The sequence below is a fragment of the Monodelphis domestica genome, chromosome 2 (assembly GCF_027887165.1).
Source record: "Monodelphis domestica isolate mMonDom1 chromosome 2, mMonDom1.pri, whole genome shotgun sequence".
Taxonomy (NCBI): domain Eukaryota; kingdom Metazoa; phylum Chordata; class Mammalia; order Didelphimorphia; family Didelphidae; genus Monodelphis; species Monodelphis domestica.
In genome coordinates, this window is record NC_077228.1 from 216,242,870 (window position 1) to 217,369,829 (window position 1,126,960).

Consider the following 1,126,960-nt stretch of genomic DNA (forward strand, 5'->3'; position numbering starts at 1 on the left):
GAAGGAAGGAAGGAAGGAAGGAAGGAAGGAGGAAGGAAGGAAGGAAGGAAGGAAGGATGAAAGGAAGAAGAAAAAAATTCCTGTAACAAACAGGCAGTTGTATAAAACAAATTCCTCTCATTGGTCATGTCAGAAAATGCAGTCTCAATCTGCATCCTGAGTCTATCACATTTCAGGAGGAAGATAGCTTGCCACGTGTAAGATTGGCTCCTTTGATCTTCCCAGCAATGCTGTGAGATGGTGCTGTTATTAGCCCCCTATTACAAAGGAGGAAACAGAGGCCTGAGAGGCTGAGAGTTGCCCAGGGTGCTTGTGATTCAGGCATGTCTATCTCTTTTTGGCAAAGATACAAGAGTAGTTTGCCTTTCCTTCCTCGGATGGATTAAGGCAAGTTGAGGTTCTTCATGCTTCTTCAGTCCTCTAGAGTCATCAATCTCCTCCGTTCACATCAGGAAAATGAGATCCAAAGAGATGATATGACTTGCTCAAATTCATTGAAAATGCAAGCAATAGATAAAATGCAATAGATAAATATATAAATAAAATAAACAAAATGCAATAGAAAATATATAAATAAAATGCAATAGATAAAAAATCAGGCAATAGATTAAAAAGGAAAAAAATGGAGGCAGTCAGGTTAGCAAACTCTGGACTTAGTCCTTGGAAGGTTTTTTCCCCTCCCCACAGGAATTCTAGTGTTTTAGATAAAGCTTGAAAGGTTTTTAGAAATTATCTAAATTTATCTATTATTATAAAAATGAGGAATTATCTAAATTATCTATCCCCTCATTTTTATAAAGGAGGAACATCAGGCCCTTTGAAAGTGACTTGTCCTAGGTCATTCAGTCAGTTGGAGCCAGATCTAGAGCCCACCTCTCCAGACTCCCACATTAGACAGGTAGAAAATGGCAAAACAAAGATTCTCATGTACTTTCCTCCTATGCCATACCATCCTGCTCGTTCTTGAAAAGGAGAAGGGACTTCAGTTAGCAGAGAGGAGGGAAAAGGTAACTCTGGGCGTGGGAAATGGCATGTAAACTATGGGGGAGGCTGGGAGTGTTCAATGAGGAGCAGATCCTGTTTCCTTTATGGGCACAGGGAAAAGACTTTCTTCTTTGGGAGAGGCTGATAAGAAAAAACAACCAGCTTGCATATTTCAAAGTGCTTTTTTTTTCAAAATCCTTTTGATGTATATATTATATCTTTTGATCTTTACAACCCTCAGAGATAAACACAGCAAGAATTATTTTCCTTTGAAAAATTTTTGAGAATTAAGTGACTTTCTAAGGTGATGCAGCAAGTTAAGATTAGAGCCTAAGCTCCCAGATTCCTAGTTGTGTTCTTTTCCTGCATGCCTTTCTGTCTGTGAAGGCTCTTTTAGGAGGCAGTTAGGCTTTAAAAGGATGGCAAAAGGTTATTTTCACATTTGATGCTGGAGAAAGTAGAAGGTATAGAGGCAAGAGAAGATATAACATTAAGAGTGGGAGGAAGAGACAGCTAGGTGGTTCAGGGAACTGAGAGGCAGGTCTGAAGATGGGAAGTCCTGGGTCCAAATTTGACCTCAGATACTTCTTAGCTTTGGTGACCCTTAGCAAGTAAATTAACCCAAATTGCCTAGCTCTTGCTACTCTTCTGTCTCTAGAACAACAAAAAAAAATATTTTGATTTTAAGACAGAAGGTAAGGGTTAAAAGAAAAGAAAAAAGAGTTGGAAAATGAGATGCAAGGCAGTAGATAAGGGGCAGTGTGGTGGTAGTGATTTTTCAGCAAGTAAATGTGTTTATAAAGTACCTACTATGTGCCAGACAGTGCTAGGTACAAAGAGATACAAAAACAAAACAAAACAAAATCTCTGCTCTCAAAGAGCTTGCATTCTCTTATAAGGAGAACAATATGTACAAGAAAAATTAAATGGCAAATATAAGCAAAATATTCAACAATAATATTAAGGAGGGTGCTTTAGCAAGTAGCAAGGCGCTTGTGGTGAGCTTTGATTCGTCTGAGCTATATGTGAGAAAGGAGAAAGGAGGAATGTAAGGCTCAAAAATGTAAATATAAAACCACAAATTCCTGGACAAGAACTAAGTCTTCTTGTTCCCAGTGGATTTTTCTTCCTCCTTAGCTTAGCTCCTCCTTAGACCGGATGCAGAGAGCTAAATCTCAGCTGTCCCATTTACATGCCACATACTGACTCTTCACCAGGTACCAAAAACATATAGTTTATATACCTGTAAACAGTCCCAGATCACCAAATCAAGAAGACACTTGCACAAAACCCTCATGGTACTTTGATGTCACCCAGAGCTGAGTAGCAACTAAGTAAAATCTTTCAGCATGTGGCCCCTTCTGGATCACTATGCTCTTTGGCACTTAAATCCCTAAAACCACGGGGGATGGGGGGATGAAAAAATAGGATTGACATTCAAGAAAACTGAATGAATTGTTCCTACCTTTTGACTCAGCAATCTCATTTTTCTCATGGAACCTAAAGAGACCTGGGTGATTTTTTACATAGATATGAAAGTTGAACCCGTGGGGGTTTGATGAGATTACAAAGCCAGAGAGGAAGAGACAGACTGTCAAGAAAACTTGGAAGAAGAAGAAGAAGAAGAAGAAGAAGAAGAAGAAGAAGAAGAAGAAGAAGAAGAAGAAGAAGAAGAAGAAGAAGAAGAAGAAGAAGAAGAAGAAGAAGAAGAAGAAGAAGAAGAAGAAGAAGAAGAAGAAGAAGAAGAAGAAGAAGAAGAAGAAGAAGAAGATGAAGAAGAAGAAGAAGAAGAAGAAGAAGAAGAAGAAGAAGAAGAAGAAGAAGAAGAAGAAGAAGAAGAAGAAGAAGAAGAAGAAGAAGAAGAAGGACACTAGTGGCAATGATGATGACAGTGGTTGGCAGTGGGGTCCAAGATAATATATACCTTATGCTTTTCTTTTGACTAGGAGGTAGAATTGGATCGACATCCAGCAAAGAAAATTGAAGAGTATTCAAACCAGTAGTAGAAACAGGAGAGGATGAAGTCCTTCAAGAAGAGTCTAAGAAAAGATTGTTTGAGCAGAGAAGTCAAGAGTGTGAAAACTGAGAAAAGGCCATCACATGTGGCAGTCAGGAGCATTGATGAGACAGACCATCAGTCAATATGGTTAAATGGAAGGTCACACAAAGGAATCCCCCTTTTCTCACATATACCCCTAGCAAAGAATTATGGACATCTAAGTGGTACAGGGCATGGAGCTCTAGGTCTGAACAAAGGAGAAGAGGAATTATGGAAATTGGTGGGTGGGGGAAGATAAATATAATAGTAATGATTCAAAAAGTAGAATAAAGAAAAACATCAATAAAACATTAAAAACAAGAGAACAGAGGGAAATGTGGAAAGGGTCATGGACAAGCAGGGTGATATTGGCATTTATTGTGTTAAATTTAACATATACTTAAAGAAAATCTAAGCTACATCAAGTCAACAAATCAACAAGCTCCTACCAATTGCCTGGCACTGTGCTCTGACCTCAGGGGATCTCATTCTTCTAAGAATTCTAAGAACTCTGCAGTACAGTACAAACAAATTGATATATAGTTGTCCCTTACATATCTCGACTTTGCCTGTCGAGGTTTTGATATATCTCGGATTGGCATAAGAAGTTAAAGGAAATTTTGGAGGAGTTTTGCAAAAGCTGAAGATGACACTTGAAAGCCAGCAGATGATACAGAAGAAGTTTACAAATTCAAAATGCATACTTAAGCCAAATTTACAACAAGGTATTTTTAACACCCCATAAAAGAAAAAGAAAAAAAATTCAGACCTTTCTGTTACAAAGGGAGGTCCAAAATTTTTACTTAGATTTTCTAGATCTTGGGGGCTAATGCAGTCAGGTGTGTCATGTGATAGATATTCACAGTTTAATACACAATCCTCTTTTTCTATTCATTCATATATGGAAATGTCCATGGTTGTTAATATTTATAACATTCATTTTTAAAATTCAAATTTATTTATGTCACATATTTTTAAAATACCCAAGAAACCCCCCACTAAAGAAGGCATAATTTGTCAAGAAGAAATATGTATATATGACTTGCTTATTTCTATTTATCACTTTTTTATCTGAAGGTAGACATACACATGTCATTCTTCAAGAGATATTTCTGTTGCTGAATATGTTCTATTGGTTCTGCTTGTTTACCTCTTCACAATTTCATGTAGGGTCTTTCCATTTTTTAAAATCAACCTGTTTTGTCATTTCTTACAGCACAGTAGTATTCCATCACAATCATATGTCACAACTTGTTTAGTCTTTCCCCAAATGATGGGCATCTCTTCAATTTCCAGTTCTTTGTCACCACAAAGAGAGATGCTATAAATATTTTCAAACACATAGATTCTTTTCCTTTTTCCAAGATCACTTTAGAAAATAAACCTAATAATGGTTATTGCTGGTCAATTTCCGTTTTTACAAGAAAGAAAATTTCTGGAAAACTTTTTTAAAAAGAGAACACTAATAATCTTGAAAGGAGCATTTTCAGGAAGTCAGATTAGATTGCAAGAAGGTTGAGATGAGAAAAGGGAGGCAATAAGAGTAAACATTTTTCCCCCTAGAAATATCAGTGTTAACACAGGGAGAAAAGATATAGCATTATAGCATGAAAAGATGATAAGATCAAGAGAAGGTTTTGTTTTCTTTTGTTTTGTTTTAATTGGGGAAGATCTGGGCATGTTCTAAGAAGCAGCAGGGGGAATATAAGGGAATTGATAAGGGAAGATTGAAAATGAGGGAGAAATAGGGGATGATGGAAAGGGCAAACAAGCTCATGTAGGAGACAGTAGGAGATGGGTTCAAAGTTCTAAGTGGAGAAGCAGGCATTTGCAAGCAAAAGGGCTCCTCTCCACCCCCAGACTAGAGAAAGAGAGGGGAAGCATTGATTAAGCTATGATTGAAGTGTAGAGATGGGCAGAAAAAGGAACTAGGTAACACATTGCTTCAATTTTTTTCAGTGAAGCACACTATGAGACAATATGCTCTGGAAGTGAAGGAGGGAGATGGGAATAAATGGCCCAAGACAGAAAAGATTTGAATATAGAATGCAGAGTGAGACAATTATATCAGGGAAGATTTAAAGGACCAGCATGCAGTAGAGAGGGCTGTAGGGTTTACCTTACAAATTTGTAGCTATTTCATCGGCAATCATTCAGCATGTTAGCTGTAGAGGCCTTGGAGATGAAGGGTGGGTGCTCACTGGGTTAGAATTCACCCTATCATTCACCCAAACTAAAATTCCAAAAGAAGTCTAGAAACCTAAGGTCCCTATCATCTATTTCCCTCCCTGCTCCCAACAATTTGAATCTTTTTGTCTCAATACCCTTGGCAGACAAGGAGTTAATCTGAAGGGAGGGGGAATTTGGAGAAAGTGGGACTGAACTCTTTCTGACTAGAATATACAAGTCACCCACCAGTCCACTCGTGCTTTTTCCAATCCCAGGAACAGAAGATCAAATGAGAATAAAACCCAATTACCCATCCCGGATTAAGTTTCTTCCTCACCTCTCACCCCCACCCCTCTTTGGTTTCCAGTAACTGTCTGGGATGGAGTCCATGAACTTGAAATGAGCTCTTCCCTTCCCCCTTCAATCCTTCTCTCTTTAATGGGGCTGGGAGGTGATTAGCTATTCCAAGAGCTGACAGGCTCCTCTGCCCCTCAGTCTCATAATGCTGGTCCCTGAAGCTTTAAGATCATGAGTCAGGAAAACTCCAGTCCTGGGGGAAACATTTCCTGTCATTACTTTGAGAGGGCAGGAAGGGAAAAGGGGGTTTTGGGGAGATCTCATAGAAAGGGAGAGATGTTAGCTCTTTGCCAGGTACCAAGGTGGACCTTTGTTGGAGGAAAGGACCCCCACTCTTCCTTAAAGAACTCTCAGATCTATTAAGTTGAAAAACCGAGGGAAATTCAGCAAAAGACAAAGCGGGGGTAGCACGGGGTTGGCCAATAGGATCTTTGGACCAATTGGGGTTGTCTCTTCTCTCTCCTGCACGCAGGCTAAGGCTCCTTTCTCGAGGTCTGGAGCTCAAGCCCTGGCTGGCTTCTCCACTCGAATCAGTGGCCAGACACACATGGAACTCAAAAAACTCAAGGCTTTTGGATTTTGAATGGAGGAGGCCTAAGCGTCTGGGCTGATGTTTCCAAACGCCATTGGTTGCGGCAGGGCGATTACATCACCCCGGAGAGCTTTGGGAGGGAGAAAAGCTGGGAGGGAGGAAATACTAAGAGAGGGAGAGAGAGAGGAGTGTCAGAGCCGTGCCTAGAGAGACACTGAGATCGAGAGAAAGAGAAAGAAGACTGGAACGAGCGTTAGGAATTGTCATGGGCTCCCCAAATGGGAGGCGAACCGAGTCCGTGGAAGGAAGAGCAACGGTGAAACTGGGGGAAACTCGACAAGCCAAACAGAACGGACTCTGGTGACCGAGGTACGGGAAAGTGGGGCGCTCACCACTGCGGTGACCTGTCTCTGCTGGGTACTGACAAGTCGTCTGCATTCGACCAACCCGGTGGAGGTTATTGGGGCGGGGGATGCCCATAGCAAGGGAACTTGGGGTACACTGGCGCAGCGAGGAGTGGAGCACACACTCCCACCCACCCCCCAGGGCCAGAGATGTGGATATCCTAGCAAAATCTCTGGATTGGTGGGAGCGAGCTCTACCCCTCCCCCATTCCCACCTATGCCAACCAAGCCCCTTTCTCTCTCGTGCCCACCAAAGATGCCAGGTTGGGGGCCGGCCAGCTTGCTGGCCAGATCTCAGCCCTAGGGGGTTGCTTCTTTTCCCCTGTCCCCTGCGTGCGGGGAGGGGCAGTAGGAACTCCAATCGCCTTAGATGGGGTACTGGCAAAGCTGCAGAACGCTAAGCTTTGTTTTTATTCGTCTCTCAAAAGAGGAGGGAGAGTAAGAAGGAAATGAGTTGGTTACTCCTGCCCATCCTGGATTGAGGATTCTCGAATTTTCGCTCCCCTGACCAAGCTGACCTATTGCCCCAAACTCTCTCAAGAGGTCGACCCTTGCTCTGAGATAGGGGTATCTGAATATAGGGTGGGGAGGGAGGAGGCGTGAGTAAAAGATCTGGACCAGCCTTCGGCGCACAGCCGAAGATTTTGCCCAGAGAGAGGGGCGTATAGGTGTTTGATATAGTTCTCCATGAATAAAACGCGGAAATATTTCCCCGTAGTAATCCAGGAGCGTTCACACACACACACACACACACACATATTCACACTGCAGCGCCACATGTCACCAGGCTGATTTTTTTTTTAAGGAGACGGGAAGGAAGCAGCCTGGAAGGGGGCCCTAAAACGGGCGGATTATTCGCTGTCCATCTCCCCCACCCCCATCCGCTCCCTCTGGGGACCTCCCGTTGGGAAGGACAGTCCTCCAGCGCCTTTCCTTTGTCCAAGGCTTTGTGTGTGTTCATGTGTTTTTTTCGGGGGTAGGGTAAGAGTTGGGGGCCCCCATCAGCGCAACACACTGATTATAACCTTCCTTAAAATCCGGGGAGGCGGGGGTGGCCGCACCCGGCTGGGTGGAGAAGAAGGGGACCGGGACGTTGCTACGGCGGGTTAATGATTTAATCGTCCTCGGCTGAGCCTACTCTGAGATTGCCCGGCCCCCCAACTCCGGCCTCTGGCACCGCCCCCGGCCTTGGAGCGCCCCCAACTGGGACGTCAACTTGCCCCTTCTTAGCTTCTCTTTTTACATTGCCTTCTTCAGGATTCGGGTCTCCCGGGGTGAGTCGAGAGGGGATCTGGGCTGGGCTGGTTTTGGAGTGGGAGGACTGAAAGGAGACGTGCGTGTGTGTGAGTCACTAAGCTTACGTGTGTGTGTGTGTGTGTGTGTGTGTGTGTGTGTGTGTGTGTGTGTGTGTGTGTGAATTCCAGTCATTGATCTAGGTGTTTGAATTCAGGCTCTGAGTGAGTGTGTGATGAGAATTTCCGTCACTGTGCCCTGATTCTGTGTATTTCGGTGTTTGAACTGGCCTTGGTGCCGTGTGTATACATTTCAGTTACTCAGCCGCTGCCTTAGTGGGACTGTGTTTCAGTCACTGGGCTTGCTTTCGTGTGTGTGTTTGGGTAACTGAGCCAGCTTGAGTGTGTGTATCTCCTGGGTGGGTGGATGCTCACTGATTCAAACCACGTTTATGGCATTTCGCTGAATGGGGCACGTTGCCTCTGGGTCTTAAAAGTTTTCTTTTTTCCCAAGGGAGGAGGGAGGAAAGTGAAATACTTTTTTCTCCTCTCACTCTTCCTCTCTCCATTCTGCTCCCCACCGTCCCACTCCCATACTCTCTGCCTTGTTATCCAGATAGCGGTGGACATTTGGGTTGGGGAGAAAGGGGTAGTTTTACATCCAGCCTCCTCTGAGTCCCTCTGGAGAAGAGAATGCTGATGTTGGGGTGCTGGGGAGAAATGCCGTGCTTCCCATCTGTCTACAGCTAATGGGGTCTGGAAGAGGTTTTTCCAATTAGGAGTCTGGGAAGGGAACAATGAGGGGCCCAGTTATGGGAGTTAGGGTTATAGAGTCAGGGTTTCTAATAACTTTCCTTCTAATCTTCCCTTCCCCCACCTCCATCACCAATTCGCTGAAACTGCATCTGGGTGGAATGGAGGAAGGTACTCTCCCAGTTTTCTGACTGGGGACACCAGGAGAATGAACTGAAACTGGAGAGAACAAAGGGGATACAAAGAAAGGACTGAATAATACTCTCCAAGAAATCCCTGGTTTTCTGGTTTCCTTGTCTATAGATTGGCAGGCTATGGCTGGTTTTCCAAGCTTCCCTTCTGACCTGCCTTGCTTGTCTGAACTGTTCCATGTGACCCAAGCATTACTAGATTATGTTTTTGTGCTTTGGTGGTGTTGTTGGTTTTTTTAATCTTATCCTCTGAACTTGGACCTTGTCTTTCCACTCTTACCGGAAAGCTAGTTGTTCCTTCCCGCAGGAGATTAGGGTGCTCCATAGTTGAGCTTAGAGAGATACCCAGCTAGCCCTCCTGGGCTCTATCTTCCCCAGGTGATGAGAGTCAAAAACCTTCCCTGGAGCTTTCAGGGACAGGGAACTTAACTTTCAGGGTTAAGAGACTAACAACTACTAAGCAACAACATTTTGTTGTATGTAACAAAATGTACATGTAAACATAACAACAAAAGGCTCCACTGTAATATTTTGTTATAAATCACAAATACATTTATTAAGTATTCCCCCATCATCTGATCTGATTTGGAGGTTCCCTCTAAATGTTGATTTGATTATCCAGGTTTCTTGTTCTTAACTAGGATCTCTACTTTAGGGAATCACTTATCTTTTGTTCCTTTTTTTGTTGTTCCCTAATCTTCCCTAATAAAAATTCCCAAGAATTTTTTTGTTTATTCCTCAGGAATAAGAGCCTTTTATTATACCCACACTGCACATTGCCCTGTTATGGGTGATAGTGTTTGGACCAGTTTGACTAGTTCACACTCAGGCCAATTCTTTATCTTTTCAAATCCCTGATGATATTTTCTTCAATTCAACATCCTAATCTGTAAAATGAGACTAACCTCTTTGGAAAAGACATTTTACTCAGTAATAGTAATAGAAATTAAAACACCTCTGAGATGTCCCACCTTATACCCAGCAGACTGGCACAGAGTACAGAAAGGGAAAATGGCAATTGTTGGAGGGATTATAGGAGGGACAGGCACACTTACACAATGTTGATGGAGTCACAACTGTTTGGAGCATTCTGGAAAGCAATTTGAAACTACACTCTGGAAGTCTCTAAACTGTGTAAACCCTTTGACCCATCAATACCACTATTAGGTTTATATCCCAAAGAGATGAAAGAAAGGGAAAGGACTGCTATGTGCAAATATATGTATAGTCATTGTAAAGGAAAAGTACTACAAAAGACTGTAGAACTATGATTAATGCAATGACAACCCCAGAAGCCTGTAATAAATCTTGCTTTCTACCTCTTAAGAAAGAGGCAATGGAACTTCAGAGCAAAATGAAAAAAATTTTCCCCCAGACATGGACAAATATATTTGGAGTTTTGACAAGAAAGACAAGAATGTTAATAAATTATGAAAAAAATAAACAAATGAGCAGCAGGAGGTTCAGAAGGGGATCCCAAAAAACAAGACACTGTTGGAACTACCATATTAAATTGGAGATACACAAAAAAAGCCAAACATAATTGAAGAAGACATCTTGTACATATAAACTTTTTATTTACAGTCCCTTCTCCCTGCCCCCACCCCTCCTTAACCCTTTGCTCTGTATACCAGTGGCTGCTGGTTTGATTATCAATCACAGAGCTACTCAATCTCTCAGTGTGTTTTCTTCCTTCCTTCCTTCTTTCCCTTCTTCTCTTACCTTTGGTCTTAATATCAATTCTAAGATAGAAGAGTAGCTAGGACTAGGCAATCAGGGTTAAGAAACTTACCTAGGGTCATCCAGCTAGACTAGATTTAAACCCACATCCTCCCAACTCCAACCCATTTCAGAGTATTTTCAAGCTCTTGCTATGGGTGGGACACTTGGGAGCTTATAAGTGGCTCCAAGATCCCTCGTGAGCATGCATTCTTTTCGGGGATAGATACTGCAGGTACATGGGTCACTACATACAAAAGATAAAAATACAAGAATTTTATTTTGGGGGGAAGTTCCTGTCAGCTTGGAATCAGGAAAGGACCTGGTGATATCAACCTGAGCTTTGTAGGAAATGGGGGATTCTGAGGCAGAAAAGTGATGAAGAGAGTGAGGGGACAGGCATGAGAGGACAGTCTGTTCAAAGGCAGAGAAAGGATGGACTGCTGTGTGAGAAACAGCAAGAAGGCAATTTTGGCTGGATAATGAGTATAAAGCACAATAACAAATGAAGACTAAAACTGGAAAGGTAGATCGGATCCTACTGAAGGGCCTTCAGTGTCAAACAGGAGTTTGTATTTGTCCCCAGGTCTGTGCTTTTAGGAAGATCTCTTTGGCACCTGTGTGGAGTATGGAGTGGAAAATGGAAAAACTGGAAGAAGGAAGACACTTCTGCGATCTCTTGAAACAGTCCAGGCTAGAGGTGATAAGAGCTAGAAATAGGGCGGTAACCATGTGAGTGGAGAGAAAGGGATGGACAGGATACTGTGGAGGTAGAATTGACAAGGCTTGGCAACAAGTGGGGTATATTGGGGGAAGGAGGGAGAGATGGGGATCAAGAATGAAATTAGAAGTTTCTAACTGGGGAAGCCAGAAAGTTATGAGACAGAAACAGAGGAGGTGTTTTGTACATGTTTTGTTTGAGATGCCTATGGGTCACCCAGTCTGGATTGTCCGATAGACAGATGATCGAGGTCTGAAGTTCAAGAAGGAAACCAGCACTGATATTTTGACCCATAGGAGTTGATAAGGCCTCCTAAAGAGGAAAGAGAAGAGGAAAGGTCCAGGACAAAGTCCTGGACTAAACCTTATATAAGAAGTCCAGGCTTTAAAACTTGAACTTAAAACTATGCCTGTATGCCCTGAGTTGGCTATGAACTTACATTATTTCTGGGGGAACTTTGGACTACCTTCCCAATAACATTCACTGGCTTAGGAGTTATAGATAATTCCTAGGCAGGATGTGGAAAGGAAAGATCAAGAACTATTCAAGTAAGTCAATAAGGATTTATTAAATACCTACTATGTGCCAGGAACTGTGCTAAGCAATGAGAATACAAAAAAAAAAGGCAAAAGATAATCCTTGCTATCAAGAAACTCACAATCTGTCTCTTAACCCTGATTGCCCAGCCTGTGTTGTTCTGTCTTATAATTGGTTCCAAGACAGAAAGGGCGGATTTAGGACAGAAGGAAGAAAGAAAAGGAAAAGGGGAAGAAAGAAAAAAGGAAAGGAGGAAGAAGGGGGGAAACTCACAATTTAATAGGGTTTAAAGGAGAAATATCATGAGAACATGTATGTAAAATAAATATAGAGAGGATAAATTGGAAATAATCAAAGGAAGACACTAGCATTAAGGTAGAAGGAGGAAAGGCTTCTTGTAGAAGATAGGATTATAGCTGGGACTTGAAGGAAACTAGAAGACAGAGATGACACAGGAGAGCATTCTGGAAATGGGGGACAGCCAATGAAAATAACAGGAATCCAGAGACAGAGTGTCTTATTCAAAGAAGAGAAAGGAGGCCAGTATCATTGGGTTGCAGAGTACATGGGAGTAATTCAGGTTAAGAAGACTAGAAATATGTGAGCCCCGCCCCCCTCGTTCCCTCTCTCTCCCACCCCCACCCCCGTTATGAAGGGTTTTGAATACTTGAGAATTTCATGTTCCATCCTAAAGGTAATATGGAACCACTGGAGTTTATTGGTTTGGAAGAACTAACCTAGAGAGAAGAGAGGAGAGAAAAGTCCAAGAGAGAGCTTTGGGGCATACTGATAAATGGAGGTTTACAGCTACAGATACTTTCCTACTGAAAGATGACAAATCCACAAGCCCAGCAAATCTTTATTAAATATATGCTTTGCTCATGGCCCCTACCTGGATTTGCTTTAGGATTGCTTTGCTTTGCATATGCAGAATGTGGAGCAGAAACCCATTTATAGCTAGTCTCTCTCCTAGTTACAGAGCTAGTCTGTGGGAGAACCATCATTCAAACCCAGATCCTTTGACTTCAAAACCAGCAGTCTTTTTTTTAAAACCCTTACCTTCCATCTTAGAATTAATAGTGTATTGGTTCCAAGGCAGAAGAGCGTAAGGGCTAGGCAAAGGGGGTCAAGTGACTTGCCCAGGGTCACACCTTAGGGAAGCATCTAAGACCAGATTTGCTAACAGTCTTTCTGCTTCCAGTTCTGGAAAAGGAAAAGGTGATTTGGGGTTGGAGGGGGGGGGGGGGTGAGCTAGGAGAACTGTGGAGACAGATGGTGGCCTTTTGAGAAAGGCCATTGAGAAATGGCCTCATTTCTCCCCCCCTCCACTTCTGGCAGGACTTGGTGAAACTTTTATCAGGGGTGGGTGGGGAAACCTCTGACACCCAAGGAATGAAGCCTAGAGAGATGCCAGAGATAAAGCTTGGGGGTGGGGAAAGAGCCAGAAGTTGAGCAACTTGGCCCTGGAGGCTCAGAGAGATGACCTCGTACAGCTTGGATTCAGTGACCTGTGAGCTGGAGGCTTTTCCTCAGGTCCCAAGAAAAGCCAGGAGCGAGTCAGGGTCCTGGATCTGGGAACTCCCAACTCGCTCTGCTGGACTGGAATGCTGAGAAGGGCCTGGATGGATGGTTTGGAGAGAGGTGCCATTTTTTCTGCAATCCCTTTGTAAGCAAGACTTAGTTTTCATTTTCCTTATAGAAGTCTAGGCTTTAAAGCTTAACTGTGTCCGTATACCCTGGGTGAGCTATGAACTTGAATTCTTTCTGGGGGGGATTTTGAACTACTTTCCAAAAAGCATTCATTGGATTCTGGGAGTATAGTACAAAGAGGATTAATGACCTTGTATTTACCCGGTATGTATCTGGTATATACATAAAAGTTGGGGGTCACGTATTGTCCCCCCATTAAAATGTAAGCTCCTTGAAGGAAAGACTGTTTCTGCCTTTCTTTTCATCACAGCGACCGAGACACATAGTAGGTCCTTAAGAAATATTTGTTGACTGATGTATTAGACTTGGAGTCTGGAAGATCCACGTTCAATTCAGCCTCTGACATTTCCTAGTTATGTGGCCCTGGGCAAGTGTGACTTCGCTCAGACTCAGTTTCCTCATTTGTTAAATGAGAATAATTGCACCTGCCTCACAGTTTTGTGAGTATTAAATGAAATAACCTATGTAAGGCACTTTGCAAACCTTACAGAGCTAGCTATTTTCACTGTCATTGTTATCATCATCATCAAATAATAATAATAATATTATTATTCTCTGGTGCTATCATCCTAGTCTGTTGTGTTAGCATCTGCAATCTTTCTTTTGAGGAACAGGAGCACTTATAATCTTGACCTTTCCTCCTGTTTTTTTGGTTTGGTTTGGTTTGGTTTGTTGGTCTTGTTTTATTTTGTTTTGTTTTTTCCTTCTAAGATGGGGAGAGATTTCACTTTTTTCAGTACAAGTCTGACCAGCCTCCCTAGTCTTTAGATATGAAGAGGAGAGACCTTTCACATAACCTTTCTAGATCAGATCATTGATTCAGAGTTGAAATTTAGAGATCATCAGGTCCAAGTCCTTGGTTTTACAGATGGAGAAACTGAGGCTTTTTAACAGGTAATGAAATTTGTCCTAAGGTCAGACCAGGAATTCAGGATCCAAGCCAAAGTCCATGTTATAATTATCTATGAATTTGCTATTTTCTCACCAAACTATAAGCTCTCCATTGTGCAGCTCTCATTGTTTTGTTGTTCAGTTGTGTCTGACTCTTGGTGACACCATTTGTGGTTTTCTTGGCAAAGATCTTAGACTGGTTTGCCATTCTCTTCTGTAGCTCATTTTATAGATGAAGAAACTGAGGCAAACAGGATAAAGTGACTTGCCCAGGGTCCTACAGCTAGTAAACATCTGGGGCCAGATTTGAACTCAGGAAGAGGAGTCTTCCTGACTCCAGGTCTGGTACCCTATTCACTGTGTCACCTAGCTGCCTCAGTTGTTAGAAAGCTTTTTTCCCCTACATCAAACTTAAATTTGACTCTTTGCAGTCAGAACATATTATTCCTAGTTGTTTTCTCTGGGATCAAGCAGAACAAGTCTCATATTTGTTCCACATGATAGCCCTTTATTTGAAGGTTGTTATCATAAATTCCCCGAGCCTTCACTTACCCAGGCTAACTAGGCCCTATTGACTAATTGACTCACCCTGAGCATATCTCTTAAGTTTTCTCATCTGTAAAATGGTGATAAGAAAAACCAGGTCATTTCCCTCCCAGGGTTTTTTTGAGGACCAAATGAGATTATATTTGAGAAGTGATTTGCCAATTTCACAGTGATATATAAATGATAGTTGTCTTTGTCATGTTTTAAAAATGCATAACATAAATTACATAGGATTACATAGGGGAGAAATGTCTCCAAACAGAGCATAATATTTCCCAGGTCTTTCTAAAGAATGGTACAAAACAATTATCTGAGCCCCCCCCCTTTTAACCTCTTTATATTAATTCAATTAATGAGAGTATTTGATTTTTTAAAATGCCATACTTGAGGCAGCTGGGTGGCTCAGTGGATAGAGAGCCAGGCCTAGACATGAGATGTCCCAAGTTCAGATTTGACCTCTGAGAATTCTTACATGTGACCCTCACAACTCATTTAACCCCAATTGCCTAGCCCTTACCATTTTTCTACCTTGCAACCAATACTTAGACTTAATTCTAAGACAGGAGGGGAACATTTAAAAAATAAAAATGTCATACCATGGACTCATATTGAATTTATAGTCCCCAAAACCCTCTAGGTTTATTTTAACCTGAACTTTTCCAACCTTCTCCAATCCTTAAGCATGTTTTTAACCCAAGTAAAGGACGTGAAATTTAATAGAAATAAACGTAATTGTATTTGAGTTAGCATATCATCCTAGTGTCTTTCTTCCTTTCTTTCTCTCTGTTTCTCTTTCTCTCTTCTATGATCTAATCTGTTCACTGTGCCAAGCATTGTGTCATTCCTAAATATGACTGGCTTGCCTTCAAGTCATTCATAAAAATATTGACTACAACATAGCTAAGGATGGAGCTTCCCTGTAAATCAGGAGATTCTTAATCTTTTTTTTTTTTGGTGGATTATGGATCTTTTTGGCAATTCAGTGAAACCTATGGTCCTGTTCTCAGAAGAGTGTGTTTGAAGCACAAAATAGGAAGCCAATTACTTTGAAACACAGTTGTTGGAATATTTAAAAAGAAGTTTAGGGCCCACAGATTAAGAACCCCTGCTGTACAAGGGCATCGTTCCATCATTCACTTCTCTTGGTCATGCTGTTCTAGGAAGACTAATTCATTTAATCCAGCCTGCAGGAATGAACTTGTTCTTCTGTCATTCCAGTGGCATTTTTAAAAGCAAATAATTAAGAGCTCAGGAGATATACTTGGAAACATCTTCAGCTCCAGGACTTAACCTCCCCCCACCCTGGCCATGAACAGGGAGATTTAGGCCTGTGTTGGGTATTTATACTATAGGAGTGCTCTGGCCATCTCCTTTGAGCCTCCTGACCAACATAAATCTGTACTTGTCCTGTTCTAGAAGAGGGTCAGCAGCTGTGTTACTTCTAAGGATTTCAGCCATGTGACTGTGGTGGACACAAACAGAATTTAGTGATTTATTCATCTGGGCTCTTTATAAGTCCCTGACTTAGAGGTCAGGTCGTGTCCTTTCTCTTTCATTCTCAAGGTAGAGTTTTCCTTTAATTCTTCTTCTTTTTTTTTATCCTTACCTTCCATCTTGGAATCAATACTGTGTATTGACTCCAAGGCAGAAGAGTGGTAAGGGCTAGGCAATGAGGGTCAAGTGACTTGCCCAGGGTCACACAGCTGAGAAGTGTCTGAGGTCAGATTTGAACCTAGGACCTCCCATCTCTAGGCCTGGCTCTCAATCCACTGAGCTACCCAGCTGCCCCCTTTTCCTTTAATTCTTGACTTTTTCCCCCCACCACCGCAGGGACTCAGCTTCTTTAGCAGGGTGGTTGCTATTCCAGACTACATGGCTAGTTGCTCTACTGCTACTATTTGGCTTTTCCACCAGGATTGGGCTCCATCTCCCAAGGTGTCTCTGTGACTTAAAGCCAAAGCTTTATTTTAGGTAGGGTAGGAAGAACAGGTATTCCTTCCACATCCTAGGGGTTAGGGCATCATAACCCTTGATCTGGAAACATTTTTAACTCTCCCTTTGTTCCAGAGAAGAAGTCTGAAATTTTTCTTTTCTTCTATGAGGTGTTTACAGTACCTTATTGTAAAATTTGGATTAAGGATTTGGTCATGGGCTATATATGTAGGTTAACGTTGAGTAAAAATAAGCTTCTAAACTTTTTCTGTGTTGTCTGCTGGCCTTAACATGTCATCTTGGGCTTCTGAAAAATTTCCATTTAATTTCTTTTACTGACTCTTAATATATTAAAATCAAGATGGAGAGAGTCATGATGTGGAAGGGGATACCTGTATTTCTTCTTCTCTTCCTTCTAAACACCTTGTCTTCCCATTGTTTTTCCAGTCTATTGCATTGTCGAATTGGAAGCCTGAAGATTTGGGAGTCCCCCTAGGACTGAGGCCATTACTTCCCCTTTTGCATTCACTGAATCTTAGAGCCAGAAATGTTTTCAGACAGCACATGATTCAACTTTTTTTCCCCAAGAGGAATTTCCCTTAGAACATCTTTAACTAGTAATCAGCTGGCATCTTATTGAATACCTCCAACGATAGGGCTTTCCTACCTCCAGAGGCAGCCCATTCTTTTGTTGATGTGAAAGGAAGTCTTTCTCTCCTCCTACCCTTAGCTTCTCCTGACCTGCTTTACAGGGAGGTGCTAAGTGGTCCAGGAAATAAACTAGAATGAAGATTCCAGCTATTTGGTGCCATTGTGATCTGGAAATTTAAAAAGGTGGTCTCTAGAGGAGTCTCCTTTATCTGAGTGTCTGTCCATGTTAGTGGTATCATCCTTTCCATATTGAATACAATACAAACCCTCCACATGGGAATTTAAAGTCCTTCACAATATGGCACTAGCCTAACTTCATAGGCTTATCTCATACTATTTTTTAAAGGAAGTGTAAAAGAGAGCACAGTAGTGATTGTGGGTCTTAGTTGATCTCCTGAGGTTGGGGAAGTGCATCTAACATCTTCCCATAAGAAGACCCTAGAAATGATCTCTCAGTCCAAGCTCTCTCCCTTTCTCTTCCCCAGATCTCCTTAAATGAGATGTACAGTGAGTACTTAGGACCAGATGGAGGACCTTGGGAGAGCCATGGAATGCTTTGACCATTTGAGGGGCAGACCCGGGGCATGTTGTCATCATGCTTCTTGTGGAGCTGGGCAGCACCTCAGGCCTCCCCAGCTAGATCTGGAGTGGACTGTTCTGGTGTCTGCAGGGGGAACTTCAATATCTTTAGTGACCCAGCCAGCCAGCCATGAACCCTGGTCTTAAGGGAAATGGCGTGCTTGGCCCAAAATAAATCGAATGGATCTGATTTCAGTTGTGTTTTCCCTGAGTTTCTGGGGCCCAGTGGGGGAAGAAGAAGAGTGATGACTGGAGCAAGAAGACAGTTCCCAGATCATCCTCAAGTTGGGGTGAGGCAGCCCCAGGATGGCAACCTTCCCTTGCCTCCCTCCCTTTCCCTCTCTCTATGTAAGTGAAAGCCTGACCTGGGGTGTTGTCTGGGAGATGGAAGTGGGTGGAGAGAACTTCAGGAAGAGACATGTAAACAAACGAGGCTGCCAGCTGTCCTTGAGTCACTGGTGTTCATCACCCTCATTCCTAAACAGTTTCCTGTCACCCCACACCGGGGGTCTGTACTTCCCCTTCTTTCCCCTTCCCCTGGAGCACCGAATGCCCCTCAGAGCCAGGAACCCTCGGAAGCTCCAACTAACTCTCCCAGCCTGTTGATCTAGTCCAACTTCTGGGTTTTATCTTACTTTATTTTCACTTCAACCTCTCTCCTTCCCAAATTGAAGTTTCAAGGGCTAAACAGTCTCTAACCATGGAAGAAGATTGGTGTAGTGCTGTCCACAGAAGGAGATGGGCAGGGAGGCTGTCATTCACTTTGAGAGGAGAAGCAGATTCTTTCAAGTGGGTGGCTCTTTCTGAGAGTGACAGGCATGTACCCAGCGGACAACCCCGCAGGACAACCTGAACTTTCCCTCCAAATGAAGAGAAAGAAAGAAAGAAAGAAAGAAAGAAAGAAAGAAAGAAAGAAAGAAAGAAAGAAAGAAAGAAAGAAAGAAAGAAAGAAAGAAAGAAAGAAAGAAAGAAAGAAAGAAAGAGAAATGAAGAGGCAGCAATAGTGGCCTGAGCCCGTGGATAGTCTGGGAAACCTAGGTGCTCTTGGGAAGGATTGATTCCCAGGGTGACTTTAAATAGAGAAGCAGTTAAAAGCCCACCCTCATAGTGGCAAGGGGAGGGAAACCCCAAAACTTGGGAGTCATAGGGCGTTTTCCCTAACTCCACTGACTTTTCTTTATAAATAACCAGAGAAGAAGAAGAAAAAAAAGGAGAAGTGGTAGAGAAATTGTAGCATTGTCTCTCCCTCCCCTCCAGCTCTCTCCCATTGTTCTGCTCAAGAGCTGAACCCTAACCGTTGCTTTCCCCAGGAGGGGTGTCTCTGGAATGGGTGAGGGGCTACTTACTGCTATTAAAAGTATGTGGTGAAGCTCAGGACCTTTGCTCCCTTTTTTTTTTCTGCCTGGAAGGAGACATCCACAGTACTTCCAGTTGAAGGCTTAGAGGCATCGGATGTTTCTATGGGAACCTGGCTCTTCTGGCTGCAGCTGAGGGAGCCCAAGGCTCTGGCCAGGCCAGCTGGGGAGAGCTGCTACTTTGGGAAGACTGATCTAGCACTTTCCCGTGAGAAGATCCTAGAACTGGTGTATGCCTTTGGAACTATCTAATCTAGTCAGGTTCTTTCCTTTCCTTGCCCCCCTTAGATCTCCTTAATCAGAATTGATGGCAGCTTGACCCTCAACTTGCTCAGTCAGAGCAAAAAGGGATTCCTGAAAGGGATGGGATGAAGAAAAGGAAGGGAGAGAAGAGAAGAAAGAAGATATGCATTTATTAAGTTCCTACTGTGTCTGAGCACTTTACAGATATTTCATTTGATCTTCAAAACAACCTAGTATATAGCTGTTATGATGATCCTCATTTTACAGTTGAGGAAACTGAGGCAGGCAAGTTCAGTGACTCACTTGGATGACAGCTAGTAAGGGGAGGTTGAATGAGCTGGTCTGGGAAGCTTTGCTACAAGGCAAGGAGGGGAAGGACAGTGACAAGTGGGGGACCTCCGAAAGACCTAGAGGCAGGTAGGTCTATGGAATGACAGGCAGTGTGGTATCCCTACTGGGATGGCCTTAAACAGCTTCTCTGGTTAAAATTATCCTGGGACCAACCCCTCCTAAGAGCAGGCTAGAAAAATCCCCAGACTTCCCAGGGGCTCAGATCACAGTTGTTCTCATTTCATCTCCCTGGGCTGGAAGTATAAGGGACCTGGGTTTGAATCCCAGCCCAGGCACTTATTTTATAGCCACAGACAAGTCAGTTAACTGCTGTCATTCAGTTATTTCAGGCAGGTCCAACTCTTGATGACCCCGTTTGGGATTTTCTTGGCAAAGATACCGGAGTGGTTTGCCATTTCCTTTTCCAACTCATTTTACAGAGGAGAAGACTTGTCCAGAGTCACACAGCTAGTATCTGAGGCCAGATTTGAACTTGGGAAGTTGAGTCTTACTGACCTCAGGCCCAGCTCTCTCTCCATCTAGCTACTCACAGCCATTAACTACTTTGCTTCAGTTTTCTTATCTCTAAACTGGTCAGTAGTAACATTTGTAAGCATCTATCCCACAGAGTTCTTTATGGGGAAAGTCCTTTGTAAACCTTAAAGGAAGAGCATTTGGGTATCACAGTGGCTAGAGTGCCAGGCCTGGAGTTAGGAGGTCCTGTATTCAAATGTGGCCTCATATACTTGCTAACTGTGTGTCTGTGGACAAGTCACTTATCCCCCATTGCTTTGCCCTTACTGCTTTTCTGTTTTGGAACCAATACACAATATTAATTCTAAGATGGAAGGTAAGGGTTGTTTGTTTGTTTTTTAAATAAATTAGAAAAAAAAAACCAACATTCTTCTGAGAAGAGGCCAAAGGATTTCACCAGATTTTGAAAGAGGTTTATGATGCAACAAAAGATTGAGAATTCTAGCCTTTAAGCATTAAAGAAATGTGGTTCTCTTGTCCAACCCCCCTCAGTTGACAGGTGAGACAAACTGAAGCCCAGAGAGGAAGTGATTTTTCCAAGATCACAGAAGTAAAGGGCAGAGACAAGATCCAAGCAGGTGTTGCTTCTCTAGCTCTGTTTTAGGGAAACAACTGCCTTCTCCCACTTAGGAACTCTTAAGAGAGCAGCAGGGTGTCCTTAGCTGGTCCTTCTCCTATCAGAGAGGCTAAGCAATTCAGCTATAGCTTATATATAGGCTGTCTCCCCTGCGCTATCACTGCCTTTTAAACTCTCTTCTAGATAACTAGGATTAACAAACTGGACCCTCTCCTGGATTTTAGAGGAGAGAAAGATACTGGATGATGAACACGATGGAGATAGGATTCCTGCCAGAGGTGGGAGGCTGGACTTTCTACTTTCTAAGGTCCCTTCCAACCTCCAAATTCTTTTTAAGGCACAGGAAACAAGCAGATCTCCTTTGGGGTGGTGGAGTACTTAGTTTCTCTTGTTCAATCTGGTAGGTGGCACCAGGATGCAGCTGTTGGTCCTGGCTTTTTTTTTTTGTGGGAGATGCCTAAGCTCCCTTCTTTTCTGGACAGGAAAGTTATAGATCATAAACTCTTAGAGCTAGGTCCCACAGAGTTAGCCCAACTGCCTTCATCTTATTTTTTATTTATTAATTTAATTTATTAAAATTCATTTCATTTTTTAAATGTCATATGGAGCATTGTTACAACCATCCAGGTTTATTTAGTGACCCTTTACAATAAATTGATTTCAGTGAATAACATGTCATAACTTTTTTTCCAGGTCTACTATTACCCATAACCCACCTTTCCATGATCCTACTCTATCTGTAGATGTGCTCCCTTATGATAAATATACACAGGCAAAACAAAAAAATAAACCCCAACAACACCCGAGTCACAATGTCTGAAAATGCATGTCTCATCTTGTGCATCTCTCCTCTCTCTGCCAGGGGCTGTGCATTTATTTCATCCTCAGGCTTTTGATGTTATGATGGGTCCCTTCAGGGGTCAGAGTTCTGAGGTCTTTCAGAATTGTTTTCCTTGGAATTAATGGTGTCATTTCAGAAACTTCTCTGGGCCCAACTTTTCTCAAACTCTTCATTTTACAGATGAGGACACTGAGGTCCAGAAAGGTTCTGAGAGGCTTGTTCCCAGTTATGCTACTTCTTAGTAGCAGAGCCAGGTCTAGAACCCTTGGTTCAATATTCTTTCCACAATGATATAAGTTGCCATCATCCTGGCTATAATTTTAGAGGGATGAGAAGACAAATGTCCTGACTGTCTTCCCATCCCTATGCCCTAGAGTAGAATTTAGGTGTATGTGTTTTTTTTTTAATTATTATTAAACTCTGTTTCTTAGTATCAATTTTTTTTTAATAATCCTTATCTTCCATCTTAGAACTGATACTATCAGTTCCAAAGAAGAAGAGTGGTAAGAGTTGGGCACTGGAGGTTAAGAGACTTGCCCAGGGTCACACAGCTAGAAAGTATCTAAGGGCAGATTTGAACCCATAACTAGGCCTGGCTCTCTACCACTGAATCACATAGCTGCCCCTTTAGTATCAGATCTACGACAGAAGAGCAGTAAGGGCTAGGCATTCATAATTTAGTGACTTGCCTGGGGTCACACAGATGTGTCCCAGGTCAGATTTGAACTCAGGACCTCTTGACTCCAGTCCTGGTACACTATGTACAGCTACCTAGCTGCCTCAGTATTTTATTTTGTTTTATTTTTTTTAACCCTTACCTTCTATCTTAGAATCAATACCATGTATTGGTTCCAAGGCAGAAGAGTGATAAGGGCTAGGCAATGGGGGTTAAGTGACTTGCCCAGGGTCACACAGCTAGGAAGTGTCTGAGGCCATATTTGAACCTAGGACCTCCCATCTCTAGGCCTGACTCTCAATCCACTGAGCCATCCAGCTGCCCTCACCAGCATTTTATTTCCAAGAACAATTTCCTCTAGGAGATGAGAATTTCTCTGTATTGTAGAAAGAGCTTGGATTTGTACTGAGAGACTTGGTTTGAAGCTCTGAGATATTTATTACTTCTGTAACCTTGGATAAATCACTGACCTCTTCTGGGTCTGTTTTCTTATCTGAAAAATGTGGGCGGTTAGTCTAGATGACCTCTAAGATCTTTTCCTGCTCCTAATGTTATGAATGAAATGAGGGCGAATTAGCCTGTCACAGGATGTTTTCTTAGGGTTGGATGAAAAGAGAGAAGGGATAAGAAGGGATTCCCAGATGTTCTGGGCATAAGAGAGGAGCTGACAAGTAATTGTGTGCCAGCACTGCTAGGGTTTCTAAGTTTCTGGGGCTCTGGTGAATTGCTTCTCAAATGAAAAGCCTTTTCCTAATACCCTTCATTCCATGCAAAGAACAACCATTCCAACCCTTGGGGATTGTTGGTGAGTATTCTAGAAAACTCCCATTTGCTAGAATCACTCTATTTGTGTGTTCTTTCTAGCACCAGGATTGCCTGTAGTGGGGCCACAGCCTGGTGACCCTGAAGAAGGCACCCCAGCAGCCTTCCCTTGCCCCCACCATCATACTCCACGATGGAAGCTTTTGTCCTCCAGGGTAGACTTCAATATCTCAGTATCTCTGTTTGACTTGAGAGGTTCTTTCATTTGATCTGGAAGCCACTGAGCTTTTGTTCTCTTCTTCTCCCCTATTCAAGAGAGACTGGAGTAGTGAGGGATTGAGTTCCTTCTTCTCCAGGAGACCAGCAGGGATAGGTGGTAATGATGACCTTGTTTCTGCATAAAGATCTCGGAAGTTCAATCGGATGTAGAAGGTCCTACCTACAGCTCTACTCAGCTATGTGACCCATGAAGGTTGTTTGCCTTCTCTGGGTTTCAGGAGATTGGATAAGATAATATTACTAACCATTCCAAAAAATCCAAGTTGGAAAGGACCTCAGAGGCCATCTTACTTGACCCACACCTAACAAGTCATCATCCAACCTTTGTGTGAAGACTCCCACTAAATGGGAAGCTCACAATCCACCCTGCCCACCCCACACCCCAAGACACCCCCAAGCAACTTTTAGACAGCTCTGAGTGTTAAAAAAAAATTCCCTAATGTCAAGCCAGGATTCCAGCAAACAAGCCCATATATGAAGGGGTTATGGTGAGTACGGACTTTTGTCAAAGGCTGAGTCCCACCAGGAGCACTTGGTGTCTTTATCTTGAGGGATATTAGATGGGAGTTGATTTAGCACTCAGGAAAATACAGATCTTCTGAGATGTCTACTATCCTTTGTTAAAAGGAAACGACCTTGAAGGAAAGATTCTGTTCCCCAGGCAGTGGGTGTCCAGGGTGAGGCCAGTGGGGAGTGACCATCCTCAAGTCTATTTTAGCTTCTTCCCCTTAGCTGAGTCACAGCAAAGATGCCTCAGAAGGCCACTGCTCCCTTCTTGTAGGCTCATTTTCAGGGCTGACCACTCTGAATTCTGCCCTGCCTCCGGAATCTGGCAGCCCGAAGCCTGAGGGAGGGAATGACCAGAAGCAATGTCCCATAGGAAGCTTGTAATAGGGACTTCATTTCCATCAGGACCCTTCTTCAACCCTGCCCCAACCCACTGACTTTGAAAGAAGGAAAAGCTACAGTGATGGCCACAGAGGTGGCTTCCCCAGATGTGGAACAGCTTAGACTATTGTGGTAGGTGAATCTGTTTCCCCCTTCCTGTGGCAGCCCCTGTTCCTGAAGCAGGGCTCACTCTGTCCCACCCTTTGTCCCTTTTAGAACCTTCATCTAGCTGCTGGAACCAAACTGCCCCAGGAGAGCTCAGACTTCTTTTTACTTCTCTCTCTCTCTCTCTCTCTCTCTCTCTCTCTCTCTCTCTCTCTCTCTCTCTCTCTCTCTCTCTCTCTCTCTCTCTCTTCTCTCTCTCTCTCTCCCTCTTCTCTCTCTCTCTCTCTCTCTCTCCCTCTCTCTCCCTCTTCTCTCTCTCTCTCTCTCTCTCTCTCTCTCTCTCTCTCTCTCTCTCTCTCTCTCTCTCTCTCTCTCTCTCCTTCTCCCTCCTCTCCTCTCCCTCCTCTCCTCTCCTCTCCCTCCTTCCCTCCCTCCCTTCCATCTTAGAATCTATAAATTGTGTATTATTAGTAACCAAGTCTCACTATTTAATTTAAGAGGTTCTTTTACTTAATCTAGAAGCCATCAAGCTTTTGTTCTTTTCTTCCCCCATCATTGGAGATAGATTGGAGTAGGGAATGGGTTTAAGTAAAGCATTCCCTTTTCTCCAGAAGACCACAGCCCTAGGTTCTCTGGCAGAGACACACGTGGCCTGCCTCCTTGCCTTCTCTGGGTTTCTCTTACGCTCTGCCCCCTTCCCCTATCCCATGAAGTTCTTGAGAAAGTACTCTGTGGGAAGTAGAAAGTCTTGGCAGTTTGATGCTTGTATGACCCTACTGTAAAAGGAGATGGGGGAAATAAAGGTCGTGCCCTCTGAGAACTGTTTAAAAACAAAAACAAAAAAACTAAGGTTGTTTAGCCTGGAGAAGAAAAGGTTTGGCATCAGGAACATGCTAACTGTCTTCAAATATTTGTAAGAGGAGCTGGAGATCTGTTACATGTGGTCCCAAAAGGCAGGCTTAGAAGAAATGGGCAGAAGTGGTAGAAAGGCTGAGTTAGGATCACTATAAGAAAAGGTTTCCCACTTAGAACTAGTCCCCAAATGCAGTGGGTTGCCTTGGGAAGTGATGGGGTTTTCCTTCACTAGGGGCATTTTGGTGATCTGGAAAGCCACTATGAGTCATCCCTAGTGAGGGTATGGTGGAAGAGTGAGCATGGAAATAGGGAAGAAGGGACCATTACGAATCTCAGAGTAGCAATAGACATGATGACCAGGGCAGGAAGTCCCTCCTTGGTGTATGTTACCAGGGCAACTACTTCTGCAAAGTTTTTAGCATCTGTGGGGCTGGTTGGCTTCTCTTTTCCTGGTGTATGGCACATAGTAGGTGCTTAATACTATATGCTGCCAGGGGCAGTTCAGCATGATGATTCGGTGGATAGAGAGCAAGCCTGAAGATGGGAGGTCCTGGGTTCAAATTTGGTCTCAGATACTTCCTAGCTGTGTGATCTTGGGCAAGTCACTTAACCCCAATCACCCAGTCCTTACTTCTCTTCTGCCAATAAATAGTATTAATTCTAAGACAGAGGGTAAGTATTTATAAGCTACTATAATACTGTATATGCTACATATTTAGTCCTTAGTGCTATCTATTTAAATTTAAAAGGACTCAGGGGCAGCTGTGTGGCTCAGTGGATTGAGAGTCAGCCTCAGAGACAGGAGGTCTTGGGTTCAAATATGACTTCAGACACTTCCTAGCTGAGTGACCCTGAACAAGTCACTTAACCCTCATTGCCTAGCCCTGACCACTCTTCTGCCTTGGAACCAATACATGGTGTTGATTCTAAGAAGGAAAGTAAGGGTTTAAAAAAAATAAAAATTTTAAGAACTCAATAAGGAGAAAGCCTTGGCATATGGCATCATTCTATGAGGCTAGAAATTCCAAAAATTGTACTCAGGCAACTATGAAAATTAGGCTGACTCCATTAAGACTATCTGGCTAAAGGGATAGTTGGGTGGCTCAGTGGATAGAGAGCCAAACCTGGAAACAGGAGCTCCTGGGTTCAAATGTAACCTTAAACACTTTCTATCTGTGTGATCCTGGGCAAGTCACTTAACCCTCATTGCCTGGCTCTGACTGCTCTTCTGTCTAGGAACTGATTGATTCAAAGACAGAAGGAAAGAGTTATTTAAAAAAATATATATTGCCTAGTTTCAACCTCTCCTTTTTTGTATTCAGTTGGACTTTACATACTTCTCAGGCTACCCTTTGAGGGCTTAGATTGCTCTTCTCTCTCTAGATCCCCTCAAAATACCTAATAATGTAGATTTGCACACGGATGATGGTCAAACATTGTGTGAATAACAACTGAGGTCCATAGAATGTAAGTACTAGAATGTTATGGTTGTAAAAAGCTAAGATCTCCAGGCTAGGAATTAGTACATTTTTTCTGTATAATGGTGAAACTTGAGTCCCTTCTCAGAATAATATTTATTGCCTCCATTCATAATTGAAGGATATGCTCAATTTTAGGTAGAAGTTGGTGAAAATAAATACGTGATTCATTTATGTATTCTGATCCAAGTTTACTGATCCCTGAAAGCCTTGGGTGGTCAGTGGACCCCAAGTTAAGAGTCCCAACTGGCCTAGAGTCCTTTATTTTATAGATGGAAAAATTGAGGCCCGGTTTGGGGAAGTGCCTCAAATGAATGAACATGGGTAAAGCTCTTTGCAAACCTCAAAAGTACCATGGAAATGTTAGCTATATTGTTGTGACTTTTATTATTACCCCAGGCTATACAAATATTGGAGCATCTAGATGGTGAAGCGGATAGAGGGCTGGTCCAGAAGCAGGAAAACATCTTCCTGCATTCAAACCTGACCTCAGACACTGACTAGCTGTGTGACCTTGGACAAATCACTTCGCCTCTTTGCCTCTGTTTTCTCATCTATAAAATGAACTGGAGAAGAAAATGGCAAACCACTGCAATGCCAAGAAAACTTGTGGGGTCACGAAGAGTGAAGGCATGACTAAAACTCAACAACACACAAGTATTAAATAAGAGCCAACTAGGACCCCAACCAAGTCTTCTGATCCCAAATAAAATGCTTGTTTCACTATATTAAGATAGTAATTAGCTGTTGCTATCTTCCTGGAGGAGAGAATAACACGGTGCTAGGGGAAAGGAGATGGGATGATGGAACACTGAACTGGGAGTCAGCAGGATCTGGGTTCTACTTTGAGCTCTAACACTGGCTTTTGGCAGGTAACTTCTATTGCCTGAGCCTAATTTCCCATCTGTTAATATGAAAAACCGGGGGAGGGAGAGCAACAAGGTAGCATAATAAATAGATGACAGACCTGGAGTTAAGAGGCTCTTGGTCCAAATCTGTCCTCAGACACTTCTTAGCTGTGGGACCCTAACCAAGTCACTTAACCATGGTTGCCTAGTCCTTGATGCTCTTCTCTTTAAACTTGATAACAAGGGGGCAGCTGGGTGGCTCCATGGATGGAGAGCCAGGTCTAGAGATAGGAGGTCCTGGGTTCAGATCTGACCTCAGACCCTTCCTATCTGTGTGACCCTGGGCAAGTCACTTAACTCCCATTGCCTAGCCCTTACCACTCTTCTATCTTAAAATCAAATCAACAATGATTCTGAGATGGAAGGAAAAGGTTTACAAATAAATAAATAAATAAATAAATAAATAAATAAATAAATAAATGTGTTATTAATAGGACTTTAGATTTAGAAATGGAAAAGGGGGCAGCTGGGTAGCTCAGTGGATGGAGAGCCAGGTCTAGAGATGGGAGATCCTGTGTTCATACCTGGCCTAAGACACTTCCTAGCTGTATGACCCTGGGCAAGTCACTTAACCCCACATTGCCTAGCCCTTACCACTCTTCTGCCTTGGAACCAATACACAGAACTGATTCTAAGATGGAAGAGAAGAGTTTTTAAAATAAATAAATAAAATAAACTTGATTCCAAGATAGAAGGCAAGAGTTTAAAAAAAAATGAAAGGGTGGGGATGGGGGGGTTAAACTAGATTCTGTGACTAGGAGCCAGGAATCCTGATTAGTCCACAGGCTTATTTAACAAGTAGCTCCTTCTATACTTGTCCCCAGCCCTCTAATGATAACTGCTGGGAAGAGGAGGATCCGAGGAGTCATAAGAGCCCTAGGTGGGATTTTTCACTTTGACTATCTGGCTGTCATTTGGTTTCTTTTAGGTCAGGTTTAACTTCCTTCCTCCTCCCTACAGAAGCTCCTTTATCTGCCTTTCTGCCAGCTGGGCTGGGAGCCACAAATATCCCAAAAGGGCGGTCCAGGAGCAGCTATTGTGAACCTCTCTTGGTACTGAAACAGAGGGTGCAACCATGGCCATTGGAGATGTGTGGAGAAGGGAACAAGCCCTACAGATGGAAATTTTTAATTCATCCAGCCATTAATTCTGATCCTTGAGTAACTCAACAAGTTTCAGGTTCCCTATGGTGGGGAGGTGGAAGTTAAATGCCAGAAAGTAACATACTTTGGATTGGTTGGGGTGAGGGAAGGTTGACTTTTCTGGAAAACATAGAATCCCAGATTTAGAGCTGAAAGGTTTTCTAGCCCAATTTCTTCATTTTTCTTAAACCCTTACCTTCCATCTTAGAATCAATACTGTGTATTGGCTCCAAGGCAGAAGAGTGGTAAGGGCTAGGCAATGGGGGTCAAGTGACTTGCCCAGGGTCACACAGCTGAGAAGAGTCTGAGGTCAGATTTGACCAATTTCTTCATTTTACAAAGACAGAAGTCAAGGCTCAGAGAGTGACTTGCTGTGGGGTTGCTATTGTCATTCACTCATTTGTCACGTCTGATTCTTCCTGACCCTATTTGGGGTTTTCTCGGCTGTGGTTTGCCATTTCTTCTTTCAGCTCATTTTTCAGATGAGGAAACTGAGGCAAACAGGGTTTAGTGACTTACCCAGGGTCACATAGATAGTATCTGAGTTCAAATTTGAGTTCAGGCCTTCCTGATTCCAGGCTCAACATTTTATCCACTGGCTACCCAGCTACTCATGTACCCTTGGTCACATAGCTCTTAAATATCAGAGGAAGGACTTGAACCCATTTTCCCTAACTCCCAAGTCTAGCTCTTGTTAACCATTAATACCATGAATAGAGGGATCCTTTCCAGGAGAAAGATTCCTGGAATAATTAGGCAGTCTTGTTCTCCTATTTGGTCACTCCCTTTCCTTTTCAATGCCTCTTTTTATAATCTTAAGAGTGAACAGAATTCTCAAGATCATCTGGTTTTTTTGTTTTTGTTTTTTCATTAACTTTTATTTTCTCTCTTAGTAACAACTCTAAGACAGAGGGACAAGGGCTAGACAAACAGGGTCACACAGATAGGAAGTGTCTGAGGCCAGATTTGAACCCAGATCCTCCCAATTCTAGGCCTGACCCTCTATCCACTGTGCTACTCAGCTGTCCTGATCATATAAGTATGCTTTGGGAAGTGGGCTCAGATTCTCTATCCCAGTCCTAGATGGATGGCAAAAGAAGCACCAGAGTATCACATGGAATAAGGTGTGGATACCTTGTCCTGCCTGGATCATCCAGGTAGGAGCTGGAATTGTGGGTCTAACAGACCCATCGGAGGCATTGCCAGTCTCTGCCCTACCTTTCCCTTCTTCTCTTTGCTCCAATCAGCCCTGCTTCCCACCAAGCTTCAGATCTGAGCCTTTGATCTTTAAGGGAAGGAGATGGAGGACACTGCCAGACAGATTATGGGCCGGAGTTTCAAACTGGGATGAGAGAGATCATTTAGAGAAGGACTAAAAAAAAAAATTAGTGTTTTTTAAATAAGTTTTTATTGATTTATTTTTACATTACCATAGTTTTTACCAGTATCTCTTCCCTTCCCCTCATAGAGAACTATTGCATTTAATAAATAATATATATCTTTTTTAAACATTTATTTTCTGTCTTAGAATCAATACTGTGTATTGGTTCCAAAGCAAAAGAGCAGTAAAGGCTAGGAAATGAAGGATTAAGTGACTTGCCCAGGGTCACACAGCTAGGAAGTATTGAAGACTAGATTTGGACCCAAGACCTCTCATCCCTTGGCCTGATTCTATCCACTGAACTACCTCATTGCTCTAATAAATAATATTATATAATTATATATAATTGTCTAGTTATTTTATTTTTTTACTATTTTTAATTTTACTAACAAATTTCCACCTAGGTTTTCCAAAGTTATATGATCCAAATTGTATCCCCCTGCCCCCCCACCCATCCCGGAGCTGACAAGCAATTCAATCTGGGTTATACATGTATTATCACACAAAACATAATTAAATAATACTTTTAAAGACAAAAAAGAGGAGAAAAATCAGCATAAACAATCATCACATCAAAAAAATCTGAAAACACACTCAACATACAGTATCTCCTGCCTCCTCAAAGGGGTGGGGTGGCAGTGAGGGTTCACATTTTCCTCCTTTAGAGCAATGTTTTTCCTAATTATTTTGTTACATTGACTTTTGGTTTTTGTGTGTGTGTGTGTGTGTGTGTGTGTGTGTGTGTGTGTGTGTGTGTGTGTGTGGTGATTCTTTCTATTTGCATTGTTGTAACCACATTGCCTAATGGTTACCACTCTTAGAATTGATACTTAGTATTAATATTAATAACTTAATATTTAATATCAATACTTAGTATTGATTCTAAAATGGAAGGTAAGGATTTTGTTGTTGTTGTTTTTAAGAATTAAGGGGGGGGACAGCTGGGTAGCTCAGTGGCTTGAGAGGCCTTGAGATAAGAGATCCTAGGTTTGGATCTGGCCTCAGACACTTCCTAGCTATGTGACCCTGGGCAAGTCACCTTACCCCCATTGCCTAGCCCTTACTGCTCTTCTGCCTTGGAACCAATACCTAGTATTGATTGGAAGATGAAAGGCAAGGTTTGTTTTTTTGTTTTTTTTTTTAAGAAGAAGAAAAAAAGAATCCCTGGTTTACAGACTATTAGAGCAGAGTTATGGGAGGCAGCTGGGTAGATCAGTGGATTGAGAGCCAGGCCAGAGACGGGAGGTCCTAGGTTCAAATTTGACCTCAGACCCTTCTCAGCTGTGTGACCCTGGGCAAGTCACTTGACCCCCATTGCCTAGCCCTTACCACTCTTCTGCCTTGGAGCCAATACACAATATTGACTCCAAGATGGAAGGTAAGCGTTTAAAACAAACAAAAGAGCAGAGTTATGGGTAGCTTTTGTAAACAGGAATTGAGAAATTAGAGAGTCTAAGATAGGGAAGTATGATGGTCAGGGCCAGACCAGGTAGTTGGTATGGTGACCAGAATGCTGAGCTGGGCTCTGAGTTCCAGCACAGCTTGTGTTACCTTTGACAAGTTAACCTAGACTTTCTCATTTGTTCAATGGGGATAATACCTTGTATTATGTACTCTTTTGTATCTATCCCTGCTTTTTCTCAGGGTTGTTGCAAAAATTAAAATTAAATTATATAAAAGGAAATTAAAATATATTCTATTTTTCTATGATACATATTATGTGTGTTACATAATATATGTTGTCATATATGATGTATATTCAATATAATTCCATAAACTAGCTGCTTTTCCAAAAGCCTTCTGCTACTCTCTGCATTCAAACTCTGTAAAGACAGAGCTGCTGAGAACTGCAGATTGGAAAGTTGTTGACTCGATGGAGCATAGGACCTGGCTTTGATTTCATTGCAGCCAGAACAACTTCTAGCCCATTCGGGTGCTAAGCTAACACTTTAATGCCCTTTGTTCACCCTGATTTACCGAATGTCCTGCTATGTGTTTTGGACAAACCCACCAGAGGGAGGAGGAGGACTAGCATGATTAGGCTGTTGTTCTGTCCCCGTGGGGTTACTGTGGGTAATACCAGGGTTTGGGGGGGGGGCTACTGGTAGAAGAGGACAAGAGAAGGACCTTAAAGAGAGTGGCTTTACCTCCTGATGCCCTCTTCAATATGCAAGATGCAAATGGGGTGGGGTGAGTGGCAAGTTTAGTTCCACTCGAGATCATCCTGTCATAGCCCATCAGTTTTGGAAGAGGCAGAGAGAGAGAAGATAGTCTCCAGTGGTGCTTGGAAGATTCTGTCAGTGGTTCTCCTTTTCATAGAAGATCTAACTCTTCTTTTCTGGCTTTGTCCCCCAGAAGCCTTCAAAAATAAATTCAAAGACTAATTACCAAACTGTTGAGTTTTGGGGAGTGTTTGCTTGAATTTACAGCTTCCATATCAAGACTCAGAACCCAAGTATTATAACTATCCTCAACATCAGAATTTTGTAGTCCTCATAAAAAAAATTAGCCAGGGAATACATGAAATCTGTAATTTTATGGCATAAACATCAAAATAAATATAACCCTTGAAAATATCCCAGCATTGGAGCAGCTAGGTAGCAAAGTGAATAGAGCACCAGGCCTGGAGTCTAGAAGTCCTGGGTTCAAATGTGACCTCAGATACCTCCTAGCTATGTGATTCTGGGCAGGTCACTTAACCCTAATTGCCTAGCTTTTGCTGCTCTTCTGTCTTAGAATTGATACTAAAACAGAAGGGGAAGGAAGGAAGGAAGGAAGGAAGGAAGGAAGGAAGGAAGGAAGGAAGGAAGGAAGGAAGGAAGGAAGGAAGGAAGGAAGGAAGGAAGGAAGGAAGGAAGGAAGGAAGGAAGGAAGGGAGGGAGGGAGGGAGGGAGGGAGGGAGGTATATACCCCAGCATCTCAGATAATCATTCCACAATACCATTCCAAGCAAATACATATTAACAAATACAAAGCAAAACAAAATACAATATTGACACATCATTAGACAGGATGCTTCTAAGTTACATGCAAGACGTAACATACACATATCCATACTACGTAAACAAATCTCAAGTAGCAAAACAAGCTATAACATTACAAAGATTATACACAATTATAACTATTAGTGTATAGTAATAATAACTAACATTTACCTCGCCCTTTAAGGTTTGCAAAGTGCTTTATAGATATTATTTCTTTTGTTTCCCACATTTCACATCCCTCTATATAATGCTGGCCTCCTTCCACTGGTCAGTTTCTCCTGTGGCCTCCATTTTGTTTTGTTTTTGAATATTGTATCTTTTTTTAAAGTTTAATTGATTTAGAATATTTTTCCATGGTTACATGATTCAGGTTCTTTCCTACCCCTCCTCCTTTCCCCCTCCTCCCATAGCCAATGAGCAATTCCACTGGGTTTTACATGTGTCATTGATCAATACCCATTTCCATATTATTGATATTTGCACTAGGGTGATCATTTAGAGTTTACATCCCCAGTCATATCCCCATGTGGCCTCCATTTTGTGAAGGATCCAGGCAAGCCAACCTTCATCCTCCTCTGGCCTTGATTCTTTGACACCAGGTCCCTTCTAGTGGCACCTTGGCTTCCACCTCCCTCAGCTCTTTTGTGTGTTGTGTTCCCCCATTAGATTATAAGCTGCCTGAGGATGGTTTTCTCTCTCTCTCTCTCTCTCTTTTTTTTTTGCTTGTACTTGTATCCTCAGATCTTGGTTTGCTAGGTGGCACATAGCAAATGATTAATGATTAATAAATATCTGTTACGTTTATATACACAAATAAACAAATGAGCAAAAAAAAAAGCATAGCCAGGGTATCTAAGTGGTTCAGTGGATAGAGAGCCAGGCTTGGAGTCATGAGGACCAATGTGGGTTCAAATCTGACTGCAGACACTTTCCTAGCCAGTGGGCAAGTTATTTAATCCCTATAGCCTAGCCCTTACTGCTTATGGATGATAAGGGTTCAAAAAAATTCATAGCTGAGCATTAATAAACACAGAAGCAAATTTACATAACAATGAAAGACACAAACTGAACACATGAGTATCAGGAAACATATGCAGAGTGCCTTTACATAGGCAACCTCCAGTGTTGTTACCTGGGTTGTTCTATGACTGCATCTTCTGGCTCACTTGTAACATCATAATTAAAGGCCAGGAGTCACATGAGTCTAACTCTTTTGTGACTTCTCTGTTCCTCCTTTCCGGGCTGGTTGAGGGTATGGGCCAGTCGTCATCATCCTAAAGTATAAGCCCATCTGAAACTGTTAACGAATCAGGTTGGCTATCTGATTCTGAAAGTCATCTCACCTGAGGAATCTTCATAGCTATAGTTCTAGGTAAGGAACAAGGAACAACCTTCTGGATTCACTATTCTCTTCTGGCTGATCTGGGGGCCCCTTCAATTGGAGGGAAAGGAGTTGGAGATTGGAATCAAACATTTCCTTCACTCTGGGAGCTAGTGTCTGGTTCAGGTCATCTTTATGAAAGGTAGATGGTCCTTTCTGCTCAGAGGAGACTACTGAACCTCATGTCTATCACCTCTACCTAATCAGAAAGTCCACCAAAGACTTCTCTCCTCCTATGGGCAATAAGTCATTGTGATGAACTGACCGCATCGATTTGTAAACTGACAAGTTGCCTGGTCTCCTAGTGGTTTTGTAGAAGTGAGCCTTCCATTGTTCTGACATCCCTGGAACACTATGAAATTCAACAGAATTTCTCATTGTCTCTGGGTTCCCCAGATTCCAGAGAGAAATTGCTTAAAAGAAAGTTTAGTTTGGGGGGAAGGGGTCAGCTAGGTAGCTCTGTGGATTGAGAATTAGGCCTAGAAGTCCTGGAGTCAAATTTGACCTTAGATACTTCCTAGCTGTGTGACTCTGAGCAAGTCATTTAACCCCCTTTGCCTAGCCCTTACTGCTTTTCTTCTTTGGAACCAATAAACAGTATTGATTCTAGGACAGAAAAAGTTAAAAAAAAAAAAGGAATTTAGATTTGGCTTACATCTAGTAGTCTCCCCTAAAGAGAAAGGTGTTTGGTGTGCAATTTAGATCAGGTATTGGACGTCTTTTTTATTTCCCGTTGTAAGAGAGAAAGTAAGGGTTTGTTGTTTTTTTTTTTTAAGTACAAAAAGATTCATGAGTGTCCAATTTCAGAGGCTTAAAATAAGAAACAGTAACCCATCATTCCTATTATTCTCTTCTGGGAAGTTAACACTTAAAGCATATCAAAAATGTGAAAAATTTTGTAGAAATGCTGAACCAGATACCAATTATTTAACTTGATGCTATACTTTTTAAGCACCCCCTTCAAAGTCCATCCATGTCTTATGGTGTGCCAAGGCATAACTTGGGCTCATTGTCCTGATGGTGGTGATCTTGTCTGAGAAGCAGTGTAGTAAGCTTGTGGGGAAACTTATTCCTCTTATTCTATCCATTCTGACCCATAATTGAACTATTCAGTGACTTTTGCAGGAATTAGGTAGGTAGTATAAGGAACTTTCCAGAAGGGCTGGATACCATCAAGGACAATTCAGGAGTCACTCTCCTTCTTGGACCTTGGACCCATGATCTGTTCCTCTGGTCTCCCATCACAAAACTCAACTTTGTTGGGAGGTGGAGGGAGGACATGATACTAAGCCAGTGCAGGTCTTCATTTTTGTTTGTAGTGCAGTAGATAGCCACGAGGGATATTAAAAGGTCCATTTGGGATTTGGGAGTCAGAAAGGCATGGGTTGGCGTTTTAGTTCTGCCTGGCTGTGTTGTTACCTTGGTAAGTGATCCCAACTTTCTTGGGTCTCAATTTGCTTATCTTAAAAAAAAATAACAAGGGAGTGGAAGGGAATGGGTGATTTCCAAGATCCTTCCCACTCTAATATTCTATCATTATGTTAAAGTAGAAAAGATATAGTTTGACTTCTCAGAGAAGTTGGCCAACCTGATTCCCCAAGTTCCTAGGAGTGTTCTATTCTCTAAAGCAGAATTGCTAATAGCCATTCGTCTGGGGTGATCATTGGGAAGAAATGGTAGAATAGATTGAGAAGTCCATCTTCTGGGCTCTTTTTATCTGTTCTGCTCTTTGCAACAAGGATGAGGAAAGGGAATTGAGGCTTAAAGAAAAAGAAAAATCATAAACCATAACTCAGTAGCAGATTTATTTGTATCTTTTATGTTGCTTTTCCAACCTGAATTAACCTTTTGTGTCTTGTTCTCCAGACCCTGCTGTTATATTTTCTTCTTCATCCCATCCTCATCGTGATCCAGATACAGAAATCTTCATCCTGCATTTGACTTTGGGAGGGCCTGCCTTCCTAACCCAAGAAGATGCCAATTCTCAAGCAGCTAGTGTCCAGCTCAGCCCACTCAAAGCGCCGTTCCCGAGTGGACCTCACAGCAGAGATGATCAGCGCTCCCCTGGGTGACTTCCGCCACACCATGCATGTGGGACGGGCTGGGGATGCCTTTGGGGATACCTCCTTCCTCAACAGTAAAGCCGGGGAGGCAGACCCTGAGTCCCTTGAAGAGCAGGCAAGTGCCACTTCCTCATCTAAACCCAGCCTCCTATCTCGAAAGTTTCGGGGAAGCAAGAGGTCTCAATCAGTGACACGGGGAGACCGACGGGACATGCTTGGCTCTCTGAGGGACTCTGCTCTTTTTGTGAAGAATGCAGTGTCCCTGCCACAACTCAACGAGAAGGAGGCAGCAGAAAAGGGGTCTGGCAAGCTGCCTAAGAGCCTTTCGTCCAGTCCTGTGAAGAAGGCAGCCACTGGAGGAGCAGAGGAGGAAGAGGTAGAGGAGGAGGGAGGATCTGGGGAGAAGACACATCGTCTGAATGGATCTGGGGGTGCCCACTCACCTGACTCTATACTTGATGAGCGGGCCTTTGGGGACATCACAGACCTGCCTCACGTACCCAAGGCTGGTTATGGATTGAAGCATGCAGAATCAATTATGTCCTTCCATATTGACCTGGGGCCCTCCATGCTGGGGGATGTCCTTAGCATCATGGACAAGGACGAATGGGACCCAGAGGAAGAGGACAGTTGCCATGGTGATGAGGGCCCAAGCCACAGCATCCAGCCCCCACTTTCTGCTGCTGTTCCTCTGCCACGGCAGGAAGAGAAGCCTGGTCCAGACTCACCACTGCTGCCTCCCTGCACTATGGATGATGAGGGCTGGGCAGCAGCAGCTCCCAGCCCAGCATCCGCCCGAAGTGTGAGCAGTCATACCACAAGAGACAGCAGTTCCATCTCCAGCTGTACCTCTGGAATCCTAGAGGAACGAAGCCCTGCGCTCCACGGGCTAGAGAGGGCTCGGGTCCCTCTTGCCCGACAGCCCAACAAAGAGTTCTCATTTATGGACGAGGAAGAGGATGAGATCCGTGTGTGAATGGGGTTGGGGGGATTGTTGAGTGGCTCTGCACAACTGACTTATTTTTGTCCCCACTCCCTGTGACTTTCCACCTTACTATGGGACTCCCAGAGTCCAGGTAGAATAGCCCTCTGAAGGGACCTTGGCAGGAAGTCTTAGTTGCAGGAGACCCCTCTAATTCATCTATGCCTGAGAAAAGAATATTTGTGTGACTCCTTTCTCCTAGATGTGGGGATTGGTGGATCCTGGGAATGAAGCAACTCTGGGTTGGAGGGGGTGGGGATGGATTATTTGCCTGACATCTATGGACAGCTTGCTCTCCTCTAAGACATACAGGGGTCAGGAGTGTTTTCTTGGCCAACGAACACTTCAGTATGAAGCAGGAATCAATTTTCCTCCTTTCTCTCTATTTCCCTCCCCTCTTCCCTCTCCACAAATGAATGCCAGATGTCCAACCTGATTGCCTCTCCACATTAAGCAATACCGAGGCAGCAGAGCCAGACCTCCACTTGATTTCCCTTTCTCTAGCTCTTTTTTCCCTCCCTGGGAATTCCATGTGTGTCTCCCTCTCCCACTCTTCTCCCTACTTTGGAGCTTTCTAAATTTCTTCCATGTAGTCCCTCTCTTTTCTCTCCATGTTTCTCTTTCCCCATAGATTTTTATCTTGACTTTGTTCTCTGGCTACTAGCCATTGCTGGAAAGAGGTTTGATGGGAGAAGGGGTTAGAATTACACATGGTGCTGGTGGGAGGATGCTCTGAGAAGCCCCCCCCCCATCTACCTATTCCTCACTCATGTTTGTGTTTTACTAAGAGATTGGAATAGGGGAGACTGTTGGGAGAAAAGCTATAAAGCTGTTGCAGTCTGATTGGGAAATCTTCCCTCCATTCCTCCTCCTTTGGGAGCTCTCTTGCCACCCCCTTTTAAGAGCAGAAGCTGGGAAGAGCCTGGGGCTCCCCTGAATGAGACTGTCTTGGAGGGTAAGAAGCTTGGCTATAGGAGCAAAGGAGGCAGAGGCTTTGGAATCAGTCCCTCCTTCTGGAACTCCCCTCCCCCTCAGCAATGCTCCACAACTGCCTCCCAGAACTTGGGCAGGAAGTCTGGGGCCCCTTGGAGTTAAGCAGCACCAGGTGGCTGGGTTAGGGTAATATATGTGGAAAATCTCCCCTTTCCCACAGCAGCTTCTAGAGAGAAAGAAGGAGATGATGACGGGAAGGCCCTGAGCAGGGATCCTAGAGTGTGAAACTGAAATTTAGTCTACCCAAAAGGGAACGGTCATAATAAAGCCTGAATATGGGGTTCTCTCTCATCCCCAAACACTGGGACCAGCTATTGGCTTGGCCTATATATTTTTTCTTCTTTCAAATAATGTGGGTATTGCTTTTCTTTTTAATTTTAATCTAGTTCCTATGAAAAAAAGGCTTTTTTGGTGAGTAGGGACCCTCCCAGACTTGACTATTCTCTTTGATGACCTGCACTATTCCCCTTCCTTTCTTAGGAGTTTCATTTAAGTCCCAGCCCCCAGTGAGGACTACCCTTCTCTCGGGGTTCCACAAGTGGGAAGATTAGGTCCCCACCAGAGAGCTGTGTAACAAGTTCTAAACTGGATTAGAATGTCAGCCTTACTCTGGAATTAGGGTTCCGACACAGACTAATCTTAGAGTTGGAACTGACCTCAGAGGTCATTTTGGCCCAATTATCCCTTAACAGGAATCACCTCTTCAATATACCATCCCAGAGAAATGATCCTCCAGTTCTGATTTAAAGACCTCTAGTAAATGAGAACCCATTACCTCTCAAGGCACCCCATTTTGTGTTGGCTTAAGTCTGTGAGGACATTTTCCCTTAAATTGAACTTAACTTGGCCTTCACACCACTTATACCCAGTGCTCCCAATAATGCCTTTAAGGCCCCAACAGCAAATCTCCAGTTCCTCCAGCAAATACTTTAAGGCAGCTAATAATAGTTCCCCCATCTGAAATCTCATCTCGGGGATAAACCCCACTTTCTTCAACCAGTCCCCAAAAGGCTTGGCCTCCAGCCTCCTGTTCACCCTTTTTTTCTGTGAAAGCTACCCTCCTTACCCCCCTCATCTCTCTTCTTGACATGGTGGCTTTGGGCAGGATGGGAAGCCCAAAGGATAAAAAAAAAAACAAAGAAGAAAACTCTAGCCTAGGTCTAGAACTGGGTGGGTAGGGGGGAGAAGGTGAAAGGGAAGGGTTAGAACAAGACTAAAACAACTAGTGATGCAGGTGATGGAGACTTTATGAAACACTAACTTAGTTCTTTAAAAGCACAGACTTGGGTGATGTCCATGGCCAGTGACAGTTTAAAAGCGCAAAGGGATAGCTTGTTGGGGTAGGGAGAAGGGAATGGAGATAGCCCCACCCCTGCCTGTATGGACAGCACATGAAATGTTTACTGGTGATGATGTAGCACACACTAAAAATGCATATTCTCTTTTTTTAATGAGGCCTATGGAAGACAGAGGAAACATTAAAAATCCTTAGTGATGTCTGATGTTTTAAACTGTGTGTTTATGTGTGTTTTGGGGAGGGAGGGAGTGTTGATGATGGGTTAGTGGTCCTGCTTATGAATCTTTTTTTTTAAGAATTTAAGTTTAATTTAGAATATTTTTCCGTGGTTACATGATTCATGTTCTATCCCTCCCCTCCCTTCACCCCCTCCTTTAGCATAATTCCTCTGGGTTTTACATGTGTCATGGATCAAGACCTATTTTTGCATATTATTGATAATTGCACCAGGGCGATCACTTACAGTCTACATCCCAATCGTATCCCCATCAACCCAAGTGATCATGGCTTATGAATCTTTGCCAACTCTCAGTTCATTACCTGTGAGGGACTCCATCCGTCAGGCAGGTTCCTTGGGTCCATCTTTTCACCTCCCCCAGATGAGGTTTTTCCTGTCCCTTGGAGAAGCCCTATCAATTTGTTCCAGTCTTGGGCAAGTGTCTCCCCTCTCTGGTCCTTCCTCCCTATCTGTAATATGGAGGGGTTGGTTTAGACTAGCAGTCTAGGGTTGGAGGTAGTGGGGTGGTATGTGATAAACAACTCAATGCTACACAAAATAGCCAATCACAGGGCATTTTCTCAACACAACCACACTTTAATTTCCCCCAAAACTCCCTTATACTGCCACCTCCTTTAACTGGATCCTTCTGAGCCCAGGTTCTCAGACCCTCAGGATAATTATAATGTAACTGCTACAATTACAATGAGGGCAGTGAGGTGGTACCATGGATTGGCATCAGAAAGACCATTTATCCTGAGTTCAAATCTGACCTCAGACACTTATTAGCTGTGTGACTGTGGCCAAGTCACTTGACTCTGTTTGCTTCCATTTCCTCATCTATAAAATGAACTAGAGAAGGAAATGACAAACCCCAAATGGGGTCACAAAGTCAGACACAACTGAACAACAAATCTGAGACCAGGCTCTCAGTCCCCCTGGGGACTGCTACCAGGCCACCATATTGAAACCATTATGAAGATTTGAGTAAAAGTCTCTCTCTGGCCATGGGGCTGGAGAAGAGGACAAGTTTTAATTAGACACAGAGGCACTGTGCTAAGCACTTTGCAAATGCCTCATATGATCCTAGCAACAACCCTAGAGAGTAAGTGCTCCTATAAAACTTATTTTACAAATGATTAAACTGAAGTAAACAAAGATGAAGTAATTTGCCCAGGGTCACAATGTTAAAAGGCTGGATTTGAACTCAGATTATCCTGACTTCATTAAGGAAGGATCCCTCTCCACCTTTTAATTTGATTGAAATGGCACAGGATGAGCAGGCATGGATGGGTTGTGATCTGCATTGAAAATGCTATTCCTCTTCCCAACACCACCTCTCTTCCAGATTCCCCTATGGGCACCAACATCCTTTCGGCCACCGGTTCACATCCTGGGACCTAATCTCCCTCACTCTGCTGTGCAGTCAGCTTCCTGATTTTGCCATCTATTTCATGATCTTATTATGAAGTCCCCATTCTCTTCACATGACTGCCACCCTTGTTCATATCCTTATCACCTTTTCATCTTATCACCACTCCTATTACCTAGACTATTTGGTCTTTTTTTTTTTTGACCCCTTACCTTCTGTCTTGGAATCAATACTGTGTATTGGTTCCAGGGCAGAAGAGAGGTAAGGACTAGGCAATGGGGGTCAAGTGACTTGCCCAGGGTCACACAGCTAGGAAGTGTCTGAGGCTAGATTTGAACCCAAGACCTCCCATCTCTAGACCTGGCTCTCAATCCACAGAGCTACCCAGCTGCAATTGGGTCTTTTGCATCAAATTTTCCCTCTTCTCAATAACTACCAAAGTAAGTCTTCAAAATCACAGGTCTGAGCATGTCACACTTCAATAAAACTCTAGTGGCTCCCTATTGATTTTGGATCAAATATTATTTCATCTTTAATTCAACCTTTTAAGAGTCCAGTTTCATTTTTATAAAAGTGACTAATTATTACTATTGTGTGCAACTAAGTGGTGCAGTAAACAGAGAGCCAGACCAGGAGTCAGGCAGACAAATTCTTAAGTTCAAAAGTGACCTCAGACACTTATTAGCTGTATGACTCTGGGCAAGTCACTTAATTCTACCTCAATTTTCTTGTGGGTAAAATGAGCTGGGGAAGGAAATGACAAAGTACTCCAGTATCTTTGCCAAGAAACCCCCCCCCAAAAGAGTCATGAAAAGTCAGATGAAAACATACACACACAATAATAACATTTTTTTGTTTTGTTTCTGCAAGTTTTGCAAAGGGTTTTTTAGAAATGTTATCCACAACAACCATGGGAGTTAAGTGTTGTTATCATCATCATCATCATTATTATTAAAGAGATACAAGTTAGGTGGCTTGCCCAGGAATTAAGTTCTTCCTCCAGGCCCAGGGCTGACTCTATGCATGAGGCTACCTGGCTCCATCTGTGTGTGTTAAGATGGAGTGGAGGGGGAGTATTGGGTGCTCAAAAATATTTTTCTAATGAGATACCTGATCAAAAAAGGTCAGAGCCTGCTAGTCTAGGTGGCTCCCAAGATCCCTTCTAGCTAACATTTAAATTCAGCCATTCAGGGCCTGGGAATATAGGTCCTGGAAAGGGCAATAGCCAATGGTGGTGCAGTGGACAGAGTGCCAGGCATGGAGTCAGGAAGACATATCCCTGAGTTTAAATCCAGCCTCAGACACTAGCTGTGCAACCTTGGGCAAGTCAGTTAACCCTGATTGCCTCAATTTCCTCATCCTTATGAGCTAGAAAGGGAAATAGCAAACCACTCCAGTATCTACCAAGGAAACCCCAAATGGGGTCACAAAGAGCTGGACAGGAATGAATATAACAATGCAGTCTATGGTTGAATTGACCTCTCTCTATTCCTTCCCTCTTCCCAACTTTCCCCCAACTAGACACATTAACCTTTTCCAGGATCTTTCCACAGACTTTAATTTAGGTGTCAAGTAATTAGTCTGCTGAAGGAATAAGTGGGAAGTCCTGATGTGTGTTGATGGATTAGATTGTATCCCCATAGAGGGTAGAAATCCATGCATTTGGAGAGCAAAGATCTCCATTCAAATTGGCATTTGGGCATCAAAGTTTGCTCACCTGTAAAACCAGAGGGTAGGACTAGATGATCAAAGAAGTCACTTCCCAGCTCTGATCTTTGGAATCTATGAGCCCAGGTCTCTTGGGTCCCCTCTACCTCTGAGGCTTAGGGAGCCTGGCAAACAGTAAAGGGGTTTGAAAGGAACAGAAAATAATGCAGGGGGCAGAGGCCAAGTTTTCTTCTTCCTTGGAGTCTCCATTCCCTGCCCTACTGGATGACCCTAGAGGAGGTATGGCGTTGAGAAATGAAGCCAAGGAGGTGGCTCTGCCCTAGTTTCTTGGGTGGGGCCAGGTGACCTGCTCTCCTTCTACTGCAGCCTCCTCCCTTGTCTCCTTTCTCTTTCCTGGGCTTCCTTCTGGCCTCCTCCAGGATGGGACTCTTGCCCGAGCAGGGACCTTCTGTCCTGAGGATAAACAAAACAGGAGGCCAGATTCTTCTCCCTTCTCCCACCATTCCCTTTCCTCTGCTGCGTGCCAGATAGATGGGGTTGGCGTTAACCTCTCCAGAGGACTAGCTCTCCAGCCTTATGTGTGAGAAATAATTAAAATGGATAATGAAATGAAATTGAATAATACTCATTAAGCCTAATGAGAAAGGAGAAGGAGGTGGCTGAGACTAGAAGTTACCCAACAGGGACATTATGTGGCAATCTACTGGGTGGTTAGGATGTGGAACTGAGCTTGCAAAACTATAAGCTGAGGATCATCTGGAGGGGAAGAGAAATCAAAGCAGAACTAATAAGGAAGAAGTATAATCCAGCAAGGAAGGAAACAAGCATTTACTCAGCAACTATTACATATTAGGAACTTTACAATATCCAATTTGATCCTCAGGTCTCTAAGAGGTGGGTGCTATTATTGTTCCCATTTTACATTTGGGGAGACTGAGGCAGGTAGCGATTAAGTGACTTGCTCAGAGTCACACAGCTTGTAAGTGTCAAGACATTTGAAGCTAGATTTGAACTCAGGTCTTCCTGACTGTTCTATGTACTATGACCTCTAGCTTCCAGGAAGGAGCTGATTAGGGTTAGGGACTCTTAGAGACTACAAAAACCAGGGGAGATGGAATTAAAGGATAGAATTTTAGGATCATAGATTTCAGGTTCAAAGGACCTAAGAAGCTATGTGGGTCCCAAGCCTCATTTTACAGATGAGGAATTGAAGCCCAGAGATATTAACTTGACCATGGTCATACAGATTGTTAGCTGAAGAAATGAGTTTTCTAGGGGCAGCTGGGTGACTCAGTGGATTGAGAGCCAGGGAGGTCCTGGGTTCAAATCTAGTCTCAGATACTTTCTAGGTGTGTGACCCTGGGCAAGTCACTTTACCCCCATTGCCCAGCCCTTATCACTCTCCCACCTTGGATATACAGTATTGATTCCAAGATGGAAGGTAAGGGTTTAAGAAAAAAAGAAAGGAATAAGAAATGAGCTTCCTTGGAGTCAAATCCAGGTTCTCCAAGTACAAATTTAGCATTGCTTTTTCATAAATCCCTAGCACATAGAACAAGGTCAAGGCACTTAATGAATAGAATCTTTACCCTGCTTAGCCACCAACCAAATGAGAACTGTACAAAATACAAGAATTGAAACAAAGACTATATCAAGATGCCCCACAACCCACCGTATAACTTTCTTGCAAAGGAAGATGCCTAAGAATCTAGTTTCCAAATTCAATTAGGTTCCTATGGCTTGTAAGAGTTGGAATGAGCAATAGGCCTATTCCCAAAATGCTTGTGTTTGGGGTAGAGGGGCAGGAGCAAATGGGATATTTGGCAAGATGACACTTGGTTAATCATTGGTAGTTTCAAGTTAACATTCTAGTAGCAATTGCCACTCAATGCAAATTCTCAAATCAATTCCATAACTATCATGTTACTGAAGGGACAGAAAGTGCCAACAAGAGCTATAGCTAGCACTGGACAAAGAGGACTTTGCCCCCAGGGTGCAGAAATGGGGGTGGAGGAGTCTTAGCATATCACCTCCTGGTAGAAACTAAGCCCAATTTTTGCCTTGCACATATGTGGTGACCCTCTCTCGGGTCCCTCCTTCCTTCCTACCTTCATCATTGTAAGGATGTTCCAGTTCCTAGCATGACCAGATTCTTGGTCAGGGCAGACAGTCAGACAGACAAAGAGGACCCCAATACCTCTCTCACCGCCAGCTGTTTTTACCCTAGACTAGATGGGAAAAAAAGTCCTCGTTACAATTCTTGTATTTTGTATAATTCTCATTTGGTTGGTGGCTAAGCAGGGTAGAGATTCTATTCGATTCAGCAAGCATTAAGTGCCTTGACCTTGTTCTATGTACTGGGATTTATGAAAAAGCAAAAACTGGGTTGACATGGGCCCAGCTTTGGTATTAACTGTCAAGTTGCATTGGGTGGTCTAGTGCATGGGAAAGTTGTTCCAGGGGATATTGAGTCCTTTAGCCCACTCTGTTGATGATTCCCATTGTCTGATGGTTGGTGCTCTTTTATTTTTTAAACCTTTTTCTTGTCTTAGAATCAAAACTAAGCATCATTTCCAAGTGTGAATTTTAAAACTATTCCCAACTCAGACCATACTTTAGAAGATCTGATTTAGCTATCTCCTGATTAGTAACAATGGAGATACTTGGTTTAACAGAATCAAGTCTTGGGAACTCTACATTGCTCCACCCCACTTAGTTTAACAAGGTCAGGAATGTCTGCACCATACTCAAGGGTTAAGTATTTGAGAAAATGGCCTTCAACAGACAAGTGCAGAAACAGCAGACAGACCCCTGGACTGTCCTAAGTCAAGCTAAACTATCATTGGTACAGATGAGACACAGGAAAGTGACGTAAAACCATCTATATAGGGCAAGTCCCTTGCTCTCTTCGTGCTCTTTTTTCCCAGAAAGGCGTCTCTGGCTGGCAGTGTGCTAAGTGTTCTAACATCTTGGCATGGTGGCAACTATTTGTTTGGGTTTTGGCGCTGAGTTTGCCCTTGAGCTAATTCAGGTTCAGGCATCTTGGCTGAGCCCTCTTGGAGTTCAGGCTGATTCCTTCCTCTTTTTTTCTCTCCAAAACCTTACCTTCTAGAGCCTCTAATCTTCCCGCCTGGCACAAGCCAGGCAGAAGAAATCCTACACCCTTTTCCTTCTCCCTTCTTAAATTTCTTACCACTATATTCATTAAATCACCATAAATTTCCAGACTGACTTGGGTAAATTTTTTTTTTGTTATTTGGGATATCCATGGTGGCCAATAATTAATATAGTTTAGGTCACAATGCTAAAATTATCCTTTACACAAGGCAGAAGAGTGGTTACAGCTAGGCAATTGGGGTTAAGTGATTTGCCCAGGGTCACACAGCTACATGTCTAAGGCCAGATTTAACTCCAAGACTTCCCATCTCCAGGCTTGGCCTTCTGTCCACAGAGCTACCTAACTGCCCCAGATGGGTGCTTGTAAGGATGGCTCAGTCCAACAGGCTGGCAGCCCCCAAAACCAGAGCCCTGAGGGTCAATATGGCATTGTACTTCCCCAAAATGGGGAGCTTAGAAGGTTGTATCAGAAGAGAGCTCCTAAATGAATTCAGTTACCAACCGATTTCAGCCATGAATTTGTTGGCACAGAACAGAGTTCCAGCTATCTACTCATTTGATCATGCACCCTACTCCCACCCCAAGCTCATCTGTGTGATACAGATGTTACAGTTATCCTCTTCCTTCTCGTTGCTAGTCACTTGAAGTACCAAGGACAGGATTTTCCTGTGATCAGACAATGGAAATAGAAGGGCTCATTAAGATCATCTGGTTCAGACTTGGAGCCAGGAGAAAGCAGTTTCTATCCTGAGGAGCCTTCCCTCCTGATCCCTGACCTAACCTCAGAGGCAGGGGCTGAGCCACGGAAGACTGGGGTGTCCTGGGTGTTGATCCCCAGCTTCCACATTCCCCAATCCCCTTCCACATGCCTGCTATTCTTTTCAGAGAAGCAGAATAATAGAATGAGAAAGAAGAAATAAACACTAGATGGGAAAGATTTTAATAAACAGACACTAACTTGCAAAAAAAAAAAGATCATCTGGTTCAAGAGGAAATTAAGGCATAGAGAGATTAAGTAGTTTAACCAGCAGAACAGATATTTAATGGCAGAACTATTCTTCAGGTTGCAAAATAGAGTGATGTCCTGGGAACCTAACTAGGCTGCTCTGGGTATCTTTCTAGAGGCAAGTGACAGCTAAGGTGGGAGGGCAAAAGGAAGCAGTCTTCAAAGGAGGAGAGTAATGGGTAGGAGGAATGCTGGAACTCAGAATTAGATTGAGGGTCTTGAGTTCTCCCAGAACCTTTATTTAAAAAAACAAAGGAAGTCACAGAAGCCAAGAGATAAGAGATTTGGGTATATTCTAGAGATACCAAAATCCCTATCCACAGAGCCCCCTTGACTAACAAGCACCCCTGAACCCGTCTCTTCATGTCTTTAGCTAGTGCTCCTGCTTGGCAGAATTCCCAGAAGTAAAACTTTGCACAACAACAAAAAAAAAGAGGGAAAATTCCTCCTCTCCATTCCTCTAGCCTGTTGAGAGTCCTTCTGGCTTTCCGCCAGCTGATGTATCACAACTGAGAGACTGCAGAAAATGTTTTTCTTAAAAGTTGAAATAATTTTGGGGGGGTTAGATTCTATAATTTGCCACCCCAGCTGCAGGAAATACTGGTTTCTCTCTAGAATCATGAGAGGTGAATCAAGTCAAATTAACAAGTATTTATTGAGTTCCTCCTATGTGCCAAGTACTGTGCTAAGAAGATACCCAAAGAAAACCAAACATTTCCTATGCTCAAGGAGTTCATAGTCTAATAGGGGAGGTAGCATATATACTACTATGTACAAACAAGACATCGACTGAAGGCACCCACATTAAGGGAGATGAGCAAAGCCTTCTTTCAGAAGGCAATTCAGCTGAGGAAGCCATGAAGGGCCAGCTAGGTGGCTTAGGGGATGGACAATTGGAGAGACAGGAGGTCCTGAGTTCAAATCTAGCCTCAGATACTTCCTAGCTATGTGACCCTGGGCAAGTCACTTAATCCCAACAACCTAGCTCTTACCTTGGAATCAATTGATTCTATGACAGAATGTAACAATGTTTTTTGTTTTTAAATAAAAGAAGTCACAGAAGCCAAGAGAAGAGATTAATGAGGTGGTAAATGGTATCATTTGGCCTGTTTGTTGTCCAAACCCAAATGCTATTGGGGGAAGAAATCATGCATTCACAGCTGGAAAGATCTTCTGAGGTCATTTCATCTGACCATCAAAGCGGAAATCCCTTCTACCATAGCCCTGACCAGTGGTCATCCATCCATTAAGATGTATTTATGCATCTGTTGTTTTAAGATCTATGTGACCCGGCTGTCTTCCCCCCAAATAACTCCTAGGTCTTTGTGGTGTCAGATTAGGTTATCCCAACCCAGAAAAACTAGGGCTTGGCCTCTGCTTGGAGGCACCCAATCTTAGCTCTGACCGTCCTTAACTGTCAATAGGACATGAGCTTTAGGTGTTTTTCCATTCACACTCTTATGACCAGAGTCCGCCTGAGGGTACAGTCTATGGTAATGGAATCGAGTTTTGTCTCCAAAGCCAATTAAACCATCCAAGGACTGAATCTATGGCCTTGACCCTGTGACCCAAGTGAGTTAACTAGGCCTTTGCTAGGGAAATCAGTGGGCTCCTGGGAGGCATCACCTTTTCCCTGGGTTTGCTCTGCATCCCCTCCTCTTGTCTCCACTTTCCAACTTCTTCCTTCAGGAATAAACTGAGAAACAATATTTTATCTCTAAGGTTTCTCAGTATGAATGGGCTCAGGGCTGGCTGTGCTTAGGGCCTGACCTTGAGCCTAAAAGCTCTCATTTGAGTCGGATGTCTTCATTCATCCACAAATGTTTATGGAGGTTTTTTTTTCTGTAGGTAAGGCCTTATGCTAGGCCTCAGGTACCTCTTCAATAAAACTAGAGTCAGACTTAGATGAATTCTTAGGTCTATAAGAATGAGATTAAAAAACAACAACAAAAAAACCCCTTTACTTTCTGTTTTAGAATCAATACAGCATATTGGTTCCAAGGCAGAAGAGTGATAAGGACCAGGTCATAGGCGTTAAGTGACTTGCCCAAGATCATACTAGGTAGTAAGTGTCTGAGACCAGATTTGAACCCAGGATCTCCCACCTCCAAGCCTGGTTCTCTATCCTCTGAGCCACCAAATTGACCTAATGAATGTGACTCTAACCAGTTCTGATGGAGACTAGAAATGAAGACATGACTCCTCCTCAAAATGGCGGGCGAATATATAACTGCCACCCAAACAGCAACAAGGAAACCCTCCATCATTCCCTTGAAAGTATATTTAAGTACTCTCAGGAATTAGCAATGGGAACTCCATGCCAAGGTATGGGGACTCTCAGGAATGCAGAGATGCCTCTTTATCAGGAATGCCCAGGGACTGGACTTGATGAGAATGAGCCAGCCAACAAAAGGGTTCTAATTTTCCTTCTAGGAGACCTTTTCTTTGGGGATGTCAAGAGCCTGGCAAAGGCCATAACTAGGATGGAATGCCTAGACCTTTGTCCCAGGGTACCAAAATGTGGGAGGGCAGAAGAGAAACTGAGCTTAGAGCCCAGTTAGCAGGGTTAATTGGACTAGATAGACTAGGAAATGGTCAGATCCTCTTTCTGCCTCCTCACATGGGAAGAGGAGAGGCTATGGAAGTGAGCATTTATTAAGCACTCACTAGATACCAAGAACCTGAAAAATAACAATAACAATTGCTGATATTTACATAGCATATATGCCAGATCCTGTGCTAAGAATTTTTAAATTATCTTATTTGATGCTCACAACATTATGAGATAGGTGCTATTAGTATCCCCCTCTTTATTGATGAGTAAACTGAGGCTGACAGAGGTTAAGTGACTTGCCTAGGGTCCTACAGCTAGTCAGTGTCTGAGGTTATATTTGAACTCCTTGACCTCAGGATAATTTATTTATCTACTATCTACTTCATTATCTAGCTGCCATGACTGTTGATACCTCCAAGTGTGCCCCAATTGAGTCTTCCATCTTTCCAACGCCACACACCTCTTTCTTCGGATGCCACTCAGAGCCTTGGTTCTGATAAATAGGGGCAGGACCCTGTGGTCACCAGAAACTTTCCCTCTTGAACTCCCAGGTCATCCTGGACCTTCTGTTCTGTTCATGGGAGAAAGAAGTGCTCCGGGGAAGATGTTTAATGGAAAGGCTGGAGAATGTGGGCAGATGCCCAGGTGGGTAGGGGCAGAGGGCATGTGGAGAGGAAGTAGGCCAGTTGGTTTATCTGCCCATTTGACTCTGGTTTCCTCCTGCCATCTGTGAACAGCCAAAGGAAAAGACACGTCCTCCTGCCCCCGTTCCACCCCCACCCTGGTCCCTGGGCATGTAACCTGAGTGGGGAAGCTGGCGCAGAGCCGGCCTCTCATGCCACTTCTGCTGACTCATTCCTGTTGAAGTCATTAAGCTCCAGTGATTCTCTCCCGTTCTCTGCTCCAGGGGGAGGCCCTGACCTCCTGTGAACATGCAAGGCTGCTAAGGGGATGGCCCACAGAACAGGGCATCCTGTGCACATTTTCTGTGTTTCTCTGTGTGAAAGGGGAGCCTAGTCCTAACAGCCTAGAGATTCTAGGGCACAAGGCCAGAGAGAAGAGTTTGGTTAGGGGGAGGAGAGGAAGATTATATTGAGGGAAATAAGGCTGGGACTCAGGAGGCAGGCTTAGGAACGGGGAAGCAGCTAGGATGACTCCCACACTCTCCAACCCAGGAACACCTGCATCCTAGAGTCTCAGAGAAGAAATAACCATTTGTGAGCCAGCTAGGTGGCCCAGTACATAGAGGGCCAGGCCTAAGGCCAGGAAGACTCATCTTCCTCAGTTCAAATCTGGCTTCAGACACTTACTAGCAGTGTGACCCTGGGAAAGTCACTTAACCCTGTTTGCTTCAGTCTTTTCATCTGGAAAATGTGCTGGAGAAGGAAATGGCAAACCACTCCAGTATCTTGGCCAAGAAAACCCCAAGCGGGGTCACAAAAAAATCTAACACAATTCGAAACGACTGAAAAGCAACTGACTTCCAGTCACAATGAAAAGCTTAGCAAAACTCACAAACTGGTCAGAATCTCACATCCCCAAGTCCCAAATTCATTTCTTTTTTTTTTTTTAATCCTAAAGCACTTTATACATGCCAATTATTTATTTTTTTTGTTTTTTTTAAATATATTTTATTTGATCATTTCCAAGCATTATTCATTAAAGACATAGATCATTTTCTTTTCTTCCCCCTCACCCCCAAATTCATTTCTAAAGTTCAAAAGAGCTATTATTTTCATTAGTCAGTGATGCCCTGGCAAACACTCCTTTCCCTATTTCTAGGTTAAATTAGAATCATGGAATTAGAAGGTACCTTCAGCATTAGCTAATCTCGTTCCCTGTTTGAAGCAGGAATCCAAAGTCAACTTCTGTTTCAATACTTCCAGTGATGGGGAACTCACTCCCCACCTAGTGAGGTAGTCCTTTCTATTAGTGGTAGATTTAAAAAAAACCTTTTTTTAAAAAAAATTTTTCCCATGGTTACATTATTCTTTTTGGTTCCCTCCCTTCTCCTCTTCCCCCTCCCGGTGTTGATGAGCAATTTCCCTGGGTTATACATATGTTATTAGTGATAGATTTTGTAAACTTAAAAATTAATATACAATAACCTCAAGTATTATATTTAATAAAATTTATTAATACAAACTAGAGCAAAGAGATAATTAACTCAGTCATGGAGGCAAGAGAAGAGAGAGCAGGCAGAGTAATAGAAACTTATATACAAAATGTGACCACACAGGGTGGTGGAGAGAGGAAGGAATTCTGGGAAATACTAAGGGAATTCTGGGGAATGTAGTTCAAAGGTACAAAATCTCCACTTATACATTTTTAATTGCTGAAAAATTCTTCCTTATCAAGCTAAATCGGTTCCTCTATAAATTCTGTCTATGGGCCCTAGTTTGGCCCTCTGGGGCAAAGCAGAATAAATCTAATTCTGCTACATGACTGCCATTCAAATCCAGCTGTATTGACTACAGCTCTATTGTATTCCCCTTATATCCCTCCTTCTCCAGGATAAATATATTCTGTTATTTCAACTAATCCCTGTTTTGGGTCCATGTGTCCTCACCATCCTGGTCATCTTGTTCTGGACAAATTCCTTTTTGTAGTATCCATAATTCAATTTGTTATTTGGTCACTTTTCAGTTGTGTCCAATTCTCTATGACCCTGTTGTGGTATTTTTGGCAAAGATATTGGAGTCGTTTGTCATTTCCTTTTCCAGATCATTTTACAGATAAGGAAACTGAGGCAAAGAGCATTAAGTTACTCAGTCGGAGTCACACGGCTAATAAGTGTAAGGCTGGATTTGAACTTAAAGCTTTCTAATGCCAGGCCCTGTGCTCTATCCACTGTACTGCCTAGCTGCCCCATTAGTCTAGCAGTTCTTTTGGGTCCCAGAACCCCGATACAGTATTAAAAATTATCAAGGATCCCCCCAAAAGACTTTTGTTTATGTAGGTTATACATACCAATATTTACCATGTTAGTATTTTTATGACAATAGTTTTGGCCTCATAGATCCCTGGACCCCAGACCACATTCTGAGAATGACTGACATCCAACAGGAGGACCTGGTTCAAAACTAGCCTCAGACACTTCCAGCTGCATGACCCTAGACAAGTCACTTAATCCCAATTACCTGCCCCTTGCTGCTCTTCTCTCTTAGAACTGATACTTAGAATTGACAGAAGGTAAGGATTTAGGGAGGAAAAAACAGCTAGTTAAATTTGATACAGAGAGGAAGTGACTTCCCTGAGGTCAGGCAAGTAATACATATCTTAACCGGGATTTGAACCTGAGACTTCTGACTACAAATCCTATATTCTTTTCACTGTACCAGGGTGCCCATGTACAATAAACCCCAAGAGGCTCAAGTTAACATACAATTTTTGATTCAATTTTTATTAGACTTATTATTTATTATTTGTTGTTGTTTTATAACTTAAATTCTCTCCTGCATCCTTCCCCCTTTCTAATAGTCATCTCATATAACAAAGTTTGTTTTTTTTTTAAAGGGGGAAGGGACCCAGAAAACCAATTAATATAGGTATATATTTTATTAATTAATTAATATATTTAATGGATATAATAGAAATATACTTAATATAACATATATAAAATATATCATATATAAAATATATTACCACCCTACCTCTGCAAAGTAATAGGAAATTAATTTATTTATAAAATGGTTTAGGTCCATTCCTGGAGGTGGGACTCGTCTAATGGGCCAGTTTCCTGGGGATGCCTAGCTGGCACCTTCCTGCCACATTATTACTGCTGAGTACATACAGAGCTAACCCTTCCAGGGCACAGCAGGGACAACGGACATCTTGGCCGTACTTCAAAGTGTTTCTTGTGAGGCGAGCTTCTCCTCTGAACCACATATGAGATGTGGGCCACAGAGGATTGTGTGGAGGGCTGGGCACATTGGTTTGTTGTTCCCTGGGCAAAACAGTAAACAGCAGCTGTGAAAGAAAAGAACTTCTCTTCCCTCAGGTTAGCCAGCTGTCATGCCCTAGAAGGAACCACACCCCATGGCATTGTTGTAGCCTTGATCCAAGCTCCTTAAAACAAACAAACATGGAACTGGGCACAGACTGGCCTCTTTAGAAATTCCTTTAGGAGAAAGGAAAGGGAGGGGATAGGAGTTTAAGAGGGGCATTTAGGTGGCACAGAGGATAGGGCACTGGGCTTGGAATCAGGAAGACTCATCTTCCTGAGTTCAAATCTGACCTCAGACTGCTATGTATCTGGATGAGTCATACAATCCTGTTTGTCTCAGTTTCCTCTTCTGTAAAAATGAGCTGGAGAGGGAAATGGCAAATCACAAGCTGGATGCCCCTGGGCAAGTCACTTCACCCTGTTTGCCTCTGTTTCTCCAACTGTAAAATAAGCTGGAGAGAGAAATGACAAATCACAAGCTGGATGCCCCTGGGCAAGTCACTTCATCCTGTTTGCCTCTGTTTCTCCAACTGTAAAATAAGCTGGAGAGAGAAATGACAAATCACAAGCTGGATGCCCCTGGGCAAGTCACTTCACCCTGTTTGCCTCTGTTTCTCCAACTGTAAAATAAGCTGGAGAGAGAAATGACAAATCACAAGCTGGATGCCCCTGGGCAAGTCACTTCACCCTGTTTGCCTCTGTTTCTCCAACTGTAAAATAAGCTGGAGAGAGAAATGACAAATCACAAGCTGGATGCCCCTGGGCAAGTCACTTCACCCTGTTTGCCTCTGTTTCTCCAACTGTAAAATAAGCTGGAGAGAGAAATGACAAATCATAAGCTGGATGCCCCTGGGCAAGTCACTTCACCCTGTTTGCCTCTGTTTCTCCAACTGTAAAATAAGCTGGAGAGAGAAATGGCAAATCACAAGCTGGGTGCCCCTGGGCAAGTCACTTGACCCTGTTTGCCTCAATTTCTCCAACTGTAAAATAAGCTGGAGAGGGAAGTGTCAAACCATTCTAGTCTCTTTGCCAAGTAAATCCCAACTGGGGTCATGATGAGATCAACACAACACAGCTGAGCGATAAAAGGAGAGTAAGAAAATAGTGGCACCTCAGACCTTGAAGCTTAGACTCCTGTATTGATTGAAATTCACCTCTGATTCAAAGTGGGTAAACTAAGTCTTTTTTATTATTTTGTTAAAGTCCAGGTCAAAAAGAGATGATGTTGCCCCTTTCTTTCTTTTTATTTTTTTCTTTCCCAATTATAAGCAATAGCAATTTTCAATATATAACATCCAGAACTTTTCAGATCCAAATCGTCTCCCACCTTCCTTTCTCTCCCCACTCCCTGAGACAGCAAACAACTTAATCTTGGTTATACATGTATGACCCTACAAAACTTATTTCCACTTTAGTCACTATTTTTTAAACCTTTACTTTCTGTCTTATCAATTCTAAGGCAAAAGAATGATTAGGACTAGGCAATGGGGGTTAAGTGACTTGCCCAGGGTCCCACAGCTAGGAAGTATCTGAGGCCAGATTTAACAGCAAAATACAGCTTCTCTGTGCCTCAGTTTCTATGCCATATTCCAAAGATTATCCAGGGCTTTCTCAGATCCCAATAAAGAAGATAAATGAGATAAAAAGAATGTAGGAATCTCTTCCACTGGAGATCTTGAAGCATAAGTTGGATGCTGAACTGTGTGGTCTGGAGATGGATGGAGGGAGAGTTGAAATAATTCTGTTGGGGCCCTGAAAACCTCAGAATTCTGCCTTGCAATCTCTCCCAGCACTTAGGACCAAGGTGTCAGTGGATTGAAAATACAGAAAATCTCTAACAGAAGGTAAGTGAGGGCACAGTAATAATGAGGCAATGATTAAAAATTCATATTAATGTTAACAGTGCTTTTCACATCCACTTTGCAGACATGAATTAATTAATCAAAATGCTACTATTTGTGGATAAAAATCACCCATGATGCTTCCCAGGAGGATAAGCTGCAGGCTCAGTAGAAATTGCTGAAACTGGCAGCTAGGTGGCACAGTGGATAGAATTGCAGGCCTGGAATCAGGAAGATTCATCTTCCTGAGTTCAAATCTAGCCTCAGACACTTATTAGCTGGGTGACCCTGGACAAGTCACTTTGACCCTGTTGGCCTCGGTTTCCTCATCTCTAAAATGAGAAGGAAATGGCAAACCACTCCAATATCTTTGCCAAGAAAACCCCAAATTGGGTCACAAAGGGTTGGACCAGACTGAACAAGAACAGCAGAAATGTAGATTAAGTGGAGAAATGAAACTAACTGACTTTGCTTCCTTAGCTTCCATTTTGTCATGGCAATTTATTTGCATATAAGCCAGAGAAACTTGGGGATGTGTAAGAATGGCAAACCCGAAATTAGGTGATTTTCTTCTTTGACCTTTGGTCCAGATATAGACATGATAAAGGAAGAGAAGAAGCAAGAATTTTTTATGTGCTTACTTGTACCAGACACTGAGGTACACACCTAAAAATATCATCTCATCTGCTTCTCACAATAAATCTAGGAGATACATGTTATTATTATCATCCCTGTTTTATAGTTGAGGAAACTAAGGCAGATAGAAGTTGAGTGACTTGCACAGGATCACACAGCAAGTAAGTGTCTAAGACAAGATTTTTTTTAAACCCTTACCTATTGTGTATTGGATCCAAGACAGAAGAGCAGCAAGGGCTAGGCAATTGGGGTTAAGGGACTTGCCCAGGGTCACATAGCTAGGAAGCATCTGAAGTCATATTTGAACCCAGGATGAGGCAAAATTTGAGCTCAGGTCTTCCTGACTCCAGATCCAGTACCTATCTTAGCATGAGTAAGCTAGATATAGCTAATTATATGACTATAATTAAAAAGCTTTCAGCCTACCAGTATCAAGCCAAGTTCTAGCTATTATACTATAGCATGTAGAAAACTAAACAAGGCAGAGACCAAAGTCAGTCCAATGAGTCTATCAAAGCCATGGAAGCCAGGAGAACCATGCCCACCTAATGAGAATGTTGTGATTATCCTGAAGGATTGGGATGAATGGATTGCTCTTCTGTATTCCCCTTTATTGCCCTCAGACATAATCCAGAAGTATTCTCACTTTACCCATTGATGATGTGTATATTTGTGGAAAAGTATGCCCTATATTTATGAGAGGTATATTCAAATACAAATTACCCTATTATAGGAAAAAAGACATGTACAAAATATTCATAGCTGTGCTCTTTGTGGTGGCAAAATTGGGGAATGGCTGAACAAATTGTGGTATATGTTGGTGATGGAATATTATTGTGCTCAAAGGAATAATAAACCGAAGGAATTTCATGTGAACTGGAACAACCTCCAGGAAGTGATGCAGAAGGAGAGGAGCAGAACCAGGAAAACATTGTACACAGAGACTGATACACTGTGGCACAATCAAATGTAATGGACTTCTCTACTAGTAGCAATGCAGTGATCCAGGACAATTCTGAGGGATTTATGAGAAAGAACACTATCCACATCCAGAGAAAGAACTGTAGGAGCAGAAAAATGGAAGAAAAACAACTGCTTGATCACATGTGTCAATGGGGATATGATTGGGGTTATAAAACCCTAAATGATCACCCTGGTGCAAATATTAATAATATGGAAATAGTTCTTGCCCAAAGACACATGTAAAACCCAGTGGAATTGCACATTGGCTGTGGGAGGGGAGTAGGAAGAGGGAAGAGAAAGAACATATATCACATAACCATGGAAAAATTTTCTTAATTAATCAATTAAATTAAAATTTAAAAATAAAGTAAACAAATTACCTTGTTATACTATTTTATTAAATGCCTTTGATTTTAACTAATTATGTTTTCTTGTTGACTAAAAAAGCAGAACCATTAGTAGGGGCTCGTGAGATAAAGTTTTAAGTAAATGAAGAACTATAGACATTCAATTTGGACAAATATACTAGATAATTAGAGATGGGTGCCATAGGTGCTTCAGAATCATAGAATAGAGAGAACTGTTTAACCTAATCCTTTTAAGCAACTGGGGTCCAGAGAAGTGACTTCCCACATCACACTGAGGATAAGTAGCAAAGTCAGGATTCAAACTCAGGTCTAAGTCCTAGTCCAGTGCTCTTTACCCTCCACCTCACTGTTTCTTTTCTGCCTTAAACTTGCTCTAGGAATCACTGCTTAAAGTGAAACTGGCTTCCTCAGGAGAGTGAAGGACCTAAGCTAATTCATTTACCCTGCATGAAAGTTGTAGTTGTAATCTGTGTTACATTATAGGAAAGTGAGTTGTAAGCATTGTATGGCTATAACAAAGGGAGGATAATAAAAGCTCACATTTGTATAACACTAAAGCACTCCTACCTTTGGATCCTTACATAACCTTGTGAGCTAGGGAGAGCAGGTGTTACCATCACCAATTTTTTTCCCCAGACATGATTTCATCAATTTGGAGAAGTCCCAAGTGACTTTAAAATGCAGATCAGCAACTCTCTTGCAACTTTAAGACCTAGAGAGTTACCAGCAGGCACTGAGATATTAGGGACTTGCCCAAAGTTACAGTCACTGTTTGTCAGAGTCAGAATTTGAACCCATGTCATACTGATTCTAAAGCAAGCCTACCATCCTTTATGCCATGCTATCTTTTTATCTTCAATTTATTTTCAAATTACTTTTTATTTTGTTAATAAACATGAATATATTTTCTCTCCCTTCTCTTCTTTCCCTCCCCTTCTCTCCCACATTGAGGGGAAAAAGAAGAAAACCCTTGTAACAATTATGTATACTCAAGCAAAATATATTCCCACTTTGACTATGTTCAAAATATATGTCTCATTCTGCACCCTGAGCCCATCGCCTTTCTATCAGGAGGTGAGAAATATGCTTCATCACTGAGCCTCTGGAATTATGGGTTGATCAGAAACATTGATCAGTGTTTCTACAGTGTTCGAAATTGTTTGTATTTATATTATATAGATTATTCTTCTGGTTCTCACTTCATTGCATCAGTTCATGTAAATCTTCCCGTTTCTTTGAAGCCATCACTGTTATCATTTATTATAACATAATAGAAAAATATTCATATATCATCATTTTTCTGCAGTTCCCCATTTGAAGGGCACTCCCATTAGCTGCCAATTCTTCACTGCTACAAAAAGAGCTCTTATAAATATTTTTGTATATTTAGCTCTTTTTTGCTTTGGGTCAAAGGGATGCAGAGTTAAATAAAATTTTGGCTACCATTATAAATTGCTTTCCAAAATGGTCATCCTCATTGAAAGCTCCACCAGTGTTATTTCAGAAGGATGATTTCAAAACTAACCATTTGTCTCTGGTGCCTCAACTAAATGAAGCAATTAAAAAAAACTGAAACTAGCAACCCAAATGGAAGTGTTAACAGGATTTCTACACCCCCTTGAATCAATCAAAATCATTGTAAGAGACACTGAATCACCACCAAGTATTTTGTATAAAAGAAAGAAACTAGCTCAGAATCAGGAAGGGAAGAGTCTGAGCATCTAGAGGTTGCAGCAAACAGAGTAAAGGGTGGTTGAAGCTGTGGCACTGAAAGGAAGACATCAAGAAGAGTCCTTCGCTTTCTTAGCAGCTGAGAAAAGAGGGTTCAGGCTGAAGGAAGTCCCAAGAGGTCAGCTCTTTTCCCAGTTTCTCCTCTTGATATCCATCTATCCATTGACTAAATAAATTGCTGTTTCGTTATCCAATGAACTGAATTTTGTATCAACCATTAGAGGTCAGGGTTTAGCTAATTATTGTCGTTCAGTTGTATCTGACTCTTCCTGACCCCATTTGGGGTTTTCTTGGCAAAGATACTGGAGTGGCTTGCCAACTCCTCCTCCAGCTCATTTGACAGATAAAGAAACCAAGGCAAACAAGGTTAAATGACCTGCCTGGAGTCACACAGCTAATAAATGTCTGAGGCCATATTTGAACTCAGGAAGATGAGTCTTCTGACTCCAGACCAGGTCCTCAATCCATTGTGCCACCTAGCTGCCTAAGGGGCTGGCTGAAGAAAGATATATATATATAAATATAAATATAAATATAAATATAAATATGGTTAAGCAGAGGTCTCACTTTTGCTTTGGTGTTGGGATGTTTTTTGCTAGGGGCTTAGAGCAAATGTGACTAAACTCACATTTTCCTCTAAAACATACTCCCTAAAACCAAAGAGAAGAAAACCAAGTATACCATAGAGACCATTATATTTCTTGCTATGACCTAATACTTTTGATGAAGTATCAACTATTAATGTGCCTATTTTCCCTTGTAGCCCCTCCAAAATTTGTCATTTTTTTTGTCAATTTTTTCAGCGTGACGGGTGTGAAATGAAATCTTGGAATTATTTTAATTTGTGTTTCTCTAATCACTAAAGATTTGGAGCATTTTTCATGTGACTTTTGGTAGCTTGAATTTTTTCATTAGATAACTGCTTGTTCTTATCCATTTGGGGGGAATGGCTCTTAATTGAATAGATTTAAACCAGTCTTCCTTCAATTTACAGGGGCTTGGAGAGATTAAATGATTTGACCAATGCCACACAGCTTTTAGATGGAAGAGTCAGAAGTTGCATTCTGGTCTGCTTTCCAACTAACTCCCAGAATTCTCAGTAGACAGAACATCAGAAGACTATATGGTAAACAATCCTGTGGGCAAAGATTCCTGTCTAACCATCTCTGCTTTCCCCACAGACCCTGGTTTTGCCTCTCCTACTCACTTATGGGCAGCCAGGTGGCACAGTAGATAGCAGGCCAGGCTTCTAGTTAGAAAGACTCATCTTCCTGAGTTCAAATCTGGCCCGAGACACTTACTAGCTGTGGGACCCTGGGCAAGTCACTTCACCCTGTTTGCCTCAGTTTCTTCACCTATAAAATGAGCTGGAGAAAGAAATGGCAAACCACTCTAGTATCTTTGCCAAGAAAACCCCAAATGGAATCAGGAAAAACCAGATACAACTGAAAAATGACTGAACAACTCTCTTCTTTTTCTTCTTCTTTTCTTGTTAAACCTTGCCTTCTGCCTTAGAATTGATACTAAGTATTGGTTCCAAGGCATAAGAGTGGGAAGAGCTAAAAAATAAGGGTTAAGTGCCTCAGTTAGGATAACATAACTAGAAAGTGTCTGAGGCCACATTTGAACCCAGGACCTCCTCTGTCCAGGTCTGGCTCTCTTAACTACATCTAGCTGCCCCAACAATCTTCTTCTTAATGCCCCCTTTTGCACAGGTTGGTCACGTAAGCACCCAACTGTTGGATGGATTTTCCCTGCTTGTCCAGGTAGTGCATTTTGATGAAATCACATAAATGGGGGTCAGATTCAGGCTTCTGAAAAATATAGGATTTGGTCCCCTTTGCTCAACTCAATGTTAAAGTCAGCTTCAACCACAACTTAAAAAAAACATTGATTAAAGGGCTCCAGTTTATTGGGCCCTGACGGGCTCCTGGGAGTGGAGGGGGCTGATGATTCAGAGATTAGATAGAGCTTGGGCCCAACCCTCCTGGAGTCCGCAGTCTAGTTAGGGGATGACAAGCAAACATATAAAACATCTCTTGAATCTATTTTTTCACCTGGAGTTCAAAAGAGCAAGAAATCCTGGAGCGGAGGCTCAGGAAAGCAAACATGCTTAGGCCTATAGCCCAGGTAACAAGGAAGCAGGAGCTGGCGTGGTTGCTAGGCCTGAGGAAGCCTTCTAGAATCTGGGATCTGAAGGCCTGGAGCCCTGACTCTGGGTTTTTTTTTTTTTAAACTTCCCTTCTTAGAACTGTTACTAAGAATTGATTCCAAGGCAGAAGAGCCATGAGGCCTAACCAGTGGGAGTTAAGTGACTTGGTCAGAGGCATGAAACTAGAGAAACACTGACTTTTGAAAAATGTTCAAAAAGATAATGATCATTGTTTCCAATGAATAATGTTTGTAAATATCCAAATAAAAATAATGTTTAAAAAGTAAAAAAAAGAAAAGAAAAAGAAAAATGTTCAATCCTAATTTCTTTTTTTTAATGCTTAGCAGTCAAACACATTTTTCCAGGAACTCAAAAATATTTTGTAGTTATAATGTAAGCAACTGAGTTGCACATAATACAATCATATCTTTAAAAAAACTATTTAAAAGCCAAAAAACCCTTCAGGAAATCCTTTTTTTTTTAACCCTTATCTTCTGTTTTAGAATCAATACTGTATATTGGTTCCAAGGCAGAAGAGTGGTCAGGGCTAAGCAATGGGGGTTAAGTGACTTGCCCAGGGTCACCCAGCTGGGAAATGTCTGAGGACAGATCGGAACCCAGGACCTTCTGTCTTTATGCCTGGCTCTCAATCCCTGAGCCACCCAACTGTCCCCCACCTTTTTTTTAATGCTGAGGAAATCTTGATGATAATAATAATAACAACACAGATGTTAGAAAGAATCCCTGTTATTTCATCTATTAGAAAACTTATCCTACAAATATACATTGGCCATACTAAAGCTTCTAGTCTTAGAGAGATGTCTAGGGCTGAGGTGTCAAATGGACCCCTCAAATGGAGCCCAAACCAGGTTAAAATGTGATTGGGAAAGGTTTAGTAAGTATATAATATTTATTATATTTTTATTTTATATATTTATTATCATTATATAGAACAATAATATAAATATTATTAATATTAGTTAATTATTGATATTGTTAATTATATTATATTGTGTGATATATTAAAATATTATATAATTAATTAATAATTGATTGAATTTTGATTGATTAATTGATATTAATAATAAATAATATAAATAATAAAAACATTGAAAAACTTAGATAATATTACATTTTAAAAATTAAGTCTGTATTGTGTAATTAGAATCTGTTACCCTAAAAACTACGATTCCCAGCACCCCACTCTCCTCACATTACCTGCTGAGGTAGGGAGGTTAGAAATTTTGTGTAGCCCTCTCCTCTGGCCTCTCTTGGTCTGATCTGTTTGAGGAAAGTCGTTTAGGTATTATCCTCATTTTACAGATGCAAAAACTGAGACCCAGAGAGAGTATTTGATGCCAGGAAGGGGGCTACGTGACAGCACCAGGACTCCAAAGCAGGCCCTGGGAGATGAGTCCCACACTCTCCACCTATAAGAGGCTCCTCTCCAAAGGCTGTGCTGAGGGTTTGGCCAATATGGCAGATGACTAGAAGAAGGTCAATGTAGGGCTCAGGATTGGGGATGGCTTTAAGGGCTCCTAAGTATTATCCACCTCAAGATATTCAATTGCATTGTATTTCAAAAGTCCTCCAGCCCAGGTGGAGGGGGCTAAAGTGCCAGATGGAATTGCCTGGACATAGGCAAGTCCCTTACTCTAGGCTAGAGACCTGAATTCTCCCTCTGGTTGTAGAGTTCAAACTTCTAGTCAAGTCTGGGCAAGCGCCCAAGAAGGAAGCTAGGGGTCAAAGTGGTTAGTGTTAGAATAGGAGGTAGAAAGAACTGAATTTGAATCCTGCTTCAGACAAGCCAAGTGACCTGGGGCATGTGACCTGGGGCATGTGACCTGGGGCATGTGACCTAAGCTCTTTCTTCCTTGGGTCCTCCATCTATGAATGAAGACCACTATTAGTGGTCAAACCTCACAGGGTTGTTGTGATGAGATTATATACAGAAAGAGCTTTGCAAACCTTAAAATGTCATATCAATGTGAGCTATTAGCTCGTTGTGCAGTGGAAAAGAAATGGAAACTGAGGGATGTCCATCAATGGAGGAATGACTGACCAAGTTATGGTACACAACTGTGACTGAAGACTATTGTGCTATAAGAAACGATGAAGGGGATGGTTTCAGAAAAACCTGGGAAGACTTGTATGGAGTAATAATAAGTGAAGGAAGCAAAACCAGAACAATTGATACAAAAATGAAGACAATGAAGTTGAAAGACTTTTCTTTTCTTTTTTTTTTAAAGCCTGACCTTCTGTTTTAGTACCAATTCTAAAAGAGTAGGGCAGCAAGAGTGAGGTAAATGAGTTAAGTGATTTGCCCAGGGTCATATAATTAGGAAATATCTTAGGTCAAATTTGATCCCAAGACTTCCTGACTCCAGTCCTGGGCAATCTACCCACTGTGTAACCTAGCTGCCCCTAAACATATCTATCTATCTAGCTATCTATCTAGCTATCTATCTATCTATCTATCTATCTATCTATCTATCTATCTATCTTTCTTTCTTTCTTTCTTTCTTTCTTTCTTTCTTTCTTTCTTTCTTTCTTTCTTTCTTTCTTTCCTTTTCTCTCTTTTTTCTTTTTTCCTTCTATCTTTTCCCTCTCTTTCTCTCTCTTTTCTTTCTCTTTCAATTTCTCTTTTTCTTTCTTTCTGTTTCTCCTTCCTCTTTCTTTCTTCCTTTCTTCCTTTTTTCTCTCTTTTCTTTTGTTTTCTTTTTTCTTCTTTCCTTCCTCCTTCCTTCCTTTTTTCTTTCTCTCTTTCTCTTTCTTATGTAATGTTAGTGAAGTTTTTATTATTGTGAGCTACAACAGTGTGAATAACATAGAAGCAAGAATTTAATAATAATTGCAACGACTCATTCTGTGAATAAGAGAATACTTTGGTAAAATGAAAGTCGTTGGTGCATCAAAAAATAAACAGATTAAAATTTTAGATTTGATAATACAATATACAAAACTACTAAATTTTGTGTCAGTAAATATTTATTAGATGCCTACTGGGTGCTAGGAACTGTGCTAAGTGATGAGGATTTAAAAAAAAAAAAAGGACCATACCTGCCCTCAAGGAGGAAAGGATAAGTAAACAAATAAACAGAAACAAAGCACTTTGAGGATAAAAAGGAAAGAATTAATAGAGGGAAATCACTAGGCTTAAGAGAGTGTGGGAAAAGCCTCCTTTAGGGGATGGAATGATAAAATGGTGATAAAGATAATGTCTATTGTGTAAAACATATCTTCCTGCTCAACACAATGATCAATCACAGTCCCAAAAAAGACTAATGATGAAACATGCTACCCACCTCCAGATAGAGAACTGATGGACTCAAATGAACAAACTGAAGCATATTCTTTTATTTTTTTTTCTTTCTTCCATTCTTTTTTGTTGTTGTTGTTTGTGACAAGCAAGGCCAATGTGGATTTTTTTTTTCACGATTACACATATTTGTGATTTTTGTTTTTCTCGACTTCTCAATGGCTAGGGAAGGAGGAAAAGAGAGGGAAAGAATTTGGAACTGGAAATAAAATTAAGTTGAACTGAATTTTTTTAAATGCCAACTAATTTTTTTAAACATTTACTTTATGTCTTAGAATGTTATAATACCGAGTTCCATAACAGAAGAGCGCTAAGAGCTAGAGAACAGGGTTTAAGTGACTTGTCCAGGGTCACATAGCTAAGAAGTATCTGAGGCCAAATTTGAACCCAGGGCTCTCAAATCTCTAGGCTGCCTAGCTCTCAATCCACTGAGCTACCTAGCTGCCCCCCAAAAATGTTAACTTTTAATAATGGAATGAAAGAAACGAATTGACATTTATTTCATTATTTCCCATTCTATAAAAATTATTTTAAAACTAGTAAATTTTGTTGATGCCTTTTGCTTTTATATCACTGTCATTTCTAGATTTACATCCAGCTCCCCCTCCATGTTCCCATTGCCTTCTCACCTAGAAAAGAAATGAAATGTTTCCTGGTAACAATGGACAGTTAACTATAAAATCTTATCCTATGCACTGGTCTGAATGCAAGATTCTGCCTTGAGGGTCTCTTACTTCTTTCTGATGGGGGAAAGTATGTTTTATTGTCTATTTTTTGAGACCATCATTTTTTTCAATTACTGAGAATCCCTGTAGCTTTTAGTGACTTTCTATTTATGATGCAAGCTTTGTGTTCTTTTGATTTGATTTATTTCACTCTGCATAAGTTTGAATAAATTTTTTACCTTCTTGAGTTTTTCTTACTCCAGAATAATATACTATTACATTCATTGCCATAATTTGTTCAATCATCTTCTGACTGATGGGTGCTCACTTTGTTCTAAGTTCTTTGCTACTATAAAAAATTGCTATGAATATTTTGGTATATGTTGGAATTTTGTTTCTCTCTGACCTTGACGTTCTTGCCTGGTAGTGGGATTGCTGGGTCAAAGAGCAAGGGGAAGGTGGGGCAGCTAGGTAGCATAGTAGATAAAGTGACAGGCCTGGAGCCTGAGGGAACTGGATTCAAATGTGGCCTCAGATACTTCCCAGCAGTGTAACCCTGGGCAAGTCACTTAACCCCCATTGGCTAGTTCTTACTTATGCTAAGACAGAAGGTAAAGGTTTTTAAAAAAGAGAGTAAGGGAGTCACCTTTCTTGCATATCATCCCTGTTTAGTTTATTTCTTTCTCTAATAGTTTTAGAATAGGGGCTCTAAATTTTGGGGCCCCAGACAGATACTAGGGTGTCCATGAATTTGGATGCAAAAAAAATTACATTTTTCTTTTTGCTAACCTAGAACTGAAATTTAGCATTTCGTTCCATTGTGAATGTAGGCAACATACATTACTCTGAGAAGGGGCCCCAAGGCTTTCCAGACTACCAAAAGGGTACTGACACAAAGGAGGTTAAGATTCCCTGTTTTACATTGTACACGGCAACAGCAATATCAGAATGATAATCAACTGTGAAAGACTTCGCTGCACTTGTCAGTACAATGATCCACTGTTCCAAAGGACTCAAGATGAAAAATGCTATCTACCTCCAAAGAGAAATGATGTGCAGATTTTTTAAATTTTATTTTTTATTGTCATGAGAAACACACTTTCATAATGGTCATTGTGGGAAGAGCAAACTCATACAAAACCCTAACCCCAAAATAAAACCTTAAACACACTGATGTGAACGATGACTCCAACTGTTCTTCCTCTGGAGGTGGAGAGCATTCCCCATCATAAGTCTTTCAGGATTGTCCCAGATCATTACATTGTTGAGAGAAGCCAAGTTTTCACAGATAATCCTTGGCCAATATTGCTGTTACTGTGTACAATGTTCTCCCAGGTCTGCTTATTTCACTCTGCATCTGTTTCTGCAGATCTTTCCAGCTTTTTCTGAAATCATCATGCTTATCATTTCTTACATACAATAAAATCCCATCACCAACATGTACCACAATTTGTTCCCCAATTGAAGGGCATTCCCTCAATTTCCAATTCTTTGCTACCTCAAAAAGGGCAGCTATAAATGTTTGCACAAGTAGGTCATTTCCCCTTTTTTATTATCCAAGTGCAGATTAAAGAATATTTTTCACTTTTTTTCTTGAGTCATGGTTAACGTGGAAGTATTGTATTTCTTGTCTTCTCGATGGGTGGGGAAAGGAGAGAATTTAGAAATGAAAATAAAAATAATTCAACAACCAAAAAAAAAACAAAATTTTTGTGTTTTAGGAAATATTGAAGGGCTACAGTGGTGAAGAGAGCATCAGTGACCCAGAAAGCTATTATAGAATTAAAGAAAAAAACTCCTTAGCTTTGGTAGCATTAGAGAACTAGTCTCATTTGTTCATGCCACTTTCTGACTTTGGTGACCAGGTATACAACCTATGTGTGTTTGGCACCCTAAGACTGGATGTATAGTCAGATCCTAGCTCTCTAGCTGCCTAGGGAACATCTAAGGATTCAAAAAAGAAAGAAAAAAATAAGAAACTAGGAAGGGAAATTAGTCCTTATTCCCCTTTAGCTGACCCTGTGATGAGCTTTATATAGGATTCACCTGTAGAGTTTCTAGGTTAAGGCTAAGCTATCCCCAGGGAGAAGGCTCAAGATGCAGGAACTCATTGCTGGGTTGGAGAAAATGACCTTTAATCTTGAGGAGGATGTGGAGAACCAGAGGGGTGTTGGGTACCTGCCCTTCCCAGGAATGGACAGTAAGTTGGGGATGGGAGGAATATGACAATTGGCCAACTCTTCTTTGTGGGGGCCCTTCCCTTCTTTCAATATTCTTTTTAACCTATAACAAAGGTTCTTACGCTTTGGTCCATGAACTTTAAAGCAAAAGTGTAGTTATATTTAAATATACAGATATAGTAATCATAGTTAGCATTTTTTAAAAATTCAATTGTATGGAGGCAGCTAGGTAGCTCAGTGGATTGAGAGCCCTCAAACATATAAACATACTTAACATGAACAAACTTAGCCATATGACCCTGGGAAGGTCATTTAACCCCCATTTTCTAGCCCTTATCATTTTTCTGCCTTGCAACCAATACACAGTATTGATTCTAAGACATAAAGACAAAAAAATGTTTTTTTTAAAAAAAAACAAAAAATTCCATTTTATTTTACTTTTGTTTCCAAATTCTCTCTCTCCCTTATCCCTCTTCCACACACCCCTTGAGAAGGCAAGAAAAAACAAAGCCCATCATGAATCTGTCTAACTCCCTCATTGGCCTTTGTCGTTCTTTATTATCCTAGGTGTTTTATTTTATATATTTAAAAACATTATTCCATGAAGGAGATTCATAGCTTCACCAGACTGCCAAAGGGGTCTAAGATACTTTAAAAGGCTAAGAACTTCTGGACCAGATTAGCCTTTCTCTTTCATCCTTTCTTCTTATGTCCCTCCCTGCTCAGAAAGTGGAAAGGTTGCATCTAAAGGCCATCTGGTCCAATCTAGGGTTTTAAGAATAGCCTTTATACTCAGGCTCTCTGACCTGAACTCTTATCTTCCCCAAGGCTCTGGAAAGATGGGGCCAGAAACTACGCAGCCATTTTCCATATGGGATATTCTGAGAATCATAAGAGAAAAGGTCAGGTCTCTTGATTCCCCACACAGGCTGTTAGGTGAGGAAGAGAAGAGAAAAAAGAGAAATCTAGGAAACTGGGGAGAGGTGTTTGTAGTATTTTGGTGATTTGATGCCTGCCACAAAGGAGCTCCATTTGTGGGATTCTCTGGGTCCTTATGCTCTGGGAGAGTCAGATTTTTCTTTTTTCTTTTTTAAGCATGAGAGGTAAGGACAGGAGCAAACTCCACAACTTGTTATTTTCTTCTCTTCTAGAATCGGGGGTGGCTGTGTGCACCTTCTTTCTTAAAGGCTTCTGTGAGAAAGGTGAGTTCAAAAGAAATAGATCTGGTCTCAAATTGGCTTCCTATAGCTGCGTGACCCTGGACAAGTCACTTAACCCCCATTGCCTAGCCCTTACTGCTCTTCTGTCTTGAAACCAATACACAGTATTGATTCTAAGATGGAAGATAAGGGTTTTTTAAAAAGTCTTCCTTTCAAGGGGCATATACTGCAGCCAGGTTGTGACTTAAATGGTGCATGGAATTTTCTCATGGTACCCAGTGCTGTAGGTGACCAAGGTATCACTTAGGTTATAACTACTCTGAGGGGCCAAAGCCTAACTCTAAAGAAAGAATACCAGTCAGTAGCTTACATGGAGAGGGAGACAGATAAAGGGAGAGAATGTTGGAGTGAGATAAGTTGGTTGTACTGGAAACAATTGGTTTTGGTAGGGAGGATGATACAATGGTTAGAGCAATGGACCTGTAGTCAGGAAGGCTTGGGGTTCTAATTATACATTAGACACCTAACCTGTGTGCCTCAGTTTCCCCATTTATTAAGTGGAGATATTAATAGTATCTTTCTCTCAATGAGGATATTTGTAAAGCTCTTTGCAAACCTTAAAGCATTATGCAGCTAAAAGCTATTGTTATATCTCTCCCCAGTCCCCAGATCTTCTGAGATCAGGTTACAGCAACTCCCTAGAGAGCCTTAATTCTCACTTTGGATACCGCTGCCCTACAAGATGACTTGGCCATAGTATCTGAAATTTAGCCGTTAGCCCCACAGGGTAGGTGTAACAACAAGCTGGTAATATTTTATTTAACAGGAAGGAGGGACTTATCTCCAAAGAACATTTGTGGATAAATGAAAGAAAGGCAGAGGAGAAAATACAAGAAATATTCAAGAGAAACTAAGTCACAGTTCCTCCCAAGGCTATCCCTAGATGGTGAATTGAGAAGATAATAAAGGAAAGCATAAGGAACATTTAACTAATAGTAGAGATAGGAACAGAGCTCTGCATAAAAAGTAAACTCCTTTAGCATGAGAATTGGTCTTCCTTCCTTCCTTTCCCTCTCCTTTTTTCTCTCCCTCTTTCTCCCTCTTTTTCTCTTTCCTTCTCCTCCTTCCTTTTTTTCTTCCTTCCTTCCTTCCTTCCTTCCTTCCTTCCTCCTTCCTTCCTTCCTTCCTTCCTTCCTTCCTTCCTTCCTTCCTTCCTTCCTTCCTTCCTTCCTTCCTTTCTTCCTTCCTTCCTTCCTTCCTTCCTTCCTTCCTTCCTTCCTTCCTTCCTTCCTTCCTTCCTTCCTTCCTTCCTTCCTTCTTTCCTTCCTTCCTTCCTTCCTTCCTTCCTTCTTTCCTTCCTTCTTTCCTTCCTTCCTTCCTTCCTTCCTTCCTTCCTTCCTTCCTTCCTTCCTTCCTTCCTTCCTTCCTTCCTTCCTTCCTTCCTTCCTTCCTTCCTTTTTCCTTCTCCAGTCCTTAGTATATTGTCTGGCATTTATTAGGCATTAGATAAATGCATATTGATGGAATAAGCAGTTAAAAGGAGAAGACTGACCTAAACATGACAACACTTAAATGAAATTGTTTCTTTTGTATCCATCCAATTGAGTCTGTTCTGTACAGAGCTTGGTGAATGAGATGTCATTCCAGTACTAAAGAAATTTGCCATCTACTATGGGAGATAATGGAACATTACTATATAAAAAAGACCCTAAATACTTGGAAAAAATATGATGCTACGAGAATTAGAGGAAGAAGGGACCACATCCAGCTAACTGGACAATAAAAGGTTCATAGAGCAAGCAACATTTTAGGTGGCCTTAAAGGATAGGTAAACTGTCAACAGGCTGATACTGGGATTGGGGGGGGGGTGGAGAGAGGAGAAGAGAGGGAGCAGAACATGAGCAAATTCACAGAGCTAGGAGAGCCCAAAATGGATTAGGAGAATAATGAGACAAGGTTGGAAAGAGATGCTCCAGATAGATTATGAGGATCCTTGAGTATAATGATGACAGTGATGATGATGGTAACTAGCATTTATAGAACACTTTAAGGTTTGCAAAGTGCTTTACATGTTACCTCATTTGATTCTTACAATAACCCCAAAGAAGTAGGTTCTATTATTATTTGATCTCTTTAGGATACAGATCTAGTAGTAGTATTACTGGTTCTAAGGACATGCACACTTTTATGGTCCTTTGGACATGGTTTCAAATTGTTCTCCAGAATGGTTGTATTAGTGTCCCAGTTTTCCCACAGCCCTTCCAACATTTATCATTTTCCTTTTTCATTATATTAATACTTGAGTCATTTTAATTTACATATCTCTAATTGTGATTTGGAACATTTTTCATGTGACTATTGATAGTTTTAATTTCTTCATTTGAAAACTGCTTGTTCATATCTTTTGACATTTATCAATTGGGGAATGACATTTTCTTATAAACTTGACTCAGCTCTCTATATATTTGAGAAATAAGGCCTTTGTCAGAGTCACATGCTATGAAAATTTTTTCCCAGTTTGTTTTTCCTTTCTAATATTGGTTGCATGTGTCTTATTTACGCAAAAACTATTTTAATTTAATGTAATCAAAATTACCCATTTTCATCTCATAATGTTCTCTTGGTCTTATGAGGTCATTAATTCTTCCCTTATCCATAAGTCTGACTGGTAGATTATTCTGTACTCCTCTAATTTGTTCCTGGTGTCACCATTTATTTCTAAATCATGTATCCATTTTGACTTTATGTTGGTAGATGAGAACTTTTTATTATGGCAATTAATCTGGCAACAGCTTATTGAATATACTAGAGTTGGAAATAGCAATTAGGCTATTGCAATAGTTCAGACAAGGGGTCGTGAGGACCAGAACAAAGCTAGTAGCAGCAAGGATAAAAAAGGAGCAGGTACAAAGGACTGGAGTAGACCTGAGCCTGAGTGACTCAGAATGATGGTGGGGTTCACTGAGAAGCCAGCAAACAGAAGCAGGTTCTGCAAAAAGTTAATGAGTTCGGTTTTCATAATGATGTCCCACTGGTACCTCAGACTCAGCCAGATAGAAATGTCTTGAAGCAACTGGAAATCTGAGTCAGGAACCATAGAAGAGAAAGCAGAGAGGACTTCTGGGTAGGTGAGATTGCCTAATCTATTTCTACCTCCCCTTCCAGGGCCCTTTTATCTCACCCCACATCCCTTTCTTGTTCTTAGTACAGCCATTTCCAAAACGTTTTTACAATAGTCTAGGGGACTATGGAGGGCTATAAGCACACTGGCATTTAGCAATATTGCCCCATTTGGGGAACATCTGGGCTGCAGCTGGAAGTCACCTTGCTATTCCCACACCATTTACATTTTAATGTGTTCCATAACTTCTTGGGGGGGGGCCTCATTAATAGAAAATTCTTGTGTTTTTAGGTACTGGTATTACCACTCTCAGGGTTATTTGTATTTTAATAACTACTACAGATAGAAGACCCACATGAATGAAATTGTAATGGTGCAAAAAGGCTGGTGGAAAAGAAATATTTGGTTAGGGAACCTTCCCAGCACCCCTCAAATGACATCAATTAGGTGGGTCCCCTTACTCCTGAGAATACGTCTACTTGAAAACTTAAGAATTTCAGCATTCCTCTTGTTGTAAACAATAGAAAAATGAGTTTCAATTTAAATGATAGGCCATGAGATGTAATATTACCAGGGAAGATCTAATCTCAAGTTTTATAGACAACATTAGGCTTAAATATGCAGTGGACAAGATTACCTCCCCTTTCCTTCCTACCCCCCAGCTTCTCATGTTCTCTTTTCCTTTTTTTAGGCATCTTCTTCCCTCTAATCCTCTCCCCCATGAAATCTAAACCTCCCAATGAAAGGAAATCCTGGTATAGTTGTAGGAAAGGGAGACTGGTAAGAAGGGGCAATTGATGTTAGAACATCCCTACTCTTCTCCTCACAAATTGTGATGTCATTTGGGGAGCAGGGGAAAGTGAGCTTACTCTAGAGATAAGCATGCTTTTGGGGGGTTCATCTGAATTTTCTAGGCCAGCTCTGTCCCTTTCGGCATGATGACGGGGAGAAGACAGTAGTGTGCAAACACTGGCTTCGAGGGCTTTGTAAGAAGAGTGACCATTGCAAATTTCTGCACCAATATGACATCACCAAGATGCCCGAGTGCTACTTCTACTCCAAATTTGGTAATTTACTTTTTGGGGCTCCAAGATTTACCTGGCTAGTGCCTATTCTTTAGTACTCTACTAAGAAGGGACTGAATAATAAGCTTAAGAGTCTCAGTGAAATTTGATCCAGAGAAAAGGGAGGAAAAGAAGGAGAGTTGGGGGAAGGGTTAAGACACACGTTTCAAGAAGGATGCCCAGACCTGCTAAGTAAAATTTCCTAAGGACTCAGGTCATTGCTACTTCCTCTTCCCATCTCCCACAGAAAGGTAAACTACAGTTTATCCCACAGAACATGCAGGGCATGTCTTGTCTCCGCAGGGAAAGTTGGAGGGGTGTATGTGTGTGCACATACATGTGCTGAAAACCAAAATATGGCTTAGAAATCTTCCCTGTAGTTCTTTACAATGCTATCTGGTCATATTAGCATAGTGAAGTAGAAAGTTGAAGAATCTAGTCAGAAGCACTGGATTCAAATCTCAGCTCTGCCATTTGCTATTTTAGTGACCTTAGGAAACCACTTATCCTCTTAGGGTCTCAGTTTCCTCATCTGTAAAAAAGGTGACTAAAGTCTGCTGTATTTTTTAATTTTAAATTTACTTTTAACATTTTTTTCATGGTTCCATGATTCATGTTCTCTCCCTCCCCTTTTTCTCTCTCCCCCCTCCCAGAGTTGACAAACAATTCCACTGAGTTATACATGTATTATCACTCCAAACTATTTCCTTATTATCCATTTTTATAATAATCTTTTAAAACCCAAATCCCAAATCATATACCCATATATACAAGTGATATATATGTTTTCCTTCTGCATCTCTACTCCAACAGTTCTTTCTCTAGATATGAAGAGCATTCTTTTTATAAGACCCTCAGAATTGTCCTGGATCACTGCATTGCTATTAGTTCTGCTGTAATTTTTATTTAAGGCATGATTTCTGTCCACTTTGCTAACAATTTAAATATTTTTTAAAAGTAATTATGACAGATACTAAGAATTGATTCTATGACAGAAGGGTTTAAAATGGGAGGAGGGCAGCTAGGTAGTTCAATGTCATCACTGATCCATGAAGTACTTTCTGGGTTCATCTGATTTGGGTTTTTCCCTATATGCCTTAGGCATGCCAACCCCCTCCAAAACCTTACAGGCTCAGGAATACCAATCCTCATCTAGGAAAAAGTGGGGCAGGGTTTCCTCAAATGCAAATTAGGGATAATAATAGTACTTACCTTGCAGGATTTCTGTGAAGATCAAATGAGATAACATTTATAAAGCTCTTAGCACAGTGCCTGGCACACTGTAGGCATTTAATAAATGCATGTTTCCTTCCTTCCATCCTGGGTGTGGACCTGACTTATAAAAGGAGAATTGGACTTTTCCCAAACTATATGACTCATTAACCCTGGGAGAAAATCTCTCTTTTCAAAACCCTTCTCTTCTCTCTTAGAATAAATAAAGTATATTGGTTCCATGGCAGAAGAGCAGTAAGGGCTAGGCAATGGAGGTTAAGTGACTTGTCCAGGGTCACCCAGCAGAAGAGCAGTAAGGGCTAGGCAATGGAGGTTAAGTGACTTATCCAGGGTCACCCAGCTAGGAAGTGTCCGAGGACAGATTAAGAAAATCTCTTAAAGCCTAAGGATGGCTCATGACTAGCTTCTCCCCAAAAAGGGACTAATGGGGCCCCTTCTGGAAAAGCTGCTTGATATACAAAGCCACCATTAAGTATAGGGTAGCTGGGTTTTTTCCACCAAAAAAAGAAATGCTTCAAATACCAAAGATTCATAAGTACATGGTAATAAATACTTAAAACATGGCATAAGAGCCCATCACTAATTATATTCTCCTGGGAGATAAAGACCATTTTGTGGGTCTTCTGTCTTAGAATGGATACAGTATGTTAGTTCCAAGGCAGAAGACTGGTAAAGGCTAGACAAGTGAGTTGCCCAAGGTCTATAGCTGGGAAGTATCTGTGGCCAGATTTGAACCCATCTGTAGGTCTGGCTTTCTGGACACTGACCATCTAGCTGCCCTCTCAGGGGGGTGTTTTAACTGTGAAGATAGTCTCCAAGGCTGGAACTGTCCATCTTCTAGGATCGCTGGTTGCTGGTCAAATGCACACAAAAGGCAAAGAGGCTGACAGAGTGTTGAGGTCCTTTCTCAGGCTTGCCTAGGTAAGCCCATCTGGATCACCCTTTTCATATATTGGAGTTGTGAGCTTCTGTGGCCACTGGAGGAATGGAGGGGAGTGCCTAAGTTCTCAGCTGGAAACCTGAGAGAATGCACTGGATCCATCCAAAGCATCAAATGGTCAGAAGAGACCAGAAGCATTTCTCTTGGTTCTTCTATAGCCTACTGAGCAGGGAGAGATCTCTTCACAAGTCTTTCTCCCCTAACTCCAATGGCTAATTCTCTCAGACAACCCCTCGTCAAGGGATCAATCTAGAGTTGCTATATCATCTCAGCAAAGCAAAGAGTCTATCATTCAGCAAGAAGCCAACAGGCATGTTTATCCTAACAGAGCCAGAGTGAATGCCCAGCTCCATGGGCATTTCCCCAGTCCAGCAGATCCTTGTTACAGTAAGGATTGTCATGAGAAATCAGACCTAAGGATCGTCCAACCCAGTATCCTCTTGCCAAAGGCATTTCTGGAAGCATAGATTTAAAGCAGAAAAGAGATCTAAGAAACCATCTAATCCAAACTTCTCATTTTATAGATGAGGAAACTGAGGTCTACCTATGAAAAGTCAGTGACTTGCCCAAGGTCACATAGTAAGCATCAGAAATAGGAACCCAGTCCTAAAGGATGTCAAGTAGCAAGGCTTTGTGCCCAACTAAGGCATCAACCTTAAAAACTATTCATATCTTTTACTTTCTTTGAAGCCTTTTGGAGCTTTATCATTCATAAAGGTCTGTTCTTTTGTTTCTATAACTTATTAATATATGATCCTTGGTGTCTTATCCAAAGCATCCTACTTCTCCTATTCATTAAGATGACCCAAGAGGCAGCTTTATATAATGAGTGCAGAGCTTTCCTTGAAACTGGAAGATCTGAGTTCAACAGCCTCTTTTGATACCAAATTGGCTGTTAGGCAAGTGAATTTCTCAGTGCTCTAAGCAACTTCCTAACACTGCATCCCATACCAGACATAGAGAAGGAATTTGCCTGGGACATACACCAAAGAAATCACAGATCCAGTTCCATTTATATGAAGTTTTCTTAGCCTTCTATTTTGGGGGAGGAAGAGGAGTCCATGAGAATAGGTGGCATGAGGTAGAGAGAGTAGGGGCTGTCTCTGACCTTTTTGAATTGGTCTCCTGTAATAGAGGGTGTATTTGGTAGTAAGGAACCAGAGAGGGAGAATGGAGTGCTCTCCCCCTCAAGGCAAGGCAAAGGAGGGGTATCTGTTGTTAAGGCTGACCCAGAAGGAGAAGGGTGAGTCTGCTTGTTTTCCCCTTCAGCCTTCCCTAATTATGGCCCCTCACCTAGCCTTCCAGGTTACTCCCCTCTATCACTTTGTTGCTGTTCAGCAAGCTCCTCTTCCTAAGGGGGGAGAGGTCCCTTAACTCCCCCCTCAGTTTAAGCTGCCCCTTAATCAGTCTTCAGCCAGTTATAAAAGATCACAAATTTATTCTAACGTGGTAATAAAACAGGATAGAGTGGGGAAAGGTTGGTAAGTTGAGGCAGGAGGGAAGAGGAAGAAGGAGTCCCTAACTGTCTAAACCCTTCCCCCCCCAAAAAAAGTTGTGGGGAACTTGGGCTCAATAGCCTCAAGTCCCAGAAAGGGTTCAGAGTTGAATCCTGGCTTCAGCCCTGCCCAGCAGGAGCTTCAATTCAGGTGGGGAGACTGTGGAGATTCTTCTTATGGACTTTCTTCTTTCTGTCTTTATCCACTTGTGGGGGTTTTGAGAGGGTGGAAATCAGGATTTCAGGAAAAGAAGGTTTTTTTGGGATCAGCCCAGCCAAGACTGGACTTCACCTCAGCTGTCTCAGAGCCAGAGAGAGAGTCAGAGTCCCAACTGCCTGCTCTCTGGATTCCTTTTTCCTTAAGATTCCAAATCTCTCCAGCCCATCCCCCGCTGCTGCTGGAGCCTTTGCTCTTTTCCTTTCCACAAAGTCTCTGAGATCTCTTGTAAAGCAACTCTTCCACACTCCCCACAAAAGAGGTTTGTTGTTAGTGGTCACTTTTTCACCAGGACGTAGTGTCTGGGGAAAGTGGTATGTTGGCACCACCTTCTGACGTTGATGAGAACTGCATAACCAAGCATCCTCACAGGGAGAGGAGGGAAAAAAATGGAGTAATCCTTCATACCCAGACTCTGTTCTCCAAAATACTGAGCCAGTCCTTAGAGGATAGCTTTTCGCCTTCACTAATTGATTGTTTCCCCAGAGTAGCACCACACAGCACAGGAAGCTGTTCAACAGATGCCTCACTGGAGTTGTGTCTTAGGTTCTAGTTCTGGCTCTGCCACTAATTGTCTCACCTTCGAAGTTCCTTAATTTCAGGAGGTCTCTTTTTTCCCTCGGGAAAATGAGGGGATTGAACTCAGCAGTTCTATCAGAGATGTCAGTGCCAATGACTGGTAAGATTTTAATTTGAAGGGTAAGAGCTAGCAGAACATGTTTTTCCCCCAAATAAATCCAGTTCCTGAGAGGTGAGACCTGAACTTTTAAATTACTGGACATGGAGCACCTGGGTCTATAATTTTCCTATGGGGGGGAGGGGAGCTAGGTAGTACAGGGGGCAGAGTGTTGGGCTTAAGTCAAGAAGACCTGAGTTCAAATATGGCCTCAGACATTTCTTCCATGTGTGACTTTAACCTCCTTCAGTCTCAGTTTCCTCATCAAAGGAGATAATAACAGCACCTACCTCACAGGGTTGCTATGAGCATCAAATTACATGATGCCTAAAGTGTTTTGCAAACCTTAAATTAATTAATTAATTAGACTGTAAACTTCTCTATGTGATATTCACTTATTATACCATATCATCAGAGAGACTTCATGATTCTTTATGTAGACCAACTGGACAAGGAGCCAAGGAAACTAGTCATAAGAGCTTGGGTCTAATATCACAGCAGGCCAGCAGGGCAGATTAGTGGGGTTCTTCATTTTTCTGGGAAGGGGATGGGGCTAGGCATACTTCTATAACAGATATGTGGAAGTACCTTGGTATTGCTTAACAGGCAAAAGGAAAAAAGTCATGGTGGGCTTTCATATGTAAGGACCCAGGTTAATCCATGAGATGAGGGGAAGATAGGTAAGAGCTGGGCATAATGTATCAATGACTGGTACTATTTCAGGAGAATGCAGCAATAAAGAATGCCTTTTTCTTCATGCTGACCCAGCCTTCAAGATCCGAGACTGTCCCTGGTACGACCAAGGTTTCTGTAAGTACGGTAAGGCTTTGGCTGACAGAGGAGCTCAGCTTTTCTTCTCTATTAGGAAAATGCAGGTGGGGAGGGAGACAAGTGTGATTTATTGCTGAAATTCCTCTTGTCCTTGACATAGACTCTCAGATTAGAACAGAAATATTTCCAGCCTTTTTTCCCCCTACCAATAGAAAGGAATATACATAATTTTCAGTTGTGCATAACACTTTTATGAAAACTGACCATGTATGAAGGCATATAAGCCTCACAAGCAAATACAAAAATATCAAATACATTCTTTCATGACTCAATTCAGTGAAAAACTAAATTTAACAAAAGGCTATTAAACAAAAGATTAAAAATAAATCAAAAGCTAACTATATTAGGGGCTGCTGGGTGGTTCAGTGGATTGAGAGAGATGGGAAGTCCTAGGTTCAAATTTGGCCTCAAACTGTCTCTTCCTAGCTGTGTGACCCTGAGCAAGTCACTTAACCCCCATTGCCTAGCCCTTACCACTCCTCTGCCTTGAAACCAATACATAGTATTGATTCTAAGATAGAAGGTAAGGGTTTAAAAGATAGATAGATAGATAGATAGATAGATAGATAGATAGATAGATAGATAGATTAATAAATGAATGAATGAATGAATAAACAAACAAATAAATGAATAGGCTAACTATATTAATCCTAAAGAACTAGTAAGTCAAAGGACAAAACAATAAGTAATGTTATTAAAGACAATGTCATGAGTGACAACACACTAAAATGTAGGGCATGCAGCCAAAGTACTCCTAAGGTAGAAAATTTATATTTCTTATATCCCTATCCCAAATTCTCTTAAGTCTCTAACTTTTATAATGGCAAATATCACTATTTTATAAAAAACCTTTCTTCCAACCATGGATGATTTTGTTTTTGTTTTTTATAACCTTTACCTTCTTAGTATTTGTTCTAAGTCAGAAGAGCCATAAGGGCTAGACAGTCAGGGTTAAGTGACTTGCTCAAGGTCAGACAGCCAGGAAAGTATCTGAGGTCAGATTTGAACCCAATCCCTCCTGACTCAGAGCCTGATGTTCTATGCACTGAGCTACTTAACTCCTCCTCTTTGTTTAATCTTAAGCGTTAGATAATTTCTCTTGGGCATCATTCACTTCTAAGCACAGCTTATCCACTTCTGCTAGCTGCAGGAAATCTCTCCTTTCTCAGTTAGAATTGCCAGCTGTGTAGTGGGTGTTGGGAACTCCCAGGCTTTTAGACTAATAGAGGGGGATGTCATGAGGTGGGTGGGATGATGCTCCAAGTTCCCATGGCCCCGAAGGCAATAAGCTAAATATTTCTCACCATCAAAGTTCAAGTTCCTTCTAGTGTGACTATCATCAGATGACAGATTCATCGAACAGTCCCTACTGCCATAATGTGAGTAACATGAATGAAGATGCCAGCACGAAAGCAATCACTATCCAGTGGGCAGGAAATTTACTTGGGCTCAGTGGTCATCCTCCCATTGCAGCTTCCCTGTTTGTCTATCCCATCAGTTTTCTATCCTGTCTGTTCTTGGCCTGGCAGGTCTTCTGTGTAAATTCCGCCATACCAGAAGAGTGTTGTGTACCAACTACTTAGTTGGCTTCTGTCCAGAAGGACCTGATTGCAAATTCACACAGTAAGTATTTCCCTTAAATCACCAGCTCACATCAGAAGGCTGGTTTAGACCCATCACTGCTTCCTGCTTCCTGATAAGGTCAGAGGCGTTCTATACCTTCAATAGCTCATATTATACTCAATTGTGACCACTAGCTAAGCCCCCCAAAATTTCTCACTCTTCCAAAGTAGCCCTTTCTACTGATAGACTATAGTGGGGATTTTCTTGTTACTCCTGATCTCTTGATTAAACAAAATTCTTGAAAAACAAAATTATGGATCTGAAAACAACAGCAAAGAAACCTAGTTTCCAACCCCCCAGCTATGCTGACAGCCTAAGTTCTTTTTTCCTTGTCCTGGGTGGGAATCCTTTCCCTTCAGAGTCTGGAAATGTGAAGTTTATGGTAGCCTTTGGTGTTGAGTGTATTATTAAACTGGAGTTGGGTGTGACATATGGTACTTTAATTGCTTTTTCATATCTTCTTCTCAGCCCCAAGATGACTCTGTTATTGCATAACACAAGTCACTCAAAGGTAAGAACTAGAAAGGGGTATGTGTTAGCCATGTTCTCCTCATTCCAATTTTCTGCCATCACTATGTTCTCCAGCTGTTCCTAAAAGAAAAATGGCACCCATTTCCCTATGAAAAAGGTAACATTTCTAAAGACAGCTGTACTTGTTTTAGCATGTGTTATGTCCAACTTGCTAGCCATTTTAATATTTTTAATGTCACTATTTGGAACAGCTAGGTGGCTCTGTGGATTGAGAGCTAGGCCTGGAGATGGGACTTCTTGGGTTCAAATCTATCCTTAGATGCTTCCTAGCTGTGTGACCCTGGGCAAGTCACTTAATCCCCATTGCCAGCTCTTACTGCTCTTCTGCCTTAGAACCAATACACTGTGCTGATTCTAAGATGGAAAGTAAGAGGTTTTTTTAATGTCTTTATTTGATCCTATATATCATTTAAGATTTTTGTTTAAAAAAAAAAAGGAATGCTTTATTTATCCTTATCCCAGCCCTTATGGATTCAAGGGTGACAGTCCTTTTGGAGGTAGAACGGGGCCAGGAATTTCAGTCTAGCATACCAAAGCCCAAAGAGAATGTGGATCTGGCTCTGTTTGAAAAGAAAGAGAAGGGACTTTTTCTGGTGGTGGACAGGAAAAAGGAGGGCAGGTAAAGGGAAGAACAAAAGCAAAGGTCTAAAAATGTGATGTGGTAGAAGAAATAAAATGGTGCATTTAGAATCAGGGGATCTGAGTCCAAATCCCAACTCTGATATTTATCAGTTGTGAGATCATAGACAATCACTTAACCTTTTCTGGATCTGTTTCCTTGTTTGGTTAGTTGTTGTCCTTTGTACTCTAAAAGAACCAAAATGGCATCACCTGGTGATTTCTTTGGCTTATGTATAATTTGGATTTAAGCGAGGTAGAGTTGCCCAAAGTTATCAGTCTTACTCTCTCTTCCAGAGTCATCAAAGTCCAGTGGCCATATAAAAGTAAAGGCATCTGCTTCCTTAGTTGCAAAAACAAATAGGCTGGACTAGATGACCACCCAGGCCCCATATTTCCAGCTCTAAATCTGCAAAACACTATGTACATATAGTATTCAAGTCCATATAGATTATTTCTATGGTAGATTTCCAAGAAGAGGGAGAGAGACAGATTTGTTAGCCAGGCAGCAAATGTAATTCCTATATAGGAGGAACCCTGGCATAGCAAAAGGGGAGACATCCCTGGCACCTTCAGCCTTAAAAGGGGAAACCCTATATAGCTGGTAGCAATACCTATGACTGGAGATTGCTGACGTAAGGGGGAAAGCTCTCTTTCAAGTCCAAGAAACTTGCCAGGCCACTCAACTTCTGAAGAAATTAAATAAATGTAATCACTTTCTACCCCACCCACTTTTCCTCTAGATAAATCAGCAAATAACTAGTCTTCATAAGCTTGCCTTTAAATCTAAAACTTCATCATTATCTGAACAAAGATTTTGATACATTTCAATTCTTGTCTTTCCTTTTCTGCTTTCAGAATGTAAGTCAACTACAAAGGCCAACACAACTTGCTTCCATTGTGGAAATGTGTTCTGAGCACAGACAGCAAGAGAGCCACTAGCTAAAAGTTCCAAGCAAAGCCAGTGAACCCTCTACAGCAGTTCATTTGCTTTAGGATGGGTATTGAAGCCAAGAAGATTTTTCTACTTTTCATGTTGAAAACCAGAAGTATGTTTTGATCAGTGATCTGGATAAGAATTCCCTGTGTGTAACAAAGGAGGAAAAAACTGTACTTGAGCTTAAGGAAATAAGGTATGGCTTGGGGAGAAGGTAGATACGGGCAAATCAAATCCTCAAGATGCCTGAAAGTTGTCATCAGCAATGTCATCTTGTCTTCATATCTCCTGCCAAATGGTATTACTTGCTTTAAAAAAAAAAAGGCATTCTCAAGTTAGCGCGAGTTATGATTCTCTTCCAATTATTATTACGCTGAACTGCATCTATATAGGGCCTTTGGGAACTTGGGGTGATTGAGCACCTTGACCTTCCTTCTTGGTGCTAACATCTATCTTGAGAAGAGAAAAATGTTAAAACAAGGAATCTAATAAATTCTTATGAGATAGCAAATTGTACAGGGTTTTCTGAGCTTACAGGATGGAGGGAAAGAGGAATCCATTGTTTTCTTTACCTTCCATTTTATTTACTTTTTAAGTCCCAGATAGTAACTTTTATGCTTCTCTTTTCTACGTGGCATCACTGCCAACCCTGTGGTCCTTAAAAATCCTTGTTGAGTGAAGATGAATGTGAGCTTTTGGGATGCTGACAGCATGTACTCTCAAAGTTTATTGTTGTTGTTTTGTTTTTTCCTAGCTAATTGCAGCATCACATTTTGGCAGGAAATACAAATTGTAAAAGAATCCAAATGTGCTCTCATGGGTTCTGTTGGGATTTCACTATGCAGTGGTGGGGGCTCTTGTAGCATGTTTGAAGAGTAAATTAAGCCCATCAAATCTTTCCTGTCAGCATGGAGGAAGGGGCCATTTTGCTAGCAAACACAATAAGAATTAACCAACAATATTCTTCAGAAAATAACAGAATATCTGGATGACTAGAAGACCTTTGTGAGCAAATATCCCTAGTAATCTTAGCATATATAATATTCAATGTAACTTATTTACTGTTTAAATGAATGTAATTTAATGAGGTAAAATCACTAAAGCCTGAATAGCATGAAAGGTAAATGCATTCTTGTCCAATAAATAAGTGAACCTCAAGCTGGATTTAGCACATATGATATTCAGTATGAGGAAATTTATTGATTTAATGTTTAAATTAATGTACTTTACCTCAGACACTTCCCAGCTGTGTGACCCTGGGCAAGTCACTTGACCCCCATTGCCTAGCCCTTACCACTCTTCTGCCTTGGAGCCAATACACAGTATTGACTCCAAGACGGAAGGTAAGGGTTTAAAAAAAATTAATGTACTTTAATAAGTTAAGCTCACTGAGGCCTGCATAGCATAAGAGGTAACTGCTTATCTTTTTCTCTTCTCCAGTAAGTGAATGAACCTCAAACCAAAACAGAACAGAATGAAGGCAGAATGTCTGAATCTGATTGTTGTTGACATATACTGAATACATATTCATTCATATATATTAATATGTGTATAATATATATTCAATATGTTGAAAGGAAGAAATCATTAAAAAATGTAAGAAAATCCAAATGACTTCATATTCTATGTGTTTTTTTTGTAAGCCAAATCTGTCACATGGGTCTAGAAATGCTTCTAAGAGCTGGCAAAGTCTCATAATCTACTCTAGCTAACAAAAATTGCCTTCAGCATGACAGAGGCACTTAGCATTCATTCTAAGTAGAATGGTGCATATTTCAAGCTCCCACTATGTTTCATCTTAAAGATGATGTGCACATGGGAGATTAATTTGTATCACTCATGACTTTACATTAGGGATGGGGCTGCGAGATCTGTGATTGCAATGGCACAGGGAACTTCTGGATGAGGATACTCCCTTCCACCAATGTAGGTTGGCATTTTCTCTGAAACCTATTGCCCGAGAGTAAAGGTTCCTAGCTAGAGATTCATCTGGTCTATGAATTTGCAGCTTTTAATATTTTGATAACTGTATTTCAACAGAATTGGTCTCTTTTGTAATCCAATGTACTTAAATTTTTTGCATTTTAAAACATTCTGAGAAGCGATCCACTTAATTAGATTTCCAGAGGATCCATGACACAAAAATGATTACGAATTTTTGTCTTAGAAAGTTGCCTAGTGTGGGTGTGGTGAGAAATGCTTGTAATCCCTAATACCAGGAGGGAGGGAGGAAGAGAGGAAGGAAGGGAAGGAAGAGGGAAGGAATGAAGGAGAGAAGGAAAGAAGGTTGGTAGGTAGGTAGGTAGGTAGATAGGTAGATAGGTGGGAAGATATTATGTGATTTTCCCAGGCTAGCGCAATATTGTCGGAGATATGATTTGAACCTAGGTCTGGCTCAGATGCCAGCTCTCTGTCTACATACCATGATATCTAACTCAAATAGAAATGGAGCCTTATAGGATGTGTATTGACTTATAACTGCAAATAAATATTATATATTTTTAAATTTATTTTTTAAACATTTTCTAATTACACTTTAATATGGTCAGGGCCATTACAATTAGAGGTTCTGCCCTAGACCATTATGCCTTTTTACTTTTATGATATGAGTTATAGGGAGTCAAAATGTTGTAAGAAGTAGTATATGCTGCCTTCTGTAGGAAAGGCTTTATGGAAGAGGTAGGACTTGAGTAAATCCCTGAAGGACAATGGAATTTGGGTCAACAAAATAGTGGAAAGGGGTACAGTATATTTGAGGGACAATGAGGATTCTGACTGGTTAAGAAGAAAAATCATGAGGGCCGGCTAGATGGCACAGTGGTCAGGCCCAGAGTTGGGAGGACTTGAAATCAAATCTGACCTCAGATACTTCTGAGCTTTGTGACTGGCAAATCACTTAACTACATTGCAAGCCCTTGCCATTCTTCTGACATAGAATTGATACTACGATATTTTTAGTTTTTAGTTGAAACTAATGGGTTTGTTGGTGGTTGTTGTTTTAATCACACTGGGAAGTAGCAAGAGATAGTAGTGCTTCTCTGTTATCTAGAAGTGGCCCTGACTAGCAGAGTGAAATAATTTAGACATCACTCTGTTGGGATATATAAGATTTATGAGGAGTGAAGTGATATGATGAAGGTAGGATTTTTTGAAGACTGTGTACAGGATGGATTTGAAAGGAAAGAGAATCGCAACAGTGAGACCAATTAGGCTGTAGTAATTATCCAGACATAATAAGATAAAGAACGGAACTTGCACAGTGCATAGTGAGGATGGAAAGGATTTTTCCTTTAAAATAACTCAGATTATCCTTTGAACTTGAAATATCAGAGTAGGTGTATAACTTAATATAATGGAGAATTAAAGATAATAGCTTTGGAATCTTGGTGATGGTATCAATGGAAAGGAATTGATATGGACATGTGGAAAGGTAAAGAAAATGTTATTTTGTACATGTTGAGTATGAGAGGATGACTCCAGGTAGCAACTAGCATTTGGGAGTGTGAGAGAACATAAGTTCTCTATAGTGGTGATTAGTCAAGATGTGAATGAATTATAAGGGAATGGGCAAAAGAGTACAGTTTAGTTTAGACTCAAAGCAACTTCATTTTTATCAACTAAATGTATCACATCTGTCCTGATGAAAATCTGGCTACTTACTGACAAAGTTTCAATGCCATCATTAGATATGAGTTTCTTTTCTGTAAAAACAAAATACTAACAAACCCACAGGGATATTCCTTCCTTTAAAATGTTAGCTTTGTTAAACAGAGGCAGCTGCCTGGCAAAAATTGTTATGAACATACTCTCTAATAAATCCTATACTAGAGTACACTAAAACAGCTACAATTTTTTTAGCATTGAAGTAGACTGCTAATGTCACATTCATGGCTAAGCACTTAAGTTTAGCAGTCAGTCTATCTTATAGGCTTAAAAATAACATTTTAGGGGGCAGCTGGGTGGCTCAGCAGATTAAGAGCCAGGCCTAGAGATAGGAGAGTCTGGGTTCAATTTTGGCCTCAGACACTTCCTAGCTGTGTGACCCTGGGCAAGTCACTTGACCCCTCATTGCCCAGCCCTTGCCACCCTTCTGCCTTGGAATCGATACACAGTATTGATTACAAGATGGAAGGTAAGGGTTAAAAAAAAAGAATAAAATAACATTTTATATCTTAGTCCTTGGCTAATGCATTAAAGTTCCCTAAGACAGTTAAGCTGTATGTTGTGGTTTTGGTTTTTTGAGGGTTTTTTGAGAGGCACCTGGCTAAAATAAAAAATTTTTTAACCTGACTATACCAGAAATTCCCAACATTGATCACTCCTTTAGGCCAAGAGATTGTCTTGAGAAGACCCTTATTTAAAATACAAATGTTAGAGCTAGGACAAGGTAAGACTTTAGCATTATTGTTGACTTATAAAAGGCAATAGAAGGGTGCTGGAGGAAGGTGGGTAAAGGACTGGAGCAAATAAAATATGTAGGTGGGAAACTGAGAGCTCCAAAGTGTTTCCCTTAGGATTATTTCAGAAATTCCTGGTCTAGAGAAGATGGGCATCAAGTTTTCCTGATATGGAAACCTCATATGGAATTATGGATGAGGCTGGTACCAGTAGGCTAGATCTGAACTAAATTCTAGGAGAAAACATCCATTTTCTTGGCCATGCCGTAGTAAGTATTAGAATTACTGCAATTTATCTCTTCTTCCTTTTAAAACTAGGACTCCAACACACAGGTTAACTGTAATACAGTACTAAAATAATATAAGGAATGTTTATTGCTTTTCTACTCCACACCCTCCATTCAGGTTAGCCAAGGAAGTCAGTCTATGTGCTCAGGCACAACTTTAGTTTGACTATTTTCTTTTCAGAAATTTCTAATTAACAAAATTCTGACAATGAGAATAATGTCTCAGCACTAATTTTTTTAATTATATTTTAAAAATATGGTTCAGGAACTTTGCTATTCCCTCTCTCCTCTTCTGAAGTAAAATATTTGCTTTAACATGAATTACAGTGGTTCTCACTGTGTTTCTCCCAATCTATCAGAAGAACTCTTGACACGATGCATGGGTTCCTGATCAGTACTGTTTGCGCCAATGCTGCAGCTCTTTGAGAAGGGAAAAACAAGGAAGGTTTAAGAGGCAACAATTATTGACCAAGAAAGGAAGTAAAGTCCTTTGGTACAAGTTGAGATTCAAAATCCCAGATTTAGCTTTTCTTTCAGCCTAGATCCCAAACAGCTCGGGAAATCAAAAGCTCAAAGGATATTTTGTCCCTCATACCCTGTTTCCCTATGTAAACTACCTCTGACAGGGAGGGGAAAAGAGTGGGGAATGTACTGGCAAAGTTAGGAAGCTTGTTTAGCAGGAAATGCCAGGCGTGCAAAGAGTGTTGAGTTAAATGTCAGGCTGATTTAACAAGGTCTTCAAATGGTCACTATTTGTCTTCTGACTTGAAGATCTAGAGCCATACTCAGGCATGGTCACTTAGAGGGTTTTACTTTTAGCCTCTAATCTGGACTCAGTCTAGATCTAGAAAGGGTTCGTTTAGCTATGTCCAAATGTGAAGCCTGAAGTGACTACTTCTTTGCTTTAGGGTAAATCACTGTTGCCTAAAGAACTCAAGGTTTATGTATCAAAGGACCTAAAAAAAATGAATGGGCAAGTACAGTTGTGATCAAAACATTTAGCAGGTGGGAGAAGATAATATGAGTATTATCAGAGTACTGAAGACTCTAGAAAGCTACTGAGGGGCAAAGGCATCTTGTATGTGTAAACTTTGTAGGAAAAGAAAGGTCAAAAGCACAGGGCATTCCTTGGTAAGCAGATAAATCGTTCCCTAATATTTAACTTTGTCTGTAATTCAAGGGTTTATAAATTCAAGCCCAAAAGCCAGGAAATCTTACTCAGGTGTTTGAAACTCCAGCTGTAGCAAAGGACACAGTATCCAGCAAAGAGCATGGTGATGCCACCGACGCTACCCTTCTTCAAGTTGTTATATTTTTGGTATTTAATCCAGGCTGTTTAAAAAGAAGCATGAGTCTACTTGTTAGTGAACTCTAATTCTGGAACTTTATTTTTCAAAGTCTTTTCTCTTAGGCCTTTGGCCTGGGAAATGAAGGCATAACTCCATAAAGTACTCCCAGAATGTTAGACTAAGTGAAGGACCTTAAATAACAATTAATCTAGTCCCTTCAAATACTGAGAAAGGCTCCAAAGCAGTTTTATTCTTCCTTAGAAGCTAAGGTCAAGACTTTCATGGGGAAACATCATTATATAATATGAGGCTTGGGATGGTCTATATGTTTCAGGCAATCAATATAGGTATCTACAGGTTACATGTTTTCATGCTAAATCACATCCAAGGATTGAGATAGGGTTAGGTTATTGCACACGAAATGACAAATACAGTGGCATAAATACCACAGATATAGAGACTTGTAAAGAAAGTTTATAAAATCATCTAAACCCAGTAACTGAATCATCATCAATCCAGTCTCACCTTTTTGAACTGTTCCCAGCAGCCCCATTAAAGAGAAGTTGGACATTGTAAGCCAGGATGGAAGGTTTCCAATCTTTATATCCATCAGACTTTTTTCCAAAAGTGGAACTACGGATGCAAACAGAATCTTCGGTAAAATGTCATCCAATTTCGACTTCTTTGCCCTAGAAATCTAATTTCATTCTTTCCTCCCACCAGATTTTCATAGAAGAGGGACAATTTGATAACTAAGGTGTTGAAAGTTCTCCAAGATGGGCTAGAGCATAGTCATGTTCTAGGCAATAAAAAATGGCTTAGGCAACACACTGGACATCTGTCATGTAAACCCTGGCACAAAATCCTTTCCAAAGATTTGAGAAAAAATTTTCAACAGGCTGGAGTTTCCAAGAATTGTGACAATAGACTTTGTTCTATTAAGGAAGCTCATAATTTTTATGTATGCAGTACTTTTGCAGTTATGTCAGTGTAACTTTGTTTTGCCCACATCACAATTACCTCAGTTGAACTTTCCAATTTGTCCGCACCCCGTAGTCTCCCTGGTATGCTCTCAACACCTTCTTCAAAGCTATATTCTTCATCTGTCTCATCCCAATGCCACTCAAGTCCTTGCCCTCATACTATACCAAGTTCTTCCCCTACAGCCTCAACTAATTGAGCACCAGGCAACCTCTCAACTTCTTAGTAGATCAAATATTTAGAGTTGGAAAGGACCCAAACAATCATCTCAGATTAATCTTCATATTTTAAAGATGAAGGAGTGAGACCCAGAGGTAAAGTGATTTAACCAAATGGTCACCCAGGTAGTAAATGATAGAGCTAGGATTCCATTCCAGGTTCTCTGACCTGTGGAGTCCTATAGTTGCCTGAGCCACAGAAAGATGTAGTGATTTGCCAGGGTCACAGAGCACATGAGTATCAGAGGCAAAAGCCAACATCAACATCAACACTTTACCTAAAACAATATTACTTTCATGTACTACAGCATTAAGAAATACTATTGGTCATTATATTTTCCACACAGCTGAACTACTTCACTTTCACTTTACTAGTAACCATTATTTTCTCTATCTTATTTCCATCTGGAAACCAAACCAGCAATATTTCCTATCCATATTTCATACATGAATAAATGTAAGTGCATCAACTTTGCAAAGGGGAAGTTTATGTTTTTCATCTTTGTCCCACATCCTCTCTAACCACATGAAATAAGAAGAAAGCATTTTCCTTTGATAACCTATGATTCAGGCTTGTCTATGGCAAATTACTATCAGCAGTGGCATAGCTGGAAATTGTGTAAATTAATTCAATAGGGCATAGTGTGATATTTCTGAAGAAAACTTTATAGGGCAGATAAAAACTACTAGGCAAGAACAAGTTATCATCAAGTCACAATGAAGAGAAGTTATGATTAACTCCAAGAAATATGACCTAGAAGCATGACAGTGGTAGAAATGAAACTAGCCAGATGAGAAGAGGATCAATGGGAAAAGGAAGAATATATCTTGGAGAGAGAGAGTGTGTGTGTCTGTGTAACAACTTCATTACAAAGGTCATGAATATCCCAACTCCCAGATCTCTTCCAATCATGTGTGCCTTCTTGAATCCAACTGTGGGACCCATTTCCATTTTCATAACCACTACTGCTAACTTAAACTTTGCAATCTGTTGACTCCCTTGGGACAAAACAGAACTGTCACATTTTCTAATCAGCAATGCATTTTATTTTGCCTGTCCTATCTTATGGTCACTCAAGTCTTGGCATTTGAGCCTTTTCTCAAGATTCCAATAAAAGCAACATACACATTAAGTATACAAACCAACCTAAATATACCACTCTGCTAGGTGACCTGGGACCTGGCCTGATCTCTCCTGAGTGATTTTTTTTTTATCAGACTCTAGGAGCAGTCTTAGCAATGACACATTGTAACTGGAATTTATTCCCTCTATCAAGCTTTGAAAAGCCTGATAACCTTTTTCTGTGCATGCTACTTAAAGCCTAGTCTTAACCCTAACTCTTGCATTATCTGGGTCCCAAGAAGTTGCCTATATATCCTAGGTTCTAGAAGCCTGGACCCCTCGATTCTAAAATATACCCACAGAGTCCCTTTGGATTCAGGATCCCTGAATGTCACCAAATCCCCAAAATAATGTCTTTGATCTTAAGAACCTGTTCTTGTTGAAAAAAATCTCAGAAACATACACATTCCCTATGAATCTTCCCTTTTTCTTGAGCCTGAGACACTTGTTTTTTCTAAGCCCTGCCTTTATATCATTCTAAGCCTATAAAAACTAGAGTTTGTTTGTTTTTTCTGAACTTTTGGGAGTGGTCCTTGGGCCTTGTCTCTTCTCCTGATTTATGATCCACGACCAACTAAGTCTGTCTCTCTACATCCAAGCCTATGCAAACTTAACACCTATTTTTCTGGAACCAGAAGCTTCTTTGATTCACTAAAAATGACCTTCTGTTCCTGTTCACCAAAATTACAGGAACAGATTTTGGTACTTCCCTAATCCCAGCAAGACACTAACTTGGCAGAATCATGAAATCTAGCTTCAAAGTCCTTCATCACCCACCAGGCCTGAATGGTCTTAGAAAGAATTAACTAGTCTCCAAGGTTTTTGTTCCATCCTGAACTCACTCTTACAATTCCAAGGCCACTGCTCCACCAAAACTGTTCTCTCCTTACTCTTTACAGTCTTCTTTGCTAGTTTATCATTCATCTTCTGTTTCCTAAGCATGAATATCACTCAAAATTCTCTTCTTCTTCTAAATAATCTTTCCTTGATATCTACCGATTTCTAAACAGTAGTACTACCCAAAGAATCAGTATTAGCCTTTTGAAATGACAATGTCTCCAGAGGTGCCAGCCCTATTACCCACTAAGAGATGTTTCTAACCCTTGCATATGTTCCAAACAAAGCAACTTGGTTTATAGAGGAACCACTGATCATTGTCAATAAGTCCGATGGGTCAGCACTGACCTCTAAATCAACTAATTATAAATCAAACTGAAGTCCCAGAATTTTTGAAGGTTATTAGTTATTTAGGAATAGCCTCAGGCCTGCTACCTTAGTTCCTGAATCCAAGATGGAAAAGATCCCATCTTTCTCAATGCTGATCCAAAAACATGAGAACCTGCTATGATGGCACCAAAGCTAACCATGATCAACCTGGAGCAGGTATCAGAAACCATCAAAATGATCTAAGAATGAAGCCTAAAAGGAAATTATTCTGTCTCAGTGGAGAAACTTCGTCTTCTGTAGAAATCAAGCTTTATCACTACACTGAAAGTGGATAGGGGTTTGATTAAAGTTTTAATTAAAGCATCAGCTGAGAGTTCCTTCAAAAATACATATGTCATTAAATGTGGTTTTCAGCTCAAATATTTGGATATTAAAAGGCCTCTAATTAGCAAAGATAAAGAATATGGTTTTAATCCCCTCCCTTGGAATTCATTTTTTTGTTTGTTTTGTTTTAAATCATCTTATTCCATCTTACAATCAATACTGTAGATTGGTTCCAAGGTAGAAAAGTGGCAAGGGCTGTGGGGGCTAGGCAATGAGGGTTAAGTGACTTGCCCAAGGTCACACTGCTAGGAAATGTCTAAGGCCAGATTTAAAGCCAGAACCTCCCATTTCTAGGCCTGGTTCTCAATCAACTGAACCACCTAGATAAACTCTACCATGTAAGGTTGTTTTGATTTTTTTTAATGACTCTAAGCCCAGCTTTATTTCCACTATACCATGTAGTTTTTAATAAAGATCCAAGTTGGCTTAGAGAAATAATTTGTCTATTCATAACCTGTTTAATCTTATAATTTTGACCCCTTGACCTGCTCTAGTAAAAATGAAGGTGATTAGGGAAAGACATACAGCTCTAGTCATTGTATTCATAAGCCTGATGAATTATCTTCCTACTTCAATGTTTAAAGAGATTATCTCTATTCTAATCCAGTTACCAAGACTGGACAGAAAGACCTTTACCTACAAAAGGAAACTGGACAATAATAATAATAGCTATATAATAATAACAATAACAATAATAATAATAATAGCACTTACTATTTTCCAGGCACTGATAAGTACTTGACAATTATCATCTCATTTTATCCTCACAACAATCCTGACTGGTAACTACCATTAACTCTGTAAAGGGTGTTAGAACTCACAAAAAGGAGTCCCTTTCCCTGTTATGGGAAAATTATCACATATATTTACTATATAGTGTGAAAAAGTGGAAAGGAATTGGTAGTAAAGAGACCCGGGTTCTACAGGAACTCCAGCATCATGAGCTATTATATGACTTAGAATAAATAATTTCACTTTTCTGTACTTGTTTACTTATCTATAAAACAGGAGGAACACAACTGGTCCTGCTTGCCTCATGGGGATTTCATGATCAAACTGAAATAATTTATGTGGAAAAACTGCAAAGATCTAATCAAATGTAAGACAGCAGTATTATCAATAACATAGTGTTTTTAAAAGAGTTTAGGATCAAAGCTTCAAAAGATGGCTTATGTCAAAATCCTTGTTATCTGTAGATCCTGAGGGAAGACCTCCTAAGGAAAGTGAAAAAAAATTATATTGGCTATTAGTCTTCCTTTAATAATAAAACACCAAAATGTAGACATCTGTCTTGTGGACTAAAATGTGGTAAATATTTAAAAAAAATTCTTTTTTGGTGCTTTGGAGGAGAGTACAATTAAGTAAATAGCTCTGGAGGGGAAAAAAAATCTTTGGTATTTCTAGAAAGCAAGAAATAGCTCAGATCTATATAGTATTTAAGGAGTGCAAAGTGCTTTCTTTCCTTACAACAACTTTAGAAGGACAGCATTATAAATATTATCCCTATTTATTAAGAAACTGAAGTTCTAAGAAGTTATTACCCAAGGTCACATGTGAAATAAGTATTGGAACTAGGATTCAAACCCAGTTTTCTGGTCTCTAAGTATAATCCTTCTCCCCCCTTTTGAACCAAGTTCAAACCTAATTATGGATCCCCTAAAATTTTCTGCCAAAATGAAACAGTGAGGCATCTAAGAAAACCAAGAATCTTAGACCATAGACAGTACTTTGAAGCTTCTGATCAGGACCTGATAGAATCTTAGTTCTTTTAAGGAAAACCAGGAAACTCTTTTGATTACAACTGTATAGTTTGGTCCAATTTCAAAAGGCACAGCCAGATGAAAAGTTAAGGACCAAGTTTAACAAGTGAGTTGTTATCAGTTGACTAGTTCATGAGTCCCATATCTAGCTCTTCTAGTTGGCTGTGCCTATTTGTGAACTGACCCTGGAAAAGGAGCAAATAAGAAGTCTCTGCCTCAGAAAAGCCTCAAAGTCAGGCTTGATAGAAGTCCTGTATGTTTTTTTACCCAGGTGCTCTCTAGTTAGGGGCCCAAATCCCTACTCCAAATAAGGATGCCATATTCTACATTCATACTGTATACCCAGTACTTACTTTTCCTTCTCCTCCTTATCCCTTTTTGATATTACTCAAATCTTGGCCCTGGAAAATGGGCATAAAACAACTATCGTTTAAGGGGCAATGATAATTCTGTCAGGCACTTAAACTATCAGTGTGGAAAGGAGTGAAATCAGTAAAAATATAAATAAGAATTCAAAATTTTATTTGCTATCTACATCAATATAGAATCTTCAGGAAGGTTAAATATTTTAAATAATCTACTCATTTACCATTTAAGAATCCTTCCATTTCTGGGAAGTTGTGGTGAGGTTTCTGGATATCAGTATTCCTTCGCTTAGGTTTCCTTGGCAATACTCTCAAATGTTGATACCCAGGATAAAGTTCTGGAAACCACTCTAGGCCCATGGACCTAGGTAGGCTCTTGTTGTCAGAGGCTTTGACATGACCATTGATTAAGTTTTTAGGAGCACCATGCCAGTCTGGGTTTACAGATTGTCGATGACATCCAGTATGGGACACCCAACTTTTGGAATCAGAGTCAGACTCTGAAGAAATTGGTTTTTTACTTTCCAGTGGATTGTTTTGAATGAACTGAGCCTGGTACCCATCTTCCTCTTCTTGTAGATATCTTAAAACCAAAGCAGAGAGACTTTGGTTACCAAATTCTGCCAAAGAAAGAAACTTTTCATGAGTTGAACCCCTTGAAGACAACAAAGCTATATCATCATCATCATCATCATGGTAAGGTATCTTCTCCATAGCTAAATCACTGTTATTCATATGTTTCTTAGGGCCAGCTCTCACATAATCCAATTTCAGTACTTCTGCCTCAGGTGATGTGTTAATGCCTTCAAATCCTCTATTCAAACTTCCCTTTCTAGTTGCATCTAGCCCACAGTGAAACTCTTTTTTCTTTGCTCCATGTTTGATGTGATAGTTCTCCATTCCCCCAATTTGGAGTGCCTTATACAAGTTACCTGTGAAGAGTGGTTCTATGTTTCTTCTCTGGGTCTCAGAATTATTGACACTGGATGAGGTTTCTGAGATGGGGTCATTAGTTTTAGGGCCTCTCTCATTGCTTTGTAAAGTTGCAGAAGGATTTTGACTTCTCTCAAGACTAGGAAAACTCTGATCACTGAAAGGTAAATCTAATGTTTCTGCCAGTATTTTCTGTCCTGGTTGCTCAATTTTCATATAATTGAGGAAGCTTGAAGGATATCTTTTGTCTTCTTTGATAGAAGAGCATTCAGAAGAGTTGCTTCCCCAAATTTCTGAAAGACTTTTGCTCTTGTCTTCCTTTGGTTTAGGTAAATATCTTGTAAATTTTTTTGCTGCAGAAAGCTGAAGCCTATTCTCATCCAGAAAAAAAACCCTCCTTGGTCTAGGAGGAGTCTGTGTCATTTGGGGACTCTGTTTAATTTGCTTCTTCAGGTCTTTATTTGTCTGCACATTGGTTCCCATTTCAAAGGCAGCAATATGTAGTTTATCTTTTATAAGGTTTGTGTTTCTTCTCTTCCTTTGACTTTCTTTACATGACTCTTCACCATCAGCATTAGCTTTTGCTGATTTTTTCCATAGCTCCTTTATTTTGGGGGCTTGGAGGATTACTGCCTTGGAAGTAATATTTGAATCAGAAAGAATAGGTCTTATCTTCTTACAGTAAGGCAAATGAGACTTTAATCGTTTAAATTGTTTCCTACAGTAGGGACATAGCTCCATTTTGGTTAAGATGTCAGCCATCTTCCTGATAAGAAATATAAATGTGATTTTTATTATTATACAGAAAACAAACTTCCTTTTCATCTATTCAATTAAGTGCCCATTCATTCTCATCTTAAACATTAAGGAAATTAATTGGGATTTAATGACTCTTCATTTTGCATTTTCATGGAGGTAGAAAATAAGTCAGTGGTTTAGTTTTTGTTTTAAAAAGAAATTCAACCCTCTGCCTCTAACCTCAATGAAGAATTTTATATTTTCTCCTAAGGTCTTGTAGGGATCAACATCTACAGAAATTGATTAAGAGAATTTCCTTTTCAACCAGAGTCTACCTTCAGTAACATACTTAAGTGCTTTAGAGAGAAAAGAGAAGCTAAAAATCTTAAACTGATGAGTAGAGATACATGAGAAAGGAAGAGAAAAATATATTTAAAACCCAAACTAAACATGGGACTCATCATTAAGCACTGAAGCACACCAGCAGATACCAAGTAAACATTAAGACTTTAAAAATTATTAAAATTTCTTATTTAAAACATTAAATGCTAATATAACCAATTAAAAACTTTCTTAGTAATTACTACTCATTGTTACATTAATACACATGAAGACTTTTAATAAAGACCATCATTTCTTCATTCAAGATGGAAAAGAGGAGTGTGGGCCCTAAGACAGTGATGGCAAAACTTTTAGTGATGAAGTGTTGGGCTGCTCCCCACCCAGACCTTGTGCTATGCCCCTCCCCACCACTGAATGCCATGTGTGCCCTTCCCCCCAATTACCCCACACAGGGGAGGGTGGAGGCACTCCCATTGGGCTGCTGGGTGGAGGGGGCAGGTGATTGAAAAAATGTTATCAGGCATGGTGGAGGGGGGAAAGGGAGCAGTTCCTCCTGAGTCCCTCTGCCTTTTTAGTAATGAATGGGGGGTGGGGGGTGGAGAGATTTGTCCACAGAGAGCACTCTGAATGCCATCTTTGGCACCCATGCCATAGGTTCACCAGTTCACTGCCTTAGGATAATAAGGCAGCATGGTATTAAATATTAGAATAGCAGTTATTCCTCTCTCATAAGGAGCTAGTTCTGTGACACTTGTGATATCAAAATCACTTTAAAAGACTGATATATATTAATTTAAGGTCGCCAAGGAATTCAGCTATGTAATTCCTAAATGAAAACTCAAGTCAGCAGTCAACCTTTTGGAGTTTTTAATTACAAACAGGAGGAAGAAAAGTATTAGAGAGAGAGAGAGAGAGAGAGAGAGAGAGAGAGAGAGAGAGAAAGGGGAGAGAAGGGAATAGGACTTAAATACCCCCTCTCCTTAGGCTGGGCCAAAGGCCCAAGCCCTTAGATAGCTGAGGCAAAGAAAAGAGATCAGTCCCTATCACTCACGTGACCAAAATGGAGAAACAGTCTCAGGGGCCTCCACCTCCAGATTCCTTCAGAGCAAAACCTTTCAGAGCAAAAAACTCTCCTCCTCTCTCCTCAGACCCCGCTATCCTTAAGGAAACCATCTAAGTTCCCTCCCCTCAGTTCTCACATCTACCAATCACTGTCGATGTCTCCCCTGTGCCAATGGTGGCTCTAGTTTAACCCAGGACCGCCCAGAGGTCTGTGGCTTTGCACATGTCTGTTGAAGGTCATATTCTCAAATAATTAAATCTTGATCTTTGCTGCAGCCCTTCCTAAATCCTGTTACTCTAAGTAGGGTGGAGATTGTATTTTCCAAGACCCGGTTCTGTCATTCCAAGTATCTCTATTGTATCAATTCTAAAATCAATCATGACTCAAAGAACTTCCTGTTCTATGCTTAAGCATAGGTCAAAACCCTTTCCATTGTTTAGCAAAAGGTTTCTGTCCTAAAGTAGTCTTAAGCAGGGAGGAGAAGGATCCTCCCATGCCAAGGGGTTTCACATTCCAATAGAGTTCTTACTATCAGTAGGAAATGTTTTCCAGTATGAGATTTCCCAATGGGGAAATTTCCAACATTCATAAGTCTAAGAAATTTTAAGGTTTACAATCACCCCTGATGATCATTGGGAGACTAGTCTCCCCATTGATCATTTAACATAATCATTTTGTAGTTCTAAATGCACTTCTAACTATAGATACACACAATATTCAATTTTCTAAGAGAAATTATAATAGTGAGAGAGGAAATAGAAAAGAAAAGAAAGCAAAACCAATGTTTGCTAGGCGCATTGACAGAAAGCCAAATTAGGGGCAGTCCCTTTTGGCATAAATGTGTACAATTACAATAAATGTTCAATCAAAAGTTCAGTCCAATCAATCATATCCAAAGTTCATTCTTGATTTTCTTGATGAAGTATAGGTTTTTGGCATCTTTCTGCAACAGTTCATTCTCTGGATATAAAAGTTTCAAGCTTCTTTCTTGAAGATCTTTTCTCGAACAGAATCAAAATCTTTGATTTTTTATAACAGTAAAATCTTAAATAAAATTCAAAATTCTTGGATTTTTATAAAAATACAATCTCAAACAAAAAAAATTCAAAAATAAAAAAAAATCTTAGATTTTAAATTAAAATACAATCCCCCCTGAAGTAAGTATTAAAAAAATATCAAGTTTAGCTCAGAATGCAATGTTCAGTTATGGGGGTGTATGTGTCAATTATCAAAAGAATAGAAAAATAATCAAAAACATAAGAAAAATTCAAAATAGGCCTTGTATAGGTCCAGTTTAAAGTAATTTCTATCCCACAAGTATGTAGGACAGAATGCAGTAATATTTCACTTAGCCATTTGTAGCCAAGACTACAGGAAGTTGCCATAATATAAGAAGAAAAGAATTAGAATTCTATTTTGAAGGGGAAATGTCATTCCCTCATATGATTTTTTTTTCCATTCAGGGATATAGGGAGCCAGCATGATAGTCAAGCTTTGTACTTGTTTGAGTACTTCGTAAAGAGTGTAGATGCAAGGAAGTCCTATGACTTAAACATAAGTTAAGCGTCGCAACCTCGAGTCTCACTTTGATATTTCTTGTGTGCTCTATTGGCACTATTCAGGTTTAGTCTGTGCTCCTTGTTTTTATCCCTTTTCCTGGAATCAGACACAAACATTAATCACAGTCCTATAATATTTTATCAATAAATGGCAGGTTCCCATAGTTTAAAGCTTTTAGGCATATATTGATATTATAGCAAGAGTATATATATTAACTTGTATTACTGCAGGAAAAAAATAATATTAATATTAATTATGTGTACCTTCAGTACAAAAAATGAGAAAAAAATTCAATATTCTGATCAAAAAATAAAAGAAAAGAAATAAGAAAAATGAGAAAAAAATCAGTAATTCAATGTGTTCTTGAAAAAACAGCATCCATTTGTCTATGGATTATTATCTCCAATTCATATGATAAGATAGAGTCACAATTCATATGATAGGATACAGTCAATCAGTCTCAGCAAAAGATGCTTTCTTCCCATGTGAGCAGTGAATCCAAGAGTCTCTTTCTCCAATCTTTATAGATGTTGGAGTAGTTAATAATATTTGGAATGGTCCTTCCCATGAAGGTTGAGTTGCTCCAGTTCGCTTGAAATTCTTGATATAAACTTTATCTCCTGGGTTCAGGTCATGCAGAGAAAAGTCTAATGGTCCAGCTTGTACTGTAGCTCCAGATTCATGAAGTTCACGTAGTTTGTATTGTAACTCCTGTATATAGGAAGCAATAGTAATATCTCCCCCTAATAGCGATGTATAAGCCGGGGAGAAAGGCTTAGCCTGTATAGGCGGATGTCTAAAAAGCATCTCAAATGGTGAAATATGTAAATCTCCTCTAGGCCTGCTTCTAAGATAAAATAGGGCCAGAGGGAGAATTTCAGGCCATTTTAAATGGGTCTCAGTGCATAATTTGCCAATCATAGTCTTAAGTTCTTTATTCATCCTCTCCACTTGGCCTGAGCTCTGGGGGTGATATGGAACATGGAATTTTGGAGTTATCCCCAAGCAAGAATATATTTGGTTTAAGACAGAATCGGTAAAATGACTCCTTCTATCGGTGTCAATACATGCTGGCAGGCCAAAAGGAGGAATAATTTCCTTTAAAAGTATCTTTGCAACAAAATCTGCTGTGGCTCAGGTCGTAGGAAATGCTTCCAGCCATCTGGTTAGTTGATCTACAATTACTAGACAAAATTTATAACGTCCAGCCTTTGGCATTGTTATGAAATCTATCTGTAGATGTTCAAAAGGTGTGTACGCCAGAGGACGACCCCCAAAGGCTTTTCCACGATATGCATGTTGGTTATATGCCTGGCAGATAGGGCAGGCTGAACATACTTTAGAGGCTATAGTAGTTATACCAGGGGCTATCCATACTCTCTTGACAGAGTCCATGATGCCCTGGGTGCCAAAATGACCATTTTTATGAATAGATTGGCAAATTTGGCTATAGAAACTTCTAGGGAGCAGGGGTTTTCCTTCAGATGACACCCATACTCCATTAATCTGTATTGCTTTAAATTTTTGTTTCCATTTTTCCACTTCCTTTTCATTATAGGAAAGTGATAAATTTAAATTATCAGTGGTTGTTAATGTTAAAATTAATCCAGGTCCTTCTATGGCTGCTAGCTTTGCAGCGGCATCTGCTCGGTCATTTCCTCTAGAGACAGGGTCAGAGCCACCTGTATGGGCAGAGCAATGAACTACAGCTAGGGGCTTTAGGCAGTTTGAGAGCAGAAAGAACGTCATTAATAATTTCTGCATTAGCTATGGATTTTCCAGCTGAGGTTAAAAATCCTCTCTGGAGCCATAGCATCCCGACTGAGTGACAAATGCCAAAAGCATATCTAGAATCCGTATAAATTGTTGCCTTTTTATCCTTGGCAATTATACAAGCTTGTTTTAGAGCTATGAATTCTGCTCCTTGAGCGCTAATGTTAGAAGGTAGTGAAGCTGACCATTCAGTGGCAAATTCTGAGACTACGGCAGCTCCAGTGTAACGTATGCCATCCCTCATAAAAGAGGAACCATCGGTAAATAAAATCTGATCTGCATTGTCTAAGGGAGGGTCCAAGAGATTATCTCGAGGCTTTTCTGCCATGGACACTAATGTTTCACAGTTATGTAATGGTTCTCCTGAAGTAGGTAAATCTGGAAGCAAGGTGGCAGGGTTAAGAGTTGAACAGTGTTTCAAGGTAATATTTTCACTATTTAATAAGGTTATTTCATACCTTGTAATTCTCTGATCTGAGAATGCCTGTGTTCTATGTTTTATCACACTGGACAAGTTGCTTAACTACTATGGGGCTTAACTTTCTCATCTATAAAATGAAAAGATTGAACTAGATAATCCCTAAGGTCTTTAAGACTAATTTTAGTGTTTTGACTTAAAATCTAAGTAAGTGATTGCCATGGAAAATTCCCCAAAATGAAAAAATACCCAAGTCAGCTGGGGATTTATGGAGATTTTAATTAATAAAGAGTGAAGGAATTAAGAGAGGGGAGGGAGAGAGAGGGAGAGAGAGGGAGAGAGAGAGAGAGAGAGAGAGAGAGAGAGAGAGAGAGAGAGAGAGAGAGAGAGAGAGAGAGAGAGAGAGAGAGAGAGAATTAATTTAAACTGCTCTGGCTCAGGCTGAACCAAGCAGTAGTTAAAGGCCTAGGCCAAAGTGGCCTCCCTGAGCCTAAGGGAGAGGGAGTCAGTCTTATCACTCACCTCAAGACCGTCTCCAAGCAAGCTCCAGTCCTCCACTGAATCTCCTGAACTGAGTTCCGAATCTAACTCAATTCCGAACTGAATTCCAAACTCCATTCCTCTGAACTGACTTTTTACCCTTCCTTTTAAAGAAAATTTTCTCTTATGTAAACTCCCCTAAATTTTCACATCTACCAATCACAGTAGATGCTTTTTTCCAGGACTACCCATTCTTAGTTCTCACCTTCTTTGATTCTCACCTTCTCTAGTTAGATAATATCTTCTGAGTTCTTCATACCTCTTTGTTAAGCTTGCCTTTTGTAAGTTACTTGACCTTTTTGTGATTAATTTAACCTTTACAGGTACTTAACACATTTTTGTATTAGATCTAAAAATAGACCTAGCTTAAGGTTCTAGTTTCACTATAAGGTATGAGTTATGTACCTTCATTGTTCAATCAGGAGTTTACAACTTTTATCTTCCCCTAAGGTATGTCTAATTAGGGTGGAGTAATTTTAAAAGTTCCCAATACATTCCTGATTCTAGTTAGACCAAGTATCTCCATTGTTACAATAAGGGAATAGCTAAACTAAATCTTCTAAGGTACAGTCTGAGTAGTTTTTAAGATTCACAGGTCTCTATTAACTTTAATATTGACGCAGGGATCCCAGGATTTACAGATACTTATGTTTTCACATCAGTGACATTTTTCCCTCACCTCCCTCACCCAGTTATACATAATATTTTCCAAATTTCAGGTGCAAATTTCTTTTGCCAATTATCCCTATCATACTTTTTTCTTTAAGCAAAAACATATCTAATCTATGTAATATATCATAGCTATAATTATTTGTGACTCAAAGGCAAAGATGAATGTTCCACAGCCAGAAAATAGATAGTGGAGCAAGCAACTTAAATGACAAATATAATGAAACCAGACAGACCAATCCATTTATCAAAGTAATCCTATAACCCCTTCCTGGGTGAAGTCAGGTAAAACAAACAAACAAAAAAAACTCTGCTGCCAAGAAAAATGAAGTAGGAAAGGGACTTGGGAATGGTTTTTGGTTAATAACCTCTTCCTTTCTAAGGAAAAAAAAATAAGCTTGTTTTCCCAAGTGAAGATTTTCTCACAGATACAAAATAGGTCTTTATTTAAATGCCCTATCATAAATAATGCTTCAAAATTACAAGTTGTATAAAATTTAAAATCTGTAAAATGCTTTGAAAATGTTACCTTTTTAATTTTATTCCTACAACAATCCTGAGTAGAGGCTGTTGTATCTCCATTTTATAGATGAAGAAAAATGAGGTTGAATTTAAGTAATTTACCCACAGTCATACCACTAACAAGCCATCTGAGGCAGAATTTGAATTCAGGTCCTATCACTCCAAGTTCTACACACTACCCACCATTTCCTTACTCTCCTTCCTAAAATATTGCCATCTGAGGCTACATCTTTCACAACCTTCTCACCAAATGCCTCAGCATCCACACCAAATGCCCCTGAAACAGCTTCCTGTTCTTTCTGATTGGTGACTGGTTCGTTAGTTAGGTATTGTAAGAAAAGCCCAGACACGTTTCAGTTCACTATCCTCTCCAAATTCAAATATCATAAACCATGTTCCTGGATAGGCTAGATTAATCTCTTTCTCCAGTGGGTCCATTTGCCATTCCTGTAACTTATCAGAGCAAAGTGTTCTTGGGTCATCACTGCTCTATATATACAGCCATCTGCCTTTAAAATGTAAGCATCTTGCCAGCAGGGACTGTTTGGGCTTTTGTATCTTTATCCCTAGAGTTTAGCACAGTTTGTCTCATACTATGGACTTAAGATGCTAATTTTTCATTCATGCACCAAGTTAGTTTTATTAAACTTTTACCTTCTATCCTAGTAATAATTCTAAAACAGAATGGCAAGAACTAGGCAAATGAGTTAAGTAACTTGCCTACAGTTACACAGCTAGGAAATGTCTGAGGCCAGATTTGAACCCAGGTCTTCCCCACTCCAGATCTGTCATGATCTATGCTACCTAGCTGCTTCTTGAGCAAGTTTTAACAGCAAGGTTTCTTTCTCCTTCCCCAGCATTCTTCCTATTCACCTTTTCCTAAATTATATTGGTCCATTCTTGGGAAATTGAAACTAATTTCATCTGATGGTCAAGGAAATCATAATTAGGAGGATGAATCTACAATACAAAGAGTAAGTGTACTTATGCCAGCTAAGTAGAAATGATTTTATATGGTCAGCTCTTGCTTTTTCACTATCACCAACTACCAAACACTTATTAAGCACTTAAGTAGTGATTGCTAACCTTTGGGAGACCAAGTGCTCAAAATGCAAATCTCAATTGTCCTGTGAACCACCTCACCCCTTAACTCTAGATAGGGGAGGAATTAATCCCATTGGGCTGCTGGGAAGAGGGGTGGATGATATGAGGGGTAAGGAAGCAGCTCCACTGGTTCACCAACAGGTGCCTACATCTTAGGCACAGTGCTAGGCACTGGGGGTTCTAAGACCAAAAAAATCCAACAGTACATACTCTCAAGGATCTCATTTTATTGAAGACTACCTTCATTATGGATAGCATGGTGACATCATCTTCATCAAGGGAAAATACTTATATTTTCCTGTTTTTCTTCCCTTCCCTACATAAATTCCCTCACCCTATTTCCTTTCTCCACTCATCAAGTAATTCTTGAACTTCTTGTTACTTCTTGGAATCTAGCATCTCCCCCCTCCCTTCTCTTCCCTCTCCAATTCATTTTCTATGGATTCTAAGGATGGGGGGAGGGGAGTACAAGCAACCGCTGTGATAGAAAGAACGTAGGCTTTGAAGTCTGTAAACCTGGGTTCGAGTACTGGTTTTGCTGTTACCTTATGCAAGTCACATCTCTCTGGGCCTCGATTTTCCCATATACAATCAATTACTCCCCAAATTCTTTGCAGTTCTAAAGCCTAGAACCCTAAGGAGCCTTGTCGGGTCTGGGCTCCCTTCCTGTTTTGTAGGTTCATGGCTTCTACGTATCCACTGCCAGGAAAAGGCTGCTCTCAGCTGGAGGGAGTGGGACGAGGGTGGTTCTCAGAACCTGGACCACCCTCGGCTTTAAACCCTCAGGAAAGCGAGGGCTAAGATTCCAGGGGAGCTTGGAGATCAGCCCCCAGGACTCCTAAGAACTCAGGCTTTCACTCTGAAAGCTCCCATTTTCTCTTTTAGGGAATTTAGGAATCCCTGAAAGCGTCCTCCCTTCAGGGAAACTCCATCTGCTACCTCCAGCTGCTCCTAAGCGGAGTACAAAAAGGGCACATCCCTCGTCGGCTGTCTTTTCAACTGCCTGAGGGTTGTGAAAGTTTTCCTTTTCCAATCCCGCCCCATCCCAAATTTAACTCCATTATTTATGCCAACCTTATGGAATTCTTGCGTATTTGTAACTTGGGAATGGGACCTGTGCACACAATTGTCAGGAGAAGAACAGGCGAAAGTCGCGGGCACCTACATACAAAGACCTATCTCTGCTCTTCCCCCACCTTTCCGGAAAGGTGAAGCTCGAATTTCTCAGCTCGCCACACCCCCTCTTCCGGTGGGTGGGATTGCGGAGCCTCTTGGGTCCGTCCAATTGCGCAAGTGCGAGTGGGCGGTCCCACAGAGGCATTGGTATGGGGGGGTGGGGGCGCCGGGGAGACGCCGGAAGTCGTGGTGGTACGGGTCCGGTGGAGGGGTGCTCCACTCCGAAGGCGTCGAGGAGGGCGGTAGTGAGGGGGTAAGACCGGAGGGGGAGGGCGTGGGGGCGGCGGTCGCCGCTACCGCTGCCTGAACCGAAGTCCTCCCCACCGATCTCCCCGCCTGGCGACGTGCCGTCGCCCCCCCCATCAGCTGCCATGAGCGAACGCCTCCGCCCCAGGTGAGAAAAGGGATCCCCCCACCCCCTTTCCCCGAAGAGGCCGAAGCCGCGGTGGGGGAGGGGGGGGAGGCGTCGGGAGGAGTGGAGCGGGGAGGGGATTTGACCCTGTGGGGCTCACTCAGTCAGTCAGTCTGTCCTGGCGCTTGGCACTGAGGCCGGGGGAAGCTCGGGGAGGCGGAAAGATTTGATCCGGCCAGAGCCCCGTAGTTCGCCCGAAGGGGGACGAATTGGAGCCATTCGGTCCCCTATTCTCTCCCTCTTCCCCATGGTAGCATTTCAGGTGAGCTGCGACAGGTTAGGCCCCTGGCTTCTTTAGTTAGAACTAAACCCGACCCTGTGGTCGGATTTTGGTGAACATAGTTCTTTTGCTTAGGGAAGAAGAGTGTTGTTTCCTTGATGTCAGAACAAGAAGTTATGCTTTATATTGCAATGGGAAACTTAAGTGAGACTCAAGGAAGGTCATTGATAATGAGGTAAAGAGTTAAAGAGGGGAGGTAGTGAAGTATTTTCCTGGGACAGCATTAAGAGGAGAGGATCAGCTGTCCTGAGGTAAGTAGTATTTTGAATACACTCCTGGATTTAGCCCCAGGTGCTGGGCTTCTGGTTTCTCTTCTTCAGTTTGATTAAGGTAGACAGGCTCAAGAAGCAGGCTAGATTTTTTTCTTTGCCCTTTTTCTGTTATTTTTTATCCACATTTTCTGTTATCCTTGAACTCTCTCTATACCAAGAGAGTTGTTAGAGAATCAAAGAATTTACAGTGGCCACTACAATGCAGTAACAGTCTCGTGTTATTTGTAAGTGAGGGGTGATAGGAAGGTACCACAGAATGAACTAGGAAAAAAAGATTCAGGTGCTTTTTAAAACTGGAAGACACTTTAGAGATAATTTACTCATACAGATGAGAAAACTAGGCCCAGAAAGATGAGGTGCCCTAAAAATCATAATAGTAGAACCAAGGATAGAAATACATGGTAAACTAAGGTCAAAATTGCATTGAGTAGCAAGTGTTAGATATTTTTTCTTTTTATTAACTACAAAATTAATTAACAGTTCTCATATACTCACACTAATGCTATTTCCTGCCTTACTCTCAAACCTTAAAATCAGTTCCTAGAATTATAGTAATTCTATTTGGTCCAGCCTCCAGATGAGTAAAAACCTTTAGTCCAGGTGATTGACACATGGATGATTGATCAGAAAGAGGCTAAGAGGCCAAGGATTGAATTGGGGGCATATAGAGATTTGTATAGAAAGAAAAGGTCATTTTAGGTCAGGAATGTCATACTGTGATGCTATCATAAATAGAATCAAGCCACATTCTGTAGTAAGTGGTGCAAGTCTTTTTACTACACTACTGTTCCCAAAGGGTAGTTTTATGTGTTGGTTTGTGGTTGGGTCACTTTCCTTATTCTTGAATATTCAGACATTTTCAACAGAAAAGTTCTCTCTACTTCAACCTACTTCTGCTGCCATGTGGGAAATACACCTTGTTGGATTCATACCTGAAACTAATATTTACCATGAAATAAATGATTTTGGCTTACCCTAAATTTGCCTGGATTTCCCCTCACACCAGTGTCAAGAATAGCACTTCTTAGGGCCTGACTGACAACTGACCTCTTCCCCCATTCACTTGATGAAATAATACTCAAAACTCTCATGTGGCTTCCACCTCCAAGTTCAAAATATTACAAGTGTGGTACTTCTCACACCACTCCGGAGAGGAAGGAAGGAAAGCGGGGACTATTATTCCATTTTACAGCTAAATAATTGAGTCTCAGAAAGAAGACGACCCACAGAAAATTGATAACAGCTGAAAAAATTCATTTCCACCGGACCAGGTAGAAATTGAGATCATTATCTGTATTAACAGGTTTTTGCATTTAAAAGGGAAAACATAATTAAAGGATTAGAGAGATTCAGGACTCAGAGCCTCTTATGCCAAAGTTTTTGTACACATTTCTAAGATCAGGCACTTATAGTGGCAGGCCACCAAATTTGGAGGTTACACAGCAAGTGTACAAGACACTATATGCCTAAGATTAAGGAGGCTTTTTTGTTTCTTTGTTTTCATCCTTACTTTCTGTCTTAGTATCAATTCTAAGACAGAAAAGTGGCAGTTGAAGTTAAATGACTTGCCCAAAGTCACATAGCTAAGAACGGTCTGAGGCCCAGTTTAAACCCTAGTCCTTCCAACTCTTTGCCTGGGCAATCTACCCCACTTTGCTACCTACCTGCCCCTGATTAGAGTCTTTGAAAAGACTTCATTTCCCCACCCCAGTTTTTAGCTTCCTAGCAATAGAAGTTGAACATTAGATAATTCTTCATTACTGTAAAAACAGGCTGGATCTAGAGCAAAGTTAGCTTAAAACTATATGGCAGGTTTTCCCTACTATAATTTGTTTCTCAGCAACTATTTAGAATTCCAGTAGAGATACTTTTTCTAACAGTTGTGGCCCATATGGAGTACATACATGTTTTTGTCTCTTGTTTATTTAAATTTCTTCCAGAACTCTTGATTTTAAGAAGAGTCTGACCTGTACTTAAAAGTATTATCAATGAGCTTTGAAAAACATAATCTCCCCCCCCCCTCAAAATAATCCAGTGAAGTAACAACTATGTCATAATACTAGCTAGTACAAGCAAACTTGAATAATTGGGTTCATAAGAGAAGAGTCTACCTTTTTTAGTTTTTGTCATAGTGCCACTGTAAAGTGTTTTAAGGGTAAATAGTGATTGGCAGCCACACCTGGCTTAACTGCCATCACATGGAAGGAAGGGAGTAAAATTAGTTAACATGGGATTGTAATTTCAGGAATTTTAAAAAAGATGAACCTAATTAGGTAGATATTGATAATTAGTTATTAGTTATTAGCAGCTTGCTCTTACATATATTTGTGGTAGTTATTTAAATTTTTTTTTCAAAATTATCTTTAAAACTGAATCTAATTAACTTAAAACTTAGTTTTGTTCAGTGTTGCTACTATACTGCTACTATACTGCTACTGTTATCAATATAGTATATACTATACTGATAACTGTTTTTTATTAGCTATGGCTAGTAATGTATTTTTTAAATCATCCTAATGTCAATTGGATTATTCACGTTTTGGAGGACATTTTTAGGGAGGAAAGTAAAATATTTGTGTTCTTATTTACACTTGGGAAGTGACAGGATCAATAATTGGCTATTATTTTCTCCCTTTATGATTTAATTTCAGGAAAAGGAGAAGGAATGGCAATGAAGAAGACAGTCACCTCCCTCAGACCAAACGGAGTAGCAGAAACCCTGTCTTTCAGGATTCCTGGGATACAGAGGTAATGACTGGATTAAGTTTTAGAAATTGAACTAAATCCACATTAAAAGTGCAACCAAAAGAAATACAACAATTATTCAGAGAAATAAACATGAAAATAGTTTCACTTGAAAATATTTGAAGTACTTCTCAGTATTTTAAGTATCTTAAAATCTAGTTTGCTTTCTGCCTTTCTTTGTTTGCATGTAGTAGGCACTTAAAATAATAATAGTTTGCTAATGACATGTAAGTATCTAATTATTTTTTGGCTAGTATAGGACTAGACCTGGTGTTTCTGGTGAATTTTTCTAATAAAAAATGTTTTTTAACTTGGACATTCATTTTGAGAATAGCTTTAAGAGTAATAAAGAAAATCCTTCAAAATATGAGAATTCAGGACATTTTAGAAAAGCTTTGAAACAGTAATCTGCTGGACACTTATCTTTCAACAGAATATAGCATAAAGTTGGATATTGTTTAGCTCATTGTAAATGAATTTGATTTGTAATCAAAGACTTCCTTGATATAATTATTATGAGTTGATTGTACTAAGTCAGAGAGTAAGCAATAAAAGCTCAAAGGCTACTTAGTCCAGAAGTTTAACAGGTAAATGCAGGTTAGAAACATATTTAAGGGCTGAATCCCTGTAGTCTTCTAAGTTCTTATCCTTTTTGTCCACCACCTTTCTCCCTATACCCATCCCCCTCCTTTTGGCCCCCAGGACTTCACATACCACTTTAGATAATGCTAATGCTCTTAGGCCTTAGTTTCTATTTTCACTTCCTGTGTATGTGTCATATTCCCCTATTAATATGTTCCTTGAGAGCTTATCTAAACTTGCCATCTCCTCTGGTGTTTAGAACACTGCTGTGCACAATGAATTTGATGCTTAGTACACATAAAATGAATTTATTCAACAGAAAATGACTGAGTGAATTGGTTGAATTAGAGCAATGTGATTTTTCATGAAAAGGGGACTAGTTAGTAGGGGAATTAAACCAGACTAGTCTAGTTTGGTTGCAAGAGCACTTGTGTTAAAAACTGAAATAATAATAATTCAAATTCCACTCTGAAGTTCCTTTTCAATTAGGCAAGTAAAATTTTTGTTAGAAATGAGGGGGACTTTCCTGTTTTTCAGTATCAATTTTTTTGCTTCTTCCACATGTGATGTATTTACATTGAATCAAAGATATAATTTGTAGGTCTGATTGGGGGACCTATTTTTTAAATTGTATTTATTATTTGTTACCTATTATCTTTTCTTTGTGTTATATTTTGAAACTGGAATTCCTGATCTATAGCTTCAGGAGAAGTAGAAGTAAAACCTGAGAAGTCACCTCTTTAATTTTGTTTTTGTAGAATTAAAATCAAAGAAGCAAAGGAGAAATATGCCATCTATTTTTTGGCTCACACATTTAATACCCAGATACTTTTGAATCTCTTGTAGTTGTTCTTGTCACCATCTGTCTTGAGACTGAGCCAGGGTTTTTTCACTTAAGGCCAATACAAAAATGTTCTTAATAAGTCATTAAAATGAGACAAGGAGATAATGGATTAAATTAATAAGTAATCCAAAATTTAGACTGTATCTATTAGATTCCCCATCCTTCCCCTGACTTTTACCAGAGGTCCTAAACTGGGTCAAATTACCCAACTGCTCTCACAGAAAAGTATTTGCCACCAGAAAGGAGAGAGAGTAGAAACCAGAGAAGGGCGATCCTCCCATTATCATGGGAGAATTAAGAATCAACTACATGAGTTGCTTCTATTGCGGTTTATCATTGTGTTGATTGCATAAGAAAAACTGGCCAAGTTAACACTTTTGGGGGAGAAGGGTGACATTTCAAGGGAGAAAATATTATGCCTTTTTCCTATTTAGGTTGCTTTCACCTCATTTTTCACTTTAAGACAGTTGTTTCTACCTTTTGGCTTGAAGATTTGTTTATTTTTGAATGATGTATTTATATAATAGAAGGTTTGAGGATTATATCACATTTGTCTTAAACATGTCTTAATAATAATTGAGTTAATAGATCTGGATTTCTAAAAATATTATTGATTTAACTTCTGTTTTGTCTGGGATAGTTAGTTTCTCCATTTGCTAAATGGTTGTAAAATGTGCTCCTTAGGCTGAGAAGTCTGTAAGTTGCTTCCCTGGATTGTTTTATCAGGAGAAACTTTAGCACCAGCAATCCCTATGTGTATTTTCTCTTGCCCCTTCTCTCTCCCATCTCCTTATTCTCACTTTTCAGCAATATGCAATATTGCCCTATTAGTCCTAGAAAGTATTCAAAGGTAATCTGAAATCTTTGTGAGAAGAGTCAAATTGGTTTCCACAGAGCCAATCTATTTGCCAAATTTAAAAAGTACTTTTTGTAGGGGATAAATTGAGTCTTTCCCACTTGTAGCAATTGAATCTCTTGATTATGCTTCTTTGGGCAGAGAGCAATTTACCCACATAATTGCCCTCTCTTTTTTAAAGTATCTTTGAATATTATGGTATATACCAGTTATGGTGAGCCTATGATAGCACAGGTGCCAAAGATGGCATGCAGAGTACTCTGTGGGTACTCAACTCCCCCATCCCTTCTCCATCATGCCTATGACATTTTTTCCACATCATCCACCCCTCTGCCCGGCAGACCAATGTGAGCACATTTGGGGTAAGGTGGGCAACTCAACAGACAGCAGAGCACTTGGGCCACTCCACTCCCCCTCTCTATACTCAGTGAAGGACATTCCTCATTTCACCTACCCTTCCATCCAGTAGCCCAATGGGGGAGGGCTTTCTCCTTCCCCTATATGGGGTGGGGAGGGACCTGGCACTCCATATTAGTTGTTCCTAAACCCATTTGGCCATGCAAAGCTGTAGTGCTTGAACTATACTGATAGCCAGTTGCTTTTGCTTAAGTCTCTTTTAAGCAAGCATTTGATTCTTGAGAGCTAATTACACTGATATATGTCCAGAAATAGCTGGCATAAGAATAAAAGAAAATAAAATTGTTTTTAAAAGAAATGAAATAATTGACAAAATTCACAAATGTTGATGTGGGGGTAAAAAAATCTGGATCTTAGGAAATCGAGGGTAGAAAGAGGGGGAAAATTTAAAGTATTTTCATAACAAAAAATTTTATAGAATAATTATTTTTAATACATAATTTAGAAGGAAAATTAAAAGTATCAGAATTGTAACTGAGCCCCTGCTTATGTTGTAAAGAACATCACTTAGAAAATGGTGCTGTTCTAGTTTGTGTGCATTCATTCCTGAGATTTTACTTCATATACCTTATTTGTGTTTTTAATATAAATATTGTGAAATCTTGACTAGATTAAATTTATGCTAAGTATAACTTGCTTAGGTGAACTAAATTAAGCATAAAATTAATTTTTAGCTTTCCTTTACCTTGACAAGGGTAGGATCAGTGATATATGTTATGTTGGAAAAAAACAAAAATTTCCTTCTAGAATTGCATATGATTGATTTAGGGAAAGAAAGTATTTGTTTTCCCTAGTAGGTGACCATAGTGTTTATTAAAACCTATTATTAGGTCTGGAAAACATAGTAAATTCTATGTCAATGTTAAATAAATCCAGGTACAACCTGGATATTCTTCCCCTTTCCCCCATAATCCTTTCTCTTAAAATCAAAAATGATATGTATCTAGTTCTTTAAATCCTCACAACCCTGTGAGATATGATGGCTATTAGGGTCATAGAGTAATGGAAAAGCTAGAGAGGATCTCAGAGGCCATCTAGTCCAGTTCCTATACTATGAAGAAACTAAGACTTGGAGAAGTTAAAGTGAATTGTTCACAATCTTTTAGCTCATAAGTCCTGAAGGTGATCAATTTGAACCCAGACCTTTTTTACTTCAATTCCACCACTCAGTGCACCTCACACACAAGGGTAGAAATCCACTATATATGGTGGTTCTCATTTTTTAGAGCACTATAATGAGGAATTCTGATACCCAGGGAAGATGTAGCTGGTCTGAGATGTGGGTTGGTGGAGAAGCAAGACCAGTATCTAAGGGATAACATTCTTTTGTGGTTGAGGAATATTGGAGATAAAAAGGCCCTGTGAATTGAGGAACTGGGAGACTGGATCTTCAGGTGGGGCCAGGTTTAAAGTGGTGAAATCAGATAGGTAGTTTATTGAAGAGAGGAGGAAGGTTCAAAAAATAACAGCAGCAAGGATCTAGAGACATCTTAAAGTAAACTTTGAAGGAGAGATTGTCGCTCATCAGCAGTAGCAAATAAGAGTTTTAAAGGTGACAGTGGAGAGCAAGGAGTATACCCAACCCTTCTTTGGTGTGTGTGTGCCCTACATTGGCTTCAGAAGAGAGCTGGCTTTCAGCAAACTCCAGAAAGTGGAATGAGTGAGAGGAAGGGATCATAGGATCATAAATTTCCTGGAAAGGATCTTGAAGGTCATTTAGTCTAATCTTTTCATTTTTTATTTAGGAAATTGACTAAGAAAGGTGAAGTGATGGAGTGGCAAAGTCCGGGAAGGCTCAGATATTCTGATGTTAAATCCAGCAGTTTCAGGGGCACTGCAACAGGAAATTTTCTGAGGGCACAAGAGAAAGGCAAAGGAAGGGGAAAGGACAATGATTAGGAGAAAACTAGGGCTAAATTTACTAAAGGGTGGGGGGAAGCCATAGGGGGTTTTGGTGGTGAATTGTCTTCAGTGATGCTCTTAGATGGTTCTGCATTCATCTTGGTTAAAAGGCCGCAGGCCAGGCAGCCCCTGTTTGGGATGAGAGTGGTACAATATGCTTTTGTGAGAAAGCACTCCCAAAGGAAGCCTTAAATGGTCATAAGCCTTGGAAAGACAGTAGTCTAGAACTGAGCAACAGAAGAAATGGAGACCTGGAAGCCAGTCACTTGACTGGAACTAAGATTGAGGTGGGGGGAAAGGAGGTATTGTGCCCCCTGTGTTGTTGGCCTCTTGAGGTGTTCCTCACTCACCTCAGTAGTTCTGACTTTCTTCACCAATACTCTAGGTGCTAACACCAAAGCTTATTGATTTATTTGATTTCTATCTTTCTTTTAAACCAGAAATATTCTTTACTCTGCCTTTAATCAATCTGTGAAATATCTGGATTTTCTTATGTAGTCTTTCTCTCTGATACATAGTGATACTTCAAGATTTCTGCTTTAAAAAGGTATGAGCTATGCTTGTTGTCACACTATAACCGGGATGTCTATTTCTTCATCATCCCTAACTGACTTGCTGAGATCTTTTATTTTGATGTAAAAGATCACAGTTTGCAAACCATCTGGGAGTGAACAATGAGAGGCAAAGAAGAACTGAAGGGACTTACCTCAAGCTTCTGCCTTGTCCCCCTTCCTTTCCCAGTAGGGAAAAACAACTATTGATGTCACAATCTCAGCATTCTAAGGACATTCTTTCTGTGAAAAATAAAGGACTAGTAAACCAAAAGTTAGGAATGGCATGATTCCAAAATTTTGTGAATTTTTCAATAGTATGAACTACTCCTATATGTTGGGTTTGGTTTTTCAAACAACTATAGTTTTAGCTAATGACTATAACACTGATAAGAATATGAAAAATCAGTTCTTTTATGACTTCTTATGGCCCTAGGCATCTCTCATGACTAGCAATGAATTTGAAAACAAGAACAAAGAAAATTGGTAAAACCAGCAGGAGTTTCGGTTTGTCTTTCTGGTGGTGAGGTTTCTAAGGTTTCTACAAACAGGAATCAGTCTAAGAAAAGATTAATTTTTAAAAATTGAAACCATGTATTTTAACAGGTGGTTTAATTTCATTAACTCCTTATTGTCAAACTTTGATTATAATTCAAGTCCTTGGAGTGTTCGTAATATATATTACACCCACTCAGAATACATTAAACCATAAAATGTATTAGGGTCTTTAGTTATCATCTGATGCCTTTGTTTTTCCCTTATATTCATTTCTTTGGAATATATTCACCCCACTCCATCAGATTTCCCCTTGTAACAGATCAAGAAAGAAAAACAATTTAGGGAAACCAACTCAAAACATCAACTACATTTGACAGTATGTGTCCATGTTGGCGAACTTGTAGCACACATACCAGAGCCTACCTGAGGGAATTGCTCCCTTCCCCCTCTCCACCTCTGCAGTGAAGGGAAAGAAGTTTCATTTTCTCAACTTTTCTCTGGGCCAAACTTGGTCCTTAATTAAATGGGGTTTTGTTTCATTTTATTGTTTTGTTTTCACATATTTTCCTGGTTTGGAAATATTCTTATATTTCTCTGAATTCTTCACATTTGTTATTTCCTTTGGTGCACTAATTCCGTAAGACCTACTTTGTTTCCAGTTTTTTTACTACAACAAAAAGTGCTGCAGTGAATAGTTTGCATTCAAGACTTTCAATGTTGCAACTGATTGTCACATGCTTGCTTGTTGTTAAAGGGTGAAGATGTTGCCAACATTTTTGTGCAGTTGAGAATGCCAGTTCTGAAATTGCTTCCTCACTGTTCAGCCAGCTAGGGAGATGAGGTGGTGGTCATAGAGATAATACAATTTTAGAGTTGAAAAGGAGCATAAATATCAAATACTAAATACCATGTGTTTTAATAGATAAGGGAATTAAGACCTAGATATTTTAAATTATTTTCCCTGAGAGCACAAGTATCCCCATAAATCATTGGTTTACAGCTTTGAATTTTATGCTATAGCTTAAATTTCTTTCTTCCTTGTGTAAGATTTAAATTAATATCTAACAACTCTTAAGTATTATATTTTAAAAGTTTATTAATAATCACTTGAAATAGAAAGAAAAACTGAAATAGTTCCAACTTAATTATCTAACAAAAAGTAAACACATGTGTGTAGATTCTCCTGCCTGACATAAAATCCGCTTTCCCAGCCGAGATCAGGGGGGAAAAAAAGGGAATGGAGCAGCACAAAGCTTATATCTTCCCTATGTTAGTACATAAATGGGATGCTGGAAGAGTGAGTCCCTGGGGAGCAAATCTTAATTACACACTTCCCTTGCTATTCTTACTATTTTAAAATTGTGGTCATCATGTATGCTGTTTACTAATTTAGATTAATATACTTTGCATCAATAAAATCAGTTAATAATATATTAAATAGACCCACTGCTATATTTGTCTTTGGAGACCCAGAGAAACCTGAAGAGACTATTTACATTGCATTAGTGAAAACAGTCTGTACATACATAGTTAAATGCAAACTACAAGGTAATTTGAAGGTATCAAATGCCCTAGCAGCTTCTTTGTATCAGGAAAGGTGGCACTTGAGTTGGGGAATCTATGAGGCAAATTTAAGGAAGAAGTTCATTTGCGATAAGGAGACCACTAGGGCAAAAGCCAGAGATGGGAAATGAAGTACATAAGAGAAACTGTAAGAAAAGTCAGTTTGGCTGGGACTCTAGTGTACTTGGAGGAAAGTAATGTATAAATAAAATAAGCCTGGAAAGGTAAGTTGAGGCCAGGTTATGAAGGACTTTCCCTATCAAACAAAGGAGTATCTATTTGACCCCAAAAGTAATAAGGAGACACTGAAGGGTGTATAGGAGATAGGACATTATCAGACCTGCACTTCAGGAAAACCACTTTGGCAACTTTGTAGAAAGTAGGTCAAAGTGGAGAGAGACTGGATATGCAAAGATAAACTAGGAAACTACTACACTAACACAGTAGTTTAGGTAACTGATGATGAAGTCTTGAATTAAGGTAATGGCTATGAATAAGATAAGTGAGGGATGCTGAGGAACTAGAAACAAAACCTGGCAGGATTGTATAAAATAAAGGAGTAATAAAGGAGTGTGGGATTCAAGATGATACCAAAGGTTATGTACCTCTGAGTAACTGGAAGGATGGTGTTGACAGAAATAGGGAATATGGAAGGAAATACAATAAATTTTTTGGACATGTTGAGTTTGAAATGCCTGTGAGAATATCCATTTTGGAATATCCAGTGTGCAGTTGGTGATTCAGGTAGGATCAGAGCTTGAGGCAAACATTGGCTTAAATGTATAAATCTGGATTTTTTTTTTCAGTGATAATAATTAAAACCATCAAAGTTGATGAAGTCTCCAAATGAAAGTATATTAAGGGGCAGCTAGGTGGCTCAGTGGATTGAGAACCAGGCCTAGTGGCAGGAGGTCCAGGGTTCAAATGTGGACTCAGATAGTCTTAGCTGTATGGCTCTGGGTAAGTCACTTAATCCCTTTTGCCTAGCCCTTTACTGCTATTCTGCCTTAGAACCAATACACAGTATTGATTCTAAGATGGAAGGTAAAGAAAGGGAAGAGGGGGCATATGACCAAATCTTAAATATGCCCATAGAGGATTTTGAATGAAGAGTTATTAATGGAAATTGAGAAACGGGCAGTCTGTAAGCAGGAAAGTGCCTACTATGTGCTGGGCACTGTGTTACTTGAGGATACAAAGAAAAGCAAAAGACAGTTTCTACCCTTGAGGAACTCACAGTCTAAAAGAAGAAACAATATATAAAAACAAGACGGATAGCAAGAGAAGCAAGAAAATACTATGTCAAGGAATCCCAGAGAGGAGAGTATTTAGGAGGAGTAAGTGGCTATCAGTGTAAAATATTGAAGAGAAGGGAAGAAAAATGAGGATTGAGAAACTGTCAGATTTGGTGATTAAGATACTGTCAGCAAAAAAGGGAAATGACAAGTATTGGAGGGGCTGCATGAAAACGGGCATATATACTGTTGGTGGAGTTGTAAATTGGTCCAGCCATTCTGGAAGGTAATTTGGAATTCTACCCAGAAGGTTTCTAAGTTGTATGTGTATGTTTTGACCCAGAAATGCTGCCAGTAGTCCTATATTTCCAAATAGGTCAAAGGAGAGAAAGACCAATATATAGAAAAAAGATGTATGGTGGCAAAGAACTAAAACTAAGGGAAGCATTAATTGAGGAATGGCAGAACAAATTATATGGATATAATAGAATACTAGTGGTAAGAAATGAAATTACTGATTTCAGAGAAACCTGGAAAGATGTGTATGAATTGATGCAGAAGTGAGCATTACCAGAACAATTCATACAATAACGTATGTGTAGCCTTGTTTTAAACCTCCTGTCAAAGTTGGTTGAAATCGTTTGCTTCACTTAATCTAGTTTCTGTCATTATATTAGAACTTAGTTCATATACAGCATGTGCCCTAAGGTTGGGGAACTATTTTCCCTCCAGTTGAAGCCTCCATGAATAAAAAAAAGTTCGGGTTTTTTTGGGGGGGGGAGACATTCCATGTCAGATATTAGTACTGAGACCAAAGGGGGAAAATTTTTTTTTCCACAAATACACAAAATATAGTAAAGACAAAACTTTGAAAGACTTAAAAGAATTTCAAACAGTATGTGACTAATGATGATTCCAGAAAACTGATAAAAATATGCCATTTCAGTCAGGTTGAAGGTGCAAAATGGGACACTTTTTTTTTTTTATGTGGTCTGGGTGGGAAATTGTCTTGTTTGACCATGCATATTTGTTACAAGGGTTTTGTTTTTCCAATGATAATAGCATATGTGAAAGGGAGAGAAAAAATTTTAGAAAAGAGATAATTGCTATCTTTGGAATGGGTAATTTCATTTGGGGGGTGGGGTCATAAGATTGGAGACCAAGAGTGCAAGTATCATGAGAAGGAATGGATATAGGCAGCCTTTCCTTGGAGTTTGGCAATGAAGGAAAGAGAGATACAGAACGATAGATCATAGGGATGGTAGAGTTTGGTCAGTATTTTTTTTTTCATTTCTTTAAAGGATGGAGGAGACTTTGGCAGGTTTGTGGGAGGCAGAAAAAGAAATAAAGAGATAATGATTCAAGAGAAAAGGGATGATTGTGGGGGTAATCTACTAGAAAAGATGCGGTCAAGGCTACATAGAGAGAGGACACATTGAGTCTAGATGAAGTGGAGGATGATTATAAAATGTAGAGAAAAGGGAAAGAAACTCATGGCTTTGATTTTTCTCAGTAAAGTAATTGGTGAGAGTACTGGTACTAGAGACTTGAGGAGAAGACAAGATTTGGAATACTGGCTGTGGAAGGGTCAAACTTTGTCCTGTTGCAATTAGATAATAACTGAGTCACCATGGTTGCTCAGCTTTCTCTAGCTCCATCCAACAGCTCATGAATGAGAGGTAAGAGTAGTCCGTAGTTGGAGCTAGGTATGGCTTGAGCTACAAAATGTCATAAGAACAAATAAATTGACAAGAGATGGAAGGATAAATGGAGTGATGGGAAATTATGATAAGATGAAGAAAAGGAGAACCAAGAGTGAAATGGAATGTTCATGTATAAAGCTTGTGCTTTGCTGAAATAAAGGATTCATTATTTAACAAAAACTGTTAAGAAAGCCAAAAAAGCATCATGGCAGAAATTGGGCGTAGTCCAACATTTCACATCATATACCAAGATAAGCTTCAAATGGATATGACTTCAGACAGGGAGGTGGGGAAGTGGATAGAGCCCTGGGTATGAAGTCAGGAAGACTTTAGTTCAAATCCAGCCTTCGGATACTTTCCAGCTGTGTGTGACCCTGGGCATGTCACTTAACCCTGTTTGCCTCATTCCCTCATATGTAAAATGATCTAGAAAAGGAAATGGCAAACTATTCCAGTATCTTTACCAAGGAAACCCTAAATGGGTACTCAAAGAGTGAGACATGACTGAACAGCAACAGAAACAGGTTAATTAGATTTTTTTTAAAATGTCACAGAAAACACATTAGAGGAAAAAACTTTCCTTTCCAGAGCTGTGTCTAGGTAAAGAAGAGTTGATGACCAAATTTGGGGGTGTTTAAATTCATAATTTTAAAAATTAATTGAAAACTTCAAAAAAAGAATTAAACCATCCTCAGAGTTACAGGCATAATTTGGATTTCCCTTCATTTCAGAAGATATAGTTATTAGAAATAATATGAATCTTTTATTTTTTTCAAGTGTTTTATCTGTCCCTGCCACTGGCTCTATCTACATACTGTGAGCTCCTTGTGAGAAGCAGGGACCATGTGGATTTAATAAAATGCTTGTTGACTTGACTTACCTTCCACCTCCTATCTTCTTATAGAATAATTAACCCCACTTCCCTTCTCAAAAAAGCAAACCACAAGGGGGCAGCTGGGTGGTTCAGTGGATTGAGAGTCAGGCCTCTTAGGTTCAAATCTAGCCTCAGACACTTCCCATCTGTGTGACCTTGAGCAAGTCACTTAACCCCCATTACCTAGCCCTTACCACTCTTCTGCCTTGGAGCCAATACACAGCATTGACTCCAAGATGGAAGATAAGGGTTTAAAACACAGACACACAATATGCACAGATTCAATAAGGCAGTTTCCCATATTGGCCATGTTTAAATATACATGCCTCATTATGGACTTCAGTTTTATCACCACTTTGGTTTTCAGTTCTGTGAACCTGGCAGATTATTGTATTAACTAGAATTCTTTTAAGATTGTTTTAATGTTATTAGTATGTAACTTGTCCTAGTTCTGCTCACTTCAGGTCCTAGAAGTTTTTCCAGTTTTCTTTGATACTCTCCCATTTGCATTTTTTAATGGTACAATAATATTTCCTAATTTGTTCTTTTCCCCAATAGGTGGACTCCCTGTTTAGTTTCCAGTTTAGGGCTTCTATGAAAAGAATTATAAATATTTTTGTGTTGAGTCCTTTTCTTCCTTTGATCTCTTTGGAATATAACATAGGCAGAGTGGTAGTATAGTTGAGTTAAAGGAATGTGTATGTACAATTTAGTTAGTGACTGTTTTTTCCAGATGGCTTTCTAGAAAATCTACATCAATTTACAACACCTCCAACAGTGCATTGGCGTACCATGTTTTACAGTCCTTCCAACATTTGTCATCTTTACCAGTTTGATGGGCGGTATATGTTGTACTTGAGTCATTTTAATTTATGATTCTCTAATTATTATTGATTTGGAGCATTTTTACTACTCTTCATATCCTTTGACTATCCATTGGGAAATGGATAATGGCCTTATGAATTTGAATTAATTGCTTATATATCTTGAATGAGACTTTATCAGAGAAACTCACTGCAAAGATATTTTTTCCAGTAACCTTCCTCTTTTCCCCCCAACTAGATAGTTTTTAATGGATCTCTGACTGATAATACTGTTCATTATATAAACTTTGAGACCCTTTTGAGGGTCTGGTTTATGATATCACATTTCAATATTCTATGTTTTTCTTCATACCTGTTGCTTATATGAATTTATAGAAAATTCTTTTTCACAATTCAGCCTCTCAGATTCTTTCTTGCTCTACCACAGAGGTATCAGGAAAATAATTCATCAGGTATGATAGACATTAAACTTACAGTTTCAGAGAGCTTTGGAGTAGCCTATCATTTCTGCCAAGAAACTCATAAGATGAGTAATAGAATATGCATGTTGATCAGAATATTACTTTAGATATCTCCCTATAATCTCCCTATAATTGCTCTTGAGGTGAGATTTGTTTGCTCTATACCTCATTATTTTTAGCAGAAGTCATGCATAAGAATAAAACTAAGAAAACTGATTGTGTGGCCTGTTAATCCTGTGGTGGTACTTCTGAGATTCTCAACATTCTCAAAATAAGTGCTTTGGGCTTTTAAACAATATAGTACACAGTTACAGAAAAATCACCCTTTTTGGAAGAATGAACAAACTTTGAAAAATAGAATTCAGACTGAAAAACTTTTCTGTGACCTCACAGTTGTTAGGTTGTAGTAGGAACTCATTGCTGGTTAGCTCCTAAAATTCCCTCCCTTCTCCTTAGGCCTTTAGAATTCAGTTTCATACTGGAGGAGATCTCTGAGGCTTCAGCCAAATACTATTGGGTGCTTGGATACAAAGACTTAAAGCAAAAAGAGTGACTTTCCTCAAAGAGCTGAAGGGGTGGGGGGATGTGATTAACATAGAAACAAGTAATTTCAAGGTAATTTGAAGAGAGAAGAGAACAGACTACTTGAGAAACACATCAAGAAGAATGTCATGAAGAACAGAGGCATCCAGGGTAAGTATTCTGAGATGATTTATTTCAGTAATGGTTAGTAAGTCCACTATACAAGTTACTGTTCTTCCCACTCACAACTAATGAAATATGTACTCTTTTGGTAGCTCTTAGTATTGAAGTGGCCTTGGTCATTTTTCTACAACAGATACATTCTTAGAACTAGGAATTAAGTAAAAACTATTTTGGCTTTTACTCTCTCACTGTCCTCCAAACTTCCCAGTATCTTTATTTACTCCCTCTCCTTTCCTCTTGTCACAGAAGTATCCCTAATCTTCATTAGACAGTCATCTCTGCTTTCTAGGACCTTCCTTCAACAGTCATCTTTTCTCTCTTTAGTTCTGTCCCAGTGCTAGCTCTTCACCTTATACCTACAAGAACCATTCAAGTCTTTCCCATCTTAAAAATAAAACCATTTGCCCCATCCACTTATTGTCTCAATTATCTTCCCCTTTCACTGCTAAATTTCTTGGGAAAAGTTCACATCCCAGGGTTTCTCCATATTCACTACCTTTTATCCATTCTAATCTAGCCTTCACTAATCCACTGAAACTGCTCCCTAGTTACAAAACCCTTAGCCTTTTTTCAGTCCTCATTCCTCTTGAAACCTATTGATCATCCTCTCCTACTGAGTATTTGTTTTAATTTCAACCCACAGAGACACTATTCTCTTCTAATTGTCCTACCTCAGTCTCATATATGTGTGTATATATATATATATATATATATATATATATATAGAGAGAGAGAGAGAGAGAGAGAGAGAGAGAGAGAGAGAGAGAGAGAGAGAGAGAGAGAGAGAGAGTCAGTCAAGTACTCTCACTCAAAATCTGAAGTAGAAAGTGGACTAGTCTAAAAATCAGAAGATCATGAGCAAGTCACTCAACCTCTTAAGTCTGTTTCTCAGTCTGTGATCTTAGATATGACAGAACTTATGTTTTCCCTTAAGCTTTTCATTCATCAATTTCACTCAGCAATTCCTTTCTCACACTTGATCATTTTGTTCTGTAACAACATTTTGCCTAGTTCTTCCATGTTTAACCCTTTGGGGGGGTAGGGAGTAGAATAGGTTTTGGGTTTTTTTTTTTTAGTGTTCATCCCCTCATATAATTTATATTTGATCATTTAACATATAGAGCTTTAAGTTTGGCAAAGTACTTGATCTTGTTTGATTTCCACAACATTTTGTAGGGTCTTATCCATCCCTATTTTATAGATAAGGAAACTGAAGGTTAAGTGGCTTGCCCATGAGAAGCTGCAAGATTTGAACTCAGACCTTCCAGCTTTCAGGACTGTATCGCTACACCACCTGTCATGCCATTCACTATATTGTTACAGTTGTACCTGTATAATGTCCTTTCCTCTATTCCTATAGTCATTACTTTTAATTGTATCTAGTGTAACTTCCCTTCCTCTCCTTTAATCCATTCCTTACTAACACTGCCTGAAAATTGTTTTCATGCTTAGGTTGTGTCATTTTATTATTCATTAACTCTGAATTGGCCACAAAGTAAAATCTTGCACCTTTGAGGTGCTTAACCTCTGCCCTCCTGTTCTTTCCACCTCCATATTCTTGTGCATGGTATTCTTTGTCCAGAATGTATGCTTATCTTCTGCTTATTGTTCCTTTTTTAAAAATCCTTATCTTCTGTTTTAGAATTAATTCTAAGTATTGGTTCCAAGGGAAGAGCAGTAAGGGCTAGGCATTTGGGGTTAAGTGATTTGCCCAGGGTCACACAGCTAGAGGGTGTTTGAGGAAAGATTTGAACCCAGGACTTCCCAGTTCTAAACCTGGCTCTTTATCCACTAAGCCACCTTACCTGCCTCCCTATTTATTAAAACCTGTAATTCACCTGGTATTTCTTTTATTCACTAAGCTTTCCCCCCATCTCTTGTCATTCAGATACCACTTCATGTATCACCCATTGTGTATCATATCATATCATTGTCTACAGTTGTAAACTCCATGATAGTGACTGATTTTCTGTAGCTTTGAACATTATGGATCCTTAAATATTTGATGATTTATACCAATTTGGGGTTAAAGGCAATTCTGAATTAGCAAAAATTTAGAACTATATTGCACGTTGCTCTTAAATTCTTAATTGTTTTCAGGAAAACATAACAGATAAAGTAAGTCATACTTAGTTCCACAGGAACAGTGTTACAAATGGATGATTGAATTTGACTATAATGTATTATGTAATTTAATGCTGAAAGTGTTTCTTGGGGGCAATTTTATGTGGGGGGAAGGCATGTTGTAGAGAGTATTTTTAAAGGAATGACAAAAGGTTTCATAAGATTGTAAACACCTTAGAATTAATTCTTTATTATTTTCACATAATTTCTTAGGGTAGTTATCAAATAGAGGAAATTAGGCCTTTCTTTTCATAGATTAAAAAATACTTATTAGATACATATATTTTTGTATACAATAGAAATTGTTGGTTTCAAAGATTAAATGTTTTCCCCAGTCTTAACTATGCTATTGTAATAAATTATAATTTTTTCATAGTTTAAGGACCATGTTATGAATTCAGAAATAGTTTCTCCAAATTAATGAGATCTTCTGTCATGGAGTATTTTGTGATGCTCAGGGGTATGACTTAAAATTAATTCATGTTGAAGTTTAATCAGGAGTATTTTGTTTTTTACTTATTTAGATCTTTCTTCTTTTACAGTTTTGAAATAGGTTGTTGCCTTTTCACCAAGAAGTGCCAAATTTTGTCATTACAATTGTAAACTTTGCTATATTATAGTTTTAAGATGAAAGCTTGATTAGAAACTGATTATAGTTCTCACCTTAATTTTCAGACAGCACCCGTAACGAAAAACAGTAAAGAAAACAGACTAAGAGGAAACAAAGTGTTCTGTGCGGTGGGTTTCTTATCCAGTGTAGCAAACTTACTTTGTGACTACTATTCATTAACCCCAGGGGCCTGTTCAAACAGAGGCTCTAGTAGACATACTCTAGGGTATATATTTTCCTATAGGGAAAATATTGCTTTATTTTGACTTATTAACTTATAAATTATGTGTAAAGGCCAGCCATTTTGAACTTCATTTTTACAGCTAATACTGTCACTTCTTAGGGTGGACACATTCTTCAGCCTGTCTTCAGATGGCCTAATTATTTTCTTGAGCTTAAAAAAGAACTTTTTATCTTCATCTTTCTGAATTGCTTGGCTCTGACTTCTTGTAGAAAAAATGGGTGTGGCACATGTTGACTAGATTCAGCTGACTGGTGGAACAAGTTTTGTTCTGTTATTAGGATGTCATTTTCCTAATATTGTCATCCATGCTATTACAAATGGTTATGCATATATGTTGAACTTTGACATGATTAAAATTATTAGTTTAATTATAATAGATGTCATTTTAAAATTAAATGGTAGGTAGGCCATTGTTTACCAACTTACAAAAGAGCAGCAAAAACAAGGGTTTCTTTAAATATCCTCATTTTTGCTTATGTCTCAAGGAACTCAAAGGAATTTGGATTGAAAGAGGGTCCAGAATTTAAAATTTCATTGTATATAGGATCATTATTAAAATTCTAAATTTTCTTCTCTTGCTGTGTTGCTAGATTGACATGCTTTAAAGTTTTTCTTATTGGTTTGTGTTGTGTTTTGAATCTTAGGAATGGAATAAATATTCCTAACCTAGTTACCTTGAGGTTATTTAAGAAACAATAATGATCAAATTTTGAAGTGAGTTCTTTTGGAACACCTCATTTCAGAGAACTAACATTGAGAATAAAGTCTGATAAGGATGTCTGATATTGTCCCATATGACCGCAGGAGGCACTGAGTCAACTGAATTCATTTAGTAGCAGGAGGGGAGGAGACAGGTGGCAAATTTAACACCACATAGGAATGCCAATTTTTTAGACAGACTCCTTAAATTATATTAAAGACTGAGCAAAATACACTTTTTACATTAGTGTAGTGTACATTGTAGTTCATGAACAGGTAAGAAATTCAAAATTGTAGCAAAAGTTGCTTTTTTCACTTTGACTCGCACTTTTTTTTTGCTTCTTTCTTTCCCTTCCTTTCTTTCTTCCTTCCTTCCTCATTTTTGATGATGGTTAAGATGTTCCTGACACCATATCCTGGCCCCAATGGTTGACAGCTTCCCTGAAGGCCCAGAATTTTCTTTCTACACAGAAGTTGTTGAAATGGGTGGAAAAAATAGTACATCAGAAGTGTTAAGGGGAAATACATGGGTTCTTCTAAATGTTCTGAGAATAAGAGGACATGCAGAAGTAATATTACCGTTAACCTTCTTCTCTCTTTTCTCTTGTTTTCTAGTCTTCAAGCAGTGACAGTGGTGGTAGCAGCAGCAGCAGTAGTACCAGCAGCAGCATCAATAGCCCAGACAGGGGAAGTGTTCAAGAAAGCAGCTTAAACCAGATAATTACCGGATCCAGCCCTAATACCCCTCAGTCCTTACAGGAGCAGTCTGCACTATGCCAAGGCCCTTACTTCCACATCAACCAGATTCTGAAGGAGGCCCACTTTTATAGCCTACAGCACCGAGGACGACCTCCTACATGATGAACTAGCAGTTCCTTGCCTTCTGTGAAGGGACAGCACTGTGCAGATTTGATATTTCAACTTAAAAAGTTTGTTAAAAAATTGCACAAAATATGCCTGTTGGCTTTTCAGTCTACATTTGAAATGACAGGGTAGCAGGCATTTGTTTACTTGTGGTTTTTGCTGCACTATTGCAATGTCAGAGGGGCTTTGAAGCCATTTTTATGGAATTCTTTTCAGGGTGGGTGTCATCCCAGTGAAGGTGACAGTAGGAGGAAACCGCATCTGCATGTTAAGAGTCCATACTGGCTCCATTTCACATTTGGAAACCAATTGGAAACTTCCTGTTTTGTGCAAGGAGTCCTTTTAAAATCTTGGGGGGTGGGGGGTGGGGTCTTCCAATTTTAAAGACTTTTTAAAAATTTGGTAAACTAGTAAAGACTAGTTTGCATGATAAACATTAGTTTTCTTTCCCAAAGTATAAAAGAGCTTGCTTCTGGCTTGGACTGAAGCTAGCTACCATACTACCTCTCAGTATGCAGATGTCCTATTGAAATTAATTTCCCGTTACAGGGGGAGAAAAATTAGAGCAAGCTTATTAGATTAGACTTTGTAAGATGGAAACACCCTCCCTACAATCTGTCTTCTCTTCCCTATGTAAAGTGTTTGCATTCCAGGGAGTCTTTTTGACACCTCCTTGAACCCCAATACCATTATTCCTCCAAAGGCTAGATTTTAAGGCTTTTATTGGCAAACACTGCACAGTTTTGAAAGACAAGAAGTTGTACTGTATTTGTAACCTTTGTCTTGGACACAAATGTACATTAGCATCTTAAATGATCTTTTGATAATTCCACCCTGTTGTGTCTAGTAAGGCACAAATGATTAATGATAAAGACTAAGCAACTTGAGCTGGTGTTTAAGGTAACAGGTACTGTAGAACTATATGTTAGCTTAGGTTCAATTTCATATTTGAAGTACTTTCTCATAGTCACTAGGGGGCCACATTCCCTCATTGAAACCATAAAAATTGGTGGAACTTAGAAACAAATTAGCAGAGGCACTAATAAATACATGGTAATTATTTATTTAGAAAAGGAGGGGTACATCTTGATAAATTGCTTCATTTTATTTAGTCATGTTAGCGAGCCAACTAAGTGTGAAACGAGATGATGGGGTAGATGTGTCTTCCTCTTCTGTGACAGCCTGTCTGAACAAGGAACCAGGACGCATCATGACATCATCTGCTCTGGGGAGTGTTGGAAGTACAACCTGCCGTTAGATTTAAAGGAAAGTGCCTTAGATTCTACCAGGATTCTCTTACCTGCTTACCCACCTCGAGTCTTTTGTTCTGAAAGCCACCCAGCACATAAAACTATTGATGTTGCTAGTGAGGGGACCTTTCCTCTCTATAGTTAAGGTTAAAGAAAGTCTTTGTTTGAAGGAAACCACTTTGCTTGACTGGTATTCGCTTTTACTTGGGTGACAGAACTAGTAAATCAAACTTTTAAGGAAAAGAACAAGTTTAAATTAAATATACTTCCTTTTCCACTGCTTGCTCCTTTAGCATAAATAGGATTTGCCACAGATACTTGAAGAAGAAATTTAATGTTATGGCACCAGACGTAAAACAGCTTTGGAATAGGCATAATTTTGTCTTAAGTTTTTACTAATTTAAGAGCATTAGAAGCCTTTCCCTCAGAAATTCTTTCTTGGGGGGGAAAGTTGTATATTATATTCTCTAGTCACCACCACCCTTTAAAAAGTCTGTCAGATCTAAAAAAATTTAGGATGTTTTCCTTAGGAAGTTTCTAAGTTTTAGGAAGCAGGTCCTAACCAGGTGGGTCTGCAGAGAATGGGGAAAGGGCATATTAACATCTGTTTTTCAGTTATAGATATAGGGCAAACAGCTACATACTAAGGGAAGAGAACTGGTTTGAGTTTTGAAATACCCCAATAAGACTGGTGTAGGCTTTATTGGATAGCAAACAGCTTGAAAAGGGATTAAGTTTCTTGTTTCCTCCTAACTAAAATAAGTTGTAGAGGATGAAACCATGACTAGGACAAAAGAATTTTTTCTGTTTTCCTAATGAATACAACCATTTTAAGGGGCTGGTTATGTAACTCCAACTCCCTCCCTAGTATGCTAAATAAAACTCCATCTTGTCTTTTGCAGAAATTTCTATAGTATTAACAGCCCAAAATACTATCACACCACTATGAGGCTGCTCTGTTTAAACTCAATCGTCTTTTTTAAACATCTCAGCTCAATCTAGTAAGATCTTGTACTTGTATCGCACCAACATTAAATGCAGCATTAGTGCATGTTGTCATTTAGTTCTTTCTTCCCCAAAAGGCTCTATGGAAAATGGGAAGGGAGAGCCACTGGACAGAGGTTCCAAGCTGTGCTCACTAACCTGGTCTTTGGATTCTGTGCTTCGGCTAGAGGACTTAGCCTTTCGTGTGCTAGTCGTGCTAAGTGGAAGAGGCTGCTCTGTTTAAACTCAATCGTCTTTTTTAAACATCTCAGCTCAATCTAGTAAGATCTTGTACTTGTATCGCACCAACATTAAATGCAGCATTAGTGCATGTTGTCATTTAGTTCTTTCTTCCCCAAAAGGCTCTATGGAAAATGGGAAGGGAGAGCCACTGGACAGAGGTTCCAAGCTGTGCTCACTAACCTGGTCTTTGGATTCTGTGCTTCGGCTAGAGGACTTAGCCTTTCGTGTGCTAGTCGTGCTAAGTGGAAGAAGTCCAAACCTGAAAAATGAAATGAAGAGGTTTCAGAATAGTAACTAGGAAACCCCAAGGCCTAGATGAAGAGACTTATGAGCTTACCTGATCTGACTGGATGCCAGTGGTAGTATGTTATGGGGTTCTTGGGAATTGAAAGTACTGCTCCGGGCAGAAAACTGATTATCTGTCCCAGTTAGCAATCCAAACAGAACCTGGGGGGAGGTGGGGTGACACAGGGAAATTAATGAGGTGATCTTTTATTTATTACCTTCTTAAAGTATGGAAGTATTCTTTTAGGTTAAATATTGCCTCTGATAAACTTTTCTTTTGCTTTGAGTTGATTAGAGAATACTAGCTCTACCCTTAAAGAGATTTCTTTTCCTACCACTGATCATAGGAAGCTATTTGTATTTTGTTAAGCTTCCCTTGCTGCCATTTTTTAAAGGTCAATCTTTATTTCCAACCACTTGGGGAGGATTTTGTAATTATCATCTGAGTTAAGATTTAACTTGACCTGCCTCAAGTTTACTACCTGGAGCCCACATATAACTAGAATGACTTGGCTTTTTACTCCACCTTTCTGAGAGGCAGCTGCTAATATACTGCCAAATGCTTTGACTTGTTTATTTTGCAACCTGAACCTCCCCCATACTGGGCTTACAGCTTGTTCCCATCTTGGCTTACTGAGGTTCGTTGCACCAGGCGATTAAGGTTGCTATTTAGGTGTGGTGTAAAGACATCTAGGTCAAATGGATCTATGAGACCTTCTAAGAAGTCTGTTACTTTTTCAATTCTGGAAGAGAAAAAAAATGGAATTAGAATTGCTTTTCTTAAAAAGAAAACTATTATAAAACAACCTCTACGTGTGCTAGGGGAAAAAAAAAACCCAGTACTGGGATTTGTTTTACTTGTTTCTGCTTTTTAAATGGAAGCTTACTTTCTTCCCACAGGTGGCTGCAGAGTAGGCCTGCCTCCACAACTTTATAATTAATCTCAGACTTGGACTAAAGTATTCCTGATCATAGTCTGTGAAGTTAATTTTGGGGGAGAGGGCCAGATTATACCCTATGGTTTATATTATAGACTTGGGATGGATGAGATTCAGATAATCTTATTTTCTCTCTACACCTACCACACTGTTAAGCCTGGATTAGTCAGATTCCACATGACTATTAGCAATAGGGGCACTTGGTTTTAAAAGCAAAAATCATTTAACATCCAACATGATTCCTTTAACTACCTCCACCACAACCACCATCACCCTGCCCCACCCCCAAAAGACTTTTAGGAATGGCTAAAATACCTGGAGTCCTGTTTACTTCGAGCACTTTTTACCTCTTCAGTCTTGACTGTCAGCACAATGTTGAGATAACGCAGATCATAAAGTAGTTGCAGTGCCCTGTTCTGAGTCATTGGGAATGTACCTTCTTTCTGCAAATTGTTTTTCCCCAATATCAAGAAGAATGAGATGTTATATGGACATACTGGACAGTTTTCTGATTATTAACCTAATGGTCTCCAAAATGGGAAGGGTGCTATCACCCTCAAGGGCCCAAGGAGGGAGTATAGTCAGTAAGATGCAATAAGGGAAAACAATGTTGCACGCCTTTCCTAGTCAGCTACAGGGTTGGTATGCTCCCAATATCACTGCTTACCTGTATTTCTCTATTCTACCTCACCCCTTCTCTACTATGTACCCTTCTAAGCCATGTGTGATTACTGAAGAGAAATAAGACTTGGATCCCCACAGCAGCCAGTGACACAGATGCTCCTGGGAAAATGCTATTACCCCATTCACTCTATTATCTAGGGTAGTGAGCTACACAATGGGAAGGAATGGATGAGTTGTGAAAGACCAAAGATTGCCTTTTCTTTCTCTCCAAACCAAGCTCTTTGCCTACTTCCCAGTTATAGTCAGCACCACCTTCTTCCTAGTCAACTAGGTTTACAACCTGACATCCTTGGCTTCCAAGATTTCCCTCACACTATTATAGCCAGTCATTTACATACTTTGATGTTTCCACTACTTCCACATCTTTTCCATCATTCCCTATTACCTGGACCACTGCAGCAGCTTCCTAATTGTCTCAGCCTCAAATCTTTTTCCCTCTCCAGTTCATCAGCCACATAAATGCTAGTGATTTTCTAAATGCCTCAGGTCTGAGCATGGCAATCCCCTTTTGTTTTTTTTTAAATCTTTATCTTTCGTCAGTCAATACTGTACTGGCTTCAAGGCAGAAGAGGGGTAAGGGCTAGGCAATGGGGGTCAAGTGACTTGCCCAGGGTCACACAGCTAGGAAGTGTCTGAGGTCAAATTTGAACCTAGGACCTCCTGTTTCTAGGCCTGACTTAATCCACTGAGCCACCTAGCTGCCCCCTCAATCCCCTTGATCAACTCCAGTAGCTCACTTGCCTTTAGGGTCAAATATTTCATTCATCTCACTCCCTTCTAAAATAACTGTTTTTTGTGTAAATTTCATAGTGTACTTAATTAGTACGATGGCACATGTATATAATTTACAGTTAAGTGAATCTACACATACTAGAATGTGTGCTTAACAATTTTTACTGATAAACATGAACAATTGAAAGTTTGGAGTTCACTGCTAGCTAACCAATCTAGAATAAAGCCTTGGGCAAGTTAAATTTTGCTATTTCAAGAAAAAAACAAATTCCAAATTTCTAGATGAAAGAACCCTACTCACTTTTTAAAAGTTAGTTCAAATTAAAAGTTAGACCTTGGGTATAAGGTTAGATCTTTCAATTTATAGTAGACTGAAGGCTGATAGCCTTCTTTAAAAGATAAGCACATCTAGTAAGTTCAGGTGAAGGGGACAAGTTAAATCTTGATAGTTCAAGAAAAGGCTTCCAGCTAAAATTTCAAATTTCTAGATGAAAGAATTCTAGTACAAGTTAAAGGTTAGATGTTGAACATAAAGTTTAAATCCTCCCATTTATAGTAGACTGAAGGCTTATACCCTTCTGCTATAAAAGACAGACACATCCCAGAAAAGGGGAGCTGGAAGTCCTAGCTACCAATGAGAATTACCTGGTCTAGTAGGAAAGATATAGTCAAGGGCTAAATTTGAACAGCATCAAACTTCGTTGTGTACACAGGCTTAGGAAGGAAGAATACTTGGAGATTAGTTTCACATTCTCTAAAATGCAAGTCAGCTAGAAACTCATGGTTGTAAAAAGGTACAATTTAGGTGAGAAAAATATTTTTGGATATTCTTTAGTAATTGAGGGTATTGTCAAACATGTCAAAACAGTTATTACTTCATCAGATTTACTAAAAACAAAATACCTGTTTTATGCACAGATGAGCCAAGTACATACCTTAGCTGGCTTATCTTCAGAAAGCTTTTCATAGCCCGCTAATACTTGAACCAGGCAGCCCTTTAGCATCTCCTGTAGTGTGGCCTTTGGCAGGGCATGGCCTCCAACCTGATTTATTTCTTGACACAGACTGAAGAGGAAGGATTGTACATACCAGGATGGCTACAAGAGTCAAATGTGGTCATTTAGAAATCAGTGGGATAGTTTTGGCTATATGAGCCAAATTTTTTTTTTAACAGGACTGGGACTTGGCCTCTCCAGTCACCCATCTCTGCCCCACCCAGAGCTCCTAATGACTTCAAGAGGAGAGCCAGAAAAGTAAAGTGGAATTTTTTACCCAAGTCCTTTTTTTTAAAAAATCCATATCTTCTTAGAATTGGTACTAAGGGGGACAACTAGGTGGCTCAGTGAATTGAAAGCCAGACTAGAGATGGGAGGTCCTGGGTTCAAATTTGGTCTTAGACACTAGCTGGGTGACCCTGGGCTGACTTGCTGACTTAACTCCCACTGCCTAGCCCTGACCACTCTTCTGCCTTAGAATCCAATACACAATATTGATTCTAAGACAGAAGGTAAGGGTTTAAAAAAAAATACTAAGTATTGGTTTCAAGGCTGATGAGTCGTAAGAGAGACATCTGGAGTTGAGTGACTTGCCCTCGGTCACACAGCTAGGAAGCATCTGATGATGTGGAACCTCTCATCTTCGGGCCTAGCGTTCTATCCATTGGGCTACCTAGCTACTCCCTCCACCCCCCAAGGTAGAATCTAGATTGTTTATGAAGCCATGCTTTACAGGAGTGTGGGAGGGTTAACATCACAACTGCAAGAACTTTCAAGGGCTTAATTGATATAAGTTCCTAACTAGCATTCCCTCTATGACATGATCATTTTGGCTCCTTGCAAAGGAGAGGCTTCAGGAAACTGGAGGCTCAGTCTCAGTTACCACTAGTTAATAGTGTGCCCTGAATAAGTGATGTAACCCCTTTCCCTACTAGTGCTTCACTAGTAAATTACAACAAACCATAGGCTCTTCATCACAGATGACTTAATGATATGAATAAAGAGCTTTCACGTACTTATTAAATTCTTAAAATTTTTAAAGTTGGTGGTGGGGCAGCAAGGGGATTCCATGGAAAGTGCACCAGGCCTGGAGATGGGAGACTAGGTTCAAGTCTGACCTCACACTTAGCTGTGTGACCCTGAGCAAGTCACTTAACCCCCATTGCCTGGCCCTTCCTGTTCTCTGCCTTGGAACTGCGACTTGGTGTAGATTCTAAGATGGAAGGGTTTTGGTTTCTTTTATAAAGGCATGTAATATAAGAACTATTTTGGAGAACATAGAAAATCAAGTATGACTCAGAAAAGTGGTGATATGCCCAGAGAGAAGTGATCACACCAGGATCTGAACCCAGATCTGTGAAGCTTTTTTTCTGCTCTTGGAAAGCAGTTCTAATGCAGGCTCACATGAAAAAAAGACTACCTTACCTGTACAGGCAGTCGAATCTTGGATGTTACACTGCTCCCAGTTTCTGTCTCCTCCTGGATTTCCAGTTCATCCCAGTTGGTGGCCATGGCTAGGATAGAGCCAGCATTCCCTAGAAGTAATGACTGGGTGAAATCACGAACCAGGACCTGGTAAAGAAAGAGACTTAGTAGAATATGTGACATACATCCAGGGTAGCTAAAAAATATACCCCAGAAAGGGCCTCTTGTTGAACCATAATCATTTGCCCTTATTTCTAAGTTTTCAAAAGCTGCACATGGCTTCTTATAGGATAGCAACATAGCTTTCCAACAAAGTTAGCACTTCAATAGAAACTACTAGTCAAAAACATAATTTTGGAACAGAGCATGTTCTTTCTACAGAGAAGAATGAAAAAACCACTTTTACCCAGAAGGGATCTCATTTTTTGGCTGATGAAGGAGAGATCTCCAGTTCTTAAGGTCATGATGCTAAATAGAAATAATATGTTGGGGGGAAATAGGAATAGGTTCTGGCATTTGAATAGTTTGGTAAGAAGAAAAAACCCTCTAAAGATGGTGCACTTTTTCTAGTTCCCTCAGAGTCCCTATATTCACTTTCCACAAAGAAGACCTTTTACTAAGAACAATGAACCTGTGTTCAACCTGAACTCTCTCAATTTCCCTTCCACACTTTACATCTTCATCTTGTCTCAGAGAATAAAGTAGCTCTCTTTAAGGCTAATCTTTCTAATTGTGCTTTTGATCCATCCCTTCCCATTTCCAGGACCCTACTCTATTAATCAATTACCCTAATGTATTTCAGTTAATCCCCAATATTTTTCTCCACTGGCTTATTCCCCTTCTCCAATCTCTCCTTAAAAACAAAATCCTCCCCTAGCAAACTACTACTGTATCCCTTCCACTTCTAAACTATCAGCAAGAGTAGTCTATATTGGATGCCTCTTCTTCACTATCATTTCATGCTTCAACTAGCAGTTATACCTCTTAACGTTGATAACTGTTCCCTCCGTGATATTCTTCCCCCTTAGCTTCTGCCACACTGTACACTCCTGATTCTCCTAATTCCTCAAATGCTATTTCTGCTGAAACCTCACCCTCCAACTATTTAAACGCAAGCATTTCCCAAGGTTCTATCCTACACTTCCCCTCAGCACTCTCATCCAGTGCTACAATTTAAACTATGACCTTCTAGAGACAATCCCTAAATATGTCACACATTCTGGACTTTCCAATGTCCTACTGGCAATTCATTAGGCAATGGGGAGCCATTAGAGGTTTGCCCCCTCCCCACTCCCTGCAGGGGAAAAGGGAAAGAGAAGAGAGAGAGTATTTTATACTAGGAAGATTAATCTAGCCATGATATATAGCGTAGACTGGAGTAGACTAGAGGCAGTCATCCCAGGGAGATGGTCTGAAGAATGTCTCACTGGCAGCTCAAATTCAACATAGCCCAAACTAAATTCTACTAATCTTTCAATTACTCAAGCATAAAACCTTGAGGTTACCTTTGACCTTGCATCCACTCAGCTACCAGGTCTTTTGAGTCTACCTTGAAATCTCTTAAAAGTTGTCCCCACTCCATCTCTGTTGCTGCTTACTGCGCCTCTCAATCTGTCCGCCCTGGGTTATTATAGTTTGGTCTCTATTTGTAATCTCTCCTCACTACTCCAATTCAAACTAAACACTATTGCCAGATCAATCATCCCAATGTTCACATCTGAACACAGTTGTTCAGTCATGTCTGACCTTGTGACTACATGGACCATAGCAATCCACGGAGTTTTCTTGGCAAGGATACTGGAGTAATTTGCCATTTCCTTCCTCCAGTGGAGTCTTTTGACAGGCAATCAGAAGTTAAAGGACTTATCAATGGTCACACAACTAGGGAGTATTTGAGGGTGGATATGAACCCAGGTCTTCCTGACTCCAGGCCCAGTGCTCTTAATCACTAAGCACTTGCCAAATAACCTGCAGGGACTCCCCGACCCCTAAGGAAATCTAAACTCCTTAGCCTTGAAATCTGAGATACATACCCCTCACCCTGCCAAAAACAAAAACTGGTTCCAGTGGACTAATCCACAGATCCTGATTCTCCAAATTGCACTAATTAACAATCCTTTCCCAGCTGAAGTTTTCTACTTCATCTCTCCTAGTCCTCATGCCTGGAATACTTTTTTCTACCCATCTTCACCTGTTGAAATCCCAAGGCCTAGTTCCAACACCACCTCTGCCATACAGTCTTCCCTGATCATTCTAGCTAGAAGTGAATTGTTCCATTTTGTACTTCTCCTGAACTCAACACTCCTTTGTATTAAATTACTTCTATATTTCTTATTTCTTCTAATATAAGTTATAAGGGCAGATGCTATGTCCCCTCTCCTTTTTTTTCCTCTCCTTTCTCCCTCTCCTTCTTTTTCTTCCCCTCCTCCCCCATCTCTCTCTCTCTTTCTGTCCCTCACTCCCTCTTTCTCTCTCCCCTTTCTTTTCCCCCTCATACATTTGTGATGGCCATGCTCCACAGCCGGTATCCCAGCAGACTCTGCTCCAGAAGCTGCTCTTTGACTTCCTGCCATTTTGCTAGAACAGGATTCACTTCCTGAGCTTTTCCTTTTGCCTGTTTCTTTGTGGCCCGAGGCTCCCTGATGGGTTTCTCTGAACTACCCGATTTGCCCAAAATACATCGCTTCAGATGGGGACACAGTTCTCCAAGGGACTGGCAGAGCCTGGCCATGAACAGGACTGAGGAGAGCTTGGGACGACTGAGCATGTGGGTCGGTCCCTGCAGTGCTGCCTCAGCCCCTTGCAGCTCTGCACGCACGCACGCCACAATCTGCTCAGTGCAAGCCGCACAGTGGTTCCGGAGCATTCCCTCCACAGTGCTGGCATCTGAGTACCTATCAAAGGCAGAGTTCTTGGTCTGTGCACCCGAGGCCTCCTTGGGTGCATCTGAGGGAAGGTACGACAAAAGGTCATCCAGTTTGACTTTCAGTTTGGAGTCCAGAGCAAGGCAAAAACTCTGTACATAGGGGCTGAGGGCCTGGGCTTTCATGGAGAGGCCACTGCTGGCACACTGGCTCCGATTCGCCACGTTGACCCATGCAGCATCTGAAGGCAAGTCAGAAGGACTCTCTGACCAGAGAAAGAGAGACATGTTGTGCTCAAACTGGACCTGCTTGTTGGGGGAGGTACTGGAACTGGCTTCAAGTTCCTGCAAAGCAGAAACCAGAAGCTTTTTGGAGCTGCTAGAGATGGAGTCAAAGCCATCTCTCGTCAGTGTCTAGGAGAGAATGAAAAAGAATTCCAATCAGAAGCATCCTCCATAGCCCATTGGCCCCCAACTCTCCCAGTTAGCATTTTCTTTCACCTCATTTATCTTCTGTTTATTTAACTATGGCAGATTGTATCTCCCAGAAGAATATAATATCTTTGAGGGAAGGGACCATTTTCCATTCTGTCTCTCTAACTGCCAGGGCCCATGACAGTGCTTTGCCTAGAACAGACATTTAATTCAATTCCATGAGCATTTTCTATGTTGTTGCTAGCATTTCCCCCCCCCCCCAAAAAAAATTTTAATCTCTTAGTCAAAGACTGGCTTTTTTAAAGCCTAGTCTCACTCTGGCATCTGGAACTATGCTGATTTTTTAAAAACCCTTTCTTTCTTAATAATAACTAAAACAGAAGGGTAAGGGCTAGGTGAACAAGGTTAAGTGACTGGCCTAGCGTCACAAAATAAGAATTGTTTGAGGCCAGATTTGAACCCAGATCCTCCTGATTCCAGGCCACTGGAACCACCTACGTGCCCCAACCATGCTAATTTGTAAGACATTCATTCACAAAGAAAGGTAAACAACCCTGGTCAGCCATACACAGAAGAGACTTCAAAACTAAAAGGAATTTCTCTTTAATCAAACCTACACCTGCCCTTCCTTTACCTGTAATCGGTCAAGGAACAGCTGTTGCAGCAAGTCTTCCCAGAAGGAGATGGGCTTATCCAGAAGGCGCCGGCACACCACCTCCCAGCTTTGGCTCATTGATTCACTGGTGAGCAGCTCCCATACAGCGTCCCGAATCCCTGCAAGGCCTTTCAGGCTTTTGACGTAAACCAGCAAATTGGTGATCCCAGTTTTGATATCTTCATGACACCTGCAACACAACCATTTTCTTTAAGTCCCCTATCAATGTGTAACCTATTTCCCATATTATCCCTCATAGATGTGATTTTTTCCCCTTTAGGCTGAAAGTGACATATTTTTGAGTGGGTTGTATGCCTGAAGATCACAGAGCAGTGACACAGGAGAGCCAACATCACACACTCTACCTCGTAGAAACATGAAAAGAAGCCACTGCTACCAGCCTACAGAAACCTCTCCCTGGTGGCTTACATATTGATCCATTTTTGTAGAGTGTCTTTCAAGTACTCCTCATTGATGGGGTGTGCAAGAGTTCGAAGTGTTGGCTGGAACTCCATGATGGAGGCTGGGAGGTGTTTGAACCAGCTGCACAACTTCATCTCTTGTAAGACATTGATGATGCCTTTTCCTAAACAAATGAAGCCCAGTGGTCAACACAGTCGTTTAAATCAGATGAAAAGAAGTCCTCTAGTCTTCCCCTTCCTATGGGCAGGTCTGAAAGAATTAACTAAAAGTTAATGAGATCTTTATCTCTGGAGCCAATACTTGGAGTGGGAAGAATAAAGGAACACATACATACATACATCTCTCTCTCTCTCTCTCTCTCTCTCTCTCTCTCTCTCTCTCTGTAGGTCTTTCTCTCTAAAGTAGGGAACAGGAAAAGAAGGGAGAAAAGTAGGAAGAGACTATTGGGAGTGGGAGGTGGGGAATACTTTGGAGTGGTATATGAATTCAAATGTGAACAATCAGAATTACTAATGATTTTTTAAAACATGGAAACTTGGGAAGTTCCCCACCCCTATGCTCTTCAAATACTCTCTGGAGATAGTCAGCAGACAACTCCTTCCCCTGGATTTCAACCTTGCCTAGTGGTAGGGAGATGGACCAAATGACACCTTAAGACCCATCCTGGCTTCTAATGCCCTTGAAAAAGAAGGAAGAGCCATTATACTTAAAGGCATAACAGGAAACAGAAATAAGGAGGCTAGGTCTGAGTTTGAAAGAGAAGTCAGACTTGAATTGGAATGATACAAAGGGAAGCGGAAAAAGGAGTTCACCTGCAAGCTGCTGGCTTGTAACAGAATCCAGGGTGGAAAAGAGTAAGCCACATGGCAGTGCTGGATCAGGCAGCACACCTTCGGGTAAGGTGTAGAAGAGGGCATGGGCTTGGTACAGAGTGGTGGCCAGCAGCTCCACTAATGAACAAATCTGAGCTTTAATACCAGCACCTATAAGAAGAAAACATATTTTACTGAAATAGACAGGAGTATCATTTTAAATATAACTATGAAAGATGATTAAAAACAATCTGAGAGAAGCCAATGTCGCTTAGTTTATGAGGATCAAATCTCAAAGGGAAGCAAGTTCTACTTACCATGGTGTGGCTGATTGAGAAGATGCTGAATGGCTGCTTTTCTAGCTAACAAGAAATCCGTGAGGGCCTGGCGAGGAGAACTATCTTCTAGGAGCATGACTGAGGACAAGGCCTCTGCAACAGCCTGGTCAGACACAGCTTGGCATCTAAGTATCATCTTGGTTTCATGCAGGATGGTTGATCTAGGAAGAAATAAAATGAAAGGGCAAAAGAGATGACAAAGCCAATCAAGCATCTTAAGTAGCAGAACAAAAGAAAAGGAATAACTCACAAACCACAAGGCTCCGGAATCAACCCACATAATGATCTTTTTTTATTATTGATTATTATTATTGTATTAATGTATTATATTATTATATTATAATATATATATATATATTATAATGTATTATAGTATTAATGACTCACCGGAAGTGACTGGCTGCTGCCACCTGACGAACCAGTATCGGGAAACGGGCAAGAACAGGGCTATAACATCCACTGGAGGAGTCCAGCCGGAGCAGGCCATGAAGGTGACAGCAGAGCAGGTAGAGCTGAGTGGCATGTAGGTACTGAGAGGCTTCCATGGAGCTCCAGATTTTCTCAGGAATCTCCAAGAGTAGCTTGATCTGGGCAGCCATGCTATAGAACTTCTCCTGGGAGGGCTGCAGGAAAAATCAAACAAAACACTGGGGAGCCCAAACTTTTGTTATCCATCACCTAGTGGGAAGGTTGGGGACTAGTTTTGGGCAAGAAACCTAAATCATGATGGTTAAGCTCTATAGAGGGACACGGAAGCTTGGCTCTATGGAATTTCAGAGGGTAGATGACCACTGTGTTTAAGCACTGTTAATCAATTCCATGGAGACAGACAGACAGACAGACAGACAGACAGACAGACAGACACACACACACACACACACACACACACACACACACACACGACAATGGAAGAATTGAGCTCTTCTCTCATCTGCATGTCAAACTTCTATCATTTGCCTTGATTTCTCTTCAGCATTTCAATTCAACTCAATAAACAATTATTAAGCACCTGTGTGTGCCAGACACTTTGCTAGGGTCTGGAGATATAAAGGCAAAAACAAGTCAGCCCTTACCCTCATGAAGCTTACAGTCTATTGAGGGAAATCAAAATGTACACTTCTAAATACAAAGCAAAACCAGTAAGTGTAAAATGTAAGGTTAGGCCTTGTTGGGGAGACAGCAGCTAAGCTGTGCTTCAAAGTAATTTCAGGATTCTACCAGTTGGAGATGACGCTCCAGCTCCCACCTTTGCCATCCCTTATTTCTGCATTGTTCTTTTCATCTCCAACTGGTAGAATTCCCATGATACTCCTCTCTCACCCACTCAGCTGAGATTCTCTCCTTTATCCAGAAAAATCAGTCATTCTCAGAAAGCTCAGCCTTCTCATACTGACATCATCCCTCACTATTTCTTTCCTTATAGTTTGATGAAAAGAAGCATCTCACCAAGGACAACCCTCCTACATATACCCTTGATCCTTTTCTTTCCCCTATTTTTCAGCAGTGTATTCCCCTATGATCCCTTATCTCTTACACCCTTAAAAAAGCCTTACAAATTCCACCATCCATGCTAGTTATCATCATATTTTTCCTCCCTTTCTCAGCCAAACGACTTGAAAAGGCTCAAAAGTTTATGCAAAGGCATCTAGGTGGTTCAGTGTATAGAGAGCCAGGTCAGGAGACAGAAAGTCCTGGGTTCAAATTTGTCCTTAGACCCTCCTTAGCTGTATGATCCTGGGCAAGTCACTTAACCTTAACTGTTTAGCCTTTACCATTCTTCTACCTTGGAAATAACACTTAGTAATGATTCTAAAACAGAAGGTAAGGGTTAAAAAAAATGTATGCTCATTACCTTCATTTCCTCTCCTCCCACTTGCTTTTTCTCAGCCCTTTGCTATCTGGCTTCTGACTTTAGTTTTGATATTGTTCTTGGGATCATTCAGATGCTTCCCACTCTTCAAGATCCCATTTAGGTTATTCTTGGCAAAGACACTTGAAGTGGTTTGCCATTTCTTTTCCCAGGTCACTTACAGATGAGGAAACTGAGGCAGAGGGTTAAGAATAAGAATAAGAAAAACAGCAATACAGGTTTATATTTGTAAAAGTGCTTTAAAAATCTTCCAGCACTCTTAATAAATGCTAGCTATTAGTAATCCCTCAGAAGAAGGTAAACCTTAAAACAGGGCAATCCTTCCAAATTTTTTCTCCATTCTTTAAACACAACCAATCATTGCCTTAGACATTTGTCTTTTGGGCCTTAACCTGGAATTTCAATCATGTTGGGAATCCCCTGAAATCCTTCCTATCAGAATTTCTGATCAGCAATTGTCCTTCAATGTGTAAGCTGGTATAAACTTGGACTTTTTTGCTTGATGTGCTTGGGAGCACAGGACTAAGGCTAGCCCTCCCTGCACTGCCCTCGGAATGCCTCTTCCGATGCCTGACACAAAGCAGGTCTTTGTGAAATGGAATGGAATCCATGGATTAAAAGTGACCCCTCTTCAGGAGCCCATCAAGGTGGTCTTCCCGCAGGCTGGGAGGTCACAAGCTTAATTGGGAGGAAGAACTAAGGGGAGGAGGAAGGAATGCCTTGGGTGGGTCAGTTGCAGGGATAGATGGGACGGAGTCTGGGAGGGAGCGGAGCTTCCGGAATGGGGCGGGACCTGAGGGGTGCGCGCAGAGCGCGACGCTGCCATAGTCGTTGCCGAGGCGGTGGCGGTGGACGTGGCGTGGCTCTGCTGGCGGAGACGCGCGCAGCACTGGTCCGTAGCCCTCACGGCGTCCAGCAACCCCTCGGCGCAGCAACGCATCTGTCCGATGGTGTCGGCCGCCTCGATCAGGTCGCGGTAGCGCTCGCCCACCATCTGCCGCAGTTCCTCCTTCTTGTGCTCGATCTCCGCTCGTACCTGCCGTTCCAGCCCGCGGATCTCTTCCGCTCCATGTGCCTCAAATAGCGCTTCGGCGTCCCGCAGCTCTAGACGCTTCAGAGCTTGCGAGCCGGCCATTGCTACCGCCATCCCGGGTCTAGCTTCGCTGTGGGACAGGGAGGGGCAGAGCGGCCAGGTGGGAGGTCACTTCCGATAGACTTCCGGGCCGCCATCGCCATCTTTGTTTGGGGCTGGGCGCTTCCGCTCTCCATGGAAGCCGCGTTTGTTGGGGAGGGTTACGTGGCTAGTGCTGAGGCGCCATGTTTGTTAGGGGCAAGCTTGCCCTCTTCAAAATTTTACCCTGTAGTGGGAACATAAATTGGCAGATAAAATACTGTATTTCCAACTGGTTTATCTCCCCCAAACCTCTGAAACAGATAGGTTCATTGACAAGCCTCCATACGTTCAAACACTGTCAGGCAACAAACATTAAATGGCCTTTAGTTGTTTGACTCAATTTGGACACGTAACCCCATTTGGGTTTGTTTGTTTTTTTTTTTTACAAACATACGGGCATGTTTTACCATTTCCTTATCCAGATCATTTTACATTTGGAGAAACTGAGGCAAACGGAGTTAAATGACTTGTCCAGGGTCACTGGCTGGGAAATGTTGGGTTAGATTTGAACTCTTCCTGACCCTAGGCTTGGGCATTATCCATTGTGCCTCCTATATATGATATTTGTTTTGTTAGCTTGAAAATAACACAGAACTACCAAAGCAGTAAGAAAAACCACTCTTTAATCAGGAATAGGGATAGGTCCATATTCAGCCTCATAGAGCCCAGCTCCAAAATCTACACAGGGCCTGTACCCTGGGAACTCAGGGGACATATCCCTGTGAGCAGACATCATGCTAAAATGCCAGTCCTCCCTTGGGAGAAGACATTATGTTAAATGCCTCTTATGGAGAGACCAGCTATAACCATTACTAAGGTGAAGTAGTCCCAATAAAAGAAGATAATAAAGTTGAAGTGGATAAAGCAGATCAATCAAGCAGCTTATGCAGGCTGCAGACTAGACTTCAATTAGCCTAAGGATGAGAATTAGGAAGGTCAGGAAACAAAAGGAACTTCAGGAATATCAAAGAGGTCAGGATGGAATGCAAGATAACATATAGCTAAATAGGGATAAGTGATTAAGTACATGTGAAAGTAAACAACCCCTGAATAACCTGAGGATTGTCCATTCATCACTGACCTCACATACCTGTTATTTGTGATGAGGTTTGTTTGATTGTCCAATAAGAACCTGTATGTGAAAGGAAATAACTTTGTATCTTGTAACCTATATAAGCTATCCTATGATGTCAGTCTGATGCAGCTTCCAACAGGGAAATCTGTCCCAGCTGGTAGATTCTTTATTAATCAATAAATAATTGTTCCAATAATTGAATTTTGGGGGTGTCTGGATTAACTTTATGAAGTGCCCCATTTCAAAGGTAAGGGTCAAATTAGAAGCTGGACTTCTGAGAGAACTTTTAACATAACAAGAGGAGCCTCTAAAACAAATAAAAGCACTTAACACTTTTACTATGTCCACAAAATCCACCCACAGTAGGGTCCCCAAACAACCTTAAAGTCCATAGTTCAAACCAAAACGGTGTGCCTAGAACTGAGGCTTCTCAAAGGGCAGGGGTAAACTGAGGCATCCAAATTTCATGTCAACAGTGTATATCTAAATATAATATGCAAACAAAAATACGTATGTATATAATTGCATTTATATAGAACTTTTATCCTCATCACTATTCTGGAAGGGAGATGCTATTGTTTTCATTTTACAAATGAGAAACTCTGGAAAACAGGTTATTTGCCAGTGAGAATCTGAAAGTGGATTTCTTGTCTCCACTGTGCCACCTAGCGGCCTTTACCTGTGTATACATACACAAACAGGAAAAATACAGCAAAACTTGTTAAGGCTATTTGCAGCCTAGGACACATCTCTTGCTGCTAGGGGGGGAAAAATTAACCTATACCATCCATTCTAGGATCTGTCAATTCGAAGGCAGAAGAGCTGTAAAGAACCAAGCAAAGTAAGGTTAAGTGACATACCTAGGGTCACACGAACTATCTGAGACCAGAACTGAACTCAGATCCTCCAGACCACATATGGCTCTAGGTAGCTTTGGTACTTAGCTGCCCCTCCTCCTGACAGAAATAAGAGTTTCCTTAATTGCCCTCTCAGGCCTTAAGAATTTCTTCAATCTATTCAGTTGCCAAGTTGGTATGCTTAACCTTCTGTGTTAGAATCAATAGAAATATAGGTTCTAAGGCAGAAGAGTGGCATTTGGGGTTTGACTTGTCCAGAGTAATACAGCTAGGAAGTGTCTGAGGCCACATTAGACCCTAGGACCTCTATCTCCAGGCCTAGCTTTCTATCCACTACTTGCCCCTAAGTTGATCATCTTTAAACACTCTAGCTGAAGAAGCTCTAAGAATAGGATTCTTAACATCTTTTGTGTTGTAAACCCTCTTTGATAGTCTGGCAAAGCCTAAGAACCCCCTTTCTCAGAAAAAAAAATAAATAGGATTACAAAGGAAATTAATTATATTGAACTCTAGTTAGAAAAATATTAAGGAAACAAATTTAAGGTCTCCAGATTAAAACCTCCTCCTTCAATATAAATTGCCCATTAAAGCCCTTTTTGGCTATTTGGCTATTTGATCAAAATTATCCTGACATGGGCACTGTACCCCCCAGAAACTCAGGCAAACTATTATCAGGGAAACTCCCTTGCTCCCTTCCATCCTCGTGACTCTGAGCCTAAAAACACCCAATGACTCCTCTGAGTCTGAGATGACTATCTTTCTTTGATCGTCCTCTAGATTTAAGATGGACAGAAAGATGTACCTCCAGGCTACAACTAGATCCTATCAGACATCTCTTGGTTCCCTAAAACTAGGGAATCTTTATGTCCCCAGGCAGATGATCACCCCACCTCACCAGATGCCTGGATGACTAACACTGTTGTAAAAAGTATAAAATCCCCAGAATTGATGTCCTTCAAGGGAACAGCCTTTCCATTCATGCTGTCCTCCCAGGAACTGCTCTCCATTTTGCTGTCCCACCTTGCTATCCTCCTGGCCATTCTCAACATTACCTCCTAAATTAATAAATTTCTCTTTTTGTTTTTAAACTAAGTTTTGGAGTCTTGCATTCTTGCAAAAGGTATCCTTCCCGAACCCCAGGGGTACATATCTGAACTCCATAACAATCCTACTTGTGAAAACTCTGTATATAGGACATTCTACTCCCTAATCTGCAACCTTGCACATACTATTAAAAGTCCTAGTTTCCTTCAGCCACCGCAAGCTATACAAGTTCTTTTAAATGGTCCCATCCCCAGTTGCTGGTGTCATGCCCCCATTCAACATTACTTTGTCAGTGTGTCCTATAATTAATAATTATAATGTCCTATAAAAAAAAGTGCCAGATGTTCTGGAAATCAGAATGAACCTAACAACACCCAAAAAATGCCCCCCCCCCCATCAAAAGCTACATCGAGTGGAAAAGGAGGATCTGGTAGGGATGGGATTTTGTTAGGAACAGATGGGACAGTGATAACTTATGATACCCTGCAGCCTTTCCCAGAAAAGGGTTTCTACCCTTGGCTCATGTAGATCGTTTAGCCCTAGTGGGAATCTGAGCCCAAAGAAAAGGAATTCAGGTGTTTTTTCCCCCAAATTCTCTTGCTGATGCTCCCCACCAGAGAGTCTCAGTAAAAATATCTTCAATAAAGTTTAGGTATGGTTCCTATCAAAAATTTCCCCAAAAAAGTTTAATAGGGTCCCCGCTGACAAAGTTACTCAATGTATACAGAATAGTCGATAACAGGTACAGGACAGCTATTTTCTCTATCACAAAAGAAATACTTAAAACAGAAAATACTTAACATGCTTAAACATAAACTATAATCTTCCACATTTTTAATACTCTCCTAGAAGAAAAACTCTAGAGAGATTTATGAGACTACTAAACATATTTGACTTTCCTCTCAATCTGCAGTCTGAGCAGTAATTCAAGGTCCTTTTGAATTCATTGCCAATCCACAATGCAAATCTCATTTTCCTGGCTTTGGTCAGTTTGTTGTAATAGATAACCAGAAAGGGGTCATTGTTTACTTTGGGGACTACAGAGTGAGAGAGGTGTGACAGAGCCAAAGGATGGAGAGATAGGAGAGATTGAGCCTCCCCTTTCTTCCCCTAGGGAAGACCACACAAATTGTCTTTTACAGGAACAGAATATGTCCCTTCAGGGTCTGGGATGAGTATAAAGGTTAAGGACTGAAGCTGACTCTCCACTGTTGAGGAGAAAGTATGGCTTTCCTCTCCAAACTTCAGTTCCCTTCTTTGATGATATGAGGCAGACAAACTTGGCCTAAGAGGAATAATTCTTTTATTCTAAAAGGACACACAAGACAAGGAGGGTGGGGTTGTTGAAAGTGGGAAATGGGAAATCCCTATGAGTTAACTGATACCCCCCCCCCCAAATCCTGAGGCTATCTGCCTGACCCTCCTGGGTCTGTTGTGAGATCTGTCCTAACTTCTATCTAGCCTAATTGTAGCATGAAGTTCATAGGACAAACTTCAGGGAATGGAGAGAGTTCTTTAGGTGAATGGCTTCCTAACAAAGTCCCACCCACTCCTTTATCTTCAGCTGGATCCAAGGGGTTTGGGGTTCATAGAGAAGTGATCAATGCTCAGAAAGGTCTTCTGTCTCAGAGGTTTCTCTCAGACCAACCACTACAGGAGCACTCCCAGAGAGAAGTGAGGTGATCTGGTAGTTTTCTCCTCAGCTCTTCTGCGTTCCTTCCTGGAATTCTCTGTCTTCCTTGTCCTTCCCATCCTTTTTCCATGCTGGATCTGATTTCTCTCTTACAGATTCCCCTTTTTGGTTTTTCACAAATTTGTCACCTTAACAATTTGCGTCGGCTTAGAATACATTACTTAACTTTATGTTACTCTTACCACTAAATTTCTATCTATATGCTATCCCCTATATTCTCTTCCCCAAATAAAAAAGCTCTTAACCCTTACCTATGTCCTATTCTTGACCTAATTTAGCTTAACTTGGCTTACCTAAAACTATGCTAAAATAGGGTTTCTGGGAAGAAATTTAGGGTAAGTGTGTCAGTTACAAAGGTTGATACAATGAAATAACTTGGATTTTAGGATTAACAATGAGTATCTTTGAATAATATGCAACAATGTTGATTAACTCTCTAGTAAATATATCTTAAAGAACTCAAGTAATTTTTCCTAACTCCGTTTTGACCTTGTCACAAGAGTTTCCCCTTCGCAATCAATAGACATCCACTTCAGGTGGGAGATAAGCCCCATCAAGTAACTCTTTTGTCTCCAGAAGCCTTTCCCAGGATATCACACTCTCCTTCCAAGGATCTAACTCGGGAGACTGATGTGTTACCTACTTCGCCAAGGCTGAAGTGGATGTCTATTGTCTCGCGAAGTGGGACCTTCCCTCAGAGGGAAACTCTCCTGTGACAAGGCCAAAACCTGGGATTTCTACCTCCCAACTAAACAAACTGGGGACTTTTGGATTCCACGTTAACACTCCGTATGTTATATTATGCTTTCTTAAGTTTTCTAACTATTACAATGCTTTAACCTTATAAGATTTTTACATTTATATGGTAGGCTGGTCTTATTCTTTCCCTATGTCTGGCTCTCTTAAGTTATTTGAACTTCCCTTTTCACTCTGACTACCTCTTTCTCTAATTTAAGAAAGGTTAAGATTGTTGGTTCATTCCTACTCTATGTTAGAATGTTCGTGTTCTAAAAATACCTTATGTACATGTATGCTTACTGTACAATCATTGCATGTGATACATACATACATACATACATATATATATATATATACATGAGTTATGCTTTGGAGTCACCCAGACAAAAAAAGTTATTTTTGTTTTTCTGCTTGTTTAGTCCTGCAAGAACTTTATTTACAAATATATACATTATTCCATTATCATGGACCTTGTTTATCCATGACAAAGATCCCTAAATCTTATGTTTATGTTCTGGATATGTAGTGTGGCATGCATATACTTACTCCTTGCTGTTCACTCCTCTTCACATGTTGACTGTTGATTCTATTTTTCTTCCTATTCAGGGTTTCTGTGTGTGTTGCATGTGTGTCCTTAGTGTGAAGTTAATATGTACAGTGAGTCATCTTACACGACATGGTTTTTAGAAGTTCTTTTCCTCCACAGTTCATGAATTACAGTTCTTTTCTGTGTTTCCTTCATCCATTTAAAGTCTCCTAAGTTCCTGGAGGGATTTCTGGTCCAGATTCTTCCTCTGTTTGGCAAATCCCATCTTGACTGTCATCTCACTTTGCTTATAAAGTCTCCTCTTCTTTTGCAGGAGCATGCATGTGTATAAGAGTAGTTGCCATTGTGTGAGTATAAGTAAGAGTTTTGTGTGAAGTTTTTCTTGTTTGCTTCATGATTTGAATGTATGTCATGTTCTTTTTGTAGTGTGACTAATAATGAGTGAGGGTTGAGATGGAGAATTAGATAGATGTAGAGGGGGATTTTATATATTTTTCTGCTTCTTTGGTAATGATTTATCCTTCTTCAGTCTATTCACATATCAGCATCACTTTCTTCAGGGCTATACATATTTTGTGTGTCCTCAATCCAGTCAATTTCTCTTTGGGTTGGTATTTCTTGTGAGTGATCTGGGGCAATTTCTGTTGTGGGGGGAGAAGAGATGCACCCTGGGGTTTGGGAAGGATACCTTTTGCAAGAATGCAAGACTCCAAAACTTAGCTTAAAAACAAAAAGAGAAATTTATTAATTTAGGAAGTAATGTTGAGAATGGCCAGGAGGATAGCAAGGTGGAACTGCAAGATGGAGAGCAGTTCCTGGGAGGACAGCATGGATGGAAAAGCTGTTCCCCCAGATGACATCAGTTCTGGGGATTTTATACTTTTTACAACAGAGAGTGTTAGTCACTCGGGCATTTGGTGAGGTGGGGTGATCATCTGACTAGGGTCTGCCTGGAGATATAAAGATTCCTTAGTTTTCCAGAACAAGCAGATGTCTGAGATGTAGTCTGATAGGATCGAGGTGTAGCCTGGAGGTGCATCTTTCTGTCCATCTTAAATCTAGAGGACAATCAAAGGAGGACAATCATCTCAGGACCCTAGAGGAGTCATTGGATGTTTTTAGGCTCAGAGTCATGAGGATGGAAGGGAGCAAGGGAATTTCTGTGATAATAGTTTGCCTGGGTTTCTGGGGGTACAATGCCCATGTCATTTCCTCAGGGAAGATTCTACAGTAATAGGGAAGGCAAAGGGTAGGGGGAGGTTTATGGGGAAAGATAATGAGTTTCATTTTGGATATATTGAATTTTAGATGTCTATCAGTCAGCTAGTTTGGGATATTTGAAAGGCAGTTAGAGATGGAATGAAACTGGGGAGAAATAACATATGGAGGGAGAGGGAAGTATCCCTTCTTGATCTGTTTTTCATGTCAGTTGTTTATCCAGTAAGATATTTCATATTTTCTTATATTTTTTTTCATTCTTTTGATTTTGTTTTATTGTTTCTTGGAATCTATAGGGTCATTTTTCATTAGCTTTCCCTTTCCCAATTTTAATTTTTAGAAAAAGTTCTATTTTCCCAGTGTGTGGAGTGAGAAATTAGTGTGTTATTCTCAAATTATTAAGTTATATCTTCAAAAAGTTAGTAAAAACTGGTCCCTTTTCTCTTCAAGCTCCCTTCAAGACAAGATCACTCCACCCTTCTTCCTGTAGGACTGTGCTTTGAACTGAGTATTTTGACTTTGTTTGGGAATTTGCCTGAGTCAGGAGTCCCAGACCTTACTTAGACTTACTTACTTACCCAGACTGTACTTAGACCCTGAAGTACCCCTGATCAAATCTTAAATGCCCTTTTGTCTTAGTCTCTCCTATTGTATCTGAAGCTTCTTCCAGGTCATATTTTTTCAATACTGATTAAAGAGGGTGTACTTTGAAATTTTCAAGGTCCCTTCAATTTCTACTTCACACACCAGTTACACGCAATAACAATTTTTAACATGTTTTCTGAATCAAATTGTCTCTCTTCCCACTCCCTGTAATGATAAGCAAAAAACCCAAAATGAAAATACATATAAACAAAATAAAGTGAAAAATAGTAGGTTTTGATATGCATTCTGAAGCTTCCTCGAACCCCCGCGAGAAGCCTCAAGATAGGAAGATAGAGGAAGGATAGAAGTTCTGGATGCCATGAGGGGGATGGCGGAGCCAAGTTAGAGATATGAGGTGGCAGGAATGAGTCATAAATCCAGGCCTTATTAATTATCAAGGAGCCACAGCAAAAACTCTGATCAGTGGACTACTCAGAAGGCTTATACCCTTCCAATGATCCAATTTTAATACCACACAGGTCGGAGACATGATAGAGAAAAGAAAGTGCCTGGCCAAAGGCCAGGTCTCAGGTGGGAGAGGTAGATAAGGAAAGGAATCAAAGATGGAGCTTGGCCAGAGGCCAAGCTCCAGCAAGGACAGACATCAGTGAGAGCTGAGATCCAAGAGAGAGAGGGGCGGAGCTTGCTGTGGCCCGGTATTTAATCTCTTTGATATGCAAATATACACAATACATAGGGATGATTATCATTGGTCAATGACAAGGTATAGGTGTGGTTTCTCTTAGCCAGGAGAGCACAAAGAAACCTGTTTTCCCGCCTAACCTGGGGGAAGCTGGGGTCAAGGGTCAGAGGCTTTCCCAGACATGTGCAAGACTGAGCATGCTCAAGACTGAGCATGCTCTCTTCTAAGCCACTCTGTACATACTAACTGTTTCCCTTGCCCATAGATAGGGGTGGACTGCTACACATTCAAACCTCAATTCTTTCTCTGGAGGTAGAGGATATTCTTTGTCATAAGTACTACAGAAGTATCATTGTATTACTTAGAAAAGCTATGTCATTCCCAGTTGGTCATCATAAAATATTGCATCAATTCATGAAGGTCTTTTCAGCTTTTTCTGAAATCCTGCTTATCATTTCTTATAGGGCAATAGTATTCCAGCATTATCATATACCACAATTTGTTCGGCCATTCCCCAATTAATGAACATCCAATCAATTTTCAATTCTTTGTCATCACAAAAAGAGCTGCTATAAATATTCTTCCTTTATCCATAGATCTTACTGATAAACTAATCCTTGCTCCCCTAATTTATTTATGGTATCAGCCTTTGTGTCTAAATCACATACCCATTTTGACCATATCTTGATATAGGATGTGAGATATGGATCTATACCTAGTTATTGCCATACGGTTTTCCAGTTTTCCCAGCAGTTTTTGTCAAATAATGAGTTCTTGTCCCATCAATTCCAATTTTTTAAAAATTTACTTTCTTCAATGAAATTTTATACAACTTTTCCCATTTGTCCAATTCTGTTTTTTAAGGTGTTATTTTAAGTATTTTTGGTACCTTTTTTACCAAGCTGTTGATTCTTTTTTCATGATTTTCTTGCATCACTATCATCTCTTTTCCCAATTTTTCTTTACCTTTCTTATTTTTAAAATCCTTTTAGAGCTCTTCTAGTAATTCTTTTTGGGTCTCTTATGAATAAAAATTAATCTCAGAGACTTTATACTAATTTATATGTATTTACTAGGAAAGAGAGAAAGGAAGGAGGGAAGGAAGGAAGGAAGGAAGGAAGGAAGGAAGGAAGGAAGGAAGGAAGGAAGGAAGGAAGGAAGGCAGGCAGGCAGGCAGGCAGGAAGGAAGGAAGGCAGGAAGGAAGGAAGGCAGGAAGGCAGGAAGGCAGGAAGGAAGGAAGGAAGGAAGGAAGGAAGGAAGGAAGGGAAAAAAAGTCCAGCTAGAGATGGCTACATAAATAAGCTAGGGCCTAAATGGCTCAGAGAATGGACAAGACAGAGAGACTATGGAGTGAGATGGAAGCCAAGAGACCAGTGAGCTTTCCAAGCTTACTTTTCAAGGCTCATCCAAGCCATTCCCCTGAATCCTTCTATTGGCTCCCAACTTCCATAACTCTTATCACCTGACTTCCTGGCCTCCCTGGCACCATCACACTAGAAGAAACATGACTCTGTGATTCTTCTGCCCATCCACTGGGGTGAGTCTTCTGGGATTGGACTGTGTCAGAGGTCCCCCAGATATTTAATTCCCACAAGTTTGAGACCAATTTACATTTTTTGGAGGTTTTAGATATAGTGGTTTTGACTTTGACTTCTGAGTTTGTGTTTTGATCTTCCCTATCACCATAGTAACGTTATATGATCAGGTTTTTTATTGGTTCCAAACAATAGGTTGGATGTTTCACTTTATGTTGAAGAAACATATTGTATTATGGGAACTTGCCCTCCAGATAATACCCTAATGGGCCCCTTATCCCAAGAACTAAAAATGGCATATCCTTATTTATGTAGGTTCACAAGGATATGTTATCTCAGGGTTCCCTGACCTGACCAGCCAGACCATATGTTAAAGGGAGCCATAAAGACCCTGACTCCAGGAATTCTTGTCCTTCTCCCTCCTGACATATGCCAGGAACTGATAAGGACCCCAGCCCCAGGAGTTCCTGTTCACTCCCCCCTCCACCCCAGGAATTCCTTTGTACTACCTCTACCCAAAAGTGTATAAAAAGCCTGCAAATCCTAGACTCAGGGCCAGTCCTCTTTTAGGGCTGAGCCCCAAGCTATAGTTTGGTTAATAAAGTACCTTTTGTGTGTTGCATTACCGTGTGTGTGTGTGTGTGTGTGTGTGTGTGTGTGCTCCTTGGAACCAGAACCGGATATTACAATGTAAGTTTATTTATGTTGGGCTCTACCCCAGAGTAGAGGAAGCACTGTCCCAAGCTTCAGAATTTTTTTGTACAGCTGTTTTCAGAGCTAGTTCTGGGGGTCTATGACTTTTTAATTTTTCAATGGTTGTTTGATCTAAGGAGAGATGTGTATGCTACTCTCCTGGACTGTGTGCTAGTCTGTAAATGATCACAAGTACTCTTTTCTGTCCTGGAACTGTGACAAGGGTCCTCACTGCCCTGCATCTGCAAACTGATGTGTTAATGCTCCTCTTTGCCCTGGAAATTTAATCAAGGACTGTAACCCAGATCAATGTGTAGGCAATACAATAGAGTCTTACACTCAGTGCCATCAGAGTGATCACTATAATCTCCTTCTGACCAGTTGTCTGACCCCCTTACCATCTGTAGGCTGAGATTTCCAGAAGCTTCTGCTGCTGATTTAGTTGTCCCTAAGACCTGCCTGTGTTGGAGGAGGGGGCCTCCTTGCAATTTTATTGGGACATTGCCTATATTAGATTGTGCTCTATTCTTACCTTGATGTGACATACCTTTTCTTTCTGAGTTTCTGAGGAATTTAAAATCGTTTCACCTTGTCTTTTTGTGGGTTTGATGGATCTAGAATTTGTTTTGAGGTGTTATTTTAAAGTTGTTTGGAGGAAATCTGGAGAGAACTCAGGCAAGACCCTTCCTTTTCTCCACTATTTTGAATGTGGGAAGTGTATTGCAATTTTTAAAAAATGATCAGTCTAATTTTGCCATTGAAAAGGAAAAGTAATATTCCTTGTTCAGTAAGTGAGAGAGGGAATAAGCTAAAACTCAGGGAATTTTGTATTGAAAACAGTCACAAGGATGTTCAAAGAAGCCATGGGGTCATGCTATTCTTGGTCATAGGCCTATCCTGTAATTTGCCCATTTTGGACAGATAAGAACACAACAGAGGAAAGAGCTTTAATTACCTTCTTCAAAGATAATTTTCAGGAATCATAATATTTTGGTCTTATGTCTTCTTACAACTGAAAGTGCCTTCAAAAAAAAATCTAGTATGACCTGCCTTTAGCCAAGTAAAGTGTGTGTTTTGAATTTCCACAAATAACAAATAACAAAAATGAGACCCAGAGTAGAGAAATGCTTTTTTATATAAAAATTCACATTTACATAGCAGTTAAGTGTTACACAAATCAGCTGCCTAAAAAACATTTTGCCATGAAGAAAACAAGTCTCAGAGAAATTAAGTCACTTGTTCATTCATATATAAGTGGCAGAGGTGGAGTTCAACTCTCATCACACCACTTCCAAGAGCTGTAGCCTAGGATCATAGTGAGACAGGGCTGGGTAAACAGGAAGTCAGTTTTGTGTCTGTGGTTAATTAAAATTTTGGTGAGGCAGAAAAGCAATGGGAGAAAGTAAACATTTTATGTCATACTATACAGTGATTTTTGCCATCAGCTTAATTCTAGACTTTGAACAGTCCTGGTTCAGATTATTGGATTTTAGCATGGTGCTAACCAGAATCACAGGTATAATTCATGTATTGGATCATTAAATAGATTCTTTGCCTCTGCTCCTCAATCCCCTACTCCAATACCTCTTTTTAAAAATTTTGAGATTATATTTTTATTTATTACCAATTACATGTTATATTAAATTTCTATACAAGTCAAGTTATTCCAATACATCTTGAAAGCACATTTATCAAAATACCTACAGAGGAACAAATGTCTCAGAATAAAACCATTTATGTTAAAGGATGAACAATTTGACAATACATTGACAATAATACCTTTTATTCAAAGGGTGGCACATAGTTTGGAATGTCAAATAATTGCCCCAAAAAATCATCTCACGGGTATGTGGAAGAAAGAGAGATATTAAAGGAAATACAAGGACTGGATTTTGCAATGTTATCGCATGCAAAAAGGAGATAGAACTTTGGCTGCCAACAAGGGATGGGAATGGAATCTCCAGCTAAGAAAAGCAGATAATCAGTTGGGGATACAACCCTTTTTTCCTTCTGAACTGAGGACGAAAGGAGAAAATATCACTGAGTTTATCTGGCTACAAATACCTTGCTGAACTGAAGAGATCCAGACTAACTATCTGTCTTTATAGTTGTTGGATAGAGACTTTTTCCCTTTGGGGAAGACAAGAACCTATCCATCAGAAGATTTCCTTCAAAAGCTATATCTCTGTCTCAAGAAAATACATCATCTTGACTACACAAAGGTCCTAAGGTCTATTGGAACTTAGTCCCTAGACCTAAGCTTCAACTCCTGAAGAAACTCTAGGTGGAAAAATAGATTAGGGACTTCCCTGTTCCCTCTTTCCTAACCTATTATATCAACCCTATCCCCTAATAAATTGATCTTTTAACTTACTGAGAAACCAGACATCTTCTTCAGTGTACTAAGGGGATCATAGATAACAATCAGCTAAAGAAGAGAATAGTAACAGAAATTGAAGGGGATTTTCTCTTTCCCTTCAGCTCTGGTCAGAGATTCAACTCCATTTTCTCTGGGACAGCTCTGCCTGGAAGGGAAGTGGTGTTTTTCTTTATCTGTTCCCTCCCTTTCAATTACCTGTCAAACTTTGGTTCCTGGTCCCCCACTAGTACAGGTACAAATATACATATATTCATATATATGCACTCATGCACAATACATGTATATACATATCTATAAGACCCAATTGAAAGCTTTATTTATACTTGGCAAGTCCTCCCTAATATCTGAGATGCTGCAGTAACAACCTAACAGCAACCTGCGTGATACTTTTGGTAAGCTCTCTAAAAGAAAGTACAATATCATTTTACTAGATAATCAGGGAAGCCATCTAATATGTAATTTGCCCCTAAGTACAGCTATATTTGAGTCACTAGCTTAGTGATCTTGTCAAGATCTCTCAGGTAAATGCATAGATTTCCTCTCATGCATGCATATTCCTGTTACTAGACAAATCCCTTTGAACATCCAAGTAAGAAAGAAACTCTTACAGATTGAGCTCTGAAATATAACTGAGGAGTTGATTCTCAATTTTGCTCAAAACTATTAAAATGAGAAATCTTTATGGCTCTCCCCTTTGGACATGAACCTATACACACAATAGCATTATGAAACATATTTTTACTTAGCTCTTGTTTTACAGTTTTACAGTTACAGCAACGGTTTCCATGGTATAGCTTAATTACCCCAGGGATCTGGTCAATTATGTCTAGTTAGCTTGATCCATCCTTGGACCCCTTTCTCACCCCCACCCCCAAAAGTTTTCATGGCATCAGAATTTTTGGAGATTCCAATTTTTTTTGTTCAAAGATATTTTATTTTCCCAATTACATGTAACAATAATTTTCAACATACATTTTCCAAAATTATGTGATCCAAATTGTCTCTTTCCCTCTCTTCCCTCCTACCCTCTCAAAGATGGCAAGCAATTTGATCTGGATTATACATATGTTAACGTGCAAAACATACTTTCATATTGGTTATTGTCGTAAAAGAATACTCATATAAAACCAAAATCCCCAAATAAACCATAAATAAACAAATGTCAAAAATAGTATGCTTTGACCTGAATTCTGACTCCAACAGTTCTTTCTCCAGAAGTGGATAGCATTCTTTGTCATGAGGCCTTCAGAATTTGTCCTAGATCACCATATTGCTGAGTAGCTAAGTCTTTCACAGTTGATCATCATACACTATTGCTATTACTATGTACAATGTTCTCCTGCTTATTTCACTCTGCATCAGTTTGTGTAGATCTTTCTGGCTTTTTCTGAAATAAGTAGATTGTAATTTTTAGAAAAAGTAATGAAATAGAATAATAGGAGATTGTTTAGGGTCCAGCATTGTGTCACAAGGTAAATGATAGCATGAATAGTGAGGGAAACTGAAAAGGTGAACTAGTTTTGGTAGCTGACTTGATTAGAAAATTAAAATATATTTAATTTTAACTAAGAAAAAAGAACAAAAGGAAAAAAAGTTGTTTTTTGTTGGAACTAGTCTCATTACTGTGAAGTTTAGGAAGTGGTGGTTTTTGTCTTTCATGGTTCATAAGTGAAAGGGAATTTGTTATCCCAATGAAATGCCAATGAAATAATAAGAAAAGCACAGTTTAACAGTTACATTTCTCTTTCTTTTAAAATGTTGTAACACAGCTCTATCTATTCTTTTTGGTTCAGAACATTTCCAATCATGTATGTTCTCTTGACAGTAAAATGATTTCTATTAGGTACTGCTGTGGAGGAGACAAAATGGGAAAGAGTCTGCAGCAGAGCTGGAGAAGTTAGGACTGCTGAACTGTCAATCAAGGAGGACATTCTAATTGGAATGGTGACCAGGAAGGACAGTTAAAAAGGAACAGACAAGCTGAGGAACTTGGTCTCTTGCCTTTGGAACAGAAAGGAGGAAGGACAGATTTGGTTTCTCCCTACAATATTCAAGTGACTGAATCTTCAAACCTGTTGGCTAATTTCCCCAAACCTAGACTCTATTCTACCATCCTCCAATTTAGGAATTATTTTAGGATTAGGGAAACCTCAAACCCTCTCTCCCCTCAACTCTCTTCCTTTTCCCCTTCTCCTAAATAAACCCCTTTTGTTTAAAGTTATTAAAGAGAGAATTATCTGTCTGTTATAACGAAATACTCACTTAAAGCAGATTTCCAGTGATACCAACTGTAGAACCAATTTGAGGGGGGAAGGGAGGAGGAGGTAGGAGGAGGAAGAGGGAGGGAGCAGAGGGAGGAGGGGAGGAAGGAAGGAGGTTGGCAGATCCGATCTTTAATTCATCATCTCCCTCTCAGAAACAAAAAAAATCTCCTAGTCTAATCTCCATTTGATATATTTATATTCCACAGGCAAGACACTTTGTGGTCACAGAGTTTATTTAACATAAAAGAACAGGGGAAAGAATTAAACCAAGTGCTCCTAAGTGGCCCACCTGCACAACTATACTCAAATCCTCTTCCTACAAGATGGGAATGGAAAAGGAAAGAGAATGAAAGGATCAATGTTGGACCCAGGACCCCAGAAAGAGATAAAACAAAGAAGAAACTGGAGGAATGCCAGGAGTCAAATGATCTTCCTAACCTTCAGAATCTGCCTTAGCTAACCCCACAGTCCAGATTTACATCTCCACATGCTGGTCCCTGATCTGCCTCAGATTCAAGTCTCAGCTCTCACTCTGGCTCCTGCAGTAAAATGCCACACAGCCCAAAAGCTCACATTGTGATCAGCATACGTGTTGTTCAAAGTTTGTTGCAGGCAGTTACATTCATTCCTTTTGGGGTGGGTTTCAAGGAAGAGATGGACAATGGTGAAGTTTTAGAAACAGAGAGAAGGTCAGGGTCTCAAACACTCATCTTGGAATAACCAACCCTGGGTCAGTGGAGAGAAGGAAAAGGATTCAAACGGAACTGTCCAAGTAAGATAAGGAGGATACATGGGGAAAAGTTATTTCTATCAATTAACGATCAATAAACAATTTTTTTTAAACCCTTACCTTCCATCTTGGAGTCAATACTGTGTATTGGCTCCAAGGCAGAAGAGTGGTAAGGGCTAGGCAATGGGGGTCAAGTGACTTGCCCAGGGTCACACAGCTAGGAAGTAGCTGAGGCCAGATTTGAACCTAGGACCTCCCATCTCTAGGCCTGGCTCTCAATCCACTGAGCTACCCAGCTGCCCCCTCAATAAACATTTTTAAGTGCCTACTATGAATTGGGTACTATGCCTCTCATCTTGAGGAAGTATATCTTTAGAGGTCAACAAAGAGAGTGCAAGTGACTTTGTGTCCATATGTATTTGTGTGTTCTATCTGGTCTTCCTGACTCCATTTGAGGTTTTCTTGGCAAAGATATTGGAGTGGTTTTGCCATTTCCTTCCCCAGCTCATTCCTTATAGATGAAGAAACCAAGGCAAACACATGCCCAGAGTCACACAACCAGTCAGGATTTGAACTCTTGTCTTCCTGACTCCAGGTTCAGTGCTCTATCCACTGAGTCACTTCATTGCTCTGTCTATAGCAGTGATGGTGAACCTTTTAGAGAGAGAGTGCTGGGCCCACCCCCACCCAGAGATCAAGTGCTGGGTGTGCCCTGCCCCACCCCCTTACCCCACACAGGGGAGGGAAAAAAACTCCCATTGGTCTGCTAGGTGAATAGCCAGTGAAGTGAAAAAATGTTGTCAGGCACTGTGGAGAGGTGGGAGGGGAGCAGCTCCACCAGAGTTCCTTTGCCTTTCTAGTAACAAACTCTTGGGGGAGGGGGCCCAAATATCCACAGAAAGTATTTTGTGTGCCACCTTTGGCACCTGTGCCATAGGTTCACCATCACTGATCTATAGGTGTTTTGGAGCAAACCAAATCCTACAGTTTTTAGTATTGGCACAATTCAGAGTTACTTTTTTAGAACAAGTCAAATAATAACAGACAAATCCTCCTCATTTCTTCCTAAAAGGAAACACTTGTGTGCCTTGTAGTATTCAGATTTTGCTACAATGTAGCATAGGTACAATGCATTTCTGATTGATGATTGTACAGCTAAAGGAGGCTTGGGGGGCAAGACTGGAAGGAATCTCTTTCAGGTCATCTCTAGAGTCTAGAGACCACCAAATTTGTGGTCAGCCATAAACTGTTAGATTTAAAATAGTTTTGAGTGTTAAATAGTTGTAGATAAGAGAGTGGGAGCCATAAACTGTGATAATTAAAATGTTTGGGAGCAAGGGAAATATATATATCAATTATGACCGCTAAAATATCTTTTCTACTGTGTCTTGGTTTTATATAAATATAAGATGGTCGCCAGGGAATATATTCCCAATTTATGAATATGCCCAAGCCAACTGGGTTTTATAGAGAAATTTAATTTATAATACACTGATTAATCAATAGAAAAAGAGAGAAAGTAAGAAAGGAATAAGAATGAATAAATCAGTCAGTTGGTTTTATCACTCACCCAAGATCTCTCTAGGTAAGGCTTCTCATGCCAACCTCAGGCTCCACCTTCAAGAGAGCCTCCTTTCAAGAAATGTCTCCAGAAAATTCTCCTCCTTCAGAGCCAGCCTTCTCTCCTGGTCCTCCAACAGAGCAACCTCCTCAGTCCTCCCTCAGAGCCACCTCGCTCAGAGCAAAACCTCCTCAGAGCAAAACCTCTCAGAGCAAAAAACTCTCCTCAGACCCCGCTATCTTTAAGGAAACCATCTAAGTCCCCTCCCCTCAGTTCTTACATCTACCAATCACTGTCCATGTCTTCCCTGTGCCAATGGTGGCTCTAGCTTAACCCAGGACCACCCAGAGGTCTGTTTCCTTTGCACATGTCTGTTGTAGGTCATATTCTCAAATAATTAAATCTTGATCTATGCTACAGCCCTTCCTAAATCCTGTTAGACTGAGTAGGGTGGAGATTGTAAGTTCCAAGACCTGGTTCTGTCATTCCAAGTATCTCTATTATATCAATTCTAAAATCAATCATGACTCAAAGAACTTCCTGTTCTATGCTTAAGCATAGGTCAAAGCCCTTTCCATTGTTTAGCAAAAGGTTTCTGTCCTAAAGTAGTCTTAAGTAGGGAGGAGAAGGATCCTCCCATGCCAAGGGGTTTCACATTCCAATAGAGTTCTTACTATCAGTAGGAAATTTTTTCCAAGTACGAAATTTCCCAATGGTGAAATTTCCAACATTCATAAGTCTAAGAAATTTAAAGGTTTACAATAGTCCTCCCAGGAGTTCTGATTTTTAGGGAACAAAGAGGAGAAAGCTGTCAGAATCTTTCTTTGTTCCCTAGGTGAACTAGAATGAGTGAGAATATAGAAGGAAAAGGAAAATGGATAATTCTAGGAACCTGTGTCCTCATACCTCGGTTCTACTGCTTCCCCAGTGGCTCACCAATTTGTTCTCTATTGTCAGACTTCTAACTGTAAAGGGTGAAATTCTGGTTGAGACTGAAAAAAAATCTAAATTTAAGTGGTCACCAAGGGAAATCCCAAATAATAAAATACCCAAGTCAGCTGCCAAATTTTATGGTGATTTAATTGATATAGTAGAGAATATTTTAAGAAGAAGGAGGAAGGAAGGGGCTAGTTCCGGGCAGAAAGATAGGAGATCTAGAAAGTAAGGTTTTGAGTGTGAAGGAGGAAAGAATCAGCCTGACCTCCAAAGAGGCATAAGATGCCTGAATCTGAAATCAGCTCCAGGGCAAAACTCACCACCCAACACTCCAAGATGTCGGAATGCTTAGCACACTGCCAGCTAGAGTCGTCTCTCCAGGGAAAGAGAAAGAGGCAGAAACTGACATGCCTTATATGGACATTTTTACATCACTTTTCTGTGTCTCATCTATACCGATGAGGACTTAGCTTGACTTAGGACAGCCCAGAGGTCTGTCCTTTTTTTGCACATATCTGTTGAAGGCCATTTCCTCAGATAATTAAATCTTGAGTTTGATGCAGACCTTTCAAAATCTTGTTAAACTGAGTAGGGTGGAGAATGTGGAGTTTCTAAGACCTGATTCTGTTATTCCAAGTATCTCCATTGTTATTGATCAGGAAATAGCTAAATCAGATCTTCTAAAGAATGGTCTGATTAGGGTGGAATAGTTTTAAAATTCACATGGCAAGGAGGAGGTGTGAGGGAAATCTGCAGAATCTGTATTACCTCTCACTCTTTAAATCATGATTTAACTCCATAAGGAAAATAGGAATTAAGGACCAGATCTATGGAGCAACTAGATGGTGCAGTGGAGAGAGTGTTGGGCTTGGAGTCAAGAAGACCTAAATTCAAATCCAGCTTTAGCCACTTAACTAGCTTGTATAACTGTGGACAAGTCACTTAACCCTGTTAGCCTTAAAAAATTTTAAATATTTTTTAAAAAGAGAACTAGACCTGTACCTTGGTACAAGGAACCTCTTGGTGAGGAAATTCCCTCTCTCTCTATCAACAAACACATTCTTGTATCGTTGTATTAAAAATCTTAGAGAACTGCCCAGAATACTAGGAGATTAAGTGATTGACCCAGGGTCATTCAGCCAGGATATGTCAAAGGTAGAATTTGCTTACTTCAAGGCTAGCCCCCTCTATTCTGCCAAGATACTTTTTTATTAATTCAGATAGACAAGAGGCAAGTAACATATTATATGCCAGCTACATGTGTGCAAATACATACATCTATTTTTAGAAACACTAAATGTACATACATAGAAATAAACATAGAAATATATTTATTTATTATACAGATTACATAAAATATAAATGTAAATATAAAATAAGTATATAATATATAGTGGATAGAATGTTGGAGTAGAGGAAAAACCTGGGTTTGAAGATTACCTGAGACACCTATGACCTTGGGCAAGTATGTGACAGTTTTTCTGAGACTCAAGACTTTTGCCTTCTGTTTTGTTTTATTTTGTTTACAACGTGACAATTTTGCTGTCAAGTTAGTGGTCAGGCTTAAATGAGGACATGAACATAAAGAACTTTGCAGACCTTAAAATGCTGTCTAAATGTTTGTTGCTTATAGAGCTTGGAAGAGGGTGTTAGTTACTGAGGCCAAAATAATTCAATTCAGTGAAGAGTTTCTCCACACTTAGCTCAACCAATTCCCTTTAGATCTATACTCAAGTCTTTCCAGCTCAATGTTGTTGGGGGCAGCTTGGTGGCTCAGTGGTAAACGCATTGGGTCTGGAATCAGACCCGAGTTCATATTTGACCTCAGCTAGCTAGACACTTAACTTGCTGAGCTCTCTAAAGAAGATGATGAGTATGAGGCATTCTGTAAAAGAATGATGTTAGACGATAAATTCTGACCTAACCTGACGAACAATCCTGGAAGACCTTACTACTGAGGGTTTTTTTTAAAGTATTTTCAGTATAAATGTAATTTTACTGTGAAATGTTACAGAGCTGCATTATCCCCACCCCCCAGCCCCTGTCTTTTTCTCTTCTTTGTTGTAAATATTGTAAAGTGTATTAAAAGTCACAGTATTCTGTGACCCTGGGCAACTTACCTCTTTTTGCCTCAGTTTCCTCATCTGTAAAATGAGCTGAAGAAAAGAAATGGAGTACTCTCATCAATGCAATGACCTGGGACAATTCTGAAATAGTTATGACAGAGAATGTTATCTGCCTCCAGAGAAAGAACTGTGGGAGTCAGATGGATGCAGATCAAAGCACACCATCTTTCACATCAGTTTATTTTGGGATTTGGATTTTGTATGAGTGTGCTTTTACCACAATGACCAATATTGGTGTGTTTTTCATAACATATGTATGGCCCAGAGCAAATTGCTTGCAACCTCTGAGAAGGGGAAGGAAAAGGAAGGAGGTAAATGGTTCAGATCTTGTAATTTTGAAAAATATAAGTTGAAAATTATTATTATATGTAATTGGGAAAATAAAATATCTTTGAATTAAAAAAAAAAGAAAAGAAGAAAATGGCCAGCATCTGAAAATTTACCCTTTATTGGTAGAATCTTCAAGTAGCAAAGGCTTTAAAACAGGACTTTGGTGGAGTTGCATATCAACTTATATTCTCTTTAAAATAAAAATCCCAAAGGATCTATATGTTACATATAATATATAATAGTAATAAGGTATTTTAATTAAAACAAATATATTTCTGTTGCACATAATGTCAAATAAAAATTAATAAATAGATATTTTCTCTCCTTTCTATTTTTCCTCATTGAAAAAAAAATAAAAATAAAACCTAACAAAAATGTAGTCTGACTAATAGACATTCCTCAGAGATATTGAGGATTCAGTTTTTAATCACTGTAATAAAGTAAGTATTGCAATAAAGTGAGTCACACACATTTTTTGGTATCCCAGTGAATTTTAAAGTGATGTTTTCCATAATCTATTAAGTATAAAATAGTATTAAAGTTTTAAAAAACAATTTATATACTTTAATTAAAATATTCTTTATTGCTAACAAATGCTCAGCATAATCTGAGCCTTCAGCAAGTCATAATGTTTTTTTTGGTTGTTGCTGGCTACTGAATGATCAGAGTGATAATCTCTGAAGGTTGGGGTGGTTGGGACCATTTCTTAATTTTCATAAAATATTTCCTATTTCATAAAAAATTTCATAAAAATATTTCCATTTCATAAAATAATAGAGTTGACTCTTCCTTTCATTTGAACTTAGAGATCATTGTATTATTAAGTAGCCTAATTTCAATATTATTGTGTCTCAGGGAATAGGGAGGCCTGAAGAGAGGGAGAAAGATGGAGCAACATCAGTGGAGCAGTCAGAACATGCATGATGTTTATCGGTTAATTTCACCCTCTTAGTGCACCATCATAGATATTGATAACAAATATAATCAAAATAAAAACTTGAAACATTGTGAGAATTACTTAAAGAGAATGTGAGAACATGTTCTTTGGTTATCTATAGTTATCTATGGTCATCTATAGACTTGGTCAATGCAGTGTTGCCACAATCCTTCAATTTGTAAAAAATGTAATAGCTACAAAGTGCAATAAAATGAAGGATGCCTTGACTTTCTTGTGTTCTGGAAATCAAAAGTGTCAAATCCAGATAACATTCCCTGTCATAAATATTTCAGAATTGTCCCAGATCATTGTATTGTTGAGAGTATTCCTTTTTTTCAGCTCATTTTATAGATGAGGAAACTTGGGCAAAAGGGGGTAAGTTGCCCAGGGTCACAGAATACTGTGGCTTTTAATACATTACACAATATTTAGAACAAAGAAGAGAAAAAGACAGGGGCTATGGGTGGGGATAATGAAGCTCTGTAACATTTCACAGTATAAAAATTACATTTATACTGAAAATACTTGGTTGAGTTTGACCAGAAACAGATCAAAATGAAATTGGGGAGGGTTAGGGGGGAACCAGGTGGCTCAATGGATTGAAAGCCAGGCCTAGAGATCAAAGGTCCTGGGTTCAAGGTTTCAGGGTCCCTGGGTTCAAATCTAGCCTCAGTCACTTCCTAGCTGTGTGACCCTGGACAAGTCACTTAACCTCCATTGCCTAGTCCACTCCACTCTGGCCTTAAAACCAATACACAGTACTGATTCTAAGATGGAAGGTAAAGTTTGTTTGTTTTTTAATGTAATTAGAATAAATAAAATACAATAAAATATAGATAATATTACCATTTTGAAACTGTCAATATTAGGCTCAAAGAAATCCATATGTACAATTTAGCTGCCTCTATTTCTCTTTAAGTTCAACACCACTTCTATAGGTCATCTCCCTCTTTCCCCTGCTGCCTCCCCACAAGCCTTGATTTAGTAAATGGAGCTTCACTAATGCAGGGAATAATTTAGATGGTATTTTTTTCCCTGTTGGGAGAAGTGCTATCTTCCTCCTACTTATTGCCTTTAAAAAAAGCTTCCCTTTTTAAAAAAGTTTCACAGTGTTTCCTATCATTTTATAGATGGGGGAACATAAAACTGAAGAGTAAAGAGACTTGCCCTCCCAGAGTCATAAAGACCATCAGTTATGGTCAGGACAAAAATCTGTATGTAGAGCTGATGATGTTTCCCTCTGCTGTTTTATTTGTAGACCTGGTCGTTCTTTATTGGCCTCTGTTCTCTTCCTGATGGTTTTGGCAGAGCCTGAGTAAAAGGCAGGATAACTCCTGGTTCCTTTTGCTCTTCTTTATGGGAAGCTGAGCCAGTTTCCAAGTTAAACTGGAGATAAACTTTCTGAAACTCTTTAGAGGCCTGATTCTTCTGGCAGGAGCAGCTCCATTTTCCTGCCTACTGGGGTAATTGCGCATTTTGAAAGCAATTCTTCCCCCTGGATCTTTGCTTTCCCAGCAGAGTTCATCAGGCTGCATGAAGATGCCGCTATTGCTCTTTCATTCAGCTAAACCAAAAGGGGAAGAATTCTGGTACTTGAGGAATACAGCCTGAGCCTCTTCTAGGAGAAAATCATCAGGGAAATCTGGGTAGCCCCCTTTCCCCAATTGGTCTCCTTTTCCTCAGCCTCTAGCATCCAGGGATGTCAAGATCTCTTCCCTCTTCCAACCTCACCTTTCCTTTAACAGAACAGTAGGCAAGAATAGTGAATTTGGAGCTTGGAGAATGGGAGAATCCTCATGCAGGTGTTTACTATTTACATAATCCTGATCCTCTTAGAACATCTAGAAAAGTCAAGAAAGGGTCTAGCACTTGGGTGGCACCTCTGTGGCCAATTTATGGAAGAATATAGAGGTGTCCCTCAAAATGGGAAAGCATAGTTGGGCTGCAATTTGCCTCTTCAGAAGGAACTTCCAGGGTCTTCTCAGCGCAGCAGCAGCCCTTCTCTCTCCACAGCAATCATCTACGACCTCTGATGCCCCAGCAAACACGTCCAAGGGACCCGCAGTTGGCATTGATCTTGGCACCACTTACTCCTGTGTAGGAGTCTTCTAACATGGGAAAGTGGAAATCTTTGCTAATGACCAAGGAAACAGGACCAGCCCCAGCTACATCGCCTTCACCGATATAGAACAGTTAATCGGTGATGCTGCAAAGAATCAAGTTGCAATGAACCCCACCAACACAGTCTTTGATGCCAAACATCTGATTGGTCGCAGATTTGATGATGCAGTTGTACAGTCAGACATGAAGCACTGGCCTGTTATGGTGGTGAATGATGCAGGCAGGCCTAAGGTCCAAGTGGAGTACAAAGGGGAGACCAAAAATTTCTATCCAGAGGAAGTATCAGCTATGGTCTTGACCAAGATGAAAGAAATTGCTGAAGCTTACCTAGGGAAGACTGTCACAAATGCTGTTGTCACAGTGCCAGCCTACTTCAATGATTCCCAACAACAGGCCACCAAAGACCATTGCTGATCTCAATGTGTTCCAAATCATCAACGAACCAACTGCTGCTGTCATTGCTTATGGCTTGGACAAAAAAGTTGGTGCTGAGAGAAATATGTTGATCTTTGACCTTGGAGTTGGTACCTTTGATGTCTCCATTCTTACCATTGAAGATGGCATCTTTGAAGTCAAGTCCACAGCTGGGATCACCCACTTAGGTGGTGAGGACTTTGACAACTGCATGGTCAACCGTTTCATTGCTGAGTTCAAGTGAAAGCACAAGAAGGACATCAGTGAGAACAAGAGGGCTGTCCACCCTCTGCGCAACAAGCAAAGAGAACCCTCTCTTCCAGTACACAGACCGGTATTGAGATCGATTCCCTCTATGAAGGTATGGACTTCTATACCTCTATTACCTGGGCCTGTTTTGAAGAGCTGAATGCTGACCTCTTCTGTGGCACACTGGACCCCGTGGAAAAGGCCCTCAGAGGTGCCAAGTTAGACAAATCACAGATTCATGACATCATCTTGGTGGGTGGTTCCACTTGAATCACCAAAATCCAGAAGCTCCTATAGGACTTCTTCAATGGCAAGGAGCTCAACAAGAGTATCAATCCTGATGAGGCTGTTGCCTATGGTGCAGCTGTCCAGGCTGCCATCTTGTCTAGAGATAAATCTGAGAATGTGCAGGACTTGCTGCTGCTAGATGTCCCTCCTCTTTCCCTTGGAATTGAAACTGCCTATGGAGTCATGACAGTTCTGATCAAACACAATACCACCATTCCCACCAAGCTGACTCAGACCTTCACTACCTACTCTGACAATCAACCTGGTGTGCTTATTCAGGTTTATGAAGGTGAGAGAGCAATGACAAAGGATAACAACTTGCTTGGCAAGTTTGAGCTCACAGGAATCCCTCCTGCCCCAAAGGGTGTCCCTCAGATTGAAGTTACATTTGACATTGATGCTAATGGCATCCTCAATGTGTCTGCTGTGGATAAGAGCACAGGCAAGGAGAACAAGATCGCCATCACCAATGACAAAGGTCATCTGAGCAAAGAAGACATGGTCCAGGAGGCTGAAAAGTACAAGGCTGAAGATGAGAAGCAGAGAGACAAGGTGTCTTCCAAGAATTCTCTTGAGTCTTACGCTTTCAACATGAAGGCAACTGTTGAGGATGAGAAACTGCAAGGCAAAATTGGTGATGAAGACGAACAAAAGATCCTTGACAAATGCAATGAAATAATCAACTGCCTGGATAAGAACCAGACTGCTAAAAAGAATTTGAGCATCAGCAGAAAGAATTGGAAAAAGTCTGCAACCCCATCATCACCAAGCTGTATCAGAGTGCAGGAGGCATGCCAAGGGGCATACCTGGTGGGTTCCCAGGAGGTGGAGAGCCCCATCTGGAGGTGCTTCTTCTGGACCTACCATTGAAGAGGTCAACTAAATATGCCAGAAGAAAAAGCATTCCACACAGCTTTCCAAAAATTGAAGGACTCAAATTTGTAGCCAAGGCAGTAGCAGTTTAAAAAATTAACATTTAAGATACTGTGTAAATCTGGGCATTCTGAATACTTGAATGTGTGCAGAGGGAGAAGTGAACAACATTGCACTTCTTCAGTACTGTATACAAATGAGTGGAAATGCAATTCTTGTCCTGGAGAATAAATATTTAAAATTGGCACCATAAAAAAAAAATGAATGCGATCACAAGTTCATTTAAAGATTTGAATGACCTTGAACAGGTTTTTTAACATCTCTGATCCTCAGTCTCATCATCAATTAAATGATGGAACTAGACAGCTTTATCTAATGGAAGAATGTTGGATTAGAAATCAAGAGACCTGCCTGGGTTTGGATCTCACTTTGCTATTTACTATCTCTATGACTTAGACATTTTACTTAACATCTCTTTGGACCTCAGTGTCCTCTCTATAAAATGGAATAAAGATGATCTAGCTGGTTAAGGTCCCTTTCCATAGACAAAACTCTTAAAAGTTAATTAGTAGGGGCAGCTAGGTAGCACAGTGGAAGAGCTCCAGGCCTGGAGTCAGGAGGCCCTGGGTTCAAATCCATTCTGAGTTGTGTGATCCTAGGCAAGCCATTTCACCCCAACTGCCTCCCCCTTACTGTTCTTCTGCCTTAGAATCAATATTTGGTATCATTTCTAAGACAGATGGTAAGGGTTTAAAAACAAGTTAATTTAGTGTATTTGGGAGACCAAATTTCAGAGTGGAAGACTGTATAAATAGGGAAGTGGGAAGAAAGGAGGCAGATGACAGAAGGAAAAGGATGATGTATCCTTAGCCAGTCCATGGAGAAAAGCAAAGAAATAATGACTCCTAGAGATTCAGGAAAATAGGGAATAGGGGTGCTACTGAAGAATGGAAGAGGCAACAGAAGGAAGCAATTAAATGCCAAGTCATAAAGGGGAACCTGGATTTACTCAGTGGGGGACATCCTATTAAAATATACTCTCAGCTGGAGGGAGGTATATGACTGCTCTCGGAGATGAAAGTCTTAAAATGAGTTTAATCTGGGAGGAGTTGACACATTGGGAAATCTCCTTTTAAGGGAGTGTTGTGTTTTCATGGACAACATTCTAACCCAGAAGAAGGGAGATGCATATTCCGGGAGGAAGTTGGCACTCAAAAGGAATGAGGGGTTTGGGGGTGGGCATGAACTCAGAAAATAATATAGCTAGTATTTATATTTATTTATATTTATATAAATGTTTTAAGGTTAGACAAGTATTTTACAAATATCATCTATCCCATTTTATCTCTATTAAAACCTCAGTAGGCAAGGACTAATATTATACCCATTTTACAGATAAGTAAAGAGACAGACATTAGTCAAGTGTCAAAGTCACACTGCTAGTAAGTGTCTGAATTTAGACTTGAACTTGAGATCTTCATGGAACTGAAAGTAGCTGGGTGGTACAGTGGAGAGCATTGGGCCTGGAATGAAGACATTCATCTTCCTGAGTTCAAATATGACCTCAGACACTTCCTAACTGTGTGACTCTGGGCAAGTCACTTGACCCTTTTGGTCTCAGTTTCTTCATCTGTAAAATGAGCTGGAAAAGGAAATGACAAACCACTCCAGTATCTCTGTCAAAAAAGCAAAACAAAACAAAACACTCAATTCCAAATAAGGTCACAAAGTCAGACACTGAAAAACCACTGAACTTAACTCTACCCATTGTATACCTAGTTGAGATAAGCTGGAATGGCTAATAGGAAGGAGAATGTTCATGGAGATAATGGGGTTAGAACTGAACTGTCTAATTTGGGACATGGTAATTTCCATTATAGGGTGCTTTTATCCAACAATACTTCCCCTCACAAATTGATGCTTATATAGAGTAAATCATCACAGGAAAAAAGGGGGATAATAATTAGAAGAAAAAAGTCAAATCCAGCGTTTTGGAAGCTTTAGCTCAATGAGGATCATAGATCAAAGAAAAAATTAAAATGTGAAACATGAATCAGAGGAAAAAAATTCAGATTAGATTGATAGGGAATGGAATTAATATAGGAAATCAAATAAAGTAAAACTTCTTAGAAACAAGCAGAGAAAACAGATCTTACAAATATAAGAAACTGGAAAGAAACAGTTTGAATTTATCACTTAGGGGAGAGAGGGAAAGAAAGAAAAACAAATAGCTTAAGTAAAAGACCCAAACTAGAAAAGAGTTGATAACCTGGAGTTGAGGGTTGGGGAGGGGAGGATATGGTGAAAAAGAAAGAGCCTGTGGGACTAGGGTTAAAGCAAAGTATAATTTTTTTAAGGCAATATGAAATATTTTACTATGATAATAAACATAAATCTCATCTGTGGGGGATGGAGGGTGGATGGTGGCAGTTTCTCTTATGAAATCAACACATAGGCCAGCAAAAAGGGGTCTGTGGGGGGGGGGGGTGGAGGTGGGAAAGAAAGTTAGGAGGAAAGAGACCAGCAATAGGGAACCTGAGCATAAAAAACAGGGAACGTTGAAGTTATGATGACTAGTAATAGTTTATTTCTCTTTTTATAGAAAATATGCCTATGCCCAAAGGGTGACAAAAGAATATCTACCCTTTGACCCAGCCATAGCACTGCTGGGTCTGTACCCCAAAGAGATAATGGACACAAAGACTTGTACAAGAATATTCATAGCTGCGCTCTTTGTGGTGGCCAAAAACTGGAAAACGAGGGGATGCCCATCAATTGGGGAGTGGCTGAGCAAATTGTGGTATCTGTTGGTGATGGAATACTATTGTGGTAAAAGGAATAATAAAGTGGAGGAGTTCCATGGAGACTGGAACAACCTCCAGGAAGTGATGCAGAGCGAGAGGAGCAGAACCAGGAGAACATTGTACACAGAGACTATACACTGTGGTATAATCGAACGTAATGGACTTCTCCATTAGTGGCGGTGTAATGTCCCTGAACAACTTGCAGGGATCCAGGAGAAAAAAACACCATTCATAAGCAAAGGATAAACTATGGGAGTGGAAACACCGAGGAAAAGCAATTGCCTGAATACAGCGGTTGAGGGGACATGACAGAGGAGAGACTCTAAATGAACACTCTAATGCAAATACTATCAACAAAGCAATGGGTTCAAATCAAGAAAACATGTAATGCCCAGTGGATTTATGCGTCGGCTATGGGGGGTGGGGGGAAGGAAAAGAAAATGATCTATGTCTTTAATGAATAATGCTTGGAAATGATCAAATAAAATATAATTTAAAAAAAAGACATCATAAAATAAAAAAAATATATGGAACAGTTTGTTGTAACAATGATTGGATTTTCACTGTGTTGAAAATTTATGCAACAGCATTTTGATTTAACAATCAATTCAACTCATTGGAATTCAGGTAGGTAAAGAGTTTCAATGATTACTGGAGATTTTAAAAAACAGATCCACTAGAAAACCCCAAGATGGCAGTAGGGGAAAAGGGAAAGTCAGATGTCAACAAAGTCACTTTAAATTATCATCTATTGGGGGCAGCTAAATAGCTCAGTGGATTGAGAGCCATGCCCAGAAATTGAAGGTGTCCTGGGTTCAAATCTAGTGTCAGATTTCCTAGCTGTGTGATCCTGGGCAAGTCACTTAACTCTCTTTGCCTATCCTTTAACACTCTTCTGCCTTGGAACCAATACACAGTATTGATTCTAAGGTGGATTGTGAGAGAGAGAGGAAGGAAGGAAGAAAAAGAAAGACATGAATTCATATTTTGCCTGAAACATTAGCTGCATGACCTTGGCTAACTCTCTTAATCACTGAATCTACTGGAGAAGAAAACAGCAAGCTACTCAAGTATCTTTACCAAGAAAACCCCACTAACAGACATATAGTCCATGGAGTCACAAAAAATCAGAAACAACTGAACTGCAACAACAAACTCACTTGACCTCTCTCAGCCTCAGTTTACTCACCTGTAAAATGGGGATAATAATAGCATCTACCTCACAGGGTTGTTTCAAGAATAAAATGAGATAACACATATAATACACTTTGCCCACCTTTAAAGCACTCTATAAATACTAACTATTATTAGTCTGGAATGGATGGTTGATATAGTTTAAGGATATTTTTCAATGTAGTGAATAGGTCAGACCTTAAGAGCTCCTCAGTTGCTTTGGCTTTGTAGAAGCAACAAATTTTGTTTTTTTAAACCCTTATCTTCCATCTTAGAATCTAGGTTGTGTATTGGTTCCAAGGTAGAAAGGGCCAGGCATCTGGGGTTAAGTTTCTTGCCCAGGGTCACACAGCTAGGAACTATCTAAGGCCAGATTTTAAACCCAGGACCTTTGGTCTCCAGGCTTGGCTCTCTACCCACTGAGTCACTGAGCTGCCCCCAAGCACCAACAAATTTAATACAGAGAGAAATATAGAGATAGTTATAGGGAGAGAAAGAGATAAACATGATAAACTTCATCCTTAAACCCCAAAGTAAACTAATTATGAAGCAGGACTAATTATTGGGGGAAAGTAGACGACTTGAAAGAAAGGAGTAATAAAAACATTGAAGGCAGAAGTGTAGGAAATTGCAAATGAATCGCTCATATTTTCAAATATGGACAATCTAAATATCCAAATGGGTGTTATTCAGACTTATTTGTGCTCTTTTTCTGCTTGATCATACACTTCATTTTAAATCTATACTCCAAAGATTTTAACTTAAATCTGGACTCTAAAAGTAAAAAGATGTGACAGATTGAGTTTTATGCCACATGGTCTAGAGAAAATAGGTGTACAAGGACAGGGAGCTGGAAGCAAGGCTGAGTGAAATACATTCAAGGGGTATTTTTTCTAGAACCCTTACCTTTCATCTTGTAATCAATATTGTATTTTGGTTCCAAGGCAGAAGGGTGATATGGATATGGATAAATGACTTGTCCAGGATCATCCAGCTAGGAAATGTCTTTGGCCAGATTTAAACCCAGGACCTTCTGTCTTCCAGACCTGGCATTCTATACATTGAGGCACCGCAGTGCCCCAGGATTTATGTTTATGCCATGAACAGAGATCCAGGAAAAGATACATACAAATTCCTATAAATTCTTTTTGAATATGAGACATTGGACTCTTGCCTGCCCAATTCAAGAAAAAGCTGTGAGGGGAAGAAGTCGTTCCTGCCATTCCAAATACGAAAGTCCCACATCAAAGACATGAGGAATATTTGGTGGAATGACGCCTGGGTGTTCAGTAGAACCATAAGCATAGTCTGGATAGATGATCATTTTTGCTTTTTTGGCCCATATTCAATGAAGCTTTGATATGGCGGTGCAGGCTCCCTCTTTAGACACCCCAAACTGCAGAAGTGATCCAGGTCAAAACAGACATAGGAAATTCCTTTGAGCTCCAAGAGAGGAATATCCCCCTAGGACTTCCCTTAGATCTCCAATTAGCCTAGATATGTATGCACCTCCCAGGTCCACCCTCATAGCATTGGGTGGTACCTAATCTAATTATCTAATCTAAGTGAATTACCTCATTCCTGGCTCACCCCATCCCCCCCCCTTTCTTATCCTGTAACCCCTGTTGTCAAAGGGGTTGCCCACATGGAATCTAGAGGTCCCCAGACTTGTAGCGTGGAAGGATTTAGTGATCCTCAGTTTACTTAGCTTGATGGTGGAAACCCCAGGTTTGACCTTGTCACTTGAGAGTTCCTCCCTGAGGGAAGGTTCTAATTCACAGCCTCTTAGACTAACAATAAGCTTTTAGATTTGGTAGCACATCAGCCTGGCCAGCTGAAGGTCCCAGAGTTCCAGTTCTATCCTCAAAGAAGGGTGTTATATACTGGGAAAAGCTTCTGGAGACAAGGAGAGTCATTTGACATCTTAAAGTCTATTGTTAGTCTAAGAGGCAGTAAAGTAGGACTTTCCCTCAGAGAGGAACTCTCATGTGACAAGGTCAAAACCTGTAATTTCCAGATCCCATTAGGCCATAAGTTTGGGGTTTCTAGATTCCATGTTGACAGAGTCAATACTATGCATTAGTTCCAAGGCAGAAGAGGCTAGGCAATGGGGGTTAAGTGACTTGCCCAGGGTCACACAGCTGGGAGTGTCTGAGGCCAGGACTTCTATATAAGGTGATATTTACTAAGAAGGGATAGAAAAAACAAAAGTATACCAAACATCTCCCTGAACCAGGGAACTCTTTCCCCCTTAAAATCTTGTTCCCCACAGAGATTATGTTCAAACCCAAAGTGGCTGTTACATTCTTCCCACCAATCTCACTCTTAAATGAGTCTTGGCTGATGGATGAACCACTCTGTTGCTTACAGGACATGATACCTGGGAGGCTGGGTGAGTAATTCTCTGGTGAGTAGAGTCACAAAGGTTACCCCCCTTGGACCTGTATTGGCTCCTGCTCCTGTTCCACTGTGGTACCCACAACAATCCCTCCAATATATTCCTGTCATGGCACCTTGGGTGGCTTTCCTAAACTTTCAAAGGTCACAAGGTTGTTTCATCTTTAATATACAACCTAAGAGCAGGAAAAAATAAACACAACAGAGACAGAAGCAGCAGCAAAACTTCAGGCCAAAAGGCTTCTGGTGACAGGCCTGCTACCTTCTTCACCATCCAAACAAAGGCTTTCAGAAGTCCTTGCTGAGTTAGCCATCAAAGAGAGAGGTCAAGTTTCTCCATTGGTCCCTTTTATATGCAACTAGCAACCATTTATTTTTTATTATTTCCTTTTTTTTGGCATCTATTCTTTTATCCAATTCCCATTTTTAGGCATCAATAACATTTAAATATATCACATTGGAGTTGTCTCGGTTGCATATCATAGCTTCTTATTTTCATTTTTTTCTAATCATTTGGCATCACTGATATGCAACAGAAAGCAAAATTTTCTAGAATAAAAAATTAATGTATTTTTAAAAATGTAACCATAAAAACACCTCCCCCAAAGTCCTCTTTTAATTCCTCATCCTGGTATAGAGGTGCTGGTCAGCTCTCCAAAGCTGTACCAACAGAGTGCAATAATCCTACAAGTGCAAGTCCTACCAAGTAGGAAAGGCTCTATGAACAAACCCAGTGGTGGACTGCATGGTATCTGTCATCTGAGAAATGGCTGAGTTAAGTTCAAAGTGTTCAAAAGTGGTGCATTTCTCTGCCATTAATAATGAAAATAGAAAACAGACAGTTACAGAAATGCTAAGTTTCTTGCATTTGATTTTTTTTTTGCTGTCTTCCTACTAGTGTCATCCATGAAAATTCTTCCTTAAAAATTTTTTATTTTCCCAAATACACATAATAACAATTTTCAACATGTGTTTTTCAAAATTAGGACATCCAAATTGTCTTCCTCTCTTCCTTCCTTCCTCTGTCCAGGAGATAGTAAGCAATTTGATCTGGTTTATACATTTGTTATTTCAAAACACACTTCCATATTGGTTGGTCATCATTCATTATAAGAGAATACTCATATAAAATCAAAATCCCAAATAAAAACACAAACAAAAGCGAAAAATACTCTGCTTTGATTTGCATTCTGACTCCAACAGCTCTTCCTCTGGAAGGGGATAGTAGTAAGTCCTGGATCTTTGTATTGATGAGAGTAGCCAAGTCTTTCACAGTTGATCATTGTATAATACTGTTGTTAATGTGTATAATGTTCTGGTTCTACTTATTTCATTCTGAATCAGTTCACATGATTCTTTTCCAGATTTTTCTGAAACCATCCTGATCATCATTTCTTACAGTACAATCATATTCTATCACTATAATATTTTAAAACTTTTCAGCCAGTCTCCAATTGATGGACAACTAGCAACCATTTAAATTACTTTTCTTTACAGTGTAAGTGAAAATGGTGTAAAACTGGAGATTTGAACCCTGGACTTCAATCCCCAGAAGTCCTTGCTCTAGTTCCCAGGATGCCCTCTAATCTCACTGAGATTCCCACCTGGGCTAAGATCAAAATTTCTATTTAACTGGCTGTAAAACCCTACTGAGCTCTCTTCCTACTTCCACTTCCAAGCAGATGCGTCTCTCATGATGTAAGTGAAATTGAATGAGCCTTTCGGCCCTCCTAGGCATGTGCTTTCTTACTTGTATTTTCTTAAATTCTTAATCTTTAATAAACCTCTAAAAATATAATACTTTTAGCAGAGAAACTAATTTTATCTGCTACAATGGGAAACAATCAGAGAATACTTGAGGCTGTTCTGAAGTGCTGGGGGCCTTCAAACCCATGCTGTCTGACATGGTCACACACATGGAAACCAGAGTTGCAAAGAGAACTTCTGGAAAGATGGAGACACCCACTCATCCCCCCTCTATGTGACTTCTCCCACTAACTTCCCTTACTAATGAAATTGCTATGATTATTGTTCTCTCCCTAGCTTCAGGAAAAATAATATAAGAGCAAAATACTCACAGGATTAACACACATATCCCATGCTTAATCCCCCCAGAATACCACCCCAAAGATCCATTCCAAAGATCTTATTCACAGAATTAAAACCTAAAGAATTTTATGTACCCACTACCTCCCCCCCCCCCCTTAGACTTAAGCCTCTAGCAGGATCACATCCAGGTTCATCACTCCCATTACAAACCAGAGATGACAGGCACATCAGTCACCCCTTAGGTACAGCCTGGTATGTCACACTCCACTGACTTGTTTTGTTTATTGAAGCCCAGCAACATTTCTAAGTAACAGAAAAGTGAAACCTGGAAATTAGAAAAATACCTAAAAAAAAAAAGAAAAAGAAAAATACCTAAATCTGGGTTGTATTAAATTTACCCTTTAACTCTGTACCTAGCAGCAAATGTTTTTGTTACTTATCTCCTGAGTAATTCTGATTGATTATGAAAGCTGATTAATAGCAACAACAATTCTCTTAGCTGGTCCCACAGGTCAATGGGAACTGATCCCTTGGTTACCCTGCCTGTGTCATTTATCTCTAACAAGCTTTGTTTTGTTGTAGCAACATGGTATGCAAGATGATCATAGAATGTTAATTAAGCTATTGGTTAGAAGTTAATGTGTGACATATCCAATTACCTGCAAGAAATCATGTATGTTTAAAAATGACTGTGTGCTAGAGAAATATGTAACCACTACGTATAAAAATAAAGACAGAATCTATGCCAAGCAGAGCAGCTTCTTGCCATGCCTGGGCAACAGGTCTGAAACATCCAAGCTATCTCCCATCTCATTATTCCGCCTAAGTCATCACATCTACTCAAGAGTAACCCTGGGCAGTCTGCTGGTTGGCTTGCAAAACTGAAGGAGATGCCAAGGCTCTCTGTCATTCACCATTTCTAGAAACAGACTCTGAAGCCTCCCTAAGGGCAGGCATCGGTCAAAGAACACAGTTTATTCTCTTGGGCCTGGGGCACTACTGGCCATTCTTTCTGTTCAAAAATGAGAGAGACCAAGAGATTTGAGAGACAGAGATAAAGAGAGAAAGAGTGGGGAGAGGAGAGAGACCAGAGACAGAGACTAGGAAAATTAGGGGCAATCTGCTAGAGAAGATGAGAGAGAATGTTAAGTATGCTAAAGACAATGATGAGACAGCATGCAAACATTTCTGTATGCAACTTAAATCAATGCTTATAGGAAATGTTATGTTCCTAAAGACATATATATTAAAAAAAAAAAGGAAAAGGGGGTATAAACACACTAAATGTGAAATTTAAAAATTAGGAAACCAAATAAACCTAATAAACATGGAGGAGGAAATCTTGAAAATCAAGAAAAATAAATTTGATATCTAAAAGGTTATAGAACAGGTAAACAAAAGAAAAAGCTGATTATTAGAAAAAAACCAACAAATAAAACTTTAGCCAACCTGATTAAAAAGAGGAAGAAAAAACAAATTAATCTAATAATAAAAATAAAATGTGATGTTAAAGCAAAGAAATAAAAAATATACAGTTATATGCACAAAAAATAGAATTAGAAAAAAAATAGATTACTTTGGGGCAGCTGGGTGACTCAGTGGATTGAGCGTCAGGTCTAGGTATAAGAGGTCTTAAATTCAGATCTAGTCTCAGCCACTTCCTAGCTGTGTGACCCTGGGCAAATCACTTAATCTGCATTGTCTAGCCCATACCACTCTTCCACCTTGGAACCAATACACAGTATTAATTTTAAGACAGATAGTAAAAGGTGTAAAAAAAAGTAGATTACCTTTCAAAGCATAATACCAAATCTAAGAACACCAAATAGAGATTTTAAAAAATATTTAAAAAATTTATTATTTATTTAGTTGTTACATTAAAATACCCTGGTTACTCTCTCTCTCTCTCTCCTTCCCCTCCCTCAATTACAAAAGGCATCATTTGAAAAAAAAGATATATGTATATATAAAACTTTGTCCTACTTATTTCTATTTATCAGTTCTTTCTCTGGAAGTGGATAAACATAAGTCTTTCTTCAAACAATATCTCTGTTGCCATATATAATGTTTTCTTGTTTCTGCTCATTTCACTTTTCATAATTTCATGTAGATCTTTCCATGTTTTATTAAATTAATCTGCTCATCGTTTCTTATGATGCAATAGTATTCCATCACAATTATATGCCACAATTTGTTTAGCCATTCCCCAATTGAGGGGCATCTCTTCAATTTCTAGTTCTTTGCCACCACAAAGAGCTGCTATAAATATTTTAGAACACATAGGTTATTTTCCTTTTACTCTGATCACCTAAGGAAATAAACCTAATAGTGGTATTGTTAGGCCAAAAGATAAAACTATAGTTTTATAACTCTTTGGACACAATTCCAGATTGTTCTCCAAAATGGTCAGATTTGTTCACAGTTCCACCATCAGTCCATCAAAGCCTGGCCGACTTTGCCCAAGCTGGACAAAAGGAGTTGGAACAGACAGGGAAGAAGGATCACTAAGATAACTATGAACAGTATGAAAGTCAATATGGTTATACTCATTTGAGCTAAAGGAGACAGCCAACTTTGGCCTGATTTAATCCAATTGTACAAGGAATCTGCAATATGTTCAGGACGAAGGTCCTCAGCTAAAGAACTATCCATCTCATCAATAATACGGTTCAATTGTTGGATATCCTCCGAGATATTGCTTTTTAGCCAAAGACCTTGTTAATCGTTTCTAATTTCTTCAAATGCATCAGACGTGTTAGCTTTAATAGGAAGGAGACAAAAGGCTGAATAGTGATAATCACACCTTAATTCACCCTTAATAGCTAAAATTTCTACTTGATTGGTTAATAACAATACACCTTTAGATATTTGTTGTAAAGCATAAAAAACCCTTGTATTAATATCTTGCTGTAAGTGCAAAACCTGGGTTACATTCTGCGCTAGCCCATGTAAGTATTGTAAAATTGAGATTTGAACTCTGGACTTCAATCCCCACAAGCCCTTGCTCCACTTCCCCAAAATGCTTTGTAATCTCACGGGAATTCTGAGGTGGGCCGAGATCGAGAAAGGATTTAACCTGATTACAAAGGTTTTTGTGGCTCTTTTGGACTTCCGTTTTGGAGCAGAGGCGTCTCTTGCATGATGTGAGGTTATCTTGTCTAGGCCTCTGGCCTAGGCATGTGTTTTTTTCTTATTCTGTATTTTCTTTAATCCTTAACCTTTAACAAACCTCTAAAAAATATAATACTCCTTGCAGAGAGAAACTGATTTCTACTTGCCTCAGTCTCCCCTAAATTTTAATCTTTACAGTATTCCGCATCAGGCTCCAGGGTCCATATATTAGCTACACTTTGTGCTAGAGAAACACTACTGACAATTGTAGCAGTGATGGCGGCTATCAGGGCTACAATGCCTAAAACTATACAAGAAATACATCTTCTTTTCCTAGAACTGATTAGTTGAGACAGTTTTTCCATTACTCTGTCTGCCGGTGAGTGATACCATCCCCCTGAGTGTCTAGCTTGAATGTCTAATGTAACACTTCTATTTACTGGTTTTTGGACTTTTCCATTATAAGTAACATTAACATAATGAGACATATTTACTTTATCCAATGCCAGGGCTATCTTTCCATAATCAGTCAAAATCTGTGTGAAATTAGCAGAATGCAACCAATTAGCTCTGGGGGCGTCACCCACAAAGGCGAGCTGTATCCTCCTATAAAGCAATCATGAAATGTATAAGAATCCAGTTTCTTTCCAATACACCTTGTGTCGGTATGCCAAGACACCCAAATCATATTTTTCCAATGAATACATGATGCCCTTTTAGATCCACATGACAGCAAGGGCGGAAACATCCTGACCTGTCAGATTCTTTCTGGATAGGACCTTATCGTGTAGACAATTATACTTCTATACTCCTGTCTTGTAATTAGCATTTGCATCAACATAAACATTAGGTCCTGATACTGGGGATGATCTCTTAGAATACTAGGAAAAACAATAGGATGTTGTGACAAAAAAGAAAATAAACCTTGTGGATTGTAGGTGGTAATAGCAATGGGGTATGCTAGTAGTAAAGACCATTTGTCATGACTGTAAATATGAAGCATACGGCCAACTGCAATGTCTAGGTTGGCTAGGGGAATCTTGTGATAGTATTTGGGGACAAGAAAGACCTATTTGTCCATATGTGATGGGATATGAACAAAGAGACACTGTTAATATGTTTCCGCCCTTGCTGTCATGTGGATCTAAAAGGGCATCATGTATTCATTGGAAAAATATGATTTGGGTGTCTTGGCATAACGACACAAGGTGTATTGGAAAGAAACTGGATTCTTATACATTTCATGATTGTTTTATAGGAGGATACAGCTTGCCTTAATGTAGTATATCTTTAGCAATGGGTACCCGGATCTCATGAGGATACCGTCCTAAACCTGAGACCACATGTTCTATGCCTTTCCATATTAATTGTGCCATGAGACAATTATAACTTGCCTTTCCCGTTTTGCTTTTTAGATGTAACCCTTCAATGACTCTGTTTCTCAGTTAAGGCACCTGTTGGTAACATTGAAGTTGCAAAAATAGTCACTTCCACAGCTAATTGAGGCTGATAGCGGTTAAGTGGAGCCTGATTCAATTTGTCTTCTACTATCTCTAAAGCAAGAGAGGCCTCAGGTGTTAAAGTTCTAGGGGAATTCAAATCAGAACTCCCTTCCAGTATTTTGAATAACGGTTGTGATTCAGTTATAGTAAGAAATGAATATTGCCTAACCCAATTGATATCACCTAACAATTTCTGATAATCATTTAAGGTATTAAAGCAGTCCTTTCTTAATTATATTTTTGAGGCATAACAGATGTTGCATATAACTGAGCCCCTAGATAGGGTACGGGACTTGTTTTTTTTAATCTTTTCTTGAGCAGTGACTAAACGGTATTTTTGCAAGGTAATTTCCAATTGACTATAGCACTTGCTTATTTGGGATTCATCATCAGCCACAATAAGAATATCATCCATATAATGGATGATGTACAGAGCAGGAAAATGTAGTCTTACAGAATGAAGGGCTGAAGCTACATATTGTTGGCTGAATAATCTTATCATTCTGGACATGGAATGTTTGCACTAAAATTCCACAGCTTCAAACAAGCTACTTGGTCAGACAGAGCTGGTAAAGTTTGTTTGTTTGAGCTTCTTAAAACCTCTGAATCTACAGTTAAAATATACTCATCTTAAGTTCTATCACACAGTGGTTGTTAACTCTTTGAGGTTCCTATTTCAGTTCCTAAGTATCAGTGTAGAATAATTATAAGCACTTCCTTCTCCTTCCTGTGTGCAAGGAAGGGGTTAATAGCTTCTGAGCAATTTATCTGAAGACTCCTTGGCTCAATTTAGATTTATTACTTAACAGCCTTGTCCCATCCTTCTTTAACAAGTGAGCTTACTAGAATTTAAAATATTGAATTTATCAAACCTCTTTCATAATAATTTACTCTCAGTGGATTTCAGTTTGAACTCCACAACTCCCAAATAACTTTGATTAAGTCTTTTAGCAATCTTTCAGTGTGTAATCAAACTGAAGAACAAAGCATTTACGTGTACTCCTCTCAAATTTCTGTCTAAAGTAGAATAAAATCTACAGTTTAGTTTTCTTTTAGCTCAAAATATTGCTACATACTTGATTAAATTCCAATTTATAATTTGTTGTATCTATTTAACACTAGAATTCACAGTATCAACTAGTATCTCTATCCGTTACTCTTATTTCTTCTGGCTTCTCCTCTTTACCATTATTGTAAGTAGAGGAAAGGTACTATTACCCTTCTTGATTTCAAGGCTGCACTTTGCATATCATATACCCTTAAATTCCTTCCTATACATTGTACACATTTTAAAAGCAATTCATATAACCTTAGTCAAAGACAACATCATTTAGAAAATTTCTCTTGCAAAATACCAAATTCTTAGTACTAGTATAATTGAATTCCATGAACAGATTCATCACTTTAAAAACTTCTTGTGTGTCATATGATTTCTTGTTACTATTCCTGACAGCATATGCATTAAAATAAATCTGATTTGAAAAAATCCCAAATTTAATTTCTAGAATAAGTTCTTCTCAACAACATAACAACTTTTTCTGAATGACTTTTACATCTATAAAGTAGCCAGTGCAATTTTTGTCCTTATAGAATAAAACATTCCCTCTCTTGTCAATCTGGCTATCAGCCACATTTAGATAATTCTCAAGTTCACTGAAACAATTATGCATAGCAAGATCTAACAAAACAAACTTCTAACCAGGAGTTTTGTTGTGCTCAATAAAATCTGATTAATATTTCACATTTAACTGACAAATAGTTACACGAAATTATACTTAGATCATATCAAAATCATTAACAATCCTTCCCAATTGCATATATCAAACCATTAATCTTAAGTGAAAAATAGCCTCTAATTGTGGAGTAAAAATCTCCCTTTTTCTGCTCTGAATTTTTCTCTTTTTTGCTCCTCCATCCAAAGGAAGAAAGAGGAAAAAATCATTGAACAGGTGTTTGCTTTTGTCCTCTGCTGAGGATTTTTGACAGACAAGTTCAATCTTGCAACTATCCCATTTTATTTTCTTTCTTTTTGTGAGTGTCCAATTTAAGAATACATAGAGACGAGACTTTGACAAAGACAACAAACAGAAACACACAACATTGTGACAAGCATGCTTTGAAAGGAAAAAATCAGTATTTTAGGATCCATTCCAAAGAAGAAATATATTTTCCCTCTCACCCTTAGAGTATCTCGTATACTCACCACCAAGGGGGTTTCAGTAGCCTCGAAACTCTGCATGACCAGCACACAGCATCGGGGGTTCTCCAAAGAGAACCGAAAGGAGGGTTCCAATAAAAGAACCGGGGGGAAGGGGGTCCCTAATAGAGGACAGTTTAGAACTGTCAGGGGACAACTTAGAGCTGTCCAAGAAGTTGCAAGAAAGAAAGACTGGAACATTATCAAAGAGGGATAATGAACGTTTATTGTAAGCAGAACACCAGATTTAAAGCTCTTCTCGAGAGACACAACCTATCCTCCCCACATGTCCTTGTCTCATCTCACCGCTAAATGTCACTGGTGGCTTGCCTTTAGGCACCGCCCCAGTTCTCGGCTTAAGGAAAGGTACAACCGTGCCCCTGGGGCATAGGGTGAACAGGAGGTATTTTGTCTCTGGTGTCCTACTTCCACTTTTAGGACAGCCTGCATTTTCTTATTAGCTTCTGGATCTTCAATACATAGTTTTATGACATTGTAAATGACTGCATAATCAGGAGGTGGTGTCACCCCATTGGAACCAAACTGTGATCCGACATGATCTCCCCTTCAGGAAACCATGGTACTAATTTTCTTATATAAAACACAAATTTCTTTAGCACCTTTTTCTTTACTTTAACTCCATGTGCCATTAAGGCAGCGTATATGAGGTGCTGAGCCTGCCAATCTCTGTCTTTTAAAAGGACAGGAACTGAGTTGCCCATAACTTGCTGAAAGATGAACTAGAAAGCAAAAGAGAGATAGAAAAAGTAGGGGAACAGAGGAAGCCCGCAAAGGCGGCACTCTCTTTCTCTGTTCTATCCCCCTGCTCACCCGAACTGCAGACTCGTAGGGGGGGCGTTACTCCTCATCATTCTATGACCAGCAAAGGAATCAGGGTTATGAAATTTTTCCTTAATGTCCCTTTTCCGAGCTCCACTTGTAGGCCTCCAACACAGGGTCGGCCAGTCCTGTGTGATCCTACTTGGGGTAACGAAAAATGAGGAGTAACAAAAGAAAATGGACACTATATGAAAGGCATAGTGACACATTTATTTGCTTCACACAGAGTTTATATAGGCAAAAACCACTAGGCAAAAACCACAGGAATTTATGACTTTACATTCCAGGAACCCAACCTTGGTCTCGGGATAGGTAGGTGTTCAAAGGTTAATCCACATCTTTGTCTGATGCAAAGACAAACAAGGGGAAGAGGAGACCCACCTCTACTACACTATGTCTTTCTCAGCAGAATAAACATGTTTGTGGAACTCTTCTCCTTAGGAAAAGAAGTTCATTAGATAACAGAAACTGGCCAACTTTATTGTATGAAAATTGAGGGAGAAAAAAGAAAAAGAAACACAATGTAGCTTGTGGGAAAGGATACAGAAATAGGCTAATAATAGTTATCTGGAAATCTCTGGTGAAATTATGATTGTCTGATCAGGAAAGGTTCCTGGGATTGTTCTCAGCCCAGGCTCAGTTGGCACAGTCAGGGTTCAGTTGGTGGTCCCCATTAGGCTCGGGCAAACCCAGCTAGTTATTACAGTCAGTATTTCTTTCACTTTATCAATGTTTTTATCTTTTATCTACCTATTTACTTTTATACAGGTTACCATTCTTGCCCACACTGATTGGGATATAATCTTTGACTTTCTTTGTTTCTTATCTGGGGGGAGCTGAACCCTCCATAAGCATCCTTTGATATTCCACTCCTTAAGGCTCACCATATTGGTGCTAGACTTTGTGAGAATCTGATCTAGGTCCTACTGTGGGTTCAGAACTCAATCTAAGGGATCCACAAACATCAGGAACCAAAAACATATGCTACTTATATACCTAGCTCAAACTTTGAGAGAATAATTCCTACACTGTACATGTTAGTCTCAGAAATTGAGAAAGAACCATCCAATAAAAAAATATATCAATTATTGCACTCTGCATTTTAGGAACAAGTCTGACAGAGAAAATATTTTAATTAAAAAAATTTTTTTATATGGTTATATGATTCTCCCTCTACTTTCCATCCCCTCTTCCTGGAACTGACAAGCAATTTCACTGGGTTATACATATATTATCACTCAAAACCTATTTGCATATTATTCATTTTTGTAATAGAGAAATCTTTTAAAACCAAAACCCTAAATCACATACCCATATAAACAAGTGGTGATTCAAATGTTTTCTTCTAGATTTCTACTCTCACAGATTTTTCTCCAGATTTGGATAGCATTCTTTCTCCTAAGTCCTTCAGAATTGTCCTGAATGTTGTATTGCTGTTAGTAGCAAAGTCTATCACATTTGCTCATTCCACAATATTGCAGTTACTGTGTATAATGTTCTCCTGGTTCTGCTTATTTCACTCTTCATCAGTTCATGAAGGTCTTTCCAGCTCTTAAAGAAATCAAGCAGTTAGTTCATCATTCCTTATACCACAATAGTATTCCATCACCATCATATACCAAAAGCAATGAGGACAAGATAAGATGTATTTTTTGTTCTGAATTTAGTTTCCATCCTTAATACACAGTTCCTTAAGAAAAATCTTTTGTTTGTAACCCAACATTCCTAAAAGAAAGGGGGACTCCAGAAAGGGTGTTTATACCAGAGAAAATGTTATTTAAAAAATATTTTCAGTTTTACTAAAAAGGAGGTTGTTAATGTAATTTCAAATTTCCCATTTTGAGCTTCTTGACCAATTATTTGAGAAATAAGCTATATTTTAAATTGTAGGATCTCAATTTTGTACCTGCTGTGACCTACATGTTATCAGTAGGGTCTGACTGTGACCACTTTTGGAGGGGTTTCCTGGGCTAAGATAACAGTGGTTTGCCACTTCTTTCTTTGGCTCATTTTACAGACGAGGAAACTGAGGCAGAGTTAAGTAACTTGCCCAGGATCTCACAGGTAGTAAGTAAGTGTCTTAGGTTGGATTTGAACTCAAGAAGATGAGTTTTTCTGATTCTAGGCCCAGCACACCACCACTTAGCTGCCCTTTTGTACTTGCTAAGCAGTAGCAAGATATGTTATTCTACTTCAGTAGACAAATTCAAATAGAAAGGGTAATCCATACATAAGGATCCCTGTGCATTACCTATTGGCTTAGTTTTCAAATATATTACTTATTTTATTATAATTTTATTTATTTTGTTAAATATTTTTCACTTCTATTTTAATCTGGTTTGGGCCATATTCAGGTGTGTTTGACAACTTTTCTCTAGTTTATCTGAAATATGGAATTCTCTGTGTTCTGCTTTGATGCAGGGAACATAGCAAAACAAAAAGATGAAAGGTAATATTTTTGAAATTATGACAGCATGTCAAGTGATATGACTGGGTTGGTGCATTGCCTTGAAATGGAATAGAGAAATACAGTGGATAGAGTCAAGCCTTAGTATTCAAATATACGTGAATCAGTCAGTTCTTTAACTTTTGAGTATTAAGCAGATAGATCAAGATCTCTGCCAATGAACAAAGCCATATGGGATCAGAGTCATCCTATTTAAAAGCACATTGAACTTTATTCTGCTGATCCAGCCAGGTATCCTAACTCCTTTAACCATTACCTTTAATCCTTTACATTACAAAAGAGATATTTTAAATCCAAATTATAATTCATCTAATATAGTTATTGTTCTCATCCAGAGAGTGTACTTGCTATTGTTTAATCCCACAAGTTTTATCAAATACCACAACTAGCATAATATAGAGGATATAATGATAGCTTCACCAAATATTTGTTCACACTGTATCTGGATGGTTGAAAAGACTAGAGAGTGTGAGAAGTAATTTGAGCCCTATCCTGTTTTTAGTAAACCCTTGCCTATTTAAAATCAGTAATTTTATCCCTATGATCAGTTCTAATCAGTATTATCTAGTTTAATGTGATTCCATAGAGATAGTGGTGAGTTATCTTATTATTAACAAAGAATAATCAGAGAACTAGTTATAGTTCATAATTGAATCATTTCTAAAAATAGTCTTTCCTCTCATAAAACTCCTTGTTGACAGCATTGCTTGTAGGGGACCTCTGCCCAGATGTCACAAGCTTCCAAGTCCCATGATACATTAAAAAAGGAAAAAAAGCCTTTCCACCCAATATTGCTTCCCATATGACCCAGACCACAGGTTTGAATAATCAGACTGCCTGTTAGTAAAGTCAGTTTGTTGATAAAACAGACCTGATGATGAATGTCTTTGTGGATGAACTAATTGCCATGTATCCTGCTACTGTTTAGCAGCAAAGTGGCCAAGGGGGTGGTATCAAGAATTTGAAGTCCATCAATGAGATCACTTACTCATGCCTGGACTGATCAGGCATGTAAAGATGGGGCTGGGCACTGAAGGGAATAAAAGCTGGACTCTGGAGAAGGAAGAGGTCTTAGACAATGAGGAAGGTCTGGGATCCTATTTGTTGGAAGGACTCAGGTCCCTCTAATAAATAGTTATTGACTCAGAGGTCTACTTGCCCCAAATGTTTTACTGATGATTGGACAAATTTCTGTCATTACAAAAAAGCAATGTCCATCAAGTTCCTATTTCAAACCGTATGTCTGACATGATGCCAGGAACATGTACTATGAAACAACTAGGCACTTGATAGAGTACTTAATCTGACATGTATCCCTTCCAGAGTCTCTGAGTCAGGTTCCAGACTCCCTATAGGCAAGGAAGGTGCATTGCGAGTGGTTACATAACCAACCTGAGAACCTCTAGATATAGCATCATGACTATAGGTCAGAAGAGCTGCTGCTTCTTCTTCTTCTTTTTCTTGAGGCAAAGGAAGTTGGTTTAATGAAATAAGGTTTAAATATACTGCTGGCACACTCTCTTGGAAGTTCCAAATTCTCAGCTGCATTTTTTTTAATCACACAAAACATATTTCCATATTATTCATTTTTTGTTTTTTCCTTATATTTGAATTATTCTTTATTACATTTTTTATTTTAATAACATGTCCACATAAGTTTTCCAAAGTTATATGATCCAGATTGTCTCTCTCCCTTCTTCTCTCCCCTCCAAGAGCTGACAAAGCAATTCATTCTGGGTTATACATGTATTATCACACAAAACAGATTTTCATATTATCATTTTTATAAGCAAAGAGTCTTACAGAACCAGAACCCCAAATCATATACCCAAATAAACACGTGATAAAATATGTTTTCATCTTCATTATACTCCAACAGTTCTTTCTTTGGAGGTGGAGAGCATCCTTTTTTCATAAGTCCCTCAGAATTTTCCTGGATTGTTGTATTGCTGTTAATAGCAACATCTATAATATTTGATCCTTCCACAGTATTGCAATTATTGTGTATAATGATCTCCTGGTTCTGCTTATTTCTCTCTGCATCAGTTCACATAGGTCTTTCCAGCTCTTTCTGAAATCATCCAATTCATTATTCTTTATAGCACCATAGTATTCCATCTCCATCATATACCACAATTTGTTCAACCATTCCCCAATTGAGGGTGTGAAGATTGGATTTAGCTCTCCCCTGATTGTAACAATGAAGATACATAGCTCTTCCTTTATTATGAAGATTAAATTCTAATACCCTGAATGTAACAATGAAGGTACTTAGCTCTTCCTTTACTGGGAAGATTGAATTGTAATCCACAATCTATTTTTAGATTTTAATCCCCAAAAGGTGGTAACTCAGTATTTGAAGTACATCTACCCATTTTAACTACAAAAAGGTGTTAGTTAAGTAACTATAAAAGGTGAACTAACCCAAAAAGGTGTTAAGTAACCCAAAAAGGTATAATCTAACCAAAGAAAGTGTGAACTAAAGAGTGGGCAGTCCTGGAGAGGAGCATCTGCTGTGATTGGTAGACATGAAATTTAGGGGAGGTGACACAAGAGAAAAAGATCAGAGGTCAGAAGAAGGGATATTGGATTTGATATTAGAGTTGGATGGAGGATTCTCTGACTCGGAGTTGGACTAGAGGAACTGGACCTCTGGAGGAACTCGTGCAGGAGACTGCAGACTGTTTTTCCATTTCAGACAGTCACCATTGGTGAGTGAAAGGCTGACTTAGTGACCCAGAGAAAGGCCCATCATCTTGAGACATTTTTCCCCTGGCTGGGGCTTAGAAATTTCTGATATCAGAAGAAGCCAGATCTCGATCTCTCTCTCTCTCTCTCTCTCTCTCTCTCTCCCTCCCTCCCTCCCTCCATTAATATCTTCCCTCTATTGTAAATAAATTACCATAAATTCCATTTACTTTACTAATTCATTTTGGGATTTAGAAATTAAATCCCTGGTGACCACCTAATTAATATATTTCAGTCTCAACCACAATTAATAAGGGACATCCTTTTCGTTTCCAATTCTTTGCCACCACAAAAAGAGGGGCTATAAACATTTTTGTATAAATAGGTCCTTTAGCATTTTTTTTAATCTCTTTGGGATATAGACCCATATATGGTATTACTGTATCAAAAAGTATGCATTCTTTTATAGCCCTTTGGTCATAATTCCAAATCGCCCTCCAAAATGGTTGGATCCAGAATAGTTTCTTGATTCTTTGATATCATATCTGGTACCCAACTGGTCCTTCAAGAATATCAAGAGTATTACTCTGGGGAGAGCTAGGTAGCTCAGTGGAATGAGGGTCAATTTTATTTTATTTTATTTTATTTTTATAAACCCTTACCTTCCGTCTTGGAATCAATACTATGTATTGGTTCCAAGGCAGAAAAGTGGTAAGGGCTAGGAAATGGGGGTCAAATGACTTGCCCAGGGTCACACAGCTAGGCTGAGGTAAGATTTGAACCCAGGACCTCCTGTCTCTAGGTCTGTCTCTCAATCCACTGAACCACCCAGCTGCCCCCCGAGGGTCAATTTTAGAGATGAGAGGTCCAGAGATCAAATCCAGCCTCAGATACTTCCTAGTTTGTGACCTTGGACAAATCACTTTACCCTCACTCCCCCATTGCTTAGCCTTTACTACTCTTCTGCTTTGGAACCAACATAGAGTATTGATTCTAAGATGGAAGGTAAGGATTTTTAAAAAGAGCTTTAAAAAAGAGTATTACTTTGGGACTCGACAAAAAAAGCTATCCATTGTCATAGAAGGAACTGATGGAGTCTGAATGCCTATTGAAGCAAACTATTTTTCATTTTATTTCACTCATGATTTTAAAAATATATAAATGATGTCTTTTTTCACATGATAAACGTAGAAATATGTATTGCATGATAGTACATGTATAACCTATATCATATTGCCTGCTGTCTAGGGAAGATAAGGAAAGGAGGGAGAGAACATAGATGGCAAAATGTCAGAAAATGATTATTAAAAATTGTATCTACATGTAATTGGGGAAAATGTAATTAAAAAAGAGTATTACTTTGTTCTGTTGGAGTGTCTCAACCTGCTTAATAATTTCAGTTACTAATGAAGAGAGGAGATCTCCTGTGGTTGCCTTATAGAGCTCCATAATTATTAGAGCTTTTCTAACCCACCTGGAACCAATTTAATGGGCTCTGTTACAAGGGCAGTGGTTTTTTCTAATTATAGCGAATAGTTGCCTCTTTCTAAGACTGCATGTGTATTCCAGCTTGAAAATGCAATATAGGTCTTATCACAAAAGAATCTAATTAAATTCTCATTTACCTCCTCTGGGCAGTAAGGACACTCAGGTACCACTCATGTCTGTAATTTGTGTCACTTGTAGTCTTGGAATAGTAAGACTATTAGAAAATAGCATCATTAAAGAATGGGTCAGTGGGAAACCAGGTGACTCAGTAGAATGAGAGTCATGCCTAGAAATCAAAAGCCCTGGGTTCAAATATGGCCTTGAATACTTCTTTGGGTTTTAAAATTAATAATCAATAGCTAAATATTATATTTTATCAAGTTTTATTAATGATAACTAAAACTAAAGAACTGCCTGACTTCAGCCCAATTGCAGGTCCAAGAGAGGAAGACAGAGGAGTTTCAGCTACTTAAATACAATCACACAAAATGTGGGGATGCAGGAAAATGAAATTTTGGGAAATACTAAGGGATTTCTGGAGGATGAAGTCCATAGGCTAAAAATCTCCATTTATACATAACTCCCCATGATCCTATTCGGAAACCAGTTTCCCCAAAAGGATCATGGAAACATAACCAACTTAAAAATAGCAATAATGTGTGAATAAAAGGGGAAAAAAGAACAAAACCAATGATTACTAGGTTGACAAAAAGCCAATTTGGGGCAGTCCCCTTTGGCATAAGAGTATACATTCAAAACAAAGGTATTTCAACCCCCCATAGTTCAATTCACATCCCAAAGTTCACTCTGGATCTTCTGGTACATCATGCGGTCTCTGCAGGCATCTATCTTCATGGGGCATTCTGGATTCTGGGAAGTAGCAAGTTTCTTATCCTAAAGTTGCTCAAATTTAAATCAAAGTTCACAACAATAACTTGTTCCCCCTGAGACAAATAATAACAAACACTGGGATCCCTCAGGGATGCATGGCTGAGTTATGAGATATATGAATCAATTTGCAAAAATGACTATGGCAGGCTAGAAACATACACGTGGAGTTTGGAAAGGGATTGGGATGGAAAGATTATTATATGTCACCCTCTGTGGAAAAAAAATGTCTGGAATGCTGGCTCAAGCAGATGGACAGGAGAAACAGCAGGCAGCTGCAGGCAGCAGGACGGGGCAGGAGCATAGGCACACCCCACCACCAGACCCTCATGGTGGGTGGCGACCAGGCAAATTTACTATCTTTACTATAAGGCTGTCTGCTCAAAAATTGTTGAGAATTCATAATCGCTTTGTGGTAAGCCAAAAATGTAAAGATTAAAATTAAGATACAATAACTAAATTTTATATCTTATAAAGTTTTATTAATAATAACTAAATCAAAAGAACTGCCTGAATTCAGCCCAGTCTCAGGTCAAAAAGAGCCTGGGAGGAGCATACATCCACTTAAATACTAATAATATGATCTCGCCAACGTGGAGACACAGGAGAGATTGAAGGGAATTTTGGGAAATACCAAGGACTTCTGGGGAATGGAGTCAAAGGTTCAAAATCTCCATTTATACAGATGAAGTGATGCAAAGTGAAATGAGCAGAAACAGAAACTGTTTTACAAAGTAATGGCAATAAAGTATGATGATCAACTGTGAATGACTTAACTATCATCAGCAATGCAAGCATCTAGGACAGTGATGGCAAACCTTTTAGAGACCAAATACCCAAACTACAAACCGGCATTCTAGTAACAAACTCTGGTTAACTTTGTGGTAGGGCAATAATGGGCATGCCCACAGAAAGGGCTCTGAGTACCTCCTCTGGCATACGTGATATAGGTTTGCCAACATAGATCTAGGATAACTCCAAGGGACTCATAATGAAAAAAAACAAAACAAAACTATGCATTGATATAGAAGGAAATTACAAAAGTCTGAATGCAAATTGAAATGTGCCATTCTTTACTTTATTTCTTCTTCTGTGATTTTTTCTCTAGTGTAAAAGATATGTATCTTCTTTCACAACATGATGCACATGGAAATATATATTGTATAATAACACACATACAATCTATGTTATATTACCTGCCTTCGTGGGGAGTTGTGAGGGGTGGAAGGGGAAGGGGGGGGAAAGAATGAGCCATAGATTTTTGGACATAGCTAATGTGAGAATTTGTTTCTCTTGGATAAGGATATTTATTATAATTTATTATATATTTCTAACAAGTCATATATTTTGTTGCATATTTTATTCTGTTCTCTCTCTCTCTCTCTCTCTCTCTCTCTATATATATATATATATATATATACATATATATATATATATAAAACCATTAAATATACATATTTAGTGGTAAACTAAAAAATAAAACCTAGCCCAGTAATAGATGAGATGAAGACTTGTCTGACAGTCACACTGCAATTAGATATGAACCCTAAAGGGTCAATGCTTTGTACAAATTGAGCAAAATTTTGAGCCTATTTCCTCAGGAAACGATGTTGTCTAGTGAAGAGTATGTTCTGAAAGGTTTTGGGGGAGGAGGGTTGCTTATATATATATATATATATATATATATATATATATATATATATATACATATGTTTGCTCTATCTTTGGAATAAATATCTCTCTATAAAAGCTAATTGATGTTAAATGTTTAAATGGTATTAGGGTGTGTAAACCTCAAAATTCCTTAGACTTATAAATGTTGGAAATTTCACTATTGGGATATTTCATACTTGGAAAATTTCTTACTGATAGTCTATTGGAATGGGAACCCCATTGGCATGGGAGGTTCCTTCTCTTCCCTTCTTAAGATTACTTTAGGACAGAAACCTTTTGCTGAACAATGGAAAGGACTTTGACCTATGCTTAAGCATAGAACAGGAATTTCTTTGAGTCATGATTGATTTTAGAATTGATACAATGGAGATACTTGGAATCAATCTCCACCCTATTCAGTCCTAACAGGATTGAGTAAGGGCTGCAGCCTAGATCAAAATTTAATTATTCCAATCTCTACCCTACTCAGGTTAACAGGATTTAGAAAGGGCTGTAGCAAAGGAGCAAAGATTTAATCATTTGAAAATATGAGCTTCAACAGACATGTGCAAAGCCTCTAGGCGGTCCTGGGTTAAGCTAGAGCCTCCATTGGCACAGGGAAATTGATGGACAGTGATTGGTAGATGTGAGAACTGAGGGGAGGCAACTTGGATGGTTTCCTTAAAGATCAGGGGGGTCTAGAGACTCGGGGTGGTAGAGGAGTTGATCGGAGTGGTGGCAGTGTACTCTGAGAAGCTTGCTCTGAAGGAAGCTGAAGGTGGGGGCCTCTGAGACTGTTTCTCCATTTTGGTCATGTGAGTAATAGGGACTGATCTCCTTTCTTTGCCCCAGCTATCTAAGGGCTTGGGCCTTTTGGCCCAGCCTAAACAGAAGGGGTATTTAAGCCCTATTCCTTTCTCTCCCTTTTTCTCTCTCTCTATCTCTAATTCCTTTCTTCCTCCTATTGTAATTAAACTCCATAAAAGATTGACTGCAAACTTGAGTTTTCATTTAGGAATTACATAGCTGAATTCCTTGGCGACCTTAAATTAATATATATCAGTCTTTTAAAGTGATTCCCTTGTAACAGGTGCTAGTTCCTAGCCTCCTAAAATGCAGGAAATATAATGTGTGTGGGCTCAAGCCAATTGCAATAGAGAAGAGACTACCCACAAACCCTTAAAGGAACCCCAGATCCTTGAGGGAAAATATAGCTAATCTAGGCCAGAGAAAGAGGGCAAGTGTAACTGTGCTACAGTGTACATATATATATATACTATAATAAGAACATATTCATCATTATAGATCAAGTCATTTGAATAAAACCATCTTACATGATAAGATGTAAAAAGCTTTATCTTTATAGCTAGCAATTATATAAGTCTGAGGTTGGCAACATGTTTAATGTTCACAATAGTTTTGTAGATTAGATATTATTTGAAGTAACATTATAATCCACATTTCACAAATAAAGTCAATGAAGAAAGCAGTTAAGAGACTAAAGCAGAGTCACATAGCTAGTTAAGTATCTATAACTAGATTTGAATTCAAGTCTTCCTAACTCCAAGCCCAATATTCTATCCAATGCGCCACTTCATTGGCTTCTTTAAAAAAAAAAACAAAACACCTTATCATTAGTCTTAGTATCAAGACTGTGCATTAATTCCATGGCAGAAGGGTGGTAAGGGCTAGGCAATGGAAGTTAAGTGACTTGCCCAGGGTCACACAGCTAAGAACTATCTGAGGACATCTCTGAACCCAGAACCTCCCATTTTAAGGCCTGGCTTTCAATCTACTGCTACCTAATCAATACCTAACTGCTCCACACCTCACTGTCTCTTGCCTCAGGTGGGTTTCCCAACACCATGTGTCTAGAACAAGAGGCAGGTACAATAATATCGTTGGGTTAATAGAGAAAATTTTCAACCATTTTTTTGATATTGTAGTGACAATACCAATGAACCACCATAAAGACAATTAATTCTCTCCTTTTTTTATTTCATGCCAAGCCCTGAAACAAGGTGAGGATTATTTTAAGCAAAAACAACCCTTGTAGAATAGCAAGATGTTTTTAGACTGACTAATAGAATCTTTAAAAATTAAAATTAAGTCATCATTGTTCTATCTGAAGGTTTAAAAATAATTAAATAAATAAAGGCAGGCTGCCCATCTTGCCTGTGGAGTCCTCCTCAGTTCAGACTTTTTTCTAAATTGCTTAGTTGTCCTCAGGAGTCTTCCATTGTATGTCTGAGAAATCTCTTTATAGGTTTCATGCTGACTATGACTATAAAATAAAGATGCCAGAATTTGTTCATGGCCTGAATTTTCCCAAATTAATTTTTTCAAAAAACCCTCTCCTAAACTAGTTTCCTGCTTCAGGTTTACATTGACAGCTCCCTGAAATAATACTCCCCAATCACCAAAATCCATGTATATATCTACTTCCAATTAAGATGGAAGCTTTTTGAATAGGCTCAAGGAGTTAGATTTCCAAGGAGTAATCACCAAATTTACCATTTAAATTCAACAAAAGTAGTCTATTTCACATTTAGTGAAATTCACATTTCACATTTACTTCTACAATTATGTCTAAAAAATTACTTGCAGAAGTTTATTGCTTTCACATTATGCTTTCTGATAACATTTCCAGAAGTCTGCTATATTGTAACAAATCTAATTAACTTTGAGAAACCAGGAGTATATACATTTTAAGAGTCAGGATAGTTATTAATCAGGGGAAAAGCATTCTGTCTTCTAGGGAAAAAAAAATCCAGACTCTCTGATAAATCTGGTCCATAAATCAATCACAGCATTCAGAAAAAGGGGATTTTACTTCTTGATACAAATGAATCACCAGAGACATTATTCCAAAATCAACAGGACTTCTAGAAAATAATTTCCAAAATTATACTGCCAGAAACTACACCCTAAAACATCAACACAAAAATAAAACTTACTGCCAGTCTAATAACAATCCAATTGAAAACATCTACAAATCAGCTAAACAGAAAAAGCGAAAAAAGACATTCCATTCCTGGATGAAGGTAGGACTTCTATACTAGTTGTATTCTGAACCCATCAAAGAGCAATTATCACTTTTGTTATCACAGTTACAAAAGGGTAGTGTAGCAGTCCACACCTAGCTATGGACAAGGGAAACAGTTAGAATGTACAGAGTGGCTTAGAAGAGAGCATGCTCAGTCTTGGCTAGTAAAGCCTCTAACCCTTGATCCCAGCTTCCCCCAGGTTAGGCGGGAAATCAAGTTTCTTTGTGTTCACCTGGCTAAGATAAACCACACCTATACCTTGTCGTAATTTACAATTACCCAATGGCAATACACTATGTAATTCATCAATATGTATTGGGTACTTTTGCATGTCAAAGACATTAAAAGCAGCCATAGCAGTCATCCCCCTCTCTTGGATCTTACCTCTCACCTATGACTGTCTTTGCTGGAGCTTGGCCAGAGAGGCCAAGCTCCATCTTTAATTCCTTTCCTTCTCTATCTCTTTCACCTGGGACCTGGCCTTCGGCCAGGCGCCTTTCTTTTCCAATGCTAATACCTAGCTCTTTCTAATTCATCCTATTACCTGCAGCCTATTCTCTCAGCCTTTAGGTTCATGTTTGGCAACTGGCTTAAAGAACCTAGGCTAATTCTCTCAGTTAATTTCTCTATCATGTCTCCGACCTGAGTGGTGGTAAAATTGGGACTATTGGATGGTTCGTGCCTTTGAGAGGTCCAGAGTCCGGAGTTCTGCTGTGGCTCCATTGTAATCACTATGGCCTGGTTTCTGTCTCATTTCTGCCATCTCATACCTGGCTCTGTCACGCCACCCCCCCCCACCCCCCAATTCAATCTACTATCTTTTCTTTCTCTCTTTCTCCTTGAGGCATTTGCAGAGACTGCCTCAGGTAGCATGAGCAGTTAATATTCTGAGCACAAAACAATTATATTAAGAAATAATTAATCTTTCAACTAACTTATCAAACCCAATATAAATATACATTTTAAGTAACTATGATAAGAGTAATACAGATGCTTCAACCTAGAGTCCAACTCCCAAATTATAGGCCATTTCTCATTTTGTCTTATAAAACATTTCCAAGTTTTTGGTTTTTTTTTAATTTTATGTGTATCTTTTTTTTCCCATTTTTTTATTGGCATGCAAAACACACTTCCATATTGGTCACTGTTGTAAGAGCACACTCATACATAACTAAAACCTTGAAATAAAGCCATAAATATTCTGAGGTAAAAGATGGCTCCAAAAGCTCTTTCTCTGGAGGTAGAGAGCATTCTCCATCATAAGTCCTTCAGGAGTGTCCCAGATCATTATATTGCTGAGAGAAGCCAAGTTTTCACAGATAATCATCATTCAATATTGCCATTGCTGTGTATAATGTTCTCCCAGGTCTGCTTATTTCACTCTGCATCAGTCTTGTAGATCTTTCCAGCTTTTTCTGAAATCATCTTGATCATTTCTTATAGCACAATAGTCTTCTATCACCATCATTTACCACAATTTGTTCAGTCATTCCCCAACTGATGGACATAACATCAGCTTCCAATTCTTTGCCACCACTAAAAGAGAAGCTATAAATATTATTGTATATGTAGATCCTTTCTCCTTTTTTATTACCTTCTTGGGATACAGACCCAGGAGAGGCATTAAAGTTGATTTGTTTTTTTAAAGAACTTGTAATTGTGCAATTTAGTTCTGCCAAAATCACTCACAGTGAACCTTTTTTTAAGTGACTTGCCCAAGGTCATGCAGCTAGGAAGTGTTTCTGAGGCTAAATTTGAACCCAGGTCCTCTTGACTCCAGGCCTGACTCTCTACCCCAACCCCCAAACCACCTAGCTGCTCCCTGATAAACTATTCTTCAAATGAAAATGTAGCTCTTTTGTCTCCTCTCAAAGTATTTTCCTCATGTTTTTATGAGGAAACTCCCATGTTTAAAGTGATTTAAACATGTTTCTATCCAAGCTGGAGAAAAGAGTTAAGAGAATATTATCTTCAAAGCACTAAGACCAAGTCTAAGATTAGTCTTTTCCGCTCTGCTTTTGGAGTCACTAGTGATAAACTTTTATTGCCTTCAGAGGTCTGAGTGAGTCAGGGAAAGACCCAGCTCTTTACCCCATTGGAGGGGCGAGGGAGCAGTCAGAAGGAAGGGATTTTCTTTTCCCTCCCCAAACTGGCCACAGTATCTAGCTGTAGAACTACTCACCAGAAGACACCCCATAACACAGCGGGGAAAATCAGTTTGAGAGACTCTGAAGCACTGAAGGAGCACAGACAGATGGTGTCCTGATTTAAAGTTCTCCTTAGAGTCAAGGCCAGATCAGTCTTCTTTGAAGAGAAGACAATCCATTCCAGAGTACTCTGAATTCCTTATATTAGGACATTTGATAATTTGTCTTATTTCTGGTAACAAAGCTAGAAATTGGAATGTCTTTATGTTTAATACAGTTTTAGCTTTTGGGGTGGTTTTTGTTTATTTGTTTTTGGTTTTGGAGTGGGGAGTTATTGTGGTAGTAGGATTAGAATTCCAGGAAGCATTTATTTCCTTGTTAAAATTTTCCTTTTGTATCATACCATGCAAGAAATGTTCTTTTTGAGGGCAGCTGGGTAGCTCATTGGTTAGAGAGCCAGAGCTAGAAAGAGGAGGTCTTGGATTCATAACTGGATTCAGACACTTCCTAGCTGTGTGACCCTAGGCAAGTCACTTAATCCCCATTGCCTAGCCCTTAGCACTCTTCTGCCTTGGAACCAATACACAGTATTGATTCCAAGACGGAAGGTAAGGGTTTAAAAAATAAAAATAAAAAATGTTCTTTTTCACTAAATTAGATTTCCAGTGACTGCTTTTTCACCTGCAATTTCTATGAATGATAGTCTTGTACTACTTTGTACACCAGTGCTCTTATGATAATTAACATTTATTTATTTAATGTCTAAATGTCATTTTCATAAATGCATTTACTGTAAGTTAATTTTATCTTCTGGTTGACCGATAATAGGAAAGAAGTGAGAGGGGGCAGGCATGCAGAGAACAAATTGGAACCTAAGAGTAATCTGCATGCCCCTGAACACTGAGCTGGAGAGTCCATACTCCAAAGAGATGGCTACACAAAAAGGAACAATTAAGACCAGGTCCTGGTGTAAAGTTCTCTCTAGAATCAAAGGCAAATCTTCTGTTGGACATGCAGTGATCTCCAGTGATGGCTTCATTTCCTCCTTACTGTATTCTCTAAAGGGCTGGATCACTTAGCAAATACATGCTCTACAGTGCACCTAGAGGCTACATGTTGATGACCCTCTGAAATTTTTTTCCCTCCTTTCCTCTCTATTGCTCTCTACCTCTTCCCTTTGTTTCTTACACATTCTATTCCTTTTTAAATTTTATTTTATTTTCTTATTTGTGTGCGTGTGTGGCATGTCTCCTTCTCATTGGGTTCCCTTAAACTTCCTCTTCACACATGGAGAAGCAATGGCTCAACCCTTTGCCACTCTGGGCTGACTCCTGCTGAATTTACCCTAGAGGAGACATTCTTTGCCATGATAAGGAAGCCAGAAGCAAAAGCTACTGTCCTGACACTGCTTTTAAGGAGACAGGAAGCCTAAGAAAATGCCTTTGTACTTTCTTCTCACTGAGGTAGGGGGAGGGGGTTTCACAATGTAGAGGAAATAGGAGCTATTAGGTTTCAAGATCTAGATGTCAATATTAGGTTAGAATTAGGTCTAGGTTCTAATCCTGATTTGCCACTAACCAGAATGACCTTGGTCAAGTCACTTAACCAAATGCCTTCTATGGCCCTCAGTTTGCATAGTTGGGGGGGGAGCAGCGTAAAGAGATTGGATATCTTTGTTGTTCCTATTGCTGCTGCTGCTATTGATGTTGTCCTCCTGACTCTTTGTGATCCCATTTGGCAAAGATACTGGAATGGCTTGCCATTTCCTTCTCTAGCTCATTGTAAGATAAGAAACTGAGGCAAATAGGGTTATATAATTTGTCCAGGGTCACACAGCTAAGTGTCTGAGGCTGAATTTGACCTCAAAAAGATGAGTCTATCTCTATCCATTGTACCACCCAGTCACCCTGGGAGTCTATAGGTGACCCCTACTTTTATGGGAATGGAGTCATTCTTTCTTACCTCCTCTTTTTAAGGCAGGGCCAAGATGGCGGCTTAGGAGCAGTGAAAGCAAAGACCTCTCTGAGAATACTTCCAAACCAGTCTATAAAAAGTGCCTTAAAACGACAGGATTCAAAAATGTCTTTTTAGCTCAACAACAGGGCATGATTTTCCCTTAATCAAGGACTTACTTCACTTGGGAGCTGGGTTGCCCCTTTTGACTTTGGGAAAGTAAAATTGCCAAAGGCTGAATGCCTCTAAGGGTAGCAACCCTCCCTTGATTACCAAGCTCTCTTCTCCTCTTGAGTCTGCTTACTCATTGCTCAAACTTTTGTCAAAAGAAAACTCTAGATTCAGCTTTAATCTGGTTTGAGAAGCTATGGAATATCTTATATATAAGATTATGTAATATATATTCATATAATATTATATGATATACATTATAAGATAGTCTCTGGACACATAGTGTCAAGATTAAAAATTAGTTTCTCTGCTAAAAGTATTATATTTTTAGAGGTTTATTAAAGATTAAGAAATAAAGAAAATACAAATATAGAAAGCACGTGTCTAGGCCCAGAGAGCCCATTCACAACTACTCACTCTACATCTTGCCTGCCTGGTGTAGAGAGCCACGTGTACTAAGAGGCGGAAGTAGGGAGAGTGAGCTGCGTGTACAGTCAGTTTAAATACCCCTTTTTTTCTTGGCCCAGGTGAGGACTCAGGGAGATTAGAGGGAATTCTAGGAGCTAGCAAAAAGTTCCAAGGACTTCTGGGAATTGAAGTCTGGGGTTCAAATCTCCATTTTTACAATAAGTAGCACAGTGGATAGAGTACCAGGCATGAAGTTTGCAGAACTTCAGTTCAAATCTGGTCTCAGGGGGCAGCTAGGTGGTTCAGTGGATTGAAAGCCAGGCCCAGAGACAGGAGGTCCTGGGTTCAAATCTGGCCTCAGACACTTCCCAGCTGTGTGACCCTGGGCAAGTCACTTAACCCCCATTGCCTAGCCTTTACCACTCTTCTGCCTTGTAACCAAGACATTGATTCCAATAGAGAAGGTAAGGGCTTAAAAAAAAAAACAACTAACTCAAAAAAAACATCAACAACAAATCTGGTCTCAGATCCTTCCTAACTGTGTGACCTTGAGCAAATCACTTAATCCCAATTGCTAAGGCCTTACCACTCTTGTCTTAGAATTGATACTCAGATGGAAGGTAAGGGATTTTAAAAATATATTCTATCTTTGCCCTAGAGTCCCTGTACTTCTCAACAGTCTTTGTTCTTTGCCTCTTTTTCTACACCCTGATATCCTGCCCCCATCCCTCATCATGCCAGGGTCACAGCCCTTCTCTCTGGATCTTTATTAGCAGGAATGAAATACATAAAAATCAAAACTGTTCTGATCCATTAAGCTTTCTGCCAAATTAAATTAAACATAAATGTAAGCAAATATTAGAGGATAGCTTTGGAGGTGGCATGAGCTCTCTCCCAGATGGGGAATTCTAGAGGAACCTTTCAGTCCTTCAGAAGAGAAAGATCAATAAAGTCCAACCAAACATGTCTCCTTGGGGACTCAAGCTGCCCCAGAAGTCACAGCATTCACTTGGAGCTCGGTGGTTGCTCAAGGCAAGCTGTATACCAGCCTCTCTGTCCCTCTGGTCTCCTCCTCCAGTTCCTACCCTCCCAGTCTCTTACTTGCTCACTTGAATAGTCTGCCCAGGGTCATTCACCCTGGAGGAACTCAGTCCAAACCTCCATGCCCTTGCCCACTTGTTACTCTTCATGAGATTTCTGCTCCCGTCCTTTTGGGGAAAGAAGAAAGAGCAGAATTTATTTTCCCAGAACAGACACAGCCATATCACCAGGGACTCACACAGATACATTAAGGGTTTTATTGCAACCAACTGGAACTGGTCTCTACTATCCTGCTGTATGTGTAAAATGAAAAAGTTGAATTAGATGAGCTTCAAGGCTTCTCAGATATGACTTTTTTCTGATTCAATGACTTTCCGAGTCTTTGTCTTGAAGGGACAGTCTCAGAGTCTCAGACGTTTATTGTGGGTACCTTAGCAACTTTAGTCTGTACTGTCTAACCATGAGTTCATCATTCTGAGACCTAACGAGTCCCCTCAGAAAAGCTCGTCCCTTGCCCACCATCTCAGTGCACCCCAGGAATATTCAGTAAGGATCCTTCTCTCTGCTTCCTGACCTTGGGAGTTGAGCAGTCTGAGAAAGGGACTCATTCTACCAGAATTATTTAGGATGTCAAACCCACTACATAGATTAGCATGTATTTAATAGCTACAAATATGGCCAAAAAGGTACAGGTTGATATATGTAGAAGACTTTTGTAGGAAAGTGGAAAGGAACAACATGGACTCTTATTCACTGAGGTCAGTCAGAGACCTGGATTCTTCAAACAAAGTTGTCACTTACCTACCTCTAGAACACTTTCTCTCCCAATGGCTCACATGACTCTTTTGGACTTTTGCATTGTTACAAATGGGTCAGTAGCTAGATATATTGCTGGATGAGTGAGTTCACACATCTGTAACTTCTTAAGTTGATAAAGGACAAAGGCCTATGAAAGCAGAACAAAACAAAACAAAACAAGACAAGAAAACACCCCTGACCCTTAGCCCTGCTTGTGTGCCAAACTCATATTTCTTAAGGACCTTTGGGTTAGCAGAGGGACCAATTATATATTATTGTGGAAATTAACTGGGACAAAATAAAGACTATATACAGAATAAAGAAATTACATTTATTGACATAGGCTAAATCTTATAAATTTTTGCATTTTTATAAAAAATTTTAAAGATGCAATCAGCCTTTCTTTTGCCACAGTCACTCATTTTATGTGATTTGGGACAGTATTCACAAAATTTGGACACATTATTTAATTCTTCATTATGAAGCCACATATCACTTTGGAGACTGAGCACACCTTTAAGGAATAGTCCATTTTCCCAAATTTATCTAGCTTGTGGCCCAGAGGGATTTTTTCCCCTAACCCTTATCTTTTGTCTTAGAATCAACACTAAGTATCAGTTCCTAAGCAAAAGAGAGGTAAAGGCTAGGCAATTGTTAAATGACTTAACTAGGGGTACACAGCTAGGAAGTGTCAGAACCCAGATTTGAGCCCTATCCATAGGTTTTTAAATGGGGTTTAAATGTGACAGGTTCCCAGGCCCTCAAATGTATTTTTATCACCATCACTTCTTGGATACATTCTTTAACCTTTTGCAACATATGAAACATTTTGCAATATGTGGCATGCTATACAGTCATGTTTCAGTATTTCATCACTATTTGGGAATTTCCATAATTGTGGAGCAATTCTGTTTCTTAGTCTATTAATATACTTATCAGAGTTCATCATTCCCTCAGTGGGGACAAGACTTTGGGGCCAACTAGGAATAAAAATCTCCAAAATATATTGTTCACAGTGGATGTTTTTCAGTCTGATTAATATGCCCAAGTCTTGCAGTCTCATTTGATCTTCTGACGAAAAGTTTTGGCATATCCTTGAATGATAAAGTGAATTTCATCAGTAAAAATTACCTTTTTTCTAGTAGTACTACTCAGTCTTTATATTCTTATACACTAATAATTTTTTTTCCCTTCATAATAATAGCTGTTTTAAAAAAAACTGGTCTTTTGACCATTTTTCCATTTTTTTTTTACATGGGGGAAAAAACCTGATAATATATTCAATATTACATGCCTGTTGACTTTTACCTTCCCCCACCTCTGTGAAGGAGTCTGGGGATGTCTTATTGCAGATTTAAGAAGGTTGCTTAAACCATTAAAAATGCTGGATGTGAAGTGAAACCTCCGGGAGTTCATTCCTTTAGATAACCACATGTAGTATTCAATAAAGTGTAGAGGATAGGCTTTGATCATTCCTTGAAAAGCTGCTACTTTTAAACAACTTTCAGGATCTCTATTTCCCAGTCTGTAAAATGAATCAGTTGGCTTAGATGATCTTTGAGAGGGGAGGAAAGTTGAAGAGTTAGGGTTAGAATGCTAAGTCTGAATCCTAACTTCTGGAGATCTTGGTTAGTCTATGGATTTCATTTTCTTTAGCTGTGAACTCAGGGGTTGAATTGCACCATAGAGTCATAGATCTAGACTTGGAAGAGACCTTAGAAGTCAACTGGTCTCCTTCTCTTCCCTTTCCATTTTACAAAGGAGAAAACTGAGGCCCAGAAGGATTAGGAGATCTATTTGCTGAAGGTCACATGGATTGTTAATATCAGGGGTGGGATTTTGAACTCAGGTCCTCTGACTCAGAGGGATTGTTCTTTCCATTGTAGCAGGAGTCAGGCCATCTAATCCAGACTTTACGTGCCTAAAAATCTCTTCCACAATATTCTTGATTAGTAGTCATGTAGGCTTTGCTTGGAAGCTTCTCATAAGATGGGTTATCATTAGGAAGCCCATTCTGCTCTAGGGAAGCTCTAAATTTTTAGGTTTTTTTAAACATAGATTTCTATCTGAATCTCCCACCTATCACATTTTTCCATTTTTAAAAAGCTTATGTCAAGGTGTAAAGGAAATCAGTAGCAATTCTTCCAGTTGCTAGCAAATTCTGAAGATGTTTGCTTATTTTCTGAGGATTAATTGTATTGTTTTCCAGCAAGTCTTTGCTAGTCCAAGGCATTTTCTTTTTGACTGTCAACTTCACTTTCCTTTGTATTTTAACTGGAATTGATCCTGTTTCATTATATTCAAATGATTCATATATTCAAATGATTTTTGAAAATTTTTTCTTCCTCATATCAATAGCTACTGCAGTATCTCTAATAGTCTATTGAAGGATACCCTTTAAAAGTTTCAACCTTTGCACATTTTCTTAGAGGAATAGTCATTCTTTAAACTACATGAATATTAGCTGTGTGAACCTGGACAAGTCACTTAACCCCCATTGCCTAGGCCTTATCCCTCTTCTGCCTGGGATCCAATATATAGTATTGTCTTCTTGTACAAGGTCAAAGAGACCATCAAGCCCTGTGCTATTAATGAGAATTTGCACCAAGCAGAGGACTTGTTTTGAGGTTCAAAGAAGCAGCTGTTTGACAACTTCAGATGCTGGACTCCCCCATGCCAGATTTCCTACAATACCTTAGTGTGGCTGCCATTTTGGCTCCCCCATCCCCGGAAAAATCAGACCAGGGAATCACATTTTCCCTTTTACTTCAAAATCTAGTCCCTTTTCTCTTTTATAGAATGGCAATTTTCTGTAGTCCTGGCTGCTGTTGAGTAAGTGCTATATTACTGCAATTGTCCTGCAGACTCATAGGACATAAATCACTTTAATTGAGCCTTGCTAGTAATTCAAGGACATGTTATGAGTTCATTCTTTTTTACTCATAATTCTATACACATAAGATTTTGATATATATTTTTCCAAAATTGTAATTGTTTTTCTCCTATTTGGTTTTTTTTTAATGTTTTTGGTTTCTTTTGAGAATTGATTTACATACCCCACAACTCAGGCACGTATCCTGGGTTGATCTGGGTGTTAGTCAACTCCTCCTCAGGAGGACTGTATAATTTTCGTAAAATCCAAGATTAAAAAAAAATTTTTTTTGAGAGAAATTTCAGGAAAAGAAGCTCTCTAACTCCTTAAATCAAGAAAGGGAACTCTTTTAAAGAAGGCACCATAAAGAAGCCTGCAGAAACCATACACTGCATCAGAAGATCCAGGATGAACTTTGGGGTATAGTGAATCAAACTGAAGGGGGTTGAACACATTTATTTTGAATGTAATCTCCTTTGGGGGGATTGCCCCCTAATTGGCTTTTTGTCAATGAGCCTATGAATCATTGTTTTTTCCCTCTTCTTTTATTACCCTCTTCTCTCCAATTATTGCAATTTCCCCTTAGAAAGTACAGTATTGTATGCACCTTTAGCTAGAAGATCTTAAGAGATATAAGCTGGATATTGGAATTGATTCATTTGGGAGACTAAACATGTAAGTCTGGGAGATGTTGACATGCTCATCTCAGAATAGAAGGGGGGGGGGATTGTGAAAGAGAATTTTTAATTCCCTTTGTCTACTTTAAGTTAAATCAATCAGGAACTTGAAGTACCTTTACTTAACACTTAGGAAGTCACTAATCAATTCATACTTACTTAGTCATTAACACTTACTTGGTCCTAAAAGACCAGAAGCACTGTCCCTCCCCCCACCATGGGCAGTTCTAGACAAATTAAGAAACTTTGATTGGTTCCTGAGATGTGATAGACTAGCCTACAGTGAAAGGAAGGAGAAACCAGAGAGACAGGAAGTGATATGGAGAAAACTGTTTATAAAAGCCAGCCAAGGGCATTCTGATGCAATTCTGCTGCCTTGGTGGCTCTTGCTGAGGGAGGACTTCTATGTTGATGTCTCTGCATTGGAGGGTCTTCTACATTGGAGGGATTCTTCTGCCTTGGACTTTTGCATTGGATTGATTCTGTGCTCTTTCTGAAGAGACTACAGTGATTCCTGGTTGGAGATCAGGAACTGAGGGATCTTTTGTAAGAGTTGAGCTGGATTTCTTTGGATCGGCAATTATAGGGTATTTAGTTAGGCAATATTTTCTACCTCATTCCTACATTTCCCTCTTTTCTCTCTACCATGTTATAATAAAGCTACTAACATCCTTGTGATTTAAGAGTTAATTTTATATAAACAGTGACCACACCAATTCTTTTTAACCATTATTTTTGTCAAACCAATTTTAAATTATTACATTTGGCGACCACTTTTAATTATTACAAAGGTAAGGATTAAAAGAACAACAACACTACATGATTAAAAACACAATATAAAAGATCAATGAAACACATGGGCATGACCTGAGATCCAGCACTCAGATGACAGAGAACTAATTAGCTATAGGGAAACAAGCACAATTAGATTTAATTTGATCAAGGTCAGATATTATTGGGTCAGCCTACTGTCAGTAAAAGAACATATGAATTAGCACGACTGTCATAAAATGAAACTATACCAAAATTATTGCTCATCCTAAGTAATTTGCACCCTGCTGCAGTTACATTTTATGAGGTAAGCCTCAAAGGCAGAGTCTTGTCTTTGTCTAGATTAACATTAATCACTGGTGATACAAAAGGTATTAGAGTGAAATTAGTTTTGCCATCTGATGAGAACCACCTAAATTGTAGCTTCAACCTAATAGAAAGAGACAGGATATCCAGCTGACCCAACAATTATTCAGGTTGCCAGGCCTCTCAGTGAAATCTCTAGGGAGTGATAACATCCTATATGACATGACTAAGGGTCCAGGTTAAGGACAATAAAGAGACAGAACTCAGCAACAGGCCACTCATTGCTGCTTCCCTTTTCCTTCTGGAAAACTTCAAGGATGTTGGTCTCTAGACAAACAGAACTGGGCAAATCTCAAATCTGTTTCAAACAGCCAAGCTTTTGTTTCCTTGCTTTTCCTTTCTTTTTCCCTTTTCCTTCCTTTTCTCCTCTCTCTCTTCCCTTTCCCTCCTTCCTTTCCTCTTCTTCCTTCCCCCTTGCCAATCAGTATGGATGTTTTAACCTGCTATCTTTCCACATTGGATTGGCTTGTTTCTATTGAGGCAGCCTAAAGTTCTAAAGGGCCTCACCACAATGGGTCTGGATTTATTGTGGACACTCCAATCCATAGGTCCCTGGCACAGTTACAGATCAGAACTCTGGAGCTTAAGCAATCTGCCAGCCTCCACCAGCCTCTGCCTCCCAGCAACTACAGGTGTGCATCATCATACTTGGCAGCACTCTTAGTTTTCAAGAGAGATTTGGCTGAGAAAGAAATTCTTTATTGCACAGTTCCTTCTAGAAGTGATCCAGGTTTAGCCAGGGAACGGTCTATGTTTAAGGGACACGATCTTTCATTTGCCTTTCTGCACCCTGAAAATCTTTGTCTTTGCGATGCTTTCATATTTCTTCATCTGACTATCTTCCTAATTTTTCCACTAGGGGGAGATTAATAAGAAGCAAAGATCTGTTAGCCAGGTTGGAGAATGGCTGATTACTGTTTGACAGCAGCAATATCACTTCCTTCAGCTCATCTTTTCTGTAAGGCAACAGAGATTCAGTCAGACCTATACCCACATTTTACTGATTTCTTTTATTTTGAAATCACTTGTATTTCCCAGTGTATCCCTTCCCTCCCAAAGAGTTATCATTTCTTAAAAAACAAAAACAAAACCCCTTACCTTCCATCTTAGAATTAATACTGTATATTGATTCCAGGGCAGAAGAGTGGTAAGGGCTAGGCAATGGAGGTTAAGTGACTTGCCCAGGGTCATTCAGCTTGGAAGTGTCTGAGGTCAAATTTGAACCCAGGACCTCCCATTTCTTGGTTTGGCTCTCAATCCACTGAACCACCTGTTTGCCACCTATCCTTTCTAATGAAGAAAAAAGTTTAGCAAAAATAACCAGTTCACTGAAAAAGTCTGATATTTTCTGTAATGTTCCACATCTTTTTTCCTCACCTCCTCAGTAAAGCAAAGAGGAAAATATATTCTTTTTTCTCATCTTTGTGGTCAAACTTGGTCATTAAAAAAATTTTTAACCCTTATCTTTGAAATAGAAGTGGTGAATCTGTGGAAACTATTACTACTTGCCACTTGAAATAAAATATGTAAACTGAGGTGAATCTGTTTCTTCTTTTTTTGTTTTTTTTTTTGTTTTAGTTTTTAAAACATTATTTTATTTGGTCATTTTCATACATTGTTCATTGGAAACAGATCATTTTCTTTTCTTCCTCCCCAACCCCCCTCCACCCCTTCCCTAGCTGAGGCGCAATTCCTCTGGGTATCACATGTGTCCTTCCTCTGAACCCATTTCCTTGTTGTTGGTATTTACATTAGGGCGCTCATTTAGCTTCTCTCCTCGATCATGTCCCCTCAACCTCTGTAGTCAAGCAGTTGCTTTTCCTCGGTGTTTTTACTCCCTCAGTTTGTCCTCTGCTTGAGGATAGTTTTTTTTTTCTTTCTTGTAGATCACTGCAGGTTGTTCAGGGACATTGTATTGCCATTACTGGAGAAGTCCATTACGTTCTCTTGTACCACAGTGTATCAGTCTCTGTGTACAATGTTCTCCTGGTTCTGCTCCTCTCCACTCTGCATCACTTCCTGGAGGTTGTCCCAGTTTCCATGGAATTCCTTCACTTTATTATTCCTTTTTGCACAGTAGTATTCCATCACCAACATATACCACAATTTGTTCAGCCATTCCCCAATTGAAGGGCATCCCCTCATTTTCCAATTTTTGGCCACCACAAAGAGCGCAGCTATGAATATTCTCGTACAAGTCTTTTTCCTTATTATCTCTTTGGGGTACAAACCCAGCAGTGCTATGGCTATATCAAAGGGCAGACAGTCTTTTATCGCCCTTTGGGCATAGTTCCAGATTGTCCACCAGAATGGTTGGATCAATTCACAACTCCACCAGCAATGAATTAGTGTCCCTACTTTGCCACATTCCCTCCAGCATTCATTACTTTCCATAGCTGTCATGTTAGCCAATCTGCTAGGTGTGAGGTGATACCTCAGAGTTGTTTTGATTTGCGTCTCTCTGATTATAAGAGATCTAGAACACTTTTTCATGTGCTTATTAATAGTCTTGATTTCTTTAACTGAAAATTGCCTATTCATGTCCCTTGGCCATTTTTCAATTGGAGAATGGCTTGATTTTTTGTACAACTGGTTTAGCTCTTTATAAATTTGAGTAATTAGACCTTTGTCAGAAGTTTTTGTAATGAAGATTGTTTCCCAATTTGTTGTTTTCTTTCTAATTTTAGTTACATTGGTTTTTTTGTACAAAAACTTTTTAATTTGATGTAGTCAAAATTATTTATTTTGCATTTTGTGACATTTTCTAAGTCTTGCTTGGTTTTAAAATCTTTCCCTTCCCAAAGATCTGACATGTATACTATTCTGTATTCACCTAATTTGCTTATAGTTTCCTTCTTTATATTCAAGTCATTCGCCCATTCTAAGTTTATCTTGGTGTAGGGTATGAGATGTTGATCCAAACCTAATCTCTCCCACACTGTCTTCCAATTTTCCCAGCAGTTTTTATCAAATACTGGATTTTTGTCCCAAAAGCTGGGGTCTTTGGGTTTGTCAAAGACTGTCTTGCTGAGATCATTTACTCCAAATCTATTCCACTGATCCTCCTTTCTGTCTCTTAGCCAGTACCAAATTGTTTTGATGACTGCTGCTTTGTAATATAGTTTGAGATCTGGGACTGCAAGGCCACCTTCCTTTGTATTTTTTTTCATTATTTCCCTGGATATCCTTGATCCTTTATTCTTCCAAATGAACTTTGTTATCATTTTCTCTAATTCAGTAAAATAGTTTTTTGGTAGTTCAATGGGTATGGCACTAAGATATATAAGTTTGGGTAGGATGGTCATTTTTATTATGTTAGCTCATCCCACCCATGAGCAATCAATGTTTTTCCAATTGTTTAGATCTAGTTTTAATTGTGTGGAGAGTGTTTTGTAGTTGTGTTCATATAGTTCCTGTGTTTGTCTCGGCAGATAGATTCCTAAGTATTTTATATTGTCTCAGGTGACTTTAAATGGAATTTCTCTTTCTAATTCTTGCTGCTGAACTGGGTTGGAGATACATAGAAATACTGATGACTTATGTGGGTTTATTTTGTATCCAGAACTTTGCTAAAGTTGTTGATTATTTCAATTAGCTTTTTGGTTGATTCCCTAGGATTCTTTAAGTAAATCATCATATCATCAGCAAAGACTGGCAGCTTGGTCTCCTCATTGCCAATTTTAATACCTTCAATTTCTTTTTCTTCTCTAATAGCTACTGCTAGTGTTTCTAGTACAATATTAAATAATAAAGGTGATAATGGGCATCCTTGTTTGACTCCTGATCTTATTGGGAAGGCTTTGAGTTTTTCCCCATTGCAGATGATGTTTGCTGATGGTTTTAAGTATGTACTGTTTATTATTTTAAGGAAAGGCCCTTCTATTCCTATGCTTTCTAGTGTTTTCACTAGGAATGAGTGTTGTATTTTGTCAAAGGCTTTTCTGCATCTATTGAGATAATCATGTGATTTTTGTCGGTTTGCTTGTTTATATGGTTAATTATGTGGATGGTTTTCCTAATATTGAACCATCCTTGCATTCCTGGTATGAATCCTACCTGATCGTAGTGGATAACCCTTGTGATGACTTGCTGGAGTCTTTTTGCTAGTATCCTATTTAAGATTTTTGCATCTATATTCATTAGGGAGATTGGTCTATAGTTTTTTTTTCTCTGTTTTTAACCTGCCTGGCTTTGGGATCAGTACCATGTTTGTGTCATAAAAAGAATTTGGTAGAACCCCTTCTTGGCTTATTCTGTCAAATAGTTTGTATAGTATTGGGGTTAGCTGTTCTTTGAATGTTTGATAGAATTCATTTGTGAATCCATCTGGACCTGGGGATTTTTTCTTAGGGAGTTCGATGACTTGTTCAATTTCTTTTTCTGATATGGGGTTGTTTAGGTAATTTATTTCTTCTTCTTTTAGCCTAGGCAATTTATATTTTTTTAAGTATTCATCAATATCACTTAGATTGCCATATTTTTTGCCATATAATTGGGCATAGTAGTTTTTAATGATTGCCTTGATTTCCTCTTCATTAGAGGTAAGGTCTCCCTTTTCATCTTGGATACTGTCAATTTGGTTTTTTTCTTTCCTTTTTTAAATTAGACTGACTAGTACTTTGTCAATTTTATTTGTTTTTTCAAAGTACCAGCTTCTTGTCTTATTTATTAAATCAATACTTTTTTGACTTTCAATTTTATTAATTTCTCCTTTGCTTTTTAGGATCTCTAATTTAGCCTTCATCTGAGGATTTTTAATTTGTTCACTTTCTAGCTTTTTAATTTGCATGACCAATTCATTGACCTCTGTCCTCTCTAGTTTGTTAATATATCAACTCAAGGATATAAATTTCCCCCTGAGTACTGCTTTGGCTGCATCCCATAAGTTTTGAAAGGATGTCTCATCATTGTCATTTTTTTCAATGAAGTTATTGTTTCTACGATTTGTTCTTTAACTAGCTGATTTGGAGAATCATATTGTTTAATTTCCAATTAATCTTTGATTTATCTATCCATGTACCCTTACTAATTATTATTTTTATTGCATTGTGGTCTGAGAAGGTTGCATTTATTATTTCTGCCCTTTTGCACTTGTTTGCAATGATTTTGTGCCCTAGTACATGGTCAATTTTTGTGAATGTACCATGTACTGCTGAAAAGAAGGTGTATTCCTTTTTGTCCCTATTTATTTTTCTCCATATGTCTACTAACTCTAGTTTTTCTAAGATTTCATTTGCTTCTCTCACCTCTTTCTTATTTATTTTTTTATTTTATTTATCTAGTTCGGATAGGGAAAGGTTCAGATCTCCCACTACTATAGTTTTTCTATCTATTTCATCCTTGAGCTCCTCTAGTTTCTCCTTTAAAAATCTGGATGCTCTGCCATTTGGTGCATACATATTGAGTATAGATATTTCCTCATTGTCTATACTGCCTTTTATGAGGATGTAATTACCTTCCCTATCTCTTTTAACTAGATTTATTTTTACTTTGGCTTTGTCCGATATCATGATTGCTACTCCTGCCTTCTTTTTATCATTTGATGCCCAATAGGTTTGGCTCCATCCTCTTACTTTCACCCTATGTGTATCTACCTTCCTCATGTGTGTTTCTTGCACACAGCATATGGTAGGGTTTTGGATTCTAATCCACTCTGCTATTCGCTTGCATTTTATGGGTGAGTTCATTCCATTCACATTCAGAGTTATGATTACTAGCTGTGTATTTCCCAGCATTTTGATTTCTACTCCTGGTCCTGCCTTTTCTTCTTTCACTATTTCCTTCTATACCAATGTTTGTTTATAGTCAGTCCCCCCATTCCCCCCCTTATTTTACTTCCCTTTCTACCCCCCTCCCTTCTTATTCCCTTCCTTATTTTCCCCTGTAGTCTTTTTAAAATTCCCCCCCCCCCGCCCTCTCCCTCCCTTGTACTGCTTCCCTCCCCACCAGTCTGTTTTTTACCCTTCTACTCCCCTATAGGGCGCAAATCTATTCTCTTCCCCAATGGATTAGATTGTTCTTCCCTCTTTGGGTCAGTCTCAAAGTACGTAAGAGTTGAGTATTTCCTATCTCCAAACTCTTTACCCTTCCAGTGTATCGATGTTCTCCCCCCTCCCGCCATGAGCTTCTTTGTGACATATAAATTTAGCCCCATTTGTTTCTTTTCCCATTTATTTTAGTCATAACCTCTTTTCTTTTTTTAGATTTAGTCATGTATATATATATACATACACATGTATATGTATTTATGCATGCATATATCTATATACCTATTTATGTCTTGTCCTTTCATCCTATACAGTTTGTCACTGTTCCCTCTGGGTGTAATTCTTCTAGCTGCTCAGGTGATAGCAACAGTTTTTTGTTTTTTTTTTAAACCCTTACCTTCCATCTTGGAATCAATACTGTGTATTGGATCCAAGGCAGAAGAGTGGTAAGGGCTAGGCAATGGGGGTCAAATGACTTGCCCAGGGTCACACAGCTAGGAAGTGTCTGAGGTCAGATTTGAACCTAGGACCTCCCATCTCTAGGCCTGGCTCTCAATTCACTGAGCTACCCAGCTGCCCCCGATAGCAACAGTTTTTAAGAGTTGCCAATGACCTCTTTTCTTATAGGGATACATATCATTTTAACTTGTTGAGTCTCTTAAAATTTTTTTGTTGTTGCTGCTGTTTTTTCCCCCTCTTTTTTAATTACCTTTTGATGATTCTCTTGAGTTCTGTGGTTGGACTTCAAATTTTCTGTTCAGGTCTGGTCTTTTATTTATGAATGCTTGGAACTCTTCTGTTAAGTTGAATGACCATACTTTCCCCTGTAAGAATATAGTCAGTTTTGATGGGTATTTTATTCTTAGTTGTAGACCTAGTTCCCTTGCTTTCCAGAATATCATATTCCATGCCTTTTGGTCCTTCAGTGTGGATGCAGCCAGATCCTGTGTTAACCCCACAGTGTTTCCATGGTATCTGAATGGCTTCTTCTTGGCAGCTTGTAATATCTGTTCTTTCATCTGATTGTTTTTGAATTTGGCTATAACATTTCTTGGTGTTGTCAGTTGGGGATTAAATACAGGAGGTGATCTGTGGATTCTTTCAATCTCCACTTTCCCCTCTTGTTCTAGGATCTCGGGACAGTTTTCCTGGATAATTTCCTCTAGTATTATGTCCAGGCTTTTTCTTTTGTCGTGGTCTTCTGGTAGTCCAATTATTCTTAAATTGTCTCTTCTTGAATGATTTTCTAAATCGTCTGTTTTGTGAATGAGATGCTTCACATTTTCCTCAATTTTTTCATTCTTTTTGTTTTGTTTTATAGTGTCCTGCTGCCTTGTGAGGTCACTTGATTCTAGTTGTTTTATTCTGGTTCTTAAAGATTGGATTTCATCTCTGGCTTTTTGGTCGTCTTTTTCCTTCTGGTCTGATTTTCTTTGAAGATCATCTTTCATCCTCTTTACCTCATCTTTCATCTCCTTTGCCTCATCTTTCATCTCCTTTGCCTCATTTTCCAGCTGGATGATTTTGGCTTTCAGGACACTATTTTCTTGTTTTAGTTCAAGTGCCTCTGTTTCCAGATGACTTATCTTAATTTTTAAGTTCTTTTCCCAATTGTCTTCAGCCTCTCTTAGTTGTGTTTTGAGTTCTTCCACAGCCTGTATCCAATTCGCTGGTATTTCTGGTTTATTGTTTGCTGATCTCTCCCCCTCTGTCCCATTTGCTGAGTAGTAGCTGTCTATTGTAGTTTCTTTCTTCTTTTTCTGTTGTTTGTTCAAATTCACCCCTTCTTTACTCCCCGTATTTGTCTGTGCTCTTGTTCCTCTCATTTTTTTGTTTTTGGGGACTTCTATCGGTCTTGGAGTTTTAATAGAAGATCTCTTGGTGTAATCTCTGGGGGAGGGTTGTTGGGGGTTTGAGCTTTCCTGTCCTCTGGAGGCTTTTGATTGGCTTAAAGTCCAGCAGTCAGTGAGGATGGGTGGGGAGCCTGGGCTTCCCTGCATTCTGGAGACTTTTGATGGGATTGAGTTCAGCTTAGTTGGGCTGGGTTTACTCTGAGTTTTAAACTTCCTGGACGGCTGCCAGGTTTATGCTCCTTCTAGGCTGCCATCTTGACTCCGCCTCTAGGTTTCTGTTTTTTCAGAAGACCCTGCTCTCTAAGGGGGGAGGGGTCATGGCTTCCCTGGGCTCTGAGGGCTCCTGATGGGATTAGGTTTGCCTGGTTTGGGCCGAATGAGCCCTGAAGCAAAAAACCTCCTCCTCCACAATCTGTGTTGAATGTCTGGAGACTGGCCCAGGTTGTTTTCAAGGTAAGCTCTTTGGAGCAACCCCTTTGCCAGCCCTGAGTTTTCTGTCCTTTCAGTAGCCCTGAGGTTTTTGTTCTTTCAGAAGCTCTGAGGGCTCCTGATGGGATTAGGTTCAGGTGGTGTGGGCCGAATGATCCCTGAGCCAAAAAAAAAAAAAAAGAAAAGAAAAAAAAACAACGACCTCCTCCTTCACAGTCTGCGTTGAATGCCCGGAGACTGGCCCATGTTACTTTCAAGGTAAGCTTTTTGGAGCAACCCCTTTGCCGGTCCTGAGTTTTCTGTCCTCTCAGTAGCTCTGAGGGCTCCTGATGGGATTGGGTTCAGCTGGTGCCCTAAAGCTGGGACCTCCCTTGAGACTCAGATGGAAGGACCCAGCCAGGGAGTTACAGGCTTCCCCCTTCTCTCTATGTTTCCCTGCCGTCTGTGTTGGGTGCCCCAGAGACTGGCTCAGGTTGCTTTCAAGGTGAGTCCTCAGAGCCCTGAGGTTCCTGCTGCTGCCGTGGGCTCAGCACTCTGGGTTGGGGGGGGGGGTGGGTCCTGGGATCTTCCTTCTGCCTACCCCTTAGATCCAAGTGATCTAGGGTTCTGGCTTTTGGGGTGCCGGTACCTTTTGATCCAGGTCCAGGAGGAGGTTTCCCCAGGTCTATCCTGTTGTTCAGCTTGAATTTCAGTGTCCTAGGAGCACTCAGTTTGCGATCGGTAAGGAAGGGTTTCCGAGGTCTGAACTTTTGCTGCTTCTACGCCGCCATCTTGACCGGAAGTCGAATCTGTTTCTTCTTACAATGACTACTATTCTCTGGCTTATGACTAGAGAGAGCTACTACTGGGGGGATACACCCTGAGGATCTCCTAGTTACAATGGGGATAGATGAGAGACACTGCTAGTACAGGGGAATGCTGCCACACAGGGATACTGGCACACAGAGGACTGCTCTGGGCTTTACTCTGGGGTTTGCCTATTGATCCCTACTGATAGCTGGTGGATCAATCTACTTCCTAATCTCCTTCCTCCATCACTCCCTCCCTTTTCCAACCCTCTGCGCCCTGCCCCCCTTCACCTCCCAATTCTTCTTGAAGCCTTTAGCTCCTTCCCTCCCCCCTAAGTGAACTATAAAGATCTTTTTCTTTTCCTTTTTTAAATAGGGGTTTATTGAGATAACAGGATGGAAAACTGAGGAAAATGGGATGAGGGTTTCCCTAATCTATAAAGGGAATTTGAGGGGGTTATGGAAATAGTCCAGTAACAAAGGTGAGAAGAAGAACAGTTAGATAAATGGAGGACAACAGCTAAGATCTTCTTTCTTCTTTTACAACACCATCAAAATCTCTCAGTTTCTCCTGGCCAGCTTAAACTCTAATAGAGAGATAACCAACTCAAAAGCCAAGTTTCTCCTTCTTCTCCTCTCTCTGTGGCCAGAAAAACCCCAACTCTTGGTCAGTCAAAATCTCAGAGAGAGCAGGGGTCTCCCCTTGATCAGAAAGCCCCCCCCAAAAAAACAAGCCAGCCCAATCAGGGTCTTTAGCCAGCCCCAATTGCCAGCCTCAACTGCTAGAGAGAGAATGACCCTCTCAGGCCCTCCCTCTCATCAGCTCAACTGCCACTCCTCCTGGGAACATTCCATTTTAGAATCTTCTCCTTGATTGACAAAACATGTCCCCAACTTAGTCTCTTGCTTCTTGACTTGTCCTTCAAAACCTTTCTCTCTTCATGCCTCTTCTACACCTTCCATCCTTAGAATCAATACTATGTATTAATTCTGTAAGAATTTAAATTTAGGTTTTTATGCTAATATGAAAGTTCCAAAGTAATATTGTAGTTGCCAATTTAAAAATATTATAATTTAAGTCAAAATGACTTTTAGCAGCTTTATTTACAATGAAGTGGAAAGAATATAAGTGAAAAAATGTAGATAAAGAGATAGATTCTAATAAGCCTACCAGCCCTTCTCCTGAGAAGCCAGGCTCAGTCCCAGTGAGGCTTCCCCAAAACTCTGTCTCCACATGGATTTTGCCAGTAATCCTCAGCCAGAAGTCCCAATGGTGTCTTCAGCCAGGGTTGCACCAACACAGCCTCCAGGAAAGGAAGACCTCTCTGGAACCAGTCTCTCCAGAAGCCAGGAAAGGAAGGTCAACTACTCACCTAGCAAGCCAACACAGGATTCAGGGAAAGAGTCTCCTCCTCCAGTCCAGCTCACCAATGCAGAGATAATCCAAAGATGAAGTTCAAAGGTGAAGAAGTTCAAAGGAAAAGACCCTTGCACAGGAAGTTCAGGACTTTTAATAGTCCTTTTTCCACATCACTTCCTGTCCCTTCCCCACTTTACAGGAACCAACCATAGTCTTTCAATTTAACTACTCTGCCCAGGGGTGGGGCAGTGGCCTCTGGAGTTGTCACCCACTCTAGAAAGTGCATTGTAAAGTACTAAGTAGGGGAACTTAAGTTTCTGACTGATTAACTTAAAAGTTGCTGATTGATAGACAAAGAGAGTTTGATTCACTCTTCACAATTCCAAAGAAGAGTGGTAAGGGCACTAGGTAATGGAGGTTAAGTGACATGCCCAGGGCCACATAGTTAGGAAGTGTCCAAGTTAGATTTCAACCCAGGACCTCCTGTTTCTAGGTCTGACTCTCTATCCACTGAGCCACCTAGCTACCTCTGGTCATTATAATTTTACAGCATTAAGTTTTGATTGTCTTGTTGCTGTTTTTTTCCATTTACACTGTGGTCATCATTATACATTTCATTTTGCTGGTTCTTATTTCAACTGGAATCAGTTCATAGACTTCTCTGTATTAGTCATATTAATAGTTTCTCATAACACAGTAATAGTCCATTATATTTATAAACCACAACTTGTCTAGCCATTCTGAAATTAATGGACAACTGCTTTGTTTCTCATTTTTTGCTACTGCAAAAAGAGCTGCTACAAATATTCTGGTGTCTCTGGAGGACTTTTCTTTTGTTTATCATTGATTTCTGAAAATACATGACTCCCAATGAGACCTCTGGTTCAGAGTAAAGACATTTTAGTCACTTATATTTAGTCAACTAGGTACAAAATCCAACAATACTTTCTCATTTCAAAACTCTTAATCTGTCCCATAAACTCATCTGTTCTTTGTACATTAAAATCATCAATTCCAAATTACTTTCTAAAATGGCTGAATCAATTCAAAGTTCCACCAATAATGCATTAGCATGCCCATCTTTCCACAATTCTTTTAGCATTGACTATTTCCTTTTCTTATTGTCTTTGCCAATTTGCTGGATGTGAGAGGAAATCTCCTAGGATTTTTTTCTTGCTATTAATGATTTGAGCAATGGTTCCCTTAGTTCTTAATAGTTTCTGATTTTTCCCTAGTGAGTCAGCCAGTCATCTAGTATTTGTTAAGTGTCTTTTATATTGCAGACACTGTACTAAGCCCTGGGCAAAGAAAAGCAAAAGACAGTTTCTGCCCTCAAGGAATGGAGTTTATAGTTTGATGAGGAAGACATGTAAACAGCTATATATGAAGTGTATATAGGATAAATTGGAAATAATCGACAGAGGGAAAGCATTAACATTAAGGGGAACCAGGAAAGATTTTTCACAGATGAGACTTTAGCTGAGACTTGCATGGAACCAGGAAAGTGAAGAGATGGAGTTGAGGAAGAAGAAAGCTCTGGGTATGGGAGGGTGGGAAGTCACTGAAAACATTCTTTAGAGAAAATTTATTCCTAATCTTTAGCCACTTAACTATGGGGGAATGGCTTTTGGCCTCATATCTTTCTGCTATCTATATATCTTGGCAACCAGATCCTTATGAAAAAGAGAAACAATGGATATAGTTTGTCAATTTGATATACAGTTTGTCTCATCCTAATTGTATTAATTTTTGTTGGTGTAATAGCATTCTATTTCCTGCAGTCAAAACTATTTTATCTTTTATAATCACCTCTAACTGTGACAAAGTTTTTTGATCTGATTCTCTCTGTTAATTGTCCATTAGGTTATAGATTCCAATTCTTTCTTATTATTTGTCCTTTCCCTTCATCAACATTTCTTTTTTTAAACAGTATCAAATGTTTTTGATGATTACAGATTTAGAATATAGTTTTAAGTCTGGAATTGGCATCCCTCCTTCATTCTGACTTCTTATTGTTTTGCAAAGGATTTTTTGATTGACTTTTAATTTTTGGCATTTTCATTCATAGTATTACCATCAGCAAAGAATTGATACCCTGGAATTGCATTTTTATAGTCTTCCCTTCTGCCATTTTTTCACTTAGCTCATCCATACTTATTAGAATGGCACCACAGAGTCTGAACGAAAGCATATAGGATTCCTTGAAATCAAACTGTGAGCAAGGAATTGAACTGAAATGGAAATCTCAGCAACATTGCTCTCTCTCCCTTAGGTATACTCCCAAAGATAGCCAAGAAATTGTTAAGGATGTGGGAGTATTTCACAGCCTGGAAATGGTTTTATGGGCTGGTAAATTTTAAGGGGGCTTTTCTGCAAGATTTCCAATTCAGTTTCCTACCTAAGTTAGAAGGTACATATGGTCACATTACTCTGGATGCTGTGAGGTTTTCTAAAGGTTCCCTATTTGGGCAGCAGAGTTTAAGGGATTAGAATGTGGACCTGATTTCATTGGTGCAGAGAACTCATGATATGGAAACTGCCTTCCAGAGATGCCAATCAACATGTATTTAAGGACCCAATTTCATTCCATGTCCTATTCTGTTATTCTTAGTCACTCTTAGTCACAAGATGGTTTCTTGACATTTGTTTATAAATGAACACATTTCTATTTTTAAAAATTAAGTGAATAAAGAGAAAATTTTATCTTTTCAGCCTAAAGTTCTATAATTAATAAAAAAGGCAAGTAGAGATGTAGCTTTAACCACACTGATACAAAAAAACCCACATACATCCATAAAATTTTTAATTTAATTTAATTTTAATTTAAAAAGGAAGCATCATAGAAAGTATAAGCCCTATTTTGCATGAACATTATATATGCAAACTTTCAAAACAGGATCATGAAGAATAACAGTACAAAACACAACAATAGTCTATCATTTGAAAATCCTACTCTGTCCCATATACTCATCTCTTATTTGTATATTAAAATGATCTGTTATTTAACATGACTATGTTTGCAAATGGAGCATCCAAAAGTGATTCCAGAGTTCCCTTTAAACACAGGTTATAGAGGAAAGAAAGCCCCGTCAAAGCCTTCAAAGAGACAAATGGAAAGAAGGGACCTGAAAGCACATCTTTATTATCTTTTGTTGTGTGGAAATTATAGCAGCACTCACAGAAAAGGATTGAGGGGAAGTTCAATATCGGTGTAGGTATGGGAGCTGGGTAGTCTGTCTTCTTTGAGAGTGATTGATCTGTGCTTTCTAGAAAGCCCAGGTTGTTTAGAGTGGAGGTGACATTAGGATAAGGAGGGAGGGATAGATTGCAATGAAATACAGACTTTCGAAAAGGTTAACTTTAAGCTAGGCCATGCTAACCAAATATACTCTAGTGTTTGCTTTTTTCTATTCAATCTAAGCTCATCTAACCAGCATATATTAAGTGCTTATTCTATGCCAGGCCGATGTACGTAGTCACTGGAGTTAAAAAGGTTAAATGAAAAGTAGTTCATTTTCGAAGAGTTTATATTCTTCTAGGATTAATAGCAATAATGATAGTTAGCACTTGTATAGAATGATGAGAATGGAGTCAGGAACACTCATTTTCCTGATTTCAAATCTTCCCTCAGACACTTACTAGCTATGTGACCCTGGGCAAGTCATTTAACCCTGTTTGTCTCAGTTTCCTAATCTATAAAATGAGGTGGAGAAGGAAATGGCAAACTGCTTTAGTAACTCTGCCAAGAAAACTTTAGGGGCAGTTAAGAGCTTAGTGGATTGGAAGCTAGGCATGGAGACAGGAAGTCCTAGGTTCAAATTTGGCCTCAGATACTTCTTAGCTGTGTGACCCTGAGCCAGTCACTTAACCCCAATTGTCCAGCCCTTCCTGCTCTTCTTCATATTGTCAAGATTGTATAAACGAAGATTTTGAACCTTAGACTTCATTCCCCAGAAGTCCTTGGTATTTCCCAGAATTCCCTATAATCTCTCCTGTGTCTCCATGTTGGCGAGATCACATTATTGGGATTTAACTGACAGTAGAGCCTACCACCCTCTTTCTTCTTGCATGATGTAGCATCAGCAGTGAAGGTGGTAAGGTGGGGAAGACTGAAATGGCTAATCAGCCATGGACACGTGGTTTTTATTTTGTATCCCCTTTATTCCTTGATTTCTAATGATCCTTAATAATACTTTTCATTATTAGAGATAAATTTAATTTCTACAAGATGGAAAATAAGAGTAAAAAAAAGAAAGAAATCCCCCAATAGAGTTACAAAGAGTCAGACAGGACTGAAACAACTGAACAATAATAACAAAGCATTTATATAGCACCTTAAGACTTGCAAGGCATTTCATATTTGTTATCTCATTTGATCCTTATGTGATAAATGCCATTATCTCCTTTTTTATAGATGAGGACTCTGAGTTGAGAGAGGTTAAGTGATTTTCGTAAGATTACACAGCTAAGTAAATGTCTGAAGCTGAATTTTAACTTGGGACTTCTTTACTCCAAATTCAGAACTCTATCAACTGTACCACTCAGCTGCCAATACAAACAGGTAAAGATATATGTGATAAGTTACCATGAGAGAAAGGTAATCAGGTAAGACTTTGGATAGGAGGAAAGATATGAGTTAAGCCTTGAAGGAAGCTGGGGATTCCCAGAAGCAAGGAGGTTCTTAGAATATTACTCATTAGGAAAGTGACTTTTTTTTTAATGGGCAGTCTCCATGGTAAATATTGATAAATCACTCTGTGCTCTTAACTCTCTTTATTAGAAGGATTTTAGAGATAGTACCCATTGCCTTGGCAACAGAATAGGAGAAACTTGCAGCTCTCTGGAGATTAGTATCCAATTTCAACTGTAACTAGGATGCTGATTTCCAATGCCAATTTCAAATTCATAGGAAACCATTATTTTCGGTGTTTGCAATGCCAAGAACCATTTTCCTGTGCCCATCTTCTCTCTCATTTAAGTAGGAACAACCAATGACATGACCAGGAAGGTGAGGAGGGAGGGGAAGAATTTGGCTAAATGATATATACAGACCAAATGGTCCAAGTTCAGTCTCCCAGCTGGTTCGCCTCTGGGGTAATGATTCCCAATACAATTTTATGAAAGCTCAGGATAATTTCCAATTTTCTGAGTAGGACACTGTGAAATTCTCAAAACAAAAGTACATTTGAATTCACTTTGAAATAAATGCCATAGGCTATTTTAGAAGATAGATTGGAGACATTTTGAAATCTATTAACAAGAATGTTGATTTTTAGAGCTAAGAGAACTTAGTCCAACTTTTTCATTTTGTAGATGAGGAAACTGAGGCTTGGAGAGATTAAGTGATGTGTCCAAAGTTGCATAGCTTGGCAGAAGGAAGGACTGAACCCAGAATTCCCATTTCCTGGTCAGGTGTTTTCTTTACCATATCATATCATTTTCCAAATTAATCTACAAGAATTTCCATGAAGTAGAATTGTTAATATTTGGGGTCTAGCCTAGAAGTCTTAGGTTTGTTGGGATAATAAAAACTGCATTGTTTTGAATAGAGATAAAACCTAAGGACAGTATCTACTTCTTTGAAATATGCTTTTAGTAGTTGTTTTTTTTTTAATCATAATTTTCCATCTTAAAATCAACATTGTGTATTGGTTCCAGGGCAAAAGTAAGAGCTAGACAACAGGGGTTAAGTGATTTATGCAGGGTCACTCAGCTAGGAAGTATCTGAGATCAGATTTGAACCCAGGACCTCCCATATCTGGGCCTGATATCCACTGAGTCACCTAGAGGCCCCTTCTAGTAGCTTTTTCATTCAAAGAGATTTGTAATTTTTGTGCTTGGTACAACACAAAGTAACCTAAGGGTTAATGGTGTAAAAGTTTAAATTTAGGTTTTATGCTAAATATGAGAATTCTAAAGTAATATTGTGGTCACCAATTTAAAAATATAACTTAAGTCAAAATGACTTTTAGCAGCTTTATTTACAAAGAATTCGAAAGAGTAAAAGTGGAAAAATGTAAGAAGAAGGTAGAGAATTGTCTAGCCTATCACCCTAAGTGCTTCTCCCAGGTCTGGCTCAGCTTTGCAGGGCTTCCTTGAGTTCAGTCTCCACATGGATTTCCTGGTCATCCTCAGCCAGAGGTCACAGTGGTGTCTTCAGCCAGAGTTCCACCAATGTAACCCCAGGAAGGGAATAAATCTCTGGAACCAATCTCTCCAGAAGCCAGGAAAGGAATGCATCTAGACCATGCTGCTCTCTTCTTTTTATGCTCCTTTTTTTCACAACACTTCCTGTCACTTCCTGTCATTCTCTCTTCTTCACAGAAACCAATGGCAGTCTTTCAATTTGCCTTCTTGTCCATCAGGTACTAAACTATTTTTCTTCTGCAGAAGGCCTGCCAGTATGTTTTCACTATCCTAGGGCAAAACCTTGGTTGATCTATCACAGATAAGCTTGATATTCAGCTTAGTTCAAACTCCAGCCACCGACTTCGAGTTGAATCACTGATGGTAGAGGCTACTGGGAAAACCCCCTCAATTCTCCCACACTACAAACATCTATAGGCTAGCTTACCTGTCTAGTAGAATCACCTCCCTGAGGGAAGAACACTAGACTTTGTCTTTACATAGTTGGACCAGAAACATGCAGCTTAGCTTAAAGTAGATGCTGGAGTTTCCTTAGCTTTAGAGACAACCTCATCAGCTTGGGCTACTTGCATGGTTGCTATGGACACAGGTACTCTTGCCTTTGATCTGCAGGTCTTGGAAATAAAACCAACAGAGACACGTAGAGGGAGAAAGACAGAGATAGAGAGAAAAGGAGAGAGAAAGATGGGAGACTGAGACAGGGAGATAGAGTCAAACAGAAGCAGAGAGACAGAGACAGAGAGTATAATTGGCTTTAAGTTCCTTCTTTCCCACATGGAGATAAAGAGTAGAGAAATAAGGACCTCATGGAAGAGTTTGGAAAATAAATTAGACAAGTTTAACCTGTAAAGAAACACTTAAAGAAAATCCAAACAATTTAAGATTCTTTCCGTCTTAGTCCTCAAATTCCTTGAAGCTCAAGGTAATCTGAGGTTGTAGCAGCAGGGATGGAGCAAACTTTAATTAAAATCTTCAGAGAGGATCCTGTAGATCAGGTTTTTATTACATCAAAGAAAGAAGAAATTACAATGTTGTCTTCTCCCTTCACCTCTGATTACCTTTTTCACTGCCTCCTTGAGAGTGAGAGAGAGACAGTGACAGAGACAGAGACTGAGAGATAGAGAGGGAAGAGGGGAAGATGGAGGTGAAGGGAGAGAGACAGAGAGACAGACGGACAGAGGGAGGGAGGGAGAGACAGAGAGGGAGATGGGATGGAAATTTGGAGAATCTGGGGAAGGAGGAGAGGGAGAGGGAGAGGGAGAGGGAGGGGGGAAGAGAGAGAGAGAGAGAGAGAGAGAGAGAGAGAGAGAGAGAGAGAGAGAGAGAGAGAGAGAGAGAGAGAGAGAGAGAGAGAGAGAGAGGGAAATTGATTATCTGAATCTGAGTGGGAGAGGAGGAGGTTGTGGGAAACGGTTTCTTTTATAGTCAGTATAATCCAGAGATTCCTGTTTGCACTTTTATGCAAACATGTAAGAAAGAAAACTGTAATTAGCTTTTAGGGTCGATCTAATATTTCATCGCAGCTTCCAAAAGAGAATGCCTCAGTCTTAGACAATGAGAGGAAAGGAGAAAAGAATTTTTACTTAAAATTCCTCCTCTGGTAAGAAGCACCCCTTACTATTATATCCTATGGAATATAGTCCTGATTTCTAGGGAGTTTCCAATGTGAAAACATCCTCTATCAAAACAGATATGCCTAAATGTAAGTCCTAGGAAGTTGTTTTGGGCACTTAAAGTTTGAGACTGTGGCTCCATAACAAAAAAAAGTCAGAGACCAGAGCTGAACCCATGTGTTCCTAATTCTAAGACTAATAGCTCTCTATTCCACTAAATCATGCTGCCTCTTCTATTATGTTAGCAGTTGAGAAATTGGTGCTCTCCTCCAGATGCAAAGATCACCATGCTAATAAGATATGCTTTGAGTTGGTTTTCCAATAGTGGGAATTGTTTGTACTCAGCCATCCATACTCTTTCATCCAATCTGTTTTGATTAAACTCTTGCATTTGCAAGGCAGCTGGCTAGGGCTAGGTGTGTAGCCTGTAAATGTGGTACAATTATATTCTGGGTAATGCTAAGTGACCCCTGTTGGTTCCTAACCTGGGGGGGGGGGCTTGCAGGAAGGGAATGACAATTAGATTCCACCTGTGATCTCTCAATGTTATTATAGCCCTGTCTAACTACGTTAATAGCCCTTGAATGGATTCTTTGGAGAATTTCAGTAGTGTAGCCATAGACTGTGCTGGGGGCAGGGAAGTGAAGGAGAGAAGAGGAGAGGAGAGGAGAAGAGGAGTCACTTAGTTTCATAATGCCAGAAGAGATTAGATAAACCCTTATTATACTGAGGAAGAAAAGGATAAGACCTAAAGAGATAAAGTAAATTGTCCAAAGTCACATAGTTGATTTGTAGTAGAGCTAGGATTAGAACCTAGATGACTAAAAAATTAACCCTTATCTTCCATTTTAGAATCAGTACTGTATATTGGTTCCCAGGCAGAAGACCTATGAAGGAGGGTTAGCCAGGGTCACCCATTTAGAAAATATCTGAAGTCAGCTTTAAATCCAGGATCTCTCTTCTGGAGGTCTGACTTTCACTGCACAAAACCAGCTAGCTGCCCCTGAGATGACTTTATACAGATTTATTCACTTTGTCCTATGCATTCTTTACTTTTTCTATAGAGCTGTGAAACCTTTAGGAAGTGAAAACTTTTTCTTTCTTCCTCTGCAAACTGCTCCATAGTTTGATATCTTGCTTTAGACTCTTAAGATGGTTGCCTGTGTATCCTGGGATGTGAGTTTCAGACTGTGCCACATTTTAGACATATAGAAGAAGTTTTGGGGACTTTAAACATGATTTATGGGGAGAAATTTCAAATCAACTGATCTTGGCTCCTCAATATTCTGTCTCTCACATAAGGAAGAAGCTGGAAGCAACCTTAGAGATCATCTGCCCCTTCATTTTACAGAAAAGGAAACTAGGTGAAGTGACTGGCCCCAAGATTCAAAGGTCTTCTGACATCTGTTTAATTTGAAGAAATCAGCTTTAGGAAGTGATAACAGGGCTCCTTCCTTATATTTCCCCTTCAATGTTCTTCTCCTGGCTTTTTATCAGCATCTTTTCTGAGTAGTGTTAGGATTTGAACATCAGTAACTTACAGATCCCAGTTGGCTACTTTATGGTTGTATTTATACATGGCTCTCTCTTTTTCCTTCCTTCCTTCTCTTATTTCTTTAAACCCTTGCCTTATCTTAGAATAGATACAAGTTTTTTTTTCCCCAAGGCAAAAGAATGGCAAGGGTAGGCAATTTGAGTTAAGTGACTTGCCCAGGGTCACAAATATAAGGGTCTGAGGCCAGATATGAATTCAGATCTTCCCAACCCAAGCCTGGCTCTCTCTCCCCTAAGCTACCTAGCTTATTGTCCTTCCTTAATTCTAACCTCACTACAACTGACCACCACCTTCTGCTTATAAGCTATTCAAGGAGGACTAGCACCTCTAGTGTGAGGGCTTGCCAAACACTTTTCAGGGATGCTCACCCACCTTTGATATCCACCTTTTACTCAACTCGCACTTATCAACACTCCCCAGTAAAGTATCTCAGCAGATGGGCAAAACCAAGTTGAAAATGACCAGTGGATTACAAACCCATTGGTGAGTTAGGGGAGTGTCTACCCCAAGCATGTGAAGATTTCTCCCAGCTGGAATGGGTGGATGAGAACAATTTACACTGTAGAGCACTTGGAGCTTGGCCAGACCTCAAAGATGTCAAGATCATCCTTTGCAGCCTGGACCGTCATCCTGACTTTTGTTTAGCCACTGGACTTGGATGATTCTGGAAGATTGTGAGGCTGATGACTTTGTGCAACTGCCTCACTTAAACCCAATCATGCTGAAGTCAAGATATCACTGAGTGATGTCATTGGTCCTCTTTGAAAGTGAAGGATGAGCAATAGGATAACTGGAACCTTCCTGGTTTGGATTCATGAGATAAGATAGCTTCTTTTCAGGAGGATCTGGTATCTTTCCATTTTGAAAAGAAATGCTATCTACGTCACTCCCACTTTGGTTCTCACACTTAAGCCATGTGATGCCTATAATAACATACAATCAATAAATGACTGTTGAATTAGATTGAGGGAGTGAGAACTCAATTAAGTCAGCTTCCACATAGAATCACTCACTGGTTTCTAAGGGGAGGGGATCCTGGTCTCCTCTTATATCCTAAGCCAAATAAGGAATTTTAAAAATCTATAACTATCATGTTTGAAAAGGCTGAATAATAAAATGAAATTAACTTCTGGGCAATGCCAGACCTCAATTAAAAAAATTTTTTTAATTAAAAAATAATCATTGCCACATCTCTGTCCCCTTTCCCAAATCCACTAGTCACCTAAAGTTCAGCAGATATACTAGCAGCTTTCTTCTAATTTTAATGTTTAAAATTTTAAAATAACCTTTACTGTACCTTTTCCCCAATTTCTCCCAACTCCTCCAGGTTCCTAAAGTTCATCAAATGCAGTTATCAGCTCTCTCCTGTTAGAAACATTCTTCAGTGGAAGAAAGATTGCTGCTGGAGTCCAGTGATCAAGAGATATATTTGATTTTAATGCTATTATCCTCATTTTTAATCCCAGGACTATCAATATTGTTTTTTTTCTCCTATTGTCACTAAGCCTTGGTTAATATTTACCTCTGCTTCTTAAGCATACCCCAGATACATAACATCTGAGATAACCTAGTTTTTTCCTTGGATATCTGCCAGTTTTCAGTCACTGACATGTTTAGAGGGAGTGTAAATGGAGGAGAGTATTGTTTCTTGAAACACTGTTTCAGGCTCCTCACTAGACTGCAGAAAAGGTAATAGAAAACTTTTTTTTTAATCCCTCTACAAGAGAGAGAATATAAATTCCTTGAGGGCAAAGGTCGATTCTCATTTTTTTGTCACTGTCTCCACAAGTACCTGGAACATAGTAGGCTCTTACTAAGTTGTATTGAATATCTATGACCTACTCTTTGGTTGAACTAGTCCCAAAAGGCCTTAAAGTCACAGCTTAGAGGAACTGACCCTTTCATAGCAGCAAAACCTTTTTCTAACCATCTGGTCTAGTTTATCCCCAAAGCTGGCTTATTTGGGGGCTTCTGTTTGTGATTCTTGATAATTTGAGGTTCTGATGAAAAATGTGGCTAAACAAAGTGATGAGTTACATGCCAAGACATAGATATTGAATTTTCCAGGTATTGGCCTCAAAGGGGCATTTTTTTTCTATTATGAGAATTACTTGTATTCTGTTCCAGTTTCATACTGATTTTTTTTTTTCCTTTTGCTATGGCCTGGAAAAATAGCACTAGAGGATATGAAAAAACAAGAAAAAAATTTAAATGATGTCATTATGATGAAAACACACAGAGCAGGAACTCAAACCTCCTGGAGTCTCAAAAATATTTTGCTGAAGCCCAAAGCCTGGTTTAGGCCAAAGTTGTAATTAGATCAACCTTACTTGGGATCCCTTGGACATATTCCAAATTAGCTCTGACTTTCTGTTCCTCCTTCTTAATGGTAATAATTCGTATTATAAATCTTCATAACAATAATATTTCATATTTATATGATACTTAAATAAAGTTGACAAAGCATTATTCTTTTTTAAACCCTTAACTTCTGCCTGTGTATTGGTTCCAAGACAGAAGAATGGTAAGGGCTAGGCAGTGGGGGTTAAGTGTCTTACCCAGGGTCACACAGTTAGGAAGTGTCTGAGGTCATATTTGAACCCAGGACTTCCCGTCTCTGGGCCTGGTTCTCAATCCACTGGGCCACCAAGCTGCCCCCTATACAAAGCATTATTCTTGAAAATAACCCTGTGAGATAGGTAGTATAGGTGGTGCAATGAATTGAATGCTAGTCTTGGAGCCAGGAAGACCTGAGTTCAAATTTGACATCAAATACTTATTGGCTGTCTGACCCTAAGGAAGTTATTTAAGCTCTGTCTGCCTCAGTTTGCTCATGTGTAAAATTAAGACGTTAATAATATTGGGTTGTTGTAAGGCTCAAGTGAGATATTTGTAAAGTGCTTGCAAACTTTAAAGCATCATATAAATGCTAGCTATTATTAACTTCATTTTACAGATCAGGAATCTACAGCTTGAAAGAGGTTAAGTAATTTGTCCAATTTCTATGAAGTGGGCATCGTCTGTATTCATTATCTTCTTTTCCCCCTCATTTTTTGTAGTTATAATAAGGATTCTTTAATTGGGGAAAGGAAATTATAATCTTGAAAAACCACACAAAACAGTAGCTCTGGGATTATAATCTAGGAAGCCACACAGAGCCACAGCTCTGGGATTTCTCCTTATTATCTTTTATGATATCCTTCTATTTTAGGAGCATAAAATACGACTGATGCCACAGGCTCTGAATAATATAGCATCGATATGGTGCTTTAATGTTTACAAAGCACTTTAGAAAGATTATCTCATTTTATCCTCACAACCATCCTGGGATGCTTTTATTATCTCCATTTTACAGATAATAAAACTGAAGTAAACAGAGGTTAAGTGAATTGCTCAGAGTTACACAGTTACTGAGTGTCTGAGACTAGATTTGAACTCAGGTCTTGGTCCTGACTCAGGGACTCACTGAACCACCTTGCTGCCTCTAGGATAGCTGAGATATTCCTGGACAAAGAACACAGAGAAATCATAGCTTCAGAACTACAGTTAGTTAAATGATCTATATATTTCTAGTGGGGAAAGATGCTGGTGGAGCGATACTTTGCCCTCTATACACAGAGACATAAAGAGTAAATCTAGATCTATTAGTTGGTTTATGATGATGTCCTATGGACAACGCTTCTGAGCCTTCAGTGTGCATTAAAAGAATAATTCATTTTGCATATTATGCTTTTAAAACTCCATTGAGGGGGACAGCTAGATTGCTCAGTAGATTGAGATCCAGGCCAAGAGATGAGAGGTCCTGGGTTCAAATTTGACCTCAGGTACTAGCTAACTGTGTGACCCTGGGCAAGTCATTTAATCCCCATTCTTCTACCTTGGAACTAATGTATAGTTTTGATTCTAAGACGGGGGGGGGGGGTGTCAGGTTTAATTTTTTAAAAACTTCCTCGAAAAGACTTTTCAATTCCATTTCAATTACTAGTCATCATTCCCACCCGAACCTCAGGCTGAGTCCCCATAACCACCTGGGATTCTGATAGGTGAGCTTCCCTTTATCTTACCTGGAATGGGTCAGGATCCTCATTCCCCAGCCACAAGCTCCAAACCATGCCACTCTGTTCATAGCCCTTCCCTTACCCACAGCCTTTCCAGCACCCCTACATGTGTTGTTTCCCCCATTAGAATACAAGCTCTTTGAGGACAAGGTTTGTCTTGCTTACTTGTATCTTTAGCTTCTATGCTTAGCACAGTGTTTGGCACATAGTAAGTAGTTAATAAATTATCTATCTATCTATCTATCCATCTATCTATCTACCTATTGATCTCTTTGCCTATCTCTAACATCTATCTATCTATCTATCTATCCATCCAATTTTCTCTTTTGTTCTTTCTTTCCTTCCTTCTTCTTTCTATTTATTGCTCTCTACCTATCTCTCTATCCACCCATCCACCCATCCATCCATCCATCTATCCTTCTATCTAAGTATCTCTCTCTCTCTCTCTCTCTCTCTCTCTCTCTCTCTCTCTCTCTCTCTCTCTCTCTCTCCCTCTCTCCCTCCCTCTCCCTCTCCCTCTCTCTCTCTTTCAATTTAATTACTATCTTTGGTTATTGTGACATTTTTATTGTTTCTAACATGTATTTTTCTTTACTTCATTTTTTATTAATTTCCACTGTAGGGACACATAAAAGAGATCTCCATAAGAATCATGGCCCATTTAAAATTTTTCCTTATAATGTCCACTCCCATCCCACTCTTGTTCCCAACTGGAGATGGAGAAACACAGTTGTCTAGCAAAGACGTGTTTGTCTTAATAAATATACAGTAATCAACAATTACTACTGCTTAAATTCACTAGAATAAATAAATAATCCTTGGAGTATGTCAGACAGAACATGGGAACATATGTTCTGGTTCTTCGAAAGGTTTTTGCTTTTCCATTCCTCAGGCTTAAAAATGATTTGCCTGAATTCAGTAAAGTGTTACATAGCTGTGTACATATTTTCACTTGACATCCATCTATACTACATACATTGTCTATGGGATGCATGTATACACAAACACAAGGAATTTAGGCGATTGTATAGAGAATAGATATAAATATGAATATAAATTTGTAGGATGCAAATACTCATATAATAACACATGGTCACATAACATATTTGAAAGACAAACACACAGATACAAATCTCTATTTTTGACGAGTCTTAGCATTCCTGGAAATCATATCCAAGTAAATCCTTTTTTCTCCAACCATACTTTGAACAGCCTGCCTGCATATTAAATGTTCGCTTTAAGTGAGGAGGTAATCAATTTAGTGTAGGCATTACCATGTACTCAGACAAAGCAGGTTCAAATACTCTTCTCTCATCTTAGACAACTGTCTTCTTTCTCCAGGACAAGGCTGAAGTAGATGGGAGGAAAAGGCTATAGCCAATGGGCAGAACAGAAAGTTTCTTTATGGAAGAGAAGGTTCAGATGCTGGTCTGGAGATCTCCATTGAGGAGAGTTCTCTGGGTCTCCGTGGTCTCATTCAATCGGGACTTGTCTTGCTTGCTGTCACTCCTCTCCCCATCATCTGTGCCAGTCGCCTTGACCAGACAGAGGACATTTTGGAAGCTCTTCTTAAAGTTGTCAGACAAGAAAGCATATAGGATGGGGTTGGCACAGCTATTGGCATAAGTAAGTACCACCACAAGGTCAAATATGCCCTTGAGGGCTGGAGTGGGCATGATGGCAACTGAGACTGAAGAAACATTAAAAATGTAGAAAGGGAGCCAACAGAAGATAAAGACAGCCACGACTATTGATACCATGCGGGTGACCTTCTTCTCTGACTTTTTTCTCTTGGAAGAACCTACTCGGATTCCAGAGGACTTGACCTTGATAATGATAAATAGGTAGCAAAGGCAAATGATTGTAAGGGGCACTAGGAACCCCAAGATGAAGGTGTAGATGATGAACCCTGTGTACCATGCCCCAGATTCTCCTGGCCAGTTGATGGTGCAGCTGCTTCTTCCCCCTTGGTTGTTCCTGAGACCAGCATATATCATGATCGGTAAGATGACCAGCAGGGAGAGTCCCCATACAGCCACATTAATCATTTTGGCTGTCTGGGGTCTCCTCCACTTGGCTGACTTAATGGGGTGGACTACAGCCAGGTAACGATCAATGCTCATGACAGTCAAACAGAAGATGCTGGTGAACTGGTTGATACCATCAACAGTCATAACCACCCGGCAGATGGCCTTGCCAAAGGGCCAATGGACCAAAGCAACTTGCATGGCCAGGAAGGGCAGACCCAGCATGAAGAGTTCATCAGCAATGGCCAGGTTAAGAATGTAGATGTTGGTGATGGTCTTCATCTTGGCATAACGAAGGATGACATAAATGACCAGTGTGTTGCCACACAGCCCAATGATACAGACCATGAAGTACATGAAGGTGAGAATGGCATTGCTAGTCTGGTCATAGTATGGATCAGTTACGTTTGAGTTGTTTGCAGATACCATTGACCCACTGGGATAAAAAAAACTGTCATTGAGTAGCTCAAACTCCAGATTCATGGCTGCTTCGTAACAAAGGACTGCCCCTAATCAGTTCAAAGAACTTGAAGTGAAACAGTTTTCACCTTAGAGGATCCTGGAGACAAAAGACAAATTGTGGCATCTGGAAAGGAAAAAGAAAACTGACTCATCAGCCAATGGCTATTTATTTCTGGTGCATTGGATAGACTACTGGATCTGGAGTAAGGAAGAGATGAGTTTAAATCCAACCATAGACAATTATAGGTGCCTCAGGCAAGTCACCTAACTTGTTTGCCTCAGTTTATTTATCTATAAAGTGGGGATAATAATAGCACCCTACTTCCCAGAAGTGTTGGGAAGATTAAATGAGATAATATTTGTAAAGCACTTAGCACAGTGCCTGGCACATAATAGGTGCTATATAAATGCTAGCTATTATTATTATTGTTGTTAAATCATATCATGTGGTTATACCACCATTCTAAGCACTTATGCAAGAAACTTCCACAGGAAAAAAAGATCATAATATAATATAATATAATATAATACTCTTGAGCTACCAATAGTAGCTACCAATTTTAAGTTGATAATGAGACTGAGAATTTGTTGAGTCAACTGTGCTTTCTCATCCCATTTCATTTGTAAACAATAATATAGCTATAGAAAAATCCTTTGATAATGAAAAAGTGCTTTCACTTCTGTAAAGCTAATGTGCCCATGAGCAGCTAGGAGATGCAATAGACAGAGTGCCAGGCCTGGGTCAGGAAGACTCATCTTCCAGGGTTTAAATCTAACCTCAGACACTCCCTAGTTGTGTGACCCTGGGCAAGTCACTTAACCCTGTTTGCCTCAGTTTCCTCATCTGTAAAATGAACTAGAGAAAGAAATGGCAAACCACTTCAGTATCTTTGCCAAGAAAACTCCAAATGGGATCACAAAGGGTTGGATTGCAATTGAAAAAATCAAATGAATTGAAATGGGCTTATACCATAAAAGTTCCCAAAACTTGGACAAAATGACAACTCCCACTCTCAAGGAGATAGGACATTTGCTTTACAAATAGTATCTCATTTTATTCTCACAGCAACCCTGGGAGGCAAGGTGCTATTATTTTCCCCATTTTATAGATGAAGAAACTGAGACAAACAGAGGAGATGAGCAGCCTGAGGCTTTCAAGGAGATAGGAGTCTTAGCTTTTTTTTCAGTAAGGAAAACTAAACTGGCCTTAATGATTGCTTGGATGACTATTAAATAATAAATATTGAAAAATAACTTGTTGTTTTGTTTTGTTCATTTTTATCTAGACCTGCTTATGTTGTGAATCTGTTTATATAACTCTCATGAATGTTTTAGCTTTCTTCAAATTAAAAAAAAATCAGTGTGTTGGGGTTTTTCTGGTCTCATGTCTTTGTTTCCTTAGTTATAAAATCATAACTTAGCACCAGAAGGGACCTCTGAAGTGATCTCTTTCACAACTCTTTGTTTTATAAATAAGGGAAAATAAACCACTCAAGAGGCTAAATGACTTGCCCAAAGTCTCACAGGCAAAAAGTGGCAGAACTCATAAAGTCAGGACTTACTGATTCCAAATCCAGCATTCTTTCTGCTACAATACTTAACCTCTTCTAGTGTGGTGAACTGGAAATCAACCAGAAATCAGTAAGTAGGAATCCTACCCTCATAAAGACAAGATAGTGTGATCTAGTCTGGAGACCTGAGACATGGGTTCAAATTGTGCCTGTGACCCTGGGCAAATCATAGTCTACAGAGTTTATATACATATATATAATATTATTTTATATAATACATAATATTATAGAATATAATAAAAAACTGAATTCAAATCTCTCTATGAAAAACTGGGTCTTGTGAGAAGTGAGATGGATCAAAGAACAGACCTTAGAGGGCTTACAAATCAGAGACTTGACCACAGACTCTGATTGGGAATAAATTAACTTTCTATGTGGATTGCTTTCATGCCTGGAGGACAATGATAACCGTTCAGACCTGAGGTGATCCATGAAATTTCACCTGGCTGGTCAGTTTTTCTAATATTTCAATTTTAAATAAATGATTTATCTATTCATGCATAATCAGGTAGCCTTAGGTAGGAGAATAAGACTGAAAGGAGACAAACTGGATCTAGAAGAGTAGACTTGTTTTTCTTTCCCTTTTCCTCATCATTTTTCTGTGGGTTATCAGGAATGTTGCTGAACCTATCTGTGCATGCACGTGCCACCCATATAATCTAAAATGAGTGATAGTTTGAGTTTTCAGTGTGCCTTTTTGCAAAGTTCTTTTGAGATTCTTAATTTTTTTCAAAGTTGCATCAAATTCAGAAGAAGAGGTTTTCAGGGGGAAAAAAACTAGAAAGGGCGTTTTGTTTCTCTGATTATTTCCTTAGGTTATTGCCACTTTAGTGTTGGGGTTTTTTTTTTCTCTTTGCAGTTTATGGCTATGATTTTACATTGTTTCTAAATTTGTTTAAACAACCAATATGCTCTCCTGGGCTCCAGCTTATTTTTCAGAATATGTATATAAATTATTCCATTTTAATATCTTAATGAGACAGCTGGGGCAATGGGTAGGGGTGATGGAGAAAGAGCAATAGGAAGGCCTGAAGAGTATGCTCTTCTCTTAAGTTGGGTCAAGCTCATTAAGGAATAAATTGTATGAGATCTTTTGTCATTTCCTTTTGGGATGAACTAAAAAACACTGACTCTACATTGGAGAAAGAAAGAAATTGCAAAAGAGAGGTGAGTCTTTTGCTAATACATAAGGGTAAGAGAGCAGATGAAGAAAAATCCTGAGTCTATCATCAAAGAAATGGGCTTGCATTGGGCTACATTACTCTTTTTCAAGAAGGGTTCGAGATTCCTAAAAATACGTTCAATGCCTAAAGCAGTTCTCTTTTGCCTTCCGGAATGGATATCATGGGCCCAGACACAAGGAAGTTGGCTGAATCAATTCCTTTTTTAAATTGAATTGAGACTAAATACATGGAAGAATTTTTTTTTAAATTATTATTGTGTAAGGTTTATTAGGCACTGGAATGGGTGACTGGTGGCTCCCTCTAGGTTCTGCAGCTAGGATTGTACCCAGAGTAAGGGGACTGACTGCCTTCTGATCATCCCACTTCCACCTCCCACCCCAAGGCAGCATCAAAGTAAATCAGTTCTCTTTCCTAGGAGCAAGAGAGACTGCATGGGAGGTAGGGAAAGGGGAACGGAGCTGAACCGCTAAGGGACCTTCACAGTTGCTTGGCTTTAAAGACACTAGAATGGCTAGGAAATGCAGGACCAATACTTGACTAGAAGGAGTGGCTGGGAAGAATTCAACACAGAAGAACAGATCCCCCTTTCCCCCGCACCCTCTCCACCCCAACACACACACACACACACACACACACACACACACATACACACGAACACAAAAGCCTCTTCCTTTCTTCCTTCTCTTAACCCTTAGGCTGCTTGACAAACGTACAACCCCAGTGACTTTCCTGGTAGGGGTAAGGAGGAGAAAATAAAGAATGAAGGAAGAATTTCCCTTAAGTGCATCCCCAAACTCCCTGGGAGGAGGGGAGAGGGAAAAGGAGAGAGATCAGGCAAACCCCGGCAAAGAAGTAGCTGCAGAGGGGCTATGCGATTATGGCACAAATCTGTGTGGGAATACAGGTTAAAGACAAGAGAGAGAGACATAACCTGGACGAATTCCTCTTTCGATCTCCGAGGAATTGTCCACTTCTCTCTTCCCAACCTCCGTTTCTTCCCAGGTTTCAGCATCGGATGGAAGGGATCAGAGAGTATCAGGAAGGGACCTAGAAAGCCAATTTCGCGTGTACGTGTGTACCTGCGCGCGCGCGCGCGCGCGCGTGTGTGTGTGTGTGTGTGTGTGTGTGTGTATCTAGGAAGCCAATCCTCTATTTCGAGTGTGTGTGTGGTCGTTGCTCACAAGGGTTAGAGCTCAGGTTACCTACCTTCGACCCCGCTGCGCCGGATCTATTAGCCCAGAGGAAGCTTGGAGAGAAGTTTTCACCTGTAGAATATCCCACCAGAATACTTAAGTAGAGGAGGTCACGGGGCTGGCTATGTATGGGGGTATGTAGGGTCTTCTGTGTGGGAAATGCTCCCAACATACCGAGGCAATCGGACTCAAACTTGGGCGTCGCGCACTCAGCCTCAGCACACAAGGACTCAAACGGAGTCTCACATCCCGACCCTCGATCATACACATACACATCCCGCAGCCATTCATTTACATAGTAGTCCTCAATAAAGACAAAAAGGCACACCACACACACTCACTCACTCACACATACTCACCCACAAAGGAATGCAAACCAACCCCCCCCCACACACTCCGATGCAATCAAATAACCACAGATCTAGCACACAGAAATGGACACACATAGATACAAGCGCATGTAAAGCAACACACGCAGACACAACATTCTCACCCAACCGTAGATCCTGCACACACACACACACACACAAACGTATGTGAAACAACGCACCGAGACCCTCCATAGATCCTCGTTGCGTACACGCACACACAGAGATACAAAGCAACACACCCAAACACTTTAAAGCACTCACATAACTAACTACAGATCAGCATACGCACGCACGCAAACACACACAAACACATATACATACACAAATACACACTCTGTGTGTTCACCTTCTCTGGGTCAGCTCCGCTGATGCAGTTAGTCCTCTCTCTCCGTTCTTCTGATCCCCTCTTCCTTCAGGTAGGGGTCCCTGAAGTAGATTGGGTGCGAGAATTCCTTCCCTGTTTCGTCCTCTCCAGGTTCCGGGGGCCGTAGCCTACCTGCTCTACCTCTCACCTTCGACCTGCCGGCCGCTGGGTGCGGGGAGCTCAGACAGCTGCGTTCTGCAGCCCTTCAAACAGATGGTGTAGAGCAGAACCCCGGGAGCTGATGCTCTCTCTGTCTGTGCGCGCGCGTGTGTGTCTGTGCGCCGGTCTCTCCATCGCCTACTCTCTCCAAGCCCTTCACCCCCACCCCCTCCCCACTTTTCTCCTCCTTCTCCCCCAAAAGCTGCGTCACACTAGCCCGCGCTCCTCCCACTTCTCGCTGTCCTTTGGGAGAACCTGCAGGGGAGGGCCGGAGAAGCAGAGAAAACAACCTAAAGCTTCTGGAGAGGCCCTCTGGAGAGGCTTCTGAACAGCCGGACAGTGACCGAAAGGGAGGACCTGTTTGCTGGAAGGAGAAGAGTTAATATTATTTCTGGATTTCCTAAGAGCAGTTGCCAGGGTACCTCTTTAGAGTTCTCCAAGACTTGTAACCTACTTGGTTTGGGAGTTTTCTAATCAACACATTTCTGCCTGCTGTGGGTTAAGAGAAACAGATCCCTGGAGAGCTGTCCTCTTCAGCCCAAAAATGTACTATTTGGCTGCGTGCTGCCCTGGTTTTAGTCCCCTGAATTAAGCTTACATCCATCCTTCTCCATTGCCAAATGTAAGCACTGCGAGCGAGCCCAAATATGCCTTCCACAGATGATACTGTATTTTTCCCGTATTCATCATATCAGAGATACCTCTACCAAATTACTTTCCCCACTCACAGTAGCTTGTGACTATAAAGTAAAAAAGAAAGTTTTTCTCGGACAGCTTGTGAAGAGCTGCTTCCTTATTATTTTTTTAGCAACGAACTTGAGTTCTTGATCTGTGTATTTTCCCCTTCCTTTCTTTGGGAAGAGTCCAGGAAAAAATGCAAAGGTAAGAGTTCTATAGCACCTAATTTTAGTGAACTAAAAAAAAAAAATCTGGCAGTGTCCCCATAGTCTATTAGGTAAATGCAAAACCGAGTACCTCTCCCTTAGAATAACAAATAATCTACATTTACATAGAGCTTTAAAGTTTGCTAGGGCAATTAGCTGGCACCGAAAATAGAGTGCTGGGTGTCTTGAATTCAACTGTGACCTCAGACACTTCCTAGCTGTGTGATCCGAGGCAAGTCACTTAACCCAGTTTGCCTCAGTTTCTTTATCTGTAAAAATGAGCTGGAGAAGAACATAGCAAACCTAGTATCTTTGCCAAGAAACCCCAAAAGGGCTCACAAAGAGTGGGACTGAAATAGCAGACCAAAACTTTTAAAAACGAAGCCCTTACCCTCCATCTAAGAATTAAGACTGTGGATTGGTTCCAAGGCAAGGTATGGTGGGGGCGGGGGTTGTTAAAGGAGTAGGCAATGAGGGTTAAGTGACTTGCCCAAGGTCACACAGCTAGAAAGTGTCTTAGATCATTTTTGCTAAACCATCCAATTTTCCCCTTTAAATATATGTTATCATTTGATCCTACAACAATCATATAGTGTAAGGACCATGGGTATATTTTACTCTGTTTTATAAATAAAGGGAATGAGGATTAGGGAGATTAAGTGACTTACCCCATATTAGACAACTAGCAAGAGTCAGGCTGGATTTGAAAATAGTTTTTTTCTTTTTTTATTTGAAAAATTGTATTTAGTTAATTGATTTAGAATAATTTTCCATGGTTGAAAATAGTCTTTCTGATTCCATTGTTTTCACCATAGACTAGATTATCAATCGGTACCTTCACTGTCTGCTATGCTGCTGTTCAATCTGCCACTTTAACAATTCATTGGAAATAGTTTGTATGAGCCCTAAAGATGGACATTGGGGCCCGGTAATGAAGTATCAACAAGAGGTCACATATATGGGAGAGATGCCTGGAAGGGGAAAGGGCAGACTTGATGTTGTCATTTTGAGGCTTGAATATATATTTCAGAGTTTGGGAAACTGTCAAACACCTAATAGAGCTATGATTAATTCTGTCCTGCTACTCAAGGCAAGTAAACTAGTCAAGCAGGTAATAAGCTTGGAGAGAAGAGCTGGAGAGGGAAGATGTTCCAGTTTTCCAAACAGAATCAGTAATAAATTTCCATTGCAACACCTTTCATAGAGAGCCCTGCACTGAATGTTGGAGACTAAGTAAAGTAAACAATGTGGGTTGTGCTTATAATTACATTATCTTAGAAAGACAGAGCTGGAAAAAGTCTTAGAGATCAATCTCATTTGATCCTTGAAATACCAATGTGAGATAGCGAATATAGAGACCATTTTTAGAAGTTCCATTTTGTCAATGAAGAAACCTAGACTTAGAGGTAAAGTTACTTGCTCAAAGTCATGCAGAGTTGAGGTGTGAACACTAATCTTTTTATTCTATACCTCTTTCCATTCTGTCCTACTACTTTACAAGTGTGAATTCAGCTGAGCTGAGAAGAATGACTCTGCACCTATTTTAGGGAACAGTTGTAACTGGTATAATAGCCCTTGTGTTTGCCTAGTGCAAGTGTGCTTAGCCTCTTTTGTGTCTTGATTCCCCTTGGGCAATCTGGTGAAGTCTATGGATGCCTTCTCAGAATAATGCTTTTAAATGAATAAAATGATGCATGAGTTATTTTTTTCTTCAATTACATGTAGAAACACTTTTTGACAATTGTTTTCTGACATTTTGTGATTCAGATTCTCTCCCTCTGTCCTCCTCTCCTCCCTAAGGCAGTAAATAGTCTGATATAGGTTATATCAGTGCTTTCAGACAATAAATAGTCCATATTCCACATTCTGTGACAGAAGACATATCACATATACAATAAAAAATTCATGAAGGAAATGAAAGATTGCATGCTTTGATCTGCAATCAGATTCCAACAGTTCCTTCTTTGGCTGTGAATAGCATTTTTTATCATTAGTCCCTTGGAGTTATTTTAGGAACTTCTTTTGCTGATAATGGTTTAATCCTTCACAGTTGAAAGTAGAGTAATATTTCTGTTACCATATGTACTATTCTTCTGGTTCTGCTCACTTCACTTTGCATCAATTCTTATATCTTCCCAGGTTTTTCTGAACTCATCCTGTTAATTTTTATGGCTCAACAGGATTCCATTACAATTATGTAACACTATTTGTTCAGCCATTCCCTAATTGACAGACACCCCCTCAGTTTCCAATTCTTTGCTACTACAAAAAGAGCCACAAAAATATTTTTGTACAAGTAAATCTTTTTCTCCTATCTCTGATTTCTTTGGGTTACAGTCCCAGGAGTAGTATTTCTGGATTAAAGGATATATATACATAGATCAGGTTAATTTTTAAACAACATGAATGAAATTATGAAGGGTAAAATGAGCAGAACCAAGAGAACATTTATATATAGCAACAGAAATATTGTTTGAAGAATAACTTGTGTATGTCTGCCTCTAGGAAAAGAAATGATAAATAGAAGCAAGCAAGAATAGTTTTATATATGTATATCTTTTTTTGTCAAATGATGCCTTCTCTAATGCGAGCTAGGTGGGAGTGGGAGAGGGATACCTGGGAACACCAATGTTAATAAACAAGCAAACAAATTTAATTTAAAAAAATTTTAATAAAATAAATATATGGAATTACAAAGGAAACCAACTACATTGAAATACAGTTACAAAAATATTTTTTAAAATTCATGGACATTAAGAACCCCCAGAATGTGAGACTACTATTCTAATAATAATTTAGATTGGTTTCTAGTATGAGTGGGAGCAAATGAGATTCAGAGGTCTTTGACTGTCCTTTTGATTTCCTTTTCCTGTTGGTAGCTTCTGAATTACCTTCAAATAGCTTCAATGATTAATTTTAAACAATGCACCACAGAATCATATACTGTAGGATCTCATTTTACTTGACCAATATTTTCCAAAATCCTTCCCATAAGTTGAAAATTATATGTAATAGAGAACCCCATTATTTAATAAGTATTTCCTGTGTAAACATACCTAGGCACTTTATGACTTTTCTTAGGCTTATCAGACCTACCAGCATCACAACTCTTGTACTCTGGGACCATTATTAATAACTAAATAGCATATTATAAAGTGGCAACCATCAAAACAATCTGGTGCTGGCTAAGAAATAGAGTATCATGGATCAATAGAATAGATTAAGCACTCAATACACAGTAGTAAATGACCATAGTAACCCACTGTTTGACAAACCCAAAGATCCCAAGCTTTTAGAAAAACTCACTATTCAACAAAAACTGCTGACCAAACTGGAAAATGATATGGCAGAAACTAAGCACAGACCAACATCTCATGCCATAACCAAAGTAAAGTCAAAATAGATAAATAATTTAGAAATAAAAGGTGAAATTATAAACAAGGAAGAGAAGCCTAGACTAATGTCTCTTTCAGATCTATGGAGAAGGGAAGAATTTATGTTCAAATAAGACATAGAGAACATTATGGGATGTAAAATAGATAACTTTGACTACACTAAATTAAAAAGGCTTACACAAACAAAACCAGTGCAACCAAGATTAGAAGAGAAACAGTAAAATGGGAAAAAATCTGTATAGCAAGTGTCTCTGACAAAGACCTCATTTCTCAAAAATATAGAGAACTGAGTCAAGTTTATAAGAGTACAAAGCATTCCTTAATCAACAAGTGGCCAAAGGATATGAACAGGCAATTCTCAGATGAAGAAATTAAAACTCTCTTTAGTTATTTGAAAAAATTATCTAAATAATTATTAATTAGAGAAATACATATTAAAATAATTCTGAGGTACTACCTCATATGTATCAGACTACTATAACAAAAAATAGAAAATGATAAATGTTGGAGGGTATATGGAAAAACTGGGACACTAATACACTGTTGGTGAAACTGTGAAATGATACAGCCATTCTGGAGAGCAATTTGGAACTATGCCCAAAGGGCCACAAAACTATGCAGACCCTTTGACCCAGCAAGCAGTATTACTAATAAATCTATATCCTAAAGAGATCAAAAAGTGAGAAAGACCTATTGTACAAAAAATACTTGTAGGAGTTATTTTTATTATGCCAAAGAACTGGAAACTTGAAGGGATGTCCATCAATCGGGAATGGCTGAACAAGTTGTGGTATATGATTATAATAGAATACAATTGCACCATAAGAAAAAACCTGGAAAGTGATGTGAGCAGAACCATGAGAATATTGTACACAGTAACAGAAATAAAGTATGGTGATCAACTGAATGATTTAACTATTATCAGAAGTGTAAGGATCCAGAACAGCTCCATGGGACTCATAATGAAAAAGACTATCCACTGCTAAAGAAGGAACTGATAAAGTCTGAATGCAAATTGAAGCATGCCATTCTTCACTTTATTTCCTCTGTAAATATTACTCTAGAATAAGCAATACATCTTCTTTTGAAACAGGAATTTATATTTTATAACACATGTACAAACTGTATCATATTACCTGCCATCTTGGAGAAGGTTAGGAAGGAGGTACAGAACATGGATTGCAAAATGTCAGAAAATGATTATTGAAAATTGTACTGACATGTAATCTGGAAAAAACAAATAACTAAATAGCATTAATAAATGAAGAGAAGCACTGTTCTGACTCTAACACAACTTGTTATAATCTAGAACTCTAGGCAAAGACTGATTTGGGAGCTAATGTTTGGCACAAAACAAACATTGTAATGACTCACACTAATACTTCTCAGAGTACGAATAAATATGATTGGGTGAACTGCTATGAGACTTTACTCCACTTGGGGAAATGGTAAAGATTTAGTGCATGATTAAAATTTTTTATTTTATACATTTTTTCTGTTTTTATTATTATTTTTTGCCTGCCAATTATATATACCTGAATTCTTATATGTTGATTCACATAAAATGAGGTCCTACTGTACGTAAAACTGGAATGATCCCAGGAAGTCATTGAATCCAAAATAAGGAACTCAAGTTACAAATGAGGAAATTAAGGCCTAGAAGAGGCCAAGTAACTTCACCAAGGTCATATAGGTAATAAGTGACAGAACTGAAATTTGAACATTGGTCCTCTGATCCAAATTCAGTGCTTTGTGAACTATACTACTCTAGTTCATTATAACTGTAAATAACTACTAAGAGTTTACTAATATTCTACCAGCTTATCTACCTCTTCTGGATGTGACCCTGAAAGAATAAATGAATAAAACTGATATTGTTTCCTGGCCTACTGGCAAAAAAAAAAATGTGCTTTTTTTATGGAGGTAAGTGACTTTCTCCAAAAATGAAATATTAAGATGAGAGTGAAGAGGAATTAGACTTGTTTTATAGAGATCCAGAGGGAAAAATTAGCATAGAACTTGTGGTAGAGTGATTTTGGAGCTAAGAACTCCTCTTTGTCTCCTTTCTCTCTGGCAATTTAATCAGGAATACCTAGTTAGAATGATTAGTTTGCTGTTTAGCAAAGGAACAATATAATGGCCCAAAGGTCCATATGGTCCCTTTCTTTATTTAATGGAGTTTATATCAAAAGAAAATTGCAGTAGCTCAGAGTCACCAGTTAGGAAAATTCCTAACATTCAGAATACTTTCTACCCTAATTTAAAATTTTCTTTAATCTCTAGTTAATATGTAGTCTCTTAGTAAGTCCCCCAAAAATGTAAGAATTAGGAAATTTTTAAATAAAAGAAGTAAGCTATGTTATTAATGTAGGTTCCTGAACTATCTCTTTAATATTTTCCCAATTAAATGTAAAAACAATTTTAAATATTTTAAACATTTATTTTTCCTTAATTTTATTCTTTTAAAAATATTTTATTTTTCACAATTACATGTAAAATAAATATTAACATTTCTTTTTTGAAATTTTGAGTTTCAAATTCTCTTCCCCCTCTCTCCCTGTTAGGGCAAGCAATTTGGTTATACATGTACAGTCATTTAAAACATATTTCTATATTAGTCATGTTGTGAAAGAAAACAGACACAAAACAGAAAAATAGTTTTAAAAATTATATTTTGAGGGGTAGCTCGGTTGCTCAGTGATTTGAGAGTTAGACCTAGAAACAAGAAGTCCTGGGTTCAAATCTGACTTCAGATACTTCCTAGCTGTGTTATGTTGGGCAGATTCTGCCATGTGGAGAAAGCTTCAAGTCTGGCTCTGGGAAGACAGTGTGTGTTCTAAGGGCCAGCCTCAGTAGCAAAATCACTGGTAAGCTGTCCACCTAGAGATTGATCCTGATTGTAGCTTCATGATATTTGAATGGTTTCTTTCTGACTGTTTGAAGTATTTTCTCCTTGACTTGGTGGACTTTGAATTTACCTATTACATTTCTGGAAGTTGTCATTTAAGAATTTCTTTCTGGAGGTGATCTGTGAATTCTTTCAATTTCAATTTTGTTTTCTTGTTCCAGGATCTCTAGGCAGTTATCTTTTTGATAATTTCTTATAATATGATATCCAGGGCTTTTTCTTGATCATGACTTTCAGGTAGTCCAATAATTCTCAAATCGTCTCTTCTAGATCTATTTTTTAGGTCAGTTGTTTTTCTTTTCTTTTTTTTTTTTTAAACCCTTACCTTCCATCTTGGAATCAATACTGGTTCCAAGTATTGGTTCCAAGGCAAAAGAGTGGTAAGGGCTAGGCAATGGTGGTTAAGTGACTTGCCCAGGCTCACACAGCTGGGAAGTATCTGTGGCCAGATTTGAACCTAGGATCTCCTGTCTCTAGGCCTGGCTCTCAATCCACTGAACTACCCAGCTGCCCCTGGTCAGTTATTTTTCAATAAGGTATTTAATGTTTTCCTCTATTTTTGTCCTTCCTTTTATTCTGCTTTATTGTTTCTTGATTTCTCATGAAATCATTAGTTTCTAGATGGCAATTCTGATTTTTAAGACCTGATTTTCCTGTGTCAGTTTTTGGTTCTCCTTTTTCAATCAGCCTATTTCTTCTTGCATCACTTTCATTTCTCTTCCCCACTTTTCCTTTGCCTCTCTTAATTGGTTTTTGAAGTCTTTTTTAAACTCTTCTAGACTCTGCCCAATCCATATTTTTCTTTTGGACTTTGCATGTGTTTCCTTTGCTTTTGCTATTCCCTTCTGTGTCTATACCTTGCTCTTTGTCTCCATAAAAACCTCTTTAGAGTTAGGTGCTTTTTTTGATTGCTCATTTTTCCTATCTAATTATAAATAGACTCTGTTTTCTGGGAAGGTAGGTTATCCTCTTAAACTTTGGTCCTTCCTTGATGTTATTCTAAGCTTATTTTCTGGGTTGTTACTAGTTTACCAGATGAGCTGAGGGCTGAGAGCTCAGGGAGGCCCTTCCCCATGCTGATTCAATTAACTCTTTGAGATGCTAATAACTTAAAGAGTTTCCTCAGGCTTTGGTGTAAATTTTGATCTTACTCTGAACTTGATCAAGTCAGGGGCTGATCAAATTTTAGCCCCAGGGTTTAGGCTCAAGTTTTTTGGTCTCACTGTGTTTTTGATCCAATCAGGCACACCCTTGATAGCACTATCCTGGAGCTTTGTCCTTAGTTTTGGGCAAAAAGATGGGGGGAAGGGACTCTTCCTGTGAACTGTGTCCTCACCCCAAACTGTGGATTATGTCTTCATCCCAAATCCAGACTGAGATTCCTGGCTTCACTTTGGGCCCACACAGATTAGCCCCCTTCAGCCCAGATTTCCCTGGGATGGGACTCTAGACTTCTCCACAGGTTTGAAATTTTAAAGGGCATGGGTTGGCTTGGACCACTATTTGCCCAGGCCAGATCTCAGGGTCTGAATGTTATCTTGGTCTCAAGTTTGGAACCTTTAGCAGCAGATGTGGGGGTGGTGTGGGTGGGGTTGTTCTTGGCTTGCTCTTCACTCCTTACTACAGCCTCTTGATGGCTCTGTTCTCCTCTCACCCCAGTGCCTCAGATGTTCTCTTTTTCTTTTCTTGAAAGTTATTTCACTCTGTCTCCTCATTGGTTCTTTCATTCCTGTATTCGTTTTGTGACAATATTTTAATCTTGGTTGGAGAAGCTTCTTGTGGTGACATGGAGCTGCTACTCTAGTTACTCCTCCATCTTGGCTCCACCCCAGGAAACCCCCCACCTAGAAATTGAATGACCTAGAGATTTAAAAATGACTCCCCTAAAAAAAAATAAATAAAAATAAAAATGACTCCCCTTCTACTTCTATTTAGGCAGTAATAGTGGCAGAATGGTGGAAGAGGAGACAACACAATTTTCAGAGCATAAACAAACCTTGTCCAATCATGGTGGAAATGAGATACTTGTCCAAATGATCAACAATTGTACATTTTGTTAGAGGAGCTAAAATATACAAATCTTTAAAAAAATTATTTGATTCACAAGAATTTGTTTTGTCTCCCTCTAGTTTTCCTCACACCTCTCACCAACAAAGAAAAAAAATCCTGGTAACAAATGAGCACAGTCAAGCAAAATAAATTCTTACATTGACTATGTCCAAAAATGTGTATCTCATTCTGCATATTATATTCAGCCATTTTCTGTCAGGAAGTAAGTAGCATTCTTCATAGGTCCTCTGGAATAATGATCAATCATTGCATTAATCAGAGTTCTTAAGTCTTTCAAGAATGTCTTTATATTATTATGTAAATTATTCTCCTGGTTCTGTTCTTTTCATTTGGCATAATTTAATATAAATCTTCTCATATTTTTCTGAAACTATTCCTTTCAGTTTAATTCCTTCAAAATATAATAGCTTTCAATTACATTTTCATCAGGGGACCCCCTTAAATTCTAGTCAACAGTTTGGTAAAGCAGGCGCACACACACACACACACACACAAAATACTAAAGAAAATAACACTAAAAAAACCCAGAATAGGTTAAATGGAAAAAAAAAAGACAGAAATCTAATAAAGTTCTTAGGTATCATTATAGTACATCATCAAATGTATACAGAACATCATAAGTAAAGGGCAAAACTGACCAAATTTAAAAAAGATATATAAAGACTTCATGAAGAAAAGAATTCCTTAAAAGTGAGAATTGGACAAGTAGAAGCTAATGACTCAATGAGACATCAAGAAACAATTAAACAAACTAAAAAAAATGAAAATATAGAAGAAAAAGGAAAAAGAAATCAAAAGGGATTCAATAAGGTTAAGCTGTTTACATTCCTACATGGGAAGATGATACTTATGATGTTCTGTATATATTTGATGATGTACTATAATGATACCTAAGAACTTTATTATTGTTAAGGCAATTAATTAAAAGGAGCATACATAGACAGAGGGTATACATGTGAGTTGACTGTGAAGTACTTAAGAGCTTTTACAGTGAAAGGGAAGATGGAGGGTGCTAGATACCACCTGAACCTTATTTCCACTGGAATTGACTCAAAGAGACAATATCATATACACTCATCTGGCTATATAAATCTACCTTACCTTATAGGAAAATATGCGGGAAAAGAGTTAAAAGAAGAGTGGAAGCTGATAGAAAGCAAGTTAGATTGTGGGAGGCAGTGGTCAGAAGCAAAATACTTTTGATGAGAGACAGGGTGAAAGAAGAAAGAGAATTGGATTAACAGAGAGAAAATTGGATGTAGAGAAATATATAATAATCATAACAGAAAAAGGACCTCATTTCTCAAAAACATGAGTCAAATGTATAAGAAGACAAGTAATTCCCCAATTGATAAATGGTCAAAGGATACAAACAGGCTATTTTCAAAGTAATCAAAGCTATCTATAGTCATGCAAAAAAAATCCTTTACATCACTATTGATTAGAGAAATGCATATTAAAACAACTGTGATATAGCACTCCACACATATCAGATTGCTTAATATGATAGAAAAGGAAAATGACAAATGTTGGAGGGGATGTGGAAAATTTGTAATACTTTTTGTACTATTGGTGAAGCTATAAACTAGTTCAACCATTCTGGTGAACAATTTAAAATTAAGACCAAAGTGCTATAAAACTTTGCCTCAATAATACCACTATTGAGTTTATATCCCAAAGAGATCAAAGATAGGGCAAAAGGATCTATTTGTACAAAAATGTTTATAGAAATTCCTTTTGTAGTGGCAAAGAATTAGACACTGAGGCCATGTCCATCAGTTGAAGAGGGGCTAAGAAAGTTGTGGCATATACCTGTGTTGGAGTGTTATTGTGCTATAAAACATGACTAGGGAACTGGTTTCAGAAAAACGTGACAAGACTTATACAAACTGCAAAGTGAAGTGAGAACCAGAACATCATTATGCACATGAAGAGCAATGGTGTATTAATGACCAATTGTGAAAGACTTAGCTACTCTGCTCAGACAATTAAAAAAAAATTCTATCTACCTCCAGAAAGAGATCTGATGGACTCTGAGCATGGATTAAAGTATAATTTTCTTACTTTATTTCCCTTGCTTTTTTTTTTGCAATATGACTAACATAGAAATATGTTATATTTGATTTCACATGTATAATTGATATGGTATTGCTTGCCTTCTCAGTGAGGTGGAGATGGGTGGGAGGATGAGAAGGGATTTAGAACTCAAAAAAAATTTTTTTTTAATTTTTAAAAATAAAACCCTTACCTTCCATCTTGGAGTCAATACTGTTTATTGGCTCCAAGGCAGAAGATTGGTAAGGGCTAGGCAATGGGGGTCAAGTGATTTGCCCAGGGTCACACAGCTGGGAAGTGTCTGAAGCCAGATTTGAACCTAGGACCTCCCATCTCTAGGCTTGGCTCTCAATCCACTGAGCCACCCAGCTGTCCCCTAGAACTCCAAATTTTAAAAAGATAAGAATGTTAAAAATAAATAATTTTTATTGTAAAAAAGAAAAATTAAAGTGCTTTGCAAACTTAAAAGTACTTTATATGTGTCTGCTATTTTTATTACCTTTTGGGTGGGTTGCTTTGGTAAACAGCCAACCTCATTCATTTTATGTCATCCTGTTAATTTAAATTTAATCTCCCTGGGATACACTTTGTTTAGGACTTGCAGCTCCTTATTCATTGACTCTAGCCCATACTCCTTGTTGAAACAGACTGGGCAGGTCCAGTCTAGAAAGAATGTGTGGGCAGTTCCACGTAACTATACTATATATCACCTGTGGTGATAGAGTTGGAATTAGAAGGGAATAAACATTTATAAGCATCTGCCATGTGCCAGACACTGTGCTAAGTGCTTAGAGATTTTCTCTCATTTGATCTTCAGAAGAACTGTATGAGGGAGATACTATTGTGATCCTCTTTTTTTTTTTTTTTACAGTTGAGGAAACTGAGACAGATAGCTGTTAAGTGAAGTCACACAGCTAGTAAGTATCTGAGTCTGGATTTGAAACTCGAGCCCAAGCCCACGGCTTTATCCTCTGACAGATAAGATGATAGAAAAATTTTAACCTTGACAGCAGACACTTGATTATCTAGAAAAGTATGTTGATCTAGATGGGCAAGACCACAATTAGTCCAGATAATGGAACTGTCTTTAAGTGCCTTAGAAATAGCCATTTGATTTGGCCTGCCACTTTCCCTGACTGGTGGCCCTAATGCACCTGTCACCTGTTTGACCTCCTAATGGCTATTCCTATTACTCCCTTTCTACCTCCTGAACAGTCTGTTCTAGGGAAAGTGGGGCTGCTTCTCTCCTCTGTAAAGCTAGGTCAGTAACCAAGTAACAAAACCCTGAGTCAGAAAAATAAAGGGGTTGGAGAAGAGATAACCCAGGCACTGGCTTGTTTGATATTGTTAAAGCAATTAAATAATACCCTTTCTCCTTTCATCACTTATCAGAGAAACAATAGAACGCAGGAAATTAATAACAGTAGCAGGACAAAGGAGCAAAACAGCTGTTCAGGTTATTTAGGGGAGAAGGTGGGGTTGGGTTCTCTCTGGTGGTGGGAAATTTGCCAACCAGAAAAGCTCTGGATTCACTGAGCTTCCAAATATGGCATCCTGGTTCATTAGCAACTTAATAAATCAAATGGGGATAGTCATTAATCTGGAATCAATTTACTGGAAGTAAGTGTTGTAATTATGCCCAGAGTAGAACTAGAGGATGCTTGGGGAAGAAAGGAACCTCTTGCTTTGAGGACTGGGGCTGAATGGAAGGTGGTGCTGCTGTTTGAGAATGGATGATGGCAGTCTGGGCATTGGCTGTGATTTTCACTGTCTCCAGTGGGATACTAAGGGGATACTGGATGATTTTTTCTCAGTGTGAAAAGATGGCTCACTGTTTTAGAAAACATGGCAGGGATCAGGAAAAAAGGAAAAGAACCTATATGTTCCAAAATATTTATAGTAGCTCATTTTGTGGTGGCAAAGAGCTTACTGCATTGTAGAGTGTCTTAGAAATAGCTATTTGACTTGGCCAGCCACTTTCACAGACTGGTGGCCCTAATACCTCAGTTTCCTCATTTGTAAAATGAGCTGGAGAAGGAAATGGCAAACCATTCCAGTATCTCTGCCAAGAAAAATCTCAAAAAGGGGTCACAATGAGCTGGACACGGCTGAAAAGGACTCATTTATTGGGGAATAGCAGAACAAATTGTGTTATGTGATAGTGATAGAATACTACTGTACCATAAGAAATGATGAGCAGGTTAAATTTTTTTTAAACCCGTACTTTCTGATTCTAAGGCAGAAGAGCAGTAGGAACTAGGCAATTGGGATTAAGTGACTTGCCTAGGGTCACAGAGCTAGGAAGTATCTGAGGCCAGATTTGAATATCCATCACCTCCCATTTCTGGGCCTGACTTTCTACCCACTTAATAAATTTTTTTCCCTCATTTTTTAATGTGTTCATTCCTCCATGTTGTAGGCACAAATTTAAAAAATGAAACAATTCCTACTCTCAATGGGCTATCACTCTATGTGACCAATCTTGCCTCCTTTTCTGGCTATACAATCTCTCTAAGGATATCTTTAAAGCTGTGAGCTCCTTCATGTAATTATACCATGAAAGATGAGTCTTCAAGCATAAAACGAAGAACTCCTCTTGTATGCTCATTTGTATGAATACCAGTCCTGGGTAGCTTAATAATAATATGTGGCTTTTTTCTTCTAAGTACCCTGGATAATAACTTTTTTGTTTGTTAAAAAAAAAATTGTTTGTTTGTAGTCTATCTTTCTTTTGTGGACATCCAGGGACCTCCCCACTTGGCCTCAGTTCATACTAAACAGGAATAATCTTATTTCTTTAAAAGCAAAAGCTGGTCCCTTTCCCAGACTCTCTCTTCTTGCCCCATTAACCACACAAATCAGGATTAGCAGCTGGTAAATTTTAATGTATAGAAAGGGAAGGATACACTTATAAATAATACAAATATTTCCCCAAAGGGAGAAGGAAATGAAAAGAAATTGCCCAACAAGGGCAACTAGGTGGCTCAGTAGATAAAGGCTGAGCCTGATGTCTATAAGATTCATTTCCCAAGTTAAAATCTGATTTCAGATATTTCTTAGCTATGTGACACTGAGCAGATCATTTAACCTTGTTTGCCTCAGTTTCCACATCTGTAAAATAAATTAGGGAAAGAAATGGCAAACCATTCCAATACTTTTGCCAAGAAAACCTAAAATTGGGCCACAAAGAATCTGACAAGACTGAATGATTTGACTGAACAATAACAACAACTTTGTGGGATATAAGTTTGTAGCTAAATTCCCTTTGACAGGTAAATGGGATGCGGGGAGGAGATTCCTTGCAATCCAGGCTTCCTTGGGCATATATGCACTAAATATTATTTGTCTGTTTTGTAGCAATCTGATCTACTACACCCTATCAGATCTCAGCAGGTTAGGAGTGTTACTCCTTAGCTTCCTGTCACTAACATTTGCAGCTATAATTCAAGATCATTTGATATGGGAAAGTAGAAAAGGTGCCCACACATCATCAGCAGGCAAGCCTCACTGACCCTGCCTGCCAGCCCTCATCCCTTCACCTGGGGGTTCAGCAAAATGAATTCTCTCCTAGTCCATCTTCTTTCTATTCCCATTCAATTCTCTCCAGACATCGATCATATTTAACTTATGTAAAATCCTACTCCTCTCCTTGACTTTTTTCTTATTTATTTTTTAATTAGATATTAATCTAGTTCTGAGAGGGGACAATTGAAGTCTCCCACTATTGCTTTGTCATCTATCTCCACCTGTAACTCATTTAGCTTTTTCTTTAAAAATTTGGATGCTATAACATTTGGTGCATTTAGGTTGTTGGGTTGTTTTTTTAGAACCCATATCTTCCATTTTAGAATCAATACATTGGTTCTGAGGCATGAGTAAAGGCTAGGCAAAATAGGAGTTAAATGACTTATCCAGGGTCACACAGATCAAATTTGAACCCAGGACTTCCCATCTCTAGGTCTGATTCTCAATCCACTGACCTACCTAGCTGTCCCCTAAGATTTTTTATTTCAATAACCTTAATTCCGTAAAATGTTCTTCCTTCCTTCCTCCCTCTCTCCCTCTCTCTTCCTTCCTTCCTTCCTTCCTTCCTTCCTTCCTTCCTTCCTTCCTTCCTTCCTTCCTTTCTTTCTTTCTTTCTTTCTTTCTTTCTTTCTTTCTTTCTTTCTTTCTTTCTTCCCATGATTAATTTTCTTTCCCTCCTCTCTTCCTTCCCCTGATCCTGGAGCCAACAAGCAATTCCATTGGGTTATGTAAATAATACCTATTTCTATATTATTCGTTTTTGCAATCAAGCAATCTTTTAAAACCAAAACCCCAAATCATGTACCCATATAAACAAGAGATAAGTCATATGCTTTCCTTCTGCATTTCTACTCCCACAATTCATTCTTTCAATGTGGATAGTCTCAGGATTGTCCTGGATCAATGCATTGCTACTAGTAGCAAAGTTCATTACATTTGATCATTCCACAATGTTTCTCTTTCTGTGTACAATGTTTCTCTTTCTGTGTACAATATTCTTTTGGTTCTGTTCATTTCACTCTGTATCAGTTCATGGAGGTTCTTCCAGTTCATATAGAAATCCTCCAGTTCATCATTCCTTACAGCACAATAGTATTCCATCACCATCATATACCACAATTTGTTCAGCTGTTCCCCAATTGAGGGACACTCCCTCATTTTCCAATTTTTTACCACCACAAAGAGCTGCAGTCTCTTTCCCAACCCAACTAAAGATTGCCTTCCAGATCATTTCCATACTCTCTGAAGCTCTCTTAAGCTGTGCTATCATTATAAATTTATGCCTATTTTACTTTCTATCATTCCCTGAGTCCAGCTGAAGGAAGAGTAATCTTGTCTCCACAAATCTAGGAATTTTCAAGACTTGTTGCCCTTGGATGTCAGATCTCTGTTCCTGGGTTTTGAAACTGTTGGCAGTTATGACAATTCTGATCAAACACATGTTATATCATTCCCAACACAAGCTTGGGGCAGTTCCCTGAAGGAAATCCCATACCAGTGGAATTAGGTCACCATCAACAGTGACCAACATCATCTGAACAAAGGAGACCCTGAGCTCATGGTATACAGGAAGTATAAGAACCAAATAAACAAGGTTTCTACTAAGAACTTGCTTGAGTCTCATTCCTACAACAAGATGAGAAACTCCTATGAAACCAGTGATAAGAACAAACAGAAGACTCTCGACAAATACAATGGAATGATCAACTGGCCAAATAAGAACTCCAAAAAAGAAAGCATTTAATCAGTATCAGCAGAAAGAATTGGAGGAGATATACAACCCCATCTTTACTAAATTAAGCATTCAGGGGACATTCAGGAGAAGAAGAATTCTCAAGTGGTAGAGCTTCCCATTCAAGAGATGAAGTAAATGCAATAGAAGAGAGAGCATTATACAGCGCTTATCACAAAATCCAAAGACCCAAATTTGTAGCCAAGGCTGGGTACATTGGCTGTTTACCTTTGAGTTGCTATATAAATGCTGGGTTTTCTGGACTCTTGAATGTGTGCACAGGGAGAGAAGTTTACAACAATGTACTTTATCAGTACTATGAACAAGTGGAAATGAAACGTTTGTCCTAAAGAATAAAAATCTCTTTAAAATTGGCACTATAACTGATGCAAAGTGAAGTGAGCAGAATCAAGAGAACATTGTATGCAGTTACAGCAATATTGTGTGATAATCAACTGTGAAAGACTTAGCTATTATCACCTGTGCAAGGATCCAAGCCAACTCTAAAGGATTAATAATGTAAAATGCTATCCACCTCCAGAGGAAGAACTGATGGGGTTTGAATGCAGATGGAAGCATACCATTTTTCACATATTTTCTTCATGAATTTTAATGTGTCTTCTTCCACAACATGATGAATGTGGAAATATGTTTTGTATGTCAGCACATGTATAACCTATATGAAATTGCTTACCATCTCAGGGAGAAAGAGAATTTGGAACTGAAAATGTTAGAAAAACTAACGCTAAAATTGTTTTTACATGTAACTGGAAAAAAATAAAATATTACTGAAGAGTTTTTAAAGAGAGGCTTAAAAATTGGCACCATAAAAAAACATAAACATGGAAATCAGAAAGCTTAATGAGAAAATAAGTATATTCTGCCACTTTCTTTTTCCCTTCCAAATTTTTGTGGCTTCACTGAGTGTATTTGCAGGCGATTTCAAGGGTTTTCTGAAAAGGGCTATAGGAAGAGATGAGGGAGTCTTCAAGATTACTTATAGTCCAAGAAGAGCTTTCATAGCTGAATGATTTTGGAAAAGTGCTTCATGAGGTTGTCTTAGGAAACCCAGTTTCTGTTCTGTAGTACCCCTTGTAAAGCCTAAAAGTCTGGTGTTTATTGGATGCTTCAAAAGAAGCAATAAAGGAATGAGGATGAGTTTTTCTATGTGGGCAGAAAGGCTTTATAAAAAGACTTTCAAGATAGCTAGCATACTAGTTTGACTTCCCAGAGTCCAGCAGGGGGCGATCATTTCACCATTTCACCCCGTTACTATCCTGATGATAGAGATTTGGCATTTCCAAGGAGGAGGTTAAAAGGAATTGGTGCTTTTCTTTGGGGGGGGGGGATTTCTAGGGAGGTGAGCTGTTTGCTTGGTTTCATAGGCTGGTTGCCAGGCCCTGTGTCTCACAGCTGTGGGTGAGAAGCCCTAGGCATGAGAACAGATGGGATGATTGAAGAGTGGGTGGAAGGGAGGGAGGGTTCCCTCCCTTCTCCCTATCCTTCATCAATCTCATCCTCTACCCCATCTCTCCTTTCCCCTCCCACCTTGTTCCCCCGCTCCCACTTTTCCTGGAGTCCAGAAGTCTTCCCTGACAAACTGTCCCCTTGACTACAGCCCAAAATATCTGTGGCTTGGGATATGTGATCTCTCCCCACTGACAGCCTTTTTATTCAGTGTTCTGAGCATAGTAACACCTGTGCTTTATTTTTTTTTTTACCTACCAGAACGTTTAAATCTTTTGTATAATTGGATGCTTCTAGTACAGATGTGCCCTACTTTAGAACTCTAGATATACAAAAATCTGAACTTGCAAATGAATTGAGAGTGATTTCTTATCTTGTTATTTGCTTTGACAGATCTATGACCCCTCTTTCCTTGTGCAAATAGTGACCTATTCATTCTTTCTTATCTTGTATGATTCTTGTTTATGACCTGCCATAAGGGTTCTGTCATGCTGCACTAACGTAGCCTTGTATCAAGCTAATGCTCTATTTGGGAAGTGGAACAGGATGGAATTGAAGCAACATATCTCTTTGGCTTCTAAGATCCCCAGAACCACAGGAATATAAATGGCTTTCTTGCTTAATGTTGGAAAATCAAACACATTTTTAGGATCCAAGGTCTTTCTTCAGTTTGTCTTCCTTCATTATAGTAGACAGTTTGAAATTTTAAATTATTCTTTGTCAGTCACCAAGGATTTATTAAATGCGTACTATGTGTGATACATTCTTATTTTTTAAATTTTATTTTGATACACTCATTTTTAAAAACCCTTACTTTTTGTCTTAGAATCAATACTGTGTATTGGTTCCAAGGAAGAAGAGCAGAAAGGTTAGGCAATGGGGGTTAAGTGACTTGCTTAGGGTCACATAGCTAGGAAGTATCTGAGGTCAATTTGAACCCACATCCTCCAGATTCCAGGTCTGGCTTTCAATTTGCTGAGCCACCTAGCTGCCCCCTGTGGGATACATTTTTGAAAAGTTAGTCCCTTTTCTTTAGCAACCCCAAGGAACAAGGGGAAGGAAAAATTAAAGTTTTGGGAAAAGTATTCATCTCAGTGCTCTAGCATTTAGGTCATTTAGTTCTTTAATAGCCTGCTGGTAGATTGCCTGCCTTAAGAATTTCCTTGCTCTAATCCATCCTGCATTCAGCTACTAAAATTGGTTTTTCTAAAGCACAGGCCTGACCACATCAATCCCCTACTCAATAAACTCCAATAGCTCCCTATTGCCCCCAGGAGCAAATACAAAATGCTCTATTTGGCATTCAAAGTTCTTCTTAACCTAGCCCCATCCTACCCCATCCCACCTTCCTAGTCTTCTTGCATTTCCACCTCTGTGGAGCATCATTGAGGTCAGTGTTACTGGATCAAAGTGTATTTGTCAAACCAGTCACTCCATCTTTGGGTTCTGAATTTTCTCTGGTTGACCTCGATGCCTAGACCATTCTCCCTTGCCTGCTTTCACTATTGCTATCTCTGGCTTCCTTTTAGCCTCAACTAAAATCCCATCTTTTTACAGGAAGCCTACCACAGCCCTCTTAATTCTAGTGCCTTTCCTCTGTTAATTATTTCCTATTTGTCTTGTACATAGATTGCTTTGTATATATATTTGTTTGCAAGTTGTCTCCCTAGTAGATTGTAAAACTCCTTGAGGACAAGGACTCTCTTTTGCCTTTTATATTCCTAGCACTTAGCACAGTGCCTGGCACATAATATAGATACTTAATACATGTTTGTTGATTGATTGATTTTTTATGATACACCTCAGAGTTTGTTGTATGTTTGGAAATAGACATGCTCATAGAAATACATCCTCTAGAATATATGAGGCAGCTCTAATTCATTATGTCAGTCCTTCTCTCCTTCCCATTATCACTCAATCTCTACCAGAGGGCCTGATACTGTCTCTTCTATAACATAAATTTGAAGTTTTGGCTCCCAAGATAAAATTCCATGAAGGTCCTGTAAAAGATTCAGCCCTTGACTTTATGTTGAGCTAATTATGGCTACCTTCCTAGGATTTCTAGTACTTTCTTTGGATCAAAGTAGAAAGTTGGGATTTATTCTTTAAAATTTCTAAACTTTGATTGTTTTCTAACTTGGAAGCACTAAGCCCACCTTCACATTCGTGGTTGATGAACCACTTAGATTTCTAAATTAGAGAATTGCCATGCCCAGGAGTGTGCTGGAGTAAACTTGAAACTAGTTTGTAAGAGCCCATTGCTTTGTTTTCAGCATTAAAACAGGAAAATCAAGTGCTACAAATTTGGACTTGATTCATTGTTTTGTTGAGTGTTTGGACTTAATCAAGTGATAGAGAAAATGTTAGCAATGCAGATGAAACTTAAAAGTATAATATATATATTTTTCTGAAACTAGTTGTTAAATATTTACCAGTATATCCTTTCCTATACCCAATCTACCTTTACCTTTCTCCATTCTTTGGGTATTTTATATTGGTGCCTAATTCCAACACCCATATTCATTTTCCTTGGCCACAACTAAGCCATGGAGTTAAGCAAGGATGTTTGTTCACCAAGGAAAAAAGATGATCAATTCAAGTGTAGCACTTGGTAAAATCCCCTATTTTGTACCTCAGACATCCCCATTCCCACATGGGTATCACTTAGAAAGATATTCTGTGAGTCTATATCCACTTAAAAACCATAGTTCATGAACCCCTATCAACATATTTACTTTTACTACAGAATTAGAAATAAATCTTCCCAATAGCATTGTAAGAAAAGTATCAAAAACTATTTTTCTCAACAAAACTGGGGCATACTTTCACATGACAATACACATCATAAGTGAAAATGCCTAAGAAATACCTATGGAAAAATAGACATGAAAGGAATACAAGGTACACATATAAAAAGGCATAAACAGAGGGACTATGTACCCAGTGAAGTCAAGTCAGTAAGCATTTTGAAGAAGCTACTCTATGATAGATACTGTGGTAGTTGCTGGAGGAAAGGGGGAAATGTAGACCCTTCTCTCAAGAATAGAATAGAAAAAGAATCTTTTAGCTCCCAAAGTTTAGCTATCTTTTTCTCCAGATGGAGAGTCTTGCCCATCAAGCCCTTTTCAAATGCAACCTGCCCTCAAGTAGAGCCCACAGCTTTTAACCTTTCTCTCCAACTTATTAGTGGCATTGTCTTTGTTCCAAGCCTCTATCTGATGTAGAGTTAGAAATTCCTTGTAATATCCATTTGACTCTATAAGAACCATGTGACCTCACAACTTTTTTTTGTTTGTTTGATTGATTGTGGAAATGTCAACCAAAGAAACCCTATAGGACCTATTCAACTCAGAGACATATTGGTTTCCCTCAGCCCAAGATTCTCTGGGGCTTCCATGCAAATGAATGGGAGAGGGAAAGACAAGAAAAAAAATAAAGTCAAGTGGAGCTACTACTAAAAATTTTCTTCCACCTCAATTCTTTGTTCTATATTTCTTGCATTGTTATTTGCATATAGCTTTCAAGAACTTTCCAGGACCTAATCCTTTCCACACAAATTAATTCAGACTATTCACTGGCAGGTCAGCTACTGAAGCCAAAGCTTAAATACTTTGGCCAAGTAATGATAAGACAGGATTCATTGGAAAAGACCCTGATGATAGGGAAGATTGAAGGCAAAAGAAAAAGAGAACAGTCAGAGAATGAGATGGATAGATAGTGTCATGGAAGAAATGAACATTAACTTGGTCAGATTTCAGGAGGTCGTGGAATGCTATGGATTGTGGGGTCATCAAGAATTGGACATGACCAAACAACAAAACCGTGACACTCAGAACTGGTAACAGCCCTCTATATGAAGACTGAGTCCAGCTAAGAAAGATTGGAATATCCCCTTTTTGTTTCTAGAAGCTATGGCTTTCTTAATGTAGTCCTCGATCCAATAAATATTTGTGGCTCCCACATCACACTGCTGCCTCATATTGAGCTTACATTCCACCAAAACATTGATTTTTTTTTAACAGCCTGTTATCTTCATATACTTCTCTATACTTATGAAATTGATTATTTGAACTCAAATTCAAGACCTGGTGTCTATCCCTGTTAAATTCCATCTTATGTAATATATGTATAACCAAGTGAAATTGCTTGTCAACTGGATGGGGGGGGGGGGGAAGAATCATGTAACCATAGGAAAAATTTTTTTAAAGAAAAATAAAATTAAATAAAAATAAATAAATTCTATCTTATTGGATTCAAACCAATGTTCTAGCATTTAAATGCCAAGAGGTGTACATTGATTAAAGCTCTGGACCTGTTTTCTTTTTTTTTTTAAACCCTTACCTTCCATCTTAGAATCAATACTATATATATTGGTTCCAAGGCAGAAGAGTGATAAGGGCTATGCAATGGGGGTTAAATTAGCTAGGAAGTATCAGAGGTCACATTTGAACCCAGCACTCATTTTCCCAGGTTGACATTTTTTCAAATCCTATTTCAGAAACTTCTTCTTTCTTCTTTCTTCTCCTTCTCCTCCTTCTCCTTCTCCTTCTCCTTCTCCTTCTCCTTCTCCTTCTCCTTCTCCTTCTCCTTCTCCTTCTCCTTCTCCTTCTCCTTCTCCTTCTCCTTCTCCTTCTTCTTCTTCTTCTTCTTCTTCTTCTTCTTCTTCTTCTTCTTCTTCTTCTTCTTCTTCTTCTTCTTCTTCTTCTTCTTCTTCTTCTTCTGTTCTTCCTCTTCTTTCCCTTACCTAAGTATTGCTTCTTTTTTTTTTAACCCTTAGCTTCTGTCTTAGACTCAATATTGTGTATTGTTTCCAAAACAGAAGAGCAGTAAGCACTAGGCAAGTGACTTGCCCAGGGTCACACAGCTGGGAAGTGTCTGAGGCCATGTTTGAATATAGAATCTCCCATCTCTAGGCCTGGCTCTCAATCCATTGAGCCACCCAGCTGCCCCCTGAGTATTGCTTCTAAGGCAGAAGAGTCATAAGGGTTAGGTAACTGGAGAAAAATGACTTGCCCAGGGCCAGTGTCTGTGGTCAGATTTGTACCCAGGTCCTCCAGGCTCCAGGTCACTTAGTTACCTAGCTGCCCCTCAGATACTTCTTAGCTGCATGATCCTAAACAAATCAGCTAACCTCTATCTACTTCAAGTGGGCCAGTAAAATGCCAAAAAATGGGGGGTGTTAATACCTTCCTCCCAGAGTTGTTCAGAGGATAAAATGGAATGATATATTGCAAGGCACTTTGCAAACCTTCAAGAACTCCCTAAATCCTAGCTATTGGGATAATATCTTGGAGTTTACAAAATGAATGGGGCTGATTCATGGCTATCAGATTAAGACTCACGTCTTCAGTTATAATATTCTCTCAAAGCCTACGCTGGAAATTTTATCCTAAGGAGTCCTGAGGAATCAAAAAATAGTGTCCCAACTACTGAGATTCTGAGAATACTGTAGCAAAAAGAATCATGTGCTAGCCATTAAATTATCGTCCACTTGAAACAAGGCTCAGAGCAGGGCTGAAATGGCGTGGTAGCTTTTACGGTGTCTAAGTGTTAGAGGTGGCTCTAGGAGAGACTGAGACTGAGGAGTTCCCCAAGGGAGGAGGTGAGTAAGTGATGCATGGTGGAGAGGTGTCAAATGGGTGGTTCACATTATACTTCTATCCCCTGCTCAGCTATCTCAGAAAAACCAATTCTTGGTTGGAGTGGGAGTCAGAGCAGTGTACTGAGAAGAGGAAAAATCCATTTCCTATTTATTTATTTGTTTGTTTGTTTATTTATTCACTGAGGTCTTCATAGGGATACAGCAAGCAAGAATCCCAAATCAGCCACACATTGGCTTCCAAGGCTATTAAGAAATCCCTCTGTTGTCCCTAGTAAATGATTCATTCACTTGGTTTTGGACTTGTTTGCCTCCAAACTGTTTCTTGCCAAGTCATCACCTCTAAGACCCATAAGAGCCTGGCTACTGTTGACACATGCTAGGCCTGTGCAGGTGTCTGTCAGGCAAGTGGATGCAGTGCCAATAGAGTACAGCTGCCAAGACCTTCTTTTCTGGAGAATGGTCAAACAGATTCTTGATAGCTCAGGTTTCAGGGATTAGGCTAAATGACAAGATCCCTCTTTCTGCCAGGCCATCATTCCTGCCCCCACCCCCTCCTTTAAAAGAACAGAAAATTCCACTTAATTTTCAGAGTTCAATGGGATTACCAAAGGAATAGAAACCCTTAGCCTCTTGATGAAAATGGATGGAGCTCTCCTTATGTGGTGGATTTTATGAGTCCTCTAGTTTTAACTGTTTCCATTCTATTTTTTTTTAAACTCTTCCCTTCTGTCTTGGAATCAATACTGGGTAAGAGTATTATATATAGTATATATAGTGGCAAGGGCTAGGGAATGGGGGTTAAGTGACTTGCCCAGAGTCACACAGCTAGGAAGTGTCTGAGGCCAGATTTGAACCTAGAATCTCCCATCTCTAGGCCTGATTCTCAATCCACTGAGCCACCCAGCTGCCCCTCACCCCTATAGTACTCTTGACATTGAAAAAATACTATTGGCAGGTAGTGGTGCAGTAGATATAACCCTGAAATCAAGAAGTAATCAAGATGTAAAATAGATAAATTTGACTACTTTAAATTAAAAAGGGGTTGCACAAACAAAATCAATGCCACCAAGATTAAAAGATAAACAAAAATGGGGGGGGGGATTTTTATAGCAAATATCGCTGAAGTCTTCATTTCTCAAATATCTGAGAACTGAGTCAAATTTATAAGAATACAAAGTGTTCCTCAATTGACAAATGGTAAAAGGATATGAATAGGCAATTTTCAGATGAAGAAATCAAAATGCTTCAAATAACTATTAACTAGAGAAATGCACATTAAAACAAATCTGGAGGCACCACCTCATATCTATCAGACTGGATAACATGACAAATAAAAGGAAAATTATGGATATTGGAGGGAATGTAGAAAAATTGGAACATTATGAAATGATACAACCATTCTGGAGAACAATCTGGAACCACGTCCAAAAGGCCATAAAACTGTATATACCCTTTGGTCCAGCAATACCACTACTGGGTCTATATCTCAAAGAGACCCAAGGTAGGGGAAAAGGATCCTCTGTAAAATATTTATAGCAGCTCTTTTCATGGTGGCAAAGAACTAGAAACTGAAGGGACATCCATCAACTGGAGAATGGCTGAATATGAGTTGTGCTATATGATTATAATGCAATACTCTTGTGACATAAGAAATGACCCAAACAAGATGACCACAAAAAAAAACCTGGATTTTTTTTAAGTAATGCAAATTTAAATGAGCAGAAACCAAGAGAACTCTGTACATAGTAGCAACAATAGAGTATGATAATCAACTGTGAATGCCTTAACCATTATCAATAAGTCAAAGATCCAGGGCAACTCCAAAAGATTAATGATGAAAAAGGATATTTGCTGCCACAGAAAGAACAGAGTTCGAATGCAAATTGAAGCATATGCTTTTTTGCCTTATTTCCTCCCTGAATTTTTTCTCTAGTATAAATAATATGTATCTTGTTTCACAACATGATAAACATGTAAATATGTAATCTATGACAGTATGTGTAGGATCTATATCATATTACTTGGCTTCTTGGGGAGGGAGAAGGGATGGAAGGGAAGAAGAGAACATGGATTACAAAATGTCAGAAAACAAATATTAAAAATAAATTGACATGTAATCTGGAAAAAATATAATAATTTAAAAAATATACCCCATTAGCTGTTTTTGTTCTGCCCTTCCCAATTCAGAGACAATTTTTCTTGAATTAGAGTTGGTCCTTTGCCTCTTACTTTTACTTCCTTGGGATATGTGATTAAAAGTAATATTGCTGTCAGAGTATGCATTTAATCAATTTGGATATATAGTTCCAAATTGCTTTGCAGAATATATGAATCAATTCATGTCTCTATCAACAGTGTACTTAATGTGCCTGTCCTGTAATTCTTAAAGCAATTGTGATTTTCTTCGTTCATCATATTTGCCAATCTGATCAGTACAAAATGGAATTCCTGAATTGTTTAAATTTGTGTGTCTCATTATTAGTGATGAGTAGTGAACATCTCTTCATATGATGATGATTATTGTTTTTAAAAACCCTTACCTTCCATCTTAGAATTAATACTGTGTGTTGGTTCCAAGGCAGAAGAGTGGTAAGGGCTAGGCAATGGGGGTCAAGTGACTTGCCCAGGGTCACACAGCTAGGAAATGTCTGAGGACAGATATGAATCCAGAACCTCCTGACTCTAGACCTGACTCTCAATCCACTGAGCCAACCAGCTGCCACTCATATGATTATTAATAGACTGCATTTCTTCATTTAAGAGTTTTCTATTCATAGTCTTTGACCACTTACCTATCAAGGGAATAGCACTTGTTCTTATGTTTTTATCAATTATTTACATATTTTGAATATTATTAGATCTTTATCAGAGAAATTTACTGTAAAGATTTTTCCCAATTAATTATTTCTCATCTGATTCTAAATGAATCTTTTTTCCTTGTGTCAGTGTTTCATTTTTATATCATTGAAGCTGTCCATTTTATTTTTATTATTATCTTTGTTTTGGTAGAAATTCTCCCCTACATAGTTGTAAATTGTCCCTTTAAGGGAAGATAATTGGCACAGTGGATACAACTGCAGGCTTGGAGATAGGAAGTTCTGTGTTAAAAGTCAGGCATCAGACACTTCCTAGCTGTGTGACCCTGGGCAAGTCACTCATCCCAAATGGCCTAGCCCTTACTGCTCTTCTACCTTGGAACCAATACTTAGTATTAATTCTAAGACAGAAAGTACCAATTTTTAAAAATGCATTCCTTTCTTTTCTTCTCTATTTTTTAATGATAAACTTTTTGTGTTTTTAGATTTTATATCCATTTGGAGTTTATCCTAATATGTCATATAAGATATTGGTCTGAAATTCATTTCTGCCAGACTGCTTCTAATTTTCCTGGCAATTGTTGTTAAAGAGTCTTTACTTTATTAGTTGGCATCCTTGGGTTTATTGAATTCTCTGCCACTATGTTTGATTACTTCTGGATCTCATACAGTATCTAATTTGTTCCTTTGAATAATTTTTTAACCAGTGCCAAATAGTTTTAATAATTATTTTTTGAGATTTGATAAAGCTAAGCTAGGGCAAATGGATTATGTATTGGATAGAGTGCCAGACCTGGAGCCAGGAAAATTCATCTCCTAGCTATGTGATCCTGGACAAGTCACTTAACTGTTGTTGGCTTCTGTTTTCTGAATGAGCTGGAGAAGAAAATTGCATACCACTCCAGTATCTTTGTCAAGGAAATCCCAAATGGAGTTACAAAAAGTCATACATGACCAAACAACTTTATTGTATGTATTAGGTTTTAATTCAATTTCTAAAGTTCTGTATAACCCATAAAACTATCCGAAAATAATGGCAATTTTGGTTCTTCTTTATCTACTCCATCAACTTCTTTTTCTTGCATTATTGTTATAGCTAATATTTCTAGAGCAATATTAAATAGTGCTAGTGATGATGTGTGTCTTAGTTTTATCCTTGAGGTCACTGGGACAGACTCAAGTATTTCCCCATTACAGAAAATGCCCTTGGATTTTAATAGCAATGGTTGGTCCATTTATTCTTATTTTGTGTCTTTTTTAAAAATATAAATGAATATTGTATTTGTTAAAGTCTTTTTTGGGCATCCACTGACATGTGATTTTTATTGATTTGTATTTACATGGTCTATTATATTTGTAATTTTCCTAATGTTAAATAAACTCAAAATTTCCAGCATAAATCTGCTTACTTTATTTTGCTTCAGTTCATGTGAATCTTCTCTTTATTCACCATATTGTCATTTTTCACAGCACCGTAATATATCACTACCTTCATGAAGCACAATCTTTTTATCCATTCCTCAATTATTTGACATGTATTTTGTTTCTGCTTCTCCAGAATGGTTATACTGATTTACAGTTCCTTTAATAGTCTGTTCACATTCTAGTAGGGGAGATAATATGCAAATAACTAGGTTTAGAAATAATATACAGCATACAGAGTAGATAAACGGTAATCTCAAAACCTTTAGTACCTGGAAAACAAGGAAAGACCTCTTGTAGAAGTTTGGATTTGAGTTTAGACTTGAAAGAAGCCAGGGAAACTCGTTTCTAATTCTTTGTTACCATAAAATAAGTACTGCTTTAAGTATTTTGGTGTAGTTGGATCCAGCCTTTTTGGCAGTCATTCATTGGAGTGTGCCTATGAGAGGAATCTCTGGGTCAAAGGATATGAACATTTTAATTACTCCAGGAGTTGAGTATTTGGAGGAACTGGGAAGTTAGGAGGAATATTAGCACACTTGTGGAAGGTCTTTAATATCAGAGCAGGAAGTGGGGTCGAGAGGGTGACTCTTGGCTGGGTACTGAATCTGTTGAGAAAGGAGTGAGAATGTCAAAGTGTAGTTAAATAATGCTCATCAGGATTTCAGCTGGATGATATATTTATATGCAGTAAACTTCATATGAGGAAGGAGTTCATCCCAATGGGATTGGGAAAATATGAGAGTGAGAGACTAAACTCAACACTGAGGAATAAATCTAAGCAAATAATCATTTACTTTGAATAGTTCTGTTGATAAAAGCATAATAAGAAAATCCAGTCTCTTCCCTGGGCTCAGGCCCTCAAAACCTTTTCAATTTTTTGCTTTCAAATTGTTTTCAAATGCAGGTGAAAACATCGTTGTTGGCTCCTTGTGTATCTGAAAGCTTAGTGGCAAGTATGAACTCAGACAAAAGATTGGGCTAGAGCTCTATTGGGAGAGATATATAGAGATATATTGAGCTAGAGATATATTGGAAGTCATTGCATGCATGCTATACCATATGTACCCTGGAGTCTTTCCTTCATTTCATCTAAGAATAATTTCTGAAAGGTAGAGATCAAAATTTAAAATGGTCATTCTGATTTATAGCAATAAATGTTGAATGAATTTGTGTTGATTGAATGATTGGAATCCCGATGATTCAATTATGCAATGACCCTTATAAGAAGAGAAAGTTATGATATGATAAACATTTGCTAAGTGCCTACTATGTGCCAGGCACTGTGCCAGCTATGGAGGACATATAAAACAAAGATAGCCCCTATCCTTAAGAAGCTTGCAGTCTAATGGGAGAAGGGAATACACAAAAGGAAACTGAAATGGGAGCTGGGAGAGTGCCATAGGGTGCTCAGCATGGTGACATGATGAATGTAATAGTGGAGTCAAAACCAAGCAGAGCAGCTGGTAGCAACTGAAGAGATGGCTAGCATTTTGAGCCCTCAATAAAGGGAGGCTACAGGAGGGGTTCTTTGCTCAGCCCTCTAGCCTTTTAATCAGAGAAGTAGATGTAACTGAAGATTCTGAGAGGTAAAGGATTCATTTGGTTATTCTTAAAAAAAAAAAATTATATAGGGGGCAGCTGGGTAGCTCAGTGGATTGAGAGCCAGACCTAGAGAAGGGAGATTCTAGGTTCAAATCTGGTCTCAGACACTTCCCAACTGTGTGACCCTGGGCAAGTCACTTGACCCCCATTGCTTAGCCCTTACTGCTCTTCTGCCTTGGAACCAATACACAGTATTGATTCCAAGACAGAAGGTAAGGGTTTAAAAAAATTATATGTTAGTTATCATTATCAATAAGCAAGCAAAACAAAAAACCCAATTGCTCTTTATATATGACACATTGATTAAAAAAAAGAAAAAGTGCTCTTATTTCAAGCCCTTGCTAATAAATTTGTATTTTCAAGGTCTTTTCAAATTGGTGCTCTACTTCCAATTTCATAACCAACTCAGTTTTGCCTATTTCCTGGTTCTAGTGGTATCTATGTGGTGTATAGTAGATAGAATGCAGGATCTGGAGTCAGGAAGACTTGAGTTCAATCTAATCTTCAGACACAGACAAAGCTGTGTGACTTTGGGCAAGTCACTCAAACTCTGCCTCAGTTTCCCCTTCTGTAAAATGAAGATAATAATAGCACCCATCTTTCAAGGTTGTTGTAAGAATCATAATTTGGCTATTCTTATAAAGAGCACATTGATCAGAAGAATCCCTCATCAATCTTCATAAGATTACAGGGTATATAACTTTTTGCCATACAAAGGTGGGCAAAAGTGGACATACTCATTAACCCTTACTGAGAAACACACTCTAGCACCTTTCTGCAATGACAGGGAGAACTACTGATTATCTCTGATGATTAGGGGATTCATCAAAAAGGATTAATAAGTTATTGTCAGTGGAGATAGACTCTTATTAGAGTCTCCCTCCATCTTTTATAGTCTATAGGAATTGGCTTCCATTCTCTTTTGGACTCTGCTAGCTTGGGACTTTTCCTATACTGTCTTTCTCTTGGACTTCAGAAAAAGTAAGAGGATGAAGGGATTTCTCTGCCTTGTCCCTTACTAACATCAAGGCAGATTATAGTAGAAGCAAATGGCAAGGGGAAACAAGTATTTGTCTAAATGAACCTAAGCCTGAATCTTGAGTCCCTCACCATCTTCTTTTGCTTTTCTGTTTCCTTTTGTAAGGAAGTTGGTGTTTCCTAGACCTAAACACAGAAAAGTGGCTGATTAACCAAGAATTCTTCTTTTTTTAATTTTAAAAAATATTTTCCCAATTATATGTAATAATAATTTTCAACATACATTTTCCAAAATTATAAGATCCAAACTGTCTCTCTTCCTCCCTTCCCTCCCCTCTCTCAGAAATGGTAAGCAATTTGATCTGGATTATACATGTATTATCATGTAAAACATACTTTTATATTGGTCAATGTTGTAAGAAAATATTCAAATAAAACCAAAGCCCTAAAATAAAACCATAAACTAATGTGAAAAATAGTATGCTTTTTTCTAATGTAGAAAAAACTAACACTTTTTCTCTGGAGGTGAATAGAATCCTTTGTCGTAAGTCCTTCAGAATTGCATTGACTTACTGTGTTGCTGAGAGTAACTAAGTCTTTCCCAATTTATCATTGTACAATATTGCTGTTACTGTGTACAATGTTCTCCTGATAGTCAAGGATTCTTAGCCTTGAATCCTGTAACCTGCAAAGGATCCATAAGCAGATTTCAAGTGTTTTGCAAACTTGGTTTGGAAAAAAAAAGCCATATTTAATAACCTCTACTAAAATTTCAGTAACTTGTAATTAAAATAATTGAAATAGTTCTTTTAATTACTTAAAAACACTATTTTTAGGAGGGTTCTATAGGCTTTACCAGACTGCAAAAGGTCTGTGACCTGAAAAAAGTAAAGAACCCCTGCTTTAAACTAACCCAAAAAATTTGACCCTGTCAGGTGATCCTTCTATGAAATGTAGATAAGTCTCTTAAATCAGAAAGGAAGCAACATTCCAGGATAAGGAATAATAGGTCACACTCCCAGGTGACTTTTGAAAGTCAGTTTAATGCTTATCCAACATTTTGGAGAATTTGAAACTGTGCCCAAAAGGATATATGCATATATATACCCTTTGGCCCTGCAACACTTCCACTATGTCTGTATACCAAAGAGATCAAGGAAAAAGGAAAAGGGCCTAAGTGCACAAAAATATTTATAGTAGCTCTTTTGTGGTGGCAAAGATTTGGGAATTGAGGGGATGCCCATCAATAGAAGAATGGTTGCAAGTTATAGTATATGATTGTGTTGGATTACTATTGTGTTATAAGAAACGAGGAGCAGGATACTTTCAGAAAAACTTGGGAAAACTTACATTAACTGATGCAAAGTGAAGTAAAGAGAACCAGAAGAACATTGTACACAGTAACAGCAATATTATATGAAGATCAGTTGTGAATGACTTAACTATTCTCAGCAATACAATGATCCAAGACAATTCCAACGGACTTATGATGAAAAAATTTGAAGGTGGATACCTTCAAAAAAGGAACCAACAGAGTCCAAATGCATATCGAAACATACTTTTTTTTAAAATACTTTCTTTTTCTTTTTTGTTTTTGGTCTTTTCCCCCCCTTTGCAACATGGCTTATATGGAAATATGTGTTTTGAATGACTGCACATGTATAATTTAAATTGCTTGACTTCTCAATGAGGAGAGGAGAGGAAAAGAGAGAAAGAGTTTAGAATTCAATATTAAAAAAATAAATATCAAGAATTGTTTTTACATGTAATTGGGAATTTTTTTTTTAAGATAGGTCAATGCATCGAGGAGAAAGGTTCAAAATGGAACCCAGCTCCTCAGATGCATAGAGGACACATACAACAACAAGGGCAAGATGAGATCATGAAAAGCTACATGAAATTGGGAGAATAAAAGCATGAAGATTGGGAAGCGCTACAAGGAAGGGTGCAGAACTTGTGGGAGTAAGGCTGCCTTAGTAGAGTGGGAACAAGGAATATTAGTATAGAAATTATACTGCTGAAACTCCTTTGGACTAAAGACCCTGAGATCATAATTCTGTATTACTTTTCTCCTTTTGGGCTCTCTAGAGCAAGCTTGAAACCTTTCAATTAAGGAAATTTTTTTATCTTTTCCTTTGGGAGCTCCATGGGTTCAGTTATCTATAGTGAATTAAACATTTTATAGATAATTTTTAAATTATACCTTCTTTATATTGCACATTTTAGTCCTTCCTTCGAGATTTTAGTATTTCTTCATCCCTAGAAAAGTTCAAAAAGTATAGATTATCCCCAGGCTCTCAGCCACATACCACTTTGATCCCTGGAGACTATTGGCCTTGATTGATGGCTTCCAAAGGGGACCATTTTGACTGCCTCAGGAATCTGTCTGATCTCTGCTTCTCTTGTTTGTTTCTGACAAAGATTGTGCTAATTTTCCATACTCTGTTAATTCCTCTGGTTTCATAAGACTATTTGAATGGTCCCTCTGCCTCTTGGTCTAGTTATATAATGTTTTCCAATTTGTTCTGAGGGGTATCTAGAGAGCAAGTCTGAGAGCCCATCACTCAGAGGAATTGTAGAACCAAACAACTTTTCACTTCAAGGGGAGTTACCATAGGGATCCACACACTCAGACTATTCTTTCTTGGACCCTCACATCTTATTTTCTTCCTATAGGCCTCAAAATCTATCCTTTAATACTTCAAGGACCTGTGATTTGGTTTGTTTGCAACTCCTCAGAAGTGCTTCATGAGTTATTGTGGTTGAAAAACTCATTAGTGAACAAACAACCTGGTGATATTTTACATTTAGTTTTGGCCATCCTTCATCCTGCTTCTTATGAAAGTCCATATAGTCAAAGCTTGACAATAGAATGCGAACGAACAGAGACTATTTCATTTTGACCTTTACATACCTAGTACTTAGTATAGGGCTTTGCACATTTTTGTGGTTGTTATTAAGTCGTTTCAGTTGTGTCTGACTCTTCATGATCCAATTTCAGGTTTTCTTGGCAAAGATACTGGAGCGGTTTGCCATTTTCTCCTCCAGATAATTTCTTAGATATGAGGAAACTGAGATAAACAGGATTAAGTGACTTGCCCATCTGAGAACTGATTTGAACTCAGAAAGATGCATCTTCCTATTTCCAGGCTCAGCACTCTATCCACTGTGCCACCTTGGTGCCCCATAGGAAGCTATAGATGGGTAGAATTTAATCAGTATTTGTGGTATTTTAATTTGTTGAATTGTGCTCTAGCTTGGAAAGACTCTTCCAGATTTTTGTGCTCAGCTACCATCACTTTAACAGAATCTATGGTCAATTTTAGGCCACTGTGACGCATCAGGAGACAATTTCAATTGAAAAAAAAATCTATTGACAAGAAATTTAAAACATATTCATCTGCCCATGTATTTTCTTATTAATATATTTTCTTCAATAGAAAAAAAATAATTGGTAAGAAAATTTTAAAATAAAGATAAACATCTTTCTAGGTATGTATTTTCTTTTTTTTTAAACTCTTGCCTTCCGTCTTGGAATCAATACTATGTATTGGTTCCAAGACAGAAGAGTGGTCAGGGCTAGGCAATGGGGGGTCAAGTGACTTGTCCAGGGTTACCAAGCTGGGAAGTATCTGAAGCCATATTTGAATCTAGGACCTCCCATCCATAGGCCTGGCTCTCAATCCACTGAGCTACCCAGCTGCCCCCTCTATGTATATATTTTCTTGGTAAGAGAAAAAAGAAATTCATATGCAGAGCTGTAAATTAGCTGAAATCATGCCTAGGGTAAATTTTGATTGAATGTTCCTGTGGTGGTCCTTTGGTAGTTCAGAGGGCATTTGTTCTGGGATAAGGAACTTATTCCTTAAGGGAATTAGAAGTAAAAGTAGTTCTGAGGAAAAGGTGCTATAGTAATAATGTGGGAGATCTAATGCTGGTTCTTGCCCAGAGAATTGCAACTCTTTTTTTTGATCTGAAGGCAGGAAAGCTTTTATTCAAAGATGTTACAGATAGTGTGGCCAAGGGTGTGTAAATGCCCTCAGGTGGTGGAATGGCTATCACAGGGATGGAATTGCAGGGCTTCCCCCCTCTCCCCACCCCACAACTTTTTGTTGCTAGATTTTATTGAGGGTCTGGTCCCTCCTCCTGTCCTTGGGAATTCTCCACCCTTCCTCAGATTTTTCCTCCCCTGGGCATTCCAGGCTGAAGTGGGAGGGAAGGGGCAGGAAAAGAGGAAAGGGGCATGGGCAAGGTTTGGGGGATTTTCCCTAATCAAAAAGATCTTCCTTTAATAGCAAAGATCCCCAATACACAGGTGTGATGTTCCCTCCCATGACCTGTTTATTGGACCTTCAAGGTTGTTTGGGTATCGGGATGTCTCTTCTCTGCCTGGCCAGCTCTTATCAAAGGAGAGAAAGTCATAACATTCTTCAAGTTAGCTGGGGTACTTGCCTCTCCCTTCAGGCTTGGAATGTCAGACAAAGCCTTATCCACTGGAAGGAGGGACACTGAAAAAACAAAGTTTGAGTCTATATTCTAATTCTAATCCCTTACCCACTACATAGTAAAAAAGCATGAGATCTAAAAGTGCCATTTGAAAAAGGATTTCATTTAAATCTATTAATGATTAATTAGCCAATCATTAAAACTATTTAAAAGCTCCATTTGTCACAACCACATTAATAGGACCCTTAGGTGACTGTTGGGGGCATTTGTAACACATGCTCAAGGTCTAGGAAACAAGGTGCAGAAACTCAGGTGCAAAGAGGAGGAACCCTTACACACTCAGGCCTTGGGGGAAAGCCCTGCTAGCTGGTGCTGACTGCAGCAATGTTGAGATCATCTGTGTTGACTAGGGAAATAAGGTAGGCTTCATGCCCTGGTGAATTGAAATGAAAGTAAACCTTGCTTCATCCTGCTTCATTCTAGGCATCCTACCCACAACCTAGAGTTATACTTTTTAATTTTCCTTTTTTTAAAAATAGCAAAACAACATTTTATTTTTTAAATTTAATTTTATGGATTAATTAAGAAAAATTTTCCATGGTTTCATGATTCATGTTCTTTCTCTCCCCCTCCTCCTTTCCCCAACTGAGGCACAATTCCATTGGGTTTTACTAGTGTCATTCATCCAGACCTATTTCCATATTATTCATATTTGCATTAGGGTGATCATTTAGACTCTATATCCCCAATCATATCAGCATCGACCCATGTGATCAAGCAGTTGTTTTTCTGCTCTCTTTCTTTTTTAAAAAACCCTTACCTTCTGACATGGGCACTGTACCCCAGAAACGCAGGTGGACTATTATCAGGGAAATTTCCTTCCTCCCTTCCATCCTCTTGACTGGGAACCTGGAAACACCCAATGACTCTCCCCACCAGGGTCTTAAGATGACTATCTACCCTTGAACATCCTGGAGACTAAAGATGGACAAAGAGATGAATCTTTATGCCTCTAGGCAGACCCCAGTCAGAGGACCACCTCACCCCATCAAATGCCTGAGGGCTTACCACTCTAAGTCACATCCCCACCGGGGCATAGGTTCTGTTGTAAAAAGGTATAAAAACCTCAGAACTGATGTCTTTGGGGGAACAGTCTTTCCTTTTACACTGTCCTCCCAAGGAACTGCTCCCCATCTTGCTGTCCCACCTTGCTATCCTCCTGACCATTCTCAACATTACTTTCTAAATTAATAAATCTCTTTTTTGTTTTTAAGCTAAGTTTTGGAGTCTTGCATGCTTGCAAAAGGTATCCTTCCTGCCCATAACACCTTCTACTTTAGAATAAATACTGTATATTGGTTCCAAGGCAGAAGAGTGGTAAGCTAAGCAATGATGGTTAAGTGACTTGTCCATGGTCACACAGCTAGGAAATGTCTGAGGTCAGGTTTGATCCTAGGACCTCCCATCTCTAGGCTTGGCTCTCCATCCAATGAGCTATCCAGCTGCCCCTACTTTTTATCATTCTTGAGCAGAATGAATATAGAATTTTAGAGCTGGAAAGAACTTTTAGGACCCTCAGGGTCAGATGAGGAAACTGATGTCCAAAGAATGATAAAAAACTTACTTGAAATGATAGAGCTTGGTAGGGATAGAGTTGGAACCAGGACTTAACACACCATTGTTTCAACTCCATCGGAATCTTTTAAATTCCTTCATACTTCCAAAGTCTTCTTTTTAGTCACACAATCATCTGATTGATGACTTTGTGGCAAGGTCACACACTCCCTCTCTTCATAACAAGGGACATTCACACTTGCTATAAGAAAGCAAAAGGAAAGAATTCATCTAATAGAGTTGATTTTCAGCTTCTTAGGGGGCAATTTATTCCAGACTTTGAAGCATCTTCTCTCTAGCTAGAACTTTCCTCTAAATTTAGAGGCTAGACCTTTGTTCTGATGTTAGTGCCACAGACTCCCAAGGTGGCTCCTGGTGTCAGCTCTGCTAGAGTGTGAAGCCTGTGTAATCTTCAAGGAATCGTTTTATCTCCATAATTGTTAGCTTATTTTCAGGTTTAAAAAGGAGGGATGGAACTTGACAATAAATCTATAAGGTCAGTTTCAGCTCTGAATCTATCTGATTTGACCAGGAGGTGGTAGCCAGCAAAAATATCCTTAGAAAGGAACACATTTTTTTTTCTATAAGAGAAACCATGGAACAGAAGAGTTTCTGGATTTGGAAAAGGGACCACTGAGAACCCAGTCTTTGAAACTCACCTAGTTGAACAATCTTGGGCCAGCTTCTATTTCCTCATTTGTAAACTGGGGGTAATGATATCTGTAGGACCTGGCAATAATATAGCATTTATGTATATTGTATAGATAAAATTAATTAGGGGACTCAAGATCAGATAATTAATTATTCCTAATGTATTTGATTAAATTACAGTGAGGATTAAGATGTTACTCCTAGAGCTATTTGAGTGATTGAATTCTTAGCTTGAAAGGTGCAGATAACAGAAATAATGATATATGAGCAGCCTCTTTCAGACTTTGGTCCATTTCACCTTTTAAAGACACTACCTTCAGATCTATGGAGAAGGGGAAAATTTATGTCCAAACAAGAAACAGAGAACATTACAAGATACAAAATGAATAATTTTGATTATATTAAATTTAAAAAATTGTACAAACAAAACCAATGCAACCAAGATTAGATGGGGAACAAACTGGGGAAAAAAATTTTTATGACAAAATTAAAGATGCTACCTTATCACAATTCGGCCCATTTTGATTTGAAAAGATTCTGGAAAATCCTTGGAAGATTGTCATAGACAATGGGCTTGGACAGCAGGATGTTTCCAAAGTCCTGCTGGGACCGCTGTCTCCCTACACAATAGAATTTTTGCATCATTTGAAGAGTTCCTTCCAAATTATGTTCAAAATTGAAACTGAGAGTTTGCCCAAATTCTCATTTTTCCTCTTTGACTCTAGGATAACAAAGACTTCTCTCTCATTCCACTTCCTTATCAGCAGTTTGGCCCAAGGCAGGGTCTAGAAAAGTGGAACTCCAATTACATACCTTGGTCAAGTAAGCAAGAGGATTTTGCTCTCTTCTTGGCTTTGGGCCTCCTTGCTGCTCCAAATAAACCTTGCTGTGTCACTTTATTCTGGTCTCTTGGGTCGAACCTCCATTAGTCGGAATGACAATTATTTTACTGGTAATCTTTTCCAAGACTGTAGTCATCCCAGGGTGGTAACTCTGTGTAATGTTTTTGGTCATAGTCTCCCTCTTCCTGATTAAAGACAGGATTACATAGTTATAACTATATTGATAATTATCTGACTTTTAAAAAACTTGATGCACCCCATTTGAGGTTTTCTTGCTGTTTCTTTCTCCAGCTCATTTTGCAGATGAGGAAACTGAGGTAAACAGGATTAAGTGACTTGCCCAGGATCACACAGCTAAGTAAATCTCTGAGTTCAGATCTGAACTAGGGTCTTCCTGACTCCAGATCTGGCACTCTATTCATTGTGCCACCTTACATGTTCTCTACATCTGTACTTATCTATTTGTGAATTCTATAGAAATGGACACCAAGGAGAAGAGGAGACTTATGGGAAAGAATGCCCTCTTTGGAAAGGGAGATGCTTTGCTATTGTTTTCACAATGTCAGTAAATACTTTTGTTTTAAGTTAACTGTTGTCTGGCTCATGAAAGTAAAGATAAGGGGCAGTTAGGCAGCACAGCTGATAGACCTGGAATTGGGTGGACCTAGGTTCAAATTTGACCTCTGATACATCCTAGCTATATTGTTATGGGTAGGGAAGGATACCCTTTTGGGTTCGGGAAGAATACCTTTTGCAAGTATGCAATGACTCCAAAACTTAGCTTAAAAACAAAAAGAGATTTATTAATTTAGAGAGTAATGTTGAGAGTGGCCAGGAGGATAGCAAGGTAGAACAGCAAGGTGGGGAGCAGTTCCCTGGGAGGACAGCATGAAAGGAAAGGCTGTTCCTCCATGGGGACAGCATGGATGGAGAGGCTGTCCCCCAGAAGACATCAGTTCTGGGGATTATATACTATTTAAATACTATGTCCTGGTGTGGACTGACCAGAATGTTAGTCTCTCAGGCATTTGGTGGAGTGGGGTGGTCATCTGACTGGGGTCTGCCTGGAGGCATAAGGATTCATTTCTTTGTCCACCTTAAATCTAGAGGACAAAAGAGGGTAAACATCTCAGGACCCTGGGTGGGGTCATTGGGTGTTTCTAGGTTAAGAGTCACAAGGATGCAAAGGCAAGGGAGTTTTCCCTGATAATAGTTGGCCTGGGTTTCTGGGTCTACAGTGCCCATGTCAATATGACCATGGGTCAGTTGCTTAACCTTACTTGCCTAGCCCTTACCCTTCTTCTGCTGTAGTAGATACACAGATTATGAGGGGTAGGATTTAAAATTAAGGTGCAATACTTCAAGTATTATATTTTATAAAGTTTATTATCTAACAAAACAGAACCACATGACTAAGTTTTTCTACATGCTCAAAAAGCCTGCTCCACCAAAGCCTCAACAGGAAGGAGAGAGAGAAAGAGTGAGAGAGAGAGAGAGAGAGAGAGAGAGAATCAGGGTCTTTAGAATAGGGAATGACTTGTTTTATTTTATTTTTCATTGTAAGTTATTTATCTAGTCAATTTAGAACATTATTCTTTGGTTATAAGTATCATATTCTTTCCTTCCCTTCCCTCCCCCCACACAATTCCACATGGTATTACATGTGTCCTTGATCAGAACCTATTTCCATGTTGTTGGTGTTTGCATTAGGATGTTCATTTAGTCTACATCCCCAATCATATCCCCCTTGACCCATGTAATCAAGCAGTTGTTTTTCTTCTGTGTTTCTACTCCCACAGTTTTTCCTCTGAATGTGGATAGTTTTTCTCTTAGATCCTTCCAGGTTGTTCAGGATCACTGCAGTGCCACTAACAGAGAAGTCCATTACCTTCGATTATACCACAGTGTATTAGTCTCTGTGTACAATGTTCTCCTGGTTCTGCTCCTCTCGCTCTGCATCACTTCCTGGAGGTCGTTCCAGTCTCCATGGAATTCCTCTACTTTATTATTCCTTTTAGCACAATAGTATTCCATCACCAACATATACCACAGTTTGTTCAGCCATTCCCAATTGAAGGGCATCCCCTCATTTTCTAATTTTTGGCCACCACAAAGAGCGTAGCTATGAATATTCTTGTACATGTCTTTTTCCTTATTATCTCTTTGGGGCACAAATCCAGCAGTGCTATGGCTGGGAATCATAGTTTTTAGGGTAATAGAGTCTAATTACACAAAAGATTACAAATAGATCAGTCATTTTACTTGGTGGCTCAAGTGCCATCAGTTGTCCCCTCCTACCCATACACCCAGTCTTTTGCATTTGTTGTGCAGGTGTCTTTGAGGGGCAGGAAGTTTTATCTTATTGAAATCTTTGTCTACATTTGGAGTTTGGATCAAAGGAAGTAGAGTTCACCAAGTTGGTGGTGACAACTCCTGCCTCCCAAACCTGGAAGTCTCCTTTTGTTAGGCTTTGGAGTAGTTCTTGCTTTTTCTTCTTCTTTTTTAAAACCCTTACCTTCTGTTTTAGAATGAATAATAAGTGTCAGGTCCAAGGCAGAAGCGTGGTAAGGGCTAGACCATTGGGGTTAGGTGACTTGCCCAGAGTCACAGAGGTCTTCCAGACTTGGCACTCTACCCACTGAGTCACCTAGCTGCCCTACTCTGTTGCTTTTGAAAAAGAAGCAGAAGGTAATGTCATTTGGTAGGTCAATTTGGAAATAATCATGTTTATTGTGTGTGTCAACATTGCTTCAACTATCAATTATCTGATCAATGGGTTAAACTAACTCTTATTAGTCTAATGGACAGAGTGGATTGTGGCTTCCTGGGATAGAGTGTTCCTTTCATGTGTTCCTTTAGAACAGCCTAACCTCCCTGGGGAACAGCTGCATTATCTAATTTATGCCTTTGAACCATCTCATTTTTGTTGATTGCTGCTTAAAGGTCATCTCCAAATAAACATGGAATGAAAGGTCAAGTCATTCAGCTTCTGAAGAATCATGAGGCAGCTTTGGTCATTCTTTGATGTAAATGTTCTCTCCTTTGCCTGTATCCCATACCGGTAGATTCTGTTCCTTCTGGGAAGCAACAATGGGGTGACTTCAGTTTCCAGACTCTGTGTGTGTTGATAGGGTAAGGCAGTTTGAAGAGAGGGGAGTGGGAGGTAATAGCTGCAAATCTCATGTGATAAGAGCAGTGACTGAGCTCCAGAGGGACTGAATAGACTTGCCAGTGACATGTGATAAAAGAGTAGGTGGAACTGTCTGTCTTTGGCTTACACTCCCAAATAAGTCAAGATGGTGAGTGTCAAGTGAATGCAACTAACATTTGTCTCTCCATTCACCTTCTACCTCGCTGGGATTCATTAAATTTGTAGGAAATGTGGGGGATGGGACTCTGAGTGGTCAAGTGAATTGTTCTCTGAGGCCTCAAGACTCCTGGCTGCCTCAAGTTATGGGCAATCTCATGGGTCCCATTATGTTCTTAGATCTTGTCTGTAATGAGAGGTGATGGGAACTGGTACTCTGGTTAATTAGGACTCTGTCCTTTCCCTGAGGCCATGATGGTTAAAAATTTTTTTTTTCCATGGGACTTCTCTCACCCTAACTGTTATTCAAGTTCCCGAACTGGTTTTTCCTTCTCCATAATACTTTTTTGCTGTTTTGGCCTCATTCTCCTCTTCTATGTCTTTTTCTTGGATACAGATAATTGGTTTTCCAGATCTTTCACTGTTACATCTCTTAAACTCATTGTTTCTAACCAGGGAGCCAACAGAAATGATTCCTGGGGAGCCATTGAGTGATCACAAAAGTTGTATATCCAATCATCTCTTTCCTTCAACCATTTTAGATGGGCAATTCATCTGTAACTTTTAGTCTTAGATTAATGGACCTTGCAAAGGTAAGGAACTTTCCTAAGATGGATTCCTTAGCATTCTGGAACTGGTAAAAAAAAAAATATCTGCTTCCCTTTTTGTGTATCACTTAGCAGTTATTCTGTTTTTAAGAACTAATTCCTTAGCAAAGATCAGGACTTATAACTCCCTATTTTGCTCTGTCTGCCACTTGGCAGTAGCCTTGGAGCCCAACTGGCTCATGAAATCTACAGTCAGTTCTTTTTTGTCTCCTGTAGACCAAGGCAGAAACAAAGCCCCAAAGAAGTCACTATGATGAGATACAATGGCTCCCACTCCTGAGCTACATTCTGATCTATAGGGACACTTGAAACTTCTAAAATACTCCTGCTAATAATATCTAAGATGTCTTAGATGGTTGTGGATGGTGCCACAAAAAGAACGCTGACTTTTGAATCAGAAGATCTAGATTTGAATTTAGCCTTGCTCTTTGATACCTTTGTAATCTTGGTCAAGATGGCAGATGGATAGGGAGTGAAGGCAACCAGGGGCAGGATGCAAGTCACTGATGCTTCCATTATTGCTCCCTTTCCTCCCAACTGGATGTTTAAAATAGTTTCTGGGCACCTACTGGTCTTAAAAAAGAGAGTTTTTCAGTTCAAAACTTTTACATGAATACTAGGTTCTGGCTTAGCAGGCAATTAAAAGGTTTTTTTTTTATCTCCATGCAGCAATTTGACAGGAAACAACTAGATTAAAACCAAGGAGGAAAGAAAGGGCAATTCCATCAGGTATTTCCAAAAGCAGGCTCTTTAAACTTCCACATGAATATGCAATGGGCAAAGAACACAGTGCAATAATCTCAGAGAACTGAACCCCCATTGGCTAGCCCTTCCAGCTCTAAGGACTCTTGATAGGATGGTGTTGGCTTCTTTAATGCTTGTCTTTTCTTCCTGCCCCTCCTCCTTTCTTAGACTCCTCCTGAAGAAGGTCCTGGAAGGTCAGAAGGTTAGTAGCAAGCTCTCTTGTCTCTTACTTTCTCTTTCTCTCTCTCTTTTTTCTTCTCCTCAGGCCTGCTTCACAACTACAAGAACCACATGGTGAACAGATATCAAGCCTGTTACCTAGTAGGGCATTGGCAGTCTTTTCCCCCTTCCTCTCTTAAGCTTGCCACTGAGCAGGCAGGACCTTGCCAGTACAGGTTTCTGGCCTGTTTCACCTCAAGTCAGTTACAGGCTCCCTCCACCCAGTCCTCCTCCAGGAAATAGAACCTGCTCTGGGAGAATCCTAATAGGAATGCAAGAAGGTGGAGCCTGAAGAAGCCAAAAAAGAGAAAAGAAACGCCTCCTATGGGAGGTACACCCTAAGCATCTTACCCAGAACTCTGAGCACCGAATTGGGTTTCTTTTGGTTGGGCCCCCAACCAGTTCAACCCCATTCCAAATCCCACTGGATTCAGGTAAAATACTAGATTAGAATAGAGGATCAATTGGCATTGATCTTTTTTTTCTTTAGGTCCTGCCTCAGACAATTAGCTGAATGGCCCTGGACAAGTCACTTAATAGGGCCTCAATTTCCCCATCTGTAAATGAGATTAGATTTCATAATCTAATCCATAAAACCCGTTTTAACTCTGCCTCTGTTATTTAATGATCCTACTTGATCTTTTCCCTTGGTTCTTTTCTTAGTTCCTGGAGGGTTTTTATAATTCTTCTGCAGAGTTTGATGGAGCTATCCCATCATTAGGGCAGCTAGGTGGTGCAGTGGATAAGAGTGCTGAGTCAGGAAGACTTACCTTCTTGAATTAAAATCTGGCCTCATTTATTAGCTGTGTGATTTTGGGCAAGTCATTTAATTGTTTACCTTAGTTCCTTGTCTGTAGAATGAGCTGGAGAAGGATATGGTAAACCACTTCAATATCTGAAAACCCAAAAGTGGTCAAGAAGAGTTTGGGCCTGATTGAAATGATTGAATAACAAAATCCTATCATTTAGATGTATCTTCTTCAAACAATAACTTTAGAGCTAGCATATCATTAAAACAAAACAGCTCTTTTTTTAAACTCTTATTTCTGTCTTACAACTCTGAAGATAGCAGAGCAAAGGCTAGACAAACAGGGTTAATTGATTTGCATAGGGTCACACAGTTAGGATGGGTCTGACAACAGGTTTGAACTCAGGTCCTCTCAAATCCAGGCTTCTTGCTCTGTCTTATGTCACCTAGCTGCGCCCCACCCACCCCCAATACCATTTTTTAATGTTTGCACTTTCCCTTCTTTACTTTATTTAAGCTTCCCAACAACCTTGTGAAATATGGGTATCTAGTTCATGTTACATATCAGGAAAATGAACCCCAGAGAGATTTACTGTTTTTTTTTCCTTTTCACGCAATTTGCATATGTCAAGGTGGGATTTGAACTCTGGGCCATCCTGACTTTGGATCTTACACTCTTTCTATTATACTCTGTAAAGGTTGGGAGTCAATGCTATAGTATCATGTATTGCCATTTCCTATGTAGGTCATAGAAACATAAATATAGAGCTGGAAGGAAATTTAGGGCTTCTGAGTTGAACTCCATTTTATTTTAACCTGCTCTTTTTGTTTTAATTTTTTTATTTTAATAACAAATTTCCACATGAGTTTTCCAAAGTTATGTAATCCAAATTGTCTCCCTCCTTTTTTCCTCCCTCCTACTGAAGTTGGCAGGCATTTCAATCTGGGTTATACATGTATCTTCATGCGTAACATGTTTCCATATTATTCATTTTTTAAGTGTATAATCTTATAAAACCAAAACCCTACAACATATACCCAAATAAACAAATGATAAATCATGTGCTTCCATTTTCATTCTTACTCCAACAGTTCTTTCACTGGAGGTGGATAGCATTCTTTATCATAAGTCTTCAGAATTGTCCTGGATCATTGCTGTTACTATCAAAGTCTATCACATTTGACCATTCTACAATATTGCTGTTACTGTGGATAATGTTTTCCTGTTTCTGCTTATTTCACTCTGCATCAGTTCATGTAGATCTTTCTGGCTCTTTCTGAACTGTCCATCATTCCTTATAGCACAATACTATTCCATCACCATCATATACCTTAATTTGGTTAGCCATTCTCCAAACAAGGGACATCCTTTTAGTTTCCATTTCTTTTCCCTACAAAAAGAGCAGCTATAAATATTTTTGTTCAAACAGGCCCTTTCCCATTTTTAAAAAGAATATCTGGGATACAGACCTAGTAGTGGTATTCTTTTATAGCCCTTTGTGCATAGTTCCAAATTGCCCTCCAGAATGGTTGGATCAGTTCACAACTCTAGTAGCTATGTATTAGTGTCCCAATTTTGCCACATCCTCTTCAACATTTATCACTTTACAGTCTTATTGGCCAATCCGATAGGAGTAAGGTGGTATCCCAGAGCTGTTTTAATTTGCATTTCTTTAATCAGGAGGGATTTAGAATATGTTTTCTTATGATTATTGATAGCTTTGATTTCTTTATCTGAAAACTGCCTATTTGTATTCTTTGAATTCCTTCATTTTATACATGAGGGAATTGAGGGTAGAACTATGAAATGATTACCCAGGTTCAGACCCTAATAAAATGTCTTATTTCTCACTGTCTTTAAAGACATGCTCCATCTCTTATCTTTCTGTATTGTACTATACAAAAACTTGGTCCAGTGCTGGGTGTATGTTCTGAGAACTAGTAAATAAATCCCAAGGAGTAGTCTGAAATTCAGAGAGGTTAAGTAATTTACCCTTGATTATATAGCATGCAAGTGTTGGAATCCACCATTCAGTTGTCGAGCATTTATAAAGCATAAAGCATTGGGGATGTAGAGAAAGACAGTACTAGAACAAAACAGTCTTTGCTCTCAAGGAGTTCACAGTCTAATAGAAGAAATGGAATAAGCATTTATTAAGCACCTACTATGTGTCAGGCATTGTGATAAGAGCTTTACAAATATTCTCTCCTTTGATTCTCATGATACTGGAAAATGAGTGCTATTATCTCTATTTTACAGATGAGGAAACTGAGGCAAATAAAGGTTATGTGACTTATTCAAGTCATACAGATAGTAACTGTCTGGGGCTAGATTTCAATTTAGGTCTTGTTCTTATTCTTCTTTTGAAAAAACAAACAAACAAAAAAAACCTTATCTTCCATCTTAGAATCAATAATAAGTATTGGTTCCAAGACTGAAAAGTAGTAAGTACTAGGCAACAGGGTTTTTTTTTTTTTTTTGAAAACCCTTACCTTCCGTCTTGGAGTCAATACTGTGTATTGGCTCCAAGGCAGAAGAGTGGTAAGGGCTAGGCAATGGGGGTCAAGTGACTTGCCCAGGGTCACACAGCTGGGAAGTGTCTGAGGCCAGATTTGAACCTAGGACCTCCCATCTCTAGGTCTGGCTCTCAATCCACTGAGCTACCCAGCTGCCCCCAGGGGTTGTTTTTTAATTTAGATCTTTTTTTTTTTAAACTCTTACCTTCCATCTTAGAATCAATAATAAACATTGGTTCTAAGACACAAGAATGGTAAGGGCTAGGCAATGGGATTTAAGTGATTTATCCAGGGTCACATAGCTAGGAAGATGTTGTTGATTTGATCCCAGGACATCTATCTCTAGGTCTGGTTCTCAATCCACTGAGCTACTTAACTGCCCCCCTAATTCAAATCTTCTTGACTTCTGCAAGTGCTCTATCCATTGCATTTTGCCTAGCTGTCTTGGGGAAGGCAATCTGTAAACAACTGTACAAACAAAAAATATACAGGATAAATTGGAATTCATTTCAGGAGAAAGTCCTAGCATTAAGGGGGAAAGGCTTCTTTCAGATAGTACATTTTAGCTGGTACATGAAGGAAATCTCATAAGGAGGCCAGGAGGAGGAGAGGCAGTGGGAGGAAAAGTCCAGGCATAGATGAAAGCCAATGAAAACTCTGGGAGTTGTGAGATAAACTGTCCCATGTGAGGAATGTCTAAGGGGCCATACTGGATGGAGGGTTGTGTAGAAGGAAGTAAGAAGACTAGAAAGGTAGAAGGAGGCCAGGTTTTCAAGGACTTTGAATGCCTGAAGATTTTGATGTGTTTGTACAGGTAATAGGGAGTCACTGGAGCCTGTTGAATAGGAGGGTGAAAAAGCAAGAATTTGAAAACAGATTTTGCTAACTCTGAATCTAGAACATTCTATCTAGTCCCCAAGTGTTTGGTCAATTAGAGGCAGCATTATTCCATTGGTAAAAATTATTTTTATTATATTCACGTTGTATAGACTCAATTGTACATATATAATAAAAGCAAGACCATAATCTTCACACGACTCTTCATAACTGCTATTCTATTGTTGTGAATGGTTTTTTTTTTTTTTTTTGCAGTCACAGAATATATTGAGAGTGGCTGCAAAAATCTGGACAATTTGCATCAGGGCTGTATGTATCTTTAGGAAAAAGGTGATTGGTAGAGTCTTAATTATTTTATCCTTTATATGGTTTACCACTGATGAACTGATAATAGCTGAACTTCTTATAAAGAAGCAGCAATGTCTTTATGGTGAAGTGGAAATGAAGGACCACTTACATTGTGGAAAGCTTCTGAAAAAGCATCTTCATGTGACTTTTCCATTGCTAGAGTTCAGCTAAGTACTTGGAATAATAATTTAATCAGCATGGCTGTTGAAATATCCCAGCCCTATGGCATTAGTGAGAACACAAATGAAATGAGAATTAACTCTGTGCTGTATTTTGACACTTGTACTTTTGAATTGACTATTTAGTTGATTAATTTCTTATAAGGGGAGAACATTAAGTGCTACCATTATGCACTGATAAAGAAAGAATTCTCTTTGAAGTGAATCTTAGAATTCTTCAGTATGATTTTCCTTAAATGTTCAGTCAAAGTTTCCTTTGTTGTTGTTGGTAAGAACACATCCCTAAAATGACAAGGAAAGTAATTGAGAAAAGTGTGATTCAATAAGACTGACATTTGTTTTAAGTACAGTTTTTAGGAAGATGTGATAGAAGATGGGGTCAACCTGTGTGATGAGTCTTTTGGATTCAGCTGAATCTCAGAGAAATATTTTTTATTTAGCATCATTAAATATTTATTATCTCATTTTTCTTTAAATAATTAAGTTAGGGTGGTATTTCTTATTTTCAGTTTATAGAGGGGGAGGAAGCTAGATTAAGGGATTTGTCTGATATCAGAGAGTATCCAGTCAATGAAAGAATAGAAGGGCCAGAGTGAAGGAAGTATGGATGTGGCTACCGAAAGGGAGAAAGAATAAGGTCGCCTAAAAAGAGAGGAACGATTTGTTGGTAAAGTGAAATTCAGAAAAGAATGAGACTCTTCTCCTTTGGCCTAATAGAAGTAGACTATCCTAGTACTCCTTGACAGAGAAAGGACCTATCCCTAATGCTTAGCCAGAGTAAGCTATTGTGATTCTGTTGGAAAGGGCAAACCCCAGCTACTAGTCATTGCCTCAGTGACCATTGAGATCTATTATTGTGGCAATTTAACAATTAGAGTTCTCTTGAAACCCGTTAAGTTCTTGATCTGGGGCAGGCCTGACTAAGGCCACACCAGTCATTCAGGCTTAGAAGGATGCAAAGAAACCTTCATGGGCCATAAAATATTTAACAAATATTTATTCAACCATAAAAGGGAGCAATAAAGAGATAAGAATGATTTAGGAAAACTGAGGGATCCTTCCACTTCTATTTGGTCATGGTGACAAAGCCCAGTCAGAGAGGTGTATTGAATACTTGGTGGTGGGAATTCCACCAAGCTTGAAGAACCCTCAGTTCTTTATAAGTTGATGCTGTTTACACCTCAGGGTAGGAAGTCATGCCAACCATTCAAGCTCTGAATATGCCCTCCTTGCCCCTTTGAAGAGAAACCAGCTCTTCCTGTGTAAAACAGTCCCAGACTCCTGGCACGGTGCTCTACAACCATGTCTGTTAGTCATAATACAGATCCCCTCCCTTTTCCCAGCAAGGAGGGTGTGAGGTGCTTTAGGAGAGATCAATATAAATATGGCAGTGGAGGTCTGGAGGAGAGAGTCAGCAGTGTGACTGAACTGCTTACGAGACTAAATAAAGTTTTCTAATTTCTTCATTTTCTCCCCTCCTTTTAATACTCTGGATCCTTATCAGTTAGGGAGCATTTATTAAGTGCCTAGTGTTAGGCACTGAGGATGCAAGAACAAAAAATGAAAGAATCTCATTCCCAAGGAGTTTTCAGGGGAGATAAGTGCATATTTAAAAAAATATATACAGCACAAATATACTGTGAATAAATTCAAATATATATACATTAGCTAAATACAAGGTTCTTTGTAAAAGAAGGCAGCAACAGTTGAGGGGATCACGAAAGGCTTCATAAAGAAGAAGGTGCCTGAGCCATACATTAAAGTAAGAGAGTCTCTTTTGAGGGGAAGGCAAGGAGAGAAGGTCAGTTTGACTGAGTCTTAGGTGTAAAATCCAGTGAGACTATAAAGATAGATTGGCTCCTTGAGGCCAATGACTGTAAAAACCAAATAGAGTTGTTTATATTTTATCCTAGAGGCAATAGGAAGCCATTGGGTTGTTTGAGTGGGGAAATCATATGGTCAGAACTGTGTTTAAGGAAAATAACTTTTGCAGCAGTGAGTAAGGATGGAATAGAGTAGAAAACAATTTTAGGCAGGGTACCCAGTTAGGAGGTTATTGCCATTCTGTAGGCAAGAGATGATAAAACCCTGAACTAAAGTGATTGTGATGTGAATCCCTGTAGATAGAAATGTCCAGATTTGCCAACTGGATACATGGGGTGAGAGAGAATGTGGAGTTCAGGATAATGCCAAGAATGCTGAGATGCTGGAGAATGGGAGTATATTTGATATAAAAAAGGAAATTTGGAACAAAAGTAGTTTTTTTTGGGGAAAAATAATGAGTCCAATTTTAGATATGCTGAGTTTAGCTCCCTGGGATGTCTAGTTGGAATTGTCCAATAGGTAACTGGTGACATGGGAACCTAGGGGTGAGACTGGCCCTGAATATATAGATCTAGTTGTCATCTGCATAGACATGACAATTAAATCCATGGATAGAACCTTGAAGAATATGCACAGTTAAGATGAGTGAAAGGAAGTATGAAGAAAATAGAATATTAGTGTATTTTCTGGAAGGATGAGTGGTTTGGGATGGGATAGGGGAGATAAGGAAGGAAAGAGTTGGATAAATGCTGACTATATAAAAGCTTGTGGATTTTCACATCTCTTCTCCCTCCACCTCCCCATTTCCATCTACTTAGACACTTCACTCTGGTTTTACCGGAGAGTATAATTTAGAATTTTGCTGCCTACTAGTTCTACTAGCTAATGGAAGAGAGTAATTATATCAAAGGCTCATAGACTGAGATTTAGTGGGGACTTTAAAGATCACCAAAGTCAACCCACTTCTTGTCTTAATAGTATTTTATTTTTCAATAATATTTTATGTATTTATTGCTACATGTAAAAATAATTTGAACATTAATTTTTCAAAACTTGGAGTTATACATTTTCTTCCTCCCTTCATTTCTTCCCCTTCCTTGAGATAGCAAGCAATTTGCTATACATTATTTATGTGTGATCATACCAAACATTTTTATATTAGTCATGTTGTGGAAGACATATTAAAAAAAAAACCATGAAGAAAATAGAGTGAAAAATAATTTGCTCCTATCTGCATTCAGATTCAATCATTTTTTTCTTTGGAGGTGTATAGCATTTTTCATTATGAATCCTTTGGAGTTGTCTTGGATCATTTAAACCCACTTCTTAATTTTATTTTTTAATCCTTTACTTTCTGTCTTAGTATCCACTCTAAGACAGAAGGATAAGGCTAGATAAATGGTATTAAGTGGCTTGCTCGGGTCACACAACTAGGAAGTATATGAGGCTAGATTTGAACCCATATCCTTTAGTCTCCAGGCCTGGCACTCTGTTTATTGTGCCACTTTGCGATCTTTCCAACCCACTTTTTTAATAGAGAAAGAAACTGAGGCCCAGAAAAGGGAAGTGACTTGCTTAAAGGCCTTTGAATCCAGGTCCTCTGACTCCAAAGCTAGGGTTCCATGATAACATGATGAGTCTCCCAGAAGGAGTCAATATAGGACCAATCTTTGAACACTGGGTTATCGAGTTTCCTTATTTCCCATCTTTCTTTGTCCAGTCTCTTCCATTGTTTTACTTTTCTATTTTTTAACCAATAGTAAATGTTTTTGATGATTGCTACTTCATAATTGTGAATCTTAAAATTGCTCAGACTATACCTTAGAACATTTGGTTAAGGCTATTCCCTTATTGTAACAATGGAGGTACTTGATCAGAAATGTTTTGGGAATTTTAACATTACTCCACCCATACTTAGGCATACCTTAGGGGAAGATAAAGTTGTAAACTCCTTACTGAACAATGAAAAGTCCCCAACTTATACTTATAGTGAAGCAAAAACCCTTAAGCTAGGTCTATTTTTAGATCTAATATAAAAGGGTACTAAGTACCTATAAAGGTTAAATTAATCACTAAAAGGTCACGCAACTTACAACGGGCAAGCTTAGCAAGAGATGTGAAGTTTTAGTCTACTCAGGGAAGGTGAGAACAAAAGAAGATGGGAATTAAGAATGGACAGTCCTGTGGAAAGTATCTACTGTGATTGGTAGATGTGAAAATTTAGGGGAGGTGACATAAGAGAAATTTCTCTTTAAAAGGAGCTGTCTGAATCAGTTCAGAGAGGTTGGGTAGTTGGAGTTTTGGGGTTAGTATGGAGGAGCTGGCTCTCTGAACTTAGTTTGAGTTTTGCTTGGGACAAAATCTTGTGGTGAGTGGATAAAAGACTGACTAGTCTCTCTTAAGGCTTAGGCCTCTACTATTTCTGCTTACTCTGTCTTTCTCCCTTCCCTTAATTCCTTCATTTGTATTAATTAAAATCTCCATAAAACCCAGCTGACTTGGGTATTTCATATTTGGGAATTTTTCCCATGGCGACCACTTATTTTTGATAAAAATCAAGACACTAAAATTATCTTTACAGTTTTGGCAATTCACAGTCTTGAAACTCACATTTTCGCGGTCACATAATAGAGTTTGAGGTTTGGAAGTGCTAGTCCTCCTTCATTCCTATAATTTTTCACCATTTCCTTAATCATTCATTTTTCTTATACTTTTGTGTCTCAATATGCTTTTTTCCCACTGTGATTTTGAATCCTGTTTTAAATTTTGTCTCCTTTTATGTTTTAATTTGTCTTGTTTTGCTTCCAATGAGATTTCACCTGCAGCCTCTGGAAATTTTGTTTTGTACTTTTTCTTCTTTTAGGCAATTATTCCACCTTATTTTGAATGTGTTTTCCATTTTATTTACATTTTTGGAGGCCTGGATTTTATTATACTTTTTCATTACCCACTGTAATTTTTGTAGTTTTTATTCAAGGGAAGTCCTGCTCTTATTTCCAATTTCATTTTTAAATTTTCTTGGGTGTTTTTTTTATCTTGGAAATAATCTTTCCTCAAAATCTATCTGCTGTCAGCATGAAAATACTATTGTGCAAAATGTTTTATTGATGCTGTTAATTGATGCATTATGTTGATGAGGCATTAAGATATTCAGTTATGAGGAGTTTTTACATACTGTATGCTATTTGCTTTGTTTTCTCTATGTTAGTAAAAAATTATTGGTACTGTTGTTATGATCTTGAATTCATTTCTGTAGCACATGTATTCATTTTCATGTTTGCTTGTTGTATTTATTATTGATTTATTATTGATTACTTATGTTGATTGCATATAACTGCTTATTGTGCAGTTATGATACAGGGATGTAAGCTCATTCTTTATAATCAGCATTACTGATTTTGTTGAATATGGAGCAAGCAATCTCTGAAGTCATTTAAATAAATGTTTCAAAGCTAGATGTGGTGGCACACTCCTGTATTCCTATTACAGGAAAAATTCAGGCTGGTGAATCTTTTTAGGCTTCGAAATTCTGAGCTGTGATGGCTAAGTACATGAAGAGTCTCGACTAAGTCTGGCATGAATATGGTGAGCTCCTGGGATTGGAGTGGAGGAATTCTTGAGACCAGGCACCAGCTAGTCTAAGGAAGGAGCAAATAGATCCAGGTTGGAAAAAGAGCAGGTCAAAGCTCCCATGATGATCAAAGTAGGAAAGGTTCTACATGAATGGCTCTCAACCTTAAATTTAGCCTGGGAGATGGGGAGACCCAACTCTAAATAAACATACAAGTGAGTAAATAAATAACAAACAAAAAAATGAATGAATGAACAATAATTGTTGTATTGTAGGTATTGAAAGGCAAAGAGACCTCCTACTATTTGGAATGGGCAGCCAGGTGGCACAGTGCATAGACTGCCAGACCTGGTGTCAGGAAGGCTCATCTTTCTGAGTTCAAATCTGGCCTTAACACTTATTAACTAGGTGGCCTGGAAAAGTCACTTAACCCAGTTTGCCTCAATTTTTTCATATGTAAAATGAGCTTCCTCGAAGGAAATGCAAATCATTCCAGTATCTTTGCCAAGAAAACCCCAAATGGGGTCATGAAGAGTCAGACACAATTAAAATGACTGAACAACAACAATATTAAGAGTAGACAGAGAGAGCAGTTAGATGGCTCATAAGATTGAGAGCCAGGCTCAGAGACAGAATGTCTTAGGCTCAAATCTGACTTCAGACACTTCTTAGCTGTGTGACTCTGGACAAGTCACTTGATCTCCATTGCCGAACCCTTACCATTCTTCTTCCTTGGAATCAATACATAGTAAAGAAAAAAAAGAGTATACAGGAAAACATTAAAGATATTATGAAAATATGGCAAAAGAATGTGGAAAGCTTGGAGGATTAAAGAATCTAGGTGTAGTGACTTGGAAAATACTCTGAGTTATCTGACCTATTTGCTTATTCAAATATTCATGTATTAACAGTAGGTGGTAATACTTGGGAATAAAACTACAGGTCACCTTCTGAGAAGAAGCAACTGTTTAAAAAGTGGGAACCCTCTTGCACCAGGACAGACTTGCCATATTGAGAGCTGCATTTTAAGTCCAAAAATAGCACTTCTCCTGAATGTAAGGTTGAAAGCAGAATCTTCTGTGCCAGAGAGATCCTAGAGGTCCACACAAAAGCTGTTCTCAGGACACGAACCAACCTTCCATATGTCCAGCTGGATTTAGCAACTTGAGCAGAGGCTCTCAAGCATCTCAGGGGCCTTTAGCACTGTCCAATCAGAGACGGATAGAAAAACGATTCAGAGACATGATTAGCTGGAAGTGTTTGTGTACCTATCTTGCTGACTTCAGAAGGACAATGGGAAAATATTCAGAGGAGTTTGATAAAAATACTGATCAACAAACACTTATTAAGTATCTAAATTGGGTCAGAAATTGTGCTAGACACTGGGTTCAGCCTTGGGCTGTCCTGTAACAAGAGTGGTTAGACTAACTTTCCTAACCCTGTTTCATTCATTTTGTCTTGTTGCTTTAGGGAAAAATTAAGAATTCCTTTGCCTCAGATTTATAGACTCTCCAAATAGACCTATTCAGTATACAATATGAATCAGATAGGGGACAGTTATTTCTTACACACAAAAGAAATACTGAAAGACCCATACCACACATTAAGCAATCAGTAACTTTACTAACAATTGTTAGCATGTGCCAGGATGCTGAGCTATAAAGATCTGCGGATCAGGCAGTTTATGGAACTATTGAAGAGACATTTTACATTTCACCTTAGCTTTGCACTGTCCAAATAACTCCCTAGAATATTTTTTTCTACTACCCAGGTCAGGCCTTTCCACTTCCATAATGGTGGACATATTCTTCGGTAAAGGAATTCTCTTTGCCCCTATTCAGAGTTGTTTGATGGACCTAGGACCTTGTAGACTCATGAGGTTATCTCGAAGCCTGGACACGTCCATATTGAGAACGATATTGGTCACCCACTCAGAAAGGCAACCCAGAGGAAAAGGCAGTCAGGGGCCCAGAGGCGAGCTGAGTTGCTTCTGGTTGAGTACTCTATTGTAGATGCCCTTGTAGTTGGGGATGAGGGAAGAGAACTCCTTATGCCCAAACAATGGTAAGTCTATGAGAGCAATACCCACTGGCCTCATGGGAAAGTCAGAATACCAAAGGCAGAGCTACTTTTTTTTTTTTTTAAAGATCCACTGGATCATCAGCTCTTCTTCCTCAGTGGCCAATTCACTTAGAGTGTCAAGGGTGCTAAATCACATATGGCTGTCAGGAAGCTGCCAAGATTAAAAAAACCAAAAAACAAAACCCAAGCATTGAGCTAGTATGTGTGGTGGGAATCATGAAAGTCAGCTTTGCTCATCACTTATTCAAGCCCCAGTTATCAACACAGAATATGAGATGAAGTCCTGAGCTCAAAGGGCAGCTTGGGTGGGAGTTTGGAGGATAGAAGAGATCTGGAACAGCTGCTGTGAGGAGTAGGCTTGAGAATCCAACTAGGACGAGTAAAAAAGGACTGCCTTGTTTAGCAAAAGCACAATTGAAAGCAGGGAGCATTGATTTGTAGGGGGTGGATCTAGTCAGCACAGGTGCCTGATTTCTTTCTGCTTTGGTCAGCAGCAAGTGAGTAGAAATGGAAGAGACTGTTGTTGGTGAGAGCAACCTAGGTTGAGATTTGGCAAGACTTGAGCAGCAATTGGACCAGGACAAGGAATTTGAAAATAGAAGATGTTGTAGAGTTGTATTGGTTTAATACACGTTAAAGACTGGGAATGTAGGAGAATATAGACCAAGCAAAGAGTAATGGACTGGGAAAATTCTGAGGGATGAAAACAAAATTTTTCTTTCCCCCAAAAGGTTAGGGACACAGTGCCATTAAAAAACAACAACAAACCTTAGAATCAATTTTAATGTATCTGTCCAAGGCAGGAGAGCAGTAAGGGTTAGGCAGTTGGGGCTAGGTGATTTGCCCAGGGTCACACAGCTAGGAAGTCTGAGACTAGATTTGAACCCAGGACCTCCCATCTTTAGGCCTGGTTCTATCTACTGAGCTATCTTTGATGCCCCCATGGTGCTGTTAAAAAAAAATTGGCCTTAATATTTCAGAGAGAGAGAGAGACAGACAGACAGACAGACAGAGTGAGTGAGAGAGAGAACAGTCTTTGTCCTGTGATTTCTGACTAAAATTAGTTTTTTAAAAGGTTTAGCTTCTTTTTAATGTTTTTATATTGCTTTCATTTTCAAATACATTCCTTCTCACCCTCCCCAGAGAGTCATCCCTTGTAACAAAGAACAAAGAAGAAAGGGGGGAAAAGCAGTTTTGTGAAACCAACATCAACCAAGGCTAACAGTATATGCATTGTTCCATATCCATAGAACTCTATTTCTGCAGAGAAGAGAGGAGGATACATTATCCCATCTTTGGCCACATTTTGATTATAAAATATTATTTCAATTACCCTCCCCAGTGGAGAGGAAAAACTGGTACAGTTAATTTATGTACTTTCCTTCCTTCTCCTCCTGTCTTGCCTCTAAGGCACGAGAGGGGTAAGGGCTGGGCAACTGGGATTAAATGTCTCGCCCAAGGTCATACAGCTGGGAAGTATCTGAGGTCAAATTTGAACCCAGGTCCTCCTTATTCCAGATCTGGTGCTCTAACCACTGTACTACCTAGCTGACCCAACAGGTATTTTCTTAATTCCCCATGACATGCTCTGCATTGTCTAGGCACTGAGTGGAATACTCAATGATTTCTGCCCTAATGGAGTCTATACTCTAGCTGAGGACATGAAAGAGGAAGAAGTGGTCAAGCTAGATGATTTAAAAATGTTCTTTCTAAATCTAGATTTTTTTTTGATCTAGCAATTATAGCTTCTATAGAATCATGTTAAATACTAGGGATACAAATGCAAAAGAAAAACCATCTCTGTGTGCAAGAAGTTTATGTTCTTTAAAAAAATCAGATTTTTATTGATACCTTTTGGAGTTTTGGGAAACAACATATAGATATACTATTTGATGGCTAGGGAAGGGCATCTTGGTCTGGGAAGTCACAGGGACTGTGAATGGAGGCAGAGGGCAGTAGACTGGCAATCCTGATTTTTTTTTTTTAAACCTTTACCTTCTGTCTTGGAGTCAATACTGTGTATTGGTTCCAAGGCAGAAGAGAGGTAAGGGCTAGGCAATGGGGGTCAAGTGACATGCCCAGGGTCACACAATCCTGATTTCTTAGCAACGGTGTTATTGATTTGATTGCTGTTCCCAAAGCCAGAGGTGGAAAAGGGGGAGTATTGAATGAAGCATGAGCAGGAGTCTAGCTAGATATGGTGGACTGTGTGGGTTGCTCACTTACTGAACAATCACACTAGCCTAACCCTTGGCCCTGTGCTCCAAAGCCCACTGGCATAACTCATATTTGCCTAATGTTTTGAATTATGTTATTTCTACCTCTTCCCATCCTACCTGAAGTAAATAGGGTAAGGTTGAATATGGTAGGAATTAGGGCCCATTTTTTTTTTTTTAATAAAACCCTTACCTTCCATCTTGGAGTCAATACTGTGTATTGGCTCCAAGGCAGAAGAGTGGTAAGGGCTAGGCAATGGGGGTCAAGTGACTTGCCCAGGGTCACACAGCTGGGAAGTGTCTGAGGCCAGATTTGAACCTAGGACCTCCCATCTCTAGGCCTGGCTCTCAATCCACTGAGCCACCCAGCTTCCCCCCCCCCCCAATTTTTTTTTTGTTTTTTTTTTGTTTTTTTGTTTTTTTGTTTTTTCCCCAAACCCTTTCCTTCTGTCTTGGAATTAATACTTTGAAGAATAAAGGTTAGGCAGTGGGGGTTAAGTGATACTCTGATACTTGATACTTTATTCAGGTCAACAGTGGAATGTGTTGACAATATGATGTGTGAGAGGCAGCACAGGGCAGTGAAAAGAAGGTAGAATTTGGAGTTAAGCACCTGGTTACAAATGTGGGCTCAACCACTTATCAATTATATGATCCTGGCCATGATTTCCTTATCTGTTCAAATGAGATGGTTTCTCTCTAAAGGATCTCAAGATCCTAAAAGTTTATATAATGAAGAAATTAAATTAATTCTGTCATTTTATAATTGGTTCTGTTCTGTATTACTAAATTACTATATTGTATTACCCCATTTTTAGAATTGCTTAAGCCATATTTCTTTGTCTCTTTGTCTCCAAGCTAAGTTTAATAGTTCATTTTTCCTACTAATCACTGTTCTATTCTTGTTCTCAAGGAAATCCATTATCCTTGAGGGATACAAGTGGAGACACCAGAGAGTCTGGTTTAATATCTTTGACCACCAAGCTATCTTTCAAGGATGTCTGGTTTGTTGTTTAAAGAAGTCTCGTCAACTATCTCTAACCTTGTAGGTGGGATTAAACAATATATATTTCTAAATCGCAGGAGAGGAGGTGTTGCTGGTCTCTCATTCCCAATTTCCAACCAATTATATCGTCCTGACCTCTTGATACTGCCAACTCTGTAACCAATTGCATTTGTTTTCCTCACATATCTAACTCTGTTCTTCCTTCTCTTATACTTCCCCTAGTAAGCCCTACCTCAGGATCTTTAGTTATTGAGAGGCCATAGACCCAATTTATTGGTTACTGGTAACCCAACTAATAAATTGATTATGCTTAGAACATTATCTCTCAATTTGTCTTCATGTTCAAACCTAACAATATCTAAGTGCAGGTGGGCTGATGTAGAGAGAAGGGGCCAAAGGTGGGCTTGGTGGAGGGCTTGGCAGTCTGAGATGAACATTATCTACAGATAAACTGCAGCAAATAGTTCTCACTTGAGTGATTTATAAATTAACTGTATTATGATGAATATACTTGTCAGGCGGAGTTAATGAGATTCAGGGGGAAACTCTCCTGGGAGGCCTGATACCTGTATTCAGTTTTCTTGTGTCAAACTTGACAAGAACATGAGAAAGATGAACTATTTCCTATTTAGGCAGTAGATCTGCCTAATTGGAAACTGGACCACAAAGTAACTTGCCTTAGTGAAATCATTATTAAAATAGACAGTGCATGTACCAAGTATCAGTTAGTACCATGGATTCAGTGTCTATTTCGGTTGGTCTCTCTTCCTCAAGTTTCTCCCTACTCTGATCCATCTTTTACTCAATTTTCAAATTGATCTTTCCAAAGCATACTTTGTGGTGTGACCATATGATATCTTTCTCCCTCTCTGGGTCCCCCACCCCACCCCAACAATAAATCCACTGGTTCCTGATTACTTCCAGGATCAAATATCAGTTTGGCTTTTAAAGCCCTTCATAACTGTTCCTCTCTTTCCCCATTTTTTTTACACCTTCTTCCCATTTATATACCCTGCCAGCCAATGTAACTGGCCTCCTCACTGTTCTTCAGATACTACATCTCCTTTCTAGGTATTTTCACTGGCTGTCTCCCACGTCTGGAAGTTCTTTCCTTTCTCCCCCTCCATCTCCTAGCTTCCCTGGCTTGCTTCAAGTCTCAACTATAGTCTCACCTATTCTAGTCTTCTCCAGTCCTCTTTAATCTTAGTGCCTTCTCCCTGAAACTGTTCTGTTTATGCTATATTATCTTGTTTGTATGTAATTGTTTGAAAATTGCCTGCGAGTTCCTAGAGAGAACACCGACCCTTAATGCTAGTTGAAACCACAGCAAGCAGCAGTTCTCCATTTTAACTGTTCATCTTTCTTTATCCTTCCCCTTCTCTTCTTTCTCTCTTCTTCCCTCCCTTTCTCTCTTTTCTTCTTTCCTCCCTAATTTCTTTTTCTTTCTTTCCTTCTTTTGTCTCTCTGTCTGTCTCTCTGTCTCTCTCTCACACACACACACATACAACCACAACTTACTTTTAAATGCCAGGGCATATGTCTCAGTGTCCTCTAGGGAAATTCCTCTAACATGGATACTTAAAAAATTTTTTTTAAGTCCTATTGTTGCCTTGTTTTTAAAAAATTTTTTTTAATGTTATTATCATTTCCCCCACCTCATTCCGGCTCCCACCGAAACTTCCTTTATGATAGGAAAAGTTAAGCAAAATTAACAAAAGCATATCCAATATTCTCAACCCTCAGCCCTTCCTCTACTTACACAAAGTATGCGTCAATATCTAAATTCCAGTTAGGTGGTTTACTGGACCGAGAGTCAGGCCTGGAGGTCCTGGGTTAAAATTTCATCTTAGATCCATCCTAGCTGTGTGATTGAGTAAATCCCTGTTGCCTAGCCCTTACTGCTTTTCTGCCTTAGACCTGGTATCTCCACTCTAAGATAGAACGCCAGGATTTAAAAAAAAATCTAAACTCCAGGACCAAGATTGGTTATTGCAATTCATTTTTAGTCCATTTGCCTTTTGTTTTTGTTTTTTAGATAAGAGAATCATAGATTTAGAGGGCTGTCGACCCTCTTCATTTTGCAGATTAGGAGCTGAGGTCCAGAGCGACTTGTTCCTCTTGACACAGAAAGCAAGTAGATGAGGCAGAATTTGAATTTAGGCCCTTTGACTACAGCTATTGTTTGTATAGCTTTGCTTCCCTCCCCCCTCAACAGTTTATATATCTTCCTATCTATGTCTGAATTTTTCCCATTTGTTATTTCTTCCGCTGTAACATTCCATTACAATACTTCCACAGTAACCTACTTTTTTCCCAAAAGCGCCCTCATTATTTGGGTAATCCTGGTACCTTTCTGACCTTGGGGTACAATGCCTAATAGCCTAATAGTAGGACCACTTGTTCAAAAGGCCGGCACAACGTGGTGAGGATTGGCTACAGCGATCCAATCCCATGGGAAGAGACTATGTCGCTCCTGAAAGCCCGCGCGCAGCTACAGCTCACCGAGCTTTCAGTTCTGCCCGCCCCACTCCGCTTCCACAGTCCAAGGATGTGAACCAAAGAATCGATTCCCCAGGCTGGCTGTGCCAGTAGCAGTAGGGCAGGGTGGGGCCAGGAGGGCCGGGGAGACACGTGTACAGGCAGCCTAGGCGGAAGTGACCGCGGGAGCTGTGGACGAGGCTGCTGCTGCTGCTGCTGCTGCTGCAGCTGTGGTGCCTTATGGAAGTGGATTGGGGGCTTAAGAGGGGCACCTTAGTAAGTTGTCTTTTCTCTCGTTCCACCCTCCCCCCCTCCTTTTCCTCATCGGGGCCCGTGGCAAGGCCTGGGGAGAAGAGGAGAATCGCCTGGGATTCCCGAGAGCCTGGCCGGGCTGTCATTGAGGAGAGCGGCAGGGGGAGGGCAGCCTGAAACTGACAGGTGTGTGTTAGAGGAGGGGGAATGGGGCACCACCTGCCTGTCCCAAGCCCCCTCCCCCAGCGTGCCCCGGGGGTGAACTTCTCCAGGACGCTTCCCATTCATTGCCCCAACGCTCCAATGTGTGACCCCTGTGACCCTGGGAGCCGGGGCTGGGGTACTCGTCTGGCTCTCTCTTGTCTTCCTTGTCACCCTTTCCTGGTGTCCTCAGCTTCCCCCTTGGTATTAGGGGGATTTTTCTTCCATTCTTTTTTTTTCAAATCCAAATCATCTTACTCGATTTTCCTTTTTCAAAATAGGGAGTATGTTGTTGCTCCACGGGGCTAAGGAGCAGAAGTCATTTTTATGGGGAGATATAAATAATGATGGTGATGAAATAATAACAGTACTATTAAACAAATAATAACAACAATAATAAATAGCTAACATTTTTGTAGTACATTGAGATTTGCAAAGCACTTTCCATATATTCTCATCTTTGGTCCTCTCCTAGAGAACAAACCCCAAAACACAAGTTTCTCTTCTTTCTCTGCCCTTTCCCCCAGTTCCCCACTCCATGAACACTTGAAATGCAGCAACAGGTGAACCAGTGAGAAATCCTGCATGTAGCAGAGAACAAACACCTCATGTTCCAATATAATACAGTGTGTCTGGTGTTTGCTGGGAGAAGGATGTTGTTTTTGGCTTTTCAAAGAGCTTCTCAGTGGGTGGAGAAAAATCTTCTTTCCAGCTAATTAATAAAGTTTTATGATATTAATAACCAGCTTATGAGTAAGTCTGGGCCTTGTTGCATAAGATGCTTTAGATGTGATATGGCATTACACACCATGTACCTCAGGGTTACTAAAGCCACCCACTCTTTAAAAAAAAATTTTTTTTTAAGGATTTCATTGCATAGTTGTCAATATCTCAGTGAAGGAGGGGCCTGTTTCCAACCTCTCACTTCTGGGGACACTGGTCTTGTGGTCCTCTATTTGAAATAGTACAGGAGAAAAGGCACTAGGAGGAAATAGTAGATGTGAGTGGCAGATGGGAAACAAGGCTTTATTAGCATTGAAAGGGGAAAAGGGCCAAGCCCCAGGAGACATTACTCTTTGGGGGTGTCTTTCTCATTTCCAACCCCAGGCTGTTGAGGTAGACGATGGCTATCCAACTTGTCTGTCCAACAGGATGATGATGATGATGAGTTTCAGAAGAGTGGTGATTGCTGTGGCCCCAGATGACAGGCACACCCTCATATAGCCAGCTTCTTACCGGCCAATCCCCCAAATACATTTAGCCTTTGGCTTGTATGCAGTGTAAATATTTATATTTATATAAGCATAAATAGTACTGAATTATTCTACCAATCTTTGTCTATCCTGAATAATTTGAAGCAGGCATAGTTTATGTACTAAGTGCCTTGGACTTCCTGAAGTCCTGTCCAGGACTGGGGATGAAGGGCAGCTTCTCCTATCAGCTTCTCTTCCAGCCACAGCAGAGGAGCATTGAGAAAAGGTCTAAGGTACCTTTTCCCTGCCCCTTGCTAGGCAATAGCACTTTTTGACTGAATGTTATTACTTGCCTGCCACTCTCTTCTACTCTTCTGGTTGATAATCTATCACCCCTTTCTCTTCCTATGTTACCTAAACAAATAATCCCCAGCCCCCTTTCTCTTCAACCCTATTGCACTCATTTTGTCTACTTCTTCCACTGTACCCCACTGGAATTTTTATCATAGTGAACAGACTTACCTTCGATCTGAACCTCTTTCTCTCCTTCTACTAGACTTCATTGAGACTTTCTGCCTCCCCTCTACCATTTCAGTATTGGCTGGATCTTCATTCATACTCCAGACACAGCCTGGGGGGGGTGGGGCTCTTTACCCTCCATGCCACCTCCAGTTCCCTTTTTAATTTAGTGCTCAGCTACCTCTTTCCTTTGATGTTCACTCACTTTCCCCCATATAAGCAGATCACTGTGGCTGTTGTGTATGGTCTCTAGACCTTTTTCCTCCTTCTGCAAGGGGCTCATTACCTTGCTCACTGTCTTCTCAGCTCCTGCCTTTATACTAGTGGACTACACCATCAATATTGATGCCCCCTTAGACTCTCTTACTTTCCAGTTCCTTAGGCTCTTTAAATCCTATCATCTCCTTCTTCATTCCTTCTCAGCCACACATTAAGATGGTCACAACTTGGATCTTGCTATCACCAAGTCTCCCAACATTTCTCTTTCTGACCATTACCAGAGATCATAGAGGTCATTCCATTTCTGCCTATGTCTCACTCCTCCTAAACCTCTTCTTTGCCCTCATGCCAATCCCTATACCAGACCATTCCTTGTCCTCTAACTTCACTTTTTTTCCTTTTTAAGCTTGACCAGACAGTTAGCTAGTCTGGCTCTGAAACCCCTTGCTCTCTTGTTATGTCTCTGTTCATCCCTCATGGTACCTCAGCTTTAGATGATTTAACCATACTCCTCTTTTCCTACATATGGATTGCTGAACAGAGCTAGAGAAGTCATACAACTGTGTTAACTGATAAATTCATGTTCTCCAACTTCAGCTGGGCTCCATGATGTAAGATAGGTTGATAATAATTATTATATATTAATATATATCTGTTATCTTTTATTATCTAATTATAATATTTTATCTATTATTATTTTCTCTAATTGATGCCATATCTCAGGATTCATTGCTTTTCCAAGCTTTCTTTTCTGTCTTCCCATACCTTCTGCTTCTTTGTCTCTCAGATGAGAACATTGTTATTTAATTTACTGAGAAAATTGAAACCATTCAACATAAGCTCTCTTTTTCTCCTCCCCCTTCTTCTCTTCCTCTGCCTCCTCTGTCTCTCTGTCTCTTTGTCTTTCTCTCTCTCTTTTTAAATTCTTATCTTTTGTCAGAAGGATCAATATTGTATATTGGTTCCAAGGCAGAAGAGTGGTAAGAGTTAGGCAATGGGGATTAAGTGTCTTGCTCAGGGTCACACAGCTAGGAAGTGTCAGGGCAGATTTGAACCCAGGATTTCCCATCTTTAGGCCTGTTTCTCCCCTGGACCACTTAGCAACCCCCTTCTCTTTCTGTTCATCTCAGATTCCTTTGACATCACTGAGACAGAGTTCAGGCCTCACCTTGTGTGTGGAACCTTTCCCAGCTCCCTCTGCCTAACTGTTAGTGCCCCAAAATCTTTTGTATTTTTTTCTATTATTTCTCTTTATAAACATATTATATCTGTACTTATTAGGCTCCTTGTTACAAAGTACACTCTTTGGGAGTAAGGATTATTTCTTTGTATTAGTATCTGTAGTGCCCAGCACAGTGACATGGTACAGGGTAGGCAAGTCAAGTGAACCCGTGTACTGTGTGCTAGGCACTAGGCCACGTGCTGGGGGGTACAAAGAAAGGTCCCCCCCCCCAATCTGGCCCCTGCCCTCAAGGGACTCTTAGTCTTAGAGCTTGTGAGAAATATAATAAATGTCTAGAGGGCATGTACTATCTCTTGTCTGTCTTGGGTTTCTGGCACACAGTAGACACTTAATAAATGTTTATTGATTATTGATTGATTAAGGACTGATTAGACAAAGGCAGAAACAAATGGATCATTGACATAGTGATCCAAAGGGTTAAGAAAGTTCCCCACTTCTTTTATTTATTAAGATCTTTACCTTCTGTCAGTATCTCTTTTAAGCCAGAAGAATAGCAAGGGCTAGGTCAGTGACGGTGAACCTTTTTAGAGATGGAGTACTGAGCCTCGCCCCCACCCCTACCTCTCAGAGCAAAGTCACAGTTTCCCATCTCAAACCCTCCCCCCTCCCCCAGTCAGAGAGGAAGCTCTCCCGCTGGCTGCTGGGCCAGCAGGAGGGAGTGAGGAAGTAAGGAATGTCCTCAGGTGCATGGAGAGGGGGAGGGGAACAACTGCACCCCGAGTCCCTCTGGCTTTCCAGTAATGAACTCTGATGGGCAACTGTAGGCAAGCCCACAGAGGGTGCTGTGTATACCCTTTTTGGCACCTGTGCCATAGGTTCAGCATTACTGGGCTAGGCAATGGGGGTTAAGTGATTTGCACAGGGTCACACTTCTGAGAAGTATCTGAGGCCAGATTTGAACCCCAGACCTCCCAACTCTAGGCCTGGCTCTCTACCCACTGAGACGCCTAGCTGCCCCCTTTCCTCTTTAACATGGCCTGGGTAAAGAATGCATTTGTTTTTTTACTTGACCTGTTTGATCCGATCTTCATTCCCACCTTCTACTTCATTTTGATTCTCCTACTCTGGTTTCTTTCCCAGGTGACTGTCCTCACTGCAGTGTGGGGCAGTCTTGTTGCTCAGACTTGGGCCTCCCTCCCCCTCCCCAGGTGCTTTTCAGTTTCCTTCTGGGGCAGCTAGGTGGTGCTGTAGCACACAGTGCTGGGCCTGAAATCAGGAAGCTCGGAGTTCAAATTCAGCTTCAGATTGGGGCACATCCTTTCACACCTCAGTTGGCTTTGCTTTCCTCTGGGGCAGTGGGGATAATGACAGTACCTCCCTGGGGGGGGGGGTGTTGAGAGGCCTGAAGGAGACGGTGCTTGTGGGTGCCACAGAAATGTCTGCTCCCCTCCATCTGAGTCCAGCAGAGGTGGAACCTGTTGTGGCTACCCAGAGGGAGGAGGAGAGCCTCCTAGGTGCTGGGGCCTGCAGGGCTGTGGGGAGGCCTATGGGTTGGCCTAGGGATGTGGATGGAGCTGGATGTTTGTACATTACTGGACAGGCCTTTTAAATAAACATGGTTCTCCCCTCTGTAATTTTCCAAAGCCGCCCAAGGAGCTTGGCCACTCGGCCTTTCCCAACTAAGAGTTTTAGAGCCAGGAAATGCTGGAGAAGGTCCTCTGAGCAGAGATGAATGGATAATAGTTTCTTTTTTTTTCTTGTACAAGAGTCCTTCTGTCCTTAAGTATCTGGTGGCCCAGGCAAGAGGCAGGAGAACCCTTCCTAGCTCTGTGACTCTGGGCAAGTCACTTAACCTCTATGTGCCTCAGTTTCTTCAACTGTAAAATGGGAGTTACAGGGCTCCTAACTCCTACTTGTTAGAACAAAATGAGGTTGTAAAGTTCTTCGCTTGTAGTAGGCACCTAATCAATGCTGATGCCTTCTTTGTTCATTGTGCCTTCTTTCCTCATTGCCTCACATTTACAGTGTATGGAGCTTGTTTGTATAGGCTTGTTTGCATGTTATCTTACCAATTCAAGGAGGAGCCCTTCCAGGGTAGGGGCTGTCTTTTGCCTTCTTTCTATCTCCTGTAAGTTGTGGAAACTTTAAGTGCTACATGCATGTCAGGGATTTATAGTTAATCGCCTTTTGTGTACTTCTTGGAACTTCCCAGTTTGCTCTCTGTGTTTCTGCTAGTTTTTGGTCATTTCAGGTCTTTTGGGAACAGAGGTGAAGCAGTTGCCTGGGGCTGATGCTAAACAAAGGCTTGTTGACTGTTCCTTGGTTCCTGGGGACTGTGGTTTCCTAGAATGGGCCTGAGACACAATTAGGGGTATGCTGGGCTTGGGGACTTATATACCTTTTATCTTGGTTCCTGGGGGAGACTGAGGCAGCTGGATCTCCAGTTCTGAAGCTCTTACTAAGTGTGGCACAGAGATGGTAAGCTCGGGGCAGGAGAGGGCCATGGGGTAGTTTAAGAAGGGCTGTTAAGACTGAGGAGTTAAAGCTTTTGATGAATATTGAGATTAGGACTGTGAGTATCCAGGTTTAAGGCAAACCAAGACAAAAGTAAAAGCAAAACCAAAACAAGCCAAAATCAAAACCAAATCTTTTCTGCCTCCATGACTAAACTAGCCCAGAGGCAACATTAAATGAGAATGTAAAGATTAGAATTTGGCCTGGTGCCCTGGAAGCTGTGAGAGTTTTCAGTAAATGTTGATGGTTGCACTGTCTGATATTTCCCCCTCCACTACACACAGGGGTTTTCAGTATGATCCAAGGCTACAGTCCTGTGTTCCAAGCTTTGCTGGGGACCATCTTCACCTGGGGTCTGACAGCAGCTGGGGCAGCCCTGGTTTTCATCTTCACGCATGGACAGGTAAGAGTTCATTCAGCTCTGTGATAATACTTCTTAACTAAACTCCAAATTTTCATGACTCTTCCTGATTTTGTTGAGAGCAATGTGGTTTTTACAGATACCTTAAAAGAAAAAATCCATAGGGGCTACAGGTAGCACAGTGAAAAGCTCCAGATCTGAAGTGAGGAAGACCTGGCAGCCCTTGCCACTCTTTTGTTTTAGAATTGATAGATACTAAGAAGGTAAACATTTTAAAAGAAAGAACTAAAGAGAGAAAGAGATAAAGAGAGATGAAAGATAGGAGAGATAAAAGAATGAAAAAAGGGGAGATAAACAGGAAAGAAAGATGAAAGAGGAGAAAGATAAGAGATATAAAAAAGAGGAAAGAAAAAGGAAAAGACAGAGAGAGAGAGAGAGAGAGAGAGAGAGAGAGAGAGAGAGAGAGAGAGAGAGAGAGAGAGAGAGAGAGAGAGAGAGAGAGAGAGAGAGAGAGAGAGAATGAGAATGATGCTGGATGGAGGTTGGACTTTGCATGGGGAAGACCTGAATTTTCTAGGAGAGGCACAAGTGACTTAATTTTTCTCACTTCTCTTTTGTCATTCGTAAAAAGTTAACCTCATAAAGTTGTGGTAAGAAACAAGTGAGATAATGTCTATAAAAGTGCCTCGAAAACTTTAATGTGAAATGTCAGTGCCAGTTATTGTGCCAGTTATTATTACTTTTCCGTAGGCTAAGAGAACACGTGGCAATCAGTCATCCACAGCCTCCAGATGTTGTCTCCCTCTTCCCACTCCACACCAGTGCCCATGGAAACCCAATTCAGAAGATGTGGGGAGAGTGAACTGTGGTTCATAAACCTGCAGCTGCCTGATTTCTACTAGATTCTGCCTAATTTCTTTCAGGCTCCTAGCATGCAGTGGTTTACATGGTCGGAGTAAAGCATCTTTTCTTCTCCTTTTCTGCCCTCTGTGTCTCTAGTTTCTTTGATTCTCCTTTGGGAAGAACTGGCTCATACACACTTGAAAAGCTGATCTCTTCTTCCCCTCCCCTTAATGTTCTTAGTCTGCAAGTTCCTAGAGATTATCATTGTGATGGGTGCCACGCACCTCATTGTTTGGCACAGCAGCCTTAGAAATCACAAGAGAGGAAATTGAATGAGTGATTTAAGTTTTATTTAAACATACCATGAGAGTGATCTGAAAACTAAAATACACCTGGGAAGTTGGCAAATTAGGTACTCTTTGTGTTAGGAGGATTGGAGATTAGTGAAGCAAATATTTATCTCATGGATAAGACTTCTTGGAGCTCAGAACAGAAGAGTCATAGCATATTAACTCACAAGTAAACATGCACAGGAAGAAACAATACAGGTTAAAATAGAATCTAATCTTTATGTGCCTCAGTTTATCTAGCCCTACAGATGGGAATGATGATACCTGTACTACTTATTTTCAAAGGGCTAGAACCCAGCACTCAGATAATTTAAAAAATATTGTTTATGATTTTTTTGTTCCATGAAATTTATTTCCAAATATATCCCTCCCCCTGTCACATAGCCACTCATAAAAAAGATTAAAATTTGTGTTTTGCCTGTTTAATATGAGGATTTTCTTTTCCTTTTTTCCTAATGGGAGAAGAGGTAGTAGGGAAAGAGATTTTTGTTAATTGAAAAAATTAAATTTAAAAGAGGAAAGAATGAAAAAAAAAAGTTCAGCAAAACCAGCCAACATGTCAACAGAGCTAAGAATATATGCAACAATTTATTTCTGCAATGAAGAAAGGAAGATGCATTTTTGACAACTCTATTCTAATTCCTTCTGTTTATTGTAGTCATTGTGTACATTGTTTCCTGGTTCTGCTTGCTTCATTTCTCATAACTTTGTATCTTCTCATGCTTTTTGGAATTCTTCATCTTTGTTATTTCTTACAACCTGGTAATATTCTTTCATATTAACATATTACAGTTGGTTTAGCAATTTTCTACTTCCTTGGCACCTACTTGGCTAACACAAAATGTATTGCTGTGAATCTTTTTCTACATATAGGACTTTTCTCTCTGTCTTTACCCTCCTTCAGGTTTATGCCTAGCTGTGAGATCTCTGGGTCAAAGAGAATAGATAAATTAGAAATTTTAAATGGCATAATTCTGCTTTCCAGTATGATTGGTGGATCAATTCATAGCAATACCAAAAGCATATTAATGTGTTTGCCTTTCTACAGCTTCTCCAATATTGATGATTTCCATTATTTGTCATTTTTGTCAGTTTAATATATGTGATTTTTTAAAAATTTGCCTTTTTCATATTATTAGTGATTTGGAGAATATTTTCCTACAGTCGTTGAATCAGTTTCCTACAGTACAGTCAAAATTCTTTTGACAACTGTACAAATTTATTAAGTACTTATTGGTTAGCAAATGACTATTGTATTTTGTGTTCATTCCTTCTATATCTTGGATTTCAGACCCTTCTTATAGGTGTTTGATGGAAATATTTTTTCTCAATTGACTGTTTTTCTTCTTGTCCTAATTGTATTGATTTTTTTTTTATGTCAAAAACTTTTCAGCTTCATGTAATTAAAGTATTACAATTTTTTTGTGATCTTTGTTTCTTGTTTGGTTAAGAATTTTCTTCTAAACACAATTTTTTTTTTAAACCCTTACCTTCCATCTTGGAATCAATACTGTGTACTGGCTCCAAGGCAGAAGAGTGGTAAGGGCCAGACAATGGGGGTTAAGTAACTTACCCAGGGTCACACAGCTGGGAAGTATCTGAGGTCAGATTTGAACCTAGGACCTCCCGTCTCTAGGCCTGGCTCTCCATCCACCCAGCTACCCAGCTGCCCCCTTTTAGCCATAATTGTAAAAGGTATCCAATGTCATTCTCTTGTAATTTTTTTTATGGTATGACCTTTTATAAGCAGGTTGCATATTCCTTTTGTCCTTATCGTGTTATGTGGTTTAAAATGTTGGTCTAAGCTTATTTTTTGCCAAATCGCTTTACAGTTTCCCAAGCAGTTCCTGCCAAATGGGGTCTTCTTCCCTAAATAGTTGATATTCTTTGATTTAATTGAGTAGCAGATTATTGAGTTTGGTTGTTTCTGTTCTTGCTTATCTAGTCTATTCCATTGATCTATTTTCTTATCTTTTTAAGCAGTACAAGATCTTTTCGCTTTTTTTAAAACTCTAGATGATTACTGCTTTATAATATAATTTCAGGTCTAGATGTATCCTCTCCTCTTTCCCTGTAATTCATACTGAAAAAACTTCCCCCCTTGATATTCTAGTTATTTTATTACTCTGTATGAAATTTCATATATTAAAAAAAAATACTATTTTAATGTACCCCTGTTGGTAGTTTGGTATAGTGCTAATGTAAATTAATTTAGGTGCAATCATCCTTTTTTATTATATTGATGGCCCAATCATGAGTAATCAGCATCTCTAATTATGTGTCATTCTTTAAAGTAATAGTATGTCAGGTTTCCTACTACACAAGTGTTTCTTTCAGATGCCACTGAAACTCTTGCTTTTCTAGCCATGCTATTCTAATGCTGGGCCAGAGATAAAGAAAAAGGAGCCCAACAAGGCTGGAGGCAGCTTGACCATTGGCCTGAAAAGTGGAGCTGTTTCCTTGGTCAGAAACCCTTTGATTCAGCTCATCCTTTTGTAGAGGTGCTATTCCTGTCAAGTTGTGAATGGAGGACAGTGGGATGATTCCACCTACAGACTTGATGGTGTCTGTTATGATCATAGTTGATTTAACCTGTTGGTGAGGGAATACTACTAATGAGGCCACAAATTCTTTCCTTCTGTGGGTCAGTTATTTTTGTACTGAGAGAAATTCTGTTCCATAGTCAAAACTGTGTACTTGACCTAGGCTAACCCCCTTCTAGAGGCTGGTCCCTAGGGAAACCTGGCAAGAGAGTATTCTTGGATCAGTGCAAATCTTATCTCCACATGGGGGGAAAACAGCTTTGAGCTCAAGTCCCAGGGATGAATGAATCTGGGCAGCTTGCAAGAAAGAATGCTATATTTAGTCAGTAAGATCAGAGTTCTGATTCTGCTCCAACTGCTAGTAAGCCCTTTGGTCTTGGGCAAGTGTCTTAGATTTTGTGACCTTTAGCTTTCTCATCTATAGGAAGGGGATGAAAATAACACTTATCTCCCTAGGTTATTGTGAGGATCAAATAAAATCACTTACATAAATTAGTTCACAGACCTTAATGCATATATAAATGTGAGCTGTTGGGATTATTGCATAAGTCCCAAATAGATTTACTGGAAGCTGGCATGGTGCTTTGCAAATAGCATGTATTTAAGAAATATTTGGGGAACAGAATGGAATTAAATGGGGACTTAGTATTGTCATTTTTCAACTCAAAGGATCGAATCCTTTTTTTGTTGTTTCCTCAGTGAATCAAGTCATGCAAGCACTGGGGAGAGAAGCTTTCCTCTTGTTTTTAGAACCCATAAGAAGATTTAACCTGGGCTTTGAGGGGGATTAAAAAAAAGTCACTTGGGCTCTTTTTTTATTTGTGTGATCTTATGACGACTTGTACTTTTTGTTAAACTGTTTGGCACATGTGATATCTTCTTGTTTCCTTAAACTGAAGCATCTTATTTTCATTTACAGAGACAGATCTTAGATGGAAGCCTCGGATTTGCTGCAGGGGTGAGTAGAATCTGTTGGGGGAGATGTGAGTTGGGAATTCTCTGCTCTGGGCATTACTAGTTTCTGTCCCTATGTGACTGAAATGCTTTTTTGAATGGGTGGCTGCTTGAGTAGTGACTCCTCATGTTAGTGCATTTAGAACTTTGCTTCCTGTCCCATAATCATTTCTTAATGGGAATGATTATGGTGGTAACTGTTAAGTGATGTTAGCCTCCTCTCCTCTCCTCTTCTCTTCCTCTTCCTCTTTTAAACCCTTACCTTCCATCTTAGAATCAATACTTTGTATTGGTTCCAAGGCAGAAGAATGGTAAGGGCTCGGCAATGGGGGTTAAGAGACTTGTGCAGGGTCACACAGCTAGCAAGTGTCTGAGACCAGATTTGATCCCAGGACCTCCCATCTCTGGGCCTGGTTCTCAATCCGCTGAACCACCCAGCAGTCCCCTCCACTTAGCTACTGTTTCAAAGGTTCCTGTGGGATGTCTGGCAGCTCTCAGGAGAAGTGGACACAAGGGGTCGTCTAATCCATTTTCATGCTTCTCAGCAGGAATGGTGCCATGTACCCTAGTGTCCTTTCCCCAGTTTTGGTCATATTTTATTGTTTTTGGTTAGAGGTCATTTTCCATGCAAAGCATAGACCTGATATGTTAGTCTTCTCACATGACATCATAGATTAGAATGAGTCTTTGGGCATGAAAGTAGAAGTCATTTCATGAAAGGAGTCACCAAATCAATATCTCACTGGGTCATTTTAACTATAGGGTCTAAAATATTGTTATCTTTGGACTTTCAAGTGGCCATTGCAGAAATAGACTTTTTTTTCTCTTCAGTAATATTTTATTCTTTCCCTTTTACATGTAAAAACAATTTTTGGCATTTGTTTTCTAATATTTTGAGTTTCAAATTCTCTCTCCTTTCCCTCTTCCCTGAGACAATAAGCAACTTGAAATTGGTTATACATGTACTATTGTACAAAATGTATTTCTATATTTTTGTCATGTTGTGGGAAAAGGAACATATTTAATAAAATAATGAAGAAAATCAAGTGAAACATGGTATATACTTTGATCTGAATTCAGATTCCAGCAGTTCTTCCTCTGAATATGGATATTATTCTTCATTGGGAGTTCTTTGGGATTGTCTTGGATCATTGTGTTGCTGAGAACATCTAAGTTAATTCAGAGTTGTTCACCATATTTGCTGTTACTGTGTACAATGTTCTCCTGGTGCTTCTCATTTCATTCTGTATAAGTTCATGGAGGTCTTTCCAGTTTTTTCTGAAATCTTCCTGCTCATTATTTCTTCTAGCACAATAGTATTTCATTATAATCATATACCACAACTTGTTCAGCCATTTCCCCATTGATGAGCATCCCTTCAATGTCCAATTCTTTGCTACCACAATAAGAGCCGCTATAAATATTTTTGTATAAATGGATCCCTTTCCCTAATAAAGAGTTACAGGCATGAGTCTTTGTGAGGCACTAACCATTCCACCACTCAAAGGGGTATTATCTCCAAGGCTTCCAAACTCTCAGATTGCTGAACTAGAGGAATCCAGTAGTAGAATGCCAGTGGGCCCAAATAGATTGTTGCAAAGGTTTGTTTGAGGGAACATGAATGGACCAGAATTTTCTACTGTAATCATTCCTACTTGGAAATATTTGTATCTTCTACGGCAAGCCTAATATTAGTCAAATATTTGACATATTTGTCAGTTTGGTGGATGGTGTCCTACACAGAGTCATACTTGAGAATCTGGCAGTCCTAGGCCTCTCCCAAAGATGAATTGCTGATATGCAGCAGTGGAAGAAGGGTCCATTCTGGGAGTTCCTTGCATAGATAAGAATTAGACCAAAATAAAAGCATGACAAATCCATTGGACAGAGATGGTTTGTTGTAGATCTGTAGATACCTGTTTATCAGATGACCTTTGAATACTTTGAATAGATTTGAAGCAATTTATGACATTTATAAGGTCAGTTTTTATTGTTTTGCTGTTGGATTGCATAATTTTGAGGAATGAATTTCAGGGAATTTTTAATGCCTTGTAGTGCTTTGAGTAGTAGCCATTTAATAAATAGCTACCAAACTAAATTGAATAATCTTTTAAGGCATTTGATTGTGGGCACATTATATTAAGTTTTAACTTTTGTCAGAAATAGCTATTACATTTTGCAGAGTAAAAAAAAAAGTTTAAAAAATGAATTTAAATAAAATTAACAAAAATCAATTTTCTTTGCTTCTTACTGTCCCCCCTTTGAAAAACAAGAAAAACAAACCCTTGTAACAAATCAATCAACAAACATATATTAAGCACCCTATTATGTGTCAGGCCCTGTGCTAAGCACTGGGAACTGCCTTCTTCCTGAGTGAATGAGAAGAGAGGAAATTGAGACAACTATTGTAGATGATTTTTCCCTCCTAAGAATTTGCTAACTGCTCTTTCCAAAGTTCCAATGATCACTTCATTTGAAAGACTTTATTGCTGTTTTCTTAGCAGCTCTTGATATAGACACTACCTCCATTGACACAAATAGGTAACTTAATTTGTTAGAGAGTTGTCTTGGGACACTAATAGGTTAAATGACTTGCACAAGGTCCCACATCCAGTATTGTCAGGGAGGCTCAACTCTTTCTGACATTGAGATCAACCTTCCATCTGCAACATCACCCTTCCTCTTTATTCTATATATTTTGGGCCAAATAAATGGAATTTTGTAATAGCAATATCATTTAAGAAATGTATGATCAGAAAAGGAGTTAGTATGTTATGTAACAGAGAGATAAAGTTATCTCTGCATTGGTATCCCCAAAATTTCAAAAGACTCACTGGAAGAATTATCTGAAGAAACTGGCAAGAATCCCACAAGATGAGAAGGTTTTGACCTACATGTTATTGGTGGGAGTAGCCACATTGATAAGAAAAGAAATACTTTGAAATGTGGTAATTATCCAGTGGCAGATTATTAACTGTTTCCTTTGGAAATCTGATTGTTTGGGACAGATGACTTGGGATTTTTTTCAGTCTTGAAAATTTTTAATCCATTCATAGTATTTAGAACTGTATGGTACCTTAGAGATCTCTTAGAGTCCTAGACCAATCCTGGTTTTATAGAGGAGGAAACTGAAGCTTAGAGAAGGAATGTGACTTGTCTTTGTAGTGACATTAGATTTGTTTGGTTTGACTTCTGAGGATAGCATAAGGAGCAATTTTTTGAATTTTTGAATTTTGGAAGTTGAAAGAGATTGTAGAATAGCACCTGGAAGGATTACTTGATAATCAGAACCTTTCAAACATGTAAGGCATTGACAGGTAGGGAGATCTCCTTTACTAGTTGTCTGTGTGTGTGTGGTGTGTGTGTGTTCATGTTCTAATGCTTTCTTGAAAAAGTTTTTTTTTATTATTATGAACATGAACTTTTCCTTCTATAAAGAACAAAAAAGAGAGGACTATATATAACACTATAAATCTCTATTATGTATAGCTTTAAAAAAAGAATGTATATTAAATATAAGTTGGTAGTTCCAATGTTGCCATGCTTGTCTGTGACTCCTTCAGAACTTTTTTTTCCACTTTCATCCATGTATTTTAAAAATGTTTCACTCTTGAGAGCCAGGCCCAGAAATAGGAGGTCCTGGGTTTAAATCTGGTCGCAGACATTTCCTAGCTGTGTGACCCTGGGCAAGTCACTTGACCCCCATTGCCTAGCCTTTACCACTCTTCTGCCTTAGAAGTATTGATTCTAAGACGGAAGGTAAGGGTTTAAAAAAACTTTTTAAAAAATGTTTCACTGACCCTCTTTTCTTTATCTTCTTTTTTTGGTATTTCTTATCACTGTCACTCCATTTTTCTCCTATAACTACTTTCCCTGACTCTCTTCCCCTTCATCCCTTGAAACAAATCAATGTTCTCAAGCAAAACCAATCCACAACTGGCCATGTTTGAGAATGTTTGTCTCATATACCTGCCTGCCAGGAGGTAGGCATGTGATTAATCATCAGTCTTCTGGAGTGGTGATTGATAACTATATTGACCAAAGCCCTGAAATCTTTCAGGGTTGTTTTCCTTTACATTATCATGGTCTTTGTTCAGGCTATTCTAAGCCAACTGGTCAGCCAATTGGCAGTAAACAGGCATTGATTAAGTACATGCTTCTTTACAACCTTTCTGTTTACCATCTTTACCAGAAGTCCTCTTTATCTTCAAGTGGATACTGGAGGACCACTTGTAGGAGATGTTGTAGATTAGGGGATGCTGGCTTAAGGCATCAGAGGTATCAGATGATTACCAAAGTTTTTCTCTACTCTGGGATTCTATGATTCAGTGATTTCTATGTTCTCTCTGGTGAAGAATTGTCCAAAATTGGTGCAAACCAGTTAAGAAATTGACTCTCTCAGGGTAATGAAGACTTTTCTGGTGGCTTTCATAGATGCAGTGATATAGTGAAATCTTTAATTCTGTCTAGTAATTACAACTGTAGTGTAGTGGATGGAGGACTGGCCTTGAAACCATGAAGATTTGGTTTCCAGTTCTGCTTTTCTTTTTCTTTTTCTTTAAACTTTTATCTTCTGGCAGTAGCAGTTCTAAGACAGAAGAGTGGCAAGAACTAGGCAATCCAAGTTAAGTGACTGGCACTCTACTGTGCCACTTAACCTCCCAGCCACAAAATGAGCTCTCTAAGGCTCTAAGTTACAGATAAGTTGCTAAATTGTCTCAGTTGAGGGAGTTTCCATGCTGGGAATTCCCCATATCAGTGAAATTTCAGTGATATCCAACCTCCTCCACTCCAAACTGGAACCCATTAAGGGAAACTTGTGTTAATTAGGGGGTTTGGGCTTTTAATTATAAGCCAAATGTTTCCCAATTAGAAGGTAGGTTTTTTGGTTTCTAATTCTAGTAGAGACTCCTAAAAAACTACTATTGTGCCTCAGTTAGGGTTCTAACTGTTCCGGCTATACAATATGTGGTCCCAGAACCGAGTTTCATTTTCTCCCAGTATAATAACCCGAATTCTTTCCACTGTTATTTATTCTTCCCTTTTACTTTTTAAAATTATCTTATGTGATTGTTTACTGTGGATTAAACTTCAGGCTGAGTGTGACAAAAGACATGTTTCTAAGACAACTGCCACCCTTCCTCCACTTTACCTATTTAATTCCTTGCCCTTCTTTTTAAAAGAAATTTTTAAGATTTTAAAATTTAAAATTACATTAGCTTTTTTTACTTAAAAATTTCATTTAATTAATTTAGAATATTTTTCCATGGTTACATGATTCATGTTCTTTCACTCCCCTCTTCCTACCCCCTCCCATAGCCAATGAGCAATTCCACTGGATTTTACATGTGTCATTGATCAAGACCCATTTCCATTTTATTAATATTTGCATTAGGGTTATTGTTTAGAGTCTACATACCCAATCCCATCCCCATCTACTCATGTGATGAAGCAGTTGTTTTTCTTTTGTATTTCTACTCCCACAGTTCTTTCTCTGAATGTGGATGGTTTTCTTTCTCATAAGTTCCTCAGAATTGTCCTGGATCATCGAATTGCTGCTAGCAGAGAAGCCCATTACATTTGATTGTGCCACAGTGTATCAGTTTCTATGTACAATGTTCTCCTGGTTCTCCTTTTACTCTGCATCAGTTCCTGGAGGTCATTCAAGTTCACATGTGTACTAGCGGGGGCTCAGGAACCAAAGTTTGAAAAGCCTTAGAGAGAAAGATACCAGATAAAAAGGAACACTACTTCCTCTCTTGGGTAGACTACATAAAGGAAGGTGAAAGATTTGATCAGTGTCCAGAGATGAAAGGTTAGAATGAAATCCCCTTCAGTCTCTGGTTTCTGTTTTCTTCCCTTGATAGATATTATCTTGATTCCCTTAGTACATTAGAAGAATAAGATGTTCAGTTTCTTCTGGATTAATAAGATCTACATATTCTTTTGGTATTTAGGAATAGTAGGTGTCAACATGGAAATCTAGAAATCCCCAGTTTACTTAGTTTAAGGGTATAAACCCCAGGTTTTGACCTTGTCACAAGAGTTTTCCCCCTGAGGGAAGGTCCCACTTCACCAGACAGTAGACATCCACTTCAGGTGGGAGGTAGACCCCATCCGAAGTCAAGTAGCTCTTTTGTCTCCAGAAGCCTTTCCCAGCATATCACACCCTCCTTCCGAGGATCAAACTTGGGACCTTCAGCTTGCGAGACTGATGCGCTACCTACTACGCCAAAGCTGAAGTGGATGTCTACTGTCTGGTGAAGTGGGACCCTCCCTCAGGGGGAAACCTCTCCTGTGACAAGGTCAAAATCTGGGGTTTATATCCTAAAACTAAGTAAACTGGGGATTTCTAGATTTCCATGTTGACACAGGTTTAGAGAAGAGGGAAAATTAGGAAGTCCCTAATTCTATTTTAACCTAAATTCCCTTCAGGGGTTGAGGGCTCAGGTCTGGGGACCTGAGTCCCTGAGGATATTATGGAGTCAGGCTGTTATATTTTCCTGATACAGAAAGATGTACAATTATTGAAGAGATTAATGGAAAATCTTCTTGGGTGGATAGTCTCTTATCTTTCCCAAAGGGAAAAAGTCTCTATCGACCACTACTAAGGAACGATGGTTAATCTGATTTCTACGGAAGATGAGGGATCACAGCAGGTTCAGCTCAGCAAGACGATCCTTTCCCTTTCAGTTCAAAAGAGAGAAGAACCCCTTTCCAACTGTTCATCTGCTTTTCTTGGCTAGAAGTTCTAGTCCCATCCCCCATTGCCAGCAAAATTCTGTTTTCTTCTTGCATGTTTTCCTGTAAACCAAGTCCTTGCATTTCAAACTAACTCTCTCATCCACACATGGAATTCCTCCAGTTCATTATTTCTTTTAGTGCAATAGTATTCCATCACCAACAGATAACAATTTGTTCAGCCAGTCCCCAGTTGATGGATACCCCCTCATTTTCCACTTTTTTTTTTGCCACCACAAAGAGCACAGCTATAAATATTTTTGTACAAGTCTTTTTCCTTATTATCTCTTTGGGGTATAAACCCAGCAGTGCTATGGCTGGATCAAAGGCCTTGCCCTTCTTTTAGAATACAGCTCAAATACCTTCATTTCTTAAAATCTCCTCATCCTAGCTGGGCAGTAATGAGCCTCCTCTTTGCATTAAGAGGCTACAGTGTAGTATCCACCTTCAGGAATGTTCTTATCATGTAACATAACCCATTGGACCCATTGTGTGGGTGTCTTTTCCCCATCTAGACTATTAGTTCTCTGATGGCAGAGACCACATCTTACTTAAACTCGTACCTCAGCCAGCACTCCTGTTCTGTACTCAGGAGATAATTATTTTTTGGTTTATTGATATTTGAATGTCTGAGGCACCTTGAAGGTATGAAGTGAGCAGCTTAGGACAATTCAGAAAAACATAAATGATCCCAATACATTTTTTTAAAGGAAGGAGGTACTCAGGGTGCTGAATGCTAGTCTTCTTGGTTCTGATGTTAAAAGCTATTAATGACAGGTAAAAGTGAAGAAGCTGTCAGTCTCCTAGCCCCTCTGCTGAATTCTGAAGGCTTAAATTCCAGAGGCCTCCTGTTCTGTCTGGTTCTTGGAGGCTGATTGACATAAGGGCACATCTGAGGAAGTTCAAACATGACTAATTATGACTCCTTGCCCAGGGAAAAGGGCTCCTTGGCCATCATACAGTTTGTGTTTTTCACAGGTTGTAAAGAACCTATCTGGGCACTAAAATCTTTCCCAATACAAGTAAATTTTGGGAAACTTAAAAAAAATTTTTTTACTGACAATTAAAAAAACCAACATATAGCTATTACTTGACAGTAATACAGCCCTTCCCCTTTGTAAGTGAGCAGCATTGACTACATCTGATAGTGTGTGCCTTTTTCCACACCTGTAGTCTATTGTCTTACCCTCTCCAAGAAGACAGAGGTTGTTATGTTTTAGTCTTAATCTGCTGGAGTCAAGAATGCAAAATGTATCTGATGTCTTTTTGTGTTGTTTTCTGTTAAATTGTTGTTATTGGGTTCTGTTGTTCAGTTGGTTCACTCTGACCCAGTTCAAACAAGTCTTTCAAATTTCTCTGAATTTTTTATTTCATTTCACTTAAGATAGTCTCATTTCTTATGATGCACCAATTCTGTTTTACCTACATTTCACAGTTTGTTCTGCCATTTCCCAGGAAATTGAGCCCATTTTATTTCTAGTTTTTTTCTTCCATAAAGGTATTGCTGGGAATATTTTGGATATTTGGGGATTTTCTTTCTGTCTTCAGTCTCCTCATGGCATTAGTAGTAGGAGTGGGGAATCAAAGGTTTAGTAACTTTTCTCCAAAAGCTCTAGATTGATTCCCAGAATGGAATCAAATTTGCAACTCCACTACCAGTGTATAAGTATATTCCTTGTGAAACTGATTTTTTAGGATCCTCAAAAGTCGAAATGAATAGGAGGTCTCCAAAAGTTGCTGGGCCCAAGTTTTAGAAATATTTGATGAAGAGCAAATGTGATTACAGATGAAATTGCCCACCTATTGGTTATGGAGTGAAAGGGCCTGGATAAATTGCTAAAAGATGGTTTTCAGGATATGGATTCCAGTTTGTAGTTCAGTGGTTATGACAATAGCCATTTCCTTATTTCTTATTCTTGAGAATGAGGACCAGCCTTGAAGGCAAAGGATTTTGCCCCTTGGGACCAGATTTTACACAGACAGAAGAATATATTTTTACAAGAATGCAGAATAAGTCTGTATGTAATGTAATTGTTTTCCAATCCTATGAGATTCCAAGAGAGCAGCTTTAACTGTCAGTCCGGTTCTCTATCTGTATTCTTAATACCTCCCTTGTGGGCACTGTCAAGCCTTTGCACCCATCTCATGGGTTTCCTAATAGTTTCTACCTAACCATTCTTGCTGAGATGATTGATAGTTGTTTATACTTAAATTGTCTATAGGACAAATCTCTATTTTTGAGGTAACTTGCAAAAAGTAAATGGCTGGACAGCCTGTATTTGTACAGGGGATGCCATTAATAAATGAACTGTAGATTTGGAATTTGTTTTAAAGTTTGAAGGGCTATTGATTTAAATTTACAACAGCTCTAGAAAAGGTAGTATGAATGGCTAGTTGCTTTATAGCAAGGGAAGTCCTTAAGAAGTTAATTAGTTTTTTCCCCTTCCAAAGATTCTTCAAATAATTCACTTGACCCTTTTTCTTTCTGATTAACCAAGTATCTTTGCAGCTAATTAAATAGTGATTCAAACTCTTAAATCAAGTCTACTTGTCTTTGTTATCTTTCTTTTCAGAATTCCTACAGCTAGCTTTGAAATTTGCTTTAAGCATTAACAGGAAAATTAAGTTGGGGATGGGGAATTGGGTGAGCAGGATGGTACAGTGTTTTTCTTTTATTCCCTATAGATTTTTTTAAAAGTATTTTTAAAAAAGCATTAGTGGGGGTGAGGGGGGGGGAACATCTAGGTGTGGCTCAGTGGATTGAGAGCCAGGCCTTGAGATAGGAAGTCCTGGTTTCCAATTTGGCCTCAGACACTTACTAACATTATGACCTGGGGCAAGTCACTTACTCCTCATTGCCTAGCCCTAACTGCTCTTCTGCCTTGGAACCAATACACAGTATTGTTTTAAGATGGAAGGTAAGAGTTTTTTTTTTAAGCATTAATTCTATATTTGTTCTTAATCTGTATTCCCTCCCCTAAATTGAACTCTCTCTTATAAAAAAGAAAAACAGTTAAATAAAAATAGGTGGAAACAATGGCTGCATCTGTCAGTATAGCCAGCATTTAGCACCTATACCCTTTGACCTCTCTAATGAGAGGGGGAAAGTAAATTTCATCCTCTGGTCCCCAGGACCAAGATCGGTTATTGTAATTTATCAGAACTGGTTTAACTTTAAATAATATTTTTGTCAATATTGTGGCCATCACTGTGTAAACTATTCTCCTGTTTCATGGTTTTTCTTTAGTTTCTTTAAGTTTTTTTTTTCCCTCCGTAGTTCTCAGAATTCCTTACCCATATCTTATGGCACAGTAGGATTCCTTTATGTATATATTCCATGAGCTACTCAGCCATCCCCAGTGGAGGGTTACTTGCATTATTTCTAGTATTTGAGTAAAGTGTTTTTTAAAAACATAAATAACCATTATTCCCTACTTAGAATCATAGAATGTACACATGAAGGTAACCAAGGTCCAAAGTAGTTCCCAAGTAACCTTTGCAAACCATTAAACATTATTTAAATGTGAATTATTATTTGTATTTTTAAAAAAATCCTTATCTTCTGACTTAGAATATGTATAGGTTCCAAGGAAGAAAAGTAGTAAGGATAAGGCAATGGGAGTTAAGTGATTTGCCCAGGGTCACACAGCTAGAGGCCAGATTTGAACTCAGAACAGATCTGGCTCCCTATCCATTGAGGTGCCTCAATGCCCCAATTAGTAGTATGAGTATCAAAGGTCACTCAGTTAGGGGCAGTGCAGTGTTTGGCACATTGTAAGCTTGTATTAATATTTATAAGAAGGCATTCATATATTGACTGACTTACGGAGCCTATGTTCTCACCTTGACTTTATTGATTTAGATACAAACAAATGAGCTACATGTGTGTGCCCTTAGGTAAGTAATTCACTCACCTCTCTAGGGCTCTCCTATGTCATTTTCTCACATGCAAAATAAGGGGTTGAAGTAGATGGCTCATTTTGTTTTTTAAACTGCAAATAATTATAATGAGGAGATAGTAATTTTGGCAAAGGTTAAACAATCTCTTTGTGAAGGGGTAGCTATGAAGTGATTCAGTTATTTTTAGGTTCACCCACTTAGGGCTATAATAAATGGTATTAATAAAATAATCATCATAGCTCACATTTATCTGGCCCAGTGGTTTCCAAAGTGGGAGTAGTGTTAGATGGGACAAATAGTATATGTTGGCATGTGGGAGGAACAGACAAGATCGATTTATTTTTTTATTTAAAAATAGAAAGAAATTGATGCAGAGTGAAAGGAGTAGAATCAGAAGAACATTGTATATGGAGACTGATGTTACAAGGGAATCACTTTAAAAGACTGATATATATTAATTTAAGGTCGCCAAGGAATCAGCTATGTAATTCCTAAATGAAAAACTCAAGTCAGCCGTCAGCCTTTTTTGGAGTTTAATTACAATAGGAGTAAGAAAGGAATTAGAGATAGAGAGAGAGAAAAAGGGGAGAGAAGGGAATAGGGCTTAAATACCCCTTCTGTTTAGGCTGGGCCAAAAGGCCCAAGCCCTTAGATAGCTGGGGCAAAGAAAAAAGATCAGTCCCTATTACTCACGTGACCAAAATGGAGAAACAGTCTCAGGGGCCTCCACCTCCAGCTTCCTTCAGAGCAAGCCTTCTCAGAGCCACAGGAACCACACCGACCAACTCTCCCCCCCCTTGAGTCTTCAGACCCCCTATCTTTAAGGAAACCCTCCAAGTTGCCTCCCCTCAGTCCTCACATCTACCAATCACTGTTCATTAATTTCCCTGTCAATGGAGGCTCTAGCTTAACCCAGGACCGCCCAGAGGTTTCTGGCTTTTGCACATGTCTGTTGAAGGTCATATTTTCAAATGATTAAATCTTTACTCCTTTGCTACAGCCCTTTCTAAATCCTGTTAACTTGAGTAGGATAGAGATTGGAATAATTAAATTTTGATCTAGGCTGCAGCCCTTACTCAATCCTATTAGGACTGAATAGGGTGGAGATTTATTCCAAGTATCTCCATTGTATCAATTCTAAAATCAATCAAGACTCAAAGAAATTCCTGTTCTATGCTTAAGCATAGGTCAAAGTCCTTTCCATTGTTCAGCAAAGGGTTTCTGTCCTAAAGTAATCTTAAGAAGGGAAGAGAAAGAACCTCCCATGCCAATGGGGTTCCCATTCCAGTAGACTATCAGTAAGAAATTTTCCAAGTATGAAATATCCCAATGGTGGAATTTCCAACATTTATAAGTCTAAGGAAATTTGAGGTTTACAATGACACACTGTGGCACAATCGAATGTAATAGACTTTTCTACTAGCAGCAATGCAATGACCCAGGACAATTCAGAGGGACTTATGAGAAAGAACTGTGGGAGCAGAATCAAAGAAGAAAAACAACTGCTTGATCACATGGTTTGGTGGGGATAGGATTGGGGATGTAGACTCTAAATGATCACCCTGGTGCAAATGTTAATATATAGAAATAGATTTTGATCAATGACACATGTAAAACCCAGTGGATTCTTATGTCAGCTACAGGAGAGGGGGTAAGGGGAGGGGAGAGAAAGAATATGAATCTTGTAACCATGGAAAAATATTCTAAATTAATAAATAAAATTTTCTCAAAAAAATAGAAAGAAATTAAAGTTTGCTAATATTTAATAGCCAGATACAAGGTATACAGGCACCCTCAGTTTACATACAGATAATCACATGCCACATATAGTACTTGAAGAAGAATGAAAATTTCACAACTCAGAAGGGCTTGACAGTGGTACCCTCACTCACCCTATTTTGATGGATTGTAGTTTCTTTGTGTTTGGTAAAGTGGAATCAAGGAATATGTTATTTAGTTTTAACTAAGCCCACCCATAAAATGACCAAGTGGCTTAAAAAGATTTCTAAGATGCATTATGTAGAAGATAATACTAATTATGCAATCACCAATGAACAAGAAAATATCAGGACAGATCCTTCTTCTACTCCTAGGGTCAGAACTTCAGCAGACCTATTAAAAGATAAAAACAATGATGACATAATTGAAGTTGGCCAAAACATTTAAATTATCAAGAAAATTATTTAAAATATGAATTTACAACCACTAGCCATGAACCTTGCTCTAATATATAGTGTCTTGAGATATTAACTAATAATAGTATAAAGTTGTCACAATTAACAAGACATTTAAAAACTAAGCTTTTTGTTGTAAAACATGATTTAAGTCATCCATATAAACTCTTCTGCATACTTAGTAAATTTGGAAACTGAAAAACCTTCCAAAGAGTTTCAGTGGGTTTTGGACCCATTTGTTAAAAATGTAACACCATTCATTTAGTATGTTAGGACAACTGATTGGTTTCAATGAAGATAGAGATGATTTAGCAAGCCCAGCCAACAATGTACTTTATCCAATTGGATCTCTCTATATTTTTTGAGTTTTTTTTTTCTCAGTTCTGACAAGCACCAAAGCCAAGAATTGAAAACAAACAAAAATACCTTGCCCCCCTTCCCAAATATTGAAACAAAATAAATCTAAAACTAGAGCTTTGAATTACTGTTATCTTTAAACCCAATTAAAAAATAATGAAGCATGATCATTAACATTGTTCTTGCTAAACATATTGGTATTAGTAATTTTAAATATTTAAATATTTTTAATAATTTAAAAATGAAAGCAAAAAGGTTTTGTCATTAATAAATGAATATTATCATGTAGTTTTAATTTCTTCTTTATCTCACTCTTTAAATTTTTTATTTAATTTTATGATTTATGTAACATTATTGCTGTAATATATATTACTGATAGAGTTACATGATTAAAAAAAGTTTGGATACTAATAATCTAACTCTTTAAGGCATTGAGTTCTTAATGTAGCAGTTAAAATTAGTTTCTCTGCTAAAAATATTATGTTTTTATGAGGTTTATTAAAGATTAAAAAATAAAGAAAATACAAAATAAGAAAGCACGTGCCTAGGAGGGCGAAAGGCCCATTCAATTTCACTTACTACATCTTGGGAGACGTGTGTCCCTAGAAGCAGAAGCTGAGAGAGAGCCTGAAGTAGGCGGAGTCATCTTAAATACAATTTGTGACCTCGCACTCAGGTGAGATTCAGGGAGATTAGAGAGCACTCTGGGAACTATCACGGACTTCTGGGGATTGAAGTCTGGGGTTCAAATCTCAAATTTACATTTCCCTGTTTGATCTGTTGGGGAAAAAAGTTTTCCTCAACAGGATCATGAAAATGTAATCAACTTAAAGATTACAATAATTTGAGGATAAGAAGAAAAAAGAACAAAAACAATAATTGCTAGCCGCATTGATAAAAAATCAGTTAGGGGGCAGTCCCCTTTGGCATGAAAGTATACATACAAATAAATGTTCAATCAACCACACCCAAAGTTCATTCTTGATCTTCTCATGCAGCTTGTGGTCTGGAGGCATCTACATGGTGTCTTCTCCAAACAGTTCAGTTTCTGGATTTGGAGAGGTAGCATGTTTCTTGACCTAAAATTCTTCTCAAAAGGAATTTAAACTTTGCAATTTAAAATAATAATATTTTTTACATTTCCCCATGAAGAGGGTGATTGAAAAACACAGGATCACTTAGGGATGCATGACTGAGTTATGAGGTATATGAATCAATTGGCAAGAGATATTAAAAAGACAACAGAAAAATCCAAATTATGTGTAAACATTCCAAGTAAATGAAAAGTAAATCTATAACAGGTCCTTGAATCAGGGCCCAATTAAAATAATCTAAACAATGATGCATTTATCCAGTCAGTAGCCAGGACTACAGAAAGTTTGCCACACTATGAAAGACAGAAAAGGGATTAGATTATAGAAGCCAAGTAGGAGCTAAGTTTGGGATACTTGTCTGTAAGTATTTTCAGAGTGAATGTGGATACAAGGAAGGCCTATGTCTTAACTTGAGTCTTCACACTAATATATCCTGCATGCTCTTTGTGGCACTAATCAGGTTTAGCTTTGTGCTTCATTGGCCCTGTGAAATGGCTCTTTTGTGTATATCTTGTCCTGGAATCAGACAGAATCATTAAGCAAAGTCCCCCCAATTATTTTATTTTATTTTATTTTATTTTTTAATTTTAAACATTATTTTATTTGGTCATTTCCAAACATTATTCACTGGAAACAAAGATCATTTTCTTTTCCTCCCCTCCCCCCCTCACACCACCTTTCCCTCTCCCATACCTGACGCACGATTCCACTGGTTATCACATGTGTTCTTGACTCGAACCCATTTCCCTGTTGTTGGTATTTGCATTGCATTTGCATGCAGAGTGTTCATTTAGAGTCTCTCCTCAGTCATATCCCCTCAACCCCTGTAGTCAAGCAGTTGCTTTTCATTGGTGTTTTTACTCCCACAGTTTATCCTCTGCTTTTGGATAGTATTTTTTACATCCCTGCAGATTGTTCAGGGACATTGCATTGCCGCTAATGGAGAAGTCCATCACTTCGATTGTACCACAATGTATCAGTCTCTGTGTACAATGTTTTTCTGGTTCTGCTCCTTTCGCTCTGCATCACTTCCTGGAGGTTGTTCCAGTCTCCATGGAATTCCTCTACTTTATTATTCCTTTTAGCACAATAGTATTCCATCACCAACATATACCACAATTTGTTCAGCCATTCCCCAATTGATGGGCATCCCCTTGTTTTCCAATTTTTGGCCACCACAAAGAGTGTAGCTATGAATATTCTTGTGCAAATCTTTTTCCTTATTATCTCTTTGGGGTACAAACCCAGCAGTGCTATGGCTGGATCAAAGGGCAGACAGTCTTTTATCGCCCTTTGGGCATAGTTCCAAATTGCCCTCCAGAATGGCTGAATCAATTCACAACTCCACCAGCAATGAATTAGTGTCCCCACTTTGCCACATCCCCTCCAGCATTCATTACTTTCCATAGCTGTCATGTTAGCCAATTTGCTAGGTGTGATGTGATACCTCAGAGTTGTTTTGATTTGCATCTCTCTGATTATAAGAGACTTAGAGCACTTTTTCATGTGCTTGTTAATAGTTTTGATTTCTTTGGCTGAGAACTGCCTGTTCATGTCCCTTGCCCATTTATCAATTGGAGAATGGCTTGATTTTTTTGTACAATTGATTTAGTTCTTTGTAAATTTGAGTAATTAAACCTTTGTCAGAGGTTTTTATGAAGATTGTTTCCCAATTTGTTGCTACCCTTCTGATTTTGGTTACATTGGTTTTGTTTGTACAAAAACTTTTTAATTTGATGTATTCCAGATTATTTATTTTGCATTTTGTAACTCTTTCTAATTCTTGCTTTGTTTTGAAATCTTTCCCTTCCCAAAGGTCTGACATGTATACTATTCTGTGTTCACCTAATTTTCTTACAGTTTCTTTCTTTATGTTTTTGAATTTATCTTGGTGTAGGGTGTGAGGTGTTGATCTCAACCTAATCTTTCCCACACTGTCCTCCAATTTTCCCAGCAGTTTTTATGAAATAGTGGATTTTTGTCCCAAAAGCTGGGATCTTTGTGTTTGTCATATACTGTCTTTCTGAGGTTGTTTGCCCCCAGTCTATTCCACTGATTCTCCTTTCTGTCTCTTAGCCAGTACCAAATTGTTTTGATGACCGCTGCTTTATAATATAGTCTGAAATCTGGGACTGCAAGACCCCCTTCCTTTGTATTTTTTTTTTTCATGATTTCCCTGGATATCCTTGATCTTTTGTTTTTCCAAATGAACTTTGTTATGGTTTTTTCTAAATCAGTAAAAAAAATTTTTGGAAGTTCCATGGGTATGGCACTAAATAGCTAGATAAGTTTGGGTAGGATGGTCATTTTTATTATATTGGCTCATCCTACCCATGAGTAGTTAATGTTCTTCCAATTGTTCGAGTCTAGTTTTACTTGTGTGGAAAGTGTTTTGTAGTTGTGTTCATATAGTTCCTGTGTTTGTCTCGGGAGATAGAGTCCTAAGTATTTTATTTTGTCTAAGGTAATTTTGAATGGGATTTCTCTTTCTAGTTCTTGCTGCTGAGCTATGTTGGAATTATATAGAAATGCTGATGACTTATGTGGGTTTATTTTGTATCCTGCAACTTTGCTAAAGTTGTTGATTATTTCAATTAGCTTTTTGGTTGAATCTCTAGGATTCTTTAAGTAGACCATCATGTCATCTGCAAAGAATGATAATTTGGTCTTCTCCTTGTCTATTTTAATGCCTTCAATTTCTTTTTCTTCTCTAATTGCTACTGCTAGTGTTTCTAATACAATGTCAAATAATAGAGGTGATAATGGGCATCCTTGTTTCACTCCTGATCTTAATGGGAATGGATTTAGTTTATCCCCATTGCAGATAATATTATTTGATGGTTTTAGATATATACTGTTTATTATTTTTAGGAATGACCCTTCTATTCCTATGCTTTCTAGTGTTTTTAGTAGGAATGGGTGTTGTATTTTATCAAAGGCTTTTTCTGCATCTATTGAGATAATCATGTGGTTCTTGCTAGTTTGCTTGTTGATGTGGTCAATTATGTGGATGGTTTTCCTAATGTTGAACCAGCCCTGCATCCCTGGTATGAATCCTACTTGATCATGGTGAATGACTCTTCTGATCACTTGCTGGAGTCTTTTTGCTAGTATCCTATTTAAGATTTTTGCATCTATATTCATTAGGGAGATTGGTCTATAATTTTCTTTCTCTGTTTTTGTCCTGCCTGGCTTTGGAATCAGTACCATGTTTGTGTCATAAAAGGAGTTTGGTAGAACTCCCTCTTTGCTTATTATGTCAAATAGTTTGTATAGTATTAGAGTTAGCTGTTCCTTGAATGTTTGATAGAATTCACTGGTGAATCCGTCAGGCCCTGGGGATTTTTTCTTAGGAAGTTCTTTGATGGCCTGTTGGATTTCTTTTTCTGATATGGGATTATTTAAGAAATCTATTTCTTCTTCTGTTAGTCTAGGCAATTTATATTTTTGTAAATATTCATCCATATCACCTAGGTTGGTATATTTATTGCCATATAGTTGGGCAAAGTAGTTTTTAATGATTGCCTTAATTTCCTCTTCATTGGAGGTGAGATCCCCCTTTTCATCCTTGATGCTGTTAATTTGCCTTTCTTCTTTCCTTTTTTAATTAGATTAACCAGCACTTTGTCTATTTTGTCTGTTTTTTCAAAGTACCAGCTTCTAGTCTTGTTTATTAGCTCAATAGTTCTGTCACTCTCGATTTTATTAATTTCTCCCTTAATTTTTAGGATCTCTAGTTTGGTTTTCTTCTGGGGGTTTTTAATTTGTTCGTTCTCAAGTTTTTTGATTTGCATTTCCAATTCCTTGATCTCTGTCCTCCCTAATTTGTTAATATATGCACTCAGGGATATGAATTTTCCTCTAAGTACTGCCTTTGCTGCATCCCATAAGGTTTGAAAGGATGTCTTGCCGTTGTCATGTTCTTCAACAAAATTATTAATTGTTTCTATAATTTCTTCTCTAACTATCTGATTTTGGAGTATCATATTATTTTATCTCCAATTAATTTTTGATTTGGCTCTCCATGTACCCTTTCTGATCAATATTTTTATTGCCTTGTGATCTGAAAAGGCTGCATTTATTATTTCTGCTTTTCTGCATTTTAGTGCCATGTTTCTGTGACCTAGTGTATGATCTATTTTTGTGAATGTGCCATGTGGTGCTGAAAAGAAGGTGTATTTCTTTTTGTCCCTATTTATTTTTCTCCATATGTCTATTAACTCTACTTTTTCTAAGATTTCATTCACCTCTTTTACCTCTTTCTTGTTTATTTTTTGGTTTGATTTATCTAAATTTGATAGTGGTTGGTTCAAGTCTCCCACTAATATGGTTTTACTGTCTATTTCCTCCTTCAATTCTAGTTTCTCTATTAAAAATTTGGATGCTGGGGGCAGCTGGGTAGCTCAGTGGATTGAGAGCTAGCCCTAGAGACGGGAGGTCCTAGGTTCAAATCTGGCCTCAGACACTTCCCAGCTGTGTGACCCTGGGCAAGTCACTTGACCCCCATTGCCTAGCCCTTACCACTCTTCTGCCTTGGAGCCAATACACAGTATTGACTCCAAGACGGAAGGTAAGGGTTTTTAAAAAAAAAAAAAAATTTGGATGCTATACCATTTGGTGCATACATGTTGATTAGTGATATTTTCTCATTGTCTATACTGCCTTTTAACAGAATATATTTACCTTCCCTATCCCTTTTAATTGGGTCTATTTTTGCTTTGGCTTTGTCTGATATCATGATTGCAACTCCTGCCTTCTTTCTATCAGTTGAGGCCCAAAAGGTCTTACTCCAACCTTTAATTCTAACCTTGTGAGTGTCAACCTGTCTCATATGTGTTTCTTGAAGACAACAAATGGTAGGGTTTTGGGTTCTAATCCAATCTGCTATTTGTCTACGTTTTATGGGTGAGTTCATCCCATTCACGTTCAAAGTTATGATTGTCATTTATGGATTCGCTGGCATTTTGATATCTTCCCCTAGTTCAGACCTTTCTTCTTTAGCTATCTCCTTTTGAACCATTGATTTACTTTAGGTCAGTCCCCCTAGTCCCCTCCCTTGAGATGCTTCCCTTTCTAGCCCCTTCCTTTTTATGCTCCCTTCCCCTCCCCCCTCTCCTTCCCTCCCTTTTTATACTCCCTCCCCCCTCCTCCTCCTTAATTTTCCTTTCTTTCTTGCCCTAATGGATAAGATAGAATTCAGGATCCTGCTGGATCTAGATGTTCTTCCCTCTCAGATTTGATTTTACTGAGAGTAAGGTTTAAGTAATTCCACTTCACGCTCTCTTCATCTCCTTCTCATATGAGAGTTTTCCCCTCCCCTTCCCATGTGTATCTTTATATGGGAAAGATTATTCTATTAAGTCCCCCCCTATTTCTTGAAGTAAATCTTAGTGTTATAGATGGTTCCCCCCTCCCTTTTCCTTTCTTTGCCCCCACTTTCTCCAAATCTTCTTAATGCCCCAATCTTTCCCTATGTATGTTTCTTCTAACTACTCTTATGATGCTACAATTTTTGAGAGTTACACAAAACATTTCCCCCACATATTAATATATATAATTTGATGTAAATGTAGTCCTTATAGAAGAGAGTTTGACTTAAAGTAAAAGATAAGATTTATCTCCTTTTCCCTTTCTTTCATATTTACCTTTTCATGTTTCTCTTGCTTTCTGTGCTTGGATATCAAATTTTCCACTAAGTTCTTGTCTTTTCTTAGCAAATGCTTGGAAATCTTCTATTTTGTTGAATGCCTGTACTTTCCCCTGGAAGTATATAGTCAGTTTTGCTGGGTAGTTGATTCTTGGTTGGAGACCCAGTTCTCTTGCCTTTCTAAATATCATGTTCCATGCTTTGAGGTCTCTTAGTGTGTTAGCCGCTAAGTCGTGTGTGATTCTTATGGGAGCCCCCTTATATCTGAAGCTCCTCTTCTTGGCTTCTTGTAGGATTTTCTCCTTTTCTTGGAAGCTCTTGAATTTGGCAATTACATTCCTAGGGGTTGTCTTTTTGGGGATTTAGTATGGAAGGTGTTCTATGAACCCTTCTATTTCTATTTTGCCCCCTTGCTCCAGAACGTGGGGGCAATTTTCTTTCATAATCTCCTGTAGAATAATATCAAGGTTATTGTTTATCTCTGGTTTTTCTGGGATACCGATAATTCGGAGGTTGTCTCTTCTCCCTCTGTTTTCCAGATCTGTGACCTTCTCAGTGAGATATTTTATGTTTTCTTCTAATTCATTAATTTTTTGGGTTTGCTTTATTGATTCTTGCTGTTTTATGATCTCACTTTCTTCGAGTTGCTTAATTCTGGTCGTTAGGGACTGGTTTTGCTTTTCAGCTTTGTCTGCCCTTCTATTGGATGCTTCGAGCTCTTTTTCTAATTGAGTAGTCTTATCTGTCAGACTGCTGATCTCTTTCTCCCATTTTTCTTTCCAGGTTTCCATCTTTTGGATAAGTTCCAGTTTGAGATCTTCCAGAGCTTGTTAATAGTTTCCATTTTGGGAGGCATGTTCTGATTTTTTTTTTTTTGGATTTCCTCCTCATTCTCTTCTTTTCCTTGGGTACTTCCACCATAAAAGTTTTCAATAGTCACCTTTTTCCCTTTCTTCCTGGAGGCTTGATTTTGGGCCATGTGAGCTATCTCTTTGGTGGTTTTATTCCCCTTTCCTTTTTGGTCTGGGGTCTGGGTGGTATGGGGGGGGGTTTCTGTGAATTTAGGTTGCCTCAGACTAGTTCTTCCCTGCCTCCGAGGTTTCTTAGATTGCTGGGGCCCTGATCACAGCCAAACTGCCCAGGTGTTCAGCACCGCCCAGATAATCAGCGTGTGGTCCACCCCTGGTGTTTAGCTCCGCCCAGATGTTCAGCGCAAAAGCCCCACTTACAGCTCCGCGGACCCCCCGTGCTCAGCGCTGGGTTCTCCCGTGAAACCGCCCTGAGACGTTTTTTCCTGGCAGTCCCCAGATCCCAAGGACCCTGGAGTGCCCCCCCCCCCCAGACAGAGACGTTCCCCACTCACTCACTGTCCCAGTGAGCGCTCAGGTAGCTCACTCTGGTTTGGTTGGGGAGGTGTGGGGGGGAAGGGAGGCTCAGTTCACTTTTCTGTGCAAGTTTTCCTCCTTCTTATTATAGTGTGGAAATGTTCAAACCCCACGTACCTTCGCCTCTGTGGGGTACTGGGGAGTCCTGTTCCACCAAAGGTGATTTTTACGCTCCTTTGATGTAGTCTATTTTGTTTGGTGCCGGGGAGAGGAAGAGTGTGGCATCTATATTGCAGCCATGATTACCTGGAAGTCCCCCCCAATTTTTTTTTTAACAATTAGTGGCATCATTTTTATAGTGTCAAGCTTTTGGGGGCATGCATTTACATTATAGCAAATGTATTTTAAACTTATATTACTACAAAATCAAAAAAGTTAAAGAAAATTTTTAATACTGGTGACATGTGCTTCAAATATAAAAAAGAGAAAAAATAATAAACTGAAATAGTGTTTTGCACATGCAAGAAAAATAAAATAAAAGAGTTTTAAAAATTCAAAAATGTAGCTTATAATCATTGACACTCTGTGTCAGCTAAGAAAATATAGAATACAAGGCTTTCTCACCAAAAATTAGATCCATTTCCTCTTCATATCAGGCCATGATCCACTGTGAGTACAAGCAAATGAATTTCACAAGGTAACAGTTCTTTGTTTTTTTTTATAAAGAACAGTAGTACAAATATGTATATATCAATATCCACAAAATTCTCAATAGTCCAATTAATTATAATAGCAAGCAAACCCACTATCATATTTCACATAAGTTGCTATATGACATTTTTAAAAGCCTATGAACTGATGGATATTTGTCACAATTTTTTACAAACGTAGCAAATCTTTAAACCTTGGTAAACATATTTTTAAACAAAGTAAAACTCATTTTGGGTTTAGAACATCATCAAGAAATCTAGATATCATTACAAAAAATGTGGCAGAGGAGTTTAGGAAAAACCCAGACCTCTGTAAAGTGAGCTGTGTAAAGATTAAAATTTAGGGGGAGACGGTGTGAAATTTAAAATGGTTGAGGTCTTAAACTGTAGTGATTAAAATAGTAGAAGATATAAATTGTGATAGATATAAGAGAGGGTGAGTAAATTTGACCGCAGAAATATGTTTCACTACAGTGTCTTGGGTTTTAAAATCAAATATAAGGTGGTCGCCAGGGAAATATTCCCAATTATTCAAATACCCAAGTCAATTGGGTTTTATAGAGATTTTAATTAACAATACAATGAGTAATCAAAGAAAGAGAGAGAGAGTAAGAAAGGAATAAGTATGAAGGGCCTGAAGCCAATATGGCCTAGACCTGAGTCTTAAAAGAGAAATCAGTCAGTTTTTTAACACTCACCACAAGGTCTGACTAAACAAGGATACTAGTGACACCAGGCCAGCGTCCTTCCTCAAAGAGTCTTCCAGCCAGAGATTGTTTCAAAGGGCCTCTCTCAAGAGCCTCCAGAGCTCCTACCCCAGAGGGACAGAGCCCCTCAGAGGAGCTCCTCAAGGAGCTCTCCTTCAGAATGAGATTTCCTCCAAGAGTTCTTCTCCAAGGAAAGAGCCCTCAAGCATCAGTCCTCAAGGAAATGAGTCTCTCAATATGAGATTCTCCAGAATGAGAATCAGAAATCGACGAGATCCTGAATGAGATCCAAGCTCTTATTTTTAAGGGCAAAAATTTCCTCTGTTACCTCCCCTAAGTTCTTACATCTACCAATCACTGTAGATGTTTCTAAAGGACCGCCCATTTTGAATTCACAGCTGAGTAGTTTTAATCTCTTTAGTAAGTCAGAAAAAAATGCTGCTGTGTCGACAAATTTCATTAAGAAAAAACCTCTGAATAAGTTATCACCCTTTTAGGTTTAAGTAGTTTACAAGTTGCCCCGCCTATATGGGTACCTAGCATCCCATTGTATCAATTTTAAAAACAGGCATGACTCAAAGAACTTCCTGTCCTTTCCATAAGCATGGGTCAAAGCACTTTCATTGTTCAGCAAGGAGTTTTTCTGTCCTAAAGCAGTCTTAAGTAGGGTGGAGTAGGGATATTCCCAAGGCAAGGAGTTTTCACATTCAAGTAGTATTCTCACTATCAGCTAGGGAATTTTTTTAAGTAGAAGATTCCCCAATGGGGAAATTTCAAACATTCATAAGTCTGAGAAATTTTAAGGTTTACAACTGAGGTATCTAAGGTAGGTAGAGATTAGTTTCTCTCTGTAAGGAGTATTATATTTTATGAGGTTTATTAAAGATTAAGGATTAAAGAAAATACAGGATAAGAAACACGTGCCTAGGCCAGAGAAACCAGGGGCCTGGCCAGTCTTGTGGCCGAAAAGGCCGTTCAGGTTGGGCCCAGTCTTGTGTTTGCCCCCCTTCTCCACCGTGTGGCACTGGGCGCACTTCTGCACGAAAATCTTCTTGCCCTTCTCCATGTCTCCCATGGTCAGTCCTCATGCGCTTGCTTGCTCTTTAACTCGGACTGAACTGCCAGACAGACTTGCGAAATGGAATGGACTCACATCATGGAAGAGACGCGTCTTCTCCAAAATGGAAGTCCAGAAGAGACCACAAAAGCCTTTGCAATCAGGTTAAATCCCTTCTCGATCTCGGCCCACCTGAGAATTCAGTGAGATTACAAAGCATTTTGGGGAAGTGGAGCAAGGGCTTCTGGGGATTGAAGTCCTGGATTCGTGTCTATTTTTTACAGCTGAAGAGTATAAATGAGAGATGCTCCCCTTTTTTTTGTTTGGGAGACTTTTTAGGGGTACAAATGCCCTGGGATTTACTGCCCAACTTCCATTCACATTTTTATAAATGTGGGAGTTGGGGGTTATAATTGTATTTCACTTCAGCTACTAAAATGGGCCTTACCTCGTGGTAGGGGCAGGCAAAATGACCAGAGATTGTTAAGAAAAATTCTAAAAATCGTGTCTAAAGAACCCTTAAAATTGATTTGAGATATTTAGCTCATTAAATTTTCCAAAGGTTGTTATAGAAAGTTTCTGATGGAGTCCATCTATCCTCTGTGACAATTTACAAAGTCAAAAATAGAAAAGCTTTTTTTTTTTTATGAGCCTACTCAATAATGTTTGTTTAGTATGGTTATAGGGGGAAAGCAACAGAATTTAACAGTAGTTAAAACCCAGTACATTAAAATGATTCAATGTAACAGAATAGTATTGAATGCAGAACTTAAAATATGAACTTAAATCATAAAGTTAAATCTTAAACAAAGCAATCAGTAAAATGCAATAGAATACAGAGATTTTTATAAAACATGGAGTCTGAAATGCCTTAAAATATAACCTCCAGTCTCTTTAAAGTTCCTTGTGATTTTTTTTTATCCATTTAGATGCCTATTGTCAGAAGGCAGAAGATTGGTAATGCAAATTAGTTTGTCTGCTAAAAGTATTATATTTTTATGAGGGTTATTAAAGATTAAAAAATGAAGAAAATACAAAATAAGAAAGCACATGCCTAGGAGGGCCGAAAGGCCCATTCAATTTCACTTACTACATCTCGGGAGATGCGTGTCCCTAGAAGCAGAAGCCGAGAGAGAGCCTGAAGTAGGCAGAGTCAGCTTAAATACAATTTGTGACCTCACACTCAGGTGAGATTCAGGGAGATTAGAGAGCACTCTGGGAACTATCACGGACTTCTGGGGATTGAAGTCTGGGGTTCAAATCTCCATTTTTACATTAATCTAAGGTTTTTGAATTCGTTTTTTAAAAGAATTTTGATGATCATATTTCAATGTAATTGGTTTCCTTTATAATCTTATATATATAATTTTATTTTATGCATTTCAAAACATTATTCTGAGAAGAGGGCTATAAACTTCACCAGGTTCCTGATGCAAAAAAATATTCTGAACCCCTGACCCAATGTTTATGAAGTAGTTCTCTCTCACAAACCCTGTAAGATAAAAAGTAGTGCGTGCATTGTTACTGTTTAGTCGTTTTCAGTCATGTCTGAGTCTTCATGACCCGATTTGGGGTTTTCTTGGCAAAGATACTGTAGTGGTTTGCTGTTTCCTTTTCCAGCTCATTTTACACACGAGGAAACGGAGGCCAACAGGATTAAGTGACTTGCTCAGGGTCATACAGCTAGGAAGTGTCTAAAGCTAGATTTGATGAGTCTTCCTGACTACTGGCCTCACATTCTATCCTGGGTACTACCCAGCTGATGGAATGCATGCATTACTTTCTTATATCTGGGAACAATCAAAGAAGCTTATCTTGGGAAGATATGGTTCTGATGCTTTTGAGGTTTTGAGATTGGAATTCTTCTGTGTTATAGAATCATGGCATCTCAGAATTAAAATGAACTCTAGATTTGATATAGGCCAGTTCCTTTAGGATACTATAAATTCTTTTTTTATTTATTAAAGAATTACATCCAGGTCATACTGATTATTGTGAATAAGTTATCCCCTGAAGTGGTCATGGGTATTAGAAAATTACACTATTTGAAAATATAATTATATGCAAAATATGTTAAATTGATTGTAGCCCAATGGAACTATGTAGTGTGATGAGTTTGAATAATGAGGTTACTTCAAGGTATTGTTACTTGAAGGAACTGGGACCTAGCTTTCTTAATGCTTATCTTTAGCTGAGACTTGACTTTTTCTCTTTTGGTACCTGGGCAGATGGAGAAATTCAAACATTTCAGGCAAGTGCTACATGTACAGCCTTTAGCCCAGAAAGCTCATCATCTCCTTTTCTAGTTCCCTGACTTCTTCCACAGCATCCTAACTTATTTTGGGACTTGGAAAATTGAGAAAATTCTACTGCAGAGTGTATTAGTGTCATAAAAGAGGTTGGCCTGATCAGTTATTTTGTATTGATTAATCATTTCCACCTGGGAGATTATGATATTGGATGAACTCCAGCTGTGTGGGTGTGTGGGCAAATGAGCAGGAACTTGGTATCCTCTGATTCTGTGGGAGGCAGGTTTGGACTAAATATGACATGAGACCCAGAGAAAGAAAGAAAGCCTACCACACGGGGAAATCCACCTCTAGGCATGAAAGAACAATTCATTAAATGTTATTTAATGCCTTAGAGAGTTAGCTTCCTCAGAGACATCATTTTCATAAAGAGGTTTTGGCTGAGGCCCTTTGTGCACCAAATGGAGAATACTGTTTCTCTTAATAACTTGTTCACTGTTGGAAGTTAATGATGTACTTTAATAATAATGGTGGCCAAGTCTGTATGAAGGATGATGACCAGCTGTTCTCCTATTCTACCACAGAGAGTACAAGAATATATATTAGCAGAGTCATTTTCAGATGTTATATGTATCATTCCAACCTCACAATAATCCTGGGAGGGAAGTGTTATTATTATGCCCATTTTACATATAGGGAAACTGTGGTTGAGAGAGATTAAGTGACATGTCTGGGATCCTACTGCTTGTAAATGTTTTAGGCAGGATTTGAGTTCAGATATTCCTTATCTGAAGACCAGTATTCTGTCCTTTGTGCTCCCTACACAATAGAATCAAGTTCTTGCAGAAGGGAGAACTTGCAGTTATATGTTGAAATAACTTTTGTTGTGTGTATGATTCTTTGTGACTCTATTTTGGGGTTTTCTTGACAAAAATATTAGAGTGGTTTGCCATTTCTTTCAGCACATTTTACAGATGAGGAAACTGAGGCAAACAAGGTCAGTGACTTGCTTGGGTCAACACAGCTGGTTAAGTGTCTGAGGCAGGATTTGAACTCATGAACATGAGTCTTCTGATTCCAAGCCCTTTGAGCTATCCCCTGTGCTACCTAACTGCCCTGAAATACATTACCCAGAAGTCACTGTTAGGGAGATAGACACATCAAAGGTGATGTGGAGCTTGCCATAAACCTTGGCTGGGCCCCTGATGGCTCCATAAACCCCAAATTGGGCAATTCTTAGATATTTTCCCCTTGGCTGCCCTGGCTCACCAGGTCGGAGTATGGAGATGTTTTAAAAGTACACTTGACTGAATCAAATGATGCTTCCAAATGGTCAGGGTTCAGCGTGATAAGTTTTGTTGTGACTTAGCCTAGTAGTGATGGTGCGTAGTTCCTCTACCTCGTGGAGTGCCAAGCATCCAAGCATCCAAGTTGCCCTCAGCCGCCTGTGGAGGAGTGCCGAGGATCAAGTCTGCGATGCCAGTTCAGTGCTTTGTTCTGTGGGGAAGGGAGATGCCCTTGCACCCCCTCACAGCCCCAGTCCTCCGCCTCTGTTTCCCTGGGACCCTGCTTGGTGGAGTGACTCCTGTCCTGTGTCTGTGAGGAAGTGTACAGGAGAACAGATTCTTGGGATTTCTCCACATCCAACCAGCTCAGGCGGGCAGGTACAACAGGTTACCACTTCCTGTGTGTATTTCAGCTTGGCGGAAGAAGGATTTTCAAAGCAATTCTCTGGACAGACCATGCCTCAGCCTAGCTTCATGAGAGTGCCTCAGATGAGAAAGAAAGCTCCTGCTTGTGTCTCTGTTCCACAGCCTAGGAACCAAGGGGAGAGTGGCTTCCTTATGATCTTGTAAGACCTCAAATGCCAGGAGCATTGAACACTGCCTCGCCTGTCCTAGAAGCCCAGAATCTGACAATTGGAAGTTGACTTCAGTCACTGTCCAGGCCCATGGGCGAATAAGGGAAATTCTCAGTGTGCCCTAAGGCATCACAGGTTACACCATCTCTTCCAGAAGGTGTCCCAGGCAGCCCTTCCCCTTTTGGACAGCTCTCAGCACATCATTGGGCCTTTATAGCCTTTATTGGTATGCAGGCTCTGTCCAGGGTGGAGCCTCTCTCTAGTCTATTGGTATCCTTCAGTTACTGTGTCCAGGACTAAACCCCATACTCCAGATAAGGCCTGTGATAGTCAACTCCCTATTAGTGGAAGCTATGTTCTTCTTTACAAACCAACCAACCAACCTTCACCTTCCTTCTTAGTATCAATACCATGGATTAGTTTCAAGACAAAAAAGGGTAAGGGCTAGAAGTTAAGTGACTTGCACAGGATCACACAGCTAGGAAGTATCTGAGTTCAGATTGGAACCCAGGACTTCCTGTTTCTGGGCCTGGCTCTCTAACCTCTGAGCCTTTAAGCTGGGAGTCCCCTATACCCCTCTTAACTGCCACCCTAGTGGGCATTAGTTTTTATGGCTGCTTCATCACACCGATGATTCCAATTGAGCTTGTTGTCTTCTTAGACTCTCAAATTTTTTTTTTTAGGGCAGTTTCTTTCATACTATTCTTCTCTTGTTTTGTCCTTATAAAGTTGATTTTTTTTTTGGTACACCAGTGCAAGGCTTTATATTTATCTCTATTAAATTTCATCTTATTAGATTCAGTTCAGTGATTCAGCCCTTTTGTTAGTTCTCTCTACAATCTTTGTGTCATCTGTAATATACTACTATATTCCAGGCCTGACTCAAAATGGTTGGCAGTTCAGGTTCGATATTAAAATGAAGGGAACTTTTAGAAGATTTAACAGGTAATGAAAGAATTATTTAGCCATCGGATGAAAAAGTACAGAGGATACTCCCCAAGGATCTAGCACTTGGCTTGGGCAGATGTGGCATCACCCTTCTCCCTCACCCTTCTACTTACAGAAATGGGCTTGGTCACCCAGGCAACTGTGGGACATCTGCACTGGACTCCTTGGGGGATGACCTCTTTTAATCCAGGAAGCGGTGTTAAGCAGCTCTAGCCTTTATCCTCTGAACCAGTCATGCCTTGGTGACAGTTTCTTTGCCTTTTAGGGAAAAACAATCTTAGTGGATGTGGCAGGAACCATGGTCAATATTTCTTCTGTTATGTATTCTAGTTATGCCTTTATTCAAATTACTGATAAAAAAATGCTAAATAGCACAAGAGCAAGAACAGATCCTTAGGGTCCTCCACTGTAGGCCTCTTGGCATATTGACATTAGCACCTAGTATTTGAGGCCAACTGTCATCAGTTCTGAATTCATCTGATTGGTTTATCCATGTCTTTTCATCTTAGCTATAAGAATAATATGAAGTATTTTATCAAAAGCTTTGTTAATAAACTATACCCACAGCATTCACCTCACTAGTTAGTAATCCTGTCAGAAAAGGAATTGATGTTAGTTTGGAATGACCTTTTCTTTTCTTTTTTTCAAAACCCTTACCTTCTGTCTTAGAATTAATACTGTGTATTGGTCCCAAGGCAGAAGAGTGGTCAGAGCTGGGTAAATGAGGTTGTGACTTGCCCAGGGTCACACAGATAGGAAGTGTCTGAGGCCACATTTGAACCCAGGACCTCTTGTCTCTAGCTTCCCTTCAAGAGACTCATGAACAATCTTTTTAATGAGCCATTCCAGAGTTTCCCCAGAAGTCAAAGTGAAGCTCACTGGCCTATCATTTGTGTGTAGTAGAGTCAAAATCAGAATTTGTTGAGGGCTTGAATGGTCAGTTTTTTTAAGGGAAATTTAAGCATACTGGCCTTGTGGGTGATGCTGTACAGCAAACCCTGGAAGTCTAGCCTGAGAGAAATACTGACAGACAGACAGATTGACAGACAGACTTGCCCAAGGGCCCCAGGATTCCAGAAGACAGGTCTGCATGATTCTGAAGAAGTCTCTGTACTATTGACCTTGTTTTCCTTAATCTCTCAGTGGTTACTTGTGTTGGGAAAGTCAATTATTTTACCCCCCCCCCCCATGCATCTAAACCTCATGTTCTATATTAAGAAGGAAGAAGAACTTTCCACTGGGGGAGGGGGGGAGACAAAGGAGAGAAGGAATACTTCAATAAGGAGTCAGATTATTATTATTATTATTATTATTATTATTTTGGCTTTTCAATTTCATGCTTCAGATTTCCAATGTCATTATAAACTGTGGGGGAGGAATGATATATATATATATATATATATATATATATATATATATATATATTATCCTCTCTGCAATGATGAAAAATATAGTGTTTGTCTTGGTGGAAGAGCACATGTGCATTCCATTATCCTGCTGAGAGCTGCTGACAGTTTGCTAGTGCATATGTGTGGAGTGAGCACTGCCACCTTTCCCTTACTGGATATCCTCTTCTTTTTTCCTTATCCCCCCTCCTCAAGGTCATGAAAGTCTCTCAGTAAAGCAGCTTGACAGGGCTATCCTCATTTCTGGTCTTACCTTTGTTTCCTTCTGTTATATAAATGCTGGATGCCTGGCTAACTTGTCTACAACCGAACCTTTACAGGTATAGGTGGAGGATATTCTCAGTCAGACTTTGTTTTGCGATGAGTCTGATTCTGGCCAACAGTCCTCTGATGCTTTAAAAAAAATTAAGTTTTAATTAATTTTTTATTTTAATAATAAATTTCCACATAAGTTTTCTAAAGTAATATGATCCATATTATCTCCCTCCCTTCTTCCCTCCCTCCTTCCTCTCCCAGAGCTGACAAACAAGTCAGTCAGGGTTATACATGTTTTATCATGCAAAACATTTCCATAGTATTTATTTTTAAGTGAATAATTTTATAAACTAAAAACCCCAAATAAACAAGTGATAAATTGTATGTTTTCACCTGTGTTTCTAACCCTAAATATGTTTCTAAATACATTTCTAACCCTAACCCTAAATATGTTTCTAACTCCTACTCTGAAGATGGATAGCATTCTTTGTCAAAAGTCCCTCAGAATTGTTGCCCCAGATCATTGTATTGCTGTTAGTAGCTAAGTCTATCACATTTGATTATTCCACAATATTGCAGTTACTGTAGATGATGTTTTCCTGGTTCTGCTTATTTCATTCTGCATCAGTCACATAGGTCTTTCCAGCTCTTTCTGAAATCATCTTGTTCATCACTCCTTACAGCATAATAGTATTCCATTACCATCATATACCACAATTTGTTCAGCCATTCCCCAATTGAGGGACAACCGTTAAGTTTCCAATTCTCCACCACAAAAAAACTTCCTATAAATATTTTTTGTACAAAGAGGTCTTTTCCTATTTTTTTTTTAATAGACCAACTAGTGGTATTGCTAGCATAATTCCAGATTGTCCTCCAGAATGGTTGGATCGAATCACAACTGTACTAACAATGCATTAGTGTTCCAATTTTGCCACATCCCCTCCAACATTTACCACTTTCTCTAATGCCATATGGGCCAAACTGATAGGTGTGAGATGGTACCTCAGAGCTGTTTTAATTTGCATTTCTCTAATCAAGATGGATTTAGAAAATTTTTTCATATGATTATTGATAGCTTTGATTTCTTCATCTGAAAACTGCTTATTCATACCCTTTGATTCATGTCATTTATCAATTGGGGAATGACTTGGATTCTTATACATTTGACTTAGTTCTTTATCTATTTGAGAAATGAAACCTTTATCAGAGAAATTTGTTATAAATTTTTCCCAGTTTGTACTCTGATGCTTTTTGTCTAATATTTGAACAAAACAAGCTACATGGAGATTATTTAAGAGTGAACAAAAGAAAATGTACTTATGCTTAGGTGGGGAACAAGATTCAACCAGGATATGCATCTAGGACACCCTGAGTGGATGCATCTGAGCAAACTTTCCCTATCTCAGAGTTGTTCATTATCGTCTGCCAACCAACCTTCATTCAGAGAGCACTTGGAGTTCCTTGTGACTGTTTTGTATTTAGGGGACTTAGAAGCAATGCCAGTAGGTTGAGCCATCAGATCCAGAGTCAATCAAGTCGAGGACAATTTAATATTTTTTAAGGAAAAACTAACCTAACTTGCATGGGGGTGTGTGAGATTAGTATATTATGCCTGCCCTAGCCTAACTTATCCTTTTTTTGCTTTTAGATGATCTTAAAGCATTTTTTTTTATTCTTATGTAGAGAAGGGTATGTGTGTTGTGGATGGACAATGAAAAATTAGCAGGGCAAAAGTCAAGTTGAAGCAGACATGAATGCTCCATCATACATATTTGTGCGTGTGTGTGTGTGTGTGTGTGTGTGTGTACACACATATATATGTATGTTTGTATCCCTATGTGTATATACTTTCTGTAGTAATCTATAGTTGACTCTTATCTCACCCCCTGGCTACAATTTCCTTGTTTCATGTTGGTGAAGGGCAGAACCCTTGCTGCATGATGAGTCCTTCAGCCCATTCTGGGATTTCAAGGAATAGGGATAGAACCACACATGGCATTAATTGCATTATGGAGTTGATTGATATACTACAAAGCTGAATTTGAGGACAGAGGATATAGACCATTTATGTCCCCTTCCTACTGCATTGCCTCTCAGGGGCTTTGTATTGATTCTGGTTCTTAAGAGAGGACATAGCACATGTGATGCACTTGGGCCACCAGACTTTATCTGGGACTTTGTGATCTGATTATAAGTGGCCCAGGGAAATTAGAGGTCATGAAGTCAATAATGGAAGCTGAAACCTTTTACAAATATACCAATCCAGGGTAAGCAGACTCTGGTGCTTTTGAAAACACCAGGAATGAGGAAGCCAGATAAGGATAAAAACAAGGGTTGATTGGTTTTCTTTGGTATTAGAGGCTGTCCTTAATGGGTCTATTAGTCATTTGGGCTGTTTGTTTTTTTTTCTTATGTGGCCCTTTGGTCTTCATATGACTCTCCAACCAACTGTCTCTGTAACTACTCATCTAAGTTCCTTATATAATAGTATCGTGCTCAGCAGTCTCTAAGCCAGTCCAGAATTCTGTCTCCCTTTGGGAGAGTACCACTCAAAGGGATGTTACATAAAATTATTATTAAATTTACCATGATGATTCCAATACTGCCCTGCTTGTCTTTGTCTCCTTATGAACTTCCATCTGCTCTTTTTTCCTTTTTAAAATTGAATTTTATTTTTATAAATTATATGTAGAAACAATTTTTGACAAATTTCTGATATTTTGTGATTCAGATTCTCCTTCTCCCTCTCACTCTCCCTGAGGTGGTAAATAGTTTGATATAGGTTAGATCAGTGCTTTCATGCAGTATATATTTCCATATTCCCCATGTTGTACAAGACTGAAGGCACATATCACATTTACAATAAAAAAATTCACAAAGGAAATAAAGTGAAGGATGACATGCTTTGATCTGCAATCAGATTCTAACAGTTCCTTCTTTGACTGTGGATAGCTTTTTTTCCCCCATGAGTCTCTAGGGGTTATTTTGGAAACTTTTGCTGATAATAATTTAGTTCTTCATAGATGATTTTGTTCAATATTTCTGTTACTGTATACACTTTCTCCTCGTTCTCACTTTACTTTGCAGCAGTAATTTTTCTGAACTCATTTTGTTTATCCCTTCTTATGGTGAAATAGTTTGTCATTTCAGCCATATACCACAGCCATTCCCCAATTGATAGACATTCCCTCAGTTTCCAATTCTTTGCCACCACAAAAAAGAGCTGCTAAAACTATTTTTGTGCAAGTAGCTACACAAATATCTTACCCTATCTCTGATTTCTTTGGGATACAGATCCAGTAGTGGTATTACTGGGTTGAAAAGTATGCACAATTTTATGACCCTTTGTGTGTGGTTCCATATTACTCTTCAGAATGGTTGTATCAGTTCACAGTTCCACCAACAGCACATTAGTGTCCCAGTTGTCTGCTCATTTTCACATATTTTAAAATAAAAAATGTTTTATTAGTGCCTTCCTTTTTTCCTTTCTTCCATCCTTCCTTTTTCCTTCCTTCCATCCTTGGCATTACTAACTCCTTATATCCAATAACTCTCCTCTGCCATTTACCTATGTATTTGAATTACTTTCCTACCTTCCACTTTCCTTTAATCCTGATCTTGGCATAGAATTTAGATAGATTAGGATATTTAAGATAGATTAGGATTTATTATTTTGGGGGTGGAGGAATATTTAGAATAGGATATTTCACAAGATAGAATAGTCTGTTAATCAACAAAGTAAGTGCTGAACTTTGGTACAGATGTCAGGCTGACTGTACAACAGAAAAAGGGGGATTTGTGGAAGAGAGAAATGCTAAAATGAATGCAATAACTGGATTTTGCAAGATCTCATGAAGAGATGGGATGGAACACTGACTGCCAATGGGGAATGGGAATGGAACCTTTCAGCTAAGAAAAGAGTGGAACAGTTAGAGACTGCTGGGTCTTTTCTCTTTGACTTGAAGAGGGAAGGAGCAAAATCTTCATTGAGTTTACTTAGCTACCATATACAAATCCCTTGTTGAGCAGGAAAAGATCCAGACCATTCATCCATTTCATTTTGTCCTGAAAGATGCTTTCACTGCATATGGATTCCAACAGAGTTACTTACAAGGAAAGGGAACAGCAATCTAAGCCTCCTTATACCTGGAAGGCTTTAGTGTACTTTTTCTGTAGAAATGACCTCTTTGTGCCTTCTTTGGGGATTTATGGTTTTGGGAATATGGGGAGAATTGTCTTAGGATCAGGGGTCCTAGTTTGAATATGATCTTGGGAAATGTACTGGTGGGGGTAGGTAGGTCTTGTTCTCCTGGCAAGAGTTGGTGGTGCCATCATCCTATCATTCAGATTGGGAGAAGGCGACAGCTAGGTGGCTCAGTGGATGAGCCAGTCATAGAGATGGGAGGACCTGGGTTCAAATTTGGCCTCAGACATTTCTTAGCTCTGTGACCCTGTGCAAGTCACTTAGCCCCCATTGCCTAGCCCTTACTGCTGTTCTGCTTTAGAATGGAAGGTAAGGGTTTAAAAAAAAAAGTGGAAGAAAATCTTTTAGGCTCACATCAGTGTCTGCCTCATCCATCCGGTGGGTTGGTATTCTTGTATTAGCAAGTGATTGCCATGGTAACCTCTTGTGGGTTATTGATATGGCACAGGTTTTTTCTGTTGGGATCATTCCTTTCTCTTCAAGAGAGACCATCTGGGCCCATTGTTATTGATTTAGCTTCTTAATGATCTTTTAAAATGCCCAGTGACCTCACCGTTGCTGTTTACACAGAAGTGATTTTGTACAGAGAGACAGTTCTGTCACTTTCTCCCATGGCATGTTTTCTTTGTCTTGATTTTCAACCTTCCTTTGGACATTTGCTTATTTTGGAGGAAATAGTGCCATTTCTAAACTGCTATCCACTTTGGTGACTCAGAAACCCTGGTTAAGCTTTATTTGCCAAGTATTTATAAGCAGAGGGAAAAAATATTTGTACCTGTTCTGCATTTGTGGAGAGGAAAAATTTTGTTCTGAAATCTTTGGGACTTTAGCTGTGTTGTCGTGGCAACGCATGGTTCAAATTTGCTGGGCTACAAGTCTATTGCTAGCAAGCAATAGGGTTTCATTAAACTTTCTCTTCAGATTCTGGTTATGTCTACCATTAGGAGCTTTTCCTACAGTAAGTAAGAAGATAGGAACAGCAGGGCATTTTATCTTCACCTTTAGTCTGCCTGGGATTCTGTTGCTTCAATTATTAGTTGATCTCATGTATGTAAAAAGAACACGGCCCTAGGCAATGAGACATGACACAAGGCTGTTTTTTTCCTTTTCCCCACAGTAACATACTATGTGTACAGTGTCAGAACTAAACAGTGATAATATTCACTAGGGAACTGATTTCCTGTTTCTCCTGAGTGGTGCTGAGAGCAGGACAGTAATTATGTACTGAGTCATTGGTTTCTACTTTTCTCTGGAGTGGGTGTCTTCAGGGCTTTAATAGGTTTGCATAGGAAAGAAAGCCCTGACAGAGTGTTCGGAGCTCAGTGCAGCAAAGTTCTTTCTTTGGAGGAACAAGCCCTCAGTCCCTAGTTCCTGTTATGGAACACAAGTGCTTTTCAGAAGTACCATCGACTTTTAAGAAAGACACTACTTTGTGAGGGAGGGGAGGCACTAGACATCTGATTGTGACCTTTTTGTTGATAAGGATTTACTAAATTTGTTTTGGGGACATAGGCTGTATTGGTCCTTATTCAGCTATCTAAACTGAGTCGTCACTCACAGCTGCCACCTTAATTCAGGCTCTCATTAGTTTTCACCTAGATGATTGCAGCCTAAATGGGCTCCTTGGCTCTAGCTTCTCTCCACTTCGTTCTATACTATACTCTGCTTCCAAAGTAATTTTCTTCAATTTCCAGATCTGACCATGTGACGGCCGTACTTAATCAACTCCAGTGACTTTACATTGCCTCTTGGGTAAAATATAAACTCTTCTTTAGTGTTTAAGCTCTACACAAACATGGCATACAGAAGCAAATGAGCCTAGTAGGCGAGTATTCAATAAATTTAATGACTGGCTACTGGAGTAAAGACTATTTGACAAAAAACTGCTGGGAAACCTGTAAAGCAATCTGGAAGAAATTAGGTTTTGACCAACCTCCTTACACTATTTAACTAAATAAGCCCCAAATGGATATATGACCTGGACACAAAAGGTCACCTTATAAACAAATTAGAGGAGCAAGGAAAAGAAATTCTCTTTCAGATTATGGATAGGGGGACAGTTTATAGCCAAATAAAGGATAGAGAGTCACGCAGATAAAATGGAGAACTTTGGGGTATATGAAATAGTATTTGCACAAATAAAACTAATGTGGCCCAAATTGGAGGGAAACAGTTAACTGGGGGAGAAATTCTTTGTAGCAAGTTTCTTTGATAAAGGTTTTATTTCTCTGTATAAGAAAGTGACTCAAATTCTAAGAACAAAAATTAGTCCCCTCCACCTGATGAAAGAATATGAACAGACCATTCTCAGTGGAAGAAATTAAAGCAAGCTATAGCCATATAAAAAATGCTTCAGATCATTAATAATTAGAGAAATGCAAAATAAACCAACTTTGAGTTTTTCTGTCTCACACTCACATGGGCAAAGTTGACAGAAAGGGAAAATGACAAATGTTGGAGAGGCTACAGAAAAACAACACATTAATGCACTGTTGCTGGAGCTGTGAATTGGTCTAGCCATTCTGGAAAGCAATTTGGAACTATGCCCCAAATGTTGCTAAACAGTGCATATCCTTTAGTTCAGTGATACTACTATTTAGACATGTATCCCAAAGAGATCCAAGAAAGAAGAAAAGATTCAACATATATAAAACTATTTAGACCAGCTTTATTTGTAGTAGTCACAAAATGGAAACTAAAAGGGAGTACCCATCAACTGATGAAATTATATTATTGAATGTTAATGGAGCATTGCTATGCCATAAGAAATGGCAATGGAATTGTTTCAGAGAAATTTGGAAAGACTTAGATGAACTAAGGTAAAATGAAGTAAGTAGAACCAGAAAAACAATTTAAACCATAACAATATTGTAATAATGGACAACTTTGAAAAACTTAAGGTTTCTGATCAATGCAATAATCAACCATGATTCTGGAGAATTGATTTTGAAAAATGCTAATCACCTCCTGACAGAAGATAGGATTCTGGGTATAGAGATAGCCATATATTTTTTGGACATGGCCAAGGTAGGAATTTGTTTTGCCTTGACTCTGCATATTTATTATAAGAATTTTTTTTCTACCCAATAAGAGGATGGCTAAAGGAGGATAAGAAAATAAATACATGCTAATTGAACAGATATGAAGAAAAAGAAATAAAGCTCTATACAGTCTGCATCTAGCATATCTTTCTTACCTCATAGGACATTATTCCTTCTTTCACACTCTTTGATTCAGCCTAATTGGATTCTCTTTGTCACATAGGACTCTCCTTCTATCATGGTACTTTTGTTCTTCATGCCTGGACTCTATCCTTCCTTCCCTCTTTCTTAGAGAATCCCTTGCATCCTTTAAGGACACTGAAGAAGCATCTTCTGTAGGAAGTCTTTACTGATTCCCCAAACTCTAGTGCCCTTCCTCCCCATCTACCTTATATTTAACTATTTTGTTTTGACTTCTAATTATTAATGTTATATTTATGTTGTGTACATTTATATATGTATTTGTTGACTCTCCTATTACAATGTGTAAACTATTTGGGAGAAAGGATTGTTTCATTCTTTATATTTGCATCCAAGTTTCCTAGCACCACACCTAGCACAGAGTAGGTGCTTAATAACCCTTGTTGGGGCAGTTAGATGGCACAATGGATAGAGCACCAGGCCTGGAGTTGAGAGTACCTGGGTTCAAAGCCTCAGACACTTTCTAGCAGTGTGACCTTGGGCAAGTCACTTAACTTCAATCACCTATTCCTTGCCATTCATCTTGTCTGAGAATTAAAACTAAGAAAGTATGGGTTTAAAAATAAAATAAAATAAATACTTGTTGATTGGTTCACCCTTAATTAATAATTGATTGATTACTTCCTGTGAGACCTTGAGCAAATCAATCTCTCTCTGGAACTCAGTTTCATCATTTGTCAAATGAAGGTATTAGATTAGATCAGAATCTTTTATACTTTTCCCTCATCCTCCAGAGAAAGAGATAAAAGGAGACAAAATGTTAAGAATCATAGTTCTTTTATAACTTGCCCCCATGAGCTTGAACATCCAAATGACAAGATCTGAGCTTGATCTTTGCTATCTAGGTGCCCAATTTTTGATCAGGGTTCTGACTTTGGCCTGAGTCCATAAGTCTCATTGGCCTCAGTTTCCCCAGAACTTGGCAAATAGGAAAATGATGACAATGATTTTTCAGAGGTTATGAAGAAATAGCAAGAGTATTAATTCCCTTTTAGATCCTAGGCACTCCTGTTCGTATACCCCTGGACTAGTGGAGAGAAGGAAAAGCCATGTCACATTTTCTTTATTGTGGTATTTCTTCATTACCGTCTTTTTGTTCAGGAAGCTCTACTCTTCCTGTGCAGAAATCAATTATGAAAGCTCTGGACCTAACTAACTGTTAGTTCTCTGGGAGAATTAGGGGGAAGTGGGAAATATATATATGTGTGTGTGTGTGTATACACAGTATATAATGTTTATATACTATATTTCAAGTAGTATATAATGTATATGTAATATACACATACCACATATATGATAAATGCATAAACAAAGAGAAATTAGATTCTTGTGTTCAGGAAGCAAAAAAAAAAGACCTGTGGCAATTGCCTGTACATAGGATTTTTTTTTCTTTAAACCCTTACCTTCCGTCTTGGAATCAATACTGTGTATTGGCTCTAAGGCAGAAGAGTGGTAAGGGCTAGGCAATGAGGGTCAAGTGACTTGCCCAGGGTCACACAGCTAGGAAGTGTCTGAGGCCAGATTTGAACCTAGGACCTCCCGTCTCTAGGCTTGGTTCTCAATCCACTGAGCTACCCAGCTGCCCCCTGTACATAGAATTCTTAAGTCAATAGAGTGTACATATTTTGGGAATACTTTGTTACTTTGTTAAGTGTATATGAAGATGCAAGTGATAGGGGACATTATAAACCAGCAAATGGGAATAATATTCAGGGGCTAATATAACTCAAAACCAATAAAATATCATATTTATAGGATGGGATATGCTCACTAAAGTAGATTTATATCTAATATAGAGCCTAATATTAGGCTCTATATTAGAGGTTATCCAGTCCAATCTGTACCTGAATAAAATTCCTTTCTTCAGTATTTCAGTTGCTTCTTACAACTCTATGTTTTATTTCATTTCTTTTTTCTTTTTTTTTTTAGTCTAGAGCTCTGGTTTCTTCTAGTGTGGAAACTTCCTCTGCTGAAATAGATACGTTTTTTGTTTTCATTTTTGAATTGCTTTTTTTCATTTTTAAACCCTTACCTTGTTCCTTAGTGTCAGTTCTAAGACAGAAAAGTGTCAAGGGCTAGGCAATTGGGGTAAAGTGAGTTGCCCAGGATCACACAGTGAGGAAGTGTCTGAGGCCATATTTGAGCCCAGGTTCTCCTAACTCCAGAACCTGGTGCTTTATCTAATGTGCTTCACCTAGTTGCCCCTAAAAATCAGTTATCCTTCTGTAACTTAATTTTAGAAGATTGCCCAGGGGGATGGAAAACTAAGGTGTATGTTAGAAGCAGGACTTGAACCAAGGTCTGACTCCGTTAGCTGGCCCTTCATCTACTACAACTCACTGTCTTTCTCAGTCCTATAATATGGGCATTATTATCCTCATAGATTAGGAAAATGAGTTCAAAGAAATGAATTTGGGTACAGATAATAAACTTCACAAGTATAATTTAAGGAAGGCATGACTAGAAAACAGTTCATCAAACAATAAATTGAAGGTTTTAATAGATTCCAAGGTCCACATAAGTCCACAGGTAAGAAAACTGGTGTTTTGAGTGTCATAAAAACAAGCATAGTATTCATGAATTGGGAGGTGATAATTCTTTTGTACTTTTTCCTGGCAGGACATATTTTTGGAGTATTGTGTTCAGTTCTATGTACCATATTTTAGGAAAAGGCTAGGTAAAGTGGAGGCCAGAGGAGGCCATCCAGGATGTTTATACCATGTAAGTATTCGTTGAAGAGATTGGGAACATTTAGCCAAGGAGGGAGAAGACTTGGGGCAGGGGTTCTTAACCATTTTTGTGTTATGAATCCCTTGGATTCTGGTGAAATCTTGGAAAGCATACCCAGTCTGTTTCTTGGGAATATATGTGAATTATTGAAGCATAGAGGGTGTTCACTGCTTTTGTATAATCTTTGAGAACTTGGCCCACCTCTATGCTGTGAAATATCAGAGTAGGACTTTGTGGAGGAAAAGGATATGAAAAGAAAAGGAAAATGTAGTTGAAAGGTTAATGGATAGCTCACATCCCCATTGATATTTCTGTAATGTCTGGAAATTTAGAGGACTCCATTGTGTCAGGTAGTTCCCCATATAATAGATTCCTGGGAGGCCATGGACAAGAGTGGGACAAGATGAGAAGGTCTTGGCTGGTCACAGTCTGCTCAGTTGGTGGAAGAATTCATATTGTCCAAAAGTAGCTATTAGAACCCTATGACATCAAATAATATATCCCAAGAGAATAATTGCATTAAGTAACATTGTTAAAGCAATTTGAATATAAAACACTATATAAATGAAAACAGGATACTATTCATTAGCTTTATCCTTAGTGGTTGTGGATTGTAACCAACAGCTCAGAGATGATTTTGGATAATCTGTAGCTTTTATTTATCTTGGTTCTGCTATCTAATCGCTGACCTGGTTCAAGGATTAGGTGTATCAATCTCTTCAAGGGAAGATTGAATGTATCTCCTTGGTGAAATCCAGTGCCAACCAGATAACTGGGAAGTTTTGCCATTTGATAATAATAGCTATTATATAGCATTTTAAAATTTACAAAATACTTGACATGTGTTATCTCATCCTTAAGTATCTCATTTTGCTTTAGTGAGTAACACTTATTTCTGGGAAGAAGGCGGAGAGGAGAATAATAGTTTCTTTAGTCTTTTAAAAACCACTTTGGTTACTTATAAGGCCTGAGAATGTGCTTATTTTGTATGGCTAAAATATTGGCATGAACTCTGAATCTGTACTAAGGAACTCTTATATCAGGGGTTATAAGAAAATCTATCTTTCTGATCTTCTTGATAAAGAAAAGCACTATTTGAGGGTAAACTTGTTATTTCTATGAAACAATTCAGAAATTTCTCAGATTTAATTATACTAAATTTATCAGGATGCATTTATACCAGGAAATGTCTCTAATTTAAGGATTTTTCAGATGTATGAGATGGGGTGAAGAGTCTGTGTGTGGGGTGAGTCAGGCTATAGTCCCTCTAATTCTTTGAAGAGAAATGGGGGAAATCAGATGCAGAAGAAATACATTAAGTGATTGAGATTATCTTGGCCAAGCAAAGAAGGGTATTTTTGTTTGGGCTTACTTGGCACATATGTGAACATGATAAATGCTAGATAAGTAGGAAGGAGAACTCCTAATGTGAGAACTCTTCTCCTTGTTTCAAAGGGTGCTTGGTTAGTAACTTATATAAATCCTGCAGAGTTTCTAAGACTAGAACCAAACAGCTAGTAAGTGTCAGAGACAGGATCATGACCTACTCTTACTTTAGACCCTGAACTTCATCTACTAGTTGTGTTACCTTCTTGACATAACAAACTCATAAAATGGTCATTGGTGAAGTGAATTGGAGTTTGGAGGAGGTAGTCTTTAACATGGTTGGTCAGTGATACTGGTGGGGGATATAGGATGGCAGATTTAACGACTACTTGCATGCCCCTGAACTCATGCAGCCATATATGTCTGTTTGTAGTCACCTACATACTATATATGTTCTCTTGAACACAGATATATGCATTCTCTATTGACTATAAAATGGCGGTAACCAAACTAGTTTTGTTGTTACAATCTTTTTTGACTGTCCTATATGACTTTTTTTCTTTCATTTTAAAACCCTTACCTTCTGTCTTAGTCTCAGTTCCTAGACCGAAGAATAGTAAGAGCATTGAAGTTGAGTGACTTACCCAGGGTCCCTCCTCTAGGAAGTATCTAAAGCCAGATTTGTACCTAGGTCTTCCTGACTCTAAGCCTAGTGCTCTATCCATTATGCTACCTAAATGCCCTTTCCTTTATGACTTATTAACTTGGGGTATTTGGACTTAAAAAATTGATAACTATATTTCAATATTATTTGTTTATTTTGTAATTCCATATATTTTATGCATTTAAAAATGTCTTTCTGAGAAAGGATCTGTAGGCTTCACCACTCTGCCAAAGGGGTCCATGACACACAAACCCTTGCCGTAAAGTCATGCTTACCCTACAACCATTATTTTGACTCTCCAATTGTTTCTTTTGGGTTAGGTGGGGGTGGGAACCCAAGGACTGATACTTTGGGATGGTGTTCCCCTTGATTTAGAGAAATGAATTAATCAGTCATTCAATCAATAAGCATTTGTTAAGCGATTTTGCCAAGTTCTCTAGAGAGCTTCCTAGATGGGACCAGACCGATTATTGGTGCCATGTAATCAACTCCTTGTCAGAAGTTGGCAGGGTCTTTTCCCTGATCTGCCAGCATTAGAAACAGCTTGGAGCTAGCAATGAAGGGTTTTGGGGAGAGCCCTTAGCAGCTGGTACAATTGTCTATTAATTGGATAGCACTTGGAAGATGATGATGGATTGGTGGCCGGGTGCCACGGCAGGTTACCTCAGAATCGAGTTGCCCCTTTGGGGTTTGTGCACTACTTTGTTGTTGGTGATCAGCTGCCAGACAGGTGCAGCCACACTTCCATCCTGATGAAGCTGAGGGTTGTTGGCACAATGAGGGCTTCTGAGGAAGCTCCCTCACTCAAGGAAAGTGACTCAGAAATCGAACCCAGAGGAACAGGGCAGTAGGAAGGCGTGGAGGAGTAGTCTAACTGAGCTGCTGAACATTTGATCAAAATAGCACAGTTTATATTCTGTATCCTCATAATACTGTTCTTATAAGTCAGTTGTATTATGTATGCTTTACAAATCCAGTTATAATAGCTAGCAATTAAAAAGCCCTATAAGGTTTGCAAAGTACTTTACCTGTTCTCTCATTTGATCTCACAGCTCTGCTGTGAGATGTCACCTCCATTTTACAGATAGAGAAACTATGGTTGAGAGAGGTTAAATGACTTGCCCAGGGTCACATAGCTAGGAAGTACCTAAGGATGGATGTGAACTCAGGTCTTTCCAAGTCTGAGTTCAGCATTCTAACCACTATGTTACCTGGGCCAGTCACATAGAAGGTTTTGGGGATAACTGATAGCTTGTATATACCACAGGAAATTTGTACTGTCAGTAGAAATTGAGGAAGGCTTTCCAGCAAACTTATAGGAGTCCATGGCCAAAAGTTGCCCAGGATGGGCAGATATGGGTTAATAAATTTTGCATCATTGGAGCAATATTATGGATGATGCTATAGATACATTAGAGTGATTACATATTTGAGTATTCACATAATGCAACATATGATTACTATTGTATATTATGTATATACAGTCATGCCTTGCAATCTTGTGGTACTCTATTGTGGGCTTTAAAAAAAATCTAATTCTGTATTGTGGAGTTTTTGCTATATTGTGGGATTTGCAGATGAATACCGGACTGTATACAATGGAAATGCAGTATGCCACTATTGCTTGTACAAGTTTGCCAACATGAGATTATTCATGCACACTATTGGCCGATGGAATAAAAGGCAACCAACCACAGCACTATGTTCTGTATCCTGGGTGCTGATTGGCTCATTGACTGTAGCCTCAGTCTGTTTGCTCTCCTGCACTGTGCCCATACATTCAGCGTATCTCCTTGTCCACTTCACTTTGATGTCTGATCACTGTGTGTAGTGTTTCTCTGTGGTATTGTGTTTTTGTGAAGTTTTCATAAAAGTTTGAATTTATTTCAAGCCCTATGCCACCCAAACGTTCTGTGCCTTCTAAGGCTTCTGGCAGTGAACGCAGGTACTTAGCAGATTTTCACCTATGAGGGGCAGTCTCTGAAATGTAACTCCTGCATAGGCAAGGGATCACTGTACACATATACATGTATTTACACCTACATGCATATATTCACAATGTGTGTTTGTATTTATGTACTCACCTGTTCTATATACTAGTATGTCAGGTGTTTGCTTCAGAGGCTTCTGCATAAAGAATTGAGAGTGATATTTGGCCATTATTGGTGTTCTGTGTTCAGTGATTTTTCCCCTTTTAAATTGATTTTACAACGAATGAAAATTTTTAGGTGTCATCTCTATGTACTTTCTTTTTCGCTGACTGTAATAAATCAATGTTTAATTGCACCCATCTGTGGGAATACTCCATCCCCTCTCCCTCAGAGAATTTTCCAAAGATTGGATCATATTTACAGAATGAAAGTCTCCCATAATGAATACTAAAGTAGATACAAAAAAGTTTACTGCTGAGGGCTATAGGTTTGCCTGATTATTTTAAATTACTCCCTTCTGGTACCTCTAACACCAGAAGGAAATTTATTAACACTATTGAATATGAATTCCTTTAGCAATTTGCCTGGGATTTTGAAGAGCAGGATCATGTGATGTGTTTTGTTAGAATTTTGAGGAATGACATCATGGCTTAATAAAGGGAAGATTGCCCTGGGAGACAGGATTGATATAGAGGCAAAACTAGTCCTTGACAGTTATTAGCCCCTGACTGGGAGTTTACCTGAAGACTTTGTTCTGGGTGCTCTTCTTTTTTTATTTTGTGACCTCATAAATTCCCCTATGCTCATTTTTATTTTCTATCTATTTCCATATGAACTCTGTTAAACTAATCTCATGCTACCAACTTCTTGTTGGATAAGAAGCATCTCAAACTCAGTGTATTTAAAACGAACTCTATTTTTCTCACCAAAGCCACTCATTTTCTGAATTTATCTACATTTACTGAGAGTACCAGGCTTCCAATCACTTAGTTTTGCAACTTTGTTTTCATCCTTCTCTTCTCTTTCACATTTATCCCCACATATTTCCAATCAGGTGTGAGGTATTTCTACTTCTACAACATCTCTCAAATGTTTCCTTCTCTCTCCTCCCTTCCCTTTCTTCTCTCTCCCCCTCTCCTTTCCTCCCCTGTCTGTCTCTTTCTCCCCCACCCCTCTCTTTCTCCATCCTCCCTTCCTCCTCTTTCTCACACCTTTATACACCACCCCTATTTCAGACCCACATCATCTTTCACTTGAAGTAGCCTCCTAATTGGTCTCCTTGATATCCTCTACAGTTACCAAACTTATTTCCTTTAAGTTTAGATCTTATCATTTCAAATCCAACCCTCAGTAAACTTCCATGGCTCCCTATTACCTTTAGGACCACATGTTTGGCATTTAAAGCCTTTTACAACCTGGCCCCATCCTTCCACTTCAGTTTTTCTTGACTCTACTGCTCAGCTCAATTGACCTTCTCGCTCTTTATTACACATAATATTCTATTTCTGTGCTTTTCCACTAGCTGCCCACCATGTCTGGCATACACTCCTTTACCTTCACTTCTTGGAATCCATGGTTTCCTTCAAGACAGCTTTAGAGTTGATTTCTGTCTGACACTTCCTCTCTCCCTCCTCCCCTGTAAAGATTAAAATTTAGGGGAGATTGAGGAGACCGAGGCAGGTAGAAATTAGTTTCTCTCTGTAAGGAGTATTATATTTTTTAGAGGTTTATTAAAAGTTAAGGATTAAAGAAAATACAGGATAAGAAAAACGTGCCTAGGCCAGAGAGGCCTAGACAAGATAATCTCACATCATGGAAGAGCCGCGTCTGCCCCAAAATGGAAGTCCAAAGAGCCCCAAAAGCCTTTGCAATCAGCTTAAATCCCTTCTCGATCTTGGTCCACGTGAGAATTCAAAGCATTTTGGGGAAGTGGAGCAAGGGCTTGTGGGGATTGAAGTCCAGAGTTCAAGTCTATTTTTTACCCCCCCTCCCCGTTCTAGAACCTTATATTTGGAGATGAATAAGGAGCTCCTAGAATTTGTTGAGTGGTGTGTAGGTGTGTGTGTTTGTATGTATGTGACATAGTCAGACCTCTGCTTTAGGGACATTGACAGCTTTGATCACGCCTGTACATTAGGAAGGCTGGGTCAGGATTTCTGTGGGTAGAGATAGAGGAGGAGAATTGAGGGTTCCAGGCAGAAGGAACAGTCTGATTAGAGATGTGAGACTGGCAAAGAGAAGGACAGAGTAATTCACTTTGGCACACAATAGCTTTAGTTCCCAGCAGGAAATCTGAAATAGTTCACATATAGTTAGTGAATGTCAGATTGGCTCTGTCATCAGGGACAACCAGCCAGCTGCCGGACCTGGAGAGAGCAGGAGGGACCTTAGATGTGGGAGGCTCTCTGGCATCCCAAGATCCTGCCTCTTCTATGAGTTTTTGATGCATCCACAGGCTGTCTGTTAATGTATGCTCCCCAAAGACCCCTGCTGCTTGATTGGTGGGGTGGGAAGGACCTGGGAACCAGGTACTCTGGCCAGATGACCGAAGGAGATAGTTACTGGGAGCAATTGGTCCCAGACCAGGCAAACTTTTGTCTGAAGACCTTTGTCTGAGCACTTGACTTTGAGGTTATGTGACTTGCTCACATCATTTGAGTCTCGGATTTTCTAATTCTAAGGCTGGTGGTCTTTATCTTTATTGCTGTTCAGTCTTGTCTGACTCTTTGTGACCCCATCTGGGCTATTCTTTTTTTTTTAACATTATTTTATTTGGTCATTTCCAAACATTATTCATTGGAAACAAAGATCATTTTCTTTTCTTCCCTCCCCCCCTCCCCCACCTCTCCCATAGCCGATGCACGATTTTACTGGGTATCACATGTGTTCTTGATTTGAACCCATTTCCATGTTGTTGGGATCTGCATTAGAGTGTTCATTTAGAGTCTTTCCTCAGTCATATCCCCTCAGCCCCTGTAGTCAAGCAGTTGCTTTTCATCAGTGTTTTTACTCCCAAAGTTTATCCTCTGCTTGTGGATAGTGTTTTTTAGATCCCTGCAGATTGTTCAGGGACATTGCATTGACACCAATGGAGAAGTCCATTACCTTCGATTGTACCACAGTGTATCCGTCTCTGTGTACAATGTTCTCCTGGTTCTTCTCCTTTCACTCTGCATCACTTCCTGGAGGTTGTTCCAGTCTCCATGGAATTCCTCCACTTTATTATTCCTTTTAGCACAATAGTATTCCATCACCAACATATACCACAATTTGTTCAGCCATTCCCCAATTGAAGGGCATCCCCTCATTTTCCAATTTTTGGCCAGCACAAAGAGCGCAGCTATGAATATTCTCGTACAAGTCTTTTTCCTTATTATCTCTTTGGGGTACAAACCCAGCAGTGCTATGGCTATATCAAAGGGCAGACAGTCTTTTATCGCCCTTTGGGCATAGTTCCAGATTGCCCACCAGAATGGTTGGATCAATTCACAACTCCACCAGCAATGAATTAGTGTCCCTACTTTGCCACATTCCCTCCAGCATTCATTACTTTCCATAGCTGTCATGTTAGCCAATCTGCTAGGTGTGAGGTGATACCTCAGAGTTGTTTTGATTTGCATCTCTCTGATTATAAGAGATGTAGAGCACTTTTTCATGTGCTTATTAATAGTTTTAATTTCTTTGGCTGAAAACTTCCTGTTCATGTCCCTTGCCCATTTATCAATTGGAGAATGCCTTGATTTTTTGTACAATTGATTTAGCTCTTTGTAAATTTGAGTAATTAAACCTTTGTCAGAGGTTTTTATGAAGATTGTTTCCCAATTTGTTGCTTCCCTTCTGATTTTAGTTACATTGGTTTTGTTTGTATAAAACCTTTTTAATTTGATGTAGTCATCTGGGCTATTCTTGGCACAGACACGGGAGTGGTTTGCCACTTCCTTCTCCCAATCATTTTACAGATGAGGAAACTGAGGCAAACAGGGTGAAGTGATTAACTCATCATTACAGAGCTACTCCATGTCTGGACCAGAATTGAACTTGGAATGCTGAGTTTTCCTGACTTCGTCCACTGTGCCACCTAGAGGCTCCCAGCCATAATCATCTAACCATTTTACCATGCTATTTCTCAAAGCACATATGGAGGGGAAGGAGGAAATTAACTTTAAGAAGTAGCTGGTGGCCAGATTCTGGAGGGTCTAGAACTCCAGACTTAAGGGGACTTGGACAATAGATAGACAAGAGGGAGATATTGATGGTTTTCAAATTGTGCTTTAGGCATCAGAACAGTTTTGGGAAGAATATTTTATTAGGGATGTATATAATGGATTTAAGAGGGGAGAGATTGTAGGAAGGGAGACAGAGAGCTGTCACAAAATCCCAGGTAGGAGGTAATGAGGGCCTGAACTGAGGGTATAGCATATTGGTAGAGGGAGATGGTTGTGAGTGATTTTTTATTGGTAGAATGGATGACATTTGACAGCAAATTGTAAGTGACAGGCAAGTTCATGCTTTCCAGCCTGCAGGGGGCGGAGTTTAAAATTTCTTTTAAAAATTTTGTTTCAACTTTAAAACATGTTTTAAAAATATTTCCCAATTACATGTAATAACAATTTTTCAACATATATTTTCCAAAATTATATGATCCCAATTCTTTCCTATCCTCCCTTCCCTCTCCTCTCCTGGCAATGGTAGGCAATTTGATCTGGGTCATATGTGTATTATCATGCAAAACATACTTCCATATTGGTCATTGTTGTAAGAGAATACTCATATAAAACCAACAGCTGGGGAGGTCTGTTTGGTACTATTTACAGAGATAGTCAAGTTAACAGGAGTATAGGAGGTGGTCGGGATGGGTTTATGGGGAGGAGGATGAGCTTAGTTTTGGACAGGTTGAGTTATCAGAGGGATGACTAGATGGAGATGCCCACTAGATACCTGGAAATGTGTGTGGAGCTCAGGGTAAACTCATATTTGTAAGTTATTAGCATAGAGGAGATACTGAGATGGGGAATTAGTGAATGGATATATGAATAAATGAAAAAGTGCAAGTTGAATGCCAGGCACAGTATTTGAAAGACAAATATATTTGTGAGAGAAGCCTTGCTTTTACAGAGGTTACATTTTAATAGGGAGAAACAACATAACTAGGAAGTAATAGCCAGGGAAGCAAGTTTGGTCTGGGGAATGGGCTATAGTGATGGAGTCAGAAAAGGGGTGGTACTGCTGAGATATGTATTATAGCCAGAATTGATGGATGGATGGGATGCTAAGGGAAGCATGGGCCTATTAGGACTAGTTTTTGAGTGAAAAATCCACTCAACTCACCAATTAAAACAACTCAGACCCAGGGTGAGAGTTCTAAAGCTGACTGTATTGACCCAGCGATCTCATATGGAGGCATTTTGAGTAGAGAGGAGAGATGGATGTTATGGACCTTGTAGTTGGGATACAATAGGGAGGGATAAGAATTTAAAATGACTAAAGCTAGGTCTTTAGCAAGGGGAAGAGTACAGAGCAAATATGGGTAAGGAAGACCTCTTTACTACATTTAGCTATGTGTTTATGGGGAGGAAGGGGTAATATGAAATCGGCTTGGCAGTGTAGAAGATAGAGTGCACTATCTGAAGTCAAGAAGACTCATCTTCCTGAGTTAAGAAAACAAACAAACCTGGTCTCAAACACTTTGTGGCCCCGGGAAAATCATTTAAATGCCTGCCTCAGTTTCCTCATCTGTAAAATGGGCCAGAGGTGAGGCCAAACCACTCCAGAATCTTTGTCAAGAAAATTCCAAATGGGGTCATAAAGAGTTGGACACAATTGAAATAACTAAATAACAACAACAAAAGGAGTTGGATGAAAAGCCATTGAATAGCCACAGTTACTATTAAAGATAGATGGAAAAATAAGAGTGCATGTGAGTGAACGATTCATGTCATGGATAATGAAAATTTTGTTAGTAAAACTGTGGTTTTCCAGTATTTTTGATATTTTATGTTAACATATTAGAAATCTGTGATTTTGTCAGTGCCCTTCACCAGCCTCAGATCTAAAGCTAAGGATGGTTTAGTCTATTGTCCAAGTTTCAGAGTAGAATTTAAATCTAGTTCTTCCGGACCCCAATTCTAGCACTCTATTCACTATGCTCAATACTTCTCATTTTTCATTAATGTAATATCAATAACTGCAGTAATAGGATTTGGTAAAGTCACCTCTCTGAAAGGATAGCTAACTAATGAATCATCCAAGAAAGCCTGGACAAATGGGTAGAGAGGGTAACCTGAGGCTTGAAAGGTGATCAGGCTCTTCTCTGCTAATGAGCCCAAAGCAGAAGGTGCTTCAGATCAGAAACAGGAACTGAGTGGGAGGAACTGCTGGTCTCAGCTCTACAATCTACTGGTCTCATTATGAAGCTTATTGATAGTATTCATACCACCAGGGATATGTAGAAACATACACACATTTAAAGGAGACCTTTACTAAGTTTATGCCCATTGCCTTGGTCTCGGGCTTTGTTGTGGTATTGCAATGAAGCAATGCACGTAATTGTCTCCGAAGACCAGCCCCATGCAGAGCTTCCTTAGTGGTTATGGCTGGTGTCATTTTATACTTAGGACGAGTCTGGGAGTTAGCGCCCTTTACACATGCACCACTCTAGGACAGACAGACCCCATATAATACTATTATTTGACCATAATAGTATAAAGAAAAACAATTCTGAAAGATTTCAGAAATGTAGTCAATACTGAGATCAGTCATGACTTCAGAAGACTGACAGTGAAACACACATGCCCCCTGCCTCTTGGCAGTGAGGTGATGTACTAGAGGCACAGAATGAGACATATATTTTCAGATTTAGCAAATGTACTGATTTTTTTTCACTTGAGTATACATAGTGAATATGGGGAAGGGGGTGTGACTTTTTGAAGGAAAGGGGATTGGTGGTAGTGACAATGATGCAGAAAAAGAATAAAGGAAAGAAAAGAGCATTTTTTCAGCATTTAAGAAAAAACAGAAGAAAGCTTAGAAGGAGAGATAGGCAAGGACAGTTTTGTTGCTGTCATACTAAGTACACTTAAAAACACAAAATGCATGTAGCAAAAGGTTACAGTTTTATATACTGTGCCCTTTTTTCTTTGTATGATGAAATGTTTCTATTTGTTTCTATTTGCTAAATTAATTTGCATTAAATTCAACAAGCATTTATTAAACTCTTACTCTTTGCAAGGAATTTTGTTAGGCAAGGGGACACAAAGACAAAAATAAAACATTTTCTGTGTTTGAGGAGCTTTTCTTTGAAAAGGAATTGATATCCATGGGATGGCTCAGTGTATAGAGCAAAGGGTCTAGAGTCAAGAAGACTCATTTTAGTGAATCTGGCCTCAGACACTTAATAGCTATGTGATCCTGATTACTTGCCTATGTTTGCCTTAATCCACTGGAGAAGGAAATGGCAAAGCACCCCAGTATCTTTGCCAAGAAAATTCCCATGGTTCCATGGGGTCATGAAGAGTTGGACATAACCAAATGATTGAACAATAAGAACATATCAGAGTGTAAGAATAAGTACAGAGTGGTGCAAAGTAATTTCAGGAGGGAGATAGTGCTTATTCCTAGGGGGAGTGGATATCAGGAGAGGCCTCATATGGTTTGGAGGCTGGATTCCACTAGGTGAGAATGAAAAAGGAATACAGCTTATCTGTACAAAGGCATGAAGGCAGGGAATAGAATGTTTTGTATAGGGAACAGTTTGACTAGACTGTAAGTGGCAGAGAGGGTCATATAAAATAAAACCGGAAAGGTAGGTGGGAACCAGATTGTAGAGTCTTAAATTCTAGACTGATGACTTTTTACTTGGTCCTTGAGACAATACAGAAATCATTGATAGTTTTTGACTGAGAAGAGTGTGATACGGTCCTTTGAGTTTTCCAGTTATGTGGAGAATGATTAGAGAGGGGGAAGACTATAAGCAGGTAGACTTAGGAGGCAATTAAATTAGGACAATTAGGAGGCTATTATAATAGTACAGTAGGAGAGGACAAAGGACTAAATTGCCATAGAGTTTGAACAAAGATAATGGGAAAGATTTTAATGGATTCTGTGGAAATAGAATTGAGGAGACTTAGGAAGAATGGAGCATAACTAGGTTGTGAATCTTATTTCGAGGATGGTGATGCTCTACATGGAAATAGGGAAGCTTGGAGGAGGAGGAATAAGTGAGTTCTGTTTTCTGTGTGCTGAGACTTAAAGGTTTCACATGTCCATCAGGTGGTAGATAGTATGTAGAACTAGAAATCAGAAGAGTGATAAGAGAGCTGGACTTGGAAATTGTCTGTTTTGAGATGGAACTATGATACTTGGAGGATGATGAGATCATTGAGAGAGTGTAGGAAGGGATAGAGGAAAAGAGGGGCTCAGGACAGAGATTCAGAGAATGTCTTTATATTTTTTGCTCTTTATATCACACACAAAACTAAAAAGAATTTGTATCATTAGTGCTTATTATGTTGCCTGGCACATAGTAGTTTTAATAAATGATTATTGCTTGATCAAATCAAGTGTGAGAGAAGACAAAAATTTAGTAAAAGGAGACTGACAAGGAATGCTTAGCAGTTAGGAGATGAATCAAGAGAGGTGTCACAAGAGAAAGCCAAGAGGAGGGGGTTGGTTGTCAGTGTCAGAAGTTGCAGAGAGGTCAGGTAGAATGTTAGGACTGAGAAATGTCTGTTGGATTGAACAGTTGGTTATAAGATCATTGGTGACCAAGAAGAGAGTGATATTGGTTGAGTGGTGGGATTAAAAGTCAGATAGTGAGATACTGAGAAGTGAGTGACAGGTCAGGAAATAGAAGCAATTAACATCTCCTAGAACTTTATGAAATATTGAAGAGATAGAGGATGATATATCTTGGTGAGGTACAAGATATAAAGATTTCTTTTTTTTTTTTAAAGGATGGGGGAAATAGATATTTTTGTAGGCAGAAAGGAAGACACTAGTGGATAAGAACAGATGAAAGATTTTTTAAAAAGGTAGAAGTGATAGCCTTATCCAGAAGGGCCACTTCTTTATCAGAGCAAAGGAGGAAACAATAGAATATAAAGAAGGAAGTTTTTATGCTGTGGAGTAGGGAGGAAGAGGGAGCTCACCACAGATGGTCTCTTTTTAAAAAATGAAATAAAGTAAGAAGCAAAGTACTTGACTCAGAAAGTGATATAGGAAGTTTAGGAGAGAAGAGATTTCGAACAGCTGCTATGGAGAGTCTATTGAGTCAATCAGAAGAATAAAAGAATTGCTATGCATCCTTAAGAATTCAGTTGAGATGAATTCGCATAGATTTGTAGGCACTATGGTGTGATTTTGTTCAGAGAGCAGCACCCTAGAAATAATGAGAAAGGGAATAGTGTGGGTGATCCAGAATTGGAGTTTGGTAAGACATGACTAATCAAGATGGTGAAAGGTTGATACTAAAATGACTAAAATGGTTAACCCTATGGCCAAGAATACGAGAGGAGGGAAGTGAGAGCAGAATAGGGGTAATGAATTTGAACAACAGGGAGGGCTGGAAGAGCTGTAGGTCACTATGAACTGGAAGAATAGGTTTAGGAGAAATGTTGAATGAGAGAAGGAAGAATAGAAAAGTATGGCATGAAGGAGAAGAGTTTTATAGTTCTAGATCACAGAAGTAAACAGCCACAGTTGATGGTCAGGTCCAGGTTATGACCATCTTTGTGTGTTGCTTTGATGAAGAAAGAGATCAGAGTAGTGTGGTAGTTTCATGAATTGGGGGGCAACAGTGTTCAAGAGGGCCTCCATTGAAGCCCCCATGTATGAAGACAGGAATGGAAATGGAGAAAAAGATTGAACCAGACATTGAATTTTGTGAAAAAAAGGGAGGAAAAAGCTCTATGCTGCATGGATGACTGTGACAAGGAGTTGGATTCAGTGATAAAAATAGTTGTAGTGAACCTTAGAGGAAGGGAGGTTGTTGGTTCTTGGAAGTGACAACAAGGAGCAATTGATATGCATTTTCCTTTTCCTCTAGGCTTAGCCCAGTACCTGGCATTATACTTAGGTGTTTAATAAATGCTAGTTGATTGACTGCCTAACTCCTGGCACAGTGCTTTGGGAGCCATGAGAGAAGGGACTTTCAGTATTGGGAACAGGGTGGATGGCCAGGGATTCTTTGCCTTTTAGGAGACAGATTTTCATGAGCACAAAAAACTAAAAAGATTGTGAAGCTCCTTATTGTTTCATTCATTATTTTTGCATCCTTAGTGTTTAGTATTTCCAGTATTCAGTGCTTGACATATAGTAAATGCTTAGTAAATACTCACTGATTAATTGAATTAAGAGGTCTAGGAAAAAGGAAAAATTGTTAAAAGTCAAGTGGGAGTTTCAAGGAAGTAGTGGGACAGAAGGGCAGAGGAGAGTATGATTTGGGAAGATGAATAGGGACTATGGGAGATAAGGAGGGCGAGAGGATTTTCACCTCAGCAAACGTGGACTCTGAATCTTGGGAAGGCACACCGATTTGCTCACTGTGGGATTGTGAGTTAGATTCATGTCTGTGGGGCAAGGGACAATAGGAGAAGAGTGCCCATCCTCCACAACCCTGTGGTAACTGAACCTAGAGTCATGGTGCATGCTCACTTTCTCTGATTCTTAGAAGTACAGGATCTCTTATAGTTCCAAGACTCCTGTGGTAAAGAAAAAACAAAGCAGTGATGAGATCCCTGAGCACTAGGCTGAATCCCTTTTCTCCATTTCATTCTAAGATGGTAGGAAATGAGGCACAGACAAAGAGACCCTTGTGTGTGGCATGGGCATCAACTTTCTGAGCTTTCAGTTGTCAGAAGCAAAGGCTACCTTTGGTGTGCCAAGAATAGAGATCTGTGAGGGTTTAGAGGCTCCTTCAGAGCAGGCCAGTTACTGCATTGGGTGCTTTAGAAGCTGGAGCTTGAGATGAATGGAGACTCTTTTGCGGGATGCCATCTATTTGACTTAGAGATTGATTTCATACTGGTATTTTCCCCTACTTATTTTTGTCGACTTGAAGGACTTGGATTCATATCTGTGGGGCAAGGGCAATAGTTTGAGAGATTTTTGTTGGCCACTGATGCAAGAGGGCCGTGGGTATCATAAGCTTTGTTGCAGAGGACTGCTTTGCAAGCATTTGTGTCTTAAGATCATCTCTAGGCAAGCTTCTGAAACTCTTGATGTTTTGCGTCCCTTCATTGATTGACGTGACCCACTTAGCCCTTGAGTGTTCTCTCATTCCTCTCTCTTCCTATGTCTTACTGCCTCAAAGTATTTCGGAGTGATGGGTGGGAGTGAACTTATAGTGACAGAGTGGGCCATATTTAGCTAGAAACAGATTGTATGTGGCAGGTATGGGAGGAAGTAATTTTTATTTATCTTATTACTGATTTGGGACTTCTTCCCACCCCCTCCCCCATAGTTGGTGCTAGCTTGCTTTTCTTTTGAGAATTGTCTATTCCTATCCCTTGACCATTTATCTATTGGAAAATGGTATGAGATGCTGATCTAAACCCAATTGCTGCCAGACTGCTTTCTGGTTTTTATAGTAGTTTCTGTTTAAACAGTGAGTCATTACCCCAGTAGTTGCAGTCTTTGGGTTTATTCAGGGATGCTTGAATAGTGTTACTCTGTTTGCTTCTGTATGTTGTATTTCTAAAATGTTCTGCTGATTAGCCAGCCCTTTTGTCATTTTAATCATTACCTGTGTGACAAGGAAACCACTTTAAAAGACTGATATATATTAATTTAAGGTTGCCAAGGAATTCAGCTATGTAATTCCTAAATGAAAACTCAAGTCAGCAGTCAGCCTTTTATGGAGTTTAATTACAAACAGGAGGAAGAAAGGTATTAGAGATAGAGAGAGAGGGAGAGAGAAAGGGGAGAGAAGGGAATAGGGCTTAAATACCCCTTCTGTTTAGGCTGGGCCAAAAGGCCCAAGCCCTTAGATTGCTGAGGCAAAGAAAAGAGATCAGTCCCTATCACTCACGTGACCAAAATGGAGAAACAGTCTCAGGGGCCTCCACCTCCAGCTTCCTTCAGAGCAAGCTTCTCAGAGCACAACCTCTCCAACCAACCACCCCTAGTCCTCAGACCCCGCTATCTTTAAAGAAACCATCCAAGTTCCCTCCCCTCAGTTCTCACATCTACCAATCACTGTCCATGTCTTCCCTGTGCCAATGGTGGCTCTAGCTTAACCCAGGACCACCCAGAGGTCTGTGGCTTTGCACATGTCTGTTGAAGGTCATATTCTCAAATAATTAAATCTTGATCCTTTGCTGCAGCCCTTCCTAAATCCTGTTACCCTGAGTAGGGTGGAGATTGGAATAATTAAATTTTGATCTATGCTGCAGCCCTTTCCATTGTTCAGCAAAAGGTTTCTGTCCTAAAGTAATCTTAAGAAGGGAGGAGGAGGAACCTCCCTTGCCAATGGGGTTCACATTCCAATGGTGAAATTTCCAACATTTACAAGTCTAAGAAATTTTAAGGTTTACACCTGATAGTTTTGATGATTACTATTTTGTAGTATAGAATACAATATGGTACTGTATTTATTACATTTAAACATTTTATCTCTCTCAGGGTTGTTGATCTTTTGTTCTTCCAGAGAAGTTTGATTATTTTTTTCTAGCTTTATGAAACAGCAATTGGTGATTTGATTGATATGGAAATTTGAAAAGTAAATTAATTTAGTTAATATTGTTAGTTTTTACTATATTCCCATGGCCTATTCATGAGTTACTACTATCTTTCTTCTTATTTAACTGTCTTTTTCTTTAAAGAGTTTTTTATAGTAGTAGTTACATAATTCCTGCATTTGTCTTGGTAGGTATGCTCTCGAGTATTTATTCATTCTTTAGTTATTTTGAATGGAATTTTTCTTGCCAGCTTTTCCTGCTGAATTCTCTTGCATATTATATTTACACATAGATATAGATATCTCACACAACCTTCTACTTTTTTGAAGTTTTCCCAGGTAATTTTTAGTTGAATTTCTAGGGTTCATAGTAACATCTGCAAAATCAAAAATTTAATTTTGTCCACCTGTTCTTATTCACTCAGTTTCTTTTTTAAAACCATATTGCTTTAGCAATCATTTCCTGCATTTCATCAAATAATAATAATGTTGAGAAAGACTTGTAGTATTTTCCCATTAAATTTAAGGTGACATTTTGGTTTTAGATAAATACTATTTATCATGTTAAGGAAATGCTCACTTATTCCCACCCTTCTTAATGTTTTTAATTGAAATAGGTATTCTATTTTGTCAACAAATTTTTCAGTATGTCTTGATAAAAATTTTGATTTTTACTATTTTTATTAGTGATATGGAATATTGTCTTATAGTTTTCCTAATATTGAACTGGCCTTGCATTCCTGGGATAAATCTAACTAGGCCATAGTGTATAATCTCTTAATATTTTATTATATCATCTTTGCTAATGTTTTATTCAGTTTTTTCCATTAATAATCATTAGAGATAGTGGTATATAGTTTTTTTTTCTTTAAAGTCTGGTACAGATTTCATGATCATGTTTATGCCATCAAAGAATTTGATAGGATCCCTTAATTCCTTTTGCAAACAGTTAAAAAAAACAACAACCTCTTAACTTCCATTTTAGAACCAATACTGTGGTTTCAAGGCAGAAGAGTGGTAAGGCCTAAACATTTTGAGGTTAAATGACTTGCCAAGGGTCACACAGCTAGATAGTTCTGAAGCTAAATCTGTACCTAGAACTTCCAATCTTTAGGCCTAACTCTCTAACCATTAACCACCAAATTTTCCCCCTTGCAAACAATTTAATGTAATTCTGGAATTAATTGTTCCACTTACTCTTGTTCTTTATCTCCCCATGCTCCTTTCATCTTTCACATTTTGTGAGTTCATTTATGGCTTGTTCAACTTACTTTTCTAAGCTTGGGTTATTTAAACTATCTGTTTCTTGTTCTGTTAATCTAGATATTTTGTATTCTATACATACTCACTTCTTTAAATTATTAATTTTCATGTTTTGTAATTTGTGTTGTTTTCTTTTACATTATTTTGGAATTATGTTGATGTTCTTTTAATTTTTATTTCTTTTCTGAGTCAATTTATAAGATCTTGCCCAGTTTTTCTGGATTCTTTAAATTGCTTAGCTTCATATGTTCTCTTTTAATTATAGAATTTTTCTCTACTTGAGTTGATTGCTGTATTATTCAAATAATTCCTGGTCATTTGGAATAAGAACATTTCCTATGCAAGAATGATAATGACTTTCCCTGATCTTTCTGTTTTCAGATATCTGGTCTATTATATATAAGAGGAAATTAGGTTTGCTCTTTGTTGTCCTAAGATCAATAAGAAGTTGCAGGAAGGTAAATTTCCTTTCAATATAAATAGCTAACAATTTTTATACTTTAGAAGATTTTGATCTGGAAGTGGTCACAGAGGCCTGCTAGCCATTTTACATATGAGGAAACTGAAACATATAGGCCAAATTATTTTGTCTGGTCTCAGTTTTGAGATTTTGAACTTGGGTGAATGGAAGGAGAATGTAGTTCAAAGATGATGATTTACAAGAAAGGTGGGTTTGGGATATTTTAGATATGTTGAATTTAAGATGGTAATGGAATATACAAGTAGAGATATACAGCAGGATTTTAGTAATGGGGACTGGAATTCAAGAGGTAAACTGTTTAGATATATAGAAGTGAGTTCTATGTCTAAAGATGACAGTTGACCTCATGGGAACTGATGAGATGATTAAAGGGGAGGGTATGTAGAGATGAAGACCCAGGACAGAGCTTTGGACATACCCATGACTAATGCTACAAAGGAAACTGGGAAGCAGTGATCAGAAAAGGAGAAGCACCAAAAAGAAAGAATGTCATAGAAGCAGGGGAGGCAAGGCATTGAGGTGTTCAATAGAAGGACAGCAGAAGGATCAAATATAATGAGAACTGAGACATAGGCACTAGAACACTAATGGTAACCTTGCAGAAACTCGAGAAGCAGAGTGGTAGGACTGGAAGGAAGATGTCAGGGAGTTTGGAAGTGAATGGAAATGAGGGTAAGAAGAATGGATAGCCCTTACTAGGAGATGAGATGTAGGATGGTAACTTGGGGACAGCAGAGTCAAATAATTGCCCTGTGAGCTACTAAGCTTCCTTATCAATGAAAAAGTAGGGATTGAATGACAATAGGTCAGGTCTATCCTACTCTAGACTCTATGGTTCTATGGTCAAGTGTCCTTAGAAGCTTTGCAAAGTGTAGAATATACTTACAGGTTCATTTTTAGCTTTGATTTATGACTTCATAGGATATATTACCAGATTTAGTGCCATTTTGGAAAACAAACTTATGGTGGCCAGTTTCAAGCTCAGGAGATGCAAATTGGCAGTAGGGAGCAAGATGCTCAAGAGTTATGCCCTTGGTTTGGCTCAGGTTGTTCTTTTCTGGATGCTTTCCAGCTTGTCATTGATCTTTCTAAAATATGATGCCCAGAACTGAATGCAAGACTCCCATCTGTCTAGGACAGAAAACAGTGTAACTCTCACTTAGAAAAAAGAGTCATTTAGTACTGTACATAATGTTCTGTGTGTAAGTTAGGTGGTGGGTGGTGGTGGTGATATGAAAGCAATAGAAACCATGATCCCCAGCTTTGAGGACCTTAGAATTTGGTGGGAGAGAGTGGGCATCTGAACACCCAGTGATAAGACCTTTAAATAAGCACAAAATCCTATAGGGCGTACCATCAGTAGTGCTTAGGGGGAACAAGGGAATGCTGTGATTGCAGCTGAACTCAAGCCAAATGGCTGCTGCCTGAATTGCTAACTTTCTACCCAATAGTCACCCATTTTCTAGCTTTACCAAAGGACAGATCTTATTGCTCTACAGTGTTGGCTTTCAGAGGTTCTGAGACTAGACCCATGGTTCTGTGGGCACTTGGTACTTGGAAATAAGTGGTTTGTCAATATGAAGCAACATTATGGGAGTTACGGCATACTTATACTGCTGGCTATCCAGCATGGAAGCTGTCTTGTGATCATTTTGAATGATTGTGGTGGGTTCCTTTCTTCTAGGTCATGCTTGCGGCTTCCTATTGGTCTCTTCTGGCCCCTGCAATTGAGATGGCAGAATCCTCAGGAAATTTTGGTGCCTTTGCTTTCTTCCCTGTGGCTGTTGGCTTTACCCTCGGAGCATCTTTTGTCTACCTGGCTGATATTCTGATGCCTTACTTGGTGAGTAAGCACCGCTCAGCCCCAGGCTGGGCACACAGCCAGGGACACCATGGATGAGAGCTGCAGAGTGCAGGGAAGATGGTTGTTCCTTTGCTTAGTACAGTGCATTTATTCCAGGTGGGAGATATTTAGGCACACATACATAGTTACTGTGTATAATGTTCTCCTGGCTCTGCTTATTTCATTCCAAGTATGCCTAAAACAGAAGCTTTGTCAAATAGGTAATGATTTATAAACAAATTTTGGAATGCTTTGAGAGTGCTTTTATTTAAAGAAATCTTTCTTTAAGAGAAATCTTCTTTAAAGTGAAAACTCTTTTTTGTGATGTGAATAATATACTCTTCCTCCTCCTCATTTCCATTTACCTGCCTGGTTTGTTCAGATTTTTATATGTCAGATTTCATCATAAAAAAGAGGCCTGCCTGAATTAGTGCAGTATGGGTATGTGTATGTTTGAGTACCAACAATAAAGGAGTAGAAGATATGATTTCTCTTTCAGAGAGCTAAGAGAATTGTAACAGGGATGTAACACATATCAGGAAAATGCCTTCAGAACTGACAGAGCAGAACTTCTCATCAAGTTTGAATTAATACCATCCAAACCATGTCTTTGAGTCCTAAAAGAATGCAGAGAAGAGGCCCTCGGGGTCACCAAGGGGAGTCAGGCATCTTGGACATTTCCCTTGTGGGGGACTCTGAGCTGGATTACCAAGAGCTTGTTGGAGTATCAATGCTTTTAAGCAACAAAAAGACCCTAGTTTTTGGACCTTGAAGCAATCTTAGAAGTCATCACATCTCCCCTTTACTAATGAAAGGAGGTTGAAGTGACTTGCCTAGGGAGTAAGGGGCAGGACTGGGATTTGAACTCAAGTTTTCTGACTCCAGAATCAGTATGTATTCTTTCTGCTACATTGTAGAGTATCAGTCTACAGTTTGGTTGTGGCTATTTTATAAAGATACCTAAATATAAATGAAAACAAATGCCTCTGCATCACACCTCTAACCTAGAAGTTACCCTGGGTACTTTTCCTCGGACACAGGTAGATGAGCTTAAGGTAAGAGTTATATAAGCCTACTCAGCTTGTCGCAGTGAGCCGGTGGGAAGAGGCCATGAGGGATGCTCTGTGTGTTGGGAGAGGAAAGAAAACCAAACCCATCCTCCCTGAATGCTTGCTGAAGAAAATCCTGTTGGCTCACTATTGGTTATGGAATGGCATGGTCAGACTTCTTCAAACAGTGATTCATTTAACCTTGCTGAAGCTTCTCTTGCCTCATCTATAAAATGAAGAGATTCATCTAAACCTCACAAGTTCCTTTTAGGCTTAGAAATTGATTAGCCTGAAACACCAGAGTTTGAAAGGACTCATGATGAAAAATACTATCCACCTCCAGAAAAAGAGCTAATGGATGAGTGCAGGTGGAGCATTTTTTCCCTTTTTCTTTTTTTCCCCTCTCCCCTACTCCAGCCATACATGGCTAATATGGAGTTTTATTTTGCCTGTTTTATAGTTGTAATGGGTTTTTTATTTCTGACCTTCTCCATGAATGGGGGAGCTGGTAGGACAGGGAGGAAATTTGGAGCTGAAAATAAAAAGAAGTTGAATGAAAAAAATGAAAGTATCTTTCAGCTCCAAATCTGTGATCTAAGATCTCAAATCTATCATTCTGTGATCCTAAGATCAAACTTAGTAAGGCTGTGAATGCAAATGCTCAAGCCCTACTTATGGGATTATTTTTCTTTTCTTTTTTCTTTTTTTTCTTCTGTCTTAGAGTCAATACTAAGCATTGGTTCCAAAGGCACAAAAGAGCAGTAAGGGCTTGCCAATGGAATTAAGTAATTTGCCCAGGGTCACACAATCTAGGAAGTATCCTATTTTGTGACCAAATTTGAACCCAGGACCTCTTGTCTCCGGGCACTGAGCCATCTCCTGGCCCTTTTGTGAGATTATTTTTCAACCAAAATATAACTGGGGGAAATAGAATTTTTAAAAATAATTCAGAGTATTTTATTTATTTTTAAATTTTCATTTATTTAATTAGTCAATTTAGAACATTTTTCCTTTGTTATAAGAATCATATTCTTTCCCTCCCCTCCCCCAACCCCTTCTCTTACACGTGCAATTCCACTGCATTTTTTACATGTGTCCTTGATCAAAACCTATTTCCATGTTGTTGATATTTGCACTTGGATGTTCATTTAGAGTCTACATACCCAGTCATATTCCCATCGACCCATGTAATCAAGCAGTTGTTTTTCTGCTGTGTTTCTACTCCCAGTTTTTCCTCTGGATGTGGATAGTGTTCTTTCTTGTAAATCCCTCCGAGTTGTTCAGGATCACTGCATTGCCACTAATGGAGAAGTCCATTACATTCAATTGTACCACAGTGTATCAGTCTCTGTGAACAATGTTTTCCTGGTTCTGCTTCTTTCGCTCTGCATCACTTCCTGGAGGTTGTTCCAGTCTCCATGGAATTCCTCCACTTTATTATTCCTTTTTGCACAATAGTATTCCATCACCAACATATACCACAATTTGTTCAGCCATTCCCCAATTGAAGGGCATCCCCTCATTTTCCAATTTTTGGCCATCACAAAGAGTGCAGCTATGAATATTTTTGTACAAGTCTTTTTCCTTATTATCTCTTTGGGGTACAAACCCAGCAGTGGTTGGATTAAAGGGCAGATGGTCTTTTAGCGCCCCTTGGGCATAGTTCCAAGTTGCTCTCCAGAATGGTTGGATCAATTCACAACTGGGGGGGGGGGAAGAGATATAATTAGCAAGTTGCTGCACGTATAAAAAAAAATAGACCAAATAGGGTTCTAGTGATCTGTATGTACAATTTGTGTTTGTCTGCAGTGTCATGACATTTTGATGCCAGTGGCCAATGAGGCAGCCAGAGGTTCAGCTTTTTTCTTGGGGAAACACTCCAAGCCCTTGGAAATCTTGCCTAGTGGGCTCAGAGCCAGGGAGGATCAACGAGTGCTTCTCCTGTTTGGCAGAGACCCACTTATTCTGGCCAGTGGGGAGAAGAGGGCAGCGTGTGGGTGTGCGGAGAACTCTTATAATTTATAGGAATGATTATCTAGGCTAAGTTGCCTTTTTCTAAGATTGTAACCATAGTGACAACATGTTGTCCCATCTAACTGTGATCCCATACTCAGGCTGTCAAGTCCTCTGCGTGGTAAGGAGCCTGGGAAGTTCTGGACATGAGCTTCCGTCCCTCATGCCTGCCGGCGGCACCACTGAGCTTCTGTGGAAGCTCTTCACTGGGTCACGGGCTGTCATCTCGGATGGGAACTGCGCTGAGCCAGGGCCATCTCAGTAGGGGAATTTTCTGGCCACCGAGGGTCAGCTGAGAGTTTCTGTGTAGTCCCCAGCCTATTTGCCGGCTCCACGGGAGACTGTCTCTTGCAGCCTCTCCCTTTGCAAGGACTACAGACTGCCCATCACCGGAGGGGGCCCTTGCTGGGTTGGATCAGCTGCATAGAATGAATTATTTTCCCTGGATTGTGTAAATAGTTACTGCCTCATTTTTGTCCTGGTTCTACCTTTCCTTTTGCTTCCTTCCATTTTATTTTTTTCCTTTTTGTCACTTTCCTTCCTGTTTGTTCATTCCCAGGCCGGTCCGCAGGAGGTGGTCCTGAGGTTGAGGAAGGCAGATGAGCTTGGGAGGCTAGAGCTGCAGCGGCCTGTGCCGCTGTGGGTGTTTGGGCTTAGTCTGCCATTAATGGGGCGAGCCTCCGCTTCCTTGGCCAGAGCGGGAGCAGCCTGGCCCAGGCTGCTAGTGGAGCAGGTCAGAGCTCCCTGGCCAGGGAGAGAAGCACCAGGCCCGGGAAGAGCCCTGGCATTTCTTGCTGGGCCTTCCAGGAACCAAAAAGCTGCCAGTGCCATTCCTTATCCATTTCTGTGTACATGGATATGCGTCTTTTATATACCTAGTTAATAATAATAATATAATAGCTACCATTTCTTAAAAACAAAAAAACAATGGCCACTGCCATTCCTCACTGATTATCTGCCATCTACTCTGTTTTTAATGTACCTAGTTAATAATAGCTGCCATTTCTATCATGATAGTTGGGGCAGCTAGATGGCACAGTGGATAAAGGGCTGGGCCTAAAGTCAGGTAAGCTCATCTTCCTGAGTTCAAATCCTCCAGCCTCAGACACTTACTAGCGGTGCAACCCTGGGCAAGCCACTTTACCCTGTTAGCCTCAGTTTCCTCATCTGTAAAACGAACTGGAGAAGATTTACCTTTAGGTCATCAACTCTAGTCTCCTTGTCAAGAAAACCCCAAATGAGGCTACAAAGAGTCAGACAACTGAAAACGGCTGAATTCACTGCATACAACCACTGTGCTAAGTACTTTACAACTATGATTTCATTTGATCCTTAAAATAAGCCTGGGAGGTAGGTGCTGTTATTTTACAAATAAGGAAACTGAGGCAGAGACTCAGCGACTTGCTCACGGTTGCCATGCTAGTAAGTGATTGAAGTTGGACTTGAACTCAGGTCTTTCTGATTCCAGGCCTAGAATTCCATCCACTGTACCACCAGCTGCATCCTTTGAAGGCAGAGACTTATGATTTTACCTTTCTTTGACTTCCTGGTTCTCAACATCCTTAATATGATGCTTGTTGTCTTGTTGACTTTTTCTTTAATCCCTTACCTTCCATTTTAGAATTGATACTAAATATTAGTTCCAAGCCAGAAGAGTGGTAAGGGCTAGGCAAAGTGATATGCCCAGGGTCACACAGCCAGAAAGCACCTGAGGTCAGATTTGAATTCAGGACCTCCTTCCTGTGTATAGACTCTCAATCCTTCCACAATTTGTCTTTTTTTTTTTTTAAACCCTTACCTTCTGCCTTAAAATCAATAGTATGTATTGATTCCAAGGTAGAATAGTGGTAAGGGCTAGGCTATAGGGGTTAAATGACTTGCTCAGGGTCACACAGCTGGAACTGTCTGAGGCCAGATTTGAGTCCAGGATCTCCTGTCTCTAGTTTTGGCTCTCAATTTATTGAGCTACCCAGTGGCCCCCTCCCGCAGTTAAATCTTAAGAGTTGAATCATTTGAGCACTGACAGTTTAGTGACATGCCCAAGGTCACACAGTACCAGAGATTTGAAAGGACTTTTTGACTTTGTGGTCAGCTCTCTATCCACTGTTCCATCTTGGCTCTCTCTCTCTCTCTCTCTCTCTCTCTCTCTCTCTCTCTCTCTCTCTCCCCTCTCTCTCTCTCTCTCTCTCTCTCTCTCTCTCTCACTCTCACTTTCTCTCTCTCTCTCTCTCTCTCTCTCTCTCTCTCTCTCTCTCCCTCTCTCTCTCTCTCTCTCTCTCTCTTTCTCTCTCTCTTCCTTCCCCACCCAAATAATTATATTCATAATTAGTGCAGTCATTAAATGCAAATATTGTGGAAGTGGGGAAGTGGAACAAAAACAGTTGGATGACTTTCAAATTTATTTTCCTTGCTTATATTTTTCATTTCATCAGTAAAATCGAAAACTCCATGATACCTATCTTAATGAGGTTCTAGTGATTCAACAAAACATTCATAAAGTATCTACTGTGCACAGTCACTAATGCTTAGCAGGAGGGGAAAAATACATAGCCCCAGCCTTCAAAGGAACTTAAAACCAATATCATATTCTTGTTTCCCTATTATTAGTAAATATTTTTGGTTCCTTGGGGCTAAGGGCTGAGGCAGAAGTTTGTTTACACGGGAAGATTTCCTGGTGGGACAATGTGAGATCCCTTTCCCTGGTGCTGTGTAGCTGTGCCCAGGGCCAGAGCACTGGTCAGCAGTGCTACCCTGGTCATGGCACTCAGAATGCCCAGACCACACCTTCTGTAGAGTGAAATTTACATCAGACCCTTCCCCAGTGCCCAATGTTAGCCTCCCGGTGCATCATAGATACTCACTTACCTATTAGCCATAGACTGATGTTGGCCTCTACCTGAGGGTAGAGTCGCAGCATGTTAAGAGGGAACAGTAGAGAGAGAGGCCTTTCTGCTCTACTCAGCTTTTGACTTAGCAACAGGAAAGGAGGCCTGGAGGAGTTGTTAACCTGTTGGCTCCTCACCTAAAGACATTTTGACAAACTATATACAAAGCCAAGATGATCCTTAAAAAAAAAAAGGAGATGGGGAACTGAGGCCCAGAGAGAGGGGACCCCCATGGCCTTTGTTGGGTTTCATTTGGCCTTGTTTGGTCTTGGTTGCCTCTTCTTTAAAATGAGTGGCTTGGATGGCTATACTCTCTCCTTTCCTTCCAGTCTGTGATCTAAGATCAGAAATTTGGGATGCTAGGACCTAAAATCCCTTCCAGCTCTGAAACTTACAGGGTATTAAGGGGAAATTAAGGGGACAGCGAGTTGTCTTGGTGGACCAAAGGCCAGGCCCACAGAAGGGATGTCCTGGCTTCCCACTTTCTGGTTGTGGAACTCGGGACAAGTCACTTTTAACCCCATTGCCTTGCTAGTACCACTCTTCTGCCTTGGGACTGACACACTATTGATTCTACATTAGAAGGTAAGGATTTTTTAAAGAGATGAAATTCAGTAGGGCTATAAATAAATACAAATGCACACATTTAAAAGTCCTATACACTGGATTTTTTTCCACCTCTGAAATCCAGGCTGTAAAAGACCTAACTAGCAAGCTGCTGTTCTGGAGGAAAAGACCACAGAGGGGTTCTTGTGGACTATGAACTCAATGTTGTTGGCACCTGGTTATGGCAATTTAATGAAGGAATGGAGTTTTGGACTGTTAATTGGAAAGGTTTAGAGATTGTTCCAATGTAGTAAGACTTGGGCGACTTCATGTGTACTTTTCAGCTTTACTTCTTAGGAAGGAAACTGACTGATAGAAGGGCATTTGGAGAAAGAGTGACCAGGTTGGTTAGGGCTCTGGAAACATGTAGGATCATGGGTGAAGGAATGGGGAAAAGTTTAGCTTGGACAAAACACATGATGTCTTTCTTCCAGAATGTGAAGAAGCATTTCATGTGGAAAGAGAGATTAGGGTGGGTTTTTTTTCCCCCTGTTCAGACCCAAAGAGTCCCAGATGCTTCAAAGATGGATGTCTGACCATGTCACTTCCCTTCCTAAGACCCCAGTGTGCTGGAAGTTTTTCCTTAATTTCTTTCCACATGCCCTTGCTGCCAGTGAAGCTGCCTGGGTATCTTGCCTGCAACCCTTGCCCTCATATATGCAAGTAGACAGGGATCCCTAAAGTCTTTTTTTAAACCCTACCTTCTGTCTTAGAATCAATTCTGAGTATCAGTTTCAAGATAGAAGAGAGGTAAGGGCTAGGAAATTGGGGGTAAGTGATGGCTAAGTGGCTAGAGAGTCAGGCCTGGAATCAGGAGGTTATGGGTTCAATTTTGACCTCAGGCATTTCCTAGCTGTGTGACTGCATAAGTCACTCCAGTTGTCTAGCCCATACATCTCTTCTGCCTTATAACTGATATTTATTATAAAATTTAGGACCAAAAGTAAAAGTTTAAAAAAAATTAACTAAATAAGTGTAAAGGATATTTAGATGATTAAACTTAAACAATTTCTAAGGTAAGTTTTAGCATTTAGATTTCTGACATTATTAAAGTTTAAAACTGCATTAAGACTTTTTAGATAGCTTTTTATAAAAATAGATTTTATGCCAATAAATATAAGGTAATTTTTTCAGTGGAAGCTTTAGCAACTACAATAATCAGAAAAAGTCTCATATGGAAGATGAAGTTTGAGCTGAGCTTTGAAGGAAAATAGGGAATGAAAGAGGTAGAAATCAGGAGGGAGTGGATTCTGGGAATGGGACTGTGAAAAGGCAAAGGAAAGGTAGAAGAGATAGAATGTCATATCCAAAGACTAAAAATATGACTAGTTTGGCTAGACCATAAAGGAGAATAAAGTGTAATAAGTTTGGAAGTATAGGCTGGAGTCATAAAGGAATTTAGATGCTAACAATGGTGTTTATATTTGAAAATCATGTTTACAGGGAGCCATTGAAATTTATTGGGTAGGGGAGTGATCTGACATGACCTGACCGGTGCTTTAGGAATATTATTTTGACTGCTGTGTAGAGGATGGATTTGAGAGGAAAGAGGCCTAAAGCAGGGAGATAAAAAAGAGGAGGCTATGGAAGTAGCCCAGGCAAAGGTGCCTGAAGTGGCTGTGGGAGCAAACAGAAGAGATGTGGGCAGGGGGGCCAGTTTCAGACCCTTTTGGGAAGAGGTGTTATGGCAACCTCTCTTATCGCCTTCCCTTTACTCATAAGCTACCTACCAATGGGACTGTGCCACATTATGCAGTGGTGACTTGCAATGCTGTAGCTGTCAACAAGAAGGTTTCCAAAAGTATAAGACGGTTGAAATACTGAAATGACATGGAAAAAAAAATGGCCAATAGCTGAATATATTATATCAGCTCCAGCTCCCTTCTTATGAAGCCTTTTAAATTTTAATTTTTCTCTTTAGGCTTCAAAGCAAAATATTTCTCCAGCAACATGTTTCCTCCTTAACTGCCTGTCAGGTCAAAGCCATTGTATTTTTGTTAATTTCAGATACATCTAGTCACTCTATTAACTGGTTATTTATTTTAAAATTTGAAATTTGGGAACCAAATGGGAATGACCCTACTTCAGAGGGATATTACCAAAAAGCATCTAAATGTGGAGAATGAAGACTACTTCCCTCTTTTAGGGAAATGTCTTTTTGCCATGCCAAGTGGCTTTTCTTTATCTCAGAGGTAAGATAATGGGAAAGGGACATATTCTTAGAATTTTGTAGTTTAGACTTGAAAGGAACCTTAGTGCTCAAGTCCAATCCCCTCATTTTTGCCAGTCAGGAAACTGAGGCTTAAGGAGGCAAAGGGACCATGCCCACAAGAGACCTGAGAGATCCTGTACTGGGTCAGATCAATGATTCATCCTATCCAATCTTTGTTCTCTGATAGTGGCACCAAGTGATATCTTACAGATATTTAGCAACTTTTTTTTTTTGATGGATAATGAAGATTGTACCTTTTGTACCTTTGTTGCTATCGGAGCAAATTCTTCCAGTAAAGTTCTACTCCAGTGCTTCATCCTAGAGCAGAGATCTTTTTTCTTTAAAAAAAAAAATTCCCCCCCTCTGTTACATGGAAAAACTACTTTTAGCCTTAATTTTTTAAAAAAAGTTTGAGCCAAATTCCAACCATCCTTCCCTCTCCTCCCCGTTCTCTGAGACAGCAAGCAATATGGTATAGGTTTTATATGTGTTATTACATTGTGTCATTTTGTGAAAGAGAACTCAAACAATAAAAGAAAAATGAAGAAATGAAGTAAAACATAGAATGCCTTGGTCTGCATTCAGGCTCCATCTGCTGCTCTTTCTCTGGAGGTGGTTGCCATTTTCTATCATGAATCCTTGAGGATCATCTTGGATTGCTGTATTGCTAAAAAAAGCAAAGTCATTGGGGAATGTTGATCCTCTGATATGGTTGTTTCTGTGTACAGTGTTCTCTTACTTCAGGTGGAGCCCATTTAGGTGGATGACCCTGAGTGGGCCGGCCTTCCCAAGTCTACAAAGATTCATCCCTGGGTTAACTGAAGTGTGATGACTTCTGTAGCTCTTTGGGCTCATTCCCAGCATGCAGACATACAGAGGCATTCTCTGATAGAAACAAAATGGAGCAGAAATGTGAAGGTCTTGAAGTCACAGGGGTTGGTGCAGTGGATAGAAAGCTGCTTTGGGAGACAGGAAGATCAGAGTTCAAATCCAGTATTATACACTTTCTAATTTTGTGATTCTAGGCAAGTCATTTAATTTCCATCTACATTAATTCCCTCATCTTTTAAAAAATATATAAATAAAAATAAAATTTTAAAATATATTTTTAAATAAACCTTTCTATCTTAGAATCAATACTAAGTATGGTTTCCAAGACAGAAGAGCGGTAAGAGCTAGGCAATGGGGGTTAAGTGACTTGCCCAGGGTCACACAGCTAGGAAGTGGCTGAGGCCACATTTGAACCCAGGGTTTCTTGTCTCTGGACTTGGTTCTCTAGCTACTTAGGTGCTCTGGTTCCCTTATCTATCCTTATGGGATAGTAGTAGTCCCTACTTCCTGAGGTTATGATGAGGAAAAGATGTAATAATCTTTGTAAAGTACTTCAGAAAACTTAAAGGGCTTTATGGATGCTTGCTATTAGCTATTTTTAATTCCAGTTTGGAAAAAGCATTTTACTATAATTAGTAATGAATAAGTTAGTATGAGATCTGGAGTCAGGAAGACTCCTCTTTTGGAGTTCTGATCAGCTGTATGGCTGTCACTTCACCCTGGTGGCTTCAGTTTCCTCATCTGCCAAATGAGCTGGAGAAGGAAATGGCAAATCTGGCCTCAGATAGTTACCAGCTATGTGATCCTGGGTAAGTCATTTAACTCTGTTTGCTTCAGTTTCTTTATATGTATAATGAGCTGGAGAAGGAAATGACAAACAACTCGAGGGTCTTTGCCAAGAAAACTCCAAAAGCGGTCCCGAAGAGTCAGACAGAACTGAAAGACCAGACTGAGGTCTCTACTGGGACAGAAGCTCCCAACACTCCTGTATGGTGTCCTCTTCTACAGGGAGTGGCTGCTGGAGGTATGGTCCTTCACCTCTCGTGGAGTCATAAAATGTTGGCGGGGACCCTTCCTTAAAAAGCTGGTTAGAAAAAAGATTACGAGTTTCCTGATTGGGTCATTTTGCTTCAAATGTCTGCAATTGCACTTCTCTGTTTAATTCAACAATTGTGGTAGTTGGAGAAAGACATCTAACCTGAGAGCTATGTTGACCTTTAAGTGTGGTTGTTTTGGGGGCAGCTGGGGGCTCAGTGGGTGGAGAGCCAGGTCTGGAGATGGAAGGTCCTGGGCTCAAATCTGGCCTCAGACACTTCCCAGCTGGGTGACCCTGGGCAAGTCTCTTCACCTCAACTGCCTAATCCTTACTGTTCTCTTGCCTTGGAACTGATATTTAGTGTTGATTCTAAGAAAGAAGGTAAAAGAGTTAAAAAAAAAAGCCTTAATGGTAGACCTACAGCACAGAGGTTTATATTCTGTTATTTTCATATATTCCATTTACCTTCCCTTTATCATCTATAGAATGATGATGATGATAATATATCTAAAATTTATTTCGCAGAATTCACCTCTAGGGGTTTACTTTGATTCTTGCAATTAATTCTCAGATCTCTATTGTCAGCCTTGATTTGTTCCCTGAGCTCCAGGCTGGCATTGCCAACTGCCTTTTGGACATCTTGACCCGAGTGTTCTCTAGTCATCTCAACCTCAAGGCCTGATTGTCTCTTGTCTTGCCCTAGACATATTGCTGAGTTAGATTTAGTTTCAAATGTTATAATAATATTTAAATGATTTTCAAGCTTTAAAGTGACATATGAATATCAAACTGTTGTTATTGTTGACTTATTATTTTCACTCTTCTCATCATTTTTGATAGTTTAGATAGAAATGTTTGTAGGAAAAACTGCCATCTTCCTATTCTTTTATATTTAATGTTCGGTACTCTCTTGAAGAGGTGGATAAAATAACTGCTCTTTGTAATTGAGTTGTGATGTAAACTCACTGAAAAGCTTCTTTGGGGAACATCTCTAGGAGCAGCCAGGACAAGAGGGCTCATGTGTACCTCATCTTGTACTTCAGCAACGATTTTAATTTGTCAACTCAGTATCTATATTTTAAAAGCTTTTCATTTCACAGAGCTTGAAGTTTATGAGAATTCAGTATGGTGGTGTCCATTAAAAACATTTTTCTTCAACTTTTATGGATCCATGCTCTATCTGACTGAGTACAGGTAGTAGGTCAGCCTGCTTTACAGTCTGTTTCTAGTACAGTTTATTTGTTGAATTTTCAAGCATATCTAAGGTCTGAATTCTAAGTACGGAGACTTATCTTTATTTTTTTTTTAAACCCTTACCTTCTGTCTTAGAATCACTACTGTGTATTGGTTCCAAGGCAGAAGAGTGGTAAGGGCTAGACAATGGGGGTTAAGTCACTTCCCCAGGGTCACACAGTAAAGAAATGTCTAAGGCCACATTTGAACCCAGGACCTCCTGTCTCCAGACCTAGCTCTCAATATATTGAGCCACCCAGCTTCCCCCAGTCCCTCTTTTCAAGGATCTCATTGTCTAGTCGGGGAGACTGTGAAAACAGCTAAATAATTCACCGAAGGAAGGCACTAGCATTTAGAAGAATTAAGAAAGAATTCTTAGAGAAAGTGGGATTTTAACTGAGACTTGAAAGAAAACTGGGGAATCCAGGAGGAAGTAATGAAGAGAGAGAATTCCAGCCAGGAAAATGCCAATGTTGGGAGATTAGCATCGTGTAAGAAAAACAGTAAGGAGGCCAGTGTCACTGGATGACAGAAGCATGGAGGTGAATATGGTATAAGAAAACTAGGTGCTTTATGGGGAGAGAAAGCTAGTCCTAGAGACAGAAGGTTCTGGGTTCAAATTTGACCTCAGATACATACAGATAGTTGTCTGATCTTCTGTCTTGGAACTGATACTTAATATGAATTCTGATACAGAAGGTAAAGGTTTAAGAAAGAAAAAAAGAAAGAAAGAGAGAAAGAAAGAGAGACACAGAGAGAGACAGAGACACAGACACAGACACAAAGAGACCTTAAAGGAAGAAGACTAGATTTTGAAGGGCTTCGAATAACAAACTGAGGATCCAGTAGGTAATAGGGAGTCCACTGGAGTTTTTTGAGTAAGTGTATTTGGGAGGGGTGTGTGTGACATGACCTTTACTTTAGGAAGATTATTATTTTTTTTCTCAGATAAAGTAGGTTTAGTCTTAGAGAGAGTAAGTGGCAAAGAGGTAACCTAGCTCCTGGTTTTTGGATGACTTTTTCTCCATATGTGAGGAAAGGTTGCTTCCATGGCATCATCTTTTCTAGCTCCTTTGTGAGTCATTAATCTGCATCCAGTTGGTCCTTAGTTTCAAACACAGATACTGACATGAACTGAACAAGAGTTACTATCTGTGGATAGATGAGGGGTCCAGATTTCTCCTGATGCTTTCAAACTCGAAAGTGGGAGAGAGGGAGAAACAAGGCTAAGGTTAAAGTTTCTTTTCTTCTTCCCTCTAGGTGGTCCCTTCTTGGGGAGGAGTACCAATTAGAATTCCACACATTCCAATATCTGGAATTTAGGAAGATTATTTTGACAGCTTAGTGAATGACAAAGAGAAAGCTGGGACAGGATGACCAAAGAGTAGGTTATTGTAAGAATCTAGGCATGAGGTAATGAGGGCTTATCCTCGGATGGCATTGTGCTAGTTGTGTCAGTCAAAACAGCATTTATTAATCACTCGCTATGTTCTGGGCACTGTGCTAAGCCCCGGAAAGAAAAAAAGGAAAGACACTATCCTTGCTGCCTTCAAAAAGCTGAATTTCAAAATACTTGGATACTATTTTGCCAGGTGTTTTGTCATTTTAATTTCTTTCATTTTTGCAATAGCTCTACAGGCTGGTTGTAGCAATGATCAGTTTAAGTGAAGACTTCTAATGACCTGAGGTTCTTCAATTTTTCCTTCTTTGGGTTTTAGGAACTCCTTGACTCTTCATCTCATTTTATCTAATCTGGCTTAGAGATGTGGTTGTTTCTTATGAGGATACTGTTGACAAAAGCCAGTCTAGAGCCTTTGCCTAGAGCTGATGAGGTCTATTTACAGTTTTGTTATGCAATAGTACTGTGTGTAATGAAAGGATTTAGGTCTTCAGGCCATTTCAGCCACTCTTGGGGTTGTCTACTTTCACCAATTAGTGCCATCTGTACCTAAACATTTCCAGCAGGTTGGATAATAGTATTTCTGATTCATTCTGATGTTTCTTATCTCCATGTGGTACCTGAACTTGATGGAGAGTCACAATGGTTTTGATGATGGTCAGCCAACAGCCCTCTGCTACCCTTTTTATTTCATTGTCTCTGAGGAACAGTTACATTAGAATTTCTGAGGTGCTAACCAAGTCCATGCTGTCTCTAGAGTCTATTTTGCCAGCATTTCAGGGTTCCTGCCAGGCCTTCACAACCACCATAACAATTTCAGCAATAACTAAGATCCCACTATTCATCACCTTGGCTGGTATTCCCCTACTTTGCTGTCTTTTCCCAAATTTTCTTCTCCTACCTGTAAGAATTTAAATAATATTTCTACCCAGATATATATTTTATAAAGTTTATTAGGAAAGGTAGACAATCATTCCTATAAGTAACCTGACCACTTGTTCCCCAGCCTGCAAGTCTCTTCCTGCCTGCCCTGTTCCTGACTTCTTCCTTCTTCCCTTTATACTCAGTTCTCCCCCCCATCCCATTCTCCCTCTCAAGCCCAAAGCCTTGACTTTTATTGACATACAGAACGTACATGGAAGCAAACCTGGGGCAACTATATTATCACCAGAATGTTTGATGGGCAAGTGAATCTATTCCGGAGGGGGAGGGGGTGAACTTCCTTGACACATACCTTTGGTGTAGATAGGCTAGACTTTGGGCTTTTTTGTTACTATATTCTTGAAAATAGGGGAGCAGAATTAAAGCTACTATAAAGACAAAATGTTAGAGAATAGGAAAAACAGTCTTAAGAGTTTCAGTTGGTTTAACATCCTGATTTAGGGATCATGGAGGAATTTAGTCTGTATTCTCAAGGCATTTACAGTCTAAATTAAATGGTTCTGGTAAAAGCCCTGAAAGGTGACCAGTCATGAAATTAGGTTGGGAGTTCTCTCTTTTGGTTTTTCATTTTCCATTTCCATTTTTCATTCTCTTCCTTCTCACCTTATATCAAGGTTCCTTATTTCTGTATCCTAGAATTTGAGCCACCTTCAAAGCCCTGCACAGGTGCCACTTCTGAAACTTTCAACTTCCCCCTTTTTACTCTTCCCTTCGTCAAATTAATTTCTGTTTACTTAAACATTTGCATTTTGTATCTTCCTGGTAGAATGGAAGCTTCCCGAAGGAAGGGACTGTTTTATTTTTATCTTGCATTCCCAGCACCTTGCATAGTGCCTTGCATTTGGTAAAAGCTGCAAAAATATTTATTATATTGCTTTTGGGGAGGAAATACTTGAAAGTTTCATGTCTGTGATCTCATTTGTCTTCTCATGTCTCCATTTTTAGGATGAAGGAATTAAGACTCAGAAATGGCAAGAAAATCATATAAAGTACTAAGTAAGCACCAGCTGGTGAGACTTTTCTTTCTAAATAGAATCTATGAACACTAGGGCTATATTCTTTATGGCCATTCCAACAGGAATTGGATTTTGATGGTGGAGTGAATGTTCACTCCTGGGAACGCCAACCCCTGAGTTAGCAGCAGATGTGTTTTTTGTGTTTAGGTATATGTATTGTTGAGCAGAGACTGATCTGTTAAGGACATAGCTTGCCTCTCCCTTCTGATGGCTTCTCCAAACAAATTGATGGTTCCTCTTGAAGGAGAGTGAGGTCAAAGGTGCTGCCTTCATGCTGGAGCTTTCCCCCTCAGCTACAGTCCTTTCATTTACCAACTGCCACACTCATTAGAAGATTTTCTTGTTCATGTGCACAGGCTTTCCTTAAGTCTAGGGTCCGTCATATACCCCAGTTCCTCTAGGCTAGATAGCAGTATTATTCTAGCCACACATGACCAGACTCTACCTTACAGAGGGACTGAAAGGAATTCTCTAGTTCTTTTTGTTTGAAAACTGTCAAACCGGGTAATGAGGCATATGCCCCTTGGATGGATGTGGATGGCCAAGCCCTGTGGCTCACAGCTAAGATATAGCATTTCTCTAGGCCAAAAGTTAACCTTTTTTAGTGTCATGGGCTCCTTTGTCAATATGGCAGAACCTATGTGCTTCTTCTCAATATAATATTTCTAAATGCATAAAATAAAATATATAGGAATACAAAGGAAACTAGTTATATTGAAATATAGTTATTAAAAAACCAAGTTCTTGGCTTGTTAAGAACGACTGACCTAAATGGATTTCCTAAAACGCTGTGGTTAAGCACTTGCTCACACTCTTCGCTGTGAGATCAGTTGTTAAGGTACGGAGGAGAGAAGGGGGTGTAGTTTATTACCTTGGACTCTGTCTGATTGAGTTGTAATCTCTAGATACCTTGAGGATTTGTGTCCTTCCCCTTTTCCTCCCATCTCCATTCATCTCCCCTTACCTTTTGTCTATCAAAGAAAGATGGCCAAGTCTGTAAAAGTCATGAGGAAACTACATGTGTTCCTGAAAACCCCAAGGTTTCTCTTTTCTCCTTACCCCAACATCGTCACTGCCAGCTGATGGTTGATGGCTCCTGTAGCTTGGCCGTAGGGAACGCAATCTTCTCTGGGTTTTAATTAGCAGGTACTGAGTGGGGAGCTGTAACCTCCTGATCTCAAATGTTGGCTCAGACATGGGCACAGAGGTTGCATACATTGGAATAATTGGATGGGAATTCTGGTGCTTGAAGAAGGTGGAGGTGATTTATAGCAACCAGTGGGCTGTGTGACTTTGTTAGCCCAAGAAAGAAACTGGTTTTATCCTTGATTGAGGGGGTCTGCTGTGCGGACAAAGCCTCCTCCCTTCCAGTGGACAGGAAAACACTTTTCTCAGGCAGAGCTGGCTGTGCCTGGTGTACAGTAACAATCCCATCTCTGTAACACTTCTCTTCCAAAGTTACTAAGTAGGTCTTATGGAGATTCTTGTGGAAGCGAGACTGGGAGCCCTTGTCCCATGCCAGCGATCACATGAAGCTGTGATGAGACTCTAGCCCTAAGCAGTCCCTGTGCTTTTCTCCTAAGTTAGCAGACATGATGCTGCTCAAGCCAATCTAAGGACAGACATTTTTGCTTGCCGTTTTGCCTTCCGCAGAACATAGGTGTTGCTCTGTGTTCCAGAAGCCATCTGGAACCAAAGGATGAAGGTTTTCAAAGCTCTTCCCAGCAATTTGCTCTCTTCATAGGCACCTCATTCCAGGGGGCACTTAGGGAGAAGTGACGGGTTTGTGGCCAGAAGTAGAAGGCCTCCAGGTTAGAACAAGCAGGAAAAGGATTGATGGTTGCAAGCTAACCAAACTGGGGGCAGTAGATGGAGGGATACTTAAGCATAGAGGAAAATACAGAATTGGCATTTAGAAAGGAAGATACTGCTGAACCTGCTGCATTTGCATGAGGTTGATGCTGTCCACACTCAACCAATAATTAAAAAAAAAAAAACCATTTACCTTCTGTCTTAGAATCCATACTGTGTACTGGTTTCAAGGTAGAAGTATAGTAAGAGCTAGGAAATGGGGGTTAAGTGATTTGCCTAGGATCACATAGCTAAGAAGAATGTGAGGCTAGATTTGAACCCAGGACCTCCTGTCTATGTTTTTCAGTACACTGAGCCACCTAGCTTCCTCTCTCATATTCATTTTTTAAAGCAAGGAGCAGTGTGATACTGGTATTATGGTATATTAAGAGTAGTTGGGTTAATGGGATCAATTTGAAGGAGGGAGAATTCCCTCATTTTACAGATATAAAACAAGAAGTTAAGATGTTCAATGATTCACTCAAGGCTGTACAGCAAGTAAGTGGCAAAACTGAGATTTGAACCCAAGCCCTTTGATTTCAATTCCATTGCTCTTCCAACAATACCAGGGGGAGAGAGCCTAAACAGGGAGGGTCAGTGGTGGACCCAAGCTCATATGTTGGTAGCAAATACTAGAGCCAGGATTGAAACCTTGTTTTCTGACTTCACATTCATTCTTTCCACTGTTCCATTGTGCTTCTCATTTTCCTTGGAAATAAGCTTACAAGCCTTCTAATTCAACTTCATCATTTTATAGAGGACAAAACCAAGGTCCAGAGAAAGACTATCAGATCCAGAGCTGGATAGGATCTTAGAGATCATCTTGCCCATGTCCTTCCTTTCATGGATAAGGAAACAGTCTTAGACTAAGAAATGATTTGCTGAAGGTTGCTGTAGGAAATGACTTTAGTGCTGTGCATTTTAGATCTTAAATCTGACAAGAAACATTCGACTTGATTAAACAGTTTCTGTCCACAGTAACAGTACTTATTCACCCACCCACATTTCTTTCAGTATGTGTGTGTGTGCACGTCCTAAATAGGAACTTGACTGATCCATAACAATATAGAGGTAGTTGTCAAATTTTCTGGGGAATGAGTTAAGATTGAATATTCACATAGGTGCAAGGGAAATGAACTTCCAGTTAAAACGTGAAATGATTGGAGCTCAGTTATCCCACAAATACTCTAATAAAAGGGAAAAAAAATAAATGTACCAGAAGATCAAGAAAAGTGACAAAAGAAAATCAAAGAGAAATGACTGTAAGTTCCCCATCTAATTCAGAGCTTTACAAAATGATGGAAGATTCCAGGCACTTTGAATGAAGACAAGTGAGGGGAGGTAGAAGCTAGGTGTCCAGGAAGCCTGTTCTAGAAACATAGCAAGAGGTAGTACTGATACAGGATCCAGGAACTGTAGTACACAGAATATCTGCACCAGAGTCACTAATGGGAGATAGGGCCAGCGTAACCTCTGGAAAATAAAGTACATGTGGTTTTTCAGGACTGCTACCAGGAAATTGATTACATGTTGTTGGAGCCTGCCAGAGCCATATTAATGGTTGGAGACAACTCCCAACTGGAGAATGTGCAAGAAAAGATAAAGAAGGACCCAAGACCAAAACCTGAGTCAAACCAATAGGAAACTCTGAAGCAAAGTATAAGAGAATATGATGGAAGAGAAAATATATATATCAGTCACAATCCTAAATGTGAATAGGATAAATACTTATAAAAGGGCGAAAGATAGTAAAATGGATTTGAATAAAATCCAAGAATATGTTATTTATAAGAAATACATTTTAAATATAAAAATATATTCTAAGCCAAAATAAGACACTGGACAGGAATTTATTGTGCCTTAAGCAAGTTAAAAAAAACAAAACAACATACACACAACAGGGGTAGTAATCATGACCTCAGATAAAGCAGCAGAATAAATAGACATGGTTAAAGGAGATAAGAAAGATTTATATGATGTTTAAAGATGCCATTGGTAATGAAATAATATACTAAGATCGCTACACTAAATAGCATGATGTCTTAAGTTTTTGAAGGAAAAATTAACCAATAATTAGACAATAAAACTATAGTAAATACATATTTATAAATACAGTATATATATTTAAAAATTCAGTGTACCCCTCTTAAACATAGACAAAAACCTCAAAACATAAACAAGAACATTAAGGACCAAAATGGAATTTTTATGAAAAGTAGATGTGAAAGATCTTTGCTGATTCCTGGATGGTATTTAAAAAGAGTATATATATTTCTTAGCCATGTGTGACGTCTTTACAAAACTTTACCACACATTAGAGCAAAATCTATCATAAAAGGCATAAAAACAAATATTAGATATATCTTTCATTAACTACAGTGCAACAAATATTCTGATCAATAAAAGGCTTTTGAAAAAATGATCCCAACTGGAATAGAAACTAAATAATTTAATTCTAAAAAATTGGTAAGTCAGCAAATTATAGAGTAATAGTTTCATTGCTGAAAATGACAGCAGTAAGACAACATAGCAAAATTTTCTAGATGTTATTAAATAGGAAAAATGTCTAAAAGAAAGAAAAACTTAATGAATTGTGCAAAAAGACCCTAGGAAATTAACAAATGGAAAAAACCCTAAAATAGAAATTCTGAAAATCAAAGATTAGCAATTAAGAAAACAAATAGAAAAATTGAATTATTGAATGAAACTAGAATGTGTCTTTTTTTGAGGGAGAAGGAAGCTAGGAAAACTGCTAGCTAATTCAACTTAAAAAAAAAAAGAGATAAAGGAAAACCAATTATAAAGATCCAAAAACAAAAAAGAGGACAGTCTGCAATAGATGAAGAAATGAAGGAAATTATTAGTAATTATTTTATCTGGTTACATATAAATAGGTAAAGCTTAAACACTTATGTGTCAGGCACTGTACTTAGCAGTAGGAATACAAATAAAAGCAAAGGGACCATTCCTTACTTGTAAGGTGCACACATTCAATAGATAAAAATGCACATGACAAAAGAGCTGAAAAATGGAGATAAAGGGAAGGGACTTATGTGAATCCAAGTATAAAAGTCCAGAGAATCAAGAGCAGAGCCAGGGTAAAACCAAGGATGTTTATTATCATCATCACTATTGTTTGATTTAAACATAGAAATATCGATATGACACCAAAAAGAAAATAGAATTAACAAGGCAAAGAGGAAATAAAATTATTTGGCTTTGCATGCAAAAATTTACTTAAAGAACTCTAGGGATTCAACTAAAAGTAATTGAACCAATAACTTTAGCAAACTAGCAGATCACAAAGTAAACCCTGTATGCTTAAAAATTAATATACAATAACTCCAAGCATCATAATAACATTTATTAATAATAACTAAAATAAAAAGCTAGAGTAAAAAGGGAGCTAACTCAGCCATGGTCATGAGAGGCCACACAACTCTATACAATATGCAAGCACACAAGATGGGAATGAAAGGGAAAGGGAAGCTAGGAGATGAAGTCCAAAGGTTCAAGATTTCTATTTGTACACCCTATATACTACCAAGAAAATCCAGCAGTAGGAAATGGAAAGAGATATCCCATTCAAAATAAGTATATGTATACAACTATAAAACATTCTTTTTAATTCTTCAAGAAATAAAAAAAAGAGCATGGCAAAGATAAGGTAGTTCTTATTCAGGTAAATTTCATGCCCATTTTGAACAGAAGAAGTCATCCTAAGATAGCCTCATGCCTTGTTGCTAGTGGCTGGAGCCACCAGTTCAAGCAGAGTCTTTGTGGTGTTTGCAACATACAAAGTATAGATAATCTCTTTTGGTTTCATCAGTCAAGAGAATAATTTCCATAGGTTCAAACCACCTTTGGTAGGACAGGAATAAAGATGGAGCTCACTTTATGTTGTCAATGAGTTCTTGAAAAGTTGTATTTAAAGCATAATTTTACAAATTGAATTCTAGTTTCCATATACTAACTTACGTTGTGATTAAAGCAACACTACAGTTATTCTTGCTATTCAGTAATAAAATTTTTGATGATGATGATGTATTTTTTGCCTTGAATTACTTAAATTGAAATACACCTTTAATAGCAGTACAATTTGCCTCATCATTTATTCCTTTTTTTTTTAAACCCTTACCTTTTGTCATAGAATCAATACTGTGTATTGGTTCTAAGACAGAAGAGCAGTAAGGGCCAGGTGTTGGAGGTTAAATGACTTGCCCAAGGTCACAAATAGGAAATGTCTAAGACCAGAGTTGAACCCAGGACTTCCTGTCTCTAGGCCTGGCTTTCAAACCAACAAACCACCTAGTTGCTTTCCATCTTCCATTCCTCTTGAGGGTCTTATTTATTTGTTCAAGTAATAATGATGATGATAAGTAGCCTTTATATGGCACTTTAAAGTTTGCAAAGGACTTTATAAATATCTCGTTTTATCCTCACAACAGCCCTAGGAAGTAGGTGCTATTATTATCTCTATTTTATAGATGAAGAGGTGAGGTAAATTTTACAGATGAGGAAATGAGTTAATTGATTTGCCCAAGATCACACAGTTAGGCACTTGGCTTAAAGATGCCAAATACTACTTGGTTTTTAGATAGCACTTTAAACTTTGTAATGTACTTTGTGTGCCTTGAGGTAGGCATTGGAATCTGTGTTTTACCGAGGAATCTGTGGGTCAGAGATGTGAACGACTTCACATCCCTAACATACATCAGTAGCAGGGTCTCAGCCTATGACTTCTTCCTCCAGAGCCCAGGCCTGTGTCCGTTAGACCACATGCTGAAGGTCCAGCTGTGTGATATTCAATAAGAGATCACTTAAAGAACTTACTTACTTTATGGACACCATTTAATGAAAACGCAGAAGTGGGAAATGAGACTGCTTGGCACAGAGGCCTTTTCTTTGTTGCAGACGGAACGCCGAATGCATGGGACTCTCTTTCCTTGTTTCCCTGAGTGGCCTGGGCCTCCTCTCATGGAGTACACTCACCCTGTGGTCAGTGGATGCGATTCTCCTTTCCCCATTCCTCCCTCATCCACTGAAAGACACTTTCCCTTCTCTGTTGTTCTCCCGGGCCCTTCTCTGCCAAGGTGAGCAGTCACTCCTATAGCTGTCGGCACAGCTTCCTGCTTATCTTGTAGAAATGCATCAAAGAAGGACTGAGGGGTTGGGAGGGCCCTGAGAGACCATCTAGTCCAACTTGCTGCTCTTACTGAGAAAACAGAGATCTGGGACAAAGAAGCAATTCACCCAAAATCCCATGGTGAGTCAGTGTCAGATCCGGGCCTTGAACCAAATATCTTGACTCCATTACTTTTTTCCATTGCACCAACTTTGTGTTGGTGAACCTATATCTCCTTCCCTGTCTCTGCACCCTAATTCTTTCTAGCACTTCTTTATCAAGCTTTTTTAATCTATATTTTCTAGCTACAAAGTCTCCTACAGCAATTCAGATTGTTCTGTTATAGACTGATCTAGTTTCTCTAAGACAAATACTATTTTTCTTTTATTCTCTGCCTTGCTGATCCTTCCCTTTCATCTTTTTACAAAACTTCCACACTTCCACACTTTCAATTTACATAAAATACTCATTGCGTTAGTTCTGAAAAAGAAAATATTGAAACCCACAATTGACATTACCACTAATCTCATCCTCTTCAATCAGAGCTACCTTTAAATCCACATTTATTTGGAGGGGAAAGTTTTTTTTTTTTTTGTTACATCTAGCCTGAAGTCCTGTTTGTGCATAGATATATATATTTGTGAGAGAACAGGAATTGTCTCAGGTGCTGTCAGGGACATGGCTGATCTGTCAAAGAGATTTTCACCACCAAACTCCTCAGTGTTTTCTTTGTTTCTGTCTTCAGGAAGTATGGGAACAATGTATAGGGATTTCACCTATAATACAAGAGAATTCAGATATGTCTTCAGGACAAGGGTACACAGAGACAAATGGGAAGTCAACCCAGAAATAGGACCCCTGCAGCTGTTATCCCTCTGTCATGAAGAGGTCGATTTGTCCTTCCCTTCAAGAACTCTTTGTTGCCCAGAACACATTGAAGCTGTGGTGTGTAAAATTGAGATTTGAACTCTGGACTTCAATCCCCACAAGCCCTTGCTCCACTTCCCCAAAATGCTTTGTAATCTCATGGGAATTCTGAGGTGGGCTGAGATCGAGAAAGGATTTAAGCTGGTAGCAAAGGTTTTTGGGTCGCTTTCCCTCTTTTTGGACTTTGTTTTGGAGCAGACGTGGCTCTTTCCATAATGTAGGTGAGGTCTTGTCTAGGCCTCTGACCTAGGCACGTTTTCCTTATCCTGTATTTTCTTTAATCCTTAATCCTTAATAAACCTCTAATAAAATATAATACTCCTTGCAGAGAGAAACTAATTTCTACCTGCCTCAGTCTCCCCTAAATTTTAATTTTTACAGGTGGGAAGCACTTCCAGCCTTTTCTTTACTTGTCTCTGGTTCTCCCAGACTGCCTAGACTCCATGGAACTGAGGGAAGACCTACTTTCAAACTCCCCCTACCCTTTTGCCTTTCCTTCATCACTTCCCCCAGCTAGGGATCACTTGGGCTTCCAGAGGAGCAGCTGGCTGAATCGTTTTATGGCCAGCCATACCTTTGGAGAGGCAGCAACTGTAAGACTACTGGTGAAGTGGAGGACCGTGAGGCACTGCCATCTGCTCTGTGACTCTACTCTCCCCACCCCTGAATATTGCCATTGGACCTGTGGGCCTGACCATTTGCCCCTTCAGCACAGGGACTTGTCATTTGCTTGAAGTGATCTGTGTGTTGTCTTCTCTAGTTAGAGCAGGAGCTTCTTGAGGTCAGGGACAGTCTCTTTCTCTTTGTATATCCTTAGTGCATTGCTCAATGCCTGGCACATAGTTAGGTGCACAATAAATGCCTTTTCCTTTAGTTATGGTAGAACAGGCCAGCCAAAATAACAGAGGCCTAAAAATTAAACTCCTTTTACCTGTAGGCTGTAGGCAGCCTTGTTATAGAAGGAAGGTTGGTATAGGGCTTGGCTGTCCAGGCTAACTACAATTCATCATGGTTGAAGTTTAAACATCATTTGACCTCTAAAGATATTTGGATAGATATGTTTATGCATATTTTAAAATATGTGCTATATTTTTTTGTATGTGCTGCAACACAGGTATCTGTGACTATGTGTAGGCATGTATTTATATCTGTGTGTGTGTATATATATCCATGTGTATGTGAATATGTATAGAATTGTGGGGGAAGCTCAGTGGTGTGGTGGATAGAGTCGTGGGCCTGAAGTCAAGAAGACTCATCTTCCTTGCCACAGGAGAGGTCCAGCCTCACTCACGACTCCAGGGTTTCCTGACAGGTGGCGAATGATCAGTCAAAATAAATAACAAACAGCTTAATTATTATGACCATGGGACTGCTTTGCATCTGATAGCCTTTCCACCATGTCCAGGCTAGGTTTTTATTTTTATACCCATTTTCTTGGCATTCAAATACACATAATCAAGAGAGAGAATTGGAAAAGTGATACATTAACTTTTAACAAATCACTTGATTAACATTCTATATTTTTGTATTGTGATTAAAGACAGAATAAAGTTTGCACACAAGATAAATGATTTTGTCACACATGGCTTAATTTTCTCAATACCCTGTGAAAAGTTTTGACCTTACAAACAATCAAGGAAAATTACTTATTGCTTTTAATAAAATAATCAGCAGTTCTTAAAAGACAATTCAACAATTGTATCATTGAAGTTGAGGGGTACAGGGAACACAATTCAAATTTAGACTGATCATTTCTCAGGGTTTTTATGAGGGAGTTCCAGAGTTACTGATTTGTGTAACTGAGTCACTGAGGCATACTGAAGCTTGATGTACTTGTACTTATTGTATGGACCTCTATGATTGATTTGTGTGTTGGCTTCATGAGAATAGGTTTTTGTGAGTGGGAGAGTTTTGGGCTTGGCTTGTAGCTGAGGTTTTGCTGGGAATTATGTACCTAAATAAAAGTTAACCCATGATAGTCTTTTTGGGATTGGGTTTATGGGTCTGATTTTTTTGGTGATGTTTTGGGGAATTAGGGTACAGGTGTTTTGCTCTTGCATTATTTCTTTTGAGACTAGGGGAATAATAATCATGTCAATTCCATAGGTAAGGGGCATTGATGAAAGAGGTCATGTAATGGGAGACTGGGTGGGCAATTGCATCTTTCCAAGGACCACTCTGTGATCTCAGCTACCACACATGACTCTGTCAAGGCATCATGGCCTGATGGCTCCTAGCACTTCCTGAAGGCACATCTGGTCTTAGACACTTACTAGCTGTGTGATCCGGGGCAAGTCCCCTAACCCTCTTTGCCTCAGTTTCCTCATCTGTAAAATGAGCTGGAGAAGGAAATGACAAACCACTCTGGTATTTTTGCCAAGAAAATCCCAAATGGGGTCATAAAGAATTGAACATGATTGAAATGACTGAACAATAAAACTGGTCAACAAATTTATCACTGAAAAATCTTAGACCTTCTTTTCATAGCCTTCTTTGAATGTAGATGAGCAGCAATTTGACCAGCAAATAATGAGGGTATTCAGATCTGCTCTGGCTTCACAGGACTTTCCACATGGAACACATCTCTGGCATAATGACTTTAGGGAGTCTGGGCTTGCATTCATGGGACAATGAGGCTTTAGAGGAAGATTTGAACATAAAGGAGACCTCAGAAACATCTAGTAATGTTTAGTGTTTCCACCTAGAGTTAGGGCTTCTTTCTTCAGTTTTTGCTCAACTCAGTTTATTGGGCAAGTCACTCATCTTACCTCTTAGGAGGTAACAGATTAGGTTCCTTGTTAGTCCACTGAGGAGACTGGAGTTCATGTTCTCTTAATGGATCCTTCCAACTCTTGATCTGTTATTCATAATCTCTCTAGTTGTTTTTTTTTAATTTTGCCATTGCCATTTGCCATTTAAATTGCCATTGTCATTAAATTTGCCATTGCCATTGTCATTTAAAGTTGCCATTAATTTTCTTCCCTTCCTCCTCCCCAAGACGGTTAATGATATGTTATAGATTATACCAGTGCTTTCATGCAATACATATTTCTAGATTCCTCATGCCATAGTCTGTGGGGTTTGTTAAGGGACTCCCTCTACAATTTTTATTGCCTTCTCCCTCCTCAGAGGATCATACATCCATTTATCTGTTGATCTAGTGTAATCCCTTCCCCACTCCTATAATATAAGCCACCTGTGGACAGGTTCTTTTTTTGTCTTTTCATTTATTCATTCAACAAATATTTATTAAACGTCAGTGCTATGTTCCAGGACTTTGATTCTGTTATTACAAAATTGGAAATATCCCCATTGTCTAGTGCAGTGCATGGTACACATTAGGCACTTAATAAATAATTGTTGGATTAGATTGTGGAGTCTTCTTACTCCACATGTTTCTATGGCTCACAGAAATACAGCCAGAAAGTTCTTCTTTGAGTGTAACATGTATTCTCTTTTAAGCTTATTCCCTTTTCCTTCTGTTGCTAACACTGTTAGTTTAGTTAAGTCTCGCAGCTTAGAGAATGTTTCCCCCAGCTCCTTGAACAAGTCGTTATGGCAGGTAATGAAATTAAGACTCCTGTCACTAAGCTCAGGAATTCTTTTCCATAGCTCCTTGAATGGGTTAGTTTTAGTGACTGAAAGAAAAATCATTAACTACTACATCTGCCAAAAAAATGGTTTGTGATCTGTGTTGGGTTACATTCTTTGTAGGATTTAGCTTTATACTGTAGTCAGTCTTTTTTCTTTATTTTCCTCAATTTTCTGTCTGCATAACTCCCCAGTTTCTCCAATTAATCCATTCCATTTCTTTCCCTATCAACCTATATTTTGAAAAACTTGTTGATACATTTTGATTTTATACCATATTTAGCAACTCTCCCTCAAAAGAAAAAAAAGCATCCCACCATAATGTATACTGCCAATGTGACTTTGAGCAAATCACTTTAACCTTCTTAGGCTTTAGTACTCTCATCTATAAAATGAAAGTCATACTAGATCAGAGTTTCTTATTCTTTGTGTATCTTGGACCCCTTTGGATGTCTGAGAAGCCTGAGTATTCCTTTTTTCCAATATCTTTAAATGTATAAAATAAAACATGGGATTACCATGGAAACCAATTCAAAGTATTGAAAGATACTACTAAAGTATAAACTACTATTAAAACTATAACGCCTTCTCCAAAGCCAAATTCATGGATACCAGATTAAGAACATCTGGACTAAATATTCTTTGAGGTCCCTTTCATCTCTAGATCTCTAATTCCATGACTCACTGAAGTAGAAAAAATTGGGGACCAAATTGACCAGCTTAATATGGAAACTGACCAAGTATTATTCTGATCTTAGAGTCTACTAGCTTTCTACCAAGTCGAAGGTTACCAACTGCCCCCTTCTTTCCTTTCAGTCTCCCAGTTCTCAGTCTTACTTTCTCATATCCAATCTAGAGCATAGCAGAGTTTAGCATTCTAGGTTTAGCTCCTTACCTTTCCCTTAAACTGAGCCCAAGTGAAAGTTTACTTCTTGTTATATTCAGTTGCCTTTAGTCAGCTTACTCTGTGGCCACACAAAAAGTTCCAATATGCTGAGGAAAGAAGAAAGTTCAGATACAGGTAGCTTTTTAGAGGATAATGCTGAGACCAAGGTCTTCTAGGGTTTTAGCCTTTTATGCACCAATTCAACAAACTGGCACTTGCACCCCAGAACTGAACAAGGTAAGGAGAATAAATTGGATTGTCTTTGGGAAATTGTATAAGGTTTCCTCTGGAACAAAGGCTATTCTAATGATGATATATGGATATGTTGTGAAATTCCACCATCTCCAAAGAACTTGCTGAGAATCAAAGTAGAGGTAGGTTCATGGTGGGTGTGAGAATGTGACAATGCATTGCAAACAAGTAATTACACCAGAAAAATACTATAAAGGATGTCATCAGAGAATATTTGACCAAAAACAAGAAAAAGATGGATTACTCACATAATGAGAATAAGGGAAAATCAGTAACCAGCCCCCATGTTTCATTGGTATCCATGAAATAGCAAGAGAAAATAAATGCATATGCATGGACAGATACAAAAATTGCAAAGGCATATAGTCAGGAAAGATTCCTTAAAACTGGTTACTTTTGGTTTGCAGCTACTGGGGAACAATCTTCAACTCTTTCTATCTTTCCTTTGTGAACAGAGCAGGAAGGAGAGTGAAGCTTGTTGAGTATACACAAGCTATTCCTCTATGCGTATTGGAAGAAGCCCAGCATCTCTGTCTACATGAACTATATGGCTTTACAGATTAATTCTACTAATATTTAAAGAATTCCAGTTTTTCATAAATTCTTTTTAATAATAGGGAAAGGTGAGTTCCTTGCCTTCTATAAAGTTGAATATCTCCATTCTTGAAACAAAGGAGAGAAAGCAAAGAAGGAAAACTATAAAACTTCATTGCCAATGCATATCACTGTACAAATGTTGAATAAGATATTTGCAATGAGGCTATAGCAAACATTAAGAAAATTATCCACTATGACTGAGTTGAATTTATACTAAGAATGCCGGATTCATTTAATATTAGGAAAACTAGTGTGTGTGTGTGTGTGTGTGTGTGTGTGTGTGTATATGTATGTATGTATGTATGTATATATGGTTCTTTAAATTAACCATCAGATCATCTACAAATGAATTTTTGAAGAGCCCTGGAGCCACTATGTCTTTAACCATATCCTGTCCTGATTACCAGACATGTTTCCATATGGAGAAAGGGTGGGTAGGATGGGCAAATCCAGAGAATATGAGTACCACTATATACTTACTTTATATTCTTGCTGTTTTAGGATAAAGTAACTTTCCTTAAATTAACTGTTTATTGACCTGTATGTGCCATATTTCATCCCAACATCAAATCTGAACTAAAAAAATACTAGTTTTAGAATCACCTCTAACATAATAATCCATATTAATAATGAAACCAACAAAACATTTTTATGTCAATAGCTGCAGAATTTTTAAAATCCAAAATACAATATTCTTTTATGTTAAAAACAGTGGAAAACAAGAATAATTAGATCATTCTTTAATATATATATATCTATCTAAACTAAAGAGCTAGCATTATCTGTAACATGGAAATATTAGTAGACTTTTAAATAAGATCAAAGTAAAGCAAGGATTTCTGCTGTCACAATGATCATTTATTATAGAAATAGTTGTAGAAAGCTTAGCTATAGTGATAAGGGGAAGAAAAAGAAATTGAGGTAATAAGCAAAGAAAATTGTTGCTTTTTGTAAATGATCTGATGGTTAATTTAGAGAACCCTAGAAAATCAACTAAAAAAATGAATAGAATCAATTGGCAACTTTAGTAATTCAGCAAGATACAAAATAAATCCATTAAAGTCATTGGCATATGTGTATATCCCCAACAAAACCCAGCATGAGGAAAGAAAAAAAAATATTTTCAAAATAATTACAGAATATATTCAATATCTGAGTTCACTACTATGACATGTATAGAAATTATATAAACACAACTATGAAATACTTTACAGATATAAAGGAAGACTGAAATAATTGTAGAGAAATGAATTGTTCATGATTGGGCTGTGCTAGTATAATGTCAAAATATTTAAAGTGATTCATAAGCAGTTCCATACTGTCAACATGGAAATCTAGAAATCCCCAGTTTCTTATTTCCATGTTGACAATACAAATGAAACTGCTAAAATATTCCTTTATAGAACTAGACAAAATAACAGAATTCATCTGGAGGGACAAAAGTTAAAGCATTTCAAGAGAAATAATTAAAAATAATGCGAAGGAAGTAAGTTTAGCAATAATAGATCTCAGCCTAACCTATAAAGTAGTAATCTTAAAAAAAAAAAAATTAGGGGGCAGCTAAGTGGCTCAGTGGATTAAGAGCCAGGCTTAGAGACTGGAGGTCTTGGATTCAAATGTGGTCTCAGACACTTCTCAACTGTGTGACCCTGGGCAAGTCACTTAGCCCCCATTGTCTAGCCCTTTACCACTCTTCTGCCTTGGAACCAATACATTGTACTGATTCCCAGACAGAAGGTAAGGGTTAAAAAAAAAATTAAGGGGCAGCTAAGTAGCTCAGTGACCCAGGCCTAGAGATGGGAGGTCTTGGGATCAAATATGGCCTCAGACACTTCCTAGCCATATGGCCCTGGGCAAGTCATTTAACCTCAGTTGCCTAGGCCTTACCTCTTTTATGCCTTGGAACCAATTCCAATAGTATTGGTTCCAAAACAAAATTTAAAGGTTTAAAAAGAAAAAAAAGAAAGCACTGGAACTATTTAAAGAATAGAAAAATTGATTAGAATAATAGATGCACAAGATCTGTAAACAGTGGAGTATTGTTAGGCAGTGCTTTCTAATGCATTGCCACCCACCTCTTTTATGGGTCAATTATAACTTTTTTTGCCCTTCTTTTCCTCCTTCTACTACGAAAAAGGTAATCAAAGATGAATATTAGTTGTCTGTAACTGGAGTAGTCTGATCCTATTCTTCTACCCCTTTCCCTGTTCACCCAAAGCATAACTAAATTGCTGACTCTTAACCTTTTAATCTTGGCTTTGTAATCTTTCCTTCATGACTCAATATTTGTCACTATTGTCTCCTCATTTCTATTCTACCTCTCACATTATTCTCTTTCTTGTGCCTGCCTATTCTCTAATTAATTTTAATATGTTCTTCTCTACTATGTGTGGTTTCTGTGTTCACACACATTTGTTCTCCTGCTTAAGAGGTTCATGAGATTCACACTCTCTTTACTTCTGCCTCCATGTTTGTTTATTCTTCTCTTGTCTTTCTTTGCTCCTTCATTGGCTGTGAAAAACATAGAATTTGGAAGAGAGTGGCAATTGCATTTCCCCTCTCCTAAGACTTAGCATTTACCTCCTTCAAATTGCTCAGATGGAGTTAGTTATCTTTCTAGGGTTGTCTTCTCTCCTGTATTTGAATTTTCTTACTGGGAATTGCCTGAGCATTCTCTAATCTACTAAAAGTCATTTTGTTCTCCATATAGAATTATACTCAATTTTATAGGATAGATCATTTTTGGTTATAAATAATTTTATTTTTTCCTTTAGTGTATCATATACCAAGATATCCTTTCCCTATGCTTGAGAGCATAGTCAGGATACAGAGATGATTGAGACTTGGATAATAGTAGAACCCACCTCTGATTGGACCATGGTAGACTAGGAGTTAACCTGATTCACACAACTCCTACCCGGAGCCTCCTAATTGCTAGGGTTCTCTAATCAATATGAGTTCAGTTGTTAGTGGGAATGGCTCCTTTGTTCCCATCCTGAGAAAATCAATTCCATAAAAGGCTTATTTCTGTTATATGCAATTTGCTTAAATTATGAGTTAGCAGAATCATTAGGAAAGCGAATGAGATAGATTTGTGATGTTATTGTGCTCCATATAAACAAATGGACCTTTCTCCTCTTAATTTAGCATTCCTTTTTTCCACAGGAAAATAGCTAGTTCTGGGGGATACAATGGAATGGCATAGCCACCAGATGTGATGTGACTTAACCTTTATTAGACCTCTTTGAGACATTTCTAGCCAAAATCCAGACTGCAGAGAAACTTCGTGAATTCAGTCCATCTGGTACTTGGAGGCTACTAGTCACAGTACGGTTATGCATTATGGTGGGTCACTTATGAAAGGGGCCAGTATAATAAGGCTCGTTGATAACAAATGCTAAATATGAGCTCCTTGTTGGATAGATAATTTACCAGTTGTTTACTTAATGCTAAAAGATGGGCTTTTCTCCAGCTTTTGATCTCATTAAGGCTTAAAGCTCTACCAAGACTTTTAGAACACTCTGTATGTAATCAGAAGGATAAAGGCAATCAAGTGAGAATGCTTGTTGGATGTGGGAGACTGGCTTGACTGATGTGTCACGGAGTAATGGAAGATGGATATGACAAAATTAGCTGAGGGCGTTGAATACAAGACTGAGAAATTTGGAGTTGATCTTGTCAGAATAAGGGAGCCATTATAGGTTATTAAGTAGGAAAGTGAAGTGATGAAATCACCAAGGAGGAGCTGTGTCTAGAGCAGAGATAGCTGACTGCACACCGATCTAATGAATCACCGGGAGGCCTCCAAAGCTAAAGCTTGTTTTTTTCTTTTTTTAATTGTCACAATTTATTTTCAGAATTTGCTTTCTTAGAGGCTCTGATCTCTTTCAACTTTGTTGCCTTTTAGAATTTCTGGGAATCAAATTTGAAATGGTGGAAAAAGGATTGGACCTATAGCCAGAAAGATATCATTTTGAATCCTTTCCCAATATTTACTAGCTGAGTAATCTTAAGAGGCCAACACATGTAAGCTCTCAACCTTGGTTTCCTCATCTGCAAAATGAGGTTAGTAATAACAATAGTACCTACTTCACAGGGTTGATGTGAATACCATTTCCTCATTTCTGACATTCTAGAATGATGGAATTTTGAACTGCAAAGGACCTTAGAGACCACTGAGTCCATTCCTCTCATTTTGTAGATGAAGCAATAGAGTTTTAGAGAAAATGATGATTTTTTTTAAATGCCACAGAGGTTGTAGGATTAGGATTTGAACCCAGGTTCCTTGAATTCAAATCAGGTACACTTTCTGTTGTGCCATACCTCAACTTTGCCGGGCTTGTTTTTTCTTCTTCCTGTGTCCTCTCTTCCTTTCCAAGATCAAAACCTTCAAGTGGAAAAAGGAAATGAAGATATCATGCTTCCCAATATGCTTCTTGCCCACCTTAGAACTGCATTGCATTTCCTCCTGGCCACATGATTTATTTCCATATGAACCTATGACAGTGAATAAAAGCCTTCAGAGTTGTTATATTTCTTCAGGCTCAGTCAATCTTGGGTATAGGAATAGAGTATCCATCCCAGTTATGCATGTTAGGGCTACATAGGGCTGTCTCCTTACCCCTCAGCAGGGAGCTATCAATTAATTTTTAGGCATCTCTTTTTTCCTGGAGTCAATAATGGACTCTTGCCTAACCAATATATGGGAATCTTTCTGACTAGTGTAGAGTATATTATCATATTTATATGCTTATTATATAAGGTGATAGGAAATATTTAACAAAATAAATAAAAGTTTATAAATATAGTTACAAAATGCAAAAATACAATAAAAGTATATAAAAACATAGATGATGTCACATTTTAAAACCAAGTTCAACATGGGACTTTCAGAGATCCTTAAGTACAATTTAGTTTCTATTTTTGTTTGGCACCATTGCTATAAATGACTACTACAATCTTACTAACACACTATTTTATGAGATCATTCTCTTGCTCTAAAATTTTAGATGGTTCTCCGTTGTCCTGTGATACAAATTCCTCTGCACTCCATTGAATGACTTCCAAAATCTGATCCCAACCCAGCCCAGAAGTTAGAGTTGAGAAAAGGGAGGTTTCAATTCAAGTTTGATATAAGAAAGAACCTTTTAACAATTGAAGTTGTCCTAAGGCAGAATAGACTGACTGCCTTGGGAAGTAGTGTGTTCTTTCTTCCCATAATTCTTTGGGTGAGGGTTGGATGACTGCTTGGATGTATATGGTATGATGTATGCATTCTGACTGGTTGGTCTTGATCTAATCATTTCATCTCTCAATGCCCCAGAGAACTCTTGGAATATCAGATTTATGGTTTTGAGTTCTTGGTGGATTATGTAGACTAATCCTTACCTGGCTAGTAGTTCTGACCTCAAACAAGACCAATAACACTCTTAAAACACTAACCCTTAACTTTTATAACTCAGAGCATGCTTTAGTGCTACTGAAGGCTTCTATTATTGGACCAGGTCAGTTCAAAATTGGAACTTTATTCAGTAAGGCATTGAAGCATGGGAGCAGGAGTGGGAAAGTAGATATTTATTATCATATAGAGTTGGGATTGGTGGAACATCTTCAGTTTCTACCAACGATCTAAAGGGATGGACACTTAGAGAATCCTAGAAAATCAACTAAAAAACTAGTTGAAAAATAATTAATAACTTTAGGAGAGTTTGAGATAAACAAAATAAAATATATAAATGAATAGAAAATATACATATATATATATATATAGTAAACAATATACAAAATAAATTCACATAAATCTCAGCATTTTAAAATATTTCCAACAAAGTCCAGCAGCAAGAGTTAGAAAGAGAAATTCAATTGAAAATCACACTAGACAATATAAAATGCTTCAGAAACTATTTGCCAAGACAAACATGTGAACTATATGAACACAATTACAAAACACTTTTCACACAAATAAAATTAGATTTAAACAATTGGAAAAACATTAGTTGTTCATGGGTAGGCTGAGCTAATATAATAGAAATTACAATCTCACCTAAATTAATTTACTTATTTAGTGCCATACCAATCAAACTACCAAAAACTATTTTATAGAACTAGAAAAATAATAACAAAATTCATCTGGAAAAACAAAAGGTCAAGAATATCATGGGAACTAATGAAAAAGATTTAACGAATGGTGGCCTAGCTGTACCAGACCTTAAACTATACAATAAAGCAGTAGTCCTCAAAACAATCTGGTACTGGCTAAGAAGGGTAGATCGGTAGAATAGACTAGGGGTAAATTATTTCAGCAATTTAGTGTTCCATAAACCCAGAGATCCCAGCTTTGGGGATAAGAACTCAATATTTGACAAAAACTGCTGGAAAAATTGGAAAACAGTATGGGGAAAAATTAGGTTTAGATCAATATTTCATAACCTATACCAAGATATGGTCAAAATGGGTATATGATTTAAACATAAAGAGTGATATTATAAGTGAATTAGGGGAACACAGAATAGTTTACCTGTCAGATCTATGGAGAAGAGGAGAATTTATGACCCAACAAGAGAGAGAGCATTACAAGATATTCAATGAATAATTTTGATTATGTTAAAGTAAAAAGCATCTGTACAAACAAAACCAATGTAACAAAAATTAGAAGGGAAACAAACTGGGAAAAATTGTTATAATGAATTTCTCTGATAAAGGTATCATTTCTCAAATACATAAAGAACGAAGTCAAATTTATAAGAATCAAGTCATTCCTCAACTGATAAATGGTCAAAGGATATGAAGAAATCAAAGCTATCAATAATCATGAAAAAAATGTTCTAAATCACTTTTTTTTTTAAACTCTTACCTTCCATCTTGGAGTCAATAATACTGTGTATTGGCTCCAAGGCAGAAGAGTGGTAAGGGCTAGGCAATGGGAACACACAGCTGGGAAGTGTCTGAGAATATTTGAACCTAGGACCTCCCTAAAGCACTCTTGATTATAGAAATTAAAATTAAAACAATGCTGAAGTATCAGCTCACACCTATCAGATTGACCAATATAACACTAAAGGAAAGTAATAAATGTTGGAGGGAATGTGGCAAAATTGGAACACTAATGCATTGTTGGTGGAGTTGTGAATTGATTTGACCATTCTGGAGGATAATTTGGACTTATGTCCAAAGGAGTATAAAAGAACGAATACCTTTTGATCTAGTAATACCCCTACTGGATCTATATCCTAAAGAGATTTTAAAAAATGGGAAAATCTGTACAAAAATATTTATAGCTGCTCTTTTTGTGGTGGCAAAGAATTGGGACGTCTAATCCCAACTAACTAAAGGGTTGTCCCTCAATTGGGGAATGGCTTAACAAATTGTAGTATATGATGGTGATGGAACACTATTGTGTTATAAGAAATGATGTATAGGATAATTTCAGAAAGAGCTGGAAAGACCTATGTTAAATAAGCAGAATCAGGAGAACATTCTACCCAGTAACTGCAATTTTGTGGAATAATCAAATGTGATAGACTTTGCTACTAACAGCACTACAATGATCCAGGACAATTCTGAGGACTTAAAACAAAGAATGCTATCTACCTCCAGAGAAAGAACTGTTAGAGTAGGAATGCAGTTGAAATATGATTTTATCACTTGTTTTTTGGTGTATGTGATTTGGGGTTCTGGTTTTATAAGATTATTTGCTTAAAATGAATAATATAGAAATATGTTTTATGTGATAATACACTAATAACATAGATTTCATTGCTTGTCAGCTCTGGGAAGGGATAGGGAAAAGGGAGGAAGACAATATGGATCATATAACTTTGGAAACTTTTGGAAAACTTATGTGGAAATTTGTTATTAAAATTAAAAAATTTCAAAGCCAAACCAAACCAAAATAAAAATAAATAAAATACTGGACAGAATCCCTTCAGCAGTGAAGTGATTGGTCAAGGAATCTCGGGCTGGGGAAGATTATGTTCTTGCTAAAGTGAATGAGTTAATCATAAACTCTTAGAGTTGGAATGAAACCTTAATGACCTCTTCATCCAACTTTCCATTCATCTACAGTACTGCTGACAAGTAGTTAATGTATAGCACAGATCAGGTATAGGACAGCTATTTCCTCTACACAAAATAAATCTTAATACACAGAAGATCCACAAGCATAAATTGATGACCCCCCCCCCAAAAAAAAAATTAAACTCATTTATCTCCTGTTTTAGCATCCCCACTGATGTTGAAAACTTACAACCTTGTAAAGTAGCCCCTTTGGTTTTTTGGAAAGTTCATTTTGCTAAATAGCTTTCCTTATATTGAGGCCAAAATGGAGGGAAGATGTGAGAGGTAGGTCTAGGTTTATGATGCTAGATGCTATTTAATAGGTATAGTAGCTATTGCCTGGCTACAGAACTGTGTGCATGCTGATTGATTTCTTTTAGACACTTTACAACTGAGTTACTGGTTTAGAACAGTTAAGATTACTCTAACTCCCATGGGCTTGGAGTTCTGATCTGTACCTATATGTCTTTATTATCTATTTCACTGAGGAAGTTACCTACTGAGGAAGCTTATACTCCCCAAATAAGAGATCAGGGGAAAGTTTATGCCAAAAAAAGTGATTTTTTTTCTTTCTTTTGAAATCATGTTGACTTTTATTTGAAAGAAAATTAGACAAATGCTTCCTAATGGCTTGCTGCCTTCCTTTGCCTGCTGCTTACTTTAAGATGTGAGATTCAAGGTGGAGCACCAAACAGATACCCTTGGCAAGACAACTATACATTGACTCTTTCTGTTTCATTGGGGTTTCTTATCAAAATTCTTCCCTTGTTTCAGAACTGGAGAACTTGCTCCTTGTTCTCAAGAATCATTTTGGTAACTACAAGGGGCAGAAGATATGTTACAAGCTTGGAAACATGTAAAATCATGAGAATTTCCAATTTAATTTTGAATTTTCACTCAATGGGTATTTTTAGGGACTTTTGGCACTATTCAGCAGTGCAAAAAAAATCATAGAATTCTAGAACTTGAGAGTTGGTAATAATGATCTAGTCCAACTAATACATATAAGAACTTTCTATAAAGAGATGCCTAATAAGTAGACTTCCAACCTTTATTAGAAGTCTTTAAGGAGCAGAAACCTAATTTTGTGACATCTAATCTAAATTTGCCCTTTGCAAGTTCTGCGTGGTTCTGAACCATCCCACTTCCCCAGCCAAACATCTCAAGTCCAATTTTTTTTTTCTATATGAAAGCCTTTCTGACACTGGAAGAAAGCTATCATGCTCTACTTATTCTTCTCTTCTTCTGGCTTAACATGCTTAATTCTTCAAGAGGCCTCATTTGATATTGACTCAAGGCCTTTCAGTATTCTAGTTGTCTTCCTCTGGACAATCAGTTTGTCACTGGCCTTCTTAAATGATGATACTCAGGACTAAACACATGTAATCCAGATGTAATCTGACCAGTGAAGAATACAGAAATACTATCATCCCTTCCTGAAATCTGTGCCTTTTAAAATGCTGCCCAAGATGGCAATAGTTTTTTGAGTTGTATATCACAATGCTAACTCATATTGAGCTTAAATCCACTTAAATGGGGCAGCTTGTTTGGCTCAGTGGATTGACAGCTAGGACAGGGGTTGGGAGGTCCTAGAAAAATCTGACCTCAGACACTTCCTAGTTGGCCAAGTCACTTAACCCCCATTGCCTAGCCCTTACTGCTCTTTTGCCTTGGAACCAAAACTAAGATGGAAAGAGGACTTTTATTGAAAAATAAAATCCACTAAAATTACTTCTTCAAAATGATTGTTCTTTAACTATATCTTTCCAATTATGTTCAGGTAAACTTGACTTTTTTTACCTTAACTGTAAAATTTTACATTTATTTCTATTGAATTTCATTTTTAAAAAATTTTAGGGGGCAGCTGGGTAGCTCAGTGGATTAAGAGCCAGTCCTAGAGACGGGAGGTCCTAGGTTCAAATCTGGCCTCAGCCACTTCCTAGCTGTGTGACCTTGGGCAAGTCACTTGAACCCAATTGCCTAGCCCTTACCACTCTTCTGCCTTGGAGCCAATACACAGTATTGACTCCAAGACGGAAGGTAAGGGTTTAAAAAAAATTTTTTTTTTAGATTTAGCTCCATTCTCTCTCCTGTCAAGATCTTTTTGGATTCTGACTCTCATTCATTTTGTTGGCCATCTCTCTGAGGCTGGTGTTAATTGCAAAGTTGATAAACATGTAATCTGTGCCTTTGGTTAAATAGCATAAGCCAAGCACAGATTCCTGATTTGTTGCATTAGAGACCTCTTGCTTTAGTCCAGCCTCTGAGACAATGGACATAACCAGTTCTGGGAAGAGACTTAGAATGCATCTGTGTCCCAAAACAAAACAAATCAAAATAACAGAAGACTTCTTGAGCTCAATGTCTATAGTTATATAAATGTAGCTAATTGATGTTAAGTAGTAAAATGTAACTGGGGTGCTAGCTTCTGTTGGCCAGCTGTGAGGGGAACACCCCATAGCTGTGGGGTGTTAAGCTGATAATATTAGAGAAGTGCTATAATTAAGCCCTTCAGGATGCTCCTGAAACCCCGAAGTGGAAGATGCAGCTGCCTGACCCTAGGAGAGGTATGTCAGAACATAATGATCACATACATACGTCTAGCTTTGTATGGCACTTCCGATTCTTCCCTAACTACATTATTAGGTTGTTAGCCAGTGGACCCTAGGGAGGAATTATGATGTTTGCTTCAAGACTGATTCCAGTAGGTGACTTTTAATAAGAGAAAAGTTATGTGTATGGTTGAGGGGTTGAGGAGGAGGAGGGCAGGCAAGGGCACACAATAGAGGATTTTCATTCTGAAAGGCATAGAAGAGAAATGAAATGATATAGATAGCTTTCACTCAGCAGCAAAAGGGACAACCTTACAATCAGCTCCTGGAAAGCAAAGATTATTTTCCTTCTTATATTTGTATTCCAAGTGATTAGGAGCTTCGTATGGTGCCTGTCACTTAATAAATGAATGTTGATTGATTGCTTGCTTGCTTGATCGATTTGACCGTCTTTGATTGATGTTGGCCATGTGGGCGATCACATTGGCCGGTAGCTACATAATCTGTGTTTGGCAAGCAGGGAAAAACAAACCTGGAAGTAGTGACCTTTTCTTAGTAAGCTTCTCTGAGGGATTTAATGATGGAAAACAATTATTAAGAAGGTACTGGGTCATTCCACTGAATGGAAATGGGAAAGGGTATTGATCTACAGAATAGCTTTTTAAAGAGCCAGCCATGTTTGTCTTTATGCCTCATAAGCAGGCAGTTTTTTTTTTCTAACTCTATACTAATTGGCTTTTATATGGCAGCATATACAAATATTGCTTTTGCTGGGTAAATATTAGGTCTGAGATCTTGAAATGACTCTGTTGAGGTGACTGTCAAAAGGAAGGAAAATAGAGAAAAAGCAACCATATTTTAATATGTAAGATTGAATATATAAGATATATTTTCTTCTTTTGTAGAGGATCCCCCTCCCCCCTTCTCCCCCTTTGCCCCCCCCAACTTCTCTTTAGCTGTGGACTACAGTAAGTTCACTTGTCATGTTAGCTATCCCTTATGACTTCACACAACATGTATCCTCATCCCTCCTCTCTCTTCTGTCTGAGAGGATGGAAGCAAAAGAATGTGACATTAATCATCTAGAAGTGATGATTTCTAATTTTCCTTGGAAAAAATTTTTCTTTTAGCTACCATATGATAATTTGCCTGTTATTCTAGTGATTCATATCCACTCTATGACACTTTTCTTTCCTTTTCTGTGCTGTCTTTTCTTTTCTCCTATCTGGTCTCTCAGTTCCCATCTGATCTTCCCCTGCACATGATTTATTAAAAACATTTATTTCTGTGGCATTTCTAAGCTACAGGATCCTTGAACAAGAGTTTTAATGGCCAGAATGTCATATTTCTAGCTGAAAGTAGATGTAGCCTTTTTAAACTCTGGGGGGTCCTTATCACAACTCCAAGGGATTGTGGGATTTCTTTTTTTCTAAAGCTGTCAATTCAAGCCTCCATTCTGATGTGTTCTCCCCAGCATCTGTTGGTAGTTATAGTTGGTATCTCTCATGTCAGTGATTGAACCAGTGATTAGCTCCATAAGATCATTTAACTAGTAAACATTATTTAGTTTTTATAAATGGATTAAAAATATTAATGTAATATACATATATAATATTAATGTAATATAAAAAATATATAAAAATATATATAGCATGAGGGCAGTGGCTCAGTGGATTGAGAACCAGGCCTGGATATGGATAGTGCTGGGTTCAAATATGGCCTCAGACACTTGCTAGCTGTGTGACTCTGGGCAAATCATTTAACTGTCATTGCCTAGCCTTTTACCTCTCCTCTGCCTTGGAACATGTACTTAATATTGGTTTTAAGGTAGAAGGTAAGGGCTGTTTAAAAAAAGGAAGGGAGGAAGATAAGAAAGGAAGAAAAGGAAGAAAGGAAGTAAAGAAGGAAAGAAAGAAAGAATGAATGAAAGAATATAACAAGAGGTCAGCTAGGTGACTCAGTGGATAGAGAGCCAGGCCTGGACACAGGTGTTCTATGTTCAGATGTGGCCTCAGACACTTCTTAGCTATGTAATCCTGGGCAAGTCACTTAACCTCCATTGTCTAACTATGGAACTGAATGTATCAATTCTTTTTTTTTTTTTAAATATATTTTATTTGATCATTTCCAAGCATTATTCGTTAAAGACATAGATCATTTTCTTTTCCTCCCCCCCCCACCCCCCATAGCCAACGCGTAAGTCCACTGGGCATTAGATGTTTTCTTGATTTGAACCCATTGCTTTGTTGATAGTATTTGCATTAGAGTGTTCATTTAGAGTCCATCCTCTGTCATGTCCCCTCAACCTCTGTATTCAGGCAGTTGCTTTTTCTCGGCGTTTCCACTCCCATAGTTTATCCTTTGCTTATGAATGGTGTTTTTTTCTCCTGGATCCCTGCAAGTTGTTCAGGGACATTACACCGCCACTAATGGAGAAGTCCATTAAGTTCGATTATACCACAGTGTATTAGTCTCTGTGTACAATGTTCTCCTGGTTCTGCTCCTCTCGCTCTGCATCACTTCCTGGAGGTTGTTCCAGTCTCCATGGAACTTCTCCACTTTATTATTCCTTTTAGCACAATAGTATTCCATCACCAACATATACCACAGTTTGTTCAGCCATTCCCCAATTGATGGGCATCCCCTCGTTTTCCAGTTTTGGGCCACCACAAAGAGCGCAGCTATGAATATTTTTGTACAAGTCTTTGTGTCCATTATCTCTTTGGGGTACAGACCCAGCAGTGCTATGGCTGGGTCAAAGGGTGAATGTATCAATTCTAAGATGGAAGGTATGAAGATTGGATTTAGCTATCTCCTGATTGTAATAATGGGAAGATACTTAGTCTAACAAAATCAGGAATGTCTTCCAAACTTTAAATTATTCCACCCTGCTTAGATCTTTATGGTGAAGATGAAATTATAATCTCCTGATTGAACAATGAAGGTACTTAGTTCTTACTTTATAGTGAAGCTAGAACTTTTAAGTTAAGTCTATTTTTAGATCTTAATACAAAAAGGTATTAAGTAACTATAAAGGTTAAATTAATCATAAAAAAGGTTAAGTAACTCACAAAAGGTGAACTAACAAAGAAGTAACTTTAAAGATATAATCTAATCAAAGAAGATGAGAACTAAAGAATGGGCATTTAGAGGAGGATACACAAGGGTAAAAGATCTATCTATTTGGCTCACTTCCTCTCTCCGGGACCTTTATGGTGGTGGAGATTTGGCTGGTGGCAGCATGCTGGGCCTTTTGGTATCTTAACATGGCTACAATCTATTGTCTGGTTCAGTGGTGAGTTTCTGGATGAGTTTTTTCTCCTTTACTTTCCAAATTTATCCTCTTAGAAGCCTCTAATCTCCTTCAGAGACCTAGTGGTGGAAATCTTGAACTCCCCCTGGCACAGGCCAGGTGGGAGAAAACCCATACTCTCTTCCCTCTTTCTCCTTAAATCCTTCCCTCTATATTAATAAAAATTATCATAAATTTCCAGACTGACTTGGGTATTTTATTTGGGATTTTTTCCTTGGTGACCAATTAATTTAGATTTTAAATTACAACCCTAAAATTATCTTTACAAAGGTAAGGATTAAAAAAAAAAGAAAGAAAGAACAGGAGGACAAACATATCCTACCCCTTGCTGGGGATATACTGTCTCTTCTACACCTAGGTCTCTGCTGAGAATGGGCTCATACTTAACGTGACTGCTACAAAGCATTTCTTCTGTACACCAGCCTTGCACTGCTCCTCCTGTTTTCCATATCATCTGCCTCTGCTTACTTCTACCTACTGTGAGGAAGGTCTCCCAGGGTCTCCTGAGATAAACATTGTCATGGTTGGACTTGAAGGGAGAGCTGCGAATGGTCTGATAACTTGCCTCCCTCAGTGAATCTCCAGTTTTCAGGTCAATGCCTAGCTTATTGATTTGCTGAATCTAGGGCAACTCCATCTTTCTTGGTCTTTGATAAGCACAATAGTCTTTTCCTTGAGGCTTACATTCTTAAGGAATGTTCTTGAGATTTTTAGACTTGAATTTCGCATGAAAGTCTTTGATTCAGGTAGCTTTGTGGCTTATGAAGTTGTTTGTTATGTGCCAGAACAGTCCCAAAGGAAGAACTTCCTCTTAGAGAGAGCATTAGGGATAGATATTAATAACCTGGGGAAGTAAGTGGTGCGTAGAAAGGGTGGGAAGAGAAATGAAGTATGTATCCCAAGTATTCCATATAAAGAGAGTCATTTTAAAAAATTTGTGACTATTACAAATTCTTAGAGACTAAGGTTCTGGGTATGAAAATCATTTTATTGATCAGGCTAGTATTAACTAATAAATTAATTGGACAGTGATCCCTCTCACTGATCAAAGACAAATTTATTCAGCATCTTGAGTCATTTAGTACAATTTTGAAACCTCATTATTTATCCCTCCCCAAGACATCTCTAATTGGTGGCTACCTAATGAGAAGGTGGGCTTAATATTTTACAGTTCCTTCCTGATTCCTCATCATGATGGAAAATCACATGCCTGATCCAAGGATTCCAAGGTCTAGATAAAGAAATCAAGTTAAGCTTGGTAAAGAGTAACCTTCTCCATTTATCTCAATAGGGGACACTACCATGCTGCCCTTAGAAATACTTGGTCCAAACTAGTTCCTTTTTTTACCAGACATGATGGGGCTCACAATCTCTATCTTAATCATCCCAATTTTAGAATCTACTCTGGGGTAGGGAGCATTCCTAGAATTGTCAGAACAGAAGAATGAGGTAAAAAGGCTTGAAAATTACCTAACCTATCAGTCAGATCATTATTTAGAAATGAAAAATGATTCAGCATTTGAAAAACAAAACCCATCAGATGAATGAATCTCAGGATGTAAGTAATGTCTTGCATGGAAGGGGCAGGAGGAGAACCAAATATGTACACTGCACGTTCCACATGAAGGGAATTGTTAAATTTTTTAAAACATATTTGTATTTTTCAAATAGCATCAAAAATAAAATATAAATTACATTGTTATTTCTTGTTGTTCTCTATGTTTATTGATTTAGCACTGAAATAAGGCTATCTAATCCGGCCCCATCATTTTAAAGAGTTGAAGATTAAGGCCAGAGAGAATAAGTAATCTGTCCCAAGGTCACAGAACTAGTTGGTGGTAGAGGCAGAAGACTCCAGATACATCTAGTCCTAGTCTCATTCTTTTCTACTGTATTGCCTATAGCTCATTTTTTCTGATAATTTGATTAGCGAGCTACAATTTGACACAGACAAATTCAGTATATTGTCTGAACTCAAATATCATGTTATTAGTGGAAAATGGATCTGTAATCTATGACTTCAAGCATGGGCTGATCTTTAATTAGTGAGCCAGTATATGAAGGCTGGTCCTTATATGTCCCACTGCTGATTAAAGGTATGTTAATTCCTCATTTCTCTCTCTCAGCCTCATGGAGCACTTAGTATATGTGCTATTTATATCTCTCTCCCTACAGATAGATAGAGATACACATGTGATTATATATAACACATATACATATTGTATATGTATATTTTTGTATACTCACATATACATAATTTGAAAATTAAAACCCAGCAGATGAATTATTCAAGAGAGGATTAGACTCCATAGTTTTCTTAGGTTGCTGACTGCTTTTTAAAAGAATGTTTTAACTATCTGACCTTATTATTGTTCTGCCTCACAGATGAGGATTTTGTCAGTTCAGAAGTTTCACGTTAGTTTTCTGCTCTAAAGTTGAATACAAGTTACACAAGGCATCCTTCCTCACAAGTGACTGGTGATTGTTTCATTCTCCTGACTTTTATCCTTATTTTTTAACCAAATGGGGACATCCCAAAATGAATCTTTCTCAAGAGGAGTTCAAGAATAATGGACAAAGATTTTCATTTAAATTGGGAGCATTATGTCATTTTCCACAACAGTGACTGTAGGGATTAGGTGATTTTAAACAACTGACTCTGGAATATTCTTCTTGTTTCCTACTTCTGCTTCTTTGTTCCTTCTCAGTCCTTTTCTCTATTAGGGTGGAGGAGGTAGAGAAGGGCTAGGAAGGATGAATGAGCTATAAGCAAGGTGGTCTCTGTCTTATTTGTATCAGTGAATGCAAGTGATAATCAACAGCTAAACATTCCCAAAATCACATTTTAACCAGGAAGGCAACCATATCAACTCTTATTACCAGCAAATGCTTGTTGAATTGCTTTCAATTTAATAAGTGTTTATCCACTTAATTTTTTTTTTTTGTTTTACCTCTTTCTCTTGGTGTGGCTAACTTCTGAGGTGCTAATACCAGTGAAACGATGCTAGGATCCTAGGATAAAAAGGTTACTATCTAGTAGTGATCTTAAAGGATGTTGAATCTAACACTTCAATTTTAGAGACTAAAAAAATGAGACCCAAAGAAGGGGACTGCTTTGTGCAGTGCCATAAGGATGGTAAGTAACAGAGTTAGAATCAAATCCCAGATCCTCTGACTCCAAAGCCAATGTTCTATAAACCTCAAAATTTCTTAGACTTATAAATGTTGGAAATTTCACCATTGGGAAATTTCATACTTGAAAAATTTCCTATTGATAGTGGGTCTTGACTATTGGAATGTGAACCCCATTGGCATGGGAGGTTCCTTCTCTTCCCTTCTTAAGATTACTTTAGGACAGAAACCTTTTGCTGAACAATGGAAAGGACTTTGACCTATGCTTAAGCATAGAACAGGAATTTCTTTGAGTCATGATTGATTTTAGAATTGATACAATGGAGATACTTGGAATCAATCTCCACCCTATTCAGTCCTAACAGGATTGAGTAAGGGCTGCAGCCTAGATCAAAATTTAATTATTCCAATCTCTACCCTACTCAGGTTAACAGGATTTAGAAAGGGCTGTAGCAAAGGATCAGAGATTTAATTATTTGAAAATATGACCTTCAACAGACATGTGCAAAAGCCAGAGACCTCTGGGCGGTCTTGGGTTAAGCTAGAACCTCCATTGGCACAGGGAAATTGATGAACAGGTGATTGGTAGATGTGAGGACTGAGGGGAGGGAACTTGGATGGTTTCCTTAAGGATAGGGGAGTCTGGAGACTGGGGGGTGGTTGAGGAGTTTGGTGGAGTGGTTGCGGTGTGCTCTAAGAAGCTTGCTCGGAAGGAAGCTGAAGGTGGGGGCCTCTGAGACTGTTTCTCCATTTTGGTCACGTGAGTAATAGGGACTGATCTCTTTTCTTTGCCCCAGCTATCTAAGGGCTTGGGCCTTTTGGCCCAGCCTAAACAGAGGGGGTATTTAAGCCCTATTCCCTTCTCTCCCTTTTTCTCTCTCTCTATCTCTAATTCCTTTCTTCCTCCTATTGTAATTAAACTCCATAAAAGATTGACAGCTGATTTGAGTTTTCATTTAGGAATTACATAGCTGAATTCCTTGACGACCTTAAATTAATATATATCAGTCTTTTAAAGTGATTCCCTTGTAACAGTTCTTTACATTATTCCTTATTATTATTATTAGTAGTAGTGGTAGTAATCACAGCATCTGTATAATGCTTTAAGATTTTTAAAAGTTTATTTATTTAATTAATTAATTTAGAATGTTTTTACTTGATTACAAGAATCATGTTCTTTCCCTTCCCTCTTCTTTCCCCCCTCCCGTAGCTAACGAGAAATTCCACTAGGTTTTGCATGTGCTATTGATCAAGACCTATTTCCATATTATTAATATTTGTACTAGGGTGATCATTTAGAGTCTACATCCCCAGTCATATCCCCCTCATACCATGTGTTCAAGAAGTTGTTTTTCTTCTGTGTTTCTACTCTCACAGCTCTTTCTCTGGATGTAGATAGCGTTCTTTCTCATAAGTCCCTCAGAATTGTCCTGAATCATAGCATTGCTGCTAGTAGAGAAGTCCATTACATTCGATTGTGCCACAGTGTATATCCATCTCTGTGTATAATGTTCTCCTGGTTCTGTTCCTTTTGCTCGGCATCAGTTCCTGGAGGTTGTTCCAATCCACATGGAATTCCTCCAGTTCATTATTCCTTTGAGCACAATAGTATTCCATCACCAACATATACCACAATTTATTCAGCCATTCCCCAACCGAAGGATATCCCCTTATTTTCCAATTTTTTGCCACCACAAAGACACACACATACACACACACATACACACACTAATATAGAAATGTTTTCGTACAAGTCTTTTTCTTTATTATCTCTTTGGGGTATAGATCCAGCAGTGCTATGGCTGGATCAAAGGGCAGGCAGTCTTTTAACACCCTTTGGGCATAGTTCCAAATTGCCTTCCAAAATGGTTGGATCAATTCACAACTTCTACAGCAGTGCTTTAATTTTTTTTTTTTTGCTACATCCCCTCCAACATTTATTACTTTCCTTTGCTGTCATTTTAACCAATCTGCTAGGTATGAGGTGATACCTCAGAGTTGTTTTGATTTGCATTTCTCTAATTATAAGAGATTTAAAACACTTTTTCATGTGCTTATTGATGGTTTTGATTTCTTTATCTGAAAACTACCTATTCATGTCCCTTGCCCATTTATCAATTGGGAAATGGCTTGATTTTTTTGTGCAATTGATTAAGCTCCTTATACATTTGAGTAATTAGACTTTTGTCAGAGGTTTTTATTATAAAGATTTTCCCCCCAATTTGTGACTATGCTTTAAGATTTATTTGCAAAGTGTTTTACAAATTTTATCTCCTTTGATCCTCTCAATAATCCTATGGAGTAAATACCATTATTATTCCCATTTTACAGATTAGGAAATTGAGGTTGGGAAAGGTTAAATGACTTGGCTGAAGTCACAGGACTAGTTAGCATCTGTGGCAGGATTTGAACTATTGGTCTTCCTGACTCCAAGCCCAGCATCCTATCCACTTTGTCTTCTATAAATCAAGAAGGGGAAATGAGAACCCTTTGAAAAATCCAGAGTCCAAATATATTATTAATCCTTGTGGATTTCAATGTATTTTAGTCAAAAGGAGATGATCCCATTTGAATCTTGGGAAATAAAGAGGGGATAGGTAGAAACTAGAGTACTTAGACCTGTAATGCCTGATATGATGCATGGATGGGAACAGTGCTAGGTCATCTCTTTATTCTACCTCATCTTTTTTATTTGATTTCTGCCAGAATGAATGAATGAAAGGAACTTATTAAGGATTTTGTGTCAACCACTGTACTAAGAGCTATGGATAGTGATATAAAATAAAAATGTTTCCTATCCCCAAAGAAATTGCATCCTCAGGTGGGAGAGAACAAATGTCTGATAATGGTGGTCAGAGAACAGAGTGCTAGCCTGAGAAATCACAAGTGATAGAGCAGTATATTAAAATGCCTTTTCCTGAGGCTATGGTTAAGGTGATCTTATTCTAGTGGTTAAGTGGTTTCTAGGATCTCTGCTCTGTTTTGGTTTTGTTTGGAAGTAGCTGTTCTTCTCACCTCCTGTTATCCAAAGAGTGACTGATGGATCTGGACACTTCCTTTGAGGCTACTTTGGAAGGAACCCCACCTCCCCCTCCCCCTCCCAATCTCTTCCTGTATTTTAGCAACATCTATGATGAAGAAAGAGAGGAAAGAAACAATCATTATTAAGCTCATATTATATGCCAGGCACTGTGCTAAGTATATGACAATTATCTCATTTTGATCCTCACAACAACCCTGGTAAGTAGGTATTAATTTTATCCCCACGTTTGGTAAACTGAAGCAAACAAAAATTAACTAATGTGCTAAGGTTCATACAGTTAGTGAATGTCTAAGACCAGATTTGAACTTGGATCTTCCTGACTCTAGGCTCAGAGGTCTCTCCATTGTACTAGCATCCATCTGGTGATAGGTTCTGAATTTCTCCTAAGTTGGAAAAGACCTTTCCCCTACTAGTTCTTATATTTTGTAATAATAATTATTAAACAAAAAGTGAATTTCTATAGCAATTAGCATAGTGCTTGACTGACTTGACCACAGTGATCCTCGAATTACATAGTTTTTGTTAGGATTTTTAGAATTATATAACAAAGAAATCATTGTTGATATTAGTACATATCCTAGAAGAAGAGGATTTCCTACAAATTAAATTTAGTGACTCTTTTTAAAAATCTGGTCAAAGGTAAACAAAAGGAATATCTCTCTTCATTTGATTAACAAAAAAAAAATTCTCTCATAATTTGGCCCCCAGAAATTCTCTTTAATGACCTAGCTCCCATCTTGCTTTCTTTGGGGAAATTAAGTTCACCATATTCCATTCAAGTGAAATTAGATCTTTAATTCAAATGAAACTGAGAGATCTAGACCTGAGACTTCAGGCCACATCACTGTTATGATATTAGTTCTAATTTACATAACTCAACTGATTCTTTGTGCTGTGTGTTTTCACACTTCCCTAGAGGGTTTGCTTCTATTGTGTGCATGTGTTTTTTAAAAAAATAAATGAGAGTCACTAGGGACAAGTCCTAGTATGTTACAGCCAACTTCATTATCATTAGAGAGTACACTTCTAAAAACAGGTGCAAATTTAATTAATTTAATTTAATTTTATTTTATTTTGGTAGAACAGTTTATTTTCCTATATTTCTTACAAGTATAATTTTAGAAGGGATTGACAATTGACAAATGTAATTATTAGTTCCCAACTCATGTTAAACAGAAATGGTATTAGTCTGGTTCTTTCAGACATGCTAGGTGCAAATTTAATTTAAATCAAAATTAAAAAAAAATTGGGGGGGAATGTTAATGTGATATGGCTGTTTTCCTATTTTACTTTCCTTTAGTCAATTAGTGCTTCCTCCTTGTGCCCTTTAGAGCATTTGACATAAATGTCTTGAATTACATTTGGCTCAGACATAGCAAGAATATCTAATATACAGTTGATAGAGCTTGTTCTAAAATGTCACCACTCCACTTTGGTTTGTTACCTGGAAAAACAATATCACAGAGCCCAAATAGAACTAAATTTGTCATAATACAAAATGTGACCAAGACCAAGAGCAGCAACTGTATTAACTAGGGATTTGGTTTTTCTTATAGATAGGAAATAGTTGATTACTTTTATTTTTTTTTTGAGCAGAAAACACTTTCTGAAGTTAAATTCCTCTTTACCTTCTATTTCCCCCTTTTCCATGATTCAGTCTTATTTTACAAAGTTGGATTTTAATCTTTTTGAAAGGTTTGGAATGATCTTTTCTGGTACTTCTAAGAAATGAATTGCACTGGAAGCCTGTAGAAATGAATTAAAAGTTTGTAAAGTATCTATAGACCAATTCTTGTTTTCTTTTTCTTTGTGAATAATTCAGTTGGACACAAATAACAGCAGTTTTCTAATAGATACATAGAAGATTGTTATGATGTTGAAATCATTGGTGCTAAGTGCTATGTAATAGAAAGTTGAAAGACAATAGCACATAGTCCCTTGCCTTCATGAAGACTGGTTCTTACTTAACTCTAATTCAAGTTAGAAGAGGATAAGTTTATAGGAAAGGGAGATTTTGATTTTGAGATATTGGTTCTGCTGTTTTTCTTTTATTTTATCAACTTAGGGAAAGGTTTATGGAGGAGACAGAGCTTGAGCTGGCTTCAAACTCTTCCTTAAAAGAGGAACAAATTTCATTATGTAGAGAAGGAGAGGGAAGTTCATTTCTAGGCATGGTTGATATGATTTATGAAGCTCAGTGGTTCTAAATAGGGGTCTATGCAAGATAAAACTGTAGTATGTGTGTTAAAAGAAGGGATTGAAAGGGATCAGGGAATATCGTTCTTCTAACCGACAACAGTTATTTAAAACCCCAAAACTTTCTATAATTATTCTAAACTAACTGATTTGCGTATTAATTAAAGTTAGGGAGAGATTGGTAGGGGCAAGGACAAAAGGGTCCAAACAATCTCACAACACAGGAGTCCTCTTTGATTCAAACAGCAGACCCAGAAAATGGCACTAACAACAGCTGAAATCCACTTCTCTGTAGCAGTAGCAGTAGGAACAGGCAGAAATGTCAAGAAAGCCAAAGAAAAGGGATCCACTGGCTTTCTGGGTCCATCCCAGTAATACCAGACAGATACTCTCTCTGGGCTTCCCTGACTGCTGGAGAAAAGCAGCCTCTCTCTCCTCCAGGGTCCATCAGCTATATCCAACAACTGCCTTCTGTGTTCAGTCTCAGTTCCTGGGAGTTCTGAGTGGAATGTTGGTTTACAGCATCTTTTGCATTCAGCTTGCCCTGATTAAATCCTTTACTATAGCACTGGGACCAACCAGTGAGAAGATGGGTTGCTTCTTATCCTCACAAGAATAGCCAAGCAATAGGTGTGTCTCAGATACAACTTTCATTCATTATCACTCACCACTTCTCATTTCTGCTCCTTACCTTGGCTGGCTTGAGTCAATCTATTCCAGCTCTTGCAAGCTTCCATCCTTTTTCCAGTGGTAGGCACCCCTTAGCTAGATCTGTGTTCAATGGAAGTGGCCAGTGAATAAGATCTCACTTCTTCATGTTTTGTTTTTGGAAGGAGTGTTTTTTTCAGGGTTGAAATTCACCAGCTTGGCTAGTTATATTAATCAAATTAATTATCCACAAACATAGTTCTAGCTTTTTATTCAAGTCACATTTTTACATTGCATATTGCATTGTTTTTTTAAGCTGAATATTCAGTTGCATTTTTTAGTTAAAATATTATCTTTCCTGTTTTACTTTTAATAACAACAATAATATTTTGAATGAGAACAAAAAGGTTTTTAAATTTTATTTCATTAACATATATAATAAATGAAAATTATCATATAAATATTGAGTTCATCTTAAAACCCATTTTTAAAATACCCATTTTGTGTGTATTATATAACATACATTATATAAGTTAAGAAGTATATATACATTGAGGGGGCAGCTGGGTTGCTCAGTGGATTGAGAGCCAGGCCTAGAGATGGGAGGTCCTAGGTTAAAATCTGGCCTCAGACACTTCCCAGCTGTGTGACCCTGGGCAAGTCACTTAACCCCCATTGCCTAGCCCTTACCACTCTTCTGCCTTGGAGCCAATACACAGTATTGACTCCAAGATGGAAGGTAAGGATTTAAAAAAAAAAAGAAGTAGTATACATACATTGAAAGTAAATGCTCAAATTTTAAAATTAATTTTAATCAAAAAATGTATGATCAAAATAGTTTGGAAAGCATTAGTGTAAGGTTCTTACATTGAGATAGGAGAAAGTGAAATGAGATCAAGTTGACCAGCAATCCTGAGGAAAATACCTAAAACATCTAGCAAATGAGATATGTATTCTTTAATATTCTGAAAAAAAGAAAAAATCAATATTTTTCCAATCCGGCCTCCTATCCAGGGCTTCTTCTCCAATGCCCAGTTGTACTGGCATGGCAGTTAGCCAGAGGGTAATGAATCTTGGTTCCTGGAAGTCCTTTTCTCCCTTGACAGAGCCCTCCTGAAATTCTCTTTAGCTATAGCTCTGAGGTCCTCTTTTAGAGTCCTGAAGCTGCCTTTCCTTGATGCATCTAGTTTGCTCTCAGTGTCTCTTAGCCATGAGCTTCTGCTCCTCTGTGGACACTGCTCCTGATATCAGTAAAACAGGGGCCCAGAGGGGTGTCTTCATTTGTCAGGCAGTTTTTAAGATTTTCCCTTGGGCATCATCTGCTTTCATTCAATGTCCCCAAACCTCTTAGTTTCTTTTGTCCTTTTCCTTATCTTAAATGAGATAGTTCTAACTTCAGTATTACTCCAAAGCTACCATATGTTAAGTATATCATACTTCTCATTCATAGTGGCAGGCTGTCTAAAAGCTAATGATCCTCCTCTCTACTTCCTTCTTAGGTGTAGCAGAGTAATTTCTATAATTCTGGAGTTGGTTGGTCTGTTTCCCTTCTCATATGGGAATTTTACTAATTCCCAATTCCCAATAACCAGTTTCCATTCTGTGTTGAAACCTAGCTCTCTGTGACCTTATCCACACTAGGCTGTCCTTTATATGCCTGTTGCTTTCTTATTCTCTGGGCTGAGCGTATTTAGAGGAAGTTAGCAGAATGAGGAGGAGGGCATGGGGTAGGTGGAAGAAATTTTCTGGGTGGTGATGGTAAATCAGATGAGTTCTAGAGGTAAGGACAGAATCATTGAATTTGTAAGTGGACTGTGAACTCAGCAGCCATCTAGTCCAACCCATGCCCAGAAGGAAACTTTAGGATGTCATATCTGGCCAGGAGGCATCCAGCCTCTGTTTGAGACCTCCAGTGAGGAGGATCCCACTAATTCTTCAGGTAGTTCATTACACTTTTGAACAGCTCTGTTTGTCAGGAAACTTTTTTTGATAGGAAGCCTAAATTTGCCTCTTTGCAGCTTTTTTTCCATTGCTACTGGTCTTGCCCCTAATTCTTCCAAAAGATAGCCATTCAGATACTTGAAGATAGCTATCAGGCCCCTAAATTAGTCTTATGAATACTAAACATCAATTGATCCTTCTGTAAGATTGACTTCATCATCCTCCAAGTCCTCCTCTGGAATGCTAGTCCACTGGTTCTCAAAGTGTGATCTGAGGTCCCTGCAGGGTCCCCAAGATAGTCCCCAGGAGAAAATCCCCAAAAGAAGTGACTGAGCTTGTATTAGCATAGAGAAAGGTGATTGCATCAGCCATAGAATTCCCATGTCAGATATCCTGGTAAAATAGTATGTGATCTAATATGAGCCTGTTACAAAGGTTTTGATTTTCTTTCCAGAAATGGGGTTAAATGGGAAAGAAAAATAAATGCTTGTTAGTTGAAAATAATAAATTTAATCTAAAAAGTAAAATTTATAATCAATGTTGTAAAAATGCCTTTGTTGGCCTGCACACTGAAAAAAACTATGAAAACTTTTACCTTTTTATGGTAATTTTGGGGCATTCATATTTTTATTATATGAGATTATAAGGTCTTTTGATAGTGGCTCCTAACTTGATCCAAGAATAGTGAATAATAACATGCATGGGGAAAGCCCTAAACCACCTTTAATTTCATTTAAAATTTAGGATTGTTTAGCCAGAGAAAGAGGATTGCTATACATTATTCACACTAAAATTTCTCTTCTGGCTCCCTAGGATATGCAACAGTAAGAGTGGCTAGGGGATCTTGACTTCTACAACTGAGGGCAGTCTCCTCCTGGGCAAAGATTTTGTAGATGCAATTAAGAATCTATGTGAGCATAACCCAAAGGCAAGGGTTTCTTTAGAGCTTCTAAATAGCAGAGACTGAGATTTAAGCCAGTGATCATGAAGCAAGACATAATGAGTATCTGGGAGTCCCTTTGAGCACCACTCTTGGTGGCTCTTCATTTTACACTGGAAAGTGAAATGTTTTGTCCAATGTTGCACAGTAAGTAGCAGAGCCAGCGTCAAAAGGCCGCAGAGAAGTTAAGAAAAATGATGATTGAGAAAAAGGCTTTACATTTAGCAATTAAGAGATTGTCAGTCACATTGGAAAGAAATTTCAGTTGAGTGATGAATTCAGAAACTTGATTGTATAGGGTTTAGAAGAGAATAAAAGAAGTGGAGGCAGTGCATATTGATATATGTATATTAAATAATGGGTATAAACTGTGACAAGGAAATCACTTTAAAAGACTGATATATATTAATTTAAGGTCGCCAAGGAATTCAGCTATGTAATTCCTAAATGAAAACTCAAGTCAGCCGTCAACCTTTTATAGAGTTTAATTACAAACAGGAGGAAGAAAGGAATTAGAGATATAGAGAGAGAGGGAGAGAGAAAGGGGAGAGAAGGGAATAGGGCTTAAATACCCCTTCTGTTTAGGCTGGGCCAAAAGGCCCAAGCCCTTAGATAGCTGAGGCAAAGAAAGGAGATCAGTCCCTATTACTCACGTGACCAAAATGGAGAAACAGTCTCAGTGGCCTCCACCTCCAGCTTCCTTCAGAGCAGCACAACCTCTCAGAGCCAAAAAACTCTCCAACCAACCCCCTCAGTCCTCAGACCCCTCTATCTTTAAGGAAACCATCCAAGTTCCCTCCCCTCAGTTCTCACATCTACCAATCACTGTCCATCATTTTCCCTGTGCCAATGGTGGCTCTAGCTTAACCCAGGACCGCCCAGAGGTCTGTGGCTTTGCACATGTCTGTTGAAGGTCATATTCTCAAATAATTAAATCTTGATCTTTTGCTACAGCCCTTCTTAAATCCTGTTACCCTTGAGTAGGGTGGAGATTGGAATAATTAAATTTTGATCTATGCTGCAGCCCTTCCTAAATCCTGTTAGGACTGAGTAGGGTGGAGATTGCAATTTCCAAGACCTGGTTCTATCATTCCAAGTATCTCTATTGTATCAATTCTAAAATCAATCATGACTCAAAGAAATTCCTGTTTTATTCTTAAGCATAGGTCAAAGCCCTTTCCATTGTTCAGCAAAAGGTTTCTGTCCTAAAGTAATCTTAAGAAGGGAGGAGAATGACCCTCCCATGCCAATGGGGTTCACATTCCAATAGACTATCAATAGGAAAATTTTCAAGTATGAAATTTCCCAATGGTGAAATTTCCAACATTTATAAGTCTAAGAAATTTTAAGGTTTACAAAACTATAACTATAACTGAGTAACAGTTTAATTTAGGTTAAGGGAAGGGAATTGGGATGATCTATCTAAACCCCCCAAACCCTAGTTGTTTACCCACTCTATCTAATATTTTTTCTATCTACAAATCACTTTCCTACAACTATTAAATTAAATCCCCTAAGTTAACATAAAATTGGGAAGGACCTGGGGGTAGCTGGGTGGCTCAGTGGATTGAGAGTCAGGCCTAGGGACAGGAGGTCCTAGGTTCAAATCTGGCCTCAGACACTTCCTAGCTATGTGACCCGGGGCAAGTCACTTAACCCCCATTGTCTAGCCCTTACCACTCTTCTGCCTTGGAGCCAATACACAGTATTGACTCCAAGACAGAAAGTAAGGGTTTAAAAAAAATTGGGAAGGACTCGAAGGTAGCAGGAACAAGGGCCAAAAGAAGTCTCACTGACAGTTGTCTTATTGAAGTCGTGAGTAGCTCTGTTGAAAAAACACTCTCAGCTTCAGTAGGATTCATAGGAATAGACTAGATCATAAGAAAAAGCCACAGGATAGAGAGTATCTAGCTATCTAGAAGGACTAGACTCAGACTCAGCTCCTGGTTGCTTATCTGTTTCTCCCTGAGCAGAAACTGTATGTGTCTTCTTCAGAGTTTAGGAATCTTCCCTCTGCCTGCAAGATTTCTGCTCTGACTTTGTGCAAGGAACTATTCCCTATATCCTTATAACAGTATAGACACCTTTTCAAGGAATTTAGCTGAGAAAGGAAGGAGAAAGAACAATAATTAGTATTGCATAATGCTTTCAGGTTTCCAAAGTACTTTACAAATATTATTTCATTTTATTCTGACAAAGAAAACTGGAAGTATATGGCATTTTTATTCCCATTTATTAGAAGAAGGATCTAAAGCATGTATCTGAGACTAGATTTGAACTCTGGTCTTCCTGACACCTGGTTCAACACTCTTCCTGCTTTGCTGCCTAGCTACCTCAATAGAAGATGCAAGATATGAATTGAAAGACAGTAGCTTAGGGGGATGGTACAATATGAGCATGGATTTTTTTTTAAAGGATGAGGAAAATGTGGGCATATTTGTAGAAATTGGGAATGAACCAGCAAATGGGGACAGGGTGAATATGAGAGAGAGCAAGAGAGAGGGGGGGAGGGAGGAAGGGATGGGGAGAAGGAGAGGGAGAGGGAGAGGGAGAGTGATTGAGGATACTGCCTTTTGGAGAAAATGGAAAGGGATGTAATCTATTATACATGCAGAAGAGTTGTCTTTGCTAAGAAGAGATACTTCTACATCAGAAGTGATGGAATAGGGACCATCTAGGTGGCTCAGTGAATTGAGAGCCAGGCAGACAGAGAGGTCCTGGGTTCAAATATGATCTAAGGCACATCCTACTTGTGTGACCCTGGGCAAGTCACTTATCTCCTGTTGCTTAGCTTTTACCACTATTCTGCCTTGGAACAATACACAGACTTTATTTTAAGATGGAAGGTAAGGGTTTGGGGGAAAAAGTGATGGAGTAATGAAGAAGAGAATGGGGAATGCTTGAAGGTTGTTCTCAGATGTGTAGAAGGGGAGGAGAGAAAGCTCACAGAAAATAGCTTTGATTTTCTCAGAAAAATTCATCAAGCAAAGATGTGTTGGCTCTGTGTGAGGTGTTGGGGGTACATATACAAAAGAAAGAATCAATCCTTACTCTCATAGTACTTATATTCTCTGATTCTTGTATTCATTTTGAGCTTCTTGGTATACATGGCACAAATTGTTCTAAATCTAGTGTCTGCCTGGTTGTTTTCCAGTTTTCCCAGCCGAATGTGTTAAATTAAATTTCTTGCAACAATACCCTAGATCTTTGGGTTTACCAGACACTTCTAGGTTTATTTGCTTCAGTTTGTTGAAACATAATCTCTTCCATTGTTCATCTTTTTGGTTTTATTTTGTTTCTATTACTAGAATCAAACAGTGTTGATGATTACCACTTGGCAGTATAGTTTGAAATCTGGTACTCTTACACCCCATTCTTGTCCACTTTTGGACACAGTTTGCCTTGATATTCTTAGCCTATTGTTCTAGTAGCTTAATGTTCCTCTAATTTTATCTAGTTTTCTAACCCCTTTAGGATTAGAATATTATTGTAACATGTTATTTTTATTATATTTACTTGGATTATCCATGAGTAATGAATATTTCTCAAATTATTTATCTACTTTTATTTCTGTAAAGAGTGTTTTGTTGTTGTGTACATATAATTTTTTTGTGTTTTTTTTAGGTAGGCTCCCAAAATGCTTTATGCATTCTGAGTTTTTTTTTAATAGAAGTTTTCTTTTTCGTTCTACTAAGTGTTCTTGGTAAAATAGTGAAATTCTGATGATTTGTTGTTATTATTATTTAATTTTTATTTGGCTTTCTAGGGTTTTGTTATTTCCTCAGAAAAAGCAATGGTTTTGCTTCTTCCTTGTCTATATTCCTTCAATTTATTTTCTTTTCTTACTGCTATAACTATCATAACTATAATAATATTAAATAATGGTAATAATAACGGAACTTTGTGCTTTATCCTTCATCTTTTTAGAAAGACCTTTATTGTCTTTTCTATTATGGCTCTTGGTTTTCTATCAGTACTATTTACCTTATCAAGGAAAGGTCCATATACTCTCCTAAATGTTAGTGTTCTTTATATTTCTGTTAAAAACATTTTCTTTAATGTGGAAATAGGTCTTGATCAATGACCCATGTAAAACCCAATGGAATTGCTCATTGGTTAAGGGAGTGGGGTGGAAGATGGTGAGGGAAAGAACATGAATCATGTAACTGAGGAAAAATATTCTAAATTAAATAAATAAACTTAATTTAAAAACAAAACATAACATGTTCTTGAGGGCAGCTAGGAGGCTCAGTGGACTGAGAGCTAGACCTAGAGATAGGAAGTCCTAGGTTCAGATGTGACCTCAGGTACTTCCTTGCTGTGTGACCCTGGCAAGTCACTTAACCTCTATTGCCTAGTCCTTACCACTCTTTTGCCTTATAACCAATACACAGTATTAATTCTAAGATAGAAGATTTAGACATTTTTTTCTCTATCTATTGATATTTTATGTATATATCGATATGATTTTTGTTTTTGTTGTTAATCTAGTCTTTTATGCTTATAATTTTTCTAATATTAAACTAACCTTGCAGTTTTGGCATGAATCCCACTTGGTAATAGGATATAATCTTTCTGATTTGTTGCTTTAGACTTGTTGCTAATATTTCATTTAATATTTTTGCATCATTTATTGGGGATATTGGCCTGTAGCTTTCTTTCTCTGATTTATCTCTCCCTGATTTAAGTAGCAGGACTAGATTTCTATCACAGAAGGGATTTGATAGGTTCCCATTTCTGTTTGAAAAAAATTTTTTGATCATTTTGTAATTATTGCTCTTTGAATAGTTGATAGAATTCATTTGTAAGTTCATCTTGTCCTGACGAGGGATTTTTTGAGTTCATATGTGGTTTCTTGAATTCTTTTTTTTAAATATAAGATTATTTAAACTCTCTATTTCTAATTATGTAATCTGGGATTTTTGTATTTTTGCAAAATTTTTATTACCTTTGTTTAAATCATTAGTTTTATTGGCATATAATTTGGCAAAATAATTTTTGGTAATTTCCTTTGTTCATTTGTTGTGAATTCTTTTTCTTTATCTTGATTATGTGGTTTTCCTTTGCCTTTTAAAAAATCAAGTTTGTTCATGTTTTATTTCATTAAAAAAAAAAAAACTGACTCTGCTTTATTTATCAATCCAACGGTTTTTTTCTTTTAATTTTGTTAACTTCTTTGATTTTCAAAATCTCTTCTTGGTTTTTAGTTTTTTTAAAGAAAATTGTTACTTTTCTCCTTTAAAAAATATTGCATACCTAATTCATCATTTATTATTTCTTTTCTTAAACAAAGGACCTGGAGATATAAATTTTCCTCTAATATTTTGCCTTCATTCTAAAATTTTGTGTGTTTTTCAGTGTTTTTCTTTTTAAAATACATAAATCTCATTTATTGAACAAATAGATGAAAATAAATGCTATCAAATATTAAACAAAGTCTATAGAAATAACTTTAAGTCAAACTGACAGATGTTGAAAATGTTAGACTATTTATTACTACAAAGAGCTCCATGATTTTAGTAGACAATGACAAATAGCTTTGAATAATATTTAAGCTTTAACACTAAGGGAAAGTCAATCCCACTCCTTTTCAGAATATTTATGAATAAATGAACAAACTTATTACACTTTTAAAACTAACTATTTCTCTCAAGTGTTAGAGTGTAATCAGATGTAGAAAAATTAGCTAATACTGTGGGATTTACATTAAATTCCAAATTATTATAATTAGGCTTTTAAGAATTATGGAAATGCTATATTTTATATATCAAGTTCAGAACAATCTGAATAATAAGCAAATGGGGGATGGAAATCATTATTATGTTCTGTGGACTATGATTTGGACTTTTCTTCACTTAGGTTTTAAAAAATATTTTAGGTTAATAAAATGTACATATTCTTAGAATTTTTTTTGGTGGGGAAGAAACTGGGGCTATCTTTCCTTGGCTGGAAGTGCAATGGCCATTAATGCTTCTGATCCTGTTAATAATAGTCATGGATCTTTCCTCTCTTAGTTGGTTTACTTTTTGGTAGGCAACTTACTCAAAGTTCCCAGGAGTCCACCCTACTGGTGCTAAATTAGTGTAATGGTCTTTAGCCTTGCTGCAGTTCCCAACTCCTAAGCCCAGAGATTCACCAGCCTCAGTGTCCTTGGTAGCAGGATTAAATACATGTACCACTACGACTGATATATGCCACCATAGAAAGATGCTACTCATGTGCTACTGTGAAATCACTTGCGTATTTTAACCAGTGTCTAAGATAAGATGTCAGTGTTTTCAAAGCCTAGAAAAATAATTGGCACAATATCATGATTCTATTTTGAAAGGAATATCTTTTCAATATCATTTTTATTCACTTGAACAAAATAAAATATTCACTTAAATGAATAGCTTCTTCAGTACTTCATAAATGTTTGTAGCCCATATCAGAAGTCCCAAAGAGGGTAAAGAATATAAAGATGAACTCATTAGAAACTGTGGAAAAAACAATTCCTAAATATAGTTAGTTCTCAGTTATCTGTTTTACCAAAGACAAGGCCAGGAAGAACATGGATTATTTAATTTCATAATACTACTGTATTTTGTTATAGTGTTTTCCAGCAGTATATCATAGTGAATATAGGGTGAGAAGAAGTTAGTTTTAAGTGCCAGCTCTGCAATTTACTGCCCATATCATCTTGGGGAAATTGTTTTAACTATTCTGGACTTCGGTTTCTCATCTTTCAAATGAGATTAGATTAGATGACCTCCAATACCCTGTCTAGGTCTAAATCTGAGATCCTTTGATCCTTTAAAAATGTTTTTACCTATATTTTCTCATCAGATCTTCCGAACATCCCTGTGAGGCAGGATGATCAAACCCAGTTCAAGAAATGAAAACTGAAATTTCTAGAGATGAAGTAATTGTTTTTGAGTCATATGCCCAGAATGTAGTGAAGCTGAGACCATAATCTAGGTCCCTTTTTCTAATCTGTACCTTTAACATCCCTTTTAGCTTACAGTTTCAACATCCTCTTAACATGAAAGCCCTTTTCTAGTACTTTTAGTAAGAAGCCAGATTTATAGGTTTGGGTTTCATCTCTTTGATTTCTCTATTCTTTCATAAGGAAATCAATAGAACAAAAAATGTTGTATCCAGGCAAAAGGAGTAGAAGTAAATGGTCGGGATAGTCCTAAAATTGTGCTGGACACCGAACACACCAGAGAAGCAGGGACTGGGGACTCCAGAAACAAGGCCACATTCTTTACTTTGACCAACACCATTTAGTTTTGGGGAAAGGCAAAAAGCCTTGTTCAAATGAAAATATTTTTAGATCAAAACACTGAAGGCACTGTCTCAGGGATATCATGTAGGGCTCCTCTATACACCAACCTTTGTTCTTTGCCTCTCTGCTGTGCTCTGGCTAACACAGATGTTCACAGTGGATCTCTCTCTCTCTCTCTCCCTCTCTCCCTCTCTCCCTCTCTCCCTCTCTCCCTCTCTCCCTCTCTCCCTCTCTCCCTCTCTCCCTCTCTCCCTCTCTCCCTCTCTCCCTCTCTCCCTCTCTCCCTCTCCCTCTCTCCTTTCTTTCCCCTGCTGTCTCCCATAATATTTGCAGAAAAGGTACTACTTGCTTTGGGTGAGTGAGTGTTTTTGTCTAGGAGATCAATATGTTAATCAAATCACCTGCCTGGTACCTAATTCTATCCAATAGTAAGGCATTTGTTGGTTTTGTTGTTGTAATTATTGATGTTGTTATTTTCTAAATCACTAAGAATCAGTCACTGTCATCCCATTGTCCAATCTTGCCTCTTCTACTAAGTTATGCAGTCGCCATCTTTATTATAGGTCTTCCCTACCAATTCCAATCCATTTCAACATGTCAGTTGAAGTAGGCTTTCTGAATAGCAAGTTTCTGGTGCTGGATATCACTTTTGATGATCATAGACTTGACTTTTCTTGGAGCATAGGTGTTAAGCATGACAAACTGAATAGGAACCAATGAGTCACATCTAAGATTTAGTTTGTATAATAAATTATAGGGGTGATTGAGACAGGAAAGTAACCCCAACAGTCTCCAACTCCACTTGTTAATGCTGCTGCCACCATTGAAGAGAGAAAGAATTGCTCATTGTTTTTCTTTGATGAAATTATCTATCTTTTCCTTGATTTGTTTTTTTGACCTAGCAAATTTTTTGGATTAGATTAGTCTCCATTAAAATTTGAATCCTTTTCCACCGGTCTTTTCTTGTTTAGATTTTTTATTGTCTTCTGGTCAGTGAAGGATGTTTTTAATATTTCTGCTTTTTTGCATTTGTATATGAGCTTTTTATGCCCTGCTACATGGTCAGTTGTTGCAGAAGTGCAAATCACAGCTGAAGAATATGTGTTCTGCTTTCATTTATCATTCAGTAATCTTCAGAGATATCTTATACCCAACTTTTCCAAAATCTTATTCAGTTTCTTATTTTTATTCTTTTTATTTATTTTTGTTAGATTTGCCTGGATTTCAAAGTCAGTACATTGAGGTCTCCAATTATTGTGGCTTTGCTGTCCATTTCCCCCAATAATTAACTTTGTTTTCTTTAAATATTTAGGTGATATTTAATTTCCCTGTTTAACCTGTTTTAACTACTTCTGTTTTTATAATTGCCTTGCCTGAGATAATGATTTATACTTTTTTTCCCCTTTAAAAAAAACAAAAACAAAAACAAAAACCCTTATCTTCTGTCTTAGAATCAATACTTGGTTCCAATGCAGAAGAGTGGTAAGATCTAGGCAATGGGGATTAAGTGACTTCCCAGGGTCACCCAGCTGGGAAGTGTCTGAGGCCAGATTTGAACCTACGACTTCCCATGTTTAGGCCTGGCTCCCAAATGATTTATACTCTTGTTTTTGAGTTCACTTAAAGCCTAATATAATAAATTCTGTTCTAGTCCCTATTTTAACTCTATGAATCTTTCATTTTTATGTGAATTTCTTGTCAACTACATATTGTTCAATTCTGGTTTCTGATACATTCTGTTATTCTTTTCTGTTTTCTGGGTGAATGCACACCATTTAGACTCATGGTTATTAATTGTGTATTTCCCTTCATGATATTCTTTTATACTTTTCCCTCTCTTTGTCCTCCTCTTCTCTTTATAAAGAGGAAATAGATGGCCAAAGGGAGTATGTTTAACACTAGGGATTTTTAATTGAAATGATCTGCTTCACTTCTTTTCTTCCCCTTCCCCAGACCCTGATTACTGTTTCCTAACCTTTGTTTTATCCTCCCTGTAAAGGAATAACCTTCTGAAGATGAAATTTATTTGACTTGTGAATATTCCCTCCCTAGTACTAATATTCCATATCCTAACTCTCTCTCTCCCCTGACCCTACCTGGAAGGGCAAATAACTACCACCATAACAGCAACAATGTGCACCAGTCTCTTTTAATTCAGTTTGTCTTTGCTGAGAAATATTTCCTTGTTAGGGCCCTTTTGTCCTAGCATCTGTTAATTTCTCCTGGTCCTTCTGTGGATGTGCTTCTTGCCCTGAGTGGCTGCAGTCTTCTCTGCGACCCTGGTGTTAGACATGATCTGCAACCCTCAAGTGCTGTGAGTGACTGTTGCTTGGGCAAAGGAAGAGGAAGAAATCAGGGGACAAGGATTTATATATATTTACACACATATACCCACACACACATGTATAATATGTATATAGTGCCTACCAAGGGCTAGGTACTGAGTTAAGTGCTTTGCAAATATTATCTCATTTAATCCTCACAACAACCTTGGGAAGTAGATGCTGCTATTATTCCCACTTTACAGTTGAGGAAACTGAGGCAGACAGAAGTTAAGTGATTTGCCCAGGGTCACATAACTGGAAAGTAGCTGAATTTGAACTCGGGTCTTCTTTACTTCAGATCTAGCACTCTATTCACTGCTGCCTGCCTATCAAGCTGACTCCAAACACTTGGGAACACATAGGGAGACTCCAAAAGGCCATTATATTTAGACCTGTTCTTCACCTTTTCCAGATACTATCTTCTTGGTTTAGAGCCTCTTCTCAGAGCCTAGCTTTTTTAAGTCCCTAAGCTGATCCTGGGGGAAGGATAGGGGACAGCAACTTGTGACTGGGGAGTAGGAGACCTGAAAACCATTTACCAGGGTCCTATCTACACTTTTGTCAGCCCTCCTGCTATCTGTTTGTTCCGTCTGTGTAGTTTTAAATAGTTGTAACCGGGAATGTGCTTGAGCCAACTCAATATTCATTGCCAGTACTGGTTAAATTTTCATTGTGAGATTTTACAAATTAGAAATCAGTAAAACCTATAAAACATAACTTAATTTATAGTTTTGTTAACTGTATGGACTTAAGTGGAGAAAAATGTTAATAATGCACATTAAACCTGAAGTGCTTTTTTTTTTTTTTAAATAAACTGACTGTACACTTTCTAGCATGCCTGTGGTTATAACTAGCACCACACTTATGATCTTCTTCTCCAGGCTTGAGTGTCACTCCCCTTTACTTCCACTCCAACCTTAGGCCGCACTCATTCATGGTTGATGCTCATTCCTTTCAGTTGTGTCTGAGTCTTTGTGACCCCATTTGAGGGTTTGTGTGGCAAAGATACTGGAGTGGTTTGCCATTTCCTTCTTCAGCTCATTTTACAAATGATGAAACAGTGGACAGAAATTAAGTGACTTGTCCAGGGTCACATAACCAGAAAGTATCTGAGGTGGGATTTGAACTTGGGTCTTCCTGCTGTATCACCTAGCTGCCCAGGTCTTGTTCATAGACTTCAATTTGCCCAGGGTGTTTGGGGTCTATATTGGAAGCAAATTCTCAGCCCTTGCTGCCAGGCAAATTAAAATAGTTTATTCTTAAAACTATTCTCAAGATTTAATTGATTCAGATAGCTAAAGGCTCAGGCAGTTGACCTCATTTTCTGTTCTGGAATACAAAATAACCCCAAGGAGTTTGCTTGCTTTCTGACCCAGGGCAGCCCCAGCAGAATCTATGAGAAGAGCTCCACCCCCACCCCCCACCCCCCAACCCCCACCCCCCACCCCTTAACATGCTGCTCCTGTGGAATCTTCTTGCCCTGGTTTGGCAAGTGAATAATCCTTTTGAAAACTCTTTAATGACCAGTGAATCTTTCATTTTATTCCATTGTAAAAGGAGTCAACACTTAAAAAGCACTTTCCACATGTTATAAAGCCAAATGCTAGCTAAATTAGATCTGAACTACTAGGGACTTTTGGCTACATCAACCCAGGTTAGAATGTCTCCCCCCTCCCACCCACTTGCTAAGTATTGTGAAAAGCCCCTGGGGATACAAATAGAAAGACAAAAATGGTCTCTATTTGCAAAGAGTTGACAACCAATACAAGTATAAATAAGAACAATATACAAATAAATGCAAAGCAGTTAATAAGGGATAGTTTGTGAGAGAAGACTCTAGTTGGGGGTAGGGGGCCACCAGGAAAGCCTTCATTTAGAAGACTGTGGTTTGGCTGTTCTGTAAAGTAAGAAAGACATTCTGTGGGGTGGAGGTAAGGAAGTTTATTCCAAGTATAGGAGAGAGCCCACTGCAAAAGCTCTAGGATGGGAAAGGAGGCATCATATGGTCAGATTGTTGCTTAAGGAAAATTGTGATACAGGAGGAACTGGAATGGAGTGACTGGATGCAGGAAGACCAATGAAGAAAGCTATTATAATAATAAATATAATATATTATAAATATATATAATGTTATGTCCGGTTCTGGTTCAGATTCCAAGGAGGAGACACACATGGTAATGCAATACACAAGAGGTACTTTATTCAAGCTATAGCTTGGGCCTCCACAAGAAGCGGAAGACCCCTATAGCTTGGGCCTCCACAAGAAGCGGAAGACCCTGAGCATTGCAGAGGCCTCGTTTATATAGAGGACTAGGGGTGGGGGGGTCATCTTGGGAATCAGGCACCAGAAGTAAAGATAAATCAATCTTAGACCCAGATGCTTCCTTTTAACATATGGTCTGGCCAGTGACCTAGGTCAGGTCAGTGAACATATGGTCTTGAGATAACATATCCTTATGGCAGTACATAAATAAGGATATGTCATTTTTAGTTCTTGGGACAAGGGGCCCATTAGGGTATCATCTGGCCAGCAAGTTCCCATGATAACATTATGTTTCTTCATTCCCCACTTCTTTTAGGACAATGAGGAATCCTACTCATGGGGACAGTGTCCTCATAGGGGCATGGATGTCGTTTAGGGGCAGGTATTGCTGCCTTAGGACCATGAGCTGGACTGTGTTAATGCGCTACTTTACAAAGCTACAAGTCTATTGATAATACAAGGGCCAAAGGTCAGCAAAAAGACGAGGATGAAGAGTGGGCCCAATAAAGTGGAAATGAGGGTTGTCAGCCATGGGGATTTGTGAAAGAGCTGCTCATACCAGGATTTCTGGGCTTCACGTTCTTTCTTCCTGATGGCCAGGCCTTCTCGTAGTTTTATCATGGAATCCCTAACTAGACCTGTGTGGTCTGCATAAAAACAGCATTCTTCTCCTAGAGCAGCACAGAGTCCACCCTGCTGGAGGAATAGAAGATCTAGCTCTCTCCGATAAAGACCCTCATTGTTATAGAGTAAGAACTTAGGAAAAACAGTCACCAGTAAGCAGAGATCTCGGTTGGAGTCTTTAGCTACACAGGGGGTCAAACCTGAGGACGCACACAACCATTGGGTACCTTCGAGTGGGAGAAGGTATTTACTGTCGCTAGGAGTCATAAGGATGTAAGGGAGCAGATGAATTTCCCTGATAATAGTTTGCCCAAGTTTCTGGGGGTGCAATGCCTATGTCATCTCCCCCTTCCTAAATATCTAGGGGAACGGGGCGATGGTCTCAATATTATGTAGCTTCTTCAGAGCTGAGAATGGTTCTAGAGCTGTCCCTGCCTATTGTCAGGAGAGAGAGGTATTGGATGTAGGCAATGTCCAGGGCTTCAGGCTGGAATAGTTGCCGAGGTTACAGTGGCATCTGGGTGATTCCCAAGAGTGCTTCTACCCTAGAAGCAACTAGAGAAGTGACAAGGTTACAATGCAAGGTTCACATATCCTACAGGGGAGTAGCCAAAACTTGAACAGGGAGGGAAAGGCTATTGACACAGGGTCTTTAGGTGTGTCCTCATTGAATGCCTGGGTCCCAGGTAGGTGGGAACCTGCTTGGAGATCTGAAGGATGTCCAGCGACTGCTTCCCCCGATTGGCAGACAGTTCACAAGACGGAGATTCAGCTCCTTAGACAGAAGTGTAGAAACCAGGACTGGGTCAAAAACTAGAACATCAGATAGAAATAGAGAAAATTAGTACAATAGTAATTGATATTACACATTTGCATTTGGGTATCTTAGTCAAAAGACTTCATCAGAAATCATCTTCTGACAGGAATAGATGATCCCTTTAGGAAATCAGATTCCTGAGTTGTTTACAGAGTTGTTATGTGATGTCTCTGTTAAATAATATCCTTTTGCAAAGTACACATTAACTATAAACGTCTGTAAACACTTGAGTAACAATATTTACAGATGTATTCCTTTACCCCAGATTCTGGGGAAAATTCAAGAAAGCTTTGAGCTATATATTCAACTTAAGATCCAAACTTCAACTGTGGTAAATTAAGGCTACAAATACAAGCCATCTATTAACAAACTTCACCTTCTTTTCAAAGTATGTTCCCTAACAATTTAAGAATTTTCAATTATTAACCTAATAGGTTGTTTGGGGAAATGGAAACTTTAATTTTACAATTTGCATTATGTGCTGATTATGGGAATTTGTCAGAAAGGAAAAGGCCGACAAGGAAAATATTTCCTCATGTCCCAAAGGACACACAGTGAGGGCTTCACATACAGGCCAAAGCTATCACTGGATCATATCATCATTGTATCACTCAAGGATTAACAGCCTAGATGGTCAGAAAAGGTCCATTCTCAGGTGAGCCCAGAATATTCCTCTGTAACCATCCCAGGACATTCTCTGTCCTTTGTGTACTTTGTCACCATTAGATCCCAGAAGCCTTCTTTTTCCTCAAAAGACAAGTCTCACCCATTTCAGCTGAAATAAGTTCTGCTTGTCAGCAGTCCAGAATTTCCATATACCCCAAACAAGCTTTTCTGATCATTTACCCTCTCTAAGGATTCCTTAAAGCCGATGAGTCTACATTATAGCCATTATTCTTACATATTTTGGCAATAATTTACATATCACACTTTAGTCACAAAACCTGAAATAAAGAACATGAGTGCTGAATAGAATAGCTCCATAGTAATATAAATCAGAGCCATATCATCTCTTGGACCTAGGCCATCTGAAAGACTAAGACAAGGCCATACAGGAATAACTTCACGGTAACTGTCCAGAGAAATTAAAGAATCATATGTGATTTTCCAACTAATTCTAGAAGTTATCCCTAGGTTAGGGATCTAATTATAAGAGAAAAACATCTATCTGTTCTTTTTCACCTCCCTATGTCTCTCTCTCTCTCTCTCTCTCTCTCTCTCTCTCTCTCTCTCTCTCTCTCTCTCTGTCTGTCTGTCTGTCTGTCTCTCAAAGCCCCCTGTTTAAAAAGCAGAGCAAGACTTCCATTCTTTCTTCACAAATCTGCATACTCAAGCTTTATGGACTTTAGATCAAAGTCCCTTTCTTCTGAATTCGAATCCAACATATCTTTACCTTCCCACCTTCTCTGACTTGCTTAATTCAAAGAAACATTCCTTTGGTATCACTTCAATTGCTAATCAGTAACCCAAAAAAATTCTGATTTAAAGGATTACATCTTTGAACTACTGCATCTTTAGCATAGTGCTCATCAATTATAAATTTCTGATAATTTTAGCAGCAAGTCACATAACAATCATAAAATTCTGAGCAAGCATTTTTCACATATATGCCATTTTTAACATTTTAACATCCTACCCACTCATTGGCTACTCTTTGCAACATGTATCTTTATACAGATCAAAAATGTAATCAAAGTATCAACCAACATATTCCCAAAATTCGTGTGAGGTACCATCAATTATATATCACTCAACTCATTTTATCATTCTGGACATGGAATTTTTATATTAAGATTCCACAGCCTCAAACAGGTTTCTCAGGCTCAAACTGCCCTCAAACAGTGCTGGCAACATTTGCTTGCTTAAGCATCTTAAAACCTCTGAAATATACAATTAAAAATATACTCACCTTTAAGTTCTATCACACAGTGGTTGTTAAAGCCTCCTGGCCAGCGAGAAGCTTTATGGTAGGAAAATAGAAAAGGGATAGAAGTTTGTGAATCCCGCGAAGGGAGTGAAAGAGCTGACCTTTGAGATATGAGTAATGAGTTAGTAATCAATTATTAATATTCGGGAGCCATAGCCATGCTCCGACCACTGGACGTTACTTTTAAGGCTATTCCCATCCAGTGATCCCAATTCAACACTGCCCTGGTCAGAGGATAATACTAGCTCAGTAGAGAGAGAGATTAGAGACTGAAAGAGTTAGACAATGCTATGTATTAGCACTGGAAAAGAGAGAGACAGAGAGAGAGACCTGACCGAAGGGCCAGGCCTCAGGATAGAAAAAAGAGGTGAGAGAAAGGGGAGAAATTGGTCTGTAGGGCAAACCTGTAGATGTCCTCGAAGTGGGAGGAGCTGGCTGCATCCCTTTGTTTTATTCTCTTTGATACGCAAATGAACTCAATACATATTGATAAGTTACATGATGCCTCAATACATATAGATGAGTTACATAGTGTATTGCCATTGGATAATTGCAAATTATGACAAGGTGAAGGTGGGGTTATTATCCTCAGGTGAGTGAGACAAAGGGAAGCAAGGTTTCGCGCCCTAACTTCAGCCATGCTGGGAATAGAGTTCATTGCCATGCGCAGAACGGCCATGTGCTCACTCACAATTCTTGTCTCTCCACAATACCTATGGGCTGGACTGCTACAGTTGTCAACTCTGTGAGGTCCCTATTTCAGTCCCTAAGTATCAGTGTGGAACAATTATAAACACTTCTTTCTCCTTCCTGTGTGCAAGGAAGGGGTTAATAGCTTGTGAGCGATTTTATCCTAAGGCTGCTTGGCTTGATTTAGGTTTTAAACTTGTCCCATCCTTCTTTATTGAGTGAGCTTACTACAATTTAAACTTTTGACTGTATCAAACCCCCTTCATAATAATTTACTCTCAGTGGATTTTAGTTTGAACTCCACAACTACCAAATAACTTTGATTAAGTCCTTTAGCAATCTTTCAGTGTGTAAACAAACTGAAGTACTCCTCTCAAACCTCTGTCTAAAGTGGAATAGAACCTCCAGTTTAGTTTTCTTTTAACTCAAGACATTGCTACCTAACTGATTAAATTCCATCAACATTATTCCAATTTATAATTTGTTGTATCTATTTCACACTAGAATTCATAGCATCAACTAGTATCTCTATCCATTACTCTTATTTTTTCTGGCTTCTCCTCTTTACCATTATTGTAAGTAGAGGAAAGGTACTGTACTGAATTGTATTTAATCCTCATGACAAGCCCTTCTTGATTTCAGGGCTGGTCAAATTTGTCTTGTTAAGGATATACAGTTTGCATATCATATACCCATAACCTATTTAGGTAGAAAATAATTCATATAACCATAGGCAAATACAACACCATTTAGAAATTCCCTCTTTTGCAAAATACCAAATTCTTAGTACTTGTATTATTAAGTCCCATGCACAGATTAACCACTTTAAAAACATATTGTGTGTCATATTTCTTGTTGATAGTTCTGACAACACATACATTAAAATAACATCTGATTTTTAAAATTCCAAGTTTAAATTCTAGAATAAGTTGTTCTCAACAGCTTTTTCTGGATGACTTTTACATCGATAAAGTAGCCAGTACAATTTCTGTCCTTATAGAATAAAACATTCTCTCTCTGTGTCAGGCTGGTTATTAATCACATTTAGATAATTCTCAAATTCACTGAAACCATTATGCATTGCAAGATCTTAACAAAACAAACTTCTAACCATGAGTTTTTGTGCTCAATAAAATCTGACTAATCTTTTACATTTAACTGACAAACAGTTACCATAATTCATGAAATTACATTTGTACCATATCAAAATCATTAGCTATCCTCCCAAGTTTACAAAGACAATGATAAACAGAAACATCCCAAAAGCAGGAGCTTCTCACCAGTTTTTCTTCTGTTCAGGATCATTGCCATATACAATTGGTTCCCCAGATGAAGTTTTATAACCTCTGTTTTTCCATATGTATGATGACCAATGTAAAGTGGAGAAAGCGTAATGCGAATCCAGAAATATATTAGCTCTTTTCCCCCTAGCTAGTTCCAGGGCCATGAGCAGAGCCTTGAGTTCGGCTCCCTGGGCGCTGTCATGACTTGGAAATGATGCATGCCAAAGTGTTATGTCATTGTCAATTACTGCTGCCATTGTGAATTTTCTCCCACCACAAACATAGGAGGACCCATCTGTGTATAACTCTATTTCTGGATAGATAAGAGTTGTAAGGCGTTCATTTGGACTATTCATGAGTTCTACTATCTGATCACAATCATGCAATACTTCTCCACCCATTGGCAAATCAGGGATCTGAGTTGCTGGGTTCAATGGTGCACATCTATGAATTCTGATGTTATCATTGCCTAACAAAATGACTTCATACTGGGATATTCTTGCATCGGTGAATGAATGCATATTCTGTGTCTGTAACAGTTTTTCAATTTGGTGTGCAGAATACACATGCAATTTACATCCCAGTACTATATCATAGGACTTCTTGGCCATTAGAGGTGTATCTACTAAGCTCCTGAGGCAATGTACCATGCCCTGTGCAACCGTATTGAGTATAGAACTGTAAAATGCAATAGCCCTTAGATTCAACCCAAAATATTGTGCTAACATTCCAGAAGCGATGCCTTTTGCTTCATGGATGTACAAGTGGAAATCCTTCTTATAATCAGGTATTCCCAAAGCTAGAGCTTATAGAATAGCTCCTTTCAACTGTGACAAAGCATGCAAATGTTCCTTATTCAATTGCAATGGTTCTTTGATGTCTTTCTTTGCCAAATCAGTCAAGCACCTGGAAATATGAGAATAACCCACTATGTACTGCCTTGAACTAGGCACTAGCTATTAAAGGCTGAACTTAGTTACAGTAGACAAAAGATCAGAATATTGATAGTATTTCATTTTTCTGAAGTGGTTAGCTAAAACTGTAACAGTTAAAATTAGTTTCTCTGCTAAAAGTATTATATTTCTAGAGGTTTATTTAAGGGTTAAGAAATAGACAAACTACAAAATAAGAAAGCACGTGCCTAGGAGGGCCAAAAGGCCCAATCACTTACACTACATCTTGAGAGATGCGTGTCTTTGGAAGCGGAAGTAGGAAGAGAGATTCAATAGGCTTTATAGCCAGTTTAAATAGAAATTTTGATCTCACCTAGGTGAGGATCTCAGTGAGATTAGAGGGCATCTTGGGACCTAGAGAAAGTACTTCTGGGGATTGAAGTCCGGGGTTCAAATCTCCATTTTTACAGAAACCCTCAACCCCCAGAAGAGCTCTAAGTTCTTTTTTTTTAATTTGATCATTTCCAAGCATGTATACTATTCTGTGTTTACCCAATTTACTTATGGTTTCCTTCTTTATGTTTAAGTCACTCACCCATTTTGAATTTATCTTGGTGTAGGGTGTGAGGTGTTGATCTATTCCTAGTCTCTCCCACACTGTCTTCCAATTTTCCCAACAGTTTTTATCGAATAGTGGATTTTTGTCCCAAAAGCTGGGATCTTTGGGTTTATCGTATACTGTCTTGCTGAGGTCGCTTTCTCCCAGTCTATTCCACTGATCTTCCTTTCTGTTTCTTAGCCAGTACCAAATTGTTTTGATGACTGCTGTTTTGTAATATAGTTTGAGGTCAGGGACTGCAAGGCCCCATCATATGTGTTTTTTTTTTCATTATTTCCCTGGATATCCTTGGTCTTTTGTTCTTCCAAATGAACTTTGTTATGTTTTTTTCTAAATCAGTGAAGAAGTATTTTGGTAGTTCAATGGGTATGGCACTAAATAGATATATAAGTTTGGGTAGGATGGTCATTTTTATTATATTGGCTCGTCCTATCCATGAGCAGTTAATGTTTTTCCAATTGCTCAAGTCTAGTTTTAGTTGTGTGGAGAGTGTTTTGTAGTTGTGTTCATATAGTTCCTGTGTTTGTCTCGGGAGGTAGATTCCTAAAGTCTAAGGTGATTTTGAATGGGATTTCTCTTTCTAGTTCTTGCTGCTGAGCTGTGTTGGAGATATATAGAAAAGCTGATGAATTATGTGGGTTTATTTTGTATCCTGCAACTTTGCTAAAGTTGTTGATTATTTCAATTAGCTTTTTGGTTGAATCTCTAGGATTCTTTAAGTAGACCATCATGTCATCTGCAAAGAGTGATAACTTGGTCTCCTCCTTGCCTATTTTGATGCCTTCAATTTCTTTTTCTTCTCTAATTGCTACTGCTAGTGTTTCTAGTAGAATGTCAAATAGTAGAGGTGATAATGGGCATCCTTGTTTCACTCCTGATCTTAATGGGAATGGATTTAGTTTATCCCCATTGCAGATAATATTAGTTGATGGTTTTAGATATTTCTATGCTTTCTAGTGTTTTTAATAGGAATGGGTGTTGTATTTTATCAAATGCTTTTTCTGCGTCCATTGAGATAATCATGTGGTTCTTGCTGGTTTGCTTGTTGATGTGGTCAATTATGTGGATGGTTTTCCTAATATTGAACCAGCCCTGCATCCCTGGTATAAATCCTACTTGATCATGGTGAATGACCCTTCTGATCACTTGCTGGAGTCTTTTTGCTAGTGTCCTATTTAAGATTTTTGCATCTATATTCATTAGGGAGATTGGTCTAAAGTTTTCTTTTTCTGTTTTTTACCTGCCTGGTTTTGGAATCAGTACCATATTTGTGTCGTAAAAGGAGTTTGGTAGAACTCCCTCTTTGCTTATGATGTCAAATAGTTTGTATAGTATTGGGATTAACTGTTCTCTGAATGTTTGATAGAATTCACTGGTGAATCCATCAGGCCCTGGGGATTTTTTCTTAGGAAGTTCTTTGATGACTTGTTGGATTTCATTTTCTGATATGGGATTATTTAAGAATTCTATTTCCTCTTCTGTTAGTCTAGGCAGTTTGTATTTTTGTATATATTCATCCATTTCCCCTAAATTGGTGTATTTTTTGCCATATAATTGGGCAAAGTAATTTCTAATGATTGCCTTAATTTCTTCTTCATCGGAGGTGCTGTCCCCCTTTTCATCTTTAATGCTGTTAATTTGCTTTTCTTCCTTTCTTTTTTTAATTAGAAAATACTTTGTCTATTTTGTTTGGTTTTTCAAAGTACCAGCTTCTTGTCTTATTTATTAAAATCAATAGTTCTATCACTTTCGATTTTATTAATTTCTCCCTTAATTTTTAGGATTTCTAATTTGGTTTTCTGCTGGGGGGTTTTAATTTGATCGCTTTCGAGTTTTTTCATTTGCATTTCCAATTGATTGATTTCTGCTCTCCCTAGTTTGTGAATATAAGTATTCAGGGATATGAATTTACCTCTGATTACTGCTTTGGCTGCATCCCAAAAGGTTTGAAAGAATGTCTCGCCATTGTCATTTTCCTCGATGAAATTATTAATTGTTTCTATGATTTCTTCTTTAACTAAACTATTTTGGAGTATCATATTGTTTAATTTCCAATTGGTTTTAGATTTGGTTTTCCATGTACCATTACTAATCCTTATTTTTATTGCCTTGTGATCTGAGAAGGCTGCATTCATTATTTCTGCTTTTTTGCATTTGTGTGCTATGTTTCTGTGACCTAATGTATGGTCAATTTTTGTGAATGTGCCATGTGGTGCTGAGAAGAAGGTGTATTCCTTTATATCCCTATTTATTTTTCTACATATGTCTATTAATTCTAATTTTTCTAAGATTTCATTCATTTCTTTTACCTCTTATTTATTTTTTGATTTGATTTATCTAAATTTGATAATGGTTGGTTCCACTAATATGGTTTTACTGTCTATTTCTTCCTTCAATTCTCCTAGTTTCTCCATTAGAAATTTGGGTGCTATATTATTTGGTGCATACATGTTGATTAATGATATTTCCTCATTGTCTAAAGTCCCTTTTAACAAAATATAATTACCTTCCCTATCCCTTTTGATCAGGTCTATTTTTGCTTTGGCTTTATCAGATATCATGATTACCACTCCTGCCTTCTTTCTGTCAGTTGAGGCCCAGAAGGTCTTACTCCATCCTTTAATTCTGACCTTGTGGGTGTCAACCCGCCTCATGTGTGTTTCTTGAAGACAACATATGGTAAGGTTTTGGATTCTAATCCATTCTGCCATTCGTCTATGTTTTATGGGTGAGTTCATCCCATTCACGTTCAAAGTTATGATTGTCATTTGTGGACTCCCTGGCATTTTGATATCCTTCCCTAATTCTAACCTTTTCTTCTTCGGCTCTACCTTTTAGTCCAGTGATTTACTTTGAATCAGTCCCCCTTGTCCCCTCCCTTGATGTTTCCCTTTTTAGTCCCTCCCTTTTTGTTCCCTCCCCCTCCCCCCTCTCTTTCCCTCCCTTTTTGTTTTCCGTCTCCCCCTCCCCCCCTTTGTTTTCCCTTTTCCCTACCCTTGTTGGGTAAGATAGAATTCAGGATCCCAATGGATCTGGATGTTTTTCCCTCTCAGAGTTGATTTCTCTGAGATTAAGGTTTAAGTAAAAAACCCTCTCTTCCTCTCCTTCTTATAGGAGTTTTCTTCCCCTCCCCTTCCCATGTGAATCTTTGTGTGAGAAAGATTATTCTATTTGGTCTTTCTTTACCCCCTATTTATACATTACATTTTCCCCACATGTTAGTATACATAGATTGATAGAAATGTAGTCCTTATAGAAGAGAGTTTGAATAAAGGAAGAAGATAACATTTTTCTCCTTTCTTCTTTCCTTAATATTTACCTTTTCAGGTATTCCTTGCTCTTTGTTTTTCGGTATCAAACTTTCCACAGAGCTCTGGTCTTTTCTTTGCAAAAAGTTGGAAGTGTTCTATTTTGTTGAATGCCCATACTTTCCCTTGGAAGTATATAGTCAGTTTTGCTGGGTAGTTGATTCTTGGTTGAAGACCCAGCTCTCTTGCCTTTCTGAAGATCATGTTCCATGCCTTATGATCATTCAGAGTAGAACTTGCAAGGTCTTGTGTGACCCTGATTGGCATTCCTTTATATCTAAATTGTCTTTTTTGGCTTCCTGTAGGATTTTTTCTTTTGTTTGAGAGCTTTGGAATTTGGCAATTACATTCCTGGGCATTGTCTTTTGGGGGTTTAGTGTAGAAGGTGTTCTGTGAGCTCTGTCAGTGGCTGTATTACCCCCTTGTTCTAGAATCTCTGGGCAATTTTCTTTGATTATATCTTGTATCACAGTGTCGAGTTTGGTGTTTATTTCTGGCTTTTCTGGAAGTCCAATTATTCTTAAATTATCTCTTCTCCCTCTATTTTCCAGATCTGTCACCTTGTCGGTGAGATATTTTATGTTCTCTTCTAATTTCTTGGTATTTTGGCTTTGCTTTATTAATTCTTGCTCTTTTACACGATCGTTGTCTTCCAGTTGCCTGATTCTGGCCTTTAAAGCCTGGTTTTCCTTTTCAGTTTGGTCACACTGGTTTTGTAGATGCGTGAATTTCTTTTGCATTATTTCCCACTTTTCTTCCCAGAAGGCTTCCATCTTTTTGGTCATTTCTGATTCAAATTCTTCATGGGTTTGTGGAGAGTTTCCATTTCCTTTGGAAGGTTTCGGAGCATTTTCTTGTGTATCGTCTTCTATCTCCTCTGTATTTTGCATTTTGGCTCCATAGAATGTGTCCAAAGTTGCCCCTTTATTCTTATTTTTCTTGGGATTTTGGGGCTTCTGTGCTTCTGTGGAGTTTGCCATCTCTGAATGGGGAGGATTTGCTTTTCTTATCTCTGTCTGGTGTTCAGAGGCTGAACACCAATTTAGGATTTGTCCTGGAGAGGGGCACCTGGAAAATCTCTAATAAAAGTATAGTAGGCATACAGAAGCTAGGCATCCCTAGAACTAAGAAAGAACTTAGAGGAACTTCCGGTCAAGATGGCAGCTTAGAGAAAGCTAAAGTTCAGAACACCAAATCCTCGGGGCAGATTGTTGGGTCTATGAGCTTTCCCTGGGTTAAACTGAGTATGCCTTAAGGCAATGACTTTCACTGGAACTGGAATGGAAGGGTCAGACCAGGGGGCCACACTCTCCCCCGGCTCTCTCTGTTTCCCTGCTGCTAAGGTGCCCCCTCGACTGGACTGGGTTGGGTTGCTTTCTGGAAGTTGCCTTCAGAATAGCTGGCCGTGAGGCTGTTTTGTCGGCCCTGAGGGTTGCTGTTGTTTCAGAGGACCCTGCTCTCTGCGCGGGAAGGGGCCGAGGCTTCCTGGAGCTCCGAGGGCAGTGACTTTCACTGAAACTTGGATAGCATGATCTAGCTGGTGAGGCTGTCTTGCCCGCCCTGAGGGTTGCTGTTGTTTCAGAGGACCCTGCTCTCTGAGGGGGGCGGGGCTGTGGCTTCCTGGAGCTTTGGACTCTGAGCTCCTACCCCTTAGGTCTGAGTGATCTCGAGTTCTGGCTTTTGAGGGGGGCCGTACCTTTTGATCCAGGTCCAGGTCCAGGAGGAGGATTCCCAGGGTCTATGCTGTTGATCATTTTGAATTTCGGTGCCTTAGGAGCTTATAGTTTGAGATTGGTCGGGAAGGGTTTCCGGAGATCTGAACTTTAGCTTTCTCTAAGCTGCCATCTTGACCGGAAGTTCCTCTAAGTTCTTTCTTAGTTCTAGGGATGCCTAGCTCCTGTATGCCTGCTATACTTTTATTAGAGATTTTCCTGGTGCCCCTCTCCAGGACAAATCCTAAATATTCATCTGTTGGTAGGACCCATTGAATCTTCTTTTTCAAAACTTTATGTCCCCTCTTATAAAGTTCTATTAACAATTTCTTTGAATCTTCTAAACAAGTTTTAGTGTCAGGAGATGCTAGCAACAAATCATCCACTACGTTTGAAAGTTATGGTAGCTAGATCTGTTTGCAACAATTGACAAAATACTGAACCTGACTCACAACATCTTTGCACTAATCTAGTATAGCACAGCTGGGTTTGTCCCCATTGGAAAGCAAAAATATTTTGAGAATCAGAGTGCAATGGTATAGTAAGGTAAGGGTTGCTCAGATCCAACACTGTGTCCCACCTAACTTCTGCAGGTATTTGAGTTATAATATCATTTGGAGATGGTGTTACAGTATGTCTCTTCTTTATTAAATTATTCACAGCCCTCAAATCCATCACAAATCTCCAAACAGGAGTGCCATCTTCATTTAGCTTATTCTTTTTAATAGCTAATACTGGGCTATTGTATTCAGATATTGTAGGTCTCGATATACCTTGCTCAAGCAAGCTATTTATGATGGGCGTTATCCCTTCTCTTGCTACTTTACTCAACTTTTATTGTGGTATCTTAGGTGGTATTCCTTCTCTGACCTCAATTCTAACAGTAGTAATTGATTTAATCCGACCCACATCATTCTGATGTTTTGCAAACACCCCCTGCAGTATATCTCTGGGTATGTCATACATAGAAGTCACAACTTGAATATTTTCAGTTTCTTCTTCAAGTTGTTCTAAGTATAACAACGGATAGAGCTTTAATGAATTCTTGGGTAGATGCAAATACATTTCCCCAGATTTTTCACATTGTAGTGTTGCCTGTATTTTGCACAAAAATTTTTGTCCTAAAAGGTTGTCTGGGCACAATGGAATCAAGAGGACCTAATTTAACCATAGTGCTTTTGAGCTCAGGCACTGTTGTATTTGTCCCTTTGCTCCAACTACAGAAACCATACCCCCTATGTTGGTGTCCCCTGGACATGTCTTTTAGGACAGATTTTGAAGCACCAGTGTCTAAGAGAGTTTTTCTTCCCCACCTTAATCCATTCATACATATGGTTCTGACCTGTGTGTAGCTAAAGAGTTTGCCACCAAATTAGTACTCCTGTCTTTACTACCCTATTCCAATTGCATATGTAACCCAGTTAATTCTTTTTGATTTGATCCATTCCCAATGAAGTCTTCAGTGGAACATGAATCTAAACCACCACTGTTGCTATGGCCAGATACCCCTTTGCCCCATAGATGCTGGCATTAACTGAATCCTTGGTTGTTACTAAGCCTGCATCCCCAGATTGAAATTTAATTGATATGTCACCTCCATTACTTTGAATATGATTATAGTGTTCAAAAGCAATGTCAGCTTCATTATCAGTTAGTTTTTCTTATCCATAACACTCACTGCTGGATGGAAGGTACTAGCTTCTGGATTCAAACTAGATGTATTTATAAAGGGTACCTCTGCCATAAAGCTCTTGGGAGAATTAACTAAGTTAGGTGGGACTTCTGTGAATGTTTTTAGAGCCTTGTCATCTTTATCAACAGTAACCTTAAGGGAATTGAAATTATGAGTCTCTGTCTCTGTCACAAAATTTTGTTTGAATTCTTGTGACTTACTATTTCTTTTTCTTTTGCATAATTCAATCCCATTATCCATTCTACACTGGAAAAAATTCTCTAGGAATGATTTTATTTCCTTTACAGACTTTTCCTATTTAGTTTAGTACAACTCATTTCAAAGTTTCATCTCATTTACTATTTGAGATGTTATTTCCTTAATTTCTGTTTCTGACTTTTATCTGGCTCTGCCTTTCTCTTGCTTTATTGCAATGGCTATCATTCACAGAATCACTTTCTTGCACCAATTTTATACTATTTCCCAAGTTTCTTCTATCATTTTTATCTGCAGCCTTATTATCATTTCCAAGTGTCACACTAACTGTCTTATGGGCCTGGCTTCATAACTCCCTTTTAACCATATCTGAATACTTTGGCTTTGCTCCAGTTTTTATAGCCAGCTGCATTTCGTTCAAATCAGGAGCTTGCTGTGAGGACTTTAACTTGCAGTGTGAATAGCAAGTGGATTTCTTGCACCTAGTTTCTAAATTAAGTTTGTCTCTGTTATTACTCTCCTGTTTCTTCTTTAAAAAACAGTTTCTAATCAAGTGTCCTCTCCGACGACAAAAGAAACACTTCCTAGTCTCTTTTTGCACTGATCATGCCTGGTAAGTAGGTTTCTGGGGACTAGGTTTTATGTATGTCAACTGTGTTCAAATTTTTAATTTCATCAATTTCCTTTTGTTTCAAATCCTTTTCAGTCCTCTCTAACTTATCTTTCAGGTCTTGAACTTCCTTACTCTGATCTGAATTGTTTTCAAATAGGTAACCTGCAGCCTCTCTCAATTCAATTAGGGAAACTGTGTCATATTTAGGGAAATAGTTCTTGAAGAATATTCTCAAATTGGGTGTGCATCCCCTAAGAAATTGTCTACAGACATGGCCAACTGTCTCTTCATTATCTGCTTCTAAACCTAAGATTGCCTCTGCCATCTCTGACAGCCTATGTATGTGGCAGGATGTTCCCCTTTATCCTGCCTGATCTTATCAAACTTGGCCCATGCACTAGGTTTAGAATAGCATTGCTTAATGGCTTGCAGCAAATCCTCCCTGCACCTTCTCAGGTAAGACATGCAGGTGGGATTTGCAAAGTCCATATCCCCTCTTTGATCTACTGTTGGCCAGCTAGTCAAATTGTTCTCAGACCTAGTTTTCTCCAAAAATTGCCTTTTTTCATGGGGGCTGGATAATTCTGATAACAGGAATTTGACATCCTTGAAGTCCGGATCAACGATCCTGAATTTAACTTCCGTAGTATGTGTTATGGGGTATAGAGGTCTACCCCTAGGGTTTGGGAAGGATACCTTTTGCAAGAATGCAAGAAGCCTAAACTTAGCTTAAAAACAAAAAGAGAAATTTATTAATTTAGGGAGTAATGTTGAGAATGGCCAGGAAGATAGCAAGGTGGGACAGCAAGATGGGGAGCAGTTCTTTGGGAGGACAGCATGAATGGAAAGGCTGTTCCCCTGTGAGGACAGCATGGATGGAAAAGCTGTCCTTCAGATGACATCAGTTCTGGGGATTTTATACTCTTTACAACAGATACTATGTCATGGTGTGGACATGACTCTAGAATGGTAAACCTTCAGGCATTTGGTGGGGTGGACTGGTCATCTGACTGGGGTCTGCCTGGAAGCATAAAGATTCCTTAGTTTTAGGAAACAACCAGATATTTGAGATGTAGCCTGATAGAATCGATCAAAGGAGGAAAATCATCACAGGACCCTAGAGGGGTCCTAAAAACATTGGATGTTTTTAGGCTTAGAGTCACGAGGATGTAAGGGAGCAAGGGAGTTTCCCTGATAATAGTTTGCCTGAGTTTCTGGGGGTACAATGCCCATGTCATAAGGACAGGAGGTAGGGAGGTGAGGAAGATGGTAAGCTAGGTGTGAAACTCCTTGGCAGATAAATAATGCATTGTTAAAGGCATCTTCTATGCTAGACACTGTGCCAAGTGCTGAAGATATGGATACAAACAGAAAGTGCAGTTCCCACCCTCAAGGAGCTTACATTTGAATTGTGGGAAGACAGTACATAAAGAGAAGCTGGAAAGGGCATGTGGGAGGATGCCCTCACAAAGGCAGAGTTGTTATTGAGGATGTGAAGAAGCCTAAAAAAGGGAGAGTGAGAAGTATGGCCTGGGCACCTCATGAAGTGGGGAATTGGGCCAGGTACTAAGCAGTGAGAAGTGAGGGCCACAGTATTGAAGCATCTCAAGGGGGGAATGGTTGCTATCAGTAGGGTGAATGGGGCCTGGTTGCCTTAAAAAATGGTGGTCTGGGCCAGCAACCAACTAGAAAAGAGGAGACAAAGAGTGGGGGGCTTTTCCTCTTTGAGAATGACTTGGAGGTCAATATCCTCTAGCCACCATAATTTGGATTCAGTAGAAAATTTTTGAGTGAATATAATTTAAAGGAAGGACAGCTTCCTGGATGAAAGGGAAATTCTGGAAATGACAGTAGGGTGCAAGAGTATTACAACTCTCTCCCATGCCAGGGACAGTGTGTTGAGGGCTGTGAGAGATTGATGGTGCTGGAGGCAAAACCAGTATGGTGGTGGTGGTGGCAGCAATGGTGATGGCAGAGGCAGTGGAGGTGGTAGGGGAATCTAGGGTTCATCGAAGACAAGTAGCTAGAAGGAATGTGAACAGAAAAGATCTTCGATGAAGGGGAATTTGTTCAGTCTAGTATAGAAACCTCAGAGAACACAGAGAAAGGGGTGGGCAGAGTTGGAGCAAGACACCATAGATGGGTTACATCCAAAAGTCAGCCCTTAAAGCTATAGTCTTTGTTAGGGCCATAAGCTTCCTGGAACCAGTACCCCACTACGTCTTGTGATGGGGCAGGGCTTTAAAGGGCTGGTAAATGGATTTTTAGTTACATTTTCTTGTAAGAATTCTTTAACTTATATCAAGTTCTTTGAGTTTTTTCAGTCTTGGCATTGTTGCATTTGCTCCATTTGGGATATATTTTGGTAGTTTATTTGAAGTTACATAGAGGAACTGTACTACCCAGTACACTCTGCCTGACATTTTCCCAGGATCCTCTCCCATTCATTTAAAATAGACAAACATGCAATATTATTGCATGAGGTAATGATCCCCAGTGCCAAACTGTTTCCTTCTCAGGTCATCTCCCTGGAGCAGTACAAAAATAATTTTTTATTATTAGTATATTCTCACGTGATTTCTTTTAAAAAAGGAAATGTTATTCTTTTCTCCCTCTTGAGTTTGGCTCTTGAATTGAAAATAACTCTCACATATTTGAATTATCTGTCTGCGAATATCCATAGAGACTGAGGAAAGGGAAAATCATACATTACTATGGGTCTGAACTTAATAATCCCATTAAAGAATTTGCTAGTGTACCACAGTATGGCCTCCCTGAAGTATACTCCCTGCTTCCAAAATACTTGGCTTAGAATTGAGTTCGAGTAGCATTAACTTCTAATGCAATAAATCCCACAGTTGTTGTCCTACTTTATGTATTCATCAGTGATCCATAGAGCAATATTTAGAAATACTGAGTTAAAACCTAGTAGTTGGTATCTGCAGGTGGCAGGTCTGTTCTTCATTAAAAACAGATTTCTTATGCAGGGATGAGACAGTCAATATAATACAGAAGAAAGTCAACAGAAATTACAGAATACACACCTGACTGCCATTTTGTATGTTGTGCTTAAAAAGTATAGTGTCTGGCATGTTTGGGATTTAGTCAGCTGGACTGAGACTCTGGTGAGGAACTCCAGGAAGGGTCGTGTCCTTATGACTTCCCCCTTCTATTGTGTCCTTTGGATCATTGGGCCTCACCTTCTACACTATCCCTGTATCCTTCATCCACCTGAACATTCCTGTTCATTTTTCCACTGGGCTTTCTGGGCCCCTTGGACCTACTGTTTCAATGCCCTAAAAATCCTTGGGGCTTGCCATCTATTCTGAAGCCACCCCTAAGGACCACCTTGCCTTTTTATCTGCCCTGAAGTTGAACTCTTCTATGTGGGTTACCTCCTCAATTAGAATGTGAGCTCTTTGAGAGCAGGACCTGCCTTCTTATTCTGTTTGTATCTCTATTTCTTTTTTTTTATTTAAACCTTTATCTTCTGTCTTGGAATCAATACTGTGTATTTCCTCTAAGGCAAAAGAGTGGTAAAGGTTAGGCAATGGGGGTTAAGTGACTTGCCCAGGCTCACACAGCTAGGAAGTGTCCTAGGTCAGATTTGAACCTAGGACCTCCCATCTCTAGGCTTGACTCTCAATCCACTGACCCACCCAGCTGTCTGTCCCCTGTATCTCTATTTCTTAACTTAGATTTTTGTTCAATCGTTCAGCCCTGCCCAATTTTTTGTGACCCCATTTGGAGTTTTCTTGGCAAAGATACTGGAATCGTTTGTGATTTCTTTCTCCAACTCATTTGACTGATAAGGAAACTGAGGCAAGCAGGGTTAAGTGACTTGCCTTCACATAGCTAGTATTTGTCTGAAGCTGGATTTGAACTCAGGAAAATGATTCTTCTTGACTCTAGGCCCAGCACTCTATTCACTATGCCACCTATCTGCCCCACCTAACTTAGTGGTGAATGCTTAATAAATGTTCTTTCATTCATAGCTGTTCTGGAGGAAAGGTGAGATGAAACTGTCCAGTATGGGTGTTTTCACATAAACCCCAGACCCCTTTTGTTATGTTTCTTATGCAGGGATGAAACAGTCAATATAGAAGAAAGTCATCAAACCCTGTCTGTAAGGAGTGACTAGAATCATAGGCAAGCTCTTGGTAAATTATGGGGTTCCTGTGATTATTGCTTCTGCAGTCCTTAATAACCACGATCACCAATAACTCATGGGTGCCCCTTTTCAGTGGAATAAAGATGGCCTTAGATGTCCAGCTGGGCCAGTGGAACCCTTGAGGATGACACAGGAATCATTCACAGAAAGATAGGAAATTCCAGAGTTTTGCAAGAGCTAATGCTGCTTGTTATAGAGAAATCTTGTTCCCAACTCTTTTGTGGTCAAACAACTCAAATCCAATCTGTGTGCTCCTTGAGAATCAGAACTGTGTTTTTGCTCTTCTTTCTACCTCCCATCCTCACCTCAGTGAGTGACTGACTGTTATCATAAATGAGAGGAGGTTGGGGAGAAAGGCACCTGTTTTTTTTTTTTTTTAATCACAAATGGCCTGTATTGCTGGATCTCAGTAAGTAATCTCTAGCACTTGGATTAGTGGTACCAAAACATACATGTATCTCCACAGATCAGCCTATATGCCCAAGCACAGTTACTCCTAAACTAGGTTTACCCCTTACTCAGAACCCCTGGCTAGGAGGCTGTTCACAAAAGGATTCTTATCAGTTTTTAGCTCTTGATTTGATTGCCACCAGAACCTTAAATGCTGCATAGATTTGAGTAAAGGCTGAGATGACTTCCTAGGACTGGACTGGCTGTGAAAGAGGAAGGAGAAGGTCTGTATTTATCTAAATTCTTTCATGTCTGAGTAACCCCAGAGACTTTAGAATGGAATAAAGGGAATTAGAAAGGACCCTCAATGATTGTTCAGTCTAGCCTCTTCCCTTGAGGTAGGTACATACAGAAATTAATCCAAATATGATGTAGATGACAGAAGACAGCCACCTTTTTCCCTAGGGTCTTTCCAGGATTCTGCCACCCCAGGAAGAAGTTCTTTCTCATGTTTAAACTTTAATCTCTACTGTTTTAATTTTTATTTCTATCCACCTTTAGATCTTTGACTAATTCTTTTTATCTTTATAAATATAGGCTAGGAATCTTGAAGTCATCTTTGATTTTTTTTCTTCCTCATTTCCTCTATATCCAATCTGTTATCAATATCCAGCTATTTCTTCCTTTGAACTGTCTCTTCCTTTATTCCTTTCACACTCATCCAAGCCATTATCATCATCTTATGCCTAGGAATATAAGTGTTAAAGCTTTCTGTATTTCTACTTCTCCTCTACCTGCTATAAATACCCACCTTAATCACATTATTTTGCAAAAATCCATGATGGCTCTGTATTGATTATCATAGCTGTTTTGAACCATTCTGTCTTGATTTTAGGGTCCTCCTTAATTCTTCTCACCCTCTCTATTCTTATTTTTCATTATTCTTTCTTTCAATCAAGCTAGTCTACAAATCTACAATGTACACCCTAAATTTTCATTTCTGTGCCTTTGTGCCTATCTCCATTTTATGAATCCTTATAATACAGCTCAAGTCCCACCTCATCCTTGAAGTCTTTCCCAGTTATTACAACCCACAATGACTTGACTTTGAATTCTTATTGCACTGAGAGTAGGTCTTGTTTAGTCCTTAACACTACTCTAAAAATATTTTATTTATTTATTTAGAATATTTTTCCATGGTTAAATGATCCCCCCCCCCCCCACCTTCCCTCCCTCTTCCTGGAACTGACAAACAATTCCACTGGGTATCATTGTTCAAAATCCATTTCCATGTTATTCATATTTGAAGTAGAGTGATCTTTTAATGCCAAGACCCTAATCATATCCCTATCAAACTGCAAAATTGATCATATCAATCTTATGTTTTTCTTCTCTATTTCTGCTCCCACAGTTCTTTCTCTTGATGTGGATATGTAAAAATTAAATTATATATCTAATACTAAAATTTTTATATTTTTATGAGGTTTATTAAGGATCATTAGAAAATCAAGGAATAAAGAAGATACAAAATAAAAACCACGTGCCCATGGCTGATTAGCCCATTCAAAATTCCCGGCACTTACTATACTTTCTACATCATTGCAATGGAAGAGAGCGTGGTGGAGGCTTTACTGCCAGTTAAATACCAATTGTGATCTGGCCAACATGCGATTATAGAGAATTCTGGGAAATACCAAGGACTTCTGGGGAATGAAGTCTAGGGTTCAAAATCTCCATTTTTACAGATAGAGTTCTTTCTCATAAGTTTCTCTGGATTGTCCTGGATATTCCATTGCTGCTAGTAGAGAAGCCCATTACATTTGATTGTACTACAACGTATCCATCTCTGTGTACAATGTTCTCCTGGTTCTGCTTCTTTCATTCTGCATAAATTCCTGGAGGACTTTCCAGTTCACATGGAATTCCTTCAGTTCATTATTCCTTTCAGCACAATAGTATTGTATCACCATCAGATACCACAATTTGTTTGCTACCACAAAGAGAGTGGCTATGCATATTCTTGTACAAGGCTTTTTCCTTATTATCTCTTTGGGGTACAAACCCAGCAGTGGTATGGCTGGGTTAAAGGGTAGGCATTCTTTTAAAAGCCCTTTGCTGATAATTCTAAATTGCTCTCCAGAATGGTTGGATTAATTCACAACTCCACCTGTAGTGTATTAGTGCCCCGGTTTTGCCAGATCCCCTCCAACATTTATTACTTTTCTTTGCTGCCATATTGGCCAGTCTGCTAGGTATGAGTTGGTACCTCAGAGTTGTTTTTATTTGCATTTCTTTAATCAGGAGGAATTTAGAACACTTTTTCATGTGATTATTGATAATTTTGATTTCTTCATCTGAGAACGGCCTATTCATATCCCTTGACCATTTGTTGATTGGGGAATGACTTGATTTTTTTGTAAATTTGACTTAGTTCCTTATATATTTGTGAAATTAAACCTTTCTCAGAGTTTTGTTATAAAGATATCCCCTCCTCCCCCCCCCCCCCCCCAGTTTGTTGCTTTCCTTCTAAGTTTGGTTACATTGGTTTTCCTTAACAATAATCGTTTCTCATATTAGTCGTATTTCGTCATCTATATTTTATAATCGCCACTTTTGTCACCTACTCTACTGAGGGCAGAATCATGTTTAATGCTTTATAGAGCTCTTGGCCCAGAGCTAGACACTAAGTAAACATTTGTTAATTGAATTAGTGAGTGAAATTGAGAAAGGGCTCTGGTTGTTAATTTAAAAATATATATTCCCAGGGCATTCTAAAAATGCCCCATATCATCTGAATCCCATCAAATTGCTTAGGATCAAACCATACAAAGACCCAAGGAATACTTAGTACCAACATAGCATGTCAAAGAAGAAAAACAAAATTCTCAGTATACAAGCTATGCAAATAAGCTTTGACTTCTACTTAAGATTCTTGAAAAAAACCAAGTAATTGAAAATAATAATCTTAAAGTAAAGTTAACACAGGACCTGTGGTACTGAGAGTACCTTTTTGGATGCTCAAGTTCACTACCATATGATACATTCTCATTGTACAGAGGCAAAGGAATAAGATTAAATAAGAATATATGAATGGATGTGTGAGTAGAGTTTCAACTCATCATCACTGGGAAAGCCTCATAATCCTAATCTGCCTTGGTATTCACAACTACTTACTCCCCTCTGCTTTTCTTTTCTTTTCTTTTCTTTTCTTTTCTTTTCTTTTTAATTTTATTTAATTAGATGATTTGGAATAATTTTCCATGGTTACAAGACTCATGTTCCTTCCCTCCCCTTCCCCCACTCCCCTCCTGTATCTGACGTGCAATTCCACTGGGTTTAACATGTGCCATCACTCAAGACCCATTTCCTTATTATTAATATTTGCACTAGAGATCTTTTAGAGTCTAGACACTTTCCCATTCATAGCCCCACCAACCCATATGATCAAGCAGTTGTTTTTCTTCTGTGTTTCTGCTCCCACAGTTCTTTCTCATATGTCCCTCCGAATAATTCTGGGTCATTGCATTGTTACCTCTGCTTTTCTGATTGTAGGGAAGAGCCATGAACCCTAAAACCTCTATTCAAGAGGGGGCCCAGGACAAACATCTCTTCCTTCCTTCCTTCCTTCCTTCCTTCCTTCCTTCCTTCCTTCCTTCCTTCCTTCCTTCCTTCCTTCCTTCCTTCCTTCCTTCCTTCCTTCCTTCCTTCCTTCCTTCCTTCCTTCCTTCCTTCCTTCCTTCCTTCCTTCCTTCCTTCCTTCCTTCCTTCCTTCCTTCCTTCCTTCCTTCCTTCCTTCCTTCCTTCCTTCCTTCCTTCCTTCCTTCCTTCCTTCCTTCCCTCCCTCTCTCCCTCCCTTTTGCCCTCCCTCTCCCTTCCTTCCTTCTCCCCCCTTCTCTCTCTCTCTCTCTCTCTCTCTCTCTCTCTCTCTCTCTCTCTCTCTCTCAGCACAGCGCTTGGCACCTAGTAGGTGATTAATAAATGTTTATTGTCTGTTGACTATTAACTGATATCTGGTACAGAACAGGTTGGATTGTACCAATCCAGCAGTAAGGAACAAGTTGTTTGACTTTGATGGTCATCAGAGGGTAGGAGTGTGGCACCTTGAACTGTGGGAACCTGGGAAAAACTGTGGCCAGAGAGAGAAAGAATGAATGATTTGTCTACACTCATTAGCACTATAATGGGAGAGCTGAGATGAGAAACAGCCCTCATTTTTGGAGACTATGAACTCTCTACTTATTTCACCTAATTTTTTTTTTACTCATTTTTGAGGCTAGTCTGACCTTGTGATACAGAACTCTGCAGAATTTTCCAGGTGAAAAGGGCATCTACTGCAGAAGGGTCAGTCATATTCGAGTTAGCAAATGGGGCAGCATTTAATTGTTATTCCATTTTGTGGAATGCTTTTAGGTTGTGTTGCAAGTGTCATTATTATTGCAATTTCTCAGGAATAAAAACAGCATCAATTATTTAACATCACCTCCTGTGTCTGTGTGAAACAGGAAGAGTAGGTGGAGAGAGAGGAAGATTTAAAGCCATCAAAGGGGAGTCTTGTAAAGCCACCTTCCTGCACTCATTCCCACAGCAGTAGATGAACTTTTGTTGGACACAGGGTGGTTTTCAAGGGGGCCCACTCCCTACTCCACTGCTGGGTATCACTCTACCCTTTAAAAATATTAGTTGTGGTGAGCAGTGGACCCCAATTAGTTCATCTGGATTTTCCCTTTGCCCTTCACCAGGGTGTTTGGACGTACTGACAAGTCTTCATTAAAGGGCATGGCCCAGGGAGAAGCTCAAAGCCTTAACAGTTAGAACTGGTGAAATTCAGCAGGGAATGTTAGTAATGTTTTTTTCTTTTTTAAATGAATGAGATAAAAGGCATGAGAGAGAGAGAGAGAGAGAGAGAGACAGGGAGAGAGAGAGAGAGAGAGAGAGAGAGACAGGGAGAGAGAGAGAGAGACAGAGACAGAGACAGAGAGACAGAGAGAGAGAGTGTGTGTGTCAGAGTGTTTGATGAAGGTTAGGTTCCCCAACTTTCAGTCAGGGAAAATCCTGGAGATCTTAAAGAAGATAGGCCATTCTCCTTTGCCCTCTTCTGGCTCAGCAGACTAGAGACATATTGCCTTCGATCTGACAGTGAAGGAAATGATGAGGGATAGAGGGGGAGGCAACGAACACTAACCAGCACAGGGACATTTACTTTTGAGAATTTGGACAAACACAGATGGCTTCAAAATAAATTGTTGGTGCTGCTGTGTAGCTTAATGATACTTAGCCGGTTGTTGCTTAATGCCAGTGAATTTTGTTTTCCATTATAGACTTCATTTGGGGATAGGCCCATCTATTCAGTTCTGCTCTGGGCTTTTAATTTAGTGACATGTTTCTGTGGCTCAGTGTCAAACAGCAATTGTCTCCTGATGCTGGAGACCTTCAATCCTAACAAATTGTGCATGACTTTATTTCTTAAAGGAATGATTTTTAAAAAAGGAAGGAAAACAACAAAAACATATACTTTTTGTCTGTAGCCTATGTCAGCAGATTCTTCTTTCTTTTTTTTCTTTCTATTTTCCTTTCAGAAAATGTTGTTCCACTCTAGCCTTTTTGGGTATCCCTCTGTGGCCTTTCTATAGGGGGAGGAATTTTGTGAGTTTATTCAGAGTCAATGACCTAACTCAAACCTTGACTAGATAATAAAAAAAGCCACAGGAGAACAGCAATCTCATTTTCTGAGGTCTTGGCTATGTGTTTCTCTGTGCCTTCAAGCAGTTTACTCACTGTTCTCTATACATTTGGGATGGATTTTCAGGAGGGAGTAAAGAATGAATAAAGAGGAGATGGAAGAGGGGAAAAAAAGAGAGCTTTTCAATTTTGGATAGAAGCATTTTATATGTTTTTCACCTGGTCGTTTGGGAACTGTAGGTTAATGTAGCAGAATTTCAATGCCATGAGCTCCAGGGAAGAAGGAAAGTACTTTAGGATGATGCTCCATGATTCACCACCCTGTGGGATAGAAACCAGAACATCAATTGGGCTACAGGGGATGCTACAACTTTCAATGGTCAGATGTTTTTACAACAGCCTCCTCATTGTTCTTCCTGCTTTCAGTCTCTCCTTTCTCCAATCCATATTCCATACAGCTGGCAAATAGATATTCCACAAACATGGAGCTGATCTTTTTACTCCCCTGTTAAAAATCTGCAAATGAGTCCAGTTTGCCAGAAGCCCTTAAACCCTTTGTAATCTGGCTCCCTGCTCTCTACATTTCTAGCTTTATTTCCCCATTCATATGGTCTTCATTTTAATCAAACCAGCCTGGTAATGTTCCCCATGGATCACATTCTATGTCACAAACTTGAGCCTTTGGCACAGACTGTTCCTCATGTTCCCTCTTTACTGAACACACCTCATAAATCACTGCCTTCCTTCAAAGTCCAGTTAAGGTGTTACCTCCCTTTCCTTGATCCTTCATTTGGTATATTCTCTACTTCTTGAAATTACTTGGTATACATATCCTGTATATTTTAAAAGTCTATGTACCTGTTTTATTTCCCTCTCCCCCAATAGAATGTAAGCTCTTTGATGGTAGGGATGGCTTGTTTTTGTTTTGTTTTGTTTTTTGTATCCCCAGTGCCTAGCACATAGTAGGGGCTTAATTAAAAAAAAATTTTAATTGAACGGATATTGAAGAATTGGGATGTAAACTCCTACTTGGTGGCCTCACCTTGGGTATCGTGAGGATTGAATGGGATCACAAATGTTAAGAATTCTCTGCAAAATTAAAAGCTCTATAGGAATATTTGTCAGTGTTGATGTCAAGGAGGCAAGTATGGTCATTAAATAAGGACTGAGAGGTTGAGAGGGAATACCTATTTAGGGAGTTTTTAGTCACTAATGTGGAAGCCAGACTTACTTTTTTTCTTCCCTCAGTTGCTAGAGTCTCTTATAAAACAGTGAATTCACCATAAATTTCTTTAGTCCAGGTGTTTTAAGATGAGTCAAAAACCAGCTTGGGTTAGTTTCCTGTAATCGTGCTGTGCAAGGCCAGACTGCCTGTTCCCCCCCCCCCCCCAACCCTATTTAGTGAAGCATTTTCAGTAGGTAGAAAACATTCCAAAAGTTCACAAAGTGGTCCCTGACCTGTTCCTCCCTAATACTGTGTCTACTGTGAAGAGGTCACAAATGTTAGTGATTATGGTTCTGAGAACTTTACTTTGGTATTTTCCTGATAACTAAAAATTCCCATGTTTAGTCTAAAAAACTCATTTGATCCAACCATGCAAAATGGGAATAATCAAATATCTGGTTTTTTACTTTATCGTTCAATAGAAACTACTCTTTCCAAAATGACCATTGACCTCTGCATTACCTTTTCTCAATCCTCAACTTTCCTGACCTCACTGTAACCTTAGACATTGTGGATTATCCTTTCCTTCTCAATATTCTCTCTTAAATTTTCATGACATTGTCTTCTAATTCTCTTCCTATCTGTCTTGTCACTCCTCAGTCCCCTTTATTGAATCTTCATCTCAAATGCAACATAACCAAAACAACTTCTTATCTTTTCCCCCCAAACCTACCCTCTTCTCATGTTTCTTATTGCTGTTGAGTGCACAACCAGCCTCGCAGTTACCTAGACTTGTAACCCTGCTATTAGGCTCGACAACTCACTCACCCTGTACATCTCATCATTGTCAAGTCTTCTAGTTTATATATTCACAGTAGCTCTGTTATTTGTCTATCTATCTATCTATCCATCCATCCATCCATCCATCCATCCATCTATCTATCTATCAACTATCTTTCTGTCTGTCTGACTCAAGAACACCATATCCCCTATTCATTCTCCAGTTAGCTGCCAAAGTAATTTTCCAGAAGTATAGGTTTGCTCATGTCACCCCCATTCTTCAGTAACTCCTGTGACTGCTATGATCTCCAGGATCAGATATAATGTGCTTTGTTTATCTCTTCCAAACTTGGCCCCTTCCTGTTTTTCCAGTCTTTTTACATCCCTCCTCCTCCCTAATTGCTCTGGGTAATCTTTTTCATACAGGGAGAAAAAAAATACCGGGAAAGATTCCTTCCACCTTCTAGCTTGGAAGTGTTTAGAAGTTGCCCATTGCCTATAGAACAAAATACAAATTACTTTTTTTGGTAGTCAGGAAACACAGTCTAGCTTTAAGCTGCTTTTCTAGATGAATGACACTGTCTGCTTCCTGTTTCTTGATGCTCGATCTCTAGATTTCCTGCCTATATCTCTCTTCAACTCTTCCCCTTGACTTCTTCAAGATTTAGCTCTAACCCTTCCTTCTTTAGAGGCCTCTTGAATTTCTACCTGCTGAATTCCTTCTCTCTGAGGTTACTTTCCATTCTTACTATATGTGTATCTCATGATACATAGTTGTTTGCGTGATGTCTCACCCCTTAGGGTGTTATATTTAAAGACATCCAGGGTCCTTTACTTAAAAAAATTTTTTTAAAATGTACTTATTTCAGAATATTTTTCCATGGTTTCATGATTCATATTCTTTTCCTCCCCTCTTCCCTCCCTCCTCCCATAGTCAATGCACAATTCAGCTGAGTTTTATAAGCAAGATCTATTTCCATATTATTAATATTTGCAGTAGAGTGATCATTTAGAGTCTACATCCCCAATCATATCCCCATCAAACCACGTGATCAAAGAAATAAATGTCTTTCTTCTGTTTCTCTACTCCCACAGTTCTTTCTCTGGATGTGGATAGTGTTCTTTCTCATAAATCCCTCAGAATTGTCCTAGATCATTGCTTTGCTGTTAGTAGAGAAGACCATTACATTCGCTTGTGCTGCAGTGTATCTGTCTCTGTGTATAATGTTCTTCTGGGTCTGTTCCTTTCACTCTGTATGAATTCCTGGAGGTTGTTCCAGTTCACATGGAATTCCTCCCATTCCTTCCTTTTAGCACAACAGTATTTGACATTTTCTTGGACCCAGTGAGACAAGGAAGGTGCCCTCTGTATTTCACATAAGCCTTTCTGAAGGTAAAGCATGGAACTAATCATATCCCTCTGTGGCTCTGAGCTAATAGGAAGCTTATAGTGCTACCCATTTTCTATAGAATAAAATAAAACTCCTTTTTCCCCTGGTAGTCAAGGAATACAATTTTTCCCAAAGCTACCTTTCTAGCTGTATTTCCTTCAACTCCCTGATGTCATCCTCTTAAAATCCTTACATATAGGTTATTCATTCTTAACGCCCAGCCCCTAACATTTCTTCATCTTTACCTTTTGAAAGTCTTCTCTTCCTTCAAGGTCTAGTTTGGGGCTTTCCTTCTCCATGAAAACTCAGTTTTTCTGTTACAGAGAATAGGATGGTTATCTTTGTATATCTGGTACTCATTACCCTGTCATTATATTATGTACTTTATCACACAAGCTATAACTATTTGTGATAGCTTCTTTGTCAGCAATTTTAAGTTGAATCGAGTAGGTTGTCATTGGGGGAAAAGGTGGAATTGAGAAAGAGTGGGAATTTTGTTTATTTGGCTCCTTTTAAAATGGCTAGAGGTAGATTTTCATTCTATAAGACTTAGGAGTATGACAGGAGGAAAACTCTGCAATTGCACCAAAGCCTGGTAATAAAAATAAATGTGAAATGATAAAATTGTTAAAGTATGTTAAAGAGCAGCTAGGTGGCATAGTGGATAGAGTGCCAGACTAGGAGCCAGGAGGACTTGAGTTCAAATTTGTATTCAGATACTTCATAGCTCTGTCATCCTGGGCAAGTCAATTGTCAGGTCTTTGCCACTTTTCTGTCTTAGAATTGATACTAAAATAGAAAGTGAGAGTTGTTTTTTTTAAGCATATTGAGCTGGACCTGTGGGTCTAAAGTTTGTTTTTATGTGGGTTGGAAAAAAAACTGTTTATTTCACTCTTTAAGGATTACAAAATATTTACTTAACAGCAGTCTCATGGGACAGGTAATTCAAGTATAAGTTATCCTTATTTTACAAATGAGGAAACTGAGGCCCAGAAGGGTTAATGGATTGACTGAAGGGCACAGAAAATTGGAAAGTGAATTGGTCAATTAAGGAAGACTTCTTTCTTGCAATAGGTTCTAAGAATTGAATCTTTACTGAGGAAGAAGAGCTTTTTTATAACTCCCCAAGACCCTAGTCACACCCAAATAATGCTAAAACCAAACAGGGTTTAATGATAGCTGTACAGAAACAAGGGGATCACTCCCCCAGGCCTCCTTGCCACTGGCTTTTATTCCTTGTCCCAGTAAATTAACAGCTTTAGTGCTTTGTGGATGCAACAGAGTCTCTGTTGGAATGAAGTGTTTCTCTTTTCATCACCTACCCCCAGTTAAGCATCCATCACATTATAAAAAGAAGGAAAACAACAGGAGAGCAATCAGCTGATGTCTTTTCATAATGAAACATGCCTTTATTGCAGCGATGACTGCTTTGTTGTTGTTCATTCATTTTCAGTTATGTTTGACTCTCTGAGAACCCATTTGGGGATTTCTTGGCAGAAATTTTGGATGGGTTTGCATTTCCTTCTCCAGCTCATTTTATAGAGGAAGAAACTGAGGCAAACTAGGTTAAGTGACTTGCCCAGAGTCATATCGATAAGAAGTGTCTGAGGCCAGATTTGAACTTAGGTAGAGGGATCTTCCTTACTCTAGTCCTGGCAGTCTATGCTCTATGCTACCTACCTAAGCTACACAATGACTTCTTAGATATTTATATTAGGAGATGTAGAATTAGAAGGAATTAAAACATGAACAACCCAAGAATTGGGAATATATTGCAGGTAGTAGTGTTTGGCACTGATACCAGATAGTTTGGGGGTAATTGGGCAGTATCTATGAAACTGGGACTTGGTAACTTCTGGGATTCTCTTCCACCTCCAAGCTTTTCTTTCTCTCTGGTTTTAAGGTAGTCCTGAGTCATCCTGACTGGTTCTCTCTTTGTGTGATTGCCTTTGAAGCCGTGGAAGTATTCCTGAAGCCCTCTGGGGGAAGGAGGGGGTGGGGGCTCTCCAGGGGACTTCTAAGCTTCAGGGAGAGCTGCCTTCAAAGCAGCCAGGCTTGGGGAAAAGCTCACTAAGAGACCTTGGGGCTTGGCTTTCAGAGGCAACAGGACAATTGTTTAGCAGAGCCCCTAATTTGGGAGTTAATGGAGGTGCTGCTGCTCTCATTAAACTGCATCAAGGAAAGTAATGAGTAGAATAAAGGAGCAGCCAATGCTGCACAAGTGAAAAGATAATAAGTGATGGATTTAGTCAAGCCTTTACTTGGAAAGAAAGAAATAAAAGAATAAGGCATCTTAATCCTATGGTACAGAGGTTCTTAACTTAAAATCCACAAGTTGACAGATTTCAGGAGGTCTGTGAACTTGGTTTGGGGGGGAGGGATTGTATCCTTATTTCAATATCATTGATCTCCTTTGTAATCCCAAGTATTTTATTTTATGCGCTCACATACATTCTGAGAAGACTTCACAAGAGTGCCCAAGGAGTTCATGACCCAAAAAGGTCAGGAGCTGGTTCTCTAAGGTTTTGTTCTAAGTCATTAGAATTGAGATTTTCAGAGAAGTGACAGACTTTGAACATCACACTGATATTTTTTGTGAAATTCCATCATTAAAGAGAGTATTTATTCAGTGTTTAAGAAAGCAAATTGAATTGGTTAATCGTTTTTTTTCCCAAGAAGGGAATAGATCACAAAACACCCCTAATTCTTGTGTTTTCATTTAAATAAAGGGTCCTAATTATTCACAAATATATTTTGGTCTAAGTTGTAATTGATGAAGTAAAAAAAAAAGTACTTCCATTTTCACATAAAGCTGACGGGTAATGGTAAGAGAATAGGAAATTAGAGAACTGAACTGGAAATCCCAGTTCTGCTGCCTGGGAAACCATGAACAATTAATTTCTGGGACTCCCTTTTTTTCATCTGTAAAGTGAGGAGTTTGGGATAGGATCTCTAATGACCCTTTCTGCTCTGTATACTATGTTCCTATGATACAAAACCATCATCATATAGTGGGGTTACTTGAGACATGAAGATGGGTTACACTGTGCCATCCGTAGTATCTTACTTCCCTCCCTGTATTAATTTTCCAATTGTTTGGAACAGAAGTGTCAAGCATGAGGCTCATGACACTACTTAGTGCAGCCAGACCAGATTAAAATGTTAAATTTAACTAGGAAATAATTAACAACATAAATATACAATCAAACATAGATAATTTTAACACAATATATAACCCAAGGGGCCAGTGAGATGGCTCAGTGGATTGAGAGCCAGGTGCGGAGACAGGAGGTCCTGGGTTCAAATGTGGCCTCAAACACTTCCTAGGTGTGTAATCCTGGGCAAGTCAATAATCCCACTACCTAGCCCTTACTCTTCTACCTTGGACCAATATACAATATTGATGGAAAGTAGGGGTTAAAAAAGAAATATAACCCACAGGGATCATTATGTATGGTTTTCTGGCTCCTGTTTCTACTTAAGTTTGATACTAATGGTTTGGTTTATTGACTTTGGCTCAGATATAGAATAAAATTTCCCCTCCCCTCCAGGTGAATTATAGGGCCCATGATCCTATCATTATTAGTTCTAAATAGTGGAATTAGTCAGTTACCGATGGGACTGAGGAGTAAAATTTCATTCTAGTGCTATAATGGTAAAATCAAAGTTTTCTGAATTATCACCTTTAACTAATGTGAAAATTCTCTCCCACAGTGCTATTGTTTCCCAATTTTTTCAGGAGCCATTATTCAGAGTTTTTCTTCTCTTGTTCTCATGAGAAATGCAAAAGGTCATTGCCATAAGCTTCATTTGTAGTGCTATTTTTAGTGTCTCTGCAGAGGATATCCCTGCCTTTTAGGTGAAACTACCATATAATGAGTTTCTTTTGTTACTTAAGGAATTAAATAGCATGATGAATTTAGATTCACTTAAAGAATCTGTACCTTAGTGAGTAATGTTATATTGAGATTTTGTTGTAAAATTCCCTAAATCTGTTAATATTCTCTCTATTGGGCACTGGAGTCAAATCAAAAAGCATTTATTAAGCCTTATTATGTACCTTATTGTATTCTAAGTAAGCTCTGGGGATGCATAGAGAGGCATAAAATAGTTCCTGCCCTTCAGGAACTCACAAAAATTGGAGGGACACAACATGCAAACAACTATGCACATACAGGTTATATCTGGTGTAAACTGGAAGTGATTTCAGAGGGAAGGTACAAACATTAAAGGAACTGGGAAAAGCTGCTTGGAGAAGGTGGAATTTTACTTCAAAGATGCCAAGGAGGCCATGGGGTAGGTTCCTTGGATTTATTATTTTAGCAGCTGCATGAAGAATAGATGGGAAAGATCTGGAGACTATAAGCAGAAGGACTCTTTAGATAAATATTATGATAGTCCAAGGAAGAGATAATGAGATCTGGAACTAGGATGTTGGTCAAATGAATGGAGTGATAAATGAGATATGAAATATGTTGTGGTAGAACCAGTAGCACTTAGTAATTAATTGATCATTGAGGTTTAGGAAAATGGTAGAAACAGAGATGAATGATTTTGAGTTTGGGAGGAAGAGCACTTCTGAGGTTGAAATATGTGCAAGATTATTATAGGAAGTTGGAGATGTGAGACTTGGAACTCAAGGGAAAGATTGGAATTTGAAAGTGATCTTCAGAGATAATGGGAGAACTGTGGGTCTGCTAAAGAGTACTGTGCCAACCACTAGGGATACAAAAAGACACAAAAGATAATTCCTGCCCTCTAGGAGCTTACAAATATATATACACACACAAATCAGACTATATACAGAATAAATAGGAATTAATTGACAAAAGGAAGGGTTTGGGAAAGTCTTCCAGTAAAAAAAAGATTTTAATTGGGACTTAAAGGAAACTAAGAGAATAGTAAACAGCAGAGTGAGAAGAGAATTTCAGAATTAGGGGAGAGAAAATTCCCAGGGCCAAGAGAGTAATGTCTTATTTTTAGAATGACCACTGGATCACTGGATTGAAGAATAGTTTGGAGAGAAAGGTTTAAGAAGATTGAGAAGCTAGTAGAGGGGCTAGGTTGTGAAGAGCTTTGAATGCCAAACAGATCATTTTGAATTTGATTCTGGAGGCAATAGGGATCAACTGAAGTTTATTGAGTAGAGGAGTGACATGATCAGACCTTCACTTTAGGAAAATCACTTTAATGATTGAATAGAAGATGAATTGGAGTGGGGAAGAGACTTGCGTAAATGGAAAAAAGAACAAAAACTGCAAAATTATCAAAATTGGATGCTGCATGATTGTAATGGCCAATCTTGGCTCCAAAGAAGAGTTTCAGATACTACCTCACCCTCTATTTTTGCAGGTTGGGGCCCACAGGTATTTAACACTTCATAGAGCATCAGACTTTTTTGTTATGTTGGTTAATTTTGCTGAACTCTTTTCCATAGTGTTTTTTTTTCTTTATATAAAGGATGACTCTGAGAAAGGTTACAGAGGAGGGATAAAAAGGGAAATGTAGGTAAACAACAAAAGATATGATTAAATTATCTCATTAGTAACCTTGGAGTGAGCAGTTTCATTGGAATAGCACAGTTCACGTGCTACTCCATTCACAGAGGAGAGACTATTAATGGGAGATGAAGATGTAGAAGCATTGAAAGCAGATAACTCTTTTCAGGATCTTGGCGGTAAAAAAGAGGAGAGTGATTAAAGACTGAGTAAAAGATAGGGTAAAATGAAAATTGTTTTATGACTGGGGAAGAGGAAGACTTCATGTTTTGTAGGTATTAGAGAGAGAAACTGTAGAAAGGGAGAGTGAAGATGAGGAGGGCCTGTAGAGGCCATATAGCAGGGGACTAAAACAAGGGCACAAATGACTTCAAAAAAGAGAAGTAATTCTTCCTCTTCAAAGACTAGTGCAAAGGAGGAAGGGGGAGAAGACAGAAGGATTAGAAAGTCAGTGGTGGAACCAAGCCTGAATTTACTCTCCAGATCTAAAACCTATAATCCATTTAAATTCAGTTTTTATTCAAGTTACTTTTTAAAATACATAATATACATTTTAAAATACATGACTTTGCTCACTGGGGCAGATTTCCTATTTTTGAAAGCATGATTATTATACCTAATATATAATATAAATATAACATATATGATTCCTGAGGAATTTTTCCTGTATTTAAATAATGTAAACCAGCAGAGAAAGAATAAAGGCATGCCCCAAACATATCTCTCCCCAATGCTTGCTTTTTGTGAACCTGTGGACTATAGCAAACCAATGTAGTCCACAGGTTTTCTTGGCAAAGATACTAGAGTGCTTTGCCATTTCCTTTTCCAGTGGATTAAGGGAAACAGAGGTTAAGTGACTTGCCCAGGGTCACACAACTAGTAATTGTCTGAGACTAGATTTGAACCTAGATCTTTCTGATTTCAGCCAACATTAGTATTCTATCAGCTGAGGCACTATCTGCCAAAACTTAAATAGCTAGTTCACATTCCTCCTATAGAAACAAAATTATAGGCAACTCTCAGTTATTTATAAAAACATATACATGAAATTCAGAGATTACCCAGACAGCTCATTTCTACATAGAGAATCAGTGTTCTCTACAAACATATCTAGTATTATCACCAAAAAGCCAATGGTTGAAACAAACTCATTAAAAATTTACCTCCTCGAATTCCATGTGAACTGGAAAGACCTCCAGGAATTGATGCAGAGCAAAAGTAGCAGAACCAGGAGAACACTGTACACAGAGACTGACACAATGTGGCACAATCAAATGTAGCAGACTTTTCTACCAGTATCAATACAATGATCCAGGACAATCCAGAGGAATTTATGAAAAAGAACACTATCCACATCCAGAGAAAGAACTGTGGGAGCAGAAACACAGAAGAAAAACATAGGATCAATCATGTAGTGTGAAAGGGATATGATTTAGGATCACTCTACTGCAAATATGAATTACATGGAAATAGGTTTTGAATAATGATACATGTATAACCCAGTGGAACTGCTTGTCAACTCCAGAAAGGGGGGTGGGGTGGGGAATTGCGAATCATGTAACCATGGAAAAATATTCTAAAAAAAAAAAGAATTCACCCCCTCTTTCTACTATTGCCACTCAAAATGAAGGGAAGGAGAAAAGGAAAAGAAGCAAATGAAGACTTCTTATGGATGGATGGAAACGTCCATTTTTTGTAGATAGAAAGGATGAGACTGGTAAAAATGGAGACACTGAAGATGAGAGTGACCGAAGGAATGATTAAGGAATGATTAATGGGACAAGTTCTTCAAGAAGATAACAAAGGACTAGGTCAAGGACACAAATAGAAGAGGTGACATCAAAAAGGAGAAAGGTTGAGACTGACACAAAGGAAGGGGGATGAGGAGAAGACATAGAGGTGAACAAGAACCTAGACTGGTCACCCTCCAGATTTTTAGACCTAATCCATTTAAAGTCTGCTTTGCTTTACAAGTTCCATTTAACATGTATGACTTCAATTACTGAATCAGTTTCCTACTTTTACAGGCATAATTATTGTCCCCAAGTGAATTTTCCTGTACTGAAATAATGAGAAACAGTAAAAAGAGAATTTTCTAATGAGAGCCTTCTCCTGAGCTCAGAACCATTTCTGTCAACAAATTTGGGGAAGATGTTTGAAAATGAAGATTTATACATTTATGCCTCCTTACAATTCCCATAAATGCATGCCCCAAACATACCTTTTCATCAACCACACATGAATATCTGAAAATTCCTCTTTTATACAGACAGAATCATATGCAACTATAATTGGAAAAAATATTCATGCAATTCAAAGGTTATCCAAATCGCTCATTTCTACAGTCAGTTTCCTCTTCTAACAAATCCATAAGTATTGCCAAAGAGCTATTGGTCTGTCTGGACTGGTTTGTTAGGAATTTACCTTTCCACTGTTGCTACCCAAAAGAAGGAAGAGAGGCTAGTGGAATTCCAGGAAACAATCAATGTCCAACAGCAAATCTAGTGTCAATTACTATTCCTTGAGTATTTCAGACATTGTACAGAGGAAGAGAATAAGTATTTATTAAGCACCACTATGTGCCTAACACTGGGCTGAGCTCTTTACAAATATTATTTCATTTGGTCTTCACAACAACAGTTAGCATTTAGCACCAATATCTTGCACAGGTTGTTGTGTCCTAACTATTGTTCTGAATCTTGGCCAGAAACCAAGAACATTTACCTCTGAGCTTTAAGCTGCTAGTCCTCACCAATACTTCCTTTTCAAGTTCAAGGTAGTTTTCCAAATCTCTTCTTCCCAGCAACATATCTGGCACTGGCTCGTCCAGATCCCTGGAGTTCACTCCCTCCTTCCTTGTGCCTCATAGACTGTCTTTCTTCCTTTAAGACTTAGCTCAAGCATCATTTTTTTTGGAAAGCTTTTTTTTCTGATCTTCCCAATTGTTACTGCCCTCTTTCTTTGTATTAAGCTACACATAATCCATCCATATATAAGTACTTGTTATCTCCTGCATTGTATTTATGGTCAGTCAATAAGCATTTATGCTGTCTGTATGCATGTTGTATGTACATAAATCTGTGCCAGGCAAAATATAAAGGAAGGCAACAGACAATCTTTGCCTTTTGAGGAGATCTTTGAGATCTCCTAGTTTAATGAAGGAGACAATAGGGAATAATCAATAAAAGGAAGGTACTAGAATTAAGAGGGATTGGGGGGAAGACAGGCACCTCTTAGCTGTGTGACTTTCGGTAAGCCATTTAACTCAATTGCCTAGTTCTTAATGCTCTTCTGCCTTAGAACTGATACTCAGTATTGATTCTAAGATGAGAGATAAGCATTTTAAAAGAAGGAGGAGGAGGAGAAGGAAGAGAAAGAGGATTAGGAAAGGGCTTCCTTTAGAAGATAGAGTTTTAGCTATAACTTGCAGGGAAGACAAGAAACCAGGAGGCAAAAATGAGGAGGGAGAGTATTCCGAGCATGGAATATATCCCCAGTGTCTAGTACTGTACCTTTTACATGGTTTAGTGTTCAATAAATACTTGTTACTTTCTTGTTCTTGAGGGAAGGAACTATATTACATTTTTTAAAAAAATCTCTAATGTGTAGCATGGTGAGTGACCTGCATAGCTGACACTTAATAAGTGCTGTTGATTATTATTATTATTATTATTATTATTATTATTATTATTATTATTATTATTTTATACCCTTACCTTCTGTTGTAATGTCAATTCTAAGACAGAGGAGTGGGAAGGGCTAGGCAGTCAGGGTTAAGTGTCTTGCTCAGGGTCACATATCGAGGAGGTGTTTGAGGCTAGATATGAACTGCTATTGATTATTAATTGATTTATATCCCATTGACTTTGGTGCTTCTTGTTTCAGGGTATGGCTGAAGACTCCCAAATGGCCCTAATGCTGAGCTTCGACTCCAAACCAATGAAGGAGAAAGCCAACACTGAATTCCCTCTGCCTTTCCACGAGAATGAGCTTTCTATCCCGATAGGTAGAACTGGACTTCATTCAGGCAAGCCTTTCAACCTGACTTTGTATCTCTCATGAATTGCTCAGTCGGTTTTTTAGACAATAGCTTGGTTATTGTAATAATGATCATTTGAGATAGAGCTAGGTAGAGCATAGTGGATAGAGCATCAGGTCTGGGTTTGAGAATACCTAAGTTCAACTCTAGCCTCAGATACTTCCCTAGCTGTGTGACCCTGGACAAGTCACTTAATCCCATTTGTCTAACTCTTATTAGTTTTTTGTGTTAGAATTGATAATAAGACAGAAGGTGGGGGTTTTAAACAAAGTGTTCATTGAAACTTTACATTTTTTATCTGATTCTTCCAAGTGTGGTAACCAATAATGTCAGGACCACAATGGTGAGGGTGACCTGCATGGATATTGTCAGTCAGTGACCATTTATTAAATGCTTATTATGAACCAGGCACTATCCTAAGTGTTGTCAGTGTTGTTATTAGCAATCACATTATCAAATGACTTTTTTTTTCTTAAACCCGTTACCTCCTGTCTTAGAATCACTACTGTGTATTGGTTCTAAGGCAAAAGAGGGATATGGGGCTATGGAATGGAATTAAGTGACTTGCCCAGGGTCACACAGGAAGTGTCTGAGGCCAGGTTTGAACTCAGGAACTCCTGTCTCTAGGCCTGGCTCTCAAGCCACTGAGCCACCCAGCTGCCACAAATCTGACATTTTAGAATGTCTTTACCAATTACTCTGAGTTACTGGGAAGAAGGAATCCAGTGCTAGAAATTTGTTAGTGGTTGGGGAAAAAGTCGATATGGGTTCCAAGCCTTTGGGGATTGGTGATGACTGAGCATGATGCCAGTGAGGGGAGAAGGGTGTCTGCCTTTGTGACTACTTCTTGTCTGAAAACACTGGAGAGGTGGGAGTCCAGGAAGCAGGTCAAGGCGACAGGGAAATAGCTCTGTGCTTAAGGACCAGTCAGTAAAGATTGAGTTTGTTTCCTTGGTTTGGATGGAACTTATTCTGCTCAGTCCTAGCTCTCTGGAGTCATTCCAGGGTAGTGAGTGAGAGGAAGGGGACACTGAGGCACCCTCCACTATTTTATCAACTCTCGGTCTCAGAGTGAGTCTCCTACAGCGCAGGTCCTCTAAAACCTTTCATGTCCTGATGCTCCAGTTCTTTTATACATCCGAGGCAGTGTGAGAAGTGTGACAGAATTACAGACCCGAACTTGTAACAATATTCAGTGTCATCTCTGTTGCTTCCTCCCAAGATGGTGAAGGCTATGCAGAACTTAAAAATGTCTTTGTGATATTCTTTCTTAGGATCTATTTGGGAAAATGTGATTATTTCTTGTATTAATTAACTTTCCATAGATTAAGAAAAGCTTTAAAGTCCAGAATCTCAGCTTCATCAAATCCATCAATGAATTGAAAAGCATTTATTAGATGTCTACAATGTACTAGAGATTGTAAGTGCAAAGAATGAAACAATCTCAGCTTGCTAGGAGCTTCCATTTCAATGGGGAGATAAAATGTACACAGCAAATATGTACAGTATCAGTATAAAGTGCATAAATACAAAGTAATTAAATGTAGTGTAGTTTGGGGGAGAGAGAGAGAGAGAGAGAGAGAGAGAGAGAGAGAGAGAGAGAGAGAGAGAGAGAGAATTAACTCAGGGATCAGGATCAGGAGGGATGGACTCTTTGATTAAAAGATTCTTAAAGAACTCTTATAGTTATATTCATCAGTAGCTCATTGGAAAGAGATAGAACCTCATTTCTTAAACTGCTTCATCATCCTCTAGTAGTCTATGGCCAAGAAATCCTTTTATTGTTCTGAAGCTCAGCTTTTGTTTTTCATCCCTTGGGTCTTGGGTCCCTTCCCCTTTTTATCATGATAGGGCCTAATGCTTTATTCCCAGTCCTATGAAGGTGTGAGCTTATTGCTGCTTTTAGTTGTTGAAAAGGAATTGAATGTATCCATCTTTTCTTTTTAAAGATCCCTTCATACTCTATTCCCATTTTCCACTTCAAATCACCTCTTACCCACTCTTGCCATGTCTCTTTAGGCTTGCTCCAAGCCTAAACTTTCCTTACACCTTCTTCAAAGCAATCCTTAGCCACATTTCCCACCTATTGGTTTGTATTCCTAATTCTTTAACCAATTATCATGACTTATACCATCCCACCCTTTCTAGGCTTCACATATATTACTAATTGCTCTATGTGCAGTATTCCTTCCCCCACAGCACGACAATCTCTATGCCCTCCATTCCTCCTACACTAGAACTAGAGGGCTGATGAGTGCAGTCCTGAGCCAGGATAACTCCTCATACTGCCTGAAACTCATCATCTTCTTTATTTGTTCAATGGGGAAGTAGGCAATTTTTGATAAAAATAGTCCTGAGGAAAGAGTCATGAACCTCACAAAAATAATATCAATTTTTGTACAATTCAGAGGGAGAAAAAAATTGTAAATCCTAGGGAAACATCACCAACTTTTATAAAATTCAGTCAAATACATTGGCAAATTCTAAAGAAACAAGACCAACTTTGTAAAATCCAAATATATAGAGAGGTTTACAAATTGCAGAGAATCATGATCAAGTCTGTAAAATCTGGAGAATGGAGCTGTACCTCCAAAGCAAGAGTAGCTGAAGTAGGGTGCTTAGGACTTTTTGAGGTAACAACACAGCTCCTTCAGAGGTCAGAAAAAACCTCCATTTGTCACTGGGTGTGAGTATAGGAAAAAAAAATACCATCTGATGTGAGAGGGGGTGGGCAAATATGGGAAAATCTCTATTTAATGTCACAGGAGGAGGGGAAACTGATGATGTAATGGGGGTGATTGGTTACTGGGGCCAGGATTGTGGCAAATTTTCCCACCAATGCATGTTATCCAGGGGATGGATGGATTAAAGAGTTTGAGCGACTGTGTGGGCGATGACCACAAATATTGGCCTTCTGCAAATTTTCTGGCTGACTTTGATCAGCGAAATCTGTGGAAATCAGTGTGGAATTAAATTCATACACCAAAAAAGTGTTGGTTTTTTTTTTCCTAAGCACCAAACTATTATGTCCCACACAGGAGAAACCTCGTATAAATATGATTAGCCTAGCAAAGTCTTCCTTTGGAAAACAGCCCTGAACATTCATCAGAAAGGCCACTTAGGAGAAATACCCTTCATAGATTGGGGAGTGCAGAGAAGAGACAGCCAATGCTTAAATCTTTATAGACATCAGAAAATTTCCTCTCTGTGTCTACTTCATGTGGAAAATGGTGATGATACCAACCTGCCTGCTAGTCACAACTCTGACCAAGAAGATAATGAGGGCATGAGAAAGCAGAATTTTAGAAAAATCTGTCTTACAAGAAGATAGTCTGATAAAGGCATGATAAAGAATAGGAAAGATGCTAAAATAAACAGCTTAAGCGAATGATACAGGTATACCTTCCTGATAAGAACCTAGGCAGGAGAATCAAGAGGCCCAGGGCCTGTTTTGAAACTCAGGAAAATTGTAGCTTCTTATACATTTGAAGAGCTTTATATTTGGCTCTCCTGCTGAGGGCCCTACTGAGTACTTGAGGAGGGATTATTGTGCTCAGAGTATAAAATAGGCATCGATCCAGGGTCAAGTTTTAGCTGTACCACTCATTTTTCAACCCCAGGCAAATCACTTAATCCCTTTGGGCTTAGCACACTGTCTTGCACATAGCGATTAATGAATGCTTCTTGCCTTGCCCTGCCTCAGTTTCCTCATCTATAAAACCAGGAGGTTTGGATTAAGCAATTTTCAAGGCCTCCTCTGGTTCTTATGAATAGCATTTTCAATTTTTCCTCTTTGAAAATTCTCCAAATCAGGTAATAGAAGCAAAGCAGTTTTGCTAGAGGCACATTCCCATTTATTTAGCCTGGTGCTCGACTTTCCAAAAAGTTACCTTTCTATAGCAAGTAAAGCAGTGTACAAAAGTGTTGCTTCTCTGCCCCTGTTTCTGTTTTTTGCCTCTTACTGGCTTTAGTTGTGGGATTGGAAGAACTGGGCTTTAGTCGTGTGATGACAAAGATAACAGTGGGGGAAATAAGCTAAAGATGGCAACTTTAAACCTGTAATTCTGGGTATTGCTGTGTCTATTTTACAGACACATGTTAATTTATTTGTTTCTTTTTTAAAAAACCTTACCTTCTGACTTGGAATCAATATTGTGTAGTGGTTCCAAGGCAGAAGAATGATAAGGGCTAGGCAATGGTATTTAAGTGTCTTGCCCAGGGTTATACAGGCAGGAAATATCTGAGGCCAGATTTGAACCTAGGACCTTCCATCTCTAAGCCTGGTTCTCTATCCATTGAACCACCTAGCTGCGCCCCCCCACCCCCACCCCCAACCCCAGTCACACATTTATTAAGCACTTAGTGCATCCAAGGAATTATACAGAGAGCAGTTGGAGATAGTTAAAATTAAATGGTTTCTGACTTTACATAACTTACAAGTGAAAAAGGATTTGAGAAGTTTTGCTCTTCAGACACCCTAAGTAGCTTCCTGACACTGTTTTGGATGTAGAAGGTTCAGAAATGCAGTGAGAATCCTTGATCATCTTGAGCTGGGGAAAACACCCAACTGACTGGACCCTACTGTTCCTTGCTTCCCTAGTTGATAACAGGTGTGGAATTGGCTTAATTTCCACAAACCAAGGAAAAGAAGGTGTAAGTTTCAGAGAAGAACAATTGAGGCAATAATAAAACCCTTTTGGATTGCTCTGAACATGGAGCAGCTGCTGGAGCTCTCTTTGAAATTTTCAAATAACTGTGAAAGTGCTGAGAATACTGTGTCTTTATGCCACATTTAACATTTGCTTAGTAGTTTCTATTATTCATAAGGGTTTTGAGTTATTCATTCTGTCTTGATAATCTATTCAATGGGGAAACTTGTTTTTAATGTATACTTGGGTGGTGGAACAGCAGACTGGTTTGGACTGTGCTGGTTCCTCCTCAGGAAAATCCTCCAAACTCTTGATGTCGGTTGTAGCTATAGGATGTAGCTGCTGACAGAAGACACCTTTTTTTCTTTTTATATTTTATGAGGTTTTTTAAGTATAGATTTTGTCTTTTTTTGGTATAGGTTGACACTACATAAACTAGATACTCTGGTCATCACAGGTGACCTTTTGGTGGACTTTCAGAGTTTTAAGTGCCTTAAGCATTTTAACAGTTAGGACTTTGGGCCTCATAGTAACCTTTTCTCCATTATTTGGGCTCATTTGGTTTATCTTTATTTTATCAGAGAAGGCACAGAACTTTGTAAATTTGTCCTTACTCTAAAATCCAGTCCATTTCTTCTTTAAAATTAATTAAACTCATTTATATAGGACTAGACCAAGGGATTTCAGTTTTCTAGTCCCTAGTCAGATACAATTTACTATAAATCACTTTATGGGTTTTTGCCATTTTTCATGAAACTGAGGATTTTTTTTTTCACTCATCTGATTATATGCTAATAACAAGACTTTAAATGTATAGAATATGTTTTACTTTCAAAACACTTTTTCTGAGTTAGGGGAAAGAGAACAATTTATTAATTGAAATAACAACATTATGGGGACAAACAATTTTGAAAGATTTTAGAACTCTGATGATCATAATGATAAACTATGAGTCCAAGAGGGTGAAGATAAAAAAGTCCACTCACCTTCTTACAGAGAAGGAGTGAACTGGAAATGCAGAAAGGGACATATATTTTTGGACACTGCTAACCAGAAAATCTGTTTTGCCAGACTATTTAGATATGGATTGAGGAATTTGTTTCCAATTTTTGCTCTCTGCTCCAGAAGAAGATATTTCCCTCTTCTCTAGAATAAAATTATATGAGATTTCTGAGTTCATTTTCATCTGGAATGAGGAAACACATTTTTATGCCTATAAATTAATTCTTGACTTGGTAAGTGTAATTTGAAGAATTAGGGAAACATGCATTATATATGAACTTATGGTCATATATATAGTAGTTATTTTATTGGAGTGTTCAACTCCTCATATCTTTGTCTTAAAAAAGGAGTTAAGGAACATTTATTGTTCAAGGGCTTTGTGATCATTGAATGGAAGATAATTGAAATACAAAAACTCATTTGAGCATGTTGTTTATATTAGGGTGTGATTTGCTTTCTACTCAATGTCACATAAGGAACAACTTTCTAACAAATAGAGCTGATATTGGAACCCTTTTTTATGAAGTAGTGAGTTCCCTGCCCTTAGAAATGTTCATGAAGAGACTAGCTACCTATCCACCAGGGTTGTAACAGAATTTTCCATGGAACAGACACTTGGACTAGATGAATTCTAAGATCCTTTCCAACTTTCAAGATTTTGTGCTCTCATACTCAACATGTCTAACATAAAACCCACCATCTTCTCACCAATTCCTTTTGCCTCAGCTTCCCTATTTCTGCTGATGGTGCCATCATTCTTCTGGTCTCTCAGGATTGAAACTTTCATTCTTTACTCTTCTTAATCCCCCTACTCTCCTATCCAGCCAGTTGCTAAATCTTGTTGATTCTACATCTAAAGTGTCTCTTGCATTATTCTGTCCAGTCACACAGCCACTGTCTCATTTCAGACCTCCATTATCTTCTACCTAAACTTTTTTTTGTGTCACAGACTCTTTTGACAGTGTGGTGAAGAGTGTGAACCCTTCTCAGAAAAATGTTTTTAAAAACACAAAATAAAATACATAGAATTACAAAGGAAACTAAAGGTTAGTGAAAATAAAGATGTAACTTTTTCCTCATTTGAGTTCATGGATTCCTTGAAATTTATTTATTGGATCCTGGTTAAGAATGTCTGAACTAGACTATCATTAAATATCCTCAGTGATCTCCCTGATTCTTGTATCTTCATTCTTCTCTCATACAACTGCCAAAATAATATACTGAATCCTCATGTCTGACCATGTAACTTCCTTGTTTTTTTTGTTGTTGTTGTTCTTAATGATAATTTCCTATTATCAATGGGATAAAATATAAACTCTTTAGCCTGGAAAAATCAGAACATTGTTGACTTAAACCTACTTTCCCCTCTAATATACTTTCCTTTTCATACTCTATTCCATCGAAGCCAGAACATTATCTATTCCCCTATCTCTCCCAGCTTTTTCCTGCCTTCCTTCTTTTGTGCAGGCCACCCCCTCTATGCCTGCAATGAATGTCCTCCTCTTTTCTGGCTATGGATATCCTTCTCTAATGACACTGCATCTTTATTCTTCAAGGCCCAGCTTAAGCACCATGTCTTTAATCAAGGCTTTCGTGATATCCCCTCTCCCCAAAAGTAATCTTATTTCTTACAGCACTTTGTCTGCATCTCACCTTTGTGTTTATCACATTCTAGTTTGTCTCATATTCATTTATATATTTCTCATATCCTCATATTAGATTGCAGGCCTTGGGGACAGGAACGGAGTAATTTTTCTTTTTTATATCCCCAGCACCTAGCATAGTGCCTTGCACATAGCCACTGTTTAATGAATGTTTGTTGAATTGGCTCTACCTGGTGGTGGTTCTCTGGGGAAAGTATAACAAACTCAGCATGAATTTTCTACCTTCTTCCATATCTGCCCAGCAGTTTGAGATAGGAAATGAAGGCAAGGCTCCTCTTGATCTTAAAAACAGGGACAGAAGGAGGGGAAGAGGGAACAGGGTCTTCTAGAACCTTAGAATCTGTAACTAGGAAATGAGGTAAGGACCCAGCAGCCATCATCCTCTCTGGAGCTCCTCCTAGTTCTGACCCCTCTGGTTCTCTGGGCTTATCGAGATGCCCCCTTCTCTTCCCTGTGGCAGCCCTCGGCACCATGTCGGTAGAGGGGTGACTCACAAGCTGGCTAGCAATTTCTCTATGGCCATATGTAACTCTATGGGCTGTATTTTTGAAATGCCAGTGCAGACAAATAGAGCAGCTTGAAGGCGTTGCTATGGTAACTTTTCTCCTCTAACTATAATCCAAAAGTATATCTTGGGTTGATTAAAAACGGATCTCCCTCTCCCTCTATCTTCCTCTGAGGGTTTCTGTTTCTCTATCTCTGTTTTTCAGTGTTGATTGCTACCTCAGTCTGTCTGTTTGTCTCCCTCTGTGGAATGTTATTAGCCTGAATCTCCATCTAGAATGAAATCTCAGCAGTCTCCTGACTTGTAGCCTTTTCCACAGCTGCTCACATGTCCTCTCTGGTCACCTCACTCCCCCTTTCCCCTCCACCATCAAGCCTTGGGTGTCTCCAATGATGACATGTCTTTGGGGGTTTTCTCTTAATGGAGGATCTGTACAAACAAGCAAGAACAGATCTGGCCCCTGAGTCCCTTCCCCCTCTCTGGGAAATTGGATTTGAGAAAAGTTCCCCTCCAGGCTGTACTTGTCTCTTTGGGTTAGCTAGGCATGGTTGTGGCCCATTAGCCTGCAGTACTAATTAAACTCACTCAAGTGATAAGTTGTTAGGGCTTGGGTATAAATTCAGGATTGTGAACAGTTGCAAGATTAAATGGGCTGGTTTGGAAATTTAATGAGATGTTTATTATGGAGAAGACTTTCACTGATGTTACCCTCTCCACTGAGTTCCAGTAGCCTCTGCTTTACATCCGTGATGATACCCAAGTCCTCAGCTTAGGCTTGTAGCAACACTATTAACTACTCAAATATAAATTGTAGCCTGTTGTTCTCCATCTTTGTTAGCCACCAGGATGAAAAATAGAGCTATTAATTTTTGTTTTCTGGCCCTATGTTCCATGGCTACTTAAATTTAAGAGACTAATTAAAATATTTTCCTCCCTTGTCTCTAAACTGATTTTGGCTTAGCCTGAAAGGAAAAGAAGGAGGGAAGGAGGGAGAAAAAACAAACATCAGTTAGGGACATAAGCAGAGGTTCTGCCCTGGTATCTGAATGGTATTCTTTTATTCAGCCAAGATTATAAAGCTATTCCTTGCCAGTGATTGTATTAAACCAGCTTAGAATCTCTTGGCTCAGGCAGGTTTTTAAGATTTTTTTTTCCCCTATTGACAGCAGGGTGTTGAGCAATAGTGCAAAAGATGGCAAAGGCTACAACAAAAAAATGCAATTTAAATACTTCCCCATGAGCTAATGAGCTGCCACTTGCTTCCTTGACAGCCTGTAGTTGGGAAGCAGTTGAGCCTTTAAAGCTCATTTAGCAAGGTATATGCAAACAGAGGATAAAACCAAACCACATTTTGATCCTGCAGTGTAACTAGACTGCAGAGCAGATTTTGAGTTCTGAGTTTAGACTTCTTGATGTCCAGTTAACAGAGTTCTTGGAAAAGACTAAGGAGAAAAATATTTACCTCCATTTTTAACTACACAATATAAAACTTGGAGACACTTGAGCATCACATTTTATTTGCTACAGTTAGGTGGGCAAACCCATATCATCTCCGTGGCAGGGATTCTTCAGCACTTAGTCTTATTTTATTTACTCAGCACTGTCTTTACTTGAATGACTTGGCCATCATTTTCCATAATGTGCAGGGTGCTTAACAGAAATTAAAACCAGATTCCAAGAAGTCTGAGATCACAAGGATATTAACTGGAGAGAAGTACAGGATTGGGAATAATAGGTTAAAAGGGAAAAAAACACCTTACAGATTTTATATCAGTGGGACTTTGTTCTGTGTCTCTTTCCTTTAAAATTTCCAGACATTGCTTCATAATGACAGATAATTAAAGTATTTGACAGAAAGTGAGGGCAAGACCCTTCCGTGTGCTGACAGATGCCTTTTCCAACACTGCCTAAGTTGTACTAGGGTGACTTGCTTGAGGGCCAAAGACAGCAGCAGCCAATGAACCAAAGGAAGTACCTCAGAACATTGGCCTTATACAACCTCTTCCAGGTGCACACTGGCCCCTATAGGGACTTAACTGCCTCTCATTTGAGGCTTCTCTGATCTTAAAAAAGGGGCTTTGGCATTTTAGTCATTTTAGAGAGAAAACTGTGCAGATCAGATGAGGAAGATTGGTTGGTCCTATAGAAAAGATGAGAAAATGTATGTACCTTCCTTGCAGAGATTAGAGTGTATGGAGGAACTATGGGTGTGAAGCATTATAAAAAATGATATCAGATTCAGTTCATGCATTAGGTAGTTTTGTTAAATTCTGTTTTTTTTTTTAAAACTTCTTCTCTGTTACATGGGATGGCTCACACACGGAACCACATCCCCAGTCATTAAACTTTTGACCTAGCAGTACTACTAAGAGTATATAACATAGAGATCAAAGAAAGAGGAAAAGTACCTGTGAAGTAGTTCTTTTTGTGATGGTAAAGAACTGGAAACTAAGGGGGCCACATCATTTGGGGAATGGCTGAACAATTGATGATCTGTGCAAGTATTAGGATACTGTTGTGTTATAAGAAATGATGAAATGGTTTAGAGGAAATTGGGAAGATAACTATTTGAACTGATTCGGAGTGAAGTGAGTAGAACTAAAAGAACAATTTATACAATGACAACATTATAAAAATAACTTTGTTTTATTTATTTACTTTTTTTAGAGACAAATGTTTATTTTTAAATATCTTTCCATGGTTACATGAATCATGCTGTCTCCCTCCCTTTTTCTTCCCCCCTCCCGGAGCTGATAAACAATTCCACTGGGTTATACAATTATTATCACTTAATACCTATTTCCATATTATTCATTTTTGTATTAGAGTAATCTTTTAAAACCAAAACCCATACTATACCCATAGAAAATAAGTGATTAATCATATGTTAGAAAAACAATTTTGAAATAATTGAGAATTCTGATTAATACAATGATAAACCATGATCCCAGAGGACAGAAGATACTGAACACTACCTACCCCCTTCTATAGAGGTGAATGAGACATAAATTATTTGACTTGGCCAATGTGGAAATTTGTTTAGGAGGGCATTTGAATTTAACTATTTTATGTATATATTTGTATTTATTAACTTTATATTTATACTATATATGTTTTTATATGTACTTGTTAATCCAATTAGAATTTAAGCACCTTAGAGTATAGGGATTGTTTTTTTTTTTTTAGGTATTTATATCCAATACCTGGCACTTAGTAAGTGCTTAATAAATACTAGGTGATGAATTCATCTATTGATTGATTGCCAAGAGTTTGACTTTCTTTTTATTGACCATTGCTGTAATCATTGTGCATATTGTTCTTTTGGGTTTACTTGTTTTTCTCCATATCAGTTCATATAGCTCTTCCTATATTTCTCTGAATTTGTTGTTTCTCATTTCTAACTGCACAATAATATCATATTCCATTCATAAAATAATATTTTTTCTTTCAGTTATTCTCCATTTGATTGGTCCATACTTTGTATCTAGTGCTTTGCTTCCATAAAGAAAGTTGCTCTGGATATTTTGATATGCACAAAATCTCATTTACTTTAACTTCCTTGGGAAATCTTGCACAAAGTAGAATTTCAGAAACAAAGAGAATAAAAAGTTTATTCACTTTTCTTGCATAATTCCAAATCAGTATTTAGAATGGTTGTTCCAATTAGTACATCCATTGAATATTAATGTGCTTAATACATAGCCCCTCCAGCACTGAATATTTCTATTTTTTGTCACCTTTGCCAATTTCCAAAGTGTTGGTTAAGTCCTCAGAATTATAACTTCTGTAAATTCTCTATCTTAGATATCTGACTTTTCTTTCCCTGATATTTGATGTAAATATATCCCCTACTTTTCACTTTCTCTTCTTATTCTATCTTTACTTCTTTTGATCATGCAAAGGCATTTTCATGTATCAGAAGTCATCTACTTTGACTTTTATGATCTTCTCTTTCTCTTGTTAAGAATTCCCCCCTTAGCCAGAACTATGGAAGGAAACTGTATTTCATTCTCTCCTACTTGTTTTATGATATGAATTTTCATATTCAGTATCAATTTTGAAGATATAACATATAGTGTGAGATGTTGGCCCAATTTTTCGGACAAATGACTGAAATGTTTTCCTTAGTCATTTATGTTGCTGGGTTTACCAAATACTGGACTAGTGTTGTTTATTTATTTCTTGACTATCTAGTAATAATGATCTACTGATCTACTTTTCTGATTTTGTTTAAACAAAGACCAAACTACCTGGATATTAAATCTGCTTTATAATATAGCTGAGGAGCATATAATACTATACTCCCTTCCTTCATACTATCTCAATGTTTCCTTTTATATTATCAGACCTTTTTATTCTACCAAATGAGTTTATTATTTTGTCTAATTCTATATGCTGTTTTCTCAGTAATTTTATTGGCATAGGACTAAATCTATAAAATAATTTAGGTGGTTTTGTAATTTTTATTGTGTTGACATAGCCCAACTACATTCAATGAATATCTCGATTCTCTATAAATATTTATCTTTTATTTCTGAAAAGAGCATTTTGTAATTGTATTTAAATAAATCTTACGTGTTTCCTAGTAGATTGACTCGCAAATATTTTATACATTTTTTTGGCTACTTTGAGTAGAATTTCTCTTATTCATAATTTCTTTCTAGTTTTTGATTACTACTTCATAGCAAAATTTATTTATTTATTTTGTATCCTGCTATCTTACTGAAACTACTAATCTGCTCCATTTATTTGATTATTTATTGGGTTTCCTAAGTACACTATCATGTCATCTACAAATAGGGATATTTTTTCTCTTCTTTGCTAATGTTTATATCTTTTAATTCCATTTTCTAGGTGTAGGAATAGCTAGGATTTATAGAACTATGCCAAATCATAGTTAGGAGGAGAAGCATCCTTCTTGCTGTCTTTTTGTACTGAGGAAGCATCTAACATTTTCCCATGGCAAACACTGCTAGCTCTTCATTTTAAATTCAGGGTTTTTTGTTTTCATATTTTAAAGGAGTCACTAAAATTCTTCATTTTTGCTTCATGTTTATTTGTTTCTTCAGCTTGAATTTAGAAGTTACATTTAAAGTGTCAACTGGGTTTTGTTGCTCTTTGGGATATCATATTCTAATTTTTCCTTTGATTTATTGTAAACAATGAATAATCCAATGCTATTCTTATAGACTTGTCTTGGAATGTGAAAGGTACTTTCCTTTTTGTCTACAAAGTTCCCTGTTTGATACTGTAATTCTAAAGTTTTACTATGACTTTTTCCATTTAGTATTATGTGAATTTTCTCAATTTTTTCCTTGCTATCTACTTCCAATACTTCTGGCTGCTTGTGAGATTTAGTAATGCCTGGTTTTAAAGCTTTCTTTCTCATGATTTTTTTTGGGGGGAATATTTTTTCCCTTTGGTTACATTTTTGCATATGATCTTTCAGTTAAAATTTTTTTTAAACCCTTACCTTCCATCTTAGAATCAATACTATGCATTGTTTCTAAGGCAGAAGAGCGGTAAGAGCTAAGCAATGGGGTTTAAGTGACTTGCCCAGGGTCACACAGCTAAGAAGTGTCAGGGGCCAGATTTGAACCTAGGACCTCCTGTCTCTAGGCCTGTCCACTAAGCTACCCAGCTGCCCCTTCAGTTCAGTGTTTTAAAAATTTTTTAATATTAAATTTTTTCTCATTTCCAACTTTATTTGTATTTCATTTTGTGTTTTCTTTTTCTGAAAAATTGTTTTGGAGAATGTTTTTGTCTTTTGTCCTAAATTCTATTGTTGATTTCTCCCATAAGTCTAATTACTTCCTTACTTCTTTAATAAAAGGTAATGTGGCCAGCAAAAGTTTAAGAACCTGAAGGAAAGATTAGAAAAAAGTGGAAAGGATGGAAGTCTAGCAGTACCAGACCTCAATCTGTATTATAGAGTAGTAACCCATAAACTTTCTGATCCTGGTTAAAATATAGAAAAGTTGATCAGAAAAACAAATTAGGTATATAAAACTCTGAAGTTGTCAAACTTAGAATAGTGTTTTTTTTATTTTTTTTTATTAGCTCTAAGACAGAAACAGTAGGGACTAAGACAATTGGGATTAAGTGTCAGGTCTAGGGTTGCACAGCCTGGAAGTGTCTGAGACCAGTTTTAAATCCAGATCTTCCTGACTCTAGTATATGGCATTCCATCTACTATACTATCTAGCTGCCCCAGCATAGTGTTTGATAAACCCAAGGAAGTCAGTTACAGAGGCCAAGAACTCACTTATTCAAGAAAGACTTGTAGAAAATTTGGAGAACTCCTTGGAAGAAAATATGTTAACTAGTGGTTAACCTTTTTTTTTGGGGGGGGGGGAGTCATTGATCTCTTTGACTTTCTGGTAAAACCCATGGAGTCCATAATTTCTTTAAAAGTTCATTCTTGAAGGAAATACTAAGTTTTAGTTAGAGGTTAGTGAGATTGTAAGATGAATTACTGAATTTTAACAGATACATCCAGTGCCTTCCTTTATAGTCATTGGTTTCTGTGAAGCAAGCTGTGATTAGTACTCTTGCCTAGGCACAGAGCCGACCCTCCTATAATGTCAGTCTGTTAAAAGGTAGGAAGGATTAGAGGAACCTAGGCTTAGAGCTAGAAGATTCCTTCAGGGAGGACAAAAGAGGTTTAGTGGCATGTTATAAGTCATACAAATAGTAAAGAGCAGAGTTTGGAATTGAACCCAGGTCTTCTGGCTGCAAGTCAACCACTTTTCCCACTCTATTAGAGGAGAGACCCTGATGGCTTTACTGTAAGATTTCCTTCTGTTTCCTAGTCCTACCGCCCTCCACTGCAGGCACTCTCTTCTTTAGGCAGAAAGAATGGATACAAGCTCTGATGCATAATATTAGATTTTCCATTTCAAAGGTGTCTATTGCTTGCTTCCATTAGTGATATGTGCTCTATGGAGGTATTAGTACAGATATTCAGGCCATGTGCCACCAAGTGGTACAAATATTCACACCACAGGTAAGATATTGAAGTGGATCCAAGGCAAACATGTCAGACCTCCACAGCCAATATTTCCCAACCTCTGCTCATCCTCTACCACTCCTTCCCAGTGCTCTCTTATTTTTACATGCAACTGACCACAAGCACCACCTCTTGTCTCATCCTCTCACACTGGGCACCATCACCAGTCTCTGTGTCCACCATCTTATATCCTACACTGACAATATGTCCACTTCCCTATTCTCCTAAACATACCAAAGAAATATTGTCCCTCCCTCCACTCAGTAAGAACAGTGGAAGGAATCTTCTTGTGTATTCCTTGCCTTCCCCTTCTCACAGGATCTTGAAGTGATTGTGTAATATTTCCAAAGATAGCTTCCTAGCTTCCTTTTTTTTAATATAGGAAATGTCCCATCTCTGATGGCTGTCAGGAATGTTCCCTTCTTCAATTCCAGTATGATAATCAGTGGAGAGCAAGTTTATTATCTTTCATCTCTACTTCTAGAACTATACTTTGGGATCTTTATTAGTTGAGGGAGATGAGAATACAAGAAGAATCTATTTCCTCATTTACCTGAAGTTCATTGAAAATGGGGATTTGAGGCTTGGGTTCTTTATCTGTGATCCTGTCCTAAGGGTACTGTGAGGCCATTTAGGCACAAGAGGATACTTATCAATAAAAAATAAGTAATTAATAGATTGACATAATGGAGCACTGTGCTATAAAAATAATGAATTTGATGCATGTAGAGAAGCATGGTAAGACTTCTATGACCTGATGCAAGGCAAAGTATACAGAATCAGGAAAACAATATACACAGTGACAAGAACAGTGTTAATTGCAAAAAGAAGCACAGCAAAAATAAATAAATAAATAAAGCTGAATTCTGTAAAATTACAATGAAGTCTAGCCCCAGAGAAAAGATCTAAGAAGGCACCTTCTCCTATTATTTATAGAGGTGAGAGATGATGGATATAGACTACTGCCTATGATGTCAGACTTTTTTTTCCATTTGTTGGTTTTTCTCTCTTTTATTTTTTTAAAAAGATAACTCTTTGGTTTGGGGAGGAATACATTAGAAAAAAATTTTAAAGTTAGTTATGTAAAACCAGGAAAAATGTAAAACTTTACATGAATATATAGGAGAGTGACCAATTAATATAGGCATGAGTGCTTCTATATAGTTAAGAAGGAGCATGAAGGTTAGATTGTTTCCTTAAGTGAAAATCAAAGCTTCTTTAATGAAAGAGATTATAGCTTTTCTTCTTGGGAGTTTACTTATGAATGTTAACTCAGTTTCTATTGGAAAGGGAATATAAACATCTGATGCACAAATGAATGAATGAAAAGGCATTTAAAATATCTATTGTTCTATGCTTTGGGGATAAAAATGGAAAAGTAGCACAGTTCCTGCTTTCAAGGACTTTATATTCTAATAGGTGAAGATGACATATATAGGATATTTTAGCTTCAAGTCTGATGGAAAGAGCCAGTGGTTCTTTGGGGTATTATGAAATTTGGGCTAGATTCTGTTTTCTTATGCTCTTTATCTTGTTAAATCCTTGCCATGGTGCTTTGGGGACAATTTACTTACAGTTTAAGTTTGCATTTATATCTATGGTTTCTCCAAGAGGCAAGTCAAAAAGTACTCAGTGTATATTATGAATCAGTTATAGAGCAGGTATTTTTTACTATATGCAAAAGAAAAAAAATTCTCTCATAAATAGTCACTCAATAAACATTTATTAAGTGCCTACTTGGCATAGGGGCTAGACTGTGCTAGTGCTAGAAATGTGAAAGAGGCAGAAAATAGTCCCTGCCCTCCAAGAGTTTGTTATCTATTGGTGGAGGCAACATGCAAACAAATATGTATAGAATAAACTGTTATGTTGGATAAAGAAGGAAAGAACTAGAATTAATTGAAGTTAGAGGAGGCTTCCAGTAAAAGAATAGATTTTAATTGGGATTATAGGGGATCTAGAGAGGTCAACAGGAAGTTTAGAAGAGGGGGAGCATTCTAGGAATGGAGGACAGGCAGGGAAAATGACCAGAGCTGAGAAATAGAATTTTTTGTTCATGGAAGAGGCCAGTACCACCCCATCAAAGAGTATCTCTTGGTAAATCAGGTGTAAGGAGATTGGGAAGGTAGAAGGGGCTAGAGGGCTTTAAATGCTAAACAGAACATTTTTATTTGATCTTGGAGGCAATAGGGAGCCAGTGGAGTTTTTCAAGGATGAGAGAGTGTCATAGTTGGACCTACACTTTAGGAAAATCTCTTTACTGGTTGAATGAATTCCAAATAGGGAGAGACTTGAGACAGGTAAACCTACCACAAGTGAGGTCATGAGAGCCTGTGTCAGAGGAGAGAAGGGGGTATGTTCAAGAGATATTGCAAAGGTGAAATGAATAGATCTTGTTAACAAGCTGGATATGGTGGCAAAGTTTGAGAGACAGATAGCAAAGAGTTCAGCATGGTACATAATTTTTGAGTTTGAGGGATTGGGAAGATGATGTTGCCTTCTACAGTATTAGGGAAGGTAGGATGGGAGCAGGGGAGTTTTAGGGGGAAAGAGAAATGAGTTCTGGTTTGGACATGGTGAATTTTATGCATGTTGAGATATCTGAAAGGCAATTAGATATGGGATTAGAGATCAGAGAGTTTGGGACAAGAAAGGGAGATTCTTATCTCTGATGAGATCACCAAGTGAAGTAATAGAGAGGGAGAAGAGAAGAGGACCCAGGTGAGGGATTCCAGTGGTCAGAGGGTATGATCTGGAAGCAATGGAGACAGAGAAGGAGTGGGCAAATAGCCAGGATAACAATCAGGAGAGAGTGTCTACTAAAAATAAAAACCAGGAGAGAAAAGAGAATCAAGAAGAGAGTGATCTCCACTGTCAAAGGCTGCAGAGAAATCAAGGAGAATGAGGATGTCCAAAAGGACCTTGGATTTGACAACTAAGAGATCATTAATCATTTTGGAGAGACAGTTTCAGTGGAATGCTAAAGTCAGAAGCTGGACTTTAAGGAGAGAAGAGGAAGAGAGGAAGTGGAGGCCCCTATTGTGGATGGCCTTTTCAAGGAGTTTCACTACAAAGGGCAAAAGGGATATAGGATGCTAACATCATGGAAGGGCTTTTTTTTTTTAATGAATTTTAAATTACCAGTACCACCCCATGTTTGTAGGCAAAAAGGAATGAAACAGGAGACAGCGTTGAAAAATAAATGATAGAGTGGAGAGGACTAAGGAGGCAATCTGTTAGAGGTGAAAGAATGGAACAAGATCACCTACTACCATGTTAATTGACTAATGTCTCTTGCTTTTTATGAAGTAATGACCCTCCCCCCTAAACCTCTCTATGAAAACAGAGGGCCACATCTCTTTTGGGTGAGAATGTCCCAAGGTAACCCCAGGTACCTATTTAATAGGTGATACTAGACTCAGGCATGTGAGTTTGGGAGTCTAGGCTGTAGGTATGTATTTATGCAGAAAAAAAATGAAGATACCTTAAAAATGGATGTCTCCTAGCAGTGATGATTTTTTTAAAAAATGGATTAAGGGGCATTTCAGTTAAAACAGCTTCAAAGATGTGAGTTTAGGAGTGTGAGCCTTTCCAGCTTGACTGTATTCAAAAACCATCTGTGCCCTCTGTAATGTATTTTGTCATTGGACTCAGCCTGGCTTTTTGTTCAATGCTGTGATTAACAGGGCGCGAACACACATTACAATGTGTGAGAATGTGAAACTGTAGAGAATGACTAGAAATTCTGGCCAGGAAAAAAAAAAGAAAAGAAATTCTGGCCAGTTTGGAGGCCTACTTAGCTTTAGAGTAGCAGATGGCTACTGGGCAGACCTAAGATGTGCTTCCCCAAGCATCCCTAATTTAAAAAAAAAAAGGCAAATCAGGTTGGGCTACTCAAAAGCCTTATGTGTGGGGCTGCTGAGGGAAGGAGATGGCATTATGAACACGAGATATCAGCAACCAGAGTTTTACACAATTTCTTTTTCCAATTTATTTTACTCAGTCTGCTTTAGCTTCTTACTCATAAGATTTAGATTTCTTTGGCAATTGAAAAAAAATTTCCCTAGAGCGTAGAGATTAGAAACATTTGAATTATATAGAATGGAAAACCATTTTGGATATATATTCAGGCTCAGAATTTCTACTCTTCTGTAATGCACCTTTTGTAATTTCTCCCAGCTTGTGACCCTAGATGGGAGTGTTACAGCAGCAGTCTCCCACATCTGGCAAGCTGAGCTGGGGAGTGCTAGAATTCTGAGTACACCTGTGTAATGAGCTTAAAAAGGAAGTACAGCCCTACTCTACTGGATTGTGTCCTTAGTGTTGACACTGCACTGGATGTATTGTGTATAGAGCTACTGTTTTGCAGTTAGGGGGTAAATTCAAGAGCTCAAGATTGGGGATAAGGGGCTAGTAGTGTTGAAGGGGCTGTCATTAACAGGAATTCTTAAATATTAATTTGTGTCATGACATTTTGGTGAAACCTATGAACCCTTCTTAGAATAACATTTTTAAATGCATAAAATAAAACACACAGAGTAACAAAGGAGACCAATTATATTAAAATACATTTATCAAAATATTTTTTAAAAGTTGAGTTCACAGATCTGAGGTTATTCTCTAGGTTATTACCCTCATACTAGAAGAAAAATGGAGAGCTTTCTTCAGTGGGTAGGACTGATTTATCTGGAGCTTCCCCTCTTAGGCTTGAATATAAAGACTTCCTTTATCAGGGTAGCCTCACTCAGGAGAATTATCAGTGCTATATGAAAGTTGCTGTCATTGTTCAGAAATTAAAATGCATATTTCTAAACCTTAGTCATTGCCATTTTTGGAGGATGGAGTGAATGGGAAGCAAAGAAAGGATTGTATATACTAAACTTTTTGAAAATTAAACTTTATTGACATCTTTTATTTTTATATCACCTTTATGTCCAAATATAATCCCTTTTCCTTATATGCTAACATTCTTAAAAACATGTTTTAGCATGAATCCAGGTAGGCAAATGAAATACTATCACGTGCAAGCCTGAAAACTAAGCCTGAGTTTGGTATATATCTTTCAGTTATCAGAGCTTGTTTGGGGCTACTTATTTGCTTTTATGTTTACAGGTATGTTAAACTTTTTAAAGAGTCTTTTTTTTTTTTTAATCCTTACCTTCCATCTGGGAGTCAATACTGTGTATTGGCTCCAAGGCAGAAGAGTGGTAAGGGCTAGGCAATGGGGGTCAAGTGACTTGCCCAGGGTCACACAGCTGGGAAGTGTCTGAGGCCAGATTTGAACCTAGGACCTCCCATCTCGAGGCCTGACTCTCAATCCACTGAGCTACCCAGCTGCCCCCTTAAAGAGTCTTTTTATGTTTGTCAGTCAGACATGTTTTGCATTTCAGTATAAAAGTTGAGATTCTCCAGCCAGAGTACTTTACTCTCTGGTTCCAGGTAATTAAACATTTTTTAAAATATTTTTTCTCCAATTTCATGTAAAAGCAATTTTTAACATTTAAGAAAAAAATTTGAGTTTCAAATCCTCTCCCTCCTTGCTTTATCTCTATCTTTTCCCATTCCTGAGAGGGTAAGAAATCTGTTATATAGATTTTACATGTGCAGTCATGCAATTTTTTTTTCATATTAGTAATTTTGTGGAAGAAATAACAAACAACAAAGAAGAAGAAACTGAAATGTAGTGTGTTTTGGTCTTCATTCAGATGGCATCAGTTTCTTTCTTGGAATCAGATGGCATTTTTCATCATTAGTCTTTGGGATTGTTCTGTGGAAATTGAGGGGATATCCATCAATTGGGGAATGGCTGAATAAGTTATAGTATGTGATTATAATGGAATATTATTTGTTATATGAAATGGTGAGCAGGATGATTAAAAAAAACTAGAAAAACTTACATGAACTGATGCAACACGAAGTAAGCAGAACCAGAAGAATATTGTACACAGAAACAGCAACTTGGTCTCAACTATGCCCCGGGAGTCAGAATTTGCTTTCTAACCTTCTTGAGGAACTTGGGGAATATACTTCCACATAGAAGTCTCAGGGCCCCTTTCAACCTTCACACAATCTCTATGCATCTGTGTACTCTACTCTCCATTGGGTCCAGTCAAAGGGTCTTTGAGATATTTTGCTAAATTAAGTGCAGACTAAAAGGGGAAGAAGCAACAAAGGTTAATTTAGATCATTGGAGAACAATTCTTGCCTGATTATGTCACTCCTCAGCTCAGAAACCTTCAGTGACTCCCTATTACCTGTAAGATAAAATACACATTCCTTAGCTTATCAGTAAAGATCAGTAAAGAAAAATCCACTTTTCCATCTTTTTTTTGTTTTCCTTTCCTTCACACATTCTATTTTCCAAACAAAGATGATTGTTAGCTTTTTTTCCAGTCTAATCCTATGATTGTCCTTCTTCTGTTGGTTTACATAAGCTTATTGAAATTAGTTTCCCTAGTAACAGTAATATTGTATGATGATCAACTATGAGTGACATAGCCATTCTCAGCAATACAGAGATCCAAGGTGATTTCTGAAGGACTTGTGATGCACAACACTATCCATCTCCAGAGAAGGAATTGGAGGAATCTGAATGCAGATTGTAGATACTATTTTTTACTTTATTTTATTTTTTTTAGACTTTTTTCTTTCACAATATGAGTAATATGGAAATAAGTTTTACATGACTTTACATGTATAAATATAAAATTGCATGTTGTATTAGGGTAAGGGGGAGAGGGACATGGAGAGAGGGAGGATGTGGAACTCAAAAAAATTTTTAAAGTTTAAAAATTTCTTTTACATGTAATTGGAAAAATGAATTTTAAAATGAGTTATCCTTGAAGGTTTAGCTCATAATCCCATCTTTCCCATGAAGTTTTCTTTGGACCCCCCCCCCCAATAAAAAGTGAACTGTCCTTTTTGGAATTTTCCTAGGATTCTTTGTCTTGAGCCCTCCTTTGCCTCTGCTAAATTTTACCTTGTTATTATACAGTTATTTACATTGCAATTTCCTTCTGCAAATACTAAAAAATATCCAGTGGATATTATTCATTAATGTAGATGCATCCTCCATTGATGCAGATTTAACTATCTATGTCTGACCATCTTGTGCATATCTTGTCCATGTTCTCCCATAAGTTTAACCAATATGCTAGAAACTATCTTTACTTTCTGTTGACATTGTGAGGATTCCTGAGGACCCCATAGTGATCCATCACTTCTTCCTCACTTTTCCCAGATAACCACCCCTCTTTTTCAGACACCCTCCTCTTCCACTTTATAACATCTTTTAATCTGGTTCTTCATAGTTTCCCAGATTTAATGTATTGCTGCTTACTCTTACCTATCATATTCCTCTTTGTTGCCTTTTGATTGATATTTATTTTTAGCTCTTCAGGTCTCCATATGTTGTATAGACTTGGATATGACTTGTAATCATACTATAACACTGGTAGATTATTGATATTAAAAAGATTTATCTGTTTCAAGACAAAATTGGAGTCATTAAATCAATTTTGCAGTTTACTCATAGACAATCTTTTCTCCTCTTCTCCCATTTTCCAAGTCAGACTTTTTGCTCATTTCTTGTATTTCTCCAAGACATAGGCCCTGATAAAAGGGCTCTATTGATTCTCCATCTAACTTCAAGTTGTTGTCTGAACAATGGGAACTCTTCATCTACTTAGTTTTTCCTGTGTGGATGGTTACTTCATCTACTTAGTTTTTCCTGTGTGGATGGTTAAGTCAAGGGCATATAAAAATTAAAATAGAAGGATAATGAACAGATGAAATATGGAAAAGATATTCTTCTGAAGTTGTGGAGCCATTGCTTAGGTTAAAACATCAAAGACACAAGATGTGCTTACAGATTAAGTAGACATGATACCAATAGAAGAAAGATTGAAAAATCAGCTAGTTGGGACTAAGTGTATATAGAGGAGATCCTTGCGGAAGCAACACATTTTTTGAGAGTATTCAAAGATCATTTTTGCAATTTATTTGAAGGAGAAGAATATAATAGAAGCATGGGAAAACCCCCTAGACTTTATTATTACCAAAATGAGATTATTGAGAGAATATTAACAAATATCTACCCACATACACTCCCATCTCTAGAAATTTTTCATAAGACTATAGTATATCAGAGGCATCTTTGATGAGGGAATTTAGGGAATTAGACTTTCATAAACAATATTATACTGTAGATAAGATCTTTTCCATCACAGAGTTAAATGAAAGATATCGAGGATATATGATTTTATTATACTTGTGATTTACTGGCCATAAAAAAATGATTTGATCTAAGCAAAATTTAAATGAGTTTCCATCAATTTAAAGACCCTTCTCCAGGAAAAGGTCTCCTATGCATATGAACATTATGGAAGATTCTTGCAAGATGTAACAACAGAGATTCTTGTTTGATGACCTTCTTCTTCTGATCATTACAATAGACCAGGGATAAAATAAAGAGACATATACTCAGCAAAGGTATATTCCCACTAGCTTTATTCATTCAATAAACATTTAATGAGTGTGGAGTTAGCCCTTTTCATAATGAATTTAATGACTGCTCACAAAGTATGATTTGAAGGTTGCTTCAAAGCCTTGTTTAAAATTATTTTCCCTACCAAACCTCCTACCTCACTTGAAATTCCCACCATTATATTTATTCATTTGGGCTATGCCAAAGGGGCAGAGGTATTGTCTTTGGAAGACAGTTAAGAAACAAATGATTTCATGTTGCATAGGGCCTCCCTAGGATTCTTGTTTAACCACAGATTAATTTATCATTTAGCTGGTTGAGACTGGGAAGGCAAGAGATTCCAGCCCTGGAATAGTGAGAGACATAGATTTGGTAACTTTTCCTAAGAGAGGGCATAGCAGGGACAAGTCCCAGATTTCAAAAAGTGCCCTGGGATCCATTGCCAGGGAAGATTGGCCTAGGAGAGAGAGAGACATCAAAATGGGAAAAGTACATGAAAAGGGTACCTGGTTGATTATTTTGTTGCCAAAAATAGGCAAACAAAATAAATAAACCACCCTAGACTTTTGTTACTTTTTGTAAGACAGCCTTTTCCAACTAAACAGCTATAGGCAATCCTTACTGAACATCTGCCTTGTGTTCACTTCTTTATTTAAAGGCATTCATTAATTTCTAAGTATTTTTGTTGAGCTGAACTATAGTGTTTGCTTTTCTTCTCAACCCCAGGCAGAAGGGTAAACCTGTAATTTCATATGTGTGGGGAAGCCCTGAGGTAGAAACTCCTTCTACTGATGTCCATTGGCAACTTGTCTATATACCATAGAATGTCAGACCAGTGTGTGACAGAGGTATGTATCTTGAATCCAGCTCTTCCTGTCTTGAAGGGTGCCCTTTGTTTGTACAGTATATTGTTGTGCTAGACTCTAAATTTTGCTATAGATGGGACAGATTAGAGTTGATGTCACTGGATTTTATTTAGTCCTTTAATGAGATTTATTTAAGGAAGTTCTGCCAGTGGGTATTATGCTGAATAACCCATTAAAGCTATATTGAATTAAATAATCTGCTTTTCGTGGGCTGCCCTGTATCATTGTTTAGAGTTGCTAAAGCTCAGACTTTTTCAGGTTAATATTCATTGTGACGTAAGAAGCACACTTGGGAGGTATTTGAGGTACCGTATCAGGAGCTGCCTCATTCTCACCATCTTGTTCTTACTTAGGCAACGGGAGCCTCCTTGCCTCTCCTAAGTAGGAGCTCGGTCTCACTCTTGCTCTGGAACCATCTGGAAACATTTAACAAGTTTTTCTCTCAAAAGGTAGATGGGCTGAGCATCAAGTTCTGTCCTTGTAGCTGGTGCTTCTGCCTGCATCCCAGCCTCTAGTTAGACTTTTTGACTCAGGTTTCTGACTCTGTTGCTTGGATACTCTTCTTAATGCCCAATATCCTCCATCTTCTCTCCTTAGATTTTCCTTTCTGCCTTAGCTTAGGTCCAGTATCCATCCACAGGTCCTGCCAGTTCCTCCCTGTGACAGCTTTCTCAATTTGTCCTCTAGTCTACATAACTTATGGTAGCTGTCAGCCCCACCCCAGAATCACAGAATCCTGGAGACCTCAAAACCCCTCTTGTCTGATCCATGAATCTCCAGGAACCCACCATTTTGGTGCTCCCTCCATCCTGCCTTGTCAACCAAGTTCTGTCATGACATATTGAGGGATAGGTTGGAATAGTAGAAAAAGCAATGGGGATGGTCAAAGAACAATTCCTTGCTATTCTAAGAAGTGGGCCTTTTAGAATAATTTTATTTAATATTATTTTATATCCAAATCATTTCTGTCATATAGAGAGATGTCCAGACTGGCACAGTTTCTTCATGCCTTCCATCATGTCTCTACCCAACATGATTTTGAGGTAACATTTATAGAAATCTTGAAAAAGGTGTAATATATGAAAATATGATTTAGGGTTAATATTTCCAAAGAATAGTCATTCCTCAGTTCTTTAAAGGCCCATTCCTTCTCTTTGTTCTCCTTAGGTGAACCAACAAAGATTTACCTCCTTTGTTTGGTATCCTTTCTTCATTGAGAAGAATGAGACAGTCTTTGATGGACTGCCTTTAGATGGGTCTGTAGCCCAGTCACTTTCTGGCTGTGAGGAAGACAAGACAAGAGATAGTATTGTTTTGGTTATTACCCTTAATTAATTTCCCTAAAAAAGGCCTTTTGTCTTTTTTTTTTACTTGACCTAGCTCCAAAACTTGGAATATGGAAAGGGTATTTAGAACAGAGAAATATTATTTCCTAATATTTCTAAAGGAACCAAAAAGAAAGTCTTTTGAACAAATTTCTATCAGACCTTAGATCAAAGTGATTATATCTACTGATAGTTAAGAAAGCAGATTAAAAAAAAGTTCAGAGAAAGGATAGATATGAATTCATTACCAGAGATTTAAAAACAGAAGGTAGTCCAAGTCCCTTAAAAAAAGATTTAGAAGATACAATCTGGAATACTATTTGTTGGGTGGGTGGGATAATGGGCACAGCAAAGAAAGATTCCAGCGTGGCTACCTTGGGAATCCTGCAGTGATCTCAGATTTTAAAAAAATGTCCATAACATCAGAAAATGAATATTATCTGAGGAATTTTTAAATAGAAGTTGTGATCTATAAGGCTAGTACCCAATAAGGGTGAAACAGAATAAGTTTTGAAAAATGCTAAGATCTTTAAAGACAAACAAACTGACCCCAAACCAAAGTTCTGAGCAGAAAGAAAAAACAATGAAAAAGGGCTAAGCTTCCTGATATGGTCATGGCTCATAGATGTTAGAGAGCAAACTAACTACTCAACTGCTTTTTGACTTTCATAGTCTCCATTTAGGAGAATGATCTTTAGACAGGAAAAGAGAAAACAAAAATGCTTAAGGGGTAATTGAAGTTTGAGATAGAAAGACAACCTAAGAGGTGCTCTAAATTAGTTCACATTTCTTGTTTTGATGATTTATATACCCTAGGGGATAGATATGATTTCCCAATTACTGTTTATGGCCTTCAAGCAGTGTTTGAGAATAAGAGGGATATTTGAAGATTGTGAATGGGCAAAAATAGCCTGCTTTTCAAAAAGAAGGTAGATTCCTTAAGATACAGACTAGTGAGCTAGATGTAAATACCCAGCAAGTTCTAGAACAGATTAATAATAGTCTGTGCACACTTAGAAGATAAAGCAGTGATCATCAAGAACACTAAATTATTTTTTAGTACATTATACCTTTTCCTTTTTTGAGATTTCTATAAATGTTACCTATCATAAGTTTATTAGGAATAAGTAATGCCAGATGAATCTCATTTCTTTTTTCTTTTTGAAAGGATTACTAGTTATTCAGACCAGTGTAAATTTTTAGACATACATACATTTTTGGAGTCAGGAAGACCGGAGTTCAAATTCAGCCTCAGATACTTTATTAGCTGTATGATCCAGTGTGGCAAAAGACACTTAACTTTTCAGTTTCTTTATCTCTAAAATGGGGATAATAATAATTACATTTCAGTATTGTGAGGATCAAACGACATCAGATTTGTAAAGCATCATATAAGTGCTAGTTATTATTATTATTAGATTGAAAAATGTGGATGTGTACAATTAGAGTAGAGACTATCTGGTTGAATAACTATATTCCCAGAATACTGAGTAAGAATGAGTTTCAACCAGGAGAGAAGTCTCAAGTCACATGCTATAGGGTTCCTGTGTTCAATGCTCTTTCATGAATCATTTTTAACGATGAAGGCATCGATGCTGTCTTACCACATGCAAGGTTTAGAAGAATAATTGATATACTAGACAGTAGTAACAATCCCAAAAGATTTCAGTATGCTAGAATAATAAGTGTGAAGACCTATAACTTATATTAAAAAGATCAAATGTGTCAATTCTAATTAGGAACCTAGGGAGAGATTGTTCTTCAGGACTCCATAAAAAAAAAAAGACTGTGGCTTTAGCTGAGTACAAATTCCATTTAACTTAACCTTGTGATATAATTGTTATTCTAAGGGAGCAACCAGGTGGAATGAGAGTTAAGTTTAGAGACAGGAGCTTCTGGGTTCAAGTGTGACCTCAGATACTCCTCACTGTGTGACCCTGGGCAAATTCACTTAACTCCCATTACCTAGCCCTTATTGCTCTTCTCAGGAAAGGGTATAAAGGTAAGGTAAGGGTTTAAAAAGAAAACAAAAAATAGATGGGGCCTAGACTGTTTGCAGTGGGCTAGAGCAGTGAGTCTCAAAATGTGATTTGGGGACCCTTCGGAGTCCCAGGGTCTCAGAGATCCCTGAGGTCAACATTCTTTTCAAAACAGTACTAAAGATATTTTAATTTCCGGTATGGCAAATATTGAGAACTATAACTCATTCTACAAGAACTCTTCCATTAGGCTCATCATAACTTTTAAGTTATAACTATAACTATAAAGGGGTCTTGAGCCCAAAAAGTTTGAAAGTCACTGGTTAAAGATGACTTGGAAGTTCTGCCATATGTTTATCTGTCCATATTATTTCATGTATGAGAATTCAAGAAAATTTTTATTTCTTATAGTATCTTTCCTTTCTTTTCCCCTTGAGAGTTTAAAATGTTTTATTGAGAAGGGGCCAAGTCTTATTGGTGAGAAGAGATAGTAGTTTCTTTCTGAAGGAATAGGAAGAGTCATAAATTAGTTTTTTTTAAAACTTCTTTGGAAATAGTGATCATTTAGGTCCTTTCGAGATTCTGTCTACTCCCCATTATCATTGATTTGAGAGTATAGTAGATGCAACATTTGTTTTTATTTGACCAGGCTTATCGACCTGGATGACTGTTTCTTTTGTTGTTGTTGTTTGTTTGTTTTTTTGCGGGGGAGGGGGGGAAGGAAGGAAGAAAAAGTCATGGAAGAACCTCTGTGGGGAACCAGTTAAGGAATCAATTAGTGAGGAGCAAAAGAAATATTTTGTTATTTTAAGGGCCCATTAGAAGTTAGAACACATAAATTTTTAGTGAATTCATTCAACCCATTTGCTTCCTTATGATTTCCTTCAGCAAAAGTGGTGGAAGGTGGAAATAATCCAGGACTTGCATTTGACAAGGCATAGGTAATGATAGGACTAAGGAACAAAACATTTGAGTAGAATACAGTCTGGACCTGAAATGGTTTATTATAGGGTATAGATTGCAAAAGGAGAACAGTGAAATAATGGCAGGGATAAATGGGCCGAGAAAGAACTGAGGGGCAGAGGGCAAGGAGATCACAGTGCATGTAATGAATAGATTTAGGAGGAATGGGGAGAGGGAGAGATGGGATAGGAGATGAGCAGTCATCAGATAGAAGAATGGTAGAGTTTCTTTTCTAGGGAAGTCCTGACCCTCTCTATGTGTAGTTGAGGTGGAGTGGAGGAGAAGCTTCTGGGGCTTGGGGATATTGAGAAGTATGTTGAAGTTGCCTAGTATGAGGTCAAGAGCTGGGGAGGAGACTGAACAACTTGAGAGGGCAGGGAAAAGCACCTTAGATATCTGCCACCATGGTCTTGTTTGGGTGGTAAATTCTAATGAATAAAACTTTTGTGGAGGAGTTGCTAAATGATGAGGCCAAAAGAGTCTTCCACTGTAGAGAGGGGTAGAAATGGTGGAGTGAATGATAAGGTCTGGTAGTGATCCTGTTCTCATTTTCTAGACTGGAAAGTGAAATTAAAATTTTTTTCCTTTTTCCTTATATATGTAATGATATACATATATGACTATATATATAACTACATATGACTATTAGATATATAACTATGTATGCATATAAATATATTGTTTATAACAGAAATTAAATATATTACATATAACGTATATATATTTCTTTCCTATTTTTTATATTAGATTTTGTATATGATCTATTCTTAAGGAACCCATACTGGCTCTTAATGATCATTTATTCCCTAAGTGCTCACATACACATAAAAAATCCCTCACATTTATTTGCACTTTAAAGATAGACATATAAAATATGCATTTTAAAAATAATTCTATAAAGCAGATAGTCCAATTTCTATTATTCTCATCTTAGAGATGATGAAATGGAATCTTTGAGAAGTTGTATGGTTATATAATCAATATATCTGAGGTAACATTAGAATCCAGGTCTCCTCACTACAAGTCCAGACTGTCTCTTGAACACTCTCTTTAATAACTTTTTTGAAAAAAAAAAAGTAACAAAAAAACCCCAAAGCCAAACTCACCTACTTGTCCTCTGAAGAATCTACATTCTTTACTTTTTAGATAAGTGAGACAACCTTTCTTGGTCTTTTCTCAATCATTCTCAATGATTTTTCTTTATCTTTGGATATCTCACAGAATTTAGTTTGTTTTTCTCCTTTAAAGTTAGCATTTTGCTCATGATAGGATTATGTAATTATATATAATAATGTTACTGACATAATAAATATATATGTATAATTATATATAATAACATGAAGGAAAAAGGCAATTAGTAGAAGAAATGAAAGATGGACAGGAGATTTAAGTGCAAAGGACTCTAAGAGAGTGCCTCTTAGCAGTGTCCCAGGGTAATAATCTTTCTGAGCCTTCAAATTCCAGGACCTGCTTAGGGACCAAAGAAAGGAGGGCTGAACCCTGATGAGTGTGACTGGTAAAGGTGGAGAATAGATTTGCAATGCAATTTACAATATTTACAGTGGCTACTCAGTTTTCCAGCCAGTCACTTCTATCCCTTGAGAGCTAAAAACTTCATCCAATTCTGATAATCTTTGAGAATAGAGACCAGGTATTAAAAGGTGGAAAAGAAATGAAAAAACAACATTGGGCCTTCAAAAAAAAAAAGGATTGGTACAAGCAAGGAAGTTTGCAACAAGGACATCAAATAAAACTCAGAAGAATGAGTGATAAAGACAGAAGCAGAATGAAGAGAAATAAACATTCAAAGAAAAGTCAACTGATAAAGACTTGAGGAAAGGTAGATGAGAGACTTTTCATTTCTCTCCCTGCCTTTGTGGTAATGAGAGAATAAGGATAGAACACTGGGGTGCAAATCATGAAGGACAGAGTGACAGTTGGGTATAGGAAACAGAAAAGTAATTTTTTTGCAAGTAACTCAAAGCCTTGTGCCAACAGAAGAAGTAAGGTAAAATTAAAAGCTTGCAGTAAACTCTGTAAGTTTGTTTGGGATTCTTTGGGATTGACTTCTTCAGACTGGGTCATGGAGGGCAGCTAAGTGGTTAGCAGGTCAGGCCTGGAGTCAGGAGGACTTGGGGGTTCAAATATGGCCTAACATCCTTCCTGAGTGACCTTGGGCAAATCACTTAGCCCTGTTTGCCCAGACCTTGCCATTCTGTCTTAGAGTTGTTATTGAGGAAGAAATTAAAGATTAAAAAAAAAAAAAGATTGGGCCTTAGGTAGGGGAAGTTGGGGAAAAAGTTATTAGGATTCTGGATAACCACAAAGCATAGAAGTTAGAATGAGGGGTCCTAGGTTCAAAGGAAGTATGGTATGACATCAAAAGGGACAAGAAATGAAAAAATGACCGAATGGCGGCCTGTCTCAGGTATATACCTAGGACTTTGGTTATAGAACACTTCTCACTACAGCCCACTGCCTCGAATGACAATTAACATCACTAAAATAGATTTTAGAGAATTCTAGAAATATTGGGACATTAGGAAAGAGGGTGAAGGGGAACCACACTTGCTTGAAAGCAGTACCTCTGATTATTATCACTTAAATAGGAGAAGGATGAGATACAGAGTGGTGAACAATCCCCAATCTCTTCATAGCCAGGGATTCTTTCCCTCCTGTCTACAGAACCCTTCCACGTGTTCCCATCCTTCAGAATCTCTTACTAGACCTCAAATCATCATTCTGTAGCCCTCCCAGATACTCTCTCCTCTGTGGTAGACCACACTCCCTTTTATTGATTGTCTTCCTACTCGTCTGATTGTTCCTCCTCTGCCACCCATATCATACTCTCTGCTGTGCCAATGCCAGGGCTGTGTCCTGGTCCCTCTTTCCATGTGCTTTCACTTTGGTGATTCCATTAGCTTAAATGAATTAAATTTTTATCACTATGTGGATGCTTTCCAGAGCTCTCTCCAACCCTAGTTTTTCTCTCACCCCCATCTCTAGTTAGTTTTCAAATCCTGTCAGTTCTCTACAACATATGTCCTTTATATGTCCTTCACTCCTCTGACCCTGGTGCAGGCCCCCATTCTCATGCCTGGGCTCTTTCAGTGTAGGCTTTTGGTTGGTCTTCCTTCACTCTACCTCAAGTCTCTACCCATTCCACTATGTAGGATTTAAATTAATGTCCAATACTTCAAGTATTTTTTTTAAGTTTATTTTCTGACAAAACAGAACCACGTGGTTAAGGTTTACTACCTGCTTAGAAATTCCTGTCCCACCAAAGCCACGACAGGAAAGAGAGAGTGAGAAATGAAACTCCACCGCATTTATATCCTGTCTATGTCAGCACATAATGATAGGAAGTGAGTGGAGTGCTGGGAATCGCAGTTTTGCTGGGGATTGTAGTTTTGCCTGGGGACTGTAGTTTTTAGGGCAACAGATTCTAATTATACAAATATATCCTCTACTGGGGGAAGGAGAGTGAGGAGAAGCAGAAAGAGAGAGACAGAGAGAGAATGGACAGAATATTTATTAGGAGGAAACTGCATTCACATTACCATAAGCAAAACAAACTGTAGAGACTAAGTGCTGACAAGAAAGGAGGTAATTAGAAGAAAGACATGTAAATTTAACTATTATAAACCTAAAATGGTGCTTTAAATTCTTCAGTAAAAAGGAGGAAAAATAGAGGAATAGATAAGAAAACAAATCCAAATATTTGAAATGAGTTAACATATGTAAAGCATTTTGCAAACTTTAAAGTACTAAATAAATATTTGTTTTTTTCTTCTTAAAACATTTTGCCACTTAGTAAAAATGACAGGATAGCACATAATGTACTATGGTTTGAGTGATGTTAAGAAAGTAGGAGGTGCATTTATGATCTCATGCAAGACATTTGCAACAACAAAAATTGACAAAGTCAATACAGACAAAAAAAACGAAACTGCAGTTTGTTCCAGGACAATGGAAAAATAATAGTATTAAAGATATATGCATTGGATTTTGTGGCTAAGTTCTTAAAAAAAGATCAATTGCAAAAAAAATAAGATTGATAATAACTAATAGCAGATTTTATGTTGCTCAAATGTGGATAAATTCAGCAGAAAGATAAATAAGAAGGAAAAATATAACTGACCACATTATTGGAAAAACTAGACTTTTCTATCCTATGGTGATTTTTATTTTTATTTTCTTAAATTTTATTTAATTGATTAAGAAAAAATTTTCATTGTTATATGATTCATGTTCTTTCCTTCCCCTCCTCTCACCTTGCTCCCATAACCAAAGCTCAATTCTACTGGGTTTTATGTTACACAGCTAGTAATTGTCTGAGGCTTAATTTGAATTCAGATCTTCCTAACTACAGAAGCAGCACTCTATAACCACTGTTCTGATAGCTTCATCAAAAATACTAGACAGTTATATTAAAAATAGTTGTAAATAAAGGAAATAAAAGCAATGATTCATACTTAAATGGACTAAGTAATGACATTCTGAAAAATGAATCAGTCAAAGAACAAATCAAGGAAACAAATAATTATGTTAAAGATAATAATGACAGCAAAACAACATAACAAAATATTTAGATGAAGCTAAAACATTCATCAGTGGAAAATTTCTCTTGAAATTTATGTTAATGCATTAGGAACAAAGAGGATTGATGAAGTAAGCATACAACTGATTTCTTTAAAATTATGGATTTTAAAAATATCATTGTCATTTACCAGGAGATTCCTTCTCTTCCTCCACCAATAGAACCATTCCTATTAACAACACAGCAAAGGAAGAAAAAAAGCATCGCAGCAAAAGAAACCAACACATTAGTCAAGTGCAACCCTATAGGCAGTGTTTCTCCTTTAGAAGTTATCTCTGCAAAAGAAAGGAGGTGGATCCTCCCATCTTTTTGGAGCCAAGCTTTTGACTGTTAAAAATGATAAAAACAGTGAATATTTTGTCATTTATATCATTATAGTTGTTATGTATATATTTTTTGGTTCTACCTAATTTATTTTATATCACTACATATAAGCTTTCTCTTCAGAAATCTTCATATTAATTTCTTAAGGTGCAGGAGTATTCTATAACATTCACATGCCTCAATTTTTTTAATCATTCCACAATTGACAGACATTTAATTTGTTCCTAGTTCTTTGCTGCTATGAAAAGTACTGCTATAAATATTTTGGTGTAGTAGCATATAATTTTTTTTTTAAACCCTTACTTTCCATCTTGGAGTCAGTACTGTGTATTGGCTCCAAGGCAGAAGAGTGGTAAGGGCTAGGCAATGGGGGTCAAGTGACTTGCCCAGGGTCACACAGCTGGGAAGTGTCTGAGGCCAGATTTGAACCTAGGACCTCCCATCTCTAGGCCTGGTTCTCAATCCACTGAGCTACCCAGCTGCCCCAGCATATAATTTAAAAGACCAAAAAAAAAAAAAAAACCCATTAGCAACCCTAAAAAAGTCTACAAAAAGAAAACATGAAAATTAGAGAAGAAATATAAAAACCCTAAAATGAAAAGATTATAGAACTAACAACTAACAATCTGGTTCTGGCTAAGAAATAGAAGGCTAGATCAGTGGAATAGATTAAGGGTAAGTGACCTCAGCAATCTAGTGTTTGACAAGCCCAAAGATGCCAGCTTTTTAAAAAAAGCTGCTGGGAAATTTGGAAAACAGATATTCAAAAATTAGGTTTAGATCAACATCTCACACCCAATACCAAGATAAGATCAAAATGGATGTATGATTTAAACCCAAATAGCGATATTATACATAAATTAGAGGAACATAGAATAGTTTACCTGGCAGATCTATGGAGAAGGGAAGAATTTATGACCAAACAATAGATAGAGGATGTTACTAGATGTAAAATGAATAATTTTGATTATATTAAATTTAAAAGGTTTGGTACAAACAAAACCAATACAACCAAGATTAGAAGGGAAACAATACATTGGGAAAATATTGATAACAAATTTCTCTGATAAATGTCTCATTTCTCAAATATATAAAGAACTAAGTCAGATGTATAAGAATCCAAGTCATTCCCCAATTGATAAATGGCCAGAGAATATAAATAGGCAGTTTTCAGATGAAGAAGTCAAAGCTATCAATAATCATATGAAAAAATGTTCCAAATCCCTCTTGATTAGAGAAATACAAATTAAAAAAACTCTGAGGTACCACCTCCCTACCTATCAGATTGGTCAATGTGACAGTAAAGAAAAATGATAAATGTTGAAGGGAATGTGGCAAAATTGGGGCACTAATGCATTGCTGGTGTAATTGTGAACTGATCCTACCATTTTGGAGGGCAATTTGGAATTGTGCCCAAAGGGTTATAAAAGAACGCATCCAGTAATACTGCTAGGTCTGTATGCAAAAGAGAGAAAAAATGGGAAAGGGCCTGTTTGTTCAAAAATATTTATAGCTACACTTTTTGTGGTGGCAAAGAATTGGAAACTAAAGGGATGTCCTTCAATTGGAGAATGGCTGAACAAAATGTGATATATAATGGTGATGGAATACTGTTGTGCTGTGTAAGGGTTCAATTTGGAGTTTTGACAATGAGAGAGCAGCTTTTAATAATTAAAGTTTTAATGAGAATATAGTAGAGTTGTAAATTAATATTATCCCTTTAAGACAGAGAAAAGAAAACTTTTAGCAGCTTTTAACAATTAACAATTTAGTTTAATTAAAACAGAGATAGTAAAAGAATATAGTAAAGGAGAGAAATATAGGAAAGAGGTAGAGAAAGAAAATTTCCTAATGTCTATACTAGTTATCTTATAATTACCTATAACTGCCTATAATTACTGCTAATACCAACCATCCCACAAAGTTCCAACCCAATCCAGCCCAATCAAAACCAACCCAATCAGTGTTTAATCCAATTCCAATTAGGTCTATCAACAATTGACCAGCCACCTTCCAACCCAGAAAAGATCAAAAAACCCTCTAAAGGCTAAACCCCAAAAGACCTCTCAGTAAGCTCAGGCCCACCTTTATATTCTAACAACTAAATGCCAACCACTAACCCAGTTCACTCCCAGCAGCCAACTTCCTCACAACTGATAGCTGTAAGGAATGATGAACAGGATGATTTCAGAAAGAGCTGGAAAGACCTATGTGAACTGATGCAGTGAAATAAGCAGAACCAGGAGAATATTATACACAGTAAATGCAATATTGAATGATCAAATGACTTAGCTGCCAAAAGACCACAAGAGTCTGTCTAACCAAGCCTTGGTCTCATCTTTATAAACAGTTTTCTCCACCCACTAGCTCTCCCACATCACATCTCAGAAACCAATAATATTCCTTAATTTGCTTGGCACTCCCTAGGGGAACAGTGCTTGTGGGATCAGTTTCCCATTTTCTTGGTTTCAACCTCTTTTACTGAGGGCCTGTCTATCCTTGCACATCTTAATGGTAAAGTATCTCCAAGTCCCTTATTGATTACATCAAAACAAAGGGAGAGGAATTCCCTTCGCACAAAGGTCATTTCAGAGTACATGTAAAAATAGAAAATACCTAATTTTAAGAAATTGGTTTTCAAAATTTGATTGAAAATTAATCAGATGAGTATTTGAGATCTATTCTCCCACCTCCATCATGCATTGACTTTATTAATTTTTTCATTTAACAGTTTATTTTCTTCCATTCCTGACTTGGGGAAAAAACAAAACAAAAATCACAATATCAAGTATGTATAGCATAGAAAAACACATTCTTACAATGGCCTTGTCCAAAATTATGTCTCATTATCTTAGTTTTTCATCTCTCTATCAGGAATTGGGTTACTTGCTTCATCAGTCTTCTTGAATTATATTTGATCCTTGTAATGATCAATGTTTTTAAGTCTTTCAGTGTTGTTTGTCTTTACAATATTACTTGTGTATGTATTATTCTCTTTGTTCTGCTCATTTCATTTTGCAATCAGTTCATGTAAGTCTTCCCATGTTTCTCTGAAATTGTTCCTCTTGTCATTTCTTACAACATAATAGTATTACATAACATTCATATATCATAATTTGTTTGCCCATTCCCCAGTTGATTAACAACATTTAGGTTCCAGTTCTTTGCTAGCACAAAAAGACCTACTATGAATATTTTTTTAGATATAGGACCTTTTCTTCTTTCTTTGATTTCTTTTGGAAATAAGCCTAGAAGAAATGGAGATCTTAACTTATTCTCTGAATAAGAAATCAAGCCATGCATGAATGAATTGCCAAGAAGAAAAGACAAATGCAGGCCAGATGGATTTACACTGAGTCCTATAAAATAATTAAAGATCAATTAATACAATTAATATCTATTCTATAAAAATTATTCTCAAAAATAGACAGAAGACACTCTATCAAAACCCTGTTTTAAAATATAGTTCTGATACCAAAGCTAAGGAGAAACAAAGCAGAAGATAAAGAACTGTAGACTAATCTCAGTAATTAATATTGATAAAAATTTTAAATGAAACCTTTTTAGAGACTATTACAATATATAAAGAAAGTAATTCACCTTAATCAAGGTAAATTCTTTAACAGGAATGCAAGAGTGAAAAAACAATTACCACAAATAATTGTCAATGACAAAAATCACAAGCAATGATAATTACAGTAGAGTAAAAAAAACCTTTTTGATAAAATGTAACACTTAAAGCCATATTATTGAAGGGGTTGATTTAAATATGATGGAGAGCATATATTTAAACCTCAAACCTGACATGTTGCAGTGGAAGAAAATCAGAACTTTTTCTTTTAAATACAGAAGTAAAACTAGGAATTCCCTTTCCACTATTATTTTATAAATAGTTCTATAAATCCTAGTTAGAGCAATAAGAAAGAAGGAAAAACCTAATGGTACAAATATTGGCAGAGAAGGACCCAAGTTAATTCTATTTTTATATGACAGGATGCCAAATTAGTAAATTCAAAGATCGTTTAAAAATAATTGAGATAATTAATAATTTTAGTAAGGTAGCAGAATGCAAAGGAAATACATGCAAAAATCTACATTTTTATGCAGTATTAACAAAAAATTGGGGATATCATCTATCCAAGATAACTACAAAATGCTTAATAAAATGTATTCAATTTAATCTAGGCTCCTATTAGTTAATGTTATATAAATACAATTATAAAATGTTGTAGAAATACAGGGACACAAATAATTATAAAGCTGACATTATGTAGGATTTGAAATAATAATGAGAAAATTCACTTGGAAGAAGAAAAGGTCCAGAATATAAAGGAAATAATAATAAAAGGTATGGATAGAGAGGACATAGCATTACCATCCCTCAAACTATATTTTAAAGCAATAGTTATCAAAATGATATGGTCATATTTAAAAAATCAGAAAAACAGATCAAGCATACTAGATATGCAAGAAGCATAAGCAATCAAAAACATTGCCCATTCTCTGATAAAACTTGAAACATAAATTGCTGAGAGAAAGAACCAAGAAGAACAAGAACTAGGAAAACTGAAAAGCTTCTGTGCAGATATTAAGGCTAGAACATAATGTTGGTCTGGGTTCCATAATGTGTTCTAAAGAATGATGTTTGCATATGAGGGGTAATATGATAACGAGTAGGAGTAAAAGAGATCAGGCATTTTTAATAGCTATGGCTAGAACTCTTAACCAAACAAGGCACAGATCAAATAGCCAGATCATAGATTTAGAATTAGAAAAAAACATGGTATGCTGTCTAGTTAAATCTTCTTATTTTACAGATGAGGAACTGAGACCCAGAAAAATTAGTGACTTGCCTAAGGTTACATAGCTAGTAGCAGCTGTGAATCAGATGCAAATCCTTTGATTTTCTATTTTGAATCCATTGTTCTTTTATAAAAATTTTTGACTACATAAAATTAAAAGACTTTGCATAGATATAATCAGTGAAGATAAAGTAAGACTAACTATAGAGTAGCAAAGGAATATGCAGTGAATATCATCTGTGAAAATCTGATAGCTTAATATATAGGAAATTGACACAAATTAGTAACATTAAGATCCATTCTCTAATAGATAAGTAATCAGGAAATATGAGCAATTTCCAGAAGAATATTTGTATACTATAGATGATCACATGAAAATGTACTCCAAATTCCTAATAGTAAGAGTAATATAAATGAAAAGAACCCTGAGGTTTCATCTCATAGCAAGCAAATTTGAAAAGAAGACAAAAAAAAGTAGAAATAGTGTTGAAGGCTGTAGAAAGAAAATTTAGTTATACAATAAAGTGCATAAACTATTCGTATCTTTGACCTAATGATGTTACTATTGGGCATATATGCCCAAGACATCAAAGAAAAAAGCAAAGCTCCAATACAGATATTAATTATACCACTCTTTGTAGAAACAAAGGACTAGAGGTAAAGTCAATACCCACTGATTGAGGAAAGACTGAATAAACTATAGCATGTGAAAGTAATGGAATATTATTGTGTAGATAGAAATTATGAATATGATAAATTATGAATATGATAAATTAAGATAAATATGGATGATTTATATTTTCAGACCTGTTTTAACATCTGAAAGCTCAGAAAAACAATGACTGCTTAAAACATATTTGTTAAACTCTAGGTAAAAGCAGCCTGCAAAGAAATTACATAAGGTCTTAGAAGAGTCCTGTGCAATCCATGAAATTGAAGAGCCCACAACTGTGTTTAAGCTCAGTCTACATTGGAGCAAAATTAAGGACAGTCTTCATGACACCATCCTGGTCCACAATGATTTGCAGGAACCAATGTAAAAATAAGCCAAATTAGAAAATGATATGCACAACAGCAAGAATACAAATGAAAAGATCTCAAAAGTCATTTCCAGAAAATAGATCATGAAGCCTCCTCAGGGCAGAGAGGTGGAGGATTAGTAAGACGTGATATTGTATACATTATCGAATGTAGTCACTGTATCACATGCTTCTTCTTGTTCGTTTTTCTTTATCACAATGAAAGATTTAATTTGGGTGATGGGGGTCAAAATTACTGTGATATTAAAACAAATAATGTCAGTAAAACATATTTTAAAATATTTGTTAGAATAGAATGGATAAGATTATTCCTTTAAGGACAGAATAAGAGCTAATGGGAACTATACATGTGAAGATCTTTCTGAAGCCATCACTCAGCTTTCTCTTTACCTGATCAGCATTCCAGATTCATTTAGCCTTGTTTTCATACCTTCTGAGTTTCCTGGAAATATTTTAGACACTTTTAAAGTTATAAGCCCCCAAATAAAATCCAGTCGCCTATGTAATGCTAAACAGAAGGAATATATACAAGCTTCCCTAGAGGGCTATTTGTTATATTCCTAGGGGGCAATCTTTACTTTGGGTAGGGGGCAAAGATAGGAGAAATTCAGGCATTTATTAAGCACCTAGTATGCACAAGGGACTATGCTAGAAATGGCTTGAGATTTGTTAAACTCTTCATAGCATGGTATCCTGGGATTAATAATAATCTAATAATCATATACTATTTTTTAATATATATATATTTTTCCTATTTATTTATTTTATATATATTTTTTAGAATTTGCAAAATGCTTTTTTCCTTCCACAATAATCCTACCTGGTGTGGGTAGCACCATTCCTTTTTAGCTCTTCCCTCTGTCCTTCCTTAGGAATGACTTTTTCTTAGGAATGACTTTTTCTCTAGTCACTCCCTCAGCTCTACCCTCTGGGAGGATGGATTTTCCTTTCTAGTGAGCCTGAGGAAAACCATGGAAAGGGAACATGTGCCCCCAGTTTTCCCTGGCCCCCACTTTGCTGCCCACCTCATTTGCCTAGGAATAGGTCTACAATTGCTTTTGAGAGGATATAAAAATATGAATTAATTAAGTTTCTTTTTTGTTCAGCTCTTAGCCCCCATTTAGGGAAAGGGTCTCAATAATTATAAAGAGAATTTCTCTTTGTCGCTGTCTCTCTGTCTGTCTCTGTCTCATCTCCTATTTTTATTTCCTGCCCATAAACAGTATTTACTCTCTCAAATTGAATTTGAATAATAAGATACATTAGTAATATATATATATATATTTTTTTTTTTATCTTAGAGAAACCAGTTTTAATACAGTAGTGAAACAGAAACAGAGACTGAGGGGAAAAGACTACACTTTAGAAGATTTTATTTAGCTGTGCCCTTATTGTAATAATGGAGATACTTGGTCTAACAAGAATCAGGAATGTATTGGGAACTTTTAAAATTACTTCACCCATACTTAGACATACTTTAGGGGAAGATAAAGTTGTAAACTCCTGATTGAACAATGAAGGTACTTAACTCATACCTTATAGTGAAGCTAGAGCCTTAAGTGTCTACTGTGATTGGTAGACATGAAAATTTAGGGGAGGTGACATAAGAGAAAATTTCTTTAAAAGGAAGAGGTAAAAAGTCAGTTGAAGCAATTCAGTTCTGTGTGGTTATTCTGAACTGATTTCAGGAGATTGATTTCAGTGGAGGACTGGAACCCAGCTTGGAGAAGGTCTCATGGTGAGTGATAAGACTGACTCCCTTACCCTTAGGCTCAGGAAGGCCACTTTGGCCAAGGCCTTTTACTATTGCCTGGCTCAGTCTGAGCCAGAGCAGTTTAAATTAACTCTCTCTCTCTCTCTCTCTCTCTCTCTCTCTCTCTCTCTCTCTCTCTCTCTCTCTCTCTCTCTCTCTCTCTCTCTCTCTCTCTCTCTCTCTCTTCTCTCCCTTCCCCCCTCTCTCTTCTCTCTCTCCTTTCCTTAATTTCTTCTCTATATATTAATTAAAATCGCCATAATTTCCAGACTTGGGAATTTTATTTGACGACCTTTTAAATCTAGATTTCAAGTCACAACACTAAAAATTATCTTTACAAGAAAAGTCCAGAGAATATAGCTATATAGAAACATCTATATAAGTGCTGAGGGAAAAACTAGAATGAATGTAGTTAATTGGTTAAAATGGAATCAGTCAAAGTATTCATGAAGGAGAAAGCTAACCTTTTCAAAAAAAATCACTGGATACCGTGAAAGGCATCAGAAAATGCTGATTTTCCCCATACATAGTTGTTTTGTTCTAATTTCATTTTGTGGTTTAAATAGAACTAGGAGAAAAATTTGAAATAAATGTCTGATGAGAAACTGGTCTTTCTAGTGTATTTGCCCTTCTAGTTTGGATTTAGCTAACAGACCATATACCCAAATAGCTGTAATTTGCAAATTGTACCTAATATATTCTGCTTTATGAATTCCCTGTGTGCTTGCAACTTCATTAGGAAGTGAGCAGTGTTTTGCATCCATAATAAGAAATAGAATATGGTTTTAAATACAAATAAACAAGTACCTAAACAAGAAATTTTCTATTCTGTATGGCTATCCTCATCAAAGAGACAAAGAAGGAAGGGAATCATTTGAGGTATGGGATATGTAAGCTGAATCTAATATTGCTAGTTGACATTTTTCTTTATAGCTCCTGAGTAGCCACTTAAGGATTTGTAAACAAAAGAGAAGAGTAAGGCAAATAAAAGAGAATGCTAAATCCTTGGGGTAAATGTTTATGGTATTTATAATTTTTTTTTTGAGATTTTAGGACTGAAAGTCAAGACTTTAGTATATTTCATTTATGCTGACACCAGTCCTATTCTTGAGTCCATGATTTTCTGGTCCAAATTCAGAGTTGGAAGGGAATGGTCCAACCCCTCCATTCCAAACATAGGATTGAACTGTTGGTTGATCCACAGTTGACATTGTTATATTTGGAAAGTGACATCTTGGCTATCAGTGATCACTGATAATTATGAGAGTTTATTGAAAAATTAGATTCTCAACTAAGAATAGAATCTTTGAAATGTTGACCAAATACTTTACTTAACAAATAAGACCTTTTGGATGCTCAATTTAGAAAGATCACCTCTGCAAGTTCCAGAGACAGAATGTTAAAAAAAAAAAGAGGAAGGAATATGGAATTTAGGATCAAGAAATATAAGAAGAAGCCTAGAGATTGATATTAAAATGCAGCTGAGTTCTTGACTAAAATCTTACAAAAAGATTTTTTTTTCTTTAAAAAAAGAAGTTTCATCAGAAATCCTTGAGATAGTCATATAAGAGCTATTGTGTGCTGGTGCTTGTAATCTAGACATGCATGCAAATAAAGACATTCTGGAGAATAGATAGTTGATAATGTCTGTGGTGGTTCAAGGTACCATTCTCTACAATACTTCAAGGAGTTATAATTTTGCCTTTCTGAATATACCTTCCTTGATGCAGATGACACTTTCCCATCTTTGAAGGCAGCTTAATGAGTTGTTATGGCCAGAAAAATTAAATTAATCATTAAGTGGCAATCCCTTTCATAATGAGCCATTATAAGTTTAGCTCTTCTGTACTTTGAATAAGAAGTACTATCACAGAATATGACCATGGCAGTCATCTAATCCAACCCATCCCCTAGAAATATTATGCCAAGATAATAATACTATCTCAAAAATGAGTGTCTAGGGGGGCATCTGGGTGGCTCAGTGTATTGAGAGCCAGGCCTAGAGATGGGAGGTCCTGGGTTCAAATTTGGTCTCAGACACTTCCCAGATGTGTAAACCTGGGCAAGTCACTTAACCCCAATTGCCTAGTCCTTGCTGCTCTTCTGCCTTGGAACCAGTTGGTTCCAAGGCGGAAGGTAAAGGTTTAAAAAAAAAAAAGTGAGTGCCTGGCTTTTAAAGACCATATTCTCTCCCCGTGTTTTATCTTTCCTTTTTATGTAGATAACCCATTTTTGTATATGCATATATATGTACCTATATATACATTCACATACACATGTGCATATGCATGCATACACATTCTAAGTGTAGATATTATAATATGACAATATAATGTAATTTAATATTTGTGTGTCCAACCCTAATCTACCCTGAGCCTCAGTCCAACATCTCTAATTTCCCATTAGACACCTCAAATCAGATGGCCTAGAGATAACTTAAGCTTAAGCTTGTCTTTACCCCAAACTTATTCCCCTTTCAAACTCCCTCTTTCTATCAAGGTTACTAACATACTTCCACTTTCCCAGGTTTGTAACCTTGGAATTATCCTTGATTCCTCACTCTCCCTCATCCTAAATTTCAACTAAGTTTCCAAATCTTGGATTCTTCCATTATACTTTCTCTTATTTGAGTCCACTCTACTTACCACCCCAGTTCTGTCTCTTATCTAGATTACTATAGCCTACTAATTACTCTTCTTGCTTTTTCTCTCCTTATTCTCATCCATTTTATACACTGCTACCAAAGCAATTTTCCTTAAGTGCAGACATAGGGACATGATTCTCTTGCTTAGTCAACACCATTGGCTTCCTTTTGCCTCTGCCATCAAACATGAACTCTTGTTTAGCTTTTAAATGCATTTACAAACTATCTTTCCAGTTCTTTTGGACATTACCCTCCCTCCTGCACTTTCTGACCCGGCCAAACTGGTCTGCTTTCTGTTCCTCTGCATGGCACTGTATCTCTTGACTCCTTGCCTGTCCTATCCACATCCCTGGAATAATCTTCCTTCTTCCCTCTGCCTCACAGAATCCTTTTCATCCTTTAAGATGCAGTTCAAGCACCATATTCTTTACTCATTTAATCTTAACAAGCACAGTTCCTTCAATTGCTCCTCATGAAGTGAATTCCAGCTCCTTCCCTATCTTCATTCCTCTCCCTGGACACTTCCCAGCTTATTCGTGCCCTTCTTAAATTGTGTCACCCTTAACTGACTCCAGCACTCCAGATGAGTTTGATGAGGTACATCGATGGCCAAGCCTGCAATTGAATACTTTCCAGATTGGTAGAACCCACTATATTGGCATAGCCTTAGGGAACACAGAATTACCTCCACATTTTGGTGGAGTATCAGATTAGAATTGTATTCTCTGTTAATTTCAAATCAATCCTACATATGCCTGAAATTTTCATTAGTGACATAGCATTTATCACTGAATCTTTGATTTCTTATTGATATGCTGCCAAACAATATACTGATAGAGAAATGTAAATGATCATTGAAATATTTAGTGGGTCTCTGTATATATCTTATATTTAGAATGAATGAATATAAGTTATGCAAGAAAGTGAAAGAGGTATCCTTTGACTTCATGAAGACTATAAGGAAACACAGTTGTATATGGGCATAGAAAGCAGTATTTTTCAAATATTTTCAGTCTGAAATCATCTTTGATGGAACAAAATGTTTTGTGTACCACCAACACAGATTTGTCACCGAAAATATTTTTAAAATACTGAAAAGAGTGATTCTATGTTTGAAGAGATACTGGTGAATTGCCAAAGAAATAATTATTTAATGCAGCAATAAAACTGTAGATGTCATATTTTAACTGTAATGTGACAATTCAGTTCCATTTTAAAACGTGGTTATCAAACACCTATTGGCTATACTTTTAGAACCCCTTATGGAAAGAAAGGATTCATTGAAAACAGAACATTCATTGAACTAAATATTAAACAGGTACTTTCCTTGTAGTACCCTATACCAGATTGGCAAACAGTATGCTATTATATTGTTCTTATTCTTAATTTGTTTCTATTTTCTTTGCAAGCTAAAATTACTGGAAATGACAGAATGAAAATGACAGAGAGAGGGGTTGATACCCAAGATAAGTAGAGAGATGATAAGAGGGCACTGAGTTGCCCTTGATGGATTCAAGCCACTTGGCTTGGATGAATTACATCTTTGGATCCTGAAAGAACTGGCAGATGGGATTGTTAAGCTATTGTCAGTGACATTTGAAAGAGCATGGATAATAAGAAGATGCCACAGGACTAAAGATGGGCAAATGCTCTGATTTTTTTTTTTTAATAACCCTTACCTTCTGTCTTGGAGTAAATACTGTGTATTGGCTCCAAGGCAGAAGAGTGGTAAGGGCCAGGCAATGGGGGTTAAATGACTTGCCCAGGGTCACACAGCTGGGAAGTATCTGAGGCCAGATTTGAACCTTGGACCTCAGTCTCTAGGCCTGACTCTCAATCCACTGAGCCACCCAGCTGCCCCCTGTGAATTGTATTTTTTTAAAAAATCTCAATAATTATATTTTAGTGAAATTGGTTTCCTTTGTAATCTTATTTATTTTATATGTAAATTCTGCTTTGAATATATTCAGTCTGCTTTCCACAGAGCCTGTTGTGTCCCTGACCCCACCATGCTACATCTACATTTAAAAAGTATTCTGAGAAGAGGGCCATGGGCCAGATTTGAACCGAGGACCTCCTATCTCTAAGTCTGACTCTCAATCCACTGAGCCACCCAGCTGCCCCCTCTGATTTTTTAAAAAGGGAAGAGAACAAAGTTTAAAAAGTATGGGCTAGTAGGTTTGACTTTGATTGAGAGAGAGAGAGAGAGAGAGAGAGAGAGAGAGAGAGAGAGAGAGAGAGAGAGAGAATATCTAGAAAAAACCCATAATTACCAAGAGTCCGCATAGCTTGATCAAGTACAGGTTATACCATACTAATCTTATTTCCTTTTTTTGACAGGGTTACTAAGGTGGTAGATGAGGGTGTACCTAGATTTTAGGAAGATATTTAATTTTTTTTTATTATTTTTAAGATTCTTTTCTTTATAAAATTTGACTTCCAAATTACCCCCTCCCACCCAGTAAGTAGGCAAGCAAAGTATCAGTTATCCATGTGAAATCATACAAAATATTTCCATATTAGCCATATCACAAAAAAAGAAAGAAAAACAAAGCAAGCAAATTATACTTTAACTTGCCCTCAGAAATCATCAGTTCTCTCTCTGGAGGTAAATAGCATTTTTTCATTTTGAGTCCTTTCTAATTGTCTTAGATCACTGTAATAATCAGACAAGTCAAATCTTTCTCATTTGATCATTGTTACAATATTGCTCTTATTGTGCACAATGATCTTACAGTTCTCCCTTCACTTTGAATCAGTTCATATAGATATTGCCATGTTTTTTTTTTAAACCACCCACTTGTCATTTCTTATAGCACAATGGTACTCCATCATAATCTTATACCAAAGGAGCAGCTTGATGCTTCAGTAGATAGAGAGCAAGGCCTAGACATGGTAGGCCCTGTGTTCAAATCTGGCCTCAGATACCTCGCCAAACTGGTCTGCTTTCTGTTTTTCTGAATGACACTTCTGGGCAAGTCACTTAACCCCAGTTGCCTAGCCCATACTGCTCATCTGCCTTGAAAACAGTGCTTAGTATTGATTTTAAGACCCAAGGTGTAAGGGTTTAAAAAAATAATAAGTATATACTATACTACAGCTTGTTAAGCCATTCCCCAATTGATGACATCCCCTTAATTTCCAAATCTTTACCACCAAAAAAAGAACTGCTATGCATGTTTTTGTGCATATAACTCTTTTTCCTTTTTCTTTGATCTCTTCGGGGTAGAGATCGAGTAGTGACATTGCTGCCTTAAAGAATATGAACAGTTTTATAGCTCTTCAAGTATAGTTGGAAATTGTTCTGCAGAAGCTCTTTTTGTGGTGGCAAAGAATTGGAAATTGAGATGACCATCAGTTGAGGAATGGCTAAACAAATTGTTATATGTTGGTGATGGACTACTATTGTGCTGTAAGGAATGGTGAACAGGATGATTTCAGAAAGAGCTGGAAAGACCTACATGAAATGATACAGAGTGAAATAAGCAGAATCAGGAGAACGTTGTACTTAATAACTGAAATATAGTACAATGATCAATTGTGAAAGACTTTACTACTTTCAACAATATAATGATCCAGGACAATTCTGAAGGCATTTTGAAAAAGAATGTTATACACTTCCAGAGAAAGTACTGTTAAATGTAATTGGTAAAATAAAATATCTTTACCAAAAAACATTGTTCTGCAGAATGAATGAACCAGTTCACAATTCTAACAGCAGTTTATTAGTCTACCTATTTCCCCATATCCCCTCCAGAATTTGTCATTTGATAGGTGTGAGATAATTTCCATTTCTTTAAATCAGTAGTGATTTTAGAGCATTTTTCATATGCCTATGGATATCTTTGATTTCTTCTTCTGGAAATTACTTCTTCATATCTTTTGACTATCAATTGGGAAATGGATCTTGTTTTTATCAATTTGACTCAGTTCCCTATATATTTGAGAAATGAAGTTTTTATTAGAGAAAAACTGCTATAAAAGATTTTTGATATTATTTCATTTTCTATGGTACCTTTTAGCAAAATGTAGTTTTCTCTGATTTGTCTCTTTGAATTAGGCCTCTTTGGACTTTTGCTTTATCTAAGCACCATTATTGCTACCCTTGGCTTTTTTTCTTTAACTAAAGCATAATAGATTCTGCTCCAGTCCTTTATTTTAATTCTGTGTGTCTTTCTGTTTCAAGTGTATCTCTGGTAAGAAACCATATTGTTGAATTCTGGTATCTAATCTATTCTGCTATCCTCTTTTGTTTTATGGGTTAGCTCATCTCATTCACATTCAGTTATGATTACTGTGTATTTCTCTCCATCCTATTTTCTTCTTCCTTCTTCCTTCTTCCTTCTTCTTCTTCTTCTTCTTCTTCTTCTTCTTCTTCTTCTTCTTCTTCTTCTTCTTCTTCTTCTTCTTCTTCTTCTTCTTCTTCTTCTTCTTCTTCTTCTTCTTCTTCTTCTTCTTCTTCTTCTTCTTCTTCTTCTTCTTCTTCTTCTTCTTCTTCTTCTTCTTCTTCTTCTTTCTTCTTCTTCTTCTTCTTCTTCTTCTTCTTCTTCTTCTTCTTCTTCTTCTTCTTCTTCTTCTTCTTCTTCTTCTTCTTCTTCTTCTTCTTCTTCTTCTTCTTCTTCTTCTTCTTCTTCTTCTTCTTCTTCTTCTTCCTCTTCTTCCTCTTCTTCCTCTTCTTCCTCTTCTTCCTCCTCCTCCTCCTCCTCCTCCTCCTCCTCCTCCTCCCCCACCTCCTCCAGCCCCTCCCCCCCAAAAAACCCTTTACTTTGCTTCTGAGTACCTCTCTTACTCTGCCCTTAGGGGCTTACTTTGCACTCATTCCCAAATGCATGCCTCCTTCCTCTTCTCCTCAACCAACTGTCCCCTGTAACAAATATTTAAAAAGAAAGAGGAAAAAAGACAATTTAATTGTTCGGAACAATTCATCCCCAGTCCAGTACATGACAATATATGTAACATTTCACACTCATAGCTCTACATTTCTGCAAATAGGGGACTGAGTACATTTTCTTCTACACCTCTTCTCTGTGGTTTAACTGGGTCATAATCATCACACATTGTTCAGTGCCTTTCTTTTGATTCTTTCTGTTCATGTTGTTGCCATTTTATAAATTTGTTTTCCTTTTTCTGCTTACTTTACTTTATTAGTTTATACATTGCTTCCCATGTTTCTTGGGATTCTTCATAGTCATTGTTTCCTATGGTGAAATAATTAATATTTCATTATGTTTACATAGCACGGTTTTTTGTTGTTCCCCAAGCATGAACATCTACTTGAATTCTAGTTCTTTGCTACCATAAAAAGTGCATAGTTCTAAGTATTTCAGATTACATGGGCCTTCCTTTCTGCTTTTGGTATCTATGGAGTACATTCTTAGCAATGGAAGTCTCTAGGCAAGGTCTATATTAATCATTTTCTTAGCACAATTCCAAATTGCTTTCTAAATAATTGGTTCAATTTGTAGCTCCTCTAACAGTGTATTGATGGACCTGGAGTTCCACAATCCTTCCAGATGACTGTACTCACCTGTTGACATCTTTGTTAGTTTTCTGGGTGTGAGATGAAACCTCTGAATTGTTTGAGTTTTCATTTCTCTATTTTTAATATTCAGCAGTCTTTCTATAGTAACTTTAAAATAACTAAAGTATAGTTATGAATACTTTATAATTCTTCCTTTGAGAACTATTTATTCTACTACTGAGCTATAAGAAGTGATGAGCAGTATGCTTTCAGAAAACTTGGGAACACTTATATGAACTGGTGGCAAAGTGAAGTGAGTAGAGCCAGGAGATCATTGTACATAGCAAAAGCAACACCCTATCATGATCAACTGTAAAGGACTTAGCTATTCTCAGCAGTACAGAGATCCAAGACAATTCTGAAGAACTTACGATGAAAAAATGTTCTCTCTCTCTAGAGAAAGAACTGATAGAATCTAAATGCATGTCAAAGAATACTTTTTAAATTTTATTTTTCTTGTTTTGTTTTTTCTTTTGCCATATGGCCAACAAGGAAATAATGTTTTGCATGACTACATGTGTATATTGTTCCTTCTTTTCTGTCTTGTCCTACTCTTCATGACCCCATTTAGGGCTTTCTTGGCTAAGATACTGGAATGGTTATCCATTTCCTTCTCTAATTCATTTTAGAGATGTGGAAACTGACTCAATCAGAGTTAAGTGAATTGCTCAGGGTCACAACATTAGGTACTGAGTGTCAGGCCAGATTTAAACTCAGAAAGATAAGTCTTCCTGACTCCAGGCCTGGCACTCTAGCCACTAAACTCCCTAGCTGCCCATGTATAATCTATAGCAAATTGCTTGCCTTCTCAAGGAGAGAATTTGAAGTGGCAAAGTTTTTTTTTAAAGATTTCTAAATTAATTTTACTTATAATTGAGAAAATAAACTTAAAAAAGAGAACTATTTTACTCATAACTCTTGATCATTTATTCATTAGGGAATGGCTCTTCGTATTATATATTTGTGTTAATTCCATATATACCTATATGTTTGTGTGTTGGATATCAAACATTTATCAGAGATCCTAGGAGCATAGGTCATAGATAGAAGAAACTGAAGTAAAGAGAGGGTAACTAAGTTGTCTAGGATCACATTGCTAATAAACATCTAAGGCTGGAAATGAACCCAGACTTCTTGCTGTTATCTACTAATATGGATATTTGATGGAAAGATTTTTTTCTCGAATTGATAGTTTCCATTCTGATTTTATCTGTAATGATTTTGTTCATGTACAAACTTTTCATGTAATTGAAATTATTGATTTTATCTTGTATGATTATTTCTCTTTCATTTGGTTGGGAATTCTTCCCCTAAGCCACAGTCCTAAAAGGTGTCTATTCTGGTTCTCTTCTAATTTTTTCATGATGTGACTATTTCTATTTAGTCACATTTTTAGCTTATTATGGCATAGACGCTGTGCTTATATTTATTAAATTCTAATTTTTTCCAAACTGTTTTTTATTTTTTCCTACAAATACATAGCTCTTGCCATCTCATGAGTTATTCTTGACTTATTTATGTTCTTTGGTTTAATGAATCCTGGGTTTTTGTGTTTCATTGTTTCTGATTCCTCTGTATCTAGGCTATTACAGCTACTTTTTAAGCAATACTAAATAATTTTAATGATTATTGTTTTATAATACAATTTTATTATTATTGTTATTTTCCTTGTAATTCTTGCCCTCATGTTTCTCAAAAGTAATTTTGATAATTTCACTAGTATAGAACTAAATCTAGAAATTAATTTAGATAATATTTTCATTCAGAGTATGTTAGTGTGGCCCAAACTTGAGCAGTAAATATTACTCCAATTATTTAGGTTTTTTTCTTTAAAAGGTTTTATAATTACATATCTTGAGTATGTCTTGGTAGTTTGTCTCAAATATTAAATGGATTTTGTACTTATTTTGAATAACTGTATAATTTCCCCCTTGATCTTGTTATTATATAGAAATTGATTTATTGTGAATTTATTTTGTGTCCTGCTAGTTTTTTGAGTGTAATTGTCTCAACTTCTTTGCTGATACTTTAGGATTTTCTAAGTGAGCTATGCCATCAATGAATAGAGTTAATTTTATCCTTTTCTTTGGCAGTGTTTATGCCTTTAATTTAATTTCATTTTCTTATTGCTATCATTAATATTTCTTGAATTATGTCAATTAACTTTTAGGAGAAATGTTCAATCTTCAGAAGCACAGAATAGGAAACTGACTTTCAGAAGAAGAAAGGACCTCTGCAACCTTCTATTTGCTAGTATTAAAATTCTCTGGAGACTATATAGTAATTTATAATTATTTATTAAATAGTAAAAGTTGGTTAGAGAGAGAATAAAGTGCTGCTCACTTCACTTCTCTGTTCACTCCTGCTGCTTCCTAGCCAAGACCCTGTGAGATCTGCCCTACCAGGCAAGACTCCAGACCTAGAGACTTGCTGCCTCCTTGATCCTTAACTTATAAGCCTGATGATGTCACCCCTTCTGGGTCTCCCTGGTCTGTTTCAGAGACCAGTCTTTCAGATACCAGGAGTTTTATGGGACAAGAGGCAGGTGTCTTCCAGGATGCCAGGGAGTCACCAGGCTTCAAGCATCCTCCCATAGTATATATTTGTGTCCCCATCAAGGTAATGTTGGAGATCTATGGAAACCCCTACTTGCAGAAGAACATCTAGCTAGATATTAATCATAGTAGTTCTTTTGTTAAATTGTTTGTGGAGAACTAGGCAGGAAGATAAGAGGTGCTAATGATCAGAATTATGGAACACAGAGAGAAACCAAGACAGCAACAGATGATATAAGAGAATGAAAGAAGGAAGGAATGAAGTGTTCATTGAAGGCTTACTATATGCAAAGCATAGTGCTAAGAACTGGAGATATACATAAAAAAGTAAGACAGTTCCTTTTCCAGATGGACTGATATTCTAATGAGAAAAGTTTCAGATGTAATGAGTTGGAAGCGTCCTTTGGTCTTTAGCAGCAGCCAAAAAGATGATGGCACCTTTTTTAAAAATTTCATTTACACTGATAAAATCCTATTAATTTCTGATAATGAAGCATTTGATAGCACCAAGACTTTGGTGACAAGAACTTTCTTTTCTGGCCTTCAGTAGATGCAATGAGAGAAATTACCTGATTACATTCTATAGGGGTTACTTCCTAGATTGATGGACAGGCTATGGATATCTGGCTAGAAGTATTGCTGTTATTGGAAAGGTTCTTTGGTTTAGGGTCCTGGACTGTTTCTGTCAAGAAGGGAGATGGTGGTCCAGGTGTTGATTTGAACTTCCTGGCATGTATTGCCTCCTGTCTCTCCCTCAGGGTACCCTGTTGGTTGGCAGTTGGTAGGAGTAATTGACTTTTTTTCTCCAAATAAACCACCTCTTCAGAAGATGGCAGTGAGGGCTAGTCTAGGAGGAAGACTGGTGGTTTTGGAGATGCCACCACTCTCAAGGCTTTCATGCCCATGCATGGTAGCTGTTGCTGGTGATAAGGAAGATGGGCCCCTCCAACACAATGATTTCTTCCCTCAGTGGTGGTTATGAGGGGCTGGGCAGAAAGCAGATCTGGTGGTTTGGAGGATGTTGCTATTCCCAAGACTCTTGGGTTCAGGGTCCTGAACTGTGGTGGTGGCGTGGTTCACCTGGCCTGGTATATTCTGTCTCCCATTTCCCTCTAAGGGTGCCCTTAGGTAGTGGTAAAATAGGTAACATAGCCAAATTTGTAGTTCTTGAGGCCAACTAGGTATTATGCTAAACTGACGAGTTTTGAAGGAGGTTCCCTGAGCCCCTTTACCTACCTCTTGGATTCTGATAGCAGTTAGGATCCAGTAAGGTTAGGGAGCTGTGCCATATACCCAAGGAGGACATTTCAAGCAGAGGGAACAGCTTGAAAAGGAGAAATGCAAGGGTGGAAGAGCTTTGGGAACCATGAGTAATCCAGTTGGGCTAAACTGTAGAATATCTCCAGAGGAGTGGTACAGAAGAGACCGGAAATATGAGTTGGAGTTATATTTGAGAGATCTTTAAATTCTAGGCTGAGACACTGTAGCTTCTTATTATCTGCAGAATAAAGGATTTGGAGCATGAGAGTAACTTGAGAGGATTGATTCTTTTGAAAGTTACCTCCCCATAGAATGTATTGAAAGGGAAAAAACTGGAGGTAGGAATCCATTTAGGAGGTAACTACAATAGCTGAGGCAAGATATAATGATGGCCAGAAGCACAGTGCTAGTCAGTGGGAATGAAAACAAAAAGAGAGACCCATAGGACACTGGAAGTAGAATTGATAGGTTTTCATGACTGATCAGATGGGGGGAGGAGGGACAAAGGAGAATTAGTAATTAAAGGAGGTTTTAAGATTTGAACCTGAATAATTACTACTAGGAAAAGGGGTGGTTTCATCATGAAAATTAGTAAGTTTGGACACATGGAGTTTGAGGTGCTGTTAGGATATTCAAGTGGTAGTTGAGAATGTAGGACTGGAATGCAGGAAAGAAGCAGGGTCTAAAGGTCTGGAATTCTAAGTTGTCTGCATGAATGTGTGTATATATATATATATATAGTAGTCTCTCAGTGATCGAGAATGACTATTGTCTTTGTGCAGTTTCATCTACGGTGTACCCTCATGTGGCTTTGGAGTCCAAAGGCTGAGGCGCAAATTTTGTGGCACATGGGGCATGGAACGCCAGTTGTTACAGGAGGTGCAGTTGTGGCCTGGTGTCGGCGTTCACGTGCAGCGGCAAGATGTTGACGTCGTTCATCTTCAAAGGTGGTGGCGGCATGGTTAATGTGGATTCGCCAGCTGCTTCTGTCAGAGGCAGCAAGTTCTAGTTGCTTTGGTGTAATGCCAGCCCACTTCAAGTTGGACTTTAGCTGATCCTTGAATCTTTTCTTTGGTCGGCCTTGTTTCCTGAGTCCAGCTGACAGTTCACCATAGAGTACCTGTCTTGGTATTCACTGTGGGTCCATGCGGATGACGTGTCCAGACCATCGTAGCTGGGTTTTGAGGACCAGGACTTCGATGCTGGTGGAGTTGGCTCTGTTGAGGACTTTCTGGTTGGTGATTCGGTCCTGCCATCAGATCCTCATGATTGACCGGAGGGAGCGTTGGTGGAATTGCTCCAGCTGTTTCATGTGCAGTGTCCATGTTTCACAACTGTACAGGAGCGAGCTGAGGACCACTGCGTTGTACGCTTTGAGCTTCGTTGCAGTGCTTACACTGCTGTGTTGGAGGACTTTGGAGCGCAGCCGCCTGAGTGCCTGGCTGGCCTTTTGGATCCTGGCATTAATCTCGTGGTCTAGGGACCCGTCGTTGGCGATGGTGCTGCCCAGGTACTTGAAAGTGTTGACATTAGAAAGCTGTGTTCTGTCGATTGTAATGCACGGCTGGTTCGTTGGCCTCCCTGGTGCAGGTTGAAACAGCACCTCTGTTTTGCTGAGGCTGATAGTCAGGCCAAACAGTTTTGTTGCGGTGGAGAACCTGTCCACAATGGTTTGGAGATGATTTTCTTGGTGGGCCATGAGAGCACAGTCATCTGCAAAGAGAGCTTCCAGGATGAGTCTCTCTGTTGTCTTTGTTTTTGCAGTCAGGCGGCGAAGGTCGAATAATGAGCCATCCAGTTGGTATTTGATGTAGACACCCAGGTCTAGATCCATCACAGCATGTCATAATACTTGGGTAAAGTATAGGTTGAATAGTACCGGAGTGAGGATGCAGCCTTGTTTCGTGCCATTGGAGATGTTGAAGCGATCGGAAGTCTCTCCACCAGATAGGACTTCCCCTGTCATGTCGACATGAAAGAGCTGGATCAGTTTGACGAATTTTGCTGGGCAACCGAGCTTGCTGAGGATTACCCACAATGCGTCCCTGTTCACTGTGTCGAACACCTTTGTCAGGTCTATGAAGACAATGTAGAGACTCAGGTTCTGCTCAAGGCATTTTTCCTGCATTTGCCTCACCGTGAAGACCATGTAGATGGTGCTGCGATCTGGTCGGAAGCCACATTGTGATTCAGACAGGTTCTGCTCTGAAACAGATGACAGGAGTCTGTTGAGTATAACACGGGCGAGGATCTTTCCAGCAGTGGAGAGTAGTGAGATGCCTCTGTAGTTGTCACAGGCTGCTCGTGAGCCTTTGTTCTTGATTAGGGCTACGATGGAGGCATCTCTGAGTTCTGGGGGCATGTCTTCCTCTTCCCATATGCTGGTCAGTACTATGTGGAATGCCTGGAGCGCCTTTCCATTTAAGGCCTTGTACACCTTGGTTGGGATCCCGTCTTTACCGGGTGCCTTGCCTGCACTCATTTGTTTAATGGCTTTTTGGACTTCCTCTATTGAAGGAGAGATATCAAATTGTTCAATGGAGCGGTTTTGGGGGATCTGGTCAAGGGCGCTTTGGTCGACTGAATGCATGAATGTGATGATGATTAAAGCAAGGAAGTGATTGAGATTGTGAAAGGAGTATAATGAGATAGGAGAGGATCATGGATAGAATCTTCTGGGGCAGAGAGGGAGAGGAGACAGTCATTTGGTACTCCCCTCGCCCCCCATTTCATAAACAAGAAAACCACAGTTCAGAAATGTCAAACAATTTGCAGTGAATTTCAGAGCTGGAATTGACCCCAAGTCTTCCTGATTCTGAGTCCAGCACCCTTTCCCCTCTGCCACATTGAAGAGGAGGACAGGGAGAACATTGGAAAGCAGGATGGAATTATGCTGTGAGAGCCAGCATGGGAGAGGTTTTTAAGAAGGAAGGTGTGATATCTACTATGTGAAATGCCAGGGGAGCTGAGGATGAAGGCTGAGAAAAGAAAGAACCTCTCAGATGTTGTGAGTAGGACAGTATTGCTGATCTTCAAGAGAGAAGTTTCAGTCAAATTGTTAAGGCTGAAGCCAGACTATAAGAGATTGAGAAATAAATGGATAGTACCTCTACCATCTTTCAAAAAGTTTGACCCTGAAGGGCAGGAACTGTGCTTTTGATTGCATTGTCAGTCAGCTAATAAACATTTATTAAGTGTCTACTGTGTGCCAAGCTGTGTCTGCATTTCCATATATATATATATATATATATATATACACATATATATATGAAGAAATAATATATAATATATGTAATATATTATACATATGAAGAAATAAGTTAAACATACAGGATATGTGATTTTACTTGAGTAAAATCTTCCTTTTATATATATATATATAATGTACATAATAGATCATATTTACATAATAGATCATATGTACATAATAGATCCTATCTACTAGTCTCCTAACCCTCCCTGCATCACAAAGGATATGGGAGGTGAGATCATTTTCTTTAGAGAAAAGACTGTGAGGGGAGAGTTGGCCATTTAGGAATGGAGACCAATATGTTAATATGAATTGTCTTTCATGTTTTGCCTTTCCATTCATTTTCTGGAGGCCATATTCTCAGTTTATTCTTCTAGCATTAGTTCTGTGGCTGTGTATAATGTTTTCTTGGTTCTAATCATTTCACTATTTATTATCTCACTTAATTCTTTCTAGGTTTTCAAAAAACCAGTTTGCTCATTGTTTCTTATGGTGCAGTAGTATTCCATCACAATCATATACTACAATTTGTTTAGAAATCGAAGCCATATATCGATATATGAGGAAATGCTCCAAATCACTACTGATTAGAGAAATGAAAACAAAACAAAACAATAGTTCTGAAATATCACCTCACAGACTGGCTAAAATGACAAAAGATCAAAGGGACAGATGTTGGAGGGGATGTGGAAAAATACTGACTCTAAAGCATTCTTGGTGAAGCTATGAACTGATCCAACCATTTTGGAGAACAATTTGTGGAGAACATCCACAGAGTTATAAAACTGTGTATATATCCTTAAACCCACCAATACCATTGCAGGGTCTGTTTTCCAAAGAGATTAGGGGAAAAAAGGAAAGAACTGATATATTCCAAAATATTTATAGCAGCTCTCTATGTAATGGCAAAGAATTGGAAACTGAGAAGATGCCCATCAATTGAGGAATGGCTAAACAATTTCTGCATTAAATTTAATGTAAGAATTAGCTGTGAGGCAGCTAGCTAGGTGACTCAGTAGATAGAAAGCCAGGCCTGGGGTAGAGAGTGCCTGGGTTCCAGTCTGGCCTCAGGCACTTCCTAGTTGTGTGACCTGAGCAAGGCACTGAACCCCATTATCTAACCTTTACTTAGTATCAATTATAAGAGAGAAGGTAAGGATTTAAAAAGAAAAAGAAATACAATTCAAAGTAATTTGGGGATGGCTAGAGAACAGCAGAATTGTGTACCAATCAAGGAGAGAATAGTTCATGTGAACTTAATTCATGGAGTAACCCTTCTAGCTAAAAGAAAAGCCACAACCAACTGTTTTCGATTGGTGTCAAACTAAATTTATACTGACTTTTCTTCTCCTTTCTATTTTGATGGTTCCATTCTTACTTTTACAAGTAAGACTGCTGAAACCAAAGAAAGAACTTGACCTTATGTCAGATCATAAAATATTGGAAGGGGTTATGGAATAGACATTAGAATTTGGAGCAACTTTTCCCTCTCCTTCTAGCCTGTCAGTCCTTTGCTTCCATTAAATATTTAGAAACCTTGATGTCTAATTTAGTGTAAATGATAGATGAACCCAAAGGTTGTGACTGAGTAGCCTGTTTTACTTGGTTTAATTTTAAAGATCTCTGATTATCATTGAGACTTTGCGTAATATTTCAGAGGGACATTTTCTAGAATAGCAGCCCACCATAATGTTACAGATAATTCTGAAAATAGGTATTCATTAACTGCAAGGTAATTATGATGTAATCAAGATAATCATATTACATTGTAATAAAAATGTACTGACATTTGTTTCTATACATATATATGTATATCCCCCCAAAGAAGAATGCTCTGTTATGAAAGACAAACTCTTAACTGTGTCTTGTAAAATGGAGATTTGAATCCCAGACTTCAATTCCCAGAAGTCCTTGGTAGTTCCCAGAATTCCCTATAATATCACCCTGAGTCCTCACCTGAGTGAGAGAACACAATTTGTATTTAAACTGACTGTCTGCCTACTTTGCCCCTCTCCCTGCTTCCGCTTCTAAATCCACGCATAATAAGTGAAATTGGATGGGCTTTTCAGCCCTCCTAGACACGTGCTTTCTTATTTTGTATTTTCTTTATTTCTTAATTCTAAATCTTTTAAAAGATTTAAAAGAAAAAAATCTTTTAAAAACCTCATAAAATATAATACTTTTAGTAGAGAAACTAAATTTTAACTGTTACAGTTTTCTATAGCTGGCAAAATGATAATATGCTGAGTAATTGGCAGGCACACTTGATTTTCTATTTAAGATTCCCCCACCCCCAATTATAATCAGGTGAGAAATCTTCTGTGCTAAAAAGCACAACCAACCTTATCTTGCCAAATTCCAAAGTTATTTCTTGCCAAGTATTAGTTCTCCAAGCATAACTCCCAATTACTGAGATTAGAATTAAATTAAGTGACTTGAATTAAACAACAGTAGAGAATGACTTATGTATATAGCTTTAAAGAATTATAAGTATAGAGGAAATTCTTAGAATTGGACCTCAATGTCTAAGAAATATATCTATGAAATGTTAAAGTTAATAGTACCAGTTAACACTGTAAAAAAGTGGTTATGTTCAGAAATTTATTTCCTAATATTGTACTTGGACTTGCTTCATGGTTTTTGTTTTTCTTCATCTTTATATTCCTTGCCATTTCTCTCTATGTATTTTCTTGAAGTATGAATTATTAGGGCAAGGGTTCTGGTCATTCCTTTAAAATGCCTGGAGTTCTTGGGGACTGATTAGCCCTAATGTACTAATGTAGCAACTGTTATAGTATCACTGTTGTTGATGATAAGAATCATCATTACTAAATGAGCTTGGACAGTGCCATAGATTAGACTAGCAAATCCTGGTAAATATACCAGATATTTTGATAATTGATCAAATTTAGAAAGTACTAGTTACTCACTGGTCAGATTATCCTGCTTAGTAGAAACATGACAGAAATCTTTAAGTTCCCTATATTGTTGAAATAGTAGCTAAACTGAGGAATATGAATACAGTCTCAGGTACCTGAGCAGCTTCAGGTGGCTTTATGCTCACAAACCAGTTGGGCATCTTATAGACCCAACTATGATCTGTGAAGTCTAACTCTTAAGGTGGCACTTCTAGACATTTGCAATGTAGAGGTTGATATCATAAGAAAAGATTCAAGGTAGGAGTTCAAATTCTTCCTGCTAGCATAATGTTATAATACTTTAAGATTTGCAAAGACCTTTACAAATATTACGTCATTTTATCCTTTGAGTAATTTGGCAAGGGAGATGTTATCCATTTTGTCAATGAGGAAACTGAGACAGAAAGAAATTTAAGTGATTTGCCCATAGTCACAAGTATCTGAGGCTAGATTTGAACTTGAGTTCTTCCTGATTCCAGGTCCAGTGCTCTATATATGGGGGTGATCTAGCAGTCCTAAAACCTTCTGGCCAAGTAAGGTCACTTTTGCTAAGCAACTGAACTATATGCTTTCTCTAAAGTCAGTTAAGGCTCAGTGCTATTTCATTTGAGACATATTGAAACCCTTTCAAGGTTCATTCTTGGAGCCTGCAGTTGTTTTATCCATGTCTCCTGCAGCAGTTCCATTACCAGGAATAATTCTGCCTTGTATGGAAAAATGTTCTGCAAAAATAGAGTAGACCTTTTGGCATCAGTGCCTTACTAGTCTATGCTGAATACTAAGCAAATGGTGCTAATTCTTTTTCTACTCTTTTAAATTTTTCATCTTCTTTTTTTTTTTAAAGTGCACTTGTCAACTATGTAGGGAGTAAAATTTGTATATGTCAGAATGAGGGTGATAAATGTTAGATACAGGATTCCAAAGATAAAAGAACATGAGACTTGATGGTTTGAAGAACTTTTCCAGGGTCAGCTTCTTCTTAAAGGAGCAGAAAGTTAGGGTAATTTCAACATCACATTCCTATTCAACCTCAATTCAATTGATTCAACCCAACAAGCTTTTGTTTTCTTTTTCAGTTTTTGCTAGGTGCTAGGTACTATGATGCCCTTAAGGGCCCTACATTCTTTCAGGAGAAAAAGGTAGTAAATGGGGAGAAATGGGGAAGGAGAAGAGGTCAAGAAGAGGAATGGAAGAAAAAAAGGGGGGGGCAAGAAAGGGAAAGGAGAAAAGAAGAAAGTTATAGCCAAAAAAAGATAATTTAGAGACTTAGGTTGGGCTCCACAAATAATACTACCCTGTTACCAATGTTGGTCTGTGGGAGAGGCTACCAGGGGCACTGCAGTGCACAGAGCCCTAGGGCTGGACAATCTGCCTTTCCATGAAACTAGGCCATGGGAAAGTCAATACTTCAAGAGAAGAAAAGGCAAATGTCACACAAAGTAATCATGGAAGTCATCAAAGGGCATAATGTCTGGAGCAATCAAGAAAGGCCTTTGTAAGGGGGCAGTTGGGTAGCTCAGTGGATTGAGAACCAGGCCTAGAGACTGAGGTCCTAGGTTCAAATTTGGCCTCAGACACTTCCCAGCTGTGTGACCCTGCGCAAGTCACTTGACCCCCATTGCCTAGCCCTTACCACTCTTCTGCCTTGGAGCCAATACACAGTATTGACTCCAAGACAGAAGGTAAGGATTTATATTTTTTTAAAAAAGGCCTTTGTAGGCAGTGGCACTTGAAATGAACCTCGGAGGGAGCCAAAATGCCAAGCTGGAGGTCACAGAGCCTCCTATGCAAACCTATAGGAGATAAAAGACTAATAATAGGGATAAGACATATACACAGATAGTCATAAGGCAAAGTAAAATGAAATAGTTGCCACAAAAAAGAGACAAACTATTATGAGAGTTTAGGGTATGAAAAGACTACTTTCAGTAAGAGGAATAAGGGAAAGATTCTTGGAGAAGATGTTCAGCTTGCCCTTGAAGGAAGAGTAGAGATAGAGATGAAGGTAGAAGTCATCATAAGCATTTTGAAGGACAGGGGCAAAGTTTCAAAAGCAGAACTTGGTGGTGACAGTCCATTTTGGAGCCTGTGCTCTCAGGAATCATTCTCTACTCTTAAATCTTCCTTGAGGATGTTTTCTTGAGCATCCAGCTCCGGGATTTCTGAGGACCCATCTTCAAGACAAAAGCATTAGGAAAAGCATGTCCATCTCTGGAATTTCAAGGACTTGGAGAAAAACCAAACAACTATGATGAGCCCGAGGCTGAAACAGACTTCTGATAAATGATAATCCTTTATTTTAAAAAACTTTTTATTTTTCTTAGTTCACTGTGTGACGTCTTATGAATGAGAATATGAGCTCACTACATTCTCAATTTGTCTTCCTAGCAAAATTTTTCAAGAGTAGCAGCACTTTTTAATGTGTTAGGAGCATTAAGAATACCAAATTCATTACAACAAAACAAAACAAAACAAAACAAAACAAAACTGGGAAGAATCTCAGTTATCAAGTGTATGCACAGAGGAGGTAGGTAAAAAGGCAGTGACCACAATAGGTCGATTTGGAGGCAAGTCAGGAAAACAAACAACAAGAAACAAGGAATGTGGGAGAGTTTCCCACATCAACTGCATTACTTTCTCAGTTTCTGCAGCTATAAAATGTGTGTGGTCACCACTGATTTTTTAAATGATATCTTAAAGATAAGTAAAAACAACATACTTGAAAAATCTCTGGATTGTTTGGAGAGAAACTCTAGAAAACCAATGACAAGAGTTGGGGGCAGGGCCAGAGATGAGGAGGGGGACTAGGAGACATATAATGAAGCTAGAATTGACAGGCCTAGGCAGCAGATGAGGGATGAGAGAGAGAGAGAGAGAGAGAGAGAGAGAGAGAGAGAGAGAGAGAGAGAGAGGGAGTGAGGAGTCACGGAAAACCTCAAGCTCACAAGGAGACTTACTGGTTTTCCATCCCTTTGCAGAGGAGAGCTTGAATAGATTCTGTGGAATGGGATGGAGTCCCTGTCCTCCTGTGCCTGGATCATCAGATGCTGCTCTACCTTCCTCCTTATGAATTATCTGACTAAGCCCCCTGGAAATAATCATTCAAAGAGAAGACAAGGCAGATCCCAGCATAAATCATACCAAGATGAAATGCAACAGAGCCCTTGTTTTCATTTCACTGGAACTGAGGGAAATTCAACTGTTTCCAGTTTTCCAGCCAATGGCTTGTCAGCAGTATGCACCCCCCCAAAACAAAACAAAACTGTGAGAGTCCTGATCGCTTAACTTTTCTTTTTGATAATTATCTCCCTGAGCCTGATCTTTAGACGTGTTCCTATTGCTGATTCTTCCCTCCCCCCCACCCCCCAATGTCCTTTTGGGACAGTGATGCTGTAGATGCCTCCTATTTAGCACAACATCAACTGGAGGAGTTTTTGTGATGGAAAGAAACCCCCAAGCTCTGTGTCTTCCTTATGGGGCAGGAGTTGACCCTGTTCATCATTCTTTGGGGAAGAAAAACAAATCTTTCTCAATTTACCTTGCTTAGCTTTTTCTCCTCCCTAGGGTGGCACTTGGGTTGGAAAGATTTCCTCTCTTAAATTAGGTTTTGTCTGATTAAGTAATGGCATTTCTAGCTCCCTAAAAGTGGTAAAGATATTTGTAAAGACTGAAAAAGGCATTCAACTTTTGGCTAAAAGACCTGAATCTTAAATGGCCCATAGACATATGTTATGAGAAAAGACTCTTAGCCTTGATATTCTGCTCAAACCTCTCCTAAGGGGGGAGGGTGACTTTCTGATAAGAACTTACTCTCAAGCAGGCTGACACTGAGAAATTTAAAAATATTTTGAGGAAGATCCCAGTTTTTGAGACCAAAACCCACTATTTGATAAAAACTGCTGGGAAAATTGGAAGTCAGTATGGGAGAGATTAGGTCTCGATCAACATCTCACACCCTACACCAAGATAAACTCAGAATGGGTGAATGACTTGAATGTAAAGCAGGAAACACTAAGTAAATTATGTGAACACAGAATAGTATACATGTCAGATCTTTGGGAAAGGAAAGATTTTTAAAACCAAACAAGAGCTAGAAAAAAATCACAAAATATAAAACCAATAATTTTGATGACATCAAATTAAAAAGTTTTTGTACAAACAAAACGAATGCATCCAAAATTAGAAGGGAAGTAGCAAATTGGGAAACAATCTTCATTACAAAAACCTCTGACAAAGGTCTAATTACTCAAATTTATAAAGAGCTAAACCAATTGTACAAAAAAATCAAGCCATTCTCCAATTGATAAATGGGCAAGGGACATGAATAGGCAATTTTCAGTTAAAGAAATCAAAGCTATTAATAAGGACATGAAAAAGTGTTCTAAATCTCTTATAATCAGAGAAATGCAAATCAAAACAACTCTGAGGTATCACCTCACACCTAGCAGATTGGCTAACATGACAGCAAAGGAAAGTAATGAAACCTGGAGGGGATGTGGCAAAGTTGGGACATTAATGCATTGCTGGTGGAGTTGTGAATTGATCCAACCATTCTGGAGGGCAATTTGGAACTAAGCCCAAAGGGCACTAAAAGACTGTCTGCTCTTTGATCCAGCCATAGCACTGTTGGGTTTGTACCCCAAAGAGATAATAAGGAAAAAGATGTGTACAAGAATATTCATAGTTGCGCTCTTTGTGGTAGCAAAAAAATTGGAAAATGAGGGGATGCCCTTCAATTTGGGAATGGCTAAACAAATTATGGTATATGTTGGTGATGGAATACCATTGTGCTCAAAGGAATAATAAAGTAGAGGAATTCCATGGAGACTGGAACAACCTCCAGTAATTGATGCAGAGTGAAAGGAGCAGAACCAGGAGAACATTGTACGCAGAGACTGATAGACTGTGGTACAATCGAATGTAATGGACTTCTCCATTAGTGACAGTGCAGTGATCCTGAACAACTTGTAGGAGTCTACGAGAAAAACCACTATCCACATTCAGAGGAAACACTGTGGGAGTAAAAACACCAAAGGAAAACAACTGCTTGAATACATGGGTTGAAGGGATATGGCTGGGAATGTAGACTCTAAATGAACATCCTAATGCAAACATCAACAACATGGAAATAGGTTCTGATGAAGGACACAAGTAATACCCAGTGAAATTATGCATTGTCTGCAGGAAGGGTGGGTGGATGGGAGGGAGGGAAATAATGTATTTATTGTAACCAAGGAATAATGTTCTAAATTGACTAAATAAACTAATTCAAATGGGAAAAAAGTAAAAAATATATTTTGAGGGTAGCTGGGTGGTGGATTCACATCTCAGATACTTCCTAGCTATGTTACTCTGGGCAAGGCACTTAACCCCCATTGCCTAGCCCTTTACAGTAGTGACTCTAAGATGGAAAGGTAAGGTTTTAAAAGAAATTTTTTCCAGTGGAAAAAAAATTTATCAGAATATTGGATCTCTATATGCACATATGTCTATAGAAACCCACATATATTTATATATGTTTATTACAGAATCTACAGACTGAAGGTTATTAACTCTGACTGTAAAGGGTATTTTTTTTTAACTTTGAGAGATTTTTAAGGCTAATTTTGCCTGTGCTTTATTTTTATCTTTATAACCGTTTTGACTTGAGAACCTACCTTCCCCCAGCCCCCACCACTAAAGATGAAAATTTTATGGTATACAGATAAATAAGTAAAAATGTAATTTAAATCCAGCCTCAGAACTTTACTAGCTCTGTGACTCTCTAGGCATGTAACTGAACCTCTGTTTGCTTTTAATATAATGGAGAAGGACACAGCAAACCACTCCAGTATCCTTGCTAAGAAATTCCCATAGACATTATGGTCCATAGGGCCAGAAGAGTGGGACATGACTAAATGACTGAACAACAACAAGCAACAAGGTATGACAGAGCAAGGGAGAGATCCAGAGCAAATATTCTGGTAAAACTTAAGGATTTAGAGAACATTTTCAACTGGAGAGATCAGGGAAGTCTTAAGGTCAGAGGAGTACCTAAACCAAGTCATGAAAGAAGAATAGTATTTTTTTTATAATGCATGTTTAAAAATTTTTTTCCAGGTTACATGTAAATAGAATTTTAATAATAATTTTCTGCTATTTTGCCATCTATTTTCTTTTCTCCCTCCCTTCTCTCTTTCTCTCCTCTCCAAGAAGGTAGAACAAATGTTCATCAAGTTGTGAAAAAAGACACACATTTCACTTACACTAGGGAAAAATTCATGAAGGAAATAAAGAATGGTCTGAGCTTTAATCTTTGTTTATATTTGTCAATTCCTTCTATGGCGGTGCTTAATCTTTTTCTTCATGAGGCCCTTGGAGTTGTCCCAGATCCCTGCATTGCTCATAATAAGTTGAGTATAGGATTCTAAAAGACAAAAATTAAGAAATAATATATTCTAGGCATGAGGGATATCCTCAGTGAAAAGCAGGGAAGCAAGAGATAGCTTGCAGAATTTGGAGAAAAGGTAGTAAGTAGTCTAGTCTGCCTGGAATATACAGAATAATGTTAAATAAACCCACAAAGATAGATTGGAACCATATGGTAGAGGTCTCTCTGTACCAGGGTGACAAGTTTAGTATCTTATCCCATGGCAAGTCAGAAGAATGATATGGTCAGACCTATGAATTAGGAGTGATCATTTTGGCTCCTATGGGAAGGACTGAAGGCAGAGAGACCATTAAGGTGACAATAGGTAATGAGGGTGGTGGTGGTGAGAGTGGGGAGATGGGAAAGAAATGAAAGATGTGTTGGAGGCAGAATTAATAGACTTTGACAACTGATTGGAAGTGAAAGTTACAGATGACTCTTGGTTTATGACTCAGTTACTAGGAAGATGCTGGTGCCACCACCAAAATAGAAATTAATTGTTCTCTCTCTTCTATTTCTCTCTTATCTCTAACTATTGTAGTTTCTCCTTTGAAGGGGCAATATTGTATGCACCTATAGTTAGAAGATTTTTAGGGGTACAAGATGATTATGTCAAATGATCCTTTGGGGAGACTAATCTCCCAAAGGATCACAGGGCATATTGTGAAGATGGGATTAATTCTCCCCTGTCCACTTTTAGATTTAATCACCAGAGGTATATACAACCCCACATTTCCTTAAGTGAGGAGAGGTCCTCAACCCATGTGCTAAACTGGGTAACAATTCAGAAACGATTGACTGGCCCCTGGGCAGTCCTAAGAAAATTCTAAAACTGTGATTGGTCCATGTAAAGTGGAAGGAAAGCACAGGGAGTGATGCAAAGAAGGGTCTTTAAAAGTAGTTCCAACTTCCTATGACCAGGACTTTTTCCTTTGAACTTAGCTTTGGAGGAGCTCCAGCTTGGGACCTCGGCCAGCTCTTGGATCTTCCTTTAGGATTAACATGTGGGTGTGTGAAAAGGCTGACTCCTTTCCTGGTTCTTGGGGGGGACTAGTGTCCAGAGAGGCCCCCTCCCCCATCTTGGAGGAAGAGGCCATATGGGTGGAGCCCTTGCTTAATTCACCCCTATAGACCCTCTGGCTGGGGCTTCTGGAGCCCTGCTGGAATCAAGCCAGGGCCAGAGCAAATAGTCTAGCTTGTTAAGCTAGATTTATTAATTTTCCCCCTTTCTCATTTCTCTACTTTTACTCTTTCCCTCTATTTTATAAATAAATTGCTATAAAAGCCATTTTGACTTGAGATATATTAATTTTGGCAACTACACTTCATATATTTAGTCCAACCTTAATTTTTAACCCTTACATTTGAAAACTAGCTTAGTTTTGTCAGTAATATTTATTAAATACCTACTATGTGCCAGGTACTGTGTTCCTACAGGTAAAAAAAATTTCCTGCTCTCAAGGTACTCACAATCAAATGGGGGAGAGAGCATTCAAACAACTATGTACAATCAAGATGTATACAGGATAAATGGGAAATAAGTAAGGAAGGCATTAGAATTGAGCGGTATCCAGAAAGGTTTCTTGAAGAAGATGCCATTTATCTGGGGCTTGAAGGAGATTAGAGAATCTAGAGGTAAAGATGAGGATGGATAGAATTCCAGGGAAGAGAGACAGTCTGGGAGAATGCTCATCTGGGAGATGGAATGTCTTGTTTGAGGAATAGCCAGGAGGCCATTGTCACAGGATTCAGATTAAGAGTGGAAGCAGAGGCCATGTTAAGTGAAAGAAGACTGGGAAGATAGGAAGGACCAGTTTATTGAGGGTCTTATAAGCCAAAGAGGAGATTTTATATTTGGTCTTGGAGGTAAAAAAGCAGTGGTGGAGTTTATTGAATAGGGAGGTATGACTTGATATCTTAAAAAAAAAAAAAGTTAGTCAGAGATTTATTTAGCCATAATGAAGTGTTCAACAAAGACAGACAACGAGAAACCCTTGATTTAATGCAGTTGAACAAAATTCTAGTTGTAATCCACCAATCAAACATCTGAGAGGACCCAGGCAAAAAGGCAGTGATATCAAGTCCTCTGCATAAACAATGTTTTAAAGAATGGCTCAATGCCTTTTAAGGAAAAACTAACCTGCTTGTTTGAAGGGTTAGGATATCACTCCTACCACAAGCAGCATATTATTTTTATGGATTATAGAATATTGAACTTTCTCTTGATAAAGCCATACTGTTTAAAAAGAGGTGCTTCATTGAAAGGGTGATTATAAAATGAGAAAAAATGCTATATTACTGATATGTGTGTGGTGTATATGCATATGTAAGTATGTATTTGTGAGCCATTTCCAAAGAAGTCAGTATTTGGTGAATCAGAAAGTAACATTTCCTAAATATACTGAATGCTGTCAGATCCAGGGGCAAATACTGAAGCATCATCAAAGGATTTAGCTTCTATTCACCAGTTCATTTTTCCAGAGAAGATGGCAAAAATATTTTGGGGAAGATCACTCACAAAGTTATTTTTTGTTTCTTTCTCTGAGAACAGTAATTACTGCAATTGTAGGAAGAAGGTGCACATTTCCAACTCTCTTTGGAAGAGATGCAGTTTATTTTCCACTTATAACATCTGATTTTCTATCCTATTAGGGACTTCACAAATTAGCTTTTCTCTTTTTTCCTATGGAGAGAAGATGAGACTCATTTGATTTGAACTATATAATTCTTGGGAATTGAGAGCCTGAGTCTGGATGCTTTTTCATGGTTATCAGGTAGTCAGAAAACATGTGACTCCCTGTATCTACAGAGTGAATATGAGCTGGAGATGTTACTGCAGCAGATTCTATCTTTAAGGAGATTTTACCTATGAGCAGAAACGTAGAGCAAGTCCCCTTTGCTCTTTCTTTTTTCCTCTCTCTCCTCCATCCTATCTTTTCCCCCTTCTCTTCTTCTTAACTATTTTTCTCTTTTCCTTTTCTTTAATATCCTATCCTTTTCCTCACCTTAATTATTTTGAAAAGGTCAAACTTCTATTTATTTAATGAGTAAAGGTCTCTAGGTAATCCCAGGGAATATTTTCCTTTTTTTTATTTTTTCCTTTTATTTTAAAAAATTGAAATGAAAATATTTCTGATCAGCAAGTCTGCTTACTGAAGGGTATCAGAGATAGCTACTATAATGAAAGGAGTTTGCAGATATCTTGGAGATTAAAGCATATAAACATACTTTTAGTTTGTTTTCTTAATGCCCTTTGATCCAGAGGTAGCTTCTTTCACATGATTTAGCAAGATGGAAAGATGAACGACCCTAGACTCCAGAAAAACTGATCAATTGGAATTTCCATTCCAACTAAGCCAAGAGGATTAATTGCTCAGTTTTTGTCAGTATGTTGGTGGTTCTAATCATTGCTTTTCATTACCTTTTGATCCTACTTTCCATCTGGCTCATTCTACTTTTCATGGAACTTTTTTCCTCATTGGATTTTTTTGTCTCTTTTTGCAGTTGGTCAATTTTTACTTTTCATGGAATCCTTTTCTTTATTGGATTTTTTCACCTGTTTTCCTAGTAGGTTAATTCTGTGTGTGTTTTTTTTTAAGAAACTCTTTCTTTCATTGGATATTTGTGCCTCTTTTTCCACCTGACCAATTTTACTTCTTAAGCTGTTATTTTCTTTGTGTATTATTTTCATTAAAATTTTTTTTCTTTTTATTTCTCTTCCAACTGTCTTGATTTTTAAATTTCTTTTTGAGTTCTTCTAGTGCCTGAGACGAATTCCCATTTTCTTTGAAGTTTTTGCATGTGGTTGTTTGTATCTCATCAACCCCTATTGATCCTGTGCCTTGCTCTTTGACTCCATAGAAATTCTCTATGGTTAGATTTTTCTTTGGCTATTTGCACATTTTCCTACCTTTTTTTTTGTCTATAGACAAAAGGGAGTTCTGAAAACTGCTAATTCTGTCTCCTCTACTGATGGCTTAAAGGACTTATAGCACTGGGAGCTATTTTGGCTTGGGGATAGGGACTTCAGAAGGCCAAGTACTACAGACTGTGGGCTGGTGCCAGGGCTTAGAACTTTAAGGGGTGGGTGGGTGTGGGGTGCTCTACTGTTGACTTAGGCAGGGTTCTGGCATCCCAATGTTTGTCTATGCCCAGGTTCAGAATCTGGCACAGTAGGTGGGGTTGGGAGAGGTCAGTCCTCATTCCTCTGTATGCAGTTTTACTTCCAGTTCTCCCTTATCCTGTAAAAATAGATTTTCTCTGCCTATTTTTCAAGTTTTTTTTTTCTGTTGGAGAACCCATTCCCTCTTCTTGTTGGTGTTGAGGCACTATTTTAAGGATGGTTTGAGAGGATTCTCAGAGTGGTTTCAGTTTTTGCCGCCATCTTGGTTTTGATCCTAGAGTTGGAAGGGACCTCAGAGGCAATCTAGTCCAACTCCTTCATTTTACACATGAAGAAACTGAGGCTGGAAATATTTAAGTGACTTGCCCCAATTTATACAAGTGGTAAGTGTCAGAGGCAGAATTTGAACTCTGTTTTGACACCAGAACCAGTGTTCTTTTCACCCAGGGAATGTTGTTACATCTGTTGGATTTCAGACCCTGTCTATATGGAGGTGCCTATGGTGGTTGACTAGAAATGTTTCTGAAACCTTGAGTTAATGATCTATTTTTTGTTTGAATTCTGTATTTGCATATGTTTCCCTTTAGTAATTTTATAGGGATCTTCCCTTGTTATTCGAGGAGGGTGAATAGGGCCTGGAGGGCTGGGTTATAGGAAAAGCAACAAAGCTGTCTCAAGGGGCTGGATCTACACCCCACCACCCTGGCACACACATCCCTTCTCTTTCCTCTCTCTCCCATTGGGCAGTCCCACCCAGCACTCTTTACACTAGACTGTAGCCTCAGCCAGGGTCCATACTCCCGGCTGTCTCTGAAAGGAATGAAGCCCCCATTTTGGCCCCTTGGACTTTTGGGAAATGACTTGGCAGAGAGAGAATGGTGTTAGGTCATTTTTTCCTGAGGCCCCGACTTGTGGCTGTATTTTATATCCTTTTAATTTTGAAACTGTGTTCTTTTAATTCCTAATTAGTGAAGTGATTTTAGATGACTTTTAAAAGGCTCCACAAATTCTCCATTGCATTTTTAAAAATCCCTTACCTTTTGTCTTAGGAGCAATACTAATAAGAGTGGTAAGGGCTAGGCCATGGAGGTTAAGTGACTTGGGCAGGGTCACACAGTCAAGAAGTGTCAGAGGCCAGATATGAACCCAGGACCTCCTTGGCTCTCAATCCACTGAGCCAGGTAGCTGCCCTCTCCATTTCATTTTAACTCTCAGCCTGATCAATGAGCTAGTTCATCTTAGGCTTGGTCTAGAATAACTTGGTGATAGAATTTAATGCCATGTGAAAAATGTAAGTTAATATTTGTAACTTATTTGTTGTCTAAGCATCCTGGGATCCAGATAGCCTTAAGAAAATGGAGTTTAAACTTTTCTACAAGCCATTCTTTCCCAGGCTTGGTTTGAAATGGCTCTCTCTGGGCTGTCATAATCCAAGGTGAAGAGTAGGGAAGAGGTTCAGATCAATAGGGCTATTAAGATTCCATCTGCAGATCAAAGTCCTGTTGGGAAAGCTGCCAAAGGTATTAGGTCTCTCAGTAGACAGCTGGGCTGGAACATTAGCAGAGACCTTTTTAACTCTTGCTGGATTCAGCAAATTTCAGGTCAGCCCAAACACAGTAACCAAATTCCTACAGTGTTGGCAATGACGAGAAGGTAGCCAAGTCCCACACACGTGGAAGGACAGATTCATTTCCTCCTTCTACCAACATGCATGAAATTCCTACTGTGTACACTAGGCTGTGTTAGATTCTGGGAGATAGATAAGGATCAACGGACCACAGCCCTGACCTGGGCACAAGAACACATGGAAGGATCCCAAAATTCCTCCCCTCAGACCCTTCTTTTTTCCTTGTGGAAAAAGAATATATTTCTCTTTTTATATTTATATTTATACTTATATTTATTATATAATATAATATATACTAGTTATACATTATATAACTGAATAATAATGATGTATTTATTATATATAATAGATTTATATATGTTTATAAAAATGCTTACATCTTCTAGATATAAATATTTTTGCAACATTCTCAAATTCATTGGAAGAACCACAACAAGAACTCATTCTTATGTAATTGATACTTGTGTACCCTTTAAAGTGACCAGAACGTTTGCCTCATGGCAACTCTGTGAGTTAGATAATGTATTGTTGTCCCCATTTTACACATGGAGAAACTGAGGCCCAGTGAGGTCATCAGTGAGTGGTCACTCAGGAAATGTTAGAGCTGAGATTGGTATCTGGGCTTCCCTGCTCTAGCACATGTGCCCTATTAACACTAAAGACCCTGAACATGACCAAGAAGGGCTCCCTCAGCCCAGGTGGGATGCCTTTCTCTTTTCTCCAGCATCTCCTGAGGAATTCTATACTGGACTTGGTCCTAGCTATCATCTCAGTGTGAACTGCAAGATAAGAACTGCCTTACTGCCAGGCCAGGCCGTGGGCTCCTCTCTTGGCCTCCTCCCTCCCTTTGAGAATTCTTAATAGAATAATCTGCTTCCCATAAGCAGGTGAGTCATCCCAAAGGCATCATCATCATCACCATCACCACCATAGTCATTATCATTTCAATATCACATGACAGTTTGCAAAACACTTTATAAATATTATCCCATTTGATCCTCATTGAGAGCCCAGGAAGAAAGGTACTATTGTCATCCCCACTTTATAGATGAGGAAACTGAGGCACTGTCCCGTGTGGTCATATAGCCACAAAGTGTCTGAGGTGGGATTCAAGCCCAGATCTTCCCAGCTGCTTGCAGGGAAAGATATGGTTTATCCAAAATGCCCAGTCTTTGGATGCTGGCACTCATGCCTTCCCTGGTGGTTTCTCCACTTCCCAGGGATGTTCAGAGGCTTCTCACTCCGAATGGGGAATAGGGGAATAGTTAGTGGCGAAAACATGTCATCGCCATTATCAGTGGCCGTTTGTCACCTTCTCTACCTGGCAGCTGCTAATGGAGTGTTTCTGACAATTAAAAATCTGACTTCTACACATGGGACTGCTTGGACTGACACACAATTTATTTTGTCAGTACCTTTTGATTTCATTTGGATGTTCTTTTTTCTCTCCATGAGGAAGCATAGACCAAGGTCATAGATTTAGAGCTGGAAGAACTGTGGAGGCTTGTCTAGTCCCACTCTCCCTCATTTTAGAGTTGAGGAAACTAAGATCCAGAATGTCTTATTGACTTTCCCAAAGTCACCCAGGTGGTAATAGAAGCAGAATTTGAACCTGATGCTTCTGATTCCAAAACTGTTCTTGATGTTTAGGGACCTTATGGGGTGATTCTTTTGGCTGTTGCCTCCTGCCTGAATAGCTCACTTGAGCAAGGAGTGAATGGGGGAAACTATGTTCAAGAGAACTTTTTTGAAAATCAATAAAGCAAAAAGATAAAAAAAGATAAAGTCTGTTTAGGATTACCTAAATGACACTTTTATGGAAGAAGTGGCCAGATAAGTAGGAGGAAAGCCAGGAGAGGGTGGTGTCCTGAACACCTAGAGAGGGAGAGATTCCAGACAGGTCAAGGAAAATGAGGACTGAGAAAGGCAATTGGATTTCATAACTAAGAGATCGTTGGTTACCTGGAAGAAAGATGTGTCAGTGGAATGAAAGGGTTAAAAACCAGATTATAAAGGCTAGTTTTTGGACTCTAGGATAAGAACTCCTGCCTTAAGAGGCAGATAGTGAAAAGGATGAGATACATTAAGATTTGGAAATGATTTGTAGTTTCCAGTTATATACTCCCTTTGGAATAATGTTCTGACCAGATTGTTTTAATGTAGATAGCACCTATGTATAGACACCTAACCTAATATTTACCAGATCATGCTGTAGTACAGAGGCTGGCAAACACTGTACTCCCTGATCCCATCCTAAGAATAATATTTTTACATTTTTAAATGTAATAAAACTTTATTTACCAGTATTTTAAAAAAAGAACATTCACAAGAGAGTGGATAAAAACCAATTTGGCCCCTGGCACCACCAAGTTGCCTATCCTTGCATGTAGTCAATGCCACGTTTGTTTAGGGCATCCCTTGCTCTGAGTTTGGCATCCATAAATAGCCATAGAGTTCTGTGAGAGTTTCTTAGCCTCCGGGTTCTTGAGAGCCCAGGGAAAATCTCACTTATCAGCAGGATCACATGAATGGAAATCAGATAAAGCAAGTAGCCAAGCTGAAAAGAAAATACATTTATTAATGCAACAAGACAGACTGCTGGCTGGTGACAACTCTAGCTTCTTAGAATACAGATTTAGGCTCATTTAGAGTAAATAGCCAATCATCAGTATTCCACAGAGAAAAGAAGTTGGGGATGTGCTGTGGTCAGGGTCCAGCCCCACTCTCGACTCCAGGATTCTCGACAGGTGGTGAATAATCAGTCAAAATAAATAAAATAAAATAAATAACAAACGGAAGACAGCTTAATCATTATGGCCATGGGACTGCTTTGCATCTCTGAGTTGCTCCGACATTTCCAGGCCTGAGATTTATTTTTATACCCATTTTCATGGCATGCAGGTATACAAAATCAAAGAGAGATAATTGGAAAAGTGATACATTAACTTTTAACAAATCATTTGATTAACATTCTATATTTTTGTATTGTGATTACAGACAGAATACAAGATAAATGATTTCGTCACGGGTGGCTTACTAGGGGGTTTGAGTTACTGATTTGTGTAATTGAGTCACTGAGGCATATTGAAGCTTAGTGTACCTGTATTGTACCTGTACATATTGTATGGGCCTCTATGATTGATTTGTGTAATGGCTTCATGAGAAAGTTTTGGGCTTGGCCTGTAGCTGCAGGTTTGCTGGGAATTATGTACCTAAGCAAAAGTTAACCCATGATAGTCTTTTGGGAATGGGATTGAGGGTCTGATCTTTTGGTTATGTTTTAGGGAATAAGGATACAGGTGTTTTGCTCTTGAATTATATCTTTTGAGACTATGGGGAAAAATAATCATGTCAATTCATAGGTATGGGGCATTGATGAAAGAGGATAAAGGGGATAGAGTGGGCAGTCACATCTCGCCAAGGACCATTCTGTGGTCTCCGAAGCTACCACACGTGACTCTGTCAAGGCGTCATGGACTGATTGCCCCCAGCAGGGATGGGGAAAAAAGAATACAAGTCTTGAGGGTCACAGGCCAGGTTTATTCCTGTCGAAAAGTTTTTTTTTGGTGGTGTGTTTTATCAGAATTCCTTGTGTTGGGAGGAAATCTCTAAGATGGTGGAGGCTTATTTTTAAAATAATGAACTTTTGTTCATTCTGCTGTTGCCAGTAAAGAGAACCCACAACTCGGTTCCTTAGGCTCAGTAGTTACTTAATTTAAGGAGATATTTTCCCCAAACTCACAACATTAAAATTCCTCCCCTTTCTTCACAATACCACTTAGCCCACCTTGGGGATCTTCTTTGGGAGATATTGGTAGGGATGTGGAAATAGTCATCATCCTGTGGTCTGAATTGCTTGGGAGAGGGAAAAAAAATCCTCTTTCCATAGTTTTCATCCTGTATCTGAAAGTCTCCTGTGAGGAAGAATGGCTCCTTTTCTTGGATGAAGTTAAAGGCTGATCTAATTTGTATGTGCCAAGCTCCTTTCTTTCCTTCCTTCCTTCCTTCCTTCCTTCCTTCCTTCCTTCCTTCCTTCCTTCCTTCCTTCCTTCCTTCCTTCCTTCCTTCCTTCCTTCCTTCCTTCCTTCCTTCCTTCCTTCCTTCCTTCCTTCCTTCCTTCCTTCCTTCCTTCCTTCCTTCCTTCCTTCCTTCCTTCCTTCCTTCCTTCCTTCCTTCCTTCCTTCCTTCCTTCCTTCCTTCCTTCCTTCCTTCCTTCCTTCCTTCCTTCCTTCCTTCCTTCCTTCCTTCCTTCCTTCCTTCCTTCCTGTCAATTACATGCAATAACAAATTTCTACAGTTCCCCCCTCTTTTAAAATGTGACAAACAGCCAAGAATGGATACTGTTTTTACCTAAAGGAGGTGATTCTAACATGCTTTTCCTTTTAGTAATCTGTCATCCCTTTCCTTCATTGATGGGTAATTAATTCTTCTTTGGTGTTTAACCTAAAATTTCATTTGGTAGGCACTTATAATTTTCCTGCTTTTATATAAGGGAATGTGCTGGGCTTGGAAATTTATAGGCAGAACCCAAAACAGGCCCCCACCCTCAGGCAGCTTGCATTTTACTAGGGCACACCATATTTGAGCAGAATAACAAATGCGATATAATTTGAGGTTGAGAGTTCTATCAGTGTGGACAGGGGTGTCTGAAAAGACTTCTGGATAAGAGGTAGCATCTGAGTTGACCTTTGAAGGAAGAGGTAGGAGTAAGAAGGGAATTCATTGTAGACCTATGAGATAACCCATGAGAAAATATGGAGGTGGGGAATGGAATCAGGTTCAGGGAATTGAAAATTCAGCTTTGTTAGAACATGGATTCCATATGGGAGGTTTATGTGAGATAAGTCTAGAAAGTGAGGCTGGAAGTGGGCTGTGAAGAGTTTTGAAGTCCCACCTAAGGAGGTTATTTTATCCTAGGTGTGATAGGAAGTCACTGAAGAGTTGTAAACAGGCCAAGTGATGTGATCAGACCTGGGCTTTACAAAGATGATTTTGCCACTAGTGCTGAGACTGGATTGGAGAGGACAGAGCCTGCAAAATAGAAGAACATGTTATCTTGTTTTAGTGTCAGTTGTTTGACTATCCTGTGTACAACGACCCCTTCTGACAGCTGGAATCTTTCATTACCTCTCTACCTTTCATATTACTCTCTAAAGCAGCAAGCAGAAGAGGTTGAGCCTAATGTTCGGTGTTCTGATACATGGCTGCTGTGTTTGTGTGTGTTAAATACCACACAGAAGAAACAGTCTAACAAGCGTCTTTCCAGAAAACTTCTATGAATGTGTACTTACCCTGGGGAGAGATTTGGGGATTTGACATTTTCTCTACCCATTAATTGCAGAGAATCTCATTGCTTTTTGAAGCTTAATTCTCTCTTTGATTGATTACTCTAAGACAGCTTGATTTATTACCGTTACTTTCACAGAATTTTCCTTTACTTCATATTAGCCTCTTCTAATGAAAGCAAAGCACCAAGAAGCTTTAGTAAAAAATAATTTAGCCCTAATGAAACCCTGTAAATGAGAATAAAGAACACTGAATAGAAACAGGAACCACAATTGCCATCAATCAGAGATTGATGCACTGCACAATCTAAGACAATTAAAAAAAATTTTGAATCACATCACAGGCCCAGAAGGTTCATTAAAATATTGCCAGCTGAGGTAATATGCCATAGGTCAGGATGCCAATACTATGTAGCAACTCTGAGTAAGTTGCTCAGCCTCCACAGAACTCAGTTTCTTCAATCATAAAAGGGAGCATCTAGTTATGATGGTGAAAGCCAATCTGACTTCTGGTAAATAGGGCTTGAAACAATCAGATATCCTGACTTAAAGTCAAAGGGAGCTCACACCAAGAAGCACTGCCCTGTTATATTGAAAAGCAGTGGGGGACAGAGCTAGTTCCCAGTAGGTCACTGCAGAGGAAGACAATGCTAGGCATTGTGAGACTTGAAACCCTCAAAGCCATGGGAAGGAAATAGGGTAATATCAATGATCAGGTAGGCAGTTGTTCTGGGGGGCCTTGGAAGAGCCCTGAAACTCTGTGGCTTCATATGTCTCATTGAGGCTAATCAATGACAAAGTCAGTTCTTTATTTGATGTTGTATAAAGAAAAGGAGGAAGAGAAAAACTAAGACCAGCAGCTGTATTAGGCCACCAAGAGCCTGAGAGGTAAGCCAGTCACTGCAAGGGAGAGAGAGCAGTAGAACCTAATGTCATCCAACCCATCCAGAACTGCAGAGACAATGCCATCCATAAATTTAGAGACAAAAGACTAAACATGGCTTGCTCAACCCATTCAGGAATATAGGAGAGGAGAGAGCCTGGCCCAGACCTGAAGTTCTAAGAGAGTAGTGACTCCACAAAAAGGCAATTATGGAGAGAAAATTTGATTTGGCCACAAAGACTCCAGGATTGGTGGTAAGAAATGAAGCAAGAGAAAAAAAAAGTGACATTAGACTTTCTATTTAAAAAATGGAAAGATAGTAGACTGGAATATAAGTTGGAAAATTTTACCAAATCTTATTCTCAGAAAACCAAAGTGAAGAAAACAAAATACAATGATTCTATGAGGCAAGAAGAAAGATGAGAACAAAGTCAGTTACCCTGATATTCAAATATGATTTTGATTCAGAAGATCCTTCCAGAAAAATAGACTGCAGTTTCATAAATACCAATCTCTGACTGTTGTCTATGTTCTCTTCAAAGTTGACCATGGTGGGTGCAGCCAATATGCTATAGGCCTTCATCACTTTCTCCCAACATCATTGGGAGTTCTGGGTGTCACTTAGGTTGTCTACTTGCCATTCTTCTTTCTTGCTGTTTCTTCTCTTCCAAACCTACATTGATTCACACATTTAAAGTAAGGGGCCAGAGCAAAATTGTCTTTTATGCCTTGGGTGAATTTAAATATGGGAATGGGGTACTACCAGGGTACCTAAAGCAGGGTGAAAGATTGAAAATAGAACAGTTCAAAATTTCTGTGCAGATCAACTATGGGAAATGATTTTACATAAATAAAATCAATGCTGTTTAGAATTATAAGAGAAAAAGTGAATTGGAAAACAATTGTTGGAAATTCTGTGATGAAGGTGTTTTACATATATATATGTGTGTGTATGTATAACTGTGTGACCTTGGAAAGGTCATTTAGCTATTACCCTTAGTTTTCTTAATTGTAAAATGGGAATAATGAAATAAAAGGACTTACGTCTGAGGGTTGCTGTGAGGATCAAATGAAATATCTGTAAAAGTGCTTAGCACAATGCCTGCCACATAGTAGTTATTATATAAACACTATTATTTATTATTAGTATTATTTGTGCACATTAAAGCAATTAATTGTTGGAAATATATGAGGAGAAGAGCTATCGCTGATAGATAAATGGTTAAAGAATGTGAATAGGTAGTTCTCAAAAAGGAGACATCCAAGCTATTAACAACCCTAAAAATGTTTTAAATCACTAATCACAATAAAAATGGAAATTAAAACAACGTGAGGCTCCACCTTGCACCAATCAAGTTGGCAGAGTTACCAGTTAACCAATTAATATTTATTAAGCACCATTCATTAAGAGTATAATGCCTATACTAGTTCAAATCTCTGTTTGCAGGGAAATTTGTATTTGTTACTTGAAGCTCAAATTCCATTTGTATAAGACTCTCCTCATTGGTAGAGGTCGGTGTCAGCCTGACTGAGGGCTGGAGCTGGTGAGTGCTTGGGAAAGAAGAGATCTTGTTCCTCTGGCTGCCAGTTGCAGGAGAAAACCCCCAGATTCCCTTCAGGTAAAGTAATCTGAAAGGAGAGCAAGTCTCTGGGAAGGAGCCAATATGTAGAACTGGGCTTGTCAATACATATTACAAAGTATTTGGATACAGTGTAGTTTGGGAGCATAATGACATTTTTTGTGTCTGTGGAAAGACTCCCACCAAGCCACTGTTGGTGAAGCAATGAATTTACCTAGCAGTTATGGGAAGAAAAAAATAAAAACCTCTAACCCATGCCTACTCTTTGACCCAGATATACCTTTATTGGGCCTTAAAAAACATAATACCTTAAACGAATGACAGAATCACATGTTCAAAAAATATTTTTAGCTGAATGTTTTGTTGTAGCAAAGAACTAAAAATATAAAGTACTTATCACCAGATCCCTAATCAAGATATGATATATGAATATAAAGGAATATTATTGCAAGAGAAGAAAAAGATTCAAAGAAACTTGAGAAAAGTTATATTAACCGAAACAGAATGAAGTGAACAAGAACAGGAGAATAATTTATACAATAACTCCAATATTTTGAGAAGAGAATCTTCAAAAGACTTCAGATCTCGGATCAATGCAATTACCAATAATGATTCCAGAGAACTGATCAGGATGAAGTATACTTGTTCCCCCTTCTCAGGCACAATGAACTGCAAGTTCAAGATGAATATGACCAATGTGTGGATTTGCTTTTGCCTGACAATACTTATGTGTTACTAGAGAGGACGTCTTTTTTTTGTAGGGAAGAGCTGTGGATGAGGAGACTAGAAGTGATACCAAAAAGGAAAGAAAAGTGATTTTCAATCAAATATTCAAAAAATACACAAAGGAAAGCAGAAAGTTCAGAAGGAGACATTGACAGTTAGGACAGTGTTGATGCTCCTGTGTTACATTTAGTACCTATTTTTAAAAAAGGATAATGAGTTGTATGTGATAGTGCTTTTATGTACAAATTAATGAAATAGGAGTAATTATAATCTGTCTCCCTTGACATGAGGATTAAAGATAGAAAATCCTTTTGAAGGCAAATGGTATGCTAGATATAATACAGTTATACTTTTCATGTCATTCTTGGTTTCCTCTTTTTTGGCCTCTCATTTCTTTTCTTCCTCTACTCACCCATTTTGGGGTGTTTTTTTTTTTTTTAGGAGGGAAGGAATTAATTGAATTTTCTTGGGCTAGATATGTGAAATATGTCCAGAGCCGTAGGCAGAAGTTTTGGGACTCAAATGCCTCTTATTTATCCTATACTGTCTAAATTTTCCTACTTCTGATACTCTCTTAGTTTTTCCAATATATACTAAATATTTCTGGATTCTACTGAATCTGTGATTTCATTAATGTGGGTCTTCTGTTCATTAATCCATATAATCATGATCCCTTGCCCATCCTGGGCAACTTTTGTTTATGTCCTCCCATTAATTCAGCTCAAAGAGTCCATCCAAATTCCAGCCTTCCTTGCATTTTCTTCCTACTGCATCATTATGGACCCTAGATGTGAATAATTTGGAAGACTTTAACAATACATTGCCAACCTATTCAATTTTCATGGTTTGATTGGCTCCACTAGAACATTTTCTTTCATTCTAGTCTGATAGAAATGAACATTAATGTAAAGATTATATAATGAAAATTCCTTGAGGGCAAGGTCTGTTTTTTTATCCTTGTATTCTTGGTGCTTAGCAGAGTTTCCTGCACATAATAAGTGATTTATAAATATTTCTTGAATTTAAATCATGTATATGAAAACCTGAGGACCTTAATTCCTTAGGATATTATCCCCTGGTCTGAACTACAGTTTTAAAAAACCTAAATATGATTTTCTCTTGGAATAAGAGACCTTCCTCACACTACTCAACAGTGTTGAAGGAGTTGGTAAAATGGAATTGAAGCTAGAGTGATTTTGCTTTTTTTGATTGCTGTAGGCCAAACTTGACTCAAGATGGTTTAGCGGTTCAGATTTAGAAATGGAATTAAATGAGAAATTGGTTTAAAAAAATTGGTGAAAAAAATCAGTTAATCGGTTAATTAAAAAAATATTTATTTAGCTATAACATGAAAAAGGTATTCAATAAGGATATAACTTTGATTTTTTTGAGTGCTACTTTTCTGCCTTTGCATTGATCTACCACTCAAAAGCATGTATAAAATCTGGGATAAATAATTTCTCCCAATTCTTATGCACTGGCGTTTATACTTAGGCCACAAGAAAGTCATGTCAGTGGCCTGAGCCTGAGTTCTCTGATCCAGTTAAGTTTTGAGGACAGTTTCACTCCTTTTTGGGGAAAAACTAGCCCAGACTCTGGAAGGACCTTAGTAGATATTACTCCTTCCACTCATTCTGTAACTAGTTTATTAAGGCAGCAAGGTGAAACAGTAGATAAAGATTATGAGGCTTGGAATTAGGAAGACCTGAATTCAAGTTCTGCTTCAGACATTTACTAGCTTTGTGATCCTGGGCAAGTTATTTATTTAACCTCCTTCTTCCTCAGTTTCCTCATTTGTAAAAGGATAATAACAATACCTAGTTCCCCAAGATTGTTGGGAAGACAAACTGAAATGATATATGAAGTGACTTGAAAACCTTAAATTATTATAAAAATGACAAATATTATTGTTATTATATTATTATCATCATTTTTAATGGGACTATATTCAACTTAAAATGAGTTAGGTAGAAGTTTAAATTACTTATGAATTCCAGTGAATTGTGAACACACTTGACTCTGTTTATTTCAATTGTACATACTATGCCATCTTTCATAAACAAACCTTTTCACAACCAGAATAGTAAAGCCTTTACCAGGAACTTTTGATTCCTCTCAAACAGATTAATTGCTTTTAAAGTCTTACAGTCATTTGTTTCTGTCTCTGAGGCATAGCATCCTGGGTTTGAGAGCAAAGCTGGAGATTGACTAGTACAAGGGTTCTTAAACTAATGGGTTCAGAGATAGATCTCGGGGGATACGTGTACTTGGATAAGGAAAAAAAAAAGAATCACAGCCTTATTTTTGTGAGTCTAGAACTGAAATTTAATGCTTCCTTCAATTATTAAAAACATAGTTCTTGATGCATAGTGAAATAAGTAGAATAGGAGAACATTGTATACAGTAGCTGCAATATCTCAAGACTTCCTTATCATACTCCAGGACAGAGGTTACTGTAGGATTTCTGGGCCAAATGGTACCTCAGACAAAGAGTTAACCTATGTTTCTTATTACCTAACTTAATAAGAAGGAACATCTTTGTCAAGGGAGAAAATCAGACTAATTAAATATAAAGCCCAGTTTAGCAACTGACCCTTTGCTGTCATGAGAAACCAACCAGAGAGCCTTGGGGGGGGGTGAGGGGGGAAGAATGTGAGTGTGAATGTTTGTGAGTGTGTGTGTGTGTGTGTGTGTGTGTGTGTGTGTGTGTGTGTGTATATGTGTGGCCTTTCCATCCAGATCATCCTCAAAGTATTCTTCTTTTCTGAGCCACAGTGTTTTGGGGCCCCAGAGGCAGTCCAGTGGACTTCCAGTACCAGAAGTGAATTCAGGCAGCTGGCAATTCCTTTTGATCTGGGAAAATTCCCTATAATTTCTTTTTTTCTCTCTCATTTGCTGTTTTTATTCCATCTTGACTATTTCCTTTATAAATAAATTGTTGAGCTGCAATTAAACATCACAAGCCAGTTGTAAAAGAAGGGTTTTGAACTCTTTCTTTCCTCTTCCCTACATCTCTGAGTAGCACAGGCCAGATTCTAAATAATGATGCTGTGGGGAGGGATGGAGAGTGGCATCTAATTGCCCAGTCTACAAAGTAGCCAGGAAAAATAAATAGTCTTTTATAACCTGCAATGATTTTGCCTTGTGAATAACAGTCAAAAGATCTGGTATGATGAGTATTTCTATTTACTAAAATAGAGATATCTTAGGAACCAAGATAAGATGGAAGTAGACATAGAACAAGATAGCAAAAGAGACCATTGCACTGAGATAAAAAAAAGGGGATATTGTTGGGTTATCCATATAATTGGTTCCAAAATTTAATTCTCATTATTAAGTACATGTATTGACCAAAATTAAATGGGTTTCGATAAGCTGTCCACACACAATCTCTCATTCAGAATTAAGCATGTGTATTAGCTAAGTAACCGTATCTAGCTATTACATGGAGTGAAACTAGTCTTTTTGGAAGAAGAAACTTAACATTCTGTGTTTGGTGCATAAATCTACCAGAGAAAGATTTATTGACTGAATTAATTTTAATTCTAAGTATCTCTTTTAGAAAGAAAAGGCAGACAAAAATCCATCCTTCCTTTGAAAATTTCTAATATAGCCATCTTTGATTTTCAATTTGTAGTTTTCAAAATAAAAACAAAATTGAATAATAAGATCTAATATAGTTAATAGAGTTCAGGTGAAAGTTCAGCCAATGGTTCTGATTCATCAGATTGAACAATAATCACTTCAATGTTGTCATTTTCTGGAGAATTATTTATCTTAAACTATTCAGTCCCTTTAAGTTGTAGAGATGGCCAGTGACCTTAATTAGATTAAGATATCCAACTCTAAATATGGTTACTACCCTAATCCATTTTCCAGGAATTAAAGAGTTCCTTCATAAACTTTGATGAGTTTCCTTTTAGAAAATGGTCAGCTCTTTACTGGGAATGAAAAAAAAAAGATTTCGTTGTATTATATTATTTCAGAATTGACAGGTAAAGAAAGTAAAAGATTGTTTCACTCAGGATGATGAACTTTAGAAATATATAGCCTAAAGGTAATGGAGAAGAATTATGAATCACTTTAACCTCTCCCCCCACCCCTTCTTTTATCCAGTATAATTAATCTGAAGCATAATGTTTTACGATTAAATATAGGATTTTTTTTACCTGCTCTTATTTTTTCAGGCTGTGCAAAACTAGTAGTAAAATATATCATTCTAGTTGATCCAAAATATGGAGTTCTTTTTTCTATCCCTTTTCTTTCGAATCCTAAAAATAGCAAAATAGAGCCTACAACAGATTATATTTTTGTTTGTCTTATGTGATTCTCTTTGTGACCCTTGAGAACAGTAGGATTTCGAAAGAATACTTGTCTCTTCAATTTGGAACTATGCCCAAAGGGCAATAAAAGACTTATCTGCCCTTTGATCCAGCCATAGCACTGCTGGGTTTGTACCCCAAAGAGATAATAAGGAAAAAGACTTGTACAAGAATATTTATAGCTGTGCTCTTTGTGGTGGCCAAAAATTGGAAAATGAGGGGATGCCCTTCAATTGGGGAATGGCTGAACAAATTGTGGTATATGTTGGTGATGGAAAACTATTGTGCTAAAAGGAATAATAAAGTGGAAGAATTCCATGGAGACTGGAATGATCTCCAGTAATTGATACAGAGTGAAAGGAGCAGAGCCAGGAGAACATTGTACACATAGACTGATACACTGTGGTACAATCGAAGGTAATGGACTTCTCCATTGGTGTCAATGCAATGTCCCTGAACAATCTGCAGGGATCTAAAAAACACTATCCACAAGCAGAGGATAAACTGTGGGAGTAAAAACACTGATGAAAAGCAACTGCTTGACTGCAGGGGTGGAGGGGATATGGCTGAGGAGAGACTCTAAATGAACACTCTAATGCAGATACCAACAACATGGAAATGGGTTTGAATCAAGAATACATGTGATACGCAGTGAAATCGTGCGTCGTCTATGGGGGGGGGGGGGGAGAAAGGAAGAAAAGAAAATGATCTTTGTTTCCAATGAATAATGTTTGGAAATGACCAAATAAAATAATGTTAAAAAAATGAATAATCTGGGGGGAAAAAAAGAGAGACAGGAAAAAAAATACTTGTCTCTTCTTTCCCTTTTAGAATGCCAGTTCTTTATCAATATTTAGCCCCATCTAATTGTTTAAATTAATATTTACCTTTGTAGATTTTTCTGGACTCCTATATTTGCATTTCTAAGTTTTTACCCAGCTCTAATTTTTTTTTTTAAATCAGGAATGCTTGAAAGTCCTTGATTCTATTAAAGCTCTATTTCCTTCCCTGTAGGATTATGCTCAGTTTTTTCTCTCTCCCATTTTTAAACATTATTTTATTTGGTCATTTTCAAATGTTATTCATTAGAAACAAAGATCACCTTTTTTTCCCTCCCCCCCTGTCCCCACCCCTCCCATTGGCGATGCATGATTCCTCTGGGTGTCACATGCGTCCTCAACTAGAGCTCATTTCCATGCTATTAGTTTCCCTAGTAGGGTGTTCATTCAGAGTCATATCCCCTCCACCCCTGCAGTCAAGCTGTTGTCCTTCCTCAGTGTTTTTACTCCCACTGTTTGTCCTCTGCTTGTGGGTAGTGTTTTTTTTCTCCTTGGTCCCTGCAGGTTGTTCAGGGACATTGCATTGAGACTAATGGAGAAGTCCATTACATTCGATTGTACCACAGTGTATCAGTCTATGTGTACAATGTTCTCCTGGCTCTGCTCCTTTCACTCTGTATCAATTACTGGAGATGATTCCAGTCTCCATGGAATTCTTCCACTTTATTATTCCTTTTAGCACAATAGTATTCCATCACCAACATATACCACAATTTGTTCAGCCATTCTCCAATTGAAGGGCATCCCCTCATTTTCCAATTTTTTGCCACCACAAAGAGTGCAGCTATGAATATTTTTGTACAAGTCTTTTTACTTATTGTCTCTTTGGGGTACAAACCCAGCAGTGCTATGACTGGATCAAAGGGCAGACAGTCTTTTATCGCCCTTTGGGCATAGTTCCAAATTGCCCTCCAGAATGGTTGGATCAATTTACAACTCCACCAACTATGAATTAATGTCCCCACTTTACCACATCCCTTCCAGCATTCATTACTTTCCTTCATTGTCATCTGCTAGGTGTGAGGTCATACCTCAAGAGTTGTTTTGATTTGCATCTCTCTGATTATCAGAGATTTAGAACACTTTTTCATGTGCTTATTAATAGTATTGATTTCTTTGGCTGAAAACTGCCTGTTCATGTCCCTTGCCCATTTATCAATTGGAGAATGGCTTGATTTTTTGTACAATTGCTTTAGCTCTTTATAGATTTGAGTAATTAGACCTTTGTCTGAGGTTTTTGTTATGAAGATTGTTTCCCAATTTGTTACTTCCCTTCTGATTCTGATTACATTGGTTTTGTTTGTACAAAACCTTTTTAATTTGATGTAATCAAAATTATTTATTTTACATTTTGTGACTCTTTCTATGTCTTGCTTGGTTTTAAAGTCTTTCCTTTCCCAAAGGTCTGACATGTATACTATTCTGTGTTCACCTAATTTACTTATAGTTTCCTTCTTTATGTTCAGGCCATTCACCCATTCTGAGTTTATCTTGGTGTAGGGTGTGAGGTGTTGATCCAAGCCTAATCTCTCCCATACTGTCTTCCAATTTTCCCAGCAGTTTTTGTCAAATAGTGGATTTTTGTCCCAAAAGCTGGGATCTTTGGGTTTGTCATAGACTGTCTTGCTGAGGTCACTTACCCCAAGTCTATTCCACTGATCCTCCTTTCTGTCTCTTAGCCAGTACCAAATTGTTTTGATGAGCACTGCTTTATAGTATAGTTTGAGATCTGGAACTGCAAGGCCACCTTCCTTTATATTTTTTTTCATTATTTCCCTGGATATCTTTGATCCTTTGTCCTTCCAAATGAACTTTATGCTCAGTTTTGAAGGGAACATTTTTCATTTTGTTGTAATGGTAGGTTTTGGGGCCAGGGAGGTGGTGGGGTTGGTGGCTATAAAACTTTTTCTTTTGCCTTTTGGATGATCATATTCCAAGACTTCCTTTTTGTTAAACTTGTGAAGTCTTATGTGATCCTGACTATAATTTCTTGGTATTTAAACTCTTTCATTCTATCTGCTTGCAGTATTTTTTTCTTTGACTTAAAAGCTCTGGATTTTGCCTAGGCTTTTCCTGAGTACTTTCATCTTGGAGTGCTTTCTATCTAATAATTCTTGAATTGTCTCTCATCAACTTGTTTTCCAGATCACTTGTTCTTGGTAGAAGATACATTTCATTTTTCTCCTATTTCCCGCCCCCCCCCCTTATTTCTAGGTTTCCTATATTTTTCTTTTTCTATTTTTCTATATTTCCTTTGTCTCATGCAGTTATTGAGTTCTAACTACTTTATTTTTTTCAGGTAGTATGTTACTTGGTTATAATTTTATATCTTCTTTTCCAAAATATTTATTCTCCTTTCATTTTTTCTTTTTTTTAATCTCCTATTTTATTTCTTCTACATACTCTTAGAGTCTTTATGACCATGTCATTTTTTTTTCTCTTAGTCTTTGCATGTTCCTGCATATACTTTCTTCTGGGTTTGCCTCTTGGGTTTCTCATTAACTTAACAATATTTCTTCTTTATGCTGAGAGTTTGCTTCAGTTTATACATATTTCCAGCATCAATATTTGAATTAAGACTTTGTTCTAGGACCAGTTCTGTTCCCTTTGGCCCTCTTGGATGGGTTGGTAGCCTTGTTTTGTTCTTGTCCCCTCTCTGGAATGGATGCTACTTCTTTGACTATTTTGGATGTGGGATTTGGTAGTAGGACCCAGCCACTGTTACACTCTCTCACTTCCTTCATCCTGCTCAGGTTCGGCCCATCTGCTTTTTGCTCAGTCCTTTGCTTAGAGTCAATTCTGACTGTTGGCTTCCAAGAACTTAGTCTTTATCTAATTTAAGTCATTAGTCACAGGTCTCCCACAAAGTATTCTGAGGAGGGCAAAGCTAGGTCCTGTGCCCCTACCCAGCGCCCTGGGGGTCCATGCTCAACCACCACTTATGATTTGATAGGTCAGGGCTAGTTTCTGGTTCTGGCCACTGATCCCTGGAGCTGGGACTGTCTTCTAGCTCCCCCAGCAGTTCCTTATTCACATGAGCCCTTTCTGGTTTCCGTGATAACCCCTGTCCTCGTCCCTCTCAGCTTCTGGCTATCTTTGTCCAGTCCTGGATCAAAGGACCTTCCTTTTGTTTCTCACCAGTTTTCTTTATCATTGCTCTATCTCGATTTCTTTTCAGATATTTATTGGGACGTATGTGGGAAAGCTGGGCTTGTCCATAACCTTTAAAGTCATCAGAAGTCCCAGGGAAATGTTTGCATCATCTTTTTCTATTTTGTGTTAGCCATTGTCTGCCCTAACTTTGATAATAGTCATGGCCTTAGGGACACAGAGCAGCTCCTGTACCTGATAAGGTTAGCCTTTACCTTTATTTGCCATTTGATGTGCCCAGGAGGGGAGTGTGTGTCAGTGGTATTCGAAGCCCAGCTCCACTTAGTTAATCTTTGCAGTGACCCATATGATATTAAATACCACCCTCAAGCACGTTATCCCTTTGTACTTTACTTTCTTTTTTTTTTGTCTTAGTTTCGCTCCTTTGCAAAGATAGAGCAATCTTTAAGAATAAAGGCAGCAAAACCAACTAGAAATATATTTATTGCTTTGTTTGATATGTTTCCTATTAAAAATCCCATGTGCCCAAAGAAGGCCTGAGGTCCCCGGAAGCGGACACCCCCTCTTCTCCATCCTGGGGTTGATTATCTCAATCCTTTGTTAATATTGAAATCTCCTGAGTGCCCCAAAGCTCCTTATCCTGGCCTGGGACTTCTTTGTTTCCTGATATTTTATTTGACTCTTGTTGCCAGGTGATAGGGATGGCGACTCCAAAAACCAGTGCATTCATTAATATTATAATGCTATATTATAATATAATAATATGTATTATAATTATAATAATGATGTTAATTAATATCATTGCCAGTAATTCTCTGTGAACCTTCTGTCTATCTCCTCATTACACATAGCCCATGTTTGCTTTCAATACTATGCATGGGAAAGAGCTTAGTCACCTATCTGGTCAAAAAAGCTCAAAATTCACAGGTTAAAGTTTCATCTCCTTTCCCAATCTTTTATCCTCAGTCTGCTTCAGTTTCCTAATCTTTATTCATTTATTTCTAAGTGGGGATAATAATAGGAAGGCTATTATGAGGATAAAATGAGATATTTATAAAGTGCTTTACAAACATTAAAAATGTCACATAAATGCTACTATTATTGTATCAGAGTCATCAGTTAGACTCCCTTTTGTTGCTGTTTAATCATCCAAGAGGGCCGAAGGAGACAGAACCTGGCCCTAGAACAAAGGACAAATCCAAATATTGATGCTGGGAATATGTATAAACAGAAGAAAACACAACATGAGTAAGAAAATTAAGTCATTTTTAGTCATGTCCAACTCTACTTGACTCCATTTGGGGTTTCCTTGGCAAAGATACTGGGTGGTTTGCTATTTACTCCTCCAGCTCATTTTACAGATAAGGAAACTGAGGCCAACAGGGTTAAGTGACTTGCTCCAGATCACAGCGCTAGGGAGTGTCTGTGGGCAATTTGCCTCCAGTCCCTGCCCCTCTATCCATTATGCCACCTAGCTGCCTATGTCTAGTGAGGTAGTCGCTGTATTGACAAGGGGATTACTTCCCTGGTCCTCTTTAAGACCACCTCTTTCTTTCTTTGCTCTAGAGCATGTGAAACATGCTCCTTTCAGCCTGTATCTAATTAAACCCTGCTGCTTTGCTGGCAAATTCAATAATGATGAATTAAGTAGAATATTTGCAGTGCTAATGTGAACAGGGTTTAAAATAATGTACACAGCTCACTTAATTACATTCCATGTGATTTTCTTCCCCCTTCAAAAAATGTTCTTCCAGCATTCAGTCAAATTGCACCAATTTTTCCTTCCTGAAATAGCCCCTGATTTTCTCCCCCTCTTCTTACTGCAGTAATTGACTATTCGTGTTTCTCTTGTTCCATGCTTGGAATATATTTATCCACCTTTTTTTTAAAATGTTGTTGTTTAGTTTGTCCATCTTCAGCATAGCATTTCTATCACCCTTCCTCTTCTAGCAATCCTCATTGCCCTTTCTGCAAAGTCAGTGGATACTAACCAGAGTTATACACAGCAGGGACCTTCTGTATCCTGAGACTTCTGCACTAGCTCGTTTCTCCTCCTTAAAACTTCCCCATGTAATTTCTCCTCTTCCTCCTTTTTTTTAAACCCTTACCTTTGGTCTTAGTTCTAATTCTAAGACAGCAGAGTGGTAAGGGCTAGCTCTTTGGGGTTAAGTGACTTGCCCAGGGTCACATAGCTAGGAGGTGTCTGAGGTCAGATTTGAACCCAGGGCCTCCTGACTCCAGGCTTGGTGCTCTATCAACTGTGCTATCTACCTGCCCCTCCCTGTTAACTTCTTTGGGTATAAGTTGGATAGTGAGAGGAGATGGACAATTAAAAATCTTGTGACTCTGAGGCAGGGCCATTCTTTTCATGTATAAATCAAAGGAGGAACCTGGTCAAATTAAGTTTAGAAACCTTTCCTAACTGTTTGCTATGTGTTAGGCATTATAATATGTGTCAAGGATACAAATATAAGCAAAAAAGACAGGTGGTCCCTGCCCTCAAGGAATTATAAAATAGGATGATAGGCAGTAGAATTACAAAATGACCCTTTTCTTTCTCAGTAGGTAATTTTTGGGCCAACTTTATAGATTTATTTTTAAACCCTTAATAAGGGTGATACCGTAAACAAATTAGGGGAGCACAAAATAGTTCACCTGTCAGACCTGTGGATAAGGGAAAAACTTAAAGTCAAGATAAGGCATAGAGAACATCATGAAATATAAGTATGAAATGTAAAATAGATAACTACATTAAAATAAAAAGTTTCTGCACAAAGAAAAGCAATGTAACAAAGATTAAAAGGCAAAAAATGAGCTAAGAAAAATTTTTATATCTTCTCTCTGACAAAGGCTTAATTTCTTGAGTATATAAAGAACAAAGTCAAATTTATAAGAATACAAAGCATTTCTCCATTGACAGATAGTCAAAGACTATGAACAAGCAGTTCTCAGATAAAGAAATTAAGTCTATCTTTGAACATGTAAAAAATACTCTGGATTACTATTAATTAGAGAAATTCAAATTAAAACAACTCTGAGGCACTACCTCAGACCTATGAGACTTATGTAATATGACCAAAAAGGAAAATGACAAATCTTAGAAGGAATGTGGAAAAAAAAAACCAGGAAACTAATATACTGCTGGTAGAACTGTGAACTGATATAGTTATTCTGGAGGGGCAATCTGGAACCATACACAAAGGGCCATAAAACTGTGTATATCCCTTGCTCCAGCAACACCACTCACTACTAAGTCTATATCTCAAATAGATTAAAGATGGGGGAAGGAACCTACCTATACAAAAATATTTCTAGAAGCTCTTTTTGTGATGGCAAAGAACTGAAAATTGAAGGAATGTCCATCAGTTGGGGAAAATGACTAAGTGGTGTTATATACTTGGAATACTATTGTGCCATAAGAAATGACAAACAAGATGATCACAAAAAACAACAACAACAACCCTGGAAAGACTTATATGAAGTGATGAAAAGCAAAGTGAGCAAAACAAAGAGAAAGTTGTAATATATGATGATTAACTGTGTATGTGGCAGAGGGGCAGGCTTTTCACAGCCAGGAAAGGGAGGTTGTTTTGGGGAGTTGGGGAGGATAACAAGATTAAATTATTGTGAAAGGTAACATAGACTCATAGGGCAGCTGTGTGGCACAGTGGATAGAGTGCCCACCTTGAAGTCAGGAAGGCTTATTTTCCTGAATTGAAATCTGGCCTTGGACACTTAATAGCTCTGTGACCCTGGGCAAGGCACTTAACCCTGGTTGTCTCAATTCCTCATCTATAAAATGAGCTGGAAAAGGAAATGACAAACTGCTCCAGTACCTTTGCCAAGAAAATCCTAAATGGGGTCATGAAGAGTCAGACAGGACTGAAGCAACTGAATAATGAGAAAACATAGGATAAAAAAACTTTTTAATGGTCCTCTAAATCTATAGAGGTATTATCTCTAAAGCCAGTTAACTTTTAGTCAAAACTCTTCAAGAAATTGAGGGAGAAAGGAAGTGAAGGAAAGAACTTTTTTTTTTTTGCACCATCTAAGAGTGACTTCCTTGATCTCTTTAGCTATGAAATTGAATGAAGGTTGAAGACAGATACATGATCATTTTGAAGTCTATAAAAGTTGCTTTAGTTAGCTGATTATAAAACAATCAAACCCCATTACACCATTTTTCAGCATAAAATCCAGATGTAGCCAAACATGAAATCACTTTCTGCCTGATGCAACCCACATCCCTAGGAAACATTTGCCAATACCTTGTAGGTGGGAAAGCATCCATGGAATGGGAGTCTAGATCCCTTGGTTTCACTAAGCAGTGTGAATCAGTGTTTCTACAGAGATTTAATGATGAGAAGGATAGCAGCCAAAACTTTATTGATGTGTACAAGGTGATGACTCTTGTCCTAAGAATTTTTAATTCTGGTTAGTCTGCATCTTGTAGTTTCTGTTCTGTCTGACATAGGAGGAATAGACTTCCCATTGAGAAGAACTTTGGTTATTTCTGTCTATGCTTTTCAAGAATCGAATGCTATCAGCAGCAAGTAGTTTTTAGTGGGCTATATGCTACAAACTAATTATGTCCTATCACTGTGAAGTCCCAGCCTTTAAGCAAGGCACTATTTTTCTCTGCTCAGAGCCCAGATGCAGACTGCTGGTTTAAGTCAAAGCTTTTTTCTTCCTTAGACCTTTACCCTCAAAGCTAGTTTCCATACTCAGAGTTACTGATCTGGGAAGCAGCAGTAAGCCTAATGACAGTGGACTGGGTCATGTAAGCACCCACAGAGAGCTGTCCCTTGGTCAGATAGCTCAGGGAAAGGAGAGCTACTGCTAGAATTTAAAGGCCTTTCCCTAAAAGATGCACTGAGTAGGGTTATTGCTGGTATCTCTTCTCAGCCCCTGAATGCATCATCTAGTTATCATCCCTGGAGCATCTTTAAAGGCTGAGCATTTGTGGATTTACTGTTGTACTGGGGGAGTCGAAGGGAGGATGGGAAGGAAACCAAGTGAGCCTTAACTTCCTGGCGTTTTATGCAACAACGTTGGCTGGATTTCAATTAAATAAATAGGCCTCTCTCTACTCCCCAGACTATCCCTGGAGTTGTCATAGTAGCTACCATGCTGACAGCATTCTCTTGCTTTGAGACACCAGCACTCCCATTACTTGTCACACATCTGGACATTCTCAGATGTTTGAAGCTTGAAGAATATGAGAAAAATAACGTGGGAAAGTGAGGCATGCCACTTGGTTTAAAATGGAGGCAAGTGATGTGCTCAGGCATATCTTATTGTGATGTTGTGATTTGCAAGGTTGTGGAAGTGAGAAATTGGAAATGGTTTGCAGCAGAACTGGAGTAGCTAGGACTGCTGAGCTGTCATTCAAAAGAAGAGCATTCTGATTGGAATGTGACCAGGAAAGACTGTTGGGGAAAAAAAAGATCTGACCAATTGAAGCCTGAGAGATCTCTTTGGCTTTGAGAGAGGAAGGAGAAGAGGTCTCTTTGCCTTTGAGACAGAAAGGAAGTCTGGGGTCTTTTTGCTTTTGAGACAGAAAGGAAGCAGGTCTCTTTGCTTTTTGAGACAGAAGGAGGAAGGTGTCTTTAGCCTTGAAGACTGAAAGGAGAAGGAGTCTCTTGGCTTGGGGACAGAAAGAAAAAAGGACAAAAGTCCAGCTCTCTCTGATTTCTTTGCTATGTTACAGTAACTGAATTTCCAGACCTATTAACCCATTTTCCCAGTCTGAACTATATTCCACCATCCTCCAACTTAGGAATTATTCTAGTTTAGGGAAACCAGAAACTCCAACCTTCTTTCCTTCCATTTCCCTATCTTTCTCTTTCTCCCCAATAAACCCCTTATTTAATCTTAAAGAAAAGAAAGGAGCGATTTAATTGATACATCACAATGCTTACTCTGAGTTGATTTAGAGAGACCAACAGAAGAAGCAACTGGAAAAGGAAGAGGGAAAGGAAGAGAAGGAACAAGGAGGGAGGTGAAACAGGGAGGGTAAAGGGAGGAAGGGAGGAAAAAAGGAGATTGGCAGATCTGATTTTTAGTTATAATTTATCATTCAAATAATCCCTTATTATATTATGTTAGGCTATTGAAATATTTGCTTCTGAAATATTACATTTTTCACAAATTGAATTATTTAGGGGCATCCTTGGGTTGAGTCAGGCTGTCAACGCCAGCAGCATGTGCTTACATTGTGTTTCTGTGTCATGTTTTGTTATTTCTTGCAACATTTCAAACTTTTTTAAAATTAGTATTATATCTGTTCTGATGTGATCTTTGATGTTACTATTGTAGCTGTTTTGGGATGCCATGAACCCCACCCATGTAAGTTATCAAATTTAATTGATGGGCCAGCCATTCCCCATCTTTTCCTTTCCTACTGCCTCCCTATTCCCTGAGACAACAATTTTGAAATTAGGCCAATTAATAACCTTACAATGGCCTCCAAGTGTTCAAGTGAAAGGAAGAATCAATCAATGCGGCAAACTTCATTATTGTCTTATTTTAAGAAATTACTAAAAAAAAAAATTACTGCAGCTATCCCAATCTATCACAAGTACCACCCTAAACAGTCAGCAGTCATGAACATTGATTAGCATTTTTTGGTAACATATATATGTGTGTTTGTATATATACACATATAAACATATTTTTCTTTAGACATAATGCCAGTGCACACTTGATAGACTTCAGTATAGTGCAAACATAACTTGTATATGCACTGAAAAACCCAAAAATTCATGCAACTCACTTTGTTACAAAATTTACTTTATTGTAGTAGTCTAGAACCAAACCTGCACCATTTCTGAGGTCTGCCTGTATAACCCTGTCCAGTGACAGATAGCTGGATTAGATAATCCCCCCTAGTAAACCATCTTGGCAAACCAACCCCTTCCTTGGAGGCATTTCATAGCATATATATTTTGGATGGTTAAATCATAAATCTAGAGATGGAAGAAACCTCAGGGATCATCTAGACCAGCTTTCTCAAAACATTCAAGGAAACTGAGCTGGGGGTGGGGGGTAAATAACCTGTCAAAAGTCTCAGAGGCTTGATTTGAGCCCAGATCCTCTGACCCCAAAGCCATTATGAAGTGAGACTGCTTCCCTATCTACTTGTAAGGTGATGGCATGTGATATTCATTGGTTTCACCTATAAGTCCTGCTTTCATCCACCAGATCAGAGATTCTTAAACTGGTGTCCTGGGACATGTTTTTAAAAAATAATTTGAGATCTGTATTTTAGAACAATTGGTTTCCTTTGTAATCCCATGCATTTTATTTTATGCATTTCCAAATATTCTCAGTGTTTGTTTCACCAAACTGCCTAAGGGGATACACAAAAAAGGTTAATAGGTCTGTGTATTGTATATGCCCAGAGTAGCCCTATAAAATAATTGGCTTTTAAATATCTGTTGATAACTAACCTACCAGCCCCATGGATTAATTTAGAAGACAGCAATAGTAATCTGAACATAATCCTGGCAAAAGAAACCGGCTTCTTTGGGCCATACTCGTCAGGGGGATGTGTTATGTTATCTTAGCCTAGAAAGGTTTCATGGGGAGCTTTCCACTGAATCCAAGAGACAGAATATCAGAGAGGGCCTCAGAGGTTGTCTAGTTCAATCAGAACCTAAACAAGAATCCCCTTTGAAAACATCTTGATTTCTGAGCCTTTGTAGGATGGCCTTATTTTATTATTTTCCCATGAAGAAAGATCAGGAATATTACCAGAATAAACATGTTCCACTTTATGCCATCACTTGGCAAGGTCCCATCCCAAACACTGGGAAGACCTCTCCTTTATTTACATTTCTCTGATTAATCTATTTAATGTTTCACTCGATTCTCTAATCCCCTTTTATTCCTGCTCTCTCAGAAACCATGTCCTTTCCACATTAGACCCTAATAGCTTTTGGGCTCTCCTGTAGTTCTCCTGCTTCAGAAAGCAGAAGGCTCAGAATTTCAGATCCTCCTCCCTGGAATCCCCACAGTCTCCTCTGAGTGAACTGACAAACTTGGCACAGACTGTCACTGTCACCCTTGGCCTGACTGAAGAAAGTGACCAAGGCTATTTGGGTGTGCTGTCCCTGTCCCTTTAAATCCACTCCTTCCTGAGAATCAGCTGTTCATCAGGTTCAGGGGGAAAAAAAAAAGACTGTTTCCTCACACTACAGGCTGCATTCTGATAGCCTGATTAATCTCTCCCTTTTAGAAACAAATTTTCTTTCTACTAATTTCTCCTCTTTCCTTGGTTTAATTCTGGCCCCAGGAACCTTGAGCATGTGCTTTCCTGTCAGTAGCAGGTGGGCATCCTGGTTGCCTTAGCTTGGGGGCCATCTAACTCAGAAGCCTGGGCTCTTCCTAGAACAGCCAGCTCTTGACTTTTAGCTGTGGATTATCCACTTTGTGGATTAGCTGCCAGAACTGTTCCTACTCAGCTCTATTAATTATTGCCTCCTGGGGGTATCAACTTCTTTTTTTTTTTAACCCTTACCTTCTGTCTTGGAGTCAATACTGTGTATTGGCTCCAAGGCAGAAGAGTGGAAAGGGCTAGGCAATGGGGGTCAAGTGACTTGCCCAGGGTCACATATATCAACTTCTTTTAATCTTAGCTTAACATAGGCCATCTCTAAATCGAAAGGGAAGTGCACAATTAAAGAACAAACTCATCCTGTACTCCAAAGCCAAACTGGAATTAAAAACAGTTACCCATCTTTAGTTGAACTCTGGCACAGGCCACTTAGGTTTGACAGAACCTGAGAATGCAGATCCAGGACAATTCTGAGGATTTATGACAAAAAATGTTATCCACCTCCAAAGAAAGAACTGTTGGAGTAGAAGTACAGATGAAAGCACAGAATTTTTCACTTGTTCGTTTGGGTTTTTGTTTTAGGGTTTGGGTTTTATAAGATTATTCACTTATAAAAATGAACAGTATGGAAATCTTTTGTGTGGTAATACATGTATAACCCAGATTGACGTCTTTGACAGCCCTGGGAGGGGGGAGATAGACTATTTGGATCATATAATTTTGGAAAAATTAAGTGGAAATTTGTTATTACATGTAATTGGTAAAAAAAAAATGAAAATATGAACCTGAAATTTCAGAATCAAACTCCAGCTCATTGTTTTCCATCTACAATTTGTAGCTTCTTTTTCTCCTTCCCCCCAATTCTGCCCTATAGGGTTTAAGGATGAATGGAATAGATAGATGAAAAGTGCTGGGGATTCCACCCCCCCCCCAACACCCCCTTCCCTCTCTGTATTGCAGTGATTTTGTTACTTTCCATTCTGTTAGTAATTCAGTTCAATAGGTTTTTACTAAGTCCCTCCTATATTCAGAATGCTCTTCTAGGTGCTAAGGATATAATGACAAAATTAAAGCTAATCCCTGCCCTTATAGGGGCATATATTCTTTTGGGAGCCATGACAAGCAAAATATAAGAAACAGGGGGAAAAAACCCTTAAAACAGGAGCCAGCATTATCAACCTAGCAGATGTGGAGAGACTTCCTGTAAGAAGTAGCACCTAAGTAGAGTCTCCAAAGGAAATTAAGGATTCTCAGGAACTACAGGGAGGAGGGAGTTTAGTTCAGCCATGATGGACAGCCAATAGAAAGATACAGAAATGGGAGTGGAATAGCAGTTTCAGGGCACAGCAAGCAGGGCATTTTGGCTAGAGATCTGTCCTGATCTCTTATGATCTAGGATAGGAATTTTTCATCTTTTTTGACTTGAACTCTTTTAGTGGTAAACCCTTCTCAGAAGAACTCCCATAAATAAAATATGTAGGATTATAAGGGAAACCAATTAGATTTAAACATTGTTATCAATCTATATGCGTATATATTACATATATGTTAAAATATAGATATGTAATGTTTTAAAGTTTACAGGCCTTTAATTAAGAACCTTTGATCTGGAATATAGTTCTTTTCTTTTTTTTTTTCACTTGGGGGATGGAGAATGGAGGAGAAAGCATGCAAACATGGTGGTCATCAGTAAGTTGATAGGCAGAATATGATGGAGCTGTTGAAGGGCACTGTTGGGTCCTTACCAGGAGGAACCAGCTAGGGTCAGAGGCAGTTTAGGGAAGTTTTATTGTATAAAAGAGAACACTGTTTTGTCTAGTTCTGTATAGTCATTAGCATGCATTCTGGGTCCTAAAAATAAATCAGGCAGCACATCTCAGAGAAGCCAAGCAGCAGTTGCAGACACAAGAAAAGAGAATTCATTTCACCTTCCAAAAAGGGTAGATTCCTAGAGGAGGCAAAAATTTAAACTTGGAAGGGCCTCTTCCCACTGTGCTCCCCCATGGTTAGCCATGGGCAGCTAAAGCAAGCCATCAGTGAGGTCCAGAAGAACTGGTGCAGCTGAAACACACAGGGTTGTTTTCATCAGACCCCATACCACCTTCCATGCCAAAGTTCAGGCTTGACTGTGAGCAGCCTGTTAGTAAAACAATTATTACAAAGTGGAGAGGACTAATATTTAGCACCAACTACTGAGACCAAGCACCAACCTTTTCACATTCTTGAAACCAACTCAACAAAAGGAGAGTACTCCCCTTTCACATTTACCTGTTAATGAAGACTAAGGAACAGCAAGGGTCTTTGGTACAAAGCGGCTTTTAAGGCAGCCTTTGAGGGAGAGCTGATTCATCTTCAGTGGCTCAACGGGTCTGGCCCCATCAGACCCTAGAACATGGCACATGAAACCAAGGACTCAGAGGCAGAGTCTAACCAGTGTTGGTTGTTTGTTTTCCAGTTCTGTCTTACTTAAATCAACATCCTAGGGCTTAGGGAATTTGAGGGGCTGGGGGAGGAACATGCATCAGGCTATAGAAAGCCCACAAATGTGAAACTATTTAATTTTCTCTGAGAACGGGTTTCTTGATAGACTGTACTAATAATGCATGGGGAAATTAATCCCTCTAGGTTTCTCTTTCTAGCCAATCAAATAAATTACAAACCATTTCCTATTTTAAAAAAATCATATTCTAGCCATTTCTTGGTAGACAAAAGCAAAATAATACTCAAAGAGAAAAAAAATCAATTGTTGGCCAGAAAATTCTCAATCTTTAAAAGTTATAATAATAAAGTTATAAGAGAATCTTTGTGGCTCAGTAGATAGAGTGCTGTACTTGGGGTTATGGAACTTGTATTCAAATCACTACTCAGCTACTTAATACTTGTGTCACTTCCAGAAACTTATTTAACCATTCTGGATTTTGGTTCCCTCATGTGTAAAATGAGGAATGATCTTTAAGTTCTCTTTGGTGTGTAGATCTATCTCCTCAAAAAGAGCAGAGTTTACTTTAAGCATCATGGCATATTATGTAATTAATTGATCTTAAAGCCTGGAAATCCTAGGTTCAAGTCTTGCCTGTGACATATAGTGGCCAAATCACTGAACCTCTTGGTACACAAACATTTCTCTAAGACTATAAATTACAGAGAAGGGACCAGCATACATTTGTAAAGAGAGTTTCCTTACTTCGTAGTTCCCAGTATAGGTTCAGTGTTGATTTCCTGTCATGGAGAAAATTACATTTTAATTCTTTTCCATCTCCTGTCTCTGCACAGGTTTTTTCTATTCCTGGAATGATCACCCTTCTCCTTTATAACTTTGTGAATTCCTAGCCTCCATCATCACTCAGATCAAGTACCAACTTCTTCTATGAAAGATCTTTGTTGTTCTCTACTCCCACTCCAGATTGCTAGTGTCCCCCCAAGTGGTTTCTTTATTATTTTATATATATATATATATGTGTGTGTGTGTGTGTGTGTATGTACATGTATCATATATATAATATGTTGTGATGATTAAAAATTCTGAAAGACTGATTTCTAGATAAGGAAATCAATTTATTATCAGGCTAGCAAAAACCAATAAATTAAGTCTCTCAGTGAACAAACATAAAGACATACAGCATCTTGATACAATTTTGGAAGCTTATTATAGATAGCCTAAAAGGTCCACAAATGGTGAAAATCTAATGAAGAGGAGGAATAATTTTTGCTCAGTCCCTCCCTGATTCCTTCCTGGTCATAAGGTTGTAATAGCTCTTAGTGATCCAGATAGGAAGATTGAATTGGGGCCGGTAAAATTTTGACCTCCATAGTTCATTTCAATGGGGGATCCAAGGACACTACTATCCGCTGATATGTATAGGCAGTATAGAACTCACACTGGGTTCTCTGAAAGATCACCACAGCCTTTTATTTGCCCCAATTTAGAAGACGCTCTGGGGTAGGGGATTTCCTTGGATTTGTTAAGAACATAGGAATGAGGAAAGAGATTTGGAGGGCAGACCTGAGCTTCAATTTAAAATTTAGGAATAGAAATAATCTAATATTAGATATGTCTTCTCAATATATAATATATATATATACACACACACACACACATATATATATATATATATATCCATGTACAAGTACAGATATATGCATGTATAGGTGTTTTATGTATAGTATGTATCATGTATATAATATAAACATATGTATATTTACTAATCTGTTTACCTGTTGCTTTCCTGAGTAGAATAGAAGCTTCTTAAGAGCAGAAAGTATTTTATTTTTGCCCCTGAGTCTCACACATCTTACAAAGTGCCTGGAATATAGTAGGTGCTTAACCAGAGCTTAAACTTATCAAATTTAATTCTCACAACAATCTTGTGATGTAGGTACTATTATTCTTCCTGTTTTACATATGAGAACATTAAATAAGGAGAGATAAAGTGATTTGGGCAAGGTCCCAAACCTAGTGTCTAAGGCAAGATTTGAACTCAGTTCTTCCTGACTCAGCCTAGTACTCTTATCTTTTGTGCCACCTAGTGAGTGGCCTAGAGAGGCACATAAAGTAGAAAGCATATTTTCTTTAAAATTATTTAACCCAAATAAAATCATGATTCTCTTGTCTACATTTGGTTTTCAAGTGACAAAATAGAGATAAATCCAAGTTTTCAAGCACATGACTGATCCTTTTGGCATTCCTACCCATTTATTACCTTTTTGATTGATTACCTCATGTGGTTGGAATATTTTCTGTGTCCTTTCTGAAAAGAAGCAACTTCTAGAAACCAAGAAACGGGGTGTTTTTGTCAACGTAACCTTTTAAGTGTCTCCCTATCTCCACCTTTCTAAATTGCTTTTTATTTTCTGAAACTGTTACTGACAAAGGAAAGTGCTTTCTTTCCTTAATAGTTTGAGGAATAGAATGGCATTTATTTCTATTTGAATAATCAGCTCAGCAGGAGTGGTCATAGCACCTTAGTTCTGGCGATGAGCACTTTTCATAAATACTGTCATATGGTTTTGATTCCTTCGTACCCAGCTCTGTAACCTAGGGGAACAACAAAAGAATAATGAAATAGGGGGAAAAGCATTGGTTTTGGAATAACCAGACTGGGGTGTAAATCCTAGACCTGCCATTTATTTATCTGAGTAACTTTGGGCAACTCACCTACACACATTGGGTTTCAGTTTCCCTATCAGTAAAATGAAGGTACTAGACTAGATATCTTCTAGGTTCTTCCAACTTTCTAGTTTAAAATTGATAAAGCTATTAGTCTTTACCCAACATTATCAATTCCTAGCTTGTAAGAATCCAGATGTTTCATCTTCTGGATGGCCATCCTAACATCATAGATTCCCAACTCCATAAGATATCCAACTTTCCTCCATGAAACTATTCCAGCTGTTCTCAATTCTGTTTTCCTTGTTGTTGTTGAATCATGTTCGAACCTTTGTGAATCCATTTGGGCAAAGATCCTAGAATGGTTTGCTGTTTCCTTCTCCAGCTCATTTTACAGATGAAGAAACTGAGGCAAACAGGGGCAAGTGACTTGCCCAGGGTCACACAGTTAAAAAGTATCTGAGGTCAAATTTGAATTCAGGTCTTCCTGACTCCAAGTCCAACACTCCATTCACTGTACCACTTAATTGCCCCTAAAACAATAGGGTTGCCTTCTGGATACACAAAATGATCTTGGGGATAGGAGGGTGGTGGGGGAAATTTTCCGGTGGCACCTGGGCAACTGCTGCAGTTGATGTTTGGTAGCTGTTAGATTATAACTGCTCTGAGGGACAGAGAGGAAGCCTGGGGCTTGTCCAGTAGAGAAAGGATTGGAGTAAGAGTGTTGTAGAATAAAGGTTGGTGTAGCTGTGTTGGAGTCTCCTCATGGTCCATGGTGGGGAAGTGGGGTAGAATGTAATCCATTTTCCCAGCCTCCAATTGGTGGATCACACATCCCTTGGGGGTCAGGACATTGGTTTCCCTGGTACATCCCCATAGCCCCAACTCACCTGGATTAAATTTATTCTTCTTGCCCCCATAGAGCAGAATCAGGTTGAAGTTGTAAAGAAGAAAATTGAGGCTCATTTTCAGGAAAAAAAAAAATTTCTAGGCAATTAAAACTCTTTCAAAGTTGAATGGGCTGGCTACCTTGTGAGCCCCATACTTGAAGTCTTTAAAAAAGATGACTGTGGAGATTATCAATAACGTCTCCAACTTTTATTGAACCTCCACTATGTTCCAGGTGCAGGGTGCTAGTCAGCCTCTCCACCTATCCCTTGGTTTGACAATTTATCACCATTTTAGATAGAATAGGCAGTTATTATTTCCCTGGCAGACATTTGTGGCTGTTTTTAAGCCATATTTTAAGGGCCCTTCCAAAATACCTTTTTTCTCTAAATTATACTGGGTTTCCATGATTCTTCTCCTGATTTTCATTTTTCCTTTTGCTAGATGATCTCAAAGAATTCATGAAAGACTCTCCCTGACCAGGACATTTGTTCTTTCCACAGCTGTGCTGATAAGTCATGGGGGTGGTCCACATAAGAATCTCAGAGAATACTTTGGAGCCTGTAACAGCTTTGTTTCTAGTACCAAAATAATAATACCTCACATTCAACTAACACTTACAGACTTAGTAAGTACTTTAAAGCACTTTTGACAGTCCCTTTTCATTTACCACTTCACATTCATAAAATCACTTCTGCTTTTCAATAGAGCAGCTGACCTAGGAAAGAGGAACTTTGGATATATAGCTTATCAAATGAGAGTATTGCTTTACTTGACTTTTGGAACTAGGAATAGTTTAATGCATGATTTGCTTAATGGATGACTTTGAAACACTGTGGAGTCATCTCTGTTTCTGATGTATATTTAATTTTAAATTATTAGAAAAATCTATTTCTCTGCTGTCTCTAAGTAATTGCTTATTCACAAGTATAAAAAGTAAGCTGCAGAATATTTTCAATGCCTTAAGTACATATGCTAACTGAAAAGATGAAGGAGCCTAATCAACTTCTTTTACACCGGCAACATTAGGCCCTGAAGTAATTTCAGTGGGTATGATTATTAGAGTGATAAGCAAAAGCATCCAGTATGGTTCAAAAGACTGACCTGTAAATGGGGTCATTATTTTGTTCTGTTTGCTGGAGGATGCCTACTGCTCCCAAAGAAGGGACTTCCTCCATCCAAGAGATGGACTATAGTCTTTATTCCATTTTTTTTCCCTTGTGAGGGCCCTGAATTACTCCTTTCTTGGGTGATTTAAATTCCTCTGTAAGGCCTTAGGTTGTCTAGCTGGTGAGCTAGACCTTCATTTTAAAGACAGATCCCTAGATTTCTTTGTAATCATGGGGACCAGCCCATCAAAATGGAAATCAAGCAGACTCCTTACTCAGGGTCCTGGCCTCCAAGTGCAGTAGAGAGGAATGCCTCTCTGCTTTAGAATTCAATCCTCAAATTACATTTGGGTTTTTTTGCCTCAATCTATGATTTGTGGGACTTTGGACCCCATACCACACTTTTTGAGTCTCTGTCCAATGTCTTTAAGATGAAAAAATAAACAAAAAGAAGCTTAGCTAGTCATGAGAGTAGTAATCACAACAAGCTGATTTGAGCCAAAATGAGGCAGGCATTTTGTTTTCCATTTGGCATATACATTCTCTTGAACAACTCATCCTAGGTACCAGAGATTCGGGGCCTCCAAATCCATCATCATTTCCTTTCCCTGTACTCAAGATTTCTTCCATACTCAGGATTTATATCTGAAATGGTCTCTTTCTTAGACCTCTACTGGAATTTAGCTGGACTATCTTTCATCCCCTCCATAGCCAAAAGGGACATCTAGTGACCTTTGTTAAGGTATTTGTATTAATGGCTAGAGGCAGGTAGGTGATGTGTTGACTTGGAATCAGGAAGACCTGAGTTCAAATTCAGTTTCAGACATGTGGTAGCTCTAGTGTGACCCTTGGCAAGTCCCTGAACTTCACTCAGTCTCAATTTCTTAATTTCTTCATCAGTAAAGTGGGGATGATATATGTATGTGTGTGTGTGTGTGTGTGTGTGTGTGTGTGTGTGTGTGTGTGTATATATAATAAAGTGCTTTGCAAATCTTAGTGTTATATGATGCTAATTATTATTGATAGTTATGTGTACATTTTAATTCTGAATTCTTGGAAAAAGTAAACTTTTATCTCTCTATTTTTTCTTTTTTAGTCAGAATGCCCTAATGACTCTAAATTAGGCATTCTTAACCTGGCGTCTGTGAACTTTTTTTTTTTTAAGTATTTTGATAACTGTGTTTTACTATCAATGAGCTTCCTTTTAATCTTGTGTATTTTATTTTATACTTTTAAAAACATTTTTCTGAGATAAGGTTCATAGACAGATTCACTGCTTTCACCAGAAGGGTCTATCACACAAAGAAGGTTAAAAATTTCTCTATAAAGATAGAAATTCCAAGCCAAATAGGCAGGTTTGGCTAGGCTTGCCAGGACAGTACAAGAGGAAATATTTTTGGACAGGTCAGAGATGTCTATGCTTTTTTTTTTTTAAGTCACTCAATGTAAGAGACCACCTACTCCAACTAAATAATACTGTCATATTTGTAGAGTGATTTCATGTCAGTTATCTTAGTTTCAGGGGTTCCTCATTGCCTACCAAAATAAAGAGAACACACACAGACACACACACACAGTTGCATAATTTCTAACCACAGTAATACAAAGGATAAGCAAAGTCTCCAAGCCATAAAATGAAGATAAATTTATTGTAGGAGGGCTGGTCCCACAACAAAGCCAAACTTCTGGTCAAGACCAAGAGACCCCCAGCACTGTGAGAGACCTTCCTATATACCAAGTTAAAAATACCATGTTAAAAATAGATCAGGAAGTACTTCTCATTGGTAGAAGTTACTTGATGATGACTTAGAAGTCACTTGATGGAAAATGGGGGACTGGTAGAGCTTGGACCAGTGATGCAAAGGAGAAGAGTGGGTGGTGTTGGGTGGTACCAGGCTTCAAACCCCAGATCAGATCTAGTTCAAGACCATGATTATTGCTGAGGGTTCATAATATAGTGACCTTGAAGGGTGGGGCTGACACGAAGACCTATGCTAAAGCAGTTATCTACTTAATTTAAAACTTTAATATTTATACTAGAATAATTACCAAAGAAACCCTACTAAAATCATGACTTGCGCTAACTATCTTAGAATTATAAATAAGATTATCTCAAGACTCCTGCTAGCATTAAAATCTGATCCTCATATAAGAGAGTAGGGGATTTTTCACTCACAACACACACACAAATATTCCTTAACCTTTAACTCCTTGAAAATGTCAAGCTTTGCAGTCTGACTCCAGTCAGCCAGATTTGAGTGCCCCCGCCACAAAATTATTTTGTTTGTACTTGTATTGATTGTCCATTGACAAGATTTGTGCCAATTGACAGCTTATAGGATATCACTGAGCTCTAGCTTCTCCTCTCCCAAAATGCCCATCCCTAAAAACTCTGTCTAGGAAGTTTGTTGTCTCTATGGAAATTTTCCCTTCTGGGTGGGTGAAGAGGGCATAATTTACATAAATTCTTGTTGCCCTAAAGTGAATCTCAGGAGCATCTAGGTAGCACAGTGTATAGAATGGCAGGCCTAGAGTTGGAAGTATGTGTGTTCAAATCTGGCCTCAGACACTTCCTAGCTGTGTGACCCTGGGCAAGACATTTAACCTTGATTGACTAACCCTTACTGCTCTTCTGTTTTAGAATTGATACTAAGACAGAAAGTATGGGTTTAAAAAAATTAATTTAAAAAATAAAGCCAATTTTGCTTGCAGAGACCCTTCATCTTTTGGGAATGTTACTGGTGCTTAAGAGACCTTTGTCAGTGCTGGCAGTGCAGTCCCAGAATCATAAGGTCTTTTTTCCAATGCTGGTTTTGTTTCTGGCTTGTTGTGTGACCTTTTGTCAGTGGCTTCTCTTTCCCGAGTCTGTATCTGAGAAGGGAGAAGTAGGCCACTGAGGAAATTGCTAACCAATCTTCAGAAATTATTCTTTTACTGTATATTTGGAATGCCTTGAACTGGGAGAATAACTCCAATTTCATATGTAATAACAATACCCGAGCACGGCTATCAGCTCTCTGAGTCAGATTCATGTAGTTAATTGGATTTCTTTTCTATATATATATTTCTTTTCTAGTATTATTAGTATTATTCCATTACCCTTGGAAATGACAAAGAAGGGAAAAATACAAACAAATGTCTGATCATCTGGGCTTTTTTGTAATTCAGGGAGTTTGTGCACAATGTCTTTTGTCATTTGTATTGATTTTTTTTTTTGTGGTAAGGGAGGCAATATGTAGTGGCTTTTTGTGTGTCCCTTGGTGAGACCTGAGCGCTCAAGGGGAAGTCAAGCCAGGATCAGATACAGGAGACGGACATCATTACAGTCCTAAGCCTGGATGTCCCTTTGGTTTGACTAAGAAGCTTTTGGAGCCAGCCAGCAGACTGTATTAATTGAGCTCCAGTAGTTGGTTAGCTCAGTTGATGCTAGCGCCATATTGATGAGCCCAAAGTTGTGAACTGCATTCCTCTCTGGACCAGATGACTCTGCAGGGAACCTTGGTTCTGCCTTCTGTGCTTTTTGCATGTATCTCTTTCATCTACTCCTTGCTTTGGCCAAACTGCCATCTCTGTGCTACTACTACTACTGAGCACTTTATTTAAATACTACTAAGGAATTTATTACTACTACTACTAAGTACTTTATTATTACTACTATTAAGCACTTTATTACTACTACTGCAAAGCACTTTGTTAACATACTTCTAAGCACTTTATTAGTGCTACTAAATTCTTTATTACTATTACTAAGCACTTTATTATTACTACCACTACTAAGCACATTATTACTACTTCTGTTACTACCAAGCACTTTTCTTCTTCTTCTTCTTCTTCTTCTTCTTCTTCTTCTTCTTCTTCTTCTTCTTCTTCTTCTTCTTCTTCTTCTTCTTCTTCTTCTTCTTCTTCTTCTTCTTCTTCTTCTTCTTCTTCTTCTTCTTCTTCTACTACTACTACTACTACTACATAACATTTATATGGCATGTATGTGCTAAACATTTAAAAAATAATAATAACAACAGTAGCTAACATTTATTAACACTTACTATATGTTAGATATTGTACTAAGTGCTTCATAAATATTATCTTATTTGACCCTCATGATAACCCTGGGAAGTAGGTGCTATTAAACTGAGGCAAGCAGAAATTAAGTGTCTTGGCCAAGGTCACACAGCTAGTGTCTTAGGAGCATGTGAACTCCTTGAGGCTGGGTGTCTGTGTTTCACCAGTGCCTGGGGCATAGTAGGATGCTTAATAAGTGCTTGTTGAATAAATGAATTGGAAATGGTCCCATGGGCACATTAGTAGATCAGCACAGATCCATTCTGCTGATTGGAAAAGTACAAATGAGAGGATGCCCTCCTGATGGCTTGATCAGGATATCAAATGAATATGAATGAGGATCAAATGAAAGAACAATTGTAAAATAATTGTAAAAATTATCAATAAAAATTGCAAAAGACACAGAAGAGAGAACATTTTAGTTGAACTTTAAAGGATGAGTAAGAATTCAACAGAGCAGAATGGTAGGTGGGTGGAGTAGAAAGGACATTCAAGGCATAGGGAATAGTGTGAGCAAAAGCCAAGGAGGTGTGAAAGTGTAGGAAATAGATGCATGAGTAGTACAGTCTGACTGGAACTTAGAGGAAATTAAAGGGAATAGATGAGAAAAATCTGGGAATACAAAGCAGTGTCAGATTGTGGAGAAGGAGCGCTTGAATGTCAGGCCAGAAAGTTTGAAGGCAATTGAGCATCTTTCCAAGAGTTTCTCAGCCAAGTAACTTGCTCTCTCTATAGAAAGATTAGTTTATTCACCACAACCCTGTGAGGCTCTTATTCTCTTCATTTTGCATATAAAGAAATCTTTGCTGAGTAAAGACACTCCTCCATAGAGTACCCCAGAACCATATTAAAATGTAATTGGGAAATATGTAACAGAAGGAATAAAAGTACAATAGAGCATAGATGATGTTAATGTGTGGTTTTATAAGTCAATATGTGGCTCACAAGGATTCTTTTGTTTGGTTATACACTGTTCTAAAAATTTTAGTGCGGTTTTAGGCTTTAATAACTTCAAATATATAAATACTCCAAATTTACAGAAAACATCATTTGGAATTTGATTAAATTAAATTTAAATTATTTATAATTTAATTTAAAAATTAAACTTCTTTTATACTTGCTTTTGTGAATTTTAAATAATATATTCTTCTGTTTTAACAAAGTGGCAGCCCCTTGTCATCATTCTCTTAAATTATTGCAATTTAATTTATAAAATATAATGCATAATTAACCTTTCTTTTTGGCTAAGTGTGTAGTATTTATATTTCTGAAATTATTTAAGTTTTGTTCAGTTGTTTCAGTTGTATCTGACTCTTTATACCCCTTTTTGGGATTTTCTTGGCAAAGATACTCTTTTGACATTTCCTTTTCCAGTTCATTTTGCAAGTTTAGGCATATGGGGTTAAGTGTTTGGCCCAGAGTCACACAGGTAGTTAGTGTCTAGAGCCAGATTTGAACTCAGGAAGATAAATCTTCCAATTAAAGCTTAGAACATTACTAAGATTTTGGGGACACACTGTCTATTAATTAAGTCACAGATTGGTTGGTGGAAGGAAGAACAGTGTGTTGGATGTTCCTCACACTGATATCAGAGATTCTTTGAGTATTCACACAACCTATTCTTAGACTACTTTAGATATCATGTATAATTTGTGGGGTTTGTTATATTGTCATGCTGAGCCAAATAAAGGTTAAAATCCTAAAATGAAACTCTTCAAAAAAAGAATGTGACAGACAAATAAATGTATGTATAATGTGTGTATATGTGTACATATATACATATCTATATATGTGAAAAATATTTATATATAGAATAGACAGTTTCCAAAGAGATAGATACATATATCTCTATATACATATTCCTATATAATCTCCCTAGAAACCATCTGTCCTTTTACTTGTTGCAGAAATTTGCCCAGCTGGTCAGGTGAATTGGTCACAATCACCATGCTTCCTTATTCTAAGATTAGTCTTGTGACCCTCTAACTAACAATAAAAAAACACTAAAGACCTCACCCCACATACATATCTTCTCTTCATGGTAAAAAAAATTATATATACACACATAGATATATACATATATATATATATTCTACTACTTTTAAATTTTCTTTGTTAGAGCCAACCTTTTTCAACAACCCATTTCCTTATTGGACTTTAGGAAGCATGTACCATGTACGAGAGCAAACAAGGAAGTCAGGTGCCCATTCTGAGTGGGTAGGAGTTGAAATCCATATGGGAGAAAGGGAAAATATCCTTGCTATCTTATTTTTAAATAACTCTCTAAAAAACTTGTCAAAACTTAAAGCAGTTTTTAAGGTGCCAAAATTCCCTTTTTCTTTTTGGATATTTCTTATGTTTCCATCACTTTGAATGATGTGCCAAGATCCCTTCCCAAAAGACTAGTTAAAACACTGAAGAGGTCTTCTTAGTGTTCCCATCATGCCAGAGGTCAAGTGGCTTGACCAAGGTTTCCATGTGAGTTAGACTTTAAGGAATGAGTATAAAAAATACTATCCACTGAGTCTAAATGCACATTAAAGCATACTATTTTTCACCTCTTTTTGGGCGGGTGTTTCTTTTATAATGTGGCTGATATGGAAATATGTTTTACATGATTGCACATGTATAACCGATATCAAATTGCTTGTCATCTCAGGGAGGTGGGAGGAAAGGAAAAGAGAGAATGTGGAACTCAAACTTTTAAAAAATAAATGTTAAAAATCATTTTAACATGGAATTGAAAAATAAAATCAATTTTACTTTTAAAAAACAAAGAATGAATGTGTATATATAGCCCCTGAAAAGTAACATCAATTATAGATTGCCTTGGGGTTTTATGCAAGTCACATTCAAAGGATAACTTTGGACTAGACTCAGAACATTGCTATAACGTATATTCATTCAGCGTTTGTCAAGCAGCTGTTCTGTGTCAGGCCTTGGCCTAGGCACTCAGAGTAGAGACAAAAAAGTAGCTGTCCTTAAGGGACTTACATTTGGGATATAAGGTAGGAGGGGAGGAGGGGGAGGAACAATATGAACTCAGACAAATAAATTATATATGTGATATATATGCATACATACATATTATATATAGAATATGTAAATATATGTAGTACACTAATAACACATATTTTCTGGGAATTCAGGGTCTTGGCAAGTGGAAGGATTAGTTTAGGCCTCATGAAGGATGTTGGGTAAGACGAGTACAATTAGGTTTGGGAGGTGGCAAAAAATTGGAAAATGAGGGGATGCCCTTCAATTGGGGAATGACTGAACAAATTGTGGTATATGTTGGTGATGGTGCGGCACTCACCCACGAATGGTAATGCCACAAGAAGAGAGAAAGGATAGTAGTTTAAATTCCACGAGGGGCAAGACGGAGCCGGGAGATGGCAGAATTGAGTCAGAAACCAAGCCGGATTGATTTTAATGGAGCCCACAGCACAAGTCCGACCACTGGAAATCTCAAAGGAAAGAACTATCCAGTAGTCCAAAATTAATACCACTCAGGTCAGAGAAATGATACAGCTTAGCTGAGAAATTAACCTGGGTTCCTTAGGCTAGTTGCCCAAGCACGAACCCTATGGCTGAGAGAATAGGGTGTAGATAATAGGATGATTTGGAAAGAGCTAGGTAATAGCATTGGAAAAGGAAAGTGCCTGGCCAAAGGCCAGGTCCCAGGTGAGAGATCGAGGAGAGAAGAAGAGGGAGAGACAGTGTCAGGCAAGGCGTGAGATCCAAGAGGAAGGAGGTGTCTGTGGGCTGCTCCTTTTAATGTTTTTGATATGCAAAGATGCATAATACATAATCATGAATACAGAGTGTATTGCAATTGGTTCAGGTGTAGATTCGAACAAGGTAAAAGTGGAGTTTATCCCAGCTTGGACAAGACAAAGGGATCTAAGTTTCGCGCCTTAACCTTAGCAATGCTGGGATCAGAGTTCATTGCCATGCGCAAGAATGGCCATATGTCCATACACAATCCTTACATCTTAATTATACATATGGGCTGGACTGCTACAGATGGAATACTATTGTGCTCAATGGAATAATAAAGTGGAGGAATTCCATGGGAACTGGAATGATCTCCAGTAATTGATGCAGAGTGAGAGGAACAGAACCAGGAGAACATTGTACACAGAGACTGATACACTGGGGTACAATTGAATGTAATGGACTTCTCCATTAGTGGCAATGCAGTGACCCTGAACAACTCAGAGGATTACAGGAGAAAAAACACTCTCCACATTCAGGGGAAAAACTGTGGGAGTAAAAACACCAAAGAAAAACAACTGCTTGATTACATGGGTCGAGGGGATATGGTTGGGGATGTAGACTCTAAATGAACATCCTAGTGCAAACATCAACAACATGGAAATAGGTTTTGATCAAGAACACATGTAAAACCCAGTGAAATTGCGTGTTGGCTACAGGAAGGGTGGGAGGGAAAGAATATGCTTCTTGTAACCAAGAAATAATGTTCTAAATTGACTAAATAAAAAAAAGGAAAAGGAAAAAAGAAAAGAAAATGGTTGGTTATGAATACATAAGGACTAAAAAAAGAACAATTAGGTTTGCGAACAGGTTTATACTTAGGGATGGAAAAAGGAGGTGGAAAGTGATATATGGAGAGTAACAATTAAGCCTGTTGGAATGGATTGTAGAGTAAGGGAAGTAAGTACTAGAAACCTAGAAACATCTGAAAACATCTTGAAAGGCTTATTTTTTTTTCCTTTCAAATCCTAAATTTCTGTCTTTGAATCAGTACAAAGTATCGTTTCCAAAGAAGACTGGTAAGGGCTAGGCCGTTGGGGTTAAGTGCTCTGCCCAGGATCACACAGCTAGAAAGTGCCCTAAGATCAAAAGTGAACCCAGGACCTCCCATCTCGAGGCCTGGTTTACTTAGCTGCCTCTTGGAAAGGACTTTAAATGCCAAACGGAGGACTTTATATTAGATCTTAAGGGCACTTGGGAGCTGCAGGAGTTTATAGAGAAGGGGAGTGACAAAAACAGGTCTGTGTCTTAGAAATATCAGTTTGGCCGCTGTGGGATAGACAGATGGAAGAGAGTCTAGAGAAGAAGCAAGGAGACACCGTAGGAGGCTATCGGGAGAGTCCAGGAAAGAGGGGGTGAAGGCCTGAAGGAGTCAAGGCCCTATGACTAGAGAGAAGACCGTGGTGAGGGAGCAATGGAGAAGAGGTGGAATCAGAAGAGGCTGTGAGCGTGGCTAGCAAGAACGGTGGAGCCTTTGCACAAGGAGAGGATGTAGGCAGAGAACCTCCTGGCTCTGTTCTTTGTGCTTAATGTATTTGTGGCAATTCTATCAGTGCCCTTCCTGGGTGCGCTCCAGGGTAAGCTCTCAGAGGGACAGCACCGTGAGTTTCATTTCCCTTTCCCTCCCTCAGACCTCACAGCCCTTCATCTTCTATTCCTTAGGATGGTCTATTTGGCATTGTAGTTTATGTGGACTAGCATGAATTGGGGAGTGTTAGAATCCTTCTTACTCCTTTTAAGTCAACATGGCATAATGAAGAGAATGTAGGTCTTCAAGAGGAATGAGTCTATGCTCAAATCCTGTTTGCAGCTGGGTGGCACAGTGGATGAAGTCCTGGGCTTGAAATCAGAAAAACTCATCTTCACAAGTTCAAATCCAACTCCAGACACTTACTAGCTATGTGACCCTGGGCAGCTCACTTCACCCTGTTGGATTTCGTTTCCTCATCTGTAAAATTAACTGGAGAAGGAAATGGCAAACCTCTCTAGATGCCAAGAAAACCCCAAATGGGATCATGAAGAATCAGACATGACTGAAAATGACTGAACATGAACAAAATGGAGATATTCATGCTTACTACATATTTGACATAGTTCTGGAAAAAAAAAAACACTTTACAAAACTCTAAATCTCCAAATAATAATAATAAAATAATAAAAGCCAACACATAGGAAAACTTATGTGTATATACTATATATATAATATAATAACTAGATAATAACTAGATTATAACTATCATAATATAGTGCTTTGATGTTCCCAAAGTGCTTTAAGTATCTTTTTGGTGCTTTTTATACATTGGTACAACAATTTGGTACAAATTGGTACAAATCTTAACAATTCGATATATAAATGTGAATGGTCTGAAACTTATTAACTGAGTGACCATGGACAAATCACCTAAGTTCTCTAAGCTTCAACTTCTCTACCTGTAAAATGGAGATAGAAATGCCTGTTGCTTCAGTCTCATAGGGTTGTTTTGAGGGTCAGATGAGATGATGCATGTAAGGCTTTGAAGCCTTATAGAAACAACAGCAAGGGTCTTTGTAACTATTGCCCCCCACTTCACAGATGGGTTGGCACATTGCAAGTGTTTAATAATTGATTGTTTAATGGAAGAGTGGGTGAATGGATGGATTGAACAAATGGCTGTGGATCCCTCAATCTGGGGAGGCAGAAACATGAGAATGTAGTTTCATTTACTTCCTTTTATAGATGATGAAACAATTTAATGTCACATTAAATAACTTAGCCAAAGTTAAAGCACTTTTGCCTCTTGCTACATTTTTTCCCATTCATATTTGGAGCCAAGATGCCATCCAATTTATAGCTATTTTTGTTGTTGTTTTTAAACCCTTACTTTCTATTTAAGGAACAACTCTAAGATTGTTAGGGCTAGGACTAGGCTAATGGGGTTAAGTGATTTTTTTTGCCTAGAATCATACAGCTAGGAAATGTCTGAGACTGGATTTTAACCCAGGTCCGCTTTACTCCAGGCCTGATATTCTATGCACTGTGCCAATTATCCCCCATCCAATTTATAGTTACAGATTATATCTCTCCTATTAAAATGAATCCTAGGGGTCCTCTTAGGGCTGGCTTTCCAGCCTATAGATTGAATGAAATATTTTTTTTTTTAATTTTAAACCCTTACCTTCTGTCTTGGAGTCAATACTATGTATTGGCTCCAAGGCAGAAGAGTGGTAAGGGCTACGCAATGGGGGTCAAGTGACTTGCCCAGGGTCACACAGCTGGGAAGTGTCTGAGGCCAGATTTGAACCTAGGACCTCCCGTCTCTAGGGCTAGCTCTCAATCCACTGAGCTACCCAGTTGCCCCCGATTGAATGAAATTTAAGCAGCAAGTTAGTGCAGAAAATAGAGATCTGGCCTTGGATTCAGAAAGGCCTGAGTTCAACTCCAGCCTCAGATATTAGTTATGTGACCTTGGGCTAATGACTTAACATGTCTGCTTCAGTTGTGCCATATGTAAAATGATGATGATAATAATAACACTTACTTTCCAGAGCTGTTGTAAATAAGTTAATAAAATTAGTTAATATTTGTAAAATTCTTTGCAAACCTTAAAAAGCTAGGTTAAGTACTAGCTGCTGTCATCATCAACTTCCTTGCTTCAAGGAATTGTCCAAACAAAAAGAAACAATGCTTTGTGATGGAAGAGTAGTCAATTCCCTTTATATACAATGTTGAATTAAAAAAAAAAAAGAATCTGGATAAACATTCTTGCCTATAGAAATGATTGAATTCATTAACATATGGTTCTTAAGAAGAGAAAGAAAATAAAACATTTTCCTATCTTCCTTCCTTGGGATTCTCCCTAACCTCTTCCTACCAATGTTTGGAAACAGTACAGCCAGGATTGTTTTCAGTCTGACCTCTCTCTTTTGCCTCTTCCCCTTTCCACAGAAAAGAATGAGAATGGAGAAGCATACCCCCGAAAGAAGGTGGCTGCCCTTGGTGCCTCTGATGGCTCTGCTACATCCCAGCCTCCCAGGGAGAGCAGAGTGAAGAAGGGCAGCAATAGCTGGAGACGGATCCTGCTGCTCATTCTGGCCATAACAGTCCATAACATTCCAGGTAAGAGCTGGCTCTTTTATACCACCCCCAAGCCCCAGCCTTTGATGTCACTTGGCTGGAGTAGAAGGTGACCCCATAGTAGAAGGGCCTTTCTTTCATGTGAGGCTGTGGTTTATTGGGAAAAAAGCAATGGGTTTGGACATCTGAAGAAGTAGTTTTTCTAATTCCAGGTTTGCCATTACCCACCTAGTAGTGGGAGCACGTACTTGGTTATGATGGTCTCTAGCTGGTTGGCACTGTTAGTGCACAGAGCCCTCAGCCTGGAATCGGGAAAACCTGAGTTTGAAATCTGGCCTGAAGCCCTTAACCTTTCCCATTCTCAATTTTCTTGAAAAATGGGGATAATAATAGCACTTATCTCTAGGGTTGTTTGAAGATAAAATGAGATATTTGTAAAGCATTTTGCAAATCTTAAAGTACTATATGAATGCTAGTTATTGTTATGATGATGATGATTATGCCCCTTACAATAATATCATAAAGTTAAAACTTAACCTTAATAGTTATAAACATGTTTGATTGTGTATTCTCCAAAAATATAAATAAACTTCCTCCTTTTTATACTCCTTGACCCTGGACAGTCCTGACAAACCTTTTAGAGACTGAGTGCCCAAACTGCAACCCTCAAACTACATGTTTGCTGCTCCCTTACCCCAAACAGGAGAGGCAGGAAGTGCTCCTATTGGCTACTGGGCGGAGGAGCCAGTCATATGAGAAAGGTCCTCAGGTGCACATGGAGAGGGGGAGGGGAGCAGTGCACTCCGGCATGCTCTGGCACATGTGCCATAAGTTCTCCAACATAAGCCTAGGATGTAGAACTAAAATATTGACCCATTGGTTCATAAATCCTGGACAAACATCAATAGCAGACAGAATTGAATAAGAGGAAGAATACAGACTAGATTTCTTTTGAGATATTATACAGTTATTTGAATGGCTGCAACCTTCTCTCTGAAATACAGGTTCATATTTTTAATGGCAACATTTTTCAAGTGACATTATATAAGCACAAGTAATAAATTTTATCAGTCTGAAAAATTGAAGTTGACAGTCACCAAAGGGCAGTGGAGAGGTGTGTCATGAACGTACTGCGATACATTGCAGATGAGTAATTACATAGAAGAAATTGTATAAAGAGTGACATCAAAGAAATGTCTGACGAGGAGACATGATCAGCTGATCACCTAGCATGAGGAATATCTTGGTATTCTCATAGAATCAAGAGATCATGAGTGAGGCCTTAAGTACAATGAGTGGAAACACCTCCTCCCATCTTCCTTATGGAAAATTAAGGGGTAGACAAGTAAGAGTTTTTGAAGGGTGGGCAAGCACAGAATACCCATAATCTAAGAGAGAATAGAGCTACTGGTCAATTCTGTACCATTTTGACAATGCTTCAATTACAGTGGGGCCTATACCCTGTTAAATGCTACTTATGGGGTTGCAACTAGATGGCTCAGTAGAGTAAGAGCCAGGCCTGGAGACAGAAAGTCCTGGGTTCAAAATCTGGCCTCAGACACTTCCTAGCTGTGTAGCCTTCAGCAAGTCACTTAATCCACATTGCCTAAACCTAACCACTTTTCTGCCTTGGAACCAATATATATAGTATTGATTTTAAGACAGAAGGCAAGGAGTGTGTTCTTCTTAATTCTAATTATGGACAAGGAATTGGGATTTAAGGAGAAATAAAGTCTTCTAGGAGATCTAAAGCAGAATAGGACAGACATGCTTACTTGAGCTACTAATTCCCTCTCCCCACTGGAATGAAGAACAAACAAACAAACAACTACAACAGATTGTGGCCCTAGGTTTTGACGTCTCGGTTTGCAATAATTATATATCCCTTAGAGCTTTTGTGATTGAGATTAGCCATAACATGGCTGCCATATGTGTACTGCCTTTCAACATATACATCTGGTATTTATTTCCCAAGTTGGTTTTTGCATAATGTCTGGGGAATGTCAGGATGATTAATGAAGAGTGATTATTTAGTTGTGATGAGAGTTTGGATTAAGAACAAGGCTGAAGATAACTTAATATTAAGGGTAAGTCGAGAATGTTCAAACTTAGAGATTTCTTTAGAGCATCTGTTACCAGGAGTCAAAGAGTGCTCCATCCTTAGCCTTTCAGACCTCATTTTCTCTGAGTGTTCGCATCAATCCTATTTATGAACAAACATATCTTAAGGGTCTGGGTTGGGTGGTGGAAATATATACAGAAATGAATCCTCAAGCAGTTTACGTTTCATCTGGGGCACCATGTCCATCTATAAGATAATGATGGAGAGAGGGGCCTGCCTGCTGGGGGTGGCACCCAGAGGGGTGGTGCTTTACCTTTTGAAAGGAAATAGGCAAGGAGGAAGCACATTCCATACCTGGAAGAAGGTCTGTGCCAGGAGCTGTAGACATTTTTTTTTTTACAATGAAAAATTACAAAGTTTATTTCCTTAAATAAAATACTATATTCATATCTATACAAATGGCAAGAAGGCTAGTGTGGCCAAATCATAAATCATAAAGGGGATTATTAAGATTGGAAAGGTAGTTTGGAGCCAGATTATAAAGGGATTTGAGTACCAAACAAAGACATTAATATTGACCCTCAGAGGTCATAAAAGAAGTCTGAAATGGAAAAGGGACATGATAAGTACTGTGCTTTTGAAATGTCACTTTGGAAGTAGCTAAGCAGCACAAAATGCCAAGCCTGGAGTCAAGAGGATTTGGTTCCTCAGACACTTCTGAGCTGTGTGACCCTCAGCAAGTCACTGAGCCCTAACTAGCCTAGCATTTACTGCTCTTCTGCTTTCAAACAGATGCTTATTATCAATTCTGAGACAGAAGGTAAGGTTAAAAAAAAAGAATTTTCCCTTTGGTAGCTGGGTGATGAATGGCTTGGAGAGAGAAAAGACACAAGGCAGGGATGTGATTTAGGAGACTATTACAAGAGTTGAGATAAGAGGTGATGGGGATTGAACTTGGGTATTGGTTGTGTGAGTAAAAATAAAGGACATTACAGGAGAGATATTGTTTAGCCAAAATCAGTAAGGCTTGGTACTTGATTGAATATCTAGGGTGGGAAATAATAAAAGCCATGAAACTACTGGAATGTTGATGCCCTTGGCAAAAAGAGGTAAATTCAAAAGAGAGGGGGGTTTGGAGGGAAAGATGATGGGTTTAGTTTTGGATATTAAGTTTAAGATGCCTACAGACCATTTGGTACAAAATATTTAAGAGATGATGATTTTGGGGACTGAAATGCAGGAGAGAGAGATCAGAACTGGTTGATTATACATGTTTGGGATTCACTTATATCAGTGGTTCTTAACCTTCTAATGCTGTGACCCCACAATAGAGTTCCTCATGTTGTGGTGACCCCAAACCAAAAAATTATTTTGGTGGCTACTTCAAAACTGTAATTTTGCTACAGTTATGATTCGGAATGTAAATACCTGATATGCATTATGTATTCTCATTGCTACAAATTGAGAGGTTGAGAACCACTGACCTATATAGATGTGATTCTTAAACCCATGGAAGATGAAATGAGACAGATATAGACAGTGGAAGACTGAGAGACAGGGAGAGAGAAAGAGATGGACAGACAGAAGGAGAGACAGAGGGAGGAAAGGACCCAGAAGAGAGCCTTGAGCTTCGTGCCCATGATAGGAGGTATGACATAAATGGTGACCCCTTCAAAACCTGCAGTGCAACCAAACTATTCATCCTGCTATTCCTCACACAACTTTCATTTTTTGTCTTTATGAGCCTTTGCTATGGTTGTCCCTGTTCCTGAAAAAAGCTTTCCTTATCTCTACCTTTTGGAGTTCTTTGTTTCTTTCCTCACTTAGCTCAAAAACACCATTTTTTACCTGAAATCTTTCCTAACCTTCCCAGCTGCTACTTCCCTGCCCTGTTAACTTGTATATATTTTGTATATTGTTGTTTTTTCTTTGTTTTTGAAGAGGACACCATGGGGTGATATCTTGACTTGCTAGTGAATTGAATTTAAGGGAGGCAGAGTTGTGGGTTGTGTTACTTTGTGAATGTGCAGGAAAACCTGTATTCAAGTTTCCCTTTGATACAAACTGACTGTGGGGTCCTGAACAAGTCACTTATTATTTCTCAATGCCTTGGGCAGCTCTCTTAGGCTTTTATTGTAGGAAGGTGCTAACTTATAATCAACAAAGGGATAATGGGTCCTATAATTTTTGTGTAAATGCCATTTCTCTCAATAGACTAAGCTCCTTGAGCCCAAAGGCAGCTTCATTTTTGTCTTTGCATCCTTGGCATCTAGCACTATGCCTGGCACTGAATGAGCAGTTTAAAAATGGCCATTGATTAAATGAGTATTTAATCTTGTAAAGGGGACTGACAAAGGCAGATGGGAGGAGAATCAAGCCAAGAGAAGAGGGTATCCAGGAGGAGGGATGGCCAAGAATGTCCTGGGCTAGGGAGGGATCAGAGGAGAGGAGGTCTGGGAGAAGGCTGTTGTTAGACTTTACAATTAAGAGATCATGGGTAACTTTGGAGATAGTGGTTTCTATTGAATGATAAGGTAAAGAAGGCAGATTGCAAAAAGGCTGGAATTTGCATATCTGTGAAGATCCAGACTGTGATGTTGCTTAGAACATTAGTCAGCTGGCCCAAGGTGACCTGGGGGTGAGGCAGACAGCCCTCCTCTCCCCACCTGTCTCCCAGTTTCTCCATTGGAAGTATAGTAGCCATAGTAAGAGACAAAAATCAGAGGACCGAAAGAAGAAAAGAGATGCTACTCTTTTGTCTTAGAGGTACAAGGGAAAGTTTCTCAGGAGGCTTTGCTATACCTTTCTCCTTTACTGCCAAAAATTCTTCAGCTTCTACCTTGGGCTTAATAAGAAGGGAATTCATTTGGGAAATAGCCATGGGTTTCTTCAAAGACTAACCAGCAGACTCTTGCTGCCCTTTGTTGAAAACAATTTCAAGGCCTATCTTTTCACTAGCATACTTTTCAGGTCACTCTAACATTATCTTTTATTTTTATTTTTTAAACTTTATTAAAAATTTAACTAGGGCTTAGAATTCTCTCTCAAAATTCTATGATTTAAGTTACATTCTTAACAGTACTCAGATAGACAACTGATTTTTGAAGTTTCTTTCCTTTACTGCTTTGACTTCATGTGTCCTGGTGACATTTTGTAACAAAAGCTTGGACAGACAGGTTCAGACTTTGTGACTGCTGTATCTCCCTAGAAGAAATAGGTTTCTGAGGGAGCTAGAGTGAGAGGGACACTTCATACCTGCTATGTTCTAAACATACAAATTCTAGAAGTTGAGAGTTAATCCTTCTGATTAACTTGTTTCCTCTGTGTGTGTGTGTTTATATATATAGAGAGAGAAGAAGGAAGGAATGGAGAGAGAGAGAAAAAAAGAGAGAGAAAGAGAGAGAGAGAAAGAGAGAGAGAGAGAGACAGAGAGAGAGAGAGAGAGAGAGAGAGAGAGAGCGCGAATACATATCTAATAGTATAAATACTCCCTTAGATCAGGGGTTCTTTACCATTTTCATGTCATGAACCTTTTGGCAGTCTGTTAGTAGAATAGTATGTTTTGTGCAATGCTGAACTATAAGGTGTGACTTAGAGTATATGATTAAAAATAGAATTGAAAAGAAGGTATTTGGATGGAACTAGGGAGGTTGAAAATTTTTAAGATCATAGTGTAAGAAGAGTTAGTGTAAATATTGAAACTATGAGGTACATTGGTCGGCAATAGGAAGAAAGACTATAAGCCAGGTGCCATCATCATTGAATTAAATTCATTTGAATGTTTGAAATACTTGATTCAATTTAATTCAGTAAGCATTTATTAGATATTTAAATACTGTGTTTAATATAGAAACGGGAGATGCAAAGAAAAAAAGTAAAATATTCCTGTTTTCCAAGAGCTTATGTTCTATTAAGGCAGACAACACCAAAAATAAATAAAATACTATATATACATGTACACATACACATACAGATATCTATCTATCTATCTATCTATCTATCTATCTATCTATCTATCTATCTATCTATCGGAGAGGAATGACCTCAGACATGTATGTGTGTGTGTGTATAAATATATCTGCAGTATATAATGTCTGTGACAGCAACAAAGGTGGGGAAAAGGATTTTATAAACTGTATTGATTTTCAAGAAAGACCTGTTATTTAGGAAAAGTGTAGACAAATGATCTAGAAACATCCTTTGTTGCCTTTTTGCAAAGACCCTTATAAATTAGATATGCCTCAGAACAAGAATTTATTTAAGACAAAATCTTCATTCTTTTTTTCTTGGACTGAGGACGAGTTTATTTTATCACTGGTCACTGTGACAAAAAGAGATATGGAAGACAGCTTGTATCCTTTAGAAAAAAGACATTTAGTTTTAATTGTTCAAGTTGTCTTAGTTGTCTGTTTCTAGGAGACTGTATGTTATGCCTTTGAAAGAAATTCTTAAGCTCTTAATCAAATGTGATTTTTATTGTTGGGATCAGAAAGCCACGCGTTTTCAGTCCTTCACACTCATGATATTTCCTTTCTACTAAAGGCAATTTGAATTTTAATTAATTAAAGCAGAGCTTACTTAGATACAGGTCAAGGAGGAGAAGTGGAACCGTCTTAGAGATTTCTTGATGCTTCAGTGTTAAGTGCCTCAATGATGAAACACAGCTTAGCATTGCCTTTTGGTGCAATGGATAGAGCACTAACCACAGAATCAGGAAGACTTCTGAGTCCAAATCCTGCCTTAAACATTTTTTATCTGTGTCACTCTGGGCAGGTCACTTGACCACTGTCAGCTTCAGTTTACCACCTACCTCCTAGAATTATTGTAAGGATAAAATTAAGTAATATTTGTAAAGCACTTTACAAACCATATATTCCTATATAAATACTGCCTGCTATTATTATCATTTTCTTTAGTCTTGCCTTAGCATTTCTCTTATACTGTTAGTTTTATTGTCCTAATTCACTTTTCCATAGAAGATTCTCTACCTGTCCAAAAGCCATTGAATTCATTCAATATCTTCCTTCTCTGGACTCTGATCAAATGAGATCCTCAGGATTATGACAAAGAAAGGCATATGTGGTGAACTTTTTTTGCTAGGAGAAAAATGCCATAAAAGTATAGAAAGAGAAATGAGACCTTGAAGTCCCAAGGCCCCTTATGCTTCAGACAACCAACCACCTTTCTTACTGGCAACTGAATCAACCTGGAAGAAAGACATAGAATGCTCATAGTGCATCACATCCATTTAGGAAGGTCAGTAGGACAGTAGTGTGGAGGAATTGGTCCAGGGACAAGGCAGACCAGTTGGGAAGCTATTATCATGGGGAGGCATGAAAGGGTAAGAGCCTGGACTAGGCTGAAAGCAGAAAGAATGGTGAATGGACCAGGAGGTGAGAAATATTCTGAGGTAGAAGTTATAGGACTCTCTAAGGTTATCAGCCTGTGTGACTTGGAGGAGCGAGCAGTTATATCAATAGATATCGGCAGAAGTAGACACATGGGAGAGTGAGCCAACATGTAGCAGTGGATTCTGAAGTTTTCTGTAGTCAAGATCCAAGTTCAAGTGGAAGATTCTATTGTAGTTTATGCCCCTGGGGAAACTGGCATAATAACTCCCCCACCCCCCAACCCCTGGTCAGTGCCACCAACTCCTACCAACCCCTGTTGTCTGCTACTCTGAAGCTCAGCCAGCTTTTCCCAGTGGCCAAATCCATTAAGACATAGACTGACCTTATATAAATGAGCAAGTAGGATCCTAAAGGAGTGATAAGTTCATGACTGGCATCTGCTGGTTGCCGGAGTGAAATCCTTCTGAGTTTAGCTCTGATTTTCCTATATCTCCCTTTTTTGGGTAGAGATGTTTGCATGCTGTCCCTGTTCCCCATTAGATCATGTACTCCTTGAGGGCAGGAGCCATGTTTTTGTCTATCTTGGTATTCCCAGCACAGTGCCTGGCGCATAGTAGGTACTAAAATAAATTTTTGTTGACTTAACTTGACATTCTCTTTTTCTTGCTTCTCCTTGTGGTACCTGGACAGTTACTTCTGGAGAAACCCTTCTTTTCTTCCTCAAAGTCTTCTACATTAAATTTAAAATTTTAGAATGATGTAAGCATGTAAGTATCCCTTCAGGAGCATGGTTTTTGGTGTAGCTAGCAAACTTTAGCTTCAGGAAACCCAGCCCTGTGTCTGATTTCAGGGCCAATGCTCACAATCACTCCAGCCTGGCACAGGACGCTGGCAGCTGGTCACCAGCCCTCTCCATGTTGCATACCTGTCAGAAGAACTACAGTGCATTTCACTTCCTAATATGATGGCTCCACTGCCATAGCTAGCCTTAATGAGTTGATCAGCCCAGGAGAGAAGCATGGATATAAAAGAAATGGATTGGGGGCAGCTGGGTAGCTCAGTGGATTGAGAACCAGGCCTAGAGATGGGAGGTCCTAGGTTCAAATCCGGCCTCAGCCACTTCCTAGCTGTGTGACCCTGGGCAAGTCACTTGACCCCCATTGCCTAGCCCTTACCACTCTTCTGCCTTGGAGCCAATACACAGTATTGACTCCAAGACGGAAGGTAAGGGTTTTTAGAAAAAAAGAAAAAAAAAGAAATGGATTAGTGGGTATGAACAGTTTCTAGAAAGAGCAGGAAAGACTCTGAGATAGGAACATTAAGTCCCTAATTTTCTGTCTTCTTCCTTTTCTTGGGGTACCTACCTATCATCTTAGGAATCTATCAACAGCAGCTTCTTCTGACAAATATTCAGTTGCCTCACCTTAAAGCAGATATTCTTAACCAGAAATCCATGATCTCATTTTATAAATATTTTAATAAGCATTTCAATAGAATTTATTTCTTTTGTAATCCTGTATATTTTATTTCATGCACTTAAAATGTTGTTCGTGGGAGAAATCTGTAGGCTTCACCAGATTGCTAGAGTAGTCTTCAACAGAAAATGGTAAGAAACCTTGCCCATTCTCCCCCTGAGTTGCATGTTTTCAGTACTGAAAAGGAACTCCAAAGTTAGGAAACTATATGCTTCAGTTTCATTAGTCAAAGACCACCTGGCCCTAGTGAGGTAGGTTTAGGACAGACACTCTCATGGAGTCTCAGTAATCTGTTTTGCCTGTCTAACAAATCAAGTTAGAAAATGCTTCTAGCTTATTTAAAAAGGGCTCAGAAACATTGTGATATTCTCCTTTAATTATGAGAGTCTAAAAGGGAAGCCTGGCATTATAATTAGCTCAGAATCCTGTATGGGATGACATTTTGCTCAACATAATGTGTTCTTGAGAGCTCACTCTAACAGAAGCTGGTGGCAGCATTTCCAGATTATACCATGGGATTTGAGAAGTGAAACTGGCAGAAACTCTCAGAAAGTGAAATCATGGTGGGGAGGGAGGAGGGTGTCCCTGATGGACCAATGGAGAGTATACTCGAATCATATCCCTGTTCTTTTTTCCTCCATCCTTTCCTTTTATATTTTGTTATCTTGGTGTCAGATGGTGTATTGAAAGCCACATGCTGTTAGTTGTGCAATCACAACTAAAATCCATGATACCTTTCTCCCAAGCCAGTAGCTTATGCTGTCCTCTCACTTGTTTTTCTGAATTAATGGGAAATCAGGTTTTTTGTTGTGGTTGTCATTTTAAGGCTGATGGCTTGAAAAGTTCTTGAAATTCATCCATCAACCCAAGAGACATATTTATTAAACATTTACTATGTGCCAGGCACATGGTGCTGTGCATTGGGAACACAAATACAAGCAAAAGGAAAAACAGTTCCTGACCCTTACATTCTGATAGGAAATTCAGTACTGTCAGTCAATGAACAAGAATTTGTTAAACATGTACCATGTGCCAGGTAAGATGACAATTGTTTTAAGTACAAACAAAGAAAGAAAGGTCACTACCTTTGAGTAGTTTACATTCTAATGGAGGACACAACATATCAATGACTAGGTATATACAAGATATACACAGAGTGGACGAGAGGTAATTTTTTAGGGGGGTCGAAGAGGAATAGCAGTTGGGGGAGCCAGAAAAGGTTTCTACAAGTAAGATTTGTGTTGTCTTGAAGGAAACCAAGGAAACTAAAAAGTGGAGATGAAGAAATAGAGCATTCCTGGCTGGGGGAATGGCCAGAGATATAAACATGTTTAAATAGTTAAAAAAAATAAAGGAAAATGAAATGTCCCTAAAGGAGAGAGAAACAGCATTACTGAAGGAGAAAGGGATATGAGTTAGAGGAGGTCGGACTTGGCCTTTTCCAGGAGGCTGGACATTTTACTCAGAGAAGAAAAGGAAGGGAACGGGCAACTATACAATTAGATCTAAAAAGCAAAGCATATTTGAGACTTTCTGAAGAGGAGGGGGTAGTAGCTAGAGGCTCCAAGGAGGAAGAAACTTCTTGTCCTCAAAATAATGATATAGCAGAACCATGAAAACTGTCAGATGAGAGATCATTCCATAAAGATCAGAGAAAAAATTGAAGAGTAATAGTTTATGGCTATTTACTGTCTAGGGGGCATATATACCTTATGTATCAGGGAACTTCTCTAAACTTATCAAAATAGATGACTGATAACCATTTCTGATGATTCATGAGAACATAAATAATATTATCAGATAGAATCTAAGAAGTATTGCTGAAAAATTTGAAATTCTGGGAAAGAAACAGAAGACCATAGGGACCCATACATATTGTATTTTCCTTATAGCTTTACTATTTACAAATTAAGACAAGGTTATGAAGAAGAGAAAAATTCATCAGCAAAGTGAACAGATGACTTGATGGTGTCTCAGAATGGGACATGGATAACTTGACCACCACTTAAAATATATAGGAATAATAGATTCCAAAACAGGGCTATGATAACTTAACAAAGGCTGATGAGAAGTATTTATTAGGTGTCTTATAAATATAATCAACAAAGTTTTACATTTAAAAAGAATAGAGGGGAGAAAAGATTGCCTGTGTAACCCTGCCATGCTATATAACATAGAGAATTTATTTTATTATTATATTATGTTATATTATCTTCTATACTGAGGGAAGAAGAATAGAAGTGGAGACACCCAGAAGTTCGTAAGACACAAAAGTCAAGAAAAGGGATAATAGTAATACCCATGGTCTCAAATCCCCATACACAAATATCCACCATTTAGGCTACAAACTAGTTTCACGTGGAAGAAAATTTGGTATCACTGGTGTCAGTGAGACTTGTTGGGATGAAATTCATGACTGGAATATGCCCCTGAATGTGTATACAAAAACAAAAGCATAAACAGCACAAGGGAAAACTTTGTAAATTAAGAAGATCGATTTAAATGAAGAAATCAGGGAACCAGAAGGGAGATACCAAAGTGGAGGGTATTTGTGTGAAGGTCAGTGGAAGGAGAATCAGAAGTGATTTTTTTCATTTGAGCATCCTATAAAGCATTTGACAGAAAGAAGAAATGGATGAGGGAATTGGGAAACAGATCACAACTTTGACCTAGAGGCATGATATAGCAGCGTTAGGGGACTTCACTTAACCAAACATCTACTGGAGTTCTTTCTCTGCCAAAAGTCACTTCTTGATTTTCTGTAGTGATATTTCACCCCTCAAAATATTGAAAAAAACAATGAGGAGATGATATATTTTGATAGTGATTCATATTAGCAATAAGAAACTGGTTTCTGTGATGAAACTGATAGGAACCCCGAGAGGGAAGTGACTAACTCACTTCTGGAGTTTGTGGTGGGAAAGAAGAGGAGATCTGAGCATAGTCTGACATGTATCCTAGATTTGGGGATAATAGATTTTAGAGGGTTGGGGAAGCATAAGTAGGAACTCATGCTCTAAAATTATACAAGGAAAGGCATCTCAAGAGGAGAGGGAGATCCTCCAGAATGAAATTCTAAACACAGAAAGGGAAACAAGAACAATAAAAGAAGTAAAATGGTAAATATATGAAGAAACTTAAGCTACTAAAATTTTAAAAATTAAAATTTAGAAGAGGGAAATAAATCCTGATAACAAAGGATGGATATGAAAAATAGTGTCAGGAGTTCCAAAGCTCAGAATAAACTGAGACTGGTTAGAGGGAAGCGAAGGACGGGGAGTAAAAAGGAGATTCAAAGAAGGCAAAAGACTCCGCTTCGGGTGGATAAGATGACAGTAACTGATCACAGAAAAGTCAGAGTTGCTCAGTGTTTATTTTGTTTCTATTTTCTCTGAAGGGTGACCTTTGCACTGGAAATGACAGAATAAAAATGACTTAGAGATAAGGATCTATGCCAAATTGATAATAACCAAGCATTTACTTGCACTTTGTGAATTTAAATCCCCAGGTCCAGATTAACTTCAGCCTCAGGTATGAAAAGAATTGGCAGATGCAATTGTTTTTAAAAGATAATAGAAAATGGAAGAAGTACCCTAAGATTAGAGATGGGCAAATGCCCAATTTTTCAAAAAGAAAAGAAAAGAAAAAAGAAAAGTAAGAGTCTACAGACTACAAATCAGTAAACCTTTCTTTGATTTCTGAGAAAATCTTATAGTAGAATATTAATAAGATTAATAATAAACATCTAGAAAGGGAAGAAAGAAAGGTTACAAATAGTCAGCATGACTTGATCAAAAACAGGTCATGCCACACTGATCTTATTTCCTTTTTTGAGATTAATCTGATTAAAAGATGAGGGAAATGTTATAATTTATCTAGATTTTAGAAAAATATTTGATTAAATTTTTTGTGGCAAAGATAGTAAGTACAGTTAGAAAGATTCAGAATTTTTGAATGACCAAACTTAAAGAGTAGCTGTTAATGGTTCAGGGTCAATATGGCAGGAAGCCTTCAATGGAGTATCCCAGTGTTTTGTGGTTGACCCTGAGAGATATAAAATTTTTTTTCTGTGATTTATATAAAGACATTGATATATTCTTGTGAAATTTGTACATGACAACAAGCTAAGAGGGATAGCTATCATACTAGATGATGGGCTAGAACATTGGACTGAATCTAATAAGGTCATTTTCAATAGGGACAAATGTCAAGTCTTTTACTTGGTTCAAAATAAATCATCTTTATGAGGACAGTATGTGGGAAGCATGGATAGACAGTAGATGTCTGAAAAAAATCTGAAGGTTTTTGTGGGCTACAAGTTCAATATGAATCAGCAATGAGATATGGAAACCAAAAATCTAATATCATCATGGAGAAATATGACTTCCAGGCATAAAGAGATGATAGTATCTTTACTCTTTCCTGGTCCAACTATCTCTGGGCATTAGGTTCAGTTCAGGGTACTATAATTTAAGGACACTGATAAATTGGGAAATATCCATAAAAGGATAACCAGGATGATGAGGGCCCCTGAGTCCATGTCATATGAAGATCAGTTGGAGGAACTGGAAATGTTTAGTCCAAGGAAGAGAAGACTCAGAGGAAAAATATGATGGCAGCCTTCAAATATCTGAAAGTCTATCACAGGGGGATGAATTAAACTTGTTCTTCCTGATCCCAAAGGGTAGAAACAAGAAACAATAGATTGGAGGTTGTAAATTGGCAGAATTAAGCTTGATTTCATGGAAACATTTCCTAAGAATTAGAGTGATTCAAAGGTGGAATGGACTGTCTTGAGAGGAGGTGGATTCTTCACCTCACTTTTTAAAACCGACTCATGTAGTCTAGATGACAACTTGTAGGGTATGTTATTGCAGGGATTGATTTCACATATGGATTGAACCACATAGGCACTGAGGTTCCAGCCCATGGTTTCAAGATTCTGTAAGTGTGAAATGTCAGGTGGCCCATTGGTATAATTTCATCTTGGGTCCCACTGGCTATCTACTGAGTGCTATATGTCGGTGAAGAAAATCTAGGAACCAGAGGTAACTTTTTTGGTAACTATTCAGTCCTCAGGATCTCATTTTCAGCCTGATTGACTTAAACTTTTGCTGCTTCTTTTTTGTTGGACAGTTCTAACATAGCCAGAGGCAGAAATGGTATAATGAGAAATGAGTATAAACCAATTTCCACTACTTGGAAAAACAACTCTAAGTACCTAACTCACAAAGATCAGGCCTGTCTTCTCAGGTGAAAGTTTGTTTCACCCAGAAGTAATTCCCAAAATCAAATGGGCATTTTCCCCAGCCTCAGACACTGTCTTTATATTGATGAGCCCCTTTCCTAAGAGTCTTTGCTGAACAACTAATTGCTGTGTGCTTTCTGCCAAGTATGCAGAGGGAAAGTGTTATTAATGCTTAGCAACCATATCTTGTCCTTTGGGAGCAGGGAGGGGGAATGAAATGTCTCAGAATTACCTAACATACCCAGAATATTACTGGCCAAAGAGTCAGCTACATTTTTGTAGAATAGCCTTTTTTTCAGATGCTTGTCAATTTGTTTAGAAGCTGAAATTAGCAACAAATTGGATAAGTTGGTAATGTTTAAAATGTCAAAATTCAGAACTGCTGTTTTATATTCATGTATGTGGATTTCAATGGCATATTAATTATATATTTAACAAGTCTCTGCTTATTCAAATTCATCTTCAGCCTCATGGTGATCGTTATGGTGAGGAATTGAAATCAATTAAAATGTTGCTTGCATTGTATAAATTTTTTTGGTATATCTTTTTAAAAATTTTAAACTTATTTTTTGGTTATGCTTCTCTTGGTAAACATCAAGTAAGGACTGTGTGTGTGTGTGTGTATACATATGTATGTATGTATATATAATGAGGATTGCTCATGATCTCCATTATGTATAGCTTGAATTTTTTAGAATATAACTTTAACACATAGTTTCAAAGCTATTTTGCTTATGTGTCTCCTTATGAACCTCCTCTTCTTTTCTGTTCACTTTTTAAAATGTTAAATGACTTTTCTTTCTTTTCTTTATCTTTTTGGCATCACTACTGTTAGTTCTTTTCCCCACCACATCTTCAAATAAAATAACAACAGCATTTCCCTTATAACAAATAAGCATCATCCAGCAAAATAGACCCACACATTGATCCAAAAATGTCCCATTGGTCCTCCCCCTCTATATTAGGTGATGGGTAGCATACTTCATTATGGATCAATATTTTTGTACATATAGGAACACTCCTTATTTCTTTGATTGCTATGGGGGCATATGTCTACCAGTGATGCTTCTCAGTGATTCTATATACATTTTAGTAACTTTTTGGGGTATATATTTCCAATTTTTTTTTTCAGAATGGTTAGGTCGTATCTTGACTACATCAGCAAGCAATACAGTCATGTGCCTGTCTTCCCACATCACTTCTGAAATTGTCATTTTCCTTTTTTTTTAGTGATCATTTCCAATTTGATTTCTGGTTGTAAGATGGGACCCCAAAGTTGTTTTAATCTGTACTTCTCTTATTATTGGTATCTTTGAATATTTTTTCTTATGGCTTATAGTCCATTATTTAATAACTGCCTATTCATATCCTTTAACCATTTGCCTATTGAGAAATGTCTCTTTCCTTTATATCTTTGAACCCATTTCCTATATATCTTAAATATCAGATCTCTGCTACAACCAGCCCATACTTTCTCTGCAGGACACCATCACCAGGAAGTATTAGTTGGATGGACCAGATCCCTTGGACTATGTTAGTATGTACATTAGGAAAAAGCAGTGGAGTTTTTTTTTTTTAAAACAGAGTTAAAGTTTAACAAAGAAACTTACTGCATACGTTCCCCCAGTTAACTTTTTCCCTTCCAGTTTTACCTACATGATTTTACTTGTGCAGAAGCTTTTCAGTTTTGAGTAATTAAAATCGTCCATTTCTTCTTCTGTGAACTTTTTAGACCTTCTAGTTCCAGTGGTTTTCAAATTGACTACATTTCGGGTTGGGAATTTTTAGTTTAGTTCTGTATTTAATGTACACATGCCATGACTTTTAGAGGAACTTCCATGGTTTTTGTCCTATGTCTTGTTGACATGGAGACCAATGCAAAAGTGAAGTTGCTAATAAAGAGTGGGTAGAAAGAAGACAAAACAAACGAGGAGCCTAGATTTAAGTATATTTAAGACCCTGTGTTTTGGTAGTGATGATTGTAAACTTCTTTGAACATTTATAGTGTCAAGATTGTGATATCACTTGAAAAGCAATAGTCCTCTGATCATCTCATTCTGTTGAAAAGTCATCATCATCTGTCCTAAGTGTTTTAGCTGTTCACTTGCCTTCAGGATCTTTCATCTTTCAAGCTCTTTTCCAGCTTTGTTAGGCTTTGGCCAGCTCATTTTGCACTCACAGGGTATTGCTTATGTGAACTTCCTTTTGTTCCTTTTCTTGGACTAACTTGTGTCATAATAATTTCTTGTTCCAAATTCCTGCCTCTGAAAAACTGCCAACCCTTAGCATTATTCTTCTGTATCATGGAGCTGTGCCCTGAGGCATTTGGTCTTGACAGCTCAGGATAACATGACTTAGGAATCCTAGAGTGAGTGTTGGGACTCTGTTTTCAGCTTTGACACTTGCGTAGCTATGAGGGCATCCAAGTGGTATCCAGATAAGAGGTTGTACAACCACCTTGTTAGTATTTCCACCAGAGAGAGGAGAGGAAATTCTAGATGGCCAGTTTTGGTATTGGTTCCTAGTTCCACTCAAAAGTTTTGGGAAGGAATTCACAATTAATGGCTAACATTGGGTTTGAGGATTCTCTAGATATTACTGATTCATGATATTTAATTCTTTGTTACCATAAGCTGCAAACTAGATGTAAGAGCTAGGATACTTGGATTCTATCCCTTTCTGTCAGCAATGACTTTTAAATGAGCACAAGTCAATTACTTTCTCTGGGGCTTAATTTCCCTGTCTGTAAAAAGGGGTTGACAATCCTTATCACACTCTACTTCACTGGAGTGATTTGAGGATAAAGCAAAATAAAGGATGTTCAAGTTCTTTGAAAATAAAGGTGTGGCTCGAGAAATCAAAAGTGGAAACAAAGGCCCAAGGAATACCAAAATATTTGTAATAGTTTTCCTGTGGTGACAAATAATGGAAAATTAAGTGATTCCCATTGTCATATGAATATAATGGAATATTGTGCAATTATGACTAGGAAGAGAAAGTGGGAAGATCTATATGAATGGATGCAGAGTAAAATAAATAGAACCCAAAGAACACTACATCCAATGACTACAAGAATCTAAAGGGGGGGAAATCACAAAAAAGGAGTAATTTCCCTTACTAATTGAAAAATGTGTGATGATCCCAGAGAACAATGAAACCTATTTCCCTCCTCATAATAAAGTGGTGGGGGACAACTGGGGGAAAATGTTCTGAACATTGACAAGGGAAGTCACTCTGCTGGGTTTTAAGTTTTGTTTTGTTTTTGTTTTTTTACTTAATTGTTTTTCTTTGTCATGAGAAAGAGTTCAGCCTGGAGAAGACAGGAACGACTTTTTTCCAGAAATGATTACATTGTAAAGACAAAAAACATCCATGAAATATATTCCTTTTTAATAAGAAAGTTAAAAAAGGTTCTGGCCTTTTTCTTCTCAGAGAAGTGGAGAATTATGGAAGTAGAATACAGTATACACTCTCACCTTATTCCATGGGTTATCTTCTCTTAAGTGTTTTTCCTTGTTTAAAAGGTGAGCTTAAGAGCTTAAGAAGGGTGAAGAGTAAGGAGGTTGGAGATAAAGGGGGTATGATTATATTATAAAAATAAAAAGCAACAAGTTTTTTGTTTATTTTGAAGAAACAAAGATATGGATGAAAAAAAGCTGCTTTTATTGAATTACAGCTTTTGGGAGAAGGGTCAATGTCCCCACCATGAGATTCTAGTTTGGTCCAGTAGCATAAAATTAAAGCTGCTATTTTGGAGTTTTCTTGATTATTTCCTTGTGAGTAAATATTGTTTTATTTTTGTTATTTGTGTCGTCATTGATTGGAAAACTGTTTAACACATTTGGTAAATGCTGGTAAATTGACTGAATTATCATCTTTGCCATTTCCTTCGCTCTGAATCCTGCCTCCCAATACTGAGATGTCTGAGGATGTTACTTTCCACAGAAATGGCTAGATCTTGTTCACAGGTATATAGTTAGTCTTTATCTTAAATGTCAAGATTGTCAGATTGGGATATGGCTTCCTTATATGTCCTTTTGAGCATCTGCGTTTTCACAGGTTCAGGCTTCTGTAAGGGAAAATGTGACATGTAGGACAAGTTCTTCTTAAGTACTTTCTTCCCCCATATTCCCCAACTTCCTTTCCTATTCTGTTCCTTTTCCTTCCCTTCTGCCTCTAGGAACTCTGTACTTGGAGCTGTTCTGACTCCTTCCCTTTGATAACCCTAAGGTATTAGGAAGGTAATATGTTACACTGACTTCTGTTTCCTATAAAAGGACCAAAGAAAGAGGACATTGTTTAAATCAAAGGAATGAATTTGTAACAATGGAATCCCAAGAACTGTGACACTTCAGCTGTATAGAGAAAGATGGGATCTTCTAATTGTTCCTCAGACAGGACACTGACCCCATCAGCAGTGACCACTAAATCCAACACAGGTTTAGGTTTCATCTTTTGGTAATTCTGAGGAGTTCTTGTTACTTATAGACCAAGACAGAGAAGGATGCTTGCAGGAAAGATAAGGTTGCCAAGGAAACCAAGCCACAAATTCTCTTGTTTTTCCTTGAGGGGCTAGATAGGATAGTAAAGGATTTTGTCACTGACAACTGTGTCTTCTTTTCTTCTTTAAAAAGCAAAACAAATGGACGAGGTGATTGTGTGAAACAAAGACTTTATACAAAATGGACAGCTAGAATTTTGGGTTTCACATTATTCTTTTAATTAATTAACCTTTTTTTGGTATGGAAATAAATGTAGATATTCTTTTCCTCTCCACTAGTTAAAAAGGAATCAATTTTGCTGGCTTGGAAACATAAGCATACATGACTCTTTTTAGAATGAGAATGACCTCTTTTTAAATTTTTTGAATTTGAGACAAATGTCCAATAAATCTTTTCTTTTAAGAAATTTTTTTTTGGTTATGCGTAGAAACAATTTTTGACAATTGTCTTTTAAACATTTTAAATTCAGATTTTTCTCCTTTTCTATATGCCCTGAGGTAGTGAATGGTTTGATATAGATTTTATTCATACTTTCATGTAATACATATTTCCATATTGCTCATGCCATGATAGATCACACATATCACATTTACAATAGAAATATCAATTGCTGAAAGATATGTAGTGGGAGATGGTATGTTTTGATCTGCACTCAGATTCCAATCATTCCTTCTTTGGATATGTATGATAGCCTTTTCTTCATCAATTCCTTGTAGTTATCTTGAAGAATTGCTTTGCTGATAATGGTTTAACCCTTCAATTCTGCTCCCTTCAGTTCACATCAGTTCATATAAATCTTTCCAGGTTTTTCTCAACTCATTTGTCATTTCTTATGGTGCAATAGTATTCCATTACAACTATATATCACAACTTGTTCATCTGATCTGCAAGTAATGGGCACCCCCTCAGTTTCCAATTCTTTGCCACTACAAAAAGAGCTGCTAAAAATAATTTGGTACCGGTAAGTCCTTTCCCCTAATCTCTGATCTCTGGTATATAGAACCAATAGTGGTATTGCTCTATCAAAGGGTGTGCATAGTTTTATGGCCCTTTGAGCCTGGTTCCATATTACTCTTCAGAATTGTTTTATCAATTCATAATTCCACCAACACTATATTAATATCCCAACTTCTCCATATCACCTCCAGTGCTCATTTTCCTTTTTGGTCATGTTAGCCAATCTGGTAGGTGTGAGGTGGTATCTCAGAGTTGTTTTAATTTTCATTTCTCTAATCAAAAGTGATTTGGAGCATTTTTTATACAACTATGGATAGTTTTAATCTCTTCCTCTGAGAACTGCTTGTTTATATGCTTTAACCATTTCTCAATTGGGATTATGTTTTATATTTTATAAATTTGATTCAGTTCTTCAACAGATCTTTTCTTAGGGAAATAAGATTTTCTTTTTAGAAAGTCAAAAGTAATTCAAGATACCTCAGTACTATCCAAATCTTTGCATGCATAATCTAATAATCTTTTTTGTCATTCTCAGGGGGATTTGGTGGGAGAACTGGGCAATGGACTTGAGAGACTTGAAAGAGGGGACAAGCCTAGGGGGATGGGTAGTTTGATTGGCAATCCCATTAACCAGGATCTGTCCTGGCTATCTTTTCCATCAATTCCCTCCCTCTCTTCCAAACTTTCCCATTACTATAGAAAGCACCATCATCTCTCACCCAGGTTCATAACCCCAATGTTATATTCCACTTCTCATTTAACTTCACCACACATCTTATTAGCTGCCAAATATTGTTAGTTCCACCTTCACAATATCTTACATATCTGTTGGTTTCTCTCTAATCACATGGCCACCTGACCCTCATCAGTCCTTCATCATATCATACTTGTACTATTGCAATCCCCTTTTAAATTGGCTTCCCTACTCTCCTGGCCTCTCCTCATTCCAATCTATTCTACACAAAGCTGCTATTTTCCTAAAGTGCAGAATTGGCCACATCATTTCCTTATTCAAGTGAGCTCAAATGACTCCCTGTTGTTTTTAGGAACAAAAATAAATTCCTCTTTCTGGCCTTTAGAGCCCTTATCAACATGGCCCCCAACTTCTTTTCCAACCTTCTTTAAATCTGGGGTCTACTCAGTCTGGCTTCCTTGCTGTTCCTTGCCTATCACACTTCCCCTGAATTCTGAGAATACACTCGTTCCTTACCTCTGGCTTATAGAATCTCTTCTGTCCTTCAAACTTCAGCTCAAGGACAGCCTTTCACTTGAAGCCTTCCCTGATACCTCCCTAAGTGACACCCCACTCTCCATTATCTTGTATTTATTTTGCAATTATTTTCTTATATAGGTCTATATAAATAAATTGACTTTCTTAATAGAATATAATCTTCTTGAGGGCAGTAACTTTCATTTTTGTCTTTGTGTCCCTAGCACTTAGCATAGTACCCTGCAAGGAGTAAGTGCTGAATAAATACTTGTTAACTGGTAAGTTTCCTCTTTACCTCTTGCAGTTAAATCCTCCCTCCCTCCCTTCCTCCTTTCGTTCCTCCTTTCCTTCCTTCCTTCCTTCCTTCCTTCCTTCCTTCCTTCCTTCCTTCCTTCCTTCCTTCCTTCCTTCCTTCCTTCCTTCCTTCCTTCCTTCCTTCCTTCCTTCCTTCCTTCCTTCCTTCCTTCCTTCCTTCCTTCCTTCCTTCCTTCCTTCCTTCCTTCCTTCCTTCCTCCCTTCCTCCCTTCCTCCCTTCCTCCCTTCCTCCCTTCCTCCCTTCCTCCCTCCCTCCCTCCCTCCCTCCCTCCCTCCCTCCCTCCCTTCCTTCCTTCCTTCCTCCCTCCCTCCCTTCCTCCCTCCCTCCCTCCCTCCCTTCCTTCCTTCCTTCCTCCCTCCCTCCCTCCCTCCCTCCTTCCTTCTCCCCATTCCTGCTTCCTTCCCTCTCTCCTTCCTTTCTTCCTTTTCCTTTTCTATTTCCTATATACTTTCTTTTCTTTTCTTTTTCCTTTCCTTTTGTTTTGCCACAACACTTTCCATTGCTCAGAGAAACGTTTGAGAAAAATACATTATCCAAAAACAGTTCAGAACTTCCTAAAAGAGTATAAGTAATTAATAGCATATGTCACATTCTATTTTTGTGGTTTATTATTATTGTATAAAGTATACTAGGTTAGCCTATTTTTTTTCAACACAATCATTTCTTATAGAGCAATAATATTGTGTTACACTCAAATGCCATCCTTTTTTTTAGCCATTCCCCAGTAATTAGGCACATGGTTTGTTTCTAGTATTTTGCTCACACAAATAATACTGCTATGAATGCTTTTGAGCATATGGATCATTTCTTAGTACTGTTGATCTCCTTGTAGTATATAACTAGGCCCAATGATATGAACAGTATAGTAATAAAAGGACTAATAATAATAACTGACTTTTATTTAGAACTTTAAAATTTACAAAACATTTTTTAACTATGTGTTTTTTCTCTCTTCCTTTGGCATAATTCTAAGTGAGGTGGAGAGAGACATCAAGATTAGAGACCAGGATGGGGGTGGGGTAGACTCAGAAGGGAAATTTGAAGAGGACATGGCCTGATAATCTAAGGAAGTCTGCCACAGTTACACTGAGCATTTGGGCAGATAAAGAAGAACTGAAAATACATTTTACCTATATAACCCTTTGCTTCAGTGAATAATGGCTAGCATTTATATCATGATTTAAGATTTGCAAAGTTTTCAATGTTATCTCATTGGAAACTTACAACAACCCTGGGAAGTAGGTTATACAGCTTTATATATTATATATTTTCTACCAGGGTTATACAGCTTTTAAGTGTCTGGGGTATGATTTGAACTCCGGTCTTCTTGACTCCAAACTCAGCTACTTCAATAGGTCAACTGTGTGTGTGTGTGTGTGTGTGTGTGTGTGTGTGTGTGTGTGTGTGTGTGACACACACACACACACAAATATGTAAAGGGCATATGCATATGTATGTATGTATTGAATTAATCTTAATAACATCCTTTAAGGTTCCAAATGTCTCTTCAGAGAGAATGAAATTAGGCTTGTCTGGTCTAGTTGAATCTGAAAGAAATCTGGCTTGTGCAGACTAGAGGGGAAAATATTCACTGACTGCTATAAAGAGAACACGTCCATGATCTTTTAGAGAGAAAATGGGCTAGTTTTCATTACTAGTGTCAACACAAGTAAATTGTTAACAATCTAACCTCTTAGATACTGCCAACTGAAGAAAGTAACAGAAGGTATTTATTTTCTCTTTGCAGAGGGCTTTTTTTTTTCTAATGGCAACCAGGTTAGTGCCATCCCTCCCTCCTGCCTGACTGAAGGTCCTTCTCAGCTCAAGAACTGACTGCTGTGCCCAGCGTTCCAGGCCCAGAATCCTCTGGGGCTCTCAATGGGGCTTGGGGCTTTGGATTTTCAGACTGAATGGAGGCAAACAGAATAGGGGAAAGAGGATGACCTTTAAGGTCATCTGGTTCCTATCTGCCCCCAACCCTCCCAACCCCAAACAAGGATGAAACTGAGGCCTAGAGAGGTTAAATGACTTGTCTGGTCATACAGTAGTAGAAGGTAGGGTCAGGATTTAAAAACATTTTTATATTTATTATCATGCAAAACACACTTCCATATTGGTTGTTGTTGTCAGAATACACTCATGCAAAACCAAGACTCCAAAATAAAATCATAAATACATTGATATGAAAGACAGTTTGCCTTGCTCCACATCCATCTGACTCCAACAGTTCTTTCTCTGGAGCTGGATAGCACTCCGGATCATAAGTCTTTCAGGATTGTCCCAAACCATGGCATTGCTGAGAGTAGCCAAGTTTTCACATTTGATCATCCCATGATATTGCAATTACTGTGTCCAGTGTTCTCCTGGCTCTGCTTATTTTACTCTGCATCAGTTCATGTAGGTCTCTCCAGCTTTTTCTGAAATCATTCTGTTCATTATTTCTTATAGCACAATATTATGCCATAACCATCATATACCACAATTTGTTCAGCCATTCCCCAATGGATGGACATCTCTTCATTTCCAATTCTTTGTTACCACAAAATGAGCTGCTATCAATATTTTTGTACAAATGGGGCCTTTGTCTTTTTTTAATCATTTTTTTGGGATACAAATCCAGTATGATATTATTAGATCAAAGGGCGTGCATTCTTTTAAAGCCCTTAGGTCATGATTCCAAATCGGCCTCCAGAATGGTCAGATCCATTTACAACTCCACCATCAATGCATTATTATCCCAATTTTGCCACATTCCCTCCAACATTGATCATATTCCTTACTGTCATATTGACCAATTGGTGAAGCATTGTTTTAATTTGCATTTCTCTAATTAAGAGGGATTGTTTTCATAGGATCATTGATGACTTTCATTTTTTCATCTGAAAACTGCCTATTCACATCCTTTGACCATTTGAGAATTGGGGAATGTAGAGCCAGGATTTAAACTTGGTGGACTAGAAGGCCTAGTTAAAGTTAGGGCTCTGCCAGGCAATTGGTAGGCGCAGCGGATAGGGTATGAAACTTAGAGTTAGGAAGACTTCACACTGAGTTCTACCAGAGACACTTACTAGCTGTGTGACCCTGGGTAATTCACTTAACCCTCTGTCTGCTTTAGTTTCTCCATCAGTAAAGTAGAGAATAACATCTACTCTCGGGGTTATTGTAAGGATGATGTGAACTAATATTTGTAAAGTGATTTGTAAACCTTAAATGTTAGCTATTATTTTTATTGGGAGTAAAATAATACTTTATATTTATTTTATAGGATTTTCATCAGGTTTGAGTGAAATAAGATTTGTGAATGGGCTTTGAAAATTGACATGTAGTATATGGTTTCAGGTTGGTACTGCTGTCATCCCAGATGGCTCTTCTGACTTCCAGGCTTTGAAAATATAAGCAGTTACTGAGACAGGTAGCATAATGGATAGAATGCCAGGTCTGGAGATGGGAGATCCTGGGTTCAAATTGGCCTCAGACACTTCCTAGCTGTGTGACCCTGAGCGAGTCACTCAATCCCAATTGCCCAGATATTGCCACTCTTCTGCCTTGGAATTAATATATGATATTGATTCTAAGATGGAAAGTACAGGTTTAAAGAAAATAAAACCAGCAACTGTACCTTCTCTCTTAGAATCAATAAGTTCTTGCTGCCCCTTAGAGTGTTTAATACTTGTCAATAACTCTGTGTCTAACCCACATATAAGGGATGAGAATGAAAAAGAATGAGATTTCTTCTCACCAGGTGGCAATAAAATCAACAAGTTACTTTTCTTCCTAAACCACACTGTATGATTTTAGAGGACTTGAGTAAGTTTACCCTTTGATGACTGCACCAATTTTTCCCCTTTTGATGAGGCCAGAGTTATGTTATATAAAGTTGTATCTCCAAAACAGAGAAAATGATTATAGATGTGAATTCTTCCCTAAAATTAATGAAGTCCATGATAACATTAACTTGGAATGATGACTTTCCTCTCTGTACAATTGGTGCTGTGAAGAGCCTAGACTTATTTTTAATATGCACAATCTACTGTGCTTTGGCAAAGAGTGTGAAACTAGGTACTGTGGATAATCATCTGGGATTGCAAGGCACCTAGGCAAATATCTATTACTTTCTCTACTGGTCTGGAATGTATCCTTTTCCTAGAGTTGGTTTCTATTTCACACTTTGTGCTTAGGAATTATACTAAAATCTTTCAGGTCAGCTCACCTGTGCTTCCAAAACCCATTACTTCCTTCTTTACATGGAAGGAAGGAAGGAAGGAAGGAAGGAAGGAAGGAAGGAAGGAAGGAAGGAAGGAAGGAAGGAAGGAAGGAAGGAAGGAAGGAAGGAAGGAAGGAAGGGAGAGAGGGAGGGAGAGAGGGAGGGAGAGAGGGAGAGAGGGAGGGAGAGAGGGAGGAAGGAAGGAAAAAAGGAAGGAAGAGAGGGAGGAAGGGATGGAGGAAGAGAGGGAGAAAGAAAGAAAGGAAAGAAGGAAGAAAAAAGAGGGAAGGAGGAAAGATGAAAAGAAAAGGAAGGAAGGAAGAAAAAGAAAGGAAATAATCCAGTCTGCTCCAGCCTGGCCTTTCTTAGGTTAGCAGTGAGGAGGAAGTAAAAGAAAAGGTCAAGGAGGGGCCATGAGTAGAGAAGCCTAATTAATTGGCAGGTCCCTCCTGCAGTGAGATTTGTTGTTCTGGGACGGGTCTGATTAAGTGCAGGTGGTTCAGGTTTAGGACTGGAAAGAAATGAGACACTCATCTCCTAAATAACATGTAACAAAAATGAAGTTTGCTTCACAGAAGCCTGGGAAGGGTGCTCAGCAAGGATGCTGCATTGATTCATTAAAACATACATCCCCTGCCTCCACATTTTGACAGGATGTGACTAGCCTGAGCAGTTCCTTTCTCTTTAAAGGTTCAAGCCTTAGTCCTTTGGACCAGCTGAGTAGTGAAAATAATTTTCTTGCCTTTTTAAAATGGAAAAACTGGCCTAACCTCTGTAAAGACATTCCCTGCTCCCCCCTCCCCCGAGCTATTCTTTCCTATTATAGTGGTCCGAGCTCCCGGATACTTGGAGTCCTTTTGAAGACCTGTTTGCTGGAGTGCAGACATGCTAACAAAAAGCTTGGTCTCGTGGTGGCCATCAGGAATTTTCCAGAGATCACTGGATCCTTAGGTAGATGTTTTGAAGGAAGCCTATTCTACAATAAGGACTAGTCTTTCATTCCCAGATTATGAACATTTTAGTTACTCTTAAAAATCGCAAATCCAAATTGTTTTTCATAATAGTTGAATTAGTTCACAGTTCCAGCAGAGTATTCGTGTTTCTGTATTTTAGCATTAGTATATTTTTTGGAGAAATAATGTTTGTTCAAAGGAAGCACGGAGGAACAGATAGCAGACTGAACTTGGAGTCAGTAATTATTTCTCATATTTAGGAGCTGTGTGATCCTGAATGAGGCAGCTAGGTGGTGCAGTCTGATCCATAAATGACTCACATGGCTGTGAGTGTTCCGGAGAGGTGATGATCTCATTTTCATGCAAATAGCCTGTTAGAAAAACAACTGAAGAGGAAACTTCAGGCCTGAAGTGAGTCTTCCCTCATTTTGGATTAAAATAGTTAGGATTTGCCAAAGGGAAGAGGCCAGTGAGAATAAGAGAAAATTCTAATTTACAAACCATTTCTAGAGAAGTGCAATTTTATTACTATGATGTACAGATGGTCACTGAAATTAGGCTAATAAAGTATTGTCTCTCAGAAGCTTTTATATGGCTTGATGAGGATGATTTTTATTTTGCTTGTCAAAGCATCAGCCCAAGCAGAGCTGGCTTTTGTTTACATTGCAATGATATGTGTATTCTAGAAACATATAGTCTTAGAAGCCACCTTTGTGATCATCTGGTCGATTCCCTTTGACTTTTAAAGCAGAAAACAGAGTCTTATAGACCAAGATTATAGGGTGGTTGGCAAAAAGCTAAGGCTTGAATCCAAGCCTCCTGATTCCCAGTTTAGTGCCACTAATATTAACATTGCCCCTTTATGCCACTTCTAGAATTGCCTTGAAAACAGGTTAACTTTTAAGCTGATTTACATGTAGAACACACTTAGACTAAGACCATGAAAAAAAACAAACATAAAACTGTACATGTTCAGTTGTTTTTTGGTTATATCCAACTCTTCATGATCCCTTTTGGGGTTTTCTTGGCAAAGATCCTAGAGTGGTTCTCCAGCATATTTTACAGATGAGGATGCTGAGTGAAGTGACTTATCCAGGGTTATATAGCTGGTATCTTGGGCCACATTTGAACTCAGGAAAAAGTCTTTCTGACTCTAGGCCTGACACTCTTATCTACTGTGCCACCTGGCTTTCCTTCAGTTCATTTAAGTTTCTGAAATCTTCACATTCTTCACATTCATCCTTTCTCAAGGCACAGTAATATTCACTTACTTTCATGTGCCACAGTTTGGTTATCTCTTCCTTAACTGAGGAGCTTCCACTTTGTTCCATGTTCTTTGCAACTACAGAATGTGCAGCAATGAATATCTTGGTATATTTTTGACCTTTCTCTCTTTGACTGACTTTAGTCATGTGCCTAGCTGTGGAATCTCTTTTAGATTACAAACATCTTAGTCACTTAAAAAAAACCCAAAACCCTTACCTTCCATTTTAGAGTTAATACTGTGTATTGGTTCCAAGGCAGAAGAGTGATAAAGACTAGGTAATAGAGGTTAAGTGACTTGTCCAGGGTCACACAGCTAGGAAGTGTCAGATCAAATTTGGACCCAGGACCTCCTATTTCTCAATCCCTTGAGCCACCCAGTTGCTCCATTAATCACTTTTAAAAAACCCAATTCCAAATTGCTATTCAGAATGGTTGAACCAATTCATAGATCTAGTATATTCTATGGAGAAATAAATTATGTTGTAATTATAAATACAAATTATACATTATAATATTGTCCCTCATCTTTAAAATGAGGTGGAGAAGGAAATGGCAAACCATTCCAGTATCCTTGCGAAGAAAACATCAAATGGGGTCACAAAGAGTTGAACGCTACTGAAACAATTGAACAATAGCAAGAAATATTTGTTTAGGAGCATGGAAGTATGGATAGAGGGGCTGGACTTGGAGTGAATTCTTGTCTCTGATATTTAATTCCTGTGTGATCCTGAACAAGATAGCTAGGAGGTGCAAGGTATAGATTTGAACCCAGGAAACTCCCATCTGTATACTTGGCTCTCTATCCAACAAACTACCTACTTTCTTCCTAAAGGACCTTTCTACCCTTTCATCATTGATTTTTTTTTAACTTTTACCTTCTGTCTTTTGATTCCAAAATAGAAGAGCAGTGAGGGCTAGGCAATGGGGGTTAAGTGACTTGCCCAGGGTCACACAGCTAGGAAGTGTCAGAGATCAGGTTTGAACCCAGGACCTCCCATCTCTAGTCTTGGCTTTCAATACCCTGAGCCACCCAGATACCCCCTCACCAACTACTTATTAAAGACCTACTATGTGTTATAGCAAGATGCTGATGAGAGTTGATAAAAGAACATATAACATGGCCCTTGTCTTCCAGGAAACTCCAGCCTATGGATGATCCTGAAAAATAAGGGCCTAAGTAATTAGTAAATAACTAAATAATTGAGTCCCTGAAGAGAGGGAAAGTCAGGAAAGAGTTAATGCCTTTCATTTCATTTGATAGGAGTCTAAGACCCAGAAAAATTAATTGCTTTTTCTAATACCACAGAACGACTCATTTCTAACACTGGAATTATTAGTCCCCACTGTTGGCATCTGTTGCCTGTCCTCAGGGGCCAGGATGACAAACTCTAGATTGAGTCTGCAGTTTGGTTAGGTAACAGTGATAGCAGAAGCTGGGCTTTATTCTTGATGCAAAGAAATTAAGGAAGCCAGAATCTCGTGAACTCAGGAGAAGCCTTTCATCTGTCACAGGCCCAACTGTGTCTGAGAGCTGAGCATCGAGCACCTGTCTGTGCCTGGCCCCTCTACATGCTGACACCCAAAGGCTGCTCTGGGGGGCATTTCCAAGGCCAGGGGCCCCTGGTTTCACATTGGGGAGCCGAGCCAATGGAGCCTTTTGGCAGGAGGGAGTCAGGCCCACCCGGGGCTGCCAAAAGAGCCCTAGTTTTTACTTTCATCAACCTGAATTTTCCAGCCCCTAGCAGCAGTCTGGTGGCCATAATTTTGGAATGTTTGTGCTAGACAGTTGGCAATATTTATTGAGTTTTTGCTTAACTGGTCTCCATAAAGGGGTACAAAAGAGGCAGAAGCTATGATTGATGCCCCAAGCAATTTACAATCTAACCATGATCACGGACAAGAGAGATGTGGAGGGCACGTGGAAAGAAACCTATAAAAAAGTCCAGCAGCTCTTTGGGGGATGTTTATCGATTGAGTCTGAAATGGGTTGTCTCTAGGCGTGTGCATATGCATCGAGTAGGTGCCTGCTTAACTGTGGATGAGGAAAAAAGAGGACCAGACTCCCTGAGGGGCACTGCCTTACTGTCCTCCTCCCTCCCCTTCTTCGTTCCCTATCCCTCCTTCTCTCCCCTTCTTTCCACTCCATTCTTCTATTTTCTTCCTACTCTTAAGCACCAAACTCCCCCCATTGTTTTCCTCTGGATCCTTGAACCCTCATGCTAAATCACAAAGCATCACCAGACACAGGCTATCGAGTCTCACCTCCATCACTTTACACGTGAGGGTTCTGAGGCTCAGTGGAATGGATTACTTTCTCAACATTATATATGTAATAAATAACAAACCCTGTATTCAAACCCAAGTCTCCTGTCCTCACACCAGTGCTCTTACTATTAGAACAACCCCACTCCCATATTAATTTATGTTATTCCCAGAATGACATCAATACAACTCCTAAATCCATTCATTTGGCTGCCATTTCTCAGGTGGCCCCTTTCTACCCATCTTAAGCACACAAGGGATCTTTAGTCACCTTGTAGTAGTCTGTTAATGAGCTGAATCACAGAGATTCCTCGATCTAAAGGCAGAGAGTGAAGTTATTCAAGAGTTCTCTGTTTGACCTGGGATGTCCCCATGAGTTGAGAAAGAAAATATGGCTATTTGTTGGGCAAAAAAGTCCAGAGAAGGTAAGGGGGAACAAGGCAGAGGATAAACCCTTTAAATTGACAGAAAGGATGGAATGTTACTTCTCACCTTCCTTCTTCCTTTCTCTGACCAATGCCCAACTACACTGGCAAAGGTACTTTTTTGTTTTGTTTTATTTTTAAATATTTTATTTTCCCAATTACATGTAATATACATTTTCTAACATTATAAGCTCCAAATTGTCTCCCTTCCTCTGTTCCCTTTGTTATCCCTGAGATGAGTAAGCAATTTGACCAGGAGTTGTACTGTATTTATTTCTGTAAAGGTCATTGTTAGGAGAAAAATGCTCATATAAAATCAAATCCCAAAATTAAAACACAAATAAAATAAAGTGAAAAATAGTATGCTTTGAATATACATTCATATTCCAACAGTTCTTTTTCTGGAGGTGGATAGCATTCATTTTTACAAATTTTTCCGAATTCTGGATCGATCATTTTATTGTTGAGTAGATAAGTCTTGCACAGTTGATCATTCTGCAGTATTGCTGTTACTATGTACATTGCTTTCCTGGTTCTGCATATTTCACTCTGTGCATCAGTTTATATAGGTCTTTCCAGCTTTTTCTGAAATCATCCTTTTCATCATTCCTTAGAGCACAATAGTATTCCGTCACCAACATATACCATAATTTGTTCAGCCCCATTTCCCCTATTGGTGGGCATCACCTTAAATTGCAATTCTTTGCCACCACAAAAGAACTGCTAAAAATATTTTTGTACAAATAAATCCTTTCCCCTCTTTTGGGGTCTCTTTGGGAGTCAGACCTGATTTTGGTATTACCGGATCAAAGGGTATGCAGAGTTTTATAGCCCTTTGGGCATAGTTGGCAAAGGCACTATTTAGTGGTATCAGCTCTCTATATACTGAGAACCCAGAGTTAGGGGACTGGAGAGGAATGGCCCACTGGATCTTAGGATACTCAATCCAGCAGAGGGAGAAAGAAAAAGAGCGAGTGTTTGTGGTTATGAAGAATTAATTTCTCCTTATGTCCAAAATTTCTCCTCCCAAGGAAGAAAGTGACTCCAAGTGCCCTCTCTTTTATACCTTTCACAAAGGACTTAAACAGCAACACTATTAGAAAGAGTATTCTGGCAGGGGGATGGGAATAGCTAGGTGGCTCTGTAAATTGAGAGACAAGCCTAGAGACTGAAGGTCCTGGGTTCAGGTAGGGCCTCAGACATTTCTTAGCTCTGTGACTCTGGGAAAATCACTTAACCATCATTGCCTAGCCCTTACCAATCTTCTGCCTTGGAAACAATACACAATATTGATTCTGAGACAATAGGTACGGGTTTAGGAAGGGAGGAAGGAAAGAAGGAAGGAAGATATGAAGGAAGGAAAGAAGAAAAGATGGAAGGGAGGGAGGGAGGGAGGAAAGAAGAAAGAAAGAAAAAAGAGAAAGAAGAGGAATAAAAGAAAAAATATTCAGTAATGAATTGTACAATCCAAAGAGAGTCAATAATAATAATAATGAGCATTTTTACATAACACTTCAAGATTTTCAAAGAACTTTACAAATAATATTTTATTTTCAAGGATAAAATCATTTCTATTTTGCAGATGAAGGAACTGAGGCAGACAGAGGTTCAGTCAGATAGTGTCTGAGGTTTAATTCAAACTCAGGTCTTTCTGATTCCAAGTCCAGAATGCCACCCACTCTACCACTTTGCCCTCTGCCTTTCAGAAGTCTTTAGTGTACTAGCTCTTTCACTCCCTCTCTCACTCACTCTATCTCCCCTCCCCCAACAAACACACATAGACACACCTGTGTGTTTGCATTTAAATAGATGCCACTAAAAAGCCACATGACCCTAACAAGTTACTTCCTCACTTTGAGACCCCTTGTTAAATGTGTGGGCTGATGATATGTTATCTAAGCTTCTATCATTTATCTGCTTCATGATTTTATCCTGTACTTTTGGCATATTAGAGTTTTTTTCTCTATATATCCTTCTTTAGAACAGACTATTTCTCAGCATCATTTCTTACCAGTTTCTACATACAGTTATAGAAAAAAGCTTTCTTAAGTTGCAGTGCTATCTTGTCTTTTCATCGATATTGAGAATTGTGCAACTGAAGTCTCCAGATGCTGTCTCTTTTCTTTCACTCTTTTATTCTTTCTTTTCCTTTCTGTTTTTTTCATTTTCTATCTTTCTGTCTCATTCTGTGTGTCTTTTCATGTCTGCCTCTCTCGTTTCTCCCTCCCTACACACACACACACACACACACACACACACACACACACACACACACACACACACACACACACACAGTCTAGCCAATTTGATTTTTAGGGCTCTCCCCAGGGCTGAACTTGAAGTTACTTTGCCTTTATCTTTCTAGCTAGGGTTATGGGATTTTTCATCCTTATTAAACATGACTGAATCTGATTTCCCTTTGTGCATGGGGACCAGCCTGAATCACCCAGCCATTTGCTGTGCCTCAGAGCTATCACAAAGGAAAACCAAATTCAATGACAATGGAATTAGGGCTCCTCAAAGAGTTGTTTTCTGGGAGAGAAATGTGCTGAGAAGTTGAGCCTTTCCAGACCCATCCATTGTGTGACTCTTTACTAACAATAAATTTTGTGGTGAAAAGGTACTTTCTAGTGAAAAGCACAAGGGACTGTTTTGCCTCATTTCTCATTTTAACCACATTTGTGTTAATTAAAGTCCACATGACTTAGATCCTAGTAGAGGGGGGAAAAAAAGCAGTAGATTTGAAATCTGAGAGCCAGGACTTGAATCTGAGCTTTATAACTCCATGCTTCTCTGATGTTGGACAAGTTACTTTACCTCAGCATTTCATTTGTGTCATAGGTACAAGAGAATTGGACTAGATTTTTTTAAGGACCTTTTTAGCTTATGAAAAGATAATATTTGGATTAAAAGATGTAAAATAGGGTGTCTTCCTCATACCCCTCCCTTTTTTCTGTAGAAGGTGGGATTTATTTTTTCACATATTTTTTAGAATATTTTTCTTTGATTACACAATTGTGTTCTCTCCCTCCCTGCTTCCAGAGTTTCAGCAATTCCACTGGTTTACATACCTCATACCCTTTAACCATAGTTCTTCTCTGGGACTTTATCCATGGTCTTTTCCTGCTTTTGAGAGACAACATGGTAAAGTGAATAGAATTTTGGACCTGGGGCCAGGAAGACATGAGTTTGAAGCCCATCTCTGACCCTTACTGTGTGACCCTGGGCAAGTTACTTAACATCTCTGTGCCTTAATTTCCTCATTTGTAGAATGAGAAAGTTGAAGTAGACCAAGGGCCCTTGCTCTACCCTATAGTTCTGTTTGCCTTAGAGATCTTATCTACTTCTGTGAGTCATTTCAGTCATGTCCAACTCTTTCTGACACTATTTGGGGTTTTCATGATGAAAATATTGAAGTGGTTTGTCATTTCTTTCTTCAGCTCATTTTATAGATGAAGAAACTGAGTCAAACCAGATTAAAGGGATCAAGCTGAATCACCCAGCCATTTGTTCTGCCTCAGAGCCATCACAGATTAAAATAGGACTGGTTTAGGGTCACACAGCTAAGTGTCTGAGGCTGGAACGGAACTGTTTTTTCTGCATCTGCTTCACTGCCTACCTTCCCAAAGTGGCATCTATAGGCTTTAATCTCACGTTGTCAGCTGCCTGTTAGACATTTCCACCTTATGGTATCTGAAGCCAAACTCATTATCTCCCAAATGAGCTCATCCACCACATTTCCTCATTTCTGTTTCTGGTAAGAGTGTTCTTCCAGACACCTCTGATTGTAGCCTCAGCATAATCTTTGGTTTCTCCATCTCCTTTGGTCCTCACATCCACATTGTTCACAGATCCTATCAGTCCTTCATTCAATACACATCGTGTAGACCCACTATCATCCCCTTTAAGTAGCCCATGATTGGCTTCTCTGCTCTAATCTGCTTTAATTGTCATTGCCATAATAAAGTAACTCCCTCCCCAAAAGAAAACCCCAAACCTTTTACAGCTCTCTATAATCTCCTATAGGAACTCAATTAATTATCCTTTAAGAGTCTGCATTTTTATCCCAGTCTACCTCATCTTCCTCTTCATCCTCTATCATCAGTTCTCAGAATGCAGTGCCACAATGATGGTGACGATATTAGTGTTGTTGCTGCTGCCCTCTCGTTACTTTGTTTAAACTTTACTTAAACCACCCTGGATGATGGTTTGTCTTTCCTGGTTCTCCACTTCTGCTTCTACCCATCCTATATTTTCTAATGCTCATTTCCTTTGTGGATTGCTCGCTACCATTAAAATAGGCTTCTTCTATTGTCTCTCCTTCCATTCATTTGCTTTGCTTTCTTGGGGCAGTAGGGAGGATGTACTCTGTTCCACATCTTCTTCCTCTCTCTCTCTCTCTCTTTCTCTCTCTCTAGCTTCAGAAAGTGTACCCTGAACTCTGCTCAGGTTTGGGGTTTCTGAGAATGCTCCTGGGTATTCCAGGGATTCCAAGGAGAGTCTCAGCAATACATGCCATTGAGCTTGTATTAGAGCCACCCTTCAGAGGTACGTGCCATTTGGGCAGAACAAGTCTGCTTGGATATCTTTGTCATGACCACTGAGGATGAGGGCAGCATTATTCACTGTACGAAATGAGATCTTGAGTCTCTCCTGCCACATACAATGAAAAGCCAGGCTTTCTACTTCATTGTGCATCTGCAAGATTTGCCTGAAAAGTTTTCTTTGGTGTATTAAGGCTGAATGTAAGATCACATTCCTGATCCTGAATGTAACCAAATTATTGCCTGGAAAAACAAGAGAGGGAGATTAGACTGCTGCTTTGCATGCGATTAGCATATTACTCATTGGATTTCACAGTCCATACAAATCTCCCCAATTTATATTCCCTTTGCCCAGTGAGTCTTTTCCTTGTCTCCCTTTTCTTCTCAGGCCCCGTGTCCAGCTGGGCTAAGAAGTATGTATCACCAGAGAGCACGCAGAGCTCGTAATCTGCCTCTCTTTTTTTCTAGTTTGGTACTCTTCAGCTTTTGGGCCTCCTCCCTTGGTTCAGCCTCAGAAGCTCTCACTCTTCCTCGTTCTCACCTCTTCTTAGTTTGTGATTCTTGTGGCTCCCAGCTCATCCTTAGCCACTCTCCATCCAAAGTGCTGATGACTTCTACCCTTTCAGAGGATGTGTGGTCATCCATTCCCATCAGACTGGTGATGCCTCACTAGAAACAAACATGAAGGGGCAACTTAGTGGCTCCCTGGATAGAGAGCCAGACCTTGGAGCCAGGATATCCTGGGTTCAAATCTGCTCTCAGACACTTCCTTAGCTGTGTGACTCTGGAGAAGTCACTTAACCTCCATTGCCCAGCCCTTGTGATTCCTCTCTCTTAGAATTGATACTAAGACAGAAGGTAAGGATTTTTTAAATTTAATTTTTTATTTTTATAATCTTTACCTTTTGTCTCAGAACCAAGACTAACTTGCCCTCTCTTGCCCAGGGTCACCTACTTAGGAACTGTCTGTGGCCAGTTTTGAACTCAGAAGCTCCCCTCTCCAGGCCTGGCTCTTTCTGCACAGAGTACTGAGCCTACTATCCCAGAAACATTAGTTTCTATCTCTCCCTTTTCTAAGTCAGTAGATAGGCTGGACCCCATTGTGAAAAGCATAAAGTACAATCAGAGTTTCTAATTGGTAACAGCAGAAAGTGTTGGATTCAGAGATGAAGGAGCTGGGTTTAAATTCTAACTGACTCTCAGCCTGTAGTATTATATGGAGCAAGAAGGGACCCTAGAAGTGATGCAATCCAACCCCTTCATTTATTTTATGTGTGAGGAAACAGAGGCCTACAGGGCTTAATTAGCTTGCCCAAGGTCGCATCGGTAGAAATCAGAAGAGTCTGGATTTGAAACCAGCTCCTTTTGTTTCCAACTCAAGCCCCTCCCCACCAATCATATTCTTTCATTACTTATAAGATGAGAAAGTTAGGCTAGATCAGAGGCATCAAACTCACAACCAGACTGAACCATATTATAATGTAATTGGGAAATATTTAACAATATTTTAAAATATAATACAATATAGAAAATGTTAATTTGCAATTTTCTAAGTATGTGGTTGGTAGGAATCTTTCTTATTTGATGGGGTGTGTTTTTTTTTAAGACTCTTTTTCTGTCTTATTGTCAGTTCTAAGACAGAATACGAGCAAGAGCTAGGCAGTTGGAATTAAGTGATTTGCCCAGAGGCCATATAGCTGGGAAGTATCCAAGTTCAGATTTGAACTCAGGTTCTCCTGACTTCAGGCCTTTCCACCTGCCTCTAACCACTGTGCTCCCTAGCTGCCCCTTTAATTTAAATTGACATTTAGATTAGATGACATCCTAGGACCTTGATTTAAATATAAACTTCTTTGCTCTAAGGCAGTAATGGTGAACCTATGGCACAGGTGCCAAAGATGGCACACAGAGCATGCTCTGTGGGCAAACAGCCACCACCCCCACCCCTCATTCTCAAATTTGTTACTAGAAAGGCAGAGGAATTCGAATGGAGCTGCTCCCTTCCCCCTCTCCACCATGCATGATAACATTTTCCCCATCCCCCACCCCTCTACCCAGCAGCCAATGGGAGTGCCTGGAGGTAAGATGGTCAGCTCACAGGCAGCAGAACTGGAGGGGAGCAGAGGGCTTGGGTCACTCCCTTCCCCTTCTCTATACTCACTGAGGACATTCCTTACTTCACCTGCCCTTTGCCCAGTAGCCCAATGGGAGAGTTTTCTCCCTCCCCTATGTGGGGTAAGGGGTGGGGGCATAACACATGGTCTGGGATAGGAAAGGGGGGTGCCATAGCACTTGGTCTGGGGGTGGGGGTAGGGATGGGCTCCAGCACTCCATCTCTAAAAGGTTTTCTATCACTGCTCTAAGTGATAATTTTAGAGAAGAAAGGAGAGTAAAAGACTTGAAGAAGCATAGAAATGTGGGCAGCTGGATGGCTCAGTGGATGGAGAGCCAGGCCTAGAAACAGGAGGTCCTTATTTGAAATCTGTTCTCAGGCACTTCCTAGCAATGTGATCCTTGGTGAGTCACTTCACCCTCTTTGTCCCTCAGTTTTCCCCCTCTGTAAAATGAGCTGGAGAAGGAAACAACAAACCACTCTAGTGCCTTTACTCAGAAAACCTATATGGAGTAATGAAGAGTCAGACATGACTGAAAACACCTGAAAAAAACCCTCTTCCACCCCCCTCAGTCCTCATGGGTCAGCACTGGCGGGGTTTGTGGTAGATGACTTTAGTCTACACAGGTCGGGGTCAGGGAGGGCTTAGGTTTGTTGAACTCTCCTGCCATGGGAGCCCTGGAGCTCATCAGAGAAGTCAATGCCAAATTGGAGGCATGTTCCATGCTGGGGTCAGCCATCTTCCAGAGTTGAAGACTCTGTTTAAGAGCCACGTGGAGAACCCTGCTGGTGTTGCCATTAGTCAACCAGATGTGCCAGTGCATAAACACAAGTGAATGGCTTCTCTTAAAGGTAGTTCAATACTTTTCATCTTTCAGCTCTGGGTAAACAATAAGGTTTCTTTTTCCATGTTATCCTGGCACATCTACTTTCCCCTCCAGCTTGGGCTATATTTTGTGAGATGTCTAGGAGAACAATAAAATTCAAATAAAACTCCTTATACAAAATGTCTCTCACTACCCATGCCTTCTCCGGCAGTCTGTGGCTCCCTTCTCCCATTGGTGAGTTCCTCTAAGACCATCATTTTAAAGGAAGGGCCCAAACCACCCATCTTCCATTCTTTAGGCTTTACTACTATCAGTCCTGTGAGGTATCTTCCTCTCTTCCACCCCACCTTTTAATTTTTCTTATCTGTGTTGCCTTCCCCTGGAAGAATGAAATGAAAATTCCTTGAGAACAGGACTTGTCTTTTGTTTGTATTTATTTCCCCAGGACTTGGCACAGTTCCTGGCACATAGTAAGCACTCGGTAAAAGGTTGTCGATTTCCTAGCAGGGCCAATGATTGGAGGAGACAACCCTGTCATTTATATAGATAATTGGGTCCAAGATGGGTAGGGCAATCAACATAGCCACCCTTCTCCCCATCTCTGGAAAGGCCTCCTGGATGCTTCCTCTTCACAAAGTTATCCAGGGAAGTAGATTTCACAGCCTCCTTCACTGGCAATAAGTTCTTTCTTTTGCATAACTCAAATGGAAGCTTTCCCAAAGGCACTTTGAATGGCTCCTGTGCCCACTGGGCACTTTGTAAATGTTCTTAGAAAATAAGGGAAGAATGAAAACAAAGCATCTAGTTCTTATGGTCTGTGAGAGAGGCCTGATTGCCAGGGTGGCCCTTCCTTTGGAACATTCAAATGATGGCATTCCTTCTCCTCTACTTTCTCTGTCCCAGCAAGCCTCTCTCAGACTTAGCTGTCTGCAGCGGGTGGCTAAATCTTTATTCTTCCTCTTGGTGGCATTCAGCTCCAATTTGCTGTATGTGTTCACAGATGGTTGAAGGATGGCAGGGAGTGGATTAAAACTCAAACCAGTCTTACATTCCTGCAGGGACTAAGAGAAAAGTGGATTGTTAGTGTCCAAGAGTTTCCTATTCAATCAAAGGAATAGAGTAGCATCATTTCAGAGCAGGGGCCAGGAAAAGGGTGAAGCTTTTTCTCTCTTCAGTTGCCCTGAATTTTTACTGAATATTTGAAAAATTTTAAATTTATATTAAATTTATATATTTTACCATATTTATACATTTATTTTAAAGATATTTTATATTTTACATGTTATTTATTAGATTATATTTTATATTATCCATTGCATAGTTATTAAAATATTATATATTAATGTAATATATGTATGTATATATATATGTATATATATACACACACACACACACACACATATACCATATATCTTTTCACTTCTTTTCACTTCCCAGCTGTGGGATTGATGTTTCAATTTCTTTACCTATAAAATGGAGATGATGATAGCATCTACCTCCCAGGGCTATTGTGAGGATCAAAGTGCATACCAAACCTTAAATCACCATGTTAATGCTAGCTATTATTGTTATTTCTCTGCCTCTCCACTCTGAACAGGCTTATGGTATCAAGGAGTCCTTCTCTGTATTCATGAGACCAATTCCAGGGTACTGATGTGCCATGACATTGAACTCTTCATTAAGAGGATGCTGGGGGTGGGGTGGGGTGGGGAGGGGTTGGGGAGGGTGCAGCTAGGTGAGTCAGTAGAGAGAGAGCCAGGCCCAGAGATGGGAGGTGATAGATTCGAATCTAATCTCAGATACCTCCTAGCTGTGTGACCTTGGGCAAGTCACTTGATCCCCATTGCTACTCTTCTGCCTTGGAACCAATATACAGTTGGAATATATGGTATTGCTTTTAAGACAGAAGGTAAGAATTTTTTTTAAAAGAGGGAGAAGCTTGTTAGTGTTAGATTTCTGTGACTTCTCTGTGGATATCAACATCAATATGGTAGAAGTAAACAAAGATCTTCATTTGAAAGGAGGGGAAAAAATCAGATAGCTAGTTCTGGTGTTTATTACTTGTGTGACTTTGGGTAAATCACTAATTTCTTTGGACCATAGTGTCCCTATTTGTAAAATGAAGAGGTTGGATTAAATGACATCCAAGATCCCTTCTGGTTCTAAGTTGATGTCCTTGGGTATTTTACTCTCCTGCTCTAGGCCTCAGTTTCCTCCTCTATAAAATGAGAGAATTGGTCTAGATTTCCAAAGGCCCCTTGAACTCTACCATTCATATTTATTGGCATGATTAACACCCCAGCACAGTTTCTTATCACATGGACCATTGCAAAAGCCTCCTAATGGGTCTCCCATTGTCCAGTCTTACTCCTTTCCAATCTGTCCCCTACTTAGCTAAGAATTGACATCTCTCAGGCATAGGTCCTATCATTACCCCTCTAAAGAATCTAAGGACTCTTTTTAAAAAATCTTAATTAAAAAAGCAAAAACATTTTGTTGATGATCTTTTAAAAGACCTATTCAGCAACCCATCTTTCTCATTCTACCCCAAAGAAGCCCTTCCTTATATAACAGACATGTATACTCAAGCAAATCACTGTAACAGTCATGTTTGAGAATTCCATGTCTCGCCGTGTACCACTGGACCATCGCTTCTCTGCCAAGAGGCAGGATGCATGGCTCATCATAAGTTTTTAGAGTTATGGCTGGCTGCTGCTTTAGTCAGAGTCCTGAAGTCTTTCAGAGATGTTTCCCTTTTCATGGTTACTGTGGTCATTGAGGCATTGTTTCTACTAGTTATACTCATTTCACTTGGCATCATTGTGCGAAAGTCTTTCCATATTTCTCCGAATCTGTCATATTTCACCATTTATTATAGCACTGTAGAATTTCATTATATTCACATAAGAATGAATGAAAGAATGAATAAATGACTGAATGAAAAAGCATTTTTAAATACTATTAGGTACAAGAAAGCAGAAAAACAGGACATTCTTACAGGGCATGGTCCCTTATATTGGCCTAAGAGTTGTCCCAGAAGCTGTGGAGGATGTGCTGGAAGAACAGATGTGAAGAATTCCTTCAGTTGTCTTCATAGACTCCTAGATATTTTATACATTCTCTAGTTGTTTTAAATGAGATTTCTTCTTCTATTTCCTCCTGCTATGTTTTGTTCTAACATACAGTAAACCTAATGATGCTGTGATTTTCTATAAAAGAAAGTCGGGTATTTTATAGAAGTTATTAATTTTTTCAATTAATTTTTAATTGAATTGCTAGGGTTCTCAAAGCAAACAATAACATCTGCAAATAACAATCATTTTATTTCTTCTTTCCCTAGCTTGTTCCTTCAACTCATTTTTCTTGCCTTAATTCTATAGTTAGCTTTTCTGCAAGAATATTAAATTATCAGGATGACAGGCTTCTAGCATTTCACACATTTTTTTGTTCAAACCAGCCTTCTTGCTGTTTGTTCCCCATACATTCCATTACATTTTACAGTTGCACAGACTGGATCTGAGTTCTTCATACACTTTGATAGCTGAGAATCCCAAGCTTCCTTCAGAACTCTTCTCAAGCACCTGATCTCCTTCCCATGTGCTAGTGCCCTCCTCTGCCATATTACTTTGTATAAATTTTGCAGTTAACAAGTAGTACATGTTGTATCCTCTTTAAAAGAATATAAGGCAATTGAAATCAGGCACTGTTTCCCTTTCATTTTTATATCCCCCAGGACCTGGCACTGTACCTGAGACCCTAGTGGGCATGTATTAAGTGCTTGTGAATTGAATTGAATTGTGGAATATTTTTTGTTGCCTTTTCTTTTTTTGAAGCCCTTATCTCCTATCTTAGAATCAATATTGTACATTGATTGGTTCCAAGGCAGAATAGCAATAAGTGTTAGGCAATGGGGGTTGAGTGACTTACCCAGGATCACACAGCTAGGAAGTGACTGAGGTCAGGACCTCCTGCTTCTGAGTCTGACTGTAAATTCATTTAGCCACCCAGCTGCCCCCTCTATGTTGCCTTTCTGCTCTGACAATCTATGTACTCACATCCCTTCCAACTCTAAGTGTTATTGAAAACTTTGAAGAGTTTATAAACTTTGTAAAAAACCTTTATGCTTCTAATGTGGCAAATTGAAGCACAAAAATTCCTTACCGGGTGTTAAGGAAAGGCTTTTGCTAGCTACAAGATTGAGCACCTCTTGATGAGGGCCACAACCAGGACAAGAAGGAGACAGTCCAGTCTCAGTCTAAAAGAACTCCCTTCTAAGTTCTTGGGGTTGGCATCTGTAATTTCTTTGGTAGAGTGAAGTCCCAGATGAAGAAACTCTCTCTACCAATGTAAATGGGTTTTTTAATGAATAAAAGGGGGTCTGGCCAGAACAGACCATTTTATATATAATTTAATATTAAATAAATAAGTAAAATAAGATATTATTATATAGCCTATAATATAATATTATAAAATAAATATATAAAATTATAAACATTAAGAGAGAGAGAGAGAGAGAGAGAGATGAGATGAGATGAGATAGAGGTATCAGTCCAAATAGAACCAATTCTTCATTTGGCTGGCTAAGGCCCTATACCTACCACATGAGCAGCATGGCTGCCATATATCAGTCTCAGAAGAGGAGAGCTTTCCCTTCCCCTGATCCCATCTTTAAATCCCACCAGCTTCTCCCTCTGAAGCCCATGGGGATGCCAGGGGACTCTAGGCCATTAGATATGATGTTACTCTGTAACAGCCACCATTGGGGTGCAGTGCAGGATAGAGGTATTTCCTTCACACAATCCTCCTCTGATTCTTTGGGAGGCTGGCATGTTAAGTCTCCCCACTCTTATTTTTCCAGGATATTAACATATTGGGACTCCTCAATGAATCATTCCACATATGGAGTCTATAAATTTAGGATTTTCTCACTGGGTGTATAAAAAATCGAAATATATTGAATATTTCATGGAGAGAGTTACAACAGTTTTGGGAATAAAAGAGAAAGAGAGAAAGGAAAAGTGATTGATAGGCACATTGACAAAAATCCTATTAGGGGGCACTCCCCTTTGGCATAAAAGTTATCATTAGAATAAATGGTGGATTTCCCCCCACCACCCATTTAGTTTAGTTTAGTATCCAAAAGGTCACTCTGGATCTCCTGATAGTGATATGTGATTTCTGCAAGAATCCTTACATCATCTCCTCCAGGAGATCTACTTTCCTGGTCCAGGGTGTTGACGATGATATTTTCCTAAAATTACTTTAAAAGTTCTTAAACTTTGGATTTTTAGGATAATTACCCCCCCCCCTTCAGGAGGATATATACCAACAATAGAATTGACACAAGATGCATGGCTAAGCTATAAGATATATGAATCAATTCTCCCAAAAACAAGAGGAGTGAGGAAAAATTAAATTAAAAAGTTACTTATATTAAAAACCTATATGTATTAAAATATGAGTATAAATTAAAATCCTGACAAGTCTTTGATTCACCATTAAGGTCCAATTGAGGTAACGTATCCTATAAGCATGCAGGACAGGTGTAGGAATATTGCACTAATCCATCATCAGCCAGGACTATAGAAAATTGCCATACTAAAGAAGAAAAAAGGACAAAAGTGTGAGGTAAAAGGGAAATTTGACTCCCTGGTCTGATTTCTACTTCAGTTACAGGAAGCGAAAATTAAAACCAAACAGAGACACACATTAGTCTATAAAAAGATAGGAAATAGGGAAGTCCAACCTTGCCAATGAGCCGCTTCCCCAGATCCTCAGAGACAGGTCCTCTGCCTTGGCATAGATCCTCACCAACCGCACGGGGATTGTTGGTCTCCTTGACCTTGTGCTCCTTTGCACTGATCAGTGGGTCATTAGCAGTCCCTTCTTCTGAAATCATACACAAATATCAGTTAAAGTCCTATAATACTTAACCAATGGCAAGTTTAAAAAGCTTTTGGGTATGCAGTGTTGTCAGGACTGGAAAATGTAAAAATTTCAACACAGATTCCATATACTCAAGTTAAAAAAAGGGGGGGGGACAAATTCCTATTGGGAAGAAAGAAAGAAAAAATGAAAAATAAAATCATATTGCACATCCCATTAAACAAAGGGCCAGTCAAACATAAACATAACAAAAAGATGTATCTGTCACTCAGAAGTGAAAGATATTGTTTCTAGCTTGACCATGATCCACAGTTTGAGTGAACATAATTTTTTCTCTTGGTAAAAGCTTGGTATAAGCTTTGCTACAAAAGCTAAGACAAATTCTAAAGATCATCACAACTTCCAGATTAAAGAGGCCACATTTGGCTATAGTGGCTAACAAACCAGTTCCCTGTAGCCAGGACAGGTTCCACCATGCACCATCAGATGACACATTTGAAGCTCATGGACATTTATCACAATTTCACCTGATCTATTTACATAGAAACAACAAGATTGATTAATGAAAGCACAGGCACCTCCTGATGCAGCCTATCAAGAACTAGATGGTTTTGTATAATTATCTTTGCTAAGACAATAATCTCATCCTGTAGGAAAGAGATACTCTTAGAAGTTTGGGAGATGGCTTGAACTGTATTTTGAGCCAGTCTTTCAACCTCAGCAGAGGTATTCCTAATAGAATCAATTACTGCCATCATTCCAAAATTGGGCAGAACCACCCAGCAAAACCTCTGTCCTGCTGATGAGGATGCTGCTGAATCAGGGCTTGACCTCTTGGCTCTTGAATGCCAGCTTCCTGGTCATGCATTGATACTGGTGGCGTAACACAGATCAAATCACAAGTATCATATCATCCTTGGGGAAGGGGGAGAGTAAACTGATGACTTACAGATATAGAACTGCCCACGGGTCAGCAAGCACCATGGGAAATCTCCCTTCTGCTGGGATGAGTTAGGAATACTTTCCTAGACCTGATGTGTCAGACTCAATACTAGGGTGCCATATGCGGCTCACAAAACTTCCAAGTGCACGTGGAACCAGATTAAAATGGAATTGGAAAATGTTTAGCAAAATAAAAATACAACATAGATATTAATTTGTGGTTTCCAAAGTCAATATGTGACTTTCTGGGAATCCTTTTCTATTTGAGTTTGACACCATTGGCCCAGAGCATCTGGTTTAAGTGAGTTCCCTGGGGTCACACAGCCAGTGTATATTAGAGGTGGGACTTGAACTTGGATCATTCTGACTCCAAAACCAGCTTTCTATCCACTATGCCACCCTAACTCTCAGTCTGAAAGGGTAGTGATGTCTCACCCTCCCCAGTTTTCCTTCATGTATAATATCTCCTGCTTCACTCCATCCTCATACAAGGATTTAGCTGGCTCTTGAGCATTTTTTGGTTGCCTTCTAGGAATATGTTAGAAGTTTTCTGATCTTAGAAAAATTCTATAATCCATCTAGAAATCTGTCCATCCTTTCAGAAATTGGGCATTTTTTTTGTTATTGATTTTGTCCCTGGGACTGGTTCCCTATCTTGTGTGAAAAAGCATAATGTAGAGTATAAAATAAGATAACTACGTGGGAGGGCGTATAGAGCATTTGCATTTGAAAATGGGTTATTTACAGTGATATGGTGAGATAAATCGAAAAACTCACTTGGCACTGTCTGTAGGTTAATTGGCAGAAAATGCCAAGAAATGAGACATCTATAGACACAGTGCCAACTCAGAATAAACCTGAACACTGTATGTTTTGGAAGCCTAAATTAAAGAGCTCCATATATTCAGTGTCAGGGTAGAATAACACCCCTGGGATATACCAGGCTCATTTCCATAAGGCAAGTCTCTTGGTGGCCATGTGGTCAACTTGAGTGGGGTGGTATCCATCTTGCCTTAATATTTCTGATTTGTAAGGAAATGTACTGATAAACTATTTATCTGTTACTGCAAAGATGAAAAGTCATCAAATGAAAAGACCTCCTAAAACAGTGTGATAGTTTCCCAAATCTTATTTTCTTTATTCATTATCAAAATGGATTTCACTTGGGCTAAAATAGCCCTTCTGGCTTTCCTTTGATCTTTACCCAAGATGCTTTGCCCTCTGTTGTTTGTTGATGAAATGCTCTTTAACCAGTTCTCCAGGTGGCTAGCCCATCTCTGCCAAATATCTGTGTACCTGAAGAAGCTTGAGAGTTTGTGATCTCAAAGATTCTGAAGTCTAATTGGCAAGATGAAATTAGCACATATGAAACAATGATCAAATAATATGATAGCATAGAAAAACTGCTAAACTACTTCTAAGGGGTCAGAAAAGGGAGAAACCTTGAAGAATAGATTACATTTAAATGGGATTATTATTTTTTTTTTGGTGTGTTTATATGTGTTATGGAGTAGGGGAAGAACATTCCAGTCTGGTAAAAGCAGCACAAATTGAAAGCATAAAAATAGGAGGGATCCTAGCAGTATATGGAATGGTAGCTAAATGGCATTGACCTGCCAGATAGGGAAGTGTTCTGTTGGAAGAGATGATGTTAGGGAAATAGGGTCAGTCCCTTGGGATGGGACCAGCACTGGAGTTTAGCCCTGATTTGGTACATAGTCAAGAGCCATTATGGATTCTCCAGCACAGGTATAATTGAATTTGTGTTTGAGAAAGATTAATCTGAAAATGTAGTGGATATTAGATTGCATTTTGGCAGCATCTTGGAGGATTCAGTTCAATTCTACAAGTATTCACTATCTACTTATTGTATGCCAGGTACTGCCATTAGGCATTGGGGATACAAAGAGTAATGAGAAAAAGAGGAAATGACTGAAGAAACAAAGGTTAAAACTTCTGAGAAAATTAATTAATTTAAGCAATGCATGTCAGTTGCCTAACAAATTGGGACCGAGTCCTTTCCTCAGCTTAGAGCTGGACCTCCAATACAGGTAGAGACAGACTTTTATATATTAAAAACAATTGATTAGGGGGCAGCTGGGTAGCTCAGTGGATTGAGAACCAGGTCTAGAGACAGGAGGTCCTAGGTTCAAATGTGGCCTCAGCTACTTCCTAGCTGTGTGACCCTGGGCAAGTCACTTAACCCCCATTGCCTAGCCCTTACCACTCTTCTGCCTTGGAGCCAATATACTGTATTGACTCCAAGACAGAAGGTAAGGGTTAAAAAAACAAAAACAAAAAAAAAACAATTGATTAAAAGAGCAATTCCATGAATGGAGGAAAAGCAGTGTCCTACCCCTTCCCAATTGTCTGAAACAATCAAAGGAACATGGAAATAATCACTGATTCACTAGAATGGGGCCAGTTTTCAGGTGAGGCCTATAAGTTGCTTGAGATGAACAATTAGGAAAAAACTCTTTACATCAATTTTAGGATCTGACTGAGTTTCTGGTCAACACAGCCTAGGTCCTTGGTTAAGGATCTCTAAATAGCCAGGTGGTCTAGTTTCCCAGCTAAAAGTTCAAACAATGCACTAAAGTTTTCTCCCAGTTCCCACAACTGAATTAATTTTTCTCTCAGGACAGAATTTGGACCAGTCTCATAATTACAGAGAAAGGGAACTAAGCTAACTCCAGAATTGAGTCACAAGTTGGAGTCAGTGTAGTTCACTCAGTTCCCACACTTTTCTCCCAAAAGACAAAATAAAGCACTTTATGCCTTTTGGGGAACTTACTGTGATATGGTGAGATATCCTTTGATTATAGCTTAGGGGGAATAAATCCACCCTCTTGCTTCAAGAGGCATTCTCTTTTCTCTAATTTTCACTGCTATTTCCTTTTCCTGGCAGAGTGGTGAGATAGATTTCTGTTCCTAGAAAGAAGAAATTGAGAGAATATGCAGGGTGGTCCTCCTGCCCTGTACCTGTACTCTGTACAGCAAGGAAATCTTGGCTTGGATTGATAAGTTTATGCAAAAACATCAACAACAAGCCTCTTTACTTTAAAAACAACAACAACAAAATGAAGAATGTTGTATATTGTTCAGCTCACTCTGGACCTGAGCAAACAGCAGGTCTTGTCGTTCAGTCAGTCAACAAATAGCAAAATGCTCATTATTTGCTAGGCATTGTCCTAAGCAATGGGAATTTAAGTAAAGGCAAAAAAAAAAAAACCCAAACAACAAAAAACAAACCAGTCCTTGCCATCAAGAGCTCACATTCTAACTGGGGGAAACACCATGCAACAACTATGTGCAAATAAGACAGATAAAGGATAAATTGGATCAGAGAGAAGGTGCTAAGGAGAACCAAGAAAGGTTTCTTTCAGAAAGTTGGACATTACTTAAGACTTAAAGGAAGCCAGGAAGTGAAGAGGAGGAGGGAGAAAATGCCAAAAAGGAAGGGAGCAGCCAGGAAAAAAAAAAGATCCATCAGGAGATGGAATATCCATGTGAGGAATAACAAGGAGGTCATCAGTGTCACTAGTTGCAGAATACATGGAGGGGGGAATAAGGTACAAGATGACCAGAAAGTATAAAAGGGCCAGATTAAAAAGGCTTTCAGAGTGAAACAGTTGATTTTCTAGGATTCTCTCTCATCATATCATCTGCAAAGAGTGATAGTTTAGTTTCCTCATTGCCTATTTTAATTCCTTAAATTTCTTTTTCTTCTCTAACTAACTACAGCTAGTGTTTCTAGTACAATATTAAGCAGTACTGGTGATAATGGGTATCCCTACTTCACCCCTGATCTTATTGGGAAGGCTTCTAACTTATCCCCATTACAGATGATATTTGCTGATGGTTTAAAATAAATGCTACTTATTATTTTCAGGAAAGGCCCTTTTTTCCCCATGCTTTCTAGTGTTTTCTTTCTTTTTAAAAATTTCATTTAATTAGTTGATTTTAGAATGTTTTTCCATGGTTATAAGATTCATATTCTTTTCCTTCTCACGCCCCCCCCCCCCCCCATAGCTGGCATGCATTTCCACTGGATTTTACATGTGTCATTGACCCAGGTCTATTTCCATATTATTGATATTCGCACTATGGTGATTGTTTAGAGTCTATATCCCCAATCATATCCCCATCAACCCATGTGATCAAGCAGTTGTTTTTCTTCTGTGTCTCTATTCCCATGGTTCTTCCTCTGAATGTGGATAACGTTCTTTTCTTTTCTCGTAAGTCCCTCTGAATATTTCTGCTTCATTGCATTGCTATCTAGTATTTTCAGTAGGAATGGATGTTATATTTTGTCAAAGGATTTTTCTGCATCTTTTGAGATAATCATGTGATTTCTGTTGGCTTGATTATTGATATGGTCAATTATGCAGTTGGTTTTCCTAATATTGAACCAGCCTTGCATTCCTGGTATAAATCCCACCTGTTCATAATGAATAATCTTTGTAATAACTTGCTGTAGTCTCTTTGCCAGTATTTTATTTAAGATTTTTTGTGTCTATGTTCATTAGGGAGATTGGTCTGTAGTTTTCTTCCTCTGTTTTTGGTCTTCCTGACTTATGTATCAGGACCATATTTGTGTCATAAGAAGAATTTGGTAAGACTCCTTCTTTGCTCATTTTGTCAAATAGTTTGTATAGTGTTGGAATTAGTAGTTCTTTGAATGTTTGATAGAATTTACTTGTGAATCCATCTGGTCAAAGTGAAACAGAAAAGAAAAAATAAATAAAAATTAAAGTTTGATCCTGGAGGTAATAGGGTCAGCCACTGGACTTTGTGGTGACATGGTCAGACCCACAGTTTAGGAGGAGAAATTAATTTGGCAGCTGAGAAGAGGTGGATTGGAATGGCAAGAGAGTTGAGAGAGATCAACCCATGTGGTTATTGCTGTAGTCCCAAGGTAAGGTGATGAGGTTCTGCACCAGGGATGTGGCAATTATCAGAAGAAAGGGATTTGGAAAGTAAAAAATGATGGGACTTAACAATTGATTGGATATGGAGTGAGAGAGAGAGAGAGAATGACGAGTCAAAGATGGTTCCTTTTGCTTTCTCAGGTGCAGATATGCAAAACAAAATAGGTAATGGAAACTTCAAAGTATTTCCAAGGAGAAAGGGAAGAGTGAGGAGGACAGGGGAAGAGGGGTTGGTAGGGGAAAAAAGTGCTAGTGAATAAAAATTCCTCTGCCAGACTTCTTTTAGATAAAAGGTTTACAGAAACTGCACCATCCCTAATGCAGCTACCTGCTAGCAGGAATCAGTAGTGGGCAGAGGAAGCTACTGGCACCAAGGAGATGTTGAGTAGCAGAAAAATCTCAAAGTGATCTTTGTAATTTGTTTCTGACAAGAACATGCAGCAACTTTGAAAGAATAAAAAGTCCCCAATCCCTACCACTAGATCACACTGTAAGATAGAGATATACCTAGGGTGATTAGGGCTTTGCACCAGGGTGCCAGAATCCTACAGAGTGGGGGATGTGTGTGGAGAAAGTCTCCCTCTGGTGGTTCTCCAGTTTGCCATCTCTCATATGTTAATCTTCCTCAAATCTCTGAATATCATGAATATCTTGTTACAATGCCCAGCCCAAGAACCCCATATCCATGGTCCTTTTGCTATGGCACCATATCCCTGTCCCTGCCTTGCCTTGTGTCACTCACTGATCTCTGCTTATTATACATTTTCCCTTCTCCCATTCTCATCTACTCATTCTTCTGTCCTCCTTGAAGACTAGGAACTTTTAGGCATTTTTCAAAGCCAGACTTTTTGGCAGGACTGGGAACCATTGGGACTATACATTGGGTAGAGTATTTTTCATATCATGCACACACGCATACACACCCTCCCCAAATATACATATAAATATGTCTCAAGGGAAAAAATTCCCAGTTCTGTCTCTGTTGGCAGAACTTGGAAAGATGCAAGTAAGGACAAAACACAGGCTATTGCCCTAAGATGACAGTCTGAGGCTTGAGCTAAATTTTTCTAGTTTCTCTTTTGCACAGGTAATGCCCACTAACCTGAGGAAGGACTTAGTGAACTCATCCTCTCTCCAGACAACCCCAACCCAACTTCCTCTTTTCCCATAACCTAGCTAATATTAGTGACCAACTCACCAAAATTATTAAATTACCCTAAAATTCCATCAAAGGGGATATGAGCTGCTGCTCTCTTCTTTTTGGCTATGGTGGCCAGAGTAGGAGGTGTAGTTTATCTCCTAATAGGTGATAATAGGAGACATTTCTTAGGGAGTTAGACTTTGAACACTTAAATAGGATCGATAAGAAAACAACTGGAATGAATATCAACTAGAATATTATCACTGATCTTATCTGGATCTCCTTTCCTTTGTTGGAACTCTTTCAACTTTGTGTTCTCCATCCTTTCTACCTACTATGCCAATTAGTCCTCCTGGTTCTTCCTTCAGAAATGTCTTGACTTCATCTCTTTTTTCTCCTTCTACTCTCACTATGCTAGTCTGTGCTCTCACCTTCATCATCCTAGTCTAAGTTCTCATCTCCTACCTGGCTGCTTACCTACTACTACTCCTATTCATTCTGCATATCCCTGATGTCAAGCCATCATAATGAATACCACTTTCATCATGCTTCTTCTCTTGCTGAAAAACCCACATTAAATTTCCTGATGCCTATGGTTCAAGTAGGATCATAGACTTAAAGCTATACAAGTCCTTGGTCCAATTCCCTTAGTACAGACAAGGAAACAGACGCAGTAAGGATAAGGGGTTTGTCGTAGGTCATTGAGATATTTTTCAATATTGTCTGACTCTTTGTGACTTCACTTGAAATTTTTTTGCAAAGATCCTGGAGTGGTTTGCCATTTCCTTCTCCAGTTCATTTTACAGATGAGGAAACTGAGGCATATGGCATTAAGTGACTTGCCCAGAGTCATACAGCTAGGAACTATCTGAGGTTGCTTAAGTTTGTACATTTACTAAATCAGAGCTGGGATTCTGACTCAGGTCCTCAAGATTCCAAATCTTCTTGCCTCTGCATCTTGCTGCCTCCTCCTCCTGATGTTCAGAACCCTCCAAAATCTGGTCTGAAGTTAGTTATTCTCTTACTTCCTCTTCAGTGGGAATCCTCTACCCAGCCAGGCAGGTTATGTGATTTGTTCATGTCATGCTCATTGCCTCTGAACCTTGACTCAGGCTATTCTCTCACCTTGAAATGCTTTTCCTTCTCATTACAGCAGTTCAAATCCCATTCATCCTTCAAGGTTATTGTCAAGCCTCACATCCCTGAAGATAATTCCAAATAGCATTTGCTTCCCCCTTTCTCAGCTGCCCATAAAGCACAAGCTCTCCATACTGTGTATTTTGGAATTTGACTTGATTCAGTTGAACACTTTATTCCATCCTACCTTGGACTCTTCTTGAATTGCTTCTCATTCCAAATGTAGGCTTTTCTCCCCAAGTAGACTATCAGCTCCATGAAAGGACAGAGTGTATTATACCCTTCCCTTGTACCTTTCTCAGTATCTAGAATGTTTCTGGTTACAGGATAGACACAATAAATTCTTGCTCAATCTAATTCCACATGACATCTTCCACAGCAGAAGTTAGCTATTAAGTCATAATTGAAGTTTAAGAGTATTCTTATACCTTTTAAGAAAGCTTTTTCTCATGATGTATTTATGGCTAGACTATCTCAGGGACAGTGAGTGATACCAGCTCTCTTGCCATAAAGATAAATTGTAACACCTAAAGGAAGTTCCCTTTTTTGCAGGACCTTCTAAGAGAACTTTACTCACCTGCCAGGTACCTTGCAACTGTCTTGCAACTAAAAAGGTAGTGTTAACTCTGGTCCCTGTGGATGAGGAATATTTTTTCCCCTTTCCCCAACCTTAGCCCTATGTACTGCCCCCATTGAAAGTAAGATATGAATGGTGTTGATGTGAGTCCCAGTATCTCTTCCTTCCAACCTTAGCCAGACTTGTCAGTGAAGCGGATGGGAAGTAGTCTCTTGGGAGCAACATTTACCCCAATGCCGGCCAGTCTAGTTAAAAACATATCAATCCCATCTCAGAGACCTCATTGGTCCAAAGGACTAGGGCTCATAGCAGGGGCATAACTTTCTAGTTGCCCAAGTCCAAAAGCTAATCCATGAGGTGTCAGGCTCAACACTTGCTTCTGATCGATGGCAAATGCAGGAGCAGCAGCAAAACAGAGCCTAGCCAAGCCACTGCTCTGTTCTTGCTAAATATCTTTTCCTTTTGTTGGCTGTCAGATGGTTTCATTCCAATGCTTGCCCCTGCTCCACCAGACCTGCCTGAGTCAGGCCTGGACTAGAACAGACAGCAGGAGCAAAACTTGAAGCTTGCTTTGGAGGAAAGAAGGCATGAAGCCCTCAAGGAGGCTTCACCGAGTATCTTCCTTGTGCCTGTTGGCGAGGGGATTTTCATAGTTCATTGGCTGGAAAGCTGGAAGGGACTTTAGAAGTCATGTAATTAGCCCCTCTCATTTGTAAATCACCAAACCAAAGCCCAGAAAGATGAACAAACTTGTCTAACATCACACAAATAGCCAGTCTACTTGCTAAGAGCCAGGATTCCAATTCATGTCTTCTTAGTCTAAATTCTGGGTTCTTTCTACTGTTCTGCTCTATGACCAGGCTGTCAAAGCCTGGCTTCAAATGCAATTAAAGAGCCAATTCTCCTCCTGACAGAAGATTCACAGGTTGTATAGTAAGTGAAGCTCACCTGCAAAAATAATTTCCTTGTCCCAAGGTAAATGAGTCTTTGCAAGGCTGAATAAACTCTTAGAACAATGGCACCTCAGCTATCCAGAACAACAGGAAGTAGGAAAAGAGGTCTGGGTTATCCAGGCTAGATCTTAGGATACCTTAAAGAGGATTTAGTTCAACCCCTTCATTGTTACAGATGAGGAAACAAAAGCTGAGAGGGAATAAGTGACTTGTTCAGGATCACACAGATAGTTAAGGAGCAGAAGTGGAATTTGGACTCAGATCCAGAGCTCCTTTCTCTGTTACGGCACACTGCCTCATTGCTGCACATTCTATCTGGCATCTGAAGTGTGGTGAGCCCCTTGCCCCAGTGTCCATTATCTCATTTTACTCACAATTCTAATAAGTTTGATCATCTAGTTTCATCTAGACAACAGGGTTAGAAACAGCCAAATGGGAAGGGGCTACTACAAGCAGATATTTTGTTAGAAGCAGATAAGTGGGAACTGTCAGCCCAACAAAAAGGTATAAAAACCATTTACAAGAATTGAAAAGGTATAGCGGTCTGGGGCTATTTATTGTAGGATTAGAGAGAGACTCTATATACCTAATTAAAGGCCTGAATATATTAATTTATTATTATTATAATAGTATCATAACAGATTCTTAATTATAATGATTACCTAGTTTGAAGTAAGAGGGATAAATCATTCATGCTAATATGTAAATAGTTAGATAAGACTTAAATCTGTCATAGGAAAAGGACCATATATATATATACTCTTAGAAATAAAAGAGACTTTAAAGATCAATTCTTACATTTTACATTTCAGAAAATAATTATAATAGCATTTGTACAGCATTTTTGTAAAGTTCTTTACAAATATTATCCCTTTTGTTGTTCTAATAACAACCTTGGGAGATAGGTACTATTATTCTCTTCAGTGGTTAAGTGTCTTGAAGACAGTAATTTGAGGCAGGATTTGAACTCGAGTATTTCTAACTCTCAGTCCAGTGCTCTGTCCTCTGCTCCATCTAACTGCCAGAAAACTGAGGCCCAAAGTTAGTCAACTTATTAAGAATCACATAGATAGTTGGCAGCATAGGCAGGACAAGAAGCAAGCTGCTGATTCCTGGGCCATTGCTCCTCTCTACTTCATCAGCTGAATTTCCTGGAAGAGTCTATTCTTTAAACATCAAGTATTAACACATTTGTCCATCTCTTGACTTTTAAAAGATTAGATCTTGTTAAGGATGCTCTTCCTTCCTTCCTTCCTCCCTCCCTTCCTTCCTTCCTTCCTTCCTTCCTTCCTTCCTTCCTTCCTTCCTTCCTTCCTTCCTTCCTTCCTTCCTTCCTTCCTTCCTTCCTTCCCAGCCAAGAATATGAGTGGTGCCAAGAGCAGACTTTCCTAGTATTGTGGGCTGGACCTGAATCAGGCAGGTCTTTCAGTAGTTTAGATCTGATACCAGGATGAAATGAGAAACTTATTAGTCATCTATCAGTTAACAAAGGAGGTTTCCTTAGCCACCATAGAGAAAAGACTTTCAATAAGCCTGTTCAGTGAAGACCCCTGCATTGATCCAATGGAGCACAGATTCCTGGTCTTCATCACACTGGGAGCCTCAGAGGAGACGCTGGAACTAAATTTTATGGTCTTTTGAAATTAGGAAGTCATTTCAGCAACCTGTACTGGTCTCCTGAACCAGTCAGGCCTGAAGGAGAGTCTCAGGATCTTTTATGAAAAAGAAATAGCCCAATCTATGGAGGCAAGGGGCTTTGGAAAAGCTAGTCCAGCCTATCCTTGTGTAAGGGGGAAAATGGGTTAATTTTTAAAGGGTTGGGCTTGATTATTTAAGAGTTTGGTCACCAGGAATTTAATTCCAAATAGATTTTATTTACAATTTATTTACAAAATGTATAAAGAGTGAAGCAAGAAATCAGAGAGAAGATAAGTTAAGATATCTATCCTGAGCACTAAGTAATTTATCTCCAACCCCTGGCTCAAAAACTAGGAGTTTAGTCCTCAACCAGATAGGCCTCAGCCCTTGTAACCAAGACCTGGGGAAGTCTCTTCAGAAAAATCCGGCAGTTAAAGGTCAGCTTTCACTCACCTTGTGTCAGTCCAGTCAGCAGATTCTTTTGCCCTTCTTCACCAGCCTCAACTCAAAAGCATGAAGAATTGACATCCAGCAGAACTGGAAGTCCAAGTTGAACTCTCATCTCTACTCCCAAAATTGAAGAACTCAGTCTCACAGGAAGTGACAGCCTCTTTTAAATACATTTTCTCTTGCATCATTTCCTATGCCTTCTCCTAATTCCACATCTACCAATCATAGTTGATGCTCTGCTTTAGGACTACCCAGAAGGCAGTTAGTCGATTCTGATTCGTTACCCACTGTTTCACAGGTGGGTCATAGACCTCCCATTAAAAGATTAAGTGGGATGTTTACACCTTTGGTGATTAGATCTAACATGGCATCTTCCCACTCAATTTTAAGTATCGTGTTTATACTTTTTGTGATTGAATCTAAAAAGATCTCCATATTTAACTTTTAAGTAGGGTGTTTACACTTAATGGGGATTAAAATCTAAAAATAGACATGAGTTACAATTTAAATCTTTACAATCAGGGAAGAGCTAAGTACCTTCATTGTTACAATCAGGGGAGAGTCAAATCCAATCTTAACACTGGCCAGGTGAAATATGGCTCTTGCTATACTTACTATACAGATTAGCCTGGGTCACTCTGGAGGGAAGGCTTGCCTCCTTTGACCCTTTGAATGAATTCAATTTGGGAGGTGACAGGTGGTAATGGAGACTGGGTATGCAGAATCCTGCAAGTTCAAGCCAGCTGTCAGGAAACTACGAGTCGGCAACTCCCAGGGTAGTGGCTCCTCTCTGCCATCTGGTGCTTTGCATTTCTCCTCCTGATCCTGCCATTTGTAATAACATCTCCACTGAGCAGGGTGGCATGCCCATCTGCAGGCTCCAGAGAGAGACCCCCATTTCCTAGCCCCTCCTTTGCTATGATCAGATCCAGCAGGAGGTAACATGTGGCTGCTCCTTAGGAGCTGCCTGGTAAAAACAGTCTCATAAATAAATTAGAATTCTAGGAGAAGCCAGAGTAGGAAATTCTGTTAGGCTATCTATTGAGGAGAACAGCTTAGCTGAATGAAGTCAGGTTGAAATAAGACAAAATATTACAAGGAGATGAAACAATCAAGGTTTCCACCAGTAGGGGGGAGAAAACAAAAATTTTTGCCCAAATTTTGCTTCTCAGATTTATGTTGGGGGCCTTTGATTAAGAACAAGAAGATAATCTAACTTTATCATTAAAGGCAGCTGGATGTAGTAGAATATGCATTTACTGAGTGCCAACTAGACATCAGGCACTGCCTGAAGTGCTGAGGATATGAAGAAGGGCAAAATCATGATCCCTGCCCTTCCAGAGCTCATATTCTAAAGGAAAGAACACTTAACTGTGAGTCAGAAATCAAAGTTAAAGACCTAGCCCCAACACCCAGCCAAGTGACTTTAAGCAAGTTATATAGCCACATTGCACTAATTTCCTAAGAAAGAAGAAGGGAAGGAGAGAGAGATGTGTGAGAAGAAGGAAGAAAGGAAGGAATGGAAGAAGAGAAGAAATAGATGAGGGAATGGAAGGAGGGGGAGAAATGGAGGAATGGAAGAAGGGAAGGAAGGAAGGAAGGAAGGAAGGAAGGAAGGAAGGAAGGAAGGAAGGAAGGAAGGAAGGAAGGAAGGAAGGAAGGAAGGGAGGGAGGGAGGGAGGGAGGGAGGGAGGGAGGGAGGGAGGAAGGGATGAGAGGAGAGTAGAATGAAAGGGAGATGAATGGAAGAAAGAAAATAAGCATTTATCAAATACCTATGTGCCAGGCATGGTGATAAGCACTTTAAAAATAGTAGATATACCTGCCATGATTACTTCATAAGATCTTTGTGGTCTACACAAATGTATGATAAGCTAATGCTTACCCCTGCGGATAGGTGAAAGACCTTTGATTATGCTCATTGGTCCCAGCATGAAGCTTTACTCTGTCTACCAAAGCAAATCCCAGCCTTAATAGATAAGTAGATCCAGGCAGTTATCTGAGACTCATAGTCATTAAATGACTTGTCCAGTCTTACAGCTATTGTCCGAGAGAGGATTTCATCTCCAGATCTTCAGGATTCCATATGATCTACTTTGTTGTTCTCTCAACAGGTTAATATTAATAAAATAAATACAAATGTTAAAGCTTCATAATCAATCCATCAACCCCCAAGTACTTAGTAAATGATTTCCATGGTGCAGACCTGGTATGAAATAGTAGCAGTGAGGGTATTAAATCTGATGTTTGAAAAAGCACAGGAAAAAAAGCCAGAAGTCCCTCTGCCACAGAAAATCACTTATGTTATCTAGGAGGCACAAAAGAAAGACCCTATTGCACACATGTAGTTCTCAAATGATTCTCTTATCCATCTTTCCACTGAACCTGAAACTCCACTGAATAGATTCATCGCTGGCTCAAGTTGCATTTCTGAGCCTGCTTTTTAAATGTAGATATTTTGAGTATGGGTATAGCACAGTCTTTCAAAATTTTAAATTAGTTGTAATGAGAGGATCCATGCCACCTCAGAGGTCTTTGAGATGATAGGACAGAACAGGAGGATCTTTTTCCTCTTTTTAAAATATATTTTATTTTCCCAATTACATGTAATAACAATTTTCCACATACATTTTCTAAAGTTATAAGATCCAAATGTTCTATCTTCCCTCCCCTCTCTTGGAAATGGTAAGCAATTTGATCTGGGTTGCACATGTGGTATCATGCAAAACATAGTTCCATATTATTCACATATCATTGGCATATTCATATAAATTCAAAACCCCAAAATCAAAACACAAAAATATAGTATTTTTTAAGTTTATTTAATTAATTTATTTTGAATACTTTTCCATGGCTACATGAAATCATTTTCTTTCCCTCAACCCCCCCACCCCCACCCCCCTGCCCCAGCCAACTAGTAATTCTACTGGGTTTTACATGTGTCTTTGATCAAGACCTATTTCCATATTATTGATATTTGCACTAGGGTTATCCTTTAGAGTCTACATCCCCAATCATATCCTCATCCAATCATGTTATCAAGCAGTTGTTTTTCTTCTGTGTTTCTACTTCCACAGCTCTTTCTCTGGATGTGAATAGCATTCTTTCTCATAAGTCCATCAGAATTGTCCTGGATCATTGCATTGCTGCTAGTAGAGAAGTCCATTATATTTTATTGTGCCACAGTGTATCCATTTCTGTGTATAAATGTTCTCCTGATTCTGCTCCTTTCACCCTGCATCAGTTCCTGGAGGTTGTTCCAGTTCACATGGAATTCCTCCGTTCATTCTTTTTAGCACAATAGTATTCCATCACCAACAGATACCACAATTTGTTCAGCCATTCTCCAATTGAAGTACATCCCCTCATTTAAAAAAAAAATAGTATGTTTTGATCTGCATTCTGACTCCCAACAGCTCTTTCTTTGGAAGTAGATAGCATTCTCTGTCATAAGCCCTTCAGAATTGTCCTGGATCATTGATTGCTGAGAGTAGCTAAACCTTTCACAGCTGATCATTCCACAATATTGCTGTCACTATGTACAATGCTCTTCAGTTTCTGCTTATTTCACTCTGTATTAGTTCATGTAGATCTTTCAAGCTTTTTCTGAAATCATCCATAATAGGATCCAGGGCACAATGAGTGTGATATATAGCCCAATGAGGGTAGACCTGAGGAATCATCAGGAAAGGGGTTTACAAGCAGCTATGGGACTGGAGAGGGGATTAGTGTAAGGATGCTGGACAACCAGTGCAGCTGTGGGAGCTGAGAGTTTGAGGAGGAGCAAAAAAGGGGAATAGAGGCTTAACTGGGTTATATACACCTGCATTGAAATTTTCTTTGGATCCAGCCCTTTTTAAAAGTTTTCTTCCTCCACTCCCTCTTTCTGTAGGAGGGAAACAGATGTTGGAATCCATGCCATTAGCATCCTTTGTCACAGAGCCAGCCAGCCACAGGGGCTCTTTGCCCTGGGCCATAGTACACTGTAAGATTTATTTGGGATGGGACACAAATCAGAAACAGAAGAGAGGATGTCATAGCTAAGGACCTAGTGGGGAGAAAGACTATTCTTGGTGAGGCCCCAATCAGATCTGAGGGTTATGGTATTCAAAGAGGCAGGACATAGATAAACTCAGTACCTCAGTGAGAATATCTGAGGAGCTGCTTTTTGTGGGTGCCTAGGATGGGGAGAAAAATTAAATGGCCCATTGCTAAGCAGCTGATGAGATCACTGAATGACTAGTCAGATTCTGTAAAGACAGCAGGGTCAATGAGTAGTGGTAGATACACTGTTTTTACACATGTAGTAGTATAGCCTACTTTTGTTTAAATTTACTATGCATGACTTAGCCTGCTCAAATCATTCTAGAGAAATGCCATCTCCATACCTTTGAGGGGTTTGAGGTACTTTGTTTTTAAATAGTGTGTTGGACATATTGTACTTGATACACAGTTGCTTGGAAACTGAGATCTCTTACTACACAAAATAATCCTAAACCTCTGCAGGGAGTAGAGGAACTCAGCCACAAACACTTCCAAGTCATCAGTTTCTCAGTGGTCAAATCTAGATCAGTGGTCAGAGGGGAAAAGACTGGGCATTCCTGTTTTCAGTTAATGAGAAGACTTTAGCATTCACACAAATGCTGGACTATTTGGCCTTTGGACTTGACCTCCATCTGTCCAGTGCTTTAGAACTGCTATCCATTTCCATTTCCATGGGACTCAGGCTTAGCATGGAGGACCTTAACTACTCACTTCAGGAACAAGGGTGATTTCTTATCCTGTCATTGTTTACTTTCCTCTTGCAGCTGGGAAAAAAGAAGCCCAATGTAATAAATAGTGAAATAAGTAAGTCTGGCACCAGGATTTGTCATCCTTGCCAAGCTAGGATCACTGCAAGTATTCCTTTGAAAATGCAAATGGTATTATATTGATATAGCTGTTGGAGAAGGAATATATCTATGCACACGTTTATTTCTAGCTATATTTACTAAGTTGAGTTTCTTTTTCTCAAATATTAGAGTCTGCTTTTGTAATTACATGGAACCTAAATAGCAAATGGATCCTTCAGTTGTTCCTATCAGTTGTTGAGCCTAGGATGTCATTCTCATCTTCTCTGCAAACTAAGGATGCTAGAAATAGTAATTGAGAACGAGTCACAACAGGGTAGATGAGTTTTATGAGATGAGGTCTACCCAGGCAGCTAGGTGGCTCAGTGTTGGGTCTGGAGTCAGTAAGATCTGAGTTCAAATTTTTCCTGAGACATTTACTGGCTGTGTAACTTTGGGCAAATCTGTCTGCCTCAGTTTCCTCATCTATAAAAATGAGATAATATGAGATAAAAAATAAGTATGAGATAATAATAGCATCCACCTCCCAGAGTTGTTGTGAAGATAAAATGAGATAATATTTATAAACAACACTATGTGCTATATAAATGTCTATTCTCCCTGCTCCCCTTTCCTCTTCCATGGACCATTGGGGAGAACTGATACAACAGCGACAGCTCCAGTAATGATGGTGCCTGCCAAGTGAGACTCTATGATTCCAGCCAGGCACATAGAACTTTTGTGGAACAAGCTTAATGCATATAAGAATAGAACCAGCTTTTTAACAACTGGCTTAGAGCACATGCTTCAGACAAACAAAAGAGAAATTAGTCAAGGCAAATGAACAGGACTTTAAGGACTTGGGGAATTCTAAGAGGGGGCAAATGGGAAGCTACATGGTGCAGTGGATAAAGTTCTGGGCCTAGAATCAAGAAGACCTGAGTTCAAATGTGACCTCAGACATTAACTGTGTGACCCTAAATAAGTCTCTTAACTCTGTTGGTCTCAGTTTCCTCATCTGTTAAATGAAATGTAGAACGAAATGGCAGATGACTCCAGTATCTATTGCCAGAAATTCCCAAATGGTGTCACAAAGAGTTAGACACAACCTAAATGTCCAAATAGCAACAACAACAAAGAGGGGATAAAAGAAGCTTCTGCGAGTTAAGTATACTTTACTGGAAGTTTGGGGAAGCAAGGAATGGAACCAGAACCACCAGGACCAGGACACCTGCACAATGAAAGTATGATGCAAGCCAGGGTCGGAGCTGGGGACCAAGCCCAGTGATACAGCATGGAGGCAAGTCCTAGAAGTGATGAAGATTATCTTAGCCTCCATGTTGTGTATATTTCAATCATTCATTCATTCATTCATTCCTTTAGCCATTCAATGAACATGGAAATAAAAATATAAAACATAGATATTACATTTTAAAACTAAGTCAACATGCAGCCTGCAGGGACCCTTCTCCAGAGTTGAGTGGCTCCATTTCTACTTGAGTTCGACACTATTGGTGGAAGCAACTCTTTAACCTGCTCTGCAGTTTGTAGTCTTAGAGAGCTGCCTGGGTTGCCCACAGGGTTCAAGTCACTTTCCCAGAATCACACAACCAGTATGTGTTAGAAACAACATGTACCCAAGTCTTCCTGATTCTGAAGCCGGCTCTTGATCCATGACACCACACTGTATTTGTATACAGAATGTAAACTAAATAAATAGCAGACACTGTCAGGGGCCTGGAGGGATCAGAAAAGCCTCACATAGGAGTAGGGGCTGACTCAAACGGTGCCAGGGATTTTCAGAGGTGAAGAAGGGGAGGAGGGCAGGAGGGAGTGCATTCCAGAGCAGCATTCTGGGTTGGGTAAAGGTTGACAGCAAGTGGAATGTCCGGTGCTGGTAACAGCCAGTAGGAACATCGAACATATGAGGGAGAGGAAGGTGAGATTAGTCTAGAAAGATAACTTGGAGCCAGTCTGTGAAGGGCTTTAAATGCCAGAAAGAGGAATTTATGTTTTATCCTAGAAACAATAGGAAACCACTGAAGCTCCTTGAGCAGTAGTAACCTGGTCAGACCTGGGCTTCCGCAATATTAATTTGATAACTGTGTGGATGGTGAGGTGGAACAACTAATTCAGAGGTTATTATAAATAGTTTAGGGGGAAGGTGAGAAGGTCCAGAACTCTGGTGGTTGCTATGTGAGACGAGGGAAGAGGACAGATACAAGAGATACAGCAAGGGTAGAATCAGCACAACTTGGCAACTGATTAGATATGGGATGAGGGTGGTAAGGGAGAGGCATGGATGAGTCTAATGTTACCAACATATGTGAATGGAGAGGTAGTAGTATCCTCAACAGATATGGAGAACTCAGGAAAGATGTAAGTTTAGGGGTAAAGAGTTCTGTTTTGGACATGTTGAGTTTGAGATGCTTATGGGAGATCCATTGGAAATGTGTGGGAGTACCCCCTCACACCTATAAGACTGGCTCTGACCAAAAAGAAAAAGATAAATGTTGGAGGGGATGTGGGAAAATTGGGACACTAATACATTGGTGGTGGAACTATGCACTGATATGCATTCTGAAGAGCAATCTGGAACCACAACTAAAGAACCATAAAACTATGCTGACATACCTTTTGACCCAGCAATACCACTACTGGGTCTGTATCTGAAAGAGATAAGAGATAATGGAAAAGGACTTCATCTGTGTCAAAGTATTTTTAGCAGCCTTTTTTTTTTTGTAGTGGCAAAGAATTAGAAACTGAGGGGTTGTCTATCACTTGGGAAATGAATGAACAAGTTGTGATGTATGGTTGTAATGCAATCCTGTTGTGCCATAAGAAATGACAAACAGGATGAATTCAAAAAGACCTGGAAAAATTTATATGAACTGATACAAAGTAAACTGAGCAGAACCAGGAGAACAAATATATACAGTAATAGAAATATTGTGTGATGATCAGCTGTAAAGGATTAAACCATTATCAGCAAAGCAAATTTCCAAGATAACCACAGGGGACTTATGATGAAAAATGCTATACATAGCCAGAGAAGGACCTGCAGATCAAAGCATGCCATCTTCTACTTTATTTCATGAGATTTTAATTATATGTGTGATATGTGTCTTCTATCACAACACGAGCAATTTGGAAATATATATTGTAGGGAAGCACTGCTATAACTTATATCAAACTATTTCCTGCCTAGACAGGAAGGGAGGATTTTTATTGTATGTTTGATATGTGCCTTCTATCACGACATTAGTTATATGGAAAACATATTGCATGAACACAATGGTATAACCTATATCAACCTTTTTACTGCTTGGGGGTGTGGGGAGGAAGGAAGAAGAGAGGAGAAAATCTGAATCCTAAAATGTCAGAAAGCAATTGTCAAAAATTGTTTCTACATGTAACTGAATAAATAAATAATAATAAACAATTTTTAAAAGAAAAAAGGAAATGAGTTAAGCATTTAATAAACATTTGTTCTTTGATTCTCTAAAAAAAAAAAAGGGTGTAGGAGGCAGATGGTTATATGAGACTCCAGCTCCAGCTCAGAAAAGAAACCAGGACTAAATCCAGGATTCACTTTCATAGAAATGATCATTGAACCCATTGGAACTGATGAGAATACCAAGAGGAAGAGTGGGGAGAAAGAAAAGAGGACCTAGGACAGACCCTTAAGGTTTTAAGGATGATAACATGGATGATAATCTAGGGAAACATCCCAGGAAAACTAGGAGCGAGCTGTGTCACAACAACCTAGGAAGGAAAGACCATTTAGGAGAAAGTGGTGGTTAAAGGCCATTGGTTTAACAATGAAGAAGTCATCCTCAGAGAGAACAGATTCAGATCCTGTTCCATTATTCCCTGAGCTTACATTCAGTCAATTTGCTGTTGTGCTATAGCACCGCTAATCCAGACATGGTGTGTTTGTGGGAGGGAAGGATAAGTAAGAAGGGTAAGAGTGTGATCAGAAGTGAGAGTGACGGGAACAAAGAATTGTCATTTGTGCCTGAATGTCCAGGAACTTGGAGTCTGGTTGAGGGTATGCTTATTAGGAAGGTTCTGTTATTATTTAGCCCCAGGGAGCCACGATGAGAGAGCTGTCTGTATATAGGATTCTGTATCTGAATGGAAAGTGTGTGTGTGTGTGTGGGACTTCCCATATCCTTTGGGTGAGAAGAGAGTGCACAAAGTGGGAGAAGAAATGACCCAGTAGATGTGTGTCAGGAGACTAGGAAGACTACCATGTGAACTAGAGGAGAGATCTCATTTGTAGCCAGGCATAGTGGAGCACCCCTGTAATACTACAATGGAGGGGAGGCTGAAACTGGTGGAGGTCTTGAGCACAAGAGTCTTCAGCTGTAGTATAGCTAAAAAGTGATGAGATGCACTAACGTTAATATGGTGAGCCTCCAGGAGTGGAAGGTTACTGAATAGACTGGTCTAAATAAAGTAGATAGACATGAAATAGAAAGGTATTGAAATAAAATTAAGGCTCTCTAAAGGAGAACTAAAAACCCATTCTGTGCTCCCTTAATCCTTTTCTGTTGTTCAGTCATTTCAGTCATGTCTTAACTCTTCATGGCCCCAGTTGTGGTTTTCTTGGCAAAGATATTGGAGTGGTTTGCCATTTCCATCTCCAGCTCATTTAACTGAGGCAGATGGGGTTAAGTGACTTGCCCAGGATCACATAGTGTCCGAGGCCAGATTTGAACTCAGAAAAAAGAATCTTCCTGATTCCAGGCCCAGTACTCTATTCATGGCACCACCTAGCTGTCTCCCCAACACCGAAAAAAACAAACAAAAAAAGCCTTTTCCAGAAGTTAGGGCTAGGATTTTGCATTAGTGTCCAATACTAGATCTTTCTGTGGATTTTAATGCCATCATTTGAGTAGCGAAGGCAACATATAGATAGAAAGCCAACCTCCCTATCAGGAAGACATAGATTCCAGTTCAGCCTTGACACATGCTGGGTATGTGACCTTGGGCAAGTCATTTAAGCCTCTCAGTACATTAGGTGATGCTCTAAAATCTCTTCAAGAGAGAGAATTCCATATTATATAGATGAAATCAAAGGTCTGAAACAACAATAACAAAATTCCATCCCTCTTGGTTTTTGATGAAACAGTTTGTTGCTTTAAAAAATTAACATAGTAATAGATGCTACCAAAAAACCTCTTCTCAAATCACACATTGATGTTTCTTCTCACTTTTGTATTGTACTCTGTCTCTGCCATAGCTGATAGGCAGGGCGTAGTAAGTAAAGCACGTCCTTTATCAGGATGCCAAAGCTGTATTCTTATGCTGTCTCTTCATCAAACTCCTGAAAAAAGGAGCAGCCACAGAAAAGACAATGCTTAGGATGGTATGTCAGGTCAGGACAGGCCTTGGCAGGAATAGGCAGGCAGTCATACGTGGTGTGAGCTGAATGTCCACCAGTCAATTCCCTCCCTGTGCCCACCACTGTGCCTACCCCTGTGCTTAAAATTCCTACATTACTCACTCTTCAGGGTTTAGGAACTACAGGCCTCCATACAAAGTGTAGGTCTTCCTGGAAGAGATGCCATGATTAGTCGTTAATACCTTTATCAGAATACCCCTACTAATCATCCTAGTGGGGGATAAGTTTGGGACTGAGAGAATTAGGAACTGGACAGACATTTGTCGAAGGGAAATGGGATTAACAAAGAGGTTGCTTGGGAAACTGGGTCCCCAGAAAGTATTCCAGTGAAGGGTCCTGGATGGGTAGGAGGTGGCACAAAGGCACCAGGCACTTCCCAGAAGAAAATGGGAATTTAGAAAGAGACAGAGACAAATTTCACCTGTCTCACCATGGCCTAATATTCCCCCCTCACGTGGGTTAGCCAGGCACAAAGAGATTCAGACAAAAACTCTTAAACCATACATGTCTCTTTCAAATGCAACCTCCATTTTTCTAAAATGTCTCATTTCTACGTTAACACTATTCCATTATAACACACCCTACAGGGCACCCAGGAGACTTGAAGCTCTTTTGATGAATAATCATTTAGAAAGTGGCTTGAAAATTCCATAAATGTAGGGATCTAAAGGCACTCGGGCAATAGCCCTAAGAGGAAGGTGAATAAATTCTGTTCTATTCTTCTTCATTTTCTTCCCAACTTGTTTTGAATTCATGTCTGTATCTAGAGGGTAAAACTGGGTGTTTGCTTTGAGCAATTACTGGTATTCTCTCAGTGGACAGATAAATGGATACTGAGGGGAGAGTGGATATTTGGATGGATAAATGTGGTCAGGGCCTGTTGGCAGTTTAGCAGGCTGGTAAAGATCAGCCCTAAGGTGCTAAGTGCCTATAGAACTCTAAGGTCTCTTCTAGGTGTCAGGGGTCTTTGAGAGGCTTCCTTTTAAAGCTTGGAAGGGCCATTTAGAAAGCTCTTTTTTCTTTGGGGAACATCCTGGGTTGTGGACACTCTGAATTCATCCTTCCTACCTACCCTTTACTAGAGGCTGCCCTGACCTGCTCACTAGATGTTTCTCCTTGGACATGTCCCTTTGATCTCAGTGACTCAGAACCTAGGCTTCCCTCTCTAAATGAATCTGAGCTTCTCAGAACTCCTAATGCCCTGGTTTCCAAATCAAGCTACTGCCTTCCCACCTGGAGCAGCAAATACCCCTTGGGTGGAATGGACCAGCCTTCCCCAAGAGCCTACTTCCCATAGCTTTCTGTTGCCCTCTGCTGCCTGGTGAAAATCAGATGATTCTCTAAACCTAGCCCTAAGTCCTTAGAGGACTGACTTTTCTCCTTTGGTTGAGGAAAAAGCACCATGGACATGGTCTCAGAACCCATTTCTCCTATACCCTTCCTTCTTTGGTGATGTGACTTCCTTCTTTGGTGATGTGACTACCATCTTGCTCCAAGATAGAAGCCACCACCAATCGTGAAGAGGAAGTGATAAGTATTATTTGGTAGATTTTTAAAAACTGAACAGGCCTTTGCTATCCTTTACTGTTCTCCCAAAAAAAACTGCAGGGGGAAAAGAAAGCCAGAACCCATAAAGATAAAAATAAATAACCAATCAACCTTCCTCCTCCCTCCAAAAAAGGGCATGAGCCAATTCTCCTTTTTAGTAATTCTGGAAGGACACTAAATGACCATTTGGGGGGAATGGAATTAAGATGGCCACATGGCAGAGTCTGATAAAAATAACTCAGTATACTAAAGCCCCAATGGTGTGAGGCTTGTGAAGAATACTAAAAGGGTTTTTTTTTAAACACCTAGTGAGAGATAAGAGGAAAATTGCTGGAGAGAAGGGACTATTGTCTGGATTGAATGGAGCAGTGACAATGGACCAGGGAGAGAGGGCACAGGACTTTGGTTTTGCTTCTGTTTTTTTCCACCCTGGACAGTGATCTTCAGAATGAAGAGCATAAAATGAAAATTGTTTCTGGGGAACTGAACTCCATGCAATTGAGAAGAGAGTAAGTGAGCATTTAGATGACCTCAATTTAATGAGAATTTCTTTATTAAGCACCTATCATATATAAAGAAACCAATATGTTTATGTTAACAAGCTTGTACTGGGACTTGGAATCATTCAGAAATTTTCAGTCTAGCCTGAGACATTTACTAATTTGACTAACCTCTGCTTGCCTCAGGGTCCTCACCCACTTTGCTTCTTTTGATGTGTAAGGAAAGGGTATTTCCTACTTTTCAGCCCTTGTTACAGAGTCATCCTGGGGCAGCTCACTAGCTTTGTTAGGCTCTACCTATAATGCTTTTTTTTTTTTTTAACACTTATCTTCCATCTTAGAATCAATACTATGGATTGGTTCCAAGGCAGAAGAGTAGTAAGGGCTAGGCAACAGGGGCTAAGTGTCTTGCCCAGGGTCTCACAGCCAAGAAGTATCCAAGGCAAGATTTGAACCCAGAAAAACTAGATCCTGTATGTGTGTGAAACTGCTGAGCTGATCTTGATTGACTTTGGAGCAGTCTTGAATTGTAACAGAGTGAGAGAAAATCATGAAGTCCCTGTGCATTGCTGCCAGTGACTTATTCTCCAGGGAAGATGGCCTATACACTGCTGTATTTTCCCAAAGTATCTTCCTTATACTTGACACAGTCTTCTCCCTCCAAGAAGTTCTGCTTAGCATCTATCCTCCAACCTTCAATATTCAAATACCCTCGTGCCTTCTCTCTACTCTAGGGCTGGCCCCATTACCCTGTGCTAAGTTCCTCTAGATGTTGCTGGAGATCTGTAATGATCCACTCTCCTAGGACCTGGGTCATTCTCACAGGAGTAGGAACAACAGGGGAACTTCCCCCCTGGCTCTGTGAGCAGCAGTACTTGCAGCCCTTCCTTCTTCCAGCCTCACAGTGGCTTGGTCTTCTGACAGATAACTGTATGTGGTCTCCCTCCCCAGCCTGTGACACCTGCCTAATGGGATTTGGTCTTTATTGCTGATAGTTTTCCCACTCTACCCTTTTTCTTCTGATTTTATGCATGGAAAATGTTTTAATTAAATGTAGGCAAAAATGTCTGTTCGTGTTTTATGATAACCCTCTATTCCTTGTTTGGTTAAAAAAATTCTCCCTACTAGTCACAGAGGTGAAATTCTCTACACTTTTTCTGGAGGGAGCTCTTTTATTCAAATTGGATATCCATGTTGACTTTATTGTGTTATTATTTTTAACTCTTACCTCCTGTTTTAGAATTGGTACTATTTATTGGTTCCAAGGCAAAAGAGCAGTAAGGGCTAAGCCATTGGGGGTTAAGTGACTTGCCAAGGGTCACCCAGCTAGGAAGTATCTGAGGCCAAATTTGAACCCAGGATCTCTAGACCTGACAATCTACTCAACTGCTGAGTCACCAAGCTGCCCCTGACTTTATTGCATTATACAGTGTAAGATGCTCTAAACAATTTTTCCATCAAACAGTTTTCCCAGTTTTTTTTTAATAGTTCCTGTCAAATGGTTGGTTCTTCTCAACCTCTCCGAATTGTGACAAACTAAATTTGATATATTTATCAAATGCCAATTTCTACATTGTCTTAAAAATGTAGGGGGATGGGAGCAGCTTAGTGGCTCAGTGGAATGAGAGTCAGGCTTAGAGACAGGAGGTCCTGGGTTCAGATCTTGCTTTAAATACTTCCTATTGTATCTCAAAGAGAAAAAAAAATGGAAAAGGTTCTGTTTGAACAAAAATATCTATAGCTGCTTGTCATGGGCAAAGTCCACCCTTGCCCGAGACTCCAGGGTATCCCGACTGGTGAGGAATGATCAGTCAACAAAAATAACAAACGGAAGACAGCTTAATCATAACAGCCATGGGATTGCTTTGCATCTGACAGCTGCTCCACTTTCCTGATGTCTGATCTTTATTTTTATACCCATTCTCTTGGCATGCATATACACAAAATCAAAGAGAGATAATTGAAAAAGTGATACATCAACTTTTAACAAATCACTTGATTAACATTCTATATTCTTGTATTGTGATTACAGACAGAATAAAGGTTGCACACAAGATAAATGATTTTTGTCACAGGTGGCTTAATTTTCTCATTACCCTGTGAGAAGTTTTGAGCTTACAAACAATCAAGGAAAATTATATATTGCTTTTAATAAAATGGAATAATTAATCAGCAGTTCTTAGAAGACAATTCAACAATCATATCATGGAGGCTGAGGGGTCTGGGAACACAATTCAAATTTAGACTGGTGGCTTCTAGGGAGTTGCTCTTTGTGTGATTGAGTCACTGAGGCATACTGAAGCTTGATGTACTTGTACTTATAGCTTGGGCCTCTGATTGATTTGTGTGCTAACTTCATGAGAATAGGCTTCTGTATGTGGGAAAGTTTTTGGCTTGGCCTGTAGCTGCGGTTTTGCTGGGAATTATGTACCTAAGTAAAAGTTAACCCATGATAGTCTTCTGGGATTGGGTTTAAGGGTCTGGTCTTTTGGTGATGTTTGGAGAATTAGAATGTGTTTTGCTCTTGCATTATATCTTTTGAGACTAGGGGGAATAATAATCATGTCAATTCATAGGTAAGGGGCATTGATGAAAGGTCATGTAAAAGGGGATAGAGTGGGCAGTCACATCTCGCCAAGGACCACTCTGTGGTCTTCCCAGCTACCACACGTGACTGTCAAGGCATCGTGGCCTGATGGCTCCCAGCAGCTGCTTTTTTTGTGGTGGCGAAAAATTAGAAGATGAAGGTGTGACCTTCAATTGGGGAATGGCTGAACAAAATATGGTATGTGATAGTGATGGAATACTATTGTGTTATAAGGAATGATGAACAGGATGATTTCAGAAAGAGCTAGAAAGACCTATATGAAGTGATGTAGAGTGAAATGAGCAGAACCAGGGGAATATTGTACACAGAAAGTGAAATGTTTTGGAAAAATCAAATGTAATTGACTTTGGTACTAAAAGGAATGCAATGATCCAGGACAACCCTGAGGGATTTATGAGAAAGAATGTTATCCATATAGAGGGAGACAACTGTGAGAGGAGAAATCCAGAAGAAAACGTATGATTTATCACTTATTTACATAGGTTTATGATTTAGGATTTTGGTTTTAAAAGATTACTCTATTACAAAAATGAACAATATATAAAGAGGATTTGAGTGATAATATATGGATAACCCAGTGAAATTGTTTGTCAACTTCAGGAGCTGGGAGGGAAGAGAGGAGGGAGACAAGAATCATGTAACCATGGGGGGGGGGGATTTTAAAATTTAAAATTTAAAAAGAATGCAAACAAATAAAAACCCCACTTCCTACCTGTGTGACCCTGGACAAGTCTCTTAACTCCCATTGCCTAGTCATTACAGCCCTTCTGGCTTGGAACCAATACCCAGTAGTGATTCTAGGGTGGAAGGTAAGAGTTTTTTTTTAAATGTAGGTGAAAGGGGACAGCTGGGTAGCTCTGTGGATTGAGAGCCAGGCCTAGAGATGGGAGGTCCTAGGTTCAAATCTGGCCTTAGACACTTCCCAGTTGTGTGACCCTGGTCAAGTCACTTGAACCCCATTGCCTAACCCTTACTACTCTTCTGCCTTGGAGCCAATACACAGTATTGACTACAAGATGGAAGGTAAGGGTTTATTTAAAAATAAATAAATAAATAAAATGTAGGTAAAATGTAGGTGAAGCCTAACAAAGCTAGCAGCATGACTCTGTAACAAGGATTGAAAACTAGGAACTATCCTTCCCTGCACATCAACAGAAACAAGCATAAGCAATAACCTTAATCTTACTGCATCAGCTCCCCTGCAAATCTTACTTTTGAACTTTTATTCAAGTGTAAAATTCACTCTTTAGCTGAGGATAAGTGAGCTGCTGTAAATCTCTGAAAAGGTCTAACCATCTCCCAGGTCTCTTCCTCATTAGGTAATGGGGGAAGGGAAGATGACAAGGAAACCCCTGATCCTTTGATCACTAATCATTTATTAAGGACATACTAAGTGCCAGGCACTGTGCTAGATACTAGAGATACCAAGAGGTGGCACACACAATAAAAGGCTCCGAAAGGAGCTTATATTCATGGGAAAGAATGTGTGTGTGTTTATAGGAATGTATTCACACACACACACACACACACACACACACACACACACACACACACACACATATAAAGTAGCGTACATGCAAGAGATACACAAAGTGGATAGTAGGTAGCCTTAGAGGGGAAGGCACTAGCAGCTAGCAGTACTAATAAAGGTCTCCAGCAAATGGTTATATTTGATCAGTCTTGAAGGAAGCCAGATCATTTTAGAAAGTAGAGATGAGAGAGAGTTTCCAGGCATGGACAACAGCCAGTGAAAAGGCCTGGAGGGGGGAAGATGAGCATTTGATTTTCCCAAATACAGTTAGGAAAATAATAGTTATAATATAACAGAAAGAAATAGGTACAACAAGGTTTTAAGATCTTAAAGAATTTTCTTTTTTTTTTCACCTCTTTACTAGGCATAAAGAAACTTTCCTTCATTAGAATGAAAGGGCAGCTAGCTCTGATAAAGGTTTGGCAATGCTTCTGTTGGCCTTTTAAAAAGTAGGATAAACTCTCTAGCCTGTCAGATGAAGCAGGTCACAGCTCTGGGAAGTGGGACCTCTGAGAGCCAGAAGAGAGATGGCTCTGAAAGAGGAACCCAAATCTTGTGAGGGATTGCCTTTTTGCACCTTGGTATTTCTCCCTTCCTACCCTTCCACCTTCTCCCTTTATCCAAGAATGTCATGAAGAAAAGTCCCTCCAGAATCACCTCAGGAACACTGTGGACTATGGGAAGGTACAGGGTACAGAGAATAGAATCTCTGCTTCCATTTCCCATCTTGAAGATCTCTTTCCTAAGGACTAGCAGAAGGCAGAGCCCGATTCCAGTTTGGAGGCTTAGCATATTAGGCCAGGACTATAGCAGAGGGTAGGACTTGGACTTAACCATCCCATTTTTAGGACTATGGGAATGGAGTAGAAATCAAGGAGTTCCTTCTTCAACTTCCTTTTCTCCCTCCAGGTTTGTTGGAAGAGCAATACATAGGCTTGTCAGTGCCATCCAAAACTATTTGAAGGGACAATAACTTGCTCTAGCTCAGGATCCTGTTTGGAAAGAGAGAGAGAGAGAGTGGGGGAGGGAGGGAGGAGAGAGAGAGGGGGGGGAATATATAGAGGAGCAGCAAGAGATAAGGAAGACCCCAGAGACCACAAAAAATCCAGTATGGACCCATATATTTAAAAAATGCTTATAATGGCTCTTTTTGATATTGCAAAGAACTAAAAGTAAGAGTATGCTTGTCATTTGGAAATAACTGAACAAATTATGGTATAGGACTGTAATTGTGAATAGAATTGTAAATAGAACATTATTATGCCATAAGAAATAACAAAAGGTACTGTTTCAGAGAAACCTTGGAGAAATTTTATAAATTGATGAAGCATGAAGTGACCAAAGCCCAGTGAAAAATTTACACAGTAACATCATCTTTGTAGATGAAAACAACTTTGAAAGACTTAAGATCTTTAATCAATACAATGACCAATTATGATTCCAAAATATAGATGATAAATCATGCTTCCCACCACCTGACAAAGACATAATGGCATCAGGGTATAGAATTAGGCATGTATTTTGGGGCATGTTTGCAATATAGGTGTTTATTTTGTTTGTATACATTTTTTTGCCAGAAAGGGGAGAAAAATTTGAGGTAGAATACAGATAGTAATAAAGTTACACCCTCCCCAAAATCATTAAAGCATTTTTAAATGCATAAAACAGTTGGAAGACTAGAAGAAAACACAGATAAACAGAATAGCTTTGAAAGTTACATATTGAATTTATCGTGTACTTAACAGGACAAGCAGACTGTATATAATAGAAATTGATGTCTTCATACATATTATCTTTTTCTGTTCTACTTGGTTGTTGAAAATATTCATTTTATTTGGAGGTTGTTAAGTTCCGAATAAAAAAAGTGGCTTAAAAAGGATTCAAGCTAAAAAGGAAAGTAGATAATTTAACTTTAAAGAATTTGTGGGGTAAAGATCAAATCATAGACACAAGAGAGAATTTCATCAAAGAAAATGATGACATTAAAATAACATACCAAAACTTTGGGGATGTAGCCAGAGCACTGTTTGGACTCTGGCTCCAGGGTAAAAGAGTCTTAGGAAAAATAAACCCTAATCAGAGGATGTGAACTCAGAAGGACTTCAATCTCTATGACAGCTGGAAGTCTAGAAATTGACCTGGAGATCAGGGTTGGAGAGGAAAGGGAGGCTGAGACTATGACAGACAACAGCTAGCAAATTTTTAAAACTTTTATTTTATTTTTTTATCATCTGTTCCACAGCTTAGTGCCTTTAGGACAAAAATCAGCCAGTTGGCCCTTTTTTTTTTAAAGAACAAGATAAAAAATAGCATTTGGGGTCAGTCAGTTATTTTCCTCAGTGTTTTTCCTATAATCTTTTATCCTCCATTTGGTTAAGTAAATTCTGGAGAATTTCTGTATATAGAATGAAGCTACAGACAAGGCTGACATTGTATATAAATGGAATCAATTCTAAATGGTGTGTGTGTGTGTGTGTGTGTGTGTGTGTGTGTGTGTGTGTGTGTGTATGTTTTAGCTTTTATCCTCTGTCTTAGGATCAATTCTAAGACAGAAGGCAGCAACAGCTAGGCAGTTGGGGTTAAGTGACTTACACAGTGTCACACAGTTAGGAAATGTTTGAGGTCAGATTTGAATGCACATCCTCCTGACTCCAGATCTAGTGTTCTCTGCACCATGTTCTACCTAGCTGCCCCTTAAACAGTATGACATCTGAAAGGTACAGAATGCCACCTACCCAAGTGTGGCAGGATCTTTTCAGGTTTGAGTTAATCCCTCTCTCAACATTGAAAATGGAACCCCTCCTGAGAATGGATAGTTCATTGTTACTAGCATCTTGTACTGTTGACAATAATTCTGGCCTGACACAATATGAGACCCCTGGGCTTCAAGTATAATGTTACTTCCCCCCTCACACACATATACACACACAAATACACACAATGTTTTGTTTGTTTATTTATTTTTAGCCTTTAAAAATCATTTTTTTAATGCCACTCCCTCCCCAGTGGGGATCCAGTGCCATCTCTTTTGGCTTCTTCCTTCTGCTCTTCCTCACTCCTTCTCTGCTCAGTTTTCAATTTTTTGCTCTTTGAAGATAGCCCATTTTTCTTTTGTGAATGCCTCAAATAAAAAGTAGGGGAGAATACATCAGATAGCCCCCATGAGTGGGATTTAAGGACCAAGCTTTGAAGCAATCTGACAAGGTATCAATGTCTTTTGGGGAACAAAAACCCTCTGTTGTTGGCAACAAATTTAAACAATTTTTGTTAACCTTCCTAGGGCAGGATTGGTGAGCCAGCCTCACTAACTGGTTTCTAAGAGGGCCTGTCAATCTGACCTGGATTTAATCTGACATTAATTAATAGATGGCATCTGGGCTTTTCTCAGCTCACTGGATCTGGTGTATATTTTATTAATATTTGGCATTTGGGGGACACTTTATATTTGCCAAATGTTCTGCAGTGATTTATAAGATATGTTCCCCAGGACCCTTGCTACAGATTAGGTTATTATATCAAACTGTAAGTTTTCCAGATGGGTGAACATTTTTTTTCTACAGCCATATTAGAAAAGGTAAGTCTCATTCTGAACCTCTCGTTCATCACTGCTCTGCTGAAAGTAGGAAGCATGCTTCATCATCAGTCTTCTGGAGTCTTGATTGGTCATTTCATTGATTCGAGTTGTAAAAATTTTCCCATCTCTTTGTTCTTTTCATTCCATTTTGCTTCATATCATACTAATTCTTCTGAATATATTTCTTAAGGCAAAATGATATTTTGTTACATTCATAAATGCTAAATTAGTTCAGCCATTTCCCCATTGATGGACATTCACTTGTTCTTTCAGGCTTTCAATGCAACAAAAAGTGCTATTATAAATCTTTTGTGCATGTAGGTCTTTGCTCTCTTCTTTGAGCCAAGTAGTAACATTATTGGGTTATGTATATGCATGGTTTAGCGACATTTTGAGTATAGTTTCAAATTTCTTTCCTGAATAGTTGGAATGGTTCACAATTCCACCAATAGTACATTAGTATACCTTTCCTCCCACAGCTCCTATAGTAGTTGTTATTTTCCTTTTATTTTTTTGTCATCTTTGAACATCTGACAAGTTATAAGACAAACTCTCAGAATTGTTTTAATTTGCATTTCTCTTGTTAATGAATTGAAGCATTTTATATGGTTGTTGATAGTTTGTTTTTCCTTTTTGAAAATGACTCATTCATATTTTTATCATATTAATTTATCTATTGTGGGATATATTTTTATCAATTCCCTATACATCAAGGACATCAAACTTTTAGCAGAAAAAAATTGCTGCACAGATTCCCCCTTATCACTAGTTCATTGTTTTCACTCCTAATTCTGACTAAATTGATTTGGTTTGTGCAAAAACTTTTTAGTTTTTATCAAAATTGCCTATTTTATCTCAGATGATTCTCTTTATTTCTTATATATGTAAGTGTAAATTTTTACCTCTCTCTCTCTGCTTCTCAAACTTATGTTATCCCTTTCACATATATCATAGATCCATTTGGAATTTATTGGTCAATTAATATTATTAAGTGCCTACTATGTTCTAGTCACTGTGCTAAGTCCTGGGGGATACATATAATAATAAGAAAGATAGTCCTTGCCTTCAAGGAACTTACAGTTTAACGAAGTAAGACAATACACAAAAAGAAGCTGCAAAAGGAAAAGGAACCCCTTGCCCATTTCTCCTTGGAGGAGAAACCAATCAGAGAAGCTGATGGAAGACAAAAGATGGAAATTCTGAGCCTCTGTAGCATATGGTATGGGATGTTAGTCTAATACCAATTTCTTAGTCTAAATGTCTTCTCTTTCTTAGAAAATTAAGACTATTCATCACAACCTCACTTCTCAGAATTCTCTTCATCCAAACTTCCTTATTATCATCCATCACTCACTCACTCACTTCTCCTTCCCCCAACAAACTCTCATAATGAGGTGGTCCTTCTCCTTGCTAAAGCTAGCCTCTCTCCCTCTCCCTCCCTCCTTCTCTGGAAAATTATCTCTTCAACCATCTCCTCTCTCCAGTCCTCATTCTCCCTTTAAGATCATGTCTTCAAACATGCTAGACTAGACTCCCCTATACTTGAAAATGTTCACTAGAATCTGGTATGCCTTTGGCTATTTTTTTTTTAAACCCTTACCTTCCATCTTGGAATTAATACTGTGTATTGGTTCCAAGGCAAAAGAGTGGCAAGGGCTAGGCAATGGGGGTTAAGTGACTTGCCTTTGGCTATTATCTTGTAATCTCTCATTCCTTTCTCAATCAGATGTTTAGAAATAGTTGTTTATACTCATAGGGTCTATAGCCTTTCTTCTCACTTAATCCTCAATCCTTTTCAATTCGACTTCTGCCTTCATTCAACTGAATCTGCTCTCTCAAAAGAAACTGCTCTCTCCAGAGTTACCAAGGATCTCTTAATTTCCAGATATAATGACCTTTTCTCAGTCCTCATCTTCATGAATTCTGTTCAGTTGACATTATTGACCCATATCTCCCCCTAGACATCTTTTGCTTGTCTGGGTTTTTATAACTCTTCTCCATCCTGGTTTTCCTAACATCTGACTACTTAGAGTCCTTGTCTGGCTTATCTTTATTGCACACACTAATTAGAAGTGTTCCCCAAGGCTCTGCCCTAGGCCCTATTCTGTCTCTACACTATTTTTCTCAGTGACCTTCTCAGCTCCCAAGTGTTTAATTATCTACTAAATTCAGATGCCTCTCTTATCCAAAACGCACATAGATCAGACCATGTCACTCTTCTACTTAACTCCAAATGCATCACATTGCATCTAAAATAAATATAAACTTCTCTATTCAGTATATAAAACAATTCCCAACTCATTTCCCAAACTATCATCTCTCCCCCCCCCTCTCTCTCTCTCTCTCTCTCTCTCTCTCTCTCTCTCTCTCTCTCTCTCTCTCTCTCTCTCTCTCTCTCTCTCTCTCTCTCTCTCTCTCTCTCTCTCTCTCTCTCTCTCTCGGAACTTACAATCTAATAGGCAAGATTGATTGATACTTTCCCTAGAAATTTTTGTTAAATAATGTATTCTTAACTCATTTTCTTTGGGATTATCAAACATTGTATGATGATGTTTGATTGCTTCTTGGTCTTACATATTACAATATTTTTTTGAATTCTGAATTCTTTCTTTTCCATCTCTCACCCAATATGAAGGCAAGAAATGTGATATCAACTAGTAGTAGTAGTCTCTCATTAACGAGGATGACGATTGTCTTTGTGTGTTTTCATCTATGGTGTATAGATGAGTGTGCACAAAGACACTTGTGCATGGAGATTTAAGTGGAAAAGTCGTTGCACAGAGACAGTCCCACTCTCTTCAGTCCCACTGGAAGCCTGGGTCCAATGGCATGAAAAATATCAACTATATATGAAAACATACAAAACATATATACTCTGCCAACTTTGGAGGTGGATAGCATTTTTCATTATAAGTCCTTTGAGAACTGTCTTAGATCATTATATTGCTGAGAATAGCTAAATCACTCACAGGTAATTATCAAACAATATTCCTGTTACTGTGTACAATGTTCTCCTGATTCTGCTTACTTCACTTTGCATCAGTTCATTTAAGTCTTTCCAGGTTTTTCTGAAAGCATCCTGTTTGTCATTTTTTCTTACAGCACAATAATATTCCAGCACAATCACATATAGCTTGTTCAGCCATTCCCCAATTGATGGGCATCCTCTTGATTTCTAATTCTTTGGACTTTTCTATTTTTAATAAATATCACATCTCTTTGGTGATTATTACTTTGTAGTATGGGTTACAATCTGGTACTGCTAGGCCTCATGAGTAGATCCAAATATCTCACTTTGGTCATTGGTTATAAACAAACAAACAAACAAACAAAAACCTTCAGTTGATTCTGTTACCCTTTTATGATAACTATAAAAGAATTTTCTTCTTTCCTTTGAGGCTAAATTTAAAAGATGTGTGGTCTATACAAGCTGCCTCTCTTTCATTACAAACTAGACTTGGCATGTGAGCAAGAAATCAGTAAGCAGTACAAAGTTACTAATGATCTCTACTAATGATCTACAGTATGAATTCTAATGTCCTCTTCTCAATCTTCATTCTTCTTGACTTCTTTGCAATATCTGATGTTATTTACTGGGAGCCTCTCTCCCTGCATACTGCTCTCCTTTCTGCATTTCCATGACACTGCTCTTTTTGTAGCTCTCCTCCCTCCTTAATGACTGCTCCTCCATCTCCACATGTTCATCATCAATGCCAGTCACACTCACTACCTGGGGCCCATCCCAGGCCTCTCCCCTAGGCCCTCATCTCTCTCTCTCTCTCTCTCTCTCTCTCTCTCTCTCTCTCTCTCTCTCTCTCTCTCTCTCCTCTCTCTCTCTCTCTCTCTCTCTCTCTCTCTCTTCTCTCACTCCCCTTTCACTTGGTGATCTCTTCAGCTTTCCATGGTTCAGTCACTGCCTTTGAACATACCCCCCAGATTTATATATGTGACCCTAGCTTTCTCTTTCTGTGGCCCAGTTCCACATTTTTGATTGCCTGTTGTGGCATTTCTAATAGGGTGACCAGTTGAAATAGTCAGCTCAAAAGGATCAAAATTGTTAACTTCCCTATGACACTCAGCCCTCTGCTGAGTTTCCTTGTAACTGTGGAGGGTAACCTTCTAGTCACCTGGATTTACAACCTTGCTGTTATTCACTGCTCCTCACCCCACACATCCAGTAAGTTGTTCCACTTTGATTCCATCTCTGTGTCCTTTACCTGTCTGCCATTCACCACTCACCACAGCCATGTCTCATTCAGGCATCATTGTCCAATCATTTCTCAGTCGGGCCTGACCATTTGGGACCCCCATTTGGGGTTTTCTTGGTAGAGTACGAGAGTAGTTTGACATTTCCTTTTCCAGCTCATTTCACAGATGTGAAAACAGAGGCAAACCAGGGTTTTCCTCAGGGTCACATACTAAATAAATGCCTGTGGCCAGAATTTGAAGTAGGGAAGATGATTCTTCCTTAGGTCCAGGCTCAGTGCTTGATCTGCTGAGCTGCCAACTGCCCCTGATTCAAGTCTAGAGCAACCTCTTTCCCATAGGAGTAGCCTTCTGTTTGGTTTCTCTTCCTTCTCTTCTCACCCCTCATCTATCCTCCACACAGCTGTGCCAAAGTGCTCTTTCTGTAGCAAAGATCTGACCACATCATTGCCTTTTCCAGCAACCTCTAGGATCAAATTATAAACTCCTCTGTTTTGGTCATTTGAAGCTCTTCACAAGCTGGTACAGTCTTACCTTTCTAGCTCTCACACACATTACTCTTCCTCACATTCTCAGCAATCACAAGCACTTGCTGCCATATACAAGTCGCTTTCTAGCTCCCATCTCCATGGCTTTGACCTGGGATGCACAGTCTCTTCCCCTCTGGTGCCAGGCACCTCTCTTTCCCTTCAATCCTCTCCTCAGGTATCACTCTTTGCACAAAGCCTGGCTGGTCTTCCCTGGCTGCTAGTATTCTTCTCCAAAGGGCCTTCTATTTATTTTGCATGTGTGTGTGTGTACATATGTCTGTCTACAAGTATAAATAAATATATATGCATACACATTTCCCCTATTAGAATGTAATTCCTTATGGGCAAGGTCTGTGGATCTTTCTAACTTTTTTCTTTTTATCCCCAGCACTTATTAGCCCCAAAATACAGATATGTAAATTCCTTTGCAATCTTGAAAGCATCATTCATCATCATCATCATTATTATCATTACTATTATATTACTGTAAATGATATGAATTATATAATAAGATACTAAATATAATTATATATAACAGATATTAATAAATAATAGTATTATATTAGTATGCAGGCACCCAAAATCCTTTTCTTATTCTGGGATTTACTGTCAAATTATAAGAACTCATGATCACAGCCCTGGCCACTCGAGAGCCATATAAAGTCTTTAAAGCTTAGCAGTGGGCTGTCTTCCTACACCCTCCCTATATAATTGTTCAGCCTTGCCTTGGTGATTGCGAGCTTATGGCCTATGAGGAACTAATGGGCCGGGTGATTGATCTGGCCCTGTTTCAAAAGCTGCAGAAGTTCATCCCACGTCTGGAATCCTCCTTCTGTCTCCTGGCTCATTACTGGATATAGCTGGTGGCAGGCTTTTGAGGCCAGTTCATTTCTTCTTGAGGAGCTTCTCAGATAATGCCCCCAGGGCTGAGGGAAGAGAAGGGACGGGGTCTTTTGTCCTCCAAGATACAGGCCTTCCTTGACAAATGGAGAATGGTCTACCTGACCTGACTTTTACTTCTTGTCAACCTTGGACATTAATGCTAAAGACTCATGACAGGAACCAATGGAATGCAAGATGCCCTTTCCCCTTGGGCTTCACACAGACTGCTCTTGGGCCTCTGGTCATGTAGTAACTCCACTGGGTCAGTGGCAAAGACTGCCTGAGGCAGCAACTCTCTCTTATTCTGTTAGCAGCCAGCCCAGACACCAGGCCAGGAGTTGGCCTTGGTAGATGAAGGAATCGGGTAGAAGAGAAAGAAAGACCGAGAGAGGGCCAAACCTGGGAATAAGGACAGCGAGCAAGGTTTGTTGGAAAAGAGTAACTTGTGTTATCTGCAAAGAGAAGGGATTTCACTTTCCTACTTTCCCTTACCCTCACAAGGAAAAAAAAAAGAATTCATCTTAATAGACAGTGCAAAATGGTATCAAGAGTTTGGTCTAGCTCACAGATTCTGTGTTTCAAGACCTACTCTTTTACAGCCTCAGTTCTCTATAAAACGGATCTGTCTTGCCGGAATCACTGGGTTATTGCATATCAATTGATCTGTCTACCTTATATAGATATTGTTGTACTGTTGGGGTTCAGTACTTTTTTCAGTCGCCTAGGATCCAGCTTCCAAGAGTAGCCAGGAAGGGATACTTCCCTCCTCCTGCTCCTCATCAGATTGTCTTTTACTACTGATTGCCAGTAATAATTAGCAGTAGTAGAATGCTATATATATATTTTAAACCCTTACCTTCTGTCTTAGAATCAAAACTGTGTGTTGGTTCCAAGGCAGAAGAGTGGTAAGGGCTAGGCAGTGGGGGGGTCAAGTGACTTGCCCAGACACAGCTAGGAAGTTTCTGAGGTCAGATTTGAACCCAGGATCTCCCATCTCTAGACCTGGCTCTCAATCCACTGAGCTACCCAACTACCCCCCTAGAATGCTATCTTTAAAGAATCCATTAGTCACTGTCTAGGGGACTCCCTTCAAAGAAAACCAAATATGAAAAAACTCCAAGTTTACAAAACAGAGATTACTTACTTTAGTCATGAAAGGAATTGCCTCAGGATTTGTGATTTTAGCTGTTCCATGACTTTCATCCAGCATGGAACTGTTTCATTTTTTTTTGTCCCTATCAGTCCTGTCAGCTAGCTCCATCTACTGGTTAGCCACTACCACTTATTTTTCCTAATTGGGTTCTTTGTCCACATTGCTCCCCTTAAAGCATCATCTTTGCATCCGGGCTCTCAAATTGTCCCAGTGTTAATCTCATACCAGAATTGTCAGAATGGCCTTCTCTGAGTGATCTTTTCACCTCCCTACATGTGTCTAGAGGGATTTGGCTTTCAGCTAGCTATAAGAGCATAGTCACCCCCTATCTCTTTGTTACCATTCAACATGCTGCCATCTTATTTACAGTTGTAAGAATTAAAATAATATTTCTGCCCAGATGTATATTTTTTATAAAGTTTATTGGAAGGGTAGACAATGTTCCTATAAGTAACCTGACCACATGGTGCCTAACCTGCCAGTCTCTTCCTCATTCCTTCCTCACCTGCCTGCTCTGTCTCTTCTCAATTCTCCTTTTCAATTCTCCCTCGGTTCTCCCCTAAGAAGCCCCAACCTTGACTTTTATTGATGTACAGAACATACACAGACGCAACCCTGGCTCAGCTGTGGTATGTCAGGAATGTTTGATAGACATGTAAAGTTACTCAGGAAGGGGAGGGGATAAACTTCCTTGACACACAGTCAGCTAGCACTGGCTGTTCTGAATGGCTAACATTGTTTGGTAGTATCATAGTATTTTAGAGTTGACACAAGGCCTCAAAAATCATCTAGTTCATTCCTTTCATTTTGCAAATGAGGAAACTGAGAACACAAGAAATCAAATATTTTGCCCATGGATCTTCCTTCCTGTTCATCTCCTTATCAAATGAGATAATGTATTGAAAGTATTTCGCAAACCTTAAAGCACAACTTTAATGATCATTTGAAAAGCATTGTAGAGGGTTCTGAAACTCAAATAGAAACTGCCAACTGTAGATTGACTTGAGAAACCATATATTAACATTATCAGCATTGTATTGTATTTTTATTTATTTTGTTAAATATTTCCCAATTACGTTTTAATCTGGTTCCACTCTGCTCTGGAATTTGTGGTCCTTTGATGACTCCAAGTATCTCCTCTTTCCAGTGACCCATCATTAGAGTATAGGTTTCCCCTAAAGTGGCATACCCCACAGCACTGCTAGGCTGCAGGCAATCAGTTAATTTCCTGCAGCCTTGGACTCAGGGAATGCTTATGCTCACCCAGTCTGCCCTCCTCTCTCACTCCAGGAAAACACCATCTCAGATATAACCAGGAAGCAGCCATTACTGCCCACCTTGTAATTATAATAATAGGATTTGTTAAGTGGAACTGAAAGTTGTATTAGATGGAGTTTGTGAATATGATTAAGATCCAAGAATGGAGTCAGAGGATCCTCCAAGGGTGTCAACTTCATGAATTCAGCCAACTCATTTAGTCAAAGAAGAAACAAATATATTGACTGAGTCAGGAAGGTTTCTTTATTCAAATAGAGGCATGTTTATGATGACAATCCACTACCAAGTTATCCATACCAGCATCTATAGAAGGGTTATCTTTAATGAGCCCAAACTGAATGATCAAGGGAGATTAGGGAATGATAGAAACTGTTAAACACATCATTGTAAATGGTGAAAATTTAAACCCTACTGAATAGCTCCTAAGACTTGGCCTGGTAGCTTGAATGATATATCAGAAGTTCACTGTCTTTTGTGGTCTGATAGTCAGAAATCCCGTACTACAAGCACAGATCTCAAAATATCTCAGAGGACTTGATTAATGAACCATATCATTATCATAAATCAAACTTGTCCACAAGCATGTAGACATATCATTGATCCAAAGAAACTCAAAGATAGTTTAAGGATTATTATGCCAAATATCTATAATCTTCATGCTACAAAGATTTTTAAAAATTCTTCAAAACACATAGACCTACCAGAGGAGATTAAGATCATGTGAGAACTGATATTTCATAGATACAGATGAAGAAACTCTCTCTACTAGTATAGGTTAGTCAATACCTTCTCTGCAATTGATAATTCCAATTTGAGCACTATGGTACTGTGCTGGTCAGTAGTTGATGTTTGCTGACCCTTGCTGCCTTTCAAGACCTTCCAGGCTTCTGAGCTTACCCTGGGGCTTTCTGAAAGGAACCTTCTACTCTTGTTCCTATAGAAACAAATCCTTGAGAGCCATATATGTTTCTTTCTGGTCCCACAGAGGGCTCTCCAGCAGTGGCTCTTTATTTCCTGGCAGGGTTCCTTTTCCCTGGCACCATGGGCCAAAGCCCAACTTTTTATGCAGTTCCTACTACTGGAAGTTGGCTTAGTTTCTCATTAGAGTTCATTTTTTTCCTATTTCATTTATTTATATATATTTTTAAAAATTTTATTTAGTCAATTTAGAACATTATTCCTTGGTTACAAGAATCATATTCTTTCCCTCCCCCCCCAATCCTTCCCATATCCAGAGCGAAATTCCACTGGGTATTACATGTGTCCTTGATCAGAACCTACTTCCATGTTGTTGATGTTTGCACTAGGATGTTCATTTAGAGTCTATACCCCCAATCATCTCCCCCTTGACCCATGTAATCAAGCAGTTTTTTTTTTTTTTTTGGTGTTTCTACTACCACAGTTTTCCCTCTGAATGTGGATAGTGTTCTTTCACAGATCCCTTTGAGTTGTTCAGGATCACTGCATTGCCACTAATGGAGAAGTCCATTACATTCGATTGTACCACAGTGTATCAGTCTCTGTGTACAATCTCATTAGAGTTCTTAATCATTATTTTGTCAAGTTCTTGCTGGGGTTTGGGGAGTGGTCAACTTTCTACTTGGCAAGCCCTCTTAGAAAGCCTTAAGTCTTTTCTCATATAAAGAAAGAGAGTCACTTCCTGGCAAAACATACAATTGAGTTCCTCTTTCCCCATAAAGCTGAGACTGCACTGCTGAAAGCAGCCACCATGCTTCTTTCACCATCTTGATCTGATTTGTTCTCCTTGCTGTAACAATTTTCTCTCTCTCTCTCTCTCTCTCTCTCTCTCTCTCTCTCTCTCTCTCTCTCTCTCTCTCTCTCTCTCTCTCTCTCTCTCTGTCTATCTCTCTCTGTCTATCTCTGTCTGTCTGCCTTTCTGTTTTTCTCTGTCTCTCCTCTGGTTCTTTTCAAAGTAAAAGGCTACCTGTAGGTCATCATTAACCCCATTCCCCAGTCCAGTCTTAAGTTCTGAAGTGCTATTGTTCCAAAAAGTGGGAGTGGGGAGGAAACAACACAGCTCTTTTTAGAAACTATAAACCCCATGACTCTCAAAGTCTCTGATCTACTCTACTCCCCTTCCACCTTCAAAAGAGTTGGCCCCTGTTAATAGACTTGTCACACATCATTTTGTAAGTGATGAACTTTGTCTGCTGAGAGGCTCAGGCCAGATTCTGGTGTGCTGGTTACTTATTTGCAATCAGGTTCAAGGGCTTCTGACCCCTGAACCTCATCAGAACTTTTAAATCCAGGATTGGCATCTTGCATGCATTTTTTTTCCCTCCAGAATAGCAGAAACAGAAAAGAGCCAAGAACACATTAATAATGTTCCAGTCACGTTGCTTTCTTGTCTTAATTACCTTCCTAATTTGCACTTTTAGTTGAGCACCTGGAGTGTGAGCACGAATCCATAGCTTTCCTCTGTTCCTTTTCTACCCAGTAGGTTCTCTACACCATCTGCTGCTCTCCAGAATCTGACTTAATTCTGTCATTTATACTCTCTCTGTGGATGGTATATGTGCTGAACTGTTGTTTGATTGACTCCCAGGTTTTCACTCCTGCTTACATTCTTGATGCTTATTATATTGTTCTCTACCCCCCACTCCCTATATCCCATTATTCCTTCTTCATTTCTTTTCCCAAATGGAAGTTGGTGCCTATGCCAACATCCACACAGCAAAATTTTTGTTGGCAGGAATATTCCTCATCCCTGGGACAGAATGCCCTCCATTGCTATTGGTTATGACCAAGGGAACAGGGCTTTGGGCATATTCTAACTGAAGCATCCCAGGGAGTGATAAGCACCCTCTTTGCTCTGCAGATTCAGCTGGCTCAGTTGTTGGTTCTAACAGCTATATAGATGGCCATTCAGTGCTCTATGGAATGCTGGCTAGCAGCTCTCACTAAGCAACACTGGCTTTGCCACAGTTTAATTCTGGTGCTCTTGGCTATGGGCCCATTAGGGTAGGACTTACCAATCATATTGAGATCTTTAAGAAGGAAAGAGACAGCCATCTGTTATTATTGGCTTACTGGTATACACTTTCCTTCATGGGGCCAGCCCAGATAAATTTTCAAGATTCACCAGAAATCCCTCTAATGAAGAGGAAATTAAGGTAATTATTAAGAACAATTTTGTTCAATTATATGGCAATTAATATGAAATCTAGGTGGCATGAGTGAATATTTACAAAAATATAAATGGCCTAGATTAACAAAAGAGGAAATAGAATACATAAATAACCCCATCTCAGAAAAAGAAATTGAACAAGCCATCAAGGAACTTCCTAAGAAAAAATCTCCAGGGCCAGATGAATTCACAAGTGAATTCTATCAAACATTTGATGAAAAATTAATCCTAATATTGTACAAATTATTTGACAAAATAAGCAAAGGAGTCTTACCAAATTCTTTTATTTTTTTAAATTTTATAATATTTTATTTGATCATTTCCAAGCATTATTCATTAAATACAAAGATCATTTTCTTTTCCTCCCCCCCCCCACTCCCCATAGCCGACCTGTGATTCCACTGGGTATCACACCAAATTCTTTTTATGACAGAAATATGGTATTGATTCCAAAGCCAGGCAGACCAAAAACAGAGAAAGAAAACTATAGACCAATTTCCTTAATAAGTATAGATGTAAAAATCTTAAATAGAATACTAGCAAAAAGACTCCAACAAGTTATTACAAGGATTATTCATTATGATCAGATGAGATTTATACCAGGAATGCAGGGATAATATTAAGAAAACCATCCACATAATTGACCATATCAATAATCAAACCAACAGGAATCATATGATTATCTCAATAGATGCAGAAAAAACCTTTGACAAAATACAACACTCATTCCTATTGAAAACATTAGAAAGTATAGGAATAGAAGAGGCAGTCCTCAAAATAATAAGCAGTATATATTTAAAACCATCAGCAAGTATCATCTGCAATGGGGATAAACTAGAAGCCTTTCCAATAAGATCAGGAGTGAAACAAAGATGCCAATTATCACCTCCATTATTTAACATTGTATTAGAGACACTAGCAGTAGCGATTAGAGAAGAAAAAGAAATTGAAGGTATTAAAATAGGGAATGAGGAGACCAAGCTATCACTCTTTACAGATGATATGATGGTCTACTTAAAGAATCCTAGAGAATCAACTAAAAAGCTAGTCAAAATAATCAACAACTTTAGCAAAGTTGCAGGATACAAAATAAACGCACATAAGTCATCAGCATTTCTATACGTCTCCAACCCATCTCAGCAGCAAGAATTAGAGAAATACCATTCAAAATCACCCTAGACAATATAAAATACTTAAGAATCTATCTGCCGAGACAAACATAGGAACTATATGAACACAACTACAAAACACTCTCCACACAATTAAAACTAGATCTAAACAATTGGATAAACATTGATTGCTCATGGGTAGGATGAGTTAATATAATCAAAATGACAATCCTACCCAAATTAATCTATTTATATAGGGCCATGCCTATCAAACTATCAAAAAACTTTTTTATAGAATTAGAAAAAACTATACCAAAGTTTATCTAGAAGAACAAAAGATCAAGATAACAAGGGAAATAATGAAAAAAAAATGTGAAGGATGGGGGCCTACCAGTACCAGATCTTAAACTGTACTATAAAGCAGTGGTTATCAAAACAATGTGGTACAGGCTAAGAGACAGAAGGGTGGATCAGTGGAATAGACTAGGGGTAAATGACCTCAGCAAGCTAGTGTTCAATAAACCCAAAGACCCCAAGTTTTGGGATAAAAACTCACTATTTGACAAAAACTGCTGGGAAAATTAGAAAATGGTATGGGAACAATTAGGTTTAGATCAACATCTTACACCCTATATTGAGATCAATTCAAAATGGGTAAATGACTAAAATATAAAGAGTGAAATCATAAATAGATTAGGTGAACATAAAATAGTATACATGTCAGATCTGTGGGAAAGAAAGGAATTTGAGACCAAGCAAGAGATAGAGAACACTGCAAAATGTAAAATGAATGACTTTGACTATATCAAATTAAAAAGGTTTTATACAAACAAAACCAGTGCAACCAAAATTATAAGGAAAGCAACAAACTGGGAGAATATTTTTATAACAAAACTCTCTGACAAACATTTAATTTCCCAAATATATAAGGAACTAAGTTAAATTTACAAAAACTCAAACCATTCCCCAATCAACAAATGGTTGAAAGACATGAATAGACAGTTTTCACATGATAAAATAAAAACTATCAACAAGCACATGAAAAAGTGTTCTAAATACCTCCTGATTAGAGAAATGCAAATTAAAACAACACCAAGCTACCACCTTACACCTAGCAGACTGGCCAATATGACAACAAAGGAAAGTGATAAATGTTGGAGGGGAAATGGCAAAATTGGGACACTAATACACTGCTGGTGGAGTTGTGAATTGGTTCAACCATTCTAGAGGAAAATTTGGAATTATGCCCAAAGGGCTTTAATAAAATGCCTACTCTTTAACCCAGCCATACCACTGCTGGGTGGGTATCCCCAAAAAAATAATAAGGAAAAAAGACTTGTACAAAAATATTTATAGCTGTGCTCTTTGTGGTGGCAAAAATTGGGAAAAGGGGGTGTCCATCGATTGGGGAATGGCTCAATAAATTGTGGTATCTGGTGGTGATACAATACTATTGTGCTGAAAGGAATAAAGAACTGGAGGAATTCCATGTGAACTGGAAAGACCTCCAGGAATTGATGCAGAGCAAAAGGAACAGAACCAGGAGAACATTATACACAGAGATGGATACACTGTGGTACAATCGAATGTAATAGACTTTTCTACTAGCAGCAATACAATGACCCAGGATAATCCAGAGGAACTTATGAGAAAGAACACTGTCCACACCCAGAGAAAGACCTGTGGGAACAGAAACACAGAAGAAAAACATATGATTGATCACATAGTTTGATATAGATATGATTAGTGTTTTGATGTTAAAAGATCACTCTACTACAGATATGAATAACATGGAAATAGGTTTTGAACAATGATACATGTATGACCCAGTGGAACTGCTTGTTAGCTCTGGGAGCTAAGAGGGAAGGGAGGGGGAATCATGAATCGTGTAGCCATGGAAAAGTATTCTAAATAAAAAAGGGGAAAAAAAACTACACCAGAAATAAAACGTTGAGGGCTTATCCAAGCCCTTCCTTAAAGATCTGTGGCTTCCGTTCATTTCATAAACTTGCAGAATTTTAAAATTGGTTAGGGACCTTGGAGATCAAGGCTAGCTCCATTTTACAAATGAAGAAACTAATGACTTGCCTATGGTCTGATACTGACTTTCCGAGGTTTGATTTGAGTCTTTTATATTCAGAACTTGTGTTCTTTCCTTTTTAAAAAAGAATTGCTTTTTTTTTAATGATCAAACATTCACCACCACCACCCCTTCTCCTACCTCCCTTCATCACAAGGAAGGAAGGAAGAGAGGGAGGGAGGGAGGGATCACAGAATCCAGACCCTTATATTACATAAGCACAATAAAGCAGAGTCTAGTCCTCTATTGCTGAAGTCCAAAAATGCATTTTTTATTCTTCACATTAGTCCTTTATCTTTCTGTGATTAAGTGGACCATGTTTGTATTTGTTTTGTTTTGTTTTTTTTAGTGAGTCCTTAGGATTATGGCAGACAATTTAGTTGATTAGAGTCCTTAAGTCTCTCAAAATTTTTATTTTAATAATAATGACATTATAGTATGTCATTCTTCAATTCTATTTATGTCACTCCTCATCATTTCATATAAATCTTTCCATGCCTCTTTGGGATAATTTTCCCCCTTATTTTTATGGCACAATAGTATTTCATTATATTCCTATATCATAATTTGTTCAACCATTCTGAAATTGATGGGCACCATCTTAGATTCTAGTTCTTTGCCAACAGAAAAAGAACTACTATGACTAGTTTGGTTCATGTTGGGCCTTTCCCCTTTTTTTGATCCCTTTGGGAAATAGGCTTGGTGTAGTACTTGGTACTCTTTTCATTATTCCATACTGCCTTCAACTGAGTAAACACTGATTAAGCTTCTCTTCTGTTCAGAATATTATGCTAGGTTCTGAGGGAGATAAGTTTACATATGAAAGTTTATAAGGATTTGATGATCTGGTCCATTACCAAAATCCTGTATTCATATAGACACAAGCTCAATCTTGGAGACTTCTCAATTATTAATACTCTCTTTCCCTCATTGGTATCTGATCCATTTTCCCACCCAGATTTTCCCTGGAAACATCAGAATTTGACTTGTGTCACTCTAAAGCCCACTGACTTCCAGGCAGACATTCAGGCTAGCAAAACATTAAGTATTGGATAAGTTTTATTTAATGATAAAAAATGAAAAATGCTCACACCTGAGCCCTTGACCAGTTTGGACTACTCTCCTTCTCGATCTAGTGGACCATCACCTTCCCTAGGTACCTATGGAGTCCTTCAGACTTAGGGAACTACCCTAGATCTGACTAGGAAAGTGAATTCCAGATATCAAGACACTCTCCTCCCTGGTAGACTTACTTCGCCTCCCATTGGAACCTATACAGGCTACATGACTTGGCACCTACAAAGGGGCAAGTCCAGCTTGCTCCTACTTGTTGTGGCCCCCATTGTGTCTGGTGACAGTTTCTCCTCTCCCCTTTCTCTCCTTCAGATACCTTCTCATCTCTCTGATCCTTTTAGGTCTCCCTCTAGCATAGTTTCCTGCATACACGTGATTTCCTGGAAACACTTTTTTGGTTCTCTTCCTGGCCTTTTTTAAAAGGTCAAGACAGGACTCAAGTGTCAACTACATTGAATTTGAGTGAGTGATCAAAAGAAATCCTTCTCAGTATGGCAATGAGAGCTGGGAAAAGTGGAATTTATATTTTTATCAGTGGAAAGAGTATTAGACTTAGAGTCAGGAAAGCTTTAGTTTAAATCCCACATTATCAACATACTAGCTATGTAACTCTGAGCAAACCATTTAACCCCACTTAGCCTCAATTTTCTCATCTATAAAATGGATAAAACAGTAGCACCTGCCTCATAGAAGCAGCTCAAATGAATTTACTTATTTTTAGAATCAATATGGATTCTAAAACAGAAGAGCAATAAGGGTTAACATTTGAGGTCAAGTGACACAGCTAAGATGTACCTGAAGCCAGATTTGAATTCAAGGGCTTCCTGTCTCCAGACCTGTCTCTCTATCTACTGAGCCACCTAGTTATCCCCTGATGTAACATTTATAAAATACTTTACTAATCTTAAAGCTCATCAGTGCCAGTACAGTGTGCTAGGAACCACACTCAGTGGTGGGATAAAAATATGAAGAATGAAACAAGCTCTGCTTGAAAGGAATGATTTATTCTAATAAAGAAGACAACAAGCACAACATACATATAAAATGAATACCTACAAATATTTGCAGTTCAGTACAAGGCTCAGCACAAGGGATTTGGGAAGGGAGGGCACGATCATTTGGGGGGTTGGGTAGGTAAGGTGTAAAAAGCTTCATGAAGAAGATAGGCCTTGACTTGAGTCTAAAATGAATGGTGGGGCCCTCTGAAGCAGAGGGAGGAGGTTATTATTCCTGTTACTACAGAATCCCTCATCTGTGAAGGAGATACCAAAGGGTAATCAAAGGTTCCTCCTATGGCATACCCAAGTACTAGCCCAACAGAGATGTGTCTCAGGTATCTTTTAAAAATGGAAAGGAAAAAAATATATAGTCTTGTTAGTGTCCGGAAAATCCAGTTATACAGCTGGCCCAGCTATATTGGCTCATTAGGGACTCACTTATTACCTGATTAGAGAGCCCAAGACACATATATGGAGAGAAGGTTGTTACAGAGCTGGTTCCTAGGGATCCTCAAAGACCATCTTTGGTAATCCACACCACATCAGTGTATAGAAGCCCTGAAGCCCCCTTATTGTTTCAGAAAGACCACTCCCCTCATAACTATCAAATTGGTTAAATATAACAGAAAAGGAAAATGATAAATGTTGGGGGGGATATCTAAAAATTAGGATTGTAGATGGAGCTGTTAACTGATGCAAGTATTCTGGGGATCATTTGGGAACTATGCCTAAAGAACTGTAAAATTGCTTTTGACCCAGAATACCACTATAACTCAAAGATATTTTTTTTAAAGAAAGGAAAGGGAAAAGGGCCTATAGTTACAAAAATATTTATATTTTGTGGTGGCAAAGAATTTAAAATTGAGGGGTTGTCTATCAATTGTGTAATGGTTGGACAAATTGTGGTATTATAATTTTGATGGAATACTCTTGTGCTATAAGAAAGGATGACTAGGATGCTTTTAGAAAAACCTGGAAAAACATATGAACTGGAGTGCAAAGTGAAATTAATAGAATCATAGAAACATTGTACACAATAATGAGAATATTGTATGATCTTAGCAATGATGAAAAATGCTATCTACTTCCAGAGAAAGAACTGATAGAGTCTGAATGCAGATTGAAACATACTTTTAAAAAACTTTGTTTTGAGGGGCAGCTGGGTCGCTCAGTGGATTGAGAGCCAGGCCTAGAGAATGGGAGGTCCTGGGTTCAAATATGACCTCAGACACTTCCCAGCTGTGTGACCCTGGGCGAGTCACTTGACTCCCATTGCCTAGCCCTTACCACTCTTCTGCCTTGGAGCCAATACACAGTATTGACTACTGTGATATTGAAATCACTTTAAAAGACTGATATATATTAATTTAAGGTCGCCAAGGAATTCAGCTATGTAATTCCTAAATGAAAACTCAAGTCAGCAGTCAACCTTTTGGAGTTTTTAATTACAAACAGGAGGAAGAAAGGCATGAGAGAGAGAGAGAGGAGAGAAGGGAATAGGACTTAAATACCCCCTCTCCTTAGGCTGGGCCAAAGGCCCAAGCCCTTAGATAGCTGAGGCAAAGAAAAGAGATCAGTCCCTATCACTCAGGTGACCAAAATGGAGAAACGGTCTCAGGGGCCTCCACCTCCAGACTCCTTCAGAGCAAAACCTCTCAGAGCAAAAACTCTCCTCCCTCTGTCCTCAGACCCCGCTATCTTTAAGCAAACCATCTAAGTTCCCTCCCCTCACTACAAGATGGAAGGTAAGGGTTTAAAAAAACAACAACTTTGTTTTTGTTGGCTTGCTTTTCTTTTTGTCTGTTTTTCTTTTACAATGTATCTAATATGGAAATATGATTTCTATCACTGCCTATGTTATAACAAATATAAAATTGCTTGCCTTCTCAAGGAAGGGGGTAGGGGAGGGTGGGAGGTAATTTGAAACTCAAAATATTTTTAACTGTTAAGATTATTTTTACGTATAACTAGAAAAATATAATTTTTTAAATAAAAAAGATCACCCAGACTTCTGGCTTCTGAATCTAGCATGGTTAAAGCAGTAGGATGACTAAGCTAGATATTCCCTAAAGTTCATTCTAGAATGAATGAACATTCTGTGATTGCTTCTATCCATTTTAACCCAGACTACTGGGTATAGGCAGCTTTTTCCCTTTATCATTTCCCATAAATAAACATTTCATCAGTAGCCAAGGACTTCAGCAGTAAACCTGTGACCAATCTATAAAAGGGGCTTGGAATGTAATCCTAGAATTTTGATCCTGGAAGGGTTTTGGAGAGGTCATCTTTATCTATCTCCAGAAAGGACTACACCAAAATACTACACAAGAAGTGTACAAGCATTTTTTTTTAAACCTATATCTTCTGTCTTAGAATCAATCTAAGTAGCAGTTCCAAAGCAGAAGAACAGTAAGGGCCAGGCAATTACAGTTAAGTGACCTGTGGTCACATACTAGGAAATAAATGTCTGAAATTTGAACCCAGGTTCTCTCATTTCTGGCTGCCACTGTTCACTGTGCAACCTAGCTGCCCCTAAACAAACATTTATTAAGAGGTAGGAATCAGTAAGTAGGGCTAGCACCAGACACTGTGTTTTTAGACTCTTAAATTATCTAGTCAAACTTTCTCATCTTAACAAAAACAGAAATGGAGCAATAGAAAGGTTAGGTGACTTTCCAAAGGTCAGACAGTTAATAAGTGACATTTGAATCCCAGCCCTCCAAATGTCAATGTTGTGTCCCTTCCCAGATCAGTTCATTTATGCCACAAATAATTACCAGCAACCCACTGTGTTAAAAAAAAAATAGTTGGATGTTGGAGATAAAAATAATCACTAATAAAGCTCTTGTCTTCAAGGATCTTAAATTCTACTGGGGAGATACAGCACCAGGCAATACGATACAAGTTAGGGAGTGATGGGGGCAAAGAAGTTTTGTCTTGATTTTAAGGATTTCTTGGAGGGGCCATTCAAAAATAGTTCCCTCAACAATATGATACTTGAGGAATGGAGGTGGTTCAGTGGATAGAGAGCCAGACCTGGAGTCTGAGGTTCTGGTTTTAAACTGGCCTCAGACATTTCCTAACTGTTTGACCCTGAAAAAGTCACTTAACTCCTATTGCCTAACCCTTACCATTCTTCTGCCTTGGAACTGATAGTATAAATTCTAAGACAGAAGGAAAGAGTTAAATAAAATAAAGAAAATACATAATGCTTTTCTGTCGAGAAATACTCAAAAGGTGCTCAGGTATGCTAATGGAATGAACATGGTATAATAGGAAGAGAATTTGATTTTACAGAAGACTTGGATCCAAATCCTAGGTCTGCTGGTTGCTGCCTGACCCTGAGCAAGTCATAGCCACTCTAAGCCTCTATTTTTTTCATGTGTACAAAAGAGATCATGCTGCTTTCTCTGCCTACATTATAGAATTGTTGAGTGGGGAATGCTTTGAGAGTGAGGCATTGTCATATCATAGTGGAGAGTGCCCTGGACTTGGAGTCCTGAATTCCTGGGTTCAAATCCTCTCTCTGACATTTACTGATTACGCAAGCATAGACAAGTCATTTAACTTCTCTTTGCCTCATTTTATTCATCTTTAAACCTACTTCTCTGCTGGGTTGCTGTGTGATAAAGCAGATGAGATAAAGGAGATAGACCATATTGCAAACCTTAAAGCTTGATGTGCAACATTTTTATTATAAAAATTTATTTATTTTATTATAAAATTGTAGGAATGTGAGCTGTTGTAAAGATGACCATGAGGTGTTGTTGACAGATAGTAAATGAGAAATGGGCACTCCTCACCTCAGACTCCTAACCACAAGGACCTTCACTTTGTGTATCTTTTAGAGGGTCTTGCTGTTGGAGTTGGATTCGGGGCAATTGGAAAGACTACATCTGCCACCTTTGAAAGTGCCAGGTAAGTCGGTTCTCAGTACAGTGCTCTGCTCCCAGGTAGGACATACAGAAACATAACTAACCATCTGAATTTAGGTCTGTTAACTTTCTAGGGCTGGATAATCTATTTGCAAGCTTGCAAGCTCTTCTTTGATTGCTCATATTTGAGGGATACACAGTAGAGCAGGACAGAAGAGGAGCCCTGCAATGCCATCATCCATCCTCATCTCACTGGGATTCTCCAAGGGAAGGGACAGGCAACCTTATAAGAAAGACTTCAGGATCTGGGCATGGCCAGGCTAGTGGACCTCTTGAGCTCAAGAGTCCTAAGCTGTGGTAGGGAAAGCTTGTTAGGTATCTGCAATGGTACAGTGAGCCTCCAGGATCAGGGACTACCAGGTCACCCAAAGAGGGGGATCTGGTCTGCATCAAAAACAGAGAAGTTCTAGGCTTCCACATTGCTTAGCAGTGACATATGACTGCCATACTTCTGGCCTGGATGAAATAAGGTCATCCAGTTTTAAGAAACAAAAACAGAAACAAGACTTGAGGGGCTAACGTTGATTCCATTACATGCCCTGGTCCACTTAGAAAATAGGAGCATAGGTTAAGAAAGTCTCTAAGTACATTTTTGGGGACACACCATAATACCATATGTAAAACAGTAAACAATGATACTACTACCTAAGATTTATTTTTATTTATTATTTATATAATAATATGTATTGTATAATATAATAATATTTAACTTTAAAGAGAAATTTAAAGTTTGCAATGTGCATTACATAAATTCCCACACTTGAGTCCCATGACAACACTTTGAGGAGATGAATATTAGAGACATTACCTCTGTTTTACTTACATATGAAGAAAAGGAAGTTGAGAGAGATTAAGTGACTTTTCCATGGTCACGTTATTAAGCACAAGTATTCCTTTCACATTGTGAGGGTCAGGAGCATGATGCTCCATAATCTGGAAAATCCACATTAAATTTTTTGACCCTCCTTACTACCAGAGAAAGAAGTCTGAATTATTTATTTTTCTTTTATGGGGTGTTTACAGTACCTTATTTTAACTTTTAAAAAGAAATTTTGTATATTTATAATATTTAAAAGATAAAATGTGTTGATATTATATACTACTATACATACATTTTATGCATTTCTGAGTTTCTAAACTTTTTCTGTGTTGTCTGCTGACCTTCACATGTCATTTGCAGTTTCTGCAAAACTCCATAAATTCCCAGTTAATTTCTTATGTTGACCCAGGATATATTGAAACTGTAATGAAATAAGTTGTAATGTAGAGAAGAGATAACTATAAATGTTAGGGCAAGATCTGAATCTAGTTATTTCTGATTCCAGCAACCTAATTATAACACCACCTTAACTCTGAAAGCCAGATTCCTAGAGCTTCTGAAGACTGCAAGAAGTCTCTCCAGGCTAGAAGTTCAATAAGGAGAATGTGTTATACTCCTGTTACAGGAAGTCTTGGAAACATTTAATGGGTCATGGACGTATAAGGTTAAATATACCCATTCTGGAGTTTTTGTCTCTCCGTATCACAGTGAAATATTTTCATCTTCTTATGTGTTTGTCTCCTCATCTATAAAATCTCAACTAAAATCCCACCTGCTACAGGAAGCCTCTCCTGATCCCTCATAATTCTAGTGCCTTCCTCTGTTGATTATCTTCATTTACCCTATATATAACTTGTTTGTACATAGTTGTTTTCATGTTGTAGGGAGCCCCATTAGACTCTGAGTTCCCTGTAGATCAAAACGATCTTTTGCCTTTCTTTGTGATCAACAGAACTTAGCACAATACCTGGAACATAGTTAGCTCCTAGTAATATTTATTGACTGAATGACTAACTATAAATACAGGTAGAAATCTTTCTGCCTGCCTTATGAGGTTGTGACAATCAAATAAGGCATTCATAGAATTAAAACATTTGAAATTTAGAAAGGATCTCAATAACCATCTAGTCCAATTCAAATCCTAAAAGAATCTCTGCTATAATATACCTGAAAAGAAGCCACCCAAACTCTGCATTAACCCCCCCAAAGACAAGAAACCCATAATATCTGGAGGCAGCCCATTTCACTTTTGGGCAGCTCTCATTAGAAAGCCTTTCCTAATCTCTAAGCAAATTTTGGTTAGATTTTTTGCTGTACTGCTGTACAATTTGCTGTACTGCAAATTTGCTGTACTGCAAATTAAAAGCTTTCCTCCTAATTTTCCCCACTGGGGTCAGTAGAACATTTAACCCCTCTTTGAAATGACAACCCTTCAAATATTTGAAGATGGCTCCTATGTCCCTCCTGAGTTTTCTCTTCTTCTGGCTAAATATGCTCAGCTTCTTCATTTGATCCCCTCCTGGCTCTCCACCATCCATGTTGACCTCCTTTGAACACTCTCTAGCTTATTTGTGTCCCTCTTAAACTGTAGCCCCCAGACCTAACTAAGCACAATACTGCAGATGAGGTCTGACCAGAACAGAGAACAGAGGGATTCACCCTTTCTTCATTCCTGGAAGCTCTGCTCATTAATTATTTTTTTTAAGATATTTTATTTTTTCAGTTACACATAGTAACATTTTTCCACATACATTTTCGGAAGTTATAAGATCCAAATTGTCTCTCTCCCTCTCTTTATTCCTTCCCAGAGATGGTAAGCAATTTGATCTGGGTAATACAAGTATTATCATACAAAATATATTTCTGTATTGTTCATTGTGGTAAGAGAATAGTTATATAAAAACAAAAGTTCAAAATAAGTGCAAAACTGTATGTTTTGATCTACATTCTGACTTAGACAATTCTTTCCCTGGAGGTGGAGAGCATTCTTTGTCATAAATCCTCAGAATTGTCCTGGATCATTGTATTGCTGAGAGTAGCTAAGATCATTCCACAATATTGCAGTTACTGTATATAATATTCTCCTGCTTCTGCTTATTTCACTCTGCATCATTTCACATTGGTCTTTCCAGCTCTTTTTGAAATCCTTCTGTTCATCATTCCTTATAGCACAATAGTATTCCATCACAATCATATACCATAGTTTGCCCATCCATTCCCCAAATGATGGATATACCCTTAGATTCCAATTTTTTGCCACCACTAAAAGAGCCAATAGAAATATTTTTGTACAATTAGATACTTTCCCCTTTTTAAAAAAAAAATCTCTTTAGGTTACAGACCTAGTAGTGGTATTTCTGAATCAAAGGGTATTCTACCCCTTAATTCTGTTCAAGATGGTGTTATCTTTTGGTGTTTCTCCCTCAAACTACTGAAACATAAGGAGCTTGCAGGCCACTAAAACCCTCAGATCTTTAAAGGACAAACTACCATATAACATGCTGCCTCCCAGGTAGGTGATGCAGTAGATAGAGTGCCAGGCCCAGAAGCAAGAAGACCAGAGTTCAGATCTGGCCTAAGATACTGTGTGGCCTAGGGCAAATCACTTAACCTCTATTTTTCTCAGTTTCCACATATGTAAAATAGAGCAATAGCACCTACCAGATAGGATTATTATGAGGACTAAATGAGATAATAATTATAAGGTGCTTAGTAAAATGCCTGGCACTTAGTAGACCCTATGTAAGTGTTAACTATTATTATTATTATTATTACTCGTGAAGTTGATTTCTTTAATACTCAATATATAATACTATATTTATCTACTAGATTTTATCTTAATATAATCCAGTCCAATGCTCCTCCTCTTTTTGAATTCTGAGCTATCTGGAGTATTGATGTATGTAAAATACTTTGCAAATCATAAAAAGTGCTATGCAGGTGGCACTATATAAAATCAGTTATTATATATTATATTACTCTTCTTCCTAGTGCCAGTCATCCTATTTGACATCACTGGTTTGGACTTGGTTGCTGTATTAATTTTTATAAACCACTTTAAAATCTATTCTGTTCATACTTTGTTCCTGACATAGTTATTTACTTCTATGTTGATGAGAAGTTTGAATAAAACATCAAAGACTAACAACAAATAATAGTGAAATATAGGCCAGTTGTCTTCTTTTCAGGATTGTAAGGAATATAGCTATAGCTTTCATAATATAACTAATTAATCCATAGTTTTTCTGGTCTGTGTAAAACACTAGAGACAGAGCCTGGGAAAAGCAAAGAGCTCCAGAAAGCTGATGTATGGTACAGTGAAAAGAATGGTTTAGTCACTAGACCTGGATTCAAATCTTTGCCCTGCCAAAGGTATTACCACCTATAACCCAGAGCATCCTTTCCCACAAGAGAATCCTGATTTGGGAATTAGGTGGACTGGAGTTCATCCTAGGGGCATGTTTGACCTCAAAAGAGAGTGGATTCCAATATTTTCTGTATAATCTCTGACTTATTATGCCCTCATTCTGGGTCATAAACTCTAAGGAAAATCTCTTAGGATCACTGAAAAGGAATTCACCAGATCTTGTTCTTGAAGTTACTCTGTGTCCAAAGTGGTTGATATCAGGTATAGACCAGCTATTTATTTCCTATACCACAAAATAAGTGGCAAAAGAAACACAAAAGACTCACATGAATATTAACAAACACTTAAAACATGAAATAGAAATCCATCACGAAGGACTTGTAACCCCTACACCGATGCATGTTACCCTTCACCTCTCTTATTGGGTAATGACACCCAAGAGGTTTGTGGGACTGCTGACCAGTTGCCACTTTCACCTCCCTCCAAACTGAATGATCGGGTTCAGGTCTTGTAGCCACCTAGATCTTGGCTCAGGATTTTATGTTCCAGAAGGATCTCATCAGGATCCCTGAGAGAGAGCTGCAGGGAGCATCTCCCACTGACATCCATCACCTGTTCTCAGAACATCCCAACTCTCAAGCTCTTTTCTGAGCTAAAACATCCTCAGGAGCATCATTCTGTTACCTGTGCTCAGGAAAAAAAACACAATGCAGAAGAAACTTAAGGCTCCAAATCCAGCCTCAGGCTCATTTAATCAAGCAAATGTGCTTAAGTGCTGCCTTGAACACATAGCTCCATTAGCTGGGGTTGATTGAGGGAAGAGAGGTCATCTGCCTTCCCTCTGAGTCTGAGGGAGATCTGGCAGAGTGTTGAATATGAGGGGAATGCAGAGACCCCGTCTGTACTTTTAAGCCTATGAGTTCTTGGCTCAGTCTCCTGTCTTCTTTGGCACTGCTTTCCCTACCCTACTCTATCTCTCCACCATGTCCTTCTTATAGTAGTGAGTTTCTTGAGACCTCCATTTTGGGTAGGAGCCCAGGTTAGCCACCCATCAAGCCTCCAGACACTCTCTTCTGTATCTCTTAATTTCAACACTAGGTTCCAGCATGAGTAGCTCTCGCTCTGTCTCTCTGCCTCTGCCTCTCTCTGTCTCTCTCTCTCTGTCTCTCCCTCTCTCTCTTTGTATCTCTCTCTCTCTCTCTCTCTCTCTCTCTCTCTCTCTCTCTCTCTCAAACACACACACACACACACACACACACACACACACACACACACACACACACACACACACACACACACACACACCTGAGAACCAAGAAATACTTCATTGTAAAAGATGGTACTTGAGGTGTATCTAGAAAAAGAGAGGGAATCTCTGAGAGGGAGAAAATCAGTGAAGAACATCCCAAGGATCAGCCCTGATTTGCCATTCCATGGTCACCCAAAAATTCTGATGATAGGTGATTCTTTGGGGGGACCAAAATCACTGGAATTGGGGCACCTCTGGCCTTGTCTTATATCCCTGTCCTTGCCTCAAACCACCCAGTTCTGAACCTTACAAGTTCTAAACCAGGGTTGATAGTGGATAGGATGAGTGTGAGTGTTTGCATCCCAGTCCTCCTTTAATGTAACTGCTAAATGAGTGACTGTGATTGGGAAGGTGGGGGATCAGGGTAGGATGTAAAACAAATTTCTAGAGCTTTGCTGGTATCATCACAGGACCTCAGAACTGTGTTTAGTGGTATTGCCTACACAACAGACTTCTTGTCCTTGTGGAGCTTAAATGAATAATTAATGAGAGAGAAGACAAATAGTGTTTCCAAGTAAGAGATGGCCTGTATCTCTCTCTCTTCAATTTTGATTTTTTTTCTATAATAAAACCATTTGCCTTTTCTCCCAGACTTTTTTCTTCTCCCAGAACCCTGCTGAGTCCTAGAAGGTTGATGGGCAGCCCCTCAACTATCAGGCACTCCTCCTACCTCCCACCTGGGTGCCTTTGCTCAGCTGCTCCCCCCCATCCTTGGCCCCAGAATAATGCCCTGGGTAGGAGGAGGGGTTCAGGTTGGACTTTGCCAACCTGACAACTTCATGCTTGGAGAAGAGAATCACTTCAAAGGGTCAGATGAGGGCAAAAGGAGTTAGATACTTTCCCATTTTGCATGGGGTAAACTGAAATGCTGCTTGACTCTGGTACATTGTGTGTGTGTGTATGGGGGGGGGTTATTGCCCTAGTTGGGGTGCAGATTCAGGCTTTATCTGCTTCAAAGGCCTTGCCCTCAGCACCTGGAAGAGAGGCTGAGTGAAGTTCAAAGAGTGGCCAGAGCAAGTGAAGACAAAACCTGTGCTCCCTGCTCTCTCGGGAGACTGAGACAGTGCCTACAGGTTTGAAAGAAGACTCATGAGCCAATGCTTACAAAGCCAACCGCCCAGAGTGAACCCAGGGAAGGCTCCAGTCCTCCTTTGGAAGTGTGGCCTCCCGGAGAGCAATGGCCCATCTTCTCTCTATATCTCCAGCACCCAGCCTAGGGCCTGTCTTGGATGGGAGGGAGGGCTTCTGTCCTAGTCACTCCTTCCACAAGCCTTAGCAGACAGTATCCACAGGCCCCATGTACGTGCCTCTGTTTCCTAACAGCGTTCCTTTTTGGCACATTGGTGTTTATTTTTTGTTTATTTGTTTTTTGGATCATCAAAGCTCAGCAGTTTCTATGAAACAGATCTGTTACTAAGATATGATAGGATGGAAATCTTTGGTGAAGGAATATCCATGTCAGTGCAATCAATGATCTTTTGAAATAGGCTGAGGAAAGGAAGCAGCAGTGACCTGAGAATCAGTTAGATGTTTTTGTGTTCTCTTCCTTCTTGTTGCTTCTCTGGGCCTTGATTTCCTCATCTCCAAATGGTGGGGCTGGAACAGATCAAGGCTTCTTAACTACTGCTTGATGTGCTGGACCCCTTTGGCAGTTCTTAGATGAATGTTTCTGAATACTTAAAATAAAACCAGAATTACAAAGGAAAACCAATTCTATTGAAATGCAATTATCAATTTTAAAAATTAATTTAAATAAAAATTTTAAATTAAATGCAGTTATCAATTTTATTTTTTAAAAAAACAAGTTCACAGGGATAGCTCAGTGGCTCAAAGGATTGAGATTCAGGCCTGGACACTGGAGTCTTGGGTTCAAATCTAGTCTCAGACACTTCCTAGCTATGTGAGCACAGGCAAGTCACTTAATCCCCATTGCCTAGCTCTTACCACTCTTCTGCCTTGGAACCAATACTCAGTATAGATTCTAAGACAGAGGGTAAGAGTTAAAAAAAATAACAAGACAAATTCACAGACCCCAGGATAGGAGTCCATAAGCTAGGAGATCTCTAAGCCACCTTCTAGAGCTCTAACATTCTTGGCTGTAAGCAGGAAACAGGCCAGAATGTATTAGCACATCATTGTGTCCATTCACAGAACTTACTGCCTCTCCCGGAAGAGTCTTCTCCTTAATTATTTAATGCTCAGTAACCTGTGTTAAGGCCACCCACGCTTGTTCTTGGTTCTCTCTTCCAGGAGCCCAGTGAGAAAACATTCAGCTGCCAGATGATTAAAGTGGATTAGCAATTAAGCAGGTGCAGAATCTCTGAACCCAATAAGGAAAGGCACACTGTCCCTCTTTCCCTTAGTCTCCAGTGAACTGAGTGCATCTAGGTACAGTGGGTACAGAGCCTTGCCCAAAGTAGGAGCTGAATAAACTATCTGTTGTTGCATTGATTTTGAAGTAATTATGCTATAGGCACCTGCTTTCTTGTTAGCTTCTCATTTGTTTGTTCATCCATCCAACAAGGAGCCATGGAGTGTCTTGTGCTATGTTCAGTGCCCTGTGCTAGATGTGTTCCAAGGAAGACCAGTAAGGCAAATGCTCATTTCTCTTAGGGTTTATATAATTGTAAAGTATGTATTAAAGGTGATCTTGAGATAGAGGATAGGTTCAGGAAGATTTAGAATCCTCCTCCCTCTTTCTCCCCCCACCCCCAATCCCCACTAACTAGTTGTGTGACCTTAGACAAGTTACTAACATCTGCAAGCCGAGTGGGAGGGAGAGGAAAAAAAAAGAATGAAAAATTTTATTAATTTAAATTTTAAAAATTAAAATTACTTTTAAAATTTTAATTAAAAAATTAAGTAATGGAAAGACTATCAAGTTGAGCTGGTAGAGCAACTTCTCTCAAGTTGTAAAATCTCAGATACTTTTATTATCATGCATATATTATTGTACTATAGCATTTCTCAAAGCCTGCTCCTCTAAACCTAGTAGGCCCTGAGACCCTTTCAGGGAATCTGTGAAGTCAAAATGATTCTCATAATAATACTAAGACATTATTTCTATGGCCCACATAAAGAAAAGCTCTTTGGGTTTCTGAGTCATTTTTAAGCATATAAGGGGTCAGGGCAGCTAGGTGGCTTGGAGGACAAAGAGCCAAGCCAGGCCTGAAGAAAAGAGATCCTGGAATCAAATCTAGTCTCAAATGCTTCCTAGCTATTCGACCCTGGATAAATCACTTATCCCTTTGCCTAGCTCTTACCACTCTTCTACCTTGAAACAGATGCTTAATATCAGTTCTAACACAGAAAGTAAGGGTTAAAAAAAGAGTATAAAGGAGTCCTTAAACAAAAATTTGAAGAACCATTGTCTGGAAAATAACCTTATCACCGTGTCTCATTATTTCTGAATTCAAAGCAGATTTGTTCATGTTTCTGTACTATTCTTGAAGATACGTTTAAATTCATCTTAGTCACTAACTTCCCTTCCCCAAGAATATTCTCTGCCCCAATTATAAAATAAGCAAGTGGAGGAAATGGCAAAACATTCCAGTGTCTTTTGCCAAGAGAACCCCAAATGGGGAACAGGATCACAAAGAGTCAGATTAGACTGAAACGACTGAACAATATGGTATGTATAGTCATGGAAACGTGTTTCTCTGGCTATGTTTTATATGTCTCTGCTGCCATCCAGTGTTTGGTTTTTAATACTTCATTCCTTTGAATCTGCTTCACAGCCCTTTCCTACCAGTGTTTAAAAAGAGAAACAAAATCTTTTCTGTCCAGAAAGCAGTTATTGTTTATTTCAGGGAATTATTTCGGAAGCATAGTCAAAACCCCCTGACCTGTGAAGTCTTTTGGCCAGTAACAATCCTAGAAGGGTATTTTTGTCCTTTTTTAATTTTTTTTTTGTAGTCAGATCCAGTAGTTTGGGATTTTTTTTGTTTTTGTTTTTTCCATGAAAGGATCTTTGAATTAAGCCATAGTATGTTTAGGGAGCTGGATATTAAGGAGATTTTGCTTCTGAAACACAGTTCATTAGGAGGAAAAGAGGAACACAGAAATTTAACATGGCTTTGCATGGAAGACAGCTGTGTAGTCTAGCCCCTATGAATGAAGAGGTATAGAATCCCACATGATCAACAGCTGTGATTCATCTAAAGCAATTTGTGTTTGGTTTTGGAATGGGCACAATTAAGTATTATGCTTTAGAGAGAAGCAGGATGTGGTGGAAAGTACAAATCAGAAGAACTGGGTTTGCTCCTATTATATCAAGGAACTGTTAAAGGTTCACAGGGACCTATCCATAAAGGAGTCTCTCTGTTCTGGTCTCAGGTATGTAGTCTAATCAGATCCATTAGGGAGGAGGGGCTTAGGCACCCTTTTCCCACCCTCATAGTCTTGCTAAACCCCCAACCCAGCACTCTCAGGAAGATTTTCTTTTAGCATATGGTTAAGCTCACACCCAACGTGTCCCAAAAAAGAGGGAGTGGTACTCAGTATATAAAATTGATCAGGTATGGAACAGATATTTATTTCCTACCCGTGAAAGAAATGCTAAGATACCCAAACTCTCAGAAACATGAATGGATACTAAGAATTAAAAAAGGGTTCAGGAACTTATAAGTAGGGTCATACTTTCTCAGGGGGCTTAAATCTATCATAACACAATTTATAAGATCACTGATTTGGCATTTTGCATTTCGCTTCAGCTTTTCATTTTCTAAACAACTACTAATCTATGTCTTTTGATAAAAAAAACATCCAGGCTTGGGTCAGTACTCTTGTCAGTGGACATCTTCTGCAATGCAGAAGTTTCCCCATCTCTGTTGAACCTGGCTCTCCAAAATTCACAAATTCCCCAAAATGCTTGATTGTGCCCATCTCAAGGCTGATTGAAAACCATCTACCCCGAAAAAAGGAAACACACCTGCTACCTGCTATAGAGGGGGTAGAGGAACACAACTACATACCACAGGGGAGAATCAGAGCTAAGAGTCTGAGCTAGGAACTAGGTCTCCTTTTAAAAGATACACCATGCCATCAACTTTTTCAGTTTAGCAGCCAGTGAGGGGATGACTGTCATTTAAAAGATTCCACATCCTTTAGCACCAAGCCACCACACTAAGGGAAGCAGCCAGGAAATTGTCCTCTCCCAAACTGCCAGATGCTGAGCAGCTGTGGGGACCCAGAGTCCCCACCAGTGTCCAGAGGGAAGCTTGAGCAGGCATTCTCTGAGATGGCCCCAAGACAGGCCAATTTGCTCTCTAACATTACTGGCTCTGTGACTAGAGGCAGGGGACAGATCTATGGTTTCCCTGATAATGGAAAGTGCCAATGAGGAAGGAACCTAACAGTGCAGATTCACACTCATTCTGCTAGTCCTAGCATGGTGTCTAGCATGGGCAGGGAGAGTAAGTCCCTGATTGTCATCATGCCCTTTGGGCAACCTACAATTTTGATTCCTCCAGGTTCCTGGAATTCCATGTTTCACAGTGGCCCAGCATCACTAGGAGCATATGAATGCTAAAAAAGATAGGTGTGTATAGTGATAAACACTCTGGGATCATTTTAAAGACCACACAATTTCCCAATGAAATTATAAATCCATAAAGTATTGAGATGTCTATAATAGAAAAATAACTGTCATTCTGTATAAATATGTTTGTTAACCTGTTCATGTGAGTCAGCAACCAGGAAATTAGTAAATTCAATCCAGCTTCACTTTATTGAATTCTAGACCCAGTTTACAGTCTATCTGCCTCTGAGATGAATGAACTAATTCAGGGAGCTGTTCATCCAATTTCAAGTCATAGGATTTAGAGTTGGAAGGGCCCTTAAAGCTGATCTAGTTCAAACCTCTCATTTTACAGATAAGGAAACTAAGCCTCGGGTATGTTAAATGACTTGCAGCCTGGTAGTAAGTGGATAGAGTCAAGAAGACCAGAGTTCAGATCCTACTTCAGACATTTACTAGCTGGTGACCCTGGGCAAGAAGTCATTTAACCTCTCACCACAATTTCTTCATATTAAAAAGGATGATAATACAAATCAGCTTTATAGGGTTGTTGTGAGGATCAAATACAGGTAATGGATAGAAAGTATTTTTCAGACCATAAAGTTCCATTTAAATGCTTGCTATTGTTTACTATTTTAAAAAATTACCCCATGTCACACAGTTAAAGCATATCAAAGCAACTCACATTTACATAGCACTGTAAGTTTTACTAGAGCTTTCTTCACAGCAACCCTGTAGGATAAGTAGTAGAGTATTTTCATGCCCATTTTTCACCTGAGGAACCTGAAGCCTAAAGAGTTTGCTTCAAGGGAAGCATGAAAGCTACATTTGGAATCCAGCTGATTCCAAGGATCAGCGAATGCCCTTTCCACTCCCATCATCTGGACATGAGATATGGAAGAAAGCCTGCAGAGGGCGCTAAGCACACTGCATATCACTGGGTATTTGCCCCAGGTTTTAGAACAATGCCATGGTGAATCCACTTTGCTCTTCCATTCTTGGAAAGGTTGAGTTTGGGCCTAGCCATAGACTGAATCAAATACTGTCCAAGGATAGGGCTTGCTAAATTCCAGGGGTCCTATCACCCATTCCATGGGGTGGATGGATTTTAGGTGGAAAGATTACTCATTGAAAGGAAATGACAGATACCCCAAAGAAATGTCATTTTAATAGACAAATAACTGAGTGTTGGTTTGTACAAATAGGAACAGGTGCTAACCTGTTGGTGTGAGTCAGCAACCAGGAAATTATCAAATTATGGATGTTTATAGATTTGTTTTCAAACTAATAACACATTAATGTTCCTCATTAGGTACTACTAGTACATCAAAAACACTTTTTTAAAAAAATGAGTTTCTCTGTGGTAGACAAGCAAGATACATCATATTTTGTCATTTTTATTTGTCAAAGATTCAACAACAAATGCCATTTTTATATTCTAAAAACCCTCAAGGACAATAACCAACAAAACATTCATTAAGTTGAGAAGCACATTTCCTAGCCTTATTATTATTTTGCTATTCGGAAATTGGCCAGTTGATAGGCACCAGCCTCTGCAGATAATTTAATCATACAAATTCTAGGTGTATTTTATTATTATCACTTCCTGTTTCTGCAATTATGACCATCAGTCTACCAGTCAACAAAATGTTTGCTAAGCATTTAGTGCATATGAGGCACTGTGCTAATGCTGGGGATACAAAGGATGGAAGAAAAAAAGCACACAGATGTTTCACCACTCCCCAGTGCAACTCTTCAAAAGCCCCAATTGTTGTCTTAGTTTCTTCTTTGCCAAAGGATGACAACACAGCTGTCATGTGTCTCCATGCCAAGTGTTTCCATGACTGGAAGAAAAATGAGTAACTGACCAACTAAAAGACTAAAGTATGTGATAGAGACATTGTGTGTGGCTTAAATGGAGAGGGGGCCACTCTTGGAGTCAAGAAGCTCGGGGTTCAAGGCTCACGCATGTTGGCTATGAGACCATGGACACATCACAGTCTCTCAGGATATCAGGCATCTCTCCAAGACTATATAGAATGGAACAGTTGCCAAACTACACAAGTTGAGGGAGTTCTTCATTCACACAGATGAAATCATAATTCCTGATTGGGAAAAAAAAATAGTAAAGAAGGACTTATTCTCCTCAGTAAAATAACTGGTTTCATGTGTTGGCAATCCAACTCACAGAGTAATTGGAGAGATTATTTAGAATTATAAAAAGGTTTGTCTTGAAAGAGACTTTAGAAATCATCTAGCTCAATTTCCATATATGAATACTTTCCAGTTTTCTCTCTTTCTCTGGACATTATAGATATAATTATACATATATTCTGTATGTATATGTATACATGTGTACATAACATACAGCTTATGTTATTTTTGTATTACATAGTATAATTCTATGTGTGTGTACATATATACACATATGTGTGCATGTGTATCTCTAGGGCTATAAGGCTAATGTGTAGAGAATCAGAGCCCTGGATCTACCACTTAGTGAAGCATATGCTATATCTTTGAAAATATTTTTCTTTTTTATTATGAATTTAAAACATCAGCAAGCATGAACATTTCAGCATAGCCAGATGAGAAAAAGAGCATAGCATGTGAAACTTCCTTTATATGAATCTCTATTGTGTGCAGTTTTTGAAGTATATATCAAATTTAACATTGTAGTGGAACTTCCCTGCTTGTCTGTATTCCATTTCAAACTTCTTTTGCTCTCCCTTTTGGATTTTTTCATGTTTTGTGGATGCTCTTTTCCTTACTGTTCTTGTTTATTATTTATTATATTATTATATTATTTATTAATTATCATTATTATTGTCCACCAACACATGCCCCTTGACACAGCCCCACTTCTTCCAAGGAGAAACTTTCTTGTATCATTTACTCCTAATCAAATTAGACAAATCCATTCTTTGACTCTGTCTGAAAATGTACTCCCCATTATGGACTTTTAGTTCATCTCCTCCCAACAAGTAGCCGGGAAACATGGTCACTTCATCATCAGTCTTCTGAAGTCATGATTGGCCACAGCAGTGATCTGAATCTCCAAGTCTCCGAGAGTCATTTCCCTCTATATTATTACTGTAATCACCATATAAAATTGTTCTAGATCTTCTCAGGCACTCTATGTGAATTTATACAACTTCTCCCAGGGTTTCATTATTTCTTACAGTATAATAAATCCCATTACATTTACATCAATTAACAAACATTTATTAAATGCCTACTGTGTTTCAGGGAACTGTGCTAAGCATTAGGGATTCTGTGTCAAAAGTAAAATAGTACCTACCCTCAAGAAGCTTATGTGCTAATGGGAGGGAAGATAAAGGGTACATATATTCAAGATGTACACAAATGTAATACAGAACAGCTCTGGAGGGGAAGACACTAACAGCTGAAAGGAACAAGAAAAGGTTTCCCATAGTGGACTACACTTGAGTCTTGAAGGGAACCAGGGATTCCAGGAGGCAGAACTATGGAGAATGTTTAAGACATGAGGGATGACGAGAGCAAAGGTGAAATGGAATGTCATACGTGAAGAGTGTCAAGTAGACCAATATGGATGGGAGTGATGTGCAGGTAGACTGGAAAGGTAGAAAAGGGCTAGGTTGTAGAAAGCTTTAAATGCCAAAGGGAAGAGTCTGTATTTGTATAATTGAAAATCCGTTACCTTAAAAAAGAACTACATTTCCTAAGAGCCCACTGACTTCCTGTCATTATGTACTTCCTGTAGTCAGGAAATAAATTGAGTGGGTGGTCACTCTGACTTGATGTCGCAAACATGGTGGTGGTAAGTGCTGGGGTTTTGAACAGGCTAATTAGCCATGGGCACGTGGTTTTTATTTTGTTACCTTTTTATTCCTTTACTTCTAATGATCATTAATAAATCTCCTAAAATATAATATTTATGTTATTGAGATCTAATTTTAATTTTTACAGTATTTATTCCTAGAGATAATTGTCATTGGAGTCTATTGAGTCATGGGAGTGATGTGGTGAGTCAGGAGACCAAATAGGAGACTAATACAATAGTCCAAGCAAGAGGTGATGAGGTGGACATTCATTTTCATCATGAATCCCTTGATGTTATCCTGGATCCTTGCCTTGTTGATAATAGTTAAGTCATTCATAGTTGCTCCAGGATCACTCCAAGGGACTCATGATGAAAAAGGATGTCCACTGCTATAGAAGGAGCAAACAGAATCTAAATGCAGATTGAAACATACCTTCACTTCATAGTGAAACATAACTTCACTTGTGAAGTGAACCTCCCCAGAGTACCTCCCCACCCCTGCAGGAAGTGAAGTGAAACATAACTTCACTTGATTTCCACTGTGAATTTTTCAGAATTCCCCCAAGTCAAGGCAACAAGCATTTATTAAGTATCTATTATGTGCCAGGCCCTGCATTAATAATCCTTCTAGCAGTTGCCATTTACTTTCCTATCTATGCCAAACTGATGGGTGCAAAGTAGAATCTCAGAACTGTTTTGATTTTCATTCCTTATTATTAGTGACTTGGAGCATTTTTTCATGTGGTGATAAGCTTTAGTATCCTTTGACTCTACAGACCAGTGGTTCATATTCTTGTATATTTGTATCAATTCCCTGTCCATATTGCATATCAATTCTTTATCAGAGAAATTTGCTAATTTTTTCCCAGTCACTTATTTTCCTTTTAAATCTAATTTCATTGATTTTGTTGATGTAAAAGCTTTTCAGTTTTGTGTAATAAAAACAATCTCTGGGGGCGGCTGGGTGGCTCATTGGATTGAGAGTCAGGCCTAGAGACTGGAGGTCCTAGGTTCAAATCTGGCCTCAGATACTTCCCAACTGTGTGACCCCGGGCAAGTCACTTAACCCCCATTACCTAGCCCTTATCACTATTCTGTCTTGGAACCAATACATAGTATTGAGTGGTGTTAGATTTTTTCCCATGGAACTACTCAAGATGTTTTCCGTTTTGCTGATATATGGAAGAGTTGTCATTTTTTTCTGCTGCATCTGTTGCTGGAACACATTGCTAATTAGTTTGTGGGATTTTTCTAGGGGAAAATTCTGTGTCACCTCTTTCCTCTTTGTTTCTCTCTCTCCTTCAACAAAGTCCAGCCACCCATGTTCAGCTCTTTGCATTCTTCTTTCAATCCCCATTTGAGGTTCCAGAGTACCTCCCCACCCCTTCAGGAATGAAATGCTACTGAACTTAAGTTAAGCAGGGTTTAGGGAAAATGAAGTATTTCTTGCCCTGCTAAATAGCCTTAGTACAGGCCTAGAAATAGGGGCTTATGAGAAAATCAGAGAGTTTGAGGCTTCATAAAGCTGATTTAATTCCCCACCTAAGTGCTGGGCCTGTTGGAGTCCTTACCTTTTATATGTAGGCCTTATCTTTTCCCATTTATCACCTAGAATTAATATTCCTTTTTCCTTCTTCTTTCCCAGGAATTTTGTGGTTTTCAGCTTTGGGTTTCTAAGAAGAACTATGCTGTACAAACAGAAGTTATTTATTCTCTTTATTCAGTCAGGTCATCTTTTTAGAACACCACAGTAAACTCAATAGAAGAGCTCCATAGGAGAAAATTGCCCATGGAAGATGATTTTGTAAACTCAGGCTCCAATCTATAATTCAAATATGATAATTATCACTCAGAAACCCAGACTCATAAAGAAGATTATATATGTGTGTGTGTATGTGTGTGTGTGTATGTATATATATATATATATATACTGTCCTTTGTTCAGTCATTCAGACTTGTCTGACTCTTAGTGACCCTTTGGACTGCCTTATCATGCCAGTACAGTCCATGGGGTTTTCTTGGCAGAGATGACTGGAATAGTTAGCTATTTCCTTCTCCAGTGGATTAAGGTGAACAGAATTTAAGTGACTTGCCCAGGTTGTACAGCTTGTGTTTGAGGTCACATTTGAACTTGGGTCCTTCTGACTCCAGGCTGAGCATTCAATCTACTGAACCACCTAGATGCTTCCGATTTTCTTCTTAACAACCTCCAAATACAATGTCTATGTTCAATTTATCTACTTTTTAATCCATGACAAAATTTTAATCTTTAATTACCTGCCCCTGTCATTCAACAGGATCCTAGGACATCTCTCTCAGGCTTCCAACAGAATATAAAAATCACATTAAGCAAAAAAAATAATTAGAAAGATAATAAAGATAAGTATGACGTGATTCCTTTCCCATCATCTAACGAGAAATAGAAATAATTTCTATATTATTTGTATTCATCGTGCCTTTTCCCAGTGCAGATGAAACCCAGCAGCATAATAACCACAGGCTAGGCCTCCTGTTATCTCCAAGAATCACTTAGATTCTGCTTTGAGATCTGGCACCTTTCTCCTCTGTGATGCCCTTTTCTGATTATTGTCATTTGGTTCTTGGTACTCATCATGCCAAAATTTACATCTTTGGAAAGTTGTAAATTCTTAATCCTCCTACCTGATCTCTACTGAATCTTGGATGGGGCAAGAGAAGGAGTGGCATGGGGACCAAAACAAAATTCTTTGAAGCCAGAAGGAGATAAGAGCTTCAGAAACCCCAGGTATTACTTTTTAATCTTCTACCTTTCTTCCTATCCCTGGAACTTAGTATAGTACCTGGCACAGAGGAGGTACTTCTGACTGGTAACCTATCTAAATCTATATTAAAAGTGAGCCATATAAGAAATGTACATTTATTAAATGGTCATCAAATGCAAGAAAATGAAAACTTTTAATTAAAAACTAATTGAATATTCAGTCATTAAAGGCATTATTACTTTTACTCATAAAACAAAGAAAGAAAAAATTTATTTTTATTAAAAAACTAAACTTTATAAATGCAAACTTAAAAAATTAAGGCAGACAACTCAAAAACATTTTTTGAGACAAGAGCATTACATTTGTATACAAACCATGTGACTTGCTAGAAAACTTGTCATTTACAACAGACAGTGGGAAAGGAATAAAATCCACTTTTGATGCCAGAATGGTCCCCAGAAAGCAGAGCTGGTAGAAGGAAAGTAAAGGGAAGTTATAGTGCCTTTCCTGTTTTTAGGTTGGGATACTCTAGGTTCAGGGTGTGTTAACACATACCCAAAAGTTTTTATGGGAAACAGTTACCCTCCCTCCCCAGAATGATGGTAAGGTGAACAGCATTTTTGCTAATGCAAGTACTGGGTTTCATTATCCATCAGCATCCTCTATTTGAACCCTGGGCCAGAGCCAGGTATTCAGTGTCTGAATGTAAGACCACTACCACCATCCAATTTCATCTCATCTTTACATTTTCCAATAATCCTCACTGATTTTTCTAATGGAGCAACTATCCTTTCTCTTTCTCTTTTCTTTATTTTCCTCCTTACATTCTTCTCCCAGCAATCACCACAACCCATTCCCTGTTTGTACAAGGAGGAAGTCTTTCTTATAAAGGAATCAGACCTTAAGCTGGAGTGTTGAATAGCTCAATTGAGTGCAGCAACCACTGGAATGCAGGGATACGTCCCTCCAGATGGGAGTTGAGGTCAAATTTAGCCCCCTGGACAGCTTCCAAACAGGAAGGTAAGGAGCAGGGCACTATGTCTTAAATTGAGCTGGCTTAACCCCCTGTTCTTCCTAGTGCCTTTTTTCCTACTCCCAGCCCTGATATCTCTCTCCACTGAGATGAAAAAAAAAAATTTAACTAGCATTCCATAAGAAACCAGACAAAATTCCAAAATGGAAAGGTATCTTAAACAAAGGAATTTATTTTGAAGCCTAGTTCATCACATCTTAGCAGTCAAGTTCTAATAGAGATTAAAAAAAAGTCCTAGGTAGAGCAGAAACTAGCACAAGACCACCGAGACTCTGGTCCAGGTTTGCAAAGTTCATGGACACAAGAATTTAACATCTGTGCTCCTCCAGGAAGATTAGAAAGAGCTGAGACAAACAGAAACTCAGATGCTGGCCAGAGAGCACAGAAAATGGGGTTCATGTTTTTGAAGATTGTGTAGAATTTGTAGTAGAATTTGATCTCTTTTCCTTCCTTCTCTCCCTCTGGCCCATCTAGAAACTCCCAACTCAACTCAACTCAAACCCATTCTCAATGCTTCCCCTTCCCTCACTCATTTATAGCAGACTAGCCTTTCTCCTGCTTTCTGTCCAAAAGCAGTAAATTCTTCCCCTTCCTCCCTGTCACACACACACACACACACACACACACACACACACACACACACACACACACACACACACAAGCAAATAATTTTCCTAATGCTACCTTCTTTCCTAAACACTGTATGGGAGGGATAACTTGATCAGGCTTCCCTGACAAAATAGCAAAATGATGGTAGCCCAAATCTCAGAGTTTGGACCACATCATCTTTGAGATGTCCTCCAACTCTGGGATTTTATATTTTTAGTGTCTCTGGTATCTAGATTCTCCTCCCCCTCTCCCCCCATTTCAACTGATTTTGCTTTAATTGTTTCCTGTAGTCTTTTCACTTCATGAATGACAAAGTTGACTTAAGGGTGCATTTTGGGCCACCTGGCTCAGCTGTTGATACTTCTTTCTTCGGGCTCTAAAATCCCTCATAATGGATTTGGCCAAAGGGATTATCAGCTCAAGGGGAAGAAAGGGATTTTGACCACAACGGGCAACCTCTTACTTCCCAAAAGACTCCATAGGTATCATGTACAAGAAGGAAGGCAGGCCTGAGGAATGTGCCTCAGATTTGCCAGTGCACTGATCAGGGTCATCCAGGCACCTTACATTGTTTGTACCTGCATCAGGGGAAGAAGCAGCAGTGGCCTGAGCCCCTCCTCCTCAGGAATGGTTGTCACAGGTTGTCCCTGAGACTCTCTGGTTTTTTTACTTTTAATTGAAAACTTTTATTTCTTTGCTTTACAAAGACTGACTGCCTGTGGGTTTCTTGTGGGCTAATTAAGCAGACTTCCTCATCTTCTTCAGTTCCTTACTCTGTCACCCAACATGTGCAGTCAGTCACATATATTTGCCTCCTGGTCATCTCTTTCATCTCACTCCTCCTCATTACTCACAGGGCCACTGTCCCAGTGCGGGCCTTCATCTGCTCTTGCCCAGATTTGCTGGGGTTCCTCTGATACGTCTGCAGCATGTGGTATTGGTGACTTGTCCCCCTTCTGGATGTCTCTCCTCTCTGAGTTTTTGTGCTAGATCCCTCCTGGTTCTTTCTCCTCAAGCTTTTTTTTTTCTTTTTCTGGATCTTCTTCCATATCAGGTCTACTAACAGGGTTATCCCTTGAGGGTCTGGTTCTGACCTGGGTCCTCTTTTCTTCTCCTGCTATACAATTTTATTGGGTAATTTCATTCACTCATCCCCATGTAGATAATTCCTAGATGTACATGTGGTCTCACATATCTATCTTGTCTGTGTCTATTGAGCCTTCTACTGGGCTGCGGTCATGAATTTCCATCTACCTTTTGGAGATCTGAAAGTAGATTCCTATAGGCATCTCAAACTCAGCATGTCCAAAGTGGAACTCATTATCTTTCTCCCCCAAATACTCCATGCTTACAATTTTTTGTTATTGAGTTGTTTTCAGTCATGTCTGACTTTGTGACCCCCTGTTTTCCTGGCAGAGATCCTGGAGTGGTTGACTATTTCCTTCTCCAGCTCATTTGACAGATAAGGAAATGGACCAACAGGGTTACGTCACTTGCCCAGGGTCACACAGCTAGTTATTGTCTGAGGTCAGACTTGAACTCAGGGAGATGAGTCTTCCTGACTGCAGGTTCAGCACCCTGTCTACTGTACCACCTCACTGTCCCCTGCTTCCACACTTCCCTTTTACTGTTGAGAGCACACCACCAATCATCCCACTTACCCAGGTTCAAAACCTCAGTGTCATCTTGAACCCTTTACCCCTGTTTGTCTCCCATGCCCATTGCACTGCCAAATCTCCTTCTTTTTACTTTCACAACATACCTACCCCCTTCTCATATACATCTCATATATTCCCCTGCCTTCATGGGGCCCTCCTCACCTCTTACCCAGATGATTGCAATAGCCTTCTGGTTGCTCTCAGGGCCACTTGAGTCTCTCTCCATTCCAGCTCATCTTATATAATAATTTTCCAAAGATACAGATCTGATGGCATCTTATCCCAGGATCAAATATTTAAAAAAGTATTATTTTTTTATCCTTTAAAGTTCCCCATAAACTATCCCCTTCCTACAGGTTATATCACATGCTGTAATCTAGCTGTACAGGCTGTTTTAGAATTCCTCAAACAAGATGCCTCCTCTTGCATCTCCATTGCATTGACTCCATGCCTGAGATGCTCCATTCCTTCACCTCTAAAATCTCACCTTCTGCATGAGGCCTTTCCAGGCTTCCCCAGTGACTAGTGCCTTTACCTTTCAGATTACCTTCATCAGCTCTCAAATGTGTCTTACGTGGGCCTAGTTATTTATATGTCATCTCTGACATTAGAGTGGACACCACATGAGGATGGGACTGTCCTTTTGCTGTTCTTTGCATTTCTAGGACTTAGCACAAGTTCTGGTGGGTAGTAATACGTGCTTCCTTTAAGAAGCTTTTCCTGATCTCCCACACTACATTGTATTTATTTATATTTGTTCTTTATATATTTATTTTATATTTACTTAGGCATGTTCTTCCCTCCCTCTTAGACTGTAAACTTCTTGAGATAAGAGATGTTATTCTTTCTTTGTTTTTCTATCCCCATGCCCTTGGCACAAAAAAAGGCTTTTAATAAATACTTGTTGGATTTGGTACCCACCATGCCAGGCCAGATTCAAAGGTCCTGAGTGCCACAGAATGAATAGAGATAGTACATGCTTTATGTAAGTGAACAGATCCACAGATTCTAAATAAAGAGACTTTTACCACACAAATTTGCCTGCCGAGGTAGAGAAAAAAGAGAGGAAGGGAGGCAGGAAGGGTGCCCACGAACTGTGAAGGGATAGGGCTGGCATACAGTTGAAGGACCCGGGGGAGCAGTGACAAAAAAGCTAGAGTTGGAGGAGAATCTCAGCAGGGCCAGGGTCCAGCCACCTTGGGGCCTAGCCAGAACCAAGAAGAACAACATCTTGAGGAGACAGAAGGGAAGTAGATACATCAAGGTGGGCAGGGACAGACAGGACGGGTGTTATGGGGGCTGGGGACAAACATGTGGTACGCAAACATGGAAGGAATGAAGACCTGCAGGGGCAGATGTGGGGTTGGGAGGTCAGAGCAGGGCAAAGATTTCCTCTCTAAGCTCAAGCAACCACATACACACACACAGTCCCCCATCCTGTGGTGGGGGTCTCTCCATGCATTCATCCTTCTGCTTTCAGTTGGAGATGTTTTGGGGGGAGGAGATGAGGTAGGAGGCTGTAGAATGCCAGCTGAAGGGCAAGAGTGAAGAGAGAGCTCAGTGCTGTGCAGTAAAGTTAACAGGTGTTTTTTTAGAATGTGATTTCTTTCATAATTCTTTGAATGATGTCAGATTTGCATAATGGGAATTTATATAAAGATCCGCAAGTACACACCGCCTTTGCAGAATCACGCCCCCCCCCCCAGGACCTGCCCTGATTTTATCTCAGTCCCAGGTGGGTAACAGGCTTGAGGTTCTGGGTACCCACTCAGGTGTACATTTTGCCTGAGCTCTCTCAGGGTCCTTTCTAGGTCTTGTAGAAGTTTATGTCCAAAACCTTAAACACCTCTTTCATTGACCATACTGAAATTCAAGTTCCTCTGTCCAGCCTTTGAGACCTCAGGGATCATAGATCATAGCTTTAGAACCAGAAGGGATTTCAGAAGTCATTGCATTGAACCCTTTCCATTTTCCCACTGGAGAAACCTGAGATCAAGGCACCTCTCCAGGGGCACAGGTCTCCCAACTCTTAGAGTCAATGTTCTTTTCATTATACTATGCATTCTCTTCCAGTTCATTTCCCACCAACTTCATTTCTTAATTACTCCCTATTACAGGTCCTCTTCCTTCTAAGAAAATTTGTTCATTGTCATTGACACATGATTTGTTCATTTCTGCCTCCCTGGGCTTTACCTGTGCCATTAAAACCATCTGATCCATCTCCATTCTCCCCCCCCCCCATTCTCCCCTTCACTTATGCTATCCTACAAGCCTCTACTCTGTGCCAATCTTTGTCAGACTTCAAAATTCTCCCAAATTCTTGCTTGGCTAATCCCTCTCAACTCGGAGCACTCCTTTCCATGGGCACCTCCCCTCCCCTTAATCTATTTGTCCTTGCTCTCAGTGTCCTTAATGCTTCCCTATATGTGCCTTTTTTTTTTTTTCAATTTTATACGTGGCCATTTCCATTATTTTTATTATATTTTGAAAATTTTATTTAATTAGATGATTTAGAATATTTTTCCATGGTTACAAGACTCATGTTCTTTCCCTCCTCTCCCCCAACCTCCTTCCCGTATCTGATGCATAATTCCATTGGGTTTAACATGTGTCATTGATCAAGACCTATTTCCTAGATGTGCCTTCTGGACATGCATCTCCCCTCAGAATACAAGTGCCCCCCTGGAGCAGGAGCAGTCTTCTCCAGACAGTTTACAAGCAATCATTATTTGACCAAATATTATTCCCAGAGTCATAACTCAATCGGGAAAAGCAAGGTTTTCTTAGGTGTAGAATTTAGAGGGTACTGACTGTATTTCTTATCCCTCAATAGTCTAAGAACAACATAGGATTATCACTTAGTTAGCAAGAATTAGTTAAAATTGGAAGCTAGATGAGTTTACGTCCAGGTCAACCATACAGAGACATCCCTGGCAATAGCTTTTATGGCAGTGTCCTGGCCACTTGGTCTCCCCCATGGAGTGTGCTGCCCATCCAAAGGGGCACTTCATGCCACTTGCCCTGCATGCACTTCATGATTTGTTGTTCAGTCACTCAGTCATGTCTGATTCTTGTGATACCACCAATCACAACTAACCATGGGGTTTTCTTGCCAAGGATACTGGAGTGGTTTGCCATTTCCTTCTCCTGTCAGGCAGTCAGAGGACTATGTAGCTGAAAGTGAGGCTGGATTTGAACTCTGGTCTTCCTGATTCTTATCCCAGCCTTCTATTTACTGAACCACCTAGATGTCTCATGATAGGCACAAAAATTCCTACTTACAAATCTGGGCATTTCGGAACTAAGTTCTGATCTCTATGGCTTGCCATAGAGTTTTTCTTCATATTGTACATGGAAGAGAGGCTAGACTAAAGCCTGCCTGTCTCACTCTTCTTTTTCCCTAGCTTCCCCTTAGGGCAGGAATTCTTAACCTGAGATCTTTGAACTTATTTTAAATATATATTTTTATTATTATATTCTTATTTGTTTTAATTATAATTTATTTAATTATATTATTAATTATCACATTAATTAGTTCTTGGCATACACAACACTTAATAAATGTTTATTGACTAACATTTCAGTATAGTTGTTCTTCTTTGTCCATCTATGTAGTTCATATTATTCATTTTAAAATTGTTTTGAGAAGGGGTCCATAGGCTTAACCAGTGTGCCAAAGGGGTCCAAGATACAAAAAAGATTAAGAAACCCCAGCCTTCTTAGAGCCCTGTGATCCTGAATGCCACTTCATAAGATGCATCTAGGCCAGGCCTATCAACAACCCACATTCCTCTAGGCTTCCCTCAGGACAGGGAGGAAAAATGGGAGAGAGGCTCTGGACTATTCTGTCTGTTGCAGACTCTGCTCAGCACAAGGAATCATTTATGCCATCACCGTCTCTTTCCTCATCTTCCCCTCCCCGAATCTGAAGTCTTTGTTGATGGACTAAGACATCTTGGCACAAGGACCCATCTCTGCAAAACATTCCCTCTGTTTCACTTGAGGGCATCATCAAGGGAGGGATGATTCCAGTGAAAAGTCTGAAAAAAGTGAAGCTATTTCTTCAGAGATTTCCCAGGGACCAGAAATAGCAAATGTTTTTCTTCTCCACAAGAAAGAGTAAAGGATTTGGAAACCCAAAGCTAGGCTTCAAATCTGGATTCTATTATAGAATGCTAATATGCCCTTGGACCAGTCACTGGGCTCTAGACCTCAATCTCCTCATCCGTAATATAAAGTTATTAGACTAGATGACTTCTAAGGTCCCTTCTGGCTTAAAGTCTGTGAACTCTCACTTCACTACTGCTACTCTGCCCATCTTTACAGAAAGGCTGCCCTAATTTAAGTAGACTTGAAGAGCAAAAGAAATGAGTTGAGCTGATTATTTTCTCAAGCATATCTCTGATGGCTTCCTTCCATGACCACAAAGAAGTCTGATAGACTCTTAGATCTCAGGATGTATCAGTTTTATGAACTTTTGCTTGATAGGAAAGAGAAAAGAAAAGGGTTTAATTTCAGTTTAGGGGATTCAGATTGTCCACTTTGGTGAGTGCCAATCCTGGCTTACTGTTTCAGGACTTACTCCTTGAACATCAGTTCACCTGCTGCCCTTGATATACCCAGGTTCTCTCCCTTCCACCCCATCCAGTTCTGGCACCACGATCAAATCTACTCTGACACTGATGCTGGAAAGAAGGATGTGACCATCTATTTCTATTCACTATCCCCAAAATTTTCTGTCCTGAAGCACCCCTTCCTGGCCACCACTGCCCTATATTATGTTGTTTCCCCCTATTAGAATGTAAATAAATTCCTTGACTTTACTTTTATCTTGGTGGCACTTAATGCCTTTTCATTCATTCATTCTCTTTCCTCTCCCCATAATTCCCAAATAATCATGAGAGATTTGTACTTAGGAATTACTGTAAAATAATGAATGATTTTATTGTTTGATTCAGAAACTGAGTCTAAGGGTAGCTCCAAAAAAAGCTCAAAATGTTTTAAGCAATGGTACATCATTGGAATAAATGACTCTATGCCTCAGGTTACAACTTTGAAATAGATAACAATTATTTGAATGTTCAGTCCTAGTGTGGTTGTTTTTTATGAAAACTAGTCAAATTATAATCTGTTGCAAGCCAGCAAGATGAATGAAATAGTCCACCCAAGCTCAAGGGTTCTCATATCCCCTGATCTGGCTCTCTGAAGAGCATAAATGTAACAATTCCTCTTCTAGGCTGTACCTCCACCCCCAACTTCTCTCCCAACTTGCATTCCCACTTGTGAGTTAGTGATACAGATTGTGGCCATTGTCTCAGGTTCTCTGGTACCTCGTGGGTGACGACCCTTAGCTATATAATTCATGAGCCCCATGGGTGTATTTCCCACTAATAATCAGCTAGTAGACATGATGAGCTCATAGCATAGGCATTTACTAATACAACAGTTAAAATGGTGACTACAAAATATTCCCTTCATAAACCTGAGGCACTGGAAGAATGGGCACAAAGTTAAGAGAACAGTGGAAGTGAGACACATATGCAGGGTATGTTACCAAGAGAACTCACCACTCCAGAACTGCGGGGCCTTGAACTCTTTTCTCTCATCAAGCTGTTCTGTCTCTACAGCCCAATTGCTGATTCCTTGGGCCAACTCTCTCCACCATCCATATTGGGCATTCTTTCTTGTTATGTAGGGAGAAGTTACTTGAAGCTACTTCTGGCCTTGAATGAAACTGCACGTGTGTGCTCCCTCTCTCCTTTCTGTCTCTGTCTGTATCTCTCAGTCATCTCTCTCTCTCTCTCTCTCTCTCTCTCTCTCTCTCTCTCTCTCTCTCTCTCTCTCTCTCTCTCTCTCTCTCCCTCTCTCCCTCTCTGTCTCTTTATCCCCCCCTCTCTCCCTCTCTCTTTCTCTTTCTCTTTGAGTCTCTCTATATCTGTCTCTCTCTGTTTTCTCTCTCCCTCCCTTTGCCTCTCTCCCTGTCCCCCTCTCTCTCCCTCCCTTCCCCTCCCTCCCTTTCTCTGTCTCTTTGTCTCAGTCTGTCTCTGTTTCTCTTTCTCTGTCTCTCCCTCTCTCTCTCTCTCTCTCTCTCTCTCTTCCCCCCCTCCCTGTCCCTTCTCTCTCCTGCCACCCCCTCCCCAGTTTAGCCTCTTCATCATCACTGTCAAATATCTTTAAATTACTTTACCTTGCTGATGGTCTTGGTGCCTGCCCCCAGACTGGCTGTGCCTAGTCTAATGCTCCTTACCAGCCAGATTTCACCCTACTCTTCCCCTAATCCTCTGCTTTCCCATCTCTTGTTTATACAGTTCCAACCCCTGCCTAGAAATTCTCTTTTCACTTCTACCCCTTCTCCTCAGACTTCTGCTAGAATTGGATTTTCTCTTGAAAGTCCAGATCAGTTCACAGGCTACATCACTTAAGCTGGAAGGGAACCTTCTCTAAACCTTCATAGCTTTGCTTTTCATCCTTTTAAAGACTTATGGAACCCAACTCTATATTTATTCTTCTACCCCCCCCCCCCAAACTGAAGCTAGGCCATAGTTCAGGAGCATACGATGAAAGGGTTTAAAGCAAAAAGGAAATATTATAGATCATCTGCTTCAGGCCCATCATTTTACAGAAGGGAAAACTAAAGCCCAGACAAAGCTATAAAGACTTGTCCAAGGTCACAAGGAAGAAACAGTTAGGATTCAAACCCACATATCTCTTCAGCCCTGATATTGTTTCTAGTTTGTTGAGATTTTTTTCTAAATGAGCCTCACTGTCTCTCAGCTCAGTTTCCACAGAGAGGCAAATGTTAAAAAGAAAGCATCAGCTGCTCCTAAAACATACCTAGGCAGGCAGACAGACAGACAGACAGCACACACACACACACACACACACACACTCACACACACACACACACACACACACACACACACACACAACTGTACCTCAATGATATCCTATAAAAAAAGAGTCCAGGCTTTCCCAGGCATTGGACCTATTACCCTGTCATAAGAAAGAAGCTTTTGTCATGGTGAGCATGGTCCTCCATTCAGTCACAGGAGATAATTTGTGCCAGAAAAAAAAAAAAGCACTTCAACCACAGCATTCTTTGGGACCTCAGTCATAGGCCCCCTTGCTTAGTCTTTTTTTCCCCCCTCAAATTTTCCTTTCTTCAGTGTAATGCCATCAGATAGGTTGCTGGATTTTAATTCCCTCCAGAGTTGAGGGCTGGGGGCCCAACCCAAACCATCTGGGCCAGGCCTTCACCCAAGTTCCCTGTTTTCATTACCTCATACCTGCCTTCTAACAGATTTGGAAGTCAAAACCTCCCCCAGTACTACAAAGGGAGAGTGTGTTCACTGAGGAGGCAAGGGAGGAGAAAGGCAGCTGGAGATGGGAATGTGTAACTGATGAAGTGAAATCATCATGGGTTCATAGAGAATCAGAGAGTTTGAAACTGGAAGGAAACTTAGAAATTACTTTGTCCAATTCCCTTTTTCACAGATTCAAAAAAGAAAAACTAAGGCCCTAGCATGGGTGATTAGGACCTTGAGTGGGAGTGAGAGAAGGAAAGGGAGACCATTTTTTCCCATGTGTGCCTGCATCCCCCATCCAGCATCATAGAGCAGATGTTCTGACTGTGTTCATCTCTTTCAAAGTTACACTTAAGATCAAATGACTTGGGAAAGAGAGGCTGGGCTTTGCAAAGAAATAATCCTTTCCTGAAAACAAATGGCAGCTTATTTAGACACCTGGTAGAGCAAGTAGATTCCAATTAATTTTAATACATGGGGTGAGGTATGAAGGCAATGAGTGGGTTATTGTGATTGCCTTTTTTAAAATGTGAGAACCATTTGGTTTTTGTATACCCATAGAAGACTTCCAAGAACCTAGCATCCTTCTGCTGCTTCTTGTATTCCAGTGCTTAGCTTAGTGGCTGGCACACAGTAAGTGATTAATTAATGCTTGTTGACTGACTGGCATGAGGGAGGGCTGTGAGATAAGTGCCATTAATCAGAAAAATCAAATAAGGTTTTATTGTTTACTTATTTTTATCTTATTATATTTGCTTTCTTTTATTTTCATATCACTTTCTTCCCTGAATACATCTCTTTCCTTTCCCCCATCCAGCTAGAGCCATAACAGATTTTTTAAAAAAGGGAAAAAAAGCAAAACCAACCAGCATATCAACTATGTTTGATAGACTATGTAACATACTATACTCATAATCCCCAACCTCTGCAAAGAAGGCATATTTCTCCACCCTTCTCTCTGGCCAGGGTTGGTCATTATAATCACACAGTGACCAATTTCTTTTGGTTTTTTCCCCATTTCATTTACATTGAATCATATTTCTGGTTCTTCACTTGTCACAAATTAATATAAATCTTCCCATGTCAAGCAAGGTGTTTTATTTATTTTTTCAGTTAAATGTAGAAACTGTTTTTGACAATTGTTTTCTGACATTTTAAGATTCAGATTTTCTCCCACCTTCCCTTCTCTCCCCCTCCCTAGGACAAGCAAATAGTCTGTAATAAGTTATATCAGTACTTTTCTGCAATGCATATTTCCATGTTGCTCATATCATGACTGAAGACATATCTCACACATTTAATAAAAGATCTGATAAGTTTACAAGATGTAAAATGAATAATTTTGATTATATTAAATTAAAAAGGTTTTGTATAAACAAAACAAATAAAACCAAAATTAGAAGGTAAGCAACAAATGGAGAAAAAATTTTTATAATGAAATTCTCTGACAAAGTTCTAATTCCTTAAATATACAAAGAACTAAGTCAAATTTGTAAGAAATTAGGTCATTCCTCAATTGACAAATGGCCAAGGAATATGAATGAATAGGCAGTTTTCAGATGAAGAAATAAAAACTATCAATAATCATATAAAAATGTTCTAAATTCCTCCTGATTAGAGAAATGCAAATCAAAATAACTCTGAGGTACCACCTTACACCTAACAGAGTGGTCAATATGACAGTAAAGGAAAATAATAAATGTTGGAGGAGATGTGGCAAAATTGGGATGCTAATGCATTGCTGGTGGAGTTGTGAATTGATCCGATCATTCTGGAAGGCAATTGGAATTATGCCCAAAGGACTTTAAAAGAATGCATGACCTTTGATATAGCAATACTACTACTAAGTTTGTATCCCAAAGAGATGAAAAAAATGGGAAAGGTTCTGTTTGTACAAAAATATTTATAGCAAAAGTATTTATAGTATATTTTTGTAGTGCTATGGTAGTGCTATAGTAATGCAAAACTTGAAAAATGAAGGAGTGTCCTTCAGTTGGGGAATGGATGAACAAATTGTGGTATATGATGGTGATGGAATACTATTGTACTATAAGGAATGATAGATTGATGAATTTCTATAAGAACTGGAAAAACCTACACAAATGGTTGCCGAGTGAAATAAGCAGAACCAGGAGAACATTATACACAAGTAACTGAAACATTGTGGGATGATCAAATGGAGTAGACTTTGCTACTAAAAGAAATGCAATGATCCAGGAAAATTCTGAGAGACTTATGAGAAAGAATGCTATCCACCTATATGGAAAGAACTATGGGAGTAGAAATACAAAAGAAAACATATGATTTATCAGTTGTTTATGATATAGGGTATATGATTTGGGGTTTGAATTTTAAAAAGATCATCACAAAAATGAGTAATATGGAAATAGGTTTTGAAGATACTATATGCATATAACCCAGTGAAATTGCTTGTGGACTCTGGGACAGGGAAGGGAAGAGGGGAGAGAGATAATAAGAATTATGCAACCATGGAAAAAAACCTGAAAAATAAATCACTCCCACTCAAGGTCCTAATTACTCATGCTAGGGCCTTAGTTTTTCTAGTACTCAGGTACTAGGTGATGGTGTCCTGTTAGTAACATACAAGTATATATCGATGCAGTTCCTAAAATTACCTCAATTCTGTGGTGATGATGATAATGTATGTGATGAGTTCTTAGTGACTTTACATAATCACTTCTCTTTTGAAGTATGCATTTCTCTTAATATGAATTGGAATTTAGCTTAGGTTCTAGGTTAAAAGTATATAATTTTGTGAGTCTCTGTTATGTGTCCCACGGAATGCTTTTCTTTGTTTTGTGCAATCCAGGTAAAACATCAGCAATTTGACCTAGCTCTCCAATTAAATGAGGTCTCTTATTTAGTGCTGGCAACTGTTTAGAGATACTATACCTGGCAGCTGTGTGGCACAGTGAATAGACTTTATCTTCCTAAATTCAAATCTAGCCTTGGACACTTGCCAGCTATGTGACCCTGGGCAAGTCACTTAATTCTCACCTATAAAATAAACTGAAGAAGGAAATGGCAAACAAATAGGTTTGCCAAGAAATTTTTAAATGAGGTCATGAAGAGTCAGAAATGACTGAAAAACAACTGAACAACAACAGTACTCATAGTACTCTAGGTAGTTCCTCCTTAATAGGGTTGTTGTGAGGGTCAAATGAGGTGATTTATTTGGAATTCTTTACTCATTTTACATAACTATGAAAATGACAGTTCTTATATATATCATATCTGTGAAGCCTTCCATGATCTCCCCACTTTTAAAGCTCTCTTTTTCTCTCTCTGTCTCTTTCTCTTTCTCTCTGTCTCTCTCTTTCTCTCTCTCTCTCTCTCCCCTCTCCCCCTCCCTCCCTCTTTCCTTTACCTTCGCCCTCTCCCTCTCTTTTCAAATTGCCTTGTAATTACTTACCCATGTATATATCCATGTATACTCAAAGAGAATATAAAATCCTTGAGAGCAGAGAAGGTTGCATTTTTGTCTTCATATCCACAGTATCTACTACACAGAAAGCACAAAATAAACTTCTTAAATTGAATGTTTTGTTTGTTGTTTAGGAGAGAAAGGAATCAGGAAATGAAGCTTGCTAGCCTAAGAAGAGGTAAAGCCTCTTTATTAGGCATGCATATAATTCTTGAATAACTATGAATATGTGGATCTTTTGGAATCCTTTGGCCTTTATCTCTGGGCCATTTTTGGCTTAGTATCTACTGTCACAGTTTATAGAAATTTTATTGTTCTCTACCTTTAGGAAATCAGAAACATTTTTCTTCAGTTTTGCCATTGCTTGAAGATAGTGCTTTTTTTTTCTTCCCTACACTATAAGTTATAACACTTCTGGATTCCTTAGACACAGCTGTCTCTGATCAATGGCTTTGATCCCAATCTGTCTTTTTTTATTTTAATAAAACAAGTTATGATGCTATGGATTCCTACTGTGATTCCATATTGGATGTTAGTCTGTAGGAGTCCGTAACATCATTATCATTTTGTTCCTAGAGGGTCTTAAATACTATTTTATAGCTAGTTCCTCTAAGAAAGTGACATAAAACTGCCACCTGTATATGGCAATTCAGCAAAGAATAACATTTTACCATTCATTTTATGACCTGGCCTGGGTAAGCATCGAGTGGGAAAGCTTTATTAAAGAAATCAGAACACTCAGTTCTTGCTGAAGGCAGTTGTGAATTGCTTCTGAATACTAATTTATGGCAAAACAAACTTCTTTAGGTCTCAGTTTCCTCATCTGTAAAACCGGACAGTTGGACTCCATGACCTCCAAGCCCCCCTAGCTCTAGGTCTGTGCTCTATGACCTTCCATACTTTGTTCTAAGTGGCCCCTTATTCCCTGTTTGGCCTATAGCAATCCGAAGCTCAGTGCTGACCCGTGGAATTTCAGGGTGGTCACTAAATGTGACTCAGTGAGTTGTATTTGTTCTGAGAATCAATCCTTTTTTGAATGAATACCTCCATGGAGGAGAAACAAGAAAATACTGTGTGCGCTTCTCACCTTTCAGAAGAAGATTCACTTTGTGTTATTTGGAGTTTACGTCACACAAGTCAGCTATATGCCAGAAACTCTGGCTGTTTCCAGTGAGTGCTGAAATGTGTTTTAATAATTACAATACATTAATTGGGTTAGGGGAAGGATAGTAATACATAGGGAAATATATAAAATGTTGATTTTATTAGCAGGAAAAGGGATGAAGGGTTTGGGAATAGAAGGAAGAGAAAGGTAATTGCTAACATTTATCCCAGATATTAAATCCTCTAATATCTATCCTAAAATCTAAATAACTAAGCTTCTTAAAGTTAAGTCCAACAGAGAAACAGAGTCTCACATGCAAGAATCCTTGATGAACCAAAAGTCCCAATTGATGCTCAAAGATACTCCCAGCAGGGTAGAGGTCTTTCTTCAGTCAGGCTGTCCAACAGACTGACCAGATACTCTCTCACCCCAGCTGAAATCCTTTAAGGCCTGTTGTTGATGGATTATCAGGATCTTTTCAGCCACACACCTTATTCCTTCTCCTGCTCCTCCAGAGAGAATGGCATTTGGAAACCCCTCCCCCCCTCAACTGCTTGGAACCTTGACCCAGAAGGCTCATGAGATTTTAAGTTCTGCCAATCATTTGTAATTGCTACCTTTCCTTGATACAGTCCCCTCTTTGCACAAAGCCTAAATTGAAAACACTATTTTGGCATTTGTGCACAATCTAAAGTACTTACAAATTACCTAAACTAAAATATCTACCCAAAATATCAAACAACCTACACTCAACTATCTTAATCTAAATAATATTAACCTATTATAGGGATTTTAACAGGGAAAGGGAAAAAGGAATTAAATAATCAACAAGTACAAATTTCAAACATAAGCAAAGCACAACAAGCAAATAACCTCAAAAGCAAAAGATGTACACAACTTTCATGCAAACATTGAACTCATAAATACTACTCTTATCAACTAATACAGAACATTCTAATACTATTGTAATACATTAACATCAAACTTAGAGAAAAAATCTTGAAAATTATAATAAAAACATTGCATACGTTTTTACACAGAAATTAAACCAAAACATTAAACTCACTTATGCAAACTACATGTAACAATAGATATAAGCAACCTATGTACATAATTTACATACATTATACATATAGTACATGCATACAATATATACAGGTATGCGATGCATATATACTTATATACACAGTTCACATTTACACATGTGTTACATATATGAATATACTTACACTATAATACAATTAATTTATAATCCTATTATACACACTATTTACCTATGCATTTACAGTTTTGTATGATATGTGAAATTGTTATTTGTGTTATGTAATGTATGTTATAATGCAAGTCAGTATCTAATTTTATCTTATCTACTTAATCCTACCTAACTAAATCTCTATCTTCAAATTTCTTCTGTCTGCCTAAATTTCTATACTAAAACTAAGTATCTAAGTAGCTAAGTTTTGTTAGTAACTAACTACAGCTAATTATAACAATGTTAGTATCCTAACTATACATTGTTTCACTTATTCAAATAGTGATTCAATGTAACCTAACTATGTATATGTTTTTTGTTTGTTTTATGTTGTTTTGCTAGTGTAATGTCAATGTTACTGTTATGTTAGTGTTTTGTTACTGTTGCATGCAATATATTTACCACTGTTTCAGATCTTTTTTTTTCTTTACATCTCATTTTGCTTGAATACTTCTTCAACTCCATGGTAGTAAATATATTTGTGTTTGTTTGTGTGAATATGTTATGTTGTTTTGTGTTATAATCTAATTCTGTGATTCTCTTCATTGCAAATTCCTCAGAGTCTTTAAATGTGTAAGTTTCAGTCTTTTAACAATGTCCATTAATTCCTGAATTCTCCTCTTGATCTGCATTGTTCTCTATCCTCTTCTACTGGAATGATCCTCTCCTTACTGATCTCTTTGACTGCAGTCTCAATTTACCTGATGATTCTAAATTTTTATAATGTCTTCTTCTTCATTTTCTTCTTTGATGGTTTGTACATTCTTATTATTTATTCTTATTATTTATACCATGTGCTAATTTTATATGTGAACAATGATACCATGAATCTCTACCCAAAACTTTTACTGAAGATGGAGAAACTAACCCAATGGTGTAAGGACCTACCCAACTCTCTTGTGTTGCTGATGTTTTAGCAAAGTTTTTAACATATACTATATCTCCTGGTTTGAAATCATGGAGAGAATAATCCAATGGACCAGATTGAATTAATATTCCCATATCATGTAATTCTCTGAGTCTTTGTTGTAAAGCACTTAAGTATGAAGCACGTTGACAATCTCCTAAGAGTGATGTATAGATTGCCTTACAAGTTTTTGCTTGTAGTGGAGCAATTATCCAAAGAGCATTTCATATGATGATACATGCAAAACTGCTGTTGGTCTCATATGTAGATAAAACAAAGCTATGGAAAGAATATCTGGCCATTTGAGATGAGTTTCAGCACAGATCTTCCCCACCATAGTCTTGAGTTCCCTATTTATGTGCTCCACCTGACCTGAACTTTGTAGGTGATAAGGAACATGATATTTAGGTGTTATTCCTAGATTCTCATAGACTCTTTTCAGGATATCTTGGGGGAAATGAGATCCCTTATCAGAGTCTATGGTTAGTGGTACTCCAAATCTAGGTATAATTTCCTTAATCAATAGTTTTACCACAAAGTTAGCCATATTTGTAATTGATGGAAAAGCTTCAGGCCATTTGGTCAATCTGTCTTCTATTACCAGGCAAAACTTGTATTTTCCAGCTTTGGGCATGCTGGTGTAATCAATCTGTGGACTCTCAAATGGACAATATACTAAAGATTTACCACCTAAACCTTTCTGTCTGAATGCCCCTTGATTGAATTTTTGACAAATAGAACAGCTTGTACAGATCTTATTAGCTACAGTATTTATTCCAGAAGCTACCCATTGCCTCTTCACAGAGTCAATTACAACTTCAGTACCAAAATGACCTTTTGTGTGGGTGGCTTGATACAAATAGGTATATACGTCTTTTGGTAACAGCAGTTTTCCAGTATCTGCAACCCATATTCCATGTTCTTTCCTTGCTCCAAACTTCTCCTTCCATTTCTGAATTTTGGAGTCTACATAAGCTTTTCCTAGCTCATCAGATTTAATAATTGACAAATTCATGGCATATACTGGAGCATTCCTGGCAGCAAATTTTGCAGTTATATCAGCTCTATGATTTCTTTTAGAGACTGAACTTCCACAATGGATTACCACTAGGTGTTTACATTTCTGGATAGCATCCAACCACTCAGTAATTATTTCTGCATGAGCAATTGGTTTTCCTGATGCAGTAATAAAACCTTGTTGTTCAAAGCAATGGGTTCAAATCAAGAAAACATCTAATGCCCAGTGGACTTACGCGTCGGCTATGGGGGGTGGGGGGGAGGAAAAGAAAATGATCTATGTCTTTAACAAATAATGCTTGGAAATGATCAAATAAAATATATTTAAAAAAAAATAAAGTAGCTCAAATTCCTCCCCTCAAAAAAAAAAAAAAAACCTTGTTGTTTCTATATCTGTCCTGTAGCATGACAAACTGAGAAAGCATATTGAGAGTCTGTATAAATATTTGTACTTTAACCATCAGCCAAAAGACTTGCTTGCTTCAACGCAACTAATTCTGCACCTTGAGCACCAAGGTTTCTAGGTAATGATCTATACCATAGTGTCTCATATTCTATGACAATAGCAGCACCTGTACATCTAATTCCATTACACAAATATGAAGAGCCATCAGTGAATAAAACCAAATCTGGATTTTCAATTGGAGTGTATTTAAATCCATTCTAGACATATCCACTAGATCTACTACTTCTACACATGCATGTAATGATTCACCATTCTTTGGCAAATCAGGAAGAAGTTTAGCTAGATTTAATACACTACACCTTCTCAACTCGATGTTTTCATTACCTAGGAGTATAATTTCATACTTCGATATTCGTTGGTCAGAATATGCTTGAGTATGAAATTTCCTCATTAGTGGTTCTATTTGATGTGAACAATATACGGTCAATGGACATCCCAAAACTAAATCAGCTGACTTCTGGACTAACACAGCTAAAGCTGCTACACACCTTAGACAAGGAACTGTACCAGAAGCAATTGGATCTAGCTGACAACTATAGTATCCAATTGGATGATAACTTTGTCCTACAGTCTGTGTCAGTACACCAGAAGCAATACCTTTTGTCTCATTTACAAACAGTTGAAATGGTGCAGATAAAATTGCTTCCTTAAGCTTATTTAAGACTTGCAGATGTTCAGGTTTTAGTTTCAGACATTCTGGTCCTGTATTCCTGGTTAGGTCTGTTAAACACTTAATTATTTCACTATATCCAGGTATCCATTGTCTATAGAAACCAGTTGTTCCAAGAACAGCTCTGAGTTGCTTCTTGGTCTTAGGTGCACTCAATTTCTAGATGTCAGTTATTCTTTTCTGTGTGATACTTCTGGAACCCTCTGACAATACAAATCCAAGATATTCAATTTGAGGCAAAACCCACTTTAATTTTGCCTTAGAGATTTTATGCTCACATTTATATAATTCAATCAAAAGAATCTTGCTATCTCTTAAACACACTTTAGCAAATGGTGATGCTAGGAGGATGTCATCAACAAAATGTACTATTTTACTCTTCTTGAATGTTATAGTTTTACGGTCTCTATTCAAAATTTGTGAGAACTGGCTGAGAGAACTAGTGAATCCCTGTGGAAGACAAGTCCACATCCACTGTATTTTTCTCCCAGGTAAAAGCAAAGATCTTTTGAGAATCCTTGTGAATCGTTATCAAGAAAAACACTGAGCATAAATCTACCACAGTGAAATATCTTGCTTGACTTGGAATGGAAGAGATTATGGCAGCTGGGCTTGGTACAATTGGATGTGTCTTTACCACATGCTCATTTACAGCTCTCAGATCCTGAATGAATCTCTGGATGATTTTGCCATTCTGATCTAGCTTTGACTTTTTTTATTGGAAGTATAGGTGTATTGTGTTCCAAGAAGCAAGGTATTATGATCCCTTGTTGGATTAGGGACTCAATAATAGGTCTGATACCTTCTATTACTTCTTTACTTAAGGGATGTTGAGGTACACAAGGAAATGGTCCTTCTTTAGTCCTTACCCTTACTGGAGTAGCTGATTTCAATAGACCTACATCTGTGGAAGACTTTGACCACAAATCTTTAGGGATATCCTCAGGAATAGAATAGATGGAATCCAACTCATCCTCTGTACTGACTGAATCTAAGAATAGCAATGGAAAAGCTTTCAGAGATTCTTCTGGTAGATGTAATGATATATCCCCATAATCAGTATATTGGATTGTTGTTCATAATTTACACAATAAATTCCTACCAAGAAGATTCATGGGTCAGTCTGGCATACAAAGAAATGTGTATTCCACAGATAAAAGACCTAAAATAATCCTTTTTGGAGGTAATTTTGTTAATCTTTCTGGTTTTCCTGTAGCTCCTATTATTTCCATTGTACCAACAGCTCTACAGTCTTTTGGGATACTTTGAAAAACTGATTTACTGGCTCCAGTATCAACCAAAAGATCATATATCTGATCACCTATTGTAACAGATACATTGGGCTCTGTACTGTTTGGAAACTGAAATGTTTCTAATACTGGTACTAGCACAGTAACATTAGAACAAAGCTCAGTCATTTCCTGTCCATCCAAGTGTACATCTGCTTGAATTGCATGATATTCCCAGGAATTTGCATCATCAGCTTTTACACTTCTCTCATTGGTCTTTACAATCTCCACCTTAGTATCATTGTTCTCATTTACAATTTCATTATTATTATTCAGTTTATATTCTTCATTAATTTCCCTTATTTTACATTCATTAGAATTTTCTACTAAGTTAATATTACAATTTTATTTTTCCCTATAATTATTTATACCAATTATATTATCCTTTGATTTAATTAATTCATTTAAATCTTCATCAACCTCATTACCAATATACTTATTTTTATTTATACACCACTCATTATCCATTGATTCAATTACTAATGCATTCTGGGTCACCTTTCACCCCCTGGCTATATTTTGGCCTAGCTCCAGATTTTACCCAATCCTGTGTAGTTGTAAGATCAGGTGCTTGTGGTCCTTGACAGCAGGCATTTTGACACATATTTACATTATTTCTTCTTGCATAATTGTTATTTCATCCATTATAATTATAATTATTATTGCTGTTATTCCAGTTGTTTCTATTACATCCTCCATATCTACTCATTTGTCTGGCATACTGGCCTCTAAATCTACATTCCTTAACAAAAGGGCCTCCAACTGACTGACTTCTCTATAGGCTTATTTTAAACTTAGTTTTTATGATTTTTAAAACCTAGCTAGCTCTTCCAAACTGTTTTAATAATTATAATACATTAATTGGGTGAGGGGAAAGATAGTAATACAGAGTGAAACATATAAAATGTTGATTTTATTAACAGGAAAAGGGATGAAGGGTTTGGGAATAGAAGGAAGGGAAAGGTAATTGCTAACATTTATCCCAGATATTAAATCCTCTAATATATATCCTAAAATCTAAATAACTAAGCTTCTTAAAGTTAAGTCCAACAGAGTAACAAAGTCTCACACACAAGAATCCTTGATGAACCAGAAGTCCCAATTGATGCTCACAGATGCTCCCAGCAGGGTAGAAGTCTTTCTCTAGTCAGGCTGTCCAACAGACTGACCAGATACTCTCTCAACCCAGCTGAAATCCTTTAAGGCCTGTTGTTGATGGATGATCAGGATCTTTTCAGCCACACACCTTATTCCTTCTCCTGTTCCTTCAGAGAGAATGGCATTTGGAAACCCCTCCCCCCTCAACTGCTTGCAGCCTTGACCCAGAAGGCTCATGAGATTTTTAAGTCCTGCCAATCATTTGTAATTGGTAACTTTCCTTGATACAAATGTGACCATATGGCACCATCATTGTCACCGCTAGCATCGACAGAGCGATATATATTGATCTAGAAGATTTGCAATGCACTATTCAAATGTTGTTTCTTTTAGTGCCAAAACAACCACCTTGGGAGATGGTACTATTATTATTATTCCCATTTTATAGATGGGGAAATGGAGGCAGTTAGAAGTTAAGTGACTTGCCCTGACTTAACACAGCTAGCCCAGCACTCTATCTACTGCATCACCTTCTGGTGGAGCCTTCTAAGGTTTAAACTGATAGGAGATGTCCTGTAAATAAACTTTTCTCATTTCTGATTTTCATAGGATCTGTGATGGCTGAGAAGAGCAGATTCACAAGGGAAACTAAATTAGAGAGTTTTTTTTAATCCCCTTGTGTCCTCACAAAGTTTCCAGGAAAGCTGACTTCCCATTTTCAGGGAAGACTTGAATGTTTAATATCTTCATGGCACAATAGGGAACTGACTCAGGAGATTATAAAAGCTACAAATAGGATCAGAGGCTTAAAACTGGAAGGGTCCTTAGAGATCTTCTGGCCTAACACTCTTTTTTTAAGGCTTATTCAGCCTCTGCATGGGGTGATGATAGGATGTCCATGCCTAGAGCACTGAGGCCTCTATAGTCTGTCCCCTCTATCACACTAAGAAGAATTGGCATTTTTCCCCTTTAATTCAAATATGCATTTGGACGGAATAAAGTCAGTTTGTTTCTTTTTTTTTTACTTTTTAAAATTACATATAGAAACAATTTTTAACAATTGTCATCTGACATTTTATGATTCAGATTAAGGTCAGTGGGTTTTACAGTAATATAGAATGCCCAAACTCTGTGTTATTACATGATTTTGCAGTGGATTGTTTTTTATAAAACTGATTACTCTCATAACAAATTGGAAAACTGCATAGCTTCACATGCATACTTCTCAATACAAGTAATTGTCTGTGAAAAATATAATGTGTCCAGATTTCTGGGGGAAAGAGGATGAGGGGAAGGCATATTTTAAACTAGTGATTGTAGGCCATCACCTGTTGACACCTGTTTCGTTTAATCACTGCAAAATCCAGTACAGATACCTCACAGCATATTTTTTAAATGATCAGTTATGGTGGCAATTTCTTTTCATGTGTTATTTTTGTTTTGCAAAGTAACAAGTATTCCTTAAGATCAGTTTGAATCACACATATGTGATCAAATGAACATCTCTAATTACATCTATTGCCACATCCATTTGCAGTGCAAACTAGAAACCTTTTAATTTCTCAATTAATTGATCATAGCAGGCAGTTCTCCTTCCTTCTGTATTATATGCAAGGGGAGAAATGTTTCTCCTATTAAATAATATACTTAGCATCCTGATCTGTTGCAGGCAATTCATTTTAAAAGTACCAGCATAGTTTGTGAAAGTTCTGTTTTCCTTATATCTTTATTCCAAGTTTTCTCTGGAAAATTCTCACCAACATTCTGCACATACACTTTCAAGATATGATTTTATCAATTTGATTACGTTATTTTTTTTAACTCGATACTGTATATTGGTTCCAAGGCAGAAAGAGTATCAAGGGCTAGGCAACGGGAGTTAAGTGACATGTCCAGTGTCATATAGCTAGGCAGTGACTCAGGCCACATTTGAACCCAGGACCTCCTCTCTCTTGTCCTGGGTTCTCAATCCACTAAGCCACATAGTTGCCTCTAGTTGTATGCTCTCTTTAGCTATACTATTTCAGCTGCTTAATAGATTTTCTCTTCAAATGGGTTATGTGTTTATCCATCACAAAGGGATGCTATTTCAACTTTGTATAAATTTTATATATGTCTATACAGAGAGAGAAAGAAAGAGAGAGAGAGAAATTTGGGGGATGGAAATGGAAATTAATAAAATGTTTATTTTAAATATTTATTAACTTAAAGTTTCATCATTAAATTCTTCAGATGATTATAACTTCATAAATTATTTCCATTTTTTTTGAAATTGCAGGTTTTTTCCTTTCTCCTCCTCTATTCATTGTTATAAGGATTGGCTAGCTTGATAGCAAAAGGAGGAATATATTTGGAAAAATAATAAGCAAATTAATGAATGAACAAATAAATAGGATCATAGATCTAGATCAGGTTGGCACCTCAGATGTTATCTAACCCTTTCATTTTATAGATGAGGAAATTGAAGCCCAGAAGGGTTAAGCCAAAAGTATTTAAGTACCTATGTACCATGCATTGTACTTAGTGCTAGGGGTGCAAATAAGGGGTAAAAACACATTGCCTTCAGTGGAGTTAAGTGGTTTGTCCAAGCCCACATAAGTTATAAATACCAAAAGAAGATTTGAACCCAAATATTCTGACTATAGAATCAATGCTCTTTTGTCTGTATTACACAAAAGATATTAATAGCTTTTTAAAATAAATTTTGCAGGTTTGGGAGAATCACTTATTTCATTATGCTTAACTAAATTGTAGGATATCCAGAATTAGAACATTATTAAGATTACTCAGTGGATAGAGCTCTGGATCCAGGGTCAAGAAAACCTCAGTTCAATTCTGACCTCAGACTCTTCCTAGGTGTGTGACCTTGGGAAAATCACTTAACTTTGTTTACCACAGTTTCCCTATCTGTAAAATGAACTGGAGGAGAAAATGGCAAACCAGTCCAGCATCCTTGCCCAAGAAAACCCTAAATGGGGTCACACCTGAAAATGACTACACAATGATCTTCCACACAAAGATTGCCTAACTTAGAATCTGGGTAATTCATATTTAAGTGTAGTGAGCAGCACAATGATTCAACTCCTCTGTGACATGGGCTATCACCAACTCTTAGTGGTGGCAGCAAATCAGGCCTTTGTCAAGATTCGACATGTGCCCAACTCAAATCTGACCTTGTTTGCACATTCCATGTTTAAATAATCACTATGGCATATTCACAGGCATTGGAGTGAACTCACAAGGTTAGTCTTGCTTTTGTTGACTTGGATTTGAATCTTGTTTTCACTGAAAAGAGTGAATTCATTTATGTGGCAGTTGTGCTTGAAAATACCTCCTTTGGGCCTCAGAGGGTCAGGAAGCCACACCCCATGGTTCAAAAAACCCATTTTATGGGTTTGTTGTGCAAAAAGTATTTTGTAGATCTTCAAGGGCTTTTAAATAATAGTAACTCATTTTTAGATAATCCTTAAAGGTCAATAGAGCCCTTTTTTGCCCAGTACACCATATGAGGTATGCAAGTGCAAGTATTATTAATCCCATTTTACAAATGGGCAATTAGAGGCTCCAAGAAGGAATGTGACTAACTTGTCCAGATGAATTAAATAGTAAGTGTTTGAGCCCAGAATTGAGCATGTGTGTTCTGATTCCTGTCTCATTGATGGTATTTCCCATGTGAGCTAGTAGTGCTTTTTGTTATTGTGGTGACTGAATGGCGTTCTGACTCCTAGACCAGTGCTCTTTCTAATACAATTGCCTCCTACCATGCAGCCTCACCTTTGGCTAGGATGTATGACCTGCCTCTGGCTGCTAAGAAAAGAAATAAAGAAAATGCAAACAGAGCAGGCAAAAGAAGTAATCAAAAAACCAATGAAGAGCCATCAAATGATTTGGCACAGCTACAGATGACTGGGGAACCCTGGAATACAACCAGAACGTCTTCTATCAATCCAGTATTGAGGGCAGTGGGACCAGAGGAGGCACCTTTTTAAAGCCAGGCCCGGAATTAGTGTCTGCAAGCCAAAAGCACTAAGAACAGCCTAAACAGATCAATGATATAAAAGGACTGCTGGCCCATTGTGGTCATACACATATACATGGCAAATGTCAGCTCAACTTAACTTCCTTTAACTTCCTTAGCTATCCCACATAGACAGTAGCATATGAAAGGCAGCAATATATAATGCTTCATAAGCAGATAGTGAACTGCTGTATAGAAGGAAGAACTAAAATTTGAGTTTGTCTAAAAAAGGGTAGCTGTATTTTATATATGTAACATGTATATAAAAAATTTGTATCTATATATTTATACACAAATTCGTATATATACATATGTATTCGTGTGTATATACACACACACACAACTTCATAGAACACAAACAAAGTCTGGGCAACGAATCTCAACTGCTGTTCGTGTCTTTGTGTTAATACCTTTGTTTTAAAAAAAAAGATTTAAAGATGTGATCTGCCTGTTTAACAAACTCTTCTGTTTTCATCAAGGATAACCTCAATCCAAATGTAGATCATCCTCATACAAAATTGGTAAAGAAAAATGGTTAGTAGATATTGATATTCTCTTGAATTCTTTTTTTCAATAATTATGTCATCTATGATTTTTTTCCAATTATCAGATTTTCTAATGATAATATATACTGTGGATCCCAGAGCACCACAGTCTCCAGAATCAAAATTACAAGTTACCCAGTAGTCAGTGGATAGATGTATGAGTAGAAACATTATAGGGTATTATCAAAAAGACAAAAAGTGTTGTTAAATATTTTACCCAGGAGAGATGAACTGGTCCCATTGAAATAGTGAAAGAAAACAGATAGTCTTCAAACTGCAGTAATACTCATGGAATGTGAAAAGACCTTGAGGAAGACTGAAAAATATGGCAACAGGCACAGGTCTGGTTCATGGGAAATGGGTAAGGTGTCAGATAGCATAGTTCATTTCAGACTCTTGAAGTCTCAGGCTCACAACCTTTTAAACCAGACATACTGGCTGAGAGCCAGAGCTTGTAGGCAGAATCAGACTAAGGCGAAGGCAAGAAATCAATCAACAGGCATCTATTAAGCACCTACTATATGCCAGAGACCATGCTAAGTGCTAGGAATACAAATTAAAAAATGAAACTATTCCTATCCTGGAGGAGCTTATATTAGCCATCTACCTTGCAGGTTTGTTTTAAAACCTATTAAAAAGTGACAGTTCCTGGTACATAGAAGGTGCTATATATAAATACTTAATCTCTTCCCTCTGTTCTATTAAGTGAGATAATGCGTACATATGTAAGTCTATGCAAAATAAATACAAGATAATTTGGAGAGTCCATTAGCAGCTGGGGGAGGTATCAGGTTAGGTTTCATGTAGAAAGTGATGCTTGAGTTGAGTTTTGACAGTAACAAGAGATTTTAAGAGGTGGAAGTAGAGAATGGGACACATTCCAGGAATGGAGTATATAACCAGCACAAAGAAAGGGATTGACAAGGGGAAAAGTGTGCTTTAAGGTCTGTGAGGAGGATGAGTTTCCATGTAGTGAAACCCACTGGAAGGTCATTTTGAAGTGACAGTCAATGAGGGCTATGTGAGTAGAGAGAGGGGGACATATGTGGGATATACTCTGAAGGTATAAATAGCGAGATCTGACAACTAATTTCATATGTAGAGTAAAGGAGATTAAAAGACAATACTAAGATTACAAACTTGAGTAACTGGAAAGCAAGTGGTTCCCTTAACAGAAATAGGGAAACTGAGAAGACAGGTGGGTTTGAAGGAAAAGATAAAAGCTATACTTTTCGAAAAGATGAGCAGTGACTGAAGTCCCTGGGAAATCTACCTGGTGCTATGGTGGGCTTGGGGAATTGACTCTTGCCTGCCTCTGGTGTAGTGAGACCTTTCCCCTGCCCATTCTTGAGGCTTTTTCCTCTGTCGCCTTTCCCATGAGGTCAGCATTGTAAACAGAAATTAAGCAAGCTGTAACTTGGGTCAAGAGCTGAGAGAAAACAGAAACAGGATAGAATTAAAAACCTCTCTTGACAGACAAGAGTGAACAAGCTTGAATGCATTTCACCTTCCTTGAGCTTGTTTACCAGTAGACCTATGACTTTTTGTCTAGCTTCTCTGCTTTGTTGAATTTACAGTGTGTTTCTTGTCCTCTTTCTGCCAGGAAAGAAAGTCTCACTTAGGAGCATGTCAGAGTGGGTAAGATTTTCCTTTTTGTTCCACTGGGAAACAGGAGGAAGTCAAGAATTCCTTCCATCTGCAGTGCAGGTTCCTAGATGGAGTCAATTCTTAAAGACCACTTCACCGAGGAAGGGCAGAAAACCATGGAATATGATAACTTTAGTTCCCGGGTCCCCTTTGAGGACAAGCCCATTCAGGAGAACCACAGGGACTCAGATTCCAAACTCCATCCAAGAAAAATTGTTTCAGGAAACTGAACAAATCAGTTGTGAGTAACTTAATCATCAGGAAAACAAATATGACTACATTAAGCTATTGAAGCCTGCAGAGCTGGGAGGTAACTGTGAATGTCTGTGGCACTTTTTACCCCATTTGGCTGCTATAAGCACATGCAAATCGGGTTTTGTGGGAAAGTCTAGAAGGCTGGGCTGCCACGCGTCAGGAGAGGGAATGAGGATCCACTGAGGATTTTCTCATGTGGCCAAGTGATAGGATTAGAGAATGTACAGCCTATAATGAAATCTTTGAAGTTTTGTGATGAGGCCAAACTTTTTACTTCTTGCTGTAAGGTTACTCAATGTTCAGTTTTTTAAGTATTTATTAAGTGTTTACTGCATACAAGGCACTGTGCAAATAGCCCAGGGACTCCACTTTAGAGTCAGGAGCCAGGGGCAAGTCAGCTAAAGCAATTCAGAAAAATAATTCTTATTTTTGCATCATTGCTTGTTTGTGTCATCACATGCTGGGCATGTGTGTGCTGAGCAACAATATGAAGCATGAGCCAACACCATGATACCCTCTCCCATATATATCATAACCACTCAAGGCCAAGATATAAGGGTGCTATTGTCTCCTCTTCTCTCTCAATCTCTCTCCCAAAATTTCTCTTCTCATGACATGATCTTCTAATGCCAACTTTTTATGCTAACTCATGGCTCATCCTAACTTTCTGATTCTCTTAGCATATGACATCTTCTCAGCACCAAGGCTAGTCTTAAGACCCTCCATTTGTCACCCTCCACCAAATAGTCAGTCCAGTTTATTTCTAGGGCAATGAGATCCTTGGGCAAGGATCATGGGATCCTTGATTTAAAGCCGAAAGAGCTTTAAATTAAATTAAATGCTGGAGAGACCACAAAATCCATCCCTCTCCTGTTTTTACAACTGAGGAAATTGGGGCATAGAGTTTAAGTGACATGCCCAGACAAGGTCACATAGCTAGTAAGTGTCCAAGGTGGTATTTGATAGGTATTCTTGATTACAAATCTGGTACCTTTATCTCAGACACTACACTGATACTTGTCACTTCTGAAAACTCCTGTGGAACTCTAATTACTGCCTTCTGCAGCTCCCCTGACAAAGATGAAAGTTGTCATATATTTTCTCTCTATAGCTAAGAAGGATAGCTCCAGTGCATTTATTACTTCCTCACTCCCCAGAATCCTAGCCTTCTGAATCTTGTTAATATTTTCCATGTGGGTAATTCACTTATTCAAAGATTACAAAGAAATTAGTCACATTTTATTTTCCTCTTCACTGCAGAAGTATTGAAGTATTTTGATACTTTAAATATCCAAAGATACTTAGGTTGGTTTTCTGTAGTGGTAATAAGTTTCATAAGTTGCTATTACTGAAAAAAATTTCATTACCAAGTGGCTGACTTTCTGGTTTGTAATTCTCCATGTTTATCTAAGCAGGTTAGACTGTTACTGGGGCCATCCTCAAAGCCTCCCAGTATGGTAGAACTGCCAGTTCTTGTACTTCATGGGCATAGCCCTTGACAACTTAGGTCATCTCCACACTATGGGCATCAGAGTAGGACTGTGTGGATCAGGACTCTGTTCATTGTTCCTCTGATAATCAACATCAGGCAAGAACTAAAACAAGAGATATATTCAGTGACCAAAAGTATTCACTGCTATGATGGAGGAGATCCAGAGCAAAACCCAGGTCAAAAAGGGATTCTTTGGGGGGTAATATGGTCTTCAAAAATGTTTCTGTTTGTAAATAATATTATTTTAATGTCTTGGGGTGGTCTTTTGGAAGTGATCTGTAACTCTTATAGGAGTTTTGCCTTTCAGTAAACACAGGAACGACCAAGTGGATTAAAAATATCTGTTGCCTATATTTCAAAATTCATTTGTATGGACATTCTATAGAGCTAATCCAACAGTGCATATATTTGGGATAGACAGTACAAATGGGCAATTAACTTTTCTTAGGATTGAAAGAAAGGAGGAAAGTAAATTAGATTCCTCTTAGGAAAATGCACAACTCTTTTATAGACCTCAGTCTTCCAATAAAAGCAAGAGCCTTGGAGTCCTGAGTTCAAATCTAATCTTGATGACCTCTGATGAATGGGACTAAAGATGAATGGGAGAGAGAGAGCAAGGGGTGACAGGTAGGGGAAGCTGGAATGCTTCCCTGGTACCTTCAAGATGATGAAAATAAGAAAGGAAGACCTGGAACACATTGAGTGGACCCTCTTTGGGGAACTTGTGAACCAGTAGAGATGGCTTGAAATTGGCATTATTGGAAGGACCTTTGAAGTCAATGAGATCACAGAACCATTGAAATATTTTTAGTAGTAAGTTATATAGTAAGCCAGACATTTGATGCATCTTTGGCAAAAGTGTGCATTTGCAAGATGGAAGTGTAGAATCACAGGATTGTAGATCTTGAAATTAAACTCACAAGTTCTCTGTTCCACTCCTTTTATTTTAATTGTATCAGGGATGAACAGGGGAACTTCCAGATCTCCTGAACTGGGATACTTCTCTTAGAGCTAGGTATGTCACTTTCCTTATGTCTCCTTATTCCTACCTGAGACTGAAATGACTGAGGAAGAGGGTACTTAACTGTGAGATTCATAGATTACTCCATATACAATGTTTCTCATCTCTCTCAAACTTTGTGCCTCTGACACAAATGGTTCCCTAATACATTCTCTCCTCATCCTTAGAATGCCTTTTTTCCCCTTCCAAACACAGCCTAGGTTCCACTTCCTATAAGAGTCCTTTTCTAATTCTCCTCAGTTATTAGTATTCTCTCCTTGAAGTTACTTTCTATATACTTTGTGTTTATTTACTTGTGTCCATATGTTCCCCCAGTAGAATGTAAGGTTCGTGAAGGCAAGGACTGTTCATATTTGTTTTTCTTTGAACCAAAGCAGCCACATAATAAATGTTTGTTGAACTAAATTAAATTGAATCATCAAAAAGTGGGAAGTGCATTTTCAAAACCTATCCTATAGAGACATTGTTCCAGTTTTAATCCCAGATGAAAATTGAGCCCTTCCTTAACACTCATGGCCTCTGTCTAAGGAGGCCCTGTTAGACTGGGCATTTTCAAGAAATCTAGTCACCAGGGCTGGTCTTAGGTAAATCTCTTAACATTTAAAGGGATTTCTTTGGTTGCTTTTCCAACTTTCCCTTGTAGGTTCTTTCCCTAGAGCATGGGAGGTGTAGCTACCCTTGAGTTCTGTGGAACTCCCTCTTAACCCTATATTTCACAAGCCCCCATCAAGAAGCTTCCCTACACAATTAGCTCCAAACATAGGCATTCACTGAGATGGAAGAGTAAGAATAATATTTACAAAACATCCTTCACCAAAAATCAAAACAAAACCTGGGATGTGTTCTCTCACAAATGCATAATGCCAGTGAGAAGAGTAGGCTCATGAATAGAGTATGATAGCTCACAGGTAGGAAATACATGTGGCCAAGGCAGCTCATAATTCCAAAAGTAAAAAGCCTCATTGTCCTTTCTTTCCTTGTTTACCTCTCTTTGCAGTACAACTCAGTTAACTCCCTCTCTGAAACTTCTCTATAGGTCTCTTGTCAGTCCACAGTTCTTGCCTGTGTTGCCAAAGGTTCTGCTCCTAGAAGCTTTTTCTTCCTCTCCTCTCTTCCTCTCTCCCTGTAACCATGTATGTCCAAAGAATGCCTCTGCTCCCTCACTTGCCCCTACAGCTTCTGCCTGCATTTTGTTCCTGGGCAAATAACTAGATACCGTAGCTGACAGATGCTGGCTCAGCAGCTCTGTAGACTTCGCTTGGCCTGTACTGAATAGAACTGATGAGTCCTTAAGATGCTTAGCCAGCTGCTGAATGGTTTGTTCACTTCTTCACTGCTAGGAACCATGATAATCTGGGAGAGAAGGTGAGAGAAAATCTCTTCTCTCACTGAAGAGGTAAATAGCCAGATCCTCCTCCGAATTCTGTCTCTCTTTTACTGTCTCCAACTTATGACTAGCAGGCCTTAGTGATTTAAAACCCTCAAGGACAAGGCAATTTCAGCTTCACTAATGCTATTGCCCCTTTCAATTCAATTATAGAGGTGTTCCTATTCTTTAAGGGATCAATGGTTTTTTGTTATCACATTAACACCAAATTATTTGATGACATATTGTGACTACATCAAATGAGTTCCCCTCCTTATAACTGGAAATATTGTTTCCACTTTAGCTGGAAAGTGGGGAAATACCCTTTCCACTGTGTCCTTTTTCTTTTTTTGCTTCCTAAAAACTAATATAATTGAGATCATCAGCTTTTCTTAATTATTAAGACTTGGCTATAAAATTTACTGCAGGCTTAAACTTGCATGTGAAGGGATATCTCAATAAGAAGGTATTCCCCTAACCCCTCAGAAGCATACATTCTATAGGAATATTCACCAACATAAATCAAGGTTTTTTATTAGCTGATGCTTTTGAGAGAATCCAATATTGGTGGAAACTCACAGAAAAGCACTGGAAATAAACAAGAGAGGGATGGGAAAATGACAAAAAGAAGTGGATAAAGAGCCAGGCTTGAGAGTTGGGAGGGCCTTGATTCAGATATAGCCTCAGACACTCCTTTGCTGTGTGACCCTGGGCAGGCCATTTCATCACAATTACCTAGCCCTTACCTCCTTTTTGCCTTAGTATTGATTTAAAGACAGAAAGCAAGGGTTTTTTAAAAAATTAAATAAACTATACAGAGGAGAACAAAAGAATTTTCAGCAGAGGACCCAGATAAGTAGAGAAGTAATGAAAATACATGTGGAATTATCACATACTAAAAAAAACCAACAATAACAAAAAGCTGAATAGTTTCACATAGAATCCTCTTTTTCTATTCTGTCTTTATTTAAAGAATGTTCATATCTGTTGACATTTGTCAAGTTCATAATATTTTTAAAACCCAGTACATCAACCATATCTTACAGTATATTCCACACCCACCTACCTTTGCAAAGAGAAGAGGGAGGTACCTCTTTTTTTTTTTTAACCCTTACCTTCCATCTTGGAGTCAATACTGTGTATTGGCTCCAAGGCAGAAGAGTGGTAAGGGCTAGGCAATGGGGATTAAGTGACTTGCCCAGGGTCACACAGCTGGGAAGTGTCTGAGGCCAAATTCGAACCTGGGACCTCCCATCTCTAGGCTTCTTTTTTTTAACACCTTTCCTGGGCCAAGTTCCTTTTCAGTTTTCTCACTGCACCCATTTACATTGTTAAAATCATTGTGTATTGTTTTCCTTTTCATGCACACTTCATTGACTGACTATCAGCTCATCCAAGTTCCCATGCTTCTCTGAATTCATGTTAGTTGTTTCTTATGGAATAGTCCATTACATTCATGTACTAAAATTTGTTAACTATTCCCTTATAGATATAAAGTGCTGCCATGAGTATTTTGTTGGGCATGAGACCTTTCTGTCTTTGACTTCCTTGGGTTAAGTGCTCATCATTTCCCCCCTCAAATCCTTTTTTTCCCCCAAACTTCCCTATTACTGTGTTACACTCTCTCCATCCCCCAGGCTTGAAACTTGGGTGTAGTCTTTTAACTCCCCAGTCTCTCTCATCCCCATATCCAATCTATCCTAAAACATATATATATATATATATATACACATATATATATATATAATCCTATAACCATATCCAATATATCCTATAATATATCCTTTGTAACATCTCTAGAATGCATCCCCTTCTCTCATCTGACACTGCCATGACCTCATCATCTCATGCCTGGACTTTTGTAAGATTCTGCTGGTTTTTCTCCCTGCCATAAATCTCTTCCTATATCAATCCATTCTCCATTCACCTTACTCTAAGGGCAGGTCTGACCATGTCACCTTCCTCCTCCAGAGACTCCCTGTTACCTTCAGGATCAAATATAAGATGGTATGTTTGGCCCTTCCTAACCTGTCCACCCCTTCTAGTCCTCTTACACATTACATTGTGCTCTGACCCCAAATACTCTGATCCAATAGAATTGGCTATTACTACTCCTTGAACAAGAACACACCATCTCCCAACTCTGTGGATTTTCACTGACTGTCCTACATTTCTGAAATGCTTTCCCTCTTCATTTCTGCCTCCTGCTTTCTCTGTTTTCCTTTAAGTCCTAAAATCTTACTTCTATAAGCCTTTCCCAGTCCTTCTTAGTTCCAGTGTTTTTCTTGTGCTAATTATTTCCTATTTAATTTGTATTGTATAGCCCTTTTGTACATAATTGTTTGCATTTTGTCTCCCCCATTAGATTGTGAGCTCCTTGAGAACAAAGATTATCTCTTAACTTTCTTTGAATCCCTAGTGCTTAGCACAGTGTCTACCACACAGTAAGTGCTTAATAAATACATATTGTCTGATTGCCTACTTGAGAGGGAGATCTTTGAGTCAAATATCCATACATTTAGCAATGTCTTCCAGAATAACTGGTTGAACCAATTCACTTTTCCACCAGTAGTGTACTGCCCTTTCACAGCCCTTCCAATATTGACTATTTTTATCTTTGTCTTAGCCACAGAGGTATAACCACAGAGTTGTTTTGATTTCCATTTCTCTTATTAGTAGTCATTTAGAGTCATCTTTCATATAGTTCTTACTAGTTTGCTAGTCTTTTAAGAATTATTTACTCATAATCTTAAATGACTTACCATTGGGGAATGATTTCTTGGTCTTAACTACTTGTTTTCCTTGCCTCTATATCTTGGATATTAGAATCCTAATCAGAAATATTTGATACAAAGACCCCTCCCCATAAACAATAGCTTCTCTTATCCTCACTGCACTGGTTTTGATTGTTGTTAAACTATTCTGTCTTTTGTGATCAATTCTATCCCTGTGCCTAGTCAAGAATAATAGGCTTTCAGGGTTAGAAGGAGCCTCGGAGATCATACTCATTCCTGAAAGAGAATCCTGACTATATTGCAATGTTTTTTTAAAAACATCAAGTGAGAGGGAACCTACTACCTTCCAAGATAATTTATTCTAACAAGTGACTTCTTATAACAAGCCTTTCTTTTCACCTCTTTGTACCTTTCATCCATTGCTCTTACTTTGCTTTCTGAGACTAAGAAAAACAAGTCTGATCCTTCTTCCATGTTACAGTCCTTCAGATATTTGAAGTTACTATCATATTCTCCCAAAGTCTTCTCTCCTCTATTAGAATCAATCCAAGGCAGAAGATTGGGAAAGGCTAGGCTAGTTGGGGTTAAGTGTCTTGCCCAGGGGTACATAGCTTGGAAGTGTCTGAGCTCAGATTTGAACCCAGAACCACCTGTCTCCAGTCTTGATGCTCTATCTACTGAGCCACCTAGCTGTGTGTGGTTCTTATGTGGTGTGATCTTGAGAATCATCATCATCTTGTTCATCCTCATTTTGATGATCTCCAGTTTATCAATACTCTTCCTGAATTTGGAAATGAGCATAATACTGCTGATTTAGTCTGACCAAGGCAGAATACAAGAATATCCCTCCTTATTCCTTATCCCTTTTTAACTCAGTCCAAGTTTGCATTAGACTTCTTTGCTGCTATAACACACTGTTGATTTGTATTGAGCTTATAGTGCAGGCCACTAAAATCCTGAGATGTTTTGGGGATGAGCTACCATCTAATCAGAATGTTCCCATCCTTTACTTGTGCCATTTTAAAAAACCCAATTATATATACATTTATCCTTTTAAAATTTCATCTTATTAAATTCACCTCAACAGAGAAAGGAAATTAAATTAGTTTGAAGTAGCTCATTCTTCAAGAAGCCATTCCAGCTCTTTTATAGTCACTGTTTCCTTTTCCAAATGTTAATCAACCATCTCCCTAATGATCCATTTTTAGAATATTCTCAGGAGTCAAAGGTAAGAAGATATACCTATAGTTTGAAGACTGTTCTTTTCCCACTTTTAGAAATCATGATATTTGGCCTTCTTCAGTCTTGGGCCACCAACTCCCATCTTCCACAGTTTTTTATATATTACTAACAGTGCATCAGCAATCACATCTGCCTCCTTTTCCTCAGTACCCACAGATGTAGTTTCTCTGGGCCAGGTAATTAGAATTCTTCAAGAGCAACTTGGTACTCTCTTACTTTAAAAAAAAAAAAGTATTTAATTCATTTACATTACTTTCAGTTCCGAATTATCTCCCTCCCTCATTTATAAAAAAAAAAAACCATGTTACAAAGATACACAGCAAAATAAATAACTGTTTAACAATGTAAAAAGAAAAAGAAAAAAGAAGCTTGTCTATATTTTGAGTCTATCCGCTCTCCATCTAGATAACATGTTTCAAATTTATTCTGTATCTGGTTTATTTTGTTAATCAGAGTAGCTAACTCTCAAAAATGTCTTTCAGTAATTATGTTATTATATGAATTATTCTCCTGGTTCTATTCGCTTTATTTTGTGTCAGTTCATATGTCTTCCAAGATTTCTCTAAAACTTCCCCCTTCGTCATATCTATCACATTCATATACTATAACTTGTTCAACCATTCCCAGTTGATGGGAATGCTGTTCTCCTAATATACTTGGGTATCAATTTTCTATTAGCAAATTCTGACCTGCAATTTCAGTGCAAAGGGACATAAATATGTCCCACATATGTGGGACATAAAGCAGAAACAAATTGAGAATCCGTGGCTGTCTTCTCTTGTTATCAATTATCTCTTCTACCAACTTTCTCCCAAGAGAGCTTAATGCCTCTGTTTTGGGCCTTAGCTTCTCTCTCCAACCTCAGCTCATTCTAACTGTATTGCTTCTGACGCTCTTTTTTACAAGACCATCCCACATTATTATGGTCATCCTCTTACATGGCTTTGCTTCTTTTTTCTGTGTTTCTTTTAAAAATCTAAACTGGTCAATGAATTCTTCATGCATCCTCATTGGTCACTTCAAAAAAAACCCTATTCCCCCCCCCCTCATTAGGATTGCTACTCTCTGTGTCTTCAGAATTTCATTCTTAAGTATCTCCCACCCTTCTGGTTTTACTTATCTATAGAATTTAAGGCCATAGGATGCTTCTTTTGCATTTTTTTGTTCCCAGAACTTAGCACAGTACCAGGTACATAGTAGACAGAATAAATATTTATTGTTTGATTAACTGTGTGCTTTCGCCAAATTTAGAGCACACATGGGACATTACCTGGTCTTCTCTATCACAAACTTTAGGATATGATCTTTTCCAGCTAGGGTTCCTATCCTCTACACCCTAACCATTAGTTACTCTTCTTTGTTTTTGGCTATTCTGCTATTCTGAATCCACTTAATTTTACTATTGTCTAGCCCACATCTCTCTATCTTTGCCACAGGAATCACAATGAATTGCTTAGCCAAATGTTTGTATAAAGTTTAGGCTAACTATATCTACTATAGTCCCCTGTCAGTCAATTTAGTAACCCTGTCCAAAAAGAAATGAGATTAGTCTGGTAGGACCTGTTTTTTGATAGTCATTCTATCCACAGCTTCCTTTTTTATATATTCATGACCTATGCCATTGGTTGGTTGGTTATTGTCCTTTGTACTTCAAAGAGGATAAAAATGATGTCAGGTGATGCCTTTTGACTTGGGCACAAGTTAGATTTAAGTGAGGCAGAGTTGCACAAAATCATTGGTCTCACTCTCTCTTCCAGAATCTTCAAAGTCCAGCAAGACAAAAAGTCAAAATGACTAGTGATCCTTTTAGTAAAGTATCCTAAGATTTTGCCAAGAATAGAAGTCAAACTCACTTTCCTATAGTTTTCAGGTTCCAGTCTCTTTTCTTTATTTTGAAAATTGGGACATTTGTCATTCTCCAGTCCCCTAAGTATCTCTTCTATTCTTCACCAAGACATAGGCTCAGAATTACATCTCTTCTTAGGGTACATTTCATGTGGGCCCTGCAGGTGACAACTTGAAGATAGCTAGGTGTTGTTTTATTACTATCCCATTATGAAATATGTGATTCCTGAATGCTTAGTGTGTGACAATCAAAAGCCCTAAATCTGGCAATATTCATATCTAAATGGGTCCAAAGAAGAGAAATAAGACTTTGAGGGTCACAAAATCTATTGAACCCAAAACTTGGAGGTGATATAATGGAAAAAACATTGGCTCTTGTGGGCCAAGGACTTGGGTTCAAACTCTAGATCTTCTACTTACTTTCAGTGTGACCTTAGGCAAGTTATTCCTCCTTGAAGGCTTGTTTGATGCTACAAAAACTGATATCACCTCTTTTCGGGACCTATGGGAAATTGTCCAAGATACCACATATTTTGAAATTTTGAAATCCTTAGCTCCTGTGAGGTTATTTTCCTGGCACAACCCATTTGTTTCACCCATTTTTATTTCATTCATATCTGAATCATTTTAGTAAGCTTTAGGAGCTTGTAGCATCAGGAATATCTGGATAGATCAGTTGGTAGAACTATGTTTTACCTGATTGTTATTTTTAACCTAGTTCTTTGCATGATCTTGTGGAGGCTTGCATAGAACTAATAGCCTTGTTAGAAGAGAAAGAGTATAGCCTGAATCTAACTACTGAACTGGTATTTCTGAAGTCCTGGATCTCCACTATCACCACTGATGAGCTATGTGACCTTAGATAAATTACTTCCCTCCTTTATAACTTCCCTCAGTTGTCAAGTGGAAAGATCCTTTTCTCCTTCTGTCCCTCCCCTGCTTCATAAGGATGGTGTTCTAGAATCATGGTAGCTTCCATCTAAAACAGTCTTCTGTTTGGCATTTGAAGCCCTTCGTAGTCTGGCTCCAATCTCTCCTACTAGTCTGATTTCACATTACTCCCCCTCACACCTTCAACATTCCAGCCTAATTAGCCTACTTGATGCTCTTTTACACAACATTCCATTTCCAGGCTTAGCCCAGTCCATCCTCCAGGCTTGGGGCACATTCTCCTGCTTCACCTCTACCCTTTGAAATCCTTAGCTCTCTTCAAAGCTCAGCTCAAAAGCCACCTCCTACAAGAGGCCTTCTTCATCCTTCTAGTTGCTGAACTACTTTCTGAAATTATTTTGTATTTATTTGTTATGGACCTTATGTTTACTCATCTGTGAACCTAGGCTAGAATTAGAGGGCTTCAGTCTCAGCTGGTTTGTGCTTTCTCTGTAGCCGTAGGCAAGTCACTTCACCATCATAAGTCTATTATCTTATGGCTAGAACCCAGGTTTCCAGGTTCCCAGTGTGGTGTCTTCTCCATTACAACCAGCCATAGTACCACATAAAATCCCTGGCATTTTAATTAGAGGTCAAAAGAGTTATTTATCCTATTAGGCACCTTCTCTATCTTCTGCCCCCAGGTGAGTGAAGTACCAAAGGTGCAAATTTGGAGGGATTACCAAACACCCAGGATTATTTTTGTCCAGAGTGAAGTCGTCAGTAAAAACAATGTGTGTCTTTTTTTCTTCCGTTTAAAATTCTGATGTTGCAGAAAAAGTTCCTCAATTATTGTTGGTTTTGTATGGGGTTTCTCTGTATGTGTAGCCATTACATAGCTTTGGAGAATATTCTTAGAGCTGTTTTCAGCCTCTTAGTCAGTCAATAAACATTTATTTAGTACCTACTGTGTGCCACTAGCGAAACAAAAAGAGAGAACTATATGCAGAAGAGATACAGGACAGCACTTATGGGGATAGTTTAATGAAGCTGCCTTGGCTGGCGGGCTTTTCTTCTGCCCACACTTCTGATAAGTTATGATTGGATTGGAACAAGAAAGCTGAACTACATCTAATAGGAGAAGAGACTTCCAGTGTTAGAGCAGCTGCTTTCTGACAGCTCTTCCTATTAGTATGAAGTCTCATTTGAAGCTGGCCTCTCTGGAGTCATCTCCCTTTCTCATGTCAAGATTCTTGCTATTGTTCTTGCCTGAATTCTTAACACTTTTCAGTTCAGTTGTTTTCAATCTGGAAATTCTTCAGCTGGAAAGAACCTTAAAAGCTATGTCATTCTTTCCACTGTGTCTAGGCCAAGTGGAAGCTAGCCCAACACACAGGGATGGAGCTTCATTCATAGGACAATAAAATAAAGGATCATGCTTACAACTGGAACTGACCTTTGAGGCCATCTGGCCCACTCCCACATTTTACAAATGAGGAATCAAAGAATTAACTATTATTGTATTGAGGTAGCTTATAGGGTGCAGTAGATAGAGTGCTGGACCTGCAGAGAGGAATACTTGCATTAAAATACTGCTTAGTGATATGCTAGCAGAGTGACCCTGAACAAGTCATTTAACCTTTCCTAGCCTCAGTTTCCTCATCTATAAGAGAGTGATAATAATAGCACTTACTTCACATAGCTGTTTTGATGATCAAATGAAGAAGCATATACAAAGTAATTTATAAACTGTAAAGTTCCATGTAAATTTTAGGTGCTATTATTGTTGTTGTTGTTAACCAAGATTCAAAACCAACTCCAAATATAGTGCTTTTCCTTTATACTGTGCTGTCTCCTGGGACTGGAAGGTTCTTGAAGATTAGCTACTTGTTTCCCAGTTTTTGCTCCAAATTGCCCTTTTCACCTCTAGTAGAGTTTAAACTCCTTGAGGGCAAGGATTCTTTAGTTTCTGCCTTTCTTGTCCTCAGCACCTAGCATAGTGGGTTTAATAAATACTTAATTGGTTGAGGAGTGATTTGACACCAAGGAGAACTTTGACTTCCAGTACTTTTCTCCCCTGTCCCTCATTTTGATTCTAAAATAATTCTCATCTTTTACTGTGAGGTCTTCCAACTTAAGAGCCTAAGCACCTAGATTTGGAGCAGAAGGGGACTCCACAGATCATCCATTCTAACCCTCTCATTTTATGAATGAAGAAAGGCATGAAGTGGCTCAACTCTTTCCACTGTATCATGCCATTCCAACTAAAAAACAAAACAAAACATTTCTTCTTGGTCTTCCCTTAGAGAAGGAAAACATAGCAACTCACTTTCTTCTGAAGAATTCTTCTTTAGACATTTAGAGGCATTAGATTTCATTTCTTCAGACTAAATCCGAAGAAGAAGAAGAAGAAGAAGAAGAAGAAGAAGAAGAAGAAGAAAAAGAAGAAGAAGAAGAAGAAGAAGAAGAAGAAGAAGAAGAAGAAGAAGAAGAAGAAGAAGAAGAAGAAGAAGAAGAAGAAGAAGAAGAAGCAGAAGCAGAAGCAGCAGCAGCAGCAGCAGCAGCAGCAGCTGTTTTATTAAAAATAGTGGCTAGTACTTATAAAGCACTTTAAGGAAACTGATTAAGGAAACTCATCAGTTGCAAAGTAGTTTACAAATATTATCTCATTTGATCCTCACAACAATCCCAGGAGATAGGTGCTATTATTTATCCCCATTTTAAAGGTGAGGAATCTGAGGCAGGCAGAAGTTAAATGACTTGCCCAGGGTCACGTAGCTGGTAAGTACCTGAGGCTAGATTTAGATTCAGATTTTCCTGATGCTAGGTCACATGTTCTAATCACTGTCCTGCATCTGGAAAAACTATGAGATGGATTATTTAAAAGTTCTCAAGTATGTAGTTGTTTAGTGCCATATAACTAATATATTCAGATATCTTCCTGAATTTTTGTCATTTGAAAAAGATCTCATCCCCCATAAATTGGAGACATTAGAGAATGAAATTTGTTTCATAATAATGAGAAATTAAAAAACCCCACCTTCCAGCTCTCTTAGTGCCAAAAAGTAAGCAAGAAAGTTATGTGTAACTTTCCATGTTGGGCATGGGAAGCAACAGATGAATTGAGGAAAAAAAATGGAACAAAAATCTATTGTCCTCTGAATTTCCTTACAGAGATCAAAGCAGTTGGAACCCCCAAGAAAAGAAATAAGAATATTGTTATTGCTACAGGAAACAGATCTCCTATCTTGCCCAACAATGCTTGTTTGTACACAATTAGCCAATCAGTTAATATTTATTAGGTACCACCTATGTGTCAGGCACTATAATAAGCATCAGAGGTACAAAAAAGAAGCAAAAGACAGTTCCTGCCCTCAAAGAACTTACAGACAAGTGAACAAATAAATATAAAGCAAGGTACATATAGAATAAATAGGAAGTAATTACAGAAGGAAGAACTGGAACTATGAGAAGTGGGAAAGGCTTCATGTAGAAAGTGGGATTTTAGTTGAGACTTAAAGGAATTCAGAGAGTTTAGTGGTCAAAGTAGAGGAGAGAGAGCATTCCACACATGGGGGAAAATCAGAGAAAATGTCAAAGGTTGAGAGATGGAATTCATGAAATACCCAGCAGGACAGTGTCACAGAATTAAATAGTACCTATTGGGATGTAAAGGTTTAAGACTGGAAAGATAGGAGGGAACTAGTTTATGAAAGACTTTGAATGCCAAAGATTATATATTTGATCCTAGAGGCAATAAGAAGCTATTGGAGTTTATTGAGTAGGATGGGTGACATGATCAGACCTGTGCTTTAGGAAAATCACAGACTTGATGCTTTGCTCTTTCAATCACAGCCTAGTGATGGAGTTTTGATCTCTTTATGGACTCAGTGTAAAGTTACTGAACCACTTTCCACCAAAAATTTCCCACCAGTTGAATTGTGGGCAAGAGAATCCATCAAAATTGGATTCTGAAAATAAGATCCTGAGCAAAGAAACCTAAATCTAGTAATTCAGGGATTTCCACTGTCCATGCCCCACCAATTAAGTAGCTGAATCATGTGAAATACAATAAGGTGGCACAGATCAACACAGAAGGCTTTTGTTCACTAGGTGCCAAGCAGAGAACAGACATTGTTTTGGCAGCTTTTAACATCCTCCATCCTGAAGCTGTTCTTTCCCCATAGATCTTTAAGAACAGCAAAAGCAGACATTCATTTTTTGTTTTAGTTTTGTAATGAGTTTTTTGAGTGTAAGGAGCCATGAGAACCAGTACTTCCCTTGATTCAGAGTTAAGTATCTGCCATCTTGGGCACATTACTATAGTCAGGCAAAATTGTAAAGAAGGCAAAGTCTCTTACTGTCCTTTTTTACTCCCCCTTTTAGGCTTTTGGTATCTCGTCTCCCTAGGCATACGGAATCTGTTGTGCTTCTTCTAAACTACTCAGGGTTGTTTATAATGAAGAACTTTATCTTAATTTTTTTTATCTTTCAGTGTATCTTATTTTTTCCCAATGACATGTAAAGGCAATTTTTAATGTTAGTTTTCTAAAATTTTGAGTTCCAAATTCTTTTCTTTCCCTTCTCCCTCCCCTTACCCTCCTCCCTGAGATGGTAAGCAATTTGATGTTATATATGTAATATCTTGCAAAAATATTTCTATATATTGGTCATCTTGTGCAAGAAGATACATATTTTTTAAACCACAGAGAAAATAAAGTGAAAAATAGTATGCTTAGATCTACTTTAAGATTCCATTAGTTCTTTCTTTGGAAGTAGAAAGCACTTTTTATTCTCCTTAAGAATTGTATTGGGAGGCGGAGTCAAGATGGCAGCTTAGCAAGCAGCAAAAGTTCAGACCTTGTGGAAGACCCTTCCTTACTGATACAGACTGAATGCTCCTAGGGCACCGAAATTCAAGCTGAACAACAGGACAGAAGCGGGGAACCCTTCTTCTGGACTCAAATCAAAAGGTACGCCCCCCCAAAGCCGGAATCCGAGAATACTCAGGGCTAAGGGGAAGGCAGAGGGAAGGTCCCAGGACCACTCCCCCCACAACCCAGAGGGCTGAGCCCCCAGCAGCAGCGGGAACCTCTGAGCAGGCAAAGGTGCTGGTTTGGAGGGTCTACCTTGTGAGCAGCGGGGTGCCTGGCTTGGAGCATCCAGCTTGGACAGCGGGGAGGAAGCCAGGGAGAGACGCAGTGGCTGGGTCCCTCCATTGGGCTCCAGTCTCGCCGTTGCCTCGGGGCACATCCAGACCAATCCAGTTCTACCTAATTCCATCAGAACTCCTTAGAGTTTAGGGAGGCTGGCAAAGGCACTTGCAGATAGCAGAGAAGCATCTGGAGAGAACTGGAGAGAGCCTGGGTGGCCCAGCCTTCCAGGAGTCCTCAGAGCCTCAGAGCTTCATACCACATACAGCCCAACCCACTTGAACTCAATCCAATCAAAAGCCTCCAGAGGACAGGGAAGCTAACATTCCTCCCCTAGAGACTGTACCAAGAGATCTGACAAAGCTCCAAGAAGGGAGACTGACAGCCCCAAAACCAAAACAAAATGAGAGAAGCAAGAGCACAGCCAAATACGGGGAGCAAAGAAGGGGTAAACTCGAGCAAACAACAGAAAAAGAAGAAAGAAATTACAATAGACAGCTTCTGCACAGGTAATGAGCAAAGAGCGAATGAAACAGAGGGGGAGGGATCAGCAAAGGAAAAGTCAGAAATCCCAGCGAATTGGATACGGGCTTTGGAAGAACTCAAAATGCAATTCAAAACACAATTAAGAGAGGCTGAAGACAATCGGGAAAAGAATTTAAAAACTAAGATAAGTCATCTGGAAACAGAAAATAGTGTCTTGAAAGTCAAAATCAACCAGCTGGAAAATGAGGCAAAGGAGATGAAAGATGAGGCAAAGCAGATGAAAGATGAGGTGAAGAAGATGAAAGATGACCTCCATAGAAAATCAGACCAGAAAGAGAAGGATGACCAAAAAACTAAGGATGAAATCCAGTCTTTAAGAACTAGAATACAACAACAAGAATCGAGCAACCTCACAAGGCAGCAGGACACTATAAAACAAAACCAAAAGAATGAAAAAATTGAGGAAAATATGAAGCATCTCATTCACAAAACAGAGGATTTAGAAAATCGTTCAAGGAGAGACAATTTAAGAACTATTGGCCTACCAGAAGACCATGACAAAAGAAAAATCCTGGACATTATATTACAGGAAATTATTAAAGAAAACTGCTCTGAAATCCTTGAACAAGAGGGAAAAGTGGAGATTAATAGAATCCACAGATCATTTCCTGTACTTAATCCCCAACTGACAACACCCAGGAATGTTATAGCCAAATTCAAGAACTATCAGACCAAAGAAAAGATATTACAAGCTGCCAAGAAGAAGTCATTCAGATACCAAGGAACCACAGTGAGGATAACTCAGGATCTGGCTGCATCCACACTGAAAAAAAGAAAGGAATGGAATATGATATTCCGGAAAGCAAGAGAACTAGGTCTACAACCAAGAATCAACTACCCAGCAAAACCGACTATATTCTTACAGGGGAAAGTATGGTCTTTCAACAAAATAGAAAAATTTCAAGAATTCGTAAAGAAAAGACCAGACCTGAACAGAAAATTTGATGTCCAAGTACAGAACTCAAGAGAATCATCAAAAGGTAATTAAAAAAGAGGGGAAAAAAGAAAAACAACAAAAAAATTTTTTAAGAGACTCAATAAGTTAAAATGATAGGTATCCCTATAAGAAAAGAGGTCATTGGTAACTCTTAAAAACTGTTGTTATTACCTGGTCAGCAAAAAGAAGTATACTTAGAGGGAAGAGCAACAAACTGTATAGGATGAAAGGACAAGACATAAATAGGTATATAGATATATGCATGCAAAAATACATACGCATGAGTATGCATATATATATATGTATATAAATAACTAGAGCTTAAAATAGGTTAATATTAAAAGAAATGGGAAAAGAAACAAATGGGGGTAAATTTATATGTCATAAAGAAGCTCATGGTAGGAGGGGGGAGAACATCAATACACTGGAAGGGTAAAGAGTTCGGAGACAGGAAATACTCAACGTTTACATGCTTTGAAAGTGACTCAAAGAGGGGAAAACAATCCAATCCATTGGGGGCAGAGAATAGATTTGCACCCTATAGGGGAGTAGAAGGGGAACAAACGGTCTGGTGGGGAAGGAAGCAATACAAGAGAGGGAGGGAGCGGGGGGTTAATTTTAGAAAGACTACAGGGAAAATAAGGGGGGGATAAATAGGGAGGGGGGTAGAAAGGGAAGTAAAATAAGGGTGGAGACAAGGGGGACTGTTAAAAGCAAACATTGGTATAGAAGGAAATAGTGAAAGAAGAAAAGGCAGGAAAAGGAGCAGAAATCAAAATGCTGGGAAATACACAGCTAGTAATCATAACTCTGAATGTGAATGGAATGAACTCACCCATAAAACGCAAGCGAATAGCAGAGTAGATTAGAGTCTGAAACCCTACCATATGCTGTCTACAAGAAACACATATGAGAAAGGTAGATACACATAGGGTGAAAGTAAGAGGGTGGAGCCAAATCTATTGGGCATCAACTGACAAAAAGAAGGCAGGAGTCGCAATCATAATATCCGACAAAGCCAAAGTAAAAATAAATCTAGTTAAAAGAGATAGGGAAGGTAATTACATCCTGATAAAAGGCAGTATAGACAGTGAGGAAATATCTGTACTCAACATGTATGCACCAAATGGCATAGCATCCAAATTTCTAAAGGAGAAACTAGAGGAACTCAAGGACGAAATAGATAGAAAAACTATACTAGTGGGAGACCGAACCTTCATCTATCTAAACTAGATAAATCAAACCAAAAAATAAATAAGAAAGAGGTAAGAGAAGTGAATGAAATCTTAGAAAAATTAGAGTTAGTAGACATGTGGAGAAAAATAAATAGGGACAAAAAGGAATATACCTTCTTTTCAGCAGCACATGGCACATTCACAAAGATTGACCATGTACTAGGGCATAAAAACATTGCAAACAAGTGCAAAAGAGCAAAAATAATAAATGCAACCTTCTTAGATCACAATGCAATGAAAATAATAATAAGTAAGGGTACATGGAGAGGCAAATAAAAATTAATTGGAAATTAAACAATATGATTCTCCAAAATCAGTTAAAGAATAAATCATAGAAACAATAACTTCATTGAAGAAAAAGACAATGATGAGACATCCTTTCAAAATCTATGGGATGCAGCCAAAGCAGTACTCAGGGGGAAATTTATATCCTTGAGTTCATATAGTAACAAATTAAGAAGGGCAGAGGTCAATGGATTGGGCATGCAAATTAAAAAATTAGAAAGTGAACAAATTAAAAATCCTCAGATGAAGACTAAATTAGAGATCCTAAAACTCAAAGGAGAAATTAATAAAATTGAAAGTCAAAGAACTATTGATTTAATAAATAAGACTAGAAACTGGTACTTTGAAAAAACAAATAAAATAGACAAAGTACTAGTCAGTCTAATTAAAAAAAGGAAAGAAATAAACCAAATTGACAGTATCCAAGATGAAAAAGGAGACCTCACCTCTAATGAAGAGGAAATTTTTTTTTAAAAGATATATATATATTTTCCAAATTACATAAAAATAACAATATTCAACATATGTTTTCTGAAATTACAAGATTCAGATTATATCCCTCCCAACCTCTAGAAGTGGTAGACAATTTGGTGTGGGTTATACATGTATTATCATGCAAAATATGCTTCCATATTGGCCAGTGTTGTAAGAGAGTACTCCTCTAAAACCAAAACCCCAAAATAAAAACACAAATAAACTAAAGTGAGTAATAGTACACTTTGATCTGCAATCCAACTCAAATAGTTATGAAGAGGAAATTAAGGCAATCATTAAAAACTACTATACCCAATTATATGGCAACAAATATGGCAATCTAGGTGATATGGATGAATACTTACGAAAATATGAATTGCCTAGACTAAAAGAGGAAGAAATAAATTATCTTAACAATCCCATTTCAGAAAAAGAAATTGAACAAGCCATCAAAGAACTCCCTAAGAAAAAATTCCCAGGTCCAGATGGATTCACAAATGAATTCTATCAAACATTCAAAGAACAACTAATCCCAATATTAAACAAAATATTTGACAGAATAGACCAAGAAGGAGTTCTACCAAATTCATTCTACGACACAAACATGGTACTGATCCCAAAGCCAGGCAGGTCAAAAACAGAGAAAGAAAACTATAGACCAATCCCCCTAATGAATATAGACGAAAAAATCCTAAATGGGATACCAGCAAAAAGACTCCAGCAAGTCATCACAAGGGTCATCCACTATGACCAGGCAGGATTCATACCAGGAATGCAAGGATGGTTCAATATTAGGAAAACCATCCACATAATTGACCATATTAACAAGCAAACTGACAAAAATCACATGATTATCTCAATAGATGCAGAAAAAGCCTTTGATAAAATACAACACCCATTCCTATTGAAAACACTATAAAGTATAGGAATAGAAGGGCCTTTCCTAAAAATAATAATCAATATATATCTAAAACCATCAGCAAACATCATCTGCAATGGGGATAAATTAGAAGCCTTTCCAATAAGATCAGGAGTAAAACAAGGATGCCCATTATCACCTCTATTATTTAATATTGTACTAGAAACACTAGCAGTAGCAATTAGAGAAGAAAAAGAAATTGAAGGTATTAAAATTGGCAATGAGGAGACCAAGCTGTCACTCTTTCCAGATGATATGATGATTTACTTAAAGAATCCTAGGGAATCAACCAAAAAGTTACTCAAAATAATCAACAACTTTAGCAAAGTTGTAGGATACAAAATAAACCCGCATAAGTCATCAGCATTTCTATATATCTCTAACCTATTTCAGTAGCAAGAACTAGAAAGAGAAATTCCATTTAAAATCACCCTAGACAATATAAAATACTTAGAAGTCTATCTGCCGAGACAAACACAGGAACTATATGAACACAACTACAAAACACTTTCCACACAGCTAAAACTAGATCTAAATAATTGGGAAAACATTGATTGCTCATGGGTGGGACAAGCTAACATAATAAAAATGACAATCCTACCCAAATTAATTTACTTATTTAGTTCCATACCCATTGAACTACCAAAAAACTTCTTTACTGAATTAGAAAAAATCATAACTAAGTTCATTTGGAAGAACAAAAGATCAAGGATATCCAGGGAAATCATGAAAAAAAAAAATGCAAAGGAAAGAGGACTTGCAGTCCCAGATCTCAAATTATACTATAAATCAGTGGTCATCAAAACAATATGGTACTGGCTAAGAGACAGAAAGGAGAATCAGTGGAATAGACTTGGCGTAAATGATCTCAGTAAGACAGTTTATGACAAACCCAAAGACCCCATCTTTTGGGACAAAAATCCATTATTTGATAAAAACTGCTGGGAAAACTGGAAGACAGTGTGGGAGAGATTAGGTTTGGATCAACACCTCACACCGTACACCAAAATAAATTCAGAATGGTAGAACGACTTGAACATAAATAAGGAAACTATAAGTAAATTAGGTGAACACAGAATAGTATACATGTCAGACCTTTGGGAAGGGAAAGATTTTAAAACCAAGTAAGACTTAGAAAGAGTCACAAAATGTAAAATAAATAATTTTGAGTACATCAAATTAAAAAGTTTTTGTACAAACAAAACCAATGTAACTAAAATCAGAAGGGTAGTAACAAATTGGGAAACAATCTTCATAAAAACCTCTGACAAAGTTTTAATTACTCAAATTAACAAAGAGCTAAACCAGTTGTACAAAAAATCAAGCCATTCTCCAATTGATAAATGGGCAAGCAACATGAACAGGCAGTTCTCAGCCAAAGAAATCAAAACTATTAATAAGCACATGAAAAAGTGTTCTACATCTCTTATAATCAGAGAGATGCAAATCAAAACAACTCTGAGGTATTACCTCACACCTAGCAGATTGGCTAACATAACAGCAAAGGAAAGTAATGAATGCTGGAGGGGATGTGGCAAAGTAGGGACACTAATTCATTGCTGGTGGAGTTGTGAATTGATACCACCATTCTGAAGGGCAATTTGGAACTATGCCCAAAGGGCGATAAAAGACTGACTGCCCTTTGATCCAGCCATAGCACTGCTGGGCTTGTACCCCAAAGAGATAATAAGGAAAAAGACGTGTACAAGAATATTCATAGTTGCGCTCTTTGTGGTGGCCAACAATTGGAAAATGAGGGGATGCCCTTCAATTGGGGAATGGCTGAACAAATTGTGGTATATGTTGGTGATGGAATACTATTGTGCTCAAAGGAATAATAAAGTGGAGGAATTCCATGGAGACTGGAACAACCTCCAGGAAGTGATGCAGAGCGAGAGGAACAGAACCAGGAGAACATTGTACACAGAGACTAATACACTGTGGTATAATCGAACGTAATGGACTTCTCCATTAGTGGCGGTGTAATGTCCCTGAACAACTTGCAGGGATCCAGGAGAAAAAAACACCATTCATAAGCAAAGGATAAACTATGGGAGTGGAAACACCAATGAAAAGCAACTGCTTGACTACAGGGGTGGAGGGGATATGACAGAGGAGAGACTCTAAATGAACACTCTAATGCAAATACCAACAACGTGGAAATGGGTTTGAATCAAGAACACATTTGATACCCAGTGAAATCACGCATGGGCTTTGGGAGAGGTGGTGGGAGGGAGGGAAAGGAAGAAAAGAAAATGATCTTTGTTTCCAATGAATAATGTTTGGAAATGAACAAATAAAAATAAAAAATAAAAAAAAAGAATTATATTGAACCATTGTTTTAGTATCCTTGTTTTCCCACATCCTCTCTAATATTTATCCTTTCCCTTTTTGTCCTGTTAGCCAATCTGATGATGTTAGCCAATATGAAGTGGTAACTCAGAGTTATTTTAATTTACTTTTTTCTAATCAATAGTGATTTGGAGCATTTTTTATGTAACTATAGCTATTTTTAATTTCTTCATCTGATAACAGCCTGTTCATATCCTTTAACTATTTATCAACTTGGGAAAGACTTGTAATCTTATAAAGTTGACTCAGTTCTCTATATATTTGAGAAAGGAGGCCCTTATCAGAGACATTTGCTATGAAATTTTTTCCAAGTATTTTTGTTTATCATCAAATCTTCATTGAATTGGTTTTGTTTGTGTACAAACTTTTAAATTTAATGTATTCAAAATTAACCATTTATATCTTATAACATTCTCTTTGTCTTGTTTTATTATAAATTCTTACCTTATCCATAAATCTTCTCAGGTAAATTATTCTATGTTCTCCTAATTTATTTATGGTATCACCCTTTATTTATAAATCATTCATCCATTTTGACTTTATCTTGGTACTTGGTGTTGTTAAGGGTAAAATTAGGGTTGAGATTGAATATAAATTTAGTTGGTCACCAGGGATTTAATTTCTAAATCCCAATGAAACACTCAAGTAAGAATGGAATTTTATGGTGGTTTATTTACAATAGAAGAAAGAAATAAAGAATGAGAGAGAGAGGAAAATAATTTAAACTTCTCCAGCCTGGGCTGAGCCAGGCAGGAGTTCAGAGGCCTTGGCCAAGGGGGCCTCCCCAGAAACCAAGGGAAAGGGGAGTCAGTCTTATCCCTCACCACATGACCGTATCAAGGAAGCAGTCTGAGGAGCTCCTCCAGGCTTGAGCTCCAGGGTCAATTCCGCCAAAGCTCCCTCCCCACAGGAAGTAACACAAAATATAAAGGCAGTTCTTTACATCATTTCCTGTGTCTCATATGTGCCAATGGTGGCTTAAGCTTGGCTTAGGACAGCCCAGGGGTCAGTCAGTTATTTCTGATTTGTCACTTACTAGCACATGCCAGTCATAGGCCTTCCTCCCTAACACTTAATCCTTAAGTTTGGGTGTATACATTCCTAGGTGCTAGACTAAGCAAAATGGAGAAAATCTAAAATTCACAATACCCCTGATGATGATTGGGGGACTAGTCTCCCCAGTTGATCACTAAACATAATCATCCTGAAGCTCTAAATTTTCTAACTACAGGTGCATACAAAATTTTACCTTCTAAGAGAAAACTACAATAGTTAGAGATAAGAGGGAAATAGAAGAGAGAAAGATAGCAAAACCAATGTTTTTCAGGGCACATTGACAAAAACCAATTAGGGGGCAGTCCCCTTTTGGCCTAAGAGTGTACATTCAAAATAAATGTTCAATCAACATTCAGTTCAATCAACTGCACCCTAAGGTTCATTCTGGATCTTCAGGTGTCTTTCTGCAAACAGTTCATTCTTTGGGTTTTAGGAATTAGCAATCTTCTTTCCCTGAAGATCTTTCTCGAACAAAATTTTAAATCTTAGATTTTATGAAAATATAATCCCCCCTGAAGAGGGTGTTGAGAAACACCCAGTTCAGCTCAGGATGCAAGGTTGAGTTATGGAGTGTGTGAGTCAATTATCAAAAGAATAAACAAAAAACAAACCAAAACAAAAACATAAAAAAATGGAAGAAAAATTAAAAAAAATTTTTGGAGAAGGAAGAATTCAAAATCAGAATCAAAATATCAAAATCTATGCCAAATTTTTAGTAATAGGCCCTTGTATTAGGGTTTAATAATTTTCTAACAGGCCCTTGTATTAGGGTTCAATTAAATTTCTATCAGGTTCTTATCAGGGTCCAATTAAAGTAGTTTTTATCCCGCAAATCTGTAGGACAGAATGCAGTAATATTTCACTTACCCATTTGCAGCCAAGGCTACAGGAAGTTGCCATACTATAAGAGAGAAAAAAGGACCAGATTTTTATTGTGACAGGGAAGTGTCATTCCCTGGTCTGATTTTATCTTCATTCTCAGGGATAGGGGGAGCAGGATGATAGCCAAACTGTCGTACTTGTCTGTGAGTATTTCAAAAAGAGTGTGGATACAAGGAAATCCTATGTCTTAACATATGTCAAGCGTCGCAACCTCCAGTCTCACACTAGGTTCAAGTCCTTTTGTATTGACTTAGGAGTGCCTCAATCCTACCTGGATTGGTTTCTTTCTTTTTGACCTGTGTGCTCATTTTTGACACTATTCAGGTTAAGTCTGTGCTCTTTTTTGATCCCATTTCCTAGAACCAGACACAAACATTAATCACAATCCCCTAACAATTATCAATAAATGGCAGGTTCCCACAGTCTAAAGCTATTTGGGTATGCATTAATATTATAGCACATAAAATATAGATATACATATATTTTAAACTTATATTACTACAGAATAAAAAATTAATACTGATTGTATGTACCTTAAGTACAAGAAATAAGAAAAGGGAAAAAAATCAAATATTCTAATCAAATTTTGGTCTATGCCTAGTTTCTGCCATACTATTTTCCAGTTTTCCTAGCAGTTTTTTACAAATAGTGAGTCCCCTCCCCCCAAAACTTGGATCTTCGAGTTTATCAAATACTATATTATTATGGTCATTTATTGCTGTGTGTTAAGTACCTATTTCATTGATCTACTACTCTATATCTTAGCCAGTTCCAGATAGTTTTGAAGATTATTGCCTTATAATACAGTTTGAAATCAGATACAACTATGCTGCCTTCTTTCATTTTTTTCATTAGTCCCCTTGATATTCTTGACCAAAATTTTATTCTTCTGATGAATTTTATTATTTTTTCTAGCTCTGTGAAATAATTATTTAGTAGTTTGATATGTATAGGGTTTAATAGGTAAATTAATTTAAGTAGAATTGTCATGTCTATGATATTGGCTCAGCCTACCCCTGAGCAATTAATGTTTTTCCAGTTGTTTAAGTCTAACTTTATATGTGAAAAAAGTGTTTCATAATAGTGTTTATATAGTTCCTGAGTTCATCTTGTCAGGTAAACCCCCCAGGTATTTTATATCATCTATTATTTTAAATGGGATTTCTCTTTCTATTTCTTGCTGTTGGACTTTGTTGGTGGTATATAGAAACGTTGATAATTTATGTGAGTTTATTTTATATCCTGCAACTTTACTAATTTCTTAAATTAATTTTTTGGTTGATTCTCTAGGATTCTTTAATTGATTCTCTAGGATTTTTGGTTGATTCTCTAGGATTCATTTCACCTTGCAAAGATTTTCCTCATTGCTTATGCTAATTCCTTTAATATCTTTTTCTTTTATTTTCTTTTCTACTAGTGGGGTATAATATATTTACAGATAAGACTTACAGTGAACCAAAATATGCCACTCTTCAATTTCTACCCATGGCTTCTAGTTTTACCTTTTGGGGTTTGATGGTGTTCAGTTGTTTCAGACGCACCCAACTCTTCATGATCCCATTTAGTTTAGTTGTTTTTTTTTTTTTGGCAGAGATCCCAGAGTGGTTTGTCATTTCCTTTTCCAGCACATTTTACAGATGAGGAAACTGAGGCAAACAAGGATTTAAGTCACTTTTCCCAGGTCATACTGGTAGTACATGATTAAGGTCAGATTTGAATTTGGGAAGACAAGTCTTTCTGACTTCAGAGGCATAGATGTTATGGGACTAAAAAGGGCCAAGAGCCCCTTCCCTGGCATTACTGTTCCATGGGGGACTTCTTATGGAGAACGACAGTCTCAAGAATGTCAGATGAAAGCCACAGAATCAAGGGGTTCTTTTCTGCATTCTCCAGGGAGGACCTGAAGGACTTATAATAATTGCAAGGCTTTCTTCCAAAATAGAAATGGTTTTCTCTTCTCTCTGCTTTGATCAAGAAGGTATACTCACTCTCTGCTCATGTATGTCCACGTATAGAGAAGAGATATCTATCAAAGAGCCTCAACCTCCAACAAGCTATTATCCTTGTTTATCTTATCAAGATGATACTAAACCAGGCTTCCTTTGAACAAGGGATTTATTCTTTGTAGGCCAGGCATCTGTTGCAGGTCACCAGGACCATGCAGAAATATACCCTGCAAGGCAGAAAATAGTGTGAAAGGAGACATTGTCTCAGGAAAACACCGTTATTCTCATAAGCAAGCTTATAGGCCTCCTACTGTCTAATAAATGGATTTGCCATGGGGTTAGAGGCCTCTAGGCCTTGGCAAGAACATGGGGCAATATGCTTTATTTCTTTTTTCCCAGTAGCCTTCAGCACTTCAGGACCTATTACATGCACAATGCTAGACAGTTTGCAAAGGAAAGTAAGGCAGGTCCCTTGCTTTTATGGTATTTATAATCTAGTTGGGAAATCAGATCATGCATTTACAAGGAAGATTAAATAATAACAACTTGAGAGTTGACTAACGGTTCAAGAAAACCACAGAAAGATGTAATTAGATTGTATGTAATTAACTGAAAAAAATTGCACAGATAATAACTGATAGAATAATTGGCATTTACATAGCACTCTAAGATAGATAAAGCATCTTCTCAATGGAACCTATAGGACTTTAGAAGAAGGAAAGATTATTTAATTTTGGAATGATCAGGGAATGTTCTACAGAGGAGATGAAGTCCTAGGATATTAGAATTTTAATGAATGATGAGAGATGGGGAAGGAAGGGATTTTTCTCGCCTCTAACCACCGCATAGGATCTCTCTTGCTTTTGAGTCAGGCAAGCTTTTGTGTGTCTCCACCCCAACCTAAAAACAGAAACAAGTGAACTATCTTTCAGAAGTCCAGTGAAGGGGGCATCTGGGTGGCTCAGTGGATAGAGAGCCAGGCTTAGAAACTGGAAGTCCTGGGTTCAATTTTGGACTCAGACACTTCCTAGCTGTGTGACCCTGGGCAAGTCACTTAACCCTCACTGCCTAACCCTTACTGTTCTTCTGCCTTGGAACCAATACACAGTATTGATTCTAAGATGGAAGGTAAGGGCTTTTTAAAAAGAAAAAAAAATTTAAAGAAGTCTTGCACAGAGGGAAAGGAGGATATAGACGAGGGAAATAACTCCTTCATACTGAATCACAGTATGATCCTCTCAGAACACAGAAACTAGCTCCAGTAGACAGGAAAGAGAAGGAAGAGGCCTCTCTCAATGAAGAACTGACCTCATTGAATATGGGAATAGCAAGGGATTCTTCTCCTTGAGAATAGAGCACAGTAAAAAGTTCAGAGTCTGGGCAAGATAGACTAGGAGTGGTTGTTTCAGATGATTCCTGCCCTGGGCTCTGGAGCTCCTTGTAGTTTGCCCAGAACTTTGTAGGAGTAAAAATTTATTATTTAAGATTATTTAGAAGAGATGGAATTTGTAATTGTGGGGCCCATGCAGGCCACTGTTGTCAAGCAAGCAGAGAAGAATGATACCTTTGGGAAATGAGTTTCATAGTTTTGCCAAATGGAGCATTCTTCTTTTAAAAGAAGAATAAGTGAACTGGGCAAAGCCCAGACACTTTTTCCCAGGCTCTTATTGGCAGAATTTTCATTACCCCAATGATCTGGGATGGAGTATTGTTATAGAATCCTGGACTCCAAGAAGGAGTCTTTGAGGGACCTGCCTGTCTTTTAATCCTCATTGAAATTTGTTGTCCTTCATATTAGAATAGGATCAAAATGTCACCCCTATGTTGAGGTTAATGTTCAGGGTGCCCAGCTGAGGCTGACCAGACCAGTACAAGCTCTGAAGGTTCTATCATAGGAACAAATAGCCACATGAACATTCGGGATGGAGATGACTCCAACTCTGCATGGCTCACATTTCTTTTGAGTTACTGAAATTCTGCTCTACATATTGAGTACCACCCCTTCTTTGTTAGGAGCCCCCACAAAGTGCCATCCCATGCCATTGTCTCCCATGCCTAACAATACCAAATTTCTTCTGAGAAACTTTGAGAATGTCTCTGCATCGCTTCTTATAAGCTCCGTGGGACAGCTTGCCTTGAGACTTCTCCTTGAAGGCACCTCTCTAGGAAAGTATAAATTGTGATGCCAGAATCTTCAAGCCCATCTTCCTAAGTCAGTCAATTAGTAAAATTTACTGAGCATACAGTGAGGGAAGTGAGTCATACTAACAGCTCACATGAACATAGTCCTTTCAGATTTACAAGGCAGGACCTCATTTGATAGAATAGCCCTGTAAAGGAACTGTTATTAAAGTACATGTTACAAATGAGGAATCTTGAGTTCAGAGAGGTAGTGAGAGTCGAAGGGGAGATTTGACTCAGTTCCTCCTGACTCCAAGTCCAGTGCCCTCTCCACTATACCACACTGCTTCTAGGTAAGGAGAGGTGTAAAGAGATAACAAGGTCACAAAGAATTAGTGATGGCCTTCCATTAGAATGTAAGCTGCTTAAAGGCAGGGACTGTCTGTATTTTTTGCTTGCATTTCTATACCCAAAGCTTAGGTCAGTATCTGGCTTATAGTAAGCACTTAATAAATGCTAATTGACTTCATTTGACTTAAAGGATGAGAACTTAAAGACTAGAAATGTTGACTTCTGTTCCCTTGATTGTTCTATAATCCTTCTCTCTATTCATAAAGCCAACCACCCTGATGCTAGCTAGCCCTCATCACCTTACACCTACCCTCATAGTTCGTCTTCCTTTCACCACACACACACACACACACACACACACTCTCTCTCTCTCTCTCTCTCTCTCTCTCTCTCTCTCTCTCTCTCTCTCTCTCTCTCTCTCTCTCTCTCTCTCTCTCTCTCTCTCTCTCTCTCTCTCTCTCTCTCTCTCTCTCTCTCTCTCTCTCTCTCTCTCTCTCTCTCTCTCTCTCTCTCTCTCTCTCTCTCTCTCTCTCTCTGTTCCCCCCTCCCTCCCTCCTCCAAGATCCTACAAAATCCTGTTTGGCATTTAAACAAGTCCTTCACAAGTTCGTCTTGTCCTACCTTTCCAGGCTTCTTATACATTTGCTTGCCTTCACATATTCTGCAATCCAGTAACAATGGCCCTTTGAACTGTTTCTTGGATATTCCTTTCCTAATTCCATGCCTTTTCTCTGACTGTCCCCTAATGTTGGAATATTCTCCCTCATCTTAATTTCCTGGCTCCCCTTGTCTTCCTTCAAGACTCAGCTCAAATCTTATCTTCTGGAGGTCACCCCCCTTTCATCCCTATCCCTCCCCATCCCTAATGCCTTCCCTTTGAGATTACTACCCATCTCTACTGTATATTGTTCTATGGACAGAGTTGTTTTGATGTTGTCTCCCCCATTAAACTGTGAGATCCCTGAAGTCAGAGCCTGTATTTTTGCCTTTCTGTGTAGCCTAGTTTTTCGTACAGATAGAGCATGGCACATAGTAGGTCCTTACTAAAAGCTTACTGTTGCACTGGCTTATTGATGGACATCTCAAGAAGGAATAAAGTCACTTGGAATTTTCTTTGCCAAATCTTTCAATTAGACATTTGAACTCCACATAGCTTCCCAGAGATAAGTGCAGGGTCTGTGCCAATGGACAAGGAGGTGGGATGTCCCTGGGGGACCACCCAAGAAATGGGTGGTTTATTGATGTTTTAATAAAATATTGTAATAACCTTTACAGGGCTTTAAAAAGCCTTCCAGCTCCAGACCCACCCAGCATCAATACAGCCACATTGTTTAAGAGTGCTTTCCAGACAGCTCTGCCAATCTGAACATTCGGTTTTGATTAAAGATGAAAGTAAGAGGAGGGAAAGAGGAATTCTCAGCACCCAAGTGCAAGATGGGCTTTGACAGGCAGTCCAGTCATTTGGAAGTCTTTCTGCCTGTAAGGAAGGAATGTTCTCCTGACCACAGCTCCCTGTCTATGTTCTGAACCATGTGCTATTGCTTGCTCTCTCTCTCTCCCTTACCCTCTCGCTCCCCACCTTGTCCACCTTCCATCTCTCTCTCTATATATATATGTGTGTGTGTGTGTGTCTGTCCATCATTCTTTCTCCGCCTCTTTCTCTCTCCTTCCTTCTCTTAGCCTGACCAGCAGAATTAGAGAATGGAACTGTTACAACTCAGGAGGTGCTAAGGGGTGAGCAGATAAAGATTTAAACTGGCCTTGAATTCCAAAATCATTCTACCCAATCAAAACCATGTTTTTCCACAGCCTTTCCAACCTTTGTGATTTTCTTCTTTTGTTCCCCCTAAGGCAAACTGATATGGTCAAGAGTCCAACAGAATGGACAGGACCTGGACAGGTTGCCCACTGTATTTACAGGAGAAAAAACTCCTGTTGATGAGACTGCAGATCCACTGGAGTATTACTATGAGAAGGTTAGACTAGATTGTGCTTACATTTAACTCCTAATCTCTCAAGCGTAAGGGCTAGAACTCAGGCAATTGATGCCATGTTTGCTTCTGGCTACTACATCATTATTTTAGCCTGTTTCAAAGCACAGAAGCTTTCTGAGGGATATAGTTCCTCAAAGTAAATATGGTTTCTATCCCCTGAGCTTGCACCCAAACTAGGGATTTATCTTTCCATTTAGCTTAATTTTCTAGTATGATACAGATGAAGTTTTTAATTGTGTCCACCAGGGACAGTTAAAGTTCTTCTGACCCCATCCTGGCACCTTAATCTTATCTAACTTGTAGGACATACATGGCATTGATAATGGGGTTGACCAAAAAAAATGTAACTGTCTCTTCTGTTTCAAAAACAATTCAAGTTCACTTGTCCCCTTGATGCCCTTTACCTTCATAACTATATCATGGCATCAGGTATTTATATGGTTGGTGATTGCTGAGGTGCTGCCCTAATATTAGTCCTGTACAGGATTTTTCACCTCCTAATGGCCCAATGTTGTGTGTTTTACACAACAAGTTCCTATTCAGTGTTTACCGTATCCAGGAGACCAAGTCACTTTTCAGTTTGCTCCATAGTGAAACATGAAGCTTGGAATTGGAAGGACTGGGTTCTAGCAATGACCCTGAATTTTCTATAACCTTAGAAAGGCATTGAACTTCTCTGGGCCTTCATCTCCTCAGGTGTAAGAAGTAGATACACAAATATGGCCATTATTTTCTTTGGCAAGATGGTAAATAAGAGTGATCATAATTAAAAGCACCTAGAACTCAAGAACCCCAGAAAAGAAGTAATTCTTTTCCTCCAGGCAGCTGGGGCCTTATGTGGTGTCCTGCCAGGGAAAGAGTTAATCCTCAACTCACCAGTTCTGTGGACTTTCTCCCTACTCTCTGTTCACTCAGGAATGTTTACATTAACAGCATTGTTTTCTGAGACAGATCTGTTAACTCCAACCTGTTAGTGGTGCCAGCAATAGAGTCACCTTTCCCAGTTCCCCTGATCCTCCTCCTCCAATGATTTCCCTCTTTTAGGAGTTCCAGGGAAAGGTAACACAATGATCCTTTTGTCAAGGTGGTGGCAAAGGCATCAATGTTCACTCTGTTTGGAAATTTTCAATGCCAGCATTTTATCTCTTTTTCATTGGGAAAACTAGATAGCAAAATCCTTCTGAATAACCATTTGGAAATATATGAGAAAAGTCACTAGATTATTCATGCTCTTTGACCTGATGAACCATTACCAGTCATATATTCCAAGGAAGTCAATGGCAGAAAAAAACAAAAGGTCCCATACATACTAAAATACCCACAGCAACATTTTTTATAGTAACAAAGAACTGTACACAGAGTGAATGACTGGACAAATGGTGACATATTGATATAATGGCATATTATTGTGTACACTGGCAAATAACAATACCATTGAAATCTCAGGTCCAGTCCCTATCCCTAAAGAACAACAAACATAAGGAAGTTGAGAACCATGGAGAGCCCCATAAGAGGCAGAGCCAGAGAAACAATAGATACAATGGCTTCAATAATATCAATATAGATCAATACCAAAAGACATTGGGAATCAGATTATACATAATCCCTAACCCTGAGGATCTAAGCAGATGAGATGATGAAACAACCTCTCTCATCATGGCAGACAGGTGATAGACACTTGGTTTGGATCATACATGGTATATGTTGTCAGAAGCAGGGACTGAATTAATTTATTTTTTCTATCATAAGACTCATTGTCATAAGAGATTTCAGGGGAAAGGAGTTTATTATCAAATGAGATCACATATGTATATACAGAGTTTTGTCAACTTTAAAGTGCTATATATACATGTTGACTATAATTTTTTTTTTAGGAAGTAATGACTGGGGATATAAAAAAATTAAAGAAATTATCAAAACTCTTCACTTTTAAAGAAATTAGGCAGCAAGAATGACTGGCTATGTGATATAGCAAAACCCCAAGAAGTAGTTTAGGAGAAACATAGGAGATTCTGGGTGTTTGAAGCGTGGAGAAATAAAAATTATGACAGGAAATGATAGAAAAAGGTTAAAATGCAACTTCACTTTCTTTACAGTTGTGTCTAGCTGTAGTAATATACCCATTGTCTCTGAGCCAGAAGGAATGTTGGTCTCCATGGCCCCTTACAGATCCTCTCACATCCTCATACAGAGGGTGGGTAGGTATGGAAGGCCTTTTCCTACAAGTATAATTAATATCCTAGAGCCTTTGAGGTACCCTTTTAGAGGGGCTCAAAAGCCTCAATCTCTGTACCCTCTTGGGAGTGGTCTGACAGCCTGAAGATTGAGTGGGCCTGCTCTGTAGGGACTGCTCATTTATTTATTTGTTTGTTTGTTTTTAAAAACCCTTACCTTCCATCTTGGAGTCAATACTGTGTATTGGCTCCAAGGCAGAAGAGTGGTAAGGGCTAGGCAATGGGGGTTAAGTGACTTGACCAGGGTCACACAGCTGGGAAGTGTCTGAGGTCACATTTGAACCCAGGACCTCCCATCTCTAGGCCTGGCTCTCAATCCACTGAGATACCCAGCTGCCCCTGGGATGGCTCATTTATTAAGACACTGCCTAAGGAAGGGAAGCCTTCCTTCCTTCCCTATTACTCTCCCTCCCTCCTACCCTCCCTTCTTCCTTCCCTCCCTCCCTCCCACCTTCCTGCCTTCCTTCCTGCCTTCCTGCCTTCCTTCTTGCCTTAACGCACAAAGAGGGAGTGATGGGATAAGAGTTGAGGGAGAGGGAGGAAGAAGTCAGGTGCATGCCCAGAAGTGAAGTCACCTATCTTATAAAGCACTGGAAATGAACAAAAAGCAGGCATTGCCACAGTTAGCTCAAGAAATTCTCCAAATGCTGCCTTAGTCCTTCCCTGCTATCATCCATGTGGGGCAAGAAGTCTTTGAATTTGAGTCATGAGATCTTTAAACTTGAAAGTCCCTTTAGGACATAACTGTATGTGTTAGCTTGCCTCCCAGCTCCCTATTCCCCCACCCAGAGGTCTCCCACCTGGGGCATGTTCTTCTAAGGGCTGAGCCCAGACTGCCTTGTTCACTTTGTTTCTACAACCCACCCTATGTGAGTAGCACCCCACTTCCTCAAGCTCTCCAGCTCCTCCCTGTGTGTGCTCTGCCCCTGGTAAGCTTCTCGAGGGTAGGGACATTTTTATTTACTTTTATCTGTATCCTCTGAGTTTAGCACAGTAGCAGTCACATAGGAAGCACTTAAATGTTCTCTCATTATATTTATCTCTCCATCTATCCATCCATCTCATGAGAACCTACCTTTCACCAAATATTTATAGTTAGCATTTCCACAGCCCTTTAAGATTTGCCAAGCATTTTACTTTACCTCAGAGGCTTCTTTTTGGGCAGATGAGATGAATCAGAGCCCACAGATACAGGCCACTCATCCTAGATACAAGAAGACTCCACCCCCTGACCACTGGCTGCATCCCTACACCTGACCAGCCAAGTTACAAATTTGTATTGGTCACCAGGGAGACTTTTTAAAAGAATGTGAAGAGCTTAATGGGAACCCCAAGGGTGATCATTCTCACACTCCTAAAATAGGGTAGTAGTTTTATTTTTAAATGCAAAGCATAGCACAGCATCACTTTATTTAATGCCTTTTGTTTGAACTGATTATTCTAATCTTTATCATTTACATATCCAGATGCAGAGGAAAGGAATTATACTTAATCTATCTTATGTAAAAAAGGAGAAATGATTTAAGATCCATTATATGTCACTGTTTTCAGAAGGGTTGGTTTAGACATCAGTGCCAGTTTTTAAAAGAACCTTTTTCTGTCTGGTAATTCTTCTATCCTCTCACTAACATTTCTTTAATTAGAAATTGTATGAGCTAAAGTAGAGATAGAACAGGAAGCATGCAATGGGATAGCCATATAACCCTGGGTTTTATGGGTTAATTATGACCCTTGGGAAGATCAAGGTTTAACTCATCCTCTTAAGTAAACTGACACTTTCAATTTACAAGTTTGTATTAAGCATACATCTTGAAAAATAAGAGAAAAGGCAAAAATTCCATCCCCGACTCCTAGATGCTTTCCAATATTGTCCTGCACTTTAACTTCATCTCTCTGATGTCCTAATGGTTTGGCCAGCAGCAGTAAATGCCATCTTCAGTGAGTAAAGACTATATACACTAGGAAAGGACACCTGTAATTTATAGCATGAGGAAGACTCTTACTAAGGTAGCAATTAAATTGTGGGATAATGGTATTTATAGTGAAATGCTACCCACTAAACATCCATCATGACTTCCTGAAATGGTAAAGACAAAACCCCAGAGAGGTAGCCTGAAGCTCTTCATGAGGTTGGGTTGGCAAAGAAATGACAACTCTTTGATCTGGTGACCCTCAGAAATTTCTCCAGTGTCCTAAAATAGTTCTTAAGCTTGTGGAGAGCAGTCATCTCTTCTACTCTCTTGAACCTTCTTTATCTGTATCCATTATTCAGTTAATCAACAAGTGTTTATTAATCACCTCCTATGTACACTGTGCTAAGCACTGAGGATTCAAAGCAACTCAAGGGACAATCCCTGTTCTCATGGAGCTCACCATCTAATGAATGGAGACAATATGGAAACAACTATGAACAATCAAGATAGAGACAGGATATATTGGAGATAATCAACACACGGAAGGCACTAGAATTAAAGGGCATTGGGGAAATGCTTCTATAAAAGGTAGGATTTTCACTGGGTCTTGAAAGAAGCCAGGAGGGCTAGGAAGTAGAAATGAGAAGCAAAAAATCCCAACCATACCAGACAGGGAGAATAACCAGTGAATTTGCCCTAAATTGGGAGATGGGATGTTTTATGAGAGGAACAGCAAGGAGTGGCACTGGATACAAGGAATGGGTATGGAGGTTGGAATTTTTGACAAGCAAAAAGAGGAATTTATATTTGATCCTGTAGTTGATAGGAAACCACTATAGTTTATTGCATGAGGGAGCCTGGCTCAAGGGATGAACCTATGCTTTAGGAAGAACAGTTTGAAAGCTGAATGGAGGATATACTGGAGTGAGGAGAGGCTTGTGGCAGGAAGACCAACCAGCAGGTTATTATATTAGTCCATGGGATGATGGGCCTGTATCATGGTAGTAGGAATTATATGTTTTAAATAGATGTTGTAAAGATAAAATCGATATGACATGGCAAGAGATTGGATATTGAGAAGGGGAAGAAGAGAGAGAAGAAAGCAGAGAGAGAAGCAGAGAGAGGAGGGAAAGAGAGAAGAAAGAGACAGAAAGAGAATAAAGGATAAAAGCTAGGTAATTGGCTTGGATAACTGGCAGAATATGGTGCCCTTAACAGTAATAAGGAATGTAGCATGAAAAGTAATGAGTTCAGTTTGGGACATGATGAGTTTGAGATGTCTACACAATATCCAGTTTCAAATGTCCACCAGGCAGTAGTTCCAAACTAAAGGCCAGGAGAGAGATTAGAGTTAGATAAGTAGATCTGAGAATCATTGCTATAAAAATGATCTTTGAATCCATGGAAACATTACCCGACAAATTCCAAAGAAACATCATCTAGGTTTCCTCATTGCTCAGTGAGAAGGGTCTTTCACCCTAGCTTGTTAACATTCAGTAGGTTGTATATAATAACGACTTAGCTCACAATACTTCCTCTGCTTAGCTGGATTCGATAAAACGTCCAGATAGTGATCTGTTCTCTAACAACACTAATTGTCCCAGGAGTTAGCACCCTATGTGCATAAACCTCCAGAATTGTAAATCTAGAGTCTGGAAGCAAAGCAAGGGGAATGCAGCAAAGGGAGCAAGCCCTTAGACTCATAAGTGGTAGAGACATCCCAAAGAGTCACCTTGGGAAGAGTTCTTTGACCAATTCTAAGCTTTTAATAGGCTTCAAGGAATAACCATTCATCTCTCTGGAAAATAAAAATGGAAGCAGTTCCATGTGCATCATCTCAAATATTTAGCCTTGCAATCTTATCTTTGAAACCCTCTTCTGAAAAATGGGAATGGCATCATTTCTGAGCCTCGAAAGGTACCTCTGCACCTACATGGCCGTTGTATCAGAAAGAGATGCATGAATCACTTGTGTAGTGTTCTATAGGACCTGAGTGGAACATCCCAGTCAACAAATTAGTCAAATCCTGAGGTTGCCAAGCCACTATGGATAAGGATTGGGCCACTACTGCCTCTTCCCTCTCAAGGAAAGTGCTGTCCTTTGGCTACATGGGCTTCTATGGTTCTGTCCTTTCACCCTCTGGGAGATCCCATCCTGCCTCAGAAATACAAGAGACCTCACACAACCAATTAAGTCTACCTCTTTCTATAATGACTCCCCCTGAAATTTTCCAATGTTTAACTCAGGGTTTGTTTGTTTTTTAAACTATTTTTATATCATTCTCCTCCCTCCCCACTGAACAGTTTGGTGAAACCTGTGGACTCTTTCTTAGAAGAATGTGATATTTGAATGTATAAAATAAGCTAATTCTATTAAAAAATAACTGTCAAAATATTTTAAAAAACAAGTTCATAAAACCCCAGGTTAAGAACTGCTGCTGCTGTCTCTCAAGTGAAGTTTCCTACTGAGTTGCTGCTATGTTCTTAAAGATTCATAGAATGTTAGGACTAGAAGGGACCTGTACTCTCACCCCTCAGATTTCTCTTCAATAAACGGATCCTCAGAGAGATGAACTGACTTGCCTAAGGACATATTTGTGTAGCTGTAAATGGAGTTTTTAACTCCCATATGCCAAGTATTAATAACAATAGCTCACATTTCTATACAATTTTATTCTTTATAAAGTTCTGAGTACACTATAGGAGCCTGACCTGCTCATTGGCCCATCTTCCCCATCTTGACAATTCAGGTAAATAAGCAATTAATCTCATGCATTTAGGAAGCTTCTACTGTGTTCTAGACACTGTCCTAGCCACTGGGGATACAAAGACAAATGAAACAGACCCTGCTCTTTGAAACCTAAAGAAAATAAGTACAAGGATATGAGCAGCTTAAGTATCAGGAAAGGCTTCATGTACAAGGTGGTACTTAAGCTGATTTTTTAACAGTTAATATAAGTTAATATAAAAAAGGAATACAATTTGGGTATGGAGGTCAGCTAGTATGAAGGCATGGGGATGGAGTATCATGTATGAGCAACAGCAGGAAAGCTGATCTGACTGAACCACAGCATGTAAGAAGGAAGAATAATGTATAACAAGATTGGAGAGGTAGGTTATGTCCAAGTTGTAAGGGCTTTAAAAGCCAAACAGAGGATGAAAAGCAGCCTTGGGCCTAAAGAAAATCAGACAGCAAGCCTAAAGGAAATCATGTAACTGGCAGTATTCCAAGATGCCCTGAGGTTTTTCCAGCATTAGATCCTCACAAGAATGTTTTTAAGAAAAGTTAAAGTAGGTTTTTTGCAATCAGATACTTCTGATCTTTGTCAATTTAATTGGCACTCTAAAGTTTTTCAGCCCAAAATCTTCTTGACAGATCATTAGATAATTAAGGTCCATTCGTCAATACTTAGTACTAGAAAAAGATTGACAGAGTCAGTCGTGAATGTGTAGGGGTAACATCTAACTTTATATTGGTTTGTCTAATTCCTCAAAGACCTTGTCCAAAGTGGGGTTTGTCTGTCTCTTCAATAAGTCAATGGAATCTGTGGCTGGAATGTAGAAAATATATATACACACATATACATATTTAAAATTATCATCTCAACCTAATGAAACATGTCTTTGTGTTATTGAGATTGGGGGAGACTGAACTTTTACCCTGTGCATGAGCATGACTCATAAATCAGTTATATAAATAACAGGCCAGATAAGAATATAGCTTAAAACCCATTTGAATAAACAGCTCTCTCTACAATAGGAGTTCTTTGTGTGATAGAGGGTAAAGATATGAGCATGCCATAACAATTACAGTCAATCAGCTACAAACAATGGCACATTGGGGCCTCTTGACCAATGTTGACTTTGAAAAAAAAAATTATGCTGAGAAGCAAGAAGCTCTCTATGACCTCATCTGGGAAGAGGTTCAAAACCAACTCCATGTCCTTGTCTTGCCTTGATATTCATTCTCTGTCCTTTTGTTGACTCATTAGGGGTTTCCCTGGGGTGGGGGCATTGGGGTAGGGGAGAAGGGAAGTGTTTCCTTCTGGACTGTGCCAGTTCTTTATGTGGTCATGTTCCCATAATTTGGGTCCAGAAGTTGCCAGAAGGAGAGGGAACCACAAAAGCATAGAATGTTCTATAGGAAACCTTTGAGACCACATAATACAACTCCCTCCTTGTGGAAAAGTTGCTTGGCACCAAAAATTCTCAGATTCTCTATTTCTGAAGATCTTTCAGAAGAGAGTAGATACCTAGATGGGATTTAGGAAAGAAACCAGGAACAATAAGAAAGAACAGTGGAGCAGAGATTAATTTCAGGAGTCTCAGAAACTGAATGGCCAAAAAGAAAAAAAAATTCACATCTTTCTTTGCACTTATCTTTGGTTCCCTTTGTATTCCTATACATTTTATTTTGCATATTTAATAACATTGTTCTGAGAAGGAATCCATGGGCTTCATCAGATCATTTAAGAGTGAGGTTCCTGACACAGAAAAAGGTTAATAATCTCTTTATTTGGAAAATTTCTGAAGATCTGTTGAACTCCTGGGATAATTTGAAATCACTTAAAGGACAATGATTACAATCTGGGATATGAGAAATGTACAGCTGAATCATTCTTTTCTCCTTCTCTACCTTATTTGCTCACGCAGTATCTCTCTATTTCCCTCTTGACAGTTCAAGAACATACATAGAATTCATAAAGCACTTGTTAAATGCCAGTGATGCTTCTAGGATATTAAAAATGGGCTACATTAACTTCTAAAATCTGAAGACTTTGATGACCCTAAGACTTCAATTCAGACTCCCCTGATTTCCATCCAGCAGGTCTATACTCATGCATACCAATGACTAGCTCAAGCCAAACCTGGGGAGAGGGAGGGTCTTTGCTTAAGACCTTGAAGAATTCCTTCTGGTCCTGTCTTGACCTGTATTTTTCCAGCACTACCACATTCTGTTTTCTCTGACCAGCCCAGAAAACATTTTCACACAAAAAACAGTGTTATGTAGATGGAAGTTATGTCCCCAGGCTAACCCACAAATGCCTATTTGAACTCATAGTATAGTGAAAGGGTTTTATAGTGGTAGACTCTCGGTGACTGAGAGTGTTTTATAGGAATATTATATACTTAAATAATGCATGAGTTAAATAGAATAAGCCAGCCTGGTGGAGAGAAAGGAGTATCCAACATGGATTCAGAAAATGTGTGTTTAATGCATCTAGCCCTCTGATCTTAAATAAGTCATTTTCTCCCTCTGGGCCTCAATTTCCTTACCTATGAAGTAAGGATAAAAATATTTGTGCTATTACTCTAGTTGATTATTGAGAGACAGTTTTCAAACCTACGTTTCTACCTGCTAAGATGCCTACTCAAAAGGGACTTTTCTGTCAATGTTCCCCAGTAAAGTATTTCATAATCTCTTCTGTTACTCAGTAGAGAAATCTCATAAAAATTATAGAATTGGGCAATATTTTTTATGATTAGATTCCATGATTCAGGCTCTTCTCTCACCTGGTAATCAACTACTTACAATATTATTTCACATAAAATATTCATATTTTATAATATATCCCATATCTCAATGTTTTATGCTTTTATAAAGTTATAAAACTTAAAAAGTTTAAGATTTTGAGTGCCTATGTCTGTATGTCTATCTGTCTACCCATATGGACAGAAAGATACCAGCTATGATAAGAATGAAGGTGAGACAGAAAAGTAAAGACCAACTGATCATTTCCCCCTAAAATTTTTGACAGAATAGAACTCCTTCAAAGGCAGAGGGGCATAAGCATTATCGTAGGAGGCAAAGAGAAGCAATGCCATTAGTTATTTCTTAGTGACCCAAGCTGCCCAGACTTGTGGTACATTAGGCAAATGTCTGACTTACATAGATTTTGGGGAGAGAAAGAGAGACAGAGAGACAGAGAGAGACACAGACAGAGACAGACAGACAGACAGATAGATAGATAGATAGATAGATAGATAGATAGATAGATAGATAGATAGATAGATAGACAGACAGAACAGAAAGAAATAGATAGTTAAATATGTTTATATTTAAATACAGGACTGCTAGAGGCACAGTGAACTTCAGCACAGGCCTGAAGTCAGACCTCCTTTATCCTCCCTCCTCAGTTCAAATTTTATTTCAGATACTTATGAGCTATGTGACCCTGGACATGTCACTTTATCTCATTTGCCTCCGTTTCTTAATCTGTAAAAGGAGTTAGAGAAAGAAATGGCAAACCACTTTAAGTATCTTTGCCAGGAAAACCCCAAATGGCATCATGAAGAGTCAGACACTGCTGAAATAACTGACTAACAACTATATCTTTTTGTGCATATGTATGTATGTATGGTTATTTTTCCCCCATTGGAACTCATTTTAGTAGAAAGGCAATGTCATCTAGTGAATGGATAAGTTAGAATCCTGTCAGATACTTACTAGCTATGAGGCCCTGAGCAAGTCAGTTATTCTCACTGAGACTCAGTTTCCCTGTTTCCAAAATGGCTATCTGTCTCTGGTTACAACAACCAAGAATGAAATAACCCTAGTCCCTGTGAATCATCTCTCTGTGCTAGTTTTAAGGGCTTGTAAAGTTATTAATGATTATAGCTATAGAACTCTCTTTCACCCTCAGCAAGGAGCTCTCCAGTCAGGATAACATCTTGACCATCTAAACAAAAGTCTCATACCCTGACTTATTTTTTTGTTCTTTGTGTCTCTACTAGTAGTTACTGGCACCCTTCATTGCCCTTCCTGTACAGGAGAGGTATCAAGGCTTCCTTGAACCAGATTAAAATGTAATTGGGAAGTGGTTACCAAACTAAATAAAATTACAATAAATAATGTTCATTTTTGGTTTTCTATGTCAATAAGTGGCACACAGGGATCCTTTTCTATTTGAGTTTGATACCACCATAGTATACAACCAATAAATAGATATTCATCACAAAGCAGCTATGTTCAGTCAAAACTTTTTTAATAGTAAGTGAAAAATCAGGAAGTAAAAACAGCTTAATGATATGGGGGGAAAAATCCAATAGCAGCACCTCCTGGACAGGCACCATGATAAGAATTGTTTTTTTTTCTTAAACAAATTATTTTTTCAGATTATATGTCAATACAATTTTTAATAATTGTTTTCTGACATTTTGCAATCTATGTTCTCTCCCTCCCCTCCTCCCCTTCCCAAAGAAGGCAGGCAATATGATGTAAGTTGTACATATGCTATCATATAATGCATATTTCCATGTTTGTTATTCTATGAAACAAAACACATCTTGCTTACACTAGAAAAAAGTCACAAAAGAATAAGATAAGAATGAGAAACTTTTTACTTTCTTTATGTTAATTCCCAAGGAATAGCTGCTGTTACCAGCTCCATCAGAATTCTTTGTTCTTTAGAATGGTGGTTCAGCCTACTACACGTGGTCTCTAGCCTCAAAGTCACACTGAAAAACGGCTGCCAGAGTTTTCTTCCCCAAATTACCATCATGCTACTCCCATCCAAAACAGCTGTCCTCTCTCATCTGCTGGCTGGCTGGCTGACCCCCACCCCCCACCCAGGTCTTCTCTAGGCCCAAGCTCTCCCCAGAATTGCTGAATCAATCCCAGAGCATAAGTGAACCCTGTTTCTCCACTACAAAAATTCCTAGAATTCTAGTTAGGTTTGGAACTTTTTATTCCCTGACATGGAAATTGGAACACCCAGTTACAATATCATTTCATATAAAATACTCCTATTTTATAACACAACCCAAGCCTTGATGTAATATACTTCTGTAAAGTTATGAAACTTAAAGTTTAACATTTTGAATGCCTATGTCTACATAGATAAATGGATGGATTGGATAGATTGATCGATAGATAGATAATCAGCTATAATAATCAGAAATGCAGGCTGGACCAAGTTCCTTTTTCTTTAAGTCCTTATACTCAAAGAATTACTTTTTCCATAGCTCAAAGTTCTGAGATTTCATTGCAATGGGTACAGACTGAAATTCTTTGCACTTTAGGAGACATGTTTTCATGAGTTGTCGTGACTAAAAAAATAATAATAATCCGGTGGCCAACTTTCAGACCAGAGGATTTAAAGAGGGAAGGGAGTTTAGGCCCTAATCCAGCCCCTCACTTTAAGGAAGAGGGAATGGAAAGCCTAGGGGCATATCATACAACTTTTCTTAACTCAATTCAGATTTTTTTTTAAAACTCAGTTGCTAACCAGCAGATGGGTGATCTGGGCTATCTCTTTTAGTGGTTTTCCAGGGAAAGGGAGGTCTGATAAAAGCTTCAGAATGATTCCAGGAAAAAAAAAATTTCCTCTCCTAAAAGATAACTAGCTCCCTGTTACCAAGTCATCTTCAGTATCAGTGAACCAAATTCAGTGCATGCCTTCACTGTATCCTTTCTGTGAACAGATCCTTGAATTCCTTTTCCACAGAGGCAGTTGGAGAATAATTAGGCCGTGTCTCCTTGGGTATGACCATGATCCTTCTTGGCCATTTGGGGTCGGTGTCAGTAATGCTGGTGCCTGCTCTTCCGCGCCCCACTTAGAAAGTGTAGTTTCATTTTCTACCCATCTTTCACACACTTGTCTTGCTCTTCACCAATCACTGGCTTGCTTCTCTGGAGGTCTGTCCTCACACCCAAAGCCTGCCTTGGTCCACCCCTTCAGCCAATCTACTGTTTGCAAACAGGAGGGGAGGAGCCAAGGCCAGAGATTACAATGTATGATTGACTCCCTCCCACCAAGACAGCTGCATCACCCTGGGAATGCCACCCAGATCATTCTATTGGAGCCAATTAAGCCCCAGTTATAATGGCCAGGGAATTCTTTTCCTGGGCTGCCATTCACTTAATGGTCAAGAGAGAAAGGACCACCAGAGATGTGACAGAAGCTAGTCATTCATTTTTAAAAAGCAGGGCACCCTTTTTTTTTCCTTAAAAAGAAAAAAATAATTAAATCGCATTAATATTTATAACTGGTAAAGGTCTGTTTTTGTATCAGAACCTGGCCTGGCTTTTCCCCAACAGCATACTGTTAATAGATAATCAATCTACCTATATAGAATAGTGATAATGAGCTATGCTTTATATATAAAAGAGAACAGTAGGGAACCCCATCTATAGGACGTAGCTTTGAGAGTTATTTTTCCATTAGTAGGAAAGCATTGAATTGAGCCATCTGCACCCTTACCAATCTCTTGGCACCAGCATTTGTCCAGTGTTCATTATGATTAGCAACATGATCAAGCTAATTGGTTTGTGCAGGAGCACCCATGATTTGGCCTTCATTTGTACTTGAGGCTACTTGGCTCTAGTGGATAGAGTTGTGAATCTTTTAGGAAGACCAACGGCTGAATCCTGTCTCTATATCTTTTGCTACCTGTTTGACCCTGGCTATATTTATTCAACCTTTCTGATTTTTAGTCTCCACTATGGGATAACAGTAGCACCAACCTTATAGAAAATAAGGAATATAAACCCTCTGAGAATGTCAAGAGCAACATCATGCAGTTCCTCCAGGAGTAGGCCTACATGTAGGTCATTGGACAAGCATCTCATACCTACAACATAAACAGCTAAGTTAATATTTATAGATCATCTAAAAGACACTGTGTTTCTTAGCACCTGAAAGAATCTTAAAATAAGACCTTACAACTGGAACCACAGGTATTTTGATCAAAAGCTAACACAGAATTTTAACAGATCTATAACCCTATACTTTTTCTACATCCCCTTCTGAATTTTGTTGAATTCTCAAAATATGGTTGTAGTCACTGTAGAGGATCTTGTTCTGCTGATTTCTCTTTGCATCACTTACTATGTCTTCCATAGTTGTAGGGTTTGGGTTTTTATTTTATTATTTTTTATTTTTATTGTCATGCAAAACACTTCTATATTGGTCATTGCTGTAAGAGCACACCCCAAACTAACCAAAACCCCAAAATACATGTGAAAGATGACTCCAACAGTTCTTTCTCTGGCAGTGGATAGCATTCTCCATCATAAGTCTTTCAGGATTGGCAGTATGGGTTTTTTAAAAACCATATAATAGTATTCCATTAATGATTATAGTTTAGGTCATCCACTCTTGACTATAAATTTTTTTCCAATTTTCTTTTCCTTTTGCAAATAAAGTATTGATACTAGGACTTCCTCCCAGCTGCAAATCTCCCCTATCCTTAAAAAACTCTTACTCGATCTATCCCTGTTAGCTGTTGTCCTCTATCACTCCTTCCCTTCTCTGCTAAACTCCTTGATGAAGTAGACTATACTTGCTCCCACCTTACTCTTGTCTTAACCCTGTACAATCTCCAACCTCATTATAAAATCTCTCCAAAGTTACCCGTGTTCTCTTAATTGCTAAATATAGTTGACTTTTCTCAAATCTTTTTTAACTTCTCCACAGCCATGGTCACTGCTAATCACGCTTTCCTCCTGGTTCATCTCTGCTCTCTAGGTTTTTGTGTAACTACACTCTTCTGGTTTTCCTCCTACCTGCCTGGTGTTCTCAGTTTCCTTTTTCTGATTCTTTACCCAGATCATGTCCACTAGCCATGAGTGTTATCCAAGGTGCTGTCCTGGGCTCTCTTTTCTTCTTCCTCTGTGTTATCACAATTGGTGATTTCATCAGTTACCATCTCTGTGTAAATGACTATCAGATCTAGATCGCCAGCCCTAATCTTTTTCCTGAACTCCAGTTTCACACCATCAACTGCATTTTGGGACATCTCCAACAGGGAAGAGGAGGAGGAAAGGCCTTAAAGGCAAAGACTGGTGTTGGGTGTCTGCATTCCTACCTTCCAAAGAAGCCAGTGGTTTGGTTTGGGTTTTTCTAACCATCACCTTCCATCTTAGAATCAATCCTATATTTTGATCCTAAGGCAGAAGACCAGAAAAGGCTAGGCAATTGGGAGTAAGTGACTTAAGTGTTTGAAGCCAGGATCTCCCATCTCCAGGTCTGACTATGCACTGAGCCACCTAACTTCTCCTTTGTGTTTTTCTTAAGACTTTACTTTTGTGGCCTTAAATCTTGTCACCTTTTTTTTTTACTCTTACCCTTCTCCTTAGAATCAATACAATGTGTTGGTACCAAGGCAGAAGAGCGGTATAGGCTGGACGATGCGACCTACCAAGGAAGCTAGGATATCTGAGGCCAGATTTGAACCTAGGACCTCCCAATTCCATGCCTGGCTCTCAATCCAATGAGCCACCTTGCTGCTCCCTAAACCCTTCCTTTCTGTCTTAGAATGGATGCTAAATATTGGTTCCAATGCAGAAGAAGGGTAAGGGTCTAGGCAAGGGAGCTAGGGGACGTGCCCAGGGTTCTAGTCTTTTGGTAGCAGCTCAGAACTTCCTGGGACCTCGCCCCAGTCTTTCAGGGACAGAAAAGAGGCAGAGGAAACAACTGACTCCTTCCTCCTGTTGCCTTTGGGCCCATGTTCTCTTCACCTTGAGACACCTGCCCCATCAGCATTCTGATCCTGATGCCTGTTTATCTTGGAAGGCTGGCTCCATACTGGGCCCCAGACGAGCCCTTCTATTGGCGATGGGATGCAGCCTCCTGCTCCCAGCCGCCCCCCCCCCTCATTGGCCCAGCTGTAAGAAACCGGCATCTGCCCCCAGAGACCCTCGCTGCTGGAGCAATGGCTCTCCCTCTGAGGAAAAAGGAGGAGGGAGGGAAGGTCTGACTAGATCTCCAGCCACATAACCTGAGGACTTGACGAGCCAGAGTTTTCTCTACCAGGAAGGGTGGGAAGGAAAAAAAGGACCTATTCTGTCCCTTTTGCCTTGGTCCCAAGCTGGTCAGAAAGATTCATGATTGAGGGTTCCGCCAGGCTCTTGAGCTCTCATGGCATTCAGCAGCTTTCAGCTCTAAGCTCCCACCTAGAAGAGCATCCAACTAGAGGCCAAGAAAGAAGTCTTTCAGCAAGCTCTTCCTTCTGTGCCCAGCAGCTGCTCTCAAGTTTCCAGGCTGGGGGATCCTTTCAATGTGTCCACATGATGAGTTCAGTTTTGGTTTCCCAGATGTGCTCCTCTTGGCCAGTGTGAGGGTCAGGAATAGCTTTAGGGGTTCTTGGCTGCCACCACTAACAGCTGGAGAACCCAAGAGTATTGTAGATGCACACCTGTATGGTGATAGCCCTGCTTTGTATGAGGGGACAGGGGCTGAGGCTAGAAACTAGCTCAAATTCCCAGCCTGACCTGTTCACTGACCACCAGGGTCACCCTCCCCAAGTCTGGTGGCCTCAGTTCTCAGAGTATAAAAGGGGAGAATCATCCCTGCTCCTTCTGATGCAGAGTAATCAATCAGTTAGCAAGCATTTATTAAATGTACATTATGTGCTAGGCAATGGTCATACAAAGGCAAAAACAAGAACACTCCCTGCCTTCTGGGAGCTTACAATCTAACCAGGGGAAACAACACACACACACACACACACACACACACACACACACACACACACACACAGGACTGAATGAATGAATGAATGAATGAATGAATGAATGAATGAATGAAAGCACATATTTATTCCAAGCAATCTTCTAGGAACTGGAGATATAAATATTTAATATTAAATATATAATAATATGTATTAAATATGTAATCTTGAATAGAACTATAATAGAAAATTAACATATAATATTAAAGCTATAAATAAAGAAAATAATACTAAATATATTTTAAAAGGGAGATGAGAGTCCCTGCCCTCAGGGAGTATATGTTATATGTGATATGGTATATATATATTAGATACAAGGTAATTTTGAAGGGAAAGCACTGATGTTTAGAGACATCAAAAAGGGTATCAGTGCAGCTGGGTAGCTCAGTGGATTGAGAGTCAGGCCTAGAGATGGTTGGTCCTGGGTCCAAATTTGACCTCACACTTCCTAGCTATGTGACCCTGGGCAAGTCACTTAACTCCTATTGCCTAGCCCTTACTGCTCTTCTGCTTGGAACCAATTCTAAGACAAAGGATAAGGATTTTTTTTAAAAAAAAAGGTGTTGTATAGAAGGTAGTATTTACGTTGAGCCTTGAAAAAGCAAAGGATTCTCAGTCAGGTGAGGAGAGAGTAAATTCCAGGAATGAGGGGCTCTAGGATAAAGATCCAGAAATGAGAGATGGAAAGTATAAGGAACAAAAAGAAAGCCAATTTGGTTGAATTAAAGTGTACATCAGCCTTGGCAGTGGGAAGGGTGCTGGACTTAAGAGGAAAGATCAGTGGTCTATGAACTGACCAGTCCAGCGTCTCATGGCTAGCACCTAACCCCTCCTACCCCGTAAAGTGAGAGGAGTGGATTCAGCAGCATCCCTTTCAGTTCTAAAACTCCATGATCCTTGGGCCCATTACCATGTGCCAGGCTCTGTGCTAGGAGTTTGGCAGAGAAGAGGAGGAAAAATATAGAATGACAGTTTGAATGAATGATAGGATCTAATGAGGATTATTTGAAGGATCAGGGAGACTTGGAAGCATTTGTAGGCAGCAGGGGAAGAACTTAGACAGGGAGAGATGAAAGATGAGAGAGAAAGGAGATGATGGTAGAGGCGATGAGAGAGAGATGGTGGGATCAAGGATTCATAGAGAGGGTTTGGCCTTGGTGACAAGAAAGATCCCCTCTTCCTCATGGAGGAAGATGCCAAGGGGCTGTGAGATCCAGAGATGGGGCAAGGGGGAGCTAGAGTTGATTGGCCTCATTTTTCACAGGAGAGTATGAAGGTCAATCTCTAGCTGCAAAAGTTGAGAAAACAGGTAACTCGGACTGTTTAAGGAAGGAAAAGATTTGAAAGAGTCAGTGTTGGAGGATGGGAACCGCAAAAGAGCTGTTTGTCAAAAAATTCTAAACCCTATCAAAGACAATGCTAAAAGTCTTGCTGATTATATTGTTGGATGGGTTGATGATATTTGGATGACTAGAGAATTGAATATTTTCCAAATTATCTTTTTAGCCTCTCATCTTCCTTGCCTTCTCCCAGATGGAAAGTGTAATTTCATGAGTTTCTATCTTACATTTGCATACACGGAGGCACTAAGGGGCTAATACCAGGGCCAAGATGAACACAAGTGAAGAAAGCTTCTTCACTATTTCAGGGATCTGAAATTTAATTAGGGCTGGTAAGACCTCCAAGGTCCCAGATAGCAACCCCTCCTTTTATGATATAGGAAATACACTTGGAAGCTTGCTGCTGCTAAAAAAGGGGGTGGGGGGTGGGGAGCAGCTGGGTAGCTCGGTGGATTGAGAGCTAGGCCTAGAGATGGGAGGTTCGAGGTTCAAATCTGGCCTCAGACACTTCCTAGCTGTGTGACCCTGGGCAAGTCACTTGACCCCCATTGCCTAGCCCTTACCACTCTTCTGCCTTGGAGCCAATACACAGTATTGACTCTAAGACGGAAGGTAAGGGTTTAAAAAAAATCCACCATTTTTCACTAACATGGTGGTAAATATTAAAATATTTTCCATGTTTCCATGATTCATTTTCCAAAGAATTTTTAATGGATATCACATCATGGGGAAAGAAATAAACATTTATGAAGTGTCTGGCACTTTTCAAACATCATCTCCTTTGATCTTTACAGCAACCCTTTGAGGGGCTATCATTATACCCATTTTATAGTTAAGGAAACTGAGGCAGGGAGTGCTTAAGTGATTTGCCCAACGTCACACAGCTAGTATCAAGGGGATAATAATAGTCCCCACCTCGTAGGGTTGTTTCCAGGATCAAAGGAGATGATATTTGAAAAGTGCCAGACCCTTCATAAATGCTTAAGGCACATAGTAAGGGCTTTATAAATGTTAATTACGATTATAGCTATTATCATTGGGCCACAGAAGTAATGACTTTGGCATGAGAAGGTCTGGGTTCAGTACCCAGGTTTGCTACTGTCGTGTGTGTGTGTGTGTGTGTGTGTGTGTGTGTGTGTGTGTGTGTGTGTGTGTGTGTGTATGTGTGTGTGTGTGACCTTGAGCCAATCTTTTTGCCTCTGCAGTCCATCATTTCCTCATCTGTAAAATGGGGAGAGAGTTGAAAGAGACCAAGGATCATTCCTGTGTCCTAAACCCCTCTGGCAGTCAGGGGAAGCCTGTGGACCCCTTCTCATAATGTTTTTAAATACATAGGATTGCCAAGAAAGCCAATTCTGTTGATTTATAGGCATTTGAATTAAAAAAAAAAATTCACAGATTCCTTGCACTAGAAATGTCTAAGGTCTTTGGCGACTCTGAATCTTAGGTTCCTGTGGATGCAGCAAATGTGGATTTGGCCACAAGGTAGGTCCTCAGGCTGCAACCCAGTGTTACTGACTTAAGGGGTCTTAAGTAGTGGTGCAAAGGGTTCTCTGGGGTACATTCCTGCCAGATGCTCCAAAATGCCTAGAAACAGCCTTGCACCTACTGCAGTTGGCCATTTTCCCTGGCAAGTGTCCTTCTTGCAATGCCAGCCCTTGGCAAGATTTGGCCTTGGCATCCACCCATATTAGTCATCAATTGGCTATTTCCCTTCACATCCCTTCCCCCAACTTTGAGATATTCTTGCCAAGTCACCCAGTGCCCCCATCCTCTTGGCTTTTAACCCCCACCCAGAAATGCCTTATTCCCCAAATCTCTTCATGAAAACCCATGTGCCCTCTGAACCCTGATCTGTGCTAGCCGCCCGGCCAGTCCACAGATGGCCACGACGGTATTTGTGCCTGATAACGTTTCCTCCCGGACACTTAGAGATGGAAAGGACTTGGTGAATAAATGTTTGGAAAATTGAAAACTGAATTAAAGATCATTGAATCTAGTATCTCACAGATGAGGAAGCTGAGAGTGAGGGAGGTGCAGAGGGAATCCAAGTGGCATTCTTTGATCCCCTGCTCTATGCCTGGCACCTTGTTCAGTGCTGGAAAGTCATAGTCCATGACATATCAAGCCTTTGTTTGGGAAATCTGAAATTCCCAAGGACCATGGATCGATTCAGAGCCAGGAGGCACCCTAGAGACCACAAAATCCAAACACCTTATTTTGTATCACTGTCAATGTTCATTGTTCATTCATTCGCGCCTGACTCTTTGTGATCCCATGGCCCATAACTATCCACAGGGTTTTCTTGGCGGGATTACTGGAGCAGTTTGCCATTTCCTTCTCTGGCAGATCCAGTAGATTTTGTTAGTTAATCCAAGCTTAAGTGTCATCCAGGGTCACCTAGCTGAAAGCATCTGAGGCTGGATTTGAACTCAGGTCTTCCTGACTTCAGGCCCAGCACTCCTGTCTGTTGAGCTGCAGGGCTGCTTCTTAGAGGTTAAGTGACTTGCCCAAGGCCACACAGTATTTGAGACTGAATGTGGACTTGGCTTTCTTTCTGACTCCAGGTCCTGGGCTCGGACCCACTGACCTACTGACCCACAGCAGCCCCTTATTTGGTAGATGAGGAGCCTGAATTCCAGAGAAATAAAGTAGCTTACCCAACATCACCCATATTTATATCCAACAAGAAATCTTTTCCTCATGTTTGGGCCACCTTCCAAGCCACTCATCCCTACATTCAGAATGTCCCTAAAGTCTCTGTACAGTATTAGACTTTGGGGACACCCTGTGTAAGGCCAGCCTTCTGCTTAAGAGTGAGGAAGCAGGGAATGATGCTTGGCCCCAGGGAGTGGCAGCAAGCCAGGGGTCTTTGAGCAGTAGGATCCAGGGTTCCAAGCATGCCCTGGAGGGGCTGGACTCCTGGGGATGCACCTGCTCTCCTCCTGAGAGGGTGTCTGACCTGAAGGGAGTGCACACAGGGTTTATCTCCTCTTCCCATCGCAGCTGGCCCGAGGCATGACAAGAGCGATGAGAGGGAGAGGACAGAGAAAATCCTTTGCGTGCTAAGCCAGCTCCATTGAACAGGTAGGGCGGGTGTCGGGCCCCTGCGGGGAGCACCAGGCCTCTTCCCACCTGCAAGCTGATCAAACACCTCAACAGACAGCCCCAGTGGGAAGCCAGTGATGTCATCGCCAGACCCAACAATCGGGCCTTTCATGACGAGGCGATAACAATCAAAACAGTATGTAAGGGCCTGCCACGCAAGAATACACATGCACATTGTACACTGCAAGGAGGAATTGAAAGCCCAGTGAAAAGAGACTTGTTAGTAATATGCAGCTCTATTTTCAGAATCAGCTTGCAGAGAATAGACCCTTCAGAACAAGGCTTTGGACTTAGAGGAAGTTTTCTGTGCTTGACCTTGAAAAAGCCCAGATGCTTTTCTCCCTCTCCCTCTCCCTCTGTCTCTGTCTCTCTCAGCCTCTGTATCTTTCTCTCTCTCTCTCTCTCTCTCTCTCTCTCTCTCTCTCTCTCTCTCTCTCTCTCTCTCTCTCTCTCTCTCTCTCTCCCTCCCTCCCCTCTCTCTGTCTCTCTCTGTCTCTTTCTCCCTGTCTCTCTCTGTCTCTCTCTCCCTCCCTCTGTCTCTCTTTCCCTCCCTCTCTGTCTCTCTTCTGTGTGTGTGTGTGTCTTTCTCTTTCTTTGTATGTATATGCATGTGTGTGTGTCTCTGTTTCTCTTAAATTGATGCATTGGAGACCAAGAAATCTAGGCACCATCTCTTTGGAAAGAGGATACTAGTGATAAGATAAATGAAATCTGAAGTCATTTTTAACAATTTGCTCTGAAACTGTGACATTCTGGGTTATCACAAAGCCATGAAAGCATCCCCAATTAAATGGTTTCTCCTTCTGGTTGGGTCAATGGATGACTTTTTTCCAAGACCTTTTCCCCAGTCTTCTTCCAGGTTTTCTCTGTCTGGCAGGGTCTGACAGTGCTTCTACTTATAAACTTTAGGACGCCATGCAAAGCCTGCCCTTTGGGAGCCCTGTCTCTCTTCCAGGTTCAGTTTAAGCACCTTCTTCTATGTTTTGATTTCATCTTTGTTCCCCCAGGGCCCGGCCCTCTGCCTAGTACTTAATGCTTGCCTAGTGCTTTTGAACTGAGTTAAGTTAGAACTGCCCTGAACACATGTGAAATCAGGGGCTAAAGCTCTTTGCGGTAGGGTACAGACATTGATATTTTCTCTTCAAGGTGGTTGGACTCCTCGATGGCTTTTGGGAGGTTTTTTCCCACTGGAATATTCCTCTGATCCTGCCCAGCAGCTCAGTAATGAGAAAAGAGTTGGTTTAAGCTGCTGGTTGTCTGTGGAGGAGGGATAGACTCCCTCTAGACCCTCCACAAATGCTGAAGCCTCCCAAAGGCATTTCTCATGCCCAAGCATCAAGGTTCTCTTGTAAGGGAAGGGTTTCAAGTAGGAAATCTGAGAAATGAATTCTTTGAGAACCTCTCTGGACTGCACTGCTCAGTCAGCACTTGCCCCTGCCTCCTGAAGATGTGAATGATAGTCATTGAAACAAAACCCCCTGCTTGGCCTGGGAAAGAACGCCTGTGGGATTTAGCCTTTTTGGTCTTCTGAAAACAACAGTCCACACATCTGGCTGTGAATCAGTGGCATTGGGTCTTGGATGTCTCTGCCATCCACAGGGAGGGACTGCCCAAGAGGGGTATTGGAGTATTTTCCCCAGCAGCCTTTGAGTTGGTCATTTTTTGTTTGGAAAGAGAAGATCAGGTCCCACCAGACACCACACTCTGCTTTTGCCCTGCTCTGTTCTAGGTTGTCATCTATTCCTAAAAAGTCTTCCCACATAGACACTGCCCTGTGGCCATCAGAGTAATGTGCATCATTTGTCAAATAAAGGCTGTCCTGCCAGTGGCCATCCTGTGCCTGTTATGGAAGATGAAATATCAAGAAAAACAGAACAGGCCCCATTTTCCCCAGGGTCTCAGGCTTTCTCTGGTAGATAAGAAGCTGAGGACATTAATTTGATATATGGCCATGAACAAGTCTCTTTTCCTCTGTGTACTTTAGCTTCTGAGGGCAGGGGACACACAGGCTGCTTTGATATCCTCCATAGATGCAATAGCCATGAAGAAAAATCCCTTAGTCAAAGCAAGAGTAATACTGGAGGGCAGGCAGAAGACCTGAGTTCAAATACTGGCATTCCTGCTTATTGCTTAGTTAAATCTGGCCAAATCTCTCTCTCTCTCTCTCTCTCTCTCTCTCTCTCTCTCTCTCTCTCTCTCTCTCTCTCTCTCTCTCTCTCTCTCTCTCTCTCTCTCTCTCTCTCCCCTTCCCCCCCCCCCACTGCCATCTCTTTATCTGTGGCTCCCATTTCCTATCTATAAAATAAGAAATTTGGACTAGATCAAGGATTCTTAAGTTTTCTGTGTGTGCCCTTTGGCAGCCTGGTGAAGCCTATGGCACTCTTCTCAGAATGCTTTTTAAATGTAGATGTAGCATGGTGGGGTCAGAGACACAACAGGCTCTGTGGTAAGCAGACTGCGTCTATTCAAAGCAAAATTTACATATAAAATAAATAAGATTACAAAGGAAACCAATTTCACTAAAATATAATTATTGAGATTTTTAAAAAATATACAATTCACAGGGGGCAGCTGGGTGGCTCAGCGGATTGAGAGCCAGGACTAGAGACAGGAGGTCCTAGGTTCAAATCTGGCCTCACACTTCCCATCTGTATGACCCTGGACAAGTCACTTGACCCTCATTGCCTAGCCCTTACCACTCTTCTGCCTTGGAGCCAATACACAGTATTGACTCTAAGATGGAAGGTAAGGGTTTTAAATAAACAAACACAATTCACAGACTTTTCCCCCTTCTCGTCCCAATGACCTGCCAAGGTTAAGAAGCCAGGGACTAGATGATCTCTTGTGTCCTTTCTAATTCTGAACCCTAGAAATGAGACAGGTTCAGCCACTTGAAGACCTTTTAGAGTAAAAAGAGAAACTTAGGCCCATGGATTCAGTTTTTTCCTCCTATACAAGGCCCTGTATGTTTGGGTAAATGGTATCTCTGAGAAGGGACAGACAAAAACTTTTCCTACCAGAAAAAAAAGCCAACCCAGTCAAGTCCAAAGTGAGTGTCAGGACAGAACAACCCCTGGGGGGGAAAAGCCTGAGCTGCCTTTCAGCTACTAAACTGCTGCAGTCACAGGATCATGGATATAGAGCTAGAAAGGGATCTTAGAGGCCATTGAGACCAACCCTATCCCTTTCTTTATGGATGAGAAAACTAAGACTGAGCCAAGGCAAGTAATTTCTCCAAAGTCACCCAGTTTCTAAGCGGCAGAACTGAGATTAGAACCCAGGTCTTTCAGACTGCAGATTCAGCCCACTCTCCCTGACACCATAGCGCCTGTCAATGTTGGGAAGCAGAGCCCTAGAGGCCAGACCCCACAGTTCAGATCCACTCACCCTGAGTCTGCCAGTTTCATACCGGGAACCAATTTGGACAGCCAGTCCCCATGAATGGGAACCATTTTTCCTATTCATCTCTCCTTGGCACATCACAGCCTACTGACTCTGGCTTCTCTGTCTGTTGGAACTTCATTGCCAGTAGAGGCTCTCAGAGTCAATATTTGTGAGTAAACCTATGGCCTTCCCTCTGCTTTCACTCCCTCCCCCCCCCCCCCATTTCCAGTTGCTGCTACTGCTGCCTGGTACTAAAAAGCCTGAATTGTTCCTTTGTGTCCTACTCCTAGACAGGGAGCAAATTGTCTCTTGCTGTCCCTTTAAGGAAAGAAATCTTCATACACGCCCCCCCACCTTCTTTGCACCTCAGCCTCCCAGCTCTCAGGGCTCTTGAACAGAGCTAGGCAGGAAATAAACTGCCCAAAGGGACTGGTGGTCATAGGGGCTCTTAGAGGGAAAGCAGGGACTGGTGGGGTTCTTTTAGAAAGAAACCAAGATAGAAGACTTCAAATTAGAAGTTCCCACAGAGGGACCCCCGAGTTAGTTAACCAATCTGATGTGTAAACTGGGTCTTTAAAAACTATCAGTTTTATTTTCCATGACCCATGTGTGGCTCAGCCACTTGTTCATCCCACACAGGTTTCTTTCTTCTGCCACCTAGAATGCCATACTTCCCTGCCACCCCCCTCCTACCTTCCTCCTACCACATCCCCAGGAAATCAGTGTGATGTGTTGTTGCTAGGAAATATAAATTAATTTTTAATGTTTGCCTAAATAATTAGAAAGGTTATTCTAATGGTATTGCCTCCCAATAAAACAAAAATGGAAAAGGCATATAGAAAAAATAAAGAGGATGTTTTAGGGTATGCGATTTGGGAAACCATCTGTCTGGCCATGTCCTCCCCCAACCCTCTTTTATGGGGGGAACTGGGGGGAAAAGAGCCAAAAGGAAGAGCCCTGGGTTGATCTAGCACAGCCTTTTTTTTTGGGGGGGGGGTTGGAGGAGGGGCACAGTTCTGTAATACATTCTTTCAGTTATTCCAGAGGGAATGAAAGGAAGGTGTATTCCCTCTGGGCTAAGTCTAGTGGCTCCACAGAGACAACTTGTTCCCAAACACCTAGCTCACCTCCCCTAGGATGCCCTTGTCCCCTGAAGCATTTTACTTGCTTAGAAGCTGCCAGAACAGCTAAAACCTTGCTGCCTCCTGCCCTCCTGCTTCCACCATTCTCTCTCCCCTTCCCCCATTTCTCCCCTCTGTCTCTCTCCTCCCCCCCCATGGCCCCCCTCTTTCTGTCCTGCTGGCCCCTTCCTGGCATTTCTCACAGGATCTCCTTGTTATTGCAAGCCAGGCCAGGGGGTGAAGGGTCACAGTGGGGCTTGGCTTGTCACTGGGGCCAATCCTGGGGAGGTGGTGTGGAGGAGGGGGAGCTGGTGGTTTTTCTTAAAGAACCCCTTCATTCAGGCTTGCCTCTGCCTCCCATTAATTTGTAGTGCCCCAGACTAGTAATAGTGTCTTTGTGCTACTGCTTGGGAAGGAAAAAACAACACAGAGACAGCAGCTTCACTGTGTTCTAAAAGGGATGTTTTTTTCCCTTGCTTTTCAATACTGTTTTGGATTTTCATCTCTATCCCTGTTGAGGAACCCCCCCCCCCCCCGCCACTCCCTCCCACTGCCTCCCTCAGTGAAATAACTGAGGAGGAGATAGCTGTCCAGCCCTGCTGCTCCAGATCCTGGCAGATAACACACACACAGCTGAGTCAGGAGTTGCCAGCAAAGGAAACAGCTGGGACATGGCCCAGGGTGGGCTCTGCTCATGCTCTCACCTCTGCCCTGGTCCCAGTGCCACCTGCTTATCCCTTTGCTTGGCATTCTCCAGCCACTCTTCCTGCCAGTTGACTCCCCAATCTAGACCCTGCTTGAGGCTCTTCACCCTAGCTAATTCCAACTGCTGCCTGACTCTTCCTCCCCTATAACAACACTCAAGAATTTTTTCCATATCTGTAATTGTAATAATAGCATATGGCTATTAATAAGTAGCTATATTTATATATTTGAGGTTTGTAAAGCTCATTCCACACATGTAATTCATTTGATCCTCATAACAGCTCTCTGACATAAGTATTATTTATTGTTCCATTTTACACATGAGGAAACTGAGGCAGGCAGGGTCAAGTGACTGGCCCAGGGTCACATAGCTAGTAAATGTCTGAGGCTGGATTTAAACTCAGGTCTTCCTAACTGTATACATAGCTCTCTAGCTTCTGTTTCTATATAGCTGCCTTAATAGCAGACAGGTACATTTTCCTTCTCTCTTCTGAAATATATAGTGAATTTGGGAAGAAGGAAAGATAGAGGGGAAAAGATGATGATGTGGCTGTCAAACCCTCATTAATGACTCTGAATCCTTCCAGCAAATTTGATGAAATGGACAGGACTTTGGAGCATGGAAATGGCATGGCACCTGCCATTAAGTTGCTTGCCATCTAGTTAAACACACAATAAATCTATGTTTAGTGGGACAATGGAACATTCATTGGGCATAGTTAGATGCTAGGACCTTGTATGAGGCCTTGAGAGTAAAGATGGGATGGAAAGAGGAGATGTGATAGTTTAAGGGGAAAAAAGCTGTGGGGCAAAGAAAGGAATAGGAGAAATTTAGAGTCTCCTTGGGGAGATAGGATACACCCACAGATAAAAAAAATCTCAAGTGTATCATACACAGTAGCAATGGACCAGGGAGATGGGGTATAGCTTCAGATCCAACACAGGAAGGCAGGGCCCTCTGGAAAGAGACCTCCCCTGGCACAGCAGCACTCACAGGGAGTGCCACCTACTTAGGTTTGAAAATACACTGGCCTAGCTCAGGGCAGGGCAGAGTTATATACAGTTTTGCCAGAGATAACACGGCCAGGGACAGAAGAATGGTGTTTCTATGCTGTTAGTTGGGCTGGTGAAGTCCTGGACAGGCTGGGGAAAAGAGCTCATAGAGCCTGCCTTGTAGATGCTTGTAGTCAGTTTTACAGCCTCAGAACTAGAGGTCCCACCTCAGATTGGCTATTTGGCCTGGAGCAACCTGGGGCAACATCTCAGAGTAAAGAATATTACCTGTTTTCTTTGGCATGGTGGAAGGAGAATGTGATGAGGTCCCAGACAAGAGGTTCTCCATAATGTTGAGGCTTTCAGACATTGATTCCTTCTCTTTCATCTTCATCCACATCTCTTTAATCCCTACCTTTCTCCTGGTTCCTTCCATGGAAGATAGGAAGGAAGGAAGGAAGGAAAGGAAGGCAGGCAGGCAGCTAGGAATATCCTTTGACTTTGCCTCCCCTTTTAGGCTATTATCCTACATCATTTTAAAAATTCTTTTTTGCTGCTTTTATTTCCTAAACTCAGTTCCTAGTCACACAAAATTTGGCTACCCTTCTTACCATTTTTACTAAAACTTCTCTCTCCATAGTAGCTCCAGTTGCCTCTTAATTGCCAAATTTAATAGTCTTTACTTTATATTTCTCAGTCTTTACCCTGTTGGAAGTTTCTCTGCCACTGTTTGACTATATCCTCCCTGATAATCTCACTTCTTTTGGTTCTCCTTCCTTATATCTGATCACTCTTTCTCCATCTCCACCTCCTGCTTCATAAGTGTGGGTGTCCTTTAAGAATATTTCCTTAACTCTTTTGTCTCTATATGCTCTCTGGGATATCTTATCCATTCCCTTCTCATATCTATACTATAGATTCCCAAATCTCTAGGTGTAGCCTCACATTCTCTCCCCATACCTGCTGACTGTCTTCACCCAGATTTCCTATTGGAATTCCAAATTAAACATTTCCAAAACTGATCTCAAGTGCATTTTTCCTCCTAAAACCTGCTCCTACCGCATCTCAACTTTCTTATTTTTATTGTTGACAAAGATTTATAGAGATGTATTGTTGATACCATTTTTCTCCTAGTTCAAAACTTCAGTATCCTATTTGATTCTGCCTTCTCTCTCACCCCACTCCCACATCCATTAGTGGCCAAACCTTGTCCATTCTACCTCCACAGTATCTCTTGAATACATCCCATTCTCCCCATTCACACTGATCTCCCCAGCAGCTCAAGCCCTCCAAACCCTTCTCCCACAGCTGCCAGAATCATCTTCATGTTCTATTATTACTCCCTTTGTCCTCTCTAATTAGCTTGAGTGTCTAGGTATAGCCTTACAACAAACTCCCAAGCCTGGTTTTAAATGATCTTCCATAGTCATTTTCCAAGCTACCCTTCCTGCTTTATTTCACAAAACCCCTCCCAAATTATACATATATCCTATAGTTGTTCCCATCCAACTGTTCCACTATCCCATTCCCCTGCATTCCTGAGTCCACTCCCCTCCCACCACGAGTAGAACTTGACTCCTTCCACAGATCTGCCTGTTGAAATCCTTCCTTTTAAGGACCAAATTAGCTTATCCTGATCCCTCCAGCTGAAAGGGATCTTAGCTTCTTAAGATCTTCCTGGAACATTTTGGATCGAGCCTTTGTCCTCACATTCCAGATCTTCTGATGCTCTAGCCTGTGGTGAGTCTGCTGTCCTTATGTTATGTTATTTATATCTTCCTGATCCTATTTGGAGTTTTCTTGGCAGAAATACTGGAGTGGTTTGCCATTTCCTTCTCCAGTTCATTTTACAGATGAGGAAACTGAGGCAAACAGGGTTAAATGATTTGCCACAACTTTTAAGTATCTGAAGTTGGATTTTTTCTTAAGCCTTTAACCCTCTGTCTATTATCAGTTCTAAGGCAGAAGAATGTCAAGGGTGATGGGGATTAAGTGACTTGTCCAGAGTCACACAGCTAGGAAGTATCTGATGCCAGATTTGAAGCCAGGTTCTTTTGACTCCAGATATAACATTTTATCCCTTCTACTTCCTAGTTGCCCCTTGAAGCTGAATTTGACAAGTCTTCTTGACCCAAGGCCTAATCACTCTATCCACAGTACCACTTAACTGCCTAATAAGGCAGCAGGCCTGCAAACACCACCTGCTCGTCTCATCCAATCTCTCCCCATCCACCAACAATGAACTTGTTCCTCAGTGTTGAGGTATTCCCACCCCTTATTACTCTGCCCATCCTAGTGATACTGAACAACACCCACAACAGAACCCCACTTATTTATAATCTCATCTCCTCTATTTGAATGTAAACTCCTTGAAGGCAGAGACTAGTTTTGCTTTTCCTTTTATTTCCAAGGCTTGATACATAGTAAATAAAATAAATGTTTGTTGATTTATTGGTTACTATAGCATATGGGTAGAGTAAAGTTTATATGAAACAAAATTACTAATATGTTTTCTTTATTTGAAATAACATAACATACAAATTTTTTTATGGCACATATAGCAAAATCTATAGCACTCTCATATGCAATGAATGGCATTTCCTTTGAGGGTTGATCATGACCTAAGAAGATATCTATTCCAATCCATAGCTGAGTAGGAATCTCTTTTACCACATGCCTAACAGTCATTCACTCTCTAAATAAGCACCTCCAACTATGGAAAACCCCTTCCCCCCCAAAAAACCCACCCCTTTCCATATTTAAGCAGCTTTTGTCTTTGTTAAAGCCTTAACCTTCTGCCTTAGAAGTGTGGGTTCCAAGGCAGAAGAGCATATGGGCTAGGCAGCTGGGATTAAGTGACTTGCCCAGCATCACACAGCTAGAAGTATCTGAGAACACTGGATCTCCTGTCTCCAGCCCTGGCTATCTACTGAGCCATTCAATTGTCCCTTAAGCAGCTTTTTTCTAACACAGCCAAAATTCTTGTGTCTATATTGTCACTCAGTGTTGCTAGGGCTGTCTTCTGAGGACAAATAAAGTAAGTCTGATGCTTCTTTTATATGATATAACTTTGAATGCTTGAAGATAGTTATCATATTGTCACAAAGTTTTTTTGGGGGATGTAGATAGTCTTGATGGGTTGTAAAAAGATAGCAACCTTTTTAAGTGAAGCTCTGGGTTGGTCCAAATATTTTAATAAGCAATCTAGACTTATACAAACCAAGCTAGCTAGCTCTTCAGTGCCAGGCACATATCCCAAGGAAATCCAAGCCCAAAAGAAAGGCTAACATATTTATAGCCTCCTGCTTACTGTTCTAGAACTGGAAACAAAGTAGATGACCATCCATTGAGGAATGGCTAGACAAATTGTGCTATATGAAAGAGTAGATCATGTCTTTGCTGTAAGAAATTATTACTATAACGATTGATAGAAAATAAATATGAACTGAAATGGAGACTAATATGAGCTAAGGCAAAGGGAGGGATATAATATAGCAGGTGTTTGTTAAAATGCAAGTTGGAAAAAAACCCAAAAAGGAAAACAGATGCTATGATACTTACCTGGGGTTTTGTTTTTTGATTGGGGGCAAGAGAGAGGGAAAATAAATATTTGTTAACTGTGCAAATATAAGGAAAACAATGAATGTTGTGGTGGGTGGAGGAAATCTTCTTTGAGCTAAAGGCATATATAGAGGAAAGCATACTGATTGGGAGCAAGAAGACCCAGGTTTGAGGCCTGGTTCTGCCAATTATGACCTGTGTGCCCTTGAGCAAGTTATTTATATAAAACCAAGAATTTGGACAAGATAATCACTAAGGCTCCTATAGTTCCTTCAAGCAGTCATGCAACAACATCATTTCAGTTCTTTTTCCATTCCCTAAGGATACTCCAGTTTATCTGTAAACCCTTCTAAAACATGACAGCCAAAATTGAATATAATTGAATATAATATACCTAATATAGTGCCTGGCATATAATAGGCACCTCATAAATGTTTACTGGTTAATTGGTTAGTCTGAACAGGGCAGATTACAGTGGGATGATCACCTTCCTCATTCTGGACCCTCTACCTTTCTTAAAATAGTCTATAAGTATTTTGTACATGAGGAAACAGTGACAGACCACCCCCCACTCCCCATATGCAACACAGTTATCCCTTCCATATCATGGAGGTTAGGGACACGGACACTCTTGAGATCTAGAAAATCTGCCTAAAATTTTTTTACCCCCCGTTCATTCCAGAGAAGTCAGAATTTTTTCTTTTTCTTTTATGGTGTGTTTATAATACTTTATTGTAAATTTTGAATTAAATGTGCATTCCTGTTTCTAAACTTTTTCTGTATTGTCTGCTCGCCTTCATGTATCATTTACATCTTCTGCAAAACCCCCCAAATTCCCATTTAATTTCTAATGCTGTCCCACAATATATTGAAACTGTGATGGGGAAAGTCAAGCTTTGGAAGGGATAATTGTCTAAAGCTCCATCTCTAACCAGGTAGGTGATACTTGAGAGGCCCCATGTGGATTTTGGCAGCAGTGTTAGTCTTCATAATCTATTCCTGGTAGTTCTTCCTGAGGATTGTGATCCCTAACCATAAGCATTGTATGTTTTCTTGGTCTTCTAGGAATCTTGCTATTGGAATTGGGATCCAGAATTTCCCTGAGGGCCTGGCTGTCAGCCTCCCACTTCGTGGTGCTGGATACTCAACCTGGAGAGCCTTCTGGTAATGTCTGTGTCTTCTGTGGAACTGGACTGAATCAGCAACCACTGATTTGGACCAGAATTCAGAGTGTGAATAACCAAAGAGTATCTTCTCGTGTGGAACCATGAACCACCTTCCTCCTCTCTTCTCTTCTCCCTACCCCTAACACCAACCCCCTGTTCTACACCTCCTGCTGCTCGAGCCTGAAATGATCTGTTCATCACTTTGAATGGGGAAGGTCCCCACTGGGCGTTCCTTTAAACTGTGCCCCACTAGTAAGCTGAACAAGCTAAGAAGCCTAGATCCCTCTCACCTACAGGGCATGGAAGGAACTTAAGGGATGTTTCCCTGATAGCTGGAGGTATATGTAGGAGGTGGGTGCCCCATGGACAGCAGAATGACCCTTTCCCTGATTCAGTTCCCTTTTGCTCTAAGAGTTTGTCTGCAGTGAATCTTGGGGGGTTATGTGTGTGTATGTCCATTATTATTCTTTCCCTGTTGATAGGATCCCCTGATTATGGATACTTGCACTTATCCCCCATCACATTTGGCATTTTCACATGAAGGCAATGCCCATTCTCCCTCCCCCTTACCTTAGCTTGCTGAAGCCAGGGATAGAGCCTCTTTTCTCCTCTCTCCCTCTGCCAGCGTTAAAGACCAGATGAGGATTTCGCAACTAAAAAATGTTCTTTTCTAGAAAGGAGTGGGCCTGGGGAAAGACGATAGTGAGCAGAGATGGAGATGACTTATTGGAATAGGAAGAAGCAGGCAGCTCGTGCTACCAGCTGGTAATGTGGAACCCGGCTCATCATGACTTTATCGAGGGAGAACAAATCTTGTACCAGCCATAGAGAAACAGGCTCCGAGATAGCCTGGTTTTGACAGACAAGGGAAGGGGAACCCAGAGTTCTTTCTGAGTCTAATCAATCATGCACACTCTTGGGAGTGAGAGGGAAGATTCATTTTCAGCTCATGGTAAGGTCTGAGCTCACTGCGTCACAGAGGAAGAGCTACAGGAGCCTGCGTGCAGGAGCTGGGTGCCCACTTTCTCCTTCTTGGTAGGATTTCCTACATTCCAAACCCCCATCACCAACTGGTGAACTCTGGGATAACATCTGCTGGAGTCTTTCATCTCCATAGCAACAGTTATCCAGGTGAAGAATCCACTAAAGTGGGGCTATACATACATGGATGATCAGAGTGAATGCTGGCTTCTGAGGACTAGAAGGAACATTGAGAAATTGCCTGGCTCACCTCTTTGCTTCCACCCAAATGGATTTATTTTCTATTTCTGGAGTCTATTAGAAAGGAGGAAGAAATAGTGCCATTCTGGTAATCTCCCTATCACAAATTTCTTTCTTATGTCTAAATATACCATACCTTAGGCCTAAATCATAACATTTAGATGGAAAGGGACCTTAGAGACCATTTAGTACAAATGCCTCCTTTTACAGATAAAGAAACAGAGAACCAAAGTTGAGTAGTTCCTTGTCCAAGATCACACAAGTAGTAAGCCACCTTTTTAAGGCTTTTACCTTAGAAACACATTTTGATTTGAAGACCATTGCAGTCCCAAGATGTCCGAAGCTTCAAGTCAAGAAGGCCCAGATGCAAGCTCAAATCTTACCTTCTACAGCACTTAACCCATTGCTTAGAACATAGCAAGCATTTAAAAAATGCTTACTGACTAACTGTAAGAGGGCTTCTCCATTCTCTGCTCCAGCCACCCAGCCTGTACCCCCCTTTGAGATTATCTTCCATTTATATTAGAATGTGAACTACTTTTAATCAGGGAATTGGGGTTTGGGATTTCTTTGCCTTCCCAGGGCCTAGTTAGCACAGTGCCTGGCTGACCTATTAAATGCTTAATAAATATTTTGGGGGGCTGGAGATGGGAGGTCCTGGATTCCAATCTGGCCTCAGACAACTTCCTGACTTTGTGATCCTGGGCAAGTCACTTAACCCTCATTCAACCAACCTGAAATTTGCTGTGACTTGGAGATGATAGTCAACAAGCATTTATTAAACATCCACTGGGTGCCAGAACTGTGCTTTTAAACACTCATCTCCCAACTTTGCACACTTCCCATTGGTTGAATTGGTTTTCTAAATACCTGGAAAACTCTCTCTCTCTTCACCTCCAACTCCTAGATTCCTTCAAAAGTCAGCTCGAGGGGATTTTTCTTTGAGAATATACATGCATCTTAGTTCTTGCCCCTTTTGAGGCTATTTTGGCATTTCAGGACACTCTTTTCTTCAGAGCACTCGATGGGCTAATGGGGCAGGGGAAGAAGATAGTGATTTTAGAGGAAAAGGAAGAAATACCTACAAACATTTTGTTTTCTCCCAGTAGAATGTAAGCTCTGTTAGGGCAGAGCCATTCTCATTTTTTGACTTTGAATTCCTCAGAACTAGTACAGTTCCTGGTACATAGTAGGAACTTAACTTGTTGAATTGGGAACACCATCAGTCATACCCAAATAGCAAAGCCACCTTGAGAAAAGAGGAAGCTGAGGAATTGTGGTCAGTTCTCAGACCTTGCACTCCAACATTTTTCCCTCCCTCTAGTCTGGGCTCAAAGTCAAACCTTTTTTCCTGAAGTGAAATAGCCAAGGGTATGAACTCTGTAAACCACTGGACAGCAGGGTTGCTGGGATGGAGAGAGAGAGAGAGATTAGAGGTCAAAGCCAGGGCAGGGAGAACTCCCTTCCTCTGAGTGTTCCCTGTAGTCAAAATCAGGACCATTTATTGCCTCGTAGTCAGAGAACCAAAATCTCCCAGAGCTGAGAGGGGGAAAGATTACAACCTAAACAGACTACCCTCTTTCCCTTCATCCAGAACTAGACCTGGGTCAAAGCAATTCCCTCCCATTTTACAGATGGGATGAATGGGGTCCAAAGAGGTGGCTGGCTCACCAGAGGTTACACACAGCCAAGAAGCCACAAAGCTAGGCCTCCTTATGCCTCTCTGAGTCTTCTATCTACCAGTGGTTATCTTTATCTTCGATGCCCTGCTGTTCACCCACATAGATTTGTCCTGGAATTCCCAGAAATCTCCCCTCAACTTGTAATAGTCATGATCCTTGAGATAGTCACCCAAAAAGGGAATTCATGGTGAGGGAAATTTGGGCACCCACTCAGAAGCCAGCTGCCTTGTGTGCTGAGCACCCCAGAGTCCTTAGAGACTTTGTCAGCAAAGTTCAGGTCCTAACAAATTAGAAAGAATTCAAATTCAGACCTTGCTACAGACTTTGTCTGCTGTCCAAAGTCCAGCTTGCCAAGGGCTCACCACTTTTAAGTTGTCCATGGGTGGGGGAATTCTTTGGCCAGGATAAATAACAACATTGATAATAAGCTAGCATTTATATGGTGCTTTGAGGTTTGCAACTATAAATGAGTCTTGTATATATTATCTTATTTTAGCTTCATAACAACTTGGGAGATAGATGATCTTATTATACTCATTTTACAGATGAGAGGCAGACAGAGATGAAGGGACTTGCCCAGGGTCACACTGCTAACAAGTGTCCAAGGTGGGATTTGAACTTAAGTCTTCCTGACTTTGTGTACCATGGCACCCCTCCCTCACTGCCCATGAGAGGTAGTGTTGCATAGTGGGTAGAAGGCTGGCTTGAGTCAAGACCACAGACACTGGCTGTGTGAGCATGGGAAATTTTTTAACTTCTCGGTGTCCCAGGCAATACTCTCATTCAGTTCTATGCCTCAGTGGAGGAAGTTTCCATTCTTCAAGTTCCCCCACACGGATGAAATCACAGATCTGAACCAAAAAAGAAACCAAAGCGACTTAGGGGGAAACAGAGGAAAAACCCATATATCAAAGGGAAATTGTAGGATGAAGCAGAAGCAAGACAGAGGCAGTAATCAAGAGGCAAAAATGAGAATTTTCTAACCTATGAGACCTGTGGCTTTCCTTTCTCCTCTGTAAAATGAGGGGGTTGGACTTCTAATCCTTTGCCAAGGCCAGACCCATATGAACTAGATCTCTTAATCAGTTTTTCCAAGGCCATTCTGAAATCTGGGGAGGAGAGAGAGATTTGGTTGAAATAGAAAATGTACTGAGCAGCCTGGCTTTGTGAGAACCTAAGAACAAAACACATCTTTTAGAATTTTTTAATTTTTTTTTTAATTTTAATAACATATATCCACATAAATTTTCCAAAGTCATATGAGCCATATTGTCTCCCTCCCTTCTTCCCACCCCCCTTCTGGAGCTGGCAAGCAATTCAATCTGGGTTATATATATATTATCACACAAAACATATTTCCATTTTTGTGAGTGAATTCTTTTGAAATTTTTAAAAAATGAAAATGCTTATTTTGTCTTAGTGACAGTAAACACATACAAATAATCAAATAGAGTTTCAAATTTTTTTAAAATTAATTCAAACATTTATTAGGCATCCATGATATGCAAGGCACTCTGCTCCACAGTGAGGGTACAGGTACAAAATTAAAACTGTCTCACTCCTGAAGGAGCTTTTTACTCTGTGCATGAAACCATAAGCTTCCATTATTTATACTTTGTTAAGAAAAGGTTGTGTAAAGTTAATACTTTTAATAAGGTATTTAGAAAAATTTAGGAAAAAACTGTTTGTTTTTATCCCCTCTAATGCTTTTGGTACCTATGGATTTTTATAGATTTTGCTACTGTCACTACTTACACAGTTGTATAGGTCTGATTTTGCAGACTTCAAAATACCTGTTTTTCTCTCTATCTTTATATTTATCAAAAAGTAACAAAAATAAACAAATAAAGCTAAAAGGTAACAAGTACAACATGAAAAAAGAATAATTTAACCCCAAGCATTTTATTAAATTTAAAAAAAAATTTTAGCTCTTACACTCTGTCTTAAAATCAATACTAATTATAGTTCCAAGGCAAACGAGTTATAAGGATTAGGTAATTAGGATTAAGTGACTTGCCTTAAGGTAACACAGCTAGAATGTGTCGGGGACCCAATTTGAACCCAGGACCTTCCATTTCCAGGCCTGGTTCTTTCTCCACTGAGCCACCTAGCTGCCCCTACCCTGAGCATATAAAAAATTATTTTTTTATAACAAAGCACTCATGGGAAATGAAGGAAACTATAATAATGAAGTACTTTTGAGTTTCTGAGAGAAAAATGTGAAAAAAAGGTGTCTTATAGAGAATTTTCCTCCTTCCTTCAGAGTCCAAATTCTTGACTTGGTCCCTTTGGGGGTTCCTCTTACTGTGAAGCCACTCCTTGACACTTTTTTGATGTTCTGATCCCACACAACCCTTCTACCCTGACAAGTGACCTAAGTTGAGGAACAACCCTGGCAGCACAAAGTCTTGGCACATTCAGGGCTCTTTGGTACACATTAGGGCTAGGTGTCTACTCCACACTTTACCCCGAGAAGCCTAGATCTTTTCTCTCTCTCCCCCCACAGGTTCGGCCAATTGAGTGGCATGGTGGAGCCAGTGTTTGGGCTCCTTGGTGCTTTTTCTGTGGTCCTGGCTGAGCCCATCCTTCCCTATGCTTTGGCCTTTGCAGCTGGCGCCATGGTCTATGTAGTCATTGATGACATCATTCCCGAAGCCCAGACCAGGTTTGTAAACTATACTGTTCCCCACCCATTCCTTCTGGATCCTCCTACTTTTAATTCCTCCTCTCTATCTTCTCTATCCTGGCACACTCCCATACCAGCTTCAATCTCATGTGTGTCCTTGGGCCACTTGAGATGTAAAAGAAAGAGGAAAAGGCCAATGGGCTCCTGTTGGCCAACCAAACAAGCACACACCTAGGGCTAAGGAAAAACCAAGCAATGAACCCAATGAGAGGCCTAGTGTGAGACTAAAAGGAATGCAATACACTCTCTTCTTGATTGTTTTTTTTCCCCCTAGCACATCATGGAGGAATTATGTGAGAATGAGAGAAGTCAGATCAGAAAAGGGAATGAAAATAGTTTTAAGGAGAAGTACATTTAGAAATAATAAAAAGGCCAATGCTAGTCTGAGGGATTTGGGGGAGAGGGAGAAGTGATGGGATGACTATAAAAACAACACATAAGTCCAGACTATCCCATACATTTGGGAAGGAATGATGGGAAATGAGAGAAAGGAAAATATGTTTTTCAAATTCAAAACTTACTCACAATTTATCTTTTCCCTTCCCAGTGGTAATGGGAAACTAGCATCCTGGACCTCCATCCTGGGATTTGTGGTGATGATGTCACTGGATGTTGGCTTGGGCTAATACCAAGGCACCTTCGGTCTTACACATGACAGAACAAGGAAGAGGTGGCAGTTGACTTCAATGGAACCAGGAACATAATTCTCCCCAAATGGATTTTTATTTTTACTTTTTTGTTCAGGTTTTAAATCTTGTTCTCCTTCCTCTCTCTGATTCATTTTAGCATTCAGTCATTAATCTGATCACCTCTTAATTATAATGTGATTCTTGTTACTTTTATTTTGAGGGGAATTTTGATATTGTTTGGAAATGTAAGGCGGCTTGGAACTCTGGATTTTTGTTCAGCTACTAAGCAAATTCTTCCTTCCATGGGGTTGGCAGTGAGTGATAAGGCTACAGTCACTGGATTGCTCTTGTGCAAGGTTTCTCTTTGTCTAAGATTCTGTTTACCTTTGTTGGACGAGATCTCATCCCCAGTCATCTTGGACTTGTACCTCCAGCATGGGTGAACCTCACAATGGTAACCCTCTGAAGTGGGATACCCTGGGAACCAAGAGGAAAGCTCCTGAGAACTTTCCCACTAAGGACTCAGAAGAGGGGGACCAGGTTACCTTTTGTCTCTCCCTTCCTAAATCTTCATTGTCTTTGATCCTGGAGTCTTGAAGAGCTTGTATGCCATTCTCCAGTGTTGAATTCAACCAGGAGCAGAACTGGAATCTCATTTAGACCTTGGCCTACTTCCCAAGGACAAAAGAAGACATTTTCTGACTTGGTACACACCCTTTCCCACCTCTCCTAAGGGAACTGGGAATAAGGGAAAGGGACAAAGCCAAGGGAAAAGAGACTGGATATTCCATCTTTTCAAAAGCAATAGGAGCTATTACAGTTAAGGGAAACAGATCAAACTTTGATCATTCTGGTTCTCCAGTGGAAAGGAAAATAGGTTGCCTAGTTCTAGACTTCTGCAGTACCTGTTATTTTAATCAGAGGGAGTGGTGGTCTCAATAGCATATTTACCCATGCTATTTGCACATTCCCTGAGCCCCCACCCCACCCAACCCCCAATTTTTGAACCTTTTGTAGACTATTTCCATAATAAGGCCAAGGAGATATAATGCAAATTCTTTATTTGACCAGTTTAAGGGGGCCACTGGAGCCAACTATGGCAGACCTTTTGCAATTCTATCCTGTACCCCCTCCCCAAATTGTGCCATGCACATCCATTAGATCAGCCCTAGTAGGTGATTTTGTAACTTGATCCTGAAGCCACTACACTGAATAAACCAACTTTGATGAGGGCTATTGCAGAAAAGATGAGTTGGGGGGGGGGGGGGGTTGTTTTGTTTTTAAGTTTCTAAGAACACATTAGACAAACTGAGCTCTTAAAATATCTCTGACCTGCAGAATGACTTGTTATAACAGGTCAGAAACCAGTCTTGTCCCTCACAGGGAAAGGTTTTCAGACAAAGAATGATAGAGCTTGTCTGATTCACCCACAGCCAGAGGGTGGTTAGGGGAAGAAGGTATGAGAAATGACCCAGACTACTCTCTCCAGGACCTGTGGTTGTCTTTAGCCAAAGGAATGGGTTCCATAGATGACTTTGGATAGGCTCAGCTGAGAATCAGATCATCAGTTGGCTTCCCAGGCATCACATTGGCAGCTCCTACTTTCTAAGTTTACATGTGTAACGTTGACAGTTTCTGAATGTTCTCCCCATCCCACCACCTCCACCACTATGGCCAACCTCACACCCCACCTCCACCTCCACCCCCAACCCCAAGAGACTGCCCTGTTCTGTGAAAATACAAGACTCTGAGGCTGGCCCTCAACTTGGGCACATTTCCGGGCTCCAAAATCGAAGGCCCTGTTGGAGAGAGGAGAGGGGTGTTTGGGCAAGATTGATTACTTTGGTGGATGGTGTTTTGTTTTTTACTTTATATAGAGTTCTGCAAAATGCAAAATGCTGTTTCCAATGGACATGACCTTGTAACTGTGATTAATTTCAATAAAGGGGGTATTAAGAGTTGGTATAGATGGCCTATACCACATACACACTCCTTTCTATGGCTTTTCTTTTAATTAATGTTTAATTAGCTCATAGAATATTACCTAGCTAGATGACAGACTCCAGTTCAGAAGGGGTGGGGAATGTGACAAATGAAGTAGAAGGAACTCCAGCCCACTTGGGAAGACAGAAAAATGCACATAAATGAAATATGAGAAAATACCTGGTAATTCAACACAGCTCTGACATTTCTTACCTGTGTAGAGACTCTCTCTCAGATCCCTCCAGCAATAAAATTTAAGAACAAGTGTTAAACAGCTGCATATGGAATAAATAAGGATATAAAGGGACACAGGCAGATTAACCAGAGTTGCAGGAGGGAAAACTCCATAAAGGAAGAAAATTTCAAGAATTTCAAGCCAGATCCTGGAAGAGACACTTATTTAGAGGGCTTCAGGAGGGTGCTGGTTTAACTTCTTGTTTATATCTTAATCAGGTAGGTACGGAATCTAATGGCGTATGAAGTCCCTCCCAGTTTTAAAATTCTGTAAGAAATGAGGAATAGCTGAACAAAAAGAATGAGGCAACGGGCATTTTAAGGTCTCAGTCTCTGATATCTTCAAGGCTAATCTCCCAGAAGGAAAACAATGGCATGCTGGACAAAACACTTCATCTAGTAGGCACCAGAGTAAATTGTCATTAGTGGTGGGTGATGCTACTGAGAACCTTGCCCACAAAATCATAGCATCAGGTCTTTATTTCTCCATCCCTTACTCCCATGTCACACACAGTCGATCACATGTTTCTAGGATCTTCCACTGATGTTTTTATTGGATCTAGCTTAATTTATTGCCTGAATAGTCTCAGGTTCCCCCCTGCCAGTACTGCACAAACTCAGGAAAAACAACAAATATGGTCCCTTTCATTTCTGGCTTCCCTATTCCTTAGCAATTCCACTCTCAAGAACTGAGACAGCTTTCTAACCAATTTATCCAAGGTCTGCAGCCTCAACTGAAAAATCAACACCCAAGATAATCATGGAAGCCAGTCTTCTTATCTCTCTGCCTCTCCCTGAACCCCTTTGCCCTGAGGGAATGAAGATTGTGAGTGAGGGTGACAGTTGGTTCTGTTCTGCCACTGAGCTCCAGGACACTCCTGGTGCAAAGCCAAACCTAAAGTCTGGATATAATCCAACAGAGCAGAATAGCAGAGTAGAAAAAATCCTGGATTAAGAGTTAAAGGACATGATTCAAATCCCCACTCTCCTGCTTGTAACCTGTGGGAAAATCACTGAAGCCCCCTTGGTCTGTTTCCTCATACGTAAAATGAAAGAATTAGACTAGACAACCTCACTAAAGTCTCTCCCAAAAATCTAGGAACCTAGAAGATGCAGACAGCACCACACTAAATTACCCTGGCCGATCACCAGAGTGATTTGCATCTGGTACTTTACAAATGTCTGTGGGATTTAATTAATTCAATTTTTATTTTTGCTGTTTCTTGACTTTTTAAAAAAAGTTTTAATTCTATAGAGCAAAGTATTTTTTCTCAATTACGTATAAACAAATTTTTTTAACATTCATTTTTTTCTAAATCTTTTAACTTCCATCTTAGAATCGATACTATGTGTAGGTTCCAAGGCAGAAAAGCTGTAAGAGCTAGGCAATGGGAGTCAAGTGACTTGCCCAGGGTCACAAAGCTTGGAAGTATCTGAGGCTAAATTTGAACCCTGCACCTCTATCTCTAGACCTGGCTCTCAATCCACTGAGCTCCCTAGCTTCCCCCTTAACATTCATTTTTTAAAAAATTCTAAGTTCCAAATTCTCTCCCTCCCTTACCCCCATCTTGAGAAGGAAAGCAATGTGACAGATTATACATGCACAGTCATGCAAAACATTTGTTGGATTTAATTTAATCCACCAACAAGACAGTTACTTTTGAATTGTTTTAGGTAACAAGAAATGAATGTACATGTATTAATATGTGTATACATACACATATATATATATGTGGAAAGAGAAACGATGCCTGCTTGGGTAGTTTGTTATAGGTTTGTATAGAAATACATAAAATGCAATATTATGTGTATATATTATATCATACAATGTTATCACATATGCATGTATATAACAAATGCAATATTATATATACATATAGACCTTATAAACAATGTTGTTATATACACATATATACATAATATGCTATATTATATATACAAAATATACAATATTTAATTTTTTTCTCCATGTATGAAAGACTGGAGACTGGCAAGCCAAAGTGTTTTGACATTTTTTTTTTAAATTCAAGTTAATCAATAATGTTTACTTTAAAAAATTTAAATATAAATAAGAAATATACTTGGACTATAGGGAAAAAATTCCATAAATTCAGAGATGGAATGAACCTTGAATTCATCTAATCACCCCCCCCCCTCGTTTATAGAAAAGGAACCTTGGGGCCAGAGGGGTAAACCTTTGCCAAGTTCATACAGGACATAAATGGCAGAGCTAGCACTTGAAGCCAGGCCCTTTAACTTTAAATTCAACTGTGCCACAAAGCCTTCTTATCTAAGACCTGAGGCATATAAACGTGTGTATGCATGTATACAACATGCATGTGCATGCATGTGCTTCTACACAGTATATACATAATATATTTACATATCTATAAATGACATCTATAGAACACTTTAAAGTTTGCCACATTCTCTATGCACACGATCTCGTTTTATCCTTACAGTAGCTCTATGAGGTAGGTACTCTAGAGATTTCTACCCAATGATATCAGAATTTCTCTCCAAGTCTTCCTGACCCCGAGTTTATATTCTATCCATTTTAATCAAGGAGTGTGTGTGTGTGTGTGTGAAAGAGATAGAAAGAGAGAAATTTAGGGTCTTCTATGTGTCCTTCAATAACAAGTCTTTTTTTTTTTAAACCCTTACTATTTTTTCAAACCCTTACCTTCTGGTTTAGAATCAATACTATGTATCAGTTCCAAGGCAGAAGAGCAGTAAGGGCTAGGCAATGGGGTTAAGTGACTTGTCCAGGGTCATACAACTAGGAAGTGTCAGAGGCCAGATTTGAACCCAGATTCTCCCAACTCCAGGCCTAGCACTCTATCCATTGTGCCACCCAGCTGCCCAATAATAAGTTTTTAACAAGTTTTTCTAAGTGCCTATTTTTGTGCCTTGAATAATGTTTGCAGAAAGGAGTATCTGAAAATAGCTGATAAAGCTTCATTTTGTACCCAGCAGGGAGCAGGCATAAACTCTGTTCACCCCCTACCTTCCCAGCTTCTAACAGTCTCCTACCCCTGTCCTGTGATTGAAAGCCCTGGCAAAAAGCCAAGCTGATAGTTTTGTGGGAAAGCAATGCCTGGCAATTAAGAGTTCTAGTCTTAAATGGCTACAGTCTAAACATGTTCCTTGGGGGGGAGGTGGAGCGGGTGCAGAACTGCCTATTTATTTATGGGGCAGTGGGAGGGAGATGGCAAGAAAAGTAGCTCTCTCTGTCATTAGAAGATGAAACGGGAGAAAGGTGTCGGGTCAGGAGATGAGTGAAATACTGGCAGGACTGACAGGTGTGAAATGAACCATTCAAGCCAAGCCAAGCACTTGCCATAAATCCAGTCCTTATCCCCATCTTATATAGAATATATCCCATTAGACCAGAGATTCTTAACCAGAGGTCCATGAATAGATCTTAGGAATTTGAATATGGGGGAAAAAACACTTTATTTTTACTCACCTTTTGTTTTTCTTTATAATCTTTGTATTTTATTTTAAAATGATTCATTTAAAACCCTTCAGAGAAGGGCCCATAGGAAGGACCTTCAGGCTGCTACAGGGATCCAAATAACCAGTTCTGGCAATAGACAATAGATCTTGGAATTTAGAGTTGGAAAACAGCTTTAGCTATCTTCTCTAACTCTATTACCCATTCCACAGATAAGGAAACTGAGTCCCTGATGGGTTGAAATGACCACGGTCATACAACTAGTACTTGGCAGAAATTGGGATAATGATGGATTATATAGAAGTGGTCTGCCAGAGGTAGTGTGTGACTGGACAATGTCTTAATCTCCCCTCAACCATCTACATCAGTCTCACAATGTTGTGTCAATGCACAATGAATGGGTTTTTAAAACACCATGAGTTCCCTGTGGGGATAGATGAACTTTTCATTAAAGGATCATAGACTGGATCTGAGTTCATTGGACAATACACTCAGAACTGGAAGGGACATTAGAGGCTATCCATTCTAATACCCATATTTTACAGCCCAGGAAACTGAGGCACAGGACTGTCTGAGGCAAGACCTGAACCCAGATCTTCCAGTCTACAAGTATACTACCCCATCTACTATATTTTTATAGTAAATATATTGTCATCTGTGCATGTAGGGTCCAGGGTCCTTCTGCTCTGAGAAATGAGCTTTTCTTTCTCCTGCCAGGGGCACTTCCTGGCCTTCTCTTCACCACCATATATACCCCTCCTCTCTTTCCAGCTCCCCTTTATATACTGTCTTCTTCCCTTACAATGTAAGATCCTTGAGGGCAAGGCCAGTCTAATGTGCTTGTCTTTTTTTTTTCTAAATAAATTTTATTTTTTAAATTAACATTTATTTCCTTTCCCAACCACCCTCCCCCACCCTGTAACAAAGAAAACCCTTTAACAAATATGCATCATCAGACAAAACAAATTCCTCAACTATGTCTCACTTAGCATCCAAAAATCCTCCTGGCTGGAGGTGGGTGGTTGCAGTCTTCATCATGGGTCCTCTGGAATCATGCTTTGGCCTTGTTCAGAGTTACCTTGTTTGTAAGACCAGCACTTAGCACCATGATAGGCATATAGTCCTAAATAAATGCTTTGTCTGTCCCTCTCTGTATGGACGGCCCAGATTCCAACCTTGGTCCAGTACTTTGTCTCATTGCACCACTATGTAGTTTTGCAAAGGAAAGGACAAGTCAACAGCCTTTGGGGGTTGGGGGAAGAGATGCGACATAGCTCCAGGTAGTGAGGCAGCAAGTGTAGCCAGGAGACTACACGATTGACCATTTTCTACTTCTCTGAAACTGGCAAAAGAAATCCATCCTTTGTTGGACTGTTGGTGAGGGCAAAGGTAATGGCAGGTTGGGGTTGTCAGCTAACCAGCCTTCTTTGTTTTGTTCCCCTCCCAATTCCTGTGTGGAGTCCTCTCCCTAGGACCACCATTTCAGAAGGTCCTCAGCTTTCCTTCACCAGACCACGGGAAGCTCCCTCGGGACCCCTAGCACTTGTACTCCGCACGAGGGGGCCGGGGTGGCCCAGGGTACGATCCGCCCTAGGTAAAGCCTCCCTGCCTGTCTACATTGTGCCTTCGCCCAGACGGGCGACGTGCCCAAGCTCCCGTCAGATCCTGGGCGGCGCCGCGAAATCTCAGCGCTGGGGTTACAGAGCGTGGATCCCCTCCGGGAGCCCAGAGCCGAAGCTGTCCAAGCTCCCGGCCCCAGGGCTGGAGGAGGCACGAGCTGCTGGGTGGGGACTGGGGAGAGGCCGTCCCCTTACCCCCGCCTCCCCAACAGGGATTGCGTGCGGCTCGGCTCGGCTGCCAGGTTTTACCTGCCAGGAGAGCGAGAGGGCGGGAGGAGAAGGTGCAGCCGACTCAGGTTGCGGTCGGCGGGCGGTGGGTGGAGCCCCACTGTCCTCGCCCGGGCTTTGCACGCAAAGGAACAATCCTTCTATTCTAGCACCCAGGGCAATAAAGCCGCGAAGGGAGGGCTGGGGCCCAGCCGGTGGAGCGCGCGTGCGCACCTACCCGCAACGCAGCCCTGCCCAGCCACCTGAGTCACTAGAGAGAGAGCCCTCCAAGGGAGCTCTCCGCCCTGCCCTGCCATGCCCTGCCCTGCCCTGCCCTTTCCATCCCAGCCCATCCCAGCCCGCGGAGGAAACGAAACTCTGGAACACAAGGGAGACTATTTTCCCCTCCCCCCTTTAATGGGAGCTTTGTGTACCTGGCATCTGGGTGGCAACTTGGATGGCCCCATAGCCGCCTTCTCGAGGCAGGTGGGTGGCTCACCTTTCTTTTTGCAGTCTCGCGAGGTCTCTCTCGCCTCGCATTCATCTTCCCTTGCCTTGGTCTGTCAGTCAGTCAATCATTCAAGTCAAGAGGCATTTATTAGGCGCCTTTTCTATGCCAGGCAATGTGCAGCTGGGTGTTTTCTTTCTTTCTTTTTTTTTTAATGGCAAAAATCAGTGTCTTCACTCAAGGAGTTCAGCCTAATGGGGAGGGAGAGAACATGCAAACAGATATGTACAAACAAGATGCATACTCGAGAAAAGAGAAGGCATTATGGGGGAATATGAAAAGCTTCTTTAGAAGATGAGATTTAGCTGGGACCTGAAGGAAACTAGGGAAGCCAGGAGGAACGCAGATGAAGAAGGAGAAGGTTCCTGGCGAGGGGGACAGTCACTAACAAAGCGCAGAGAAGGAAGGTATAGTCTCTATGGATACTGCGCTACTCATTTGGCCCATCACCAGCACTTCTGTTTTAGAACTCTCAACTCTCAGGGTAGGAGGATTTAGGACTTCATGAACATCCATTTATTCAATTAGCAAATATTTAATTAACTGCTTGCAGTGGTTAGAATTTAGAACTGAAGGGGCCAACTGGTCCACATAATTCAAACATTGATTAATAACTGTTGTGGGCAAGGAACTGGGGAGGGGGGTATACAAAGGCAGAAGGAATGAATGATCTCTCAAAGATTCTTACATTCTCTTGGAAAGACATAACAGGTACATAAATATGCAGTTGGTGATCTGAAGAGGAAGAGAATATGTAACAACTAGGGGACCTCAGGAAAAACTAAGAGCTGGTACTTGAAGAAATTGGAGATTCCAAAGGATAAAGGCATTGAGAGATTGAAGGGGACACAGAAAAAGGAATAGCTGGAGTGTCTAGTTCAGAAAATAGCAAGATCAATTTGGCTGGAATAGAGAATGTTCAAGTAAAGGTGGTTAATAGTTTGATCAATTGTTGATTCTCCCAAGTGAAAGGGAATAAGGTGAAATTCACCTATGTCCTTTGGGGGCTGGAATAGTAAATTTTAAAACTGGGATGTGAGCTTTCTTCTCTGTGATGAGAATTGGGGAAAGAGACACAAAATATATATATAACCAATCAATAAACATTTATTGAAGGAACCTGCTATATGTCAAGCACTGTGCAAGGTTTGGGGGAAAGAACAGAGAGCATACAAAGCACAAAATGATATAGTTCTCTAGGAGTTTACATTTTAAGGACTGAGGATCCCAGCCTTTATGGAGTTCAAATTCTAGAGTAGTAGGAGTTAGTGGGCCTGAAGTCAGGAAGACTGCTCTTCCTAAGATCAAATGTGACCTCAGATATTTACTAGCTGTGAGACCCTGGGCAAGTCATGCAATCCTGTTTGTCTCAGTTTCCTCATCTGTAGAATGAGCTGGAGAAGAAAATGGCTAACCACACCAGTGTCTCTGCCAAAAAAAAAAAAAAAACAAAACCTAAATGGAGTCAAAGGTGTCAGGCTTGACTAAACAAAGTATAAGTCGAAAACATTAACCTATATAAACTTACATGAATGTATTGGACAGATGCAAATCAAAATGCTGTGTGTGATCTTTGGGGGGCTGGGGGGGAAGGTCCAAAGCCTCATAGTTCAATCATAATGACTCAGACAATCTTTATATTATATTTATATAATATATATATATATAATAGTTATATAATGTTGGGAATAGAACGTGCCTTAGTGATCCAGGACAACTCCAAAAGACTCATGACAAAAATGACTATCCCATCTCCATAGGAGTTGAAGGAGTCTGAATGAAGATTGCAGCATTTATTACTTTATTTCCTCCGTGAATTTTTCTCTACTGTAAGCTATGTCTTCTTTTATAATACAATGAGCATGGAAATATGTATTGAATGATAACACATGTATAACCTATATCATATTACCTGCCTTCTGAGTGGAGCGAAAGAACATGGATCTGTAAAAGGGAATTCTTGGTTCTCCTTGTCAATTCTGAGTTTACACTTATGAAAGGAATCCTGTATACCCTTTGTCTATTTTGAGTTAACACTTTGGTTAACAATAACTTAAGTACCCTACTTAGTACCTCACCAGATTGTGAAGACAAGATTAACTCTTGAACACCCTACTTAGCACTAGGTGAAGGAGCTCTCCACTCTTTCAACTCTATCAGCCAGGAAATGAGAAGTCATACCTTAGTCAGCCAGGAATTTGTGAACTCTTTTTTTTTAATTTCTTTTTAAAAATAAAAATCCTTATCTTCCGTCTTCAAATCAATACTGTGTATTGGTTCCAAGGCAGAAGAGCGGGAAGGGTTAGGCAATGGGGGGTTAGCCAGGAATCTGTGAACTCTTTTGATGAGTATTTACCTCTCCAGAAGGTGAGAAGTTCCCACAAACACTGCCCCCTGGGAAGTGCTGGACATTTTGGAAGCTGTGATTGGCCCTTGTGAAAAGGGGAAGGGACAAAAAGTCACTATAAAAGATCCTGAATTTCTGGGGCTAGGGAAGTTGACTCCAAGAAGGAAGTCAGCTTCAAGAAGAAAGTCAGTCTCAGGAATCACCTTCAGCTTTAGTCATCATCTTGACCTGCCTCTTGGGTGAGTGGCTTTCCCTTCCTGTCTTCTAGAGAGAGTTTAATCCTGGCTTAAGATCAGCAAATCCTAGCTGAGTAGAGCACTGGAGAAATATTTAGGTAGATAGGCTAAATGTCTTCTTTACCTTTCTATATTTCTCTATTTTCACTCTTTCCACCTCTTTTGTAAATAAAAGCTATTAAAAGTCATTTCGGCTTTGAGCAATAATACTTTAAATTGGTGACTGCCATATTATTTATAATTTTCATATGTTTTAGTAAAACCATTAAAATTTAATTCCTACAGATCACAAAATATCAGAACATTATTATTAAAAATTATATCAACATGTAACCTGAAAAAAGTTAAAAAATAAAAGCAAATAAAAATTATGGGTCTTACTCTGCCAAGAAAAGAAAGGACCTTAGAAGGAAGACCCAAATGAAGTAAAAAAAAGTTATACAGTGCTGAACAACCCCAAAAAACCCATGCATACTTCTACAGATGAAGAAACTGAGGTGGATAAGAGGGAAGTAAGTGATTTATCCAAGTCCACATAACTAATAAATGGCAGTGCAAGTACATGAATCTAAGCCCTTTATAATTTACTGATTTTCTGCTTTTTTAAAGCCAAAAGTGACTTTTGGCATTAATTTGCCAATTAATGCCTAATGCTTAGGGCATGATGGAGCACAAAAGACAACACGGCCATCCAGTGCAGCTGAAGAAGTCTGCAGGTGTAACGACTTTTCATGCCAATGGACCCAGGCTTCCAACTCCGAGAGAGTGGGACTGTCTCTGTGCATCGACTCTTCCACTTAAATCTTCATGCACAGGTGTCTTAGTGCACAAAAACGCACAAAGGCAATCGTCATCCTTGGTTCGAGAGACAACCAACAACACAATAATGCCAAAAGTATTATTAACCCTACCTTGCCCCAGAAATGGCCAAAGTAGGAATTTTAACTATAGCTGGTCACACAGTTTCAAATTTGACTCCCTTCTTCCTCCCACACACCTTCCCTAAAAACTGGTCTTGAACACAGCTCTGCAGAGCCTGCTTTCAGATTCCATTTTGCCATCCCTGTAAGTACCATCCTGAAAGTCCCTCAGCTCTACAAAGGATGGGACTATATATGTATGGGCTGGTTTGATGTGGGCTGAAATGTCCCACAAACCCTGCCAATGAGCTGTAAACAATCAAAAGAACATAGAAATAATAACTAGTTGATTAGGATGGGACTATCTTTCGTGCTTAGATTCACAATTATGAGAAAATTCCTTATACCACTCTTTGGACCAGGGATCCCCAAATTATGGCCAGTGAACCACATGTGGCCCCCTGAGGACATTTATCCCGCCCCCACTGCACTTCTGGAAGGGGCACCTCTTTCATTGGTGGTCAGTGAGAGTATGTTGCTCACCTACAGGACTACTTCCGGTGACATAATCCTTTGTAACAAGGCACCATGTAAAGGATTATGTGGCTGCACAATGGAAGACGTCAGCATAGTGAGCAGTGATCTGGAGGAAGGGATTCCGCACGGTGTACACTGCTGCCTGGTATAGTGGTGGCAGTGATAGGTCTTGTGCAAGTGTGACAGGCCCATCACAGCCAGCGCTGCAGCCTCCGCTATTCCAGACAGCGTATACAGATTTGTTCATAGTTTTTTTCTAGTCCAGCCCTCCAAAGGTCTGAGGGACAGTGAACTGGCTCCCTGTGTAAAAAGTTTGGGCACCCCTGCTGTAGACATAATGTAGGTACTTGTTGGGGGTCTCTGGACCACAAGGACAGATGGTTCAGTTTCCCAGTCGCATAAGAAAAGGTTCAAATAATCAGTTTCCATAATCAGTGCCCTTCTTTGGAAAAGAGCAAAATTTGACCAAAAGTTCCCCTGGGGTATTTAACATAACTTTAGCATCCTATTTAAATTGCAGTTTGCTCTCCCACCCCCACCCCAAGGGCAAACACTGAATCATGAATAAAGCCACACAGATCAAAGTAAAGTGACTTCAGTTCCCTGGAGACATGGGCCACAACTGCCCACACAACCGATCCCTTATTTAGCAACTAATTAAGATAAAAACTATTCCTAAAAACCCCTCCCCACTGTTACTCTTTCTCTTACCTTTATCTTTATTTACCTTTGCTTATTTATTATTTATTTATTAATTTCCTTACTTCCTTACTATACTGGTTAGATCTCTATAGCCACTCTGTTACTAAACTCTCTTATAATAAAGCTCATTTCCTCACAATGGAGTCAGTTTGAGCCATCAATCAGTTCTTTGGATGAGACCCAATCAGCCTTGCTTACATCAAGTTGAGGTTGGGACTGCTTTGTTTCTCTCTTTGTTCTAAAAAATTACTTCTGATCCTTGATCACATGATTTGATGGGGATATGATTGGGGATGTAGACTTTAAATGATCAACCTAGTGCAAATATTAATAATATGGAAATAGGTCTTCATCAATGACATTTGTAAAATCCAGTTGAATTTCAAGTTGGCTACAGGAGTGGGGAAGGAGGAGGGGTGGGAAAGAACATGAATCCTGTAACCATGGGAAAAAATTCTAAATTAATTAATTTTAAAAATTACTTCTGACCTCTCAGTTGGTCTCTTGGGGACACCTTCTCTGTTATTCTTTTTAGTAGGTTCTTGGAAAGTGGCTCCTCCTATGGCCCACCATTCTGCTCATCCTCACTGATGGTACACTCTATGTCCAAAGATTGGGAAACAGGTGGAAATGATCTGTCAAACCCTGTGAGAAACTAGACTGCTTGATCAGTGTATATAAGGAAAGCTATTTCTTCCAGAGGAACTCCAGATCCTTCTTCTTTGATCCTTCATCTAAAGATCCCAAAGAATCAAAGCTGAGTTCCTGTGAAATCTTGTCTGATGTAATCCCTCATCCCAGGTGCTTTATAAGCTCTGATATTAATAATTTAAATGGGTTTCTCCTTGGCCCCTCTCCATCTCACAGGGAGGGAATGTGCATCTATTCCTGTTTAAACTTGGTGAGGCCTGAGTTTCACTCAGTTCTGAAGCATCTAAGCCAAACTAACATCTCTCCTCTGAGGCTGTGGAAGTTAAAGGCCTCCAGAAAATTTGCAGGCATCAGGAAAGAGCAAAATGTCTGGACCTGAGCTGAGAGCTCAAGCTCAAACATATGTGATGGAACTAATATATACCAGGATGCCTTCCAGGAGAATAACTGGAAGCAGCTCAGGGCCAGGGATTGTTAAAATCGGCGTGAGCCTTTATACCTTTGAAATTGGCAAATGCTACAAATCAGGACTTGATTTATTATCTTGTTGATTGTCTAGACTAAAAAAAGTGATAGAGAAAATATTAGTAATGCAAATTTAATTTAACAGTGTGTCAAACCCTTTATGAAAACTGGTTGTTAAATCTTTACCACTGTAGCACCCAATTCCCTCCCTCTTCCATAGGGATCATTTTTTCCCCTAAAAGGAAACCAAAACTGTCTTGGGACTTGATTGTTCCCTACCTCACTTTATGCAAATTCTTGGTCATCTGAGGGCATCAAAATGTGCCATTCATTTGGACTCTGTGCCTCTCCAACCTGGCCGATATCTGAAGAGCATTCAAGTCATCTTGCCCTGCTGAACAGACAGGTTTCCATATAAAGACAAGACGGTGCCACATTTATAGAAGCCAAGACCCAGGGTAGGGAGATGTAGTAGGAGAGTTGAAGCTGACCTTCACCAGCAGAATCCACTTCTGTTCTAGGACTCCAAAATCTTAGGAGTGGGAGGATTTTGATCTTCATGGGTATACATTTATTCAATCAGGAAATATTTAAGGGCCTACTATGTGCAAGTGTTAGGATTTAGAGTTAGAAGGGACTTGAGTTTTCAATTGTTTCCTATCTTGACCATGTTAAGGCTAAGTAAACCACCTTTCATTAACTGTTTGATGATTTAGAAGTGCCTCATTGCATCCCAACATCAAGCTTGAGCTAACAGAATAGCTGTATTAGGCTTTACCCTAATATCGTTAGTTGGAGTTATTGGCAACCTAGTTAGAGAGGAAGCTAAATAATCATAAGCTGATCTAGTTTCTTGGGGAGAAGTAACCTTAACCCTAACCTTTTAGAGATGAAGTGCTGGCCCCCCCCCAACTGAGTTCCATGCCTGCCCTCCCCCAGAGGACCTTTTCTGTCCCTCCCCTCACCACAAGTGCCAGGTGTGTCTTGCCCCCCTTTAACCCCACACTGGGAAGGAAGGAAGTGCTCCCATTGGGCTACTGGGGGGGAGGGGGATGTGAAAAAATGTTGTAAGGCACAGTGGAGAGGTGGATGGAACAGCTGTCCCTAGTAATGAACTGGAAGATGCAGCACACTTATCCACAGAGAGCACTCTGCATGCTATCTTTGGTACCTGTGCCATAGGTTCATCATCACTGCTCTTGAACATCCCAAAGCATTGTCTAATTAAGAGGTGGTCCCTCAGTCCTTCCCCAAACTGAGGGGTGGACAGTCAATTCCACAGGAAAAGGATACTTTATTAACCAAATTCTGTTAAAAAGGAAGCCATTATTTGGGATTTCTAAGGACAAAGAAAATGCAAAAAGCAGCAGACTAGATGTTATCTTTGACCCAGATCCTAGACACAGGAATATACAGTAATTTCCCCTAATATTTAAGAATTAATACAGTTTATGAAAAATAAATTCCCATAGTAAGGACAGGTAAGGAAGTACTGAGTAATTGATCATCATCCATTCAATGACCTGTATCTTTTATTGTATCCCAAATCAGCATCAGAAGCTCATAGATTTGAAAATAATTATCATTTGTGTAGTGACTGACTTACATTATCTCCTTTGAGTCTCATAATAATTCTGTGAGATGGCTACAGGTATTATTACTCTCACTTTTTTGTTGTTCCATCCTGTCTAACTCCATGGATCATAGCACACCCAATATTGTCCATGGGTTTTGGGGAGTTTTTTGGGTAAAGATACTGGAGTAGTTTGCCCTTGCCTTCTCCAGTAAATTAAGGCAGAAGATAAATGACTTGCCCAACTAGTCAGTATTTGAGATCACATTTGAACTTAGATCTTCCTGACTCTAGGTCCAGTGTGTAGTAATGCTCTATTCACTGAGTCACCTAGCTGCCTCACTCTCACTTTACAGATATGGAAATTGAGACTTGTAGTCTCTTCCTCATGGCAAAGAGATCATTAGAGGCAGAAGAAGAATTTGACTACAGGTGTTCTTGACTCCCAAGTCTTCCCTGTTATGTATTCTACTCTGTTACCACCCAGGATAGGAAGAGATCTTAAAAGTCATCTAATCCAACTCCTTCATTTTACAAATGAGTAAACTAAGACCCAACAAAAGTCATATAGATCATAAGTGGCAGAAACAGTATTCAACCTCCAAATCAAGTAGAGGGATTTTGTGTCACCAAATTTTGGTTGATGTCCATAGGGAAGAACAACTAACACATTCAAGGGTTGTGCTTAAACATGTCTTCCCAAAAGCATTTGAAAGGCATCATGTTACAGTCAGGAGTTTACTGGAGAAAGCTCACACAAGCTTATTTGATATTAATAATCAGAGGACTATCAAAGTTATTTCTGTTGTTCTGTTTATTCTCAAATTACTTTTTAATCTTATAGGCAAAGGAGACATCTCATTGGAGGAGACAATAGTGCTGAAATTTGCTCTACCCAATCAAATACTCAACTCTACATGTTTTAAATTCTATCCATATAACAGAGATTTCCAAGCCCCAGGTGATAATGCACTTATTTTAACAAATATTTGAAAACCTAGAATTCCACTAGCACAAAGATAGAGAAGCAGGAGGGAGAGAGAGAGAGAGAGAGAGAGAGAGAGAGAGAGAGAGAGAGAGAGAGAGAGAGAGAGAGAGAGAGAGAGAGAGAGAGAGAGAGAGAGAGAGAGAGAGAATATCTTTAGAATGGGGAATGATCTGTTTAATCAAGAAATATGTGAGTCCCATCCAGGACTTTCTGAGGACCTTCACTTACTCCCAGTGAGCAATAAGAGAGACACTTGAACAGGATGATGACACAAATTCTTTCCTATTGACTGAAATGGATCAGGTCCTGGAGACCTAACTGAGCTAATGTACCTAAAGGTCATTTCTCTCTTTCCTAGTCAAATAGATCATCCTCATTAAGGATGTATATGGTGAAAGAAAGGGGGAAAAGAATGTCTTCTAGCTGAATGTTAAATTATTAGCAAAGGTGTTTTGTTGATAGCTGTTAAGAGTACAGCGTTTTCTATTCTTAAACCTAAACAGTTCTCAATTCCATATCAAAGTCCTCACAACCCACCTCTTTCTTTACCATCTCAGAGTCCAGTGCCCCAGTCACTAAGAATGACAGTGATAATAACCAATACCAATGATACCTTATATTCATATGACACAATTTTAAAAAATATTTTATTGATTTTTTAAAAAATTCACCACCAAATAATTGTCCCCCAAGTAGAAGCCTCCCCTTGGGACAAAGTATAATTAAGCAAAACAAGGCAAGGTAAGTGAAACAATACCTCATCCAGGCCTACTCAGGGATGAGTTGAAGTCAGCTTAAGAGAACTGATTGTTAAATTTTCAGTGTAAGCACTTACAACTCAGAAATCAGCAAACCCTCAAAATTAGGGCTCAATTTATTTTTTGTTTTGTCTTTTTTACTTTTTCTTTTTCCAATTGTATAAGCTTAAGAAAGGGATGGAGAAAATGTTAATAATGTAAATTTAACTTAAAAACCTGTCCTACATACTTTTTTTTTTTCCAAAGAGCTTCTTGGTAAACATTTACCAACATAGCCCCACTTTAGTCACTAACTTCCTACCTAGAAAGATGCTTCTTAGCCTTTTTTTTTGGGGGGGGGGGGGGTTATCATGGCAATCTAATGAAGGAGGCCAATAGGTAGCTTAGTGGATAGAGGAACCAGCCTGGAGTCTGAAAAACCTGAGTTCAAATGTGACCTCATATACTTACTAGCTATATGACCCTGGGCAGGTCACTTAACCTTTGTTTACCTTAATTCACTGGAGAAAGAAATAGCAAACCTTTCCAGTATCTTTTGCAAGAGAACACTATAACGAAGTCATGAAGAAACAGATACAACTGAATGACTAAACAAATCTAGTGAAGACTATGAACCATTTCTCAAAAGAATATTGGGGGGGGGGGGATTAACAATTGAAGAAAATGTGGACTTTCAATTATAAATAAAAATCAAGATGCAATTTTATTTTTCCTCTCCAAGTTCAAAGGCCCCCAAAAGCTGTTCACAGGATCCTAGGCAAAGAACTTCTGGACTAGCTGATGAAAGAATCATAGATTTAGAGCTAGAAGAAATTTTAAAGGTATTCTTATCTTGTCTGATTACTTTTATAGTCACACTGTCTCCCTTTTTAGAATGTAAGCTTATTGAGGGCAGGAACTATTTTTGCTTTTTCTTTGTATCCCCAGCTCTTAGCACAATACCTGGCACTTGGTAAATGTGCTTCTTGATTGATTTATTTTTTGTCTGGCTGATTTTTACCAATAAAGTAAATCACAGAGAGACTATTTGACTTGCTTATGGTCATACAGACATTATTAAGTAACAGAATCCAGGTTCCCAAGGAAGTCTATTTTACCACCAGTCCTTTGGAGTTCATTGGTCAATACATGGATCAGAGTTCTGACTCTGTTTTTTAATATCATTTTACAGTAAACATGATGTTTTCCTATAAATATTTCATGTTATCTTCACAATAATATTGGGGAAGGGCAGCTAAATAGTTCAGGGGATAAAGTGCCAGACCTAGAGACCAGAGGTCCTGGGTTCAAATGTGACCTCAGATACTTCCTAACTGTATGACCCTAGGCAAGTCACTTAACCCCAATTGCCTAGCTCTTACCACTCTTCTGCCTTGGAACCAATTCTCAGTATTGATTCTAAGATAGAAAGTAAGGGTTTTATTTTGTTTTTTATTTTTTTATTGAGTATTGGTGTTACATTTATTTTTTAAAATCAAAGATAGTTATTTTTCCCAATTATATGTAAGTATATTTTCAACATACATTTTCCAAAATTACAAGATCCAAACCATCTCCATCGCTCTTGCCTCCCTTCCTTCCCTCTCCTCACTCAGAAATGGTAAACAATTTCATCTGGGCCATTTATGAATTATCATACAAAATACTTCTGTATTGGTCATTATTGTAAGAACACTCTCATAGAAAATCAAAAACCCCAAATAAAACTGTAAATATGCTGATGTGAAAGATTGTATGCCTTGATTGGCATCCAATCTACCCAAACAGTTCTTTCTGTAGAAGTAGCTAGCATTCCCCATCATAAGTCTTTTAGGATTGTCCCAGATCATTGTATTGCTGAGAGAAGCCAAGTTTTCACAGATAATAATTATCCCATATTGCTATTATTATGTACTATGTTTCCTGGTTCTGGTTATTTTACTCTGTATCAGTTCATGTAGGTCTTTCCAATTTTTTTCTGAAACCATCTTGCTTATCATACATCAACATGTACCACAATTTGCTCAACCATTCCCCAATTGATAGGCATCCCTCAATTTCCAATTCTTTGCCACCATAAAATAGAACTGCTATAAATATTTTTGTTCAAGTCTTTCCCCTTTATCATTTTCTCTTTGGGATATAGACCCAGTAGTGGCATTAGAGGATCAAAGGGTATGCACATGCATTAGTGACCCCATTTTGCCTCACTCCCTCCGGCATAATAATTTTTCTTTACTGTGATATTGACCAATATGATAGCTATGAAGTGGTATGGTAAGGGTTTTTTACATTTTATTTAATTGACTAATTAAGAAAGTTTTTCCATTGTTACATGATTCATGTTCTTTCTCTCCCCTCTTTCCACTCCCCTCCCATAGCCAACACACAATTCCACTAGGTTTTACATGTGTCACTGATCAAGACCTATTTCAGTATTATTGATATTAGCACTAGGGTGGTAAGGGTGTTTTTTTTTTAAGTTCTTTTAGCCTTTTTTTTTAAAACTTTATTTTCCATCTCAGAATCAATACTATGTGAGGAAATGGGAGTTAAGTGACTTGATCAGGGTCACAGAGCCAGGAAATATCTAAGGTCAGTTTTGAACTCAGGACCTCCCATCTCTAGGCCTGACTCTTAATCCACTGAGCCATCTAGTTGACCCATAAATGTTAACTTTTATTTCATCCCATTCTATAAATGAGAAAACTAGAGGTTTTCTGACAGAGGTTAAGTAACTTGCCAAAGTCGCATTATCTTATATGCTATCTATGTTTAATTCATAGTGAAAAATGGATCAATTCTTCCTGGTTGTCTGTTCTGTTGATGTGAACATCCCTTGCCCAACTGGGAGGCAAGTTGAGTCAAAAGACTCAACTTAATTCTATTCATATCCGTAAGAGTTCAATAAATTCCTTCTAGCTACAGGAACTGTGTGAGAGATAGAGATACAAAATAGCACCCCCCCCAAACCCCTCTTATTTTCTCCTGTGAGGATATAACAATTTATATAGATTAATGAATAAAATCTAATTTAGCAGGAAGGACTAATGATTGGGGATGCTGGTTAGGAAGCGCCTTGTCTTAAGAGAGCAGAGCCCTGTACATGTGTGGGAGTGGAAAGGGAGGGGTTACGTAGCTGGAACTCATAATAATAATTCACATTTATATAGCAAGGAAGATCCCAGAAGTCCCTTGCCCTAGGCCTGGAACTTTTGCAATGGCCAAATAACAGGGCTTTGGGAAGAAGTGAGATTCCTGAAATGAGCTCATAGTATTAAATACCATGTATATCATGTGAGATGACAATTCTGATAGAATGGTAGATTCTTATCAGTCTTGGTGGGAGGTGGTTCCAATCATATCTTTGTGGTTTGGAAGAGTGCATCAAGGATAAAGGCTTCCTCAGATGCCACTCCCTCTTTCACCCAAGGTTGTCATTGTGCTTCTCTCTCTCACACACAGAGGTTTTGCTCTAATTCATCTCTCCTCTATTGGTCAGTAGATGCTAATTTTCTGAACACTGATAATTCTCCTTATGGGAGAGGCATGTGCCTTTCCTTATGCTGTAGCATTATTTCTCTACCTGATCTGTCTTCTAAATACTGCTCATCATCATGCTTCATTTGGACTTCCTTGGCACCTACTAACAAAGATTGAAACAAGGATTTTAGATATTGAAAAGAGCTTAGAAAGAAACTGATTCTGTCAAACAGAAAGATAGATAGGACTTTGACATATGAAGCTAATTGTGTCATAGCCAAAGTCTCAATCTGATTATTATTCAGATGAGCTGAATAATCTTGACATTAACCCAAATAACAACTAGGAATAAATGACATGAGAAAAAGATTAACTTGACTAAGTAGACAATTTGTGGATCTGTTGACTTCTAGAAAGCATCTATCCTATTAGAGAATCAGGAAGCCTTGGATTCAAGACTTACCTTTGACACAGAAATAATAATAAAGCTGGTAATAAAAGTAATGTCTTTCAGTCTTGCTATTTTGAATGCAAAAACTTTCCATGTCATATGATAATTAAAAGGGATTATAGGTGGTCATTTTGCCTGTTCAGACTTAACTTTCCTAAAGATAAGTTTCATGGATTTTCCTGGCAGTTTGTTTCTAACCCACACTCATTGTTATAATTGAAGACAGAGCTCACTGGATCACATTAATGTCTCCAATACATGTTAAAGAAACCCTAGAATTTGAGGAACTGGAGAAGGAAATGGCAAACCCCTCCAGTGTCTTTGTCAGGAAGACCCCATGGATGATACGGTACAAAGGTCTCTAAGAGTCAGACACAATTGAATGACAACAATAGCAGAACTTGAGGAGAAACTGTGCCATGTTTTCATCTCCATTATATGTCTGGAAGCATGCTAGAAATTTTTTTGATGATAACTCTTGTTAGAATTTGTTCTAGAAAAATACTAAAAAAGTTAAACTATTTATTGACCTTATAAGAACACAAGATATCTAGTAATACAATATTATAGCCAGAAAAAAACCCAAAACTTAGAGATCCAACATCTTTATTTTACACATTAGGTGAAGTTACTTGCATGAGGTCCCCTAGAGGCAAAGTGAGGAATACAGGTTGAGTGCTTTGATTCCTAACCAAGTGAAATATGATTTCCACTACACCACCAATCACACATACCTGCTAGAATCTCTTTCTTCTGGAGGCTTCAAAAGTCAGTTACATCCACTTATTTATTTATTTTTAACATTCATTAAAAAAATATTTTTAGTTTCAGATTCTCTCTTTTCCACACCTCCTCTACCCATTTGGGGGGGGGGGGAAGCAATATGATCTTAATTTTATATGTAGTCATGCAAAATATTTCCATATTATCCATCTTTTTTTGTTGTTGTTTTGTCTTTTTCCCAACTTATTTCTTGATTTTGAACTTTATGTTATAGTTGGGCTCCTGAAGCCACTAGGGGTCTTTCCTGGGTAAAGACCAGGGCACAGACCAGGAGAACAATGACCACACTTCTCTTAGGATCACACCACCTTGGAAGCACTCAAAATTTGCAGTGCCCTAGAAATAGCTCTGAAAGTAGCAGCACAAAAAACCTGAACCTGGGGATAGTACCTCTTCACCTCAAGGTGGGCAGAGTCCAACTTTAATATAAAGTTCAAAGTCAACAAATAGGTTGGGAAAATGAGAAAGCAACAAAAAAATAACTTGACCATTAAAACATATTATGGTGGCAAGGAAGAACAAGACCTAAACTAAAAAAAAAACCCTAACAAAAAACAGCAATGTACAAACAGCTACCAAAAAATTCTAAAAGAAAAATTATAATTTGACACAAGCCTAATAAGAATTCCTGGAAGAATTGAAAGAAAGAGATGAGTGGTAAAGGAAAAAATAGGGAAAGAAATGAGAATGGTGCAATAGAAATTATAAGAGGCAAAAAAAATACTGAAGATAATACCTTAAAAAAACAGAATTTGTATAATGGCAAAGAGACACAAAATTTCACTGAAGAAAAGAACTTTCTAAAAAACAGAATAGGTCAAGTGGAAAAGGAGGTGTGAGATCTCACTGAAGACAATAGTTTCTTAAAAATTAGAATTGGAGAAATGGAAGCTAATAATCCCGTGAGACTTGAATAAACAACAAAACAAAATCATAAGAATGAGAATGAGAAAATAGAAGAAAATATGGAATATCTCTTTGGCAAAATAACCAACTTGGAAAATGGACCAAGAAGAGCTAATTTAAGAATTATTGGACTATCAGAAAGCCATGATTGAAGAAAGACATGATATTTCTAGAAGTTATTATGGAAAACTTCCCCAATAGGTTAAATTCCTTTACCAAAGAGTAAAAAAGAAATTGAAAGAATCCACTGATCACCTCCTAAAAGTGATCCTGAAAATGAAAATTCCTAGTAATATTATAGCCAAATTCCAGAGTTCCCAGGTCAAAGAGAAAATACTAGAAGCCAGAAAGAAGCAATTTAAATATCATTGAGCCACAGTCAGGACCACAACATTCAGTGGCTTCTGCATTAAAGGAAGGGAGAGTTTGGAATCTGATTTTTTTATTTTTTATTTTTATTTTATTTGGTCAATTTCAAACATTATTCCTTGGTTACAAAAATCATATTCTATTCCTCCCTCCCCTTCCCTCAGCCCTCCCATAACCAATGTGCAATTCCACTGAGTATTATGTGTGTCCTTGATCAGAACCCATTTCCATGTTGTTGGTGTTTGCATTAGGATGTTCATTTAGAATCTACATTCCCAACCATATGCCCTTGACCCATGTAATCAAGCAGTTGTTTTTCTTCTGTGTTTCTACTCCCACAGTTTTTCCTCTGAATATGGATAGTATTCTTTCTCATAGATCCCTCTAGGTTGTTCAGGAACACTGCATTGCCACTAATGGAGAAGTCCATTGCATTTGATTGTGGAATCTGATATTTTGAAAGGCAAAGGAGCTAGGATTATAACCAAGAATCACCTGCTGGGCAAAACTGAATCTATTCTTTCAAGGAGAAAAAATAGATATTTGAAATTGAGGACTTTCAAATATTCCTGATGAAAAGACTAGAGCTAAATAGAAAATTTTATATTTATATACAATACCCAGGAGAAACATATAAAGGTAAACACAAAAGAATAATCTATAAGAGATTCAATAGTTAAAGTACACATCTAAATGGGAAGATGATATATGTAAATCCTAAGAACTTCATTACTATTAGAGCATTTAGAAGGAGTTGACCTAGACAGAAAGCATGGGTGTGAGTTAATTATGTGGAATAATCTCCAAAAAAAATGGAGTGAGAATGAGGGATGCATTGGGCAAAAGGAAAGGGAAAGATAGAATGGAGAAATTTTTCTCGCATAAAAGAGGCATGCAAGGAAACATATTTACAGTGGAAGGGAAAATGGGGCACGGCAGACAATGTTTTAACCTTACACTTATTGTAATTGGTTCAAAGAGGGAAGAATTACATACACACATATGCACCCAGAGTTGTATACAGCAATATAACTTACCCAATAGGAAGGAAAGTAAATAAGCAAAAGTGGTGAAGGGACGATAGAAGGGAGGGCATATTAAGAGGTGGTGGTTGGAAGCAAAATAGACTTTTGAGGAGAGACAGGATTTAAAAAGAGAAGAAGAAAGAAGAAAATGAAATGGAGAGAAAATTTAAAAAGAAAAGAATATTAAAAATAAATATTTTTAAGAGAAAGAAAACTAGAAAAAAAAGAAAGTGGAAGCACCTATTATAGGCAGCCTTTTCAAGGAACTTAGCCAAAAGGGGGGAAAAGATGGGAAGGTGGGTGAAAGGATCAACTGAAAGTTTTTTTGTTTTTGTTGTTGTTTTTTTTTAAGGATGGGAGACACATAGATAAGTTTATAGGCAGGAAGGAGTCAGTAGACAAGGCAAGATTGAAAATAAGTGAAAGAGTGATAATGACAGAGGAGGTCATCTATTGGAGAAGATGAGATGGAAGGGGATTGCTTTAGCAGTCAAGGAAGAAGACTACTTTATGTGAGACAGAGGCGAAGAAAGATATAGTGGCAGTAGGCATACAAATAATATGAGATGGTAACAAGTGGGAGAAAGAGGGAACTCACAGAAAATGGTCTCAATTTTTTTTCTGTAAAATATGAGGTAAATTTCTCAGCTCAGAGTATGGCGAGACAAAGAGGCATGGGAGATTTGAGGAGGTAAGAAAAGATTTGGAAGAGCCATTGTAGAGAGTGTGAGAGTGAATTGATGAAAAAGGTATAATGGGATTGCCTGGCAGGAATGAGGACCTAGTTGAGGTTGTTTAACATAAATTTGTAGTGGATCCAGTCAGAACAGTTGCATGATTTTCTCCATCTGTATTTTGTACCACATGTTTAGGGGCGAAGGTGGTGAGTAGTGGGAGTGGCCTAAGGCTAAGTTGAAATCATTATAAGGGGCTAGGGATTCAAGAGAGGAAGATAATGAAGAGTTGAATTGATTCACCAAGGAGTCAAGATGGGAAAAAGAGAAGTGGCTAAAGTTAGGGTGATAGACTAGGAGAGAAGTGAGGGTTCAAGGAATTGGCAATCATGAAGTGTAGATGTAGTAAATGAAATGTAGGATTTGAGGGTACCAGCATCCTTCCAAACATTTAGGTTTATGACTTCAGAATCATCCTTAATTCTTTATTCTCAAGCATCACTCACTCACATTCAGTGGCCTACTGATATCATTTCTATATTGTTAATTCTCAAGAACAAATCCCAAAACCTAAAAGATTTTTAGAATGAAATGTAGTTGGTCATTTGGTAAAGGAAAAAATCCAGAAGAAGGTGTGACTCCTTCCTAAGCCTCTTGGAGGTGTACATTATGTAGGGTTCAAAGGAGAGTAGCAGAACATGAACTGCACACAGCAATTAAACAGCTCGCAGGCAAGGTCCATCAGTATGCACAAACATAAGCCTTGGGTGGACCCAAAACAAAACCTGGGTGGGAGTAGAAGCATTTCCTGTAACCATGGGCTTCCCAGCTTCCCCATGGTCTCTGAGGTCAATCTAGATAAACCTCTTGATGGCAGGTTTCTCTCTCTGTCTCTCTCTGTCTCTGTCTCTCTGTCTCTCTCTCTCTCTCTCTCTCTCTCTCTCTCTCTCTCTCTCTCTCTCTCTCTCTCTGTCTTTCTTTTTTCTTTTTCTTTTCTTATCTGTTCTCATCTTTAAAATGGAAATTATAATGCCTATCCTACCTAACAGCATCATGGGGTCAAGGAGGAAAGTGATTATACCTGTACATGAATCAAAGTCATCACCTCTGCACTCAAAGTTCCAACATAGGTAGGGATTAATTAGGACCATCTATAGCTGTGGTGGTGAACCTATGACATGTATGCCATAGAGGGCACACAGAGACCTCTTTGTGGGCACATGAGCCATTGTCCACCAGAGTTTGTTGCCAAAAAGCCAGAGGGACTCTGGACAAAGCTATTCCCTTCCCCACCTCCATTGTACCTTCCCGCCCCTCTGCCCAGAAGTCCAATGGAAGTGCTTCCTCCTTCCCCTATCTGGGCTAAGGGGGCAGCTCACATGTAGCAGAGCTGGAAGGGAGCAATGCTCAGACCACTCCCTTCCCCCTCTCCACCTGTACCTGAGGACATTTCTCTCATCACCTGCTCCACTGCCCAGTAGCCCAATGGCAGCACTTCCTCCCTCTTGTGTGGAGGTCTGGGGTGGGTAGGTAATAGCACATTGTCTCCGAAAGATTCAGCATCATTGGTCTATAGTGTTATAAGACAAGTATATAATACTTCAATATTTCCTCATTTGGAAATTCTATTAAATTCATGTTTGTTAGTGTTTATTAAACAATTAAAAAAGGTAATTTCTTTTAAAAAGAAATTCTAGGGAATTCATGATTATTGGTATTTATAAATATGATGGAAAAGATTTTATTTTAAAAAGAAATACTAGGAATTTATGGTTGTGGTGCTTATTAATATAATAAAAATGTATTAAAAAAGAATTTCTAGGGAATTCATAGTTGTTGGTATTTATTAATATAAAAAGGAAATTTACTTAAAAAAAGAAATTCTAGGCAATTTGTGGTTGTTGGTATTTATTAAAATATAAAGGACATTTATTTTACAAAGGAAATTCTAGGGAATTCATGTTTGTTAATATAATAAAAAAAGAAAAGAAATTCTGGGGAATTTTACTTCCCAATCTACATGACAAACTCTTCTCTTGTTTTGGGGATGTAAAGTGTGGGCTTTAATTGCTGCCTACATGCACACACATACACACACTTAATGTACACCCCACATGTGTTTGAAAATGGTTTTGTCAGCAAGTTAATGATTTTTTTTTTTTAATGCTGTTCTCTGGTCTTGTTTTAAGAAAGGATGTAGCAGTCTTTATCAAACATCTTCTTTGGCCCTGATTGGTTTTTCTCCTTCCTGAGAGACCAGCCCCCTCAACCCCCATCCCCTTATGCTCTAGTTGTGCTGACTGACACATTGCGTGTCAGAGAGAGTTGCTCACTGGAAGCCTAGGGCCATGGATGATAACTAATGTGGTGTTCATTCAGGGCCCTGACAGGCGCTGATGGATTTAGCTTCCTAGTCAGTCAGCTTTGGGAAGATACAATGGGGAGCATTGTTCAAGAGGGCAGGCCTAGGCCTGTTAACCCACTCATTTACCTGATGGTGGGAGACAGGTGTATCACACACTCTGCAAGCCAGAGCTGAACTGCAGCATAGTGTAAGATCTCTGTTTTGTTCCTCTGGGCTAGGCTAAGAAATAGATATGGGGGAGAGGGATATAGGGGGACGGTGTTCCGGACACCATTCTCTCCTGGGAAATCTCCCCTAAATCTTTTTCTTGATTTGCTCCACTGAGGTTTATACCTCAAATCAGGGTCTTGATATGGGGGGTAGGGCACAAGTTTTGACTCCATTTAGTGCTTTTTTTCATAGTGAGGAGGGAAATGGGAATCCTGAGTAGAAAGGGGATCTCCCTGTCTGAAGTCTCTCATCCTCCGACATTCATTACTGTCACTTTTCCAGATGAATAACTGATGCCCAAGAGAACATTGTACACAGAGACTGATACATTGTGGTAAAATCAAATGTAATGGACTTCTCTACTAGCAGCAATGCAATGATCCAGGACAATTCTGATGGACTTATGAGAAAGAATGCTATCCACACCCAGAGAAAGAACTGTGGGAGTAGAAACAGAAGGAAAACGACTGCTTGATCATATGTGTCAATGGGGATATGCTTGGAAATGTAGACTCTAAATGATCATCCTAATGCAAATATTAATAATATGGAAATGGGTCTTGATCAATGCCACATGTAAAACCCAGGGGAATTATGCATCAGATGTGGGAGGGGGTGGGGAGAAGGGAGGGAAAGAACATGAATCATGTAACCATGGAAAAATATTCTAAATCATCTAATTAAATAAGATTTTTAAAAAAATTACCTGATGCCATATTTCATTCTCTCTGCCATTAAACAGTACTCACTTTGCCTCTTGTCCACATTCTTTGTGGAACTATACATACACTGGACATGCGTCCAAATTTTGAGTCAGATGGCCCAGGCTTTCAATGTGGATCTTGAGCAAGGCACTGACCCCTGTGAGCCTCAGTTTCCTCATTCTATATATAACCCTTGTCTCCACCCCTTTTGGAGGAGAGTTGGGATTTGGGAGGACCAAGCGAGAGGTTTTTGGGCTGCCTCAAAAGCTGCAAATGCTTCCAGTTTCCTATAACCTTGAGAGAAGAAATTTCTGCAAAGAAGCTGAGATGGTCAAGTGGGACAGATAAGGTGAAGCCTGAGAGTATTTTGGGAACCCATTTTGGACAAACTAAGTGGGGAAGCAGACTAATAGTGACCATCATTTGCAGGAAATATATGAGCAGAAGAGAATGGAGATTGAGACTAGGACCAAATCCAAGGAGGTAACCAGACATGAGCTAGGTGTTGACAGCCAGAGACTGGAACTGAGGAATTGAAAGCCAATTAGGTAAAACATTAGTTATGTGGTTGGTGAGGTGCCCAACTACAATCCACTGCACATTTCTTCCTGTTCAGTTCCTGGAGAGGGGAAGCCATCTTCCATTTTTTCTGTCCAACCAATTACTTCCTTGAGTTGGGAAAATCTGAGTTCAAATTTGACATTAGACTCTTACCAGCTGTGTGACCCTGTCAATTCACTTAACCTCAATCTGTCTGTTTGCTCAACTATAAAATAGGGATAATAGTAACTAACACCTTTTCCTATGGCTATTGTAAGCATAAAATGAGGTAAAATTTATAAATCAATTCACTTCGTACCTGGCTCTTAATAAATGTTTATTTCCTTTCTCTCTCTCTTCCTCTCCCTCTTTCTTTTGCTCCCTCCCTTCTTTCCTTCACTTTACCAACAGCTAGGAGAAGTGGGAAAGGAAAGTTATTTGTCCCCCTCTTTTGCCTCTGCTAAAGCCAATGCAGCTGGCATTTGGAACTTTTCTGCCCTTATTTATTTTTCTATGTTACTTGAAGTTGCCCTTAAACCACACAGCCATTTACCATGAGCTTGTCTGGCTCAGAAGGCAGGCTTGCCTCAGAGCATCTCTCTCTTCCAGCTCAAGCAACACCTTTAACTAATGAAATCTTTCCTGTTCACCTCAACTTCTTGGTCCCTCCCTCCCTACTTTCCCTGTGTTTGACGATTTTGCATTTATTCATAACATTCTTTTCATAATTGTTATTTCTCCCCATTAGAATGTAAGTTTCTTGTGAGGAGGGATTGTTTCATTCATTGAATTTATATCCCCAGAGACTAGCACAATGCCTGGCACATAGTAGCCAATTAACTATTTTTTTTTTTTACGCAAAAGTCCTTAATTAGAAAATACATAAAAGTCCCAGGTTCCCAGTCAGACCTGGTGAAGAGAGAGACACTCCAGGAAAGAATCCCAAAAGGAAGGATCACAATCTTCTGGACAGGCATATTCCCTCAGGGGCCATAAATAAGATAAATATTTCAGCCCTTTTTTGGGGGTGGGGAAAATTAGAGGTAATAGGAGAAGCCTAGGACCCAAACCTACTCCTAGTCTAGTGGCAGGGTACTCCCACAGTGGTGGAGAGTCAGCATTATGTATAAGACATCCGTGAATCACAGTCATATGCCTTATCTTGGGGGACACAAAAGTAGGGCCTCCCAGTGCTGCTGGGTCTAGCCCAGCCCAGCAGAGATAACTGTCTTGGATATTAATTGAGGTAAACCTGACAGGGAAGAGTAGATTTTACCCCTTGCCCCACCACTTCTCTCAGTATAAGCTGGGGTGATAGCAACCAAACCAAAGAGAGTTTTTGCTATTTTAATAATGTTCCAAAGTGGATATATATTTAGATCATATCCCAGATTTTGTTTTGAATTCAGAGATGCTAACAAAGAAATGAGCAGAGAACTGAAGTGGGCAGAAGGGTCTAGCTATTGCATCTGTTAGTTTTGCCTGTTGTCAGAGAAAGAATTCCTGGAACATACACCCTGCAGGGCCTCTTTCTTGGGAGGACCACTCAACCTTTCCCCAACGCAGCCAGATAGAAAATAGGGCTAACAAAACTGGCTTCCTAGAGTTCCAGGTGCATTTAATTAAGACCTTCTCCAAATATACCCACCTTTGAATTCTAACAGATGCCAGCTAGACTCATGAGCAGAATGTGGGCTATATAATCTACTCACTGAAAATTTGAATGGCAATAAATTATAAGAGAGTGAGGGGGGAAATTAAGATTATAATATGAAAGGAAAGATTCCTAAATGGAGGTAAAGCCTCTATAAATGATGTTGATTATTATTACTGCCATTATAATGTTCATCCCTTTTCCTTCAAGCAGCACTCTTTCCTGAGGTCTCCTAAAACAAGACTTTTCCCTCTCTTTTAATAAAGGAAATGAATAAATACAAATGGGATTGGGAGGAGAAATGGAGATTATAAAGCCTACTTAGTCCCCTTTCCAGTTGGAATGTGACCAAGACATAAACAATGCTTCCAGAGTAATAATTTCTAAAACAAAAGTTTCTACCAGAAATTTAACAGGAAAGTAATTATACATTCATATTCTTGACTCTTTGTCCTTTTCCAACTTTTTTTTTGCCTTTCATTTATTTTTTTAAATTTAAATTAATTTATTTTGTCTATTTAGAACATTATTTCTTGGTTATAAGAATCATATTATTTCCCTCCCTCTGCTCTCCCCACCCTTCCCATAGCTGACACACAATTTCACTGAGTATTACATGTGTCCTTGATCAAAACCTATTTCCATGTTGTTGGTGTTTGCATTAGGATGTTCTAGTCTACATCCCCAACCATATTCCCTCCACCCATGTGCAGTTGTTTTTCTTCTGTGTTTCTACTCCCACAGTTTTTCCTCTGAATATGGATAGTGTTCTTTCTGGTAGATCCCTCTGGGTTGTTCAGGATCACTGCATTGCCACTAATGGAGAAGTCCATTACATTCAATTGTACCACAGTGTCTGTCAATGTTCTCCTGGTTATGCTCCTTTCACTCTGCATCAATTCCTGGAGGTCATTCTAGTTCCCATGGAATTCTTCCACTTTATTATTCCTTTGAGCACAATAGTATTCCATCACCAAAATACACCACAATTTGTTCAACTATTCCCAAATTGAAGGGCATCCCCTCATTTTCCATTTCTTTTGCCACACAGAGTATGGATATGAATATTCTTGTACAAGTCTTTTCCCTTATTATTTCTTTGGGGTACAAACCCAGCAGTGATATGGCTGGATCAAAGGCCAGTCTTTTAGCACCCTTTAGGCATAGTTCCAAATTGCCCTCCAGAATGGTTGGATCAGCTCACAACTCCACCAGCAATGCATTAGTGTCCTGACTGCCACACCCCCTCCAGCATTCATTACTTTCTGTTGCTATCATATTAGTCAATCAGCCAGGTGTGAGGTGATATCTCAGAGCTGTTTTTGATTTGCATCTCTCTGATTATAAGAGATTTAGAACTTTTTTGTGTGCTTATTAATATTTTTGATTTCTTTAACTGAAAATTGCCTATTCAGGTCCCTTGCCTATTTATCAATTGGAGAATGACTTGCTTTTTTGTACAATTAATTTAGCTCTTTATAAAATTGGGTAATTAGACCTTTGTCAGAGGTTTTTGTTATGAAGATTGTTTCCCAATGTGTCGCTGCCCTTCTAATTTTGGTTGCATTGATTTTGTTTGTACAAAAATGTTTTAATTTGATGTAATGCAAAATTATTGATTTTACATTTTGTGATTTTTTTCCTAGCTCTTGCTTGGTTCCAAAGATCTGGCACTTATACTATTCTGTGTTCATGTAATTTACTTATAGTTTCCTTCTCTATATTCAAGTCATTCACCCATTCTGAGTTTATCTTGGTGTAGGGTGTGAGGTGTTGTCTTCTCATATTGTCTTCTAATTTTCCCAGCCGTTTTTATCAAATAGTGGATTTTGGTCCCCAAAGCTGGGATCTTTGGGTTTGGAATAGACTGTCTTGCTGAGGTCACTTACCCCAAGTTTATTCCACTGATCCTCCTTTCTGTCTCTTAGCCAGTACCAAATTGTTTTGATGACCACTGATGTATAGTATAGTTTGAGATCTGGGACTGCAAGGCCACCTTCCTTTGCATTTTTTTTTTCATGATTTCCCTGGATATCCTTGATCTTTTGTTCTTCCAAAAGAACTTTGTTATGTTTTTTTCTAATTCAGTAAAAAAGTTTTTTGGTAGTTCAATGGGTATGGCACTAAATAAGTAAATTAATTTGGGTAGGATTGTCATTTTTATTATGTTAGCTCATCCTACCCATGAGCAATCAGTGCTTTTCTAATTGTTTAGATCTATTTTTAATTGTCTGGAGAGTATTTGTAGTTGTGTTCATATAGTTCTTGTGTTTGTCTTGGCAGATAGATTCCTAAGTATTTTATATTGTCTAGGGTGATTTTAAATGGAATTTCTCTTTCTAATTCTTGTTGCTGAGATGTGTTGGAAATATATAGAAATGCTGATGACATGTGGATTTATTTTGTATCCTGCAACTTTGCTAAAATTGTTGATTATTTTGACTAGCTTTGTAGTTGATTCTCTAGGATTCTTTAGGTAGACCATTATATCATCTGCAAAGAGTGATAGCTTGGTCTCTTCATTGCCTATTTTAATACCTTCAATTTCTTTTTCTTCTCTAATTGCTATGGCTAGTGTTTCTAGTACAATGTTCAATAATATAGGTGATAATGGGCATTTTTGTTTCACTCCTGATCTTATTGGGAAGGCTTCTAGTTTATCCCCATTGCAGATAATGTTTGCTGATGGTTTTAGGTATATGCTATTTCTTATTTTTAGGAAAGGCCCTTCTATTCCTACGCTTTGTAATGTTTTCCATAGGAATGAGTGTAGTATTTTGTCAAAGGCTTTTTCTGCATCTATTGAGATAATGTATTTTTTGTCGGGTTGCTTGTTAATATGGTCAGTTATGTGGATGGTTTTCCTAATATTGAACCATCCTTGCATTCCTGATATAAATCCTACCTGGTCATAGTGAATAACTGTTCATCTTAAAAACTACTCAGACTATACTTTAGAAGATTTGATTTAGCTATTTTTATATTGTAACAATGGAGATACTTGGTCTAACAAGAATCAGGAATGTCTTGGGAACTTTAAAATTATTCCACCCTACTCAGACAGTGTCTTAGGGGAAGATAAAGTTGTAAACTCCTGATTTAACAATGAAAGTCTCTAACTCATACTTTATAGTGAAGCTAGAACCTTAAGATAGGTCTATTTTTAGATCTAATACAAAAAGGTGTTAAGTACCTGTAAAGGTTAAATTAATCACAAAAAGGTCAACATAACTTACAAAAGGCAAGCTTAACAAAGAGGTGTGAAATACTCAGAAGATATAATCTAACCAGAGAAGGTGAGAACCAAAGAAGATGAGAACTAAGAATGGGAAGTCCTGGAAAAAAGAGTCTAATGTGATTGGTAGACATGAAAATTTAGGGGAGGTGACATAAGAGAAAATTTCTTTAAAAGGAAAGGGGTAAAAATTCAGTTTGGGAGAAAATTTTTAGTTCAGAGTGGAAGAACCCAGCTTGGAGATGGTCTTGTGGTGAGTGATAAAGACTGACTCACTATCCCTTAGGCTCAGGGAGGCCACTTTGGCCTAGGCTTTTAACTACTGCTTGGCTCAGCCTGAGCCAGAGCAGTTTAAATTAATTTCTTTCTCTCTCTCTCTCCCCCCCCCCCCTTTCCTTAATTCCTTATCTCTATTAATTAAAATCTCCATAAATCCCCAGCTGACTTAGGTATTTTCATATTTGGGAATTTCCCATGGTGATCACTTATTTTTAGATTTTAAGTCAAAACACTAAAATTATCTTTACATAACCCTTGTGATGAATTGCTGGAGTCTTTTTGCTAGTATACTATTTAAGATTTTTGCATCTATATTCATTAAGGAGATTGATCTATAGTTTTATTTCTCTGTTTTTGACCTCCCTGGCTTTGGAATCAGTACCATATTTGTGTCAAAAAAGGAATTTGGTAGAACTCCTTTGCTTATTCTGTCAAATAGTTTGTATAATATTGGGATTAGTTGTTCTTTGAAAGTTTGATAGAATTCTGAATCCATCTGGACCTGGGGATTTTTTCTTAGGGAGTTCTTTGATGGCTTGTTCAATTTCATTTTCTGATATGGGGTTGTTTAGGTAGTCTATTTCTTCCTCTGTTAGTCTAGGCAATTTATATTTTTATAAATATTCATCCATATCACCTAGATTATCATATTTGTTGCCATATAATTGGGCATAGTAGTTTTTAATGATTGCCTTAATTTCCTCTTCATTAGAGGTGAGGTCTCCCTTTTCATCTTGGATACTGTTGATTTGGTTTTCTTCTTTCCTTTTGTTAATTAGATATTGACCAGTACTTTGTCTATTTTCTTTTCTTTTTCAAAGTACCAGCTTCTAGTATTATTTATTAAATCAATAATTCTTTGACTTTCAATTTGACTTCATTTTATTAATTTCTCCTTTGATTTTTACAATCTCTAATTTAGTCTTCATCTGAGGATTTTTAATTTGTTCACTTTCTAGTTTTTTAATTTGCAAGCCCAATTCATTGACCTCTGCCCTCTCTAATTTGTTACTATATGAACTCAAGGATATAAATTTCCCCCTGGGTACTGCTTTGGCTGCATCCCATAGATTTTGAAAGGATGTCTCATCATTGTCTTTTTCTTCAATGAAATTATTGTTTCTATGATTTGTTCTTTAACTGATTTTGGAGAATCATATTGTTTAATTTCCAATTAATTTTTATTTGCCTCTCCATGTACCCTTACTTATTATTATTTTCATTGCATTGTGATCTAAGAAGGTTGCATTTATTATTTTTGCTCTTTTGCACTTGTTTGCAATGTTTTTATGCCCTAGTACATGGTCAATCTTTGTGAATGTGCCATGTGCTGCTGAAAAGAAGGTGTATTCCTTTTTGTCCTTATTTATTTTTCTCCACTACTACTAACTCTAATTTTTCTAAGATTTAATTCACTTCTCTTACCTCTTATTTATTTTTTTGGTTTGATTTATCTAGTTCTGATAGAGGAAGGTTCAGGTCTCCCACTAGTATAGTTTTTCTATCCATTTCATCCTTGAGCTCCACTAGTTTCTCCTTTAGAAATTTGGATGCTATGCCATTTGGTGCATACACGTTAAGTACTGATATTTCCTCATTGTCTATACTGACTTTTATCAGGATGTAATTATCTTCCCTATCTCTTTTAATTAGATTTATTTTTACTTTGGCTTTGTCAGGTATCATGATTGCAACTCCTGCCTTCTTTTTATCAGTTGATGCCCAATAGATTTGTCTCCATCCTCTTACTTTCACCCTATGCGTATCTACCTTCCTCATGTGTGTTTCTTATAAACAGCATATGGTAGGGTTTTGGATTCTAATCCACTCTGCTATTCGCTTGCATTTTATGGGTGAGTTCATTCCATTCACATTCAGAGTTATGATTACCAGCTGTGTATTTCCCAGCATTTTGATTTCTACTCCTCATCCTGCTTTTTCTTCTTTCACTATTTCCTTCTATAAAAAAAACAAAAATGCACAAAGACAATCGTCATCCTCGGTTACCGAGAGGCTACTACCATTTCCTTCTATACCAATGTTTTATTTTTAATCAGTTCCCCAAATATTTTACTTCCCTTCCTACTCCCCTCCCTTCTAATTTCCCCCTTATTTTCTTTATAGTCTTTTTAAACTATCCCCCACCCTCTCCATCCCTAGTACTGCTTCCCTCCCCACCAATCCATTTGTTGCCCTTCTACTTCCCTATAGGGTGCAAATCAATTCTCTGCTCCAATGGATTTGATTGTTCTTCCCTCTTTGAGTCAATTTCAATGCACATAAGAGTTGAGTATTTTCTGTCTCCAACCTCTTTGCCCTTCCAGTGTATTGATGTTCTCCCCCTCCCACCATGAGCTTCTTTGTAACATAAATTTATCCCCTTTTGTTTCTTTTCCCATTTCTTTTAGTATTAACTTCTTTTTTTAGCTCTAGTTGCATATATATATGTATATATATACACACACACACACATATATGTATTTATGCATACATATATCTATATACATATTTATGTCTTGGAATTTCATCCTATACAGTTTGTCTCTGTTCCCTCTAAGTGCAATTCTTCTAGCTGCCCAAGTGATAATAACAATTTTTAAGAGTTACCAAAGACCTCTTTTCTTATAGGGATACATATCATTTTATATTATTGGGTCTCTTAAAAAAAAGGGGGTTTGGTTTTGTTTTGTTTTTGTTTTGTTTTTCTTTTTTTCCCTCTTCCTTAATTACCTTTTGATGATTCTCTTGAATTCTGTGCTTAGGCATTAAATTTTCTGTTCAGGTCTGGTCTTTTCTTTACAAATGTTTGGAATTCTTCTATTTTGTCAAATGACCATACTCTTCCATGTAAAAATATAGTCAGTTTTGTTGGGTAATTGATTCTTGGTTGTAGACCTAGTTCCCTTGCTTTCCAGAATATCATATTCTATGCCTCTTAGTTCTTCAGTGTAGATGCAGCCAGATCCTGTGTTATCCTCACTGTGGTTCCATGGTATCTGACTGAGTACTTCTTAGCAGCTTGTAATATTTTTTCCTTGGTCTGATAGATCTTGAATTTGGCTATAACATTTCTTGGTGTTGTCAGTTGGGGATTAAATTCAGGAAATGATCTGTGTATTCTTTCAATCTCCACTTTTCCCTCTTGTTTTAGAAACAGGGCAGTTTTCTTGGATAATTTCCTGTAGTATGATGTCCAGGCTTTTTTTTTTTTGTCATGGTCTTCTGGTAGACCCATGATTCTTAAGTTGTCTCTCCTGGAACAATTTTCCAAATCTTCTGTTTGTGAATGAGGTGCTTCATATTTTCCTTCATATTTCTGCAAAAAAAAAAGACAACTAGGAAAAGAACTTAAAAAGTAAGATAAGTCATCTGGAAACAGAGGCACTTGAACTAAAACAAGAAAATAGTGTCTTGAAAGCCAAAATTAACCAGCTTGAAAATGAGGCAAAAGAGATGAACGATAAGGCAAAGAAGATGAAAGATGAGGCAAAGAAAATGAAAGATGAGGCAAAGAAGATGAAAGATGACCTCCAAAGAAAATCAGACCAGAGGGATAAGGATGACCAAAAAGCCAGGGATGAAATCCAGTATTTAAAATCCGGAATACAACAATTAGAAACAAGCGACTTCAAAAGGCAGCAGAACACTATAAAACAAAATCAAAAGAATGAGAGAGACAGTTGTCTTCAGCCTCTCTTAATTGTGTTTTTAATTGTATTTTGAGTTCTTCCAGAGCCTGTATCCAATTTGCTGGGGTTTCTGTTTTTTTGCTTGGTGTTCTCTCATCCTTCTCTGTTCCATTTGCTCTTTGTTCATTGCCTGTATAGAAGCTGTTGATTATAATTTATTTTTTCTTTTTCTGTTGTTTGCTCATATTTACCCCTTCTTTACTCCCTGCAGTTGCCTGAGATCTTGCTCCTCTTTTTTTTTGCGGTTTTGGGCTTTTCTTTCAGCCTTCACCCTTAGAGCTTTGTCAGCAAATCTCTCAGCTCAGTCTGTGGGGGAGGGGTGTTGGAGCTTGAGATTCTCTGCCCTCTGAAGGCTTTTATGGGATTAAGTTCAGCTGGGTTGAGTTGGATGTGCCCTGAGGCCAAAACCTCAGAAAGAGGGGCAATATGAAGTGTCTCCACTGCTGCAACTAGGCTGCCCACTCTATGCTCTGAGTTTCTTCTCTAACTGATTCCTCATTACCTTTGTTCGATGCTCTGAGCCTGGCACAGCTTTGCCCACAAAGTATTCCCTTCAGACCAGCACCTTTGCCAGCCCAGAGTTTCCAGCTACCCTGGAAACTTAGCACTCTAGGAGGAAGGGTCCTGGGACCTTCCTCTTTCTTCCCCTTAAACCCAAGGGTTCTCTAATTCAGGCTTTTTGGGGGCATATCCTTTAAGTTGAGTCTAGCAGGAGGGTTCCTTGGCTCTGTCTTGTTGTTAGGTTTGATTTTCAGTCCCCTAGGAGCTTTTAATTTGTAATCAATAAGCAAGGGTTTTAAGAGGTCTTAATTTTCGCTACCTCTATGCTGCCATCTTGCCTCCATCTGCCCCTTTTCCAACTTCTGCTGGCTTCCTTCTTTTAAAAAAATTATTGATGCCTTTTATTTATTATAAATCATTGTTCTTTACCTCACTATACCCCCCCCCACTGAATCTTCTTTTGTAACAAGCAATTATGAAAAGCTGAAGTTCAACATATTCATCCAAGTCTCACCTATAGAAACTCACCTCTCTACTCAGAGAAGAGAAGTATATTTGATCACCTGTTCTCTAGGATCTAAGTTGGCATTTGAAGTTAATCTGGATCTAACTGTCTTCATGGTGTTTCCCTTTAAAATAGTGTAGTCATTGAATGAATTGTTCTCCTGGTTCTTTTCTTCAATCTGAATCAGTTCATAATGATCTTCCTATGCTCTAATATTCCTTATAGCTATGACTTCTTGCCAAGCAATTTCATGTGCCACTATTTAACCATTCACTCAAACCATAGACACCTATTTTGTTTCTAGTTCTTTGCTACCACAAAAAGAAGTGCTATGAAAATATGTTGGTCTCATGGTCATTTCTTGTTCTTCCCATCTTTTATCTAGCAGTAGAGCTGAAGCTATTTTGTTGCTGTAGTTGTTTAATTGTTTCAGTTGTGTCCAAGCCATTTGGGGTTTTCTTAGTAAAGGTCTTCTAGTGGTTTGCCAATTCTTTCTCCAGCTCATTTTACAGATGAGGAAACTAAGGCAAGCAGTGTTAGGTAACTTGACTGAGATCAAATATATGTTGCTAGGTGAATATATATTTATATAATAAATTCCCAAGTTAATAAAGTAAATAGCAACTCTGAAAGTTTTTAATTATTTTAAAAGGTTTTTGTGGGGATTTAAATAAAAATTTTATTCTTATTTATTTTTATTTTTTTGTTCATTAGAAAACTTGTTGAAAAACAGGGTTCAGTCAAAGAGAGAGTGGGGAGCATAGTGAGGGACAGTCTGATCCACAATGGTTGCCTCACTTATCCACAATGCTCATATCCACACCTGGCAGACTCTCTAGGCTCATGGACTCCTCCAACACCCCAGCTTTTCTCTAGTCCAGACCTCTCTTGCTGCTGCTCCCTGACTCCCAAACACCATAGATGGCTATGTCTTGGGCCAGATTTGAACTCAGGAAAATGAGTCTTCCTGACTCCAAGTCTGGCACTCTAGGTACTCCAAAATTGAGCTACAGAATAGAAAATTAGAGAAAAGAGACTCCTATACTTTATCAAGTTTTTAAGACCTAAAGAAGGACTTCTAGACAATTGGAAAGGAAGTTAGGAACTTCTGTCTCTACTGGTCACTAAGATTTAGATAGACAGCCAACAGTTCCCTGGGATTTCAAGCCAGAAGGGATCTTAGAGGTCATCTAGTCCTACCTTACCATTTTACAACTGATTGATCAATTAATAATTTAGGAAGTGTCTACTATGTGCCAGGCACTGTGGGAAGTGCTAGAAAGCAAAAAGAGAAAACATAACATGAAGCTAGAAAAGAAAAAATGACTAATCCAAAGGGGGGCATATTGAGATTGAAAAATCATGTCCTCTGATTTCAAAATTAATGACTTTTCCACAACACTAGCCAGATTATCTGATATTGACCTTCTTGACTGCAGTGAAATGATGGAGGTGACCTTCCAGGCTAGCTCTAGGATTCTCTGATTCTCCATGCACAAGAGAATTTTGAAATGGCTTACAGATGGCTCCCAGTTTGGTCTCTGATGAGAGGTTAATTATTAGGGCTGTAGTACATCTAAAGGACATTTCACATAGGAGATGGATTCCATCCAACACTGAAAAACCTAAAGTCCCTTCTTATTCATCCTCTCTCTCTCTCTCTCTCTCTCTCTCTCTCTCTCTCTCTCTCTCTCTGTGTGTGTGTGTGTGTGTGTGTCTCTCTCTCCCTCTCCCTCTCCTACATACCTTTTCTGTTTTAGAACCAATACTAGTTATTGGTTCTAAGACAGAAGAGTGATAAGGGCTAGGCAATGGGAATTAAGTGACTTTTCCAGGGTCATAGAACTAGGAAGTGTCTGAGATCAAATTTGAACCCAGGACCTCTCATATCTATACCTGGTTCTCATTCCACTGAGCCACCTTGCTACCACCTACCTCATCTTCTCTTGATGAAGTCTCTTTCCCTTGTCACCTATGGAGATGAAAATAACTCTTGACGTTCCTTCCTCTTTGCTTGAAAGCTGTGAGATTTTCTTTTTTCCAGATGGAAACAATCTTCGTTCTATGGCTTAAACTCTGTAGGCTGAACACTGAACCTGAGAATGGGGTTGAGAATTGTTTGGTTGGTGTGAAGTGTGAAGTGACTGGAGAGCTGGCACTGTCACTGCACCCCGCCCCCCAGGTAAAAGTGGGATATCGACAAACATCTGTTGAAATGAAGGGAGCACTGGAACCCAAAAAAGCCCAAAACAGGAAGGGAAGAAATGAAGACCTATTTCTCTAAGAAGACACCAAGAACAATACTACCTCTCCCTGCCCAGACTTCCACATTTCAAAGAAAGCTTGAAATTTGAAGAATCAGGTAAGGTAGGACCCATTCGCACTATCCCAAACCACTGCTGCCCTCCCTTCTTTTCTTTTCTTGATCTTCGTCCCCCTCTCCCTCTCCTCTTCCCCCTTTCACTTTCTCTATCTTCCTCTTCCCCATCTCCCTTCTCTCCTCTCTCTCCCTCCCTCTCCTCTCTCTCTTTTCCCTCTCCCAGCCACTCAGCTCTGCAGGAACAAGTGCTGTTTTATTGCCAGTCGTTCCCCAGCTTCACAAAGGAGACCTTTGTAAAGCTCCTTTCCAGATGTTGAGTGTTTAGAGAAAATGCAGAGCAGAAGGAACCTGCCTCTCCCATACTCCATCAGAACAAAGAAGCCGAAGTGAGTAGGCAGGGTTTGGGGAGTTCCACTCCTAGGGTGTTGGGGTTTCTTGAAGGTCCCTGTGGAAAGTTTTGGATGTATACCAGTGGTGTCAAACTCAAATAGAAACCCTACCAGCTACATATTGAGTTCAAAAACGACGAATTAACATTAGTGTGGTATTGTATTTTTATTTATTTGTTAAATATTTCCCACTTACATTTTAATCTGCTTTGGTTCACACTTGGGGATTTTGCTGGCATTGTTGGCTAGCAATGAGCTCAACACCTCTGGTTTACATTTTTTAGCCTTTAAAGAGAGCGAGGGAGGAGGGAAAGGTCCTCTATGCTTGAAAAAATATTTGTAGCTGCCCTTTTTTGAAATAGTAAAAACATGGAAGCTAAGGAAGTTTGTATTTTTTTTTTAACCCTTATCTTCTGTCTTAGAATCTACAGTATTCTAAGTATGGTTTCCAAGGCAGAAGAGTAGTAAAGGCTGGGCTGTTGGGGTTAAGCAACTTGCCCAGGGTCAAAAGCTAGGGACTATCCAAGGTTAAATTTGAACTCAGGACCTAGCTCTCTATCTACTGAGCTACCTAGTTGCCCCAGGAGTTTTTACCAACAAGAGTGTCCATCAACCAGGGAATAGCTGAACAAATTATGGTGACTTCATGCAATGGAATACTAAGGGGTTGTAAGAAATTGCAAAGGGGATAGTTTCAGAGAAACCTGAGAAGCTGATGCTGCATAGATAAGCAGAACTCAGAGAACGATTTCTACAATGACTACATTGAAAAAAGACAAACCACTTTGAATGACCAATACAATGATTAACCAGGTTTGCAGAGTACTAAAGATGAAAATATGCCAGCCTCTCCTAACAGAAGGATGATGGCTACAAGATGCATGATGAGACACATACTTTTGGGCATGGCCTAAACAGGAGTGTCTTTCTTGGCCATGAATATTTGTTGTTAGAGTTTTATTTTTTCAGTATTTTTTTCAATGTGGGGAAACATGAGAAAGAACAATTTTTCTCTATTGAAAACATTTTTTTTCTAAAAAGAAATTGTTAGGTGTACCATTTTTCATCATTGTGATGCCTTCATTCAAACTACAAGTGTTTATTGGGAGTATGTCATGTATATTACACTACATTTGATGTCCCTTGGGTTGAGTTCAAATTCTGCTAGTTACTAGCTGTGTAATCTTAGGGAATCTACAACTTCTTCAAATTTTGGTTTCCCCATGTATACAACTGAGGTAATAATGCTTGCAAGCCAAATAAGCCTACTTGTGGTATGGAAAGAAACCAGGCTTTAAGCTCTGGTTTAAATCCATAAAGTTCAAGTCCTGCTTTCTGGGACATACTAACTAATGATTGTGCATACATGAAGTAACCTCTCAGTGTCCCTAGGCCAGTGGTCTCCAAAGTCAGAACGGTGACCTTTGCCCAAGGGAGTCTTGGAATCTACATGACTAACTAAACAGAAGTTCTGAATTACATCCAGATTGCCCTCCCAAACCCCCTATAGCTAATTGTGGGGTTTGTCTATAGCTCAGCCGTACCCACCTTTATTCTTCAAGATTCCCATACAAGTTTCCTCCCAGCCCACTTCTGTAGCAGGGATGCCCTCTGGGGACTTAGAACTAATTACCTTAATGTTACTTGGGAATTAACAACAGCAACTGTGCAGGTGCCAGTTGGAAAAAATTCCTCCTTTCCCCCATCCTCCAGTATATCAACCCACTGTCCTCCAGGCTACCTCCTTGCTAGAGCAGGTGTCTCTTTTGGAGGCTGCGCTCTGACTCCAGAGCAGTCAATACTGGATTTTCTCTTTTCAGTTTGAAAAAGAGAAAGTTGCCCAGGATGAGCAGGAATGGATGGGGTGCTCTATGCACCCTATTTCTTACTGCATCATCTTTCATCCAAAAACCAAACCTCTTTCGAACTGCCCTACTTCTGATGAGGGCACCATCATCCTTCCAGTCACCAACCGCCCAAGTGAGAAAGTCAGGATCACTCAGGCTAGTATCACCTTTGATTCCTCCTCTCCCTCACTCTACATAACCACTGAGTAGCCAAATCTTATCATTTCTCCCTTCGGGACATCTCTCTCCCATCTGTCTCCACTACACTCACACAGTCACCACCCCAGTTCAGGTCTTCATCACTTCTTATCTCAACTACACTATTCCAAAAGCCTCTTAACTGTTCTCCTTGCTTCTATTTTCTCTGATCTGATCGCTAGTCTCTCTCCTCTCTCTAATCCATCCTCCCCCAAACTGATGTTCTTATATTATGGATAGGTGGCACAATGGATAGAACTTTGCACCTGGAGTCAGGAGGATCTAAATTCAATCCGACCTCAGAAACTAGTTGTGTGACCCATGGCAGTCATTTAGCCCTGTTTTCCTCAGTTTCCTCATTTTTAAAAATGAGCTGGAGAAGGAAATGGCAAACCATTCCAGTCTCTTTGCCAAGAAAAACCCAAATGGGGTCATGAAAAATCAGACACAACTGAAATGATTGAAGAAAGAACTATGTTTACCCAGTAAACCAGTGGCTACTTGGTGACTATAATCAAATGTTATTTCAACTTTAGTAGTTGTTCAGTTGTTTTCATCATGTCCTACTCTTCATGAGCCCCTTTGGGATTTTCTTGGCAAAGATACTAGAGTGCTTTGCCATTTTCTTCTCTAGCTCATTTAATAGATGAGTAAAGTGAGGCAAACAAGGTTAAGTGATTTGTCCAGGGTCACACAGATGGTAAATATCTGAGTTTGTAGTTGAACTCAAGTCTTCCTGACTCTAGACCCAGTGGTTTATCTCTGCACCACCTAGTTGCCCCTCTTTCACTAAACTCATCCTCTAAAAATTTGTGAGTTTTTGGTTTTACAATGTACATAATTATTATGTGAACATTATTTGTACATTTTTGGAAAATTTATAATTTTATAAAGAAATAAATATATTCATATTGGGAGTATGTCTCAAAAGTGTGTTTTGTTTTACTTAGATAAGGGTGTGTAATTAAAAAAAGTTTGGGTCCTACCACCCTCAACAACCATCTAGAAATATAAGTAATAGATAAATGGCTGATTTGCATAAGTGGAGAGATGTTCAACCGTGGGATTTCCCTAAAAGAAAATGCAGTGTTAGGCTCAGACCCCTGATCCCACTGCCCCCTTCCCCCCCCCCCCCAAAAGGCTATTCAACATTATCCCTTTTCAGTTAAAAAAAGAGAAAGCTGTGAAACAGGTGAAACAGCCAGATTTTAGGAGTGCCAGAAGGATCTACCCAATTTCTCCCTCCATAGCATTTGACTAATCCCAATGCCTTCTTTTATGTTAAACAGGCCTGAAAGGAACGTCAGATTTGGAGTAAACCAACCCAGTTTCTAATCCCTGCTAAACTGTTTACTAACCTGTGTGCCCTTGGGCAAGTTACTACCTTCTTTGGGCTTCAGTTTCTTCATCTGTAAAATGAGAGGGTTAGACTCCATGATCTCCAAAGCCCCTGCCAGTTTTAAATTGACTCTAAGACCCCAGGTGAGGAGAGGGAGAGATTAGAGAGAGGTGGAATGGACAGAAAAAAGCTTGACCCACTTGGGAAGGAAAGTTTCATTCTGCTGCTTGCTCCATGAGTACATCTGGGCACAGAAGAACTTCTCAGTCCTGCAGATTTAGAGTAAGTGGGCCGAAACCACTTCAAAGCAAACTAGGACATGGGGCAAGGCTCAGGCCCTAAAGCCACCCAACTGGTCTTTTCTCTTTACCTATGAGCCATCAGGGAGGCAGGACTTCTGCCTCCTGTGATTGATTACTCTGTACCCAAGAGGAGTCTGCAGAGGAAGTTCAATAATTAATTTGCCCTAATTAAACTTAAGACTTCTGTCTCCAGCAGGAGATAAGCCAAGGGGGAGAGCTAACAGGGGAGGGGAGATTTTGACAAACTGGTTATATATTACATGCCAGGCTGATTTATGGTGGTGATATGAGGTCTATTCATAGCGTGATTGTGGCAATCACATTCAGGCATCTGGAAGATCTAGGGAGGAAGGCGTCTGCTGGCTTGAGAAGGGAAATCCCAGGAGGTCAAGATTTTTCTACAAAGTCTACTTACTAGAAGGCTTGTGGAAGTCCCAGCTCAGAAGAAGAGGCATAGAAAAGCTAGGTTCCTCACTGTTATATCCTGCCCTGGGAAGGCAGAGAGGTAGCACCTGGAAACTCTAGGATTAGATTGGCCAACAAGAAGAAGCCATATGGGGGACCAGTGCTGGGTGATTCAGTGGATTGATAGCCAATCTGAGAGATGGGAGATCCTAGGTTCAAATCTGGCCTCAGACACTTCCCAGTTGTGTGACCCTGGACAAGTCACTTAAAACCTATTTCCTGGCCTTTATTGCTCTCCCATCGTATTGATTCTGTGATGGAAGATAAGGAATTTAGAAAAATTAATTAATTTTTAAAAAAGGAGCCATGTTTCTGAGATCCCAGTTCTGAAGTCTACAAAGAGAATTTTAAAAAGTAATGAGACTTGTGATGGGCTGTGCACCATTTCCACATAGGTGACCAAAAGGAATTAATAACAATAATGTTTTTATAGTTATATGATGCTTCAAGATTTATAAAATCTTTTACAAATATCTCATTTTTTCCTTAACACAAGCCTGGGAGATAGGTGCTATTAATGATCCCTGTGTTACAGAAGGAAACTGAAGCAGATGGGTTAAACGACGTATTTGGGGGCCACCACTAGCTAGTAAATGTCTGAGACTGGATTTGAACACGAGTTTTCTTGACTCCAGGTCTGGGATTCTATCCCCTGAACTACATAGTAGCCAAATAAACTCTGAGCTATAACATGAGGATTTGAAGAATTTCCTTTAGGAATAGGAAAGACATCCCTTAGTCTACTCTAGAGCTGATAGGAATCTTAGACATCATCTAGTCTAACCTCATTTTGCAGTTGATAAGAAAAAAAAATGAGGAAAACAGGCATGCATGAGACATCTACTATGTGCGAAGCATAGTGCTAAGCACTTTACAAATATCATCTCATTTGATCCTTACAACAACCCTGGAAGGTAGGTGCTATTATTTAATAGATGAGAAACTGAAGCAGACAGAAGTGAAGGTCACATAGCTAATAACTCTCTTAGGTCAGATTTGAACTCTGGCCTTCCTGATTTTCCAGGGTCTAGGTGGCACAGTGGATAGAGCCCCAAGTTTGGAGTCAGAATAGTCATCTTCCTGAATTTAAATCCAGCCTCAGATATTTGCTATCTGTGTGACCCTGGGCAAGTCACTTCACCCTGTTTGCCTCTCAGTTTCATCTGTAAAATGATCTGGAGAAAGAAATGACGAACCCCTCTAAGTCTCTTTGCTAAGAAAACCCCAAATGAGATCATGACGGGCTGAACAACAATAACTTCCTGACTCTAGGCCAGGACGTCTATCCACTGCACCACGTATTTATATACTGTGCCCCCAGATCCTGGGGTAGTCTTTAAAACCGTGTTCAAGACTGCACTAAGACTTTTGGACATCATGTGGTCATGCATTATTTCATCACAGAGTACAGAATGTAATCACAAGGCATTAAGGATATATTAAACTAGCTGATGGAATTAAAGGGAACCACTCCACACACTACGCAAATCAATTAGCCCTGTCTTTTGGGGGCTTCAAACTGCTAAAGCCCAGAGCTGGAGACATTGCTAGAGTGAAGCTCCCTAAATAGCGGAGGGAGTGAGGATGGGATTTCTCCTCCCATTAGCCAAGCACCTCTGAAGTGCCATTTACTCAAACAATAGGGAACGTTCATAGGACAAGGATAGACTCCACTGGACACAGAAAGGCAAGAAAGCAGCAACTTTCTTCTGAAGCCCCTGCCTGGCAGCAGAGCAGAGAGCCTGCTACAGGGAGTAGCCAACCCGGAGAACCCAGCTTGATGGGCAGAGACACTGCATCCAAGGGTGGCTTCATGGGAACTTTGGAGTTACCTTTGCTACATATGTAATGGTGCACTGGTCAATGTTTAACAGCCCGCTGGCAAAAAGGGGAGCAAGTATAATACCAGCATCCTCTTCGTTCAGGTTTGATGTTGGGACAAAAAGAGGCACTCCTGAAGTCATTGAACATCTATCAAGGGAGGTTTTACGTTGCTTTAATGCTGCAAGAATATATATACAACAAGGATACGATGACACAGCTTCTCTGAACCTTGTCACCCTATGGAAATGCACCTGCATTTCAGTGGGTTATCGTGGTATGGCATTAAAAAAACCCTTTACTTTATGTTTTGCATGCTAACACATGTATAACCCAGATCAAATGGCTTACCATCCCTGGGAAAGGGGAGGGAGGAAAGAGAGAGAGACAATTTGGATCTTATAATTTTGGAAAACACGTTGAAAATTGTTATCACATATAATTGGGAAAATCTATATAATGAACTCTTACTTTCTGACTCGGAATTAATACTAAGCATCGCTTCTAAGACAGAAGAGTGGTAAGGACTAGGCAACTGGGGTCAAGTGACTTGCCCAGGACCTCCTGTCTCCAAGCCTGGCACTCTATCCACCAAGCCACCCAACTACTCCTGGGGTATGGCATTAAATTTTTTCCCTTTATTTCATTCCAGTGACAAATTTACAGTTTTCTAAGATTACATGATACATGTTGTCTCCCTCCCTTCTTCCCTCCTCCTTCCTGAAGTTGACAAGCGATTCGACTGGGTTATACATGTATTATCACTCAAAACCTGTTTCCATATTATTCACTTTTGTAAGAGAGTACTTATAAGACCCAAACCCCAAATCCCATACCCAAATAAACAAGTGTTAAATCGTATGTGTTCTTCTGCATTCCTACTCCAACAGTTCTTTCTCTAGATGTGGATAGCATTCCTTTTCATAAGTCAGGGTATGGCATTGTGAGAGGCTTTAGACATCTACCAAGTCTGAGAGAAACAAATACCACCTGAATGAAATTGTTTAGGCTCCTAGATGACCAGGAAGGCAGCTAGGTTGTGGCACAGTGGATAGAGCTCCAGATCTGGAGACAGAAAGATCAGAGTTCAAATCTGGCCTCAGACACTTACTGGTTTGTGACTCTGGCCAATCACTTAACCCTGTTGCCTTAGTTTCCTTTTTTTGTAAGATGAGCTGGAGAAGGAAAGGGCAAATCACTCTAGTATCTTTGCCAAGAAAACCTCAAATAGGATCATGAAGAACGGGACATAACTGAAACAACTAAATAACCACAAAAAGATGACCACAAAGGTTACATCAGGGAACCTGAGGCCATTCAGGTCCACAAAAATACATCTTTATTATTAATTATTTCTCTATCACTTTTTAAAGTCTAGACAAAACCAAACCATAAATCAAGACCTGGTTTGTAGTGTTTGCCACCAATTCTGAGGTGTAAATGCTCTAACTGAAAATTTAACAATCAGCTTTCCCCATTAGAACCCACTCCTGGTACATCCAGGCACACACATGCCTTTTACTTTAAAATTTGAGCTCATTCATCTCATGCATATCTATGGGAGAGTCTTCCTCAAGTTTCCTGGGGAGATGTTTTGTAGGCATGCAAGCAAAAAACTTTATTAGATGCTTATTATGTGCCTGGTACAGTTCTAAGTGCTGGGGCTACAGATATGAAATACAAAAAAAAAAGATAAAAGTCTCCAAGGAACTTACATTTTCCTTTAAAAAAAAAAAAGAATCCTTAATTTTCATCTTATTAACAACTCTAAGACAGAAGGGCAAGAGTTGGACAAAAGAGGTAAACTTGCCCGGGGTTACAAAGCTATGCAATATCTGAAGCCAGATGTGAACCTAAGGCCTCTTGACTCCAGGCCTGGTGCTCTATCTTCTGTGTCACCTAAATACCCTCAAGGAATTTACATTCTTTTTTTAAAAAATTAATTAATTAATTTTTTAAAATTAATTTACTTATTTAGAATATTTTCCCATGGTTACATGATTCATGTTCTTTCCTTCTCTTCTCCCCTCCCCACTTCTAGAGCTGACAAGAAATTCCACTGGGTTATACATGTATCATTGTTCCAAACTTCTTTCCATGTTATTCATATTTGCAATAGGGTGACCATTTAATGCCAAAACCCCACTCACATCCCCATTGAACTCTGTGATTGATCATATGTTTTTCTTCTGTGTTTCTGCTCCCACAGTTCTTTCTCTGGATGCAGATAATGTTCTTTTTTCACAAGTTCCTCTGGAGTGTTGTGACAAGGAAATCATTTTAAAAGACTGATATATATGTTACATTTGATTGTGCCACAACGTATCAGTCTTTGTGTACAATGTTCTCCTGGTTCTGCTCCTTTTGCCCTGCATCAATCCAATTCCTGGAGGTCATTCCAGTTCACATGGAATTCCTCCAGATCATCATTCCTTTCAGCACAAAAGTATTCCTTCACCATCAGATACCACAATTTGTTCAGCCATTCCCCAATCAATGGACACACTCTCATTTTCAAATAATTTGTCACCACAAAGAGTGCAACTATAAATATTTTTGCACAAGTATTTTTCCTTATTATCTCTTTGGGGTACAAACCCAGCAGTGGTATGGCTGGATCAAAGAGCAGACAGTCTTTTAAAACCTTTTGTGCATAGTTCCAAATTGCCGTCCAGAATAGTTGGATTAATTCACAACTCCACCAGCAGTGTATTAGTGTCCCAATTTTGCCACATTCCCTCTAACATTTATCACTTTCCTTTGCTATCATATTGGCCAGTCTGCTAGGAGTGAGGTGGTACCTCAAAGTTGTCTTTATTTGCAATGTATTTACATTCTAATGGAGGAAGACAATATATAAAAAGTGAGCTCAAAATGTGTAGAGACATACTCCAGTGGTACATGGTGGTGAGACTCAGACTTTTTTTGGGTTTATAGCTCCAGTTTGTTTGGTTTATAGTTATTGTTTTAATTATGCCATTGTATTAAATGCCTTTGCTTAAAATGAATTTAGTCTACTGGCTGATTGTTAATGGGAAGCACCCCAATAGGGGCTTATGGAATTATTCTTTTAGGAATGGGTAGCTAATTTACCTTTTGGTCTGGTCACTAATAGATGGAAATAATATACCTACATTTCTTAAAGCACGCAACTAATACAAACAATACCCTATAAGAATAATCACTATCCTGATGTTTTAGACTTTTCAATATAGTTTTTTTCTTTCTGCATTAGACAAGGTTCCTTTTCTCTGCTCAGGTTGAGGCCATGTGTCTTCCTCCAAGGGGTCAACTGGCAAATCTCCAAAGTTTCCAAAATCTGTCAACCAATCTGTAATGCCCTTGAGCCAATGCAGATTCTCTCAAGTTCAAGGAATGCAGGAGCCAACCCTAATTGTGCCCTTGGAAATGACTGATGGTTGGGGACTCAGGTGAGGTTTTTATACTTTTAGCAACGGGTATTCCTAAAGTTGTTTAACACATTATGTGACTGGTGGATTATCTCAAAATTTCTGATAAAGTTGTTTATAATTTTTTTTTGTTGGTGGTCTGTCTTATTAGAGGGTCCACATTAAGTCTACCAGTTTTTGTTGATGTTGTTATTCAGTTGTTTCAGTTGTGTCTGACATTTTATGACCTCATTTGGGGTTTTCTTGGCAAAGATACCAAAGTGGTTTGCCAATTCCTTCTCCAGTTCATTTTACAGATGAAGAAACTGAGGCCAATATGGATAAGTGACTTGCCCAGGATCATACAGCTAGTGTTTGAGGCTAGATTTGAACCCAGATCTTCTTGACTCCAGATCTGGCACTCTATCCACTGTACCACCTAGCTGTCCTATTAGATGAGTGAGAATACAAATAATTGTTCCCTATATAAAATCACACAATCCTATTATTGAAAAAAATACACTCAAATCAGTCCAATCAGAAATGATGGCTTAAAACAAAATGGAATCAGTTATGCCAAGTTGGCAAACTTATCCTTACCACCTAATTATGGTACTGAAACTTATTCTTGCTCCCGAGTAGCTCAGAGGGTGCTATGCCCATCTGACAGATGAAGAAACTGTAGCTTTTAGAGTACTAAACTGAACTCTCATATATCTAAGATATGTGTCTGAGTAAAAATGTATACCCAACTCTACCTGTCTCAAAGTCCAGCACTCTAGTTAGTACGCCACTGCCTCTCAGATAAAATCAGATGTGATTTAGTTCTAGTTTTATGTCTAAAGTGTTCTGTTGGTGCTTTGATTCTCATACATACATACATACATACATACATACATACATACATACAGATGGGTGACTAGATAGTGAAGTGAATAGAGCATCAGCCTAGAGTCAGGAAGAGCTGGGTTTAAATCTAGTATCTATGTGACTCTAGGCAGGTGGCATAACTCTGCCTCAATTTCCTCATCTGGAAAACGAGTCAGAAAAGGAAATGACAAACCATTCCAGGCTTTTTGCCAAAACAAAACAAAACAAAAAACTCCAACTGGGGTCATAAGGAGTCAAGCATGACTGAAATGACTGAATAACATACATATGTATTTATGTGTATAGAAAATCTTTACTGAGAGGTAGAATTGTATAATGGAATGAACACCAGTCCAGAAGCCAGAAAATATGGGTTTGGGTCAGTAACTTTGGCCGTCTGCTAGTTGTGTGGTCTTGTACAGATCACTTTCCTCTCTATTTCCAACCTCTGTTTCTCTCTCTGTCAGAAAGATAGTTTGGATTACATGACCTCTAAAGCTATTTTCATTTCCAACATTCTTCTGGCTGTACTGAAATAAACCTACCCTAGAAGTGCCAGTGATCTGTTGAATTTGCTTACTTGAGATCACACTCCTGAGCCCTTAAGGAAATGGCTGACTTCCAGACTCCATAATTACACAGAAAGTTGACATGTCCTCAGTCTACCAGTCTGTCAGCACCCATATAGAGGAGAGATCCTTTGCAATCTCTACCCAATTTTCAACTGGCTGGTGAAACCTTCACTGCAAGTGGACAGCTACACAGGCCAAGCCTCCAGTTTATTGGCTGCCTTCCTGAGAGTTCCTTAAACCACTTGAAAGAATTCCTTAAACTTTGTGAAGAAAATTGGGGCAGATCTTGCTCTGTGCATTTTGTATCTGATTAGATGGAAGCCCAAAGAGGTGACTTGCCCAAGGTGACTCAGTAAATCAATAACAAAACCCAGAAAGAGAATTCAGATTTCTGAACTTGACAAGGCTGGCACAAACTCCACAGAAAGTATGCAGGTATCCACATGCCCCTGGTGCCTAAAGTCTTGGGTTACTTTGGTAAATATTTTGGTAGACAAATTGTAAAAATGGAGGTTGATTTTTATTAATATACTGTACCTTCTGCACCTGGGCTATTTGGGTTTATTCTGGACTTTTATTTTCTGCTGTTTTACGTCCAAAAGTTGTGTAGAATAGGAGTTATTGTGAAGACATGGGTAGTTTCTCACTGTTTCTGACTTCAGTCTTCTAGAGGGTGATACCATTCTTTCCCAGTTCTCAGTCTTTTGCTAGGGAGTGTCATTTTGGAGCTTTGCCTGGGGTGGGGACAGGAAGAGTTTTCCTTTCAAACCTATCTCAGGAATACAATGGGAATGAGAAATACTTGAGGGGTCTCCTCATTTATAAGTCACAGGTAGTCCCCCCCCCCCCCCAAGCTATTAAACTAATTGACAAACACATACAAATTTCATTCACTATTTTGAGACAACATCTAAATAGGAATCTAAAAATCTCCCTTTTGTTCAGCTCCAAACTTCCAGGATAGGAGAGATCCCAGCAATTGTAAAATATCATTCTTTTTCCTGTGTTCTTTACTGAGTAAGACCTCCCACTGAGTAATGACACACAGGTCAGTAATGAAACACAATGTAGAGTTAGCCATTTTCTTTCTGAGAAACTAGTTTCTTTTCTTTAAAAAAAAAAAAAAACATTACCTATTATCAAATCTAAGACAAAGGAGACACCAGGGCTAGGCAATCAGGTTTAAGTGACTTGCCCAGGGTCATAGAGCTAGGATGTGCCTGAGACTAGATTTGAACCCAGGTCCTCTTGACTCCAGGCCTGCCATTCTATCTACTGTGTAACTTTACTGTCTCTTTTGCCTTTGTTCTTTTTTCTTTGTTTTATTTTTTCATTCATTTGATTTTGTTTTATTGTTTCTTGATGTCCCATGAAGTCACTAGCTTCTATTTGCCCAATTCTAATTCTTAAAGATTTAATTTCTTCCATGATCTTTTGATCCTCCTTTTTCATTTGGTCCTTTTTTCTTTTCATGATACTCATTTCTTCATTTAATTTTTTTTTTGCCTCTTTTCTCAGTAGGCCAATTCTGTTTTGTTTTTTTTAACATTTTTTCTCATTGGATTTTTGTGCCTCTTTTTCCAGTTTACCAATTTTACTTTATAAACTGTTATTTTCTTTTCCACATTTTTCTTCAACCCAGCTTATTTTATTTTATTTTTTATTCCTTTTTGAGTTCTTCCAGAGCATAAACCCAAATTTTTTGAAATTATGCTTGTAGTTGCTTGGATCCTGTCATTCTCTATTGGTTCTGCTTTTTGCTCTTTTCCCCCATAGAAGCTTTCCAGAGTTATGTACTTTTTCTGTTGTTTGCTCATTTCCCTTGTTTTGTTTTGTTTTGTTTTGCCTGAGGTATGTAAGCTACTTGTTGATTCGCTTGTACTGGTTTACAGGATTTGGCCTAGTGAGCTAATCTGCCCTGGGGCTAAGTCTTCAATGCAGCCAGCCACTGAGACTTGCAAGTGAGGAGCCAAATAGACTTTTGGTCCTCTCTGCCAGCTGATGGCATGGCCTGGGACTTCAAGGGATGGGTGAGGTGCTCCTCTGCTGGTATAGCCCCTGACCTGGGATCCTGAAGTTAGCCTACTCCCAATAGTAGCACCTAAAATGGGGAGTTGGTAAGGGGGATGTCAGCCAGCACTCCTGTGTGCAGTTTTGCTTCTGGCTCCTCCTTTTCCCATGAAAATCAACTCTCTCTGCATACCTTTTATGTTGTGTTCAGCAGGAAGGCCCCATGACTCCATCTTGCTCTTGGATTTGGATTCCTGCCTTTTTGAAGCACTTTTAAAAGTCAGAGTAGTTTTGGCTTTTGCTGCTACTAAGCTGCCATCTAGATTCCTCCCCTCGTTCTTTTTCCTTTCTTTGAGTCTTCAGCGCTTGGCACAGTGCCTGGCACATAACAATCACTTAATAAAAGCTTATTAACTTAATGACTGACTGCTGCCTTTCTTTAGGGTCATGCTTCACAATTGTCAATGAGACTTTTGCCCCTCTCCTCCAGCTGTAATGGGAGAACGCTTTATTAACAGTCAAGAAGTCCAGTGACTCCCTTGAAGATTTAATAGAGAAACACAGATAAATTTCCTGATATTGATCTCCAGTGTTCTCACATATGTAATCAACATATACAAATTGGGTATATACTGCATCTTAGAATCTTAGAGAGTTTTATTTGAGGTAGACTTGTTTCTTTTGTAGAAGTTCCCTAAAGCAAGGGTTCATAGCTTAAAGTCTATGAACTTATTTTAAAACTATTTTTGTAACTGTATTTTGAAATAATTGAGTTTCTTTAGAGTCCTATTTATTTTATTTTGTGAATTTAAGGACATCCTGAGAAGGGATCAATAGAATTCACTCACTGTTGTTGTCAGTTGTATCTAGTTCTCCATCACCCCCTTTGGTGTTTTCTTGGTAGAAACACTTAGATGGTTTGCTATTTCTTCCTCTAGCTCATTTTACAAATAAGAAACGGAGGCAAACAGGATTAAATGATGTGGTCAAGGTCACACAGCTATTAATTTTCTGAGCTTGGATTTGAATTCACGAAGTTGAGTCTCCCTGGCATTCTATCCATTACACCTAAGAAGTTCATTTCATAAAAAAGCTTTCCCTAAACTAATGAAATGACAGGTCCAGACCTCTTCTCCCTCAGTGTAATCAATATGAATAAATACTTTTGATGTGGGCAAAAATGAATGTTTCATTATATTTTCCCTTATTTTATGGGCAAGGCTGATGGAAATGTGGCATGGCTAGATGGTGCAGTTTATAAAGTATCAGGCCTGGAATAACTGAGTTTGAGAGAGAGAGAGACAAAAGCAGAGAGAGACGGAGATAGACAGAGAGAGAGGTGGCCATATTTTGAGTGTAAATGCAAATTATAACTGGATATTCCAATTCTAGTAATTTGACTTTTCTTTCTTTGACTCTAGAATTATGTGCTCCAGCAGAGGTGGGCTAAAAGATGGCTGGGAAAAGGGAACAAGCATTTATTAAGATCCAACTGTGTGCCAGATAGTGTATTTCTTTTATCTTCACAACAATTCTAAGAGATAAATGCTATTATTACCCCCATTTTACAACTGAGGAAACTGAAGTATACTGAGATAAATGACTTGCCCAGTGTCACACAGTTAGGAAAAGTCTGAAGTCAGATTCTAATTCAGGTCTTTCTTCTTCTAAAGTCAGTATCCTATTCACTGGGCTACCTACCTGATTTTTTCATACCTCCCACTAAGACCTAAAATTCTTCAAACACCCTAAGTCACCTGCTGATATGTACTGGTTCCTTACCCCAATTCGACTCCAGGAGCACTACCCAATGGTGTGCTGGCAAATGTTTAAAAACCAGTTTAAGGAGGTCAATTCTTAAGTAAAATCTGCATTTTTAACATTTTTTCCAATCACTTTTTTAAGTCTAAACACTCAATAAAGTGATAAACCGCCCCGATTTGTAGTATTTGCCAAATTCTGAGGTGCAGATAATCACACTGAAAATGTAATAATCAGATCTCTATAAAAGGGGGCTCCAGTACACACTTGGTCAGACAGCAAAAATGCTCCTCTAGCCTTGAGCCAAAGAGAATGTACTCTTACTTCCCTCTTTTAATAACATTCTTCTATTGCATCTAGCTCTGTGACTGAGCTAATCACTGAATTTTTCTGGGCCTCAGCTACCTCATCAGTAAAAGGTTATTCAATGGTTCTTGTCAGATCTAAATCTATTGACCCCATATGGTAGTGGAACTGAGCAGATGCCTCCCTCTTCTCACTTGCCCTCTTTCTAGTATGCCAAATAACTTTCTCTGTGCCTGTTTGTTGCCTCTCTCTGTCTTTCTGTCTCAGCTTCACTGCCTCTCTCTGTATTTATTTACCTATTTATTTATGGCCAGATATATTTGAACCCAGGCTTAGTTAGGGTCTATTAAGTTTGCTCCTTCCTGCCTGGGCAGCCAGCTAGTGAGTAACCATATCATACTAGAGGCAGCTGTCTCAGCCCAACTAAGGGAATCTCTTTGGGAGTACATAAGGGAATGTTTGTTCAGCCTCTTCTCAATAGGTCCTTGTGCAGGAGGCAGAGTTGAAGGAGAGAGGGAGGGAGGAAGAGAGACAGACACTAAATCACTAGACTTCTTGAAAAAAAATCTTTATCCTCCCCACTCCCAAATTCCCACTTTCCTTCCCATCTTCATAGGTGTCTAGTCTCTTGAAAGACAATTCTTTCATTCTTCTGCATTCTAGCAGGGTCCTCTTAAGCAAAATCTAGACCACCTAAAGCTTCCATGTTCATGTTGAATATACAAAAAATATTCTGGTACTAAATGTCTTTTCGTATGATGGCAATAAACAGTTTACCATATCCCTTCCTAGCTCACTTCATGATACTTGCACAGACAGACACACAGAGGTCTGTCACTCCATAAACCTGAAAATTATAAAGCTTGGGCATTGCTACTTATTTTAGAAGCTGCTCCTAAGAGTCAGAAAGATGTGAGTTCCGATCCAGCCTCAGACACTTCCTAGCTGCATGACTTTGAGCAAATCATTTGACCTCTACCTGCTTCAATTTCTTCATCTGTCAAGTGGGAATAATAATAGCACCTACCTCTTAGGGTTACTATAAAGATAAAAATGAGATCATATTTTAAAGTGCTTTGTCAGCTTTTAAGGGTTGTATATAAATTCTGGTGTATTGTTATCTTCATAAAGCAGTTCAGAGACCAGTCAAATTTCCTTCTTCTCTACCCTCTCTTCAAATATAATCTTCAACTCTAGCAATTTGACTTTTTCTTTATTGTATCCTAGAATTATGTGCTGCTGCAGATGTGGGCTAATAGATGGGAACAGGCTAGGGAAAGGGAACAAGCATTTATTAAGATCCAGCTCTGTGCCTGGCACTTTGCTAAGAGCTTTACAGATAATATCTCATTTGGTTTTCACAACAACTCTTGGAGGTAGGTGTTATTATTATCCCCTTTTCATAGTTGGGGAAACTGAAGTAGACCAAGTTTTAAGTGATTTGCCAATGTCTTCAAATATGACACTTTATGACAGCACTCAGTTTGTATAACAGTGTAAGCATGAGAAACAGACCAAGATACACTGCATAATTCAGAATCCTGGGAAAAATACAAAGATGCTGTCCTCTAAAGGTTTATTATACAGATATTTTTATGAAGTACAAGACTAAAATAGGCCACAATATGCCTTTTTTTCCCCCCTTGCTTAGCTTCCTCATTTTCTTGCTTAACACACTCTTTTGTTCAGGGCAAAAAATGTCAAATGAGTTATCAGTGGAGCTCGGAGAACACTTCAGGGTTGAGGCTGTCACTTGATCTGGTGAAAGGAAAGTGAGTATGAAGATGCCATGTACCTTTGGAAAAATGAGTATAAAATTAAGCACAATTCATAAATTTGTAAATTGTTCTTTCTTCATCTGGTCACTGTTAGGGAGCCATAGGTTTAGAGTTGGGTGTGATCACGAGGTTATAGATTTTGAATTGGGAGGAGGAATCCTAGTGGTGGTCTTTTTTTAACAGCTGGAGCCAAGGTCACACATGTGAGTAAATGAATTTTTTTTCATTTGCTAAAAAGAAATACATCCTATTAAAGATTTCATCAGCCCTGAAGATAATCTTCAGATGATTAATGAATATTCATGGTGTAGTAGGCACAAAGAGGCTCAAGACAGAAAATATTATACTAATGAATATTGGGGGACATGATTTCTTTGGTCCATACAAGCTTACTTTCAACTCATTTTATTTCATGCATTGTATATTATCTGAATCTTTTGATTATTTTTCTTTCTATTTCTTACTTGCCCTTTAGATATTTCAGTGAAGATGGTCAAAGTTTGTCTCTGCTTTGAACTCTTAGAGCATTTAATAACAATTGTACCCTTTTGGGAACTGACCTGTAATATTTATTGTCCCATGCAAATATTCTCTCTTGCTAACTAATTTATAAGCACCTGAAGAGATGGCCAAAAGGATCATAGAAGATGTCTTTGAGATCATTTAACTCAGTACTCTCTAATGGAGGGGCCATATGCTCCTGGAGGCCACTTATTAACCTTAAGGGGTATATGTGATCAATCAATGGGAGGATTGGAAAATGAATCACATTCCACCCTCCCTGCACTATCTAATCATAGGTTTATCTCCAATTTAACTATAGCACTCTTTTTACCCACAATCCCCCAATATTCCTTAATTCCGATACTCTCCCTTGGAAAATTGTAGGCACGATTTCAGGATGGTTATAATCGGACAGACTGCAGATACAAAGGTAAAATTACCTGCTTACCACCCCAGCATCCCCACACATTACTCCCCTGATTAACTAATGGTTGAAGTAAGGTACTGAATACAACCTTTTAGGGCTCTATCAGAGGAGATAAGGGAAAATTATCTACTATCTACTAGAGATTTTACAAAAGTAAAATTGATAGGACTCAGCAAAAGTTTGGATATGTATTAATAAGGAATCAAGGATGACACCTAGGTTGTGAACCTGGGTGACTAGAAGGATGATGGTACCTTTGACAATAATGGGGAAATTTAGAAGAGAGGAGACTTTGAGGGAGAAGTATAATGAGCTCAGTTCAGGACATGTTGAGTTTATGTCTAAGGGACAGTCAGTTCAAGATATCTAAAAGGGAGTTGGAGACGCAAGTCTGGAGGCCAGCAGGGAGTTTCTAAGTCTTTCATGTTTAAAGTATTTCTTTTGTGGTGGAAAACATCAATAGTTGTCTTATAACTCACTTTACTTTGAATACCTTTCTAGAAGGGATTCTGATAAACCATTTGGGGGGGGGTCATATTAAGATATGAACCTAATAAGAGATTTCCCATGATGTTTTCCCCAAGGATAGAGAAATAATGAACCAAGGAGTACAATAAAGATCCTAATCCTTTCCCCATGGGGTTAGGTTACCCCTTGAAATGAATTTGGGCTCTATGTGAGCCCAGAGCCATGGCCTGTTATGGGAGAGAGTACACTCTAGTAGACCTTATATTTCTGCTAAATATATATCATGTCCCTGGTAAAGTGTAAGCTCCTCAAGGGCTGAGATGTGGTTTTTTTATTTTTTTATTTTAGTCTCAAAATCTATAGCATCTGTCTAGCATAAGATCTAACACATAGTGGATGATAGGATAGACATAGAAGAGATAGAATAGATGAATTGACTGGTTCCCTGAATATTTTCAACCTTTTGATTTTCTATGTTTATTCTTTTCATTTTTTCCCTATCTTCTTGGCTCAAGTTAGCATTTCTAAAACTATGTCAAATAATAATGTTGAAAGTGAATAGCCCTTCATTTCCTGGATTCTTAAAGTGAAAATTTCTAATATTCCCCCATTGCAAATAACAATAATTCTTAATTCCAAATAAGTTCTTGGTTAGAAAAAAAAAACAGGGGAAAAAGCCATCCAATTTCCTAGTTGGTTTTATTAGCTAGACTCCAGTTTTCTCCTTGTGTTCAAGGAAAACTAACACCTCTGGTGTGAGGGCTTGCTGAGCCATTTTCAGGGCTGCTCACCCAACTTTGGTGTCTACTTTTAATCCAACTTTTCCCTATAGCTTCAAGAAACTATATCATGAACAGCAGCCACATCTGGTAAACTGTTTTGGTGGATGGACTAAACTAATCTGAGGGCAACTGACAGACCTCAAATCTATTGGTGAGGTAGGGAGATATCTCCTACAAGGATGCAAAGACCTCCTCCAGGGGACTGAGTAGATGAAGACAATTTGTTCCAATGCCATGAAGGTGGCAGAAGTGGGCACTATGGAGTGCTTAAAATTTGATCAGACATCAAGGATGCCAAGGGATCCTACTTCATTCCAGACCACTGCCAGCCATCTTGATTTTTGTTTTGCCACTGGACTTTGATGGTTCTAGAAGAGAGTGTGAGGCTGACGATTTTGTGAAATTCTGCCTCACTTAAATCCATTTCACACATGAGTCAAGACATCACTTTGCAATGTCATTGATCATCTTCAAATTGAAGGATGAACAATCACAAATGGAATTGCACTGGTATCACCAATTAGATTCCAGTTTTCTTCTCAAGTCTAAACTAAAATTCAGGAAAAAGAATAGTGGGTCAAAAGACTAGTACCTTGCACCTGAAGAAATTATTATGAGGCTATGTAGCCCTTCAATAAAAATAGGTAGACTTTTTCATTCACCAAGAATTGTAATATGTGTTGTATGAAAGAAGAGAAAGTTAGCATTCCCTTTAATAGAAATGGAAAAGATTCTAGTGGCCTTTATAACATACATATGATCCAGGCATTGCCATCTACTCTGGTATCTAGCATTTTTTAAAGTAAAAAAAGAGTGTTAAAAAAAGATTTGTAATAAAACTGGAAAATACAGCCAAAGATTTTTGGCATGTTCCTTTTTCATGTTGCTGAGCTAGAAATCAGTGTGAGAATACCAATGGTTTTAGTGAATTCCTTTGCCACTGACTCACCCTAAACTTTCCAGCTCAAAATCCTATGATAGTATGATTAGTTACTAGACTCACACATCCAAGACTCTGGGGAGGCAAGATAGAATCTTATTCAGTCAAGCCTTCCTGGGGAGCCTGAGAAAGTGATGAACAAATAAGCAATTTCTTTTCTCCACGTCTTAATCTCCTCAGCTATAAAATTAGGTGGTTTAGATGATCTCTGAAGACCCTTTCAACCTTTCAACAGCCTATAATGGTTTATTCTGTTTTATCTAGAGGATCACAATCAATTAAACACTTATTAAGGGCCTACTATGTACCAGGCACTATGCTAAGCGCTAGGTATATAAAAGATGGTAAAAGACAGTCCCTGCTCTGGAGAAGTTTACAGTCTAATGAAGGAGACAATATGAAAACAAATCTGCATACCAGATAAAGAAGAAATAACAATAGAGGTAAGGTACTGGAAGTAAGAGCAATTGGGAAAGGCTTCCTGTTTGTAAGGGACTCAAAGGAAGACAGGGAAACCAGAAAGTAGAGATCAGGAGGGAAAGCATTTAAATATCCTTAGCCTCAATAAATGCTTTTTCATTTCATTCATTCATTCATTCATTCATTCATTTCATCTGTATTTTTTTACCTTCACACATCTATGAAAACTCAACAACTTTGATACAGGAGGAAGACCAGAGGAAAAACTAAAAGTGTTCTCCTTGAGGTAGCTTGTAAGACCTAAAACTTCAGATAGCTGGCCTTGGATACTTTCCTCACGTAGCCCAGATTACTTAGCCCTTACCACTCTTCTGTCTTAGAATTGATACTAAAACAGAAGGAAAGGGTGATTTAAATTTTTTCAGATAGAATTTTTAAAAATGATGTGTCATTCAGACCAGGGTTCTGAATGTTATTGTTTGATTGATTATAGACTCCTTTGAGAGAAGGACAAAGTATTTGGACCTCTTCTTGAATACTGCTTTTAAATCATCGAATAAAATTCTTAATTTCCATTAGAGGTTAGTGAAAGTATGTAGGATTTCCCCAACCAAGTTCCCAGAACCACTGACATTTATCTGTGGACTGGTTGAGGGATCTCATACCCCAGATTAAGAACCCTTGACTCAGATCTACCTTCTCATTTGGTAGAGAAGGAAACTGGATCTCAGAGAAGTTATGTAACTTGTCCACAGTGACACAGATAGCACATCCTTATTTCAGGATAAGAACTGGGAAAGACCTCAGCATTTAGTGGACAAAGTATCTGTCTTGGAGAGAGGAAGATCTGGGTTTAAATCCCACCTCTGAGTTAGTATTGTCCATGTAGAATTCTGCAGGGAGAAAAAGAACATAAGTTCTTTAAAAAGTCTTTGATTCCTCACTTGAGAGAAGAAACTAAATACTTTGACTGTAAACTATGTACTGTCATCTACCTACCTCACCAGACACTCAAGGTTGTTGAAAAGTAGCTGGTTATAGAGAAGTACTCCAACTTCCTTCATCTCCATCACTAGGGAGGAAATAGCATTCACCCATTTGCTTGGTATTAACTACACAGAGTAGTTTTGGTAACTCCAAGTGTTTCTATTTAGCCCTACCCACATTAATTGGTGGGGTAGGTGGGTGGCACTGTGGATAGAACCCCATGCCTCAAGTCAAGGAGACAAGAGTTCAAATTTAGCCTCAGATATTTACTAGCTGCATGATTCTGGGCAAGTTACTTAACTATTTGCCTCAGTTTTTTTCTTCTGAAAAAAGACCTGGAGAAGGAAATGGAAAACCATTCTAGGACCTTTGCCAAGAAAATTCCAAATGGGGTCACAAAGAATTGGTCATGACTGAAAAAGACTGCACAACAACAATATTAGTTGGCATAGAGATCGCCATAATTACTCATGCAGGTACCAACTCCCCAAAGCTAATGATGCACTTCCCCTTGGTGGTCTGCTCTGTGAAATTTTCCATGGAAACAGCTATGCCCAATAGACCAGTTGGCAGTCCTTTCATATGATACCAATTTGACTGCCAGTGAAGATGCTCTTTATATCCAAGTAGGGTAGGAATATGGAAGGAAGCCTTGGGCTCAGGAGAGTGGTGCTGTTTTACAAGAACCTCCAAAGGCAGATAATCAACCATCTCCTTATCAACTCTGTCACACCCAAAGTGAGAAAGGTTGTCATTATGCTCTGCCCACCCAATAGTGCGGTTGGAGCCACACCCCATGCCATCCTCTCCAGTGCACCTATTTGGGTAAACAGCTGCATTTGCCCAGGCGGTCATTGTGGCTGGTCTGATCTCCCACTCAAATTTCAGCAGTTGATCTGCCCAGGCCTGTATAGTAGTGTGCTGAGGGAAGGTCATAGTTAAAGCTGGATGGCATTCAGATTGGGCTCCACCCAGTAGACAAAATCAAATTGCCCTTTATATCAGCTAGTCATATGGTATGGGAGACCATGGTGGAAAGATATAGATTCAGTTCTTCAAGTCTCTTTCAGGATTTTCACTCCTTCCCTTGTTGATCCCCATCAGGAGACCATATTGAACGGAATCCATCTTTCTGGGGCCAAATATTTACAACTCTTCCTCTTAGATAAATAAAAAGGAACAAAAAAAAGTCCCCATGTTGGGCCTCTAAAAAGTTTAACTGCCTTTGTAAAAATGTGAGATCCCACAGCTGGTGGGATCGCTATGGCAGATAGGCACTCGGAATTAGTCCCATTGCACCATTAATATCCCCAATCCTTATTCCAATGACTTCTCAGATTGTGTGTTAAACTTTTGCAGCTTCCTAAGTTTCCTGAGTGTTTGGTAAAAGTCTACCCATTCCCTAAACACCCTTCCCCACCCTCTGAAGGGAATCACCGAGGGAAAGCAATAGGATAAGCCTAATGTTCTTTTACTAATGGGTCAGATTCCTAGTTCTCATCTTCCACTTCATTAGAGCCTTAATAAATATTTATTGACTGACTGGTCCATGGTAGCCTTCTCTCTGTCCCATTAAGAGTAGTTGCCATATGTGGCTGCAGGATCCCAATTTTTTTATATTTGGCTGTCCAGGCACTGAAGTGTCTTTTGGTTTGCAAACCCACTTCCCTACTTTAATGGCTAGGTCAGCTATGAGGTCATTATGATCCCATCCTGCTGGCTCAGCTAAATGCTCTAGGCTCTCCACTGGCTGGCTCAGCGGTTTAGGCTTGTATTTGAAATGAAATGAGATTCTCAGAGATCCTTTAACACTTAACAAACAAAAGGCATTTATTTAGAAAAAAAGATTTTTCAGGGGCAGCTGAATAGCTGAGTGGATTGAGAGCCAAGCCTAGACACTTCCTGGCTGTGTGACCCTGGGCAAGTCACTTCACCCCCATTGCCTAGCCCTTACCACTTTTCTGCCTTGGAACCAATACACAGTATTGATTATAAGATGGCAGGTAAGGGTTTTAAAATAAAAAGATATTTTTTAAGAAATTCATAGGGGGCAGTTAAGTGGCCCAGTGGGTAGAGAACCAGGCCTAGATCCTGGGTTCAAATCTGGTTTCAGACACTTCCTAGATGTGTGACCCTGGACAAGTCACTTAATCCCAATTGCCCAGCCCTTACTGCTAGTCTGCCCTAGAATTAATACTTAGTATCAATTTTAGGACTGAAGATAAGATTTTTTTTTTTAAAGAAATACCTGGAAAGATGTTCAGAAAGGATAAAACACTGATTCAAGTGACCTTGGCTCCCTTTGCCTTTTCATTTGCTACAGCGAAGTACATAGTCAGAAGGGCATTGACTTGCCTGATGGTGGAATGTCAGTCAGGTGTGAGGTCTGACTACTCTTGTAGAGTTTTTTTAGGGGTGTATCATTGGTCATTGAGAAGCTCTTGCTGTTGTTCAGTTGTTTCATTTGTGCCGACTCCTTGTGACTCTGTTAGGATTTGGATTGGCAAAGATACTGAGTGTTTGACATTTCCTTCTTCGGATCCTTTTACAGATGAAGAAATTGAGGCAAACAGGGTTAAGTGACTTGCTCAGGGTCACATATTTAATAAGTATCTGAGACTAGATTTGAACCCAGAACCTCTTGTCTCTAGTCCTTGCTCTCTTAGTCACTTAGCTGCCCTGTGCCCTGTTTCTTCTGCAGCGTGCTTTAACACTTTAACAAGACAGGCTTGCCTGCCCTGTAAGGGGCAGTTGGTTTACATTTGGTGGAGATGGCTGGGCCCTTCTCTGGAGTCACCTCTAGATGATGACTATGAGGGCTGAGCTGGAAGCAGGACTGGTGATCTGGTGGGTGCTGTCACTCCCAAGGCTTTTAATGGCAGCTAGTCAGCAATTACTGGAGATGGTGGTGAGGAAGATGAGCCCCTTTTCCCCTTAATGATGGCCATGGGGGTTGGTCTGGAAGCAGATTCAGTGGTTTGGCAGGGTTCACTGCCATTTCCAAGGCTCTTGGGTTCAGTGTAATGTGTTGAGGTAGAGGTTTGGTGTTGTTGACTGGTACACTCCACCTACCACATGTCAGGGTCTCCTTTCCAAGACTGCCTACACCCTTTAATGAGGTAACATTATGATGCAGAAATCAACTGTTCCATGAAAATTTCTAATCTCTGCATGGGATCAAAGTTCAGTGAGTCCAGGCTCTACATACCTAAGAAAGGTCAGGCTTTGACTCTGCCTCAGACCTGACAGAAGGGTATTACTATACAAAAATGCTCTTCTTCCTCTATCATATGTGAATTTTAAAAGTCTCCATCTTGGTCTAGCACCCAAAAAATTGTGCACACCCACACTACACGGGCATGCGCTAGTCAATGACTAATCAGAAATAACTAACTGCCCACCTGGGCTGTCCTAAGCCAAGCTAGAGCCAACCATTGGCATTTGTGAGACACAGGAAGTGAGGTAGGGAACAGCCTCTGGAATTCGCTCACTTCCTGTGGAGAGAGAGAGAGGGGAGTTGGTGTTAGGAGCTTGGACAGGGAGGACGCCCACAGACAGCTTTCCTTCAGAGCGGTCATGTGAGTTAAGGACTGATTCTTTCCACCTTGGCCCTTTGGGCCTAGAACTCCCTCTGCCTTGGTCAGAGGTTGAGTAGCCCCTTTCCCTTTTCTCTTCTCTCCTTCTCTCCCTCTCCTTTCCCTACTCCCAGTGTGATTAAACCTCCATAAACTTCATTCTGACTTGAGTGTTTCATTTTAGGAATTTCATAAGTAAATTCCTTGGCGGCCATTGTTCAATATTACATAAATCCTGTAGCCACAATTTTAACCAATTACAGTGCTCATAACCTCTCCCAGAAGCCTAAAATTTCTACCATTACACATACTCTGATCATTATTGGAAATACCAAAATGCCTTGGGATAAGTTGATGTCATTATGTATCCCTGAATCCATAGTAATGTGTATATAGAGGTAAAATAACATTCATATGGGCATCCTAGGGTTGGAACTGGCTAGCCCCATTGTCCCTAGTCTTTGAGGATGAGCACATCTGTTTGGGTGTGAATAAATTCTTCCCATACCACAGATCACCTTTTTGTTTGTTTCTCTCTGGAAGGACCAGTCTCCTCTGGGTAATACTTATGACAGAGTCTAAGAACAGTACCCAGAAACTGAGCAAGATACCTAGAGATGGACAGAACATTCTTTATACTCCAAGCATCTCTGGCACATACCTTGCCCATCTGCTCCAAGATATTAGTAAAGAACATTTAAAGAGTTTTGGCTTTAGGGTAGCTAAGTGACATAGTGGATAGAATGCTAGGCTTGAAGTTGGCACGATGTGGGTTCAAATTTAGCTTCAGATGCTTCCCAGCTGTGTGATCCTGGGCAAGTCACTTAACCTCAATTGTCTAGTTCTTTATAGCTCTTCTGTCTTGGAATTGATATGGAGTATTGATTTGAAAACTGAAGTTAAGGGAGAGAGAGAAAGAAAGAAAGAAAGAAAGAAAGAAAGAAAGAAAGAAAGAAAGAAAGAAAGAAAGAAAGAAAGAAAGAAAGAAAGAAAGAAAGAAAGAAAGAAAGAAAGAAAGAAAGAAAGAAAGAAAGAAAGAAAGAAAGAAAGAAAGAAAGAGGAGGAATAGAGAAAGGGAGGGAGGAAGGAAGGAAGGAAGGAAGGAAGGAAGGAAGGAAGGAAGGAAGGAAGGAAGGAAGGAAGGACAGAAAGAAAAATTTCAACTTGCTCCAGAGTTGTGTCTTGAAGCAGCTAGCTAGGTGGTTCAGTGGTTAGGGTGCTGAGCCTGGAGTCAGGAAGACCTAAGTTCAAAGCAGGCCTCAGACACTAGCTGTGAGACCCTAGGGAAGTCACTTAACCTCTGTTTGCCCTTGCATCATCTATAAAATGAGGATAATTACAGAACCTATGCCCCAAAGTTGTTGTGAAGATCAAATGAGATAATAATTACAAAGAGCTTTGTACTTTAACACTTTCATTCAGCAAACTGACACAAATCAAAAGTGGACTAACTCCTGAGTCCGTGGGGATGTGTCCTTGCATAGGGATGGAAGAATTCAGTTCTGTTCCATTCTCCTGAAGATCAGACAGAATATACAGATTATGTCTCCATAAGTAAAGAGAAGTTGGTTATAGTAAGGCAGCAATGCTATATTTATACCCCTAGATGTAAGCCTTGGAAATCTTACAGATAATATCAGCTGCAGTCATAGATACAATTAATAGGTTTCATGATGACCTTAGATGTGGAGAAATGAATCAGGAGAGAATTTTTTCAGCTTGTTGGGTCATGTGCTAGGTTTATTGAGGTTAACTTGAAAGGGAAGCCATGGAAAATATTGTAATGGCCTTTACCTCAAGTCAACAAACAACTTATGGTGTTCCAAGTACTATGCTAAGCCCTGGGAATACAAAAATAAACAGAAAGGCAGAAAGAAAATTGGGGTGGAAATAGAGTTACCCATCATGAATGCCTAATTAAAAAAAGTCTAAGATAGAGTCTGCAGGGCATGTACAATATGAAAAACCTAGAAGAAGAGGGAACTTCCAGGTTTTTGTGGCATGGTAGAGAAACACCAAAGAGTCAGGAATGCGACTAGGAGAGAAATGAAGACCTTATTATGCTACTGTCCTAGACATTGTTTTTCTGCTTGAGTGATGCTGCCTCTTTTTAAAACCAAAATATTTTTCCCTGGCCACTACTCTTCTGTATGTGCTGTTTCCCGTATTAGAACTGTCCAAGAGGACTATGGTTAGCTTCTCTTTTGCAATTATATCCCCAGCACTTAGCACTGTTTTTGGTACATGGTAAACACTTTAAAAATCTTCATTCATTCATTCGTTCATTTGTTTTTTCATTCCTTCCTTCCTCATACTTTCTGCTTCAAACTCTTTTAAACCTTCCCACAGAAATAATATCTGTCTCATGGTCCTTGATCTCTATAAGGATCATCAATTCACAGCTGGAAATGTTAGCCTCTGCATTCTTAGAGATTGTGGAAAGTTCTGATTTCCAAAATGATTTCCTTTGTACTCCAGAAGCACAAAATATAAGTAATAGAGAATCAGGACACTGTGGCTATCTTATCTTGTTGCTCCTGAAAAGAGCTTGATGTTACTGAAAGGGAATATGGGTAGACTAGAAATTACTAGTGTAAGTGACTATGAGAAATCTTCATTTCCATGAGGAATTTTGCTTCCTGTAGGAAGAACAATACCTGCTCAGCTTTCTGTAAGCAATTATCTATCCATAACATTTTGCTTTTCTCAAAATATCCCCAAAATTCTCCATTTGGTCACAAAGATTTATTGACTTTCCCAGCATTATCTAATCTATTATTGACCTACTAGGTTTGTGACTTCCTTTCCCAGTTAACATTGTACATCACCAATTGATCTTTCTGTATTCTTAAAAATATTATGAATTGTTTGTACTCAACTCAGATGAAGATTTTGCCCATGTTTTGCTGGACTATATTTATTTGTTACTAGAGAGGATTTATATTTTGAGGTGGAGTAGAGTTTTATAGAAGACAATGGGTATAGGTTGTAATAATGATAAAAAAAAAGAAGAAAGCCCTAATGAAGCATTAAAAATACACAGAAGAGAAAAGAAATTACAGAAGGGGAAATAGATAAAAGGATTATGTTGTATTAAATCTAATATGTACTTAAAGAACTGTACATAAAAGAGATTTATAATTTTATATATATTTCTCTTTTTTATTCTTTGTATATTGAAATGTTTATGTTTAAGTCCACAATAAAAAAGTTTAAAATGTTTTGAATAAAATTGATCATGGGACCTCTTTGGTGTGCCTCTGGTTTGGCTCTTTTTTTGTTGTTGTTCAAGAAATAAAAATCCCTTGATTAGGCTGAAATTAGTGTCCTGGGTAATTCTTTCATAGTTTTATCATCAGCCCTCTGTTTTCAAGATTATTCAGTGCATTGATCCAAGTTTTGATGTCTTTTGGTATTATTTTCCCTTACATCACTGGAATCTCTTTTCTACATTTTTTTCTCATGGTTCTGTTTTTGTTCTATATCAGTTCATATGAGTGTAATCCTTGGCTTAACGGGTTGATTGTATGGGACTCTTTTCTTTGGTGGATACTGATTATTCAATATACCATATCTGATGGAGAAGTGGATGCTGGAGTTAAGCTGTAAGTAGTAAGAGCTATAAAGAAGGAAAATCTGATCTCTCTTTTAGCTTTGAAAAAGATGTTTCATCCTAATGTCTCTTGAGAGAGAAAGACTTTTGGGATCATGCCTCTAGTTCTAGCTTGTTACTCTAGAGACTCTAGGAAATTTCTCCTTGAGTAAAATCTGAAATCTGGGATTCTTTCTCTTGGTTGAATTTTCTCACTCCCAATGGAAGAGCTCATTCACTCTGTTTTGTCGGATATATATTCTCCTACATATACTTTCTCTGATTTCTGATTTGCTATTGACTTGGATAAGTAGATTTGTTTGCTCTTTGTTATATATGCTCATTGTATAACTGACATCTGGTGGGAAGAGTCAAGTCTTGCATATTTAGCTTGAGACACTTCTTTCCCATTAAGAGATACTAATCAGGAATACAACTTGGACCTAAAAATTATTTCTCCTAGACAACATTTATGGATGCAGAGAGATATAATAGAATAACCAGGCATCTCCTCTCTCTGAGGAGAACAGAGTGTCCAGCCTCTCACCCTAACCTTTTATTTCCCTTCTTGGTAGGAATTTGTCTCCTTTAGAAAAGGGGAATAGGGAAGAGTTGCTACAAATATCTATTCTTGTCCTGAAAGTCATCATCTAGACCAGTGATGGCAAACCTTTTAGTGACAGAATGCTGGGCCCTGCTCCCACTCTATCCAGAAACCCTGTGCCTTGCCCCTCCCCCCTACCAAGTGCCAGGTGTGCCCTCCCCTTACCCCACACAGGGGGTATAGAAAGCACTCCCATTGGGCTGCTGGGTAGAAGGGCAGGTGAAGTGAGGAAGGGGAGTGGTCCAAGCACTGTGCTCTCCTCCAGATCTGCCCCTTGTAAGCTGCCCACCTTACCCCCTATGTGCTCTCTGGGCTGCTGGGCAGAGGGGTGGGGGATGTAAAAAAAATGTCATTAAGTACAGTGGAGAGGGGGAGGGGAACAACTCCACCTGAGTCCCTCTGCCTTTCTAGTAATGAACTGGGGGTGGTGGTGAGGGGACAACCATATGCCCACAGAGATCTCTCCAAATGCCATCTTTGGCACCTGTACCTTAGGATTGCCATCACTGACCTAGACAAATCCATGTGGTCACACTCAAACTACATGGGCAGAAGCAAAATAGCACTCATATAATGAATGCCCTTATATAATTCTTCCCAAATTTCTTTGAATTTTTTACACTGGTCATTTCTTAATTCATAATAATATTGCATTATATTTACAAGCCATAATCTTAAAACTATTTTCAAATTTATGGAAACCTATTTCATTTCTTTTTTTACCATTGCAAGGGTTATGATTAATATTTTGTGTTATAAACATTTCCTCTGTCTTTAACATCCTTAAAGCATAATTTTATTTGTTGCTTTTAGGATCATAGTTAATAAAGTATAGCACTCTCTCATCTTTTTTTGACTCTTCATAGTCTACATGAAATAGGAGATAGGGATTCTATCTTTTGAGGAACATGTGAAGAGACAAAGTCAGGGTCAATAACCAGGCACTGTGCTAAGCACTGAGAATACAAAGAAAAACATAAGGTAATCCTTGCCCTCAAGGGACTCCTAGTCAAATAGAGCACATAACACATTAAAACAAACTTGATTAAAGAGGGGAAAGGTTCCCTGCATGGGGAGTAGAACGAATCCCTGCAGCCAGGGAAATGAGCTAAGGAGATGTGAGTTACCCAGTTGATTTCATCTTTCATAGTTTCTGGAGATCATGAAATCCAGGAAGGTAGTTGGTTAGGAAATGATGAGTTTGACACAATTTCTATAGACTTAAAATGTAGAATATATTTTTGGAAGTGGCAAAAATAGGAATTAGCCTTTCTTCAACATGCATATTTACTAGGAGTTTTCCTTTTTTTTTTCTTGTTCAATTATAGGATGAGGTAGGAAAGTAAACACTTAATTGAAAAATTAAGTAAATTTAAAATAATCATACCCTTAGGCTTGAGATATTTAATGGGGACCAGATAGATCCAATTTTTGTATGTCAGCAGTCCCCTCCTCACCATCCTCTACAAAGAAGGAAAAGCAATTCTCTAGGAAATGGGAAGAGCAGATCTATTCATGCCACCTGAGAGTGCTCATTATATTTAGTCAACCATGCATTTTCATTCTACACTTAAATGTGCATATATGCTCTACATAATGTAAAACTCCTTGACAATAGGAACCCTTTACTTTTTCTCTTTGAATCTACAGCACCTAGCACATATGAGGACAAAAATAAGGTTTGGACCTGTAATTTAACTTTTTTTTAGTTGTTATTTTCTTTTTTGCATTATTTTTATTTCTTTTTCTCATTTTTCTTTGACCTATCTTATTTGTTTTTTTAATTCCTTTTGGAGTTTTCCCAGAGCTTGGGACTGATTCCCATTTTTCTTTGAAGTTTTGTATGTGGTTGCTTGGATCTTACCAATTGCTTGTGTGCTTTGCTCTTTGTCCCCTTAGAAATTTTTGAGTGTTAAGTGCTTCTTTTGCTTTGTACTCATTTTCCTAGCCTTTTTTTTTTTTTGCCTGTGGACTGGGGATTCTGAAAGCTGATGAGTCAGTATCTTCTGCTGATGGCTTGCAGGGTTCACACTGTGAGTTATTTTGCCTTGGAGCTAGGTCTTCACCAAGCAGTGTAGGCATGAAGGGGCCCAGGGCTATGGACTCCAGGGCTTCACTGTGGACTGGTGCCAGGGCCTGGGACTTCAAGGGGGTGAATTTTAGGTGATCTTTTGTTAGTGTTGCCCAGGTCTTGGGAACCTGAAGTTAACCTATTCCCAGTTGTGGAACCTGGAACAGTAGGTAGGGTTAGGGGTGGTTGGCCAGCACTCTTTAGTGTGAAGTTTTGCTTCTGGTTCCCCCTTATCCCATGAAAATCAACTCTCTCCATCTACCTTTCAAGTTGTGTTCAATTCCTCTTGCTGTTGATTTTTGACTACTGTAATTTTCAGACACTTTTTAAAGATTGGTGTGGACCAATTATCAGAGTGGTTTTAAGCTTTTGCTGCTACTAAGCTGCCATCTTGCTCCCCCCCCCCCATTTAATTAGTAAGAAAACTCCCTTTACCAACAAAGGTGGCACTTTTTCTGCAATTTACTGTCTTAAAAAATTGATTGGAACACTAAGTGGTTAAGTAACTAGTCCCAGGTCACACATGAGTTAGAAGCCATATTTCCTTGGCTTCAAGGCAAGCTTTCTCTATTCATTATGCCAGGCTGCTTAGCTGATAGTAGGTATTTAATGAATGCTTAGAGGTCACCTTTTTAAAATGTTATTTCAATTTTCCTTTACTTTTTGAGTTTAGATTTTAATTAGTTCCCTGGTGTAGCCATTATTTGTAAGATTTGTTGCAAATTGAATTTGACTTGTTGATAACTGGATTTTATAATCTGAATGTACAGTTTTATTTCCTTTCCAAGTACATTTTTATGCCATTTTATTTTGTTTTTTTTCTCCTTGAAGTTTTCAGTTTGATATTTGTCTTAACCTTGTTTCAATTTTTAGCTTTGTTTTGCTGTTATTTTATTTGATTTCTCAGTCTCTCTGTGTAGTTGCCTCCATTATATTGGCTCTGTTACACCCTCTTTTGTCAATTGCATGTGGATGACTTATTTAATGGTCTAGCTGTTATGGGATACTAGCTGTTATTTCTTTATCTGTTTGTGTGCAAAGGGAATTGCTGCAATTGTTGTTAATCTGTATACTATTCTGTTTTCTTTGTTGTTGTCCAGTTCCTACATTTTGTGATCCCCCTTGGGGTTTTCTTGGCCAAGATGATGGAGCAGGTTGCCTTATTCCTTCTAATTTTACAGATAAAGAATCAAAGAAGTGACTCTCTCTGAGTCACATAGCTAGTAAGTATCTGAGGCTGGATTTGAACTCAGGAAGAAGAGTGTCCCTAATTCCCTAATGAGCGCTATCTACTGTACCACTTAATTTCCTCAGTTGTTTCTTACTATCTGGCAATTGTTTATAATAAACATTGCTTTGTACTGTCTTTATAATACAGAATTGCATGACTAGTCCAATTTCTCTCAGAACATGATAGAATATTGTTATTTTAGATCAATGTTTTGAAAATTTGGGTTCTGTATGTGAAATGTATTATCATTTTAAGGGCATTAATTTCCACAGGGGATATAGATCTTTGAAGTAGGTGTGGATTTAGATTTGGATTTTGTACAAAAGCATTGAAGGATATTTTAAAGGAATTGGAGCACTATAGCATAATATATTCTAGTTTAAAGTGGGAGAATCCCCTAAGGATATGATCTGTGAATTATTGCACCCAATCAGTCATTCAAAACTTCTTGACAAAGTGAAGATAAGGAAAGAGTTCCTGGAAATTGGTTGGAAATCCTCTAGTATAAAAGAGTTGCAACATTAAAGTGATGATTAAAAATGATGACACAACACAATTTTTTAAGTATAGATTTGACTATAAACTTGAGTTCTCATCAATAGTAGAAACTAGGGGCAGAATCTTATCATCAGACACAGATACCTTGTTTGTGAATGATAGTATCACTATGCCCAGAAATTCACATTTTAATTATGCCTAGGCAAAGAATAGGTTGGGTCACTTGTACAGAAGGCTTAGGCTAGACCCACTATATCAGCAAAGGACAAACCTATGGGAAGATCCTAAATTAGATCTCCTATGATGGGAAGAGATAGCTTGCACATGTGTCAAGTGAGGGCTAAGATCTTATGTTTAACACATTGAGGCCTCACCAGGTCCCAGACTTGATGTCTAATTACAAAGAGCAATAACAGATCCAGGATAGTGTTTTTCTGGTAATGGGCCTTTGCCCTCCTGGAAAAGACAAGAAAAGTTAGCATCTGACAGGGACAAGGTATTTTATTTGATGGAAATAACTTAGTGTTTCAACTGGGAATGCTTAAAAGATCTCTAGTCATTGTTAGCCTAAATCTTGACATTATAGGAAGAAGTCTGATACCCATGAAAAATCAGACATGACTAGCATGACCCAAATATTCGAAGGACTACAGGATTGGCTTGAGTTAGGGGAATCCTTAAAGATATTGCAAGAAAATAATTATTGGCTTGTAGCAAGTTGATACACCACTTACTTGAAAGTGCTTGCATAACAAATGACAATGATCTGACTACTATGATGTGAATAATCTTGAGAGTATGATTTTTGGGTAAGAATATGTTTATTGATTATATCGGGTTTATTGGTTATTGGTTTATAGGTTGAGGGGGGAAAGAGAAGTTGATTAGGGAAAATATGAAGGAGTGAAGGTTTTGGATGTGGGGAGGTAAGCAAAGACTGGACAGTGGAAAGACTGGAAAGAAAAAAGTAGTCCTATTTGAGCCCAGAGAGGTTGAGTAGGGAGACAAAACTACAACTCCCAGGAAACCATGCAACCACTTTCCCTCCTCCTCCACACGCTCCAACTAGCTTACTCTCCTCCCCGCCTTCTTCCGAAGCCTGCCTGCTGAGTGGTATATAAGTGCAGTATGGCTTAGCGTACACCAGAGTGAGCAGGCTGCAGGGGCTCTGAACTTGTTACCGGATTTGGAGTTTGATCTCAGCGCTCTTTAGGCTTGGAGTTGACAACTCTGGACTGAATCAGTGCATTGAACAGCTGCTGCCCAGAGCTTCTCCTGGGACCAAGGGAAGGAAGCTCCGTGGCTGTGGTCAGCTTGCCCTCTCTCTTGGGCATTCTTGACCATGGAAAACAATAGGAATGGGAATGCTGAAGGGATTCAGTTCCCAGATCTCCCGGCTTTGCTATTGGGATTTTTCGCGCTGGTGAAGGCTGAAGTTCGGACTTGCTCAGCGTGGGAAGTGCCCCTGCCGTTGTGGCTTTCTCCTGGCGGGCTCTCTGTGGAGCCCAGGGAATCTGGTCGGCGCCCCATCATCGGTCCCTGGAACAGAGCCCTCAGTTTCCTGCCGACCGCATGAAGGAGCCTTGCGCTGCCGGTGGGACCTTCCACCTCTCAGGCTTCCTAGACTGGTCCTTGAGAGAACGGATGGCATGACTCCATCACCCACTGGAGGTGGGGGCGTGGAGAGGGTCCAAGGCGGGGTCCGCTTCCTCCGAGGCTCCCACTTCCTTGGGGTAAGGGAGATCACCCAGTTTAGACCTCAGATGGATTTGGGACTATCTTCTCCCCCTACTTCACCCCGTTCCGTTCTCTTAGATGGTTCTCCACTGTGGATTATTGGCACAATTCAACCGGAGTAGGAATACCCGCCACGGTGGCTCCAATGGATTTATTCTCTTTGCTGTCCTTGGTCCCCTCCTGTCCGTCGGACCCCTAACCTGCGGGTAAGTTTCTTGTGGAATTGGAGATAGCGATTTTATTTTTTAACTTTTGGCGCTGTCGAAAAACTTTGAGCAGGGTTTTGGAATCTCTTTAGAATGATCTCGGTCCAGCTCTAGTATGTATCTAGAGGTCATTCAGGTCATCCCCTGCCTTCGTGGAGAACAGAATCTGCCCTGCCCCCCCCCCCCAACCCCCGCCACCCACCAAGGGGTTTTTCTGAAATGCCGTCTAGGTGACAAATAAAGTAGTTTGGGGAACAAGTTCGGCAGGGACGAAATGCAAGGTCGGGACCCTTTACCTTATCTTGTTCACCTCCCCTACAAGTACTAATCCCTTTAAAACCTCTTCTCCACTGCCCTTGGCACTAGGAGGTGGCTCGTAGGTAGAGGCTGACCATGGGACTGCGGTTTTTAGTTCAGTGCCTTCCTCTTTGCAGGCAATATCCTCTCATCCCATCCCCAGCCCCAGATGCAGCCCGATGTTTCCGCGCTGTCCCCTTCTTGTCTCCTTTTTCTTGTTTTCCTAATTGCCACCCTCTCAGGTCCGTTACTTCTCCAGAGGAACTGGTATATTCGTGGGCAAACAGCGCCAACCCACTGCTGAGATTCCCAACTCTTAACGCACAAGGGTGGACGTTCTAAGTGGTCTCATTTCCTCCTCTCCCCATACCAGACTCCCAGTCTGTACTTGAGTTTTGCTATGGATTTTTTGAGAAGTCTTGTTGTTGCTATTGAAGTAGAGAGTAAAGAGACTTGGGGATTAAGGGAGAGTGTTGAGAGAGCCTCAAGGTCCCGAGGAACTATTTTGATACGCTTTGGACGTATCTGAGGTTTAAAGTGCTGTTACCTTTTACTTTTAAATTATTTTTCTCAATTACCAAGTATTTCTTTTTCTCTCTCATCCTTCCCTCTAGTTCCTTACCTTTTCAAAATATCCAACCCATCCTGGATATATGGAAAGGAGGGCAGGTGCTTTTTCAGATTCTATGGAGTCCTCTGTTTTTCGTTTATTATAGCGACTACTCTGAAAGCTAGGCGACGTAATGAAGCAACTAAATGCTTTTATTAAGAGGACTGGAATGGCGTGAGACCTGTGGGGCATTCCAGAATTTCCAGTATAGTGCTTCTTTATTCTGTGCTTTTCCCCTCCCCCACCTCTGGGGGCAAAGGGAGGATCGGGATCGTCAAAGAAATGGACTCCTAACATAAAGAAAGGGGGAGAGTGAAGATCTAGTTACTTCTATAGATCTATTAAAGTCTAGGATCCAAGTATTTAAAGGTCCAAGGTTTCAAGAGCTGAATCTCATTTGTATCTTTAAACTTCTTTTTCTACACGATCTTTGAAAGAAAGAAAGAAAGAAAGAAAGGAAGGAAGAAAGAAAGGAAGAAAGGAAGGAAGAAAGAAAGAAAGATGCTATTTTTTTGACTCTTTCTCTAAGGTACAGATAGGTCAATCTTTCTGAACTCACCCAAGATATATTTTACCAATCATTAAGGCACAACCTTCTCTGGAAAAGGTTCTTCCACATACATACAATATTCTACTCTTGGAGTTAATGTTGCCTTTTCTAGGTAATAAGTTTACATTGTAACAAATAATTTTTGGAGGAAATATCTTATCCCAAAGGAGTCACTGTAGTGATGGGAATTTTAGGGTTCCTAGATTGAGGGGCCGGTTGTGTGTACATGATATTTTATATCTACCCCTTGGCATCCTTAAGACTGAATCAAATAGTTGGCTACCTATTTGCTAAACTAATACCTGGTGGACTGAATGTAGAATTGTCTTCTAATCTTGCCTGGTTTTATCTTTTCTCCTCTTCTTGTCAAAGAGTGAGAAGTGCCATGACAAATGAAATAATCATTTTAGCAACAGTAATAATAATAATGATGATGGTGGTGATGATGATAAATAGCATTTATATAGTCTTTAAGGTTTACAAAGTGCTTTATGAGTATTTTCTCATTTGATCCTTACAATCTCCCTGGAAGAAAGGTGCTATTATTGACTCCATTTTATAGGCGAGGAAACTGAAACAGACAGAGGTGAGGTGACTTGCTCAGGATCACAGAATTGGTAAAATTGAAGTAGAAAGGATATTGTCTTGGGAATCCTAAGGAGACTTCTGTTTGAGATCTGAGCAAGTTCCTTTCCCTCTTTGGACTTATTTCCCCATCTACAAAATGGCTTTGTTGATTTTTTCAATGATGATGTTTGGTGATCTTAATATTCTGATTTGCTAATTTGAATTTAAGCTTCTGGCATGATTTCTAAATTGATCAGATGGTATAATGCAATTGACTTTGTTGCACTGCCCTCTGGGTCTTGCTAAGGGAAATTAGGAGTGTTCTTTGAGTTGGCTTTCCTGAGTTAATAGTTCTCTGAGTGCTCCTTGGGTTAGTCATATTCTCTGAGATGCTTGTCCACCCAATTCCTCCTCTCCCATATTAAAAAAAAAAACCCTAATGGAATCTTTTGGGGCCTTTAAAATGAGGTATTATGAAGATTTGATGCAAGGTGAAATAAACACATCTGTATTCTTCTTTGGAAGTTTTGAATTTCAATTAAAATCAAGTTATTGCTCAGTCAATCTGTTCTGGTAATTCAATCTACTGGGGAGTGAATGGATTACATATGTAGAATATGTATGTATGATGGCTGAACAACCAAACCTGCCTTCTTCATGCACTTGTATGTGTAGCACTGAACAGGTGACTCATGCAAGAATGAGTAGCAGGTGGACCAGGAGTGCTAACTCTGCAAAACCCTACAGATCTCATTTCCTTGTTATGTGATTTCTTGGCTCTTTATAGTTTTAAAGGAATGTGTCTATTCCCTGATGTGGGTGTGGGACCCCCACTCCCCACTGCCAGATTTCCCCTCTAGGAATTCATCCTTGGGGGGAGTGTCTAAGTATGGAAGTATATTTCTTGGAGTATATTTCTAAGGTGATCTGGGATAAAGAGAGCAAGTTCTGATGGGATTATGCACATTTTGAGTGACTAAGGACATGGCTTGAGAGTGTCTTTGCATAAGACTACTCTTGTGTGAATTTGGGGGAAAACCATGAATGAGGCCCTTCTCTTGCCCCCTACAACAAAAAGACCACATTCGTCTAGACCTCCAACCAATAACACACAAGAAAATTAGGGCTGTCTGCTCTCTGAGTAGAACTCTGTCTCTCAGGAGTCCAGTGTGGTTGCCTGCATGCTGTTTGTTTGGGATAAGGAAGTTTTGAGGTTACTTAAATTTCAACAAAAGATGCTTTTGTTGCCCAGACATTGTTGCTCTTTGACCACTAGGCTATAGTCTCCCAGACATAATTCCACCCCCCCCCCTTTTGAAACATCCTGTTAACTTGTGACAATTCAGATTCTCCCTCATCACCCCCACTTCAACTTTACACAGCAGTAATACTTGCAAAATGAAAGATTCATTCTCTGTCTTGCTAGCCTTCCCCCCTCTGGCTGAGGTGTTTTCTATAACCAGCCAAGCACAGATGAAAGCATAACAGGAAGTTGGGGGGGCAGCAAAAAAAGGGGGGGTAGGCTAAAGATGTTGTGACTAACAGCTCTGGTCCTTAAAGACAACATGGTCTTTCAGTCAATATTTTGTCTTTTCTTCTTTCCATCTGCATTTGCCTTACTTTCACAGCCTGTTGTATACCTCTTTTGGGGGGGGCTTGGGAGTGACTTTCCATGCCTCCGAGACTACAGTGACTCTCAAGTGAATGCTTGGATCAAAAAAAAAAAATTTAAACCCTTACCTTCTATCTTAGAATCAATACGGTGGTTCCAAGGCAGAAGCCTGATAAATACTAGGCAATGGGGTTAAGTGATTTTTCTAAGATCACATAGCTAGGAAGTATCTAAGGCCACATCTGAATCCAGGAGAGAGGACCTCCTATCTCTAGGCCTGGCTCTCAATCCACTGAGTCACCTTGCTGCCCCCTACAAGTCATCTTAATGTTTAGAGACTGGTACCTTTTTAAGGCTGGAAATTTCCTTGAAATTATCTAATTCCATTCCCCCCCTTTATTTTACTGATGGGGAAATGGAGCTGTTCCATAGGCAGGGAATGATTTGCCCAAAGTCACTGAGCTAATTAGTGGTGATCATTTTCCACCACTGCTTTTCTTCCTGATTAGGTTGTTAAATCACTTGAGGACTAGGATCCCTTTGTCTTAATTTTCTTATTATACTCAATTTAACATTTATTAAACATTGAAGTCTAAATGCCCACTGAAGCATGCCATTCTTCATTTTATTTCCCTATACATTTTTCTCTAGTAGAAGTGATATATCTTCTTGCACAGTATACTGAATATGGAAATCTGTATTATATGATAACACATTTATAACCTATATCGTTTCCTGGTGTCTTGGAGAAGGGGACAGTGAGAAGGAGGAAGAGAACATGGATTATGAAATGTTAGAAAACTTTTATTATTGAAAATTGTATTGACATGTAAATCTAGAAAAAAAGTTTATTTAAAAAAATTCTTGAGTACCTACTATGTGCAATGCACTGTGCTAGATACCAAGAAGTAATTTTCAGATTCCCTCAACTGTCATTTCCTCCTTCCCAAAAGATTGTTGTTCAGTCATATCTGACTCTTTGTGACTCCATTTGGGATTTTCTTGGCCAAGAAACTGGAATGGTTTGCCATTTCCTTCTCCAACTAATTTTACAGATGAGGAAACTGAGACAAACAGGGTTAAATGACTCTCCCAGGATCATACAGCTAGTAAGTGTCTGAGGATGGATTTGAACTCAGTCTTCTTGAATCCAGGCCTGGCTCTCTAGCCACTGAGCCATCTAGCTGCCTCCTCCCAAAATATTCATTATATCCAACCCTGATGGAATATACAAGTTCCTTGAGGGTAGGGTATATTTAGTTTTTGTTTCTTTATCCCCAGTGCTGAGTACAGTGCTTGACACTTAATAATTATTTATTGATTGATACAAGTTGAACAAAGTCCCTGCCCTCAAGGAGTTTATAATCTAAGTGTCATGTAGGGAATGCAATGTGTACAGGATATTAAAAATATGAACAAAGTAGAGTGAACTGTGGTATAGGAACAGGAGTGTTAAGGGAGTTCGCAGAAGGGAAGACTTCTTTTGGCTAATTCTCACTATGGAAATGAAGCCTGGTTTACCTTGCTGCATACACTGAGTATTCAATCTGAGGTGCTGATTGCTTTGATGTTTCTTTGACTGTAAATTAAATGACTCTTTTCTAACCACTGTGCCTAAAGTTAGAGGAAAGAAGTAATCGGAACTGACCTTCAACTGTGGACAGAGATATTTTTCTTTATTGAATGGTCAGTGGCAAAATATTAAAAAAATAAGGGTAGTTCTAACTCACACTGTATAACTGATTGTTCCTGAAAAGTTATAGGAAAGACCAGTTTTGGCAAATCAAATTTTCTTTAAAATGGATAGCAGGCAAGTTGCTATTTAGAGGCAGGCTGAGTGAGCAGAATCCTCTTTTTAAAATAAAAGAATAATTTTAGAATGTGAATGAGTATCCCCTTATTTATCTGAAGGTCCAGATTTCATCAGTGTAGGATTTTTATTAAAGTAGGGGCACACTTGCATTTGCTTCTACCAAAGAAGTAGATGAATATTAGTGAAGGAGAAGGGATTGCCCTGTTGGGTGATTCAGGAATAAATCAGACTGAACCTTCCTTTCAGTTTATGAAAGACCCAGTGACCCATGGTGACTTTTAAGAGGCTTTTCATTAGGTCTAATTCTACTCATTCTTTCCAAACCCTTCCCAGACCCCTTATTTCTGCCCCCAACCCTCAATGTGAGAGTGGGAAGCTGATTTCATGCTTCATCCCACCAATACAGCCAGGATGGCTTTTCTTCCTCTAGGAAGGAAGCCTGACAGAGACCTGTGGTAGATGGCATGTAGCAAGGCCAAGTTTCGCTTGCCAAGATATACTGTGGGAGATGCCAGTGCATTGTTTTGGATGGCCAGTTGCAGATCATCCTTGACTAATCCACTGGACTGATCTCAGTTGTATCTACAGTCTTCCAAAGCCCTTTCTTCTCCTTAATTCTTTGAAATTTTAACTTGACTGAAACATGCTCCTGGGTCACAAATAAGTGAACTAACCAAAGAAGTTAAGCAAATGAATTTTTAGAATCTTGGTCTTCCACCAAGTTAGAGATATAAAAAGGACACAGGGGTGAGGGGGTTCATCTAAGACTTTGACTTTCAAGTATATATATGTATGTATTTGAGGTAGAAATGGTAAGTGATGACTTTTGTTGTTTGTGTGTGACTGCATTTTACTTCTCAATGCTTTTTTTTTTTAAACCCTTACCTTCTGTCTTGGAGCCAACAATACTGTGTATTGGCTCCAAGGCAGAAGAGTGGTAAGGGCTAGGCAATGGGGGTCAAGTGACTTGCCCAGGGTCACACAGCTGGGAAGTGTCTGAGGCCAGATTTGAACCTAGGACCTCCCATCTCTAGGCCTGGCTCTCACTACACTGAGCTACCCAGCTGCCCCCTCTCAATGCTTTTTTAAAAGGTCTTAGAGCACAGGAAGAAACTGGATTTCAACCATTATTTTATACCATGTAACACGGTGAACTCAAAATAGATGTTACCTAGTAAAGATTATACCATTATAAATTATAAGAGAATCAGATTAGGTAAGGACTTTTCACAGGTATGACTAAGGGATGAATTATTAGCCAAATAAGAAATAGAAATCATTACTAAAAAAAGCAAAGTAAACTACATAAAATTGAAAAACTTTTTTATGAGCAAAATGATTCAGCTATGATAAGAAGGGAATTGGTCAATGGGGGAAAAATCTTTTCATCAAAAGTCTTTGATTAGAGTCTTATTTCAGAGTATATAGGGAACCAATGCAAATATATAACATCAAAAATCATTTCTCAATTGATGTTTTTAAAGTATGTGAACAGTCAACAAAAGAATTATGAATGATTACCCCAATAATAAAAAATATTACCCCCCCAAAATATAATTCAATCAAAATTCATTTATTAAGCAACTGCTACATGTCAGGCTCTGTGCTAGGCATTAAGGATACAAAGTAGTAGTAGTCTCTTGGTAACGGTAACCGAGGATGACTATTGTCTTTGTGTGTTTTTGTGCACAAAGACACTTGTGCATGAAGATTTAAGTGGAAAAGTTGATGCACAGAGACAGTCCCACTCTCTCAGTGTTGGAAGCCTGGGTCCATTGGCACGAAAAGTCATTACATCTGGAGACTTCCTCAGCTGCATTGGATGGCTGTGTTGTCTTTTGTGCTCCAACACGCCCTAAGCACTCCACAGTGCTTTGCTGCGTCGCCCTCTCAGCCGTTGAACCTTCTTATTGGTTTCTTCCGTCTGTTCAGCCGAAGCAGTCTTCACATGCTGGGTGAGCAAGGCCATGGTTCACCAGGGGTCTACAACCCGATGGCTACCCTCACAAGGTTTAGCCGGCCTGTGGAAGCTGTTGCCCCGGGGTGTGGCCGCTGCCGCATGCTAGCAGCTACTGGGAGCCATAAGTGAGAGCTGGATGTCAGGTGAGGGTCAGAGGCTAGAGAGCTGCCCTAGGAGGGCATGACAAGCCCTCCATACCAAAGATATTACTCCTCCCTGAGCACCCCATACACCCCAAAGACAATATACAAAATAAGCCCCTTCTCTCAAGGGGCTTATGTTATTTGATGGGGAATCTCTCTCTCTCTCTCTCTCTCTCTCTCTCTCTCTCTCTCTCATAAAATGACAGAATAAATTTTTTAAAATTGCTAAATACAAAAAAATTTTTTTAAATTGCTAAATACAAAGTAGTTTCTGGAAGGACCAGAAAAGACTCCATATAGAAAATGGTGCTAGTATTGTGTTTTGAAGGAAGTGAGGCATTATTTGAGGTAGAGGTGAGGAGGGAACCTATTTTGGGCATGGGGGATGGTTGTGCAAAGACATAAAGATATGGAATAGAGGGAGTGCCCTACAAGGAATAAAGAGAAGGCCAGCAAATCAAAACACCTTTTAGGTTTCATATTGCAACTAAAAAATTGTCAAAGATGAGGAAATCTAGGACCGGTCCATTTTGGAAGAGTCGTAGAAAGACAGACATGCCAAAACCTTGCTGGTGGAGCTGTGATTTGGTCTAACATTCTGGAAATTAATTTAAAAATTATACATCAGGAACTTTGAAAAGGGCTAAATTTGTAAGAAAAAGAAAAGCAAAAAAAAAAAAACTCCCTGCCCCCAAGGAGATTACATTCTAAAGGAGACAAAATGTGTCTAATTTATGTTATATATAATTTATGTTGCATATACAAGATACATTCACACTGGAAAAAAGATAACCTTAGAGGTGAAAGTACTAGGAAGTTAGAAAAACTGGGAAAAGCCCCTTGCTTTCTTGTAGGAAATCAGATATGTTCTACCAGAAGATGGAAAAGAATTTCAGGCATTGGAGGTAGACGGTGCTAAGGCACTATGACTGGAGATGCAGCATTCTTTGTGAGGAACAGCAAATAAGATTGGTATGACTAGACTTTGGAATATATAGAAAGGAGTAATGCTTTAGATTACTTAAAATTATTAAGTTTCTGGCAGGGCAGTTGACATGTTGTTAAAACTTCAACATCCAACTTCCCTTAGCCTGGGCTTTTTATGCTTCAGACAATAAGAGAGCCTGACTAGTCATTCCAAGAATGCCTCCCCATCTCCTTAAAAGAAGACTTGCCCAGTTTACATAAAACAAATGCTGCTGTCAGAGAACATATAAGAGAGATGTTGTGGAGAAGGAAATGAAAAGACTTAGCAACTGATTATGTGGGTTGAATGAGGGTGATGATGCCAAAGATACACTTAGGTGAATGTGGAGGAGCCTGCTATATGCCAAGTATTCATTGTGCTAAGTGCTACTTTACAAATATTTTCTCAATATAGCTATATGCCTGGGCACTTAACCACTGTATATGCCTCAGTTTCCTCATCAGCAGAGTGGTACACATACCTCTCAGAGTTACCGTGAGGATAAAATGAGACAAACATCACTTTGCCAAGTATAAAGCAACACATAAATGTTAGCTATGAAATATCCAATGGATGCTAATGACAAAAGAGAAAAGTCCCACATACACCAGAACATTCAAATTAGTATTAAAAAAAACAAAAAACCAAACCCTTACCTTCTACCTTGGAATCAATCCTAAGTATTGGCTCCAAGGCAAAAGAATTGTAAAGGTACACAGCTAGGAAGTTTCTGAAGTTATATTTGAGCTCAGGTCCTGTAGTTTCTATGCCCAGCTCTGAATCCACTGAGCAATCTAGTTGCCCCTCCATTTTTTAAATATCAAAGATTTGAAATCAATTTAGACACCCTTTTCTTGGGGAGAAAGGCTAATGTGGTACATGAATATAATGGTATGTTACAGCTTAGTAAAACAACAAATACAAGGAATAAGAGAAGCATAGGAAGGTTTAGGGTCATAGGCTCTCAGATCTGATGTTGGAAGAAATCTCATAGGCCATTGATGGTGAACTCTTTAGAAACCATGTGCCCAAATTGCAACCCTTATGCCTTACTTGCCCCAGACAGGGGAGGGAGAAAATGCTCCCATTGGGCTGCTGGTCAGAGGGGCGGGTGATGGGAGAAGTGACCCCAGGAACACATGAAAGGGGAGGAAAAAAGCACCCCCTCTGGCATTTGTGCCATAGGTCCACCAACAGAATCATAGGCTATCTAGTCCAATTTCTTCTTTGAACTGAGAATAAGAGGAGAAAATTGAGACCCACCAAATTAAATGGCTTGCCCATCATCACATAATATCAAAGTGAAATAAGTAGAACTAGGAAAAGAATATATGCAATGAATACAATAATGCAAATGGAAGCAATGCCACTCAACCAAGAGAAAGGGAATGCTGTGAAATTATAATGATCAAGCTTGATCTCAAAAGAGAGATATAAGAAAGCACTCCCCTTCATTCTTTGGAGGTAGGATGGAGATGACTATGGTGGTAGAATACTCCATGTAGAGTGAGACTTTTCTGATATGCTGATTAGTGTTGTTTAACTGTATTTTTTCTTTATTTTTATTTTTTGTTATAAAAGATGGCTCTGGGAGGGGAAGAGTGACTTCAGGGAATGTTGGGAAATAAAGGGGTACAAAGATAAAAGATAATCAGTAAGGATTTAAGTTCAGAAAAGATCTTAAGATCCCTTGTAGCCCCCTCCCATCCTGCAAAAAAGAAGAGAGAAGAATTATTCCTATTGGTTCTGGCTTTTCAGCATGGAATCAAAGATGATTAAATCCTCAGAGATTCACAGAGAAATTTTCCTTTTTTATTTCTGAGAAACCAAGGAGGTTTGACTTAAAAAGCAGAGTTGGAACAAGATGAGTAGATTTGCATATGGATGGCACTGGATATCTAAACTGATATTTCAACTTTATTTCAAAATTTAAAATATAACTATGTGTGGATAAAAGTTAACATTAATTTTAATTGAAATATAATTTCACTATTATATGTACACATTTATATACTATATGTAGCATGCATACTACATATAGTATATAACTTTTCAAACATAATTAAAATATATTATATATTATTTTCTTTATAAACTTTTCAAAGTATGCACACATAAGTAACACTTAACCTTGTCTCCCATTTAGTGGAGTATTCTAATGTAACAACCAAATCAATTGAGTTAAAAGCAAGGTGAATCTGACTTGCTCAGGGACAGATGCTTGTTTAATGACAGACCTGATTTCTTTAGTGTTCTTTGTAGAAATCTCCTTTAAATTTTGAGGGTAAATAAATCATATTTCCAGAGTTCTGTGGAATTGACTACTGAAAGAATTATAATATCATCAATCTAGAGCTAGGAATCCAGTGGTTTGAGGGCCAAGCCTGGTATTAGGAGAACCTGGGATCAAATTTGGTCTCAAACACTTCCTAGCTGTTTACTCTGGGCAAGTGAATAATTTAACCCCAATTGCTAAGAACTGATACTAGGAAAAAAGGTACAGGCTAAACAAACAAACAAACAAACAAACAAAAAACTAAACTAAACTAAATCTGGAAAGGACGTGTCATCATCTTCAACCATTTTATCTTAAAGATGAGGAAATAGAGAAGTTAAGTGACTTCTCTAAGATTATACAGTTGAGTTAAGTATCAGATGCCATTTCTGTGATCACTGCTTTTGACCTATCAATTTACTTGTGATGCAAAGTAATGCTCTTATGGATAAGATTTGCTTCAACTTGGGAGAGTAGAGAATATATCTGCTTTCTTTTCTCCCTTAAGAGGTTGTCCTGTGTAAAGTATTCTGTTAATAAGTCCTCTTTGAGGATCATAAAGGTGAAAAGTCACACTGAAGGACTTCTGGTGCCTTCAAAAGATGGAAGGGTGGTTTAATTCATCAGGACTGTGTTTTAAAGATGAATGGCCTGGCAGGAACCTGTTGCCCTAAAAACCATGTATCAATGTAAACCTGACTGAAAACTTCTTGGTTTATGATCTGACATTTTCCTAAGCACTATTCCTTTTGGATGGAAAGTTCTTAAAGTGGGATTAGGCTTTTGTAGTAATTCCCGTTATTAGCCCCAGGGGACAGATTGAATTTATCCCAGGCAGCCTTTGTAGCTTCATGAACTTTTTTCATTTCCTCTGCCTTCCCTCTGTTTCTCCTCTCCTCTGCCCATCCTGTCTCTGGGGCCCCTGTGGGGGTCTGGGAGCTAGCTAGGAGTTAGTTTGAGTGAAGCTGCTTGTGTATTTTACATTTCTCCTTTCTTGCCTTTGGGAGTGGCTAGTTCCTCATGGATTCTGGAAGGATCAGCAGCAATGCAACCATGTATTTTTTTTTATTAGAGTTGTTTTTTCATAGTTAACCTTGTCAGTTAGCTAAGTTTCCTGAGCCTTGGGTCAGAATAATGGTGGTAATGTCACGAATCCTCATTCTCACTGTTTCCTAGCCCACCTACCTCTTGTACTAAAGAACAGTCGGAGTTGAGGCCTGTGATAATTGTCAAGTTAGCATGGGAAAATCAAGTATTGGGGTTTTTTAATTAAGTTTCCAAACAAAAGTGAAATTGTGGTTAACCAGGAGACTTAAGATCTTTTCTTTTCTCTCTCCAAATTTTGACAACTGGGCATGTGGACCTTTTCTGGAATTTACTTCTTTCCCATTTCCTTTGCAACTGTTCTTTTGGCCTTTTGGGCTTTGTGGGGCTGGTATTTCCTTTCCTTGGGATTGAATTTAGTTCATTCTGTCATTTCCAGAGCTGGCCTCCTTGCACTTGCTCAAACATCCATTTAGCAGGCATCCTTCACGTGTGGTTTTCCCAAGGGCTATTTTGGTGAAAGGCAGAACTATCATGTCAGTGGTTTGACTGTATTCTGGACCTTTAAGATTTATGAATTTAGCAGTAGTGAATGTGGCTTCTGGAACCTGCAGAATAGGATCTCTCAGCCCATGTATTGGGACCCATCTCTACTCTCTTCAATCCTTGCAAGAGAATAGAGACAATTCTGTTCAGTAACCAAAGTGTGCTAGTATAGAGATTTTTTGGAGCAGAGGCTGTCCACCTTTTTTATCCTTTTAGCAGGCTGGTAAAGACTAATATTATTGTCACTTGTTGGCTACATTCACAATTATAAGAAATGTTAAATTTCAGTTTGTGACTAGCATAGATATTTTTCCATCCAAATTCATGGACTATGGACCAGGGTTAGTGGATCCCAAGTTAAGAACTCTTGGTTTAGATGTATAATTGAGGCTAGGGTGTATCATCTTGTGATTAGGATTTGGGGATCTGGGATTCTTGCCCTTGGGTTTCTAAACATAGCCTTCCAGTGGGTCTTCTATATGAGTCTAATTTATTTACTTTGAATATTATAATGTTCTGACATAATCAACCAAATAAAACCAACTTTTATTTAACAAATACTACGCAACATAAGGTAATTAAGAGCTGAAAGTGACTTCAGAGGGCACCTGATTTTAAGCCCCTCATTTTATAAATGATGAGATTGAGGTGAAGTTAAATGATTCCTCTGAGATCACATAGGTAGATTGTGTATTAGAACAAGGAACTTTTTTCATTCCCTCCTGAGAGTCAGTTTAATTTTTGGAATGTCATTCTCCCATATGAGATGTCCAAAACCAAGGAAAAGGCTTCATTGTAATTATTTGTCACTAAGTCAACCATGGGATAGAGTTCATTAGGAAGTGCAATTTAATTAAATCAGGGATTCTTAACCTTTTTTTTTTGTCTCACAGACCTCAATGGCAGTCTGGTGAAGTCTTAGGATTTCTTTTCAGAATAATCGTTTTAAAATTCACAGAGTGAAAACACAGGATTACAAAGGAAACTAAATGTGTTGAAATAGTTATCACAATATGAAAAACACATCTACACAAATTCATAGACTTCAGGTTAGGAACACCTGAATTAAACAATCCACTTATTAAATATCTACTATGGGCAGCTGAATGGCACAATAGATATTGAGCTTTGGGTTTGGAGTCAGGAAGACTCATCTTCTTGAGTTCAAATCCAATCTTGGACACTAGCTATGTGACCTTGGGCAAGTCACTTAACCTCTGTTTGCTTTCATCCACTGGAAAAGGAAATAGAAAACTACTCCAGTATCTTTTCCAAGAAAAACCCAAATGAGGTCATGAAGAGTCAAACATTACTGAACAACATCAACACTATGTGCAAGTATAGTAGGTGGATACCTACTGAAAATATACTGAGCATAAAAAAGAAAAAAAAATGACATCTACCCTCAAGAAGCTTACATTCTATAGGGAAATATAACAGATACCCAGTTAAGTATAGGATTATATTAAGTGAGGGTGGAGAGAGGTTGGTGAAGACTTCAGGGAGGGTGGTGATACCCTGACTAAATCTTGGAGGGAAGTTGGAGGGAGAAAAAAACTTAGAGGAAGAGATGAACAGGGGCCTTAGAACAGACAATGTTCCAATTTGGGCAGGAATTTCAAGTAGAAGTAATGGGAGAAAATTGGAAAATTCTCTTGGAATATTATTGTTGAGTTTGTATTTTATCATCAAAATTATAGGATAGGTGTCAGATACTTCCTCGCCGTATGACCTGGGCAAGACATAACCCCAATTGTCTAGCTCTCACCACTTATCAATTCTAAGACAGAAGTTAAGTTTTTTTTTAATCTATAGGGAGCTTCTGAAAATTTTTGATCAGTAGAATGATCTGGTCATATCTCTGCCTTGGGTAGACTTTTTTGTGTATGTATTTTGTGGGTGATGGATGGATTAGAGAGGGAAGAAGAAAGGAAACCAATATAAAGCTAATCTTTATATGGCTGTGGCATTTATTTAGGCTTCAGGTAATGGGGACCTTGGAATTCAGGTGGAAAGGAAGGGACAGATGTAAGAGTTATTATGGAAGTAGGGAGTATTTGGCAACTAATTGAATATAAGGAGTGAGGAAGAGTAGTGGACTCTCAGATTCTAAAACCTGGGTATCTGAAAGGGTGGAGATGGCTCTTGTATTTGTAGATTTTGAAGGATGGGAAGGCTTAAAAAAGAAATATGAGTTTATTTTGAGATTTCCCTTGGTACTTGTATATAGGGCTGAACCAATTCACATTCCTACTGATAATATATGAGTGTGTTTATTCTCTCAGAGTTCCTTCAACAACTGCCATTTTCTTCTTCTGTCATCATTACCAATCTTGTGGGAGGAACCCCAGAGTTATTTTAATTGACATCTTTTTTATTATTAGTGCTTCGGAACATTTTCCCATATGGACCTAAATAGCTCGTATTTCTTGATTAAATAATTGTATTTCTTTCTCTTTTTTTTAGAGGGAAACCTCAACTACTCTCACCAACAACCTAGTGAAATTTATTGTGAATTCAATGCTTCATGTACAAAGATGTTTCAATTGCTATAATTGAAAGGCTAGGAAATAGGGGCCTCTCTGTGTCTTTAGTTAAGGAAGGGAGTTGAGGTGTGTGTCCCAATGAACTTGATGGGTTAGATAATGGACTTTTCATTTGCTTCTTCATAGCATTAATTTTTTTAAAATTAATTTTAGAAAGTCAAGATTAAGATCATTTAAAGTTTTATTAAAAGAAAGCTGGCTAAGCTAAAAAGGTATTGCTTCTTTAAGAAGTGATTTCCAAGCCTTAAAAGGGCTAAAATCTCTCTCTCTCTCTCTCTCCATCTCCTTTCCTCTCCTCTCCTTTTCCCTTTCCTTCTCACTCTCCTTTTCTCCTTCTCCCTCTCTCTCACTGCCCCAACTCCAGCCCCCCTTCTCTCACACATACTCTCTGGCATGAGCACATGTGTGTGCATACTTGTGCACACACACATCATATAAGCACACAGAGATCATTGAATAAAGGAAAAATGCATCTAGGATAGCTCATAATTCGTTGGGTCTAGACTTTTCCGCAGTGTCTGGATTGAAGCATCCTGTCATAAAATTTAGCGGCTGAAAAGGAACATAAACTTAAGGGTTACCTAACGGTCACTTAGATTAGGCTGGTTTTAACAGCTGGACAACTTTTTCCTGGGCAAAGAAGTATATAATTTTTGGAAGAGAGGAAAGAGCATGGATACTTTAAGCCACTGAAAAAGGGTAATTTAAAAATAGAAGTAGCTAGATTGGTTTCTCCTCTTCCCCTTCAACCTTGGCTTGAATTTTTATAGTCCCATATGGCCTGACACCATTAGGCTGCATTTTGTGTTCTGTTTGGCTTAGGAGTGAATGACTGGAACAAAATCTCCGTCTTTTGGCTTTACAGTCTAATTCCCAAATATTTCTCCCTCTAAACAAGCCATGTACAAAGGGGCTTGGTAGAATGGAGAAAGTAATGGATTAGAAGGCAAAGGATCTGGGTTTAAATCCCAGCTCTACTGCTTATTTACCTGTATGACCTTGGGCAGGTCACTTTATCTCTGAAGGCCTCAATTTCCTTATTTTTAAAACAAGAAGATTGGACTAGATTTCCTGGAAATTTCCTTCTAATTCTAGGTCCTGTAACTTATGCCCTTGGGCTTCTCTCATTGAGATATTCTGTTGAGTTTGTGAGCAGAAAAAAAAATGAAATGAATTAAGAAATAGAAATGGGGACAGAAAGAAGTGTTTGTTGCTTTTATTTTGGAGTCTGAACTTGAAAGCTGGAGTTGATACTTTATATTACCAACATGTTTAGCACATATTGTTGTTCAGTTGTTTCAGTCCTGTCTGACCCCTCATGACCCCATTTGGGGTTTTCTTGGCAAAGATATTGGAGTAGTTTGCCATTTCCTTTGGCAGTTCATTTTATAGATGAGAAAACAGAGGCAAACAGGGTTAAGTGACTGGCCCAGGGCCACCCAGCTAATAAGAGGCTGAGACTGAATTTAAATTCAGATCTTCTTGACTCCACATCTGGTGATCTCTCTGTCTGCTGGGTGCCTAGCACACAGAAAAGAAAGGGTTTAATATCTGCTTGTGGTTTGATTGATTCATTGATGGTCTATCTCTCAGTCATCAGACCAGTTAGCTCACTTCCTCAAAGACTCAGCTTCTATTCCAACACCTCTGTGAAACTTTCTTTGACAATCTCAAATGATATTCCTGTCTTTGCATTCTTGTAACATTAACAATCAGTCTCATATAATCCAGTACCTGATGGGAGCAACTATGTACTGTAATGGCTAGAACATTGGACTTGGAGTCAGGAAGGCTTGCATTCAAATTCTATCTCAGATACTTAGGGGCTGTGTGACTCTGGGCAGGTCATTTAACCTCTCATTTCCTCATCTGTAAATGAGGGACAGTGAGGTGGTACAGTGGATAGAGTACTGGGATAGAGTGCAATGGATAGAGAAGACTCTTCCTCCTGAGTTCAATTCCAGCCTCAGACACTAGTTGTATGACACTGACCAAGAGAAAGAAATGGCAAATCATTCCAGTATTGTCAAAAAATCCAAATGGGAAGTGATAAATGCTGGTGGGGATATGGCAAAACTGGGACACTAATGCTTTGTTGGTGGCGTTGTCAACTGATCCAATCATTCTGGAGGGCAATTTGAAACTATGCCCAAAGGGCTATAAAAATAATATATACCCTTTGATCCAGTAATACTACTACTAGGTCTATATCCCAAAGAGATAAAAAAGGGGAAAGGGCCTTCTTATACAAAAATATTTATAGCTGTTCATTTTATGGTGGAAAAGATTTGGAAACTGAAGAGATGCCCATCAATTGGGGAATGGTTGAACAAATTGTGGTATATGATAGTGATTGAATACTATTGTATTGTAAGAAATGATGAACTAAATGATTTCAGAAAGGGCTACATGAACTGATATAGAGTGAAATAAGCAGAACCTGGAGAACACTATAAATAAGTAATAGCAATACTGTGGAGCAATCAACTGTGCTAAACTTATCTACTCTCAGCAATACAATGATCCAGGACCATTCTGAGGATATTATGGCAAAGAATGCTATCCACTTCCAGAGAAAGAACCATTGAAAATGGAATGTAGATCAAAGCATTGATTTTTCACTTTAATTTATTTGGGTTTTGGTTTGATATGATTATTATCTTACAAAAATGAACAATATGGAAATGTTTTGCATGATAACACATGTATAATCCAGACTGAATTGCTTGCCACTTCTAGGAGGGAAGAGAGAAGGGAGGAAGGGAGACAATTTGAATCATATAACTTCAGAAAATTTAGGTGAAAATTTATTACATGTAATTCATAAAGTAAAATATCTTTATAATAAAAAGAGAAAACACCAAATGGTATCACAAAGAGTTGGACATAACTCAAAAATAATTAGACAAGAAAATGTGGGAATTGGACCTAGTGATATTTATTGTCTCTTTTGGATCTAAATTTATGATACTACTTTACATAGTATTACTTTGTCTTCTAATTAAAAGATACAAGGATCAGCTAAAGTCAAACTTGAAGTGGGCTGGCATTACACCAAAGCAACTAGAACTCGCTGCCTCTGTCAGAAGCAGCTGGCGAACCCACATTAACCATGCCGCCGCCACCTTTGAAGATGAACGACGTCGACGTCTTGCCGCTGCGCATGAACGCCGACACCAGGCCACAACCGCACCTCCCGTAACAACTGGCATCCCATGCCCCATGTGCCACAAACTCTGTGCCTCAGTCTTTGGACTTCAAAGCCACATGAGGGTTCATCAATACATGATAATGCACAAAGACAATTGTCATTCTCAGACACCGAGAGACTACCACTACTAGTTAAATCACTTACGGGAACAGCTGTTTTCCTGACTATGTTGCAAGACTTTATGGGAAGAAATGAGTTATCTTTTGTTGCTGTCGTGCCTTGTGTATTACTGAGTAAGAAAGAGCATAGATAGCTTAGCAGAGGACCCCATCCCTAGAAAAGCAGTGAAAGAAAGAAAAAACTCCATTTATTAAGAATGTATTATGTGTCAAGCACTGATCTAAGTGTTGGGGATAGAAATGGAAAATGCAAGACAACCATCTCTCTAGGAGTTTCTACTTTTAACTGATGTGGACAACACATATGAGAGTTTGGATTTGGGGCAGATTTAAAGGCTTCCTTAATCCTTAAGGTGCATCAGCATGTGAGATGAAAGTACCTGGTGATCTCCAGGGTGTAGGGGCAGAACAGACAAATAGTTAGCTTAATGGTCCTCTACCTCACTGGAAAAGCACTTCATTGTGGTTAACTCATAGCTTATCCAAGTGGTGGGAGCCTGATTTAGCTCCAATGTGGGCAGTGTTTCTAAAAGAGAATAAGGGGTAGTCACAGGAGAACAAAGTCTGGTCCCATTCAGTTTCATATTTGAGGCAGACCACACATAGATGTTTGGTGAGTAAATAGTACAGCCTTAAGGAACTAGTGAAACTATTGAGGAGGCAATGTAATATAGTGGATTTGAATGCTAGATTTGAAGTGAGAACACTTAGGTTCAAATCTCTGCTCTGCTGCTATGACCTTGACCAAGTCATCTATCTAGTATATAGAGTTCTGGGTCTGGAGTCAGGAAGACCTGAGTTCAAATTCAGATTCAGACACTTAACCTCTATTTGCCTCAGTTTCTTCATCTATAAAATGGGGATAATAACAGCACCTACTTCAAATGGTTGTTGTGAGGATCAAATGAGATAATAATCATAAAGTACTTAGCACTGTGTAACTACTCAGCACATAGTAAGCACTGTGTGTTATTTATTATTATTGTTATTGGTACTATTATTACCTAACCTTTCTGGGCCTCCATTGCCTAATCTAGAAAATCAGGTTAGACTAGAGGACACTAAAAATCCTGTTCTTTTCTATGATTCTTATTACTCATTATTCTAATGTGAAACTATGCCTGTCCTTTTAGGCTGCCTGCCTTGATGGTCTCAGGAATGGACTTCCCTAGGGAGAAAGACCAATTTTGTCTGAATAGTCATTCCAGTTCTTGCTCTATTTTTAACCCTCTAATGTTCTCTGCATGGTATTTAACTTTTTAAAAGTACCTTCTGGTGACTTGTTAGTAGAACTGGTAGTTAGGGGGACTTTCCCTCCTATTAGCCTGCTTCCAATATCATATCTAAACAAATCAACACCAAGAACAATCTCTCTTGCTCCAAGATCAATCATGAATACTTGGAGAGAGCCTGGACAGTAACCTCCAAAGGGGAAATCTTGGCTCAAGCTACTGGCTGAAGAAGGATTGACCTTTTAAAGACAATATTTGCCATTTGCTTGGTTGGAAATGAGATTCTTTCTACTCAGCTCATGGGTTAACATCCAGGATTTATGAGACAGCCCCAGGAACTTGAAAGCAAATAGAAGTGTGTGCTCTCAATGGGAGCAGAATTTGGTTCTGTCGTCTTGGGGGTGAAATGGTGTTTCTGATTTGCTTGCTGTTAAATTGTACCTGAGGCATAACGATGCTTAGTTTCTACTTCATTCCTAGGGAGAAAGAGGTCCTTCCTTCTCTCTTGCACTCTGCCTCTTTTAAAAAGAAAAAAAAAACATTCTAGGGTAAAAGAGGTCCTTCCTTCCCTCTCCCACTGTGTCCCCCCCCCCTTTTAAAAAGAAAAAAAGTTCCTTCCTTTTTTCAGCTTCTGTGTCTTTAAGAATTCACTCCATTGTAACCTCAGGACAGAGACCCTTCTGTGAGAATGCATTGGAGGGCTCTCCTTGGTGACACCCCACCCCCCATATTAAAAGACCATTGGAACAAGCTGCCCATTCTCCTCTGAAGAGGGTCCCTCTGTCTCAGGCCAAGCGACTCTTAGGGGAGCATTTATTCTTGGACACTCAGTTTGCAAAGAGTGCTGGGGTGTCAGATAAACTCACTCAGATGGTGTGTGTGTGGGAGAAGACAAAACCCCCTTTCTTTTCACCCCTGTGGGGAGACAAATAAAGACTTTGTGTTAGAGAGCAGGGGTCTGAGCAAACAGAGGGAGAGGTGCCTGTGTGCCAGTGTGAATGTGTGTGCATAGGAGAGCATTCTGACGTATTTCTTATCATTTATTTTTTCAGGAAATCTTAGTAGAGAATCTCTTAATCCATACTTAACCCATACATACATAGTAACTGATCTGCAATCACTCACTCTCTTATTGAAGCAGCTATCTTTTTGTGGATTTGTTTCAGCTGAAGAAATAATACTTAGTTTATTTTTTCCCCAAAAGTTAGGGGGGAAAGCTGTTGACTGTGAGGTTTGCTTTAGCTTCTTTTCTATTTGCATACATACACATACATATGTAGATAGAGAGATAGAGAGATAGAGAGAGACAGAGACAGAGACATAGAAAGACAGACAGAGGACAGACGGAGGGAGGGAGTCAGAGAGACAGAGAGAGACACAGAGACATAGAGACACACACAGAAAGAGTCTTAGAGATTCAGAGAGAAGAGGGACTTCTTTAAGATCTGGGAGTTTAGTAACCTTTTCCCAGTACCTAAACAGAAGAAGTGACATGATATAGTAGATAGAGGACTGGTCTTGACAACAGAAAGATGTTTAAGATCTGCCCTTGACCATGTATAAGCATGGGTCAGTCACAGCCTCTCAATCAGTCACAGCTCCAGTCAACTAAGATGCTAATTAACAGATGGTTTGCTGATGAGTAGAGGGAGGCTCCATATCATTGAAATCATAGGGCTGCTATTATAGTAATTGCCAGGTGAGATTTAGGGAGGGAGATACACTAATAAATGATTTTTTTCTGTGAAAAAAATCATAGTGCTGGACCAAAAGAGCAGGACAAGATTAAAAACAAATAAACTCTTACCTTCTGTCTTAGGATCAATATCATGTATTGGTTCCAAGGCAGAAGAGTGGGAAGGGCTAGGCAATGGGGGTTAAGTGACTTGCCCAGGGTCACACAGCTAGGAAGGGTCTGATATCAAATTTGAATCCAGGACCTCTTAATTCCAGGCCTGGCTCTCACTCCACTGAGCCACCCAGCTGCCCCCATGTACAGGATTTAAAATTGACTCCCCCTTCCCCTTTTTAAAAAAGACTAGATCTCTCCTAGGTTGGATTGTAAAGGAATCTTGGACTTATTCCATTTCCTACTTTGTGGGTTCTATTCCCCAACCCCATTCAGAAGATCACCATATGTGATCTGAACAATACAGAACTCCACTGGCATCCAGAGGATTTGCTGAAGTCAGCTGAAATCTGCTTATGCTGATTGTTAAATTTTTAGGTTGAGCATTTAAACTCCTGAAATCAGTAAATAGTATAATTCAGGGTATGATTTATTGTTTTGTTGATTGTCAAGATTAAAAAAATGTTAGAGAAATTGTTAATAATGTAGATTAAATTTAAAACTGTGTTGTATGTATGTTTTTACTGGGTGGTGGTGGTAGTGGACTATTGTTAAACATATCTGCATATTTTTTACACTCAGCTCCCAACTCAAGAGTTTTGCCAACCTTAGCCTCCCAGGTAGTTGGGATTATAGACATGCATCATGCCATGCCTTGCTAATTTGGCTTTATAAACCAGAAAATGTCCTACCAGAGATTAATAGTTGTCATTTATATAGCACTTTAAAATGCTTCCCCTATATTATCACTTTGAACCTTGTGATAACTCTGTGAGGTAGGCACTACAGATATTATTTTCTTCACCCCTACTTCCTCCCCACTTTTTTTTGTTTACAGTTTAGCAATCTCATCCTCAGAGATGTAAAGTGACTTGCCCATGGTCACACAGCAAATAAAATGAGATGGAATTTGCACCTGACTCTTTCAGACTCCAACTTTAACATTCTACCTAGTACAAGATATATAGCCTTGAGAAGTCAGGGCTGTCAGCTTAATTGCCCTAGTCCTTCTGGAAAGGAAATGAAGATGGAGGAGAAGAAGAGTGCCTTGTAGGAATCTATGTTACCATACAAATGACTATACAAAAAACTGGGTTCCAATTTGATCTTTGTCCTTCATCTCTTTCCTTTCTTTTTTTAAATTAAAAAAATTTAAAGATATTTTATTTGACCAATTACATGTGATAACTATTTCCCATATGCATTTTCTGAAATTATAAGATCCAAATTATGTCCCACTCTCCCTTTCCTTCTCCTTCCTGGAGATGGTAAGCACTTTGATGTGGGTTATAAATGTATTTGCAAGCAAATATATATTTCTATATTGTTTATTATCACAGGGAATAGTCACATAAAACCCAAACCCTAAAATAAAAACCCAAATAAACTAAAGTGAAAATAGTAAGCTTTAATCTGCTCTCTGACTCCAGCGGTTCTTTCTCTGGACTCCTTCCTTCTTCTTCCATGAGAGGACAAGCCTGAAGGGAGGAGCTAGTGTAGAAGGACCTTCTCAATTAGTTTTTATAGCTGAGTTAGTAAATATTCACAACTACTCACAGAAATGTGAGTCCAGGTCTGGGATTCTAGAGTGGGGGAGGTTATTAGTCTCCTTTTGAGCCCCTGCTTATTTCTCTGGAGGGATGGTTGGACATATTCAACTTTTTTTTTCTGAAAGAGGAGTTATTATATCTTCTTATGAAGATATTTAGGAGGCAACTAGGTGCCTCAATGGATAGAGTGCCAGGCCTGGAACGGGGAGGGCCTGGGTTCAAACTTGGCCTCAGACACTTCCTCACTTTGTGACCCTAGGCAGGTCACTTAACTCTAATTGCCTAGTCCTTACTACTTTTCTGCCTTGGAACTGATACTTGAATCAAACCTAAAATAGCAGATAAAGTTGCTGTTTTTTTTCAAAGAGGATCTTTGGAATGTATTATCCTGGGACAACTGGGAAGTAGCCCCAGAGAGGAACAAGAGGTTTGCACTATGTATGGATTTTTAAAATTGATACTAGATCAAGGTTTAAATTTTTTTAAAAATTGGCATATTTTATTATTAATTTGTATTAATTTCCCAAAATATCCTTCTCCATGTTCCACCCTGACACATCCCTTAGAAGAAACAACTGGAAAAAAAGTAGTTAATCAAAAGCCAACCAATTAATATATCAGTCTAAAATCTAGCAGCAGAGACATCTGTAATCCCCTACAGAGATGCATTTTCACATTTCTTCTTTGAGACCAAGATTGAATTATAATGATACATTGTTTCATTTCAGTTTTTATTTTTGTTTTTATTTTTACTTTGTTTCTCTCTAGGTCTGCTGGTATGTTTTTAGGGGTATGTTCACTTTCATAACATAATTCCAAATTGCTTTCCAGAATTGTTAGGCCAATACACAGCTCAATGTCATTCTACAAATGCCTGTCATTTTACAAACCCTCTGATGTTGATTTTTCACCTTTTCTCATCATCTAACCCTGGTAGTTGGTGTTCTTGCTATTATGTTTGTTTATTTTCAAGTCTTATATTTCTGATCTATTGAACTGATCAACTTTTCCAAATTTAAAAAAAAATTACAGCTATGAATGAGATGGCTGGAACTAGGTTCCTCTTCTGCCACAATCCCCGGTTTCTGCCTCCATTTCTTGTTGGCTATATATGGGTATTGACCTTGGTTTCATCTCTGTCTTCTTATCCTTTCATAATCTGCATTTGAGAATTTTTTCTTCTCTGTGCTGTAATTCTGCCATCAGATATTATGCTGGTCTCAGGCTTCTTGCAAAATCTCTTGTCAAATTCACTTGAGTTTTGAGCTATCCCTATCTCTTCACTGTGGCTTCAAGTATTTGGAGGCATGAATTGCCTAGTTCTGTCTCTTTGCCAAGTAACCTCCATGCTAAGTAACTTTCTATGTTAGTCAGTGCTAAAATCCCTCTTGCTTCAAACTCCATTTGGGGAGCTCCAAATTAGTTTTTGCCTCCTTTGGCATGTTCTCTTTTTGAATACCCAGTAAATTCTTGTATAGACTTTGGATAGAGGAGCTTATATTCGCCTTGCTTTTTTCTCTTTTGGTCTTCTTGATCAACATTCCATCTAATGTACCTCTAGATTTTTTTGATGCTATGTTTATGGGGGAGATGGGCCCCTCTATGACCTTTTACAAAACTTTGCTTTTATTTTTTAAAATGGTATAGTCTTTGATGATTAGGATGTTTATTCATTTTGAGCATATTTTTACATGTGATAGAAGATGCTGGTCTAAATTTAATATCTTCCAACTTGTTTTCTGGCTTTCCTAGCAGTTCTTGTCAAATAAGGAATTCTTTCCTAAGTGATTTGTGTTCTTGAGTTTATCAAATATGTGGTAATGTCTAGTTGTTTCATATTCTTCCTTATTTATTCTGTTCCACTGATTTATTTTTTTAATCTTTAACTAGTGCTTAACTAGTTTTGATGATTACTGCTTCTCTGTATAATTCAAGGTCTGTTTTCCCCCTTTGTTTTCACTTAAAAACAAAACATTTCCCTTGAGATTTTAGATCTTTTGTTACTCCAAATGAATTTTATTATTTTTTCTAGTTTCATTGAATATTCTCTTTGTTGTTTGATATACCACTGATTAGAGGTATAGTCATTTTTCTCATATTGATGTGACCCACCCAACAGCACTGAATAGCCCTCTAATTAATTATATACTTTGTTTCTTTAAAAAGTTATTTTTAATAGTATCTATATAGGGCATGAGTAGTAGATTGGTACCAGTCTTGGTAGATTGATTCAGACCTACATTTCCATTGGAACTCAGATTACCGGATCTGTTTTAGGAAAATAACATTAATTACACAGTTTTGAAAGTTCATGTTTTTTGGAAAGAATGTAAAAAACATTCCAGCTTGTCTAGTTGAAGAGAGAGAGAATCTATAGACACTAAACATCTTTCTGAGAACTTTGTTGTTGCTGTTTCTCAGTTGTTTCGGTTGTGTCTAACTGTGACCTCGTTTGGAATTTTCTTAGCAAAGATAATGAAATGGTTTGACATTTCCTTTTCCAGCTCATTTCACAAATGAAGAAATTGAAGCTTAAGTGACTTGCCCACAGTCACTCAGCAAGTAAATATCTGTGTCCAGATTTGATCTCAGAAAGAGGAGTCTTCTTGTTTTACGGCCCATGGGATTATGAAGTCAGAAATGACTGAGAGACTGAACAACAACAAAAAAACCTAGCTGACTTTCTGAGAACTTACAAAGCAACAAATGAAGTGCAGATAACTCCATCTAGAGACATGAGTATTGAGGCAAAATTTATAGGATCATATAGTTGATAGACAGGAAACTGTAGAGACAAGATATAGGGCTGGTGATGATGAGAGCATATTTTATGAGGCTCCCCTAGAAGACTTAGGGGGAACCATGATCTGTTTCTTCAAATAATTAGATGACTAACACTTGGATTATGGATTAGATTTATTCTGCTTGGCTAGAGAGAGCTGAATTTAGAACAATGAGTGAAAGTTGTAAAGGCTGACTTTTGGTGTGATGAAAGGGAAAAAAAAATTCCCAATAGTGATAGTTACCCAAAAGTGGATTTGGCTACCTAAAGATGTAGTATATTCTTCTTCATTAGAAATATTTGATGGGCAGCTAGGTGGCACAGTGGATCGAGCACAGGGCATGGAGTCAGGAAGACTTGAGTTTAAAACCTGCCTCGGATAGATACTTACTAAATGTATGATTCTGGACAAGTCACTTAACCTTATTTGCCTTAGTTTCTTCATTGGTAAAATGCGTTGGAGGAGGAAATGACAAACCACTCCAGTGTCTTTGCCAAAAAATCCAAAATGGAGTCATTAAGAGTTGAACATAGGGGCAGCTGGGTGGCTCAATGGATTGAGAGCCAGGCCCAGAAATGGGAGGTCCTGGGTTCAAATTTGGCCTCAAACACTTTCCAGCTGGGTGACCCTGGGCAAGTCACTTAACCCCCATTGCCTAGCCCTTGCTGCTCTTCTGCTTTGGAAACAGTACAGAGTATTGATTTCGAGACAAAAGGTAAGGGTTTTTAAAAATGACATAAAATAATATCTGTAACACTCCATCCAATAATAAAACAACATCTCTAATACTCCATAATATAGTACAAATCAAATGAGAGAATATGCAAATGAAGTACTGTGTGCAAAGCACTTTGTGAACTTGAAAGCTCTCTATAAATGCCAGTTAGATGATGATGATGGTGCCGATGGTGATGGTGGCAGCAGATGAAGGAGGAAGGAGATGGAGGAGGGGGACTGTGTGATCTAAAAATGAAAACTCTTCCTTTCCCTTCCTTCTGCTTTCATAGGCTGAATCCGTGCTTAATAACTTTTCGAAAAGGGTCACATTGCAAATCAGCTTGTTTTTCTTTTCAAGGGTGGCAAGACCTCGCTTAGTTTTGGGAGGTGGGAGGGGCCCAAGGAGCCTGCACTGCCTGAGGGAGACTTTTAAGGGCAGGAGTGCTGCTGGACCGGAGGCAGAAAGGTGGTGTGGGTTGGGGGTGGAGATGGGGGAGGGAGTTGTCATTTTATTAGGCCTATGAAAACAATACCTAGCTTGTCTAAGGGGCATAGAGAATGGTGCCTGAGGAGATAAGCTGAGGTGGGGTCAGAACTGAAAGAAAATAGGCGCAGGTCTGAGGAAAATGTGGTGACCCCCTGCGAGCCAGAGAAAAGCACCTTTGTTTGGGGGAGGTCAGAGAGAAGGCATAAGGGATGACTTCGACGGACCGACCAACCTAGAAGGCTGAGTTTTCTTTGCCCAGTGGCCTGGGCTTGGGGGCAGGAAAAGGGGGCTTGAGGAAGTACAATTGATTCATTATCCAGGGGATAGTAACCCCTTTCTCTCACCCCCCCCCCCCTTTTTAGCCTTGTGTTTTTGCTCATTTGCATCTTCCTGTGAATCTGGCCTTGGAGAAGTCCCTGGATTTCTTGGCTTGGGTGTTGAAATGAAAGTCTATAAAATGGGCTTTGGGTTGGAAAGCATTAATGTATGTCTTCTGTCTTAGTCTTATGTCAGTGGAGAATCCAGAAGAGAAGGCTAGGCTGTGGATCTCTAGCCACACATTACCCTAGCACAGCCCAGTGATGGATGTTAGGTAAAGATTTCTGATAGACACCAATGCCAGCCCGTTTGGGGTTGGGGCTGGTATTTCGGAACCTCCAATTGCAAGGAAGACTATATAATGACTGACCAAACTACCCCAGGGACAGGAAGGTTGCTCTACTTTCCTGCTCGAGATCACAAGAAACTTGCCCAATCCAGGTTAGATTCCAAAGGAAAGTAATTGGTGTTGGAGTGTGACTCTTGTCTTTAGACAAAATATTTTACATACAGAAACTTGGAATCCTTCATATAACCTATGTCCCTCCATTCCCCAGACTTTACATCTAATTGCCCTTTTCCTTTCTCCCAATAAACAACCTGTATCAAATGAGGATATTTAAGCTTTTTAAAAAATCTCTAATTCAACATAAATGAGGATGTTTATTAAAATTTTTTCCTAAACTGTTTGTTTTTATAATTAATTAATTTTATACACTTTATCATTGTTTCCTCCTACCTCTTCGTAGTTGAACAATTAAAACTAAAACCCTCCTAACAAATATTCATAGCACTGCAAAAGAAATCTTCACATTAGCCACATCATAGAATATATCTCTCACTCATGAGATCAAGAAACTGCTGTATCTTTTATGAAGTTCAGTTTAATTTATTTCTGCCTCTGTATAACTTGTTCTGAAGGATAATGCCATAATCTAAAGCCATGCCTGTGACTAGAGGGGTGAGAGACATACAATAATATTTATGGTAGCCATATCATACAGGGAAGAAATTTAGTTTTTAGGTATTTTTGTGCTTGGCTTTGCCTAACTGTTTGAAACTGATGCCATGAAAACAATGTACTGCATTCACCAAGAAAACAGTCATTGGCACCCCTGTGGCACTACCAGAATCCTGAGTTGAATAGACTTTTGGTCTGAGTGTGGGCATTTCTATCAAAAGGATAGGGAGGAGGCAGCTAGGTGGCTCAGTGGATACAGAACACAGGCCTGGAGGTGGGAAGTTCTGGGTTCAAATGTAGCCTCAGACACTTATTAGATGTGTGACTGGGCAAGTCACTTAACAATTGCCTAACTCTTCCCACTCTTCTGCCCTGGAATGGAAATTTAGTAAGGTTTCTAAGATGGAAGGTAAGGGTTAAAAAAAGATAAAGAAAAGATCTTCAATGCTATTAATAGAGGGAGTTCCCAAGTGAAGAAATTCTCTCTACTAGTTAACGTTTGTACCTTCTCCATCATCTATGAAGTTATTTAGAACGGCAAGAGGTTAATTGATTTTAACCAGGCTAACACAGGCTATATGTTAGTCAGAACTTGAACTCAGCTCTTCTTGATTCTAACAGTGACTGCTTTTTGTAGTTCTTAAGTAAACATTCTTGTTTCTTTTTCTTTTTTCTGAGTATAAATAGTTTTCAAGTACTGTCTGCCCCAGGCCAAGATGGAAAGTTAGCTGTGTAGGTTGTTGTCAAGTTGCTGTTTTACTGGCTGAGTTATTAGCATTAGTTCTTTTTGGTTAGAGGGCAATACCTGGGTGACAGACTCTGTTATAACTCTTGATTTTCTGGAAGGAACCTGAGAGATAATGTTCATAACCATCATCCTCCATATAGGCTTTTGTTTAGCCCAATGCAGAGAGGTATGGAGGTGAGAATGGGACTCTCCTATTTCTTGAGACCTAAAGGGAAAGTCACTCATTCCATCAACAGCCCTCTTGTGCCTTTTTAGACCCCTGGCTCAATGTTCTTACTTTGCATTCTCAGCTGTGCACTGTTGATTCTGGTGGTTGGCCAGCTAGTCTCTCCTGCTGGCTCTCACCCATAGGCTGAAGTGATGTGATTCTTATTTTTTTTGTCCTCCCCTCATTTTTCATTTATTATTATGACTCTGGAGGTTTGTTTCCTACATCAAGTTTGTGAAGACAGCCCACTTAGCTAAGTCAAACACCCAGGCCAATCTGTTTATTTCTCCTAAGGAAATGGTCCATCTCTCCTCATTAACTGTATCGAAACCAGACCCATCTCAAGAAGCTTCTCAACTGTCTATAAATGGAGTAGTTGAGGGAGAATGAATGGGATTTACACCAGGGGGGTATTGGGAATTCTGAATGAATCTGGAAAGTAAGTTTTTTTTTTTTTTGGCTTGTTTTTGGTGGGAGGGAGGAAGGATTGATAGAAACAAAGGGAAAAGCAAAAATCCCAAACTAGTTTTGTTCCCACCCCCAACCCCACACTTCCCCTTGACTTTTACCTTTAAATCTTTGTATTGGTTCCAAGGCCGAAGAATGTTAAAGGTTAGGCAATGTGTGTTAAATGACTTGCTTAGGTTCACAGAGCTAGGAAGTATCTGAGATAAAATTTGAACCCAAGACCTTTGGTATCTAGTCCTGGCTCTCAATTCATTGAGCCACTTACCTGTCTCTTGTTCTTTTAACATGACCTAGTTATTTTTGCTTTTCTGCCTATGCACTCATACATCCTAACATTTTCCTTTCTGTCAAACCAAATCCTATTTATCTCTTCTATTTCTAGCTCAAGTTCTTGTTCTTCCATAGAACTTCCTCTGAACATTACCCTCCTCACTGATCCCTTCCATTATCCAGCCTATATACTATCCTATATACTTCTTGAATTGTTTTTCTGAATTTTCTTGCCTTTTCCAACTTTCTTGAGTAGAGATGGTATGTTTTATTATTTTTGACATTTTTCACCATATTAGGCACATAGCAGTGCTCAGAGTTTATGAGGTTAATTCCATAATAGGTCCTGGGAAAGGTCCTATTTGCTAGACCTAGAAAAGGAAGAGATTGTAACAAGTCTTTTGGGGAAAAGGGAGGAGGGTATGATTTTTGTTTTGTTTTGTAAATAAGACGTGGTCATGCCATATCTAATGGGTTATGGTTATGCCTGTAATCCAGATTATTATGGACAGGTGGATTGCTTGACCTCTGGAGTTCTGAGCTGTGTTACGTTTAAGTGAATTGAGAGGCCACTCTAAGTCCAGTATAGTGACCTCCACTCCCAAGTGGGATGGGACACTGGACTGTCTAAGCAAGGATAAACCAGTCCTGCAAATTAGTCAGCACTGTGATCAACCCATGAATGGCTAATCCAATTCCATCCAGGGCAATATAGGAAGGTCTAGTCTCATTAAAAACCCCAACCCAGGGGGGCAGCTGGGTAGCTCAGTGGACTGAGAGCCAGTCCTAGAGACGGGAGGTCCTAGGTTCAAATCTGGCCTGAGCCACTTCCCAGCTGTGTGACCCTGGGCAAGTCACTTGACCCCCATTGCCTAGCCTTTACTACTCTTCTGCCTTGGAGCCAATATACATGACTCCAAGAAGGAAGGTAAGGGTTTAAAAAAAAATAAACCCAACCCAAAAAAGAAATTGGGCAGAGCAGTCTGCAACACCTATAACATCGCTGTAGTAGGGCTTAAGCTATATCAGTATGAGGTGTCCCTAGGGCAGTGATGGCAAACCTTTTAGAGATGGAGTGCTGGTCCCATTCTATTGACTGAGTGCTGTGCCTACCTCCCAAGGCTGGCTTCCCCTCCCCCTGAGTGCTGGGTGCATCCTGCCCCTTACCCCACATAGGGGAGGGAGAAAGTGCTCCTATTGGGCTGTTGGGCAGAGGTGTGGGTGAAGTGAGGAATGTCCTCAGCCAGTATAGAGAGAGGGAGGGGAGTGGCCAGAGAGCTCCATTCCCCTCCAGTTCTGCCACCTGTGAGCACCCCACCTTACTCATTGTGTGCTCCCATAGAGCTGCTAGGCAGAGGGGTAGGGGATGTGAAAAAATGTCATCACGCATGATGGAGAGGGGGGAGGGAGCAGCTCTGTATGAGTCCCTCTGCCTTTCTAGTAATGAACTGGGGGGTGGGATGGCCATGTGCTCTCAGAGAGCACTCTGTGTGTTATCTTTGGCAGCCATGCCATACATAGGTTTGCCATCACTGCCCAGGGGCTGGGGACCAGGTTGCCTAAGGAGGGGATGAACTTGTTCAAGTTGGAAACCAAGCAGGAGTTGCTGAGCAGGAGACATCAGTCTGTTCACAAGGGGACACTGTACTTCTAACCATCCTTTGCCTCTTCTCCCTTTTTGGCCATAGTGGACTGTGTTCTCTAGAAGAGTTCTGGGATTCAGTACCTTCTGTGATGGGCCATGATTCCTAATACTAGCTGGCAGTGAAAAAAATTGAAGGGAAACTGTTGAACTGGGAGGATGCTGGTTTAGCTACTGAATTGTCCTGTGATTCTTCTCCACCCTCTTCTGGGCTTATTTATCTTTCATCTGGTCATACCACTTTAAAGTGACTAACTTCCTCATCCTGACACTTAGTTAAGCCATAATGAAGTGGGGAATAGTTCTTTCCTGGCAATTAGAGAGGGAATGGAAGATTGGAAAGTCCTGTCACTCATACCCTAAACTTTTATTAGGAAATGCCTGACTCATTAGTGTCTCCTTTCTCCCTAATCAAGAATAGTCATATGATACCACTGGAAGTGATAGCTATTTTGTGTTCATTATCCTAGGCAATCTCTATTGGGTCATTCTTGCTATCTCCCTCTGACAAGCTTTCACATTTATATTCTATTCAATTTCAGTTGTATCCAACTGTTCCTGACCCCATTTGGGGTTTTCTTGGTAAAGATACTGGATTGCCATTTTCTTTTCCAGGTAATTTTACAGCTGAGGTAATTGAGGCAATTCAGGTTAAGTGACTTCCCCAGGGTCACAGTGTCTAAGACCAGCACCACCTAGCTGCCCTCATATGTCACACAGAACAGTTAAATGTATTCTTAGTAAATAGAGACCTAGAAGTTAGGGCTGGAAAAGATTTCAGAGATCCAACCTCCCCAATTTTCTTTTTCTATTAAACTCTTATTGTCTTAGGAACAACTTCAAGACAGAGGGCAAGGGCAAGGCAAATGAATGTAAGGGACTTGCCCAAGGTCACACAGATAGGAAAAGCCTAAGGCCCGAATTAAACATAGGTACTTCTGACTCCAAGCCTGGACCCCATTTGGGATTTTCTTGGCAGAGATACTAGAATGCTTTGCCATTTCCTTTCCAGATCCTTTTATAGATGAGGAAACAGAGGCAAACAGGATTAAGTGACGCCTCAGGTCACACAAGCACTAAGTGTCTGAGTCTAAATTGGAACTCAGATCTTCCTGGCTCTAGACCTGGCATTGTATCCATTGTATAACCTAACCTTTCATTTATTGTTGTTCAAAGACTTACTAATTATTGTGGTTGCCTTTCCTGTCTGCCACAACTCTCCTCAGAGCCATAACTACTTTGGAGGCAAGTGAAGTTTTGCCTCAAGATGCAGAATCATTTGGGGGTTGGGGTGAGATGGTAAGATGCTTCCTCACCATAAAATAGTCCCAATTCTGGTGCCTTGTCTCATGGTTCTTCAGCAGCCCAAGAATGACCTTTTCTAGGGTTCCATTACCATTGTACCCCTATTCTGGGATTTGCCTTTCCCCTCAATATTCTGGGGAGATTAATTTTCTTAGGGGATAGGTTGCCGCATGGCAGACTTTCCTTTGCATCTATACTACACCTTCCTTCAACAGTAATTTTGTCCCAAGTGAAAGAATTCTTAGTTCTGCCTGTCCTAACCTATCTTGCCTATCTGCCTGCCTATCTTGCCACCTTCCCATTCAGAAAGTTTGTTATTGTGCCAAAGGAAGAATTGGACAGAAGAGAGTAGTAGCCTGCCCTGGGATTTCTTCCAGCAGTGGAAAGAATGACTCTTTCTCAGGCTTAAGAGGTTGGAGTGCTAAGAATACATCCCTTATAACAGAAAAGCTGCTTTGTCTTATTTTTGCCTCCATGACTACCTTAAGGGCCATAGGATTCAAGAACCTTTTTGATTTAAGAGTTCATGAGTGGGGTAGGACAAAATAAGTGTGGGTGCCTGCGTGTGGATGTATGGGGGGCAGGGAGGGTGCCAAAGGTTGAGTGCCTGGCCACACTTTCATTCTAGGATAGTTCTTAGCAATAATTACTATCATAAAATGGCATTTAGAGGTTGGTAGGGACAGCTTGTCTGAGGGGTGGAGGGGGGGTGTCACTGGGATATAAATAACATTCTTTGTAGTTAAATATTTTGGACTCTGATTTAGAAGGCACAGTCCCTCATGTGAGTTTTTCAAATTCCCAGTGAATTTGGAAGGAGGGAGAATTTGTAGCTCATGGTCCTTACCTTGTTTATTCTAAAACTAGGTGTTTCCAGATGGGGAACTGGAGGTGGATTTTAATTGGTCTATGGGAAATTGCGGTTTTCAAGATTTCTTCCTTTTATCCCCTCTTGTTGCCTCTACTCTCTACATTTCCTTTCCCTTCCTCTCCACCTTGTTCCCTCTGGGCATTTCAAAAACACTTTCAGCTTTAAGTACAAAGCTTCTTTGTTGCTCTTTTATCCCTCAGGCATTGTTAAATGAAGCCCAGGTGGGCTGCAATCTTTAGGTTTTTATCCCCCTCCTTACACTGCTCCAATCTCTAAATCCTGGGACTCTGAATAAACATTCCCTTCTTATAAAGGTGGGAGATGGGGGTGGGGGTGGGGGTGGGGAGAGACTATCTTTGCCTATTTCCATTCTTGAAAGCAATAGCTTTCTCATTCTCTATGACGTCTTCAAGATTTACTGATTACATCTACAAGATCTTTTGGTATTATCTATGGTTAGGATTTTAGATAATACCAAAAGAGCTTATAGATGTGATGATTGGGAAAGATTCTGATGATGATGAGACTGAAAGCAAAAGGAGAAAGGGATTGCAGAAGTTGAGATGGAGAGACAGTATAGAAACAATGAACATTGAACTTGGACTGATTTTGACAGACAGTGAAGGACCAGGGGTGCAATGGTCCACTGGGTCATGAAGAGTCAGACATGACTGAACAAAAACAAAAATGGTTAGGGCTAGGTCATCTCTGAAATGCTTTCTAGTTTGAAAATATGTAGTACTATAAAGGGATTGTTAAATCCCTTATAGGGGCATTATAATATTTTTAGTGATTTTATTTGAAATTAGATGATTCCAACCATTGGCACATTTGAAAAGGAGTTAATATAAAGGGTTTCAGTATCTAAGATTGTTTTTTGAATGGGTAACCACTAGGTGGTACTGTTTGGAAAGGCTGGTTATAGAAAGGAAAACAAAAGAAAAAAAACACTCTCTTTTCTTACCTTAGATTCTTTCCTCCTTTCAGCAGGCTGCCTCTATTTCCCTCCTCATTCTGAAGCTGAAAACCTTTGAGTTGTCTAGAAAATACCAAATAGGGGAGTATACTCTACCTTAGATGTCTGCTTTTTTTTTTTTTAAGTTTTGGAAAATTTTATTTTATAATTAATTGGTCTGCTTTTTTTTAAGTTTTGGAAAATTTTTTTTAATTAATTGGTCTGCTTTTTTTTTTTTTAATGCCACTTAAGTCTGTTTATTAATGAGTCAGTGGCTTTGGGATGGTTGGACCCTAACATGTTGTTAGTTTCTTGCTACTGAAGAACTTATGAGTTATTAATATTTGCATCTCCAGAACTTAGCACAGTGCCTACAACACAGTAGGTGTTTGATAAATGATTATTGACTATTGAGTTATTAATTTAAAAAACCCACAAACTTTTCTCATGATTATAATAGCTCAAAGTCTCCAAACTAGTATAAAAGAACTATTACTATTCTAGACTGAGTTTCACCTCTTCCCTGTTTAATTCTGTGTATTATAAACTATTTACTGGTCTTTTCCCCTGAAGCCTTTCTGTGTAAAATTAGAAATAAGACAACTCACATAGCAGTTTCACTGGACATAGTTTTATACCCACAATAAGGACTTAAGAACAATTTAAGTAAATAGAGAAATCTGGAAGTAAATTGTTTTCACCTGCAGGCATAAGGGGAGGAAGTAGTTAGTTGTTTTTCTGATTTCTGCTCTAATTTATTTCAGTTATATATCCCCCTTCTCAGGAGGGAAGAGACCTCCAGCTGCATCAACCTACCCCACTATGCATTAGTCTCCATTCAAAGCCCTCTCACTGGAACATCTCTATCTTCTACCACCTTCAGATTGTAGCTTGGCACTGCTTTGCCCAGTTTGTGTTTTCTCTGCTTGAAACACAACATGCCTTCCCCCAGAATCATAATGCTAACTTTGGTTTTACATAGGGGCAGCTAGGAGGCTTGGTGGATAGAGAGCCAGGCCTGGAGTCAGGAAGATTTGGGTTCAAATGTGACCTCAGATACTTCCTAGCTATGGCACTCTGGGAAAGTCATTTAACCCCATTTGCCTAGCCCTTAAACTTCTGTTTTAGAGTTGTTACCAGGAGAGAAATTACAATGTTTTTAAAAACAAACAAACAAACAAACAAAAACCCTTTGGTTTCACAAAGTTGTTGGCTTTGATTTATCTTTATTTTATTTAAGCCATTTGCTCCTCTCCATGAATGGTTATTGATAGAAAGTTAGAAATGCAAATAACTGGAAGAAAGCTTTCTGAAATTGGGCTTCACATATATTAATGAATAGTTTCTACCTTGGTGGAGACTGGGAAGGGGAAGGAACCCCATCAGAGAACCTCATCAGACTTTCTAAAACATCAGAATAGACACTTTTAATAAGAAGGTAGCAAACTGAAGAATCAGGAAATGGGAGAACTTGAAGTTACTTCATTGCAAGGGAAATGTTTTGCTGACTATGGCCTGTGATGGTGAAGTTTTTATCTTTGAAGTTTGTGGGATTTTAAAATTTAAATTAAAAAATTTAAATAAAAAAAACTTTCTGTCACAGCACAACTTTAAAATAGAAGGGAAAGGGTTAGGCAAATGAGATTGAATAGTTTACCCAAGGGTCACTCAGTCAGGAAATCTCTGAGGCCAGATTTGAACCTATATCTATCCTCCTGACTCCAGATCTAGCTCTTTATCCCCTGAACCATCTAGCTGACCTGTGAAGTTTAAGTTAAGAGAATATAAGTGAAAACTTGGCATGTGACCTTCCAGAGACCTTTCCTAATTCCCATATTTATTTTTGACAATCCCTCCCCTGCCCATTGTATTTTAGGGGTATATATCCTGTATTTACACTTACCTGTTGACCCTTCTTTAGTAGATTATAAGCTCATTGATGGTAGGACTTGTTTCATTAAAAAAAAATTAATTCTTAGAACCTAGCATACTGCATAGCTATCTATAATAAATGCTTGTTGATTGATATCTTTCGGCTCTTCAGTTTTTCTCCAAGTAAGTAAGTTTTGTGTGTGTGTTTCTTTTTCCTTTTCCTGAGTGAGATCTTGTAAGAAACACAACTTCTAGGTTCCTGACCCCTCATTGTTATAGTATCAGGCAAATAGAAATCTGGTAAGAACCAAGACCCAGAGATAAGGAGAATTCCTGGATAGTGCCTAGCTCTGTGCTCTCTATTCATCTAAATCCTTGGGAGCTGAGGGTGAAGAAAATAAGAGAGTGCCACTCATTTTAGGTCTAGGAAATCTAGAGCAGTGGCAGGGTATAGAAGAGAGAGAACTGCTCTCTGGTGGCAGGGATGCCAGGGTTCAGGTCAGTGAGGTACTGGAGCCAGCTCATATGGGCTACTTTTAATTCTGTTGTTAAATTTTCAGTGTCATTACATATATTTCAGAAAATGGTCAACTTTACAAATCAGGACTTGACTTATTAATTTATTGATTGTCTTGATTTTAAAAAAAGTGATAGATAAAATATTAATAATGCAGATTAACTTTAAAAGCATGTCATAGGTATATAAATTATTACCAGCACATCTTTGGTTCAAGTCCTAACTCTGAGACCCAGGGCAAGTCACTCAGTGGTTCTGGTATCTCTCCAATAATAACAATAGCTAACATTTATATAACACCTGCTCTCTGTCAGATACTGTATTAAGTGCTTCATTGGTATTTCATTTGATCCTTAATACAACCTTGGGAGGTAGATGCTATTATTATCCCCATTTTACAGATGACCAAACTGAGGCAAAGGTGAAATGACTTTTCCAGGCTCATATAGCTGTTAAGTGTTTGAGACTAAATTTGAATTCAGGTCTTTGTAACTTCAGGGCAGGTGTTCTATCCTAAGAGAAGATGCTGATCCACATTGTAAGAGGAAGTTTCCTCTACTGGGGGTTCTCTATATCACTGCAACCACAGGTTCAGTCACTGTCCCAAAGGTGAGACTTCTCCAAGGGATTATGGAATAAAAACATTCCTGGAATTTTAATGTTCCTTTAGTCAATAAATTGTTATTGAGTACTTGCCAGGGAACAGTGCTTGAAAGAATGGAGATTCTTGATTATCCCTTTTCCTCATGATGCCTTAATCTATCCAATCTGTGTTCGACTTTTTCATTATGATCAGGATCTCCTGCCATTTTAGTGGGTCTAGGGGGATAGTGATTTAAAAAAAAAATGGGATGAAGAAGATTAGGACTGTTTATGGGCAAAGTAAATGTTTAAGCCTTGGCAGGTCAGTGTGTCCTTCATCGGAAAAGCTGAGTTTCCATATCAATTATTGCATATTATCCTTGTCTCTTCTGTTATTTACTAGCATAGATAATTGAGATCTCAAATTGCACAAATATGTTGGTTGATGTACTATGCCCTGGGCTAGGGACACAAGGCTGAAAAGCAATTCTTGTTATCAAAGAGTTTAAAATATAATCAGGGGATATAGCACAGATACATAATAATCTGGATACAAAATGAAACAAAGAAAAGCTGTAGACTGCTGCTATAAGACATTTGGAGGAGGAAGAGATCATTTCACTTGGAGGAATAAGGGAAAGCTTCATGGAGGAAATCAGTGGGATCAGGATCAAGTTTTGAGGGAAGAGAGAATTTTTCCCAGGTTGAGATAAGTGAACATGTTTTATGTGTGGGAGTGGTCTATAATTAAGAAGTGGAAGAAGGCAGAATGAGATTGGGAAATAGACAATTCAGGTGGATCGTAGACTACTTGAAAAAGAATAATGAGAAACAAGTCCAGAAAGGTAAACTGAAACTAGATTGTGAATGACTTTAAATTTGATATTAAGGAGTTGGTGTTATCTAGGTGACAAAGTAGATAGAATGACAGACCTGGAGATGGGAGGTCCTGGATTCAAATCCATCCTCAAACACTTCCCAGCTGTGTGACCCTGGCCAAGTCACTTAATGCCCTTTGCCCTAGCCCTTACCACTCTTCTGCCTTGGAAACAATACACAGTATTGAATCTAAGCTGGAAGGTAAGGATTTAAAAAAAAAATCATCTAAAGCTGAGGGATCGGAAATGTCTGGGTGACACTCCTAAGGCAGAACCAGATTTAAAATGTAATTGTGTGATTAAACAAAATGAATAAAAATAGAATAAAACATAAATAATGTTAACATGTGGTTTTCTAGGTCATTATATGACCCTCAAGAATCTTTATGTGGGGTCTATTGACACCATTTTTCTGTTTGAGTTTGACATTGCTGATATAAATGACAAGGTTCTGATATATGCACAAGTTTTGATGTGACTCCATAAGAAAGAGTCTAATGGAGCTATGACAGGCGACCTACATAGTTATACAGGAGTATTAATCCATTGGTCTGAGAAAATATCATCTAGAAACTGTCACACACATGAAATGCATGATGCCAGGGAGACCAGTATTGTTAAAATTAAATTTGTATTAATCAAATATTTTAAAACTAAAGAAGTCAAATATGAATTTAAATAGTTATACTTAAACTTATTTTCTGGGGCAAGTTTGTAGCATTTGTGTGCCTGAAGTAACTTTAATTTTTTAACCTTTAGCTTAATACTTTAACTAAGACTCTTGAGACATCTTGTACTTTCTGAATGAATATCCCAGCTCAGGGGAGTCTTCATGGAAGCTATGGCATTTTAGATGAAACTTGAAGGATGGCTACAAGAAGAAAGCAGAGGAAAAGGATTACTGTTTTGACAGGATAAGAATGAGCTTCAGAATTATTGTTCTCTGCATGAATTATTGACTTTTTTGTTTGCTGATAGTATTAAAAAACACTTCATCTTATCTCTGCAGGAAAAAATGATCATGACAAAGCTGTGTATAAAAATGGGTGACAAGAGGCAGCTAAGTGGTGCAGTGGATAGAGTAGCAGGCCTGTAGGGAGGACCTGGGTTCAAATATGACCTCAGATTCTTCCTAGTTAGGCTTTTGCCTAGATCTTGCCCTTCTGTACCAAAATTGTTGCTAATACAGAAAGTAAGGATTTTTTTTTTTAAAGGTGACATGCCCTAAGAGTAAGACTGCATGTTATTGAAAGGGGGAGCTTTGCCTGTAGTTGTTCCTACATGTGAATAAATACCTTTCTAAAAAGTTTCCTACCAGACTTGAATTCAGGAAATGTTTTTTTTTTTTTTGGTGTTCAGAGGACATGTTAGTTCTCTTGTTCAATCATCAATTTAGTGTTGGAAGGGACTCAGATGATGAAACAATGGCTCACAAAGGTTGTCTTATTTTTGCCCCTAGCCTGATGGCTAGTGATAGAATTGTAAGATCATTGATTTAGACCCAACAGAGACCTAAAAACATTAAGTCCAAACTCATTTTACAGATGAGGAAACTGAGGCCAAACAAGGTTAACAGCTAGTAAGTATCTAAGGCTAGATTTGGCTGACTCTAGTCCATGCACTCTATCCACTGCTCCACCTAGTTTGCCTCATCTTTCAGCTGCAACAACCATAATAAAACTTAAATGACTAAATTTAAAAGGAAACCTTCCAATCACTCCATCACTTTGAGTGTTAACTCAAGATTTACACAAAATAATGAAGCATATTTATTCAATCATATTGAGGTCTTAAAACATTCCTATTATAAAAAACATTTTAGTGAGAACCAAAAGCCTTTTTAGGCTATATTTCATCTTTTACTCTTCTTTTAAACTTTTAATAATATGTATGTTTTAGAATATATAATTATTAGTTCACTAATACCTATAGAAGATTTAAAGTGAATAAATGTCCATATATAAAAGGATACTTTAATTTTATTCCCCTGCTAGGAATACACACACACACAAAAAGTTTAGAGACCACTGCTCTAAAATGCTGCAGCTACTTTTATTATAATTCCTGGTGGAGCCTTTGCTTTCCTCAGTTTAATTAATTGGGATACAGCGCCCTCTTGTGTTTAGCTAGCATTGCTGTGTGATTTGACAAAAAAGTCCTTGAGCCAGGAGTGGTTTCCTTCCATCTCAAATAACATCCCAGTGTAACCCAGAAGACATGGGTTGGTATTTCTGCCTAGCTTGAAGGATGACCCAGGATTTTGTGCCTTTAGTGGACAGTTTCTACTTGACCTGTTTTTTAGAACCAGAAAATGTGAGAGTTGGTAGCATTGGAATTTGGCAAGGGATGAACGGTAAAGAAGTAAGGACTATATCAATCAGTCAATCAATATTTATTAATTTTCTGGACTTAAGAGGGGTTAGGGAAGGCTTCCTATAGAAGATGAGATGAGATTTTAGTTGGGACTTGAAAGAAACCAGGAAGGGAGCAGCTGGGTGGCTCAGTGGGTTGAGACCCAGACCATAGAGGGGGGAAGTAAGTCCTGAGTTCAGATGTGACCCTAGACACTTCCTAGCTGTGTGATCCTGGACAAGTCACTTAAAACCCATTGCCTAACTCTTATCTCTCTTTTGTCTTGGGGATTAATATTATTTCTAAGACAGAAGGTAAGTATTAAAAAAATTGGGGTAGCTAAGTGGCACAGTGAATAGAGCACCATGGTAGAAATAGTAAGCTTATCTCGTGTGTGTGTGTGTGTGTGTGTGTGTGTGTGTGTGTGTGTGTGTGTGTGTGTGTGTGTGTGTGTGTGTGAATCTACCTATGGAGTTTGGGGCTTTTTTTCCTGGCTTTCCTAGCATAGAAGAAAAAGCCTCTCTTTTCCCTCTCCAATGGGCTTCATTAATAGAAGTATATTGTGTAGAAGGAGGGAGGTAGCATATACAATTGTACTCTATCCTGCCAAATCTAGAATTATGTAACCATTTCTGATTTTTAGCAGTATGTCCAGACAAGGGCAACCATTAAGGTGAGAGGATACAGCCAAATAATACTGATCATTTTGAAGGATTTAATATATTTATCTTGGAAAAGAGGAGAGGGGAGGGGAAGAGGAAGGAAACAAGCATTTATTGAGTACCTATGTATTTAAGACACTGCAAAGTGTTTTATAAATATTCTCATTTGATCTTCACAATGACTCTTGGGTCTAGTTCTATTATTCCCACTTTACAGTTGAGGAAACTGAGGCAGGACAGTTAAATCACTTACTTAGGCCCACTTTAGTAAATATTTGAGGGAGATTTGAACTCAGGTCATCTTGACTCTTGGCCCAGTGGTCTATTTATTTGGCTTTCTAGCTACCGAATTGAGGAGATACCTACATGATTACTTGCCAGAGGAATTTGAAAGGATCATTATAGAAGACATATTAGATTTCTATTCTACATGCATTTATTAACACTTGGATCAGTTTGGTGGAACAGTGGATAGAGTATTGAGCTTAGAATAAGGAAGACTTATCTTCCTGAGTTCAAATTTAGCCTTAGACATTTCTTAGCTGTGTGTCCCTGGCAAGTCATTTAACCCTACATGCTTCAGTTTCCCCATCTGTAAAATGACCTGGAAAAGGAAACAGCAAATCATGTTAGTATGTTTGTCAAGAAAACCCCAAATGGTGTCATGAAGAGTCAAATGTGCCTGAAAATGATTGAACACAAAATTAAACACTCACCAGGTGAAAGGTTTCATGCTAGATGCTGAAAATTATAATTAGTTATCAATGTACTTATCAATGTAATCCAAATATTACCTGCTAGGACAATTTAAGGAAAATATTTTGAGGAATTTATAGACTTAAAAAATCATATATTAACATGATCTATCCTCAATTGTAGTTTTATTTTTGTTAAATATTTCCCGATTACATTTTAATCTTTTCTGAAAGCACTTGAAAAAGTTGTGTGTGTGTGTGGGGGGGCTGTGTATTTGTTACTTCTACTCTGGTGATGCTATCTATGTGGTCTCTGGGGCGCCACATTGGTATGGTCAGGTAGCTTTGCTGGTCTGGTAGTTACTGGTCTCTGCTGCCATCTACTGGACTTTTGCTCTTCAGGGCCCTCTACTGGACTATCTATTTTTAATAATTAAGGCAGGAGTTTTTCACCATTTTTATGTGTCACGATCTCTTTTGGAAGTCTGATGAAGCCTAAGGACCCTATCTCAAAATAATGGTTTTAAATGAGTAAAATAAAAAAAATACACAGATTTACAAAATCAACTACTTATGCTGAAATATAGTGTGTAGCTGGGAAGTCTGTAATAAAATGGATTATAGCATCAAGTGGGTTTAATGACTATTTCAAATGGGCAGAAATGATATTTTGAGATAATTTGCAGTAACCATAATGTGATACATACAGGAAAGAAGGGAACAGGCATTTATATAACACCTATTATGTGCCAGGCACTATGTTAAACTCTATATAAAAACTATCTCATCTGATCCTCACAATAGCCCTGGGGGCCATTGTTTTTCCATTTTTCCAGTCATCTCAGACTCTCGGTGGTCCTATTTGGGGTTTTCTTGTCAAAGATAATGAAGTGGTTTGCTATTGCTTTCCCTAGTGGATTAAGGCCAATAGAAGTTATGACTTGTCCAAGGTTCCACAGTTTGTGGAATCTGAGCCTGGATTTGAACTCAGATCTTCCTCACTCCAGGCCCACAGCTCTACCCACTGAGCCACCTCCATGCCTCCAGGCCCATTACTAGCTCCATTTTATAGTTGAGGAAACAGGTTGAATGACTTATTCAGGGTCACAGAGCAAGTCTAAAGATATGTTCATTGTCCTCAGGATTTCCCGTATACCATTATTGTATATACTATGTTCCCAGCACTATATTCTTCCTAACTGCCTTTATCACATGAAGGGAATAAGGCCTGACTGGACTTGTGATTTCATGAATATAAGGAGCTCCCAGGTGAGAAATTCCCTCTACTAAAGTGGCTCAACCCCTTCTCTGTATCTTATTGTCTTAGAGAAATGCCTATAGGGATGAGAGGTTAAGAGATATGTCCCGGGTGACAGCTAGGATGTAACAAAGAATGAGCCTTGAATGCAAGGCTTCTTGATTTGAAACTAGCTCCTTCGCTGCCTCTCTTACTTAAATCATCCCAGAGCCTATTAATTACCTTACATTTCTATATAATTTGGAAGAGTCTTTCTTTAATGTCTTACCTTTAAGGGCTTAGAACAGTGCCTGGCTCATAGAAAACATTTCATTAATGTTTGCTGATTGGTGATTTCTCAGAATTGCTCACATTGCAGGCCCTATTCTTCTGGTTTACACAATCTCTTGAGCTCTTCCTTTAGTTAATCCCCATTGACCTGGCATTTCATTACCCAGAAGAGATTAGTGTCACTTGATAACTTAGAGTTTTCACCACACACCCTCTTGCAGATAATTTATATTAAGGTAGAAACAAGGCCAATTCCAGTGTGGATTCCTGAGTTATCCTACCTAGTGGTTCTGATGTTAATAGCAACTTAGGTCTGACAGACTCTGGCCATTTATAACTTGCCTCTTCTCCCCCTCTCCCTCTCCAGGAAGTATTATCTGGCAAAATTTTCTGAGCCAGTGGGGCAAAAAATTTGGGATACCTGCCTTATACAATCCCCTTCTCAAATTTCATACCAGAATTAACAGAAGGGAAGGCTTTTACTTTAGATAAGATACCAGTAAGATGATATTTGCCTGGAGCTGTAATATCATAGGGATACTGGCTCCTAAAGATGTAATTAAAAAAAACAAAACAAACTTACCCGTACATCTTAGAATCAATAGTGTAGTAGTTCCAAGGCAGAAGAACAGTAAGAACTAGTCAATGAGCATTAAGTGACTTGCCCAGTGTCATACAGCTAGGAAGTGCCTGAGGCCAGATTTGAATCCAGCCCTGGCTCTTAATGCATTAAACCATCTAGCTGCCCACCAAAATGGAATTTTTGACACTAATGCTGAATATCTGTTTTTTACTTAATATACTTCTAGGATCTAGGGGATGTTCAGAGGGTGGAGAGCACTGGATTTGGAATTAGAGGACCTGTTTAAATCTTGTCTATGCTACTTAGCACCAATGTGTGCCTTTGGGCAATTCTTTTCATCTATCTGGACCTCAGTTTCCTCATTTGTAAAATGAAGAAGTCAGACTTCATGACTACTACATTTTTTTTCAAGTGCTAAATCTATGATCCATGATTTTTATTAGGATACGATTTTTTTCCACTGAGAAGTAGCTATTATTGTATAGTCTTAGTAGTGTTTGTGAGTTTCCATGGCTTTAAAAAACTTGTTACTGGTGGCCAGTTCTTTGGTAATGTGCTTCCTTGAATAAAGCTATGCTTGTTCTCCTATAATAGATTATGGGTGGTCTGTCACTGAGCCTATAGGAAAAGTCTTGTTGGATATATCAGAGCTTGCATTAACATTCAAGAATCCAGGGTCATCTCTATAACGTGGTCCAGAAAAAAAAGAACCCTGGTTTTCTGCTCTTTCTATCTCCATCCCTCCCCCTCCCTCCTTCCTTCCTCCCTTCCTTCCTCCCTTCCTTCTTCCCTTCTTCCCTCCCTTCTTCCCTCCCTTCCTCCCTCCCTTCCTTCCTCTCTCCCTTCCTCCCTTCCTCCCTTCCTCCCTTCCTCCCTTCCTCCCTCCCTCCCTTCCTTCCTTCCTTCCTTCCTTCCTTCCTTCCTTCCTTCCTTCCTTCCTTCCTTCCTTCCTTTCCTTTCTGTAACAGATTGGTACACACCAACATGAGGCATCTGAGGACAACCATGATGCATATTTTATTATTATTGAATGTAATTAAATTAATTCACATTGGGAATGTTAATATAGACAATATCATGCTATAGAAAGATTCAAAAGGTTGGCTTGTAGACCACAAAAAGACCTTATTATCCTTGAGAATTGTAATAGTTAAAGGAATAGTTGTGGATTGAAGAGGTACCAGGGATAAGGAAGGTTTTGTAACAGGGAAGGGAGGAGTTGTAGGTATAGAGGGGATGCTGGTGAGGTAAAAGGAGAGAAATACACCTTGCTTAGAGGCTATCTTTGAAAAATGGGGTTTCTAAGAAATGGATCAACTATGATAGCCTGAGGAGATTCTTCTCTATTGATTGATGTTGAAGATTCCCCAGGGCAGGTAAACACAGACCCTCCTGAGGGACAAGCCTCCCCCCTACCAAGGTCACCCAGCAGGGGTCTGATAAGGACCATTTATGGTTGAATGGCTGTCCTTAGGTTCTGTTCCCTCTATGTTCCCCTGAAATGATAGTCCTCCTCTTATCTGACTGTGGGTTATTTAACTCAAGATGAATTTAATAACAAATTTAGTTTGGATCGGGAAGGTATCAGGGTAGAGGGAATAAGGATTTCCCTATACTTTGCTCCAGATTGGGTTTGAGTCTCTCAGCTTTTGAGCTGAAGTCAGGCCCCACAGGCTTGTGGAGGGTTTTTTTTTTTTTATTCCTGTCTATGCTAATCTATGCTAGCTTTCTTAAGTTCAAAGTCTTAGCAGTAGACAGCAAGAGGAAGAAAAGGTCCTGACCTTCAGAGCTAGTTGGGCCTGTCACTTTAGGGTAGTGCCCTAAAGATTGGCCTTAAGTTCAAACCACTTCCCTTAAATCCTTTTGTTTGATGACACAATCACAGGAATCCAGGTGGAGCACACAGTTGAGAAATATCCAGGAATAGAGGCACTTCTATCCAGAGACAAGGAGAGAGGCGCTCCTTCCAGTCCCAGGGCCAAGAAAGAATAACCACTGTAGAACAACTGTCACTCTCCAACTCCCCCCAACCCCCAAACTGTCATCATTGTCAATATCTTCCCTCCAACATTCCAACTGCTGTCTGTTCCACCTGAGTGGCAGAAAGGCCCAAAGTTTGATTCAGTTTTCCTTTCCACAGGATCACTTTAAAATTTAGCATTAGCTGAAAGGAATGTATAGTTTGAAATTGCTATTTTCCTCACAGAATGCATTGATAAGACTTAAGTAAACAATAAGTAATTAATCATGGTTTGCCCTGATATTGAATCATAAACTTTGAAACAATGAACAGGTGGCAGGTCTACTGGACAGCTAGTTCACATTTTACCTCAGTTCTGAACTTTTACCTTCATGTTAGATGTCTTCTGATAAGCTAGTCCTTATATTAAATCAATCTCTTCCTGCCACTGGTCATTTTATTTTTAAAAAGAGGAGGGAAAGCTAGGTTGCCCAGTGGTTAGAGATCCAGTTCTAGGAATGGGAGGTCCTGGGTTCAAATTTGGCCTTAGACACTTCCTTTTTGTGTGACCCTGGGCAAGTTACTTAACCCTATTGCCTAGCCCTTACCCCTCTTTTGCCTTGGGACAGATACACAGTATTGATTCTAAGACAGAAGGGCAGGATTGAAAAAAAAGGAGAAGAAAAAGAGGCGTTGATATAGAGGAGGAAACCTTGATATGTCATCCCCTCCTGGTGGATTCAGTACTCTCAAACCTCTCCAACTCACAGAGCCCTTCTAGGCCTGGGTAAAGCTCTTTTATGGTCAAAATTTATTTCCCCAAGATCTGGAAAGAACAGAAACAAAAGAGAATTCAAATTCCAGGATCCTGATTGAATTTTATACCTAATTACCCACATATTCTTTTCAGAATTATTTCACATTCTTCCCCTTCTGGTCAAGTCCCAAATTGGCATATTTGCCATCTTCTGATCCCAACATTCCATCTCTTGCCTCTAAGACTTTGCATGGGATGTCCTGCAACTTTGAACAATACTTTTTAAATTGAATTGACTCCAGATAGAGCAATCCTTAGGGTGATGCTAGTTTATTAAGAGAAGTTATCTAAGATTGAGGATGAGTTCTGAAGTTCAAATAAGAAATCTAGTTTTTTATCTTCTCCATGATGTATGTGTGTGCATACATGGGATCAGAACCAAGAACAAGGTCACAAGATCATAGTTTTAATAATAACAATGACTAGCATTTGTATAATGATTTGCAAAGCATGTCATGTTTCATTCTTACAACAGTCCTTGGATATAGAAGCTATTATTATCAATTTTATAACTGAAGAAACTGAGGCTGAGAGTATTGACCTGCCCAGAGTCACATAGCTTAGTGTGGATTTGGCTCATATTTTCCTGACTCCTTGTCCAAGGCTCTAATAATCACGGTGCCCTCTTGCTACTTAAAGCTAAAGGGAACGTTGAAGGTCTTCTATAAGGATCTTCCTCATAGATCTTGTAGGCAAATAAGCTCAATGGCTAAGTCAATTTCTCTCTGATGTTTTGTAGCTGAAAATTATATAGACACAGAATTTTAGAACTGGGAGGAAACTGCGAGATAATTTATTCATAGGAAAACAGAGTTTGGGGTTACTTGGACAAGTATCTCTGAATGCTGTGGAAGAGAAGTGCATTTGAAAGGGAAAATTTCTCTATTTTCTTTTCTGGGGAGTTTCCCTATATTCATTAAATCACTGGTCCTGTTCCCAGTAATGATAATAGTAATAAGTTATTTTTCAGTGAGTCTGTATCCCAGTAGAAGAAAAACATACGTCCTGATACTTTGGTTTAGTTGTAAAAAGCAATCCTTTCATTCATTCATTCATTTATTTATTTATTTATTTATTTATGTTATAATAATTTATTTATTCACTTGTGCTACAGTCCCTTGACATTAAACATCAAGTAAGTAACAATAGAATGACTTGTACCAAGAGTTAATATGTCTTATTTGTAAAGAATATAAGATGAGAACAATAACAATGATATTATTACTAGGAATAATAATATCATGAATCATGGAGACCCTAGAGGCTAATGTAGTCTTTCACTGTTGTTCATTCAGTCTGGTTGACTTTTCATGTTCCTTGTGAGCAAAGATAATAGAATGGTTTGCCATTTTTCCCTGAGCTCATTTTACAGATGAAGAAACTGAGGAAAACAAGGTTAAGTAACTTGCCCAGAGTCACATGGCTAGTAAGTGTTTGAGGTCAGATTTGAAGTCAGGGCTTCCTGACTCCAGTTTTATCTGCTGTGTCACCTTGCTACCTTAGTAGACCTTGTTCCTTCTTGGGTATAGGGACTGAGGTCCCCAGGATCTGTGTTTCCCTTTGACCCCAGCTTCTTATTATCAGATCAGGGCTTCTGGAAGGATTTTCCAGACAAACAAATTTTGTCATCCTCTGCTCAGTGATTGCCTTCTGGATATAGTCACATCCTCTCTTTGAGGATGGCTTCTTTTCTTGCAGAATTCTTACCTCTCTCTGAGCCTTTTCTGGTTAGACAAGTTGGAGAGTCTACATGCATGTTTTTCTTCCCTTAAATTTGACTTTGGCTGTAGAAAGGGAGTATGTGTATGAGAATATATATGTTCATATATATTTTAGACGTCTTTTTGTTCTCTCTCCCTGTTTAGATGGAATATTCCCTTATTGGAAAAAGTGAGACAGCATTTCCTTTCCCTTAGTATTTCCTTTCAGGGGTTAGATAAGACCCTGTGTATACAGGGAGTGCTCAATCTATAGTGTGAACTGACTGACATATATATTGTATATGTATCAAGGTAATAATAAATAGTTGGCATTTTGGATTTGACTTTAAGGTTTGCAAAGTACTTTACATATAATAGTAGTAATAAAAATAATGGTGATGATGATAATAATAATAGTTGGCATTAACACTGTGTTTATTCTGTGCTAGGTGCTATGCCAAGCACTTTATACATATTATCTCATTTTGTACTCAAAACAAACATGAGAGGTAGGTGTTATCCTCATTTTACAGTTGAGGAAATTGAGGCAAATAGAGATTAAATTATTTGCCCAGGCTCATACTGCTGTTATATGTCTAACGCTGTATTTGAACTTAGGACTTCCTGACTCTAGGCACTGTGCTCTATTCTCTGCACTGCCCATTAGCTCATTTTATCATTGAAACAATCCTTTCCAGTGGGTATTATTATTATCCCTATTTTACAGATGAAAGAAAGGTTCAGTGAGGTGAAATGAGTTGCTTGTGTTCACATTGTGGAATCTGAACTCAGGTTTTCTTTTTTTCCAGGACCACCACTACAGCCTACTGTCTGTGTGTATACATATGTGTAGAATTTCTGACTCCCACAGAGCTGTGACCTCCTGTCTCCTGGGTCAGGGTACAATCAGGGAGGTGATTTTGCACACAAATAGTGTGGGGTCAAGGTACTTTGTGTGCCCTGATTGAGGTTTGAAAGTAGTACATCCATGTGTGACTGTTTCCTGGAGACTTTTGAGCCATTCCTGTAATGCATGGGATTTGGGCATTTATTCTGTTCTAGATGTGTGACTATGTTATGGGCTTTCAGGCTAAAGAATAGATGCAGTTATAAAAAGAAATATTAGACAGCATGCTTTGTTGCCCTTTCTTTGTGTGGCCTTTTCTTGATGTGTAAGAAACATTTAATTGGGACTCTGACCATCTTTTTGGGTTTGATGGGGTTCTGGTATGGGGAAATACTCTTCAGTTCCTCAGATAGCTTTGGGACAAAACCAACTGATTTTCTGCTGTGTGTCACTTGAGACTCTGACAGCTCTCATTCCTGGTTTGATTTGATTTCCCGAAGTATGTGATGCTTAGTCCTGGGAGAAGCAACTTCTGCAGCAAATATCTGGAGGAAGGAAGCTGTTGTTGGTGATGGAGTTTCCCTAAGGCCTTTTCTGGTGTAACTGGATTCTAGTTTGGGCCTTGATTATATAGATGAGGTGTATTAGTTAGTGTCACGAGTCTAGCGAGGCAACAAAGGGCTTAGAAGTTGGAGGGAGGACATCAAGGTTCTGATTCCTGCTTAGTAACTGTGCACTTACTAGCCAAGACTTTGATTCTTTGAGTCTCGGTTTCCTCATCTGGTTAAATGGGCTTTATCAACTTTAAAGTATTCTAGAAATGTGAATTGTTTGCCTTGCTTTGGTGATTGAGTTTCCATCTCTGCACGAATTTTTTATTTTAAAAGCTGTTGTTTTTTTAAAATTTAAATTAAAAAATTTTAAGCATCACTATTTGTAAACATCTTTCTTCTTCTATCCCTTAAAACAAAGAAAGAAAAAAGAAGGAGGAAGGGAGGAGGGGATGCAGCTCCTCTCACAAGGGACCGGGTAAAAGTTGTGCGTTTCAGAAAGTCCTTCCTTTTAGCAATAAGTCAATATATGTCTCTCAAGCAGTCATCCTTGATTCTTCCACAAGGCAATTCAGTCCTGCTATATTTATAATGGCCACTTGATGGCACTGTGGCTCCATAAGATTGACAGCGCCTGGCCGGGAGGGGTGTGAGGATGCGGGGTGTGTTTCTTTCCAGCTGCTTGGGTAGTCCGGCAGTAGTCACTCCAGTAACTGCAGGCGCCGGCTGCTGCTGTGCCGGCATCCGCCCGTTCCTGTGCTCTGCATGGGGGGCACAGTCCCTGGCGTGCCAGGTTTTACCCTGGGAGCACAATGCAGTCCAGTGCCCCCAAGTCCAATGACTGAGATCTTTCCATTTGCCCACCTTAGTACAAATAACCTAGGGTTTTAAAAAGTATTCCTTCCCTCTGGCTTGCCATTCAAAATGGATTCTCTCTCTGTCTCTCTGTCTCTGTCTCTCTGTCTCTGTCTCTCTGTGTCTCTCGTCTGTCTCTGTCTCTGTCTCTGTCTCTCTCTCTCTCTTTCTGTCTTCCCTCTATTTCTCTGGTCTTTGCCTCTGCCTTTCTGTCTGTCTGTCTGTCTGTCTTGTCTTTCTCCGGCTCCCTTTCTTTTTCTTTGTGTCTCTTGTCTCAGGATCTTCCTCTGCCTCTATCTCCCCCCACTCTCTTTTCCTCCCTTCCCCTTTCTATCTGATCAGTTTCTCACTTTTGCTTCATTTTTGCTGTCTTACCAGCAGCTTCTAGGAAGAACTATACCAATATAGGGTAGGCAAATAGCTCTATTTCAGTGAAGCCATCCCTGTATTTGGAGTGAGGGGTCTGGGTGCCATGGAGAGAAGAGTTGGCTTTAGTCCATGCCTTCCTTTTGAGGCCTAATCTGTTACTTCTTGTGAAGTAGACCTGTGCCTGGACCCCTTTGCAACTTGGTGGGAAGTGGCTGTTGATTGGATCTGATTATAAAGTTCGTGGAGCTTGAAGCTGTGGGATAAAGAATGTTTAAAGCGAGGGTTTTTAAGAATCTATGATGAAAGATAGCTTTTTAGAATTTTCATTCCCTGATGACAACTTTCAGAGATGGGAGTGAACTGAACATAGCACTAAGTCTTGGTGCAGAATTATTGGGTAAGCTTTAAAACAAAAACAAAAACAAAACAGTGATTTGGAAAGAGGCTGGATCTGATGCTGCAAGTTTGAGGGTAGGGGTAGGATACTGGATTGAGTATTTCTGGTCATTTTGGGAGACTATGATAACTGCTGAGTTATGTTTTGCAAGGTTCTTGCTAATTAGCTCCATTTTCCATGGAAGAAATCAAGACAGGCTATTCAGTCCTTCAAGAAGCAAATGGCAGCAGTCAGTCGAAACCCCAACATTGCAGATGGGCTTTAGGGTCACACAGGCATTTTAGGCTCCCAGTTTTCAACCAGTAAAGCTACATGTAGACTCACAGCTTCCTCTAACTCGTTGAGATTCTTTCTGAATTCGAGGGAGTGTCTCAGGTTCACTCAAGCTGAGCACTGTTTTCCCCGAGGAGACCAGAACAGAATGCCAAAGGTCAATTTTGTAGGTTAGGCAGATCCTCCAGAGTCTTGTATTACAGGCTGGGAATACCAGGGAAACTCAGATTGTTTTTTGCTCCCTCCTGAAGTCCCTTAGGACAACAGTCTGGTTCTCCTTAACCACAGCTCTCTCATTGAGGGGTGTACTCAGCGATGTGACAGAGTGGGAAGCAGATGGCATTAGAGGGTCTGGGCTCCCCACAAGTCATGTGACAAATTCTGTGCCTCAGTTTCCTCACTTGTAAAAGAAAATAAGGATAAGATTTGCAATTCTGGCAGAGTTAACTAGGAGGAAGAATCTGTAAATGCAAAAGCTTATATAAGTGGGAGGTGTTATTATCTCTAAAAGGACTGAATTTCCATTAATAAGGACCTGGGGGTGAACTTGGTGAATCTTGGGTTCAAGCCTGGGGCAGAGTCTGGGCAGGGAGTGAGTTTGACCTGGAGGGCAATCGTTTCCATGCGTTTTTCAAGACCATTCACTGCCCACATGTAGCTCTGATACAGGGCTATGTCCAGTGTGTTGGGGGTTGGGGAAGGTTATAACGACATGTGGTTTTGAAAGGGAGAGGAGGCTACTGGAGGGATAAAATGTATTAATGCTTGGAATGTATTGCCATTATATAGGATTACTTGCCTGGTGCAGGGTCTCAGAGTTTCCAAGTATTTTCCATACATGACCTTTTGCATTTCTACTTTTTAGGTATCATAGCTGAAACCCCTTTTCAGAACTAGTAGGAAAATCTACAAATCTCAAATTATTCAGACAGATGCTGAAAAATTCACTGTTCCTGAAAGATTGCATCCTGAGAGTGTGTGTGGATATATATGAGTTCGTGCATATTTATGCGTGTGTGTGTCTAGAATGATCCAGTTTGGATCATTTGGAGGAAGAAAAAGAGCCCTGCAAAGCAATGAATTTAGCTTTCCTTACCATTTTTTTCTTTATTTTTAAAAAATCCTTACCTTTTGGACATGAATGGGCAGTTTTCAGATAAAGAAATCAAAACTATTAATAAGCACATAAAAAGTGTTCTAAATCTCTCATAATTAGAGAAATGCAAATAAAACAACTCTGGGGTACCACCTCACACCTAGCAGATTGGCTAACATGACAGCAAAGGAAAGTGATAAGTGTTGGAGATGTGGCAAAATTGGGACACTAATTCACTGCTGGTGGAGTTGTGAATGGATCCAACCATTTCTGGAAGGTAATTTGGGACTATGTCCAAAGGGCTTTAAAAAGAATGCCTGCCTTTTGATCCAGCCATACCACTGCTGGGTTTGTACTCCAAAGAGATAATACTTGTATAAAAATATTTATAGCTGCGCTCTTTGTAGTGGCAAAAAAACTGGAAAAAGAGGGGGTGCCCATCAATTGGGGAATGACTGAACAAATTGTAGTATCTGATGATGGTGGTGGAATACTATTGTGCTCAAAGGAATAATAAAGTGGAGGAATTCCATGGGAACTGGAACAACCTCCAGGAAGTGATGCAGAGTAAAAGGAGCAGAACCAGGAAAACATTGTACACAGAGACAAACACACTGTGGCACGATTGAATGTAATAGATTTTTCTACTAGATGACCCAGGGTAATCCAGAGGAACTTATGAGAAAGAACACTATCCACATCCAGAAAAAAACTGTGGGAGCAGAAATGTAGAAGAAAAACACGATTGATCACATAGTTTGATGGGGTTGTGATTAGGGTTTTCATGTTAAAAGAACACTCTACTGCAAATATGAATAACATGGAAATAGATATTACACAATGATACATGTAAAAACCCAGTGGAATTACTTGTCAGCTCTGGGAGAGGGGATGGAAGGGGGGGGTGTTGAAATCATGAATCATGTAACCATGAAAAAATGTTCTAAATAAAGAATAAAATAAAATAAAATCCTTACTGTTTGTCTTATTATTGATATAAAGTATTGGTTCCAAGACAGAAGAGCATTTAGGGTTAGGCAATTGAGATTAAGTGACTTTTCCAAAGTCACCCAACTAGTATTTTCCATAAAGGGCCTTTTGCATTTCTACTTTTAGGTATTATAGGCTGAAATCCCTATTATATGGCAGGAAAAGCAATAACACTAGAATTATTCAGAAAGATGCTGAAAAATTCACCATCTGAGGACACATTTGAATTTAGGTCTTCCTAATTCCAGGCTAATTCCACTGATCTACCTAGCTGCCCCCATTTCTTGTCCTTCCTAATGAGTGGCTTCATCTCCAAAATACAAAACTAATAAAATGGAAATACAAAAGTCCAACACTTAAGTGGGATTGAAATTAGTGAATAAAATTACTGAGTGAGTGATGTTTAGAATAAGAAGTTTATATCAAAATGTGACTATAATAGCTGATGCTTTGGGAACTTTCTTTGCAACAAATTGACATATCTTTGGGAAATAACTTCACTTGTCCTGAATAAAGATAGAATTGGTTAAACTAATTCCACTTTCCAAACCTTATTCTCTACTGCTAGTGAGCCTGGTTAGTTGTTTTTGGCAAATCACATAAGTGCAGATGAGTAACTCCCTCTGTTTATATAGACAATAGAACTTGATAAGTCACTTCTTGGGCCCAGGAACAAATTAGCCCTGGCTAAAGGCTAAGCTGTTTTGATTCTAAGAGACTGAGGATTAGGAAAGCAGTGCTCAGTCAGTCAATAAGCATTTATTAAGCCCCAACTATATGCCAGACACTGTGCTAAGCACTGGGGATCCAAGGAAAGGCAAAAAATCCATAGTCCCTGTCCTCAAGGAGCTCCCATTTTAATGGTAGAAACGATATGAAAAAAAAAATTGCACACGTAAGAGAAACAGAAGGTAAATGGAAGGTATTCTCAGAAAGAAGGCACTACTAGAGGTGGGCAAACTAGTGACTGAGGAAAGGTCTTCTGTAGAAAGGTGGTATTTGAATTGAGTCTTAGAGGAGTGAAGATTAACCAGTAGGCAAAGGGAAGGAGAGAGTACATTGTAGGCATGAGGGAAATGCCCAGAGTCAGGAGGTAGAGTGATTGTATTATGTGAGGAATAGCAAGGAAGTTGGTTTCACTGGATCACAGATTACATTCAAGTGAAGGGCAGCTTGGTGACTTAGTGAAGAGAGTACTAGACCTGGAGTTGGGAGGACCTGGGTTCAAATTTGGCCTCAGATACTTCATAGCTTTGTGATCCTGGACAAATCACTTAACTCCATTTGCCACGCCTTTGCTCTTCTGTCTTAGAGTTATTACTAAGACAGAAAGTAAGGGTTAAGGATTAAGAAAAGAAAGAAAGGAAAAAAAAGATTACATGGGGTGAATAAGATATAAGAAGCTTGGAAAGGTCAGAGGACTCTAGTTGTGAAGGACTTTAAATGCCAAATAGAATTTTTTCTATTTCATTAGATTATAGGGAGCCCCTAGAGTTTATTGAGGTGTGTGTGTGTGTGTGTGTGTGTGAGAGAGAGAGAGAGAGAGAGAGAGAGAGAGAGAAAGAGAGATTGACATGGACTTGTACTTTAGGAAAGTCACTGGCAATTGTATGGACTGGAGTGGAAAGGACTTGAGACAGAGAGACCAACCAGAAGACTTTTGAAATAGTATAGTACTTTTAGTGGGACTGAAATTATTGAGTGATTAGAATAAGAAATTTATGTCAAAATGTGATTGTAATAGCTGATGTTTATATGACAATTTGCAAACGGCTTCCTTTGCAACAAACTGATACATATTTGGGAAATAACCTCAAATGTCCTGAATAGAGATAGAATTGGTTAATCTAAATTCCACTCCCTAAACCTTATTCCCTACTCCTACTAGGACCTGCACCAGGGTGGCAGCTATGTGGGTAGAGAAATGAGGATGTATACAAATTGTAAAAATTGAAATAAGATTTGGCAAGAAATTTGCTTTGTGGGGATTACTGAGGAGTTGATGATGATACCACTAGGTGACTAGAAAGATAGTGGTATATTTGGCAGTAATAGTAAAGTTGAGAAGAGAGAAGCATTTGGGGAGAAAGATAATGAGCTATCTTTTGGATGTGCTGAGTTTGAGATACCTATGGGACATTCACCTTGAGATATCCAAAAGACAGTTGGTGATTCGAGACTGGAGCCCAGAAGAGATTGGATTGGATATATAGATGATCTGGGAATCTGCATAAAACTGATGATTAAACTTGCTGCTGCTAATGAGATCACCAAAGAAAGTAGTATAGAGGGAACAGAAAAGAAGGTTCAGGAGAGGGCACTGGGGAAATCTTTAGTTGGAGACTGGCTAAATGAATAGCTAATAGCTTATAAAGGAGGCTGAGCAATGGTCAGATAGTTAGGGTGATAATTAGGAGAGAGAAATCAGAGTCATGAAAACCTGGAGAGAAGAGAGTATCTAGGACAAGTGGGGGATTGACAAGCTATAGAAAGATCAAAGCAATGCTGGTGCCACTCTTGCAAAATGGTGAACAACAATTCCCAACCTTTGTTATATTTTCTTAAAAATTTAATGGAAAAATGAGAGGAAATGACCTGTGAGTCAAGCTTCATAGCCTACTTTTCAATTTCCTATCTGTATTAGTAACTAGAACATGGGACAAGCTGTAGAAGACAAAGGACTTTGAGATTGACCCTGGCAAATATGAGTCTTGTAAGATAACTTCTTGGGGGTTTTTTAGTTTCCTTTCTATTCTTAATTCCCTTCATACCCTTGAAATCTAGGTTTGTTACTTAAATGGCTTTAGTTGGGTACTGTCAAACAGCTTTATGCTACCCTGTATATAAACAGTTTATTCTCACCAGTGAGTCACCACTAATACATATGCTAATATATGATAATAATAATAATAGCAAATATCTGTAGGGTGCTTTAAGATTTACAAAGTGCTTTGCATATATTATGCACTTCCTAATTAAATGTTTACATGATGTCCAAGGAATTTGACTTATTTCTCTGTCTAATAAACATTTATTATTCCTGTGTCGATCTGATGTGGACATTATCTATGTCAACGTTCAATAACAAACATTTTCTTTCTCAGATAGTAATCTCCTAGGCAATAGAAGATGTATCTATATAGCTGCCCAGCTTTCAACATGGTACCATATGCAAATAAGTTTGCATGGTCCCACACTTATGTAGATTATAGCTGCAGGCTTGATAATCGAAAAGGCATCTCTCAGAGTAACGGCTGGAAATTTTATATTACAGAAGTGTTCAGTTGCCCTTAGCCCTATTAACTTAAAATTGGGTCTAGCATTACCCATATTGATGTAACAGATTTATTTATATGGTTTCTTTGGTCAATCTTCAGTTCTTCCTAAAATAATGTTGATAATAGATTAGGAGTAATAGGGACAATTATGGGTGTCTCACAAGAGGATGTGGGAGTGTGTTGATAGAAATTGACATAAAAAGTTATATCTGATAGTGAAGATTATAAGAGTCTTTCTTCTCTAGGCAGCGAGGGCAGCCCACATCCTCTATTGCTATGCTGGTGGAATAAAGAGAAAACAAGGAAAGTACCCAGCACAGTACTGGTGCTGGTCCTGGTACTGGTGGGTAGAGCCACCTTGTGATGAATTTATGAGAAAAAAGGGACAAGACTTGTATAGGATAGGCAGACATGGAGAGGTTGTGAGGAGAAATAGTCACAGCAATAAGATTGCAGATAAAACTAATAATAATAACTAAAATTTATGTAGTGCTTTAAAGTTTGTTGTTCAGTTGTTTTTCAGCCATGCTCAACTCTTTGTGACTCCATTTGAGGTTTTCTTGGCAAAAACACTGGACTGGTTTGCCATTTCCTTCTCCATTTTACATTTTACAGGGGAGGAAACTGAGGTAAAGAGGAGTAAGTAACTTGCCCAGTCACACAGTTTATTAGTGTCTGAGGCACGATTTGAACTCAGCAAGATGAATCTTCGACTCCATGTGTCTATCCCATGTATCAACTAGCTGCCCCTGATTTAAAGTATACAAAGTTATTTAGTTCCGTAAGCTTTATATGCTAACTCATTTTGAGGCTTATAACAACCTTGCGTGGTAGATGCTACTATTATCTCCATTTTAGAGGTTAGGCCATAGATCTGAGCAGTTATTAAAACTAGTTCCATTGGAAAGCAATTTGGAATTAGGCAAAGAGAGTGACTAAAATGTCTATTGCCCTTTGACCTAGAGATTCTGCTGTTACGGATATCCATGCCTTTTGAGTCAGAGACTCCAGCTATGAAAACATTGTGATCTGGGACCATTTAGTGTAGTGTAGAACAGCTAACATCTATGTGGTGCTTTAAGATTACAAAGTGCTTTATATAAATTATCTCATTTGATTGACATATTGAGGATGCCATTCTATTACAGAAACATATTACTTAGTGTGAATGTTGATGATGCTGAGTTTAAAGTTTAAAATGATGTGTAGCATACAGTCATATCTCTATCTTCTAAAAGGATATGTTCAAATAATATGCTATTTTCCCAAGTATCCAGGCTTGAAACCTAAATAATTTTATACTTTTTTCTCATTTATATCCCATATGTATGCCTAAATCCAGCTTACCCTAATGCTAAACCCTTACCTTCTGTCCTTGTAGTAATTCTAAGACAGAAGAGTGGCAATTAAGGTTAAGTGACTTGGCTAGGGTCACACAGCTAGAAAATGTCTCGGGGAAGATTTGAACTGAGGTCCTCTTGGTACTCTTTCTACTGAGCCACCTAGCTGTCCCTACTCTAATTCTTTTGATTCTCTTTTCCTGATGCCTCTAAAAAGATGACCATAAGTTTACTTTTAGCACTAGAAGGAGTAGATCTGGTGTGATTTAAAAAAACAAACAACCTTTTCTTTAAAAAGTCTCTCTTCTGCTTTCTGAGGCATGGCATAGCCAGGGAAAAAGTCTGGCTAAGGTAACACAATTATAGATCGGTTTCCTTTTACTTTGAATCAGTGAATCAGTTAACAAGTCTAAATGACCGGTTTTCAGATCCTTCCAGGTTTTGATGGGAGCAGGATATTGGGTGTCTGAGGAACAGTGATTTCTGCCACTAAGACTGGGGTGGGGTGGGGGTGGGGGGTGCAGGAAGAGGAAACTGAGAATGAAAGGCAAACTTTAAAGACTTCACAACTTTGCCTAGGGTGGGTCCTGTTTACTTTCAACTGGGCAGGACAGATAAAAGCTGTGCACTTAGTTATTTGGATGTGTGTTCTATGGATAAAATCACAGTCACCTGCGCTTCATGTGATTTATGAAGGTTATTAGTTTTTTTTCAACATGGTTGATGAAATAAAGAAGTTTCATTAACTGAAGTATTACTATGTTCTGTTTGATAAGGCAGGTAGGTGTAAAATACATTTACCAATGGTTCAAAAATAGTTTTTAAAAGAAAGTTGATGCTCAAAGAACTGTTTTTTTAAAATTATATTTAATTGATTAAGAAAAATTTTCCATGGTTACATGATTCATGCTCTTTCCATCCACTCTTCCCACCCCCCTCCCATAGCTAATGTGCAATTCTTCTGGGCTTTACATGTGTCCTCATTTCCATATTATTGATAATTGCGCTAGGGTGATCATTTAGAGTCTATATCCCCAGTCATATCCCCATCGACCCATGTGATCAAGCAGTTGTTTTTCTTCTGTTTCTACTCCCATAGTCAAAGAAATAAGTTTTAGTTATACAGTTATATAGTTATACAGAAAATTCATCATAGCCAAAGTGACATTGTCTGAGGAGGTCCTATAGAATAGCTGTTCATGTGGAATGAATGAATGAATGCATGCTAGATGTTGTTCAGTAACATTCAGTTGTGTCCGATTCTTTGTGACCCCATAGATACCAGGTCCTTCCATCTTCCTCTATCTCTCAAAATCTGTCCAAGTTCAGTTTCCATGACACTATCTATTCATCTCAACCTCTGCTGTTCCCTTTTCCTTCTGACTTCAATTTTTCCCAACATCAGTCATTTCCAACGAGTTGTGTCTTCTTGTGATATCAAAGTATATAAGTTTTAGCTTCAGTATTTGCCCTTCCAGTGAATAGTCTGAATTAATTTCTTTAAATACTGAGTACTTGGATCTACTTGACAGGTGTTAGGGGTTTCCATATATAATGTTTTTCATTTATAGTGCCTGTTGATGTCCCAAGACCCAAAGTAATTCTTTAAAATCAGAAATAATTCAGGCATAATAGCAGGTTCTGTTGGTGGCAGAGGTATATGATTGTGGGTCTTGGAATACTTCAGTCTCTCTCTTTTTTTTTTTTTACAAATAATACTTTATTTATTTTTCCTTTTAAACATTATTTTATTTGGTCATTTTCAAACATTATTCATTGGAAACAAAGATCATTTTCTTTTCCTCCCCCACCCTCCCACTACCCCTCCCATAGCTGATGCGTGATTCCACTGGATATCACATGTGTCCTTGATTTGAACCCATTTCCTTGTTGTTGGTATTTGCATTAGGGTGCTCATTTAGAGTCTCTCCTCAGACATGTCCCCTCAACCTCTGTAGTCAAGCAGTTGCTTTTCCTTGGTGTTTTTACTCCCATAGTTTGTCCTCTGCTTGTGGATAGTGTTTTTTCTCTTAGATCCCTGCAGATTGTTCAGGGACTGCATTGACACTAGTGGAGAAGTCCATTACGTTCAATTGTACCACAGTTTATCAGTCTCTGTGTAAAATGTTTTCCTGGTTCTGCTCCTTTCGCTCTGCATCACTTCTTGGAGGGTGTTCCAGTCTCCATGGAATTCTCCACTTTATTATGGAATACTTCAGTCTCTGCAGAATTGAAAAAGAATATCATTTAAAGGACAATGGAGGGGGCAGCTGGGTGGCTAAGTGGACTGAGAGCCAGTCCTAGAGAAGGGAAGTCCTGGGTTCAAATCAGATACTTCCTAGCTGTGTGACCCTGGGCAAGTAACTTAACCCTCATTGACTAATCCTTATCATTCTTCTGCCTTGGAACCAATGCACAATATTGATTTTAAAATGGAAGATAAGGGTTTAAAAGAAAAAGGAAAAAGGACAATGGAGAACTTCATGGTGTGTCTGAATAGACTGCAACATGTCATAGGCAGAGAATTTCAAAGGAGAAGCTGATTTAATATATCATCCAAGAAATGTAGAGCAAGAGCAAAGGATGGACAGCCCATGACCTCCACTGGTATCCTTGAAGTATCCAAGAAATCCTGGAAGGCCCTTAACATGATGGGTGGAGCCTCCTGAGATAAAATTATGGGAAGAAAGCGACAAATGTCACACAGGATGTGCAGTCATGTATAGTTGCATCTTGGTAGGAAATAACATTTATCATTTACATCACAGATACATAGAAGTATACTCTGTGATCTATGTATCTGTGATCTAAATGATAATTTTATTTTTGACAAAAAAATTTGGATTTTTGAAAAGAAAGTGACAAAATTTTCATACCCTTTGACCCAAAGATTTAATTGCTTGGTGTAATACCCCAAGGAGTTAATGACAAGAAGAGAGGATCTATATAGTAATAAAAATACTTTGTGGTAGGATAATTAGAAACAAAGCCCATTGACTGGGGAATGGCTAAACAAATTATAATCCTTGAATGTAGTAGAATATTACTTTCTTTAAGAAATAGTTTTAAATAGTTTTTAAAAAGTTTATTTGTTTTTATTTTGAGGTTTGGGTTTTATATGAGTATCCTCTCACAATAATGACTAATATGGAAGTATGTTTTGCATGATACTTGCATAACTCAGATCAAATTGCTTACCATTTTCAGGAAGGAAGAGGGAAAGGAATGAGGGAGACAATTTGGATCTTAAAAATTTGAATAACATGTTGAAAATTATTATTACATGTAATTGGGAAAATAGTCTACTGATGTTACTGATGAATATAAAGGAGCATGGAAATATATGTGAACTAATACAGAGTGAAGTAAGCAGAACTAGGAAAACAATAGATCCAATGGAGAGTAAATAGAAAAAACAACAATAACAAAAGGATAGAAAAGGAATGCTATATTGCCTTGAGGAGGGGGGAAGAGAAAGAATTTGGAACTCAACATTTTTAAGAGAGAATGTTACATCTTTTGTTTGTGTGTAATTGAAAAAAAATAAATTAGATGAAATGAATCCTGTGTAATTATAATGACCATGCTTAGCTCTAAAGAAGAGGTAAGAAAAAAATGTCTCTTTACTTTTTTGCATAGATGAGAGACCAAGGCTTTGGAATACTGACTATAATGACAGATTTTTTCCACGTTACTTAGTTTTACTGAATTTTCCCTCTTTCCTCTTGTTTTCTTTATTATAAGGATGGCTCCCTGGGATGGGTCAGAAGGAGAGAAACAATGGGAAACATAGGTAATATAAAGTCAAAGAGATCAATAAAAATTTATTTTTAAAATGGTACCATGCATATGCTGGCATGCACTGTTAGGATCAGGTTGAGGAGCTAACCTGTGTTAGATCAAAAGAATCCGTCTCTTTGGCCTCTGTTGTATAAATTGTGGATGCTAGGAAAATTGGAAACACACTTGGTACACAAGGGGAATAAAATGTAAACCTCCTTAATCCAGACCCCCGGCGATCAAAGTATAATAATTCAGAGCAAGCTATGCTGAAATTTACCTTACCTTTTTTTTTTTAGTACTTCAAGGATTTTTATTTTGTTGAGTTGTTGCTCCCTCTCCTAATAGAGATAGCTACTCTTCTGTGCCTTAGTAGATGGTCTACCGTAACTAACCTGTAGCTGACCCGGGAGCCTTTTTTTAATATAGTGAAGATGATCTTTGACCAATCTGCCTCATATGTTAAGCTGTTTATCTGATACTATTTTAAGTGCCTTATGGGAAGAGGGTGCAGCTGGGTTTCTCAGTGGTTTGAGATCAGACCTAGAGATGGGAGGTCCTGGGTTCAAATTGGGTCTCAGATACTTTCTAATGTGACCCTGGGATCTGAACTCAGTTCTTCCTGACTCTAGGTCTAGTGCTGTATCTACTGTGTCACCTAGCTGCTCCCTTGAAAGTAGTAGAATGACGTGTCAAAATATGTCAATAGTCAATAATAATAAGTCAAAAATAAGTCAATAGTCAATAAAGATTTATCAAGCACTGACTATATGCCAGGTACTATTTTTCCTAAGCTCTGGGGATGTACAGAAAGGCAAAAGACAGTCTCTGATTTAATAGGGGAGACAACACTCAAACAACTTTGTATAAATAAGCTATTTATAGGATAAACTGGAGATAACCAACATTCACATTGAAGGGGAGAGCTAGGCACAGTAGGCAGAGCACCAGCTGGAGTTGGGAGGATCTGGGTTCAAATCTGGTCTCAGACATTTCCTAGCTGTGTGACCCTGACATCCCCTATTGCCCAGCAATTGCTGCTTCTCTGTCTTAGAACTGATACTAAGACAGAAGGTAAGGGTTTAAAAAAATAATAACATTAGCCTTGAGGACCAGGAAAAGATTCCTGTAGGAGCTGAGATTTTATCTGAGACAAGACGGAAGCCAAGGAAGCCAGGAGGTAGAGATGAAAAGGGAGAGAATTCTAGACTTGGGAGTAGCCTATAATTATGACTGTTCTTCCTTTATCTACTCACCTCCTTGTTATTGTAAATTAGCATATTAATAATTCTGGATGACTTACTGGGGATGAGTCTCTTTTAGCTGACTTGTACAGTGTTATTTAAGTCATCAGATCTAACTATCTCCTCTCTTGGCTCCAGAAAAGAGAGTGACCACATTTATCCAAGCATATTCCGAAGGGCAGGAAATGATTTAATTGTTACAGGGAACTCCAGGATGAGGAAACTCCCTCCACCAATGCAGATTGATTCTCGTTAATTTATATTTGTAGAGAGTTGCCTAGCACTGTTTGTGTTTGTGTTTGTGTTTGTGCCTAGCACAAGTTTGAGTACCTTGAAGGGTGAGAGGAAGGATTTGTGCCTAATTTTTATGCTTATAGAACTAGAGCTGGAAGGGACTTTAGAGATCATATTGCCCAACATCCTCATTTTACACCAGGGAAAAATGAGGTGTAGGAGAAGTCAAATAACTTGACCTCACTACTACTAAGGATTTGAACTCATGTCTTTCAGGTTGCAAATATTATCTTGAAGTTGCCTCCACCCAAAGGGAATATTGGGCAGCTAGGTGACACTACTGATAGAGCACTAGGCTTCGAATCAGGAAAATTCATCTTCTTGAGTTTAAGTCTGACCTCTGACACTTGTTAGCTAAGTGAAACTGGGCAAATCGCTTAACCCTGTTTGCCTCAGTTTCCTTACATGTAAAATGAACTGGAGAAGGAAATGGCAAACCACTTCAGTATCTTCACCTAGAAAACTACAAATGGGGACAAAAAGAGTCAGACATGACTGAAATGACTGAGCAGCAACAAAAGAAATACTAAATGTGGAGGAGATCCTAGCCCCTTGGGCAGTGAAAACACTTGCAATCACCCCTGTGCACATCCCTGATCATCCCTTTGGTACACAGAAACTATGATTCTGTGATGGCTTTCAGTCCCCTAAGGAGTAGGCTTTCCATTGTCCCTGACACTTCACTGGTCTAATGCTCTCACTTGGAGGGGACCAGTTCAATTGTAATTTCTTTCCTGTGCCAATGGGTCTGAGATGCAATTGTACCTATGTGTGCAAGTTATGCAAAGAAAACACAAAGCTTTATTCTTCTGTTATTCCAAAGAAGGGGAAATACTGTTGTCATAATTGGAACTATATAATTTTTTAAAAATCCCTACTTTCCATCTTGAATTAATGTTATGTATTGGTTCTAAGGCAGAAGAATAGTAAGGGCTAGGCAATGGGGGTTACAAGACTTGCCCAAAGTCACACGATCAGGAAGTGTCTGAGGCTAAATTTGAATCTAGGACCTTCTATCTCTAGTTCTGGCCCATTATCCAATGAGCCATGCACCTGTCCCCTGAACCCTATAATTTTAATTCAAATCCAAATGTAAAAATATGTAAGTGAAAGTACTCAGCAACTTTTGCAAAAATACAAAATGTTGATTCCATATGGAATAGCATGCATTTGATCCTTTTTTTTGTAATAATATTTTTTCCAATCATAGGCAAAACAATTTTTAGTATTCATTTAAAAAAATTTGAATTCCAAATTCTCTTCCTTGTTCCCTTTTGTCCAGCCCCCCTTCCAAGATAGTAAGGAATCTGATAGATTTTACATGTGCAATTAACTACATTTTTTAAAAACCCTTACCTTTAAGGCAGAAGAATTGCAAGGGCTAGGCAATGGGAGTTAAATGACTTGCCCAGGGTCACACAGCTAGGAAGTGTCTAAGACCAGATTTGAACTCTAGACCTTTCAATCCACTGAACTACCCAGCAGTTTCCTAACAACATTTATTTTTGAAAGAGATCACTTCTGTAAAATAAACAGTATTCATTTCTTGAAACATAATCAATACCTTTGCAATAAATGTAATTACTTATTATGAAGAAAAATATATTAAAATTGCCTTTTGGCTTGGAGGCCAGCTCTCTATTACATCATACTGCTTCCTGGAGTTTATTCACATTTGGATAATTTGTTAAATGCCCATAGCATGCCAAGTACTCATATTGTTACATAAAGTCTAGTCTTGGCCTGCAAGGAGCTCAGTCTAACAGAGAAATGAGAGATTAGGGAAAACAGCAACAACAAATCATGGGGGAGTACAGTGGCTGGCCATACTTTTGCAAGACTTGCTTTTTCTTTTTCCAGTTTGTTTTGTGTTTTTAAGATATTTAAGGATGTGCATGGCCTCTTGGGGGAGTGGGTAAGGAGGGAGGTGATGTCATGTCTTCTCTCTCATATAGTTTTTTTCTTTGAGGCCAAATCCTTTTCACTCATCTAGGCTTTATAGGACTCTGCTTAGATAATACCACACACACACACACACACACACACACACACACACACACACACACACACCCCTAAATGTTTCTTTTCTTTTAAAAATGTTAATTTTTCCCAAATGACATTTAAAAAATTTAAGTTCCTAATTCTCTCCGTCCTTCCAACCTTCCTCTCCCCACTCCCTCAAATATTAGGCTAAATGTTTCAAAAGTCATGGAGTGTTAAAACTGGAGGGAACCTTTAAGGTCATTGAATCTAACTGCTTCATTTTACAGGTGAGAAAACTGAGACCCAAAAAAGGCCAATGATTTATCCAATTTCGTAGAGCTGTTTGGGCTCAGAACTGGATCTAGAACCCAGTTTTCTAGAACATAGCACTGGTGCTCTTATATGGCATCATGATGACCTAGCCAATCTCAGGCAAAACTGGAAAGAGGGTTTGGAAAATGATCTCGTATAATTTTTCTATGGCCATGTTTTAACTGTAAGAAATGATATCACTTCTTGAATTAGGTTAATCTGGTCATTGTGGGATTAACAATGTAACTTTCCTTGTTAGAGGTAAGGAGGATCACTGCAGTTTATTAAGCTATGAAGAAGGGGCAGAGTGAAACAATTAGTGTGCCTTTGGAAAATCATTTTCATACCTAATTGGAGGTTGGATTGAAGTGGGGAAATACTTGAGGTCGGGAGACCAGTTAGGAGGCTACTCTAATATCTAAGTGAAAGGTAATGAGGACATTAATCATGATGGCTGTTGTTTGAGTGAAGAGAATGGGATGTATATAAGAGATACTGTCAAATTAGAAATGATGAGATATGATAATTGGGTTGGATATATGGGTGAGTGTTGGCTAGAAATTGGTCAAGTTTGCAAATCTGGATAACTGGGAGAATGGTGGTACCTTGAATGATAACGGGGAAATTTGGAAGGAGGAGGCTTGAATTGAATAGAATCATGGATTTAGAATTGGAAATGATCTTGAATTTTTGGGGAAAGTTAATTAATTCTGTTTTGGACAAATTAAGTTTGAGATGCTAATGAAAGGTTTGATAGTTTTGGTGAAATGGATCTGAACTTCAAGAGAAATGCTAGGCTTAATCTATAGATTTAGAAATCACTGATATAGAGATAATAACTAAATCTACAGGATCTGATGAAATCACCAAATGAAAGAGAATAGAGAAAAAAGAAGGCCCAGAACAAAGCTTTGGGGGACTACTGCAGTTAGTGGGTTTCACCTAGATGAAGATTCAGTAAGGGAAACTGAGGGGGAGTCAGACAAATTGAGGGAGCAAAAGAGAGGAATGGCATGATATCTCGGAGAAAGGAGGTGGTAACCAGTGGGGTCAAAGGTTGTAAAGAGCATAAGAAAGATGGGGATTGAGAGAAGGCTATTAGATTTGGAAAATAAGAGCTCTCTGGTAAATTTGGTCAGGGGAATTTCAGGTTGAATGATGAGATTGGAAACCAGATTGCAGAAGAAAGTAACTAAGATAACTAGAGGTGGTGCATTGAATAGATAGACCTCCAGGCTTGGAGTCATGCATATAAAATCTTAGACACTAGCTGTGTGATCCTGAGCAAGTCACTTAACTCTGTTTGCCTCAGTTTCCTCATCTATAAAAGGAGCTGGAGAAAAAAATGGCAAACTTCAGTATCTCTGCCAAGAAAATCCCCCCAAATGGCTAAACAATAGAAGAGTGTTGAAGAGAGAAAACTGAATGCACCTAGTATAGATGAGTTTTTCAAATTTAGTTGAGAAGAGGAGAGCTATAGAATAATAGCTGGTAGAAAGGGGAAAGTCTAGTGAGGTTTTTTTTTTTTAAAGGATGGTTGGGGAGATAACTACATTGGGATGCTTGTAGGGTAGTAGCAGGGATGGTACCAGTAGGCAGGGAGAGATGGAATATGAAAGAGAATGGGGATGATAGTGGGGAAAGTCTGCTTGTAGTAGATTCACAAAATATCTGTTTTAATTTCAATAGCATCTAGCACCCTGCTTTTCCATAGGAACAACTCGGAGAGGAATGAAATTGTGGAGAAGGAAAGGAAAAGAACAAGAGACTAGTCTTTTGTGATATTCAACCTTCTCTTTTTAACCACTCCCAACTACTTGAATGACATGAGACATAGTAAAATTCCCATTAAAGCTGATGAGGAAAACATTCCTTCTCCCTTTGCTCTTCCCCTTCCCTTGTTCCTCTCCTCTCCCAGATTCTGCCTGGATAAAATGCAAGAAGCTTTTAAGGCACTCCCTGCCTCAAGGAAGGGGGAAGGAGGGATCCCCAGTGTCCCAGGGCACTCTGAGCCTGCTCTATGAACAATCCTGGTAAGCAGGTTTTCCTGGGCCAAGCTGGGAAGCCTATATCAGATGGCCAATAATAATGGAAACCTTATACCTTATATCTAGCAACAAGTCCAGAACAGGCCTGACAGGTTGGGCACTCTAGTCTAGTCTCCTAGGCTTCCTTCTCACCTTTTTATGTTAGGTTCTCTAAGCACAAAACTCATCCTATGCCTCTCCAAAAAAAAAAAAATCCCACTCTAAGGTATCTTTCCCCAATGAAAACAATAGTAAGTGACCATGCTCGATTTTACTCTGAATAAATATGAGGATGGAACAAATACTAGGAGAGTTTTTAAAAGTTAATTTTTATTTTTGTATTGAACTTAAAACCCAAATAAAATGGGTATTTGTATATACATTGGAGAATAGAAAAAGAGGGCTGTTCATGAAACTACAGATGTGTTAAGTACAGTTTGATTTTCTTTTAAAGCATATAATGAGATCAAACTGTTACATTAAAAAGTGATTGTTTGTCTGGTTTTCTTTTCTTTGATTTGCTTCCTTCTTTTATTTTTGCTACATTAAAAAGATTCATCTCTTCTCTTTTTCAATGCTTAAAATAAGATACAGGATTATAGTGGAAACCAATTATATTGAAATATATATATAATAAATATATATATATATATATATATATAATATAATAAACTCCTGTTTTTTTTTTTTTAAACCCTTACCTTCCATCTTGGAGTCAATACTGTGTATTGGCTCCAAGGCAGAAGAGTGGTAAGGGCTAGGCAATGGGGGTCAAGTGACTTGCCCAGGGTCACACAGCTGGGAAGTGTCTGAGGCCAAATTTGAACCTAGGTTTCTAGGCCTGACTCTCAATCCACTGAGCTACCCAGCTGCCCCCAGTACTCCTGTTTTAAAGTACTATGTAAGCATGATTTATAATTATCAATCATCTTAGACTTTTCATCTTACTCAGGAAATAGTCCTGGACAAATATAATTCTAGGATAAGTTATTCTTTTATGTTTAATGTTTATTAAATTATTATACAGGTAGACAAATGACTATTTTTAAAAAATAATTGAACAAATGCATTAAACTCTTCTGCTGTAGGTTCAATGAAAACAACTTCAATAGCAGACAAGATGGTGGGAATGATGCAGTTCAACCTCTTCCCACATGATTTTGATTTTTCTCTGCTGTATCTCTATATTTTGAAGGTTTTTCATTCCATCTAATTTGGATTTTGAGTACTCAATAGCATAATATATATTTAAATGGTTGTTAAATTTTTATGAAAAATAATTTTGTGACCCTGCAGCTAGGTAGTGAAGTAGATAAAACAGTGGCCCTGGAATCAAGAAGATCTGAATTCAAATCCAGTCTCAGAGATTTCCTACCTGTATGAACCCTGGATAAGTCATTTAATTTCTGTCTGCTTCAATTTCCTTATTTATAAAATAGGGATAGTAGCATCTACCTTCTGAGGTTGTTGTGAAGATCAAATGAGATAATTGTGAAGTTTTTGTTCAGTGACTGGCACATGAGAGCTATATAAATGTTAGCTATTATTACTAGTAGGGGCAGCTAGATGGTTTAGTGAATAGAGTGCTGTTTCTGGAGTTGGGAAGATCTACTTTCAAATCTGATGCTTACTAGCTCTATGACTTTGGTCAAGTCACATCCTCTACCTTTATTCGTTGTAGAAGGAAATGGCTAACTACTCTGGTATGTTTGCCAAGAAAGCTTCATGAATAGTCTATGAGGTCCACTAGGTCACAAAGAGTCAGATACAACTGAATGACTAAATAACAGTATTTTCTAGTAGTAATTTATTTATTGAATTGTAAGGATATTTTGAGATCTGTATTTATAGTGTAGAGATTGGTCATCTATTATTTCTGTCATATATTTCTGGCTACCTAGTCATGTCCCTCTTGGTATTCAGTAGGTACTCCATTTTTGAAACTCATTATAATTTGTTTCAGTTTCTATCATTTCCTTGCATAATCTGTGTTCATCATTAAATATGCACTCCCTCAGGATATACTGGGAGATTTGACCATGGTTTGAATGACTTTCAGCCTGTTGACTCTCATCCCTGATTCATGATTGACTTTTTGAATATAAATACTTGGTCTCTTCTGTGACTTTCAAAGAGGGAGACATTTCCTTACTGATGAGTGGCAATAGAATGAGAATGCTTGTCTTAATGAATTGGGAATAATGAGAACTGGATTGACCCTTCCTATAATATATGATGATGACTTGGTTGTTGTGATTATTGTCATTATTATTATTGTAGATATTTTTATATTGTGAATAATAGAGGTATTGTGATAAGGTGGGTAGAGAATTGGCTTGAAAGCCAAGAATAACTGAGTATAAGTTCTCTGCCTCTGATATGTGCTATCTGTGTGATCCTGGGCAAGTCACAACTCCTTAGTACTCTAGATAGCTTATTAGTCTTTAAATGGAAGAAAAACTGCCCACCTGCATTGGCAGAGGGAGTTCCCTTATCTGGGGGTTCTTTACAACAATGAAATCACATATCTAGGTCCTGTTATCTTGGGGATAAGAAAGCTGGGCGTGAGGGATGTTGGGATAGATGAAGAAGAGTCCAAAGCATTTTCTGACTAATCAGAGTGATAACCCCATTTGGGGTTTTTTTGGCAAAGATACTGGAGTGGTTTGTCATTTCCTTCTCCACCTTATTTTACAGATGCAGAAACTGAGGCAAATAGAGATTAAGTGATTTACCCAGACTTACATAGATTTGAACTTGGGTCTTCCTGGGGTTCCAGTTCCAGGGCTTTATCCATTGTACCACCTAGCTGCTCTGAGGATAAGGGACTTAGTAGCAATTTTAGCCTGATTGTACAGTTGAACCCTGTTGTGAATGTTGTGTCAAGGACCCAGGATAACTTAACACCTGCATTACAGGCTTTCATTGTGCATCGTTTCTACATGGTGATGTGATTTGACCCTGTGGCATAATAAGGCACTTTACACAGGGTTTTACTGTATTTTTAAAATTTGAAGTTGGTTTTAATGGTCCCCTTTCATACTAAAATGGAGATGTGTGTGTGTGTGTTCCCCAAAACTCTTCAGAAAGAAGAGGATGGCTACTTCAGCCTTTCCTCTTTTAAAAAGGCACATCAACTGTTTTCACCAGAATGGGGATGGGGGGCGGGGGACTGGATGGGGAAGTCTGATCTGCATTGTTCTCTTTCTGGAGCAGCCCTGCCCTTCTCCTCTATCACCCAGACCTACATTCGGAGAGTCTGTGCCAGGGAGACAATAAGGCTGATTTAGCTTTGGGGGTGTGCTGGGTAGGATTTTGTACTTCAAACAATGGATCCTCCGGCTGTGGGTTATTTTGTGACCTTGATCTTCTGCTGGCTTTGAGTTGACTGAAATTGGTTCTCCTTTCTCAAGGATGTTTTTATTACATATTCTATTGACAGGGAAGCTTCCAACTTGTTCTCGAAATTTATAGACAGGGATTAATCTCCTTTCTCTAACATGTGATATTACTCAAACTCCATTTTTTTTTTTTGGTCCCAGGCTGTCTCCATACCTGGAATGTACTCCCCTGTTGTCCACCTCTGCTTTTAGGGCCCTTTATTTCTTTCAAAACTGCTCAAGTGCCTCTTTCTACAGATTTCGAGCAGAAAGGGCTCTTAAAGTCCATTATGTCTAACTTCTTCATTTTATAGTTGGGGAAACTGAGCCAGATAGCAGTTAAGTAACTTGCTTGGGTCACACAGCGAATACATAAGTGTCTGAAGTTCAGTTTGAATTCAAGTCTTCTGGGATTCAGTACCAGTACTACAGTCACTGTGCCTCCTAGCAGTATATATATTTGGGGAGGGCTGCATTGAATTGGTCCCTATCTTCCCTTCTTCTTTACCCCCTCTCCCCCCATTAATGCTCATAGCGTATGTACATTTGGTACACGCTTATTTTTGTGCAATTTGTCTTCTCTATAGACTGTAAACTCTTCAGGAATGATGACAATTTCATTTTTGTCTTTGTAATCACAATGCCTAGCAGAGAAACATTAGTAATTGATTGTTGATTGACCGCTAGCCTGATGATTCTGATTAAGGCAGAAGTTGATATTCCTTGTATGCAAATACTGTCTGATAGCAAATCAGGTACTTTAAATTGTGGGATATTAACTCAATAAATCCTCAAGTATATAATTTAGTGCAATACTACCAGGGAGGTGGAGCTAGTTAAGTTGTGGTACCTGGCAGTCAGTGCCAGACCTGGAACTTCCTGACTTCAAATCTGACCTCAAATACCTACTGACTGTGTGGCCCTGGGCTAGTCACTTAACCTCATTTCCTTCAGTTTTCCCTTCCGTAAAATCAGCTGGAGAAGAAAATGGGTAAACTACTTCAGTATCTTTGCTGAGAAAACCCCCAAAAGAGATCATAAAGAGTTGCACATGATCAAAATGACTGAACAACAAAAACAGGGAGTCGGGAGCTTTACCCTTTTTCTAGCTGCTTAGTTTAATATAAAGGGAAAAAAATTAATTAAAGAGATAACCATTTGTTCTTTGCTCTATCTTTAAATTTTTAAAAAAAACTTATTACCTCTCATCTTCTCTAATTATTTACTTTCCTAAGGCTTTGTAAAATGCCATAAACCCAAAACAGCAACATGATATTATGGGAAACATAATAACTTATCAGAGCCTGACTCCTAGTCTCAACTCTGCTACTCACAAACTATATAAACATGAGCAAGTTGGTAACCCACTCTGGGCCTCAATTTCTTCATCTGTAAAATAATGGAGTTGTGCTAGATGATTTCTTTTTTTAAAAATCAATTTTTTTTCCGTTCACAAGCATTTGTTTTCTCTCCTTTCCCCTCCATTTTCAAATGAACAATGGCAACAAAAAGAAAAAGTAACAATTTATTATATTACATTATATTACAATTGTAATTGTAACAATTATACATCGTCAAACAAAACAATTTTCTAAATTGGTCATGTCCCCCCAGATTATGTCTCAATCTGCATCCTGAGTCTTTTACCCCTCTCTCATGAGGTGGGTAGCAATTAGATGATTTCTAAAGTTCCTTCTTATTTTTTTATGCATCTAGGATTCTAAACATTAATACTCCAAGTTACTCAGTTCTAGTATCTTTGGGATGGAATTTTTAGATGGGAGCTAAAACCTTTCCCATGGTTTTTTTCTTTTTCTTCCTTTGTTAAAATAAATGAGTTCTATAACCTGGTCCTTTACTAGTCATCAAATACCGAGGCCACCAAAAAGCCTATCTGGAGACCTTCACTTTTGGGTTGTTATTTTGAATTAGGTGGTGATTTGTGAATAGACCACTGTCTCAGAATATATCAGTTAGCAGATTTCTGAAAATAACCTGCTAATTTTCTATCTTTCACAAGCTCTATTCTTTTTAATCTGTCTTTTTAAGGAGCTTTATTTCCTCCTTAGTTGTTTTTATTATTTTTAAACATTAACTTCTGTACAATTAAAATTCTTTCCAGAGACTGATTTTGGGTAGGAATATTAATTTATTGATTAAGCTAGCATTATAACCAATAAAGTGATGGGTCAGAGATACTCTTGAATGACCAAAGACTCCAGTGCCCCTTAGGCAGATCTACAAATAGTTTTAGGAGTTCATTATTCAGCTCCTTCCTTGAACTTCCCATGACATCTCTAATTGGGAAATAACTAATTAGGAGAGGGTTCATCAAACTACCCCTCCCCATTCCCAATGTGATGGGGCTCACATAGGCAGGAAAAGAATCTTTGTCCCCTTCATTTATTAACCAAGTTTTGTTAAAAGGAAGCCATTCCTGGGGATTCCTAGTAACAGAGAAAATGTTAAAAATTTGTAGACTGGATGGTGCCTGTGTTTCAAAACCCTGGCACATAAATTCGCCTTAATACACAAGAATTGACTGAGGCCTTTCCAAGTGAGGTCCTTGATGTAGGAATTAATACAGTATATGAAAAATAAATTCACACACTTTGGATATTATTTAAAGTTTTGGTGGCTATCTTGCCATGTTGTATTTGTGTTATAACCTCACTTTCAACCAACTCGAATGCAGTTGTAGAATCATAAATGTCAGTGTTGGAAAAGATCTAAGAGATGTTCCGAGTCCAATATGGTTTTCTCATTTTACAGAGGTAGAAACTGAGGCCCACAAGGTGAAATGACTTGCCTAAGGTGACATGGGTATTCAGTAGCAGAACTGAGATGTGAAACCAGGTCCTTGACTCATATAGTAGGCTAAGTGTCTACTATGTGCTAGACACTTTGCTTATTGCTAAAGATATGAAGACAAAAATGAAAATCCCTTTCCTCGGGAAGTTTATTTTCTATCAATATAGACAAAATATGGAAAATGCAGCATTTTGTATCCTATACAAATAAATACAAGGTAATATTTGGAGAGAAGACTTAGCAGTCAGGGAATGAAGAATATAAAAGATGGCTCTTGAGATGAAGCTTTAAAGGAAATGCAAAAGCCATCTTCAAAGCTGATTTGATGAATTGATGGATAGAACTTAAGAAATAGAATTTTGGACATGGAAATTAACTATGAACAATTGGTATTCATTTTTCCAGTGGACTTTTTCATTGGTTATACCTGTGGTCATTACAGTAGGTACTTAATAAATCTTAGGGTGAGTTGAATTGAATTTATATATAAATTAGGTTCTCGTTAAGAAGATTCCACAGTACTTAGTTCAGTTTCCCAAGGCCTTTCTTAATTCAGAACAAGGGCAGATAGCAGATAGTGTGCTTCATTTCTTCTCTCCACCCTTCTGAAAGAATCATTGATCTGGGCATCAGATCCTTCTCATTAGATTGGGTTTATTTCATACTTTTTGAGTCTTCCTTCTTTGTTGTGGAAAAAAATATTTTTTCCCATTGCTTGAGTGACTTAACAGCAGCTGTTGGGCAACATTATTGCAGGTTTTGTTCTTACATCATGCATTCCCAGATAATCCTGGCTGGCATGGTTCACATACATGCTCACGTGGGTTGAAAAGGAGAGCATTTGAAATTGGCAGAGGAGTACAGAGTGGGAGGGATGGGAAGATAATGTATTAGAAAATAATCAAATTGAAAAAGTAATAAATGTACTTTAGGGATGGTTAGAATTTCTCATATGTCAAAGGAAATGTAGGGGGTTTTCTTGGAAATTTGGGACTATTGGGAGGTAATAGATCAGAAGTAAAAAAAAATCTTATTTTGTCTTCTTTGGGACTGGGAGATTTTAAATTTCATAGAACTAATCAATTATAACAACAGGAGTAGCTGAGAGGCATGCAAGGGTAGTAGAAAAAGTATAAGATTTAGAGTTAGAAGACATGGAATCAAAATCCTGATTCAACCACCACTTGTGCAATCATGGGCAATTTTCCTAACCTTTCAGCTTCTGCTTCTTCAACATTAAAAAGGAGGGGTTGGATTAGATGACCTTTAAGGTCCCCCAGCTCTCAATCAATGTTCCTGTGATTCTTTTTTGGAGTAATGGGCATTTATTTTTTAAATTAAAATTTCTTTTTTATTATTATAAGCTTGACATTGATAAACACAAACATTTCCTTATACAAAGAACAGAAAAAGAGGGCTTCATACTACTCTGTTGTTTACATCCCCTTTAGAATTTACTTCTGGCCTCTCTCTTTCTTTCTTTTAACAGATTTGGTACCAAATTTGTAAACTAATTGAGAAAGTACTGTCATTTTTTATCATATTAGTATAGAATAACCACAAGCAATTAATATCTATTAGATTTTTTAATTCTGCATTTATTTTTGCATAGTGCTTCATAGTGTGACTTGGTAGCTAGGCTACTGGGTATTTTATATCTTCTATTGTTATTGTGAATATATTTTATTTTTCTATTTCTTCTTGCTGAAAAGTTTTATGTGATTATTTTGTATCCTGTTACTTTATTGACATTATTGCTCCATTTAATTTTTATTTGACTTCCTGAGGTTCTTAAAGTAAATCATTATGTCATCTATGGAAAGCAATAATTTTGTTTCATTTCTGAATAGATTCAATTTTTTTTTCTTGTCTTATTGCTATAGCTATTATATCTAGAATCATAATTAAATGATAGTAGGGACACTGGATAGTCTTCCTTTGTCCCTGATCTTTTAGAAAGGTGTATGTTATGGATGAAGCTTGTTTCATCAGATATATTTGCCATATTAAAGAAAGGCAAATTTATTCCTATGTTTTTAAATAGTTTTAATAAAAATTGGTGTTGTATTTTGTTAAAAACTTAATTTTCTTTTATTGATACAATTATGTGATTTTTATTATTTGTTGTTAAAATGGTTTAATTAAAAAAACTAACCCAACACTGCATTTCTTTTATATATCTAGCCTGGACACAGTGTATAATCTTTATAATATAATGTTGTAGCCTATTTGATAATATTTTTGCATTGATATTCTTTTGAGATATTGTTATTTATGGTTTTTTTCTCTGCTTTGTCTCTCCCTTATTTAAGTGTCATTGTATATTTGTTTCATAAAAGGAATTTAACTCAATCTTTTCTTTTTGGGAATATGCTGTTTTTCATATTAAAGAATAGTTCATTAACTTCAGTACTCTTAAAATTCATAAAATTTAAGTCATATTTTGTCCAAAACTTGCATATATTGATATAATCATGAGATGTTATTGTTTTTGGTAATAATATCCTCTCTTACATTTATAATTTTTCTTCATATTGACTTAACCCTGAATTCATAGCATAAATGATGTAATCTTGTCACAGTGTGTAATCTTTTAAATGTGTTTTTGTAGCCTTTATGCTAATATTTTTTCAATATTTTTATAGTGATATTCATTAGAGATATTAGTCTGTAGTTTCATTTCTCTGCTTTATCTCTGTTTTTAAGGAATCAAAATTATATTTATCTCATATCTTGGTAGGATCCCTTTCCCCTCTATTTTTGCAAATAATTTATATAATATTGGAATTAAATGTTCTTTGAATGTTTGAGAGAATTCCTTTGGAAATCCATCCTGTCCTAGGTTTTTTCCTCTCTTTAGAAGTTCCTTTATGGCTTCTTCATCCCTACCCTCATTTGTGTTATTAAAATTCACTATTTTTGTTTGTCAATCAGGGTATTTTTTATTTTTTAAAATATCAACTTATTTATCTAAAATTTTTTATTGATCTGTTTTGTTTTTACATTATAAATTTTTACAAATTATACCAACTTTGTGAGAAGTCTCTTGTAACAAAGTAAAATAATTAGATATGAAAGGGTCACGCTAAGATCCCCAATTGCTATTGTTTTGATATTACAGTTATAATTGTTATTTGACTAACTTTTCCTTCAAGTAAATAGACCTTATTCCATTTGATATATCTATATGGTGTGGATTTTTTCATTATCTGTGGTAAACAGATATAAACAGGATATAGTTTCTCACCCATGTCTATTTTTTTATTGTTTCCTTATCTGAGATTGATTGTAATATGCTTTTATTGTTCACTTAAGTAATAAATCATAATAAATTCTTCTCCAGCCCCTTCATTTGAACTTTAACTGAATCTTTATGTTTCAAATGTGTTCTTATGTACAAGATTTTGCTTTATTCTCCTTTATAATCTGTCTTACTGTCTTCTACTATTCAATGTATTCATGCTCACTGTGATGATTTTTGATTGTGTAATTTCCTCTGTTATAACCTCTTATACTTTAAAAAATCCTTTCTTTTGCCCCCTTCCTTACAATGTGATTAATGCTAATAATCTACTTGAAGTGGTTTAGTTCTCTTTTGTCCCTCTTCTCTTCACAAAGCTAGCCCTTGATCTCTGATACATACTTTCTCCTTTTTAATCTCTATTTAAATAACCTTCCAAAGTTGAAGTTTGTTTTGCTTATATTTTCTCTCCAACTCTACTCTCTCTTTCAGACCCTGCTCTCCCTTTTACTTTGTCTCTTCTAAGTTCGATATTGAGTCTAATGTCCTTCTACACCAAAATCTGTGTGTGTTTATCCCTCCTTTATCTTGTTCAGATAAGAAGTTAAGAATGAGATGACTTCCCATAACCTGTCCCTCCATGTTTGCATATTCTTCTCCCACAATTCATGTATACCAAATAAGTTCTTCCCTTTATTCCACGTTTCTCTAGTGTATTCCTTTTTACTCACTTTTCTTTCCTCTATTAAAACCAACAAAACTGAATGAAATCATTCCTACATCCTGTGTTTGTCTTACTTAACTCTCTTTTTGATCCTAAACGACATTAAGATCTGAATGTACACTTGTCTTTTCTCCTCCTGTTATAATATAAGCACTTCATCATTGTTTAGCCCCTTCCTATCACTCAAATATGTTTACCTTTCTAGATTTCTCTTGACTTCTTTGTGTACATTTCAATTATTCTACTCTGCTTTGGTCTTTTTTTATTAAGAATGCTTGAAAAGTTCTTTGGACTATTAAGTCTATTTACCCTCGTTAGGATTATACTTGGTTTTTCAGGGTAATTGATCATCTCTAGTAAGACTTTACATTTGGCCTTTTGGAATATGGCCTTTCAAGATTTCCTTTTCTTTATCGTAGTTGAAAATATGTCTTCTATGATCCTGTGATTCCTTGGTACTTAAGTTCCTTCTTTCTGACTGTTTGAAGTGTTTCTTCTTTTACTTAAAAGCTCTATTTTTTTTTTGGCTTTGACATTTCTGGGAGTTTTCAATTTGTGATTTCTTTTAGGAAGTGATTGGAATTTTTGCATTTTCATTTTGCCCATCGGTTCTAATAGACTTGCATAGATTTGTGGGGGGACAAGTGATTTCTTGATATAAGATGTCCAGATTTTGTTTGTTCACATTTTTCAGGGAGTCTCATGGTTCATAAATGATCCATATTTAATTTATTCTTATTTCAATTTCAATAAAAAAATTCTTATTTCAATAATTTCAATTCTTAATTCATCTTGTATTTTTTTCTGTTTTTTTTTCAATCTTTTAACTTTATTGTATTTCTTATTGCCTTGTGAAGTCAAGTTTTATTTACTTTCTATTTTTCAGGGAGTTCATTAATTGTTAATGGTTTCTACTTTCTGTTTTAAGCTTTTATCCATTTTTCAGTTTTTTCTTCCTAACTCCTAAAAATCTTGCTTCATTTCTTCCATCTATGCTTACAGTCTTTGCTTGCAAACCATTTTTTTTTCTCTGACTATTTTAGTTCTGAGATTAATCACTTCTTTTAGGTTTACCTGTTGAGTTTCTCTTAACTCATAGCATTTCTTCATTTCATTTGGTATCTTTTGTTTTCTAATATTTTCCACCTAATTCTTAGATTGGGATTTTATGCTTTTTTTGATCCTTTCTGGAATTGTAGGATGTGCTGGGCAAGCCTCACTTGACCCTGGCCCCTCTGTCATTTGAATATTGTTATCACTGCCAATTGGGGTGTATGGGGTGCTCAGGGAGAGGTAGTATTTCTGGTATGGAGGGCTTGTCGTGTCCTCCTAGGGCAGCTCTCCAGCCTCTGACCCCCACCTGACACCCAGCTCTCACTTGTGGCTCCCAGTAGCTGCTAGCATGTGGCAGCGGCCACACCCCGGGCAACAGCTTCGACAGGCTGGCTAAACCTTGTGAGGGTAGCCATCAGGTCGTCGATCCCTGGTGAACCAGGGCTTTGCTCACCCAGCATGTGAAGACTGCTTTGGCCGAACAGATATGGAAGAAACCAACAAGAAGGTTCAATGGCTGAGATGGCGATGCAGCAAAGCACTGCGGAGTGCTTAGGGCGTGTTGGAGCACAAAAGACAACACAGCCATCCATTGCAGCTGAGGAAGTCTCCAGGTGTAATGACTTTTCGTGCCAATGGACCCAGGCTTCCAATGCTGAGAGAGTGGGACTGTCTCTGTGCATCGACTTTTCCACTTAAATCTCTCTCATGCACAAGTGTCTTTGTGCAAACGCACAAAGACAATCGTCATTCTCTGTTACCGAGAGACTACTATCATCACTGCCAATTTGGTTGGGATAGCGGGTATTAGATAACACCCTTTGCTTCAGGTACCAGCTTCTCTTGTTCTTCTGATGGTCCACTGTGAGTTCTGGTCTTGACCAATCTCTTATTTTCTTGAATGATCCTCGGTCATGAAATTGTTTTTTACTTTGTTGTGGCCATGACAGGGTCCATTAGGATGCTAGAGATAAATCTGGTCTTAGATGTCCTTAGCCCCCTTCTAAAAACAATTAAAATGACTTCATGTTTGTTATGAAATTTGAGAATTGAATACAGAAGTGTTGGTTCTCAGGTGCTGGTGTGATTCTCCTAATGTGACTCTCAGTGTTCTGAGGAATGCATGCCTGTGACCATTTGTGATCTTCTCTTTCCTTGATTCTATTCTTAACAGGCCAGGGCTTGGAATTTGACTTCAAGTCCATTTGTGATCCTACTTTACCCAATTTGGACTGGCTTCAAGTCCATAAATAGGCTCTTCATTTTGAGAAATTCTGGGCTTTACTTTCCCTGGCTGTTTTCACACTTCTTAGCTCCAGCTATATGATGTTAACCTGTGATATTTCCACTTTTTAGAGGGAGACATATTCTTGCTGTAGAAGGAGTCAAGTCATGCCTTTACCTTCTCCCCTTCCTCCAAAGAAATAGGCTAGGCTAAAGCTTGAGATAATTTTAAGAAAGGGTAAAGAGGGGTTAAACACTTATGGAAATGCTGAACAGTTTTGGTAATCAGAAAGCCTCCTATAATTTGCCCTGCTTATATAGAACTCATGTTTTCTCACTTCTAAATACAATTAAATTGACTTCATATTTATTATTGAATTTGAAAATTGAACATACAAAGGTTAATAGGTTCCTTTACAAACGTCTGCAGAAAACCAGGTTTCCAAAAAAGGTATGTATATATGTGTATAGGATATCTACATCCTCTTGCTTTTTTAATGATATGTACATATGTATGACTGAGCCTCTCTGCGTATGTGTGCATACATAAAAGTGCAGAATTATAAATAAAAACCACAAATGAATATCTTATGTTGAAACATGAAGTTTACTCTTTCTATTTTGCATGGCAAATGAGGCATTCGGAGTTGCTAAGAATACCAAAGCCTGGGAGGAGAGGTAGCTACTGGAAGAGGTTGGCAGGGAGTTCTCTAAATTTCTTGACTTCAGGTTGCCTTGTGGTCAGGGCAGGGGCCAGGCTTGAAGACTGCAGGATTCTATTCCTGGCTTTGAAGGACCCTAATCCTGGACCTCTAGGTTCTCAGCCAAGATCATGGTATAGTTTGAGAGCAAAGGACCTACTGGCATTGCATACAACAATGCTTCCCATGTGTGGTCATTATATGTGGAATATTGTTTATTGAAAGTATGCTATAGGACCCCAGAGGGAGGGCGGGTGAAGGTGGCATGGGGTGAAGTACAGATAGAAAATCTTGAGTATGCTCCTCTACCAAGTCTGTTTTGAGGATTTGCTATGTTCAGATCACTTTTAAGAGATGCTTAGAGGCTTACGAAAGAAGTCCTAAAATTATTGCAGAATTATGGTTATTTGGTTGTTTTTGGTTGTGCCTGACTCTTTGTGACCCCATTTGGACTTTTCTTGGCAGAGATAGTGGAGTGGTTTTCCATTTCCTTCTCCAGCTCATTTTTCAGATGGAGAAACTGAGGCAAACAAGTTTAAGTAATATGCTTGGGGTTACACAGCTGGTAAGTGTCTGAGGCCAGATTTGAACTCAGGAATATGAGTTCTGCCACCTCTAAACCTGGCATTTGAACCTCTGAGACACCTATATGCCCCCATTATTGCAGAGGCAACATTTAATATCAACATGAACAAGCAGAAGAATTGGGGCTAAATATATATGCTAATAACTCATTTATGTAGTGTGCTGTTAAGATTTATAAAGCACCTTACTTATAACAACCCAGTGTAATAAGTGGTACAAGTTTTGTCATCTCCATTCTATAGATGAGGAGTCTGAAGGTCCGAGGGATGAAATGTTCTGTGTAGTCACAGCTAGGAAGTGTTGGAATCAGACTTTGAACCTGGGTGTTTTTATTCTTAAGATCAGTGCTTTTCTATATATTACATATTATATAAGTTTTGAAGGGATGCTGAGTTTAGGAATAATCTTAGTAGAGGTGGAATTGATTGGGGAAATTGCCTCTGAGAAGATGAGTTTAATCTTCAAGGAATCAATAGATCTGACTTTGTGAAAAAAGGAGGTTAAAACTTGGCTGAACTCCTAAGCAGAGTATATAGCGAGAGCAAAAATATGGGGAATAATGTAAGGATCAGTCAATGTCATTGGTGAGTTGTGTCCAACTCTTCATGACCCCATTTGGGTTTCTCTTGGCAAAGATACTGGAGTGGTTTGCCATTTCCTTCTCCAGCTCATTTTACAGATGAGGAAACTGAGGCAAATAGGGCTCAGTAACTTGCCCAGGGTCACATAGCTAGTTTCTGAGGTCACATTTGAACTCAGGTCTTTCTGACTTCAGGCCTTGTGTTCTGCTATTATCAATAGATCAGTGAATAGATTCTTAACTTGGACGGGGAAGGAAGGATGTATTTAAGGGCATAAATATAAAATTGGAAAGGGGAGAGAAGCTAGATGATGGATGATCTTGAATGCCAGGCAGAAGGATGTTATTTTGTGATAATAAACAATAAAATACATCTCTGGGTTACCTAGGAAGGAGATATATACTAGTGAAAATGATGCTTGGAGTGGTCTTTTTAACAGCAGCAGAAGTAACAGAGGGAGATAGTGAAAAACTAGAGGTAGCTTGGACTCTATCGTGTAATTCCAGATATGAGATGATGATGGGAAGAACTAGCAAAGTGGCTTTCAAATTAACTATATCAATGAGAATCTGAGAATAATTGCTGAGGTGAACTGACAGAGCTTGTCCATGATATGGAGCAGGGCAAAATAGAAGTTAAAAATAACGATACTGTTCTGAACTTGGGAGTCTGAGGGAATGGTTGTGATAGATGGTAATGCACAAGACCATATTTTTTGCCTCATTTTTTGCCTCATTTCAATGAGTTTTTCATAAATATTATATATTCATCTACCTCCAATAATCTGCAGATACCCCAATGTCTATTACAGTATTCTTTACCTAATCACTTATAAATGTGAATTAAATTGAATTTTTTAAATTTAAATTTAAAATTTTTTAAAACCCTTACCTTCTGTCTTGGAGTCAATACCGAGTATTGGCTCCAAGGCAGAAGAGTGGTAAGGGCTAGGCAATGGGGGTTAAGTGACTTGCCCAGGGTCACACAGCTGGGAAGTGTCTGAGGTCAGATTTGAACCCAGGACCTCCCTCCTCTAGGCCTGACTCTCAATCCACAGCTACCCCCTGAATTAAATTGAATTTTAAAGAACATCTGACAATGTCTCATAATCATCTGGAAAAAAAAGATAAATTTGGCCTGGGTAATAGGTAGAGTTAGTTGAATTTGCAGCTTGCCCAAAGGGCACTATTTAATAAACAGTTCACTGTCAGACTGGAGGTTCTTAAGTGGAATGTTTTAAGGCTCTTGCCTTGATTCTGTCTTCTTTAATACATCAAACAGTGACTGAGAGGAAGACATGGAAGTCACTTGATCAGATATACAAGTGACAGAATCTGGTTGTTGTTATTGTTAAGTCATGCCCAGCTCTTTGTGTCTCTGTTTAGTGTTTTCTTGGCAAAGATTCTGGAATGATTTGCCTTTACTTCTCCAATTCATTTTATAGATGAAGAAACTGAGGCAAACCAGGTTAAGTGACCTACCTAGAGACACATGGCTAGTAATGGTCTGAGGCTGGATTTGAACTTGCTTTCCTGACTCTATTCCTGGTGCTTTATTCACTGCACCACCTCATTGGCCAAGCATTTATTAAATGCCTACTATGTTCCAGCCACCTAGGCTGCCTGCAGAATAGGTGCAAGGTAACTTTATGGAGAACGGCACTATGTGGTGGGGAGACTAGGAAGGGCTTCATGCAGAAAGTAATTTTTGAAGGAAACCTAGGATTCCAAGAAGCAGAGATGAGGAGGTCTTACATTCTAGGTGTGGGGAAGCACCCAGTGCAAAGGCGTGGAGACAAGAGACTGACTGTCATGGTGGGGAAGAGTGAGTAGGCTAGTAAGGCTGAACCTTGAATGTGTTGAATAAAGAATAAACTATCTGGAAGAGATAAGGATGTGAAGAAATTTAAACGCTAAAGGAGTTTATAGTTGATCCTAGAAGGTATGTGATACACACTTGTGTGTATGTATATATATGTATATGTAGATACACACACATATATATATTTATGGGTTGGACAAGATAGTTGTCAGTTTCTGTTTTAACCATCAGATTCCATTATTCTAAGGAAGGGAAGGAAGGAGGAGAGAATCTGGACCTGAACGTAAAATTGAATTTAAAAAATTAAATAATTGGAAAAATAAAGAAAAATGAGTAACATGATTTAACAAATTCAGTCAATGCTAAGCTTCTTCTATTTGGATCCAAGTGTTTTTTTCAGCTATGCTAGTCATTAAAACTGAGTCTCAAATAAACCAAACATAAAATCAGACTTTCAGATCCCTTTATCACAAGGTATTACATTTAAAAATTTCAAAAATAATAAAGCACATTCAATCACATTGCTTTCATTAAAATATTATTATTAATAATTATTATTTCTTAATGAAAACAAAAAAGTGTTGGTACCTTTAGTAAAATAAAATTATTTTAAAATATTATTTATTTCCTTTTTATCTTATTCTTTAGAATGTCAATCGTGGATTTTTCAGACCATATGCAATATATATATGTACATATATATTTATATAGGAATGTTTGCTACATTTTAAATGAATATATCATATATATATATCATCAGAAAAGAGACTACTGGCCTAAAGAACCGATCAGAGTAAATTTGGACATTATCAAATGTAGCTAAATTCAACCTTCTTTCCTGCAAAAGTACTACCAACACAAAATACTTTGCTTGAGTTCCAAAAGAAATGGAACTAATTGATTTGAGTTTCACCTGCTCTGTTCCAGTCTCGTCCCCACTGGTGGAGGCCAAAGGAGAGTTATAGGTCCTAGGTGAATATTCAAATGGACTCATATGGCTCTGTAGTTGAGTTGGGAACCAAATTTGTGATGGTAGTTAATATCTCAAATGGGAGAATTTAAATAAATCCCCATAGTTGAATAGCCACTACACATGCCTGAGACAATGGAGAAAGCCACCATATCACCTTGCACTGATATTTCTAGGTTTAGCTCCAATTAAGAATGTGGGTTGGTGGACTCTGGGACATTCTTGCTGAGATATTTAGACACCTTTTTTAAGAGAGCTTTTTATTCATTCGTAGACTTTTATCTGGCAGGTTTTCCATCCTGAGGGTTTTCCTTTTTACTTATCTGACAAACCATAAATTTTATTTCCTCTAAGGGCAAAAACAACCTTCAAGCACATTTATGGCTCCAGTTTTAAGAGCTGGCTGCTCCTTCTATCCTGTATCTCAAGTAAAACATGTTTTTCTTTTTCTTGGAGTCAACTTTGCAGAGAAGGTATATAGAGACCTGAATTCCCTTGGAGAGAAATCTCGTGTTCCTGGCCAGGAGAAAGGATGCCAAGGAAACCGCCATTCCTTGAGCTGAGCAGTCATCTCCCATTCCTGGTTTATGACAGGATCCTGATTATTGCCTAGTACTAGTTGAGTACTAGTACTGGTCCAAGGGCACAGGGAGAGTAAGTGGCCAACTAGAATTTGAACTTGGCTCTCCATTTTCCAAATCTAGTATTCTTTCCATTACACCAGGATAACTATTCTATTGCATCTTCCTAGTAGGAACATATCACATCAATACAATGCCACATAGTGATAGCAATTTACATGAGAAGTAATATGGCACTTTGACAAAATAAAGTATACTCTGCAATTGTAATCTAGTATCCTGAAGTCTTGAGTATCTGGCCAAGTGTTGGGCTAAGAAACAACACTGTTGGGCTGGATAATGACTCAAAAGGGAGAATTTAAATCCCCGTAGGGAATTTAAAGGGAAAAAGAGAAAAATAGACACATTTTCACAGAGGATCATCTGGTTAGAAGATCAGAAGTTAGAGGAAGAGATTATCAGTAAATAGGATATGGACCTCAGTGTGTTCTTCTTCTTCTTTTTTTTTCTAAAACAGGGAAATAAAGGAAATTGAGACTTTGAGAAGGGACAACCCTGGGGTGGAAAGCCCTATACTCAGATTGGAGATCTGGGCTCCACGCCCAACACTTCTGCTAGCTAGCTTGCTAGCTCACTGTGTAACCTTGGGCAGAATGCTTCATAATTCTTTCAGTCTCCTTTTCCTATTCTGTAAAAATGGGGTGTTTGGACTAGATGATCTTGGAGGTGGTTTCTGGGTCTATGACTCCATGAAAAGTCCCCCTTGTAGAATTGGCTGCATGCCCTAGAAAAGGCTCTTGAGTGATGGTCCCAGCTCTCAAGAATACAGCAGTAGGTCTAAAGACTGGGGGTGGGGAGGGGTCTTTGGAATTAGTCTTTGGGGCCAGCTTCAGGGGAGTATTTAATTCATGGCCGGTCAGGTTCCTAAAATATTTCTGGGTAACACTTACTTCATTGCATATATTAATAAAAAGGGGAAAAAAGCAAAGGAAGAAAAAACTACTTAGTGGATTCATAGTAATCAAAGTTGACAGATGCCACTCAAAATTTTATTTTTAAAGCCACAATGATTTTCCAAATAACTTGAAATTATACAATGCAACCTCAAAATAGTGTTTAGGAAAAGAGTCCAGGGATCATGGTAGGATATGAAGTAAGAGAATTGGCTCCCCTTGTGGGCTAGGTCACTGACTTTGAAGGTTTTCAAAAAATATTCTCTGGGAAGTACAGGAAAATAAAGCCTTATTGAATTGCTTGGAGTTGCTTTTGAGCTCATGGAACTGTGGGGCTCTGATGATGTCTTTCACTATGAAACTTCTGCTTGTGCAGCATTCATCTCAGAGTCTCAGAAAGAGCCTCCACTCCAGGTAGAAATCTGTTATAGACTGTTCAATAGAACCGAGACTACCCAAAGAGAAGTTATTTTTCAAGACTAGTAATTAGGAGCACCCAAAGATACAGGTATAACTTTGTGAATGTGCAGGGGAGCACCCTAGGGGTTTAAAAATTTTTATAATAAAAACATATTTATCTAACACTTTAGGATTTCAAGCAGGCTTCACATATAGTTGTGTTGGTGAACCTAGAGCACATGTGCTGGAGCATGCCAAAGAGAACTGCTTCCCTCTCCCTCTCCACCTTGCCTGAGGATATTCCTCACTTCACCCACTTCTCAGCCCAGGAGTCCAATGAAAGCATTTCCTCCCTTCTCTATCTGGGATAAGGGAGCAGCTCACATGAGATGTGAGGGTTGCAGTTTGGGCACTTGGTACTTAAAAGGCTCACCATCACTGACATACAGTATCTTGTTTGAATCTTACAACATTCCTATGAAGTGAGGATTTCCTTTTTAGAGATGAGGAAACTGAAATTCATAAAAGTGAGAGTTAAGAGACTCATAGTGCTTGGCATGCTTTGAACAGGTCTTGATTTCATTTTTAGTGCTTGTATTCTTTATGCCACAATATCTCCCTGAACTTGCTCCCTTATATATATATGTATATATATATATATATATTAACCTGTGTAAGTCACAGAAATTGCTTGTTGGAAGTGGGGTGTGCGGAAGTCAGATCATGAGCTGATTGTTAAAATTTTAATGTGAGCATTTATACATTGAAGGTGGGCAAACACTACAGTTCAGGGCTTGTGATTTTGTTGACTGACTAGATTTAAGAAATGGGAAAAATGTCAATAATGCAGATTACAGGGGCAGCTAGGTGGCTCAATGGATAGTGAGCCAGGCCTAGAAATGAGAGGTCCTTGGTTCAAATCTGGCCTCAGTCACTGCCTAGCTGTGTGACTCAGAACAAGTCACTTAACCCCCATTGCCTAACCCTTACTGCTCTTCTGCCTTGGAACTAATACTTAGTATTAATTATCAGATGGAAGGTAAGAATTCAAACAACACAATGCAGATTACATTTAGTGTGTTTAAGGTACATTTGGTTTTTCTGAGACCTGGATATTAAATAGTTAGCTGCACATCCTTGTGAAAAGTGGAATGGATTTCATCCTCACAGGCTGGGGCCAGCTTAGGGAGACTTCCCAAGGAACCTGGGCTTTATACAGATGAAGTTAAACTGATGAGAGTGGAGTGGAACTTTTCCAGACTTAATTTACATGACTTCTCTTCACATGCTATATTTACAGCCAAACTGGCTGTTTTGGTGTTCCTTCTAAATGAAATTCTAATGCCCATCTCTGTACCTTTGCCTAAAGCTTTCTGCCCTGCCTGAAATAAGCTCGCCCTACAAGCCCTAATTTCATTAAAAGCCCAGTTTAAGTGCTGCCTCCTCTATGAAGCCCTTCCTGATTTCTGTCCTCCCTCTTCCTTTCCCTCCTGGCTGCTGATTCCTCCTCCTGGAAATTACCATGTCCTCAATATGTTTGAGGCATATACTCATTTTGCACATTTCCTAATTGTATTTTCTGTCCCCCTTAATAAAATGTAAACTCCTTGAGAGAAGGCTCTTCCATTTTTATTTTTGTATTCTCCAGAGCATGGTGGATGCTTGTTGATTAGTTGAGGGAAGCACCGAGACATCCCTGAACTCTTCAATACACCCTATAGAGTGACACTCACCAGACTGGGGAGTTGGTCTATGGCCATACCATTGGAACAATTTCAGCCCATTGATAGAGCATATGGTGTGGTGGCAAGAAGGACAAATGTTGGAGTCAGAGGACCTAGGTTCATATGTGACATCTGATACCTGACAAATATTACTTGTGTGATCTTGGGGAAGTTACTTCTCCCAGGGCCTCGATTTCCTCAAGTATAAAATGACAGTTTTTGAGGTCCCTTCAAGTTTTGGCCCTAAAGAGGCATCTACAGGACTGTTGATAGAGCCTGAACTGGAGACAAGAAGACCTGAGTTCAAATCCTGCCTAGACACAGACTGTGTGACTCTAGGCTAGTCACTTAATGCCTTTCAGCCTCAGTTTCCTCAGCTGCAAAATGAGGATAATAATAGCACCTAACTCACAGGACTTTGAAAGTTTGCTGGCTAACCCTTACCGCCCAGAGTTGTAAGGGTAAAAATGAGATTTTATTTATATACATATATAAATAAAATATAAACCTTACCTTCTGCCTTAGAATTGATACTCTGTATTGGTTCTAAGGCAGAAGAATGATAAGGGTTAGGCAGTGATGGTTAAGTGACTTGCCCACACAGCTAGGAAGTGTCTGAGGTTAGGTTTGAACTAGGCTTGGCTAGTGAGATACTATTTGTAGAGTGCTTTGCAAACCTTGTTGTTGTTCAGTAATTACAGCATCCCACTCTTTGTGATTCTATTTTTGGGTTTTCTGGGCAAAGATCCTGGAGTGGTTTGCCATTTCCTTCTCTGGCTCCTTTTACAGATGAGGAAACTGAGGCCAATAAGGCTAAATGACTTGCCTAAGGTCACATAGGTAGGAAGTGTCTGAGGCCAGATTTGAACTCAGGAAGAGGAATCTTTCTAAGTTTAGGTTTGGTGCTCTATCCACTGCAGACCTTAAAGCATGATTTAAATATTAGTCATTATTATTGCTGTTCAACTGTTATCTGTGATGCTCAGAGCAGCCTGAGTCACTAACCTTGGGACCTGAGCTAGATCAGCTTCTTTCTGTTTCTTTCTAATCAGAAATAATGAGGCTGGAGCATGCCCCAGGAGGTAGGGTGAGGGAAACTGGCCCCAAGGTCACCTGGCTGTGATGGTTTCTGTTATGTATGGACTCCAGTTCGGAGGGACAAGACTGGGTATGGATGGCAAAGGCAAACCCCTGTAGAAATGCTTTCCTGCAAATTCCTCTGGAGTTAAGCTATCAGGAGACACAGTCTCTATGGAGCTATCTCGAGAGGCATCTTAAGGTGGTTTCTGGGTTGGTGGCGGAGTGGGCTGGCCTGCCAGCCTCTGCCTGTGCTGGTTATTTGATTTTCCCTGACTAGATCCTTGTTTTTGTACAGCTATTTAGCTCTTGAGGATATCTCACTGGGGCTTAATATGTGCTACATGGAGAGCTAGCCTGGTTAAATAAACATGATGGAATATTACCTGTCTGTTAACCTGTCAGAATTGTTTTATGGCTCCCTTTAATCTTTTTCCTCACAGAATTTCTCCTGGAGTTTGCTGCCTCTTCTCTCGCTCCTTTCCTCTCTTGCCTCTTTGTGACCTACAAAGGTTCCTGCTCCCCCCACCCCCAAGTAATTAAGCCTTGTCAGAGTTCGGTCACTTAAGGGCTGCCTTGTTTGTCCAGTTCAGATAAATTGCTGTTGACACCGTGATGCAGACCAAGGACTCTGGCATTCCCAAGCTCTAGAAAGTGACTTAGTGGAGGGGTGGAGAAACCAGTTGATTAAAGGGATTGGCAGGAGTGGCTTCAGGACAGGGTTGTGAAACTCCCTTTTTCTGGGCAAAAGAGATTGGGGGAAATTGTATTTTTAGAGAGTTGGAAGGGTCTTTGGAGATCAGCTACTCCAGCCCTTTCTTTTGATAGATGAGGGATATAAGATCCAGAAAGGTGACAGGACTAGTCCACAGAGCCATAACTAGCAGTTATGACATCTGGACAAGCAGTGTGAAAGGTGCCATCAAATCAGCTTTTCTTGGAAACAAATTCACTTGTGAGGGCTTAGAACCTTAGAGACAGTTTGGTATCCAAGGCTCTTTGGGGGAGAAATCCTTGGACTTTGCTCCCTTTAGGGGGAGACAAGAGCCTTTGGATAAGGGTGAAAACAGCTAAGAGAGAAAGCAGGGTAGTGGGGCTTGTGAAGAGATCACCTTGGGTACTATAAAGAGGGGGAGAGAGAGGGAGAGAGAGAGAGAGAGAGAGAGAGAGAGAGAGAGAGAGAGAGAGAGAGAGAGAGAGAGAGAGAGAGAGAGAGAGAGAGAGTATCTCAATTGAACTTGGTAAATTCAGGTGTTTGGACCTGATCACAGAGTCCAAGTATTCTCAGTGTCTCCTAAATTTTGGTGTCCTGAGGAAAAGCCCTGGTCACCTTGCTTTAGTTACAGTCAGTCCAGTATTTAAGTCTTCAACCTCTATTTCCATGTTAGTTTAGAAACATTATATAACTCTCTGTAACTCCCCTCACCCCCAGCAAGCTTGGATCCCTTGAATCCTATAACTCTTTGGAAAACTTTATACTCTTTACCTTCTAGCTCTTGACATGCAATTAAGGACTAGAATAATTTTCAATGAATCTTACTTCAGTGGATGGGTTCTTTGGAACTCTGCTAGTTGGTTTTTACATTCCTTAGAATGAAGGTATTATTGGGAATAAATGGCCTACCCTGAATTTTTTGAGGAGTAACAAAAAACTCCATTTTAGTGACTTGGCAACTTGTGACTTTTCTCTGTCGATTAGGACAAATTTGCTAAATATTTTCCCTCTATTTTGAAACTACCAGCAACCTCCCCTATTTCCCTCACTCCATTCCTGACTGGCTTCCTATCACTCTGATGTAATTAACTTCTTAAAAAACATTTGTAGTGAGGAGCTCCACAGAGGTAGAAGGACAGAATTCTGAATGGAAATAACCCTTTCTTTCCTACCCCCACTCCCAACTTTTAAAACTTTCATTTATTATTTTTTAAGACCTTTAACAGATTCCATGTTAGAATCAATACTGAGTATTGGTTCTAAGGCAAAAGAGCAGTAAGAGCTAGGCAGTGGGGGTTAAGTGACTTGCCCAGGGACACACAGCTAGAAAGTATCCATCTTGATGCTCCCTAAAACATTTATTAATGCTATTTTCTTTTTTTTTTTAAAGACATTGCAACCATTTCCTTTTATAGCATCTCTTGCATCAGGGAAAAACCATCAAGCAAAAACAACCATTATAATATATGTTTATCCAAATCTTCAGCAACTAACATCAGTAGTCCTCCAACCTTGGATTTGGGTTTTATTGTTAAATTTATCCTAAGATCAGTTGCCTTTTTTGTGTTATGATTATTTTATATGATTCCAGTCAGCATGTAGGGGCAGATAGGTGGTACAATGGTAGAGTGCCAAAGTCTAGAGTCAAAAAGATTCACCTTCATGATTTCAAATTTAGCTTCAGATACTTACTTATTAGCTTTGTGACCCTGGGCAAGTCACTTAACTTTTTTGACCTTAATTTCCTCATCTGTAAAATGAGTTGGAGAAGAAAATGACAAACCAGTCCAGTACCTTTGCCAAGACAACCCCAAATGGAGTCATAAAGAATCCAACACGACTCAACAACATCATTATCATTATTTTAAAAAGAAGAAAAGAAAGGAATTAACAACCACAAAAAACAAGTCAGTATTTATGTTGTGTTCCCAGTTCTATTCACTGGGATCTTCATTTGTTAATATATTTCTAATATTTCTCTGAATTCCTTGTATTTATCATTTCTGTTTTTGATATGAACCTGTTATCTCAGAGATGAAGGGAACACACAGTGAAGAGATGGCTTTTTTTTATCAAGCAAGCTTTCTGGAATTTAAAAGAGTTTCCTAGAACACTGAGTAGTTTAAGTGCCTTATATAGAGTCATGTGACCAGTATATGACCGAGGCAGTTGACTAAAACCCCCCAAAACCCCCCATCCCAGTGGTCTTACTGACTCCAAGATTGTCTTTCAATTTGTTAAGCTATTCTCCAATGAATACCCAATTGGTTTCCAATTTTTGACAACCACCGAAAAATGAAAATGGCCCATCTTTGGTGAATCTAAGTCAATTATCAGGGAGTTTTTTATTTTAAATTATGTAATAGAGAAACCAGGCTATTGTAAAGGTGTGCCTGGGTTGTTCCCATCCTCCCAAAAGGACTGGCTACCACCGATTTGTGACAGCTGTCTAGGTATACTCATTGTGCCTCTGGACAAGGATTCTTAATCTCTTTTTTGTGTCATGGATTCTTTTGGTAGTCTGGGGAATCCAGATTTCTCTGAATAATGTTTTTAAAAGCCTTCAATAAAATAAATGGGATTACAAAAAGAACAAATTATATTAAAATGCAATTAAAAAAACAACCAAATTTGCAGCCCTCAGGTTAAGACCTCATTCTTTAGAACTTCTTGCCTCCTCAGATTCCATTTCTCAGGGGTTTTCCACACATGAGGTTGAAGTTGAACTGGCACTGTTTTCTGGGTATGGTTTAATTAGGCAATAAGGAGACAACAGGTAAGGCAAGTCAGAACCTTATCTTTATTTGAAACAGGAAATTAATTCTTCCAGTCATACACAAACACTTTTAATGAATGCACATTTCACTCTAGGTTTTATTCTATTTGCTTGGTTTGTGTTGTCAGGTTTTTGGTTTTGATCTCAGAGTTTTGGTTTTTCAGGTAAATTTAGCAGAGGAATTAGGCCATGCTGGCCATGGGATTATCCCTAGAAGAGATTGATAGGTTGTTTAACTTGGCAATCTATAATGTTTGTGTTTTTCATTTATTTTTAGGTGGTAATATTGGTTTTATTTTTTCTTGATGTGCTTTTTTATTAAAAATTTATTGATTTTTTTGGTTTTCACTTCACCTTTTGTTTCCCAATATCTCTCCCTTCAACTCAGAGATATATTCACATAATAAAGAATATTGAAGAGGAAAAAAAGCAGTTATGCAAGATTAACCAATGCATCCAATGAGCCCAATGTTGTATGCTGTCTTTCCCATCAGCTAGGACACTGAAATTATGAAGCCTCCATTTTGATTCTTAATTATTGTTCATTGCATTTACATTACTGTAGTAATTACACAGATTGCTTTTTCCCTGGTTCTACCTACTTCACTTTGCATCGGTTCACATAATTCTCAATTCTTTTTTATGTGCTTCTTATTTATGATTTCTTATGAGCTTGTCTATTCCCTTGTTGATATGGGATAATTTGTTTCCATTTCTCTTTTATCAGGAGAAATACTGCTAAATGTTTTAATATATATGTTAATTGGACTTTTCTTTCTGTCTTTGACTACTGTGAGGATATATGTCTACTATGGGATCTCTTTGGGATAAAGGTGTGTTGTTCTTTTCAAGTCATTTCAGTTGTGTCTGACTCTTTGTGGCTCCATTTGGGATTTTATTTTATATTTTTTAAAGTTTTTAAATATTATTTTATTTGGTCATTTTCATACACTATTCATTGGAAACAGAGATCATTTTCTCCCCCCCACCTCCCCTAGCCAATGTGCAATTCCACTGGGTATCTCATGTGTCCTTGCTCTGAATCCATTTCCTTGTTGGTATTTGCATTAGGGTGCTCATTTAGAGTCTCTCCTCAGTCATGTCCCCTCAACCCCTGTAGTCAAGAAGGTACCTTTCCTCGGTGTTTTTACTCCCACAGTTTGTCCTCTGCTTAAGGATAGTGTTTTTTCTCATAAATCCCTGCAGATTGTTCAGGGACATTGCATTGCCATTAATGGAGAAGTCCATTACGTTCGATTGTACCACAGTGTCTCAGTCTCTGTGTACAATGTTCTCCTGGTTCTGATCCTCTCGCTCTGCATCACTTCCTGGAGGTCGTTCCAGTCTCCATGGAATTCCTCCACTTTATTATTCTTTTGAGCAAAATAATATCCCATCACCAACATATACCATAATTTGTTCAGCCATTCCCCAATTGAAGGATATCCCCTCATTTTCTAGTTTTTTGCCACCACAAAGAGCACAGCTATGAATATTCTTTTACAAGTCTTTTTCCTTATTATCTCTTTGGGGTACAAATCCAGCAGTGCTATGGCTGGATCAAAGGGCAGACAATCTTTTATTGCCCTTTGGGCATAGTTCCAAATTGCCCTCCAGAACGGTTGGATCAATTCAAAACTCCACCACATCCCCCCCAGCATTCATTACTTCCCTTTGCTGTCATGTTGGTCAATCTGCTAGGTGTGAGGTAATACCTCAGAGTTGTTTTGATTTGCATCTCTGATTATAAGAGATTTAGAACACTTTTTCATGTGCTTATTAATAGTTTTGATTTCTTTAGCTGAAAACTGCCTGTTCATGACCCTTGCCCATTTTTCAATTGGAGAATGGCTTGATTTTTTGTACAACTGGTTTAGCTCTTTATAAATTTGAGTAATTAGACCTTTGTCAGAGGTTTTTGTTTTGAAGATTGTTTCCCAATTTGTTGCTTCCCTTCTAATTTTAGTTACATTGGTTTTGTTTGTACAAAAACTTTTTAATTTAATGTAGTCAAAATTATTTATTTTACATTTTGTGACTCTTTCTAAGTCTTGCTTGGTTTTAAAATATTTCCCTTCCTAAAGGGAAAGACATGTATACTATTCTGTGTTCACCTAATTTACTTATAGTTTCCTTCTTTATATTCAAGTCATTCACCCATTCTGAGTTTATCCGTTTGGGATTTTCTTGGCAAAAATACTGCAATGATTTGTCATTTCCTTCTCCAGCTCATTTTACAAATGAGGAAACTAAGCCCATTAAGGTGAAGTAACTTGCCTAGGATCAAACAGCTAATGTCTGAGGACAGATTTGAATTCAGGTCTTCCTTACTCCAGACCTGGGTACTCTATCCACTGAGGTGCCTAACTGCCTCCAAAGGATGTGTACATTGTAGTTACTTTCCTAGAATAATTTTAAATTGCTTTTCAGAATGGTTGGATCAATTCATAGCTCCACCTGTGCCTGACTTTCCCAAACTCTTCCAACATTGCCTATACCCTTATTTTGCCATTTTTGCCAATCTATTTGCTGTGAGGTAAAATCTCTTAATCATATTTTCCCTTTATGCAAATAAAAACTTTTATTATTAATTATCAATAGGAGCTTTAATGATAAATTATTAAAGTTTTCTGAATAATTTTCATATGATTGTTAATAATTTGTAATTCTTCAGATCATATTCTTTGTCTGTTTTATCAATTACATGAGGTTGGTTCCCTATGTATCTTGAATATCAGATTATTACTTAAAGAAATTTCTTTTTTTATATTTTTAAATATATTTTATTTTACCAATTACATGTAATAATTTTCCACATAAGTTTCCTGAAGTAATATTCAAATCGTCTTCCTCTCTCCTTTCTCTCTGCCTTCTCAGAGCTGGTAGACAATTTGATCTGGGTTATACATGTATTATCAGGTAAAACATATTTCCATATTCTTAAAGAAATTTCTTTCAGAAATGTTTATTTAGAAAGGTTTTTTTCAATGGCTATTTTCCTTATTCTAGTTATATTAATTTTGTTGGTGCAAAAGCTTTCCATTTTTATTTAATAGAAATTTATCTTTTTTTATGATTGAGTCTATATTTTGGTTAAGAATTTCCTCTCAAGGGGGTGACTGGGTGGTTCAGTGCATTGAGAGCCAGACCCAGAGATGGGAGGTCCTGAGTTCAAATGTGAACGTAGATACTTCCTAGCTATGTGACCCTGGGCAAGTCACTTGACCCCCCCATTGCCTAGCCCTTACCACTCTTCTGCTTTGAAACCATTACACAGTATTCATTCTAAGACAGAGGGTAAGGGCTTAAAAAAAAAAAAGAATTTCCTCTTGAGACAAAACTATGAAAGATACCTAATTTGGTTGTTTTATTTTATGATATGACATTATAATATTCAAGTTGTATATTTATTTTGAGATAACATATAATATAAAATGATGACCCAAGCCTACTTTCTTCTAATCTTCATTCCAATTTTCTCATCAGTTCTTGTCAAAAAGAATATTTCCTGCAGTGGTTTATGATGTTGGGTTTATGATGTACTTGGATTTATTAGTTGTTGAGTTGAGTTGTTTCCCTTCTTCCTTATCTAATCTTTTCACTGGTATATTTTTCTATATTTTAGCTAATACAAAATAGTTTTAATGAGGACTGGAAATTCTATTCCCTCTTTATTCCTACTTTTTTCATTTTTTCTCTTGAAATTTAGACCTTTTGTTCCTCAAATGAATTTTGTTATGATTTTATCTAGTTCTATAAAGATTCTCCTTGGTAGTTTAATTGGTATATCATTAAATCTGTAGATTAATTTAGGTAGTCATCATTTTCATGATTAGTGTGGGCCAGCTATGAGTACTGAATATCCCTCCAGTTATATGTCTTTAAAAATTTCCCTTGAGTGTTTTGTAATTATCTTTATAGAGGTCTGTAATGTGTCTTGGTAGATTGATCCCAGATATCTTATGTTTGTATTTATTTTGAATAGAATTTTCCATTATCTTCTTTCATTAATTCTTATGTATTTATTTTGCAGCTTGCTACTTTATAGGTTTTAGCTTTTAAATACTATATATCAGTAGAGTAGAAGATAGGTTGCAGGTAAATGTCTATGTTGCTCTCTTCCTCTGTTTCTCTTCTTCTTACCCTCACTCAATAATGTGGATTAAAAAAAAAAAGGATCTGCTATACTGTAGCTCGCCAAATAAGAGAAGGGATGAGGGAATGCCCTCCAGTTGGGGAATGGCTGAACAAATTGTGGTATATGTTGGTGATGGAAAACTATTGTGCTTAAAGGAATAATAAACTGGAGGAATTCCATGCAAACTGGAATGACCTCCAGGAATTGCTGCGGAGTGAAAGGAGCAGAACCAGGAAAACATTATATACAGAGATGGATACACTGTGGCACAATGGAATGTAATAGACTTCTCTACTAGCAGCAATGCAATGATCTAGGACAATTCTGAAGAACTTATGAGAAAGAACACTATCCAATCCAGAGAAAGAACTGTGGGAGTAGAAACAGAAGAAAAACAACTGCTTGATCATATGAGTCGATGGGAATATGACTGGGGATGTAGACTCCAAAGAATCACCCTAGTGCAAATATCTATAATATGGAAATAGATCTTGATCAATGACACATGTAAAACCCAGTGGAATTGCTTATTGACTATGGGAAGGGGTTGGGAGGATGGAAGGAAAAGAACATGAATCATGTAACCAGGAAAAATATTCTAAATCAATTAATTAAATAAAAAATTTCAAATTAAAAAAAATAAGGCAAGGCATTAAGGTAATAAGAGCTTTTAGGAAAAAGAATAACCCTAACCCTCACCAGACCTCTTTGGAGTGTTATGTTCAGTTCTGAATGCCATAGTTTAAAAAGGACATTAATAAACTTAAAAATGTCCAGGGGTAACAACCAGGCCAGTGAAGGGCCTGGCATGCCATTTGCAGATTGGTTGAAGGAACTGAGGATATTTAATTTGGAGAAGTGAGAACTAAGAGAAGATAGCTTCAACTACATAAAGGATTGTAATGTTTAGGAGGGATTTGACTTTTTATGCAGGGGGGCAGCTAGGTGGTTCACTGTCCTAGAGTCAGGAAGACTCACTTCCAGAGTTCAAATTTGTCCTCAGACTCTTACTAGCTGTGTGACTCTGGACAAGTCACTTAATCCTGTTGGCTTCAGTTCTTCATCTGTATAATGAGCTGGAAAAGGAAATGGGAAACCATTCCAGTATCTGCCAAGAAAATCTCCAACAGGGTCATGAAGAATTGGATGTGACTGAAAATGATTGAACAACAAAGTGGATATCCTATCCCAGAGGATAGGAACAGAAGAAATGCATGGGAGTTATAAAAAAGATCAATTTAGGCTTGATTTCAGGGATGGGAGAAAAACCCCAAACCATATCCTTCTTAATAACTAACTTCTTAATAACTAGAGCTGTCTTAAAGTAGAATGTGATGCCCAAGTATGGGTTCCTTCTCATTTGAGGGTCTTTTATCAGGGGCCAGACAACTACTTGATTAGTATATTACAATGAGGATTCCTTTCATGTAGGAGCTAGATCAAATATCCTCCGAAGTCTCTTCTAGTTCTATGTAAGAACTGGGGGAAGGTCCTTTGCCCATGATGATGGATTTATGGGAGTGCACATCCAAGAGTTGCATGGGATGAAAAGGCATTGAGGAGTTGCAATCTTCATCTTCAGTGGGAAAACCCACCTAGATAAATCATAGATCCACTGAAATATTCCACAAAGAATTTAGTAGGGAGCTTTCTAAATTCAGTTAGAAGTTAATTTGGTTAATTTTTGAGATTAAGTCCATAATGCAGCTCTGAAGAAGAGAGATAGCAGATTGGCATAAAGTATTGGGGGATGACATCACTATACCTATGGGGAAGGTAATTAAGAATAGTCATGTCAACTACTCAACAGGCATTGTGAAGCACCTACTATATGCCAGGTATTGAGCTAAATGCTAGAGATACAAAGAAAGGCAAAAAATATTTCCTGCTATCAAGGATCACACATTAAAATGTCAGCCCATAAGCATTTATTAAGCACCTACTATGTGTCAGGCACTATGCTAAACATTAATGCAGGAAACATCATGAGCAAAGATTTTTTGGAATAGGGAGCATTAAGTAGAGTAGATAAAGACTTCATATATTAAGTATTTTGAAGTTTGTCATATGGAAGATGCTGGCTAACAGTTCTCCATATCTATGACAAACAGAAGTAGATATGATGAATTTATGTCCCAGTAGTAAAACAAGCAAACTCATAGAACCACTCAAGGTTAAAAGTTGGGAGGACAAAGCCCACTGCTTGTTTTTGTTGTTGTTCACTTGTGTCTGACTCTTCCTGATTACTTTTGGGGTTTTCTTGGAAAAGATCCTAGAGTGGTTTGTCATGTCCTCCAGCTCATTTTTCACATGAAGAAACTAGGGCCAATAGGGTTAAGTGACTTTCTCAGGGTCACACAGCTTGTATCTGAAAATAGATTTGAATTTAGATTGCCCTAACCTCTCTCCCCCCCACCCCCCTTCCCTCTTGATACTCTTGCCACTGTACCATCTTGTTGCTCATTGATTGGGGAATGGCTAAATAAACTAAAGTATAGGAATGTGCTATAAGAAACAACAAATATAATGAATACAGAGAAGAATTACACGATCTGATGTAGAATGAAGTAAGCAGAATCAAGAAAACAATATACATTATAACAGCAATAATGTAAAAGGAAAGAATAAACAGCAAAAAAAATCACAACTGAATGCTCGAAAACCACAAAACGCAAGCATGGCCCTAGAGAGGCAATTTGAGAAGACAATCTTATCTTATTCCTTTGCAGATGTGGGAGGTGCTTGGATGTGGAGCATAGCATATGTTTTCAAGACTTTTTTGATGTATTGATCATTTTTGCTGTTTTTTTTTCCTGTTCCTCTAAAAATTATTTTTATATGGAATGGCTTTTTGGGAGAGTGTATGAGGAGGGTTGCTGCGAGAAATTCTGATGATTTTGAAAAAAGTAGCAATTAAATATATTTTGAAAAGGGAAAACCTGAAAGATCTTCTTGTCTAGCATTCCAAATCATGTGGAGGTTGAAAAAAAAGACATAGAAAGAGAAGGTAATTTATCCAAGATAAGAATGCTGGTGAGCGGCAGAGCTAGGACCTAAACTCAAAATTTCTGATTCCTATTTGAATATTCTTTATGTTACACCAGATAGGTAGACAGACAGACAGAAAGACAGACAGATAGATAGATAGATAGGTTGATAGACAGATAGGTAGATAGATAGGTGAGAGAGAGAGAGAGTAGGGTCATAGGTAGACACCAAAGGTGGATAAGCAGTCCTGAAAAGGTCCTAGTCATCCTTGCTTATCCCATCCACCCCAACTCTCATCTGTAGCTCCAAGAAGCAGTAGCATGTATAGCAGCCCCACTCCAATGAAACGATCTCAGCAGAGGAGCTAAATCAGATAACTGAAAGGCCTTGAACTTGTCAATAACTTAATGGAACATCTACCCCAAGCATGTGAATATTTTCCTGTTGCAGAATGGGCAGATGAGAACAATTTGTTCCAAAAAGCATAAAGATGGTTGAAGCAAGAACGTCTAGACTATGGAAGACATCAAGATCATCCACTGTATCCTGGGCCATCGCCAGTCGCCCCGAATTTTTGTCTTGCTGCTGAACTTTAATGCCTGGAAAAGAGTGAAGCTGATGACTTTTAAACAATTTGCTTCACTTAAATCCAACTTACAAGTCAAGACATCATCCTATGATGTTATCAATCCTCTTCAAAATGAAAGATGAACAACAACATAGAGACAATTTACCTACTAAAGCCTAGCTTAAGTTCTTACCTGGAAGTTCTTTTTAAAAAGGGAGGGGGGAGGGGGCAGCTGGGTAGCTCAGTGGATTGAGAGCCAGGCCTAGAGACGGGAGGTCCTAGGTTCAAATCCGGCCTCAGCCACTTCCTAGCTGTGTGACCCTGGGCAAGTCACTTGACCCCCATTGCCTACCCTTACCACTCTTCTGCCTTGGAGCCAATACACAGTATTGACTCCAAGACGGAAGGTAAGGGTTTAAAAAAAAAAGGGAGGGGGGAATAAAACTCTGGTAAAGGAACAGGAGAATGGAATAAATGAATTTTAATGAGTACTGAGGATTACATCTTACAGTGGTTGTATCCATATTTGCAAAGACTGGTTTCATTCTCATTGCTTCTTCTAAGGTCCTAGTCCCTCACAGGGACCCTCAGCATGTCTACCTGACTCACTTTGAGAAACAATATAAAAATTGGAAGGGCAGGATTTGTTTTTGGCCTGCTGCCTCAGTTCCTTTAGGACTTTTCCAAGTGCACTGCAGTTTTCAAAGCCCATCTAAAAGATTATCTTACCTTCAAGAATCTGAAACCAGTTCCCCAACACCCACAGGTCCCATGCCCATGACCACAATGTGAAAGTCAAGAAGAAGGAAGGAAGCTTTAAAAGTTTAATTCCCACTGCTTTTGTCTTCTCTTCTATATTGAAGGCTTAGGTTCCTACCTTGGCTTAGAGACAGTGAGTTTAGCTTGTCTGGGACCTGAGTAAATCATCATTAATCCACCTCAGCATTGGCAGCAGCTTATCAAGGAGCCCAGGCCTGGAATAACAGGAGTAGCTAGTTACTAGGTAAGAAGTTTATTGTGGTTAGAGTGGGCTGGGAAGAGGCAGAGAAACTAGAGAGTCAGGTTAGGGAGAAGGTGGTAAAATAGAAAATACACTGATTTTAGAATCAGAATTTTGGTTCCCATTCTAGCTCAGCCATTTGTTTCACACTGTGGTCATGGGCATGGGACCTGTGGGTACTGGAGAACTGGTTTCAGTTTCTTAAAGGTAAGCTAATCTTTTATTATCTATGTCACCTTGAGCAAGTCTTTGGGCCTCAGTTTCCTCATCAGCAAAATGATGAATTTTGATATGCTCCATCAAAAATTTGACCTAAAAAAATAGTAGTCCTATTGAATAGAGTCATTCATCTTTCAGGCTACATAACCAGCAAGATGGTGCATTAATTACTAGGCTGCTAGTAGAGTGCTGGGGTTGGGATCTAGGAAGACATGAGTTCAAATGTGGCTTGAGACACTCAAACTCTAGTATTGTGATTCTGGGCAATTCAGGTAACCTTTGGTCTACTTCAGTTTATTCAACTGTAAAATGGGGATATGAATAGCAACAACATCCCAGGGTTATTGTAGGATCAAAGAGATATATTTTTAAAGAGCTTAGCATAGTGCCTAGAACACAATAGATATTTAAGCCTTCCTTCCTTCCTTCCTTCCTTCCTTCCTTCCTTCCTTCCTTCCTTCCTTCCTTCCTTCCTTCCTTCCTTCCTTCCTTCCTTCCTTCCTTCCTTCCTTCCTTCCTTCCTTCCTTCCTTCCTTCCTTCCTTTTCTCCCTACTTTCTTTTCTATGGACCTTCTTAACCTTCTTTAAAAAAATTATATTCTAGAGATAGAGCAATTATATCTAAACCCATAGGGACAAACAGGAGAGAATTCCAACAACATAAAATCCTTATGATTTAACACTAAAGATATCTAGATCCTTAAAGAAATCAATCAGGACCCCCATCGCTACTAACTTCCTCATCCTATTGTCCTGGTCCAAACTAACTCCTAAATTTGTAACTGGGTAGCTAGGTGGCACAATGGATAGAGTACCAGGCCTGGAGTCAGAAAGACTTGTCTTCCTGAGTTTGAATCTGACCTCAGACATTTAGGGGCTGTGTGATGCTAGGCAAGTTTGCCTTAGTTTCCTCTTTTGTAAAACGAACTGGAGAAGGCATTGTCAAACTGCCCCAGTATCTTTGCCAAGGTAACTCCAAAGGGGGACACAAAGTGTTGCACTCAACAGAAGTGACTGCACAACAACTGCAATAGAACATTACCATCAAGGAATATTGATTCAAAAACTTTAAATAAGATGTGTAGAAAAAGAGATTAGAGCAGTTTTATCCAATAAATTTATTTACTATGATCAAGTTGAGTCTGTCCCAGGGATTCAAAGATGCCTTAGGATAAATAATCAATGCAATTATATTCAATGTATATAAATATATACAGAAAGAGCCTTTGATAAATTAAAATACTATAAAGCAGGGGCATAGGAATATATCTTAAATTTTTTTTTCAACATGATTACATGATCCTTGTTGTTTCCCTCCCCTCTTCCCTACACTCCCCTGAAGTGGACAAGCAATTTCAATGAGTTATACATATATTATAAGAATATATCTTTTAATGTGATAAAAAAGCATATTTTAAAACCCCAAACTAGCATTACACAGAGTGGGAAAAGTCTAGATGCTTTCCAAATAAATAAGGAGTAAAATAAGACTGTTACCTTGTCCTTGCTGTTATCTAACATAATTCTAAAAATGCTAATAATAGAAGTGAGACAAGAAGAAGAAAATACTTGAAGTGTTATCACTATTTTCTGGAGATAATGACTTTATTTAGAAAATTTCGAGGGTAATAGTAAATAAACTAATTGAGACAATAGTTTGAATAAAGTACCCGAATACAAAACAAACCTGCAAAAATTAATAGCATTTCTATATAATAATACTAATTCATATGGGGAATACAGAAAGGGAAATCCCATGCAAAAACCCCTACAAAATCAATAAAATGCTCAAGATCAATCTACTAAAATATTCTACTCCAGTATTCCCTAGATGTGTTTTTTAAAATTTCTCTTGACCTTTGTTTTTTTTCCTATATAAGATGAAGGGCTTTAATGAAATTATCTCAAAGGTTCCTCCTAGAGACTTTTCCTCCCTCCTGGAAAACTTTAACATTCTAGAATTCTAGCCTACCTTTCTTATTTTATCATGCTTAGCTGTTAGGTTTTACCCTACCAAAAAAAAAAGAAGAAAGAAAGAAAAGAAAAGAAAGAAAAGCTCGAGATGACTTTTTCTACACTTCTTCCTCTCCATCTTTTCTGCTTAAATCAGTATTTCCCTTAATTCCATGCCAGAGTCTCAGCTAGGTGTTAGAAAATATATAATCTGATTAATTTAATCAAAGCTAAGGTGCAAAATGACCAATACTCCCTTCTCTCCCCACCCCCTGGTCTGATGTTTGCTTTTTAACCCAAGGAAATAAACCAAGAGGAGATTCTGTTAAGTAGGGCCTGTTCTCAGATAAAATATCCGGAAGTTTATTCCACTACCATGCTGGGAAGTGGCAAGCCTTTCCCTTTTTTCTGCCTTAAGGGAAAACCAGTGCCTAGATGTGGGTATAACTGTGTTTGTGTACCTTGGAGAAAAGGATGGATCCAGGGAGAGATATAAATACCCACTAATAGAGAAGTGGGGAGAGCAAGCTTTCTGGTCCTTAACCTCTCTCAGTCTTAGTTTACATAACTGTAAAATAGGGATAATAATAGTAACACCTAATACCTAGGGTCATTGTGAGGATCAAATGAGAAAATACTTTTTTGTCAATCCTAAAGCATTATGAAAATCCTATTATTATTGAAATTAATATTGTTACTATTATTTTCTCTTTGGATTACAGAAGTCTACAAATGAATCTCAGAGCAACTAAGACACTTTGTAAACATAAAGTGCTGTATAATAAAAATCATCTATTCATATATTACTGCCATTTTGCCTGGGGTACCCAGTTCCCTCCTCCCCTCCATTCGTAATGCCAGAAAATGATTAGTTTTGTTACTTATCAGATATTTACCAGTAAAATAATTATTATTCATAGCATTCCATAATTTTGCTGTAAATATTACTTAATTACAAGCATTAAACTCTGTGAGTATCTGCTCAATGTTCACAGTTTGTTGCTTGAGATTGCAGTTTTTACTAAGAACTATTTCTTGTGGTTCTGTTTTTTGGTTGAGCATTTCAGGTAGACCCTCTCAAATTCAGTCATTATCACCTGGAACCATTTTTTCCTCTTGCAAGGTACCAGATCTAGAGTCAGGCAGACTCATCTTTGTGAGTTCAAATCTGGCCTCAGACATTTACTGGCTAGGGGATCCTAAGCAAAGTTATTTAATCCTGTTGAACTCAGTTTCCTCATCTGTAAAATAAGCTGGAGAAGGAAATGGTAAACCACTCTAGGATCTTTGCCCCCCAAACCCCCCAAATCCCCAACAAGGAATTATAACCAACATGGCAAAGTCCAAGTGGATAATTTAGCTAGTACTGGTTTTACTCCTTACAGGAGGGTTGGAAATAGAGTAAGAGTTTGGATATTTCTAAGGCCTTTGCTTTAGAGTCACTCTTTCCATGTTCTCAGGTCCTCTCTATGCCTCTTCATTATAATGATTCTCCCCCATTAAACAATACAGGCTTTTTTCTTCTAGGAAGCCTGGCTTGTTCTCTTTTTAGTCTGGTTTTAGATATCATCATATATTTATCGCTTATCATTTATATGATGTGTTTATATTATATAGTATATCTTTATATTTACCTAGACTGTATATTATTTCTCAGCTGAATTCCTATGTGCAGATGTCCACCATTTACCTTATTCCTCTTTTCTCCTTCTCCTCTCACCCCTACTATATTATAAACCCTATACGAGGAGATTACTATCTGTCTGTAAATTCTTAGTTTTCAATCTATGGTTTATGGACTCGATTCATAAATCAATAGAGTTCGGCTAGCTTATCCTGCACCACAGAGGCTCTGAGGTGATGAGAAACCCATTATTAGAGACATCCTTACTTGATCCGCAAGGCTTGGTTCCTCTACCCCTAAGACATTATGGTTTCATCTAGGCTGCTGTAAAAAGATTACAAATATGGGAGGTTAAGGGAGTGAATAAAATATTTTTGTTTATAGCTCTTCCTTTACCCAAATACCCCAGCCTAACTTCCCTTTGTTTCTAATCAGCTAACTTTAGAATTAAGCTGAATTATTGGATCAATTATTTATTTGTCTCTTTGGAAAGTTTTTTAGGGTTTTAATTAAACCTTTTGGGGGGGGGCAGCTAGGTGGCTCAGTGGAATGAGAGTCAGACCTAGAGACAGGAGGTCCTGTGTTCAAATCTGACCTCAGACACTTCCCAGCTGTGTGACCCTGGGCAAGTCACTTAACCTCCATTGCCTAACCCTTACCACTCTTCTGCCTTGGAGCCAATACACAGTATTGACTCCAGATGGAAGGTAAGGGTTTTAAATAAATAAAAAAAAAACTTTTGGGCTTGGGGAGATGGCTATCTTTTTTCTGGGTAGTTTCAGAAAGATAGAAAGTTCTTTCTGATTTGCTGCTCCTTTGGGAAGGACAGTGTGGTGCTTTGGTATTGAACTGTAACTAGGATGGAACATTTAGAACTTTTCCAAAGGAAGCCGCTTTAAGAGAACTTTCATCCATGTCTAAGCAACAGAGAGTAGCATTTAGTTCTCAAGAACATTTAGTTGATTAATAATAATTGGTTAAAATAGGAAGTGGCCAGATCCAATAATTCAATTAAAAAAAAAACCCTGATATTAAACATCAGTTCCAACGAAGAAGAACTATAAGGGCTGAGCAATTGAGGTTAAGTGACTTGATTAGGATCACATAGCTAGGAAGTATCTGAGGCCATATTTGATCCCAGGTCCTCCTGTCTTCAGGCCTGGCTGTCTATCCCTTGAGCCATCTAGCTGCTGCTAATAATTACATTTGATAAATATTGATGGAGTGCCCAATATATGCCAGACACTGTGATGAGCACTGGGAAAAAGAAAGACAGTTACTCTCTTCAAGGGGCTTGTAATCTAATGGGAGAAGGCAACACACAAAAGGAAGCTGGAAAGGTAGGATGGCAACAAGGGACACTCAGTGAGGGGCCATCATGTACTGTGGAGGCCAAAGCAGGCAGAATTGCTAAGGGAAAGGGGAGAGTTAACTGGAATCTCAGCTCTCTGAAAGAAAGTTTGGGGTGAAGTTTAGTGCTCCACTGGCCAGCCCCCTGTCTGAGGGAGTTGAAGAGGGTCCAAAGCTGAGTTAATCAACAAAGTGGTGAGATTTCAGGCCATAAGCTTATCTGGGGTGGGGTGTCAGGTTCTCTGGAGTCTAAATCAAAAAGAATGGCTGATGCATAGTGGAGAATTAGCCAAATTCTCAAACTATTCTGATTAATTTCTCAATCCCTTTATTTCTTGATTCTCTCTTCCCTCCTTACAATAAATAGTCTTGTGCCAGTGTGCTAGAATTTCAGCCTCCTTGAACAAGGTAGTTCGTATATGTCTACTCCCTTCCCCAACTAAGGAAGGGAAGGGAAGAAGCATTTATTAAGCACCTACTATGTGCCTAGCATTACACTAAGCATTGTATTATCTCATTTGATCCTCATAATACTAGTTGTGAGGTAGGTGGTATTTTTATGTCCATTTTACAGTTGAGGTAACTGAGGCAGACAGAGGTTAGGGGATTTGCTCAGTCAGACAACTCATAAGTGAATGAGATAGGATTTGAACTCAGATCTTTTAGACTCTAGAAACAATACTTTATTCATTGCACCACTCAGCTGCCTCAACTGAGGACACAATTTATACAACTTCTAATAGTTGTCCTGGATGCACCATTTCCTAGTTGTGTTTCTATCAAGGCATCATATTACCTATATTAAATTCCTACAAGTGAGTGTAACAATTTGAATTCCAGTTCTGTGATTTTCTGGCTGTGGGGGAATGGAAACATTGCTTCACTGCCCTCAATCTCCTTGTTCTGATCCATCTTCTCTCTCTCTCCCCCTCCTTACCTATTCTCCTCTCTCCATTTCTCCCTTTCTCTATCTTCTCTGTCTTTCCCTAGCTCTCTCTCTCTCTCTTGCTTTTTCTCCCAATTATTTCTCTTATTTCTCAATCTACTTCTCTATTAGTACTCTATGGCCTTCTCCCTTACTTTCTGTCTACCTATCTTTAGGTGGTGCAGTGGCTGAGCTTAGAGTCAGGAAGAACTCATCTTCCTCAGTTCAAATCCAACTTCAGACAAACTAGCTGTGTGACCCAGGGCAAGTCACTTACCCCATGTTAGCCTCAGTTTCCTCATCTGTAAAATGAGCTGGAGGAGGAAAAGGCAAACCACTTCAAGATCCATGCCAAGAAAGCCATGGGGTCACAAAGAGTCAGGCATGACTGAAATGACTGAAAAATAAAATCTTTCTATCCTATCTCTATTTTTCTATCTACCTATCTTTTAATCCATCATCTCTGTCTTTGTATCTCCCTCTTTCCCTCTCCATTATTTCCCCCTCTTTCTCTTTCCTCTCTAACTTTTTCTGGCTCTCTTATCTATCTATCTATCTATCTATCTATCTATCTATCTATCTATCTATCTATCTGTCTGTCTATTATTTCTATATGATGAAGGAATTGGACAAAATAATCTCTGAGGCCCAGTCTTTAAGAAGTGCTTCTCCCACTGTTCTAAATACCTAATAGCCTACATACCTTAAGTTCATTAAAAACACTTAAAAATACTTTTAGGCAACATCTGAGGGACCTCACTTCAGTATAACTCTTTTCCCGACTTCTTTTAGATCCATCTTAAACCTGGTGGCAGTTCTAGAATGTCCTTCCCTCTTTCCCCCCTTTGCCCCAGTCTCCTTTCTTCCAATTCCTTTCACTTAAAAAAAAAGTATCTCTGTGTGTATGTGTGCTTGTGTGTGTGTGTATCCTTTGTCTTTCCTGTTTGAATAACTGCTTGAAACTGTTCTAAGATTCAGGGAAGCTCAACAGACATTATAGAAGGATAAGAAGGAAATTAAACTCAGTGGGGGTTACCTCTGCACCCCAAATGTAACTGTAACTGAGTTGCCAATTCAGAACCTGAACACATGATCCAGATACAAAGAGTAGAATTGGAAGGTTGGAGGAAGGAAGGGAATTTATTAAATTGAAGAGAATAGGATGTTGACTTTTTAAAAAGTTTTCTCTTTATTTTATTCGAATAACAAATTTGCACATAAATTTTCCTAAGTTACATGATTCATGTTGTCTCTCTCCTCTCTTTCCTCCCCACTCCCAGAGTTGACAAACAATTCCACTGGCTTATACATTTATTATCAACCTGATTTCAAATTTGACTAGCTAACTAGACACTTATTAGCTGTGTGAACCTAGGCAAGTAACTAACTGAACAGGATTTTGAATTTTGGCTAGGTAGTGAAATGATTAGATATAGCTGGAGAGGAAGAATTTATATTTTGGAAATTAACTCCTTCAATGAGTTGTACTTCCAAAGTAGGAACTATGACCCCACTTAGGTTTTCCTTCCTACCTCCCTGGGAGGTAAATGCTATTATTGTTCTCATTTTCAAGATTTGAAAACTGAGGCAAATAGAGATTAAATGACTTGCCTAAAGATTCCACAGCCAATAAGGGTATGAAGCTAGATTACAACTAAGGCCTTCTTGACTCTAGACCTAGAGCTTTATCTACTGCATCATCCAACTGCCTCTAAAAACTGGGGAATGACTGAACAAACTAAAAAATATATAAATGTGATGGAATAATGGAATATAATTGTGCTATAAAAATGATTAAGGAGAAAGTTTCTGAGAAACCTAGGAATTTTTGTTTTGGACTGATGCAGAGTAGAATGAGCAGAACAGCAACATTTATAAAGACAAACAATTTTGAAAGACTAAGGAACTCTGATCAGTGAATTGACCAACTTAATTCAAAAAGACTCATGATAAAATATGTTATGGAGCTCTTGACAGTTAGGTAATGGAGTCTCTGGACTGAAGTGTTTTTTGGATGTGGCAATGCGAGAATTTTTTTTGCTTTATTTTACATATATGTCACAAGGTTTTTTTTTTTCCTTTTTCAATTGAGGGAGGTGTGGAGAAAGGAAGGCTGGAAGGAAAGAAAGTAGATTTTCATTAATTGAAAAAGAAACTAAATGAGTCTAGATGGTGGTAGGAGGGAAAGGGGTAAGAGGGAATTTTCATTCATTAAAAAAATGAAATTAAATAAGGGGTTTGGGGACTGAATGGTCTCTAAGATCCCCTCCAGCTCTCATATTTTATGACTCAGTGAAATCTGGAGAAGAGCAGCCACCATCCCAAAAAAAAACATGAGTGGCCTAAGGGCTTGAATTAACTTTGATGAGCATCCAGGCTTTTTTAGATGCTTGCTTGATGTTGACTAAAAATATATTGCTGTACTAAAAAAAAAAATCAAAAGGAAGTCATCTTCCAAAGTATTTCCCTACTTCCCCCTACCCCTTTCAATAAAATAAATATTTTTCAAAGTCCTTTGAATAAGAAAAAACTGAAGCTAAGAAGTACTTGGCTTGTGAGGTGGGGTCATCAAGTAATTCAAAAGTATTTTTCAGAAAAGTGTTGTTTATATAATTCTAGTTTCTTCCATTCTCTCCTAAATTATTTGGCATTTATCTTCTTTTATTCTTTACTTCTTTCATTTCCCCTCAACTCTGTATGTGTGCAAAGAAATATAATCTATTTGTTTCTGATTCATTTACACTTAACTTATCAAAATGTTATTTAGCAAGAGTTATTTTCTGTCTAAGAGGTGCATAATCCAATGGTACAGGAAATTGCATTTTGCTCAAGGTAAATGAACCCAGACCCCAGAAGGCCTGACTCTGGTTTATAACACAGATCAAGAAGTGAATCTCTAGATTAGGTGGCTTCTGAGTCCTATCCCAATAATCACAAGACCCTTCCCTTTGTATTTCTTCCCTGACTTATTCTGCTCCCACCCCTTTACAAAAATAATAATAATATGTAATAATGTCTGAAAGCTATTATCTCAAAAGTTTTCTACTATGCTAGCTAAATGAAGTAATTTGTGGTGTTTCCTCTTTTTCTCAGACAATTTATATCACTACTCTACATAGAAAAGTGGGCTTAAACTTTCTATACGAGACCCTGGAGTTGGAACTAAGAGGGAAAACAGTCCCTATGGGCCACATCAACACTACTAAGTAAGATCATCTAACTAGGGGATGTCTAGCATATCATATAGCTCAAGCAACTAGTTCACATGAGTTTATGAGATGGACAGAATCAAAGAATATCAGATATAGAAGATGTCTTTGAAATCATCTAATATGGCCTATGACACCCCCAAGTGTAGCCAGAACCAAATTAAAATGAAATAGGGAAAGTATTGAATAAAAGAAATAAAAACATAATAAAACATAGATTTTCTAATTTTTTTTTAATGGACTGTCAGGGAACCTTATGTATGGGTTTAGTGGCCTCTATTTTTATCTGAATTTGACACCAATGATCTGATCAAGCTCTCTAAGCCCAGAGAGCTAGTGGTGTCAAAGCTAGGACTCTCACCTAGGACTTAACTATCAGAAAAGTTCTATTTTCTTTAAAACACACACACAATCAAATCATTTCATTGATATCTTTAATTTTTTACATTCCTTAAATTTTCCCCTGTACCACTTTGTTCCTTTACCTTTTGCAGGATGTCATCTCATATTTAAAAAATATATATATATACACACACACACATATATATAGGTTTTAAAATAAAAAGAGAAAAAAATCAGCAAAATTGATCAATGCATTAAAAAAATCTATCAGTATATGCAATATTCCTAAACTATGCATTCTCCGCTTCCATAGAGAAGAATGGTGTCCTCTCATATCTCTTCTTGGGAGCAATGCTTGTTCTTTTGTTCTTTGTAATTTTTCAACATTCATTACCAGTGGTTTTTTAATGGTTGTTTTCCCCATTTACATTGTTGTATTTATTTTGCACATTGTTTTCTTATCTCTGATTACTTTGCTTTTCATTTGTTCATGTCTTTCCACAGTTTTCTGTATTCATCATATTTATTGTTTCTTACAGCTCAGTTATATTCAATTACATTCATGTATCACAATTTGTTTAGCTGTTATCAATGGATTTCTACTTTATTTCCACTTCTTTACTGCCCCAAAAAGTGCTGTTAGAAATGTTTTAATGTTTATGGGACTCTTTTCATAGAAACATTCAGTTTGAAGGTGTTAAGTAAAAGAAAATGCTTTAATCCTCTTGTCTACCAAAGGCTTAATTTTGACAATTTCTTCATCTTCAGATGCACTGGAAGGGCCCACTCTTTACATTTACTCAAGAATAGAGGATTGCCTTTTGGATATGAGACTGGATTTGAACTCAAACCTCCTTAACTCTACATCCAGCATTTTATCCACTAAGCCACCTCTCCTTAAGGGAGGAGGTATATTCCATTTTGTTTTCTCAAGTTCCCAAAGGCTAGTTTGGTACCTGACTCATAGCAGATGCTCAGGAAATCTCTGTATATTAACAGGTTCCAGTGTCCAACAATATTTAACATTGAAAAGAAATCACATGTGTATATATATATATATATACATAATATAAATGCATACATACATATGTGTTTATACATATGTTCATGTATCCACATAAAATCTAGAGATGTGCATATACACATGTATATGTAAATGCATACATGTGCATATATATGATCATTACTAACTATTGAATACTTTTTCACATAGTCCTTTTCTATCATGAAGGACCATTGCCTCGTTTTACAGATAAAGAAACTTAAGTCAGACCAGTTAAGTAACTCACTTCCTGCTCCCCAATTTAGTAGCAGACTTGATCCCTGATCTCTCTGATGCAAGTATTAGTTGACTCTCTACTATGTGTCCATAGCTGTAGGAGGAACCATCCCTGCTCTGATGTAAGTCATTATGGTGTAGGGATGTATTTGGAGGCAGGCAGACATGTTCCAACACTTACTAGTTGGGTGACCAAATTACTTTATTCCCTTGAGCCAGTTTCCTCATCTATAAAATTGGGGTGATAATACTTTTTTTCCTTTATAGAATTTCTTGGGAGCAAAGTTATCTGTAGTGCTCTAGAAATGTGTGAAATATTATTTTTTACACCTCTGTTAAGGAGATAATACTCACCTACCATAATTCTAGTTCATCTTATTTATGGACCTTGTATCTTTAAAAGACATGAAACATTCTTCAAGAACTATAGGACCAGCCCTGGATGATGAGAATCAGCCTCCTTAAAAGAGGAAACAAGTCAGACAAGTAACATTACCTACACACACACACACACACACACACACACACACACACACACACACACACACACTCACACACTCAACACTCACTCACTCACTCACTCACTCACTCACTCACTCTAACTCTAGGCAAATTACTTAATCTCTATCTGCCTCAATTGCCTCATCTTCAGAATGGGAATAACAATAATACCATCTACTTCCTAGAACTTCTGGGAGGATAAAATGAGATAAACATTTTGTAAACCTTAAATATATTACATTATATAAAATGTATTTATATTTCTTATTAAGTATATTTACTTATACTTAATAAACATCAATATATTTATAATATATAAAATATAAAAATAGCTATATAAATTCTGTTATTATTACTATTCCTTTATTCTAAAAGAAAAAACAGCATTATATGTATAAGCAAATCTAAGATATAAAGTAAATGCAGAGTGATGGAGGGGGCACTAGCAACTGGGGAATCAGGAAAAGCCTTAAGAGAAGCACTGTAATAAGAGGAAAGAATTTTGGATTTGGAATTTGAAGGTCTGGGATCAAATCCCATCTCTGCCAAGGTCACCTTATAACCTTGGACAAGTCAGTCCCTCATCTGAAAAATGAAGATCTAGGAAAATCTCTAAAGTTCCTTCCTTTTTTAACTCTATTTAGGAGGAGACATTTGAACTGGACTTTGGATGGAGCTATGGATTAAACAAGATAGAAGTGCAGAGGGCATTCAAGTCATGGAAGAACAGCTTTGGCAAAGTTGGGGAGATGGGAAATGGAAGGTTGAAAAGAACAGCAAGTTTCCCATTTAATTGGGAGTGTAGAGTGTGTTAAGGGAGTAATGTAGAACTGCCTGTTGTTGCAATTGTTTTTCAGTCATATCCAACTCTTCATGACCACATTTGGGGTTTTCTTGGCAAAGATCCTGGATTGATTTGCCATTTCCTTCTCCAGATCATTTCATTAATGAGGAAACTGAGGCAAATAAGGTTAATGTTAAATAAGGTTGACTTGTTGAGGGTTTCATAGCTAGTAAGTATCTGAAGTCAGATTTGAACACAAAGAGAGGAATCTTCCTGATACCTGGCTCAGCAGACTTATTTACCACCTAGCTGCCAGCAGAAATGTGTAACAGGGTTCTAAAGGTTAGTAAAGGACTTTAAATCCCTAATAAAGGAATTTGATTTTTACCTTCAAGGTAATGCAAAAGCACCAATCCTTATTGAGTATTAGGTTATAAACACCTTGAGGGCTAGAATTTATCTTTTATCTCTTTTTGTATCTCCAGCATATAGCCCAGTGCCTGGCACTTAGTAGATGTTTAATAAATGTTCATTGAATGAGTGAATGAAAGTAGAGGAGTGAGATTGTCAGGTATGGGCTTTAGGAGAATCATTTTGGTGATTGTGTGGAGGATGGATTGGAGAGATGAAAACTTGTTGGAGAATGGCCCATTAAGGAAGATTTGCAATAGTCTGTGTTAGAGATGGTGAAGTCCTGAACTAGGATGGTGGTTAAGTCGGAGGGTTAATTTCAAGAAATTTTTTGGAGATACCATTGACAAGACTTGGAAACCAATTAGGTAATGGGATATGAGTGGGAGTGAAAAGTCAAGGATGACCAGAATATTCTAAATCTGAATGACTGGAAGATGGAGGTGCCACCTCAGTTGAAATAAGGAAGTTTGGTTTTGTGGGAAAAGATTACAAGTTCTGTTTTGGAGATGTTGTATTCTAGATGTTCATGGGATATCCAGTGAGTAAGTGTCCAATAAGGAGTTGGTAGTGGAGGAAACTGGGGCAGCTAAGTGGTATAGTGGCTAGTGCTGGACTTAGAGGCAGGAAGACTCATCTTCCTGAGTTCAAATCCAGCCCCAAACATTTCTAAGCTGTGTGACACTGAGTAAGGCACTTAACCCTGTTTGCTCATCTGTAAAATGAGCTGGAGGGAAAATGGCAAACCTCTCCAGGATCTTTGCCAAGAACACCCCAAATGGGGTCATGAAGAGTCTTGACACAACTGAAAATGACTGAAAAACAACAATGGAGAAAATTAAGGGATATGCCCATCAACTGGAGAATGGCTGAACAAATTAAAACAGAAAACTGATGAAGACCAGGCAGATAGGTCAGAGTGAATGACTGATGATGAGATGTGACCACTTCTTAGAGACAGGCAATAACAGTAACTTACAGTGTAGCTACTATAGGTTAACTGTTTATTATGCATGAAGGGCACCTAGGTGATACAATGGATAGAGCTCTGGTCCTGGAGTCAAGAAGTTTCATTGTGTCATTCATGTATGACTTTTCATGACCCCATTTGGAGTTTTCTTGAAACAGATACTGGAGAGGTTTGTAGTTTCCTTTTCTAGTTCTTCTTACAGGACCCAGGAGACCTGAGTTCAGATTTGGTTTCAGCTACTTACTAGCTCTGACCCTGGACAAATCACTTAACTCTGTTGTCCTCAGTTTCCCCATCTTCCATCATCATAAAATGAGCTGGAAGAGGAAAAGGCAAACCACTCCTGTATCTTTGTCAAGAAAATCCCAAATGGTGTTACACAGAGTCAGACATGATTGAACTGACAGAACAATGACAGAGATGAGGAAATAGTCTCAGAGTAGCTAAGAGACTTGCTCAGGTCCAGATAGTAAAGTAAGTGCCAGAGGTGGAATTTTTGAACCCTGATCTTCTTGATTACATGTTTAGCATTATATTACAATTTATTGTTTTGTTTTAGTCATATCTGACTCTGATCACATTTGGCATTTTCTTGGCAAAGTTACTGGAATGGTTTATCATTTCCTTCTCCAGCTCATTTTACAGATGAGTAAACTGAGGCAAACAGGGTTAAGTGCCTTTCTCAGTGTCACACAGCTACTAAGAGTCTAAGGCTGGATTTCAACTCAGGTCATTCTGCCTCCAGAGCTGGCACACACTGTGCTACCTAGCTTTCCTATATACTTAGTCTAATTCACTATACTGTATCATGCTGTCATGCATTAGGGTTCCTTTTAGCCATAAATCTTCTGCAATATGCCCTCTGAGAAGATGACTGATTTTGAGTGCCTGGCATTTCTTTTTTGGTTTTTCATTCCTATCCCCCCTCCCTCCTTTTAAATGGAGTCTGTTCTCTCCTTAGCAATGAATGATGATGTTCTTTTAGGAAATTCCAACAGAGCAATCAAAATCCATATAACTTCATATTACAGTAAGTCAAAGTCTATATTATTGAATACACTAGAGATGAGGGAGAATGCATGTGGGTGTGGAACAGAGAAGTCAGCAATGAATTGGCTTTTTCCTATTGTGTACACCTTGCCCATCCATTTTTTCCTGGCTTTTCTTGGCTCGACAGATAAAATCAGGCCTCAAGTCAAACTTCTCCTTTGCTTGCTCATCAGACCTTGCTAAGCCATCCTTGGCTTCCGTTTTGTGCTAGGTATCCTCCGTTTAGCACTGCTCTTAGTCCTGACAGCGGGGCCTGATGATTGGGACCAAATGCAGTCACTGGCCTCCCCTCCCCCATCGTATCCTTCCTCTTTGCCCCACCTCCTCCCTTTGGGATCCCAAATGCATTGGCCTGAGTATGGGAAAGACAACTCAATTGTTTCGACTTGCAGTGGGAGCCAATTTTTATCTAGAAATGACTAATATACACACAGCTTGTACCCATCAATTCTCGCCCCCCCCCCCCAGCCCAAGTCCTCCCCACCTCACCGTTAATTTAAATATTTAAATCACCACTGCAATTTTAATTGTACCTTTGACTGTAAAGGCTTTGAATTAGAATTTGTTGAATTTGAAAGAGGGCTAATAACCTCTATCTTTTCAACTGCGAGAACTGGAAGTAGATAGCCTCTGAGTTATGACGCTAAGAGTTGGGAATTTAGGCGCTTTGCTTAACTCCCCGGTATCTTAAGCAGTATCTTAGTCGGTCAAGTCTTTCTCCCTTCTCCTTCCTCCCCCACTCCCCGCCCCCCTTCAAGTCTCTTTTTCCAGCACTAGCTCTGAGAACAGCTTTTCCTCTGTTCCCTCTGCCTTCCCCGGCTCTGAATGCAGTAGCTGTAATCCCTCAGCATTTAGCATTGGGTATATCATGTAACTCCCCTAGCCTTCATTCCTATGCAGGACAGGTAGGCATGGAGAGAGTGGCTGTAGGGGCCAGCAGGCTCTAACAAGCCGCCAGGCAGGCTCCACTGACGTCTCAGTACCAGTGGAAAATTTTAAAAGAGAGAGAGGGATTATTTTGTTTCAACATGTTTGAAAGCGGGATCTGTGGCCAGTTTGGGCTTTTTTTTTTCACCCTTATTGACACAGTCTGTTCGGAGACTCACCAGGGGCTGTTTGGATTGGGTGTTTGTTTCGGAGCCTGGCCAAGTATTTCAGGGCTGCACTTTGGCGCTGCCATCTTGGCAGCACTAGGAGGCCTGGCGGGTCATAAGACTTCGTGGGGGCCTCCTCTCTCTTTTCTTATCCTCCCTTCACCTCCGTTTTCCATCCGTGCCACTTGTCCTCTCTGGGCCCCCACAGGTCAGGCCGATGTGCAAGATAGCCTAGTATTTTCAGGAAGCGCACGAGAGAGGCTTCCCCTCTGTTCTGGACTCGATCTCCACGATGCTGGTTTTTCAGAATTAAGGGAAAGGAAAATCCTATGAAGAACAGAAAACTAAGGAGAGTTCCCCAACCTGGGAAGGCGATGAAGCACGTGCCTAGAGGCTGTGGTTATGCACTTTCTTTGGCATTTGGTTAGAAAGGAGGGAACCTCAGTGATCTGAGCCCCTGAAAAATTTGCCTAGTGGAGTAATGAGATAGGCAAATCAAACAATTCTGAGGTTCCATTTCACACCCTAGAGATTGATAAAGATGACAAAAGGTGAAAATGAAAGAAAGACAGACACAGTAAATCTTGTTTGTATATAGTTGTTTTTCATATGGTCTTTCCTATTAGACTGAGAGCTCCAGGAGGGCAGGGACTGTTTTACACCTTTCTTTGTATCTCAGGCACTTAACACAATTACCCAATGATATTAAAATAATAGTGATGGTGCTGTGAAATGGCCTGAATGTTGTAGAAAACCTTTAATCCTTCTTGATCATGTTCCAAATGGTGGTTGGAGAAAAAAAATGCAAAGAAAGGTCCAAAATGTTTCAAAGTATTCAGAGCAGCATTTTAAGGAACAAAATTAATTAATTAGAGAATGGCTGAACAAATTGTGATATGTGATTGTAAAGGAATATTATCGTGCAATAAAATGATAACCATAAGACCTTTAGAGACACAGGGAAAGATTTCTCAAACTGTTGAAAAGTGAAATAAATGCTAAAATAATGATATACATAAGGTCTTAATAATATTTATGAAAAGATTAATAAAAAGAAGCCAAACTTGAAAACTATGAGTACTTAAAAATGGAAAATGATTTTGGAGAACAGGAAAAAAAAGCACATATTCCTTCTCCTGGCATAGTTGGAGGATAATAATAATAATGATAATAATAATAGCTAGCATGTAGTGATTTAAGGTTTTTAAACCTAACAAATATATAATTTTATCCTTACAGTTGCCCTGGAAGGAAAGTGCTCTTATTATCCTCATTTTATAGATGAGAAAACTGAGGTAGACTAGTTTAGAATCTAGTGTCACATAGCTAATGAATGTCCTGGGTTAGATTTGAATGTAGGTCTTCCTTGACTCCAAGTCCAGCACTCTAATATGCCACCTAGCTAAGGGTAGATTGTTGAATACATTGTAAGACCAGTTTTTTTTTCATTTTATTGAAATAATTTTGTTTGTTTATTAAGAGATGGTGAAGGGGATATGATATATTTAGAAATTATTATGATATAAAAATAAATAAAAACAACTTTTTAAAGCTTAGTTGGGTCATATTTTGTGAAGTACATAGCTAGAATTAGTTTTGCTTTATTCCACAGTCATAGACAGTATTCCTAATTAGCCCTCCCTATGATTTTGGTCTCTTAGATACTATATAACTAAGGTAATTGGCCATGGGCGATCTTTATGAATTCAAAAAGATTATCTTTGGTTTACCCATTTAGTATGCTTGAGGTCATTTCCTCTCAAATGCTCATGAACAGAGTTTTTTCTTGTGTGAACAATATGTATCTTTTTTTTACAACATGATGAATTAGAAAATATGTATTGAATGATAGATATCAGATTGCTTGTTCTCTGGAGGAGAGGATTGGAGAGGGAGGGAGAGAGAGAATTTGGATCATAAAATGTCAGAAATGTTAAATTTGTTTCTATATGTAATTGGGGGAAATACAATAAAACATTACTAGGAAAAATACTCATTAATAAGTCTGTATTGGCTAATATAGTCCACAACTATTTTTCATATCTATTGAGATTCAGTAGATAATAAAATCCTATAAAGAAATGGAAGGCCTCAGTGTGAAGGGTTACTTGATTAGCTATCCCAATAATATACTCTTAATCTGATCCATTTATTTTTTCCTATAATTGACTCTATTCCTTTTACAAAACTAATTTTATTTTCAATGACTGAGCATATATATTTCCCCCCTGAGCAAATGGGGGAAAAAAGAAGAAAAAACCCAACAAGACATCTGTAACAACTATGATAATGAAGCAAAATGAATTCCCATGTTGGTTGTTTTTATATATATCATTATGCATATTGAATTCATCACCTAGCTATGTTAGATAGTGAGCAGCAAGCAATTCATCATTAGTCTTCTGGAGTTGTGATTAGTCACTGCTTTGATCAGTATTGTTAAGTCTTTGAAATTTGGTTAGTTTTTTTTTTTTTAATCTATAAAAAATTAGGTGGTATAGTGGATAGACCATGGGCTTGGACTCGGGAAGACTCAATTTCTTATGTGCAAATCTGGCTTCAGACACTTATTAGCTGTATGACCCTGGGCAAGTCACTTAACCCTGTTTGCCTCAGTTCCTCATCTGTAAAATGAGTGGGAGAAGAAAATGGCAAACCCTTCTAGTATCTTTGCCAAGAAAACTCTAAATGGGATCATGACTTAAATGACTCAACAGCAACAAAAGTCATTACATAAATTGTTCCAATGGTTCTGCATATTTCACTCTGCATTGGTTCATACAGATCTTTCCTGATTTCTCTGAAACCATCCCTTTCATCATTATGAACAGTACAATAGTATTCCATTATTTTCATATACCATAATTTCTTTAGCCATTCCCCAATTAATGGACATGTTTTTAGTTTCCAATTCTTTGTCACCATAAATAGAAATACTATATATTTTAATATATGAATCTTTTCTATTTCCTTTCATCTTTTTGGCAGTATAAGCCTCGCAATATTATTGGGTCAGAGGGTATACGCAGTTTAGTGACTTCTTGGGCCTTGTTCCAAATTTCTTATCAGGCTGATTGAGCCAATTCACAACTCCACTAACAGTGCATTAATGTTCCTGTTTTCCCACAGACCCTCCAACATTTGAACTAACTTCATTACCAAAGCTGCCAACTTGAATGGATACATTGTCCCTTTGGAAACTTAGTTTATATAGCCAGGAGTCTCTGAGAATGGACTTTATTTTTGGTTTAAAAAAAAAAAGTCTTGTTTGGGGTTGTCCAAAGAGGTAACACTGCTCAACCATGGAGATTCCTCTTTCCTCAAAAAACAGAGATCAAATTGATGTCCCATGAGGGAAAGTGACAATCTTCCCCTTCTCCTGTACTCCCAGCCAATTTCTTCCATAGTAAAATGAGAGTATTGGACAAAATTGGTCTATAAGATTTCTTCCATCTCTAAATTTTGTAACCATCTGATTGTGTTTTACTAGGCTAAGTAAGGATTAATGATCTTCACATGAATCAAGGCTTTTCTGACATTAAAAGTTATTATCATCTAGAATGGGTTTTAAGGGAAAAAGATAACATGAGACATAGCTCTCTGGAATTCTTTACAGATAGGACAGGTTCTCATCTTTCTAAAATGACTTCATTGTACCAATGAGTCAAGGAGCTAAAATTTGCTAATAGTAGTATTCTAAATTGCTACTTTTATTTCAAGCACTTTGTTTTAAAATATACACATGTACCTGGCTACCAAGTGACTATGAAAATAGTTATAGATGAATAGTCTATTAGCATGGTCTAAGGAGACAGCATGTGCTAGTCTATCACATTATGGAGATTTTTGTCAAAGTAGCTTCTGAAAGTCTCTCACCCATGTCTACAGCCTTCACATCTCATTCATTCTTTTTTGTTTTAAGTTCTTATCTTGTCTTAGAATTGATACTAATTGATATTGGTTCTAATGCAGAAGAATGGTAAGGCAATTGGGATTAAGTGACTTGCCCAGGGTCACCCAGGTAGGAAGTGTCTGGGGCCAAATTTGAATGCACGACTTCTCATCCATAGGCCTGTCTCTCTATCCACTGAATCACCTAGCGGTCCCTCTTTTCTTCTTTTTCAATGTTCAATCATGACAGACTCTTTGTAATTCCATTTGGGTTTTCTTGGCAAAGATATTGGCATGGTTCATAATTTCCTCTGACAGCTCATTTTACAGATTTAAAAAAACCCAACAACTAAGGCAAACAGGGTTAAATGACTTGCCCAGAGGCACACAGTTAGCAAGTATCTGAGGTCAGATTTGAACTCTTGAAGATGAATCTTCCTGACTCCAGGCCCAGCAATCTATCCATTTTAGCACTTAGCTATACCCACCAAAAGCCTTTCCTTATAGCAAATAAATCAAAACACTCACAAGTTGGCCACATCTGAAAACATTTGCCTCCTTTTACATCTCTAATCCATCACCTGTCATGAAGAGGTGGGAGCTGCATCATTCATTCAGGGTCATAGAGCTAGAATGAACCATACAAGTCAGCAAGACCAATCCCTTCATTTTTTGACGAGGAAACTTGGGTTCAAAGAAGTTAAGTAAATTGCCTAAGGTCACATAGTAAGTATCTGAGGTGAGATCAGAACCCAGAACTTTTAACTCTAGCATATTTTTCAATATGCCTTGCTACTACTGATCATTGCATTAATCTAAGTTCTTAAGTCTTATTTTCATTTAGTGCTGTTCATTCAGTTGTTTTCATTCATATCTGACTCTTCATGATCCCATTTGGGGTTTTCTTGGCAAAGATACCAGAATGGTTTACCATTTCCTTCTCCAGCTCATTTTACAGATGAGGAAACTAGGCTTAAATTACTTGCTTATAGTCATACAACTAGTAAGAGTCTGAGATCACATTTGAACTCAGACCTTCTTCACTCCAAGCCCAGGCTGTCTTCATTAGTCATCTGGGCACTTAGCCACCTCCTACCTTGCCTTTTCAGTTCACTCTCCAATAGCCCCATCCCAATTAAAATGGTAACTCCAGGAAGGCAATGACTATATTATCTTCTCTGGGATCCTAGGTAGGGCTTAGTAAGTAAACATTTTTCTTTCATTGATTGATTGTCTTGATTCACCTCAGGGCTGTGGCCAGTCTGATCAAACTGGAGTGATTGTCATTGGAACTTAAAGAACTAACACTGAGTAAATTGTATACAAGGGCCCTGTGATACCCATTATTATTGAGGCCACTTTATTAGTAGGAAGTAAATAAGCATTTATTAAGTGCCTATTATGTGCCAGGTACTTGCCACCCCACTTAAAGATATAATCTGATTTTTATCCTCTCAATAACTCTAGAATGGAGATGCTATTCTCATCCACATTGTATATATGAGGAGGAAGAAGCTAGATTGCTCAGTGGATAGAGGACTGGGTCTGTTGTCAGAAATACCTGAGTTCAAATCCAGGCTCAGACATTTATTAGCTATGCAACCCTGGACTAGTCATTTAACAGCTGTTTGCCTTATTACACTGAAGAAGAAAATGGCAATACATTATAGTATTTTTGGAAGAAAATAATAGGATAATGAAGAATTGGACAGGACTGGGCTACTAGACAGATGTAGACATTGAGAAAAAGCAAGGTTAAGAAGCTTATGAAGCCACATTTTGAACTTGTCTTCCTGATTCCAGGCCCAGTGCTCTCTGTTCATTGTACCATGTAGCTGACTAATATCTTATTATATGTCCATTGCCATATGCAGTTAGAATTTTAGCTGTTCTATGGAAATAATCACTTTTTCTGTTTAAGATCTCTCTCTCTCTCTCTCTCTCTCTCGCTCTCTCTCTCTCTCTCTCTCTCTCTTTCTCCTCTCCTTCTATCCATCTATCATCTATCCATGTATCCATCCATGTATCCATCCATCCATCCATCCATCCATCCATCCATCCATCCATCTCTTCATCTATCATATCTATCTGTCTGTCTATCTAATGTACACACCGACTATCTAACTTTATAGATGTGTTTATGAGTGGTATGGTTAGATATCTCTGGAATCTGGTCTACCCTAGTTTTCTGCCCAGCAGGCTATGTCTCATTAGCAAAAATCAGATCATGAAGTGTGTTCCAAATATTCTTTAACTTGGACTATATAGTATACTGTTAGGTAAGAGATCTTCTAAAACATCTGGAAAATCATTTGGTTAATATCAACATTTCTGTGGAGGTAGGGTAAGGACTCTATAACTACTAAGGGATTTGGGCAAAATGACCATGGCACACTTGCTATTCTCGTCTGTCAGAGAAATGATCTCTAGCCTTCTTTTGATTCTGTTGTCTTGTCAATAAAAATATTTTGAGTAGGTACACATTCTATTGGTAATTATAAATGTTGTAATGTCTTTCTGTTTTAATATATTGTGTGTAACATAAAAACATATAAAATAGAAATTAGAGAATGACATAAAAATCTATTTGGCTCATACCAAAATCACCAAGAACCACATCATGATGGAGAAGGGTTGATATAAAGTCCCAAGCTATTTCTTTATGGTGAATGCAGTGATATTACAAAATGTTTAAGCATTTGTGAGAACTGTGTGATAGCATTTGCAACAATATTTTTGAAAATCCTCACTTGATACTTTGCAATGCCATAATTTGAAGGTCTGGATACTTGGTTTTAATGGCTTCCATAGCTGAAAAAGATGCAAAGATACATAGATTCATATGGAAGAAGTTCACCATCCATTGCACTGACTAAATTGTGATACATATTTTTAGATCCCATTATTCAGTTATGTAAAAGCTTATGTGGAAATCTACCTAGTAAATTTGTATCTTTTCTAATGTCAATTTATTTTGAAAATGAATTGGAAAGTGCTGCATATATGTATCTTTACCTTCTGTCTTAGAATTGATACTAAATATTGGATCCAAGACAGAGAATGGTATGGGCTAGGCATTTGGAGTTAAGTCACTTGTCTGGAATCACACAGCTAAGAAGTATCTGAAGCTAGCTTTGAACCCAGGACCTTCTGTCTCTAGGCTTGGCTCTCTATCCACTGACTCACTTAGCATCCCCAATTTTATATGTTTAACAAATGGGTTCAAAACTCACAGAAACTCTTCCTTCAGAAGATTTTTAAGAACATCCCCCCTAAAATTTTCTTTCTAAAAATTTGAAATTTGAAGATATGGAAGTTAGTATTTTTAGCAGTAAAAACGTAGTTCTTGCTATTCATAATGGCTTCTATGCTATCATTAGCTAATATTTTAAGGCATAACATTTACTTTAAGGCAAAATTCATTGTCAGTGATAGTGAATATAAGACCATAATTCAAACAATCTTCATGGTTATTTTGAATCTCTTTGGTTGACTTCTTGTCAAATCTGATTAGATTGTCATTGTTTTGACCATGCAATGTGGCTGTCAGAGCTTTTAATAGGAGAAATGCCAGATGTGTAGTTTGTTTGAACTAATAGTATTATTTTCAATCTGTGATTTCATTGCAGGAAGAATTTTAAGAGACTTCTCTACCTTTTAATGGAGAATTTTTGTAGACAGGCATCTAGAAAGAGAATTAGTCCTGGAGTGAGGAAGGCCTATGTTCAAATCTGGCTTCAAACACTAGCTGTGTGACCTTAGAAAAGTCATTTAATTTCCATTTCAATTTACTCTTATTTAAATGGGATTAATAATAATACTTATTTCCAAGGGTTGTTGTGAGGACCAAATGAGGTAGTGTCAGTAAAACACAGGGCTGGTATATGGTAGGTACTTAATAAATACTTATTCACTTCCCCCTCTCTTCCCTTCCTCACCTAGTTAAAACTACATAATATGCTCTGTTTTGTTCATGTTCATTTGTTTCGATCATGTCTGACTCTTTATGACTTCATTTGGGTTTTTCTTGGCAAAGGTAAGGGAGTGGCTTGACCTTTCCTTCTCCAGCTCAATTTACACATGAGGAAACTGAGGCCAACAGACAGTCACACAGCTAATAAATGTCTGAGGCCAGATCTGAACTCAGGAAGACAAATCTTCCCGACTCCAGCTCTGACACTGTCTCCACTATGGTACCTAGCTGCCCTAGCTCTGTAAATATTTTTGTCATCAATATATTCAGGAGCATGCCAGAGCCAGCTCCTACCAGCTCTGATTGCTCAATTTTTAGTATGAACATTTATTGTCATCTCAGAAGTTGCAATAATACTACAAAAATTGGGGTATGATTTTTTTAATTGTCTAGACTTAAGAAAATGATGGAGAAAATGTTATTTTCTATTAAATGTTATATTTCATATATATAATTTTACATTTATGCATATATAAGAAAATGTTATACACTATTTGCAAAAAGCTATTTGGAGGCTTTACTATTCCAAAGTCTGATTAAAGCTGTACTTGTGTCTTTGGATATGACCCTTAGGAAATTATTTCCTCTAGTTCAGTAAGCTGGCGAAAGGAAGAGATGGAAATCATCATTTATATAGCTCCTATTATGTGCCAGGCACTGTGCTAAGCACATTACAGATATTATCTCACATGTTCTTCACAATAGCCCTGTTGGTTTTATTATCCCCATTTTACAGATAGAGACCAAGGTTAAGGGACAGAAGACTGAATATTAGCTCTCTTCTTGCCAGGTATCAGAATGCTAGAGTTGTAAAGGTTCTTAGACATCATCTAGCCTAACCTGACTTGGAACCAGGTTTTTCTCTGTAACATACTTGCCTGTGTTCGCAGACCTTTCATGAGAAAGAGCCCATCATTTCCTGAAGCAACCTACTTTATTTTTTGATATCTTTGATTGCTAGGAAGATATTCCTACATGAAGCTGAAGTTTCTCACTTTGTGTTCATTAATCCTAGTTCTTTTTTTTCCCTTTTTTTTAACCCTTACCTTCTACTTAGTATCAATACTATGTATTGGTTCTAAGGCAGAAAAGTGGTAAAGGCTACGCACTGGGGGTGGGGGTGGGGTTTAAATGACTTGCCCAAGGTCACACAGCTAGGAAGTGTCTGAGGCCATATTTGAACCCAAGACCTCCTGTCTCTCAATCCAGTGAACCACCCTACTGCCCCCTACACTAATTATTTTAACTCATCTTCATAGATCATGATATTGAGGTTACCCTCCACTGGGGTTGTGCTCAATTATTGGCTTTCCAAAGGAAAAAAGTACACAGGGCACACTTTTAAGTTTTATCTTTATTATTAATGTTCCATTACCTCCTGTCTTATAATTGATAGTATTAGTTCCAAGGTAGAAAAATAGTAAGGACTAAGAAATTGGTGTTAAGGGACTTGCCCAGGGTCACATAACTAGAAAGTGTCTGATGCCAAATTTGAACCCATGACTTCCCATCTCCATTTCTGAACCACTTAGCTGCCCCTTCTCCGTTAGTTCTTAAGTTTAGACAGTAAGTAAAACAATAAACCAAGTCCTGATTTTTTTTTTTTTGGTAGCAATTGCTGATTTCTGAGGTGTAGATTTCTGAAGTGTAAATTTCTGAGGTGTAAAAACTGAAAATTTAACAATCAACTTTGGAGCCTGTTGGAATGAGTTTCATTGTGTGACTGCCCTACATTTTCTAATTTACTAGTGTATTTCCTATAATGTGACATTCACAACTGAATAAAATACTACAGATATGGTATGACGATGGCAGAAGAGAGTAGGATTCTCACCTCCCTAGTGTTTTTCTTTTGTGTATTTCACTATAGCCTAGAATCATAGTTTTCTTGGCTTCCATATCACATCAATGTCTCCTAGCTTCTAGTTGACCTATCACCTCCATATCTTTTTCAAACTGTATTCTAGCCACACCTTCTTCATCTTGAATTTGCTAATTGGACTTTTTGCCCAGAAGTAAGACTTGAAATTTAATGGAATTAACTATTCTTTTATTAGTTTTGGCCCAGTGTTTTGGATCCTGATTCTGTAATCAGTTTGTTAGCTATTTGTCTTTGCATTGTGTCACTTGCAAATTTTTCTTTTTATATTTTTTTCTTTATGTAGGATGGGGCTCTATATACTTTATTTTATTATTAACATTATTATTATTTGGAACCATTACCTTCTATCTTAGAATCAATTCTAAGACAGAAGAATGGCAAGGTCTAGGAAATTGGGGTTAAGTGACTTGTCCAGGGACATAGAGCAAGGAAAGGTCTGTGGCCAGATTTAAACCCAGGTCCTCCCAACTCTGGGTCTGGTGCTCTATCCATGGTGCAACCAAGTTGCCTTTCACCTGCAAATTTTATGTATACATCATCTGTGCCTTTGTCTAAGATACTGATAAAAAAAACTTGACTATCACACAGTCATGGGCAGATTCTTGGTTCATTCTAAGTAAAGGTCTTTTTCCAAGTTGACACTATTAATTCTGACTAACCTTTGAGACTGGATATTTAACTAGTTCTGACCCTGCCGACCCATCTCATTGCCTAAAAATGATGCTCCATCTTGTTCACAAGAATACTATGAGAGACACTATCAAATGCTTTGCTAAATACAGGTAAACATGAAAGCTATAGTTACAGCAGTCCCATGATCTGTTAGTCTAGTAACTCCATCAGAATAGAAAATGACATTAGTCTCACATAACCTGCTCATGTTGAAACTAGATGAGCTCTCTGCAATCACCACTTCTCGAACCATTCTTTTAAGAATAAATTTTAACCAGGAATGATAATGCAAACTTGTAGTCCCTGCTACTGGGAGGCTGAGGAGGTAGATTGTTTGAACTTTGCAGTTCTGAGATACAGAGGACCACCACACTGCTCAATGAGGGGCAAAAATGGCTCAGGTTGGAAAGAGCAGATCAAAGCCATTAGTCCTGTGTTCATCAGTGGTGGTACCATAGCCAGTGAGTAGCCATTGAACTTCCAACCAGGGTGAGATAGAGAGGCCCATTCTTGAAACAAACAGGCCAAAAAAGTTTTTTAGAATTTTGCCAGGAATCAAAATCATTGGCTTACAGTTTGCAGATGCCTTTTTTCTCCCCTTTCAGAAAACCAGGACAACATTTGCTCTTCTCTACTCTCCTGGCACTTTTCCCATTCTCCACATTTTTTAAAAGATCACTAACAATGGCTCAGCATTCAGCTATGCCAGCCCTTTCAATACCCTGAGATGTAGTTCAACAGGACCTGGTGAGTTGAACTCATCTAAGGCAACCAGGTGCTCTCCTTTTATCTCCCTGCTTATCTTTAGTTTTAACTCCCTTGTTGCTGCTTTTATTCTTTCCTTTTTAATCCAAAGATCATTCTTCTTGGCAGAGACAAGAGAAGTACCCCTTCCCCCTCAAAAAACAACCAAACCCCACTGATTCTACCTTTTTGCCATTTGCTGTCATTCTCGTCTGCTCTGAACAATGGCCCTGTCCTTCTTTCTTCCAATATAGCTAGCCCTAGAATAGATGTATATATTCTTTTTGTTGTTTGTAGCATTTGGTGGCAGACAGTTCATTCCAAGTTTTGGTGCCTGGCATGATTCTTTCAGGACACATTGCTATTCTTCTTTCATTACTTGCTCTTGCTGCTATAAGATTCTGTATATCTTTTTAAAGTTTTGTGCATTTTATTTGGACATAATCCTGCTCCCCCAAATACCCAATCCTTCCTTGCTTCATACAAAGTACAGTTTCCTTCAAAACAATTTAGCAAAACTACTTAATAGAATGATTTTGACTGATAGTACATATCATTTTCCACTTTTTGTAGGTTCCCAGTTGTAAACAGAAAGGCAGGATGTGGGCTTTCATGAGATTTCACTTGAATAATTTAGTGTCAGCATTGTCCTTTGTCTTTGTCCTGAGTTTTTTTGGTTGTCTTTTAATGCCCTCTTCATTTACATTGTGGTAGTCATTTGTGTTTATTGTTATTTTGGCTCCTCTAGTCACTCTGCCTCATTATTCAAGTCTTCACAAATTTTTTCTGAAATTCTTTATATTCATTGTTTCTTACAGTTCAAAATTATGCCATCATATTAATAAATTTTGGCATATGAACATAATTGAATATTCTGAACTTTAAGGTAAGTGTTTTTTTTAAATCTTCTGTCAATTAAAGATAGGCAAAAGTCCTCATTTCCTCCAAGGAATTGATTCTTTTTGTGTCTTTAGAAATCATTTTTGAGAAATTCTCTCCTGACCCATCTTCCTTTGCAGAAGGATTTCAGGGCATGAGATCCTACCTATTTTTTCTCTCAATCCTTTGAAATTTTCTATCCCCAAATCTCAAGCAGTCAACACTTATTATGTCAGCTTGTCTACCATCACAAATTATAAGATAAAATTACTTCATTTTCACTCTGCACTACCAAGTTCTCATTTATTTCCTCTAGCTTTTATTAATCTTTCTTGTGATTAAGATTTCTATTTTTGTTGTTTTCTAGTTTTTTAATTGTATGCCCAGTTCATTGATCTACTCTTTCTCTTTTTATTATTTATTTTATTTAGAGATATAAAATTTTTGATAAGTACAGTTTTGACTGCATACCAGAAATTTTGGTATGTCATCTCATTGTAATGATTATCTTTTTTTTTTTTTAAACCCTTACCTTATAGTTAGCTTATAGTGAGCTTGAAAGTCTTCTGTTTCATCAAATGTCCATTTTTTTTTCTCAGAAAATTTAGACTTAGTTTTGCTGCAATGGTGATTCTTGGTTGTAATACTAGGTCCTTTGCCTTCTAGAATGTAAAATTCCAAGTCTTCCTCTCTTTAATCTGGAATCTTCAAAATCTTATGATCCTGACTTTGGCAACCTGATATTTAAATAGTTTCTTTCTGGCTGCTTGAAACATTTTCTCTTTGATTTGGGACCTCTGGAGTTTGGCTATAATATTCTTGGAAATATTCATTTTGGGATGTCTTTCCAGAAGTTATCAATGGATTGTTTCAATGTCTATTTTACCCTTTATTTCTGAGGTGTCAGGGCAATTTTCCTTTAAGACTTTGTGAAATATGATGTCTAGGTCCTTTTTTGAACATGGCTTTCAGTTAGTTCAGTGATTCTTAACTAATCTATCCTAGATCTATTTTCCAAATAAGTAGTTTTTCCAATGAAATATTTCATATTTTCATCTATTTTTATTCTTTGGACCTTATTCTATTATTTCCTGATGTTTTAATTCGAATTGCCCAATTCTAATCTTAAAACAATTTTTTTCTTCATTGAGTTTTTATTTATTCTTTTTTACTTGGCCATTTCTACCTTTTAAGGAACTCTTTTCTCCCCTTAACTTTTGTGCCTTTTACCATTTGACCAATTCTGTTTTTTTTCCAGTGTTGATTTTTCCAGTATTTTTGGTACCTCTTCATAATTTTCTTGCATCACTCTCATTTCTTTTCCTAATTTTGCTTCTACCACTCTTTTCTTTTTCTTTCTTTATCTCTTCTTGGAATTCTTATATCCAGTTTGCAGGTTTTTTTCTTGTAGATGTTTTCCCATTGTTGTCTTCTTCTGAGTTCTTGATCTTCCCTGTTGCCTTAGAAGATTTTGATGATTAGGTTCTTTTTTGAGTTGTTTCTTCATTTTGTCCCCAGTCTATTTCTTGACTATGAACTTTATGGTAAATTTGGATTCTGGGGAGGCACTACCTCAAACTTCAGGTTTTGTGTGTGTGCACACGCATGCATAAGTACGTGCTGCTATTTTCAGAACTAGTTCTACAGATTTGCAAGTTTTTGATCCTCCTAAGGTCTTGTACTGAAAGAAGAAGTGTGGTCCATGCTGTGGTCTTTACCCAAAAAAGGGCCTCTGTTCTTCTGCAGACACAAATGCTGGTGCTTCTCTTTGCCCTGAAATTGCAATCCAGGACTGTATATGTGCAGCAGAGTTGCAAAATGATGTCTAGTTCTATATCCATTTCTGATTCAGGGTCCCTGGTAATCTCTTTTCAACCACTTGCTTGACTACCTTATTGTCTCTTGTTGGGTTGCTCCCAACAAGAGTTGGGAGCTCCCAAAGCTGTTAGTGCTATTGTTACAGTCACATCTGAAACCTACTTCTGATGCTGGTACCATGTGCTTTCAGACCCTATGATGGCATCATAGATCTTCCTTGATGACTTCTTTAGTTGTCTTGGACTGGAAAAATATTTCATCTTTACCTTTTTTTGGCGCTGCTGCTCCAGATTTCAATTTGATGTATTATCTTAAAGTTGGTTGAAAGAGCATGTTAGGAGAGTTCTGTTGGATTGCTGCTTCTCCTCCATCGTCTTCTTCCATTTCCCCTCTAGCTACCAAGTTATCCTTGTTGGAAAATATCAGATTTCTAATCACAGTTATCCTCACTGTTTTTTCCTGTTTCGGAAGGATGAAACTGTCATTAAAGAAATTCAATAATTTACTATTTTGTTTTCAGAGAGAGAGAAATGACACATCATACCTATATGCCAATCAGTCTTGTTATCTGTTTCTCATTTTCAAACATGACCAGTGTGATGACTTCTTTTGACAGTATTTATTTGTTATATGTGGGTTGGGGGAAGGGGAGGACAAAGATTCATTGGCAAGTGATAGTGATGTATAAAAAGAAAGGAGCATTAATAAAACATTTTAAAAGGAGGAACAAAACTATGCTTGTCACCATGCATTTCCTTCCGGTTCTTGAGTTTCTTCACATGGGTAATTTTTTTAAATATCATAAGTTACTCTCCTTATTTCCCTTTACCTATTTTATTCCTTTTGAATAAGGTATGTTCATTCTAGTCATGGATCACAACCCATCAAATTTTGATATTATTTATACCATCAAATTTGTCTCTGGGGTGTTTGGATTTCTAGTTCATGTTGGCCATAGGTTTATTCCTGGATCCTTTCTTAAATTTGTCTCCTATGTATTTCTGAGAATCTCCATTATTATTATTATTATTATTCTTTTTGATATTTCCTTGGTAGATATTAGCAATGTTATTCGGCCTCCTTTTTCTTTTCAGTTCAAACTCCACTGATTATATTTGTAAGAGTCTACCAGTAATTTTTTCTTCTGTTTGCCTTAATCCACTGGGGAAGGAAATGGCAAACCACTCCAGTATATTTGCCAAGAAAACTTCATGGACAAGTATGGTCCACAGGGTCATGAAGAGTTGGAGCTAACTAAAAACAACAACCCTTTGAATTTTATAGATAATATTTTTCCTATTTTTCAGATGAGGAAACTGAGGATGAGAGAGATGAGATTGTATCAAATATAACTCATAATCAAGTTTTCTGGTCACAAATCCCACATTTTTTTTTTTACCACATCATGCCACTTATTATGTATGCTTCACCTCTAACCAAAATACCCATCATTCCTACATTTTAAATAGTGGTTCAGAAAATAAAGTCCATTCTTTGACATCATCTTTGTAACTAGCTTCACTTTCCAAATCTGCATTTCACTTTGGGCATGGCACATATAAACCCAACTCTTGTGGAAATTGAGGCTGAATTTAGGAGTTCTGAGGCAGAGTGGGGTAGGACGATCAGATATTCATATTATGTCAGGTACCTTGGGGAGGTGGGGAAGAGAAGAGAATTGGACCAGGTTACATAAAGAAGGTTAAAGTAGCTGAGGTCAGAAATAGGACAATAGGGGGTTTGAGTTTGTGGGTAGCCCCTGGATTCAAGCTTGTAAGGCAGAGCTCCATCCTTTTTTTTTTTTAAATTTCTCTTCTGAAGCCCTTGTTTTCAACTGATTATCATGATGAAAACACCATTTGTAACCCTATACTTTTCAATTTCTTAACCAAGAAATCTTTAGCAATGTCTTTTAGATTCCTTCTGGCAGCATAACGGATTCTCATGTGAATCACCAGAAAGGGATAATAGCCATCAAGTTTAACAGGTATGGGGAGATTTTCTGCAACATCTTGTATTTATATTCTAGGAAGACAGTAGACCTTTCTATTGTTGATGTCAGGTTGGCAAATAGCTACCTCTCTGTACAACCTGACAAGGGTACCAATGTCCACCATTTATCACTTTATCCTCTGACCCTTACTGGATACTCACTCATCTGATAATATCTGTGGCTCTATATCATTTTTCTTTGGAAGACAAACAATTATTTTGTTTCTTTTCCAGAGAATCTACCTCCCTCTTTACAAAGACTTATCTGTTGCTTAGCTTCAAGAATTCATTAGCTTTTATTCTTGATTTTTTTCATCAGTCAATTTCTTCCACTCACAAAATCCTTGTGCATATGGTCAGGATTCTACTCTGCCCAAGCTAGATGACACAGTGTATAGACCTTTGAACTTGGAGTCAAACATATCTGGGTTCAAAATCTGGCCTCAGATGCTTACTAGCTGTTTGACCATGGGCAAGTCACTTAACTACTATCTGCCTCAATTCCCACAGCTATGAAATGGGGATATTAATACCACCTATCTCCCAGAGGTGTTGGGAAGATTAAATAACAAAATAGTTGTAAAACACTTAGTATAGTCCCTAGCACATAGACACTTAATAAATGCTAGTTTCCTTCCTCTTTCTTTAGATTCATTTTCATCTTTGTGTTTTACAATGAAAGCTATATTCCAATATTTATCAAGATTTTATTTTTTAAGTCAATTACATGAAAAAACAATTTTTAAGCTTCATTTTCTTCAAGTTTGGACCCTCCCTTCCCACCATCCCTGAGAGGGCAAGCAATCTGAAGTAGATTTTTAATGTAAAATATTTTTCCATATTAGTCCTTTTGTGAAAGAGAACTTGAACAAACAAAATAAAAGTGAAGAGAGAAAGTGAAATATAGTATGACTCGGGCTGCATTCAGACTCCAGCAGTTCTTTTTTTGTAGGCAGATGCCATTTTTCACCACGAATCCTTGAGAATTTTCTTGTATTGCTAAGAATAGCTAAGCTATACATAAATGTTCATCATATATATTGCTGTTACTGTGTATTACATTCTCCTTGTTCTGTCCACTTCAGTTTGTATCAGCTCATGTAGGTCTTTCCAAGTTTTTCTCAAATCATCCTTCACATCATTTCTTAGAGCACAGTAGTATTTCATTATAATCATATCCTACAACTTGTTCTTCCATTCCTCAATTGATGGGCATCCCCTCAGTTTCTAATTCTTTGACACCACAAAAAGAACTGCTATAAATATCTTGCACAAATGGGTCTTTTCTCCCCTTTTTAAATCTCTTTGGGAAATAGACCTAGTAGTGGTATTGCTGAGTCAAGGAGTATGCACAGTTTTAAAGCTCTTTGGGCCTAGTTCCAAATTACTTTCCAGAATGGTTGGATCAGTTCACAACTCCACCAGCAATGCATTAGTGTCCCAGTTTTGTCTTATTCCCTCCGGGATTTATTATTTTCCTTTTTTGTCATATTGCCCAATTGGATAAGTATGAGGTGGTATCTCAGGGCTGTTTTAATTTACATTTCTTTAATGAAGAGAAATTTAAGGCATTTTTTTCATGTGACAACATATAGCTTTTATTCCTTAATCTGAAAACTGCCTATGGCCTTTGGCAATTTATCAGGTGCAGAATGATTTGTATTCTAATATTTGATTAATTTCTCTATATATTATCAGAGATACATGATATAACATTTTCCCCTATCTTTCTTCTTTTCTGGTGAAACCTATATTATAAAAATATATACTTTATTTTTCTTGAAAACTTGGAAAACAGGATAGTATCTTTCAAATATTTTTACTAACATGCAGCTATATGGTCCAGTGGATAGAATATTAGGCTTGGAATCAGGAAGACCCGAGTCCAAATCTATCCTTAGATACTAGTTATACTTAGATAGTAATACTTAGATACTAGTGACCCTGGGCAAGATATTTAACCTCTCTTTGCCTCGACTTTCTTATCTGAATGATCATGTAATGTAATGTAATGATAAAGATAATAATAGCACCTACTTTCCAGGGCTGTTCTGAGGATCCCAATAAGTTACTATTTATGAAATGCAACATAAATTTTATTATTATTATTACTATTTTATATAATGGTTACAACAAAAGGGAAATATGCACTCTATAAAGGTCCCTTCAAAATTCAATCTGCTCTCTATATGTGCTAGAAGCAGGATCCTTAGTCCTTTGCCATTTCTATTAACTTTGTGAAAAATTCTCTTTCTATATGTGTATAGGGCCAACTCAATATACATTGAAATATGTATATATTGTATATAAAGGATATGTCTGTGTATTTTTATTTGGCTCTTTTTAAAAGCCTCTGTCTCCTTACTTTATTTCCCTATTTCCCCCAATCTCTTATACATTTTTGCCATTGAATTTTCTTATGCATTCAATTTAAAATAGCCTACAAGTTAGAGTGGGACCCTCTTTTTTGAGTAGGTAGGTTGTATCCCCAGGGAATTTAGGGTGAATACATGAAAGTACTTCTTTCTACAGTGAGTGGTAACAGACTTATGAAACTTGTTTATCCTAAGAGATGGCATAAGGCCAGATATAGAAAATTTCAGGAAAGTTGCAGTTAATTTTATAGATGACAAGTCTGTGAAAGTGGAAAGAGACTTAGACAGATATCTAAATGCCTGCATTGGGCTCCCTGCTTTTCTATTTATTTACTTAGTGACTTTGATCACTTTATTTAATCTGTCAGAGCCTCAGTTTCCTTATTTGTAAAATGAGAATAATAATACCTGCCATTCCTACCTGCAGGGTTGTTGTGAGTACCAAATACCATGATAAAATTGTAAGGTACCTATGCAAACATAAGGTATATTTATTCTAGGTCATAGATCAGAAGTTCCAGGATCTCTGGCTACTGCTCCTCCCCTCCATTCCTGAGAAAAGTGCAAACAGGGTAGGCTACTCCACAGTGGCCTGGCATATTTCCCACTGTCCCCTTGGGGCAGTCCAATTCTGCCAATAGGCTATCTCTCTCAGACTGTTAATGTCTAACTACTATTGTTCTCTCTAGGTAGAAGGAGCTGTCAGGGGCATGGGTCTAATTTTGCTTGATTTTCCCAGGCCACAGGGACCAAAGGGACCCTGAATGATGCAAATCTTGTTAGGCATTGGAGAGGCCAAGAGGAACATTTTTATCTTGACCACTTTTTAAAACTGAATTTAAATGGTGACATTCAAGCCAACAGGAATATGAAGGACCTCGAGATGAATAGAGGTGGGGAAAGGAAGATTTGAGGACATTAGATACACCACCTACAGTCCTGTGTAAGATCCTAAGGAGTCCCTTTTTTAAAAATAGCTTTTAGTTTGGCAAAAGGAAGCTTTCCTGTGTGCCCAGTAACTAAGCATGCAGACACTCTTCCTTGCACATGTAGTGACCTGTTTTTTCATTGACAAGGGTGTGGTCTTGAGCATGCAAATAAGAGGTATTGTTGATGTAAAAGAGAGAGCTGGAATAGGAGTCTGGGATCCAGTTCCAGTTCTATGATTATATATGACTTTGGGAAAGTCACTGGACCCACTGGACTTCTCATCCACAAAGTGAGGGGGTTTGTCTATATGACCACAAAGTTCCTCTGCAGATCTGACACATTCCATGATCTTAGTGGCTTTCAAAGGAAGGGTAACTCAGCTAACCCATAGTGACATTAGGGCTTTCTCACTTTGGTGTATGAACAGGCAAGGGCCTAGGAGGCTGCTGATTTCAGAAGTCCATGCAAACCTAGGTTGAATAGGCAGCTAAGGAACTGGGTTGTACACCTCCATTGACATGTTGTTGGTACTAAACTCCTTGGAACCAGAAGGAAAAAGCTAGAGTTTAGCATTGTTGTGGTATATGGAAATGAAGGAAAGAAGAAAGGAAGGAAAGAAGGAGGGAGAGGGAGGAGGCAGGAAGGAAGGGAGGGATGAAGGGAAGGAGGGAAAGAGAGGGAAGGAAGAAATGAAGGAGGGAGAGAAAGAAGAAAGGAAGTCAGGAAGGAAAGAAAGAAGTAAAGTTTCTTTTGCATTTCCAAGTTAACCAATTTAATATTTAGTGGAGAGAGAGGTCTAACTTTCTAATAGCAAACTAAGCAGGAACTGGTTTGCATTGTATTTGCAAGACCACATTTTCATGTCCAAAGTCAAAAGACAAGTCTTATCTCTCCTCCCTTTCCCTCCCCATTCTCCACCCTTCCCCTTTATCTTTCTTCCGGGTAATTCTCCTACCCTCTGATATCCTCCTGGTGAGGTAGCCAGGGACCCAGTCTGGACCCTGGAAATAAGACAAGCTCCTGGTTAGAGGAATAAACGAAGGAAACATAGATCGCTGACCATTCCGTTCTGCAGAGCCCTGCGGTTATGGGCTCAGGATAAACAGGATGGAGGGCAGGGTGCTTAGGGAACTTTGGGCATTCTTCATTTTTGCTCAGGTCTCCCCCGCCCCTTTTTTCTTCTCCCCCTCCCCCATCCTTTTCTCTCCCTTATCCCAAATGGGGTGGAAGGTGGTGGAGGAAGGGAGGAACCCCAGAGACTCAAGGACAAGTGTCTAGAAGCGGAAGAGATGGAGCTGGAAGAAAAGGCTTTGCTGGCAGTCATTTACACCTGAGCTGAGCTCAGCAGGGAGAGCTCTGCAACCGTAAGAGGTTAAAACTTGCCCCTGTGTTTACTTTTGTTGGCGGCCACCCTGCATAATAATCTGTCAACACGTCAGGTGCGGATTTATTTGTGCATTAAAAATTGCCTCGAGCAGGCGGATGTAGACGTTCTGCAGCATGCTGGAAAATGTGCCTCCGGCACAAAAAACAGTCTCTCCAAATAGTTCACCCTTTTAATAAGTGCATTTAATTAAAGTCGTATAACTCTTTTTTATTATATTAAAAAAAAAAAAAAGCCCCGTAGCCTGCTGAGGCTGAAAGTAAACTTTCCAACACAAAGATTGGGTATACTTCTACCCGACCCCCCACTCCCCTTCTTTAAAATGGAAAACTAATCAGCAAGTCGCTTTCTCTGCACTGGTTATCACATGTTTACTTATTAGTTGACTTGGTGGTGGTGGTTGGAGGGGAGTTGGGGGTAATAGCTTGACTGCTGGGCCCCGGAGCCATGAGGGGCCAGTTGTTACTTGTGGTTTCTGAGTGAGGTTGGATGGATGCCTCTCTGCAGACCTACGGATATGTCATTGGACTTGAAATCTGTCAAAAGGGAGATACCTCGCACCCACTCTCTAGGGATGAGGATTACGATGGAAGTAAGGATTGATCTAGTAAGGACAGATTCTAGGTGAAGATAGGGGACAAAATGCAGGAAGAAGATGCAGGGGAGTAGAATGTAGGTGTGGGTGGAGTTGGATTTGAGGACTTTGGAATCCAGAATATCCTTGGTTCAAATCCTTAGCTGTGTGTGACCCTGGCAAGCCACTCCATCAGCCTTACTTCCCTCATCGTTAAAATGGGGCCGATAATAATAGCACCTACTTCACGTGGTCTTTGTGAGAATCAAACGAGATAATAATAATAGTGACTATTTTTATATTATTATTTATCAATAATAATATCATCACTTACACTCTTAAAATTCTTGGTGAGTCTTGTGATATAGAAGCAATAAATGCAATTTCCTCTTTTTCTTTTTTTTCCCTTCTAATAATTCTGAAATTTTTCATTAGTTTTAAGATTTTACTTTTGTCTCCAATGTGGGGACAGGATTTTTATAGAGGAACTTCCCATTTGCCAGTGGATTAGAAAATCTGTCAGTGAGAAAGTCATGGTCTCAGCTCTGATCAAATTGTGTGACGATCTACACAGTTGGCATGACCTAGTTAGGGAGGCAGGGCCTAGAGTGTGTGTGTGTGTGTGTGTGTGTGTGTGTGTGTGTGTGTGTGTGTGTGTGTGTGTGTGTGTGTGTGTAGAAAGGGAGGTGCCCTGTGGGGAGGGGGCAGAAGGCCTGTGCTTGGAAATGGGGAACCACAGCACACTAGGCATACTGATTTGGAGCCTGCTAATTAGGGGACCCAAGGGAGCAATATCTATACACCAGAGTTGTCAAGAGAAGTGCTGTGGAAAAGCCTCATAAGGGACCTATGTGGCCCAGGGAACTGCCTCAAATGTTCAGATGTGGAACCTATGGGATTCAAGACCAGATATTCCTGGCAACTTTAAGGTCAGTAAAGATGGTTAAAAAAAAAAAAACCCAGAAACAACAAACTTGTCCCTTGTTGGTTTCTTGGCTGTAGAGACATTCCATGCCTCCCATTGTGGGATGGGTGGTATCTGTGCCTTTTACTTGGAAAAAGCACTATGGCCCCAAGAATTCTAGGTATGGAATTTGGGGGGTTTTAAGGAGTTCCAGCCCACTTCTCATTAGCATACTGGTCTTCATTGTTCCTCTGGGAATGCCCATTAGCTTTTTATGGCAGGGGAGAAATAGAAGTGGGGGAAAAGGGGGTAGAATTGGTTGCCCAGGGCCACCCAGCAAGAGCTAGGAGACCAAGCAGTCTTTTACGTTGTCATCTTGCTGGCCTCTTGATAAGTTGAAGAAATTGGGCTATTACCAATTATTTTTCTGTTCATTGGGTATAATCTCTTTGATTTTCATTAATATGAAAACTTTTAAAATTTGAAATAAACCCCTCCATCACCATTTAATTTTTTTCAACCCTTTGCCCCATTTCCCACCAGAGAAAAAGGAAAAGGAATTATATGACATTTTTTGATGATATTTTTTATTTGAATTAATTTATTTAGTCAATTTAGAACATTATTCCTTGGTTACAATAATTACATTATTTCCCTCCCTCCCCTCCACCCACCCTTCCTGCAGCCAATGCACAATTTCATTGGGTATTACTTGTGTTCTTGATCAGAACCTATTTCCATGTTGTTGGTGTTTGCATTAGGAGTCTACATCCTCAGCTCTATCCCCTCAACCATGTATTCAAGCAGTTTTTTTCTTCAGTGTTTTTATTCCCACAGTGGTTTCTCTGAATGTAGATAGTGGTTTTTCTTGTAGATTCCTCCAAGTTGTTCAGGATCACTGCACTGCCAATAATGGAGAAGTTCATTACATTTGATTGTACCACAGTGTATCAGTCTCATTATACGATCTCAGAGCATATAATGCTCTCCTGGTTCTGCTCCTCTCACTCTGCATCAATTCCTGGAGGTTGTTCCAGTTCCCATGGAATTCCTCCAGTTTATTATTCCTTTGAGCACAATAGTATTCCATCACCAAAATACACCACAATTTTGTTCAGCCATTCCCAAATTAAAGGGCATCCCCTCATTTTCCAATTTTTGGCCACCACAAAGCACAGCTATGGATATTTTTGTATGTCTTTTTCCTTATTATCTCTTTGGGGTACAAACCCAGCAGTGCTATGGCTGGATGAAAGGGCAGACAGTCTTTTACCGCCCTTTGGGTATAGTTCCAAATTGCCCTCCAAAACGGTTGGATCAATTCACAATTCCACCAGCAATGAATTAGTGTCCCTACTTTGCCACATCCCCTCCAGAATTCATTACTTTCCTTTGCTGTCATATTAGCCAATCTGCTAGGTGTGAGGTGATACCTCAGAGTTGTTTTGGTTTGCATCTCTCTGATTATAAGAGATTTAGAACACCTTCTTATGTGCTTATTAATAGTTTTGATTTCTTTAACTGAAAATTGCCTATTCATGTCCCTTGCCCATTTATCAATTGGAGAATGGCTTGATTTTTTGTGCAATTGGTTTAGTTCTTTATAAATTTGAGTAATTAGACCTCTGTCAGAGGTTTTTGTTATGAAGATTGTTTCCCAATTTGTTGTTTCTCTTCTAATTTTGGATGCATTAGTTTTGTTTGTACAAAAACTTTTTAATTTGATGTAATCAAAATTATTGATTTTACATTTTGTAATTTTTTCTAGCTCTTGCTTGGTTTTAAAATCTTTCCTTTCCCAAAGATCTGACATGTACACTATTCTGTGTTTACCTAATTTACTTAGAGTTTCCTTCTTTATGTTCAAGTTATTCACCCATTCTGAGTTTATCTTGGTGTAGGGTGTGAGGTGTTGATCCAAACCTAATCTCTCCCATATTGTCTTCCAGTTTTCCCAGCAGTTTTTGTTAAATAGTGGATATTTGTCACCCAAACAGGGGTCTTTGTGTTTGTCGTAGATTGTCTTGTTAAGGTCATTTACCCCTAGTCTATTCCACTGATCCTCCTTTCTGTCTCTTAGCCAGTACCATAATGTGTTGATGACCACTGCTTTATAGTATAGTTTGAGATCTGGGATTGCAAGTCCTCCTTACTTAGCATTTTTTTTTCATGATTTCCCTGGATATCTTTGATCTTTTGTTCTTCCAAATGAACTTTGTTATGGTTTTTTTCTAATTCAGTAAAAAAGTTTTTTGGTAGTTCAGTGGGTATGGCACTAAATAAGTAAATTAATTTGGGTAGGATTGTCATTTTTATTATATTAGCTCATCTTACCCATGAGCAATCAATGTTTCCCCAATTGTTTAGATCTAGTTTTAATTGTCTGGAGAGTGTTTTGTAGTTGTGTTCATATAGTGCCTGTGTTTGTCTCAGCAGAGAGATTCCTGAGTATTTTATATTGTCTAGCGTGATTTTAAATGGAATTTCTCTTTCTAATTCTTGCTGCTGAGATGGGTTGGAGTTATATAGAAATGCTGATGACTTATGTGGGTTTATTTTGTATCCTGCAACTTTGCTAAAGTTGTTGATTATTCCAATTACCTTTTTGGTTGATTCTCTAGGATTCTTTAAGTAGACCATCATGTCATCAGCAAAGAGTGATAGCTTGGTCCTCATTGCCTATTTTAATATCTTTAATTTCTTTTTCTTCCCTAATCACTATAGCTAGTGTTTCTAGTTTTTAGTACAATGTTAAATAATAGAGGTGATAATGGGCATCCTTGTTTCACTTCTGATCTTATTGGGAAGGCTTCTAGTTTATCCCCATTGCAGATGACGTTTGCTGATGGTTTTAGGAAAGGCCCTTCTATTCCTATACTTTCTAGTGTTTTCAATAGGGAGGGTTGTTGTATTTTGTCAAAGGCTTTTTCCTCATCTATTGAGATAATTATTTGATATTTGTCAGTTTGCTTGTTAATATGTCAATTATGTGGATGGTTTTCCTAATATTGAACCATCCTTGCATTCCTGGTGAATCCTACCTGGTCATAGTGAATAACTCTTGTTGTGGCTTGCTAGTGTCTTTTTGCTAGTATCCTGTTTAAGATTTTTGCATCTATGTTCATTAGGGAGATTGGTCTGTAGTTTTCTGTCTCCATTTTTGACCTGTCTGGCTTTGGAATCAGTACCATATTTGTGTCATAAAAGGAATTTGGTAGAACTCCTTCTTTGCTTATTCTGTCAAATAGTTTGTATACTATTGGGAGTAGTTGTTCTTTGAATGTTTGATAGAATTCATTTGTGAATCCATCTGGACCTGGGGATTTTTTCTTAGGGAGTTCTTTGATGGCTTGTTCAGTTTCTTTTTCTGATATGGGGTTGTTTAGGTAATCTTTTTCTTCCTCTGTTAGTCTAGGCAATTTATATTTTTGTAAATATTCATCCATTTCGCCTAGATTGCCATATTTGTTGCTATAAAGTTGGGCATAATAGTTTTTAATGATTGCCTTAATTTCCTCTTCATTAGAGGTGAGGTCTCCCTTTTCATCTTGGATACTGTCAATTTGGTTTTCTTCTTTCCTTTTGTTAATTAGATTGACCAGTACTTTGTTTATCTTATTTGTTTTTTCAAAGTACCAGCTTCGAGTCTTATTTATTAAATCAACAGTTCTTTGATTTTCAATTTTATTAATTTCTCCTTTGATTTTTAGGATCTCCAATTTAGTCTTCATCTGAGGATTTTTAATTTGTTCACTTTCTAGTTTTTTAATTTGCATGCCCAATTCACTGCCCTCTGCCCTCTCTAGTTTGTTAATATATGAACTCAAGGATAAATTTCCCCCTAAGTATTGCTTTGGCTGAATCCCATAGGTTTTGAAATGATGTCTCATCATTGTCATTTTCTTCAATGAAATTATTAGTTGTTTCTATGATTTGTTCTTTAACTAACCAGTTTTGGAGAATCGTATTGTTTAATTACCAATTAATTTTTGATTTACTTCTCCATGTACCCTTAATAATTATTATTTTCATTGCATTGTGATCCTAGAAGGTTGCATTTATTATTTTTGCTCTTTTTCACTTGTTTGCAATGTTTTTATGCCCTAATATATGGTCAATTTTTGTGAATGTACCATGTGCTGCTGAAAAGAAGGTGTATTTCTTTGTGTCTCTATTTATTTTTCTTCACATATCTACTAACTCTAATTTTTCTAAGATTTCATTCACTTCTCTTACCTCTTTCTTATTTATTTTTTGGTTTGATTTATCTAGTTCTGATAGAGGACGGTTCAGGTCTCCCACTAGTATAGTTTTTCTATCTATTTCATCCTTGAGCTCCACTAGTTTTTCCTTTAGAAATTTGGATGCTATGCCTATGACATATATTTTAAAGATATTTTCATCATACTCTTTCAGGTCATCATATTCTGAATTTAGAATCATTGTTCCATAGGTATTTGAGTAGCCACTATTGCACAGGGTAATTTGAGAGAATCTAATATAGGGAAGCATAAAACATGGTCTTGAAGATATGAGGCAAAAGATAAGAGTGCCAAAGGAATTTCCTGTATATATTCTTGTTAATGCCACCAGTAAATATTACCCTTTGGTATTTGTGATACTGTGGCTCTATTCTGAATGCCAACTTCTTACTAATCTGACTGTGCATTTTATGACATTGAAGGAAGAAGATAATTGTAAACTAATCAGTAAGCACTATGATTTGAATGCCAATTATCTAGATAACTTCTAGACTAGATACTGTGAAAGTAGCATGTAAGATTCATGAAGGCAGGGATTGGGTTTGTTTGTTTATATCTATTTCCAATACTAGACTGGGTGGCTTTGTATATAGTAGGCACTTAACAAATACTTGGTGGATTGGGTAGGGAAGAGGTAGAAAAGAAAAAGAAAGTGTAGACTTAATTCTGGGCCTAGAGGTAGTGTGGTTTACTGGGAAGAAAATTGAATCAGGAGTAAGGAGACTCTGATTCTACTGCAAGAGGCAGTGAAGTGGTTCAGTGGATAGAGAGCTGGACCCAGAGTCAGAAAGGCCTGAGTTCAAATTTGGCCTCAGATAATACCCTGCCCTGGGCAAGTCACTTAATTTATGTTTGCCTTAATTGATTGCAAAGGGAAATGGCAAACCATTCTAATATCTTTGCTGAGAAAACCCCATACCAGATCTGGAAGTTAAATGACAATAATGGTAACACAGTACTGAGTGCATTCTATATTTTGGGGGCAGCTAAGTGACTCAGTAGAGAATAATGGGCCTGAAACCCCAAAGACCTGAGTTCAAAATAGGCTTCAGACACTTACAAGCTATGTGACCCTGGGCAAGTCACTTAACCCTTTCCCCCCAGTTTCCTCCCATGTAAAATGAGCTAGAAAAGGAAAGGGCAAACCATTCTAGTATCTTTGTCAAGAAAAACCCAAATGGAGACATGACTGAAATGAATGAAAGACAGTTTATAGGAAGGACTGCAGGTAGATTGGACCACAGTCAGGGAACGCAGATGTACAACCAGCTTTACAAGCTGAGAGAATGATTACATTGGAGCATTTTAGAGCTAGAAAAGACTTTCAAGACTATCTGGTAAAACCTGTCCATTTTCTGGATGAGCAAACTAAAGATTAGAGAAGATAAATGCCTTACCCAAGGACATACCTCTAGTGAAAAGCAGAATCAAGAATTTAACTCAGATTTACTGACTCCCAGTTCCTTTCATCATACATGGTACCTTTGACTGACAGAAAATAGCAATCTTAATGGGAGACATCTTAAGCTCAAAATGTCCCAAACTGAACTCATTAACTTTCCCCTTTTTGCCCTCCCCTTTTCCTGATCTCCCAATTTCAGTAGGAGGTACTACCAATCTTCCAGTCACCTAGCCTTAACATATAGGTGTCATTTCTGGCTCTTCACTTTCTCATGCTCCATAGCCAATCTGTTTCTAATCCTGTCATTTCTATGTTTTATTGCCTGAACTGTAGCAATAGCCTGCTGGTTTGATTCCCTGCCTCAAGCCCCTCTTCCCTTGAATCCAACTCCTACTCAGCTGTTAAATCAATCATGTCACCCTCGTATTTAATACACTTTTTACCTTTCCAATGTTTTTTTAATCTTATCCCCACCCCATCCTCAGTATTGTACAATGAATGCAGAACTTGCCACTGTTCTTGATATATGACTCCCTCTTCCCATTCTGAGTCTTTTCACTAACTGTATCCCAAAGTTGGGACTCCATCCTTCCTCATTCCCTCCTCCTGGTTTCTTTACCTTCCTTCAAATCTCTTCTAAAGTCTTACCTTTTGTGAGAAGCCTTTCTTGATCCCCTTTAATGCTAGGACCTTCCCTTTGTTGATTATTTCCAATTTGTACTGTATGTATTTGTTCGTACATGGTTAGTTTCATCTTGTCTTCCACATTAGACTACAGTTCTTTGAGAGCATAGATCATTCTTTGCCTTTTGTTGTGTCCCAGCATCTAGCAGAGTTCCTCATACATAGTAGGTGTTTAATAAATGCTCTTTGTGTGACTTTACAGAAGCAATGACTTTTAGGGGCTTTTGTTTCCTCAAATGCGCAGAAATATTCCCGTCCAAATCTAAATAAATGATCACATGATCTTTATATTAAAAGCAAAAAGCCACAGGCTAGTTTCTTCCTTCCATAATTCTTGGGGATATGTTCTTGAACACTCTAGAGTTAAGAGGAACAAATTGGGCTGCATGAAATAGTTTCAAGTGTAAAATCTAGAATTCTATGGAGCTATCTATTCATCAGTAGCTCATTGTGGTCAATCTATAACTTAGCCAAATCTTGCCAAATCATCTTCCTTGCCACTTTCAATTTTGTGCCACAAAATTAGAAACGAACTTAGACAAAAGCAAAATGGTGCTGGAATGTGTGATAGGAAGGCAGTGAGCAACTTAGTTCAGTTAGGTAATAATCTGAATATTCCTGGCCTGCACTATCAAGGATGAGGGTGAGGGAGGAGGGGTGAGTAGCAGTGATCTAGGACTTTCCTAGCATGATGATGCTTTCTTGGGAAAGGGATCTAATTATACTAAGGTGGAATGGGACAAAGTTAGAGATATGTGTGTGTGAGAGAGAAAAAGAGATAGACGAACAGAAAGAGAGAGTTTGAGAGAAACAGAGAGACTTTAAGAGAGGCAATCAGAGAAGATTGAGTCAGACAGTCTGGGAGAGACAAACAGAAAGAAAGATTGAAAGAAAAAGAGATATAGTCAGACAAAGAGAGAAAGATATTGAGAGAGAGGGTGAGAAGGGGAGAAAAAGAGAGAGAGAAGGGCAAGAGAGAGAGAGAGAGAGAGGCAGAGGGAGAGAGAGCACACTGTATTTGTGTGAAGGCTGTATATGCACTATTGAGTTCATGGAAGGGAAAAAGAAAAAATTCCTTAGGATCCTTGTAAATCACTTACACCCATGTTTTATGACATGTTAGTTGTGGAAACATTCTCTTGGGAAAGCAGACCTCAAAACTGCTGAACTTAGAGCTGTGGAACTCTAGACATCTGTTTGGTGGTAGTTGTGGGCAGTTGTGCATTTGAATGGGGGTAAACTGACCTCTTTTACCCCTTGTACCCTTTCTCTGTAATCCATCTCCATCTCTTCTGACCTTTATGATGGGTTGTATCGTAGAGAGGGACTAGAGCTGTGGGCATCTTAAGAATCACTTGATGTTGATGTCTTCAGTAAGGCAATAATAGACTATATTATTGGGAGAGAGGTTAGAGATGTATAAAATGGGGGGGGAGGTTGTGGGATTCCCTAAGGAGGTTATGGGCTAGGTGGCCCAGTGGATAAAGTGCTGGGCCTGATATCAGGAAAGCATCTTCTAACAATTCAACTCTGTTCTTAGATATTCACTACTTGTGTGTCTCTGGACATGTCACTCAATCCTGTTTACCTCAGTTTCTTCATTTGTAAAATAAGCTGGAGAAAAAATGGCAAACCACTGCAGTATCTTTGCCAAGAAAACCCCAAATGGGTTTTCAAACTTATCTGACATGACAACAATAAAATCTTTGCTCCAAGTTTTTAGGATAAACCAAGGATGGCAAACATCCTTGAATATTGTGAAGTCTAACCATGCCATCAAAGAATACTTCTAGAAAGAAAGAAAAAAAGAAAAGAAGGAAGGAAGGAAGACTCACTGGAAAAGTCTTGTTTTGGCAAGGTGTATCCAATTGTCTTCTCCAATACCTGATGAATCCAATAAAGGATTTATATAAACAAGGCATCTGACTGTTTTGTTAGGGAAATTTTCCTTTTTTCATTCATCAGCCAAGAGTTTCAGTCATTGTGGTTGCCACCTTTTCTGACTGTTGTTGCACGTGCCAAACCTGCTCAGCTCCCCACCAATGTTTCCTTGTCATGGCTGACATTTTATGATGGAGCCAAAGGAGTTGGGTGGGGAAAGAGTAGATTTCAAAGCAGCCCCTGAGATATTATACATCTTTATTTGATCCGAATTCCATGGATGTATTGAAAGAGTGTTGATTTCAGGTAGAGACATTTTAAAAGTACTTCTTCATCTTGATGGCAGACCATATCAGAGTGAACTCTGCCTAACAAGTAATTTTCTTCTAGGTATATTTTTGCTTCACATCTTTTCCTGCTCAAGGGAGAGAATTCTATTTTAAAGGTAGTTCTTACACTTGTGCTAGGACTATTTTCAGTGTTGAATTTGTATTCTTCCATTGAAATATCTCAAAGGAAAGAGCTATGAACACAACTGGGTTTTTAAAGGGGTTTCCAGGGGACTGAAGGGATTTAGTAAATTACTTTTTACCTCTAAAATTCTGACATTATTTGTAGAAGCGATGGTGGTTCAAGTGTTCATATGGAACAACTGCAATTGGTCCTTGATTCTTCATGTTACAACTTCTGCAAAATCAAAGAAAACTTTTAGCTTATCTTGATTTTCTTTCTCATCCTCCACTAAGCAGCTCCTTGGAATAAAAGCATATTTAAATTCTTATGAGGAAGTCAATATAGAGAGAACTATTTGAGGCTGACTTACTGAAAGGAATCACCTTTAAGGAGCCATGTCTCTCTGTTCTAGGCATTTTCTCTGGCTGTCCCTCATACTTGTAATACTCGTCTTCTAATTGATTTCCCTGACTTCTTTTAGTTCCCAACTAAAATTTCACTTTCTACAAGCAGCCTTTCCCAAACTCTTAAAACTGATGTCTTCTTCTTCTTTCTTCTTTCTTCTTCTTCTTCTTCTTCTTCTTCTTCTTCTTCTTCTTCTTCTTCTTCTTCTTCTTCTTCTTCTTCTTCTTCTTCTTCTTCTTCTTCTTCTTCTTCTTCTTCTTCTTCTTCTTCTTCTTCTTCTTCTTCTTCTTCTTCTTCTTCTTCTTCTTCTTCTTCTTCTTCTTCTTCTTCTTCTTCTTCTTCTTCTTCTTCTTCTTCTTCTTCTTCTTCTTCTTCTTCTTCTTCTTCTTCTTCTTCTTCTTCTTCTTCTTCTTCTTCTTCTTCTTCTTCTTCTTCTTCTTCTTCTTCTTCTTCTTCTTCTTCTTCTTCTTCTTCTTCTTCTTCTTCTTCTTCTTCTTCTTCTTCTTCTTCTTCTTCTTCTTCTTCTTCTTCTTCTTCTTCTTCCTAATTGATTCTAAAATAGAAAGTAAGGGTTTTTTAAATCTAAGACTAAATTTAATTTTAAAAGCCCCCTTACTTTCCGTTGTAGAATCAGTACTGTGTGTATTAGTTCCAAGGCAGAAGAATGACAAGGGATGGCCAATGGAGGTTAAGTGACTTGCCCAGAGTCACAGAAATAGAAAGTGTCTAAGACAAGATTTGAACCCAGGACCTCTAGTCTCTAGACCTGACTTTCAAGCCACTGAGCACTTAGCTGCACCCTGATGCCTTCCTTTTGTTAATTTTCAACTTGTCTATCCTGCATATAGCTTTTCCCCCATTTGATTATAAATTACTTAAAGTCAGGAACTGTCTTTTGCCTCTTTTTTTGTATACTCAGGGCTTAGCATGGTGCCTGGCACATAATAGGTGCTTAATAAATATTTATTGAATTCTGAAGGGGTTATTAACTTAGCTGGCTACTAGGTGGTACAATTGAGATAGTTTTGAATTTGGAAATCTGGTAGAACTGACTTTGAATTCTGTCTCAGATACTAATTAGATGAGTGACTTTAGGTAAGTCACATAACTTGTCTCAGCCTCATTTACTTCATCTATAAAATGGGGTCAATAACAGTAGGACCTACCTCATTGAATTTCATAAGGTTCAAATAAAATAACATGAAATGCTTTTCAAACCTTAAGGGTCAGTATGAATGATAGTGATTGATATTAATATACTAGCTGAAGAAACTGCTTCAGAAAAACTGGAGGGAAGAGATTCTGTCATAATATTAAGATTGCTTCAATGCTATGATTACATTAGTATAGAGGCAGCAGGAGATCCAGTCCTTAGATTGAAATGACAAAAGATAGGCAGCCAACCCAAAAGCCTTCATCTTTCTTTACCACTGGGGGAAAAAAAAAGAGTCCTTGTAAAAAATTCCATGTCAGAAATGAATGTTCTAAGTAGAGGGCAACTAGGTGACTTAGTGGATAGAGTGCCATGCCTAGACAGGAGGTCTTGGGTTCAAATGTGATCTCAGACACTTTATAGCTGTGTGACCCTGGGCAAGTCACTTACCTCCCATTGTCTAGCCCTTATCACTCTTCTGCCTTGGAGCCAATATTTTAAGGAAGGTAAGGGTTAAAAAAAAGGGAAATTCTAATTCTAAGGAAGGTAAGCATTTAAAAAAAGGGGAAAGGAAATGAGCATTGGACAGGTGAGCATTTTCCCTTTGTCCTGTGAAGAGTGATTGGGTACAGTCACAATTCTCAATGAACTTCAGTTTTTGTGTTTTATAGAGGAAATCTCAACCTACTGATTAAAATACACTGTGCTTGGTGCTAGATTACCCCCCACCCACCCACCCATGAAGCAGTTCCTGTCATTAAGGATCTTACATTTTATAAGAACATTAAGTACAAAAACAAATTCAAGGTGATATGTGTGTGTGTGTGTGTGTGTGTGTGTGTGTGTGTGTGTGTAGGTGTGTAGACATTAGTCTATAGGGACTCTATTGATCTGGATCCAAGTATGCAGTTTGGATCAAATTTAGTGATAGGGACTCTGGACTCTAATTAGAAGGGGCTCTCTTGTAACTCTTATCTAGGGGTTTCCCCAAAAATGGGAAGTAAAAAATATATTCAGCATGTAATATGAATCAGTAACATAAATAAATAATTTAACTTAACATGAATGTAAAATTTTCTGAGAAGCTGATACTTAAAATTGATTGGAATGGAAAACTTCTTACAGTACTCTTAATTCAACATTTTACATCTTATCTCAGCTCTGCACTGCCTAAACAACTCCAAGTACATGTTTGCTGGTAAAATGTCCAGACATGAATCAATATTGTTGATTCCTTCCTCTCTACTATGGAAGTTTCTCTTGCTATTTATCCTCTCTAAGCCGATAGGACCCAAAACCTTTAGATCTCTTGAACTCAAAAATTCACCTCTAACCCTTATATGTTCATTTTGGATGCTCATTCTGTCAAGATCATGAAAGAATGAACACAAAAGTGGTGGTTAAAATCCAGCATCAAACTTAATGGAACCAGGACTTAATAGGCTTAATTTAGGACCATGTTCTTTTGACACATTGTGCTCAAAACTTCATGAAAGCCAGGCTTTAGGTATAACAGTAGACTAGCCTTCCAAACAATCCTTACTTAGATCACAGTTGAAAAAAGAAGAGATAGTTGGAAGGTCCAGTCTCTCCCCTTCATAATTCACTGAGTCATAAATTCTTCTGGCTCCTCAGTCAATAAGAGGTCATGCCCTTATTTCTAAGTGCAAGTTCTTTAGCTCAAACAGGCTCCAGCATTCCCACATGATTGGTTGGAACAAGAATATGAGATAGCCCCTACAAGTTGATTATGCCACCACTTTATAAAACTTGTGTGTTGGATTAGTTTTTCTCTAAGGTCCCTGATAACTCTCCATTAGGAGTAGAGCCCTTGCTATGAAAGGAATCACCATTTATTCTGAAAACCTAATCTGATTGACTTCTTTTGGCTCCCACAGTTTTCTTTGAGGAAGATGGTGAAAGCTTGGAGTGGAAAGGGGACCTCTGAGAACTAAAATTGTAGAGACTTTTGATTCTGGAGGAACCTAGCACAGTAGAAAAATCATTTGAACTTAGCATCAGGAGACCTGGATGCAAATCTTAGTACTGGCATTTTGCAGAATGTATGGGCTTGTATCATATGAAAAAAAATGTTGTAAATCCCTTGATTAGAGAAATACAAATTAAAACAATGCTGAGATTCCACCTCATACCTATCAGATTGGCCAATATGACAGTACAGGAAGATGGTATAAATGTTGGAGGGGATGTGGCAAAATTGGGACACTAATGTATTGTTGATGGAATTGTGAACTGATTCAACCATTCTGGAGGGTAATTTGGAACTATGTCCAAAGAGCCATAAAATTGTGCATATTTGATCCTGTAATACCTACCATTGGGTCTGTATCCTAGAGAGATCATAAAGGAGGGGAAAAGACCTACTTGTATAAAACTATTTATAGCAGCTCTTTTTGTGGTGGCAAATTGAAGGGTTGTCCATCAATTGGGGAATGGTTAAACAAATTGTGGCATATGTTGGTGATGGAATGCATTATACACAGTAACAATGATAATGTATGATGATCGATTGTGAAAGGTTTGGTTACTCTTAGCAATGTAGTGATCTGGGACAATTCTGAAGTACTTATGGCCCAGAGTGAGATGCAGATAAAAGCATGCTGTCCTTCACATCAGTTTATTTACAGTTTTATTTGGGGGTTTGGTATTGTATGAGTATTCTCTTACAACAGTGACCAATATGAAAGTGTGTTTTGCAGGATAACACATGTATAGCACAGCTCAAATTGCCTAACATCTCTGAGTTGGGGGGAGGGAAGCAAGAGAAGGAGATGGTTTAGATCTTATAATTTTGGAAAATATATATTGAAAATTTTTATCATATGTAACTGGGGAAATAAAATATCTTTGAATTTTAAAAATCTGTTATTTCAGAATGTGTGAACTTGGAAAAGTTACTTAATTCTTTAGATTATTGATTTCCTCATCTACAAAACAGAGATATTAATACTTGCAATTCCTATCCCATTATACTGATCTTTGTAACTATCATTATTATTTGCAGATATACCCAGCAATGGGAATAGAGAACTTGGGCTGAGCATCTCTCTGTAGTTGTGAAGAGGAGCAAGAATGGACAGTCTTGGCTATGCATGATGCAAATGTGTCTCTGCATTTTATACAACAGGTTTGAGAATTTATTAGTCTAATTTTTGCAGTGTGTTTCTCTTAGACAATTCTGAATTCTGGTTCTATTTGTATCTATACATGTGAAGTTTTTAATAGGTTTTTTTAAAAATCCTTATCTTCTGTCTGAGTACCAGTTCTAAGGCAGAAGAGTGGCAAGGGCTAGGCAACTAGGGTTAAGTAACTTGCTTAGAGTCACACAGCTAGGAAGTGTCTGAGACTTAATTTGAACTCAATTTTGCCAACTCTAGATCTCATGTTCTATCCTCTGTGCTACCTACCTGCCACTAGAAATGATTTTTAATTCAGTTTGCTTAAGAAAGCATTTATTAAGCACCTGTTCCATGCCAGGCATGGTGCTAGGCACTGAGGATACAATAATTTTTTAAAAATGGAGCAGCCTGTGCCCTAGAGGACCTTAGGTACTAAATGCAAAATATATAAAAAACAGAGAGTAATTTGGGGCATAGAAGGGAAGAATAATACTGAAGGTGAGGGGTGGTGGTGTGTGTATCTGTCAGAAAATGTCTGTCATTGAAGTTTCCATTTGAGTTAAGCCTTGAAGGGAAATTCTGGGTTTCCAAGAAATGGAAGAGAGAAGGGCAAGTATATCATGCATTGAGGACAGCCTATGCAAAAGCATAATGTCTGGAAATGGAATGCTATATGCAGGACATATACAAGTTCCTTATTTGCCTAGAATGTACAGTGTAAGGGAAGAGGGTTAGAAAATGAGACTGGAGCCAGATTATAAAAGGTCTTTAAATGCCAGACAGAAGAGATGGTATTTTTTTTCTTAGAGGAAATAAGGAGCCAATATAGCTTCTTGAGCTTTGGTGAGAAAAATAGCATTTATATCCAGATGGTGAAACTTCCTAATAGGCTTTTAGTATTCAAATTAGATTTTTTTTTGTTAGTTTCAATTCAGCTTAAGGTGGTTCCATTTTTGTTCTTAAGAGTGCCAGGTCTAGAGTCAATTGACCCTCGTTCAAATAAGACCTCAAGCACTTGACTCTAGGTCCAGCACTTTATCCACTGCAAAAACTAGCAGCTTAAAAAAAATCAAAACATTTGAAAAAGAAAACATAAGGTATCTAATGTCAGGAGCAACTGACCTGGAAAGTCAGTCAATCACTAAACTTTGTAAACCATTACCATATTTTGAATCATACAATAAATCTACTTAGCTCTTTTACAACTAGAGGGAAAGGGAGAAATAGAAGACTTTAACAGTCACCTCCTAAGATCTAACCTGAAAACATTTTTAAATTTTAGCCCAAATCCAGAAATTCTAAGACAAAGAAGAACTAATATAATCAGCCAGAAAGAATTCATTTATCAAGAAATCACAGCAAGGATCAGCTAAGACTTATTGGCACTTCATACAATAGAGAGGAAATATTGGAATTCAGTGTTTCAAAAGGCAAATGATAAAGACTTCTAAACAAGTATTACTTATTTACAATACATGACAAGGATAATCCTATAGAAAATGAAAACTGGTTTTTAGTAGGATAGAGAAATTTCAAGTATTCAAGAGCTGAGAACAAATTTGAAATGTAATCACAGTTGTTAAGAGAAACCCAGGAAGCCAAATATCTTTGAACAGTTGGAAAGAACTAAATGATAAAGGAGAGTTTATGTTTTAATAGGAGGCGAAAACAAGCATACCTTAAAAATCTTTCTATTCTTAAGGGACACAGAGTTAAAAGAGAAAGACAGAGATTGGAAATAATTTTCTTGGTTTAAAAAAAAAGAAAAAAGGAGAGGAAAAGGAATTGTGCTAGAAGAGAAATGAGGAAGAGGGCTAGGAAATTGCTATTTCTCATAATTGAGATATGCAAGGTAGAATGAAGGGAATGGCATCTCATGGACTTATTTGAAACTCTTATTTGAAAGGACAAATAACAGTTGACATGCACACATACAAAGAATCTGGAATAGAAATACATCAAACTTAATAGGGAAACAGGAATAAGAACTTGGGATAAGAGGTACTAGTAGCTGTGAATACTCATAAATAAGAAAAATATCAGCCTTAGGGGATAAATCATAAAAGGGGAATTGCAAAGTGAAGAAGAACCAGACAAATTGAAGTCTGGAGTCGGTGAAGAGGAACACAGCAGTAGAAATTGATTACTTTGATTATAGATTATTAGTGTTGAGCATATTACTTTTCTTTCTTTCCCTTATTCTTCTTTATAGAGGAGGGAGTAGAAGGCAAAGAGAATAAAGAAGATATGACTAAGGGAAATAAACAATTGATAATCATAACTGTGAGCATAAATGGTATAAAGTCACTCATAAAATGGAAGAGGGTGGCAGAAAGGATTAGCAAGCAAAATCTAATATTATATTGTTTGCAAGATATAAAGTTGAAACCAGACAGTTATAATGAATTGGTGCTGCAGAATTTATTATGCTTCAGGCAAACTAAAAAAATAAAGGGAGCAATCATGACCCAAGACAAGGCAACAATAAAAGTAAAGTTAATTAAAAGTTAATTAGATAAAATGACTTTTGCTTAATGGCCCCCATAGTTAAAGAAATAATATCATATTTTATGTATATATCTGTGTATGTCTGTATGAGTAGCAGAACATTAGAGACCATTATATTATACTGAATTAATGAGATTTGGGTGGATTAGATCTTTCCATTCCTAGGAAGGGAAGGAGAGTAGAAATCTTTGAGACAGGTTACAAATGTAAGAAAGCACTACGAAGAGGAGGATGCTTTGTCTACTCCTGTGACTGCAAGTTCAAAGGAAGAGAATTCAAGTTGTTAAGACAAAGACTGATAATAATCTGTATGGAAGGCATGTGGAACAGAGACAGAGTGGTTGTTTCCTATTGCTGAAAAAATAAATAAAATTGGTGACACTACATTCTCATCTCCTTTTTGACTCCAACTTTTTCTATCTTAGGAGAATGCTGATTTTGCTTCCTCAAACGCTTGTCTCCTTTAAGAGTTTGTTTTGCTTTCTGTTTCAAAATTTTTGTTTTGAAAAAAAATTTTTGTTTTGTTTGAAAAGAAACTGGCATTTCTAATATATTGTTCCTTCTTTGGATGTGTATCCCATGGGAATTAAATTCTGCTGAGAGAGAGACTATGGTCAATTAATATGGGTTGGCAGAGAGAGACAGAATCAGAGAGAGATAGATGAGGAGAGAGGAAGCAAAGAAAGAAGAGGGAAAAGTGAGGGGCAGGTGAAGGTCATGGGGTTGAAAGAGAGGGAGAGGATGTTGCTGCAACTTTCTCAAAGTGTAGACTCAAGAGGAAAAAAAAAACCATTATCTGTCTGTCTCTGTACATGTGTCTGTTTATCTATCCATCCACCCAGTTTATCAAATACAAAGAAAAATGTGAATTGGTTCCCCTTAGTATATAGAATTAACCCAGCACCTTGGTGGATGCTGCATTTGGTATTCAAAGTAGCACTGAGAAGTATTTCCCATTCCCATTTCAATAGTTCCCTTTTGGTGAGGTCAAGGGTGTTGACTAAAGGAAAAAGTCATGTCCTGAGGAAGGAGGCAAGAATAAAGGGTGCCAACCTCTCAACAGTAGGAGATAGTCAAGAGGGAATAGGTAGTTTCAGTCAAATACCTTCTACTTACTACTATATTAGAATCATGCCCCACCTCTGCTAGATATACTCTGAGTGTCATAACATCTGAGTACTTTAAAAGAAAAATTGACTGAGCCATACAGAGAAATAGTCAATAAAATTATAATAATTAGCAACCTCAATGTATTCATCTCAGATCTAGACAAATCTAAGAAAAAAAAATAAATGCAAAAGAAGTTAGAACTTGAATAGGATTGTAGAAAATTTAGATATCTGACAATCACTGAATGGGAACAGAGTAGAATATACATGTTATTATGTGCATAAGAATATCTTCAAAATTGACTGTGTGGTAGGGCATAAAAACCTTAGTAACAAATGTAGAAATGTCCTTTACTGACCCCAACATAAAAAGAAATAATTTAAATTTAAATGGAAACCAAATAATATTATCCTCAGGAATTGGTCATTCAAAAACAAATCATAGAAATGATCAACAATTTCATCAAATAAAATTATAGTAATGAGAATATGTACCAAAGTTTTAGGGATATAATGCATTCATATGGGAATAATTTATAGTGCTAAATACTCATCAACATAGTAGAAAGAATGCATCAATGCATTCTTTTGCATGTAATTTGCATGCAATTAAAAAACCCTAATAAAAAAACCTCATTTAGGTACAAAAATAAAAATTCTATGCAACCCCATCCCCTCCCAACAACTGAAAAAAATAAGACTAGGAGCTAATTCTTTAAAAAATGAATGAGAGATTAACTGCTGACTAATCTGGTTTAAAAAGAGAGGAAACTTATTAAAATGTAAAAAATGAAAAATGAAAATTTATAACATGAAGAGAAAACAAAATATATAGTTTTTCTCAATTTAGGCATGAATATTTACAAAAATATAAAATTCTCAGATGAGCAGTAAGAGAAATAGAGAATTTCAACAATCCAATTTCAGGGCAAAAAACCAAACAAATAATAAATTAATTTCCAAAGGAAAAACCTCGAGACCCAATAAATTTAAATGTAATTATATCAATCTTTAAATAATTAATTCCAATTACATGTAATATGTTAAAATAAAGGGGATTTTACCAAATTTCTTCTGATATAAATTTAGTTTTAAAAATTGATATTTGCTTTTATATCACCTTTATTGTCATATTTCCTTACTCCTTTTCACAATCATCCCATATATGAAGGATTACATATACAACATTCCATGCCCATGATATCTTATTTTTACAAAGAAATGGAAGGAGGAGGAGTGGTCTGGTCATATCTCTTGGGACTAAGTTTGATTGTGATAATTTCAAAGAATTCAATTTTTATTGTTTTGTTGTTTCTTTCTCCTAATGTCCATTTATATTGTTGTAATTATCTTCTACATCATTTTCCTGACTCTCCTTACTTCTCTTTGTATCAGGTCATGTAAGTCTTTTCATACTTCTATATTGATCATATTCCTTATTTCCTTTTTAAAAATAGATTTGTTTTTATATCATTCAGATTTTCCTATCTCTTTTTTGCTCTCTTCCTCCTGTCATAAGCAATCTCATAACAATTTTTTTAAAGAATGAGGAAAAAAATTAATAGAACAAATCAATACTTTAACAAAAATCTGATATTTTATGCAGTGTTACACACTTGTAAACCCTCCATCTCTGCAAAGGAGTAATGATAGATGGTTTCTTTGGGGCCAAGCTTGTTCTTTGCAATTTTGCAACCAACATTCATTGTTATTCTTTTGATTTACTTTGTTCTAATGGTGTTTTTTTGTCTTCTTGGCTCTGCTTATTTAATTTTTCTATAGTTCATGTAACTCTTTAAGAGTTTCTTTATATTTATCATAGTTATCATTTCTTATGGCACAGTAATATTCCATTGCATTTATGTACCATAGCTTATTTAGCTATTCCCCACTGATGGGTATCTACTTCATTTCTACTTCTTTGCCACCCTAAAATAGTGATGCTACAAATATTTTGATTCCTTTTGTCATTGACCTCCTCAGGGGTATATGCCTAGCAATGGAATCACTGAGTCATAGATATGGTCATTTCAGTCACTTCTTAGCCCAGTTCCATTTTGTTTTCCAGAATGGTTGGACCAATTCACAACTCTACTAACAATCCAATAGTGTGTATATCTTTCCATAACTCCTTCAGCATTGATTATTCCCATCTTTTGCCAATGTTCTAGATGTACACTTTTTTAGTTACTAAAGCAATAACCTTAGTATTGTTTTAATTTGCATTTTTCTTTTTATTAGTGATTTGGAACATTCTTTCATATGATTTGGTAATAGCTTGCAGTTTCTTTTGGGAATAATTTGTTCATTTTCTTTTACATTTATTTATTGGTGAATGGTATTTGGTCATATATTTCTATTGTGTATCTTGGAGATATCTGATCCTTATCCAAGATATTAGATAAAAAGATTTTTTTCAGTTGACTCCTTCCCTTACCCTTGCTGCATTATTTCTGTGTAAAATTTTTTTTAATTTCATGTAATTAAAATATTACTATCTCTCTTGTTTGGTTAATTCTTTATTCTCTACCCATAATTGTGAAAAGTATATATGGTCTGTTTTTCATCTACATCTTTCATCTTTAATATTCATGTTATGTTTAAATTTTGAATTTATAACAAGAAAATCTTAAACAAGCCCTAAAGCTCTATATAAGTTTCTGCCTCCCTCTTCCCCAACCCCAGACATATAAACATATCCAAGTTTTACTATGCTTTTGGATTCTATTTACTCAAGAATCCACCCCCAGCTGTTGCTCCAGGTGTTGTTAGACACTTGATAATTAGTGGAGCTAATTTATTTAATCATGTTTGCGCTGTTCCCTTCACCCCATTGTTGTTCTTGCCCAGCTCCTTTAGGTGTTCCTGGCTCTGCTACTGTGTGATTTTGCCCAGGGCAAGGGGTTGGGGCTGGGGAGTGAGGGAATACTCCTTGATGCCAGAGGTGTTCTTCCATGTTAGAACAATAGCTCTGCCTCAAAGGCTTGGCTGCCTCCATATGCTATGTTTTGGCATTGGTCACTGACGTGTTTTTAATTTTCTCCAGTTTGTTGATAAGTGGTATTTTTGGATGAGAGATGTCCTACAAAGATGGGCAGTTCGAATATCTTTTCTCCAAGATGCCTTTACTTTCTTTTTGTGTCTGTCTTGATTTTTTGACATGAAGACATAGGCCACGGACCACAATGATTGGGAAGTATAGCACTTTTTTCTCAGTTAGGCTTGGTTATAAGTTTCAAAAGATAGTAATTGGGAATATAGTCAACAATTCATTTATATTTGGTAGACATTTATTGGGCTAAATAAATTATGTGCCACACTCTGTGGTAAGTATTCGAAATACATACATAAAGAGGTAAAAGATAGTCCTTGCCCTCAAGATTACAATCTAATGGAGGAGAATATGTAAGCAAATATACAAAGCAAGATATATACAGGATAAATAGGAGATGATTAAAAGAGGGAAAGCACTGGAATTAAGAGGTAAAGGAAGGCTATTTTTAGAAGGTGGGATTTTAGTTGGAACTTAAAGGAAGCCAGGGAGGAAGAAGAGCATTCTGGTACATGGAGGACAGTCAGGGAGAATGCCTGGAGTTGAGAAATGGACTGTTTTGTTTGAGTAAAAGCCAGGTGGCCAATTTCATGATCTGAAAGGTACATGTTGGGGATCAAAATGTATAAAAACTGAAAATGTAGGAGGAACTAAGTTATGAAGAGTTTTGAATGCCAAGATGAGCATCTTGTTTTTTGCTCCTGAAGGCAATAAGAAGCCACTAGGGTTTATTGAGTAGGGGAGAATGATGTAACCAGACCTGTGTTTCATGAAAATTACTTTAGTGGCAGAGCGGAGGATGGACTAGAATGGGGAGAGACTTGAGACAGAGGCAGAATAAAAGTCTTCTGATAGAGGGAGTAGCAAGTGACAAGATTGGAGCCACTTGAAAGAACAAAAGGACCAGAATATCCACTTTTAGGTTGAATGTGAAAACTGAGAGTCACCTTTTGCTCAGATGGAGACAATCTAAAATGGCAGCCAAGTCCTGATTGTACAGCAGATCGTTTTAGGTCAAACAATTCCACCATACTCATTAAAGGGCAAAAGTGTAGAGTTGAAATCTTGGCCTTCTGACCAAGTATATTTATGCAAGGGCATAGGACAAGTGTAAGGAGACTTACTTCTGCCACTGCAATTTCCCATCTTTGATGATCTGTTTCCTTATTTCTATACAAGAGAGAGAGTTGAACTAGATAATTTTTAAGGTCACGTCTGTCTTCTTTATGCAAATATTTTATGATTTCTGTCCCCCATATCACTTAGTACAGTGGTTTGCCCATAGTAGATCTTCAATAAATACTTGGATGACTATTCTGATTTCTTTTAAGGACAGCTAAGACTAAGACCAAGACTAAGTGGATAGAGATCCAGGCTTGAACCTACGTTCAGTCAGGACCTGACTTCAGATACTTCCTAGTGGTGGGACCTTGGACAAGTCACTTAACCCTTATTCCCTAGGCCTTGCCCCTCAGCCTTAGAACCAATATGCAGTTTTTATTCTAAGATGGAAGATAAGGATTTTAAAAACAAAACAAACAAAAACATGTATTTTGGCTGTAATGGATTGTATCTCTGTGTATGCATGTTGGATGTATGCTGTGTATATATATTGGGGAAAAGGGGAACTTATAAGGCAACTGAGATGATAAATTATGTTGCTTTGGGGAGATACTCAACATAGAACAGGAGAAATAAATGAGTTAGAGGCTTCTGTGGGAAAAGTTTCCTTTAATTATGGGAAAATACAAGCAAAGGGAAGAGTATCTGTTTACTATTTTGACAACAGCCTTTCATAGCACTGCTCTGCCATTCCCCCCCAAATAGAGCCCATTCACATGAATTCATTTATTGCCTCCCCATGTACTCCACCTCCCCACCCCCCAGCTTACTGTTCTTTTTTGTTTCAAACAAATGAGCACACAAAAAAAGGATCTGCATTCCTTTGGATAATCTTATTCAAACATGGAAAGGCTGTGCTTTCTCAATTAATCAGGCCTTCCCCCTTGCTTTCTCAGGATCTCAATCAGAGGACTTGGCTGGGCTCCAGCTTTTGGTCAGTTGTTGGGGCCAGTGTGACACCTGCTCAGGTAGATAAGAGCCTATATGGTATGTTAAATTTAAAAAGTTTTTGCACAAACAAAACCCATGTAATTAAAATTATGAAGGAAAGAAGTAACAGAAAGAAATTTTTTTCAACAAATTCCTTTGCTATAGGCCTAGTAATCAAGATATTTAATGAACAGATTCAAATTTCTAAGAGCAGGAGCCAATTCACCAATAAATGGCCAAAAAGACAGTTTTCTAAGGAAGAAATCTAAGCTATCAAGAGCCATATGAAAATATTCCAAATCACTAATAATCAGATTATAGTTCACATCCTGGAAAAATTGATGAAAAAGGAAAATGATAAACATCAGAGGGTCTACAGGAAAAAAGGCACATTGATGCATTCACTGTTGGTGGCGCTGTGAATTACTCTAGCCATTCTGGAAAGCAATTTGGAACTATGCCCCAGCAATCCCTAAATTGTGCATACCCTTTGAACCAGTGATGCCACTACTACATTAATACTCCAAAGAGAGCAAATAAAGAGGAAAAGCACCCATATAAACAAAAATATTTATAGCAGCTCTTTATGCAGTGGTAAAGACCTGGAAACTGAGGGAGGGGAGTGGCCATTAAGTGGGAAATGTGAACAAATTATATATGATTAAAATAGAATATTACTCTTCCATAATATTTGATAAAAGGGATAGTTTCAGAAAAACTTGGGATGGCTCATATGAACTGATGCAAAGTAGAGTGAATATATCCAGGAAAACAGTTTATATACATTGTAAAGAAAAACAATTTTGGAAGATTTAAGAACTCTGATTAATACAGACATCAAATTGTGCTTCTAGAAGGCCAAATGGAGAGGAATCATGCTACCTACCTTCTGATAGAGAAGTGGTAGAATCAAGACACAGAATGACATTTTAAAAATAAGGACAATGTGGGAATTTTCTGATATATCATCATTCATGATTTAAAAAAAATTATTTTTAATGGAGGTTGATGGGAAGGAAAAAGAGACTAGGGAGAATATCCCTCCCCCTGAAGAAAAAACGGTCATTAAAATATGTATGTGTGTATAGGTGTGTGTGTGTGTGTGTGTGTGTGTGTATATATATATATATATATATATATATATTTAATGTGTTTACAAAAGGAAGGAAAGAGTCATAGCCTATCAGGACTAATTGCTTTAAAAATTACATTTTGAATTTTTCATAGAGATTCAGAGTTTTATGTGTAAACCTCTTTTTGCTGTTCTATATGTAATCTTCTGTCTGAGTCTATCCCCGTTTTGCTAAGAGTTATCCCTGGTTGCTTGCCAGAGTTTGATGAGGCCAACTAAAATGTTGGTGAGTCTAAGGGCTCTAGTACAATATTTAAAAGTCTCTCTCATGATCGCTTCCCTGAAACTTTTCTCTCCTTATGCCTCCAAAATTTCTTCAAGAAACCAAAGTCCTTTATGTAGGCACAGTGTCAAAACTCAGTATTTTTGGCTATTCAGAAGCCATATATATATATATATATATATAATACAACTGCCCCATGCTTGGGTGAAAGCAGAATTACATATGTGTAGGTATCATATGTTATAAACACATCAATATCCATTTTATTTGATGTTTGTTAAGTTCAAATTTAAAAACAAAATTTTAATGAGGCTATATTTGTCTGGAAAGATACCCTTCTCTTTCCTCTAATGATGAACTAAAGAAAGATGACAAGGAAATTGTTTTCTAGAAGTTATGGAAGTTCATGTTTGGTTAAAAAAAGGGAGAGATGGAGAAAAAGGAAGAATGTGAAAGAAATGTGTACTTCACTATTTTTTTTTAAAACCCTTACCTTCTGTCTTAGAATCAATACTGTGCATTAGTTCCAAGGCAGAAGAATGATAAAAGCTAAGCAATGGAGTTAAATGACTAGCCCAGGGTCATACAGCAAGGGAGTGTGAGGTCAGATTTGAAACCAAAACCTCCTGGCTCTCTATTTCCTGAGCCACCTTGCTGCTCCCAACAGAGCATTTTAAATAAGATAGGAGGAGTCTAGCTGAAGCTGCCATAGACTTTTCTGAGGTCTTTATGTTCAGATAATTTCCATTTTCTAAGTTTTATTTTTCCCTTTTAGCAACAGTTTTATGCAATGAAAAGAGTTCTTTATTTGGTGTCATAGGATGTTAAGTTTGATTCCTATTCTTTCCCTTTGTGACCTTGGGCAAGTGCCTATCTTTCTGGGCTTAGGTTTCCTCACTTGTAAAGTGAGTAAGTTGGCTTTGCTGACATTTGAGATCCTTTCCAGCTCAGAATCTGTGGCACTTTCGATGTGCCAGGCTTTGAACTAAATGTAGGGGAAACAAAGAAAGATGCCCCTCCCCCCTTGTCAGTCTTCACTCTTAATGATCTCTCAATCTAATAAGGGAGAGAATAGGCAAACAACTAAGTAAAAAGAGAAAAAGGAAAAAAAGACATATTTAGGATAAACAGTCAAGAGAAGTTCTGATGTGTGCATCTTAGTCCTGTAGAACTTTAGGTGGAAGGCTGTTGCTTATTATCCTTCCCCTTTTGTCCTGAGGATTCTAAAATGCCATCAAAGGCCAGTTTGGTCTTATGGGTAGGCAGAGGAGGCAGTTTTCTTGTGTGAAAGGACTTCTGTGTGATGTGCTTTAGATATAGCACAAAGTAGCATCACTGAACCACAAGTAGAAAGCTTTCTGCTCCCTGTCTCCACACCAGTTATTCCATTTTTTTCCTCAGGCATTTTATCTGATGCTCAATTTGCTCAAAGCCTCTTCTTGCTGAATATTGTGTTAGACATTGTGAGGGGAATCAAAAGAAATAATCTTTCTTTGACACAGTAATTAGACATGAGAATAACGGTAGACTCTCCAGATTTAAGAGGTTCCTTGATTTTATGTTATCTGAATAGCTGTCTTTTATTTTAGGGTGAGCTGGAAAAATCTCTGCTCACAGGCCATTGTAGCCTCATTTCAGAAGATCCCTACAGCTTATAGAGATGGATTACTCAGGAGTTCTCATCCTACTACAAAAAGGCACAATCAGCCAGATATTCCTAGCCAGCCAGACTGACATGACAAAGTCTAAAAGGGGAGATTGAGAGGAGGAGGTTGAAGTACAAAGGCTGGGAGCCTCTTAAAGTCCTGGACAGTACAGAAGTTTCCCCCCTGCCTAGTTACTGAGAACTGCATCTTTTTTTCTTTTCTTTTTCTCTTTACCTAATGTTTTTGTCCCTGGCAGGAGACAGAATAGCAGCCTGAAGGGACCATTTGGAGGCTGGGGAATTTTGCACTGTGTTTATGACTGTTAGAGCTGATCGGTATCATGCCATACTTTTTACAAGCCCCTGTTTCTCCTTTGCCCACTACTTTCTCCTTAAGGGAGAAGGTCTTTGCCTAAATGGTGCAAGGGAACATAGAGCTGGAATTATGTTGAGGGGAAATCTCTCTTGTTGCCAATAACAATAAAAAGTGCTACTTTACAGGTTGAATGGCAGTATCTATGCTTAGTATAGGGTGTGCCCCTATTATTCATCAGCTATTATCACTGCTTGTAGAATATAACAAGAAATTTCCTTGCCATAGAAGTTCTGCTTTTCCAGTTGTGTTATTTAATTTGTTATCCCGCCTGATTTTAAAGATTAGCTATTTATTTTTTCCACTTAATATGCTTTCCTCTACTTATCTCCACTTCCTCCAAAAAGATTTTTCTTTGTACCCCACTAATCAACCAAGAGAGTTTGTGAACAAGGTCAAGTTAGTCCAGTTATTAGAAGCTCTGCTAATGCTGATACCTGTGTAGATGAGTCTTCTATCCCATACCAGTAGTGCTTGATTTAATTCTCATTCCTTTCACCTAAAACTAGGCTTTTCCATGTGGAAAGCTGGCATGATTCCATACTGTAGCTTTATGCCTTTCTCTCTATTTTTTTTTAATAGGCAATGGGGGTTAAGTGACTTGCCCAGAGTCACACAGCTGGGAAGTGTCTGAGACCAGATGTGAACCTAGGACCTCCTGTCTCTAGGCCTGACTCTCAATCCACTGAGCTACCCAGATACCTAACTTCCCCCTCTATTTTCTTTTTCTTGACTTAGAGTCTTGACTTGTGAAATCTATAGTTATCAAAATGTAAGACCATCTTTTTTGCTTATTCTTATACTCCAGCATGTGCTAAAGGGGAAACAATCTGAGGTCCCTTTAATGAGTTTTGTTTGATTTCTTTCCACATCTTAGTTTTGCTGGTTAAATATTTGGTCAAATAGCCTAAGCATGAAATTAAATAAGGATCAAAACTGACAATGCAGTTTCAATCTGGTCCATGGTTCATGATCTGATTGCTCCAATAATCCCTTACTTCTGGTCATTATTTTGTGTCATACCTTAATCACTTATTCTGATCTTTCAGTAGTCTCTCGTGAGCTTTATATGTATTAGCCTGGTTACCATGCTGCTTCTTCATGTAGCTCAGCAAGATGGTGCCTGGCTACTTGTGGTCATGCTAGTGTTCCCTGTTTCAGTGTCACAGATACCTGGGAAACTTGGATAGACTGTTCTAGGTCAAGAGGAAAAAACAAAACATGCCAGAGAAATTCTGGGTAGTTTATTTGATTAGCAGGTAAATATCTGACTGCCCAAGATTTCCATATCCATGTCTCTGAGAATGTGAAATGGGGATATCATTTCTCCTTAAGTTCAGAAATCTTCATTATAAACATCAGCATATAGCAGAGATAATTTTCTCATCTTCCCAGGTAATTAGGTCATGGTGCTAATCTCAGAAAGTATACATTAGTAGGAAATAAAATAGACATAGTACATAATACAAAAAATAACTTGATAGGGTGCTTTAATAGCTAATTATCAAAATTACATGGAGGATCTATTACATGCTCCTATTGCTGTTGTACATGAATATTTATAGTATACAAGAAAATAAGCATAACTAGAAATAATCATATCAATAGTTATTATTGAGCATTTATATGGTGCTTTAAGCATTGCAGAGTACTTCACATATATTCCTTTATTTGGTTCTTAAAATAATCATTTAAGGTAGGTGCTATTATTAATATCCATATTTTACAAGTGAGGGAACTGAGAAAGAAAAAAACCAAGTGATTTGCCCTGGGTCATATATCAAGTAAGTCTTTGAGGCTAGATTTGAACTTTATTGCTGTTATTAAGTCATTTTTCAGTAATGTAAAGATAATTTTATAGTGTTGTGACTTAAAATCTAAATTAATTGGTTGCCATGGGATATCCCAAATAATAAAATACCCAAGTCACCTGGAAATTATGCTGGTTTTAATTAATATAGAGAGAAGGCATTAAGGAGAAGAGAGAGGGAGAGGAAAGAGTTAATTTAAACTGCTCTGGCTCAGGCTGAGCCAGAAAGGAGGGAGTTAAAGGCCTTGGGCAAAGGGGCCTCCCTGAGCCCAAGAGAAAAGGAAGTCAGTCTTATCACTCACCAGGAGACTGTGTCAAGGAAGCTGTCTGAGTGATCTTCTCCAGGCTGAGTTCCAGGATCAAACTGGTGCCCAGGCTTCTCACAGGAAGTGATCAGTCAGATCCACCACTCCAGGGAAAGAGAGTGAAGAGAGGAAGTGATGTGTGATTGGGAGACTAGTCTCCCCATTGATCATTTAACGTAATCATCTTGTAGTCCTAAAGCACTTCTAACTACAGATTTATACAATATTCAATTTCTAAGAGGAAATTACAATAGTTATGGAGGAATAGAAAAGAGAGAAGGCAAAACCAATGTTTTTCTAGGTGCATTGAGAAAAAGCCAAATTAGGGGCAGTCCCCTTTGGCATAAAAGTATACATTTACAATACATGTTCAATCAAACTTCAGTTCAATCAACCACATGCAAAGTTCATTGTTGATCTCCTTGATGTAGTGTAGGTTTTCTGGCATCTTTCAGCAACAGTTCATTCTCTGGATTTAGGAGTTAACAAGCTTCTTCCTTGAAGATCTTTCTCAAACAAAATTTCAAAATCTTGGATTTTTATTAAAATACAATCCCCCCTGAAGTGGGTGTTAAAAAAATCCAGTTTAACTCAGAATGCAATGTTGAGTTATGGGGATGTATGAGTACATTATCAAGAGAAGAGAAAAAAACCCCCAAAAATATAAAGAAAAAAATGGAAGAAAGTTAAACTTTTGAGAGAAAGAAAAAAATTCAAAATCAGAATAAAAACACCTATATATGTGTGTGTGTGTATATATATATATATATGTACATATATATATGTAAAATGTTGAGTAAGCAAGAATAATTTCATAATAGGCCCTTGTACAGGTCCAATTTAAAGGAATTTCTATCCCACAAGTCTGTAGGACAGAATGCAGTAATATTTCACTTACCCATTTCCATCCAAGACTACAGGAAGTTGCCATACTATAAGAAGAAAAGAACTAGAATTTTTATTTTGACAGGGAAGTGTCATTCCCTGTTCTGATTTTTTTCATTCTCAGGATATAGGGAGTCAAGATGATAGTCAAACTTTGGTACTTGTCTGAGTACTTCACAAAGACTATAGATACAAGGAAGTCCTATGACTTAACGTATGTCAAACGTCATGACCTCGAGTCTCACACTAGTTTTTTTTTTCTCTGTGCTCTTTTTGGCACTATTCAGGCTAAGTCTGTGTTCCTTGTCTTATCCCATTCCCTAGAATCAGACACAAACATTAATCACGTACCATAACATTTTATCAATAAATGGCAGGTTCCCATAGTTTAAAGCTTTTATGGGTATGCATTAATATTATAGCAAATATATATATATGTAAAAATTATATTACTGCAGAAAAAATAATATTAATTGTATGTACCTTTAGTACAAGAAATGAAAAAAAGGGGGAAAATCAAATATTCTAATCAAAATAAAAGAAAAGCAATAATATAAATAAGGGGGAAAGAAAAAAATCATGAATTCAATGTGTTCTTGAAAAACAGCATCCACTTGTCAATGAATTATTATCTCCAATGAATGTGATAGGATACAGTCAATCAGTCTCAACAGAAGATACTCTCTTCATATGTGAGCAATGAATCCAAGAGTCCTTCTCTCCACTCTTTATAGATGTTGGAGTAGTTAACAATATTTGGAATGGCCCTTCCCAGGAAGACTGAGTTGCTCCAGTATGTTAGAAATTCTTAATATACACCTTGTCTCCTGGGTTGAGGTCATGAAGAGAAAAGTCTAGTGGTCCGACTTGTACTGCAGCTCCGGATTCATAAAGTTCACGCAGTTTGTGCTGATTCCTGTATACAAGAAACAATAGTAGTATCTCCCCCTAATAGTGATGTATATGTAGGGGAAAAAGGCTTAGCCTGTATAGGTGAATGTCCAAAAAGCATCTCAAATGGTGAGATGTGTAGGTCTCCTCTAGGCCTGCTTCGAAGATAAAATAGGGCCAGAGAGAGAGAGAGAGAATTTCAGGCCATTTAAAAGGTGTCTCAGTGCATAATTTGCCAATCATAGTTTTAAGTTCTCTGTTCATTCTTTCAACTTGGCCTGAGCTCTGGGGATGATATGGAACATGGGATTTGGGAGTTATTCCCAAGAAAGAATATATCTGATTTAGGACAGAATCAGTAAAATGACTTCCTCTATCTGAATCAATATGTGGTAGGCCAAAGTGAGGAATAATTTCTTTTAAAAGCACCTTAGCAACAAAAGCCGCTGTGGCTCGAGTCGCAGGAAATGCTTCCGGCCATTTGGTTAGTTGATCTACTATGACTAGACAAAATTTATAATGTCCAGCCTTTGGCATTGTTATGAAATCTATCTGTAGATGCTCAAAAGGTGTGTAAGCCAGAGGATGCCCACCAACGGCTTTGCCACGAAAAGCATGTTGGTTATATGCTTGTCAGGTAGAGCAAGCTGTACACACTTTAGAGGCTATAGTAGTTATACCAGGGGCTATCCATACTCTCTTAACAGAGTCCACGATGCCCTGGGTGCCAAAGTGACCATTTTTATGAATAGATTGGCAAATTTGGTGATAGAAACTTCTAGGGAGCAGGGGTTTTCCTTCAGATGACACCCATACTCCATTAATCTGTTTTGCTTTGAATTTTTGCTTCCATTTTTCCACTTCCTTTTCATTATAGGAAAGTGATAAATTTAAGTCATCAGTGGTTATTAATGTTAAAATTAATTGAGGCCCTTCTATGGCTGCTATCTTTGCAGCAGCATCTGCTCGATCATTTCCCCTAGAGACAAGGTCAGTGCCACCTGTATGGGCAGAGCAATGAACTACAGCTAGGGCTTCAGGCAGCTGGAGAGCAGAAAGAACTTCATTAATAATTTCTGCATTAGTTATAGATTTTCCAGCTGAGGTTAAAAATCCTCTCTGGAGCCAGAGCATCCCGACTGAGTGACAAATGCCGAAAGCATATCTAGAATCCATATAAATTGTTGCCTTTTTATCCTTGGCAATTATACAGGCATGTTTCAGAGCTATAAGTTATGCCCCTTGAGCACTAATATTAGAGGGCAGTGAAGCTGACCACTCAGTGGCAAATTCTGTGACTACAGAAGCTCCAGAGTAGCATATGCCATCCCTCATAAAAGAAGAACCATCAGTAAATAAGACCAGATCTGGATTGTCTAAGGGAGTTTCCAAGAGATTATCTCTAGGCTTTTCTGCCATGGACACTAATGTTTCACAATTGTGTAATGGTTCTCCTGAAGTTGGTAAATCTGGAAGCAAGGTGGCAGAGTTAAGAGTTGTACAGCATTTCAAGGTAATGTTTCGCTATTTAACAAGGTTGTTTCATACCTTGTAATTCGCTAATCCGAGAATGCCTGTGTTCTATGCCTTAGCAACAATGCTTCTACCTCATGTGGGCACATAATTGTTAATGGGCAAGCTAATACTAGATCAACAGTTTTTTGTCACTAGTAAGGTTGTAGCAGCTACTCCTCTAAGACATGGTGGTGCTCCTGATGCTACTGGGTCCAGTTGATCAGAATAATAAGCAATCGGGTGCTGAAAAGGCCCTAAAGTCTGAGTTAAAACACCTGAAGCTACCCCTCTTCACTCATGTACATACAAAGTAAATGGCTTGTTGTAATCCAGGATGCCTAGAGCAGGGGCAGACAGGATAGCCTGTTTTAGATCTGATAGAGCTGACAGGTGTTCTGGCTCTAATTTGAAGGTTTCAGGGACCGAATCCCTTGTTAGTGCTATAAGGGGTTTAGTAATTTCCCCATAGCAAGGAATCCATTGTCTACAAAACCCTGTTGCTCCTAAAATTGCTCTCAACTGTTTCTTAGTGGTAGGAGCACTTACATTTTGAATATTTTCAATTCGTTTGGGAGAAATATAGTGGGCACCCACAGTCAAGACAAACCCCAAATATTCTACCTTAGGGAGACACCACTGAACCTTATCCTTCGAGATCTTATACCCTCTTTTGTGCAATTCCAAAAGAAGGTGTTTACTGTCTTCCTGACATGCTTCTGCATCTGTTGAAGCCAAGAGTAGATCATCTACATATTTGATTAATTTGCTATTTTTAAATGTTATATTATCTGTGTCTTGGCTCAAAATTTGTGCAAATAAACTCAGGCTTTCCACGTAATCCTGTGGCAGACGACTCCATATATATTTGGAGCCGTTCCAGGTGAAAGCAAAGATATGCCTGGAGTTCTCATGTATGGGTATGGAAAAGAAAGCTGAGCACAAGTCTACTACTGTAAAATATGTAGCTGTGCTAGGAATAGAAGAAATAATAGTATTTATGTTGGAAACTACAGTGTCTCTTTATAATGTGGTTGTTCACAGCCCTCAGATCCTGTATGAATCTATAGAGGTTTTGCCATCAGGCCCCCTTTTTGGTTTTTTAATGGGCAGGATGGGCATGTTGGATTCAGATTTACAAGGGATTATTATTCCCTGTGCCCTGTGCAATTAATGAATTTATTACTGGGGTACTACCCTCTATTTCTCCTTTTGAGAGGGGATACTGAGGAATGGAAGGAGGTGGGCTAGATTTAGTTTTGATCTGCACAGGAATAGCTGATTTAAGTATGCCTACATCAGAAGAAGATTTGGCCCCAAAAGACTCTGGTATATCCATAGGTATTTCAAAGGTGGAAGGCTCTTTTGCCTCCAGGGTCTCTGAGAGAAGTACAGGAAGTAATTTTAAAGATTCCTCAGGTAATTCCAATGATAAGGATCCATCTGGGGCACAAATTATTGTGGCGTGTAGTTTGCATAATAAGTGCCTCCCCAGCAAGTTTGTGGGGGATCCAGGCATTAAAAGAAAAGAATGTTCAACAGTTTGGGGTCCCATGCATTCCATGCTTGGAGAAAGTTTTGGGACCTTTAAAGGTTTTCCTGATCCACCTGCTACATTTAGAGAGCTAATAGAGTCACATTTTGCATCTGGTTTGCTTACCAAAACTGACCTAGACACCCCAGTGTCCAAAAGACAAACATAGTATGAATTTCCCACCTTTAAAGTGACATGAGGTTCCTTACTATGTGGGGGGGGGGAGGCATGTATAGGGGTTACTGGCATTAAAATATTAGGGTCTGGAAAATCAAAAGGTTCACTCTTTGATTCCAAGACCCTCACCCCCCCTTCACACCTTCATAAAGGTGTTTGGGCAGTTTTCTGGGATCCCCCACACTGATTCTCACCCAGAGTATAGCGTGGATGAGCTCTATTTTTTTATATATTGTTGTTGGGCATTGTGTTGGGTATTATCATTTTCCTCATTTGGAGCACTGTTGTTATTTTCCCAATTTCTATTTCTATAATTTTTATTTCTAAAATTTTTATTTCTATAGTCATTATAGTTATTTCTATCAGTTCTAAAATTGTGATTTCTATGATCATTATCATAGTCATTTCTATGGTTATTATTTCTAATGCTGTTATTATTCCTTTTTTTCCCATAGCCAGCTCCTACAAACCATCATTGCATGGACTCTCTTTCCACAGAAAAAGCATGTTAATGATTTATCTGTGGATTCTTGCAAATGGGGCTATATCTCCCTTATTTTTCAATTGTCCCTCTAACATTTTGATTTCTTTCTTTAAGTCTTCCACTGACATATTGTGTTCCTCGGGTCTTTTTACATAACCCTTATAAACATAGGCTGCTACTCTCCTCAATTCTTCAAAGTCCATAGACTCCCAATTAGGACAGCTAGTTTTAAAGTAGTCTCTTACCTCTGAACAACAATTCTCAATGTATGTATTGCCTGTATGTATTGCCTAATGTCCCTTTCTCTGGATAAATCAAGGTCCATAAATGTATTTCCTATGTCAATAAGTCTGTCCATAAACTGGGAGGGGGTATCATCAATTTCTTGTCGGGTTATTTCAAATTTTGACTATTTTTCAGGTCTATCAGAGCAAGTTCTCATGGCTGTCAATAATGCTTCTCTGGCCTGGTTTAGTTTTGTGTGATCTAGTTCAACATTGGGATTCCAATGTGGATCTTCAGTTGGCCAATAATTTGCTCCTCTACCTCTCTTCAGATTAGCCAGAGAGATGACATTATTTTTTTCTCTCTTTGTCAGAAATTTTTCTAATACATTTTCAACATCCATCCAAGTGGGGTCAAAAGTTCTGAATATGTTCCCCATTCTTTTTATAATTAATATTGGTTCTTCCTCAAATGATGGAAGATCTTCCTTGAATTTATTTAAATCTTCAGGGTTAAAAGGTGTATGGTGTCTTATAGATATCAAGTTCCCATCTTTATTGAAAATTGAAATTTCCCTTAAAGGAAATAAACTATCTGAATTATTTGGTACTCCTGTTGCTGTTTCTAGGCTTCTTGCTCCATTTTCAATGGGGTCGGTGTGAGAAAGGGAAGAGTTGGGCACGCTGAGGGGGAAGGTTTGTTGTTGTCTCATAGTGACAGAAGGATCAGAGGTAAGAAGTGTATGAGAATTGAATTGGGCAGGGTGGGAAGGAGGGACAAAGGAAGAAAGGTCAGTAGCTGGGGGAAAGGATGCAGAGGTGTTAGGGTAGGAAGCATGGGCAGGGTGTGAACTTAGATGTGAATTTAGGGAGGAGGGTTTGGGGTCAGTATGGGTGTGGGGAGGAATGGGTTGGGTAGTAGTAAGTTGGGTGTAGGAGGGGCACGTTTGTGAACTAGGAGCCATATTGTCCAGAGCAGGGTGGGACAGAGATTCTGATACTGAGGAAGTATGGAGAGATAAGTCACTCCTATCCCGAGATGTTCTTTACTATCTTTTAATGCTTTTTATAGAAGCTATGGTCTCCCCCAAACTTTCCTCTATAAGTGCAAGCCGGGTATTTAGTTCTGCATTTTGCTGAATATTAGAAGGAGCAATTGGTTGGTTCGACTGGGAAATGGGTTTTTCAAGGGGAGACTGACCTGAATCTCTTCTTTGATTCCATATCTTATGCATGGTATTTTTTAGGACTCTCTTAGAGAGAATTAGATACATTACAGCTCCAACAAGTAAAATCCCAATCAGAAACAGTGTGAAGTATAGCCATTGCCATACATAGTCTGGGATTATGAAATAGACAAAGAACAATATTTGTACTGTAAAAAGAACAATGTATTTACTGAAAAGTCAGTTATTAACTAAGTTGTGAACTGGCTGTAACCCCATATTTCTAAAGTCAAACATTAAGTTGCCTGTAATTTTGCCTCAGTAGATGGCTCTACTGACACGGGTCTTATTTTGTTGTAAATTTTCCTAGGGACTTCACAAAACACATGGGGAGCAGGACAAGGCCAAAACTTTCTACAGGTTTCCTTCCCTCCTAATCTAGGCAGTTGTTCCCTAAGGGAAAGGAGATTTAGAAACAGCTCTCCCAGCCAGGACCTTAGGGCCCTGTTGCTAAGATTTAAAACAGCTGTGTTCTATCTAATTTAAGGAGAGAGGGAAATAATAATCCAAATTTACTTACCTCAACAGCTGATCAAAATAAGCTATTAAAAGCTGAACTTAGGGATAGACCTACCTGTGACTAGGGGTAGTCACAGTAAAGGAAAAGTTTTAGGAAAATTAAGAAGATTGAGGGTATTTCATCACAACCAATGTGGTCAGCCAAAACTGTAAAGATAATTTTATAGTGTTGTGACTTAAAATCTAAAATAATTGGTTGCCATGGGATATCCCAAATAACAAAGTACCCAAGTCACCTGGAAATTATGCTGGTTTTAATTAATATAGAGAGAAGGCATTAAGGAGAAGAGAGAGGGAGAGGAAAGAGTTAATTTAAACTGCTCTGGCTCAGGCTGAGCCAGAAAGGAGGGAGTTAAAGGCCTTGGGCAAAGGGGCCTCCCTGAACCCAAGAGAAAAGGAAGTCAGTCTTATCACTCACCAGGAGACTGTCTCAAGGAAGCTGTCTGAGTGATCTTCTCCAGGCTGAGTTCCAGGATCGAACTGGTGCCCAGGCTGCTCACAGGAAGTGATCAGCCAGATTCACCTCTCCAGGGAAAGAGAGTGAAGAGAGGAAGTGACGTGCCCTATATAGACAGTTTTACGTCACTTTCCTGCATCTCATCTGTACCAGTGGTAGCTTAGCTTGACTTGGGACAGCCCAGGGGTCTGTCAGCTGTTTCTGTACATGTCTGTTGAAGGCCATCCTCCTAGATAGTAATTCTTAAGTATGGGTGCAGACATTCATGACCTTGTTAGACTAAGTAGGGTGGAGCAATGTAAAGTACTACAAGACATTCCTGATTCTGTTAAAGAGAGTGTCTTCATTGTTACAATCAGGATATAGATAAATCAAATCTTCTAAAGTATGGTCTGAGTAGGGTGGAGTAGTTTTAAAATTCACAATAAGGTCTAATTCTTTGTGACCTCATTTGGAATTTTCTTGGTAAAGATACTGGAATGGTTTGCCATTTCCTTCTGAAGTTCATTTTACACATGGAGAAACTGAGGCAAACTAGGTTAAGTGACTTGCCCAGCATAAGTTCATCAGAGTCTGAGGCCAGATTTGAACTCAGGAAGAGGAGTCTGCCTGGCTCCAGGCCTAGTACTCTATCCACTTTGTCACCTGTAATTTAAGCCTTCCTAACTTCAGTTATTTTCCTCTATACTTGCCAATAGGTCTGGGAAAGAACAAAACATTGTGTGTGTGTGTGTGTGTGTGTGTGTGTGTGTGTGTGTGTGTGTGTATGTATATAAACAATTTAACAGCAACACAATATATAGCTCACAGAAAGATATAGCTATATTCTAGTCATAACACTAGTGATAGGAAAACAAACCTAAAGAGCAAATAATTTTTAAAAAGCATAACATAGGATATGTAGCATTTAACATAAGCATCAGCAATATGCAATTATATTAAAACATTATATTAAAGATGATTTCAGAAAAATGCTTGAAAGATCTGTAGGAACAGATGCAGAGTGAAACAAGCAGAACTACACAATAGAAGCAATATTGGATAATGATTATCTGTGAAAATTTGATGACTCTCAGCAATGCAATGATCTCGAATAATCCTGAAAGATTTATGATAGGGATTCTATCCATCTCCAGAGAAAGAACTATTGGAGTCATCTTTCATATCAGTATATCTTTGGTTTTATTTGGGGGTTTTTGGTTATGTATTAGTGTACTTTTACAACAATGACCAATGTGGAAGTGAGTTTTGTACGACAATAAAAAAAATGGAGAAAAATACATCACATGATTGACCCTAGTACTACTATTTGGCTACACATGTAAGCATTTCTCTACTTTCATTTGTAACCCCAAAGGTCAACCTTTCCACAGGTGAAATGGACCTACCTGTTTTGGGAAGAGTTGACCTTTCTGGTCCTCTACCCAAGATGTTAGATAGTATCAAATTCTGCCTGCATATCCTGAACTTCAACCTGTTTGGGGCCCACCCTGGCTTAGTAATATTTTTAGGTCCCATATCTCTGCAAATGAAGTTATAAGCAGAATAGTTACTGATTCTGAGTTCATTTCTTTCCACTAGTCAAACTGGGGTTCATTTTGTCCCAAGATAAGCTTTTGGGGTTTTAGTACACAGTCTGTCTTTTTTCATCTTCTTCCTCTAACCCATCAGAGTCCAACTTATTCTCCTATGGATAACTGATGGGTGCAATCACTTGTGTTTACATCATCCCATTTTTAGAGGCACTTCTATAAACAAACTCTGTCGCCACTCCAGTATAGGCCCTCATCACCTCATAACTCAATTACTATAATAACCTGCTGGTGGATCTTTCTCCCTTAAGTCTCTCCCCATTCCAGGCCATTCTCCTTTCAGCCATTAAAGTGATTTTTAATAAAATATAGATTCAATCATGCCATTTTCCTACTTAACAAACTCTATTGACTCCTTATTGCCTCTAGGATCAAATTCAGAATTCTTGTTTGGCATTCAAAAGCTCTTTATAGCCCAGTCCCTTCCTCCTTTTCTAGATTTCTTATACCTTACTCCTCAGTATGCATTCTTAGATTCAGCAACACTGGCTTCTTGGCTGTTGCATGTATAAAAAGTAAAATTATATCTTAAATAATAAAAAATATTATTTTAAGGAGGTTTATGTAAATGATCATTAGAAATCAAGGAATAAAGAGGATACAAAATAAAAACCATGTGCCCATGGCTGGTTAGCCATTTTCAAAATCTCCAACTTATCAACGTCACTGCTGATTGCTGCATCATGCCCAAAGAGGGCGTGGGAGGAGTTAGAGCCAGTTAAATACTAATAATGTGATCTTGCCAACGTGGAGATACAAGAGAGATTATAGGGAATTTGGGGAAATACTAAGGACTTCTGGAGAATGAAGTCAAAGGTTCAAAATCTCCATTTATACACATGAAAAAGACAGTCCATGTGTCAGCTCTGGGCTATTTCTGTGACTGTTCCCCATGCCCAAAATGCTCTCCCTCTTCCCTCTGACTACTGAGTTCCCTGACTTTCTTTAAGTTTCAACTAAGATTCATCTCCTACAGGATGCCTTCCCCAAATCCCCATTAATCTAATACCTTCCTTCTGTTAATTATTTCCTATTTATCCTGGACATTTCTTGTTTTATGGATATTTGTATGTTATCTCCCCTTCTTGAGTTCAAGAGCTGTCCTTTGCTTCTTTCTGTATCGTCCCTTAGGACAGTGCCTAGCATATAACACTTAATAAATGTTTATTGATTGAATAATTGATCAAAGTTGTCTGAAGTTTTTTCAAGAACTTGTTTTGAAGTAATTTTCCCTTATTCTAACTGGCAGATCCTTTGAACAGTAGGATTTTTCAATATTATTCCTTGTCAATTCTTTGACAATGAAACATCTCTTTGGACTAGTTTGTAGTTTTTTTTTTTTAATTTATCCAATGAGATTATGTTTGTAGCACTTTGCAAATCTTAAAGCATTATATAAATGATATTGTTTTTACTCTCTGTCTCAGATAAGAGATGCATTGATTGGGATTGTTTGCAACCTCCATTTTCTAAGATTATAGAGTACAAATCAAGGAGGTAGCCATTGCCCTCACTCAAACATCACCAACTATGGCATAAACTTTATATTGTGAGGCCTACAGCACCATTCAATTCAAATATATTTGTATTAGAAAATTTACATGGTGATTCCACTGAGATTTTTGTTCTTGGCTTGATGGTCCTAAAAGGTATGGTTGAAATGCACAAGCTGTGGGTCAACTTGATCATGTTAAGTTGTACTTCTGGACTTTTTGATACACTTCCCAATGCTAAAATTTCTTTGAGTAACTTGTTCCCGAAGTCTCTGCCTTGGTCAAAAGGAATCTATACATTGAGAAATACTTCTAAACAACAACAACAACAACAACAACAACAACCTTAGTTGATGCTCATTGTAGATTTTCTAAGTTCAGGGGTCATTGGGAAAACCATTGCAATGAGATCCTTATATAATGCAATGGCAAAGATGATTTTATTAAAGTGATAGAAAAGATAACTGAGGCCTGAATAATCTCTCTGAAGAACTTGCCAGATGGAATGATAGCTCCCACCATTATAGGTTTGATTGGGTAGCCCAGAGAAATATTTTTAATATGAAATTGAGTTGTTTCTCTGGGGACCAGCTCAGTAATTGGATCTTGCACAAATGGTGTCACCTAATCATTTAGCACTTGGGTGTTACACAACATATAAGGACAAATAAGGAAATCCCGGTGGCTGAGTTCAGGCAGAGGTCACTACATGTCTGAAAATGAGAGAGACCTTTTGTTCAACCTGTCTCTGTGTAAATAAACTCTTCTGCAAAATTCCTTGTCAGCTATAGCAACTGTAGAAGCTTTTCAGGTTTCTGGTTGGGTATGCCTCTGAAATGGTCAGTCCTCATGAAGTTATGACTTATTCTTATCTTTTTCTAAAGACAGAGAATCAATGCAGACAAGTTACAAAGGAACTTGATAAGAGTTTTTCTTTGAAAAGCACAGATCTCCTACCCCTTGGTGATAGCTCTTACTGTTCTGTGCCGATAAAATCCATTTCTTGCTCTCTCCAGGGTTCTCCCTTGACCCATATGTCCAAGATTATCATGGTGGACTTCTCTGGCACCATCTGATTCTTGGTACACATATGTTCAGCAACAGTTTGGTGCAGCACTCAGTGGCCCAGCTCCAACTTTTATTATCTTGCTATTAAGATGCTTTCTAGTGAATGGAACTTGTGTTTTAGCATAAGTAACTGAGGCAAGGAAAATTGAAGCAGTTAAGCAAGGATCACATATGCTCTTGGCCTGCTGTTTATTTGAGAGTTCTCAGTTGCACATCCATTTGATTTTATTCAACTTCCTTTGGTGGCTAATATAACCTTGACTGCTTTCAATATGACCACAGTTTCAGAATCATGCAATTTTCAAACCAGGACATCATTATCAGTCTTTTCTATCTGGTAGTATATACTTGGCTGTTATTGCTATCTGTTTTGGGAAAGTAGCATCTAGCTTGGCATCTAACTAGTCAGAAGATAGATCTGTGGATGATTATCATCTTGTGCTTGAATTTTGCTTGATCCATATAGTTTTTGAACTTTTTCATGTCAAATCAGTAACTCCAACTTGTAACAGTTTCATCACTACAACCTTTGCTGCTGAATGCAGAAAGTTTCTGGTGACCATCATTCATTTGGTATCAAATTGCTCCTGAGTACCAACTCCATGCTGGCACCAGTGTTCAGGATATGTGCCACAAGCCAGAACTGGTACATGTATGAGGCAAGTGACCAAGTCTTTGAGTTTATAGGTTTTAAAGCAATCCGAATATTCTTATCCTTCTGTTTCAGTGTGTCTTCAGACAGGTATGTAAGAGTGAGGTCATTAGTAGATTAACAGTTGTAGCAGAATTCTCAGCAAATTTGCTATGGCAAATCCTAGCAAGTTTTTGGAAGTCTGAAGGTCCGAGGATGTGGCCACTTCAGGAGTACTTCTGTTTTCTCCATGTCATTACTCATCTCCTTTTAATATAATGTTTGACCTGCTTATTTTTTAAATCAAGTCAACAAGCATTTGTTTGGGTACCTATGATATGCTAGGTACTCTGCCAAGTGCTTGATAGAGACTTTGCCAAACTGGAACTTGTCAATTAAAGAGTTTCAGACCATCTTCCTCTAGATGACCCAGCATTTGTCAGTCCTCTTCTTTTAGTTCTTTTAGAAACTTTCCAAAGATAGTGGCATTGTCTAGATAAATCAATACTTTGAGGTAATTCATGCCACTGAATACTTTCTTTTTCAATCATAGCATTCAGAAAACCAAAAGTGCTAAATCAACACTAGACATACCACAATAACATTATGAGACAAAGCTAGAAACATTCAGTACTTGGCAAATAAACAATGGAGCAAGAGTGAGATTTAGTGAATCACCATTTGACATGCACAAAATCATAGGAAAGCATTGATTATATTTATATCCATATACCAACAGTTAGTATATAATCAATAAAGACCTGAGAAATGAAAATTAATTGCACATGTTCATTATCTGACCAGAACTACCTTAATATAATTATTAGCATCATTGAAACAGGTGCTTTGTCAATATAACAACTCTTTTATGAATACAGTGGATCGGCCATGAGAGAAGAGACTAATTATATAAGAGATCTATACAAAAACAAAACAGACTGAAAACAGAAAATTGAATTATTTATTTGAAAAAATTAGGACATGAAAAAAATTAGATGAATACATGTAAAAATTTTACAATTATATGTGGGTATATGTATGTGTTTCTATGTATGTGTATACACACACAAATATATCAAAAATTTGAAAAATAAAAGATAAAAGAAAGGAAAATTTCTTCCAAAAAAGACATCAAGAAAAATTGGACTAAAATTCACTTCAAACTGGAAAAGAAAAGACAAAACTAGAATGAAAAGGGAGAAGGTCCCAGTGGCTTCAGTACAGGCTGATTTGAACAAAACCCTCCGAATTTTTGAAATATTGGGAAATGGCTTCTAGATGCAGCCAGTAGGGAGAGCTTGTGAATAAGGTCAGTATATATCTCTAGCTCCAGGCACTGGTAGACACATTTATTTTATTTTAATTTTTTTTTAATTTTATTTAATTTATTAATTAAGAATATTTTTCCTTGGTTACATGATTCATGTTCTTTCTCTCTCTTCCTCGCACCCCCCTCCCATAGCCAATGCACAATTCCACTGGGTTTTACATGTGTCATATCAAGACCTAGTTCCATATATCGATATTTGCAGTAAGGTGATTGTTTAGAGTCTACACCCCCAATCATATTCCTATCAACTCATGTGATCAAGTAGTTGTTTTTCTTCTGTGTTTCTACTCCCACAGTTCTTTCTCTGGGTATGGATAGTGTTCTTTCTCGTAAGTCCCTCAGAATTGTCCTTGATCATTGCATTGCTGCTAGTAGAGAAGTCCATTACATTTGATTATACCACAGTGTATTAGTCTCTGTATACAATGTTCTCCTGGTTCTGCTCCTTTCACTCTGTATCAATTCCTGGAGGTTGTTCCAGTTTGCGTGGAATTCCTCCAGTTCATTATTCCTTTGGGCACAATAGTATTCCATCACCAACAGATACCAGAATTTGTTTAGCCATTCCCCAATTGAAGGGCATCCTTTCATTTTCCAATTTTTTTGGCAGACACATTTAAACTGACACCTGTACTAAAGAGTTCTCCATCTAAGACCAATGGTACTTGTCCAAAGTTCTTACCTTGAACAATTTTTTTGTTTGTTTCAAGTATATTTGTAGGAAACTTTCTAAACTCCACAATGAGGCATTCTGGCTTACATCCCCCACTCTCCCTATCACCAAAGGAAAAGAAAATGTCTAATATTTGAGTTGGAATTTATGAAATTTGCATCCCTCTCTAGTAAGCTCACCCCAGATGCCCAGCCTGTTCTGAGGGAAAAAAATAGGCTCTTGCTCTTTCTCCCTCCCCTTTACCCCCAACCATCAGTTTTACTCCTAGCAATTTAATAACCACAGCAAATAGCTCAGTTTGGATGGCCAACAACATTTTTTACAAATAACCAGTTAAATAACCTAAGCATCATAATGAATGGGGGAAATACAAATTCTTAGGGCTGTCTAAAACAGTAAGAACAAGTTGATGGCAAAACAGGAAGTAAGGTAATTGACTAGCAAATAGTAAAAGTTGGGTTCTCTTTGGAGGGTGGAAGGAAAGGGATTATTGTCTACATCTCCTAGCTTGTGTCTGGGTTAACAACACCAGTGCAATCTGTTTCAGGGCTCATGATCTCATTGTCTCCAAAAATGCCTCCAGGTTCCCGGCTGCCATTTTGTTCTCCTGTCGAATGATCAGATCTGCCCCTCATAGTCTCTTTATATTTGCCCATCCACATTTGTAGGCAAGGTGATATTCTGCTTTCCAGTGGCTTTGCTCAAGTTCCTTAGTTGAATGTCATGGGTAGCTAGGGACTCTTCCAGATCAAATGTAAAGCTAAAGGAGCCCAGTGAAATCTGGTTAATCTGACTGTCCAGGGAGCATCTCCCTGGCTCCCTTCTAAGACTTTCATGGTTTTGTCTCAAATGTCAGTTCATTAGCCTTCCTAGACCTTGATTGTCTTCAGTACTCTTATGCTCTCTCAGATGGAGAAAAGCATCCCTCATCTTCAGTTGAAGAATTATGGTAAGTGACCCAAAGGACCTTTCCCTAATAATTTCTGCCACTTGCCCCAGGAATAAGAACAAGAACTAGTTAGAAAAGATAGAAATTGGATTAGGGCAAGCCAGGTCAAGATCTGGGAGTAATTGTAGTCGTTGTCTTAATTGCAAATATTATTTCTCTGTGCTCTTAAAGGTGCTCAGAAGTGCAGCTTTGAGAGTGGTGCATTATAAATCATTTGTCTCTGGCTTGTGGGTTGAATTCTCCCATCCCCCACATTACTACCACCACAGTAGGCCACATTGAGAATTTAGACTAAAAAGGCTTTATTATTCAGCTAGGGAAGCCTCTCTCCCTAATAAAACTGAGGTGAGTGCTTAGGAAAACATGGACCTGCCAGTCCATACACTTTGGTTCGAGGGGAACTTCCTTTGCAATTGATTCCAGTTTTTTCACCTTTCCTTTTTCTCTCTAACCATTTTGCTGGGCCAGGGGTATTTTGCCATCATAAACCACCAATTAAAAACCCTTTGGAGGAGGGGAAGGGTGGAACTGAGGGAGTCAGTAAGCAAACAGGAGGAGGAGGAGGAGGAGGAAGAGATTAGAAAGAAGGAAAGGCATGAAGTCCTATCAAAGAAAAATAAATTTTGCAGAAGGGAAGCAAGAGGGCCCCTCCCCCTGTATCTGTAAATCACCATGTTTTATGGTTGTGATGCAAGCAAAAGGCAAGAGATAGGCTGTCCTTAACGGCTGGGGTCATTTATCTTATTTATATTTGTCTGAAGCTTAACATATTCTATCAAAGAGCAGCTTGGAGATGGGGACTTCTGTAGTTTTTTAAAAAGTATATTTCTATTGCCATCATTAGAATTTTAAAGATCAGCTTTTATTCAGAAGCACATGAAAAGATTTTGAAGGAAACAAGCTAGGTGGCTCAGTGGGTAGAGTGCCAAACCTGGAGACAGAAAGGTCCTGGGTTCAAATATGACCTTAGACACTTCCTAACTGTATGACCCTGGGTAAGTTACTTAACCTGAATTGCCTGGCCCTTACCTCTCCTTTGCCTTGGAACTGATACTTAATATGGATTCTAAGACAGAAAGTAAGGGTTTAAAAAAAAAAGAAAAAGAAAAAAAGAATAGTTGGAACATTCAGGTGACCTGGTTTCTATTCTTTGCTGTGTAGCCTTGGACAATTAATTTCAATTCAGCAAAAATTTATTAAACCCTTGTGATGTACAAGGCATCACAGATACAAGCACAGACCTGCACAGAGCATGGTCCAGGTGAGCCAACACACCTGGCACACCCATAAATACAAAGATGTACCAGAATTCAGTCCATGCCCTTAAGAAGATTACAGACAAAATTCCGCTATATTTTTTTTCTTTCCTTTCCTTTTTCCTTTCCTTTCTACTTCTCTTCTCTTCTCTTCTCTTCTCTTCTCTTCTCTTCTCTTCTCTTCTCTTCTCTTCTCTTCTCTTCTCTTCTCTTCTCTTCTCTTCTCTTCTCTTCTCTTCTCTTCTCTTCTCTTCTCTTCTCTTCTCTTCTCTTCTCTTCTCTTCTCTTCTCTTCCCTTCTCTTCTCCTTCCACTTCTCTCTTACAATCCATACTGTGCATCCATTCCAAGGCAGAAGAGTGGTAAGGGTTAGGCAGTTGGGATTATAAATCACTTAACCCAGGGTTACATAACTAGGAAGTATCTGAGGCCAGCATTGAACTCAGGTCTTCCTGACTCCAGGTCTGGCTCTCTGTCCAGTGAGCCACCTATATAATCAAAATATCAAATCAAAATAATATCAAAAACTCAAGCACCATCTTTTACATGGTGTCTTTCCCCCTGTCTGTCCCCAGAAGCCAATTCCTTCTCATTTCTTGGAAATACTCTGTATTAATTTTTATTTGTACATATAGTTTCCTCCAATAGAATGAAAGTTCCTTGGGAGGTAGTAGAGACTCTTTCATATTTGTCTTTGTGTTCCCATCATGGAAGGTTCTTGAAGGCAGGGTCCCTCTTTGTTTTTGCTTGTCTTTGTATCCCCAGAGCTTAGTGCAAAGTAATGCAAGAACTTAATTAAATGCCTTTTGCCTGCTTCTCTGCCAATTTTCTCATCACTGTGCATGGCCTATTTGTTGTTGTTGTTGCTCAGTCATTTCAGTTCACCATTTCCTTCTATAGTCCATTTTATGGATAAGGAATATGAAGCAAACATGGTTAAATGACTGACTTAGAGTTACACAGCTAGTAAGTGTAGAGGCCAGATTCAAACTCAGAATGTGACGTCTTCCTGACTTTCTGGCTTGGTACTCTATCCACTGTACCACCTAGTTGCCCCAACTTTGGTTATTGAATGTCTAATAAAAAAGAGGACCAGAAATTTCTCTTTGAGTGCTGAATATGAATTAACATAGAAAATATAATTGGGAGTTCATTGTTGTGGAGCAGAAGGGGCAGAGTGAGAGGATTTTACTAGCTCTGACTCACTAAAAAAAAAAAAGATGGAATTAGACTAGATCACTTCTAAATTCTCTTCCAGCTCCACAACCTGTAACTGTGTAATCACAGGAGCAGAGTATTTTTCTTCCTAGTGCTGAAGGTATCCCATTTATGAAATTCATACAGAACATGCTGTTTTTTGGAGGGAGGCATTGGTTCTTTGATTACCTAGAGCAATCCACTTTCTTATCTGAAAAAATGAGGCTGAATGAGATGCCTTTCAAAGTCCCTTCCAGTTCTGACGTCTTGTAATTTTAGAAAATTTTCTCCCTTTTTTTCCCCTTCCCAGTTTGATCTTTTGCCACACAAGAGCCCAAATGGAGAGGGCAGAGGAGGATTGTCTTAAAAACTGTCCTTTTGATTTTGTCAAACAGACTGCAGTTGTTTAAACAAATTAACCTACTCAGCTCCTGGCTTTTATTCTCATCTCCTGGGAAGGTGACTTTTCTTTGGTGCCTTGATCTGAGAGCGATGGAGTGAGAAGGGTGGAGTTCGGCAGTTGTGGTTGAAGACTGAGGTTTTTATATGTTTCACCGGAGAGAAGAGAATGCATGGTTCACTTCTAATGATAGGGCCCTTGCAGGTAGGGGCATGCTCTGGCCCTTCGGCTTGCAGACGTGTGGTTAGCCAAACGATGTTCCTGGAATTCCCAAACCGGATATGAAATTGCTAGCAGGATATAGAGAAGGAGGAACAAAAGTGCTTTTACATAATGAAAAACTCTCTCCTGTCTGGTTGTTGGATTGGGCCTGGAATTGCTCTGGAGTCCTGTAGACAGTTGGGACTCTTCTGAGGTCTTTAGCATTAGGAAAACCCTGGGCATGTGTTGAAGTAGAGCCCGCTGCTCCTGAAGACAGCTTTTTCTCACTTTGGTCTGTTTACACCCCAAATCTAAGGCTTTCCTCTGGGGGGGGGGGTGATGTCTGTAATTCAGTTAAATGCTGGTATTCTTGGCCAGATGTGACAAAAGTATATTTGGCCTAAATGGAAAAGAAATCAGGCACTGGGGAATAAAGGAACTTAATCTAGACTGTATCAATTTGCTTTGGGTTGTTTGAGGAGAAATTTGTATTTGGAGTGGTGAGGGTTTGGGGGGGGGGCGAGGAAGGGAGTGAATGCTGAAGGTACATCTAAGGAAGTACGTGTAATAAGCCAGTGAGAATTTGATTGGACATTCTTTCTGAATCAGGGGGAAAGAGGGAGAAGAGGATTACTGAGCAAGTGCTAGGACATAAGCAGCCAAAAAAAAAACTAAGCTACTAAAAAAAAAGAAAAAGAAAAATACCAAACTGTATTTTTTATGTAAAAGGGTCCCAAACTCCCTCTTCTATACACAGCCACCACAGACTTCCTGTTACCTATGACCATTCATGACTTTTTTCCTCCCTTCAGGGCTGTCATTTATTCCCACCCCTCTTTTTTGACATTAATATTTTTTTTAAATGCTCAATCATTTTTCAGTTGTGCCTGACTCTTTGTGACCCCATTTTGGGTTTTCTTGACAGAGATATTGGAGTAGTTTACCATTTCCTTCTCCAACTCATTTTACAAATGAGGAGACTGAGGCAAACAAGGTTAAGGGAGTTGCCCAGTGTCACATAGCTAGTAAATGTCCAAGGTCAAATTTGAACTTGAGTCTTCTTGACTTCAGGCCCAGTGCTCTATCCACTGTGCAACCTAGTTGTTCTTCCTCTCCGAATTAACAATCATTTATTTTCTCTTTTTTCCCCCTCCTCATTAAAAAGGAAAACCCTTGCAACAAGTATGCATAGACAAAAAAACAAAAACAAAAAACCCTAATTTTTTGCTTTGGTTATTTAAAAAAATATGTAGGTCTTGAGTCTTCACCTTTCTATCAGGGGGGGTGCGTAGCATGCTTTCTCATTGGTTCTCTGAAATTGTGGTTGGTCATATCACTGATCAGGGTTCTTAAGCCTTTCAAAGTTATTTGTCTTTATGATGTTGTTCTAGGAATTGTTTTCCTGGTTATGCTCACTTCACTCTGCAGCAATTCATGCAGGTTTCTAAGATACTTCATCTGGGTCCTGTTGCCTTAAAGAAACATGTGTTCTTTTAGGTCCTGTTTTTCAGGCTCTCTCTCTGTCTCTGTCTCTGTCCCTCTGACTCTGTCTTTGTGTGTGTGTGTCTCCCTCTGTTTCTCTGTCTCTGTCTGTCTGTCTTTATGTGTGTCTCTCTCTTTTTGTGTCTCTGTCTCTCTCCGTCTCTGTCTCTCTCTCCCCTTATGCACACACTCTTCTCCCTTTTCTCCATTCCTTCTGCAATCATCCTAGTTCTGGACCCTATCTCCCTTGACTCTGATAGGTGTTCTGTATTATTTTAAACTGCTGCTGTGGACAAGAGCATTGAGCCCGGAATCAGGTAGATTCATTTTCTTCAGTTCAAATTCAGCTTCACACATTTTCTTTAGCTGCGTGACCCTGAGCAAATCACTTCATCTTATTTTCCTCAGTTTCTTCATCTATAAAATGAGCTGGAGGAGGATATGGCAAACCACTCCAGTAGCTTTGCTAAGAAAACCCTAAATGGGGTCCCAAAGAGTCATGCACAAGTGAATGACAACACAATTCTATATTATTTCATGTTTTTCCTTTTCTACTCTCTACTGCAACCAAGTTAGTCTACTGTCTCTCCCTTCTCTTTCTTGTCTTACTATCTTTGTTTATTCCATCCTTTGTGTTTGAAATAGACTTGTTTCATACACTCTCAACTTCATCTATTGAGATCTCTCCCTTTTTCCTTCATAATACTTTCCTTCCTTGTCCCTCTACTTCCTCGATTTTTTTGTTATCCTTTGCCCATACTTCCTATTAATACCAAATTCACATCATATTTACATACTTCTGTCCTCCAATGAACTGTAGGTTCCTCGAGGCCAGGCCCTGTGCAAATGTATTTTTGTACTTAAAAAATAGGGGACCCTTAATAAATGTTTGTTGGATTGTTGAAGTGGATGCTCACCTCATCCAAATTTCATTCAAGGTTGCAATGGTCACCTCTCTATCAATGACTCCTGAATCTGTTTCTGGATTCTCTCTATCAGGCTTCTCTCTTATATTTCCAGCTGCTTTTAGGATATCTTACTGATAACTTCAGATTTTAACTTAAGTTGAAATTATCTTTCTCCTTCATCTTATCCTCATGACTTCTCTATTCCTATCAATGGTACCCAGTCACATGTGTTACAGGCTTTGACTTTTCCCTCTTCCTCATCTATCACATCCAATTGTTGTTGTCTAGTTTCCAATTCATAACCTCTAATTATCATTGCCACCACCCTAGTATAGCTCCTTATTTTGATTTTTATTTTATTCAATTTTAATTTCAAAATATTTCTATATACCAATGGCTTCTAACCAATTTCCTTACTTCTAGTCTTTTTTCTTTCAAATCCATCACTTAGGCTTATGCTAAAATTATCCTTAGGTACAACTCTGATTATATCATTTCTTTGCTTAAAATCTCTCATTAAGGAGATTATTATACAAATAACAGTAATAATGTATGACAATCAACTATGGATGACTTAACTATTATTGGCATTGCAAAGATTCAGAGTAACTCCCAGAGGCCCATGATGAAAATGGCTATCCACTGCTATAGAAGAAATTAAGATTGAAGCATACCATTTTCTACTTTATTTCCTTCATGAGATTTTTTTCTTGTATAAGAGACATATAACTTCTTTCATAACATAATGAGTATAGAAATATGTATTACAAGATAGCTTATGTATAGTTGGTATCCTATTACTTTCCATCTCAAGGTAGTGGAAAGAGAGAGAGAAGGAGAGAGAAGATGGCAAACTGTCAGAAAATGATTATCAAAAATTGTATCTACATGTAATCTGGTAACAAAAAATAGAATAAAAATTTGTGAGAATAAGGGATAGAAGTAAAAAAAGAATACTTCTCAAAGCTTTATATTACTTAAAAAAAAGCCTTACCTTCTGTTTTGGAATTGATATGAGTATCAGTCTCAAGGCAGAAAAGTGTTAAGAGCTAGGCAATTGGTGTTAAGTGACTTGCCCAGGGTCACATTGCTAGGAAGTTTCTGAGGCCAGATTCAAAAGCAGGACTTCCTGTTTCCAGGCCTGGAACTCCATCCACTCAACCACCAAGCTGCCCCTCCATATTACACATAGTATAAAGTTCTAACTTCTTGGTCTTCCATTTAAGATTGTCCTCTATACTCTAGTACTTCTGCCAAACCAATGTATTTGAAACTCTTTTACATTTATTGTGCTTTTTTGGCTTCTTTATATTTGATGATACTATTCCCAATGCCTGGAATACCATTCTCCCCCAAATACATATACACACACCCATATGTGTATATTTGTATACATATATATTTATATCACATATATATTTATATATGTATATATACATATATATGTATTTATAAATATATACAGGTATCCCTTCCATATTGTGACTTTCCCCTTAGCAGTTTTGTAATATATCATGAGTTGGCATGAGAAATTAAATGAGAATTTTTGTGGAAGTTTTGCAGAAGCGAATTTTTTGAAGGTCAGCAGATGACACAGAAAAAGTTTAGAAACAATAAACTATGACCAAATACTTAAATTGAATTTTACAATAAGATACTATAAACATTCATAAAAGAAAAAAAAAGAAAAAAATTAGACTTCTTCTGTGACACAGAGGGAGAGCCAAAAAATGTTAGGCAGATTTTCCAGATCCAGATTTCCAGATTCTAGATCCAGGGCTTGTATGCTTCTAACCCTTGTGATGTGGAAGAGCTATGTGTGTATATGTGTATATACATATCTGTCTATATCCCTCAATGTTGTGGGCCCTTAATAAAATTTTCTTTTTGATTCAATTTGCTCTGGGCTTTTCACTCCCCAAGGATGACTTTGCCTGGAAGCTTTCTGAACTGCCCTACAAAGCTTTAGTGCATTTACTGTTGGATAGTGAAGCCTGGACTTTCTAGAGTCTTTCCAAAATCCAAGTTCTCATGAAATCTTTCTAGGCTCTGGATCCTAGAAGTGCCCAATATTGGTGAAATAAAATGTTGCATTACTTTTTCCTTCCCTGACCTTTAAAGGCAAATATCAATTTTAGTTTTATAAAGTGTTTTATGTATGTTATGTATATATTTCAGCTCCAGAGAGAGACCTTGGAATGGTCTGTTTCTAGGTGATGAAACCTGACTTCTTAGATTGGGGTGGAATCTGGAAGGAAGGAATTTCCATAAAAGAAAGGCCCCCATAAATATATATATATACATATATATATATACACACACATAGATACATATACATATTTTATATGTATGCATATAAATATGTGTTGTATATATAACACTTTATAAACCTATGCATTTACATGTATGTGTACACATACATATATTATATATATGCATATTTTATGTGTATGTTATTCAGTGTTTTTCAGTCATATCCAACTCTTTGTGACTCTATTTAGCATTTTCTTGGAAAAGATACTGGAGTGGTTTGCCATTTCCTTCTCCAGCTCATTTTACAGATAAAGAAACTGAGGCAAATGATTCTCAGAGTCATGTTTTTAAATATATAAAATAAAATACATGGGATTATAGAGGAAAACAATTATATTAAAATAGAATTATAAAAATATTTCAAAAAACAACTTCATAGACCCTGGACTAAAGAATTTCTCATAATAGTACTATTTGGAGCAAAATATTCCAGAAAAGTGAATCCAGTAAGGATTAATCACTGGCAGGGCTTAGAATTAGATATAAGAATGGGGCTGGAAGGGAATGCGATTAACTGAGTTATTTGGGATGGCTCCAGCCAATCCCAGCAGAGAGCTCAGGATGTCCATCTCCCCAGAGCCTGGGAGCATAATGGCCACAGGGACTGCTCTCCATGTTACAAGGGCGCTGCCTTTTTTGTTCCTAAGAGAGATGCCCACTCAAAGGCTTAACATTTCAGCTTCCAAGATCCTAGAATGGCCTGTTCCTAGGTGATGAAACTGGACTTCTTAGATTGGGGTGGAATCTGGAAGGAAGGAATTTCTACAAAAGAAATTCTAAATCTTCTTGGTTTTATTATATTTCAGCTAGGAATGGGCTGTTAAGCAATACCTCAGTTCCGAGCCTGATCATTATTTGCATGTTTTAAGTAGATTGATGACATTAAAAGTTTGAATCTTTGTGCTTGTAGATGCAGGAAAATAATTATTTATAAATTGCCTTTTTCCCTCAAATTATTTCCAGAGTGACCATTTGTTCATATGCTTTCAATCCATCGATCACATTCTTCCAATTCTTTCAAAATTCTTTTTAAGAAAGCATTGCTTCCAGGAAGCCTTCCTGGATGAACACTTTGGATCATTTTGTGTGCTGTCAGTACCACATTAGATTTTATGTGAAATGTGTGATAGAAGGGGATTTGTGTGTTTGTGTGTGTGTGTGTGTGTGTGTGTGTGTGTGTGTGTGTGTGTGTGTTTGGTGATATCCCTGAAATTCTGGTAGCTGTCACTGGATGAATGAATGGTGGTATCTTCAAGTGGATACATACATCCAGAGGATAGGTTTTCCCCAAGCATGGGAAACTGAGAAAAATAGGAATATCACAGGAGGTCTAGCCATTTATGCTGGTAAGAACATAAGATTTAGAGTTGAGAAGGACTTAAGTTAATATCTGGTCTAACCCTATCAAATCAGTTCAACACTAGTTCATTAAACACCTTTAATATGCAAAGCATCCTAGAGCTCAGTTTGGGGAATATAAAGATAAAATACAATTAATTTTCTCAAAGAATTTATATTCCTTTGTAAACAAAGATATAGGAAATTCATCTAGTGCTTTAAAGAAGATCTGTGACATACTTCAAATACATATTCATTTCATCCTCATTTTTGTTGTTGTTCAGTCATTTCAGTTGTCTCTGATGCTTTGTATCCCGTATGGGGGTTTTCTTGGCAAAGATACTGGAGTGGTTTGCCATTTCCTTCTCCAGCTCATTTTATGGATGAGGAAGCTGAGGCCAATAGGGGTAAGTGACTTGCTTCGGGTCACACAGTAAGTGTCTGAGGCAATATTTGAATTCAGATCTTCTTGATTCCAGGCCTGGCATTTTTTCCCACCCAATTGCCCCCATTTTACAAAGGGGGAAATCATAGTTTAGAACACTTATGTGAAGTGTCTGAGATTATATAAGTAAGATGAGGATAAATATAATGTCTCAGAGTTGGAAGCAGTTACTAAGTTTATCTAGTCCAGCCTCCAACCTCTTCTATAACTTCCAATAAATGGTCCTCTACCCTCCAATTGATTAATTCTGGAGACCAGGAATTCATGCTTCTCCAGACAATCATTCCAATTTTAGATAGTAAAGTCAATAACAGCAGTAATAATAATGCTGACATTTATATAGTGCTATAAGGTTTAGAAAGCACTTTACAAATATAATCTAATTTTATACTTATACTAACCCTGGGAAGTAGATGCTATTATTATCTTCATTTTACAGAACAGGAAACTAAGGCTGACTTCAGTTAAATGAGGATAAATAGAGATAATCAATAGAAGCAAGGTACTAACATTAAGGGGAATGGAGAAAAGCATCTAGCAGAGTGTTAGCCTTTAGCTGACAATTGAAGAAAGCCAGAGAAGCCAAGGGGCAGAGATGAGGAAGGACAGAGTTCTAGGCATAAATTATAGAAATTTTTTCCTTATTGAGCAGAAAGCTGCTTCCCTGCAGCTACCACCCATTGGTTCCTCCAAGCCTAAACAGAACAAGTATAATCCCTCTTCTAAGTAGTTGTTCTTCAAATTCTTGAATATAGACATCATTCTCCACCATCCCACCCCCAAAAGTCTTTTTTTTTTGATACAGGGGAAACACAGCCAAAGCTTTCAATTTATCCTTGCTATCAATTTTCCAGTCTCTTCACAGTCTTGCTTTCTACTTCAATCCAACAATTATTTATTGTGCCAATCTCTTTTAAATCAGGTCCAATTTGTCAATATTTTTTTTTTTAAAAAGATGCTGTCCTAAATTGGATATAGTATTTGGAACCAAAGCTGAGCTTGTGTTGAAGAACCAGCTTTCTGGGGTGGGAGAGGAAATGGATAGTAAACATGACACTCTTCCTTCCTTCCTTCCTTCCTTCCTTCCTTCCTTCCTTCCTTCCTTCCTTCCTTCCTTCCTTCCTTCCTTCCTTCCTTCCTTCCTTCCTTCCTTCCTTCCTTCCTTCCTTCCTTCCTTCCTCTCTTCTTTTTCCTTTTCTCTCTTTCACTTGTGTGTTCTTTCGTTCATTTCTTCCTTCCTTCTCTCTCCCTCTCTGTCTTCCTTCCTTCTTTCTTACCTATACCTTCTGAATTAGAATCAACACAGTGCATTGGTTCTAAGGGACAGGGCAGTGGTAAGGAATAGGGCGGTTCTGGTTGAGTGACTGGTCCAGGGTCACACAGCTAAGAAGTGTCTGAGGCCAGATTTGAACCAAGGACCTCTCATCTCTAGGCCTGTCTCTAATCTATGGAGCCACCTAACTGCCCCTTCCATTACTTTCTTAAGTCTGAACAGCCTACCAAAGAGCAAATCAGACTCTGCTTTGTGGCATTTATTTGTTGATATCTGAGTTATAAATGCTTATACTGAAATTTTAACAATTATCTCTAGCATTCCCTGGCTTAGGAGCCAGGCAGAGTATAATGAGTCCATGCTGGACATGGTATTGGTACTTACATCTATGCAACCCATCATGCATTAGTATTTCTTGGCTGCTAGGCTACCTTGCTGATTCACTGAGCTTGCAGCTGACTAGAACCCCCAGATAGCAGGGCCAGGATTCAAACCTAAGATCTCTCAATTCCAAATTCAAAATAGTATACTGCTATTTCAATAAAGGCATAAAATGTTCTTGAATTTTTTTTCATCAATAGGGAAACAGACTTAGTTGAAGGTTACACAATCATTAAGTGGTAGAGAGAGGACCAAAGGCCAGGCCTTTTGTGTCTCAGCCCCAAATCTTCTTATTTCAGTAGTTATTTGCCATCTAATTCTATGTGACTTGGAAAATATCCCGATCTGTAGGATTTCTTTTGGTTCTTGATTTTTCTCAGTCACAACTTTTATTCTGCTTATTAACACATTGTATAGATTAAAAAAAATAAGATTACAGTAATAATCAGTTTCTAGTGGTTATCTTTTTGTTCTCTAAGATAACTTTGGTGAACTCTTTCATCTTCTGTTTACTGATTGATCACCCAGTAATCAATCTTAGAAGCACTTTTCCTATTTTGTAAGAGTTCAGATAATTAAAATCAACAGCAGGACCTTCTAAATTTCATTATTTCTAAGAGACAGGTAGGTGGTGCAGTGGATAGAGGGCTGGACCTGGAGTCAGGAAGACTTCATTTAAATCTAACCTCAGACATGGGTGACCCTGGGCAATTTATTTAACCTCTGCCTCAGTTTTCCTACTATAAAATGGGGATAATAATAATACCTAACTTCCAGAATTGTCATGAGAATCAAATGAGACAGTATTTGTAAAGCTTTTAGCACAGAGCCTGGTGCATAGTCCATTAATAAATCCTTTCCTTTTTTTTATTTTAAATTTTATTTGTTTGTTACATTAAATTCCAGGTAAATTCCCTCCCTCCTTCCCCTCCCTGCACTAGAGAAGGAAAATACATATATATATATATATATATATATATACATATATATATATGTGTGTGTGTGTGTGTGTATAAAACCATGTCTTATTTCTGTTTATCCATTTTTTCTCTGAAGGTGGACATACACAAACCATTCTTCAAACAATATTTTTGTTACTGTATATAATGTTCTCTTCTTTCTCCTCGTTGTACTCTTCATAATTAATTTCATGTAGGTCTTCCCATGTTTTTTAGAAATTAATTCGCTCATGACAAAAGAATGACCAATATTGGAGGGGATGTGGAGAAATGGGGGCATTAGTACACTATTGATGGTGCTATGAAATGATCCAACTCTTTTTGGAGAGCAATTTGGAATTATACTCAGAGATTTATAAAAGTGTATATACCCTTAGATCCAGCTGCTGGGCCTGTTTTTCAAGGAGTCCAGGGAAAAAGAAAAAGAACCGGTATGTTCCAACATATTTATAGCAGCTCCCTTTATGGTGGCAAAGAAATAGAAATTGAGGGGATGCCCATCAATTGGGAAATAGCTAAACAAATTGTGGTATATGATTGTGATGGAATACTACTGAACCATAAGAAATGAAGAGCAGGCTAATTTAAAAAACCTTGGAAAGAACTACATGGGAATGAATAGTGAAAAAGAGTAGAACTAGAAAATATTACATACAGTTACAGATTTAATACTTGAAGAAAAAATTGTGAATGCCACTTCCAGAGAATGACCTGAAACATGGAAACATGAAAGAAATAGTTTATATATACATATCTGTCTCCTTGATGATGTCTTCTGTGATATGGGGAGGGGAGGGCTGAAAAATAAGAGAGAAGTTTCTAAATCAGTCCTCTGAAGCCAAGATTGGTCTCTGCATTGATCAAGCATTCTGATGCCTTTCGGTTTTATTTCCCTTCCATTATTATGGTCATTATGTAGCTGATTCTCTTGGTTCTACTAATTTTGCTCTGCATCATTGGTTCACACACATCTTCCCAGCTTTCTCTGAATTCTTTTTTTCTGGAGTTCTGTAATATTCCATTTTATTCTTAGATTAAAGTTTGTTCAGTCATTCACTAGGTACTCACTTCTAGGTTTTTTGCTATCACAAAAACTGCTGAAAATGACTATTTTGGTATATGTGAGACCATTTCTTCGATCTTTGACCTCATTGTTAATACCCAGTAGTTAGATGGATGAATATGTACAGGATTTTCCAGTATAATTTTCCTGTTTCATTCATAGTTTTCTAGATTGTTTGGAATAACTCACAGATCATGACTGGTTTTCCTCCACAGATTTATAGAGGTTTTGAAGAGAGATGTGGCCAAAATTCAGGCAAGAAGCAAGCATGATAAAGTCAGGGGCATTTAGGTAGTTCAGTGGATAGAGAGTCAGACCTAGAGATGGGAGGGTCTGGTGCCTAGCCCTAACCACTCTTCTACCTTGGAACCAATAATCAGCATCGATTCTAAGACAGAAGGTAAGCGTTAAGGAAAGAAAAAAGAATTTTAAAGCCAGGCGTCTGGATGCCATACAAATGGGCCTCTTCTATCTGAATAATTAAGGTTAAGCCATGTTTCCTGACTTAAAAACCTCTTGTCAACTGTGGAGCTTCCCCTGAAAATGAAAATGTATTTCACTTTCACCCAACTGTGGGGATGAGTTCTGCAAATGCTTTAGGTATTCTGTATTGACCAAGCAGACAGCAGCATGGCTTTTGGGCAGAGGCTGCCTTTCAGTCACAGCTCAGCTGTGCTTCAGTTTATTTTATCCCGTGCAGGATACGGAACAATGGTCACATTTCTTATTTCTTGGCTGCTGCTCTCTGGCACGCTTGACAGGATTAAGGGCTGAATGCAGGTGGGTTTCCTTCCCCTCCCCTCCCTGTCACCTGGACATTGCCATGGCGATAATCCTCCCTGAAACAAAAATAAAGAGGGGAACCGGTTGGACAGAAAGTGTGGCTGAGAAATCTTCGAAGGAGGTAGAGGGGTGAGGGAATAAGAGGCAGAGAAACCACCGAAGGGAGGGCCTGGAGAGAGGGGAATGGCCAAGGTGAGGGGTTGACTTGTAGGGTGGGTACTTCCATGGCTTTGAAGTGTGGGCAGATGAAATTTTAGGAAAGAGCTTTAGTCTCTAACAATGCCTACTCATTCATGGATTGGGCAGGTTATTGTTTTTTGTTTTTGGCAGGCAAAAATCCTGTCTAGCTTTTCTCTGCCCTTGGATCCATGGAGCATCAAGAGTGAACTCCCTGCATTAGGAAATGCCCTTTCCTAAGGCACAACTGTACCTTCTTTGCAATCTCTAGTTCCAGACAATTACTCAGAGTACTGAGAGATTAAGTCACTTGCCCAGGGGTGACACAGGCAGTATATATCGGAGGCAGGACTTGAACTCACCTCTTGGCACTGAGGTCAACTCTGTCTGTCTGTCTGTCTGTCTGTCTGTCTCTCCATTAATAGAGATGAGCTGGTGATTCACTGAGGGTGTAGAGTGAATACCTTTGGGGCATCGGCCTCTAGAGAACTTCTGACAATTAGGAAAATTGTCAGAGAACTTCTGACATTAGGAAAGAAAATTTCACTGGGTCAGCTGGCAGCGAAGTCTAGACTGAAACTTTGTAGGGCAAAATCTACAATGAGTGGGGAAAAGGATGTAGTTGAAGTGTGGTCTAATGACAAGGTTGGGGATGACTTTCCATGGCTACTGGTGAGATTTGGATATGAAACAATGTAAGATATATTAGGTCTTCTGAATAATTCCTTTTAAAAAAAATTTATTTATATTTATTTAAAATTTATTTTTATATAAATATAATTTATTTTTAATTTTAAAATATAAAATTTAAATATAATTATTTAAATATTTATTAAAATAAATATTTTATTTACCTTTTGTCTTAGTCTTAGAATCAGTACTGTGTATTGGTTCCAAAGCAGAAAAGTGGTAAGGGTTAGACCATGGGGGTTAAGGCTCACCCAGCTAGGAAGTGTCTGAGGCTAGATCTGAACCCCAATCCTCCCATCTCTACACCTGGATTTCAGTGCATTGAGCCACTTAGCTGCTCCCCTTGGTATCAATTCTAAGACAGAAGAATGGCAAGAACTAGGCAATGATGGTTAAATGACTTGCCCAGGGTCACATATCTAGGAAGTGTCTGAGATCAGATTTAAACCTAGGACCTCCCAACTCCTGGCTTTCAGCTTTAATCTACTGTGCTACCTAACTGCCCCACTTCTGAATAATTCTAAGGGAGTTGAGAGAGCCTGAAGATAAATCACTGAGTTTTTGAATGGGAGCTCATCTCATCAGTGGGCAGGTTGTGGGCATCTGGGATTCATTACCGAGGAGCATTTTGGAATCTGCTCCTAGAGATGTTTAAGAACAACTCAGACAAACTGTCTCTCTGGAATTGTTTTGTGTGCAGGGCTGGGGGGGTGGGGGTGGGAGTGGGGTTGGGGGGGCGTTTGGCCTCGTTGACCTCCCCCCAAATCTTCTTCCAGCCCCAGAATTCTCTAGCCTCGTAAGTCATCAGATGGCATGTACTCATTAGGCAGAAGCAGATATTAGCAGGAAACTGAAATCAGATGACAAAGAAGTTCTTTTCATCAGAATAGTAAATCTTCCCCCTCCCTTCTCTCTAAGCAGCAGCCAGGATAACCCTCCCTCCTGATCACAGCTGCTCATTCCCCTCCGATGCAGCTGCATTAGATGGGCTTTAGACTTATCCTTCCACACATCACAGAGATCATGAGAACCCCCCACACATTCATTCGCTTCTTGGCTGCCCACGCGTGAATTGATCTACTCTGTGATTTATCCATGAGTGCTGCTATTCCTCCAGACCCTTTTTGTCTCCCTGCTTATCAGGAAGCCTGCTTGTTTTCACATCTGCCTGAGCAAAGGCAATTCCAGAATGCTGGCTAACTGTGGGGTCCCTCTGCCAGAGCTTGCTCTGACTTCCCTGATGTGGCTCTTCTCCCTTCAGACTGGCTTCTGCTCATCTTTTTGTGCAGTTCTGGAATGGATAGAAGAGCTTACTTATGGGGTTTTTTTTTTTCAGTTTTACAATTTGTATTTCTGGGGTTCTTTTCTGATATTTGTTGGGGTTTATATGGAAGAACTAGGCTTCCTTCTGATCTTTCTCATCACTCTCCTAACTGGAAGTTGATAGATGTGTTTTTAAAAGCAGATTTATGGGGGGCAGTTAGGTGGCCCAGTGGATTGAGAGCCAGGGCTAGAGACAGGGGTCCTAGGTTTGAATTTGACCTCAGACACTTCCTTGGAACCAATATACAGTATTGATTCTAAGATGGAAGGTAAAGGTTTAAATATATATATATATATATATGAACGATACTTGAAGATACTTGAAACCTGGGAGGACAGCAAATATTCTGATTTTTCTAAAGAAAAACAATAGATCCTGGAATTTTAGTGTGGTAAACTTGATTTACCAAAAGGTAGCCATTTTTGTATTATTGTTACCTAAAGCATTTTGGAGTTGTGATGTAGCATATTTCATATAGTTATTCAAGGACTACCTCATTGCTTATGGACTTAAAAGGAAAAAAAAACTGCATTTGTTTTGGTAAATGTAAAGTATATAAATGTGAAGTATGAGGGCAGCTAGGTGGTTCACTGGATATCGAGCCAGGCATCCTGGGTTCAAATCTGGCTTCAGACACTTCCCAGCTGTGTGACCCTGGGCAAGTCACTTAACCCCCATTACCTAGCCCTTACCATTCTCCTACCTTGGAACTAATATACAGTATTGTTTCTAAGATGGAAAGAAAAGGCTTAAAAATAAAACCCAGATATTTATAAGACCAAAGGATTATAGATTAAAACTGGAAAGAGGATCAAAAGACCACCTAGTTCATCTCCCTCATAACTCCCAGGTAGTTAAGTGACTTGACCAAGATCACAAGGGATTTGACCCTGGTCTTCTGACACCAGAGCCAGAGATCTTCAAGGGAAATTTGGGTAAGAGGGTCGAGAATTATGTTCACACTCTTAACAGAATCACAGAACTTCAGAGTTGAAAAGAACCTTAGTGACCGTCCAGCCCAAACCATTCCATTCTTCCCCAAACTCCTCCCCTACCTAATCCCTTCTATAATATATCCTCCAAAATGCCTTGTGTATTTTTGCCCTCCACATATCCCTTGCCACATATCCTTTCCTTTCCTTTCCTTTCCTTTCCTTTCCTTTCCTTTCCTTTCCTTTCCTTTCCTTTCCTTTCCTTTCCTTTCCTTTCCTTTCCTTTCCTTTCCTTTCCTTTCCTTTCCTTTCCTTTCCTTTCCTTTCCTTTCCTTTCCTTTCCTTTCCTTTCCTTTCCTTTCCTTTCCTTTCCTTTCCTTTCCTTTCCTTTCCTTTCCTTTCCTTTCCTTTCCTTTCCTTTCCTTTCCTTTCCTTTCCTTTCCTTTCCTTTCCTTTCCTTTCCTTTCCTTTCCTTTCCTTTCCTTTCCTTTCCTTTCCTTTCCTTTCCTTTCCTTTCCTTTCCTTTCCTTTCCTTTGCTTTTCTTAACTGTTACCTCTTGTCTTAGAATTGATACTAAGTATTGGTTCCAAGGCAGAAGAGTGGTAAGGGCTAGGCAATGGGGTTTAAGTGACTAACCTAGGGCCACACATCTATCCAAGGTCAAATTTGAACCCAGGACCTCCTGTCTCTAGGCCTGCCTCTCTGTCCACTGAACCACCTTGCTGCCCCTATAAATCACTTTTCCATCTCACTTATAGGTTAGGGAATCAGGTACAGTGTTATATTATTTGTGTTACTTAATTTTCCATGTGCATATATCTTCCCTCTCCAAATATACTGTTGCTTTTTTGAAAGGGTTTTTATATGGCAGGAAAATGCTAAGAACCCAGGATTTAAACATGCAAATATTGCTCTTCTGACATTCCCCCAACAATTGTGAAGCTTTTTGAAGGAAAGGATCATGATGTATGCCTCACTCAGAAAGGTACTTGGCTCTTAATAGTTACCCCCCAAATATTGGTTGGTTGATTAGTTAATAAAAGATGTCAATAAATGCTTATTGAATTAACATTTAGTTAAATTGGTAGATACAGTTGTGTGTTTGCTTTGGGACAAATGACTGTGGCCTTGTGTGTTTAGAACCCCTCACTAGTTTGCAGTATTTTCATATTGACTGGACTAAATGTGAAGAGAAGGGTGGAACAAATTCAGCTATTGCATTTTTCTCTTTTTGCCACCTTCTGCCAGTATAGTGGTTGTGTGAAGATGGGAGGGATTGGAGAGGGAGTTGGTTCCTCTTGTGGTATGCTTACCAAAGAATGCTCATTCTTTTCACTTTTCCTGGCCCTTACAAAACAAAAATTTCCTAAAATTTTTGATATGCCAAAGGGGGCATTTGGGGACCCTGTTCTTATCTTTGGATAGAAATTCTCCAAACAGAATGAGTTGACATCACTGTACACATTTAGGGATATTTTTCCTCTGGAATTTGCTTAATTTAGAATCATAAAAAAAGGTTTGAAAAAAGAAAGGTTTGAAATTTAGTTTCCTTGTCATCTTGGGAAGGAGAAAAAGAACAAAAACAAGATGAAAAAATGGAGATGAAATGAAAATACCCACCAAAAAATCTTAAGAGCTTGACTACTCTTTGCTTTGATAGCAATGACCATACCATGTTGCTAAAGTAATTTTGAATACTGGTAGGTGGATAAAGCTGTATCAAAAGAGGCAAAATGTAAAGCCATTTTTTTTTTTGCCAATTTAAGCATTTGCCAACCAAAGCAACTTCTCACTTTTTTTTTTAATAACATAGCTTTGGTGCATTTGATTTCTAAACCAGCCAGTATTGATTGCAAATCATTGAAATATTAGAACAGAAACGATCTTTTATCTATAATATTACAGAAAAAGGTCAAGTAGGAAGTTTCTTGAGCTGTGAGTTAGGACATTTAGGTTCCAGGCCAGTTGTGATAGTAAACCTAGTCAAATTGTTTTTTCTTGTGCCTTGATTTCTTCCCCTGTAAAATATTGGGTTTGAACAAAATTGATCTTAGTCTCTTCTGGCTCTTAAATTTGTTTCTGTTATTCTGATTTTCAAATAGTCTTGGTTATGTTTCCCAATGTGGTCATCTTAACTCTCTCCCTCTTTTGAGTTATTTAAGCCAAAAAAGATGAACAGTGGCTCCAAAAAAAACTTATAAATCTCCAGACAATGAATGAAATTACTTCCAGAAAAGGGTTGGGGAGAAATGACAATGATTTCTTAAAAACACCTAATGATGGCTTCTAGAAATAATTAAATTTTACTTCCAGGGGTTCTATAATCTCATCAGTGTGGATATTCCCTTTAATATCCTGTTCTTGATTGCTTATTCTTTTATTGTTTGTTTGTTTGTTCATTTTTTATGACTCTTGTTTATATCCTCCACATCCATTTGATTCACAATAGGAAATCCACTCAATGTGATGGTGGACTCAACTCCTTGAGTTCTTTTGAGATTGTATGGATTCCAAAGGAACATAAACTTTTGTCTTATTTCTTCCTCCCTCTTTCTGTATGATTTTACAGCACTTCTGTATATTTCATCACCTGTAATGAAATTGTTATAATTCCCATGAGTCATAATACTGTTCTCAGAAGTAATGATTGAACTCCTACAGTATGTTAAGCCCACTGGAGCCATGGAGTTTGGGTACAATGAAAAGAGGGACTTTTTTTCTTTTGATATTGGACTCAAAGAGGAACTTTTTTCCTTCTGAGATTGGGCACAAAGAAAAGAGGCATTTTTTTCATTTTTTGCCCTCATTGGGTATACAAGTTAGGGGAAATGGGTGGAATAAAATACATATGAGAAATAAAATAGTAAGTTATTTTAATATAACTGGTGTGTATAAACACTCAATAGACCTCGACAGTGCTTGATACATCACATGAGATATGAGGAGTTGATCATTAGTAAAAGATGGGAATCTTTTTTCCTCTTTAATTCCCAAGTAGTTATAATAATTAATCATTAATAGGCACTGAAGGCTTTTCATGTTCAAAGCGCTTTGTGATTATGAGATAATCACCCCAACTCCCTAGTGACGTAAGGCAGATCCATGTTTTATAGGTTGGTGACACCATGCAGAAAAGGGCATGTGAGTCACTCTCTGATATACTGTGGTGGCAGGGCAAGAATGAGTTTTTAAGACTGCCTGTTTCCTAAACTTATACTTAGCTTAGTCCCATACTGGAGTCCCAACAAGTTCTATGATTTTCAAGCCAGATTCCAAATTTCAGGTGGGTCTGAGTAAAGAATGACAGTTCTTTTCCCTTTGTTTCTATAGATTGACCCTCTATGGTCAGTATAAAGGCTTTTTATTGTGCCAAGTAAGCCCCAAGAACCCAGGAGTTTACTTTAAGAAAATATTTCCCTTGTGGACCCCATTTTCCAAGATGGTGGCTGGAGTAGAGAGAAAGCAAAGCTTCATTCATAGATTCTGTTTGAAGGTTTCTGTGGTTGGAAGAGGGCTCGGCCATAAGGGCTGAGGGTATTTGGCTGGGATCCCTTGCCTCCTTCTACCCAGGACCACCAGTGAGGCCCAGAGCCACTGCCCAGTTAGGCGGCTGCAGGCTCAGCAGTGTTTCCTTTGAGCCTATCCCAAACACTTCTGAACCTGGCTGGGAGGGGAGCCAAAGTTGGGATATAGAGATAGTTGGATGGGTTTGGGAGGTACAAGCAGCCTAGGTGAAAACAGCCACTTTATGCTATCTTCCAAGGAGGAGAGAGACATTGAGGGATGCAAGGGAAATTTTGGCTTGGCCAGAAGTCATTGATTCCCTTCGAGGTCCCTGAGTTCAAGGAGAGACATGTTCCATTGGAGACCTGTGGGTGTCCTGTGGCACTAAGAATTTTAAATACTGCATACCGCAGGCCTGAATAAATCAAGGCAGAAAATGTACCTAAAGTGGCAGCTTGGGGAGTGGTAGTGGCTGTTTGTGTTTGTATTTATGTTGCTGATGCCATCAGGTATGAGAAGAACAACAGCCTTTCTGTTGTGTGGAAACACTCATGTGGCTTGGAATAAGGAATGGAGAGTTTTGTGTTGTGTTAAAATTTGACTGTGGGATGGTGGATGCTCATAATAATAACTCACTTTTATATAGCTCTTTAAGGTTTACAAAGCTATTTCCTCACAACACCTGGGGATAGGTGGTGCTAGGATTATTTACATTTTATGGATGAGTATACTGAGGCTCAGTGAGATGGCATAACTTGCCCATGGTCACATAGCTAGTACATATCAGAGTTCAGATTCTAACCCAGTTCTCCCAAGTCCCAATTCAGCACCTCTTTCATTATACTTGACCACGTCTCCTCCCATTATGGTGTGTTTGTCTAGAGGATTTTTTTCTGTAAAGTTATCTCACTCACTCACTCTTATAGGAGCTTTATGAAGTAAGGAGAAAGGCTCAGGATTATTATGGCATTCAGGAAAATTAGGTGACTAACCCAACTTAATTTACTAGAACAAGTGCTAGATTGAAATGATGTGCTTCTTTACCAGGGCATTCTCTTCATTTTCTTGGAAACTCTTCCAGAATGGGAAGAGAAGTGACAATGATGAAACAAAATAAAATGGAATCTGGGAAGGGAGGGAAGATCCACTCCAAAACTCAGTGTCACATATAGTATTTAGAAATTGAGTGTCTTGCCCCCAAGGACTTCTGCTCTGCTTAGAAAACTTATAGGTTAGAGCCATAGAGAAGCAGATTTTTTTTCCCGTGAAAGAGCAAATCTTTCCTTTTTTTTTTTCCAGTCCAGTTACTTGAAGGTTCTCTGCCATCTCAAAGATATATATGTTCCTATTTTCTATATACTTTATATTTTATGTTTTTCCCCTACTATTCAATCTGGTTCCTTTTGAAAGCTACAGGCTGCTTCCATCATAGGTTACCATCCTTTTACAGTTTAGTATTATCATTGAGCTTCATTTTTGCCATGGTTAGTAATTAAATACATGTTAAGTTTATATTTCCCATAGATCTTTGTGGATGATGGGGATGGAAGAATTGGAAGAAATAAAGATTCTCTGACTTAACAAACACTGCTCATTCATCTCTTTTCATCTCTCTTATAGTACAGGACAGAGTGCTTAGAAATCCATCTTTATTATTTTGTACACCTCATCCCTCTATTAACCTATTTTCACTTCTGCCTTTTGACCAGTTCTTCTTGTGAAGTCCATATTTCCCCATGACTATCATTTAGCTACTTCTCTGTGATGTTTTAGAATTCTCTTCAAGTCTTGATGCCTCCAGGAAGACTTTCCTAAATAAATCAGTTGTTCATTTAATTAGCTGAATTAAACAATGTTTGTTCCAAGTCTTGTGCTAGGGTATGGGGATAGAAAAACAACTTTGAAAGAGACTCTACCCATTCAAGGAGCTGAGGAGCATTCACCTTCCTTGGTAAGGCCTTTGGTGGTGTGATCCATTGATTTCCTCCCCCCCATCCCAGTCTTTAGTTACAGAAGGCAAAGGGTAGGTAATAAAAGCAAAAAAAAAAAGGTTTTAAGGATGTAAAACAAGGTCCAAGAAGCATCTCTACTTCATTAACACTTTTTTTAAAGCTCTTACCTTCTGTCTTAGAGTCAATACTGTGTATTGATTCCAAGGCAGGAGAGAGATAAAAGTTAGACTATGAGACTTACCCAGGGTCAGACAGCTAGGAAGTATCTGAGGCTAGATTTGAACCTAGGACCTCCCATCTCTAGACCTGACTCTCAATCCACTGAGTCACCTAATTGCTTCCTCATTAAATCTTTATGAAAAATGAAAATCTTTAGTCAAACTTGGTGGAATTGGGAGCCAACTAATGGCTGACCTTAGGACCTTCACTTTTCCTTTAGGAAGGAAAACTCTAGGAATCAGTAGAAGCAAAGTGTAGAACTGAAGTGTGTGAACTCCTTAAGTTGGGAAGAGAATTAGGTTTGGAAGTCCCAGCTCTTGAAAGGGAATCTTTACTTTCCTGTGGGGAATCATGACATCTTGCAAGTGTTTTCACAGTAGGAGAAATAGTACCCAGCCATCAATACAAGTAATTGGAGGAATTTTCTGAGTTGAAAATTAAATGTGGCCACTGGGAGTAGAGTCACAGAGAGGAATAGAACATTGGAGTATTGATGAGCAGGCTGCCCCAGTAGAGAACATCTTGAGGATACCACAAAAAGATAAAGGATATGAGATGTCAGAGTGTTGGTAACATATTGTCCCTTCACATGAGCCTCTATACTAATGTATTCTCCCTGTGTGTACTCTTCCCATTAGAACTGTGTGGTTGTGAGGCAGGATATCCAAGCTTGGGGTGGGGTTGGAAAGGATGTTTTGTTGCTATTGTTCTTTTGATACCATTTAAGTACTGACCAACTATTAAAGGGAAACACACTGATGGGGGCTTATGAGCTACAGCTTTAGAAGTGTAGATCCATAGAGTATCTTAAACCTTTAGTTTTAGAAGCTTAATCCTATCTCCAACATTATCTCTCTCTATTCCTTTCTCCAGCCAAACTGGTCTATGAATTATTTGCCAAAATTTTTACGTACATTCCATTTCTTACACTGAACCTCTTGCTTAAGAGGCTCCCACTCCATCTCATTATTTGTTTGAGGTTTCATTAAGGTCCCTTCTGTTCCATGAAGCCTTTACAGATTGATATTCTCTCTTTGATATTTTCTCTCCTCTGAAAATCTGTAGCAATTTTCCATGTTCTGGCACTTATGCTTACCTTATAATTTGTTTTTTTACATCTTGCCACATCAATTCATTCATAAGTGTTTTGAAGGCAAAGGGAGTGATCCTCCTATCCCTAATATCTATTACATTGACTGTAGGTCAGTGCAACTACTTTTGTTCAATAAATTCACATTAAGTAAGAACCTTCAATGAATGACAGTGGGACTTATGTGTCAATAGAGGAGGTTACAATTTGTGTCCATTGGAATGGTACTTCTGGGAAGGAAAGAACAGAATCTTCTCTTGGCCCTCCCAGAATGGCCTTCACTATGGAAGAAAACAGCAGTTACACAAGAGTGATTTGTTGGTGATCCTCTAAAATCTCCAAAAAATAATTTTATAGTTAAGACATGAGTCAGTTTGGAATCCGTGGATCCATCAGCTTTTACTAGATCACTTAAGCTAGTTAGTAACTGAGTTTGTCTTCTCTTACATCTTTCACCATCTCTACAAAAATTGTTCTGTTTTCTATATCAGACAAAGGCTATGGCCAATAGCTAATTTTTATCCCGCAAAAGAGATAAAAATTTCCCCCATTAGACTTTGGACTCTGAGATCAAGGACTGCCTCTTTTGCCTTTCTTCACATCCCCAGCACTTAGTACATTGCCTGGCTCATAGTAGGTGTTAAATATATATATATATATATATATATATATATTGACTTACTGACTGAGAAAGAGGAAGCTCAGAGTAAGATGAACATCTAATGCCTATATGTAGCTGTATGATTTTATGACTCTATGATGTTTTTCAGGATGAGAACTTATATTACCTTTTATATTTCTCAGAAGGTAGGATGGTATAGTGAGAATAGTGCTAAAATTAGAATCAAGCAGAACTGGCTTGAGATTCCAAATCTGATGTTTACTAGTTATGTGACCTCAGAAAATGTACCACTCTTGAATCCCAGTTTCCTCATCTGTGGAGATAAAAATATGTATAGTACCTTCCATTAGAAGAGTTGTGGGGTTTAAATCAGAGAATATAAATAATGCACTTTGCCATGCTCTTAACTATTGAGGATGAAATTATGATTACTATCACTAGTAATGACAACTATAACACAGCTAGGTCCCGATCAGTGGGAATAATGAATCCCATGAAGTGGTCACCTTATTCAAATTTGCCTACATATTTCCATTGGCTAAAATCGATGTCCATATTTTACACATTATAATTGCAGATAATATGAATTTGAATAATGCAACCACTTTCTGGGATTCATTATTTGCATTAATCAAGACCCAGCTGTATTAAAATTTGATGGTGATAATGACCACAAAAATAAGAAAGCCATGATGACGATGATCCAGCATTTGTGTCTGAGGTGAACAATTCTTCTTTTTTTTTTTTTTAAAGATTTCACACAACAATGGCAAGAACAATGGATACATCAGTTACCTGGGATTTTGAGAGGGTGAGTGACTTGCCCATAATCACACAGCTGTTGTTGTTGTTCGTTCTTCATTTTTGAAGAAGATTGATGACATCACAGGGTGAGATTCTGACTTGTGTGTGAATTGGATTTAAGTGAGCCAGAATTACACAAAGCCCTCAGCATATGTTAGAGCACGATATATATCTAGCTTTTTCTTACTTCACAACAAACCTTCTGCTATCCTCATCATTATTGACATAATCTATTATTGTAAATAATAATAACAAAAGGAATCTATTACCATTAACTATCTTTCCAAAGATCAAGGGAGCAGAATGGGATGTGAGTTTGTTTCACATGTTACCCAACAGGTTTGGGGATGAAATCATTATCCCCTTCTCAGGAAAAGAAAAATGATAGAAATTGCTATTATTTCCTGGCAATCCAAATGATCCACCTGCCATTATTCCTCCCTCCTGCCTGACTGCTTGCATGGAGGACATCTTTATTATGTGCCCTTGGTCACGACTTCACAAATATTTCCACTGAATTGTTACCAAGAAAACTTTGGCCATTTCAATTTTTATTTTATTACTTTGCTTTGCTAAAGCAAACAGACACCAAAAAAAGAGTTGTGGTATTCCACTGCAGGCAAGCACCACGTCCAGAGTGCTCTCTCTTATTTTTTTATTTTCTTAAAAAAAAAAAAAACCCAAGTAATGCCAAGTTATAAGAGTGTATTTTTCAGACTTTGACATGAAATTATATTCTCTTCCATTTTAGAGATGGACAAACTAGTATTTTTGTTTTTTAAAATCCTTTGGGCCCAACCAGGCTTTTAAACCATGTTTTAAATAAAATTAAATCTATTTTGGGACTATATTATAGGCTGATGATTTACTCTAGCTCAGACTTGGTTTTTTGCTTGCTTTTCTGGGCATTTCCCAACCTGTTCTCCAGTACCAGTGCCTCCACCCCAGAGGAATGAGCAGTGTGTTTAGAATGAGAGAGGGACTAGTTTGAATTATGTCTCTCCTACTTCCTACTTGTGTAGTCTTAGGCTCTTTAACTCTCTCAGCCTCTCTTTCTTTATCTGCAAAACTGGAGGGGTGAGGGGAAAGTTAGACTAGAATATAGCCAATAGATTAGGAGTTTTAAACTTGAGGTCCACAAATCTCCTAGAGGGTCTTTGGATAGATTTCAGGAGATTTGAGAGCTTTATTTAAAAAAAAAATATTTTGATAACAGTATTTAAATATAATATGTCCCAAAAGTCTTAGTGCAGTCTGAAGCTATTAAAGTTTAACTGGTTTCCTTTGTAATCCTATAGCATTTTATTTGATACATTTGAAAACATTATTCTGCAAATCCCAAGAAACTACCAGAGGTCCATGATAGGATCTATGATACAAAGGGAAAAAAAAGTTTAGAATCTTTGAACTGGATTATCTCTGTGGTCTTCTCTGGCTCTTTATCTGTGATCCTGAGAACTTTATGAACTCTCTTACATCTCTTTCAGTTCTATCTCATGACCTTATGAGATCCTTTTCACTTTGGAAATTCTATGGGGGAAAAAAGTACAGAATCTATTTGATTTGATTTGAGCTCCGTCTCAAATAATTTCCTGGGATATAATGTACTTGGGTTGAAACCAAATCTAAAGGTTTTTATGTTTGTGATCACTCCAATCAAAGAGTGAAGCAGATAGTTATTCTCAGGATTGAGAGTCAAATGAATTCTATGTGACCTTGAATGGAAGCCAGATTTCTCTTTTGAACCTTTGTATCCTTGCTTATTAGCAAAACTTAGCTTAATAAATACATTAAGCATATGGGAATAGGATCTGTGGAAAATGGATTCTTAATAGGTCATGGTTGTGATTGGACCTGAAATTTCATTGATATAGAGATCATAAAGGTGAAGAAATTCAATCTGCCAATGCAGATTGGCATTTTCTAGTCAACTTTGAGTCTCGCCTAGATTAGAGGTGTCAAACACAGAGATGGCAGACTCCCTATTCTGTCCAGAACCAGATTAAAATATAATTAGAAAATATTTAACAAAATAAATAAAAACATAGGAAGTCATAGATAGTATTAATAAATAATTTTATAAGTCAATATCTGGTCCCATGTACATACATAATATTCAGATCATTATATACAGGTTAGTGGCTCCATTTCTGTTTGAGTTTGAGCCAATTGGCTTTGAGCATTGAGTTCTTAAGTGATTTGTTGAGGGTCAGACAGCTAGGGTGTTAGGGATGGGACTTGAACCCAGATCTTCCTGACCTTGAGTTCCAGCTCTTTGTCTATTATGTCTTGATGCTTCTTAGTATATATACATATATCCACATATACCTATATTCACACACATATAAATAAATATACATACACACACATATATATATTCCCTTACCTTCTGTTTTAGAATCAATGCTAAGTATCGATTCCAAGGAAGAAGAGCAGTATGGGCTAGGCAATTGGGGTTAAGTGACTTGCTCAGTCACACAGCTACTTAGGTGCCCCAATGTTGTTTTATTCCCATTGGATTTCAAAAGTGAAAAGAATCTCAGAAGGTCATGAGATGGATCTGAAAGAGTCTGAGGCTAGATATGAACCATGTGCCTCCCAATTCCAGACCTGGCACTCTCTCCATTGGGCTGCCTAGTTGTTCCTTCCTTCTCAGTATATTGAGAATTTTGAGCACCATGTATAGTTTCTCTTAGAACAAGTCAACCTTATGGGGTATTGGGGATGGAGAACTTATTTTAAATGGCAGAAAGTGCTATTTGATATACCCCTCCTAATGCCACGGTGGCAATGGAGCCATTAGGAAAATCATCTCTTGGTGTCTCCTAGCAAAGGATAAATGACTCTCCTCTCAGCTCATTTTTTTCTGCAGACTCAGCCTCATGGAACACAAATCTGAAATGTAGTTTCTCTTGCCCTATGTTTACTTTTATTCCAGCCACATCTGGGAGCCAAAATTCATAAATTTATTGCCAACTTGACAACAGTTTACTGAATTTGTAAGTTAGGGGAAGGAGAGGGGGGGGAAAATGGCGATTTCTTGGCTCCCCATGTGTAAAACGGATGGAGGGATGGATGTCCAGACTATAAACCCCAACACTGTTTATTAACATCTGTGGCCTGTGTGCAGACAGTGAAGGCGTGAGCTGGGCTCTGTTTGTCTTGGAGATTTAAGGCAGAGAGTTCCACAATGTACTCTTCATATATACACAGTACAGCATCTTTTTTAACCCACCAGAGACGAGGCGAAGGAAACAAGAGCCATTCAGAAGTGGAGGACGATGGGTGCGATACGGGGAGAACCTCGTTGGGCAAGGGGCCGTGTTTACCACTGGGGTAGTGAAGTGGGTGGGCTGACAGTCATGACGTACTTTGGCTTTCAAAGTAGTCATAAATTGGTCTGTGAAACTGGTCTGGCATTTTCTTTGCCTTTCACAAATGGGGTTTTGGTATGATTTAAAAAAAAAATTAGAAACCCTCTAAGTTGCCATGAATGCTATCCATAAATACAAACTAGTCACAGTTAGGATGGGACTCCTCCCGAGGGCGTTCAGGTATTTCTGTGGTGGCTTTGGAGGTAGTTAGTATTTTTAGAGGCTAGCGGGAAAGAGAACAGCGGGACCCTGAGCCCTTAGGAGTCCTGTTCAGTGGCCTGGCTTCCTAAAGATTTGTTTGGTGTCATTTGGGGAATCCTAATCCTATCCTAGATATAATAGATGATCCCAGCAGGGTCAATTGCTGTTGACACCCTGGTACCACTTTGGTAAGGTAGGGGCAGCTAAGCAATATAATGGAAGCACATTAAAATGGGGAATGGGGTTTGTAGAAGGGATGCTGCTAGCTATGGCCCTAAGGCAGAAATTCTTAAGTTTTCGGGGTCATGGATCCACAATTTTGGTATTCTGGTGAGGTCTATGGGGTCCTTTTCAGAATAATTAAAAAAAACAAACAAACAATCCTTTACTTTCTGTCTTAGTGACCACTCCAAGATAGAAGGGCAAGGGCTAGGCAAGTGGGCTTAGGTGACTTGCCCAGGATCACACAGCCAAGAAGTGTTGGAGATGAGATTTGAATCCAGGTCCTTCTGAGTCCAGACCTGGCACTCTATCTAACGCTGTACCACCTAGCCACCTCCAGGATACTATGTATTTTTTTAAACCCTTATCTTTCATCTTAGAATCGATACTAAGTATTGGTTCCAGGGCAGAAGAATATAGTAAGAGCTAGGCAGTTGGGGTTAAGTGACTTGCCCAGGGTCACACAGTTAGGAAGTATCTGAGGCCAGATTTGAACCCAGGTCCTCCCATTTCCAGGCCTGGATCTTTATCCACTGAGCCATCTAGCTGTTCCAGTGTCTTTAAATACATAAAACATGTAGTATTACCAAGGCAACCAATTATATTGAAATAGTTATAAAAATCTTTTTTAAAATTCATGGTCTAAGGTATGGAAAGACTGGGAACATCTGACTAGAGGGAAAGTGGCAAGTGATGTCCTTTTTGAAGTTGGTTTCAGCTCTCACCGTACCTCACGTCTGAGGTTCATGCACTGAAGAAAAGGACAGTTTTTGTGGTCAGAGCCTAAGGCTTGGACGAAACCCTTGGATGGAGGGAAAATGTTTCTGTGAAAGGCATGGCCTGCTGAGAAGGAGAAAAATCCTTGTCTGTGGGGAGTCGGGCTGCAAGGTCCCCCCGCTTGGAGAACAGTGATCAACTGTTGGAAAGTTTGGCTTGTCCCGCTGCCCAGGTGTGCTTGCCCCACAGTCAGGTGCTATGAGTATATGAAAAGAGGCATGTGGGTCTCTGTGCCCGGCTCCCCACATTCCGTCTGCTGGTACCAGAGCTACTCTTGTGAATACTAGGTTTTGCCATTAACCATCACCTTGTGCCTCCTGGAAAGCTCTGAGGGATGTGTGTATGCCTGGCACAAAATAGATGCCAAATAAATGTTTATTGAATTGAATCGAATTGAATTGCTGTTCAGTTTTCTTTTGCAAGCCAAGAAAGCTAGTTGGGTCTAGAGAGGAGTAGGAGGATGTAAGAGCTTCCATCTCCTGCCTAATTCCATGTTCCCCATGACTTGTTTTATCCATGTTCCAACCAATCTGTGTGCCATCTGAATGGAAAATCAAGTTGTGTCTTTTACTAGGGCAACATTTTATCCATTTAGCTTATTTAGGCTGGGACTAGCTATCCCACCAACTGCTAAGCATCTGCCACCCATAGAGCAGACAAGCCAACTTAAGTGAGTCAGCAGGGCACCTTGAAGAGCTGAGAAGAGGCAGTGGGGGCCAGAGGAGCCAAGCAAACCCCAAAACCTTGACCCCTATGTTCCATCAGACCCTGATGGAGAGATCCCAGGACCCTGAACCTGAGAGACTTGGGAAGAGCAGTGCTTCCATAATAGTGTTCTCGCAGCTACAATCCCAGGAAGCAACCCATGTGAAGATGAAGCTTGGCAGCTGCTCCTAAGGATGCTACAGCCACAGTTATTGAGGACCCATCAAAGGAAGTTCTTTCCACCAAAGTCCTTGGCACTGTTAAATAGCTCAGTATTAGAAAGTGATATAGTGGGGGTAGCTAGGTAGGCAGAATGCCAAGTCTGGAGTTAAAATCTGGACCTGGGTTCAAATCTGAACTCAGACATTCAGTGACCCTGGACAAGTCACTTAACCCTGATTGCCTAGCCCTTGATGCTCTTCTGTCTTAGAAAAACAAGAAAAGGAAGGAAGAAAGAAAGGAAGAAAGAGAAAAAAGAAAGTAAAAGAAAGAAAAAATAGCTATATTATTAGTAAAATGACATAAAAAAAGAGGCATTATCATCTGCTTTGCTGTATCACCCTAAGAACCATGGGACTTTTTTCCATCTGACTTGTAAATAAAGTTTTCTAGATCTTCCATTATAAGGCAAACTCCATGAGAACAGAAACAGTCTTAATTTGTCTATTTGTATCCTCAGGGCGTAGTCTAATGCTCTGCATATAATAAACACCTAATAAATGCGTTTTTAATCATTCACCCATTCATTCAGTTGTAGGAATTGTTTAGGAGATTCAGCCAATTGCATCTGGATGGATGGATACATGGTGAAGGAGGGAATGGGAAGTGGAGGGTTATGTATCTGGGAATCTGTAAGAGAATCTGAATTCTTTGTAATCTGTCCTCAGTGAAATTTATACATCTCATCATTATTTCCTGATACCTGTAGGTGGTTTTCTGCTTCCCCAGACTGACAATAAATACTAGAATTTGCCTTTTCTGTCCAAACTGTTATACACAAAGTACAGGGTGATGGCTTTGAGGATTGTCTAAACTTTCTCCATTTGCCATTGTATCATCCTTGTAGGGAGTGAGGATTTGTGGTTTCTAAACTTTGGAGTTGTCATTTCTGATCTGATTCTTAGTTACCCACAGAGAACTTCTACTGTCATTGTTACCACTTTGAGCCTGAGGTCTAGAATGCTGGACCTGGAGTCAGGAAGAACTGAGTTCAAATCTGACCTCAGACATTTACTAGCTACGTGACCCTGGTTGAGTCATTTAACTGCTATCTGCCTCATTTGTGAAATGGAGACAATTAAAGCATCTGCCTCTCAGGGCTATGAATATAAAATGAGATAATATTCATAAAGTAATAGCTATGACATAGTAATTACTATATAAGTGCTATTAATATTACTTTGTTAAATACCCACTATAGGCCAAGCTCTTTAAAATATTTCCTTTGATCCTCACAGCAATCTTTTGAACTCCAATTTCCAGTAGAAACTACCCCTGTCCCCCAAATCAAAGACCACAACTACACAAGAGCAATGCCAAATCTCAGACCATGAAATTTTTGCCCTGGGGATTTCCACACACTAGAGGCAGCTAGGTGATGTACTGGGTCAAATAAACGCAAGAGCTGAGTTCAAATCAGACCTCAGGCACTTACTAGCTTGTGCCTCTGAGCAAGTGATTTATAATCTTAGTCTGCTTCTCAACTATAGAATGGGAATAATAATAGCACCTACTTCCTAGGAAGGGATTCCTTTTGGTAACTGGAGTCCAAAAGATAGCTGTAAGGATCAAATGACTTAGTATTTGTAAAGTGCTTATTCTAGGGTATGACACCTAATAGATGCTAATAAATGTATATTTTCTTCCTTCCAGTATATTATAAATTCCCAGTTCCTTTAGGTGTTTGGTGATGGCAATAACCAGACCTGCCTTCTTATTGACATAGCTTTATTTACATAGTTCTGATGAACTCAAAGAATGCCTTTGTATTTCGTGAATCCTAAAAACGTCTCTTCAGAAGAAGTTTCTGGCCATGAGTCTCCAAATAGGTTTTTAGAGTCTGAATTGTTACAACTTTTAGTTGAAGCAACCTTATTAAAGCATTTTGTTGTTCATTTTTCAGTTGTGTCTGACTTTGTGACCTTATTTGGGTTTTTCTGGGCAGATACTGAAGTGTTTGCCATTTCCTTCTCCAGCTCATTTAAAAAACGAGGAAACTGAGGTAGACGGCGTTAAATGACTTGCCCAGCTTGATTTTATAATTGTGAATTTCCCTAGAAATACTTTCATGGATTCCCACTAAGTTGGAGATTAATTAGCCCGTTGTACCTGAACAATGAGGTAGGAAGCTAGAGTGTGCTGGCTGATCTTTGACATGTATGAGCTGGCTATATGGCAAGCTCCTTAACATCTCCTTGTTGCTGGCAAGACTACAAATCAGAGAGAAGTTAGTGATATGCTTTTGGGGAATCAATTTCCTGGACTAGGAGTTCATAAATTCTCTCCACCAAAGGGAATCATAGATTTGGACCAAAAAAGTTGAATTCTAAATGCAATTATAGTTCATGAACTAGCTTGTTATTCTTATAGTCTTGGGCTTTTAGAGATAGAAGGTACCTTGTCCAGCACTCTTGTTTTATAGATGGGCAAACTGAGGCCTAAGAGAGGAATATTGACTTAAGAGCTTGTAGATGCCAAGAGGCAGAGTTGGGAAGGCAACTGGATGGTTCAGTGTATTGAGAGCCAGGCCTGGAATTGGGAAGACCTACATTCAAATGTGTCCTCAAACACTTCTTAGCTGTGTGACCCTGGACAACTCACTTAACCATCATTGCCTACTCCATGTTACTCTTCCATCTTAGAGTTGTTACTAAGATAGAAGGTAAGGGTTTTCAAAGAAAAAAAAGGAAGAAGAAGAAGCAGAGTTTGAATAAAGCTTGAGGTCTGTAGATTTCTGGTTGAATACTCCCCCCTGCTCTTCCCTCCTTACCCCACAGCTGCTTCCTCCCTTCTTGTGGACACTTGTTACATCTATATTTGTCTTTTTAATGCTGTTACTCACAGCATTAAAGGGTGATGGAGTGTTGTTGGGATGGGATGGGAGAGGACTTGGGATTTTATTGGTTTTGGCAATTCCTTGTTTTTGTCAAAGCAATTGAGTGACTACTTTGGAATTTAGAGTCTTGGGGAGTTTCTTTAGGAGCACTGAGAGGTTAAGTGATTTGTCCAGGGTCTCCCAGTCAGTATGTGTCAGATTAGACTAGAGTCTAAGTTTTCCTGACTTTGAGGTCAATTCCCTTTTGTGTCATGCTCCCTGGGGGAGGGGGGTGTTTTTACTCTTCCCTCCCCCTTAAATCCTTGCCTTTTATTTTAATATCAGTTCTAGAGCAACAATGGCTAGGCAATAGGGGTTAAGTGGCTTACCCAGGGTTACACAGCTAAGAAGTGTTTGAGGACAGATTTGAACCCAAGTCCTGCTGATATCCACTGGTGCTCATATCCACTTAGCCACCTAGCTGCCCCATTATTCCTCTTTTATGAGGTCCCTAGGCTAGGTAGTGATAAAGATGAAGATATCTATATTATCAGGTAAACAAAAAAAAAGAAAAGGTATATATAATATACCATGAAAAAATTTAAAAAATATATATTAGATGCAGTTGTTTTTCAGGCATGTCTGACTTTTTGTGACCCATTTGGGATTTCCTTGGCAAAGATATTAGAGTGGTTTGCCATTTCCTTTTCCAGCTCATCTTACAGTTGAAAACTGAGGCCAATAGGGGTTAAAGAACTTACCTGGGGTTACATAGATAGTAAGTGTCTGCAATCAGATTTCAACTCAGGAAAATGAGTTTTCCTGATTGCAGGCCAGACATTTTATTTACTGCATCAATTCACTTTCATAATTACATTTCAAATAATTTTAAATATTTATCAAAATTTTTTTGAATTTCAATTTTTTTCTCTCCTCACTCCTCCCACCTTAGGGAAGGAAAGCAATATGATATAGAACCAATACATGGTATTGATTCTAAAATGGAAAATAAGGTTGTTTTTTTTTTTTTAAGAAATACACCAGTAGGAGGATTTAGCCATAGGAATCAAGGTAGGATGTCTTCCAGGGTGACAGGGAGGCATGGTGTCCAAAATTAGGAGAATCAAGGAGGAAGTGAATGTGGGAGAGAAATGAATGTGGAGGATTATATGACCAGCACAACTCTTAGTTTTGTCTTGTTATAGCTTGCAAAGATTGGGTAAGATTTTGCTTAGTTTTGTACATTTATTTTATTGTTTTTTATTAGTGTTTACTATTATAAACATAAAAAAGAATAATAGTAGCTCATGTTTCTACAGTATTTTATCATCCTTGAAGTGATTTCCTTAGAATAGTTCTAAGAGATAATGAATGAAAATAATTTATGCCCATTTTATAGATGAGAAAACTGGGGTTCAACACAGTTAGATGACTTTTCGACAAGTCAGGCTTCAAACTTTAGGCTTCAGATTCCTAAACCAGAGCTCTTTGTAAACAGCTAGAACAGAACTCTTAGGGTTAATGGTGGGAAGTTTGGATCTGGTCTGTTTTAGCTATTGAAAGAATACTGTGATTAATATCTTTGGGGTGCTCTGAAAGACATAACCAGAAGGCATTGGATCCATAAAAGGAAATGCTAAAACGAGGTAGAGGTATCTTTGGTTGGAGCCAGGGGCTCCAGACTTCACTACCTGGGTAACTTAATCTCTCTTTCTCATCTATAAAATGAAGAGTGTAAATGAGGGGATGATCTCTAAGGCCCCTTCCAGCTCCAAATCTTATTTTCCCTGCGTATAATTTTAGCATCAGAGAGATTGTAAGCCCCTTGAGGGTAGGGACTCCTTCAAAATAATTACCTTTGTATTCCCAACATCTAGCACAGTGCCTGACACTTGGTAGGTGTTTAATAAATAAATTCTTGTTAATTGATTAATACATTGATGGATGTGGTCTACTGAGGACTTAAATCTTCTGATAGATGGTATTAACACGTCCATTTGCTTCTTTGTTGTGGTAAAACTTTTACAGTAGGACCTTGTCTTATGTGAACTCAACACATACAAATTCGGGTGTACACAACCGGCAATCAAAAAAATATTAAGGCAGAAAAAAAATAATATTTCAGATTTTAATTACATGCTAAATCCATGCCATTTTCCCATAGCAAAGTCTCATAATAGTTTGTCCAATCACATTTATTCTCTCTCTCAGATACGTTAGTTACTGTGAGTCATTACAGTGTTTTGAGACAAATATTAGCTCTCACATAAGTCTTTGTTCAGAATTCCCGGGAGTCATGTCTGTGTCAGAGCAATACTTCTCTTTGTTTCATGAACACTATTTAGTTACAATAATGGCCCCAGAGTACAAGGATGGTGATGGTGGTAGCTCTGAGAAGCCCAAGAAAAGTCATAAAGGGCCCAGGTATGTTCATAGGAGAAATACTTATTAAACAATGGGGTTACTATTATGCCCGATTTTCAACTTAGAACAGATTGGCTGTGTAAAATGAGGTGTCACCGTATCCTCCTCCTCGAATGAATTCTAAATGTTGGCACATTATTATATTTTAGAGTAAGGGCTATAAATAGGGATTCTTATGAACTCCGTGAAGGTAGGGAGTATGCCTTGGTCTTTTTGAATAGTCCTAATAGAGCATCTTATTCTCTGTAAGGATGGAAAATAGAAACCAAAACCTTTTTGGGAGGAATTTCTCATTTTTCTTTCTGTCTCCTGTTTTTCCCCCAGCCTACTTTTACCCGCCTCTTTGGCTGTACAGTTCTGTCTGGAGGCCGGGGGTAGACTTTCCCCTTCCTTCCTTCCCTTCCTGCTCCTGGCCCCTTCAGGTAATGAGTCTGAGCCCAGAAGCAAGGAATGCAGTGACTAACTCTATCATCATCTTATCTTTGGTTCTATTTAAATAACTGATTCTAAAAATGAAACTCCCAGCGTGGCCCAGAAACCAGTAGTGGCACATGGTTGGTGGAGGCAGGATTAGATTACATTGTGTTGTTCTATATCCTGAGAAGTGTCTGTTAGCATTCAGCTTTGTCTGTCTATCTCTGAACTAGGGAAACCAGGTTAGGTAACTTCTCTATTCGTTTCTTGGTCAGAGCACATTGGGAATCCATCCATTTTTATAGCTAATTAAATACATGAAAAGAGATTTTAAAAAATGTTGTTCTAATTTTTTAAAAATTTACCATTCTTTTTCATCTACCCAGAAAGAATTAACTTTCTTTTGGGGGCTTTATGACAAACTCAAGCAGAAAAAAACTATTGTCCTCATAAATCTCCCACTAGTGAAATTATTATAATGGTGTGTTGGGTAAATGGAATGCCTTTCTTTGGAAACTTCTGATCACTTTTTCTTTGATTTAATTAGTTTCTACAACATACTTGGGAGGCAGGAAAGGACTATGGATTATTATCCCCACTTTGCAGAGTGGAAAACGGAAAGCAGGGATGTTTAACTTGGAGAGAAGGAGAGAAAGAGGACATAATAGCTGATTTCAGGTATCTGAAGGCCTATTAGGAGGAAGGAGTTAAGTCAACACACATTTATTAAGCACTTACTATGTTCTAGGTAGGGGCAGTTAAGTGGAGTAGTAGATGGAGTGCCAACACTGGAGTCAGGATGACTTATCTTCCTGAGTGCAAATCTGACCTCAGACACTTTCTAGCCATGTGACCCTGGGCAAGTCACTTAACCTTGTTTGCCTCAGTTTCCTCATCTATAAAATGAGTTGAGGAAGGAAATGGCAAACAATTCCTATATCTTTGCCAAAAAAAGCCCAAGTGTGGCCATGAAGAGTTGGACATAACTGAAATGACTTCACAACAGCAACAGTGTACGGGACACTGTGCTAAGCACTGAGGATTCAAATAGAAGCAAAAAGCTTAATATTTGAATTGATAAAGATTACATGTAGAAGAAAACTGCAAAAGGAGGTTTGAGGGAGAGGAGATGAGAACATGGTGGAGAAAGCAGCCCAGAGTGTCAAGTGGGGACAGAGAAGATTGAAAGAGAATGGCTGTCCTGATGAAAATGGGTATTTCCTAAAATGGATATTCCAGTAGGAATTGACTGAGCAGAGGAAGGGGCCACAGGAGTGGAGGGATCTTTCAGGGCAAGAAGACTTTTGGAGAATGGTACCAAAGGCAGTTTCTAGGGTGAGAATGCTTCTTGAACATGGCATTAAAGGCAACCTCCAGGTGAGAGAACTTTGAGAGCATGGTGGTGGAAGAAGACCAGAAAGTTAGGAGTAGGTAAGGGAGTCAGGGTCAGGGAGCCAGAGAAGAATGAAGGAGACATTAAACTTGTTCTATTTGATCCCAGAGTGCAGAACCAAGAGTACTGGGATGGGGGGTTGGGATTGATATTCAATCACTTTTGAACAATTAGATCTGGGTAACATTGACTTTCTCATCACTGGAGATCTCTGAGCAGAGGCTAGTTGACCACTTGTTTAGAGAGGAATCCTGTTCAGATACAGGTTGGACTAGCTGGTCTTTGAAGTCCATTCCAGCCCTGGAATTCTGTCATTCTGGTTACTGGACTCCCATGAGTGCTTTCTGGCTGGAACTGCATGGTCTGTCTTTATTTTAACCCTTTTAAGCACACTTGGTCTCCTCCTATACAATTGACTTTGAATGGAGGGTTATACTTGTTGGTTTGTTATCACTAGGGTCTTTATTTGCATCAGGATGATTTTTCTTCAAAGAATTCCTTCCCTTAAAATGGTGGTCTCCAAACATTTTGATTACATACTCTTATCTACAAAAATTTTTGAACATGCACTCTCAATATCTATCTATCTATCTATCTATCTATCTATCTATCTATCTATCTATCTGTCTGTCTGTCTGTCTGTCTGTCTGTCTTCCTATCTATCTGTCTATCTATCTCTATCTCTGTCTTTCTGTTCCTCTGTCTCTATCCTACCTCAAGATAGATTATATATAGATGAATTGACTTTGGTACAAAGGGCTACCTTTTCATTAGACTCTAATGATTAGAGGATGGAGTAAGAGATATGTTGGGGGATTGTGCAGTAGTCTTTAGAACAAAGAAAATATATGGCAGCTGCATATGGGATTAAGAGGGGAGCCCATCTGAGTAAGTACTTTATCCAGCCACTGTAGAGGTCCATGAAGATGAATTTCAGTCCAGCATGGGGTACTGCTAACATTTGCTGATGATATTGAGCCTCCGAGGCCTTTAAAAAACTCATTTGATTTGCCCAAGATCATATACCCAAGAAGTGTCTGAGGTCAGATTTGAATTCAGGTTCTCCCAACTCCATCTCTTTCCCTCTCTCTCTTTCCTTCTCTCTCTCCTTCTCTCTCTCTCTATCCACTGAACCACCTACCTGCCTACCTCAATCATCATTTAGTAAAAGGTAGCCTGGGTTGCATAAGGAAGATGCAGAGGAAGATGGAAGTTCCTGGCACTTCAGCTGCTCCTGTTTTTGCTATCATTGCTGGTACCTTCTCTTAAGACTTCAATGGAAGCACAATTTGTGGGACCCTAAGGGGGTATGAGATTTTTCTGGAGCTATTCCCCTACCCTCCTTTTATAGTGAATTGTAGCCTTCTCCCTGCCCAGACTAAAAAGGTGAGAACCTCCTCCATCCCAGACCCAGCAGTGTGTTTCTTCAGCCAAAGAGAGAAGCTATTAAAATGTAATCCACCAATCAATAAATCAGGGCACCTGAGAAATGAACGAGGTGACCACACTAGGTATTTTTCTCCCTTCTCGATTAAAACAAAATTGCAAAATGTCAACCTGTCAGTCCTTTAGCAAGTCTGCAGGGTGGAAAGATGATTACCCTAATGGCTATTTTTTTTAAAGAGAGAATTTGCTTAGCAGAGCAGTTTTTAATTAATGCCATAATTTAACATCAAGAGCTGCCCAGAGTTCTGTGAGCCAGGTTGGATGATGGAGATTTCTCCCCTTTTACAAAACACTATTTATCTCTGGTAGGTCAAATATTTTGGGTTGGCTGACAAACTGGTCTTTGGTTCCTTTTAGGAATTTAGTTTATGAAAGGTTAGAGAAAATAATGAGGATACTTTAAAGTAATGCTGGATTTATATAGTGTCAAACACTTTTATTTTGGCAAAGGTTTAGTTGTCACCCCTAGGGCCCCACAAAAGAAGTCCCATTCCCCTACCCGAGGTGCATGGCTGTGACTTTTCTGGGGTAGTTGGTTAGAGAAAGACTTATGAAAAATATTTCTTAGGGGCTATTTTCTAATGGAAAGAGTTCTGAACTTAACATTTACTTTCCTTCATGTACTCTATGACCCAACTTCAGAGGCCTACTTTGTCTCACCCAGTACACTTCATCTCCCCATCTCTTTGTCTTTTTGGTGATTATCTGCCATTCCTCGAATGCTTCTGCCCTTGATCTTCTTTGCTTGGCTTCTGTCAAGACTTAGTTCCAATCCCATCTTTTGTTGGGGATTGTTCTAGTTCCCCCAGCTGCTCTGAGGCTGCTTGCTGTATCTACTCTGTATGGGCATACCTCGGAGATATTATGGGTTCTGTTCCAGACCACTGCAATAAAGTGAATATTGCAATAAAATGAGTCACACAAATTTTTTGGTTTCCCAGTGCATATAAAAGTCATGTTTACACTATACTGCAGTCTATTAAGTGTGCGATAGTATTATGTCTAAAAAAAATGTTACATACCTTAAGTAAAATACTATACTGCTAAAAAATGCTAACCATCATCTGAGTTGTTAACGAGTTGTAATCTTTTTGTTGGTGAAGAGTTTTGGCTACATGCTGATGGCTGCTAACTGGTCAGGGTGGTAGTTTTTGAACATTGATGTGGCTGGGACAATTTCTTGAAATTAGACAACAATGAAATTTGCCACATAGATTAACTCTTCTGGCTTGATTCTGCCCCCCCCCCCCCCACCAAACCCTTACCTCCTGTCTTAGGATCAATACTGTGTATTGGCTCCAAGGCAGAAGAGTAGTAAGGGCTAGGCAATGGGGGTTGAGTGACCTGCCCAGGGTCACACAGCTGAGAAGTGTCTGAGGCCAGATTTGAACCTAGGACCTCCTGTCTCTAGGCCTGGTTCTCAATCCACTGAGCCACCCAGCTGTCCCCAATTAACCTGATTTTAATATTGCTGTGTCACAGGGAATAGGGAGGCTGAGGAGGGGGGAAAAGGGGGGAGAGAGAGGGAGAGAGAGAGAGAGAGAAAGAGAGAGAGAGAGAGAGAGAGAGAGAGAGAGAGAGAGAGAGAGAGAGAGAGAGAGAGAGAGAGAAGGAGGGAGAGAGAGAGAGAGAGAGAGAGAGAGAGAGAGAGAGAGAGAGAGAGAGAGAGAGAGAGAGAAAGAGAGAGAGGAGAGGGAAAGAGAGAGAGAGAGAGAGAGAGAGAGAGAGAGAGGAGAGGGAAAGAGAGAGAGAGAGAGAGAGAGAGAGAGAGAGAGAGAGAGAGAGAGAGGGAGGGAGAGAGAAAGAGAGAGAGAGAGAGAGAGAGAGAGAGAGAGAGAGAGAGAGAGAGAGAGAGAGGGAGGGAGAGAGAAAAGAGAGAGAGAGAGAGAGAGAGAGAGAGAGAGAGAGAGAGAGAGAGAGAGAGAGAGAGAGAGAGAGGAGTAACAGTTGGTAAGTTAGAACACACATATATTTATCAAATAAGTTCGCTGTCTTATATGAACACTGTTTGTGGTATCCCAAAATTAAGTACAGTAGTAACATCAAGGATCACTGATCAAAGATCCCTCATACACATATAATAATAATAATAATGAAAAAGTGTGAAATATTATGAGAGTTACCAAAATGTGATGCAAAGACACAATATGAGCACATGCTGTTGGAAAAAAATGGTGCTGATAGACTTCCTCAATGAAGAGTTGCCATAAACCTTCAATTTGTATAAAGCACAGTATCTTTGAAGCACAATAAAGTGAATTTTTTTTTTAATAAACCCTTACCTTCCATCTTGGGGTCAATACTGAGTATTGGTTCCAAGGCAGAAGAGTGGTAAGGGCTAGGCAAGGGGGGGGTCAAGTGACTTGCCCAGGGTCACACAGCTAGGAAGTGTCTGAATCCAGATTTGAACCTGGGACCTCCCATCTCTAGGCCTGGCTCTCAATCCACTGAGCTAACCAACTTACAATGATAGTTCCTGCTGATGTGTCTGTTTCCTTCACTAATCCAGTTCTTTAGGAGCAGCAAGTTGGCCCACTGAAGAGAGTGCCAGACCTGGAGTCTGGAAAAACTCATTTCAAATCTAGTCTCAGACACTTCCTAGCTGTGTGACTCTGGGGAAGTCACTTAATCCTGTTTGCCTAGCCTTTGCTCTTCTATCTTAGGGGTGTTACTAGGACAGAAAGTAAGGGTTAAAAAAAAAATCAATTCTTTAATACAGCTTAAAGAAAAACACTTATTGTAATAGCAGAGCAGGAGTTTCCTTGGTGTTTTTAATGGAACAAATATATATAAAAACCCAAATTTATTTAAAAAATAAAAGTAGTAACAAAATATTCTCAAAATTTTAGGACATACTTTTTCATAACTACATGGTGTCAAGTGGGAAAGTGGGTACTCACATAGAGGATATTAGTATAAAGACACATATAGGGATGCACGTGGCCAAGTCAACCCACATCTATGGCACAAGGGGACCCCGATTTTTTTTCTCATGGTGTCATGTTTCTTTCTCAGGGTTTATTGTTTTTGCACAGCATGTCATACTGCTTGGCATAGACTCATCCAGGGATTGTTCTTATTCTGTAGCTGAACTCATCTGTTTCACTGAAAGATGTTATTGCAGATTGGAGAGAGAAATCCTCTCTCCACCCTGCTATACTCTTGGAAGAGGCACAAAAGGAAAGGTAATGAGAACTTTCTTTGGAGGAGCTGGGTTCTTCCATAGCTGGTTTTCTCCTTGACTGCCCTGCTGAAAGATGACTTTCAGACTGGCTCTCTTCTCAGTTTGATCTTTCTTTTTAAAGGCTGCCAGAAGTGGAGATGATCCAATGGCCAGTCACCCTGTAATTTCTTCAAGTTAACTCACACCTCCTAAAGTAATTTGTTTGATCATTTGACTCTTTGTGACCCCTTTTGGGGTTTCCTTGGCCAAGATGCTGGATGGTTTGCCATTTCTTCCTCCAGCTAATTGTACAGGTGAATAAACTGAGACCAGCAGGATAAATGCACTTACCCAGGGTCACACAGCTAGGAAGGGACTGAGGCCATATTTGAACTCTTCCTGAATCTGGGCTGGGCACTCTTTCCTAGCTGCTCTTCCTAAAATAATATACTTCCTTTATATTGGTCACTCAAAATCTGGAAAGGGTGAATTTGTACAAGATAAGAATGTACACTTCCAGTTTTATACTTTTTTACAGCCTGTGAATAGGTCACTCAGGGTGGCAAAGACTAAAGTTGGCAAGACTTGTTAAGAGGCTGGAAAAATAACTTAGATATGAGATAATGAAGACCCAAATTAATTTATGACAGTCAAAAATGGGTACATGGGCATTACTATGGAAGGACTAGCAGGATTTGATCACTGGCTATGCTTTGAGGAGAGACAGGAGAGTCAAGAATAATTCCTAGACTTTGAGTCTGGGTGTCAAACCAAAATAAAGAAATAGAAGGTGGAGGCAGGAGATGATGAGTTTGATTTTAGGCATACTGAATTTGGGGAGATGGCAGGATTCCCAAGTGGACACCCAGCTGGCAGCTAGAGATATGAACTTGAAGCTCAAAGGAGAGATCATAGCTAGAAATTTTTGATATAGAATTCATCTGTTTATAGGTTATTGATGAAATTTTGAGAGTTGGTAAGATTTTTGAATAAAAAGAACAAGGGATCCTGAACTGATCATCTGTGCATATATAGGGTAAGGGAAGAAGATATGAAGTCAACAAAAGAAACAGACCTGGCATCTTAAGCAACTTGCAGTACAAGAACTTGTCAGGAAATTGGACTTTTCAGATTCAAGTATTATTTTGTTTTATTTTAAAATTTGTATTGATATCTTTGGTTTTTACTTTGCCTCATTATCCCAGTATGCCTCTTCTTCTCCCCCATTCCAGAAAACTATCCCTTATAACACATCATAAAAATAAAAAAATTCAAGAAAATTAACAAATGTATCCACCAAGTCCAGTATTACATATGTTTTTCTATGCCAAAAGTGTCAAACACATTGGGTGTGAGGCAGGAAGCTGATTAAAATGTAATTAGGAAATATTTTTAAAAATAAATAAAAATACAATAGAACATAGATAATGTTAACACGTGGTTTTCTAGGTCAATAAATGGACTGCTATGGAAGGGATCCTTATTTACTGTTAATGGCCCCATTTCTATTTGAGTTTTACTCCACTGCTCTATACCCATACTCTCCTTACTTCTGCAAAGAACAGTATGAGCTCCTTCAGATTTCTCGTCCAGAAAGTGAAGGGGTTGGACTAGCTGGAGAATTCTTAACCTTTTTAATGCTTTGGTCCTCTCTGGCAGTCTGGTAAAACCAATGGATCCTTTCTCAGAAGAATGTTTTTGAATGTATGAAATAAAATAGACAGGATTTAAAAATAACCTAATTATATTGAAATGCAAGTATCAAAACATTTTTTAAAACAAGTTTATAGTGACCCTGGGCAAGTAATTTAACCTGTTTGCCTGAACTCCTCCCCACAAAAACCAAGTTTATGGACCCCAAGTGTAGAGTCTCTGGATTAGATGGCCTTTAAGGACTTTTTCAACTCAATTTTAGCTGGGAAACCATATGTAAGACCCTTGAAAGGAGGAATTTTTTCATAGTAGGTGCTTAGTAAATAAACATTTATTGTTTTTGTTGCCTTAGTATCCCCATCACTAGACAGAATGCTTAACACATATTAGGTGTTTAATAAATTCTTAGAGATTGATCAATGGCCTTTTGTGCACTGAAGTCTGACTGTGATGTCAATATACGATTGCTTCTATATTGAATAATGTTTTTATTTTATTCCTCCACCTGAATGTACTCTGCATACTATATATTAGAGTCTGAGCTCTGAATAGGGATTAACATCCTTATTTGTATGAACACCTTAAAAGTGAGGAGAACACCTTATTAATCTAGTAAAGCTCGAACAAAGTAGCATGTATAACCAGATGGATTTGTATTTTTTTTTTGTGATTCTCTTTTGTGCAAATGGCTGTCAGCCAGAGATACAGCTTTCCAAAGGACAAACTTCTAACTTACCTTTCTTCCTCCTATTCTTTGGCTCTCTTTTGCTGTTTTGTCAGCTTTGTAGTTATTCAGGTTCTTAAAGGAGGAGACTCTGATTTTCTTTGGGGCCAAGGTTAGCCATTATAATTTCATAGAATACAGTTTTGGCTTTCTTTTTGTTCTTTCCATTTATATTCTTGAAGTAATTGTGTTGATCATTTTTCTTGGTTCTATTTCTTTCACTTTGTATCAGCTCCTTTGCCTTTCTGGACCTTCTTGTATTCTTCAGAGTCCTTATTTCTTACAACACCATAATTCCAATACATCCATACACCACAATTTATTTGGTCCTTCTCTAGTCAGTGGACATTTACTTTATTTCCAATTCTTTGTTACTCCAAAAAAGAGGTACTATATTTTGGTATATATGGGAATTTTCTTTCAATCTTTGTCCTCCTTGGAGGACTGATAGTTTTCTGGATCAAAAGGTATGGACATCATAGTCACTTTCTTAGCATATTTCCAAGTTACTTTCCAGACTGATGACCCAATTCATAATTTCATAAGTGAATTAATGTGCCTGTCTTTCCATAACCTACTCAACAGTGACTATTTCCCTATTTTGTCATCTTTATTAATTTCTGCTGGATGTGAAATGAAACCTCTGAATTGTTTTGATGTGCATTTCTTTTGTTAATGATTTGGAGCATTCTTTCATATGGTTGTCAATATTTTTATTTCTTTTCACTATTTGTTCATATCATTTGAACATTTATCCACTGTGGAATGCCTTTAGATTAGCTCCCTACATATACATGAATATACATTTGTGTTAGATTCCTCTGCCTCCCTCTCTTGGAATATCTGACCCTTAATGAGAAATAGTTGAAAACAACAATTCCCCACCTCTCAGTTTCTTGGCCTGCAAACTTTTGATTTTGTTAATGCAAAAGCTTATACCATACATTTTAAAGTTCATCTGGGAAGATAGGTTGCTTACTTCTGGCATATAAGCTACAAGATATATTAGCAGAGTGTGCCTTTGTTGCCTTCAGCCTCAGGTTATATAACCAATGTGGGAAATGCATCCAGTTAGTCCTGAATTGAAATGAGAGTAGCCCCAGAGCCTGCGATAGCACAAGTATTTAGAGAATGTCATAAAGCAGGTCTGCTCAATTCTGTGGTCTACAGGCTTTTGGTTGGGGTTGTGGTATGTGGTCAAGTTCATAGTTAGAACTTTTTGACTGTAGCCTCCTGTGCAAAGTATGACACTCCTCTTGGGGAAATCTATGCTTGTCAGCTTTGGAGATCATTTGGAGGACAAGTGTGGTCTTAATATTTCACTTCCTCCATGCTCTTTAAACCCAGGGACAGAGATAGCATCTTCACCACACTTTCCTGTGAGGCCAGATTCATTTTGTGATGTATTGAGACGATGAGAAAAAGTGTCTTGTTTCCTGAGATTACATACTTTTTATGTCACAGAGAAATAGTATAGCTTTGCCTTATCTTCATAAACTTGGATGCTAGGAGGATATAGACTAAAGGAATTAAGACTTAAAGGATTTAAAGCAACTGGTTGCTTAAGATCCTATAGTAAGTTAATAGAAGAGCTGGAACTGAAATGTAAGCCTTTGGTTTTTGTTCTTTTTTTCTGAGCTAGTTTTTAGTGAGTTGATGGAGACATCTCTGTTAAATGGAATGCTTTGAAACTTACTGTGCACTATGCACACACACACACACACACACACACACACACACACACACACACACACAAAGGTAACACAACATTAACCCAAGTCAAATAGAGTTGCATCTGGACTCTTCTTCTTTCTTCTTCTTTCTTCTTCTTTCTTCTTCTTCTTCTTCTTCTTCTTCTTCTTCTTCTTCTTCTTCTTCTTCTTCTTCTTCTTCTTCTTCTTCTTCTTCTTCTTCTTCTTCTTCTTCTTCTTCTTCTTCTTCTTCTTCTTCTTCTTCTTCTTCTTCTTCTTCTTCTTCTTCTTCTTCTTCTTCTTCTTTCTTCTTCCTCTTCTTCCCTCTTCTCCTCCTTCTCCTCCTCCTCCTCTTCTTCCTCCTCCTCCTCTTCCTTTATCTTTGAACCAACACAGACCATTATGTGTTACCTGAATTTGGTGAAGGATAACTGTTAAGGATGTCCAAATTAACTTATATACATAATATCATGGTCCCACAGTGGGTCTAATGTCAGAACTAATTCATCTTCCTAAGGGCAAATCTAGCCTCATACAGTTTTTAACTGTGCGACATTGGGCAAATTATTAACCCTGTTTGCCTCAGTTCCTCGTTTGTAAAATGAGCTGGAAAAGGAATCAGCAAACCATTCTAAGGATCTTTACCAAGACCCCAAATGGGGTCACAAAGAGTTGGACATGACTGAGACAACCAAACAACAAAAATAACCCTAAAAAACTGTACCATATGCCCTGGCCCCACCACAGTATATAGCAAAATTATTCCAATTACACAGTTGAACACTAGATTTTTTATTCCATAAGTTTGTCTTCCATGAAAGTTCTTCAATCTTTTGTCATGGAGTTGTTGGCAGTGAAGTTGGCTCTGTTTTCTTGAAGATTATTCTTGAGGAATACAAGCTCTGAAGGTTCTACTAAGCTGAAATATTTCCAGTAGAGGCCTGGCAACAGACAGTATATCTGTGGTCCAAACATCAGCCTGGCTAGGTACAGAAAGATTTATTGGAAGTTTGGCCAACAAGATGAAGGGTTTTGTTTGTTTGTTTTTTGGCCCTAGTAGTAGATGCTTAGCAAGATCCTACAGAGAAAGGTTGCAGTCTACACTGGTGAAAGGAATAACTACTTTAGTAAAATTTTAGATTTTTTTGAGACCCCCAAAACAATTGTGTACTATCTGGTGCTTTTTCTCCTGATGGATAAAAAAAATACTATAAAATTTAAACAATAGAAAACACACATAAACAAATATTCTTCTGCTAAAGAAATGTATCAAAGTATACATTTTCTACCCTATGTTATGAAATTATGTAAAGGTAGATTATGGGCAAGATATGAGACCATGAGTGAAACTGAAAAGAATGAAGACTTCGTCCTTTGCTCTCAGCTTCCCAAATGAATCACTGGTGTCATTACTCTTTGGATTTTATAATTTACTGAGGAGCTATATATTTTGGCAGTTTGGTACATTACCTATATGTTAATTTCTGGTCAGGAAAGGAAGGAAATAAGCATTTATATAGCATCTCCTAAGAGTACCTACTAATGCTTAGGAACTAAAGGTGGAAAGGACCTGAGTGATTAGATTAAAATGACTTATCCAAGATCATATAGCTGATTACTAAGAGAACAAGGCTCTTTGAAAATGTTTTTGAAGGTGTTTATATCACTTTCACTTTCAGACTTTTAACCTCCCTTCCTCCCTCCTCTATCCAGAGGTCCTATCCTTTGTAACAAACAGTAAAAAAGAAAATGGGTTAAAGAAATAGCTCAACAAAAATAACCAATGAGTCAGCAGAATCTGACAGAATATTATACATCCATAGAACCCAACTCCTCAAAGAAGAGAGGGATGTGATAGAGAATTTGCACATAAGAAAAGGTTCATTTTCTCATCTCTCTGGGGACTAGGTTGACTATTTCAACTATGTTTTTTTTTCCTTTCTAATTACTTTGTCATAATTACTTATATTCTTTTCCTTGTTCTGCATTTTTTACTTGCTTCAGCTCATATAAGTCTGATTGTAGATTTGGAGCAAGAAGGGATCTTAGAGGCCATCAAATTCAACCTCATCATTTGACAGATGAGGACACTGAGGCGTTAGAGAGGTTAAATGACTTGCCACAAATTGTGAGGCAGGGTTTGAATGCAAATCTTCATTGATTTAAAATCCAGGGTTCTATTCATTACTCCATACCCATTAATCCAAACTGCCTTCTATTGCTCTGAATTCTCCACTTTTGCCATTTGGCGGAGCAATGGATAGAATACTTGGCCTATAGTCAGGAAGACCTGAGTTCAAATGAGACTTTAGATCCTGGGTAAATAAAGCCATCGCTGCCTGCCTCAGTTTCCTTATCTGTAAAATGAGGATAATAATAGCACCTACCTAGAATTGTTGTAAGGATTAAATGGCATAATAATTTTGAAGTACCTAAAACATAGCAAGCAGTATGTAAATGTTAGTTATTATTATCATCATTTCTCAACAGCACAGTAATATTTCATTATACAGAATGAGGATTCTTAATCCAGATCTCTTAGTTCTGGAAATTGACTTTTTTTTTTCATTTTAATATCCTTATCCATAAGAAGAAGAGGCTGGATAAAATAATCTTTGAAAGTCTCTTCTAATAACAGTCTGGTCAGTCCTAACATTATTTTCAAATTTTTGGGATCTTGTGATGGGTCTCCTTGCCATTTAGAAGCATCTGTGAGTTCATCAAATATGCACCAAGACCTTCTCCCTTTCCCCTGCTTCTATTAAGGGCTGGCATTTAGTAGATGCTTGTTGATTTAGCGATACTATTCCCCTTCATTTATTCTCTATCTTAGTCAAATGTTGTTTTTATATTTAACATTCTATCTCAAACCACTGAGATACTCCAAGGTGGTCTCCCATGTCTGGGCTGCACTTCCTCCTCATCTCTATCTTTTAGGATCTCTAGTTTCTCTGAAAGTAAATCCTACATGAGGACTTTTTCAATCTCACTGATTATTAAAGTTCTCTCTTCTTTGAAATTACTCCATATTATTTTGTACTTAAACTCCTTAAGGGCAGGAACTTTTTTTTTTGCCTTTTCATCTTTAGTAACTTGCATAGTGTCTCATATGTGTTGTTGATTACTCTTTCAGTTGTGGCTGACTCTTTGTGACTCCATTTGAGATTTTCTTGGCAAAAATACTGAAGTGGCTTGCCATTTCCTTCTCCAGCTCATTTTTTTAGATTGCTATTTTATTTATCTATTTATTCATGTTTTATTGATATGCAAAACACTTCTATATTGGTCATTTTTGTAAGAGCGCACTCATATATGACCAAAACTCCAAAATAAAACTAAAGATACGCTGATGTGAAAGACAACTCCAATAGTTGTTTCTCTGGAAGTCAGTACCATTTCCTGAAATAAGTCTCTCAGGCTTATCCCAGGTCACTGCATTGCTGAGAATAGCCAAGTTTTCACAGATAATTATTGCCCAATATTGCTATTATTGTGAACAGTATTCTCCCGGTTCTGCTTATTTCACTCTGCATCAGTTCCCAAAAATCTTTCCAGCTTTTTCTGAAATTACCTTACTTATCATTTCTTATAGCACAATAGTATTCCATCACCACTAACATGTACCACAATTTGTTCAGCCAATCCCTCAATGGATGGACATCCCTTCAATTTCCAGTTCTTTGCCACCACAAAAAGAACTGCTATAAATATTCTTGTACAAGTAGGTCCTTTTCCCTTTTTTATTATCTCTTTGGGGTACAGACCCACAGTTTTGTAGCCCTTTGGGTATAGTTCCAAATTGCCCTCCAGAATAGTTGGGTCAGTTCACAACTCCACCAACAATGCTTAATGTCCCAATTTTGACACATCTCCCCCAACATTTACCACTTTTTTCTACTGCCATATGGGCCAATCTGTTAGGTGTGAGGTGATACCTCAATGTTATTTTAGTTTGCATTATATTATTATGATGGCTTTGACTTCTTCATCTGAAAATTGCTTGTTCATATCCTTTGACCATTTGTCAATTGGGGAATGATTTGTATTCTTATAAATTTGCCTTAGTTCATTATCAATTTGAAAAATTAGACCTTTATTAGAGATGTTTGTTATAAAATTTTCCATGTTTGTTGTTTCCCTTCTAAACTTTGTTAGATTAGTTTTGTTTATACAAAAGCTTTTTAATTTAATGTAATCAAAATTATTCATTTTATATTTTATAATACTCTCTATCTCTTGTTTGACCAAAATTTTTTCCCTTTTCCAAAGATCTGCTAAGTAAACTGTTCTGTGTTCCCCTAATTTAGTTATGGTATCATTCTTTATACCTAAATCATATATCCATTTTGACCTTATCTTGGTATAGGGTGTGACATATTGATCTCTACCTAGCTTCTGCCATACTATTTTTCAATTTTCCCAGAAGTTTTTGTTAGAGTCAGTTCTTATTCCAAAAGCTGGGATCTTTGGGTTTATCAAACACTAGGTTGTTAAGGTCATTTACTCTTGTATATTATATAGCTAATCTACTCCATTGATCTACCATTCTATCCCTTAGCCAGTACCAAATTGTTGGTTTGAGATCTGGTAATGCTGGGCCACCTTCCTTTGCTTTTTTTCCCCCATTAGTTTCCTTGATATTCTTGACCTTCTGTTCTTTCAGATGAATTTTTAAATTATTTTTTCTAGTTCTAAAAAATAATTATTTGGTAGTTTGATTGGTATGGTACTGAATAAATAAATGAATTTAGGTAGAATTGTCATTTTTATTATATAAGGTTGGCCAATCCATGAGCAATTAATATTTTTCCAACTGTTTAGATCTGACTTTATTTGTGTGAAAAGTATTGTGTAATTGTGTTCATATAGTTGCTGTGTTTGCCTTGGCAAGTATATTCCCAGTTATTTTATATTGTTTAGAGTTATTTTAAATGGAGTTTCTCTTTCTAACCCCTGCTGCTGAACTTTGTTGGTAATATATAGAAATGCTGATAATTTATGTGGATTTTTGTATGTCCTGCAGCTTTACTAAAGTTATTATTTCACCTGATTTTTCAGTTGATTCTCTAGGATTCTCTAAGTATATATCACATGATCTGGAAAGAGTGATAGTTTAGTCTCCTCAATGTCTGCTTTAATTCCTTCAATTTCTTTTCCCCTCCCTAATTGCTAACATTAGCATTTTCAATACAATATTAAATAATAGAGGTGATAATGGGCATCCTTGCTTCACCCCTAATCTTATTGGGAAGGCTTCTAACTTATCCCCATTGCAGATTATATTTGTTGAAGGTTTTAGGTATATACTACTTATCTTTTTTGAGGAATTTATTCCATTTATTCCAGTGTTTTTCTAGTGTTTTTCATAGGAATGAGTATTGTATTTTGTCAAAGACTTTTTCTGCATCTATTGAGATAATCATGTGATTTCTGTTAGTTTGGCTATTAATATGGTCAATATCAATATTGCTGATAGTTTTCATAATAGTAAACCAGCCCTGCATTTCTGGTGTAATCCTCATCTAACAGATGAAGATATTGAGGCCAACAGGTTTAAGTGACTTTTTTCAGATCACACAACTAGTGAGTATCTGAGGCCAGATTTGAACTCAGGAAGATCAATCTTCATAACTTTAGGCCTGGTGCTCTATCCACTGTGCCACCTAGTTTCCTGTGGTCATTTATTAAAACAGAATAAATTTTTTCATTTCTTTTTCTCAACATTCTTTTTTTGATATTTTGAGTTCCAAATTTTCTCCCTCTAGACTTTCCTCCACTCATTGAGAAGACAGAATAATAATTCATAAAATTAATATAACAATTTGTTCAACTATTTCATTCCCTAACTTGTGGAGTTTTTTTTCCATCAGTAAAAATTGCTGCTGTCAATGTTTTTGTTCATATGGTTGGACTCTTTCCTTTGGGGCATGTGCCTGAGAGTGGCATTGATAAGTTTAAAGGTACAGTTTAGTGACTTTTGGGGGTAGATGTTCAAATGGATTTCCAAAATGTTTTGATGAATTCAGAGCTTCCCCAAAAATGTATAATTAGTTTGCTTGTCCCTCTACATCTGCTCAAACACTAGTTATTGCCTATTTTTGGTCATCTTTGCCAATCTGATGAATATGAGTTAGAATCTGTGAACTGTCTCAATTAAGAATTGCTTATAATTAGGAATTTGAAACTTTTTTTTTGTATCTTTGCTGATAGCTTCTTTTTCTTTTGGGAACTGTGTGTTCTTATCTGCTGACCATTTATCTATTGGAAAATGGTTCATTTCTTATATCCCAACTCCCCATATGCCTTGATTATTAGACCCTTAACAGAGGAATTTACTAAGATTTTTTCCCCTAGTTAACTGCTTCCCTTCTAATTTTAAATGAATTGATTAGGTTTGTGATAAACTTTTTACATTGTATGGAATCAGATTAATCTGTTTTGTCTCCTATTATCTTTATTGGGTGCTTAGTCAGCCCCAGTTGTGAAAACTCTCTCCATCCTTGCTCCTCAAATTTTAGTTATGACCTTGTATAGTCACTGATATGTCATTTGTCATAATAGTCACATGTCATTTGTCATTGATATGATATATGTCATGATATAGTCGTTTTGAGCTTATTGTGGCATATGATATGAAGCATCTGGATTAATCTGGTTTCTGCTGGACTATTTTCCAGTTTTTCCATGAGTTTTGTTGTATAGTGAGTGAGTCCTTATTCCAGGAGTTGGGATTCTTGGGTTTATTGAACACTTTCTTACTAAGTGTGATTGCCTTATGGGTCTTGCATACTTAATTTTGTTCATAGATTGATCTTCATTTTTTCTTTTATCCAGTATCAAATAATATCGAAGATGGTACTCTTAGAGTACTTCAAAATTTTCTTCATTATTTACCATGGGATTCTTAATCTTTTGTTTCTCCAGATGATTTTTATTCTAATTTGTTCTAGCATTATAAGGTAATCCTTGGGTAGTTTGATTCATATGGTTCATATGGCACTGAATAAGTAAATTAATTTAGGTAGTAATGCCAATTTTTATTATGTGGACATTGTTGAGCCATAATCAATTGGTATCTCTAATTAGTTATATTTGTCTTTATTTCTGTAAAGAATGTTTCATGGTTACATGGTAAGTGGATTATGTAATTAGAATTTTGTGCCCCAAGACTCCATTTCCCAGAAACCCACTTTTGTCCTCACGTTATGTCCTTATATTTTGGATATAAAAATTTCTGTAACCCCACCCTCGCTCTTTCTTCTGCTAATGTGGTTGGGAAAACTTCTCTTTACTTAGGTTTTTACTTTTGTTCTTTCTATTCCCTCTACTTCAAGTGATTATTAATAAATCTTATAAAATATACTAGAGTTATTGGATATTAATTTAATTCTTACGGAATGTCTGGATGTTATTTATATTTTGCAGCTATTTTTTAAAGCCTCTTAAAAAACCCTGCTAAGTATTGATTCTAAGGCAGAAGAGTGGTAAAGGCTAGGCATTTGAAGTTAAGTGACTTGCCTAGGGTCTTACAGTTAGGATGCATCTGAGACCAGATTTGAACCGAGATCCTCCTGACTCTAGGCTTGGTGCCTTATCCATTTTGCTACCTAACTGACCCTTCTGTAGTTATTTTGAAAAGAATTTCTTTTTTTATCTCTTCCAGTCAGATTTTATCATCAGTATTCATAAAGGCTACGGATTCCTTCTGGCAACAATTCTTAGGTGATCTAGCTATTTAATGAGCTAAGGAGATGGGCAATGACATGCGGTTAACAAATATATTCTCTTGGAAGAATTCTTAAAGATGAAAAAAAGGAGGTTAAGTTCATGTATATATGTATGTAGAGAAATGTGTATGTGTTTGTGTTTCTCTCTGAGCAAATATTACATTGTTATACTAGTGCAATTAGGAGGGTAAATTGCCATCTGGGAATGCCAATGGCCTTTTGTTTATCTTGTATCAGGTAAATGTCTACTGTTGAATTATGAGGTTTGGGATGAGCTAACTTGTTTTTTTTTTTTGGCTTGTTTACCTTAAGGTAGAATTCTTTATTTTTTACTACTTCACTTAGTTGCCTGTTCAGTTGTAAGTTGAGTTGGGATGGAGGGCCAGAGAGAACCCTCTAGTACCAGTTGCCCCTCTAAAGGCTACAACCAGGGTATAATGGAAGAGGGAGGCCCCTTCTACCCTGTCTCAACAGAAAGCCCTAATCCTGACCCTGAGGCATGTCCCAATAAAAATTCAGGTTAATTTTACCTGCTGTTCCAACCCTGGAATTCATTGTGAGAATTAGACTGTTTAGCTGGGCTAATTTGCCAGATCAGATTGTATAATTATCTTTTATAGGGCTGGGAGTGATGTGTGTTGGGCTTTTCTGCTCCAGGGGGCTGAGAGATAGATAGACAGACGGGACAGAAAGATAGACAAAAAAAAGAAAATGGGTGAGAGTGAGAGAGAGGAAGGAAAAGAGAGGAGAGGAGGAGAAGGAAGAAGAGGAAGTAGGTGAGGGGGGAGGGAGGAAGAGAAGATGAGAGAGATGGAGAAAAAGAGAGAGGTGGGAGGAAGGGAGAGACACAGGGAGAGAGAGAGAGAGATGGACAGAAAGAGAGACAGAGGGAAGAGGGAGAGAGACATAGAGAGAGTAAGGGAGGAAGGGGGAGAGAGAGAAGGAGAGAGAGAGAATTTGGTCTTCAGCATTTCCCTCCCTCTTTGTGCAGTTGCCAGAGTGAGCTTTTCAACAAACTAATGAAGGGACATATTTTCTTGGCTAATGACTAATCAGAAAGAGACCCAAAAAAGTGCCAAGGCTCCAATCTAATTTGCTTAAGGAAAAGGCTTGTAAAAGTGCTGGGAATAGAAAACTGAAGGGAAGGTGGATCGGACTGAGGGGCATGGTATAGGAGAAGACCAAGCAGGGTGTTTTCCTGGGCTTATGGAACAACCTGTGCTTTTAGAAGTTTAGGGGAAATGGGAGCACTCTTTGGAAACTTTGTCCAGTGGTTTGGTATTACAGTGACTTGAGGGAAACTGGTAGGAATTGATCCCCTCCACCCTTTTGAATCTATTAAATGAGTCTTAGAAAGTTTCCTTTTTAATAGCTACCAGTTCCCCACATATCTTCTCCCCTTCTGTCACTGCCATCCTTAATAAATACCACTAGACTTTGTGCTTTGGTGTGTCCTGAGGAATGGGAAACCTGCGATGGCTCTATGAATGTATTTATTCTTGGGTCTTTACCCAGCAGACCATTTCCTACATTTTTTTTTAAAGAGCAGATCCATCTTAGCCAAAGTTTGGTATTTACTTATTTTTGTTTTTTGTTTTTGTTTTTCTTTTGTATTTGAATCATGAACCACTAGGTGGTGTGTGATTCACAATTATTTATGAGATATTGGGGAGGGAATGCCAGCAGGGTGGAGGGGTGTGTGTGTGTGTGTGTGTTGGAGGAGGGGGGGTTGTTGTTATTGTTGTCGAAGGACTTGGGGAGCTGAACTTGTTTTTTTAGGTCGCTGGGATCCCTCTGAGGTCTGGCATCTGGTGTGCTATATTGGGGCAAGTGGCCTGCAGGAGCCACCATGACTGGCTCTGACTTCTGATGCTGGGAGAACAGGGATGGACCTCTCCAGGGTGGTCTTAGCAGAGCTTTTGTGGTGAAGTGTCCAGGGCTGAGTCAGTCGGACTCTTCACTTCTAGAACAGGCAAGACTGGCAGAAACTGAGTCCAGAGGCCTGTGGGTGCTGATCTTGCTCATCCTCTCTGGGAGAGATTTGCATCTTTTGGTTTGTATACAAGAAGGAAGAGAGAAGTGGGAGGGCCTCTAATCAGGTCTGGATAATGCTAATCTCTTAAGACACGTGATCACCCCAGAGCTATAGAGGTAACCACTGCATAGTAGAAATAGCATAGAATCTAGTTTTTAAAAAAATCAACAACAATAACAACCACCCTGAATTACAGTCTTACTCTGCTACAGATTAGTGGGTGACATTAGGCAAATTATTATGTTTCTGGATCTCAGTTTTGTTATCTGTAAAAATAAAAGATTGGACTAGTAGTGATCTTCAAGGTCCTTTTCAGCTCTTAATCTGTTATTTCATGATATTTACCTCAGCCCAGCTGATTTATCAGTCCATTTCTGTCTTAGTTTAGAGGAATAGGAATAAGGAAAAGACCTGTGATTTCACTGGCATATAGGGAACTCCTAGATGAGGAAATTCCCTCTGTCAGTGCAGGTTAGCACCTTCCTTACAACTTATATTTTTTGGAGAGATACCTAGAACAGTTGTGCCAAATTCAAATAGAAAACAGATCCCTGCCAGAATATATTGATTTAGAAAACCACAAATGACCACTATTTACATTATATTGTAATTTCTATTTATTTTGTTTAACATTTCCCTATTGCATTTTAATCTGGCTCAGGTGGCACTTGGGGGTTTTGAGGGCCAAGTTGGACTCTGACCTAGAGCACCAAGAAGTAAATGATTTGCCCATAGTCACATAGCCAATTTGTATCAGAGATGGGAATTGAACTCAGACTTCCCTTGCTCTTGAGTCTAGTCTTTATTCATTACATCACTTTTCTTAGTTTATAAATTAAACTGTACTTAAAAGTATTTTAAAAAGTCAAGATATATATGGAACTACCATAAATGTGTAAGTAAAAGAACTTTTCCCCAATAGATAAATGGTCAAAGGATAGAAATAATTTTCTAAAGAAAATATATAGGCTAATAATGGATATATAAATGATCACTTCAAATAACTAATAATAGGAGAAATGCAAGTCAAAACAACTGTGGTTTCATCTCACATCGTAAAAATTGACAAAGATACAAAAGATGAAAATAGTCAGTATTAGACAGGTCATGGGAAAATAGGCACATTATTTTATTGTTTATGGAACTGAAAATGGGACCAATCATTCTGGAAAATAATTAGAATTGTCTGAGAAAATCAATTCATTATTGATCCTTTTTAAATCAGAAGTTCAAAGGCAGAGGTAAATGCTACACCCCCCCTCCAAAATTATAGGAGAAAATTTTGTGGTGGTAAAAAACTCAAATAAAATACTATCCATTGATTGCCAAATGGATACAGAAATTGTGGTATATAAATCCCATGGAATATTAAATGATTATCACTATAAGAAGTGAATAAATAAAAGCAATTCAGAGGAACATGGGAAGACTTACTTGAATTGTTGCATGGTGAAGGAAGCAGAATCAGCAGGACAAGAAACACAATAGATTAAAAAAAATAGAATGAAAAAAATGACTAAAAGAAAGTCCCATGTTAAGTAATTATACTGACCATTCTTGATCTTGGAGAAGAAATGAGAGGAAGGAAGGTATCTATCCTTTCAGTAGAAGGACTTAAGGAGACACAATGTTGTGTACATTGTCTGACTGAATCAGGTAGTTTTACTTAACTATATTTCTTTATTATAAGGGTGGGCTCCATGGATGGGGGGTAAGAGTAGAGTAAATCTGGAAATACTGAGATGTAAAATAAAAAACAATAAATAAAACACGAATAAACAAAATGAGTAAAAATGAATTTCTTCAATAGCAATGGTATCTTAGTTTTTCAGACTATATGGATAAGGAACTGGTTTGATTGGGGAGTGCTGGAGATCCAGGGGATGTGTCTGTTCCTTCTTGTGAAGGCTGCCTAACCCCACCATATTTAAATATGCATCTTCAGGTCCCTAGTGTTGCATAGCTGAGCTTGAGGTATTATGTTCCTTCTGGTGAAGGAATGATTTTGCATTTGGAACAGGTAAAGTGAGAATAATTTATAGGTTGAATGTAAAGTAAGAGGATTTTACATTTGAATTTTACATTTTACATTGAAGAAGGATTTACATTTTACAATAGGATTTCAATTCCTGCTGTATAATGAATAACCATATTTTCTAAGACCTACTGATTCAAAAACTGAATTTGTTTCCTTTCCATTCTTAAAACCATTAAGCTGCCATTTCTTTGTCAAGGTGGATCATATCTTCCATAGTTTAATTTGTAGATGGATTTTTGTTTTTTGTTACTCAGTGTCTTTGTGTAATTCCCATGTTTTCTTATTTTTCCAGATGAAGTCAGAAGATTGTGGCAGAGGTGACAGAAAGTATACTTTAATCCAAAAGATGATGGATACAACTGAAACTCTTACACATGGGAATAAGGTTTGCTATCCCCTTTATTGTTTCTATCTTTTAAGACTCTGGCTACTTCAATTTGAGCCTTTTTCGTCATCATCCTTAACTCTGAAAAAATGAATGTCAGAGTATCTTGCTGTTTGGCAGTAAAGAGAATTTCTGGAAAGAGGCTATTTGTAAAAAAAAGTATTAATAATTCAAGGGGCATCTATGTAGCATAATGGATAGAGCTTGAGGCTTGGAGTCAGGAGGACCCGGGTTCAAATCTGATCTCAGACACTTACTTCCTTAGCAGTGGGACCCTGAGCAAGTCGCTTAACCCCAAATGTCTAGCTCTTACCACTTTTCTGCCTTAGAACTGATATTTGGTATTGGTTCTAAGACACAAAGTAGGGGGTTTGGTTTTTTATTTTTAAGTGTTACTGATTCACTTGGATCATTTTGCTTTCTATGCCTGGCTGAACCATCTTCTAATCTAAGAATCCAGTTCTGAGTCACAGAGATTTTGGAACTGCTATTTAGAACTTGCTAGAGAACTTAGATGGGTCATTTCCAATCATTTAGAATTTACTCTTAGGTTAAGGAGATTCCATCTGATACCTTCAAAAGAATATCCAAGTTGAAAGAGATAGTCTAGTTCTGTCTGTACCCGAATAGAATCCTCATAACAATATCCCTAACAAAGCCTCTCCCTTTCAGAAGACTTTTGGGCAACTCTGGATATATTTTATATATACATATAGAAGTGTATTATTACATAAATAGTTATTATATAATGTAAAGGTTTTACAATATAGTTATCTCTCTGTTATCTTCCTCACTAAAATGTAAGCTTCCTCAGGGGTAAGAACTATTCTTTTTTCTTTTTTATGTGTCCCTAGCACTTAGTACAATGCCTGGCACAGAATAAGGGCTTAAGAAATATTTGTTTTAATAAATGCTTATTGATCAACTGTATCGTGATGGGGAACTCATTACTTCTTTAAAAAACAAACAAACACCATTACCTTCTACCTTAAAACTGCTGCTAAGTATCAAGACAGAAGAGTGTGAAGAGCTGGAACTGGGTTTAAATGACTTATGCAGTCATATCTGAGGCCAAATTTGAACCCAGGACCTCCTCTCTCTCTAGACCTGGCTATCCATAGAGCCACCTAGCTGCCCCTGAACTCATTACTTCATAAAGCAAGCTGTTCAATTTCTTCTTAAAGCAAGGTGTTCATTTTTTCCTCTTAGAATTAAGAAATCATTTATTTTCCCCTATATTGGTCAAGAATCTATTCTTTGAAGGCAGCTGGGTAGCTCAGTAGATAGAGAGGCAGGAGGTCCTGGATTCAAATGTGGCCTCAGATACTTCCCAGCTGTGTGAATTCTAGCAAGTCACTAAGCTGCCATTGCCTAATCATTATTACTCTTCTTCCTTAGAATCAATAAATTTTTTAAAAAAGAATCTACCTCTTTGCATATTCTCCTTTTCAAGAAGGAAGAGTTTTCTGTGAGACCAGAGAGGATCTCTGGATATTCTTTTTTTTTTTTAACCCTTACCTTCCATCTTGGAGTCAATACTGTGTATTGGCTACACATGGGGGTTAAGTGACTTGCCCAGGGTCACACAGCTGGGAAGTGTCTGAGGTCAGATTTGAACCTAGGACCTCCCTCTCTAGGCCTGGCTCTCAATCCACCGAGCCGTCCAGCTGCCCCCTCTCTGGACATTCTTGAGTTATATTGAATTAAGTTTGGTCCTCAGGATGGAGAGGGGCGAGATCTTCAGTGGCAAAGACTGGATAAATAGTATGCCAATTCTTAGTCTACAGCACTTGCTCTGTAGCTTTAGGTCAGAACTGTGGGTTTCATTCCTGCATCTTTTATAATGTGCCTTCTTAATTAATTGGAAGGCCAGAACCTGGATGGATTTGTTTTAACTCTTCCATTTCACTACTTGTCTCATTCCTTTTGCATGACCAAGGAATACTTGGTAGTTTTGCATTGTCCCATCTAATTCAACATGGAGTCTTACCATTTCATTGTCTTCAATATTTCTTGGATCTATCCCTTCCTCTTTAGATCCATTGTTTCAATCTTAGTTCCCTGGAATATCTCAGCAGCCTTCTGCAGTTGTTGTTCAGTCCTTTTCAGCAATGCCCAATTCTTTGTGACCCTATTTTGGATTTTCTTGACAAAAATACTGGAGTGATTTGCAATTTATTTCTACAGCTTATTTTACAGATAAGAAAACTGAGGTTGACAGGGTTAAGTGACTTTTCCAGGACCACACAGCTAGTGAGTGTCTGAGGCTGGATTTGTTCTCAGGAAAAAAGGTCTTCGGGACTCCAGGCCTGGCACTCTATCCACTGTCCAGCCTTCTACAATTCCTTTCTGAATTTTCAGCTCCTCTTCATTCACCACCACTTAATTATTTCTATATAAGGCTTCCACAAATACCTTTCTCAAATTCAGTTTTCATTATATCAGTACCTTGGTTAAGCATATATTTTCCTATTGTCTGTTGATCCAATATGCTTAGTCTGGCATATGGAAGCGTGTCTCCCCATGTCATTTCTGAGGCATATCTGACTCTTCATGACCTTGTTTTGGGTTTTCTTGTCAAAAATACTGGCATGGTGGGCCATTTCTTCCAGTTCATTTTACAGATGAGGAAACTAAGGCCAACAGTGATGTGTCCAGAGTCACAGAGTTAAGAAGTGGTTGAGGCCAGATTTGAACTCAGGAGGATGAGTCTTCCTAACTCTAGACGCTGGTATTCTATCTACAGAGCCACTTGGGTGCCCATTACTCCATGTCCCACAAACCTCATTTTTCAGTAATTGTGGGTACAAAATCTCAAGCTTATTTGCTAGGCACTTCCTACCTACAACTTGCTATCTATAATACTCTCACCAGACCTCTCCTTCTGTCTTAAGAATCCAGTGGTTCTAAGACAGAAGAGCAGTAAGGGCTTAGGAATGGGGGTTAAGTGACTTGCCCACGGTTATACAGCTAAGAAGTCTCTAAGGCCACATTTGAACCCAGGACCCTCCCATCTCCAGATTCTAGCTCTCTATTCACTGAGCCACCTAACTGCTTCACCCTCACTACTTTAATTAAACATTTCAAAGCTCACCTTTTACGAGAAGACCTCACCTGGCTAATTAGTTTTTTAGAAGGTATTACCTCAGCAATGTGTGACTCAGTTTGTATGTAGTGAATTTATGGGGATTGATAAGAATTCTGTAAATATGTTCCTCCATGATTCCATGCATGTATGCTTGTTCTGTCTTTCCAGCTGCCTTCTGGAGAACAGTGACCTTATCTTTGGTTCCTTTTATATCTCTTTCCCTTCCCTACCACGTAGCACCAAGTATAGAATTTTCTACCCCATGGCTGTTCCATGGATGGTGCTGACGAAGTGCCTGTGGGATGGTTCAAGAGGGAAAATGTCTCTTTGAGATCTTCTTTTGGGGATTTGTTGGCTGCCTAGGTGTGTGTGTGGGGGGGGGCAGGGTAGGGTCAGGGAGGAGGAGGACAGAAGAGTTAATGAATGATTCCAAGGGGATTTCCAAACAAGTCACGGTTGCTGCTTTCATGATAACAGCATTATCCTTAGTCTACTTTCTTCTCCAAGGTGAACCAAAGATTGAGTAAGGGCAGCCACCACCACCTCTTTCCCTCATATATACCCTTCTGCCACCTCCACAACACATGAAAGGGCATCTGTAAAGAAAGTAATACTTACAATAACAATAGCTTGCATTTATGGAGAGCTTTGTAATTAGAAAAGCATTTTGTAGACACATTTCCCATTTGAGCCCTACAAGAACTCTGGAAAGTTGATAGATGATACAGCTGGTCTTATTGGTTCTCATTCTATAGGTAGAGAAACAAAGGTATGTAGATTAAATATTAATTAAATGTTAAATCAGGGTCATCTTGGTGGATTGGGAGCCAGGTCTAGAGGTAGCAGGTCCTGGACTTATATCTGGCCAAAGGCACTTCCTAGCTGTGTGATCCTGGAAAAGTCACTTAATCCTCATAGTCCAGCCATGACCGCTCTTCTGCCTGGGAACCAATACATTGTGTTGTTTATCAAAATAGTCAAATGACTTGTCATCCAGCTACTAAGTTGTAGAGGTAGAATTCAAGGTGGAAGTCAATCCCTGACTCTTAGATTCCTCATCCCAGCATTCTTTTCTATTCTACCATAGCTCAGGCAAATGTGAACAATGAGGCTGTGAGGGGAAGACACAATGGAAGAGGCTGTAGAGATTGACCAAGGAGCACTGGTGCTTCCTCTGCCCAGGATCCTTTAAATTAGAATGGAATGAAGTTAGCTGTTAGTAATAGTGGTTAGGGCCAGTCTACTGGCATGTGCTGGTTGGTTGGAATCAATGATGTAATTTCCTGATGATTAAACCCTGGGAGGTTTGACTTCCCAGACAAGGGCCTCCACCCATGGCAACCTGGCCTCATAGCCCCAAAACAGGTGTCACTAAATTCTCTAACCCTGAATGCCACTAGTGAAGTTAAGCAATGTCTGCGATTCCCACTGGCTAGCTTAGGGCATAGACAGGAGAGAAAGGGAGCTTTCTCCTTTTTTTCCCCCTTCAAGGGATAAACAAAGGAGAAAGAAAAGAAGGAGTAAGGGAGAGGCAGAAAGAAATAATAATAACAATAGTAATAGCAAACATTTTAATAATGCTATGTGTCAGGCACAGTGCTGAGTGCTTTACAATCATCTGATTTTCACAACAGCTTTGGGAGGTTGGTGCTATTTTTATTCTAATTTTACAAATGGGGAAACTGAGGCAAACAGGTGAAGTGACTTGCTCAGCATCATACAAACAGTGAATATATGAGTCTGAAATTGAACTCAGGTTTTCTGGACTCTAAGCCCAGCACTCTATCCACTGCACCACTTAGAGAAAAGGGGAAAATCTACTGGTAGAAATGGTAGGGATAAGTTAATCTCTTTTTTGTTGACTTGTCTACAACTATGATTTTAGCATCATGAAGAATGCCCATTGTAATTATTCCCTTCCTTTATGCAGCTCAGCAATTCCTCTATAACATAGATTTTTTTATAGATTTTGCTATAAGAGCATTAATATGAAGGTTAAGTGATATGGGCATTCAACTAGTATGTGTCAGAGGCAGAACTCGACTCCGAGACTGGTCTACTCTGTCCCTTCTGCCACCGCCTCTCAAGTTGGGGTACAATGCCACCACTAATTACAGTAGCCTCATTAGGCCATCAGTAGACTAAAACTAACCACTGTTGATGGTTGCTGTCCTAGTCAGATAATGGAAGTCTTCCTCCTTTGGCCCTTTATAGAGATTTCCCTGAATATAATCTCCCAACTTTTCCCATCACTATCCTTCTCTTGATCCCTACTTTTTTCCCTCCTCCAGTAGAAATGGAAGATTTTGGTTCATTCTTTGTAGAACTGGAGAACTGGGGAAACCCATGAAATCATGTCTTTCTTACCCATTAGAGACCTTTGGCTAAACAGAGTTCAGAATATGGAAGAAGTAAGAGTTAGTCTTAAGATCCAAAAAGTTTTCTTCCTTTTGTTCAGTTATTTCTGTCATTGTCCTCATTTGGGATTTTCTTGGCAAAGTTACTGGAGTGGTTTGCCATTTCCTTCTCTAGCTCATTTTACAGATGAGGAAACTGAGGCCTACAAGGTTAAATGAGTTGTCCAGGGTTCCACTCATCTTCCTGACTTCAGACCCAGAACTCTTATCTGCGGTACCACCTACCTGCTCATCTGAGTCAGTATTTGTGGAGGGTTTTTTTTTGACTTGTTTGTTCATAAGCCAAGTTAGAGTGATTCTCTGCAGAGTGTTTTTAGCTTGGAAAGTGAGTTTCTTGATAAATGTCCTTTATGATAATGAGCATCTTGAAAACCACCTACCTCTAAGGGAGCCATGTCTAGTGCATTTGTTTCAGGGAATTTTTGCTCCCCTCCTAGGAAGGGTCCCAGTTATAGCGACTCAGTAGCACCTAAAGCTTTCCTCGGGGCGTCTCCACCTGGAGTGACACTTGGAGAATATGGTAGTGTCCTTGGAAAATTTGATGAAAGGAAGGGAGAGACTGAGGCGCAAAGCTCATTTTCAGATTCTTCCTGCTGAGGTCATGATTTTTCTTTCTTGAGTGTATTCTTACAGTTCCACAAGTATTTTGTCTTCTAGAAGATTTACCTAATTGAAATTTAAAGCTTAAAGTGACTCTTCTCCTCATGGGGTCCTGGCTGTCAGAGACAGATGGCAAAGTAGCTCATACTTATATTATCCACATTTCAGGAGCTGTAGAGTAATAATATTCATGATAATCACTAACATTTGTACGCCTCACAAAATGCTTATATATTTTATGCCATTTGTACCTCACAACAACCTTGGATGATGGAAAGGTATTACAGTTCATGTTTTACAGATGAGGAAACTGAGGCACAGATATATTTTATACATATATATTTAAAGGGAATTGCTCAGGGTCACATAGTATTGGAAGCAGATTTGAATCTAGAACTTGGCTTTGAGCTCAAAACTCTGTCAAGTTAATGTGATTTACTTTGTATTTATATATGTTTTTGCTTATCCCTGAACAATCTTATATTTAGGCCATTTATAATGGATGAAACATTGGGCCTAGAGTCAAGAAGATCTGAGTTCAAGTCCATCCTCAGATATTTACTAGTTGTGTGACCCTGGGTAAGTCACCTAACCTGGTTTGCCTCTTTTTCCTCCTCTGTAAAATGAGCTGTGGAAGGGAATGGTGAACCACTCTAGTATCTTTACCAAAAAAAAATCCCAAATGGGGTCACAAAGAGTCAGACACAACTGAAACGACTGAACAACAACAAATCTGAGGCAGTATTTGAATTCCTAACTCCAAGTCCAGGACTCTATCCACTGCCTTGGTAATTAAGAGGTAAGCCTTTCTTTCAATCACACAAATATCTGTCTTACTTTAATTTCTGACCACTCCATCCACAGCTGTCCCCAGATACTTACTTTTTTGTGTGATCTTGGGCAAGTCACTTAACCTCTCCTATCCTTAGTTTCCTCCATTTGTCAAATGGGGATAATAATAGCACCTATCCTATTGGATTATTGTGAGGATTGCATGAATAAACTATACATATATACATATATCATTATACAAATACTATTGTTAAAAGAGGAATAGATTACCTCAGGAGACAGTGAATTCTCTGTCATTGGAGCTCATTAAGCAAAGCCTGTATAGCCACATTTGGGGGAAATTTAGATGAAGATTCATGATTTCTGTGAATCTTAGATTTAATTATTCTTTAATCCCTTCTGCCTCTATCTGTGATAATCTCATCAATAGCTTTAGATACCTTTGTGAGAGAGGTCAGAGCTGTGGTTATGATGTCCATATAGTTATAGTTAGAGAAACTGAGGTTCCAGGGGAGAAGTTGAAATTCAAGACTAGAATACAGAATCTGCCCCACTGTGGTTAATAGCAGAGATGTAGGGAGGGTGAGTGGGAAGGAGGACCATTGGGAGAAAGAAGGACAGAATGAGGGCTCTGTGTGGTGACAAGGATGACCTCATGGTGAGAATGACTGGCCCTGAGGACAAGAGACCTGAACATTCATCCCCTGTGCCCAAATGTGAGTCACCTTAGTACATGTCGTTTCGCCTAGTCTCTTCCCCCCTACTCCTACCCACTTCATCCCAGGACATCATGGTCACTGCTCTGACCTAATGACTCATTGCTCTCCAGGTGCCAATCCCTGGGGGGTGGGGTCTCTCTCTCTCTCTCTCTCCTCTCTCTCTCTCTCTCTCTCTCGTCTCTCTCTCTCTCTCTCTCTCTCTCTCCCTTCCCTCCCTCTCTCTCTCTCTTTC

General features: G+C 38.7%; 7 protein-coding genes, 1 non-coding gene and 1 pseudogene across 22 annotated transcripts; 6 read left to right on the forward strand and 3 right to left on the reverse strand.

Annotated features, from left to right (window-relative positions):
- The first annotated feature begins 5,746 nt into the window (after nt 1-5,746).
- Nucleotides 5,747-40,214, forward strand: CDC42EP4 (CDC42 effector protein 4). Of its 5 annotated transcripts, none has more exons than XM_007482700.3 (3): nt 6,022-6,449; nt 10,966-11,079; nt 36,532-40,214. In XM_007482700.3, the coding sequence occupies exon 3, from the start codon at nt 36,640-36,642 to the stop codon at nt 37,702-37,704; it is 1,065 nt and encodes a 354-aa protein (XP_007482762.1). In that variant the 5' UTR covers nt 6,022-6,449; nt 10,966-11,079; nt 36,532-36,639; the 3' UTR covers nt 37,705-40,214. The 5 variants fall into 5 exon arrangements, with proteins under 5 accessions (XP_007482763.1, XP_007482762.1, XP_056673188.1 ...); XM_056817209.1 differs by lacking the exon at nt 6,022-6,449 and adding an exon at nt 7,601-7,758; XM_007482701.3 differs by lacking the exon at nt 10,966-11,079 and having other exon boundaries at nt 5,747-6,449.
- A 24,683-nt stretch (nt 40,215-64,897) lies between these two features.
- Nucleotides 64,898-114,090, reverse strand: C2H17orf80 (chromosome 2 C17orf80 homolog). 5 transcript variants are annotated; one of them, XM_056817212.1, is made up of 5 exons: nt 114,007-114,090; nt 94,377-95,851; nt 88,680-88,787; nt 88,084-88,197; nt 87,070-87,285 (listed from the first exon to the last, which is right to left on the reverse strand). In XM_056817212.1, the coding sequence occupies exons 2-5, from the start codon at nt 95,845-95,847 to the stop codon at nt 87,257-87,259; spliced, it is 1,722 nt and encodes a 573-aa protein (XP_056673190.1). In that variant the 5' UTR covers nt 95,848-95,851; nt 114,007-114,090; the 3' UTR covers nt 87,070-87,256. The 5 variants fall into 5 exon arrangements, with proteins under 5 accessions (XP_056673193.1, XP_056673190.1, XP_007482771.1 ...); XM_007482709.3 differs by lacking the exon at nt 114,007-114,090 and adding an exon at nt 104,889-105,074; XM_056817213.1 differs by lacking the exon at nt 114,007-114,090 and adding an exon at nt 101,502-104,815.
- Nucleotides 67,630-83,939, forward strand: CPSF4L (cleavage and polyadenylation specific factor 4 like). Its single transcript, XM_007482712.2, has 7 exons — nt 67,630-67,755; nt 68,887-68,937; nt 72,931-73,083; nt 78,365-78,460; nt 80,002-80,095; nt 80,564-80,606; nt 82,103-83,939. Exons 1-7 carry the CDS (start codon nt 67,653-67,655, stop codon nt 82,184-82,186), a joined length of 624 nt encoding a protein of 207 aa, XP_007482774.1. The 5' UTR covers nt 67,630-67,652; the 3' UTR covers nt 82,187-83,939.
- FAM104A (family with sequence similarity 104 member A) lies at nt 105,123-128,556 on the forward strand. Its single transcript, XM_056817216.1, is given in 4 exon segments — nt 105,123-105,384; nt 108,606-108,702; nt 124,514-124,576; nt 126,007-128,556. Coding segments are annotated over 4 exon segments (651 nt in total). The 5' UTR covers nt 105,123-105,139; the 3' UTR covers nt 126,253-128,556.
- Nucleotides 127,303-143,627, reverse strand: COG1 (component of oligomeric golgi complex 1). 3 transcript variants are annotated; one of them, XM_007482703.3, is made up of 14 exons: nt 141,981-143,627; nt 139,705-139,940; nt 139,297-139,478; nt 138,980-139,150; nt 138,174-138,330; nt 137,724-137,934; nt 136,289-137,068; nt 133,792-133,938; nt 132,307-132,468; nt 130,271-130,398; nt 129,652-129,760; nt 129,070-129,179; nt 128,913-128,991; nt 127,303-127,503 (listed from the first exon to the last, which is right to left on the reverse strand). In XM_007482703.3, exons 1-14 carry the CDS (start codon nt 142,332-142,334, stop codon nt 127,360-127,362), a joined length of 2,970 nt encoding a protein of 989 aa, XP_007482765.2. In that variant the 5' UTR covers nt 142,335-143,627; the 3' UTR covers nt 127,303-127,359. The 3 variants fall into 3 exon arrangements, with proteins under 3 accessions (XP_007482765.2, XP_007482767.1, XP_007482766.2); XM_007482705.3 differs by having other exon boundaries at nt 141,170-142,362; XM_007482704.3 differs by lacking the exon at nt 132,307-132,468.
- A 22,872-nt stretch (nt 143,628-166,499) lies between these two features.
- On the forward strand, nt 166,500-168,351 carry LOC100028497 (heat shock cognate 71 kDa protein-like; annotated as a pseudogene).
- A 63,790-nt stretch (nt 168,352-232,141) lies between these two features.
- SSTR2 (somatostatin receptor 2) lies at nt 232,142-239,501 on the reverse strand. Its single transcript, XM_007482715.3, has 2 exons — nt 238,712-239,501; nt 232,142-234,170 (listed from the first exon to the last, which is right to left on the reverse strand). Exon 2 carries the CDS (start codon nt 234,065-234,067, stop codon nt 232,976-232,978), a length of 1,092 nt encoding a protein of 363 aa, XP_007482777.2. The 5' UTR covers nt 234,068-234,170; nt 238,712-239,501; the 3' UTR covers nt 232,142-232,975.
- A 42,461-nt stretch (nt 239,502-281,962) lies between these two features.
- On the forward strand, nt 281,963-803,117 carry SLC39A11 (solute carrier family 39 member 11). 5 transcript variants are annotated; one of them, XM_007482717.3, is made up of 10 exons: nt 281,963-282,212; nt 305,950-306,068; nt 310,682-310,720; nt 371,349-371,507; nt 474,966-475,107; nt 590,342-590,512; nt 686,147-686,216; nt 794,810-794,908; nt 800,320-800,478; nt 801,047-803,117. In XM_007482717.3, exons 2-10 carry the CDS (start codon nt 305,961-305,963, stop codon nt 801,123-801,125), a joined length of 1,026 nt encoding a protein of 341 aa, XP_007482779.2. In that variant the 5' UTR covers nt 281,963-282,212; nt 305,950-305,960; the 3' UTR covers nt 801,126-803,117. The 5 variants fall into 5 exon arrangements, with proteins under 5 accessions (XP_007482779.2, XP_007482778.2, XP_003340359.2 ...); XM_007482716.3 differs by lacking the exon at nt 281,963-282,212 and adding an exon at nt 299,711-299,860; XM_003340311.4 differs by lacking the exon at nt 281,963-282,212 and adding an exon at nt 299,747-300,022.
- A 58,713-nt stretch (nt 803,118-861,830) lies between these two features.
- Nucleotides 861,831-861,952, forward strand: LOC130457818 (U6atac minor spliceosomal RNA). The gene has a single exon (XR_008917090.1). It is a non-coding gene; the product is annotated as a U6atac minor spliceosomal RNA (small nuclear RNA).
- The last annotated feature ends 265,008 nt before the right edge of the window (nt 861,953-1,126,960 follow it).

Excerpts from the sequence above, each read along its gene's own strand:
- CDC42EP4 (XM_007482701.3), top strand. The coding sequence starts at position 36,640 with ATGCCAATTCTCAAGCAGCTAGTGTCCAGCTCAGCCCACTCAAAGCGC.
- CPSF4L (XM_007482712.2), top strand. The coding sequence starts at position 67,653 with ATGCAGGAACTCATTGCTGGGTTGGAGAAAATGACCTTTAATCTTGAG. Across the intron at positions 67,756-68,886 it reads GCCCTTCCCAGGAATGGACA|AATCGGGGGTGGCTGTGTGC; the intron begins GTAAGTTGGGGA and ends CTTCTCTTCTAG. Across the intron at positions 73,084-78,364 it reads CTACTTCTACTCCAAATTTG|GAGAATGCAGCAATAAAGAA; the intron begins GTAATTTACTTT and ends GTACTATTTCAG.
- C2H17orf80 (XM_056817212.1), bottom strand. The coding sequence starts at position 95,847 with ATGGCTGACATCTTAACCAAAATGGAGCTATGTCCCTACTGTAGGAAA. Across the intron at positions 88,788-94,376 it reads AATGGAAGGATTCTTAAATG|TTCCACTTTTGGAAAAAAGT; the intron begins GTAAATGAGTAG and ends TTGCATCCGTAG. Across the intron at positions 88,198-88,679 it reads GCTGGGAACAGTTCAAAAAG|CCTGGATTAAATACCAAAAA; the intron begins GTGAGACTGGAT and ends CTTTTTAAACAG.
- COG1 (XM_007482703.3), bottom strand. The coding sequence starts at position 142,334 with ATGGCGGTAGCAATGGCCGGCTCGCAAGCTCTGAAGCGTCTAGAGCTG. Across the intron at positions 132,469-133,791 it reads AGATTCGACTGCCTGTACAG|CCATCCTGGTATGTACAATC; the intron begins GTAAGGTAGTCT and ends TGACTCTTGTAG. Across the intron at positions 127,504-128,912 it reads GCACAGAATCCAAAGACCAG|GTTGTACTTCCAACACTCCC; the intron begins GTTAGTGAGCAC and ends ATCTAACGGCAG.
- SSTR2 (XM_007482715.3), bottom strand. The coding sequence starts at position 234,067 with ATGAATCTGGAGTTTGAGCTACTCAATGACAGTTTTTTTTATCCCAGT.
- SLC39A11 (XM_007482717.3), top strand. The coding sequence starts at position 305,961 with ATGATCCAAGGCTACAGTCCTGTGTTCCAAGCTTTGCTGGGGACCATC. Across the intron at positions 371,508-474,965 it reads ATATTCTGATGCCTTACTTG|GGTATGGCTGAAGACTCCCA; the intron begins GTGAGTAAGCAC and ends TTCTTGTTTCAG. Across the intron at positions 590,513-686,146 it reads AACAGTCCATAACATTCCAG|AGGGTCTTGCTGTTGGAGTT; the intron begins GTAAGAGCTGGC and ends TGTATCTTTTAG.